Consider the following 965,000-nt stretch of genomic DNA (forward strand, 5'->3'; position numbering starts at 1 on the left):
TGACTGGAAGCAAAAGCCTTGTCAATGTAATTACCGGAAGCTCCGCTGTCCAACAGCCCAAACACTTCCAGATTCTTATCAGGCAACTTGATTCGGATCTTCAAGGTCTGTAATACCGCAGGTTGCATGGGAAGAAGTATAGAACAAAATGTGGAAAGGTCTGAAGATGGAATAGGACCTGTCGCTGCCCTTCCATTACACGACAGGTCTTTTAGTTTCCCGCCTTCTTCTTCTGTGGCCGTAAAGGACACGTACCCAGATAATGCCCGGCAGCTCCACAATAAAGACATAGGCGTAATGTTCTTCTCCGTTTCTTTTCTTCCTCAGACAATGGACCTCTCATGGCTCCCAACTGCATTGGCTCTGATCCTGATTCAGTAGGACCGAACGATCCGGCGGGTAAACTGGTCATTCTGGGATTGTTTCTTTTGAGCCGGCGTCTTTCTGCTTTCCGCTCGGCTAGCCTCTGGTCAATGCGGAGCACCTGATCAATCATATGTTGGAGACTCTCTGGTTCAGGGATATGGAGTAACTCGTCCTTGTACTCCTCTCTCAAGCCTCGATGAAACAGGGTCTTCTGCGTGATCTCAGGCCACTGAGAATCGGTTGCTAATAGTCGGAAGCGGCTGATATAGGTTATGATGTCGGCGCTTCCCTGTTTGAAATCCATCAGTTGATTCTGTGCAGCAGAGGCCAGATTAGGCGTTTGGAACACCTCCAGGAATGCCTTTTCAAAGGCTGTGAAGTCATTGAAAATAGGACTGTTTGAAACCACAAAAGGAGTTACCCAGGCTAAGGCATTCCCAGTTAGGTTCCCCAAGATGTACCCGATCTTGGCCTTATCATTGTTGAAATGAGTCGATCTGAAAAGAAAATGAATTCGGCAGTGGTTACAAAACTCCGCCACCCGTCTAGGGTCTCCATCAAACTTGATTGGTGTTGTATGAGCCAAAGAACCCTCCGCCTGTGAAGTACTCATTGCTCCTTGGGTTATCATTTGACGTAACGTCTGATTCTCCTGACGCATGGCGGCCATCTCAGCCCTGTGTGCTTGTAACTCGTTCCGCAGGTCCTCCATCTCCATGTCTGAAGGCAGGCGTCTCAATCTGTCAAATTGGGAAGCACGAGAGGGCTGCGTACCTGGTTTCTTGGTCTTTGATCTTGCCGAGGTCGCCAGTCTGTATCCAGTCGAAAGACGAGCTTGTGGCACGAGAGACCAGCCTCTCCGCCACCCAAAAACTGACACTGGGTGGAGGATGGGCCGATTCCCAATGTCACGGAAGGTACTCTCCTGATTAACGTGACGAAGGGACTGTGCAAGCACAGGCAGGAGAGGCTACGGTCTTGTTGCAGATCACGGGCAAGGATGGAGTCCGATGGAATAAAGTCCAAAGTACGTGAACTGAAGCGGAGGTCAAAGATTCCGGCGTGGCAGATATATTCTTGGTCCACAGGAACGGATGAAGAGGGTAAGGCCGGACAGGAAAGGAAGGAACCAAGGCTGAGCAGGAGATCTAACTGAAGGAGCCCGAAAGGTTACTCTAGGGCAGCAATCGCTGGGGACCTTGGTCAATGTATGCTGGCAGACCCAGGGAGGTCCAGGTAAAAGTATGCCGGCAGGTCCTGAGTTTATTCTGGTAAGTTGCTGGCAGAGCCAGGGGAACCCAAGTATGGTAAGCTGGCAGGCCCAGGGTGAACCCCGGTAAGGAATGCTGGCAGGCCCAGGGAAAACCCAGGTAGGGTAAGCTGGCAGGCCCAGGGAGAACCCAGGTAAGGTAAGCTGGCTGGCCCAGGGAGAACCCCGGTAAGGAATGCTGGCAGGCCCAGGGAGAACCCAGGTAAGGTAAGCTGGCAGGCCCAGGGAGAACCCAGGTAAGGTAAGCTGGCAGGCCCAGGGAGGAACTCAGTTAAGGAATACTGCAGGCCCAGGGAGGAATTCACCCAGGGTATGCTGCAGGCCCAGGGAGGAACTCAGGTAAAATATGCTGCAGGCCCAGGGAGGAACTCAGGTAAGATATGCTGCAGGCCCAGGGAGGAATTCGGGTAAGAAATGCTGCAGGCCCAGGAAGGAATTCAGGAGGTAGCAGGCAGCCCAGAGCGGGCTCAGGTGAGTGGCAGGCAGCCCAGGTTGGAAAGCTCGCAGAACGAAGCAAACCGCGTTGAGACGCGGCTTGCCTCGATCTGCGGCTCCTTTTATGGGTCGCCGGCGCCCGTGAGGCTTGGAACGCAAGCCGCTTCACCTCCGGGCGCCGGCGTACCCAAAGCGAGTCCTGGAAGGCAAGCCCTTCCTAGGGCTCGAGCCCAGTCCACGGCGCATGCGCGGAACCGAGACCGAGGTCTTCCGTGCATGCCCCGTAGCCCTCCGGCCCCAACACCCAACGCTCTCCCTCTGGCGAGCCCCCAGGCGCGGAAGCGCGGGTAGACTCGCCAGGAGGTGAAGGGAAGAGCTGGCGCGGCAGACCCCGGTCTCCAATGTGGCGTGACAGTTCATAGATTATCCGCACAGAGGTATTCTGAATTCTCTGCAGTCTTAGAACATCTTCTCTACTGGAACCCCCCAGTAACGCGTTGCAGTAATCCAGTCGTGGCAGAATGACTGCCCTTACTAACTTGGCTCGGTTTTCTTTGGAGATTAGTGGAGCATCTTGTCTCAGGACACGCAGATGATATTGAGCATTTTTTTCAATAGCATCTACTTGTGCTCCTGCGTCCAGTGAGGCCTCCAGACATGCACCCAGGGTTTTTACCTTGTCAACTACTGTGATAGGGCTGTCCTCAACCAGGAAACTAGAAAAAGCAGGTGTTAATGCCTCTCTAGATCTTTTGGATCCGTAAATCATGAGTTCCGTTTTCCCGGCGTTAAGGCAAAGCCAGTTAGTAGTCATCCAATTCTTTATTACTGTATAGATTTCATTAAGTTTGTATTGGTCTGCGTGGTGATCTCCCGACAATTACATGGACAACTGGAAGTCGTCTGCATAATTAGTAAAGAAAAAGACCAACTTTTCCAGTTCTCTACAGAGGGGGACGATATAGATGTTAAAAAGTAAGGGCGACAGACATGCTCCCTGGGGGACGCCACATATGATGGTTTCTATCTCAGAGAATGCGTCTCCCCAGTGCATCCTGGATCTTCTGCCCTCCAGAAAGGATCTGACCCAGTTTATAGTCTTGGTAGCTTGACCACCCGTATCTAGCAGCCTCTTTAATAATATCCTATGATTCAAGTGATCAAAGGCTGCACTAAGATCCAACACTATTAGCAGGCCCGGTCTGCTCATTCCCACTAAGGTTAGCATGTGGGTTTGGAGGTCTACCAGGGCGCTCTCTGTGCCGTGAAAGCGGCGGAAACCAGATTGCCTTTCGTGTAGCCGGCCTGAATTTTCGATATGAAGTTGAAGATGGATTGTAGCTACCTTATCGACCAATTGCAGGAAAAATAATGTATTCGTGATCGGCCGAAAATTGGTAGCATCTTTGGGGTCTAAGCCTGCCTTTTTCAGAAGAGGTGTGACTGCCACTGTTTTAATGGCCTGAGGGACCGTACAGAGTCTAAAAGTGGCATTCACAAATCTGCATAGGAATGGGGCAAAAATGGTCAAATGGTCCAAAATAATCTTAGAAGGTATGAGATCTCCCGGACAACTAGTCGGGTTCATGGCGCTCATAATATCCTCTATCTCAGCAACTAGGATCTCCGGGAATCTAAATCCTATGTTGGTGGGTTTCGATTCCTCCTTTATAAGTGATAGATGATCAGTCAGATGTTTTATTTCTTCATGATTTAAGTTGAGAGAGTTTGTACCTAGGTTTGGCTCTGTAATTCTCTTATAATTTTTATCTTGGGCACATAGCAGTTCATTTGTGAAGGCTTTCTGAGTCCTAACGCAGTCCTCTTCAGTGGGTATGATGGTTTGATTAAGGACTTCTGGTTTCTCCCAAGACCTGAAAAGGCGAAAGAGTTTGTTAGTATCATTATCTGCCAATTCAATTTGGAACTTCATTGCAACTCCCTCCCTTTCCTACCCCTCCCCACTCTCTGGCCACCCTCGTTGGGCCCCCTCTCCTCACCCTCTTGTGAGGCAAAAAACCTGAGTGTCATCTTCGATTCTGCTCTCTCCTTCTCTCCTCATATCGCTGACCTAGCCAAGAAGGCCCACTTTTAGCTTCACCTCCCCAGAGGCATTCTCCCTTTCCTCACCTTTCCCCAGAAACTCAATGTCTCTAGAGCTCTGGTTCTCTCCAGGCTGGACTACTGCAACAGCCTCTTCCCCAATCTGCCCATCTCCTCCCTCAGCCCTCTTCAACTAATCCAGAATAGGACTGCAAGACATATCCTTGGCCTCAAGCCAAGAGACTGCATCTCTCCAGCCCTAAAACCTCTCTGCTGCCGCCTCCCGGTGGCTGCAAGGATCAAATTCAAGACCCTCTGCATCATCCTCAAGGCATTCTGGGGCCTGGGACCAGAGCACATCCAACTTTCTCTCCCTAAATTCTCTGCAGGTCAGATGTTTCTCCAAGCAGAGTGGGGGGGAGGGGGTAGATCTCTCTCTTCGGCAGGAGCCTCCATCTGAAATGGCCCCTCCCAGGCTTCAGCCGGATCTCATTAAGTTCCAGAAAATTCTCAAGACCTTCCTTTTTTCCTCCTTCCCTCTCCCTCTTCCTTGCTAATTCCCCACTGCTGCTGCGACTGGCTGCCTGGTCTCTTCTGAGTCATATAGGGGCCAGGACCTCCCTCGATCAGTCTGCCTCAGCACCCCCCGCACCCCAACCAGAAATTTCCTTCTAACACCCTTCCCTGACTTGACTACAGAGTCTGGTCCACCCACCCCTCCCTTTGCACTAGCTTACCCTTACCCTGTCCCCTCAGCACACTTGCCCCCCTAGCACTTACCCAGCCCCTGTTGCCCCATCCCTCATTTCATTCCACCCTCCCTTCCCTTCGCCTTGGCCCTGACCCACCCCACCCCACCGCACTTACTTTTGCTGCACTTGAACGATCCGAATCTTACATGGCCTAGTAGGACTGTTTATTGCTGTTTTTATTCCTCTGTTCCCCTTCCCACTTAGTCTTGTGGTGCCTGGAAACACATTCTGTTGTATAGGCGCCATACAAATGTTCAATAAATTAAATATTTTATTGTGGCGCGTAACATATTACTGATGTCTGACATTTCCTCCCAAACTAGGGTCAAAGAACCTGTTACTTTTAGCGACAGGGTAATCCTACCTGCAATGAAGCAAACCTTGGGCAACAGCCTTGCTGAAAGACAGAAGCGAAGTCAAGCCGTGCAAAGGAGCCGCTTGAGACGTCCAGTAATGTGACTCTACCCATTGGTACCTACCCAACTCTCTATGGCCTACTCCAGTCAAACTGTGCTCATCCCCATCTGGACGTAAACATTTTCTAAGAAAGAGAATTGTAAATGATACTATATAAATTCCACTTTCACTTCTGCACAGTGGAAAAGCTACATGTGGGTTTCACGAGCCTTGCCGTACCAGTCATCTGTATGGTTTTGTTTATAAACTTTTTTTATGAGCAAGAAATTTAAATAAAATAAGTCCTTGTTAAACAGACACTAGTATTATGGATTTCTTAATGAGACATCAAGTTTTGCTGCTCATTTTAAGTAAAACATAGTGTAGGGTTTTGTCTTCAAATTTATTTATTTTTAAGCTGGGCATGATCTGTTTCCAGCCATGGTCTTATGTCAATCTGATTAGGTCTTGATCTCGCTTATTACTAAATCTTGTTTGTCATTAGCAGCATGAAAGCATTTCTTTTCCTAGTTCCCGAATCTTATTTGTAAACTAAACTCCCAGTTTTAGTTGGTCAATGTTCTCATTCCTCCCCCACGTGTATGGTGCTCCATCACATCCTCCCTAGCTTTTGTTTGCAGGAGTGCAGTTTTACCATATCCTGATGTACTGTTTCGCTCATTCTGAAAAGGCTTGGTCAACACGATCTGCTTTGCATGAACTCTTTATAAGGGCTCCTGCTTCAACTCTTGAGAAACGCCTTACATGCCCTATAGCTATGGGGGGAGTTCCCTACCTAGCAAAACTAAAGCTAAGGGTGCAGGTAAAGTCCAAAGTAAAAAGTCTTTTGTCTGAATTCTAAACAACTAACTGGCCATACCACTTTAGAAAACACCCAACCAAAAAGATAAAAGGGGAGGCTTGCACAATAGTCTCAGTATGGGCTTCTGCCTGGCCCGACTTGCAATGGACTTCTTCTCTGTCTTAACATTCCTTTAGAACACCATGGTATAGTCTTTCCAGTCTTCACACAGGCTGTCTTGGTATGAATTATAATTCTCTTCAATATGGGTTTCACTCTTCCCCATTTCAAAGACAAAACAGTTTATTTATTTTCTCCCGTTTTATTTTAAATGTCCAAATCCATTCAGGATTATTCAACAAGACACTTTGCTGTCTCCCACCTTCGTGGCACTGGGACTCCCACCAATGTCAAGTGGTTCTCTGGTACAGGATTTATTTCACTATTATAGTATTTTAACTTTGGATGTCGGCTTGTTCAGGTATTGAGGGTTCCCGTGGCCTTATGCCCTTGGCTAGCCTTGTTGCTGAACATTCACTTTCCTTTCACTCTGTTCCCCAGAAGCCTTGTCGTCTATTCCAGTCTTGATATACAATGTTTGTATTTCTTTCACGTTGTTTCAGCTGGGCCATGAGCCTATTAGCTTCTCCTAAGTTCCTGTGTTTTGGGCGCCTATTTCAACCATTACATACAGTGTTCATAACTCTTTCACGCTACTGTTCCTACCCGTGTTTGTTTCGGTACTTCCTGAAACCAACCGTTATATGCCTCCCTGGCATTCACAAATCGATGTTCCAGCTGGTATCTCCCTCTGCGTGACAGATGCTTGCCGGGTGGAGCTCGGGGACCCCGGCTCCTCTCCCATCTCTGTACTCGGTGTTGGTTGTTGGGAACCCAGCCCACCGCTGGTCACACCACCAGAGAAGATGGTTGTCTTCCTATCTCACTTCGTTCACGCCACTGCTGGCTCAGTGGCTTGATGAGACTCCTCCCCTCCAGCATGTCATTGCTACAGAGGCACGCCTCTGCCTAGCAGCTGCTCTCCTCGCTCCATAGGAGTTTCCCTTCCATTCACAATCCGTTCTTTCCTTATACACGTCATTGGAACAAATCGATTTGTATATGTGATCATTGCGCCAAAGAATGCTCCTTGTTAATTATGTTTGTAACAGGTAATGCCTAAGTCTTCCCAACATCCATATATGCAGAAAGGGTGATTTGGACTGGGCGTTCCTGATTGGAATAGGGGTCTTTGTCCCGAAGAGGGGAGCCCCTCCCAGTGAGGTCCCACTTGCCCAGGCCCCTAGGGGGGGGGTCTTGTATAGCGGGAACACCTCCCTAGCCTCAAAGGGAGTGGCTTTCCTCTGGGGAGAAAGGCAAAATTATAAAGATTTGTCACACTGGGCAGTAGCCATTACTACGATTCTGTCTGCCAAACCCTGAAATGATCAGGAGCCATTATAAAAAATTACGTTTATGTGGGGGTTCTTAAGCATGGAGATAGGATGCAATGACATTAGTGACACTTCTAGCTTCTGAGGCCTTCAAATAAACACAGACAGGTAGTGAGTTGGATGAACTCCCAATCTTATGCAAGGCAATGGGTTGGCCAAGCAGCTACTCGATGTGGCGCACAGAATGTGAATGGGATGGGATCCCACAGGCTTGTGGCCCCCTCTTAGACTAGGCATTGATCCACCAGGGACAACTATAGCCCTAACATGCATCTGGGGGATATACTTCACAGACCAATTGAACCCCATTTAAACCCTCGAGCGATAGACCGCCAGAAAATTAACCTCCAGCCCAGACAGCAAGCAGGAAGAAATGAAGAAACCACAAACTGCACAGTCAAGAAAGGGATCTCCGACCACTCACTCCCCAAGCCAGGGTGGAGGCAGAGTACTGCAGAATGAACTGTCACTCTAGGAGTACAATACAAGATGGTGGTGATGCCAAGTTGCACATTTATATGTGCAGAACCACCCACTGAAACCAATAGAACTGTTAACCAGTGTAGGGACAGCAGGGGTGGGGGGAATCAGGAGGAATAACCAATCTAATCAATGAAGTCAAAACCTTGGTGCCCTAGTCAATCCCACGGGCATGTATTATATATTCCTGGCAATCTCTATAAAAGAGGGTGAGAGAGCCCAGTACAAGGGGAGTCGGGAGCAGAAGGACGTGTTCACCATCGGTCACTTTGGAGACAGGGAGACCGCCACATTGTACAAGGTGTCGACTCTGCTAGAACAGTTGATTGCTACCCAGGTCCTGAGACAAGGGTAAGAAGCCTACCAGAGGTCTCTGAGAGACTTGCAGAGTGGAGTTCTGAGAAACTAGCAGTGTGCAAGAGACTGTCAAAATGTAGTGCTGAGAGACCAGATGTCTACGAAAGACCACCCCCGTGAATGTGAAGAATCAAGCGGGTCTAGGAGAGGCCTCGAAAGGGGACCTGAGAAACCAGAGGTCCAGGAGAGACCTACATAGAGAACCACATAACAGCAGATATATACAAGTGATCTTGGCAAGTGAATGCTAAAGCCCCAAAACTGAGAAAGACCTGGTCCAGTGAATTTTGAGAAACTCAAGGCCTCAGAGATCTGAACGGGTAAATACTGAAAATGCACAGAGGCCTAAGAAGAACCGAAGTGAAGTCTGAGAAAGAGACACTTAGGAAAGGCCCACAGTAATTTCAAGAAAGGAAGCTCGAATTAGGTTCCAGACTGTGAGTAACCCTGGAAGGAACCTTTCCAGTAACCATTCCTTTTTTTCCTTGTATTGTAGCTTAGATTTGGGCATTCTAGAACAGGTTGTGAACTTTATATCGGGCCAAGGTTTGGAGCATTTCTGTGTAGGACTAGTCTGGAGGTTAAGATTGGGCATTGACACTTTCTCTTGGCCACACCTTTGGAAATAGTTTTGCAAACTACAGCTCCCCCTGAGCAGAGATGTCATTTCACCAAAATGCCATGGGTAGCGGAAGTGACATCACACAACACTTCACCTCAGATGCATCACAGGAAGTGATGTAATTTGACTCCACCCCCAAGTGACGTCACAGGAATGGAGGGCACACAACCTTCAGATGCGTCCAATACCCGTGTTTCCAGGCGCTCTCATTTCAGCCAGATATAAGAACCGAGGCACAGAGCGAGGCGTGATTTGTCCACGATCACACATTTGGGGAATGTAATTTTACAGATTGACGTAAGGCCTATATGTAAAACATGCACAATGCAGTACTTGTAACAGGGTGACCGAAATTATAATGCAGACTACAACTAGTGTATGAAACATCTATAGATCAATGGGCACTGAAGTACTCGTTATCTTTGGCATTGATGTGTTAAACAAGCCAAAAAAGCACTGATCTGGGGAGGCGTGAATTGTCTTGTTTACCCAGGAGCAAAATGCTGCACGAACAAGGTCTGAAAATGAAACCCTTGACACCTTAATGTCCTAGGCTTTGATACATGACACTTCTTCCATAATTATTAACGGGGTGAGGTGGGGGGAGTGGAGGTTGCACTTCCCATAAGAGTGGGGCTCAATGTATCTACCATTTTCAGAGCTCTATATGCGAGGTGCATTAGTCAATGAGCCCCCAGGACTGACTTGTGAAAGAAGCTTCCACAAAGCCCTTTCCAAGAATGAGTTTGAGTCGGGAGGGGCGGTGCACTCCATGGCTCTCTCACTTCTGAGACTCTGTGTCCATTGCTTATTTTCTTAAACAGTGTTCCACCAGAGCAGGTTCCTGGTTGAGTTTACGGCCCCTCTCAACCATTCGCATCACACTTGAATGGGTTCAAGGTGAGCAGAGCCCAGTCAGTGGTGTAGTACAAAATGTGGGGGGCCTCCTGTGAGGAATGCTGAGTCCCCCTGCTCCCCTCAGCTCTGTAAAGCTCAGGGCATGCCACACCCCAGGCCAGCCTGGACCACCACATGTGCGCAGTGCCCATGATGATTATGCCGCTGCAGGGGCAAGTAAAAGAAGTAAATATGTTTTTTAATCAAAGCTTAAATGTTTCACCTAGCGTAGAAAGAAGGGGGTGGTGCCGGGTCCCTAAATGTGAGTTGTTTTATTGGAGGGTGTAAATGTTTGAACCACAAAAGTGATGGGTGGAAGATTTTGAATTAATCGGACCACTGGCACTGCTATGGGCAACCTTCCACACCACCATTTCTTTAGCCCGTCTGCGCCATTGCAAAAAGGGGTCCAGCCATATGCAAATCAGTTAGGTACATCAACTCTCAATGCATTCTCTACCCAGGCATGCACCCACCCAGAACATTCAAACACATACACTATCACATTTCTTCTCATTCACCCACCACTCACTGACCCATTGCACATACATCCATCAGACACACACTTCACACATGCAAAATACACATCACATTTAAATAAAAATGAAAAAAAACTTCTTACCTGTTTTTCCAGCTTCGGTCCATCACTCCAGGCCACCCTCTGCTCCTCCGTGCTGCTCATAAACAGGAACCAGGAAGCTGGGTGAGCTTTCTGGTTCCTGTATATGAGTCGTGAGGAAGCTGGAGGAGAAGGGGGGTTGGAACTGAACGTGGCATGTGACACGTGCCACATGTCACGGTCAGCTCCAACCACTACTGTGCACTTTCTTGCGCTGCAAGCCCCGGCCCAGCCTTCTCCTTGATGGCTGTGCTGGGGACCCCCAGATCTGGGGTGGCAGGGCCCCCCTCTACTCCAGTGCCCAGGAGCTTGCATTTTGTAAATACAGTGGTAGCAAGGGAGACCACAGGGGTTGCAACTGCGATCTCTAATCGCCCCCAAAGGCCGTCTCTGCCCCCGAGGGGCTAGGACTCTTAAGATTTTATAAAGAATTTCATGATTTGGACACTCATTTTTGGAGGTGTTGAACACTTGGAGAAAACCCCACTTTGTGTTGTCCCATCCCTGACACAGTTTACTTTAGGGAAATCCTTATTTTGTAGCGTTTGGTCCAACTCCTTCCCCGTCAGAACACTAAATAAAAGATATCTTTTAGAGCCAGTTCTATCTGGTGTCAGTGCTCAACCTCTTCTTAGCGCATAATTCGGAGGAACTACATAGTTTGGCGGAGCACCCCCCTCCTTTCACCTCCACAATTTGTTTGCAAACTAAATGCACAAAGAAAGAATATAGTGCTCATTTAAAAATCCATACACGTTTATTTCCCTCCGTTTAATGTGAATCTTGGAGTTAATTTAAGCATTTCCAGCAACACAGTTCTGTATAATTGCAGTATTTTAACAAATGTTTGTGACGCCATCTACCAATCAGGATAAACTCCGAGACATCACATCCAAAACTAAGTTTAATACTTATTCGTGTGATGTCTGTATGAATGAAATGAGTTGCTGCCTCGGACATCCATGAACGTAGGAGAGGAGATTCAAAGTTGATAATAGCCACATTTCAATGTCAATACTCAATGTCAATAGGCAGGCTCTTACATCCGGTGGAAGTCCTGCTGTAAAGAGCCTACCAGACCACAATTTCCAAACTCCTACTGATCCACAACTGGAAGGCTATAACTCACAGACAAAAATCAAAGCTCATACATTCCATCTCCAGTAGATGTCAATCAATGCATATTTGTAATCAAAATAACAGGATTCAAAAGTTGACAGTGTTCACCTATAATGAAGTGCAATTCATCTGCCATTTTGCACACAATAAAAAAAGACTCTAAAGTAAATTTGTTTTAATAGTGGTATTCTCCCTTCCTGTCCTTCATTCATGAGTCAATGGAAGTTGGCCTGCATGGGTGAGAAAGCACTGCAGTGATCTGAGCCCCAATGTTTGCAAAAGCATAGGGCCAACCCCTCTATGTCTACCTTTTCTAAGAGCTCCTTCAGGCTTTTTCACGGTTACAAACCATGCCATTCGAGAAGTAGTGGAAGTCAGCATCGTGGTTTGGAAGTCTCTGTGAAAGGTCATAAAAGTGCCTTCATTCTGCAAGTGTGCCTAAAAAACAGCGTTCCAACACCAAGGTCTGAAGGTAGGCGGGTGCACTGTTGCGGCCTGCCAATTGTTGACTTGTTGCTGAGCCTGTGGCCGGTCGCTCGTGCAGAGAATTTCTGTGTGAAGTGATAGTTTCCACGTAAAGTTGCCTTTAAATGATAGCTGCCCAGGAGATGTGGCGTTAGGTTTGTCACCTAAGACGTGTTCTACCTGCGGCTGACTACTTTGGAGGGCTCTTTTGCTATGTCATTGGCAAGGAATACATTTTTTCAGTGTGCTAGCAAGACTGATCATTTGAAGCTTGTGGACCCCACACTGTCTTGTACATGGGGAAGTCCTTATTCGTGAGTGCCAGCAGAATCTCTGAGCTTTCCATAGTAGGCTGGGATGCTGTAGTGTGGGGGGCCAGGGGGTGAATAGTGTGTGGGAGTGGCAGGGCCAGTCAGGCCCCCCTCACCCATTCAGTTTAAGATGCATCACTTGCTCGACCAACAGTGGAGGACGCTTCCTATTTTTGCCCCTGTGTACATAACCAGCCCCCGTGCTGATGACGATGCAGATGGGGCTGTTGGAGAGACACTTGGCATCCATCTTGGACACCACCGACTCCATCTTTGGATTAGGCCTCACTGCGATACTACAAAAAGGCTTCTCTCCCCTCTGCGGCGCCGCACACAGCGCGCTCCAAGGCCCCCACCTTTTTCTCCCTGTGTCTGAGAGCCACGCAGCTCCATTCTCACGCCTGAGCCGGAGGTAATTGCACCAATATAAATGTAACACCTCACCCTTCCTCTGAGATCACCGTCCTGTGCGTGAACCGGCTCAAACCAGGCCTTGTAGCCCATTCATCTCCACAAACATGCCTATGCCTCCTTCAACCCTGATACTGGAAAATGACTACCAATGCAGCCCCATGGCCCCGGTAGGCATTCTCTTGATGTGCCAGACATGTAACTCCAGTGCAAAGCCCATCCCAGTGTGCCATGACTAATAAAAGTCAACCTCTGTCACAGTATATTGCACCTTAGAACTAACAAATGTCAGCATGCCCCCTAGTCCCTTTTGATGCGCCTAAACCCATCCCATGATCAATGATCCCACCTGGATCGAGCCTCGAGTTGCAATCAACCCCCTAACACCCTAGTGAATAATGATGCTGTTGTAAACTTAGAATTTATAGAGGATAATGATTTGCTCAAAGGAGCCTCAGTAACTGTTATTTAGTGCATGCTTGAAACAATATGTTCTGTTAGATCAGCTAGGGTCCGCCTGGCTTCATCGTGACCTGACCCTCACCCCACCCGGACACAGGCAGCTGAACCTTGTGGTATGAACCCTCCCGACAACTGAACAACCAATCCAGCGGGGGCAACATCACATATTGTATATGTATCTAACTGCTTTATCCAATCCCGTGTCTATGTAGTCCCCTATGCAATGATGTCATGTATGACGCGATATTCTTACTTAAGCTGCCACCTTTGTAATGTTTGCCAGAGCGCTCTCGGGCAGCAGAGTTCTCTGGATGCCAAATTTTATATAAACGACTAACTCTTGCAGCCTGTCCTCCTGGTCTCATTCCCCGCTGGGGTGTGTTATATTCTTTTGTATTTTGGGCGTGTAAGTCAGGGAGTGAGCCTACAATAGTTTATTGACAATCATCTGGGACACCATGCTCTGCAACTCCCCCACTCTCTTCCTTCCTCTCTTGCTTGATCTTGGGGGTGTGTTTTGCTTTTGCTTGGCTATGTGGGGAGAACCTTAGACTTTCATTTCCCCTGACCCTGGCAAAACAAGTTATTGGACTCGGACAGGCAAGAAATCACACTTAGACCATTAGTTATGGTAAAAATGTAAATGCTCGTTATAGGCCCTTCATTCACTCTGTACATATGAACACATCATACATAAAATAAACATATAGTCAGTTATACAGAAACATAGAAAAAGAGCATCATAGTTATCAATGTTGCAGAAGACACCTTCATCTTGGCCACTATGACACTCCTTAGTCCCAGAGCAGGTAGGCAAAGAGATCATCTGTAATAACGGGGTCTGGAGCGAAGCGTCCTCCCTCTCAGTGAGACTGCATCACCCGGGGGTCCAGATTCTAACTGCTGACCACAGAGGAAAAACCTCTTCTCTTTATGGGGGCATGTCCCCTCCCTTCTCAGTTATGACTGCCCTCGGCCGAAGAGCAGATCACAAGTAGAAGGGGCAAAGAGTGGGTGGGGGGAAATCAGCCGGAAGTGGAAAAACACAGCTTCCCTCTCCTGGCATTCATTCCCAGAACCCATTATCACTGCACCTCCAGAGCGCTCCAACTCCCTCTCAGGCTCGTCTTTCAGCGGACAGTACAATAACTATTTTCCACAGTAAGTTCACACAGCAGCAATATTTATGTGACCTTGCCTTTCCTTCACTGCAAAGATGCACGTTTCTTCTTACTGATCCGCCAAGTAAATGCAGGCTTTCATTACGGTGATGGGAGATGAGTGTCCAAGATGGCTTCGCACCGGCGCCATGTTATTTTAGCTCGCATAAGCATTACAGGGTGAGTTAGGAGGGGACCTCAGGGCTGGTGTCAGTCAGCGTGCATGTTCGAAGTGCTGAGACGGCCTGGCTGAAAATGTGCCCGGCAGCCAGTGTCTCCTGAGGTTGAGGCAGCCCAAGGAGGGATGGCCTAAAGTTCAGCTAGGTATATCCTGGGCATTGGTGGATCAGGCAGTTGGCCACAGACACAGCATCTATGTTGGGAGCATATGAGGGTTGTTGCACATTGGTGTCACCACTGTATTTAACTGGTGCGATAGACTAAATTTCCCCCACTGTATTTTCTCCCTGGCATCCTAGATTAATTGCTTCCCACTATATTTAACTGACACCCTAGATGAATTGTTGCCTGCAGTATTCAAAGGAGATGTATGCCCTATTACGTTTTGTTCTCAGACACATCAGCTGCACGAATTAAGTTGCTGTTTAGACCCCTGCACTAACTCATCTTCCAGTCTCAAACTTAAGATACGCAGACACTCTAAGCCATTTGCATGGCTATTTAAAATCTCTCACTACAGACAACAGAACTCTTCACCTCTATAGGTATCCTGCACACCACTGCCCTGCCCGAGGCTCTCATCTGGGCACAAAGTCCGCCTTTTACCCAAAACACCTGGAAACAAACCTGCACACAGCAACTAGGTACTTCTGAACTTCACACACAACAGCAAATCTAGCTAGCATTCTTCATCTCTTCCCACTAACCAGACCCCACTCTTTTTCTGATCAGACACATGCAGATGGCAGTGTGCATGGTAAAAGAATCCCAGTAACACAATATGGGGTCAAAGGCTTGTATGCTGAGGCCACCTTGACAGTAAAACTAGAGAAATCAGATCTTCTGGCGAATGTTCTTTGTAAAATTGCATAGAGGACCCAAGAGACAATACATGTATAAACCACACAAGCTGCCACAGACCTGAGCGCAAAAACATAACTGATCAGACATATAATGCAGTTTAAAAACATTTCTTGGAAGAATGTGGCAGTGAAATATGTCTGTTTACATGCTGAGAGGTAAGACAGATCAGCTGCTCCAGTAGGAAAGCCATAGGAGGATGGTGAGGGACAATCGAAGACTAGAAACGATGAGTGGGTTTATATAGATGACATCACAGAATACGGCCATTTGGAGTGTAGCAGGTTTTTCGGGCAGTTCGTATTGAAGAAAATACTTGCCTTACCTGCTGGGTCTTATAACATTTAAAAGTGGACACCCTGCAAATGAGGCTTGCTTAGGAAATACGTGGAGCACACATAAAACAAAGGATAACTCCTATCATTCCTTAGTAGTTAGGGTCATCAGAAAGTGATACATTGATAGGAAAGATATCAGGGTAGAGTGGTTCAATATGGGCCAAAACCAACCTGTTGCACCTCTCTGCCCAATACAGGCGAGTGCAACCGCATCACCACTTGCAGATTATTTAATTCCCAACATAAAGAGAATGGTAATGGTAATTGGTTATTTATAGCGCGCTTAATACCCAGAGGTTTTTAAGCGCGGACCCGTGGATCAAACCTGTGATGCTCTGCGTCACCTTGCTTCCAAAATGAGCCCGTTGCCCCTAAGCTATCCTGCCGAGACTATGACGTCCTACATAGCGATCTGCTAATTTCATATCAGCATGCCAAAGGTCAGTACTTCAACCTTTACTGAGATCATTTTGAGCAGGACTATTGTACATAATTAGGAAAAGTCATTTGAGCCACAGGGCCTATGTTGGGATACAGAGTAAACTGGTCCTTGTGTCAGGGTAATTGGGATGGACATTCACAGTTGGCAAATGAAAAAGCATTATGACCATAAATTAAATAAATATGTACTTGGAGCAGTATAATAGTCCTGTTCAATGGTGCCAGGTCCTGACTTACCAGAGTCGCCCATGAACCAGGGGATAAACTTACCCATGAGGACGGGTGTGTGGGTCTTAGTAACCAAAATCCATACAACATATTAGTGGGCTGGGCCTACCAAGGGCGAAGCAGAGAAGAAAAAGTGTCTTCTGAAAACAAAGCACCAACAACAATCTGGAGTACATCAATTGCACAGCTGACAAACGATTGATTTAAACTATTTCTTAGGCACATTTCTGCCGAACTAACCTGCCCAAGGCCCTGATCATTATAATGGTGAGCCCATAACGCAGAGCCCACGGCATTCAAAGTGTCTCAAGAAACGACCAGGCTTATCAGATGTGCCATGGTTGTCAGGCCTTATCCAGATAACCATTTTTATTAGGCTGATACTACAATTGGGACAGTGGCCTGAAACGCAGACTGATGCCATGCCCTCTGATGCTTACTTGTAGGTATCCTGGGGTATTGCCATAAAGCCAGGTATGTACCAGACATCCTAATGAAGTCAAAACACACAATGGCCAATCTAGCATCTCCACAAGGTGAACCCCTGATCATAGTCACGAAGGCCGGGTGACATCTGTGTTGGGGCAGTGGCTCCCAATTAGCAGAATACATACTGCTTTATGGGCTCTCTTCCGTTGATTACCTTGAATGCCATTGGCTTTGAGGGACCTGCAAAAAACCATAGAGTGCTTGCGCATTTTCAAGGCCTCCACACTACCTCACTGGCCATCAAAAGAGTCACTATTAAGGATACCATATCAGTGTTTATCAAAGAAATGTATTAGAAGGCGAGGAAGGCAGAATTTGGGTCACCAGCAGAAAAAGGTGGGTGTCTACACTCATGGCTAAACCTATCCCGTCCTATCTCGCGTTGTTATTGTGAAACCAGAAGGTAGGTTTCTCCTCGTCCAGCTTCTTGGTCATACTCATGGAAAGATGCACCCCATAGTTTCAGTTACACTTATTGGAGGGAACTTTAAAGTGACAGACCCACACCTGGATGGGAACCAGGCAGATCCACCAGGCCCTACATGGGTAGCGATGGCGATCAGTTGGAGCACAGAGGGGGTTCATATGTGTGGCATTCTATACATCATGGGCAATAGGGGCTTTTCTTTAATGCAGGACTTCTACTCTCAGCTCGCAAATGGCGAACTGTGAAATGCTACCAATGATTGTCTGCGATCATACCCCAAGTTTAGTTAACTTGAGGGAACAATGCATGGTGAGTTTGGTTGGCGAACTGAAAACAATTTGGGAGAAGGAAATTACCCTGGTTAAATCAAAGATCTGGAGAGGTCGCATAACCCCTTTTATACTGACCAAGCTTAAAAGGGCAAATGACAGGCTGAAAGCTGTCTGAGGCACGTGCAGAGTATTCTTTTGCTAATGTTAAACAATCCTTTTTGGAAGATGGCGAGAAACCCTCAAGTATGCTGGTGGATACCTTTCAAGGCAAACAAAACGGTATGCAGTGATAAAATCTCTGCAAAAATGTTGCCTGAACAAAAACAAAAAAAAAAGAAACTAAAAAAATTCCGTGGTTTGTCCCATTAAATGTGCCCATTACACCATTTAAGGGGAGTGGGGTTGCAGGGGTGTCCCCCGCTCCCCTTAAATGGTATAATGGGTCCAGAGGTTGCGGGGGTATCCCCTGCATCCTTTACATGGATTGCAGCTGCAAAACCACGGCTTGTATTTCATTTATTCTTGAGGTGTCCCTGCCTTTCAATATATAATATTCTTTCTCTGTTAAGTTCCCATCCATGTTCCATGTGTAACTGGGCATGTTCCCCTCTCCGCAGGATAGTGAGACCCACGTTCCATTGATCCCTCTTTTCGGATTATTCAAGATCCTTCTTCTTACATTAACACTGTTCAAGTTCATCAGACTTATTTTTACGATTCCCACTTGTACTGAGACGAATCTCTGTGCTTTTACAAGGAGTCCAGATCGCCTTACCGGTTCTCCCGTTCTCCCAATTACCTTTGCTGTGCCACGAGAATGTCTCTGGGGCCTGTACTGTCGTGGGGCCTTCTCCTTCCCTCTGTTTCTATCAGCTCTCTTCCGCAGGCACCTTTTCCTGCAACTCTTTTGCTCTCTCGTGGCTCTCGGTATCTCGAGGGGTGACCAGAGCGTCTGCCAATTCCTGACCGATATGGTGTCTCCGCTGTTAGACGGGCAGCCTGCCCACCATGAAGTCCTTGTGGTCATGCCACCGCCACATTTTGCGCTTTCTGTACATGCTGATCTTCCAGCGTTTGTTTCCTGTGTTCTGAGCACTTCTGAACATTGCAGGCTCTGCGGCCCTCCCCAGCTCTGCCTCCTTCAGCTGTTACGCTTCCAGGGGGCCTCCCCTGTCTGCATATGCATTCCTCTCTCTCAGCTTCGTTCGGCCTGCACTCGCGCTTCAACTTCCTTCTTTCTCTTCAGCCAAGTATCGGGACCTGACATTATTTTGGATATTAGATAGTCCTATGTATGCCATCATGTGAAATGGGTTAGGGAGTTCCTCAAAGGCATGGGACTCATTGTCCCTTAAGGGGGGAGTGTCTCCCGGTGATGTCCCACTTGCCTCTACCCCAGGGAGGATATTGCAGAGCAGGATCACTTTCCTAGCCTCTCAGGTGGAGAGAGGAGGGGGGCTCCCCCTTGGGGAGAAGTGACAAATTCCCTCGATTCGTCACAGTGCCCATTACGAAAAAGGAGATGGTCATTGGAACATACATAAATGGTATAACTATAAGGAACACATAATATATATATATATATATATATGAAACCACATAATGGTATACAAACATACATATAAGGAACACGTAAGTGAGGATAGAAGGAATCTACACTGGATAGCCGTTGAGGAAAGAATTGCATTTAAGGCTATGACGCTGACACACAGATGCATCCACAGGACTGCCCAGTCTTACCTGAAAAACAAATTGGTCCTGAACGTACCAAGACGGACACTCAGGTTGGACTCAAAATGTCAAATCGACATTGCCAGATTCAAAAAGGCCAACGGACTTGGGAAAGCCTTCCATATTAAAGCATTCATGATGTGGAATAACCTGCCCATCTATTTAAGAAACTGATACCCCTAATGACTTTTTGAGCGCCTTGTCCTGTGATTTTATATGTTTACTCTCTACGTGTACATGTCAGCGCCCTAATGCTTGTGAGCGGCTGGCGCTATATAAATAAATGCATATGGCCTCAAGAACACACCAACTCCCAGATGAGGTTCAATGGTTTTCATTTGAACTGTCTATTGGCCGTCCTGCTCCTCCCCAACACCTAGGTCCACATACCGTCCACTGCCCAGCCTACCCTAGACTGGGTGATCTGCTCCCAACTGTTTCTTCCGCTGGGTGCTTGTAGATCCCTTGCTGCCAAATTGCCCCTCCTCGACCCCCGTTGGTAGCTCCCCACGCCCTTGCATTTCTGTTTGCCTCACTGTGTCCTTCCTCCTATGATTTGTAAAGCGATCAGTTGCGTCCATAAGCTAGGTCCATGCTCAATAAATACCCTAATAACCTAGGGATGTGTAATTTCACCCCAACCCATGCTTTCCGCACTCAACCTTGGACTGGTACTAGTGATCAGTAATGCCTGCTATCTAAAAGCTATCTATATAGCTATCTCTCCTGCTCTGTCATACTCGGCACACTACCTCTCAGCAACCAGCCACACGCCAGCCTGACATGGGTGTCTAGCATGGACTTGGCCACCCCTTCCTATTGGCTAAAATGCACACGCGCATTATACACCCAGACTCCAGTCCCCAAGGGCGTTCAACCTACAGCGATTTGAGACCATACCAATGGTGAAAGGCGCTATACGAATGACATATGATACAGTTGATGGCCTAAAGGCAAAAGCCTCATCTATCTAGACTTCCTCAGTGAACAACCTATGTAACACCTATCCGGGACCTCATTTGGTAGTGCCTTCCAATCACTCTTGCCTGATATTCGATAACCACCTTCTCCTTTCCCCACTGTTCTAACCTCTCCCTGCTTTGCTACTCTCCTCCCTTCCTTACTTTCCTCCCTCTATTCTTCCACCCTCCCTCTTATCTGTCCCTCCAATGGCATCTGTCTCTCACCTACCTATATTCTCTTTATAATCTCCAATGTTCCTCTCACTATGGTCTACCTCCACCCTCTCACACCTTACTACTCTCTCCCCTCCTAACTTCTCCACGTCCTACTACACCCAACTCTACAACCACCTCCACATTACTGCCATTCCACCCCACACTCTTCATTTATCCTACCTCAGTCACCTTTCACTCAAACATCTTACACACACTCATCACAGTACAACTTTCTCTCATCAGCCAATGCCTCACCTTCACTATAAAAGTCCTCCATGCTCCTTTCTACCGTACTTTCTCCTTTTGATCTCTTGCTCCACCTCCTCCTCAGACACCTCACCCAGACAACCCACACCTTCTTACACTCTTCTGTCCCATCACCTTTCCCCCATACGGTTGGGATGTCTCATGAAACGGAACAGGCCAAAGTGTGTTGCAAAGCAGCAAAATAGTATTATTTTCTATTCAGAGATGCCCTGCGAGGTTTGTTTGTTTGTTTATTTATTTAGTATGGCGCGCAAAACCCAGGGGTAACACGGCGCAACAGAGAGCTGGAGGATAAGGTTACATAGGAAGTTAGTTACATGATAAGGCACACATTAGTATATAGGATTACAATACGTATAATCTGGTGGAATGACATATTTACATATATACATGTAGTTAATTACATTTCAGTGGGTCAGCTCAGGGATGTAGGTAAAACAGTCAGGTTGGTTATAGTTTGTTAGTGTGAAGAGTTCACTGATCAGTCATTGGATCATTAGAGCGTAACCAGGTGAGAGTGTTTCGCCTAAAGCTATAGTAGGATTGGTCTGTTCTGATGTTGGGTGGGAGGGCGTTCCAGTGTTGGGCTGCCATGACAGGGAAACTGCTGCTGCCCGTTTTTTTTAGTCTGAATTTCGGTACTTTCAGGCAGTGAGAGTTGATCATTCTGGTGGGGAGGGTGGAGTATTTTTTTATTATTTTGGCTGTGAGATAGGGGGGAGCAGCATTATTCGGGCATTTGAATGTAAGTGAAGCTGTTTTGAGTGAGATGCGGTCACAGATTTTGAGCCATTTTTGTTCTCTCCTTTTGTTGGAGATGTGTTCCTTGGAAGGTAAGTTAAGGGCTGTCCTGAGTGCATTCTTTTGTAGTGTTTGAAGTTTGTCGGTTATGTATCTGTTGGCTCCTAGATACATGGCATTACAATAATCAAGTTTGGAGAGTATTAGGGCATTGGCGATGATGATGCAGCTAGCTTGAAAGAGGAATGCTCTACTTGCCCTGATTAGCTTGCACGTGTAGGCGGTGGAGGATGCTAGCGAGTTTACTTGTTTATTTAGCAACAAGGCTGAGTCTAGATGAAAGCCTAAGGTTTTCACTGTCTTGGCAACTGTCATGGTGTTGCCATCGATGTTGAAAGCCTTGTAGCTGGGGCTGAGTTTTTTTTAGATTGGCATTGGAGCCGAGGAGGAGGATTTCGGTTTTCACATCATTCAGGCAAAGGCTGTGTGTGGCCATCCATGCCTGAATGATGAGATATATTTTGTTTACCAAGGCTGTATCTGAGTCAAAGTTGCCCGAAAGGGGTATGAGGATCTGGGTGTCATCTGCATAATTAGTGTATGTGACACCGAGTCTGTCCAACTTGTCAAATAAGGGCTTGGTAAAGATGTTGTAGAGGGTTGGGGAGACGCAGGAGCCCTGGGGTACGCCGCAGGTTATTTTGATGGGGTCTGCTGAGGCTAGTGAGGAGAAGACTCTCATAGTTCGATTGTCCAAGAATGATTGGATCCAGGCTATGGCCTCTTGCGAGAAGTGGGCAGCAGAGGCCAGGTGTTCGCACAGGACTGTGTGGTCCACCAGGTCCAGTGCTGCAGACAGGTCAAGGAGGAGTAGCATGGCAGTGTTGCCTTTGTCGTTAATCTCATTAATCTGGGTTTTAAGGTCGATTAGGGCTGTCTCAGTACTGTGCTGTGGTCTGAAACCGGATTGTCGTGCGCCTAGTAGTTTGTGAGTTTCTAGATATTGCTGGATTTGTAGGTATGCTACTCTGTCTGTTATCTTTAACAGGAACGGTACCGTGGTGATGGGCCTGTAGTTAGTGGGGATAGCGGGGTCTAGGGTTTGCTTCTTGAGGAGAGGCAGAACCCAGGATTCTTTGAGATTGCTTGGTATGGAGTTGGAGGAGAAGGATGCGTTGATCAGTTTGGTTATAAAGGGAGCTGGGTCCCTGGCAGTATCCTTGATTATTTGTGGTGAACAGTTGTCGCCTTTGCAGTTGGGGGGTTTGAGTGAGGCTATGATCTTTTCTGTTTCTAGGATGGATATTTTAGTGAATATGAAGAGATTAGGGCCTGAAGAGTTGGTTGCTTTGGCGTTTTGCTAGGGGATGATACGTTAGGGAGCCTTTTTTCAGTGTGATTTTATTTTTGAGGTTTTTGATTTTGTTGGTTAGGGCGCTTTGGATGCTGGTGCACCATTCTTTATCTTTAGTTATGTTATCTGATGGTGGTATGGGGGATTCTAGTTCCCTTACTATAGCAAATAGTTCTCTAGTGTTGGAGTTGGATTGTTCAATTCTTTCATTGTATAGGTTTTTTTTGTGATAAGGATTTCTTTTTTGTAATTGTTAGCAAAGAGTTTGAGTTGTAGTTTATTCTCTTCTGTGGGGGTTTTGTGCCATTGGGTTTCAAGTTTCCTTTTGCGCATTCTTAGTTCTTTCAAGTGGGAGGTGAACCAGGTGTTCAGGTGAGCTTGTTTGCTTTTTTGCATTTTTTGGGGGGCGATGAGGTCTAGTCCTTTTTTCATAGCCATGTTGTAGCTTTCTACTAGGCATTCTGGATTTAGATTGTCGGGGAGTGCATTGAGGGTTGGCAGTAGAAGTGGTAGAAGATTGTCAGGAGTTATATATTTTTTTTTGCTCTAGTGGGCAGTGGTGATGCCATGATTTTTTCTTTGCTGACTTCTTTATTCAGAGACAATGTGAAGTCATTGAGGTAGTGGTCTGTCCAGTGTTGAGGAGTGGTTTTGGCGATGGTGGTATCGCAGTTCAAGGCGGCGATCCAGTCCAAGGTCCTACCTTTATTATGGGAAGGGGTAAGCACTTTTTGGGTTAAGCCGTGTTCAGCTAGCATATTGGCTGTGGCTTGTGCTGGTTTGTCATCTGGGTCGTTCAGAGCAAGATTCAGGTCGCCTAGTAATAGTATTTGGGAGGTGTTCTTTGTATTGTTGGCTATGAGGCTAGATAGGTCTGCTTCGAATGAGCCAGTGGGGCCAGGTGGCCTATATATTAGGTAGATGGTTAAAGTGCGGATGTTGGAGATGGGTAATTTGGCTGATTTGAGAGGCGATTGAGTGAATGGTCTTAGCTCGAGGTTGGATTTTGCTATGATGGCCAGACCGCCTCCTCTGTTATTGGGTCTGGCCATTCTGATTATTTGATAGTTTTCAGGGATGGCGATTGATAGAGCTGGGCCTGCTGCTTCATGCAGCCAGGATTCTGTGATTGCTAGTAGGTCGAGGTTGTTAGTGGATAAGATGTCTGCTATTTCCGTGGCGTGGGCCACTAAGGATCTAGCGTTGATCAAGGCTCCAGAAAGAGTGGTTGTATTGGATGGATCCTGGATGGTTATAGGGATGAGTTTGGGTTGAGTAAGTTTATTACAGGGCGTGATTAGATTAGGACATACTTTAGGGTGCTGTGAGGTAGATCTCAGAAGGGGATTGGGAGTTTTGTTGTGACCGGTAGGCTCATAGAGACAAGGTAATCTGGTGCGAAGCCTGATGTTTCTTTCTGAAATTGTGCACGGTGCATTTTCTGCTGAGCGCATGGTTGCAGCAGTGGTAGTCGTGGTAATGTGTAATAGAGGCATGAGGAGGTACAGTAGGGTGGCCGTTTGGCTCTTGCTAATGTGCATTGTGTGGTTATCCTCAATTACATTTGGTGCATATAGTGATGATATAACACATTGACTAGCATCAGGTAGGACACAGAAGCTAGTATGAGGTAGGGCTGGTTTGGTAGCAGCGGCAGTGGTAAAGTTTAGCGGCTATCAGCAGGTTAGACACAGCGACTAGTATGCGGGCTAGGCTAGTAGTGGTAATAGTAGTGTGGTACATTGATTAGAATCAGGCAGTGCATAGCAATGCCATGGGCATGGGGCGCTATATATAAGGTGTAGCGTGAGTGAGGCAGAAGAGCCATATAGTTGTGCTGTGGTACAGCGCAGGATTGCAGGGCAATACGGTTATAGTGAGGTGTGGATTCAAGTGGGGGTTGGGCGCATGGGCTAAGGCAACTATTCAGCAATAGGTAAGTAGCAGTCTAGTGCGGGATTCATTCGGCAGTTGGGCACAAGGGCTAGAAGCAACTATCCAACAGCAGGTAAGTAGCAGTCAAATGCGAGATTCATTAGGCAGTTGGGCACATGGGCTAGAAGCAACTATCCAACAGCAGGTAAGTAGCAGTCAAATGCGAGATTCATTCAGCAGTTGGGCACATGGGCTAGAAGCAACTATCCGGCAGCAGGTAAGTAGCAGGAGAGAACATGGCAAAAAATTTAAAAAAATATTCGGCAATAAGTAAGTAGCAGTCTTATGCCGGTAATGTTCGGTAGTTGGGCACATAGGTTGGAAGCAGATTGTCTATCAACAAGTAGATAATGGTGATTTAGCTAATGGTTGTGCACAGGTAACTTATAGTGTTCACTGGTGTGCTAGTAGTGTAACATAATACCAGACCATAATAAGGCAAATTTGATCAACACAAGTAAGTGAGAGCAGTGCAGTTGACAGTATAGCACAGTAGAAACAGTGCAGGTAGCGAGTGCCTAGATTGTGTGTAAATGTGTGATTGTCTGCCTGCAATGGGTGCATGGGGCACTGGGAAAGGGTGCATAGAAGGTGCGCTGGATCAGAGTGCATTCAGGTGGGCAGACTTGGTTGGTCGAGTAATAGCACTCATGATGTCTGTGAACAGTAGGCGATCGGGCAGTGGGCCCTCGGGGTGAGAAGAGTAAATAGTAGAACAAAGATGAAGTTCGCCAGTCGCGGCGTAATTTTCAGATTTCTGCTTCCCTTGCTGACAATGACGAGGTGACCACCTCCGTGCACCCACCCAACTGCCAGCCCCTTTCTCCCCACTGAGCTTTACGGGTTAGCCTGAAAGGGAGGGGTCAAGTGACAGAGAGGGCATGGGTCTGAGGTCATTGTACAGACTGATGCAACACCCTGCTCTGTGCTTACTGCGCAATAATGGACAGGGTTGTGGCATGGCACGCTCCCAAGAAGGCACACAAACAATCGACACGCCATGCTCAGCCCATATTGGGCAAGCATGGGAGAGATGCACATTTCCGGCAAGGCGAGATACCCTGCGCACGTTGCAGGACTCACGGGAGGGACAAACGTCCTACTCTGCGTCCTCTTTAAGAGGAAATTGACCATTCAGGCTCTCAGGCAGAGCAAAACACACAGTCGACAAACAGACCTTCCACCGCCCCGGACAAGCGTGGGCAGGGGCACCAGAGACACTGTTTCCAGAGCAACCTTGTCAACAACCCGGATTGGCACATCAGGATTTCCAAGATGGAAGAGCATTTTAAAAGGCACATGTCAGCATCACTGGGGAAACCCCCCAAATGAAAGATCTGAGGAGAGCACTGAGCAAGCTTCAAAGCAGTTAACATTGCCAGTGTGACAGGAGGCACGGATACATTGCTTTGAACCCCTAGTAACATGGAAGGAAGCACCTCGTGAGCTGTACATGGGCACTTAACCTTGGCAGGTGGGATCACACTACAATCCACTTGGGGGATATACTACACAAGCGTTACCACACAAACCCTTTTGTGTGACCGTGGCTGGACATAGGACTCCTAGTCAAGAGGATCAATCAGACACAGACAACAATGAGGGGCCAGGGGGAATCCACCAATTGTTACCAATCCCATACTGCCCACCATTGGAGTCTGTTCTCTCTGAAGTATTTTCCAAAAAGGCAGAGAGGAAGGGAATACCTCTGCAACAGGACATTATTGCGGAACCTAACAAGGTCTGGCAGAAACCACATAACGTGGCTTAGATTAACAAAAAATAGAATCCCAGTACAAAGAAGACCCAACAGAGACACTTGGCTCATCATTAAATCCACCAGCTGATTCAGAAGTAGTTTCTGCAGCACTGGCCCAGGGAAAGGCACACGCAGGGTTCAATGTAGCTTTATTTAGGTTACAGGTACGTGGCTAACATGCCCCCAGATGATCTCTGCTCCTGCTCCCTCCTCTTCTCCAACTAACTTACAATTCATCCAACACTCCAAACTCCTTTCCCCATTCTAATAAGAACATTGTCTCTTGGAGTGGAGAAGCAGATCCACTGTATACAGGCAAGCAGGCATAGAAACACTGCAGAATTCAATATAAACATAAAGAGTGCAACATAACAAGGTTCAGTTGGAGAGTCTGGTGCACGGTTTCTTTTCAAGATGTGTGGCACTCCCAATGAAAGATAAGGACTGATGGAGAATGATTCTTGACCTGTCAAGTTTCAATGAATTCCTCCCAAGGGAGAGGTTCAATATGGGGCCACCCCGTAGATAGGGACTGGATCTCCAGGATCTCCAGGGTGCCTACATTCATATATACTAAGATTTAGACAGGTGGCTGATGCAGGGCCTAACTGTTGCAAGTTAGGAATTCCATCTTGATAGTTAAGCAACAGGTTTATGCATTGGGCCTGAAACTAAATCAAGAGAAGTCCATTCTGACCCCAACACAAAGATTGCAGTTCATTGGAATTGTCTGAGACTGCTCGCAAGGAAGGGCATTCCAACTGTCCAACAGGTTGGATAGCCTGAGAAACCTCTCCAAGAAGTCCCTGAACAGTACAGCATTGCCAGCCATACAATTTGAACAGCTTCCTAGTGATCTCTCAAGCAAGGTTGCACATGGCGACAATTGCAATTACATCCGAGGTCGACTTGCTGTAAGGAAGCTCAGCCTGCACAAACCACAGTTCCACCGAGTCTGCACGCATATCTCCGGTGGATGATGGACAGAGGGAAATCTCATGGCAGGATTTCAGTTTACAGCAATGGATGCAGCCCTTGCAAGATGGCGGCAGTGGTAACACCATATAAATTATTCAGAAATGAAAAATATTTTTCTTGGATAGAGGCCCTTTCCACCATAGTTGAGCAGCTGACGGGTCCTGATTTGCATGGACAACACCGCCGCCATGATGCTTTGCCGTCTGGCTATGGACGTTTGGCCCTGGTGTCTAAATCATGCAATCTCACCAGTGGTCTCCCACTTACCAGGGGAGGAGACTATCAGAGCGGATGGGCTGAGCCGTATGAAAGATGCACCATGCGAATGGGAAATCAGCTGCAGGGCACGGTAACGATTTTTCCAAGCTTGGGGCACAACAATGGCGGACCGTTTTGCAACCAACAAGAAATCTACAGGCATGCGTCATGGAAATGGGAAATGCCCTTTTCCTAGGCACCTCCGCCCACAACATAAAAAAACTCCAAATCATGCAAAACAACGCGCTCCGGGCAGCGCTAACCATTCCCAAAAGAGAACACATCTCTCAAGCAAGGAAAGATGCCCACTGGCTACCTGTAAAGGAACGGATACTCTTTAAAGCCATGGCCATCACACATAGATGCCTCACACTGGATGCTCCACCCTATCTCGCAGAAAGAATCACCCCCAAAGCCTCCACCAGACCCATTAGAGCCCACCGCACCAACATGATCCATGTTCCCACATTCCAAAGATCCAGGGCTGGAGGATTCAGTTTCCAACACCTTGCACCCAAAAACTGGAATTCCTTACCAACCTCACTAAGGAATGAAAAAAGAACGCCACCTTCAGAAAAAACCTAAAAACCTTTCTATTCTGCTAAAATCTATCCACATGCACATTTAGGCCTGCACTGTAACCACAGCAAAGCATAACCCTTTAATTTCATTGTTCTGTTGAAATCAACTGTTTACTCTGTTACTCTGTACCACATGCAGAGTTATGCTTGCACTGTAACCACAGCAAAGCATAACCCTCTAATCTCAACTTCCTGCTGCAACCAACTGTTTACTCTGTTACTATGTACCTATCTTATGTTTAAGCTTAAGCCTGCTGTAACAGCGCCACGTTGCCTCAGGGCAGTTCTGTGCGCTTTATAAATGCAAATAAATAAAAATAAAAAAATGGAAAGGCCTGGATTTGCTGGGTGATGCTAGCCCTCAATGCATTCCCTCGATTTCCGCTAATAACCAAAGTGCTACACAAATTGAAGTGCACAAGGGGTGTCACATGAGTCTGGGGGCTCCTTTCTGGCCAAAACACATTTGTTTTTTCAGATCTTCAAAATCTGAAATGTCAACCCACATGGACAATGCCTTTCTGGCTGTACATATTCTCTCAACAAGTCTTACACCCTAGCCCTCAATCTATGTCCTTGGCAGCTTGGTCCCTGAGGACAGAGTGTATTTTCACATTGGTTTTTTAGATAGATATGTGACAGTCGTCAAAGCAGCCCGAAAGGGTAGCACTAGGGCACAGTGCACAAGCAAGCTGACACTTTTCTGCCAATGGGGTTTGAAAAGGACTTGGTTGGCTAAAAGATCCAAGGACGGGGGAAGGGGTGCACGTGTGTACCACTAGTGTAAAAGAAAAGAAGGCAGTCAAGAAAAACGTTAATCTGCCTATAAAGGGGAAAGACACAGTCACGTTTTTTAAAGCTGAATTCTTCTCCGGACAGTTCGCTGGATTTAAGTATTCCAACATGGCACTCGAATTGTACAGAGGACGGTGTGGCCATTGAAGACACCGTGGACCTGGATATAAAGGATTTAAGAGATGTGAACACAGTTGATGCAGGGGGGGGGGGGGCTAAGCTAGGTCTCTGAAGCTGTAAATAGGAGTGGCCTTGTCCACGTTGACTCCCAAAACAAAGATGTTTATTCCAACAGACAACACTTATCCTTCAGAGGAGATGGTTTTTCCGGGTTTGCACTTCTTGGAGGAAATGAGAAAAAAGGTACATGTCGGGATTTCTTCATGATAGCAAGCTACTTCGGGGTCCAGCAAAGCAACTGCTGAAGTTAAGTGACATATGCAGGCAGGACATGGTGGGAACTGGTCTGGTGTGTGAGGAGTTGTTCCACACATACCTAGAACGTGCCTTTAAAGCAAGTGGATATTTCCCATGAATATGCAATAACCTTATTTGGAGATATTCCGCGCTCGAGTCTGATAACCTCTACTGATCTCTATCAAGTGGAAATCGTAGAGCATTTACGAGTTGATATGGTAAGAAGGGGTTTCTCCTCCCAACTGGTAAGAAGCCTCATACCGGCTGAAGCGTCACCGCAGGAAACACTGGGCTATATGTGAACAAGTACTAGATTTGAATTAGCTAAACCCTCTCGGATAACTATAGAGATTAGCCATCCGATGCCATTCCTGCAGGACCCACTGGGGATACATGTCAAATCTGGGTGCAGTGAGGTCAAGGCTGGGCAGAGTAATCCTGCGCTCATGTGATTGGTGCAATATGAATGGTCACACATTCTGAATTCACTAACTACCAACACAGCTTCCCATCAATAATCGAGTTGAAAGCCTACCTTAACAAGCATTGGCAAAACCAACAGTTTGGGCTTTTGACAAAACGGTTGCATTTGCCCAATGCTTGTTTTTAACAGCACTTCAGTGAAAGGGACACAGAGTGCTTATAAATCAAGTGGCCGAGGGCAGACATGTAAAAACGCGTACTTATGTAATTAACGCTGGCTATGCTTTTGAAAAACACTGGCAGGCATTCGAGTGCAGAGTTTGATGAAGGTGAGCTCAAATAGTTCCCACAAGGAGGTGTTCGCTAGATTTGATTGCGCACACGCCATTCAGGTCTGCTTGGTTGAACGAGTGTATGCGGGTTTGCTATGACTGGGTAAGTACAGATAAAGAAAGGTAACTCGCATAACAATTCCAAAAATCGCCTTGCTGAACACAGCAAGAAAACGACCCCACAATTAGAATATAGCTACTGTTTTTCTTAAGTCGAAAGAGTTTGCCTGCGGGCGGGCAGGCGGGCATGCATTACACAACTCGGCTCTGAAATTAACAGAATCACACAAAGCTCGTGGTCCAGAGCGCGGTTAGAGCTATAACAATCGCCCGAACAAAGCGTGACTACATTACCCTTTGCATATCGTTTTAGTTCAGCACACACTTGATGATTGCAAGCACTAACAACAGCACTGTTCTGTACTTTAATAAGTTTGTTCAAATAAAATATATTTGAAATGTTTTAAGAATGTTCAAAGCGCTCAATGCACGCTCGTTTTTCCCTAGAGAAAAAGGAACCCAGGAATATAAACACTGAGGATAACAGAGGAGCTACGGTGGTAAGACTGAGCTGACAAGTACACAATCTCCTTACTTTTTGTCAAGTGCATTTGGTGACCACAAACCCTGACGACCCAATTGATCATAAAATATATGATGTGTTGGGTGATTTAATATGTGCTCTGTAAAGCGCTTTGGATTAAGGCGCTATATAATTGATATGATATGGCGCGTTATAAATACCATATCATTTATATAGCGGCTTAATTCAAAGCGCTTTACCGAGCACATATTTACATACAATATCACCAAACCGAAATTGGTACTCATTTATCGACCTCAGAAGGATGAAAGGCTGAGTTGGCCTTGCCGGGATTTGAACCTGCGACTTGTGCGATCATGCTCAGATCGCAGCAGCGAGCGCTCAACCCGCTTAGTTATCTTACCGGCATGTACAGATGGCGATGGATCATCCCTCAGTTCACATGTCTTTTTGTTTTGCTCCACCCACTATGAGCGCCTTGAAACAGATTCACAGGATGTGTCTAGTGCACATCTAAACAACATAACGGGGACCATAAACTAGTTGTCCAAAATGATTAAATCACACACATTAGAGTAACATTGATACTAGACCCCCAGTTCTGTAGATTTCAATGCAATCCCATCCTCTGAGCACAATCCAAGATGGGTGGGGTTTCCTATAAACACTTCCTGCTGACAAAGGGTTGCCACTACTTAGGGTAACCCCCCACCTCGTTTTTGGCAGGAGAAGGTCTCAGGTGCAATCCAGTAGATGTGGCAGAACGTCAGCATATCTGTTCTAGATGCTATCTGAGATGATCGCCAACACTACCCGTGAACGTGGGGGCTCCCTGATGCCTGCGGTACCACATCAGTATGTGGGGTTACCGTAAGAGAAGCAAAGAAGAATCCCCCAGCAATAGTGCTAGTACACAAAGCATCAGATGCGCTGGATGGCTGTGCATGCCTGGGCAGCGGGGAAGAGGGGGGGGGGGGCGCTCAGGCAAGCTTATTGGAAGAGCATATTGGGGGCGGGGCGGGTGGAGGTGGGAAGCTCTCGCAGGCTATCCAGCAAAGTATCAGTCCAATGTGATTCACAGTTTATTGTGCTTTTTCAAAGATGTGTTGGATTAAAAGTACTGCTATGAAATGTAGCTTCATTGTTCTAGACCAAAGAAACAGGTAAAACAAGGCAAAATGCACCACTTTTTTAAACGAAACCACTGGATTCAGTCGCTCCTCCGACCCCCGTCTCAAGCTCCATCCTTGCCACTGCAGGGCTGCACCTCCTGCGTGCTCCATTGTTTTTCATAACGACGCTTTTTCTGAATTGCCTTACCATGCCTTTGCCACATGTTTAACTTTTTTCTAAAATAAGTCTTAGGTACAGCATTTGGAAAACTGTGAAAGGAAACGATGCCTGCAGCGCTGGGGGATCTCCGTTCTTACGAGCTGGGCTTCACAGGCCAACCTTCTTTTTGATTGGTTAATGTTCCGCTTTCAAATAAGGGTTTATGCGTGTCACATCGTAACACACCAGCATGTTAGACATCACTGCGGAGGGGGAACCCCGCAGCTAAAAAGCGGGGGCCAGTAACCTGTGGGGCAAGGAGGACAGGAAAGGAGAGGGGCAGAACACTTGCTGACAGGTCAGCAGCCCGTGGCACAGGGAAAGCGCAACACCTCTCCCCTCTCTCAGACACATGGTGCCAGGCAGGGTGAGGGGCACCACAGGGTCCTACAGTACAATGGAAGGTGCCAAGCAACGGAGTCAGGGAAGCAGGAAACACCCAGGTAGGAAATAATGAGCATTAATGCCGCTGGCGCCAGCCGGCCGGAAGTGGGACAAGCCCCCACACAAGCAGACACAGCCTAAGGCTAGCCCACACGCAATGTAAGGAGCTGCCCAGGCAGCAGAGAAGTACAATCCATTTGGTATTCCGCGTACGCAGAATACTTTCTTTCCAGGAACCCTGCTACACAAGAAAAAGGGAGAAGAGAAGAGATACAGGGCAACGAACAGGGCCCACGTCGTCGTGGGAAAAGGAAGGCGACAAGGGCCAGGGTGCCCAAAAGTGTACATTATGTATTATTATGATGATGATTGTGTATTATTACATGACGTGCAATAAAAACCACAGCCTTTTACTGGCAACACTTACACAATGCTTTTGTGGTCTCTGGGGTGGGGGGGGAGGGATGAAAGACAGTCACCAACCTCGTGGGTCCACAGGCTAAGGCTTTAGGATCTAACTAGTTTGGATTGCACCGCGGAGAGAGGCTTGATTTTCGATCTAGACATTTCAAATGCATCAATGTGCGCGCAGTAGGACTTCCCCATGGTTTATGTCACATCGCAGTAGAATTAGCTGCTGATGAAGTGATTTTTGGTGGCTTGCGTGAAAGAGGTGGAGTCATCTCAGGGTGTATGATGCTGGTATTTCTTGAAATATGGTATGGCCGGCCCCTGTAGATCCCCACTTGCGCGGCGCAATGAATCCATCTGTCAGGCTTTATGCTCATTTGACCTGAGAGAGAGACCCTTAGACAGCAACCAGCATGTACAGCAAGTACTGCATTTTAAGACTGCCACCCACCTCACCCCGATGCAACCCGTTCTATGTCGCTTGGGAAACGGAGGCTTGCTCCGGCCCCACAACGCTGGGTTAAATAGACGGAAACTTGGATGTTGTAGCTGCGATTGTACGAAGCGGTTGACATTTTAAAAGAGCAGTTTGTGTTTTTTTTTCATGGTAGCACACACAGCCACCTGTTATGGAGACAGTTGTCCTAGTACTTACAGTCCTCGTAGCAGTACTCCCACCGGCACAGCAGCCACTCTCAGACAAAGAACACTCTGCCCGCCATCCCACTCAGCACCGTAAGGCCTGAGGACCTGCGCATTCCCCGCATCCCCTGCGACATGCAAACCAATCGCAACTCAAATCCAAGTCTTAAGGGCCCACGCAAAAAATAACCAAAACCACGCACGCACTTACAATAAAGTGCAACTTCGACCTAAAGAGTTAAGTTAAATAACTCCTGAAATAATAAAAACATGAACGTGATTATTTATACAATAAAAAGAAAAATCACAATGATCAAAATACGTGGGCCGAGCTATGCTCCTTTTCTGCCTTTCCCCAAAATTTGTAGAAGTTCTCCATTTAAGTCAGCAGGGACAATGGATCTGCAGAGTTCAGAAATTAGCCCCAAACCGCTATGAACCCAGGGATGCACTTAACAATAAATGCCTCCATTGGCTTAGGGTAGTGAGATGATGTATATTTGTGCCCCTTGAGAAGATTGCATCCTGCACCAGAATATTTTCACAAGAGGGAATGCTCATGACTCCGTTAGGATTGACTTTGGGGATCAAGTTCTGGCTGAGAATGTATTGAGTTTCAATCAGAGATACCAACTTCCTGTGAATTGTACAATTGAACTTAGTGCTTAGCCTCCAGAAAGAGTGCCCCCATGGCCCACGCTTACGGGAGCCAACGCTGCCCCATTTGGGAAGGGCCTACCAGGTGATTCTCTTTGGCCCATACTCCAAAGGTGTAAGGTATAGCGCATATGTTAGTGGGCTAATTCCGATTCAGATAGAGCTGTCACTGTGTCAAGAATGAACCTAATATGTATCACAACTGGGTTCTTCGGTCCTTTTGCGCAAATCTTTTAATTGAAATGTTTATGCAGAATAGGTTTGTTTTATTTTGTTGTACAAACGTTTCTGGCTCGACGTCGAAATAAAGTTTTATAACTGACAATTAAAGGTAAAAAAAGCATACAGAATAACATAAAAGTGAATACTATCAATCATAATTACTTTAACAATTTAAAACATGATTATACACATGAGATGCATAGTATCTTTCCCATTCAAAGATGGCCACTAGTTTTGGATTGTTTCCAGAGAGCTTCCATAGAGACAGTCATCCAAGATAGCTGCCTCCATGGAAGAGCTCACAAAAACTCACAAGTTCCAAGATTGGCTGGAATGGGTGGGATTAGCCATAGGAATTACATTGGCTAGGGGCAGGAAATGGGACAGATTACAACCAGGGGTGGACTGGGAACAAAAAGAGGCACTGGAAACAATTTTCAAAGTGGCCCCATATTAAACATTTTCAGCAAGCCCAACCCTTCTCCTACGAGAAAAAGTGAAAAGTAAATAGGTTACAACGCAAAAAAGGCCCAGTGTGCAGAGGCCTACAGGGAAATCTTCAGAGTTCCCTATAGGCCAGTCCAGTCCAGCCCTGATTACAACTGTGTATCCCTCCTCAAATGTCATCTCCATTGGAAAAACATTACAGACCCTCATTCAAAGCCCATATTTCAAGCTCTTATGTTAATGACAATAGATTCGGCCTAAATGTAGTGCTTTCAGTGCCACCTAATAGCCCGAACTAAAAATGGCCTTGAGTAATACGCGAGGCTTCTCGCACTTAGCAAATAAATATGATCTGCGGTCAGAATGTGAGTTTATCTCCCTACAGGAGACATGGTTAACCGATATACCAATTTTAGAGGGATTTACTGTTTGCTATCAACCCACATGATGGGGAATAAAAGGTAGACAGTTGGGCGGCCTTCTATGTGCATGTCATGATCCCAGCACAGGAATACAGATCCCATTCAGAACCACTATCAGTGGGTCAACAGTGGCTTCAAGCTTGGCGCAATAGGCATTTACCTCACTCTTAGCATTGTACCCATAGGCTCATTACACTTACATTATCTTCCCTATATTCAACATGGCCGCCGCTAATCCCAAAGATAAGTCACAGTGCATTCTACACCTGTAGCAGAGGGAGCTACTTAAGCCACGCCTCCGCCGAAGCACTCGCTTCGCGTCTTCTCCGCTGGCAGCGTGTAACGCTTCCAGCGGTCTCCTGACAGAACCTGTCAACAGAAGAAAACGAGTCAAAGATATTAGTTACATAGCAAAATCAACAGAATAGCAGAAAAACTGTAAAGACTTACCGAACCAAAGTTTTCCAAGAATTTTCCTCAGTCCGCAGTAACATTCGAAGTCTCAGCGTCTTCTGTCAGAAGCTCTGTCGCAGCCGCAGCATTTTTTCTCTCAGCAGCCTTCGCCCGCGGTCGCAGCGTATTCTTCCGAAAGTCTTCCTCAGCAGTCCCTGCATCATTCCGAAGGTATTTTCGTCCACAGTTTCTCCAAAGACCTGCAAAACAAAGGTATTTAATGAATGAATGAACTTGTAAAAAGAAAAGAAAGAAGTTTCATATGTGCTTACCTGAAGTCTCAGCAAGGCTTTTCTTCACTGCTTCTTTTACAGCGCTTGTTTCTGAAGGCATCTATTACTCTTTTTTTCGACGAACTGACGTAAAATAATGTTTCCTTAAAAACGAGTATAGCTGGAGCCTATTCACAGCCTCAGCCCTTGTTAGAGAACCACGAAATTGCAAAGGATAAAAGGAAATTCTAGCAAGAGAGATCTCTCCAACGTAGGGACCATTTCTAATTTGATGTACTATAAATCATTATTATTTCACCAAGAGACTTGCCCAGGATACCTTAAAAGAAGTTTTGGACACTATTCAGATAAAAAGCTTTTGACACCATTGCCCCCTCAGAATAAGTCACCTACCCAACGTGCCCCTGTAGAATACAGGATGGAGAGGTCCACAAAACAAAAGAACAGGTGAGAAGGGAGGGTTATTTGTTAAGGTACACTGTATCACAGTTATCTGTTTGTGAATGGGAATTACAATAGTGGTTTTGTTATAATTGTTGTTTCCACAGAACTAGTGCCCAGACCACAGGTCCTCAGCTGAAAAGGCATTACGCTCCTGCGGAGACTTAAGGTAAGCGTTACAGTGCACTGCGTATGGACTGTTCTTTGAAAATGGAGAAACTCCCTTTAGAAACATGCAATGTTTTGGGAGTTAGATTAAGGAATACGTTACTTGTAACTCCGGTTCTCCAGCATTGGTATCGTTCATAGATTCACATGCTGTGAATACTTCTCGTCGTCTGGCTGGAAACAAACTGAAACTTTGTCTTTTTTGTGCTCTAGCACAGTCCTTTTTGGGTCATACTGCCCACAACCAATAGGAACATCTTCCTTAACCTCCCCTGTCAGCCATCTTCATATTTGGCAAGCCCACACGAGTGGCAGTATGAGCCAAAAGTTGAGCTATGGGGGGGTAGGCTGGAGGTTCGCATGTGAAGCTCCAGTGAGCTCCGACTTGTGACAAGAGCGTAACCTCCTGCCAAGGGAGTCCGCTAGTGTATTCTGAATCCCCGGTAGATTGAGGGGAATGTGGAACTTTTTTTTTTTATATATTAAATTTCACATCAACCAAACAACAAAATAACAAAACACACAACAAACCTGACAGTGCATATCATATGAAGCAAGCATTATATGCATTATGGTGAAATATCCATCATCTCCCCCTCCCCCTAACTCGAGCCTACCCCTCTAAGACATCTACCGATGGTCCGTCTAGGGGTGCCTCCCCCTCTGTGTTCCCGGAGGTATCATGTTCACTTAGGCCGACATGTGTGGACCCAAATAGTGTGGCCACCAAGTGTCTCCAGCCATTAGAGTTTCCGCTTCCTCTCCCCACCCTCTTTTGGCCGATTCGTTCCATACCACCGTTTCCGCTTCTGACCATTTTTGGAGATCGTACCACCAAACCTCTACATGTGGTCTATTGTTTGCTTTCCAGCCCATGGCAATTCTACGCTTGGCCAGTATATAGGCCAAGTCCTTAAGTTTACTCACGTGTTTCTTTTTGCGTGGTCTAGGAAACCCCCCTACCATACATGCCCACACAGATTTCACATCTAGTGCTATCCCTTTCTCGGTTAAGCGGTGGGCTACTTCTTCCCAGAATCTACCAATTTCTGGGCATGCCCAGAACATGTGTATCATCCCTGCATTCACTTCCCCACATTTAGGAAATGTCTGTATTCCTGCGTTCTTGAATCGAGCAATCCTCTTGGGGGTCATATACACCCTGTGGATGACATATAGCTGGATCTGTTGCAGCCTTGCATTTCTTGACACTTTCTTGTGGTACCTCTCGACCCTCGCCCACATCCCTTCATTCATGGGTTCCCCCGCTTCCTCCTCCCAATCTCACCTCAGCTGGGTCACTTTCTTTCCCACCCGGACATTAGTAGTTCATAGATTCGGGAGACCTCATGCCCCCCCCCCCTGAGATATCATAAATTGTTTCTATAGCCGTATCGGGTTGACCTTCCAGCACTATTTCTGACCATGTCTCTCTCACCCGCTGCACCAACCTGGTGTATGTAATATACTGCCCTGAGTGTAGGCCCGTTTCTTCTACCAATACATTAAATTCCACCATCTTCCCATCTTGCCATACTTCTCCCAGCTTTGCAATGCCCACCAATTCCCAATGTTTACGAATTAATTTCCTCAGTTGCTCGTCCACTCCAGCTAGTGCCACTAGTGGCATCTGCGGTGAGCACGGGCCGGGTTTCTCCATGACCCTGCAAGCCTTGCGCCACATCTTCCAACCCAGTTCTAACATCCTCGTGCCTTTCTCTAGCTCTGGTTTTGGTAGCCATATCCATTCCTTCAAAAAGAATGTACCACATTCAGACCTCCGCAGTGTAGACTCCGATGTTGAGTCTTCCGTTAACCACTTAGCCACATATTGTAGTTGACTGGCCAGAAAATAAACCTCATAGTCGGGCAATTTTATGCCCTCTTTATCAACATGTTCTGCAATTTCCACAGGGCTATTCTGTTCCTGGTATTATGCCATATGAACCCTCTACATATGCTTTGAAGTTTAACAAAGAATCGCTTGGGTATCATATGTGGTATGTTCCCAAATAAATGCAACAACCTTGGAAACACCACCATCTTCAACAGTGCCACTCTCCCTACTGTGGCCAAAGAGAGCTTAGCCCAGAATCTTATGCTATTCTCGATGTTTGCCACTGCCTTTTCTGTGTTGTGTTTGTATTCATCATCTACCGTGTGATAAATGTCTATCCCCAGGTATCTGAAAGTTGTGGTCTCCCAGTGTACTTGCAATACTGGTAGATTTTCCAGCGGAATCTCGCTATATCTCCCCAAGGAAAACACACATGATTTCCTAGGGTTAACTGTTATGCCAGAGAGCAACGCAAATCACTCCATTACTTCTAAGATACATTGCAAGTTTTCCTCTGGATACTTCAGGTATAACAGCATATCATCGGCATACATTGATATCAAATGTGGCCCTCCTTTCGTATAGATACCCATGTCCTCATATTGTTGCCTCAGATATATCGCCAAGGGTTCCAGTGCCAGGATGAACAGCATCGGGGACCAAGGGCATCCCTGTCTAGTGCTACTGCTGAGTTGCCATCTCTCTGAAATGATAGCTCCCGTCTTGACTTTCACCCACTTCAGGTACCCAGGCCCTATTCCATATTCTTTTAGGGATGCCATCAGCCAGGGCCATTTAACAGAATCAAAAGGCCTTCACCTCGTCTAATGAGATGATTGCAACCTCTTATGAGGCCCTTTCTGTTTGCTCTATGGTGGAGCCTTCTAAGATTGTCGGATATAATTCTGTGCGGGACATATCCGGTCTGGTCAGGATGTACGAGTTTGTGGATGACTTGCCTCAGTCTATTTCCTAGCACAGCCGTGAGTATCTTGCTGTCCTGATTCAGCATGGATAGCGGTCTATACAACCCGCAATCCATGCTCGGCTTGTTAGGTTTGAGGAGCTGAATAATAATTGCCTCTCTCAGGGATTCGGGTAGCGTCCCTATTTCTAGCGCCTCATTCAGCCTTGCCAGCAACAGGGGAGCACTTCAGTTGTATACGTTTTGTAGAACTCAATGGGGAGTCCATCCGCTCCCGGGGTCTTGCTCGTAGGTAATTGTTTTATCACTGCTTCTAATTCTTCCACCGTAATTGGGGCCTCTAGGTTCTCCCTCTCTTCCGTTCCCACTTTAGGCAAGCCAATATCCTCCAATGTTTCAGCGATTCCACTCCCATCGCCCCCTTCAACGTCCTCGTGTTGATAGAACTAAAGAGAACCGGTCGATCACGCCCTCTTGGGTGTCGTATATTTGTTCATCCTCCCCCTCTATTGCTCTGATCGTTGGTCTGGGTGTCTCATTTTTGTACAACCATGCTAGCAACCTCCCCGGTTTATCCCCACGGCATGCTGCCTCTCTATGTATTTCTTGTAGTTCAGGTTGCATACTCTCTCCCAGTGCTCTCCACACTCTTGTTGCAATTGATTTATGGTTTCGGCTTCCTCCGGGGAGCTCTCCCCTGCATGCATAATTACTGCTAATCTAGCCTCTACCTTTTGCAACTCTTGCGTTATGCTCCCTTGCAGGCCTTTGGATTTAGATATGGCTGCCCCCCTCACCACCATCTTAAATGCCTCCAATAAAGTGCCAGACGATTTTACGCTTCCAGTGTTATTTTCGAAATATTCTACGATTTCTTTTCTCAAGTCCCCTCTGAACACTGTGTCTTTCAGCGCTTCAGCTCTAAGCGTCCACGTTGGGATCCGAGCTCTAGGAGGCAAGTAGTGCCATGTTAAGATCAGTGGCGAGTGGTCTGAGAGGACCCTCGCTTGTATTCTGCCCGCACTAGCTCCCCCGTCAGCTCTGGGGTGACAAACATATAATCTAGCCGTGTATACAAGTTTTGTGGGGCAGAGTAATGAGAATACTGTCTTTCATATGGGTGGTGCAGTCTCCATACATCCTCGAGAGGAGTCTTCCAACATGGTCCTCAAGGTTTTGGCTGCAGGAGTAGGTCCATCTAGCTTCCTGTCTGATCTGTCCATTCTAGGTTCCAGCATGCAATTAAAGTCTCCCCCCAGTATGAATGCCCCCCAGAGGTACGGACTGACTCTACTATATAAAGTCCTAAAGTAGGCCACAGTATTTTGGTTCAGGGCATACGTGTTAATAATACACAGCTCTCTGTTTTCTATCAATCCCTGTATCGCCACCATCCTCCCATCAGGCTCCACGGTGGACCGTAATAACTGAAAGGGTACATGTGGTGCTATCAAAGTAATTACCCATCCGGTGTATGCTGAATACATTGCCCCTATGGTGGTCCCCTTCCATTTCTTGCTTATCACATCCTGTTTTTCTACCGTGAGGTGAGTTTCTTGTAATAGGGTGATGTCTATTTTCTGCCTCCTTAGATACATCATGATCTTGCTCCTCTTCAAATAACTGTTGAGCTCCCTGACATTCCAGGTTACTATCTTGAGGTCTCCGATTTCTCATCCATATCCAGTCCCGCCTCTATCCTCCCTTGTCTTCCGCTTCATGCTCAGTAGTGCGTGGGTGTAAGCTTGTTCCCTAACAGGTTCCCCCAATTCCCTGTCTCCCTTCCCTCCCACCAACCCCAACCGTTGCACTCCTCCCACTATCCCTCTAACTCCCCAAACTTGTTGCCCAGCTCCATTCCTGGATCTCAGGCTACCCCGCATCTAGCCCTTTTCTCGGTATAACTGATACTTTGTACTCTGCAGGGGGATACCTCCCTAATAGTATCCCAACTAAACTACCCCGGAGGGTTGGTAGAGTGTCTCCTGGCATTGTGCCTCCTGCTACGCGCTGACTGCATGTATAATACTGAGCCGTATAAGCCAACCCATTGATCTCATATGCAATCTGCTATAACCTAGTCCCAGTGTCACTATATGTGCCGTACCTATCTCCCAAGAGGGGCTTCTTATGCATCAATGTGACACGTGCAGGTCTCCAGTCATTTCTCGGTCGCACTCTCCTTCTGATCGTCTTCTCCCGTCAGGCAGTTCCTGGATTCCAGCCACACGGTCACATCTTCTGGTGATTCGAAGAACAAAGCCTTATTCTTCAGGAGCACCTTTATTCTCGCCGGATATAGCAACATGTATCTTTATCCTGCCTCCCGCATTCTCCTTTTCACTGCCACATAATTCAGGCATTGCTTCTGCACCAGAAGTGTGTAGTCCGGGTATGCAGTGATAGTTGCTGATGCTCTGCTGATCGTTCCTCCCTTACGGAAGTGCTCCAGGATCTTCTCTCTGTCCTTATAGTGTATTATCTTGGTGATGATGGTCCGTGGTGGAGCTCCCGGCGGAGTCCTCCGTGACAGTGTCCTGTGCACCCTCTCCAATGCAAACCCTTGGCTTAGTGTTCCATCGAGATTTCCTGCAACAGCATGTTTTCCACGTAGTCCGTCGGGTCAGATCCCTCCTCACCCTCTGGAAGCCCCACTATGCGCACATTGTTTCTGCGAGCCCGCCCTTCCGCTTCATCGGCTCTGTTTTCTAAATTGCGCATGTGTTGTTGCAACACGTGAACGTCTCTTGCAGTATCTGTGCATGTGCTTGTGTTTTCTTTCACTTCCTTCTCGAGGGTCCCTGTGCGCTCTGCCAGAGATCGTACGTCCTGCCGCAATAAGTTCACATCTATGCTCACAGCATCTATTTTAGACTCCAGCGCGGTCTTCAAGTCCGATATGGCCCTGTTCATCTTACTTTCCCATGATGTCTTCAGTTCAGCTATGGCGTCCAGTATCTGTTGGTTGTTGGGCACCATCTTCTCGGTGTCTTGGGCACCTTGTCCTGTTTGTGACTGTTGCTGGGGCCTTAAATGACATTCAACCCTCTTCGAGGGTCACGTATCCTCATCCTCTCTGGATGGAACAGGGACAGATGCGGGAGGCCGCTGAGGCGGAAACAGGGTTGGTGCCGGAAGCCTTTGTTGCAATGTAGCCACCAAAATAGACAGGGTGGCTAAAATGTCCAGTGACATGTCCCTCTGGGGAGGCAGTGGTGGAGTTGGCTGTACTGGAGGCAATTCATCCCCAGCAGGAGATGTATGCAAGGGTGGCAATACTAGTAGCCTTACGAGGCTTGCCTTACCATGTGGAGAACTAGGCTGCTTCTTAGAAGGTGGTGACCTGCGTTGCGGAGAAGAGGGAGGTGACATGACAGCCTCCACATCCCCTTCTTCCACCTCTTCTGATGAAGAGAGACTTGGCTCCCCTAGTATGGTCCCCTCTGGAAGAACCACCAGTCCGAGGTTTGGATAGGATTGTCGCAGTAGCGCAGCCAGCACCGACACTGTGTCGGTAGGGGTGGCAGAAATTGTCATCACCATCGATGATGCAGAACTCAATCATGCAAGAACACACAGTTTTTGCCGTCGTCGACAGTAGCCTGCTTTCTCGTCGTCGGTGGGACACCCATGGACGGTTTCGATGGCTTTGGTGTGGACTACCTGGAGGAAGACTTGGGTGTCGACAAGGACTTACTTGGTGCCGACTTAGACGACGACGTTGACGGGTAGGACTGATCATCAAAGAGTGGCCACTAGACTTCAAAGTGGATTTGTTTGACTGGGTCACCTCCGTTCAGTGGGGGAAAAGGCCATGGCTGCTCTTTCCCTTAGACGCCACCTGGGCACTGACCTTGGGCGATGACCGGTCCTTGTGCGACGATCTCAGCGCGTCATCGGAAGCTTCCATGTGTTTCTTCTTGCTGCTGGAGTAGGCTTCATGCAACCTAGACCTGGGGTGGCTTGCTGGGCCATCCTTCCGTGCCGTAAAGAGGCATGGGTTCGGACAGAAGTGGAGTCAGAAGCCCCGCTGGCGTCCTCGAGCCATGCAACAAGACGTCAGTGACAATCGCACAACATTTTGTTGGAGAAAGACTGGCAGATGTCGCAGTCCTGTATTAAGTACTTCGGGTGAAGACAGTGTTGGGAAGGAGCCTAGTGCTTTCCTTCATTCCCAAACTTCCCAAGCGCTTTATAATTAGGCAAGGCTTCTGTTAAATGTTTCCTAAGCACTAAACGAGTCCAGGTGGGAGGATGGTCACTAAATAAAGATGGGTATAATAAAAAATATATGGTGCAAATAACAATTAGTTGAAAAAACGTGTAAATGTTATTCTGTGTAGTTTTAAAATCAAATCTCAAAGCAGGCTCTCTGCCAGAAAGCCTACAGCCTGTGCTAAAAGTAGGCTACATGCAGGCTAGCAGAGTACAGAAGGTAACTCAGCAGCTGTTCCCTGTCCATCACAAGCCAATGGAGACTAAAAAAGATTCAATGCACGACAGAGTACTATGGGAAAACAGGGTTTTTTGTAGAAATTACTGGACCAGATAAAATATAATTTTATTGAGTTTAGTGTTGAGAGTATGGCGGGAAGATGTGTTTATGTATGAATGATTATAACATTGAAAATAATGCTAAACAAGAAGTACAATGTATTCCCGCAGAGGCAGCAGTATGTTAAGCAGGTTGGTCTAAATGTAAACCTGGCCATGCAACACTGGAGACTACAGCATCCCTTGTATGGCAGGAACAACAGTTTTGGATGAGCTCTGTCGGTGTCCAGTGACCAAGTTGAAGAGTATATAAAGGTGCCTGCTTGCCATTAGTCTGCAGGAGCCAGCCGAGGAAGACAGAATGCTGGATGGAAGGGCAGAGTCCTCTGCCATTCCCCCCAATCCTCATCTTTGTACAGATTAAAGTTTTGTTATCCTTACAAGATAGACTAATGGCCTTAATTCCATAAATGGGTGCATTTGCTCTGGTGTGAGCGTGATCAGGGGGTACCCCTATATATATATATATATATATATAAGGGGTACAAGTATGGCCTACCTTTCAGTGGTGAACCCTTGACGTGACCTCAGTTTCACCCCTGTACTTTACGAAGCCCATGCCTAGTCACCAGGAACAGTGATCGGTCCCCTTAATCAAAAATCCCATGTATATTGAGCGACTTTAGTAGGAGCCATTTTAAAAGAAATCCTCTCTGTTCACTGAAGCAGGGCGTGGCTCCCGAATGACAGGCCAACTTCGGAATGGAGGAAACTCAAGTGAACAACGCCCACGTGAGTATACTCTTTCAAGTGATAACAAAATGGGAACATGTATGTATGATATTATGGTGATGTGAATGGTATTATGGTGATGTGGCGGATGTACAAGGTCAATGAAATAGAACTTGGTGATGTATTATGGCATAGGACATTTGGTGGTGTAGTATGAAATAGGACTTTTGGTGATAAGGAATAGATAGGATAGATTGGATTGGATTTCAAGTGATGTGTAAAGGAGTAGATTGGATAAGTGGGGGGTTATGTATTGAAATTGTCATGTATTTCTGTTTTTCTACTTTTTATAATGGAAAGGGAACCTCAGCATATAAAAGACTGAGATGAAAGGGATCCCCCAGCTTATAAGGACTGGGAGGTAAGGGATCCTTAGCCATAACCGGTTGAGAAGGTATTACCACGCATTATTCTTTTATGTCGATAAAAAGCAATAGGTGGTATTAAAAACAATATAAGGAAAAACAGTAGTGGCTCGGTTTAAAGAATGGGCCTGGATGGTAGTCAATTATTTTGTGTATATTTTCTCTTGCTTTACTTTTGTGGTAGAAAAGGAAGGAAGGTGGATGAGTCGTGGTGTGTATGTGTGAAATGAAAGTGGAGAAAGTGTAAAAGAGGGTGGAGAAAAAGTGGGTTGATCTGTATTTTTGTGTAAAAAAAGCTGAAGAATAGCAGTAGGGTTTAAGTGAAGCATTAATGACGTGCGCAACATTATGGAGGACTGTATTGTGACAGAATAAACAATTGATAATAGAAACAAAGGAAAGGGGACATCCTGCTCCTGGCCAGAGCAGGGCTCCCGTAACAGAAACATGCTAGAAAAAGTTCATCTTTGTAGCAGCAAAATATGAAGGGAACAAGTCCCAAAAAAAGAAGAGAGTCTAGATCTCTGTTACGCTCACCTAGTTCCACGGGGGCGCCACCCAGCAATCAGTGTCCAGGTATCCCTCCCTGCGATGCCCAGTAGTGACCAGCGGAAGAATCCTGTCAGAAATACAGGTAAACAATGTTTAGGACCGGGTAACTGGGATTAACAGCCTCCCAACACCCGGTATGTCTGCGGTCCCTCTGGGCTTCCTCTCACCTTGTTCTTGATGTTGGCGGGTTCTCCGTCCTGCTGTCTCGGCAGGGGCGCGTGGTGCTTTGCGGGCAATGGCGGTCGAGTTACTTCACTGATGCCGGCCCAACGTCAGTCTCTCAGGTAGGTCTTATTGCTATGATGTTTTGCTGTCCTAGCATGCCTTTCTGGAATTAACAATGTCTTTTTTCTCTTCCTTAGGTACGTGGAAGTCCAATTCGTGGCGAAGATTGGATTCAGGGTTCGCTGGTAAGTATTAGCGTTTTGAGAGCGCCTAGACGCGGCCAGGTGACGCTTAACGCAGCGCTAAGGTGCCTTGCCTTTGCTAACCTGTTATCTTTTGTCTTCACAGGTCGTGGTGCTCCGCCGGAGTGTAGTATTCCAGAGATGTTGCGGAATGAAGTGCGAGTGGGAAGGTAAGCCTTTTGGCGGAGTTCGTTAACTGTGTAAAATGTCTAAAGCCTTGTCTTCCCCTTTCTGCAGGTCCGTCGATCCGAAGGAGCGCTGGTTCCAGGATGCCGGTCGGAAGAGCTGAGAACCGCTAATGATGGAATTCAGGTAAGCTGCAACCTTTTCTAACGATGTCTTTCTTTTTCTGCAGATGCTGTTTATCCGAGGTTCGTGGCTGAAGCTGAACGCGGTGAGCGTCAGATTGCAGTATTGCAAACTAACGCGAAGCGTGTCAGTCCAGTCGGGCGTGATTTAAATAGCTTCAAGAAAGAAGTCCAGGTAAAAGAGTTCCAAGGTGCCACACCCAAACCATCCTTCTGCAAGCCAGGTTCCTAGAAGCCTGGTTCTGTGGATGCTTCCACATTGAATGACAGTAACAAAAAGTAGTTCCCAAGCACAAACTCATTATTTAGTATGAGCCTGGCGCCAAAGGCGCTAGGACTGGCCCCAAGAAGGCCTTGGTTGGGATTTAGAGGAGACTGGGGTCAAGGCTCCCATGACAGCACTCACCCCCCCCCCCAAGGCCCCTCTCAAGGCGTTCCTTCTGTCCAGTCCAGGTTTAGTCGGGAAGTTTCGATGGTACCTTTTGATTAGACGTGGTGCGTGAACATTTTCGCTGGGTTCCCAGGATCTATCTTGGGGTCCAAAACTCTTCCAACCTATTAGATAGTATAGCTTGCCCCTAGAGTACTTAGAATCCAGTATACCTTTAATCTCAAATTCTGGTTCCCCGTCGACAAGAATGGATTTAGGTGCCGTTCCAATACGTGTGTCAGGTTGCATCGGTTTTAGCAGGGACACATGGAATACTGGGTGGATACGTAGATTGGGTGGCAAATCTAATTTGACAGCTGCTGGATTGATAATTGCCTTGATAGTATAGGGACCCACATACTTAGGTTGAAAGGTCCGGGTTCCTTTGATGGGCATAAATCTGGTGGCTAACCAGACCTTGTCTCCTACTTGATAAGTGGGGGCCGTAGTCCTGTGTTGGTCAGCAAATTGTTTTTGTTTGTCTTTGGCGTGCGTTAGATGTTCTTTGGCCTTTTTAAAAGCTTGAGTGATATTGGTGTGATGGGTTACTACCGCGGGCATTTCTAATCTGGTTGGGAGGTCCAATTCCGAGGTACGCGGGTATCTGCCATAAAGAGTATAAAAGGGCGTTTGTCCCGTGCTGGAATGTAAGGAGTTGTTATAAGCGTACTCGGCTATCCATAGCAAGTCTTTCCAGTATCTTAACTTGTGATGTAACATACACCGCAGATACTGCTGTAGGGTCTGGTTGGTCATTTCGGTCTGGCCGTCTGTTTGAGGGTGATGGCTAATGGATAGTCAAACGTCAATTTGTGCCATGGCACAGCACTTCCTCCAAATGTTAGAAACAAACTGACTACCTCGATCGGAGATCAGGACTGACGGAAAGCCATGTAATTTAACAATATTGTCCAGAAATACCATGGCTAACGTGGATGCATCTGGAAGACCCTTGAGTGGAATAAAGTGGGCCATTTTTGAGAATAGGTCGACAACTACAAGAATGGTGTTAAACCCTTGACTGGTAGGTACCTCAGTGATGAAATCAAGGGAACGAGTGTGCCATGGTGCTGGAGGAGTGTCCAAAGGTTTCAGAAGGCCAGATGGTTTGTGTTTTTTTCGATTTATTCTGTGCGCAGACTCCACAAGAGTGAATGTATTGGATGATATATCTTCGCCAGGTAGGCCACCAGAAGTTCTGTTTAACCTTGGCTAAGGTTTTGGTAATTCCGTGGTGTCCCTCGATTAGGGAGTCATGGTAACTTGAAATAACCTGTTGTTGTAAGCTCTTGGTGGGTATGTATAAGCGATTATTGAAGAATGGTAATTGGTCGTGGATGGAATACTGTTCTCCTTGCGCTTGCCACACAAGGTAGGCATCCAGATTCATGCTCTGTTGAATTTCTTTTTTCAGTTCTGTGTGGGTAAGGCAGTAGTAAGGCCTAAGAGCTTGTCTACTGGTATGATGGGGACTGGATCTGGAGCCGTATAAACCAAGTCATTAGTGTCAGTACGAGAAAATGCGTCAGCCTTTCCATTCTTGATGCCGGGTCAAAACGTTATGACAAAATCATATTCGGCGAAGAAGAGAGCCCATCGCAGCTGGAGTGAAGATTGGGCTTTGGCTGTCTTAAGAAATTGCAGGTTTCAATGGTCTGTGATTACTGTAATGGTGTGTCTGGCTCCCATAGGGTACTGTCGCCAGGCTTTAAAGGCGGACTTGATTGCCAAGAGTTCTTTGTCTGTTATTGCATAATTTCTTTCTGGGGGTGAGAACTTTTTTGACCAGAAGGCCAGGGGATGTAGCTGGTGAGTTTCGGAATCCTTTTGAGAGAGGACAGCTCCCATTGCTATACTGGAAGTGTCAGTTTCCACGATGTACGGGAGGTCTGGACGTGGATGTCGCAGGATTGGAGCTGAGGTGAACCTTTTTTTTTTGTTCCTGAAAAGCCTTTTCTGCGTCTTCAGTCCAGGCACATTTTTTGTTATTTTTTCGCAGTAATGCGGTGATTGGGTGTACGATTTGGGAGAAGTCTGGTATAAACCGGCGATAAAAGTTTGCAAAGCCCAACATGCTTTGTACTCCTTTTACAGACGTTGGTGATGGCCATTTCAGAACGGCGTCAAATTTAAGCAAGTCCATCGTGATGCCTCCGGGAGTAAGAATGAAGCCTAGAAACTCTACTTCGGTTACGTGAAAATGGCACTTTTCCATCTTGGCAAATAAACAATGTTCACAGAGTTTGGCGTGGACTGAGCGGACATGTTTGACATGGTCTTGTTTGGAAGTTGAGTACACTAGGATGTCATCAATGTAGACTAAGGCGCAGACATCAATTAGCTCTCTCAGGACGTCATTCATTAAGTATTGGAATGCTGCCGGCGCGTTGCATAACCCAAAGGGCATGACTTGATATTCGAACAAACCATATTTAGTACAGAAAGCAGTTTTCCATTTGTCACCGCTTCTGACCCGAACCAGGTGATATGCTCCCCGCAGGTCCAATTTGGTGTAAATTTGAGCATCTTTGACCTGGTCCAGCATTTCCAGAATGAGTGGCAAAGGGTAACGGTTCTTTACAGTGATCTGGTTCAATGCGTGGTAGTCAATACAGGTCCTTAAGTCCCCGTCTTTTTTCGGTACGAAGAACAAAGGACTGGCTGCAGGGGACTTCGACGGACAGATGAATCCGTTTGCAAGGTATTGGTCTAAATAGGACTTGAGGTGAAGGTTTTCGGGTTCAGTTAGAGCATAGATTTTCCCTGAGGGGACTTGAGCACCAGGGTCAAGGTCGATTTGACAGTCATAGGGCCTGTGGGGTGGCAGGGTATTTGCCTGGTCCTTCTGTAAATCATCCTGGAAATCGTGGTATTCCTCAGGCAGATTATTGATTGCACCCAAGACAGACGTCGTTGTTCGGGGAGTTGTTGAACTACTGCAAGCTGTCGGTGTCCAGTCATTTGGTCGAATGAAAACTGGTCGAATTACATTTGGTCGACGGAATTTTGTCGAAAACCAAATGGTCGAATTTTTTTTTTAAATTATATAAAGGGGGTTGGGGGGGACCCCCCCCCCCCCAAAAAAAGGGGTGAAAATAAAAAAAAAAACATTTGTCCAGTCAACCAATTTTCTTCGACCAAATGACTGGTAACCCAAGCTGTCTTCTGTTCTTGGTAATAACAGGTTAGAGAACAGTCACTGGGGAAGGTTAATTTCCTGTCTCGCCAGTTAATCAAAGGATTATGAGCAACTAAGCATGGCATCTCTAGTATAAGCCGAAATTGAGGCGCTTTGATGATGTCAAACGAAATGAGTTCTCTATGCCCTTCCTGACACAGCAATGTTATTTCAGCTGTGCATTGGGTAACGGGTCCAGAAGCAATTTCAGTTCCATCAACTGTAGTCACCTTATCAGTAGTCGGCTTGGAACATAAGGGAAGACCCGTCTCTGCAACCAGATCCTGATCAATATAATTTCCGACTGCCCCACTGTCGATGTAAGCATCAATGGCATGCATTCTTGAGGACCGTTGGTTGTTGATTAGGATCACTGGTATTGCAAAGTGTGAGGTCGGTGGCTCCTTTCTCTCACTCGAACAAACTGACCTCTACGTTTGTCGAGCTGGGTAGTTTTCCGACTTAGGTTCTTTTTCCTCATCTTTCTCAGTGGCCCCGACGACCTTCCTAGGGAGTTTTACTGGGCAGTCTTTCAGAAAGTTTCCTGATTTTCCACAGTACAGGCATAGTTGTTGCTGCCTTCTTTTGTCTCGCTCTTGTTTGGTTAACGGGGGTCGCACTCCCCCAAGTTGCATGGGCTCCACAGGGTTTTCTTGTGCACGAGTTACATTGTCTCTTGACCGTACATACACTGCCCGTGGATCCATTTTGGAGCGATCTGCTTTTCGGTCTTGCAGTCGATGATCTAATTGCACGACTAAGTTTATGAACTTCGAACAGTCCAGAGGGGGTCCACTACTTGAGCTAGAACGTCTTTTAACTCTCCCCTTAACCCCCGATGAAACAACGTGGTTCTCTTGTTTTCAGGCCACCTAGCTTCAGCGACCAGTCTGTTGAAAGCTGCAATGTACGTTACCAAATCCTGATTTCCCTGTCGGAGGGAAAGGAGTTCATTGTCCACTGCTTGTTCTCGAGTGTGACGGGAAAACAGCTTCTCCATCTCCCTCTGAAATCCCCCAAAGTCATGTAATATAGGATCATCATGGGTCACTAATGGTACTGACCAATCTGCTGCGCTACCGCTCAAATACGATAGAACAAAGGCCACCCGAGCTTGGTCATTTGGAAATGCTCCTGGCCTGCAAAGAGAGTGAAGGCGGCATTGAGTCATGAAAGAGGCATATTTCTGTGGATCGCCTGTAAATCGTTCCGGTGGGGCTAAAGGAACTGCTCCTGGTAGAGTAATTTGCACCGGAGTTGAAGAAGCGGAAAACAGTGTAGGGTTCTGCATCGTTAGATTGCCTCCCGGCAGAGGTGTCTGGCCTGCCTGTGATTGCAAGTATTGTCTGCTAAGGTCTTCTGTGCGCTCCTTAGTCCCAATTAAATCTCTTCGGAGAGCATTACTCTCCTGACAGGCAGATTGAACCTCGGCGCGTAATTCACCTATCAGATGGGCCAATTGGTCTAGTTCTGAGGTTTCCATAGCACCCAGGTGGATTTTAGTTTGGAGGCTTTGCGTTCTGTCACCTGAGTCCAAGGGGGCGCCACACAGCAATCGTTGTCCAGGTATCCCTCCTTGCGATGCCCAGTAGTGACCAGTGGAAGAATCCTCCCAGAAATACAGGTAAACAATGTTTAGGACCGGGTAACTGGGATTAACAGCCTCCCAACACCCGGTATGTCTGCGGTCCCTCTGGGCTTCCTCTCACCTTGTTCTTGATGTTGGCAGGTTCTCCGTCCTGCTGTCTCGGCAGGGGCGCATGGTGCTTTGCGGGCAATGGCGGTCGAGTTACTTCACTGATGCCGGCCCGACGTGAGTCTTTCAGGTAGGTCTTATTGCTATGATGTTTTGCTGTCCTAGCATGCCTTTCTGGAATTAACAATGTCTTTTTTCTCTTCCTTGGATACGTGCAAGTCTAATTCGTGGCAAAGATTGGATTTGGGGTTCGCTGGTAAGTATTAGCGTTTTTGGAGCGCCTAGACACGGCCAGTTGGCGCTTAACGCAGCGCTAAGGTGCCTTGCCTTTGCTAACCTGTTATCTTTTGTCTTCACAGGTCACGGTGCTCCGCCGGAGTGTAGTATTCCAGAGATGTTGTGGAATGAAGTGCGAGAGGGAAGGTAAGCCTTTTGGCGGAGTTCGTTAACTGTGTAAAATGTCTAAAGCCACGTCTTTCCCTTTCTGCAGGTCCGTCGATCCGAAGGAGTGCTGGTTCTAGGATGCCGGTCGGAAGAGCTGAGAACCGCTAATGATGGAATTCAGGTAAGCTGCAACCTTTTCTAACAATGTCTTCTTTTTTTTTCTGCAGATGCTGTTTATCCGAGGTTCCTGGCTGAAGCTGAACGCGGTGAGCGTCACGTTGCAGTATTGCAAACTAACGCGAAGCATGTCAGTCCAGTCGGGCGTGGTTTAAATAGCTTCAAGAGAGAAGTCCAGGTAAAAGAGTTCCAAGGTGCCACACCCAAACCATCCATCTGCAAGCCAGGTTCCAAGAAGCCTGATTCTGTGGATGCTTCCACATTGAATGACAGTAACAAAAAGTAGTTCCCAAGCACAAACTCATTATTAAGTATGAGCCTGGCGCCAAAGGCGCCAGGACTGGCCCCAAGAAGGCCTCGGTTGGGATTTGGAGGAGACTGCGGTCAAGGCTCCCCCTGGACAAAAACAGTCTATAAGCCTCCAGTGGTAGAGAGAGTGTCAACAGGATTATCAAGATTAGCAACTGGGGGGGGTGGACTCGAGAGCTTCTGCACCTCCATACAACCCATCAACAAGTGCTGAAATGCCCATAGCCTTGGTGTACCTAGAGGGTCCACAAGTACACAGACAACAAGTTAAGAGCATTGCAGGAAAGGTTGTTCAGGTTACAAGAACACAGGGGATTTGAAGTCAGGAGATTTTTTGTTTAGGTTTAACCCTGGGGCAACAAGAAATCTTTATGTTGAAAAAGAATTGATGGTCAGAGGCTATGGACGGTCCTGGGACAAGAAGTAGAACAAACAAGGGATAATGGAGAGGAGGATCAATGTGGTAGAAATAATGAAGATGCAGGGCAAGAAGATCATCAAGGAGAGGAGGTAGTGAGAAACCCGTCCCTGCCATAAAAGGCAGTGAGGAGGGACAGACCAAGAAATAGACCAGATTTAAATCATGGTAGTTCAAGATCAGAAGAATACTAAAGGGGTAGAAAACAAAATAGTAATGCAGATGCCTCTAATACACAAAGAAGTAGGGATAACGCAGTATGTGCCATGGCCTCAAATGGACAAAAAATAATTTGATTAAAGCTCTCCCCCAGCTTATAGCCGGAGCTAGTAAATGGATCTATGAATTTGAAAAACAAACAGCAGGGGTGTAGCCTTAGCAGTAGGAGACTAAGAGTTTACTGGTCACAATAGCTGGAGACCAGGCTAGGGACATATGGGCAAGGGCTGGGGTAGGTCTTGCAGATAATGAAAATGATGGAGTAGCCTTTAATGAGGTAAGGGCAAGGGTATGGGATGCCCTCCGAAGCATGTACCCAGATACCCCTGACTTACATTCTTTAATTCAGTGCGCAATGGGTGAGGATGAGCACCCAGTTAGGTTTATTCTTAAGTTACAGGAAATGTGGAGAGTTGAGACATTACCATTTTTCCATTGTATTGTAAAGAGAGGACTACCTAAAGAGACCCAGAAGGCACTAGATACAATTGTGTGAATTGAAGCCAAAGGGTGGGCAAAGATACAAAGTATAATAGTCCACCATTGTAAGCGAATCAAGGAGCGGGACAGGGAGATAGTGCAGAAACAACAAACTGACGAAGGCAAAACTAGTGGAAAAGAAACTAGATAAGGTTGTCGTTCAAGCACCAGTGAAGGCACGTGCTCAGGGGGAAAGGACAGGTGATACTGAACAAATTGGGAATGCTACAATTGCGGCACTATGGGGCGAAGGAGGACAGGGACAATGGGGACGGTACCCCAACCCACAGTGGCAATATGAAGGAGCCCCAAGGGGAAAAGTATGATTTCGAGGAGCAAGAGCAGGAGGCTTTGGGAGGATTGGGCCTCAGGGTGGAGGATTGGGAACATCACAGTGCTGGTATTGCAGGAAATGGGGGCATTTCGCAGGCCTGGGATGAGATTTAATTATGGGCCATCACCTCCAGGGCAGGGATTCCAAAGGCCTCAAGGAAGAAGACATCAATGTGGGCGTGGGAGTCAAAATCAGTTCCCCTATGGGGCTGACAGGTAAGAGCAACAACTACAGCAGGTTGAGGAAAGACAGTTTAACAGGATGGCAGGGGGAATAGGCACCCCATTCCAAGGAGTTGCAATGGCGGGGGGCGGGCCTTTTTCATTCATCGGGACAAATACATATTCTGATTAGGACAGCCCACAGAAAGCACTCGCATGTCCAATCCTATTGATAACCGCACACCCTAAAGAGGAGCCCTTGGAAATAGGAAATAGGCTATTTACATTTATGGTAGATTAAGGTGCAACCAAATCATGCATCATGGATGGGAACTTTCCATTATCGGGTAAACCTCTTTACATGCAGGGATTCTCCGGGGCTATTTCTACAGTTCCAAACACTGAGGAGCTGGATATAAAAATGGGAGGGGAGGTAGTATGAGCCCCCTTGTTATATTCAGAGTTTTCCCCTGTGAACTTGTTGGGTAGGGTTCTGCTCAGTACAATATAATTGTATTATTCACATATCAAGTGGTACTGTGTTCCACTCTAGGGATGTACGCAACTCAAGCAATGGTAATAATCAATGCAATAGCAAGAGAGTCAGTAGTCCATAGTGTTAGGCAGAATCCTGTGCAGTGCCCTTAGGGACCACTACACACAATTAAGACTACAGGTGGCAATACTAGTTTTACCTTTGGTACAAGCCTGTACTTCTATGTTAAAGTGGTAGCAGTAGCGGAGCAGCCAGGCCTGTCTCAAGAGTATATGAGCAGTAGCAGAGATTATAGTATAAATATATCTATGAAACAAAAACACAATCACAAAATATCTCACTTTTTGTCAGCCACCCCTACAAGTTTTCTTAGATGAATGAAACAGGACGTATGAATGACGTATTATTTATATAAGGGGTTGGGCTGTGATACTATATTCTTCACTTATCCCGCACACATCAGGGTCTCCTAGGGTTTTTTAGTTCAACATCCAGTCCCAATTACAGAGGCACAATGCTTGGTACACCTTGCACTATAAGGGATAAAGGGCACATTCCAGGCACACACTGTGCAGTTGAGGAGCATTGATCTATACCCAGCGTTATGTAATGGCAACACAAAATACTGCCAGTGTATACAAGGACCATATTTCTCCTTGGGAGGTTACTCAAATGACAATGACAAATGGCAGGGCACCACAGTGATGTGCCTGATCGAGTACAGCGTAAAAGCAATAATCCAAATAGAGACATATTGGCCTTCAGAATCTCCTAATGGCATTCCAACAAAATATCCATTTGAACCAGCTGAGAGTGAATACCAAAAAAAAACCAGATTGTTACCTGTTGTCCTGCAAGAATAGGGTTGAGACGTTTTACATGGACAATTGATCAAGTGGCATTAACAATTGTCCCATACTATACATACTTGGGTATGTGCTTTGAGGGCACTAGCAATGTTAACACACAGCTGGAGTGGCTTGAGAGAAAACTGGACACAGCAATAGCTCAAGCCAAATTAATCATGGCTAAATTTGGGAAGTTCTCTGTCAAGCCAGCTTGGATCTATTGGACCCAGAAGACAACTCCAGTCCTATTATATGGTCTAGAAACCCTACCTAGTACTACAAACTTCGAATTTGACAAATGGGAAGCCAAATTCTGGAAAAGAATCTTGAATCTACCAGGTTGTGTACCAATTGCCTGGATTAGGTATGAGCTGGGCCTAGTCTCTCTTCAAGCCACTTACAACTGGAGACTTTGCGCTTCTTAGGAAATGCTTTATCTCAACCTCGGCAGAATCTACCTTACAATCTTTCACCATTTATATGTTATCAACCAAAGACAGAGTCATTGGCCCTCATTACAAGTCAGGCGTTAAGGATTTAACGGCGCCGTTAACCCTTAACGCCTGATTCACACTTTAACGTCTGCTTTTTGCAGGCATTAAAGTCCAAGGCGCTAAGCGACCTTGGTGCTAATTACGGCACCGTAATTTACGGTGCTGTAATTAGCGCCTTCCCCATCCCCATTATGCCCTATGGGGCAAAAACGGGAATGGGGAAGGGCAAATGGTGAATGGGGAATTACCGCCCCACTCACCTTGGAATGGGGCGGTAATTCCGCCATCCACCATGGCGGAATCCGGCATGGACCATGGTGCTAATAGCACCATGGTCCACCGCCTGACTTGTAATGAGGGCCATTATGTCTTGGTTGAGGAAAGTCAACTGCATCTTGTGTCAGGCTGATATCACACTTGAACACTTAGTTACCTATCCATTAAAAGCCAAAATGAAGCTGTACCAGGCGGATTGGACCACTACGCTTGACAAATGTTTACAGTATAAGGGAGGTGATTATGACAGATTTCCACCCAAAAAACTAAAAATTCTGCCCCCTTATCTATTAAGATCTCCGGCTCCAATGTATAGGCACGCAATCATGCGTTTACGTTTTAATCTATGGTTGACCCGAGAGGTCTTAACGAAACGACATCTAATGTCTGTAGATGATAATATCTGTCGGTTATGTACTGTAAAAGATGTCTCTGAGACCTTGCAACATCTCATAACCCAGTGCCCCAGCCTGATTTCTCAGAGACAGACACACTTTTGGCAAATATTGTCGACTTTTTTCAAACCTTAGTGAAAAAACATGTTGGACAATTATTCTCAGCTGTTACAAGCCAATGATACAGTATGCTACGATAAATTTCCTAATGAGTCTGACCTTAACACCAGAACCTGATAATGGTATTACTCACAAGAGGGGCAAATATTGAGTGGAGGGCCAACTACAGCCAACCATGTATTACTGTCTGTAAATGCGTGTGAACAAAATTGAAGGAAATCATTATTATTAACAAGTTATGAATTGGGAATACATATTGTGGAAATGAACTGTGAATGTATATATATGTATGTATAGTTGCGTAATTAATGAACTGAAAATATGTAGATACTAATTCAATTTAATTTGCTTTTTCCTTTTAGAAATTGTTTTAAACAATGGTATGATTGATTGTTATGTTATTAATGTTTTTAGAATGAATTTATTTTCTGTCTTTTCATGTATAAACTTATTATTGTAAGGTTGATTAAATTCAACAAAAAAAAAAATAGAGACTATGTGTGCACAATAATAGTCCCAACACATCACAAGGCGGACACGGATTGCAACAATGAAGAAGCCAGTGCAAATACATAGAGCCACCAAAAACTTGTTTTAGCAATGAAGGAACAGTTCCTGGTGGCACAAACACAAAGTGCAACCACACTCTTGTGATCCCTGAAATGAAGAAAGGTACAGCAGCAGTGATGGATTACTACTGGGTTTGTGACCAACAAGCCTACCTGCACCTCCTGCCATCTTGGAGGGGCAAGTGTTCACTGGCCACCCTGCACTCAGTGCTACTAGTAATCCTGGAAGAACACCTGAAGGGATAATAAATGCCTGTCTAGCACCTAAAGAAGCAGTAAGAAGCTTGCAGATCACACAAGAATGTGTTATGCTGCCAGAAAAAGGACAATTTCAATTGCGGGGAAGAAAGAAGAGCTTAAAACTGTCTAAAAAGACTGTTCTGCACTGACGAGTTCAGCTTTTTAGCTCAGCAGAGACTTTCCTTTTCATCTTTTTTGGTTCCTGGGGTACAAGCAGCTGCTGCACCTTTCTACACCCCGAGAATGCGGAGAATGGGTCACTATACCACATCCTCCAGGCAGTGCACAATCTAGGTGTTCAAATGAAGATAGAAGATGGAGTTCAGAACACAGATTGGCAATCGCTTGCCTTTGATTGGGTCTCATCATGGCTGGAGGCAGCAGTAAAAATACTGGTTCCTGTGATTGTGTTCTTCTTGGTTCTCTTCTGCACGTGCCAATGGCGTCTCCGATGATGTGTTCCTATAGTCCCTAATAGTGCAAAGATGATGGTATCAATTGGGGGGATCTAAAACACTTTGCCATCCAATAAACAGCGAAACTCCAAAACTAATATTTAGATATGTCGGGAGGGGATGAGTTTGTTACTGTAAAAGTAACGAAAGGGGGGAATGTTGGGAAGGAGCCTAGTGCTTTTCTTCCTTCCCAAGCACTTTAGAATTAGGCAAGACTTCTGTTAACTGTTTTCTAAGCACTACAAGAGTCGAGGGGGGAGGAGGGTCACAGTATGCTTTACAGAAAATATAGACAACACTGAATGTTGACCCTTCCTGAGAACTGATGTGTATGCGTGAGACACTTTTTGATTCTATGTTTTGCATTCGACTTTGCATTCAGTTTTTGGAATTTTCTTTCCTTCCACACCATTAGGTATCCTACTTGGTACACTTTGACTAATAATATTTAAATATTTATATATGGACATCTAGGACAACAGACATTATTCAGTGTTCAACAACAATTGGCAATCATTCTACCTAGTTAGGCTTCCACTCCTCATCGGAGTGAGTTTCACATATACTTTCACGAACATTGTAACTGCTTGTTGCCACGAGCAATTACCATGGAGCGTCTGCTTGCTGACACATGTTGTGTCCTGCAGTACCTCGTTGGTATACATTGTTTCAGGGAAATGCGTTATTGTCTTTGAGATCTTGAAGCGGTGCACCATGCGAAGCAATCCACATTGTTATGGTGGTTGCCATTGGAGACAGCCCCGCCCATCCGTGTTTACACAGATGGGTGGGGCCCGAGGCGTATGCGCAGCGGCCTTCCCGCTGCAGCGCGTCGCCTCAACCCGTCTCCATGGCAACATATAAATGCTCATGGAGTCAGACGCACTCGCGTTTTCGCGTATGCGTCTGACTCTGGAGCTTCAGCACTAAGGAGAGAGGTAAGCGCCCAAGCTCATCGGACACTCGTAATCATTGCAAGAAACCATTGTTTACTTACACACTCCTATCTTTTTAGCAGGAGCTGCGATCACACGTTTTTTGAAGACATGACATAAGAGGTACATTTCTTACTTTTCAACCCGATTTAGGGTGTATACCACGTGAATCTATATAACATTAATGACATTAAGTTTCCTCTTTTCTCTATATCAACACTTGGGACATATTCATGGAGATGAATACGAAGTACTAAACCATAAACTTGTGCAGCCCTGACAGGGGCCAACTGAGAACAACAGTTTTAATAAGGTGGATTCATCTTATTTTCTTCTTTGCATATTTTTTGGTCCTGATGCCATAGGACCTTCTCTCACTGGTAGCTCCAGGTGTAACGCTCACCTGGTTCCCACGGAGGCGCGGCGTCGAAGGCGCAGAACTCTGAAGACGGACAGGAAGGGCCTCTCTATTCTGGCTTCCCTGGCTCGTTGGATACCCTCCTGTGCGTGAAAAGGGAGTATTACCAACTGTGGAACAATGCTCAAGCCTCCCACTCCCTTCCAACCCTCCACGATACCTCCTCCACGATTCCCCGTGAAGCCTCACCTTAGGGTTTGGAAGGATGAGCTCTCCATCCTGCTTCTGATGCAGGGGCGCGTTGAAACCCAGTTACTTCACTGGATTGAGGATTGATGGGAGTTCAGGTAAGCTTGACTGTTCAGATAAGGCGCTGTAAAAGTTCTGTTCAAAAGTTCAAGCTTAATAATAATGTTCGTTGTCTAATTGCAGCAAGCGCTAATGCTTATGTCTTTTTCCCCTTAGGGGCCGGGGTTCGGAGTGCCGGAGATATGGCGCCGACCCGAAGTGAAACAGTTCTGGATGAGCGCTCAGGTAATGTCTTTGCATTCGCTCATTCAATGTCTTTGTCTTTTTTCCCCATAGGGGCCGGGGTCCGGAGATGCTAGGAAGCGGCAGGACCCGAAATGCAGTGGGAATAATCCAACAGGTAAGACTTAAAAGGAAACTGAGCTTTTCTCATTCCTTTTCTCCCTCTCACCTTTGTTCTTGTCTTTTTTCCTCTAGGCGCCGGGGCGTAGCTGAATCCGGAAGATCGCTGCTGAAGATGGAAGCGCCTTGCAAAGGTGAGTAAAATGCAGCGCTGCAGCGATCGAAACGAAATGCCTTTAAAATGATGTCTTCCTTTTCAGGGCCGTTGGAGAAATAACTCCGGGATGCAGATTTAGCAGGTAAGGGCTTTTCTTCTCCTATTCTCTTCCTTTCTCCCCTTGCAGGTGTTCCAGGGTGCTGGCAGGCGTGGCTGAAGTCAGGATGCAGGAGCTGACACGGTGAGCGTCCAGCTGCTAGGTGCAGAACAACGCGAAGCATGTGTGGCTGTTCGGGTGGGGTTTAAATAGCCTTGGAAGAAGTTCCTGGTATGTATCCTTCCACCAATCAGGTATGTATCCTTCCCCGACCACACCCGGGTGGTGAAGTAGTCCTATAGGTTAAGTAGTCCCATTCAGGCCTCAAGAGGGCCTGGATGAAGCAGCAAGGTCTGCATCAGGTAAGTGTGCACCCAAGCACTTAAACACATATCCTCTTCTATGAGCCTGGCGCCTAAGGCACCAGGACTGGGGTCCGCTATGAGCCTGGCGCCTAAGGCGCCAGGACTGAGTCCAAAGGGCCCCGACTTGGGCCCGCTAAGACTTCCCTGGGGAAAATGATGTCTGCCTCTGGGGTTGCTGGGCCCGGCCTGGCTCCTTAGAGGTAGGCATTATGACACCAGGCTAAAACTATCATATAAATTCTAAACACATTCCACTTAGAGTGTGAATATAAACAAATTAACCAAACCACGTGGTGCCCACCTACTTCCTGCATTCTGTGTAGTTTTAAAATCAAATCTTAAAGCAGGCTCACTGCCAGAAGGAATGCAGCCTGTGCTAAAAGTAGACTACAGGCAGTCTGGCAGAGTACAAGAGGGAATTTAGCAGCTGTTCCCTGTCCATCACAAGCCAATGGAGACTAAAAAAGATTCAATGCAAAGGGAAAACAGTATTTTTTTGTAGAAATGACTGGACCAGATAACATATACTTTTATTGAGTGAGTGTGTAGAGTATGGCAGGAAGATGTGGTAATGTATGAATGCTTATAACATAGAAAATGATGCAAAACAAGAGCTACAATGTATTTCTGCAGAGGCAGCAGTATGTTAAGCAGGTTGGTCTAAATGTAAACCTGGCCATGCAACACTGGAGACTACAGCATCCCTTGTATGGCAAGAAGAACAGTTTTGGATGAGCTCTGCCGGGATCCAGTGACCAAGTTGAAGAGTATATAAAGGCGCCTGCTTAACATTAGTCTGCAGGAGCCAGCCAAGGAAGACAGAATGCTGACCAGAAGGGCAGAGTCCTCTGCCATTCCCCCCAATCCTCATCTTTGTACAGATTAAAGTTTTGTTATCCTTGCGAGATAGACTCATGGCCTTCATTCCCTAGAGGGGTGCATTTACTCAGCTGTGAGCGTGATCAGGGGGTACCCCAATATATTTAAGGGGTACAAGTATGGCCTGCCTTTCAACAGTAGAGACAGTCACCATGATGGTCTTCAATGAAGATATTTTTCAGCCCACAGCACAAGCCTTGAACAGGCTCTTCCTTGTGGGCTCAGCCATGAGGTCGGCCCAAACTACGCAGATGTCAAAGATGAATGGCAGCGGGAACAGTGTACAGTCTCCACAGCCTCGCAGTCAGCGTCGGTGGTCGAGGAGTAGTCAAAAAGTCAAACTTTTTGTCTAAATAGTAATAAAAAGCAATTTTTAATGACGATTGCTTGGAGAGAAAATGTGAGGACTCCCAACACGAACGTGCAGTAAAAAATCTGAAGATCGCCAACAGGGAGGCATTAATGGAAATGTTCCTATTGCCTGGGCAGTGTGACCCAAAAATGACTGTACCAGAGCACAAAAGTGACTGAAGGTTTCAGTTTAGGTTTAAACTGTTCTAGGTTACTGAGGATTGCCCGCTTGACGGGGAGTCTTCCCAGCATGTGAATCTATGAAACATCCAATGCTGGAGAACTTCTATGAATCCTAACAATCATCCTTTTATTTCCTGTATTGTATTCAATGTTTACTACAATCCCTGCTTAGGGACCTTACAGTTTTTCTAAATACCCGGTCAGCTGCCTTTGAGAGGTATATGGTTGAGGAGGGTAAGAGTCTTATTGTGATGGGTGATCTAAATAGTGGGTGCCTTGATGATATCTACTATACTTGTCAAACGGGCCAAGAAGTCAAAAGAATATGTGAAAGAAGCAATACTATTAACAAATTAATACATGTTTGGGATACGATAGTCCTCAATGGAAACATTCTGGGTGATGTTCGTCCATCATATACATGGAAGAGTATGTTCTCTAAATTAATTTTTGATTATATTTTGTGTGGGCAGTGATCACAAACCCCTGCTATTGATTCTAAATTTTAAGCTTATTACATGTTCCTCTCTTGAATGTTGAAGAGAGAGCTCATGCAGTGATTTTGAGACAACGTATGACAATGCGATTTAATAATCGGATCGAGAAATGTTTACTGATGGAAACATTTGTGGGCATATGCCCATGAGGCTTTGTCCCTTTAATACAAAATATCCTGCATGGTCTCTCCTCAAGTCGACATTTCGATCAGGTTACATTGAGTGACCACCACACACAAATTTGATGTCCAAACTCAGTTGAGAAAAAAGCTTCTTAGGAAGCACCTGAAAGTGACAAGACTATTGGGCTTTGACTAAACAATTGAAACAGGACTACTCTAACTGGTCAAAAGCACTTAGATCTTGCTGAATCTATGCTTGATAGTCTGCATCCAAATAATAGGTCCCATTTCTGGTCCCTGATCAAATCTTCAGGGAAGCAAATCTTCATGCAAATGCAACCCTCTGCTGCTAGTGTATGGGTAGATTACTTTTTCAACTTGAACTCCAAATCCATGTATAACTTAGTAGGGCTGCCTCAAGAGAAGTAAAGTGAATCAAGATATCCTGAATAGAGATCTGGAGGATGTCAAAATGGCCATTGGGCAATCTAAAAACATTTTTTTAAATCCCCCCAAAACATAAATAAATAAAAATAAATATTTTGTTTTAAAAAGAATAATAGATGGAATGTCTAACCTCACCAGGAAATCAGCACCCACTCTATGATGCTCTCCTGGAGCTCTTTTTTAACATCCTGACCCTCCAGGTGTTCCCACTATCCTAAAAGGATGCAATGATTATACTAATTTACAAATCTGGGTGATGGGGCAAATCCCCCCCAATTATCGCCCGATATCTCTCCTTGAATGCCCTTATAAAATCTTTTCGTCCTGTCTTTTAAGGGCTCTTGAACAATGGGCAACAAATGCATCTTCACAAGATATATACCAATCAGGATTTAAGAAGGAGATTAGCGTCTCATTGAATTGATTATTAACCTCCTCTCTAGTCAGGTGCGTCTGACTAAAAGACAATTATTTGTGGCCTTCTTCGATATCGCCAAGGCATTTCATTGTGCAAGAAGATCCACTCTTTGGCCCAAGTTAAGAGAGCAGGGCTGTCCAGAGGCTCTGGTGAGAATGCTGGAGGTATTGCACTACGATAGACGACTGAAGATTAGATTGGATCATGAGGAGTGAGCGAGGCTTGCGCCAGCGGTGTGTATTGGCCCCCTTTCTCTTTAACACCTATATCTTTGATTTAGGGGTTGTTTGAAAAAAAATTGGGGTCAAATACTCCCAAAGTTGGCCCAGCCCCAATACCATATTTGATGTATGCAGATGACACAGCGGTCTTGGACTACACACCTTTGAGTTTTCAGAGGTCATTGAAAGCATTAAACAACTATCTTACGAATTTGGACAGAGCTAAATATGGGTAATTAAGGATTAAAAGCTTGAGGTCTTGCAATCTTTTAAATACCTGGGTGTTTTTATGTGCACAAATAGAGCTGCATATGCCTTAACTTCATTGGGTAAAACCGCTGTACGTACTTCTTTTGCCCGAATGCAATTGGATAAAATGTTTGGACGATTTTCTTTGAGACCTGATCTTCAATAACATCGTTCCTAAAATTATTAATGGGGCTGAACCCATGAAGGCTGGAGGGAACTGGGCTTGGTGTGAAGGTAATGTATGTCAAAAAGTACTGGTTCTTCCTCAGGGTACCCGACTAGTGGCTATTAGGCACATTTATAGGGCTCACATCCATGCAAGCCATGATACACTGGTGAAGCTTAAAGCTCTATAAAGGGCTAATTGTACCCCCGGATGGTACTTTATACATGGAATTAACAGCCGTGATGATCTCTTGTAAATGCTGCTCTTTGACAAGATGGACAAATGTATGTTGGGTATTTTGTCACGTATTGGTGCAACAGAAGGCCTTATTCATTCCCTACAGAAAATTAAGAAGCACCTGTATGAGTTGGATTGGATTGAGAATCGGAATAAGTTCTACACATTTAGTTGCAATTATTGTTTTAAAACTTGATTTATTTCATACCAGAGAAGTATTGGGGACAAGACAAGGGATCCAGACTGTGGATAGAATCTGCATTTTTGCAATAAAGTTTTGGAATCCCTACATCATCTTTTCATTGATTGTGTATATTTGCAGGGCCCACGTTGGGAGATCTTGGGTACATTCCTGATATCCTCACAAGACCTAACATGGGAATGACTTTGGCATCTTACTATGTGAACCAACAGTGGCTCTAGCAATAGCTGCAATGTACTCTTTGACACAAATATTAGCTCTGCTTCCAGGTGGACAACCCAGGGATTTTACCTGCTTCAGGAGCAAGATGATAGAATCATCAATGCAGGAGCTCAGTTTTATCATCTTTTAGGCAGAGGTTGTGGGTGGCCATCCAGTCTTGTATAGTGCTGTACACTTCGTTGACTGTGGCGGTGGTCATCTGTAAGGTTAGTGTAGATGATCCCCAGGGAGTCAAGGTCGTTGATGTATGTGCGGGACACCTAGTGGAGCCAAGATGGGGTCAGCAGTTGCATCACCAATGAATAATCTTGTAGGGCGTTCACTGAGGAATGATTTGATCCATGTTTTGGCCTCGGGTGAGAAATGGAAGTGAAGACTGAGGTGTTGAAAGAGGGTGTCATGGTCTACAAAGTTGTACGCTACAGAAAGATCTACTAGGAGGACGATGGTTAGGCTACCTGAGTCACAGATATCCATTTGGATTTTCAAGTTAAGAAGGGCTGTTTTAGTACTAGGTTTTGGGCAGAAGCCAGATTGTCTCATTTCCTGCAGGTGGTTCTGTTCTAGGAACTGCTAAACTAATGTGTAGGCTAGGTGGTCCAGTATTTTGAGAAGGAAAGGGGACTGTGGTAATGGGACAGTAGTGTGTGGCAATGGTGGGATCTAGGGAAGGTTTTTAAAGAAGTGGTGTGAGCCAAGCTGTTTTTATGCTAGGAGGGACTTCGTTGGACACGAAATATGCGTTGGCAAAGTCAGTGAAAATGGGTGCCAAGGTAGGTGCGCAAAGCTTCACTATATGTGCGGGACAGGTGTCACCCTTGCAATTGGAGGGCTATAGCTATAGGATGGCTGCCAGGAACTTCTCTTGTGTGACTTGGGTGAGCACGAAGGGTAGGAAAGAGGGTGTAAGGGCCACCGGAGGGGTGGAGGTGGGGGTTGCTTTGGTATATCCAGTGTAGGGGCTTTGGCTGCAAGAAGAACGTGTTACTTCTTACCTGGTAACGTTCTTTCGATTGGATGTTCCTCCAACGTATTCCTCATCTTAGATGTATTCCATCCAGCTTTGCTGCTCTTCGGAAAGGTTTTCGGCAGAGGGCGCCGTGCGTCGATATCGTCGAGGGCCTCCGTCGAGGGTGATGTCATCGTTGGCCTCAGTTCTGTTTTTCCCCTCTTTTGTATCTGTGATCTTGTACTGTGTAGATTGTGCCGGCAGACAGCTATCAGCCTTGCGAGATTTGAGATGGCAATAACCCAGAAAAAATCTACAGAGGGGTAGGTTGGGAGGGCGATGAGGAATACGTTGGAGGAACATCCAATTGAAAGAACGTTACCAGGTAAGAAGTAACTTGTTCTTCGAGTGGATTGTGTCCTCCAACGTATTCCTCATCTTAGATAGGCTCCCAAAGCAGTATTTTGCATAGTTCCTCTGGAGGAGGGGGTCAGAATATATATATATATTTTTTTAAATGCCCTTAGATGGCAGAGTAAAGCACTGCTTTTCCAAAAGTTAGCTCCCTAGACTGGGAAGCATCCAGGTTATAGAATTTTGAGAAGGTGTGAAGCGAAGACCAAGTTGCTGCTTCGCAAATGGACCTTATAGGGACACCTCTTTGAAGGGCTGTGGAAGAGGCGATGCCTCTGGTGGATTGAGCTCTTAACCCTTCAGGTGGGTCTTTTTGTGCTAGTCTGTATCCAGCGCGAAATTGTTTTGTTACTGATTGACCCAGCTTTCTTCCAGTGAAGCCTATAAACAACTGGTTGTCCACTCTAAGTTTAGAAAGTCTAGAGATGTAAAAGCTTAAAGCTCTTTTTGGGTCCAGTCTGTGTAGTTTTTCTTCCTCCTTAGAAGGATAAGGTGGAGGATAGAATGAGGGTAAAACAATTTTCTGATTTAAATGAAAATCAGATATTACCTTCGGTAAAAATGATGGTTTAACCCTCAACACAACCCTGTCCTTATGGAACAGAGTATTGGGTGGCCCAGAAGATAGTGCCTGCAATTCGCTCAACCTTCTTGCTGATATTAGAGCAACTACAAATGCTGTTTTCCATGTTAATAATCTTAATGGACACGTGTGCATAGGCTCAAAAGGGGCACACATTAAGAATTTTAATACCAAATTTAGATCCCAAATCGGTACTTGAAATGGGTGAGGAGGAAACACATTAGTGAGACCTTTTATGAATTGTGTTATCAAAGGAATTTTAAAGTAGGAGCATTCTTACGATGAGCGCTTGTAGATGGAAAGCGCCGCAAGGTAACCTTTTATTGTTCCGATATTCAGACCTCTATGTGTTAGGATCAGAAGGAAAGATAGTACTTCCGGAATAGAACATAGAAAAGGATTGACATTCTTTTCCCTGCACCAGTTGCAAAACCTTTTCCAACGGCAACGGTACAGAGACTTTGTTGCTGGCCTTCTTGCCGAAATCAACACCTCCATAACATCATCTGGAAGGTTCCAATCCCTGTATCTCAGCCTTTCAGATACCAAGCATGAAGGTTGCGTTTTCTGACCTCTGGGTGGATAACCTGACCTTCCATTTGAGAGAGAAGGTTCTCTTTCTGAGGAAGACGTACTGGAGGACAGATGGACATATCTAGAAGGTCCGGATACCACGTTCTCCTGGCCCAATCCGAAGCAATTAGGATCATGCGGTTCCAGAAGCGTCTCAGCCTCCTGATGACTAGAGGAATGACGGGAATCGGAGGGAACGCGTACAATAGTGGGAAATTCCAATCCACCACGAACGCATCCCCCAGGGCTCCTCTCGGGGGAAATTCCCTTGAGCAATACCTTTCGCATTTTCAGTTGGTACTGGTTGCGAATAGGTCTATCTGAGGGGTTCCCCAAAGGGCGAAGATCTCTTGAGTGACTTCCTGAGCCAATTCCCATTCGTGGGACACTGTGTTCTGCCTGCTCAGAGCATCTGCCGTCATATTCTCTTCCCCGGCTAGATGAATTGCCGTTAAAGAGATTCCCTTTTGAATCGCCCAATACCAGAGCTGCATTGCCTCTCTGCACAGGGGTAGTGACCCCACACCTCTTGTTTAGGTAGTGCATGGCCACTGTGTTGTCCGTCATTATCAGGACATTCTTTCCCCTGACAGATGGCAGGAAGGCCTTCAGCGCTAGTCTGATTGCCCTCTGCTCCAAAAGGTTGATATGTAGTTTGGACTCCGATGGAGACCAGCGACCGTTTATTGTGAAATCGTTGGCATGTGCTCCCCACCCCAGGAGTGAGGCGTCCGTCACTACTGTGATCTCCGGCCATGGTTGCCAAAAGGGTTCTCCCTTTAAGATGTTCTCTGTACAGGTCCACCATAGAAGGTCTTGTCTGACCTTGTTCGGAATCTGAAGAAGATCCGTCATTTGACCCGAGAACTGGGACAACTGAGTCTTTAGGGCCCATTGAAGGTATCTCATCCTCAAGCGTGCCTCTGGCACCAGAAAAATGCAGGATGCCATGAGGCCGAGCAACCGTAGAAAGTCGCAAGCCTGGAGATTTTGGGCATTTTGGAATTTTGAAACCATATGAAGAATGTCTTGAGCCCTCGTCTTGGGAGGCAAGCTCTTTCCCAAGGATGTGTCTAATACAGCTCCTATGTATTGAAGCTGTTGGGAAGGTGTCATTTGAGACTTCTTTAAGTTGAGGGAGAAGCCCAGTTTGTGGAGGAAGTGGCAGGTGACTTTCAGATGATCCAAGGCTTGCTCGGCAGAGCGCGCTCTGATCAGCCAGTGGTCCAGGTAGGGGTAGACATGAATCCCCCCTCTCCTGAGGTGCGCTGCCACCACTACCATTAACTTGGTGAAGACCCTCGTGGCGGAGGTCAACCCGAATGGCAGGACTCGAAACGGATAGTCGCCAACAACGAACCTCAGGTATTTTCTGTGCTTGAGATGAATTGGCACATGAAAATAAGTATCCTGGAGGTCCAATGACACCAACCAGTCCTGGAGTTGAAGGGCCTGAAGGATCTGAGAAAGAGTAACCATCTTGAACTTGTCCTTCCTGAGGAACTTGTTCAAGCTTCTTAAGTCCAAGATGGGCCTCAGTCCTCCGTCCTTTTTGGGGATCAAAAAATACGGGGAGTACCAACCCTTGTTCTTCTCCGCTGCAGGTACTGGTTCTGTGGCACCTTTCTCCAGCAGGGTTAGAACTTCCTGCTGTAGGAGCGGATTTGAAAACTTCAACGGGTGTCTCCCTGGTGGATTGCTATGAGGTTGCTTTAGAAAAGGAAGGCAATAGCCTTGGGCTATTATTTCTAGAGCCCAAACATCTGAAGTAATGGCTCGCCATTCTTACAGATGCTGCGACAGCCTGCTTCCTACAGGTGTTTTGTGGTGCAAGTCCTCAAAGTGGTTTTGTGGTGGCTGTTGCAGCTGCTGATGGCAAAGAGGCTGCAGCTGGAGCTTGCTTAGCACGTTTTCCTCGTCCACCACGAGTGGCTTTTCTTTGGCCCCTTTGAATGGCCATTCCTCTCGTCTTCCCGTATGAGGTATAATAACGATAGGATCGTCCCCTCCATGATTATCCTTGCGCACGAAATGGCTGAGGTTGCCTAATAGCAGCTCCTAAAGATTTGGCCGCTGCTTTTGAGGTCTGCAAACTCTCAAGGCTCTCTTCAGCCTTGTTGCCAAAAAGGTGAGACCCGTCAAAAGGCGTGTTCAGGAGGCGGTTCTGTACGTTCGGTGCAAAACCAGACTTCCGTAACCACGCAAACCTGCGCATTACTGTGCTAGTGCCCATGGAACGGCTTACACTATCCGCAGTGTCCAATCCAGATTGAAGGGATTCCTGCATGGCCTCCTTTCCATCTCTAACGATGGCTAGGAAACCTTCCCTTTCTTCCCCTTCTGGTATGTGCTCCGCCGCCATTGCGATGCACTCCCACAGAGTGTACGGACGTTTTGCGAAGGCACATGTGGAGTTGGCAGATTTTAATGCCATGCTCCCGGCTGAAAATACCTTCCGTGCCCAACCATCCACATGCTTATCATCCCTGTCTGGAGGGATAGACGGGTACGCAAGTTTGTTGGAAGCCGTGGCTGCCTTTATGACCAAACTCTCAGGAGTTGGATGTTTTGACAGATAGCCGGGGTCGCTACTGGCTGGGCGGTATTTTGATGCTAGGGATTTATTCACCGGAGGAATAGAATCCTGAGTTTCCCAATTCTTGGCCACCCTGTTTTGTAAGGCTACATGAAAAGGTAAAACTGTGTCTTCAGTGGGACCATGGTCCAATATGTCTGTCAAATCGTCCTGGACGAATTGGGCTGTTGGTTTAGCCCATCCCAAGTAGTCTACGACCTTTGTCATTAATTGACGATAAGATGGATTGGCATGCTCTCCTGGATCTGGTCTACCAAAATCATTCTCAGGAGAGGTATCAATGCCACTTGCATTATGTAACGACTCCACCAAATCCTTCATCCTGCTTTCTTCCGATATTAAGCATTCTGGGACATTTTGGGTGCCATATTCCAACCCAAAAGGTACATCTTCCTCTTCGGATCTCTCCTGATCCTCAAAAATTGAGGACAAGGATTTGAAAAACTCCTTCCTAGGGAGAGGCTTGAAAACCTTCTCTGGGAGAGGAGGAGGAGGAGGTGTAATACTAGATTTTGAAGAAGATACATGTCTTGCAGTTTTCTCCTTCTCCTTTTCTAGCTGCCCTGGCTTGGTTGGAGCCTTTGGCGCCAAAGGTTTCGGCGTCGACGTCGATAAAGGCGTCGACGGCGTCAATTACATCGTGGTCGTCGACAGGGTCTTCTTCGAGGGCGTCGAGGTGGCTTTCGACAGTTTCCCCTTCGAGGTGTGGAAGGTCTCGGACGGCGTCGGTGACCTGGAGCGGTCGACTCGACTCGACTCAAGCATTTTTCGCTCGGCGTCCTGGAAGGTTCTCTATCCTTCCTTTTACGATCACCCGGGCTCGAGGGCGCGCGAGTGTCAGAGCGATGACGCTCCCGGCCGGCTTCCGAAGAAGGCGCGGACCGAGGCTTCGCTTTCTCAAACACCTCCATCATTTTGACCCTAAATGCTTCCCACTCTTCGGAAGACAAATGTTTTGTGGGGCATTTCATTTTCGGAGACTCGTCTGACGACGAGGTGGAGGGAGATCTATGGTGTCGTTTTTGACTTTTTCGACGAAGACGACGAGCGATGAGAATTGCTTCAAGATCTGGATCTATGCCTTTCGCGTCGAGGAGATATTTCCCCATTGGGTCTCGACTCAACGCTAGAGGCTTTCCGATCCTTCCGACCTACCTGTAGCTTTCTTCTCCTTTCTCGCAAGGCCTTTCCCGTCATCGCCTGACACTTCGAACAGGCCTCCATGTCGTGGCCTTCCCCAAGACACCACAAAAACTCGCGGTGCGGGTCCGTGATCGACATTTTTGAGCCGCACAACTTGCATTTCTTAAAACCCGATCTCGGGGTTGTGGTCGGCGTCGATGACGAGGACATAATTTCTTCTCGTAATATTATATTTCCTGACAGAACTCGAGGCGCGCCGAATGTCCGAAGCAACGTACTGCAGAAAAACAGAACTGAGGCCAACGGGCGCAGCGCGTGCTACTTATACACCCGATGACGTCACCCTCGACGGAGGCCCTCGAGGGACTATCGACTCGACGACATCGACGCACGGCGCCCTCTGCCGAAAAAATTTCCGAAGAGCAGCAAAGCTGGTTGGAATACATCTAAGATGAGGAATACGTTGGAGGACACAATCCACTCGAATGGCTTTTTCTGTTCTGATTGTCACAAAAAGTTTTAATTTTGTGTAGTAATGCACCAGGCTTTGTTCGTGCGGATCGGAGAGCTTGTGGAAAGGGGGGTTTTGAGCACTCTGAGGATGGAGAATAGTTCTTTAGTATTGTAACCCTCATTGGAGATTCTAGCATTATAGGTATTCACTTTGAGAGGGACTACCGCTTTCTTGTAAATGTTAGAAGCGTGGCAAGAGATTTGAAATTGCCTGGGGAGGGGTTCATTTTGCACAGGTGTTCGAGGGCTCTTTTGTTCCTTCGTAGGGTAACAAGATACCCTGTAAACCAGAAGTTTGGTTTGTAAGGTTTGGGTTTTCTGACTTCGATCGGAGCATGCAGGTCCATGGTGTTGAGGAGACAAGCATTGTAACGTTTGGTCAGGTCATGGGGATTCTTATTGCAGGGCAGATAGCATGTGTTGAGCGTTGCTAGGAGTGTGGGCATGAGTGCCTCATGCATCAGTTTATGGGTGTTCAGGACCAGTACTGGGCTCAGTGTTGGTGAGTGAGCTATGGGTGGTTTTGGCGAGGGAGACACTAAACTGTATGAGAGAGTGCTCTGAACCACGGTCCTGTACTAATGGAGGAGATATCCATGGTGGCATTTTTTGTTCCAGTGTTTTGTATTCACCAATAGCTAGCTGGTCTAGATGCTTCCCCGCTTCTCCCAATGCAGGAAGGACCCAGCCAGTCTTGAATGAACCCTGGACTTCCATCCTTTTTTTTTTTTTTCTTTTTAGAGCACTTGTTTCAACCGTTCTCTCATTATCTGAGAATCTGACCTTCAACGGGTTCAAAGTTTTGGCTTAGCCTCTATAGTTATAATAGACCCTTCTTCTGATGAAGAACATTGGTCCACTTCAGTGTATTGGTCACCCCCCTGGACACCCGACTGTGGTTCTCTCCATTTAACACAGGATTATCCTCTTCTACCTCTTCAGAATACATCGAGAGGTTTAAGAGGTCTTCTGGGATTTCTGGCACGGCATCATTGTAGTCTCTGAGTTTTGCTATTTAGGGTGCTGGGGCCTTTGTTGGCTTTTCTGTTATAGGGTTTGAAGGGGGTTGCTTCAAGGGTCTTTCGTAGACGGCTGGCTCAGCGGGCTTCTTTATTTTGCGCACAATAGTACTGTTTCTTAAATTTGTATGCATCTTAATTGATGAAGTTTGCACCCCAATCCTTCTCTGCCTTGATTTGGCCGGTGCTTGTGTGTCCGGCGCTTTTGTGCTTAGTTTCAGTTTTTCCTTAGAGCCAGTCGTTTGGTCTGGGGAGAATCAGTGGCTTTCGTACAGTCTTTATCGCCCCCTCCAAGTTTACTAAAGATGTGAAAAGTCTTGGGGGATTAAGGGGGTACAGGTCCGATAAGAGCGTTTGTGTCTCATTGACCTCCAATTGAAGTTCCTTGTCCATTTCTAATTGTGTTGGTGCCACTTCCTCTAAGATCGTATCCGTTTCTGTCAGTTCGTTATGCGTCATTTGGTCAATGCTTTTAGGCAGTCTCTCCCTACCAAGATCATTGCCTACATTTCTAGTGACCTCATTGTCCTTGCTCGTTAAGTGTTTAGTGTTTGCACCCTGTAGAAGAACTTCCACTGTGTTATCTGTGTACTTAGATCCTTCTTTGCTCTGGTCGACCAAGGACATGGACTTTTTGTGATGTGTATTGTTGGTAAATCTTTCAGATCTTCTTCTCTCCTTGTCCAGGATAATAGGATCTATTATGCTTTTGAAGATGTCACTTATCTGTTCGTTATTCTTATCCAGATTCATTTGTAGTGCAGTGATGAACCCCTCAACGTAAATCATTTTAGAGTGTAGCCTAGCAATCACTGTTTGATCTTTGATTTGATCATTCTGATTTTCAATCAGTTTCATAAATGGGGCCATTGTTAAAGAGAAGGCAGTTATCAGCTTTGGGTCAATGGAGTTAGATGTAATGGGTTCCTCCTTTCTTTGTTCTACCTGAGAGGCTATAAGGTCCATTAGGAGATCTTCATCTGATGGGGAAACACGGGATTCAATAGTCAATGTCCTTTGTTGCTTGGTAGGGAGGTTGTGAGAATTGTGAGCCGCGATTCGGTTTTTGTATATTTTGTTCCGGTTTTGACCTGGAATTTGTACTGTCCTAATATCTCTAGCACTTAGTTTATCAGCCCAAGATTGCAAGTCCTCATGGATCCTGGAATCTATCCTTTCCGAGGGAACTATCCATCCTTGTGAACCCCTACAATCATCTATCCCATGCTCGTTACCTCTGTCAGCGTACTGTGTTGTTTCTTGCAGCAAGTTGTTTGTCGTTTGACCCTTAACCACATGTTCTTCTAGGTTTCTTACTTCAATCTGCCTTGAGGCACTCTGGGGTAATAGCTCAGGGCCATTTCCCCCTGCCTGTACTTTGCTTTCGTCTTTCGTTAAGAAAGAACCGTTGTTATCCCTGCAGTGAGACTGGTGTTATGCCCCTGGGCTTCCATAAATTAGATGCATTACTTTGAAGTTATATATTTGCTAACTTTTAGTGTTTGAATCAAACGTGTATAGGACACAATAATTAAGTGTTTCCATTGTGCACCATACTTTGTAGTTTGCATTTAATGGCTCTTTAAAGCCTGCCTCTTGGTTTTGAGCAGGTGCGCCCACAGTAGTGATATTAGATGGGGAGGGAGTACTGTAGAAATCATCACGAAGTTCCATCCCATCTTGCCCAACTTGCACGATTCCCAAAGCGTTCTGTGGGTACAGTAAACAGTCCTTTGTGGGGACAATCATTGGTTCCACAGAATATTCCGTATTGGATAACCTTTGATCAGCCACTAAGGTCTACTTCTGCAGAGTATTAATATAGGATGCCGTTATACTTGTGATCTTAATGGCTGGTGTTAGCGGGCATCCAATTAGAGACAACTCAGGGGTCTTTGTGATAGGGTCCTTTCCCAATACAGTCTCGATCTGTTTGTGGTAAGCATCATAATCACAAGGTTGTGTATGTGCTTGTTTTTCTGTTACTGGCTCTGTTGACTTTGTCTGCATGGTTGGAAGAGAAAGTAAGTCCGGCGTCACACCGCATATCAAAGGGACTCGAGTGCCCAGCAGTCTCTGTCATGCTTACACCAAACTCCCGGCTCTTCATTTTCGATCCGTTAGAAATTTAAGTTTAATGATTAATGTAGAAGGGTACGAGGGAGGTCGTGGGCTATGGACCCACAAAAGCAAAGTCTCTTGTGAGTGAGGCACGTCAGATTAAGCTTGTTAAAATCCTGCCCACAAACTCACAGGTATGCAGAACAAAGGTCACGGTCAAGGCCCCAGCTCACCTTGTTCTCCGCTTTCTGTTTCAGTGGCGGTGTACAATCCTTTTATGCCTCGTCAGTAGAAGAAGGAGTCCGACCACGATGGCCCACAGCCCACGACCCCTGTGGAACACCGCTGAACACTTCTCCGTCTCTTATCCGCTCTGCATCGGCCAAATAGTAGAAATTTTGATGCTCTCAATGCACACTGGCTAAACTGCTTAAGGTGAACGCAGCAGTCTTCCAGTATTTCTTTCAGTGTTTCTCTCTCGCCACTGAACACTTCTCCGTCACTTATCCGCTTATTTGCGCAAGTCACCCCGAGTGGGATGGGTATACCCAGACATGGGTTCAGTACCTGCTGGGCCTAGAGACCCAAGCTAGTCCTCACTAATGAGACCCAACAAGGCCAAAACATATTTGGTGATGCTTGTGGTCTCGTGCAGAAGTGATGTGACCAAGCAGTTTGGGCTGGACTGCCCTGTTTGGGTTGAGACCAAGCCTGATTTGCATATGGTCTTTTCCCTTTTGTAATGGCTTGGCAGGCAAAGAACAATGGTCTGGAGGGTTGCACAGAGTAATGCCAGAGGTTAGGATCAATTCCAAACCTTCCAGCCATCACCTCTCTTGTTTTGCGTGATGTCGTGGACGTCAATAGCATGCGCTCCTAATGAGCGTATGTTAATTAGTGGGCAATTCAGTACGCCCGACTGCTTTGCTAGAGGCCGGGGGGAAGGGAAGAGTAGGGGACTTTTGCGAATCACTGGTAGGCAGAATGGGGGGCAGCTAGTGCAGGCGCAGAGTCTTGCATATCTGGAAGCCCCTAGTGAGGTAAACTCTGAGGTTGGAAACACCAGGAATAGTGTTTCGGCCGGAGCCTAAGTAGTCAGTGCGATCCCACAAAGGCCTGTGTGAATCCTTTGTTGTATGGTGGGTCCGCAGGGTGGGCAGATGGCTGGTGACATGGGTGTCTGGTGAGCATAAACATGGGAGTAGCGCTAGGTTGCTTGGTGGGGGTAGTGGTGGCTAATAAACCAGACCAATGGAGTGCGGGCGTGGCTCCTTAAGCCGGTAGCTACGGAGGATAGAGTTATTTACCTAGGTAACTGTCCTAGTCGATCTGTTCACATATTGTGAAGTTATTCAGCATGTGCTTCCTTTCAGCCAGTAGTAGGGAAATCCTGTTCACAATATTGCACAAAAACTGATTTTAACGTTTCCCAATTACACAGACTGGGACTTGTAGATTCAGCAGACAGCTGTTGCAAGAGAGGTAGTTGAGAACCTGCTTATGCCATTGTCTAGCAGCATCTATGCATGAAAGAATGTTGGCATGCACTTGAAATAAAAAAAAAGATCCAATTTGTGCTAAAGCCAAAGGTCAGATTGTCACATGATTTTCAGGCAGTGGATGCCTTTTTAGGAGTATCCAGTTTAGCAACTTGTTTATTCTCTGCTACTCTGATGTCTTAGCCAAATGCTGATGGGGTGAATATTTCCAAATGGGAAACTATCCTGCCTCAAAGAAAGAAATGCCTTTTAGAAGAGATGCTTACCCACATCTGCACCAAAACAGCATGCATATCATCAATGCATGCACTAGATCAGTGGGTGTAAATCACATAATAGGACTTTGTAGAAATGTTACACCTTTCATATTAGCAACCTGAATAACCAAACTCCCCCCCCCCAATCACCCGCCCACCCCGGCCCCCCCACCGCCTTCCCTTACACACATTGTAGAACTTTAATTAAACAACATTATTAACTCCCTAACCCCACCCACCCCCCTCCTCGCCGTCCCCCCTTCCAATAACCAGATTCCGGCCTCCAGGCCATCCAGTGATCACAGCATACTGATCCGCAGCATCCATGGTTTCCCTGAGAATTCAACTTGTCCTTGCCGGCTCACTAGCACAAACCTCCCCCCTTCTCACTTATCACCCCCTCCTCTCCTCCTTATCTGTAGATCCTCACGGCGGTCGTAAATCATTGTCCTTTGACAGGTCGTTTAACAGTTGGGCCCATTGGACCGTAATACCTTCACCTTCCAGTTCAGAGCCCACCTTTTGCAGAACCGTCATTTCCGTCAAACCCCACCTCCGCACATCCTTCCGCCATAGGGTAACCGACGGACCCTGAGGGCACTTCCACGCTATCGCCATTCGGCGCTTAGCCAGTATAAGTAGGAACCGGCTGATCCTGTTCCGCACTTTATGCCTCTTCCCCCCCTGGGAGCTTACCCAACAGACACGTTTCCGGACAACATTCCAATCTAGTTCCCAACAAACCATTCACTCCTTTTAGAACTTCATCCCAATACGTCACTATTACCCTGCAGTCCCATGCCATATGCCAGAACCCTGCCTGTGGCACCCCGCACCTTGGGCATTCATCGGATAGATCCCTGCTCATTGCCTCGAGTACCACCGGGGTCACATACGTCCTATGCAAAATATTGAATTGATCCTGTTGAAACCGGGCATTCCTCGATGTCTGTCAGACCAGCCCCCAAACCTTAACCCATTCTGCACTCGGTATTGGGCGACCCATGTCCGCCTCCCATCTCCCCTTGACCCTAAGTTCCCCCTCTGCCCCTCCCTACCGAAGGGCCTTATAGATCCGCGATATGCAGGCCCTCCCCCCTGCATGGTCCAGTAGCACTCGGAGAACCGAACACGCCTCCGGCTCCTCCGGAATTTGTAACCACAACTCCGCCAGCCTACGGACCACTGCCCCATACGCAAGAAAAAAAACCTGCGATAGGTGAAATTTCCAGCACCACTCCTCACAGGTAATTAACTTCCCACCTTCAAAAAGATCCCCCACGTTTGCACAGCCTTTCTCCCCGAGTCTCTGTATCCCTAGCCTCCCAATCGCCTGACGGAGCTTCTGATCAGCGCCCCATGGGAGACTGCCCTCGTACTGCCCCCCTACCCCTCTACCACTAATGTACTTCCTCCATGTCTCCCTCACCACCTCAAACACTACCGTTCTCCCTCTATCCCCCAGTGGATACCAAAGAAGCTCCACCTGCCTGCTGTCTGGCAGCAAACTCCCTATCAATCCCCTAAGGGCCTCCTCCCCGGTCGATCCCACAACACCACCGCCTGCAACTGTGCCGCCACAAAGTATTTCTCATAGTCAGGGAGACCTAGTCCCCCGTCCTCCCTTGACCTTCGTAGTGTCTCCAAGGACATCTTCCTTCTCCCTGTATCCCATAGTAACTCCCCAATCTTAACATCTAGCATTTTAAAGAATACTCTCTTTGCTACATATGGTATGTTAGTAAAGAAATACAGCAATCGTGGCAGGATCACCATTTTACAGAGGGCCACCCTACCCATCACAGAAAGCGGTAGTACCTTCCAGAACTGGACGGAATCTCCTATTCTTGACAATGCCCTCCCCGTATTGTATACAAATGCGTCCTCTGGTTCGTGAAATACCCGTATCCCCAGATATCGAAATGACTCAGTCTCCCATCGTATCCCCAGCTCCGTTAGCTCCCCAGTGGGCGACCCCATAGCCCCTCTAACGGAAACAGCACCGCCTTCTCCAGGTTAATCCGGAAACCCCACATACACCGAAAGTTCTGCAGTATCTGCAACAACTCCGGAAGATATACCTTAGGCTCCACTAAATACAACAACAGGTCATCCGCGTAAAGAGACACTATGTGTTTGAGACACCCCACATCAATCCCAGCTTCCATCATCTCTTGCCTCAGGACCGCCGCCAACGGTTCCAGGGCAAACAAAATTGGGGAAACTGCACATCCTTGCCGCGTCCCCCTTCCTATCTCCCATGTTGTCCTAACCATCGCCAGCGGTTTTTCATATAGAAGGGCCAACCAGCCACAGATATTTTCACCAAACCCAAATACACTCAGCACCCGAAACAACCACTTCCACTCTAGGGAATCAAACTATTTCATGGCGTCGAACGAAGCCAACGCCATGTTATGACTCTGCGATTTCACTAAATCCATAACAAGGTGCAGACACGAGATGTTGCCCGATGTATTCCTTCCTCCAGTAAACCCACATTGGTCCAGGTGGACCAAACTCGGCGCTACTCCCGCCAACCTAGCGGCCAGGATCTTCCCTAAAATGTTCCCGTCCACATTCAGTAAGGAAATGGGGCTGTACGCCGCGCAATACCTTGGGTCTTTCCCCTCCTTTAGGAGTACCATAATAACAGCCTCTCTCATTGATTCCAGGAGACAGCCTCTCTGGAAAACCTCCTCATACACTTTCTGAAGCTGCGGTACCAGGAGGTCAGCAAACATGGCGTAAAACTCCACACCTGGGAGCCCATCACTACTCGGAGCTGTGCCTCTCTTCATTGCGCGGATTGCCCACTGAATGTCCCCCTCCTCTATCGGGGCCTCCAGTTCTTCCTGCCTATCCTCCCCCAATTTCGGTAACTGCAGTAGCTCCATGAGATCCTCAACATCCTCATCTACATACCCTCCCTCATTCGTATACAACTCCTTGTAGAATGCTACAAAAGTGTCATTGATTCCCTTCTGGGTCCCAACTACCTCCCTCGTAAAGACCTTAGCTGGGTTATGGCCCGACTCGGATGTTCCCTACCAATCAACCAAGCCAACAACCGCCTGCCTTATCCCCTTCCCCATGCAATCTAACATCCCATCTAGTGTTATCAAAGTGCGACAACTCCATCAGGGTTTCCTGATCGAGTTCCAACTTCCGCGCCAGGGTCTCCCCCACCTCCACACCTCTCGCCGCCTCTCTATCCAGCTCCGCCACCTGTTCCTCTGTTCGTTGCAACGAGGCTAGGAGTCTCTTACGCATCCCTAGTGTCATGGATAGGCACTTCCCTCTCACCGTCGCCTTGAAGGCCTCCCACAACACTCCCCTAGACTCCACCGAGCCCTCATTTAACTCAAAGTATGATCTTACCCCTTCTCTTAGTTCCCCCACAAATGCCCCATCCTGTAACACTTCCCTCTGCAAACGCCACATCCGCCACAGGGGCCTCTCTATGTACCCAAATAGTGACACCACTAAGGGGGAATGGTCCGACAGAGTGCGCCCTAAGTATCTTGTCTCCCCAAAATGCTGACAATGCTCTCTCCCCGTTATAATGTAATCCAACCGTGAATATGAGCTCTGCACCCCTGAATAATAGGAATAAGCCCTTTCCTCACCATGCTTCTCCCTCCATACCTCCACCAAGTCAAGCTCCTGCATTATACCATGAAGAGACCCCGCCATATACTTAGGCCCCCCTCTGCTCCCCAACCCATCCAACCGCTCATCCAGATGACAAATAAAATCTCCTCCCCATATTATCATGTCCCCCCGATATGCCCCCATCATACGGAGCACTGAGGGGAAATACTCCTTATCATCTGTGTTCGGTGCATATGAATTGACCAAACAATTTGTCTTTTCCTCCCATGAACACCGGACAAGCACCATTCTGCCAACCTCATCCTTTGATACCGCCTCTACCCTCAGTGGTGTCCCCCGTGCCATCCAAATAAGTACCCCTCTAGCCTGGGATGAATATGTCGTACCAATCACTTGCCTCCCCCACCCCCCCACCAAGTTTTCCCCAGCATCTCTGTGCCTGCATGCGTCTCCTGTATCAGGGCCACTTGTATCCCCTGTCTTTTCAAAAACTCTTCCACTCTCTGCCTCTTCTGGTAGTTCCCCAATCCCTGGACATTCCATGTCCCAATTGTCAAGCCTCCTAGCATACCCATCTAAACTATTGGTGACTTTACTCACGTTATCCCCTCCACTCTCCCAGAACCCGTAACATCCGACCTCAGGTTTACCCTTACCTTCCCCTCACACTATGTTTCTGCTGTGTCACATCTTACCTCCCTTCCTTGTTCCCAACTTCCCTTCTTGCACCTATCCCCAACTTGGCACTTTAGTCAAATAAAACCCTGCACCCACCCTCCACCATCCCTCAATCCCCATAACTTTCAAAAGTAGGCCCACCCCCCTGAGCTCCACTCCACCACTCCCTCCTTCTCCATGACTGTAGACCCATTGACCTACTCGACCCCTCCATCCGCTCCTCCCATGGGGCCAGCAGCCTATAACGTGGTTTGGAGTGGGGACTCCATCACCTCCCCCATACCACCCCTCCAATATCATACCCCTCCAGGTCATCACCTGCTCACTCCCAAATAGCCCACCCATGTAATGCAGTCCCCCTCCCATTCAGAACCCCACTTTACCCATATTCTTCCGAGTCTGATCCCGCCGCCCCCTTCGGCCCCCCCCAGACTGGAGATCCATCTTATGCGGCCTCGTATCCAACCAGCCCAAGACTTCTCTTGGGGATGTGAAAAACCAAGACTTCCCCTCCGCCAACACCTTGAGCTTTGCCGGAAAGAACATCATATATTTTAAATTGAGTTCCCGCACACGGCTTCTCACAGCATCGTAGGATCTCCTCTGACGCTGCACCTCCAGCGTGAAGTCCGGAAAAATTCTCAACTTTGCATTACCAATCGCATAGTGGCCCTCTGCGGGCATCCTGTAGAATAGCATGCCGATCCTGAAAGTTCATAATTTTGGCCACCATCACCCTCGGTGGGCACCCGGTGAGGGGGGCGGGTAGGAAGGGGTCTCCCCGGGACCCTATGGACCCTCTCCACAGTAAAAAGGTTGGACAAGCCTTTCATCCCTAGTACTTTTAGGATCAAATTTTCCACAAAATGTTCCGCACTGGGACCCTCTTCTCGTTCCAGAATCCCGACCAAGCAAATGTTGCACCGCCTAGAGCAGCCCTCCGCATCTTCCGCTCTGGCTTCCAGTACTCGAGTTGCCCCCACAAGGCCTGCCACCTGATTTTTGAGCTTTTGGACGTCATCCTCCACCGTACTCATCCTCTGCTCTACTTCAGTTACCCTCTCACACACCTTGCGAAGGTCAGCTCTCACCAAGGAGACATCCACCCCCACCTCTTTGATGCTTTCTTGAAGGGTGCTCCTGGAAACCTGTATCTCTTCCATTAGCGAGTCTAAAGTCACTATGCTTCCCTCCCCCCATGAGGACGCCTCCCCAGCCTGCCGATCTAGTCCGGCCTGTCCATGTGGCCTATCCTTCGCAGCTGCATATTTGTCTATTCGTTGCTGGCTTTTCCCCATATTGGACTCAATTCCCGCAGCTCTGTGCCCTGCCAGCGCTCCAAATGCCAATACTGCTTACCACACACCCCATCCCCCAGAGGTGTCTCTGCCAGGCCTCCCCCGTATTCAAAATTCCACTCTCCACCACACAACTCCAACTCACCGGGACCACTGCTCCGGGGGGGGCCTCCAGCTCCAGTCGCATTCTATTTTGTTGTTTTGAATAGGGTGTGAGATTTAAGATAGCCATTGGTACTTTTGGGGTTTTTAAATGTTTTTCATTTTATGTTCAGCACCAGGGGAAACAATTTGCTGGTCATGTAATTGCTCCAATATAGGGTAATATTTTTAAACAAAAAAACAAAAAGAATTTGGCCTTCAACACTTGATAAAAAGAATAACTTCCAACCACCAAAATCTTTTTTTTGCGATACTTATTATACAATCTGGAAGCTAATAATTTGGGGCACTACGGGTCACGGATCTGTAGTGACTGCTAAACCTCTAATCCACAACAACCTTCCCTATGGATCGAGGCATGTTTTACATCAAGATTTTAAAAGAAGTGCTGAGGTGCATGCACAGACACACAGCCTGTACAGGCGCTTCCACCCAAATCATCAGTCCTTTTATCAGTCTGTGAGCGTTAAACTCTTATTAGAGGAAGTATATGGGGAAAGGGGGTTATGACCAAGGAGTACAGTATTCACATGGTAAGTAACTTATAGCCATGCCCACGTTCTTTCCCCTTCCCGCCATACCACTGGGAGTAATGGAAGGGTGGCAACTGCCAACGTAAACACACACACTTGAACTTGCAAGATCTTCAAGCCAAGCCAGAGCTCAAACAAAGATATTACATAGAACCACTTGCCAAACTGGGCATCTGCCTTGGTCTACTCGTGCTTATGTGTGCACAAGTTCCAAGTCACCACATTAATGTTCTTTAGGATAACAACACCCTGGAAGGCCATCACATAGCTTTAGCAGAAACTAAATGAGCATACACCTTCCTTTAGGAGAAGGAAAATACCCAAGACTATCCATTGTTCAAAAGAAGCCTTGAAACCTTGAGGGGACCTCCATATGACAAAAGACGATTCAATGAGCTGATCCCTCTCACATGGCAAAGAGAACATTTGAGAGCCCTCTCGCTCTGCATAAGAGTTTGCACAGGGAAAGAAAGCTTGTAACAATCTCCTGGCTAAGCCAAAAGCAAATCTCTCCTTCATTTCCCAGCCTGTTACCATTTACACCTTCTCATTTCTCTCTCCCCCCTCACATCTCCCCTACTCACCTCTCCCTACCCGCTCCTTTCCCCTCACCTCTCCCTCCTTACATCTTCACCCTAATGCCCTTCTGTTTCCCTCCTCCTTTCTCTTCCTCACCCCCCTCCTTACCTCACTTACCCTCACAGGTTAATAGCTCTACTTACTGTTTTATTGGTTTGATTCAGGTTTTGTAAATTGCTTCCACTGTTATACATTTCTAAGTATCTTGTTATAATGTAAAGCACTTTGGATTAAAGCGCTATATAAACACTACAAATACAAACTACCTGGGGTTAAAAAAAAATTAAAAACATAAAACTTGCCAAAAGGACTATGCCACCCAACAAAACAGAGCCACAGGATTTTTTGATTTTTGTTTTAGAATAGGGTCATGAAAATGAATCCTGGAGATCCAGTGGTGGGCAGGAAGTTGTCAGGGGCAAGAAGATGAATGGTCTTTTCGGATGAGACCATTTTATATGGTTTGTACAAGACATTTATTTACCCATCTCAATTGTAAACACTTGTCTGAAGCAGACTTGTGGCTTTTCCCACCAAAAACATTATTGAATACATTCGGTGTCCTTTTCCTAACAGCGCAACTCCAGCAGCTTGTGTATTCCTTCCTTCTCCCCAATCACCCCCTTGCTCAAGGGACTACTTTGAGCTTGGGCCTGGATTAACCAGAAAATTAAGAGTTGCCTCTAGATGAGTTTTGGCAAAGGGCTCGAGTAGTCTTTAGATCGTATGGATGTCTTGATAGGTTTCTCAAGTTGAGGACCAAACAACTTTGCCCCGATGAATGCTAAATACAGTGTCAGACTTGTCTGTAGCCTGTCCGACTTCCAGCAACACATCCATATCCTGATGCCTTGCTGCTAGGACAGAGACTGATGCCGCAGCAGTGGCCTATAGTTTACATCTGAGAGAAATCTAGCTTGCAACTCACTTGCCATCAATATGCCTGAGCAGCGGCCTCAATTCAGAGATGCCTCAAAGAAAGTGGAGTCTCATCGGGCACAGCAAGAGAACATCTCTTCAGGGCACTTTCAACAAATCTGCCGAAATTGCACCATCCACAAATGTGCAGCCTTGGTTGGCTAGACTACTCTGAGTAAACCCACATTAACCACCTGTTAAAGAAAAAGTCCTCAAATCCCTGTAGGACACATTTCATTTATAAGAATTTGCGAAACCTAGGCTTATCCATCACCTTCTATGCTTTAGGTACGATATTCATCACAGAGAATCAACATCATGAGCATGATGGTGGCTGATGAAATCCTTAGTAGCAGAAGATAATGGCTCAAGAAACCTCATTAGGTCTCTAAAATGATGTAGCACCTTGGTGTACTATACTAGATTACCCATTGTTTCAGGCCAAAAGTGTCAGAATCCAGGCCAGCTTTGTCACTGTGGGGCCACAATAGATAGCAGGAGTGGGAAAGGTAAGCAGAGCGGCCAAAACCAGACAAAGACGACCCAGCAAATGTAGAGAAAATGCCAAAGGACTTACTGAATGCAAGGGGCAATCGCACCAGATATCCAACTGTCCAATAGGTACTTGACACTGGCTGCCATGGACCAGGAGGAAGTGGGCCGAATACTGCACACCAATACACAGCAGAGCAATTGCTGTTAAGTCTAGTTGCTCAGGTAGCCTGGACTCTCACATATTCTTGAAGAATTGGCAGTCTTAAATCTTAATGTCAAATCACTGATGGCGAAGAATGAAGTATTTTCCAAAAATAAACCCCTAATCAATATACATAATGGAATTAATAGGGGTAACATAACTGAGTTAAATCCAGTTTGAATAACCGACAATCGGTACCCGAGAGGGCCAAATCAAAGTGGTGCCACTTCAGTGCCGAATCTACTGGCCAACGGACAAGGCTTAAGATGAACTAACCGCACAATAAACGGAATAACATCAGCTACTAAAACATCTACGCAGGCCAACTCTTTGAAGAAGTCAGCCCTTATGGCATGTGGTCTGGAAAATGATGTTGCAATTAGACAAACTATTGAACACTATGCCTGATCCCACCAACCCCCATCAGCCCCAATAATTATAACCAGATGACTCCAAGGGCTCAGGGTCACTAGAATAGACCCACGACGACTGGGAGCATGAGTACCAACAAACAAAGAGGAGAGCATGTATATGTACAATGCCCAAGACCACATCCGGCCAGTTCGAAGATGGGGATTCACTGCATAAAACCCACCAGGGGCTGCACTTGAGGACCCCGTCCACTGCACTAGAGTCCAGACGCCTCTGGCGAAGGTGGACTTTATCCATCTGGTTCTGCAGGACAAATCTTTGGCCAATGGTCTTCTGTCCATTGAATCTCACTCATACGCCACCATTGGCTCTTAAAATAAGTTTAAGACCTTGAGCAACAAGTATTTATTTCATTTATTTATTGGTAATCTGTAATGCACCTATACAACAAACCAAGTTTGAACCAATACACCACGCCTCTGGGTTGGATGATATTGATTGATGTCAGCTTCCATCAAGAGTTCCAAAACATTGATTCAACAGAGGGCGCCCAGTTTCTTTTGTGGAATATTACAGGCATAGAAAAGCATCTGGCAGACCCAGACTGGTGAGAATTTATCGAAGGGTTTGATCTCATTTCTTTTTAAGAGACATGGGCAATAGATATTTGAAATATTGAAGGGTATGCTTCCTACGTGATTCCAGGCTCCAAGGGAAAAAGGGGACGACCAATGGGAGGGCTGTTGACATGGGTGAGCTCTCAACTCAAATGGGTAGTAACTCAGCAGGAAACCAAAATTTCAGACTTTCAACTCCTATTTAATATCTATAAAAGGACCCCCTGGGAGAGCATAGTCATAATGAATGACCTGCTACAAATGCACGCATCCTCTATCTCCTGAGGCAACCTTATAATGGTGATGGGAGATTTCAATCTACAATTTGAACCACTAAGGATCCTGGATATTTGGAATGACCAGGTCGCTGCTTGGGGATACCACAATTGTTGAGTGCCTACCCCAAAAAGACCCACCGTTTGTCCATAGAGGTGGCACGAATCCTGCACAACAGCAATCTTAGGGCATGCAATGGACGATGTAAGAACGATCAATCTGCAAGGAGCACTTTCCGTTGCCATAGTGCACCGGTAAAATTGACTATATAATGGTTAATGCAAATTCATGGAATCGGGTGAGGTCATTAGACGTGATAGACTACCAAGAGAGTGACCACAAAACTCTAGCTTGTGCGCCATCATTGAAGGACAGCACGCATGAGGGGAGAATGCCGCAGAGAGCAGTGGACATTGAAATCCATTTTCAATCACAGCAGATGGTGAGGTGGTCAAGGATTGTACAATCTAACCAGAACTCTACCAGGCCATCGATAAGCATGTAGCACTGATATGCAGCCCTCGGATTCCATTATAGAAGATTTTTCGGCCTTAAAGCAAAGTTTGTTTCCCCAGCTTATTAAAACCAATCGAGCCATCAAACATAAGCAGAAATCTAGGCAGAACTGGTTTGACGAGGACTACAAAAAATAGCCCTAATATCCTGCCTTAGAGAGAACTCAGTGCTAGAAACAACCCGCTTGCAAGTCCTTGGAGCAGCCTACAAATAGACTATTACGGATAAGAAATCTACCTCAAGAAAATCTGGTAATCTTTAAATAAGACTGTATGAATAATGACTCTGGAAGCTTGTGGCCGCTGATGTCTTCAACCTTTCACACAAACTCTAGTGCAGTATTGCTCCTGACATCTGGAGCAGCCATTTGTGCAGCTTCTATAGGGTTGAAGAGATCAATAGTGTTATGTACCAGGAGTCTGAGCGTAAATCTTTCAGACATGGGCTTTAGAGTATGCATAGAGGAGGTGACAAAGGCAATTGGAGCTATGACAGTAGGAAAGCCCCATGACCATAACTGCATAAGTATTGACTTCTATAAAGAAGTGCTAACTGTCTGGTGACCAGTATCATCTAGAGTGTTGAATACCACAATGGAATTGGGCACAGTACCAGCAACGTGGCAGGACGCTGTTATAGTACCCAAATACAAAAAAGGGGGTGGGAGGTGCCAGGCAATTATTGACCAATCTCCCTACTAGATGGAGCGAGGAACATTTATGAAAAAGTTATTCATGAAAACCTGGTGAAATAGTCCTCCTCAGAAGGCATTCCGAGTCGAATACAAACTGGTTTCCAAGACGGTATGGGCAAAGTGCAGCAATGCTTCCGGTTAGACCTCCTTGTGAAAAAATACACAATACTTAGTAATACCAAGATGTATGCCATCTTTGTGAATCCCTGCATCGCCTTCCAATCAGTCTCACGAAAAAAACTTTGGTCAGTGCTAGATGCCGGCAATATTCCACCAGCCCTCCTTGCATAATTCTAGCTTTATATTCAGCACAACTGCTGTGCACTGGGGTGTGGCAGGCGAATGTACTGAATCATTTGAGGTGCTGCGAGGCAGGAGACAGGGGTGCATACTGGCCCCACTCTTTTGTTTCTACATTAATGTAATAAAATGAGTTGGTGGACAATAGCTTGAATTGCCCCAAGGATGGGCAGTATGCGCTATGAACGCTGATTTTCAGGCACAGATCGTCCAGGAGATCTATCATCAATATAGAAGTTAACGGGGAAAAGCTGGAGCAGGTCTCTGCTTAGGACTACCTTGGTCTCCGGTTTGTCGAGAATGGCCTTTGGACAGAGCATGTGTTGAAAGCAAATCTGAAATTACAAAAGTACTGAGGGGGCATAAGAAAGTTCTCGTCACATGGTGGGGTTGCATTATCCCCAGTTCTGCTCCTATACAGGCTGCATGAAGCGCAAGCAGCACTTTACAGGGCAGACATTTGAGTGCAACGACAATTCAACCTCCGTTGGAGTTTCAAAAAACAACTTCCTAAAATCTATGCTCATCCAGCCAAAGTGTACATCTAATAAAACTAAAGTTAAACAACCGGGCTACTAATCCATTGCGCTGACATCTTATTATGTCAATTGTTCAAAAACTATGGTTAGTTCAACTAATAAAAAGGTGCACGTAGGCAGCATGGAATCAAGATAATGGCTTTAAGCCCAAACAAACCATTAGGTAAGAAAAGTGAACAGAATTATCATCCGACTAGGGACTACTGAGGTTAAAACTTGGTGGAGGGCCATGGTTTTTGCCCTATGGGGTACATTTTATGCAGACACAGATCATGAATGTAAGTGGCCAATGTGCATCTTGAAAATGTGCACAATTATGGGAGTCTAGATTTCATGTCATGTATATTTTGATATGGTTACATGAAATTGCACCTAATGTGGAAGAATTGATCGTGGAATGTTAAGAAACCCAATCATCATTGGATAACCATGAGGTAAGATCAAGTAAAAAAAAAAAATATATATATATATATATATATATGGAAGTCCATGATGAGGAGAGGTTAATTATTTGTTTATATTCCGTTAGAGCCTTATGATGAATTAAGAGATTAAGGAATCCGTTGGATTTACTGTACTGGAGAAGCTATAACAGTAATCAGACCGCTGTAAGGATTGACTATAATCAACTATAGTGAGAACTATGTACAATCACAGTTCACGTGAAGGTGCACCGAGTAGTTCGGGCTAGTTAAATAAGGTTATTTATTTTATTTTTTTTACTTTTGATTTAATTGTATTACAATTTTTACAAAAAAGAAAAATGCTTGTAAACTCATGTTTACGGCCTAATATGAATCAGTTCCTTTCTTTATCTTTAGTCCTGAGACTCATCGTGAAAGAACGAGCGAAGCTTCAGCCGGTTCAGGGTCCTTCTGTTACAAATTCAGCGCCTTGAGAAACAGAGTAACTCCTATGACACATCGCTTGTTATTCCCGTTAGTCAATAGTGCCCAAAGATTTTCCATATCTAGGGTGGAATGATTCTTCAATGGGTCCATAAGAAAGCGGTGTCTTTCAGTCACAAGCCCTGGACATTCAAGTATCAAGTGTTTTGTAGTTTCTATATAGTTCTGCGATTTACAGAAATGACATGTGTTGGTTTGCACTTGATTACAGATTGCCAGGATTTCGTAAGTTTTCAATTGGTTTAGTTTAAACTGTAGGAACATTCGACTAAGCCCCTTGTCTGGGAGTTGTGGAGGTATCCTCGCACCGCGTTAAGCTTCATCTGGGCGCTTGGCAAACTTGCCGTCAGAGAATAGTTGTTGGCCACTTCTTGCGTGTGAATCCAGTCAGCTTTGAACAATTTTATCGATACTCTGTTAGGGTTTTGAATCAGTGTTTCCACCGACACGTCCAGTTCTTTCCAGGATCGATAAATTGAGTTGTTCCCATCTTGAAAGCATCCAGTTGTCACCACCTATGACCTCCTTTCGTATGAGGTCCAGGACACTAGCTTCTGGCGCATTGATAACTTTGCGGTATATTATGAGAGTAGCTCTCATTTTTGTTGCCAAGAGACATGATGTACAGAGTTCTCTTCTTATCAATGCTATTGGTGTGGATGACGCCAGGCCTAGTACCCTGCGCCAGAAGTAACTTTCGTATTTCTCCCAGATGGAATTCGGAGGCAAAGGCATTGCATCCATGCCATATATCAGGGCAGGGACCACCTTAGCCTTGAAGAATCTCAGAATGGGGGTGGTCGAGAATCGACCAGGTTTCCTATCCACAGCCTTTGCTTGCGCTGTAAGGTTCTTCAGTTTCGACTAGAGTGTTTCTTGCATGGTCTTTTCATCCCTGTCGTTACTGATCGTGATTCCAAGGTATTTGAACGCTAGGACTGTTTCCAATGTTTTTCCTTCACAGTGCCAGGAAAGCTTAAATTTCCTCTTTGGGGGACGTCCCAAGATGAGAACTTTGGTTTTATCATTGTTTAGCCGTAAATTCTTATCTGTCATATATGATACCAAGTTATCCAATTGGCGTTGCAAGCCAATGGGAGTCAGGTCCATCAAAATGATATCATCGGCGTACAATAAACGGTCAATCTTGGATCCTCCCAATGATGGTGGAAAATGTCTAACCGTTTTACTTGACTCCCCGTAGTCTGCAATGTAAGAGTTATATAAAGAGGGAGCCAAGGAGCAACCCTGCTTTACACCTAGTGATGTTTCAATTTCATCAGACAGACGCCCGTCTGCACTGAGGCGTACTCGTATGGAGGTCCCTTGATGTAAAGCCTTTATGGGTTCCAAAATTGAATCCGGACAACCGTTTGCTTCCAATTTCACCCATCACCCAGAGGCACTGTCTATTGACCTGGTCAAAGGCTTGGACTAGGTCAATAAAGGCCACATAGATGGGAAGGCCTCCTTGTAGGACTTTGGCCTTCAGGGAGCTCAGGAGGAGGATGTTGGTAGTAGTTCCTGAGTTTCTGATGAAACCGTTCTGGAAGGGGTCCGCAAGGTGAGTAGAACGAGTCCAGTTCTGGAAAGCGTCCAAGGCAAGGGACGCAAATACCTTCCCCATCACGTCTAAGAGGGCGATCGGCCTGTACTGATTCGGATCGTCAGTTGCACCCCTCTTAAATACTGGAACAATAATTACTTTTTTCCAAGATGGCGGAATTTCTTTAGTGAGGTTACAGTTTGAAAAAAGCTTGCTCACGATACTGGCCCACAGGCTCCGGGTGTCTTTTTAAGTTCCAGGTTGCTAATGCCATCAGGCCCAGGTGCCCTTGAGTTGTTCAGTTTCTTGAGTTTGACGAGGATTGACTCTTTATCGTCTTGGATATTCCACAGGATTTTGTCTTTATGCCTTACACTGGTGGATGATTGGATGTTGTTCCCAGACGGTATTGGTGCAAATAATTCAGAAAAGTGGTCAATCCAGCGGGCCTCCCCCACATTGTTCTGAAAGTTATCATTGGTGTTGTTTAATGTCCCTTTCAACAGGTTACAAAATTCTTTTGGCTTATTTCCGCAGATAGCAGACAGCATTTGTTCTGAATCGTTCTGATATAATCTGTGACGGTAATGCAAAAGCCAGCTCTTATAATTTCGCACTGCCTTTATCCAATTTACCCGATTTTCGGAGGATGGTGACTTTAGATAGTTTCTTCAGCCTTCTGTGCAACTGTCTTTTCTCTACCAGATCTTTATTGTATGAATACGAGTGAATTTTCTGCGGTTTAGTTGTTTTTGCTGTAGACATCAGGAACCTGGTTAATAAGGGGATGTAGTCCAGATTTTCCCCGTTCCTTTTTAGATCAATCATGTCTTTGTTTTGAAGTCGGATGTATTGTGCATCAATTTCCAGCAGGCCTTTTTCAGATATCTTAACTCGTTTGCCTCTCTCGGATGTCTCGAGGGGCAAGGAGCACATGGGCAGTTGCATCCTTGACGCCAAGCCTTCTAAAATAAGAAGGTTATGATCGCTGAAGGCTGTAGGTGTGATCTCAAAAAAGTGGATCTCAGGCCGGATGTCCCTTGAAACGAATATATGGTCAATCGTCCCTTGTTGATCTCCTCTTTGCCACGTCGGAATTGGGAGATTTGTTTTAGAACAATGCCAATGGAGGTTGTGCATGTCCCTGGCTGCCATTAGCTCGTCGAGGAGCTTCCCTCTTTTCCTCACTCCGGACTTTTGGTCGGGCAACTTCGGATAATGACCGATCCCTTCGCATATAGCGTTGAAGTCGCCGTTTATGATTGTACTGTAGTCCGAGATTTTTCCTTGGGCTTCTTCCAGAAGGTTTTGGAGGGCACTATCACTATCCGACAGCTCCTGCTGTGAGTTGCATTGCGTCTCCAGTTTCTTCCAGAAGAAGTCGTTCAAGGCTACCACTGTGAGGGGCTTAGTCAGTCCGTTCTTCAGGCCCATTTTCTTGTTAAGTGGGACCTTGGATCTTAAGGTCTGTCTTTTTCTCATCTTGTTATGGTTATATCGGTGAGTTTTAGTAGGCATCAAGACGGACAGTTTATGTTGGCCCTGGGATTCGGATCCTCGTTTTTCCTTTTTTTTTTCTTTTTTTTTAGCAAAGTTGCCATTTGTGGCCTGGCGTATTCAAACTTTCCTGAACCCGTATTCGAGGGCTCTGGTTCAGTAGAGGGCTCTGTTCCATCTTTATGCTTTCGAGAAACAGAGCCATATTAGTCTGAGCAAAGCTGAGCATTTGTCAGTTTCGGTGGATCTTCAGTGTTTCCGTTAGAAATGTAAAATTTTTGGGAGCCTCCCTCTGTTGGGCTCTCCAAGTCTTCTAACTCGGGCGTGTTGTACACTTCAGCAGTGCATGATGTTACCATTGGGCCCTGCGTTGTGATAGTCGTTTGATTTTGGACATTTTTGTCAAGAATTGTGGTTTGATGTTTTTCACCTTGGGTGTTAAAAGCCACTAGGGGGCTCAAAACAGTAAGAGTTTCGTCTGATGAATTTAGTTTACTCTGCTTCTCATTGCTGAGTACTTCGGGCAAGGCTGAACTCTCTGGGCTAGTTGAGTCGCGACAAGTCTGGTGCCCCTCCACCAGGAGAGGCGTGAACACAGACTGACCCACATAGAGTGCCGGCTGCGGTGTCTCAGATTGGAGCCGTTTTCCCTGCGTCTCCAGCAGCGATCCAAAGTCGGAGACAGAAACAACGCCTAAAAGAGGCTTGCCGCGGCTCAGCAGATTTGTCGACAGCCTCACGTTTTTCGCTGGCAAATCCAAAGATAATTTGGGCGGGTCAGAAGAAATGGTTCGTTTCGGGACCCGCTTGGGTACCGAAGACTTTTTGCCCCGCCCCTTCGTGTTTGGTTTTCCCGTTTGGACTTCCTTCAGCGGCCGGAGGACCCGGCGAGTGGATTCCGCCTCAGAGCAGACAGGCAGGCAGGTAAGGCGAGGGGATAAGGGTGGCGGGGTAGGGGACGGGGGAAGGACAAGGCGGAAAGGAATGGGCAGGGGGAGGAAGCAGGGAAGGCAAGAGTTGAGATTCTTCATCCGCAGCGACAGGAAGGGAAGAAGGGAAAAACGCCATACCTACACCCGCTCCAATGCTGCTTAATGGGGGGATTGGCTCCAGCTTATCCCTTGTTGTTGCTTTTGGAGGTGAAAAGTCCATCTCAGCAGCACAGACAGCAGGCAGCGGGACAGATGTCGTGGCCCAGCTACAGCACACCCCGCCACGGTCTGCCAAAGTCTGCAGTCACTCAGCAGCTCCCTACGCGGATGCTCCGCGGCTGGAGTGGGTTTTTGAAGTCTCAGGTGAGCTGGGAAAATGGAAGGCACTGTAGAAAGACTTCCTGGTCTGCCAAAGTCTGCAGTCACTCAGCAGCTCGCTCCGCGGCTGGAGTGGGTTTTTGAAGTCTCAGGTGGGCTGGGAAAATGGAAGGCACTGTAGAAAGACTTCCTGGTCTGCCAAAGTCTGCAGTCACTCAGCAGCTCACTCCGCGGCTGGAGTAGGTTTTTGAAGTCCCAGATGAGCTGGGAAAATGGAAGGCACTGTAGAAAGACCTCCTGGTCTGCCAAAGTCTGCAGTCACTCAGCAGCTTATTAATATGACACACAGAGTGCTGGACACTACAAGTGCACCGTTGCCCTTTTATACAGAAGTTAACGGTCACAGCTGTTCCATGCATGGGCATGCTGAACTGCTTTTGTATTGTTTTTGTGATAGAACTGATGGAACAATTGTTTACTGACATTAGAAATATGTATTTTTCCTTTCCCTTTATAATTTTTCCTTTCTCCCCTTCCATGTAACATCGCTGGCCTGCTTTCTGGTCTGTATTTGAATATTTTGATAATAATGATAATCTGTAACTGAATTGAGATGTTAAAGCCCTGATGAAGACCAGTGTTTATTAGATCGAAACACATGTTGGCAATGGCTGATTAAATAACAATGATTGTATATTAAAGATGTACTACAAACCAAATTAGGAATTATAAAAAAACAAATGTTTTTATCATTCTTTGCGAAAGAAGGTAATAGGTGCATGGTGCATAGAGTAGATACCTTATGTTCCATACATCTAATATCTTGCATCTACGATGTGACCTTCGGCCAATCGAAGACATATCCCTTAAGCCATTATTGTTATGGATACGGTTATGGATTTCTCCAGTTTTCTCAGACTATAGAGCAATGCTGACAGAATTCATATCCTCTGAAGGCAGCAATTCCACCCCGTGGCCAAAACATATTACATTCTGGCTACTGTGAGAAACCCGAGGGCATCCCCACACCTACTCCCCTTGGATCCTTTTCTCATATGGCCAGGGAAAGGCCATCACTCTTGGATCCAGACCCTCAGGGTGGAGATGCGAGGGAGGATTGTTTTGGTGGAGAGTCCTTGGAGATCCAGGAGAGGGTGTCTGCAGCCGAGGCTTGCTATCCCCTTTCCCTTGTGAGAATAAACCTTACCCTCCCTCTACCCCTACCTTTATAGGTCGTCAATAACTTCCTTTTATTTTCCCTCAGTCACACCACTCTAGTTACGGGACTACTGAGAGGCAACTAGGAGTTGTAAACACGGATATGCCTTTACACCACTCTGGGTCTGAGAAGAGGAAAATGCCTGAAAACTATTGGGAGGGTCAGGCATGTCCAGAGAACACCAGTAATTGGAGTCAGGCAATTGCACACAAGGGCTTGCACCTGCAACTTGTCAAGGAGTGTCAAGTGCATAAGAGATGGAGTTGACCACCAGGAAAGCTGAACCAGCAGAAAAGGCATCGGGCCAGGAGAAGCAGGCCTGAGGGTCTGGGTCCTGCCTGGAGGCCAGGACGACGGCGTAGGCCATGAAAGGCTTGAGGCTGAAGGAGTCCCCTCTGCTTGGGGCTCACAGCCAAAGCTGTGGGGCATGCAGGCCACCAGTAGCGTCCGGGAGAGAGAGGTGGAGCCGCCAGCAACCCACAGCGGGGTTTGTAGCAGGTGACCACTGCTCGCAGAGAAGTGTGCTCAGAGCAGAGAAGAGACCGAACACCCAGAAGAGCCGCCGAGGACCAGGGAGTGAAACAGAGGGATCACTCATACCAGGGAGCTCCTGGGGCTACTGCAAGGCATATGGTGATGTTGGTTGAAAGGAAATGTATGTGCAAGTGATTGTGAAACTGGAGTTATTTTTTTATGCTATTACCAAAATGCTGAACTTTAAAGTGAAGTAACTTAAACAAGAATTATGTATTATTGAATATCGCACTAAAAGAAATGCATTACAGGTATCATTGAATACCAAACTGAAGGAAAGCTTTGAGAAGCCCATGAATGAAACGAAAACAGGTGTGAAACACACGTAATGTACATTTAAAGGCAACAAATTAAACATAATGAATAAAGTGAAAAGCAAGTGATGTAAACTTATGAAGTTTACGAAAGCAAGGTGGTGGAAGAGTGTGAGCACCACAGAGTGAGGTGTATGGAAGAAAACACTGTGGCAAAGCCCTAAAAACTGATCAGGAGAATGAAGATCAGCCCTGCATACTGCACAGGGAGTCTTTGATTTTATTAAAGACACAGAGGCAAGCATTATGAATTATGCTTCAACTTCTTTAATTCTACTCTTCAGCAGTTTCAACAAATAAACTAAAAATGATCTCAACTTTCCACATTTTTGTTTTTTAAACTACATTTTCTTCTTTTCACAGTGTTTTTTGTAGTCCATAACACTTCCTGTCCTTGTCGTTTAGCCACCTGTCATTTGCTCCACCTTTTCTTTGGATGCTCTGAACGGATCCATAACACTAACTGTAAACCAACAGCACACAAAACCACATTGTCCCTGATAAATCCTCAGGCAGCAACGACTTGCATTCTGAATTAGTCCAATTTGTTTGTGCCAGCCCTCTGGAGGTTTCCATCACCCCGCCTGTCGGTCAGCCATTTTCTGATAGTCTCCTGTCAAACCAGCAAAACATACCATTAGACTGGAGAATGCACTCACTGCCTTAAACTTCATAAAGGAGTAAGCCGATTAAACAGATTCAAATCACAGTGCATGCGCTGGGTGGAAAAGTAATACTCGCCTCTGTGTCTTTAATAGAATCAAGACTCCCTGCGCAGTATGCAGGGGTAATATTAATTATATGTCAAGACCGGAGGCAAGCATTATGCTTGATCAAAGCTCCCAATTACTGCCTCTGCCACTGATGGCACTGGCTTAAAGCACAACGTCTTAAATGTGCTATCGCTAGCCCAATCTGCAGTTCGTAGGGCTACTCCTGCCGTAAATGCTGTCTGAATGGGCCCCAAATCTAGTTGGTCAATCCCTTCCTGTTGCATGATCTGGCGATGGTGGCCGTGCCACTGCTCAGTAGGGTTTTCTTCGCGTAATGAACAGTTGTGAGACTCCTGCTGAGTGTAATTCTGCAGTCCTTAGTTCATACTCTCGAATGCAAGATGCTACGCACAGCTTTGGCTGTCCGATCAAATAGGGATATGAGACCGAAGAGGAGTTGGCTTTGTCCTTCTGGTGATCATGAAGGTTACTCCATCTGGTCCGTACGTCTTCCCATCTATGTCCAATGCTCTGATGTCCGCAACTCACCTGCATGATACTAAGCACAGCAGAATGGCCAGCTTCCCTGATAATTGAGTCAGGGACAAAGATCCGTTTGATGGCCAGTCCGCTCGCAATAGTAGCACTAATTTTGGCCCTGGAGAAACCCGAAACCACACCCTTTTCATGAGCCATACTACCGATGGATGGTCCCCCAGCGAGGCAGTCTACCTGCGTATGACCTGCTGATACTGCTGACTTACACACTCCTAAGGTCCTGAAGGCCTTGCCTTGCTCCAGAAGAGTGGCCAGAAAATTGAGCACTGCTACTACAGGGGCAGAAATGGGAGGAATCTCTCTCCTTTTGCACCAGGCTGCCCATTTACCCGATGCCGCATCGTAGCTTCTCCAAGTGGAGGAAGCCCACAAGTCTGCGATGAGTTCTGCAGCTTGGGCCAAAATTCCTGGCAAAGTCCTTCTTTTCCCGATGCCATCAGAGGCAGAGTTCCCCTCACTCAGAGTGTGAAACGACCCAGTTGGTGCTGGAAGCCACACTTGTGACTTCCACATGGGCACTATGACTATTATTGTCGCTCCCTTTCTAGTACTCTGCTCATCATCACGAAAGGGGAAAACACATAGTGCAGTTTCCAGCTTCAGTGTTGTAGGAACACATCTGTTCCCTGTGCTATCTGATCCAGCTGAAATACTGATTCGTCTGCGCGTTCAGCCTGGAGGCGAATAAATCTGTGCCCATCGGCCCCCGTAGCTGCTCGATTGACTGAATACCTCCTTGCTGTGCATCCAATCACTGGAATCAGTCAAACGTCACGAGTTCCAGCCCGCTACACATTGAGTGTTCCCAGAAGATACTTGCCATCACCGAGATACCCGTCTGCAGGCAATAATTTGTGAAGGCTTTTAATGCGAATGACCCAGCTAACAGTTCTAGACAATTTATATGAAGCTATAAGTCTTCTGAGCTCCACTTTCCTCCTGTCTCTAGAGCGGTGAAACACGCTACCCAGCATGCTCTGCTGGCGCCTGACTCCACCACTAGATATGGGCAGTCTTCGAAGATGGCACGCCCGTTCCACACACCCATATTCTATAGCCACTACTGTAACTCTGTTTGATTCTTGGTTTAGTGGAATGACCTGATGATATCTTTGGCCCTGCTAAAGATGCCTGATCTTCAGCCACTTCAGAGCCCTGTAATGTAGGGGCCCCGGAAATATGGTTTGGATGGAAGACACTAACAGTCCCACTACTCTCCATAGTGCTCGCAGTGTAATAACCTGCTTGGTGAGACAAACATTGATCCCTCTCGATCTCTGAGATCTTCCTCGCTGGTAGCTCTAATGTTTTTTGTGTGTCCACCACGAAACCTAGAAAGTCTAGGCATCGTGTCAGTGTCATTTCTCCCGATTGATCAAAAACCCCAGCAACAACACACATGTCATATGGTATATAAGGGTCTCCCTGTCGTCTGCTAGCAGCAGAATATCGTCTAAGTATTTAATTATGCAAATCCCTTTCTCCCCGATAGCTGCCGCTACCGGTCTCATATGTTTGGTGAATAACCATAGCACTAATCCGAGATCAAAGGGCATTGTCTTGAATTGCCAGAATCGTTCTGCCCAGATGAAGGCTAGGAACGGTAGATGTTCTGCTTCTATGGGTATCGTGAAGTAAGCATCTTTCCAGTCTAACCTCGACAACAGTCTCTTTCTCTTAGGATGTCTCTCAGCTAATGGATACCTGCCATCTTGAAATGCCTATATATCACCCAACCGTTCAACTCACTAAAATTTATGAAAAGCCTTACTTTTTCTTTCGTGTGGACCAGGAACATAATGCTAAAAAATGTGGGGTACTGCGCGCGTAGCTGGATCGCCTCCTTCCTCGTGAGATGGGTCAGCTCATTGCGAAGGAGCGCTCGCTCTGCTTGCAACATGATCATGGGGTGAGGGGGTCTCATCCTGCTTCAGGTATTGCACAAATTAGTTGGAGCAGTCATGTGGTCTGAAGTACCCAACCATCGATAGAAAGCGTGTGCCAGTTCTGCCAGAACTGTAATGTCCTCACCCCTATTGGCGAATAAACAGTGGGTCTCACCTGCGTTAGAGCTCTGTGCCCTTCCGGCTCTCCTGCGTCCCGTAGGGAACCTCCCTCTGGTCAGGAAGAAGGAATCTTGCTGTCTTGCCTCCCAGTAGTGGGCTCTGTTGCCCTGAGGTCTACGAGATGACTGAAATCGATTGGATGCTCGACCTCTATAGTGGCTAGTTCCGGCAAAAACTCTAATGTGGGCAATGTTCCCTCTAATTATTTTTCTCTATGTGCGGAACTGGTTTGCTGTTGTGCGCTCATTATTTTCCATGTGTGCAACTGACTAATGAGGTAAGCCACTTTGTGAGCATGCGTATTTAGTGACCTCCCGTTGCAGAAGAGAGTTTGGAAAGGAATTTCCTCTTCCCAGCCACAGCAATTCTTGACAAATCTTACAACACTTTTTCAAAATACATAGGGCCTCATTACGACCCTGCCGGTCCGGAAAGAACAGTAGCAGTAAAACCGCCACCACCGTTCTTTCCGAACCAGCTCATTCAGAGTCCTGGAGGCGGGTGGTGTTACTCTCGCCTGGTCTGACCTGGCGGGTTTAACACCACCCGCCTGCAGGTGGACATGGAAACACCGGCTCTGTCATAGACGGAACCAGTGTTTCCATGGTCCCCATCCCCAGTCCTATAGGACTCCATGGGAATGGGGACTTACAGAATTGCGCCTCCAGAATTCCCGGGTCACCGGGGTCGTAATGCCCCGGTTATTCCAGGAATCACGGAGGCGGAATGGTAATACGGGTCCGGCGGTAACCTACTGGTTTTTCCGGCTCCGTTACCACCGGACTCGTAATGAGGCACATAGGCTAAAATAGAACATATGATGTGTGATTAAACGGAAAACTCATCAACCAGTCCAAGACTTCAACATCTGGCACAGTACCTTGCAAACGTTTTATGCCACTGGAAAATCACTCATGTGTACTACAAAACACAAATATCTCTCGTCATGAACTGATGTGGCTGTCAAGAAATTCAGCCAGAATAAAACATTTGCCGGTGGATTAATGGCAATTAAAAGCAATGTGTGAAACATGCTGATAGGAGTTCAAGTGCCACTTTAATGAAGTATTTCAAAGGCCAGGAAAACATGCTTCTAATAATTTGTCTAAGGATAATAATTGTATCAGAATAACTGATAATCAAATATTCCTGTGCCTATGCTTACTGTCCACATTACGTTGTTATTTGGGTAGTGATAACACCAGCCTTACAGCTAAGAGACATATACACCATCCATTTTTACTCCCTAAAAAATGAAAATGTGCCCAACAAAAACAAGAAACAAAACATTTTGTCGCTTCAACCCACAAAGCTCCACTGATATTTTTCCGAATTAGTGACCAGTAGAGCAGTGGCATAGGCAGGAACTCTTAAAATATTAATACCTGATCTCAACAGGAATTGTAAGGGGAAGAACATCTTTTAATAAGCAGAAAGTATCCCTATTGGCAAAGCTAATTACTTTTTACTCCCACACAGAACACATGGTTATATTGAAAAGCCCTCAGCAACTGAGCATAGAAAGAAAAAGAAGGTGCTGTTGTCTAGACGGGTACTAGAATTTCCTATCCGTTAGCAAACAAGCAACACATTTCCTTCAGTGTGCTGCCGAAACATCTGACTTGGTTTTTGAAATTTGCTGCGTTGTTCATCACCTGGAAGAAGTGATGACCTGAGCTCTTCCACCCATAATCTTCCCGGCCCCTCTGCTAGCCTCCAATACTAGTTGATATAGCAATGTAAAAAGTGAGGGATTGTAGCAGTAAACACTCAATGGGATATTTGCAGACCCACAATACTTTGCAAGCAAGGCATATTTAATACGTCAGCATATTACGCGCATTTTAAGAATGTCATGACTCTGCATGTACGCAATTCTTTTGCAGTGCATCCAAGATTGTTTGTAACATACCTCACCCTTATAACATTGTGTAAGATTACACAGTGCTCAGTGAAACAATTTTAGCATAACAGCAAGCTACCATATAATGTGTGAAGGTCTATGCCCAAAGGAACTCTGAACACTTGGAAAGAAGGCAGATTGTGTGACAAACATTCTGTCTAAATATCCAGTGCCCTGATACTATGGACAAGTAATCACAAGGATAGTCCATACCCATTATCCCTTGTAGGCAAGGTAAATTATATTGTAATGTTGTTCTCCACTTATAGGGTAATGTTAGTAATGCTAAAGTAGGAGATACTGAGCATCACATTTGTCTTCTCAAAATCCTCACAGGGCAAATTAATATTTGAGTTTTATAATGTATTAACTTGCAAGGGGGTTGCTTCAAAGCACTTGTGTGACATAGGTACAAAGAAGAGGAAGTATGGGATAAGGTTACACATCCAAGTGGATGTAGGTACACGTCTGCTAACCTTTCACAGAGCCAAGAGGAAGAGTCAAGGTTGCCTGGTACTATCTTAATGTGTTCTGGGACAGAAGTTAGTCATAAGGTAAAAGTGTGGTAGAATCAAGCTTAGGAGTCCTGGGTGGGGAGGGAACATTATATGGTTAATGTGTGCAGACATATCCTGGTTAGATTCTTCTGTTCATGGAGCCAGTTTTCATATTAGTGTTTAACCTTTTATTGGTGTATTTTGCTGTTAGGGATTTTAGGCATTTACGGTCACCCTTGCATAGTATATAATGCAAATTATCAAGACTAGTTGCTTATTTAAGAAAAAGCAAATTTCAATTAATTGCCATGGCTTGTGCCTTATTAAATATTTTTGAATAGGTGAGAATTGCCTGTGTGCACTGCTAAAAATCATGAGCGGCACCCAGAAGGAAGCTGGGCAAGCGCACATGCGCGCAGCTTAGAGGGAACACTGGTCATGACCACTGTGAGGGGGCACACATTGTGCCACAAGCAGGCTCCCACCAGATCCCTGAGGGCCTTAACACCACTGCAAAAGGGCTCCTGGAGCCAGTCCTGGCGCCTTTGGCACCAGGCTCATATGTAGGAAGGAAGGGCTGTTCAAACTAGGTCCCATTTATGTACATGGGCCTTTAAATCCAACATGGAAGCACCCACGCAGTCTAGTTCTAAGAACCAAGCCATGTGGTCCAGTGTTTTGGGTGTGGCAGGCCTGGAACTACTTTCCCTGGTACTACTTTACCTGGGCTATATAAACCACACCCTGACTGCAGAACATGCTTTGTGTTATTCTGCAACCAGCAGCGTGACACTCACCGTGTCCAGCACCTGGTCTTCAGAATCTTCCTGTAATCCTGCAAGAACAAGATTATTCTGTCTTACCTGAGAAAACACCATCCAGCACACAGCATCTCAACAGGGCTGCAATCTGTGGAAACCGAGAGAAGAAACATCACTTACCTGTGAGTACTAGCTTAAGGACTTCCGGCGAACCGCTACCAGAGCTGCTGTTCGAACATTGCAACCTGCAATAAAGAGAAAGGGAAAAACTATTAGAATGCGCGCTTCCAAAACATTGAATTCCATCAGTCTTACCTGAATTCCATCGTGCTACGCCACGCTTCCATCCGGAGCACCACAGCAACATCTGCAAAGGAAAAGGGACATGTTCAAGTTCCCTTTCAATATTAAACAACCGCACAGCGATTTACTACCTTAACGGATTCCGGGGGCCTGTTTTTCATCAAGCTCTTATCCACTCGCAGCACCACAGCGGCCTGGGAGGAAAAGAAGACGACACAGGTTAGCTGCGCGCTTTCTCTTACCTAGAAACGTGCATCTCCATCCGGCACGCCAGTATCAAGACCTTCGCACCCGAAAAGGAGATAAAGACATTAACAAATCCCCACCATAAACAGAACAAAGACTTACAATGAACAAGCCTACCTGCCTACCAGCAGATCCGGGGTCACAGCAGGCCTGGGTCCAAGGAAGGCGTACTGCACCAGTGAAGCAACTCGGACAGCTCGCCAACAAACGTCAAGCACCCCTGCACAAGAAACGCAGGACAGATAGCTCAGCCGACAAATAACTTAGGTGAGAAAATAACCCAGTGGGAAGGGAATCGGTCAGAGGGAGGTGGGAGATTCACCCATTAGAGACAGTTATCACAAATCCTCCCTTCTGTAATTGCAGATTCATTATTCAGCACTGGGCAACTACGCATCCAGGGTTCCAGATCTCAGAGCCTTCCAGACGCCCACGGGGATATCAGGTGAGTGTAACAGCGTGTACCAACATCCTTTCAGCCAGATCGCCGCAATGTTAAATGCTGGCTTAGTCCTGTATCTCCGACCGGCATAGCGGGCGCTCGTGCAATTAACGGCGCGGCCGGATCATACTAGGAAGGCATATGGCATAAGCGACACAAGTGCCTTCCTGCGGCTGACTCAGCCTCTGCACCGGAGGGGGCCGCCACGCTCTTCTGGAGCTGCTGAGAGCCCAGACGAGCGGGAGCCCAGTTGTGCTTGTACTGAAGCACGGATCCCGCTCAGCTTGCCGCGGGGTGCTGCAGCTCACCACTACTCACGCAAATGTCGTGCTCCCTAATCTTTCGATCCTAGTCAATTAGTTTACACCAAGATCAGATAACAGTGTACCGAGGCGCCTACAGTGGCAAATATTAGTTCAAATTAATGAGGGAAAACATCTTGTTTAGTATACACGCTTTACTGCAAGAATGTGTACTTATATTGCTGTAGAGCAGGAAAAGAAGAAGAGGTGGAGCAAAGGACAGGAAGTGGCTAGAGGACAAGGACAGGAAGTGGCATGGACTACAAAAAGGAGTGTGAAAAGAGGGAAATGTAGTTTTAAAATAAAGAGAAAGTTGAGAACATTTTCAGATTTGTTGAAACTGCCAAGAGTAGAATTAAAGAATTTGCAGCATAATGCTCACCTCTGTTATCAACATAGAATTCAGAGTGAATGCAAACTAAAGCACAGATATGGTGAAAGAGAAACATGTGTGGGCAAGAAACCTAGGGTTATCGGTTATGTGACCTGTAATGGGTGGACCGTGTGGTCCGACAACTGGTCCTAGACCGAGGATACCCTGTCTGGTATAGTCAAGGAAAGTCCAGATAAAGTGTCTTCACTTCCAACTAAGATTGCTGAAGTGACTGGGAAAGACAGTCTGTATCACTGAACCTAAAGGATTATAAAAGGTGACCTAGAACTGGTTGTGATAACTAAGACTTGAACTGATTGGAGGCCCTTTTGGAACTGTGATGTCTACTTGGGGAAAGGAACCTCGAGAATGTTTGGAACTGCTTTGTACTTGGGAAAGAGGAGCCGGAAAGTAAGCATAGAGCTGGAAGAAGCTCACAACTTATTTGGAAGACTATTGTGTTTATTGCCGACATCCCTACACATTGTATAGCTTAGTTGTGAGGGTCCTGCTGACCCTCTTGCACCTTCCATCATCCCTGACTGCCTATCAGCCATCCATCCTGGTGCACTTCCAATGATCTTTGCTTCAATGCCAGCAAAACAGGGATCCGTCCCATTGGAACTCTTTCTCATGACTTCTTCCCTTCACTCTGGCCTTCATCCATGGGCTCGCGCCCCCTGAACCTTCTCCTGAAGCCAGACACCTTTGAGTCATCTTCGACTCTTCTCTCTCCTTCCTACCTCCTTCCCTCACACTCAGGACATTGCCAAGAAGTCCCTTTTTCAGCTCTTCCTTCTCAAAGGAATTCTACCTTTTCTCACCTTCTCCCAGAAGCTCAATGTTACCTGACCCCTGGTTCTCTCTAGGCATGCCTATTGCAATAGCCTCCTCCTGAATCTACCTTCTTCCACTCTGCGACCCCTCCAGCTAATCCATAATAGAGCAGCAAGACTTACCCTTGACCTCAAGACTAGGGACTGCAAATCTCCGGCCCTAAAAAGTCTTCACTGGCTCCCGGTTGCTTCACTGATTAAATTCAAATCCCTCTGCTTATACTATTAACTAGTCCCCAAACAACACTGCTGTCTGCTTCATCTGTGGGGCCCCAAATGAGAGTCTCCCACATCATGCTGCTATGCCCTGGGTATGATGCACTAAGATCTAGATATTTACTACCCATGTTTAGACTAAACAATATACGAAGGGTAGCGGATGCACTGCATTTCTGCACAACAAATGGTGAGCCACCTGTGGTCCTTTCTGTGGCAAAGTACTTGCATAAGGCATGGTTAAGGAGAGTTACAGCCTTTAACGTAATTGATAAAGCAATTTCCTGTGATATTTGTTTTTTTTAAAAAATCTGTTTAATCCCTTAAGTGCCAAGGACGAGGTATCTCGTCCTTGGAATTCCCTCCAGGGTGCCAAGGACAAGACAGCTCGTCCTTTTTGGCACTCTGTTTTGAGCGATCCCTGCAAAGCAGGGATCGCTTAAAACAGTAATCCATCCCCCGGGCTATGTGAGGGGGAGGTCCCCCCTCACTGCCAGGGGGCTGGATTTGCGCAAGTCAGACCTCTGGGATTCCAACGGGTGTCCTCCTTTCGGAAATGCATGGGGTTCCGTTTTCCTTGGTGGCTTGGACACCCGAGGCCCATATTTGTATGGTGTGCCCGTCTGGAAAAATCGTGAAATTCAGCTGTCTGAAAAGACTTGGGGTTGGGGGTGTTTTCAGCTTTCCCCTTGGCGCCCAGGTTGGTGCAGTGCACCCACACTGGTGAGGTATCGTTTTCATCGGGACACCAGTGGAAACGTGGGAAGGTTTGACATTTGTTGCGTTTGTGTGGTTTTCATAATGTTTCGACCCATTTACTGGTGCCCTTTGTCACACAACCCTTTCATTTCCCAAATGTGCCCTACACTTAGTCGCTGCTTTAGGCACCATACACTTTTGTAACCTGCACAAGTCACCTACTCTTGAAAAGGTCTACCTGTGTGTTCCCTTTCCAAAAATGTATGCTTTCCGTTCCTCACCACATTGGTTTTCCTGATTTACACATGCTAAGTACGTCTGTTCAGGCCATAAGCATAAAACTCCTGTGTACCATGGTTCAGTGTTTGGCTTGTGGTAGTGCGTGGTTTGTGAAACACTAAAAAAAATGTGTGCTTTCCTAACTGCAAGTCGGGGGAGTGTAGCGGAGCATTGTTTTTCTCAAAATTCATAGAAGCCATTGCCCTACCAAGCCAACCATGTCCATCACATACCTTTTTTCGGTCATTTTCCTGCTTTTTCACCCCAAACAATGGCATTTTCCCCTACCTAGTTGTTGCCCGACCTGCGCAAATCACCCCTTCCTAAAATTGGAATTTTGTCTACTTTTCAGAAATGTATGCCTTTCTGTCCTCCAATTCGACCGTCCTACCCTTTTCTTCCATTCCGTGCATGCATGGCCAATTGGCAAAAATAGCCAAAATCTCTTACCTGTCACAAAACGGTTGATAACCACATCAAACCATTTGTTCCTAGCTCTTACAAGGAAAAAACCGCAGGCTTCTTTGTACATTATTTTATCGGCATTTTTTGAAAAAAACACAATATTTTCCCCCCTTTTGGTTATTTTCTCCCACCACCCTACAGCAACCTAGGATTCCTGGGTGGCGTTACGACAGCCTACATGTGGGAAAAAAAGGGGCCACATTTGGCCGAGATATTTCATGTAACAAAAAAGATACAAGGCATTGAATGGCGACATACCGAAATCACCAAAAAAGGCCTGGACACGGGGTGGCAGGGAGGGGGGAACCCATGGCACTTAAAGGGTTAATGTATTTATTTGAAATCTATCTTGAATATTTATTAAATCATTCTGAAATGTGTATAATGTGTGATTTTACGGTTTCCTATTCGTATGACCAAATAAAGCTTATATTATGAGAATCTGGCCTAACCATGCAGAGGATCCTGGAGCTAGGCCACACACCTTTACCAGACCTGAGCATTCAGCAGTCAGAAGAGCCCAGCAGTAACACCCGATGTTTGCCACCCATGCATGCTGCGGGTGCTGTTGAATGCCTGCACGACAACAAGCTGGGATATCAGCCAAGCAGTGCCCTCAAGATAAAACCAAAATGTAGAATCCAACAACGGGTGACAACGGCAGGCTAGGGAACTCCAGAAAAGAAGGCACGCCCCAATGAATCCAACCCACTCCAAGGACACCTGCCAAGACAGGAACCTTGCATGTGCCAATCTAAGAATTAGACCCTCTGGGAACGCAATTAGCACTTTGACCAACGTGGGAGCTCTGGGTTGAGAGGCTGGAGCTATACTAGGCCACTATAAGAGAGAAAGACGACTCCAAGAAGTGTAATGGTATTCTATGCTGAACTAGAAGTATACAAAATCTTCAAGACACTGACGCCAACAGACAACTCCTATGCTGCAGTGAAAACAATCCTTGCAAACTACTACAATCCACAAGCCAATCCAGATTTGTAAAGGTTCCAGCAGCTCCATTGGCGCCAAATTGCACACTAAACACATTGACGCATTTCACATAAGACTCCCACAACTTCCCTTCATCTGCACTTTAGTCAATGAAATGGATGAAGTCTGCGCCCAACAACTTAAGACGGCAGATAGTGAGAGAATCTCGCCTACCCTTACAGAGGATGTTGGAGCTAGGCCGCCCCCTTGAACTCACCAAAAGCAGGAGAAAAAAATGGAAGCAGCATTCCAACACGTGGCCATGATACAAGTTCAAGCGGTCTTGCAAAACTAGCCACGTAAAAGTGGAGGGAAGACAGGACAACCACAAAAGAGCCAGACTGCACAAGTGCCACAAGCCACTAACAGAATGTGGGACTGCTTAGGAGGCAAGCCCCACCCCACTTATGAAAACGCCCAGCAAGAAGGGCACAATGCACTTAAGTGCGGCAGGCTTAATCACTTTGCTAGTGTGTGCAGCAAGGGCCAGGGGTGTTGCTAGGCCTGGAAAACATCTGGGGCTACACTAATGTAGGCACTGACGAGATTCGGGGCTAGCTAGTCTTTTGGTTGTAGCTCCTGAGCTTCTATCTGGGGCTAAAACCAAAAGACCCGGGGCTATAGCCCCCGCAGCGCCCCTCCGTCCTCCGAACGTCTCTATCAAGGGCTCCTACATACCACCCTGCAGATCCTGCTGGGCAACGAGAAAAGGAGTCCACCTGTTTTACGCCACACACGAATCAGACCATGAAGATCATGCAGTGTTCCTTATTTCCACGCTAGGCTGGCGCGCACAATGATGCTGCAAACAGCACTGCAAAGCGGTAGTAGAAGGTAATGAGATGCCTGCTCTGATCACACAGGGGCACCTGTGAATGTGATGATCAACATGCAACTAAAAAAAAACCTCAAAACACGACCACCAATCAGACTCACCAGGGTGAATATATCTGCTTACAGCTACAAAGCACCCATTTCGCTGGACATCAGGGCCAAAGCAACGTTCCAGCACGAGGACACACTCATGCAGAGCAAAATCTACATCACTCCCACCAACACAGCTGTACTACTCAGCTGCAACAGAGTGGAGGACCTGGTGCTAGTTCTGTTCTCCCCCAGCGTGCTTGAGAACGAGATAGGAAGTCTGCTTGAAGAATTCTATATCTTTCACAGAATCGGCAATCTGCAGTCTCATGAGATGAGGCTGTATATCGACAGGACAGTCAAAAGCGTTGTGCTCACGTACAGGCAGGTACCCTTTTATATGTGTCTGCAAGTACAACAGCTATGCAAGATGGAACTGGAGGCATCGTTGAAGGGCAGTGGGCCCCATGCCAGGGGTGTCAGCCATCGGCATAGCCCAAAAAACCAAAATAACCAGACCAAGTGCGCAGCTTCATAGACATATACCTCTCTAACCGCACAGTCAAATGGGAGAGACATCCCACGTCTACATGGGAAGACGTCCTCAGACATTCAGGGAACAAAGTACTTCTCAAAGCTTGTTCCGATGGTGGGATATCAAGTTCCATTACAGAAGACTCAAGAAACATCACAACATTCTATTCACACATTGCTCTCCATCGCAACAAAAGGTTAAGCTGCTGTGTCTCCTCCGCAACTAAAGTTTTTCAGAATACCATTAGGGGGAGGGGCAGTCAGGGGTCATACAGAAATCTCTGGCGTCATCAATGTGAGTGATGATATTCTGAACTTTGTGATGACACGGTCTGAACACCATCATTGCCCGAGGACTCTCCTGCAGGATCTGACGGACAATGGGCTGACTCTTAACAAGAGCAAATGCGAATTTCACAAGGATGGAATCAGGTTCTTTGGCTTAGTCTTCCAGAAGGTAGGTGTCTCGCAAGTACCTGCTAAGTGAAGGATAGCAAGACGACCACTTCCCCAAAAACTCAGTCAAAATTGTCCAGCTTCTTGGGGATGATAAACAATTAAGGGAGGTTAGTCCCCAATTTAGCCACGCTCACCAAACCTCTCAGGCAGTTAACGAAATCCTCAGAACCGTGGGAATGGGGTTACCCAAAAGCAAGAGCATTTGGGGATACCAAAAATGCACTGGCTGAAGACATGAAATGTTATACTGTGACCCACGACTCAGCACCTAACTGATCAAACATGCCCGCATTGTAAGCATTAGGTGCTGTACTGATCTGTCCATCATCGGGTAAAAACCTCCCAGTGGCCTTTGCAAGCTGAGTGCTCATCCTCCAGAAAGGAGGTACTCACAAATCGAGAAAATAAGCTATTGCTGTCATATGGGGTGACAGACTTCCATTTATACCTGTTCGGGAGACCCTTCAAGGTACACCGACCACAAACCATTCATCTCCATTTTTAATGTACCCTCACTATGCTCCATCTGAAGGAATATGATATTAAGTAGGAGTATTGCCCAGGGACCGGACAATGAGAAACATCCCCCATCCCCTTATCCCAGCAGGAAATCGAGGAGCGTGTGCACATTGTCGAGCACCTTGTCACCATCAAGCATGCCCTTGCCGCTGTACGATTGATTTCTAAAAGTGCAGCTTCACTGCATGGAAGTGGCTCAGCAGTGCCTGAAAGGCCTGTTCTTCCAGAAAGATGAACTCTCAGAAGATGGCCTGTTTCAGAGAGGCTCCCGAATGGTCATCCCAGCATCGCAGACGTATAGAGTGGTGCTCCTAGCTAGCCTGAGTGACTCTTCCTACTTCGGCTGGGGGGCTCTCGTGAGTGAAGGAGCTGAAAGCAATATGCCTGGCACAGATGACTTTTGTTCCCCCAGTCGCGGGAAAGAGGGGTTTGATCATGACAGGCAATACTTCTGCCATGTTATATATGAACAAGTAGGGGGCACCAGTTTGGTACGACCTTGCCTGTGGCATCTGGAAAGATGGAAATGGGCCTCTTGGCACAATATCTTTCTAAAGGCCTCTCACCTTCCAGGGGACAGCAACGTCATGGTTGACAAGCGTAACAGGTTACACCATCAGTTACACAAACTGGAGCTGTCCGCTGAGATACTGCAGCACATTTTCCATTGCAGACGACTTCCCAGAATATGCTAGATTGCCACTCTGGAAAATACCCAATGCGAGAATGTAGCTTTTTAAATGGGAAATGAGGACGTGTTGCTAGGTGATGCCAATGGTCTTGATTGGGATAACATGGTGGCTTCCAATTTCTCTAGTCTCGCATGATTCAGTTGTTACTATGGAAGTTCAGGGTAGTGTTCAACTTTACCATTATGAGGATTGCCCAACAGTGGCCAATGAGATTCCAGTTTTCAGACCTTCTGAAATTGACGAGCCAACCCCAGATATTTCTTCCAAGATAGTGAAACTCTCAGCAGGGAGCACACAGACTTCACCCCCTCCCCACAATGGCTAAACTTAGCAGCCTGGTTCCAGACAAGCCAATGCTAGGACAATCCAGAAAACAATTTGCAAGCAACCAGAATAACTCGGAGTGGATTAGATAGTGCCACTGATGCATCAGAAAGCAGATTAACCTGCTCAAGTCTTCTTTGGGCCATGTTCTATACTTTGTAGCAGACTGGGCAGGCATTAGATCGGACTCCTGTAGGACTTGTCTGGCTTAAATTCACACACTAGCAATTCGGAGAGGTTACACCTAAATCATTTGGCAACTGTATAATAAGTGAGCATGTTTAGGTCTTTTGCCTATCCCTATTGTTTTGTCAGCTAGGAGGTTTAGTGAGCTGCCAGCACTATCGGATAGGGAACCAGTTATACAGCGTTTCACAAGAACAAGGCTGTGTTGCGAATGCACCCCTCCTTTTTGCCCAACATACTATTGGATTTCACATTATTCAAGAAAGTGGTTCATGTAGATTCTTTCCGAATTATTCCTCCATGGCAGAGGATGCTTCATTCTCAGGATGCTCGCTCATGTTCTAGTTGCCTAGAACAGACCAGAATAAACCTCAAACAGGTTGGTTGTTACTTATAGCACAGGATAGTATCATGTTTTCATGGAATTGTCAGAAAAAAAAGCTACGCCTCCCCAGGGGCACTACGTTAGGACAAAAGCAGCTTGTGCTGCTTTTCAGAGAAACATTCCGATACATGTCATTTGCAGAAAAGCCCCTTGGGTCCTCAGTTTCCTCTTTCTGCAGGCACTACTCGCTGGACAGCCCAGCACCAGGTAAGATGCTAGGATGGGCAAAACACTATACAGAATCTCGTTGGGTAAATACATTATCCAATCAACTGATAATGCAAGTATGGAGGAAATGGGACGTAAGATAGGAGTATATAAATGTTCTTCGTAGTGACCATTTTATTTCTAGAAGTATTGAATAATATACATGCACAGTATGTGCCTAAGGGGCTTGCACTTCAAAGAACATATCTGACAGTGATAAATCTCATACAGCCACTTGACAAGCCCACGTTAGTCGCCAACCCCCTTCCGGTAACTGTCTTCCTCCCTTTTACTGTGCAGTGCTGTGTTGCTTGCCAACTAAGTTTGAGCTAAATCCCATAATTTTACGGTGCATCCTAAATACACATTAAAACCCAAGCCTGAATTTTGGGCTCTAGTTATACTTTGACTCTCAAGACATTGCACCTTAACCAGATTGAAAAAGGGAACAGAAGCATACCACCTTCGAATCTGCTATCAGCTGAAGCCAAGGATATCAACCAAGCCCATGGTACTCTCCAGGATCTGTGTAATAGAGTTCCACGCAAAGGTTAAGTGGAACTTGTAAATCTGAACACACTTGCAATTTCATACTTCAGCTAAACGTCAGTTTACTTTTATGCATAAATTGGTTTGTTAGGACCTTGGTTTCAACAGTAGTATACTACGCATAGTCGACTGCATTTTTTCCTTTACACTCATTGTATCCATTGTTTACAATTTCCTGCTTCTGCAGTTTTCCTTTCTACTCAGACTGGCAGATCACGCGTTCCAGTTCGAATCCTAGCATGGCAGACTCCACCCTACATTCTTCTAAGGTCGATGTATTATGTTCCATTACATTTGGTAATAACTTTAACTGCTATATAAAAAAACACTGATCAACATGTAAATCAATAGGTTCACAGAGCAAAACACATTTAAAATAATATTAAGATGTATCCTTTGCATGATAACATTTAAATATTAATGTTCAGTACAAGACTGAATATTCCCAGCACCACTTGCAGGGCAAAACCTTTCAGAATCCTGTCACATTACTGTACAGAGGGTTCTTAGACATTTCTAGTAGCTTCTGTGAGGTCCCCAGTGTCAGCTAGCCTCATAGCTACACACACATTACTATTGGGTCCTATCTGGATTTGGCTTTTCCATGCTGCACACTGCACGTATTAATTTCCCAGAAGGTGGTGGAAAGCGAAGATTATGGAAACGGGACATTTGTAGCTTTTTAAACACAGGATAATAAAATTTATTTTCATAAACAATAGAGTAACAAATGTATTAATTGGTGTACAAAATATTGATATTGGCTGCCTCGCAATCAGCGGTGACATACTATATATACACATACTTGTGTTGGTAATTTCCTGGAAATCCTGTGAAGAACCGATACCAGACCTACGTAGCGCATTAAGTTGTGCAAACTGCTTGGAGACATAGGAATTAGATTTAAATAGAGAAACCCAAGAGGATTGCATGTAATATATGAACATTTCCTTAAAGCAATCCATGCTGAACGCATATTCAAAGAAAGCTTTTTAAATGCTGTATAAACCTCCCCCTTTCTTTGAAAGGGTCCAAGATTATTTAGAAGAGTCTAAAATACTGATGAACACCCACATTTCACTTTCACTAGCTCTCCGATAAAAGGAGAAAACATGAATAGTTCACAGTTGGGATACACATGGGTCTCCCTGCCTGTGAGGCCATTTAAGGAGGTGCAACAAGTATGCACACAGGAATGTGGAGGAGGGACACTTTAAGGGCCTTTCCTGCCACACTCCCAACCGTTCAAAGCAAAAACAATGTCTAGAACCAGATAAACACAAGGCAACGTCCTCATTGCTGTTAATACAAGTAGCAAGATGGGGCCAAACGGTCTCATGTTTTTAAATACCAAGGGGTTACCCATGTGCACAGAGCTTGGTCTACTACAATCTGCAAAGGAAAACCCCAAACTCACCTACTCCTCCAATGCTACCGCCGCCATCACCATCACATGATATTGTATTGAAACTGGGACCATGCAAAATAAATATTTGGATAGAATAGCCAAAAGAGACCCTTGCAGGAGCCAACCCACACTGGTAGTTAAATAGACCCCCACACCACAAGTCCTCATATTACCGCTGTTTGGCCAGAAACGTAGTTGGGAAGCATCAGTCTTGCAATGGATGACGATTTTCATGCACAAACGTGCGATGTAGTCCTTTGCCAAGGCATGACCGGAAGTGCTGCAGGGCAAGACATCCAACAGCTTCCAGGAATTGGGTCAATGGGAGGGAAATCCAAGCGCACACACACGAAATGCCCCCAAACAAATCCGACTTCCTAATGGAAGTCTACAAGATAACTCTTCTTTGAGAAGACAATATAGGCCCTCCCTTTAACCTCCAAAACAGAGATACATACACAGGCATTGTACAGGGGGATGCCTGGAGTTCCACTGGGGCATGAAGTCGAAGCACAGAAGCAAAGTCTAACTAGCATTAGGTTTCCTACTCAACCAGACACTTCGATACAAAATAATGTAAGGCCCATGTCTATTCCCCACAACGATCAAGATCCCAAAGCCTGGAGGAAGGATGTAACTGAATTCTGTGGTACAGTTCTTGTGGCAACAGTAGGTCATTGCTATGCAGCGGACAGGCAGGCTTGACGGATGCTCTGTGCCCACGTGTTGAGAAGTGCAGTGACGGAGTGCTTGTCGGGAAGTTGCAGCAGTTTTGATGTCATGTACCGGTACACCGATTGCAGGAATGGATTGGCTTCTGAAAAGAAATATTGCGAAATTAGAAAAGTAACAGGACACCAACATTTGAGAGAGGTTCCAAACATCACCTACCTAAATGAAAATGCTCACCCTAAAGAATACAAAGCCTGCCACCTACACAGATCCTTCACCAGGAAAGAAAAGTCTCTCCCACTCCATCTCCCCACTAAATGGAAAATGTCCTTACTTTCCCCAACATGTCTTTACGCAGGGGATAAAATATAGAACTCTTTGGAGACCACTTTACTCGCATAAGAGCTCTGAATAATTTGCTTAACATACTTATTCATAGACTGGTGCTGCGTCCCGTGGAGTAACAAGGACGACTTCTGTGTAGAAGCTTTGGGGGAAACTAACAGCAGATAGCTAGAACTATGCAAAATTGCCATACGCTCCCATGTCATCAATTTGACCTGCTCAGTTTGTGTTCACATGGGTTTGGTACTGTAAGCCCTTTCTACTTCAGTAGGTTGAGGACAATCAGATATCGGACTTTTTCGTTGGTAGCCCTGGAGCTGCAGTCTCCCATTAAACTGCCCGATGTAGTGATAGATTGAGCCAACATGATTAAAAGGTTAGAAACCTACATTTGAAAATATAAACTGAAAAATCCAGCTATGTACAGTAATAATCACTGTGCCGAAATCCCCTGCCTAACTGTGGGCTACTCAAGAGGGAGAGGCTAAGTGCTTATGCGGGTATCTCAACAAGCTAGCCTGGTGGTGGTATGGAGCGTATTATCCCCTGCCCCTAATGTGTCCCCCCCTTGTTACCCACCCTTGGCCTCAGTCACATGGTAGGGCAAAGGCAGAAGAGCAATCCCCATGCGCCCCATACCTGCTGAGTGAGTCTAAACCTCCCACTAGCCAGACTCAAAGTACTTAAGCAGAAAAATAAAGCATTGGTTCAGTGACAGACTTCCTTGTGAGCATGCAGCTTTGCTAAAACAAGCAAAAAACAGTGTGCCAACCTTTGTACTAATTTCTTATATATTAATAGAATAATTGTTAAAACAATTTGATCTGACTCGCTGCAACTATCCCACCACAAGGCTGTTGATCACCGAGCAGCCCAATGTATTCAAATCTACACAACCTGTGTGGTGGGTTGCGCTGATTCATAAATCCTAAATAAGACCACAAATGATTCAAATATATTTAAATTGATTTTAATGTGATATAAACTCGAGCAAAAAATATTGAAAAGATTTTCTCTCGAAAAGTAACTATTTCTTTCTGAAAAATCCAACCGTTAACATCCCAAAAACTGTATTAACATTCCATGACACTTAATATTGGATTTACTAGCCAAGCATGATACATTAGCTGACACAACCAATTGGAGCAGGTGCATGTGTTTCCCGCCGTTGTCAAGGCTAATCATGAATAATGTGTACAAATGTGTATAGCATTCAATTCACTAAGCAGTACTCAAAATGACTCATCACCCCATAATTCAGTTCAAATTTCACAATAAATTATTCAACATTCACATTCAGTTGTGATGCAGTTGATTTAAAATAAGGTAGTAGTTTCTTACCTGTAACTCCATTTCTCCAGCGTTGGTATCTTTCATGGAATCACATGCATTGAATATTGCCAGTCATCAGGCTGGGAAACCTTGGTAACTGTAGTATAGTAGTTTTCCTATGGAAAAAACTTCGACACCTTGAGTGTCCCATCAACGTCGTTATGGGTGCTTGAGGTCGCACCAATGAGACGTCGAGAGTATAGCTCTTTCTCGCGGCTTCCCCTCAGTTTTTAACCTCTCCAAAAAGAGGAAGTCCAAAGAGACTGTTTGACTGAAGGGGAAGGCTGGAGGGCGCATGTGAATCCATGAAAGATACCAACTCTGGAGAAATGGAGTTACAGGTAAGAAACTACCCCCTTTTCCAGCATTGGCTCTCATGGATTCACATGCTGTGAATAGACTTAGTAGCAGTATGAGCCTGGAGGTGCATAACAGGCAAACAGGACATAGACGTAAGGCAATCTGATCAAAAAGAGAAGGACATCACTACAAATCAATACAAGAAAACAGGCGAGGAGCCAAAAACCCCAGAAGCTGCCAAGCTTTCCTTACTGGAACAGGTGTTGGAGCACTGCCCGTCCCACCTGTACATCATAAGCATGCTGTTTATTCAGACAGTAGTGCCTGGTGAACGTGTGGGACACCGCCCACATCTCTGCCTGGCAAATGTCGGATTGGTATGCGCGCCCAAGGAGCTGCCAAAGCCGCCATGGACGTCGAGTGAGCCCTCAGAGCAGACTGTAAAGGCTTGTTGGCTTTAGCGTGGCAGAAAGAAATAGTCGACGCCACCCAGCGTGAGATGCCTTGCTTGGATAACAGCCTCACTTTATTGGAGGGACCGCAAGCCACAAAAGGTTGCTTGGATGCTCTGAACGACTTAGTGCGATCTAGCTAGTACTTCAAAGCTCTCTTGACGTCCAGAGAATGCAAGGCTCTTTCCACTGGAGTCAAAGTATTAGGGAAAAAGTTGGTAAGGCAATAGTGTTTTTGTGAAAGTCCGATGGAATCTACAGAATGAAGTGCGGATTTGTAGCGAGAACCTTGTCCTTCAAGAAGCGCATATATCAATGACCAAAACCTGCAGTTCTGATACACGTCTGGAGGACATAATAGCCACGAGAAAAATTACCTTCCAAGTGAGAAATGTTATCACAGCCGTTGACATGGGCTCAAACGGCAGTTTCATAAGCGCAGAGAGCACAAGGTTGAGGCTCCAAACGGGAGGGAACTTTATCTTTGGGGGGGGGGGGAGTCCTGAAACAACCTTTGAGGAAATGCTTAATCTGTCGCTGAAAAGAGGCATAGACTTCCTTTTTCGCCGTAATCTGGAAATCGCTGCTAGGTGAACTTGGTAGACGAGATTGCAAGACCATTCTTTGCTAACAGCAAAAGGTAAGGAAGGAGTTGTTGAGGTGACACTAGTAATGGCTGCAGATTAGGTTGTTGAGAACACCAGACACACAACCTTTTCCACTTACGGGTATATGAAGCGTTGGTAGACGAAGCCCTTGCCGCAGCCAAAATGCAGCGACAATCATGAGATATATTTAGTTTGCCAAACTTGGATTGGTCAGCAGCCATGCAGCTAGGTTGAGGTGAGCCTGGGTTGGGATGCCACACCATCCCCTTGTTCTGAGAGAGAAGATCCACCTGGGAACCCAGGTGAAGAGGGCCGTCCATCGCTATATGAAGGTCGGAGAACCAGGTCTGACTGGGCCAGAACGGGACCACCAGAATGATTTTGCAGGGAACCCTGCAAATCATCTGAACTGTTTTCCTTATTGGGGGAAATTGAGTAAACGCGTAGGAAATCATCCCCTTCCACAGAAGAGAGAATGCGTCCCCTCGGGAGTCCGGATGAGGAACTCTGCTGGGAAAATGGCAGCACTGCTTGTTCTCGGGGCTGGCAAACAGGTCCAAAGGCCTGTGCCCCATCTCTGGAAAGTCTTCGACACCTCAGAGTAGTTCAGGCGCCATTCGTGCATCCGAGAAGAGCCTCTGCTGAGGAAACTGCCTGTATTTTTTTAATCCATGGCAGGTAGAAAACCAGGATCCGGATCCTGCTAGGTATGGCACAGTGCCAGATGGTTTGGGCTTCCTGGGAAAGGAGTCGCGAGTGTGTTCCCCCCAACCCCCTGCTTGCGCAGATAAAAAATGGTTGTGGTGTTGCTGGTGAGAATCCTTACCACCGGGCCCTGGATGAGGGGAAGAAATGACTTGAGCACTCAGTGTACCGCTCTCAGCTCCAGGACGTTGATATGAAGCGAGACCTCTGTGCGAGACTACTGGCCTTTTACTTGGAAATGGCAAGATGAGCACCCCATCTGATCTGTGAGGCGTCGGTCAGTATAGTGAATCGAAAATCTGGTTCTACCAGGGGCATGCTCTGCTCAATGTTGATAGATGAGTCTACCACTGTAGGTCGTCTGCCAGCGATTGGGAGATGATCACCTTGTCCAATCGGGAGCCCTGGATCTGGGACCACCTGGAAGTGAGAAATTCCTGCGCTGGCTACATACAGAGACGGCAATTGGGAAGGAGTGGGATGCAGGACGACATGGTGTTGAGGAGAGACACAAATGAATGGACAATGACTGATGTTTCTGGTGAATAGGAGCCCGCCAGAGACAAGAGCTTCTCAATCCTATTTTTCGATGGCTTGACTTGATTGAGAGCCGTCTGGAATTGCGCTGCTAGAAAGACCAACTCCTTTGAGGGCGACAAAGCATTTGCTGAAGTTGACGGCGAAGAGCAGGCATTGCAGAAGGAGCATTGTGGTGTTGAGCGACTCCACGTCCGCTGGTAAGTTGCACGCCTAACCAACCAGTTGTCCAGGTACGGATAAACATGGTGTCCTTTTCTGCGAAGGAAAGCTGCCACAGGAGCCAGACACTTGGTGAAAGTCCTGAGATCCACCTTTAGGCCGAAAGGGAGAACCCGAAACTGGCAATGGCTGTTGCACAAAATGAACCTGACAAATGTTCGATGCCCTAGATGCATAGGTATGTGAAAGTAAGCGTCCTCAAGATCTAGAGACGTCATAAACTCTCAGGTTGAACCGCCCTTATAACGTCCTGCAACATTAGCATCCTGAACATTTGCCCTTTTATGTTCTTGTTGAGCCCCTGCAGATCTAGAATGGGGCGCCATTTTTTTTTCCATTCGGTTTCTTGACCATGAAAATCCTTGAATAGGTACCTTTTCCTTTCTCCAACGGGGGAACCCTCTCAATTGCCCCTTTTTGCAGCATGATACGAACCTCCTAACGCAAGACGTGAAGGTGAGCCTGAGATGTTTTTATCGGAAGAGGGGGGAGTTGTGGACGCCTTAACTCCAACGAGTTGCCGTATTGGACAGCTTACAGCACCCATCTGTCCGTTGTTATTGAACACCACTCATCGAGGTGGAACGACAACCTCCCTCCCAGCCGACTGCTCATGTGGCAGTCAATTTTGAGGCTTGATTGGATAGACTCTTTGAGAAGAGGAGGATCCACATTTCCTCTGGCCTTGGTACTCCTTGCTCCGTTGGGCGGCCTGGAAGCAACGCCTGTACCCTTGGGAGTGGTAGGTGGCACTACCGTATCCCTTGTCTCGAGAACCCGAAAACCTTGCGTTTCCTAAGACGCCATGAAAGGGGCGAAAAGATCTCCTGCCCTGCAGGGTTGTAAGGGACTGCGCTGTATCTGAGCCTGCCTTCATGTTTTTCAAAGCGGATGTTCTCCCTCACAAGGCATGTGCACCACCTAGTGTTGATCTGGTGGAAATCAGTGCAGCGAAGCCAGGCTTGACGCCGGAGAACCACCCCATTATTAATTTGCTTGAAACTAGCCTCTGCCGGGTCGACCGCAATGTTTACACTATGGGTTCGATGCCTCCTCCCACCTCTTGCACCAGAAGCATAGCTTCCTTCCTCTGCTGCTCGGGCAGGTGGTCTAACAGTGGTGCCAGGCTGTGCCACATCTCACAGTCGTACCATGCCATGATGGCCAACGAGTAGGCAGCATTTACCGTAGTGGCTCTGACAGTGAGGACCTTCTTACCGAAAGCGTCCATTTTATGGTTCTCATTCTAGGGAGGAGTGGCGCACTTGTTCTGGGTGCGAGCCCTTCTACTAGCCGCTGCAGAAACCACCGATTCTGATGTTAGCTGTGACGTCAGGAACCTCAGAGTGGAGTCAGGAGCCTTGAACTTCTTTTCCAAGCAACCCTGGACTGCTCTGTAAACGGGTGCCTCATCGTAAGGAGCCCCTTCTGCCATACATGATCCAATATAGGGATTGAGAAAGCCGCCTTTCTCCTCTTCCCCATGTGGTCAAACAGGATACCGTCCTTTTCCTCCTCCGGGATGAGACCAAATTCATGAAAGGCTCTATCCATCATGGCATGGAAGGCCCCAGTGTTAGGCCGGACTACCCGGGGCATCCAGGTCCGGGTCTGTATCCCAGGTGTCTGCCCTTCTTGGAGAAGAACAGACGGTAGAGAAGGTGTCCTGCGGAGCAATGTCATGCTGCGAATAATCAAGTTAGTCTTCCTGCTGATACCTTCGGGGAGGACTAAAAACCCTAGGGGAAGTTGGAAGAGGTCTGGGTGGCGATGACCTCCTGTGGCGAGGCTCTTGGCTGCGGACAGCATCAGAAGCATCCTTCTGAGGCACGGCAGACGGGCTAACCGGAACCGACGGAGCCTGAGGTACCAGGAGCCTGGCATCCAATTGCCCTAGGAGATATTGCAAAGTAGTGAACACTTGCGTCGAGAGCAACAAGTGTAGGTGGACTAGATGAAACTGAGGCGGTACAGACCCCAGACCCGCCGATTTAGACGGAAGGGAAAGGCTGGAGGCCCAAAACAGATGGATCCAGGAAAGGTTGATCTGAGCCCCCCTTCTTCGGGACCCGATTCCAAAACTGCACGCTCGTCGTAGACTGGAGCCACAAAGTCAGAACAGACATCATGTTGGAGTATGTACTTAGGCAGCATGATTGGAAATCCTTCTAGAAGATTGTGCTCCGTAGCCACCTCGGAATGCTTCGTGACATGCATGGGAAACGAGACTCCTGCCACCATCTCAGGACGAGCAGATATAGCTGAAGAAGCCTGTGTCACTGGGGCCTTAATCCTAGTCATCGACGACGGAGCAGTCATCGACATCCTGGTTGTCGGCTGCACAGCGGATGGCAGGGCCGTCGCTGCCGGTAGAGACACGATAAACCCGTCATCGGCGTATCGGTCAACAAGGAATGAGTTGTAGACTAGGTCTGCAACCACAATACCACTGTAGCTGGAGAAGGTGGGCGCTTGGATGACGACCGGGATCTGTGCTTTGTCGACTCATGGCACGAAGAAGACCTATGAGAAGCTGAGGAGTGCTGCTTGTCCTTGGCCGAAGACCTCTTAGTTGACGAGTAGGAAGAATGAGGCCTTGATTTCTCCTCCGATGACGAAGCCTTGCGGGCTGGGTCCGTGGATTTATGCTGGTGTGAGCCCCTCTCCTTTGATCTTTCTGGAGCGTGATGCCGATGCAGCCTTTGATGGGGGAAATTTGCGACCCCTCAACATTCGACAAAGGCGCTGTAGCAGAAGACGTCTTGGCTTTTTCAAAAGCAGACAAAGGCCTGGGCTCACCAGTGCGCTGCTTCTTAGGCAGCGGTTCCTCTGACCTAGCCATCTGGTGCGATGGCAACCTCTTAGCCAAGGGAGTTGAGGACCTGCCCCCGCGGGAAGAGCTGATCTCCAAAGCTGGATAGGCACCCTCGTTCAGCCAGCAAATCAAGCGCCGGTTTCTGTCCTTGAGGGTTTTTTGGGAGAACCCCGATAGATCTCGCAGTTGTCGGAAGAGTGATTGGGATAAGCAGTACAGGCACTCCGAATGCCCGTCCCCATTGTACACATTGTTGACGCCGCAGGCCTCGCGGCCTGAATGAAGACTTTCTCAGACCCGAAGATGACCTAACGGGACCTGGAAAACCACCTTTCTTGGGTGAAGGACTGGTAAACAGCGAACGCTGACGTGAAGAAACCGAAGTTTGCTCACACGAAACACACATTTTATGGAGAGAACTCGAGGTAAACCCAACAGTTTGGAAGACTGTTAAAATCTGAGGGGAAGTGACAAGTGCAGCGCTATACTCTCTAAGTCCCATTGGTGCGGCCTAAAGCACCCATAACGTCGTCGATAGGACACTCAAGGTGTCGACGTTTTTTCCATAGGAAAAGCACTATACTAAAGTAAACAAGGTTTCCCAGCCCGACAACTGGGAATAGTCACAGCATGTGAATCCATGAAAGATGCAATGCTGGAGAAAGGGCTATTTCTTAAGACCTACAAATAATGTCCAATCAGTCTATGCTTCAATTCTTATTTATAAGTTAGAACCAAAGAACATTTTTTCAAAAAATAAATCTACAGTTCATACCGAGCTGTTAAGCAATCAAATAGAAAAGGGGCTAATACACTGCCCCTCAAATTTCTGAGTGGCAATTGATAATTTCTTCTTGGTTTTCCTAGCGTCCTAGCTCTCAATAGAATCCTCAAGCAGGTATTGATGCACAAATGTATTTTGAATGGTGTTACACAAGGAACAACGTTAAAAATAAATGTGCATTTGAAACTTGAAATGCCAGGAGCTGAGACTGTATCACAGCAGATATTGTTGAAAGTGTTCTCAAGTTGATATATGTGTTGTGCTAATAGAAGCCTTTTGTAATAGAGCATCTGCATCAGACCTGTACCGTCCACTAGGCTATGACATGACAAACGTTCAAACATATAAGTTTGAAATCAATTCACCATGCAACCTCTGAAACTCAGCATATAGCCAGTCCCAATAATCATGTCCCATAAAGATTACTTCAAAAAGGTTTACTCAATTATTAAAACAGGGTTTGTGGGTGCGGAGGGATCCAGCAACTGTTGAGCCATTTGCCCCTTCGAATTTTTTACCCTCCCTATCCTACCATACAATACAATTATCTGGCATGTACGTCCCATCACAATGTTAGTTGTTTGTTTAATAAAATGTACATGAAATCCAAAAATGTAATATTTGAGCAATAACACCCATCTATGAGGGTTTTATTGCTGGCAACTGGCGGATACTCATGCAGATGTGGAGTGGGTAGAGATGAGGCAGTGGAGGAGGGTGGATCTATCTGGCCACGCAGAAGACATGATTGTATCAGAAAATACAATCTGTATTCTGTGCAAACTGACTGCAACACACCTCCAGGGTGACAATTCTGTATTCAGCATTTTCAAACTAGCATTTTCGTTATTACGTTAAACAAAATGTACAATGCTATATACAATTAGATGAGCCCCAATTGTGGGGTCAGAAAGTCAGCTAGAGATGGGTTGGGGGTTAAAACAGTACTACTAAACAGTCTGATTTACAAATCTGAGACACTGCAGTAATCAGCTAAGGATGAAGAGGATTGTCCATATATGTGTAGGGTTCAGGAAGATTCATTCACATATAGGCTGCAGAGCTTCACTAAATATACCAGAATCTCCCAGGTAAAGAGCAGTCAAGGCTATACTCTCAATGGAGGGGGAAAAAAAGGGGTAAAGGCTAGCATATACCAAAACAATACGGGAATGGCCACCGTTTCGGTTTTAAAATATACTCCTTGTATAGTGTTGGGAAAGATTTCTCTTTTAGGCAACTTTCCCTTCATATTCTAGCCCCGAACGTTTTGTTTTTACACCTTGCACTGAGAAGTGACGTCTTCAGCGTATCACTCTAGACTTACACCAAAGGGAATTTTTGTTACTTTGTGCCTGAAGGCAAGCTGGTGGCAGCAGTTACATGTTTACCATTTGTGGTATATTTGTAGTTCGAACATTTGCATTTACAACGGTTGGCTACCAACAGTGGCTAGTGTACTAAGATGGCTGTGCCATAAGATTCTTTGCATGTTCTTTGGTCATTTTGTTCTTTGGCCTCGAGGTCAGGAATTCCTTTTATGGTCATGCACTTGCCCAGAGGAAAGCTGCTGCTTTCGCAGGCTACTACATGTCATGTGTGTATGAATCCAGGAAGTGGGTTGGGATGTCTGGTCCCAATCCACATACTGGTGCCAGTATGTCTGCTGTGCAAGCATGAGTCAGCCCCACACTGGTCCCTGATTGGACCACTGCTGTGGTGCAGATCCCTGCTATTGCAAGGTTGCATTTGATCACTCACCTAATTTAAAATAAGAAGATTCCTGCAGCAATTCCAGCGGATAAGAAGAGGATGAGCCTACTAGCTGTGCAGACGACGGACGACCCAGAGGACAAGCCCTGAAGAGGCCTGGCGCCCATTCTTGCTGCTGTTCCGGTGAAGCCCTGCTGAACTATCTGATCTCAGAAGATCCTTGCTGGACCCTTTGGACTGGTGGGACCAACCAGTCTTGACAACTTCTCATGATCCTGCCGTCTGGGGCCTTTGGAATTGTCACTTGGACCACCCTGTGGACTGACTAGCTCTGTTTTGGGCTACCGTGCTAGAAGCGTCGCCGCTCTGTGTTTTTGCCCAGAACTTTGGTGGTCTCCCGCTATTTCTACAAGCCACCTTTCTTCCAGGTTTCAGCATCTACAGGCCCTATTCTGGAAGGCTTCTTTTGTTTTTGTGACTGGTGAGATGCTTGCTGTCACCCGTGTATACGTTGGCTGTTGCTGGAACAAGCCTTCCCCTGTCTTTCTAACATGTGCTGAAGAGTCCTGCATCAGTGCCAGCTGCATTATGTTGCTGGAAAGGGTTGCACTCAGCGCCTGGGTATCTTCTGCTGGATCCAACGGCAGGAAAACCTATCTCCAGCGACCCCATTTGACATGCAAAGTCCTTTGGGAAAATCTGAGTAAGGGCGGTCAATAGTCGTAATACTTCCTGGTGCCGCTATCTCCTCCATTATAAAGTTTGTGAAGAACTTTAATTTATATTCCATCCAATTGCTTTTCAAACATCTGTTGAAAAATCTGCTCTAGAAGCTAGGAAACCAACTGTAAATCCCTTTGAAAGACTGGAACAATCGTCACACCCACGGGAACATTTCCTAACTTATCCCATCTTCTAAGGGTACTTTGTGAACTTTTGGGCATAAGGTCCCGTTCAACTTAAGATTGGACTCAAAGTTAGGGCTTCTACTCCTGTGGACTGGTTATACAATTGCTTAATTACTTGCCTTCCCTTTCAGGTATTGTACATTTTATGCATTGTTATAACCAGCTGGGACTGTATGGGAAACATTACTCACCGTAATCGTACTTCTGATGCTTGTATCTGCTTAGATTCACATGCTATGCATCTAGTGGAAGCTGCTGAGTATTACATTTTTGTTTTTGAAACTCGAAAAGGGACGTCAACAGGATGTTTCAGCAACACTCTCCCTAGTGTGATGTCTATTGTACCCATGGTTCTTCACACATTGGGGTCACTCAGATTATTTTGTTTCTGACAGTGTAGCTTGAGTACAGATGTAATAAAGCAGATAAGAGTAGATAAAGCCAGAAAACATATGCACCTTCTACTCGACAGGGGAGGAAGGGTGGGCGCATTTTAATCCAAGAAGATACAAGCATCAGAAATATGATTACGGTGAGTAATTTATCCCTTCTGAGGCTTGTGGATCTGCTTAGATAACATGCTATGCCTAGATTAGCGAGCAGTATCTGGAGAAAGCGGTGGCTTGTGAAGGTACAGCAGAACATATATGTTTTAGCACCGCTTGTCCCATCTGTGTATCTGCTTCAGAATGTGTGTCAATGCAGTAGTGCCGAGTAAAGGTATGAATAGAGCTCCATGTAACTGTTTTGCAAATGGTGTCCAGCGGGAAGCTTGCAATAAAGGCCAAAGTAGCTCCTGTACCCCTGGTAGAGTGAGCTCTTGGTGTGAGAGGTAGAGTTTTGTTTGATAGTGAAGTGCATACAGATTTGCTACTCTCTATCCATCTGGAGATGGCATTTGAGACGTGATCGCCTTCCCTGCCAGGAGACATGGAGACAAACAGTTTGTCTGTTTTTCGTAGCGGTCTTGTCTTGTTTACATAGTAAAGTACCGTCCTCCTTACATCTAGTGTATGGAGTCTTCTCAGCTGATCTTGAAGGGCTTTGAAAGAAAGCTGGAGGTTCAATGGACTTGTTGACATGGAACTTCGATATGAACTTGGGTGAAAACCTAGGGTGCGTTCTTAGGACCAACTTGTCTTTGTGGATAACAAAGAAAGGGTCTTGCACTGACAAAGCTTGTCGTTCACGGATTCTTCTTATGGAGGTGATAGCCACCGGAAAATCAGTTTTATATGCAAGGTGTTTAAGGCTGGATTCATGCATAGGCTCAAAGGGGTGGGGGGTCCCATGAGCTTTGCAAGTACCACATTTAGGTCCCACCCAGGAGGCGGGTTTGAAAGGGCAGGGTATAGTCTTTTTAGACCTTCCATGAATGCCTTAATGACAGGGATTTTCCACCAGGACACCTTGCTTTGGGATAAAGCCGATAGGTGTACCTTGATAGAGTTAAATACTAGTCCAGAGTCTAGTAAGTGGAGCATGTAATGAAGAATGTGTGATGGGGTACATTCAATTGGGTTTACATTTTTTGACTGGCACCATTTACACATGTTTTCCATTTGTTAACATAACAGTGTCTGGTGTTTGCTTTTCGTGCTCTTTGAGGATTTCCATAAACCTTTGAGGTAGTTTTAGATGGCCAAATTCTAGGACTCCGGTGCCAAGCTCATTGATTTAGGGTGTGAGTGGAACGTAGTTCCCCCCCCGTGCCGTGTAAGCATGTTGTAAGGGCACAGGAGTTTGATTGGATGAACACCGCCTGTTTTGCGAAGATATGGAAACCACGGTTGTCTCGCCCACATAGGAGCAACTAGGATCAGTGTTACTTGTTCCTGGTGCATTTTGTTCACTTACCTGCTCAGTAGCGGTGTTGGAGGGAAAGCGTAGGCAAATATCCCTGACCAGTTCAGGGCATTCCCTGTGGACCCGTGTTGGGGAAGCCTGGATGCAAAGTCTGGGCATGCGTGTTTTGGCTTGTGGCGAACAAGTCCAAAGGGGGATAACCCCATCGGGAGAAGATATCGTCCAAGATATTTGTGTCGAGTTGCCACTCGTGCTCTTCAGGTAGAGGGTCTCTGCTTAATGAGTCAGCCAACAAATTGAGTTCCCGTGGAACATGTTGCGATGTTAGAAACATGCCCCGCTTGAGTGCCCACTTCCATATTTCTTGTGCTAGCCTGGCCAGATTTGGAGAGTGTGCCTCCCCTGCTTGTTTATGTAAAACATGGCAGTGGTGCTGTCCGTGGGGACTTGTACTGTCTGTCCTGACAGGTGCTCTTGGAAAGCTTGTATGGCTTGAAGTACTGCTAGCAGTTCCAAAAGGTTTGTGTGATTTTGGTCTGTGTTCTGTGTCGACTAGCCATGCGCGGTGTGGTGAAGGTAATGGGCTCCTCAACCCGTGAGTGATGCGTCTGTTGTAACAACTGCCTGCACTGCCGGGTTGTGAAAAGGTTTTCGCTTTGGCAGGTTTTTCTTTGTCCACCAGCGTAGCGCTTGAACTAAGGTTAGCGAAACAACCAATAGATCGTCCCACTGACTGCTTGCCTGAGACCACTGTTTCGCTAACCATTGGGCGCATGCACAACTGTGCATGCAGGACCAGGTAAATGCATGTTATGCTATTTTATTTATAAGGAACCAAAGCCCGAAGCCATCATCCTGAGCAAACTCATTGCTTTGCGCACAGTTACTTGGCGACTGGCTAGATACAGTGGTATTTGCAGCAGTATGCTTTGCACTCTTTCGTTTGACAGCAAGTCAAGACCCTCTTCTGTCTTTATGACCGCTCCTAAGAACTGTTTTGTTTTTCTTGGAACAAGACTTGATTTTTTTCTCGTTGATTGACAATCCCAATTGAAACAGAAGATTGATTGTTCTCTGGGTGTTTTGTTTGCAAATTTGGGGGGGGATTCCCCTGTTATCAGCCAGTCGTCCAGTTAAGGGTACACCAGGATTGGTTCTCTGCGTAGGTGCGCTGCCACTACCGCTAGTATCTTGGTGTATACCCCTAGCGCGGATGCTATGCCGAAGGGTAGCACCTTGAATTGGTAGTGCTGGTTCACTATCTTGAAGCGCAAGAATCTTCTGTGCGCTGGGAACATTGAAATATGAAATTATGCATCTTTCATATCCAAGGTTGCCATGTAGTCCCCCTGTTTTAGCAGTGGGATCATTTCTTGTAGCGTTGTCATGCAGCATGTATGTGGCCTGACATAGGTGTTCCCAGGGAGCAGGTCTAGTACAGGGCGCATTGTTAGGTCTTTGTTACAAGGAAGTACATTGAATAAGTACCCTTGTTTACCTGGTTTGCCGGGACTATTCCTATGGTTTGCTTCAGTGGTAGTGCTTGTAGAGTCCTGTGAAGTCTGCCTTTATCTTGGCGGGTGGTTGGCTGGTGTTTGGAGTAGATCTATGCAATACCCCCTGCCCCCGCCACGGGGGAAAGTACCCACTTGTCCGACATGATCCCTTCCCATGCGTGGGTAAAGTGTGAAATACAACCACCTACTGGAGTGGCATTGGAGGGAACCTGTAGCAGGTGGTCATTGTTTGGGAGGGGTTCAGCCCACTCTTCCAGACCTTTTTTGGCCTCTTTGAAACCCTGTTGTGAGGACTGCCCTTGTGAAGGGCCCCAAGACAAACCTTGCCCACTCTGGTTGGAGTTTGAGGGCCATTGGGAGTTTTGTCCTCTAAACCGGCTCTCAGGTTTGACAGTAAACAAAGATTCACCCACTGACTTCACCTTCTCCTCCGTCTCCTCACCTGTGGATTCGTCGCAGGATGAATCTTCCGAGGGGGATTTGTCTTCTTTCACACCAAGAGTCGTTAGGCTTTTCTTTGTTGGGTTTAGGGTGAGCTCCTCTGGAAGCCACACTGCCTAATGACAAGAAGTCGGCAGTAGGGGCTCCCAGGGAGACCACCCCACTTCAGGGAAAAAGCACAGGCTGAAAAAACCCTGATGTTGGTCTTCTGATCCAAGATGGTGTAATTCGGAATGAGGAAACTCCAAGTCCCAGAATGCACTGGGAGTAGCAGGGTGATGCACAGGAAGGTACAGCAAGGAAAATATGGAAGGACCGGGAGGGACGGAAACTCAAGAACAAAGGACTGGAAGTGGGAAGAAATGCAGGTAACAGGACAAGCGGCAACAAAACGGCTGGAGAAACAGAGAGAAGCGTCACAGAAGGAGAAGGGGGGTAACAGGCCCTGAAGGTGACGCTTAGGAGGGGCAGCGAAGGAAAAACACAGCGGCGGAAGGCACAGGCAAAAACACTCGAGCAGCGCTTAGACCCAACGGGAATAGCAGGGTTGCAACGCGCCGAGTGAAAGAATCGACGCATATTTAAACACGTCATCGCAAAGTCGGCCGCAACACTGGACCGTTACGCCGACATCGCGATGATCGCGAGTAGCTCATCTCCTCCTCCAATGCTCCCAGTCTCCATAGAGTTCGGATCGTGACAGTATGAGCCCTTTTCAACGGCACACCCCCTGGTTTCCCTGGGTGCATTCTATGAAAAAGGCGCAGGAGTCGAGGAGCCTTCAGATTCCTAGCCGGTTCCCAGGATCTTTCGGACCATGGATATCCTTTCCATAGGATAAGGTATTGGACAGTCCCCTGCTTGTACCTGGAGTTCAGAATGCGGGATACCTCGTATTCTTGTGGTAACGAAGTTCTAGGGACCTTCTTCTTATAACCCCTATTATAGGGATCTGGAACATATTCCTTGAGTAAAGATGAATGGAATACCGGATGGATCCTCTGTAAAGATTGTGGTAGTGATAATTTGAAGGCCACTGGATTGATGCATTCTGTAATGGGGAAAGGATCAAGGTATCTTGGAGAAAACTTTCCTGGATGAACCCATCTGGGTAGGAATTTGGTTGAAAGCCAGACCTTGGTACCGATCTGCCATGTGGGGTTGGGTCTTCTTCTTGGGTCGACCCATCGTTTGTAACCTTGTCTACTACGTCTCAGTATTTCTTGAGCTTTTTTATGCGTTTCTTTCAACACGCCCATTAACTGATCAAGTGAAGGGACCTTTGTGGATAGTATTTCAGGAAAGGGTAAATGTCTGGGGTTATACCCATAGGTGCAGTGGAATGGGCTCATGCCTATTGCAGAATGAAAGGTGTTATTGTAGGAAAATTCAGCAACTGGTAGGAGTTGATACCAGTTGTCTTGCACCTGGTTACAAAAGCATCTAAGATACTGTTCCAGAGTTGCATTGAGGCGTTCAGTTTGACCATTGCTTTCTGGGTGGTATCCGGATGATAAGGCTTGTTGTACTTGTAATTGTTTACAAAGAAGGGTCCAGAATTTCGAGGTGAATTGGTTCCTCTATCCGATACAATGGCACATGGTATATCATGTAGTCGGACCACTTCACGTAGAAACTTTTCAGCCGTCATTGAAGCGGACGGTGTGCCTGACAAGGCGATAAAGTGAGCCAGCTTACTGAAAGAATCCACCACAACCATTATGGCTGTATGTCCTCCAGAATTGGGTAAGTCAACAATGAAGTCCATTGAAACATGTTGCCAGGGTCCAGCTGGGGGTTCTTCCTGTTGTAACAGACCCAATGGTTTCGCCGTGCTATATTTGCTCTGGGCACAGATAGGACAGGAAGAGAAGTATCTCTTGGTATCCTTGACGACTGTAGGCCACCAGAAATTTCTTCTAATGAGTTGCAAGGTGGCCGCTTGACCCTTGTGTCCTGCCGTTGGTGTGTCATGACACCAAGATAGGGCCATGGACTGGAGCTCTTGCGTAGGTAAATGCAGTGGGTTCTCCCTAAACCAGAATTTCCCTATTCTGTTTAGTGATTCCCCCGGGGGTAAAGATGTCTTCCTTTGTGAGTCGTATACCTGTTGTAGAAACAAGTTCACTGTGCCAATAAATCTTTTTCCTGACAACAGAAGTTCTTGACCTGTGTATTTTCCTGATTCTTCTCCGTTACTTCTGGATAAAGCATCTGCGAGCTGATTGTTCCTCCCAGGTACATAGGTAAGTGTGAAGTCAAATTGGGAAGAAAAATAGGCCCATCTGGCATGGCGTGAATTTCGGCATTCCAGCTGTTGTAGCACGCTTAAGTTCCTGTGATCTGTGCGTACAAGAAAGGGGTGTTGGGCCCCTTGTAGTAAATGCCTCCATTCCTCACAGGCTCTTTTAATTGCAAGGAGTTCCTTTTCGAGTACTGAATAGTTTCGTTCACTAGGGTTTAGTGTCCTTGAATAGTAGGCGATGGGGTGTTCCGTTTGATCTTCCTTTTTCTGCAGAAGAGCGGCACCTATTGCGACGTAGGAGGCGTCGGTTTCTAGAATGAAGGGTAACATCTGGTCTGGTTGTCTAAGTACCGGTGCCGTGGTAAAGGCTTCTTTAAGTTGTCTAAAAGCCTTATCTGCTTCTGGGCACCACGTAAACTTCACAGCCTTCTTTAACAGTGCAGTCAGGGGTAGGACCATTTCTAAGAATCCATTGATGAACTTTCTATAGAAGTTTGCTAGGCCTAAAAAATGCTGTATATCTTTAACTGATTTAGGTACAGGACATTGGGTAACTGCTGCAGTCTTCTGTGGGTCCATCTCAATCAGATTTGCACTTAAGAGAAAGAAATCCTAAATATGGAACCGTCTTGCCTTCGAATATGCATTTTTCGGGTTTGGCCAGAAGGTGGTGATGACGGAGTCTTTGTTACACCTCTCTGACGTGTTGGCGATCGGCTTCCAGAGTGCTTGAATAAACCAGAATGTCATCCAGGTACACTATGACTGATGTGAATAGAAGGTCTGCAAAGATCTTGTCCATAAAGCGTTGGAATTGAGCAGGAGCGTTGACTAAACCAAAGGGCATAACTCGGTATTCGTAATGTCCCAAAGGCGTCCTGAATGCGGTCTTCCATTCGTCACCTTGTTTTATTCTGAGTAGGTGATAAGCACCCCTCAGATCCAACTTGGTGAACCAGGTAGCCTTCTGTGCTGCCTCCATTATATCTTTAATGAGCGGCATGGGATATCTGTCTCTAATTGTAGAACTGTTGAGGCCTCTATAATCTATACAAGGCCGGAGTTCGGTAGATCCTTTCTTTGGAATGAAGAACAGGGATGCACCTGCTGAAGAAGTGGAGGCTTGAATCGATCCGTTTTGAAGGTTGGTCTTTAAGTAGTCCCTCAAGGCTTCTTTTTCAGGGAGAGATAAGGGAAACATACGGCCAAATGGAACCACCGCCCCTGGTTGTAGTTCTATTTTGCAGTCTTCTGGTCTGTGTGGAGGCAAAGGCCTGGGATGCACATCCAAAAAAACATCAGAGTAGTCTCTGTATTGTGAAGGAATAAGGTTTACATTGCATATGGGCGTTGGTCCTTCCTGAGTTACTGATCTTTCTGTGGAAGAAAGACAAGCACCCGAACAATAGTCAGATCGGAATTCTACGGTATTGGCCTTCCAGTCTATACAAGGATTATGCTTTCTAAGCCAAGGCATGCCCAGTATTACTGGAATATGTGCCGCCCTAATTAGATCAAAACTCAGTTCTTGATGGAACTGCATCTGGACTGATAACTCCTGGGTTTCTTCAAGAATTGGTCCTGAAGTCAGGGGAGTGCCATCCACACACTCAACCGGAATAGGCTGCGTCTTGGCTCTTCTTGGTGCGGATTGGGCATGGGCCCATTGGTCGTCCATGAAGTTACCAGCAGCCCCACTGTCTAACATTGCAAGACATTCGACACCACTGTGGTTTGTCCACTTAAGCTGTACCTTGAATACCATTAAATGGTGTGAGGTGTCCAAGGTGGCTGATGGGGTAGGTAGACAGGGATTAACGGTTTGAACCCCTTCCTTGTCCCTGTTCAGGGTTGGGGTTTGTCGTTTCCCGTCCTTCTTGGAGGGACTTCCGGGCAATCTCGAAGCAGGTGTCTCTCTGAACCACAATATAAACAAAGACCTAAGTCCTTTCTTCGCTTTGTTTCTGCGGCAGTCAGTGGCCCTCTAGTCGATCCAATCTGCATAGGTTCTTCAGAACTTGACATCAAAGGTGTTTTGTCCGAAGGGATAGACAGGTGAGGAGCTAGTGGAGGGTTGGACTTGGGTCTCTTCTTCTCTATTCGCCTTTCGTTGATACGGTATTCAATCTGTAGGGCTAGTGTAATCAGGTCTTGGAAGGTGGAGGGTCTGGCTATCCGAGCCAGTTCGTCCTTTATTTCATCATGTAACCCTCTTCTAAATAGTGTTTGTTTGGCAGAATCCAGCCATCCGGTTTCTTGCGCTAATCTTTGAAAAGTGGAAATATAAGTTTGCACATCCGATGTCCCTTGTCTGGTATCCAATAGATGCTCATATGAAGAGTATTGTACTTCAGGCCTCTCAAAACGGCCACGGAACAGTTGTACGAACTGACCGTAGTCATTTAGGACAGGATCTGCGCTTGTCACAAGTGGGGTGGCCCATGCTAGGGAATTTCCCACCATGTTGGATATTAGAAAGCCGACCTTAACCTGGTCCTGCTCAAAAGCTTTAGGTCGGAATCTAAAATATACCAAACAAGCATCCAAATATTCTTTAATCCGTTTCGGGTTCCCATCAAACTTGCCACAAGATAGCGGTAACGAGGGGAGATCACCTCGGGTATCTTCCCTCTGGAGCAACTGTTGCCTTAAGGCAGTATTGTCAGCTCTAAGAGTCGCATGGTCTGTCTTTAGGGTCTGTACTTCCACATTAATCCCTTGTATAGCATTTACCAACTCCTGATATTTTTCAAGACTGGCCATTCTTGGGCGTTGCAAACTCTCAGGTTTGACAGTAAACAAAGATTCACCCACTGACTTCACCTCCTCCTCCTCACCTGTGGATTCGTCGCAGCCTCAGCCCACTCTCCCCAGGGCAGGAGCCCTGCAAGATCCTGAAGCAGCTGTGCCGAGCTGCTTCAACCGCCGTCGAAGCCGTCCTACTGCAGGGTCAGCTAGACTTCGCAGCATCCGGTGCCCGGTGTGCACACGTCGCCCTTTGCAGAGCCGGAACGACCCGACCCACCCACAAAGCACTGGGGCATGCCACTGAGCCTCAACACCCCCTCCACAAGTTTTGGGTGAGGCCCCATCCACCATTTGCCACGAGGAGCAGCTGATCTGCTCCACGCGATTGTAAGATGGCAGCCGCCCGCAACCTGCTCATTTTGTTTACTATGGTTGCTTAGCAACCTCCCTCCGTCGAACTCATAGGCCAGGAGGTGAGCCGGAGGCGGAAGCCGGCCCACCACGCCTAAGGCCCACGCAGCTCAAGGCCCTTCCTGTCTGCACCCTCAGCCCACTCTCCCCAGGGCAGGAACCCTGCAAGATCCTGAAGCAGCTGTGCCGAGCCGCTTCAACCGCCGTCGAAGCCGTCCTACTGCAGGGTCAGCTAGACTTCGCAGCATCCGGTGCCCGGTGTGCACACGTCGCCCTTTGCAGAGCCGGAACGACCCGACCCACCCACAAACCCACAAAGCACTGGGGCATGCCACTGAGCCTCAACACCCCCTCCACAACCTTTGGGTGAGGCCCCACCCACCATTTGCCACGAGGAGCAGCTGATCTGCTCCACGCGATCGTAAGATGGCCGCCGCCCGCAACCTCCTCATTTTGTTTACCATGGTCGCTTAGCATCCTCCCTCCGTCGATCTCATAGGCCAGGAGGCCGGCCCACCATGCCTAAGGCCCACGCAGCACAAGGCCCTTCCTGTCTGCACCCTGTCTGAACGTAGCGGCACGGCGCGGGACACTGCTTCGCTCCTCATAGTGTGACCTTGGAGGAACCTTTGCTGCTTTCAGGACAATGCACACGTGCCGCCCATCGCCAAGCAGGCTTTGACTGCCTAGAGCTACGTGAACACTCTGGTAAGATTTGTGCCCTTATTCCTGCACTCTTACGAAGCTCCACTTGTGTCTCTGTTTACTGTATATTACACCCATATGGCACATCCTCCTATCACATGTTGAGCACCCAGCTCGTGCAGCGTGCTCAACACCGTTGTTTCCTACGCATCTGTTCTTAGCAAACACTTACTGATGCCGCCCTTGGACCATGATGGCCGGATGTCTTATAACATTGGACAATCCACATATCACTAATCCACGCATTTAAGGTCTATGTTGTACCTCTTGGTCGCTTTACAGACCTCTTTGCCTATTGCGTTGTGCCTCTTGGTCGCCTATCAGACCACATTTACCATTGTGTTGTGCCTTTTGGTCGCCTATCAGACCACATTTACCATTGTGTTGTGCCTTTTGGTCGCCTATCAGACCACATTTACTACTGAGCTGTGCCTTTGGTCGCCTTTCAGACCACATCTACTATTGAGCTGTGCCTTTGGTCGCCTATCAGACCACACTTACCATTGTGTTGTGCCTTTTGGTCGCCTATCGGACCACATCTACTATTGAGCTGTGCCTTTGGTCGCCTATCAGACCACACTTACCATTGTGTTGTGCCTCTTGGTCGCCTATCAGACCACATTTACCATTGTGTTGTGCCCCTTTGGTCTATAAGACCACATTTACCATTGTGTTGTGCCTTTTGGTCGCCTATCAGACCACATTTACCATTGTGTTGTGCCTCTTGGTCGCCTATCAGACCACATTTACCATTGTGTTGTGCCTCCTGGTCGCCTACTAGACCACATTTACAGTTGTTGTGCCTTGGTCACTTGGTCGCCTACAGACCACGTTGTTTGTTATGATGCCCTGCATAGCTACTCCTCGATCAAATTCAATCAATTTATGTTGTGCCTCTGTTCGCTAATAGACCACCCCCTGTGTACCAGTATCACCTTAAACATCATGTATTGGTACCTATAAACGCTCATCCACCTACTGTATACTTACAGTAGTTATTGGTCTAGTCAGCCCAACCTACACTCTAAACAATACACTTCCACTAGATTAGGTATGGCAACCACCACCTCCTCCCTGAGACCTAGCACCATGACACCTGCCAATCCATACTTGGATGATCCAGCACTCTGGATACGCCACTTTGCCTCCAAACCAATACCTAACCAACCCTGTACTATCACCATCAGAAATTCTAGACTGAACTCTAGAACTAGACCACCCACCCAGGCTCGTTCCACCCTAGCACACTGAAGAGAAATACTAGTCTGAACATCCGAACCAGTCCTCCTACCTCCCTGTACTCTCACCACCCTAGTATCTTAAGCAGGAACTCCAGACTAAGGGCCCGCACCATGAATCACTCGCATTTTGCCCATAATCACGCTGCTCCCCCCTTTGACGTCAATAATCTAGCCCATAATCCACCGTCAACATTTGAAAAAAACCTCAAAAAAGATAAACTCATCAAAGCAGCACTAAAGAATGCCAGGTCTCTTCCTGCCCATGCTCTCGACATTGCTGACTTTATAACCTATGAAAACCTTGATGTCCTCGCAGTCACTGAAACCTGGCTTAATGCCGCATCTGGCCCATCTCTGGCCCTCGCAATACCTAATGATTATGCATTATAAGATCTGACAGAAACACCACTCAAACAAAGGGAGGTGGACTTGCCTTCATATACAGAAATACCTTCGACATCAAAATCATCCAAGATGCGCGAATCCCGTCTGCCGAATCCTTGTCAATTAAGCTACCCCTCTCACCTAACCACACGGCCACCGTACACGTCATTTATCGACCACCAGGACCCATCTCCTTTTTCACAGAGGACATTGCATCACTTATATCCATAAACACCAAACCTAACTCGCAAACCATCCTACTTGGGGACTTTAACCTCGGTTTCAACGATCCTAAAGACACTAACGCCCTGGACTTAGCCAACTCATTATCTGATTTGGGTCACACGCACATCATCCACGAATCCACCCATATCAAAGGTAGAACACTAGGCTGGCTCTCACAAATCAATTGCTCTATTGACCTCCTATCTAATGACCCATGCATCTGGTCAGACCATCACAAATTAACCTTTGCTATCAAAGCTAACACTACTCATTTGGCGCCTATCATCGCCCCTGCCATCCGCACGAGAAACAAGAAAGACATTACTACCGACAAACTTCTACCTATACTACTCCCCATATTGAATAATATTGATTCAGATGCAGACCCTACAGCTCTAGTGGACACTTACAACCAGGCTATACTTAAAGCTCTGGATTCCATTGCCCCGCTAAAACTGCGGAAACCGAAACCACAACGTCACCTTAACACATGGTTCACGCCACCGTTAAGAGAATTACGTAAAGCCAAAAGAACCGCTGAGGCACTTTGGAAAAAACACCCCACAGCTCCTAACAAATCTGAACTAACCCTAGTATCCTCTAGCTACAAAGAAGCCATACTCCTTGCCAAAAAAGACTCCTATAACAAAAGGATTACACAAGCGGAATCCAATACTAAAGAACTTTTCAAAATACTCAAAGAATTAGAATCCCCTATTGCCCCGACTGACAAATGTATTACTGAAGCACTATGGTGTAGCAACATCCAGAAAGCCTTATTAGATAAAATAGCTCGTCTACAATCCAAAATTAACGCAAAAAAATCTGTGCTATCTGCGGACCCTAACCACAAACAACTTCCTAACATACCTCCAACCTTCCAGACGACTTGTAAACCTTTCAGCTTCTCACCCCTTTCAATGTGGGAAGTAGAAAACATCATCAGGAAACTAAAACCTTCAAACTGCCAAGGTGATGCCTGCCCTGCCCAGATTGTTAAAGCAGCTGCACACGATCTGGCGCCTTTCATCACCAATTTCATCAATGCCTCTTTCAAATCTGGAATAGTTCCTGACAATCTTAAAGACGCTTGGGTCATTCCACTCCTCAAAAAACCTACGCTTGACCCAGCCAACCCGTCTAATTACAGACTAATAACGACTGTACCGTTCCTATTAAAAATACTGGACAGAGCAGCCTACCTACAAATACAGGCTTATCTAGAAGCTAATAATCTCCTAGGGCTCAGGCAATCAGGCTTCCGACCGAGACACGGTACGGAAACTGCACTAATTGACCTTACCACCCAGATCCAAACCTTGAAAGACCATGGCAAACTTGCACTCCTTTTGTTGCTTGACCTGTCAGCAGCGTTTGATTTGGTTAACCATCAAACACTCTGTCAACACCTGAAATCTGCAGCCCACTTTTCAGATGAAGCCACGGCATGGATCAGCGCCTTCCTGGTGAACAGAACCATGAGGGTCTTCTCTCCCAGATTCCGCCGAGCCAGCCCCAGTACCTTGTGGTGTCCCGCAAGGCTCATGCGTGTCCCTGACACTTTATAATATATTCACGAAACCCCTCTTCGATATCTTAGACTATCTGGGTGTTACGTATACCAACTATGCGGACGACACCCAGATACTCTTTCCTATCACGGGTGACTACGAAATAGACAGCACGACCCTCAATGAAATCTACTCCGTTATACAAGCATGGATGGCACACCATGGCGTGTGTCTCAATGACGATAAAACCAAGCTGATCATCTTGGGCACTCATGCCAAACTTAAAAATCTCAATCCTTCATTCAAAGCCTTTACCATAGATGGCAATCTCATCTCAGTCTCTAATAACACAAACTCTTGGTATTTACATCGATGCTACCTTATCCCTCTCTAAACAAACTAACGCAGTAGCGTCATCAGCTGCTTACACTTGCAAGCTTATCACTGCATGCAGACCATTCATCTCCGCACCCAACTGTATCACTCTCGCGAGAGCACTAGTCCTCTCCAAAATAGACTACTGCAACGCCCTCTACTTGGGCACTAGCCACAAAAATATTAACAAATTACAAGTAGTCCAAAACAATGCAATCAGAGCTGCCCTTAACATCCCCAAAAAAGCACACATATCTGAGACCAGACGTAACCTACGCTGGCTCCCTGTCAAGCATAGAATATCCCTGAAAACGCTTGCCCTCACACACAAAGTTAGGGCTAACCTTGCTCCAGCATACCTCACTAACCATTTCACACCACACTCCGCCTTGAGACCTCTTAGAGCAGCCCAAACAAACACCTTGACCATACCGAGATTTAAACTCCACAACTCAGGTGGAGCTAGCATCCCGGTACAAGCATCCAAACTATGGAACACCATCCCCCCACATCTACGTGCAGAACCTTCATTTAACCGGTTCAAACATAGCATGAAGTGTTGGCTCCATAACACGGACTCCTGACAGCCTAACCTTAGCCTAATGGACATTGGCCAATCACTTGGAATTAATATTTCTGCGTATGCACTTGCTTATTATGCCAGTTCCTACCTGTAACTATTATGGAACTTGGCTGACTGTATTGTTTTGATTGCACATTTATGTAACTGTAACCTTCCTGTAACTGTAACGTAACTCTGTTTAACTGCTCCTCTGTAACCAGCTCTACCTTACGCGCCCTTATGCCCCAGGGCCTGGCTGCGCTCTATAAATAAACAAAATACAAAAACAAATGAATCTTCCGAGGGGATTTGTCTTCTTTCACGCCAAGAGTCATTAGGCTTTTCTTTGTTGGGTTTAGGGTGAGCTCCTCTGGAAGCCACACTGCCTAATGACAAGAAGTCGGCAGTAGGGGCTCCCAGGGAGACCACCCCACTTCAGGGAAAAAGCACAGGCTGAAAAAACCCTGATGTTGGTCTTCTGATCCAAGATGGTGTAATTCGGAATGAGGAAACTCCAAGTCCCAGAATGCACTGGGAGTAGCAGGGTGATGCACAGGAAGGTACAGCAAGGAAAATATGGAAGGACCGGGAGGGACGGAAACTCAAGAACAAAGAACTGGAAGTGGGAAGAAATGCAGGTAACAGGACAAGCGGCAACAAAACGGCTGGAGAAACAGAGAGAAGAGTCACAGAAGGAGAAGGGGAGTAACAGGCCCTGAAGGTGACGCTTAGGAGGGGCAGCGAAGGAAAAACACAGCGGAGGAAGGCACAGGCGAAAACACTCGAGCAGCGCTTAGACCCAACCGGAATAGCAGGGTTGCAACGCGCCGAGTGAAAGAATCGACGCATATTTAAACACGTCATCGCGCACATCGCGAAGTCGGCCGCAACACTGGACCGTTACGCCGACATCGCGATGATCGCGAGTAGCTCATCTCCTCCTCCAATGCTCCCACAGTCTCCATGGAGTTCGGATCGTGACACCGGCGAGGGTTTGATCCCTATCTCTGCCCAAAGGGCTCGTTAGTGAGATGGCCTAGCGATTTGAGGGCATCATATTCTTCCTTTGCACTTTTAATCGCATCCTCAGCTGCTTTGCCAAATAAAGCGTTGGGCTCAATAGGCATGTTTAAGAGTGTAGCCTGGGTCTCCAGTTTGAAACCTGACTGGCGGAGCCAGGCATGGCGCTTGATCAGTGTGTCTTCTGCCACAATCCTTCCCACATTGTCTGCCGCGTCCAAGTTAGTTTTAAGGATGCAGCTGGCTACCTGTTTTCCCTCAGCAAAGGTGAGTGAGAGCTGAGTCTTTAGGGGCTCTGGGACAGTCTACCTGCTGAGCGATTTCGTCCTATATGTGGCAATTATAACTGGCTAATAGTGTTGTGTTATTAGCTATCCTTGTGTTTGAGAGAGCGACCTTCCTGCCCAGGGTGAAAATGTTTTTACTCTCCTTGTCCAGAGGGGCTTCAGCAGAGGCCAGAGGGTTTCCCGCTCTCTCTCTTGTGGTGGGGACTACCAGAGTTGGGTTTTAGCTGCCCCCTAATGTATAGGGGATCTGAGGGGGGGGGGGGGGTCTAAACATCTTTTCGATGCGCGGGTTGATTGCCTATGTTGAATTAGGTGTAGCATAGAAGGTTCAATATGTCTCTGTACTGATTGTAATAGGGGGATAAATTGACTTGCCTTGCTGATGTTTTCATCCCCAAGAAAATCCTCCACGAAGTCCGTCGACTTGAGCTTCTTGAGTTTCTATTTTGATGTGTTCTGCAGCCTTTAGGAGCAGGTCATTATATTGCAGTTGGTTGTCTACCAGTGGGTCGGTGTGGTCTGGGGACTGGATGATGTATACGTCGTCGTCATAATATTGGTCCAAGTCTCCAGTGTTCCCTTGGTCCTCTGGGTCTGTGTATGAGCCAGGGTCTTGTGAGTCTTGGGTGGTGTAATAAGTGTTCTGAGCCAGGTCCTGATGTGGCGAGGTGATAACCTACGTGGTGTCTAGGCAAGCTTTTTTTGGCAGCGGGCTGAGTGACTGCTGCCCCGCTCTATGGGGTTCCCTGAAGGTTTTGGAGGATCTCGGGGTGATCGTCAAAGAAGTTTATAAAACAGGACATTCTTCTCATGACTGTGTCAAATTGTTCTGTGGTCCATTGGGACTGCACTTTGGGTCGGATAATTTTTTCTTTTTACTGTATTTGTATTTACATAAGAATTATAGCATGATCTTTTCCTTTTGCTCTGAGATCATACAGCGACCCCCAGTAATCACCAGACAAACTCACTAAAATGCAGTGTGCACAACGCAATACTGCCAGAGAATTGAGACATACAGTAACCATGGCTACATACTCGTTCTATATCCCCACACCAAGATGGCGGGCGCTACAATAAGATACACGCATGTGCGTGGTCGCCATAGTGATGAGGATATACTCTTGGTGGCGGCTGCTGCAGACTTCTTGTGAAACGAGTAGAACCCGAGTAAGGTAAATGAAATTGAGGCAATATTTTGTTGCAGCATTACTCCATACCATTAGAAATTCACTCAGCCGACTTACAGACACACAGTCCCCATACGATGTGATGAGCGTTTAGATAATGATAATCCCCAGAGCATAAACATACGAGTAACAGCGTAAAGCATACCCGGGATTACGGCTTGATTCGGACTTCCGCAAAAGCATATGCATAAGGCATACTGACACCGTAGCCAGAATTACAGCGTTCTGCAATTGCTGATATTGATTCTTTATTTACAGAACCTTGAAACACTCCCTGTGGGCGATCAATAAGACCTCCTCCTACATAAAAGTTAACTTGGGGAGATCACGCTCGCTTGTGCTGCGAGTATCTCCCTTTTAACCCATTAAGCATATTTAATTGAAACGTATGATTTACATCGTAAGGGATGTAATCCGAAGAGTTATACAATTTGACAACTAACAGTTTTACATCAATCTAATAAGACTACTCTAGATGTATTAGATAACATGATGCTAAATCTATATAATGAAGCCCATATCTGTCTTACTCACAGAATGGACCCTACCTTTTGGAACAGATAACTTGAAGGCCCTGAAGATGAACTTTTTTAAGTTTGAAACGCGTTGGCACTAACTACAAAACATCATCCCAAGTATTCTCTGGACCTTGAAAAAAATTCAAAAATTAAAGGACTACCTTGTAGAATATACGAACTAGGCACAAGTCTACTCAGAACCCCATGGAGACAATGGGAACCAACAGATTGTGAATTGCTAGAGACAACCTGATGGTCTTCCTAGTGTTAGCCCTTTCATTGAATATCATATATGTATAACAAAGTTATACTTGAACTTTATGTTTACACTGAATTATTGTTATTACTGCTTTGAACACTTGATTCCCTGCACCTTTTAATGCCAAGATTGTTTTCCTAAGTGAATAAGGACATGTAACTAATGTCTAATATTACTGACTTGATTAAATTGATGTACTATCTAACTCTTGAAACATATGCTTGTGACTATTGAGACATATTATAACATAGGCAATATTATACATGCTTAAGTTTGATGAATATATTTTGACAGAAATTGCTATCATTTAAATATTCTAAATTGTGCCTGATGTAATAACAATTGATTATTAGAACTGGTCAAAGTCTGACTGAGAAATAATATATGTGGGCATCGACCCTATAGGTGTACAGGAAAGTTTCACCCTTTTGCAATAAAGTACTATCTTTCAAATTTTGTTAGTTTGGAGTCTTATACTTTCAAGCCCAGAAAAACAGCTTCATTAGAACCCGAGGAAACATTACTGAATCCAAGAACGTTAGTATCATCACTCATTATATACATAGATGAACAAGTAGTGCCCCTCTAAACCCCCCCTCTGTCCTACTACACAAGACTTATCTGCTTGGTATTAGGTAACCCACCTTTCGAAGGGATTGTGTCCTCCGACGTATTCCTTATCTTTGATAATACGGTTCCAGCTTGCTGGCCTCGGAAATTTTTTCTGTAGAGGGCGATGCGCGTCGACGTCAGCCGAGTCGATGTCCCTCGACGGCCACCGTATCGGCGCCGATGTCATCATGCCCATAAAAAGCCACGCGCTGCGTCCGTTGCTCAGATCCGTTTTTCCGCGCTTCGTGGGGCCTCGGAACGTCGTTGCTCAGCTCAGTCAGGATAACTAAACTATATCTACTCGAATATACCTTATCGTTCTCGATGGCTTCTTCATCAGAGCCGACAACGCCGCAATCCGGCTTCAAGAAATGTCGAGACTGCGGTAAAAAAATTTCGATAACGGATCCACACAGGATCTGCTTGTGGTGCTTGGGATCCGAGCACCATTGTTCAGAGTGTGAGGACTGCATGTCCATGACGGCGAAAGCCTTGAAGGAGCGCAAGGGGAAGCTCGAGAGAGGTAAGTCAGTCAAAACCTCCTCGAAAGTTTCATCAGCTGAGTCGAGGCATTCGTCTCCTCTCCGTCGAAAACATTCCCATTCTAGATCTCGAAGTAGCTCCCACCATTCGTCGAGATCAAGACACTCAAAAAAGAGACGTTTAAGGTCCCCTTCCTCGTCGTCTTCTGTGTCCCCAGAAAGGGTCTCCTGTCCCACTAAACACAGTTCTCCAGCTGAGTGGGAGGAATTCAGAAAGAAAATGTTAAGCGTCTTCGAGAACGCGGCCTCGACCCCCTCGAAGACAGCTGAGGGTGATACCCCGGGTGAAAAACCCAAAAAATCAAAACGCTGCGAGTTGCAGCACCCGGCGAAACATTCCACCCGAGAGTGCCATGAGCCATCGGGTAAGAAGGCACCATCTTCGACGCCGTCGAAGATTCCTCCGACGCACGGATCAGCGCCATCGACGCCGTTGTCGAAGGGTTCCTCGACGCATCAGTCGATCGTCTCGACGCCATCGTCGACGCCGATGAGAGGACCAACGCCACTCCACAGCCAACGGTGATTCCAAGGGCCTCCAGCACGACCCGAGACCGTCAATGCCCTCCAGTAGGATCCCGATCCTCTCGAGTTCCTCGAGACCCCTTTCAGTTTTTTCGACGCCGTTCTCGGTGCCTTCGAAGCCGGTTACATCGGCATTGACGACATCGACGTTTTCTCGCCCAATAACGAGTTTGGCTCCTTCTGCCTTAGAGATGGGTTTTACACCATTTCAGAGGTCAGAGTACCCTGGACTATCTTCAATTTATGAAGAGGGGGAAGATTCTGACCAGGAAACATTCGGGTTACAGAGGACCACACTGCCTATTTCAGAGGATTTTACCTCTGAAGAAAGAAGGCTGAAGGACCTACAGGAGTCACTACATGAGGCAAGTGGGCTGGACACTTCCCCAGAAGTGGAATTTGTTAGGCCAGACCCTGGGGAACATGCCGAAACACCCTATAAAACCCTGATGGCAAGAATTATTGAATTTATGGGTTGGTCTGCGCCTTCACCTGTTTTCAACAGGATGACCCAACAGATATATTAGACAAAGGACCACAGGAGGACCCAGTGGTCCCCTTCCATGCAGCCTTACAAAGGAAAATTGCATCTAATTGGGAAACTCCTGAAGTTATCCCTGCGGTCAATAAAAGATTGTCAGCCAAGTATAGGGTAGCGGCTGCTGACCCTGAATACTTGTCAAAACACCCGACCCCAGAGAGCCTGGTGGTTCAAGCGGCAACTTCATCTAGCAGTAGGACCGCTTACCCTACTGTCCCACAGGATAGAGATGACAAGAAGGTACAACTCTATGGCGAAGAAAGTCTTCTCTGCCTGTAGTATGGCGTTGAAGTCCATCAACGCCACCTGTACGCTCGCCAGGTTCAGTCACACACGATGGGAGTGTGCTTCATCAGCGGCTGACTGCATACCCGAAGAAGAGGAAAAGGAAGCCTTCCTTAACATTATTAAAGATGGCAAAGATGCCATGTGCGAATCACTTCAAACTGGCAACGATTCCGCTGACAGTATCAGCAGGGCCATGGCAGCAAGTACAACAATCCGCAGGCATGCGTGGTTGCGAAAGTCGGGCTTTGCTCCAGATGTACAGGCCAGACTTTTGAATATGCCCTTTGACGGCTCTTCATTATTCGGGAAAAAGGCTGATGACAGTCTGGAAAAGTTAGACTTCTAAAGCAGCAGCAAAATCTTTAGGAGCTGCTATCCGCCAAACTCCTTTTCGCCCCTCAGGAACCTCTGGGAGAGGAAAGTCCTTTCGCTATTATTCCGCATTCGGGAAAGGCAGAGGACAGCCGGCTCAAAGAGGCCAAAGGAGATCCACCCGAGTTGGACGGGTCAAAAGTACTAAGACCGCAGCAGCAGCAGGTGCCTCTTTACCCTCGGCATCTGCATCAGCCACCCACAAACCACTCTGAGGCCTTCCCACACAAGGTTAACTCACCATCTGACGGAATGGCAGGCTATAACGTCAGATGCTTGGGCATTAGAGACAGTTGCCCAAGGTTACTGCCTACCCTTTCTACACATTCCTCAGAGTCATCCACCGGGGAACAGCTCTCTAAAAGTTCCAGATCCGCTCCTCTTGCTGGAAATTATAGACCTGCTAGAGAAAGGTGCCATAGAGCCGGTACCTGTAGCAGACACGAACAAGGGCTGGTACTCCCCCTACTTTCTCATACCAAAGAATGACGGAAGACTGAGACCCATCCTGGACTTACGAAAATTGACCAAGTTCCTCAGGAAGGACAAGTTCAAGATGGTAACTCTCTCTCAGATCCTTCAGGCCCTCCAGCTCCAGGACTGGCTGGTATCTCTGGACCTTCAGGATGCTTATTTCCATGTGCCAATCCATCTCAAACACAGGAAATACCTGAGGTTCGCAATTGGCGACTCTCATTATCAATTTCGAGTTCTGCCATTTGGGCTGACCTCCGCCCGAGGGTCTTCACCAAGCTGATGTCGGTAGTGGCGGCGAGTCTAAGGAGGGAAGGGATCCACGTCTATCCCTACCTGGACGATTGGCTGCTCAGGGCTGTATCTTTGGAACAGGCCCAGGCCCAGCTAGATGATGTCTGCCACTTCCTTCACAGACTGCGCTTCTCCCTCAATTTAAAGAAGTCACAGATGACACCATCACAGAGACTCCAGTTCATTGGAGCGGTCCTGGACACTTCCCTGGGAAAAGCCTCACCACCAGAGGTGAGGGCTCAAGATATTCTACAGATGTTCACCAAGTTTCAAAATGCCCAACGTCTCCCAGCCTTCGACTTTTTGAGGTTGCTAGGCCTCATGGCATCCTGCATCTTCCTTGTGCCAGAGGCTCGCCTGAGAATGAGATCTCTTCAGTGGGCACTGAGAAGTCAGTGGTCGCAATTCTCAGGGAGAATGACAGATCTCCTCCGGATTCCGGACAAGGTAGCCCGTGACCTTCAATGGTGGGTCTATCCAGAGAACATCTTGAAAGGAGAACTGTTTTGGCAACCATGACCGGAGATAACAGTAGTCACAGGCACCTCACTTATGGGGTGGGGAGCCCATGCCAACGACTTGACCATCAGCGGTCGTTGGTCTCCATCAGAGTCCAGACTACACATCAACCTATTAGAGCTGAGAGCGATCAGACTAGCGCTGAAAGCTTTCCTGCCATCAGTACAGGGGAGAAATGTCCTGATAATGACGGACAACACAGTGGCCATGCACTACCTCAACAAAAGAGGAGGCTTAGGATCACTACCACTGTGCAGAGAGGCGATGCAGCTCTGGTTTTGGGCAATCCAAGAAGGAATCTCGCTATCGGCAGTCCACCTAGCCGGAGAGAAGAACTTGACAGCGGACGCTCTGAGCAGGCAGAGCACAGTCTCCCACGAGTGGGAGCTAGCTCAGGAAGTCCTTCAAGAGATCTTCGCCCTTTGGGGAACCCCTCAGGTGGATCTGTTCGCCACAAGCACTAACAGGAAGTGCGATCTGTTCTGTTCAAGGGAATTTCCCCCGAGAGGAGCTCTAGGAGATGCGTTCATAGTGGACTGGGAGTTTCCACTCCTTTACGCGTTCCCACCAGTCCCTGTTATTCCTCAAATGATCAGGAGGTTGAGAAGATTCCGGAAAACCATGATCTTAATTGCCCCGGATTGGGCCAGGAGAACGTGGTACCCAGACCTTCTAGATATGTCCATCCGTCCTCCAATCCGTCTTCCACTCAAAGAATCTTCTCTCGCAGAAGGGAGGTCAGGTTCTCCATCCAGACACCAGAACCCTCAACCTTCACGCTTGGCTTCTGAAAGGGTGAGGTACCAGGATTGGGATCTCCCTGATGACGTCATGGAGGTGTTGCTTTCGGCCAGAAGACCGGCAACAAAGTCTTTATACCGCTGCCGTTGGAACAAATTTTGCAGCTGGTGTAGGGAAGGGACTATCGACCCTTTTTCATGTGGTACACCAACAGTGTTATCGTTCCTACTCTACTTGGCAAACTCAGGCCTTCAAGTTGGCACTGTAAAAGGCTATCTCGCAGCGCTTTCTATCTTCAAGCGCACTGTAGAGGAACCATCGTATTTCAAACTTCCTCTAGTGGTACAATTTCTCAAGGGACTAACTAATGTTTACCCTCCAAAACCATTCCAGGTTCCCTTATGGGACTTAAATTTAGTCTTAAACTTCCTAATGGGCACTCCATTCGAACCACTTCACTCTTGTGCGCTGAGATTTCTCACGCTTAAAACTGTCCTATTGGTAGTACTAACATCTGCTAGGAGGTAGAACGAGCTACAAGCTCTCTCCTGTAAACCCCCACATACAATCTTCCACAAGGACAAAGTTGTCCTACAGGTGAAGCCTAATTTCCTCCCAAAGGTGGTTTCTGAATTTCATATTACTCAGAAATTTACCTTACCTTCGTTCTACCCTCCTCCCCATCCGGGGAAAGAGGAGGAAAGGCTACATAGGCAGGACCCAAGGCAAGCTCTCAGCTTTTACATCAGCAGAATGGCTAGGATCAGGCAAGCAGACCAACTGTTTGTAGGATACTCGGATCACAAGTTGGGACTACCCATAACAAAACAAACCATCTCTAGGTGGATTATTTTGGCCACCCTGGAATGTTACAGACTGGCAGGGAAAGAGCCACCCCAAAATCTCAGGCCTCATTCAACCAGGGGTATCACAGCCTCTTCGGTTCTCCAAAGAGGGGTACCGGTCCGGGACATATGTGCGGCTGCCACATGGTCGTCCGCACATACATTCACAAAATTTTACAATCTGGAATCCTCCACTGCTCAAGAGACCAGATTTGGCAAGGCCGTATTACATTCGGTCCATTCCTAAAGGGATACATAACATTCTCACTCCCACCTCCAATTACATGCCACTGCTATGGGAGTCTATCAAAGATAAGGAATACGTCGGAGGACACAATCCCTTCGAAGAACAAGTTACTTCTTACCTTGTAACGTTCTTTCAACAGGATGTTCCTCCGACGTATTCCTTATCGCCCCTCCCAACCATCCCTGCAGTGATACTTCCCTTGTGGTTGCAGCTTACGCTCCTTCAAGGTCAATAACCAATTCAGGCATGACTTTTCTTATGCTACAAAACGGAACTGAGCAACGGACGCAGCGGGTGGCTATTCATGGGCATGATGACGTCGGCGCCGATACGGTGGCCATCGAGGGACATCGACTCGGCGGACGTCGACGCGCAGCGCCCTCTACAGAAAAAATTTCTGAGGCCAGCAAGCTGGAAACGTATCATCAAAGATAAGGAATACGTCGGAGGAACATCCCATCGAAATAACGTTACCAGGTAAGAAGTAACTTGTTCTTTGGTATAGGTCTGTACTACACAAGTTGGTATGTGACTGAACAGCCAGGCCTATCTCAAGAGGGGAACTTGTGAGCTGTAGAATTGAAATCGGTAAATACAAGTAGCCAAGTAACACTTACATTACACTTAAAGTTTCAATTATAAACAGTTATTTAACGTCAGTTTTAAATTAGCATACTTTAAAAAAGGTAAGTGGTTCTAATAATAAGAATACACTTTGAAATTACTCTTCAGAATCAAACAAGCCATTGAATAATCTTTGGATATGCTTCATACACTTCTACACCTGGAGGGGACTTAAAACACAAGGATAGTATTTGCATTTATATATTACAGTAGCACAAATTTGCAGATTCAGAATTGCAGAAAGGAAAGGTTAAGGGAAGTAAAAGGTTAGAACAGATTCTCGGAATTTGTGAGGACTACTGAATCCTCCAATGAAGTCTAGATAAGCCTTTCCCAGCAGTAACAGTGTTTAACAAGCCACAACCTATGGGGGTAGAAGCAATATCTAGGTCAATGGATTAAGAAGAACACCTTTAGGGAGCCAGGACAGCCGAAGTCATTTGGACACAGTCTATTGATCTGATGCACTTCTTGGATAAAAGTCTTGTACAAAGTTAGAGGGTTCAGAAAAATCATTTGTAGGGCCACAAGCTGTGAAAAGGGAGTTGAAATCAACTCGGAAAGTAAGAAGGTGCTAGCCACAAGTGAGACAGAACGACTTGGCAAGAAGGTAAGTACCCCCAACTCCAAACAGTACCTCTGGTTAGAAGAAAAGGTGGTCCAGCTGGATTCCGTCTTGCTACAGCCGAGCAAACCCTGGTTCCTGAGCCTTAGTCGTGGGGACAAAAGAGGACCTCTGGAGGGCTCCTGCGGCAGTACTTGGGAAGGTAATCGGCAGCCATGGACTCTTTTTTCATTTCAGCGGCACTTAGCGGTTTCAGAGCTTACTAAACAGCACTGATGCGGATTGTTGGACACCGGTTGGACTATCTGTGCTCCCTGGTCCTACACTCTGGTGAGGGGGCTCTGGATTGGGATGTCCTGGTCCTTAGGAGGCTCCTGGAGCTTTTAGCTGGGTTCGTTAAGCGGCAGATGTTGCACTCGATTATGGTTCCTCGACCCGGGCATTGGGCTTCTGCAGCAACTGAGAGTTACAACAAGTCGGGAAGGGCGCCAAGTGGAGTTTGTCTCAGGGTTAGTTGGTCCCACTAACCCAAGGGGTTAAGTCGTTCCTGAGGAGCTTCTCTGTCGAGGTGAAAAGGGAGGTCAGCACAGCAGCAGAGCTTCACTGGGCAACTGAAGGTCCAGGAGGTTGCAGTAAGCTTAGTTCACGGTTTCTTCTACAAATATTTTTCTAGTGGTCGACTCTGCCTGTAGTCCTTGCCTTTTAAGCGATTCATGCACAACCTCGGCTGTCAATCACACAGCAGGGTGGCTGTGCTTTCAAGGCAACCAGCAAGCCAATAAGTACTAGTTTAGTTCAGGCACTCCCAGAGATAAAGGACAGGGGAATTCGGGACCCGTCCCTCACATCCTGTCCTTCCAGACACACTGCAGCCCGCCAAAGGCAAGATAAGGAACAAGTTACTTACCTGTAACTGTTGTTCTCCAGCATGGGTCTGGCATGGATTCACATGCTCATGAATATTCCCCGTCGTCAGGCTGGGAATCCTCGGTAAAGAAAAAACCAGTATCAGTTTCGTTTCTGATCTGTCTTTCGTAGTAATAACCAATCACTGGTCTCTGCGTCATACTGACCACAGCCAATGACTGCCCTCTACCTAAGCACCGCCTCTGGCAGCCATCTTCAGATTTGGAAGCACGTGAAGTGGCAGTATGACCAAGTGAAGAGCCGCAGAGGGGTAGGCGGGAGGGTTCGCATGTGAATCCATGCCAGACCCATGCTGGAGAACAACAGTTACAGGTAAGTAACTTGTTCCTTCTCCAGCATGGGGTCTGGCATGGATTCACATGCTCATGAATAAAGAATATATAGCAGTACACACATGCACAACCACGGGAGGTGGCAAAGGCTCAACATTAAGCATCACATCAACTCAACATTAAGCATCTTACCTCCTCACCAGGCTCACCTCAGGCGAACAGGTTGCGCAGCACTGCTTGGCCGACCCTGGACTCCTCCCTGGAATCCCGGTCGACGCAGTAGAATTTCGTGAAGGTGTGCGTCGACCGCCACGTAGCAGCCCTGCATATGTCCAGCAGGGGCACACCAGATAGGAACGCCGTGGTAGCTGCGATCGCTCTGGTGGAATGGGCTCTCGGACGGCCCGGCAGCGGTCGGTTTGCCAACCGGTGACAGTACATGATACAGCCGGAGAGCCATCTGGAGATGGAAGCCTTCGAGAGAGCCTTCCCCTGATTGACAGGTCCAAAGTTCACAAAGAGTTGTGACGTCTTCCGAAAACCTTTCGTGCGGTCCACGTAGAACTTCAGCGCTCTAGCTACATCCAGCGAGTGCAAAGTCCTCTCAGCCGGCGACGAAGGCGACGGGAAGAACACAGGTAACACCAAGGGTTCGTTGAGATGAAAGTCCGACGGTACCTTGGGCATGAAGGAGGGGTGCGTCCTGAGCACTACCCTCGTGTCGTGGAAAGTCAAGTACGGGGCCTTGCAGGAAAGGGCCTGGATCTCTCCCACTCGTCGTGCGGAGGTGATGGCCACGAGAAAAGCTGTTTTCCACGATAGAAACTTCAACGGGGCCGAGTGCAGAGGCTCGAACGGAGGTCCCATGAGTTTGGTCAGCACCACGTTGAGCTCCCACGCCGGGGCCGGAGCCTTCACCGGCGGGAACGATCTGAACAGTCCCTTCATGAACTCTTTCACCAGACGATGAGACCACAAGGACGTCCGGCCCGTGGTTCTGGTGTATCGGGAGATCGCAGCAAGATGAATCTTGATGGACGCGTGTGCCAGACCAGCTTTGGCCAGCGTCAGCAGGTACGGCAGCACTTGGGGAGCCGTAATCCGTAGAGGGTTAATCTTCTGTGCGTGGCACCAGACAGAGAACCTCTTCCATTTGTGTCCGTAGCATTTAAGAGTCGAGGACGCCCTGGCCTTTGCAAGAACCTCTCTGCAATCGGCCGGTATGTCGTATCCTCCAAACTCTAGCGCTGCAGGAGCCAGGCCTGCAAGTTCAGCGACTTCGGGTCGTGGTGGAGGATGGCGCCTCCTTCCCTGGAGAGTAGATCCGCGTCCGCCGGCAGCTTGATTGGCGGGGACGCCGACAAGTCCAGAAGGTCCGGGAACCATATCTGCCTCGGCCACGCAGGTGCGACGAGGATCATCCTGCACCGTGACCTCTTGAGCTGGTTGACGAGCCGGATTAGCAGAGGCAAGGGAGGGAACGCGTAGAGGAACAGGCCCTCCCAGGGGAACGAGAAAGCATCGCCCATGCTCCTCGTCTGGGGAAACCTGCTGGCGAACCTCCGGCACTTGGTGTTCGTCGCCGTCGCGAACAGGTCGATCTGGGGTGTGCCCCACCGTCGGAAGAGGCGATCCACCAGATCCTGCCGTAGTTCCCACTCGTGGCACGAGCGCAGCTCCCTGCTGAGTGAGTCGGCTTCTAGGGAGGCATCCGTGGTCACAGTCACCTGGTGGGCTGGGGTCTGGAAGTCCATGCCCGCCGTCAGATGCGCGCGGGTGCCCCACCACCGTATCGCTCGTCGGAAACTCTCGTCGAGCTTGATCCTTTCCTCGAAGCTGCCCGTCGTCTGGATCCAGCGCGCATCCAGGAACTCTTGCAACGGGCGCATCCGGAGCCTGCACATGGGAATGAGGTAGATGCAGGAAGACATCATCCCGAGGAGGGACTTGATGGACCTCACCTTGGCCGCGTCGGCCACCAACATCCGTTGCACCTTGCCCAAGATGGTCCTGGTCCTCTCCTCCGACGGGGAGGCCAGAAGGGACACTGTGTCGAGCCTCGCTCCCAGAAACAGTGCGACTTGCGCGGGCACCAGGTGGGATTTGGCGTAGTTCACGGAGAATCCCAGGTCCGTGAGGAGTTGGACGGTCCTTGCCGTGTGGACCACGGCGAGCTCCCTCGTCTTGGCGCGGATGAGCCAGTCGTCCAGGTAGGGGTAGACGTGAATCCCCTCGCGGCGCAGCTGCGCCGCCACCGGTGCGAGGCACTTGGTGAAAACCCTGGGTGCCGACCGCAGTCCGAAGGGAAGGGCTTTGAACTGGTAATGACGCCCTTGGACCACGAATCTGAGGAATTTTCGGTGCCCCTTTAGGATGGGAATGTGGAAGTAGGCATCCTCCAAATCCAACGACGATAGGAAGTCTCCTTCCTCCAGCTGACCCAGGACGTGCTGGAGGGTGACCATCCGGAACTTCTGCGCCTTGATGAACTTGTTCAGGCGTCGCAGGTCCAGGATGGGGCGCCATCCTCCCGTCTTCTTCTTCACGAGGAAGTAACGCGAGTAGACTCCGGAGCCCCGAAGCCTCTTTGGGACGAGTTCGATGGCGCCCTTTCTGAGCATCGCCTTTACCTCCAGGAGAAGTTGAGGGACGTGAAGTTCTTTCCTGGCCACGGGGGGGACGCGCGGGCACCTTCTTTGAAACTCGAGCGCGTGGCCCCGGGCCAGGGCGTCCAGCACCCAACGGTCGGTGGAGATGGACTCCCACACGCTGACGAAGCCCGCCAGCCGGCCTCCCACCGGGGTGCTTCGGTGGGGGCCCGACCCCACGGCCGGTTCAATCCTGCTTGGACGCGGCCTTGCCGCCTTGGCCTCCTTGGCGACGACGGCGGGGTCCGCCAGACTTGCCTCGTCCTCTGTAGGCCTCTTGCGACGACGAGCGGGCCGCTTGACGGTAGGAAGCGAAACCGCCGCCGGAACCTTTGGAGGCGCCCTTGCCTCCGCCGCTCCGAAAGGGCGTCCGCCGTTGCTGCAGTACTCCAAGGGCCCGGGCCGTCTCAGTATCCGCCTTGATGGCCTGAAGGGAATCGTCCACTGTCTTCCCAAACAGGTTGTTCCCGTCGAAGGGCATGTCCAGGACCCTGGTCTGGACGTCCTGCCGAAAGTCCGTAGCCTTGAGCCATCCGCGACGTCGAAGGCAAACGCCGTTGCCCATCTGGCGGAACCCAGTGTCGGCGATGTCCGTCGCCACGGTGATGGCGTGGTCCGAGGCCACCTCACCTTCCTGCAGGATCTCAAGGGCCTCCGCCCTCTTGTCATCCGGCAGAAAATCCAGCAGGGGAGCTATCTTGTACCAGAGTTCCCTGTCGTAGCGGGCCACGATAGCCAAGGCGTTGGCCGCTTTAATCGTCGTCGCCGCCGACGAGATGACTCTGCGTCCCATGGCATCCAATTTCTTTCCCTCGCCGTCCGGCGGGGAAGTCGACGTGGAGGCCGCACCCCCCCCCGCTTTCTTCCTGGCTGCCGCGGAGACGACGGAGTCCGGGGTAGGCTGCGCCCGGAGGCATAGGGGGGCCGAGTCCGGGACCCGGTACTTTTTCTCGTACCGGTCTCTTTTCGCTGGCGTCGTGGAAGGGTTCTTGAGGAGGGAAAGGCCCTCATCCCAAATGTCGTCCAACAGAGGCACTGCGAGGACCGTCTTCCTCTTGGTCTCGCGCCGTTGGTAAAGGAAGCCTTCCTTTTTCTTCTCCTCAGGGCAGAGTTGGAAAAGCTCGGATGCCCTGGCGATCATTGAGTGGAACGATCCAATCTCGTCGGGCGGGGAAGCCCTGGTGGGAGGCGACGACGGAAAATCCTCGTCGTATGCCTCGTCGTCCGTACCCGTCGCTGGCGTGTCAGTCCCCGTATCATCCCCTCGGGTGGACGGGGAGGAGGGCTGGACGGGGCGCGACGGTTGAAAAGGAGGCGGTGGATGGATCCTTCTTTTCTTGGTAGGGGGAACACCAGAAGGTCCCGGTTCTGGATCCCCCGACGGGAGAGGTTCCTCCGTCGGTAACGGTAGTCTCGTCCTTATCTCGGAGCATAAGGACTGTATAGCCAACAAAATGGCCGCTGAGTTGTCTTGCGGCGCTGGCAGAGGGGAATCCGACGGGCGAGCAGGGGCCCCGTCGGTATCCTCGACGATGTCGTCGTCACCTGCGTCGGGGCCCATTCCGACGGGCTGGTCTTGTTCCACGCCTAGGCCGTGGCTTAAGACCTCGATCAGTTCCTCTTCTGAGGTTGAGGCCGAATCTACGACGACGCCCTGCCCCCCCTTCTTCCCCACGGAGGGTTTCACGGGGGTCCTATCGATGGGCACGAAAGAAGACTCCCTCCGAGGAGGCAGGGAGATTCTGGGCCCCGAGGCCGCCACCACTGGTGCAGCCTCCACAGGCTGGGCCAGGGCCGCCGCGACCGTTTCGATAGAGGGCTTGGTCGAATGGATCAAGGCCTTCACCACCTTAGGTGCGCTCACCGCCTTATCCTTGAGGGAGGGGGCACTGCCACGCTCCTCCTCTGCCTTAGAGCTCGACCGGGGTCTCTCCAGGAGCTTCGCCGGGTGCTCGGCCTTCCTCTTACCCGACCCAGAGCGTTGGCTCGTGGTTGATGGTGCCGGGGAGGGTGCGCCCTGCCTGGCGCCCGTAGAGCCCGACCGTTCGGCGCTCCCGGTGCCAGCGGACTCGCGGTGCTTGGCCTTATGTTGGGCCCCCGTCGCCGGGGCGCCCTCAAAGGTCTTAGAAGACCGCTCAGATTTCTTCTTCTTCTCGCCAGACGGGCTCTTACCCTCCAGCCAGCTGGCGAGACGTTGATGGCGGTCCTTCATGGTCCGTTCCGACATGTTGCCGCAAAACGCACAGTCCTTCTCCACGTGCGTCTTGTCCCCATGAAGGCAGTAAAGGCAGAAAGAGTGTTCGTCCTCCTTGAAGACGTTCTGCAGCTGGCATCCAGGGCAGGCCCTGAACAGCTTTCCGGGCGTCGAGCTTCCCTTCTCCTGGGCCATCTCCGAGACCGGGCCTGAGAAGCTTCTGGAGTCCTCCGAAGTGTAGCTCGACGAAATCTTCACCCTTGAGGGGCACAGATGAATCCGACACGGGTCCCCGTTGATCGGATGTAGGATCGGTGGAGCTTGAGGCTCTTTTGACCGAAAGAATCGAAGTTTTTGTGAAAAAGCGCGAAAAAATAGCACTAACGCTCGAGAGCAATAGCACGAGGATCCCAACACATGAACGTGCGGTAAAAATCTGAAGATGGCTGCCAGAGGCGGTGCTTAGGTAGAGGGCAGTCATTGGCTGTGGTCAGTATGACGCAGAGACCAGTGATTGGTTATTACTACGAAAGACAGATCAGAAACGAAACTGATACTGGTTTTTTCTTTACCGAGGATTCCCAGCCTGACGACGGGGAATATTCATGAGCATGTGAATCCATGCCAGACCCCATGCTGGAGAAAGGGCTCAAACCTGTCTAAACGCACAGTAATACCCAAGAAGAAAGACATCACAAACAGAAAATGGCGAAAAAGAAGACCGGGCCATTTTGACAAAATGGTCACTCATGGGTGCTGTACTGCGGTAGAAAAGCACAATGGTAGGGAAAAGTAAACCACTGCCACCAGCCATTTAAAGTAGTGAGGGCAACATAAAAATGTTACATGGGAAGGTAGGACAAGGGGCTACTAAGTAACTCCCCACCACTCCACATAACATGGTGTGTGCTGGGTCTACAAAGAGAAAAGGTAAAGTCAATTATAGTGACACTATACTGAAGGTGCTGTGTGTCACCATACAAAAAGCAGATGCATAGGTGTCTGTCGGACCCCAAAAACAGTGCAAACAAAATCCAAATCAGATAAAAACACATGGAGAAAAAGTTCGCACTCACTCAGGGGTTAAAATTCTCCCCAACACACAATTCGAAAAGTTGGCAGCCAACCACTTCAGAGTGGCTGTGACTTAGAAAGCTTCCTGGTAAACACAGTATGTTGATTCAGGCATGTATCCCAGATGCTCCCATCTGGTTATGGCTGCCCTGAACCTTCAAGACTGAGCCCCATGAAGACATTCCCACATACAACACACTTGTATCCATGCTGAACAGGTTAACAGACTCATTAGGGCGTCTCACTGGACATATAAAACTAGGTTGCCATTTTATAGGTGACCTTTGGAACAATCCTTTGCTCCCTGAACACAAAATAGCTGCAGAAGAAAGACACAGCCACAAGCTAGCGCGTTAACCCAAAGAACAAAGCACTGCAATTTGCTTAGGGGGAAATAGACTACAAGTTAGCTATGGCACCCTGACATGCGAGTCTTTGAGACTCCGAGATGCACATACCTTAACCTACATCACCAATGAGGCATAAATGGCGACTCACTATGAAAGAGGCAATAAACCTTGAGGGAAAAATACAAATGGGACAGTTTTCATCCCAAAACCGACCGCAGCCCAAATATGTAATCTCAGGTTGTAGCTACCGTCCAGATGGTGTTTTAGTACTACACCATAATCCATGAATTTTAGATGCATAGTTTTCTTGTGATCTCTTTAACCCATTGCTGATCACTGCCTGCATCGTGTCCTAGAGGCCCTCTGAGGTAGTTGCCAGAGAGGTCGTCCTTTCTTCATTCTAGTAGGTGTGTTCAGCTGTTCAGTACCGATCCATCAGAGCACAGAGCTGCCAACTAGCCGAACCTAAAAACGGACGCCGAACGAGACCTCTAAACTAGAGACACCTGTACTTCCTTTATCGTAGCCAAGGCATGAGAAAATTATTGGGCCCAGAGATTATTTCAGCAACTGTTACTGTGGCCCTCGAGTGAATCAGAGTAAAGGGAGTGAGTAATCACACCTGTTCCTACACCCCCATATGGTTTAAAGAGCATGAAATCCTTACCCTTCCTCTCCCTTGCCTAACCATAAACGGTTGTTTTGGTCAAGGATCCTCCTCTGGGATTCCCCTAAGGTGGTTAGATTGGGAGAGGGCCTGCTACAAACTTTTCTTAAATGTTTTCTAACTTAAAGAATCCTCCGCGCCATCTGAAGAGATTAGCATTGCGACCTGTGATTCCTGGGCACCCTCTTTACGAGCTATGAAATGACTTTTTAAGGTATAGTGCCTTACATTATAAGGCATTGTATGGTGTTTTCTAACTTATTCTCAACATATTAGTTCTCTTAGTGATGGCTACTTACTGATTTCTTTTTCTTCACTTGCTTTGCAATCTTACAGCATTCTGAAACTGATCCAACTATATCCTAACAGTAAAGTGTTCATGCTCTTCGCAGAGAACACCAAAGTGAATGTGTATATAACAGTAGTAAATGTTTTAGTTTGTTACTTACCTGTGGTTTTTTAATGCTAAGAGTTTGTCGAAGGCCCAAATAAATAACACTACGCCTAACTTGTATTATTAAGTATACTCTGTATGTGCTTAACTGAACCCCTTCATCACTAACACATACGTCTAAACCATCCTGCTCATTCACACTACCAAGACAGAGTTTGGCTAGACATTAGTGACTATACCCGTTCACCAGAATATGGTGGCCTCTCAATCTTTCCATAGGTCCGATTCCAAAAATCCATCGTAACAGTGCATAGCCTTGACAAATTACTTAAAGTGGACTGCTCAGCAGCAAGAGTTCCTGTCACAGTCTAACAGTCAATAATTACACTATGCTAGTGCGTCAACCAGTTTGGAGGAACAAATTACTTGCGTCTCTGTAATTTTCTGATGGGAGTTCCTTGCACGGAATCCACACCTTTGATATCCATCTCCCAGCACAGCTACTCTTTGGAACCGTTCCTGCTGCCAGCAAGGCTCTGCGTCAGCTCCACCTGATGCCTCTACATGCATTGGCCATGACGTTGGTGCCAGTATATATAGAGGCGAAGCACTCCGTGACCTTAGTACCACCCCCCGCCCCCTCCAAGCACTCTTACGCTGAGGGACCGGTGTACAAGCTATCTGCCAAGAGGGGCAAGGTGGGGAGGGTGAAGAGGAATCTGTGGGAAGCACATCCATCAGTAAGAACATTACCAAGAAGTATGTTTTGTGTTCTTCTAATGGATTCCTTCCTCCCACATATTCATCATCTTTGACTCCCAAAGCAGTACACACACAGACCTGAAGGATTGAGGACAGCAAGGACACCACTTAAACCAGGAAAATCTGAATAACAGGTCGGCCAAAACGTTGGTCCTGACCAGACAGAATCAAAGCAGTAGTGTTTAGCAAACAGCCTGACAAATGTCTAGACTAGGGACTCCACGTTGCAAAGCAGAAGAGGCAGCCATCCCTCTTGTGGAATGTGCCTGAAGGCTTTCAGGTACATCCTTACTAGTCCTATCATAGCCTTCCAAGAGACAGAGGATGATCCACCATGACAGGGTCTGTTGGGTGACAGTCATGTCAGCACAAGCACCAGCTTAACCAACGAGGGCACACACTGGGTCCAGCAAATGGTGAGGCGGGGGAAAAAAGCCAGGCAGCTGGATATTTTGAGAGAGATGGAAATTAGAGACTACTTTCAGGAGGAAGGATAGTGTCACTCAACGTCGCCTCCTTCGAACAAAGAACGGAGGTATAACTGACAACACCTGGAGCTGACAAAACATAGAAGTACACTTGCACACCACTTTTTAAATCATAGTTCCGTGGGAGATAAATAATGTTATATAGACTGTTTTATCAAAATTTGAGGTGCAGGGGAGAAATACTCAGCCTTGGTATCTAAGCTGGAATATAATGGAGAACAAAGAAATCCAAATTATGGAAAGCTACGTCCCTGCACACTATATATAAGGCAATGAGCCTAAAGGATGTTTAAATTAATTAGTATAATAAGTGTGGTTTGGGTAGCATTTTTTACATTAGGTTTTTCGAAATCCTGCAAGTTAAGGTATTTTTCAAACAAGTACATTTAAAGAATTCATTCAATGACTTTTTGGTTAGAGAGAAAGATCTTCTCCTTTATTATTTTCAAGTAGGCCCAACGCGTTTCGAGATTCATATTCTCTTCATCAGGGGCATAGATTCCAAAACAGTTTTTCACATAGATCTACAGAAACAGAGATTAGTCAAACATTAGCTGATGTTTTACAAAATAATTGGGAAATCAAATAACAAAGTTAAGTCATTTTTTAGAAAGAAAAACAAAACAACTTGTTTAGATGACCATCCTATAGTCGGTGTCACTTAGGACCTAATCATGCTCATGTATGGAGTTTATTTAGAAAGTACATTTCACTTATAAGTGAATTACTACTCATCCAGTTGGTAAAAAGGTAAAAAATAGGAAAAGTCTAGAAGCTTGAGGAACATTCAGACCTTAAATCCAGGTAGTATACAGTGATATGTAGTGTCCAAACATAGTCATGCCATGATTTGATAAGTAAAAAATATAAATAAAAATTGGTAGATAGTTCTAATCTTGAGACTAATCCCTGACCGCATCCGTGCCGTGGACTGCTCAAACAATACTGCTTCCAAAGTAAGTGTTGCTCCCTCCTCTGGGCTTTAACTGTAATCCTAGTTAGTACTATATTTTAATCCAGGCTCTCATTCACCTCCAGGAGAACGGAGCCTTTAACCTCTCTACTCAACTGGATACCTCCAGACCACAACACACTATGCTGTGGAGCTCTTTTACACACCCCCCTGGGAACTTCCTCTTCTATAAGTTGTTTAGAAGAAGGGTGAGTGAGTTTTTTGATTAGTCTCAAGATTAGAACTATCTACCTGGATTTAAGGTCCGAATGTTCATAAAACTTCTAGACTTTTTCTATTTTTTACCTTTTTACCAACTGTGGATTGTGGATGAGTAGTAATTCACTTATAAGTAAAATGTACTTTCTATATAAACTCCACACATGAGCATGATTAAGTCCTAAGTGACACTGACTATAGGATGGCCATCTAAACAAGTTGTTTTGTTTTTCTTTCTAAAAAAGTGACAACTTTGTTATTTGATTTCCCAATTATTTTGTAAAACATCAGCTAATGTTTGACTGATCTCTGTTTCTGTAGATCTATGTGAAAAACGTTTTTGGAATCTATGCCCCTGATGAAGAGAATATGAATCTCAAAACTCGTTGGGCCTACTTGAAAATAATAAAGGAGAAGATCTTTCTCTCTCTAACCAAAAAGTGTCATTGAATGAATTCTTTAAATGTACTCGTTTGAAAAATACCTTAACTTGCAGGATTTCGAAAAACCTAATGTAAAATTGCTACACAAACCACACTAATTATACTAATTAATTGAAACATCCTTTAGGCTCATTTCCTTATATATAGTGTGCAGGGGACGTAGCTTTCCATAATTTGGATTTCTTTGTTCTCAACACCTGGAGCTGACTCACCAGTCTAGCGGCAGTGATGGCACCAAGGAAAATCACCTTAATGGTGAGTAATGTTAAAAAACAAGAGAGAAGGGGTTAAAACTGAGCTCCCATGAGAAACATTAACACTGCATTTAGTCCCACGCCAAAACCACTGGCATGGAGAAAACATATTGTATAGCCCCTGTAGGTATTGCATGACGGTTAGGATCATGGAGACACCTGCTCCGGGGTCCTTTTGAAAACTGAAATGGCAGCATGTCGAACGCATCCTTCCGCAAGGACAAGTTAAAAAGCCTCTGATTCAAGGTGGGGCAATGGCCCCCATCCTTCTTGGCCAGCAGAAAATAGATTGAATAGCAGCCCAAGTCTCATTCAGAGTAGGGCGTCAGGTCTCTGGAACCCTTTTTCTGAAGTAGATGAACCTCTTCCAGTAGGAGGGGGTCAGCACGCAAGAACTGGCTGCTCGGCAGATGGTCTGGAGGACGAGCTAAGGGGATACACCGTATGCCTGGTAAATGACCTGTATGGTCCAGGCGTCGGCAGTGGTAATCCTACACACTCACTCACAGGGAAGGGTTGGTGGAAGCCTTCTGCAAAGAGGCTTTGCATCTGGGCATAGGGGAGGGCACTGATGAGGTTGTGATGCCTCCTCTTACTGTTAGAAAATTTACATTTTGCACTTTTCCCTCCATAGATTCCCATGGAACCCTATTTTTCGCTTATTTTTTAGCACTGTCATGACTTTCAGGTCACTAAAGCCTTCTGCTTTCCTTCCCTTTGCCGGTTTTGCTAACTCTTATGGGGAAAACTGACTAGTCCCTAAAACTATCAGTACTGAGAGGCTGTCTCTATTTTGGAATTCTAGTATTTTTACAATTGCACACATGACCTTTCAGTGTAGTGCAATTAGGATACTTTGTATCCATACAACTTTTTACTGTGAGGAGTCAGGAATGAAACACAGACATGGTTTCGGATAAAGACTTTTATTGATAAATACAAAGGGTTTGGAAAATGCCTCCATGTCCCTGTGCTAGAGGCGGTTCGCTACCTAAAATCCAAACCAAGTAGCTGTCATTGCCAGAATGTCCAAAACAAAACCATTCTGCACAAAGTACTGTTCTGATCCTCACATTCTAAGGAAATAAATCTTAAGGTGAAAAGGATAATGTCTTTGGCCTTCAGTGTTTCAAAAAGGTTCAAATGGGAAAAGGAATAAATTACTCCAACAAAAAGACTCAAGGATATTGCTCCTTAATCCAGAGGGTGTTTCCCTTCCCCCGGATTCTTCTTCATGCTTTCTTGAAAAGAACAGTTCTCGTCTTTCCTCTTGATCAATACCAAAGTCATGTATAATTATCTTTGGCCTTTGGGTTGTCCCGATACCCGGTATGCGCTCCAGGGGTTTTCTGTTCCCCTACATTCACAGGATCTACGTGATCCGACCGCGGCTGAATTTTCCCGCGGCCAGAAAGTTTGCATCAGAAATGTGCAAATCACCAAAAGTTTGCACATTTCCCATGCAAACACACGTACACAACCCCTACATACCCATATCCCCACCCACAACCCCAACACACCCACGACACACACTCCCACCCCCAACATAAACATACCCTACTTACCTTTTTCTTCACGTTGGGTCCCTACAGGGCCAGTTCCCTTTCACTTCCGTGATCGTAAACCGGCGCCTCAGGGACCTTTTCTTTTTTATTTATTTTTTATTTTTATTTTAACGGGGGCTGCAGGGGTTTCCCCCGCAACACCCCGCTCACTATACTCTGAAGTATAGTGAGCGGGGTGTTGCGTGGGACATCCCCGCAGTCTTTTATTGTTGTTAATACTTACCTACAATGCTACCACCAAAGGTTCAAACTTTTGGTGTTCGAACCTTTGGTGCTAGCATTTTTAGGACTTTTTATACATGCGACCGTTTGGATACAGTCAAATTGTACAATACCCATTTACACATGCGATTGCCTGGTATTCGCTCCGGCCAGGATGTATTCACACTCTTGTAGTTGCCCGTCTCTGCAGCTCCACTTTTGATAATTCACCACATTAGCCCATTTGGCAAATTCCTTTTGTCCATAGTATATTGCTTTGTTAGTGTTTTGCTCACACTTACAATCTTGGTAATTCACCACCCTAGCGCTATTGGCTAATTCACATTGTCCAGTAAATACAAACTTGTTACTGTTTCTTATTCTCTGTACAGAGGGGAAAACTTTAAAGATTCCCTACTGTGGCAAATGTTTTTACTTTGTCGCTTTCGGTATTCACAAACTCATTTCTTTATCCATTTTGTGGTGTTCACGTTTTAAACATGCTGCATGCTCACCAATACTCCCCGGTGTTCCCTTCGTCCCAGAAAGGAATCACCGGCTTTTTGTGGTGTTTCCTGGACTGCCCGCAGCCCGCCGTTAAAGATGCCGGATGGTCTCTTCCTCACGCTGTTCGGCTTTTTGTTTCCCTGCTTACTGTGGTTCTCGCAGGGCTTCTCTTTTCACGGGTCTCTGGTAAGTGTCTTGCTGCTTCATTCTAACGGCGAAGGCCCAGGAGCCCTGCACTTGCTTCTGGTGTTCCCGGGTGGAATCTTTGCGCAGCCTTTGTCTGGTTAACACTTAACCTGCTTGTCCTCTCAGCTCCCCGGTAGCACGAAGAGCAGCAGCCCACTCCCTTTCTGGGAACAGTCGTTCCTTTTAACTAACTTGTACAGAAACATTGGAGGAATGGTTATAACATGTCATTAAGGCAAGTCAGTGTTTGAAAGTTAATCTGCATATTGGATTGAAAGAAATTCAGCACTCTCCTTTGAGGGAGCAAGGAAAGAACAATAATAAGCCATTAGGGTGTTATATATGGGAGATTCATCGTGCAAGGGGAAAGGGATACCATGTCTCATCCGTGGATATCACCACTCCCTCTCCAGAGGTTATCTCCTCCCATGAGATCCTCCCCCATATAGCAAGCCCCGAGGGTCCGGATCAGGTAGCGGCTGCAGTCCCAGTTGGTCACCCCTGGGATGACTATCGGATTCACCACATTACACAATGGCTTTGTGGTTACATTGACAATGTGCCTAAGACAAGCTGGTGGCAGCTGTGTGATTTCTTACTGTTTTTGTTATATTTTTTCTGGTGCACTTTTGCATTTACCTCTCATCTGCATCACTAATGAAACCAGGACTGTCCTGCTCTGCCTCGGATTCCGGCCCGCCGGCTGGGTATTCTGTCGATACTTCAGCTTGCATCGCGTAGGCTGGCCAGTGTTTTGATCACCAATCTTTAAGCATTTTTGGCTTGAAGCGCTTGCACGCTCGACATTTGGCCTCCTGGAAGACTATGGTTACACATGTGTGTATCCTTCTAGGGGAAACTTCAGGTTACATGTGGGGTACTATGTAAAAAGAGTTTTCTCCTTGCTTAACGCTGGTGAACAGTGAGACGATAAGGGGGAAATTATTAGGTAGATTTTCCATTTTTATGCCAAATCTCCTTTACCTGTGAGAGCCCCAGGAGTATTTTGCTGGACTTGTAGATTTGTTTTGTCTATGTTCCTAGGTGAGTGGGAACCTTTTTCCCCCCCACTCACCCATTATGGCTATGGGAGTCAGATTTGTGTCTTTCCATACTTATTTTTGGAGTCATGCTTTCCTCCAACTTTATAGGCATCTGTAATTGACTTTTGCAGCACACAGCACTTTCTGTGCAGTGTTGCTGGGGAGCCCCTTGGGCTTCTACTTTTATTTTATTTTCCTTGTAAGAACACATTCGCAAGGGTAGCAGGATACTTTATATCCTTTCGACATTTTATATTGGAATATCAACCGACACCATCTTATATGGAGTGATGAAGGGGTACACTGTATCCCCTTTATCATTGCTGCTGTAATATTTCTGTTACAGTGAAAAGCATACCCGACTAGTTGGTGGCAGTGGACATACTCCTGTCTGGTGTAATTTTTACTTGCAGTTTGTGCCCACCGCAGGGTCACCATTGAGCCAAAATGGTGACCGTTTCCTTTTTTCATAATTTCTTGGTTGCTTGTCCTTTCTTGGTCCTTCTGCCGTGTCATGTGTGGCGGGTGTCCTGGTTTGACTTTCGTGTTCGGCGGGAATCCTTTGAGGAGTCCGTCAAAGAGCCAGTGTGTCTGAGAACAGGAAGCAGGAGAGGATCCCGAAACTCTGCTGGCCTTGGTCTTCGAGCATGCCTGCCTGGAACCAGTTACAACTGGGAGGCTGGCTGTCTTTTTAGGACAGACACCCCAAAGTTTGAATGTGGCATGAATGAGATTGGCTGGATTCCTAGATAAGAGGCTGGGTTCCTGGTGCATAGAGGGAGTCGACCACAGGAACTAAATCCGAAGAGGAAGAAGAGAAGAGGTCTGCAGCTACTTCCAGTGACCGGAGATGCCTGCTGAGTGACTGCTGCTGTGCTGACCCATTCTTCCATGCGACAGAGGCGCTCCGAAGAGGACTACTACTTCCTTTGGGCTGGTGGACATTATCAGCCTCGAGACGACCTGCAACCTTCCTGGGCTGCAAACCACCAAAACCTTGGGACCTGCGACCATTGTGCAGAGACTCATCCTCAGAAGATCGAATCATCCCAAAAACTTGGTGGACTCCTTCTGGACCTCTAGAGGCAAGATTCCACTCCTTGAACTCCCCTCTCCAGAGCGCTAGACGAAAGTGAGACGAATTGACCGGACAAGAACCGTTCATCTAGTATCCTGAGAAGGACACCATAAACAGAGCTTCAAGAAGCTAGAAAGAATCCTTTGCTGGGAGCCTTTTGACTCGACTACTGCTGCAAAATCCCTTCCAGTGTCCCTTCTTTCGTCAGAAGACCAATAATTCGGTGAGCAGGTCCTGCAGCTGCTGCATCTTTAGGATATCCACTTGCATTATCAACTTCACTGCTGAGGTACTGCGAGACCGGAAGTAATACTTATCCAGAGTCGTTCTGCCGCTCCTGTGTTGCTTGGGAGCTAATCTGCGTGTGTTCAGCCATACATGTGCCCCCAGGGCCAAAGCTGGGGCCCATTCAGGGTGCTTTCTACGAAATCTGTGAACCTTTTTTTACCTACAAAACTTAGTACATACTTGTTACAGAAGAATCCTTTGGAACGCTGGGTTCTCTACAGCTTGTGCCTTATCCTGTTCTGCTTATAACAGGCCACTGACGCACAGTGTCCCCTTCCGACTCAGAGGTTTCGCTAACCAAATACAATTACTATATATTTTTGTCTTTGCTCGACTGCGCAGTGTGAAGCTGGAAATGCCTTATGAAGGAACAGGGATCCCGAGTCCTTGTCCTACCACCTCTATGCATGTGTTTTCTCTACGATTTCTGCCACTGAGGTCCAGCCTGGACCGCTGGCAGTGCAGCTCTTGAGGTCTTCCTTTTGGTGAACACCCATGGGATACCCTTATGGCACCCATGGGTGGGGGCACACCCTTGTACCGCTTGTGTGTTTCTGGGCACTCGCATGCTGCCCACAAAGCAGGGTATGGGCTGGTGGCAGCTACATGCTGACTTGGCAGTGGCTCTGAGTGTCATCCATTTTTTGGGACACCCAGGTCCTGCCATAGTGGATTCCCGAAGCAAGGCAAGGTGGCTACTGTGGCCTCTTGGTTTCTATTGCCTTTTACCTTGTTTCCCAAAGTCCTGGGAAGCCCCAACTCTGTCCCTTCCTCCTGACAGGATGTTGGGTGGAAATACCATATATGACTCTGGGGCTGCCTCCTGTCCGACTGACTGGAGCCTTCCCAGGGGGTTGTGTGTTGTGGGTAAACCCTAGGGGTGGGACCTGAATGAATGGAGTCTGAAGTGAACGCACATTCTGTGTTCTGGGTGTCTGGTGTATGACAGAATGACAAGCAGCCCTGACTGAAACTGACATGAATGCAGTGTAGTGTGCTGAAAGGCTGGGTACTTACCCCATCCACATTCTTTGCTATGGGTGTCTGGGTGGAGTGAATGGCCTGAATGCCTGAGAGCCCGAGTGGCTGCCTGCCTGCATGCATGAATGAATGCCCTTCTGTGCGATTGGTTGACTGAGCCTGGCAAAACCTGAACGAATGGGAACCAATGTGTGTAACAGGGGACCTCTCACTCACAAATGTGTTCAGAAGCTGAAGTTGAAGCTGAAGCAAGAAGAAGCTGTTCCTTCCAGCCCAGCTGGAGAAGTCTGCTGCTGCATTTTCTTTGTGTAATCCAAAAGCTGCTGTGTTCGACCTGCAAAGGAGACCTCTCCCCGAGCTACTAGGGACCATCATGCAACCTGCTACTCTTCATCTGAAGTGCTCTGGAAGTCAGTCCTGTGTGCCTGCCGCCCGGAGAAAGGGTCTTTGTGAGTGCCTGGACATCGAGTCAGAGAAGTCCATTGGTGTCACCCAGGGTCCGGAGGAGCATTTTGTGACCGCCAGAAGCCGTTGCAGTCTACCGCCTAGAAGAGGGGGGTACCCTGGAATAGTGCTGCTTGACACTCAGAGCTGTGAAAGTTCCAAACGGCCAAAGAACACATCAGGGGACATCCTTGCCATCACCACTGACCACTTCTCCCGCTGGAGAAGGTCCAGGGTCGCAGAGTGCAGAGGAAGGTCCGCTGGTGGTTTTCCCGCCACCAGAAGCTTACGAAGACGTTCCAAGGGTCCAGACTTGGTGAGGGTCCGAGGTCTACCCCAGTGGTAAAGTCCAGGTCACCAAAAGCCGTCCAGAGGTCTGTGCTACAGCACTGAAGGTCAAAACACTGCAATATATATATATATTTTTTTAGTTTGTCACAAACTTTTAAAAAGCAAACAAAATAAAAACTAAAGCAAATACAGCATATTTAGCAAGACTATTACCCTACTTTTCCATATATTTCTCATTTTATCCCGACAACATATACCATTTGTTGTTCTAGGCTTTTCCCCCCTATTATATTCCTCTCGGTTTTGCATTCTCTCCACCCATTTTTTTTTCCAAATGTGTTGCTATTTTCTCCAAGAATGCTGTCAATGCAAAAGTTAGTTTGTTCCTTTCTCCTTGATGCATGGTACTCCACCATTCATCAGCTGTATATGTGGAGCATTCATTTAATTGCTTCCCCAGGGTTCGTGTTCTCTCATCTTGTAGGTTAGGGCAAAAAAGTGCCAAGTGTTTCATTGTTTCCTTTCCAGAATTACAAAGACAACAACTAGGATCCTCTTGGGGCCTTTCTCCTCTTTGATACAACGTCTCCTTAGTTTCCCATTCGTTGAATCTAAAATACATGAAGATTCTTCTTTTTTTACACGGGAATTGTATCATATTTCGGGAGCTCATTTAGTTTCTTTGCACTTTTTTTTTAACTGCATCAGGGTTTTGTACCAAGGTTTGTGTATTGGTGTTTAACTAGTTTAGAATGATTTCGCAGGATTCTTTCCATGTTTTGAATATACCATCCCTCTCCTGATCTTTCTTTTGTTTTAGAATGTCGAATTGCGGGATGTTATCCTCTTCCACGATTTTTCTATACAGGCTTAAGGCGTTCCATGTGGTAATTATTCTCATTGATAAGCTTAGTTCATACCTCATGCAACTCGACGGGAATCCTTTTGGTAGTTTGAGGATCCTTCGCCAAATGACGTGTTCGCATCTTGTCCAGAATTCGCAATTGATTCCAAACAAGGTTTCCGCACCATATGTCAGTGTCAGTATGATTTTGTATCTGTAGAAGCGCACCACATGCACCATTGAGAACTTCTCATATTTTGCGTTGATTTTTGGTGCTTGAGCCGCAAGTTCATTGCATTTGGACACCAGCCTTTTCACCATTGGTTCGTCGCATATGCTCGCACTTATGGTTATTCCCAAATATTTGGTTTCTGAGACGACTAAGTGTTTTGTTGCCCATTTTCCATTGAAATTTACGGGCTGCTTTTTGATGGCCCGAGCCTTGTAGGTTTTTTTAATACAAGGATCTTTATTTTCCTGATATTAATCTCCATCTTGTTGGCTTCCATATAGATCTTTAAAGCAGTTAGTTTTCTCTGGAGTCCGATTGGCGTACAGTCCAATATCACGTCATCGGCATACAATATCATGTTTATATGCTCTTCATTGATTTTTTGGGGGAAAGAATTTACAGTGCATTTGTTGGTATGGGTGCAGTCGTGTGTCCTCTTTGATCTAATCTTATTTGCACCGACGTCTCACAGTATAGTGCCTTTATTGAAGCCATTAAGCTTTTCGGACATCCTTTTTGTTTCATCTTCTTCCACATGTCTCTGTCCACTCCGTCAAACGAGTGGGCAAGATCAATGAAAGCAATGTATATTGTTTGTCTTATGGCCTCCATTTTCATCAGGTTTAGGATGAATAAGTTTATACTACAGCCAACGCCTCGACGAAACCTGTTTGTCTCAGATCAGCTACTTTAGCATTATGGATCCATGTTGTTAGTTGTTTCAGCTGTTGGCTAGCAAACAATTTCCCGACTACATCTAATAGTGCAATAGGTCGGTAGTTACTTGGCTCCAACCTTGAGCCCTTTTTGAATATTGGCACTATTATTGCGGTTTTCCATGTTTTTAGCACCCGTCCTAGACGAACTACCATTTTAAACAATTTATGACAGAAGTCTGCCCATTCTTCTAGGTTTGCCTTTAGCATATAGTTTGTTAAAGCATCGGGTCCAGGCGCCCGAGACGTGGTCAAGTTCTTGATGTTGCTCAGAATGTCATCTCGCTCAATTTCTAATTCCCATGTTCCATACACTTGCTCTTGTGATGGATTGTCGTCCTGAAATAGTGCAGTATAGTGTAGTGTGTGGTCCATTGCTGTTCTGTAACCACGTTACTTAAACTTGCCTCCTGTGGCTTATCTATCTCGTTTATCGCTGCCCAAAAAGTCTCTGGAATTTCTTTGGGCAAGGCATTGCATCATGTTTTCAGCATCCTTTTGTTCCATTGATGCTTTATGCCATTTTAGCCAGTTTTTGTATTGCCTTTTTTTTTCTTTCTCTGTCTTTTTCCTCTCGTGTTTTATTATTTGCTTCTATTATTCTTAGTTGTTTTCTCAGGGCTCGTTTCTTGGTCACCACTGCTGTATCATATTCATGTTTCCTCGTGGTATTTTTTTGTTTTTTTCCCTTTTGGGTTTTATATACTTGGAAAAAGCGTTTCATATTCAATCTTTTTACTCTCTTTCTCATTACTCCATTTATATAGTGTATTTGTGAGATCTTTTATTTTTGCACTATTTATACGTAGTCGATTTTGGCCTGGTTCCACTTCAATTTCTTGAACCCATTTTTTTTGTTCTTTTGCAGCTTCCATATGATATGAAATTGTTATTAAATTATGGTCACTTAGGTCTGTTTTGATGACCTTCATGCTTTTTACCTTTTGTGTCATGCTTGTAGAAGTTATAAAATAGTCTACGATAGATGTTTGGGACTCTTTTCCATGTTGATTGCGGCGGGATGTCCCCTGGAACGTTTCCATTGAGAATGACCATACTTCTGGCGTCTAGCTCTTCCCATATCATTTGCCTCAAGGTATGCAGACGTGTTACTTTACTTCCTCCCTCATTATTTATTAATAGATCCATGTTGAAGTCTCCACAGATTATAATATCAGCGTTATCTTCAAATTCTGTGATCTGATCCAATAAATCACATACTTGGTCCACAAATGTACATTCTGCCATCACCTTATGATGCCAGTATAGGTTAATAATGTATGTCTTTTTTGATCGGTTCATATCCCAGTCTAGATCAACTATTGCAGTTATCTGTATATAGGCAGATATATTTTCGAAATGTTGTATTTTCAATCCGCTTTCTCTTTTTACTAAAAAGTCATCATACCCGACATAGGGCGACCTTTAGCTTGGTGTATCGCCTGGTTAAAAGCAACAAAGCCATCTGCTAGAGGAGGGTCTAGCAGCCATGTTTCCTGGCAGCAGATGTCGTTGATGGTTTTGAGAATGTTATTTGTATTCGTTAGTAGATGGGCAAAACCTTGTGTATTCCAGGAGCCCACAATTCTTAGATTTCTATTTTCGTTGTCCTTATGTTATCACTTTTTGTGTGCAGGGCTCCGGCGACCCAGTTCCAGTTTTCTCCAATGTCGCCCCTTAGCTTTAATTCCGCTTTCTGTTTAGGATCTTTTTTGCGATTTCTAGTTTCAATGGTAACTCTAAAGGGTTTTTTTGTTTTCATCAAGTCATTGAGAATGTCTTCCTCTCTGCTAGGCTCTTCTTCTACTTCCGAGTAAACCCTTTGTTTGTCTTGTGTTGAACTTTGGCTTTTAGTATCTCCTTGAGTGTTTAGGTATTGTTCCTTTCCTTTATTTTTTTCAGTGGGCTGTTTTTTCTCTGTCTCGTTTGTAGTCTTAATCTCGTTTAGAGCAAACCCTAGATGATATAATTCTTCTGCATTTCTCAGAATCAGATCATAAACAATCTTTGAGTGTATGTGTATAACTACACGATCAAGGGCCGAATCTCCTATGAATTCCACTTTTTTTTATGTCATTAGACGAGAGTAGCTTCATGTTTGGTAGATGCGTTAGAAGCTGCATGGGATTGAAACGATTTAGGATCAGGCCATCTTCTTTGGGTTCTATACGCTCTAGCAGAAGTTTGAAGTCAGGTCCTTTTAGGGTCGTCTTCCGATTTACAGTTTTGTTTGCAGGATTTTGTCTGTTGTCGACCCTCCATGATTCATTTGATATTCTGTCGGTTTCCTTTCACTTGGTCGGCCAAATATCCTCTACATTCCTAGCATTTATTCTTTTTTCGCTTTCAAAAGACATTAGTGGTTTTTGGATCTCATTCGGATTATTTAATTCCTTTTCCACTAAGTTTGTCTTTACGAGCGTCCTCTCTCTGCGCTCTTTCATCGTCAGTAGTTCTTGAAAGTCAACTACTTTGTCTTTTTTCATTCGGATTGGTTTTCGTTAGTTTTTCTGGTGTCTGTTTGGCCACTGTTCTCTTCCATGCGACCACTTTTTCATATACAGATTCATTTTCAGAATAGATTCTCTCATTTGTTGCTGATTGAATGGAGTGGTTGAGCGATTCCTCATTGTCTTCCAGTACTTTTCCACTCTCCCCTTCTTCGTCGCTCGTCTCATATATTGAGACGGTCAAAAGGTCTTCTATGTTTGCTCTTCCAATCTGATCTCGCTATTTGGTTGAGTGTCTTTAGGATCAGCCACTATTTTTTCTGGCATTTGTTTTTTGTCTTCAAGGGCTTCTTTACTTCAGTTTGAAGTATTATGTTATCTGCCGTCTGTATTGTTACGTTCAGGGCCTTTAGATTTCTCAAGAACTTGCATGAATTTTTCGTATTAGGGTTCTTTCCTTTTGTCATATTTTTTGTTTTTTTCTTTGACTTTAGTTCTTCCTTTTTTCCATTATTTGTGTTCTTGGTTTTTTCTAGTGATTTTGTGTCTTTTTCAAAGATGGAGAAACTCTCCTTTGGCGGTACAGCCCCCACATCTTCCTTTTGAGTTGCCTTTGATGATTTTTTCGGTGAGGAAGAACCGGCCTTTGCGTTTGTTTCTTCCACCTGCAATCTCTCCTCTATGGTAATTTGGTTTAGCTCCTGAGCTGCCAGCTTATCCTGCTCATTTAAGTTTTCAAATGAGAGGCCATCTGCATTTTGGGATGTGGAGGGAGATGCATTCAGAGTCAAAGCACTGGTCATGGGGAGCATACTCGAATCTGCTGTTATTTCTGACACAGGTAAGTCCACTATAGAGTTTTGTTTCTGTCCATTGAATATTGTTTTATTTATCCCTTCTGTATTATCGTGGATAGGTCCTTTATTCATATGTAATGTACTCTTTTTTTTGCCTCATTTTGTATTTCCACACTTTCGGTTCCTGCAATATGATATTTTGTTAGAATAGATAAGGCTTCTTTTGCCAGTAGCTTTTTGACCTCTCCTGAGTTTTTTAAAGCCTCCTTTAATGTGTTTGCTGTCCATTCGTCTTTGTACTTATCTTTTTGAGCTTGTATTTTCAATTCATGCAGTTTCATCTCAAGATTGACAATTTTTGTGTAAGCAAGGGCAATCAATGTATTCTGGTCCCTATAGTTTTCATTAAATTGTTCGTAGATTTTGGCCAGTGGTGTAATTGCAAAAGCCATAGAAGACAATAAGTTTGGTCTTAATTCGTTGATTACATTCTCCGTTACTTCGTTAATGAGTTTCCTTTGTTTCAATTCTTTGCTTCTTTGGCGAGATTTAAAATTAGTCTGGTATCTCATATTTTTATATAGTCCTTGATGTAATCCTTCGGTTGTGCCTTCCTCCGTGGAAGAGTCATCAGTTGAGGATGTAATTGACTCTTCCCTTTTGTTGACTCTTATTTTTCGTGGCCAAATTGTCTTCTTCCTTATTCATGCCTTTCAAGATTTTTACATTTCTTTTTTGTGAGCAACAAAGATCTTCCATCGGGCTAGAGTCAACTCTCCTTTTACTTCTCGTCTCGTCCCACCTAGGGGTGGGATGTTGACTTTTTTTAGTCATTTTTCGTCGCATGGGGCTTCTGTTATAATTGTTTGTCTCATTTGTCCCATTATCAAGATCCAATATGGTAGTTATACTCTGTTTTTCATTAGTAGATTTGTAGCTCTGTTAATTTTTTTTGCCTAGGTTAACTTTTTCTGTTATGGCCATGATATCCTTAATTATTTGATCAGCGACTATTAGGGAGTTTCGCCTGTCATTAGGCCTCACAAGCTCACTTTCCGCATTTTCTTCACAATTGTCAGATCCTTGGGGTATTTTGCCATCCCCTATGACATCTGCTATAGAATCCCCAGCGTCAGCATAAACACAATTTTTCATTTGCGTGTACACTTCGCTAGTTCTGGATTGTGGTTTTACTCCTATATTGAGGTTGGTTTGGTTGCAATCAGATTTTAGCCAAATAAAAGGTTCCGTTTCACTCGCACCTTTATTCAGCGTACCAACTGCTGGCTGCTCGAATACGCGTGGAGAGGCAGATTTCAACGCGTTCGCGTCAGCCGGCAAGAGAGGTAGAGAAGTTAAAAGGCATTTAGAAGGGCTTTTCACAGGTTCATTAAGATGTGCTGTACTTAGCGGATCGTTTATCGATTCAGCGCCGCGTTCTTCTTCAATCTCCGCCACAATGTCAGCCTCGGCTTCGATCTCAGTCTCAGCCTCGCGCACAGGTATTAGTTTAGATATAATGATTGTATTTTCAGGCTCGGACACCTCCACACTCACATTCAGTTGATCCACAAATACTTGGCATTCAGAATCTGTGATATCAAAACGGGGCTCATGCGTATCCTTATTCAGTGATAGAACATTGTCTTTATCTTTACTTACTTGGAATTGAAGTTGAGTTTGCAGAAGCGGTTGTTTCCGTTGCCGCTCCGGGAACCTGGCAGGAGCAGACTGTGATGAGTGGTGCAATTCAAACTCTTTCTCCCCCCACAAGCACACTCTCCTCACCTGAGCTGTCCGAGTTGACAGTTTCTTGTAGACGTCGTCGTGTAAGGTAGTCTCTTTCATTCTTGTGATGAATGTGCTCGTCACGGAGGGAAGCCACAGTCTGTGCTGGATAAACAGCTGTCCCGTGACTCCCTTCCGGAACCAAGCCGGAATCAGGGAAAAACCCAAAAGGGAAAAAACCCTGTGGAGCAGTGTTGACTCTTCAATCCCAGAATAGTCGCTGAAGAGAGCAATGGAGCGAGGCTGATTGTTGAGTAGAAGAAGTCCAATCGGCGAGTCAGGAGAGACGGAGGCTCCTTGTGGCAGTTAGAATAAATGGCAATGGTTCCAGAAAGAGGAAAAATAGTTGAGTAGCTAGCCAGCTCGGAGGAGCCAATCGAAAGAGACGGGAAGAATTCCCGGAAATCAGAAAAGAGAGGGAAGTTGAAAATAGGCACACCGGAGTACCGCCAGAGTAGCGGAAGGAAATGGAGGCGTTCCGAGGAAAGAAACAGGAAAACACAGGAACAAACAGGAAACCCTCTGGGAGATCCGACAGAGGATCGGAGCAAGGAAACCCGGAAACAGGAAGTGACCAAAGTGGGTTGCAACGCAGCGACTACCGGGAGGCGGGGAGTTTAAATACTTCCAGCGGCGCTGCGTCACGCACCTGGGACTGGTGACAAGAACACAGAGAAAGGACTAAAACACACTACCTCTGTGTCTCCAGCTCCAACGCGGATACAACCGCCAATTACGGCAATGGCCGTGACGGCGGATGACACAGACTCGCATCGTGCCGATTTTGCTCACGCACACAGCTGCTGGTTTGTTTCCATATTTTGATATTTCTCTTCTCAGTAGGGGGATGAAGTTTTAACTCCGTTCACCCGCATCACACAAAGAACACTCCCTTGTTACTCCGCGTTGCTCCGCGATTGAGAGGGGTTTTTCAACACTAGCTCTTCCTCACTCCAGCAGGGCTAGTGAACAGACTCAGATTCCAGCAGGGGTTCGAACATAAAGAACACTCCCTCGTCACACTGCAATATTCCGAAACCTGATGCCAAAAGTGACCGATGCACCCGTCGCCGCCAGTAGTCATCGGAGGGTGCCAGGTGGCGTACTCATCTGCCAAGCCTTTAAGGAGCCCACAGCAAGTTTCACCTTCCCAGGACTTCTACAATCGGAGAAATCGTTGACCAACTGAGAGCACTGCGAAGAAAAAAATTGCTGCATTTCAGGAAAACTTTGGTTCAATTATTCTTCTTGGACTCAGCATCCCAGTGGCTCCATCTTCCAAAGGGGGTCCATCCTCGAAGGGAAGCGTAGAGTAAAACTGCGAAACTCTGCCACTTCACCTGCCAAGACACCAAAGGTACTGTGACAAGGAAGAGCATCTTCTAACCCCAGGAGTCGTCCAAGGGTCCCAGATTAGTCTTGGATCCTGCTCTCCTGTGGCCCCTTAGGTATTTTGTGGTAGTAGAACCTTTAAGAAGAAAGTAAAGGGTTATTGAACATTTTTGGACTGGGCTGTAAAAAACCAGATCAGGAGATTCATCAGTTGAAAAATCAGAGACTCCCTCGTATTATATTTGCTCAGAAAAAGAAGGGGTTAAGCAATGAATATAGAAACTGGACGAGATCTCAGATTCAGGCGTAGTTTTTGTGATGGCAAATCTATGTTAAAGGCAGTAGGTGCTAGCAACTCTAGGAATTTCTGGGCAATTATTAACAGTCAGCAAACTTTGCATGGGCCCATGCAGAGTAATACGGTAGCTGAGGGGGATTGGGTGAACTATTTTGGCCAGGGGTTCAGGGAAACGGAACCGGCAGCTGATGCATTATCGAATGATGTCCAGTAGGTACTTCTGGTGGTCCTCTAACTCTATGGCAGCTGGGCCTAGTGGCCTTTTCAATAGGTTATTAATACACGATGTTCCCACATGGACGCAAGTTTTGTATCAGCGATTTGAAGCAAGATTAAGAGCAAGAAAATGCCCAGACTCCTTGAAGCAGGACATAATTATCCCCATCTACAAGAAGGGCGATAGGACGGATCCAGTTGGTTATCGCCCTATCCCTGCTCTAGACGCAGAGAAACAGATCAAAAGGGGTATTTCATCAAGACACAAATAGGCTTCTGTAGGTGGCCTCTCAACAGCATTAAATGGGCTTATATTAAATACTGTAAAAGATAAAACCTGGAAAAGAAACACACAGGCTCCATGGAGCTTGGATTGAACTTTCAAAAGCCTTTGATACAGTCAACAGAGGGAGACTTTGGTCTAAATAGAAAAACTGAGGTATAACAGATGGTTTACTTGCGATTATCTATTTACACACAAATGTGTGTACAAGTAAAGCTTGATAGGCAAGGCCATCTTTCATCTAAAATACTGAATTTGGGCATCTGCCTCTTTACCCTTTATCTGGCGGATAGTTTATTTCCCCTTTCTCTTGCTAGTCCGAGAATAGGTGACTGTCATTAACTGGATGGCTTACGCTGACGATGTGGTGGTGTGAGATCATACACCAATAGGTATCCAGCGAATGATGATATGCTTCTCAATTCAGCGAAATTCAAGGTTTTGCTTTTTGTTAATTCGATGAGAAAACCCTCTAGGTTTAGATGGAAGTTGGACGATGAGATAACTATTACCAAGGGAATGCTGTATCTGGGCTTTAGATTTAGGGGTGGTCTGTAAAAGCCTTAGAGAGAGACATTGAAAAAAAAGCCTCAATTGTATTGCCAAATGAAAAAGATTCTATGTACTCATTGCAGATTTTCGCTCATTCCCTTGATAAAGTTCTACAAAGGGAAGGTGGTTCCAGTACTTCTTTATGGCATGGAAATGGAGCATGCAAGATAAATTGGTCTGTCAGAGGGTCTTAACTAGCAGCAACTACTGAGTCTCCCCATGTCATTAACTGTAGCTTGTTTACGTTACTAGTTGGGACTACAATCATTACAAGCTTATTATCATTAGAGGGTCTCCTTGTATAGAGTGATATTGAGCCAGTGAGGAACTCCTTATATATGGACATTGGAGTTCATCTTAAGCATGTTAACTGAGATTCTGTCTGACTTAAAAAATAATGTCACAAATATACTGGAAGATTGAATTAATTAATAATCCAATGAAAGTGAGGAAGGCTATGAGGGAGACAGAGATTTAGTGAACTCAAATGTTTTGAATCATTTCCAGTTCTGGACATAACCAGGGGTTATGTTCTGCCATATCTGCAGTTTTCCCCACATGCAAAATGGTGATCCCAATTTTTGAGATTTCGTTTGAATCTGGTGGAAACAAAAGATTCAAAAATGTTGTAGAAAGATTACAATGTTGGAGGAGAACTGTGGCCTATGTGGGGGACTGTGGGTTCAAATTCTGAGACGCTTGTTGTAATGTATTGTATTGTTTGCATGGTTTATTCATTTATAGGACGCTCCCAACCCTGAGGTATCTGGGCGCAGTACATTCAAAGGTTACAAACATAGTGGAGAGAATCCAATTTGCAGTTACATTTTGGCAAATTATCAATTTACAGCAGTAGTACTATCTCTAGGAACAGAAAAGTCATCGCTATCCAGAGTAAAGTTAATAAACATGGTTACAAAGAATATGGAAGGTAATTTGCAGGTTATTTACAACAGTATTTATATCTACAGGTACAGAGGAGTCATCGTTATGCCCAGGTCATACACAGTAGTCGAAGGACCGCAGCCAGGCTCTTACTTCATTCTTGAAGTAATGGCGTCAGGCATTAAGTTCCATAATTGGGCCGCCATGACCGTGAAACTGGTTCCTCCAGTCTTTTTTAGTTTAAGTTTAGGGATCCTGAGGCTGTTAGTACGTTTGACTGTGTTGCTACGAAACCTTTAAGAATAAAATATGTAGGTTTTTGGTAAATAAAGATTGGATAGATACTGAAGAGCTATGGTGGTGCTTATCTGCAGTGAAGGAAAAGTCTCTGATTTTGGGTATCTTGAGGATTTTGAATATATTAGGATTGATTCAGTTGTGAATATTTTTGAAGTGATTTGAAAAAAAAGTTCTAGAAATGTACCCAACAGATATGTTCAATTAACTTTTTGTGCTTTTGTTTTATATGTAATTATTTATGTAGAATGCTATTTAACTTTGTATATTGTGATAAGTCAAATTTTGGCTAAGACGCAAATAAATAAAAATAAATAAACAAGATTAGTTACACCTGACATTTCCATTACAGGTTGCCAAGGGGTGGGGTGATCCTCACACATAATTACTTATCTAGTCTAAAGAAAGCATTCCGACACTGTTCATAACTAACCTGCCTTTCTTCCTCAATCTATGTTGTTACACCTCACTTAAGAATTCACTTTCCTATTTAAAACGGTCTGCAGCTAGTGCATTTATTACTGAATTAAAGTATTGTGTGGTACCACAGTGTATATAATTGCCATTCTTTGAATATAATTCTCCAGAGTACAAACTGTTATTATATACATGTATATAGTTTGGTAGCAACTTTATTTTGTATAACAAAGCTGTGTTAACACCGAACAGTATGTGGACATTCCTTTGTGAGGTCGTGGGGATTCACTGTACTTAAGAACCTGCCTGCATCACCTCCTGAGAGCTTAAGTCTTGGTTGCTCGTCCATTCTACCACCCCTTGCTAGGGTTGTTCTGTGCTTTTGTCCCAATCATATAGAGGACAGAAGTATAGATACCACCTACGGTTTTTACACAGTATTCCAGATAATATGGTAGAACTGTCAGTGTAAACAAACAATTTAACTGCGAGCAACTACCACTGAAGCAATGGCCTGTGAAAAGTATTTTTAAGTAATCCCAAGTGTGTTGGTTAAGTGTTCTAAGTATTTTGAGACATTCCTAGTGCAATTTTAATAAAAGCTTTACTTTAATATGTATTGGTTTAAGTGTTTCTTTGGACTACTGCACTAACTGGGTTCAGTGTACTTACCTAAAGCTCCCATCTTCCCATTATGATCAGCCTGATTACTCTGTCACTCTACCAAGGTTCCATGAGTACTACAGACTGATGCTAAGAGTTGGAACGCAGGGATCCTTTTATGAACTCTTTCTTACCTCAGATGGACTTAAGGAAATCTCCCCTAACAACCACTAGATGTCAGCCTATGCAAAACATATGATTCTAAGTAGATCCACAAACAGGATTATAAAATACATCAAACATAATATACTGACGTGTGTGCATGTGCAAGATGAATTGTACTCTCATCAGCCCATCCTCTCCACCTTGGCCAGCAAGTAAAGCACGACTTTTCCTCTCGTTACCCACTGGGAGAATTTTGGTCCAACTTGCTGGACAATCTGTTCTTCCATGCAGACCTCTTCACACAACAAAAGAGGGCTATGGAAAACCGACCTAAGAGGGTTTAGACTTAACAGATAATCCTAACTGTGTATAAAACTCATAGACCAAGTGTTAAATTTCAACTGGAATTGGAAGGCATAAAATAAAGTTGATGAAATGTTCATCTGCCTAAAGGCCTCAAATTAAAGGTTAATGAAAAGGTTCCTTATAAATACATACATCATGAACTGTTCTTTTCTACGGTACGACGTCCATTCATCGCCGTTTTTTTCTCAGAAAAACCCATCGAAAAATATGGGGTGTGCGGGGGGGGGGTGTGTGTGTGTGTGGGTAGTGGGATATAAGGTTTTGGAGTATTTCGTGACTAGATTCTAAATTAGTGCGAAGGGGGGGTGGGGTGGTAAACCCCCCCCACAACACAAAATATATATTCAATGAGTTTTTGCAGCAAAAAAATCTGCTGCAACAAATGCTGCGAAATAAAAACGGGCAATGTAATGACATGAAACCCTTTTCTACACAGGATATGGTGGCCTGGAAAATGGAGTTTCAGGACCATCCAAAGTGTTTTCATACGGACAGCTGTGATTTGGATCGGGGTTGAAAGCCATAAATCTAAATGTTCGAGGGAGAAAAGACCAAAGATTATTTCTCCCCTGAACATGTCCAACTTTGCCCCCGCCGCCCCTACTTACCTTGCGGCCGCTGACTCGCAGTGTCCCTTTCGCTTCTGTCATTGGGAACCGGCGCTGCAGGTGCCTTTCATTTTTCTTTTTTTGGGTGGCTTTTTCGGGCTGGTTGCGGGGGATACCCCTGCAACCGCCACTCACAATATAGCACAAGCCCCGCCCCTGCAGTCCTTCGCACCGCATGGGTTATTTGGTCGAGATTTTCGGCCGTTTAGAATTTTTCAAATGGCAAAATTCGGCCAAATCACCCGTTCGGTCTAATGAACTCAGTAATTTTGGATGATTGCCTGTAATGTAACCTATGTTTATTCCAGCTCGCCTCTCTTTGCAGCATGGATAGCTCATATGCCAAGGAATTGCCGAGGACATGGGAAAGACAACTTCACAAATTTAAATCCTCAGCAGGGCAGTCTAGGCCCATCTTTCTGCCAAGGTTGAAAAATAGTGCACTATTACATTGGGAAGTAACATTAATCGAACAAATTTTGAGGAATATGCCATGAAGAACTATAGAAAGCCTGATATTATCAAACAAGTCTTTCCAAAGAATGTTAATCAGCAGCCAAGAGTGGGGTGTTCCAAATATGAAACCAAGTCATGTGATTAATACTGCCATACGGGTGGCAGAGGAAATGTTAGCGCTCAACCAAAAACGCACTGGGGCTGCTTTCGATCAATGAAAATCATAGTCAACAGCTTGGTATGTGGCCAAGTGCAGCCTGACGTGTGGCCAACCTTCCTGTGTTATTAACTAAGAGGATAATTTAAGGCTTCCTTATTTTTGCATATTTTTATACATTCCCATTTCCTATAGGCTACGTGCCTTCCATTTATATAACAAATAATGCTTTTTGCTGCCTCTAGAAATGCTTTCACTCCAACGATCAATAAAGTAACAATATCAGCGATGAGCAGACGTGACAGAATTTTGATGCATGGCAAAGGCTCAAGGTACCATTAAACTAGTTACTGCCATCGGAAGTCAGATTTTGAGAGACCAGGAACACGAGATACAAGATATAGCCCCCAAAATAAGTCTAAATCAATTCTAAATAACCTCAGATTCCTCAAGCACAAGTTTGTGAAGTGTCTATGCAACTCCCAGTTTCAGACAGCCTCTGAACTTGAACTGGCACAATTACACCCTTTAGTGCCGATTAAATGATATTGAGGATATGTGTGGGTGAGGAGGCTGATGCTGACCCCAGTCCATGTATGCCTAGAGCACTGCCCAAAGAATTGTTCCACGAGATGGAGGACATTCCCGAGGGTACATTTCTATTCTATTTAAAGGCAGGACGGGCCAGGGTAATCCAGGGGTCAATGACCAAAACCAGCAAATTAAGACCTTTTCAGTGTGTGTCATAGAAAGGGGACAAACATCTGTGGCTCTTAAACACGAATGTTGGAGGCTCTGATACGGGAGAAAAAACCAGAACAAAAAATGGCTTAGTTAGGCAAACGTTCAAAATAAAGACTAAAGAATGCAGAACGAAAATGTTTACGAAGGCCATATGCGGCATCAAGAAGGTTCAGGCAAGGAGAGTATGAGATCCTAGGAAATGGGCAATTATCCTACTGACATGTAATCCCAAGTGATAGCCTCACACCCCATTTGTAGCTCAACCATGTGCCACTTTGGAGCCCTGTTCATGCGGTCATACCTCCATAACCGGAGAGGCAGATGGCACAAAAATACCATTCCCAAATCAGCGGCACAGGGGATGTCCAGAGGTTGCATCAATTCCCATTACAATTCCTAGAGGAACAGCTGGCAAACACCTTTGCCATGATGGCAGGAGTGCATATACACTAACTGGCTATTGTCTTAAAAGGTAAGACAACTGAAATCCTATCAATAAGCATAGAGCCCAAAATGACTCACTAGTTTCACTCTTCACCCACATCCCAGTAGTCACCTTGGATTTTATTTGATTACCAACTTCATTTTTGGGACTCATTTCAAAAATATCACTTGACCTTAGTTGGCACTTTGAAAAGGCTCCTCGTACAAACATCTCCTTTACTCAACCATTTCAGGACACCAGATCATCTCTAATCGTCTTTACACTCAACTACTGCAATACATTCCTTGGATCGTATGCTTACGACCACCACTCCCCACAATAAGTAAAAAACACGATTCGTAGTAAACCTCACATTCTGAGCATGTCACTCGCACACTGCAACAACGCAACTGTTTCCCATCACCAGGAAAAAACATTTTACCTGGCTGATGGACACTACTAAGAAACTACCGCCCAAACACAACTGCAACAGTTATAAAAAGAAACAACCTGACTTGGATGCCCACTATTTCACAGAGTGCCACCTGCCTATTGAACCCAGTTCACCACCAACCTCTAACGTGCTTTCTATTTTCCTTCCATTTGAAATATGACTGAAAATAATTTGTCCAAATTGGTCTTTAACACTCAAGCCCCTTCATGCATGTACGGCTTGAGCATTAAGGAGCCATACAACCCTCTGAAATGTGTGGGTCTGGCTAGTTGATATTTTATCTGCAATAACCCACATCCTCACGCTGCTAAATCTGTAGGATTCCCTACCACAGCTGCCCCTAACTTAATCAGCCATATTAGCAGTATACGACAGGCAGCATTTACATGCTACATTGGGCTGTTTAAAGCCAAATATATTAAAAAAACATTTAAAGCCCATTAACACAAAAATGAACATATTTCTCCGGCCCAATTTCTCAAAATCATTGAATGTTAACGAATGAAAATGTTCTCATGAAAATTCTTTTAGCTGTAAGGAAAACTGACGTAAATGTTGACTCAGCAGCACATACTGTGACTTAAAGCAATGTATGGATGATGGAGCTAACTAACCTCCAGCCCTCCTACTATCCCCACAGTTGGTAGCACTGAAAGCGCCAGGCTGGTTACCATATTGTAGGGGATTATCTATCCACAGGGGGCTCTGATCAGGGTAGTCGGCAGGGACGCTCAGCTGCAGTGGTGGTACGCTCGGAAGGTTCTTGTCATCTGGAACAAAAAGACATAATTAGAACACAACCATCTATGCATAAACAAGTTAGGGTGCTGCCACAGCAAAGGAGGTACATTGGAATAGGGAAATTACAATGTCATTGGAAGATGTAGGCTGACAGACCCTCACCAAGTTTGCATATAAGGTGAACTGTTCCATTGTTGCTGCAATGGGAAGGGTCCAGGTTCACAAGGAATTTAGGATTTAACCGTGCTACTTCTCCCTGTAACACATTTGGTATTGTTTGCCTGTCATCCTCTTCAAACTTCCGTTTACAGGGGGCGACCATCTGGGTCCTGCAGAGAGGATATTCACATCAGTTCCAAAAATGATTAAAATGGCCAGACTGACATTAAAGGACACATTCTCATCCTCACAACAAATTTACACCACGTGGGGCTGGAAACAGAAAACTAAAGGGTAAAAAAAATAAACTGGGCATTGTAGCAAAATAATGCTGCACATTAGCTCAACATTACATGGGTAAATGCAAGGTGTAGGCTTATTTGGATCAAAAATATAACATGAATTCAAAGAAACTGTACAAGAACAGGAGAAAGATGACATCTAATGCAGGAAGTACTAATTGATAAAAACTGATGTGTGTTGTAATACACAATGCATGCACTATAGGATGTGATTTACAGCTTTTTAATCTTTTTATTTCATTTACCATATTTTATCTATGTAACCATATGTTCTTTTTTAGACATTAAGACTAGTGTAGAGTATAATTCACTGGTTTTAGATATTTGTATTTAGGACATCTGTAAACGGCTTACATTTTTTAATTGTTTTATAACTGTGTTAAAAGGTTTGATTAACCATAACCCTAAATACATTAAAAATAAATATTAAAAAACTGGCTAGCAAAGAACCTGCTCTTATTACCTTAATCATACGAGGTCACTGGATGGCACACAGAAAAAAACAGTAAAATACGTACGTCGTGATGGGGGGGCCATGAATGGCTGTCACCGCAGGCACAAAGGTGCGGAATAGGGAATGGTTAAACACCGGTGAACGGATGTTTGCCAGGACTGCATCTAGCAGAGGCTGGCACAGGTACTGCTGCTTGGTGGTGGGCACTGTCGGTGGAGGGGGGGTAGGCTGAAACAGAGGCAATGTGTTAGCAATACAGTGAACATTTTCAAGTTTGCTGCATACTGCATAAAATACTTTAATGGACATTCAAATCTTAAATGCTTTGAACGAGGCTGCTTCAGACTACGGGAAGAACATTTTATTTTGGTAGAATGGGAGGAAACAGATAATGGAGAAGTGATCTCTCAGAGTGTTTATAAATCCGCTATAAAACTTAGCCCTATTTTAATGTGACATACAGCAACAAAGTAACAACTAAAAAGGGTCCACAAAATTAATGTAAGTGGCTCAGATAGCATTGTAGTGGCCACTTGCATGCTGTTTACAAACTAGGCTGAGATAGTAATGCACCCAATCATTTGATGAAACTGAAGACCAATCACAAAGCACATGGTCTCTAAACCAACCAAAAATTGGGAAATTCTAGGATCCAAAAGTGAAATGACCTACACTTTACACTAAACCAGTAAACCCAGTTCCAAATAATGCAAACGGTGAAACTGAGCATTAAAATGACAAGGACATGCACTAAAATCCTAACCCATATAATCTGCTGTATTAATCTGAGTCCCCTTTTGCTTAAGCAGTCCTTCCCCACAGATTAAGGAGGTTTAGTGCCTCAAAAGGAATATGTTACTTACCTGTAACTACTGTTCTCCAACATTGTAGCTTTCATAGATTCCCCTTCTGTGAATATTCCCGTCATTAGGCTGGAAATTCATGGTAACCTAGAGCAGTTTAAACTTAAACCTTCAGTCAGTTATGTGCTCTAGTATCATCCTTTCTCCAGAAGAACAAGTTACTGACCCCTGGTAACGTTCTTTCGATTGGATGTTCCTCCCATGTATTCCTCATCTGATAATATATCTTTCCAGCATCGCTGCTTTAGAAATGTTTTTTTCGACAGAGGGCGCTGTATGCAGTGTCGTCCAGTCGATGTCCCTTGAGGGCCTCCGTCGACATCAGCATAAATAGCGCATGCAGTGCCCGTTGGCTTCAGTTCTGCCCGCCCCCCCCCCCTCCGAAGAAGAAGAAGAATTACCAGGCGTACCCAAGATTGTAGGCTCTCGGAAAGCATAGTGTGTGGAGGGGTAGGCTGGGAGGGGCGATGTGGAATATGTGGGAGGGACATCCAATCAAAAGAACGTTACCAGGGCTAAGTAACTTGTTCTATGAATGGATTGTGCCCTCCCACGTATTCCTCATCTTATGATAGACTCCCAAAGCAGTAATAATTTGGAGGTGGGAGTACCAATTAATTAGATTTAATAATAGACCAATGGAGGACAGCTTTTGCAAAAAGTCCTCCCTGACTGGAGGAAGAATCCAGACAGTAGTGTTTTACCAATGTATGGATAGACAACCAAGTGGTCACTGAACAGATATCATTTATCGAGACACCCCTTTGAAGAGCCGCAGAGGTTGCCATGCCCCTTGTGGAATGAGCCCTTAGGCCTTCCGGCGGGTCCTTGCCTGCTAGTCTGTAGTATTCGCCAATAGCCAGGATAATCCATCTGGATATTGTTTGTTTGGTGACCGCAAGGCCCAATTTGGGACCAGTATATTCAATAAAAAGTTGATCAACCTGGCAAAATTTTGCCATGTTGGATACGTAAAAATGTAGAGCCCTTTCTGGGTCTAGTCTATGTAGCCTCTCCTCCTTTCCTGTATGAGGAGGTGGTTAGAATGTTGGCAAGGTAATTTTCTGTGACAAGTGGAAGTCGGAGACTACCTTAAGCAAAAAATAAGGTTTTACCCTGAGAGTGACTTTCGTTATAGAAAATAGTATGAGGTTCCTTGCAAGAAAGAGCCTGCAACTCGCTTACCTTGCGGGCTGATATTGCGATGAGCAAAACAGTTTTTAATGTCAAGAGCCTTGAAGGGCAAGAATGTAAAGGCTCAAATGGGATACATGTCAAAAACCTTGATACAAGATTGAGGTCCCAAACAGGTACATTGAAAGGAACTGGTGGGTATACATTAGTAAGGCCATTCAAACATTGGACGATCAAAGGGATCTTAAAATATGAATCCTACTCCAAGGAGCGCTTGAAAATGGAAAGCGCTGCCAGGTAGCCCTTAATGGTTCCAATCTGGAGACCCAGATTGGCTAAATATAACAGAAAAGAGAGAGCACCATAGGTGTGTCACACATAAATGGATCCACATTCTTATCCTTGCACCAGTTTTTGAACTTATTCCAACAGCAACGGTACAAAGATTTAGTTGCTGGCCTTCTGGCCGAAACCAAAATCTTCATTATGTCATCCGGGAGGTCCCAATCCTTGTATCTAAGCCTTTCAGAAACCATGCATGAAGGCTGAGTGTCTTGACCTCTGGATGGAGAACCTGACCTTCCTCTTGCAAGAGAAGTTCCTCTTTGTGTCAGATGTATTGCAGGGCAGATGGACAAGTCCAGAAGGTAAGGGTACCACGTCCTCCTAGCCCAATCTTGAACGATTAGGATCATCGATTTCCCAAACTTTCTCAACCTCCTGATCCAATGAGGATGACGGGGACTGGAGGAAACGAATACAGGAGTGGGAAATCCCAGTCCACCACAAACAAGTCTCCTAGAGCTCCTCTTGGGGGAAATTCATATTGTTCTCACTTCCGGTTGACACCGGTCACAAACAGATCCACTTGATAGGTTCCCCAAAGGGTGAAGCTCTCTTGAAGGACTTCCTGAGCTAGGTCCCACTTGTGGGAGACTGCACTGCTTGCTCAGAGCATCTGCCGCCGTGTTCTGCTCTCCAGCTGGGCGAACTGCCGACAGAAATTCCTTCTTGTATTGGCCAGAACCAGAGCTGCATTGCCTCTCTGAACAGTGGTAGTGACCCTACACCACCTCACTTGAGGTAGTACATGGCCACTGCGTTGTCTGTTAGGCAAGACTGTATGAAGTAACCCTGTGAGAGACTACACCAGCCTTGTCCTCTTGGTAATAGGTAACCCAACCTTTGGTATAGGCCTGTACTACACAAGTTGGTAGAGTGACTGAGCAGCCAGACTTATCTCAAGAGGGGTCAATGTGAGCTTTAGAGGTGCAACATTGATTCACAGTGACAGGTATTCAAATAACACTTATACTCAAGGTTTCTTATTAAAATAATTATTTATTAATTTAACAGTCCGTTTTAAAATAAGCCTTCTTTAGTGTGGACATTGATATATCAACTTAATGCAATACTGAGGTTGTGAAAGAAGGACTAGGTTAGGGAAGGAAACCAAGGTTAACAAGTTTCTCCACTTTTCCATCCCCCAATGAAGTATATGTTAACCCTTTCCCAGCTATACAAGTAAAGTATATATGACTTTTTGGAGGGACAGATCAACACAAAGCCAGGGGTTAGGAAGAGTCTTCAGGGAGCCAGGACAGCTAATGTCAATTGAGCAAAGTCTAGGGGACCTGAGGCACTTCTTGAAGATAGCACAAAAGTCTTGCACAATGTTAAAGGGAGTTTCGTTGTAAAAATATTCACTGTTGGGCCCAAGCTGGCAGGCTTGTGAAGAGCAAAGATGCAAGCAACTATACAAAGGGCAGCAAATGCAAGTCTCCAGTCAGAGCAAGCAAGCTACACACAAGAGGTAAGTGCCCCTAGTTACACAGTACCTTGAGTCTGAAGAAAAGGTTCCAGCTGGCTTCTGTTCTCGTTGTAGGTCTGCAGGTCCTGTTTCTGGGCCTCAGTCGTGGGGACAAGAGGGAGGACGTCTGGTGTCTCCTGCACTACTGTTTGAAGGTCGGCGGCAGCAATGGGCACACTCCAGATCAGCATCACTTTGCGGTTTCAGCTATTCGCAAATAGCGCCACTGCGGTTCTTGTACACCTTATGGGCTATCCTTGCTTCTGGGGTCCAGTATTCCTTTGAGGTGGCTCAGGCTTGGATAGTCCTGCTTCGAGGGAGTCCTTAGGATCTTTCTAGAGCTTGGGTCTGGCTTAAATATCTATGCACTCGATTCTGGTGTTCCTGTCCCTTCGCACTCCAGCAGCAGCCAAAAAGAACAGCCATCAGGGAGAGGGGTTCCAGTCAAGTTAGTCTTGGGGTCAGTTGGCCCCAAAGGGGATACTGAGTAACCCCCCAGCACTCCACATAAGATGGTGACAAAGTCAATTTCACTTTACTACTCTTGGAAACAGTGCTTTATTCATGAAAAGGTATTTAAACTTTAGAGAAATCCAAAGGACTTCTCAGTGACACTGCACTGAGGGTGCTGTGTGCCACAATACAAAAAGGCGATGCCTCTGGAGTTGGTCAGGCTCCAAAACCAAAATAAACACAGAGCCCAAATCGGAGAAAAATACATGAGTGAGAAAAAGGTCTCACTCACTCCAGGATAAAAGATTAAAAGTCTTAACGTCCAGCAAAAGAGCTGGGGGTCTCTAAGGTAGAAGGGAATTAACACAGAAATTAGTATTCTCCCCAACATCCTTCATTATCAGGACATTCTTTCCTCGCACAGAGGGCAGGAAGGCCTTCTGCGCTAGTCTGATACCCTCAGCTCCAAAAGGTTGATGTGTAGATTGGATTCCGATGGAGACCAACGACAGTCAGATCGCTGGTGTGAGCTCCCCACCCTGTGAGTGAGGAGTCTGTCACTGCAGTTATCTCCGGCCATGGTTGTCAAAAAGATTTTCCCTTGAGGATACTGTCTTTGCAAGTCCACCACAGAAGGTCCTGAGCAACTCTGCTCAGAACTTGCAGTTGGTCCGACATCTTGCCTGAGAATTAGGTATTATTGTGTCCTGAGAGCCCATTGAAGGGATTTCATTCTCAAGCGGGCCTGTGGCCCAAGGAAAATGCAGGATGCCATGAGACCAAGCAACCTCAGAAAATTGAAGCTCGGAAGATGCTGAGCATTCTGAAACTTTGTTACCATCTGCAGAATGTGTTGAGCTTTCACCTCGGGTGGCGAGGCTTTCACAGAGGAAGTATCCAGGACTGCTCCAATAAATTGGACTTCTATTTGACTTCTTGTAATTGAGGGAGAAGCCCAATCTGTGGACAGAGTGGCAGGTTATGCTGAGAAGTTCCCGGGCTTGCTCGGGTGAACGAGCCCTGATCAGCCAATCATCCAGGTAAAGGTAGACGTGAATCCCCACCCCTCTCCTGAGACTCGCTGCCACCACCGCCATCCACTTGGTGAAAACCCTCAGGTGGAGGTCACCCCGAATGGCAGATCTCAGAATTAAGAATTAGAACCGCCAATCGCGAACCTCAGGTACTTTATGTGCTTGAGATGAATTGGCACATGAAAGAAAGCATCCTGAAGGTCGAATGATACCAATGAGTCTTGGCGTTGGAGAGCCTGAAGGATCTGAGAAAGGGTAACCAGGGGAACCATCTTGAACTTGTCCTTCCTGAGGAACTTGTTCAATTTGCTCAAATCCAAGATGGGTCTCAATCCTCCATCCTTTTTGGGGATTAGAAAATACGGCGAGTACCAACCCGTGTTCCTCTCAACTACATGTACATGTTCTAATGCACCTTTCTCTAGCAGGGTTAAAAATGTGCTGCACAAGGAGCGGTTCCAGAATTTTGACAGAGCTGTACCCCGGTGGATGGTCCAGAGGCCTTTTTTGAAAAGGAAGTCAGTAACCTTGGACTACCGTTTCCAGTGCCCAGGCATCTGAAGTAATGCCCCGCCATTCGTTTAGCTACTGAGAAATTCTGCCTCCCACCGGGGTCTTGTGGGTTAAGGCCTCAGAGTGGCTTAGAGCCAGCTGCAGCAGTGGCTGAGAGTAAGGATGCCGCTGCTGGGGACAATTTAGCACCCCTTCCTCGTCCACCACGAGGGGATCTTCTCTGGCCCCTCTGCCCAGCTTGTCCTCTTCCTCTTCCAATTGAGGAGTATAAACAAAAGGACTTACACACCCCCCCCCCCCAGGAAGATGAGCCTGAATAGGGTTGTTGAGGTTGTCCAATGGCAGCGCTAAGGGATTTAGATGCCACCTTTGAGGTCTGCAGCTTCTCCAACATTTGATCCGCCTTGCTGCAAAAACAGCCTTGAGCCATCAAAGGGCATGTTGAACAGTCTTGCCTGCACGTCTGGTGCAAACCCAGACTTCCTCAACCACACAAATCTGCTTAATACTGTGCTAGCAGCCATGGATCTGCTGATGCCATCTACAGTATCCAAACCTGACTGGAGACATTTACTCATTGATTCTTTACCATCTTTAAATGATCCCCAAGAAGCAGGCTCTTTCTTCACCTTCCGGGATGTGTTCAGCCCCCATAGCAACAGTCCCACAGGGTAAACGTGAATCTAGACAGTGTGCAAGTAACATTAGTAGATTTTAGGGCCATACTGCATGCAGTAAAAACTTTGTGTGCCCAGGCATCTACCTTCTTGTCATCCCTGTCAGGGGGTATGGAAGGATAAGCTGATTGTCTGGTTGACGTAGCTACCTAAACTACCATGTTTTCTGGAGTAGGATGCTTGGTGAGGTATTCCGGGTCACTGCTGGAAGGCCTGTACTTCCTTGCGAAGTTCTTAACTGCAACCGCAGCTTCCGTGATCTCCCAATTAGCAAATACTTTTTTCTGCAGGGCCATGTAGAATGGTAAAATCTGGTCTTTCTGAGGACCTTGGTCCAAGCTGTCAGTCATGTTATCTTGTTTGTATGATGGAGTAGGCCTGCTCCATCCCATAAACTTAAATGACCTTTCCCCATCAGTTTTCTGTAGGATGAGTCTGCATGTTCAGGGGGGTCAGGCCTGCCAAACTCTAGTTCTGACAAGGTATCCAAGCCACTAGCTGACTGGAGATTATCCTACAAATCTCTCAGTCTTGATTTATCGGAAATCGGTTCTTGTGGCACATACTGCAGACCAAAAGGTGGTGAACCCTCATCAGAGGGTTGGTGGTCCTCATAAATTGCAGACATAGACCTAAAGAAGTCTTTTTTAGGTACAGGTTTATAAACCTTATCTTGAACCAATGGCTTTGACAATGTTGAAGTAGTTGAAGACAACTTTGAAAATGGCGCTGGTTTACTGGGCGTCGACTTAGACTTCGGTGTTGACAGCTCTGACTCTGAGTCGGCAAAGTCATTGAGGCCTTCGACGCTTTGTGCTTTTTAGTTAGAACCTAAGTAGGACTCGGCTCTCCATTCGTCAACACTAGACGACTTCTCGTCGGATCGAGAACCTTCAACGCAAAGCCGGCTTGGAGCTTGGCTTCGAAGTTGTAGCCTTCGACTTCCCTTTGTTGTCCCTCAGAGCGACCGGGGCATGGCTCTTTTGCGTTTCTTTTGAGGGGGTAGAGGCTGCATTCTCGAAAATGTGCAACATCTCTGTACAAAATGCATCCCACTTTGCCGGGTAATCGGACTTCGTAGGGCATCCGATTGCCTCCGTGGAGGAATCACTTGAGGTTGAAGGAGACCTATGGTGTCTCTTTGCCTTCTTATAGGAAGAGAACGAGGATTGCAATGATCGACTCGTCGATCAGCACCTTTTTGCGCCGGGAAGAGTCTCGACTCACCAGTCTTTCTCCCGCTTCGAAGAGGACTTCGACGCTAACCTCCCCACCGCCGGTTTACCTCTACGCTCCCTGAGAGCTTTCTCTGTCATGGCCCAACAGGACCCACAGTCATCAGTACGGTGCCCGAAGCCCAGATACCATAAATCAGATGCAGTGAGAATCCGTAAACGACATTTTCGATCCGCAGTCGTGGCATTTTTAAAACCCAACTTGCTGTCCAAGGAGTAGATGAAGACCTGTTCTCACGAAAATCTCACTGAAGAGCACCATAATTACTCGAAGCGTAAGCTCGGAAAACGGAACTGAAGCCAACGGGCAATGCACGTGCTATTTTTGCTGATGATGTCGATGGAGGCCCTTGAGGGAGATCGACTCAATGACACTGCATACAGCACCCTTGATCGAAAATGTTTTCCGAAGCAGTAAAGCTAGAGAGATATATTATCATAAAATGAGGAATACGCGGGAGGACACAATCCATTCGAATTGGATCGTTCATAGATTCACATGCTGTGAATAGATTATAAAGCAGTATGCAACCCTGAGAAAAGGGCAGAGGCAAGCTCAAAGTAGCAAACTTATCACAAGAGACCACTAAACTTCACACAAACAGGTTATGAAGAACAGACTGGCCAACTTTGGACTCTGCCGCAGAATCCCTGTCCACACAGTGGAACTTGATGAACGTATCCACCGATCTATGTGGCTGCCCTGCAGATGTCTAGGAGCAGAGTACCAGAGAGGAAAGCAGTAGTGGCTGCCACAGCTCTGGTGAAGTACGCTCTGAGCCTGCCAGGAAGATGACTGCGGGTTCTGTGATATTACTTTTTAAAGACCAAACACAATAAATACATGTTTTGGCCTATTTTGTGTTGGCTTTAAAATGCAGCAATATGACATGCTCACTGCTACCAAGGTGATACCTCCCCCTGCTCACACCCTCTCCCACCGGTTATGTAAAACGGCAGGGCACACACACACACACACACACACACACACCTGTCAGCCCCTGCACGCACTCATGTGCAGCAGGGGCTGACAGTTCGATTTAGAATGACTGCTCTGTGCAGTCACAGAGCGGTCATTCTAAATCGATCTTTTTAGTTTTTGGTCAAGTGGAAAATATGTTTTCACTTAGTACTGGTCTGCCAGCTTGCTGATGGCAGAAGGAGATGCATGCAGAAATCCACCTGGATATGGAAGGCTTGGAGAGTCTTTCCGTAACACATCCAACGAGTGCAATGATAGCTCGGTCGGTGAAGTAGGTGAGCCAAAAAACACTGGCAACACCACTGGCTCATCGAGGTGGAACATGGGCGGCACTTTCGTCATAAATGTCGGGTTAGTGCGCAAAAGGACTTTTAATTTATGGAAAGGCAAGTAAGGCGCTTTGGCTGAAAACACCTGGCTGAAAACACCTGGATCTCGACTCTCTTCGCAGAGGTAATGGCCACCAAAAAAGCAGTCTTCCAGGAAAGATGCTTGATGGATGCCCTGTGCATAGGCTCAGGATAGGACAACGTTAAGTTCCCATGTAGGAGCTGGGTGCAGAGTGCAGAATAGGTGGAAACGACCTGAAAAGGCATCCGAAAAAATTCTTTGACCCACCTCTGCGACCATAGTGAAGGCCTGCCTGGCAAGAGATTATACCTGGAAATGGTGGCCAGCTGCACCTTGATGGAGGAGTGGGCCAAGCCTGCTTGCGCTAGGAACAAACAAATATGGGAGAATGTCCTGCACCCGGATATGCTGGGGTTCAACACCAGACGGATAATCGTTTCTACTTGCTCTTGTGACATTTTAAGCTGGATGGCATCTGGGCATGGGCCAGAACATCTTGGTAGTCTTGGGGTAGCTCCTGCGACCCAAACTCTAGGAACACATGAGCCAGGCCGTCGGATTGAGTGAGACTGGATTGTAATAGAGCACAGCTCCCTGGTTCCTGGACAGAGGTTTGTGATGTGGATATAGTCCGATCGGAGGAGCTAACTGCCTTGGCCATGCAAGGGCTACTAATATCAGGTTGCACTGATACTATCTCAAGACACTGATGACTCTTGACACCAGAGGGATGGGCAGGTCTGCATATACAAACTTCCCTTTCCATGGGAATGCAAACGTGTCCCCCGAGCTCTTAAATCTGCTGGCAAAGGCTTTGACCCTTTTGTTGTCGGTCGCAAAAAGATCCACTTCTTGCACGCCCCAACGCTGGAACACCCAGTGAAGCTGTACCGTGTCCAGTTCCCACTTGTGACAAGAGCGGGGTTCACTGCTGAAAGAGTCTGCTACAGTGTTTATCCACGGAAGGTGGAGAGGAAGCCGAAACATCAGGTGGCGCAATACCCAGTACCATTGGGCCTGTGCCTCTGCTGACAGTTGCAGGGATCTCAGTTGCTTGTGAGCATCGTGTTGTTGTCCATCCAAGATGTGCACCTTTCCCCCCACATAATAGTGGCAGAAATGGTACAGAAAACAGTATGACTCCAGGTTTTTTATGTGTAGCAACTTCGCCTACTCCGGCCACAGACCTCTGGCAAGGACTTGCATGTGCGCTCCCCAGCCTTATCGGGAGAGGTCTGACGTGACAGTGGCCTGGTAATAGAGTAGATGAAAATTAGCATCTTGTACTAGAGGAGCCTGTATGGACCAACAATGCAGGTTGTCTCGGAAATGCTGCGTGAGGAGGATGTGATCCTCCCAGGATCCGGAGACTTGTACCCACTGTGTCCAGAAACTCCTGTAACAGGCACACGTGTTGCCTGCAATAATTGATAAGAGGAATGCAAGATGACATGACCAACAGTGATGTGCAACTGAGGACTGACACTGCAGTGGAAGAGTTGCACTTGTGCACCTTGTGACGGAGGGTGGACACCCGCTCCTGGAAAGGCACAGCTTTGCAGGATAATGTGTGGACCTTTGCTCCCAAATACAATGCCTGCTGAGCTGGAACCAGGCAAGACTTTATGAAATGTATGAAGAAGCCGAGGGACTGTAGGCATTGGATGGTGGACGATGTGCGCCGCATGTCACCACGGCATAAGATGGTGCTTATACAAACCAATCATCGAGGTATGGACATATGTATATGCCCGCTTGACGTAGATGGGGCACCACTGAATGGCAGAGCTTTGAATCGGTAATGTATCCCGCCTACTAGAAACCGCAGGAAGTGACGGTGTGAGTGGCGAATAAGGATGTGCAAATATGCATCCTCCAGGTCCAGCGACGCTAGGAAATCCCCTTGTAACCGAGAGAGTACTTCTTGTAGTGTTACCATCTGAAAGGTTTGTGCCCTGAGGAACTTGAGAACTCCTAAATCTAAGATGGGTCTCAAATCCCCCAACTTTTTCCTTACCAGAAAGGATCTTCTAAAGATTCCCTGCTCCCTTCTGTGCTTCCGGGACATTTACCACCGCCCCTCAGGGTTGCACCTCTTGTAGTAGCAGGTTGTAAAATTGTTCCTCCTTGCTGACTGGTACAATCTCCGGCCGAGTTAGGATACATTCCAGGGAATGTCCTTCTTGGAGCAGTGAGAGCACCCATTTGTCGGTCTTAATCTATGCCCATTGTTCGAAGAATCAAAATAGCCTTCAGCACCCCAGTGGGAGGAAGTGGGAGGGACGGACACTGGGTGTGTCATGGCTGCTTTGCAGACTGGCACCTGGACTGAAAGGAGCCTCGCTGGTGTTGGGCACCTCTATAGGACAGATCTTCCTCTGTACTGGTCCGTTGTGGAGTACACCAGAGTTTCATACAAGGAGGATTGGTACGTGGGGCAGTAATCCTCAAAGTCCTTGTAAAACAGGAATTTCCCATCCTAAAGGACTGGCTCCGCTGCTGTTATGTGCCCAGAGAACGAGCAGTTTCTCTGTCCTTAATGGATTGTAGGGTTTCATCCACCCTCTTTCCCAACAGGTCGATACCGTCGAACGGCATGTCTACCATCTTGGCTTGTACCTCTGGCCTGAAATTGGTCACTTTGAGTCAGCCCTGCCTTCCGAGTACAGCCCCATTACCCAGCTATCCAGTGTCTGCAAGATCGACCGTGAGGGCATGGTCCAATGCCGCCTCTCCTTCATGAAAGATCTCCAGTGCTTCCAGTCTCTTATCCTCTGGGAGGAACTCCAGAAGAGGATGCAGCTTATACCATAACTCACGGTCATACCTGGTTAGAACAGCCTGGCATTTGCTGCCTTTTCTTGCCAAATGCATCTAGATGTCTCTGTTCTTTGTCAGGTGGAATTGAGCAAGACGAAGACAGGTTGGCTGACCTCTTAAAGGCAGCAGCAGAAACAACAGTCAGGCGTGGGCTGCGTGCAGAGGCAGACAGGGGCAGAGTCAGGGACCCTGTACTTACAATCAAATCTGTCTTTCTTTTGCCGGTGCCCGTGGAGGGATGGGCCATGGTGACTAAACCATCTGCTCAGATATCCTCCAAAAAGGGGAATAGCCCATATGAATTTCCTCTGGGATTCCCTCAGCTGGTACAGGAGAGTTTCTTCTGTTCTTCTGGTGCGAGGCTGAACACTTTTGCAGACCTACCTATAAAGGTGTGAAATGACCCAATTTCATCTGGGTGCGAATCTCTGGTAGGAACCTCATCTGGTTTGCCATCAGCGAGGATGAAGTGTCAGTTGTGTGCACCAAGGGCATATCATCCTGAGGATCGTGATCCGTGTCGGTCAGTTAGATGACCTGGGTGCAGCAGTTGCTGTTCCTCAGGGACTCCGGGGGGTAACAGGGGTACCACTGGGCTCAACGAGTGGGTGTCTTAGTTGTGATGGAGGCAGCGGAGTGGGCAACCTCTGCTGCAGCGTGGATACCAAGGTGTTCAAGGTATTCGGGATGTCCAGAGATCTCTGCCTGAAGGAGCCGAAGAACTGGTACAGGAGTGTGGGCCCTTGAAGGAGCAGGTCTCCCTTGAGGCATTGGAGTAATCGGTGGCAGAGTGTGTGCTCTCGAGGGGGCAGTTGTCCCCCAAGGCTTTGTAGCCACAGGCTGTCATTGTTGATCAGACAAGCACTTTGCCTTAGATGGCAGAGATGCAATCCTTGTAGGCATAGCCTGAGGAGGAGAGGTGTGAGGGGAGGAATGAGGTGACATCACCCCCTCTATGTTGTCATCAGACGATCAAAATTGGGCACTCCCTTCAGGGGGCCCTAGCCTAGTCGCCACTGGTGCAGACCCAGACGGTAGCACTGTCGTGGTCGAAGTGGTAGTCGACAGTTTAGAGGTTGATTACTCTTTTGTGGTAGATGAAGATGTGGTCTTCGTTTGGAATGGTAGTCGTCGACAGTTTGTGGTCGGGGTGGTTGACGAAGTGGTAGTTGACGGTTTGGAGGAAGATGCCGATTTTGTTGTCGACGAAGTGGACATAACCATCGATACGGTCGCAGACAAGGTGGACCTTGCTGCCCAACCAGTCAGTATTAGAAAGGTTGGCGGAGGTTGTGTCAACAAAGACGAGACAAGATCACTGACCTTAGGGGTTGATGTCTGGCAGGCTCTTTGGAAGTCGTCAGTAGAGACTGACTTGATCTCACTCTGTGTGCTCTTTTACTGCCTCTAGAGGATTCACCATGTGACCTTGACCTCTTGATATGATAGGACAAGACAAACTATCTTACTAGGCCTTGTGTCAATCAGATCGTGCAAGTGCGACAACACAAACTGCACGGGGAAAGGAGAGGGTGAAGGGGAAGGGGGAAGTGCAATCAGGGCAGCATTGCTCCGAGTAGGTGCAGCCAGGGAAGCACGGCTCGTGGTATGTGCAGAGGTGGTGCGCTGGGTAGAACTACCATGCCTGAGTGAAGCAGGACTACGTAGGAAGCAGAATCAGAGGGTTCCCCCCGTCCCCCTGGTGTCCTTCAGCCACGCAACAAACCGCAGATGACGCCGATCCCTCAGGGTCTTCTTGGAGAAGGATTGGCACATCTCGCAATCCTGGATGACATGGTGCGGGTGTAGACAGTAAAGGCAGTTGTTGTGGTGATAATCAACGAAGACGTTTTTGGGCCGCTTTTTCACTTGGTGTCAGCCATGTATAGCCCCAAAACCTTAGGCGTTGAAGGCCAGATGACTATGGTGAATGATCCCGCTATCGATGATGTTGATGTGTCGAAGAAAAGTTAAGGATGTTTAGAAAACTATCATCAAATATCGAAGAAATATATCCAGAGAGATTTTTCGAGGACTTCCAAAACCAAACATGCAATAACAAATCTGAAGATGGCTGACAGGAGTGGAGTGAAAAGAGCCTTGCCCATTGGCTGGGGCAGTATGTCCAAAAAAGGATGATGGTAGAGCAGAAAAGTGACTGAAAGTTTCAGTTTAAACTGCTCCGTGTTATCGAGGATTCCAAGCCTGATGGGGAATATTCACAGCATGCAAATCTATTAAAGATCCAATGCTGGAGAAGAGCCAATGATCCAGATAAGTACTTGAGTAGGAAGCATGTCATCTTAAATGTCCCCCAAGAACAAGCTTTGACAAAGCCAAGAGTAGGAAGTTTGTAGGCAATGTAGATTTAGGGTACTCTCCCAATCATCACACTAGATTTTGTTTTAATTTTTTTAAACAATTTGTATTATTTTAGAACACACCAAACATTACAATAATTAGGACTTCCATGTTCAAGTTTAACAGCAGAACATTACAAATTGCGTTCTTTAGTCCCGCTCCCTCCCACCCCCTTAAATTGAGCCAATGTGTCCATGTCATCAGTCTGTGCTTCTTCAGGCAGGTCTATCGTCATCTTATTATCCGTATTATCATCACTGTGATCGGCTGGGGGTGGGGGGGAAGACCACCATAGTCGCCACCAACTGCCTCCATTCAATTAGGGGACCTTCCTCCTCCTCCTCCTCCTCCTCCTCCTCCTCCTCTTCCCCCCTCCCCTCCCCTACAGACCGCGTAAAACCAAGCAGCCGTTTCTGCCTCTGCCCATTTCATGAGGTCAGCCCACCACAACTCTATCCTTGGCCTCTGGGCTGCCTTCCAGCACATTGCAATCCTCCGTTTGGCCAGGATGTATGCCAGGTCTTTCATTTTGCTAATGTGCCTTAAATTACGTGGCCTAGGGGAAACCCCCCCCAGCATGCATGCCCAGGCTGACTCCACCTCCAGCGTAATATCTTTTCCTGCTAGGCGTGTCTTCAGTTCTGACCAAAATCTCCCCACCTCCGGGCAGGCCCAGAACATATGTAACATCCCGGCTTCCTCCTCCCCACACCTGGGGCATCTCCGAGTCGCCTGGCCACCAAACCTGGCGATCTTAAAGGGGGTGAGATATGCTCAATGTGTGACATATTTGGATCTGCTGGAGCCTTGCGTTCCGGGACACTTTTTTATGAGATCTTTGGGCCCTATCCCAGAGCCCATCCGACATGGGCTCTCCCACCTCTTCTTCACAGAGTTGTCTCAATTGGAGCAATTCCCTCCCCACATTAGATCCCAACAGCTCATATATACGGGATATCTCATGCCCACCCTCTGAAATGTCATATTGTCTCCATGGTGGCATCCGGTTGTTCAGAAAGCAACACCGCCGGCCACTTTTCCCGCACTCGTTTAGCAATTCTGGAGTAGATTATTTACTGCTCCTTATGCACCCCGGTGTCTATCAGTTTCTGGAATTCCAGTGCCTCCCCTTCTTGCCATTTGTCTCCCAGGGTGGCCAGGTCCATCGGTTCCCAGTACCTACGGACCCCTTGTATCAATTGGGGATCCTCTCCCCATAGCGCCGCCAGCGGCACCTGCATAGAAAACAGAGCCGGGTATCCCACCATCTGCCACGCCCTATGCCACATCTCCCAGCCAAGCACCAACAGACTCGCCATTTTTAGAACCTTTGGCTTGGACAGCCCAGCCACACCATTTCTCTGAGGAAGAAGGGAGCCGGTTCTATGCATAACAGCCTGGTTTCGTCCGTCTCCTCCTCAGATAGCCATCTCGCCACATACTGCAGCTGTCCGGCCAAATAATATAACTCAAAATTCATCAGGTTTATTCCTGCTCTGTCGCACGAAATCTGTAATTTCCAAAGGGCCACCCTGTTCCTGGAGTTGAGCCAAATAAAGCCCCTGCACAAACTGTGGAGACTAGCAAAAAAGCGCATATGGATCACATGCAGGATATTTACAAAGAAATGTAACAATCTGGGCAAGACTACCATCTTAAGTAGAGCAGCTCTCCCCATCATGGCCAGGGGTAGTCTGGACCAAAATCCCATGCTATTTTTAATGCCTTCTACTGCCTTTTCCGTGTTGGGTTTATGTTCTTGTCCTGCCAATGGTATATGTCAATTTCGAGATATCGGAACGACTTCGTGCGCCAGGGTATTGGTAATGTCGACAAGCCCCTGGGTAGGACAAATCTGTATCTCCCCAGGGGGAACATGCTAGATTTCTTGGGGTTAACCGCTAGGCCGGAGAGGGCGGCATATTGCTCCATCACCTCCAGAATGTATTGTATGTTCTCTTCTGGGAAGCGCAAATACAATAGTATATCGTCGGCATATAATGAAACAAGATGCGGACCACCCGCAGTGCGGATCCCCATCTCCTCGTATTGTTGTCTCAGACAGACGGCCAATGGTTCCAACGCTAGTATATATAGAACATGGGCGACCAAGGTGAACCCTGTCTAGTGCCCCAGCTAAATTGCCATTTATCTGATATAGTAGCGCCTGTTTTAACCCTAGCAATTGGAGAGCTGTATAACATTTTCACCCACCTGAGGTACCCCGGCCCCATTCCATAGCCTCCCAGAGTCGCCACCAGACAGGGCCATCTTACTGAATTGAAGTCCTTGACCGCTTCCAATGAAACAATCGCTAGTTCACCTGGGTCCTCCTTTGTTTGATCAATAATATGATGCAATCTCCTGTGGTTATCAGTTATGTTCCTACCAGGGACGTAGCCTGTTTGATCAGGATGTATCAGTTTACCAATGACTCACTTAAGCCTGTTTGCCAGCACGGCCGTAAGGATTTTGCTGTCCTGGTTAAGCATGATAGGGGTCTGTATGACCCACAGTCCGTGCTAGGCTTACCCAGCCTGTAAAAGCGGAATGATGACCGCCTCTCGTAGTGACTCTGGCAATCTGCCGTGCTCGTATGCCTCATTAAACATAGCCAGCAACGGGGGAAGCAGCTCCTGCTTGTAGGTTTTGTAGAATTCGCTAGGGAGCCCATCTGACCCAGGAGCCTTATAGGTGGGCAGGTGCTGAATCACTAGCTCAAGTTCTTCTATTGTAATTGGGGCATCCAGGTCTGCCCGTTCTAAATCATCTAAGGTGGGCAGGCCTACATCCTCCAGCGTTTCCAGGATTTCATGGTCCCTCGATCCGCCAGGGTCCTCATAGAGGCGTTTATAGTATCCCAGGAAATCTTCATTCACTCCCTCCTGGGGATCCGGCCTCCCTCCCCTTTAATTTCCCTGATCACCGGCCGTGGTGCCCGTTAGGCAGAAACCTGTGCAGTTCCCTCTGGGACCACTGCAAAAGATTTAAGACTACAGGTGTTTGGCAGTAAACCCACTTGGTAGCAGTCTGCACCACACAGATTCACTTGGTAGCTGTGGCTGAGCAGTCAGACTTCCCTCAAGAAGAGTCGGGCAGTGTACAGAGTATTCACAATAGGTCAACAGAACACAGTAGAACAAGTAAACACTGACCAGAGCTTGGTGTAAAAGATATAATTATTTATTTAAAACCACATCTAGTAAAACACACAGGCACTAATGTTAAGCAGTTCAAAAACAAGGTCACTAAAAGATATACACTCTTAAAAGAATATTAGACAATTCTTAAGTAAAGCCCCACTTATTTTCAGACAGGGTGAGCGCTTAACGCAGATGGCACTCTAATAATTCGTTTTCAAAAGGGAGAGAAAAGCACAGTATAATTTGAAACAGTTCCCAACACTTTCACAAGGATACAACAAGAGAGGAAGGCAAAGTAAAACCGTGAAGTTAGAGTTCAGAAGGCTGGATCCACTTTAAGTGGATCAGAACGAAATGTGTCCAAGGTCACACGGTTGAAGTGCACAAAAGTCTTGAAAATGTTCAGAAAGAGTTGGACCAAAGAAAGGGACCAGTAAGATGGTCGAGGCGGCCAGCCCAGTCCAGAAGGTTAAGGGATTATTATTACCTTATAGCAATCTTTAGAAAGGGAGGCCTGGTGGACACGGTACCTTAAAGTGGTGAGAATACTCCAGCGGGGGCAGTTGTTGCTGGCAGCGGATGCAAGTCAGTGCTTCGTCCGGGGGAAGAGAGGATCTCGTCGGGGAGGAAGACAGGAGTCCGTTGCACTGCCAGGGAAGAAACAAGCTGCGGAGTTCTCAGGTAAAAGGAGCGGTCCTGTTATTCGCGGTCCAGTGGTAAGTGGCTATCCGGTTGCCGCACAGGCGATTCAACCACAAGACTTCCTGGGATGCGAGGAAAAGAAGGTAAACTGGTTGTAAACTGGTTGTGGCCACCAGTCAGGGGAAGAAGCCTCTCTAGCCGGGAGATCTTCTCTGTCGTCGGGAAGTGGCGAGTCCGTTCCGCAGGGCTCCACCGGTGTCGTCGTCGTGGTAGGTCGGCTCAGCTTCTCCCTCGTCGGATTCTCAGGTCCTGTGGCGATTTCTGAAGTTCCAGTCCCCAAAGCCCTGCTTTTATGCAGCACACCCCCATTCACTCAGCCTAGCTGTCAATCAAACACGCTAAGTGGTGAGCCGGCCGGCTCACCACTTGGGCCAATCACACAAGAGTGCGACTTGAGTTACCAAAGTAACTCAGTCCAGGGTGCCTAAACCCCCTCCCACACCCCCTGTGGTACCCAGACAGAGTGGCACCACTTTGGAGGGCTTCTGTGGAGAGGCCCGCCAAAAAGTGGAACAACGGGCTCGACTTGGGTTGGAGTCACAGAAGAGAACATAAACGCCATTTTAGAATCGAGTCCTGGCAAAAAATACCAACCGGCGAATTAATAAATAAACCGGCGGTATGTTCGAGGCTATGAGAATTAAATAATTAAAGTTGGTAGCCTCGAACAATGGGAAAATGCCATGGGGATATATTTGCGGTCGAATATAAAAAGTAGTATCCACTGCCACCAGCCAAAACTCGATCAGGGGGGACGGAGACGTGCCCCCTCGACTAACAGACCCGGGGCAATCGAATTGGCCCGACCAGTACGTCCACAATATGATGGTTTGTACCTGTTTCTGTTAATAATTTGGGACTAGTAAAGCCAATGGTGACTTTACATGCCCTGGGAGACAGTAGTCAGTCCCAGGGTATGGAGTCCATGGTGGGGTGTCACTATGGCACCACTGTGTCAGTGCACGGAGGGTGCTGTGTAACACATAGTAAAAACACATGAGACCCTATGGAGTAAAGGACCCCATAGCCCATAAAACACATTAAAGGTCAAAGGAACACCATAAATCATGTCCAAGAGTGGGAGAAAAAGAGGCTCACTCTTTGTAGGAGAAAAAAAACAAACTCCAGAAATCCAGCAAAGCTGCTCACTAGGTTAGGAAATTCAGCCTAAAGAGAGAATTCTCCCCAACAGTGCCTCGCTCTTATATAGCCAGGCCAGCAACCTGCCCGGCTTGTCTCCCCCGATATGCTGTGTCTACATATTTCTTATAGCTTATTTTACATAACCTGTCCCAGAGTTCACCACTAGCTTGTTGTAGCTGTCTCATCCTGACCCCCCTCTTTGCTAGAGGTGCCTCCCCTACGCATAATGTCCTCCAACGCCTCCTCCATTCCCCGCAGCTCCCGCTCTATACCCCCTGGAGCCCTCTAGATTTCGATATAGCAACCCCCCGCAATACCACTTTAAATGCCTCCCAAACGGTTCCCACAGATCAAACACTGCCAGTATTGATCTCGAAGTACTCTGTGATCGCCTCCCTTAAATCCTTCCGGAATCCCGGGTCCTGCAGAGCCTCGGCTCTGAGCTTCCAAGTAGGAATACGCGCCCTAGGAGGTTGGCGTCGCCACTCCAGGACCAGGGGGGAGGGGTACGAGAGCACCCTGGCCTTATATTCCACGCTTCTCATCTCTTCCACCATCTCTGTAGCGGCGAACACAAAGTCCAGCTTTGTGTGCAGGTCGTGTGGTGCTGCATAGTGCAAGTATTGCCTAACTGCTGGGTGCAGCTGCCTCCAGACATCAACTAGGTCGAAGTCTCTCAGGTGGGCCTGTAACACCTTTGCAGCCGGGGTGGGTTTGTCTAGCTTACTGTCTGATCTGTCAATTTCAGGATTAAAAACACAATTAAAGTCTCCGCCCCACAGGATCCCCGCCACCTAATTTGGCCATACAAGGTCGAAAGTAAGCCGCTGTATCTTGGTTGGGGGCATATAACTTTACAATACACACTCCCCGGTTTTCCAACATCCCCCTCATAACGATCATTCTGCCTTCCGGGTCTCCCGTAGCCTGAAGCAGCTGAAAAGATACGTGCGTGCCACCCAAGTGATAACTCCTCTGGCGTAGGCCGAATATGTGGCTCCCGCCATGCTCCCCCCTCCACTTCCTTTTGACCACCTCCAATTTCTCCCTGGTGAGGTGGGTCTCCTGCAATAATGCTATATCAATCTTCATCCTTTTCAGGTACATCATCACCATATTACGCTTCAAATAGCTGTTGAGGCCCCTGACGTTCCAGGTAACCACTCTAAGGCACCCCGAGGCCATGCATACAATATACCGCCCTCCATCTCCGCCCCTCCTCCCGCCTACTAAGATTCACATTTTGGCTGGTTACCCCTTCCCTCCCAAAAAAACACTCCTTCCTCCCACTTCCCAACTTCAAACCCCCACACTCCAACCCATCCCTCCCCCCACCCTTCCCAACCGCAACAGGTTCTCAGGCGATCCCGCGTTTGGTTCTGCCTTGGTATGCCGAGGACAGAAGCCCGGCAGGGTGTCACTGGAGTACCAGTAACCTAACTAAGCTACTCTAAGTGGCGGTAGGAGGACTGGCTCTGCGAGGCCCCCTTATTGTGTTAGTTGTCTCAGTGCTCACGAATCATACCCAATTATAACCTGATCCTGCCCGCTCATGAGCTACATCTTGCACAATAATCAAGTCCCATAGTCTTAGGCTGCGACCCCCTCGGTGCAGCAGACACAGCTTACTTAACTCTTCCATCACCTTCTCCTGTCTGGATGCCCGATTCCTGAGGGCAGCTTTGCATGTCGAGCCACCACATAGGTTCTGTTTTTGTGGAACACCTTCAGCTTCGCCGGGTAGAGCAACATATACTTGTGGCCTGCTTCGTGCAATCTTCTCTTCACAGTCCCAAAGTTCATGCGGCTGCGTTGTACCAACAGGGTATAATCTGGGTATGCGGTTATATTTGCCGTTCCTCTTTGTATTGTACCGCCCTTCCGAAAATGTTGAAGGATCCTTTCCCGGTCTCGATAGTTCAAGATCTTGGCAATCACTGGTCTAGGGGGAGGGAGAGGGGAGTACCCGGGGGCGGCGGCATCGTCAGGGCCATGTGCGCTCTTTCCACTGGAACGAACCCCTGGGATAACACTCCGCCAGTTATCTCCTGCAGTAGCATTGATTCAATGAACTCAGTAGGGTTGGGTCCCTCAGCTTCCTCCGGCAAGCCAACAATGCAGATGTTGTTCCTTCTGGCGCGACCCTCCACCTCTTCCGCCCTACTTTCTAGGGTGCCCACGCGTTGTACTAGGGCGTGAAGGTCTGCTTTGTGAGTTGTACAGTCTGCTGTGTTCGGGCCCACCTCTTTTTCCAAATTCTCTGTGCGTTCCGCCAGCGACCTGACATCTTGCCGGAGAAGGTTCACTTCCTCTTGCACTGCACCAACTTTAAGCTCCAGTGCTGCTTTCAGTTCAGTCATAGCCAGTCCCATTTTGGTCTCCCAAGCCACTTTCAGGTCTGCGATCGCAGCAAGGATCTCTTGATTAGTGCCCATGGTGACTGCGCTTCCAGCCGGGGTTTTGTCTTTACTCTTGGCTCCTTCTGGGCCGGTGATGTTCTGGCGTATTCGTCTAACGTGGGTTGCTTGCCTTTCGTTCTCAGAGGTTTGCTGGACATGGCCTCGTGCCACAGAACTGTAGGCGAGCCTTCCCGCTAGCCAGCCTCAGCAGGGTTAGATAGCTATTATCGCCTGGGCCCAGACAAGCCACACAAAGGGAGTCTTAGAGCAACTTATGAGCTGCAGGAGTGGGTTGTGTCCTCCCACGTAGGAATGTAAGACTGCACTCCAATCCGGCACCCGCCCACACTGGGAGCCATCTAGACCAGGCACCGTGTGTCCAGGCAGGCTGCGGGCCCGAACAGGTTCTCCAGCTCTCCGTATGTAGCCTGCATGTGTCTCACTCTTTATGCCCGCACTCTCCGCGTCGTGCACGCTAGGTAGTTGTAGACGTTTGTGATATTTGTCTCAGAGTATCAATCTGTGCCCATAGTACCCACAGCACCCCTCTTCGTTCAGGATCTGCTCCCAGTTTGTGCCAATCCACTGGCCATAATACTCTCAGTTCCACCGTGGGGTAGAGCAGTGTTAGGAGCCCTTTGTTAAGGACCCGGCTGACTAGTCTAGGTGAGGGAAGCACTAGCGGAGCACAGTTTTATGAGCTCACCTCTCTGATCTCCTGAGAAACAAGTTTCAGTTGTTCAAATGGCCTCCAGCTTCGTTTCCCGCTTTACCGATCATATGGCGGGTCCGCTGTGCCACTGTTCAACGCTCCTCAGCAGGCTACTGTCTCCGCAGCCCCGGACGTGTAACTAACAATCAGAATGCTCCTCGCTCCCCATGCCGCTATGGGATGCCAAAGCCGCTCCTACGTTCGGGCCGCAGGGTCCAGCTGCCTGTTACCCCCCCCACCCCTACACGGTCTCAACACCAGTCATCAGGCCATCCGTGTATTCCGGTACGCGGCGCACCTGAATGCTGCCCTCTGTATCCGCCGGGCTCCACTCCGAATAAACGTGCCCCCAGAGCAGCAATGCTCGTTGGCAGGCGCTTCACAATACGGCACTGCAGGCCTTGGTTCCCAGAGGTCCGCCGTCGGGCTGGGGCCTATTGCTCGCCCCATTTAGCCCCCGGATGCCTGGAGCGCTACTTTGTTCGGGCCGTGAGGTCCGGCCGCTCTCGTCACACCGCCGATGCGGTCCTAGCGCCGGCCATCCCTCTTGATTGCGCGGCCTCCGGCTTCTAATGGCACTGCAATTACGGCCGTCCAGAGCACAATATGCTCATCCGTGTCGCGCCGGGGGTATGTCTTCTTGTTGCCCAGCCTACGCTGCAGCCGTTCATACCTCGGGCGCCGCTTCCACTTTTACTTGTTGTTCCTTTGTGTTGGAACATACGCCATTTTCCTTTGTTCGGGTCTTCGTCTCGGGAACTTCACATGCTCCTTACTGATGTTCCTTTAGTCGTGTGGGCTCCAAACTTTCAGCATCTGTGCACAACGTATTCATAAGCTTGCGCCTATATTTCCTATAGGGCTATTGCATCTGCACCTTTTATCCGGATGACTTCAGGATCGACAGGAGCTCCTCCAAGAGCACGTATGCTCACATGGCCTTCTAGCCACGCCCCCCCACCACACTAGATTTTACTCAGAGAGGGAGGGAGTAGAGGGTATCCTTAGCCAGAACTCCACTTGGCCAAATCACAACCAGCCAAGGGAGAGCTAGGAAGTGGACTTTACGCCCTTACATTGCCTATTGTGGGAGGGGGCGGGGGCAAGAAAACCGGCACGCAGGCTTGCATGTAAACTCTGATCTTCTGATTGATTAACCCTAGAATTGGTTGGCCACTTCTGCCACTGGTCCAGTTTCAGGTGGCCCAGTGGCCTTGACTGCAGTGGCTGAAATTCTTAGGGTGTGCAACATTCAAACAGGTAAGGGCTGTCTAATGAACAGCCTCAACCCTCACTACTGTCCAGCAGAAGACATTCCCAGGATAGAATGTGGATTGGGACACAACAGTCCCATACACCATATCTGGCCAGGTCGCACATAACCGCACTTTGCCCAGGAATCGAAGCTGAATCCAACAAATGTACATGCCTTATATGACATCTCGTGTCCTGAGAAGGCAGGAAGAAGGCCACATAACACAATGGCAAAAGGACTGGGTGAAAACCACATGGTAGGCCCATTCTGGAAACATGGTATTTAAATTGGCATTATTGTGTAAATAAAACTAAACATGCAAGCAAGTGCACCGGAAAAACCGTAGGGTCTACTCTGCTGCCACCAACCCCTTTTGGAGACATCAACAAGGTAAGAAAAAGGTTACCAATGATAAATAAAAAGATACACAGTACCCACCCCTGCAGCACTTCACTTGAAGGTGATATGTGCTATGCTAAAAGAATACAGGAATCTGACACAGGGGATAGAGTTCACCTGCATTGGTCAGTGCCTCCAAATTAGGTGCGTTGAGCAAGGGATGTGAAGCAAAAAGACTTGACTTGCCTACAAAGATCAGGTAGAGTTAAAGTCATAGCAAATAGCTGGGGGTCCCATTGATGTCAACGGATAGACAGTTGCAAAAGGAGAAACCTTTGTGCCCAGGTAAATGGGACAATGACCACAAGGTCACTTTGTCACAAATTCCAGTGCTGTTGTGAATACATAAACCCTCACATTAGGCTATTCTGGAAATCATTTGCACAAATACATCTAAAACCCCCTTCTAGTGTTGCAGTTACATCCCTGCATGAAAAAAGGGCAGCACCCTGAACAGATCATGCAAATGCTTGGAAGTCTGCTAGTTACTCAGAGAATGCAGGCCAAGTCTGCTGTGGGGAGGATATGTGTAAGCAGGCAGTCCACAAGGCAGACAATGGCTCTAATTACAAGTCTGCTGGACCCGCTGCTGCTACAGGCGAGTTACCGGCAGACTCTCCTTACCGTTTCCACCGCTCAATATTCCGGTGTTACTGTGATATTACGGGCGGCGCAGGGACGGTAACTTCTCCATTCCCGTGGAAACCCTAGCACCAGGCAGCGTTAGTAATGGTGCCAGTGCTCCAGAAAAAACCCGCCGTTAGGGGCCAGAACTACCGACACGTCAGGCCTGACGGTAGTTCACAGCCCCTACCGGCAGACTTGTAGTTGGCCAGTCTGAAAAAAGGTGCCGGTAAACTTATAAGGAGGGCCAAGAACTCTGAAGGAGCCACACTTTAATATACATCTTAATAAATTCAGTAAACACAAGGGTCCCTTAATGTCCAGACGCATATCTGCAACTGTCGACTAAGCAGTGCACTACTGTTCTCAGCAGCTGTTTGAAGGGATGCTGTGTTTAAATGAACATGCCAAGCACACAAGAGAATGTGCATACAGAAAGTGCCACCTTGTGCCTTCATCTGGTGAGGACACTGCAGTTGCACCTTGATGAAAGGCTGCAGGGAGAATGTGTCTGTAGAGGATCATAGGGCATATCTTTTTTGCTTAAATAATGAGTTAATGAGACGTGTCAAGGAGTTCTGCCCCTGGCTGGTAAACTATACTGCCATTTGTGGCTGATCAGCGATGACCAATGATCCAATTAGAGAGGCTGACACTTAAAATCCATTTCGCCGATACTGAACAATGGCGTTCCATGAAAAGCTGGCACTCACCACAGCCATGTCATTCTTTAGCTTCTCCAGAGCGACCTCACATTTTTGCAATGTTTTCAACGGACAACTGGCAGAAAAAAAGACAGTTGGAGATCATGACACTATCAGGAAACGAGAGAAAAATAATACAAGACATATCTTTGGAATTACAAGTCAGGCAAGTGTTGCCAAAGCCACAGTTTTAGTTCAGTAAATTCTTACATTCTATCTAATTATGTTGGATGTTTGATCAGACAATGATGAGGAAAATCTTTTAACTTGGTGCCCCCCTCATGCTTTTGCGGGATTTGTAGGTGCCAGGCCTATTTTTGGGTAATGTACGTATTTGACCAAAGCCTCAATATTATTTTTTATATGTGCTGCCTGGTCGACCACAGGGGTACTGCAAAAGTACCCCATAATATGCCCGAGTGAGTTTCCTCACCCAGACAGAGCCAAAATGTTACAAGCTGGCAGAAGCATTTGCGTTTTTAGAGGTTGTAGCCATTTTACCGCAATGGACGCCATTTGCTCACTGATAAGAAGCTAAAAACCTGTGATCTGGCCTTTGTCTCTGTGGTCCTTCTCGTACAGGTTTCATGGTCATCTTTGGCAGTATTCCCCTTCATCATACTAGGAATACCTGGTACATCCATAAATATTATAGCATTTAATACTAGTGGCATAGCAAAGGGAAACAAAGCATTACTAGTGTAGCTCATCCAGCTTGCTCGGACAATGATCCCGAAAAATGAAAGCATGGTGCCTTAATCCAAACTTGCAGCTATAATTAGATTCCTGAATGTGCCGATTGGATTTTAAATGCTTATATAGATTGCTTGACCAGGGAAGGGGGTGAATAGCAGCTAAACGTATTGAAGATTTCGAGAAATGGGGTTAGAGGCCAGTGACCTTTTTCAGCAGTGGATAGATTCAAATGTTTAGTAGCCTGAGCAAGGCAACAGGGTGAGGCCTCTTAAATAAACTACATCATAGCGTCCCCCTTGTATGCATACTCCTCCAGGTAATTCACTTTACATTTTTCTTGTAAAGAGATGTTGGTATGCAAAGCAACCATTTTTCACATGCTTCTAGTACAACTAGTGGTAACTCTTCCTAATTGTCTGTCGATTTGTCGTAGCGCATCCAGACAGAGGAGACAATCGTGAGATTCAATGTTTCAAAAGGGGTTGACCTTTAACCAATGCCCAAAAAGGTAATTTGAGAGCCGAACGTAAGAATGGAAGCACTTTTGATTTACCCAATTGATAGGCAGATTTACACACAACCCACTGGAAAAAAACTGTGTAAACTTCTAACCTAAAGTTACAACTCCCTTTCTCAACAAAGGTAAGATCAGACTCTTTAATGAGCTAGCTGTGGCAGAGCAGTCAGATGTAAATCAATGGAGACAGGAAGGCTGGTAATAAAGTACAATTCATGGACAGTTAACCAGAGAAAAACCACAATGGTATACTGAAAATTGTACACGTTATTAAAAGTACACAGAATCTCTAAGATAAAAGGAGTACCACAGGTTAAGCATAACATAGTAAGTATATAGCGCATGTTAAAAACAGTAAAAGTCAGTCAAGATCCAAATCACTCCTGACCCTAAAATGCAAGTCCAATATCTGACGACAGAGGGTGGGGAAGAAAAGGAGAACTCTAAATAATAAAAACTCCAACTAATACAGTAATAACCAGGACCCATGTGCCAACCCTACACACAGTCACAGGGATTCCTAAACTTCTAAGACCTGGTATTAATACAACACATGCTCACCTAACAGTAAGTGTAGGATCTAAAGAGGGAGGGGGAGGGGGACGGGGCATTTTTCCTACACACAAGTGTAATGTAAGAGTCGAATTATAGCAGGTACCTTTCATTGGATATGTAGTTTAGTCTTTGGCCTTAAACACCAGGGACACAAGAGGGGGGCAGAAATATTGTCCAGAGACTGGCAAGTACCTTCAAAACACGTTAGGAGAGTCCCAGGTAAGTTTAGAAGTTACCCATAGGAATAAACAGGTGATGTTTTTTATATGCAAAGCCTTTGTTGGCTGTGAGCACATTAATTAATATATGAGTAGGCACAGTGCGGTTGTGGGAAAAAAGAAGAGAAGTTCTAGTTCCATCCCACAGGTGTGAAGAGCACAGTATGCCATCCCCAAGGATACCACAGGAAACGCTCCATCCAGTACCAGGATCAAGACCTAGAGCAATGAAGAGATTAGAAGTGCAGCAGGATTCAGGCCAATGTGCCCATGGCAAAACACGGTGGAAAAGGGCTTGCAGAAAACTTCAACCACGGCGTACCCTAGTGGTATGGTCCCAACGCGCTGTAGGTTGAACGCCCTTGGGGACCGCAGTCCAGGTAAGTGTAAATGGTCAGAGAAATAAATAGTGCTTGTGTGCACTAGGTATGTGTGCAGCTAGGTTAGCTTTATCATGGGAGATAACTGCATTCTAATGGTCATTGCGATGTGCAAGGCGGCAACAGATTATGTGTGCAACTAGAACGAATTGATCGTGGCGGATAGCTGCATACTAGTATTCGAGGTGCTGTGCAGGGCTAATCTTTATAATTCTATCTAAATGTGACACACAATGGCTAACTATCTGGCAAAACAGTTGAACACAGTGCCTAGTTGAACACAGTGCCTAGCTATAGGGCGCAGCACTATTCAATACAGACTAGCTATGGCGTGGAACAGCTAAATGTAGGGCGCAGCACAGTTCTATCTCAGAGTGCAGCAGGGGAATATAACTAGCCTAAACCAACAGTTCAGATGTGAAGTGTGGCTATCTTGCGCAATTAGGCTCACTGCAAAATATGGCTACCTTACACAACTATGCTACATGCAGAACATGGCTACCTTACGCAATTAGGCTATATTATAATAGGTAATAAGAGTGGTGGGGTTTTACTTGAGTACTGGAATATCTCTAATAACCCAATAATCGAGGGCCCCGAGATAAGTACTCAAGGTTGTCCCTGAAAAGTTTGATCAAGAACACTGAAACAACCTGGCAAGTACAGATCCTTTGGGATCTGGTCACCTAGGGAATTGAACCCTGGAACAACCACGACCTAGACATCTAAAAAGAACAACACATTGTCTTCCCAGGAGTGAGACCCACCAACTAGAAGTGAAAGCAATGGTGAAGATGGCTCCTAGAAGACGGAGGAACCAGCCCAAGCAGATGTCAATGGCTTGGTGAGGAAAGGGGAAGCCAACCAAGGGTCCCACAAAGACAAAAGTGGAGGTTACGCAGGATGACCCAAACGAGCAATAGAGGCAGGGTATTGGGAGTCACAATACCCTTCTGAGCCCGGCAGATTCGTAAACCAAGGTGGTAAAACTGGAAAGTGGCAGTAAAACAGCACAGACGGTTTCAGCATGGAAGTCCCATGCAAACAAACAGTGAGGGCTAAAGTCAAGAAGAGGACAGCCCGGAAAGGTCATCCAGCAGCCATAAATCCACACTGGAGCAGCAAAGGTAATGAAACACAAGCCCAACCAGTATTGCCAGAATTTATCTCAAAATTGCAGCAGCAGCTTTTCAGTGCCAAATTAAACTCTAGCAAACATCTGACGGAACAGAAGCAGGGTCAGGATCTTAACTAGATAAGACTCGCACAAGCATGGGATGGCCCAAAACAGCGGTCCAATCACACACTCCATGGCACCAAACAAAGGTGTTGGCATCCAGCTAATTAGGTTGGCCCCAAAAACTGCTAAACATTCAGGTCCACTCACGCAAGATTTGTAGCAGCTTGTCTTGGGGTAGGGACTTGTCTTAAACAGTTCAAACCATATTCAAGGCAGGGCTCAGAGTGGGCCCATGTGGGCACAACAGCCATTGTAGGCCTGCATAATGATTTCCCAAGACAAGGAGAAAGCCCAAAAACAAAATGGCAGCAATCACAACCTAAAACAATACATTTGTACCCCAATGCCTACTAACAAGGTACACTGGGCTTTTCATGCAGCAAATCTGCTTGGACCTCTGGTGAAGGCAAGACTAAATTACAGCTGCTACCAGCCTACTTTCTAAAACTAATGTACAGTGATAGAAGTTCTAAATGAGTTTCTCAAGAAAGCCATTTGAGATACAAAAGGAAATATACAAAAAAAAAGTTGCAGTGGCAGGTGGACTTCAGCAGAATTTCCCATGACAACAAAGAGTTCAGAGATCCTGAAAACCAAAGGGGGTAAAAGCAAAACGTTTAGGGGTCCCTTAAAAGGGACAGCAGATAGTCCAATACCAACCTTTTCCTTAATGTGGCCTCATGATGGACACAAATACTGACTATGCTTCCAAGGAGACCCTAAGGTCCCTCAGGGTCAGGGTGCCCCAATGCAATGTTTCCATGTGGGAATCTCCTCACATGGTGGGCTCAACTGGTTGGCGGGAACCTTTCCTTGATTAGGTTGGTGTTCGGCCTACTGTACTCTGCACGATAAGGAACACCGGAGTAAATGCAGTAAGTCAGAGTCCAATGGCCAGACATTGTTCTTATAAAAGCGTGAGTGAGAAACATATATTGCCATGTACGGCCAAAGCTGCTACCTACCTCAGGACATAGGCTACATTTGCCAAAATCTGATCTGACAAGTCCGAGTAGTGAAAAGCAATTCTTAGGAAGGCAATGTGGTGGTTAAGATGCAATATACCACACACTCTTGCCTCTTTGTGACTGATCTGCGTAGGGATGAGCAACAAGACCTCTCAGGAAAATGGTTCTTTGAGGCTTTTAACCGATCCAGGGGTCTATGGGATTCTAGAACAATGTGCTGTTTACGCTGTCTTTGTGAAATCCAGTATCTGCAGACACTGCAGAGCGTCGCCATCACACGGATCTTGTTAAGTTGAAGCAGCAAAGCTTCCTCACAATTGTCTTCCGATTGGCATTCGTCTTGTGCTTTGAGGTATGTTCCAGGGCGAGACAAAATAATAGTGCAAACTCTGGTTAAACAGGAGTATTGGAACAGAGTCAAAACTGGGCTTCCAATTTGGTGGGTGCATCCACTCAAATATGTGAAGCCCACCCAATCCCTGCTTTTAACAATGGATCCAATTATTACCATTAGGGGCCGCGCAGGACTAGGACCATTATCCCACTCAGCCTGCCCATCTCTCTCAATATGTCATAGGAGACTCTAAATACTTGTTGTGCCAGTACATGTTCTAAGGTACATACTGGTATAATACCTGTCAAACATGGCACCCTAAGTTCCAGATTGAACTTTGACCCCAACAAGTACTCTCACAAATTAAGAATGCTCCTAGAGAAATTCTACTCTCTGAAATATTGTACTGCAACCTGCATCAACACCTTACATACCATTAACAAGATGCAAAGTCGAAATTCTCAATACCCGCTTGTAGACATCCCATTATTCAAAGTAAAACTGTTACCAAGTATTCTGCACTAAAAGCCTTGATTGCTCGACCACTGTTACCACTAGGTGAGCCAAGGACATATTGAGAATATCGCATTTGCCTAGGTTTGGGAAGGTAGCCCATTACATAAACATGAGGCTGGGCTATCCCTCACAGAGTGCAATCTTCTGACGCTTGTGTTCCATCTCCAATTTTGCCTTCATGATCTAAACAAACACGCACTAAGTTCCCACAGCCCACCTAGGATAGGCTCTGCTTCAGAGTCATGAACTTCAATGAGGCAGTTCTGCATACGCCCTTGCGCACTCAGACTCCAACATCACGGACGCCCATCCAGCACACTAATGTTAACTGTCCATCCACCAAGAGGCCTATAATACCCAATAACCATGTGCAGGTAACCTATACTGCTAGTTTACCCACTTGTGACGTCACTTCCCTTTTTACATGCCCTTTGGCCACCGTGCCGCATACTGTGTCCACTATTCCCACATACTGTTACTGCACGCCCCAATGCCACTTCGATGCCTACTCTGTCCACTATGCCCACAGGTAATGATGTTACTGCATGTCCCAATGCCACTACTATGCCTACTCTATCCACATGTAATGATGTTACTGCATGCACCAACGCCACTACTATGCCTACTCAGACCATGGCAACATGTAACAATCCGGTTGCCACTGCTTGTCACTCCGATACCACACCCCCTCCCCCCCACACACACACCACCCTTAGCTGTGCCCTCAAACGCACGCTCCATCCCAACTCACGCCTCAGACCTACACAACCTGATTATTGCTCACAACCTCTACCCCATTGCCATTACAGAAACTTGGCTCCATGAAGCATCTGGCCCAGCTCTAGCGCTTGCACTCCCCATTGGCTACACCATCTTCTGACAAGACCGCCTTCACTCCAAAGGGGGCGGGGTGGATGTATACGAATTGTTCGAACTACAATTGTTCGAATCACAATTGACCATTGCACAATTGACCGAATTGTGAAGGTCAATTGTTACATATCTGCGGGGGGAAACGATCAATTGGGTCATTCGACTTGGGTCAATTTGGGTAATACCGGCGGGGTAAGCCTCATAGCCAAAGATCCGATCACCATCAGAAAGATTGAAGAAACAGTCACTAGTAACTGCGACTTCCTAATCCTCAAGCTCAACCCCTCACACAACTGCACTATATCACTACACATTGTTTACGCCCCCCACCACCCCCCCCGGTCCATTTGCGGAGCTCCATTTGACCCTCACATACCTCTGACAACCTAAATACCTCCTCAAAGGTTATCCTAGCAGGCAACCTCAACCTAGGACTCCACGACTCCAATGACGCCCCAGCTAAATCCCTCGCTAAGGCTCTGGAAACATTAGGCTTCAAACACTCAGTCTCCGATTCCACACACATCCAAGGACATACCCTAGATTGGTTAGCACACCACAACTGCCCACCTGTTGTCACTTCTAACTCTCCCCTCTCATGCACAGACCACCACCTTATCCAGTTCACCCGCTCTCTTCCCAAATACCAGAAATCACACTCCTCCACAAAAAGCTCACACCTCCTCACTAAAGAGAGACTCGCTCCTACCTTCGAGTCCCAGCCTTGACGGCCCTGTTCTCCAAAGACCCAAATATACTCACCCACTCCTTTAACAGTATCCTTACTAAAGCAATCTAAGGCATCGCCCCGCTAACTGTCCGCAAAGCCAAACCTATCAAACACTCCAACACATGGTTTTCGCCAGACCTCCTTGAACTGCATTCCAAAAAGTGTGCAGCCCTATCTAAATGGCAACCTACCAATTGGACTCAGCTAAACCTGAGTTCAAGAAACTTTCCAATTAATACAAAAAAGCAATAATTCAGGACAAGGCCAACTCTTTCAACACAAGAAGCGCTAATACCAAGTCTGATTCCAAAGAAATCTTTGCCATCTTCAGGGAACTGGAAACAACTGCTCCCTTCCCCCACCCCACAGGCCATATCCAAAGAGGAAGCCTGGTGCACCGACATTCAATCAGCCATGCTCCACAAGCTAGACACACTTCTCAATCAGGGACATCAACGAAACTCAAGTCACCTCGATCATGAAGAACATCAAACCATCCATGTGCAAAGGGGATATATGCCCTGCCACCCTCATCAAAGAGTGCACAGACATGCTTGAACCCTTCCTCACGGCATTCATCAATGCCTCCTTTGCCTCAGGCTCTGTCACATCTAGCCTAAAGGAAGCGTGGGTACGCCCCCTCCTAAAATAAACCTCAGTCAACCCGACCAACTCTAATAACTACAGACCCATAACCACTGTGCCATTCCTACTAAAATTATTCCTGGACAAGGCAGCCTATCTACAAGTTCAGCACTTCCTGGAATCTAGCAACATCCTTGGCTCCCGACAATCCGGCTTCCGTCCTGGTCACAGAACCAAAACTGCCCTCCTAGACCTCAAACACCAAATTAACGACATCAGAGAGACAGTCAAACCCACCCTACTCCTAGACCTCTCGGCCACCTTAGACTTGGTGGATCACAAGCTACTCTGTAAACCCCTCTCCTCCTCAGCCTACTTTTCCCCCCAATGCATTCACCTGGATCTCCTCCTTCCTCCAAGGCAGTGCCATGCAAGTCTTCTCTGACCAAGAACCTGCGAAACCAGCCACCATCCAATGCTGAGTCCCTCAGGGCTCCTGCTTGTCCCCCACGCTATACAACATTACCATACCTCTCTTCAACACACTTAACTCGCTCTGCATCATGTACACCAACTACGCCGATGATACTCAAGTTCTCCTTCCTCTGTCTGGTGACTATGAGGCTGATGCCACTCCACTTACACCACCACCCACACCTGGAAGGCTGCAAACTGTCTTTGCCTAAATGGGGAAAAGTGAACTACTGCTGCTAGGTCCCACCGACTTGCGGATAAAACTTGACAAACGATACTCATCCTTCAATATTGACAACACTCCCATCCCAGTCTCCCAGGCAGTCAAAACACTCAAGTCTACCTAGATGCTAACCTTACTATGACCAGACAAGTTAGCGTCATCACCTCCTCTGCAGCCTACTACACAAAACGGCTAAACTCTGCCAGGCCATTACGCTCCACCGCAAACCGTCTATTGCTAGAGCCTTAATCAGCTCTAAACTGGACTATTGCAATGTCCTCTTTACTGGCACCATGGCTAAAAAACTTGACAAACTTCAAACCATCCAAAAACAACACCTTGCGCGGCACCATAGACATCCCTAAAAGGGAACAGATCTCCGCAGCCAGACAAGCCCACTGGCTGCCCGTCTGCAAACGTGTCCCCTTCAAAACACTTGCCCTTACGCACAAATGCATCCATCGTACAGTCCGCCCTACCTTTCTCAGAGAGTCGCCATACCCCCCACCTCCAGGCCCACAAGAACACCCTACACAAACGTGCTGCCGGTACCCATAGTTAAGCGAGCCAGAGGAGGGGGTGTAAGCTTCCCTTTCATCGCTGCCAGGCAATGGAACGCCCTCACACTCGCCCTCAGATCTGAACCCTCACACCTCGCATTTCGCCTAAACCTCTGACGTAACCTACTAACGTCTCCAGGCCGAGCCAATTGTGTATGTAGACTATAAACTGCTGTATGTAATGTGTTATGTAACAATATGCTAAACACTATGTAATCCTGTGCAGCATTATCACCCTCCATGTAACACATTCTGCATAATTAAATACATCTATGTGCAATTGTAACTAAGCCAATTCCATGTAACAGCGCCACAATGCCTCTGGGATGTTTTGTGTGCTATATAAATGCAAATAAATAGCTATGGCTGAGGGGATGTGGGATGTTGAGAAAGAATTCCTACTTTTGGGGATTCTAGGGCCACATCTCCAGAAGTCCCACTGCCATTGCAATTATTTTCACCTTAAAGAACAGTCTTTGGTATTGGATCAACACCAAGTCACCCATCCCCACTGGTGCCTCCGATAGCCCAATTATGCCCTAGGTTGACTAAATCACACCACATTGGTTTTAGAGAGTAAGTAGGTGGCTGCTGTATGTTGGTTTTGGCTTCACCAGGGATGCAAGACATTTTACCTCATGTTGGTAGACATTGGGGCACCAATGCATATTCTTACATCGTGTTCTCTGGAATTTTGTATTTGATGGCTCTCTGATCAGGGAAACCAAAGGGAAGGCTCACAATAGCCAGTCTGACCATGCAGGTTCTTTGTGCGATTTAGGCCACTGTAGGTCTGTGGTCTCTACCTCTCACTCCTTGTGGGTGAGGTCTAGGCTGAGTGGCAGTCCTACTGACCAACCAATATGGTTGGTCCTCTGAACATTTGCTCCTGCCCACCCCCCCCCTTGTTTTTGCAGTGGTACCGAAGGTCCTGCCGGGTCCTGCTTAGCTCTCTTGCGTTTTTGTTCTGCAACTTGAAAGAAGCAGGTCTACCGATCTCCTGAAAGAAATTTCCCACGATTCCCAAAGTTTGTGCTGTTTTTAAACCTTGATCTGGCACTACTGGCTGGGTATGGAGATTTTGGCCTGTCCCAATACGGGTTATTTGCTTCTGGAGGTCCAGTCTGGGTTCACTGTATACTCTTGCTGCCTCCCTTCATCAGCTGGATTGAGCGTTTGAAATTTTTTCGGAGCCGTTTACCACCAAACTATTGACGATTACTTACGCTTGGTCGGGGGTTGCAGTCATCGTCTTCAAGGGTGCTGGGACACCAATACCTCACCTGATCTGCTGTTTCGATGATAGACTGCCTCCAGTCATTATCCCATTCCTGGGATTGTTTTCTATGGAGCTGCCACCTTTCTTTGGCCATCTTCACAGGATCTTTCGCCTCACCAGAGTCTTCCTAGCTGGGTTCTTCACTTCAGGCTTGAAGGTAGATGTAGGAAGGCAGTGTGTTCCTTTACTTGGTTGTGGAGGTCCTCTTAGGCTCAAGGTTCAATCCCCTGGGCAGAGGATCTAGTAAACTGCATCTAAGAACGAAGCATGCACTTTCCAGAGTTGTTTGAATGTGCAGGAGCCTTTTTTGCCAAAACGTCCAATGCGAGTACCTACCTTGGGGTCATGCCATCAGTGATTATTTAAGGTACCCCCAGATCCCAGTGGTCCGGGGGTCGAGGTTTCCCTGGAGGGGAGTCTCAATCACATTTCCCGATGGACTTACATTGGGGTTCCTCCCGCTCAGCTGAATCTTCCTGTAAGGCTTCTGGATTGACATTTGGATCTCTTCATTGAGGTCTGCTTTGGTCCACCTTGGGGTGTTTGCCGCAGAATGTAACCTGTGGGTTACCAGACCTACCTGCCTTTTCCCCACTAAAGCCGATGACTCATTGACTCTGCCCCATTGATTCCTATGGAACTTTCTACCGGTCATGGAATTCACCTTTATTGATTCTAGGGCTACTTACCTGCTTCTGGACATTTTACCTGTACCCACAATGGTTTCGGTGAGATCTGGACCTAGAACTAGAATTTGAGAACGTGCACCTGTTTTTTATATGTATTTTTAAAGTCATGCTCTGCACGTCTCTTATTGTGAATCTACTGTTGCACTGGAGCTAGTTTTGTTGATGGGAGATATTAAAAAGTAAATGTTTCTAAAAGGTAATTAAAGTAGGCCTCGGTCTATGGTTTTGAAATGTTTCCTACCCTCGATCATTAGGTTTAATTACCATGCGTGCATTTGTATTACTTTTAGTACTATGCTCTAAAGGGTCAAAAGTAATATAGTGTCAGTACTGAACATAGAAGTCTATTTTTGCCACGTTTTCGCTCACTGAGCCCTTCACCCCAAGTAACTAAGGGTAATCCAGACATGGACCCCTTGCTCACTCTGCCTTAAGAGAGGCACAGCTTCACCTCACTGAGGCCAAACAAGGCCAGAAAGCTGGTATACGGTTGCTGGTGGTACTCTTGTTCAGAGGAAAATTGCCTAGCATTCTGGTGCTGGGCTGACATTTTGAATGGGACCAGACTGATGCGCAAATGGAACTTTTCTTTTTTTCTCTCCAATATTTGTAAGGGTCACGTCCAAATCAGTACAAATCAACATATACACACATTGAATCAAGAGTTCCATGGACTGAAACATCATGCTGTTACATAACATAATACTTAACACAACGAATGGCCCCCTAACTGCATGGAGTAACACATGCACAGTATATAGCAAGGAAGACAACCATCAAGTGATCTCTCCATTGGCGTAATTCAGGTCTGGAACCACTCCTACGTTTTTACGTTATACTTCCTTTGCTGGATTTTTGCCCGGTTGCGCCTGTGTCCCCGAGTCTTTCTGCGTGGCGCACTGTGGGTGCACCTAGGCTGTCATGGCCTGTCTCTCTGCCGTGCTGGCTGGCTTTGTTGCCCCTTCTCATGGGCCCCCCCAATTCCCTTGGGGTCGAAGACTGCTGTGGGTCCTGGCTCGGGTGGCGGTGGTGGGCTAGGATGGGTACCAGCAACTGGTTTCCTTCAAGAGCCTTGTGGGCACCTCCCTCGAACGTCCCGCTTCCTCCATGCGATATAGCCCGAGGGGGCTCTCTTCCAGGCTGGGTGTTGATGTGGCTGGTCTTCTGGCCCTGCCGCATCCGGAAATTGGCCTTTTATTGCCGTGTTGCTGGTATCTCCAAAGCTGGCGGGCTGCTCATTACGAATTGACGGCCAGGCTTTCCTCCTTATGGGTCCCACTGCTGCTAGCCTCTCATTGCCTACCTGCAGTTCCAAGGGAGGGGAGGGACTTGGGCTTTGAGCCTTCTGGTGCAGCCCGCTCCTCCTCCTGCCTGAAGGCTCTGGACAGTGTTGGGGTGGTTGAAATGTCCGGTCTTGCGCCCCGCTCCTCATGGGCCGTGTCCGCTGCTGCTGGAGTGCCCCGATTCGTCACTCCTCCTGGGGTTGAAGCAGCCACATGTGGTTATTTCGGGTTAGGGTTACCCAAGCTCGCTCGGGGAGGTCGCTCCAGGGGGGAGCTTTTGCTGCCTCCCTCAACCACCATCAGCGCAGCCAGAGCAGGTTAGCTCGCCCCTTGTGGAACGCGGTGCATGCAGCCATAAACTGTCACTCACTTTGGCGCTTCTGGCAGTTTGTTCTGCGCGCCGTACTGGGCCTTAGATTTCTACTACGGATCGCTCCACATTCAGATGACGAGGGTTGGCACGCCCCTTGGGTGTATCTGCCACCTCTTCTGCGTTCGGGATCGGGGGTCTTTGACCCACTTGTTGGTCCTTATTGTGGGACAGCCGGGAGGAACGCAGTCCTTACGGTGGTGGGATCACAGCGGCCATCTTGGAATCAGCGGATTACTTGTTTTTGACAGACATTCTTAGTTTTGTTTGAGGCAGAGAAATCCCTCTTAATGATGGGGACAGGTTGTCCATTTCCGTATTTTTGGTTAAATAAACGTTATGCCATCTTTGTGCCCCAATGTCTAATTCTGTACCCTTATACTAAGGCTTGGCTAACTTCGCATCTTCCAGGCGCATCATTAATGTCCATCGCAATAGCACTATCATGGCCCAGGGCTCTCAGCCCAACCTTCTCCTTGACAGGTGTGTTCTGCCTCCTTTCAACCACCCCCCCCCTCTCCTGCCTCCCCTCCATTTCACCCCACTCTGCTGTCAAAAACTCTTCCGATAGCCCTCTCCACCTTGAAGAGCTTGACATCCCTGCTCTCAAGGCCAGTTCCATCACTGCTTTCGGCACTTTTCTCCCTGAGGGCTACAAGATCCTGTGCAATCCCAGACCCTCCTGACCTGGTGGCAGAGTAGCTCTGATCTTCCCAGAGTGGGTTTCTACCTCCATCATCCCGACTCAATCCTACTCATCCTTTGAAAGCCTCGCCTACCGTCTCACCTGCTCTCGCCACCATATACAGGCCCCCCTGACCCACACCCCTCTCCCTCTCAGAATGGGCAGACCTCTCCTTTCTCCTTGCCTCCTTGCCTCCTCCCCCAAACCTCTCTTCCTTGGGGACTTTAGCATCTACCTTGACTCAAGATTTGGTTACTGTACTCTTTTGCGACATCTGCAACTCTTCTTTCCCTCACTATCCTCCGCTCTGGCCCAACCCACTCTGCCGGGCACAACTTGTATGCTCTCATCTCAGACATCCCTCTAACTACGCCTCTCTCCTAGTCTGACCACTCCCTCCTCTCACCTTGAATTCCATGGTCCTGAGGCCTCTGCCGGCACTGACAGTCTCCTTCTCTGTCATTCGACTGATGAAGTGCGCATCAGTTGCTGCATTGGTCTCTACCTTCATACCTCAGCTCTCCTCCATCGTCCCTCCCCTACCTCTGACTCATTCTGACTCTGCTTTGGCTAACCTCCACCTCTCTATCACAAACACCTTGGGCATCCTTGCCCCGTCATGAGGATCCATATGAAACCTGCCTTCAAATGCAACTCTTGGTATGACTGACTTGGTGCTTTGAAACGCAAGTGCAAAGCTGCTGAACGGAAGTGGCAGGCCTCTAGTTCATCCTGTGACAAACTGGCCTGACACCTACTCCAAAGGCAATATCGTCTCGCCATCTGCTCCAAGAAGAACGCCCATGACCAAGCCTTCATCACCGGGGCCACCAATAACACTGCTGAACATTTTAAAAACTGCAAAGAACTTGGCAATCCTACTAGAATCTCATCCACTCCTCCTCCCTCACAGGCTTCTCCTCCAAAACTCAGGACATCATGTCCTCACTGTCTTCTACTCCCCTCTACACCCCTCCCTCTTCTCTTGCCTCCCCTCTGCCCCACCCCCAATTCTCTCATCTTTCTCTCCCATTGCAACAGATGAGGTTCTCTAGAGTAGTACGCTCTATGAAAGTCTCCTCAAGACAGGTGCTCCCCTGTTCTTCCAGAACCATCAATGACAACATTGTCTGTCTCGCCCCACCATTGGAGGAACTTTATAACCATTCCTTTGCCACTGGCTCCTTCCCACAACCCCTCAAGCACTACCTTGTGAACCCTCTCCTAAGAAAGCTGTATGCAGGCACTTCTTTCCTGGCTAACTACCGCCCTATCTCTATCACCATTTTTCTGGCAAACTCATGGAAAAGCTGGTCATCCCCCCCCAACCGACCCTCCACACTGAAACGGCTGGCTGCCTTTATGACCACCAGTCCGGTTTCAGAGCATCCAGAGGCATGCAAACTGCTCTCCGGAAGACCTGTTAAAACCTGCTCTCCAACCTGGACACTAACTCTCCTTCTGGATCGCCCTTCTGCCTTTGACACAGTGAAACCACTCCATTCTCATCAATCGCCTCCATGACACCCTAGGCATCATGGACCGGGCACCATTGTGGTTGACCTCCTTCCTTTCAAACAGACCCTCCCACGTGCAAATGGGTCCTTTCCTCTCAACCTCACTCTCTACCTGTGCCGTCCCTGAGGGCTCTATCCTATCCCCATGGCTCTTCAACATCTACCTAGCCCCCCTGGCACACTTGATCGCCACTGTCTCATTTCCAGGGTTCTGCTGATGACACAGCTCTCTAAAACATCCATCCTCTACCTCCTCTCCTTCCTCTCTCATTCCTGACTGCAATCAGGAGTGGTGCTTTGCCAATGATCTCTGCCTTAATGCCTTAAAGACAGATCCTTTCACCTGCTCCTGGTTTCTCGCCCACTCTTTAGCCACCCTCCTTTCACCTTCCTAGACTCCTATTTCTCTCACATCATGGACCTTGCCAAGAAGTCCAACTTTCAGCTCCACCTCCTCAGAGGCATTCTCCTTTTCCTCACCTTCTGTCAGAAGCTCAATGTCTTCAGAGCTCTGGTTCATTCTAGGCTGGACTACTGCAACAGCCTCTTCCACAATCTGCCCCTTTCCTCCCTTCGCCCCTTCAACTAATCCTGAATGGGGCTGCAAGACTTATCCTTGGCCTCAAGCCAAGGGACCGCATCTCTCCAGCCCTAAAGTCTCTCCACCGGCTTGCGGTGACCGCAAGGATCAAGTTCAAGACTCTCTGCATCATCCACAAGGCTATCTGGGGCCTGGGACCCCTCTACATCCAGCTCTTTAAATACCTACCTCCTAGAGTTCTTCAGTCCTCTAGCTCTAATTCTCTGCAAGTCAGACGTTTCTGTAAGCAGAGAATGGGCAGTGGATCCCTTTCCTCAGACTATTCCTCCCTCTGGAACGGCCTCCCTGCCCCCCTCAGACTTGACCCAAATCTTTAGTTCCGGAAACCTTCAAGAGTTTCCTCTTCTCCTCTTCCCTCCTGTGCGAATGCCCCTCTGTCACTGCTACTGGAGTCTGGTCCCTTCCGAGTCATACAGAGGGCAGATCGCCCCAACCAGTGTCCCCCAGCATCCTTTCCAGCACTTTCCCTCAGGCAGGCACCCTTACCTGGACTAGTTGCCATAACCTGGTCTACCCCGTCCATTGCACTTATCGGCCCCTCCCCTTCTTTCCCCTGGCACTTGCCCCCTTTGCCCTCCCCAACCCCAGCACTTGATCACCCCCCTCGGGCTCCACTCTCTCCTGCACTTCTGCCCCCCGTCCCTCATCACCTTTTGTCCTGCACATTAGAATTGTTGCAAGGCCAATATAACCTTAATTGTTATTTTTCTTTTCCTTATGCCCCCACCCCACTTTCTTTGTCTTATAGCGCCTAGAAAAACTTGTGTATAGGCACCATACAAATGTCCAATAAAATAAAAATAAACAAACATGGCTCACTAAATCTTTGTGCAGGGGATTGGGAGAGTATGCCTAATCTACTTAATTTGCCTTCATTTTGCTCCTCACTGGAACATTTACATACCTGTTCACTTTTAAAGAGTTCTAGCTCCATGTATCAACAATTATCCGGGACTTTTGACTCAGAGGCATTAGGCGCACCTACCCAAGTCGAGTTTTAGATGCCTCATTTTAGAAGGCAGGGCATTTGTTTGAATTGCTTTACTTGGCACAACCTAAGGGCTTGATCCAACGTTTGCAATGACTTAAAAATCTTGCTGCTCGCATGGCAACGGGCACGCCCTATGGAGCCCATATATCACCGGTTCTTTGTGCCTTGCACTGGCTCCCGGTGACTCAAGTCAATTTTAAAAGCACTTTGCATCCTTCACCGCAACCTTCATAATCAGGGCGCAGAATATCTGCAGGCCAACTTTACGCGCTATTTGCCCACCGGAGGCTGCGCTCTGCCTCTGCTGACCTGTTAACTGTCCCTATCTACAAGTGGGCCCGGATCACAGGTCGGGCTTTCTCTATAGCAGCTGCAGAGCTGTGGAATAAACTCCCACTGGCTATTAAAAGAATATCCAACTACCTGGCCTTTAGAAGGGCTGTTAAAACTTCTATTTTAGGCTGATTCTTGTTTGGTTCCCTGGCTGGGGACTCCTCCCTCTAGCGTCAAGATACCCTAGGGTGAACGTGCGCTTTAGAAATGGCCATAACTAACACTAACACACACAACTTACCTGTGGTAACTCTTTCGATCGGGTGTTCCTCCCACATATTCCTCATCTGCTGATATAGCCATATCCAGCTTTAGCTGCTTCGGAAAGTTTTTCCAGCAGGGAGCACCACGCGTCCATGTCCGTCGGCTGGGATGTCTTTCGAGGGCCTCAGTCTCGATGTCAACGTCATCACTGGTATATAGCGTGCAGAGAGGCTATATACCAGTGACGCTATATATGGCTTCAGTTCTGTTTTTGTACATATTTCAAATATTCTTTAAGATGTACCTTACGCAAGATAGTTACTCACCCTGAAAGAATGTAAGCTGCAATAACAAGGACATTCTACTGCAGGTTAGGCTGCAAGGGGAGATGAGAAATACGGGGGATGACCATACAAACGAAATAACGTTACCAAGTGTAAGTAACTTGTTCTTCGCATGGTTTTTGTCCTCCCACGTATTCCTCATCTTTTGGTAGACTCCAAAAGCAGTGCTAAAGGTAGTATACATTCTTGAGTTCAATAAAAATCAGATACCATTTTTGGTAAAAATGTGGGGTTTATCTTAAGAAAATGGTGTAAGAAGGCTTGCAAGACAAGGCTTGAATTTCACTCACCATACAGGCTGATGTGAGAGCAACCAAAAGGATGGTCTTCAGTGTTAGCAATCTTAAAGAACAGGAATGAACAGGTTTGAAAGGATTAGACACGAGAAATTTCATAAATAAGTTGATTCCCAAACTGGGACTTGAAAGGGGATCAGAGTTAATACATTTGTCAATCCTCTTCAGAGCAGAGCTTAAAAATAGATAGCGCTGCTAGATACCCTTTAATTGTGCCAACCTGGAGTCCCAGATTTGCCTGGTGTGATAAAGATAAAAACTATAGGTGTGCATTTAAAAAGGGTCCACATTCCTATCCCTGCACCAGCTGCAGAATTTGTTCCAACGGCAGCGGTATAAGTGTTTTGTTGCTGGCCTTCTGGCTGAAAGCAAAACCTCCCTTATGTCGTCGGGAGGTATCCAATCCTATCTCAACCTCTCAGAAACCATACGTGAAGGTAGAGTGTCTTGACCTCCGGATAGAGAACCTGACCCTCCTCTCGTGAGAGAAGGTCCTCTCTTTGTGGAAGACGTATTGGAGGGCAGATGGACATGTTCAGAAGGTCCGGGTACCACGTCCTCTTGGCCAAATCCAGAGCAATTGAGATCATGGATTTCCCCAACTTTCTCAGCCTTTTGATCACTTGAGGAATGATGGGGACTGGCGAAAACTCATACAGGAGTAGAAACTCCCAGTCCACCACGAACGCACTTCCTAGCACTCTTCTTGGGAGAAATTCCCTGGAGCAGTACAATTCGCACATCCGGTTGACACTGGTCGGAAACAGATCTACTTGAGGGGTTCCACAAAGGGTGAAGATCTCTTGAAGGAGTTCCTGAGCTAGTTCCCCCTTGTGGGAGACTGCTCTGCCTGCTCAGAGCGTCTGCTGCCGTGTTCTCCTCTCCGGCATGGTGAACTGCTAGCAGGGAGATTCCTTCTTGAATTGCCCAGAACCAGAGCTGCATTGCCTCTCTGCATAGTGGTACTGACCCTACACCACCTCTCTTGTTGAGTTAGTGCATGGCCACTGTGTTGTCCATTATAGGGGCATTCTTTGCCCGCAGGAAAGCCTTCAGTGCTAGCCTGATTGCCCTCAGCTCCAAAAGGTTGATGTGTAGTTTTGACTCTGATGGAGACCAACAACTGCTGATTGTCAGATTGTTGGCATGTGCTCCCCACCCTGTGAGTGAGGCGTCCGTAAATACTTTCATCTCCGGCCATGGTTGCCAAAGGGGTTTTCCCCTCAGAATGTTTTCCTCGCAGGCCCACCACAGAGGATCTGTGTGACTCTGCTCCGAACCTGAAGGTGCGACATCCTGTCCGAGAAACGCGACCATTGAGTCCAGAGAGCCCATTATAGAAATCTACTTCTTAGGTGAGCCTCGGGTACCAGAAAAATGCAGGCTGCCATGAGGCTGAGCAACCTCAAACAAATCCAAGGCCGGAAGACGCTGGGCACGCTGGAATTTGGTGACCATCTGCAGAATGTCTTGAGCCGTGACCTTGGGTGGCGAGGCTCCCTGCCCTCCTCCCCCTCCAACCAGGATGCATCCAGGACTGCCTCGATGTATTGAAGCCTTTGAGGTGGTATCATGTGGGGCTTCTTGAAGTTGAGGGAGAAGCCCACTCTGTGGAGAGAGTGACAGGTGGAGCAGAGGGTTTAAAGTGAGTATTTCGAATGACATTTATTCGAATGCAAATATGTTGAAAATTTTTTGTGGAATGTTTATTTTTTTTGTTTTTTATTTTATTATGTTTATTTTTTTTCAACCAAATGTTTGACATATTTGCATTTCGAAAAAATGCATTCGACATACTGACTGGATACCGGAGCAGAGATGTTCCGGGACCTGTTTGGGAGAATGCGCCCTGAACAGCCCATCGCTCCGAGAGATTCACATCTACCCCTAGGAGACGTGAATCCCCCCGCCCCCCCAATCCTGGGACTCGCTGCCACAACAGCCATCAACCTGGTGAAATCCCTTGGGCGGAGGTCAGCCTAAAAGGCAGAACTCAAAACTGATAATGAGAACCGCCAACAGCAAACCTCAGGTACCTTCTGTGTTTGTGATGGATTGGCACATGAAAGTAAGCATCCCTAAGGTCCAATGAAACCATCCAATCCTGAAGTTGGAGGGCCTATATGATCTGAGAAAGGGTAACCACCTTGAACTTGCACTTCCTGAAGAACTTCTCAAGTCTAATGTCCAAGATGGGTCTCAATACTCTGTCCTTCTTGGGGATTAGGAAGCAAGAGGAATACCAACCCTTGTTCCTCTCGCGCTACCGGTACTGGTTCTATAGCACCTTTCTCTAGCAGGGTCAAGGTTTCCTGCACAAGGAGCAGATCTGGAATCCTGAAAGAGTTGAAAGCTATTGTTTGCAATGGATAAACAGAAAAGCAGGTATCCCTAAACCTAGAGAAACAAGGAGTAAATTTGAACAACAGAAGATGATTGTAGTTCTTATTTGTCAATGAAACTTTTAAGGTTCTTTTTTGCATACAGAAAGTAAATTGTACAATTACTTCAGAAAACAGAGTCTAAACCCAATGGACAACCAAACATTAGCAAAAAAAAAAAAGTCAGGAACTACTTCTAATATCACGTGTGATCAACAACTCAATCACACTCAATACTACAATTACACAAAGCAAACATGATTCTTAATGTAAGATTTCACAATCCATTTCTTTTGGTCCAGAAGTAAGGGTACTCAAGAAAGGTTTCTAGGACCCTGTATAGTTAGCCAGTCCCATGCATCTGAAGCAATACCTGTTAGGACAGTTTTTCGACGTCCAACTAAGGGTTTAGTAAAACCATTCAACTGAGACAGCACAAGACTCCACTCTTAGTATAAGGCTGCACCACCAGAGATCATGGTACCGTAGACAGAGCAGCCAGGCTTACCTTTGGAGGGGGAGAGGGCTGTACAATCAGTACAAAGAAAGTGTATTCTACATGCAAATAAAGGGTTTATTTCAAATACAAGCAGACCAAGAGATTCTTGGTTAAGTAAGTACTATCATAATGCATATAAACACATTCTAAAACGCATCACTATGCTTTAAACACACAGATCAAAACAGACCTTATTTAGAACACCCAACAGTATTTCAAGTGGGGTAAGACCATAGATTGCTTTCTGATTATTTTCAGTAATACAAGGGTAGTAGACCATGTCAGTTATGCAGTGACACTCAAGGAAATCACAGTCAACCAACTTGCAAATACACTTTTCTGAATAGTTTATGTAAACGGTATTTATATAGCGCACCGTCACCAACGGAGTTGGTCCCCAGGCGCTCTGGCGGATCTGTAAACAAGAAGGAGGGCGGGTTGGGTTGAGGGGGTGGGGAAGTACGAGTGTGTGAGAAGTGGTGTGCTGTGGCCGCTTCAGTTCGGTATACACTGTGCGCTGAGCGTTGCTGTGAGTATCGGACCGGGTGAGATCTCGTGTGCTCTTGGTGCTGTTTATGTGTTTGTTGTTGCTGCAGTGTGGTAAAGTAAGCACAGTTTGCTGGGCGAGAGATGGTTGTGTGAATGTTCGGGTGGGTTAGGTATGCAGAGATTGGAAAGTTGGGTTAGTGGGGTCTGTATCCTGGTTCTAGTACATCTTGTTTCATTTAAATTGTATTCCTATGTGTGGGGTTATTGCTGATTTCCTTTATTGGCCGTCTGTTGTGTGTGATGGCGCAGCACACTCCCAGCTGTATCCTAATGAACTTTGTATAATGTGATTGGGTATGCCAATTTCTTTCCCTCTGAAGTAGGAGCTGAGGATTGGGTGCTCTCAGTTCCCTTGCTATCTATTGTGACATAGGTCTGTTGGAGCTTGGGTGTGGTTCAGGGCCAGGATGCTATTGATTAATCATCCTAGTCCTTCCGTCTTGGTCTGCCTATGTATTCAGTCTTTAGTGTCCTCCGATCATGGCTATCTCTTAGTTAGTCGTTCCTTAGATTCTGTTTGCGAAACACAGATTCAAGGAACAGTATATACTGCCACTACTTTTGTGATAACACACTTATACTAGGTTAGTAAGACTTTTATTGGGGTAATATCGAGTAGTGAGTCGAGAGTGAGCAGTCTTTGCAGGCTGGCTCCAGTCTCTTTTCTGTTGCCCTGAATTGTGGAGGCAGAGCTTTCTTGGAGTCTACCCTGAGGTTAGGGTGAATTCTCAGAAATGTGCTAATTCCCTCCACCCTAGAGTCCCCTAGCAACTTTGCTGGATTTTGAGGACTGTGACCTTTTTCCCCACTCTCTCACGTATTTTAATGTGAATTTTACCTCCGTTTCTCTTTTGGTTATGGAGTCTGACAAAGTCCATTTGCATCATCTTTTACTTTGTGTCACACAGCACCTTCAGTGCAGTGGCCCAGGGAAGTCCATCAGAATTCCCCAAGGTTTAACTACCTTCTCTGTGATAAACTACTGTTTCCCAGAACAGTAAAGTGAAATTGACTTTACTTAGCATTGTAACTTTCTAGACCCAGCACACCCTCTCTTACACTAGAGCGCTGGAGGGGTTACTTAGTATCCCCTGTGTCTGGATCCTCATGTAACATTTTTATGTTACCCTTTGCTCACTGAATGGCTGTTGGCAGTGGTTTTGTTTGAACTACCATGGTATGTATTTACCGCGGACTGCGTTCACGGCTCCGGTAAAGCAACCGCGGGAGCCATCTATTTCAGAATGGCGCAGAGCCATCTTTGACAAAATGACTTCCGGTCTTCTTTTCTCGCCAGTTCTTTGTGGAAAGGTCCTTCTAGAGATTGTCTCTGCGCGCCAAAACAGGTTTGGTCTCTTTGTTCATTTCGCCTTTGGTGGGATTCAGGAGTGAAGCCCGACTTTGGCTCCAGAGTGTCTGGAGTAGGCAGGAAGTGAGGTAGGTGCCCGAAACTCTGTGTGCTTAGTCTCCTAGGAGACCCAAATGCACTCTGTGGTGATTGGCTGGTTGACTGTCCCGCAAGGACACCCACCCTGTGGGGTGAGTGACACCTAGGCTGGAATGAATGGGAGAGAACTGAATAAAAGGCGAGTCTTTTGGCTCGTAAGGCAGAGGCGACCACTGGACGAAGGAACCAAAGAAGAACTTGAAGAGGACGCCTGCTGCAACTCCTGGACTTCTCCTTTTGAGTTGGTGGGACCAATCAACGCCAAAGTAAATAGTTGAATTTCCACAGAGTTGCTGCTGGAAACTGCATACCCAGGGAGAGGAACACCAGATTGTGTGTGTTGCTTTTAAAGCTGGTCTAGAGCTTTTGGAAGATCCTCCGGACTTCCAAGAAGCAGGACTGACCAAGCCCGAGCCCCCTCAACAGAGGGCAGGACCCCCAGAAGCAAGGACAGTCCACCTCAACAGCCAGCAACCGTGTTGTTGCTATCTGCGGTAGATGCGAGGAGCTGAAACACCAAACAGCCACTGAAAGTGAAGTTTGCCGGTTGCTAGTTTTGATCGTCCCAGTGCATTGCAGGAGTCCCCCGACGTCCTGCCTCTTGTTCCCATGACTGAGGCCCAGCAACAGTGAGATCTGCAGTGCTGCACAGGAACAGAAGTCATCAGCTGCATCTTTTTCTTCATTGCTAAGGTACTGTAAAACAAGTCTAAAAACTTACCTCTTGCTGTAATAGTGCTTGTAACTTCCACAACGCACAAGTCTAATCAGCTTCTGGCCCTACATTCGATTCTTCTTTTCATCAAAGACTCCTAAGAACTTGTGCAAAGACTTTTCCATTTACTTACCAGAAGTGCTTCATCCTACAAAAGACTCCTGCCTACTGACTTTGGCTTAGCCTATAGAATTGTACGACTCTTCTAAGAGGATCTAAAAGTATTTGTCCTGCTTAAGAATAATTGTGATCTCTTGTGTTCTAGTAACCTTTGCCTTTTACCAACTTTTAAGAGTGTTCTGAATGCCAACAGTAAGATATTAATGTCCCCAGCACCCTAGTTATTGAAGTCACAAGTGGGTGTAGGTTGTGTCTGAGGGCCATCCCAAAAGGGTCTTTTCTGATTCAGAAACTCAGTGTACAGTATTGAAGTGTATTTGTGTGTTACTATTATATTGCTCCCTTCTGAAGAAGGCTTTATTACTGACTGATACATTAATAATTGTTTATGCAAGAAACCTTGAGTGTAAGAGTTTATCTGAATACCTGTAACAGTGAATCTTTGTGTAACTCCACTACTGATCACATTTCCCCTGTTGAGATAAGCCTGGCTGCTCAACACGCTACCAAAACTGTGTAGTACAAGCTTATACCAAAGGTTGGGTTGCCTATACCTGTAGTCATAGTTGTTTGTAGTGTTGCCAGAGGGTACTGCATTCAAACTTTACCTAACACCTGAACGCTGCATAACATCTCATAAACACCACGGAGCGGGCCGTGGATTGAGTCGAGAGTGAGCAGTCTTTGCAGTCTGTTAAGTCTGAAGGACGGCGGGGTGGACACTGCCTCTAAGGTAAAACCCCCCATCGAGCCAAGTAACTGCTGAACCTAGCATTGTGGAACATTGCTGCATTGTGAACCCTAAGCGGTGCTCATGCAGCAAGGTGTATGGCTCACTACTGCTTGCTTCTTTCAAGTATGTTTCGAAGCAAAGTGGAGCAAGGAAGTGCCTAGTGAGCGGCGTGTTTGGTGAGCAAAGACCTAGGAGCAAGTAGCTAAACTTTGTTGTTTGGAGTGTTTGTAAAGTTCTGCGTTTCCTAATACTAGTCGAACTGTCCATCTACAGTTTGTGCTGCCGCCTTTTACCAGTCTCTTATCGATCACGTATGTAAACAGAAGTTTCTGCGGACCTGTGGAACTTAAACGGCTGTACTACAACACGTCTATCCTCGGCATCATGCCAGGCATGATTCAACGCAAGACCATGTATAATTTGAGAAACAATAAACCCTAAGTAGACGCACAGGGATACAAACCTGCTGGGAACTCAGACGTGCGGATGGGCACTAGACAGGACATACTTCTGCCACAACATGAGTCTGCGACTCCTAAAACTGTAGATCCTGGGTGCAGTCATATTACCTCTTATTTTAAAGTGAATAACAAGTCGAAAAAGACTAATCAACTAGTAGAAAATGTGCCTAGCGAAATTGAGAATTCTTTAGAGGTTAACAGTGCACATCTAGTTGGTAACAAATTTTACTCGTGAGGAAACTGATAACTCACTGCTTGAACTATGTTATTCAATGCATCATGCTAACTCATTCCCTGTAATATAACACCACAATGTTAGTAACAAAAATGTAACTTAACTCATGCACGCAGACAAATGAATAACCACGAATACAAGGCTGTCTGCATCACCCAAGATGTTTATGTCCAATTCAACTGGAAATGAGAGTCAATTGCATGCCGTACCTGACATACAAGCTCATGTTTGCAACACACGTTCAACGGCCAAATCAATAACTGGGTGCGATCTATTAAGCAATGATCCCAAATGGGGGGTGCTTAATTTTGCCATAACAATGTTTAAACTTTGTGGCTGCATTCAAGAAGATGTTAAGAAGCATGGCTTAATTCTTGAGCAACTGTTGCTATATAAAAACCAAGCTCAATGTATGAACAACAAAAATATATTCAAGAATCTAACTGGTGATAACAACATGATGAATCAATCACATGAAGTTGTAGATGCAGAGAGTGATTCTAGTTCGAAATAAGCAGTGGACTCGCCTCTTAGATATCCCACCCACAAACAAAATCGTAGGAACAAAAAGTCTAAGAATAAAGTTGGTAAATGTTGTGTTTTGAATTCTAATGTTGAGTCTGCTGAGCAGGGATGGCATTTCACCAAAATGCCAGGGGTAGCGGTAGTGACATCATACGACCTTTGACCCCCCTGATGACATAACAGGAAGTGTTGTCATTTGACCCCACCCCAAAGTGATATCGAAGGAAGTGATTGAACACAACCTTTCACCCGTTGACAAAATAGGAAGTGGCATCACATAGCATTGTACACTACAAAAATATGGTTACGATATCACTAATGTGATGTACATTTCATACAAGAATGAATCACCATATGTATCGTTAAGATCAGTGTGTATAGGTCAATATTACCAAATTACTGTGAATGCAAGCAGACGTCCATGACCTAATGATGTGTTATTATATAACACTTACGCTTCAGCGCTTTATATAGAAAAAATGTACACCCAATATCACCCAACCTGTGTTGGTACTCATTTATCGACCACAGAAGGATGAAAGGCTGAGTTGAGGCATTTAAGAACAGACTAAATCAGCGACTCACCCCCTGAAGTGTGCCTGAAATACACCTTTAATGCTAGCAATTATTGTATAGAATTCCAGAAAGAGACATTATTTGGTATTCCTATTCTTTCTTATTTATGAACAAGAAAGCCAGCCACTCCAGAGGTAAAGAGCCACATGTGCTGGCCACAGCCCAGGAGCTTTCATGAAATTATTTTTTTTAAATGTAAAAAAGAACTTTTTTTTTTTTTTAAAAGAGGTCGCAAATTGCAACCTCCGACAACCCCTAAATGACGTCCCTGCTGCTGACGCTGTAATAGGTGAGCCCCCGAATTAGGCAAAATGACAACAAAAAAGCTAAGAAAAAGGTGCTAAGGAGGAAAAAAACAACAACAAAGTGCGGGTAAACTTTCAGATGGTTATTACAAGACAATGAGACTAATGTCTCCTTTTCGAATGATAGCAAAGCACAGGTTAACGTGCCAATAGTTAATCCACTAAGTGCAAATACTATACAACCTCTGATAACATGTGCACCTGGTGCTGTGGTGATAGGGGGGGATTGCCTTAGGTCTAACTTCCAGTCTGCCAGTAGTAATCAGACCCGCAAGTATTGGGGCTACTTTAGACACGCATATCTGACCAAAACAGAGTGGAGGTTGGGATAAAGAAGAATATTAATACACCCAATTTGCTAAAATTCTTCGACAAGGTACCATCTGTACGAATTATGAATGCATGTGTTTTTGATTTTATTGCACCAGAACGGGTGTGGGGGGAGAAGGGTGAGAGCTGGTGGTATGGCTAGTGTGCACTGCGCGTTATCCTTGAGAGCAGCTTTAATTAGAAATCAATCTGATTCATTAGAATTTTTAGGCTATGAATTGAATAAACTGTGTACCTCCTTCTAGTACTGCATGTTGTGACCATTGTAGAAGATTGTCAATAGTGATACCATCCGTTAACAAAACAAGTAACATGCCTAACTATGACTGATGATTAAAAAAAGGATTGCAATGGTTAAAAAAATTATTCCTGGGATTGAACATGCCCAGAAGTGATATTTGGATATCACTTCATGGGACACCCGTGGCCATACACATTTTATACAAAGGTCAATTTCTCTTGATGTTAATTAAGTCCTCGATATTCATGCTTCAGGAGACATGGCTGATGGACCAGTTTTTAAATTGATAGATTTGTTATATATCAGTCTCTAGCTAACCGACTTTGTAAAGGGCTGTTGAATTGATTTTCAGTGATGTTATTAATAGCCAACGCATGCTTATCATAAATGTGTATGATTCCCCCTTGTAAATCAAAGACTGATGATATCTTTGAATCAATTGACTGAATCATTTCAAATTGGTATGAAAATGTTGATTCTGATTATATTACTTGGTGGAGATTTCAATAAAAAGTGTGGAGAACACTCATTAAAAGAATCCTATGCCACAATTGGTTCAGATAGTGTACTGCTGCAGAAATATGTGAATGTGAAGGGTAAACAGTGGCTTTGCTTCTAAGATTTATGGAATATTGTCATATTAACTGGATGTACAACTGGTGACATTCCAGGTCAAACGACCTGGAAAATGGAAACAAAGTGGCTGACCTAGACTGTGTGGTAATCCACTATTCATGAATGCCATTAGGAGATTATGTATTGGCAAGAATGTTTCTAGTGACCATGGCACATTGTGCTTGCGCTTGGGTTCAATTTTGAAAGAGAAACAATATGCTTCTCGTGGTCTGGAACCCAAACAGGCAGTTAATCGGGTGCTATGGTCTGAAGATTATTCTCAAGATATGTAAAAAGTTAACTTTTACAGTCCATGATGGTATGGGTCTACATACTGGAAATGCGATTGAAGCATGGTTGTTGAGGTTGATGGAGGGAAATCTAAAACAAAGGACGAACAACATAGTGCTGCCTATAAAAAGACACCATCGCCCATTTGGTGCAGAAATTCAAAGGCAAAAGCGCTGGCTGCAAATGGGTATTCGTAAATTGAAGAAATAAGGCATGTCAAAGTTTGGAAACCTCTACTGAAATACGCAGATTGAAAAACTAATATAAAAATTGGTTCAAACAAAAGAAACGTTTAGATATGACGGCTAATTGGCAAAAGATGATAAACGGCCTCAATAAACAAAAAAAGTATGCCGTATTCTAAACTTGGCAAGACCTATCAAAAGAACTATTATTAACCCGATCTGTGACAATGTTTGGCACTCTTATATCGAGAATAAAATGAAGAAAGGTCATACTAAGGAATTGCCTATACAAATTAATAATGTGAAGTGGCCAATGAATTTTAAAATCGCAGATATGATTGCCCATTTAACAAAATTAAACAACTACCGTGTAACCAGGCCAAATGGCCTCAACGGACATTTGGAAATATGGGCCATTGTATTATGTGACCTATTTAAAAAAGTTTGTTGGGAACGATGCATCCCTGACTCGTGGAAAAAGGCCATCTATATTCCGGTGATTAAAAATGGAGATCGGCTTCTTCCAGAAAATTATCGTTTTATGTCTCTTCTTGATACTACAGGAAAGTTATTTGCAGGATTTGTGCTAGAGCATCTCCAGGCGTGGGTCTCTGAAAATAATATCTTACACCTGTACCAGATGGTATTTCGTAAGGGCTCCAGTACCATTCACAATATCCGATTGCTTGATGCTGTGATGGAGAGGGCAAACATTATGCGAAGCCCATCTGTGTACATTACTTTCATTGATTTTCGCGCTGCGCTTGATCAAGTAAAATGTGTGCTGTTATGGAGAAAACTTCGGGCTCTTAGATGCCCTGAATGGCTCCTTGAAATCTTAATGGCATTACACAATGGGACCTCTGTGCTGATACAGCTTACCGATAGTGGGCTCTTACCTGGAGAGATCTGCAGAGATCAAGGGGTAAAGCAGAGGTGCATACTTGCAGCCCTGATGTATAACCTTTATATAGCCGATCTCCCCTCTAGGTTGATGACACAAGCCGATTGCCATCCAAAAATCAGACAATATGTTGCCGCAGCTATGCTCTATGTGGATGATCTTGTATTATACAATCATATACTATTGGATATGAAAGCTATAACAGATGCATGTGGCCTCTCGAGTTCCAACTAATCAAGGACAGGGTACAATTCGAAGGTGCTGGGTCTAGTTAACCCTGCTGTGCATTCCCATAACAGCAGGGCTTATTTGTAGATGCCGATTTACTAACATTCTGAGACATTTTAGTATTTAATTCAGTGTTCTTGTGACGTGTTGAGGTCTCTTGCCTAGATACTTGGTCAATGCTTAAAACAAACCCCAGTTGAAATGGGGAATCCTTCACCTTCCATATGAGGTTCTGGACAACCCTAGACTGCATCCAAATTTTTACTGCATTTAAATTGTCCTTATTGACAAATTCAACTAGTGTCAGATCTGATGACACAATATCTTCCGATTGCTGCACATCTGAAAAAATTGCCATCACCGCTCTGCGATTTAAATCATATTGTGTGCATGGTGCTGGCCTACAGGCTAAAACTAAGGAGAGTGGGGCAGGGTCTGGTTTATGTTTGACTAATGGTGTTTTTTGTTGTTGTTCCTATTCGAGAATTTTCAGGATTACCCGATATTCAAATTGGGGCTGTTATCGGCCTTAAATTTTCCCAAGGCACTCTCGATTAGACGCATGACCACTCCAGATAGATCACTTGCTAAGAGCGAGTCCTCTACTATCAGGTTTCTAATGTCATCCTGAGAGGGTTTTTTATGACTCAATTGAGCAGAATCCGTTTCGGGCATGTGCAACACTTCTCTTATTGCTGGGTCTCTTTTTGAATGGGCATCATCAGCCACAGTCTTCTCACTAATCATATTCTCTTTTAGTGCACTACTAATCCCAGACGGTTGTGAGGCTGAAGTACCTACTGATTTTAAGGTCTCTAAAGGGGTTTGTGCTCTACCTGACATGTATGCATCAACTGCCTGCCTTATTGCCTCTTTACTCAGGGAATTTACAAGCATTTTTTTTTTTAACTTTTGCTTGCAGCTTTTCCATTTGGCACACATTCAGTGTTTACACGAACCCTAATTACGGTTGGTGTCTCCTCTGACTGTGAGACTATGTTAATTAGTTCATCTAGTGGAGGATAGCTCAGCGCATGTTTGGCCTGAAAATGCAAAGACCCCATTCTCTTTTTCTCTAGCCTTTGCTTCTCATATTTATCTTTGATTGCCTTGGGAGCCATTACATTAATATTGGAGGTGCTTTTGTTTTTAGGCAAAGTAATCGATTTTATAAAACGTTTTGTTGCCGCGCTTCCCGGGTGCTTTGTACTTGCTATGTTTTGATAGTTTACCAATGTTGCTCTCCACTGCTTTTTTGTATCAATTTCTCAGTATTTGACCTGCCCTTTAGTTGTTGGGAAGTATCTTTATCCAACAACTTTTCCTTATTGCAGCGATGTGCAGAAGCAGATGAAAACAAGGGATAACATTTTTTTTGTGAATCCACACATATATCTACTCGGGATTCCCTATTCAGCTTCTCAGGATCTGTTGAGCAGTTTGAAAAGGGATCATAAATTATAGAATCAATACATGGCAAAACCTTCCACCTCTCGTTTTGTTCTATTTGACTTGACCCAATTACATCATTCATTTTGTGTCTTATGTTTTGGTCAGTTTGACAGGAAACAGTGCACATACTAATGTTAGATTGCTTAATGGATCCATGTACCAGTTGTACTTTCGACCTCAATGTGTCACAAACCGCCAACACCTGCCTTAATACGGATTCCTGGGCCGTCATTCTTTTCTCCACTGTTTATACCAAACTCCCCAATGTTTGTATGGCCAAATTCATTGCATGCATAGCAACATCTATCGAGGTATCTATGCGTTGTGAACCAGCCAAAGACTTTGTGCCATGTATGTCAATGTGTGTTCTATTCCTATCTTGACCTGTCATGGGGGACACAGTTTGGATTGTAGAATGTGATTCTTCAGTAAACATAGGGGATTGAGACAGATTCTCAGATAACATTTGCTTAGAAAACACAGAATCATTCAGATCAAGATCAATCACAACATCCTTCGATGTTAAGTCTATATTAGTACACTCCATGGTCTGTGTGGAAATAAATATGAAATCACGCAATGCAGTGTCCGTGATTGAATCATTACATGTTGTTACTTTCACAGCCTGCCCCAAGTTCGCACTCTCTTTAGAGTGTACCAAGTCACTCAACGATTCTTGGGGAAGAGGCTGCGCCAGCGCACCTACTAGGTTGTCAGATGAAGGCGAAGTCCGCTCCTTGACTAACCTGGTTCTGGCTCTATGAGCCGAGAGGGACCCACTGCAGAACATCCGTATGTCCATGCTGTGAGGACCCCCTTCGGCTCCTTTGCTCCTTACCGGTGTGCAGCCCGCTGATTAGGGAGATTGCCGCTCCCCCTCTAACGGATCAGCTAAAAATGCGGGCATGCCTGCTTCAATGAAATGCTGCGCATAGTTCCAAGCTTAACCCACTACCAGGGGCGCGTGGCTTAGGAACAAAAAAAACTTCTCAGCGACACCAACGCCGAAGCTATCACACGAGACGAAGAAACCAGGAAGTGCAGCCCCGCCTCCACGCCGACAAGACGAAGAGGCACTTCCTGGCACTTCGCTCGGTGCACGCGCGCCGTCCAATATGTAGTGAACTCCCCAAGTGGGCGTGGTTTAGCTGTTGAAGGAGAAAAGGAATGTTGTAAATATCTGCTAATGCTTAGCAAAGTACAAACTAGCTTGTTAGCCTGCTCGGTGAATTACCGAAAGTTCGCACGTAGATAGTCCTTCAATAGAATGCTTCAACAAGCAGGGTCCGTGCAGGAGCTCCAAACGCAGAGTAGCAGCGAGACGAGGCGAAGAGGCACTTCCTGGCACTTCGCTCGGTGCGTGCCCTATCCTAACAGGAAAAGTAAAGTGAAACCAACAGCATACTTTTGGGGAAGAGGCACAACCAATTCACAGGTGAGTACATTAACCTTATATATGGTTTTCAGAATAGTGCAACAAACATTCAAGGTAAGCAATAACTTTTGTAACTGTTCACTCTCAGAGTTAGTTACCAACCAACTTCTTTTACAAGTAAGTCACTTTTGAACACTTGTTATTCTTTTAAAGGCAGAACCCTTTTCTTATCCAGTCCTTCCCTTATTCTATAGCATGCGTTCACTCGAGTCAGTAAAGGGACCATAGTGGTCTTGGTGCCAGCTGTAGGCAGGGTGAGATAGGGTTCAGTTGCAGGAAAAGTCAGAGTTCCAGAGGAAGACTGTTCAAACAAGTAAGTATTTCACTTTAAAGTTGGTTGAAGATCTAGGGACTTCAGAGAAGACACCCTAGGAGGCCTGGGTGACCTGGATGAGTGGCCTCCCAATCACAGAAAACACCCCAAAGCTATACAGAATTCACAAAGGCTTAAGGTAGGTAAAATATCACAGCCAACACAGTACCTCTTCAGAGAAGAGTTGCAGCAGGAAGACTTCAGGACCAGCAACAAAAAACCTGGCCGATGAATCTTTTTGTCAAGAAGTGGAAGGCAGGACTTTGGAAGGACTTTTGCAGCAGGGATCACAGGTGAAGGCTCCAGGCAAGAGTTTCCTTGTGGCTGGATGCGGCTCAGTGAATTTGGCGAATTTTCAGGAGCACAGAAGACGACAGAATATCGCCAGTCAGATTCTCGTCATTTCCAAGTTCCAGCACTCTGGTGAGGGGACTTTTCGGACCTTAATCGTGACTCTGGTGATCCAGCAGGATGCCCACCAAGTTTCAGAGAGATTTGCAAGCCCATGCACCGCCAGATGGCTCGAGGTCCCAGGGTATTGCATCCCCACAAGGTTGTAGCAAAAAATGTGATGGCTCAAAATACAGGTCTTCTTGAGTATAGCGTGTCTCACCAGGCTCTGGGTCATCATTTTTGGAGTCCCCGGGTCGATTCGAAGGAAGGGCTACAGCAGGCTCCGGTTACACAGCAGGCTCTCCAGAAATCGTCTCAGCTGGAAAGGAACAAGGAAGGAACAAGAAAGGACAAGGAATGCTGAAAGGGTAAAAAAAAATAAAATAAAAAAAAAAACACTTTAGTTAAATGAGTACCCATGGGTGCCTTTACCGGGCTGTGCAAACAGCCTGCAGTAAAGGGGTGCACCAAATTAATAAAAAGGTTCACTGCCACCAGCCATTAAAAGATAAGTTAGTCCTTGTAACATAAATGTTACATTTAAAATGAGAAAGGGATACTCATCTCCCCAGCACTCCACATAAGGTGAGGGTGCTGGTTTCACCTCATAAAATGAAAAAAGGGATGCAAAGATCCTTTTTACCCCTGGGAACTGCAGTTCTCACAAAGTTATCCAGAGAAAGTTAAAATGAGAGCCCCAGCAACAATAGGCACTTACTGCCTAAAGGTTGTGAAAGAGGATAACTTTTAAAAGACACTTTGGAGAGTATTCAAAATTACACCCATAAAAATAGTAAAAGACAGTGTGGAAAAGGATTCCCACTCACTTTGCGGTATAGGGAAAAATAGTCTACCAGTACAGCAAAAGGTTCTGCGGTTGACACGGGTCAAGAGGATTTATCATTGATATGAACATATTACCTAACAATACCCTGCCCTTCTTGCAGATGCTGTGAGAGCCTGCCTCCCACTGGGGATTTGTGAAATAAGGCCTCAGAGGTTTTCAGGAAGCTGATGCAGCGGCTGAGGGTAAACTAGCCAGTGCCTTGGCGGTCTTCGCACCTCTTCAACCGTCCACCATGTGGGAATCTTCTTTGATCTCTTTGACTCGCCAGTCCCCTCCTTTTTCTAGCTGAGGAGTAATAAGGAAAGGAACTGTCCCTCCAAACTATTCCACTGGGGTGAGTTTGCTGATGTCTGATTGCAGCACCAGGGGATTTGGCTTCCGCCTTGGAAGTCTGCTGCTTCTCCAGGCTCTCATCAGCCTTGCTGCCAAATAAATGTGTGCCGTCAAAGGGCATGTTAAGAAGTCTTGATTGCACATCCGGAGCAAACCCAGAATTTAACCAGCCAAATCTGTGCACTACAGTGCTAGCAGCCAAAGCTCTACTGATACTGTCCGCAGTCTCGAGACATGTCTGAAGGGATTCTCACATGGCATCCTTCTAATCCTTAATATTTCTTAAAAAGTCTCTTGCCCTTCGGGATATGTTCAGCTGCCATCAATACGTATTCCCATAGGGTAAATATGAACCAGTGCACACGTGGCATTTGCAGACTTTAGGGCCATACATCCAGCAGAGAAGACCTTTTTTTCATGGCATCATAGCGTTTGTCATCTGTTGGGGGAAAGTGTTGGGTAGGTAGTCTATTTAGATGTGGTGGCCTGTACCACCAGACCTTCTGGAGTAAAATGTTTGCTTAGGTAAAAAGGGATCATGGCTTGAAGCTCTGTATTTGCTTGTCAATAGTTTATTTACTGCTGGAATTAATTCTGGCGTCTCCAAATTAGCATTGCTCTGCCTTAATACATTAATACATTAATTGCCTATACGACCCATCAGCATGGTCTGAGGGATCTGGTCTTCCAAATCCCATTTCGGGGGAAGTATCTATCCCACTTGCTGTTTATAGAATCTCTTATAGATCTTTCATATTTGACTCCTTTGATAACAGAGCCTCAGGAACACCATGTGTCCCATATTGTAACCCAAAGGGTCGTGAATCATCAGATGAGGGTTCATGTTCCTCAAATGGAAGAAAGTGACTTCAAACATTTTTCTTTTGTTAGAGGGAGAAAAGAATCATTCGTTTTTTCCACTTCTTTTGAAGATTGTGTCACATTCGTCGATGACGGCGCGTTCAACGCAATCAAGGGCTTTGACAACTGAGGTGTCGAAGATTCTTCGACAAGGATGCCGGCTCTTTCAGCGTCAATGACGTTGAAGATTTTCCCTTCAAAGTAGATTCCTCGACAACCACCGAAGGTTCTAAGAGTTTTCTCATGGACACCCGGGTCTGAGGGTGCACAAGTTGTCCTTTGCTCTTTTGGCTTTCTCGACATGGGCATGACTCTTACTCTTCTTCTTCAAGGTGGGAGAGGCCGCGTTCTCCAAGACCTGAAGCATTTTCAGTTCGAATCCCTCCCATTCAGCCGGTGAGGCCGATTTGGACGGGCAAGCAACAAGGTCGGGGGAGGAACTCTATGATGAAAACAGCGACCCTGGATGCCTTTTCTTTATATGTCGTGTAGACAGCAAGTGGTGAGACCCACTCCTAGATCGACATCGCCTTTTAGTTTTCTCCCGACAAGGAGAGTTGCCTCTCGACTCATCGCAAGATCGCTTTTTCCACACAGTCGTCGAAAGGGATGTATGTGACCTACCTGGAGCTAACTTCCCTCTACACTTTTGTCAGAGCTTTCACGGTCATCGAAAGGCAGGATTCACACTCTGATGTCTTGTGATCGGAAGATCTGAGATACCACAGACACCCCCGATGGGGGTCCATAAGGAACATTTTTGCCCTGCAGTCGTGGCATTCCTCAAACCATGAGTTGGGCATCGAAGATGCCATATTTTCTTTTAAATAACCGTAGATTCACGAAGGAACCAAAGCACAGCAATCTTCCGAAGCGATTGCGGTCATGGAAAAATGGAACTGAAGCCAACGGTCGCTGCGCGTGCTATATACCAGTCATGTCAACATTGAGTAGACAGGCAACAAAGCACAGCGCCCCCTGCTGGAAGAAAATTACAAAGCAGCTAAAGCTGGATATGAATATATCAAAAGATGAGTAATACATGGGAGGACACAATCCATTCGAAGTTTGATTACTTAATTCCAATGTGCAAAAAACACTATAAAGATCTGTGACAAATGTATTGTTTTCAGGTCCTATTTAAGATGAATACATTTGGCAGATACATGACAAGTATCATACACCTTTAATAAACAGCAGTAACTGTTTTCGATTTTTGACATTACTTAATTTCAGTGGCATACATGTCAACTTCATCAGTGAGAGTAAATATGCCATTTAAAATAAAATTAAATCAAGTTTTGTACATGAAAGGAGCACACCAAAAATTAGCAAGCACAAGTAACAGCATGTGAAACACAGTAAAATGCACATATGGGATTATTGACAAGTCAAAAATGCTAACCGTTTGGAGGGATCAGTTAGAATATCCAAGAGGCTCTTCATCTTACTGAGGTCCTTTTTTCTATCTATAATTGAAGAACATCACAAGTAGTTACAGAGGGGACACTACAATGGCAAGGATGGGCACATGCATGTAATGACATAGGTAGGGTCAGAGCATAAGACCACAAAACAACCAAATTAGCCTTGTTCAATGGTTATGCCTAGGACAACTTCAAGAATCTCTTGCATTGTATCGATGACAAGGTGAAATGAAAGATCTCAATAAACAATAACTGTACAATGAATGTTGTGAAGAGAGAACCTGGTGCAATGAGCTAGTCCAGTGTACCGGTTCCGTCAGATTGAGGTTACTCACCAACCATGAGGTGGCAGCAAGTCAAACATACCTTCATTTTTGTCAATCTTGTTGATCATGCGGCGGAGGGGTTCAATGTACTTGGAAAGCTGCTTCAGTTTCTCCAGGTATTGCTGTTCTTCAGACTGGCTGGAGCTAGCTGGGCTCATCACAGAATTTGGGTTACCTGGAGAAATCATGAAATTGAGAGGAGGTTAGTGACTCAAAACCGGACCAAGGCCTAAGGTTAGACATGTCAATCCTACAAAACCATTTATATGCACAAAACAGCCACTTCTAGTTTAGAGTGCTCGTCAGGTACAAAGTCCTAAACTGCAACTTTTTTTAGACCTATTTCCTGACTTTTCCCTACTGAGCCTTGATGTGAAGCCTCATTAGGGTCAGGGATGTTGTTGATTATTTCCCCCAGACACTGAGCTTCTAAGGTTCCGAGTATACAAATTACCCTATTTAGTCACGTTCGAATAGTGGCCGTCAGTGCTGCATGGGATGATGGCTGATTAATCAATAGTAGTATGGGCACAGGCTGGAGACCAGGTTGGTTCTACCCAACTGTAAGGACAGTGTTTCTAAAGTCCCACCAAGACTTCATAAAAACCATATCTGAGGAAGTACAAAAGCTCCACTCTTAGTATAAGGCTGTACTGCCTGAGAATGTTTGGTAGCATGGACATAGCAGTCAGTCTCCTCTTAGGAGTGAGAGGGGTGTAGGTCAGTACAAAGAAATATTAGCATAGGCATGGTTCAAAGAAACACTAATACACTAAGATTTGTAGTAATAATGGTTTATTTTAAATACAGTAGGCCAAGATAAATCTTGGGGAAGTAAGTACAATTCACATAAGTTATAAACACATTTATTAAACCAACTCAATACTTATGGTTTCCAAACCAAAGTATAACCTTATTAAGAATGGCAATAAGCAGTTCAAGGCCAGTCAAACCTAAAGTTATACATTCAGAAAGGCAATTTGCTATCTGTGGTTAGTTACTTTTAGGTTACAATAAGTTATTCAAGGGCAGTAGACCCTATTGGTCATAATGTATACAGTGTTATTCAGTAATAGAATCACGTAGTTGTACCAACACTTGTTACAAGGATATCTTGCAACATGTGTAACTTTCTTCTAGTATGAATGGATACGTGCGGAGGTGATGGCCACAAGAAAAGCTGTTTTCCACAACAAAAACTTCAGTGGCGCCAAATGCATAGGCTCGAATGGGGGACCCATGAGCCTAGTAAGCACCATATTAAGCTCCGACGCTGGAGCCTTCAGCGGCAGGAACGAGGAAAATGGTGCTTTCACAAACTCCCTGACCAAGTGATGCGACCATAAGTATGATCGTCCAGGAGATCTGGTGTAGCGGGAAATAGCCGCCAGATGAACTTTGACGGAAGCATGGGCGAGTCCTGCCTTGGCCAACAACAAATACGGAAGCACCTGCGGAGCAGTGACTCGTAGAGGGTCGATCTTCTGGGTACGGCACCAAACGGCAAACCTCTTCCACTTGTGCCCGTAGCATTTGAGAGTAGATTAAGCTCTGGCCTCGGTGAGCACCTCCTTACAGTAGCCCCTAAACTCTAGTGCTGCAGGAGCCAGGCCTTCAGATTCAGCGATCCTGGATCATGGTGCAGAATCGCGCCTCCTTCCCTGGCGGAAAGATCTGCGACCGCCGGAATCTTGACTGGAGGGGACGCCGACATGTCCAGAAGGTCCGGGTACCATATCGGTCTCGGCCACGCTGGTACGACGAGGATCATCCGGGACCATCTGAGTTGATTGACTAATCGAAAAAGCAACAGCAACAGATGGAACGCATACAAAAACAGGCCATCCCAGGGGAAAGAGAAGGAACAAGTTACTTACCTGTAACTGTTCTCCAGCATGGGTCTGGCATGGATTCACATGCTCATGAATAATAGAATACATAGCAGTACACACATGCACAACCACGGGAGGTGGCAAGGCTCAACATTAAGCATTTAAACAACTCAATATTAAGCATCTCTTACCTCCTCACCAGGCTCACCTTCAAGCAATCAGGTTGAGCAGCACTGCTTGTCCGACTCTGGACTCCTCCCTGGAATCCCGTTCGACGCATAGAATTTTGTGAAGGTGTGCGTCGACCTCCACGTAGCAGCCCTGCAAATGTCCAGCAGGGGCAGACCAGACAGGAACGCTGTAGTTGCAGCGATCGCTCTGGTCGAATGGGCTCTCGGACGGCCAGGCAACGGTCGGTTGGCCAACCAGTGACAATGGGTGATGCAGCCGTATCTGGAAATGGAAGCCTTGGAGAGGGCCTTTCCTTGGTTCACAGGGCCAAAGTTCATTAACAGCTGTGATGTTTTCCTAAAACTCTTTGTGCGGTCCACGTAGAACTTCAGCGCTCTAGCCACATCCAGCGAGTGCAAAGTCCTCTCAGCTGGCGACGAAGGCGGCGGGAAGAAATCGGGTAACACCAAGGGCTCATTGAGATGGAAGTCCAATGGCACCTTGGGCATGAAGGAGGGGTGCGTCCTCAGTACGACCCTTGTTGCGTGGAAAGTCAAGTACGGAGGCTTACAGGAGAGGGCCTGGATCTCTCCCACTGGTCATGCGGAGGTGATGGCCACCAGAAACGCAGTTTTCCACAACAGGAATTTCAGAGGTGCCGAATGCAGAGGCTGGAACGGAGGACCTTTGAGCCTAGTCAGCACCACATTGAGCTCCCACGCCGGGGCCGGAGCCTTCACCGGCGGGAACGAGCGGAAAAGTCCTTTCATGAACTCCTTCACCAGGCGATGCGACCACAGTGACGATCGTCCCCAAGTTCTGGTGTAGCAGGAGATAGCCGCCAGATGGATCTTGATAGAAGCGTGTGCCAGCCCCGCCTTGGCCAGCGACAGCAAGTACGGCAGCACTTGAGGAGCCATAATCCGCAGAGGGTTTATCTTCTGTGCACGGCACCAGACAGTGAACCTCTTCCATTTATGTCCTTAGCACTTAAGAGTCGAAGAAGCCCTGGCCTTGGCAAGTACCTCCTTGCAATCTGCTGGGATCTCATATCCTCCAAACCCTAGCGCTGCAGGAGCCAGGCATGCAGGTTCAGCGACCCCAGTTCGTGGTGCAGAATAGCGCCTCCTTCCCTGGCGAGAATATCTGCGTCGGCCGGAAGCTTAACTGGAGGGCACGCTGACATGTCCAGAAGGTCCGGCTACCATATCAACTTCGGCTACGCCAGTGTGACGAGCATCATCCTGCACCGGGACCATCTGAGTTGACTGATGAGTCGCAGAAGCAATGGCAACGGTGGGAACGCATAGAGAAACAGGCTGTCCCAGGGGAATGAGAACGCATCCCCCATGCTCCCCTACTGGGGAAACTTGCTGGCGAACTTCTGGCACTTGGGGTTCGTCGCCATCGCAAACAGATCGATCTGGGGATTGCCCCATTGTCGAAACAGCAGGTCCACCTGATCCTGCCAAAGTTCCCACTCATGGCAAGAGCGCAGCTCCCTGCTGAGTGAATCGGCAACATTATTCTTCACTCCTGCTAGATGAAACAGTACCAGGAGCATCCTCTGGGCGACGGCCCAGTGCCATAGGTCCTGCGCTTCCTTGGAGAGAGCTGGGGATCTGGTGCCCCCCTGCTTCCGAATGTACAACATCGTGGTGGTGTTGTTGGTGAAGACCCGCACCACCTTGCCTTTGAGGGACAGAAGGAATAACTTGAGGGCCCAAAACGCGCCTCGGAGCTCCAGAAAGTTAATGTGCTACGGTCTCTCCTCTAGGAGCCACAGGCCTCTTGCGTGGAGATATCCGGTATGTGCGCCCCATCCCTTCAGGGAGGCGTCCGTCATCACCGTCTCCTGATGCGCTGGGGTTTGAAAGTCCGTGCCCGCCGCAAGATGCGTGCGGACACCACCACAGAATCACTTGACAGAATGTCTTGTTGAGGGCGATCTTGTCCTCGAAGCTTCCCGCCACTTGCATCCAACGGGCGTCGAGGAACTCCTGCAGCGGCCGCATCCGCAGCCTGCACAGCCCAACGAGGTAAATGCATGATGTCATCATGCCGAGCAGTGACTTGATGGACCTCACCCTGACAACTTTCATGGTCAACAGCCGTTGTACCTTGCACAGGATGGCTTTTATCCTGTCCTCCGACGGTGAAGCTAAACGTGCCACCGTGTTGAGTCTGGCTCCCAGGAACTGAGCCTCCTGTGATGGCTCCAAGCAGGACTTCGCATAGTTTATCGAGAAACCCAGTTCCGTGAGCAGGCGGAAGGTCCTCGCTGCGTGTTCGACGGCGAGTTCCCTGGACTTCGCTCGGATGAGCCAATCGTCCAGATATGGGTAGACGTGGATCCCCTGCAGGCGAAGGAAGGGTCTTGAATTGGTAGTGCCGTCCCTGGACCACGAAGCGCAGAAACTTCCGATGTTCTTGTGAATGGGGATGTGGAAATAGGCATCCTCCAAGTCCAGCGACGACAGGAAGTCACCTTTCTCCAGCTGTCCCAGCACTTGCTGAAGGGTGACCATCCGGAACTTCTGGAATTTTATTTATTTGTTGAGGCAGCGAAGATCTAGAATGGGTCACCAACCGCCGGTATTCTTTTGGCTGAGGAAGTACCGCGAGTATACTCCGGAGCCTCTTTGGGATGAGTTCTATTGCGCCCTTTTTCAGTATTGCTCGTACCTCTAGAAGCAGCTGTGGAATGTGGTTTTCTTTCCTGGCCACAGGTGGGGAATAGGGACACTTCCTTTTGAACTCCAGAGTGTGTCCGTGGGCCAGGGCATCCAGCATCCAACGGTCGGTGAAGATGGACTGCCACACGCCGTAGTTCGCCAGTCGGCCTCCCACCAGGGTGCTCGGGTGGGGGCCCCCGACGTCACGGCCAGTTCAGTCCTGCTTCGTCGAGGCTTTACCACTTTGGGCCCCTTGACGACTATGTCCTCCGGCCTTGCTGCGGCCTCTGTTGGCCTCCTGGGACGAAGAACGGCCGCTTGATGGTATGAAGAGATGCCACCGAATCCTTTGGAGGCACCCTGTGACTTGCGTCCGGAGGACCGAAAGGACGGCCGTTATTGATGGAGCGTGCCCAAGGCACAGGCCGTCTCAGTGTCTGCCTTTATGGCCTGCAGTGACTTATCCACTGCCTTGCTGAACAAGTTGTCGTTGAAGGGCATGTCCAGTACCCTCGCCTGTACGTCTTGATGTAAGTCGGTGGCCCTGAGCCAACCACGCCGGTGAAGGCAAAAGCTGTTGCCCATCTGGCGGAAGCCAGTGTCTGCGATGTCCATGGCCACCGTGATGGCGTGGTCCAAAGCCACCTCGACCTCTTGCAAGATTTCAAGGGCCTCCGCCTTCTTGTCATCTGGGAGGAAGTCCAGGAGGGAGGCGTTTTTAAACCACAGCTCTCTATAGTAGCGGGCCACGATAGCAAGAGCGTTGGCGCCTTAATGGTTGTTGCCGCCGACGAGATGACCCCGACTGGGAAGTGGAAGTCGATGCCGTCGCACCTGCAGATTTCTTCTTGGCCGCCGCTCAGGCCACTGAGTCCAGGGACAGCTGCACTCTGAGGCACATAGGTGCAGAGTCTGCAACCCAGTATTTTTTCTCGTACCGGTCTCTTCACCGGGGCCGAGGATGGGTTCTTCAGGAGGGACAGCCCTTCGTCCCAGATGTCATCCAACAGCGGGAACGAGAGCACAGTCTTCCTCTTGGCCTCTCGTTGCTGATAAAGGAATCCCTCCTTCTGCTCTTCGGGGTGCAGATGAAAAAGCTCTGAGGCCGTAGCGATCATGGCGTGGAACGAGCCAATTGTGTTGGGAGAAGCCCGGGGTGGCGGTGATGGGAGATCTGTTCCGTCGTCGCCGCCGTCTCAGTCTTATCCCTCGGCGGAGGGGATGGAGGTGAAGGATGCTGGTGGGGGTGGATGGACTCGCCTCCACTTGGGTGGAGGGCTTCGGAACGATCCAGGCGCTGCTGCATCGCCGGCCGGGGGCAAGGGCATCCTTGTCCTTATTTGTGAGCACAGGGTGTGCAGGGCTAGTAAGATGTCCTCCGACCTGTAGCGGTTGCGACGGGAGCATCGGCAGCGGCCTGGTGTCCTCAGTTTCCTCGCCGACCCGCACTTAGTCAGCTCCCTCGTTGATTTCTGTGTCCACATGGCTGGGGTCCTTCCCGTAGGACCCGACCTTGACCAACTTCTTGTCAAGAACTGACTTGAGGCCTGAAAGCTCGTCCTCGGAGGAGATATCTGAGTGCGGTAGGACTAGTATGCCCCCCCACTTCTCGGCTAGGGGTTTCACAGGGGTCTTTTCGATGGGCAGGAAAGACAATTCTCTCCGGTTGGCAGGGAAACTCTTGGCTTGGGGGTCGTCTACACTGGGGCCACATCTGCGTTCTTCGCCAGGGACCCTACCACTCCCTCAATCGAAGCCTTAGCCTGGTGAGTCTGGGCCTTCACCGTGGGGGGAGGGTCAACGCCTCACTCCCCCTTGGGCTTTCTACATCGGAGTCAACCGGGCCTTCTACAGAAGCTTACCCGGGTTGTACGACTTCCTTTTCGTCAAGCCGGAGCGTTGGCTCGTGGATGATGGCGTCGGCGATGCTGCGCCCGGCCTGGCAGCCGCAGCACCCATACCAATGGCACTCCTGGTGGCCACAGACTTGCAGTGCTTTGCCTTATGTTGGGCCCCTGTCGCCGGAGCGCCCTTAAAGGTCTTAGAAGACCGCTCAGACTTTCTCTTGGGAGAAGTACGTTGCCGGGGCTCACCTGCCGCCGGGCTCTTAGTCTCCCGCCAGTCCGCGAGTCGCTTGTGACGGTCCTTCATGGTACAGAAAGACATGTCCTTGCAGAATGCACAGGCCTCCTCCACGTGAGATTTTTCTGAGTGCAGGCAGTAAAGGCACCGGGAGTGCCCATCCTCCTTGAAGACGTTCTGTAGTCCACATCCTGGGCAGATCCTAAACAGAGGCGTTGAGTCTTTGTCTTCGACGATGTCCACGTGGGGTAGACCTCAAAGATCTTCTGGAATCCTCCAAGAAGTGAAATTCGACGAGAAATCACCCTTGAGGCGCATTGAGATTTCCGAAACAGGACCCCGTTAATCAGAAGATGAATCGGTGGAGCTTGAGGCTGTCAGGCTGAGAGGTTCTGCATCCGCGGAAGCTGCTGAACCCCCGACAATCCCCCTGAGATGTATTTCCCAGAACTAGATTTCAATTCAGCTCTGTAAACTACACCCCAAAGGGAAAGGGGGAAATGGGATAACAAAACAACACCAGGCAGACTGCGTCAAGGCTAACCAGAGCTGAACCTGCAGAGGATAAAAGAATAGCAGATACACTTCCTTAATTCACTTACTTAACCTTATGAATGGGAAGACATTAATCCTTAACTAATAATTAAGAATCATACCTGGTTCTTCTCTTGAAATTTCTTAGAGAAGCTGATAAAGAAGCTGAAAATCTCTCTTACTTGAGACACTTGAAATTCACAGCAACTTCTTACTTTAGGCAAAACTGGAAGTCTTAGTTCATTGTCTTTTTTCCAAAATGCTCTGAATGTTCAGTTAGATTGTCTTTAAAATATTCTTTATTGTTCTTTCAAACTTTTCAAACTATTTATAATTGTATTGAGTTTTTGAATCCTTGAAGAAAAAACACGTGCTAAATGCACACGCAGGTTATTTCCATTCAGATTAACGATGAACTAAACATAGAAATCTTCCTGGTTGAAGAACACGCGCAAACGAATGAAGACGCGCGATCAAAATAATCCACACGCGCAAAAAATCCACACGCGCAAAAAATCCACACGCGCAATAATCCACACGCGCAATAATGTTCTCCTGCGAAACACGCGAAATAAAAACACCCGCGCTCTTGAGTTCAAACGCGGCGAATTGATTCTCACGCGCAAATCACTCGCGCTGGAAATACACGCGCACGCGACAAACAGATTCTCGCTCTCTGAACACCCGCGCTAGAAATCACACGCGCTCTTTAGTTCTCACGCGGCGTATAGTTTCTCGCGCTAAGGATCACCCGCGCTATGAAATCGCACGCGCTCTTTAGTTCTCATGCGGCGTATAGCTTCTCGCGCTAAGGATCACCCGCGCTATAAAATCGCACGCGCTCTTTAGTTCTCACGCGGCGTATAGCTTCTCGCGCTAAGGATCACCCGCGCTATAAAATACACGCGCATTTAAAATTGCACGAGACCAACATCTACTCGCGCTCGGAACACCCACGCTAGAAAGCACACGCGCACTTGAATTCGCACGCGACAGTCAAATTCTCGCGCTATGGAACAACGCACTGGAAACACACGCGCACTCCGGGAGTTCAATAGTTTTAGTAGAAACACAACTTTTCACGAATTTTCAAGGAGAATGTTATTATGATGAACAGAGTTACAGTAAAAATAAAGTCACTTATCTCCTGAGCGAATTCATAAGGATTTCCTGCTTTTCCTGTCTTCAAAAAAGAATTCCTGCCAGCTGATGACTTCTCCTGTAACCCCCAAGAAAGTAGCCGCTCAACTGCTGATGTCTGAAGGATAAAATCCACCAGGCCTAAGACTAAAGCAGGAGCAGCCACTAAACACGTCCTCTCAGATGGGGTTTTGATGATGAAAGGCACAGAGTGACAGTTTAGAATGTTCATTGTTGTTCAGCATTGTCTTCTAACCAATCAGAGCTGTCACTGTGAGGCTCCATCTTGCCTTGGGTCAGAACCAGGATTCTGAATCAGCAAGTTAAGGCCAAACCAACTATAATGGAAAACTTCCCACCCACACAAAGCTAATCTGAAAAGGATAAATAAAGAGAAATAATGAAAAGGAAACTTGAATAAGGGAAGGAAACCTGACAGAGGCTCAATTTGACCGAAAAAATAAGAGTAAACTCTTTGAAAAAAATACAAAGCTCGAGAGCTAAGCATGAGGACTCCCAACACTTGAACGTGCGGTAGAAATCTGAAGATGGCTCCCAGAGGAGGGGCTTAGGTAGAGGGCAGTCATTGGCTGGGGGCAGTATGACCCAGAGACCAGTGATTGGTTATTAGGAGAAAGACAGTCCAGAAACGAAACTGAAACTGATTCTTTCTTTACCGTGGATTCCCAGCCTGACAGGGCATATTCATGAGCATGTTAATCCATGCCAGACCCCATGCTGGAGAATGTGTCCCCCATGCTCCCCGGCTGGGGAAACCTACCGGTGAACTTCTGGCATTTGGTGTTCGTCACCGTCGCAAACAGATCGATCTGGGGATTGCCCCATCTGTGATACAGGTGATTCACTTGATACTGTCAAAGTTCCCACTCGTGGCAAGAGCGTAGCCCCCTGCTGAGAGAGTCGGTGAGGGTGTTCTTCACTCCTGCTAGATGAAACGGGATGAGGAACATCCCCTGGACTACGCTCAGTGCCAAAGGTCCTGCGTCTCTTTGGAGAGCGCCAGGGATCTGGTTCCACCCTGCTTCCGGATGTCGAACATCGTGGTGGTGTTGTCCGTGAAGACCCGTAACACCTTGCCCTTGGTTCCATGTGATTTCATCGCCTGCTGTATCATTGCAGGGTTTTTTACTGCATATTTTTTCCCGAAAATAAATAAATAAATAATAATAAATTCCAATTTTTTTGTTGTCGTCAGTGGGCGCTCCCCATCCTTCCAGGGAGGCGTCCGTCGTGACCGTCTCCTGATAGGGTGGGGCCTGGAAATCCATGCCCACAGACAGATGTGCACGCACTCCCCACCACCGTATTACTCGAAGGAAACTCGTCGAGTGTGATCTTGTCCTCAAAGCTCCCCACCACTTGTATCCAACGGGCGTCGAGGAACTCCTGCAGCATACACATCCGTATCCTGCACAGCCAAATGAGGTATATGCACAGCGACATCATGCCGAGTAGGGACCTAATGGACCTCACCCATGCTACCTTCAGGGCCAACAGCCGTTGTACCTTGCCCAGGATGGCCTTGATCCTCTCCTCCGACGGCGACGGCACGCACAACACTGTGTTGAGTCCGGCTCCCAGAAACAGTGCATCCTGCGATGGAGACAAGCAGGACTTTGCAAAGTTTATCGAGAACCCCAGGTCTGTCAGGAGTTGGACTGTCTTCATTGTGTGGTCGACGGCAATATCCTTGCAGTTCGCCCGGATGAGCCAGTCGTCCAGATACAAGTGGATCCTTCGTAGACGCAGCTGCGCCGCCACCAGGGCCAGGCACTTGGTTAACACTGTGGCACCGACTTAAACCCGAAGGGAAGGGTCTTGAACTGGTAATGTTGTCCTTGAACCACGAAATGTAGGTACTTGCGGTGCCCCTTGTGTATGGGGATGTGAACATAGACATCTTCCAAGTCCAGCGACGATAGAACATCCACCCCCTTCCAGCTGTACGAGCATGTGCTGAAGAGTCACCATCTGAAACTTTTGGGACTTGCTGTATTTGTTCAGATGCGGAGGTCCAGAATGGTCCTCCAACCGCCGGTCTTCTTTCTGATGAGGAAATAACGAGAGTACACTCCGGAGCCCCATAGCCTCTTTGGGACGAGCTTGATCGCACCCTTTTTTAACATGGCCCGTACCTCCAGCAGCAGCTGAGGCACAGGGTTTTCCTGACGGGCCAATGGTGGTATCCGTGGACACTTTCGTTGGAACTCTAGGGTGAGTCAGTGGGCGCGATCATCCAGCACCCAACGGTCAGTGGAGATGGTCTTCCACACGCTGACAAAGTTCGCCAGCCGGTCTCCCATCGGGTAGCACGTGTAGGGGCCCGACTCCATGGCCGGTTCAATCTTATTTCGATGTCGAGGAGCTGCCTTGGGGGCCTTGGTAATGACGTCCACCTCCAGACTTGGCACGGCCCCGGTAGGTCTCCTGGGCCGAAGAACGGGAGGGCCGAAGGTAGGACTAGGCACCTCCGAATCCTTTAGAGGAACTTTGGGATTTCCCTCCAGAAGTCCGAAAGGACGGTCGTCGAAGCGTGCCCAAGGCACGAGCCGTCTCAGTGTCCGCTTTGATGGCCTGTAGAGACTCGTCCACAGTCTTTCCAAACAAATTGTCCCCGTCGAAGGGCATGTCCAACACCCTCGACTGAACAGTGGCCCTCAGCCAGCCTCACTGACAAAGGCAAACTATGTTGCCCATTTGGCGGAATCATGTGTCAGCAATGTCCGTGGCAAACCGTAATGGCATGGTCCGAAGACACCTCGCTTTCCTGTAGAATCTCCGATGCCTCAGTCCTTTTGTGGTCAGGAGTGAAGTCCAGGAGGCGGGCCATCTTGAACCAATGTTCCCTGTCATAACGCGCCACAAGGGCGTTAGCGGCCTTGATGGTCGTTGCCGCTGACGTGATAACTCTTTGCCCCATGGCATCCAACTTCCTCCCCTCACTGTCTGGGGGCGGGGGAGGAGGCCGCCGACGAGGATGAGCCCGTAGACGACTTGGGCGCCGCCAAAATCACAGTCTGGAGACGGCTGGGACCGTAAGCACTTGGGCGCAGCGTCCGGCACTCTGTATTTTTTCTCATAGCAATCCCTCTTCGCCGGAGCCGACAAAGGGTTCTTCGTGAGGGACAACCCCTCGTCCCGAATGTCATCCAATAACGGGATCGACAGCACGGTCTTCCTCTTCGCCTCCTGGCGCTAGTAGAGGAAACCCTCTTTCTTCTTCTCCTCCGGGACGAGCTGTAACAGCTCTGAGCCCCTGGAGATCATGGCGTGGAACGAGCCAATCTCATCGGGCGGTGACGATCTGGCCGGAGGAGACGGAGATCCGCCCCCCCCCAGGCCGCTGTCATCCGTGCCAGTCGTCTTTGTCCTGACTGAGTACGCGGCCTTCACTTTAGGGAGAGGGTCGGGGCCCCACTCCCCCTTGGCCTTCTCCGTTGGGTCTTCTCCAAAAGCTTACCCGGATGGACCGACTTCCTCTTCTTTGAAGAACTTGAGCGTTGGCTTGTGGTCGAAGGTGCTGGAGACGCTGAACTCGCCCTGGCCGCCGAGGAGCCCGTCATAACGGCGCTCCCGGAGGCAGTGGACTTGCAGCGCTTAACCTCATGTTGAGCGCCCGCGGGAGGGGAGCCCTCAAAAGGTCTTAGAAGACCGCCCAGCTTTCTTTTTCTGGGCAGGGGAGGCATGCTGCCGGGACTCACCCAGAGCAGGTGCCTTGGCCTGCAGCCACTTGTTGAGGTGCTTGCATCCATAGGCTCACGTTAGCGGCACCAACTCCTGACAAGCCACGCAGTCGTCCCCCACATGCGTCTGGTCCGAATGCAGGCAGTAGAGGCACAAGGAATGTCCATTGTCCAAAAAGACGCTCCGTAGGTTGCAGCTGGGGCAAACCTTGAAGAGAGGCGCCTCCTCCTCCTCCTCCTTCTCCTCCTCTGCAATGACACGCAGTGTAGGCCTCGAAGAAGCTTCTGGAATCCTCCAAGAAGAAACTCGACGAAAATCCGCCCTTGAGGGGCACTGAAGAATCTGAAAACGGGTTCCCGTTAATCGGAAGGTTGATCGGTGGAGCTTGAGGTCCGATTGACCAAAAAAAAAAGAGCAAAACTTATAAAAATCTTAAAACACAGTAAAAGCTTGAGAGCTATAGCACGAGGACTCCCAACACTTGAACGTGTGGTAAAAATTTGAAGATGGCTGCCAGAGGAGGGGCTTAGGTAGGGGGCAGTATGACCCAGAGGCCAGTGATTAGTTGTTAGGAGAAAGACAGTTCAGAAGTGAAACTGGAACGGATTCTTTCTTTTCCGACGATTCCCAGCCTGACGACGGGGAATATTCATGAGCATGCGAATCCATGCCAGACCCCATGCTGGAGAAGAGGTCATTAATCTCTGTTGCGTGTGCTTGGAGAGACCTGGCATTGATGAGTGCACATTGTAGGGGGCATTGTTCTTTGGCGAACGCGGACTTTGGGGCCTGCAGCGTAGCTGAGGAGATAATTGGGAGCCTGAGTGGACTGTGGAGGTGCTGTGCTGAGGGGTGGAAGGATAGGTTTACAATTCAAAGGAATGTGTTTGGACGAGTGACTGGAACGCTGACCGAGACATGCATTTCTGGTGGAGGTAGATCTAGGGCGTTTGTTGAAATGATGGGGGTTGAGTGTGGGCCCGAAGACTGTCAGGTCTGTGTGCTAGGGAGTAGGTTGTGCAAGTAGAGGAGGCGGTGACAGTGAATATGGGGTTAAGGCTTTGTTGTGGGTGGTAAAACGGTGGTAGGAACCTAAGGTGGATGTCTACCGACTTCGGTAGACCTGAGGGGGTCATCGGGCGTGTGGGGTGGAGGGGCAACTAGAGCTGTCCTGTCAGCGAGAATTGAGTGGCACTTGAGCTTTGAGTACTCAACAACATATTATACATGTACATATTCCTCAACACAGTTGGCGCCCTAGTAGATAAGACTTGTAATTCATGTAGCTGTATAACAAACAAAAAAAAAAAAGAAATCGGCAGTACAATGTGGTAGCGTTGGATTCTTTGGAGTTAACCAGATCACTGTGTAAAACTTAACACATACATAGTTAGGGAGAGGGGGAGCAAATCAGTGCAGGGAACAAATACATATAAATTAGCACAGATGGCGCTCTGATAGGCATACACATTTGTAATACAGGCAAATTGAGATTTTTATATGTAATGGATTCTGGTAGATTATTTTAACTGTTACTGGTGTGTTGTCAGAGTGCACAAGTGTGACATCCTAGTAAACAGAACAGACAGCATACAATATACTAAGGGAAGCGTAGGAGCGGGAGTAGTTGATGGGCAGGGCGGCTGGTGCGGTTGCTCCTCAGGGCTGGTTAAGCGAGAGCAACAGCGTCAAGTCGTATAGGGACAGATTTGTTTGCTCGACCGCTAGGATGTGGGCGGGGAGAGCGTGGCTGGGCTGGAACAGGCTAACGGAGGTAGGTAGGTAGATACTATATACTGTAAGCAGAATAGCAGGCAAAAGTCTCTGGTTGGATGCTTTATAATTATTTGAGGTGGGCGAGAGCAAGATAGGGGTGGACCGTATACAACATATGCAAGTATTTTACCACAGTAGTAGAGCTACAGCAGTCTAAGATGTTCTGATATGGCACATAACGTTGTCGGGGTCTCACCAGGATGTTATGAGGAGGAGGTAGCCCTTCAGCCCTCCCGGTTCAGACAGGCTTGGGACAGGTGGCCTTATGCTTTGGGCCTTTTGCTGCAGGGTCGGCTTCTGCTTGCAGCTATTCGGCCTTTAAAGCAACGTGGGATAGGTTGCTTAGCAACCAAATAAACAAAACTCTGAACGGGCAGCGGCCATCTTAGGGTCAGCAGGAATGGATTTTGGGTGGTAGCTCGCAGTGTCGCACACTGCCTAGTGCTACAAGCTCACTGGAAATCAGGGGCCAAGGCTGGTGCAGGCTGGTCGCTGAACACAGTTGAGTTTAAGCTGCAGGATATGTGGATGAAGACGCCAGTGTGGGCCAGATGTACGAGGTTGTGTCGGATGCCACGTGGCACTCTAGGTGAGCATGTTGGTTATATGAGGGTCGTCGTACAAGACAACCTTTCAATAAAGTATTATAAGAATAACTACAGCATTCTTGATTACGTGTGTGTTGCGACACTTATCACACAACAGGTTCCATAGAAATCTATGGAGGGAAAGGTGCAAACAGAAAATCTTTCCTAACACACATCCCACTGCTGATCAGGCCATAAGCACTCTAAACAGAATGAATGAGGTTCCAAAGCCGCGTAATGATGCCTGCAAGAAAAACAAGAAGCAAAGCCTTTTTGTTCTGGCATAGATGGTAGGACAAAAACTGCAGTGCCCAAGAAGAGGGGAGAAAGAAAAAAGGACAGAGAAAAAAGGGTGGGGAAACTGCTGGTGCCAAATGCATTCCAAACCCAAACACGGCAAAGAAAAGTATTAGAGGCGGGGCTTGGGCAGGCTGAGCTTGTGGCCACGCATGCGCTGGGCCAGTATAAATATAAAAAGGACAACATTTGATTTGTGCTAATACAAAAGAATGCTCCAGTCCCTTAGGATGGAATATCCCAGAAGTATAGAGGAAAGGGGATGGGAAGTAGGAGTATTCGTATTACCTGTAATCGGAGCATAGGGAGACCTAGTCCTAGAAAAAGGACATCAGAGCTGAACAATGGCAATTTAGGTCCAATCAAAAAGTTAACTTGGGATGTCTTTGACATGCTATAAGGTGTGACCTACATGTGAAGACTGGTCATTGATGTCATGAGGAAGCTGGCCTGACTTTAATTACGTGCAAGTGACCAGGATTTCAGCAAAAACAGTGTGAAATCAGCCCATTGTACAATTTTAATTTGGGTTAATTGCAAGATATCCCTTCAGTACATGGGGTGGGTACAGTTGATTAGGCGCTGAATGTGCACCTTCTGATATCTCGCTGTCTTTTGTAAGGGTGAATCCATTTACCTTGCATTCATGGACCTGAGCACAGCCTTTGATAAAGTGAATAAGGATAAGCTCTGGGCCATGCTCTAATACATGAGTTATCCAATTTAAATGTTGGGTGCATTCTAAGTAATCCATACTGGAAATAGGGCCTGCATGCGATGGGGGACAGAGGGGCAGTGCACTAGTTATTTTGAGGTCAATCTAGTAGTCCGCCAGGCCTGTGTTTTACCACCAGTCCTGTTAACTTAATATATTAATGGACTACACAATGCCCTGGACAACTCTCAGGCCGACTTCCCAAAAGTGGGCGGCAGTGGTATGCAGCGATTTAAACTAATAGAAAATAACGTACATTTATGTCTAAACATTTAAATGAAAAAAAAGAAATAATTTTTTTTAAACACACACAAATAACCAGCGGCAGTGCCTTTTCCAATCTTGGCCTATGTGGATGACACCGTCCTGATTGCTATGAGGATTATCGCATAACAAAAGCTGAAATCTGCCTATGCTAGGTTTATGAAGGACCTGGATCTGAGGATTAACAACTCAAAGACGGCCGTGATGGCACGTGCAAGGTGGAGCAAGTCAGTGAAGATGAACTCGATGATTTGAGTCAAGTGGCACAGCGAGTAGAGCGCTTGCTTTGACACCCGTGCAGAGCTTGCTAACGCAGGTTCGAATCCCGGCAGGGCCAAACTCAGCCTTTCATCCTTCTGAGGTCAATAAATGAGCACCACATACCGTGGGTAATAAGCAGCGTTCAGTTACCTGAGGGTTCGTAGCGCTATGTAAATGCAAAATTATTATTATTATTTGTAATGGGGTAGTCATCTCCAGGGTTAAGGAATTCGACTACCTGAGCATGCGCTTTCCGCTGTTGGTACTTGCCAAGATCACATTCGCAAACAAAAGCTTAAGATGAGCCAGCATTTAGGGGGGGCTTTTCCGGTTTATGGTCATGTGCCAGGGTCAACCTTTGGATTTGATTTTGAAAAGTTTAATTGGCCCAGACTAAGGCTGCATATTTGTATTGGTCACCTCTTTGGGGCTATACGAAAATGGTGGATTACTGGGACTTCCAGGGTCATCTCCTAATTTTGCTGTCCACCAGAGGCATTGCCCCGGGTCTTTTGATAGAAGCTCAGGTGCTACAACCAAAATGCTACCTAGCCCAGAGTCCCGCCCGTGCCGACATCAGCTTAGCCCCTGATCTTTTCTAGGCCTAGCAACACCCCTGCCTGATGTCTACACTGAACTTGGATTGTTTTTTTGTTTTTTTTAGAGGATCAGTGGACGCTTGTCCCGATTTTTTTATTGGCCGAGTTTGTGGTCAAATGTCCCTGCAGGCCTAACTCATTTTATTATTCAATCTTTATTGGTGAGAGAAGACTGGCATAAAATCCCTGGGCTCTCTTTTATAAGCAAGTCTTTTACACAATCTCACGCATCTGCACTTTTTACCCCTAGCATGCGGCTGGCAGCCGAACAACGAAAATGTTACAAACATCTGCTTACTTTGTCTGTTAGTGAGATTCATAACGAGGTGCATGTGAGGTCTAATAGATAGCACGCAGCCATTAGCAGGGTCAATTCCATCCAGTTTTATCTTACTTTGAGTCATTAAAAAACTGACCGTTGGCCAATCACTAATGCACAATTAAATTGTCTTTTATTATGAAAGAACACTAAGTTGGAAAGGCTTTCCTGATGCATCGACTTGTCCTATGTGCAGAGACGCCGGTCGGGACCATGCCGGGGGTCCCTGGAACTGCTGCTAGACTTGGGGACGGTAGACCCACATGGGAAACAAATGTCCAAGGCCGGGGACATCACCCCTAACCGTCCTGGAGTCCTGACTGGGCTGCGTTACAGCGTTTCCCCACCAGGTAGGCCCGGCAGTACACCAATCCCTCCCCGCAGGGAAAAGCTGTAACGCAGCCTAGCCAGAACTCCAGGACGGTTGGAGGTGATGTCCCAGACCTTGGGCATCCGTCTTCCATGTGGGTGTACCGTCGCCCAGCACAGTTCCAGGGAGCCCTGGTAGGGACCCGACCTTTCCCGGAGGGAGACGCTGTAACGCAGACCAGCCAGAGCTCCAGGACAGTCGGGGGGTAATGTCCCTGGCCTTGGGCAGCTGTCTCCCATTAGGGGCGACCATCCCCAAGTGTGGCGGCTGTCCCAGGGAGCCCCAGCAGGGTCCCCATGCCTTCCCCAAGGAAAATTCTGTAACGCAGCCCAGCCAGAGCTCCAGATGGGAGACGAGTGTCCAACGCCTGGGACATCACCCCCGACCATCCTTGAGCTCTGACTGTGTTGCGTTACACCTTCTACCTCTGGAAAAGGACAGGGAGCCTACCGAGGCTCCCTGAAACCGCCGCTGGACTTGTGGCTAGTCAACCCACAAGACGGACAGCCACCCAGGGCCATCACTCTCGACCATCCTGGTGCTATGGCTAGGCAACATTACAGAATTTCCCTCGGGGGAACAGATGGGGACCCTGCCGGGCCTCCCTGGGACAGCCGTTGGACTTGTGGCCGGTCGACACTTTCTTTTCCACCCAGGTAGGTGCACCCACACGTGAGGTACTGTTTTCATCCGGACACCTGTGGGAATATGGGAAGGTAGGACATGTGTTGTTGCCGGCATGTTTCAGTAGTTTCCAGGTGAGAAATGTCTGAACATTTGTGTTTTTTCCCCTAAATTCCAGACTGTGCCGGGGCTTGTGGGTAATAAATTCTAGGGCGATTTGTGCAAGTCAGACCTCTGTGGATTCTCAGGGGCGTCTTCTTGTCGGAAATGCATTGGGTTCCCCGTTTTCCTTAGTGGCTGTGACACCCCAGGCCCAAATCTATAGGTTGTCTCCGCAACCCTTTGGGGGATACCAGTGATTTAGCTTTTTGCCTTTGCGCAAAGGTCGGTGCACCCACACATGTGCTGTACCATTTTCGTCAGGACACCTGTTGGAACGGGGGAAGGTAGGATATGTGTTGCTGGCGGCGAGTGTCCCTGGTTTCCAGGTGGGAAATGTCTGAACATTGCGTTTTTTTCCCTACATTTCTGACTTTGCTGGGGCTTGTGGGTAATAAATTTGAGGGCGATTTGGGCAAGTCAGACCTCTGGATTCCCACAGGTGTCTTTTAAAAAATGCATGGGGTTCCCAGTTTTCCTTGGTGGCTGTGACACCCCAGGCCCAAATCTGTAGGTTGTGCACAAGAGCAAATTCCTGCAAAATCTGCTCTCCCGACACCCTTTGGGATACCAGTGGTTTAGCCTTTTCCCTTTGTGCCCACGTAGGCGCACCCACAAACGTGAGGTACTATCTGTGTGAAGGTAGGACATTTGTTGTTTTCTATTGGTTTTCATACATTTGCTACTGCACTTAGTTCGACAAACATTTCCCAAATGTAACCTACATTTAATCGCTGCTTTAGGCACTGTATGCTTTTGTAACCTGCACAAGTCACCTACCCTTCAAACGGTCTGCCTGTGCTCTTTCAAATAATGTATTCCTGCCATTCCTCACCTCACCACATTTGTTTTCCTTATTTACACATGCCAAGTATGTCTGTTTAGGCTGTCGGCATACAAATCCTGTGTAGCATGGCTCCGTTTTTGGATTGTGGTATTGCTTGTTTTGTGAAACATTATGAAAAATGTGTAATTTCCTAACTGGAAGAGTCTGGGGAATGTAGCGGTGCATTGCTTTTCTCAATATTCACAGAAGCCATTACCTTACAGGTCCAACCGTGTCCAGAACATACCTTTTTTTCTGTAATTTTTCCAATTTTTCCCCAAACTAATGGGAATTTTACCTACATAGTTGTTGCCTGACCTGCGCAACGGACCCCCTTCCTAAATTTGGAATTTTGTCTACTTTTCAGAAATGCATGCCTTTCTGTCTTCCCATTCAGCTTTCCTACCCTCCTCTTCCATTCCGTCCACGCATGTCCTATTGGGAAAAAAAGGGTAATATTGCCTACCTCTCACAAAACTTATGGTGACTGTAATGATATGGTTGGAATGTATATGCTTGGCATGCGATCCTGCGTCTGTCCCGCGAGCCCCTGTTATGATTAGAATGTGGGGGTCGCGAGGTAGACTGTAATGGTTGGAGGTGGAAGTGGCGTTGGACTCCGGGCGGGCCTGTTAAATAAAGGCTTATGAACTTACCTCAAGGCTCGATCCCCCTTCTTCAATTGGCGACGAGGATGGGATTGAGGTAAGACAGGCCCATCGCAGAGTACTGCACAGGGGCGACGCCTCCAACGACAGCTGACTGTCGAGAGGAGTATTGTGCAGGGCCGGCACCCCGGTCATATCCGCCTGCCGCGTACAGCAAGAACAGCTGACATTCCCTGCTGTGGCACAGCTCATCAGGCTAACAAGGTGAGGACACTGGGGAGGAGACCTCGCCTGGGGTTGCGGCCACAAGTACACGGATTTCCTTTTCCCAAATCTGCGTGTCACTGGGCCAAAGGGGAGGCGTAGCCGACAGCCTGCCAGCAAAGTGCCCTATGATTGGCTGAAGATAACGAGAAGAAAACAGATGCAGCAGAGGCCATGTAAACCTGCACATTCATAAGAAGTGCAATTAGAAGGGAATACAGGGAATGATCCTTTGTCCTTAAGCAAAAATAAGCAGCATAAAAGGAGGAGTTGCACCAGATTCAAATCTCAAGTTTTGACTTTTGGGTAATTAAACTGAGACTTGACAAGACAGAAAATTTAAAGTAGTATTACAAAGTTGTCAAGCATGGCAGCAGCAAGCATGCCCCCTGCCCCCACCTTTCCCACCAGAACCCGGTACACCAGCCATTAGGTGGGACGGATGGAAAAACATTGTTTGATACTTACCTAGTTGCCATTGGGGGAGAAAGGTTTGCGTCTGCTAGAAAAGAAGCGATATTACTGCATAATCTGGGAGCAGAGGGCCGAAGGTTCTACGATGGATTGCCAGGTCCCCCATGACGCGGCCAAGGAGATACTGATCAATATACTACAGCTGAAAGAAAATTGTCAATTCACTTTGAGCCCAATGGCGGTAGATGCCAGTGTATTGGGTCTGGGTGCAACATTGATGCAATATGATAGTAATAACTCAGAGTAATAGCTTTTTCTTCTCAAACTTTAAGGGGAGCAGTCAGTCATTGAGCGTGAAACTGTGGCAATGTTTTGGGCAGTTAGTCATTTTAAATATTTCTTGTGTGGGAGGTTTATTGTGAGGTCAGACCATAAACCAATGGTACAGGTTTTCGAGTGGTAGGTGGGCATTGGGATCCCCTAGGATCAGCAGATGGGGATTAGGCCTTCATATATACAATTTTGATGCAAGTTACTTGCAGGGAAAAAAGAACGTAGTGGCAGATTGTCTCTCTAGGTTACCTATGGAGAGGAGGGAAGGAGTAGGAACAGAGGAGGTGGAAGACTGTGTGGTGGCTGAGGTAGAGTGTGCAGTGGGACAGGAGAGATGGATTGAAGAAGAACTTTTGGGTGAGGACTTGAATGAAGCAGTGGACGGTGGATGGCTGGCCAGATCAAGTGCTTGACAAAAGGTTTCAAGCGTGGTGGGAAGTCAATGAGGATCGAAGTCTAATTGAAGGGAAGCTGAGGAGGGGACAGTACTATGTACCTCCAGAGACACTTAAGAGTTGTTTTGGTGGAATTGGCGCATCAAGGGCATCCAGGTGAGGGGGGCAATGAAGAGAAAATTAAGACAAAGTTACTGGTGGTCTGGAATGGACAAGATGGCAGAGAGGTGTGTAAAGGATTGTGCGTCATGTCAATCGAGTGACAAAAGTAGAGTGGTACGGGATACAACCAGGGTTCCCAACACGGTGCCAGGCCAACCCTGGGTAAAATTGGCAGTGGATATTATGGGCCCTATTGCGGGTTTAGGTGATGGGTTCAAGTATTTATTTGTATTGGTGGATTACCACTCCAAGTAGGTGGAATTGGAAGCAGTTAGAGAAGTGACAGCCAAAGATTTGATTTTGTTTTTGGAGCAAATTTTTCTCAAGGAAGGAGTTCCAACTGAGTTGGTGTCTGATAATGGAGTACAGTTTGTGTCGGAGGTGATGGGGACATTTTTGGTTGGTTACAGGATTGCATATACCAGGACGGCATTAAACCATCCTAGAGCCAACAGGTTAGTCGAGAGAGCCAATAGATATTTGAAAGGGGGAATCCAAATGGCAATGCGCATGGGTCAACCGTGGAGGGAGGAGCTTAACCATGTGACCTGGAGCTACGTGACCACACCACACTAGATTACAGGTGTTTCTCCTTTTGTTTCTCTCAAGGGAAGAGAACCTGGGACAAAGCTTTGCCCAGGGTGGTTAGGTCTGGCCTGGTCTATTGTGGTAGACAGAAAGGAGATTATGAGGTTAGTCATGCAAGGACAGGAAAGGAATAAAGAGCAATTTGACAGAAGAGAAGGTGTGAAGGTTCGTGAGTGGAAGGTAGGGGAATTGGTGTGTATTAAAAATCCCAGATCCATAAACAAGTGTGTTGAGATTAGATTTCTTGGCCCCAAGAAGATTGCCGTTGTGAGGAATGGTGTAGTTATTCTTGAGGGTGGTGAGGTATGGTCGAAGAGTAGATTAGCCAGGGCCACTGATGTACATGTGGTGAATTGGGAGAATAAACAAGTTGGAAGTGGAGGTGTGAGAGAAGGTGGTGTGCAAAGAGATGTGGGTGTGGCATCTGGTACGAGTGATACAGTTGTTACTCAGAGAAAGAGAATTATGAAGGAGCCTGGATGGTTGGGAGATTATGTACATTAGTTGCAGTACACTGATATCATACTTTTTCAATAATTTTGTTTTGAGATTGGTAGTATACTATTTAGGTGTTTCTTTTGTTGTTTCTTTTAGGGGGTGAGATATGTAATGATATGGTTTGAATGTATATGCTTGGCATGCGGTCCTGCCTCTGTACCACGAGCCCCTGTTATGATTAGACTGTGGGGGACGCGAGACAGACGCAGACCGTTATGGTTGGAGGTGGAAGTGGCGTTGGGCTCCAGCGGGCCTGTTAAAGGCTTATGAACTTACATCAAGCCTCGATCCCCTTTCTTCAGTGACCGTTTTTGAAAGCCTGGAAAATGATGAATTCAGAACAGCAAACCATTTGTTCCTAGCTCTTACAAGGAAAAAACACAGGCTTCTTTGTACATCATTTATTGGCATTGTTTGAGAGCACAAAATATGCTCTCTTTTTGGTTACTTTCCCTCACCCCCATACAGAAAACTAGGATTCCTTAGTGGCGTTATGACCGCCTACATGTGGGAAGAAAAGGGGCCACACTTGGCCGACATATCACATTTAACAAAAATGTTAAAAGGGATTGAACGGCAACATACCGAAATCACCAAAAAAAGGGCTTGGCACTGGGAGGGAAATCCATTGGCAGTTAAGGGGTTAAGAGTGCATTTCATGTTTGGATTTTGTGGTTTGCTGATGTGTATAATTGTGCTAGTTTGATGCATTTGTTATCCGAACAAACATATATTGTAACAAAGGCATCATAGTAAGACAGACACGTGATCACAGTTCAAGGGAGTTTATTAAACTGTAAAATGGGTAAGATTAACGCCTAATCTAAACCTAAATGTAAGATGGGCGCAAGTGACGACTGTAAAATAATACAGTCCTACCAGGGTCTAGTCAAATAAAAAGGGCCTATGCTAAAAAAAAAAATTAAAAAAAAGATTGCCAATCCTTACCACTATGTTATAAAATATTGTGAGATAACTTTCACAAGAAAAGAGTGTTTACAAAATTATAAATCGGGATGTTATGGCCGGGGTCTCTTGCCCCATGTTTTCTAGCATGGGACAAGGCGGGACTCTTGAGCACAGCACACTCCTGGGCTTCTCTGCCACGAGCGTACAGTTCCTGTTCTCTATATCAGGGCCTTCTGTGCCCAAGTGTCTCCTCATGCAAATTCTCTAGCTTCAGAGTGCCTGATGTGTCAAAGTAACCAAACAAAAGTTCCTTCTGTTAATCTTCACAGTGGGTGATTACCCTTCACCCTTGGATACTCCTCAGCTGGGATTCTATCCTTCTCTCAGTCGTCAGCCTCCCTCAGTCGGGTTCACACCAACCATTCACTGTGGACATCCCTCAGTTAAGTTCACGTAGTTCACTTACCTTCTTCACTGAGTGAGCTTCTCTTCCCTATGCTTTTCTTTTGCCGTCCCCCAGTCGGGTTCACTACTGTCTTCCAATCACAATCACCTCAGTTGTAATATTCAAAAGTCTGTGTTTTTATGTTAAACAAAGCTTTATTCGGAATGATCCTTTATCACATAACACAATCACTATATATATATATATATATATATATATATATATATATATATATTATATAACAAACCACAAACAGTAAATCCACATGAAGATAAAACCAAGTGCTTAAAAGGGAGAAAAAAAATGAAAATTAACATCTGTGGGATTGGTTTCAACCTTTAGAGGAGAGCAGGGATCGCAACCTCAAAACTGCAATATAGAGGACTAAATGACTATGGGAGGAGAGCACAGCTGGCAGCCTCAATGTAGCCCAACAGTAGTTTAAGGCAATGCCTTACAACCTGCTTCTTAAAAGCCATGCGCAGTGAACATACCTTGCAGTGGCAAAAAAAAAACATTCCACTCTAATGTATTAATGAGGAATTGCATTGATTCCCTAGTGGTTCTTAGCACCATGACTAGTAGGATTGGTACTACGTACCTGCGCCTAAGCCCCAATAGGAATGGACAAAGCAATGTAAAATGAGTCAAAGTTTCTTTAGTTTTTTTGCAAAGCAGGAAAACGCCAGTATTGTGAGGCGACCAACCTCGCATATACCAGGCAGTGTACAATATAATCCATCTGAAGCGAACATATAAGGAGCACCCATAGGTTTGGGGGGGGGGGAATGTCTTTTTAACCAATCACACAATGTTCATGTTTGGTCCCCCTCATCCGGGCTCGGACCTTCCAAAGCATTTGCCAATTTTAAACAGACTTCCGAAGGGGGATCATGTCTCGTCGGGTCACTGCTTGCCTATGGCAAGTGCAGGCTTTACAACAGAAACAGTTTGCACGGCAGCCCCCTCAGCCGGGCGCAAAAGCCTGTTTCGCAATCATCAAATCTTCAGCAATGTGTCAAGGACTTTTGATTGTACAAGGGGCTTGGCTTCACCCTTTTATGACCACCTTGACACCTCACGCCACCCTTCCCCTATGCCCTCCTGGTGCTTGTTTTCAATAATTTCGTATTTTCCCATTCTCGTTATTCAGGAGAGGGGTACCAGCTACAGACCCTCCGATGAGCGCCCACGTGGCACTGAACCACCAGCTCTGGTAACAAGTTTGTTCACAACAAAGACCTCTGTTAATTTATCTTCTTAATGTTGCCACTGCAACCTTGAGCCTAACAGTCCGGTCCCCTATTGGGTTCTTCCGACTCACCGGCTGTGCTGAACTTGTTGGCCTTTCTTTTTCGCTGGAGTCAACAACGTTACCACAATGGAAACCATGTCTCCCTACCCTGGCTATCAGTGCGGGAGAGTTCCATGTACCGCTGACATCCGTCACGCCATTCGCCAGCTGCGATTTCCAGTTTTGTATTTCCTTTGTCGGAGGCTTTGCAAACCAGGGTTGAAAAGGCCAAGGTCAACTCCCACCTTGACGTTCTTTCAGGTCGTGCTGCCTTTGTCCTCCGTGTGAACTGCCGTCCTGAAATTGCTGCTTCCTTGTGCATTCGGCCTTGCTCAGAGTGTGCTCTCCTGCTCCGGCTTTTATCCCGATTGGGAAGGGAAAGGGCAGTCAGGTGTGCGTAGTTGTCTGCAATTGCCTGACTCTGCCTGACCCTTGTGTTGGGACATGTCAGGTAAACAGCTCTAGTCCTATTCCGTTGCCGCTCACAGTGTGGGAAAGTGTTTGCGTTGGAAAAGAGGGGTGGGGTGAGTAAAGTTTCAAAATATCCTACTTGGCAGGGTGGGGAAAAGATATAAGGAAGGGGATACAGCGTCTCACCCTTCGGTGTCCCACTTTCACTCCCTGAAGACACCTCATCCATGTTATCCCCCCACACTGGTCCACCCCCAGGAACCGGATCCAACAGCGATGGCCGTGTCCTGGCCTCCTGGATGACAGATACCCGGGGACTAGTGAGTGAGACACCTTCAGGTTTCTCACAATATGATAAATACATGGATCAAATTGATAGGATGTATAATGTCTGCATTTTGCATTAAGTATTATATGTAGTATTTACTTGTAAGTATTTTGCATCAACAATCAAATAACTTTCTGAAATTGGCCTGGCGTTGCACTATATTTAATGGTTGACCTATTTACCTTGAATTATATTGAAATATTTTGGAATTTGGACTAGATTATCTATATTATAAAAATGACCTGTGGCGTAATGCTGCCAAGATGCAACTCTACCCTTGTTCACATTACCTTTGCTCTGATGCTACTCTCTGCAAATCTGTAACATTACCTGGTGTGTTAAGAGGCCCTGGGGAGGGAACGCTGAAATTCTGTGGGGTGCGCGCTGCAGCCGGGCTCTGCGATGGCTGTGGTGAGGGGCTTGGCATGAAACTTCCCGGGGATGGAGCTGGCCCAGAGCTAAATAAAATCAAAGGAAACATGAAATGATTAACAGTCTTCAATAATTATAGGTAAGAAACGCAATATAGAATAACCCATGATCCACAGTTTCCAAATAAATACAACATGGGAAAATTCCTGTCGCTTTAACTTCCTCACAAAGAAAACTAATCCAATCTTGTGAAAGGGGTAAAATGGTGACGAGGCGCATCCACTAAATAGGATGGTATTGTCACTTAGTGGTCTAATGCAACTTCTACATGAGCCTGTGTAACATACATAGTTCATAGGATAGTAAGTCAAGAGATAAACACTTAACCATGTTAAACCAAGTACAATGTAAAAGAGTAATGCCTGTTGTAAGCACTAACAAATTTAGTTTACCAAGAAACAGTATAAACATTCCACTATAACGGTTGACAGCATTCTTTTTTAACATTACCCGCTGTATTTTTCTCCCATGGGTATCAGTGTCCAATCCACCTCAACTACTGTCATCGGCATAGCCATTTGTAAAAACTATCCTTCAGTATTTCCTCACAAGAATGGGGACGACCAATTACGATGTGCCTTATGCACTTGCTGTTCAGTGCCAGTCTGGTCAAATCCCAGCTACTCTAGGACAAGGTAGCCGACATCAGGGAGATCACCCAACCCACATCAGCTAGCAGATGAGGTGATTAACTTGGATATTCCAAAGTCTTAATTCATTGAATGTGGAATCACCCCCGAGTCACAACATATACATAGTCACATGGAGACATCAGAAACATCAAAGAAGAAGAAGAACAAGTTACTTTCTTACCTGGTAACGTTCTTTCGATGGGATGGTCCGACGACGTATTCCATATCTATGACATGTAATCACCACAGCTGTGCTGCTTCGGAAACTTTTTTCTGCGTCCTGCGTCGATGCGCCGTCGTCGAGGACCTCCTCCGACGTCCGACGTCATCCGATGTGATAAGTAGGACGCCCGTAGCCTCAGTTGTAGTTTTTTCCCCCAGAACGTGTGACATAAGTCAACTGCCAGTCAGACACAAAGCCTTGCGGAACGTAAGCTGCAATCGCAAAAGAAATTCTGCAGCGGGAAAGGCAGGGCGGGAGCGATATGGAATACGTCGTCGGACCATCCCATCGAAAGAACGTTACCAGGTAAGAAAGTAACTTGTTCTTCGAGGGCATTGGGTCCTCCGACGTATTCCATATCTATGACAGACTCCCAAAGCAGTACCAGAGCAAGGAGGAGGGAATTTAGAAACAAAATTTAGAATAGCCAATCAAATAGCAGAGCAAAGGACCGCCTTGCCAAAGGCCAGATCCTGCCCTCGGATGGAATCGGGGGAATAGTGACGTACAAATGTATGTACTGAAGCCCAGGTGGCTGCATCACAGATGTTGCGAATAGGAACACCCCTCTGCAGTGCAGCAGATGCAGCCACACCCCTGGTAGAATGGGCCCGCAAGCCAGCCGGTGGGTCCTTACCCGCCAAACGGTAACACTCCGAGATGGCTAAAATAATCTAGCGAGACAAAGTCTGTTTCGTCACAGCTTGCCCCAAACGCTTCCCAGCGTAACCAATAAAGAGTTGATCGTCCACTCTGACCCGGGACATGCGTGAAACATAAAAGCTTAAAGCTAACCTAGGATCAAGCCTATGGAGCCTCTCCTCTTCCTTACCAGGATGCGGAGGAGGATAGAATGCCGGAAGAACAACCTTCTGGGCCAAATGAAATACCGACACTACCTTCGGAAGAAAAGAAGGACGAACACGAAGGACAACCGTGTCCTTGTGAAATACAGTGAAGGGAGGCTTAACTGAAAGTGCCTGTAACTCACTCACTCTGCGAGCGGAAGTAACCGCAACTAAAAACACAGTTTTCAGAGTTAACAGCCTCAAAGGGCAAGAATGTAAAGGCTCAAACGGAGCACCCATAAAAAACCTAAGAACAAGGTTTAAATCCCAACCAGGCACCAGGAAAGGTGACGGAGGGAACACATTAGTGAGCCCTTTCAGAAACTGTGAAATTAAAGGGATTTTAAAGTAAGAACACTCTTCAGACGAGCGCTTAAAGATGGACAGCGCCGCCAGGTAACCTTTAATGGTACCCACTTGCAAGCCCCTGTGGGCCAAAGAAAGTAAAAAGGACAGAACCATGGGGATGTCACATGCAAAAGGATCCACATTCTGAACTCTGCACCAGTCGCAGAACTTACGCCAACGGCAACGGTACAGAGACTTTGTTGCTGGCCTTCGGGCCGAAAGCAACACCTCCACCACGTCTTCAGGGAGGTCCCAATCCTTATACCTCAACCTCTCAGAAGCCAAGCGTGAAGGTTGAGGGATCCGACCTCTGGATGGAGAACCTGACCCCCCCTCCCGTGAGAGCAGATCGTCTCGGTAGGGAAGACGACGTGGAGGGCAGATGGACAAGTCGAGAAGGTCCGGGTACCACGTCCTCCGAGCCCACGCCGGAGCAATGAGGATCATCCGGGAACCGAACTTCCGTAACCTCCGCAGCACTTGCGGGATGACGGGGACTGGAGGAAACGCGTACAGCAGCGGGAATGACCACTCCACCACGAACGCGTCTCCTAAGGCTCCTTTTGGAGGAAATTCCCGCGAGCAAAAACTTTCGCACTTCCGGTTGACACTGGAGGCGAAAAGATCCACTTGAGGGGTCCCCCAAAGGGCGAAGATCTCCAGGAGAATCGCCTGAGCCAACTCCCACTCGTGAGAGATCGCGCTCTGCCTGCTCAGAGCGTCCGCCGTCACGTTTTCGGCTCCGGCCAGATGAACTGCCGAGATCGAAACATACTGCTGGATGGCCCAGAACTCGAGCTGCATCGCCTCCCTGCACAGAGGAAGTGACCCTGCCCCCCCCTTTTTGTTGAGGTAGTGCATGGCCACTGTGTTGTCCGTCAGGATCAGGACATTCTTCCCTCGCACAGACGGCAGAAAAGCCTTCAGGGCTAGCCTGACGGCCCTCAGCTCCAACAGATTGATATGGAGTCTGGACTCCGACGGAGACCAACGACCGCTGACTGTCAGCCCGTTGGCATGAGCTCCCCATCCCGTGAGGGATGCATCCGTCACGATCGTCACCTCTGGCCAGGGAAGCCAAAATGGAGCCCCCTTCATCAAGTTGCCTTCGACGGCCCATCATAGAAGGTCCCGGGCTACCGAGGACGGCACCTGAATCGAGTCCGACATCCTGCCGGAGGACTGCGACCATTGCGTCTTGAGTGCCCACTGCAAAGATCTCATCCGCAGGCGAGCCTCTGGCACCAGAAGAATGCAGGATGCCATGAGGCCGAGCAACCTCAAGAACTCGAACGCTGGGAGCGTCTGGGCATGCTGAAACTTGTGCACCATCTGCTGAATGTGAAGAGCCCTCACCTGGGGAGGAAAACACTGCCCCAGGGAAGTGTCGAGCACTGCTCCGATGTACTGGAGCCGCTGTGTTGGCGTCAAATGGGACTTCTTTAAATTGAGGGAGAAGCCCAGCCTGTGAAGGGAGCGACAGGTGACCGATAGATGATCCAGGACTTGCTCGGGAGAGCTCCCCCTGATCAACCAATCGTCCAGGTAGGGGTAGACGTGAATCCCCCTTGCCTGAGATGCGCTGCCACCACCACCATGAGCTTGGTGAAGTCAATCCGAACGGCAGGACCCGAAACTGAAAGTGCGAGTCGCCAACCGCGAACCTCAGGTACTTCTTGTGCTTGGGATGGATCGGCACATGGAAGTAAGCATCCTTGAGGTTGAGTGACACCAACCAGTCCTGAAGCTGAAGGGCCTGGAGGACTTGAGAGAGAGTAACCATCTTGAACTTGTCCTTCCTGAGGAGTTTGTTCAAACCGCGCAAGTCCATGATGGGTCTCAATCCCCCGTCTCTCTTGGAAATCAAAAAATAAGGGGAATACCATCCCTTGTTCCTCTCCGCTACAGGCACCAGATCTATGGCGCCTTTCTCCAGCAGGGCTTGAATTTCCTGCGCAAGGAGCGGATCCGGACACCGCAAAGAGAGGTTCCCCGGTGGATTGTCGTGAGGCCTGTGCCGAAAGGGAAGACAGTAGCCGTGGGTTATGATCTCCAGAACCCACACATCTGAAGTAATGGCTTGCCACTCTACAAGATGCTGCGCCAGCCTTCCCCCAACCGGCGAACCATGGGACATGGCCTCATGACTGAGTGGGAGCGGCTGCGGCGTTACCGGAGGGCAAAGAGGCAACTGCCCGAGCGGTCTTGGCACCACGGGTACCCTGTCGTCCACCTCTGGTACCCCTGTGTTGGCCTCTTTGACTGCCAGCTCCTCTCGCTTTACTGAAGGAAGAGTAATAGCGAAAGGAACCACCCCTCCACTGCTGTCCCCTAGGACGAAAAGGCAGAGGTTGGCGAACTGCAGCGCCCAACGACTTCGCTGCAGCTTTCGAGGTCTGCAACCTCTCAAGGCTCTCGACAGCCTTGCTGCCAAAAAGGTGCTCACCGTCAAAGGGCATGTTGAGGAGCCGGGACTGCACATCCGGAGCAAACCCCGACTTCCGCAACCACGCAAACCTGCGTATCATGGTGCTCGCCGCCATGGACCTACTGACGCATTCAGCTAAGTCCAAACCCGACTGAACGGACTCACACATGGCATCCTTACCATCCTGGACCATAGCAAGGAAACCATCCCGTTCCTCCCCTTCGGGAATATGTTCAGCCGCTAACGCAACACAGTTCCACAGAGAGTGCGTGAAACGCGACAAGGCACAAATGGAGTTGGCCGCCTGAAGCGCCATACCACCAGAAGAAAACACTTTCTTCGCCCAGCCATCAAAACATTTGTCGTCCCTATCAGGAAGGATGGTAGGGTACGACGCCTGCTTCGCCGGGGCCGTGGCCGCCTGCACCACCAAACTCTCCGGAGTGGGGTGCCTGGTCAAGTAGCAGGGGTTGCCACTGGCTGGACGGTATTTTCGCGACAAGGATCTGCCCACCGCCGGGAGACTCTCCGGAGCAGTCCAAGCCGCCGCCACCCTTCTCTGTAAAGCCATATGGAACAGCAGAACCGGGTCAGTTGGGGGACCAACATCAAGGATGTCCGTCAGATCATCCTGCACAAACTCCCCTGGGGGAGCAGACCATCCCAAGTACTCAGAAACCCTAGCCATAAGGCACCGGTACGAGGAATCAGCATGAGAGCCAGGCTCAGGCCTACAAAACTCCACCTCCGGAGAGGTGTCCAGTCCACTGGCATAATGCAGTGACTGTCTCAACTCGTCAAACTGACTATGGCCCGAGACAATTTCATCCGGAACCTGACTAGGAACCAGGCCATCAGAATCCTCATCCGCCTCTGAAATATAGTCCAGGTGGCGAAAAGAAGGCACCCTAGAGTGCTTGCTCTTAACCAGAGCCTTCCTAGGGGGTCCACCCGTGCCACGGGGTGCCTCCGACACGAAAGGCGTCGATGGCGTCGAGCGAATCGGGAGAACCGGCATCGGCGCCGAGAGGATCGGCGTCGACGTCAGATGCAGCGCCTCCAGAATCGGCGGCGTCGACACAGCCCTCGAGGCCGGAGCCCCGAGCGTGTCCCTCGACGACCTGAGCGTCGACGGCATCGACGACTTCCTTGGAGCCAGAGCCTCGAGAAAGCCTGTCGACGCCCTCGACGCCTCAGACGTCAATGCCTTCTTCGAAGACCTCACAGGTGCACACGGTCTCGAACGCGTCGAGGACCGGGACCTGGAACAGGTACGTCGAGAACGAGTCCCCTTGTCCGAACGGGACCTCTCCCGTGACTCGTGCCGACCACTCTTGCGAGCGGCGTCTCTCGACCTCACACGACCGACCCCACTCGGGGGCGCGGACGGCTGAGTACCCTGCGACTCAAGAATCGCCAGCATCTTCTTCCCGAAGGAAGCCCATTCCTCCGGCGTCGCACGGCTGGAGGGGTAAGCGACGTGCCGGGCAGAGTCCTCCGAAGAGGACCTGGAAGACGACCGGTGTCGGCGCTTCCGAGAATGCCTCGAAGAGGCTGAGGAGTGGCGAGACCGACTCCTAGAAGGAGACCCACGAGACTTCCGACGATGACGCGGAGAGTCACCCCTCGAATCATCCGTCGAAAGCCCCGCAGACTTCGACTTCCGGGGCTTGGACACCCGACCTACCGACAACTTCTTCTTACGTTCGCGTAAGGCTTTGGACGTGAGCGACTGGCAGTCGATACTGTCATCCGTGTCGTGGGCCTCCCCGAGGCACCAGAGGCAGGCGTCGTGCGAGTCCGTCACCGACATCTTGGACCCACACTCCCCGCACTTCTTGAAACCCGGACGCGGGGTCGAAGACGAAGTAGAAGACATCTTCTGAAGGATTTTCACAAAACGAACAGGTTCGAAGAACCGAGAAGAACAGAACTCCAGAGGCGTTTAAACCGAGAAACACGAAGCAACACGTTCGCGGAAAAAACGGAACTGAGGCTACGGGCGTCGTGCGTCCAACTTATCACATCGGACGAGGTCCTCGATGACGGCGCATCGACGCAGGACGCAGACGCCGAAAAAAGTTTCCGAAGCAGCACAGCTGTGGTGATTAAATGTCATAGATATGGAATACGTCGGAGGACCCAATCCCCTCGAATAGATATTCCAGAGAAACACCCCCTGGTAGATAATGCAGTAATGTTCACAGTTGAAACAACTTTGCATTCACAATTCAGTTTAAAAAAAAATCTTTAATAGTGATTTCACTACTGTACTGTAATTTCAAGAATGTGTATTTCTAATAATTCACAGTAAACTGCTTCTTCACGAGGCAGCGTGACATAGGAGACAGAACCTAACTTTTAAATATTGGTTATTGTCAGGTGTGGAGCCGGCCATTCCAATTGAGTGTTTTACATGGAATGTAAAAGTTGGATACTAATTTCTAATAAAAAAAAGAATGTTCTTTTAGTCACATTTTCAGTGCTGAGTGCACTTCCAAGTTGCTCTTAAGTGGGAGCACCAGGATATCTAGCCAACTATTAAAAACTTCTTTGAATAATAGGTCCATCCACAGGAGTACATGAGAAAGGAAGGGTTGACTCACCTGACATTAGAGTTTGGCTGTGAAATAGGCTGTCCAGGTTGCGGGGATGGCTGGGGCTGAGGAGGGGGTGGCATGGACTGTGGGGTGTGCACTTGCTGAATTGGGGAAGGCGAAGACATTGAGCTAACATTGTTTTGGCTGAGCTGAAAAGAGAAGACAAAACGCTGAAGGTAAGAAAATTGGGACTGTTGTATACAAGGCTATACAAGATGAAATTTAAAAGGTTTCCTTTGATCACTAAATATTATTATTAAAACTGAAAATGGAATAATCCATTGAATAACTCTGCCAATGAGACCAACACTGATTAGCCATTGTGCTGCTACCATGGGGGTACAGGGCATCTACAGCTAAACTAGAAATAAAACCGGTTATTTTAGTCAACCCAAGAATGCAAGAACAATACAAAAGGAACAAGGCATCCCTTTATTTAACTCACCCTAATAACTTCTAAAATAACATTCAGGGTGCACTACTTCATCTCTTTATGACATAAACTAGGCATTCTAGCACCCATGAAATCAACCCCAAAAGTGTACTAGATCGTCCCAGATGTTAGGTGTTGCTTTTCGATCTGTAGGCAATTTGTACGATTTAAAATATTTCCCAATATTGGGGAATAATTGTTCCTTCCCTTTTGTACAATGCTTAAAACAAACATATACCGACCATAATCGCCATTATGATTGGCTATTTATAACGCGCTTAATACTCAGAGGTATCCAAGCGCAGACCCGGGGTTCGAACCTGTGTTGCTCCATGTCATCTTGCTCCCAAGGTGAGCGCATTTTCCCTGAGCTATCCTCCCGAGCTATCCACCCAAACATTCACTTCACTTATTGCCAGCACAACACCACCAAAACTTGAAAAATTTGAACATTGAATATCTTGTGACATTTATATACACATGAGCTTGGCTTCACACAGTCGGGAAAGGAGGTGGACTTGAACAGTGGGTAAAATGCAACCGGCCATCGAATACATTAGAGTAAGCTGGGCAGGTGGTTTTTGCCATATGTTGCCCTGTGAGTCCAAGGCTACTTGCGTTATTGGAAAGCACATCTGGTATAGAGGTTCGCTGGCAGAAGGTAAGTAATAGGTTCCAGTAAGGCTTCCTTAAACCAATTCTGTAGGTCAACATATGCTTGGGATTCCAGTTCTTCTAGAAGATAACATTAGCAGACGGTCTACATTTATTGTCAATGACCACACATTCAATGGAAGCTCCCACATTCTGAGTTTGAGGTCTTCTTCCGGGACAAAAGATGTGGATTCACTATTGAATCCACAAATCTATTCATACTCTTCTTTTGTGGTCATGGGTCTGACAAGCCGTTAGAGGAAAAATATGTTAAATGGGTAAACCAAAAGGAAAAAACCCAGAAATGTACAGGGACACTGCCTAAGAGCATTAGTTTAGGACATTGTTCCAGACCCAAATAGGAGTTAATATTAATAAGAGTTCCCACCACACAGATCATACACTTGCTTTGTAAATTGCTAGGCACAGGATAGAAATAGATTAAATGCGCTGGAGTAAAACTTAGTTTGTGAGTGTCCAGAATCACAGAGTAAGCAGCAAACTCTGGTGAATGAGGAACTAGTAAACAGCACACTACAAACCTTACCTCCTCAAGAGATGCAAACAATGAACTATTTTATAGATTGACTATTATGCTCCAAATGTTTTCTAGATGTGTTTATTGCTTTGCGTTGCATGTAATCCAGAATAGGCGTCCCCAGCACCATGAACCCAGGGGAGAACCAAAACAAAACAAACCCACCAAGGGGGAGAGAGGGTTCATGCAAACAGAACCATAGAATAATTCAGTGGAATATACTTCCCACGGTGAGGGAGCTAAACGAGGGGATAGATCAGGTCAAGGAACATGGAGAAGTATTCAAACAATCTTTAATAAACACATATTCAATTATCGTACAAGTAAAAACAGCATAAAAACACATGATTAATGCTGGACGTATCCAGTTGAAGTGCATATTATTTTACTACACATCCTAGGATGTAAGTATAAGCGCATTGTGCATAACTTAATTAAAAAAATACATAACATCCATAGACAGCAAAAACATCCTCAATTGGTACTCGATCTATGTTCACACAAGACACGCAGGTCAACAACAATCAATATTTCCTGCGGAGTGGAAAAGGTTATACCTTAATCAAGCCCAACATTTCTTTGTAGAAAACAGGCAACAACAAAATCTGTGCTTGTCTCCAATCTGACCAAAGTAGTCAACAACCGGTACCTAGTACAGCTCCCAAACGTATCGTGGGCTGTACTGGTATCTGAACAAAGGTAGTTTCGACAATAAAGTAACAGTGTCTAAGCTGTCAGTCTCTCACCATAGCAGGAGAGAGAAAGCTTGACAATCGTCTTCCTCAGGACAGGGCAGATTAGATAATTCTAAAATCTAAACATACAAATTCTCTACATTTAAATATTCAAGAGCCATCTACGGCCATGTAATACTAAAGGTATCATTGAAATTATTTGATGTGTCCAATCTTCTTCCAATGGTTCTTCCTTAATTCGCCCAGATGTTCAACATAGTCCATCTGCGAAGGTAAGAATTCCTATTAAATGTATTCGAAAAGTAACCATCAAAGTAAAGAAAGAAATTTTATTTCTCTTGGTGGTACACCCCTAGAGTAGTGTCCGGGTGCACAGTAATTCTGGTTAGATGGGAAGAGAGAATATCTCATCGGCTGGTAGTCTTGTGCAGACCAGATCCGCGTCGGCATACAAGACGTAATCCACGGCGGTCATGGGGCTGTCGCCGTAATAGAGCCGGGTTCCTCAAGCTATCGCCGGCTCCGTGTGTAGAATGGAAGCCGTATCGAGGTGCAGCTCAAATCATTGCTTTGCGTTGCGGCAGAGGGATCAACAGAAGCCAAGATATATGGTACACAATTACAACAAAAGAAATATAGGTGCTAGGTTCCGAATGGATGGGTGCACAAGAATGAAAGCTGCTTATGATCATGATCATCAGTCCTTTCTTCTCTCCCCTAGGTCACTGTCTTCTTGGCGGTAAATAATCTCACAGTCTCTGGGGTTGCAAGTGCCCCTGCACTTGTTGCTAGGTAGCTCTAGCTTTGAGCAGACTTTCTTGCCTTTCTGTGTACTGTTCACGATGTTGTGCTGTTCTTCATGGACTGATGTAAAACTTGTCACCACTACCCCTAATGCTGTGGGCTATCTTGAAGGGGAGTGTGGGGCGGGCATGGCGGTGGCGGTTTGGTATGAAGCGCTAGGAAAAGTAAGCAGGCCTGTACATTCTCATGGAAGGGAAGGCTGATGCCCGTTAAGAATTTCTTGGTTTGGGTTGGTATTATTGATTTGGAAACTCACGTGATGTAGAACGTGTACTGTGACATATATGTGTACTTTGCACTCGGTGGCTAGGTTCCAGTTATCAGCCAGTCATTTATGTATGCGACAAAGTACAGTGACATCAAACATAGACCAGATAGAAAATATGGTTCCCAAAAGCTTTGACTTTTTGCCCTTGTGAAAATGCAAATTATTAGGTCAAGATGTGTGCATGAAACTAAATTGTGGTCCAAATTGTCATGTACTAGATGTATTCAATTTCTAGGATTAACTAAAAAGTCAGTACTCCTCATGAAGAGCCGCAAAAGGGTCCAAAGCAAATGTTCCCTCATTTCTTTAAAAGCCCGAGTTCTGGTCCCTCCTGCAGACTTAACAAAACAAACAGATGTAGGGGTATGTTAGGACAGTTTTTCTAAAGTCCTCCCCAGAATTCATAAAAACCATACCTGAGGCAGTACATAAGCTCCACTCTTAGTACAAGGCTGTACCACCTGAGAATGTGGAGCAATGGACAGAGCAGCCAGTCTTATTTTAGGAGGGAGCGAGGGCTGTAGCTTGGTACAAAGAAATTGTAGCATACATATGGTCCAAAGAAACACTGAAACACTACTTGTTGTGAATATAAAGTGTTTATTTAAATACAAGTAGGCCCAGATAAATCTTGGTGAAATAAGTACTAGAACATATATAAACACATTCATTAAAAAACTCAATACCTATGTTATGCAAACCAAGGTATAATCTTATTTATAGGAGCAAGAAGCACGTCAAGGTCAAACCTAAGGTTATACATTCAGGAGAGTAATATACTATACTTTGGGAATAAGACCAGGTTAGATATACATTTAGAATACAATCAGTATTTCAAGGGTAGTTGACCTGGTCAGTCATGCAGTGACACTCAGTTATGAAATCACATAATAAACCAACCTTGTTACAAGTATGCTCTTTGTAACATTACTAAGGAAATCAGGGAAAGCAAACCTCTATCACACTTTAGGAAAGACAATTTATTTCAAGGTAAGTAATTGACCTATCTAATAGCTAGTTATACCCAGTATACTTTTGTTATATTAAACTCCACATTTTAAGTTCACAACATTAAGTAATGAACAAAATCCACTGTTACATTTAAAAGTAGATCCCTCCACCCCCAGACACCCTCAGCAACAGCTACAAATAGATATAACAGGTATACCTTTAAGACGTGTATAATAGCAATTCAGGGAAGCACAACCCACCCAGGGTTACAAGTTTAGAAGAGCAACAGCTAATCAATGTAAGACCTATATACTTTTAAGAGAGGCTACACGCAACTCTTAAGACAAGTATTAGCTCAAAGACTGTTTTAGATCTGTATAAACTAGACCAGGGTAAGTAGAACCCTACGACACACTTTAAGAACGATCATGTTATTCAAGGCAGGTAAGCCCTATTGGTGAGCTTTTACACTCGTCATACAGTTACCACACTAACTTCATTAGCAAGTATGTTTACACTTGTTATATTTTCAAGGCAGAATCCTTTTCTTATCCAGTCCTTCCCTAGTCTATTGCACGAGTTCTCTCAGAGGCAGAAGAGGGACCCTAGTGGTCTAGGTGCCAGCTGTAGGCAGGTTGAGATAGGGTTCAGTTGCAGGAAAGTCAGAGTTCCAGAGGATATCTTCTTTAACAAGTATTCCTTTTCAGAGTTGGTTAAGTGTCCAAGGACTTCTGATAAAGGCTCCCTATATGCGTTTGAGCATTAGGCCTTGGCAAGTGTATGGGCGAACTCCCAACCACACAAATCAAACCACTCAGCCTCACAAGATGCACACCAGACTTAAGGTAAGTATTACCCAAACCCACACAGTACCTTAGGGGAAAGGAAGAGCTTCGGAGCGGATGTCTTCTATCAGAATGGTGGCCCTTCTGTGCATTACCGGGATGATTTAACAGCCTGCGAGTGATAAGACTAATAAGCCACTAAGGTAAAACCACTGCCACCAGCCATTCAGGTAAATTTCCAATTTTAACAGAAATGCTACTGGTAAGTAAGCAAGGGGATACACTATCGCCCCACGCACATCACATAAGGTGGGGTGTGCTGGCTCACTATATAAAAAGTAAAGGGGATGAAAATCCCTCTTTACGCCTGGGAACAGTGGTTCACCAAAGTAAATTAAAGAGCCCAAGCCTAAGCCCAAAAGTTATAGGAGAATATAACTCCAATCATACGCTATTGAGACACATAAAACTGTTACCCATAGAAGGAGTAAAAGACTAGGTGAGAGGGGGGGGGGGGGACTTTTTAGGGTAGTTTTCCTAAAGTCCAACTGGTAGTAAGACCTTTAGTAAACTATCGCAGTGGTTTGTAGATCCCCCAACTCTTAGCATCAGTCTGTACTAAATCAGGACCTTGGTAGAATGGCAGAGCAGTCAGGCTTATCTCAAGAGGAAGATGTGAGCTGTAGGTAAGTACACAATCTAGTTAGACAGGCACAGCAAAGACGCACTTACACTTATAAGTTACATAAAAGTATATATTTATTATATTTACACCAGCACCACATTAAGTACTTCATACTTTTATACTAGAATACTTGATAATACACTTTAAAGGGCACTTTTGTGTTCGTTACATTTGTAGCAACACTAGAAAGGGAAAAGACAATGTTATCATATTATTGGTTATTAAGCACTCGTGGTTTTCAACGGTTTATACAGTAACGCATTTACTCTGCAAACACATATAGTAAAGGGAGGAAAATAGTTAATTATTGTAACATGAGCTTAGTTCAAGGTTCTAGAGACGGTTTATTTGTATAGTAAGTATTTTAAGTCCTAAAACGCAACCCTAGCTAAAAGGCAGTTCAGAGAGGGCTTGAAGTCTTGACAAGCAGCGAATTATGAAAAGTTCCTGCGGATTTCTTCCAGTGTCTAGTATTATTGAAGCAGAAAATTAACAACTAACAAGGGAGTCCTTAAAATGGACCCGAGAAGGGGACACAAGCAGAGGCTTGGGTCAGAGGTAAGAGTGGATTGCCCTGGACACCTCTAAATGCACTCCAATGCTCTAGGGCGACTTCTTGGAATCGGGTAAGCAATACCTTTTTCCCCCACAGTGCCTTAGGTTAGAAGATAATGTTTGTGCTGGATGGTCTGCAATGTTGCAGCTCTGGACCAGACATCTGGATTCCTTGGTCTGATGACTGAAGTCAGGACAATGGACGGGATCTCTTAGCAGCATGCTCAAGGGAGGACCTGTAGCATGGGTTCACTCTGCAGTTTTAGTGCCTTTTCTGCAGCACCATCAAAGGACAAGGATCGCCCAGTCAATCTTCTTCGCTTTCCGCAGTCCCTCACTCGGATGAGGGGGTCTGGGTGAGTTGGATTGGATCTCTGGAGTGTCCTTACAGTTTCAGCAAAGATTTGGACGGATTTGGCCTTGCCACGACAATGTACTCGAAATGGGCAGCAGGTCTCCTGGTATTGGGGTTCTGCAGCTTTGGAAACTCCTAGGATCTCAGGAGATGGGTTGTTCCCACCAGCCAAAGGGATAGGAGTCCTCTTCGGAGCTCCTCTGTCGCACAGAAAACGAGGTCAGGACAGCAGTGGTTGCTTCACAGTGTTGCAAAGTGTCTGCAGGCTTCTCTGGTCGTCTTGTTCGGTTACTTCAGCTTCCAGAGGTCTACTTGTTTTTCACTCCAGAAGGCTCACCTTTTATACAGTTCCAGCACACAATCTTGAGCCGAACATAGTCCGGTCGACTACCAAGTTCTTCCGACTCACCAGCTGTGCTGAACTCGTTGGCGGTTATTTTGCCGCTGGAGTCAAGGACGGTACCATGATAGCAACCACGTCTCCCTGCCCTTGCAAATCAGTGTGGGAGGGTGCCATGTACTTCTGACATCAGCCACACCATGGACCAGCTGCGATTCCCAGTCTTAAGTTTCTTTCATCTGAGGCTTTGCATGTCTGGGTGGATAAGGGCAAGAGCAACTCCCTCCTTGATGTCCTTTCAGGTCTCATCACCTTTCTCCCCTTTTGAACTGCCTGCAGGCCCCTAGACATGGATCACATGGGTAGACCCCGTGTGAAAGGGCAAAGGAAGGAATCTGATGACGGTAAGCACCCTTAAAGGGCACCACCTACTAGTACCAGACGGGAACCAGGCAGGAGTACCGTTTCAGCTAGAGGCAGAAAGGAAAGGATATGTTCTTCCAGTAAAGTAAACTCTTCAACAGATAAGTACTAGATCTAGCCCTTGTAGTGGGATATGTTAAGTTCCCTTGAAACCAGTTCTGGTGGTCTGTGTGCTGCAAGGCTAACTCGGGATACCTATAGGATGTGTACTGTATTTGATCTAGATCCCTCCAAATGTTATAGAGTTTCAAACCAGTCTCCTGGCTTGATGCCAGGTGTCTTCATATATGTAAACAGGAGTTTCGCTGGCAATCCTCCAGGTCCTACCACTGTAAAGTTGGTGATGAGATCTCCAACACTTCCTTCCCGTAACTACCTGGTTACTGCGCTGCAGCAGTTTACAGGTATTGGGACATCAAAATGTGGGTTAGCCATTATAATATCTGTTAGCTAGAGTATTTACTTGAAGAGACACCCTGCTCTTCACTAGAGAGTGTGTATTCTTTGTAACATTAGGCCTGTAGCAACCCCTGCCCTTCTAGGCTCTCCTATTCCAATCAGTGTCTTGCCTGGGCCTGGTACCATCTCTTTCTACGGATATAGTTCTGCTATGAAAGGTCTCCCTTTCTTCTTCAGCGGGGGGGCATGCTGGAGCCCTTATCCTTCCCTTTCTGCCTCTAGCTGAGAAGGTAGCTCCTCTTCAGTAGCCAAGTAGGGAGAACATTCTTAGGGTGTAGCTCCTGTCGCAGTGGCCAAACGTGAAGTGTTTTCTATTAGCCCTACCTCCAGAGCCTTCCCTAGACTCCCAGGTAAGTGTTCAAGAACACCCCCCCCCCCACCAGCAGGGGCTGTGGTAGGAGTAGGGGGTAGGGAAAAACATGTACCTGCATCAGTAGATCAGTTACATAAGAGCCATTGTCCTCCTTTTTAAGGAGCTGTGTGGATGAGGACTCGTCAACACTAAATAATTCCACAGTAACAGCTTCCTGTCCTACCACTCTGTGCTGTTGTGTAGCCCCCTTATACACCAGATTAATTGGACTGAAGGTACATCACCTTAAAAAATGTCATTTTAATTTGAACAAAATACAATTTCTATATAAACATAAAACAATTAACAAAACAATCTCATTTTCACAGTCTTGATTCATCCTAATTAAATGAATATGAAGGAAACATTACCATAAACAAAAGAGAAATCATGACTTCAACAACTGATCTCTCAACTTTGTTTTAAAACAGACCTATTCTACTAATCTGCAATCATGTGTCAACATTTTAACTATGTTTCTAGAACCAATTTGTTATCCATAACACAACATTGAATCAATATAAATAGCGTGTTCCATTGGTTCTGTCTTCAGGACACTCCTTATTTCCACCATGTTGTTGTATTTGACGTGTTGTATATTCAAAGCATGTTATACTTCAAGACAATCTAAAACCAAACATACATATAGATATGTCATCACCATGTACCAACAGTTTATATCATGTAAAAATATTTTGGGAAAATACTCAAACAACTAACCTGAAATTCCTTTTCAGAGTGTGAGGATCTGTTAATTCTGATTTTTTCGGTATTCAAAATCTAATACCAAGCTTGGTTTTCCACAGCTAAGAGAAACAAGCCATATATATTTCTTTTTCATTTCCGAGTTTGATTATTGGTCACTTCTATTAAACTAATTTTAAAAGTAACGTTGAATTTCTACTTTTCATATTATCTTTTAGCCCACTTTATTTAGATGGTGCTTGCAAATGCCAAAGTTGCCTAAGTTGGTGCTTAAACAACTCAATTAAGTGTTGCCCATGTTTAATTATGGTCTGGTTGTCAGCCAAGTATCATGCATCTTATGTTTCAAATTACCTTAAAGTGCCGGTTCACAATACGCAGTATTTTCTTGTTTTTCTTATTGTACGCAACCAGCGTCGCGGGATAAGTCTCCTGTCTACTACCTCACCTATCATTGAGGAAAAAGCGAAAAGCGTAGGGTAAAGAATCATGTCTATATATTGATTGAGATGTTCGATTCTCTATGCACTATCTATACTCACAGCGAACGTTCCTGACTGTACGCCGTTTGTATCCCTTTTAGAGTGATGATTCCAACCCACTTTCATAGGTAATGGTGCTCTTCCTGCCCCTTCCTGTGTTGCTGCTGCATCGGTCCTCCATGACACAATGATCGTATGTATCAGGTTAAGCAATTCATACTTTCTAGATCAAAAACAATGTTCAAACTACTTTTGTTTCATTTCTTACCCGGGCATCTCAGTCCTTTCGGCTTCTCAAACCTCTTTGTAGTTTCACGGTCAAAAGAGGATTGGATTGCCTACTTATCAGTGACATTTCTTAATATACGTCGCTGTGTGCAATTACGTGTGTACAATGTCAATGTACGGGTGCCATTATGATATGGCCTGAGATAGTGTTTTCCATATTACAGCGTCATTTTGATATGGTCCGAGATAGAGTTTTTCCATGTTGTAATATTACAATTGATTTTCTCGTGTGGCACTAGAAATTTAATACATTTCTCTATTTGATCAGCCATGGACTAGTCCAGCAGCAGATGTATTTATAAAATGGCATGATCTATTAGCGCTTGCACAAAATGAATTAGTGTTCTCAATGGACCGGCCTCCTTATCTCTTCAATTTGTTTTTTATTCATTTTTGCTCCATCTTATATGACCTGTAATGTGATTAAGGTCTCTATGGACACATTTAGACTATCTTTTACAGTGTTAAGATCATCTATCAATTTTTGTTCAAGTTTCCTTAATTTCAGATCTCCGTCTCCTCCTCTTGGATGTGGTCCTACTGTTTGAATGATGACCCGCCGGATTTCCTCATGGCCATGTTTTGCGGCTTTAAAGTGGGCTACCAGTGGTTTGTCGGCCACAGTGTTCTTTACAAAAGACCTATGCTCATAAATTTGCTGTCTTATGGGCCTTTTAGTTTTACCAATGTACCATAAATTGCAAGGGCACTTAATGCTGTATACGGCCCATTTCGTATTACCATTGGTGAAGGCCTTTAATTCCCATCTTCGGCCCTTTAGGTCTATCTCTTTGGTATTGGTGGTCGGACAGCACACCAAACAATTCGTGCATTTGAAATGTCCCGTTACAGGTTGCAAGTTCCTTAAGGTCAATTGTGTCAAATTTGTTTTTAAGTCTGCCACCTTATAGGTGTGGACTAACTTGTCCCGTAAGTTGGGCATCCGTTTAAATGCGAAACAGGGTTTGGTAATTGAGAAATCCTCTGTATTATTCATACCCCAATTCTTTAATATACTCCTGCGGAGTTCATTGCTTATGGGTAAGAACGTGGAGATGCAAGTTATTTAATCTTTTTTAACTTGTTATTGCTTGATTAGACAATCCTTTCTATTTGTGTTTCAGACTTATTTCAAAGATCTCTGAATCACATGTGCAGGGTATCCTCGTTCTTTGAGTCTTGTCGAAAAAACGTTTGCTGTTCTCATCAAAATACTCTTTAAGGCGGCAATTCCATCTTATCCGCAAGAATTGTCGATGCGGCAAATTTTCCCGCAAGCTCGCTGGATGGAAACTATTGTACAGTAACAGAGTTTTTGTCTGTGTTTTATTTTTTTTAAGGGTGGTCCCCAATTTATTGTTGTCCATTCTATAGATTTCCAAATCCAGGAAAGCAATCTTGTTTTCATCTGAGGTCGAAGTGAAATTGATGCATGCCTCTTGTTTATTCAACCATTCTAAGAAAACATTAAGTTCATGATGTCCACCAGACCACAACATAAAAACGCCGTTGATATATCGGTACCACGCCTTAATCTGTTTGAAAGGGTGGTTCTCTGCATAAACTGATCGATTTTCAAGGTCATCCATAAAAAGATTTCCCATATCAGGGGCAAATGTCAAGCCCATACTGGTGCCCTGTTAGTAAAAAGTCGCCTCCACTATGAAAAAATGGTTGGTTAACGCTATTCTTATGCACTCAGTAATAAATGCTGCTGGAACTGTCTTTTATTCTAAGTACATATGCATGATGTCAATACATTTAATTTGAGGGATACTGGTGTAGAGGGCCTCTAGGTCTAAAGTCACTAGAAGGTCTCCTGCATTCTTTGAACAAATGGTCTTAAGAAAACGTCAGCATATGTCGATACGGGTTCCAAAATTGAGCCAATGGCTGCCACAATCGCCCCCCATTAAAACTAAGAAATAACAAACCTAGAGCACACTTAAGTGCCTTGTTTACCCCTCATCTAAAAACACTAAGAAAAATATAAGTGCAAATCTGCATGGCACTATTTCCATCAGAAATGAATAAAGCCTCCCTCATTAACATCTCCACAAAAATCAAAACAGAAATAAAGCGAGCCAAAAAATAAATTTTCGACAACAGAATAATGCAAGCCAAATCAGGAACTAAGGAGCTTTTCACATCCTGAAGGAACTAGAGAACCCTATTCCAGTCCAGATAACAAAAATATAACATGGTGCTCTAACATCCAGAAGGCCCCAAGTGACAAAATTGCCACACTCCAGATCAAAATTGACAAGAAAAAACTAAACATACCCGCGACAACCATCCAAACTAACAACTCACCTACCAATGCCAAACCAGAACATAACTAACTTCACTAAAGTCTCCATACTGGAAGTCGAAAAAATAATCTGATCTCTGAAACCATCAAATTGTCAAGGCGATAACTGCCCGGCTCAAATAATAAAAGACGCTGCCAGAGACACATCCCCATTCACTACTAAACTTATCAACTCTTCATTCTCTTCAAGCACTATACCAAGTAACCTTAAGGGATCTTGGGTCCTGCCGCTCCTTAAGAAGCAAACACTAGACCCAGCGATACCAACAAATTACAGTCCCATCACTACGGTGCCCTTTCTACTAAAGATTCTAGATAGAGTGGCCTATTTACAGATCCAAATAATTCTTGGATATGCACCATCTCCTAGGCACTAGGCAATCTGGATTCAGATCACTACATGGTACTGAAATCGCACTCATCGATCTCAAAGCCCAGGTCGACGAGTTGACAGACCAAGGAAAAACTGCCTTACGCCTCTTGCATCTCTCAGCACCATTCAACCTGGTGGATCACAAAGTGCTGTGCAACCATCTAAAATCAGCAGCTCACTTCTCGCCACAAGCCATAGCTTGCATTAAATCATTCTTAAGTGAGAGAACAATGAGGGTCTTCTCCACCTCAGCAGCTGCCGACCCTGTGCCCATCACATGCGGTGTGCCCCAGGGATCTTGCGTCTCCCCCACCATGTATAACATTTTTGCTAAGCCCCTGTTTGATGATGTAGACCATCTGGGCGTCACCTACACTAACTATGCAGATGACACCAAGATTCTCATCCCACTTTGAGGATTAGAAACAGGATTTGGCCTTAGTGAACAAGATATACCTAATCATCCAGGCATGGATGGCCCGTCATGGACTATGCCTGAATGATGACAAAACGGACCTCATCATGCTGGGGTCTACACACAACATCAAGAAACTCAGTCAAGACTACACAACCATCGTCATGGACGGCCACATAATCATAGTTGCCAAGGTGGTAGAAACACTAGGTTTTTACCTCAACGCCAGTTTAACTTTAGCAAAACAAGTGAACGATATGGCCTCATCCACAGCCTACACTGGTACATTAATCCGGTCAGCTAAACCCTACCTCTCTACAACTAGTTGCTCCACACTGGCACAAGCACTTCTGCTGTCCAAACTGGATTACTGCAACACTATCTAGGTGTGAATAAATACATCACGCAGAAAATCCTACAACTAGTTGCTCCACACTGGCACAAGCACTTCTGCTGTCCAAACTGGATTACTGCAACACTATCTAGGTGTGAATAAATACATCACGCAGAAAATCCAAATACTGCAAAACAACACCCTTAGAGCGGCACTAGGAATCTCCAAAAGAGACCATAACTCAATCAGCAGAGAATCTAATTGGCTATCCACGACAAACAAAAATAAACTTAAAACGGCATTCCTAACATAAAAATGTCTCAATTTTGCAACCAGCTACATCTCAGAGGTTCGAAAGAAGAATCACATCTAGACCCATGAGAACTGCCTATACGAACGGCCTCGCAGTTCCCCCTTTCAAAATGACTACATTTGGAGGGAACAGCTTCCCGGTCAAAGCTGCTAAATTGTGAAACTCCCTCCCGCCGACCTTAAGACTTGACCAAACATACCCACATTTCAGATCAAACTGCATCACATGGCTCAAGTAAAATGAGCCATAGGTGAGCCTACCAACCAACTGACCAATAGCCAAACCGACCTTTCCACTGTATCTGCTATCTAAATGTATTACCTGCTACATTGTCATTGATCTGCACGTTTTTGTGATTGTGTAACCTTGTAACCCTAACGTATTCTTATCTTCGCGCCCTGATACACTCGGGTCCGGCGCGCGTTACAAATAAAGAAACAAACAATATGGCGACCGGGTGGGCAGACCGAGTTCTTGTGTATTTTAGGCAAACAATATAAAGCAGGTGTAATAGGATTGCATTGAATTAAATATGCTTTTTCATCTACAGCAATCCAGCCTTGTTCTTCAGCACGATTAATCAGCCTGAATATCTCGTCAAGTATTCCGACTGTTGGATTACTCGGGAGAGATTTGTAGAATGTCAAATTACTCAGTTGTTTCTTAATCTCTGCATTATATTGCTCCATGCCCCATAATACTTCTTGCTCCATGTCCCATAATACTACTCCACCAGCTTTGTCTGCTGGTTTTATTACAAATAAATTATTATCTTCCAGATCTTTCAGTGCACTTCTCTCTTCTTTAGAGAGATTGTTCCTACAGATGTTTTAGTGTTGACCAGCCTCTTCATCTCATACAATATTTTATTTTCAAAGCTAACGATCTCGGGTGAGACCATAGATATTAGTGGAGTGAAGGAAGATTGTAATTTTAAACCTCACTGTTTTCTGGAACCATTATCTTCTGACTCACGGAAAAAATATTTCAATCTTATGAGCTGGAAAAAATTCCACATTTCAGTTTGTTTTAAAAAGGTCTGCCTTACTGACTGGTACGAATGTAAGCCCTTTGCTTAGTACCATAGTCTCAACCGGTGTTAGATTATGTTTTCTAAGGTTAAATATGGGCATCACCATGTTTGGGGAGGCGGTTGCCACTGGCGTGTCCTCATCCCATGTTTACCGGGTTCCCCCACTGCACCCCCCCCACCACCCTCCCCGGGATCCCCCTACCACCCCCCAGCTCCTCCCCAAGCCCCCCCTGATCCCCCCCCCCCCCCCCCAACTGTCCCAGGCCTGAAAAGATTGGCCTATTTCTACATTTCCTCCGCCGTTACACCGCTGGCCATTACTTGACCATGAGTCGCTGCTATTTGATGAGTTCGAAAATGTCACAAATTTCTTGTGAGGTCTTCTGTTGTTTACTCCCACGTTGTTTAATATTATTCTGTGTGAAGAAAACAGGGGCCAGGTAGGGGCATGTTAACTCCTCTTTATAACTTTGGACAGCCTTCTTCAATTTCCACAGTTTTTTTTTAAATCAATGGTGAAGGTTTTAAATGTACCCATATCTTTCTCTATTTTGTCTAATAAGGATTTTATATCTTTAATTATTGAATCATCTAGGCAAGCCAACTCTTCCTTTAGTTTTTTGGCTTCCTCCTCTGCATTTGATATTACCAGGATCACCCAGTCTCGGGAGCACTTATTGCCCACACCACTAAAATCGGCCATAAATTTTGGGTTATCCAAGAACACCCTTGGTATATTTTTTTACTTGTAATCCCTCCAGTATAACCCTTGATTTGAGGTATTCTACAATTAGCTGGCCATGGGATTCCGTTCGAATTAGTTTTTTCTTTTTTTGAGTTAACAAATCCAAGCCATTTGAATTAGATGGTGCGACAGTAGGCGCCATCAGGATTGGTTGTCCCAATATCTACGGCAGGTCAAGAAATCTTTTATATTGGTCATCTGAGAATGAAACTATATTCACACACTCCATGTTTCAGATGAATTGATGCTCTACCAACGAGAGGGTTGTCCACATCAGCTACATAAGAGCCATATTGTTGTCTTTATTTTAAAGCCCTACCTCCAGAGCCTTCCCCTTCCATATACCCCCAGGGAAGTGTTTAAGATCCCCATCCATACAGTGAGCGGCTACTCTCATTCATCAGCACAGGAAGGGCTTACTAATATCACATTATATTTTATTGATAGTCCACTGCTCACACCTTCCAGTAACCAGTCATAGGAGTATTAAAATATAGAACATCAATACAAATACATTTAAATAAATGCCCCACACTCAAGTTCATGTTCAAATGCATGTTCAAAAACACTCAGTAATGAATGCTCAATGAATGCTTCAAACGCTCTCATGTATAAAGTAAATCTTTTAATTATGCGAAATAAAGAAACATTGCAACTATAATGGTCACTATGCACAACACTATGCACAACAAACTTCTAATGCAAAAAGTAATTGCTGCTTATTCATTAATCAGCTTCATTGTCTCCATCTAACTCAAGAGTGATCAACCTTCTCAAAGATATCAGTCGCCTCAAAAACGAAAGCAGCAAAAATATTCCCCATTCAGCTCAATCAAAATCAAATGTTTGGATCAAAGGTTAATAGACAGTCTTTTGGGGACTCAAATGCCTCAAACGGCCAAAAAAGCTGGTTTAGAGACTTTAAAATCCAGCTAGGAAAAAAAAGGACTGAGTTCAGCCCCTCCCCTCTGCATAGAGGTTAACAGGCCCCAGTGTTTCTCTTCCAGCCTTCCGTCTGCCTCCCATCTTCTTGCCAGCTCCTGTTGGGTCTGCGCACAACCAAAATCTCCCCTGGCTTCCAAACGCAGCACTTTACATTCTCTAGGCTCCCACTTTTCACGCCTACTATTAGCATATCTATCTGTTAGCAGCTTGAAGTTGATTAAACAGAAAGCTATCCAGGTCCCTGGCGCAATATCAGTGCTCAACATGTTTCCTGCAAAGTACAAAGTTGGTTTGTCTCAAGAACAAGGCTAACGCACCTCTCACCCACTTCCATTAGATGCTCGACAGAAAAAAAAGATACACAGGAAGTTTTGCAGTTCTGTCATTTTATAGTTCTTTCATATTGCTATCTCAGTTTTGTTTACTATTTACCGTTACACTTGGTGCTCATCCCAGAAAGCCTGAAGAGCAGTCGGAGGGTTTGTTTATGATAAGCGTGCAGGTGTTCCAATAACAAGGTCACTTGGTGCCTGTCCCAGACTCTCAAAAGAAAACACTATTTTCTGTTCAATGTACAATTATGAACACTTTCACTTAGCCTCGCCCAAATTGAATGCAATTCAGAGGCAGTGCTCGCGTTTGCCACATATGAATCTGCATTTACATTGATGGTTTGGGCCTACTGCTCAAATATACGGCATTAAAAATGGTTAACCATCAGAAAACATGTCAGCAGCCATTTCTGGAGATCAGCGTTGGAGCCATGAATCCCCCCCCGTAGAAGAACAGTGGACTGAAAATCCAAAGACGCCCTTGAAGAGGCCTCGCATCCCTTCCTGCATCTGGCCCGGTGACCCCCTGTTGGACTACCTGATCTCTGAAGACCCTGAGCGGTGCGTCAGCCCTTGGAGTAGTGTGGCCAGCTAGCCTTCTCCATCCAGCTGTCCTGAGCATTGGGAAGAGACTCTAGACCAGCTCTTCTATGGGCTATCTCGCCAGAAGCGTCTGTTCTGTGGTTGCACTCACAACTTCAGTGGTCACAGGCTTGCGGTACAAGTCTCCTTGCTTGCAAATTTCAGCGTCCCAGCATCAAGGTATCCTGTTTTAGAGAAATGTCCTAAACCGTAACTTGAAGGATGCTTGTCGCCTCTGTGGCAGACAGTAGCTGGAACTGCCCTTACCCCTTCCTGTGATGTTTGTCCTGCATCAGTGAATCTCTTTCATCTCCAGTGTTTGCATCCTGCATCTAGACCAGACCGGAGGAATCCTTGCACCGCTCACCAAAACCAAGGTGGGAAATCCAAACTCCGGCAACCGCCCAGTCGACCCATTAAGTCCTCTTGGAAAATCCAAATCAGGGGGTTAAGTAAACCTAAAGCATTTGTTCCCTCCTACCCCTCAACCTCCATAAGATAACATCGGGAACCAGTCTGTTTGTATCATAGTCATCCATTTCGCTGACTTTTGGTTGTCGAACTCTGGTAGTATTTTCTGAAAGTCAAGAACACATTACTTAAGTAACTTTGTTGAATATCTTTTTTGAACAATAACTACAGAGAGTACATTCTGGGAATGGAAGCATTGAGGCTCCTATGACTTTTGCCACAAAGCCCCATTCTTTTTAGGGACTGGGCTGCTGAAGTTAGGGAAATTTACTTGTGACTTGGTGACATCTTTACTGCATTACTTACCCAAGTCATTTGAATGCATTTTAAGAACATATGACTGTATATGCATGCATTACTCACCGCAATAGCATTTCTGATGATTGTATCTGCTTAGAAGCACATGCTGTGCATATAGTCCGACATCGAGTAGTAATAGCAGAGTGCATCTTTCTTTCGAGGATCGAAAGGGGACATTGACATGGGCGCGACTAACACTATCCCTAACGTGACGTGTAGTGTACCCAAAATCCCTCACACGTCGAGGTCCCTCCAATTGTGTTTTTTCTGCCGTGAGGGAGCCTTATAGTCAGCATGAGTGAGTACAGAAGTACTAATAAGCCACACTCCGATACCAGAGGGTTTGTAGCGCTATATAAATGCTAAATTATTATTATTATTAGAAGAGAGAAGGTGTAAGATGCCCATGTTCCTTCTACTCCATGAGGGGAGGAAGGGTGGGTGCATGTGAATCTAAGCAGATACAATAATCAGAAATTATATTACTGTGAGTAATGCATGTCTTCATTGAACTCTTTGAACTTGATACTTACCAATCCCGCCTGGGACTTCAGAGTCAATGCTTACCGGAACTCTCCCAACGCCTTCAAACCAGTGAAGTAACTGGTATCTACGCGCCCCTGCAAGACACGCAGGATGGAGAGCTCATCTTTTACAAACATAAGGTGAGGTTACTAAGGGGATATCAGAGGTGATTAGTGGGGGAGAGCGAGAACAGTTGGGAGACCATCCCTAAAACCCACAGGTGGCTAATCCCTGTCTCCACTTGCAGGAAAATACTTCTTCGGGTCCAACAGACAAGAATAGGCGGGCCAGTCCAGACAGTCATCTCTGCACTACGCATCACATTGACGGAGACCGCAGCTGTCCGGGTCCTATTGACACCCCTGTGGGGTCCAGGTGAGCATAACAGCTCCATATGGCCCTGTGGCTACCCAGGCAGCCAAATATTGTAGGCGCTGAAGCAGACGGATCAGTCCTTTAGGCTGCGCAAGATATAGCGTATTACAATAATCCACCTGGTCTGAGTACCATGGCAGCAACAACCAGAGGATGTAGAGAAGTCGGCAGGAACCAAAGAACCCTCTTCAGTGTCTTAAGAAGAAAGTGACCCACTTTACATACAGCGGAGACTAGGTCACTCAGACAGAGATGCCTAGAGTGTCACACCGAGATTCTTCACCTTCCTCACTGGAACGGGGAGAGAACCAAAGAGGGAGGGCCAGAAAGAAGACACCCACAGTGAAGGATCAGGAGGCGCGCCTACCACCATCACTTCCGTCATGTCCCCATTCAAATTCAACCAGTTTTGGCCCATCCACTCACCTACGGTAGCCAGGCACTGATGGAGGCTCAATGACAACTCAGCAGAATCCAGATCAAGGCGGATCAAAAACTGGGTGTTGTCGGCATAAGAGTAGCACCCAATGCCGAGGGAGCGGATGAGTCAAATTAAGGGCCAGATGTATATGTTGAAGAGAATGGGAGACAAGGCAGAACCCTGTGGGACACCAGAGATGGTGGTGGGATGTGAGAAGGAACAGTAGCAAAGAGATGTCTTCACACCCCTTATCCCACCTGAGAATCAGACCTAGGGTGTGTATCTAGGCAGTAGTGTTGTGTAAAGTTGTGAACCAAACTCCAGGTTGCTGCCTTACAAATGGACTCAAGAGGAACATTTGCAATTAATTCTATGGTAGCCCCTGTCACCCGAGTAGGGTGTGCTCTAGGGGTGAAAGGCAGATCTCTCTTGGCAAGAGGGTAGCATAGTGTGATGCAGTTTACGATCCGCTTTGAAACAGCCGATTTAGAGACAGGGTCCCCTTCTCTACAAGCTTCCACTGAAACTAAAAATGGGCTTGTCTTTTTCTTAGTGGTTTTGTCTTTTCTAGATAATAGATCACCGCTCTCCTCACATCTAGTGTGTGGACGCTTCTTTCTGCAACGTTAGTGGGGTTCTGGAAAAAGGTGGGTAGTTCTATGGACTGGTTCACATGGAACTTTGAAATAAATGTATGTGCAAATCGTGGGTGAGTGCGCAGGACCACCTTATCCTTGTGAATCGTGAAGAATGGGTCTTGTGGGATGTTTCAACCCACTGGTCCAGGCCCTGCAACATTACTGTGCATTGCTGGCAGCAGAAGCATCAGAAATGGCCACTGGAAAACATGCTGCTGGCTAAAAAAAATCACCCAAAATTGTGCAGTGAAAATCTGAAAAATAGGCCACCACCCACTTTGCCTATCTCAGTGAACACAGGAGACCACTGCCAAAACCCACCATTGGGCTACCCACAAAGTAGCCTGAAACCACTTGAAAACGCAATGCTGATTGCCGAAAGAAACACAGAGCTGTTTGGAAATCTGTTTTTTTGGTTGTCAGGTTTGAAAAAAATCATGGCTCACAAACCACCTAAAAAGATCCAACCTCCTTGTTCGGTGTTCCACATTATTCTGCTGCAAGAAGCCGCACAATTACAATGTCAGCAAGAATCATATGTTATCAGAACAAAATCCACTTTTAAAGATACTTGATGGAAACAAATCTGTCAAAAATGGGTGCAGTTCCGTTACTCGCCTCCAACAGACGCTGGCGATCTCCAAATCTGACAGGAGAAACTTGTGTTTTCAAGTTAAATGCGTCAAAGAAGGGATTTCATCAAATGCATATAGAGTGCCCATTGATTTCATGTTGAAAAAGACTGGAAATAAAGATATGTTTGCTTATTTTAAATTTATAAATGTAATGTTTTCACAAGGAACTGTGTCACAATTGACCAGACGGCAACCTAATTCAGCTAAAACTTCCAAGAGGCTTTCTTCCCCTGAGAACCTCACACCTTTTTCATTCCCACCAAAAGGAGAGGATTTCGCATTGACATGTTAATCAGAAGGGGAGATTTTCTCTGCTGCCCGGAGAAAGAAACAATGGGTTCCTTGAACTGAATAGAAAATGCTAATTCGGGTGTGACTGACAACAGCTCTGGCAGGAAGGCAAGCCATGTGACCCTCTGACTCAGCCCAGCTTTGGAGGCGGGTCAGACTGGAAATGTGGATAGAAGTGAAGTAAATGTATGTTTTAGAAAAATGCTTATAGCAAATTGTACTGAACTGACAAAAATATGAAACTTATAGGTTGTTAAAATGAAAAATTTGCTCACAGTTTAAAACTAATCTGGAATCTATGTGATTTTCTGAGACTGAACCCTGGAAATTATTCATATTCCAGCCATTGTGTTTATGTTAGGAACATGAAAGATTACAGGAATATGCCCAGATGGGATGTGTATGCATGTATAAAAATTGGTGCAGAACTAACATTGAGAAACCCACCAAAAGTGTGAGAAAGTTGTCTTTTATGAACTAAAGCTCGCAGGAAGATGAGAGTTGGACAGCAATGTAACTTAAACAATCTGTCATGTAATTATGTATTATTAACAAGTTGTGCATCTTGGAAATATGTTTTTTTGGGGGAAATAGATTTCCTAAGTAAAAGCAAAGGGGAGGGATTTCCTTTGGACCATAAACACAGCGTCACTCTGACACATAACATACTGCTCCTTTCTCAAATCAGGAGAGGGGAAATTCTCTGACCTATCAGATCCTTAGAGGGTTGGGCATAGATAATCAGCCTCCACCCACTTTGGAAATGGATAAATAGGGACTGTTGAGGACCCAGAACGAGACACACTTTCCACTCATCAACTGATTCCTTGGCGAAGCACCCTGCAGGAAAAACCAGACTTCAGATCCAGACTCTAGAACGAGACTCTAGAACCCTGAAACAGAGGCCTAATCCATAAAGACGAACCCTTTTCAGCAGGCCTTTAAAAACCTTGCAAACCTGATTTTAACCCCTAGACTTCCAAAGGGCACCACAAAATCCAACAGCCTGGCTGAGATGTGTTATTGTTCTAGCTAAGAACCTCGTGCTAGAACCAAGATCCAGACACAGAGCAGAGCTGTACCCAGACCCAACCCGTCAGATCCAGTCCAAGAGGCTGCGCAGACCAGAGGGCCTTGCTGAGAGCAGAACCCAGTGCCCTAGACCTGTCCGGTGGCGAGTGAAGTCCAAACCCATGACCAGATCTTTGACTGGCCCATTCCATTCCAAAGCCATAGGAATGAGTATTTAGTATAAAACTGTCCATAGTCGTCTCTTAGTTTAAAGTAATCCTATTCAATCCATTTCAACCTATCCAGAACTGCATCATAGAATCTTGTGTCCATCCTGAATTCTTCTCATTATATGGTCTGTGATAATTGTAGCGATAATCATCGGTGTGCTGATATTTTCTGAAGAAAGTAAAGTGTCTTTGCACACAACAATCAGAGTGGAAGGCGCCCTGTTCTGGTGGTTGTCCCGTTGGGTATCTTGCACTTTCATAGCCACTAAGTATAAGTCCATATTGGTTCAGAATCTTTAAGCGCAATCTTTCATTTTGAATCTTGACTCTGTTTCTGAAATCTCTACCTTCACAAAAACCTAACTTTTTAACCGTACGTCCTAGAAACGGAATGTAAATGTCATCTTGAAGCTAACATCCTCAGCTTTCGAACAAACCCAAAATGACATTCCTTATAGTTTTTCTGTAATTGTGTTTCCTGCACGCAGAAAAGGTGCCGCGAATTTGCAATTTGCCTCAATTTCATTCCATGTAAAAATAGCTATTTCTAGATTTCAACTTCTGAATTTCGTTTTCCATCTGCTAACCATTCTACAATCATTGCTAGTGTTGACCTTAAACTATCCCAAGCCCCTCTCACTAGTTCTGAATCCCATTTAGCGAATACAAGTCATTTTTAGTATTTTTCCCATTCAATTCAAACCACATTTAAAAGCGATTGGCCTGTTTTAAAAATCATACCTGTTCTCTCTAAGCTTGCTGGGGGAATTGGGATTGAACTGCATTATTGATTGTTATTCCTGATACCTGTGTGCCCTCATTCCATATCTTCATATCGTATATGTTGGGGGGAGTGAGTAGTAACAGGGGAAAGAGTGATCATATTGTCTTTTGATTGAAGTCATATCAAGTTTTATTTCTGTGTTGCATTCCTTCCTATCATTGCCTGTCCTTGAACCACACATAGTATTCTCTGCTACATTATTCTTCCTATTTCTACTCCTAATTGATTAAAGAGATTGTTGATATTGTAATATTACCCATTGCTGATCATTGCTCATATTCATAAAAGTGTATATTCATATTCAATTCTTCAAATAAATCTTTTAAATTGCAAAACAAACCTATTTCTTGGTTCAGTGAGACCGGGGGAAATCAAAGAGGGGTGTTATATAAGGGTACATCATCCATAATTAAACAAACTTTGACATAAAAATATAGAAATAAGGGTTTTCATTGGGCATCCCATACTAGGCATTGACTTAGTTGGAGTGCCGGATTGAAATCACACAGTCTTGAAATGAAAGGGCTTGCAGTTCACTAACTCTCCTTATTGATGAGATTGCCACCAAGAAGGCAGTCTTGTAGGTGAGTGTTTTAAGGCTGTCCTTGTGCATTGGTTCAAAGGGAGGCCCCATTAGTCTGGTAAGTACAACGTTCAGGTCCCACCCGGGAGATGGGTTGGAAATAGGAGGATGAAGTCTTTTTACCCCCTCCATAAATACTTTAATGGAATTTTCCACCACAAAATCTTTTTCTGGGACGTGGTGTATGCTGAAAGCGCAGCTAAGTGGACTTTCAGGGAATTGAAAACCAGGCCTGAATCTAGGAGGCGAATCATGTACAGGACAATATGTGTTGTGTGCATTCAATAGGATTGATGTTTTTGCCATTACACCAAATGACAAAGCGTTTGCATTTTCTAGATTAACAATGTCTGGTGTTAGGTTTTCGTGCTTTCCTAAGTATGTCCATACAACTTTGAGGAGTTGGAGGTGCCCGAACTCTAGGACCTCAGAAGACAGGCAGTTAAGTGGCGAGTTTGAGGGCAATGATTTAGTGTCTTCCCCTTGTCTTGTGACAGCATGTTGTAAGGGCATAGCAGCTTCCTGGAAGGGGAGGCTGACATTGCCATTAGTTCGGAGAACCAAGGTTGGCAGGGCCACCAGAATTATCCTGACTGGTTCTTGGTGCATCTTGTGCACTATCCTGTTGAGCAGGGGAGTCGGTGGGGGTGGGGGAGGGTAGACATTTTCCTGATCATGTTATCCAGAGACGTTCCCCTTTGTAAGGTTCTGAGGGTAACCGGAGGCATAAATTGGGCATTCTTCAGAGAGTTGCGAAGTCGATCTCTGGGAAGCCCCAGACTGCGAAGACGTTGAGAACTATTTCCGAGTGTAATCACCACTCATACTCTACGGGTAGTGGGAAGTTTCTGCTGAGTATGTCTGCCTTGTAGATTGAGTTCCCGTGGAACATTTGAGAGCCCTTTTCCATATGTTATGTGACAGTTTGGATAGCCCTGGAGAGTGAGTGCCCCCTTGTTTGTTCAAGCAACACATGAGTGTAGTATTGTCCGTGAGGACTAGAACTGTCTTCCCTTTGAGGTGCGTTTGGAATGCCTTCAGGGAATTCAACACTGCTAGCAGTTCCAATAGGTTTATGTGGGTGGTTGCTACCACTGGCGACCACACGCTATGCGCGGTCTGATGAAGGAGGTGGGCCCCCCACCCCATCGGAGATGAGTCTGTGGTGACAGTGGCTTCTACTGCGGGGGTGGTGAAGGTTTTCCCCTGTAGGTTTTCCCTCGACCACCACTGCAGAGACTGAACGAGGGCTGACGAGACAACCACTAGATCGTCCCATTGTCCGCTGGCCTGACACCATTGGTTCGAGAGACACTCTTGCATGGAGAGCATGCACAGACGTGCATGTGGAACCAAGTAAATGCAGGAGGCCATCATCCCCAACAGTCGCATGGCCTTGCGTATGGTCACCACGCGACTGGCTATATAGTGAGGGATCTGGAACAGCATGTTTTGAACCCTCTCGGAGGGAAAGACAAGGCCGTCTTTGGTCTGACTTAGAGCCCCCAGAAACTGCTCGACTTGGCTGGGATCTAGGCTGGACTTTTTCTCGTTGATCGAGAAACCTAGACTGAAGAGGAGATCGACCGTCTTTTGGGTATTTGATAAGCATGTTCCGTACGAATCCCATGTTATTAGCCAATCATCGAGGTAAGGGTAAAATGGGATGGACTGCCTAAGCAGGTGAGCAGCTACTACTGCCAGTACCTTCGTGAACACCCCTGAAGCTGAGGCAATGCCGAAGGGAAGAACCTTTAACTGAGTGCGTGTCCTCTATCATGAACCCTAGACACTGTGCGCTGGCAACATTGGATATGAACAATGCATACTTTCATATTTCAATGTTGCCATGTAGTACCCCTGCCTCAGCCGAAGGATTATTTCCTGCTATGTTGTCATTCGGAATTTTTGCAGTTTCACATATTTGTTCGCTGGCCGCAAGTCTAACACAGGGCGCATGGTGAGATACTTTTTGGGTACAAGGAAGTATACTGAATAAATGCCCTTGTTTACCTGGTGAATGGGGACCACCTCTACAGTGCCCTTTTCTAGCAGGATCTGCACCTCTTTCAGCAGGATTTGCTGGTGTACTGGTCATAGGCGTCTGCTCTTTGCTGGGTGGTATAGAGGTGGCCGGTGGCATTTGATGCAATGACCGTGACGGTCTTGAGCACCCACTGGTCTGGTGTGATCCCCTCCCATGCGTGAATGAATGACAACCGTCCCACGACCGCGGAGGCATGGGAGGGAACCCGGACTGGAGTAATTTTGATGCGATGGCCAGTGAGCCTCTTGGGATGGAGTTTCTGCCTCTACCCTTGTCCCTGCGCTGTCCTCTTTGCTGATATCGGCTGTTGCCGGATAAACCTTGTGCAGAGGACCATGGGGTGCCTCCAGCACCATATTGCCCGTGGGGAGATTGGGAGAAGGATTGACCTCGAAAGCAACGAGTTTGAACCTCCCCGCTGTTGGAAAGATGTGGCTGTAATTTGACGGAGCGATTTCAGCTTCTCATGTTCTTTTTTAACTGTCTCCAAGGTCGTCATCTACAGCCTTACCAAATAAGTTTGACTCTTCGATGGGCTTATTTAGCAGGGAGGCTTGAGTCTCTGGCTTGAAGCCTGAATTTTTCACCAGGCATGTCTTTTGAGGAGAGTTGCCTGTGCCAGAGTGTATCCCGTAGTTTTAGCAGCGTCCAGTGTGTTCTTGAGAATATCATGGGTCGCCTGTCTACGACCGAAAGCCGGTGTTATTGAGTAGGTTCAGGGACCTCTTGGAGCAGGCCACATTGCACTTAGCTGTAACTAGCAAAAAGGGTCGTATTATTCGCAATTCTGGTTGAATAGGCTGCAGATGTGGTAATATGTTTGCCAAGGGCATAGAGTTTTTTGCAGTCCTTATCCGGGGGAGCCTCTGCAGTAGACAGTGGCACCCCTGCCCTTTTTCTGATGGTTGAGAGTCCGGTGTGGCATGACCTCGAATGTACATAGGGTGAGATGGAGAGGAGTGAAACTGTTTCTTAACCCGACGGTTGACAGCCCTTGTGAGGGACCTGCCCTTTTCTTCCATTCCGTCCATGCATGTCCAATTGGCAAAAATGGCCAAAATCGCCTACCTCTCACAAAACGGTTGATAACCACATCAAAATATTTTTTTTCCATTTCCACTCAACCTGTTCTTGAAAGCCAGGAAATTGGGGAACTCAGCACAGCAAACCATTTCTTCCTAGCTCTTACAAGGAAAAAACCACAGGCTTCTTTGTACATCATTTTATTGCCATTTTTTTTAAAAAACCCAACATTTTCGCCCTTTTTGCTTATTTTCTCTCACCCCCCTACAGCAACCTGGGATTCCTGGGTGGCGTTACGACCGCCTACATGTGGGAAAAAAAGGAGCCAAATTTGGCCGAGATATCTCATTTAACAAAAACGTTACAATCCATTGAATGGCCACATACTGAAATCAACAAAAAAGGCCCTGGCACTGGGGAGAAATACCCATGGCACTTAAAGGGTTAAACGACGACTCTATATAAAAGCCAACAAGGCAGATAGATATCTGGCGAGACAGCTACGAGAAAAACAAAAATCAACGACCACCATGAGCACTTGAGACTCACAAGTAGAAGCTCATACACAAACCCAGGATATAGGGAAAGCCTTTTGAGAATGCCATCAAAAACTATATGCGACAGATCACCCGAACAAAAGTGACCAAGACACGTACCTCCAATCACTCCCCATCCCCAAAATCCCAGAGGAAGGCAGGAAAGCGTTGGAGAACCCGATCACCGAAGAGGAAGTAAAAAAGGCAATAGCTGGACTTCCAAACACCAAGGCACCCGGCCTGGACGGCTTCACCGCCCCATTCTATAAAAAATATGCAGACCTAATCATCCCCGTCTTGACGAGACTCAAACTCCTTCAAAGAAAATGGAAATGTGACTCCGTCAATGAATGAAGCAAAAGTGTTGGTATTCCACAAAGCAAGGAATGACCCATCCCTCCCCAGCTCCTACCGCCCCATAGCATTGATTAACTTGGACGCCAGATATACACCAAAATTCTGGCAACCAATCGGGTTTTATTCCAGGGAGACAAACACATGATAATTTGAGAAGAATACTACATCTAGTGGAAAAAATAGGGAATCACACACCCCGGCAGCCCTGCTCTCACTCGATGCCGAAAAGACTTTTGACCGGGTCGAGTGGTCAATACTATTCAAAACACTAAAGTGTATAGGATTTGGGGATCAATTTATAAATATGGTTAAAGCTAATTACAACTCTCCAACAATCAGGATAGCCATAAATGGCGAGGTCACCGACAAAGTAGAGATAACAAGGGGCACCAAACAGGGATGCCCGCTTTTCCCCCCTTCTCTACGCCATATTCCTAGAACCACTCCTTATCAGAATCCAGGAGTCTGCCTGCATAACAGGGATAGAAATGGCAGGCACACAACACAAAGTAATAGCGTATGCGGACGACATGGAGCTGGCCATTGCGAACCCGGGGAGGACATTAACCATAGCAATTAGAGAACTGGAGACATTCGGGGCAATCTCGGGCCTCAAAATAAACAAGAAAAAAATCAGAGATATTACTCCTGGCAGGAGAAAGAACGGAAATAGAAAGAGTAGCAGCAACACTAGACCTAAAAATAGCAGAAAAAGGAATTAAATATCTGGGCATAACCCTAACATACAAGATAGATGCACTATACATTGAAAATTACCCCCCGATCCTCGAACGGGTAAAGCTGGACTTGGAGCGCTGGAGTGCCCTAATGGTCTCACGGTGGGGCAGAATCCAAGCAGTAAAAATGAACATCCTCCCTAGAATGCTTTACTTATTTCAGGCTCTCCCAATCAAGGTCCCCAAATAATTCTTTAAAGCTCTATCCAAAGCAATCTCGACCTATATTTGGAGCAGAAAACCCCCAAGGATCGCCAGAGCGACCCTCACGGCTCTGACCAGGGCGGGGGGAATGTCCTTACCACACATCCGCAAGTACTATCAGGCAGCACAACTATGGGTTTTGAGGGAATGGCTGGGAGACAACCAACAAACCGTATGAGTGACAAGATCGAGCGGTAGCCAGATTCCCCCTTGGAGGAAACCCTATGGAAAACAAAACACAGGCACCCTAACCTCCGTATCAGTGAAGTCATGAAAACCACCTTGGAGGCCTGGGACCTTTACACCCATCTGCTGGAACCCACAATTTCCGCCGGGAATGGAACGGAGAGCCTACGAAAAATGGGAGGCCGCGGGATGCACAAAAATAGGGGAAATGTATCAAGACGAAGAAATAAGATCATTCAAAGAGTGCAAAACTCTACTAAACCTAACAGCAGACAGGTTCAAATACGAACAACTCAGGCATTGGCTGGCGACTCCAGACGTCAAAGCGGCGGCCACAAGAGACCTCACGCCATTTGAAAAGTACCTAATAACTAACCCAGGGTCAAGAAAGCTGGTCTCCTCTCTATATAGCTTCATCAACTACCAAGACGAAGAAGTCAAATGAGCCTACATGGTCAAGTGGACGAAGACATTGGGGGAGGATATTCACAAACAGCAGTGGACGGACCTGTAGAATAGCATTCCAAAAATGACCCGATCAGTCCAAAAAAAAGAAATGTGGCCAAAAATTGTAACCCAATGGCATTATACGCCAGAGAGGCTACACTCCACGTACCCACACACTCCTAACACATGCTGGAGAGGCTGCACAGAGGTGGGCACGTGGAAGCACACCTGGTGGGACTGCTGGGGGATCAAAGGCTTCTGGTCAGAAGTAAAGACGGACATGACAAAGATCTTTACAGATGTGGAACAGCTAGGAGAAAGTTTGACTATGCGGTATGAAAGATCTGGCGGCCAAGAAATTCAAGAAAACACAATGGAGAAGCTTCATGGGCCTACTCATAACTGCATGGGCGACAATAGCCCAAAACTGGAAGAAACAAGAACCCCCACAGCTGTATGCATGGCTACAGAAGATATGGTCACAATTGACCATGGAAAAGCTTACACACACTATACAGGGATCAAAAGAATCCTTTACAAAGGAATGGGGAGAGGTGCTGGACTACCTACAATCAGACTACATGGAACAATGGTGCCCACACAACATTAGAATCAGGCATTTTCAGATAATAGACATTCCCAGGAACAACAGAGAATCAGAAGATCTTCCGGGGCGGGAGGGGGCGGGAAGGGGGATGGTTATCAGTTGTACGTTTGTATTTGAAAATAATAAAAATATATTATATAAAAGAAAAAGTGTAGATATGGAGCAGAGAGCCAGAAGATGGAGATTTAGAAGGAGATACTGGTGTTAGGTGAGAGGCATGTGGAGATTTTTGTAGAGTGGGATTTGTCAGAGTTGGAAGAGGAGGGAGATTTTTGTGGAGAAATGGAAAGAACATGTGGAAAGAGGGAAAAACATGATTTTGAAGACGGAGAAACAGTTCAAGCAGAAAAAGAGGGATATGATCTGGGAAAGGAAGGATTTATGAGAGGAAGGAGGGAGCAACCTTCTTGGTGAGGGAGGAGATCTATTGATAAAGAGGGAGAAGATAGATACCACCTAGGAGAGTTACAAGGAAAATATTGTTGGATAGGGGGAAGATTCCATATGGGATAAGAGTTTCGATCTAGGAGGAGGAGAGGGTTGTTGTGAGGAGGAGGGGCAAGACAGGAGATTGGAAGAGATGAGTGAAAAAGTGATACCATCAAGAGATGAAGAGACTGTATGGTTACTGAGGATAATACAGCCAGAAACCTCTTAGGCAGAGAAGAGTAAAGGTCACTCCTTAGTAGCTAGAAACAGTAGGCAGGTTGGAGAGGGCCATGTTGGTCCAGGGGGAGAAACGACGAGAGGGGGTCACTACACCAAAGCAAAGGAAGGACAAGTCAGGAGAAGTCAGGGTGGGGGACGTACCAAAAAAAAAAAAAACACTGTGTGGAGAAGTGGGAGGGTGCGTGTAGGACACTTCTCCAAACACGGTTAAGGCAGACCAGCACAAAAGGTCCACCCTGCAGCCCAATATTGCTAACCCACATGGAAAGATGTATGCAACATCTGCAGGAGGCAGAGAACCCAGGCAGAAAGGCAAAGTACAAGACTTCCTGTGTCTCCTAAAGAACCCCAGAGGAGGATGGATGCCATTCTTGAGGAGGCAAGAGATTTGGGACACCTATATTGTAAGGAAACTACAAAGACTGAAAACCTTTGTTTTTCATCGGATATGACTTAGAATTTTGGAACATTGAGCATCTCCCAAGGGTATGCAGTTGTTTTAACGAAGTAAAGTACTTTGAAGCACTTTACTTCATTGTAATTACTTTGAATTACGCTGTGGGGAAGTAACTGTGTAGATGTGGTTCAGGTGTGTAAGTGGTGTGGGGAGGGGTAGCATTGGTAGTTAAGGGGGGGATTGTGGGTAACCTCCCCATAAAATAATTTGGGAAATAAAATGGAAGTAATTACAACTAAGTAAATGACCACAAAGTCCTTTATTTCATTACAATAACATAACTCTCTCAAGGACAGCTAGGGACAAATGGGGAAACCCCTGTTTTCTGTTAACACCTTTTGTAGAGACTCACTGCCCCTTCCCTCATATTACACCCAGACATTTGGAGCCATCATCCTGCCACCTTATCTATTGTGCTTAGTCATCATCCTGACACTTCGTTCAATTGTGTTTACTGCCATCCTGACAGATTATGATTAATCTTTGGGCGCTGGTGCAATAAACCCCTTTAAACCATATTACATTGTGTCTGGGTCCGAGTTCTGGAAAAAGAATGACAGGCAGTTATTGTGGTGGCCTCCCACAATAACTAGATTCCTTCTCTCCCCTGGTACCTCCACTTGAGTCCAGGATGGACTTGGCCTCTGGTAAAAGCAGAGGAAGATGTCTGAACCTTGTCTTATCTAGCCTGGGTGGGATGTGGCATAGTTTTCTGAAGAATTCTATTCAGCATCGGTGTCTTACCAACCTCTTGCCAGTGGCGATTTCCCCATTTGTGGGCCAACCATGTTGTCCTTCCCCCAACATGGGTACTGCAGGAGGACGCCTGTATAGAAGTGTCATTGTTTGAAGGACATGGAAGTCCTGCAGGGACCCGCTTTGCTGCTGCCCTTTAGTGTAAAAAAATTGAAAGTGTCCTGGTCTGAGTTTCTTTCCATAGAGTTGTCATGAAGGCACCTGGGTCTGAACGGGCTACTGCTATATTGTGGATGCGTATCCCCTCCCCACTAACACTTGGCCTACTTCTTATGCCAAGGGACTTACTGATAATGGCTCTGCGATATTCAGCAGCTTTATTTTCTTCCTTCGGTCTTTCAAATGCCTGGTCTATTTCAAGTTCTGTAAGCAAGTTCTCCTCATCAAAAAGACATAATTATGATATTTCACTGCTGGTATGGCCTAAAACCAGCAACCCCCGGCCAGAAGTACCTGCAAACCACCAAGCTTGTAGCTGTCCGACTGCCCCCGTTTTAGCTACATCCAAGCTACTTTTTATCACCCAAAACGTTCTAGACTTTGTGGCAGTCCTTGAGACCTGGCTAAAAGACTACTTATGAGCTGCAACCTCAGCCTCTCTGCGTGAAGGCTATATGCTCTACATAGCAAATAGAACACAAGGCTGCAGAAGAGGTGCAGCCTTAAAACTAAAGAAAAAGATCTAATCCTTTTCTATTCTTACTGTCCCTGGTTGTTAAGCATTATAAGGTCCATCTCAATAAACTAGACCATATCTTTTTTTTTAAACACTTTATTTTTGGATCAGAGGCATACAAGTATATCAAAACAGATCAGAAACAGTAAATTAACATTCTTAATCAACCTCCCTCTCTTTCTGATGTTAACCAACAATAGACAAAGCGTCTTAACCTCTGAAAGTTCTTCATTTTCCATTTTGTAATTCCCCAACCTCTTTCCCCGTCTGTCTTCCCCTTCCCTCCCCCCACCCTGCTTTAACACTTCAAAAAAACCATAATACATTACAGAGATCAACATATGAAAGGGTTCCGTTTAGGGTTAGTCCTGAATTAATTCCTCTGTGCTGTTATCCCTCATATGACATGTATACCCCTGAGAAGCTGGGGTTTAAAGAAGAGGGCCTCTCTATCGCTCACACACTCGTGGAACGGGGACCAGGTCGCCAGAAATTTTTGATATTTTCCAGCCGTAAGTGCACAGATTTTCTCCATGGCCATCGCTCCCCAGATCTTGACCCACCACCATGCCACTATGGGGCCCTCCTCATTTTTCCAGTTTTGCGCTAAGGTCATCCTTGCAGCCGTTAGCAGATGAGTAATGAGAGTGGCGGTCGCCCCGGACATTGCATATTTGCCCTCAATCGGGACACCTAATAGGATAGTTTTCGGTGACATCGGAAGGTCCACACCTGTAATATCTTTAATGCGGCCCAGGATCTCCTTCCAATAGACCGTTGCCTTGGGGCATGACCACCACATGTGGATTAAGTCCCCTCTCTCTCCATAGTTTCACCAGCAGAACGGCGAGTAGGTCTTGGTGATCTTATGTAAACGGTATGGGGGCATATACCACCTAAAGCACATTTTATAGGCGGATTCTTTAATCGTGGTGCATCTGGAGGCACCATGCGCTCGGGACCATATTTTGCACCACTCTTCTTCCGTTATGGATTCTTGCAAGTCTCTTTCCCAGTTCACTTGATATAGGAGGCGATCTGACGTTTGGGAGTTTGAAAGAAGTTTATAGAGTTTGGAGATCCCTTTTTTGGGCTGGCCCTCCTGTAAGGTTAGTACCAAGCCGGACGGTGATCGTGTGCCCGCTCTTTTCACCATGGGTTGAGTTATCCAATGTCTGATTTGCAGGTACCTGTATCGCTCCCTTTCTCCTAAACCAAACTTCTGCTGGCAGTCCGTGAAGTGCAGTGGGGAGCCATCTCTGTACATCTCTGCCAAAGTCAGGGCCCCCGATTCATTCCATCCCTCCCAGTCTTTGCCTCGAAGGCCCGGAGTGAAGTCCGGGTTATGTATTATAGGTGAATATGGGCCCAGACCCGGTGGGATACGTTTCTGTTTCCTGGCTATATCCCAGCTCTGCAAGGACCCCCTTTGTGGATTCCAGGAGGGCCCCGCCACCTTCTCTGTGTTTAGCTTTCAGACCTAGGAGTGAGATCAGAGGGGTCGTCGTGAACGATTGTTCTATTCTATACCATCCTTTATGATGTTCGACCTTGGCCCATCGCAACATAGGGGCTAGGTGTGCTGCCAATATGTATCACCACGTCTGGTATTCCGAGGCCTCCCAAGAGCGGGGGTCGCATTAGGATACCCTTCTGTATCCTTGGCCTCTTGCCTTGCCATATGAATTTAACGATAACTTTCTGCAGTTCTTTGATCTTAATTGGTGGGATGGACACCGGGATTGAGCTTACCGCATAAAGTAGGCGTGGGAGTATGGACATTTTAACTGCCGTGATGCGGGCAAACCATGATAATTCCTAGGATTCCCATTTGAGCATGTCTTCTTGTAATTGCTTCCATAAGGGAGTGATGTTCGCCTGGAAGAGTTTACTTGGTTCTGTGGTTAGTCGTATTCCCAGGTAGTCAAGGGAGTCTTTCGCCCATGTCAATGGGTATGATTGCTCTAGCCTTGCTATCGTTTCCCTCTTCGCCGTGATGTTCATTGCTTTTGATTTAGGGAAATTTACAGAGAATCCCGAGACTTGCCTGAATTCCTCTGATTTAGCCATTGCCGAGGGCATCGTGTTACCTGGATCACCCATGTAGAGAATAATGTCATCCGCATATAATGCGAGTTTATGGGTTTCGGATCCTAGGGTCACGTCCTTGATGTTGGTTTCTAGTCTGAACCGCGTGGCAAACGGTTCCATTGCCATTGCGAATATCAACGGGGACAGGGGACACCCCTGTCTCGTGCCTCTTCTGACTTCCATCGGTTCTGTTTTCTGGCCATTGATCATGAGAGTTGTCGATGGGGTTTGATAGTTAGCTAGTACCATCTTGGAGAACACCGGGCCACAACCAAAGCGCTCCAGGATTAGAGACAGATAGTTCCAGTCCATACTGTCAAATGCACAGGAGGCATCCAACGCAGCTATTGCGAACTCTTGTTGCGTCCTTCGCCCAGCGTCTATAACGTCTATTGACCTTCTGATATTATCCTGTGTGTGACGGTCTGTGATGAATCCTGCTTGATCGTCATGTACTATATCTGGGAGTACTTTCATCAGTCGGGTAGCCAATATCTTCGCGTAAATCTTTGCATCAGTGTTCAATAGCGATATAGGGCGGTAGCTTGCGCAGTTGCGCGGATCACTCCCGGGCTTCAAGGGCAGAATATTTTTGGACTTTTCCATGTCTGACGTCACTCTCCCTTTTTCTCTGATAGTGTTATAAAGCTTTGTCAGTGGGCCGAGTAGTTGGATACGAAAGGTTTTATAGTAACAGTTACTGAGACCATCGGGGCCCGGTGTTTTGTTGGCTGGCAAGGCCGAGATGGCGTATCTGACCTATTGAGGTGAGATCGGACTTCCAAGGCTGATTCTGTCTTGTTCTGTTATTTGGGGAAGGGGTAGAGAGTTTATATAGGCAGTCTGCTGTGTGGGGTCCAGTTTTTCGGTGCTCAGGAATGTCTCATGGAAATGTGTCATTTTTATTTTGTGTGGCTCTGCTGTGTGCGGTTTCCCATGCTCATCATCCAATTGTACTATGTAGTTGCAGGCTTTACGCTTCCTCAGTTTCGCCGCTAGAAATCGATTTGCCTTGCCCCCATCAATGTAGTAGGACTGTTTCGTGCTGAGTAGTGACAGGGCCATCTGGTCCGCAGTATGATGCTCGAGCTGTGTTCTGATCTTCCAGAGTGCTCGCAGGGATTTCCTTGAGCGGCAAGTTTTATGTTGTTTTTCCACATTTTTCACCTCTGTTTCTAACCGATGAGTCACTACTGCTCTTTCTCGGTAGTATGCAGCTGCTTGTGAGATAAGTTCACCCCTGATCACTGCCTTCCCTGCATCCCAGATTGTCCCCCAGCTTGTTTCCCCATTGTCATTTTCTTTAAAATAGTTTTTTATAGAGTCTCAATATGTGCTCTGGGTGCTATGTCTCTCAGTAGGACTTCATTCAGTCTCCAGGGTGGTTTACTTTTGTAATCTCCCTCCCTCCAAGCCACACACACTATCACTGGCGCATGGTCCGAGTGATATTCCACCCCAATTTCCACCCCAGTTATTTGTGGAATTAACGAAGTAGAGACAAGGATCATATCTATTCTTGAATAGCCCAGATGAACCGCTGAGTAGTGGGTATATTCCCTGCTGTCCCCTTGAAAGAATCACCAGGTCTCAATGATTCCCATTTCCCTAAAAAACCTACCAGTGCCTGTCTATTTCTTTGATCTGGGTTTGTGGGTGGGAGTGTTTTGTCCAGGGCTGGGTCCATGACACAGTTGAAGTCTCCTCCAACTATTAATTGGCCCTCACACCAGCTGCCCAGTTTTCGCAGTAAGTTTGTTATAAACACATCTTGGCGTTCATTGGGACATATAAGGCCAGGATTGCTTACGTTCTACCTTTAATCAACCCTTTCAAACCTAGATAATGCCCCTCTTTATCTCTACAAAGTTGGGTTTTTTGAAAGGCCAGAGCCCTCCCCATTAGTATGGCCACCCCCCTCTTTTTCTCCCCACTGGAGGCAAAGTATTGTTGAGGAAATGCTCGATGTGCCATACGCTTTTCATCTTTCGAGAGGAGGTGCGTCTCTTGCAGTATCCCTATCTGTCTGCATTTTTACCAGCCTATCGAGGATAACCCGACGTTTAACTGGAGAGTTCAAACCATGAACATTCAGGGAGACTATATTTGATTCAGCCATGTATATTTAGGAGGAGAATATTTGCCCTTAGCATTGTATAAGGTTGCACTGACATCCCCTTTCTTTTGCCTATTAGGACCTTTCTGGAGCCTCTTGCTACTTCTCTGTGTTAATCTCTGATAACTTTCCACACACCCTCCTTGTTCCCACTGCCTCCCCTCTTTCCTCCCCCCTCCACCCTCCCCCCCCTTGTGTCCTCAACATTCCGAATTCCATAGAATCCTCCCCACTAACTATTTGGGGTGTCAGGTCGGACAACAATTCACAAGGGGCGCGAAACTCAAAGTTGTGAGGTCTCGCGTTGGATTCCATAGGTTGGCATTGACTGCCTCCGCACCGACTGCTTATAGATGCTTGTATATATTGCAGCGTATAGATCAACAGATCTCAGTCGGAATGTGTACTCAGCTATCGTATGGCACTACTAGCGTATCTGATGGTTCTGGCACATTTGTGGGCCATCTGATTTTGATTCATTTCTCGGTCTGCCTCTGCGTGCAGTGGACCATTCCCACGGGTTGGGCCCGGAATCTTGTAGCTGTCGTGTCCCGTCTCCATCCGGAGAGTTCGGGGCTTCCTCCAAATTTAATAACGCCTGACCCTCCTCACATGTAGTTATTCGCCTCTGTATGCCCTCCCAATTGAACATTAAGCCAAAAGGATACGCCCATCGATAGGGGATTTGTTTTCCCTGTAAGGTTTTTGTCACCGGGCGCATGAGTCTGCGCTTGTGAAGTGTAGAAAGGGCAAGATCCTGGAACAGTTTAATCTCATGGCCATTAATTGTCAGGCCAGTGCTAGACCTGGCAGAATTCAGAATGCATTCTTTCGTTATGAATGAAGTGAGAGCCACCAGCACACCCCGTGGGCGGGCGCCAGGGTCACTCCTTCTGGGTCCAACTCGGTGTATTCTATCGAATCCAATTGATTCTGATGCTGGATCTCGTAATATGTTACTGAAGGCCAGTTGGAGTGTCTCGCGGAGTTCGCCATCAGGGATCGTTTCGGGTAGCCCTTTAACCCGTATGTTGGAACGTCTTGACCTATTTTCAAGGTCTTCCACCTGTAGTTCCAGGTTGTTCGTAGCAGTGGCTATTTGGTCCAACAGAAGGCTGGACTGCTTGGACTCTTCGGATAAGGCGGAGAGGCCGTTTTCAACTGTGTCAACTCGGTCACCAAGTTTGTTTACCTCTTTTCGGATTTCCTGCAGAGAGGCTTTTATGTCTTCCCTCAGTGGACCTATTTGGGTCTGAAATGCTGTTGTCATTCTGGCCTCGATGCCTTCGAAGCAAGTCAGCAGTACCTCTTTATCTGTGTCCGTAGCTCTCTGGGGCGTTTCCAGGGGTGGCGTAGATGATTCCGGTCGTGTTTGTCGGGGAGTGTGCTCCTGTTGGTTCGTCTGTCCCCAGTATTTGTCCAGCTGATGTTCTAGTCTCTTAGGTGAACCTTTCGTTCTAGACGGGCCGCTTTTGGTCCTAGTGCCCGGCATCTGAATCGGAGAGCTGTCCCAGGTGAGTCACCTTTATCGTTTGGTTGTGCCGAGTTAGAGGGGAACCAGATGACATACTTTTGGGGGTGTCAGACCAATGAAAGTTGTTCCCGTTTAATCCCCCTGAGGTGAAGGAGTTCACTGGGGTAAATGGGGCTGGCTAGGTGTTTCTGCGCTGTGCATCGTGGCGCTTGTTGGGTTAAGTGCGCTTTTCTCACCCCCCCCGACTTAATGAACTCAGTGTCCACGCTAGCTGATTCTCCTCTAATTGGGGGCTGATCTACACCAACAGATTACTCTTGATTGCAACTTAGACAACGGGGGCCTTTGTGGAGGGGCTGGGGGGGGGAGCGACTCACCTTGGCTGTCGCTTTAGACACAGCATGTAGGTCTCCGATGTCAGCCAGCCTCAATTCCTACGGACGCGTGTTAGGAAACAGGTCGCCCCACCGCTACGTTGTTCTTTACCACGGCACTCCGGGATCCTGCAGGGGCCTCGCCGTAGCGCACTTCTCCAGGAGGGACACCGGACTCCGCGTCGCAGGATCCAAATATGTCCGAACTGCATGGGGAGGGCAGTGTATGAATGTAGTCCCCGGAATGCTGTTGCGGCTTGGTAGATTTAGTCTCAGCCGAGACCGCTTTATTTGTTGTAACGGGTTTCACTGGAGTCTCGCTCGGCGTAGGGTATCCCTTACAGCTTTGCCCGACCGGCACCACTATCTCCGCTGTGGAGGGGCAGGCCGCTCCGTGCGTTTGTCCGGCTGCAGCCAGATTTCGCCAGAGTTCCGCCAGGGGGGGGTGGGGGGGGGGGGGCGAAGAGGGGAGGGCCGCCACTCTCGCCACAACTCTTAACAGGTCGGCCTCACTGCAGTTCGTAATATGTTTTCCCCCAATTGCGCCTGCTGTCACACGTTACTTGTCAAAGCGTGTAGAGGCCCGCAGTCCGGCACTTCAATCTCCGCTGTAATGGGGCGGGAAGCTTCGTGCAGCTGTCTGGCAGCGCGTGGAGCCCGCCCGAGCTCCGCCGAGGAGGGGTGGAAGCAACCGTTCTTCGCAGTTATGGACCAACTCAACTTCACTGCGGGTCGCCGTCTCCACTGCAGCGTGATAGCGCAGCAGCAGACGGAGCCCGACGAAGACTCTCCAGGTGAGGGGGGGGGGGCGGGAGAGTCGGCAGCTCTCCACGACCGAGGGCAATCCAGCTCGCCTCTCACGTTCTCCCTCGCAGTCCAGCGCCTCTCTCTGCTGCGGGGGGCCGGCGGCTCCGTGTGGTGGCGCGGCAGTCGGCGGAGCCCGCCCGAAACTTACCAGGTGGGGGGGTTGGGGGGGAGGGGCAGCTGCTCAACTTTTCATGGCAAATTAGCCCCGTAGCAGGTCGCTATATTTCCCCCAAATTGCACAAGCTGTTACATGCGTTCTCCGACACCGCTACTGATGATTGCTGCAGTTAATAAACGCTTTTGGAAGCTTTAGTCTTGTCCGCCGGTGTGGAGCGCAGGGGACGAGCGTCTACTTCAGCAAGCGGCCATCTTGGAATCCCCAACTAGACCATATCTTTAAAGTATTACCCACCACAATGTGATAACTAAAATGCCTTATAGAAAGTGTCATCCAATTTAAACACGATAAAACACAAAGATGTTTATATTATTCTGGAGAGACTTTATCCTAGAATTTACCCATCTATTAGATAAAAAAGCACAGCTATTAAAAAAAACCTTTAAAGATTGAAACTGCCAGTTGATCTACTGTTCCTACCCATTTTTAAGTGACAGACTCTTGACTCAGTAATCGCAAGAAATATTACACCCATCTATCAACAGACTCCCTTGCTTTAGATCTTGTCAGTGTTTTATTTCTTACCGCCTTATGCCAGACCATATCTCTCACCCTCTGATAAAATGCTCATCATTTAGAAGGGTGTAATGCCTCATGTGTTGGAGGCCGATATTGCTGATGGCTCATCAACCACAGTAAAAAAGAATGTCATCTTTGTATGAACTGGTTGATAAAGTTACTCTAAGGTTTTTGGAAAATTCTGGGTCTCACCTATGTTAGAGTGCTAAGGGCAGCCAAATTAAGTTATGGAATTAGCATTCTAAAAGCTAAGCATGATTTTTTCACTAATCAGATCAATAATTCAGAAAATTCTATTTAAGAACTTTTAAAAATACTTAGGTTAAAAACAATGTATAACACGTCAATATTTTCAACCCACAAAAATGGTATCACTTTCAATTATTCTTCATTAAAAAGATTTACTGAAGACATGCGAGAGAAAAACACCTTATTTGACCATAATTCCACTTTTCTGATTATATGGCAACGGATACCCCCCATCTCGTCCAGTCACTGTTCATCACATTTTCACCACTGTAGGGACATCAATATTTAGAGCCTTCTCGGTTCAAGATACTATAAACGTAATCTCCTCCCTTTGCCCCACTTCTTGACCTGGAGATCCTAGTCACTCTGATCATAAAAAAAAGGTGTAGGTTACCCAAACCCCATTATTAGGAATTTCATAAATACTAAATCCATTTCAGGAAAGTTCTATACCCGCTGTGTTGGATTACTCCTCTTTTGAAGAAAACTATACTGGAACCTGCTGTCTCCACAAACTATAGAGCGATAATGGAAGTCCCCTTTTTTGGGATGGAAATTTGTGATGAAATTGCCACAATACAGCTACGATCACACATCAGGGAACATATGATGTTAGGGCATCCCCAATCTGGTTTTCACAGAGCCACACAGGCACTGAAACTGATCTTGTGAATATTAAGGATTCCCCTTCGCCAAATCAGGGATCGCGGAAACAGCTCCTTGTTAATGCTGCCTGACCAGTCTGCAACTTTTGATATTCTTCATCATTCCATCCTCCTACAACGTATAAATGAAACTAAATCCTCAAAATCTAGTATTGACTGGTTTTGCGAATTTCTGACAAACCGAGTTAAGTCCAGTGAATTTAACCCCACTATTGTTCGTTTATTTAAAATCTGTTCATGATCTTTTGACTGATTTGGGTGCTTTGTTTCAAAACTAGCCATATAACTCCCAAACCATTTTCAGACGAAATGCTGATTATTCCTCAAACATTTCTCATACACAATTTGTGTTCACGCAGGTTGAAAATGTATAGCTGAAAACTGTTTGGGACTTGACCAACATGCAGCTAAATCTGATTTGGGTTGTTTGACCAAAGTGCAGTTATTCGCGGCGGAACTGACCGGAACAAAAAACCCAAACGTCCCTTACACCACCCCCAAACCTCCCCTCCCCTACTTAACAGCCTGCTTGCCTTCGCTTCCCCCTGCACCGCTGCAGCGTCAGTTCCATCCCTCTAACGCGGGTCGAATCAGACACTGCAGGGTCCCTTTCTTTTTTCAACGTTCTTTTTTTTTTCTTCCGTCCCCCACCTCCAATGTTGAGAAAGCAGGGGACACCCCGCAATCCCCGAAGGCCAAAAACGAAACATGGGGGCGGGGGGGGACACCCCTACTCTACATGTTCGGTATTTTTATGATCGATCGAATGGTAATAGTCGAATTCGGTCAAATGTACCAGTCGATCGATTATACACAATTTGGCTAATACCGCTGAATCAGCCAGAAGGCACAGGTCAGCATCTAGAATTCTCGCATACTATGGTGAATCTGCAGGACTCCGCCGATTAAGTGCAACAAAGAAACACTTGTCTGGGTCAGCACACCCAAAGAGCAGCAAGCCAAAAGAAATTCTGGTAGTGTCTATCCCCAGCCCACCTGCAAAGAATGCAACATTTGCATGCCAACATCCCGCTATCGGGGGGGGGGGCAATATCACCACTCAGACGAAAATAAAAACCTTGGTGATGCTTTTAGACTCCTCTCCTTCTATAATCCCTCACACTAAGTAATCAGTTCATGTAATTACTACCATATGTTGAGACAAATCAAACCGCTTCCACCTGTAGAACATTGTGCCCACATCACTTGCTATTCCATAGTTGAATCAAAACTTGAAAATAATAATGTGTTATGCGCTGGCACTACTGAATATGCGTTATAATAATTGCAGATCCTGATGCCCACAACACTGATCTTGCACAAACTGCATTGGCTAACTATTGGGTCTAGAATATTTGAAAATCTCTAAAGCATTTGGAAAATCTTGCACGGTCCTCTCTGCTAGGCTCTGCAATTTCCCTTCCTGAAACTATTTGTTCCACCAAGGAACTATATGCCATCAGAAGGAAAGTGAAAATCTTTGCCATCTATGGGCCTGCTCTCCCTGACTATTTGCCGCTTTTGTTTTTTTATCTTTAAGTCGAGTGCTGAAAAACATTTGGGTGGTGGCACCTTCCCCCTCCCCAAGTTGTAGCCTCCAATGTCATGCAAGAACATCACATGTCATACTAGCCTGTTGTGACGTTAAATCAGATTTGGGATGACCTCTGACAAGACTTGCGTGTTTAGGGGCGTGGGTTATCCATCCTTTCAGTATGAGCATTGGCATAACGCAATAGTGAGTACCTATTAAGATATAGGCATTGTATGAGAGTGCTCATTTTTATTAGGTATCTCTATTAAGAAATAATTCAGTTTTCTTGCATATTTAGTTTGATTCCATTTGCCAATATTAGGAAAGATTTTGTTTTCGCTGCTCCCCCCCCATGACATCAATGGAAGCCCCCCCCAACGTTGTGCTATTGTTTACATCTTGTCCTGACTTTTGAAGCCTTTTTGCTTTACTTACCTCTTGCTTAGTTCATCGGTTTAGGGATCACTGGTCAGACCCTAAGGCTACCAGTGTAGGGGGATCCGGTCTACCTTTACAAAATTCCCTGTTGCTAAACTGCACACCTTATACTGAAGTACAGCAGGGGTACATTTCCTTTTTATCAACTATTTACTTGCATGATCTGTCCAAGACCTGCTGCCATGGTTAACATTTATTTTGCATGCACTCCTAGCATTTTACACCATAATACCATTTTGAGTACTAAATACTCATAATGTTCGGACCACACAGTATTCTTCCTGCCCTCTCAGGCCAGGAAATACCATATTATAACTTTTGTCAAGTAAGTACTATAACCCAGTAAAACAGCAGAACACCACTTGAAATATTCTTTGAAGGATAAAATCACAGTTGTAGTCACACTAGAATAGCTTTTTCAGAAACAAATCCCATAGTAAAACCATCGGAAACATCTATACAAACTTTTCCGAACTCTTAAAGCCTTTAGTAACTTTGTTCCAGCCTTAAAGTGTCCAACCCTATCTTATGAGAGTCTCACAATGTTAATAGGGGACACTGAACTACCAGTGACCTGGGGTTGGGCAGAAAAGGCGGGCAAACAGAGTACAAGGTTCAGAGTGGCAGAGTCCAATAGGACCACTTCCTGGTTTTGCAGTTAAGTAAACGTTATATGTGTCACAAGTCAAGGAAATAAAGATGTTTCCTTGAAGGGTTGCCCCAAGGACCAATGCCCTAAGGCAGGATTAGAGTGCAATGGGTTGTCCACTTCAAGGCAACTCTATGGAGACATGGAGGGGTGCAAGATGCAGGCTATCTGCAACCCCAAGGATCACAGGATTAAAAAGGCAGACTCCAGGCAGGTTTTACCAGGAGCAGAACAGTGCCTTCAAGTGAATAAAATGATTGCTGCAGGATGGTCCCTGCCATGAGGCGACAGCAGACCCGGTCACTGGTTTCTCAGTCTTGGTGAGAGAAGAAAGACTTTGGTGGATCTGGCGACAGCTCTCATGCAGATGGATGCCCAACAGAGGATCCTCACGGTTCTGGCTTGTTGGCGCTATTTTCCAGGTTGGATGAAGGGCAGTTGACGCAATGGTAGACTTCTTTTCTCTGTTCTCGTCTCTAGTGAGGGGCACTTTGGGGAGCTGGCTTGAGTCACTGCAGGTGTAGGAGGATGCCCACAAAGGTCCAGGCGAAACTGGACTCCATGCGACAATGCACAGCGATGCAGCACATGTCCTCAGAGTTGCAGGCTGTGGAGGTTGCAGCTCATCCAGGCATGGCGTAAATTGTAGTTCGTCTTGGGAATGGTTAGACCCACCAGTCCAAGGGAGGAAGTAGTCATGGAAGAGTTGAGGTCGGAACAGCAGCAGTCACTCAGCGGCTCCGACAGTCGCTGGAGGCAGCCTTTGGACTTCTTCAGAATCTTCGGTTCCAGTGGTAGACCACTGTTCAGCTCCAGGACCTCGAAATGAATCCAGGAACACTGTCCGAGTCCCCCAATCATGACCCATGCAGCATTCAAACCTGGGGGGTGGTTGTCTAATTGGGACAGCCAACCTCCCAGTCTGAATTGGTTCAGTCAGCCACACTGCAGGACAAAGGACAGGGGAATTACAGTCAACTCCCCCACTTCCTGTCCTGCCAGTCACTCAGACCGTTCGCAAGCTTTCCTTAAGAAGCCTAGCAAAGCCAGGGACCAGAGGATCTCTCCCCACTGCCCCACAGAAATGCAGAAGACATCAGAATGGACAAGATGATTTTTCCTGGGCTTAAAAATGTACAGCCACCATGTTGGGTAAATGGTGTCCTTTGAGTCCCATAGCGCAGCTGCAAAGACAGCCTGCGACATAAGTCCTCAAAAAGTCATGCTAAAAAGGTACACTGCCACCAGCTTGCACAGAGAGCTTGTCACAGTAACCAAACCAACCAAAAGGTTACTGGACAATCGAGAAAAGGGATACATTGGATCCCTTCAGCACTCCACATAAGGTTGGGTGTGCTGATCTTGCAAAAGAAAATACAGGTAGGATAAAAAGTATCCCCCCTGCCTTGGTAATAGTGAGTTAACCAACAGAAAATAAAACACTAAAGCGGAAGCTCCAGGTGCTCCCAGCAACACCGCACAGAAAGCGATGTGTGTTGCTTTAGTAAAATGTAGATGCCAGAAAAGTTGGAGGAAAGCAGGAGTTCAAAAAGAAAAACAAATAAGGGGTTAAAAGGGTTTCCAAAAGCAAAGTGACCGAATGAATGAGTGTGGAAAAAGGTTTCCACTCTCTCAGGAGAACGTGTCAAAAAAACAGCAACTCAGCAAAAAGGGCTGGGGAGCTTGCAGATGAAGAGAATTTCACACAAAAAAGGGACATCTACTCTAAGACCAGGATCAGTCGTCAAAGTTCAACACTTACTCAGTAGTTGAGGATGGATTAGGTTAACTTATCAGGCACAGCAACCTTCGCCCCACTGGGACATTGAGGCAGATTTTTAGAATATTTAATCATGATGTGCAGGCACACGTGACCAGCATGGCAACTACATTTCAGCAATTAGGAAACGCCATTCACTCTTGCGAGCTCAGCAAACACCGGAGCAGTTTATGGAGCTAAGGTAAAATGCACATTGCATATCGAACAGCAGACCTTGAAGGCAGGGTCATTATTTCACTTCTGTTTTGCAGTCCTTTATCACTGAACTTCTCAGCATTTCATTAGAGTCACGCTCCCCTTGGGGGGTGAGCGACTACTATTAGGCATACAACAGGGTCTGCACTGAGAGACTCAGACACAACATCATCTAGCCAGGTGAGAGTATTGGACACTACATTAGTCCTTATGCACAGACATGTTTATCTGGTCTAACCCGGTATGTTCCCTTTTCTTTCCTTTTTTCCTTCTCTTTGTCTCCTCATGCGCTTCCCATGATTTACGGTAATTCATTATTATAATTGACACATTTTTTCTACCGATCCATTGATGAACTGCTCACCATGATGTTTAAAAATTCTATGTAACTTTGTGGTTTTCACACGTATATGTTTTGTTTTTTCACATGGTTTGTTCACCACATTACAAATGTGTTACTGCCACTTTACTCCCGTTTTATTAATATGTGGTAGGTTTTCATCCTGCTCCTGGTTGTCCTTTGGTCGATTTTGCAACACTCACAGCTATTGCACTGATGAAGGGCATCATATCCGAAATGCATTGACATTTTTAGCCCTTGGCACAGGCTGCTGCTTAATGGCCACACTGGTTTTATGCAAATACAGAGTTGGTCTCTGCCTCAACTATTGTTTGGTGTTTTTCTTTCTCACAAGCAAAAGTAATCCTGTGATTGTCAAAAGTAAACTTTAACCAAATGTTACCCTAGCGAATCCGCTGGCTGTTTCAGCCAAGGCCCACAGCTTTGCCACTATTTGTAATGCCCCATGCTGAGGCATGTTCCATAGGGTATGCACCTCAAGTTTATACTGACTGACGATCAGAATGGCAATCTAATCTGAATTGAACGTACTCAGCAGTGCCCACTCACTCATTACTTTTAACTCCTGTAGGGCCCAGGGGAATCATTCTAGAAATAATACGGGATGTCAGTATTAAGTGTGCCAGGATAGGGTAACTCAATATGAAACAAGGGTTTTCCTAGGTGAATGGTGGTCTTTCCTAAAATACCCCACTACACAGTCAGAGATGTAGCACCCCACTTGCTTTGGCTTCACAGTCTCAGGGTTAAAACGCACTGCTCACCTCTTGGATTCCCCTGCCAGCAAGTACTTCTCCCCTTTTGCTTTAGGGTATGTGTCAGCTCAGATGCATTCACCCTCTAAAACTAATGCAACTCTCCCAGGCAACTGATGCTACCATTTCCCACATTTTTACCATCACACATTTCTTTCCCATTGCTTAGGGTTTTTGTCGGGCTGTTGTAACAGATGGTCTCAAGAACACAATTCGCACCTTGAAACACTTGTGTATAGGCGCGTTATAAATGCAATATCATAATCAAAGACAGTACAAAGGTCTGAGAATGAGCTTGCCAGGGGCTGTCACCCTCTCCCTTGGGCGGTGCCCTCCATACCATAGTGCCACACAACCGCAGGATGGTCACTAGAGATGTGTAACCTCTACTGTCTTAACCACTGACTTGTTGTTCGTGATGGCCTAAGGGCAAACACCCTTTCCATCAGTCTCCGCTCTGGGAGAAATTTAGGTGAATTCTAAACTAGGCCCCAAAGTACAATTGGTACAAAAAAGAAGTTTTTCAAACAATGAGGTCTCACCATGTTCTTACCTGGCATGTTCTTGTTCTCACCCTGATGTTTTATCTCCCTTCCTCTCCTGCTCTTCCACTGCCCCTCTAATGTTGTTCTTATTCCTACTCTCCTCCTCTCCACTACAACCCCTCTCCACCACTAATAGGCCCCCCTCCACTACTATCACCAGTCCCCCTTCCCTCAGCCACTATTACGTCCTCTCTCCACCACTACTAATAATACTCCCCCTCGCGAGCACTACTACCACCACTAATCCTTCTCTCCACCCCTACTAGCCCCCCTCTCTCCCTCACTAGTACTAGTCACCCTCTCTCCTCCACTAAGTTCCCCTCTCTCCACCACTACTAGCCCCCCTCTCTCCTCCACTACTAGTCCCCCCTCTCCGCCACCACTACTAGTCCCCCCTCTCCGCCACCACTACTAGTCCCCCTCTCCACCACCACTACTAGTCCCCCTCTCCACCGCCACTACTAGTCCACCCTCTCCACCGCCACTACTAGTCCCCCTCTCCACCGGCACTACTAGTCCCCCTCTCCACCGCCACTACTAGCCCCCCACTCCTCCGCCACTACTAGCCCCCCACTCCTCCGCCACTACTAGCCCCCCACTCCTCCGCCACTACTAGCCCCCCACTCCTCTGCCACTACTAGCCCCCCTCTCCTCCGCCACTACTAGACCCCCTCTCCTCCGCCACTACTAGACCCCCCTCTCGCCACTACTAGCCCCCCCTCTCTCCGCCACTACTAGTCCCCCCTCTCTTCGCCACTAGTCCCCCCTCTCTCCGTCACTAGTCCCCCCTCTCTCCACCGCCACTACTAGCCCCCTCTCCACCACCACTACTAGCCCCCTCTCCACCACCACTACTACTAGCCCCCTCTCCACCGCCACTACTAGTCCCCCCTCTCCACCGCCACTACTAGCCCCCCCTCTCCACCACCACTACTAGCCCCCCTCTCTCCGCCACTACCAGTCCCCCTCTCTCCGCCACTACCAGTCCCCCTCTCTCCGCCACTACCAGTCCCCCTCTCTCCGCCACTACCAGTCCCCCTCTCTCCGCCACCATTTCTCCCCATTTTCACCACTTCTACTCTCCCACTACTCTTCACTCTACCTTCTCCTTTAGTCCACCCCCCCCCCCCCCTCCCAACAACCACTACCTCAGCTTGCACGGTCTGAAAATGTTGCATAACTAGGTAAAAAATCCTGCCAACTCCCACAGGTTCGTCTTGAACCCTGTATCAGAAACTCAGTAAAACCTCATTAACCCCCAATCAGCAGTTGCACAGAAGCCTCAAACACCTCCCAATCCTTCCTTTGGGGTATTTATGGAGCACAGAACTAGCTACAGGAAGCAAAGTAGCATTTTACAATCATAGGGGGAAAGTCAAAGGATGAGAAGTCTTCCGATGGCAGAGGTATAGAGGGTGAAGAGCAGAGGTCCAAGTATTGATCCTTGGGCTTTGGGGGGAATGTCAACAAGGAGAGGGGTTGGGTCAGAGGTTTGCGAGTTCCATGAGTTTTTAAAGGATCGACCTGCCAGGTAAGGAGGCAATTCTGGGAAGGGCAGATTTGCGTCACCCAAGGTCCTGTAGAGTGAGGAGAGAGGATTGGTCAACAGTGTTAAAAGCACAAGAAAGGCCCAAAAGGATGTGTATAGAAGAGAGTTTGGAGTGGTGAGCATTCGAAAGTTTGAGAAAAACATGGGTTCAGATTCAGTGGAATTTTTTCTATTGAAGCCAAATTGAAGTGGATCTCCAAGTATATTATCCTTAAGGCACTTTGTGATCCGGTCGAAGACCACCCGCTCAAAGACTTTTGAATAATGGGGAAGGAGAGAAACTGGCCGATAGTTTGCATGGACATTTGGGTCAGCAGAATGTTTCTTCAATATGGATAAACCAGTTGCCGTTTTGAAGGAGGCAGGTAAGAGGTCGGCGGAGAGAGACCGCGAGGTGAAAGAGCTCAGAGTGATAAGGGCAAGTGAATGAGACTAAGTCTATGAGTATCTGGGAGGCAGAAGGGCCAACAGGAGCATAATATTTATTTATTTTTTAAGATTATATGGCGCGCCAAGGTGGGTTGGCACTGCGAAAGATGGGTGCTAATTCAGTAGAAGAGGTAGGGGGGGCGAAGGGTCAATGGAAAGGTCGGAGGAGAGGGAAGTAGAGAGAGACAAAGACATGATCAACAGATTTCCCACCAGAGTGGGTAGGCTGGTTCAAGGCAGGTGGCTGCAGAGGGCTGGTGTTTAAGCACACCCAAAAAAGAAGCAGCTTCAGATCAATCTCACAAACGATTGGGCGCACTGTCACTTAGATAAATGGGTATAAGCGGGGCACTTGGAGGAATTTGAAGTCACTGTCTCAAAAACTATTCCAGCCAAACAAAATCTCCTTGTCGATACGTGGCCCCAAAGTTCTGATCCATAAGTAGCTGCACCACAAGCTGTGGATTTGTAAACCTCCAACACTGATTGGATCGCACTACGCCCAAATTAATAAATAAGTAAAGTAGTCCCCCCCTCCCCCCCGCCCGTTGTCTCAACATGCACTTGCTTTGTATAAGTGGCTCCTGGCATAGGCCTTTATTTGAAATGTGTATTCAAAGGTAGTTAAATGATTCAAACATATCTTCTCACTGTTAAAGACAAAGCTGGTCTTTAATTTCCTTGCACTGGGGTGATGGCATATAATTGCCACAGTTGCATTGGTATTTAAAGTCCAATTTAGAGCTTTACTAAATCACCCCAGAGTCGCAGGTGGTTTCCAAATGTCTATGGGGGTTGTGGATATGATCGCCACATCAGCATAAAAACCTATTGTTTTCCCTTTAATTATGGGGGTGACACTAAATTGTTTTATCAGGGCGGCCAACTTATTTATATACATTTTTTAAAATTGTGCCAATGAGCAACCCTGTCACACACTGTTACTGCCAGGAAATAAAATGTGTGCTTTCACTAGTTGGGCCATTCTGGTCTCTAGTCTAATTTTCTGAACATAGGGACTGTATTACCTGCAACAATGGCCTTGCCTCATTCATCATCTGCCATAGTTTAAATCTATTGACCGTATCAAATGCCGTTCTGAAACACACAAAATAATATGCAAAGACTTATTTTTTAACATTAACTAAGTTGAATATTAAGGTCCAAGCAAAAAGACCTGGTAAACAGTGCATTTGCCTTTACCAAGCCACCCTGATGCTCTGCAATAACGGTTAGTTCAGATGCCCAATCTTTAAGAAGGGCCAACAAAACCTTCCGGTAGATTTTGGCAGAAGAATCAAATAGCGAAATTGCTAGCTAGTTTGCAGCATTAAAATTATCCCGCTTATTGAATATAGGTATAATTTAGGCAGATTTCCAGGACAGAGAATCTTTCTTTCTTTGATATGATATATGATCTGATCTGGCATTTGTAACGTGCCTATACACAAGTATTTCAAGGCGTGACGAGGCAGGGAGGGGGGGAACAAGGGGAAGACAGACAACGATCCTACTAGGCCAGGTGTCATTTAGATCGCGCAAGTGCAGGGGGAAGGGAAAAGTGCAAGGGGAAGGGGAGGGGGGGAGTGCAGTACAGGGTAAGTAGAATAAAAATAAATAAATAGAGCCAGCTGGTGGCAAGTGCAAGGTAAGTGCAGACAAGTGCTGGGAAGGGGGGGCTGTAGGGATACAGAGATAGTCCCGCAGTGCCGGGGTTGCCAAGGAGGCAGTGCAAGTGGAGAGTGGCTGGGCCAGGGACCGAGGTCGGTGAGAGTGGCCCAGTTGCAGATTCAGTGCAGTTTCAGTGAAGGATTTAGCAGGGGAGAGGGAGAGAGAAAGCCGAAGCAAAGAGGAAGGTTTTGAGGTGCTTCCGGAACCGGAGATGGTTCTCCTCAAGTTTCAGGGAGGCAGGAAGGCTGTTCCAGAGGGAGGCCCCTGCTGTGGAGAGAGATCTACCCCCAGCTCGTTGCTTCAAGAAGCAGCTGACCCTGAGGGAGTTGGAGACGGATGAGCGAAGGGCTCGGGAAGGAAGATATTTAGGAAGAGAGAGTTTAAGGTATTTAGGCCCCAGGCCCCAGAAAGCCTTGTGGACAATGCAGAGGGTTTTGAACTTAATCCTCGCAGCCACTGGAAGCCAGTGTAGAGATTTCAGTCCTGGAGAGATACGGTCCCTGGGCTTGAGGCCAAAGACAAGTCTCGCAGTCCTGTTCTGGATGATTTACAGGATTACAAAAGCAGTTATGAACGGTATATCCCATTATGTCTGGCAAGCAAGTACCAAATATACAGTGAATGATTTCAAACTTCAGGGTCCCAAATGGAACACATCGAACATAGATTACAGGTAAACAGTTAAGGAGTTTCAAAAGTTCAGTAAAGCCCATAGGAACCAAGCACCAGAGTGCGCAATCACTGTCTAGCTTGACCCACTCCTGGCATCCAAAGGCACCTATACACCCAATGGACCTGCAGCTAGCACCACAAGTACTTTTCCCCCAGGTCCCTAAACACCTGTATCCATAGCTGGTTGCCCACTCAAAGTTCTCCTGGCTCTGGGTGCAAAGGTGGTCCTCTGCTCCCTTCTTGACCCTCTTCCACACAGTTGAGTGCCTTGGGCTCTCTGCTATCAGCTCTCCCAGGCCTGCTGGATCGCTAATCTTGGGGACGGATCTCTTCAATGAAGCAAACTCGGAATAGCTGCTGGTTACCCCTCCTGTTGCACTTGTTGATCCTAACTCATTTTTGTGCCATTAGATGCGGCAGGGAAAGTGTGTAAAACTGGTGCTTACCAGGACTCTGAAAATGTTTCCCTTGCCCCCTTTCAGCATATAGGTTTCCCGGAGTGTTTGAATATTTATTAAAAACATACTAGAGATATATCATTTTAGTAAGAATAAATCACTGCTGCCCACTCTAGCACTGCCTAAAATAACAAAACTACATCAAAGGGTTGCTACTTGTTTCTATTAGGTTTTGCAAGTGTGCTGTGTCATCCATTGTCCCAGTACTGTACTATCCATTATGTACTTAACGGGGTGTCATTCATTGTATGGTCTTCCAAATTATTTAACACCTCCCCAATCCCTCCTCCCCCTTTCACTTATAATGTATGTAGCACTTGCCAGTTAAGATTTGCCCAACATACTGGATTTTGGAGGTAGTAAGAAACAAGTGTTCAGATAGCTTTTTTGTATAAATCTATTGTTTGTAATTGTCGTGCAATACTTTAATAAGCAGCATACATACTTTTCAGTAGATTATGTGTGCTTTATTTTATTTTGTGCATATTTGAGAAGAATTGTTCTTGGTACCAAGCCTAACTGCTCAGCCAGACTACCAATTGTGGTAGTTTGGAATCTTCTGTTACATGAAGGATAGGGTGTTCCTACACCGATCAACAGATAGCTGTGAAAACACCTCCCTAGCAATACCCAAAAATGCAGATCCCGAATGATCTGCTACTAATTGGTGCTCAAAGTGGAAACTCGCAGCTAGGAAAACAAAATGAGGCATTAGTTTGGAAGTAGCTTTTGAATCCAAGCTCTGCAGCATAGCACTATTAGTTGGAGACCATTCTGCTCTCCATCACCTCTAGATGGTCCTCATTTCCTTAGAAGTGAATCCTGCCAGATGTTCTGTCAAGTCAGAGGATCCCTTACAGGGATCTATGGGATCTTTCATGCTTAATCCTTAAAGTGCTGTTGAGCCAGATAACCACATGTTCTTCCTGTGCTGTCCATCGTCTAATAGTTCGGCAAAGGGTTGGTTCCAAGAGGCTGTATCGTAACCACAGGCCTTGTTTTTGCAAGACGCCGACAGTTGACTGAAAATCTAGTTTAGAAATACTCAGCAGCATGGGGATTAGAGGCTGTTCAATCTCGGATAATCTCATTGAATACCAAGGTTGGTTGGTGATTACCTTGGTAGTAGCACGGTCTGGGATGGAGACTGTGGTTCTCGTTACAAAGGTCTTGTCTATGTGGAGGCGGATCACCCTCAACCCTAGCAGCTGCAGAGAAAATACTCCTCACACAACAAACAGCACATAACGGACCTAAATGAGTTCTAGGCCCGAGGTAGGTCCAGCCCTGCTCCGAGGCCTTTTTGTCAGTTCATTCTCAGGCGTGAAGTGGCGATGGCGGAAGAATCATGCTCTCCTTTTTATTCACCCTTGCTACAGCATGACTGTACAGTTCTGGCAATGGACAATATGAGGGCAATAAGAGAAGCAATACAAGTAAACATAATGCTTGTCCTGCTAAGAGGATTTTGCAATTGCATTTCAGACACTCATTAAACATTTTCAGGATGGTTATGGGTACAAGAGAAAATGGTAGAAAGGAGGACAACGAACAAATCCAACAAAATACTTTTTGCTCGGCACAAAACTGGAATCCAGGGAAGAAAACCTTGAAGTTAAATGTGAGGAATGATTCCTTTAGCTGAAACAATTGTGGACTTAGTCAATATTCAGGATTTGACCAACCAAGCAAAAAAAGATCTTCAAGTCAATCGTCATTGTAGTGCATGATGGAACCTCTCTGGATGGTCTATCAAACTTGGTGGTCTTCTGGTTCAAAACAAGAGTTAATTACTTACTTTCTCATAATTGGGTCTTTCCCTTTTATTCCCAGATTATATAAAGAGTGAGACAGCCAGTGAGGACCTTGTTTTTCTTTTTTACATTCTAGGTTGAAATTTAAAAACAGAAACATTTTAATTAAAGTAGCCTCAAACTGGCTTTATTGGAAAGAGACATGGTTATAACTATTCTGAAGACAGGCGTACAAACACAGATTAACTATTAAAATGCACCTGAACAAGTCTGTACCTGTGGAGTCTGTGATCCTCCTGAGGGGGTAGAGCTTGGAGGAATGGCTGACAGAGCAGCACTAAGCGGGAGCCTTGGCCTGATTTGCACGGCACCTCGGGGCACAGTTGCTGCAATCGACTTGGAGATCAGAGGTACATCAGACAAAAGTAATTGCAAAATGAGAAATGCTGAGGAGGCAGAATGAAGAGTGGCACATGCAACCAGGTGGGGGCAAGCAGCCAGAAGCAAAAGAACCCGATCATCATCTTCAAAGGAGCACACGCCTTGATAAGAGCAAGCGACAAGGGAGTAGAACACCATGAGGAGGTGCATAAATGGAGTGAGTTCCATGAAGGAGGAGGAGTATGGCATAAATGATGATCGATTAACCATTAAGAGTGCATGCATTAGTGAATGTAGGAGAAACAAAAGCAAAGCACACCATGCTATCCATTAGATGGAAAGCTGGCATTCTGGAGCCTAAATGTTTGGGCCCATGAAATGACAGGAGCACATCCTAGTTGATGAGGGAGCAACAACAAGAGAATTGCAGCAAGGAAGGGGGAAATGGAAGTAAAAAGAATGACCATATAATGCCAGCACATGAAGTGGCTTTTTGAGGAAGCAAGTGAACATTCCATACCCAAATACTTGAAAATCATTCACATTTAAAAAAAATGTGAATGCCTCCATGCTTAAAATGTTGGAATTAATTACTTCCATGACAAAAAAAATAGTAAAAATGGAAGTCCAAAATATAGGTAAGAGTCAAGGGAAATAACAGTGTCAAATAAATCAAGCCACAATTGATGGAAGCAATATTTTCTACTCTTTGCGATCCTTTTAGAGCCTTTCAGGTCCTAGTTCTTAATTTAGTATGGTATGGTGTAAAACACATTTCAGGCCTTCAAAACAGATCTAGGTCTTTTACTCCCAAATGCATGCTGGCCCATGATTTCCAACTGCAAGTGACTGGATTAAATATACACAACCTCTTAACTTGCCATGAAATGATGGTCCTGTGCCTTCTCTTGCCTCACCACACCTCCACACAAGCATCTCCCGCTCAGTGTTCAGCTGCGGTTCAAAGGAGGGCTAGCGGCATGGCATTCGTGTTCAAATGCCACACCTGTCTCACTGCCACCTGCTCCATATTCTGCTGCCTTCCTCCGCTTAATACCTTTAAGGCTTTTGGCACAGCAGGGGACTGGGTAGGGTCCCAGCAAGAAGCCTCTTCCACTGTGGACTAGAGGAGGTCCCCAGGGGCGTTAATCACAATTTCGGTATGGGGTCAACCCGGTAAGCTACAGGAGCACACCCTGTGTTCCGACAACTTGTTTGAGGTTTTCCTGGCCTATCCCAGAAGTGTTTGCAGCTATTGTCCCTGGAGCCCCGACAATCTTCAGAGAAGGTATAGGTTTTCGATATTCTGCCACACCGATTTCACCCTTTCAAGGCATTTACACATCCATGGGAGGCCTGCTACAAACATTTGTTTCATCAAGGTCTAAGGAGCAGGGCATTTAGAGTGCCATCTTACTTGTGCCCCTGGCAGCCTCCTCCTGCAACCCATTTTGATGTGCTGACCTATGGTAACCCATATGGCTCCTAGGACAGCGTTGCTTTTCAAGCTCCCCATTTTGGTACCAGTGGGATTCTAGGATGGTGGCAGTTGTAATTTTGTTTGTTTCATCAGTGTTGCAGTCATAATTACTGCATTAGTAGCTCAATGTACCAGTATGATCGCCATTGGGGTAATACATGTTTAAGCCCTACTCCTGGCCACTTTGTTTTGAGCCATACCTAAAGGGGCAGCGGTACCAATGAGGGCTTCCTCTGAGCTGAGCCTTTCAACCTCTATAGTGGTTCAAACTGGCTGAAACTAGTTTTCTGCCCCAGGCATGGTGGTTTTTCAGACCAGACTTATTGGCTGACCCCGAAACCTTTGTGTGCCAGCACATGAATGAATGCACCTATGTAATTTGCTGTAGGATTGCCATAAAGATGGGGCTGCCGATTTTTATAGGACCTTGGGTGGATGTTAAGAAAGATTCCGTTTGCTGCTTTCCCTCAATCTATGGAACCCCCCACCAAGTTAAACATGTCATTTGGAAATAAGTAAAGGCTTTTTACTTTACTTACGCTGCTTAGCACATCTGTTTTGGGGTGGCACCAATCAGTCCCTAAGGCTATCAGTGCAGAGGGACACTGCCCTCCAGTTCGAACTTGCCCGTTTGTTTTACACAGCACACATTATCAAACAATGAGGTGTCATAGGGCTACTTTATGGTTACTTGCATGATGTGTTCAGCATGGGCTTGAGGCAGCTGATATTTTTCTGCTGTGTTTTTTCACATCCTCACAAGCGCTTTTGCATTTTACTGCATACTACCTTTTAGAGTACTATATACTATAAAATGGCCTTGCCACGAGATTTCGGCCAGTACTTTTGCCATCTTGTCTTTTGGCCTTCTTCCTGCCCATTCAGGGCTGGATTTGCTGTATAAGGTAAGCCCTTTCCCAGCGAAAGTCTTTGATTTTCAGGACAAAGCAGCGGTGTATGTTTGTAGCCATCTATGGGTGGCTTGGAGTGTCTGATCCGAGTCCAAATCCTCACCAACATGTGAGTTGGTGGGCAGATGTGGTGGTTGGAGACCGCCCATGATTGGCAAGCACCCGCCAGTTTGAATGGTACAGATCCTTACAATTGGCAGGCTTGGTGGCGACTCAAGTTCGAATTTAAGATTAAGAAAAGAAAAAAAAGGGGACTCCTGTGGCCATTCTTCAGATCATCGTTGGACCGCTGGAGAACTGTAACTCCAAGGATCTCCATCGTTGAGCATAAAGCATGGACTTGAACTGTCCCAGAAAAACCCTGCTCCTTTGGTAATCTTCAGAAGGCCTTCATCAATGATTCGACCCAATGACCAAGAGGAGTATCCATTCTCGATCCCTGCTTGAGAATCCTGCCCTTGGAAACATTCTGAAGTTTCCCTGAACCATCCTGTGGGCTGACAAGCTGCCTACTCGGCTACTTTGCTGCATTGCACTGTCCAGAGTTCAAACGTGGGACTCTGCAGACCTTCGACTTGTGGAACAAGTGGCCTACAGCTCTCGAGCACAAAGATGAACCTTGCAGGACCTACTTCTTTGTTTCCACCACGATGGTCGAATTCTGCTGTTTCATTGGGGTGGCCATTGCTGTGTTCCACCTGAATCGTGTCCTGGGAGCCTCTGAGGTAATCTGCATTATGGTGGTCCTTTCTTCATTGTGCAAGGGTCTTCCAGCTGTCCATTGCTAGGAACGGTCGACTGGCTGGACCTAGATATGATGTGGAAAGTGACCTCTGCACCATTGACCCCAAGACCCCTTCAAACCGAACCAAGATAGGAGGAAAGTGGGCCCAGCAAACTCATGAGCCTCTGAAGTGGTCCCTGAGCAAATTGGGATACAGGGGGTGAGTTAACATGCCTGTTCCTGTCCCCTCAAATCCCATTGGGTATTAGGGGCATACGGTTCTTCCTCTACCTCACCTTCGCATGATTGGTGGAGATCTGGTCAAGGAACCCTCCTTGGGCTTCCCCTAAAATGGTGGGTTTGGGAGAAGACCTATGGACTTTCCTTCCTTTGCTCTGATCTTTTAACAAACTGCCTGTTGGCTATGCCAACCATTCTTCGGCTTACTTTAACAAGTGCTAAACTCCTGAAAAGGGTTCAATTGGTACTTGTGAATTGAAGGACACTAAACTCCATCTCTTCTAGCAAGGGAAAGACTTCTTAAGTGTAGGGCCTTACATTTATAAGGCTGTGCATTGCATTTTAACTTCTTTATATTTGTACATATTAATTCTCAAAGTGGTCACCAGTACGGGGGGTCCTCAGAGTGGAAGTGGGACACTGACGGGTGAGACGCGGTATCCCTCTTCTTATAACACCTTTTCCCCCATCCTACCCCGTAGGATATACAAACACCCCCGCCCCACCTTTACCAACTCTCAGTTTTGCACATCACGAAAGACGGACAAACACCAGAGCCCAACACAAGGGTCAGGCAAAGTCAGGCAATTGACCAGAATCATCCACCCACAAAACCCCCCTCCCCCCGGCAGCCCTTTCCCTTACCCACAGGGATAAAAGGTGGAGTACGAGAGCACCATATGAGCAAGGAAGACCGCACAACGAGACATATATCCAGGCACAGCAGTTCAAGAGGAGGAGAAGGACTGCACAAACCGAGGGTGACAAAGAGGGAAGTGACCTTGCCCTTTCCGACCAAGGCCTGTGAAACCTCTGTGGAAGGAACCCTAAGACCGTAAACAATAGCCCAAGTGTGTTGCAGCAGATGCCAACAATACACGGAGCGTGCCTATGCTGATAAGCAGGACAGAGGGAGGCGCCTGCTACCATGGTACCGGCCTTCACTCCTGATATGAAGAAAGCCCAGTGGTTCATTACAATCGGTGAGTCCAGGGGAGAACCAATAAAGAAACCTGTGATGAACAAAATTAGCAAACAGCTGATTGCAAAACGTACAAAGAACTGTTATTGTGAAAGGGGAAAGCCAGCTGCAGATGAGCAAGGCACCATGGGGGTGCTCACTCGAGAAACTCTGGGTGATTACCCGATTGTTGAAACTACTAGTACCAGCAGGCCTTGGGAACGGCAAGAAGAGGGTCAAAGTGGTTATACGGGGGTCTAGTAAAATCCTCTGTACAGGGCAAAGTCTTTGACCAGCAGATGATCGTGAGTAAGGGAAGTGAATCCCATATCACAAGAAAGTAGAAGGAACTGTGAGATTGGCACGAGTGAACCCGAAGGAGGGATGCCAATGAAAAGCGGCAAAGTCTAAAGTCCCAAAGAACAGTGTGTTGATAAGAGTGAACCCGGAAGAGGGTTGTCCACCTTGAACTGTTTAGAAAGACATTAAGATTTGTGAATACCACAGAGGGGGAACTCACAAGCAGAATGGAACATTTGTTATTTTGAATACATCAGGCCCCCGAAGGCAAGAGACTTTACAGAACAAGAGACTTGGCCATCGAAGATCCTGATGCTGAAAAACGGAACCGTTGTCTCGTGCTGGGAAAGCTCAAGCGTGTGCTGTGCTCCAGAGTCCCGCCTTGTCTTGTGCTAAAAACGTAGGGATGGGAGACCACGACTACTGCATCCCGGCTTATTTACAAACACTATTTCTTATGAGCCCTATCCCACAGTCTTTTGTATTTAGTGTAAAGATTGGCTATAGGATTTTCTTAGTATATTTTTATTTATTGGTCACTTGTTAGGTGCTTATAAATTAGCAAAACTGTTTCAAAGCGCCCACAGGGCAACAGGGGCGGGGGGGGGGCAGACAGGGGAAGGGGGACAATGAATTATAACAAAGATAAATAATTCAACTGACAGTACAACAAATCAAAATAATAGGGAGGGGAGACAAACTTACTATGCCTTGTGAGAGTTCAGAACGTGTAAGTGCAGAGGGGAGGGGCTAAGGGATAGGTACTGTGGTGCTAATGGAGAAGTGCTGTGAAGAGAAAAGCCCAGGTACAAACGCCAGTGAGGAGGGTGAGCCTAAGCAAGTGCATTAAATAGACAGCAGCTGGGATGAGAGATGTGGGGGGGTCAGTGCCCCGAGAATACATAAGGGCCCTGAACATCAGTCATGAAATTGTATGATTAGCAGGGAAGAGGTAAAGAGAAATGTCTTGAGGCTTTTACGGAACCGAAGGAGGTCCTGCTCAAGACGAAGGGGGAGAGGGAGGCTATTCCACAGAAGGGAGCCCGCGATCGACCACCAGCACTCTGTATAGCAAAGCGCTTAACATGCAAGGAGTTGGTGCCTGAGGAATGCAGGTGTCTAGAAGGGGAGTATTTGGTCAGGAAGTGTTGAAGATGGAGTGGTCTCCAGCCCCAGATGGGCTTGTGGATGATAGAGGGATTTTAATTTAATCCATGCTGAGACCGGGAGCCAGTGGAGGCTTTGTAGGGCAGGAGAGATGCGGTCCCTGGGCTTGAGGCCAAGGATAAGTCTTGCTGCCGTATTCCTGGTTAGCTGGAGGGGGGGGGGGTCGCAGAGTGGAAGAAGGAAGAGGTTGTTGCAATAGTCTAGCCTGGAGAGAACCAGAGCATGGGTAACATTGAGTCTCTGGGAGAAGGTGAGGAAGGGTAGAATTCCTTTGAGAAGGAAGAGCTGAAAGTGGGACTTCTTGGCAATGTCCTGAATATGAGGGATGAAGGAGAGGGAGGAGTCGAAGATGGCAGAGATTACTGGCTTCAGAGGAGCGGGCAGGGTGAGAGCGCGTGGAGGAGGGCGAGAGTGCAGGGAAGAAATAGGGTACAGGGGACCCAATAGGGAGAATCTCTGTTTTGCTGGCATTGAGGCAGAGGTCATTAGCAGTGTGCAGTGCACTAGGCCTGGATGGCAGAGAGGCAGTCAGGGATGAAGGAGTGTGCAAGGGCGTTAGTAGGAAGTTTAAAGACGAGTTGTGTTGTCAGCGTAGCACTGGAAGTTGGGGGAGAAGGAGGAAATGAGGCGTGCCAGCAGAGAAAGGTAAATGTTAAAGAGCCAGGGCGAAGGAATGGAGCCCTGGGGAACGCTACAGGAGGAAGAGGTGGTAGGGGAGAAGAAAGGGCCCAGTATGATTTTGTAAGAACGGTCAGTTAGGAAGGAGGTAAGCCAGACCAGTGCCCGCTCCAAGATACCAAGAGTATCATGGAGCCTTTTTGTGAGGATGGAATGGTTCAGTGTGTCAGATGCAGAAGAGAGATCGAGGAGAATGAGGACAGCAGGGGAATTGGAGTCGAGGTATGCGAGCAGCTCTTAACAGGTGTTCAGAAGAGCAGTTTCCGTGCCTCTGGATCCTCGTAATCCAGACTGGTGGTTGTGGATACCGCCAACAAGTTCGGTATGAGAGTTGAGTTGGTGGGAGGGCCATCTTCTCGAGCAGTTTCCCCAGGAAGGTGGTGATCGAAATGGGGCGGTAGCTGACAGGAAGGGTCTGCAGAGGGTTTTTTATGGAGGGGGTGCACAAGAGAGTGCTTGAGCGAGGATGGAAAAGAACCAGTAGCAAAGGAGTGGTTGCAGAGCTCAGCAAGAGCAGGGGCGAGAGGGGAGATTTTGTCCTTGATGGTTCTGGAGGAGCATGGGGCAACCTGTTCGGAAGAGACCTTTATGGAGTTGGCAGCTCTGGTGACTTATTCACGGGAGACAGGAGTGAAGGAGGATAAAGATGAAGGAGGAGGTCGAGTGGCTGGGGGAACTAGAGGAGGGAGGGATTGGTTGGAGGAGTGCATGACAAGGCTGTTAAGTATGTCCTGGGTTTTGGAGGTAAAGTGAGAGGCGAGTGCATTGCAGAGGGCCTCGGAAGGAGTAGGGGCAGAAGATCCTGCGGACGGGGAAGTGAGAGGCAAGTACATTGCAGAGGGCCTGGGAAGGAGTAGGGGCAGAAGATACTGCGGATGGGTTGGCAAGTTCCCTGCAGATTTTGAAGAGTTCAGCCGTGTTGTTGGACGCACTGGACGCTCGTGTCTGAATGTGGGCTCTTTTTTTGCCATGGGTGTAGTCTCTGGATCAGGCGGCAGGCCAGTTTGTCAGAGGGTGAGCCTGAAGTGTACCACTTCATTCAGCAGCCCTGCACTTACATTTTTGGTCGGCAAGTACAGAGTCGTACCAGGTGTTACGCTTGGAGGCAGGTTTCTGGCAGATCCTCATGACTGGGGCAAGGAGGTAGAGGGTGTTGGTTATGGAGAGGTGGAAGTTGCTAAGGGTAGAGTCAGTGGTAACGTCAGAGTTGGGAGGGCAAGGGGGAATAAAGGTGGAGGTGAAGGCAGCAGCTGACACTAGTTTCATCGGACTGATGTTCGTGAACGAGGTTGGCAGGGCTATTGGAGGAGTGGTCACCAGGCCATAGGGACCCAGGTGTGAGGCGAGAAGAGTGGTCGGACCAGGAGAGAGGAGTGACCTGGGGAGTAGTGAGGGAGATTGGAATGGATAATGGTTTCCAGTGTGTGTCCAGCAGAGTGACTTGGACCAGAGAGAAGGATGGAGAGGCATAGGGAGGAGCATATCTCGATGAAGAGGGAAGTTGCTGTGCATGAGAAATCCAAGTGAATGTTGAAATCACCCAGGAGCAGTAGGTGGTAGAAAGTAGGGAGGAACAGAAGTCCGTCCACTCAGAAAGAAACAGAGAGGAAGTATCGGGAGGCCAGTAAATGGTAGCAATGGTCAGAGTGGTTGTGGGAAAGATGACCAGTTTGCATACGAAGCTCTCAAAGGATAAATAGAGCTGAGGGGGTAGGATGGAAGAGGGGATCCAGTCAGGGAAGATTAAGGCAACCCCACCGCCTGCACGGTGAGGTCGCGTCTTTGAGGTGATCTTAAAGCCGTCAGGAAGAAGTGAGTGGAATGAACTAAGTCTCAGTGAGTGCAAGTATGTCCAGGTCAGTGTCTTCAAGGAGAAGGGAGATGTGAGCAGAGTATTTGCTGGCTGAACGTGCGTTGAGCGTGGCCAGATGGAAACGATCACTGGCTTTGCAAATTTTTTGTGGTGGAGTACAGGGGCATGGAATATCAGTCAGAGGTGGCGGAGAAGGGAGGGTAGCAGGGGGAAAGGCAGGAGAAGGAAGGACGGTAATGAGGGACGGTATGATTCAGTCCAAGAGAAGGAGGTTGGCCTGAGGGCCTTGAACCAGGATTGTGCCCATGTGATAGATATTAATGCAGCAGCGAAAAGAGAAGATGCCCGCCAGGAGGACTTCCCAAGTGGTGCCGCCGTTAACAGTAGTGGAGGAGTTGGGGTAGAGAGTAGAGATGAAGCGAGAGGTCCATAGCATGGGACAGAAAAAATGATGCTGGTGAAGATTTCTCTGGAGGAAGCACCGACATGTGTCTGCAATTGGGAGGCCAGTGTTTGCAGCAAGGATGTCCCTTACGTTTTCACGTCCAGATTTTGACAGAGAGGGAGGGTAGGTGATTGTGTAGCTGTTGGAGTAGATTGAGGAGATGGAGAGTGCCATTACAGAGTAGGAAGGAGCGAGAGTAAGAGGTAGGAGAGGGTGGGAGGGTGCTGCTTCTGCACTGAACTGCTAGTTTTGAACAGGCACACAGGCGGCCAAAGGGATGTTGAATGATGGTCACAGAATAGTATAAGATGTGCGTGCACCACAGTCTACTTCCAAAATGACATTCAAAACTATGCTGGATGAAATATTACACAGTTTTACACTAACTAATTTAAGCTAAATTCGATTTAGAGAGCAGCAATACAATCAGGATGCACAAACAGCAAAAAGATGATTTTCTTTTAAGGTCAACAAGTATAGCAGCCGAACAGAACAAAGGGTGTAAGAGGTGGAGGTGAGAGTCCAGGAAGGAAGTTGGTATTTTGTGCAAAAGGAGAGAATGTGCCTTCTAAATAAAGTTAATAGAGAATTGTCAAGAGAGGCGCAAAGTCTAGAGGGATGATGCAGACCGCATACAATTGTCAACACTTATGAGATAGCTGAGGGGACGATAACATAGCCCAAGAGCACCAGGATGAGGTCCCCCGCGTCCAGGTGCATAATGAGGGTTTGGCAAATGTAGTTGGGCCCACAACGCCCAGACAGGAGCTTCAGAAGAGGGTATTTGGGAAGTGGGCCAGCCAAGCCTGCCGGCTTTGTGATAGGCCCAGATGAGATGGCCTTAAACACACCTAGGCCACCAGCTCGAGCACACAAGGTACTCCGGTGCTCTTGGTGTGGGCAGCCATGTTGGAGTGGCAACACAAAGAAACAGCACTGGGAATCAATTGCCCCCCAGCAAAATGCCTTCACTCAAAAACAATTAATGTAATTGTAGGTTAAAACGCTTCTTCATGGCACCAACAAATTACTTTTTCTCAGTTTTTCAATCGATCGTGCTGTCCACTGAAATTAGCCCAGGGGGCTTACCTTTTGTAGATTATGCTTATAAGTGCAGGATGTGCCCTGGAGCACCTGTGGTGGGTGGAGATTTGTAAATCCTCCATCCAGTAAATACTGACTGGAGGGTTGGAGCTCTCTCCAGACCCTCCTTAATCAGGGCCAAAGGACCTCTAACAGGTTGACCATAAAGTAACTCAATGGGACTAAAGCCCACTCCAGCTTGAGAAACGCAAAAAGGAGGTCACACTTCTAAGTGGTTCATCCAAAGCTTAAATCGTGCTCTTCATTGTCCTTTTAAACCTCTCTACCAGCCCATATGTTTGGGTTATACTGTCCCCAGTGTCTCTAATGGGAGGGTTGTCCTGACCATTAACAAGTACACTGTCTTTATAATACTCTTTAGTATTATCAGGAATGGAATTATATACCTAAATGTTCTGCTCCCACAATCCCAGAGACACTAAAGAAACTCTAGCTTGAACACCACTGGGTTCTTTCAGTGTGAAAGTTAGTACCCGTCATTGGTATATACACATCATGTGTGAATGCTAAGCTGACGGATGGGATCCCTGAAGATTGACCCTTACATCTGGGATCTCTTCACATGGTCACCAGACTCTCAAACCGCACATGTCCCAAATGCCTTCTTGAATGGGGGGGGCAGCGGGGAGGGTTCTAGTAACCTCTCTGGATTGGGCTCCGAGGCTTCACTAGCCCTATAAGGTTGTTTAGGGGGATATTTACTCTTGTTTTTGTTTGTGGCTCTTTTTTGGTGGGGGATTTATGCGTCTTCCCATCCTCTTTCTTGTGAGCAGCCCCAGAATCCTTTGAGTAGCCCTGTTGGCAACCCACAAGTCAACAGCTACTGCTAGCTTCTTGGGGTCCAGTTCCTTAGAGTCAGCAAGGTGCTGTCTCAGCTCTGGGGAACAGGCATTACAAATACTTATAATTATGAAGAGACATCTCAAACCTTCATATGTGGTCAACTTCTAGCCCTTCATCCACCCATCTAAGTTTTTCAGGCTTTCGCACACCCAAGTGTCCCACAAATTACCATGTCTCTTGTGGTTCCTAAACCTTTTTGGGTATTGGGAAGGGGTTTTCACAAACCTAGCTATGAGAGCAGTTTTCAACAACTGATAATCCCGTCTATCAGCTTCATTCAACTCAATCACAGCACCACAACCATTCTGGGGTAGCCTAGAAATTACCCATGGAACAAAATAACTTTCACATATACCTTGCACTTTACATGTAAACCGAAATGTACTCAGCTAATCAAGATCAGTTTTAACATCAAACACAATCACCAAATATTTGGGGAGAGGAGGCTTCCTGGAGGTATCAAGCAGAGGACTCTGAAACAGAAGTGGAATCAAGGGACAACTTTTTCATGTCAAGATCATGCTGCATCTCTTTTTCCCCCGAGTTGCAGTTCCTTCATTTCTTTTTGTCTAATTTCAGACTGTACCCTCCATCCTTCTGTACTGAAGCTGCATTTTCATTTTCTCCAACTCTATGGATTAGTTCTGACATGTTAGACATAGGTATGGGTGAGGTTAGGAGGTGGACCAACAATCATCAACATCCACATCATCATCGACCTCACTTTCTGGAAGATGAGGGCTAAGAGTTAAACTTTGTCCATCATTATTATCCAGAACAATTCTGAGAGTAGGGGTTACAGGCCTACTCTGTCAGGTTCCCTATTAGCCTCAGAGTCAGAAATCGCCCTAGGCATCTCAGGGCAGGTGTAAAAAAGCACTAGACATGGTCAATCTTAAAAGGAAATGTTCTTATGTAAATCTATTAAATCAAATTCCAGTCTTCCTTAACTACCATACTTCAGGAGACTGTAGTGATCCCTGTTCCAAGATGGTGACTGCCATTTTTAGAGCTCAGTGGTTCTCCAACTGCACCGGGGTCGTTTGGAACCTCGAGGTTCTACACTGCCTTTCATTCAGATACCCAGTTTAAATGGTCACAGTTCATCAAGCTCCTGAGAAAACAATACATTTTGAAAAGCCAAGCAAGGATGATAAGAAAGGTCTAGAGAAGAGGTACAGTGTTTAGCTGCAACTGGAGACCGAGTTCAAGTGAAGACAGACTGCAGCTACCAAGCAAAGCTAAGTGCTGTTAATGTTAACGTTGAACTGTTCATTTTTACAAGAGACTACATGTATCATTCCAGTGTTTAACTTCTTCTGTTGTTAACAAGGTTTTCCTGAAGCTTTACTCACACCGTGAGGCTCTCAGAGGTTGAATGTGAAATTGTGTGCGTTCAAAAGTTAACTGCTGATCGACACCATTTTGTAAACAATAAAATAGAACACATTGCATGCATACTAATCCCAAACAGTAGCGCTAGTACTGATCTCCTTTTTTCGGTGACAGCAGGCCTTTTTTGGAAGCGATGTACTTGAACGACCTAGGAGTAAAAGACCCGGCATTTGGAGTCATCGCGCGAGCGCACTTTGCCGGATTTGAACAGGGTTTGAAGTAAAACGGGGTGATTCACTCTCTCTCTAATCATCAGGTGACAAAGTGAATGAAGGAGGCGGCTGCAATGTTGTAGTGAGGCTTGACGTTCCGTTAGATCCATTAGTAGGGCCTTTCCTCTAAGCTTCCTGATTGCCGGGCTGGTCACCAGCACTCCTGCGGCTGTTGCAGCGTCTGCAGTGTTCTGCTGCTCTTTCCACCTGGGCGAGCAGGCATCCAAGCGGGGGCTGCCGCTTTTTGCCGCATGGGGTAAAGCCGACGTCCAGACCTTCAGGTGGCGACTAAAGGGGGTAAGCCTGTCTTCAGGTTTCTGCGTTATACTTAACCAGGGATACACGTGTTGTGCGTCCATCACGACTTGTGACTTCTGCTTTCCCCCCCCCCCTTTTTTACACTGTCTTGACAAGGTCTAAACAAGGCGCCGTGATTTCAAAAGGAGGCAGAAATGTATCCAGCCCCCACAAATAACCGTATTTCTGAAGTACTCGCCTCTAGGTTACGCAGGAGGCAGAGACTTCATGCCAAGTTATCGGATGGGTCTGCTGACCCTACTAAAGTCCGTGAGCATAACTGTGCATACCACAGCATCTATTGTTGATTCTCTCTCAGTGCTGCCCTTTGATCTGCGTAGCGCTCCGGACAGGACCATGGTTTCTGTGTCCAGAGCTTTGTCTCCTGTTAAACATGCAGAGAGTGGTTGTGCCTCCCCGACGCTCCCTGCTACTGGAATTCTTTCTTCGGACAAAGTCAGCTCCACTTTTAATTTGGACTTTATCTCAACGGTTTATTCGCCTCCTGAACAAAATCCCTCTCGAGTTATGGAAATCTTTTTGGGACAAAATGATTTCTGAACTTATCAACTGCACTAACTTTAATGACTTCACGGCCTGGTTGGAACATTTACAACAACCTGTCAAGAGCCATCATTTGTCTAAAGCTGAGAAATCCTCCCTTTCTGACCCCCATACTTTTGCAGTAGCACATGTCGTCACTAAGAAAGTGGACTGCTTCTGTCAAATTGATCTGTCTCCTGAGAATTTGGAGAATCAGTGACAAGATACACCGGATCGGTCTACTTGCTTGAAGTGTTCAGGAACATCGCCTGTGTCTGTTACACTGTTCCTCCTGCTCTCGTGAGGAAAGCTAAGTCGTGTTTGGCTGGCTCGTCTGGGTCTGTGGATAGTGTTCCCAAATCAGCTAATCTACGCAGTATACGCTTAAGAAAATCCCATATGTCTACCCCCAAGGATGGCCCAACAAGAGACCTGGTCATTGATCACAGGAACTTTATTATCACTAATGTTGATGCATCCTGTGAGAGGGAACCAAGGGAAGCCTTATGTAATAAAGTTCTGGTACAGGTTCGCCTAAGAACTGGCCCAGGTATAATCAGAAGTTCTGCGTAAAAACTTCATGTCAGAACAAAAATGGATAACTGGTGCACCCTCAAGAACAGGGATTGCGTTGTGGTGGGGTGTGGAACCAGTAACCTTGCAGGGTTCTTAGGTATGTGTACATCTTTGCCAATGGGACCTTCAAATTTAAGACTCCTAGTGTGACCCCAGATTCCTGTATGCGTTCTTTTTATCAGAGCTTCCGCTGGTGTTTTCTTGTTGCTTGTATAGGTTGTTTATTTATTGTGTTATGTTGTCTATGCACTGAGGCCTGCAGGCGTGTAGGGCTTTACAGTCAATAATTAAAAAAAAATAATAATTTGAGAAAACTCACTCAGTTTATGCGTTTGTGAAATGGACAACTGAGGGTCTGCTTTCCTTTTTCACAGCGTTTTGAGAGCGCGGTTTGTGAGGCAACTTGAAGCTGAGCTGACTGGTTAGTGAGAGCAGATAAGCTTTCCCGAGGGACAGAACTATTTTTTTAATGAAACAACAATTCTGAGGCAACTCAATCTGTATTGTTAACACAGAGTTAAAACTTGGGGCAGATAATATAATTTATGGGAAGCACGATTCCCAATATGATTAAATACGTTTTGTTGGTTAAAAGCTCAAGTTCCTGAGTAATAAGACGAAAGTAAGCTATGAGGAAAGAGACAATTCAAAGTTTCTTTCTGAGGGATCAAATATAGACTGTTTGGAAGTTATTCAGCAAGAGTCAATCTCAGACGAGCCAAGAGCCTAAGTGATTTACAGAACTCATTTAATGTGTGGGAACCTTTGACAAGTCTGAATTTGGTGAAGAGAAACTCAGGGAAGGAGTTTTTCTTTTTTTTTACAACAGCCTTTTAGCAGAAAAGCATAGGCTTTCTGCTATGAGAGAAAATATAAGTTACGTTATACTTGGAAAGTTAGGAAGTAATCGATGTGGTAATGTACAATATATATGCTTTGTCCACAGGTCAGATTGGGTCGCCAATCCAGAGCCAGACTTCAGTGGGCGGCAAGCAAAACCTGAGTTTGTTATTTTATCCACTTCCGCTTTCACCTCGGGGTAGCTTTCTCTGCAATTTTAAAACTAAAATATTGCAGGGGGAACAAACCTAGGGGGTCTGTCGGGTTATTGTCAGCGCCTGCAGGAATAAAGAACTGTCGCACAGCTACATGGCAATCCAACAAACTTTGGATTAGCTCAGCTTTCCTTCCTTTAGTACAAAGACATTTTTCCTTACACAATTACTTCAGTTTTTCAACAGTAAGAGGAATAAGAGCTTCTGCCTCTGTTTTCCATAGTGGACATTGTTTAGTACTTTACAGTATACTAACTACCCTTGAGGTTGGATTCTTTGAATACAAAGCAACCAGGAGTCAATGTAATCCAACCTACACAAATATCAGCTGTAACACCAGTGTTGGGAGAGTTTGCCTAAAGTCCACTGTGAGTCAATACTTTATAAAACTATCACAATGATTTTTAGATCCCAACCCTTAGTATCAGTCTGTACTACTCATTGAGCCTTGGTAGAGTGGCAGAGCAGTCAGGCTTATCATAAGAGGAAGAAGTGAGCTGTAGGTAAGTACACTGAATCCAGTTAGTAATGCAATTCAAAGAAACACTTACACATATATCTATATTAAAATATAAATGTATTATATTTACACAAGATATGCTTTTAAATACTCAGTACATTGAACAAAACGCATAGAAATACTTCAAGAAACTTTTCAAAGGCCACTGCTTAGTTTGTAGTTGCTTGCAGGTTGCAATTGTTACAGTTTGACACCAACAGTTCTACCGTATTATCGGTACTACCACATACACTTGTGTACGACAGAAGAAATACAGTCATTGCCTTTAGTTAGAAAAGCCACATAAGATAGTCTTTTAGGAAGGAAAATAGTTGGTTAGTCAATTACTAGCAGAGTCGAAGGTTCTAGGGGCAGATTCTTCACACAGCAAGTCGTTTAAAGTGCAATTCGCAGCCTTAGCTAAAAAGGCAGTTTGGAAAGGCTCAATGTCTTGTGAAGCAGCAAAACACCAAAAGGTTCCTGTGGATACGTTCTAGCCTCTAGTTTTAAATATGCAGGATGATTAACACAACAGACACCCTGTTAAAGGACTTGCTAAAGGGACACAAGCAGCAAATTGGGTCGGAAGGGGGGGAGGGGTACCTTGGACACCTCTACGTGCACTCCAATGCCCTGGAGCGACTTCTCGGATTAAGGTGAACAATATCTTTTCTCGCCAGAGTATCATACGTTACAATAAATGTTTGTGGCTGGATTCTCCTCGAGGTGGCAGTGCTGGACCCCGACCTCTGGATTCCTTGGTTTGGTGACGAAAGGCAGGACAATGGACGGGATCTCTCAGCAGCAGTCTCCAGGAATTACCTCTGCCACGGATTTCTTCACCTTCTCCGGTCAGTCTACAGTTTTGGCACCTTTTCTCCAGCACCAACAAAGGACACGATTCGCCCGGTCAATCTTCTTTGGTTCCTGGAGTCCTGCACTCTGGTGAGGGGAGTTGGAAGAGTCTGATTGCGTCAATGGGGGCTCACCTGGAGCTCAGCAGAGACGCTGCACTGCAATTGGGTCGGAGGTCTCCTGGTATTTGGGTTCTGCAGCTCTGAAAAGTCACAGGACCCCGGGAGATGGCTCTGATTGTAGTTTGTCTCAGGACTGGTCCCATCAGTCAAAGGGAAGGAGTCCTTTTTGCGTTTCCTCCATTGCACACAAAACAGTCAGGACACCAGTGGTCGCATCACGGTGTTGCAAGTGTCTGCAGGCGTCTCTGGTTGTCTTCTTCGGTTACTTCCATTTCCAGTGGTTGACTTGCCTTTCACCTCAAGAACCTCACCTTTAATTCAGTTACAGCACACACTGCTCTGCAATCTCTCAGCAGTTTAGAGAAAGGGGCGGGTGACTGTTCAATCGGGACAGCCAGACCCCCAGTAGGAGCTGGTTCCATTCAGCACTCCGGCAGACAAAAAGCAGGGGAATAAAAAGCTCCTCCCCATCTTTCGGACTGCCCAGACACACTAGAGCCTAGACTGAGTCACCCAAAGCCAAACACACACAGACTTCCCCCTCCCAGAACGTTAGAAGGGCTAACAAAGAACAACCACGCTAGAAATGGCAAAACAAGAAAGGAGCCACGTTACAACTTAGGTATCCCTATTGTGCATAACTGAGACTGTGAACACATTCTGCAGTAAAAAAAATAACAGTTGGTAGAACACTGCCACCAGCCGTACTAGAAGGTTGTCTATGTGACTAAAAAGTCACACGAGCAAAGAGAAAGGGGATAATATACCCTTGGCACTCCACATACGGTGGTGTGTGTCAATCTCTCAGAGTATAAAGTTTTAGAGGAGATACAAAGTATTTCTCTATCCTTAAGAACAGTAAAAAATCTCAAAGGAGAACCCAAAGGGTTCAGAGCAACACCGCCCATAAGGAGCTGTGGGCTGCAAAAGTTAAACACAGATGCCTTAAAAGAGATATGGAGGAAAGTAGACTCCATAGTAAAGGTAAAACACAGAACAGAGTTCCAAAAGACAGAGCCCATAAGAATGAATGAGTAGAAAAAAGGCTCTATTCATTCAGGATTTAATGAAAAAGATCCAGATGTCCAGCAAAACATGCTGGGGTCTCGCTAGGAGAGGGGATGAAGCATACACATGATAAATCTCCCAAACACCCCCAAAAATAGGTAAAACACAAATAGCTGCAATGATATAAACAGACAGCATTGTTCTTTAGGATCAGACCTTTACGGGAATGAGGATAATGATAAATGAGCGAAGTGATAACGCTGTGGGAAATGATTTGACTATAAATCTAGATAAAACCTGTGTTATGTCGATAACCGGGAGAAAGGTACACAAGGTCACAATGAGCACAGCGATAGGAACCTTAGATTATACAGAGAATTACCTGTATTGAGGCCTCGTAATTAGCAAAAATGCTGACTAGAACAGAATTATAGAAATGAAAAGTTTGGAAGCACGTCAGTTTACATAACAGGTGTGCAGGTTTGCCAGATAATACGCAGGTTATTCCATGGAGGGGATACTGATACTATATAAACAGTCTTTTTGGCCAACAATACTTTATTGAATAGAAGCCATAGCCAAAAAGGATTACACATGGATGAACAAACTAGAGGGCTTCTTTTGGTGACAAAATTTAGGATTTTCATCGTCCACCACTACGGAATACCTGCGTTTAGAGTTTGGGGCTTATTTCACTGAGAGGTACTGTGCTGCTAAAACGAGGCAATTGTATACTAAATCCAGAGTTTCTCCGAGGTGTACATTACTGACAAAGAGGAGTGCACAATGTAGTACTGAGAAAGTTGTAAGAGGAAAACACTTTGAACAACTTAACTTTGAAATTTACAAGAAGATGAATTGGACACCCGATTTCACCTTGGGTAAAAGATATGTAGTGTTGAAAGGAGCCTTCAGAAGAAGGGGGGATTGGTGTAATAACTATCTTCACCTTTCTAAATTAAAGAACCTTTTGCACGTATGTACCGTTGTACATCAATATAAAACAACTCGGTTATATTTGCTCCATTGTAGGGACCCTGTAGTTCACAAGCTGATTCTGCAGTTAAGAACTAATGAGCTACCGGTAAGAGCAACGCAAGGGGTACAGCTGCAAATGTGTGTTCAGGACAAATTTTGTCGAGCATGTAAACAGGTCAGCAAGCCACAAACAGCGAGACAATGTTTTCACAGAATGTGCCAAAATGAGTCATTTTTATATGTGCATATTGGGAAAGCTTGTACATCATTATTACTCAAATAGATCTGATTCTGGGAACCTTTTAAATACTGATTCTAGTTCCACACATATTGCAATATACTGTCTATCGAAGTTCATAGAAAAGAGTTTAAAACTTTGCTAATTGGAAGTGGATGAAGTTGAAATATAAATATTGTTATGTAAGAAGGCAGACAAAATAAGAAGAGCAATTAACATTGTTCTATGTGGTTAGATCATTTTGATAGATTGTCTTCAATGAGATAATATGAAGGCATTCTTGAGAAAATCGTTTGGTCTTTATTGTGAACTAATTGCTATTTTCTGTTGGGTTTGCGGCTGAACTAAGTGTTTGTCTTAAGTGTTCTTAAAATTGAAATGATTCTTAAGGTTTTATATGATTATGTATACATTGTGAAACGTTTTTAAACTAACTAAACAATAAATGATATTTCAATGCTAAATGTATGCTAATTTTATTTTTGCATTTTTTTGCATGACCTTTGACATGGTCAACCATGCCAAAGTGCTCAACCGTCTTGTGAAAACCTTGGTATCACCGGTCAGGCCCTGGCTTAGCTGACCTTCCTCTCCGATTGACCCTCCTAGGTCCAACTTGGGTCCTTCCTCGCCTCTATCTCCATCTCTGCCTGTAGTGTTCCCCAGGGGTCTAACCTCTCTCCCTGGCAGTTCAACCAATACCTGGCACTTCTTGCCCACTGCATTGTCGCCCTCTGCCCCAACTTTCAGTGCTATGCGGATGACCCTGAACTCATTTTCAGGTTCCCTTCTGCCACTTCTTCTCCTTTTCTCATCTCTGTCCACCATCCAGGAGTGGTGTGCCACCAATGACCTCTGCCTTAATGCCAGTAAGAAAGAATCTCCTAATCGGCACACCTGCTCCCTCCTTTCTTGTCACTCTCTGGCCCGCCTCTCTTTCTCTTGGCCCTCTTCCTGCTCCCACCTGTGAAGCTAAAAACCTCAGGGTTATCTTCGACTCCACACTTGCCTTCTCTCTGCACATCTCAGACGTCTCTAAAAAGTCACACTACCAGCTGCACCTCCTCAGAGGCATTCTTCCTTTCCTCTCCTTCCCCCAGAAGCTCACTGTCTCCACCAGAGCTCTGGGTCTCTCTAGGTTGGCCTACTGCAACAGCCTCTTTCTAAATCTGCCTGCCTCTACTCTCCGCCCTCTGCAACTCATCCAAAACAGAACTGTGAGACTTGTCCTTGGCCTCAAGCCCAGGGATTGTATCTCTCCAGGACTGAAATCTCTGCACTAGCTCCCAGTGGCGGCGAGGATTAAGTTCAAAACCCTCTGCATTGACCACAAGGCCTTCTGGGGCCTGGGACCTCAATACCTTCAACTCTCTCTTCCTGAAGATCTTCCTTCTCGAGCTCTTCGCTCATCTGCCTCCAACTCCCTCAGGGCCAGTCGCTTCTCCAAGCAGCCAGTTGGTGGTAGATCTCTTTCTTCTGCTGGGGCCTCCCTTTTGAACAGCCTCCCAGTCTCTCTGAAACTTGAGGAGAACCATCTCTGGTTCCGGAAGCACCTCAAGACCTTCCTCTTTGCTTCTGCTTTTCTCCTCCTCTCCTAAGCCCCTGGCTGAATCTGAAACTGCACTGGTTACCTGGCTACCCTCTGGTCTCGGGCCCAGGTCACATCCCCACCAGTTGCACACCTGCAATGCCCCCCTGGCAACCCTTGCACTCAAGGACTATTTCTGTATCCCTACAGCCCCTACTAGTACTTGACCCCTGATGTCTGCACTTACCCTTGGACCCACCGCCAGCTGGCAACACGGCTTTTTATGGTCTTTATTTCACTGTTATCTTATGTTCTGCACTGCCCTCTCCCCTTGTACTTTTCCTCTTCCCCCCTCCCCTGCACTTGCGTGATCTCAATGTCACTTGGCCTAGTAGGATCGTTGTCTGTCCTCCTGTTTCCCCTCCCTTGCCTCGTCACGCCTTGAAACACTTGCGTATAGGCGGGTTATAAATGCCATTATCATATAATTCTCAAACACTCAAATTTAATGTCACATATGTATGTATGAAAGGCATCCGTTAGCCTAAGGAGCCAAAACTATCTCTTGGTAGCTGTTGGTTTCAAGCAAGTCATGCTCTCTTAAGGTAGAAGCAGGAGCTAAAATAGTCAAACTCAAAAAACAAACATAAATCCTACACAACAAATATAGGAAAGACCTATTTTAGATTACAAAACCAACCAGAAGTCAAATGCCATGCATATTCTAGCATGCAACTTGTCAATGGCCTGCATAACATTGCCTTCTTGCAGCATTTTCTGGCACTTACCTGTCCCGCAGCAGTTGCCATCTCTGCTGCCCGAGCTTGGGCCTGGGCCTGTGCTTGGGCCTGGGCCTGAGCCGCATGAACTGCTGCTGCTGCAGCCTGCTGCTGTTGATGTTGCTGCTGCTGGTGTTGTTGTTCCCGTTGGTGTGCCTGCTGCTGCTGGACCGCCTGCTGCTGCACCGCTTGTTGCTGGGCTGCCTGCTGCTGAGCTGCCTGCTGCTGCTGGGCTGCTTGCTGCTGTTGGACAGCCTGCTGCTGCTGGGCTGCCTGCTGCTGGGCAGCTTGCTGCCGAACTCTATCCTAGGTTGTCAAGAAGATGTTTTTGTGAGTGGACTGTGGTTGTGTATTTACAGGACAGACGTTTGTTTTCTTTTCAGCTTGCTCTGTAACTTCAATGGCTTAAAATAATGAAGTGATGCAGAAACAGTCAAAACCTTTGAGCAGTCATCATTCAATACCGGTTTATAGACATTAGCAATCGGGAGAAAGAATGCTCTAGGCACAGGTGCGCACAGTTCATTATTAAATATGATTAACAATTTATATGTTTTAGAATGTAACCTGCACCATAAATTCAGCCAAGAAACAAGTGCACCATATTATTGCCAGAATACAAAAAGGGAAACGTACCAAAATGTCGCCTTCATTTGTGCGTCCCCACAGTCACTGCAACTTTTGGGACGCACAAAATGAGGTGACATTTACTGTGCCCAAGCAGAGTGCGGGATGCGGGGGACAAGAAAGAAAAAGGAAAAGCACCCTGCAGAATCAGCTCTAACCCACGTTAGTGGGAGGAACTGACGCTGCAGGGATAGCAGGGTGTAGGCGGCACACACCAGTGTGCCGCCGTAAAGGTAAGTGGGGTTGGGGGGGAGGAGGGGGTCGGGAATGGGAAATGCGGGGTGGGTGATGCGGGCACAGTGATCTATCTGATCACTGCATCGCAACTGGGGTAGACATTTTCATCTGCACAGTTATGGGCGGCGCAGTGATCAAATAGATTCCAAAAAAATAGCATCAGAAAATAAAACCTGCATGTGTTTTGCCCACTGGGCTTTCTCAAGGCTAAATAAAACAGTTTCTCAAAAACGACTAATTGCATCTCGTATACATGTAAATCTATAACAAATTGATCAATTGTGCAAATAAAATTCAGTGTGGAAAGTGATCTGAAATTTGAAATTTAGAAAACAGGTAAACTAAGATGGACGAGATGGGGAATGAGGCAAAAGGGAGAAGATTTTAGCATCCATCACACATTTTATAACCAATATTCTACTCTATTCAATTCAAGTTTATGTGGCTAAAACACAAGGTCTATGGGGCAGTACATATTTATTATCAAATACATTAATCAAAGAACTTTCTTCGCCAAGAATACCATAAAAGTCACAGAAAAACCTACATGAATAAAAAGGTTAAAATCCAATCAGTCAAACTTCATTACAATAAAAAAAGAAATACAAATAGTGAAAGTACAACGAGTCCCATAAAAAGAATGGAGAGTAAATCAAGTCTCTTTTTAGTGTCCAGTGGGGAGATTATAGTCAGAGCCCCACTGAATCTATAAGATAGCAGGTGGTGACATTTTTTAACCAAATTATCACAGAGATAACAGCCATATCCTGTTCAAACGAGTCACTTTTCCTGTTGCTAGGTCCATCCGTTTGTCTTAAATGCCAGGCTCTATGGCTGTATTGGATAACACAGTTTACAATGTATGGATTTATGGTCCGTTTACATAGTTCCACTACCTCAATGGTTGAACTAACACCAGCTTCCCAAAGTAGAGGGCGTAGAACTCTTACCCTCAGTGGTTTTGAGGCCGCACACAACAACATGAAGTGGGTCTCTGTCTCGTCTCCCACATCACATAAAGGGCAAAACTTTGAGCCACCCCCCAGCCCAGCGTTTTGTTAGGGTGGCAATCGGCAGGATCCCAAACCGCAGTCTTACAAAAAGCGATCTTGCGTGTGAGGGTAGACAGATAATCGAGATAGCTTTCTAGACCAAATTCAAGTCCAGAGCAAAGATACCGTGAGCTACATTGGAGTCTGCTTGCATGCTCAATCATCTTTCTTTGACAGAACAATGGCTGCCTTCTTGATTCTTCTGTAGGCTGCCTTATCTAGGTTTTGTAGCTCTTCCCACAGTCTGGCCTCTTTAAGTTCATACGAGCTCTTTTTCCACATAGGCCACAGCAGGAATGGTTTTACCACCCTCAGGGCCAAGATGATGTTTCAAGGCATCTAAATACTTCTCAAGATCTTTGGAACTTCAGAGCCTCACACAGTACAATGTTGAAGAGAGCAAAGCCAAGTCGGCGATTCGACATACATCGAGTTCCAAAAGTATAAGGGCATTAGGCGTCAATCTAGGGAGCTGTAACAGTTGTTTCATAGGTTTATTTTCCAGACTGGCAAGACTACGTGTGCTTGAATTACCCCATAGCTGTGAGCCATACAGGTTAGCAAGGATAGCCTGTTTGCCATACAACTCTATTGCCGGGTGAACTGCCCCTCTCCCATGTCCATTAAAAAAAAAAAGATAATGTTGCTCCACCGTATTTCCCCAGCGTGGAGAGTGCCTCGTCTAGCTGAGAGGTCCATTTCCCATTTTCATTGAAGCGGATGCCCAAAATATACAATTTGAGCTGTTCTAAAAGGTGGCGTTCCACCTCAATGTTTAATCTACAATGCTTGGTGAATTTTGGTTTGAGCACCAGAACTTTGGTTTTGCCAACAAGGTTTTCCTCTACAGTGGATGAGCGCACTGGTCGCTACCTTCTCCCTGCTCCCTCTCCCTCTCAGCAGAGACAGTCGCTCCGAAGAGCAAAGGATGCAATCCCAGTATCGGATCCCATGAAGGGATTGTGCTGTTGAGATGTGCCCTTCACCACCATCCTGCACAGGTGGGGAGCTGGATGCCAACAGATGCCGTCCTCCGCCCACACTGCATCAATTGTCGGCTTAATTGCATAAGGCTCGTTTCAACATTCGAAAACGGCCGCCCTCTTCCTCAGCTCTCTCGTGCCTCTGAGGGATGCCATAGAGCCAGATATACAATGCTCCAGATTGACCTGCTCTTCCTTGGGCCCAATCAGAAGCCGGCAGGCAATGAAGCTGGCCCCCGGCTCGAAGGCCCACTTCAAAGGGCCCTATCGAAGCCTGTCGGAGCGTGTCAGAACACATCGCTTTATAAACTTTTTTCCGGACTTTCAACACTAATGGATCCATAAGAACATCCACTTGCCTTGGTAAATTGCCATGGGGCACAACGCTCCATCGGTCTTTCCTAGAATCAAACCCTGTTTTTACTGCTGCATGCCACCCCCGCATCCCCATTGATAACTTCCTGTTCACCAATAACATCACCATCATGTTAAGCATGCCTTAGATTGCCTTTTACAAAAAGTTCAATTTAGGTGTTTCTCATCTGTGCAGCAATTTTCGTTTTTTCTTAGAGTGCCCTTCATGTGGGTGAGAGACCTTCCATCTATGCTCACTGCTTATTATTCACTTACATGCAGAGTACTTACTGTGTGTCAGCCTGATTGTTATTGCCCATCACTGCATGAGGTGTAACTTTGCCAGTTCTGTGTAATCGCACCCATTTGTCTCATATGCTGCCTGATGTAGCCCCCTGTGACAGGAGGTGAGGCTTTTCCAGTCTGTGTACACTCACCATTCTAGGTCTAACCATATGTTTATTCTTGCACTTCACCAATTTACCATGCACTTTCTGCAACTAGAGCCTAGATTGCTTTGTGCGTTGAAATAAATGGAAAAATTAAATAAAGCTTCGATCAAGGTCAGCACATTTTTCCTAAACATTCCCAGGCAGGTTTTCAGCACATGTGGCGTGGTGGATAACAGGACTGCGTTGTCTGCATAGAAGAGAGGGGGAAATCTATCCTGACCCATCTTTGGGAAGTCCACAATGTCCTCTAGCAGCGCTGCTGTAAGTTCTTCCATATAGATGCAAAACAGTAAAGGTGCAAGGATGCAGCCCTGCCTCATACCCTTATGGACAGGAAAGGGAGTAATGTTCTCGCCAGCCATACCATATCTTAGTACCACCTTGAAGCTACTATACAGCTCCAGAATCACAGCAATCCGATGTGCTGGGGCTTTTTTTTTTTTTTTTTAAAAGACCTGCCACAATTTTTCTCTCGAGACTGCGTCAAAAGCAGTCCTCCGGTCTACAAAAACTGCATATAGAGTTATACGCCTGAACACTGTACTTCTCGATCAATAAAAATAATGGAAAACTTTGGTCCACTGCTTTTATAGTGAAGGTCGGCAATTACATTATGTTTATTCGTTTATAATGCGCCTTAACCCGCAGACATCAGGGCACAACATATATGACACAGACAACACAACCAGTTTACAATTTAAGACGTTTCCTAAAGAAGATCATATTTTCTTCCATGCCCATCTCAGCGAGAGGATTGTTCCAGGTCAGCCCTGCTTGTACCTTGTAAAAGCATCCATTACCTCCAACTAGTTTACATCTAGGCTGTTTCAGTAACATTGAGTCCTTAGATCGGGTAACTTGGATACATTTTTTGGGTATCAGACGCTCTTTCAGATATTCTGGTGCTTGTCCATATAAACATCTGTGCACGCTAGTACTCGTCTTAAAGCATATTCTGGCCTCAACTGGAAGTCAATGCAACTCCCTCCTATGTGCAGAAACAGGATCCTATCTTGCTGTGCCTTTAATGATCCGCACTGTATAATTTAGGGGAGTCTGAAAGTTTTTGATGCAACCTTTACTTGCTTGAGCCAATAGTGCACTACAATAGTCGAGTCTAGGCATTAGAACATCTCCAACTAGTGTAGTGCAGTGCAGTTCGCCAGAGACATATATGGCTTCACTAATCTAAGCAGTCTCAGATGATATTGAGATTTATGGATTACACTGCCTACATAGGCTTCAGCACCGAGAGATGGTTCAAGAAGCACCTTCGTTCCCAGGTGGAGAGGGCAGGAGCCCCCACCACACCATTGCAGGAGCCACCTTCAGGAGCATCCTGCGTCAAGCCGCGAGATCGCTGCATTCTGCAGCCCTTCCATGCTACCCGCCTTCCAGACACCTGTGCTGTTTGGACTGTGAAGCAATAATTGTTTTGAAAGCCCCAGCCTTCCGACTGAAGTCAGCCAGCTTCCATCAGCTGCTTACAGCTTCGTTTCAGCTGCAATGTTGATACGTTCGTCATTTCCATTATCCTGCCGGTTTTCAAAATGTCGGGCGCGAGGCAGCACCAAATCGAGGCTGTGGATGTCCTGTTGCTTAGCAACTAGGACCTACTTCAGCCAGTGAGAACCGCCGGCAGGCAGAAGCACCGGCCAACGACAAATACCTAGATAAAGGCCCTGTTTGCCACTGTATGACATATTGACGCTAACATTACTGTACCTTAGCATTCCAATCTTATAGATACGCGTGGCTATCCTCCGCTCTCGTCTGCTAACCAATAGACCCTACCCGTGTGCCAGATTCCGTACTACGACACGCAAAAGAGACATGATTAAGGTGACCCTGCATGTCCTGCACACTGATGAATCTGTGTTAAAGTTACGCTTCACTGATTAACCTCAGTATGACCTGGCGCCGGCTTCCTGAACCCCTCCAACCTGCTCTACTAATGTGAAAGTGTGTTAAACCTATCGTTCACAAGTCTACCCTCAAACGTACTCCCTAGGTCGCTCTGGTCGAATGGGTGCTCAACTAGCCTACCTTCCGCCACAGATCTTCAAATGTGTGCTATCCTGTTTGCCCATTTACATCCTCCGGGTTGAGAGGTTAACTATGTCTATCCCCGGGCCCATCCGCCCATCCGTTTATGATTTACCTCTGAACTAATTCCTATTTCCTCAGTTAATACAATTGTAATGCACAAATTGGAATTAACGGATTTCTATTTCTATAGCTAACACAATTGTAATGCATTATAATCTGCATGCATCTAATTCAATGTACCAATGCATCTTGAATGTCTGACTGACTCTCTGCACCTTACCAATGTTTTACAAATACTGTGATGACTTGCATTCTTATCTGGTAGGCCCCTGCCTTTAGGAGGACCTTGACACCAGAATCTGGTCTTATACCTGCTTTAATTGAACCAACACTCTGTAGCCAACTAGCGGACACGCTGCTATTGATCCATATACCGTTTTCAGCTGAAATTGTGATACTGCTCCCATAACCTACATGCACCATAGTACTTGTGAGAGTGCCCGGCCTTACAACTACCTCTGTCAGAAATACCTGTTTCTAAATACACCAGACTAGGTAATTGTGCATGTAATCTATGTTTTGTATATTGTATGCCATTACTTGGGTGTTAGTAACTATGTATGTTCCTACCAAATAAATCACTGCCACACTGTCGATCAGCCTCCATATCCTGATTACCATTACAAGTGCCATCACCAGTCAACCCAATCCTTCTAATACCAGCTCGTTCACCCACAAGGCCACAAGCCTTTTAACATGCCTACACATCCCAACATGGAAAGCAGTATCAAGCCCACTTCTTTTCTCCCACCACTTCTTCTCCCTACCCAGATTAAACCCACCTCATTCCTACCCACACTCAAGCCCATGGTCAAGGCCATACCCATCAGTGAGCCTTTACAACCTGCAGCAGCTAATACCTCCAACATCCACTACCTACCATGTGGCACACACCAAGTCTGCACCCAGAGTAGACACAATACCACGCCTAAATCTCATTCTGCCCCCATTTCACATATCCCTAATCACCCATGCCCTACCAGGCTGAGAAACGCTAGACTGGGCGCTAGATTAGGTAAATCATAAAATACTTCCTGGCCACCTGTCCACAAAAACCAGCCACAATGCCCTCAAAAATCTCCACCTAAACACCACAAAGCTTTTAAGAGTACGAGACCAATACCTGCCACTTCTCACCTCCCCACCCTTAATATACTCCCACAGCTATCCATGGGGCACTGATCAATGCCAGATCCCTGGTGGTCCACGCAGCAAACATCGCTGACTTAAACAGAGAAAAATAAACTGGACTTCCAGCAATTAGAGACCTAGCTACATGCTGCAGCAGGCCCCACCCTCCTTATTGCCACGCCTCACAACTATACAGTCCTTAGGGCTGATAGAGACTCCACCAGGGAAGGCGGTATTACCTTCGTCGCCAAAGCTACATTGATGTCAGAATTGCATCATACACCCCAACTAAGGAACAAGTTACTTACCTGTAACTGTTGTTCTCCAGCATGGGTCTGGCATGGATTCACATGCTCATGAATTCCCCTTTCAGGCTGGGAATCCTCGGTAAAGAAAAATCAGTATCAGTTTCGTTTCTGATCTGTCTTTCGTAGTGGTAACCAATCACTGATCTCTGCGTCATACTGACCACAGCCAATGACTGCCATCTCCCTAAGCCCCGCCTCTGGCAGCCATCTTCAGATTTGGTAGCACGTGAAGTGGCAGTATGACCAAGTGAAGAGCCGCAGAGGGGTAGGCGGGAGGGTTCGCATGTGAATCCATGCCAGACCCATGCTGGAGAACAACAGTTACAGGTAAGTAACTTGTTCCTTCTCCAGCATGGGGTCTGGCATGGATTCACATGCTCATGAATATAAGAATACATAGCAGTAAACACATGCACAACCACGGGAGGTGGCAAAAGGCTCAACATTAAGCAATACAACAACTCAACATTAAGCATCTCCTACCTCCTCACCAGGCTCACCTTAAGCGAACAGGTTGCGCAGCACTGCTTGGCCGACCCTGGACTCCTCCCTGGAATCCCGATCGACGCAGTAGAATCTCGTGAAGGTGTGCGTCGACCTCCACATAGCAGCCTGGCAGATGTCCAGCAGGGGCACACCAGATAGGAACGCTGTAGTAGCAGCGATCGCTCTGGTTGAATGGGCTCTCGGACGGCCTGGTAGCGGTCGGTTAGCCAACTGGTGGCAGTGCATGATGCAGCCGGAGAGCCATCTGGAAATAGAAGACTTCGAGAGAGCCTTCCCTTGATTCACAGGTCCAAAGTTCACAAACAGCTGTGATGTCCTCCGAAAACTCTTCGTGCGGTCCACGTAGAACTTCAGCGCTCTAGCCACATCCAGCGAGTGCAAAGTCCTCTCGGCCGGCGACAAAGGAGACGGGAAGAAAACAGGTAACACCAAGGGCTCGTTAAGATGGAAGTCCGACGGCACCTTGGGCATAAAGGAGGGGTGCGTCCTAAGCACCACCCTCGAGGCATGGAAAGTCAAGTACGGTGCTTTGCAGGATAGGGCCTGGATCTCTCCCACTCGTCGTGCGGAGGTAATGGCCACCAGGAATGCAGTCTTCCACGACACAAACTTCATCGGTGCGGAGTGCATCGGCTCGAATGGGGGCCCCATGAGCCTGGTCAGCACCACGTTAAGTTCCCACGCCGGGGCCTTCACCGGCGGGAACGACCGGAACAGTCCTTTCATAAACTCTTTTACCAGTCGGTGGGACCACAGGGACGTCCGTCCTATGGTTCTGGTATATCTGGAGATCGCCGCCAGATGAATCTTAATGGAGGCATGGGCTAGCCCAGCCTTTGCCAGCGATAGCAGGTACGGCAGCACTTGAGGGGCCGTAATCCGTAGGGGGTTGATCTTCTGTGCTCGGCACCAGATAGAGAACCTCTTCCACTTGTGACCGTAGCATTTGAGAGTCGTGGACGCCCTGGCCTTTGCAAGAACCTCTCTGCAGTCGGCCGGTATATCGTACCCTCCAAACTCTAGCGCTGCAGGAGCCACGACTGCAGGTTCAGTGACGCCGGGTCGTGGTGGAAGTTGGCGCCTCCTTCTCTGGAGAGAAGATCCGTGTCCGCCGACAGCTTGATGGACGTTGACAAGTCCAGAAGGTCCGGGAACCAGATCTGCCTCGGCCACGCCGGTGCGACGAGGATCATCCTGCACCGGGACCTCTTGAGCTGGTTGATGAGTCGAAGCGGCAACGGAGGGAACGCATACAGGTATAGGCCGTCCCAGGGGAACGAGAACGCATCGCCCATGCTTCTCGGCTGGGGAAACCTGCTGGCGAACCTCTGGCACTTCGAGTTCGTCGCTGTTGCGAACAGGTCGATTTGGGGTTTTCCCCATCGTCGGAAGAGTTGATCCACCTGATCCTGGCGCAGCTCCCGCTTGTGACACGCGCGCAGCTCTCTGCTGAGCGAGTCAGCGATGGTGTTTCTTTCTCCTGCCAGGTGGAAGGGAACCAGGAACATCCCCTGGGCGACCGCCCAGTGCCACAGATCCTGTGCCTCCTTGGACAGGGCTGGGGATCTGGTGCCTCCCTGCTTCCGTATGTAAAACATTGTCGTGGTGTTGTCCGTGAAGATCCGCACCACCTTGCCCTTGAGCGACTGGAGGAACGATTTGAGAGTCCAGAACACGGCTCGGAGTTCCAGGATGTTGATGTGCAGGAGCTTCTCCTCCGGGAGCCAGAGGCCTCTTGCGTGGAGATCTCCGGTGTGGGCGCCCCAACCTTCCAGGGAAGCGCCCGTCGTCACCGTCTCCTGGTACGCCGGCGTCTGAAAGTCCTTGCCCGCCGTGAGGTGCGCTCGAACGCCCCACCACTGAATCGCCCGCCGGAACACCTCTTTGAGGGGGACGCTGTCTTCGAAGGTGCCCGTCTCCTGCATCCAACGGGCGTCGAGAAATTCTTGAAGAGGGCGTATCCGTAGTCTGCAGAGGCGCACCAGGTAGATGCAAGAGGACATCATCCCCAGGAGGGACTTGATGGACCTCACCCTGGCCACGTCCGTGGCTAGCAGGCGCTGCACTTTGCCCAGAATGGTCTTCGTCCGCTCTTCCGACGGTGCCGCCAGGCGCCTCACTGTATCGAGCTTCGCTCCCAGAAACAGGGCCACCTGCGACGGCACCAGGTGGGACTTTGGGTAATTTATGGCGAATCCCAGGTCTGTGAGTAGCTGGACGGTCCTCGCAGTGTGTTCGACGGCGAGTTCCCTCGTCCTTGAGCGGATGAGCCAGTCGTCCAGGTAGGGGTAGACGTGAATCCCCTGCAGGCACAGCCGCGCCGCCACAGGTGCTAGGCACTTGGTAAAACCCTGGGGGCTGACTTCAATCCGAACGGCAGTGCTCTGAATTGGTAGTGGCGTCCCTGGATGACGAACCTGAGGAACTTTCGGTGACTTCGGAGGATGGGAACGTGGAAGTATGCATCCTCCAGGTCCAGCGACGATAGACAGTCGCCTTCCTCCAGCTGTCCCAGCACGTGCTGGAGGGTGACCATCCTGAACTTTTGTGACCTGATGTATTTGTTCAAACGACGAAGGTCCAGGATGGGGCGCCAGCCGCCCGTCTTCTTCCTGACGAGGAAGTACCTTGAGTACACCCCGGAGCCCCGGAGCCTCTTCGGGACGAGCTTGATGGCGCCTTTCCCGAGTATCGCCTGTACTTCCAACACCAGTTGCGGGGCATGATTTTCCTTCCTGGCCACAGGTGGAACCTGAGGGCACTTCTTCAGGAATTCGATAGAGTGTCCTCTTGCCAGGGTATCCAGCACCCAACGGTCGGTGGAGATGGACTTCCACACGCCGACGAACTCCGTCAGCCGGCCTCCCACCGGGGTGCTTCGGTGGGGGCCCAAGGCCACGGCCGGTTCAGTCCTGCTTGGAGGTGGTGGCCTTGCCGCCCTGGCCACCTTGCCGACGGCGGCGAGGTGCTCCCTGCTTGCCGCGACCCCTGTAGGCCTCCTGAGACGAGGAGCGTGCCGCCTGGCGGTAGGACGGCGAGCCACCGCTGGATCCCTTGGAGGCCCCCTGTCTGCCTCCGGAGCTCCGAAAGGGCCGTCGTTGCTGAAGGGCTCCTAGGGCGCGGGCCGTCTCCGTGTCCGTCTTTATGGCTTGGAGGGATTCGTCCGCCACCTTCCCGAACAAGTTGCTGCCGTCGAACGGCATGTCCAACACCCTGGTCTGGACCTCCTGACGCAAGTCGGTCGCCCGGAGCCAACCCGGTCGTCGTAGGCAAACTCCGTTGCCCAGCTGGCGGAACCCGGTATCGGCAATATCGGTTGCCACCGTTATGGCGTGGTCCGACGCCACCTCGCCTTCTTGAAGTATTTCCAGGGCCTCGGACCTCTTGTCGTCCGGTAGGAAGTCCAATATGGGGGCCAGCTTAAACCAGAGCTCCCTGTCGTAACGGGCCACGATCGCCAGGGCGTTGGCCGCTTTGATCGTCGTCGCCGCCGACGAAATGACCCGTCGCCCCATGGTGTCCAACTTCTTTCCCTCGCCGTCCGGAGGGGAATTCGACGTTGAGGCTCCTGACCCCGCCGCTTTCTTCTTCGCCGCCGCCGAGACGACCGAGTCTGGCGTTGGCTGGGCCCTGAGGCACAGGGGGGCTGTCTCGGGGACCCGGTACTTCTTCTCGTACCGGTCCCGTTTGGCTGGTGCCGTGGAGGGGTTCTTGAGTACCGACAGGCCCTCCTCCCAGATGTCATCGATTGGAGGCACCAGGATGACAGTCTTCCTCTTGGCCTCCCGGCGCTGATAGAGGAAACCTTCCTTTTTCTGCTCCTCCGAGCAGAGCTGGAACAATTCGGACGCCCTGGCGATCATGGCGTGGAATAAGCCAATCTCGTCGGGTGGAGAGGCCCGTGCGACGGGAGACCCGTTCCGTCGCCCTCAGAACCCGTCGTCGACCCCACCGCACCATCATCTCCCGACTCGTGGGAGGATGAAGAGGGAACTGCAGGCCTTACGGGGGCGAGCGGAGGAGAGGGTTGGGTCCTCCGTCGTTTGTTCTGAGGACTTCCCGACGGGCCAGGTTGCGGGTCCTCCGGCCTGGGCCGTGGTAATCTCGTCCTTATCTCAGAGCAGAAGGACTGGATCGCAAGCAAAATGGCCGCCGAGCCATCCTGAGGCCTAGGTTCCGGCTGCGCCGGAAGGGAAGGCTGCCTTCCTCGCCATCGTCGTCTTCCTCGGTTATCTGCCGAGGATCTTCCTTGCGGGATCGAACCTTCTCGAACTGGATTTTGAGATTCCTCACGACCTCGGTCAGTTCCCCCTCCCAGGTTGACTCCGAGCTCGAGGAGGCTACCGTTCCCCCCCCTCTTTTTCCATCACGGGGGCCATGACGATGGGCTGAAAAGAGGATTCCTTCCTTGGCGGCAGGGAAACTCTAGTCCTGGAGGCAGTCTCCGCTGGCGGGGTCTCTGCCGGCTTGGCCAGAGTCGCCGCGATCGCCTCGATAGAGCCCTTTACCTGCTGGGTAGGGGCCTTCACCACCTTGGGTGCGTCCTGGGCCTTCTCCTTAGGGGGAGGGGCGATGCCTCGCTCCCCCTCTCCCGAGATCGGACGGGGCTTCTCCCAAAGCTTACCCGGGGTTCGGACTTCCTCTTCCCCGAACCGAAGCGCTGGCTCGTGGTTGACGGTGCCAGGGAAAGTGCGCCCTGCCTGGCCACCGAAGAGCCCGACCTTTCGGCGCTCCCGGAGCCAGCGGACTCGTAGCGCTTGGCCTGGTATTGGGCCCCCGTCGCCGGGGCGCCCGCACAGGACTTAGAAGCCTGCTCGGACCCTTTCTTCTTCTCACCCGTTGAGCCCTTCCCCAACCAGCTGTCGAGACGGGATTGACAGTCCCTCATGGTCCGCTCCGACAAGTTCTTGCAGAACTGGCAGTCCTTCTCTACGTGAGTCTTGTCCCCATGAAGACAGACGCATCGCGAATGTTCGTCCTCCTTAAACACATTCTGCAGCCCGCAACCAGGGCAGCTGCGAAACAGCTTGGGTCCGGGTGACGAACTCGCGTCCTGGGCCATCTCGAAGTAGGCCGCAAACCTTCTGGAATCCTCCAAGAGGTTGATTTGACGAAATCTTCACCCTTGAGGGGCGTAGGAAAATCCTGCAGCGGGTACCCGTTAACGGAAGTAGAAACGGTGGAGCTTGAGGCTCGATTAACCGAAAAAAGTGAAAATTCACCTGAAAAAGCGCGAAACACGCAGCAAAAGCTTGAGAGCTAAGCACGAGGACTCCCAACACTTGAACGTGCGGTAAAAATCTGAAGATGGCTGCCAGAGGCGGGGCTTAGGGAGATGGCAGTCATTGGCTGTGGTCAGTATGGCGCAGAGATCAGTGATTGGTTACTACTACGAAAGACAGATCAGAAACGAAACTGATACTGATTTTTCTTTACAGAGGATTCCCAGCCTGACGACGGGGAATTCATGAGCATGTGAATCCATGCCAGACCCCATGCTGGAGAATTAATGTGAACTTATGACTGCCAAACTTCCACTCTCCAATGCACGCATTATAACAATGCATCTGATTTACAGACCCCTGGACCTGTAGGCGCCTTTGAAGAAGAAATAATCACCCTCCTCTCCACTTACACCAAGCCATTGTCACAAATCCTCATATAGGCGGCTTTAATGACCCCAACGAACTAACCTGCATTTGCTTTGGCCAACTCCTTGGCTGACTTATGCCTTACTCAGAGAGCCCTCTGAGCTACAGATGAAAAAGGAAGAATCCTAGACTGGATTGCTTATCTTAACTGGGTAACTAACATAATTGACACTGAACTTGAACACTGGACTGACCACTTTCTACTCACATTTAATCTCCAAGATTGTATACCTCCCAGTAGAGAGAACTCTATTGCTCCACCCATTCTGACTAGGAACAAAAAGAATATTATACTGGAGAATCTTAAACCTTTTCTCCAACTGCTACTTAGACCCTCACTTGCCTCCTCTTATCCAGAAGAACTAGTGGACCTCGATAATGAAACTATTACCACAGCCCTAGACAGCATTGCACCTTTACAAATGTGCAAAACTAAACCCAAAGGGCACCTGAACACTTGGTTCACGCCTAAACTTAAAGCCATCCTCCAAATAATCAGCTAACTACAAAGAAAAAATTATGTTAGCGAAACGATGAAAGGATTCATAAAGCGAGTTCAAGTACGAGAGAACTCTTTAGCATTCTAAGAGAACTTGAATCTCCTACTCTGCCAACAGATAACTGCCCCAAGGGCAAAAAATGGTGCACTAAAATCCAAGACGCCTTATCCAATAAAATCACCTTGCGCCAAAAGAAAATCGCTATCAAAAAACGTAATCTACCACCGCAAAACACCCTGAAACATAGCCCAGCCCTACGCTACCTAAACCACATCAGCGCTTCAAATTCACTGCAGTGTTTACCCGAGAAGTGCAAAAACATTATAGCCTCACTCAAACCCTCAAATTGTCAAGGAGATACCTGCCCAGCCTCTGTCATAAAGGAAGCGGCAAACAAACTTGCCCCCTTTATTACCAAACAAATTAACGCCTCCTTCCTCACCTGCACTGTCCCTACTAACCTAAACAACTCATGGGTACTCCCCCCTCCTAAAAAAAACATCCTTGGACCCAAATATGCCCACCAACTTTAGGCCTATTACTAAGTCCCTTTCTTATTAAAGATCATTGACAAGGCTGCCTACAGTCATAATGGAGACCAATAAGCTTCTTGGACTCCGTCAATCTGGATTCAGACCCCAACATGGCACAGAAACAGCATTGATTGATCTGAAGATCCAGAGTGACGATCTGAAAGACAAAGGAAAATCAGCCCTCTTGCTCCTGCTGGATTTGCCAGCCGCTTTTGATCTGGTCGATCACAAGGTGCTATGTAATCATCTCTCCACAGCGGCCCATTTCTCAGCAGGAGCAACAGCTTGGATTGAATCCTTCCTTAACATATCCATGAGAGTCTTTTCAGCATCAGCAGATCCTATCACCATATACTGTGGAGTTCCTCAAGGAGCCTGTGTATCGCCTACTATGTATAATGCGTTCACCAAACCACTGTATGATTACCTGGACCATCTGGGTGTCACCTACACTAATTATGCAGACAACACCCATATCCTCATACCTCCGACAGGTGATTACGACAAAGACTTAGCTATCATTAACAAAATCTACCTCATCATTCAGGTCTGGATAGCCACACACGGCCTATGCCTCAATGATGAGAAGACTGAGCTACTCCTAGCCACACCCGCCAACTTGAAAAAAGGAGTAATCAATACCAATCCTTCAACATTGATGTGAATGACATTAAGGTGGCTAAAGAGGTAAAAACACTAGGTTTTTACCTAGACTCCTCCATGAGTCTGCGCGAACAGGTCAGTGCTACAGCTTCAGCGACAGGCTACACCTGTAAGCTCATCCATGCTTTAAAACCCTTCCTTTCCACTAAAAGCTGCATCACCTTGGCCAGAGCTCTAGTATTGTCAAAAATGGACTGGCACACATTATACCTAGGTGCTAGCAAATACATTACCAATAAACTCCAGATCCTGCAGAATAATGCACGCAGAACTGCCCTGGGTATCTCCAGAAGGCAACACATTTCTGGGATCAGAAGAGACAACAACTGGCTCTCAGTCAATGAGAGCAGCTTAAAACAGTTTCCCAAACTTACAAATACCTAAAGCCCCTCCTTACCTTGCCAAATAATTTTCCCAAAACAACACCTCCCTATACATCAGATCTACAAAGTCAGGCTGCCTAAAAGTGCATAGGTACAAACTAAAAAAAGCAGGTGGCAGAAACATGTAATGGCTGCTCAACTCTGGAACTCACTACCCAACACCTTAAGAGCTGACCAGTCTTTCTACAAATTCAGGAAAGAAACTAAACTCTGGCTCATACTCAAAGACTCTTCATAATAGGTACTCCCACATAGGTCCCACTCATTGCATACCTACACTCAGTATCGATATTATAATCTACAAAATGTAGATTGCTCCGTAACTCGAAAATTGTAGATTATTGTATTTTCCCTTCTGTATACAAGATATCTTTGCAATTTGTATATTACCGTACTGCCTTTGTGTAACCAAGAAAATGCATATCCTTGTAAACTGCACCCAGATGCCCTTGGGTTTGGAGCGCGCTATAAATAAACAAACATCACCCCAAGGTCTTCACCTAGGACACTGTTTTAATATAGTGCCCATCTATGGTAAATCAAATTTGGTATGTGCCTGTGTGGAGCCAAAGATAAGGAACTCTGTTTTAGCGGTGTTGTTCTCATCAGACCATATTTGGAGATGGGACAAGATGACCTTAGCAAAAATCTTCCCTGCTGAGTCCAGGAGCACAATAGGTCTATAGTTTTCAGGCGAGTCCCTGCCCACCTTCTTATAAATTGTCACGATGACAGCTTGCTGCCAGGTGTGAGTTACAATGTTCAGTTTGATAGCTGCATTAAAAGGTTTGCACAGTACGGGGCCATCGACAGCAATCTCATCTTTGTACAAATCTGAAGGCACGCAATCAGGGCCAGCGGCCTTGCCACACTTGAGTTGATAAAGCTTTTGAGACTTCTGCAAGACTGAAGTAGAATGCATTATTCAGTGAATGCCATGCAGAATTAATAGTGATCAAAGCACTTCTGTTGGTACAATCACCCCCAGGATTACAATAGAGATTAGAAAAATGGATTTCCCAAGCTCCTGTCGAGCTACAGCATTGCAGAGGTCTCTCCCAGTTAACATCGTCCCCCGAGATCAGCTTTCAAAAAAGCTCCTCAGTCACCGTCTTCATGCACCTTACTGAGCAACTTCCATCTCAAGGAGGCATAAGCCGCCTTTTCAGTGCGACTGCCTTTCTGAAATGTCTCAGATCGTAAAAGCGCCCGATCCACACAGGTTCCCATAGATAAGGTAGCCATTATCTGGCGTTTAGCTTGACAGCATTCTTTGTCATACCAACTAGCTTTATGTAATGTGTTTTTCTTGACCTCCTGGGCCTTGCTAGTTACATATGGTAGGAGGTTATCAATGAGGTGACCATACTCCATTAAGACTTCTCTCAGTGGTTTCTTATATGCAAACGTCTGACGTTACTCCGAATGACGTATATTGGGGATTTCATATCTTGTTCCAAGATGCTAGCCCACTTTACTGATTCACAGGCATGCCCATTTACCACCAAGGAAACCACCCTTTCTTTCATTGAGGAGCACTGTATAAGGTGTGGATCTGGTCTAAAGCATACACTTAACTTATGATCACTGTCTGCTTTATTTAGGACCCCAAAGTTGTTTACATTTTAGTGTCGGCAAAGAACTGGAGAAGTGTAATCTATTGTGAAGCTACCAGTAGGGCCCACAAAAGTCAATTTGGCTGGTTGATTTCTTGAAACAGCCATTGCAGGCCGAGATTGTACAAAGTACAAATCAGATCAGTGGCTTGGTTATGTGCGTCTAGGGGTGGAACACCCCAGACACTATCATGATCATCTCATTCTGGGAGGGGCTTCAATTGAAGATTAAAATCACCTCCCACCAGAGTGAAAGTCTTTTGTTGATCAGCCCGCCCATCAAGCATTATCAGGTGAGTTTCTCTACAGTGTCAAACACAACTTTAGATGTTGGCCGGTTTTATATATTGAAAAAGGAGGATCACTTATATTAGGTTAACAGCTCAAGCAAAAAGTCCAATAATGTTTTATAATTAATATTTAGAAGGACGATGTTTTATAGTGTTTAAGGTATTTGTCAGATTTTTCTCAGAATTGGTACAATATTAAAAATGTTTTGAAAAGTGTTAGGGAGAAATCTCAGAAATGTGCTAATTCCCTTCTACCTTATAGACCACCAGCTCTTATGCTGGACTTTAGGACTTACTATCGCTCATGTAATTTTAATGTGGGACTTATTCTCTGCGTTTCTTTTGACTTTAGAGTCTGACAAACTCCAAGAGCATCGTCTTTACATTGCATCACACAGCACCTTCAGTGCAGTGGCACAGGGAAGTCTTAGATTTCCCAGAGGTTTAAATACTTTCTCTTGGTGAAACTACGGTTTCCAAGAGCTGTGAAGTGAAATTGACTTTACTTACATTTTGTAGCTTTCTAGACCCAGCACACACTATCTTACAATAGGGTGCTGAAGAGGTTAATTAGTATCCCCTTTGTCTAGTTTCTCATGTAACATTTTTATGTTACCCTTTCTACAATTACTGGCTGGTGACAGTGGTTTACTTTTTAGTACCATTGTGTGTTTACCGTGGGCTGTGTTCGCAGCTGCAGTAAAGCACCATGGGTGCCCATTTCGTCAAGTCTTCTTTTTTTGCCCGGGGCGTGCTGGAGGAGGAGGGGGCTACATGTGAAAGGGACCTTGAAGGCCGGATGGACCCAGATCAGGACAGAGCCGTAGGGGTGCAACCGAAACCCGGGGAGATTACAGAAGCCCGCCGCCTCAAGCCAAGATAGAGATGCCAACTAACCAATTGCACTAACAAATTTCCCCCTCTGCATAGATCTCTCAAACACCAAACCAAACACTACCACAAACCTACAGCACAACAAACCGCACAAACTTCACTACATGGCAACAACAAAACAAAAATACACAGGCTCGCATCAACAGTACACGACGACTACCGGCAGCAAACACCCCAGGCAGAGTCAACGGACCCACCGGGCTGAGGCCGACAACAGCACATCACTGCTCTCTTGCACTTTACCAGCTCCCTCCCAGTAATGCCCACCTCCCTTCCTCTTTCAAAGCCGCCAGAGCGCCAGGGGACCACTCCGGTGGTGATAGTGCGCAGTACAAATGTTCTTTAACATTAACGTTTCATGTTGGAAAGGTCCTTCTTGAGATTTACTCTGTGCGCCAAACCAGGTTTGGTCTCTTTGTTCATTTGGTCATTGGCAGGATTCACGAGTGAAGACCGCCTCTGGCTCCACTATGTCTAGCAGGGGCAGGAAATGAGGGAGGTGGCCGAAACTCCCTGTGCTTAATCCCCTTGGTTACAGGAATGCAGCCAAAAGGTGATTGGCCGGCTAGAATGAATGGGAGAAACCTGCATAAAAGGCAAGGCTTCTTGGCTTGGAAGGCAGAGTCGACCACTGGACGAATGAATCCGAAGAAGAACTTGGAAGAGACGCCTGCTGCAACTCCTGGACTGTTGGTTTGCCCGGTGAAGCCCTGCTGCTGTGCTAAAGCTCTGAATTCGCCTCGACTAGAGAAGCCCTGCAAGGACGACTTCTCCCTTTGAGTTGGTGGGACAAATCAACTCCAAAGTAAGCCCGTCTGGACATCCTCTCAAAGCTGGTTACATTTCCACTGCTGCTAGAACCAAAGAGCCAGGTAGAGGAACACCAGATTGTGTGCATTGCTTTTAAGTTGGACCCAAGCGCTAGGAAGATCCTCCGGACTTCCCTGAAGCAGGACTGACTAAGCCTAAGCCACCTCAACAGAGTGCTGGACCCCAGAAGCAAGGAAATCTGAAGTGGTATCCGAGAACCGCGGTGTTGCTATTTGCTGTCAGATACGTTCAATGGACAATGTGGACATAGATTTATCACTGGTACATTTAAAGCAAGTAAGGCTACACAACGAGAGGTAGGTTCTTTCAGACTTTATATTACCTCTAGTTAGAAGAAATGGTTCCAGCTGGCTTCTGTTCCTGTACAGCTCTGCAGATCCTGTTGTTCCTGAGCCTCAGTTGTGGGGACAAGAGGGAGGACGTCTGGCGACTCCTGCTCTGCAATGGGCAAACTTCAATTCAGCTGTCACATTTGACATTGGAAGGTTTCAAAAGTACTTACCTGTTTGTGAATTATTTGTTAACCATTGTTTTATTCATATCTTCTATCTTTTAAACCAAACTCAGTATTGCTTTAAATGTACCAGTGATAAATCAATGTCCACATTGTCCTAACTATTTAAGTGACCTGAGGGTGTAGGAAGTGTCTTTGTGCCATCCCCAATGGGTATCATCTGATTTAGAGAAACCGTGTGTTTTGAAGTGTAGTGTATAAGTGATATATATATATATATATATATGACAATGCATTACTTACCGTAAAAGCATTTCTGATGGTTGTATCTGCTTAGATTCACATGCTGTGCATAGGTCCGACATCCAGTGGTCACTGCGGAGTATTGCACTTTGTTTTTCGTAGTCGAAAAGGGGACGTCGACAAGGCGTGTCTGTAACACTATCCCTATAGTGACGTGCGTTGTACCCACAATCCCTCACGCGTCGAGGTCCCTCTGTTTGTATTTTTTCTGCCCTGAAGGAGCCTTCTATACGTGAGTGAGTACAGAAAAGAGAGAGATGTAGAAAGATGTCTATGTTCCTTCCATCCGAGCGGGGAGGAAGGGTGGGCACATGTGAATCCAAGCAGATACAACCATCAGAAATGCTTTTTTTCTGGCTTCCCTGAGGATGTCCATACATCTCTGCGGGAGTTGTAAGTGTCCAAATTCTATGATCTCAGGAGCCAGGCTGCTAAGTTCATGGTCTGAGGGCATGGATGCAGTGTCCTGCCCTTGTCCTGTGACAGCATGTTGTGCTGGCAGGGAAGTTTCACTGGGGGAGATAGGGACATCTCCATCAAGTGAGCGAACCATGGCTGTCGGGCCCACATAGGGGCCACTAGTATCATGGTGACTTATTCCTAGTGCATCTTGTGCACAACTTTGTTGAGAAGGGGAGTCGGGGGGGGGGGGGGGAAGCGTAAACAAATTTCCCCGACCATTGAATCGACAGACCGTTCCCCTTGGACTGGTTCTGGGGGTACCTGGAGGCGTAACTTTGGCATTGTGAGTTCTCCAGAGTTGCGAACAGGTCTATTTCGGGGAATCCCCATTGCGTGAAGACGTCTAAGACGATGTCCTCGTGCAATCGCCATTCGTACTCTTCGGGCAGGGGGAAGTCTCTGCTGAGTTCGTCTGCTAGCAGATTGAGTTCCCCTGGTACTTGTTGTGACAGTAGGAACATGTTGTGTCTGAGAGCCCACTTCCATATATTCTGGAACAGCTTAGACAGTCCTGGAGAGTGGGTGCCCCCCTGCTTGTTGATGTAGTACATGGCTGTGGTGCTGTCTCTAAGGACCATCACCGTCTTCCCTTGTAGGTGTTCTTAGAAGGCTTTTAGTGCTTTGAACGCCGCCAGTAGCTCCAGTAGGTTTATGTGCTTGGATGCTACGCTCGGAGTCCACACTCCGTGAGCAGTCTGATGGGATAGGTGAGCCCCCCATCCTGTGAGGGATGCGTCCGTGGTTAGAGTGGCCTCCGCCGCGGGTGTGGCAAAAGGTTTCCCTATTATCAGGTTTTCCTTTGTCCACCACCGTAGCGAGAGAACCAAGGCCTGTGAGACAACCACTATATCGTCCCATTGTCTGCTGGCCTGACACCACTGGCTGTTGAGCCACTCTTGCATTGGGCGCATGCGCAGGCGCGTGTGAGGTACCAAATAAATACACAACGCCATCACTCCTAGCAAGCGCATCGCTTTGCGCACCGTCACCTCTCGACCTGCCACATATTGGGGGATCTGAAACAGCATGTTTTGGACCCTCTCGTTGGAGGGCAAGACGAGGCCGTCCTTTGTTCGAATTAGAGCCCCTAGGAATTGTTTGACTTGGGTGGGGTCTAAGCTGGACTTCTTCTCGTTGATGGAGAAGCCCAGCTGGAACAAAAGGTCTACAGTCTTTTGGGTGTTTGAGAAGCATGTCTCGTAAGAGTCCCCTGTTATGAGCCAGTCGTCGAGGTAAGGGTATACTGGGATGGATAACCTGCGCAGGTGGGCTGCTACCACTGCCAGTACCTTCGTGAATACCCTTGGAGCAGATGCTATGCCGAAGGGTAGCACTCTGAACTGGTAGTGTTTGCCCTCTATCATGAACCGGAGGTATTTTCTGTGCGCTGGCAACATTAAAATATGAAAGTATGCATCTTTCATGTCCAGTGTCGCCATGTAATCTCCCTGTGATAGCAGTGGGATCACCTCCTGTAAGGTCACCACACAAAACTTTTGGGGTTTGACAAACTTGTTTGCTGGGCGCAGATCTAATACAGGGCGCATGGTTAGATCCTTTTTGGGTACAAGGAAGTACACTGAATAAATACCTTCCGTTACCTGAGATAGAGGCACGACCTCTGTGGCTCCTTTTTCCAGCAGTTGGACCACTTCTTGGAGAAGGATGGCGAGGTGTTCTGGTGTCATGCGGCGTCCCCTCGGGGGTCTGTATGTTGGGGAACTGTTGAACTCTATACAGTAGCCGTGGGCTACGGTGGAAAGTACCCAGCGGTCTGATGTTATTCCCACCCATGCTGGAAGAAAGGATGTTAACTGCCCCCGACCGGCGTTGCATGGGAGGGGAGGCAAATCTTTGCGTCACTTGGTGGTGTTGGTGGCTTGAGAGCCTCTGGGGGTGGACCCCCGGCCTCTCCCTTTGCCACAGCGTTGACCCCTCTGATTGCACTGGCCACTATTTCCTTGGTAGTTGCTGGCAGAATACTGTTGGTTTTGTTGCTGGCGTTGGCCACGAAAAAAGTGCTTATTACCAAATCCCCGCCTGTTAGGGGGTTTGGAAATTTGGTCTAAGGTCTTTATTGTGTCAAATTCTTTCTTCGCGTTCTCCAGCGCGTCATCAACTGCTTTCCCAAAGAGGTTGGACTCCTCTATGGGCTTATTAATAAGGGACGCTTGTGTTTCTGCCTTAAACCCGGAATTGCGAAGCCAGACGTGACGCTTCAGCAAAATTCCTTGTACCAAAGTGCGGCCAGCCGTCTCTGCTGCATCGAGGGTATTCTTGACGATGCTTTGGTTGACCAGAGAGCCCTCGTTAACTGTAGCCAGCAAACAAGTTCTTATGGGTTCGGGAGCTTCTTCAATGTCCTGTTTAAGCTTTTCCTGCATCAGCGTAGCTTGCCAATAGTGTGTTATTATTTGCAATTCTGGTAGAGAATGCAGTAGAGGTGGTGATTCTCTTGGCTAGGGCATAAAGTTTCTTCCCCTCTTTATCTAGGGGTGCCTCACTGGTAGATCGTGGGACTCCGGCCCTTTTCCTGGTGTTGGTCACGACCAGCGAGTCCAGGATTGAGTGAACCTTAATATATAATGGGTCTGATTGAGAGGGAGAGAACAGTTTCTCAATCCTCGGATTGGCCCCTCTCACCAGTGCAGGAGTGGACAGAGAAGGGGTAATACGTCTCTTAACTGAGGCGAGGATGGGGATAGTTTGGATAGTGGGGGGGTTTTCTTTGATAATCCTCTCCACAAAATCGGTGTCTGGGGTGACCTCCCCAGTTTCAATTCCAAAATGTGCTGCTGCCTTCTTCAGCAGTGCATTGAAGGTGGGTTGATCATCAACAGGCGAAGGGTTCCTGACTGGTGTAGTTTCAGTAGACCTGATGACTATACTGCTACTGCCTGTGTCTGTAGACCTAGCTGGTGACTGCCAGGGATTTGGGTCGCCCTCGCCTGTGTCCTCCTGGAATCCCCCCTCACCTAGGTTAGTGTCCTCGTGAAAACCTTCCTCTTCTTGTTGGTTTTCAACATAGGTGAACTCATCTTCCTCCTGGAAGAGGGTGTCGTCCTCAGTGAGATCATAAGAGTATATGTCCTCCTGTATGGGGTTATAAAACTTCGGGTATTTAGCCCTTGGACTCTCCAGGGGTGCCTCCATTGGTCTCTTGGGTGCCCTGTCATCTGGGATGGACATGAACCCGTCTAGTTTATCCATACAGGTCTGGAACCTTTCAAAGGTCCACTGAGGTCGGCCAGGACGGTCTGGGAATGAAAAAGGAGTTTCTTCCTCCTGTAGTTGTCTGGTTCTGTCCCATAACATCGAAGAAAGTGAGCCTTTGCCTTCTGAGTAGCCTTCTCGCTGGCTAGGGCATTCCGTCGGCGTCGGGAACTGGCCTGATCTGTTTTCCGGCGCTTTCGGCGTATCTTTGGCCTTGTGCGCGGTTTTCGGCGTCTCACTCGCCGTACGTCTCTGGCCGTCCTTAGATGCTATGCGCGCGAGGCTTTCGGCGATCATTCTCTCTTCCGAGAGATCGGTCGCCGTCGCGCTATGTAACGTCGCGTCCTTGCTCGTCGAGTCCTTGCTGGCAACGTGAGCGCTCTTACGATGCGTGTCGCCAGAGGTTTTGGTGTTTGCGCCCTTATTTTTAGAATGCCCAGTCGCCTGTCGCGGTGGCGGGGAGGGCTGACGACTCTTACGGTTGGCGGAAGACGCCGGTGGGCCCGGAGCCCCCGTTGGCGCTATGGCTGCCTTCGTCTTTGACGAATGCGTGCCGGGGGGTATGTGCTTTGGTGTTTTTCCGTGTGCGTCCTTGTCGCCGGGGTATTCATCCCCATAAGCTGCGGCCGGACGACGAGGAGCGTGAACGCTCCTTTGAGAGGTCTACAACCACTGGATGTCGGACCGAATCGAAAGAACGTTACAGTTGGTAAGCAACTTGTTCTTCGAATGGATTGGGTCCTCCCACGTATTCCTCATCTTTAGATAGATTCCCAAAGCAGTTTTGTCTCGGAGGTGGGAGTACAGTATCCTTTTTTAATCATGTACAGAATGTAGTACAGATTTTGCAAACAGACCTACTTGAGAAGAAGTCGAGTCCAATGCATAATGTTTTATAAAGATATGCATAGATGAACATGTGGCTGCTGCACAAATATCTTGCACAGCATCACCCCTTTTTAATGCTGTAGAAGTTGCCATGCCCCTGGTCGAATGAGCTCTTAGTCCATCAGGTGGTTCTTTTCCTGCCAATCTATAGCATTCTGTTATGGCTAAGGTTATCCATCTGGATAAAGTTTGTTTTGTTACCGGAAGGCCCAGTTTACGTCCAGTGTATCCCACGAAAAGTTGATCACACTGGCGAACCTTTGCAAATCTAGAGAAGTAAAAACTAAGAGCTCTCCTGCAATCTAGTCTATGAAGTCTTTCCTCTTCCTTGCTTGTATGAGTGGGAGGATAAAACGTAGGCAAAGTTTTGTGACAGATGAAAATCCGAAACAATTTTTGGCAGAAAAGAAGGGTTTAACCCTAAGAACTGTGAGGAGGTCCGCTCGAAAGCGCCTGCAACTCACTTACCCTGCGGGCTGATGTCAATGCTACAAGAAGTATTGTTTTTAACGTAAGGAGCCTTAGTGCGCAAGAATGTAAAGGCTCAAATGGAATACATGTGAGAAATTTTAAAACTAGATTTAGATCCCACACCAGAACCTGGAAAGGTACTGGGGGAAAGACATTATTTAAACCTTTTAGGAATTGAATTATCAAGGGTATTTTAAAGTAAGATTCTTCTTCAGAAGAGCGCTTAAAGATGGATAGCGCTGCTAAATATCCCTTTATTGTCCCAACCTGGAGCCCTAGATTGGCCAAATGTAACCGAAAAGATAACATTGTGGGGATATTACACTGAAAAGGGTCCACATTCTTTTCATTGCACCAGCTACTGAACTTGTTCCAACGACACCGATACAGAGACTTAGTTGCTGGCCTTCTGGCCGAAAGCAAAATCTCCATCACGTCATCCGGAAGGTCCCAATCCTTGTTTCTCAGCCTTTCAGAAGCCGTGCGTGAAGGTTGAGTGTGTTGACCTCCGGATGTAGAACATGACCTTTTCCCGAACTTTTTCAACCTCCTGATTACTTGAGGGATCACAGGGATTGGAGGAAACGCGTACAGTAGTTGGAAGGAACAAGTTACTTACCTGTAACTGTTGTTCTCCAGCATGGGTCTGGCATGGATTCACATGCTCATGAATATTCCCTGTCAGGCTGGGAATCCTCGGTAAAGAAAAAATCAGTATCAGTTTCGTTTCTGATCTGTCTTTCGTAGTAGTAACCAATCACTGGTCTCTGGGTCATACTGCCCCCAGCCAATGACTGCCCTCTACCTAAGCCCCGCCTCCGGCAGCCATCCTCAGATTTGGTAGCACATAAAGTGGCAGTATGACCAAGTGAAGAGCCGCAGAGGGGTAGGCGGGAGGGTTTGCATGTGAATCCATGCCAGACCCATGCTGGAGAACAGTTACAGGTAAGTAACTTGTTCCTTCTCCAGCATGGGGTCTGGCATGGATTCACATGCTCATGAATAAAGAATACATAGCAGTACACACATGCACAACCACGGGAGGTGGCAAAGGCTCAACATTAAGCATTACATCAAACTCAACATTAAGCAATTCTTACCTCCTCACCAGGCTCACCTTAGGCGAACAGACTGCGCAGCACTGCTTGGCCAACCCTGGACTCCTCCCTGGAATCCCGATCGACGCAGTAGAATTTCGTGAAGGTGTGCGTCGACCTCCACGTAGCAGCCCTGCAGATGTCCAGCAAGGGCACACCAGATAGGAACGCCATGGTAGCTGAGATCGCTCTGGTGGAATGGGCTCTCGGACGGCCAGGCAGCGGTCGGTTTGCCAACCGATGACAGTACATGATACAGCCGGAGAGCCATCTGGAAATGGAGGCCTTTGAGAGAGCCTTCCCCTGATTGACAGGTCCAAAGTTCACAAAAAGTTGTACGTCTTCCGAAAACACTTCGTGCGGTCCACGTAAAACTTCAGCGCTCTAGCCACATCCAGCGAGTGCAAAGTCCTTTCGGCCGGCGACGAAGGCGTCGGGAAGAAAACAGGCAACACCAAGGGTTCGTTGAGGTGGAATTCCGACGGCACCTTGGGCATGAAGGAGGGGTGCGTCCTGAGCACTACCCTCGTGTCGTGAAAAGTCAAGTACGGGGGCTTGCAGGAAAGGGCCTGGATCTCTCCCACTCTTCGTGCGGAGGTGATGGCCACAATAAACGCTGTTTTCCACGACAAGAACTTCAACGGAGCCGAGTGCAGAGGCTCGAACGGAGGTCCCATGAGCTTGGTCAGCACCACGTTGAGCTCCCACGCCGGGGCCGGAGCCTTCACCGGCGGGAACGATCTGAACAGTCCCTTCATGAACTCTTTTCCAAGACGATGAGACCACAAAGACGTCCGCCCCCGTGGTTCTGGTGTATCGGGAGATCGCAGCAAGGTGAATCTTGATGGACGCGTGCGCCAGTCCAGCCTTGGCCAGCGTCAGAAGGTACGGCAGTACCTGGGGAGCCGTAATCCGTAGAGGGTTAATCTTCTGTGCGTGGCACCAGACAGAGAACCTCTTCCATGTGTGTGCATAGCATTTAAGAGTTGAGGACGCCCTGGCCTTTGCAAGAACCTCTCTGCAGTCGGCCGGTATGTCGTATCCTCCAAACTCTAACGCTGCAGGAGCCAGGCTTGTAAGTTCAGCGACTTCGGGTCGTGATGGAGGATGGCGCCTCCTTCCCTGGATAGAAGATCCGCGTCCACTGGCAGCTTGATTGACGGGGACGCTGACAAGTCCAGAAGGTCAAGGAACCATATCTGCCTCGGCCACACAGGTGCGACGAGGATCATCCTGCACCGTGACCTCTTGAGCTGGTTGATGAGCCGGATCAGCAATGGCAATGGAGGGAACGCGTATAGAAACAGGCCCTCCCAGGGGAACGAGAAAGCATCGCCTATGCTCCTCGGCTGGGGAAACCTGCTGGCGAACCTCCGGCACTTGGAGTTCGTCGCCGTCGCGAACAGATCGATCTGGGGTGTGCCCCACCGTCGGAAGAGGCGGTCCACTAGATCCTGTCGTAGTTCCCACTCGTGGCACGAGCGCAGCTCTCTGGCGAGCGAGTCGGCGATGGTGTTTTTATCCCTGCCAGATGAAACGGCACCAGAAACATCCCTTGGGCGACGGCCCAACGCCACAGATCCTGCGCCTCCTTGGACAGGGCTGGGGACCTGGTTCCGCCCTGCTTCCTGATGTAGATCATGGTGGTGGTGTTGTCGGTGAAGATCCTCACCACCTTGCCCTTGAGGGACGGAAGAAAGGACCTGAGGGCCCAAAACACTGCACGGAGCTCCAGGACATTGATATGGAGGGACTAATCCGTCGGAAGCCAAAGGCCTCTCGCCTGCAGATTTTCGGTGTGCGCTCCCCACCCTTCCAGGGAGGCATCCGTGGTCACTGTCTCCTGGTTGCCGGGGGTCTGGAAGTCCATGCCCGCCGTCAGATGCGCGCGGGTTCCCCACCACCGGATCGCTCGTCGGAAACTCTCGTCGAGTGTGATCCTCTCCTCGAAGCTGCCCGTCGTCTGGATCCAGCGCGCGTCCAGGAACTCCTGCAACGGGCGCATCCGGAGCCTGCACAGGCGGATGAGATAAATGCAAGAAGACATAATTCCGAGGAGGGACTTGATGGACCTCACCCTGGCCGCGTCTGCAACCAGCATCCGCTGCACCTTGCCCAAGATGGCCCTCGTCCTTTCCTCCGACGGAGTGGCCAGAAGCGACACTGTGTCGAGCTTCGCTCCCAGAAACAGTGCGTCTTGCGCGGGCACCAGGTGGGACTTGGCGTAGTTTATGGAGAATCCCAGGTCCATGAGTAGTTGGACGGTCCTTGCCCTGTGCTCCACGGCGAGCTCCTTCGTCTTTGCTCAGATGAGCCAGTCGTCCAGGTAGGGGTAGACGTGGATCCCCTCTCGGCGCAGCTGCGCCGCCACCTGTGCGAGGCACTTGAACACCCTGGGTGCCGATCTTAACCCGAAGGGAAGGGCTCTGAACTGGTAGTGACGCCCTTGGACCACGAACCTGAGAAACTTTCGGTGTCCCTTTAGGATGGGAATATGGAAGTAGGCATCCTCCAAATCCAACGACGACAGGAAATCGCCCTCCTCCAGTTGACCCAGGACGTGTTGGAGGGTGACCATCCGGAACTTCTGTGCCTTGATGAATTGGGTGCTTCGGTGGGGGCCCGACCCCACGGCCGGTTCAGTCCTGCTTCGACGAGGCTTTGCCGCCTTGTCCTCCTTGGCGACGACGGCGGGGTCCGCCTGACTTGCCTCGTCCCCTGTAATCTTCCTGTGACGACGAACGGGCCGCTTGACGGTAGGTGGAAAATCCGCCGCCGGAACCTTTGGAGGCACCCTGTTTGCCTCCGCCGCTCCGAAAGGGCGGCCGCTGTTGCTGGAGAACCCCAAGAGCCCGGGCCGTCTCAGTGTCCGCCTTGATGGCTTGAAGGGAATCGTCCACTGTTTTCCCAACGGCATGTCCAAGACTCTGGTCTGCACGTCCTGACGGAAGTCAGTAGCCTTGAGCCATCCACGCCGCCTAAGGCACACGCCGTTGCCCAACTGGCGAAATCCAGTGTCAGCGATGTCCGTCGCAATCGTAATGGTATGGTCCGACACCACCTCTCCTTCCTGCAAGATCTCTAGGGCTTCCGCCCTCTTGTCGTCTGGTAGGAAGTCTAGCAGGGGGGCCAGTTTGTACCACAGCTCCCTGTCGTAGCGGGCTACGATAGCCAAGGTGTTGGCCGCCTTAATCGTCGTTGCTGCCGACGAGATGACTCTGCGTCCCATCGTGTCTAATTTCTTTCCCTCGCCGTCCGGCGGGGAGGTCGACGTAGAGGCCGCACCCCCCCCCGCTTTCTTCCTGGCCCCCGCAGAGGGGACCGCGTCCGGGACCCGGTACTACTTCTCGTACCGATCCCTTCTAGCCGGCGTTGTGGATGGATTCTTGAGGAGGGCGAGGCCCTCATCCCAAATATCTTCCAGTAGAGGTACAGCGAGGACCGTCTTCCTCTTGGCCTCGCGCCGTTGATAAAGGAAACCTTCCTTCTTCTCTTCCGGGCAGAGCTGGAAAAGCTCGGATGCCCTGGCGATCATGGAGTGAAACGATCCAATCTCGTCGGGCGGGGAAGCCCGGGTGGGAGGTGACGACTGGAGATCCTCATCTTAAACCTCGTCGTCTGTACCCGTCGCGGCCGTGTCAGTCCCCGTATCATCCCCACGTGTCATGGACGGGGAGGAGGGCTGAACAGGGCGCGATGACTGAAAAGGAGGTGGAGGATGAATCCTCCTTCTCTTTGGGGGAGGGCTCCCAGAAGGGCCTGGCTCCGGGTCCCCCGTCGGGAGCGGTTCCTCCGTTGGTGGTAACGGCAGTCTCGTCCTTATCTCCGAGCATAAGGACTGTATAGCCAACAAAATGGCCACCGAGTTGTCTTGCGGCACTGGTTGAGGGGAGTCCGACGGGCGGTCAGGAGCCCCGTCGGCACCCTCGACGTTCTCGTCTCCTACGTCGGGGTCCCTCCCGACAGGCTGGTCTTCTTCCACGCCAACGCCGTGGCTTATGACTTCGATCAGCTCCTCCTCAGAGGTTGAGGCCGAATCCACGACGACCTCCTGCCCCCCCTTTTTTCTTCTCCGTCGGAGGTTTCACGGGGGTCCTGTCGATGGGCATGAAAGAGGACTCCCTCCGCGGTGGCAGGGAGACTCTGGGCCCCGAGGTCGCTACCACTGGTGTAGCCTCCACAGGCTGAGCCAGGGCCGCCGCAACTTCCTCGATAAAGGCCTTGGCCGGATGGATTAAGGCTTTCACCACCTTAGGTGCACTCACCGCCTTCTCCTTGGGGGGAGGGTCACCGCCTCGCTCCCCCTCCGATGGGGCCTTCGAGCTCGACCGGGGTCTCTCCAGGAGCTTCGCCGGGTGCTCGGCCTTCCTCTTACCCGAGCCAGAGCGTTGGCTCGTGGTTGATGGCGCCGGGGAGGATGCGCCCTGCCTGGCGCCCGTAGAGCCCGACCGTTCGGCGCTCCCGGTGCCAGCGTACTCGCGGTGCTTGGCCTTCTGTTGGACCCCCGTCGCCGGGGCGCCCTCAAAGGTCTTAGAAGACCGCTCGTTCTTCTTCTTCTTCTTCTCGCCTGACGTGCTCTTCCCTTCCAGCCAGTTGGCGAGATGTTGATGGCGGTCCTTCATGGTCCGCTCCGACATATTGCCGCAAAACGCACAGTCCTTCTCCACGTGCGTCTTGTCCTCATGTAGGCAGTAAAGACAAAGGGAGTGTTCGTCCTCCTTAAAGACATTCTGAAGCTGGCATCCAGGGCAGACCCTGAACAGCTTTCCGGGCGTCGAGCTTCCTTTCTCCTGGGCCATGTCCAAGATTGGCCTGAGAAACTTCTGGAGTTCTCCAAAAGCGTGGCTCGACGAAATCTTCACCCTTGAGGGGCGTAGACGAATCAGACACGGGTCCCCGTTGATCGGATGAAGAAACGGTGGAGCTTGAGGCTCTTGACTGAAAAAAGAATTTTGAGAAAAAACGTGAAAAATAGCACTAACGCTCGAGAGCAATAGCACGAGGATCCCAACACTTGAACGTGCGGTAAAAATCTGAAGATGGCTGCCAGAGGCGGGGCTTAGGTAGAGGGCAGTCATTGGCTGTGGTCAGTATGACGCAGAGATCAGTGATTGGTTACTACTACGAAAGACAGATCAGAAACGAAACTGATACTGATTTTTTCTTTACCAATGATTCCCAGCCTGACGACGGGGAATATTCATGAGCATGTGAATCCATGCCAGACCCCATGCTGGAGAACTCCCATTCCACCACAAACGCGTCCCCTAGAGATCCTCTCGGGGGAAATTCCCTTGAGCAGTACAGTTCGCACTTCCGGTTGACCCCGGTCGCTAACAGATCTACTTGAGGGGTTCCCCAAAGGGCGAAGATCTCTTGAATGACTTCCTGAGCCATCTCCCACTCGCGAGAGACTTTGCTCTGCCTGCTCAGAGCGTCCGCTGTTGTGTTTCGCTCTCAGGCTAGATGAATTGCCGATAGAGAGATCCCTTCTCGTATTGCCCAGAACCAGAGTTGCATCGCCTCTCTGCACAACGGTAGTGACCCTACTCCTGCTCTCTTGTTGAGGTAGTACATGGCCACTGTATTGTCCGTCATTATCAGAACATTCTTTCCCCGTACAGAGGGCAGAAAGGCCTTCAGCGCTAGTCTGATTGCCCTCAACTCCAGAAGATTGATTTGTAGTTTGGACTCCGATGGAGACCAACATCCGCTGATTGTCAGGTCGTTGATGTGGGCTCCCCACCCCGTGAATGAGGCATCCGTCACTACTGTTATCTCCGGCCATGGTTGCCAAAAAGATTCTCCTTTGAGGATATGATGTCTGCAAGCCCACCATTGTAGATCCTGTGCTACTTGGGCTGGGACCTGCGGTAGATCTGACATTTCCCATGAGAACTGGGACCATTGAGTTCTGAGAGCCCATTGAAGAGATCTCATTCTCAATCTGGCTTCTGGCACCAGGAAAATGCAAGATGCCATCAGACCGAGCAACCTGAGAAAATCGAAAGCCGGAAGATTCTGGGCATTCTGAAACTTTGTCACCATCTGCAGAATGTGGTGAGCTCTCTCTTCGGGAGGCGAGGCTTTGCCCGAACAGGTATCCAGGACTGCTCCTATAAATTGGAGCTTCTGTGATGGCATCATGTTTGATTTTTTTTAATTCAGAGAAAAACCTAGTTTGTGAAGGAAGTGACAAGTCTTGGACAGGTGATCCAGGGCTTGTTCTGGAGAACGTGCTCTGATCATCCAATCGTCCAGATAGGGGTAGACATGAATCCACCCTCTTCTGAGACTCGCTGTCACCACCGCCATCAACTTGGTGAAAACTCTTGGGGCGGAGGTCAACCCGAATGGTCGAACTCGAAACTGATAGTGAGAATTGCCAATCGCGAACCTCCGGTACTTTCTGTGCTGGAGATGGATTGGCACATGAAAGTAAGCATCCTGAAGGTCCAATGATACCAACCAGTCCTGTAGTTGGAAAGCCTGAAAGATCTGAGAAAGTGTGACCATATTGAATTTGTCCTTCCTTAGGAACTTGTTCAAGTTTCTCAAGTCCAAGATGGGTCTCAGTCCTCCATCTTTCTTTGGAATAAGGAACTATGGGGAATACCAACCCTTGTTTCTCTCCACTACAGGTACATGTTCTATTGCACCTTTCTGTAGCAGGGTTAAAACCTCCTGCAACAGGAGCGGAGCCGGATGCTTGGCAGAGTTGTATTCCGGAAGATAATTCTGAGGTTTCTTTAGAAAAGGAAGGCAATAACCTTGGGATACTGTTTCCAGTGCCCAAGCATCTGAAGTAATGCCCCGCCATTCTTTCAGATGCTGTTAGATCCTGCCTCCCACCGGGGTCTTGTGGGTCAAAACCTCAGAGTGGTTTTGCGGCAGCTGCAGCAGCGGCTGATGGTACAGATGCCGTTGCTGGGGTTGATCTAGCACCTTTTCCTCTTCCTCGAGGAAATTTTCTTTGACCTCTGTGATTGACCTGCCCTCTTCCTTTTCCAATTGAGGAATAATAGCAAAAAGGACGACCCTTCCAGGAAGATGAGCCTGTGTAGGGGCATTGCTGAGCTTGTCTTATAGCGGCCCTTAGAGATTTTGCTGCCGCTTTGGAGGTCTGTAGCTTCTCCAAACTTTCATCTGCCTTGCTACCGAACAACCTCGAGACATCAAAGGGCATATTAAGAGGTCTGGATTGCACATCAGGAGCAAATCTGCGTAGAACTGTGCTAGTCGCCATGGACTTCTGATACTGTCAGCTGTGTCCAGTCCTGATTGAAGGCATTCTCCCGAAGCCTCCTTTCCATTCCTTATAATAGCTAGAAAGCCATCACGTTCTTCGCCTTCTGGGATGTGTTCAGCTGCCGCTGACATACAGTCCCACAGGGTATAAGAGAACCTTGCTAAAGTACAGGTTACATTAGTAGACTTCAAAGCCATACTACCCGATGTAAAGATTTTCCTGGACCATGCATCCACTTTTTATCGTCCCTATCTGGAGGGATTGTAGGGTATGCAGCATTTTTTGTGGAAGTAGCTGCCTGTACTACTAAGCTTTCCGGAGATAGATGTTTACTGAGGTATTCCGGATCAGATGTACAAGGTCTACAAGGTCTATACTTTGCCACAAATTTTCTATTCACAGCCCCTATGGCTTCAGGAAGTTCCCATGCAGAACTAACCCTTCTTTGTAATGCAATGTGAAAGGGTAAAATGGGGTCTTGTTGGGGTGTTCCAGATAATACATCTGTCATGTCATCATCATGATTGACTGGTGAACTCCTACCCCAGCCCATAAACTCTGTAACTCTGCCCATGAGTCTTCTATAACTCGTATCCACTTGTTCTGATGGGTCTGGTTTGTCAAATTCACTCTGGAGAAGTATCCATTCCTCTTGCTGTTTGCAAACATTCTTGCAAATCTTTAATTCTTGATTGAGGATCAATTAATTCCTCTGGGACAGATCTTGTACCATATCTAACACCAGCAGAGGTTACTTCCTCTTGTTCTGATGAATCTCCCTCATATATGGATGATATGGTCCTGAAAAACTCATGTCGACTCTCAGGTTGAAAAACCTTTTCAGGCATTACAGGTCTTTCCTTCATTAGAGGTTTGGGCGTCGACGAAAGCGTCAATGGGGCCGAAGTCTTAATCACTTCCTTTGATATCGAAGGAACTTTTGCCGATCTCGACGTAATCGTCCAGGGAGCCGTGGAAACCGTCGAAGGAACCTTCATGGTCTTCGAGCGCGAGCTCGACGTAGCTTCCTTCGAGTGAGTTGTCGACTCGAGGAGCTTCGAAGTCTTCGATGACGTCGATGTCGACGGCGTATTATCATTCAACGCCATTTTGTTCCCCTCTGCCTTCGATTTATGCACTGAAGGATCTTTTTTATGAGGTGATCGAGAAGAATCTCTCAATGACGTTCAACGTCTTTTTATGAGCCTTTCTTGTTTGGGACCTTCCTCCGTCACCTTTTTCGTGAGCAGGAGCATGGTCTTCTTTAGCTATTTTTGAGGGGGTCTGGGCCGCGTTCTCAAAATCTTTTAATGGATACTCGAAAGGCTTCCCATTTTCTAGGAGAGTCATGTTTGGGTGGGCATGTTATAACCTCTTCCGAAGATGGCGTAGAGGATGAAGGAGATCGATGCCATCTTTTCTTCTCCTTCTTAGAAGACGAAGATTTCCTCGATCTACTTCTCGAATGTCTTTTACGATGAGATTTCGAAGACTCGTCTGAGTCTTTCTTTTTTAAAGTAGGCTTCGATAAACCCTCCCCCCTTGCCAGTTTACCTCTACGCTCTTTTAGGGCTTTGTGGGTCATCGACTGGCACGAACCACAGTCTTCCGTTCGGTGGTCGGGGCCGAGGCACCATAGACAGTTCTTATGTGGATCCGTCAAAGACATTTTCTTTCCACATGTTAGGCATTTTTTTTAAAGCCTGTCTTCGGCGTGGAAGGGTTTGAAGACGACTACATCGCTTTTTGTCACGAAATACTGAAGCGCCGTTTTACTCGATCCGAAGCGAAGCTAATGGAAAAACGTAACTGAGGCCAACGGGCGCGCTCGAGGCTCTTATACGAGGGATGACGTTGATACTCGATGGAGGCCACCGAGGGACATAGACGCCGCGACCTCAAGTGGAGCGCCCTCTGCGGGAGAAAGAGAACACATTTTCCGAGGCGAAACCTAAAGGTAAGGATATATCTTTTTTTTTATTTTTTTTTAATTTTTTTTTAACTCCAACTCAGGTAAGGATATATCTAAAGATGAGGAATACGTGGGAGGACACAATCCATTCGAAAGATAAGACTACAAGCATCTCCATGCGCCTTCTCTCAGAGGGGAGGAAGGGTGAGCGCATGTGAATCTATGCAGCTACAAGCATCAGAAATACGATTACAGTGAGTAATGTATCCGTTCTGAGGCTTGCGGAATCTGCTTAGATCACATGCTGTGCATAGATTAGCGAGCAGTGTTAGAAGAAGGAGGTGGGATGCGAGAAGGGTCATGAGCGAACAAATGTCTTAGAACCGCTTGTCCCACTTGAGTATCTGTCTTGGAAGAGTGTCAATGCAGTAGTGCTGAGTAAAACTGAATAGAGCTCCATGTAGCTGCTTTGCAAATGGTGTCAAGGGGTACATTTGCAATGAAAGCCAGAGTGGCCCCAGTGCCTCTTGTACAGTGGGCTCTTGGCGTGAAAGGCAGAGTTTTTTCAGAAAGGGAGTAACACAGCTGGATACATTTGACTATCCATTTCGAGATGGCACCTTTAGAAACGCAATCTCCCTCTCTGCCTGTAGCTACGGAGACAAACAGTTGGTCTGTTTTTCTTAGCGGTCTGGACTTGTTTACATAATAGAGGACCACTCTTCGCACATCTAGAGTGTGTAGTTTCAGCTCAGCAGAGCTTTTGGTTTCTTGGAAGAAGGCCGGTAGCTCAATTGACTGGTTAACGTGGAATTTAAAAATGAACTTAGGTGAGAACCTAGGATGAGTTCATAGAACCAGTTTATCCTTATGAACAGTAAAGAAAGGATCCTGCACTGACAGAGCCTGCATTTCACTGACCCTTCTTATGGATGTAATGGCTACCAAGAAGGCAGTTTTGTAGGTCAGGTGTTTGAGACTGGCCTTATGCATGGGTCCAAAGGGGGGGACCCCATGAGTTTAGCAAGCACCACATTAAGGTCCCATGTTGGTGGTGGGTTCGAAATTGGAGGGTGAAGTCTCTTTACCCCTTCCATAAATGCTTTAACCACTGGTACTTTCCACCACGACACCTTGGAAGGCGTGCAATCAACCGGGTTGATATGTTTATTCTGGCACCAAATAATGAATCTCTTCCATTTATCAAAGTAACAGTGTCTTGTGTTTGGTTTCTTTGATTCTCTTAGGATATCCATACATCTCTGTGGTAGATTGAGATGGCCAAACTGACTTCAGGAGCCATGCTGCCAAGTTCATTGAGCTGGGTTGAGGATGCACTGTTTGACCTTGGTGCTGGGATAGTAGGTTGTGCCAGCATAGGAGTCTGATGGGTTCGCACACTGCTAGTCTGCGCAGGTGTGGGTACCACGGTTGTCTGGCCCACATGAGAGCAACTAGGATGAGCGCCATTGATTCTCTGTGCATCTTGTTGACCACCTTCCTCATGAGAGGCATTGGTGGCAAAGCGTAGGCAAACATCCCTGACCAGTTCATCCACAGGGCGTTCCCCCCCTTGGAGTCTGGCTGGGGGAACCTGGACACGAATCCTGGGCATTGTCTGTTTTCGCTTGTGGCGAATAGGTGTATAATGGGGAAACCCCACTGTGAGAAGAGGTCTTCTACAATTTCTCTGTGCAGACACCATTCGTGTTATTCTGGGAGGGGATCTCTACTCAAAGCGTCTGCTAGTGAACTGAGATCCCCTGGAACATGTTGAGATAACAGGTAAATGTTCCGTCTGAGTGCCCATGTCCACATTTTCTGGGCAAGCCTGGACAGATTTGGCAAACGAGTCCCTCGTTGCTTGTTTATGTAAAACATAGCTGTCGTGCTGTCTGTTAAGATCTGCACTGAAAGGTTCAACAGGTGGGGTTTGAGCGTTCGAAGTGCTCTGAAGACTGCCAGAAGCTCTAGCAGAATGATGTGATTCTTGGCCACTGTGCGAGACCAGAGACCCTGAGCTGTGTGGTGAAGGAGGTGTGGTCCCCACCCCGATAGGGACGTGTCTGTAGTGACTACCGCCTGTATCTCCGGATTGAAAAAGGGTTTCCCCTTTGACAGGTTCTCTCTCGTCCACCAGTGAAGACTTTGTGCAAGTGTTGGTGAAACGACCACTATATTGTCCCACTGACCACTTGCCTGAGACAACTGTTTCGCCAACCATTCCTGCATGGGTCGCATGTGCAGGCGCACGTGGGGAACCAGGTAAATACATGACGCCATCATGCCTAGCAAACGCATCACTTTGCGCACCCTTATCTGACGACCGGACTGATAGAGGAATTTGCAGTAGTAGATTCTGAATTCTTTCCTCTGATGGAAAGGCTAATCCCTCTTGAGTGTTTAGGACAGCTTGGAGGTGTGCTTGGCACCAGGCTTGATTTTTTCTTGTTGATAGAGAAACCCAATTCGAAGAGGAGGTTGATAGTACTTTGGATGTTGGATCTGCAAAGTACTGGGGTTTCCCCTGTGATGAGGCAGTGTCCAGGTAAGGGTACACTGGGATTGCCTCCCTGCGTAGGTATGCCGCTGCCACCGCCAGTACCTTGGTGAATACCCTTGGAGCCGAGGCTATACCGAAGGCAGCACCCTGAACTGGTAGTGCTGACTGTCCACCTTGAAGCGCAAGAATCTTCTGTGCGCTGGGAACATGGCAAACTAGCCTCCCTTTACAAAAAAAAGAGATTATCCTTGCCAAACAAGAATCATATGACCTGCGCCTCACCCAAGCCCACTCCAACACCAAAGAATTGTTCACTATCTTTAAAGAAATAGAAACGCCTATCCAAGCCCCAGATACTTGCCTTAAAGACGAAAGCTGGTGCACTAGTATTCAGAACGCCCTATCTAGCAAAATATTAACCCTCCAAGACAAGAGTAATAAAAAAGAAACCCTCTTCCTCGCTCCGAATTATAAAAAAACATCCACGCCTGCGCCCCTGCCCACCCCGCCCACTACCTCTCCCACCACCCCTCCCACCCCACTTACTCCCCATTTCCACTTCAAGAAAGTAACCATCCTTGAAGTTGAAAAAAATCATTCTTACCCTCAAACCATCCAACTGCCACGGCGCCCCTTGCCCAGCAAAAATCATTAAAGATGCTGCAATCGACCTCTCCCCATTTATCACCAAACTCATAAATGCATCCTTCTCCTCTGGCACCATTCCCAACAACCTGAAACCGTCCTGGGTCCTCCCACTCCTTCAAAAACAAACACTTGACCCTTCCATACCTACAAAATGATCGCCCCATCACCACAGTTCCTGCTTAAAATTTTAGACAAGGTGGCGTATCTCCAAATGACAATGCATTACTTACCGTAAAAGCATTTCTGATGGTTGTATCTGCTTAGATTCACATGCTGTGCATAGTCCGACGTCCAGTGGTCACTGCAGAGTATTGCATTTTGTTTTTCGTAGTCGACGGAAACTGCACTCATCGACCTCAAAGCACAAATAGACGCTTTGAGGGACAATGGTAACAGCACTATTACTGCCACTTGATCTTTCGGCGGCCTTCGATTTGGTCGACCACAAGATTCTCTGCAACCACTTGGACTCTGCTGTCCACTTCTCACAAGAAGCGATTGGATGGATTCAATCTTTCCTCGACAACAGAACAATTTGGGTTTTTTCACCCTTTGCAGCCGTTGACCCCATACCCATTACCTGCGGTGTTCCTCAAGGATCTTGCGTTTCTCCCACTCTGTACAACATCTTTACGAAGCCCCTTTTTGATGATCTCGATGGCCTGGGTATCACCTACACCAATTATGCGGATGATACACAGATTCTCATCCCGTTGACGGGAGATTACAACAAGTATTTGGCCTTTGTGAACAGAGTGTACCTCATCATCCAGGCATGGATGGCCTCTCATGGGCTATGCCTGAATGATGCCAAAACGGAACTCCTCATTCTCGGAACCTCTGCCAACCTCCAGAAACTAGGCCATCTCTACTCAAATTTTAAGATAGACAATGACATAGTAGCCAAGGAAGTTAAAATCCTTGGTTTCCATCTTGACTCTACATAAATTTCAAAAAGCAAGTCAACTCCATGGCTTCAGCTACACCTGTAAGCTAATCAGAGCAGCTAAGCCCTTCCTCTCACCCCATAACTGCATTACTTCAGCTAGAGCCCTTGTCTTATCCAAATTGGATTATTGTGATGCTCTATATGTGGGTAGCAATAAATAAATTACCAACAAGATCCAGATTCTCCAAAAGAATGCACTGAAAGCAGCCACAAGCATCCCGAAGAAAGCTCACATATCTGACTTCAGAAGATCTAACAACTGGCTCTCTACAAAAGACAACATTCTGATTCTTCTCAAATCAGTATCCATAATACGCAAATGCCTACACCATGTAGGCCCACAATACCTCATTGATAAGATTCTCCAGACAATCGTCAAATCGCCCTGCGAGAACAGCAAATTCCAACCTCTTACTTGTGCCTAGATTCAATCGCACAAAGACTGGTGGAAGCAGCTTCCCAGTCAAAGCTGCCCAATACTGGAACTCGCTCCCACCGACACTAAGAGATGACCTACCATATCTACGCTTTAGATCTAACCTTATCCACGGGAATCAAGGAAAACGATATTAAAACACCCAACTACATCTAGTCAACACTACTTTCCTTATCTGTATATACTGTATCTATTTGCTCTTTTGATATAACCTGTCTATTTATGTATATTATGTATGCTACCCTACAGAAATGTAACCAAAGCTAAACAGCCTTTACTGCCTTAATGTGTATGTATACAAATGTATGTGACTTTACAGCAATGTAACCGAAGCTGAACATCCCTCTTTTGCCTTCTGCGCCCTTATACCCCCGGTTCCGGCGCGCATTACAAATATTAAAACCATTTCCATTTGCTTTGGGCCATCCAAAATCATTTCAATAGTTCACCAAGACATCCTCTAAATTGTATGCTCTGAATGAAAAGATTGTAAAAATTAATATTTAGTGCTTCATAAATTCATTTTGCTCTCAAATTCTACTGTGAAAAGAATAAATGCGCTTACCAATCCACGTGAATTCAATAATTCTTTGTCAAGACAGGAGGTGAGCATTATGCATCAACTTCTTTAATCTAACCCTTCAGCAGTTTCAACATTTTACATCTGAAAGTGAACATTTTTTTTTTTTAATGAAAAAAAGACAGTCCCCAATAGTCCTTTCCCATTTCTGTAGTACTTCCAACTTCCTGTCGCTGCAACCTTCTAGCCACTTCTTGTCTATTGCCTTCCTCTTCTTTATGTGCTCTTCAGCAAGAGAAGTACTATCTAAACATTAGAGCATGTATCTGAATGAGTGAATTTGACTAGGTGCTTATGATACCGCAACAGTTTTTTCATTGTGTACCTAACAGCACGTGATGTGTGCATACTGGGCTGTGGGTATGAGTGTAGCATTTTGCTTTACCATCTCGTGCATTGAGCGCAAAGGGCCCTTTGGACCACACAGCCTGCTTTTGACATAGCACTGGAGAGGATAGCCGTGCGCCGAGGCTGCTGTGCAGGAACAGTGTTTATTTCAGGCCACGCCCGGGGTCACACTCTACATAGGCGAAGGGAGCGCTTCCTGGGAAATGCTAACTACTCAATTTCCTCAGAGAGAAGGAGGGGCCTACTATTTAAGATCGATGCTAAATTGAGTGATCTCGACGCTTACTAAGCAGGAGAAAGCAGCACAAGGGCTCCTGTTCGGCAAGGAAATGGGGAAGTTTGTCGGCACGTACACCTACTTAGAGAAAGCTCAGCCTCCATCAAGAAGATCTTCCCGGGCAGTTTTTGCTGGGACTGGTAGTTACAGGGGTCGAGCGACTGGTCACTTTGAGTCATCCTGAAGACCCCAGAGCCTAGTACTGGGAATTGAGGCAGCACGATTCCTTCTTCCCGACAAGAGGATGGTCCTTCAGAGGCCGCAACTCAAGGAGCAGCCTCAGGTGAGAATGCCTCCTGATGCATCCTCCTGTTGGGTGGTGGGGGCACAACAATACAATTTTGGTGAAATTGGTGCAAGCTCTCAAGCGATGCATGGGTCTTGCAGACAGCACAAGGTTGTCAGAATTTATACAAATCTCGATCCAAGTAGCATTACCGTGCCCCATTCACGTGTCGCAAGCAGAGCAACCACTGCTGCAGAGCGAACTAGTACAGCTCGAGGGAAAGTGGGCCATAGAACTATGCAGGGACCCTTTTCCCCAAATCGGTGACTAACATGTTTCCAGTGCATAGGAAGGAAAAGGTCAGCCCGGTGATAAACCTGAACGAATCTAATGCATGGGTGACCTACAGTCACTTCAAAATGGAGGGCATCCACTTTCTGGAGAAATATTCTTAGGAAGGATGACTGGCTAGCCAAGATCGACTTGAAGGAAGCATACCTGGCAGCCCCTGTAGCGAAGGCATATCAACCCATCCTGGCCTTCAGATGGGAAGGACAATTCTGGCAATTCAAAATGCTGCCCTTCGGCCTCTCGTCAACCCCATGGGCTTCCACAAACTGATTAGGCAAGTGGCAGCGGCCATCAGAGAAAGAGGCATCCGTAGAATATAACTTGACGACATTCTGCTTATGACAGACAACAGAGAACTTAGAATATCAGACCGAGTGGCTAAAAGATTCTGGCGTTGCTAGGATACTTATCATTCAGGAGAAGTCGGACATGTCTCCAAGCAAGAGACCGAACTTCCTATGGTTCCTGGTAGATACAAGGAAGGGGACACTAGAACTTTCAGCAAGGAAGATGAGAGATAACAAGAAGGAGATTAGAGCATGTCTCAGGAAGGAGTTTATTTACCTCCACGCACTAGCAAGGATTGCTAACACCATCAAGTCAAGCCATATTTCTGGGGCCTCTCCATTACAGAGCCCTCCAGAGACTGAAGATCAGGCACCTCCAACAGAGTCTGAGATACCATCAGATTCAGTTAGACCAGGAGTCTACCACCGTATTACAATGGTGGCTACAGAACATGAAAGCATGGAACGGGTACACCATTTTCAAAGACGGGCCAGATCGGCTCATGGAATCAGATGCCAGCAGAGCAGCCTGGTGGACCAGGTACAATCCACTAGAAACAAGAGGCAAATGGGCACTGGAAGAACTGTTTCTTCATATACATTTTCTAAAACTGTTAGCCGAGTCCTTCGAACTGCTGCATTCTCTTTAAGATGCACAATATATCAGCAGTCCCACTTAAGAGGGACGAGGTCCAGACTCCTCGCCGAACTAGGGAAAGATTTCTGGCTCTACTGCCTCCAGTCTGGGATTTGGATAACAGCGAAATACATGCCGGCTAGAGGACTGGAATTCCTGTTACCCGACAGACTCCAGCGAACGGAAACTCAACAGGGGAGTCTTCCAACGCTTGGATCAGCTATGGGGTACGGTGCGCATAGATCTTTTTGTGTCCAGGCTCAATGCATAAACCTGCAGTTTATTCAGCTGGAGGCTATATGTGAACGCACTAGGGACTGGGGTGTTCCTGCATTGTTGGCAAAGTAGCATGTACTAGGTGTTCCCTCCATTCATGAAACAGAGCAGAGTTCTAGCCAAAGTTCAGAAAGAAAGCAACGGTCATGATTGTGGCACCCGTGTGGCAGTCTCAAGTCTGCTTTCCAGCTCCGTTGGAACTTTCCTCAGATTTTCCTCAGATTTCCCACAGATTCCTCTGCAGAACAAGACTTTCAGGACAGTAGGGGTGTATAGATATGCAATATCGGCAGGGCACGTGTTGGGAAGAGGGGAAGATCGTCCCAGACGGCCAAAGTTTTGGATGAGGCAGAAGTCTGGAAGTGTACAGTAGGGTTCGGCGAGGGCAAGAGAGGGCACTGATAGGGGCTACAGTGCGGGAAGGGTAGTGCATGCTTTGGGTTTAGAAAACACAAGTAATCAAACGCCATCTTAGCTAATAGGTCTTTATTTCAAATGTGGCTAACTCTGCGCTGCCACCAGGACCACATCCCTGGGCCACAAACATGGGAATAAGTGTGTGCATGCAGTAATAGGTTGTATCTTGGGCACCAGTGAGAAAGGCCAGAGCTGCAGAGATTCATAGACCTTTCATTGTCTCATGTTGCCAGCATTAGTATCCCAGGAGGAATTCGTCCGGCAAGGCCACGAGACCTTAACCTGCCTCAGCCCCAAGAGATACCGCTGCGATGCCTCCATCCTAAAACCCCAGCATTCCAAGGTACCAGTCGGTCCCAGACCACTGACCATAAAATTGTTAGACCCCCAATCGATCAGAAAGCAGGAACAGGATACTGCCTTCACCGTAGGTCATGAGATTTGTGCTGCAAGGTGCCGGGAGGGGCAAAACAAACTAAAACAAGGGCAGAGAGCTTTGGAAGGGCGCGGATGTGTCTGAAAGTACCCTCTTAACCCTTATCTGCAGTACAGGTGCACATTAGGTGTGAGATAAAGAATGTATTGTTTTCTGCATATAACGAGCAGTTCAGTTAGCTGTAGCCTCATGCCTGATGATGTGCAAGAAGAAGCCCATCTGGGAGAAGATGGATGGGTGGGCTGGGACCAATGGCCTGGCATCCCTTATGGAGCAGGTAGCCTATGTATAGGGTCACACCAACCAGCCATACGGATTTGTACCTTATGCAACTTACGTCACTAATGATGCTGTGTGCCTTTTTAATGTGGTGCTTGTACTAATTTTGCTAGAAGGTTCCGTGGCAGCAGAGTGTTTTGCCGGGACATCTCCATTTTTGTGGAAATAAACCTGTTTCTTCTTGCAAGAGGTATGCTGGGCTTTTTCCCTAGTGGGTTGCATTTTTTCTGGTGTGAGCTTAGAGGGGCTTCTCTACACACGTCACAATTGACGGTGCACCAGTAGCCGATCACCCCGCAGAGGTCTGGCTCATGAAAGGGGCGAAGTTTAATGCTCCCAGCCTCCCGAAATACACCCAACTATGGGATGTGGAGGTGGATGTCAAACTGGCCGGAGAATAAGTACCTTTCAGTAACGCAGTTATCAGGGAAGCTAGCGATGCTCCTGTGCCTAGTATCATGCAGGAGAGTCTCAGACGTCAAGGCGCTGGAGATAGATAGGAAGATTTAAGGTCCAGAGGGTGTCACTTTCACGTAAGAGGACCAAGTCCAACTCCACTTGCCAGGACATCCTCAACTGTGCATGGTGTCATGTATTCCCGAGTACGTAGCCAGAACAGCTGCGGTTAGGGCGGCTGGAGTTACACAGCTGCTTATAGCCAACAGGAAACCTTTCAAGGCAGTGTACTTGGACACAATAGCCATGTGGGTGCATGAGGTCATCCAGCAGTGATCTGTCAAAGTTGGGGCACACTCTGTCAGGGGCGCTGCAGTGTCCAAGGTTTCTATGACAGGCGCAGCACTTGCAGACATCCTGCAGGAAACAGACTGGTCGAGCGATAGCTCGTTTATAACTTTCTATTTTAAGCTGTCTCGTCAGTAGCGACAGCAGTGTTGCAGAGCTTTGAACAAGCATAATGCTTGCATCCAGTCTTGACACAGAATCAAGATTACCGAAGTTTACAGCAGATGGAGTCTTAATTCTATTAAAGAAACCGAGGCAAGCATTAATTGCCACCCAGCGGATGCACTGTAAAATATTGTATGTATGAAACTATTTTTTCTGTGACAAGCAGTGCAGTGCTTTAGCCCTCCTTAACAGTATTCTTTCTGATTTGACAGGAGATGACCAGAAGAATGTCCGAGTTAGGTCTGCCGACGGGGAGGACCGTACATTTACACACTGCATGAGAGTAGGCTAGTTTGTTCTTTGGACAGAGGAGTGCCTCAGGTTGACAGTGGATTTCAAGTTCATCTTCGCAGTTGCGTCGTACATGGATCGGTTCCGAGCATCCAAAGATGGGGATTGGCCATTGACAGAAAAGGGCTAGAAGGTTGCAGAGATGGGAAGTTTTAAGAACTACAGAAATGGGAAAGGACTACAGGGGATTGTAGTTTTTTCATTAAAAAAATAGAAATTAAAATAGAAATGTTTTTCACTTTTAGATGTTAAGTGTTAAAACTGCTGAAGTGTTAGATTAAAGCAGCTGCAGCATAATGCTCGCCTCCATGTCTTTTGTGCTGTAAGCTTAGGTAATCATTGCATTGTATACCTAATTGCAATATAAATAATTCTAAAACACAAAGTGCTCGTCAGAGCAGGCTGGCCGCAGTCCCCATTCGCCGCAGCACACAGCAATGGAGACGTCGGAGACTCGACATGACAGGGAGAACAACCTCCATGTCACTTTGCAGTTATGCCACAAGCTGCATGGCCATGTTGGCAAACAAGCAATCACAGGTCGCTCTGCCAAAAAAGGGAAATAAAAGACTTCCTGAGATACAGCTCTGGGCATTTCAGCTGCCTTAGGCTTTGTGGTCTCACCGCACTCAGTTTTGTTTCCTCATTGTGCTGGTTTTCTTGGCTGTACGACCACCGACTGTTCTGGGCTACCCTCTGCTTTCTTCATGCCTGCCTGAGATTTGGTTGGACTCCTGCAACTCTGCTTGGATTTCTATTGAGTTTGCTTGGAACATTTTCTTTTTTTTGGCCTTTTGGATTGTCTGGTCACAGGATTTTTTGTTTCCTCCTTTGGATTTGGACCCAGTTTTTTTCTCCTCGCTGGATACCTTGTGGAACTGTGTATCTGGATTACCCTTTTGGATTGTCCCACAGATATTGGAACAAGAACTTTCGATATTGACTTAGAATTGATTACTGACTTCACGGATGAATGGATTGAGACACTTGGTTGGCATACTCTGGTTTCATGAAGACCTTCCGTCATCTTTAGGTTTCCTGCTTACAACTGTATCACTGCAGGTATTGTATATTCATCTGCAACAGGTAACGAGACAGGATTTTAACTTGTGATTGAAGTTGACCGCTGTTCTTTTTTCCCTCCATTTACAGCCGGGGAAAAAGAAAAGCATGTTCCTTGCATACTTTCACCTTATCCCGCCTGACGTTTGTGTTGTTTATTCACTATTTGGCGCATTTGGGAGGAAAGCACACACCCCGGAGGGTATGTTCGGTCGGAAAGTTTGACAAGCACAAACTGTATGCAGTCCCCTTCAAAAGACATTTTATATTGTTTATTATATAGAACACAATCATATTGAAGTCCAAATAAACACATCACATGGAACAAATTTGTGAGAACAGACTATAATGAACATATATTTATGCATGGCATCCTGATACAGAACACAAATCCAAAAATATTCATTTCATACTTTAAGTAACTGACAAATTATTTGCGCCTCCATTTGTCTCATTTTATTTACCTCCTCCAATGTTTGACAATTTGTTTCCCCTCACACGAATGAACAAGTTACTCTCTTACCTGGTAACGTTCTTTTCGATGGGATGGTCCGATGACGTATTCCATATCTATGACAGTAATCACCACAGCTGTGCTGCTTCTGAAAATTTTCAGCTTCTGCATCCTGCATCAATGACGTCGATACGCTGTCCTCGAGTGCCTCCGTCAAACTGACGTCACCAGATGTTGTAAGTAGGACGCAGACGCCCGTAGCCTCAGTTGTAGTTTTTTCCCCAGAACGTGTGGCACCAAACCACTGCCAGTATGACCACAGAAAGCCTTGCAGAAACGTAAGCTGCAATCGCATAAGAAATTCTGTAGCGGAGCAGGTAGGGAGGGAGCGATATGTAATAAGTCGTCGGACCATCCCATCGAAAGAACGTTACCAGGTAAGAGAGTAACTTGTTCTTTGAGGGGATTGGGTCCTCCCGACATATTCCATATCTATGACAGACTCCCAAAGCAGTACCAACGTATGGAGGAGGAAAAAAGAATTTAGAATATAGAAATTTAGAATGCCCAATCAAATTGCAGAGTAAAGGACAGCCTTGCCAAAGGCCAGATCCTGCCCATGGATAGAATCTAGGGAGTAGTGTCGTACAAAAGTATGGACCGAAGCCCAAGTGGCTGCTTCACAGATGTCATGAAGGAACAAGTTACTTACCTGTAACTGTTGTTCTCCAGCATGGGTCTGGCATGGATTCACATGCTCATGAATATTCCCCGTCGTCAGGCTGTGAATCCTCGGTAAAGAAAAAACCAGTATCAGTTTCGTTTCTGATCCGTCTTTCGTAGTAATAACCAATCACTGATCTCTGCGTCATACTGACCACAGCCAATGACTGCCCTCTACCTAAGCCCCGCCTCTGGCAGCCATCTTCAGATTTGGAAGCACGTGAAGTGGCAGTATGACCAAGTGAAGAGCCGCAGAGGGGTAGGCGGGAGGGTTCGCATGTGAATCCATGCCAGACCCATGCTGGAGAACAACAGTTACAGGTAAGTAACTTGTTCCTTCTCCAGCATGGGGTCTGGCATGGATTCACATGCTCATGAATAAAGAATACATAGCAGTACACACATGCACAACCACGGGAGGTGGCAAAGGCTCAACATTAAGCATCACATCAAACTCAACATTAAGCATCTTACCTCCTCACCAGGCTCACCTCAGGCGAACAGGTTGCGCAGCACTGCTTGGCCGACCCTGGACTCCTCCCTGGAATCCCGGTCGACGCAGTAGAATTTCGTGAAGGTGTGCGTCGACCTCCACGTAGCAGCCCTGCATATGTCCAGCAGGGGCACACCAGATAGGAACGCCGTGGTAGCTGCGATCGCTCTGGTGGAATGGGCTCTCGGACGGCCAGGCAGTGGTCGGTTTGCCAACCGGTGACAGTACGTGATACAGCCGGAGAGCCATCTGGAAATGGAAGCCTTCGAGAGAGCCTTCCTCTGATTGACAGGTCCAAAGTTCACAAAGAGTTGTGACGTCTTCCGAAAACACTTCGTGCGGTCCACGTAGAACTTCAGCGCTCTAGCCACATCCAGCGAGTGCAGAGTCCTCTCAGCCGGCGACTAAGGCGACGGGAAGAACACAGGCAACACGAAGGGTTCGTTGAGATGGAAGTCAGACGGTACCTTGGGCATGAAGGAGGGGTGCGTCCTGAGCACTACCCTCGTGTCGTGAAAAGTCAAGTACGGGGCCTTGCAGGAAAGGGCCTGGATCTCTCCCACTCGTCGTGCGGAGGTGATGGCCACAAGAAACGCTGTTTTCCACGACAGAAATTTCAACGGAGCTGAGTGCAGAGGCTCGAACGGAGGTCCCATGAGCTTGGTCAGCACCACGTTGAGCTCCCACGCCGGGGCCGGAGCCTTCACCGGCGGGAACGATCTGAACAGTCCCTTCATGAACTCTTTCACCAGACGATGAGACCACAAGGACGTCCGCCCCGTGGTTCTGGTGTATCGGGAGATCGCAGCAAGATGAATCTTGATGGACGCGTGTGCCAGTCCAGCTTTGGCCAGCGTCAGCAGGTACGGCAGTACTTGGGGGGCCGTAATCCGTAGAGGGTTAATCTTCTGTGCGTGGCACCAGACAGAGAACCTCTTGCATTTGTGTCCGTAGCATTTAAGAGTCGAGGACGTCCTGGCCTTTGCAAGAACCTCTCTGCAGTCGGCTGGTATGTCGTATCCTCCAAACTCTAGCGCTGCAGGAGCCAGGCCTGCAAGTTCAGCGATTTCGGGAGCAGTGGCAAGGGAGGGAACGCGTAGAGGAACAGGCCCTCCCAGGGGAACGAGAAAGCATCGCCCATGCTCCTCGCCTGGGGAAACCTGCTGGCGAACCTCCGGCACTTGGAGTTCGTCGCCGTCGCGAACAGGTCGATCTGGGGTGTGCCCCACCGTCGGAAGAGGCGATCCACTAGATCCTGCCGTAGCTCCCACTCGTGGCACGAGCGCAGCTCCCTGCTGAGTGAGTCGGCGATGGTGTTTTTTATCCCTGCCAGATGAAACGGCACCAGAAATATCCTTTGGGCGACGGCCCAATGCCACAGGTCCTGCGCCTCCTTGGACAGTGCTGGGGACCTGGTTCCGCCCTGTTTCCTGATGTAAAACATGGTGGTGGTGTTGTCGGTGAAGATCCTCACCACCTTGCCCTTGAGGGACGGAAGGAAGGACCTGAGGGCCCAAAACACTGCACGGAGCTCCAGGACGTTGATATGTAGGGATTTCTCCGTCGGGAGCCAAAGGCCTCTTGCGTGCAGATTTTCGGTGTGCGCTCCCCACCCTTCCAGGGAGGCATCCGTGGTCACTGTCTCCTGGTGGGCTGGAGTCTGGAAGTCCATGCCCGCCGTCAGATGCGCGCGGGTGCCCCACCACCGGATCGCTCGTCGGAAACTCTCGTCGAGTGTGATCCTTTCCTCGAAGCTGCCCGTCGTTTGGATCCAGCGCGCGTCCAGGAACTCCTGCAACGGGCGCATCCGGAGCCTGCACATGGGAATGAGGTAGATGCAGGAAGACAACATTCCGAGGAGGGACTTGATGGACCTCACCTTGGCCGCGTCGGCCACCAACATCCGCTGCACCTTGCCCAGGATGGTCCTGGTCCTCTCCTCCGACGGGGAGGCCAGAAGGGACACTGTGTTGAGCCTCGCTCCCAGAAACAGAGCGTCTTGCGCGGGTACCAGGTTTGATTTGGCGTAGTTCACGGAGAATCCCAGGTCCGTGAGAAGTTGGACGGTCCTTGCCGTGTGAACCACGGCGAGCTCCTTCGTCTTGGCTCGGATGAGCCAGTCGTCCAGGTAGGGGTAGACGTGGACCCCTCGCGGCGCAGCTGCGCCGCCACCGGTGCGAGGCACTTGGTGAATACCCTGGGTGCCGACCGTAGTCCGAAGGGGAGGGCTTTGAACTGGTAATGACGCCCTTGGACCACAAACCTGAGGAATTTTCGGTGCCCCTTTAGGATGGGAATATGGAAGTAGGCATCCTCCAAATCCAACGACGACAGGAAGTCTCCTTCCTCCAGCTGCCCCAGGACGTGCTGGAGGGTGACCATCCGGAACTTCTGCGCCTTGATGAACTTGTTCAGACGTCGCAGGTCCAGTATGGGGCGCCATCCCCCCGTCTTCTTCTTCACGAGGAAGTATCTCGAGTAAACTCCGGAGCCCCGAAGCCTCTTTGGGACGAGTTCGATGGCGCCCTTCCTGAGCATTGCTTTTACCTCCAGGAGAAGTTGAGGGATGTGAAGTTCTTTCCTGGCCACGGGGGGGACGCGCGGACACCGTCTCTGGAACTCGAGCGCGTGGCCCCGGGCCAAGGCATCCAGCACCCAACGGTCGGTGGAGATGGACTCCCACACGCTGACGAAGCTCGCCAGCCGGCCTCCCACCGGGGTGCTTCGGTGGGGGCCCGACCCCACGGCCGGTTCAATCCTGCTTCGACGAGGCTTTGCCGCCTTGACCTCCTTGGCGACGACGGCGGGGTCCGCCAGACTTGCCTCGTCCTCTGTAGGCCTCCTGAGACGACGAGCGGGCCGCTTGACGGTAGGTGGAGAAACCGCCGCCGGAACCTTTGGAGGCGCCCTTGCCTCCGCTGCTCCGAAAGGGCGTCCGTCGTTGTTGCAAAACTCCCAGGGCCCGGGCCGTCTCAGTGTCCGCTTTAATGGCCTGAAGGGAATCGTCCACTGTTTTCCCAAACAGGTTGTTCCCATCGAAGGGCATGTCCAGGACTCTGGTCTGAACGTCTTGACGGAAGTCCGTAGCCTTGAGCCATCCACGCCGCCTAAGGCAAACGCCGTTGCCCAACTGGCGGAACCCAGTGTCGGCGATGTCCGTCGCAACGGTAATGGCGTGGTCAGAAGCCACCTCACCTTCCTGCAGGATCTCCAGGGCCTCTGTCCTCTTGTCGTCCGGCAAGAAGTCCAGCAGGGGAGCCAGTTTGTACCAAAGCTCCCTGTCGTAGCGGGCCATGATAGCCAAGGCGTTGGCCGCTTTAATCGTCGTCGTTGCCGACGAGATGACTCTGCGTCCCATAGCGTCCAATTTCTTTCCCTCACCGTCCGGTGGGGAAGTCGATGTGGAGGCCGCACCCCCCCCCCGCTTTCTTCCTGGCCGCCGCGGAGACGACGGAGTCCGGGGTAGGATGCGCCCGGAGGCACAGGGGGGCCGTGTCCGGGACCCGGTACTTCTTCTCGTACCGGTCTCTTCTAGCTGGCGTCGTGGAAGGGTTCTTGAGGAGGGTGAGGCCCTCATCCCAAATGTCGTCCAATAGAGGCACTGAGAGGACAGTCTTCCTCTTGGCCTCGCGCCGCTGATAAAAGGAAACCTTCCTTCTTCTTCTCCTCAGGGCAGAGTTGGAAAAGCTCGGATGCCCTGGTGATCATGGAGTGGAACGATCCAATCTCGTCGGGCGGAGAAGCCCTGGTGGGAGGCGACGACGGTACATCCTCGTCGTATACCTCGTCGTCCGTACCCGTCGCTGCCGTGTCAGTCCCCGTATCATCCCCTCGGGTGGACGGGGAGGAGGGCTGGACGGGGCGCGACGGCTGAAAAGGAGGTGGAGGGTGGATCCTTCTTTTCTTAGTAGGGGGAACACCAGAAGGTCCCGGTTCTGGGTCCCCAGACGGGAGAGGTTCCTCTGTCGGCAACGGTAGTCTCGTCCTTATCTCTGAGCATAAGGACTGTATAGCCAACAAAATGGCCGCCGAGTTGTCTCGCGGCGCTGGCAGAGGGGAATCCGACGGGCGAACAGGGGCCCCGTCGGTACCCTCGGCGATGTCGTCGTCACCTGCGTCGGGATCCATCCCGACGGGTCGGTCTTCTTCCACGCAGAGGCCGTGGCTTAAGACCTCGACCAGTTCCTCCTCCGAGGTTGAGGCCGAATCTACGACGACGCCCTGCCCCCCCTTTCTCTTCCCCTCGGGGGATTTCACGGGGGTCCCATCGATGGGCACAAAAGAGGACTCCCTCCGTGGTGGTAGGGAGACTCTGAGCCCCGAGGTCGCCACCACTGGTGTAGCCTGCACAGGCTGAGCCAGGGCCGCCGCGACAGTTTCGATAGAGGGCTTGGCCAGATGGATTAAGGCCTTCACCACCTTAGGTGCGCTCACCGCCTTATCCTTGAGGGGGGGGGGGGCACCGCCTCGCTCCCCCTCCGCCTTCGAGCTCGACCGGGGCCTCTCCAGGAGCTTCGCCGGGTGCTCGGCCTTCCTCTTACCCGACCCAGAGCGTTGGCTCGTGGTTGATGGTGCCGGGGAGGGTGCGCCCTGCCTGGCGCCCGTAGAGCCCGACCGTTCGGCGCTCCCGGTGCCAGCGGACTCGCGGTGCTTGGCCTTATGTTGGACCTCCGTCGCCGGGGCGTCCTCAAAGGTCTTAGAAGACCGCTCGGATTTCTTCTTCTTCTTCTCGCCGGACAGGCTTTTCCCTTCTAGCCAGTTGGCGAGACGTTGATGGCGGTCCTTCATGGTCCGCTCCGACATGTTGCCGCAAAACGCACAGTCCTTCTCCACGTGCGTCTTGTCCTCATGTAGGCAGTAGAGACAAAGAGAGTGTTCGTCCTCCTTGAAGACGTTCTGAAGCTGGCATCCAGGGCAGACCCTGAACAGCTTTCCGGGCGTCGAGCTTCCCTTCTCCTGGGCCATGACCGGGCCTGAGAAACTTCTGGAGTCCTCCAAAAGCGTGGCTCGACGAATCTTCACCCTTGAGGGGCGCAGACGAATCCGACACGGGTCCCCGTTGATCGGATGAAGAAACGGTGGAGCTTGAGGCTCTTGACTGAAAAAAGAATTTTGAGAAAAAACGTGAAAAATAGCACTAACGCTCGAGAGCAATAGCACGAGGATCCCAACACTTGAACGTGCGGTAAAAATCTGAAGATGGCTGCCAGAGGCGGGGCTTAGGTAGAGGGCAGTCATTGGCTGTGGTCAGTATGACGCAGAGATCAGTGATTGGTTACTACTACGAAAGACAGATCAGAAACGAAACTGATACTGATTTTTTCTTTACCAAGGATTCCCAGCCTGACGGGGAATATTCATGAGCATGTGAATCCATGCCAGACCCCATGCTGGAGAATGGGAACACCCCTCTGCAGGGCAGTAGAGGCAGTCATACCCCTAGTAGAATGGGCCCATAAGCCTACCGGAGGGTCCTTAGCCGCCAAGCGGTAACATTCAGAAATTGCCAAGATAATCCATCTAGACAAATTCTGCTTAGTAACAGCTTGTCCCAAAAGCCTTCCAGCGTAACCTATAAAGAGCTGATCATCCACTCTGACCCGTGAGATGCGTGAAATGTAGAAACTTAAAGCTCTCCTAGGATCTAACATATGGAGCCTCTCCTCGTCCTTACCAGGATGCAGAGGAGGATAAAATGCCGGAAGAACGACCTTCTGGCTTAAATGAAATTCCGACACCACTTTCGGAAGAAAGGAGGGACGAACTCCAAGGACAACCCTGTCCTTATGAAACACAGTGAAGGGTGGCTTAACTGAAAGTGCCTGTAACTCGCTCACTCTGCGAGCCGAAGTGACCGCAACCAAAAATACAGTTTTAAGGGTGAACAGTCTCAAAGGACAAGAACGTAAAGACTCAAATGGAGCACCCATTAGAAACTTGAGAACAAGGTTCAAATCCCAACCGGGCACCTGGAAAGCTGACAGCGGAAACACATTAGCGAGTCCTTTGAGAAACTGAGAAATTAAAGGAATTTTGAAATAGCAACACTCCTCAGACGAGCGCTTAAATATAGACAGCGCCGCCAGGTAACCTTTAACAGTACCCACTTGCAGGCCTCTGTGGGCCAACGAAAGTAAAAAAGACAGAACCACAGGAATGTCACATGAAAAAGGATCCACATTCTTAACCCTGCACCAGTCGCAGAACTTTCTCCAACGGCAACGGTACAGGGACTTTGTTGCCGGCCGTCTGGCCGAAAGCAACATCTCCATCACGTCTTCAGGGAGGTCCCAATCCTTGTAACTCAACCTTTCAGAAGCCAAGCGTGAAGGTTGAGGGATCCGACCTCTGGATGGAGAACCTGACCCCTCTCCCGTGAGAGCATATCGTCTCGGTAGGGAAGACGATGTGGAGGGCAGATGGACAAGTCGAGAAGGTCCGGGTACCACGTCCTCTGGGCCCATGCCAGAGCAATGAGGATCATCCGGGAACCGAACCTCTGTAACCTCTGCAGCACATGAGGGATGACGGGGACTCGAGGAAACACGTACAGCAGTGGGAAGGACCACTCCACCACGAACGCGTCTCCTAAGGCTCCTCTTGGAGGAAATTCCTGCGAGCAGAACCTTTCGCACTTCCGGTTGACATTGGAGGCGAAGAGATCCACTTGAGGAGTCCCCCAAAGGGTGAATATCTCCAGGAGAATCTCCTGAGCCAACTCCCACTCGTGAGAGATCGCGCTCTGCCTGCTCAGAGCGTCCGCCGTCTCGTTTTAGTCTCCGGCCAGATGAACTGCTGAGATCGAAATTTCCTGCTGGATGGCCCAGAACCAGAGCTGCATCGCCTCGCTGCACAGAGGAAGTGACCCTGCCCCTCCCCTTTTTGTTGAGGTAGTGCATGGCCACTGTGTTGTCCGTCACAATTGGGACATTCTTTCCTCGCACAGTTGGCAGAAAAGCCTTCAGGGAAATCCTGACGGCCCTCAGCTCCAACAGATTAATATGGAGACTGGACTCCGACGGAGACCAACGACCGCTGACTGTCAACTCGTTGGCATGAGCTCCCCATCCCGTTAGGGATGCGTCCGTCACGATCGTCACCTCCGGCCAGCGTAGCCAAAGCGGAGCCACCCTCATCAGAGTGCCTTCGTCGGCCCACCACAGAAGGTCCTGAGCGACCGAGGGCGGCACCTGAACGGGGTCTGACATCCTGCCTGAGGACTGTGACCACTGCATCTTGAGAGCCCATTGCAGAGATCACATCCGCAACCTGGCCACTGGCACCAGAAGAATGCAGGACGCCATGAGGCCGACCAACCTCAAGAACTCCATCTGCTGAATGTGAGGAGCCCTCATCTGGGGAGGAAAACACTGCCCCAGGGATGTGTTGAGCACTACTTCGATGTACTGGAGCCGCTGAGTTGGCGTCAAGTGAGACTTCTTTAAGTTGAGGAATAATCCCAGCTTGTGAAGGGAGTGGAAGGTGACGGAAAGATGATCCAGGACTTGCTCGGGAGAGCGCGCCCTGATCAACCAATCGTCCAGGTAGGGGTAGACGTGAATCCCCCTTTCCTGAGATACGCTGCCACCACCACCATGAACCTGGTGAAAACCCTCAGGGCGGAGGTCAATCCGAACGGCAGGGCCCGAAAATGAAAGTGCGAGTCCCCAACCGCAAACCTCACGTACTTCTTGTGCTTGGGATGGATCGGCACATGAAAGTAAGCATCGTTGAGGTCGAGAGACACCAACCAGTCCTGAAGTTGAAGGGCCTGGAGGACTTGAGAAAGAGTAACCATCTTGAACGTGTCCTTCCTGAGGAGCTTGTTCAAACCGCGCAAGTCCATAATGGGTCTCAATCCCCAGTCTTTCTTTGAAATCAAAAAATAAGGGGAGTACCATCCCTTGTTCCTCTCCACCACAGGTACCAGTTCTATGGCGCCTTTCTCCAGCAGGGCTTGTACTTCCTGCGCAAGGAGTGGATCCAGACTCTTCAAAGAGAGATTGCCTGGTGGATTGTTGTGAGGCCTCTGCTGGAAAGGAAGACAGTAGCCGTGGGCTATGATCTCCAGAACCCACACATCTGAAGTAATGGCACGCCATTCTACAAGATGCTGCGCCAGCCTTCCCCCAACCGACGAACCATGGGACATGGCCTCATGACTGAGCTGAAGCGGCTGCGGCATTGCCTAAGGGTAAAGAGGCAACTGCCCGAGCGGCCTTGGCACCTCGAGTAACCTGTTTTCCACCTCTGGCACTCCTACGGTGGCCCTTTTGACTTGCAGCTCCTCTCGATCTACTAAAGGATGAGTAATACTGAAAGGAACCTCCCCTCCAATGCTGTCCCCTAGTACGAAAAGGCAGAGGTTGGCGAACTGCAGCGCTCAACGACTTTGCTGCAGCTTTGGAGGTCTGTAACCTCTCAAGGCTCTCGTCAGCCTTGCTGCCAAAAAGATGTTCACCATCAAAGGGCATGTTGAGGAGCCGGGTTTGCACATCAGGAGCAAACCCCAACTTCCGCAACCATGCAAACCTGCGTATTACGGTGCCCGCCGCCATGGACCGGCTGACACAATCTGCCATGTCCAGACCCGACTGAACGGATACACATGGCATCTTTGCCATCCTGCACAATAGCAAGAAAATCATCCCGTTCCTCCCCTTCGGGAATATGCTCCGCCGCTAACGAAATACAGTTCCACAGAGTGTGCGTGAAACGTGACAAGGCACACACAGAGTTGGCTGCCTGTAAAGCCATACCCCCTGAAGAAAACACTTTCTTCGCCCAGCCATCAAAACACTCGTCGTCCCTATCAGGAGGGATGGTAGGGTATGACGCCTGCTTTGCTGGGGGCATAGCTGCCTGCACCACCAAACTCTCCGGAGTGGGGTGCGCGGTCAAGTAGCAGGGGTCGCTACTGGCTGGGCGGTATTTTCGCGGCAAAGACTTGCTCACTGCCGGGAGACTCTCCGGGGCAGTCCAAGCCGCTGCCACCCTTCTTTGCAAGGCCATATGGAATGGCAGTACCGGGTCAGTTGGTGGACCTTGTTCGAGGATATCCATCAGGTCATCATGCAGAAAATCCCCTGGTGGCGCAGACCACCCCAAGTATTCTGTTACCCTCGACATAAGGCATGGGTGCCAGGCTCTGGCCTACAGAACTCCACCTCCGGAGAGGTGTCCAGACCACTTCCGTCATGCAATGACTGCCGCAGGTCTTCAATCTGGCTATGCCCAGACAATCTCGTCAGGTACCTCCTCAGGAACCAAACCTTCCTCGGACTCTTCATCCACCTCAGAAATATAATCCAGAGGCTGGAATGAGGGCACAGAAAAAGGGACAAAGACATTTTTAGCCTTGGCCAGAGCCTTTCTAGGGGGTTCCACCGTGCCACGGGTTCTTTCAGTTCTTCGAACCTGTATGTTTGTGCATTAACATGATGTCTTTGGCTCTTCCACCCTGCGGTCGGGTTTTAAAAAGTGTCAGGTTTGTGGGTCCAAGATGTCGTTGGCAGACACGCACGACGCTTGCCTCTGGTGCCTCGGGGAGGACCACGATACGGATGACTGTGTCGACTGCCAGTCGCTTACATCAAAGGCCTTGCAGGAGTGTAAGAAGAAGCTGTCGTTGGGTAAGGAGGCCAAGCCCCGGAAGTCGCGATCCACTGGACTTTCAACAGACGATTCGAGGGGCGTCTCTCCGCATCGTCGTCGTGAGTCCGGGGGAGGGTCTCGGTCCAGGAGTCGGTCTCACCATTCCTTGGCCTCTTCGAGGCACTCACGGAAGCGCCGTCACAGGTCGCCTCCCCCGTCCTCATCCGAGGTCTCCGCCCGTCGGCGGGTTGCTTGGCCCAACAAGCATTCCACTCGTGAAGAATGGGATTCATTCCGCCAGGAGATGATGGCAATTTTTCAGTCGCAGGGGTCTGTTCCGTCCGCGCTGTCAAAAGACGCCAGCCGTGAGCGTGCTAGAGACGTCGCGACCACCGGGCGCCTTCGAGGTCCCGGTCGGACAAGGCTGGCCGCTCTAGGCATGCCCGTTCCAGGTCCCAGTCCTCGACGCCCTCAAGACCGTCGGAGCCTGTGAAGTCTTCGAGGAAGACATAGATGCCTTTGGCGCCGAGGTCGTCGAGAGACTCTCGAGGCTCTGCCGCCGAGGAAGCCGTTGACGCCATTGACGCCCCATGGTCGGGGCTCCGCCCTTGAGGACTGTATCGACGCCACACTCAACGTCGACGCCGATTCCGTCAACGCCTTTCAAGGCTGCTTTGTCAGAGGTACCCCGTGGCACGGTGGAACCCCCTAGAAAGGCTCTGGCAAGGCTAAAAATGTCTTTGTCCCTTTTTCTGTGCCCTCATTCCAGCCTCTGGATTATATTTCTGAGGTGGATGAAGAGTCCGAGGAAGGTTTGGTTCCTGAGGAGGTACCTGACGAGATTGTCTGGGCATAGCCAGATTGAAGACCTGCGGCAGTCATTGCACGACGGAAGTGGTCTGGACACCTCTCCGGAGGTGGAGTTCTGTAGGCCAGAGCCTGGCACCCATGCCTTATGTCGAGGGTAACGGAATACTTGGGGTGGTCTGCTCCACCAGGGGATTTTCTGCATGATGACCTGATGGATATCCTCGAACAAGGTCCACCAACTGACCCGGTACTGCCATTCCATATGGCCTTGCAAAGAAGGGTGGCAGCGGCTTGGACTGCCCCGGAGAGTCTCCCGGCAGTGAGCAAGTCTTTGCCGCGAAAATACCGCCCAGCCAGTAGCGACCCCTGCTACTTGACCGCGCACCCCACTCCGGAGAGTTTGGTGGTGCAGGCGGCTACGCCCCCAGCAAAGCAGGCGTCATACCCTACCATCCCTCCTGATAGGGACGACGAGTGTTTTGATGGCTGGGCGAAGAAAGTGTTTTCTTCAGGGGGTATGGCTTTACAGGCAGCCAACTCCGTGTGTGCCTTGTCACGTTTCACGCACACTCTGTGGAACTGTATTTCGTTAGCGGCGGAGCATATTCCCGAAGGGGAGGAACGGGATGATTTTCTTGCTATTGTGCAGGATGGCAAAGATGCCATGTGTGAGTCCGTTCACTCGGGTCTGGACATGGCAGATTGTGTCAGCCGGTCCATGGCGGCGGGCACCGTAATACGCAGATTTGCGTGGTTGCGGAAGTTGGGGTTTGCTCCTGATGTGCAAACCCGGCTCCTCAACATGCCCTTTGATGGTGAACATCTTTTTGGCAGCAAGGCTGACGAGAGCCTTGAGAGGTTACAGACCTCCAAAGCTGCAGCAAAGTCATTGAGCGCTGCAGTTCGCCAACCTCTGCCTTTTCGTCCTAGGGGACAGCATTGGAGGGGAGGTTCCTTTCAGTATTACTCATCCTTTAGTAGATCGAGAGGAGCTGCAAGTCAAAAAGGCCACCGTAGGAGTGCCAGAGGTGGAAAACAGGTTACTCGAGGTTCCAAGGCCGCTCGGGCAGTTGCCTCTTCACCCTTAGGCAATGCCGCAGCCGCTTCAGCTCAGTCATGAGGCCATGTCCCATGGTTCGTCGGTTGGCCAGAGCCTTTCTAGGGGGTTCCACCGTGCCACGGGGTACCTCTGACAAAGCAGCCTTGAAAGGCGTTGACGGAATCGGCGTCGACGTTGAGTGTGGCGTCGATACAGTCCTCAAAGGCGGAGCCCCGACCATGGGGCGCCAATGGCGTCAACGGCTTCCTCGGAGGCAGAGCCTCGAGAGAGTCTCTCGACGACCTCGGCGCCAAAGGCATCTATGTCTTCCTCGAAGACTTCACAGGCTCCGACGGTCTTGAGGGCGTCGAGGACTAGGACCTGGAACGGGCATGCCTAGAGCGGCCAGCCTTGTCCGACCGGGACCTCGAAGGCGCCCGGTGGTCGCGACGTCTCTAGCACGCTCACGGCTGGCGTCTTTTGACGGCGCGGACGGAACAGACCCCTGCGACTGAAAAATTGCCATCATCTCCTGGCGGAACGAATCCCATTCTTCAGGAGTGGAATGCTTGTTGGGCCAAGCAACCCGCCGACGGGCGGAGACCTCGGATGAGGACGAGGGAGGCGACCTGTGACGGCGCTTCCGTGAGTGCCTCGAAGAGGCCAAGGAATGGCGAGACCGACTCCTGGACCGAGACCCTCCCCCGGACTCACGACGACGATGCGGAGAGTCGCCCCTCGAATCGTCTGTCGAAAGTCCAGTGGATCGCGACTTCCGGGGCTTGGCCTCCTTACCCAACGACAGCTTCTTCTTACACTCCTGCAAGGCCTTTGATGTAAGCGACTGGCAGTCGACACAGTCATCCGTATCGTGGTCCTCCCCGAGGCACCAGAGGCAAGCGTCGTGCGTGTCTGCCAACGACATCTTGGACCCAAAAACCTGACACTTTTTAAAACCCGACCGCAGGGTGGAAGAGCCAAAGACATCATGTTAATGCACAAACAAACAGGTTCGAAGAACTGAAAGAACAGGATTCAGTGGAACCGAGGCGCGCCGAGATTTCCGAAGCAAACACGTTCACGGAACTGAGGCTACGGGCGGCGTGCGTCCTACTTATAACATCCGGTGATGTCGGGTCGACGGAGGCCCTCGAGGACAGCCCATCGACGTCATCGACGCAGGACGCAGACACCGAATATTTTCCGAAGCAGCACAGCTGTGGTGATTACTGTCAGATATGGAATATGTCAGAGGACCCAAACCCCTCGAATGGATGTTTTCCTAGTGATCAATTTCATGTTCCTTTTCCCAATGGGATGCAAGAGGCAACTTAGGGTGTTGGACCAATCATGCAGAGATGTTCTCGAATACTGATTCTAAATTCTCTGATGGTGCTGCCAAGGTATAGTCTTCATCACAAATAATAACATCAATGTCATATTTCTTCAACGGTTAATATGTGCATATATTTTGACTGCCTTTGTGCATAGAGTACAATATTGAGGTCCCAACCCGGTGGTGGATTAGAAATGGGAGGATACAGAGTTGCCAAGTATACTTTGATGGAATTCAAGACTAAACCCGAGTCGAGTAGGTAAAGCATATAGTGAAGTATGTGCGATGGAGAACAGTCAATTGGATTTATGTTGTGTGACCTGCACCAAATGACGAATCTTTTCCACTTGTTAAAATAACAATGTATTGTGTTAGGCTTTGAGGAAAATTTAAACGTTCAAACTCAACATCTTCAGGAGCCAAGCTGCCAAGTTCAGAACCTGAGGGCATGGATGGAAAGTCGTCCCTTTGAAGCTCGACTGGTTTGCACATTGCTAGTTTGAGTAGGCGTAGAAACCATGGTTGCAGAGCCCACAATAGAGCCATCAGAATTAGCGTTACTTGCTTTTGGTGCATCTTGTGGTGTTGATGGAAATTTCCCTGACCAACTCATCCAGAGTGAGTTCCCTTTGGCTCCTGGTTAGGGAAACCTGGATCCGAAGTCTGAACATTGTGTGTTTTGCTTTGTTGCAAATAGGTCTAGAGGTGGACACCCCCATTGGGTGAAGATATTGTTTAAAATAGCTTTGTGGATTTGCCACATGTTGTGACACTAGGTAAATGTTTCTTTTTAGAGACCACTTCCAAATCTTTTGGGCTAACTTGGACAGACTTGGAGTGTCCTTGGAGAACTGTTTGTTTGCCCTTTTAAGTGTTTTTGAAAAACATGCAGGGCTAGGACTGCCAGCAATTCCAGTAGGTATATTTGTTTTTTTGCTGCATATGTCCACACACCGTGTGCAGTATGATGAAGGTAATGAGCTACCCATCCCAAGGAGTCCGTTGTGAGTGTAACATGCACTGGTGGGTTGCAAAAGGTTTCCCTTTTAACATGTTGCCTGTTGTCCACCAGCATAGAGCTTGTACTAAGGTTAGCAAAACAACCACTAGATCGTCCACCTGACCGTTTGCCTGAGACCACTGTTTCACTAGCCACTCGGATGCATGCACAGCCGCACATTTGGAACAAGATGAATTCCTGTAGTCACCATTCCAAGCAGGCGCATTGCCTTGCGCACGGTTATCCAACGACCGGCTATGTAGTGAGGTACTTGAAATAGCATGTTTTGTATTCTCTCGTTTGAGGGAGCAACCAACTCTTCTTGAGGAGTTGTTTTACTTGACTGAACAAGACTATTTTTTCTTGTTGATGGAGAACCCCAATTTGTATCGATTATGAGCCAGTCGTCGAGATAAGGGTACACTGGGATTGATTCTCTGCACAGGTGCGTTGCTTCTACTGCTAGCAACTTCGTGAACACCCTTGGCGCTGATGAAATGCCAAAGATGAGGACTTTGAATTGGTAGTGTTAGTTTGAAACCTTGAAGCGCAGGTATTTTCTGTGCGCTGGCAACATTGAAATATGGAAGGATGCATCTTTCATATCCAATGCTGCCATGAAATCCCCTTGTTTTAGCAGCAGGATCACCTCCTGCAGCGTTGTCATGCGAAAGGCTTGACATACTTGTTTGCCGGACGCAGGTATAGTACAGGGCACATAGTCAAGTTTTTCTTTGGCCCAAGGAAGTACATCGAATAGATACCCTTGTTTAAACTGGTGTGCAGGGATTAGTTTGATTGCGCCTTTTTGAAGCAGGGACTGGATTTATTCTAGAAGAATCTTCTTGTCTCAACATCTTACAATGTTTTGGAGGATAGTGCTGGGGTGTTTCTAAAAATGTTATGGGGTTTCTCCCTGCCACTGTGGAGAGCACCCACTGATTGGATGTGATTTCCCCATCCCACGCGTGGGTGAACTGGCAAATGTGACCTCAAACTAGAGTTGCATGGGAAGGAACCTGTATCTGGACGTCATTGTTTAGAGGCAGGGGAGCCTGTAGTGGGGGAGACTACCTCTACTTCTTGTTCTTTTATATCCTCTTTGAAAAGTGGGTTGGAAACTGGTGGGCTGTGTTAGGGGGAGTTTTCCTAAAGTCCATTTGAGGTAATACTTCATAGAACTGTCCCTTTGGTATAGATGTCCACAACTCTTAGTAGAAGTCTGCACTACTCGATCAACCTTGGTAGAGTGGCAGAGCAGTCAGGATTATCATACGAGGAAGATGTGGGCTGTAGGCAAGTACACTGAACCCAATTAGTACAGTAGTTCATAGAAGCATGTACACATATAATGTTATATTAAAATATATCATTTATTATATTTACACAAGGAAGTCCGAAAATTACTTAAGTTGACCTAACCATGTGAGAAACCCGAGGGAGTTCTCACTTTTCCCCCCAAAAATCCTCTCCTCAGGTGGCCTGGCAAAGGCTGGCGCTTTCGGATCCTGACCCTGGGGGAGGATACAAGAGCGAGGATCACCTGGGCGGAGGAGACTTGGGGGGCAAGGGGGCGAGTACCCCTTTGGAGAAACATGGTATTCTTCCTCTTAATTTTGTATACCAACCCACTCTCCCTCAGCCTTAATGGGGTATGTTGAAGCATACCCCATCTTCCCCTCTCCCCATTATGCCTCTGAAACCCCTTTCTCAGCTTTTGTGGGAAACTTAAGAATCCCATTCCATCCCCCCCTCCCCAATTTCGACTAATAGTGGGAAGAAGAGGCAACCGAGGGTAGTGAGGATTACCTGCTAGAAACACCGTAAGAAACAGAGGGAAAACTGTCACCTGTTAGGCAGAATTGCATGAGGTACCTTCTGGGACCACCACATACAATTAGGACTACATGTGTAAGCAAGACCAACCTTTGGTATAAGTCTGTACCACACAGTTTTTGGTAGCGAGCTGAGCAGCCAGGCTCATCTCAAGAGTGAATGTGAGCAGTACACGTAGTTACACAGAGGACTTTCAATCACAGTGGATCAAGTAGACACTTATACTCAAGGTTTCTTAGTAAAACACTTCTTAATTTATTACACAATCATTTAGAAAACATTTCACTAGTAGAAGATAACTTAATATTATATACCAATACACTTCAATACAAAGCTAAGATTTTGAGATACAGTTTGAGCTCCCCTGAAATAGGAGCAAAATGGCAGTTCAGTTACTTAAAACGTGAGCAAAAGAGACAAAAAGTAAGTAGAATAGATCACATATACTTATTAGACAGTGCAAATAGTTTCAGTTCGCCAGAGGAGTTCAATTCAAGTCAATAGGCCAGGCCAAAGTCAATGGGCTAGTGTTCTGGATAGGAAAGAGCAGTTCTGGTATCAAACGGTAATGTCTTTGCAAACGTTCTCAGAAGTAGTTTAGGTGAAAAATAATCATTTATTGGGTCACAAGCTGATTAGGCTTGTAAGTTGGGAAAGTTTCACAAACTGCGTTCTGTCAATCGGGCTGGCACAGTACCTTAGTATGAAGAAACAAATGCTGCAGATGCAGTTGGTTCCTGGCAGTTCCTGCAGATCTCGCTGTTCCTGGGCCTCAGTCTTGGGGACAAGAGGGAGGACGTCGGGGTACTCCTGCACTGCATGGGATCGTTGAAGAAAGCAAACAAGATGGGGTCACTTCGGTCCCAGTAGCTGTAGATTCAAGAACACAAACTGGTGTCCCTCTCCCTGGTTAATCCTAACCAGCCTTGAGAATGTTATCCAGGTGTCTTATGAGTTGATTGGTGCCACCAACTCAAAGGAAGAAGCCGTCTTTGAAGGAGCTTCTCTGTCGAATGGAGTTTGGCAATTCTGACCTGCAGCAGGGCTTCACCGGGCAAACCAACGGTCCAGGAGTTGCAGCAGCTGCCCTCTTCCAGCTCATCTTCGGTTCTTTCGTTTCAGTGGTCGACTATGCTTTCCAGTCCAAGAGATTCGCCTTTTAAACAGTTCTCTCCCTTTCATTCCAGCCTAGCTGTCACTCATCCAGCAGAGTGGCAGTCCTTGCTGGACAGTCAGCCAGTCAATCACGTCAGAGTACATATGGGTCTCCTGAGAGACTAAACACAGGGAGTTTCGGGCACCTCCTTCACCTCCTGCCTACCACAGAAACTCAGACGCCAGAGGCGGTCTTCAGTCCTGGAGCCCGCCAAAGGCACACGAAAAAAATGGACCAAACCTGGTTTGACGCACAGAGACAAACTAGAAGGACTTTTACAAAAAGAAATGGCGAAAAAAGAAGACCGGGACGTGTTTAAATAAAGGGGCTTAAGGCGCCATCTTGAAAAACATGGCTCTCGTGATTTTTAGCTACTGGTGTTCGTGCGCGGTAAAAATCATTGTAGTTTGTTGTAAAACCACTGCCACCAGCCTATTCAATAGGAAATGGTAGCATTTGACTGCTGCATGAGTATTTAGACACTAGGTAACCCCCTCCAGCACTCCATTGTAAAATGGCGTTTGATGGGTCTAGGAATTTGGAAAGAGTAGTAAAGTAAATTTCACTTTACATTCTCTGGAAAACAGTAGTATATCCCAGAGAAGGTATTTAATCCTTTGGAAGTCTAAAAGACATCCCTGTGTTACTGCACTGAAGGTGCTGTCTAACACACATGGAAAGATGATGCCTATGGAGTTGTCTAAAACCCCATATTCAAAGAACACAAGTGTAAAACACACATCAAAACACATGAGTGGGAAAAAAGGCTCACACACTTTCCAGGTAAAAAAAATCAATCAAGCCCTCAAAAATCCAGCAAAGTTGCTGGGGGTCTCTAAGGTGAAGGGAATTAGCACATTTATGAGAATTCTCCCTAACACCACCCACTAACATCAAGTTGTCCCAATAATAGAGTCAAGCATGGTCAGGCATTTCACACTGACTATTCACACCAAACTCCACTTGACTCTGTTCAGGGCTAAAGTACAGGCAGATCTTGCTAAGTGGAAGATGAGCGGTCAGATAGACCCCAGCCCCGGCCACACACCTGCAGCCCATTGACATACCAGCCAAGTATGAAAGGAGGCTGCTGAGAGAGCACAAAGAGAAGCTGCTGAGAGAGCAGGAGGAAGGCAGTAGCTGAGCCCAGCAGGGGATCCCTTCTCAGTCCCAAGTCAGTTTGCAAGCTAGCAGATTGGACCACAAGAGCCAGAGAGCAGGAAGAAGCAGCAGATGGGGCCTGGAGAATCTGTAGGAGAGCAGAGTGCCAAGACACTGTCCCAGTGTAAGGGGCTGCAGCGTGGCTAGGGAGCGGCATGGCTAAGGAGCCGTGTCTCCAGAGAGCCAGAGAAAGGCACACTGCAACCTGCTGGCCATGTGCAGCAGAACGCTCGTTCCCTTGGGACATGTGCCCGTACCCAGGGTGGCAGAGAGGCAGGTAGTGAGACCCTGACCTCAACCCAAGCATCCAGAAGACCAGTTGTCTGCGTCACGCTGACCGGTGAGTTTCAGAGAAAGAGAAACTTGGTAGTGTGCTGGTGGTTGGAGCGAGGGAAGGATTGCTGCAAGAGGCACAAAAGTAAAAAAGAAAGTAAAGTCCATTATTGACCCTAGAAAGAGGGGCATTTTGGGACTTGTAGTGCAGAGACCAATATGGAAAAGCCAAAGAGATCTGGGACCCACACAAGAAAAAGCCAAAGGGGTCTTGGACCTATGTCACAGAAGATCATCTTGAAACTCCAGCATTGTCTCAGCTAACAGGGAGAAAGGAGTGTTTCAAGGGAGGACAGACAAGAGGGTAAGAGCAACCCGAACCAAGACAGTGAGAGTGACCCAAATAGACAGATGGAAACAATGCACAATAGAGGCACCAAGCTAAGAAAGGAACGAAATGTGCAAGCGGCACAGAAAAATACATATAGAAGTGAAGGACAGATCAGCGTAGCTGCGCAGAGGAAAAAGTCAAAAGCCTTGCATTCTCGAAAGTCTCTGACCTGCACCAAGACAAAGGGACAGATGTAAGGAAGACCACCAAGGAGTAAGTGGGCAAAAAAGGAGCTACACTGGGGAAAGAAGTGGGTGCGAAATCCCCCAATCTGTCTATGAAATACTGTCTGGAATTTGGTAAAGAAAGTCAATTTATTGTTAGGGAGAATTCTCTGTTTGGGCTGAATTTCCCTACCTAGTGAGTCCCCCAGCAGCTTTGCTGGATTTCTGGGGTTTCTTTTTTTTTCTCCTGCCAAGAGTGAGACTCTTTTACCCTCACTCTTGGACCTGTTGAAGTGTGTTTTCTTGGTTAAACCTTGTGTTGAATGGGCTATGGGGTCTTTTACTCCATAGGGCCTCATGTATTTTTGTGATGCGGGTTACACAGCACCCTCTGTGCCGTGACCCAGGGGTGTCCTAGGGACTCCCCAACATAGACTCCATACCCTGGGACTGACTACTGTCTCCTAGGGCATGTAAAGTCACCAAAGACTTTGCTAGTCTTGAATCCTGAACAGAACCAGTACAAACCATCATATTGTGGACGTACTGGCTGGGGCAATTCGATTGCCCCAGGGTCTGTTAGTCGAGGGGGCACGTCTCCGTCCCCCCTGATCGAGTTTTGGCTGGTGGCAGTGGAAACTACTTTTTATATTCGACCGCAAATATTTCCCTATGGGATTTCCCATTGTTTTAGGCTAACACATTTAATTATTTATTTACGGTAGCCTTAAACATACCGCCGGTTTATATATTTATTATTATAACTCCGGTTGGGACTTTTTGCCAAAACTTGATTCTAAAATGGCGTTGGCGTTCGCCTCTGTAACTCTGACCCAAAGTGGAGCCCTTTGTTCCACTTTTGGCGGGCTTCTCCACAGAAGCCCTCCAAAGTGGTGCCACTCTGTCTGGGGTACTTAGGAGGGGTGGAGGGGGATTTAGGCACCCTGGACTGAGTTACCTTGGTAACTCAAGTCGCACTCCGTCCTGATTGGCCCAAGTGGTGAGCCGGCCGGCTCACCACTTAGCATGTTTGAGTGACAGCTAGGCTGGGTGAATGGGGGTTTGCTGCATAAAAGCAGGGCTTTGGGGACTGGAACTTCAGAAGTCGCCACAGGACCAAGAATCCGACGAGGGAAGAGCTGAGCCGACCTGCTTCGACGACACCACCCGGTGGAGCCCTGCTGAACCGTCTCACCACTTTTCCCGACGACCGAGGAGAACTCTTAACGGAGTGGCTCCTTCCCTTGACTGGTGGGGACAACCAGTTTCCACCTTCTTTCCGCTTCTCGAGGTATCTCGTGGCCGCCTTGCCCATGCCAAGCACCCCGGCAACCGGAATACCACACTTTTACCCCTAACCGCGAAAGTCGGTACAACCCTTTAACCGGAGGACTCCGCGGCTGGTTTCTTCCCGGGCAGTGCAACGACCTTCTTCTGCTCTTCAGCGAGAACTTCTTCTCCCCTGACCGACGTCGAGCCTTGCTGCCACTGCCTGGAACAACTGCCACCACCGGAGGATCCTTTCCGCTTAAGGTACCGTGTTCCGCTTGGCTTCCCTTGCCACCGACTGTACGGGGTAGTTTTAGCCCCCGGCTTTCGAACCTGGGAGTGCCTGGGACACCCTGGCTAAACTTTCTAAGCCACTCTAAACTCTTTCTAACTCTTTGCAAGACTTTGAATCCCTACTAACAGTGTGATCTTGGGCACATTTTCGCTCCGGCTACTCTAAGAGTGGGCCCTGCCTAGTGACTTTTGCTCACCTGTGACTTTGTACTTCTTTGAGCCTATTGCAAGTGTTCTGGACCTTAGAGTGGTGTGTTTAACCTATTTCTGTTTCTTTTATCCCTTTCTTGAACCTACTAGAGTGTCATCTAACGTTAAGCACTCACCTCTGTTCGAATTATGTGGTGTTAACCTAGAGTTGTCTAGATAGGAGTAAGGGTTGAAACTGCTTTCATAATAACTGTTTGAAGAGTTTTTACTATATTTTTGCTAGAGTGATTTCAACTTATGTGTGTTTAATAAATAAATAACTATATACTTTTGAAACCAAGCTCTGGTCAGTGTTTGCTTGTGCTATTGTATTTGAGTACCTATGGTGTATACTTTACATACTGCCTAACTCTTCTTGAGGGAAGTCTGACTGCTCAGCCACAGCTACCAAGTAGATCTGGGTGGTGCAGACTGCTACCAAGTGGGTTTACTGCTATACCTGTAGTCTTAAATCTTTTGCAGTGTTCCCCAAGGGAACTGCACAGGTTTCTGCCTAACATTTATGAAACCCGTTTGGAGGTGAATTTGGTGGAACTATTGAAGAGTGAACTTTGTGGAAATCAGTGAAAGTCACACTGATCAAATTGAACCAAAAAGGCTTTGACTCGGAGAGAGAGAGAGAAAACCCAGCAAAGCGCAAGGAAAGATATCATGAACTGGCTAGTGTGAAGCTTTTGAGCCCTGCTTAACTTTACTTTGAACTTTGCTAAACATTAATTTGTACTCTACAGAACTTCGGTTGAACTTTTGCAGAACTGTGAACAGCCAGAGGGTCTTGATCTCGGGGAAGGGAGCCTCCAGAAGGCTCCACAACCATCATGACTTTACTTGTATGCACCCTTTTTGTTTGAACATTATCCTGAGCACATTGTTGTATCTGAGGGCAAACTTAGGTTAGATCAAGACCTTTCTTTCATTTTGACTGAATGTGGACTAGTTTTCTTTTCATGGTCGAGTTTACTCCCATGTAGCATAGGGCAAGTTAGGAATTATTCCAACCCTTTTCTTGAAATAAAAGGTTGGAAACTATATCTGTGTGTCTGTGTCTACCTCTCATCACCATCTCACAACCACAATACTTGGTAATACCCTAGGTACCTTGCTCCTTCATGATCAATCTCCCCCTGCACTCCCTCTGGGCCTACCACGCATTTAGGGGGCTGTAACCTCTAGAGCCACCTACTTCCTTGCACTTACCCTGAGCCGTGCTGCCCTGGCTGCACATACTCAAAGCTATGCTGCCCCGATTGCACTTCTCTCCCCTCTCCCTTCACCTTCCCCCTGCACTTTGCGCTGTCACACTTGCACAATCTGAATGACACAAGGCCTAGGTAAGATAGTTTGTCTTGTCCTCCCTCAGTCTTCCCTCCCTTGTCCTGTCACACCTAGATACACTTGTGTACAAGCGTGTTATAAATGATATCTCATATACTGATGAATACTTTTCAAAGGCCATTGCTTCAATGCTAGTTGCTTGCAGTTCCAATTGTTACAGAGTTTGACACTAATGACAGTTCTACCGTATTATTGGTACTACCACGCACTCGCGCAAAGACAGATATATGGTAATTGTATTTAATTAGCAAAACCACGTCTTTTAGGAAGGAAAAAGGTTCGTTAGTCATACAGTAGCAGAGCTTAACGAGCTGGAGGCACTTTCTTGGCAAACTAATGCTTTTAAAGTCCAATCCCTAACTATATGCAAAAGTCAGTTCGGAGAGGGCTCAAAGTATTACGAAGCAGAACAGCAAAAGTACCTTAGGATACTTTTAGTCGCTAGGAAAAGATAACTGAAGAGTTAACAACGATGGAGACCCTGTAAAAGGACTCACTAAAAGGGAAACAAGCCGGCAGCTTGCGTCTGAGGTTAAAGTGGACACTCTGGGCACCTCTTCATGCACTCGCTCTGGGCGGCTTTGTGGTTCAAGGAAATCAATACATTTCACCCCACAGTACCAAAGGTTAGAAGAAATGCTCATATCTGGATTCTCCTCTGTTCAGCAGTGACGGGCCCGGTCTCCTGATTCCTCGGTCTGCTGACGAAAGGAAGGACTCTGAATGGGATGTCTCGGCAGCAGTCTCGAGAGAGGACCCTTGGCACAGATTTCTTCCGTCTCCTGTTTCAGTCCGCAGTTTTGGCACCCTTTTCTCAGCTACATAAAAAGGATGGTACTAGCCCGGTCGATGATCTTCGCTTCTGAAGTCCTCAACTCTGCTGAGGGGACTTCGAGGAGTCGCATTGTGTCTCTGGAGCTTCACCTGGAACTCAAAGGCTTGGATGGAGATGGCCTTGCAAAGATGATGCACTTCAAATGAGTCTCAGGTCCAATATTCCCTGTAAGGTGCGAACCTGTGCGGCCGCGCACCTTTGATTTGGGAGCCACACATATTGCATATTTTACCACGCACATGCTCATTTTGCTGCAAATCATTAAAAAAAATGTTTATTTTTTTTATTTTTTATAAAACAAATTTCTTTTTTGGGGACCCGTTGGCTGGGCTGGTAATGTGCTGAACTAGGAGGATGGCCCTTGCCGAACTAGGAGGATGGCCCTGTCAGCACAGCAGCACTCAGCACTCGGCATGAGTCTGCTTCGGTATCTAGGGCTTCAGGAAGGGGCCTGCTGGGTGGTGGAGGAGGTGGAATTTGCCAGGGCCTGGGAGGTGGAGTTTGCCTGGGCCCCGCATGGGCTGGGCTGCTTCACCATGCTTGGAGGAGGTGGGGTTTGCAGCTTGAGGAGGTGGAGTTTGCCTGGGCTCACTGGAACATTCCAGAATTCGCGAAGGCACGTGAAACCACCTCACTGACATTGTCAGAGACAGTTGAGCAGCACTCCATTTGGGACGGGCACCATTAAAAATCCTGTTGCCAGTGCTGTGCCAAGGATTTTAAAAGGTGAGTGAGCACTGAGCAGCCCCCCCCCCCCACACAGGACCGCTATATTGTTTTTCTTCTTCCCTTCCGTTCTTTCTTTCCCCCTGTCTGCCTCCGTTCTGTCCTGCAGGCCGCTTCCCCCTTTGGGTACTTACTGTCTGTGACGTGACCCTGTTCTTTCTTTCCCTCTGTCCGGTCCGCATCCGTTCTGTCCGGCAGGCCGCTTCCCCCTTCGGGTACTTACTGTGACGCACGTGACCCCGTTCTTTCTTTCCCTCTGTCCGGTCCGCATCCGTTCTGTCCCACGGCCACGGGCTGCTTATTTCCCCTTTTTCTGCGAGAGTAAGGAAGTCACGCGGGGCGAGAGCATAAAGGGACGTGCACCAGAATTAAGAGAAAGATAGGCCCATGCTTCCCAAAGAAGGCGTAGGCGTGTCCCCAAAGAAGGCACAGGAGTTTCCCCAAAGAAGGCATGAGAGTGTCACCAAAGAAGGTGCAGGCATGTCACCAAAGAAGGCGCAGGCATGTCACCAAAGAATGCATAGTGCATAAAGCAATATTAACTGTGGCAGCTGGCATCTTACTCCATGTCATCCAGGAGTCATCCAGTCCTGTATTTTCTTGAAGTCAAAGCGAGTAAAAACATGCATGGCTGGCATTCTCTTTCACGGCAGGGAGAAACTTGCGAGCTCTGAACTTTCACAAAAAAACGTTGTACACCGTGACCTGACCAATGTGATCACTGCTGGAGAACATGTCATATTTTATGTTCCTGCCTACTTACATTTGGCACTGCAGTATTTGTCTAATTTGCCTAGCAAAGAAAGGTGTGATTGTGTGCGCGCGCCGATTCTTGCATGTATGTGCAGGTGAGGGCATAGGAGTAACGTGGTCTCTGGGTGCAGGTCAGGATACCCGAGGTCCGACTCCCAGTCCCGAGCGCCCAGACTGAATGAACAATTGCTCAACGCATAAACGTAGACGTAGTTTTAATATGGCACATGTTCCCCTCTTGCCCTGTCCATTTCAGGGCAAGTTTTAAGATTGGTATATAAAACACAGCGGGTGGAGAGGGACGGAATGGACGAAAAGTCTCCAGTCTGCACAGCTGGATTCGTGTTTACATTATAGTGGCACTTCAGCATCAGATAGTTTTCATGTTGTTGAAAAAAGAAAGATATGATTCTCGGACACAGGAATGGAGGTAGTTTTTCTTTTTCGTTAGTGCTTGCCTTGCCAGGCGAGTGCCATGCAAAATGGTGTAGGCTGGATGTTGCACTATTATGCCATTATACGAGTGGTGCAACAAGATAAACGTGTCTATGTCAAGTTGTGGGAAAGGCATAGGACTTACACCAATTCACAGCCATGTTAGTCTTAGTCCCGGACTGTCCCTGGGCCCAACAGGGCCATCACAGAGGACATTAAGAACAGAGCAAGAATAATGCCTTCATTCCCCTAAAATCCGGCAATAATAGACTCCCATAATCTGGTAATGGGTAGACTACTTCTTCTGGCCGTATCTTTTTCAATGAAATGTAAATCGATCTATAGTCCATGGGAGGCGCTCTCCTCCATTGTACAAGGATATGTTTTCCTACACCTAACATTTTAAGTTTGCATGAATGTTGAGACACTGTGTAATAGGTCGAATGTACACGGAAACAAAATAGGGAGGGGAATACACGATTATACTGCTCTAAATCTTAATCCTGTGATGATTGGTAAAAAAATAAAATTGACAAAGTAATCGCTACTGCGTGATTGGAGGAGATTCTTCGCAGCCGTCACCCTTAGTGAACCACTGTTGTGTGTTTCTATACAGAGGAATAATGGCTGCCCACACCTTTATGCTTTGCTGATTTTTATCTCAACATGACTTGTTGTGTCTATCCGATTGTGTATATCCTCTTCATTGCATATAGCGATCTACAAGGAGGCATGGGTGTACCTAAGTCAAAATGTTGGGGGGAGGAGGTCTAACCCTTTAAATGTGGGAGAGGTGCCAACTTCATAGATTGTGGGGTCAGAGCAAACTAATTTGTGTGGGGTCCTCCATCTTCTTCACACATTATAATGAGACTATTCTAGTGCAGCTTCAATGTTACTAGCAGTTAACTCTCTCCTTCACATCTGAAACCACACAGTAAAGGAGTGCTGTCTCCTGCCCCTTAGTACCCTTCTAATCACTCCCACCCAGTCCCTGCCCTGACACTAACCCCATCAATTGCCTAAAAACGCATGCATATGAATGGGGTTGCTAACAATGAAACCCTTTACATTAGTAATTGCAGAGCCTTTGTTAACTGTGCAGCTGCGGCGAGCACGGTTTTTCGTCTGTGCCCTGCCTGCCAAAGGATCTGTAGTGTACGTCAGAAAGGTAATGTCAACAGACTCCGACTCACCATAACCCAACATTTCAGGGGGTGAGGGAGGGGGAGGGCTGAATCTCAACCTGGCCACTTGACATGGGTGTGGTGGTGGACTGATGGTGGTCTGGGACGACAACCAACATTAGACATTTTCAAGCGCAACAGGCAGTGGTACTGCAGTTCCAGCCAGCCTTGTCCACACAGTGCCTCCCTAGACCAGGTTGTTATGGGCAGTCAGTCAAGTCCAACTGAGAGGTGTAAGGTGCTCATTTAGTCATCAAGTGTTCTGTAGCTCATATTAGATAAGCATTTTGCTACTTGTACTTGTGTGGCTGCCTGTGGGTAAACAATTCAAGATGCAAGCAAATAGCCAGGCATAAAAGCATCTGCCCTTGGCCTGGGGTGTGATGAATACAAGTTCTCCACTTGCACAAAGACAGCAGAAGCACAGTACTTTGTTTCAGTGCAAATAAATGCTGTTTCTTTTTTAACCAGATAATGGATAAACTCTTCAACTTCAGAAGATCCAAGTCTTCTTCATCAAAGGAAGGGGAAGGGAGCGCTGCAGCAACTGCTGCACCAGCACCACCTAAGAAGAAATGTTGCGCTGCTTTCAAAGAAGATTGGTTAAAGGAAATAGTCGAAACAGAGTCCCAGAAATCACAAGATAAGGTACATGTGCGACTTGGAGAGATTTTTCAGTACAATGCTGATGTGGGCCTGATTTGCATAGTATGTGCGGAAGCTAAAGTTACTGGAGAATTTTCTACAGGAAAGAAATGGGCAGATGGTTGGAAATTGGACTACATGAAACGCCATTTAGTTGGAAAAGTTCATGGCTCTGCTGTACAGGCTCTCAGGCGCAAGAATTCAGCAGAGGAACTGGGGTTTGGATTGCGTAGTATGCTGGCACAAACGTCAACTGAGAGAGGTAATAGATTGGCCATGGTTGAGCGACAACGGTCCAAGCCTGAAGAGGTGAAAGTTCTACTGCACAATGTTTTGCTAGCTGTAAAATTAAACACTTCCATGCTATCTGTGCAAGAAATCCACAATCACATAGCGCAGTACACCAAAATACCAGATAGCTGGAGACGTACAAATTATGTGTTCGAATTCCTGGAGTCCATCAGCAGCGTAATAAAATCAGAAATCTTGGCAGAGGTTCGCAATGCTCCATTTCACACTCTGATTGTTGATGAAAGCACTGACATTTCAGTCAGCAAAATGCTAGTTATTTACTTTAAAAGCAGATCTCTTGCACCAACAACACCACATTCAATGTACAAAACTGTGTTCGGTGGGATTGCCAAGTTAACATCTTGCAATGCAGAAGCTGTCACTTCAGCAATTACTGAATTTTACTCTGCCAATGGTCTGAGTCTGCAGAACATGGTGATGTTCACATCAGATGGTGCATCCGTTATGCTTGGCAAAAACAACGGTGTTGCTACAAGGCTTAAACAATCTGTTCCACATTTAATTGAGCAACACTCTAGCTCACCGTGAAGAATAGGGCATCGGGGATGCTTGGAAGAGGTGCCAATGATTAGGGAAGTAGAAACCTTGCTAAGGACTGTTTATTCTGTGTTTTGCAGATCTCCATTGAGAAAATCTAAATTTGAAGAAATGGCATCCGTCATTGAATGTGATGCTTTGTCATTTCGACCCCTCAATGAAGTGAGGTGGTTATCAAGGCATTTTGCAGTGAATGCATTAATGCGCAATTATGAGGTGTTGCTAAAATACTTTGATCAGGAAATGAAGGAGGAAAATGATCCTATAGCGAAATACTGTTTCAAGAAACTGTCTGACCCCACTTATCACATTTCTTTGGCAGTGTTAAATGATATTCTTCGCGATCTAGCGGACTTGTCCAAGTTACTCCAAAAAAGCAGTCTTACCCCAATTGAAGCCATGCAGTTTGCACGCGGCAAGATCAATCAGATCAGGGGACAGTACCTTGGTCAGGAAGTGTTCTGGAGCAGCACAGTTAGAGATCTGATCTGAACATACTCTGACAATGAAAAGGACTTCAGTCCTGTTCCTGTATCTATTCTGAGTTTTATTGGCTTAGTGTGTGAGCATATGGAGAAAAGGTTTCCTGAAAACGAACTGAACTGAAGGACTGGGCCAGTTTTGATTTTGATTCACTAGCCACTCAACAATGCAGCTTTGACTTTGGAATAGAAAATGTTAAGCATCTTGTTGAAAAATACAAAGACATTTTAGATTGTAAGGAGGTGGACTGTTTAGAATCAGACCCTACCATGCTTGCGGTGGATTTCATCGTTACGCAGTATAATGCCTTAAAGTACGTGGTAGCAGAGAGGAACAAGTGTGGTTCTTTAAAATGTTTTCAAGACATGGTGAATTTCACACTTCAACATGCCATGGAGTACAATGTAGTGGCACAGCTCATGGACATCTGCGCCACATTTCAAGCCTCAAGCACAGAGTGTGAGCGAGGGTTCAGTCTTATGAACAGCATTAAGACCAAATCAAGGAATCGACTGGAAGAAAGTCACCTTGACATGCTCATGCGAACAAAGGTGTACCTATTACACAATGAAGTAAATCTTGATGATGTGTATCAGCACTGGAAGAGCGGCAAAGACAGAAGAGAGAAGCATGTGAATCTGGGGGAGTCTGACAGGAGCTCAAAAGACTCAAGTTTCAGTAGTGCTGCTACGGCGGGCAGTGCACTGCCATTGGCGAGTGGTAACACCACTGAAGCGTAGATACAGACACCGTCAACTTCTCATCAATGCCATTGCCAATGCTGACACTTTGTGTGGCCTGACTTCTCACTTTGTGGCTTTTAGAGCTTATTGATGCTTTGCTCACCAGAGAGAACTTTGACATTTAAAAACAAAAGCATATTAGAAAGAAGCTTTCAATGGAAACTTGTTTATGCTGTTGAAATGTTCCAACTTTAACGAACAGCAATTGGTATGTATGCCATTCACATATCCCTTCATTTAAATGAAAATGTTTAGATTTGTATTTTTTCTTGTATTAACATGTCATCAGCTTACAATATATGGCAAAACTGGTGGTGCTCTCTGTCCTGTTGTGATGACATTTGTTTTCTGTGTTATTCATATAATAGTTTAATTTATTTTCTTTATTGATTGTAAAACAATTTATTTTGTTATGTGCTACCTGGCTGCTAGTGCACTGTACCGGTCCCAGAGTCCCCCATGAATCCGATCCCCCAGTTCCTTCATCTTTATATGTATTGTTCATGTTGAATAAAATAGTAAACATAATATAAACCCTACCTTGTTAGAGTGTTGCCTCTTGCTGGACCTCTGATTCGGTTGCAGACAGTTCTCTTTGATGCTGTACTAGTAGTCGTATAGGCACCCTTTTATTTGAAGACTCAGACTGTCGGGTTAACTAGTTCCAGGACAATCATCTGAGATTACATGATTACATGATTCAGTGCTTTTTATTTAACTGTCAGAGTCCAATGTCCATTCATACCCCCCCCTTCTATTAAGTCTTCTTTGTCATTAATCATGTTCATGTACTGTTTATTTCATTAAACCAATAGAAAGCATTTCTTTATATTCCATACATTTAGTGAATTTGTGAGGCAGAATCTGTGTTCCACTACAAGAAGCCCTCTGTTCTTGTACCAACCCATCATAAAACTAAAGATCTTGCTAATGTTTAGAGAAGTAAAGGAACACAATTTCAGATGAGCTAAAGTCTTGGGAGGAGAATAGAGCACCCAAATGTCCCTTGAAGTAGAGCTTTTTGTGCTGTAAATTCGCATTCCTCGCTTGTACACTGTGGAATCTGATCACTAAGCCTTGCTCACTGGTGAGGCGCTGCGCCGCTGCGCCGCTGCTGACCACCACCGGTCTGGCAGCGCATCACTCAGTTGCGCACATGACTGAAAAACAGCCCGCACACAACTATTCTTTGGCGCGCACACAGCCCAAACAAATTAGAGGGAACATTGCTCAGGTCTCCTAATATTCGCGGTTTGCATCTCTGGAGAGGCAGGTCATCTCAGGGCTGGTTGGTCCCACCAGCCAAAGGCAAGGAGTGGTCCTCTTCCGAGCTCGCCTGTTGAGTAGAAATCGGGTCCAGGACAGCAGTGGTCGCTTCACCGTGATGCAAAGGGTATGCAGGCTTATCCTTGTCTTATTTGGTTACTTCAGTTTCCAGTGGTCAACTTGCCTTCCACCTAACAAACCACCTTTTATTCAGTTTCCCCACACACTCCTCTGCAATATCTCAGGACAGCCAGCTCCCACCCTCTGTGGACACCGATTCCATTCAGGCGCTCTGGCAGACAAAGGGTAGGGGAGTGAATCATTCCTCCCCCACTTCCTGCCTGCCCAGACACTGGAGCCTAGGAGGGGACACCCAAAGGGTCCTGGCAAAGGCAAAACACCCACAGACCTCTGTTAACATCACATGTAAAGGATACCCAAGTAGTCAGCAGGTCTGATTATCAAGTTGCTTTAATCAGGTTACAAGCTCTTCAGATTTCATCAAGGAGAAAGGAAGTATACATAGAGACAGGGGAGTCCACTGGCTCCCACCACCCAGACTACATGATTACCAACTGCCTGGATGGAACATTCACTCAAACCCAAGCATTCCACACACAAACACAGAGCCTTCCATTCATGACCTCACGCACCATGCATTCAGGGGAAAAGATACAAACAGGGAGGGAAACCAGTCATAACACACCTCCCCTCGTTTCCCACAACCAGACACATTCCCACAGATGACTCATCACTGCACACCAATACAACACGCACTTACCCCATTCCGTACACTAAGAGTGGCTATCCAAAACAGGCGTATTTAACACACTGGCAACAGGACCACACCACCAATACTACCAACGAAACCATCAAGGCAACACTGAACACATTCCGCCCACCGCTGCCACCTGAGTTTCTCAAACCTGCCACATTGGCCATCAAACCGCACAGCCAGACAACCATAACTGACACAAAACACTTTCTATCCACAACTGTCACTCATTGATCTTGGGGCTGACACCCCAAAGCACATTCATGCGGGCTGGCACGTGGCTCCCTTGCACCAAACAAGGACCTAGCTAACCTTTCCATATGGCGATTCCAATCAGATGTGACATGGAACCACTGGGTTGCGTAACACCCACAATCACCACACACCACAAAACACACCAGGGCAACAACAGTCGCACGGCAGGATACCAGTCAAGAAACCCTCACCAACCCCAGTTTGTTGGCCATACAAACTGGGCCATTAGATATCCAAGTCCTGAGAAAAGATCCAATATCTCAACACAAAAATATAACCTCCGGCGGCCAGATGGAAGGAAAATAAAAGTTGTTGCCACATTCAGATGAAGACACCAAGTGTTTATTTGCCCTTCTCAATGTGAGCAGAATGGAAGAACAACGGATGAGCTAATTACATAAAATGGCAGGGCTACACTCACCAAATCACCATGGGACCCTACCCCAAAAGTAGCCACCACCTGCGAGACAGGCACTAGCCATCTGAGTTCCGAAATGTCTTTATCCAGATGAACTAACACTGCACCGGGATACTTAATCCCACACCTGGCAGACAATCCTGTTCAGCAAACCTCTGCAACCTCTCTCTGTAGCTAGGCTACGAGCTCTGCACATGCGACGGACCACAATGCTAGAAAAAAAGAACAATCAGAGGGACCTCAGGATGTGAAGTATCATGGGTACAGTACACGGCATATAAGGATAGTATTACAAGCATGCCATGTCAATGTCCCTTTCTGAACCTCAACAACAAGAATGCAATACTCTGCACCTAACTCTAGATGTCGGCCTATGCACAGCATGTAATTCTAAGCAGATCCAAAAAGCCTAGAACGTACCATACCTTCAACCTTTGTTATTTCCTGTGCGCTGGAAATATGAAAAGTACACATCTTTCATGTCCAATGTTGACAAGAAATCCCACCCAACCCCCTTTTTTTATTAAAAAATGGGGTTACTTCCTGTGGTGTTGTCATCCTGAATTTCTGCTGTTTAACATACGTGTTTGCAGGATGCAGGTCTAACACAGGGCGCATAGTTAAATCTTTTTTATAACCAGGAAGTATATTGAATAAATACCTTTGTTTATCTCTAGAAGTGGAACCAGCTCTATTGCTTCTTTCTGTACAAGTGTTTAAATATGTAGTTGTTGTATCAATCTTCTTGCAACATTCTTTTTGATCTTGGCATATGGTGGCAATGTTTTTCTAGGATTTCGATGGAATATCCATTGGCCACTGTTGACAACACCCTCTGGTCTGATGTCATGCGCTCCCACGCATGGGCGAAAAGGGAGTAGTGTCTTACCTGTAACTCCATTTCTCCAGCGTTGGTATCGATTCACATGCTGTGAATATTTCCCGTCAGGCTGGGAAACCACAGTAACTTTAACTTAGCGTTTTCCTATGGAAAACTACGACACTTCAGTGTCCTATCAGCGCCCTTTTTGGGTGCCGTAGGCTACACCAATAGGACGTCTGATATAAATAGCCCCGCCCCCGCGGCTTCCCTTCAGATTTTAACCTCCAAAACAGAGGAACCCCTAACAAAGGTTTGCCTGCAGGGTTGGCCGGCGGGCGCATGTGAATCCATGAAAGATACCAACGCTGGAGACATGGAGTAACAGGTAAGAAACAAACTACTTCCTTCTCCATCATTGGATCTTTTACGGAATCACATGCTGTGAATAGATTATATAGCAGTATGACAACTTGGCGGTGCATGACAGGCAAACCACACCCCATGCCGTAAGACATGACAATGAAACCCACAAATGACATGTACCCACAGGCATGATAACAAACCACAGTAAGGCAAAAAAACAACAGAACATGCCCTGAAGCTGCAGGGCCTACCTTACTGAAACAGGCGTTGGAGGACTGCCCATCCCACCTGCACATCTTCCACATGTTGTTGGCCCAGACAGTAGTGCCTGGTGAAGGTATGCAGCACCGCCTAGGTGGTCACCTGGCAAATGTCCAAGAGTAGTATACCAGACCATAGCGCCTCCGTGGACCGTGTAGAATGAGCCTTAGGAGTGCCCCTCAAAGGCTTGCCAGCTTTCGCATGGCAAAATGAAATTGTCAAGGAGACCAAACGGGAAAGTCGCTGCTTGGAAATAGACAGCCCCTTGTTGGAGGAACCAAATGCCACATACATCTGCTTCGACCTCCGGAAATCCAGAGTACGGTTCAAATAAATCTTCAATGCCCTCTTAACGTCCAGAAAATGCAGGGCCTTTTCTGCCGGCGTGGTCGCATTAGCAAAGAACGTGGGTAAGGCAACGGAAGCAAGTTTGTGAAATTCCGACGGCACTTTCGGGATAAAGTGCGGATTAGTAGCTAGAAGAACCATGTCACTCATAAATCTCAGATACGGCGGGTCAATGACCAGAGCCTGCAACTCTGACACCCTTCTGACAGACGTGACCGCAACCAGAAATGCGACTTTCCACGAGAGGAACCTCAAGGAAGCCGTCGACATGGGTTCAAACTGTGGTTTCATCCGAGCAGAAAGAACCACATTAAGGCTCCACACCGGTGCAAACCTTTTCGCCGGAGGAAATGTCCGAAACCGTCCTTTAAAAAAAATGCTTAACCAACCGATCTATAAAGAGGGGAGTAGCATGTTGCCGTCTCGTAAATCTAGAAATCGCCGCCAAATGCACCTGGATGAAAACGCTAGGCCCCCTTGCGCAAGCTGTAACAAGTACGGGAGAATCTGAGCTGGCGAGACGTCCAATGGCTGCACTCCAGGATGCCCCTCACACCATGCACAGAACCGTGCCCATTTACGACCATACGATACATTGGTAGAAGGGGCTCTTGCCGCCTCCAGGATGCGCCTACAATCCTGTGAGATACCTAGATGACTGAACTCAGCGTTGTCAGGAGCCAAGCAGCCAGGCTGAAAGATGCCGGATCGTGATGCCACACTCCGCCTTCGTCCTGCGACAGGAGATCCCGGTCTGCTCCTAGACGAAACGGCTCTTCCACAGCCAGATGAAGGAGATCCCAGAACCATGTCTGCCTGGGCCAGAATGGGGCTGCCAATATCACTCTGCACTGGTACTTGCGCACCCACTGGATCGTTCTCCGAATCAGTGGAAATGGGAGAAACGCATATGCAAAGGGGCCCGTCCACGGGAACGAGAACACGTCCCCCATAGACTCCAGATGAGCCTCTCTGCTGGCAAACCCCAGACACTGCTTATTTTCCTGCGTGGCGAAGAAGTCCAGCGGGGGAGACAGCCATTTTCGGAAGATATTTGCAACCTGCACCTCCTTCAGGTGCCACTCGTGCCGATGACTGGTGCCCATGCTGAGCGCGTCGCCCTGAACATTCTGAACCCCCGGCAGATGGAAAGCCACAATATGGATCCCCCAAGTCAGGGACCAATGCTACACCTCCTGAGCCTCCTTCGACAGGATCCGGGAATGCGTGCCACCCTGCTTCCTCAAATAGAACATCGTGGTGGTATTGTCCGTCAACACCCGCACCACCGTTCCTTGAATGCGAGGTAGAAATGACTTCAGAGCCCAGTGCACTGCTCTCAACTCTAGCACATTGATATGCAGCACTGTCTCATCCCAAGACCATAGGCCCTGTACCTGTGACTTGTCGAGGTGCGCGCCTGACCCCACCTAGGAGGCGTCTGCCATGATTGTGAACTGAAACTCTGGTTCCGGCAGGGGCATGCCCTGTACGAGTTTGTCTGTGCAAGACCGAAGAGCTTCTACCAGCCCCCGGCCACGACCACCTTGTCCGACCATAGCCCTAGACTCTGAGACCACCTGTCTGCGAGGCATTCCTGCACTGATCTCATGAACAGGCGGAAATTTGGAACGAGTGGAATGCATGACGCCATGGCTCCCAACAGCGACATGTAACTTCGGACCAATACCACCGTACCATGGCCACACTCGCCTGCCTTAGAGCACAACCTCACCACTCTGTCGCTGTAAGGTTTGACCAGATTGTTCTGGGTACGAAACTGAGCCCCCAAAAACACCAACTCCCTGGACGGCGTCAGATAGGATTTTTCAAAGTTGACGGCGAATCCCAGCCGTTGCAACAGGTCCATGGTCGCCATGAGAGACTCCAACGTCCGTTCCGGTGACAGACCCCTCACCAACCAATCATCCAGATAGGTGTACACATGATGGCCTTCCCTGCGGAGGAAGGCAGCCACCGGAGGCAGGCACTGGCGGACATCAAAAGATATAGAAGAACAAATCAACAGAATCCACACTCAATTTCCAAACATGTAAGATTTCGGGCCCCCTTAGGTCCCAATACTACAACACAGGCAAGAAGGGCAATCAAACGGAAAATAAATCACCACATGATTTACTCAACGGTAACTTTTGTTATTTGACACCAACTGTATTCGTAGCTATTTATTTTCATAACAGCGTATTGATTTTGGCACATGTTTGTTTTCTGGTTTTGAACCGAGTCCCATCGCGCTCCATTGTAGCTTGCAAGCAACGTGGTAGTATTAGCTATGCATGTAGAATAGGCTGTGGATGTAGCTACTCTTTTCTCAAGGGCGTAACGTTTTTTACACCCCTTGACTGGAGAAGCTTCAGCATTAGACCAGGGAACCCCTGCTCTTTTCCTCGTAGCGGTAACAAGTGGGTCTGTAGGTGCAGGTTTAGAAACAGTTTCCACTCTAGGGTTTACCACCCTTTTATGGGATGGTGTAGTCAAGGAAGGTTGTATACTCTTTTTATAGAGATTGTAGCAATGGCATTGATTTTGTGAACTATTTTTGTCTCCTTTAGAATGCGCTCTACAAAGCCTGTGTCTTCCACAGGCACTTGTGCTTGAATTGTGAAATGATATGCAGCTTTTCTGAGCAGATTAAATAAAATTTGATCAATAGGATACTTGGTTCCAGGATCCTCAGACATAGGGAAGCTGCAATATAGAAGCGTCAGGGTCATAGTAGGCGGCATCACTAGAATCATCATACCTGTACCCTGGCCATCAGTGTCCTGATCATCCTGAAAGGTGTCAGGCTTTGCGTCATCAGTTAACATTAATAATGTTGTGAGATGGCAATGTATGTATTGTGTTTATTCTAGGGGACTTAGCTGGTAGTTCCCCTTTTGCTGTATATAAAGAATGTTGTCTCACTTGGTAAAGTTCCATAAAAGTGACAAAGGAGGAAACTTTATCCATTGTCTCATCAAAAACTGTCCATGACCCATGTTCCAGTACTTGGTGTTACTAGAAGTGGAAAAAATTAGTAAGTTGCTTCTTTGAAGAGAAATTCTAAATTACTCGCTGTAGTGACAAAAATACTCGTAGTCCATAATCCCCTTTCCTCCATAATGCACGAGCGTCCCTCACTAGGGACAAAAACTGAACCATTTTCACCAGAAAAATGTCTATACCCCTTCAAATGTATGCGTGTGGGGGCGTGGCACTGGGAAAACTCGCTCCCTTGGCTCTGCCCTCGGGCGCCACACTTCAGTCCCCTTTAACACGTCATTCAGATTAACCTTCTAAACTACGCATGTTATTAATGGGGGAAGAATGGAGGATGTATAGAGGGAAGGGGACAATTCACTAGGAGTATGTTAGTCACTACGGTGAGTAACTTATAATTACTCCTACGTCCTGCCCCCTTTCCTCCATACTGCACGAGCGATTACCACTGAAAGATGCCCAAGGGAGGTGCGATGCTTTGGATCCTAAGAAAACTGGTTCTTCAGGACCGCTTCCCGAATGCTATGCCGGGTCTTGCGCTGCTATCCAGCCAATAATGCTTGCAGAAGGCCGACTGGGTGGTCCACATAGCTGCTCTGCTAATGGTTTGCCATGGCACATGCCTCTATAAGGCGACCGCCGTCGCTTTGTCCCAAACTGCATGAGCATGCAGGTTTTGTGGAACTTCCTTCTGCTGAGACATAAAGGCCTCCCGAATGGCCACAACCATCCACCTGGATATCGAGGCCTTAGAGCCGTCGAAGTTGACAAATAACACCTCTGTCTTGCGAAACCCCTTGGTCCTGCCTAGATAGAATTTCAGGGCTCTTCCATCGTCCAGACAGCAACACACACTCTGCTTCGTCCTTTGGGTTAGGAAAAAAGGTTGGCAACGCGACTTCTTCATTCAAGTGAAATGAGGAGACCACCTTCGTAAGAAATGCCAGATGGGTGCGAAGCAATGCCTTGTCTTGATGGAACATGGTATATGGTTCAGTGGCCATCAGGGCCTTAATTTCGCTCACTCTGCTAGCAGAGGCAAAACCCACCAGCAGGGCTGTTTTGATTGTGACTAGCTTTATGTCTACCTATGCCATGGCTCAAAGGGCCTATGCGCCAGTGCTGCGAGCACCATTTTGAGGTCCCACACTGGGTGCAGTCTTTTGGTAGGAGGATAAAGCCTAGTTGGATATCTTTTGACTACCAGGTTGGAGGAAGAGAGTGACTCGTGGTCAGAATTTCTGTAAGCAACTATGCAGACCAGGTAGGTCCCCCATGTCTCCACCTGTATCCCTGAACACGCCAGACGCGCTGAGAAAGATAGCACCTGATATAGCGTGCACGCCAGAGGCAACATCTGGTCCATTTCTTTTGTATTGTCTTTGGGTGGACTTGCCCCTAGCTTTCTGAATTATTTCTGGGTTTCCTTGTGACAGACAGATGTTTCATTGTTACTTGCTCAGGAAACAGACCGCTAGGGCTAGCTACTCAGGAGCGGAGTGAACAACCACCCCTCCGCCCCCCTTGCTGTGAGGGGAGCCTTCGATCATGAATCGCTAGGTTCACTGGACCCTGCACTGCCAGCCGTATGAGGTCTAAGAAACAGGGCCGCGCCGGCCACCTAGGGGCAATTAGAATCAGGATCATGTTGGAGGACACCGACTTTGCTAAGAACCTTGTGAATGAGCGGCGTTGGAGGAAATGCATATGCCCGCATCCTGCTCCAACAGAGCGGTGGGGCATCCCTGAGAGAGCCTTGCCCCTGACCCTTCCAGAACAGGTACTGCTGACGTCTCTAGTGTCCACCCAGTCTGCTGAGCCTGTCCACCTCCAGGTTGGACTCCCCCGGCAGATGAATCGCTGACAACCATATGTGGCGTGCTATGGCCCACTCCGATATCTCTATGGTGAGCCTGCACCGGGGGGTGGGGGAGGTCTGGTTCCCCCCTGCTTGCTGATGTAAATCCTGCAAGTAGAGCTGTTGGTTTGTAGGCAACCGCCTGACAGCTTATTAAAGGAAGGAAAGCCCAGAGGGCCAGCTGGATGGCCTTCAATTCGAGGAAGTTGATGTGACTTTGACATGTAGGGTGGCTTCCCATCCCTCCATAGAGGAATCTGTAGTGATAGTAGTGGTTGCCTGATGGGAGTGTCCTCCCCCCCCAACACCCCCCCAACAGGTTGGTAACCTGTCTCCATCATAACAGGTCTGGTATGAGGTGCGCTAGGATGGTGACTGCTGCGGCCGGGGAGCCAGTCATTTGGTCAAAAACGAACAAGGCTATGATACCCTCTTTCTTGGTGACAGGGGGGCCTGACTCTTGAGGGTGTAACAATGGGAAAGAGGAAATGAGCCAGAGCTACCTCTCCTTTCAAGCACTAAGCAGAGGTTAACATCTATCTAGAGTCTAGTGGGAAAACATTAGATCACACTAGTGGGACACAATATGTAAGAAAACATAAAACAATTTTATTCTGATTAAGAAATACTAACTTAAAAGCAGAACAGACATGAAAAATTACAGTGTCTGGTGTACAAAGAGTTGTACATGGAGGCACGACATGAAAACAGTAAATGACATTTAGTGCCCTATGACAAATTCACGTGGTTTGTGATAGAAACAGTTCAAAACCCCTTCCGGGGCGGTGATCGTGATCTACTTCTAAGAAAACTAGAACAAAAATTGATACACCGTTTGGCCTTAGTCAAGAAAGGTCTCAATGTGGCGATAGAGTGGAGTCTCTTTTTTCATTAACCGTCTCCCTCTGCTACGAGCATATTTTATGAAATGTCCATTTCCTGTCCTTTGCCTACACGTCATTTGTGCTTGACTCAACATTCAGTTTGGCCTTTTCCCAACCTACACTACTATATCCACCAGGCATCCTGTGTATAAGTCAACTGTTCACACGTCTAAAATAACTATAATGTGTTGCTTTTCTGTCTGCTATTACTTGCTAAACAGCATGTCCCTCTTTTTCAATTTGAAAAACATTCTGTATGTTAGCAAGTTTTTTTCTAAAAAAACAAGTATACCCTGTACCACTTAACTACAGAACACATTCCTAAATATGCCGCTGCAATAGTGTGATAACATGATAATTCTGTGTGTAACTACATCTTTGACATTTGTACAATGAACTCTGTTCAGATTCCGATTGCATTTTTCCTCATCATGAGTCCTTTTCGAGCAGTACTTCTCCATTCCTTGGCCCCTATTGCAAGCCCTGACGTACCTTTTTCAGCCGCGCTACGTCATCCAGTGCATCCACCCAGGACACGCTCTGATTCGCCAGCGGGACCAACGCCCATTTCTTGACATGCGTGCCGCTGTGCAATAATCAGCACTAGTATTATTAAGTTTTTCTTATTATAAGTCCACTCACTGTGATAAATATGTCTGCACTCCCCCACCCCCTTTTGGGCCCTTGTTCACAAGCATTTTCTCTCGGTATTCTTAGCCGTGCCACGTCATCCTCAGCACTTCACTCGCGACGTGCTCAGATTGGTCAAAACGACAACACCCACTCGCCAATGCGCTCGTCTCCCCTGGCAACATGTTATAAAGATATACAACTTAGGCTTCACACTACGCATGCGCTATCACGAGACACTGATCCAGGTCTCTGCAGCTCGAATCAGGTAAACAGACTGCACGCTGCTCCGACTTCTTCACTGCCTCCCCCCCCCCCAGGTCACTGCTATTATTTCTTTAGTCACAGTGTTTAGAATAAGTAATTAGAGGCATTTTTCATTGTAAACTTGCCCTATTTTTCGATTTCATTTGCATAATTGACTTTGTTACCGTCAATATGTAAATACACTTCTGCACTGCTCTAATACTATGTCATGACCTTGCAGGTTTGCAGAGCTTTTCTCCACTCCGTTTCTCTCCTGAACCCGACGCCAACTATTGTCCCCTCCAACAGGCCGGACACTATACCGCTGCCATATTGGCCTGTGGTTAACCCTGAGTTTCTCAATTTTTTGCCGAAAACCAGGTACATTGTTCATTCATTTATTTAGCCGAGTTACCTAACAGTGACATTTGTGATTTAATTCACACCCCTAGCTGACTATTGCAGGTTTTGATGTATCACTCTTGAACACACAACGCTCGCCATAACGGCCCCCGCCCATAGCCCGAGAGCGCATAAAAACTAATCAGCGGTATGCAACATGCTTTTTACATCTAGAGTTCAGCCAATCATCATGGCAGCACACCCAATTATTTTATTCTGTTTCTATTGTTTTTAGAGGATGTTCTAAACAGCACTTCACTGACCATTAATACTTATCTTCGTGCCTCCAAGAACACAACCAGTCTTGATGATAGTTCTTTTTTTTTCTTATCAATTATGTTACTGAACAACTATTTTAGGGAACTATAACCATCCCGAACTTGAAACAATGCAGTGTCGACAAGTGTTGCTATGAGTCATGCATTTAGTCCTGACCCATGTAATATCCTAAAAATGCATTTTGCCCTGTGAAACATCCTGAATTGGTCTTCATGTTCATACAAAAACGTCATTTACTGTTTTCAGGTCATGCCTTCATGTACAACTCTTTGTACACCAGTCATTTGATTCCATGAGGCCATGAGGTGCAGCCGTGCCTCCCTCATTCTGAGCCTGGTGTAGGGAATCGCCATGATACATGATGTAAAAATCCCCAGCAGGTGTTGGTTCCACCAGACCGACATTCCATCTGCTTAGGCAATGACCCGTAGCTGATTTGATGAATCCGAGTGATCCGACCGCGGCTGATTTGGCCGCGGTCGGAACGTTCGTATGAGAAAGGTGCAAACTACCATACGTTTGCACCTTTCTCATGCTAACACACGTACTACGGGGGCTGCAGGAGGTGTCCCCCGCAACACCCCGCTCACTATACCACACAGTATAGTGAGCGGGGTGTTGCGGGGGACACCCCCGCAGTCTTTTTTAACAATTATACTTACCTGCAATGCTACCACCAAAAGATACAAACCTTTTGGTGTTTGAACCTTTGCTATCCCCAGTGAGCTCGAATCACCTGCCCCCGGACCCTGACCATTCCATCAAAGACCAGCCATGGTGCACAAACATGCAAAAAGCACTAGCAGCAGAAGGACTCACCTACACAGTAAAATTGAAATAAAAAAATCCAAACTTAACCTTGACACTGACCACCAGTCTACACCTGTGACCCTAGAATCATCTATGCCCAACAAATTCACATTTAGGAATGCGACCACAACAGAAACTATTAACATAATTAAAGGCCTAAAACCATCTAGATGCAAAGGCGATACTTGCCCTGCCACATTGATAAAAGAATGCGTACATGAACTAGCTCCCTTAATCACTGCCGTAATCAGCAGCTCATTCCGCTCCAGCTCCATAACCAACGGCCTAAAAGAAGCTTGGGTACTACCTTTGCTGAAAAAACCCACCCTTGACCATAACATCCAACCAATTTTTGACCCATCACCACAGTACCATTCTTACTAAAAATCCTTGACCGGCCAGTTTACCTGCAGATCCAACAATTCCTGGAAATTAAACTATTAGCACTAAGACAGTCAGGGTTTAGACTTGGCCATGGTACAGAGACAACATTATTGGATCTTAAAATACAGATGGACCAATTCAAAGACGGAGGAGACCTCTGTATTCTTCTACTAGTAGACCTCATGGCTGCCTTTGACCTGGTCAACCATAACATAACACCTCAAAACTGAAGTCCACTTTTCACCAGAAGCTATCAAATGGATCAAGTCCTTTCTCTCCAACCGCACAATGAGGGTGTTCTCAACCACAGCAGCTGCTTCCCCAACCCCAGTGACATGCAGCGTTCCACAAGGCTCATGTGTATCACCAACATTGTACAATGCCTTCACAAAACTCCTTTGACAAACTAGATAATTTTGGCATCACAAACTAATTACGCGGATGATACGCAAATACTCTAAACATTAACAAAATATACCTTGCCATCCAGGCCTGGATGGCCCAAAACGATTTGTGCCTCAACGATGACAAAACTGAGGTCATTCTAATAGGAAATAAAACTAAACTAGATAACTTGCCAAAACAATACCACTCCTTTGATATTGATGGAAACAAAATCCAAGTTGCCAAAGAAATAAAAACACTGGGGGTCTACATAGACTCATCTATCTCCCTCACCAGACAGGTCAATTCCATTGTCTCTTCCACAGCCTACACATATAAACTTATCAGATCCAGCAGACCCTTCCTCTCAACTGACAATAGTATCACACTAGCAAGAGAAATAACGCTATTAGAGCAGCTTTGAATATACCGAAGAATGCGCACATCTCATCTACCAGACGACTCATACATTGACTCCCTGTCCACGATAGAATCAAATTCAAAATCCTCACCCTTGCCCACAAATGCCTGGCCAACAAGGCACCAGCCTATCTCAACAACCAAATCACCAGAACCCAATCCAACACACCTACTCGCTCAACCTACGCCACCATATCAATATCCACCCTCCCTCCATTTCTGCATCATTTACACATACCCCTCTTGTATCCTACATTTTAAATAGATTCCATCTGTACATACCCTCTTGTAATTAATGACATGTATGTAGATTTCATACCTTCTCTGTAACCAAGCCTTGCATGTTCTTATAACTGCTGCGCCCTGTTACCCCTGGGTATGATGCGCATTATAAATAATAAACAAACTATCCCAAGAATCCAGAGAGTAAAAGCAGGTGGGTCCAACTTCCCGGTAGTCACAGCCAACCTTTGGAACTCCCTACCACCACACCTAAGAAACGACCCATCCTTGTTGTCATTCCGAAAAAGTCTTAAAACTAGACTATTCAACCTAGACACACACCAGTAATAAAATAACCAGCCTTAGTATGCTCTCGTCATGAACATACACCAGAACTTAATTGTTTGTACAAGTGTCTGCTCTATCATGTGAATTTAATTGCATCTATGTACCATGTAACTTGTATGCTGTACCAATAACACACTGCAACTATGTATCAGCACTTAGGTAACATGCATCATGAAACACACTGTCTTCTTGAGCATGTGTACCTTGATGCCTCAGGGCTAAGTGCGCCTTACAAATGTCAAATAAATAAAGACACAGTCTCCCTCACACCCTGTGCCCTCCACCTTAGCCTTCCCATTCCAAATTTTTGCCTGAGCAGCCCTTGCTAACACCCCCTCCTTGGTTGACCCCACCAACCCAATCACACTCCACAGGCAGCCAAGCATACTTTCAAACACAGAATCTCCGACACCCATCCCATCCCACCTTTGCACGCCTCTCCTTATTTACACCCCCTTCATCCTTACCCACATGACTTTCATCCTCCCTCTATCCCAATCCAGTAAAGTCACTCTTCAACAAAAATCATAACAATACTCCCCCAAACTACCTCAGCATTACTTGGGAATTTGTCAACACAATGTCACCCCACACCTCACTCTGCCCCTCTTGTTCCAAATCCAATCCGCAATTACCTCCTTCAATGACCCTTCTTGCCACCTTGAACCCCAACACCCACCCACCTCTAGGGAGCGCCCCTCAAACCCCATCACACACTCACAGCCCCCCCCCACCCCTGAGGAATGCACCCCTCTCCACAACCGTCTCAACCCACCACCCCTCCAGCCCCGTCACACCAGTATTCCAAACGCCAGATCTGTCGCCAAAAATAAGCACAGAATATTCGACTTCATCACATCTAAAACGCAGACTTCCCCTTCATCACAGAAACCTGGATCTCTGACTTCCGAACCATCGTACACAAGGCTCCCCCCCACCCGAATACACACTCATCGCAAACCTCACCTATCTCTCACTCCGAGGCACAGGTATGCAGTGCACACTGCAAATCGCTCCTAGTTAAATTCATCATCAACCCCTCGCTCATCCACAGCTTCTGCTCATCTACAGGCCATCCGGCTACGATCCTACATGACTCCATAGCGGCCATCCTGGTCTCTCACTTCTCCTTCATCCTATTAGGTGACCTCACCCTATTAAGAGACCTCAACATCTTTTTTTGTAATTGTTTTATGGTTAAAACTAACCTTTAACCATTGTATACACACATTAACACAACAATTCCTTACATCAATTAATTCATTATCATATTAAAAACCAAGTCAACATAAAAAAAGAGTAAAAAGAAAACAAAAAAGGAATAAGAAAAACAGATGAACACAATTTAAAAACCCCTTCATATATTACATTCAATTAAAAACCCAATCTCCCAGTTTCAATGAACGAAGAATAGCTACTACTGCCAGCATATCAGAAGTTACATTGCCTCTCAAACATCAATCAATTCCAGAAGCAGTCAGACCTCAACATATGGTTAGTTGCACCAGACAACCCCATGACACAACCACTCTTGGACAACCTGGAAGCCCTCAACTTGACACAGCAACCCACACAGCAGGACATACCCTTGATGTGATCTTCAGCTCTACCGGCCTCATCTCCACGATTCCCCCAAGAGCACTCATATGGACAGACCAAGCAGCTTATGCATCCGATACATAGAGGACCACCTGTCCTTTCGGAAAGGCCCACAAGACATGGCGTTTTTCCTCTTCACCAGGACTAACCCAATCCTCACTGAGCCAGTTATTCAACCCAGGATGACCATACAATCATCAAAGGACAATAGGAATTTTGCCTAACCAACCGGATTAAGAACACCCAATCCTAATGGAAAACAGGAGAGAATCCAGGCCGCAGATAAAAAACCAAGAAGCCAGGAACAGCAGATAGACATTGCTCCCCAAACTTATGGGAGATCAAAAAGCAAGGTTAGCCAATCTATTGCACTTAGATTCATTCTTAGGGTAGCCAAAGTATTGCATTAGATTAATTTGAGGCTAGTCAATGTACTGCAACTAGATGAACTTTTGAGGGTAGCCAATGTACAGCATTTAGTTTCATTATTTTAGGGTAGCCAGTATTATATTGCACTTAAATGAATTGGAGGTAACCAATGCATTGCACTTCGATGGAATTTGTAAGGTAACCCATATATTACATCTAGACCTTTCTCTGAAGGTTATCAGGTAATAAAATCGCAGCAAAAATGGCACCGGTAAAAAAAAGAATTGCGGCATGGTTAGACCCCGTAAAGGTGTACCCCATTATACCATTTAATGGGAGCAGGGGTGTCCCCTGCATCTTTACATGATTGTGGCGCAAAACAACAGCATTTTTGCCGCGATATTTTGTATTTACAGCCACTTTTGCAGCGGTTTTTAAGTCATGGGACCTTCTGAAGGTAGTCTAAGGGTGTGGAAGTAGGAGACTGACCTGAAGGTGGCATACTTTTGGCTATAACCTTTTATTGGCTCTGAAAATAAAGAGACGACCCTAGCGTTCCCCATCTTCCAAGCGGCGTTTCCTTACCTCAACCACTAAGAAATTTGTCAGGATGTCCAGGAAAATAAAAAAAGTCAACCGTCGTTTGTCAGAAACATATTTCCTTCCCTTACACTCACAACTAAAACTAAAGCACTGTTGAGTCTTTTTGGTGCAGAAGACTGGCTCCCTTCTGGAGAGCAGACTACGGTGCCAGTGGTCTGGAGGCACCATTTCCTGAGGGAACTACTCCCTTTCCCCCCCACCCCCACCCCCACCCCCGGTAGCAATCCCCTTCAAAAGGCACAACACAATGTCCCAGATTGAAAGTCTCAGTTCACTTATAAAACAATGTTCCAATTCCAAAATATCAACATTCTTACTACCCAGTGTTGATCTTCACCATGGGTCCTTAATGCCCACTGCTGTTCTTCAACCTGGGGGTCCTAGAGATTGCTTCCCTTCCCAGGTGCCTTGTTTCTATTACCAGGAGGAATGTCGCCCTTCTCCTGGTCTTGTTAAGCTAGTGCACAACATTAGGGGAAATGCTTCCCTTCGACTGGCCTTTCTTCAGGCTTCTCAATGTCAGCGGAATGCCTCCATTCCTCTGGTCTTTCTCAGGCTTCTCTGATGATTATCTAGCGCACCCGGTTCAATTTCATGCCAGGTACTGCTTTTGTCCATATAGCTAATTGGGGGTCCCAGACCCTTACTTTGGGTGCAATTATTCGATCAAAGTCTCTTTCCCAGGCTCTCCTCTCAGCCGGGTTCTCTATGGTACTACCACCCTTCTTTATAGGGCCCCAGGCCATTCATCTGTCCCCACAAGCAAGCCCCTACCTCCAGAGAGCTTTTGTTCAGGCTCCGGCCAGTACCAGGACTATCTTTCGTACCACGTTCTCTGCGTGGTTCGCTTCGTTAGGAACAAGAGCTCAGGAAACAGTGGCAAGAGTTGAGCCTTTTATTTACGCAGCAGGGACCTTGACAGCAATCACCCAGCTTACCATCCAGCAAAACCGGCTACTCTGGAACCTGGTATCTCTGACACTCCAGGCCTCCCCCAGAGGTTCCCAGAGCGCTGGGCACCATGCTGTCCTATGCACACTGCTATGAACCAAGTACAATGTTATGCACGACCACATGAAGTTATACATATGTGGATCTTCCTTGATGTACACTAGAGAAGCACACTCCTAACATGCTCCAGCTACAGCGTCTCTCTAGCTGCTGCTCCCTGCTGGCTTGCCTTTTCCAACATGGACCGAGTGGTGCCTTCTCTTCCGTAGATATCGGCAGCCTACTTCCAGTCGGGATAGGGGTCCTTTCTCTTTCCACCCTTTTTAGAGGCTACCCCTTCTCGCCTTGTGTCTCAGTATCCTGGGCTTCCCTTCACCACACCGCTGACATGTTTGCAGCTCCTCAAAGGGAGGGCTGAATGCCATTCTCAGTCCTCCTTCCCTTTTTATGTTCCACTTGCTTACATGTTGTCCATATTGCCTAGAATGCTGGCTTTGGTTCAGCGGAGCGTTCATTACTCTGCACCACTTCTTCGTCTTGGTACTAATGTTATCATTCTGAACTGTGTTACTTAGATTCTTCTTTGTCCCAGTCTTCACATACGACACACAGGGAGTCCTACTCTTTCTCGTCTCTGTGCTTCTTAAGCAGGCTGATTTATTTACCCTACAAAAGTGCATGGAAGTGTGGGGAACCATGGTACCCTGCATAGTGTAGGAGGATAAGGGAGGTTGGGTTATAGTCTGGCCATACCACATTCTCCCCAGATAGTTGTCCCATAGGGAGGGATCCCTCCCCATGAAATCCACCAGCTGAGTACTACCCCCAGGGGGACTATCGGGTAGTGGCCTCACCTCCTTGGTCTCATGGGAGGGTGCTGCCCCATCGGGGAGAAGTGACGACATCCAAGGATTCGTCACAGTAGCTAATGTATTGCATCTAGTCGAACTTTTGAGGGTAACCAAAATATTGCAAACAGATGAATTTTTGAGGGAAGCCATTTCCTTTTAGCTGAATTTTTGATGGCAACCAATTTAGCACAGTTAGATTAATTCTTGCGGTTTACCAATGTCTTCAAATCTAGGTACATTCCAGAGTGTAGCCAAGATATCGAATCTTGGTGAATATTAGACTGCAGACACTATCACATTAGGCACATTTATATAACGAATGTGTAGAACTTAACCGTGACCTGAATTTGTCACCTGTTAAACTCAGCTACATAACCAAGAAACCTAACCAAGAAACCAGCCAGGACATGCGGGTACGTATCAAAATCCACATTTATCGAAACTAACTGAAGGCACTGCCATCCACCTGCACGCTTCTACTATCAAACAATACTCAAATACAGCTATCACAACACCTTCACCATAAGAATGCAGCTACCCCCACAATAAATGTAGTCTAGCTGCACGCAATGCCTCGCCTGCTCTCAAGTGCGCCCCATACTACCTCTCAGCGCCCATCCACTTTCCCAACTCAACATGGGTGGCTAGTAGTGACTTGGCCACCCCACCTACCTTCGTATTGGCTAAAATGAAAACACGCATTCTAAACCGCTCTACAACGTTTTCATAACTGGACGTCTGTCCCCTGAAAGCATTCAATCTACAGTGTGTTGAGACCATACCAATGATGAAAGGCGCTATACAAATGACAATTAAGTTACATTAAACAAACTAGTTTGTGTACATTTAATTTAGGGTAGCTCTGGCTACAAAGCACACACAGTAAGATCAACAATAGAACACGAAGGCAACAAAATAAGTAAAGACAAAGTCAAGATAAGTAATAAACCAATTTAAGAAGTAGTAGGAAAGGGAATAGTTTCTTACTTGTAACTCCATTTCTCCAGCATTGATATCTTTCATGGATTCACATGCTTAGAATATTCCCCGTCGACAGACTGGGAACCCTCGGTTGCTTATAAAGCCGTTTCCCATAGGAAAACGTTGGACACTTTCGTGTCCTATCTACGTCGTTTTGGGCCGCGCACGCACTCCCCACTAGGACGTAGCGGTATAAATGCCCCGCCCCCGCGGCTCCCTTCAGATTTCGACCCCTCCAAAGTAGAATGGGGTGAAACCAAGAACTACAAGATGATTCCATTTAGGGGAGGCCGGCGGGCGGTCTAAAACCGTCCAACTGCAAAGGAGACTTATGTCCAGCACAACTCATCAAAGATGCCGCACGAGATCTAGCACCATTTATCACCAAGTTAATTAATGCCTCCTTTACCACAGGCATTATCCCCAGTAACTTAAAAGAGTCCTGGGTGCTCCCACTCTTAAAAAAGGCTACTCTAGACCCCACCATACCCACTAACTATAGACCTATTACTACGGTACCATTCCTTCTGAAGATACTGGATAAGGTGGCATATATACAAATCCAGAGTTTCCTGGAACAAAACCAACTACTAGGCTCCCGACAATCTGGCTTCCGCCCTCTTCACGGCACAGAAACTGCATTGATTGACCTGAAAGCCCAAATAGACAAAGTAAGAGACTCTGGAAAACCAGCACTCCTCCTGCTACTAGACCTATCGGACGCTTTTGATTTAGTGGACCATAAAGTCCTATGTAACCACCTAGACTCAGCAGCACACTTCTCCACTGAGGCTATAGCATGGATACAATCCTTCCTCAGTGACCGCACCATGAGGGTTTTCTCACCTATAGCAGCTGCAGACCCCATCCCTATTACCTGCGGCGTGCCACAGGGATCATGCGTTTCACCAACGCTATATAACATATTCACTAAGCCTCTGTTTGATGATTTGGACCTTCTGGGTATCACGTATACCAACTACGCTGATGATACCCAGATCCTCCTCCCACTCACAGGGGTTTACGAAAAAGATCTAGCAATGGTGAACAAAATATACAGCATCGTTCAGGCATGGATGGCAACCCATGGCCTATGCCTGAACGATGATAAAACTGAGCTTCTTATCCTAGGCACCGCACCCCTCATCAAAAAACTAAGCACAAACTACTCTTCCTTTATCATAGATGGGAACTGCATACAAGTTACCAAAGAAGTTAAAACATTAGGGATCTACCTTGATTCTACCCTATCATTTTCCAAACAGGTAAACTCCCTAGCTTCCTCGACAGCCTACACATGTAAGCTCATTAGAGCAGGAAAACAATTCCTTTCCCAGCACAGCTGTCTAACTTTAGCCAGAGCCCTTATCATCTCCAAACTAGATTATTGTAACGCACTGTACATAGGAGCCAATAAATCTATCATAAACAAAATCCAGATACAGCAAAACAAGGCCCTCCGAGCGGCATTGAACATCCCCAGGAGAGAACACATTACAGTAATAAGAAGGAAACACAAATGGCTCTCCACCCACGAGAAAATCAGACTCAAAACGGCATCTCTCACATACAAATCTTTACACAACAAAGCCCCCCAATACCTTAAGGACAGATTCACCAGAACACACCCCACAAGACAAACCAGACTTGCTTACACCAACCGCCTACAAGTACCACGCTTTAAACTGACCACCATAGGCGGAGCTAGTTTCCCAGTCAAAGCTGCTCAATTGTGGAACGAATTACCCATTACTGCGAGGCTAGAACATTCATTTTCCAAATTCAGGCAAATTGTAATTAACTGGCTAACGACAGCAACTGCTAATTGAACCCATGATAATGCTCACGCCTGTTTGCTACACAGTATCTGCATCATACGATTGTAAACCTGTATTGTAAACTTGCACCTGTAACTGGTAATTTCTGTAACTGGTAATGTCTGTAACTTGTAACTGTAACCTGCAACCTATGCTCTAAGCTGTACATATTCTTACTGTTTGCGCCCTTATACTCCAGGGTCCGGTGCGCACAATAAATTCTAAACAAACAAATGTGAATCCATGAACGATATCAATGCTGGAGAAATGGAGTTACAGGTAAGAAACTATTCCCTTCTCTAGCATTGGATCTTTCATGGATTCACATGCTTAGAATAGAATGCACAGCAGTGATCCTGAAAAAAGGAGGTGTGAATGCAATCCAGCACCCACCCAATCCTGCATATAGCGAATCACATTCACATAAGATTCGATTTTAAAGCGTGCCACAGTAATTGCACAGAGCAATATCCATATAAAGCTAAAATAGTATACATAAACACACACATTTATATCGATACATCTCTATGTCCAAATCAGCATAGACCCTTCTTGAAAAAGGGCTTATCTTACTGAAACAGATGTCGCAAGACTGCTCTTCCCATTTGTATTTCGTCCGCATGCTGTCGTTCGAGGCAGTAGTGGTGGGTGAATGTGTGAGGCACCAACCATGCTGCCGCCTGGCAAATGTCTGTCAGTGGTACCCCTGCCCACAACGCCGAAGTCGCCCTGGTTGAGTGAGCTCTCGGACGTCCTTGTAGCGGTTTTCCCGCTTTTGAATGACAGAAGGCAATCGTCGGCGAGACCCATCGGGCTAGTCCCTGCTTTGAAATTGCCTCCCCTTTTGCCGAAGGGCCATATGCAACGAAGAGTTGCTGTGTAGATCGAAGTTGTTGAGTTCGATGAAGGTAACATTTTAGAGCTCTCTTGACGTTCAAGGTATGTAGGACCTTTTCCGCAGCCGATGAATGGGTCGCGAAGAAGGTGGGCAGGACAATGGATGAGTGCTTATGATAAGTTGTAGGAACTTTCGGGATGAAACGAGGAGTTGATAATCACTTTGTCCTTGAAAAATCGGGGGTACGAGGGTCCTTGACCAACGCTTGCAACTCCGAGATCCGTCTAGCTGATGTTATAGCTATTAGAAAAGCCACTTTCCATGACAAAAACTTCATCGACGATGTGGCCATCGGCTCAAAGGGCGGTTTCATTAACCATGCTAGCACAATATTCAGGCTCCACGGAAAACGTTTAACCGGAGGGAATGTCCGGAACAAACCTCTCATGAAATGTTTCACTAACCTGTCGCTAAACAAGGGAGATGACTTCCTTCTTCTTGTGAACCTAGAGATGGCCGCCAGGTGAACCTTTAGTGATGAAAAGGACAATCCGCTTTTTGCTAGGTGTAGTAGATACGGAAGAAGCTGTTCCGGAGTAACCTTCAGAGGTTGCACTCCCGTCTGTCCTTGACACCACGCACAGAATCTTCTCCACTTACACCTGTAGGACTTGTTGGTGGAAGGGGCCCGCGCAGCTTGTAAGAACTTCTGACAGTCCGAGGGAATGTTCAAGGCACCGAATTCTGAAGCAGTGAGATTGAGACTGCCTGGATTGTGATGCCACACTGTTCTTTCGTCCCGAGACAGGAGGTTGGGAACCTTCGGGAACGTTATCGGATGATCCGCCGACAGGTGAAGCAGGTTGGAAAACCACGGCTGCCTCGGCCAACACAGTGCCACCAGGATGACTCGCCACCTGTACCTGCGTATCCACTGCAGAGTTCTCCGTATCAGGGCGAACGGAAGGACGGCGTATAGGAACTTCACCATCCACAGGAAGGAGAACGCCTCTCCCATCGAATCTTCCTGTGGCCACCTGCTGGCATACATTTCGCACTTCTTGTTCCTCTTCGTGGTGAAGAGATCCAGCGGAGGCCGCCCCCATTTCTCGAAGACCTTTGACAATTGACCGGTGTCTATTTCCCACTCGTGAATCTGGTCCATATTTCTGCTGAGCGAATCCGCCTGCTCGTTCCTTACCCATGGAAGGTGATGAGCTACGATGGATATATCGTGTTTCAGAGCCCAGTGCCACACCTTCTGAGCCTCGATGGAAAGGGTTCTGGATCGTGTGCTGCCTTTCTTCCTCAAGTAAAACATCGCTTTGGTGTTGTCCGTCAGAACTCTCACTGTGGACCCTCTGATGTGCGGCAGGAACGCCCTCAGGGCCCAGCGCACTGCTCTCAGTTCCAGAACATTGATGTGCAGGAGAGATTCCCTCTGAGACCAACGGCCTTGTGTTTACAGAGTGCCCATGTGTGCCCCCCAGCCAGTTAGGGACGCGCCCGTCACTACTGTGAACCGAAACTCCGGCTCCTGTAGGGGTACTCCTTTGGATAGATTCTGGACGCTTTTCCACCACCGAAGAGCTAAGAGGGGCTCGTCGTCGTCGACGGTCAGCTTGTCTGACCAGAGGCCTTGCGCCTGCGTCCATCGGTCCACCAGAAACTGTTGCACTGGCCTCATGAGGCGGCAGTTGCCCACCAGAGGAATGCAGGCCGCCATAGCGCCCAGGATCGATGTATATTTTCTCACTGACAGTCTGGTATTGATTTTCAATTGACCTGCCAATCGATTGAGTTTGGTGATCCTGTCGAGGGATGGTCTCACTAACCCTGACTGGGTCTCGAACTGTGCGCCCAGGAACACCAAGCTTCTTGATGGTGTTAACAAGGATTTCTCAAAGTTTATCGCAAACCCCAGCCGTTGCAAGAGGCTCATGGTGGCCTGCAGACTCCTGTGCTTTGACAAATGGGAGGACCCCCTCACCAACTAGTCGTCGAGATACGGGTATACATGATGGCCTTGCTTTCTCAGCCAGGCTGCCACCGGGGCCAAGCATATCGTGAACGTTCTGGGAGAAGATTTCAGTCCAAAGGGAAGTACTGTGAACTGGTAGTGAGTCCGCCCTACCACAAACCTTAGGAATTTCTTGTGTCGCCGACGCATCCATCGGTATGTGGAAGTACGCGTCCTGCAGGTCCAGAGACGCCAGAAAATCTCCTTCTTGAACTGACCGGATCACTTCTTGGAGCGTAAGCATCTTGAACTTTATGCTTTTCAATTATTTGTTTAGCTTGCGTGGGTCTAGGATGGGACGGCACTTTCAGTTTGGCTTTTTCACCACAAAGTATCGGGAATAAACCCCTTGACCCCTCTGTGACGACGGAACCAATTCTATAGCACCTTTTTGTAGCATAAGTGCTACTTCCTGCTGCAACACGCTCAGATGGGATTGAGCTACAAACGCCGGTTCAATGTGCGGAGGGTTGCTTTTGAATTGCAGGGAATGTCCGTATTTTACAGTGTCCAACACCCATTGATCCGTTGTTATAGGCTGCCATTCGTTGATGTAACATGATACTCTGCCCCCCAGAACGTTCCGATGCCCGTCATTGCTGGTCCTTGGTCTGCTTATCCCTCGTCGACGAGTAACCTGCTCTCTTCTTTGGGGCCTGGTAGTCCCAGCGACGTTTAGCCGCTTGCGAAGCTGGGGCCTGGTAGTCCCAGCGACGTTTAGCCGCTTGCGAAGCTAGTCTGTATCCCTAGGAGGGGTATGCTGGCCTACTGAAGGATCTGTCCCTCGATGCGGAGAATGGAACAAGTTACTTACCTGTAACTGTTGTTCTCCAGCATGGGCCTGGCATGGATTCACATGCTCATGAATATTCCCCGTCGTCAGGCCGGGAATCCTCGGTAAAGAAAAAAATCAGTATCAGTTTCGTTTCTGATCTGTCTTTCTTAGTAGTAACCAATCACTGGTCTCTGGGTCATACTGACCACAGCCAATGACTGCCCTCTACCTAAGCCCCGCCTCCGGCAGCCATCCTCAGATTTGGTAGCACGTAAAGTGGCAGTATGACCAAGTGAAGAGCCGCAGAGGGGTAGGCGGGAGGGTTCACATGTGAATCCATGCCTGACCCATGCTGGAGAACAACAGTTACAGGTAAGTAACTTGTTCCTTCTCCAGCATGGGGTCTGGCATGGATTCACATGCTCATGAATAAGAGAATACATAGCAGTACACACATGCACAACCACGGGAGGTGGCAACAGGCTCAACATTAAGCAATACAACAACTCAACATTAAGCAACTCTTACCTCCTCACCAGGCTCACCTTAGGCGAACAGGCCGACCCTGGACTCCTCCCTGGAGTCCCGGTCGACGCAGTAGAAACTTGTGAAGGTGTGCATCGACCTCCACGTCGCAGCCCTGCAGATGTCCAGCAGGGGCACACCAGACAGGAACGCCGTGGTAGCAGCGATCGCTCTGGTCGAATGGGCTCTCGGACGGCCGGGCAGCTGTCGGTTTGCCAACCGGTGACAGTGCATGATGCAGCCGGAGAGCCATCTGGATATGGAAGTCTTCGAGAGAGCCTTCCCTTGATTCACAGTCCCAAAGTTCACAAACAGCTGTGACGTCTTCCGAAAACTCTTCGTGCGGTCCACGTAGAACTTCAGCGCTCTAGCTACATCCAGCGAGTGCAAAGTCCTCTCGGCCGGCGACGAAGGCGACGGGAAAAAAACTGGCAACACCAAGGGCTCGTTGAGGTGGAAGTCTGACGGCACCTTGGGCATAAAGGATGGGTGTGTCCTCAGCACCACCCTCGTGTCATGAAAAGTCAAGTATGGAGGCTTGCAAGATAGGGCCTGGATCTCTCCCACTCGTCGTGCGGAGGTGATGGCCACAAGGGAAACTGTCTTCCATGACAGGAACTTCAAAGCCGCTGAATGCATAGGCTCGAATGGGGCCCCCATGAGCTTGGTCAGCACCACATTAAGCTCCCACGCGGGGGCAGGAGCCTTCACCGGCGGGAATGATCGGAATAGTCCCTTCATGAATTCTTTCACCAGGCGATGAGACCACAAGGACGCCCGTCCCGTCGTCCTGGTATATCGGGAGATTGCAGCCAGATGTATTTTGATGGAGGCGTGAGCCAGTCCAGCATTGGCCAGCGACAGTAGGTACGGCAGTACTTGAGGGGCCGTAATCCGCAGAGGGTTAATCTTCTGTGCACGGCACCAGACAGAGAACCTCTTCCATTTATGTCCGTAGCACTTGAGAGTTGAAGACGCCCTGGCCTTTGCAAGAACCTCTCTGCAGTCGGCCGGGATGTCGTACCCTCCAAACTCTAGTGCTGCAGGAGCCAGGCCTGCAAGTTCAGCGACTCCGGGTTGTGGTGAAGAATGGCGCCTCCTTCTCTGGAGAGAAGGTCTGTGTCCGTTGGCAGCTTGACTGGTGGGGACGTTGACAAGTCCAGAAGGTCCGGGAACCAGATCTGTCTCGGCCACGCCAGTGCGACGAGGATCATCCTGCACCGGGACCTCTTGAGCTGGTTGATGAGCCGGAGCAGCAATGGCAGCGGAGGGAACGCATAAAGAAATAGGCCGTCCCAGGGGAACGAGAAAGCATCACCCATGCTCCTCGGCTGGGGGAACCTGCTGGCGAACCTCCGGCACTTGGAATTCGTCACCGTCGCGAAGAGATCGATTTGAGGTTTGCCCCATCGTCAGAAGAGTCGATTCACTTGATCCTGGCGTAGTTCCCACTCGTGGCACGAGCGCAGCTCCCTGCTGAGTGAGTCGGCGATCGTGTTTTTTATTCCTGCTAGATGAAGAGGCACCAGAAACATCCATTGGGCGACGGCCCAATGCCACAGATCTTGGGCTTCCTTGGATAGGGCCGGGGACCTGGTTCCGCCCTGCTTCCGGATGTAGAACATCGTGGTGGTGTTGTCTGTGAAGATCCTCACCACCTTGCCCTTGAGGGACGGAAGAAAAGACCTGAGGGCCCAGAACATCACGCGGAGCTCCAAGATGTTGATGTGGAGAGACTTCTCCTCCGGGAGCCAAAGGCCTCTCGCGTGAAGATCTCCGGAGTGTGCTCCCCAACCTTCCAGGGTGGCGTCCGTCGTCACCGTCACCTGGTGAGCTGGGGTCTGAAAGTCCGTGCCCGCCGACAGATGGGAGCGGGTACCCCACCACCGGATCGCCTGACGGAACGTCTCGTTGAGAGGGATCCTGTCCTCGAAGCTGCCCGTCGACTGGATCCAGCGGGTGTCGAGGAACTCCTGTAAGGGTCTCATCCAAAGCCTGCAAAGGCGCACCAGATAAATGCAGGAGGACATCATCCCGAGGAGGGACTTGATAGATCTTACCCTGGCCATGTCCGTGGCCAGCAGACGCTGCACCTTGCCCAGAATGGTCCTGGTCCTTTCCTCCGACGGCGAGGCCAGCCGCGCCACTGTCGAGCTTGTCTCCCAGAAACAGGGCGACTTGCGACGGAACCAGGTGGGATTTTGGAAAGTTGATGGAAAATCCCAGGTCCGTGAGCAGCTGGACGGTCTTCGCAGTGTGCTCCACGGCAAGCTCCCTTGTCCTTGCCCGGATGAGCCAGTCATCCAGGTAGGGGTAGACGTGGATCCCCTGTAGGCGCAGCCGCGCCGCCACCGGTGCGAGGCACTTGGTGAACACCCTGGGTGCCGACTTCAATCCGAACGGGAGGGCCTTGAACTGGTAGTGCTGCCCTTGGACCACGAACCTGAGGAACTTTCGGTGTCTTTTTAGAATGGGGATGTGGAAGTAGGCATCCTCCAAGTCCAACGACGACAGGAAATCCCCCTCCTCCAGCTGTCCCAGCACATGCTGGAGGGTGACCATACGGAACTTCTGTGCCTTGATGTACTTGTTCAGTCGTCATAGGTCCAGGATGGGGCCCCACCCTCCTGTCTTCTTTTTTACAAGGAAGTACCTTGAGTAAACTCCGGAGCCCCGAAGCCTCTTTGGGACGAGCTCGATGGCATCCTTCTTGAGCATCGCCCTTACTTGCAACAGTAGTTGAGGGACGTGATTTTCCTTCCTGGCCACGGGTGGAACGCGAGGGCACTTCTTCTGAAACTCAAGGGCGTGCCCTTGGGCCAGGGCGTCCAGCACCCAACGGTCGGTGGAGATGGACTCCCACACGCTGACGAATCTCGCCAGCCGGCCTCCCACCGGGGTGCTTCGGCGAGGGCCCGACCCCACGGTCGGTTCAATCTTGTTTGGAGGCCGCCTTGCCTCCTTGTCGACGACAGGCACCACCTGACTTGCCGCGTCCATCTGTAGGCTTCCTGGGACGAAGATCTTGCCGCTTGGCGGTAAGTGGAGGAGCCACTGCCGGATCCCTTGGAGGCACCTTGTCTGCCTCCGGAGCTCCGAAAGACGGCCGTCGTCGTTGGAGCACTCCCAGTGCCCGGGCAGTCTCTGTGTCTGTGTTGATGGCCCGAAGGGACTCATCAACCGCCTTCCCAAACAGGTTGTTCCCATCGAAGGGCATGTCCAAAACCTTGGTTTGTACGTCCTGGCAGAAATCCGTGGCCTTGAGCCATCCTCGTCGTCTCAAGCAAACGCCGTTGCCCAACTGACGGAAACCGGTGTCGGCAATGTCCGTTGCCACCGTGATGGCGTGGTCCGAAGCAATCTCCCCCTCCTGTAGGATTTCAAGGGCCTCAGCCCTTTTGGCGTCCGGAAGGAAGTCTAACAGAGGGGTGATTTTGAACCACAACTCCCTGTCGTAACGGGCTACGATAGCCAGGGCGTTGGCCGCCTTAATAGTCGTCGATGCGGATGAGATGATCCGTCGTCCCATCGTGTCCAACTTCCTGCCCTCGCCGTCCGGCGGGGAAGTTGATGTCGAGACAGATGCCCCCCCAGCTTTCTTCTTTGCCGCCGCCGAGACGACCGAATCCGGGGTAGGTTGTGCCCGAAGGCACAAGGGGGCAGCGTCGGGGACCCGGTAGTTCTTCTCGTACCGGTCCCTCTTTGCCGGCGCCGTTGCAGGGTTCTTGAGGAGGGCGAGCCCCTCATCCCAGATGTCATCAAGAAGCGGTACGGCAAGGACCGTCTTCCTTTTAGCCTCGCGCCGTTGGTAAAGGAACCCTTCTTTTCTTCTGGGCAGAGCTGAAAAAGCTCGGATGCCCTGGAAATCATGGCATGAAAGAATCCAATCTCGTCGGGCGGGGACGCCCCAGCAGAGGGGGCGACGGCGGACCCGTCCCGTCGACACCTCCGTCATCATCGGTACCTGTCGTAGCCGTGTCCGTGCCTGTATCATCCCTGTGGGTAGTAGACCGGGGGGGAAGGCAGAGCGGGCCGCAGAGGTGGGAGAGGTGGCGTAGGATGCGTCGTCCTCCTCTTATGCGGTGGACTCTCCGAATGTCCTGGCTCCGGTTCCCCCGTTGGGTCTGGCTCAAGTACCTCCGTCGGCGGAAGGGGCAACCTTGTCCTTATCTACGAGCATAAGGACTGAATCGCTGACAAAATGGCCGCCGAGGTGTCCTGCGGCGCCGGAAACGACGGGCGCGAGGGCTCTTGAGCCTTGTCGGCGACACCGTCGCTCTCGTCGTGGCCCTCGTCGGGATCCCTCCCGATGGGCTGGGCCTCTTCCACGACTTCGATGAGCTCTTCTTCAGAGCTCGTGTCTGTATCCATGATGGCCACCAGCCCCTCCCCCACCTTTTCCAACGAGGACTTCGTGGGGTCTTCTCAATGGGCCTGAAAGACTCCCCCCTCTGCGGTGGCAGGGAGACTCTGGGTCCTGAGGGCGCCTCCACTGGGGTAGCCTCCACAGGCTGAGCCAGGGCCGCGGCGACATCCTCAATCGAGGTCTTAGCAGGATGAATTAAGGCCATCGTCACCTTCTGGATGCCTGGGGCCTTCACCTTGGGGGGAGGGTCCGAGCCTCGCTCCCCTTCTGCTGGAATCTTCGAGATCGACCGGGGCCTCTCCAGAAGCTTTGTCGGGTTCTCGGACTTCCTCTTACCCGAGCCAGAGCGTTGGCTCGTGGTTGATGGCGCCGGGGAGGATGCGCCCTGCCTAGCAGCCCAGGAGCCATGACCGTTCGGCGCTCCCGGTGCCCGCGGACTCGCGGTGCTTAGCCTTTTGTTGGGTCCCCGTCGCTGGGGCGCCCTCACGGACTTAGAAGACCGCTCGGACTTTTTTTTCTTCTTCTCGCCAGACGGGCTCTTCCCTTCCAGCCAGTTGGCGAGACGGAGGTGGCGATCCTTCATGGTCCGCTCTGACATGTTCCCACAAAACACACAGTCCTTCTTGTGCGTCTTGTCCTCATGGGGACAGTAGAGGCATAACGAATGCTCGTCCTCCTTGAAAACATTCTCAAGCTGGCATCCAGGGCAGGTCCTGAACAGCTTCCCGGGCATCGAGCTTCCTTTCTCCTGGGCCATGTCCAGGGTAGGCCTCGGAACTTCTGGAATCCCCCAAAAGCGTAACTCGACGAAATCTTCACCCTTGAGCGGCGTAGAAAACTCCGAAACGGATCCCCGTTGATCGGATGTAGAAACGGTGGAGCTTGAGGCTCTATTTAACCGAAAAATGAGAAAAATCTCCTGAAAAAGCGTGAAAACGCAGCAAAAGCTCGAGAGCTACAGCACGAGGACTCCCAACACTTGAACGTGCTGTAAAAATCTGAGGATGGCTGCCGGAGGCGGGGTTTAGGGAGAGGGCAGTCATTGGGAGAGGGCAGTCATTGTTTGGGGGCAGTATGACCCAGAGACCAGCGATTGGTTACTACTAAGTAAGACAGATCAGAAACTAAACTGATACTGATTTTTTTCTATACCGAGGATTCCCGGCCTGACGACGGGGAATATTCATGAGCATGTGAATCCATGCCAGACCCCATGCTGGAGAACTGAAATTTCCCGATGCTCCCCTGAAGGGACGAAAAGACCGAAAACTCCAACCACTCTGGAGGGCCCCCAAGGAACGCGCCGTGTCCGAGTCCTCTTTCATACCCTTCAGGGCTTCGTCCACCTTCTCGCCGAAGAGGAGGTCTCCTTCAAAAGGCATATCCAGTACCTTGTACTGCACCTCCGGTCGGAAGTTGGTGCATTTTAGCCATGCCTGCCGTCGGAGAACCACACCGTTATTCACCTGCTTAAACCCCGACTCCGCGAGGTCCACTGCGATGTTAATGGCATGATTGGAAGGCTCTTCACCTTCCCTGACCAGCAACATAGCCGCTTTGCAATGTTCATCCGGAAGGTGTTCCAGTATAGGAGCCAGCCGGTGCCACATCTCCCTGTCGTATCTGGCAACTATGGCTAGAGAATTGGCCGCTTTCACTGTGGTAGCACCTACCGACAGCAGTTTTTTGCCGAAAGCATCCTGTCGTCTGGCATCACTTTCCGGGGGAGTCGTGCACTTGTGCTGGGCCCTCGCCTTCCTCGCCGCTACCACGGAGTCAGGAGTTGGTTGGGAGGAAAGGCACTTGGGAGTAGAGTCTGGGGCCTTACATTTTTTCTCTAGACGACCCTTTATCGCTGGTTCCGAGAAAGGGTGGCGCATGGTCTGTAGACTTTCCTTCCACACATGATCCAGGATGGGCACTGAAAACACTGACCTTCTCCATGTGGTCGAAAAGAAAAGTCCTTTTCTTCTTCTTGGGCCAGCCCGAATTCCGTACAAGCCCTGGCCATCATGGTGTGAAATGACCCAATATCGTCTGGGGGAGACGGCTGAGCCGGGCTCCTCAGGGTTTCCAATTCTGCTTCGGACTCCCAGGTTGGATCCCTGGAGGGGGAAAGGGAGACAACCGACGAGGCTCCGCTGTCCGAGTCCAAATCCATCAGTTTCCCTTCCTCGCGGCGTGGGGCCCGAGAGGTTTGCATCCGGCGGCACTGCCGCGGGGGTTGAAGGCGGTGGTCGACGAGACGGGCCCGGGTTGTCGATGACCGACTGTCCGGAGTTGCTCGATGTAGTCCGTCATCAAGTGTCTTCAGCAATGTTTGCAGCGTGGACAAGACTTCCAATGAGAAAAGTGACTGCGGATTGAGCAGACAGGTAGAACCCGGAACGCTCCCTGACAGAGGCTTGGTAACTTGTAACCCCAGGTCTGCAGGGCCAGCTATTCTCACATCCTCATCTCGCGAGGACACCGACAAGGCCTCTTGCTGTAGAAGTGTCTCTGGCAAAATTGGGTCGTATACCTTTGGACGCCAGGCCACTTGCGGGATGTGTCGACGAAGCGATAGTCGGCTCCGTCATCGACGTCAGCATTCCAGAACGGTTGAGGTCAACTGCGTCAGCGGCAGAGAAGTAGTCTATGACTGCCCTACCGTCGACGACTGTGGTGGCCGTGCAGGCTTATGCAGCGTTCCCACCTTTTTCGAACTCGACCTGCGTTTCTCTGCATCTAGACTCAAGGCCGATCTAGGACGATCGCCCGAGGAGGATTTAGATTTTTTTTTTTTGTTTTTCCTCGCTGAAGATGAGGATGAAGAGGCCTTCTTCGAAGAAGTCCTTGGAATGGCCTTCCGATTATTCGCTCTCTGCCGGTGTCGATTTCTTCACCGGTGGTTCCGACGACATTGAGCGGCGCGGGGCCCCTGAAGATTTTGACACTGAGGCCACGCCGCGCGTGGAGCCCACCTCCGAAGGCGGGTATGCCCCCGCTCCGTCGTTCAACCATGCCACAAGTCTGCGACTCCGATCTTTAAGAGTCTTCTGGGAGAAGCCCTTACATATGTTGCACTTGTCTGCCGAATGATGAGGGTGTAGACAGTATATGCAGTCCATATGTCCGTCCCCCTCGTACACCTTCAATCCGCACGTAGCGCACGGGTGGAAAAGCGCTTTTCCCCGACATCAGGAGAAAAACTGCAACAGCACAACCTAACCAAATAGTAGACTACACGAGGGGCTCCCACTACTTTGGAGACAGTTGAAATCTGAAGGGAGCCGCGGGGGCGGGGCCTTTATACCGCTGCGTCCTAGTGGGGGCGTGCGTGCGCGTCCCAAAACGACGTAGATAGGACACGAAAGTGTCGAACATTTTCCTATGGGAAACGGCTTTATAAGCTACCGAGGGTTCCCACTCTGTCAACAGGGAATATTCAAAGCATGTGAATCCATGAAAGATCCAATGCTGGAGAAAAATAAAAGGCATTAAAACAACACAAACTTATATTTATAAGGCTCTACACTTAAATGTCCTACTCTTGTTAGAAGAGATGGGGCTGTGGCAAGCCAGAAAAGGACTCGGACCTGAAGACAGGATTCCTACAGCAGCTATTTTACTTAACGAGAAAACTAATTTCTATCCCTACTGCTAAAACAGGAGTTGCCTTCCTTTCGAACTATACCAAGGTTCGCATCAGTAGTCTAAATAAAAAGTGTCCTTGGTTCAAACCTAGCTTCTAAACTGGCCCTACCACTTACGAAAATACAAAAGAAAGTTCGGCAGAATATCCTGCCTTCGGGTTAGTCTACTCGGACTGCTCTCAGAGTTCCCTAGGAGTCCCTCCTGGATTCAGATTCAAGATTTATCATCTATGGTCTTGTCAAAGTGCAACAAAAAGAAGAGTCTTTACACTTTGGATCTTTTCAGGAACATGAGATCTTCCGTTGCATGTCCAAGGTGTCTTAGGTGGAGGGATACCTCCTTGATACCTCTATACCACTTCGGTTGATTTCTTCTCACGAGGTTCGCGTTGGGTTCCTTTCTTGTTCCCTTCGTCCCACTTGATTCTTGGTAGTGCGCATCAGCCGTTTGGCTATTTTCAATGCTTAGGGTTTTGGGATACCCTCGATCCTCACTGTTACTTATTTACTTCTAACGCTTTGGGCAATTATACCACTGTTATATATTTAATTAAAAGGGAGTGTGGGAGCCCCTCTACCGAGGACCAACATGGGTCAAATACCCTGTTCTATGGAATTACTTCACTCAAGCAGATCTACAACGTTTTAGCTCACTGCATCCTTCAACAAGAAAAAAATAGCAATTTGCATTTGGTTGAAATAAGAGTAGAACAAGTTACTTACCCCCTAATAACGTTCTTTCGACTGGATGTTCCTCCCACATATTCCTCATCTTTGACATGTAATGTCCAGTTTCAACTGCTCCTGAATTATTTTTTTCGGCAGTGGCCTCTGTGCGTCAGTGGCTTCGAGTCGATGTCACTCGAAGGGTATATATAGCCTGTTGGCCTCAGTTCTATTTTTCCCCCTCCTCTTGCAGCAGAGATGTCCATAAAAGCGGGCATGGCAGTACTTCGCATTGGTGGAAAGGAAGCTGTAATAGCACAGGAAATTCCACTGAGGGGTAGGTTGGGAGGGCGACGAGGGATACGTGGGAGGAACATCCAGTCGAACGAACGTTACCAGGGGTAAGTAACTTGTTCTTTGAATGGATTGTGTCCTCCCACGTATTCCTCATCTTTGACAGACTCCCAAAGCAGTATTATGTTTGGAGGAGGGTGTAGAATTACAATTTAAACATTTTCAAGGGCAGAGCAAAGTACTGCTTTGCCAAACGTACCATCCTGAGCATGGGAAGCATCCAGACAATGTTTTGTAAATGTGTGGATGGAAGACCACGTTGCAACTTCACAGATATTTCTAATTGGAACTAACACCCCTTTGAAAGGTTGTAGATGTAGCCATGCCCCTGGTGGAATGAGCTTGCAAACCTTCAAGAGGGTCTTTACCGGTCTGTGGCATTCTGATATTGTGAGAATTACCAATCTAGACAAGGTCTATTTAGAAACAGCCCGACCTAGCAGCTTGTGTGCTGTGTATTCGATTAATAGTTGATCATCAACTCTCAATTTAGACATTCTGAAAAGCTAAGCGCTCTCCTAGAGTCCAACCTGTGGAGTCGTTCCTCTTCCTTACCAGGATGAGGTGGAGGATAGAAGGAAGGCACAACAATTTTCTGACTCAAATGAAAGTCCAAAATGGCTTTTGACAAAAAGGGAGGGTTTGACCCTTAACAGCCCTGCCCTTGTGGAAGACGGTAAAGGGTAGCTTGGATGAAAGTGCCTGCAACTCGCTCACTCTACATGCTGATATCAGAGCTACCAATAGGATTGTCTTGGAGGTTAAAAACCTTAACGGACATGTGTGCAGAGGTTCAATTGGAGCACACATCAGGAATTTCAAATCCAGATTAAGGTCCAAAACCGGAACCTGCAAAGGAGATGGAGGGAACACATTAGTGAGCCCCTTTAGAAATTGAGTCACCAGTGGTATTTTGAAACAGGAGCATTCCTCTGAAGAGCACAAAGATAGATAGCGCTGCCAAGTAGCCTTTGATGGTACTTATCTGAAGGCCCAAATTAGCCAACGATGGAAGAAAAGATAGAACATTCAGAGTTTTACACAGAAAAGGAGCATCATTCGTTTCCTTGCACCAGTTGCAAAACGTATTGCAACGGCACAAAGATTTTATTGCTGGTCTTCTGCCCAAAAGCAAAACCTCCATCACGTCATCCGGAAGGTCCCAATCCTTGCAGCTCAGCCTTTCAGAAACCACGCGTGAAGGTTGAGAGTTTTGACCTCTGGCTAGGGAACCTAACCCTCCACTTGCGAGAGATGGTCCTCTTTGAGGAAGACGCATCAAAAGGATAAATGGACCTGTCCAGAAGGTCCGGGTACCATGTCCTCCGGGCCCAATCCGGGGCAATTAGGATCATGTGTTTCCCGAACCTTCTCAACCCCCTGATCACATGAGGAATGACGGGGACCAGAGGAAAACGTGTACCCGAGTGGAAAATCCCAATCCACCACTGTAACGCTCACCAGACTCCCACGAGGCGCTGGCCTGGTTTGGATTGCTGTGGCCTCTTCTAGGGTGATGCGCAGGACTCGGAAGATGGCATGGACCGGACCCCCAAATCTGGCTTGTCTGGCTCGTAGAAATATCCTTCTGTGTGTGAAAAGTAGGCCTCTAGGTGGCCTGGATGTTGCAGCACGGTCTGCATCAGGTAAGTTCACACCAAGCACTTCTTAACACAAAGTCATCCTTTATGAGCCTGGCGCCTATGGCGCCTGGACTGTTGTCCAACATGAGCCTGGCGCCAAAGGCGCCAGGACTGAGTCCAAAGGGCCCCTACCTGGGGCCGCTGGGACTTCCCTCGGGAACATGTCTGCCTCTGGGGTTGCTGGGCCCGGTCTGGCTCCTTGGGGGTAGACATCATGACAGTACCCCATCCCAAGGCCCCTCCCAAGGTTGTTCTCTTCGGAGGTTTCGGTTTGTTTGGGAATTTCCGGTGGAATTTCTGTATTAACCGAGGTGCATGTACCTGGTCGCTTGGTTCCCAAGACCTTTCCTGAGGCCCATATCCTTTCCAATCAATTAAATAGAAGAGTTTTGACTTTGACACCTTGGAATCTAATATGTCTTTAACTTCGAATTCCAGCTCCCCATCTACTTGAATTGGTTCTGGTGGTTTAATTAGTCTGGTTCCAGGTTGTACTGGTTTCAACAGCGATACGTGAAAAACGGGATGGATTCGCATGTTAGCTGGTAGATCAAGTTTGTAGGCCACCGGATTGATTATAGCTTTGATTGGGTAGGGCCCTACATATCTTGGATTGAAAGTTCGCGGTCCTTTGAGTGGTAAATGTCTAGTCGCTAGCCACACTTGGTCCCCTATTTGGTAAGGAGGTGCTTCACTACGATGTAAATCAGCATTTTCTTTGTACTTTTTCTTGGCTTGCTGTAAATGAGTCGCTGCTTCTTTGAAGGCTTGAGTTATCGTGGAATGCAAATGATCTACAGCGGGCATTTCAAGACTTTGAGGGGAGTCAAGGTCAGAGGTTCGGGGGTGATGGCCATATAAGGTATAAAAAGGGGTTTGTCCCGTTCCAGAATGTACAGAATTTTTATATGCATATTCTGCAATCCAAAGAATGTCGTTCCAATTACATTCAGATTGGTGCAACATACACCGAAGATACTGTTCAAGGGTCTGGTTTGTTCTCTCGGTTTGACATCGGTCTGGGGGTGGTGACTAGTGGATAGTCGTACATCGATTTGTGCCAGTTGACAACACTTTCTCCAAAAATGGGAAATAAATTGGCTTCCTCGATCAGAGACCAGTATGGATAGAAAACCATGTAAACGAACGACATTCTCAAGAAATTCCTTGGCCAGGATGGAGGCTGAAGGTAACCCCTTTAATGGGATAAAATGGGCCATTTTGGAGAAGAGGTCCACAATCACCAGGATAGTTTTGTATCCATAGCAAGGAGGCAGGTCTGTAATAAAGTCCAGCGACAAGGTGTGACAAGGTGCCGGTGGGATGTCCAAGGGTTGTAAAAGGCCGGCTGGTCTTTTCTTTTGACCTTTATTTTGGGCACAAACTCCGCAGGACATCACAAAGGATTTTATATCCTTTCGCCAGGAGGGCCACCAGAATTGCCTTTTGATCTTTTCTTCAATTTTAGCAATACCAGGATGGCATTCCATTAATGTATCATGATAATGGGCAATAACAAGTTCTTGCAATTCCTTATGACGCAGGAATAATCGCCCCTGGAAGTAGGGTAGATCATTATTGACGGAAAAGTGTGAACCCTTTTCACTCCATTCTTGCAAGGCTGTAGTGTAGGGTCTAAAAGTTGTTTAACTCTAGTTTGAACGTCCTCAATAGTTTGTAAAGAGGTCAACCCCAAAAATTCTCTGTTCAGGTATAATCGGTACTGGTTCTAAGCTTGAATTTGTTTCTCCCATCCCAATCCGGGATAAAGCGTCCGCTTTGCCATTCTTGCAGCCAGGGCGGTATGTGATTACAAAATCAAACTCCGCAAAGAATAAAGCCCATCGGAGTTGACGTGATGATTGAGCTTTGGCCGTTTTTAAATATTGCAAATTTCTGAGATCTGTAATCACTGTGATGGTGTGTCTTGCGCCGAGAAGGTAATGACGCCAAGCCTTGAAGGCGGACTTAATAGCTAATAACTCCTTGTCGGTGATTGCATAATTAACTTCAGGAACCGAGAATTTTCTGGACCAAAAGGCTACAGGGTGCAATTGGTTAGTTACAGGATCCCTTTGAGACAGGGCAGCTCCCATGGCTAAGCTGGATGCGTCGGTTTCAACAATGTAAGGGAGATCTGGGCGCGGATGTTTCAGTACAGGTGCGGAAGTGAATTTAGTTTTTAGTTCTTGAAAGGCCTGTTCTGCCTCATTAGTCCATTCGAAGCGTTTATTTTTCCGTAAGAGTGCAGTGATGGGTTGAACCACCCGAGAAAATTCTGGGATAAATCTTCGATAAAAATTGGCAAAACCAAGCATGCTCTGAACACCCTTCACAGAGCTAGGAGATGGCCATTTGAGGATGGCGTCCACTTTTCGTGAGTCCATTCAGACTCCCTTTGGTGTCAGGATGAATCCAAGAAACTCTACTTCTGTGGCATGAAAAACACATTTTTCGAGTTTTGCAAACAGTTTGTGCTGGCGCAATTTCTCAAGAACTGCCTTGACATGTTTTCTGTGATCGTATTCCAAAGAGGAGTAGACCAGAATGTCGTCGATATATACGATGACACAAACATCGATAAGTTCCCGAAGAACATCATTCATAAAGTATTGAAAGGCAGCAGGTGCGTTGCACAATCCGAAAGGCATCAACCTGGTATTCGAAGAGTCCATATTTGGTGCGGAAAGCAGTCTTCCATTTGTCGCCTTCTTTTACACGCACCAGGTGATAAGCTCCCCGAAGATCTAACTTGGTGTATATACAAGCATCTTTTACCTGGTCGAGAAGTTAAGGGATCAGGGGCAGAGGGTAACGATTCTTAATCGTTATTTGATTTAGGGCGCGGTAATCAATACAAGTTCTAAGGTCGCCTTCTTTTTTTGGCACGAAGAACAGAGCTGAGGAAACAGGAGACTTTGACGGGCGAATAAACCATTGGCAAGGTACTGATCTAAATACTGTCGCAAATGAAGATTCTCAGGTTCGGTAAGGGCATAGATCCTACTACAAGGCAGTTGAGCATTGGGTACCAGATCGATTTGACAATCGTACGACCGGTGGGGAGGTAACCTTTCATTCAGCCACGGGCGTAGCATTGCTTGCTCTAATATTTTCAACATTTGCACCCTGACGGCTTCCCATTCAGCCGGTGTTTAATTTTTAGAAGGGCATGCAACCCTTTCAGGGGAATCGTCTGATTAAGTCGACAAAAGGCGACTGTCGTTGCCTCCTCTTCGACTTTTTCGAAGACCATGAAGAGTGGTGGGAACCACTCCTCAACCAAGAAGACTTGGCCACCTTCCTCCGAGGAGAGTCTTTCCTCGACTCGTCGATCGAGGGCCTAGCAGTTCGGGTAGGTGACTTTGGGGATTTTCCCTACCTTGAGATTCCCCTTCCAATCCCTCAAAGCTTTTCCTTTCATGGACCGACACTTGGAACACTCCGTGATATCATGGCTCTCCCCGAGGCACCATAGGCAGATGCGAAGCAGGTCAGTATATGACATTTTTGAGCCACAATCTCTGCATTTCTTAAAGCCAGATTTCGGTGTCGACTGAGTCAAAGACTATATATTTTCGATGATTTTTTTAACATATGTCACAGAAGAGGCGTGCCGGATTTGACTCAACGCAAACTGCTAACAGAAAAACGGAACTGAGGCCAACAGGTGCTGCGCAAGCTATATATACACCCAATTACATCGCTCTCGACAGAGGCCTTCGAAGGACATCGACTTGACGCCATCAACGCATATCGCCCTCTGCTGAAATTTGTTTTACGAAGCAGCTGAAACTGGACATTACATGTCAAAGATGAGGAATACGTGGGAGGATACAATCCATTCGCATTATGAATTGGTTGAAGGAACGTTATATGGCTGAAGTTTGGCCATTAACAGGACAATGTTTAGTCACATTTAGAGGGTTGCCTTGTAGAATAATGATCACGCTCTGATCATTGAATAATCATTAATGTGCACAGTTAAAATATGTTATAATTCCCAGTGGGAACTGCCTCACTCCCCATAGAGGTCTATGGAGCAAAAGCAGCAAAAAGGCAATCTTTACTTTCTAACACTAGTGCTTGATGACAAGAGGTGATGGGTCTAGGATTCCAGGATGCTGGTAATGGGTGGATTGCTGTCCTTTTTTGAGTTAGGGTGCTTATGTTTCTTAAAATATCAGTGTAATTATAATGTTCTCTGTAACTAGTCACAGATGGTACAGACACCAACTCTGAGCCTTTGAGACAGTTCAAGGGTTTTTATTTGTATCTCTGTGGGCCCTGGTGTCATCCCTCTCCATTGTCTACCATGGGATTTTCTCCTTAACCCAGGTGTCCGTAAACATGGTTAGTGCTACCGAATAGTAACCCCTACTATCTAATGGCTGACTGAGACTACAGATGGTTTCCCTGGGTGCAGACTATATACATTCCCCCTCAGGGACGTCCAAGCTTTCCCTAATCTAACTAGAAAGGAGTGTTGTAATGGGAAGTTGGATGTGCCTTGCACCTTCTCTGTGGCATTCAGACTACTTCAGTAATGCACACTCAACCTTTCTCTACACTCACTACTTTCATTGCTAGGCCAATACCTCACCTGCTCCAACAATCACCTCCATAAGCTGCCACTCATTCCTTCCTCCTGCTTGTCTCTAGGGTCCTCCTCCACCTCCACTCCTAAACAACCCACACTTCACGTTTCCTGACCCCTGTTTAAAAGTCCCTCCCTCTGTGCTGAGAGGACAGCTTCCCTGGCAATCCGGACAAGTCTTCTCCACTTTCTCTGCGTGGACTTGCCACCTAACGGCCATAGCGATGTAGGAAATTCAATATCCAAGTTAAATGTTTTCCGGACCGATCCCCAGCACATTCTCTGTGAGTTTGGTAAACCAACCTTAGTGGTTTAGGGGAGGGCGGCTTTCGGTTGGGGGAGTGCAGGGGGCGGGGTTGGTTCCTGCAGTGTAGTGGTGTGAGGTTGCAGCCTGTGTCTGTCTCCCTCTTGCCAGGCTGCTGCTGCGATCAGGTTGCAACAGTGCTGTGGTCATCTCATTGTCTTGTTCTGTTGGTACGTTAAGCAAGCTGGTGTTCTGGGTTTCTACTCCCGGCACTCATCCTTTGGCTTGGCGTTATCTGCAACCAATAGAAAACACTGACGAGCATTTGTACTTTGAGGTAAGGCTGTAAACAAGCATATGCATACAAGCATGCTGGCACCATGGCGGGAGACAGGAATTAAGGCCCTCTGATGCCACTGTCCTCCTCAGGGATGGGACTGGCTGTGTATGGTTTTCTGGTAAGCCTCCCACTCCCGACTGAGAAGGGTTCACATACCCTCTTGACAAGGACAGCAATGCCGTCCTTGTCACACTGGCCCCTGACCTATGAGAAGGCTGTGCTCATAATTGTTGTGAGTTATTTAGCTCTTACTTGTAAGCTGGTTAGCTCGACACCAAGAACTACCCAGACCAACTGGTGCCCTACACACATACCTATGTGATATTAACTTTGTATGTTGGGGAACGTGCACAAAGGAAAAAAGTGCACATGCATGTTCCATTATGCTTTAAAATGTCACTTAAATAATAGAAACAAATGTAAAGTTTGCATTTCATGAGCAGGTTAGCTTAGCGGCAAGCTTATGTACTAGCTGCCGACTGCTGGGTGAACTCCGGTACCAAGGAGTTGCTTTTAACTCCTGCTCCCCAAACCTGAACTTTGACCCCCTGCAGGGGTTAAGTGGCAGTGACAAGGGGATCCTTGTCATATAACAGAAAATGTTTTCATTTACTGGCTATGGGAAGCACCCAGCCACCTTGGTCCCACTAATAGAAATTCCAGAACAAGGCAGGAGTTTTTGTCACAGCCTACAGGAATTGGGTTGGTTGGGGGAAGAGGATGATTGCGTTTCCAAGGCCAGTGAGTCTTATTATAAGTCTGGTTGGACTACAATAAACCAGTTGAACATTACAAGATCACGTGAGGCCACTTTCTGGATTTCTAACCATATTCTAAAAAATAATTTTAAATGTTTTGTCAGCTGTATATTTTGTAGCTAAAGTATGAGCACACCTATTATAAAAAAAGAACATTATTACAGTTATAGTGCATCAGCCTTTCCTTATTGTTTGATAATAGAACAGCATTTATTGTACCTTTAAACCAGTCTACTCCCAAGTGTTTGTCTCGAATGCTCATGACATTTATCACTTGGAGTCAAGAACCGATTACGTAAATGCCTTGTAAGCCAAGTTGAGGAATATATCTGGGCCCCAGAAAAATAGAACAAGAAACATCACCCTAAAATGGTATATCTACGGCTTCAGCATAAGTCTCAGGAGATTCTTCCTGACTGGTACGGAAAGAAGTGAAAAACCAAGGTGTAGACATACCTCCCTGTATCATAGGAAAATAATAAGCATTAATGATGCTGCCGTTACATTGTAGAAAATTAAATCAACACTTTTCCACCCCCATACCTTTCAAACACATCCTGCGATTCTACGAGTGTGGTAAATGACTTTTAGAGGCACCACATGAATCCATGTATACACATTCAGCCTCAATTTGACGAGCCAATGCAATAACAGAACCACAGGGCCACATATAATCAAACAGGCTTACAAAAGGAGTACCTGCAAGACTTGCTGTATCTTCATCTGTTGCTGCTGGGGAGTAAGTGTCACAGGCAAGACCTGCCCAGGAATCTGGCCCGGCATGCCTGGCCCCTGGGGGATCATGGCTTGCCCTGGGACCTGAGATGCAAGCTGCGGCTGTTGAGGTTGCCCCACTTGCTGCTGCAATTGTTGTAAGTGCATTACTTGCTGTGACTGCTGCTGCATTGGTTGTTGTGCTTGCTGTGCTCGTATAGCCTGGACCGCCTCAAGCTGCTGGTGCATTTGAGCAATCCTTTGCAGTTGCTGATGTTGTATCTGAAAAGAAAAGAATAAAGGAGGCATTAACTGAAACAATTCACTGGTGGGGATTAGGTGTCCTAGTGTAAGGAAGGCATGGTATCAACAGTAAGACAACAATTCAAGGGTGTTTTCGAATCCTAAATCTACAGATGGGCGGAAACTACAATCATCAAAAAATAATAATGCAGTCCTAGTGGAGCCTCGTCAAAATCAAAGGGCCTACACTAAAAAATAAAACATTATTGCCAATCCTCACCTCTAAATACAAATAGTGTGGGGTAGTGTTCATGAAAATGAAGTGTTTAAAAACATGATATGTCAAGATGATCAGGCCGTTGGCCTCCTTTACCAACGTTTTCCGCACGAGGCAAGGTGATTCACTAGAGCATAGCACACTCTCTGGCATCTTCGGCACGAGGATTTAGTTTATGTACCAGCATTAGGGCCTTCTGTGCTCAAGTCTCACTGATCAAAGTCTCTTGATTCAGAGGGCCTGATGCATCAAAACAAAAAGTTCCTTTCCCCTTACAAGTTCTGAATTCAGTTGATTCACCCTGGATCCCCCACAGCCGGGCTCTGATCCCTTTTTATAAAACAATCCTTACTTTGGATCCCACTCTTCCAGAATCAGATCCCTTTTTACAGTTCAGAGAATATTCTCTCTCGGGTGACTCATGGTTCAACTCAGATCCCCTCAGCCGGGCTCAGATCCTTGCTATTACACAATTAGTCTCCCTCTGCTGGGCTTGGAGCAATTTCACTTCGTATTAACTATCGAGGACTTTTGAATGTGCAAAAGGTTAACTTGACCCATTGCAAGACTACTTAGATTTCACAATTCCCTTTTACATTTGCCACCTCTCAGTTGAATACCTAATAAAGACCTTTGAATGAGCACCCACGTGGCGCCGGACCACTCGGTATACGGTATCCATCTTGGCTTCAAAGGTTCAGTCACTCTTTTGCTGTTCAATTATATTCACGTTGCTTGTCACATACGCTTACAGTATTCTTTGCAGATTTCTCCATACAATGTTGCCGCTTGCAACCTTGGTTCCAACACAGACCGGACTGCTATCGGTTTCCCCGACTCAACGGCTGTGCTGACTTTACTGGCGCTGCTTTTTTGTAGGAGCCAAGGACAGTGCGCTCCTCCCGCTTTGGCTATTGACGCAGGAGAGTTCTGGTACCTACGACACATAATGCAGGTTTCTTCAGCTTCAATTCCAGGTCTTATCTTTCTTAATCTCGAAGGCTTGTGTAAGTAACGGTTCTTGTCTGAAAAGGTCAAGGGCACTTCCCTTCTTGCAAACCTCTTTGGTCTTGCCGTCTTTCTCTTCGTATTAAACTGCCATCTTGGAACTGCTGCTTCCTCGTGTGCTTTGCCTTGTTCAGAGTGTGCTTTCATGCTGCGCCTTTTATCCGTGTGGGGAAGTGTAATGGAAGTCAGGAGTGTTCAATGATCAGTAATTTCCTGACTCTGCCTGACCATTGTGTTGGGACATGCCAGGTATACGGCTCGGATGTTAGTCCATTTTCTCACAGTGAGCTGTCCGCGAGAAGAACAAGTTATTCTCTTACCTGGTAACGTTCTTTCGATGGGATGGTCCGACGACGTATTCCATATCTATAACAGTAATCACCACAGTTGTGCTGCTTCGGAAACTCTTTCGGCGTCTGCGTCGATGATGTCGATACACTGCCCTCGAGGTCCTCCTCCGACGGCCGACGTCACTGGATGTTATAAGTAGGACGCACGACGCCCGTAGCCTCAGTTGTAGTTTTTTTCCCCAGAACGTGTGGCACCAGTCTGACCACACAAAACCTTGTGGAAACGTAAGCTGCAATCGCATAAGAAATTCTGTAGCGGGGAAGGCAGGGAGGGAGCGATATGGAATATGTTGGACCAAACCATCGAAAGAACGTTACCAGGTAAGAGAGTAACTTGTTCTTCGTGGGGATTGGGTCCTCCGACGTATTACATATCTATGACAGACTCCCAAAGCAGTACCAATGCAAGGAGGAGGGAAAAGAATTTAGAAAAAGAAATTTAGAATGCCCAATCAAATTGCGGAGCAAAGGACCGCCTTTGCAAAGGCCAGATCCTGCCCACGGATGGAATTGAGGGAGTAGTGACGTACAAAAGTATGGACCGAAGCCCAGGTGGCTGCGTCACAGATGTTACGAATAGGAACACCCCTCTGTAGGACAGTAGAGGCAGCCATACCCCTGGTAGAATGGGACCGCAAAACGACCGGTGGGTCCTTACCCGCCAAGCGGTAACATTCGGAAATTGCCAAGATGATCCATCGAGACAAAGTCTGCTTAGTAACAGCGTGTCCCAAATGCCTTCCAGCGTAACCAATAACGAGTTGATCGTCCACTCTGACCCGGGACATGCGTGAAATGTAGAAGCTTAAAGCTCTCCTAGGATCCAGCCTATGGAGCCTCTCATCTACCTTACCAGGATGTGGAGGAGGATAAAATGCCGGACGAATAACCTTCTGGCTTAAATGAAATTCCGACACCACCTTCGGAAGAAAGGGAGGACGAACTCTAAGGACAACCCTGTCTTTATGAAACACAGTGAAGGGTGGCTTAACTGAAAGTGCCTGTAACTCACTCACTCTGCGAGTGGAAGTGACCGCAACTAAAAACACAGTTTTAAGTGTTAACAGTCTCAAAGGACAAGAATGCAAAGGCTCAAAAGGAGCCCCCATTAGAAACTTGAGAACAAAGTTCAGATCCCAACCGGGCACCTGGAAAGGTGACGGAGGGAACACATTAGTGAGGGCAGATGGACAAGTCGAGAAGGTCCGGGTACCACGTCCTCCGGGCCCACGCCGGAGCAATGAGGATCATCCGGGAACCGGACATTCGTAACCTCTGCAGCACTTGCAGGATGACGGGGACTGGAGGAAACGCGTACAGCAGTGGGAAAGACCACTCCACCACGAACGAGTCTCCTAAGGCTCCTTTTGGAGGAAATTCCTGCGAGCAGAACCTCTCGTACTTCCGGTTGACACTGGAGGAGAAGAGATCCACTTGAGGGGTCCCCCAAAGGGCGAAGATCTCCAGGAGAATCTCCTGAGCCAACTCCCACTCGTGAGAGATCGCGCTCTGCCTGCTCAGAGCGTCCGCCGTCTTGTTTTCGTCCCGGCCAGATGAACTGCAGAGACCGAAACTTCCTGCTGGATTGCCCAGAACCAGAGCTGCATCGCCTCCCTGCACAGAGGAAGTGACCCTGCCCCCGCCCTTTTTGTTGAGATAGTTCATGGCCACTGTGTTGTCCGTCAGGATCAGGACATTCTTTCCTCGCACAGTCGGCAGAAAAGCCTTCAGGGCAAGCCTGACGGCCCTCAGCTCCAACAGATTGATATGGAGTCTGGACTCAGACGGAGACCAACGACCGCTGACAGTCAACTCGTTGGCATGAGCTCCCCATCCCGTGAGGGATGTCTCCGTCACAATCATCACCTCCGGCCAGGGTAGCCAAAAAGGAGCCCCCTTCATCAGATTGCCTTCGACGGCCCACCACAGAAGGTCCTAGGCGACCGAGGACGGCACCTGAACAGGGTCCGACATCCTGCCGGAGGACTGAGACCAGTGGAGCTTGAGTGCCCATTGCAAAGATCTCATCCGCAACCTGGCCTCTGGCACCAGAAGAATGCAGGATGCCATGAGGCCGAGCAATCTCAAGAACTCGAACGCTGGGAGACTCTGGGCAAGCTGAAACTTGTGCACCATCTGCTGAATGTGATGAGCCCTCACCTGGGGAGGAAAACACTGCCCCAGGGACTTGTCGAGCACGGCTCCGATGTACTGGAGCCTCCGAGTTGGTGTCAAATGGGACTTCAAGTTGAGGGAGAAGCCCAGCTTGTGGAGGGAGTGGCAGGTGACCGACAGATGATCCAGGACTTGCTCGGTAGAGCGTGCCCTGATCAACCAATCGTCCAGGTAGGGGTAGTTGTGAATCCCCCTTTCCTGAGATGCGCTGCCACCACTACCATGAGCTTGGTGAAGACCCTCGGGGCGGAGGTCAATCCGAACGGCAGGACCCGTAACTGAAAGTAGTCGCCAACCGCGAACCTCAGGTACTTCTTATGCTTTGGATGGATCGGCACATGAAAATAAGCGTCCTTGAGGTCGAGAGACACCAACCAGTCCTGAAGTTGAAGGGCCTGGAAGACTTGAGAGAGAGTAACCATCTTGAACTTGTCCTTCCTGAGGAGTTTGTTATAACCGCGCAAGTCCATGATGGGTCTCCATCCCCTGTCTTTCTTGGAAATCAAAAAATTAGGGGAATACCATCCCTTGTTCCTCTCCGCTACAGGCACCAGTTCTATGGCGCCTTTCCCCAGCAAGGATTGAATTTCCTGCGCAAGGAGCGGATCTGGACTCTTCAAAGAGAGATTCCCCGGTGGATTGTCGCGAGGCCTCTGCCGGAAAGGAGGACAGTAGCCATGGGCTATGATCTCCAGAACCCACACATCTGAAGTAATGGCACGCCACTCTACAAGATGCTGCGCCAACCTTCCCCCAACCGGCAAACCATGGGACATGGACTCATGACTGAGCTGAAGCAGCTGCAGCGTTGCCTGAGGGCAAAGAGGCAACTGCCCGAGCGGGCTTGGCACCTCGAGTACCTTGTTTTCCACCTCTGGCACGCCTACTGTGGCCCCTTTGACTGGCAGCTCCTCTCGCTTTACCAAAGGATGAGTAATGACGAAAGGAACCTCCCCTCCATTGCTGTCCCCTAGGACGAAAAAAGGCGGATGTTGTTAACAGCAGCGCCCAACGACTTCGCTGCAGCTTTGGAGGTCTGCAACCTCTCAAGGCTCTCATCAACCTTGCTGCCAAAAAGATGTTCACCGTCAAAGGGCATGTTGAGGAGCCGGGCCTGCACATCAGGAGCAAACCCCGACTTCCGCAACCACGCAAACCTGCGTATTACGGTGCTCGCCGCCATGGACCGGCTGACGCAATCTGCCATGTCAAAACCCAACTGAACGGCCTCGCACATGGCATCCTTGCCATCCTGAACCATGGCAAGGAAACCATCCCGTTCGTCCCCTTCGGGAATATGTTCAGCCACTAAGAAACACAGTTCCACAGAGTGTGTGTGAAACGTGACAAGGCGCATACGGAGTTGGCCGCCTGAAGCGCCATACCCCCTGAAGAAAACCCTTTCTTCACCCAACCATCTAAACGCTTGTCGTCCCTATCAGGAGGAATGGTAGGATACGACGCCTGCTTTGCAGGGGCCGTAGCTGCCTGCACCACCAAACTCTCCAGAGTGGGGTGCTTGGTCAAGTAGCCGGGGTCGCTACTGGCTGGGCGGTATTTTTGCGGCAAAGACTTGCCCACTGCCGGGAGACTCTCCGGAGCAGTCCAAGCCGCCGCCACCCTCCCCTGTAGAGCCATATGGAACAGCAGTACTGGGTACGTTGGTGGACCTTGGTCGAGGATATCCGTAAGGTCATCCTGAAGAAAATCCCCTGGGGGAGCAGAACACCCCAAGAACTCGGTGACCCTAGACATAAGGCGCCAGTACGAGGAGTCGGCATGAGTGGCAGGCTCAGGCCTACAAAACTCCACCTCCGGAGAGGTGTCCAGACCACTGGCGTCGTACAGGGACTGACGCAGGTCCTCAATTTGACTATGACCCGAGATAATCTCATCTGGCACCGTAAAAGGAACCATGCCATCACCAGAGCTCTCATCCACCTCTGAAATGTACTCAAGATGGCGGTAAGAGCGCACAGAATGGGGAACAAAGCCATGCTTGACCTTGGCCAGAGCCTTTCTAGGGGGTTCCACCGTGCACCGGGGACCCCTGTTGAAACAGCCTCGAAAGGCGTCGAGTGAATCGGCGTTGATGCCGAACGTGGCGCCGACAGCATCGACACAGGCCTCGAGGGTGGAGCCACAAGCGTGTCCCTCGACAGCCTGGGCGGCGACTTCTTCGGAGGCGGAGCTTCGAAAGAGTCCGTCGTCGACCTCTGCGCCATAGGCATCGACGTCTTCCTCGAAGACACCACAGGTGCACACGGTCTCGAGCGTGTCAAGGACCGGGACATGGAACGGGCATGACGAGAACGATTCCCCTTGTCCGAGCGGGACCTTTCCCGCAAATTGTGTGGACCATCCAAGCGCGATGGCGTACGAGCGGTGTCTCTCGACCGATCACGACCGACCCCACTCGGAGGCGCGGACGGACCAGTGCCCTGCGATTCGAGAATCGCTAGCATTTTCTTACCGAAGGAAGCCCATTCCTCCGGTGTCGCATGCTTGGTGGGATAAGCGACCGGCGGAATCCTCGGATGAGGACGGGGAAGGCGACCGATGACGGCACTTTCGGGAGTGCCTCGAAGAGGCAGAGGAGTGGCGGGACCTACTCCGGGCCCCGAGACCCACTGGACTTCCGACGACGATGCGGAGAGTCTCCTTCTGAATCGTCCGTCGAAAGTCCCGCAAACCTAGACTTCCGTGGCTTGGACACCTTTCCTACCGACAGTTTCTTCTCGCGCTCCCGCAAGGCTTTGGACGTAAGCGACTGGCAGTCGACACAATCATCCGTGTCATGGGCCTCCCCGAGGCACCAGAGGCAGGCGTTGTGCGAGTCCGTCACCGACATCTTGGACCCACAGTCCCCGCACTTCTTAAAGCCAGGACGCGGGGTGGAAGACGAGGTGGACATCACGAAGGATAACTTCACAAACGAACAGGTTCGAAGAACCGATAAAGAACAGAAACTCCAAAGAGTAAATGCGCGCCGAGATCTCCGAAGCAAACACGCTCGCAGAAAAAATGGAAATGAGGCTACGGGCGTCGTGCGTCCTACTTCTAACATCCAGTGACGTCAGCAGTCAGAGGAGGTCCGAGGGTGGCGTATCGATGTCATCGACACAGGATGCAGACGCCAAAAGATTTTCCGAAGCAGCACAGCTGTGGTGATTACTGTCATAGATATAGAATACGTCGGAGGACCCAATCCCCTCGAAAGTGTTTGTTTCAGGAAAGGGAGTGTGGGGGTGTCTGTTCCTAAATTTCTTTCCTGGTAGGATGTGGAAAAGTGTTACAGGGAAGGGGATACTGCATCTCAGCCTCCGGCGTCCCACTGCTCGAAGACCCCATGCCCCTTCTATCCTCCCGCACAGGTCCGTCCCCAGGAAATGGATCCAAAAGTCCAGATGACAGATCCCTGGGGACTAGCGGATGAGACACCTTCAGATTTTCAACACTAGTAGCTTACTCTAAATATATTATTCAAATTACCAAATGAGGAGTGGAGAGTCAACTAGGGCCTTTGGACACCAAGACTGACCCAAGTGGGGCTGGCGTGTCCCAAAAACAGGTGGATTCTAAAACCTAACACACTTCTACAATAGGGACCATTGCCTGTCATGTAAGCAAAGAAAAGAGCCCCACCATTGCGGTTCTACCATAAAGATCTTCAAATCTAGTCAGCCCTTTGAAAATGGGCTTTGTGCACTAATCAGTTGTATGCAACATTGGAAAAACCTACCTTACATATCATTACATTACATTACATTTTTGGAATACATTATCTCGCATCATGGCATTGCCATAGACCCGAACACCACAAGCCTTCAGAGTGGTCTGTACTCATCCCGGTGAAGAAGGTCCTGAGATTTGTCAGATTCACTTCTACTGCCCTTCATTGATCTCCCCCAGTTTCGTTTGACCAAGAAGGGCATCAGAGTAGACCGGAAACAGTGGGCCCTCAACCTCCTAAAACAAACTTCTGTAGCAGTACAGTTCTGCAACAATCAAAGCCCAAAGCACCCTTCCTTTCTGGTTGAAAGCGATGTTCTAGGGGTGTCATCACAAAAGTGCCCTTTTTATCTTATTCTAGCATGACATGTTACTGTGCCAAAACTGACCTCCATAATCCACAAACAAAAGAGGATGTGTGTAAAGACTGGAGGAGGGTCTCTACTTCTGCTCTCTATACGGCAGACGAGAGGCACAGAGAACCCCAGCCAAGATTCTCTATTACGGTAGCAATGGACGAGCAATCAAGGCCTAGCTTCTCAAGCGGTGATACAGGATGCTTCTTAAGTACAGTGTAGTCCCGAAGCACCCACAAAGGAATGTCCACACACTGATGGAGTGAAAACACAGTCTTTATATAATTAAGGTTCAAGGTTATATACACAATCACAATAACTCACTTTGTGCTCAGTTAAACTACAATGTCAAATATATACAGTTCTAGGTGGTACCACAATTATTATCAGATTTCATTAAAGTGCATCAACTGTACTCTGGTCAAATGTCACACAAATCAATTAATAAAGGTAACCAACAATAGCCATAGGAGGAAAAGCAGTTGGTTAGAACAATTGGCAGAATAGTAATTTAGCTACTAAGTCACAACTCTGTATGAGGACCCGCCCACCCCCCACCTGGGCAACCGGTAAAATAAAGATGTACTACAATCCCATTCCATATTTTGTTCAATTAGTCTTATTTCCTTCTAAAAATGTTTCTACCACCCAATGTACCTGGAATAGCAGAGTTCCTCGGAGAGGCATCAATGGATCCTTCTTGAGTGACTCCCTTTAAGGCAGGAGCCACGGATCGTTAATGCCTCGAAGAAGGTGAACTTGGCGTCGATGATCCTCGATGGAAAGTTCGATGGCGTTGAGACAGCAGCTTCGGTCCTGGTGGTGCTCGTCGACGATGTGTCGAAGACGTCCTGCAAGGATGAGGTGTGCGGGGCACCTCGATGTCGATAGTTCGGGACCGCAAAGAGTCTATAAAGAACTTTGGCCCAGCAAGGGCGTCGAGTGATCCTGCGTCTCTGCGGTCTTCGGGTGGCGGGAAACCCCCTGGCTGATTCTCCTCGGCGCTTCGGCGGCCTCATCTTTCTCCGGCGGGACAAAGCGGTCGACGGTGCTGGCGAGAGATTCCTTTGATTCAAATGTCTGAATCAATGGAGCATTGTGGCTCCGGTCGTCAACAGCACTGCGTCATGAGGTCCCCGCTTCTGTGCAACACGGCTTCAACGGTCCTCCAGTGGTCATATCAAACCTGCGAACCCTGGTCGACGACGGTGGACGGAATAACAAGTGCTACTCTTCGTTCTCCTCGACGGTCCCCGTGTCCGGTCGGCAGCCTGTCGAGGGTCTGACTTCCAGGGAGCTTCGGCGAAGGCTAGCGTTGCTCAATGGTCCCTCGTAGCTCAGGAAGAAGGCGCCTAACCAGGTCCTCTCTCAGAACAGTCCTCGAACTAGACAGCTTTCGGATCGGGTCAAAGCAAATGCAGCAGCAGAGCTTCTAGCTGGTCTTCAAGGATAATCTTCAAGTATCCACTTCAGCTTCTGAACGAATTCTAGCAGTGAGAGGCCCCCAGATATAGTGTTCTGTCTTGCATTCATTCTGCTGGGTCACACTCAGGCAACCAATCACTCAGAAGGGCATTCAGGCAGCAAATCAGGCATACAGTGCATTCAGGCCATTCTCCTCCCTCTCAGACACTCACAACAAGGAATGTGTATTGGGACAAGTACCCAGCCATTCAGCACTACACACTGCATTCATAACAGTTTCGGGCAGGGCTGTCTCAGTCATTGCGTTTCATACCAGAAACCAGACTTCCACAACAAGAAGTGCATATTGGTCACGCACTCCATTCACCCAGGTCCCACCCACAGGGTGTACCCACAACATACAGTCACTGGGAAGGCTCCAGCCAGTCTGTCCTGGACTTCCTTACAATACCTTATATGGAACTTCCACCCAACAGCCAGTCAGGGGGAAGGGACAGAGTCAGGGCTTCCCAGGTCTTTGGGAGAACATGGAAACAGGCAATAGAAATCAAGAGGCCACAGGGGCCATCTTGTTTCCCATCAGGAATCAACTGATTCCAATAGTAGGGCCTGGGTATCCCCAAAATGGAGGATACTCAGAGCACCTGTTACTTTCAGCATGGAGCTGCCACCCACCCATACCCTGCTCTTTGGGCCACACAGAGGTGCCCAAAAACACACTAGGAGCTCAAGGTTGTACCCCCCCCACCCATGGGTGCCTTAAGGGTATTTGTCATGATTCCTGCCCCTCATGTCCCCAGCCCTCCAAGATAACAGGCTGGAGCCATGCCACGATCACCTACATGGCCCTCAAGGGCCTCTCCATCCCTCCAAAGACCCACTTGGAGTCAGACTTGGCGCTTGTGGCACCAGACTCACTCACTCCCAAAGGAGAACATTGGGGATTGGACTTCTAGTGATTGATGAGGACAAGATGGATGCTCCCACAAATTTCGGTTCCCAGAACTGCATGTGCAGTCTAGCCTTTTGGGTGTGGTTCAGCCCAGAGACACCTGGGATACCCAGAGACTATTTAAGCCAGGCCCAGGCTGAGAAACATGCTTTGCGTTTTCTGCACCTGCAGCGTGACACTCGTGTTCGGATCGGTCTCCAGTAGGCCCGCATCTTTCTTCTGCGCTCAGCTCCTGCAAGAACAAGAACACCGTTAGGAACAGCCTTACCTTGCGGAGCTTCTGCCCATCATCCATTGCTCCTTCTGTTCTGCGGGCATCTTCGGCGGTGTTATTCCCATCCCGGAACTTCTCATCCATCTGCAAGAGGGAAAGGACACACCAAGTTAACATGGAAACATCTAGAGGCACCGCATACCGCGCTTACTAACCGCATTTTTTCTTCATAACGAGCATCCACGCTGAAACCGTCGCGGCAGCTAAAAGACACAGAAAAGGAACTCCGTTCTATACAAATACGAAAGGGTCGCATCGCGCTCTCACTCACCTTCAGCGTACCCATCTCAGCAGCACGCCGCCATCGCCGGACTTCATCTAAGGAAGGAAAGGAACGAAGGTTAGAGAACTGTTCAAAAGACTCATTATACTTACCGATCAGACTCTTGCCAGTGAAGTAACTAGGCAGCAATGAACCTGCATCAATCAACGCGCCCCTGTGCTGAAAGCAGGACGGAGAGCACACTATCCAAGAAAACAAGGTGAGCTGTGGACCAAAGGGAAGGGTTGGACCCCGGGGAAGAAGGGGTTCAAGCACGCAGAGACAATAGGGAGTTAAACTCTAGCAATCCTGTGTTTCAGTCCCAGTCTCCAGTCGAGTAGACTCCAGGGAAGGGTTTGAGGTTGTAGGAGGTCAGAACAGGCTGAGTGACGTCCTCATGGATACCAGGTGAGCGTTACAGTATCCCAAGGGTCTATACACCAAACCAAAAATAGGAAGAGCTGCACTGCCAGGAGTCACACATTGACTCCTGAGCAAAAAACAATACAGAACACAAATGAAAAGGACTACAGGACAAGGACTGGGAGGCCCTGTCCCTCCGAAGCATTTCCAGCATCACAATATGTCTTTACCAGTAGTCATTATACGTGAAATTAGGCTTCTAGGCAGGTAGTGTTGGATGTGGTACCCTGGTCTACGCTCCACCTCCCTGTGTGCGCTCTCTGTCCTAACCCAGGCATTCCTATTCCGCACAAAAACGTTCCATGGGATCCTTCTTCTACGCATTTCAAATAAGATTTCTTCCGACCTTCCACCCACCCAGAAGAAACAAAGATTTAGGTCTTGGTCCATGATTTGTAAAATCTGGCAAAGCTGGTAAAAATGTCCTACCAAGAATTTGAGAACAGACTGGACCAGTTTGAGGAGACCCGGTTTCCCTCTTTCTCTCATCCCTCTGTGTGTCTTTCATTCTAGTAGTTTCTGCGTCTTAGTCCATTTTACAAACAAAAAGTATGTAGTCAGGCAAAGCTATTATCACACAGAAGACATATGTATAGTACCAGGAATATGCCTAAATATTTTGTATTCTTCCAATAGGATTTGAGTCAGATGTTTGATCCTGCTTGGCCCAAGATATTAAGGTCTCTTAATGACTATTGTAGTTTAAGACTAAAACTATTTGGAGCTTGCACGGTAATCTCTAGCAAAAAGAAACCTTTCCAAGAGACATCTTCTGACAAGCAGGTCCTGGATCGTGTACGGTTAAGCTCTGACCCATAATGGCATATCTGCACGATTGAAAGTTCCACCAAATTCCTACTATGAAAGGCCTTAAGTATTTCTGATTTTCCCTTTAGTGCCTTACCAACTTTTTCCTGGGGTGTCCACGTCTGAGGCCTAAGAGATGCAAATATTGAGTGTGCCACCCGAGAGGCAGTCAGGGTCAGAGTGCCCCAAGACACCCTATTTCACTTAGTGATCCTCTTCAAACAACTGGCTGTATGGGCTCCAATAGTTGATGGCAGCTTTCATTTGACTTTAGTGGGGTATAGTTTGTGATACGCTGCTGTGAGGGGTTAAACCCACAGGGAACCCCTGTGTAGAAAGCAATGCAGAGAGCTCAAACGCCAAACATTGTTCCTACGAAAGATTGAGTGGGACGCACATGTTGCCATACGTGGTCATAGCTGTAAACTGCCTCAAATTGATGGGTGCAGTTTCCGAAACCAAATATCAGTTTGTGAATGATGTCTGAATTTAAGCTGGAATCTACAACAGAGAGTAGGCCAGGAAGCAGCCCACAAAAGTTGACTGTGGTAGTCCCAATTGATTGGCGCCGAAAGAATTTCAACAAATTCAAACATGTCAACGGTTGATTAAGTACTCACTCAGCCCAAATACAGCAATACAAGAAGCAGGTCTGCATTCTTACCGTGTTGTACCTCTAGACAAGTTCCATAGGACAAATTAGATGCCTGACCAAAGATCAAGATAGTCTACCAGCCCTGCACTAATCCAAGGACTAATCTTATGGCAAAGATAGGCATGCTATTAGTAGAAAACAGGCATCTAGTTACAATAAGGAACAAAGCATCAAGCAACCCCTTTACTTGACCAAGCGGGCAAAACAGACAAGCAACCAATACTTCCCCACTCATAGAAATGGATTGCAGCCCAGGCCCTGTGTGGACTCTTCACACAGAGGCAAAAGCACCGAACATCAAGAGCAGCAGACCGAGCCCAAGGCTGTAGTTGCTACCCGAAACAAAAATCCAAGTTAAAACCAAGAACAAACCTAAAAGTAATGTCGAGACTCAAAGTCCATAACCTATCGGATCAGCATTCACTGAACACCCTCTGCATCTCCTGTTAACACAAAAAAGCAGCAAATATCCTGGCTACAGACGTACTTTTCTTCAGCACATCGGAATCACCAGCTGCTCCAAAGCAGTCATTCTTGCTTTAAGAATCTCCTTTTCACCACTCGCTCTGTTACTGGATAACCAAGGTACAAAAACCACAGCCAACCTCTCACCACAACTGCTTAACATTCCTAGAGTGAGCTCAAGCACCAACATTGAGTCAAACTATTATCAATGGGGTAGTAACACAAATCAAATGCACGCCCAGTCATATCCTCCACTATTCCCCATGAGAGAAAGAGAAAAAGAGAAAGAGAGGCCCAATTCAGGCAACAAAGGCCTTTGGTAACCACAGGAGTAAAACCTGTCAAACTTGATACACAAAGGTCACAGATTAACTGACTTTTTGGTCAAGACATTTGAATATTGCAGAAGGCTTTAGGAGCGCTAATTACTGTAACCTGTGCCAACATCTTTACACCTTTTACAAAAAATAAAGCCTATTGAGTTGATGTGAACAAGAGTATGAAAATGAGTCAACTGGCTTTTTCCTCATGTCGTTTTGGAGAGCTTTGTCTTTCATGCTCAGTGATATAATGGAGGCTGCACTCTAAATTGGTATCAACTAGGAACAGTGCAGTGTTTCAACAAAGATGAAAGCCTGCTATGGCATCTGTTACACTTATCAAATACTATGACAAGCCTAGCAGCCATTCATTAGATTGTCAGTTTGTACCCTATTGCTATTAGGGCAGAATGCCATTTTTAGAGTTCTGGCTCCATAACATTTTTGGTCCCCTAAATACTTTGTTGAATTTGTGGTGTAAAATATTTTGGCTGTAGTAAGAGGGACTTCTAATGAAGACCCCTGCTAATGTAGCTCTTTTTCTGATTTGCTGCCCTTAGTAGCACAAATTGTAAAGCATCCCATTTTCGTTCCATGGTGATTCTATTATTCTGAAGGTGTATTTTGGAGTGGGCTGGTGGCAGCTGTGGTTTAGTTGTGGCAACTCCATGGATGTAATTAAAGAGTCAGACGCATTCAGTGACTGAACAACATTGCACACACATCTCAGAGGCATGGTCGGGCCATCCATTCATATTAAATAAATCTCCGAAATGCTTCTTTATATTTATGTCAAAATTACTCTTACCATTTCAACCAAATTTCCTACAGAAAAATTCAGTTCACAGCATTAATTTCATAAAAATAAAATATTGATAAATAGGTACAGTGTAATTTTAATAAGAAAACGATAATTTAGATATACAATTAACTATTTATATTGACAAGTAGCTCTTTGGAAGTAAACCATCTACTTGACAGTTTCAACTCTAGCGCAGTTTGAGTCTTTGTTGAATTTTTCAGGAGGGGAGACACGTATCCTACGAATCAATACCAAAAATGTTTTGGGGAGAAACTCAAATAAAATTGGAAAATCATTTTAATGAAGTTTAGAACTCAAATGAAGAGACACAAGTGTAATACTGACTTCAATTATATATCATTTCAAGGGATCCTGTCCTAAATTAAATTAGGAGTTAGGAGTCAGGGCAAGTCCTAAACCAATTTAGGAATACATTTGGAATTATATTGTTTCAGATTACTTAACACAGAGCTTACCCTCAGCGTCTTAAAATAGAAATTCTAAAGTTTCGTGGATAGCAATATTTCTGCTTTGAGGGGATGAATGGGATAGTATGAAAATGCATTACTTACCGTAAAAGCATTTCTGATGGTTGTATCTGCTTAGATTCACATGCTGTGCATAGTCCGACATCCAGTGGTCACTGCAGAGTATTGCATTTTGTTTTTCGTAGTCGAAAAGGGGACGTCGACAAGGCGTGTCTGTAACACTATCCCTATAGTGACGTGCAGCGTACCCACAATCCCTCACGCGTCGAGGTCCCTCTGTTTGTATTTTTTCTGCCATGAGGGAGCCTTCTATACGTGAGTGAGTACAGAAAAGAGAGAGAGATGTAGAAAGATGTCTATGTTCCTTCCATCCGAGCGGGGAGGATGGGTGGGCGCATGTGAATCTAAGCAGATACAACTGTCAGAAATGCTTTTACGGTAAGTAATGCATTGTCTTCTGATGTTTGTTAATCTGCTTAGAATCACATGCTGTGCATAGACTAGCGAGCAGTACCCGGAGTTGGAGGTGGGTTGTGAGAAGGAACAATAGAGAAAAGATGTCTTAATACTGCTTGTCCCACCTGGGAATCAGATCTAGAGTGAGCATCTAGACAGTAAAGGTGTGTACAGAACTCCAGGTTGCCGCTTTGCAAATGGACTCAAGGGGAACATTTGCAATGAATGCTATGGATGCCCCAGTGCCTCGAGTAGAGTGTGCTCTTGCCTTGAAGGGTAGTTCTCTCTTAGCAAGAGTGTAACAGAGAGTGATGCATTGAACAATCCATCTAGATATAGTGGACTTTGAGACTGCTTCTCCTTCTCTTCCTGCTGCCACCGAGACAAAGAACTGATTAGTCTTTCTCAGTGGTCTAGTTCTTTCCATATAAAACATGACCGCTCTGCGCACATCGAGTGTATGCAGGCTTTTTTCTCCCAAATTTGAAGGGTTTTGAAAGAAAGTTGGTAGTTCTATTGACTGGTTGACATGGAATTTTGATATGAATTTCGGTGCAAACCTTGGGTGTGTGCGTAGAACCACCTTATCTTTGTGAACTGTTACAAAGGGGTCTAGAACAGAAAGAGCCTGTAGTTCACTTACTCTCCTAATGCAGGTGATAGCTATTAGGAAAGCAGTCTTAAGAGTGAGGTCCTTAAGAGTTGCCTTGTGCATGGGTTCAAAGGGTGAGCCCATGAGCCTGGTAAGTACCACATTAAGGTCCCAGCCGGGAGCTGGGTTTGCTATCGGAGGGTGTATTCTCTTTACCCCCTCCATGAAGGCTTTGATAACTGGGACTTTCCACCATGACACCTTAAGTTGAGAGGTGGTGTATGGAGAAAGTGCCTCTAGATGGACTTTAATAGAATTGAACACTAGACCCGAGTCCAGTAAATGGGTCAGATAAAGGACAATTTGTGTGGGAGAGCAGTGAACTGGGTGGGTGCTCTTACCTCTACACCAGATGACAAATCTCTTCCACTTGCTAGAATAGCAGTGGCGAGTGTTGTGTTTTCTTGCTTCTCTGAGAATGTCCATGCATCTCTGTGGGAGCTGTAAATGGCCACAATCTATGACCTCAGGAGCCAGGCTGCTAAGTTCATGTTCTGTGGGCATGGGTGTAGTGTCTTGCTGTTGTCCTGTGACAGCATGTTGTACGGGCGGGGCAGTTTCACCGTTGGGGACAGGGACATCTCCATCAGGTGCGCAAACCATGGTTGGCGGGCCCACATAGGGGCTATCAGTATCATGGTGACTGGTTCCTGGTGCATCTTGTGCACTATCTTGTTCAGCAGAGGAGTCGTCGGGGGGGGGGGGGGGGACCTAAACAAATTTCCCTGACCATGTTATCCAGAGACCGTTCCCCTTGGAGCGGTTCTGTGGGTATCTGGAGGCGTAATCTAGGCATTGTGAGTTCTCCAGAGTTGCGAACAGGTCTATTTCTGGGAAGCCCCATTGTGTGAAGAGGTCGAAGACTATGTCTTCGTGTAACCGCCATTCGTACTCTGAGGGCAGAGGGAAGTCTCTGCTGAGTTCGTCTGCTAGCAGATTGAGCTCCCCTGGTACATGTTGTGGCAATAGGAACATGTTGTGTCTGAGACCACTTCCAAATCTTCTGGGACAGCTTGGACAGTCCTGGAGAGTGAGTGCCCCCTTGCTTGTTGAGGTAGTACATGGCTGTGGTGCTGTCCGTGAGGACCATCACTGTTTTCCCTTGTAGGTGTGTCTGGAAGGCTTTCAGTGCTTTGAACACTGCTAGTAATTCCAACAGGTTTATGTGTTTGGACGCTAAACTTGGAGACCAAACTCTGTGAGCAGTCTGATGGGATAGGTGAGCTCCCCCATCCTGTGAGGGATGCGTCTGTGGTTAGAGTGGCTTCCACTGCGGGGGTTGGCGAATGGTTTCCCTATTACCAGGTTTTCCTTCGACCACCACCGTACCGAGAGAACCAAGGCCTGCGAGACCACCACTAGATCGTCCCATTGTCCGCTGGCCTGACACCACTGGCTGTTGAGCCACTCTTGCATTGGGCGCATGCACAGGCACGCGTGAGGTACCAAATAAATACATGACTCCATCATTCCTAGCAAGCGCATTGCTTTGCGTACCGTCACCCCTCGACCGGCCACATATCGAGGGATCTGAAACAGCATATTTTGGACCCCCTCATTGGAGGGGAAGACGAGGCCATCCTTTGTTCGAATTAGAGCCCCTAGGAATTGTTTGATTTGGCTGGGGTCTAAGCCGGACTTCTGCTCATTGATGGAGAAGCCCAGTTAGAACAAAAGGTCTACTGTCTTTTGGGTGTTTCAGAAGCATGTCTCGTAAAACTCCCCTGTTATGAGCCAATCGTCGAGGTAAGGGTATACCGGTATGGACAACCTGCACAGGTGGGCCGCTGTCACTGCCAGTACCTTCGTGAATACCCTTGGTGCAGACGCTATGCCGAAGGGCAGCACTCTGAACTGTGTTTGCCCTCGATCATGAACCTGAGGTATTTTCTGTGCGCTGGCAACATCAAAATATGAAAGTATGCAGCTTTCATGTCCAGTGTTGTCATGTAGTATTACCTCCTGTAATGTTACCATCCGAAATTTTTGTGGTTTTACAAATTTGTTCGCTGGGTATCTAGTACAGGGCGCATGGTTAGGTCCTTGGGTACAAGGAAGTACACTGAATAAATACCTTCAATTACCTGAGATAGGGGCACGACCTCTATTGCTCCTTTCTGTAGAAGCTGTTCTACTTCTTGCAGGAGGATGACGAGGTGTTCTGGTGACAGGCGTCGTCCCCTTGGAGGTCTGTAGGTGGGGGACCGATTGAACTGTATACAGTACCCGTGGGCTACGGTTGACAATACCCACCGGTCTGATGTTATTCCCTCCCATGCTGATAGGAACGATGTTATCCGGCCCGCAACCGGAGACGCATGGGAGGGGACCCGAACCTTTGGGTCATTTGGTGTTATTTGACGGGGTGCCTCTGGGGGTGGAGCCCCGGCCTCTGCCCTTGCCACGGCATTGTCCTCTTTGGTTATACTGGTTACTGGTTCCCTGATTAGAGGGCCAGTTGCCCGCAGTGTACTGCTGTTGCTGCTGCTGTTGGCGTTGGCCACTAAAAAAGCGCTTGTTGCCAAATCCCCGCCTGTTTGGAGGCTTTGAGATTTGGTCCAAGGTCTTTATGGTGTCGAATTCTTTCTTCGCATTTTCCAGTGCGTCGTCCACTGCCATTCCAAAGAGATTTGACTGTTCTATTGGCTTATTAATGAGTGACGCCTGCGTTTCTGCCTTGAAACCGGAATTGCAAAGCCAGACGTGAAGCTTCAGCAGAATTCCCTGCACCAAAGAACGGCCAGCAGTTTCTGCCGCATCAAGAGTGTTCTTAATGATGCTCTGGTTGACCAGAGTTCCTTCTGTAACTGTAGCCAATAAGCGAGTTTCATAGAGGTTCAGGGGATTCTTCGATGTCCTGCTTAAGCTTTCCCAATTGAGCATCAGCGTAGCTTGCCAGCAATGTGTTATTATTGGCAATCCTAGTTGAAAACGCTGCCGAGGCGGTAATTATTTTGCCCAAGGCATAAAGCTTTTTCCCTTCTTTATCTGGGGGTGCATCGCTGGGTGACAATGGAACCCCAGCCCTCTTCCTTTTGTTAGTCACCACTAAGGAGTCCAGGACTGAGTGACCCCTGATATATAAGGGGTCTGACTGAGAGGGTGAGAACAATTTCTCGATTCTTGGATTACCCCTCTTACCAGCGCAGCAGTGGACAGCGATGGGGTGATTTGTCTCTTAACTGAGGCGAGGATAGGAATAGTTTGACTAGTGGGAGGTTTTTCTTTAGTCCTTTCAACGAAATCAGTATCTGGGGTGACCTCCCCAGTTTCAACTTCAAAATGTGCTGCTGCCTTCCTCAGTAGCGCATTGAAGGTGGGCTGATCGTCTACTGGAGATGGGTTCCTGACCGGTGTGGTCTGAGGAGAAGAAATGTCTATAATGTCGGTGTCTGTAGACCCTGATGGCGACTGCCAGGGCTGTGAGCCGCCTTCACCTGGGTCCTCCTCGTAGCCCTCCTCACATATGTTAGTGTCATCATGAAAACCTTCTTCCTCTTGCTGGTCTTCATTATTCACAAACTCATCTTCTTCCTGGAAGTGAGAGTCCTCTTCAGTGAGGACGTAAGAGTTCATGTCTTTCTGTAGGGGGTTAAAGAGCTTCGGGTATTTAGCCCTTGGCCCCTCCTGGAGTACCTCCCTTGGCCTCTTGAGTGTCCTATTTTCTGGGATGGCCATGAACCTGTCTAGCTTGTCCATACATGACTGGAACCTCTCTACAGTCCAGTAAGGTAGGCCAGAGCGGTCTGGGAGTGAAAAGGGAGTTTCCTCTCCCTGTAGTTGCTTAGTTCTGTCCCATAGCGTCGAAGATAGGGTCCCTTCGCCTTCTGAGAAACCTTCTCGCGGGCTAGGGCCTTCTATCGACGGTGGGAGCTGTCCCAGCCTACCTTCCGGCGTCCTCAGCGTTTCTTTGGCTTTGTGAGCGTTTTTCGGCTTGTCACCCGCTATAGGTTTCTGGCTGTCTTTAGAAGCTATATGCGCGAGGCTTTCGGCGATCAGCTTCTCCGTCGAGGGATCGCTCGCGGTCGCGCTAGCCAGTGCCGAGTCTTTACTGGCAACGTACGCACTCTTGTGAGGCGCGTCACCTGAGGATTTGGGGTTAGCGCCCTTATTTACAGAAAGCCCAGTCGCGGAAGCGGTGGCAGGGAGGGCTTGTGACCCTTATGGTCGGGGGAAGACGCCGGTGGACCCGACGCCTCCGTTGACGGTATGGCTGCCTTCGTCTTCGACGAATGCGTGCCGTGGGGTATGTGCCTATGTGTTTTTCTGTGTTCGTCCTTGTCGCCGGGGTGTTCATCCCCATAAGCGGGGCGTGAGCCGGGCTTGTCGGGGCCGGGGACGGATGACAAGGAGCGGGAACGCTCCTTCGAGAGGTCTACAACCTCCGTTGCAGAGGCCGTGTAATCACTGTCCTCATCACATTTGGCGGCAGCGGGCGAGGAGTCAGGCCTAGACATTGCATAGGCTGCCCACCTTTTGACCCTGCGGTCCTTTAAAGTTTTGGGTTTAAGTAACTTACAGGCCGCACAGCCGTCCTCTTAGTGATCGAGGGGCAAGCAACGGTTACACTGTTTATGCTTGTCTTTCCAGGTAAACTTGATCTTGCAATGCGGGCAAAACCTAAAGGGCGTCCTCTCCATAGCTGAGGGCATCAAATGTGATTACGACCTCGAAAGAGAGGGAGGGGAAAGAGAAATGTATTCTCAGAGTGAAACAAAGAAATGACCACACAACCCCACTCTCCCTACTGTGTTAGGCCGGCGAGGCCAGGCCACATGTTCGGCAGCGCCGAAGGATCTCCTCCGCTCGTCCTTCAGTCGAAGATCTTGCTCGGCGGAGAGCAGCTTGGCAGCTACGTCGAGGGAGGGATCTATGTGATAGTTAATAATAAACGACCAAGGGTCGAGGAAATGATTTCGCAATGTCTCTTGAGGAGCTCCGCATAAAGGCGACCAATAACTGGGCGGAAAAAAACAATCTGAGGGACCTCGACGCGTGAGGGATTGTGGGTACACTGCACGTCACTATAGGGATAGTGTTACAGACACGCCTTGTCGAAGTCCCCTTTTCGACTACGAAAAACAAAATGCAATACTCCACAGTGACCACTGGATGTCGGACTATGCACTGCATGTGATTCTAAGCAGATTAACAAACATCAGAAATATAGCTTTGGTTGTGTAGCACATATAGGTACTCAATTAAGATTGCCATTGCTGTTGGTTATTCAAATGGATTTCATTTTCAAATTGTTAATAAAAACATTTTTTTTGCATTTATTTGTATGAATCAAAAAGAAATTTGATTTTTAAAAACATATTTGATGTTTAGATACTATAGGGAGCTCAATCTGTGCATTGAAGCATTTACACAAAACTTGCTGGAAATTCCTTGCATTGCGCTGGTGTATCCATCGATTAGTTATCAGATAAGAAGCATGAATCCTTGAAGTCGCAATTTCGTGACTGCAGAATTCTTGCGTCTAAAAACATGTGCATTCATTCAAATTTGACACGTATCTGCCACACTGGCAATTATTTGGATAGGTGGTTCCTAAATACTCTGTCTGCCATTTTGGAAAAGAGGATTCATAAGTACTTCTGTGGATTCTACAGTTTCTCCAATAATAAAACATTCACATAAGTAGAACATGCATTGTTAGTTAAAAATAAAATTAATATTTCCATGTTAATTATTGATGAATATAAATCTAATCTCAATGATGTGTCAAATTGGAATGAACACATGCTTTTTAAAACAGTTCTAGAAAACCATCATGACTTTAAATACTTAAATAGATTGTAGTGAGCTCCACTTTTAACATCCAATCTTTTATTTATGAGCAGATTGACAGCCAAGCCATTTAATAACTAATCGCAATCTTGAGTACCTACATGAACGAACAACCAAAAAATATTTAAAACCACAATAAATTGGCACAGCAGAATGCAACAAGATGGTTAGTCGCAATGCGTTGGAATATATTAAGATGTCGAGATCAAACTCTACGTTAAGTCATCTGCAGTGATACAATTCCAAATGTATTCCTGAACTGGCAACAAGCATATTTTGTTTAAGGACTTGTCCAGGCTCCGAACATATAGCACAACGTAAGCCACAATCCCTAGAATGGAGATACAACTGAGGTCAGTATCACGTTTAGAATTTAAATTAAGAAACATTTTCATTAAAATAATTTTCAAGTATAGTTCTGAATTTCACAAATAAATTGTTTGCATTATGATTTGAAGACAAGCAAGGCACCTCCTGAAAAACAGTCAACAAAAAAATACAAACGCGTAGAGTTGAAACAACCACCAAGTAAATGGTTTACTGCCGAAGAGGTACTTTATTATTAGCATTGTAAGACATTGAATGTTTGTACACCATACTTTCATTATTATTTTAATCAATATTGTTTCTATGAAATTAACTATGTTGTACTGATTTTTAGGAAATTTGGAGGAAAAAATGGCAACCAGACGTTGCCAGAAAGTCTGGAATATCGAAAGTAAGACTTTCTTTGGAACAAAATTTAGCCATTATACCAACACCTAATTAACTTTCCATCCAGGGGAACCAGAGGGGAGTAAACCTAAATCAAAAGTAGTCATCTTTTTAGTTGTTAGACCCATGTGTGTTCGTTTTTCTAGGAAAATAGTAGGCTAGTGTAGGATTTGGGCTTTGTTGGGACTATGTTTGGAGACATCCTGACAGCAATATGTTTTCCTTGAACTTTTGGGTTTCACGATAGGGAACAGATAAGAGTTTGTTTTTATTATATTGTTATTTTCTTTGAAGCTGGCCAGAATGTCAGACTAACTGTAAGAAAAGACAATAAAGATCCCTGAACATTATGTCCAACTCATACTTCTGGGTTGCCAGAATAGCCACATTAAACAGATAACAGAGGCCTCCTAAAGCGACAGAAAACAGAGCAAGCCTGCTGAAAGGCATACGTTCAGGCTAATCTACAATCGGAGAGACAATTGCAGAAACAAATTCAGAAACAGATTATATCCATCTAATCAAGGCACAAACGTGCACAGTGAAACAAAGACTCAACTTGAACGGGATATGGATGAGCAACAAACAATACACATATATCGGATGAACGGCAACAGAACAGTAAAGAGCTTAGTCGCCCTAGTCCCACAAAGTAGACTTAAAAGGTTCTTGAAGTTCAATAACACAAAAAGTTCAGAGTGCATCCTTGCCATGCCCCATCTTGCCTAATAACCCCACTGACGCCCTGCTTATTTACCTGCTGGTTTTGCTGCTGCTGTTGTTGCTGCTGCTGCTGCTGCTGTTGCTGCTGCTGTTGCTGCTGCTGCTGCTGTTGTAACTGCATTTTCAAGAGCTGCTGGTGTTGAGCTACTTGAAGCTGTTGCTGTTGCTGCTGCTGCTGCTGCTGCTGCGCTACCTGTTGCTGGACCTGAAACTGCTGCATTGACTGCTGTGCCGCCTGGAACTGCTGCTGCTGTTGGTGCTGTTGTAGAGCTGCCTGCTGCTGTTGCTGCTGAAACTGTTGCTGCTGCTGCTGGGCCATCTGTTGCAGTTGAAGTTGCGCTAAAATTCAATTATGTTATATTAGGACTCATTAGAAATGCCAGACTGTCAGTGTTCTGAACACAAACAGAACGAAAATGTACACACTTTAAAAACATCAAGAGCCAGAATTTAGCGAATGCAGATTTCTACAACATTGATAAATGACAGGAGTTTGAGGGGTGCAGTGGGTGGGGGGCGCTAGGAACCTACATCCTCTGCACTATGTGTGCTCAATGCACACTTGAAATCTATGTAGATTACTTTTTGACCCTATAATCCTGGTGTTCTTTTTTTCACTCAACCTTTTTGTCGCATCAGTCTTCCTTTGTGTCCGACACCGTCTCCCTACTTTCACAGTTTTACTCCCTTTTCTATGGCCACAAACTGACTTTCACCACACTAATGCCTTGCTATTTGACCAGCACCTGCCTCTTTACCCCGCTCACCTCACATGAAGACATCTTATTTTTCTCTCATTCCCACCCTCTCAACTCTCACTTGTAATTGTAATGGACCATAAGTTGACACTATTCAGATATGAAGTAGAAAAGACATTCCGCCTTCATGCGAGCACAGCAAAAACATCTTTTGCTCCCATCAGTTAATATTTTATCTTCTGGCCATTTTCCAGCAAGAACAATGTTCCACTTATCCAGCTTGCCAAATGTTTGCATGCATTTTCCTTGCTTTGGTTAGCCTTCATTTTGTGAGCCGAGATCAAGCCCTTGTGAGAACAAGTGACACCAGATGGAGACTAAGTGCAGTTGGTTTATCCATTATAGCAGCAAATAGGAAAGGTAAAACGCTGCATTTTATTTCCCAACAACACGTTTCTACTAATCATGCCACATCAACAGTAGCCGTATCATAAGTGGTAATGCTATTAATAGTGGTAACAGTAACCCTACCAACAGTTTTACCACTACCACCAGTAGCTGTTCTGGCGTGCTGGAGTAAGGAGTCGGACAAACGGGTGACATGTTTACAACAATCTTTATTTAAATAATAATGAAAAAGGCCCATCTTCCTCTATCTCATAGAGCTTTCTCTACCCAACTAAAGAACTTGAGTGCTCATCATCAGGGTGGTTGTTAAACTCAGAATGTCCGTTCTCTCTCCAAACTAACCTATTCTAGCCCTACCACCAACAAAAGACATTAACATAAACCGCTTCAGGAGAAGGACTCCCTTCTCGTGGTGCAAGGGAATAAACCCTAGGGGTGTATTCATATTAGTTTCTGATAATAGTTAAAGTTCTGCACTTGTAGAGAATACCAGGAGACTCCTTTCTCCTGGTCCAACAGTTCAACAACTTATCTCCTGGTCGACTTGGTCAGCATCCAAGCTGCTGTTTGGTAACATTTTGCTTTAGTTTCTGATTCAACAATTTGGGTGAAAGAACAAGGAGAATGGCGCCCTTCTCCTGGTTCAATTGCTTCAGCCGTTGGCTAACCTTTGATAGTTTCCTGCAACAGTTTTGATCAACCTTTGCACTTCTTTCCATGTTTCTCTTAGGGCTTGCTTAAAAGTCAAACACTCCTTTTGTTTTCAAAACAGTTATTTCTCACCTTTCTTTCCCATCCTCTTGTCGGTGAAAACAAGGTAAATTCTTCCCGCAGTGTCCTTGGTTTCTTCTAACACTGTGACAAAGGATATTGTTCTTGTGGTACTCTCTAGCCTGAATATCTCTTCATGATAGAGAGCGACAGTACTCCTGATATGTTCTGCTCTTTCAGTCTCCTTGACAACAACGAAGATCACTAGTGATGTAATCTTCACATTTGATGCGTCTATCCCCTCTCTGGAGACTAGGGAGATTTCGCCCCATGTCTTCTTTATATTCGGTACTTTTGATACAGTGACTGAGACATGGGAGATTACTCCCAATGCTTTCTTTAGCTTCAGCACCCTTCCCCAATCCCCTACCGTGACTCCGTAACCTCTTTTCTGTTGGAGCCACGTCGCCTGTTCTTTCTGGGGTGTTGGGTCGATGCATTCGCACAGAATGTTCTCTAAGCTTTTCTTTCCGCTCCCTGCTGCCATGCTGTGTCTCTGTGGGGTCCGCGGCCAGACGATGTCGGTGCAGTTATTGGACTGCTCGGTCCACCTGCTCAAGGTCATGCCACCAGTCGGTTTCCCGCTTCCAGTAGGGCCTGCTCTGCATCGGTCTGCAAAAGACTGCTGCAATCTGCTGTCGGCGTCCTCACAACTCTAGGTTGGCTTTCCAGACGGCTTCTTTTTCCCAGGTTTGCACTTCCCAGATCTGCCAGGCTTCACGCCTGCTACGCCCGCTTCCATTATTGGGTCCTTTCTCCATTTTTATTTCATTCAGCTAATTCCTCCCCAGCGAAGTGTCACAGTCCTTTGTGTCCATTGTGTATTCCTAGTGCCTCCTTGGGGGTAATCCTCTTACCAGTACTTTCTGTACTTGGCAAAGGAGTAGTTTGTAGAACTCCATCAATCACCTTCACAGTTTTATTTTATTTATCACATTTGTTACTCGCCCAGACCCACAGGTATCATGGCGAGGTTACAGACAGCTTATAAGATTTCTTATACAGTGTTACATATCAAGTAATACAGTGATAGCAGTTCAATTTATAGCTCTTGTTACAGGCATGTTAAGCCGCTGGGACATAGGGAAAATAGGACAATCATTTAAAGTTGTAGATCGATAAGTCGAGGACACTCTGAAGCCCTGCTTGATTCGGAATCGCAGGGGTAAGTATTTGTTGAACAACCAAGTTTTCAGTGCTTTTTTGAAACATGATAAGGTGCCCTCATTTTTAACACGAAGTGGTAATGCATTCCAATGAGTTGGGGCTAGGACTCTAAAGCTACTTCCTCCTGCTATATTATATTTATATTGCTTTATTTCCAAAAGAGCCAAGTTATTGGATCTGAGGGTCCTGCAAGAGGTTTTTTTCTTGATGGTGTTGAGGTAGCTAGGGGCTTTGTTTGTGATAAATTTATAAACGACAGTGTTTTGAAAATAATTCTAGCTTCAATAGGCAGCCACCGGTTTTCTCGCCTAATATTGGAAATGTGCTTGGATATCTTTATACCAAGGGCCACACTAATGGCTTTATTCTGCAGTAGTTGTACCTTACTGATATTTGTTTTGGAGGTTCCTAGAAGAAGGGCGTTGCAGTAGTCAGGTTTAGTTAGAATCAGCGGTCTAGCCAGAGTGATGCAGTTTGTAGGAGTGAGGAATTGACGACTGAGTGCGATGAGTTTAGCTGGGTATGCTATGGAGGTGGAGAGGGCCGATATATGTTCATGCATGGTGAGGTTGGCGTCTATATATACCCCAAGAGTTTTGACTTGTTTGAGTACTGGGATCAGGGTACCGTCTATGTTAATGTGCAAGTAGTCTGGATGGGGAACAAGTTACTTACCTGTAACTGCTGTTCTCCAGCATGGGTCTGGCATGGATTCACATGCTCATGAATATTCCCAGTCGTCAGGCTGGGAATCCTCGGTAAAGAAAAAGAAAATTAGTTTTGTTTCTGAACTGTCTTTCTACTAGTAACCAATCACTGGTCTCTGGGTCATACTGCCCCCAGCCAATGACTGCCCACTACCCAAGCCTCACTTCTAGCAGCCAACTTCAGATTTGGTAGCACGTAAAGCAGCAGTAGGACCAAGAGAAGAGCCGCACAGGGGTAGGCGGGAGGGTTCGCATGTCAGACCCATGCTGGAGGACAACAGTTACAGGTAAGTAACTTGTTCCTTCTCCAGCATGGGGTCTGGCATGGATTCACATGCTCATGAATACAAGAATACATAGCACTACACACATGCACAACCACGGGAAGTGGCAAGGCTCAACATCAAGCATCTCTTACCTCCTCACCAGGCTCACCTTCAAGCAAACACGTTGCGCAGCACTGCCTGGCCGACTCTGGACTCCTCCCTGGAATCCCGGTCGACGCAGAAAAATCTCGTGAAGGTGTGCGTCGACCTCCACGTAGCAGCCCTGCAGATGTCCAGCAGGGGCATGCCAGACAGGAATGCCGTAGTAGCAGCGATCGCTCTGGTTGAGTGGGCTCTCGGACGGCCGGGAAGGGGTCAGTTTGCCAACCAGTGACAGTGCATGATGCAGCCGGAGAGCCATCTGGAAATGGAAGCCTTCAAGAGGGCCTTCCCTTGGTTCACAGGTCCAAAGGTCACAAACAGCTGTGATGTCTTCCGAAAACTCTTCGTGCTGTCCACGTAGAACTTCAGCGCTCTAGAAACATCCAGCGAGTGCACAGTCCTCTCAGCCGGCGACAGGAAGAAAACCGGTAACACCAAGGGCTCGTTGAGATGGAAGTCCGACGGCACCTTGGGCATGAAGGAGGGGTGCATCCTCAGCACTAGCCTCGTCTCGTGGAATGTCGGGTATGGCGGTTTACAGGAGAGGGCCTGGATCTCTCACACACATCGTGCGGAGGTGAGGACCACAAGAAACGCTGTCTTCCACGACAGGAATTTCAAAGGTGCTGAATGTAGCGGCTCAAACAGCGGCCCCATGAGCCTGGTCAGCACCACGTTGAGCTCCCATGCCGGGGCCAGAGCCTTCACCGGCGGGAACGATCGGAACAGTCCTTTCATGAACTCCTTCACCAGGCGATGAGACCATAGAGATGACCACCCCAGAGTTCTGGTGTAGCGGGAGATAGCCGCCAGATGGATCTTGGAGGCATGTGCCAGCCCCGCCTTGGGCAGCGATAGCAAGTATGACAGCACTTGAGGGGCCATAATCCGCAGGGGGGTTAATCTTCTGTGCACGGCACCAGACAGAGAAACTCTTCCATTTGGGTCCATAGCACTTGAGAGTCGAGGACGCCTTGGCCTTTACAAGCACCTCCTTGCAGTTCCCCGGGATATGGTACCCTCCGAACTCTAGTGCTGCAGGAGCCAGGCCTGCAGGTTCAGCAATCCTGGGTCGTGATGGAGGATGGTGTCTCCTTCCCTGGCGAGAAGATCCCTGTCCGTCGGTAGTTTGACCGGGGGGACGCCGACATGTCCAGAAGGTCCGGGAACTTGATCTGCCTCGGCCACGCCGGTGCAACGAGGATCATCCTGCACTGGGACCGTCTGAGTTGACTGAAGAGTCGCAGCAGCAACAGCAACGGTGGGAACACATACAGGAATAGGCCGTCCCAGAAGAAGGAACAAGTTACTTACCTGTAACTGTTGTTCTCCAGCATGGGTCTGGCATGGATTCACATGCTCATGATTATTCCCCGTCGTCAGGCTGGGAATCCTCGTTAAAGAAAAAATCAGTTTCAGTTTCGTTTCTGAACTGTCTTTCTTAGTAGTAACCAATCACTGGTCTCTGGGTCATACTGTCCCCAGCCAACGACTGCCCTCTCCCTAAGCCCCTCCCCTGGCAGCCATCCTCAGATTGGGTAGCATGTAAAGTGGCAGTATGACCAAGTGAAGAGCCGCAGTGGGGCAGGAGGGAGGGTTCGCATGTGAATCCATGCCAGACCCATGCTGGAGAACAACAGTTACAGGTAAGTAACTTGTTCCTTCTCCAGCATGGGGTCTGGCATGGATTCACATGCTCATGAATATAAGAATACATAGCAGTACACACATGCACAACCGCGGGAGGTGGCAAAAGGCTCAATATTAAGCATTACATCAAGTCAACATTAAGCAACTCTTACCTTCTCACCAGGCCCACCTTCAGGCAAACAGGTTGCGCAGCACTGCTTGGCCGACTCTGGACTCCTCCCTGGAATCCCGGTTGACGCAGTAGAATCTCGTGGAGGTGTGTGTCGACCTCCACGTAGCAGCCCTGCAGATGTCCAGCAGGGGCACACCAGACAAGAACGCCGTAGTAGCAGCGATCGCTCTGGTCGAATGGGCTCTCGGACGGCTGGGCAACGGCCGGTTGGCCAACCGATGACAGTGCATGATGCAGCCGGAGAGCCATCTGGAAATGGAAGCCTTCGAGAGAGCCTTCCCCTGGTTCACAGGTCTAAAGTTCACAAACAGCTGTGATGTCTTCCGAAAACGCTTCGGTCCACGTAGACGAAGGCGACGGAAAGAAAACTGGCAACACCAAGGGCTCGTTAAGATGGAAGTCCGACGGCAGCTTGGGCATGAAAGAGGGGTGCGTCCTCAGCACCACCCTCGTATCGTGAAGAAGTCAAGTATGGAGGCTTGCAGGATAGGGCCTGAATCTCTCCCACGCGTCGTGCGGCGGTGATGGCCACAAGGAACGCTGTCTTCCACGACAGGAACTTCAACGGAGCCGAATGCAAAGGCTCGAATGGTGGCCCCATGAGCCTGGTCAGCACCACGTTGAGCTCCCACGCCGGGGCTGGAGCCTTCACCGGCAGGAACGATCGAACAGTCCCTTCATAAATTCCTTCATCAGTCGATGAGACCACAAGGACGGCCGTCCTGCAGTTCTGGTGTATCGGGAGATCGCTGCCAGATGTATCTTGATGGAAGCGTGAGCTAGTCCAGCTTTGGCCAGCGACAGTAGGTGTGGTAGCACTTGAGGTGCCGTAATCCGTAGAGGGTTGATCTTCTGTGCACGGCACCAGACAGAGAACCTCTTCCACTTATGTCCGTAGCACTTGAGAGTCGAGGACGCCCTGACCTTTGCAAGAACCTCTCTGCAGTCAGCCGGGATATCGTACCCTCCAAACTCTGCAAGTTCAGCGACTCCGGGTCGTGATGAAGAATGGCGCCTCCCTCTATGGAGAGAAGATCTGCGTCCATCGACAGCTTGACTGGTGGGGACACTGAGAGGTCCAGAAGCTCTGGGAACCAGATCTGTCTCGCCCAAACCGGTGCGACGAGGATCATCCTGCACTGGGACCTCTTGAGATGGCTGATGAGTCGAAGCAGCAGCGGCAACGGAGGAAACGCATACAGGAACAGGCCGTCCCAGGGGAACGAGAAATCATCGCCCATGCTCCTTGGCTGGGGGAACCTGCTGGCGCACACTGGCACTTGGAGTTCGTCGCCGTCGTTGGAAGAGCCGATCCACTTGATCCTGGCATAGTTCCCACTCATGGCACGAGCGCAGCTCCCTGCTGAGCGAGTCGGCGATGGTGTTTTTTATTCCTGCCAGATGGAAGGGAACCAGAAACATCCCCTGGGTGACGGCCCAGTGGCACAGATCCTGGGCCTCCTTGGATAGGGCTGGGGATCTGGTGCCTCCCTGCTTCCGGATGTAGAACATCGTGGTGGTGTTGTCAGTGAAGATCCTCACAACCTTGCCCTTGAGCGCCCAGAACACGGCGCAGAGCTCCAAGATGTTGATGTGGAGAGACCTCTCCTCCGGGAGCCAAAGGCCTCTTGCATGGAGATCTCTGGTGTGTGCACCCCATCCCTCCAGGGAGGCGTCCGTCGTCACCGTCTCCTGGTGTGCTGGGGTCTGGAAGTCCGTGCCCGCCGTGAGGTGTGCACGGGTGCCCCACCACTGGATCGCCCGACGGAAAACCTCGTTGAGCGGGATCTTGTCTTTGAAGCTGCCCGCCGCTTGCAACCAGCGGGCATTGAGGAACTCCTGTAGAGGACGCATCCGTAGCCTGCACAAGCGCACTAGATAGATGCATGAGGACATCATACCGAGGAGGGACTTGATGGATCTCACCCTGGCCATGTCCGTGGCTAGCAGGCGCTGCACCATGCCTAAGAGGGCCTTCGCCCTTTCCTCCGACGGAGATGCCAATTGTTCCACTGTATCGATCTTCGTTCCCAGAAACAGTGCCACCTGCAACGGAATCAAATGGGATTTCAGGTAGATGGAGAAACCCAGCTCCGTGAATAAGCAGACTGTCTCCGCCGTGTACTCGACGACGAGTTCTCTTGTCCTTGCACGGATGAGCCAGTCATCCAGGTAGGGGTAGACGTGTATCCCCTGCAGGCGCAGCCACGCTGCCACTGGTGCTAGGCACTTGGTGAACACCCTGGGTGCCGACTTCAATCCGAATGGCAGAGCTTTGAATTGGTAGTGGCGTCCTTGGACCACGAATCTGAGTAACTTTTGGTGTCCTTTTAGGATGGGGATGTGTAAGTAAGCATCCTCCAAGTCCAACAACGATAGGAAGTTGCCCTCCCCCAGCACGTGCTGGAGAGTGACCATCCTGAACTTCTGTGCCATGATGTATTTGTTCAACCGACATCGTCCAGGATGGGGCGCCAACCGCCTGTCTTCTTTCTGACGAGGAAGTATCTTGAGTATACTACAGAGCCTCTTGGGGACGAGCTCGATGGCACCTTTCATGAGCATCGCCTTTACCTCAAACAGCAGTTGAGGGACATGATTTTCCTTCCTGGCCACGGAAGGAATGTGGGGACACTTTTGGAATTCAAGAGTGTGCCCGTGGGCCAGGGCATCCAGCACCCAACGGTAGGTGGAGATGGACTCCCACACGCTGACGAACTTTGCCAGCCGGCCTCCCACCGGGGTGCTTCGGTGGGGGCCCGACGCTACGGCCGGTTCAATTTTGCTTGGAGGCGGTCTTGCCGCCTTGACCTCCTTGGCGACAACGCCGAGATCCTCCTTGCTTGCTGTAAGCCTCCTGGGACGAGGAGCGGGCCACCTGGCGGTACGTAGAGGAGCCACCGCCTGATCCCTTGGAGGCACCCTGTCTGCCTCCGGCGCTCCGAAAGGGCCGTAGTTGCTGAAGGATTCCCAGGGCTCGGGCCGTCTGTGTCAGCCTTGATGGCCTGCAGCAACTCATCCACCATTTTCCCCAAACAGGTTGTTGCCGTCGAACGGCATGTCCAAAACCCTGGGCTGCACATCCTGACGGAAGTCTGTCGCCTTGAGCCAGCCAAGTCGTCGAAGGCAAACACCATTGCCTAACTGGCGAAAACCGATGTCGGCAATGTCCGTTGCCACCGTTATGGCGTGGTCTGACGCCACCTCACCTTCCTGCAGAATCTCCAGGGCCTCCGCCCTCTTGTCCTCTGGTTGGAAGTCCAGTAGGGGAGCTTTCTTATACCACAGCTCCCTGTTGTAACGGGCCACAATCGCTAAGGCGTTGGCCGCCTTAATTGTCATCGCCGCAAAGATGACCCCGTCGCCCCATGGCGTCCAATTTCTTACCCTCGCCGTCAGGTGGTGAAGTAGAGGTTGAGGCTGTCGCCCCCGCCACCATCTTCTTGGCCGCCGCTGAGACGACCGAATCCGGCGTAGGTTGAGCCCTGAGGCACAAAGGGGCGGCGCTGGGGACCCGGTACTTCTTCTCGTACCTGTCCCTCTTGGCAAGCGTTGTGGACGGGTTCTTCAGGATCACAAGTCCCTCGTCCCAGATATCGTCGAGTAACGGTACTGCGAAGACCGTCTTTCTCTTGGCCTCTCGCCGTTGATAGAGGAAACCCTCCTTCTGTTCCTCAGGGCAGAGCTGGAAGAGCTTGGATGCCCTGGCGATCATGGCGTGAAAGGAGCCAATTTCGTTGGGCGGGGAAGCCCGAGGGAGTGGTGATGGAAGGTCCATCCCATCGTCACCACTGTCGTCATCCGTCCCCGTCGTCGTATCCGTCGCCGTGTCATCCCTAGGGTCCGGTGAGGGGGATGAGGGCTCCACGGGTCATGGGGGCATGAAGGGCGGGGAGGGATTAACTCTCCTCTGCTTGTTCGGAGGGCTTCCCGACAGGCCCGGTTTGGGATCGTCCGCCGGGGTTCGTGGTAATCTTGTCCTTATCTCCGTGCATAAGTTTTGGATTGCCATCAAAATGGCCGCCGAGTTGTCCTCAGGCTCGGGCAATGGCTGCGACGGGAGGGAAGACTGCTCCTCCACTGGGGCCTCGTCGGCGCCACCGTTGCTTTCTTCGACCACCTCTTCGGGATCCCTCCCGTGGGATCGCACCTTCTCGAACCTCTCGTTGAAGTTCTTCACAGTTTACACCAGCTCCTCCTCAGAGGCTAAATCAGTGTCTGTAATGGCCACCACCCCCCCCCCACCCTCTTTTTCCACCGGGGTCTTCACGGGGGTCTTGTCGATGGGCTGCCTCCACGGTGGCAGGGAAACTCTGGGCCCCGAGGTCGCCTCTACTGGTGTAGCCTCCACAGGCTTCGCCAGGGTCGCCGCGACTCCCTCGATAGAGGCCTTAGCCGGGTGAATCAAGGCCTTCACCCTGGGGGAAGGGAGGGGAGAAGAGTCACCGCCTCGCTCCCCCTCGGCTGAATCCTTCGAGATCGACCGGGGCCTCTCCAGAAGCTTACCCGGGTTCTCAGATTTCCTCTTCCCTGAACCAGAGCGCTTGCTCGTGGTTGATGGTGCCGGGGAAGGCGCACCCTGCCTGGCAGCCGAAGAGCCCGACCGTTCGGCACTCCCGGTGCGCGCGGACTCGCAGTGCTTAGCCTTCTGTTGGGCCCCCCCCGTCGCCGGGGCGCCCTCACAGAACTTAGAAGAACGCTCTGACCTTTTCTTCTTCTCACCTGCTGGGCCCTTCTCCAGCCAGCTAGCGAGGCGGGTACGACGATCCCTCATGGTACATTCTGATAGGTTCTTGCAGAACGCACAGTCCTTCTCCACGTGCGTCTTGTCCTCATGAAGGCAGTAGAGACATCTCGAATGCTTGTCATCCTTGAAAACATTCTGTAACCCACATCCAGGGCAGTTCCTGAACAGCTTGGATCCGGGCGTCGAGCTTCCCTTGTCCTGGGCAATGTCCATGGTAGGCCTCAGATCTTCTGGAATCCTCCAAGAAGCGTGACTTGACGAAAACCTCACCCTTGAGGGGCGTAGAAAATTCCGAAACGGGTCCCCGTTGATCGGAAGTAGAACGGTGGAGATTGAGGCTCGATTTAACCGAAAAATGAGAAAATCTCTTTGAAAAAAGCGTGAAAACGCAGTAAAAGCTCGAGAGCTATAGCACAAGGACTCCCAACACTTGAACGTGCGGTAAAAATCTGAGGATGGCTGCCAGGGGAGGGGCTTAGGGAGAGGGCATTCATTGGCTGGGGGCAGTATGACCCAGAGACCAGCGATTGGTTACTAAGAAAGACAGTTCAGAAACGAAACAGACTGATTTTTTCTTTACCGAGTATTCCCAGCCTGACGGGGAATATTCATGAGCATGTGAACCCATGCCAGACCCCATGCTGGAGAATGAGAAGGCATTGCCATGCTCCCCGGCTGGGGAAACCTGCTGGCGAACCTCCGGGCACTTGCCGTTAGTCGCCGTCGCGAATAGGTCGATCTGGGGATTGCCCCATCGTCGGAATAGGAGATCCACTTGATCCTGCCGCAGGTCCCACTCGTGGCACAAGCGCAGCTCTCTGCTGAGTGAGTCGGCAATGGTGTGCTTTACTCCTGCCAGATGGAAGGGTACCAGGAACATCCCTTGGGCAACGGCGCAGTGCCACAGATCCTGTGCTTCCTTGGATAGGGCTGGGGATCTGGTGCCCCCTGCTTCCGGATGTAGAACATCGTGGTGTTGTCGGTGAAGATCCTTACCACTTTGCCCTTGAGGGACGGAAGGAACGACCTGAGGGCCCAGAACAAGGCTCGGAGCTCCAGGACATTGATGTGTAGTGACCTCTCCTCCGGGAGCCAAAGCCTCTTGCGTGGAGATCTCCGATGTGTGCTTCCCCATCCCTCCAGGGAGGCGTCCGTCATCACGGTTTACTGATATGCCGGGGTCTGGAAGTCCATGCCTGCCGCTAGATGCGCACGGGTGCCCCACCACCAGATTGCTTGGCAGAAAGTCTTGTTGAGTGAGATCCTGTCTTCGAAGCTACCCGCCGCTTGCATCCAACGGGCGTCGAAGAACTCCTGCAGTGGTTGCATCCGCAGCCTGCATAGGCGCACGAGGTAGATGCACGAGGACATCATGCAGAGTAGGGACTTGATGGATCATACCCTGGCCACGTCCATGGTCAACAGCCGTTGTACCTTGCCCAGGATGGCCCTCGTCCTTTCCTCCGACAGAAGCCAATCACGCCACTGTGCCGAGTCTGGCTCCCAGGAACAGGGCGTCTTGCGACGGTACCAAGTGGGATTTCGCGAAGTTGATCGAGAATCCCAGATCCGTGAGCAGTTGGACGGTCTTCGCTGTGTGTTCGACAGCGAGTTCCCTTGATTTTGCTTGGATGAGCCAGTCGTCCAGGTGGGGGTAGACGTGGATCCCCTGCAGGCACAGCCGCGCCGCCACTGGCGCTAGGCACTTGGTGAACACCCTGGGCACCGACTTCAATCCGAAGGGAAGGGCCTTGAACTGAGTGTCGCGCTTGGACCACAAATAGTAGGAATTTTCAATGTCCTGTTAGAATGGGGATGTGGAATTAGGCATCCTCCAAGTCCAGCGACGATAGGAAGTCACCCTCCTCCAGCTATCCCAGCACGTGCTGGAGAGTGACCATCCACAACGTCTGTGCCTTGATGTACTTGTTTAGACAACAAAGATCTGGGATGGGGCGCCAACCGCCTTTCTTCTTTCTGACGAGGCAGTATCTTGAGTATACTCCCGAGCCCTGGAGCCTCTTGGGGACGAGCTCGATGGCACCTTTCATGAGCATCGCCTTTACCTCCAACAGCAGTTGAGGGACATGATTTTTCTTCCTGGCCACGGGAGGAATGCGGGGACACCTTTTTTGAAACTCCAGAGTGTGCCCGCGGTCCAGGGCATCTAGCACCCAACTGTCAGTGGAGATTGATTCCCACACGCCGACGAATTTTGCCAGCCGGCCTCCCACCGGGGTGCTCGGGTGGGGGCCCGACGCCACGGCCAGTTCAGTACTGTTTTGTCGCAGCCTTGCCTGCTTGGCGATGATGGGATCCTCCAGTCTTGCCGCGTCCTCTGTAGGCTTTCTGTGACGAGGAGCAGGCCGCTTGGCGGTACGACGAGGAACCGCCGCTGAATCCTTTGGAGGCACCTTGCTTGCCTCCGGAGTTCTGAAAAGACGGCCGTCGTCGTTGTAGAACACCCAATGCCCGAGACGTCTCGGTGTCCGCCTTGATGGCCTGCAGTGACTTGTCCGCTGTCTTTTTTTTATAACATTTTATTGATTTTTTTCAAAGTAATATATTCATTACAACAATGCAATAATTATGAATTAATTCACAATGAAGTGTCTCTCGGAATGTTTTTGGGTTGGGGGTGGGGTTGTTGCTGGTCTCCTGGCCATTGTCGGTGGTGCACCTTGGTCATGGATAGGTGTCAGTCTTGCCTTTGGCGTGCTTTGGAGAGTTCAGGTGATCAGTAAAGTGGGCTACATTGGAGCCATCTGGTGAGTGGGGGTCTCTTAGTGAGAGCTGGGAATTTGGCCGCGTAGTCCATAAATGGGTCCCATATATTCAGGGTTCTATTTAGGGAGCCTGTTCGTATTGCTGTGATTTTCTCAGCTACTGCTGTGTCCCAGCATTTGGCCCACCATAAGGCTATCGAGGGGCCACTTTCGTCTTTCCATAGTCGGGTTATTGCGATTTTTGCAGCTAGTAGTAGGTGATTGCATAGGCGGGGTATTTGTCCTGAGATCGGGAATGCTCCATCTCCCGTTTCGCCTAGAAGGACAATTCCTGTGTCCAGGGTATGGAGAGCCCAGTGATTTCTTTGATATGTTTTAGGACTTCCTTCCAGTATGCCTCTGCCTTTGGGCAGGACCACAGCAAGTGGAATAGTGATCCGGGGACTGGGCAACCGTGCCAGCAGGTATCGGGGATATCTGGGTTGGCTTTGTGAATTTGAGTTGGGGTGATATAGTATCTATAGCAAAGTTTATAACCCCCTTCCCTGTTCGTGATGCATTGTGAGCTTTTGTGCAATCTGGCCCATATTTTCCCCCATTCTTCCACCGCTATTTCTCACCCAAGATCCTTTTCCCACTCTGTCATGTATCTTTCTTTTTTTGGGGGTCTGACCGTTCTAGGAGCCGGTAGATAGTTGAAGTCCTGCCCCTGCTGGTTGGTGTTGTTAGCGAGAGTTCCAGCGCTGTTGGTTCTCTACAGCATTTTTCTCGGGTTGCCTTGTGGGACATCCAGTGCCCGATTTGGGTATAGCGGAATCTTTCCCGCTCCCCCACTCCAAATTTTATTTTGCACCTCTCGAACGTGATGGGTGAGCCCTCTTCTACGAAGTCGCTAGTTCTCGCCAGGCCCCCTACTGCCCAGGCTTGGAAGTCCTGCGGGGGGTTTCCCGGTGAGGATTCAGGATTATTCCAGACGGCGGTCAGGGGTCCCAAAGCGCCTCGTATGCCCCATTTCCGAGCTGCGGCTTTCCAGCAATGGGTCGTTACCGTCGAGGCTGATAGGGGGGCCGCTGTTTGCCTATGGCTTTATGTTTGGTAGGTGTGGGAGATCAGGTAATGGGACCGGACACCAGGACTCTTCGATTCGCCTCCATTTCGGGGGGGGGGGGGGTCTGTTTCTTGCACCCAGGAGAATGCGTGTGATAATTGAGCGGCTAGGGTGTATCTGGCCAAGTCAGGCACTCCCAGCCCCCCCTGTGGTTTCCCCTTCAGCATAATTCGTTTGTTAATTCGCGGTCCCCCCCCCCATACAAATTCTAGTATTTACTTTTTTAGAGCTTTTATGGCAGGGCCCGGGATCTGTATTGGTAGTTCTGCACAGTGGTATAGCCATCTAGGGATCAGGTTCATTTTGACGGCAGTAATTCGCCCGAACCAGGAGATTTCCTGCTGCTTCCACCTTTTAAGGTCGTTTTGCAGGTCGCTGATTAATTGCGGGATGTTGTTCAAGTACAGTCGTGTTGGGTCTTTAGTGATCTGGACCCCAAGGTATTCGATTGCACCCTTGGCCCATGGGATTGGTGAAAGTGGGGTAAGGGAATCTCTTTCTTGAGTGGAGAGGTTGATGGCTAATGCTGAGGACTTGGATAGGTTAACCTTGAATCCTGATAGGGCACCAAACTCCCCGATTTCTTTCCATAGTGCACCCAGGGATATTGCTACGTTTGTGGCAGTGATTAACACGTCATCAGCGTATAGCGCGATTTTGTATTCTTGGTCACCCACCGATATCCCCTTCATACTCTCATTTTGTCTGATTCTAGCGGCGAAGGGTTCCATGGACAGAACAAAAACTAGGGGTGATAGTGGGCAACCCTGTCTGGTGCCCCTAGATATATGTTTATGTGTCCTGACCTGGTGCCATTAATTCGAAGTTGTGTGGTGGGGATATGGTAGTTGGCCATAACTCATGTGGTGAAGTTGGGGCCAAAGTGTTTAAGAACCGATGGGATATAGCCCCAGTCCACCCAGTCGAAGGCTTTGTGGGCGTCTTATGAGATCACGGCCATCCCCATCTTCATTTTGTGGGCACTCTCAATTAAATGTATTGTTCGCCTGATGTTATCGTGGGTCCCTCTTCCCGGGATAAACCCAGTCTGATCTTGGTCAATTAAGAATGGGAGGACCGGCCCCAGTCTTCTGGCGAATACTTTGGCGAAGATCTTGCTGTCGTTGTTCAGGAGTGATATCGGGCGGTAAGAGTCCGGTAGCTCCGGATTCTTCCCGGGTTTATGTAGCAGGACTGTGATCAATTCGGCCACTGATTTCGTGACTGATCTTGGAGAGAGAAGGAGTTAAATAAGGCGGCCAGCAGGGGAGCCAAGACTCTTGCGAATTTTCGGTAAAAGTTTGCAGTAAGTCCATCTGGGCAAGGGGCTGTAGATTTGAGGGCCTTGACGGATTCGATCATTTCTTCAGCATTGATAGGGCTCCCAGGGATTCTAGCTGGGCTGAACTTTGGGGGGACAACGCCTCAGGTATTCTGGTAGCTTATCTAGGACCGTGAGCTCTCCGGACATTGTAGATTTATGTCTCATTGATTTTCTCTGTCTCGGAGTAGAGCAGCTTTCCATCTTCCCCACGTAGCTTGAGAATATTGTTTTGGCTGCGGATCGCCCTTAGCTTCTGCGCTAATATCCTATTTGCTTTGTTCACTTTGTTGTAATAGAACTGTTTTGTACATGCTAGTGATTTGGCCGTCCGGTCGGCGCAATGCATTTCCAGGGCTATTTTCGCCTTCCTCAAGGCTCTTTCGGTTTTCCTGGTGTAGCTGAGCTTCTAGTTGGACCACCTCTTTCTCCAACCTGGTTGTAGCCATGTTTGAAATTCTTCTCTGTTCCGCTCCTGCCCCGATCAACGCCTCTGACTACCGCCTTCATTTCGTACCAGATAATGTTGGTGGGGGGAGGACTCAGTGGTGTTCTCCTTAAAGTAGTTGATTATTGAGTCCTCCACTTCAGCTCTGATGCTGTCTAGTAGGAGGGAGTCATTTAGTTTCCAATACCTGTGGATAGGGTTTCTTTGACCTGATATGGCTAGGTTCACGGAGATTGGAGCGTGATCGGAGATCATGCAGGTATGGATTTCTGAGCTGTTAACACAAGGGAACATTGTTCCGCAGATTAGAATGAAGTCTATTCTTGAGTAGCCCTTGTGAACATTGGAGTAGTGCGTGAAGTCTCGTGAGTCGTCATTATTTAGTCTCCAGACATCTACGGTCTCTGTTTCTCTGAATAGTTTGGCTAGGGATAGGGCCTGTGTAAAGTCTGCGCTTGTCGGGGGAAGCGTTTTGTCCAGCTGCGGGTTTGGCATGGAATTGAAATCCCCACCGATGATTAGGTGGCCTTCGCGGAAGGCTAAGATGGTCGGGAGGATGTCCGTGATGAAGGTGCCTTGGGATGTTTTGGGTCTGTAAATTGTAACGATCGTGATGGGAAGCTCTTCGAAGAAGCCTTTGAGTAGGAGATAGCGGCCCTCTGGATCTCTCCATTGTGTTCTTGGACAGCGGGACTTTGTCGCTAAGTAGTATTGCTACTCCCCTTTTCTTCTTCCCCGATGAGGCTAAATAAGCTTTTTTGAATCTTGAATTTTATGCGGTGTTCGTCTTCTTTTAGTAGATGGGTTTCTTGAAGTAGCACGATGTCTCCGGTTAGTTGGCCCAGTCGGATTTCCACTGATCTGCGTTTTCTTGGTGAGTTCATCCCTTGGATGTTCTAGGAGAGGATTCTTATTTTGTTTGCATCAGCCATCACCTGCTCTGTTGTGTTGAGAGTGCCTCATGTTTCGTTCCCCCAACCAGTTCTGTGAAACTAGAAGCGGCTTTTGCGGTTGTATTGAGGTGGTATTTCGCTTGTTATTGCACGTTGCGGTGAAGTGCAAAAGGACAGAACTGGAGATGAGTACGGACCATAGCTTTGGGTTCCTCCTTTTAAGTCCCATCCCCCTACCCTCCCAACTTTGAACTGGTAGGAGAAACGACATCCTACTGCCACTGGGGAACTAGTGGCACCAATACGCTCTGTGTTGGCCAACTGGGCCGCCGAAATGAACTTTGGCAAAGCTCTGCCGCTGCCCGCACTTTTGTTCAAATGTTGGTGAGAATTGAGGGCTAAAGGGCCTCAGGGCCATTGCCGGGCACTCATCCCATGTCGCAGTCTTTCTTCGGAGGGCCCCTGAGTCTGCGCCGTCTGTTGGTTTTTGACCACGCTCCCCAGGGAGAGTTGTCCCGTTGAGGGTGGTTTGTTTCTTCGGATTCAGAGTCCTCCTCTGCTCTTCTTTGGGCCACGAGTTTCTCTGCTTCTTTCATCGACTGTATTTGTCTCTGTGATCCCTCCCATCTAGATTTTACTGAAGTGGGGAATCCCCAGTGGTATGGAATGTTCTCTTCTTGCAGCCAGACTGTTAATGGCCGCATGGTTTTCCGTTTCTGGAGAGTTGAGTTCGCTAGGTCTTGGTAAAGTGAGATCGTAGATCCCCGGAAGGTAATCTGTCGCATCTGCCTTGCTTCCCGCATTATATCCTCTTTTATTTGGAAAAAGTGTATCCTAGCCAACACATCTGGGGGGAACTTGGATGTTTTCCTTGGGATCGTTCTGTGTACCCGGTCTAATTCCGAAGGGGAGTTGTCCGGTAGGGTGATTATGAATCTGAAGAGATGCGATATGTAGGATTTCAGGTCTGCCTCTGGGATAGAGGCTGGGATTCCTCGGAGCCTGATATTCCTCTGTGATCGGTTTTCTAAATCCTCCTGTTTTGCTTCCAGGGTGTTGCATCTGGACTCAAGGGCGGCTATTCTGTCCTTATCGTGTTCAATTTCGAATTTTTGGTCACAGACCTCCGATTCTATTTCGGTGGTTCGGTGCTCTACCTCCCCCACCCTTTTGTCTAAAGAGTTGATTTTCTTGGTGACTTCTTCGGTGCTTTTTTAAATTTCCCTGGTCAGGGCTTATAGTAGGTCTTGAAGATAGGCTTTAGTTGCTGCTTGTGGTGGATTGGGCTCTGGTGCTGCTGGTGTGGGGATGCTATTCTTGCTGGGGTCCTCCGGCGGATCAGCTTTCTTAGCCTTTCAGTTGCTGAGGTAGCCATGAGGGTGGCAATGTCAGTTTGTTTTGCTGCCTTCCCGCTTTTAGACCTTTTGTGGGTGGTGAATCTGAGTGGTTTAGCTTCTATATGGGTGTTTCAACAATGTCTTCGTGTGTGCAGTTGTTAATCCGGTGTCTGTCCTCTGTACCTCTCCGCAGCTGCTGCCAGCTAAGGCGAGTTGTGATATGCTCCTTGGTGGTAATTGGGCGGTGGTGGTGAGATTGGGCCTTGGCGGGGAGTGGGGGGGTTGTGATGATTTGGGTTTAGGACCGGCGCGACCTGCTGTTGAGTGTTCTAGGTGATTGGGCTGCTGTGTCTGCGAGTGCCAGATCGGAGGACCGACCCAAATTAGGCATTGTTGCCTTCCTCCTCCCAGACTCCTCACCTCATATCCCAGGTGCTGGTGCGCTGATACAATGCGGTCGTTGGCGTGTGCCAGTTACAAGTGCTGTGTGGGTCTGCCGATCTGGGATGTTCCCACTCCTCCGGGAAGTCGCTTTGGGGAGCAGCTTTCTCTCTCTGGGTGCTGCGGGCTGCGTTTGGGTCCCCGATGTGCGTGCGGGAGCCGGATGGGTGGCAGGGCTCCAGGTAGAGGATCCCGCGTGCCAAGAGCAGCCTGGGGCGGGAGGTCGGATCAGCAGCCCCCGCAGGCCCGTAGATCTCAAATCCCTGGTGCACGAGGGAGACGGTGAGTGGGGTGCAGTCAGCAGAAGGGGGGGGGTACGGTCCGGGGGCCTCTCCTGGCAGCCGGAATAGATGTCAGAGCGCTGGACGGGAGCGACGGGCGTCCGCGGCAGGAGTGGCGGGAGGTTTAATCCCTATTGACGGCTCCGGTTGTTTATGTCAGAATCACCTTGCAGCTGTGCAGTGGGATTTAGGTCCGGGCGGGAGATGGCGAGAAGGAATCAGTTGGCGGGGGATGGTAGCAAGCCCCGGAAGGCCGGCAGTCTGTCGCTGGAGGTGGCTGTGATGCACCACATCTGGGGTGAACTGGGTTGGCGTGTGTTGGGGCCTATCCCTGGCGGTCCAGCGCCCAAAGCGGAGGAGTCAGAGATCCTGACCGGGAGCCCTGGGGGTGCCGGTGAGTGGGTTGCAGCTGCAACCCGCAGGGAGAGGGGGGGGAATGAGTATGGACCGGGGGCCTCCTCTGTCAGCTGAGTCGGAGCACCTGGCCTCGACAGGGGCAGAGGGTAGGATGATGGGCGTCCGCGGCCGGGGGGTGTGTGGGTTGAGTCCTCTTGAGGGCTCGAGCTGATATTGGCAGAGTAGCTTTGCCCCTATGCAGGGAAGTTTGGAGCCAGGTGAGAGATGGCGAACAGGAACCAGTTGTTGGGGGATGGTAGCGAGCTGGGGATCCTCCTGTGCCTGCTGCGGAGCGCCGCTTCAGCAGGTGCCGGGATATGTGCTCCGCAGAACTGGTCGGGAGGCAGTCTATGAGCTCAGATGCAGATCATGACCGGAAGGCGGGCAGCGGGCCAGCTGAAGTTGCCTTAGTAAACTCGGCGGCTGTTCGGCGGCAATATTATGCCCGCTCCTCCCCCTCCTGGAGGCCTCCGGGCCATGGTGATGCGGCCGCCATTTTTACCGCCGAGTGGGTCCCGGGGCATTAGGTCGTATTAGGTTGGATCTGGGACCCACTCGAGCAACGGCTGCAGAAGGGATTCCCCTAACTGCGATTTCAATTCCGGGATCCGACAGGCTCTGGAAGCGGCATTTGTGGTGAATGGCGTATTGGGCCAGGCGGGAGCTCTTAGGCAGACATGCCGGTCGAAGCAGCTCCAGGCCACGCCCCCCCTTGTCCGCTGTCTTGCCGAACAGGTTGTTCCAGTCGAAGGGCATGTGCAGAACCCTGGTCTGCACATCCTGGCGTAAATCTGTGGCCTTGAGCCAACCGCGCCTGCTAAGGCAAACGCTGTTACCTATCTGGCGAAAGCCTGTGTCGGCGATGTCCGTGGCCACCGTAATGGCGTGATCCGAAGCAAACTCTCCTTCCTGTAGGATTTCCAGGGCCTCAGCCCTCTGGTCGTCTGGGAGGAAGTCCAGGAGCTGAGCGATCTTGAACCACAGCTCCCTGTTGTAGCGTACCACGATCGGGAGGGCGTTGGCCGCTTTAAGAGTGATCGCCGCCGACGAGATGACCCATCGTCCCATGGCGTCCAGCTTCTTCCCCTCGCTGTCCAGGGGGAAGGGGAGTGGAAGTTGAGACCGTCGAACCCACCGATTTCTTGTTGGCCGCCGCGGAGACCACTGAATGTGGGGAGTGCTGTGCTCTGAGGCATATAGGGGCAGAGTCTGGGACCCGGTACTTCTTCTCGTAGCGATCTCTTAGCAGAAGACGTGGAAGGGTTCTTCAGGAGCGCCAGCCCCTCGTCCCAGATGTCGTCCAGTAACGGGATTGAGAGGACAGTCTTACTGCTGGCCTCCCGTCGTTGGTAGAGGAAGCCTTCCTTCTGTTCTTCAGGGAAGAGCTGGAAGAGCTCAGATGCCCTGGCGATCATGGCGTGGAAGGAGCCAATTTTGTTGGCGGCGGAGGGGGCGGGGGAGGCCCAAGGAGGTGGTGATGTGAGGTCCATTCCGTAGTCCCCACCGTCGTCGTCCATCCCCGTCGTTGCTGTCTCTGTTCCCGTCTCATCCCTCGGAGGAGGGGATGGGGGTGAAGGCTGGAAGGGGGGAGGAGGATTGACTCGTCTCCGCTTGCTAGGTGGGCTCCCCGACAGTCCAGGTCCGCTGGGTCGTCGGTGGGGGTAATGGCATTCTTGTCCTTATCTCCCTACACAGGGCCTGTATGGCCATCAAGATAGCTCCTGAATTATCCCCTGGTACGGGCACCGGCTGTAACGGGACCGACGGCTAGGGCGTGGGGCCCCCCGCGGCCCTATCTTCCTCGTCGGCTCCCCCGTCGCTTTCTTAGTCGGCCTTGTTGGGATCCTTCCCGTGGGCCCTGCATTCCTCCGAAGCTTACCCGGGTTCCCCGACTTCCTCTTCAACGAGTCAGAGCGTTGGCTCGTGGTTTATGGCATCGGTGATACTGCACCCTGCCTGGCAGCCGAGGAGCCTGACCAATCGGCGCTCCCGGACTCGCAGTGCTTTGCCTTTTGTTGTGCCCCCGTGACCGGAGCGCCCTCAAAGGTCTTAGAAGACCACTTGGATTTTTTCTTCTTCTCACCTGCTGCTGGGCTCTTGCCCTCCAGCCAGTTGGTGAGTCGAGTACAAGGATCCTTCACTGTCCGTTCGGACATGTTCTTACAAAACGCACAGTCCTTCTCCACGTGCGATTTGTCGTTGTGAAGGCAGTAGAGGCACCGAGAGTGCTCATCCTCCTTAAAGACGTTCTGTAGTCCGCATCCAGGGCAACTCCTGAAAAGCTTGGCTCCAACAGGCGTCATGCGTCCCTTGTCCTGGGCCATGTCCACGCGGGGTAGGCCTCAAAGATCTTCTGGAATCCTCAGAGAAGTGGAAAACTCGATGAAAAGATGCCCTTGAGGGGTGTAGAAAATTCCAAAAACGGATCCCTGTTGATCGGAAGTAGAATCAGTGGAGCTTGAGGCTCAATTGACCGAAAATATAAGAGTAAGCTCTTTGAAAAACTCAAAACGCAGTAAAAAATTCGAGAGTTACAGCACAAGGACTCCCAACACTTGAACATGTGGAAAAATCTGAAGATGGCTGCCAGAGGAGTGGCTTAGGTAGAGGGCAGTCATCGGCTGGAGGCAGTATGACCCAGAGACCAGTGATTGGTTACTAGTAGAAAGACAGTTCAGAAACAAAACAAACTGATTTTTTTCTTTAGCGAGGATTCCCAGCCTGACGACAGGGAATATTCACGAGCATGTGAATCCATGCCAGACCCCATGCTGGAGAAAGGGTGCTTATTCTTTTTTGTGAGCCCACTATGAGAACCTCAGTTTTCTCATCATTGAGAAAGGCGGTTTAATGCCATCCATTTTTGAATGATGGTCTGGGTATCTTGGGTGTAATCCCCAGTGATTGGGATGAGGATCTAGGTGTCAGCTGCAAAATTTGTGTAGATGACACCCATATCGTCTAGAGCAGAGAACAGGAGTGTAGTATTGGCGTTGTAAAGGGTAGGGGAAAGGCATGATCCCTGGGGAACTCCTATGGGGACCGCTATAGGATCAGCTGCGTCATTTCCAATGGCAACTCTGGATGTTCGATCAGCTAAGGATTTGATCCAGAGTGTGACGTTATTTGAGAAATTAAAGTCTTTTTTTAGAGTTTTACAGAGTGTCATGGTCTACAAGGCCGAATGCTGCTGATAAGTCCAGCAGCAGTAATGTAGCAATTTTTCCTGTATCTCTCATAGTATCCATTTGGCTTTTCAAATCCAAGAGAGCCGTCTCAGTACTGTGGTTGGGCCTGAACCTGGATTGTCTAGCCCCTAGTAGGTTATTTTGTTCAAGGTGGATTTGTATTTGGTTGAATGCTAATTTGTCGATGATTTTGAGTAGGAAGGGGACGGTAGTTATGGGCCGGTAATTGGTGGAGGCTAGTGGATCTAACGTGGGCTTTTTTTAGTAGTGGCGTGACCCATGCTTCTTTGATGCTAACTGGGACCAGATTAGAATTGAAAGGAGAATTCACGAAATTGGTGATAATGGGGGGAGAGGGTAGGGGCACATAGTTTGACTAGATGTGCTGGGAAGTTGTCTCCTTTGCAGTTTGATAGCAGATTTCTTTTAGAGATAATTTTGTTTTGTAAGAGTTTGATTTTAGTGGCGAGGGCATCTTGAATAGTGGTACACCATTCTTTACTCGGTTGAACCGGATTAATGATTGGGTTAGGGTTTTCCAACTCCTTGAGGAAGGAGAATAACTTTTGTATCAGAGGAGGCATTGCTGATCCTGGTATTGAGCGCATCTGCTTTGTGTGCAATGATGGCTGCTTTGTACGTTTTATTTGCAGTGTTGAATGCGTCAGCGGCTTCTGGGGTCTGGGTTTTGTTAAGACGGTGTTCAAGCGACCGTTTACTTCATCTAAGTAAAACTAATTCATTGTTGAACCAGAAGGACAATTTTTTTGTCCTTGCATCCAATTTTAGTGGCACAAGGTGCAAGGATATCTATTGTATTAGTGAGGCATTTGTGGTAAATATCAGCCAGGTCACAAGGATTCTCATTATTAATCCTTTTGTCATTAAGGGCGTTCGTTAGCATTGGGTTAAGGTTTTCTGCTGAGAGTTTGCAGATATTTCTAGTTACATAAGATTCAGACATAGGTAGGTCGGGTTCTTTACAAGTGATGGAGAAATGTACACTATGGTGGTGTGACCAAAGTAATGTGTTAATGAAATCTATGGATACTGAGGTATTGAGCGGTAGTATCCAATTTAGCGTTCTCCCTTTCGCATGGGTTGGTGCGTTCACGATTTGTGTGAATGCCATGTTTTTCAGTGCACTGTGTAGTGCTTCTGCTTTATAGTCTTGGGTATTGTTGAATCCGAGGTTCAGGTCGCCAAGGACTATTCATTTTTTAGGTTTAATGAGTGGCGTTAGTAATAACTATGTCTAATTCAGGCTGAGAATTAATTTTGGGCGCTCTATAAATAGTAACTCTATTGGTAGTAGTTTTGTGGTTAGTAGCTAGTTTGGCTAATAGAATTGCATACCCGTCTGGGTTCTCGATGGAGCAAGCTCTTATTTTAAGTTGGGTTTTAGCAATAATGGCTACTCCCCCCACCTACTGACTTCGTTCTGTCAGCCCTAAGGATAGTATAATGGAGAGGAATAGCAATGGTGAGTATTGGTCCAGAAGCTTGGTGGAGCCAAGTTTCAGTCACTATGAGTAAAGGTAGTTGTTGCTCAATAATAGGGTTGTGTATTTCAGTGGCATGTGCAGCTATACAACGTGCATTAATGAGCGCTGCTTTGAGGTAGATAGGGGTTGGCGATTGCATTAAGGGTGTTAAGCATGTGTTGGTAACCTCAGCTGAGGTGGTTTGTTTGGTTATGGTGGTCATTTTGGATGGCTTAGCTTGGTAGGCCGGTGTGTATACACTGCCTATGGTGGTAGGTGTGGTGGGGACAGGTATACTAGGGCGGTTTATAAATCGGGATCCAAGTCTTTGGGTTCCGTTACTACCCTGTAGCGGGATCAGTTTGGATTGCTTGGCTTCTACAGTGGCAATCTTAGGTGTCTGGGGTTGAGAGGTATTTGGGATACTTTTGGATATCTAGTCAGTGGGAAGTTTGTACTTTGTGTGCCAGGGGTCAATGGATTTTGGTGAGTTAAGAGGGGAAGGGAGGGAGGAAGGAAGGAAGGAAGGAAGGAAGGAAGGAAGGAAGGAAGGAAGGAAGGAAGGAAGGAAGGAAGGAAGGAAGGAAGGAAGGAAGGAAGGAAGGAAGGAAGGAAGGAAGGAAGGAAGGAAGGAAGGAAGGAAGGAAGGAAGGAAGGAAGGAAGGAAGGAAGGAAGGAAGGAAGGGCTATAGGGTGGTGTCTGGGGCATGCTAGTCTGGATAGACCATTTCTGAAACCAAAGAAGTGGGTGCCTGTGCATGGCGTGCTATCTTGGACAAGGCTGAAAGGGAACGTCACGAGTAGCCAACCTAGCATAGTTATGTTCCGAATAGCTGTAGCTAAGTGTGCAGAGTTAGCCCAGTGGTCTGGAGTGTGTTATACTAGGGGTGGTGCAAAGCTAATTTAGGTATAAGTAATTCTGGTGAGCTGCACATGTAAGAGGCAGGCTGCACTTTTCAGTTATCAGGCTAGTTCAGGTTGGCAGCAGAGGGCAACTAATGCTGACCGTTGACCAAAAGGCATTGGGCCGGGCTAGTAAAGTCTTGTGGTAGTGGGCGGCAAACTGTCAACAGCTGTTCAATAGACCAGTTTAACAGTTGATCATAATGATAGCACAGTAGGCAGTAGACTAATACAAGCTTAACGCAATGGCAAGCTAAATGGCTACAATGTATCATCAGGCTAGTTTAACCGCTTGAACATGAGGCAATAGGCAGTGGGCTAGTTCAAGTCAAGGCGGAATAATGCTAACATTAATTAGTCACACTAATTTGAAATGCAGCTGGTGCGAACACTTAACAATCAGTAAATAGCAGTTAATAATCCAGCTAGTTTGAAACATTTGTACCTAAGGTGCTGGGCAGTAGGCAATAAGCTAGTGCAGACTAAGGCAATAGGCAGCTAGAGCGCACAATTTATCATCAGGTTAGTTGAACAGTTCAACATAAGGCAGTGGGCCACAGGCCATGGGCTAGTACAAATTTATGACATTGGGCAGCTAGTACTAGTAGTTAATGAACAGGCTGGTTTAAGCATTTGAACGTGAGGCAATAGGCAAGAGTAAGCGTGTGGCAGTAAACATCAGGATGTCAACAAACTATCATCAAGTCTAAGGTCGTGAACAGATGTCGAATCAAATATATTTTTGTTTAGTTGAGATTTGTGTCCTGCCTTCTAGATCAGATTGTGGTTTTGAGCCGGTACGTCGCCAAGTTTCGATCCGTCATATGTTCATACAGTACTCCTGGAAGATGACTGAACAGACTATGCCCATTTTAGTCTTCCGGATCTTGGTTGTATCAAAGTTTACACAGAAGAAAGGAAGTAGTATTGCAATAGCATACAGTAGTGCTTTCAGATTGTTTATCAGCAGACTTTACATGTTTCATGGAGTCAAAGGCAAGAGGGTTAGGGATCTCCATCACGGAACTGGAGTCCTTGTCTCTCCCTGTGATTTCCCACTTTCCGCTACCCCTAGGGGGAATACTCACCTCCCTAACCTCACAGAGAAGGGCTCCCTCCTGGCGAGAAGTAACGTGATCCCATGAATCAATCACACTTTACTATTCCTTCTACTACAGTAGAAGAAACTTTCATAACTAGAGTACTACTACCAGTATTACTACCCATTACTGGTAATGCTACTTATGATGCCATTAATATTACTATTGCTGCTACTACTGCTTGTAGTAGCAGTGATATTCTTAATAGTAGGTTTCACACCTAGTAGGTTAATCAATAGCGCAGTACAACTGTCAGCAGCATCATTAACAAGACTACCAGCAGATGTAATAGTATTACCACTAGTAGTATTAAAAGTGGTACAGTTAATACCACTACTAATACCAGTATTGGTAATAGAAGTCAATCTACTAACAGCATCTGAGGCAGCAATAAGTAATTGGTGCTAGTTCTAGTAAGACAGCATTAGTCAAACTGTTAGCAGTACTACTTGTGCTATGGGAAGTTGTGCTATTAATAGTGGTACTACTACTAGCAGTGTTAATACTGTCAATGTTGGGTAGAAGACCTACTGCTACGAGTAGCCAAAGTGGTGGTGGTGCTGCTAATGCTACTATTACTACTACTACTACTAGGTATGCAGTCTTTCCATCGAAATAATTCCCATTGAATCATTATCCATCGAAATTCATTAATTGAAATGCTTTTCCATCGAAAATCATTCAATGAATGAATTTCGATGGATTTCCAACTCAAACATACCTTTAAAATAGATGCAGGTTTGAGTTGGAAATTCAATGGGTTGAGGAAAGGGTTCATTTTTCAAAATGAGTTTGGGGGGACCCCTGGGGATTGAGGGCGGGTTGGGGGACCCCCTCAACCCCCAATAAATAATAAATACCACATGTTACAGGGAGCTGTCCAGTGTTAAAATTATAGATTTCAGCCCTGGACAGCTCCCTGTAACGTTATAACGTTATGCAGGTTTCATCGAATTTCCGTGTAAAAAACGTAAAGTGTTTATATATCAAAACCTTATTTGATTAAAGGGTTGATGCATAAACACTTTGCACTTAATGTATGCCAATTCGATGGAACACTTAGTTGGATAAGTACTGATGCATTTTATGTTCGATGAAAAAAATGTGATGCAAAGGCATGTAACCCTTTTACTACTGCTGGTAGCAGTGGTAAAATTGTTGGCATTAGTAATATTACTACTACTACCAATGTTTCAACTACTATTGGTGGGGACCTTTAGCAGTTAAGTAAAATAGCTGGTGTAAAGTGAAAGAAAAAAACAACCTTTTACTTGACTCATTTGTTGCTACAATGGATCTGGAGACTGCACTGCCTCTCCCGCCGATGTCATTACCTCATTAAGGGCTAGCCGGCAGCTTACAAATTAGAGAAAAACCTTAGCAAGAAAAATGCATACAAAAAGTTTGAAAATAAGGTAGTGTGACGAATCCAGGGAATTCGTCCCTTCTTCCCAAGGTGGAGCCACCACCCCATGTGAACTAGGGAGGTGAGCCCGCTAAGCTTACCATCCCCAAGGGGACAGGGCAAGCTGAATCCAGCTGGGTTGACCCCACCCACTTAGAGGACAGGAAACCCAGAGAAAGGGATACAAGTTATCCTCCCTTGTCTTAGGAGGCCAATAGTTTTGTTAGCTTTATGGGAATTAAGCTGTATGATCATTTGCAACTTCCTGTGTGAGTAGCTGGTATTGTTATTGACCTTCATTCACCTTCCTCACCTAGGACAGGAGAACGGTAGATAATCCCTCTCCCTAACAGCATGGGAGATAAACAGCCAATCCAAACTAGACATGAAGAAGAGAAAGACCAGCAGAGCTGGAGAAGCCTGGCACCTCCACCCTGGAGGTGTGGCAGGTCAAAGAAGGGTACGTTAAGCAGGGCATCCGGGCCACAGGAGCCCATGGAACACTCACTATGCCTGCCAAGCCAGGAGCCGGGAAGCAGAGGACAGAGGAGCAAACGCTGACCAAGAATGTGACCCAAAGGTGGGATGAGGAAAACAAAGTCCCCCCCTCCAACTCCCCACCAAGGCAGGATGGGGAAGAACAAGGCCCCTGGGGTGGGGAAGAACAAGGCCCCCGAGGCAGGGTGAGAGAAGCGAGATCCTACAGTGGGGTGGGAGGATCGAGTGCCCAAGAAGGGCACAGACAGATATCCAACTGAACAGAGCACTTTGCTTGCTTTGTGAAAGACCACCTGACAAGCAACCTTTTGTGTTTTTCTTTTGTAGTATAGGGCAAACATTTCTTGGCTTAGGTTTGTATGTATAATAAAGAATTGTTCAGCCAAAATGTCACCATGTCGGTCTCCTGATTCTGGTCTGGCATGGTGGGCGGGATGGCTAGGTAACACGTGGGGTTGTTTGACCACCACAGATGATCCTCGAAACCATTCTCAAAATGTGGCATTTATGTTTTATTTGAACTTGCGCAAGGTACACAAGACCGCGAGCAGAGCAGAAATCCCAGTAGGCAGGTGTGATCTTTCCCACCTCGCCACACTTAACCTCCCCTCCCCTGTGGTGCTCTATGCTGCACCCATTCCTTAGAAGTGCCTGTTGATAAAGAAGCAGCACACCAAGGTCTTTCTGTCATCAGGCCTATTGTTCTTTTTTGGGTTTTAAATAAAGGTGTGCATATGCCCAGCCATGACAGTCCCCATTACCATCCACCAGGCTTTGCCCCTCAGTCCTTTTCCATCCACCAGGGTTGGAACTTGAGTGATGCCCAAGTTGTTTAAGAGGAGAAGGGGGGGCGGCATATGGAGAAATATTTTCATATTCCTAGGTCCACACCACCCTTTCCTCCAAGGTTGCTGTCTTGGCAATGGTTTCCCAAGGAACATGGCACGGGCACCACTTCACCACTTATGAAGCCCTGTAGGTGGTAGGCAAGCCATGGATAGCATAGCTATCCACAGTACAGTAGACAATGCATCACAAAGTGGTAGACTTGGATGCCTGGGAGATTTACGATATGATAGATTATTTATGACGCACTTAATACCCAGAGGTTTCTTAGCGCGGAGCCGGGGATCGAACCTGTTTTGCTCAGTATCCTCTTGCTTCCAAGGCAAGCATGTTGCCCCTGAGCTATCCTCACTTTGTTAATGCTCCCAAATGCAACAAAAAGTGTTTGATATCCTTAAGTGTTTAACACTGTCCAAATAAATATTGTGGTCCTCTTTACATGTTGGCATTGAAAGACCCTTTCACCCTCAAATGCTTGGGAAGAAAACAGATTTCCTAGGACAACGTAAGGGCGAGTGTGAAGGACGACCTTGTCGCTATGGAATAGATTTAAAGATTCCCTGGCTGATAGAGCCTGGATCTCAAAGATCGGTTTTGCATAAGTGATTGCAACAAGGAAGGCAGTCTTACAAGAGACCAGATGAATATCAGCGTTAGCCATAGGCTCGAAAGATGCATGGCAGATAGCTGTTAATATGACATTTAGATCCCATTTAGGATGGGGAGGCCTTGTCTGTGGGGGGAGGAATGACAAGCCACTGAAGAGGCGTTCAACCAATGGAACAGTTAAAGAAAATCTGATGGTCCAAGTTCAGATAAGCTTGCAAGGTTGAGAGATGCCCTGCAGGATTCCATCTGTGAGATAGAGGAAGCTAGGCTTCAAATAAAGGAGCTGGCATGATCTACAGAAGCAGAGGGAGGATTCTTGTGTTTCTCTAGGCATCAGTGAAAGAATCTAATTTACTTGCTCTTGTGTTGCAACAGGTGGAGTCCCTCTTTGCTGTCTGAGTGTGTTCTTGAGACCATCTGAGACAACAAAGAACATTAAAGGTTTTTTAATTGACATTTTGGAGAAGGTATTACCTAAAAACTGTCTTGGTCTTGTTGTCTCTCTCCTCCTGTGGACTTTCCCATCACGACATCCGTAAACCCCAGCTGACTGGCTGGTTGGGATGGCCTGAATTTAAACATCTTATATAGCAATCTCCCACTGGGATTTCCTAGGTGGATCGTATTCAGGGATCCCCCAAGTCAAACAATGCTCTTCACAGTTGTAATAGGTGCCACCCAATAGACCAGGCTCCACTTCCCACTCACACCCTTCTATTCCTTAGCATGATTTTCTCCCCGTATCCTTCCCTTCCTCCTACTCTCATTGGCGTTTTTCCCTGCACCATCTCTCCCTTCCTCTTCAGCCCAGTACAGGTTTAGTCAATTTCACAGTTTCTGTTCGCAATAGGTGGGGTGTCCAGATTGATGTGCAAGGCGTCTGTTTCTCTCTATGTTCATGATCCTATTAAAAAGGAGAAAAGAACACTGCACAACAGGTGTGGGACAGGATTGGCACCGACAAGTACCCTGGTAGGGCTCTTGCCTAAGGTTGATGGGGTAACGTACCCCTCTTGATAGGGTCATGTCTCTGACCAAGTCGTAATGCATGATGCGCAAGTTATCCTGGGACAGTTCAAGATGTCTTTGCAAGATTTACTCAGGCACCATATGCTGCTATGTTCTGAGTGAGGGTCGGGTGCACATCCTGGCCCTCCATCTTAGAAAGAAGGTCTAGGCGGCTTGGAAGACCAACCACAGGATACGTGAATATGTTAATCAACGGGGGCGGAAGAACAATATCTTTCTAGCCAACAAGGTGCTATAAAGAGAAGGTAGAGATGGTTTGTCCTCTGTTATTTCAAGAGTGTCAGATGAATTAGAGGGAGACTGGGTAAGGCAAATATGTGCATCAGCTCCCATGAAATCTCCAGACATCCCACCAATGAATCTTTGGCCCTTGGGCCTCTTGTCATGCATACTGCCAACATTTCCTTCTACTAAGGGAAACCTCAATAGGAAAACAATGGTTTGGTCACCATCAATGCTGAAGAGTTGAGGAAGAGTGAACATGTTCTGAATACCGATCACCCACACCTCTATTGGAAAGAGCCTGGTACAAGACTTATTCCAGCAGAAGCCAATAAAGATCAGGTCTTGAAGAAGACTTCCCCAGATTCACAGAAAGAATACAGCAAAGAGAAGATCTGTACAGCCTAAAGATGTTACTTGGTCCCTTGTGGAGTTTGTGCTCTTACCACTCAGACATCAATGTATTTGTATTATTTTTATTTATATAGCGCTTTAATCCAAGGCGCTTTGCAAGAGGAACAAGCATAATACAACAAGCAATACATGACAAATTAATCTGAACCAGAAAACAGTACAAGGAATAATTTACAGTATTGATGTGGAGAGGTGCTGATGGATAGGGACAAAGTGAGAGAGGGGGTGGGAGGAGTAGGTAGAGGAAGAGTCAGTAGTGAGAGAGGAAGCAAAGGATGCTAGGGGGGTGAGTGGAAGAGATAAGATTTTAGAGAAGAGCGGAATGAGGAGTAGGAGGTGATAGAGCGGACGGGGAGGGGTAGGCGGTTCCAATGGAAGGGAGCGAGAAGCTGGAAGGAGCGGAAGCAGGAAGGGGCACAGGGTGGAGGAGGAGAGAGAAGGAAGAGATCCGCAGAGAGGAGAGAACGAGAAGGAGTATAAAAAGTGAGGAGTGAGGATAGGTAGGGAGGGGCAAGGCCATAGAGGGATTTGAAGACTAGACAGAGGAAATTAAATTTGAGCTGTGAATGAAATAAGCCATCCTAGTGAGTTGAGAGACGAGGAGATGGAGTTGTGAGGCGAGAGAAGGCAGAGGGAGCGGATGGCAGAGTGGTAGACTGATTTGAGAGGGGAGGGGGGAGAGGTGAGAGGAAGGGAGCTGCTCCAAAGAAAAGAGTGGAGCAGTAGAAGAATCTGGAGAAGATAAGGGAGGTGACTAAGTTTAGTAGCGTGAAAGGTTAGGAAGGGGCAAATTTTGAGAATGTTGTAGAGGTGGAAGCGGCAAGATTTGGCAGTGAGAGAGAGGTGGTGAGAGAGAGGTGGGGGTCAATGAGGAGACCTAGGTTGCATGCGTGGGGAGAGAAGGGGAGTTGGGAAGGGGGGGGGGGGATAAAAGGAGAGGAGGAAGGAGGAAGAGTGTTGGCAGGGAAGAATAGGATTTCGGTTTTGTCTGCATTAAGAGTAAGGAAGTGAGAGGACATCCAAGATGTAATAGCAGAGAGGCAAGAGGCAAGCTTATGGTGGATATCAGGAGAGAAGGAGGAGAACGAGAGGAGGAGCAGGGTATCAGCGTAGAAATGGTGCGAGACACCAAAGGAGGAGATAATGGGAGCTAAGAAGGAAGTGTAGAGAGAAGAGAAAGGGGCCAAGGACAGAACCTTGGGGAACACCGTGGTTGAGAGGAAAGGTAGGGGAGGTGCAGCCACCCCAGGAGACTGAAAAGGAGAGGTTACAAAGATAGGAGGAGAACCATTTGAGTACAGAGTCTTTAAGGCCAAAAGAAGAAAGAGAACTAAGGAGTAGAGGGTGGTCAACAGTTTCAAAGGCAGCAGAGAGGTCAAGGAGGCTAAGGATAGAGGAATGCTTAGAGTAGCGGGCAGAAAGGAGAGTTGAGGACAGAGGTGAGAGCAATTTCCGTGGAGTGTAGAGGACGGAAACCGGATTGAGTGGAGGGGAGGAGAGAATGGTTGTAGATGAAGAGTTGTGAATAGACTATGCGCTCAATAAGTTTAGAGAGGAAGGGTAGAAGAGAGATGGGGCGATAGTTGGATGCAAGATGGGGATTAGCAGAGGTTTTTGTGAATGGGTATGATGGTAGCATGCTTGAAAGGAGTGGGAAAGGAGGATGTGGATAGACAGGTGTTGAAAAAGGAGGTGAGGTAGGGTAAGAGGAGGGGGTAGATTTTAGGAATAAGGGAGTTGGTAATGGGGTCAGAGGGCGAAGCAGTGGGATGAGTTTTAGAAAGGAGGAGAGCAACTTCAGACAGAGATCGGGGTGAATGAGGACATGGAAAAGGGAGGGGGAGGAGGAGGGGAATAGGACGGGGAAGAGAGGATAGTTTGGTGAAGATTGAGGACTTTGTTAGAGAAGAAGGTGGCAAGATTAGAGGCAGAGAGAGGAGAGGTGATGGAATGGTCAAGGGTAGGTGGAGAGAGAAGTCGAGTTAAGGTTTGAATGATACGGCGAGGATGGGCAGACAGAGGAGAGAAGGTCGGAGAAGTAAGTGCGTTTAGCAGAATTGAGACAAGAATCGGAGAGGGTGTGATAGTAGAAGTATGCAACTCTATTGGAGGGGGTAGGGTGCTTAATCCAGGATCGTTCAAGGCACCTAAGAAGGCAGCGCATAGATTAGAGATGAGATGAAAGCCAGGGTTGAGCAGGTTGGCGAGAAGGGCAGAAGGAGGAGATAGGGTAGAGAAGATCAAGAGTGGAGGTGAGGGAGGAAGTTAAGGTGGAAGAGGCTTCAGTGGCTGAGAGAGAAGAGGAGTGGGAAAGTGGGGGAGGGTAGAGGAGCAGGAAGAAAGGGAGAGAGAAGGGTTGAAGTTACGTAGGTCACGTCGGAAGAAGGGGGTGGTGGAAGGTGGGGAGGTGGGCTGGTGAGTGAGGGAAAAGGGGAGTAAGGAGTGGTCAGAAAGATATGTAGGTAGAGAAGATATTGGAGAGGCGGTAAAGGAGGAGGCAACGATGAGGTCAATGGTAGAACCAAATTGGTGGGTAGGAGGAGAAGGGAGAGGAGTCAGACGGTAGGAATCAAGGATAGATAGGAAAGGAGGAAGAGGTAGAGGAGAGAGAGATTGAAGTCGCCATGTACGATAAGTGGGGTGGGGCTGGGGGCAATGAGGCTGAGAAGATGGTCAATGTCCTCGTAGAAGGAGCCAGCTGGACCACAGGGTGATAAATGATGAGGAATGATATAGCATGGGGAGAATTAAAGGTTTTATAGATGAATTCAAAGGAAGGAAGAGTGGGTAGATGAGTAGGAGAGGGAGAGGAGGTAAAGGGAGGACGAAAAAGAAGGCCTAAGCCGCCTCCACGGCCTGAGGGACATGTGCGAAAGAAGAGGAAGATGAAGTGAGGGATGCTGGAACAGAAGTGTTGTGGAGAGTGATCCAAGTTTCCGTGATGCAGAAAAATTGGAGGTTGAGACGTAAGAATAGGTTGAGAACAGCAGTGGTTTTGTTGCAGATTGATCTGGTGTTCCAGAGAGCAACTTGAAAGGTGTTAGGAGTATGGGAGATTTGTGGCTTGATGAGGTTTTTTTGAGGGGGCAGTGGACAGGGGGGGAAGAGGAGGGGAAAGGGGTGGGGCGAGATTGAGAGTAGGAGCAGTGCATAACAAGGAGAAAAATTAGTGAGAAGGTGGTCTGCTAGTAGGAGGGCTCCCAAAGGAGGGAGAGGAATGGTGGGAGGAGTCGAGGCAGACTCGGAGGTCGGGCGGGACAGGGGCAGCAGACCGGGGTATCAAGGGAAAGAAAGTCCAGAGGGCTGTTGCGTGAAGCTGTTGTCAGGGAATACTCAGGGGTAGAAGGTCCAAAGGGCTGTTAAAAGAAGCCGGAGAGGATGCTGAAGGTTGGGTGGATCAGGTTCCGCTTTCAGGAGCTCATAAGATGGAGCCGGTGATACTGGAAGACAGCAGAGGAGAAAGCTGTGGGTTTGGTAGGAGCTGATATATTGTACTGATATATGTGGCCCCCGAAGGCAGCGAAACCAAGCGAACACCGCCATAATTTCTGCAAAGGCACGTGGTGCAGAGTTCAGCCCAAATGGCAGAGCTATGTACTGGAAAAGAGTTTCAACAATTGAATAAAATAGAAACTTCCTGTGGGCCGGCCAGAAGAGGGCATGTAGCTAGGTCCTTCAGGTCCACTGCACAGATCTAATCTCCTGCAGATTGGATCTGTGTCGGAGTGATCATCTTTAACATTTGTGGCCAAGTAGAGGTTTAAACCAGAAAGATAGTGTAGGTTTGCAGGCCCACCTGGCTGGCTTTTGGAACAATAAAATGAAGCGAGTAATAAGCATGGCCTCCCTCCTGAGGAGGGATTGTTGCGATTGCCTGGATTTAAAGAAGCTTCTCAATATTCTCCTGGCGGGAAGGAGAACCAACCTGCACCAGGGGAGGATGGGAAGGATGCATTGAAGGGAGGGGGAATCCCCAGGTTCACCACCAATAAAAACCAATGATCTGATGTGATGGTTGCTAAGCTATGCAATGGGACTGATTCCACCCCCTGGTTTGCTGTTGTACCCGACGAGCATCACTTGGTGGGATTGTCTGCAGACCAAGAGCTGTAACGGGCCCTGAGGTGGGATGAGAGAATCTCTCTCGTCTCCTGGTTTCTTGCTGCGAAGGCTAGGAGACCCGACAGCCTGTCTTGTTTTTTGATCCTGAAAACCTCAAAGCGTTGGGGTGGATCTGAAGCGAAACACTGCCTGAAACTCCCCTTCTTGCTGGTTTAGATGATGCTGGTTTTGTTAGAATCGAAAGGGGTTTGGCTGTCAAGGTACTCTTTATTTTTGTGGAGCTCCTCCCTCAGTGAAGCTGTGCAAGAGGTCTAACCTGTTGAATGGGATGTCCAACGCCTTGTCCTGGACCTCCTTTGTAAATATGGTTTGGCGCAGCTTAACTACATAGATCTATTGCAACTACTCCAATCTTCATCTCACAGATGTACCCACATGGTAAGTGGACACATCTAGTAGGTCCTGCGTGACAACCCTGGCGTCTCCCAGACCACCTTTGAACTGTTGCAGTTTGCCAGTAGGAACACATTTCTCAAATTTGCTAAGATCAAGCCACATTTTATAATTTGCTGCAAGTAGGGCTTTGGCATTGGACTATCAAAGCTGAAGAGTAGAGTTGGCAAAGAGCTCTCTGATCACTGCTTCAGCCTTTTTGTTCTCTACACTTAATGGCTATGAGGATAAACGGGAGGATGGCCTGGAAATTAGAGTTGCCGCAGCCACAACTGATGAAGCTGGTTGAGGACATGTACTCAAGGAAACCTGCTCATTTGACAGACTGCAGTAACTGACACCAATTCTTTTGTTCCCTAGGGATGACTGAAAGGGGTTTAACCCAGGGATTTCTCGCTTAATGCAACTAGCAACATTAACATACGAGTTACTTGTAATTATTTTTCTAATAGTTGTGACAGGGTCAGTAATCTATACCTCACACCCGACAAACTTCTACAAAAGGTATAGAAACCCCTCTAGAGGGGATGATATTCATAAACATTTGTCAAGAAAAAACATACTGGATTAGGAAATTAGAAAACTTCACCCCCAGAGGCATGAACATGCAGTGTGAATTTGTGTTCACTTTGATAATCTAAAAAAAAAAATGGTTTAGTTCCCACCCAAATATGGTACTGTTGATTAAACAAAACATTTACATACATTGCCGATTGTGGAGAAGATAAAATTGCATATCTTGATTATATCAAAATTGTTCTCAAGTGTTAATGATTTTGTATAGAATCTGTAAAAGGTCCAATCACCTTTATATGGAAAGTGAGTATCATTCATTATTCTATCACAGTTATTAGTTTGTCAATGCTGGATATTACTACATGTTATTGCCCAGAATATTTCATAATTGTATTGATAATAGGAATACATTGAATTATAAACATCAGTAAATTATAAACAAGTAATAAAGATAATTAATGTTTTAAGATGGCGTGTATACTGCAACAAATAAGGATATAGAGGTGGTTTGAATCCAGGCTATAATTCTTATGTTAATTAAAGCAAACAAGGAGGTAGCTCGATCGCTCTTGGAGTAAAAATAATGTTTAGGTTGTAAATAGGTCCAATATTTCTATTCTACTGAGACAAGTGATTGAATTACGGCTTCAAATTCAGCTCTTAGAAATAGCAACAGAGAATTGCAAATTAGGGATCATAAAGCTATTGAATGATCCAAGACGGCACTAATATTTAAAGAAAAATGGCTAAAGAGTGAGTTTGAATTTAGTGCACTTTGCATGTTAGACCATAGACGAGCCAGTAGCTAGATCGCGTTCATGTAAAATTATTCAAAAAAATGTTTAGGTTGCTAACAACATTATCTAGTATTGAATTGCAATACACAATTTAACTATTGTTCCAAATGTAGCTGTTAAGAAGCAACAACAGAAAACTGCAAACAAGCAATCACATTGAATGTTCCAAGAGCTCATCGCCACTGCAACAAAGATGGCTAAAGGACGAGTTTGAATTTAGTGCACTTTCCATGCCAATTAGACCATAGACTAGTTGGCAGTTCGACTACTCTTAGCTCAACTGCACTTAAGAGTAAAAGTATTTAAACACTGTTTTAGTTGGGAACAGGTTTTGCCAGAACTGTACTTTATGAGCCGAAATATTAGGAGGCTGGAGAAGCATTTAAGGCAATGTTAAGATGTTAAGTCTGGCATGCTAGAATGAAAACAGAATTTTTGAATATTTTTAGGTGATCATAATTAGGATTATTACAACTTGGTTGCAAAATATGAATTAAAAAAACAAGTGAATAGACAAACATTTATTTAAAAGTTCTCTGGACATTGGGTGACATTTTCTCACATTTATTTGATATTTGTTGACTGCCTAGTACAAACATATTGAGGTGTTTGCAATGCATGTGAGAAACTTGAAATACTGACGCAGGTCAGTAGTTTAACAATCATGTAATTGGATTTATAAAAATGTATAGCTAAAATAGTCAACCAATGTTTTACTGGTTTTCAGGAAAAGTAATGCTGTTCATTCTCCTGAAGAATATACAATGATTCGGCAAGAGTTGGGACAATATATTTTTGAAAATCCACTTTTCGGTGACACACGCCCGGTGGCCCCAGAGGCAACATAAAACTTAAAACATACAAACAGAAATAGTCCATAATAGACCACACATGGGGGATAACTAATCTACTACTTTATTGAAAAGGTGTGTCTTGGTGAACAGGGTGTACATCATCATCCATGCATGGATGGCTACGCATGGTCTATGCCTGAATGATAGAACTAAAATCGTCATTTTGGGCACCCGCACCAATTTAAAAAAAACTGGGACCCGACTATTCGTCATTCATAATCAATGGTAACTTCATTAAGTTAGCACAGGAGGTAAAAACATTAGGTTTTCATCTCGACTCTACGCTCTCATTCTCCAAACAGGTCAACATGCTTGCGTCCTCTACTGCTTATACGTGAAAACTTATAAGAACAGGCAAGCCATTTCTCTCCATTAACAGTTGTACCCTCCGGGCCAGAGCACTCAACCTGTCCCGCCTGGATTATTGCAACGCCCTGTACATAGGGTCCAACAAAACCACTATTAGAAGAATTCAAACGCTACAAAATAATGCCCTTGGAGCGGCACTAGGCATCTCCAAAAGAAACCACATTTCTGAAATTAGACAACAGAATAATTGGCTCCAAACTAATGACAAGATCCTACTAAAAACTGTCGCTCATAAATCGCTCAATAGTGCCGCACCCATCTACCTATCCGAGAGATTTAATAAACAGACATCCACAAGACCTACTAGATCAGTAAACTGGGACTGCCTGACCATCTCCAAATTCAAACTAACCACGATTGGAAGCAATAGCTTCCCCGTTAAAGTGGCTAAATTATGGAACTCCCTGCCCCCCACACTCAGAACAGACCAACCCTACCTCAACTTCAGAACCAATATCCTGTGGCTGAAAGCTAATAACTATTATATCACTTGATGTCAACTGGACGGTAATTAACAACGCCTATCCCTAGCTGCTACCCCCATTTACTGCCCTCAGCATATAACCGTTGTAAACATTGCAAATCCTGCTATTGAAAGAACTGTACTTCACTGCCAAGACTTAATATACGTTACCCTATGGGGATAACTATATCATTGTACATAATGCCTGTAATTTCTGTAAATATCAATGTACCTTGTTATGTAATCTATGTTCCACACCTGACTCCCTGTAACTAAGCTTTGCATTATCCTGTAACAGCTGCTCCTCAATACCCCTGCGTCCTGTGCACATTATAAATAATAAACAAACAAGTTGTCAAGCAAATAATGGCCCTTAATGCCAACCCAAGCTCGTTCCAGGCATGTGGGGTCCAGGAATCAAAACGGACACCTCCAAATTTCCGCAATTTGTACTGTAGCAAGTCTAGCAGTTGGGCATCATTCGATCATAGTACTCTCCTAGATGGAGCTATCTTAATCAGAGAGGTATTGAGGCGCTGAACCATCAAGACATGTGTGTTAAAGTCAATGGTTTATGAATGATTCTGTTAACTGGAAGCCAAGTAGGTCAAACACAGTCCTACTATAGAGATTGAACAGCATAGGGGAGAGGCACGAGCCGTGTGGAAGACTGCAGGTAAGCTGCACGGTGGAGGCTTGCAAATCCTCTACTGCCACCCTGGCCACGAAGGGGCCTAGACAGGTCTCGATCCAGGATGCTGCACTTTCCGCACATTTACCAATATCGGTCAGTCTTTTGATAAGCAGGGAGTAATCCACAAGATCAAATACAGCAGACAGGTCCAGAAGCTTTAAAGGTGCTGTTCAACCACCATGAATAATGCCTGTGATGTCGGATTTTAGACCAAGGAGCACCGTTTCAGTCCTATGTTTTGACCAAAATTACGACTGTCTTACACGCAGGAGATGTGTCTCCAGGAACTCCTGCAACTGTATATAGGCAATCATGTCTAAGATTTTAAGGAGGAAGGGGCCGTTGGTGATTGGCCAATAATTACTACCAACTACCGGGTACATATTGTCCTTTTTAGGAGAGGGGTAATCGAGGCCTCCTTCAGCACAGTTGGAACACATGATTCGTCAAAGAAGGCATTAACAATCCTGGCAACAGGAGATTAGGTTCACTGAATCCTTGCTACTCGCTGAGCGTATATCTCCCAAGCAAGAAGTGGGTTTCCTGCAGGTTATGATGGTATGGATGACACTCTGACTTGAGAAGGAAACACAAGCTGGATACCCCGAAAGTGGTTGATCAACAGTTCATGGTTTCAGCTAGACAACTGGACAGACTGTTCAGGGACAGTTGATATGGTCTCAGAGTGTTGGTCATTTCATCCTGTATTGCTTGGCACCAAGAGTCACTTATCGATCGTGGGCCTTTTATTTGTTTCTTTCGAATTCTCGAAGGGTGGCAAAAAGCTCCCTCGAGCTTAATTTCGTCTCTAAAATTCTGGCATTGTACCTGGCCTGTTTAGCCAACAAGATATCACAATTACAGACAACCACAGCATTTTGATACTGAATGTAGGTGTTCGGGCACAGATTTTTTCACCATTGCCGTTCACTGGCTCGCTTCAATTTTCTGTATTAAATTATCTCATTATTGAACCATGGATTTTTCTTTACGCCGCTTTGAGTTGTATTTACATGAGTGGGGGGGGAAGGGTGTCGGCTACACTAATAGCCTGTTGGAAATGTGCAAACAACTCATTAACATCAGCATAAGGCGGCAATCTGGAGAAATGCAGAGTAACAAAGGTCACCAGAGCCTCAGGGGCAACCTTCTTGAGAATTCAGACCTTTTTGATTCCCCTGGAGGGCACCGTCGAGTATGGTGGACTTGCTGGTAATAATAAGTCCAAGAGGATTATATAGTGGTCAGCCCAGGGTCAAGGAGAAACCACTAAAGGAGAAATATTGGTGTTATAGGTCAAAACTCAATCAAGTATGTTGCCATCTTTGTGGGAGGCAGTCTATACATGCTGGCAAAAACCTACAACCTCTAAAGCATTTATGAAGGATGCAGCCTCAACGTACTGATCCTTCTCCTGCCATAGTTTGAAATCCCCCAACAACAACAAGTAGGAGGAGGGTTTCAGTATTTCACTACAGATGGCAAGTAGTAGTTCTTCAAAACGTGGCATTTTGTGAGGCGGTCTCCAAAATCAAGCAACTGATGGAAGCGTGAGAATCCAGACGGTTTCACTAGAAGGGACTCAATTGTCAGGCGATAACACATTGGAAATATGCATGTTAAGAGTATTTTCATAGAATAAAGTCAACCCCATCCCCTCCCGATCAATCCTATATAGATTATACCCTTCAGGGGTAGCAAGGGCGTATGCATGAGAAGCTGCCTTCTAGAGCCAGGTTTCGGCGACTGCAAAAGGGCCAATTTCTTAATCTACCATAAGGTCAGAAGGCTCCACTGCATGTTGCACGAAGGAACTAGCAGAGACCTTCAGGCTTGATACATTTGTAGGAGGCTTAAGACTGGAAACAGGTAGGGTCTTGTAAATTGTACTAGGAAAAATAGGTAATGGGGCGGCATGCGGTTAAGATTATCCACATCAGTCACCACAGACGTGTTATAGACCAAAGTAATGTCAGCTTTGTGTCCTATATTAGGCACAGTGGCTGGGGAAAGCGAGCCGGAATTGACAGTGCAGTCACCATAGGCTCCACGGACTACGTTACCGGGACATATAGTTGGAGATTCAGAGTTAATAGTTGACCGAGTAACTGGACACGTCAGAAATAACTGAACTTTGTCCTGTAATGGAGACAACAGCAATAATAGGGCTAGTTTGAGTCAACGGGACGGCAACATTCGGATCGGCTGACAGGTCTACCAGAGTTGGATACAACACTGTCACAGGCTGGAGCCATCCGACATGTCGCAAAATCCTGAGTCCTCTTGAGTGCTTGAACCGACGAGGATCTCCACCCGTTTAGAGTAAGGCCCAGCCAACACTGCGGGTTTATCGGCCTGCGTCATTCGGCAAAGCAGGCAAAGATTGTCTTGCAGCCCAGAAATGAACCTGGAGGCAGGGGAGGTTGGGGGGGGGGGGGGGGGTAAAATCAACCTTAACACAGATAACCTTGATAACAAAGGTCAGCAATTCAGTATGTACGAAATACCTTGTGTGTAGTCCAGAAGCACAAAGGAAAAAAAGGCGGACCGTCAATGCGCCAAACGCACCCCAGACGCGAACCAGTGCAAACTGGCTACAACACCCTGGCACAAACGCACCAGACCATAAAATAAATAGCTGAGAGCGCTGCTGGGAGATGTAGTTCAGCAAGTCAAAAACATATTCCTTTGTATTTCTACAAATCATGAAAGTGCTAAAACTATTAAAATGAATTAATAGTTTCAGGCACCATAAATTCAGTAGGCTACCTAATACAATGAGTCAGAACAGCACAGAGATATTTAAATGTTCGCAAAGAACACAGCTGTGCAATCATTCAAACATGAACAAAACTATGCATGAAGAAATTAGAAAAAGAAAGACAGAGCTTGGCAAAAAAAATGTTATCTGTAAATGACATTTTTATATTTTGCGAAGATCATGAGGCATGCCGCTGTTTTCCTGAACGTTATAGTTACCCTGCTGTCCCAGATTCAAATCGGTGATCTCCATTCTAGGATTGGATACAGTTACCCCATACATTTGCCCCCTTCTCTCACTATTGTACCTGTTATATTGTAAAGCGCTCTGGCTTAAAGCGCTGTATAAACTCAATAAACAAACATATGATAATTGCTCAACACGCCCTGGACCCAGTGAAACAATCATTATAGAGATATGGTCCTGCATTGCATTGAGCTTGTTTGAATTCTCAACAACATCCTTTATATTATCATGCAGTCGAAGGATTGACTAGTTCCAAATGCAAAGCTGAAAGAGGCCGGGCCTAAAGAATCTACTTTGGGCAGAATGTCCGACTGTCTCAAGTGAATATTCTTGGGCGTAAAAAATGTTTGTCTGAAAAGTTGGGCCCAATAGGGAGCTCCTTAACCCCCTCTCAACACAAAAGGTAAAGAGGGCCCGGATCCCAGTCCTATGCCCGCTGATTTATTAAAGTTAGTAACTTCCATTGCATTACACAGTCCGACAAAGAATTCATCCAGGATTACAGAACTGTCCAGAGGAAATGAGCCAGCCACAGGATCCACCCCCAGTTGCGCTAGAATGGTATCCTGCAAATCAGCCGGTTCAGTTCCAACTGTAAATTGATGATCTTGTGGAGAGGTCAGAGCATGATTTATACTATTAGTGTTAAGGACCTGCGCATATGTAACCAAACGTATCAAGGCAGCCGTGCCCCTTCCCATCTTCCCCCTCCACCAAAACCGCCTACTAAGCAGAATTGTCATCAGCAGACCGAGTAACCTCCACAGCGGGATCAGTTGGCAAAGATTCCAAAGTCTCCTTATTTTCTGGAACCAATGCCGACTGTATGTTGTTCTTATTACACACCCCCACCTTATGTGGACGTACTCTAGTGGGATTCAAAAGCACTACCTTGCTACGAAGTTCAGCAAGCATGCCTGCCAGGCAAAGTCAGAAAAACAACAAATTCCATAGTGTAGTTCAACTATCTGTTGAGTATGAGGAGATCAAAGGCCAACAACCTGCAGTCTCTATCCTTACTAACAGAAACATTGAATAATGCAGTTCCAACAGATATTTCCTTACCCGGAAGCACGTAAAGATTTGAGGATAAGAGGACATCAAAGGCCAATGGCCCGCAGTCTCTAACGTTGTGATCCACAAAGTTGTAAGATCCAAATCGTCACACAGCCTCCCCCTTGCAGCAAGCAAAAAGTGAATGCCGGTTCAACTCCCGCACATGCCTTCACACACCCGCACACTTTGCTGGGGGGGTCGAGGTGGGCGGGTGGGAGAGTGTTTTCAAAGCTGGCTCCTTAAAGCTGTAGAGGCTTAAATAGCTGCAGAGCAGAAGCATCAGCCAGCAGCAGCACGATCCAACAAGAAATGAAAACGCTTCCCAATCAGCCCAGTAACTGGTGACTGGATTCCCTCACATGCAATGATGGTGTGACGAATACAGGGACATTCGTCACTTCTCTCCAAGGGGGAAGACACCCCCTTTGGGTCTAAGGATGTGAGCCTGCGAAGCCTAACACCCCCTAGAGGACAGGTCACGCCGGAATGGCTAGCGTGGTTTCTGATACTTTTATTTGAAACACAGTACAAGAAACACAGAATCAATGGAACAGCCAATCTTGTTTCAGCTTCAATTTTACAGACAGCAGAGTATCAACATGGAGGAGAAAGGAACTGGAAGGGGAAGTCCCAATGAGCGAGCCAGGAGAGGGGAGGGGACATCCTCCTGGAGGGCGGAGCTAAGCAGCAAACTGGCACAGAACACGTCTGGTGCAGAGCTGCAAAGGAGCCTTTGGAACACTGCTAATTCAACCTGCAGAGTCTAGGACACACCATCCCGCTGGTAAGGCGGCCATACACGAAAAACAGAAAAGACATTCTTATACGAACTTTGTACTATTCAGCCAGGTGCATGGTCTGGAAGCTTATAGATGGAGAATTGGGTGGTGACAGGAGCCAACCACCATTAAAGCCATTGAGGAAGAAGCACTGTAGAATACCTGTTCTGGTCCACTTTATGTTTGTTCTTTTGTATTAGTGGTAAGGTCAGCACTACATTTAGATGAGGCGTTTTAGGACAGAGACCCGGGCTAGGTTTGTGAGACTTACGGGTGAGCACCTGTTATGCTTTTTTAAATTTTTGTTAGCTAGGGCCAAGCCACCAGTTAGCGGTAGGGAAATAGTAGACTTTCTTTTGATTTAAATAAAAGCCACGGTTGAACAGTGCTCTCTTGTCTGCTTCGTGAGTCTAACTTACCACAATGGGGAGCTCAGACAACTGGACAACAAGAACAGAAGAGATTGTGAGAAGTCTGGTAAGTGAACACAACTGGCAACGGAAATAAATGCATTTCTGTATAAATATTTTCTGTTTTTAGAAAGCAGGTGTTTATGTGTTTATGTCTGTTCCTTCATAGCCATTCTCAATCATTCTTAACTTAAAAATTACATTGCTGATCAGTCAAGCTTAAACTTATCACAATGAACGAAACAGTACTTCAGTTTCACTCGTTATATATTTTTACTGAAAAAAACATTAGTTAAGTTGCATAAGTTTAATGCACCCAAACTCTTGAAATTCAGCAGATGTAGGAAGTCATGACCAGCTTAACTCGGCACGCTCACATTGATGTTCCCCATGCCACCATTTTGTATGCCATTGTGAATCCCTTCTCTCTATTTATGTGCTCACAGGCTTTGCAACAGGAACGTGCCAAGTTAAGCTGGTCAGGACTTCCCACATCCGCTGAATTTCAAAGGCTTTGTTGCATTAAATCTGCGCAACTTAACTAGTATTTTTCCAGTGAATTTAAAGGATTTTGTTATACAGTCGTTTTTAAACATGTATTGAGAGTCTGGGGCCTGCACCCATATAAGAGACCAATTCCAAAATACACAAGCCGGTCTGGGACCCTGAAGAGTATTCACGCGTACTTTGAAAAGCTTCACACGTACTTGGCAGGAGGGTAAACCAAGTCATGGTGTTGATGCATTGCGAGTCTGGGACCTGCACTCATATGTAAGTGACACACGGCAGGAGAGTAAACCAAGACCTGGTGTTACAGCCTTGCGAGTCTGGGACTCGCACCCACACGAGGAACAAATAAGAGGGCCTGGGATCCTACAAGAAACCAAGACTGTCCAAAAGGAAGTATATGTTTGTCAAGCAAATAGATTAGTGTTTTGTGAAACAGCTTTGAGAGTCTGGGAGCCGCACCCATATGAAGATCTGAGGATAAGGGGGTCTGAAAACCTAAGAATAGAGAAGACTCAATTACTGAAAAGGAAAGGAAGCTCCAAATCACAGAACATTTGTTTTCCTTTGAACACTTGAGACTGAGAACTTTGAAGTGAAAAGACCTGTCACTACTAGTTTACTTTGCAGTCCTTACACATTAGTCATTCATGTTGGGGTCAGAACTAGTGTTTTGGGACACGACAGTAATGAACAATTTTCATTTGGACTGACAGTTTTCCTTAGTTTCTTTGAGGCAGGGCACCTCTCTCCTCGTTTTAAGGATGGAAAAGGCCTTTCTCCAACCCCTTTAGTTTTATGAATAAAAGTTGATAACCAAAACAACCTCACACTTGTGTACGCGCCTTACTCCTGCACCCTCACATAATATATATTTGAGGCTTGTGAATCTGCTTGGCTTCACATGCTTGCATAGGCCCGTATTTAGTGGTTGGTGCAGTGTGTTAAATCTAGTCTTTTGAATTCGAAAAGTGGGCACTGCAGTCATACTATCCCTACACTACATGTACTGCTACCCATGATCCCTCACACAGAAGTCCTCGGATTGCTTTTTTCCATCATCAGGTTGGACGCTAAAGGACGAGATCTTAAACATTATTATCGTAGCTTCCTCGGGATTGAATTAGAACAGACGTGTTGCCTTTGACACTGAACACAGCTCATTGCCGTGGTCAATGAACACAGGGTGTTGACTATCGAAGGAGATGGAACTTCGACGGCAGCGAACATCATCTTCACTCCAAAGATCTATACTTAGTATGGAGAGTGGGGGAAAATAGTTACCACGTACCAGGCTATCTTAGAATGTTGTTGTGATCTGCCCTTAAAAGATGTACGCTCCTGGTCTATATACATACACACAGACATACACAGATATTGACGCACACAATGAAGTGTCATGCTGGATAATTAATGTCTCTCGCTTCGTTAGTCACATTTGAACTATGTGGGACTGAAGGAATTTGAGGTGGGAGAAGGATGCTTGTATGGAGGGAAGAAAATAAAATGTGCACTTACTTTATAGTGGGGACTTGAACATCCAACAATACTCTGGACTCTTCCTCTGAGGTACTTCTCTTTGTACCATCAAACTTATCAAATTGGGTAAGAACCACCTCAAGTTCGATTAAAAATAAACACTCAAAACCTCCCTTTATAGGCAATCATTGGGCCTAGATCTCCAATCCACTGCTGGCCTACAATACTTACGGATTTTTTTAATTGACCTGATACTCAAGTTGCACTTAGGTTGTTTTGGTGTTCTGTCCTTTGAGCAGTTTAGAATTCTATATCTGGGTTTCTGCAATTACAGTGCCCTGTGTGGGTCTTCTTTTCCGGTCAGCTCTTCTCCTTTACCCTTCCCATGCACTTAACTGAGCTGAACGGCTCCAAAGCCTATGAAAGAACTGTTAACCCCACCTACTCTTTACATTGATTTGGAGACTGTGGTTGTTGAGCATGCAAAGCACACATTCTGATGTCCCTCCCCTTCTTCCCAAAGACCTTCCAGATTCCTCTGGTTGAGGATGTGTGCACAACATAAGACAAAGCACTGTGCTCATGGCTGATATTTTATTTATTGGAGTTTAATAAAGCAAGTATTAAAGTAGTTAAAGTAATTCAAAAAGATGCGATGGTGAATCTCACATTCTGATGCAATACTACTTAATTTAGGACTTATGGAGCGAAAGGTGTTCAGTCTTTTGTACTTTACAATCACTAGTACATCATGCTAGTTCAGACCAATGGCTGGATGCCATGCATGACTGGCGTGATTGCTAATGCAGTGCAGGAAATGACTATTCACCTTTTTTGAATCCCATGCAACCTATGTGAGTTGTATGAATGCACAAGCTAATCTGGGGGTAGAGATGAATGAAGTGATTAAAGGCATGAATGTGAAACCTGGAAGAAAGCATGCGTCCTGTTCTTCCCTTTCCTTAAAACTTGTCAGTACTCCAATCCTACTTTTTGCTTAACATTCTTGAGCTTGAAGTACTGATTTCTGGATGGGTAACGTATAACTCGAATTCCAAGAATATAAAGTAGGACAGCAACACTATGTACTACTCGCCATGGCATGAACGAACTTGAGGGCTCCTCTTTTGTATAGATCTTGCTGGCAGGCTCTGTATGGCTTAGGTTGCTTAAAAGTGCTGAGGGACATGTCGCACCCTCATCTTTGCTTCTCCCCTCTTTTCTCCTGCTCAGCACCTGTTCTTCTGCTCTCTGAATGAAAACTTTCCTAGAGACTGAGAGGGGTTCACAATACACAATGCTCCCATCTATCCCACGTTGTCTATGTCCAACTTTCTCCAGTCAAATGTATCCATATACGTTTGCTACAGAAACCAGGGTAGATCTAGCCTGCAGAGGTATGGGGCGAAGTGGGGTGGTACAGCTTTTAAGACTCTAGTCTGTTCAAAGTAGCTTTTACTCCTGTGTACCCAGAGACCCTGAACACAGCATTAAGCTGTGGTTGTTGAGAATCTATGTGATCACTGCGACGGTCGAAAATGCCGATTTTTTTTAACCCTTTACACCACATATATATGCAGGGGGAGACCCCCCGCATCTTCCCGATATTAATATTATACACTTAATCCCCCCCCACATAGGTGTAAGGGAGGGGTTAAAAAGAAACAAGTCAGCATTTTAGGCCGTCGCAGTTCCCAGGTTGACATTTCTGTACGATTTTGTTGTTGAGCATGCAAAGCACCAATTCTGATTCGATGCATCTCTCTGCATCTTCCCACAGCCCTTCTGCATTATTCTGGTTGATGTATGTGCAAAATGGGACATATACATTGAGACTAGCAGAGGGCACACTGCCGAGAGATTATTTTAGTGTTAGATATGTTGTCTTTACCTCTAAAACTGATTGTGGCGTTAATGCCGGACCCCAGATCTGGAGCACTTAGGCTACAGCTCCTCATCTTCCCTGGGGGTGATGCTCAAGAAGTCTGGGCCCCTGACCTCGAAGAGGTTGCTATTAGGATCTTGTTTGTGTCCTTCACTTGCTTCTTCTCATCCGTCCATTTCAACTTCAGCATCTGACGCTTCACACCAAAGACATTCAATTGCTTAGTCAGCCTGCCCCAAACTGATGAAGGTCCTGCACACCTGGAGATTGCTTAAGGCCACCCATATTGTTCTAGAGGTGAATTCCATCAGGATCTCATGCTTCCAGAACACGTCTGAGATCTTTTGGTCTCAACTCCGTGCTCCTCTCTACGCAACTGGCGTAGGGACTGGCTGATGAGCCCCACCCACAAGGGCAGCTGTTAGGTAAGATGTTCATAGAATGATAAATCTTCCTGACCTGTCAACCCCAGAACTTTTTTGCTCTACTGGTGGGATATTTTTCCATATACCTCTGAGTGGGAACCTTTTTCCACACTTACAGAATCTTTAACTCTTTTTATGGGTGTCATTTTTAGACTCTCCATAGTGTCTTTTTAAAAAGTGATCCTATTTAACAACTGTTTGGCAATAAGTGCCTGTTGCTAGCTTGCCCTAGGCTCCCCCTTTAACTTTCTCTGCCTAAACGTGAGAGAAGTACAGTTCCCAAGAGTATAAAGGATCTTTGGATCCCCTTTACATTTTATTTGGTGAAAGCAGCACACCCCCACCTTATGTGGAGTGCTGGGGAGATGCAATGTATCCCCTTTCACACTAAAACTAAGCATTACAGGCACAAGTTCACCTTCAATAGCTGGTGGCAGTGATAACTTTTATTAATTTGGTGCACCTTTACCCTGGGCGGTGTTCACAGCAGCAGTACAGGCACCTAAGGGTGCTCATTTTACCAAAATGGCCCCCCATCTTGTTTTGCCATTTTAGTGTTTGTCCTTTCTTGTTCCTTCCCCCGACATCAAGGGCGGGAAATTCCTTTGTGTGATTTTTATCTTCAGCAGGAGTCCCCGGGACTGGAGGCAGGAAGCGAGGGAGGAGTCCAAAACTCCACAGCCCTTTGTCTTCTTCCTTGCCTGAATGCGTACAAATCCCAATGGGGGTGTGTGAGGGGGCTGTCATGATTGGACAACCAAACCACCCCTTGTTGTAAAATGCAGCAAGAGAATACAGAAGTTGTGCTGTAATTCCTGTTAAAATACTGCAAACCTGGAAGCTGAAGTCAAGTTGACCACTGGAACTGAAACCGAAGCGGATGAAGGAAAAGCGGCTGAGACTATTTCAGGCTACCGAGACCCTTCTTTGTAACCCGAGCCTGCTGTAGCTGTTCCTTTCAATGGACCTGGGGGCTCCGAAAACAACTCCGACTCAGAGCCTTGTGAGACCCGCTGGACTCAAGACGACCTGCATTTTAAGCAATCCCACGTCGTGCTGTGACCTTGCTGTGCTGCAATACCCCAATACCCCAATACCCTGAGACCTCGAGCTATTGTGTGGTGCACGGTCTTCCGAATCTCGCTGAAACTTCGTGGGCATCCTGGTGTATCTCCAGAGACACAAATCGAGTCCGAGAAGTCCCCTCACCAGAGTGCTGGACCTTTGTAACAAGAAGTCAACCGCGATATTCTGTCTTCTTCTGTGCTCCTGTAATAGACACCAAATCCACAGACCGCATTCAGCCGTGAGAAAAACCTTGCCTCAAGCTTTATCCGTTGATCCCTTCTGCAAAGTCCCTTCCAAGGTCCTGTTTTCAGTCACCACAACAAGGAATCCACTGACTGGGTATTTGGCTGCAGATCCCGACGCCCTCCTGTTGCAAAATCTTCAATTCTGAGGTACTGTGTTGACTTGGGTATGTACTTAACTTAAAACATTTGTGATTTGAAGTGTTTCTGAAACACTTGTGTACAAGCGCGATAGAAATAAAATATATCATAAAATAGATAATTCCTGTAAAGTGTGGGGCGTTTTCTGTAATTGGGAGGCCTCTCGTCCAGTTCACCCAGTGCCACTGCTAGAATCCTGCTAGTGTCTTCTGTGAAGCCCCTGGACCCTCCTCTAACTAAAGTAAAATACTCACCTGTTTTCCCAGTCTTCCTAAGGAACACTGAGTTTTACTACTTGAGAACCTATCCTGACACTATCTGTTGGACACCAGATCCTAGTGACCCCCCTTCTGCCACTGAGAACACTCATGCTCCAAGAATAAGGGAAAGCCTTTTTAGGGATTGGGCCTTTTGCCTAGAAAAGAGAATAAGGGGTTCAAAGTGACTTGCTTGTAAAGGAGTTGGTTGGTAACTGTAACTCTAAGAGTGAACAGTTAGAAAAGTTTTTACCCATCTCGGATGTGTGATGCACTATTCTCAAAAGTATGGTTAACATCTTTTCTTTCCTTAGAAACCGTTTTGCCATTCTAATAGATGTAGATGTGAGGGTATATTACTCACCTGTGATTTGGTTCTGCCTCTTCCCAAAAGTAATGTATTGGTGTCACAAGATTATTCCTGTTAGGATAATTATGCAAGTGTCCCCCAACTGGGACTTGCTTCCCCCGACTTGCTGGTAGCCTGTCCAGAATAAGTCTGCCTTAGGTCCTACCAACCTAGAATAACCGAGTCATTCACTAAAGTGTAACACTGGGTTTTGCTTTCCCTGTGCAGTTTAGATAGACACAAAGTCTTATATCTGCCCAAATTTGCCAATAGCTCCTTGGGTTTTACTTACCTTGAGTTAGCTGTGTGCCATCACAAAATAAGTTTCAAGAGTTACTGCTTATCTCAATCTGTGGTTCACTGATCTCAAACACCTGTGATTGGATATTACATCCTTAGGTTTTACTCACCTAGTATAACTTATCATAAAAGTAGTTGTAGGTTTTTTCTGTACCTAGAATAAGTGTTCCACTATTCACAAAACCTATATTGTCCAGTTGAGTGATTATGTGATTTGTTACAAAGCGTCACTGTACAACTGGTAGGGTCTACTAACCTTGAATTGCTTAATGTAATTTTAAAGTAACCATTGGTTTTCACTCCCCAAGAATAGGTGTGACCTATATTGAATGTGTATGAAAAGGTTTTGACTTCCCTAGAACTAATGTTAGGTGTTCCAAATACGATTTATGCTTTGGTCTGTGCACCTTCAAGCATAGTGTTGTGTTTTTATAATTGTGATTACATATAATGTGTGATAGTACTCATTTACCCCGAGATTTATCTGGGCCTACTTATATATAAATCATTTATATTTACATACGTAGTGTTTGTGTTTCTTTGGACCATGTGTATTGCAATTTCATTTTAACTGATTCTACAGCCCCCTCTCCATCCTAAAATAAGTCTGGCTTCTCTGTCTAAGCTACCCTAAACTCAGGTGGTACAACCTTATACTAAGAGTGGAGTCTTGTACTGCCTCAGTTGAATGGTTTTACTAAGACCTTAGTTGGACTTCAGAAAAACTGTCCTTATAGCGGCTTTGTGTTCTGAGGTGCAACTTAGTGCTGGCTCGTCCGTCCCTCCCGAAGGGCGGTCGCCTTTCTGGCTGTCAGACTTTGGCCCTGTCTTCGGGGTGGGCTCCCTTAGCCCATCTGCTCTTAACTGTACGAGTGTGGAGGTATTGTGTGAAGACTAGCTGCATGCCTCTCCAATTAACTGGCCAGCTCAGGTTCCCCCCTTTCTCTTGGTTGAATTATGAGTGGTTTCTGCACCCGTACTAGGGGAGCAAAGCAAGCAGACACTTCCAGTTCCATGGGACTGCCACTGCTCGATTCCCTTGCATGGGCATGATCATTTACACTTGCACTGTGACAACCCCCTGCCCAGAGCATGGGGCATGGTCTGGGTAGCCAGAGGATCCTCCACATGCCACCCTGAGGGCAAACATCACGTAGCTTGAGTCAGCACCCTGCCACCTTGCCACTCTCGGATCCACCAACGCAGTCAGATGAGGTACTTCATCACACTGGGCAACACAAACCAGACAATTAAAAGAAATGTGGGAAAACCATGCAATAAGAGATATGCGCAGAAATTGGTTTGGATATGGTATGGCATTTATAATATGCCTGTAAACAAATGTTTCTAGGCACGACAAGACAAGGAGGAGAAAACAAAGATGCCAAAACAACGATCTTACTAGGCCTTGTGTCATTCAGATCGCGCAAGTGCGGGGAAGAGGAGAGGGGAGAAGTGCAGTTAACCAACAAGTGCGTCCAGCGGGTGGCGGGTGGCTCATAAATGCGAGAGAAGGGACTGTAGGTTTGCAGATCCAGACCATTAAGTGCCGGGGAGCCCGGAGTCAGTGTGAGGGCAACTGGACATGCAGGATAACGTTTGATAAATTACAATTTACATCTGACGCAGAGATTGTAATTTAATTAAGGGACCACTCTTTATAAACAGATAAAGGCGTTGGAAATGTACTGTAGAAAGCTTATCCCTTGCTCACAGCTGCAGGTGGGGGTCAGATGAGTTTGAGTGCATGGAGATGTTTGCTGTGACAAACTCAAGGGACTGGGGGGTGCTGTAACTCCAGTGCAGATGTAACCAGATGGATCCAACTCGCTGCCTTGAAAACGAGCCCTGTGACCCAGGATGTAATAAAATTGAAAATTAAGGTGTTAAATGTCCAAGCAAAGCGCGAGATTGACTCAATAAGGCGGCTCTCGACCAACTATTTAGGAGGTTCGGGCGGGGAAAAAAAAAAAAAAAACTATTTAGGAGGTTGGTAAAGAGAACTAGAGAGAAGAGAGTTAGTGGGTTTGAACACCAGTATTTAGAGTAAAACTAAGGTGACACCTTTCTGCAATGAACAATAGTGTAATTCTGAAAGAAAAAAACTGGACATTTTGGGAAAATAGCAGGGAAGAGGATGTGGGACTGGCTGAGAGGTCCCAACACAAATTTCACTTTCCGACATTCTGAGAGTATGAAAAACACATGCTGGTTCGAGATATTGTAACATACTACAACAGGGCATTGTGGGAGATGGTGTTTTTATCTTAAGCATGCCAAAAAGATTATTGATGCAAGCTTCTTAAGAGAAATTAACCCGGCGTCCCAGTCCTGAAGTACCTACATATTCCCGCCCTCTGCTGATGGCCACAGACCGATATTAAAAACAGATGCCTACTTATCCCAATATTAACTCTGCCTTGCGCCATTGACATGTGACCTTGGGGAGGAAGATTCTCAACAGTCACTTCTGCAGCCCTCCCGATAGTCCAACCCACCAGACGCACTGGAGGATGAGTATAAGGTAGGCCTAAGAGGAGCGATTGGATGGGTTGGCTGTAGGATAGCGGACTCGTTCATAGAAGGCACGAGGAGATGACCAACCACTGAAGAGGAATAATTGGCTATTGCCTTCCTACTTTGTCAACCAAACAGGTTCTTTCCTGAAGGAAACTGAAGGAACATTCAATGGCAATTGGTACCCCTTTTGTTGGCATAATGTGGTAGCGTTTTGAAATGCCAGCCCCTTTTTCTTAATAAAATACCACTGTCTGACATCAGCCAGATCTAACAATAATGAAGTTGTTTCTTAAAATCTGGCTGATAAGTCATACAGAGTCCTGCACACTAATCTATATCTATTTTTCACTGACCTTAGTTCTGACCCTTGCCCACAGAGCCATAGGTAAATGGTGATAGCTCAAAATCCAGAAAAGTAGCTTTTCTTAATTACTTGTTTGCCAGTTTCTATGAAATTTGTGAAAAACGGGTTGATGTGTGTTCTGAATTTTTTCTACAGCCAGAATCATGTGACTTGCAGTTTTGATTTCACATTATGAGCATGTACCAACCACTCCGACCTAGCAGTGAGCTGATGGCTAAATACATATTTCCTTAAAAATGGCCTACTTGATCATGGCGCTAGTTGCCAACTATCCACTGATGGATTATCTAGAAATACAGTAGCATTTGTCATAGAATAGGCACCCAGGAGAACCTCACCAATGATTGGACAGATGGTAAGATTAATGGCCGATTTCTCATTTTACAAGAGAACTCGCGCATAATTTTGCATTTTTTTGGCGACAGGCTAGAGCTCACATCCTTTGGACGAATGGTGGGGTGAGACAGTCAAATTCTTCAAAAGAATATTCAGATGCTCCTCCAGTCTAGTGCTCCCACAGAACTGACATCCAAAAATTCGGCAATAAAGAAAACCCATAAGAATAAACTGTAGGGTTTAAATAAATATCTTAGGGTAGAACAGAGAAGACAACAAGGAGAAACTTCTGTGTGAAGTGTAAGAAACAAGATGTTCGACTAAGAAAACAGAGGGTGAACAAAACAAACAAAAAAAAAAACACATACTCGTAGGTGCAGCCACCCCAGCCATTCCATGCGGTGCCATTACAGACGTGCCAGGCTGCTGCTGTTGCTGCTGTTGTTGTTGTTGTCCAGGGAGGTTCATTTGCTGTGCCATCTGGCCTAGGCCGGTCATGCCCCCCATTGGTGCTCCTGGTGGCCGTACCGTCATTCCCATCCCAGGTGCCCCTGCTGGGGCAACTCCAGTTAAATTTTGGAGAGCATTCATGGGATCTATAAAAAATATTAGGACAGTAGTTAACCGAGATGACTAGATGTAGCCACAAATTCCTGATGCACGTGATTTAGAATAAAAAAGTTTTACAATTCCAAGTGAGAGATCTCGGTGGCAACGTTTCATTACCATGAATACTACCAAACCATTGAATACACATTTTTGCAATAGTAAGAAAATAATGAGTCTTCTCTAACAGCATAGATGAGAAGGGCAAGATTTATACATGTCCTGTTAAAAGCCCATCTGTGGATTCTTCTAGAATTAACAAAACTGCTCCAACATCTGGGGGGCACGAGTATGCAAAGTAGGAATCCAGGAATGGGTCCTCAAGTCTTGGACAGTGATCAGATTTCAAACAAAACCGACAGACTTTGTCGCCTTAAAAAAAATACTAGGTTATTTGAACCATGTTCGTTCTCAGTAGAGGTTTGTCAATACTTTAGTCAATAAAAAAAAATAATCACTAACATAGCATTTAAAAGATTATGACGTTTTGTGCAAAGAGACCTGGTCTCATATATTCAAGGCCACATGCAAAGCCATGCCAGGAACTAGGGATGATTAATAATCTTAGTAGAATCCTGCAAGCCAGAGTGGCGAGCAAGAGAAATATGCATCTTTTGGTGCATGCCCATATCAAGCGCTACTTACTATCTGCATGTTACCATTAATTCTAAAGCATAAAACTGTTAGATGCATTTTATTGGACTGCTTACATTATTTTGCCGAAATGCCTTACAAGCTGTTTTGTTTTTTAATCTAAACATATTCTACATATATTATATGTATTAACAACTGAACAATCACTTGCATTGGATTAAGCAAGTCAGACACAGGACTACCTCCTTGGTTGGAAACTGCGACTTACTCTCCATCAAAATCGCCACCTCACACACAAACAACCTCCACATCATATATTGCCCACCAGGACCAATCCTATCTTTTGAGGAGGACCTCTATCTACTAGGCTCCTAAATCAAGCCTACAACCAAAACTACACTACACTACTAGGAAACCTTGGCCTCAATTACCCCAGACATCAATCTTGCCTCGGTAGCCCACTTGCTCACTGCACTGGGCCTCCCTCACTGCATCAATGCCCCCACCCTCGACTGCATAGCAGACCTTAATTGCCACATCGCTATTGGCACCAACACCCCTTGTCCTTGGTCTGAGCACCAGATTGTGTCCTTCACCATCGCACCCACTACACCACCAACCCCCCACATGGCCGCCTGCCTCCCACACTCTCCCACAAACTCTAAAAAGATGCCATTGCATCCCTGCTACAGTATCTGAATCCCCCAAGCCTCCACCCAAATGACCCCGACACTAGCAGACCTTTATTCCAGGACACTCAACACCGCAGTTAACACTGTGGCTCCCCCTCACCCCATGCAAAACCAAACAAGCAAGGTACGCCACTGCCTGGTTTACACCCGAGCTCCGAGCCAAAAAACACACAGCCGAAGCCAACTAGAGGAATAGCCCCACAGACGTGCACAAAATCCTCTTTACCAGCGCCTCCAAAAGCTACAGACAAGCAATTACTGCAGCTAAAGCAAGCTCATTTAACAATAGAATTGCCAATGCCAACTCCAGTACAAGGGAGTTACTCATTCTAAGAGAACTGGATATGCCAGCTGCCCCGCCCCCAGCGAGCACCAAAGACGCAGCTTAGTTCACTAAGATACAGAATGCCCTGTTGAACAAAATAGATCTGCTAGACAAACATCCTCCACAAACAATACCTTCTCAAATGTCCTAACTCGCCCACCTCTGCACATACCCCTGACTGTGCTAGACAAAACCCCTGAACAGACCCCATTATTCAACTTCAGACCGGTTACTGAAAATGAAACTGCCACCATAACAGTCTCAAACCCACCAGGTACAAAGGAGAAACCTGCCCAGCATCCATTGTCAAGGAATGCTCAGAATCCCTCGTCCCATACATCACCAAATTCATTAACTGCTCCTTTGCCACCGGCCTAGTACCCCGCCAACCTTAAAGAAGCTTAGGTCCTCCCACTAATCAAGAAAACTTCCCTCGACCCAACCATCACAAACAACTAGCCACCCATCACCACAGTCCCCTTTCTACTGGAAATTCTAGACGGAGCAGCCTACATGCAGATCCAGCATTTTCTTGAGGCCCACCACATCCTAGTAACCCAACAACCAGGCTTCCGGCCAGGCCACGGCACTGAGTCTGCCCTGCTCGACCTGAAGAACCAGCTGGACGTGCTCAGAGACAAAGGTATGCCTACTTTAGACCTCTCAGTAGCGTTCGACCTTGTCGACCACCGCATTCTCTGCCACCACAGCAGCCCATTTCTCACCTGATGCGACGGCCTGGGTCGCATCCTTCCTGAAGGACAGTACATGAGAGTGTTCGCCGACAATGTCATCCCCACCCAAGCCCATTCCTTGTGAAGTCCCACAAGTACCGTGCTCCCCCACCCGCTACAATATATTTCCAAGCCCCTTTTTGACTTACTTGACTCCATTGGCATATTCTACACCAATTATGCTGATGACACCCAAATTCTCCTCCCATTGACCGGCAACTACTTAAATGACATGCACGCCCTAAAAGGGACGCCGACAGGGTGTGCCAGTAATACTATCCCTAGTGTGAAGTCCACTGTACCCATGGTCCTTCACACGTCGAGGTCCCTCAGATTGTTTTGTTTCTGACATGAGGTAGCATGAAGTGTATCATGAGTACAGGTGTATCAAAGCAGATAAATATCAGAAAAGCTCAAAAAAACATCTATGCACCCTCTCAAAGGGGAGGAAGGGTGGGCGCATGTGAATCTAAGCAGATACAAGCATCAGAAATACAATTATGGTGAGTAATGTATCCCTTCTGAGGCTTGTGGAATCTGCATAGAACATATTCTATGCACAGATTAGCGAGCAGTGTTATGAGACGGTGGTGGGTTGTGAGATGGAGCGGTAGCAAATAGATGTTTCAGAACCTTTTGTCCCACCTGTGTATCTGCTTTGGAATGGGTGTCAATGCAGTAGTGCTGAGTGAAGGTATGTACTGAGCTCCAAGTAGCCGCTTTGCAAATTCTGTTTATGGGGACATTTGCAATCAAGGCCAAGGTAGCTCCTGTGCTTCTAGTGGCATGAGCTCTTGGTGTAAAAGGCTGTGTTTTGTTTGATAAGGAGTAGCACAGTGTATGCATCCGACTATCCATCTGGAGATTGCATTCTTAGAAATGCGATCTTCTCTGACTGGTGCTACAGAGACAAACAGTTGGTCTGTTTTCCTTAGCGGTCTGGTCTTGTTCACATAGTAAAGGACCGTCCTCCTTACCCCTAATGTGTGGAGTTTTACCTCAGCTGAGCTAGTTGCATTCTGAAAGAAGGCCGGTAGCTCAAAGGATTGGTTTACGTGGAATTTGGAAATGAATTTAGTGGAATACCTCAGATGGGTATGTAAAACCAATGTGTCCTTATGAATGATAAAGAAAGGATCCTGCACTGACGATGCTTGTAATTCACTAACTCTTCTTATGGAAGTGATGGCCACTAAGAAGGCAGTCTTGTATGTCAGGTGTTTAAGACTTGGCATGTGCATAGGCTCAAATGGGGGTCTCCCATGAGCTTATTAAGTACCACATTGAGATCACAGCCTGCAGTGGTTTAGAAATTGGAGGGTGGAGTCTTTTTACCCCTTCCATGCAAGCTTAAATGACTGGAATTTTCCACCACGATATCTTACTCAGAGAGGTGGTGTACGCTGATAAAGCCGCCAGGTGGACCTTTATGGAGTTGAATACCAACCCGGAGTCTAACAAGTGGAGCATATAGTTTAGAATGTGGGATGGAGTACATTCTATGGGGTTTATTTGTTTAGAATGGCATCAGATTACAAATGTTCTCCACTTATCGAAAGAACAATGTCTAGTGTTAGGGTTTCGAGCCTCCTTGAGGATATCCATGCACAGTTGTGGCAGATTAAGGCTTCCGAACTAGAACCTCAGGAGCCAAGCTGCCAGGTTCAATGATTGTGGGTGTACTGTTATTCCCTGTGTTGGGCCAAGAGGTCCGTCTGACATGATGGGATCGCACATCGCCAGTTTGCGCAGATGTGGATACCATGGCCGTCTTGCCCCCATGGGAGCAACTAGGATTAGCGTCATTTGTTCCCTGTGAATCTTGTTCACTACTTTGCTCATCTCTGCGAGAGAATTGATTTCCACTGGAATGTGCTGCGACGATCGGAATATCTTCCGTTTGAGTGCCCATTTCCAGATTTGCTGTGCAAGTTTAAACATTTTTGGAGAACGTGTGCCCCATTGTTTATGTAAAACATTGCTGTAGTGCTGTCTGTCAGTACCTGCACAGATTGGTTTATTAAGTGGCATTCAAACGCTTGAAGCGCCTTGAATACTGCCAGAAGTTCTAGCAGATTGATGTGGTTCCGAGCTGTCGCGCAAGACCACAGACCTTGAGCTGTGTGGTGAAGGTAGTGGGCTCCCCACCCAGCAAGAGAGGCGTCCGTTGTGATAATCGCCTGTATCTCTGGATCGTAGAAGGGTTTCCCCTTCAGTAGATTTTTCTCTTGTCCACCAGCGAAGATCTTGTACCAGTGTTGGAGAAACGATCACTAGATCGTCCCACTGACCGCTTGCCCGACACCATTGTTTCGCCAACCACTCCAGCATGGGTCGCATGTGGAGGTGCGCATGTGGAACCAGGTAAATGCAAGATGCCATCATGCCTAGCGAGCGCATTGCTTTGCGCACCCTTATATGGCGGCCGGCCTGATAATGTATTTGCAACAACATATTTTGGACTCTTTCCTCTGACGGAAAGACCAACACCTCTTGTGCATTTAGGACAGCTCCTAGGAACCGTTTGGTTGTGCTTGCCACCAGACTTTATTTTTTCTCATTTATTGAGAAGCCCAATTCAAAGACGGTCGATAGTCTTTTGAATGTTGTTTGCAAATTAGGAGGGGTGGGGGGGAACTCCCCTGTAATGAGCCAGTCGTCCAGGTAAGGGTACACTGGGATTACCACCCCGCGCAGGTGTGCTGCCAGTACCTTGGTGAATACCCTTGGAACGGACGGTATGCCGAAGGGTAGAACCTTGAATTGGTAGTGTTGGCTTGCTAGCTTGAAATGCAAGAACTGTGCACTGGGAACATTGAAATATGAAAATAGGCATCTTTCATATCCAAGATTGCCATGTAGTCCCCTCGCTTTAGTAGTGGGATTACTTCCTGTAGCGTTGTCATGCAAAATTTCTGTTCCTTGACATGGGTGTTTGCAGGGTGCAGATCTAATACAGAGCGCGTTGTTAGATCTTTTTTGGTCACAAGGAAGTACGTTGAATAGATACCCTTGTTTACCTGGTTCGCCGGCACGATTTCGACATCTCCCTTTCATTAGCAGCGCTTTCACCTCTCCAGTAGTATGCGCTGTTCTTCCTTTGTGGTAGTGGTTCTTTGTCTTGGAGGATCGTAGGAGGGTCTTTGTAGCAGCTCTATACAATAATCTCCCGCCACGGTTAAAAGAACCCACTTGTCTGAGGCGATACCCTCCCATGAGTGGGTGAAGTGTGTTATGAGTTGTCCTACTGGAGTGGCATGGGAGGGGACCTGAAGCAGGTGGTCCTTGTTTTGGGGGTGTGGATCCGCCTCTGGAACAGGAGGAAAAGCCCCCGTCGCGAGATCTTCTCTGGCCTCTCTGAAAACCTTGTGAGGATTAGCCTTGTGTTGAACACCAGGACAAACTCTGACCGTGGTTATATCCAGACCCCCTTTGTGCTCGACTAAAGTGACGAAAATTATAGCCTCCCCTCTGCCCAGAGGGTTTGGTGGTAAACTGGCCCAGTGACTTTAGGGTGTCGTACTATTCTTTAGCACTTGAGTGCATCCTCCACCACTGCCTTGCCGAACAGAAGCTTTGGCTCCATCGACATGTTGAGAAGAGTCGCTTGTGTCTCTAGCTTAAAGCCAGACTGGCATAGCCATGCGTGGCGCTTGTTAAGTGTGCCCTCAGCAATAATTCTCCCAGCATGATCAGCTGCATCTAAATTCTTTTTAAGAATGCAGTTAGAAATAGCTTTCCCATCTGCCACGGCTAGAGAGAGTTGGGATTTAAGGGGCTCTGGGGCTGTGGCCATTATTTCGGCTACTTCGTCCTACTTGTGGCAGTTGTAGCTGGCCAGCAAGGTGGTGTTGGCAATCCTTGCCTGGAATGCTGCCGAGGTGGCGACTTTCCTACAAAAAGTGTAGATCTTTCTGCCTTCCTTGTCAGGGTGGGGGGGGCCTCTGACCAAAGCGAGAGGTGTTCCAGCTGTTTTCCTCATGGGTGTAACGGCCAATGAGTCCGGTTTAAATTGACCCCTGATGCAGAGTGGGCATGAGTGGGCTGACCGGAAGGTTTTTTCAATGTTGGGTTTTACTGCCTGCATTAAATTAGGGGTTACCAAAGAGGGTTGGATTTGCCTCTGTACAGACTGTAGTAAGGGTATGAATTGGGTCGCCGATTTCATGTCTCCCAAGATATTTTCGACAAAATATTTGTCTACTTGGGTTTCCTGTGTCTCTATTTGGAAGTGTTCAACTACCTTTAGAAACATGTCATTGAACTGGATTTGGTTATCAACCGGTGAGTCTGCCACCTGTGGGTCTGCATGGTCTGGCGATGGTATGACAAACGTCTCTCTCGCCGTCATAATACTGGTCCACCTCCCCTATGACCCCCTGATTCTCGGAATCCGTATATGCTCCAGTCGCCTGGATGCTTTGGCTGGGGTCATATTATGCTAGCTGGCCTGGGTCCTGCTGAGGGGTGGCTGTTAGTAGGATGTCTGCAAGGGCACTTTTGGCAGGGGGTTGTGAAAGTGCGGCCCTACTAGCTGGTGGTGTGCTCTGGAGATTTTCTAGAACCTGAGGGTGGCCGTCTAGGAAGTTGGCCAGAGAGGACATGCGCCTCATGACCCTGTCTAGTTCTTCTGCAGACCACTGCGAAGAACTTGGGACAGTGGAAGGTGTGGGAGGTAGTTCAGGTGTAGGGTGACTTGTGCCTCATAGCCTCCGATATTGTCCCGTCCCCTTGAGTCATAGTCTCCTTCTCCCTAGAGGATTTGTGGGCCTTCGAATTGTGGCGTTTCGAAGTCCGGCCCTTAGGAAGTGTGTCTGGGACATGTTTTTTAATGAGATGAGAATTTCGAGGTCTGAGGGAATTTCGCCGCTTTCGATGTGTCTGTAGACTATCGCTTATCGGTGTGTGAACAGGCCGTCGCTGCGTCTTTCGATGTTCCGTTTTCGGCTGTAGTTTTGGACACGGCATCCGAATCGGACCTTTCTCCTGACTTCGGGTGCCTGTCGTGAGGCAAGCGCGATTTCCCAGAGGACAGGGAACTGGCGGCCCTTCCCCTTGACATTGTGTGTGGCCTTATAGTCTGTGTTGGTGTAGATTTATGGCCTTGGGTGGTGTGTTTAGTGTGGGTAGGATTGTCTGTGCTGGAGCTGCCGGGTGTCGTCCCCGTAACAGAGCTGCCGGCCTGTCTGGTGGGGTCTGGTGCTTGCATGTGGGAATCCGATAAATCACATTCACCGTCACTGAAGACACCCATGCTTCAGTCACTGGAGGCACCCTCTACGTCCACAGCAGCCTCGGCCTGCATGGCGTGGTGGGCCCGGCGCTTCGTTTTACGGTCCTTCAAAGTCTTGGGATTAAAGAGCGTGTAAGATTTGCAGTGGCCCTCGTTATGGTCCCTTGGAAGACAAAATGTTGCACACCCAGTGCGAGTCCTTCCAGAGAAATTTACGATTACAAGTAGGACAACATTTAAAGGGTGTATTTTCCATTTGTTATGGGGAGAACAGCTTGGCGAATAAAGTGGGAAGAAGGGTTGTCTTAGTTTAACTAAGATATGTGCCACCCCCTACTCTCCCTACTGTGAGAGCGGAGGCCCAGAGCGGCATTCCGAGGCCATGGAAGTTCATCGAGGCAAGTTCTGCAGTCGACGAAGATAGCCCTCGAAGCTGTCGCCAAAGGTATTGTAAGGGAATGGCTAAGAAAGGACAGAAAGAGTAACTCGTTCTAATTTTTGATAATAAAGTGGAGTTAGCCAAAAGGAACTCTGTTTTCAGTGTTCCACAATGATGGTGGGAAAAAAAAACAATCTGAGGGACTTCGACGTGTGAAGGACCATGGGTACAGTAGACATCACACTAGGGATAGTAATACTGGCACGCCCTGTCGACATCCCTTTGCGTTCTGAAAAAAACTGTAGTACTCCGCAGCTTCCACTAGATGTCGGCCTATGGATAGCATGTGATCTAAGCAGATTCTACAAGCCTTAGAAATATGTATGATACATTACTCAGCGTAATCGTATTTCTGATGCTTGCATCTGCTTAGATTCACATGCTATGAATAGTCTGACATCTAGTGGTAGTCTCAGTATTACATCATTTGTTTTCAAAACTTGAAAAAGGGACATCGACAGGGCGTGTCAGTAAAGGAATACTATCCCTAGTGTGACGTCCACTGTACACATGGACCTTCACGCGTAGGAGGTCCCTCAGATTTTTTGTTTCTGACATGAGGTAGCACGAGTACAGATGTAATAAAGCAGATCAGAAGCGATAGACAAAAAACCATCTATGCACCTTTTAATCCGAGAGTAGGAAGGGTGGGCCCATATGAATCTAAGCAGATACAAGCATCAGAAATTATAAGTTACTCACCGTAGTGACTAACGTTCTCTTAGTCTAGTCCCCTTTCCTCCATACTGTACAGGTGTCCCTTCCAAGGGACGGGAGATGGAACCTTTTTCACCGGAAAAACCTTCTTCCCCTTTAAATATAGAAGGGCACGGCCCAGGGAGCATGCGCTGCCCTGACTCCACCCTCCGGCACCACCCCTCAGTCCCCATTGACGCGTTGACAATAGATTAGCATTGCCTAATGACACCAGTATTATATGGGGGAGGTTGGTGGGACCTATGGAGGAAAGGGGACTATGGACTAAGAGTATGTTGGTCACTACGGTGAGTAACTTATAATTACTCTTATGTCCCGCTCCCTTTCCTCCATACTGTATGGGTGATTACAACTGATTGTAGCCCCAGGGTGGAGAGGAGACCCTCCTTAAGCAAACAGGTTGCTGAGAACCGCCTGTCCGAAAGCCGCATCAGATCTAGAGCCGGAATCCAAACAGAAATGCTTGCAGAAAGCTGAGTGAGAGGCCCAAGTGGCCGCCCTGCCTATGACTTGCCAAGGGACATGGCGCTGGGCCTGTCGGAATTTGTATAGGAGGCACCTCCGAGAGGCTTGACCGGCCACCATGGAGCTATCAGAATGATATTGAGTCGGTGAGACTCTTTGATCTTGCAAATTACTCTGCATCAGAGGGGTGGGCGGAAAGGAGTAGGCCTTCATGCTGGTCCACTGTAGGTGAAATGTGTCGCCCAGCGAGCCGGGCCCTGCTCTTGCCAGGACGTGAACTGGGGACACTTCTTGTTGTGCCAGGTGGCAAAAGAGATCCACATGAGGGAGACCCCACCTGTCAAAGATCTCCTGAATGACTAGGTCGTTTAGCTGCCACTCGTAATTGTCCACTCCCCAGTCTGCGGAGCCTGTCCGCTGCCAGGTTGGATTCCCCCGGGAGGTGGACTGCCGTGAGGTAAATTAAATGTTTTCCAGGGCCCATTCCCACATGCTGATCGCCAGTCTGCATAGAGGAGGGGATATGGTGCCTCCCTGCTGGTTGACCTAGTACATGCTGGTCGAGTTGTCTGTCTGGAGGACAGCCTTGCCCCTGAGGAGTGGGAGGAACGCCCTGAGCGCTAGCCAGATGGCGTTCAGCTCCAACCAGTTGATGTGGTATCCCTGCTCCTGCTGGGTCCAGGTGCCGTGAACAGAGAGATCGTCCAGGGTGGCTCCCCAGCCCTCGAGTGAGGAGTCTGGTGATGGTGACCTGCGGAGGAGGCAGCCGGAAAGGGCTTGCCCCTCTGTAAATTGCAATCCCTGGACCACCAAGTTAGGTCCGGGTGGAGGGATGGAGGAACGTTGATCATCTCGGATTGTGAGCCCCACTCCCGATTCCATGAGGCCGCGAAGGGCAGCTCAATCCTCCTCATCCTTAGACTTGAGTGCGGCACGGCTAACAGAACCGCCGCTAGTAGACCCAGGAGATGTTGGAACCACCATGCCAAGGTCACTCCCCTGTTGAGGAAGTGGGCGTTGGCCCTCTTGATGGCCGAGATCTTGTCTTCCGAGGGGAAAACCCTCTCGGAGCATGTGTCACAAATGAGGCCCAGGAAAGTCAAGAGTCTGTGTGGGGAGCAGCTGTGACTTCTTGAGGTTGAGCGAGAAGCCCAGGTAGTGCAGTGTGTGCATAAGGGCCTGGGACGAGCGGTGAACCTCCTCCGGAGATGTAGCCCTGACGAGCCAGTTGTCGAGATATGGGTAGATGTGGGGGCCCTGCGCTCTGCGGAGGGCTGCTACAGCGTTCATGAGCCTGGTGAAGACCCTGGGGGCCGAGTTGATGCCAAACGGAAGGACCTTGTATTGGAAGTGGTAGCCCATAATTCTGAACCGGAGGAAAGAACGATGGGGCTGCCAAATTGGGACGTGTACGTACGCGTCCTTCAGGTCCAGGGAGCACATCCAAGCTCCAGTGTCTCCGCTATAAAAGCTGGCATAACCATCTTGAATTTTTGCAGGCGTAAGGAGAGGTTGAGGGTGGAAAGGACCAGCACAACTCTCAGGCCTGCCTGGTTCTTCTTCTGAATGGCGAAAATCCTGGAGTAGAAGCCAAAGCCTTGCTGGGAGGCTGGAACTTCCTCCACTGCCTGGCTCTCTATGAGAGACCGGATCTCTGCCAAAAGAGTTGCTGACCCAACCTGGGGAGGGGAGGGAGGAGGAGGGGCTGGGATGGGTAGGCGGTACCCCGTGGATACTACGGAGAGGATCCAGGAGTCCGCGAAATTCTGATGCCAGAAATGTGCATGGAGAGCAAGCCTGCCCCCCACCGGAGACACGTGGGCCCGAAGGGGCCCGTCATGCCATTTTTCCCTTGGAGGCTGAGGAGGGGGACTGAAAGAAGCCCTTGCTCCTCCCGACCCCCTTTTTGTTTGCACCGGTTCTGAGATGGCGATCGGTCAGGCTGCCTGGATCTGCTTTCCTTGAAGCTGCGGAACCCTCCATACGTACAACCCTTCTCTGAGCGCTGCCGAGATTGGGTGTAAGATTTGGGAGTGGCCTTCATAAAATGGACAAGGATTTAGCCGTTTGTGAGCTGTTCTTGTCCAGCTCTTCATCTGTGGAGGAGTGGAAGAGGTCCTCCCCCCCCGGACTCCCACACCACTCGAAGGGCAGATCTAGGATGCGCTCCTGGATGTCCGGGATGAATTTTGTCGCCTGGAGCCAGGCTGTGCACCTCATGTCCGTGGCAATACAGAAGGCACGGCCTGAGGTATCGATATGAGCCACTGTGGATTTCATGAGGTCATGTGCCACGAGCTTGGCCTCTGCTAGCCCCGCCTTAAAGTGTGATTGGAATTGGGAGGGTAGTTCCGGGAGGAAGTCCGCAATTTGCCACCAGAACCGTTGGTTGGCGGCAGCCAGCATGGCATCTGCATTGGCCTGACACAGGTGCAAGGAGGCGGAGTAGATCTTCTTGCCGTAGGCCACCAAGATCTTCTCCTCCTTGCCTAACAGTGCCGCAGAGGAGGCGGCTGAGGACGACTGAGTCTTGGAGTATAGTGGTGCTGCAGCGGTCACTGAGGAGTGTGACTGAGGAAGGGTCGAGAGCAAGAGTGTGTTCCCCTCCATCTGCCTGTACTTGGCATCCAGGCGTCGGTTGACCGGCTGGACTAAGTGGGGCTTGAGCCAACCCATCTTGGCCAGGGAGGGTGCATCGGTTTGCAGTGGAATCCCCGTGTTGGCAGAGGGGCATCTTGTGAGGACTTCAGCTAGAACCCCCTCTGCCGGCTGTTCGACCTCGGGCTGAGGGAGGCTCAGGTACTCCGCCAGGCCAGCAAGACGTTCATGGAAGGCCCTGGCTGAGAATGGCATGTCCGGATCTTCCTCCTCGTCCGTGTCCTGTGGATCCATAGGATCTTGTGGAGGAGGAGGGGTAGATGTAGCCGGAGGCTGGGGCACAGAGGCCGCAGCCAGGGCTGAGGAGGCGGCAGAGGTTGAAGAGTTGGCTGTGGAGCCGGAGGAGGCGGCTGCACCGGGGTCAACGAGCCCAATGGAGGCGTCTGTGGTGCCGCTAGCATGGCGGGGAGGACTTCCCTGACTGCGTCCTTGATGATAGCCCCATCTGTGGAGACCTCACTGGCCGAAGAGGTGATAGGGGGTACCGACAGGGTAGCAGGGGACTGCTGGAGCCGCTGCGTACCCAGTCCGTACAGATGCATGGGAAAGTTGCCCTGCGCATATTAAGGGTAGACTGTAGGTCACGTACCTGGTTGCGACCAGTCCAACCTTGACACGCGTTCTTCACCGAATTCGTGGAATGGCGTTGGACGGGTGTTCCCGTTTGGTGCTGTGACCATTTTGTCGAGCTGCCTGCAAATCGCCCCTACCATGATTCCCAGCCCACTGGGTCCGGCCTCGTCCAAGACTCTCACGTGTGGATCACTGGACCTATCCTGCTCCTCGGGTCTCGGCCCGCTAGGTGTAACATCCGCAACCCAGGGGTCGATAGAGCTGTGTTTAGGCGCCCCCTCGGACGTATTGCCAGTGTTAGGGCGTAGCCCCTCGGCCATTGAAAGGGTGAAGCCCTCGGGTGTAAGCCCGGTACAAGAACCCTCCAGTCCCTAGACACTGCAACTGGGAAGATCCGAGGAGCCCTCGACCCAAGGGCCGGTAGCTGAATGAGCCTTGGTGCACGTGCCGGTAGAAAGACCTGGCCAGTCCCTCCCGCGCGGGAGAGTCCCTGGGAAGGAGTCTTCCTTACGGGTGCGCTGGAAAATATCACCCCTACCTTGGACGATACTTCACGAAGCTTCTAAGATACTCTGGAGGCCCCTTCTGGAATAGCTCCTTCCACCTGGTTAGTCTGTTCTTCTACGCCTTTAAGGACAGCAAGTCACACGCCGAACAGGATTGCCAACTGTGGCCTGGGCCAAGGCAACAATGGCATAGGGTGTGGGGGTCTGAAGTTGGGAAGAGCCCGTTACAAGATGGACACCTGTTGACACCTGTAGAAGCCGACATGCGCTGGGGAGGAGCGCGACGGCTGAGGACCGAGTACCTGAATTGATATAAAAGACAAAAAAAAGAGACAAAGCGAAGAAGTATCCACGTGTGGAATTACATGGCCGAAGCCAAACCCAGGAGCGCTGGTGAATTCGGCCCGTTCCCGTCGGCGCGGAAAAGGGGACTGAGGTGTGGTGCCAGAGGGTGGAGTCAGGGCAGCGCATGCTCCCTGGGCGGCGACCCCACGCGCCTCTATATTTAAAGGGGAAGAAGGTTTTTCTGGTGAAAAAGGTTCCGTCTCCCGTCCCTTGGAAGGGACGCCCGTACAGTATGGAGGAATGGGGACGGGACGTAAAAGTAATGCGATTACGGTGAGTAATGTATGTTAGGAAAGATTTCTTAATTGTGGGTAATTTTCCTTCCATGTGGCAACCCCTAAACTTTTTGCTGTTGTTTTCACCAGGATCTAGACTTTGCCAGAGAAGTGCAGCCTTCTGCCGCACTCCTCTGGGCTTTCGCTCCATTCTTACGGGGAAACTGACATGCCCTTAAAACAGTCAGTACCGGGAAACGTTGTTTTCCGTAGTTTCTTTATCATGTTGCAGCTTTTGTGCAACATGACACAAGAGGGCACTGTAAGCTAAGTTACTGCTCTCTTGGGTCTCTAGTCTTCTACAGGCCCTAGATACTCCGTTTGGATTGTAAATGATCGGTGCAAGTGAATCACGGACGGGAATGGTGGCAGCGATCGTTTCTTGTGTTTGAGCTCCTTTTGGCATTTAAGCGCGTTTCTCGCGCTTAGCCCAAAATGGTGGCCTGGCTCCCAAAATGGCCAGACTACGAGGCTCCTTTGTCCTGTCCGCTGACCGTCTTGCCCCCTTTACCTCCCCCAGGTCGAGCCGACCCGGGGCCTTCCTTATTTGGGCATGTACTTTCCCGCGAAACACAGATGCTTTCGCGGGCTTCTACAGGCCTTGTGTGTGCCTCCAGGATGTGGGCTGGGATGTCTGGTCCCAATACACATCCTGGGTGCCAGAGAGTCTAGTGTGGTGTGAATGCCTGGGACCACCGTGGTCCGTGATAGGTCCACGTATGGTGTGAGTGTTTGATGAGCGGATCTCCCATTGGGTCCCCTCCGTTTTGGCGCGAAGGGAACCGTGGATAAGAGGGGGCTGGAAACGCCACTACCATGTCGATCTCCTGAGTTCTCACGAACAAAGGAATACAGGAGCCAAGTATCCTGCAACCACGAGGCTGAACCGAGGAATCTCTGGTGACCCGCTGAAGGACTGCTCCTCTGCACTGCTGTCGCTTTGTGAAACCCTTTCTACCTCTGATCGAACCAGAAGGCCTGTACTGGTACTTCGACCCTTGGAATAGCGGGGACAGCTATTCTCGGCATCTTCACCATCTCCTGCACGTAAGCCTTCGGAAGTGTCTCTGGGCCATCCAGCAGACTGACCAGCCTACCCAGGAGTCTTGCTCTGTAACCGCCGCCAGGTTGCGTTGTATTTCGAGTCCTTGTCACTCTCACAATTCGTACACTTGGCATTCCCAGGTCTGAAGTGAGTAGTGTACATTTGGCTGAGATACACAGAGCCGCTCCGTTGCCCTGCTGTGGTAACAAACTTTGCGGGTTCACTTTGTTTGGGACATCTTTAACTCCACTCTGCTGCTGCAGAATCTACACGACGACGAGACGTCCCCTGCTCCCCTGAACCTGCCAGCACTGAAACTGACGCGGAGAAGCCTGGGTCTGCTTGCATCGGGGACCGGTGAGTAGCATAGCTAGGAACTGGTCGCCCTCCTGCAGGAGCCCATAGCTTTTCCCCGCTGTGTCAAACAGCACGCCTTTCCGTACTCACGCTCTGCTTCTGCCCACAGTGGAGGCTGCACTTGCTTCGCGGAACTCCGCTCTTCTTCATTTGCGCACCAAACTGAACTGCCTGATTCCCTCGAAGAGACTCCCCTTTTTGCCCGTTGACACCAGCGTGTGCAGGTACTTTTGGCCACAAGGCTCCACTCTTCGTAGGGCTTGGACTTCCTTTTAGTTAGGTGCCTCTGAAGACGGACTGGGTCTAATCATTATTTCGCACTGCCTGTTTTCCTCCCCTTCTAGGTGGACTACACATTTCGTGCATCTAACGCTTTAGACTCGTTTGTATTTGTATATATATTCTATTGATTTGGTATGTGTTGGTTTACTAGAGTTTTATTGTGATTTCTCGCTACGGTCATTGTTGCAAAGGCCTTGGAATAAATGTGTATATATTTTTAATATAACACCTGTTTGGAGTAATTTGTAAGTGTCCTTGCTTTGTGTGCTCATTGTGGGCTTTCAGTCACCCTCACCCCTCTTGAGACCTAGTCTTGACCGCCGCGATCGCTACCCTGATTGGTCTGGCTTGTCCAGAGGTTACCCTGTTCCAAGTAATTAGGTTGGCCTTCTGAACTTCTGCGCCACCAGGACAGAGTTCAGAAATCCGTCTTAACAATGTATCCCTTCTGAGGCTTGTGGATCTGCTTAAGTCACATCCTATGCATAGACTAGCAAGCAATATCTGGAGAAGGAAGTGGGTTATGAGAATGTACGGCAACAAATTATGTTTTAGCACTGCTTGCTCCACCTGTGAATCTGCTTCAGAAAGTTGTCAATGCAGTAATGCAGACTAAGGGTATATATGGAACTCCATGTAGCTGCTTTGCAAATGACGTCTAGTGGGACTTTCTTTACTCCTTCCATGAAAGCTTGAACAGGAACTTTCCACCAGGACACCTTGTTTTGTGAAGTGGCATAAGCAGACAGAACCGCTAGGTGAACCTTTATGGAGTTAAATACTAGGCCAGTCTCTATAAGTACAGCATGTAGTGAAGAATGTGTAATGGAGTACATTCAATAGGGTTTACATCCTTTGATCTGCACCATATTACACATCTTTTCCATTTGTTGAAGTATCAGTGCCTACTGTTAGGTTTGCGTGCCTCCTTGAGGGTTCCCACACACCTTTGAGGTCAGTTTAAATGTCCAAACTCTATATTCAAGATCCAAGCAGCCAAGTTCAGACTCAGGATGTGGATGGGATTTTCTCACCTCCCCCGACCCCCTGGTGCTGGGATAGCATGTTGTAATGGCACAGGAGTTTGATTGGTTCACAAATCGCCAGTTGGAGCAGATGTGGAAACCAAGGTTGTCTAGCCCACATAGGAGCAACCAGGGTAAGTGTTGCTTGTTCCTGGTGCATTTTGTGCACTATCCTGCTCAAGACCGGTGTCGGTGGAAACGTGCAAGCAATTTCCCTGACCAGCTCATCCACAGGCTGTTCCCCCTTGGATCTGGGTTGGGGGAACCTGGATGCAAAGTCTGGCCATTGTGTGTTTAGATTTGTGGCGAACAAGTCTAACGGGGGAGAACACCAGAGGGTGAAGACATTGTCTAGAATTCCGATGTTGTGTTGCCACTCGTGCTCCTCGAGGTGAGGATCTCTGCTTAGAGAGTGAGAATGGAGTTCCCATGGAACGTGTTGAGACGCGAGGAACATGTTCCGCTTGAGTGCCCTCTTCCAATTTTTATGGGCTAGTCGGGACAGATTTGGATAGCGTGTGCCCACGTGCCTGTTGATGTAGAACATAACAGTGGTGCTTTCTGTGAGGACTTGCACTGTTTGCCTGTTAGATGCAGCTGGAAAGCTTGCAGGGCTTTCAGTACCGCTAGTAGTGCTAAAAGGACGATGTGGTTTTGGGCTGTGGTCCGTGTCCACAGGCCATGCGCTTTGTGGTGAAGGCAATGGACTCACCATCCGGAGAGTGAGGCGTCTGTTGTAATTATCGCCTGTACTGGAGGATTGTGAAATGGTTTCCCTTTCAACAGATTTTCCTTTGACCACCGGCGAAGTGCCTGTACTAGGGTTAGCGAAACAACCACTAGATTGTCCCATTGACCGCTTGCCTGAGACCATTGTTTAGCTAACCACTCATGCATTGGGTGCATGCGCAACCGTGTGTGGAACTAGATAAATGCATTAACCCATCTCGAGCAGGAGCATTGCCTTGGGTACGGTTATTTGGCGACAGGCAAGATAATGAGGCATTTGCAGCAGTATGTTTTGAACTCTTTAGTTTGAGGGGACGACTAGCACCTCCTTTGTTTTTATGATAGCTCCTAGGAACTGCTTGGTTTGGCTTGGATTGATGCTTGATTTTTTCTCGTCAATTGAAAACCCCAATTGGAACAGAAGGTTGAGTGTTCTTTTGGTATTTTGCTTGCAAATTTGAGGGCATTCCCCAGTTAGTGAACGGAGGATAGCACGGGGCCAACGCGCTGGTCTTGGAAGCTTTGAATCCCGGATTTAAAGTTTTGAATCCTGAATCTGCACTTAGAAACCGAACTCGGGTACGGTATTAGGCGTGTTATAAAAACATTTAAATCAAATAAAAAATAAATAATCAGCCAGTCGTCCAGATAAGGGTACACAGGGATTGATTCTCTGCATAAGTGTGGCGCTACTACCGCTAATACCTTGGTGAATACCCTTGGAAGGGAGGGTATGCCTAACGGGAGCACCTTGAATTGGTAGTGTAGGTTTCCTATTTTGAAGCACAGGAATTATCTGGGCGCTGGGAACATTCAAATATGAAAGCATGCATCTTTCATATCCAATGTTGCCATGTAGTCCCCTTGTTTTAGAAGTGCGATTACTTCTTGTAGCATTGTCATGCGAAACATTTGTGGCTTGACATATGGGTTTGCAGGGCGCAAGTCTAGGAAAGGGCGCATTGTAAGGTCTTTCTTTGGCACAAGGAAGTACACTGAACCTTGTTTACCTGGTTTGCCAGGACGATCTCTATAGCGTCCTTTTCCAGCAGTGCTTTGACCTCTTCTAGCAGAATCGCGGTTCCTCTTGCGTTGTTTGTTTTGTCAGGTGGTTGAGTGGTCTCTAATTGAGTTTTATGCAATATACTCCCGCTACTGTGGAAAGTACCCACTTGTCTGACGTGATACCCTCCCATGCGTGGGTAAAATGACAAATGCGTCCTACTGGAGGGGCATGGTAGGGGACCTGGAGCGGGTGTTCATTGCTTTGGGGGTTGAACCGTCTGGTGGAGCAGGCTCTGCCTCTACTCCTAGACCTTCTGCGCCCCCTTTGAAAAATGTTGCTGGGAGGACTGCCCCTGCGAGGAACCCCAAGATGAAGTGTTGTCCACCCTGACTATAGAGGACCGCTGGGAGTTTTATCCTTGAAAGCAGCGTGTATTAACGCGCCCTTTTGCATAAAAAAGTTAGGAAGCCGTCCCAGGGACTTGAGAATGTTATACTCTTCTTAGCACTTTTCAGTGTGTCCTAGACTGCTTACCCAAATAAGCAGTTTGGTTTGATTGGCATATTAAGCATGGTGGCTTGAGTTTCCAGCTTAAAGCCGGATTGTCTTAGGCAGGCGCTTAATGAGAGTACCCTCAGCTACTACACAGCCTGCATTACCTGCTGCGTCCAGATTATTCTTCAGGATGCAGTTTGCCACCTGCTTACCTTCAGCCACTGCTTTTAAAAGCTGTGTTTTAAGGGGCTCTAGGACAGTCGATTTGTTGGGAGATATCGTCCCATTTGTGGCAATTTTAACTTGCCACGAGCGTGGTGTTATTAGCTATCCTTACTTGGTACGCAGCCACAGAAGCAACTTTCCTGCCCAGTGTGTTTATTATTTTGCACTCCTTGGAGGGATTCAGCAGAGGCTAAGGGCGTGCCTGCTCTCTTTCTTGTGGTAGTTACGATGAGAGTCAGGCTTTCATTGACCCCTGATGTAATGTGTCGGAGGGGGCTGGTCATAACATATTTTCAATACAGGGGTTAACTGCCCTTGGATTGTGCTTGGAAACCTGTGGAAACAGGGGTAGAGATACTGTCCGATGTACAGGGTTTATGGTGCATTGCCCCTGAAAGGGTGTCACTAGGGACAGAGGGTTCGTCAGCCTTTGAAAAAGGGAGGGGCGTCGAAGATTATGTTTTTCAACGTTTTGGACTTGAGGAGAGTGTCTGGGACGTGTTTCCCTCATTTTGGAGCTATGGGAAAGGGCTGTCTAAGCGTCTTTCGACACACGTTCGCTGGTACCCGATAATGTGTTTTGTTTGTGGTGTCGGAAACAGACTTTGGCATCTGTTTAGCCCGCCCGTCATGTGGCGATCTCGATGGACCAGAAGACAGGGATTTTTCTGACCTTCCCTTTGACACTGCATGTGGATTATTGGTCGACAAAGTGGACGACTGTCAGCCATGAGGGGTGTGCTTTGTGTGGCGTGCAGTGTGGGTGCTTCAGCAGCCTGGTGTCATCTCTGTAGCAGAACGGGGCCCGCACGCAAGAAACCGCAAGGTCCCAATCACCTACGGCGTCACTTAGGACGTAGACATCGCTGGAGGCTCCATCCACGTCCACAGCAGCCTCTGCCCGCATGGCATGATGGGCCCATTGCTTAGTCTTCTGGTCCTTTAGTATCTTGGGCTGAAAAAGTATGCAGCATTTGCAATGCTTTTCGGAATGGTCCGTGGGGAGTCAGATTACACACCCTGAGAATCCTTCCAGGGAAACTTCCTGCAACAGTAAGGGCTACATTTAAATGGTGAGTTTTTCCATAGTATGGAAAGATGGCACCTCGGCGATGGAAAAAGAATAGGGAAATCATCATTCTTTAAAGGAAAGACCTTCTGACCTCCACCCACTCTCCCCACTGTGAAGGATCGAGGCCCGTTGAGGCCCAAGTAGGCCGCAGTCAAGGTTCGTCAAGACGGTCAAAGTAGTCGTTGACGAAGAATCTTTCCTTGCAAGCAGTCGCCTTAGATCTTATGGTGGTACGGCTGCCGGAAGTATATGAAGAAATCTAACTTTTAAAACTTGGATAATCAATGGCATTAGCCAGAAAGAAGGAACCCTGCAACTTGCATCCGACTATGATGGCAGAAAAAAACAATCTGGGGGACCTCGATACGTGAAGGACCATGGGTACAGTGGGCGTCACACTAGGGACAGTATTACTGACACACCCTACCTATTGAAGTCCATTTTTGGGTTTCAAAAACAAATCTTGTAATACTCTGCGACTACCACTAGGTGTCGACCTATGCAGAGCATGTGATCTAAGCAGATCCAAAAGCTCCAGAAATAATAAACACACACATATATATATATATATATATATATATATATATACATACACACACATACATATACATACATATATATGTATATATATATATTTTGAGAGACCCTGTACAGGGGTACAGGGAAGGTGGAGGGCACTCCAGGAAGCCATTTGCGTTCAGTGATATGAACAAAAACACCGAGGCAGGAAACCTTAAATTGTCAGCCAAAAATATGCTTTAATGGTTAAAATGTCCAAGACAGGAAAAATTGCACGAAAACGACGCGTTTCGCGGTAACAAACCGCTTGCTCACGTTGTTTTACACACACACACACATATATATATGATACATTACTCACCGTAATTGTATTTCTGATTGCATATATATATATATATATATATATATATATATACACACACATATATATACACATATATACATATATATACACATATATACACACACATACACACACGTACATACGACAATGCTTTACTTACCGTAAAAGTATTTCTGATGGTTGTATCTGCTTAGATTCACATGCTGTGCATAGTCCGACATCCAGTGGTCACTGCGGAGTATTGCATTTTGTTTTTCGTAGTCGAAAAGGGGACGTCGACAAGGCGTGTCTGTAACACTATCCCTATAGTGACGTGCAGTGTACCCACAATCCCTCACGCGTCAAGGTCCCTCTGTATTGTTTTTGCCCTGAGGAAGCCATAGACGTGAGTGAGTACAGAAAAGAGATAAAAGGATGTCTATGTTCCTTCCATCCGAAAGGGGAGGAAGGGTGGGCGCATGTGAATCTAAGCAGATACAACCATCAGAAATGATTTTACGGTAAGTAATGCATTGTCTTCTGATGTTTGTTAATCTGCTTAGAATCACATGCTGTGCATAGACTAGCGAGCAGTACCCGGAGTTGGAGGTGGGTTGTGAGAAGGAACAGTAGAGAAAAGGTGTCTTAATACTGCTTGTCCCACCTGTGAATCAGACCTAGACTGGGCATCTAGACAGTAGTGTTTTGTAAAGGTATGTACAGAACTCCAGGTTGCCGCTTTGCAAATGGACTCAAGAGGGACATTTGCAATGAATGCTATGGAAGCCCCAGTGCCTCGAGTAGAGTGTGCTCTTGGCTTGAAGGGTAGTTCTCTCTTAGCAAAAGAGTAACAGAGGGTGATGCATTGTACGATCCATCTAGATATAGTGGATTTTGAAACTGCATCTCCTCTTCCTGCTGCCACCGAGACAAAGAACTGATTCAGTGGTCTAGTTCTTTCCATATAAAACATAACAGCCCTGCACACATCCAGTGTATGCAGGCTTTTTTCTCCCAAGTTTGAAGTGTTCTGAAAGAACGTCGGTAGTTCTATAGATTGGTTCACATGGAACTTAGAAATGAATTTAGGTGCAAACCTAGGGTGTGTGCGTAGAACCACCTTATCTTTGTGAACTGTTACAAAGGGGTCTAGAATAGATAGCGCTTGTAGTTCACTTACTCTCCTGATGGAGGTGATGGCTATTAGAAAAGCAGTTTTAAGGGTGAGGTCCTTAAGCGTTGCTTTGTGCATGGGTTCAAAGGGAGAGCCCATGAGCCTGGTTAATGCCACATTTAGGTACCATCTGGGAGCTGGGTTAGCTATGGGAGGGTGTATTCTTTTAACTTCTTCCATGAAGGCTTTAATAACTGGGACTTTCCACCACGACACTAAGTTGAGAAGTGGTGTATGCGGAAAGCGCAGCTAAATGAACCTTAATAGAATTAAACACTAATCCTAAGTCTAGTAGGTGAGTCAGGAAGAGAACAATTTGTGTGGGAGAGCAGTAAACCGGGTTGATGCCCTTATTTCTACACCATATGACAAATCTCTTCCACTTGCTAGAATAACAGTGACGAGTGTTAGGCTTTCTAGCTTCTCTGAGAATGTCCATGCATCTCTGCAGGAGTTGTAAATGACCAAATTCTATGATCTCAGGAGCCATGCTCCTAAGTTCATGGTCTGTGGGCATGGGTGTCGTGACTTGCCCTTGTCCTGTGACAGCATGTCGTACGGGCAGGGTAGTTTCACCGGTGGAGACAGACATCTCCATCAGGTGAGCGAACCATGGTTGCCGGGCCCACATAGGGGCCCCTAGTATCATGGTGACTGGTTCCTGGTGCATCTTGTGCACTATCTTGTTGAGAAGGGGAGTCGAGGGAAAAGCGTAAACAAATTTCCCTGACCATGGTATCGATAGACCGTTCCCCATGGACTGGTTCTGGGGGTACCTGGAGGTGTAATCTTGGCATTGGGAGTTCTCCAGAGTTGCGAAACAGATCTATTTCTGGGAAACCCCATTGTGTGAAGACGAAGAAGATGTCTTCTTGTAACCGCCATTCGTACTCTGCAGGCAGAGGGAAGTCTCTGCTGAGTTCGTCTGCTAGCAGATTGAGTTCCCCTGGTACATGTTGTGACAACAGGAACATACTGCATTTGAGAGCCCACTTCCAGATATTCTGGGACTGCTTGGACAGTCCTGGAGAGTGAGTGCCCCCTTGCTTGTTCAGATAGTACATGGCTGTGGTGCTGTCTGTGAGGACCATCACTGTCTTCCCTTTCAGGTGAGCCTGAAAAGCTTTCAGTGCTTTGAAGACCGCTAACAGTTCCAGCAGGTTTATGTGTTTGGACGCTATGCTCGGAGTCCAAACTCCGTGTGCAGTCTGATGTGATAGGTGAGCCCCCATCCTGTGAGGGATGCGTCTGTGGTTAGAGTGGCCTCCACTGTGGGGGTGGCAAACGGTTTCCCTATTACCAGGTTTTCCTTCGACCACCACCGTAGCGAGAGAACCAAGGCCTGCGAGACCACCACTAGATCGTCCCATTGTCCGCTGGCCTGACGCCACGGCTGTTGAGCCACTCTTGCATAGGGTGCATGCGCAGTCGCGCATGAGTTACCAAATATATACATCACGCCATCATTCCCAGCAAACGCACTGCTTTGCGCACCGTCACCTCTCGACCGGCCACATATTGAGGGATCTGAAACAGCATATTTTGAACCCTCTCGTTGGAGGGGAAGATGAGGCCCGTCCTTTGTTCGAATTAGAGCCCCTAGGAATTGTTTGATCTGGCTGGGCTCTAGGCTGGACTTCTTCTCGTTGATGGAGAAGCCCAGCTGGAACATAAGGTCTACAGTCTTTTGGGTATTTGAGAAGCATGTCTTGTAAGAATCCCCTGTTATGAGCCAGTCGTCGAGGTAAGGGTATACTGGGATGGACAACCTGCGCAGATGGGCCGCTGCCACTGCCAGTACTTTCGTGAATACCCTCGGCGCTGACGCTATGCCGAAGGGTAGCATTCTGCTGGTAGTGTTTGCCCTCTATCATGAACCTCAGGTATTTTCTGTGCGCTGGCAACATTAAAATATGAAAGTATACATCTGTCATGTCCAGTGTTGTCATGTAATCCCCTTGAGATAACAGGGGGATTACTTCCTGTAATGTCACCATACGAAATTTTTGAGGTTTTACAAAATTTGTTCGCTGGGCGCAGATCTAGTACAGGGCGCATGGTTAAGTCCTTTTTGGGTACAAGGAAGTACACTGAATAAATACCTTCCGTTAACTGTGATAGAGGCACGACCTCTGTTGCTCCTTTTTCTAGTAGCTGGTGCACTTCTTGAAGAAGGATGGCGAGGTGTTCTGGTGGCAGGCATCGTCGCCTTGGGGGTCTGTACTTCGGGGAGCGGTTGAATTCTATACAGTAGCCGCGGGCTATGGTTGAGAGTACCCAGCGGTCTGATGTTATTCCCTCCCATGCTGGAAGATGTTAACCGGCCCCCGGCCGGCGATGCATGGGAGGGGACCCGAATCTGCGGGTCATTTGGTGTTGGTGGCTTGGGAACTTCTAGGGGTGGGACCCCGACCTCTTCCCTTGCCACGACGCCGTCCTCTCTGGGTGTATTGTCCACTGGTTCCTTGAATCGAGGACCAGTTGCCTGCAGAGTATTGCTGCTGATGTTGATTTTGTTGCTGGCGTTGGCCTCGAAAAAAGCATCAGTTTCCATAACCTCGCTTGTTGGGAGGCCTTGAAATTTGATCTAGGGTCTTAATGGTATCAAAATCCTTTTTTGCAGTCTCTAGTGCATCATCCACCACCTTCCCAAAGAGGTTGGCATCCTCTATTGGTTTGTTAATGAGAGATGCTTGTGTTTTAGGTTTAAACCCTGAATTACGTGCCCAGACAGGACGTTTGAGGAGGATTCCTTGGACTAGGGAACGGCCAGCCGTTTCTGCAGCATCTAGAGTATTCTTAATAATGCTCTGGTTGACTAAGGTTCCCTCAGTAACCGTGGGCAGAAGCCGAGTTCTTAGGGGTTCAGGTACCTCCTTGATGTCCTTGCGTAGTTTGCTCCATTGGGCATCTGCATAACTTGCCTGTAAGGAGTTTTTGTTGGCAATCCTGGTGGAAAAGGCTGCTGAGGCTGTAATCCTTTTACCTAGGGCATACAGCTTTTTACCTTCTTTATCTGGGGGTGCCTCGCTGGTTGATAGTAGGACCCCTGCCCTCTTTCTTTAATATGTTACTACTAAGGAGTCCAGTACAGAGTGGCCCCTGATGTATAACGGGTCCGATGGAGAGGGACTACATTTTTTTTAAAGGGGGGGGGGGGGGGGGAGAAGGTTTTCGGCCTGTAAACGCTTTGACCTATCCCATAACGTCCAGGATAAACTCCCATCGCCTTCTGAGAAACCTTCTAGTAGGCTAGGAGTCCCTTTAGACAGAGGGGGCAGTTCCTGCCTTCCTTCCGCCCCTTTCGGCGTTTCCCTGGCCTTGCGAGCGGTATTCAGCGTCTTTCGCCATCCGTCTCTGGCTATCGGTGGAAACAATACGCGCCAGGCTCTCGACGACTAAATGGTCTGTCAAGGGTTCCTCTGGCGTCAACGTTACAGGTGTCGCGTTCTCTAAGCCGACGGGCGCTCGCTGACAGGGCACGTCGTCTGGCAGTTTGGTGAGGAAGAGCCGTGGGTCTTGTGCTTATGTGAGTGCTTGTGTGCGTCAGTGTTGCCGGGGTGTTCATCCCCATAAGCAGGGCGTGAGCCGAGCTTGTCGGGGCCGGGGACAGACGAGGAGCGTGACTGCTCCCTAGAGGGGGATACAACCTCCGAAGCGGAGGTCGGGTTATCACTTTCCTCGTCACTTTTGGCGGCGGCGGGTGAGGAATCGGACCTAGACATGGCGTAGGCTGCCCACTCTTGACCCTGCGGTCCTTTAAAGCCTTAGGCTTAAGAAGCTTACAGGCCGCACAACCGTCTTCTTTGTGGTCGAGGGGCAAGCAACAGTTGCACCGTTTGTGCTCGTCTTTCCAGGTGAATTTGCCCTTGCAGCGTGGGCAAACCTAAATGGTGTCCTCTCCATAGCCGAGGAAACGATCAGACGTGATAACAACCCCGAAGGAAAAGGTGGGGCAAGAGAAAGGCATTCTTAAAGAGAAGCAAGAAATGTCCACAACCCCACTCTCCCTACTGTTTGAGGCCGGCAAGGCCAGGCCACGTGTTCGGCGACGCCGAAGGATCTCCTCCGTCGAAGATCTTGTCGGCGGAGAACAGCTTTGTCGAAGGAGGAACCTAACGTAAGGTAAAGTTAAATAAAGACCAACGGTCGAGTGAATATTTAGATAATGACCAAATGGTCGAGTGAATATTTGCAATGTCTCTCGAGGAGCTCCGCGTAAAGGCGACCAATATCTGGGCGGAAAAAAACAATCTGAGGGACCTCGACGCGTGAGGGATTGTGGGTACACTGCACGTCACTATAGGGATAGTGTTACAGACACTCCTTGTCGGCGTCCCCATTTCGACTACGAAAAACAAAATGCAATACTCTGCAGTGACCACTGGATGTCGGACTATGCACAGCATGTGATTCTAAGCAGATTAACAAACACACATGCATACGTACATATACATACATACATACAAAAAATACATTACTCACCGTAATCTTATTTCTGATGCTTGTATCTGCTTAGATTCACATGCTGTGCATAGGCCGACATCTAGTGGAAGCTGCATAGTATTAGTTTGTTTTTGAAAACTCAAAAATGGGCGTCGACACATGGTGTGCCAGTAATACTATCCCTAGTGTGACGTCCACTGTACCCATGATCCCTCACGCGTGTAGAACCCTCAGATTGTATTTTTTCTGACATGGAGTAGCGTGAGTACAGGTTATCCAAGCAGATAGATAAGACTAAAAGCATCCATGCACCTTCTGTCAGAGGGGAGGAAGGGCGGGCGCATGTGAATCTAAGCAGATATAAGCATCAGAAATACGATTACGGTGAGTAACGTATCCCTTCTGAGGCTTGTGGAATCTGCTTAGATCACATGCTGTGCATAGATTAGCGAGCAGTGTTAGAAGAAGGAGGTGCGATGTGAGAATGGTCATGAGCAAACAGGTGTCTTAGAACTGCTTGTCCCACTTGAGTATCTGTCTTGGAATGAGTGTCAATGCAGTAGTGCTGAGTAAAAGTGTGAATAGAGCTCCATGTAGCTGCTTTGCAAATGTTGTCAAGGGGTACATTTGCAAAGAAAGCCAGAGTGGCCCCAATGCCACTTGTAGAGTGGGCTCTTGGCGTAAAAAAAGTCTTTTCAGAAAGGGAGTAACATAGCTGGATACAATTGACTATCCACTTGGAGATGGCACCCTTAGAGACGCGATCTCCCTCTTTGCCTGTAGCTACTGAGACAAACAGTTGGTCTGTTTTTCTTAGCGGCCTGGTCTGGTCTACAAAGTACAGGACCACTCTTCGCACATCTAGAGTGTGTAGTTTCACCTCAGCAGAGCGTTTGGGTTCTTGGAAGAAGGCCGGAAGCTCAATGGACTGGTTAACGTGAAATTTAGAAATGAACTTGGGTGAGAACCTAGGGTGTGTTCGTAGAACCAGTTTATCCTTATGAACAGTAAAGAAAGTATCCTGCACGGAAAGAGCCTACATTTCACAGACCCTTCTTATGGATGTAATGGCTACTAAGAAGGCAGCTTTATAGTCGGGTGTTTGAGACTGGCTTTATGCATGGGTTCAAAGGGTGGACCCATGAACTTAGCAAGCACCACATTAAGGACCCATCCAGGTGGTGGGTTTGAAATTGGAGGGTGGAGTCTCTTTACCCCTTCCATGAAGGCTTTAACCACTGGTACTTTCCACCACAAAACTTTGTTATGGGAGGTGGTGTAGGCTGACAGCGCCGTCAGGTGTACCTTGAGTGAATTAAATACTAACCCTGCATCCAGCAGGTAGAGCACATGCTCCTACATAGGTGACAATATTGGAAGGAGTGCAATCAACCGGGTTGATTTGCTTATTCTGGCACCAGATAACGAATCTCTTCCATTTATCAAAATAACAGTGCCTCGTGTTTGGTTTCCTAGATTCCTTTAGGATGTCCATGCACCTCTAAGGTAAGTTGAGATTCCAAACTCTAGGACTTCAGGTGCCATGTTGCCAAGTTCATTGAGCCGGGTTGAGGATGCACTGTTTGACCTTGGTGCTGGGATAGTAGGTTGTGCCAGCACGGAAGTCTGATGGGTTCACACGCTGCTGGTCTGCGCAGGTGTGGGAACCACGGTTGTCTCAGCCAGATGGGAGCAACTAGGATGAGCGTCATCGATTCCCTGTGCATCTTGTTGACCACTTTCCTCATGAGAGGAGTTGGTGGAAAAGTGTAGGCAAACATTCCTGACCAGTTCATCCACAGGGCGTTCCCCTTGGAGTTTGGCTGGGGGAACCTGGATGCAAATCCTGGGAATTGTCTGTTTTGGCTTGTGGCTTATAGGTCTATAGTGGGGAAACCACACTGTGAGAAGAGATCTTCTACAATTTCTCTGTGCAGACACCATTCGTGTTCTTCTGGGAGGGGATCCCTGCTCAAAGCGTCTGCTAGTGAATTGAGATCCCCTGGAACATGTTGAGATGACAGGTAAATGTTCCGTCTGAGTGCCCATGTCCACATTTTCTTGGCAAGCCTGGACAGATTTGGCGAACGAGTCCCTCCCTCTTTGTTTATGTAAAACATTGCTGTCGTACTGTCTGTTAGGATCTGTATTGACAGGTTCAACAGGTGGGGTTCGAACGCTCGAAGCGCTCTGAACACTGCCAGGAGTTCTAGCAGATTGATAAGATTCTTGGCCACTGTGTGAGACCAGAGACCGTGAGCTGTGTGGTGGAGGAGGTGTGCTCCCCACCCTGACAGGGACGTGTCTGTAGTGACTACAGCTTGTACCTGAAGACTTTGTACAAGTGTTGGTGAAACAACCACTAGATCGTCCCACTGACCACTTGCCTGAGACCACTTACCATTCTTCCATTGGTCGCATGCACAGGCGCGCGTTTGGGACCAGGTAAATACATGACGCCATCATGCCTAGCAAACGCATCGCTTTGCGCACCCTTATCTGGCGACCGGGCTGATATGGAGGAATTTGCAGTAGTAGATTCCGAATTCTTTCCTCTGATGGAAAGGCCAACCCCTCTTGAGTGTTTAGTACAGCTCCTAGGAACTGTTTGGAGGGGCTTGGCACCAGGCTTGATTTATTCTCGTTGAGAGAAACCCCATTCAAAGAGGTCGATCGTTCTTTGGATGTTGGATCTGCAAATTACTGGGTTCTCCCCCGTGATGAGCCAGTCATTGTCATGATGCCCGCTCCCGGGGAGCCGGTTCAAGCCCTGCACCCCGAAAGCGGGCATCCAGTCCCCAAGGAAGGACCCAGCAACCCCATATAGGGGCCCTTTGGACAGTGTCCTGGCGCCTATGGCGCCAGGCTCATAAAAGACATCAGTCCTGGCGCCATAGGCGCCAGGCTCATTATGGATGTGCTTGGGTGCACTTACCTGATGCAGACCATGCTGCAGGATCCCGGCCTCCTTGAGGCCTGAAAGGAGCTACTTAACCTGTGGGACTAATTTACCATCCGGGCGTGGTCGGGGAAGGATACATACCTGATTGGAGGAAGGATACATACCTGGAACTTCTTCCAAGGCTATTTAAACCCCACCCGAACAGCCACACGTGCTTCGCGTTGTTCTGCATCTAGCAGCTGGGCGCTCACCGTGTCTGCTCCTGCATCCTGACTTCTGCCATGCCTGCCAGTATCCTGGATCACCTGCAAAGGAAGAGAAGAAGAGAACAGAAGAAGGAAAAGTCCTTACCTGCTGAATCTGCATCCATGAGACATCTCGCCGACAATCCTGAAAAGGAAGACTTTTATTTAAAAGCTTATCGCGTCGATCGCTGAAGCGCCGCATTCCACTTACCTTTACTGGGCGCCTCCAGGTTCAGCAGCGATCATCCGGATTTGCAGTCACGCCCCAGCGCCTAGGGAGAAAAAGACCAGAACAAAAAGGTGAGAGAGAAGGGAATAAGGAAAGCTAAATCTCCATGTTAAGACTTACCTGTTGATTCATTCCCTCTTCATTTCGGGTCCGCGCCGCATCCTGGCATTTCCGGACCCCGGCCCCTAAGGGGAAAAAGAGACATCAGCGTTAATGAGCGAATGAAAAGACATTACCAAAAAAACGCTCATTAAAGACTTACCCGATTTCTACAAGGATTTCACCTCTCATCTCGGGTCGGTGCCTGTTCCCCGGCATTCCGTACCACGGCCCCTATGGGGAAAAAGACACTAGCATTAGTACATTTTATTTTAAACTTTGGTTTATTATCATTTTCTTAAACAAACTTTGGGGCACCAAACGTATTCACATGTAATCAAGTGACAGGCCCGAGGGCCTCCGCCCTCCCGCCCTCCCACCCCCCCCACCCCCCCCCACCCCAATGCAATCCCACCCCCCCTAACAAAAAATCCCCCACATCGGGGCTTTGAAAAACAAGCTTTCTTAGTCTGGAGCTTGGAAGCGAGCATGAGCGTTGACTTCTAGTTTGGCCGTTTTCCGTCTGCCGGTTCCTGGGCCCTTGTAACGCTCACCTGATTCCCACGGAGGCGCAGGTCGTGGCAGGAAGGTGTGTGACTCGAAAGGTGATGTGCAGGACTCGATGGGCTTCTGGGGTCGAACCTCTTCGCACTGTGTGACGAACTCGTAGGGTGAGGTTTCTGCAGGTGAAAGAATATAGGGGTTAATGGTCTGGGTTGTTTAATGTCTCTCTTCCTCTCTCCCCCAAGCTTCTCCGTAGAGCCCCCAGGTCAACGTGCTCACCTTAGATAGGTGAATGCTGGACTCTCCATCTGCGTCTGATGCAGGGCGCTGTTGCCAGTTCCTTCACTGGTGAAACATAGGCCTCTTGGACTCAGAGGACCTTTACCGTCGTTAATCGCAAGAGCGGTGAGTTTCCAGACACCTTTTTAGTCTTTATAGTCGTTAGAGTCTTTAGGTGCAAGGCACGTTAAATTGAACAGGACTTCGTATGATGCTTTTCTCCCCTTTTGCTTGCAGGACTCGAGGAAAATGAAATAAAGCGCCTGGAAATGCGTGAGTATATGCAAGCGCTCTAGCTGTTTTTTCCCTTGCAGCGTAGTTCGTGCTGAAGAGGCACCGGAGTATTTGCAGGCGTTCTTATTGTGAAGAGCGCGATGGGCGTAAGTAAATACCTGTCTAATGTCTCTTCTTTTGTCTTTCAGAAGCTTGTTTGCAGCGCCGGAGTCCGCGGAAGGCCCGTAAGTAAATACAATGCTTTTATCTCCGCAGGCGGCGATGCAGCGTGAAGAATTCCAGAGTTCACGGAGTGCCGGTAAGTAATGACAATGCTTTTGTCTTCACAGGCGAAAGTACAGCGTGCCGAAATGACCGCAGCCGATGGATCAGGTGAGTAAGCACTGCGGATTAAGATTGCCTTGCTAACCTGCTGTTTCTTGTCTCTGCAGATGCTGCGGTCGATTGGATACAGGAATGGCGAGTATGATTCTTGCAGATTGAGGATCGAAAGAAGAAAGGCTGGAACAGACTCGGTGAGCGTTCTGCTGCAGATGCAGAATAACGCGAAGCACGTTTCATCTATCGGGTGTGGTTTAAATAGCCTTGGAGTGCTGAGGCGTCTTCCTCCACGGCCCCGCCTAGGTAAGAAAAGAGTTCCAGTTCCAGAAGCTTTCCCCATGCTGAATCCAGGGAATGGAGCTGCCCCACCCAGGTAAGAAAGTAGTTCCTGTTTACAGAGGACTTCTAAGTGGCTGGTAAGTAAGCAGCATGGTCTGCTGCAGGTAAGTCCACCCAAACATCTGCACACATATTATGAGCCCGGCGCTTCCAGTGCCGGGACCGATGATTCCGATGAGCCTGGTGCCACCGGCGCCAGGACAAGGTCCAAAAGGTCCCCGTGGGGATCGGCTGGTGCATAGGATTAGGGTTAGGGGCCTGCTTCCAAGGACGTTGGGCTGGTCCTGGCTCCTTGGAAGCAGTGATCATGACAGTACCCCCCCTCAAGGCCCCTCCTAAGCGTGTCTTCTCTGGGGGTTTTGGCTTGTCGGGGTGATTCAGATGGAATCTCTTGACCAGACGAGGTGCGTGGACATATTCTGAGGGTTCCCAAGACCTTTCCTGGGGACCGTATCCTTTCCAATCAACCAGATAGTATAATTTAGATTTGGAGATTTTGGAGTCTAGGATGTTCTTTACTTCGAATTCGAGTTCTCCGTCTACCAAAACGGGTTCTGGGAGTTCAGTCAATCGAGTTTCTGGTTGTACTGGTTTTAATAAGGAGACATGGAATACTGGATGTATTTTCATATGCGTAGGTAATTCCAATTTGACCGCCACCGGATTAACTATGGTAGAGATGGTGTAGGGTCCAAGGTATCTCGGGTTGAAGGTGCGGGATCCTTTTAAAGGCAGGTGCTTAGTGGATAACCAGACCTGGTCTCCTACTGCGTAGTGAGGGGCCTCTTTACGGTGTCGATCTGCTCCCTTTTTGACTTGAGCTTTAGCTCTTTGCAGATGGGCAGTGGCTTCCTTAAAAGCACGGGTAATCTCAGAGTGTAAATGATCCACAGCTGGTGTTTCCAATTCTTGGGGAGGATCCAAATTAGAGGTTCTAGGATGATGTCCGTATAATAGGAAGAAGGGAGTCTTCCCGGTTCCAGAATGAGTCGAATTGTTGTAAGCGTATTCAGCGATCCACAGAATATCCTTCCAAGGGTTTTCAGTTTGTTGGAGCATGCAACGCAGATATTGCTCTAGAGTCTGATTTGTCCTCTCGGTTTGTCCGTCAGTTTGGGGATGGTGACTGGTTGAAAGTCTTACATCAATTTGGGCTAGACGACAGCAACTTCGCCAAAAGTGGGAGATCAACTGACTTCCCCTATCAGAGATTAAAACCGAGGGAAAACCGTGTAACCGAATGATGTTTTCTAAGAATTCTCGGGCCAATACCGAAGCCGAAGGTAGGCCCTTCAGGGGAATGAAATGAGCCATCTTGGAGAATAGATCTACGACTACTAAAATGGTACTATACCCTGAGCATGGAGGTAAGTCCGTGATGAAATCCATGGACAGGGTATGCCATGGACAGGGAGGAATATCCAGAGGGTGTAAAAGGCCGGCTGGTTTCTCCTTCTGACTTTTATTCTGGGCACACACACCGCAGGAGATTACAAAGTCTCTAATATCCTTCTTCCATGATGGCCACCAGAAATGTCTCTTGATCTTTTCCATGGTTTTGGTAATGCCAGGGTGACCCTCCATCAGAGAGTCGTGATAACCGGAGATTACTTGTTTTTGTATTTTCTCACAGGGCAAGTACAATCGTCCTTGGAAATATGGTAGGTCTTGATCCACTGAGAATTCTTTTCCCTTTAATTGCCAGTCCTGCAAATCGGCCGGAGTTAGGAGTGACTTGACTGCAGTCTTGATGTCTTCAAAGGATTGAGTGCTGACTAACCCCAAAATCCTTTGTTCTGGGATTATGGGTATTGGTTCTGGATTGGTCAAATATTCATCTACTTCCATCCGAGAGAGGGCATCTGCTTTTCCGTTTTTACTGCCGGGTCGATAAGTAATTATAAAGTCAAACTCAGCCAGAAACCGAGCCCAGCGAAGCTGTCTGGAAGACTGAGCTTTGGCCGTCTTCAGATATTGTAGATTGCGATGATCAGTCATTACGGTGACTGTGTGTCTGGCTCCCAAAAGATAATGTCGCCAGGCTTTAAAGGCCGATCTGATAGCTAAAAGTTCCTTGTCTGTAATGGAATAGTTGATCTCGGGAGCCGAGAATTTGCGGGACCAAAAGGCTACAGGATGTAATTGGTGTGTGACCTGATCTCTCTGTGATAAAACTGCCCCCATAGCAAGACTAGAAGCATCCGTTTCCACGATGTAGGGGAGTTCAGGGCGAGGATGTTTCAGAACAGGTGGAGAAATTAATTTAGCCTTTAAGTCCTGAAAAGCTTGTTCTGCTTCAGTAGACCATTCAAAACGTTTGTTCTTTTTTAACAGAGCGGTGATGGGCTGGACTATCCGGGAAAATTCAGGAGTGAATCTGTGGTAAAAGTTAGCGAAGCCCAACATGCTTTGAACTCCTTTTACCGAGGTTGGTGATGGCCACTTGATGATTGCATCAACCTTCTTCGAATCCATATGAACCCCATTAGGTGACAATATGAATCCCAGGAACTCAACTTCAGTTACGTTGAAAACGCATTTTTCAAGCTTGGCAAAAAGGTTATGTTGACGCAGTCTCTCGAGAACCTTTTTAACGTGTCTCTGATGTTCCTCTTCAGATGATGAATAGACAAGGATGTCATCAATGTAGACAACAACACACACATCTATGAGTTCTCTAAGGACATCGTTCATAAAATACTGGAAAGCGGCAGGAGCGTTACAAAGTCCAAAGGGCATCACTTGATATTCAAATAGCCCATACTTGGTGCGGAAGGCCGTCTTCCATTCATCGCCTTCTTTTATTCGTACCAAGTGGTAGGCTCCTCTGAGATCCAACTTTGTATATATACATGCTTCTTTGACTTGGTCCAGGAGTTCAGGGATCAAAGGTAACGGGTATCTGTTTTTAACGGTGATTTGATTCAGGGCGGGGTAATCTATACAAGTCCTAAGGTCTCCTTCCTTTTTCGGAACGAAGAACAAAGCCGAGGAAGCTGGAGACTTAGAAGGACGGATAAACCCGTTAGCTAGGTATTGGTCCAGATATTGTCTGAGGTGAAGATTCTCTGGCTCGGTGAGGGCATAAATCCTACTGCAAGGAGGAGTTGTTCCGGGTATCAAGTCTATTTGACAGTCGTAAGACCTATGAGGAGGCAGGGTGTTAGCTTGATCCTTCCGAAAGACATCTTGGAATTCCTGGTAGTCGGGAGGTAATGTAGGAACCTCAGAAGAAATTGCCGCCACTGAAACGTCAGGCCGAGGATAACAAGTGGTAAAACATTCTGGAAACTGAACCGTCTTTGCTCGCCAGTCGATCTGAGGATTGTGTTTCTCTAACCAAGGGATTCCCAGAATGATCTGGAACTGAGGGGCCTTGATCACATCGAACACAATTTTCTCCCGGTGTCCATCTTGGCTCACTAGCGTCACTTCTTGGGTGGCGTGCGTTACTGGTCCGGAGGCTATCTCCGTGCCATCCACTGTAGTAATGACATCCTTTACTGCCTTAGGGACAAGGGGTAGATTCATCCTTGATGCCATTTCACGGTCCACATAATTGCCGATTGCTCCGCGGTCGATGTAAGCTTCAATTGCATGCAAACGATCCGGACGTGCTGGACTAATGAGGACCATGGGCACCACGAAATGCGAGGTCACGGGACAGATCTTAACGCTCGGCAAGAGAACCTCTACACTTGCCGGGCTAGGTCGTTTCCCTGCTTTGAACTTGTGGCACTGGTGTCTGCGGCTCCTACAGCCTTCTTAGCTGGTTTCACTGGACAGTCTCGAAGAAAGTGCCCCGAGTTCCCGCAATAGAGGCATAATTGCAGCTGTCTTCTTCTTTCCCGCTCCTTTTGGCTTAAAGGACCTTTCATCCCCCCTATTTGCATGGGTTCCACAGTGTCAGCTCCCTTAGTAGAAGTTTGTGGTTTAGAAAACACTCGGGTATCAAATTTAGGACGATCAGCCTTCCTGTTCTGTAATCTGTGGTCCAATTGGACGACTAAGTCAATATAGTCTGAACATTCTTGTGGAGGGTTCACAACTTGAGCTAACACATCCTTGAGCTCTCCACGCAGGCCTCTGTAGAAAAGCGTTATTCTCTTATCCTCGGGCCATTGAGTTTCCACTATGAGTCTGTTGAATGAGGCTATATAGGTCAAGAGGTCTTGATTACCCTGTCGTAATGAAAGAAGTTCATTGTCCAAGGCCTGCCCTTGTGCATGTCTTGCAAACAGCTTCTCCATACTGGACTGGAAGGCCTGGAAATCATGCAGAACCAGATCATCTTGGGTGACTAAAGGGATCGACCAATCTGCGGCGCTGCCACTGAGATAAGAAAGCACGAAAGCCACTTTGGTCTGATCTGTTGGGAATGCAGCTGGTCGACATATGAAATGTAAGCGGCACTGGTTGATGAACACTGCATTTTTCTTTGGGTCACCAGAAAAACGTTCGGGCGGAGCCAAGGGCACATTACCAGGTAGATTGATTTGCACTGGATTTACAGATGGTGCAGAAGGATAGCTTCCTCCTGGAGCGGGCAGAGGTGTCTGTCCGGCCTGCGTTTGTAGCAATTGCCTAGCGAGGTCCTCTGTTCGCTCCTTGTAAAGTATTAGTTCTCTTCTTAGAGAGCTTGTTTCCTGAGGAGCTGCATGTACTTCTGCTCTTAATTCTCCGAGCAACTGGGCTAAGTGATCAGTGTCTGAGGTTTCCATTGCGCCTGGGTAGGAGTTTTGCGGTGGGCTTCGCGTTCTGTAACGCTCACCTGATTCCCACGGAGGCGCAGGTCGTGGCAGGAAGGTGTCTGTGACTCGAAAGGTGATGTGCAGGACTCGATGGGCTTCTGGGGTCGAACCTCTTCGCACTGTGTGACGAACTCGTAGGGTGAGGTTTCTGCAGGTGAAAGAATATAGGGGTTAATGGTCTGGGTTGTTTAATGTCTCTCTTCCTCTCTCTCCCAAGCTTCTCCATAGAGCCCCCAGGTCAACGTGCTCACCTTAGATAGGTGAATGCTGGACTCTCCATCTGCGTCTGATGCAGGGCGCTGTTGCCAGTTCCTTCACTGGTGAAACATAGGCCTCTTGGACTCAGAGGACCTTTACCGTCGTTAATCGCACGAGCGGTGAGTTTCCAGACACCTTTTTAGTCTTTATAGTCGTTAGAGTCTTTAGGTGCAAGGCACGTTAAATTGAACAGGACTTCGTATGATGCTTTTCTCCCCTTTTGCTTGCAGGACTCTTGAGGAAGATGAAATAAAGCGCCTGGAAATGCGTGAGTAAATGCAAGCGCTCTAGCTGTTTTTTCCCTTGCAGCGTAGTTCGTGCTGAAGAGGCACCGGAGTATTTGCAGGCGTTCTATTGTGAAGAGCGCGATGGGCGTAAGTAAATACCTGTCTAATGTCTCTTCTTTTGTCTTTCAGAAGCTTGTTTGCAGCGCCGGAGTCCGCGGAAGGCCCGTAAGTAAATACAATGCTTTTATCTCCGCAGGCGGCGATGCAGCGTGAAGAATTCCAGAGTTCACGGAGTGCCGGTAAGTAATGACAATGCATTTGTCTTCACAGGCGAAAGTACAGCGTGCCGAAATGACCGCAGCCGATGGATCAGGTGAGTAAGCACTGCGAATTAAGACTGCCTTGCTAACCTGCTGTTTCTTGTCTCTGCAGATGCTGCTGTCGATTGGATACAGGAATGGTGAGTATGATTCTTGCAGATTGAGGATCGAAAGAAGAAAGGCTGGAACAGACTCGGTGAGCTTTCTGCTGCAGATGCAGAATAACGCGAAGCACGTTTCATCTATCGGGTGTGGTTTAAATAGCCTTGGAGTGACGAGGCGTCTTCCTCCACGGCCCCGCCTAGGTAAGAAAAGAGTTCCAGTTCCAGAAGCTTTTCCCATGCTGAATCCAGGGAATGGAGCTGCCCCACCCAGGTAAGAAAGTAGTTCCTGTTTACAGAGGACTTCCAAGTGGCTGGTAAGTAAGCAGCATGGTCTGCTGCAGGTAAGTCCACCCAAACATCTGCACACATATTATGAGCCCGGCGCTTCCAGTGCCGGGACCGATGATTCTGATGAGCCTGGTGCCACCGGCGCCAGGACAAGGTCCAAAAGGTGCCCGTGGGGACCGGCTGGTGCCTAGGATTAGGGTTAGGGGCCTGCTTCCAAGGACGTTGGGCTGGTCCTGGCTCCTTGGAAGCAGTGATCATGACAGCCCTGGGCACCCACACCATTCCCAATTCCACGTTGCGGATCAATGGACATCCCATCCCCAAATCTGTTGCACCCCGTACCAGTTCGCTTGAAAGGAGGCCGAGTCATTGTTCACCATTGCCGTCAGTTTGTCCATCAAGAACATGTTTTTGACCTTCTGTAGCCATTCCACCTTGGAAGGAGTTTCTGGGCTCTTCCACTTTTGGGCGAGGGCAACCCTTCCCACTCGTAGCATTGTTTCCCACATTCTAGGGTACCTCAATGTGTCCTCTGGGGGGAGGCCCAGCAGCATAGTCAGAGGGTTCTGGGGGAGCACTTCCTCCGAGATTTCAGCGATCCAGCCCCTTACCTCCTCCCAATATGCCTGTACCTTCGGGCAGTGCCACCGCATGTGTGCCCTCGAACCAACCTGGTCGCAACCCCTTGGGCATGCTGGGGCTACACCTGGGAACATTTTTGACAACTTTGTAGGGTCTCTGTGCCATCCCTGGAGGATTTTAAAATTATGTTCCATATCCGCGGTAAATAAATTCCCGTGGAAGGCTATTTTAAATATCCTGGACCAGGCGTCCTCCGAGATCTCTTCCCCTGCCAACTCGTTCCAAAAAGAGCGGAACCGCCTCCTCTCCCCCAAATTGACAGTGTTCAAAATTTTATACATCCCTGAAACCGCCCCCTTCCTGGTAGACGCTGTATCAAGAAACTTCTCAAAGGGGGTCAGTTGTCTCTTCAAGTCTTGGCCCCAGGCCTGGTCGCATAGGATGCCCTTCAAGCCGAGATATTCAAAGATGGATAGTGACCCCTGACCAAGAGCATCCCTCAGTTCCTCGTATGTTAGGAATTCTCCCTCCCTGAACATCTGCCCTGCCCATTCCATCCCTGAATCGGACCAGGACTGTGCACAGCGGAACCCCCTACTGCCCAGCTTGAGGGGTTGGCTCCATAGAGAGGACATCGGGGACGGCCATGACGTTAAGTGTGCTGTCTGGGGGCCCTCCCGCCAGATTGCCCAGAGAACGCCTAATGTCGGGTGGGACTTTAGTCTGTTCGGGATAAATTTTCGCGGGGCCCATAGAAGGTCACAAACCTTTAGTGGATGGGTATCCATGTCCTCCAGATAGGACCAGTATGTGCCCAGCCCCTCTTTCATATGCTCCAGGAGGACACGTAACTGGGCGGCGCGATAGTAAAGTTGGAAATCTGGTAACCCAAACCCTCCCTCCTCCCTAGGTAAACTCAGGACAGTTTTTGCGGTTCTCGGTGTCCTACCCTGCCATATAAACTCACGGACCGCGTTTTGGAGGACCCTGAAGGTCTGGTCAGGGACGACCGCGGGAAGAGAGGTAAAGAGATACAACAACCGTGGAAGAATGTTCATCTTGACTGCCGTCATGCGGCCGTACCAGGACAGGATCATGGAGCCCCATCTCCTCAGGTCTGCCGTGATCCCCACCATCACTGGGTCGTAATTAATAGGGGCAAGATTGGAAAGGTCCCTGGGAAGGAGAACACCTAGGTATCGGATAGCGATTTTCCCCACTGTTATCCCCTCCAGCTTGTCCAGGGAGTCCAGACCCGGGTCTAGTGTTCTCATGGGGAGAAGGAACGATTTGGATGCGTTAATTTTGAGCCCCGAGAAGCACCCAAATGTGGCCATCGGAGACTAGAGGGGGGTGAGCGAGAGCCCGGGTCCACCAGGTAGGCCAGGATATCATCTGCGAACAGGGATAGCCTAAATTCCACCTCACCTCTCTTGATCCCCTTGATATCTCTATGAGCTCTGACTGCGATGGCCAGGGGGCTCCATTGCCAGAACGTAAATTAGGGGGGAAAGCGGGCATCCCTGCCTGGTTCCCCGCGAGAGGGAGCACAGATCCGATAGCCTGCCATTCACCTGAACCCTAGCCTTCGGGGCCCTGTATAATGCAGCCACCCAGTCCCGGATCTGTGGCCCAAAGCCCATTCTCTGGAGGGCGAGTGCCATGAATCTCCATTCGACCCTGTCGAACGCCTTTTCAGAGTCCAAGGATAGGACGCTTGCGTCAAGATCCGCCCTTTGTGCATGGTGGATCAAATCTATAGATTTTCGAATGTTGTCTGAGCCCCGACGACCTCCTATGAAACCCATTTGGTCTCCGTGGACTAGTTTCGGCAGTACCCCCTCTATCCGCCTCCCAATCACCTTAGCCAGGATCTTCACGTCAGTATTCAACAAAGCTATCGGGCGGTAGGAGGCACACTCAGAGGGGTCCCTACCGTCCTTGGGGAGCACTACTATGATCGTCTCCATCATGGAGTCCGGGAGAGACCCTCCCTCCAGCACTGCGTTGAACACGTTTACCAGATACGGAGCCAGGGTAGAACGGAACCTTTTGTAGAAGGATACTGAGTAGCCATCCTCACCCGGTGAGGTACGTCCCTTCATGCCGCTAATCACTCGCTCCACCTCATCCTCGGTCACCGGGCCCTCCAACCCCTCCGCCATTTCCCTGGAAAGGGCTGGGATCTGTATAGAATCTAGAAACCCCTCGATTTCCTCCTCATCCCCGTTATATTCAGACGAGTATAATTTTTCATAGTATCTGCGGAATGCCTCTCCTATGTGGGATGCATCATGGCCTAATTTCCCCTCCTCATTTTTAACTGCTTTCACCATTTTACTTCTCTGGACCTCTCGCAGCTTCCAGGCTAAGATCCTGTCCGCCCTGTCCCCCTTCTCATAGTACCTCTGTCTGACCAGCTGGAGACTTCTCTCGGTTTTTTGGAGGAGGAGTTCCTTCAACTGCAGCCTGTAATCGGCCAGGGCGGCCATCCTGTCACCATCTAAGGGCTCTGCAGGAGAGCCCCCTTGTTGAAATTGGGCAATCTTCTCCCTCAGGCACTTTTCCTGGACGGCCCTTACCCTCTTTTCCCGGGCTCCTATTTTGATCAGGACTCCTCGCAAAGTGGCCTTGAAGGCGTCCCAAAGGGTGTGTAGTCCAACCTCCCCATTGTCATTAAACTCAAAAAATTCAGTGATGGCCTCTAGTATCTCCTGCGCTAGTACCTCATCTTTTAGTAGAAAGTCATTACACTTCCATCTCCCCCCGCGGTCACTCAACCCTTCCCTCGCTATAGTAATCCTGACTAGGTCATGGTCAGACCAGGGCACTGGCTCAACCCTATAGCCAGATATAGATGAGAACAAGGATTCGTCCACCAAGATGTAATCTATTCTGGAAAATGATGTGTGGATTGCTGAATAGTACGTAAAGGAGGGGGTCTCGGATCTGGGGGTTGGGACCGTGTCTACCAAGCCTAATTCCGAATTGACCCTCTGGAAGGTTCGGGCCATGATTTCATCCGCTGCCCTGGGAGTCTGGGGGCCTGTTCTTTTCCTGTCCCGGATTGGGTCCAGGACCATATTAAAATCCCCACCCACCACCACCGTGCCGTGAACAAAAAGCTTTAGTTTATCCCTCGTCTCCTCCCAGAACTGAGCTTGGCCTTCGTTTGGACCGTAGATGACCGCCAGGGTGAGTGGGGCCCCCTGCAGGGCTCCCCGGACTAGCAGGTACCGGCCCCTCGGGTCTTTCAATATGGTTTCTTTTTCGAAGTGGACTCCTCTAGCTAGTAGAATAGCCACTCCTCGTTTCTTTCCCTTGTGGGAAGCGCTGAAGACCTCCCCAATCCCACCACCCTGCAATTTGGGTTCCTTCCCCAGAGGCCAATGGGTCTCTTGCAAGAAGAGGATGTCGAGCTTGGCTCTTCGGAACTCCCTACTAACCAGGGATCTTTTCGTGGGAGAATTTAAGCCCCGAACATTGAGGGAGCCCACACCCAGGGCAGGCAGACTCTCAGCCATAATCTAAGTAATCTTCCCTCACGGTCAACGACTCAGTAATGCTCATTCCCGGATGCTCCTTGAATTGTGCTCTGAACTCCCCTCTTCCCCCCACCCTTCCCCCCCGGGCGGGCATGAAACGAAACCCCAACTGCCCCCCAACCCCAACTCCAAACTGAACCCCCTCAACTTTCGTTTACCACCCCCTCCCCTCCTCCCCCCTCCCCGGCGTCCAGCCAAATAGTTCCGCCAACACTGGCTTTTGGCCGAACCACCAGCCTGCCCCCTGTGGCCAGGCTAATCGCCCATGAAGCTGATCCTCTTGAGCCCCCCCAACCCTCCCACGGCTGCATCCCTTTTTATGAAACCCATGTACTTGCTGTTCGTGGGGATGCAGTTAAAGAGTAAACCTCCGACTCCTCCGAATGCCTTTTTAGATCATAACAGTTCAAGACCGTTCTCAGTCCTCGGAATCGTTCCGACCGCCTTCCTTTGCTGGAGATGGGGTGTTCATTTTCCTGAATTTCCGCGTCCCGGTTCTCTTTCTCCTGTCCCTCGACGGGCCGGGGTCGCCGGGTCCGCCTCCCCCTGGGCCCGAAGGGCCCCTCCGGGGGTTCGTGTCCACCACGTATTCCTGGATCGCACCGCGGATGTCTTCTTCCGTAATCAGGGTCGATCTTTGGCCCATGTATTCGAATGTCAGGGAGAAGGGATAGCCACATCTGTAGCGTATCCCTTTATCCTTTAGCAGCTTTGTGAGGGGGCGGCACATTCTCCGCTTAGCCAATGTGTATGCGGATAGGTCCTGGTATATGGAAATCTGGGCATTATTATAGGTGATTTCCCGGCCTTCCTGGCCTCCTCCAGCACTTTAGTCTTTTCTGAGTAGTAGTGGAACGGGGCCAAGATCGAACCCCCACCCTGTGCACTCTGTCGAACGTAGGCTCTGTAGTCATCTCCTCCGCAAACAGGAGAGTAATGATGTCCCGCACCGCTCTGGTGACGTCCCTCTCCGTTTCCCCCTCCATTTCGGGCACCCCGAAAATCCTGAGGTTGTTCCTCCTCTCCCTATTTTCGAAGTCGTCCATCTGGCAGGCTCTCTCCTCGTCCCTCTTTTCCAGGGCTTCTAGCCTCATGTTGAGTTGAATCTCTTGGGGTGCCGAGGTTATCTGCTGCATCTCGACCTGGAGCAATCTGTCTTCAATATTTTCCACCCTTTGGTCCATTTTTTCAAACTTCTGTGCAATGTCCGAGCGCATGTCTCTGATTTCTTGTAAGATTGAGGCGAAGCCCCTTTCCATGGCTGAGGAGGAGGGGGCTGTGTCTTCCGACTGGGCCATGGTTCTTTTCCGACTTGTACCTTTGTCGCCTTTTTTGCCCTCCTGGAAGCGATATTCCTGCAGGGACTCCCGCCAGCTCATCAGGTGCCTTCCCATAGTCCGCTGTCTAGGCCTCAGTGTCCCTGGCGGGGGGGTGAGACCGTTCTCCTGGGGACGTCCGCGGGGGGGCCCCCCTCGAGACCGAGGGACCATCCACTGGGGCAGACCCGTCCCGGGCCGTCCCCAGCCAGGGTTGTAGAACGTTGCACGTTGTAGGGGGGGGGGGGGGAGGGCGGGCACACGCCCCACCGTCACCTGGCGGGGGCCTCACACCCCCGTCCAAACTCCCCGTGGGGGATCGGGGCCTTTGCTGGGTACCCCTTGGAGGGACGTCGGGAGCCCTGTTGCCCGTAGGGCTAGTGTCGTGGATTTCTTTGAATCAGCAGGGAGGGGGGGGGAGGGCGATCCAGAACCAGCACCCGACCAGTGGTGGCCTAGCTGTTTGTCCGTGTCCTTTTATTTTATTTCTTTCTTCTTTTTTTTCCCTCCTCCCCCCCCCTCCCCTCCTTCCTTTTGTTTACCCCCTCCTGGGGGTGGGGGTGGAGGTTCACCCCACGGCGGGCACACGCCCCACCTTCGACAGGCGGGGGCCTCACACCCAAGTGACCCCCCTGTCCGTTGGTGTTAATGTGTTGAGGGGTGTGGGGGGGCGGCTCGTACCTCCGGCGTGCTCCGGGGGTCCGCACGCCCGCGGGGAGCGGTCCCCGGGCCTCCTCTGGATCTGCTGCTTTTCTTCTGTCGTTGGGCTGTGGCAGCCCGCGTCCGAAGATCCAGGGGGGAGGGGAGGCCCCCCACCCCGACCCGCGCCGTCAGCCTCGGCATATCCTCGTGGGCTGGGGGGAAGGCACCGATCCTCAGAGCCCATCCCGGGCCCCCGGACCGCTGGCGGGTCCCGCCGTCTTCTGTTCGGGGGAGAGTCCCCTGGACGTATCTTGCCAGGCCGGGGAGAAGCGCGTGGAGAGGCGGGAGCGCGTCTCCCGGACCACGGCGGTGTCCTCAGCCCGCCGCAGACCCGGTCCCCACCCCAGGTCAGGGAAAAGGGTAGTCGGTGGGGGGGGGGGGGCTTTCGGATGGGCCGGGCTATGGGCCTGCCAGGCCGCGGGAGGGGTTCCGCCTCTCCTCCGGTTCCGCGGCCTTCCGGGCCGCGCTCCTCACCCAGTGCGGGGAGACCCGGGTCCCGATCTTCCGTCTCCCGGGGGCCTCGGGAGCCGCTCCTTCGCCCAGGAGGAGCTCGGGGGGGGCGCACGGCGAAATCGTTGGGGTGGGCCCGCCGGGGGGGCTTGGGGGGGCTCAATCCCTTGCCAAAGCCCAGTCACAGCAGCAGCTACGCACTCAGGCAGCCATTGCCTGTGCGCCCCCTGGTGGCCTCCCAGCATTAGTACATTAATGCATGGACACAAGGGGAACCTCTTATCAAAAAACATACCTGGAAGCCAAGCAAGTTTGGTTCTCACCAATCCGAAAATCCAGTGAAGTAACTGGATACCAACGCGCCCCTGCATCAGAAGCAAGATGGAGAGCTCGTCCTTCCAGATCCTAAGGTGAGACGCTACGAGGAATCACAGAAGGGTTTCGAGGAGGGTGAGAGGGGAAAGTGGGAGGCTGATTGCATTACCCCGCAGACAGTTAATCCCCTATTTTCGTCTACAGAAGGATACTTCTGCGAGCCAGACAAGCCAGATTTGGGGGCCCGGTCCAGTCCGTCTTCCGAACCCTGTACATCACCTTAAAAGAGGTCACAGCAGCGCGAACCAGGCCAGCGCCTCCGTGGGAGTCAGGTGAGCATTACAGTCATCCAAGTAAGGGTACACTGGGATTGCCTCCCTGCGTAGGTGTGCTGCCGCCACCGCCAGTACCTTGGTGAATACCCTTGAAGCTGAGGCTATACTAAAGGGCAGCACCTTGAACTGGTAGTGCTGACTGTCCACCTTGAAGCGCAAGAATCTTCTGTGCGCTAGGAACATGGAAATATGAAAATAGGCATCTTTCATGTCCAATGTTGCCATGCAATCCCCCTTTTTAGGAGGGGGATTACTTCTTGGAGATTAGTCATGCGAAATTTTTGGGGCTTGACATACTTGTTTGCAGGGCATAAGTCTAATACTGGGCGCATTGTTAAATCTTTTTTTGGCACAAGGAAGTAAGTTGAATAGATACCGTTGTTTACCTGGTTGCCTGGGACGAGTTCTATCGCGTCCTTTGCGAGAAGATTGACAATTTCCTCGAGGAGGATCTCCTGGTGGTCCAGTGAATCTATCTTTTGACGTGGAGGGTGGTTGCGGGGGTCGCTCTAGCAGTTCGATGCAGTATCCTGCGGACACTGTGGACAGCACCCATCTGTCCGATGTGATCCCTTCCCATGCTTGGGTGAAGTTGGAAAAGCGCCCCCCACCTACTGAGGATGCATGGGAAGGGACCCTGAGCGGAACATCACTCCTTTGCAGGAGGCGTACCGCCGCCTCTGCGGGGGCTGCCTATAACCTCTACCATGACCCCTCTTGTTACCTCTGCCGTAACTTTGGGTAGTCGGCTGGTTGCAACCCCATGATGTACCCTGTCCCTGTGAATAATTGGAGTCCCTCTGGGAATTTTGCCCGCGTGAGCAGCGAAAATTACTATTCCCTCGTTGATTAGTGGGCTTATTAGTCAACTGTCCTAGGGACTTTAGAGTATCATACTCGTCTTTGGCAGTTTTCAGTGAATCCTCTAACTCGTTGCCAAACAAGACATTCAGTTCCACCGGCATGTCAATAAGGGTTGCCTGGGTCTCGGGTTTAAACCCCGACTGTCTTAGCCAAGCGTGCCTTTTAATGACAGTGCTCTCTGCTATGAGCCGGCCTGCATTATCTGCGGCGTCAAAGGTTGTCTTCAGAATGCAACCGGACACGGCTCCACCCTCCGACGCGATCTGGGCCAACTGACCCTTTAGTGGTTCCGGTGCGGAGTCAATGAGAGCAGCTACCTGCTGCCACTGGTGGCAATTATAGCTTGCCAGCAGAATGGTGGTGTTGGCGATCCTTGCCTAGTAAGCAGTAGTGGAGGCTACTTTTCTTCCTAAACCGTAGATTATTTTGCTCTCCTTGTCTGGGGGAGCCTCCAATGATGACAGAGGTGTCCCCACTCTCTTTCTGGTGTTAGTGATTACCAAGTAGTCGGGCTTGAGTTGACCCCTTATGTGAAGAGGCTCTGACTGGGCGGCCCTGAACATTATCTCAATTCTGGGGTTCACAGCCTTCTACGTTGGATTGATTTGAGAAGAGGAATGGCTTGAGCAATGGGTCTTTTGTCCCCCACTAGCTCCTCTGCAAAGTCCCTCTCTTCCTGCGCCCCCTGCGTATCTATGTGGAAGTGCTCTGCAGCTTTAGCCAAGACCTGATTTATAAGGGGCTGGTTATCTATATGAGAGTCAGAAACCTGTGGTTCCTTGTTAACCGGGGAGTCCATATTATAGACCTCCGCCTCGTCTTCCTCCTCCTCCTCCCCCTCCTCCTCATCATCCTGGCCCTCGTCATCTCCATAATACTCGAGCCGATTTTGGTCGTCCAGCACCAAACGTCTGGGTCATCCCCATACTGTTGGTAAGGCTGAATATGTTAAGGGTCTGAAGACAGTCCCTGAGCTTGAGTATTAAGCCGAGATCTCTTATTAGGAGGTCCTTGGATCCTGAAGGAGTAGCATTGTCAGGGGTATAGCTAAGAAAAAGCTGTGGATTTTGTTCATAAAAATTAGCTAAGGAAGACACTCTCCTCATCACCCTGTCTATGTCCTCAGTGCTCCATTCTTTGGAACTGGGGACGACCGCCTCCTGTTGAGGTTCATCCTCTAGTGGGAGGGGTGACCCTGGGTGTAGTGACAGGGATCTTAGATCTAACTTTATCTGAAGACCTGCGTTTGTCCTTGTGTGGTGCAGAAGTTGAATGTGTAGACTTTTTCTGCAGTTCGTCCCCTTTCCCGTGAGTGGAAGAGTGTTTCCCTGATGGTTTGGCCTTATCGGAATCTGACGCCTGGCATCAAGATTCGGGGGTTCTCTCTCTCTCTCTCTCTCTCTCTCTCTCTCTTGAGTGCGCACATCGGGACTCAGAGCAGATGTTGAACGGGCTTGCCGGAGCAGACTTTGGGTGTGCGGCTTGGGGATGGAGGTCAGATTAGTCTTCTGACGAATGTACCTCCGTTACTTTAGGGAGCGAGGCACTCTTGGCAACTGTGGACGGTTGCCATGTGTCGTGCGGCGATCTCGACCTGTAACACCCAGAGGACACCGATTCGGTGGACCGCTCTCTTTGTTCCTCTTTCTTCGCGTGTCGAGTCTCGGTTGGCTTTAATGTTCTTAGGTGTAGAAGAAGATTGGGATGCGCTCGTGTCGCCGGGTGTGTTCCCCATAACTGCCCTGCCGGACAATGCTCCGAGGTCAGGGACTAGCACTTAGGTGTCTTTAGACACCCTGTGCCCTCGCCGTCTGAATGGGCGGCGTCGCTGCCATCACTGAAGGCACCCACCGCTTCCATGGCCTCGAGCTGCCTGGCGTGGTGGGCCCAACGTTTAGTGGAGCGGTCCTCGAGTGTTTTAGCTTTAAAAAGCCTACACGCTCTGCAGTTAACTTCGGGGTGGTCCCTCGGCAAGCAGAGATTACAGGTGGCGTGTTTGTCAACCCAAGGGTACTTGGGGCAAAAGTACTCTCCATATGTCACCTTATGGCAGCGGGCTAGTGTGTGTAGGAAAATAAAGAGTGTAGAGTATGTTTCCACCCCCCACTCTCCCTACTTGAAGGGCCGAGGCCAGAGGCCTTCCAAGGCCTGGGCCGAGGCCAGAGGCCTTCCAAGACCCAAAGTCCGTTGTGCAGCTCACGACGGTTGCTTGTTCTTCGGACCGGCGTTGATCTTCGATGTCTCGACGTGGGAGTGAAAGAACGGGGAAGGAACAAGTTACTTACCTGTAACTGTTCTCCAGCAGGAGTCTGGCATGGATTCACATGCTCATGAATTCCCCGTCGTCAGGCTGGGAATCCTCAGTAAAGAAAAAATCAGTATCAGTTTTGTTTCTGATCTGTCTTTCTTCGTAGTAACCAATCACTGATCTCTGGGTCATACTGTCCCCTGCCAATGACTGCCCTCTCCCTAAGCCCTGCCTCTGGCAGCCATCCTCAGATTTGGTAGCACGCAAAGTGGCAGTATGACCAAGTGAAGAGCCGCAGAGGGGTAGGCGGGAGGGTTCGCATGTGAATCCATGCCAGACCCATGCTGGAGAACAACAGTTACAGGTAAGTAACTTGTTCCTTCTCCAGCATGGGGTCCGGCATGGATTCACATGCTCATGAATAAAAGAATACATAGCAGTATACACATGCACAACCACGGGAGGTGGCAAAGGCTCAACATTAAGCATTACATCCAAAACTCAACATTAAGCAATTCTTACCTCCTCACCAGGCTCACCTTAAGCGAACAGGTTGCGCAGCACTGCTTGGCCGACCATGGACTCCTCCCTGGAGTCCCGATCGACGCAGTAGAATCTTGTGAAGGTGTGCGTCGACCTCCACGTAGCAGCCCTGCAGATGTCCAGCAGGGGCACACCAGACAGGAACGCCGTGGTAGCAGCGATCGCTCTGGTTGAATGGGCTCTCGGACGGCGGGGCAGCGGTCGGTTTGCCAACCGGTGACAGTGCATGATGCAGCCGGAGAGCCATCTGGAAATGGAAGTCTTCGAGAGAGCCTTCCCTTGATTCACAGACCCAAAGTTCACAAACAGTTGTGACGTCTTCCGAAAACTCTTCGTGCGGTCCACGTAGAACTTCAGCACTCTAGCTACATTCAGCGGGTGCAAAGTCCTCTCGGCCGGCGTCGAAGGCGACGGGAAGAAAACTGGTAACACCAAGGGCTCGTTGAGGTGGAAGTCCGACGGCACCTTGGGCATGAAGGAGGGATGCGTCCTCAGCACCACCCTCGTGTCATGAAAAGTCAAGTATGGCGGCTTGCAAGATAGGGCCTGGATCTCTCCCACTCGTCGTGCAGAGGTGATGGCCACGAGGAACGCGGTCTTCCATGACAGGAACTTCAAAGGAGCCGAATGCATAGGCTCGAATGGGGCCCCCCATGAGCCTGGTCAACGCCACATTAAGCTCCCACGCCGGGGCAAGAGCCATCAACGGCGGGAACGATCGGAATAGTCCCTTCATAAATTCCTTCACCAGGCGATGAGACCACAAGGACGCCCGTCCCGTAGTCCTGGTATATCGGGAGATGGCAGCCAGATGTATTTTGATGGAGGCGTGAGCTAGTCCAGCTTTGGCCAGTGACAGTAGGTACGGCAGTACTTGAGGGGCCGTAATCCGCAGAGGGTTAATCTTCTGTGCACGGCACCAGACAGAGAACCTCTTCCACTTATGACCGTAACACGAGAGTTGAGGACGCCCTGGCTTTTGCAAGAACCTCTCTGCAGTCAGCCGGGATATCGTACCCTCCAAACTCTAGTGCTGCAGGAGCCAGGCCTGCAAGTTCAGCGACTGTGGGTCGTGATGGAGAATGGCGCCTCCTTCTCTGGAGAGAAGATCCGCGTCCGCCGGAAGCTTGACTGGTGGGGACGTTGACAAGTCCAGAAGGTCCGGGAACCAGATCTGCCTCGGCCACGCCGGTGCGACGAGGATCATTCTGCACCTGGACTTCTTGAGCTGGTTGATGAGGCGGAGCAGCAACGGCAACGGAGGGAACGCGTATAGAAACAGGCTGTCCCAGGGGAACGAGAAAGCATCGCCCATGCTCCTCGGCTGCGGGAACCTGCGGGCGAACCTCTGGCACTTGGAGTTTGTCACCGTCGCGAAAAGGTCGATCCAGGGTTTGCCCCATCGTCGGACGAGCCGATCCACCTGGTCCTGACGTAGTTCCCACTCGTGGCACGAGCGCAGCTCCCTGCTGAGTGAGTCGGTGATGGTGTTTTTTATTCCTGCCAAGTGGAAGGGAACCAGAAACATCCCCTGGGCGACGGCCCAGTGCCACAGATCCTGGGCCTCCTTGGATAGGGCTGGAGATCTGGTGCCCCCCTGCTTCCGTATGTAGAACATCGTGGTGGTGTTGTCGGTGAAGATCCTCACCACTTCGTCCTTGAGGGACAGAAGGAACGACTTGAGCGCCCAGAACACTGCTCAGAGCTCCAGAATGTTGATGTGGAGAGACCTCTCCTCCGGGAGCCAAAGGCCTCTTGCGTGGAGACCTCTGGTGTGGGCCCCCCAACCCTCCAGAGAGGAGTCCGTCGTCACCGTCTCCTGAAACGCCGGGGTTTGTAAGTCCGTGCCTGTAGTGAGGTGAGCACGGGTACCCCACCATAGGATTTCCCAACGGAACTCCTCGTCGAGAGGGATCCTATCTTCGAAGCAGCCCGTCGCCTGAAACCAGCGGACGTCGAGGAACTCCTGTAGCGGACACATCCGAAGTCTGCAAAGGGGTACAAGATAGATGCATGAGGACATCATCCCGAGGAGGGACTTGATGGACCTCACCCTGGCCACGTCCGTGGCTAGCAGGCGCCGCACCTTGCCCAGAATGGTCTTCGTCCTCTCCTCTGACGGGGAGGCCAATTGCCCCACTGAATCGAGCTTTGCTCCCAGAAACAGTGCTACTTGCGACGGAACCAGGTGGGATTTGGGGTAGTTGATGGCAAACCCCAGTTCCGTGAGCAGCCGGACAGTCCTCGCTGTGTGTTCGACGGCGAGTTCCATTGTCCTTGCCCGGATTAGCCAGTCGTCCAGGTAGGGGTAGACGTGGATCCCCTGCAGGCGCAGCCGCACCGCCACTGGTTCCAGGCACTTGGTGAATACCCTGGGTGCCGACTTTAATCCGAACAGTAGGGCTCTGAATTGGTAGTGGCGTCCCTGAACCATGAACCTGAGAAACTTCCTGTGCCCTTTTAGAATGGGGATGTGGAAGTAAGCATCCTCCAGGTCCGACGACGATAGGAAGTCGCCCTCCTCCAGCTGTCCCAGCACGTGCTGGAGGGTGACCATCCTGAATTTCTGCGCTTTGATGTATTTGTTTAACCGACGCAGATCCAGGATGGGGCGCCAACTGCCTGTCTTCTTTCTGACGAGGAAGTACCTTGAGTACACTCCGGAGCCCCGGAGCCTCCTGGGGACGAGCTCGATGGCCCCTTTCTTGAGCATCGCCCTTACCTCCAACAGCAGTTGAGGGACGTGATTCTGCTTCCTGGCCACGGGAGGAATGCAAGGGCACTTCTTTTGGAATTCCAGCGAGTGCCCGTTGGCCAGGGTGTCCAGCACCCAACGGTCGGTGGAGATGGACTCCCACACGCTGATTAACTTCATCAGCCGGCCTCCCACCGGTGCTTCAGTGGGGGCCCCGACGACACGGCCGGGTCAGTCTTGCTTGGAGGAGGCCTTGCCTCCCTGGCGACGACGGCGGGATCCACTTGCTTGCCGCGACCTCTGTAGTCCTCCTGGGACGAGGAGCGGGCCGCTTGGCGGTATGTGGAAGAGCCACCGCTGGATCCCTTGGAGGCACCCTGTCTGCCTCTGGAGCTCCGAAAGGTACCCCTAGGGCCCGGGCCGTCTCCGAGTCGGTTTCGATGGCCTGGAGCGACTCGTCCACCACCTTACCAAAAAGGTTGTTGCCGTCGAACGGCATATCCAACACTCTGGTCTGGACGTCCTGGCGAAAGTCCGTCGCCTTGAGCTATCCTCGTCGTCGGAGGCAAATTCCGTTGCCCAGTTGGCGAAATCCGGTATCGGTAATGTCCGTTGCCACCGTTTTGGCGTGATCCGCCGCCACCTCGCCTTCCTGCAGAATTTGTAGGGCCTCCGCCCTCTTGTCAGGTAGGAAGTCTAGCAGGGGAGCTATCTTGAACCAGAGCTCCCTGTCGTAGCGGGCCACGATTGCTAAGGCATTGGCCGCCTTAATCGTCGTCGCCGCCGACGAGATGACTCGTCTTCCCATGGAGTCCAACTTCTTGCCCTCGCTGTCTGGCGGGGAAGTGGAAGTTGAAGCCGCCGCACCCGCTGCTTACTTCTTGGCCACTGCCGAGACGACAGAGTCCGGCGTGGGCTGGGCCCAGAGGCATAAGGGGGCGGCATCGGGGACTCTACTTCTTCTCGTACCTGTCCCTCTTGGCGGGTGCCGTGGAAGGGTTCTTGAGGATAGCAGCCCCTCGTCCCAGATGTCGTCGAGCAAAGGCACTGCTAGGACCGTCTTCCTCTTGGCCTCTCGTCGTTGGTAAAGAAACCCTTCCTTTTTTTGTTCTTCAGGGCAGAGCTGGAAGAGATCGGATGCCCTGGTTATCATGGCGTAAAAAGAGCCAATTTCGTCGGATGGAGAAGCCCGAGAGGGGGGGGGGGGGGGGGGAGGGATGGCGGGATGTCCGTTGTGTCATCGCCGCCGTCGTCGTCCGTCCCCGTCGCTGTATCCGTCGCCGTATCCTCTCTAGGGTCCGGCGAGGGGGATGAGGGGTCCACAGGCCTTGCGGGCATGAAGGGCGGAGAGGGATGGACTCTCCTCCGCTTGTTCGGAGGGTTTCACGACAGGCCTGGTTCTGGATCCTTCGTCGGGGTCCGTGGTAATCTCGTCCATCTCAGTACATAAGGATTGGATCACCAACAAAATGGCCGCCGAGCTATCCTGGGGCTCGGGTAATGGCTGCGACGGATGGGATGGCCGCTCCACTGGGCCCTCTTCGTCGCCATCATCGCCATCTTCGATCACATCAGCGGTGACCGTCCCCTGGGATCGAACCTTCTCGAACCTCTAGTTGAAGCCTATGAACCTCTCGTTGAGGCCCTTCTCGGTTTCCACCAGATCCTCCTCAGAGGCTGATTCCGAGTCTGTAATGGCCACCGGCCCTCCCCCCCCTCTTTTTTCGCCGGGGACTTCACGGGGGTCTTAACGATGGGCTGGAAAGAGAATTCCCTCCGCGGTGGCAGGGATACTCTGGGCCCAGAGGCCGTTTCCACTGGTGTAGTCTCAGCCGGCTTCGCCAGGGTCGTAGCGACCACTTCGATAGAGGCCTTTGCCATCTGGATCAAATCCCTCATCACCTTAGGTGCGTCCTGGGCCTTCGCCTTGGGGGGAGGGTCAGCGCCTCGCTCCCCCTTCGAGATTGACCTGGGCCGCTCCAGCAGCTTACCCGGGTTCTCGGACTTCCTCTTCCCCGAACCAGAGCGCTGGCTCGTGGTTGAACGTGCCGGGGAAGTCGCGCCCTGCCTGGCTGCCGAAGAGCCCGACCCCTCGGCGCTCCCGGTGCCCGTGGACTCGTGGTGCTTGGCCTTCTGTTGGGCACCCGTCGCCGGGGCGCCCTCACAGGACTTAGAAACTCGCTCAGACTTTTTTTGTAATCCACATCCAGGGCAGCACCTGAACAGCTTGGATCCGGGCATCGAGCTTCCCTTGTCCTGGGCCATGTCCATTGAGGTAGGCCGCAGATCTTCCGGAATCCTCCAAGAAGCGTAAACTCGACAAAAACTTCACCCTTGAGAGGCGTAGAAGAATTCCGAAACGGATCCCCATTATCGGAAGTAGAAACGGTGGAGCTTGAGGCTCGATTAAACCGAAAAAATGAGAAAATCTCCTGAAAGCGCGAAAACGCAGCAAAAACTCGAGAGCTAAAGCACGAGGACCCCCAACACTTGAGCATGCGGTAAAAATCTGAGGATGGCTGCCAGAGGCGGGGCTTAGGGAGAGAGCAGTCATTGGCTGGGGGCAGTATGACCCAGAGATCAGTGATTGGTTACTACTAAAAAGACAGATCAGAAACGAAACTGATACTGATTTTTTCTTTACCGAGGATTCCCAGCCTGACGACGGGGAATATTCATGAGCATGTGAATCCATGCCAGACCCCAAGCTGGAGAAAAATCACTTACACCCAAATAAAATCACTTTGAAACAAAATCAACCCCTATGTGCCAGCCAATCCGGTTTTAGACCTTATGGCACCGAAACGGCTTTAATAGACCGTAAAATCCAAATGGATGCTATAAGAGATTCTGGAAACATGTTTATCCTTCTATTACTGGACTTATCGGCTGCGTTTGATGTGGTCGACCATGTTCAGTTATGTAACACGCTAGCTAACAACTTTAAATTCTCCCAGGAAGCCACCAAATGGGTCAAATCTTTCTTCTCGGAACAGACCTCAAAAGTGGCCATAGGCAAGGAAACAGCAGACCCCATCCTGGTCGCCATAGGCGTACCAAAAGGGAGCTGCCCATCAACCACCCTATCCAATACCTATACAAAACTGCTTTTCGCAGTGTTCCATGCCATGGGTGTCATCTACACGAATTTTGCGGACGACAAGCAGATACTTATCCCCATTACCGGCAACCACGAACAAGACAATAGCTGTAAATAAAATCTATGCAATAATCCAGAACTAGATGGCCAACAATAGTCTTTGTTTTAATGATGAAATATTGTGGGCTCTCCAGCCAAAATAAAAGCTCTACCCCTTGATTATGCTTCCATCATCATCCATGGTACGTCAATCCACATCCTTAATCAGGTCAAAACGCTGGGCGTCTATCTAGACCCCAACCTAAAAATGAACAAACATTAATGCATCAGCTACGTCATATACTTCCAAACTGATCGCGCTTAGCTGCCAATTTCTGACCCCACAAAACTGCACCACGCTTGCTTGTGCACTTAACCAATCCCAGTTGGATTACTGTAATGTATTGTTGCTAGGATCCACCAACACCAATCTGGCCAAACTCCAACTTTTGCAAAACAAGGCACTGCAAGCTGCATTAGGCATAAAAAAATCCAACCATATTTCCAAGACCAGGAGAGAAGTGCACTGGCTCCCCATCAAATCTAGAATCATCTTTAAAACACTCAGCATCACCCATAAATGTATTAGCAAGACAGCTCCATCCTACCTCAACAAAACTATCAGACTCAACGTAACTGAGAAATCTGAGATCTAATAACAGGGCCCAACTCTTCATCCCACGCTTCAAATTCCCAAAATCGGGAGGGACTAGTTTCACAGTAACAGCACCTAAAATCTGGAACTCCCCCCACACCACAAGGAATGAGCCTTCCCACCAGAAATTCAAAAAAGCATTAAAACCCTGGCTTTTCAACAAATACTAACCCAGGAAATATAACTTTAACCATGTGCCTGTAGTGTGTAATTCTGGACTGGATGCTACACTGTAACAAGCGACCTACCAAGCAGTGATGGTATACCCAAATCTGTATCCCTACTCACCCGATATACCGATGTGAAACGTAACCTTAACCTGCAATCATTTTCAGCTGTAACCAGAACCAATTATACTATAACCTACACCGTGATACCTTTGGGTCGGGCATATAAAAAATTTAATAAATAAATAAGGACACGTTGGAGGGAAGATGCACGCATAGGCTAGAATGAGCCAGTGCCAGCTGGTACCCGATACCATATCGGATTGGCTAAAGCCACAGAGAAGATATGCAGTTTCTTTACTGTTTTCTTCAGAAAGGGAAGAGTTTTGCCTCTTGGGGTTAACTGTGTCACGCAGGCTGGGGCCCACGAGAACTGTCAACAGGTTGAGACTTGGAAAGCCAGAGAATTCGGGAAAATGCCATCACGCATTTGCAGATGGCTTAAAACTAACAGCGCCAGAGGAATCGGACAGAATGCTTCACTAGAGGAGTGTCCAAAGTTTTATCTTCTGTGTACTGCGGACACAATAGAAATATATCTGTGCACTCTGAAAAGCAAAATGCAATGGTTGTGAACAGATATACTTGACTGGTTCCCCAAATGGCGCTGATCTCTTGAAGGACTTCCTGAGCTACTTCCCGCTAGTGGGAGACTGCTCTGCCTGCTCAGAGCGTCCGCAACAGCGTTCGCCTCTCCGGCTAGGTAAAATGCGGATAGGGATATTCCTTCTTGAATTGCCCAGAACCGGAGTTGCATTGCCTCTGCACAGTGGTAGTGACCCTACTCCTGCTCTCTTGTTGAGGTAGTCCTTATCAGGACATTCTTTCCCCGTAAATAGGTCAGAAAGTCCTTCAGCGCTAGTCTGATTGCCCTCAGTGCCAAAAGGTTGATGTGTAGTCTGGACTCTGATGGAGAAACAACCGCTGATGGTCAGATCATTGGCTCCCCACCCAATGAGTGCGGCGTCTGTAACTACTGTTCTCTCCGCCATGGTTGCCAAAATGTTTCTCCCTTCAGGATATTGTCCTCACAGGCCCACCACAGGTGATCCTGTGAGACCCTGTTTGGAACCCGAAGCAGGCCCGTCATCTTGCCAGAGAATTGAGACCACTGTGTGCCGAGAGCCCATTAGAGGGATCTCCTTCTCAGGGAAGGCTCCGATACCAGGAAAGTGCAGGATGCCATGAGGCAGAGCAACCTAAAAAAGTCAAAGGCCGGAAGACGCTAGGCACTCTGGAATTTGGTGACCATCTGCAGAATGTGTTGAGCCCTCACCTCGGGTGGCAAGCCTTCCTCCCCCCATCCACTCTCCCCTCCCCCGCAAGCCTTCATACACCCCCTCCCCCCAAGGACTCACTGCCACCACCGCCTTTAACTTGGTGAAAACCCTTGGGGCGGAGGTCAACCCGAACGGCAAAACTCAAAATGGATAACGAGAACCGCCAACAGTGAACCTCAGGTACTTTGTGCTTGTGATGGATAGACACATGAAAGTAAGAATCCTGAAGGTCCAATGACAACATCCAATCCTGGAGCTAGAGGGCCTGAAGGATATGAGAAAGTGACCATCTGGAACTCGTCCTTCCTGAGGAACCTGTTCAAGCTTTTCAAGTCCAAGATCGGTCTCAATCCTCCGTCCTTCTTGGGGATTAGGAAATAAGGAGGGTATCAACCTTTGTTCCTATCCATCACGGGGTACTGCTTCTATAGCAAAACAAAACTGATGGCTGGAAGTTTTTCAATTCATCATAACCACTGGCACAGATCTGGGCAACCCTCCAGACCATCGTTTTTCAGCCTGCCAAGCCATTACAGAAGGGGAAAAACCATATCCAAATTATGCTTGGTCCTACCGCAAAAGCGGCAGTCCAGCCCGAACTGCAAGGTCACATCACATCTGTACTTTTGTAATGGCTTGGCAGGCGAAGAACGGTGGTCTGGAGGGTTGGCCAGAGTGATGCCAGAGGTTAAACTTAATTCAAAACCTTCCAGCCATCACCTCTTTTGTTTTACTGGTTCTATTGCACCTTTCTCTAGCAGGCTCAAAATGTACTGCAAAAATAACGGATCCGGAACTTTGAACGAGTGGCTCCCCGGTGGATGATCCTGAGCCTTAAAAAGGGGAGGCATTAACCCTGGGCTATCGTTTCTAACACCCACGCATCTGAAGCGATACCCTGTCACTCTTGCAGATTCTGTGAGTGTTTGCCTCCCATTGGGGTTTGTGGGATAAGGCTGAGGGTAAATTAGCCATTGCTTGGGCAGACTTGGCACCTCTCCCCATCCACCACAATGGAATTCTTTTTGGCCCCTTTGACCGGCCAGTTTTCTTGCTCTACCAAAGGAGGAGTATTAACAAAAGGACATACCCCTCCAAGCAGGTCCAATGGGTATGACGGTTGTGGCCGTCTGATAGTGGCACCACGCGATTTGGCTTCCGCCTTAGAGGTCTGCAGTTCCCCAGGCTCTCGTCAGCCTTGCTGCCAAACAGCTGCGTGCTGTCAAAGGGCCTGTTGAGGAATCTGGACTGCACGTCTGGTGCAAATCCCAACTTCAACCACGCAAATCTGCATATCACTGCTCGCAACCATGGCTCTGCTGATGCGGTCTGCAGAGTTCAATCCTGACTGAAGACACTCACACATCGCCTCCTTTCCGTCTGTCACAATGTTCAGGAAGCCATCCGTCTCTTCCCCTTCAGAAATGTGCTCAGCAGCCATTATAGGCAGTCCCACAGGGCGAACGGAAATTTCGCTAGCGCGCATGCATCATTAGCTGATTTTAGTACCATGCATCAGGCAGAAAACACTTTTTGCCATTGCATCAAAACACTTATCCCTGTCTGGCAGTATGGCTGGATATGCAGCTCGCTTTGATGTAGCTACTTGAACTACTAGGCTCTCTGGTGTTGGGTGTTCAGACAAGTAGTCTGCATCACTATTTGATGGCATGTACGGTCTGGTGAGGTTTTTATTGACCACCGGACTTGTTTCCGGTGCCTCCCAATTTGCCTTAAGCCTTTTCTGAAGGGCAATATTAAATGGTAGTACGGGGTCCTTCGGAAGTCCCTTATCAAGAATATCAGTTAGGTCGTCCTGTTCAAATTCGAGGAGTCTGCACCATCCCAAAAATTCTATTATCACCCGGGACTTAAGGGGTCTGTATGAAGCATCTCCATGCTCTGCCGGGTCTGGCTTGACAAATTCCAGTTCTGGTGATGTATTTATGCCACTTGATGACTGAAGGATCTGATAAAAGGTATTTTATTATGGACTCCTCCGAAATGAGGGCCTCAGGAACATCGGGCGTTCCAAATCCTAAACCAAATGGAGAAGTATCCCGATTGAATAGTTCATGCTCCTCATAAATGCAGGATAAAGACTTCCAAGGGAGAGGCTCGTTTTCTCAATTGTTCTTAGGGTCAAATGGTTATTAACTAACCTTTGACTAAAATAAAAATGTGCAATATTTCACATTTTTTATTTTATTTGAACTTTACTCAGTTACAAGTAAGTTTTGTCAAAACCTTCCACATCAAAGAAAACTAGTTGAGAGGGGAGAGGACTAAATACCTCCCCTGGGAGCTGGACCGGCCTCTTTGTGTCAGTATTTCACATTATCTAAAACAATACATACATAATAAAAAGTAAATCTACAATAAACAAATAAGTACAATTAAAATCCTAGAAATCTTAAAACCAAAGAATTCATCAATTAATAAAAGTCATACTATTAAGACACTAAGAACTCATTCAAGTTTCAAGGCTCTTAAAAAACAAGCATCCGCTAAAACTAGAGGTTGTGCGCCCAGTTAAACAGAGCAGTCCGGGGCCAACAGCGAGGGAAAGCTCTTAAAATACACCTCCCGTTTGCCCTAGAGTGCAAGGCAGCCCATCAACAGATGCGCCAACATTTCAACCGTGGATACTAAACTGCAAAAGCAAGACGACAAGGTCAGTGGGGATGACTAGTTATAGCGAGACAGGAACTCCGTACTAGGAATAAGATTCCATCTAAATCAAACAAAAAGTCACTACTGAGGGATGAAGGTAAGCAGTTAAGAACGGTGCAATTATCTTGGCAGGTTTAAAATCAATTCTCAGATGATGCAAGGAGTCGTAGGAGTGAAAAGACTTGAGCGTTACTGCCCAGTAACAGGATTTTTTTTATTTTTTTTAACTCCGTCTGTATTTTCAATTCAGTCCCTCAAAGACAAATCCAAGCCAAACAGAATTTCAAAGCAGACGTTTGAGAAAGCACATACAAATGTATCCCCTCCCGCCCCATTTATCTTCAAGACTGTATACAGACAGGAGTCTGTTATAGAGCTCATGATCTTATAATAAAGTGCTAGATGCTTCCTCTGTGCCCTGCTCCTTAAAGACCCAAGTCATATCGCAAATAATCCTGTGGAACAGGTTTTGGCACCTGTAAAATTCTCATCCATATTTTCCCCCATCACAGTCGCAAGTAAATCAAAAACCCAACATGTTAACATTTCTACTCCATATAAAAGGTTCAGGACGATCTTCTCCTCGTAAAACTTAATACACGGAGAACAGAAAACTTTCCATACTTCGAGTCAACCCGAAATAACTGATTACCCATGGCAACACCACGAGAAGATAAGCACTCGTATATTAACGTGTGCTCTCTAGTAAAGATGGGGAAGCACAGATACATAAAATGTTGCACGATTCTGAGCGCCTCCGATCCCACACACCACTTGAACCGCTTGCTAACCTTTATCTTTTCATTTTCACAAGCCACAGCCTTTGTTTTGATGCAATTAATTTTAAGGCTGTGAGCGGTAGTAAAAGGTGTAAATGCGTTAATCAAATGCTGGAGGCCTGTCAGTGTTATATCAAATATCAAGAAGTCGTCCTCGTAAGCAAGCCAAGTGACTTCCAAAGTATGAACTTTCGGAGTAGCCAATGCAACCCTCATAAGATAATCTCCAATGTCACAGAGTTAGAGGTTGAACAGGCAGGGTGCAAGAACGCAACCCTGCCTAACCCCTCTAATAGTTCCAATGCTCCTAGACATAGCAACTGAATCCTGCTATTAGAGTCTGTGTGCAGGACTTATTAATCAGAGGAGCCCACCTGGGATTCCTAATACTTGCAACTAACCAAAGCAACTTGCTGTCTACCGCATCAAAGGCGGTAGACAAATCTATTGTTGCCAAAAAGACTGAATCGTATCTTTGGTTCCAGACGTGGCTCAGAAAGCCATTCAGTACATTGTTACAATTTTTGCGGAATCCAGTCTGCCACTTTGGAATCCCGCCAAATGACTTTTGCCAGGACTCCAAATGTTGTAATAGAATGACTGAAAACACTTTGCTATCCGCGTCTAGAATGGCGATTGGGCAGTAATTTGTTGGATATGCGCGGGTGCCTTTTTTGTAAAATCAGGACTATATGTGCAGTTGACCATGCTGCCGGTAATGTCAGGGTTTCTACAAAAAGAATGGTTAAAATAGTAGCCCAAGTGGCAGGATCCGCTTTAAAAACCATATTAGTTGGGCGGAATCCTTCACTGGGAGCTGTAGCCTGGGGCTGCGCGCCGGGCTAGGAGGCCCGCGCTCCCCCTGCAGGCATTGACATACCGTGGAGCTGCCGCAGGAGCGCCCACTGAAGGGCCGGTACGCCTCTTTTGGATCTTTGGCCTCCTCTCTACCCGTGGGGCCAGCCCTCATAGGAAATCACTAAGCGCAGAGGCCCTCGCCGGCAACACGAGTGGGCGGGCTTCCCCCCCCCCCCCCCCCAGCAGTCCTTTCACCTCTCCCCTGCCGGGCCCTCCTCTGACCCAACAGAGGAACAAGAGTCGTGCTGCGAGAACTGTGGAGCCCCCACGAGGTGTGAGGGTGCCCCTAAGCTTCACATAACATCAGGGGCGAAGAGGTCCTGCCCCTGGGCAGGCATTTGCAGTCTTCAACGGCCGGAGTTGAGGCGTTTTGATTTAATTCAGGGGTGAGAGGCGACAGACCCCTATCAGCTGTGAATTGGAGATTTGACCCGAGCATCCTCCCACACAAACAGTGAGTACAAAGCCAGAGCCACATGCGGGCAGGACCCCTTGCTTCCCACCCCCTGGAGGTGTCGTGTGGCCCGACGGTGCTCCCCTCTAGGCCCGGGGCACATAGGAGTGGTCTTAGCGAAGTGCTGATGGTCTGAGGGGGTGTTACACTTCAGACTTCCCTGCGGGCATCCTTGCAAAATACAACTTCTTTACAGGCTCCTCTATGGTCCAAGTACAAGCTACCATGGCATCTGTACAAACGTCGACGCACTCCAGGTCACCTGACACGTCTTGTACGTGGAAGACGTACAGCAAGCCACGCCCCTCTTACGACTATAAAACCACCGTCTTCCAAGGGGCTCGTTGCTGCTAATTAACGTTACCAGCTACACACGGTTTTTGTACCGTTTCCTCTTCGTGTTTCCTTACACGAATCCTCATCTGAACTCCTGGTTTTGACCCTTTGCCTGACTTTTGGATTGCCTCGTCTCATCCTTTATTCCTGTCGTGCTCATCTGGTTGTTGGACTCGGAACGCTACTGGATACGGCTCTCTTCTTTGGCAGTTCTTCCCAGCGGCCGCTCTGCTCTTCAATTGCCGTCCTTTATCCGGATCATCTCAACACCTACTCAGCTATACTCGTGTACTTAGGTAGATACCTATTGCCTTCCTTGGATATTGTCTCCTGTTGGATTCTGGGACATTGAGTGACTTTTCTTGTGATTGCTCTTAAGTGCACATGAACGCCCTCCTGAACTGCACCAACCCGGCACTAGTGCGTCCCTCGTGCCGTTCGGGGTTACTTACCTGTACTAACCTCCTGTTTGTTATTTTCTCCCGTCGTTGTCTTCAGAATCCTGGATTCCTCTTACTCTACTATCTTATTTCAGGTCAGTGGTTATCAATCCTATAGCTATAGTGGGAACCAATACTGAATTAGTTCAATTCCACTTATTTGTGTTATTCTTTATTTAGATCATTCCCGTGGAAATTCAACTCCACTCCAATATCTATATAGGTAGTTGTCCCATCATTTCATCTGTTCTAATTACTTGCATAATATCAACACTGTCTAATATCTTGGTATTCTTTTGCAGCATTGGTATTGGCGGTGTGTGTTCTCCCCGCTCTTTTATTCAATTGACGTCTGTCTGTTCTAACTAAAACAGCAGAGAGGTACATTGTGGAAAAGAGCCCCTCTTTGAGGAAGCCTGAGTCTGGTACTCAGGGGAGCTGGGATGGAAGGCTGAGTTTGGAATCTTATGCCACCAACATCTCCAAGGTCATTATCTCTGTATCCTTGGCCTACTCGGAGTGGTGAGTAACAGGGGGCCTATGAGCTGGAAGGAGTCCCTGCAGAGATTCCGACACGTGCCCCCCCAGGCTCCCTAACCCCCCCCCACTAAGATGGCGGCCCCGACGCACCAGGAATTGTCAGATACTAGCACAGTCACCAAAGGCATGGCTACCCTCCTGGAGGAAATCAGGGGCTTTAGAGCGGATATAGTGGTTCGACTGGACACTTGGGACAAAGAAGTGGATAACGTAGATGACAGGGTCCAAGCGCTAGAAAACAACAGCCTCGAATGACATTTTTGAGACTCAATTCGACATGCGCTTGGCCGAGCTCGACAGGAGGGATGAGAAATGCTCCCTAAAACTTGACGACTTAGAGAATAGGGAACGTCGCTGTAACCTGCGTTTTTTAGGTTTCCCAGAGCGGGATGGTGAAACGCAAACGGACATCATTAAGGCTGTCAACGCGGTGGTGAACTCACTCTTCTAAGGAGATAACACGAATGAACCAACAGACAGAGCCCATAGAGCAGGTGCGGCCAACAGAGGCCCCAGATCCATTCTCATGCGATTCCGCTATTTTGCGGAAAAAAACAAAATTCTTGACCTAGCAGAGGGGTCCGGTGGATTGGGAGGGGGCCCAGATCTCGGTGTATCAGGATCTGTCCGCATTTACCCTGGCAAGACGTCGGCTCTGCTCTCCGCTGACAAAAATGCTTCAGACCAAGGGGGTCCGGTATAGATGGGGATACCCTTTTTCTCTTAACTTTGAGTTAGAAGGCTACAAGTACGCCCTGGTCACGGAGGACGATATTCACAGGGTGTCGGGGGAACTCCTGGATGATCCAAACATGGAGTTGGGCGAGAAAGTGCGCGAGAGAGCCCCGGCTGGCCCCAGGGAGTCAGGAGTTCCAAAGGAAAGGCGTAAAGTCCGAGGCCACAGTAAGTATAGAAGAGTGGCGCCGGCATCCCCTGATCAGCCTAACACTTGAAGAGTCCCAGAGAGCTCTGCGATCAAGTTCGGACTTGACTCTGTGAGCGGGGGAACGCTGTATTAGCTCTCAATCGGGGGGCGACAGGGGGGGTGGAGGGGGCTCAGGTTGTTTTTGAAGAGTTTAAGAGCCCGGAGGGGGGAGACAATGGTGGCCTGGCTTAGCGACAAGACAAAGCTGCTAGTCTACCAGGTGTTCTGGGGGTAGGGGGCAGGGTGACAGGGGGGGGGGGTTTGTTCTTCGGGGATTACGTTGGGACATGTCAAGTTTTCAGGTCTATTTTGCAACTTTAGAATTGTTTCTGGATAACAGCAGGGTGCAGAAGTTCTGCGGGAACACCGACAGCTGGTGCTCCACGGAGGGAGCCATGAGCTTTTACCATCGTTGTGATGGATGATTCACTCCAATTTTTGTCAGTGGGGTCGTTAAATGTACGTGGGCTTAACTCTCCTACTAAAAGCTTGTTGTTGGTGAGAGAATTTACAAGACTCCGACTTCATTTCTTATTTGTACAAGAAACCCACTGGGTTCGGGACAGGGAACCGAAGCTAAGGGCTAAAAACATTGACCAGGTGTATGTACCGTCCTTCCGGGCTAAAAAACGCGGCGTTGCCCTACTGGTTTCTCCCAGGGCTCATTTTGTGTTCAAAGCTCAAAAGGTTGGACATGGAAGGGCGATATATCATGGTTAAGGGGGAGGTGAGGGGCCGGTTGTTTACCCTGGTTTGCATATACGCCCCGAACGAGGCGCAGGACAGCTTCTGGGAGGGGATGAAAGGAAAAAAATCATATCGTTTTCCGAGGGCACCCTACTGATGGGTGGGGATTTCAACATGGTTCTCTGCCCCGAGCGGGATAGGAGGTCGGCCAATCCTTGTTTTAACTTGCGACTCCACAAAAAATTGGCTGAAGCTTTTCAGGAAGTTAATGGGGAATTGGGCTTGAGCGGTACGCACTCCAAGCAAGGCCGTGATCCCGAGTTCACCTTTTACTCTAACCCACACGCTACATTCTCCCGTATTGATTATATTTTAGTTGATTCTACACTTCTGGGAGAGGTCACAGATTCGGGGGTGGAGGCTGTTCCTTTGGACAGACCATGATTTGGTTAGAATTAAATTGGGGGTTCCCCCTGCCCCTGCATCCGGGTCCCTGTGGAGGTGCAACAACCTCCTTCTGCAAGATAAGTCAGTATGCCAATCCCTCTTAGCAGCCATAGAAGATTATTTCTCCATTAATGATAATGCGGAGGTTGACGTCATGGGAGTTTGGGAGGCATTCAAGGCAACCACTAGGGGCATCCTTATCGAGATAGGCTCGAGAAAAAAGAGGGAGAGGGGCCATGTAGAGAAATCCTTGAGGGGAAAAAAATAGATGCTATCCAACCAGGGGGGAAATTGAAAACGCAGATGTTCCCCGGAAAATGGGAGGAGCTTCAAAGGCTGCGCTCAGAGCTGGCAGACCTCTAGGTGGGACAAACTGAAAGGAAGCTGTCTTTCTTGAAACAGAAATATATGGAAAAGGGGGAAAAGGCTGATAAAATACTGGCTTGGAAGCTTCGCGAGCTCAGGAATAGTAGGAGGGTGAATTCCATTTGCACCCCGGAAGGGGAACCGACCGTGAGAGACAGTAAGATAGCTGAGCAGTTCAGGCAATACTACGAACATCTGTATTGCTCGGAATACAAAGGGGATGGTACCGAGATTGACAGCTTTCTGGACTCCCTCCCAATTCCAGGCCTCTCTCCCGATAAGGCAGACATGCTGGAACTCCCCATAACCCCGGAAGAGATTATAGACACCATATCCTCTTTGAAGAGCGGAACAGCCCCGGATGATGATGGGTATACTGTTAAGTTTTATAAGACTTATCGGTCAACGCTAGCCCCGTTTATGGCCAAGATGTTCAACTCCGCATTGGAACAGGGTTCCCTCCCGCCCACAATGATGTCCGCTCCGATTGTAGTACTCCCCAAAGAGGGGAAGGACCCCTCCCAGTGCCAATCATACCGCCCTATTTCTCTCCTTAACGTCAATGTTAAGATCTTGGCCAAACTCTTGGCAAACAGGCTGGCGAGCCTCCTCCCTTCCCTGGTACATGGAGATCAGGTGGGCTTCATCCTGGGATGCCAGGGATCAGACAATATACGGAAGACCCTGGATCTCATGCACGAGGCTTCAAGGCAGGGGACGGAGGGCTACCTCCTTTCGCTAGACAAACAAAAGGCCTTCTACTGTGTCGAATGGCCTTATATGGGTAGGCTTCTTCGGAAAATGGGTCTGGGGGACAATTTCTGTGGGTGGATCTCAGCATTATATAATGGCCCCATAGCGAGAGTTTTGGTCAATGGCGGCACATCAGAACCTCTGGCCCTCTCTAGGGGCACCCGTCAGGGCTGTCCCCTGTCACCCCTTCTGTATGCTTTGGCAATGGAGCCCCTGGCCATAGCGATCAGAACTGACCAAGAGATTGCAGGGATAGGATGTGATGATTGCGACTTCAAACTCTCCCTGTTTGCAGGCGATATCCTGGGCTAACTGACCTCAAACTCTCCCTGTTTGCAGGCGATATCCTGGGCTAACTGACCAACCTTCAGGTCTCTCTGCCCAGATTGTTTGGTCTTATAAAGTACTATGGTACCTTTTCGGGGCTCAAGATAAACACATCCAAGTCTAGCATTATGCCCATGGGCCTCAGGGACCACGACATCGGGGGTAACTCCGAAATAATGGGAGTGAGAATAGAACGGTATCCACCAGGCATCTGGGCGCCAGCATTCCCAGGGATCTTTCACAACTCTATCAGTGCAACTTTACGGGGATCTTGGCTAAGATCAGCAGTGACCTTAGGCGATGGGCGCCTCTTACACTCTCTTGGTTTGGGCGTATGGTTACGGTTAAAATGAACATCTTGCCCCGCCTACTATACCTCTTTGCAGCCCTCCCCGTGGTGATCCCTGAGGCCTTCTTCGAAGTACTGCAATCCAGAGTCCTTCAGTTTATTTGGGATGGGAAGAGAGCTAGAGTCAAATTCTCTACCCTGACCCTTCCGAAGTCTCACGGTGGATTCGGCTTCCCAGATTTCAGACTATACTATAAAGCAGCCCAGCTTAGCGTGATGTTGGAACACATGAGAGATGACATGGGGACGTGTTGGACGTACATTGAGGACGTCCACACCTACCCGAAAAAAGTCAGGGACCTATTATGGACCCCCCCCCCCCTAAAGCCATCCCCTCCCACCTCAGAACACACCCTACCTTAGCGGTCCTCTGGGCAGCCTGGAAACCGAATAAAGATAACAAACTGCTGTCGTCCTGGCTGTCCCCTTTAACATCGCTGTGGGCCACCCCCCCCCCATCAACCTGGGCACCGAAGGCTTCCGAGATACCCAATCATGGTCAGACATGGGCTTGGAGAGAGTTGCCCAACTCTCTCGCGAAGAGGGCTTCATAGAGTATGACCAACTGACTGAGGCACTGAACTAGCCAAAAGCGCTCCCGGAAGGGCTCCCTATCTAGGTTTTATAGCACATTGATAACGGCCAAACTGGAGGGTAGACAACTTTTCAAACGAATATGGGAAGAAAGGCTGGATATGACGCTGGACGATCACACATGGAGGGCTATCTTCAAGGCCATATTCACCGGTTCACTGTATACCGCTGCCATGGAACATAGCTTTAAGATACTCCACTCATGGCATCGGCCTCCAAAATGTTTAAGGAGGTATCCCCTTATTGCCCTCCAAAATGTTTAAGGAGGTATCCCCTTAGTGCCCTAGGATATGTCAACAAAGGGGCACTTGGTTTCATATGTGGTGGGGATGTCCGGTTATTCAGATGTACTGGTCGGAACTGCTCAGCTGGATTAAGGATATAGAGGGGTACTGCCCGTCTCTACTCCCACTGGAAATCCTCCTGGGCACTCATATGCCGGAGATGGAACAGAATGCATTCCCGAAGGTCATCGGGGCCATGTTAAGGGCGGCCCAAAAGTGGAAAAGCACGGTAGCTCCATCCAAGGAGGAATGGCTTTGTAAATTGAGGTCGATCTTCACCTATGAAAAACTCACAGCGATAATAAATGATACCGTGTCCGAATTCGTACAGGAATGGACCGCAGTTGTTCTTAATGATGACTGCATCTCCATGCGTCTGTAAAGTATGACCCAATACATGTCCATCTTGTACATCTTGTACATCTTACTATTAGCCCTGTGGATCAGGGTTGGCCCCCAGACTAATTGGACCCCACTATGACAAATTGTATCACTAATAATACAACAATGTTTGAATGTTCTCTCTGCAAGCTTCCATAACCTGCAAAACCTCAAGACCTGGTATGTTGAAAAGTTGGTGGGTGGGGAGGGAGGGTGTGGGAGCAGGGATGGGAGTAAAAGGTAAAATTACTGACATCTATGTTCATTTATTGTATTGCGGTCAGGGATTGCTCACGCACCCTACCTTATCTGTATGATGTCAATAAAAAAACAAAGTTAAAAAAAAATAAACATATTAGAGAGATTTGGCCAAGGCTCCCTAGACAAACTAATATTTTGAATAGTTGCGAAGACTGGATCACTGTCAAAGGAGAGGCCAGTCCTCTTGCACAATGATCAGTGTAGGTGTTAAACTACTCAGACTCACTAGAACTTGCAAAACCTTTGTCAAAATGTGCAATCCATTCCTGTTCTGAAATCAAGGCGATTCTGTGATGAGCTTGAGAGCCCTACATGTCATTATTAAGTTCCAAAACGCTCAAGTATCTTTATTTCTCAAGGTCTGAAGCATAGATTCTGCATCTAATTGTAAAAGTGAGGCGTGATTACCCCTTAACCAGGATCTATATGTGTTTTGTATTTTCTCAGTGATTTTTTTCTTTTCAACACTAAGAAACTTCAGGCTTTTCGTAGACCCAATATCTGCATGCATATTTATTTTTGGACTATACTGTAATCTTAGTTATGCGAGTGATACCTATTCTACTTTTTACTGTAATTGCAGGGCCTAGAATTACTATCGGAAAGGGCTTTCAAAAAAACGCTCAAATCTATCAAATTAACAGTCCAAGGAAGTGTCAGCCAAACATATTGATGCGGACACGTTTACTCTGTCGACCAAACTTCGATTCCAACTAATACGGTTACCAGCCGGATTTACTCCCAGAGGCAGAGCAATTATTTTGGGGGATGTCACAAAATAGAGTGAAAAGAGAAAATAGTAGACAAGTGACAGTGATCACTAAAGTTATTTTCAGAAATAGACAAGTAAAGACAACACTCAAACAATGGGATACTCCCATAAATATAGTAAATGGGAGAGAACGCCTTCCCATTACTCCATGCATACTTACTAGGTTCATCTCCTTTCACACAGCCATTCAACATTGTTAGACCGAGCCCCTTTAGGTTTTGTACCCAGATATTGCTGTATTGTTTCTTTCCCTGGGCAGTCAGATGGACATTTGTAACTGACTGGATTGCATTATGTCCCCCAATAGGATTAGTTGCCCATCCTTATTCTGGTCCAGCCAATCATGAACATGGAGTCATTAAAGGGGTCTAAGGCACCCAAACCAATGTGCCAATAAATGTTGAATACCAGTATGTCCACAATAACATCTAGTCTTAACCGAATTTGAGTGGCCAGTGAATTCACAATAGATACAATGCTCTAAATTTTGACCATTGTCAACAGTCACCCAAAAGGCCTCTCCAACACACCCTATTTTGTCAGCTAAGAAGTAATTATGTAACCGTCAAGGACTGGACACTAACAGCCATATCTCTTGCAAAGCAATCACAGAATGATTGTTCAGCATTCTACAAACTTCCGGATTAGATATTATGTCCCCTGGTGTTCCATGAAATCAAAAGACATCTGAAAGCCTTTTGAATCAATATTAGGGATAAAAAGGGGCATTTGCATTTCTAGTAGCTGTAGACACCCCTTACCATTGCTGAAGCGGAAGCCATTATCAATAGAATTAAACCGTCAAACTGCCAAGGCGATTCCTGCCCTACCTCCATCAAGGAGTCAGCGCATGACCTTGCACCCTTCATAACAGCATTCATCAACTCCTCCTTTAAATCAAGTACTGTTCCTGACAATCTTAAGGATGCCTTGGTGATCCCACTGCTAAAAAAAAACCTTCCTTAGACCCGAGTATACCAACCAACTATAGGCCAATTACACCGGTCCCGTTCTTGCTCAAAATTCTTGATTGCACAGCCTACCTGCAGATTCAAGACTGCTTGGAACTCAATAACCTCCTTGTCATGATCTCTGCTTCCAAAAGGTCAAGGTTTTCCCAACTCCCTTGGAAGCAGATCCATAACCCAGGTTCCGAGGGCCAACCAGTCCCAATTGGGACCTTTTGGACCCAGTCCTGGCGCCAGTGGCACCAGGCTCATAAATGTGCCCAGTCCCAGCGCTGGAAGCGCCGGGCTCATAATGCTTGGGTGGACTTACCTGCAGCAGACCATGCTGCTTACTTGCCTGCCAGCTGAGCCTCTGATCCTCTTCTGTTTGGAACTACTTTTCCTGTTGGGTGGGGCAGGAGCCACTCCCTAGATTCAGAACACTGGAACTCTTCTGGAAAGCAGGAACTCTTTTCTTACCTAGGCGTGGCTGTGGAAGGAGAGACCTAAGCACTACAGGAGGCTATTTAAACCACACCCGGTGGATGAATCTTGCTTTGCGTTATTCTGCATCCTCTGCAGCAGAACGCTCATCGTGTCTTCTGCATCGGATCCTGGGCCTAAGGAAAAAGGCTTACCATCCTGAATCCAGTCTTCAGCAACACCTATAAAGACAAGAAAGAACAGGTTAGCATTCCGGCATCTGAAAGACAAAGGCTTACCTACTCTTCGTGCGCTCCGGAGGTCTTCACACTGCATTCCGGCATCTGAAAGACAAAAGCTTACCGACTCTTCGCACGCTCCGGAGGCCTTCGGCGCTGCATCCTGCATCTGAAAGACAAAACAAGGTGCGTTTAAAGACATTGGGGAACTTTAATACTCACGTGCCATTACTCCTTTCCACATCAACCCCAGTGGGTATTCCGGCACCCTGCAGCCGCTCCGAACTCGTACCTGCAAAATAAAAGACGGAGCGCATCGTGAAGCAGGCAACAAGCGCTTACTTACATGCTTCCAGGCGCTTCTATTCATCATACGGACTCCATCTTCAACTCACTTCAGCCCGCCATCACCGGAACCTGCAAAACAAGAGACATCATTGCTAAAGACTTTAAAGACAATAGAATTACTCGAAACTTACCGTTCGTGCAGTAAACGACGGACAGCAGTCCTCTGAAGTCAAGAGGCCTGCGCTACCGATCCAGTGAAGAAACTGGTTACAGCACCCTGCCCCGAGGCAGATGGAGAGCTCGACATTCACTTACCTAAGGTGAGAGCGTTAACCTTTGGGGGTCTACAGGAGAGCAAAAAGGGAAGAGATAGGGACACCCCAATAACCCCAGTTCATTAATCCCATATTTTCTGTCTGCAGACATCTTACTCTTGAAGTCAGGCATACAGTGCACAGAGGCCCAGCCCAAAGAGCCAACCGGGTGCTACACATCACCTTTGAAGATACGGTAGTCGCCCAGTCAAGACCGGCGCCTCTGCGAGAATCAGGTGAGCGTTACACTCCTAGGACTAAGACAATCCGGCTTCCAACCCAGGCATGGCACGGAAACTGCCTTGTTAGACTTGAAAACTCAAATCAAAGTCCTGAAAGATAATGGAAAATTAGCCTTACTACTACTCGACCTGCCGGCGACTTTTCACCTGGTCAGTCACAAAATCCTTGTCAGCACCTCCGCTCCGCCACCCACTTCTCTAATTCAGCCACTGCATGGATCAACTCCTTTCTCAGCAACAGACACATGAAGGTTTTCTCCCCTTCAGCGGCTGCAGATCCAGACCCAATCCAATGTGGGGTCCCACAAGGCTCTTGTGTGTCTCCCACACTTTACAATGTGTTCACCAAACCACTTTTCGGTGTACTTGATTATCTGGGTGTATCTTACACTAACTATGCTGATGACACCCAGATACTCATCCCCATCACAGGCGATCACATTGTAGATACCAAGGCTCTGAATGAAGTATACTCGGTAATCCAGGCTTGGATGGCCCAACACGAACTTTGCCTTAATGACGATAAAACGGAGCTCCTCATCCTGGGCTCTGCTCAACGGCTTATCAAACTAGATCACTTGTATCAGTCCTTCACCATTGATGGCAATGTCATTAAAGTGTCCAAGGATACAAAAACCTTGGGCATCTATCTTGACTCCACCTTGTCGCAGACAAGACAAACTAATGCCGTTAGATCAACATCGGCATATACCTGCAAACTCACTGATGCCTCCAGACCTTTCCTGACCGCCACCAACAGCATTATCCTAGCCAGAACACTTGTTATGGCTAAGATCGACTACTGCAGTGCTCTCTACTTGGGGACTTGCCAATCCAACCTGAACAAACTACAAATGACCCAAAATAACGCCATAAGAGCAGCGCTATATATTCCAAGAAACCAACATATATCCGATATTAGGACTAACCTGCACTGACTCCCCGTCAAACATAGAATTGCGCTGAAATCACTTGCCCTTACCCATAAATGCCTGACCAACAAGGACCCCCTCTACCTTTCTAACCGCCTCTCCCTGCATACGTCCTCCCGACCCCAAAGAACTGCCCAGTTACATTGCCTATCCTTGCCTAGATTCAAACTTCAAACTGCCGGGGGCGCAAGCTTCCCTGTTCTTGCCTCAAAGCTATGAAACTCCCTTCCATACGAGATTAGGACTGAGCCTTCTTTCAAATCAAAAACTAAATCTTGGCTTTTTGCCCAAAGCCGAGGGAGCCCCCCGGGGGTATTTGCCGGAGCCATTTGCCTACTCACAATTTTGTCTCTCCTAACTGGGTTCATACGTCAATTTCGTATTGTGGGCTCGTTCGTATCTTATTGTTAATGTAAGTCTGATTGTTGACTTGTACATGCTCTAGAATACCACTTTTGTACCCTACTGTAAACTTAAGCCCGTCTATTGTCTTGTACATTCTTTGGAATATTTGTAAATAGAACAAATAAGTAATATGTATGTTGTGTAATATGTCTAAGTTTTTGCGCCCGGATGCCCCTGGGCCTGGCGCGCGCTACAAATAAATAAAATACAAATACAAATTGGAACCGGGACAAGCCTCTTTGGGAGTCTCCTGCTGACCTGGTGCTTTGAGGATACTGGTTTTGTCTTAGATGTTAATTTTTCCTACGAAGGGAAGCCACCATGTCCTTAAGAGACTTTTCATCACCAATAAAAGGTTCTTGGTCTGATCTCAACTTAGTATAGAGCAAGAGATCAAATCCCATTGACCTTATTAAATGCAATTCCCTAAAGATCTTAGACTGGAGGTAGAAAATAACCATCTGTTCTATACCGATTCACAAACGAATAGCTGCTGGTGTAATAGCATTCATGAGAGGAACAGAATGCAATAACCTCAGAATATTGGATCGATTCAGGAAGGTGTGTTTTCTGGAAGGACACTTTCAACTAAGACTAGCAGTCCCCGAGAATGGCCCTCACGCTTTACGCTCTGAGGATTTAACTCACTCCCCTGCCTCTTCTCACTCATAGGTTTACTTGATCGAAATAGGCCAGTGAGTACTCTTGCAGTCGCAGCACCCCACACCCCACAACCCTCTCGGGCTGCTGGGAGCCCGAGTTTGTGCATGCAAAGATCCATCAGGAGCATGGGACATTATCTGTTGCGATTTCAGTGCGCTAGGGGCTGCTACTAATGGAGCTGGAAGAGGTTTGAAGATCAGTGGAGGCTCAATCTGTGTCGCTCCTTGGTTAAGTGAGAATGTATTCCATGCCGAAGTAACATCCCAAGCTTGGCGACTCTTGGCCGCCCCCTGGGAAACGGGGTACACAGCCCCTAGAAGCTCAACCAATTTCTTGAGCGTTGAAAAAGTAGTGACATGTACCACCTCTGCCGAATTAAAGTGCAGATCCTTTGATCTCAATTTGGATTTAACTTCAGGTTATTTTAACAATTTACAGAAGAACTTTATTGATGCTTTTCTGTTCTTATTTTGCATCACTATATTTTTTGACTTCCGTAAATGTTTACCAGATTTTCTAAAAGGATGAGGCAAAGCATCCTTCCCTACATCATTGGTCGCAACTACAACCTTTCCTGGGTTTGTTGATCCCCCCAGGTTGGAATAGTTATTCCCACCCTCCTCCTCCTCATTACCATGCTCCCCTAGCGTCAAATCAACCGTCACAGGAGCTAATAATGTCGGAGGTAGAGGATGACCAAGAGTTACTGCAGGCTCAGGACCAGAATTGGTTGCCCCCTTCAATAAACCAGATATGGGAGACATGCCCACTGTAGTCCATTGGCTGTTGTCCTAGTGAATGTTTACCCTCCTTGAGAGGCTTGTGGAGGGTTCTTGTAGGTCGATGACTGAGGTTTCCTGTCTGACTTCATAATTGAAAAAGTTTCTACGTTCTCCGACCCCTCCACTTGACCATGTCTCCGGAGGAAATCCTTCACTGTGGAGTGTAGTTTCACATTTTCAAATTTAAATAGGAGTGACTCAAGTAAGACGGAATGGATCTTAGTTTCCGATTTTAGCACCTCATAATGAGGCCAACAAAGATAACACTTGATTTATTTCCCCCAAGGCTTCAGGTACCGAGATGTTGCCCAGGCGATTGGAATGCTTAAATGCTGCAGATATATACCTAGGTGGGGGGTAAATGTTGAAGAAAAGAAAACATGAAGAATCCGGTTTGAACTGGGCTTCCATGTGAATGTCCAGAAGCAGCGTTACAGTATTTAAAGAGAAATTCACTGTCTCGATCGCCTAATGCCAATTTCCGACCTACAGTGCCATCCACCAAAAAACCCAAGTTTGGCTCTTTTTGGTCAAGGCCCTTACAGACTGGGGGAGAAGAATCCATCAATGTTCCCTCTCTTGCCTGACCCATCCTCCACAATGCTAAATGTCATCTCTGCAGAGAGGAGCCTGCAGTTCATTCAACACAATCCCCATCAACACTCTCCGATGGTGAATTGGCGACTGTGGTAAAGGAAGCTTTACTGCTTGCAGCATTTCTTGGTCGGAAATTGGAGATTGATTAATAACCAAGTCCAAAAGTACGGTTGACCCGCTCCTTAAATACTTTATCTTACTTGTTTAGGAATCTGACCACCTGATCATACGAGGCAGTTTTTCTTTGGATTTCCAGTAGCAGGAAATGATCGCTCAGTTCTTTCAGAGTATGGTTTGGTGGAGTTCACTCAGCGGGAATATGTATGAAAGCAGACATGGTGCTATTTTTTTATTTGTTGGTAGCGTCCAGACCCAGAGGTATCACAGCAGTGAGAAGGCAGTACATAGGGCATTACAAAATGGTTGGAAACAGTAAGGTTACATTTTATCAAGACAATTGGTCATGTTCAATGTGGACAGAAGGCTGTAAGAGTTACACATTTGTTGAACAGTGAGGATTTTACTTTCTTTCGGAAGTGTGTGTAAGCAGGTTCGTCTTGGATATGCTAAGGGAGGGCATTCCAGAGTGTGGGAGCGATGGTGGTTGAGCAGGAGCCCCCAGCTCTTTTTCTGGAAAATCTAGGTATGCGCAAAGCAGATGTGGTGGAGGAACGGAGACTGCGCCTGTTGTGTTTCTTGGTGATGATTAGTGACGTACGAGGGGCAGTGTTGTGTAAGCAGCGGTGGGTGATTATTTTATTTGACATTTTATGGTTTACAAAGTTGAAAACCTTTCGTCAATAGATAAAAATGAAAACTTTGTTCCAATTTTCTTCCCTTACACATATAATAGAAACACATTCTCAATTTTCTTTTTAGAGAGAACTGAGAAAACGAATTAAAAAAGGATAGCAAAGTTTGTGGTACACAGAACCACTGGTCATGTCGGAATACATATATCTAAGCATCTCAGACCATTTCCAGAGACTATTTATCGTCTCCGTTAACCAAGTCTAGTCTTGCTTGATTTCAAGGTGATCTGCGTTTTCTCACCTTCTATCAGGACTAACCATCAATCTTCAATAGATCTGTTGCAATATTGTTTCAAAATGTTACCCATTTCTGATTCGCTTTCCACTTTTAGCTTCGGACAGCTCAGGAGCAGATGTTGAATTGATTCAATTATGTTGATGTCTGAAAACAGTCTGTATGTAGCTGTAGCATTAGGGCCTTTTCTCACTTAACCTCAGATTTGATGATAAAAGATTCAAGCGTAGACGCAGATATTGCATTCTAAGAAAATGGTTAGGGAAGATCTTTATGTATCCTGGAAGATCATTTAACTTTTGTGGCCGGGACCAGAATTCATCATAGTATTTGTAGTTATAGATTGATTCCTGCGTGTCAATCCAATCGTTAATATATAGCTTTTTTAAATCTTATCCGGGTCACGCATCATGGAATCCTCTGTTTCGTTTATGCTTTTTTAAGTCAACAAGCATATTTCCTTCCATTCCATCAGCTGCTTCTCTCTCGGATCTAACATTGCCTGTTTTAAGACTGCAAGCCACCCTTTGGATTTTCCTCTACACATTTACGGTACAGGGAGATTGATTTCCAAACAGTAATAGCTTTGAGCGATGTTAAGGCTATTTCTTTTCGTACGATGGCTATAGGTATGCTTTTAGGCAGCCCAAGTACAGTTTTCCAGATGATGTCCTCCAGTTTTGGCCATATAGTTTCAGATAGCATAAATGATGTCTCTGCGCCATATGTCAAAATTGGCTGCACTTTTGACCGATAGAATTGCACCAGTGGAGTTAAAGAATATCAACAGTACTTCTTTAGTAGGATCCGACATTGATTTGCCAGATTTTTTAGCCTTTTTCCGTAATTCGGTCATCCTCTGTGCTTCACACCTACTGGTGTTAATGTTTACGCCCAAGTACGTAAATTCTTTTACTGTGAGGATACGTTGTCCCTTCAGGGACATGGGATAGCTTTCCTTTTTTGTTAAGTTGTCTCCTGCTTTAAAGATCATGACCCCTGATTTCCCCGGATTTATTGTTAGTCTTTTACTTTCTAGATAGAATTCCAGGGAATCTAGCGGACGTTGAAGTCCTATAGGAGTCTGATCTAATATGACTATATCGTCAGCGAAAAGGAGTCTTTCAATCAGGTTATTTGCGATCTTTAGTGGAAAGGCACACGTCTCTGAAAAAGCCTTGTCGATTTCTGATATGAATAGATTGAATAATTCAGTCGCCAATGGACATCCTTGTTTCAGTCCCAATTTTATGGGGACTGGATTAGTGAGGTTTCCACTTTTATCCAACCTGATCACAATGGACGTATCTTGATGCAAGTATATGATGTTATCGAGGATTGTTTTAGGGCATTGCAATTGCTCTAATTTGGTCCACAGTGTATTTCTGTTTACGGAGTTAAAAGCTTTTGATAGGTCTATAAAAGCTAGATATACTTTATAGCCTTTGGTATGTAAGGCTTTTGCTTTCAACAAATTTAGTAGAAACACGTTTAAAGTTGGACCAATCCCCTTAACAAATCCTGCCTGCCAGGGGTCAAAGTGTTTTGTAAGTGTCTGTCATTTGACCAAAGCTTTTAATATTATTGAGCCAAAGATTTTGCCTGCAACATCTAAAAGAGCAATCGGCCGATAGTTGCGGGTCCGATCTGAAGCCCTTCTTAAAAATCGGGACAACTACCGCCGTTTTCCAGGAAAGAGGTACTTTCGATACTTTCAAGATTCCTGCATACAGTTGGTAAAGGAATGCTGCCCATCTCTCAGGGTGTTTTTTCAGATCTGCGTTTGACAGGCCGTCCGGTCGTGGAGCTCTTGAATTTTTCAGGCTTTTTATGATGTCTTCTATTGTTGATTTTTCGAAGTCCAGCTCAATTTCTTGCTTTAAATTAACTATGTTTGTTTTTGGTCTCTCAGTCTTTGGCACGTTTTTTTCTTCGTCTGCCTTTTGCAGTTTTAAATAATGATCTTGCCACTCACTCGCCGAAATTGGATTGGCTAGCGAGGTCTCTTTCTGAGCGTCAATTTGATTAATTATATCCCAGATTGCTGCAGTGTTTTTGGTCTGGACCTTTTCTAGCATAGCTTGGGCGTCTTGGTTCATCGTTTTCTTATGGCGAAGCAGCCAATTATGATATTTTTGCTTTAGTTTGTGTATCGCCGTCTATGCCTCTCCACTTGCATCACGTTTCCATCGGCTGATGCTTTTCTTTAGTTCTTTTATTTTGTCACAATCATAGTGTCATATGTATGTCGATGACAGTTTTTTTTCTTAGCATTTATTCCTTGGGGTTTGCTAATGAAGTCTTGGAACATGAGTACATAGTTCATTCTTTCTTGGTCTTCCATGACCAATGTACTATTGATTTTTGCCTGTAGGTTTCGTGTTAAACCAGCCAATTTATTGACTTGCACCCTCAGTCTCTGTCTACCTGGGTTAGCACTGATCTGATATTTGTATATCTTTAGAATCTCTAGATCTGGTGCATGGCAAGTCAATTTGACTTTATTATGATCGCTTTTATCAGAGTGGCACATTTGCAATGACTTTAGTATCACTGACATATTGGAAGAGACACAGAAGTAATCCAATATATGGGTGGTACTTAGTCCTTTCCAAGTTGGTTTGTAAAACCTGATAGTATGGAGAAGCCTGGTTTGTTATCATTACAGAATCATTACCCATTATTATGGAATCATTACCCATTGTTAGAGAATCATTACCCATTTAGGGATTCAGTTATCCATCATACATTCTTATTAGTACTGATTAGTAGTGACATGAAGAAGTAACAGACTATCCACATTATTCTGCCACTTTGTATGCATTTGCAAAGAGCTATAGAATGAGGCCTGTTATATTTGAAGTGCCATGTAGAGACACGTTATATTTGTAGATATATGTTATGTATTATGTATGCATGTAGAAAGACACGCATTGAGTGTGCACTTAGAATATGCATTGAGGCATTATAGATAGCACTTGGGTTTGTGAGTGAATGTGCTAAGCACTAAAAAGCATTTAGCTGGCTCTGAAGCTGTTCGTTCCGCGGAGTGCGAAGAGGTTATGAGTTTGTGTACAGGAATGCATAAACAGTTTGGTTGATAAATGGTCGCCTTTGCCTTAATAGAGACAATGAGAAGGAGGCTTTAGCAGGACCTGGTCTGGTGCTTCGCAGGCAGAGAGAAGGTGGGGGTAGGCAGCGCCATGGAGAGAGGGAGAGACCGGGTCGGTCTGGGACAAGAAATAGACCCGGTCACCCAACAAAAAGTGGCTCACCCCTCGCCTCAAAAAAGTGTCCCACCCCCAAAGTGACATCCCAGGAAGCGATAAAACACGACCTTTCCCCACCCCTTGACAAAACAGGAAGTGGCATCAAATAGCATTGTTCCCAAGTACACTAAATTACTGTGAATCCAAGCAGACGTCCAAGGCCAAATGATATGTTATTATAATGCACTTCCGCTTAAGCTCTTTTTACTATAACAAATATGCATAAAATATTACCCAACCTGTGTTGGTACTCATTTATCGACCTAACAAAGATGAAAGGCTTTTTGAAAAAAAAAAATGAAAAATTGAAAAAAAAAAACTTTTTCCATTTTCTTTTCTTCCAAAAGTGGCCCAGGCATGGCCAGAAACCGGCCCCCACTCCCCTGGGACGATTTCGGCCCGGCCGAGGGACCAATCCGACCCTGGGGAGAGATTTTGCAGGCAGAGACATGCAAGGAGGATAGAGGGATTTGAATGGAGAAATTTTAGGAGATGGTGTTTGGTAAGGCAGACAGAAGGAGATATGGTATAGATATGTAGAAAATGTCATGATGACCATAACACGCAGTGATTGAAAAGTACATGCATCATAGACATTTAGGCACTGCTCATATTTAGAAATGCTGACAGAAAGAGCGGCATTTTAGCTTAGAGAGAACAAGTGTAACCATGGATTTGTATACGTCATTGAACAGTATAATGAGAGGTGAGGCTTTGGGAGTTTCTAGTGGTTGGAGATGGAGTTTTGGATGGAGCTGCTCTCAGAGATTGAGAGATCGAGAGACGTTTGGATGACTCGATCGAGGGAGCACTGGGGAAGCATTCTGAGCAGAGCTGTCGAGATCTGGCAGGGATCTGGCAGAGCGGCCTGGCCCTGACTGACTGGCTGGTTGCACAGTTAGCAGAGAGGAGAGAGCGCAAAAACAGAAGAAAAAGGAGAGTTTTGCTGAATAAGACACATGCATGGGGAATTAGAACAGACTCACACAGAGCTATAGATGGGGTAATTAGACAGGGTTTGTCTTAGAGAGTGTGAAGTATGGTGTGGAATGGAGAGGAATGGTGTGGAATGGAGTTCCTATTAGATTGCTTGCATTAGAAGCCTGTAAGGCTTACACAGTCACTGCATTGCTGGTAGATTTGCACCAAAAGCATAAAAAGGTGCAAATTCGAGATTTGCATTATAGAGTGTTTGCATCATGCATTGCTATGCATGAATAAAAGTGTTTCTATTGTTGAATCGATTCATGTGTTTTCTTTGTGTCTTATGTTAGTGTGTCGATAGGGGTAATCTAGGAGTAACAGTGCACAAAGGCCCTGAGATACAAGAGCGGGGGGGTAGTGATCCACACCCACCTAGGAGATTGTCTAAGACTGACAACAGGTCACCCACGCGGGGCTAGGCCAAAAGGTAGATTTGTGTTACTTTCTCACAGGTTTAGCCAGCACATCTCCTTCCAGTAGTCCATTAAGGATTATACAATCCCTAGTTTCCAACATTGTTCTCTATGCAACTCCTTTTCTCTTTACAGTAGCACTTTGAGGTTCCTCTAGTATTGGTGTGTTACGTTTATCTATGCATTGCAAGTTTAGGTCGCCCATTAAGATAAGTGCGTCGTTCCATTTTGTTCTTTCTTCGTCGATTATTGATTCCACTCTATCGAGTTGTTGTTTCTTTGGTCTGCCGGGTTCCAGTAGAGATTAATTATAATCAGTGTTTGTGCTTCATGTTAACTCAATTTACAGATTTTAATTACAGCCAATTGAATGAAAGGGGTGGGATTATGCATAGATATCAATTCCCAACCCAACTCATTTTTTACTGCTATAAATAGGCCGCTTCTATCTCTTCCTACCTGATTTTTAATTGCAAGGTTTAGAAGCACCCAGTAACCTACTACAATCAGTGGCGGTTCTAGCATCCACACTTCTTGCAAGCAGATTATGTCTGCATCTCCCAATTGGAAATCTGCCTCGATAAACAAATGAGGAACTTCTGTTGTTCCAGCTTAGAAAAGTTAATTCTGTTTTGTCCCTTGTACGCTATTGTTTATGTAACTTTTCGGCCAGAATGCCTGCCAGCCATTTCCAGTTGGCTTCATCTCCTTCTCCTGCGGGTTTATTACCACTTTGCTCACCTACCTTAGCATCTTTACTTTTAGTCACACCTAGTTTCTCGAATGTTTCATTTTCTCGAGGATTCTTCTGTTGACTTACTTTTTTCTGCTCCTTTTCCTCTTTGACTTCTGATAGATTAAACCCCAAAGGAGATAGTTGTTTGGCTTCTTCCAGCAGACGTTTTTCTGCTAGTCTTGAGAGTAGGTGTAGTGTTACCTTATCTGTTGGTTGGTTATCCGGGAATTCTATTATATCAAACTCTTGGGAAGTAACTGATGTTAATGAGGGAATGTGATGTAGAAGTCTTATCACGTTGGTCCTGTTAAGTATAAGACCATCATCGTTATCACATATCCTTTCCAATGATAATTTCAGGCTGTCATTAGTAATTTCGTTTTCTTTTGATTTGGTTTGAGTATATGTTTCTCTGGCAATATTAGATTCAGCTTTATCTTTGGTTCTTCTAACGATTTTTCATCCGAGTCGGTTCCTTTTAGGTTTCCAATCATTTCTTTTAGAGGTTGGTAATCATCCAAATTTATTAACGGGGTTACCTTCTTTTTGTGCGCTTCGGTTGCATTATTTGCACTTCTGTCGGGCTTGCTGAAATGTGGTATGCTCTTTCCATTTTCTTTCTTATTTTCGTTTAACCGCTGGTTCGAAGGTGGAGAACCTCCAATTCTACCCTCGGTAACTTGAATTTTTGATTTTTAGTTGCATTTTGTTCTGGCGAAACGGTAGTAGGTTTGACGTCTTGTTACTGCTCGCTATTGGTCTTTCCTCTCTTGGTGGCATATCGTCTTATTTTTCCGAGGTGTCCGCATCTGAATCTTGGACCCATGAGTTGTTTTTTAACACTATCATCAAGGGCCGAGCTTTCAGCCTACGTGATAGTGTAAGTTGAGAGGCCCATCAATTTCCTCAGGGGCTACAGTGGAGTAGTGTGTCTTCTGGCTCGTTTGTCCCTTGTTATTTTCTTTCTCAGTAGCATCTAATTTTCCAGTTTTAATAAGGTCTGTTGACCCGTTCTCACCATGGGGACTGAAATGTTTTTAATAAAGCTGCAGCTGCTATTGGAGTTGTTTCGTTTACAGATGGGAGGTTCTTAGTCTTCTATGCTAACTTCGTTTTAGTCTTTTCTGCTTTTGTTACTGAGCTGACTATCTCCTCATAGTCCTACTTCTTTAATTGTCGTCGTTTTATCCAGTTGTGGTTTTGCGAAGATTTCACATATTTTTCTTGTGGAAGCTTGTTACGCTCACCTGGACCCCACAGGGGTGTCGATCGGACCCGGACAGCTGCGGTCTCCGTCAACGTGATGCGTAGTGCAGAGACGACTGTCTGGACTGGCCCGCCTAGTCTTGTCTGCTGGACCCGAAGAAGTATTTTCCTGCAAGTGGAGACAGGGATTAGCCACCTGTGGGTTTTATTGATGGCCTCCCAACTGTTCTCGCTCTCCCCCACTAATCACCTCCGATATCCCCTTAGTAATCTCACCTTATGTTTGTAAAAGATGAGCTCTCCATCCTGCGTGTCTTGCAGGGGCGCGTAGATACCAGTTACTTCACTGGTTTGAAGGCGTTGGGAGAGTTCCGGTAAGCATTGACTCTGAAGTCCCAGGCGGGATTGGTAAGTATCAAGTTCAAAGAGTTCAATGTGCCCGATGTTCACTCTTGTCCCCTTCCTTCCTTAAGTTGCAACCGAGTTCGTGAGAAGAAGGTCTCGTAGCTCCTGCTGGCATTCAGGTAAGAGTCTGTTACCCAACGCTGTCCGGTAACTATTGCATGCGTTAACGCGTTTTTCTCCCTCTTTACAGATGCAGCATATGAAGATATGGAGAATAATACCGCTGGTGGTAAATCAGGTAAGTCTATGGTGGTAAGAGGTATTTGTTGATTCCCTTGGCTCACCTTGTTATTCTTGTGCCCCTAGGTGCCGAAGAACGTCGAAGAAATGATGGAGACAGTGCCGGATCGAAAGATGCTGTGAGAACTGGCGAGTATGGCGCCGTGCTGGAGCTGGCGAAGCGACACGTGCAGGACTGATGTACTTTTGGATCCGGAATCAGGTGAAGAATTTGAAATAAGTTTGTTTTCTAACCTTGTCCTCTTCTTCCTCTTTGTTCTAGGAGCTCCGGATTCGAGACGGGCGTGGCAGAAGACTGGATGCTGGCTGCAGGCACGGTGAGAGTCACGCTGCTGGATGCAGAATAACACGAAGCATGTGCTGCTGTTCGGCGTGGTTTAAATAGCCTCCAAAGTAGTCCCAGGAAAGAAGTTCCCCAGGACCACACCCGAGTAAAAAATAGTCCCTGTAGTAAAATAGTCCCATCCAGGCCTCACGTTGACTTGGATTTATTTGCAGCATGGTCTGCATGAGGTAAGTAATGTCTATGAGCCTGGTGCCTACGGCGCCAGGACTGAACCCAGACAGCCCCTAGCTGGGGCTGCTGGGGTTTTTGTAAATGTCTGGATGCCTGCTCCCGGGGCTGATGGGCTTGATTCGGATACCCGGGGATAGGCATCATGACAAAGCTGTCTTAGCCACGTTACTGTTTGTTTGTTTCATTGTTTCTCTGCCGGCGTTAGTGTAATGTCTTCACCTGTCTTTAGGCGGCCAGACTCGTGGTTCCTTCTCTACAACATTTTTTGACTTTCCTCCTCTTGTGTGTAATGTTCCTTTTGAATTATCTTCTTGCCGAGATTTTCCCCTGGTTGTGATTGGTTATCCATTTTTTGACTTTCCTCCTCTTGTGTCTGTTCCATTTGGATTGTCTTTTTGCAGATTTTTTCACCCGGATGTGATTGATTATACATTCTGGGTAGTAAATCAGTCGTTGGTATCACTACTTCCACGTGGTTCCATAGGTGGAATTAAAGTTTGTCGCTCTGTACTAATTTGTGGCAGGTTCCTTTGACTAGTTAATTGACTCCTATCTCCGTAGTGTGGATTTTTGGTTATAGCAAAAGAATCCCATGCAGTCTCATTATTGCACGCAGTAGGAGCCACTCCCAAGGATACTCAGGATTTTCTTCGTCGTTCTTTTTCTTTTATTAGTGGATCAAGCATTTGTTGTAAAATCAATGCCACACCTGCTGCACTGTTTTGAAGATTTTTTTTCTAGTTTTTTTTTCAACGGCTGTTATGAAACCTTCTACACGTAGATCATCTTACTATGGACCATGGCTAATCCTGTTGTGTGGTCCCTTAGAGTTTCATTCATGGTCCCATGAGGTATCATGAAGGGAGCCCGAATCGCAGTTCATGTCACTATAGCAGAGACATTTTTGTCAATGTTTTCTGCGTTTTTGTTCTCATTCGTGGGTAGAGGATTAGATGGCCTTAGGTCAGTTGCTTCTAGTTCGGTGTTTCTACTGTCTGTGAATCTTTATTCTCCCGACCAGGCGCAAAATTCTCTTTCTCACTAATTTGAGTCGTTATAGTGCATGTTGTAACTTGTACTTGCTTTGCCATTTCGGCCTTCTCCACAGATGTTTCCATGTTTTGCGAGGGCCACCCAATCATATTTTCTACATTTAGTGATGTTTCAAGTAGCATTTGGTCCGGAATTTCTGGGTTGAATGTTTCCCTTCTGGGCAACTATTTCTTGTTGTATTTCATATTATTTAACGGCCGATTTGCATTGAAGTAGAATCAATGGTTCATGGCATTATCACTGAATGTCAAATTGGGAGGGTTCCAATTTCGTTTTTCACCGACACATTCCATTTTAGCCCCGATAACTTGGCTTGTGGGAAACACGAGACCTGTCCGTATGCAGTCGGATGCTCCTTACACTGTTTCCTTTGTACTTATTGTCTCATTTGTGGACCATCTGGGATGTTTCTGCATGTAATTGCCCCAAGCATTAAAAAGCGCCGGGGTTACCCGTTGGTTTGTTGGCGGTATCACTAATTGTGTCTTTATTGATCGCAATGCCCATCACGTTTTTCCTTTCAAAGATGGTGTTGACTCTTGTTGCACCGGCAAGGTTTTTGGCAATTCTGGCGTTTGTGTCGGATCGATCAATTTGTCTGTCGCAATGCTCATCACTTCCGCTAGAGGGATTTGCGCAGAGGCATCCAATTCCACGTAACTACTCAATGGAGAAGGTTGATCCATTTCTGCTCTTAGTTTTATTCTTGTCCGTTCTTGTTTGAGTACATGTTCTCGACATGCACATTGCTTTGTTGTGGCTTTTGGTTCCATATCTGCGTTTACTTCCTATTCTAGTTGCTGATTGGCGTTCCCCATATCAACTGTTTTTTGCCCATGTTGAAAGGGCAGACCAAGGGGGTTAGTTTGGCTTGTGAAGGCTTCAAGTTGCTATGTGATAATATTGGTTCACTCACTTCCTGAGCTACTGTTTCCTGCCTAAATGTCTCTGTAGGTTCTTCACAAAGGTCAACAAGTGTCATTTGGTTGCTCTTAGGGTCAACTTCCTTCAAGGTATGGTGGGACAATGTTTCCCTCCCTGGCAATGTCCCTGGCTTACCTTCATTCAGGATCATAACGTCTGGGGTCCTCCTTCCTCCAGCCACCAGACATTCTGTCCGCACTCCGCTCTGCTAAACAGATTTTGAAGGTTGGCGGGCGTTGTTGGAGGCATGGTCTGGAGTTGAGACGGTCCAGAGGGCTCAGTGGATTTGTAGTCCTTCTTTGCTCTGATTTTGTAGTCCTTTGAAAATTCAAGTAAAACGCTGCTCTGTCCACGCAGTCTCCGGCACTCAGCTCCCGGGGTCCTGCGGCCTCTCTCCCCTGTCAATCCGAGGCTCTGCTTCGGCTATGGACGCAAAGCTTTTCCAATCACTTTTGTATGCGGCAAGTAGAAGTTAGTTTTCAATAGAAACCATCTCACTTTCAAATAGTGTCATTGTCTCGATTCGTTTTACTGCGGCGTTCCTCACACATGTGCAGCCAAAATTACCCTGGTCTTGCAGAACGCTGTAATGCACAAAGCATCTGCGTTATTTCACTGGCGATGATGTATCCCAGCGCGTGAAACTCCCAACTGTGTTTGTTTCTGAATCAGTGCTTGTGAACCATCCTCCGCAGTGGTGGGTGATAGTAAGGAGTTTAAATTCGATATGAGCTTTGATGGGGGGCCAATGAGCCTCCAGTCTGATTTGTGAGATGTGATCGGAGTGTTTCAAGCCCCAGACTGCTCTAAGAGCATTATTTTGGAGCAGTTGTAGTTTGTTGATGTTTTTGGTTGAGGTCCCTGCTAGGATGACATTGCAGTAGTCCAGTTTGCCACCTATGATGGCTCTAGCTAGGGTGAGACAATTGTTAGGGGGTAAGGAATCTCCTGGAGATTCCTAAGTTTGGTAGGGTAAACTGCAGAGGAAGTTTTTGCATGTTGAGTTCTGCATCCAGGTAAACGCCTAGTGTTTTGGCATGGGCGGAGACAGGGGTGGTGTTACAGTCTATGCAGAAGGAAGAGAAGGCAGGACTGAGTCGTTTTGAGGAGCCCACAATAAGGAGCTCAGTTTATTCATCATTCAGGCAGAGATGATGATATTGATATTTTATTTCTATCGCGCTCGTACAAAAGTGTTTCAGAGCGCGACAAGGCAAGGGAAGGGAACAGGGAGAACAAAACAGCGATCTTACTAGGCCCAGTGACATTGAGAATGCGCAAGTGCATGGGAGAGGGGGAGGGGAAAAGTGCATGGAAGGGGGGAGAAGTGGAAAGTGCGAAGCAGAGGAGAAACAGATAAATAACAATAAATAAACAATAAAGGCAACAAACAGTGGTAGTGCCGCCAGCAATTTGCAAGTGCTAGGTTTAAGGCAGCAGACAGGGTAGGTCTGATAAGTGCAGGAAGAAAAAGGGGGGGCTGTATGGGTACATATACAGACCCCAGTGCAAGGGGTGGCCCGGAGGCAGGGCGGGAGGGTGGCGGGTGAGCAGGTACCTGGACCCGGAACAGAGGGTGGCCAGGTGCCCAGTGCCAAGAGAGAACACATCAGCAGGGGAGAGGGGGAGCGAAGGCAGAAGAAAAGAGGAAGGTCTTGAGGTGCTTCTGGAACCAGAGATGGTTCTCCTCAAGTTTTAGAGTGGCAGGGAGGCTGTTCCAGAGGGAGGCCCCAGCCGAAGACCGATCTACCCGCAGCTTGTTTCTTTGAAAAAACAACTGACCCTGAGGGAGTTGGAGGTAGAGGAGCGATGAGCTCGAGAGGGGAGGTATTTGCAGAGGGATATCTGAAGGTATTTTGGACCCAGGCCCCAGAAAGCCTTGTGGACAATGCAGAGGGTTTTGAATTTAATCCTTGCATCCACTGAGAGCCAATGGAGAGATTTCAGAGCTGGAGAGATATGATCCCAGGGCTTGAGGCCAAGAACAAGTCTTGCAGTCCTGTTCCGGATTAGTTGCAGAGGGCGGAGAGTAGAGGCAGGTAGATTTAGAAAGCGGATGTTACAATAGTCCAACCTGGAGAGAACCAAAGCTTGGGATATGATGAGCTTCTGGGGGAAGGAGAGGAAAGGCAGAGTACCTCTGAGGAGGTGCAGTAGTAAATGAGACCTTTTAGAGACCTCAGATGTTGGCGGAGAAGGAAAGGGTGGAGTCAAAGATGACCCCCGAGGTTCTCATCCGCGCAGGTGGGGGTAGGAGGAGGGCAAAGGGAGGCCGGCCAGAGAGTGAGGGGAAAGGATGGTGAAGGTGTGCCGATGAGGAGGATCTCAGTCTTGCTGGCATTCAGACAAAGATCATTGGCCGTACACCAATCTTGAATGGCAGTTAGGCAATCAGAGATGAGAGATGAGAGAGGAGGTGGCAGAGGGCAGCCTGAAAATGAGTTGAGTGTTGTCAGCGTAGCACTGGAAATTTAAGCAGAAAGTGGAAATGCAGTGGGCGAGAGTTGCCAGGTATTGGTTGAAAAGCCAGGACGAGAGGTTAGACCCCTGGGGAACACCACAGGTAGAGGATAAATGAAAGGAAGGACCCAAGTTGGACCTGGGAGGGTCGATCTGAGAGGAAATAGGTCAGCCAGGCCAGAGCCTGATCAGTGATATCCAGGTTTTCACTGAGACAGTTGAGCAGGATGGTAGGGCTGACCGTGTCGAAGGCAGAAAAGAGATCGAGGAGGATGAGGACAGAGGGAATGTTAGAGTCAAGATTGGAGAGCAGATCTTCACGGATGTTCAGGGGAGCAGTTTCTGTGCTTATGGGTGGCCATCCATGCCTGTATGATGCTGAAGACGCGGTTAATGTTGGTAGAGTCTAGTTCGTGGTTTCCGGTGATTTTGAGGACTTGCGTATCATTGGCAAAATTGGTGAAGGGTATGTTGAAGCCGTCTAAGTGGTCGAAAAGGGGTTTAGTATACATGTTATAGAGGGTGGGGGAGAGGCAGGAGCCTTGTGGGACACCGTAAGAAACTGGTATGGGGTCAGCCTATTTCGGGCCCTGCAAAGACCATAGTGGATCGGCCAGATAGGAAGGATTGGATCCATACTGGTCTCGGGAAGATAGCTCAGGGGCAACGTACTCGCACTGGAAGCAAGATGACACGGAGCACCACAGGTTCGATCTCCAGGTCCACGCTTAGAACCCTCTGGGTAATAAGCGCATTATAAATAACCTGTCCTATCATAAGGTGGCTTCTGGGGCAAGGTGGAAAGTTGTGGTGAGGTGTTTGCAGAGGATATCATGATCTACCAAGTCGAAGGCTGCAGAGAGATCAAGTAGGAGGAGGATTGCAAACTTGCCATTATCCCCAACGTGATCTTAAGGTCAAGGAGGGCAGATTCCCTACTGTCTTTGGACCTAAAGCCTGATTGGCGGTTACCTAGTAGATTGTGGTTTTCAAGGTGTAAGTGAAGTTGCGTGTAGGCAGTGCGGTCCAGGATTTTGAGGAGATAGGGGACTGCGTTGATAGGGCGTTAGTGGGGATGGTGGGATCCAAGTAGGGTTTCTTCAGGAGAGGCGTAACGCAGGCTTCTTTGATGGCAGTGGGAATTTAATTTGATTTAAATTATGCGTTAATGAAGCTGGCTATGGTAGGAGCCAAGGGTTCTGCACACATTTTGATAATGTGAGCTGGGCAGATGTCGCCAACACAATTTAACGCTTTCAGGTGTTGGATAGTTTTGAGGACTTCTGGAGGGGGAGGGGGGGTAGAGACGGCAGAGAATTGGACCGGAGGAGGATGGTTTGCAGTCGTGGAGGTGGTGTTCAGGGTGGTAGTTTTCTTTTTAATTTCTTTTTTATTTTTATTTTTTTAAAATCGCTTTGTTTTTTAGTTTCTGTGTTTATATGTCCCAGGAACATTTGGCGAGTGTGCACCATGCTTTGTTTTTCGGAAAATTGTCGGATGGGTGGCCGGGGTTTCGCGCTCTAAGAATTTTGAAAAGCTCCTTGGTGTTCGAGCTTGTAGCAGAGATTCTGGCGTTAAAGATGTTGGCTTTGGTGGCAATCATAGGTGTTTTATAGGTGTCAGCTGAAGACTGGAAGGATGTTTTAGTGGAGGTTGTGCACTTCCTCCAGAGATGTTCTACAGCGCGTTACTTTTCCCGGAGAGAGGCTAGGTCATCAGTGTACCAGTTTTGGGGGTTCCTTTTATTTCCCCCCGGGAGGTGGGTAGAATTGTCTGGGGCTGATTTGAGGGAGGTTAGAATGGTGGGAGTCGGATGCTCGACTGTGAACTTACAGGTGTTTCTGGCAGCGATGCAGCGGGGGGTTTGCTGATAGTAGGAGCGGGTTTACTGGTGGTGGTAAAAGTGAAGAGGATCAAGGAATGATCTGATCAGGGAAGGGGGATAATGGAGGATACTTGGAGGGGAGTGTTGCAAGAGAGTATCCAATCAAGTGTTCTTTTTTCATGGGGAGGAGACAGACAAGTTGGCTGAAGTTGATCTCTTCAAGGGTGGCTGCGAGGGCGGAGGCCGTGTGGTCAGTGAGGTCTTTGTAGCCTACATTGTAATCTCCTAGGAGAATGAATTTAGTATTGGGCTTGAGGAGTGGCGTGATGAGGAGAGGGATGTCGGTTTCTGGATTGCCAGTGTGGGAAGTTGGTGGTAGAGAAGTAAATTGATGGTGGTCTGTGGTGAGGATTCAAGTTTGGCCAGTAGGAGGTGTTTGGCGGTGGGCAGGGAGGGCTAGTGGGGAGGGTTGGGAAGTGCTAGGGAGAGGGGTGTAAGGTGGGGCTTTTGGGCTTCCTGGGCAAGTTGTGTTTCGATTTTCTGGAGGGGGGGGGGGAATTGAGGATTCTGGAGCAGAGTCTGTATAGGTGTGCTGGGCCTAAGCAGGGTGTTAGGAGTTCCTGTGGGGTGGTGAAGCTGGCATAGAGTTTGGTCTCTGATTAGGAGCATTGGCTATGGAGTCTGGGGTGAGGCTCGACTAGTCTGGTTATTCCAAGGCTGGGCATATGGGAATTTGTGGAGGTGTCCGAGTTGGTGCTGATGTTGTTGGCTATTTTGCGTGGCCAATTAGATGGCATGTCAATAATGGATGGCCTGGTGGGCTGTGAGTCTTGCATTCCTTTCCCTTAAACTTATGGTGGTGGGTTGCATCTTGTCCATGAATGGAGACTTTCATTTCCGAGTGCTAATTTGCTGGCAGGGGGGGGACATCAGGAGGGGGACAATACCACTGCAACCGAACGAGAATAGGCGAGGAGGGCTATGGACCCGAACCTGCAGTTCCAGAACCGCACTCCATCGCTCCTGGAGTCGACCAATATCCTGTCCTATCCGCTTATTCTGTTGTGCAGGTGCACGAATAATTACTTTAAAAAGGCATTGACTTCGATTCAGCAGAAATGGCAGTCTTTGTCCAAGCTCCCTCATTGCCATCCACTTACAGCACAAAAAGCTGTGCATCTGCACAGCAGGTTATCACCTCCCGACACCCGAACATGCCAGAACACAAAGTGGCTTGTAGGTTTTCTAAACCTCCTTCGAAGTAATCAAAGGTTTAGTCGGCAACACGTCGATGGCTTAGACGCCGATGGCATCAATGGCTTCGACAATCTTGGTGTCGATGGAGCCCTCGAGGTGCTAGACCCCATAGTCTTCGATGGCCTGTTGTCAAGTCGAGACCATGACAGAACGAGGGATTTAAAGCGGGTCAGCTTTTGATGGCGCGACATGAGCATGGCATCTCGTTTTCTCTTTCGAGGGGGATAGGGCCTCTTTCTCGAAAATGTTTATAATTTTTTACTTGAATAATTTTTTGCGTGAACACCTCCCATTCAGCAGGAGTAGCCGGCTTACTTGGGAAGGCTATTTTTCCCCTCAGGTGAGGAAATCAGAGGAAGTGGAAGGATACCTATGTTGCCTTTTCTTCATCTTTCTTGATGAAGACGAGGAATGGTGCAAACTGCTCCTAGAATGTGAGTGTTTTTTGGACCTTTTCCTCAGAGCTCTCCACTCGTCAGACGTGCGCCTTTTCGACGGTGTCAAGGGCTATTTTGTAGGGGTCTACCAGCAGCCATCTTCCCCTTACGCTCCTTCAATGCCTTACCCATCATGGACTGGCAAGACCCACAATCTGCCCCGATGGGGGGGGGGGGATCTGTGACAGACCTCTTGGTTCCACAGTCATGGCACTTTTTAAACCCGGTTTTAGGGGTAGAAGCCGATGGCTAGGCCATTTCGAAATGTCACAGTTTCAGAAGAAACCAAAGCGTGCCGTGATTCTCGAAACATTAGCCATCGTGGAAAACCAGAACTGAAGCTAATTGGTGCTTCATGTGCTATATATACACCAGTAATGATGTCGACCTCAAGACAGAGGCCTTCGAGGGACATCGAGTCGACCACATCGACGCACAGCTCCCTCTGCAAAAGAAAATTTGTTAAAGCTGGAAGGGAAGAAATCTAAAGATGAGGAATATGTGGGAGGACACAATCCCATATATATGTCCATTTGAGCCAAGTCCCATATTTCACAACGCCACCTAGTAGTTCACCTCCAGTTCTGAGCCACAACAGCAAGGCATTGTGGGTATGCAAATTAGCCCAAATGCAAACCTTTTCTCTAGGAAATTGGTTTTGTCTAAGACAGCAGTGCTACTTTATACAAAGACAGTTTCCGAGAGAAAAGGTTTGCATTTGGGCTAACCCACCCAGTTTTATTTTGACTTTACTTTTGTGGCCAGAAGAACTTCTGCAGAAGCAACCCTTTCAATGATGTGCTGGTCTACAATCCCATAGGACTACTGTGGTGCTTTTCAAGCACCCCACTGGTCCCAGGGTGATTCCATCACTCTAGAAGCGTGTTGTAGGTGGGACTGGTGGCATGGGTGCATTCCTTTTTGCTGCATCAGTAACCCAATTTACCACTGCATAAAGTACTTCATGAAGCCCTGCTTGCAGCCACTTTATTTTGGGAAATCCCTTTGTCTGTGTGGATGTCGAGGCAGGCCTAAAATGGCTATCTGCTGGTGTGATCTCTCTACCTCTAGAACCTGGTTTTCTGCCCCAGACATGCCCAATACACATCCAGTGTGGGTTGGTCTGAGTGCTTGGCAGTTTTTATGGGCAGCCTGATTGACTGTCCACCAAAACCTTAGTGGGTCTGCCTTGTGTTTTTCGATGAATGATTTGGGTCAGCCTTAGAGAATGTGCATATCTAGGGGTAATCTTGGAGGGGCGTGGCCAGCCGGGATGTGAGGAAGTGCTTCCACAGAGCTCCCTAATCGATCTGAAATAGATATGCTGTCCGTGCACGATTGTGCCGAAAAACCCTATGCTGTGTGAGGTAGCGGTGAAGGACGAACTGACGAGTCTCTAGACCGGGAGATGAGTATCCAGGACTGCCGTGAGGCAGAGAGCAGTGAAGGCAGTGGGTCAGAGTGAAAACAAGATGGTGGCCGTGACCGGGAGAGCCCGGCGATAGGTGGGGAGCCCCACTGTTAGGGAGAATTCTCTTTTAAGGCTAATTTCCCAAACCTAGTGAGTCCCCCAGCAGCTTTGCTGGATTTTTGGGATTTATTTGATTTCTCCTGCTAAGATTGAGACTCTTTCTCCCACTCTTAGGCATGATTTGAGAATGTCCTTTGACTGCAAATGTGTTTTATGGGCTATGGGGTCTTTTACTCCATAGGGCTTCATGTGTTTTTGGTATGTGTGTTACACAGCACCCTCAGTGTAGTAACAGGGGTGTCCTAGTGACCCTCAAACATACACCATACCCTGGGACTGACTACTGTCTCCCAGGGCATGTAAAGTCACCATTGGCTTTACTAGTCTCAAATTGTGAACAGAACCAGTACAAACCATCATATTGTGGAAGTACTAGTAGGGGTAATTCGATTGCCCCTGGGTCTGTTTTCCAAGGGGGCACTGCCCAGTCCCCCCTTGTCGAGTTTCTGGCTGGTGGCAGTGGATACCACGCAAAATTTTCCACCGGAATACTAATGGGATTTTCCCATTGATTTTAAACGCACCACAACGACTTCCAGCTTTCTTCCTCGTCAAGATCATCTCTTCCTCTGGTCAAAGCCACGACTTGCAGGAACAACTGCCACCGCTGGAGCTTTCTCACCATTTCAGGTACTGTGTTCCGCCTGGTCTCCCTTGCGGGCCAGATAGGCTGCAGAGACGAGGTGGGACATCACTGGGCAGACCGAAAACTGCAGCGCACTACAGATGCTGACCCGGAGTAGACAGGAAGAAACCAGGCGGCACCCTGAAACGGGTCATGGTGGCCCGGTCCCGGGGGGTAACGGAAGCAGTGCTGAGGTGAAGAGTGTCGCAAGTGTTGGTGGCAGACCTGGCCGGGTCGGCTGGGGGCAGGTTGGAGAGTGCTACGGAAGAGCTTATAGCGCAGGGTGCACATGGGGCAGAGCCTTGGTGATAGCTGAGATCAATCAGGACACATTGGCAGCGGATGGCAGATGGGACTGACTCAGGAGCAACGCTGCTTCCCGAGTTTGGGAACTTTCACATGCTCCTGAGAGCCTTCAGTACTCTTACTGGAGGGGACACTGGTACTGCCCCCTAGTTATTACTCAGAACAAAGCAGAGGAGAGCCTGCACATGAGCCACCCTCCAAGCTAGGTTGGGATACTGAGGGGCAGTGAGAAATGTGGTGGACTGGATTCACAGCAGCAATAACTTGGGAATTTGAGGGGGGTGCCCAGGAGCCGTGAGGTAAATTGGATGCCTGGACCGTCACTTCCGAGATTGGTTCAGGCCAGGGGCAGTGCTACTGGAGGACGGCAGAACGGGATTCAAACTGGGCGCAGGGCCGATAGTTAAGAGGTCACAAATACAGGTGCAGGAGGAGCAGGATCGCGTTCAGGAAGTTGAATACAGACGCCCCGAGGACACATGCCAGATGGGAGAAACCCCCCCAGCGAAGTAAAGGCAGACAAAGATTGAGGCTTTTGCAAAAAAGGCAGAGCAAAGGTTTCACCCGCTTAACTCGGGAAGCGCAACCCGAGGCAGAGGGCCATGTGTCGGCAACAGGGGGTACTGGGGCTAGGATACTCTAGGCGATCGCAGTCTTGAGAGCAACAATGGAGTCATGCATATGGGAGATCAAATATCGCGTTGGTCTCCTACGACAAGATGTGTGTAATTTGAAAGGTAGGGTAGGAAAGACTGAAGTGAAGCTGGGAGAGATGTCCGTTACTACAAAGGAACTGAAGGTCCAGGATCTCACAACGAAGGTAAGGATGTTACAAGATCAGACAGAAGATGTGGAAGGAAGGGCGACGAGGAGTAATATACAAATTCTGGGGCTGCCTGAGGGGGAAGAAGGCAAGGACCCTACTACATGTTGAAAATCTGCTACTCCACGAGATCTGCCTGGGGACATTGTCACACGGTTTCACAGTGGAAAGAGCCCATAGATCACTGGCAAAGAGACTGCCCCACCCGGGGGCACCACCCCGGCAGATCATCGCCAAGATTTTAAACTTTAAAGATAAAGAAAAGATCCTGGCCTTCTCTAGAGAGGAAGGCGAGATAGGACTACGGTCAGCTTTGCTGGCAATTTATCCGAATTATAACTTGCAGGTCCTAAGAAGGAGAGGCCAGTTTGTCCCTACGAAAGAAAGGCTGAGACAGCAGGGCATTAAATACATGCTATTGTATTTGGCGAAGTTGTAAATTATACATAAGGGAAAGGCTTTGTTTGTTGATGGTCCACAGGAGGTGAGAGCTTGAATGGATGCTAACCGGAATGCGCCTATTAAGGACCAGAAGAGTACCTGAGAGGAAGCGGCAGCGCTTGAAATGCAAAGGATGCACGGACACAAGAGTGTTGTCATGGAGTGGGAGCTACGTTGGGTAGCACATTTTTGTTGGGTTCATATTTCTTTTTTTTCTCCAAGACCTTGGGGACCGGCACATAACTAGAAGGGGTCGGTTATAAGTTCCCTTTTTTTCTCTTGGGCAAATACAGAGGCGGTATCCAGCCGTCAGGTCCTACTCGATGGGGTGGGATACATGGCGGTTAAACCTCTGCAAGCAAGTTGTGTTGGGTTGTTCAAGTTTTGTACAGTTTGTTTTCGTTACAGCACAGCTTGGTACTGTATGAGATAAGTTGACAGTTTCACAGAGAACAGGGGAGGGAGAGGATTGGGAGAGCAGGTGGGAGGCGGTAAATTGGAAGGAAAAGGTTGGTAGATGCCTGCAATATGGAGAAGAGGGCGAAGGTGGGGGAATGGTCATATGCCTGAATTACTGAGTGTATCCTATGGGAATGTCAGAGGACTGACAGCCATGTTAAGCGGATGTCAGGGTGGCTTCGTATTTATGCCTTAAAGGGATTGGGGTGGCAATGCTACAAGACACCTCACCATAGGGAAGCAATGCAGGGTGCTGAAAAAGTGGGGTGGGATTTGGATTGGCCTTCTCCACGTATGCAAGAGGGGTTCTTATTTGGTTGGTCCCAGCTGTGCCCTTCCAGATGGTGAAGGTCTGTGCAGATGACGAGGGGAGGATGGTGTTGGTGCAAGGGTTTATAGATAAAAGGTGGTGTGTCTTATTAACATCTGTGCCCCCAAACCACGACAAGTCTACCTTCTTTCACTCCTTATTCGCCAGGCTAGCCCCAATTCGGGGGATGACATGGATTTGGGGCGGAGACTTCAATTGTATTTTAAACCCGGCATTGGACAGATCAGATGACAGGCATACCACACCAGCCCCAACAGAAAAAGTCCTAAGGACACTGCTGGAAGATTTGGAGTTACAGGAAGTTTGGTGGTGATTGATGGAAAGTAGGAAAGAATTTTGATACTATACGAGTGTGCATGAGGTTTACACACAGATTGATTATTTGTTCACTGGGTCAGACCAACTTGGGGAGTTTGTGGGCATCTTATAAGAGGGTAGGACACACCAAGATCACTCCCCCCTTGATTATAGAATGGGTGTGAGCAGCCACCCTGTCACAGTAATGGCGGAGTATCTGAGGGATGGGCCCTTCTGGGGCGGCATGGCAGAACAAACAGAAGAGCACTTCTGTACTAATGAAGGGAGTGTCAGTTGTCGGGGGGACCTTATGGAAGAAGTTAGCAGAATCGGAGGAGACTATTAAACAGGTGAAAGGGACATATTAAGGGAGAATAATATAGAAGGGCAACTTATCATACTTAGACAGGAAAGTCTGCAAAACTGGGAACAACTTGGCAGGTATAGCTGGGGGATATTGGAGGGGGGAAGAATGTTGGGACGTGCAGAAGGGAGATGGGTAACTTTGTTGTCTTATGGTCAACTACTCCATGAACAAAAAGTGCCTTGCAGGAGCAGAGGAAAACTTCTAGAAATATGTGGGGGAGACAGATAGGGTTCAAAAATGGAAAAGGATCTCAATGTCATCATGTACAGGTGGCACAAGAAACTAAAAAGGAGGATATAAAACTTTGCAGTGAGGCGGTACAGAGGGTGAAACATAGTGGGATAAGAACAGAGCCGTTGGCACTTCCAGAGGGAGCGAAGTAGGATTACAAATTTTCATTTTACATGATATGGAGAAGACTTGGTCATACAAATAGGAGGAAATCTAGTCAAGAGCGGAGTTCTGATACACAAGGTTTTAGATGGTTTGGGGTGGAGGGGTTTTTAGCAATGTTCCCTCTTTTAGCGACTTTTCCTCCATAGTCTATGGACCCCCAACCTTTTGCTCTTGTTTTTATACCATGTCCTGACATTTTGCAGTGAAGTGAAGCCTTCAGATTCACTTCACTGACATTTTTCCCCCTTGTTACAGGGAAACTGAGTAGTCTTTCAGACTGTCAGCATTGGGAAACTAGGTTTCCCTTTTTCTTTTTACACGTTATCTATTTTGGGTAACGTTCATGTTGCACATAGCACCTTAGAGTGCAGTGTAATGGGGATACTTTTGTATCACCCTAGACTACACGCATAGGATGTGTTGGTTACTGTTAAATGGGCCTAAAAACAAGCTGGTAGCAGCAGTTAAAAGTAACTATTTTGACTGTAGTTTTTACAAGCCTTCCCACGTTTGACTACTAACTGTGGCTAGTGTCCCAACATGGCCGTGCCAAAAGGTTTTTCACTTTTTCTTTGGCCATTTTGTCTTTTAGCCTTCTTCCTGCCTTCTCAGGTCAGGACAATCCTTTTATGGTCCTGCATTTGTCCAGGAAAGCAGTGCTTTTCGTGGGCTAGTGCAGGCCATGTGTGTTGAAAGCCAGGAAGTGGGGTGGACGGCTGGTCCCAATACACAAACTGGTTTCTGTATGTCTGGAGTGTATGCATGAGTTTCACCAACATTGGTCCCGATTGGACCACTGCTGGGGTGTGTGTGTGAGGGGCAGATCTTGCATTGGTTGTGCAGAGTTTCTGTGCTCACCTGACTTTTTATATAAGAGGTGTCCTGCAGCCATTCCCCAGAGATTTGAAGAGGAGCGAAGTATCCTGCATAGCCGTGAAGACTTAGGAAGACCCATGGACCGATCCCGAGAAGGCCTGGCGACCAACTTTTGCTGCAGTCCCATAGGAGCCCTGCCTGGCTACTGATCTTAGAGGACCCTGGTTGGTGCTCCGACCCAGTAGAGTGGGGTGAACAGCCATTCTCAACATCTTCTCTCGTTGCCCTGCCATTTGGAGTTTTCTGAAGCATTCCTGGGCCATCGAGGAGACTGACCAACTCCAATTTAGGCTACCACGGTAGAAGTGTTGCTGTTCTGCATTTTAACTCCAAACTTCAGGAGTCTTAAGCTTGTCCTGCAAGTAACCTTCCAGCAAAATGTTGACATCCTAGCCTCTAAGGGTTCCAAGATGGTATCAGTTAATATTATTCCCACCAATAATATCGCGATACATATATATATATATATATATATATATATGGTTGCAGGGTAAGGCCACATGCGATTAGTGGGGATAATTTATGGGGTTATTGGGACCATGGGTTGCAGGGGTGTCCCCCGCTCCATAAAAAATAATGGAGGTTACAGGGGCATCTCCCGCAGTTCCATGGCTTAATATTGCCGCAAAAATATGGCGATATTATTGGGGGATATTAACAGATGGAACCCTGTTAGGCAGAAACCTGTGCAGTTCCCTTAGGGAACACTGCAAAAGATTTAAGACTACAGGTGTTGGCAGTAAACCCACTTGTTAGCGGTCTGTACCACCCAGATTTACCTGGTAGCTGTGGCTGAGCAGTCAGACTTCTCTCAAGAAGAGTTAGGCAGTATGCAAAGTATACACAATAGGCACTCCGGCACAATAATACAAGCAAACACTGACCAGAGCTTTGGTATCAAAGTATATAATTATTTATTTAAAAACCCACTGTTTGAAACACTCCAGCACTCTTATTGTAAAATATTCTAAACACAGTTACTATTGTAATATATAGACCCCTTTTTCCTTATCAGATAAGTCACAGTAAAACACCACTTATTTTCATACAGAGGTGAGCGCTTAACTAGATGGCACTCCAATAAGTTTGTGAGAAAGGGAGGGAAGAAGACAGAATATGGAAAGGTACACCACTCTAAGATTCAGGACCACTGTTAGCAAGGCAGAAGAGCAAAGTCACTAGTGAGCCAAAGTCCAAAGGCTGGGCCCACTCTTAGAGAGAGCAGAGCACAAATGCGCCCAAGATCACACAGTTACACTAGGCTTTGAAAGTCTTGCAGAGGGTTCAAAAAGAGTTTAGAGGGCTTAGGAAAGTTTAGCCAGGGTGTCCCAGGCTAACCCAGGTTCGAATGCCGTGGGCGAAATCTACCCCATACAGTCGGTGGCAAGGGAAGCCTGGCGGGACACGGTACCTTCAGTGGGAAGGATCCTCCAGCGGTGGCAGTTGTTCCTGGCAGTGGGTGCAAGTGGCGTCGTCGTCCAGGGGAAGAGAAGATCTCGACTTCAAGGAAAGATGAAGGTCGTTGCACTACCAGGGAAGAAACCAGCCGCAGAGTTTTCCGGTTAAAAGGTGGTACCTTTGTTCGCAGTCGTGGTAAAACGTGGTATCCCGGTTGCCGGGGTGCTTGGCACAGGCAAGGCGGCCACGAGGTACGTCGAGAAGGGTTATCCCCACCAGTCAAAGGAAGAAGACTCTCCGGCGGGAGATCTCCTCTGTCGTTGGGAAAAGAGGTGAGACGGTCCAGCAGGGCTCCACCGGTGGTGGTGTTGTGGCAGGTCGCCTCAGCTTCTCCCTCGTCGGATTGTTAGGTCCTGTGGCGACTTCTGAAGTTCCAGTCCCCAAAGCCCTGCTTTTATGCAGAAAACCCCCATTCACTCAGCCTAGCTGTCACTCAAACATGCTAAGTGGTGAGCCGGCCGGCTCACCACTTGGGCCAATCAGGACGGAGTGCGACTTGAGTTGCCTAGGCAACTCAGTCCAGGGTGCCTAAATTCCCCTCCACCCCTCCTAAGTACCCCAGACAGAGTGGCACCACTTTGGAGGGCTTCTGTGGAGAAGCCTGCCAAAAAGTGGAACAAAGGGCTCAACTTGGGTTGGAGTCACAGAAGAGAACACAAACGCCATTTTAGAATCAAGTTTTGGCAAAAAATACCAACCGGAGAATTAATATTGATTAAATAAACCGGCGGTATGTTCGAGGCTACCGTAAATAATTAAATAAAGGTAGTAGCCTAAAACAATGGGAAATCCCATAGGAAAATATTTGCGGTTGAATATAAAAAGTAGTATCCACTGCCACCAGCCAAAACTCGATCGGGGGGACGGAGACGTGCCCCCTCGACTACAGATCCCGGGGCAATTGAATTGCCCCAGCCAGTACGTCCACAATATGATGGTTTGTACTGGTTCTGTTCAGAATTTAAGACTAGTAAAATCAATGGTGACTTTACATGCCCTGGGAGACAGTCAGTCCCAGGGTCTGGAGTCTATACTGGGGGGTCACTATGACACCCCTGTGTCACTGCACTGAGGGTGCGGTGTAACACACATCACAAAAACACATGAAGCCCTATGGAGTAAAAGACCCCATAGCCCATTAAACACATCTAGATTCAAAGAAACACACTCAAATCATGCCCAAGAGTGAGGGTAAAAGAGTCTCACTCTTGGCAGGAGAAAAAAATAAACCACAAAAATCCAGTAAAGCTGCTGGGGGACTCACTAGGTTAGGAAATTCAGCCTAAACAGAGAATTCTCCCTAACAAACCCCAAAATAGGTTTTCTTCATCAGGGACATCTGTGACGCCTGCTGTCGCCATGCATCAGTGACCATCGCTGGTCAAGTGCCTAGATGAAGCCTGCATCAGTGTTTGCTGCATTCATGTGCCAGCTCCAGGAACCGACCAGAACTTTTCTTGCACCCGTAGCTGCTGGGCATCTGTGACGAAACCAACGGCGGGCAAGCCGACCTCTGGCGTCCTTCCAACGACATGCCAAGCCCAATTAAAGATCGGAGTATGGGGGCGAGTTACAATGGTACTTACCTGCACTCCCCACCCCCATCTCCATCCTGTAAAAGTTTGAAGAACTTAATTGTTTTGTAACTTTTGTATTTGGCAATGCATTACCTAAAGCCCTCCAAAAAGATAAAACACGTTTTGACTCACCATTGAACTTCATCTGTCTTCTGGAACCTTCTTCACAGTCACAGGACCATCCTCCTGCCTTGTTCTCACTCCCTAAAACTCTTTGGAAACTTTTGGGCACAAGGACCCATACAACTCATGGTTGGACTTTCAAGTTTGTGTTCTTATTCCTGGGCTCTGTGGTGTATTGACTAATTACCTTCCCTTTCAGGAATGGGGAGTCTGGGGGGGGACAGTGGCGAGCATTAAGGAGTCGTGCAAAAGAATCTGCAGGATGGGTTGGCCACCAGGGAACTGCTGCCAGTTCAACGGTCGAGTTTGAGGAGGAGCAGAGAGAACAAAGTAGGGAGGGGAGATAGTGGGGAGAACCAAGAGGGAGAGACAAAGGCAGTTGGGGCAGGGGCAGTTCTGCGATCTTGGAGATATGCTTGATAGACAAAGTACTAGGAATTGGGGTCAACATGATGTATTGAATTTTACATCGGGGAAAGGTCGGGAAGAAAGCCTATAGCGAACAAGGGTTTATCTACAGCTCAAGAGTATGTTTGTATTGTGAACCAAGCCCAACAAAAGAGGTCAGGATGGAAGAAACAAAGATTACAGGGTTTTCTTGCTAGTAGGGTTTCTGGCCTCCCTCACAGGATCCTTGCACTCAATTTCAACAGGTTTTCTTTTAGTCATGAGATGTTGCAGGTTCGGCAGTTCCATGTTCCCATTTGGGAGCCTCACACCACCTGCCCTATCACACTCTTCAGCTGTTTCAACCTTGGTCCGCCCGTCAAGCTTTCTCAAGCCCTCCAGCACTTCATCTGCCCATCAGGCTATACGGAAAGGGTCCATTCTTCCCTGTAAGTGGTTGGAATGCTCGCCCAGCATTTGTGTGAACAGCTTGCTCTGTGAATCATACCAGCTCAACTCCACTCATATCTCCCTTTTTATAGGTATACTCTCGGACCTTTCTCTCATGAGATCCCATATGTGACTTGAATGTATGGAGTTTGGCTGGGCATCCAGAATAGGACCGCCCGCCTCTTTGCATCAGTTAACTAAGCAGACCAAAGGCTTTTTTAAAATTATTTATTCTGCATGTAATTTTGACAAACTGCTCCCTCAACCAGAGAGGGTATTCATTCAATAATAACTAGTGCAAAAGCATTTTCTGTTTTCCCCTCCCATCTCCCTCCCCCGGCAGCGAATGGTTAACCAAGTATCATGACAGGGCTGCAACATCAGCGGGACCATGTACATTCTATCCGACAGGGACTTCCCTAGTCACTTAATGCAGGCAGGGAAACATCACAAGGGGCCATTGTCTACTGCTTGTCTGGTTGGATGTACATCATGTAAGATTCCGTAAGTTTTCCATTTCGCAAATTTCCCTCGCTTTGAGGGCCCATATTTCTTCAGTGGATAATCTGTTTTTTTTTTCCACCTTACGGTGAGGCACGCTCTGGCCGCCAGAAGCAAAAAGTGTACCATATGTGGTAGCCTGGTCCACTCCCCTTCCACCTCCTCCACACCAAATAGCACCAACAATGGGTCCATGACCCTCTCAATCCCATCAATACCCCTGACCCAACTGAGCACCTCCTTCCAAAACCTACCTACCTCCGGACAAGCCCACCACATGTGCCAATAGGTAGCCCTCTGGCCACAGCCTCTCCAGCATGATGGCTCCACCCCAGGGAACATCTCGGACAGACATGTGGATCGTACTGCCATCTGTATAGGAGTTTTATCCCATGCAGTTTGTATCACCATGCCACAGAGGTCTTGTGTGCATTCTTGCATAAGGTCCTCCACTGTGCTTCCTCCAGTTCCCTCCCCAGGTTCTTTTCCCACTTTGTTCGGTACTGTCCCATGTCCATAGGTGGTTAGTCCTTTGGACTTCCGCTTCTCACTCAGCATCAATTCTAAGCCTGTCAGGTCTCTCTGTATTCCCTCTTTACATTTTTCTGCCATCAATACCCCTTTCAATTGCAGGAAGTGGAATACTGAAAGCCTTCCAAACCCCAATCCCTCTTGAAGCTCCTCAATGGTAATAGATGCATTTCCTTTAACCAGCTGCCCCACCTTTTTGAGCCCAGCTCCAAACCATGCCTGGAATCACAATGGCTCCTGAATCTCTCCCATGAACGGATGTGCACAAAAAACAATCTTAGGGACCTAAAGGCATGGACGACCATGGGTACAGTACACGGTACTAGTGATAGTATTCTAAACACGCCCTGTCAACGTCCGTTTGAGTTTCGAGAACAAATCTTGTAATACTCTGCGACTTCCACTAGATGTCGGACTACGCAGAGCATCTGATCTAAGCAGATCCACAAGCTCCAGAAATTCTATTTCCGAACCTTGCGCAGTACTTTACTCAACGGTGCCCACAGCCAGCCATTCTCCCACAGGGCAGAGCATTTGATATTACATCTCTACCCGGTGTTTATCCTGGTCTAGCCCTAAATCGGGAATCAATGCACGAATTTGGGCCAGCCTGTAGTAGTAATACATTAAGGCCACACCTCTGGCACTGAAACAGCACACATGGATTTAAAAACACAAATTGAGGAGCTTAAGGACAAAGGGAAAACCGCCTTGCTACTCCTCCTTGACCCGTCAGCCGCCTTTGACTTGGTGGACCACGAAGCTTTGTGCAAACACCTTGCCTCAGCGGGGCACTTATCTAAGGATGCAATAGCATGGGTCCAATCCTTCTTAAGCAACAGGACTATGAGAGTCTTCTCCCCCTCAGCGTCAGCAGATCCTATCCCGTTAACCTGCGGCGTACCACAAGGCTCTTGCATGTCGCCAACTATGTAGAATATATTCACAAAGCAGTTAGACAAATTGAACAATTTGGGTGTCACAATTACGCAGATGACACCCAGATCCTCATACCCCTTTCAGGCAATTATCTTAAGGACACGGTTCCTGTGAATAAAATGTACCTCCTCAAAACCAAGTTCCCGATTCTTGGTTCCACCGCCAACTTGAAAAAAAACTTAACACTAACTATTCTGCCTTCAACATCGATGTAAACACTTAAGGTCATAAAGGAAGTAAAAACCTTAGGCTTCTACCTTGACTCCACATTAACCTCCGTCTCCTTGTTTGTGATGGTGCAGAATTCCTCTCTGCGTTTTTCGAATGTGAGGGAGAAGGGGAATCCAGAGCGGTACCTTATGTCGTGCTTTCGCAACCACTGGGTGAGCGTTCGGCAGTCTCTACGCCTGGCCAATCTAAAGGCAGACAGATCTTGGTATATAGCCACGTTCATCCCCTCACAAGTCAGATCTGGCCGTTGACTCGCTTTCTCCAAGTTCCGCACTCTGTCTCTGTAGTTATGGCATTTGGTTAGTATTGAGCGTGGACGTCCAAGGGGCCCTCGGCTCTATGCACTCTGTCAAAGCAGATCTCCGTCTCACCTTCGCTCACACCTCCGAACAGCGTTGCCAGTATGGATTTGACTTGCTTCCAGCAGTGGGGACCCTTCTCCTTCCGTGTCCTTTATCCCAAGGATCTGAATGTTGCACAAGCACTAGCGGTTCTCTAGGTCATCTACCTTTAGGGATGTCTATTATTCTCTTTCCTCTAGTTCCTTCAGGTGTGCCTCCATCCGCATTTCTAGAAGGTTCAGTGACAGCTGTGAGTTTTCCAGCCCCTCCACTCTTTCCTCTAGCGGTCCATTCAGCCTCCCAGGGCTTGGAGCGAAGACTGGATGTCCCCTCTGACAGACCTCACCTCTCCTATCAGTACAGAGAAATCTGCCTTTGTGACCGTGTCTTGTGTTAGATGCCATCCCTTCTCTTGTGGGTCCTGCTGGGCCCAGTCCTGTCCTCTTATAGACTTCCAATTTTCTGGCAGCAGTGTCCGACAGCATGGGTCACTACAGCTTCCCACTCTCCAGGCCTCTCTCCCCTCCCTCCGCTCCCTAGGCTCCATTTATGCCCACTCTCTGTTGGGGCAGTCAGTAACCGGTGTGTGAGGAGCTTCTCTGCTGTACTCCTCAGCTCCGCCTACGTGAGAGATGTGCCCCGTCTCACTTTGTGGCACTTCCTACCTTCATGTCTCTCCGTCTCAGTATGGGGGAGCCCTAGGGCCAGCTCCTCTTCCCCTCTGCTTGGTTTGTAGGCTCAATTCTAGCCTTGTCGGGGGCACTGACCTTGTCTAGACTCCAGCCACGCCCGCTCGTCTCACCATGCTCCCAACTTAATGCCCCCCCCTCCCCCAACCTCTTTTGCAGTGTTTGCTAGGTGGGGTGGTATGTGGATTTCACCTCTGCCTACCTCTGTCAGCGTGGTGCAGGCTGCACTTCCTCCTTCCATGTGACCGAATATGGCTCTGGCTCACTTATCCCTCACAGTCCTGATCTCCTCAGTGAGCTTCATCCCTCCTTCCAATGCCGGAGCATTGCCTGCTGTGTCCAGAGACGCGCTCCTTATCCCCTGTGCCGCTCTTCCCACGTCCCGCAATGTTGTAGATGCTTCCAGTGGGGTGCTTATTCACTACCTCTTCTTGGGGGTGGGGGGGCCTGTTTGAGGCCTCTACCTCTATGCTTGATCCGCATATCGCTTTTGGTTTCTATCCAAGGGGATAGCCACTCCGCTCGGCCGCTTAAGGTTTCCAGCAACATTCCTACCTGTGCCCTTGGAGGAGTTCTTTCATATCCGCTGCCCCGCATCTGTTGCAACAGGCTCACTGCTCGACTCGCTCACATTACAGGGGGCATCAGTATGGAGCCAGGGTGTCAGGCAGCCATCTTGCCTGCGCCCCCTAGCGGTCTTCCCAAAAGGCTTCCTGTCGCCTGAGGATCTTGACTCTGGAGTGCTCACTCAGCCCTGCCGACAGTATACTTCCTACAAGGCTATCCTGCTTCCATCTGTCTCCATTTGTGCAGCCTGTGCCGTTCTCCTAGATGCCCGCTTGCCTCGTAGTAGGTGGGTGCTTCTCAGCTGCCTTGCTGGACTGCGTGGCTTGCTGCTGCACTGCCTCATCTCTGCTACTTTGTGAAGTGTCTTAGATTGCTACCACCAGTTGCTTCCAGTTGTAGGACCTTTCCTACTGCTTTGGCTGACCCTTTTGTCTCCACCTGAGCAACCTCTCACCTGTATGCAGGGTCTTTCCAGTGCTCAGTCATTCCGTCATTCCAGTCACCATTGCAGTGCCCTCCTCTTCATGGGTTGTCTGCATGAAATCCTTAGCACCAGGTTCTCTTGGCTCTGGCTTATCCTGGGACTCATACAGCCCAGAGACCTCAAATGCCACATAGCCAAACCAAATTCGGAGTCGGTCCCATAGTCTTTGGGTCTGTGTCTGCCTCAACTTCCTATTGGATTGCTTACTGATTGTTTACTGAACTTGCTTCCATTCTGCACTACATACGCAAGCCCAGTTCTCTTTCTACCTCCATTGCTCAGGAAACCCAGCCTGCCCCTCTTCAAAAGACTCTTTTCACTGCAGAGCGGGCCGCTGGGTCGGTTGCAGAGTCTTTGGGTCTTCGGGCTCCGCAGGACTCCTGCGGGACCTCTGTGGCTTCCTGCGCTCATCTACGCCGCCCCGCGTCCTCAATGGATTTCTTTAAATTGCAATCAAAAGGTGAGCGGTGCCACAAACCTTTTTATTTATTTAATTATTTTTTAATTTTTATTTTTATCTTCTGATACTATCAAACGAAGACACTGATATTCACATGCGTATGCTTCTCATCTAAACATACTACTTTTTGGATTGACTACGCCTACGCACACCCTTCTTTACACACTGTTAGAAACATTAAATTGCTACAGAGAACATTTGTAACTTCTGGCCACATGGACCCCTGTTCCCTCCTGACGGTATCCTCTATGGTGCACTGAACCCGCTTGCCGTGATAAACACCCGGTCCGCCGCCCTTCAACCTAGGCGGAGCCCAGAGACCAACGATCCGGCAACAGCACACTGCTGACAGCCACGGCATACTCTCCCGCATGGGGTAGCCGTCAACCCTTAATATACGCTCAGAGCTCACTGCGGTCTGCCGGACGTGCCAAAGGCTGCGAGCCATCATCCCCGCTTTCTGTCTCCACGCAACTCGGACAGATCCACCGACGACGCTGACTTCACGCACGCCTAAACGGCTCGCTCCACTTATCCACTTCCATTGAAAGGGACCTTTGGGTAACGTATGCGAGACCGCAGAGAACTTTCCCTCAGATCTTGCACCCACCCGTAACTACTTACCTGGACATTGTGGAACCTGTGTATCTGCCATAGAATTCGCAGCAGTTGCCAACGTGACCTGAAAGCGATCAGGGAACTGCGTGCGAGAGACTGCGAGGAGACCGCCTCTTGATCATGCACGCATTCCCCCTCAATTTCTATTAAGACTACCAACTCGCCAAATTGATTCTCCATACCCAAACTACTGGAGTAACCGACGACAACTTTCCAGTGTGTGAGAGACTGCGGGGCATTCGCCCTTTGATCTCACCCGCCCTTTTATCAACCCCCCAGTTACTGCAGATCTCGCAAATCACCTATTCATCACTTGTACACACCAGCCAAAGCTGAATGTGACCCCTACACAGTGTGCAAGAACCTGCGGGGCAAGGGCATTTTTGGATCCTTGACACCTGAATAACCAGCCCTTATTCACAGCCTGCAAACCTGCTAAATGCTCTTTCTCACCTAAACTAATGGAATTAACAAAGTCTAATTTCTAGTGTCAGAGAACCTGCCCTTTGATCTTGCACACTCCTGATCCACCCATCAAGCAACTCCCGATTTTGTCACAGTCACTAATTGCTTGACAGCACGCAAGAACTAAAGCTTAAGGCGATATTTGCATAGCGTGCGAGAAACTGCGGGGCAGGGGCCGTTTGATCTCGCCACGTGAACAACTAACCCGCTCTACTCCAACTAGAGTCCACATATAGAGACACCTCAACACAGCCAGATCCTAGTACCTCTTACCATACTGACAAATACCATGACCACTAAGACAACCAAGACCATTCCTGGTCCTAAGACTAGGCTATGCTGCAAACTAGGTTCAGCCTCTCCTGCGCCCATCCTGAACGAATTAGAACAGCTGACCCTGGAACAAACTATATCTAAGAAACAAACGAGCACCCTCGACTCATCCAACCCTAGAGGGAACAACTGACCAGGAGCATCATCAATTAAGCGCCTCAGTCCAAAGTCAGAAGATGAAGGATCTCAAAGGAGAACCACTCAAACATACAGAACCTGAAACAGCTCACCGGGATGAAGAATTATTACGCACTCAAGATACAAACATGGATATCCTCAACGATATTAGAAATGCTTGTACCAACTTCTCCCCATTTAAACCACCCCTGCACGAAAATCTTGCTCCAGAGACAAATACAGAAGCGTTAGAGCAACACATTGTACCATCAGACGATATTACGTAGACGAATCCCATTTTTACAGTTGAAGAGAATCTGGACATTACTGAAGTGGAATCTCTTGTTCCATCAACAAGAGATCAATTAGTGGAACGTTCCAATACACTTCCACTTATATCTACTCCTCTATGCACATTATCACAAAACACAGAACGAACAACAGCTTAAAAAGAGCAAGCAAGATTAAATGGCTCAATTCTCACGTTAACGCAGCACAAAGCAAAAACCTAGACACTGACCAACCATCCAAAGTGACCGCCAAAGCAGCCAGACTCTCACTTGACATCACAGAAATTGAGTCAATGAACAGCGTGGAGAAACGGAAAGCAATATTCGGCAACGCCTCATCCAGATGTCCAGAAGCTACCTCCACCCCAACGATAACTCACAATTTATACCCCATTATTACAACAAAGGAAAAGAAAGTACAAGAACCAACGTCAAGGCTACCAAAGCCACAACCTGTCCAAAAGGCAAATTACCACAACCAAAGACCAAAACACTAATTCCATCCATAATCTGACAAAAGAAGCCCTCAAAACCATTTCTCGTATGATTTCCAAGAATCCTACTATACGCCAGCAGCTGAACATGAAACTCAGAAACCAAGTACATCAAATCAAAGTAGGAAAAACAACAATCTTGACCCCCACATGGAGAACCTAAATTACGATCAAATAAACCAACCAAGAATTCCAACAACTATGATCGATCTACAAAATATGCTAATAGCAGTTGTATCCCAATCCATGATTCCTTTTCTTTTCTTAAGATGCAGGAAGACTCCAAAGATGCTATTCATGACCAAGCTACATCGTTAGCCTTAATTCACACAAAACAGGTATACATTGAGAACTTCCTAACCACACTTGAAAAAAGATTGGACTGTGAAGCAGACCAATCACTGAGATGGCAACGGAGACTCTGAAATCGCTAGAGGTGATAGAGAAGAGAAAAATGGACTCACGACTAATGTTATGGCCTGGATACAAGCGGTGCAGCAGCCACAAATATTGACAGAGTCCATTACTAGAACGACACCTGACACTAAACATACCTACTATGTCTGCACTGCCTAGAACTACAAATGCCAGTTGGAGGCATTGACAATTTCTCAATTGTGGAACCTACGATAGCACCTCTAAACTCAATTAAAGAAGTGCAACCAAGTGCGGAAATTTTCCTAATTTTTACAGCAGGAGCGAAAGCTACAAATACACAAACAGAAAGGCACCAAAAACAATAAAAACAAAAAACTGCAAATGCCAAACAGAACGGCTCAAGGGCTTTCCTACGCACAGTAAACCAACCAGTGAAACATTCAACCTCTCAACCTACACCCCCTTTATGGAGAGTAAAGAATCCCGACGTCCCATCAATGGAAAGGAAAACTTCAAGACAGCCGTTCTCTCCGCCAAACGGCAATGACGAGGACATTTCAATTATTACAGATGATTTATTAAATCTTACTACGCATACAGACCAGCATGAAGAGGTTGACAACGAACAAATCTCCTTTAAAGAATATAGTCTTATTATCGTGGATGAGTATGCATCAATCACACACCAAAGCTTTGATCTGACAAGCAATGACATATTGGATGAATCAATGGTAGATGACATTTCTTCATCCACTGAACACTCGACTGACAAAGATTCTCCATTTGTCTCACCATTGCCCAGACGAACCAGAGAACCCCATAAAACCAGCTCGAGGAGTTCCAATGAAACTATATAACGTCCCTGATTACGATCAGACAGCCCGACAAGCACAAAGAGAAGCAAAAAAGGAAGATTTGCGTAATACTAACCAGATCACCTGCCCATAGTTCATCAATCCAATTCCTGATCGAACCCAATATATACTGCTGATAGAAAACCAAACCATCAAAAATGAACGTTTGATACTGAATCGAACCAATATGCTACTACTGCTAAAGACATTACCTGATCTCAAAACGATCTTGTCTCGAGATATCAAATTTATAACATTCCAGGCCCATACCCAACTTGACAGAGTGTCACTGGAGCTATGGGATCGAGATACAATGGAAAAAATACTTGCACAAACGGAAGTCCTATCAGTTGGCTTTAGCTGCAATCAAACCTCAACTGAGATAACATCTGATACATCACGAAAGTGGAATAAATACAAAAACATTCCACCTACTAAGAATTTGGAGAGTGAACGTCCAATACATACAAGATATGATCCTTATTATAGGCTTCCTGACCAACAATAATCCAAAGAAAGGATACCAGAAGATACTTCTTATAAAAGCAATGAGAATTACCTGTTCCAACGTGATTACGCTGAAGATTTTGACACTACTCAAGACATATCATCTGTATCATAACCACTAATAATAAAATACTTCCATTGGTCATTATGCAGCTGGAATACAAGGGGAAACACCCATTTATTCAATCATCCAGCACCAGAATTTGAACTAATAACTATAGTTTGCCTACAAGAAACTTGGCTAACGAATGTACCAAGCTGAGACGGTTTGATCACTCTCCTGAATCCTGCAATTAAAGGCACTTTTGATAGACCAGCATCTGGCCTGTTGACACAAATCCAAATTCTACCACAATGGACAATTGTAGCTACTAATAACATTAATCCATGGATACAAAACACTACCGACTCATATCTATCATGAGCTTGTATTGGAATCCAGCAACTTTAAACAACAGAAAATTTCTAGAGAATGTTTTTTTAACCATTGATGAAACACTTGTAGAACACCAGTACGTAGAATTTATTATCTGTGGCGATTTAAATATACACCTATATAATAAACTTGGCCACCAGATGGAGTATATTGACCTGTCAATGCGTGCAAAAAAATGGCATAAGGAAACCTCTATTCGAAATCTCAAACAATTTGACCAACCTGTCATGATGCCTACCTCCAAGGAGCCAGGTCCGACCCAGCAACCCCAGAGGCAGGCATTTCCCCCAGGGGAGTGCCAGCGGTCCCAAGCTGGGGCCCTTTGGACGCAGTCCTGGCGCCTTAGGCGCCAGGCTCATGTTGGACCTCTGTCCTGGCCCCTTAGGCGCCAGGCTCATAAAACTAGACATGTGTTCAAGTGTTTTAATGTGCACTTACCTGATGCAGACCATGCTGCCACATCCAGGCCCTCTTGAGGCCTGAATGGAACTACTTTACCTGTGGGACTACTTTCCACCCGGGTGTGGTCGGGGAAGGATACATACCTGATCGGAGGAAGGATACACACTTGGAACTTCTTCCAAAGCTATTTAAACCACACCTGATCAGCAACTCACGCTTCGCGTTGTTCTGCTCCTCGCAGCTGGACGCTCACCGTGTCAGCTCCTGCATCTGGACTTCAGCCACGCCTGTCAGCATCCTGGGTCACCTGCAAAGGGAGACAAGAGACCTTACCAACTAAATCTGCACCACGGAGACATCACACCGACGATCCTGAAAAGGAAGACATCATTTTTAAAAGCATTTCGTTACGATCGCTGCAGCGCTGCATTTCACTCACCTTTCCTGGGTGCCTCCATCTTCAGCAGCGATCATCCGGATACACAGCCACTTCCCCAGAGCCTAGAGAAAAAGACAAGAACAAAAGGTGAGAAGGAAGGGAATAAGACTTACCTGTTGGGTCATTCCCATTTCATTTCGGGTCTTGCCGCTTCCAGGCATTTTCCGGCCCCCGGCCCCTATGGGGAAAAAAGACAAAGACATTGAATGAGCGTATGCAAAGACAGTTCCAGAGCGCTCATCCAGAACTTACCTGCCATTTACTGGAACTGGAACTGCATTTTTCACTTCGGGTCGGCGCCATATCTCCGGCATTCCGAACCCCGGCCCCTAAGGGGAAAAAAGACATAAGCATTAGCGCTTGCTGCAATAAGACAATGAACATTATTATTAAGCTTGGACTTTTGAACTTGCAACAGAACTTTTACAGAGCCTTACCTGAATAGTCAAGCTTACCTGAACTCCCATCAATCCTCAATCCAGTGAAGTAACTGGGTTTCAACGTGCCCCTGCATCAGAAGCAGGATGGAGAGCTCATCCATCCTGACCCTAAGGTGAGACTTCACGGGGAATCGTGGAAGGGTAGCGTGGAGGGTTGAAAGAGAGTGGGAGGCTTGAGCATAACCCAGTCAATAGGTAATACTCCCTTTTCACGCACAGGGGAATATTCCTGCGAGCCGGAGAAGCCAGAGCAGAGGGCCCTTCCTGTCCATCTTCAGAGTCCTGTGCTTCACCATTGAAGAAGCATCAGCACTCGAAGCCAGACCTGCGCCTCCGTGGGAATCAGGTGAGCGTTACACAACCAAAAGACGGTATGGACACAACCTTACTTACATGGGATAGTGGCAAGGTGACAGCGATAATGGACTACGTATATTTGTCAATAGACTTACTGGAATCAATCACAGAGACTCAAATTAATATATCAACACGAAGCAACCATCACCAATTAATAGTCAACGGCTCTGTGCTCGCACAACCAAACAAAAGAATGATTTCCATATACAGACTGAAGTCACTGGCAACAATCATCGACTACGACTAACCCAAGAGCAAATAAGAGATCTCACAGACCGAATACAACTAACAACAATGCCAAATTTTGACAAACTTAATTACACTGCCTTCTTGATCCCCTTTTTAAAGCCAAGGAAGAATCAAATTAAACTACATAATCATCATTACAATACTGTAGTTGCCCAGAAAAAGGGAAAAAAAAAAAGATGCGCAAGGACATTCGCAATCTAACACCTGCAAACAGAATTTCAACCTCCACACAAGAAAAAAATATATACAAACTGGAGGAAATCATATCAGGCAACATTGCTACAAAATGATGCAGAAACCATGATGAAGGGCTATAAGAACCACAATCCAAGACAATTGTGGAACTTGCTGAACAACAACGACAGTAACCAACAACTTTTGATAGCAAATGTGACTAAGCAAAACTGGATAGATCATTTTTTAAACATATACAATGACTCCACTATTACCACGCCTCCAGCCTCACAGACCGTGAATAAATTATGGAATATTCGCTACGACAAGGAAGACCTGACCCAGATCTTTGATAAACTGAACACCTCACGTGCCCCGGGTCCTGGCAGTCTGTCAAATGCAATCCTAAAACAAAACGCGGACCTGTGCTTTATTTTCATGATACAACTCATAGAAACCATCAACAAACAGAATATAATTCCACCTTCACGGAGAACAGCGATAAGCGTCCCCATATACAAACAAGGGGCTCGAGATAACCCACAGAACTTTAGACCGATCGCATTACTAGACCCATTAGGCAAGATCTTCGCTGCATTGCTTCTTAAAAAACGTAAGGAATGGGCCACGAACACAAAAAGATTTGCCGCGAGACAGACAGGATTTACTCCTAATGTTGGTACTAATAAATCTCCTTATAATGAACTTGGTTAAGTACGAAGCGATATAAAAAAAACAAAACAAAAAAAACCCAAAAAAAAAAAAAACACAGATCTACGCTGCTTTCTTGGACTTGCATATGGCATTCGACTCCATACCAAGAACACGACTATGGGAAGGAAAAATGATCACCATGGAACTGCCCAACGGAGATTGGAGCTAATAAAATTACTATAATCCAACACAACAATTGCTGTGAAACTCTCAAAGAATGGCACAACCACCCCCGTTTCTGTTGTCCCCCTGGGATGTTGCAATCTTTTGAGCATTCCTGTGATTTTGTAATGCACTGACATTTTCTCTCAATATTTCTTCCTAAGTAGAGGAGTGCCTGAATCTGCATTTCTGTTCTTGAGGGTTAAAGGGGTAGAACCGTTATTGCATTTATTCAACACATGTGATTTTCAATGCCTTATTGCATATTAAAATCACCACTATTCCCTTCTAGTGACCCTTACAAAGTGAATAGAATGTTACTTAACTGCTCTTTTTCAGTGGTGTAGGAGTTAGTTGGGTATTGTTACATCCTTTTGAAAGACAATGGGCCTCATCATGAGTATGTCGATCGGGAATTCATGTGCCGGTAATTCAGTTTACTGGCACGTTTCCGGACCAGCATACTCCAAGTTTGCCAGTGTGAAGCCATCAGCAAAAGATAGCCAGTATTACCAGTGCCGTTAATACTTGCAATTCCCGCCATGAAGTCCTAGGGGACTGCATGGAATGGGGAATTTCCATCCTTCCCGGCACATTCTGGGAGATCAAGTGGCGGTAACTGTGTTACCATTTGGTGGTATCGCACCGGATTTACAGTATATTGTGTTGTGTATTCTATTGTGTGCAGCTAAATTACCTTATAACCACCTCCCTCTTCTCCTAGGAATGAAATCAGACTGCTCCATGATGTTACCACTGAGTGTTTGTCATGGTGCGTGCTTCAAAACCCCTGGAACTGATGGGCCCACCCCAGTCACTGGCACCCATAAGGGCTTATCGAGCCCAAAAGGAGTGTCCTAGAACCTCTGGACTCAGTCCTGGTGCCTTTGGCGCCAGACTCATAATATGTGTTGAACTGCTTGGGACTACTTACTCAGCCTAGTGAGGCTGAGCCTTTCTGCATAACCAGGGTGTGGCTGAGGGGCTACTTTACCTTGAACTACTTGCAAGGCTATTTAAGCCACACCCAGCAAGCAGAACACACTTCGCGTTTTTGTACACTCCTACAGCGTAACGCTCACTGTGTCTGCTCAGTCCTCGAACTTCTACAGCCATGCCTGTTCTGAGATTCCAATCGGTCGCGCCTTCAGCTGATCCCCGAACCGCCGCCCTTGCAGAGAAGAAGGAATCCGCACCAGCATCCAATACTCACCCGGGGTCGGCATTCTTCCAGAATACGTTGGGGCGGTTCTCCTCATCGCCGTCCTGGAGCCGCGCTGCGGCTGCAAAGAAAGAAAAGAAACAGCAGGTTAGTCGCGCACGAAAAAGAACAGTTATTCAGACATCCAGCGCCACTCACTCGCGCTAATACTCACCTGAAGGAAATCTGCTCAGCATCTTAAGAAGAGTCATTCTTCATCCGAAATCCGCACAAGACCGTGCCTGAAAAAAAAGACAAAACACATTTAAAACGTGGGCAACAAGGACTTTAAGCACCTATACCAAGCATCCACTGGCATAGAGACTTACCTGCTTAATCCAGCTATTCCAGACTCGGCCACAGCCACACTGGATCAGTGAAATAACTAGGTCCGGGCAAAGACTGTGCTTACTGCGCCCCTGCTGGAGATTGCAGGACAGAGAGCCTACCCCACAAAACTCCAAGACAAACGCCTCCTGGGGTGATATCAAGGGAGAAGACGCGAGCAAGCATCATCATTCAAGCAGTGCCACGCCAGTGCAGACATCATTCGTGCAGCTACGTGCTACGCCCCCCGTGGAGACCAGGTGAGCGCGACAGTGTTTTGGACTAAATATGTGGACACTACATTTTTAGTTTATTGAACCCCTCACCACAGGGCTTCAGAATACAACTTCCCAACAGTGTTCATAGAAGAAATTGAGAGGAGGTTAGAGGAGGTCCTGCTCAACGGAGGAGTACTGGGGTGGAGGGAGGCCTAAGAGAGAAGATCTGAACTCTGCTAATTAGGGAGACTGAGTCCGCTTTGAATTTGGTTTTTATTAGCAGAGGTTACAGCAGAGTTCTGCAGCCTGTGGCTGTCTGTGTGTTATGGACTAGGACCCCATCACATTGACTATCTTGGCTAAGGCTGATGGGCGTTGTACTCCAATACTTCATGAGAGCTAAGGTTGCAGACATCTGAATTAAAAGAGTGGCGGGAGGTATTACAGATGGCTCAAGGTTTAGACGGATCGAAGATTTTTATTAAAGTATTTCTCAGGGCTCTAGGGCCATTCCTCCCTCTTGTCTGGAAAGCAGCAGTCCCCATGTTAGTATATACAGACAATTAATACCTATGGTGTAAGATCTAGTGTAGGTGGTTGGGGTTACCTAAAGACAAGTGCCCTAGAGACTCCCAGGTGGTCTTCCTAGACTCATCCTACACTATCCGTTGATAAGTGACTACCAGAGAAGCGGAAAAGTGCCTTCAAACACCCTGCCTACTCAGTCTTCTCATGCCTAGCCATTTCTCGTACTCTCTATGCTCTACTCTAGCCCCTCACTTCTCTCCTACACCCAACTTCTCCCACCTTCCTTCCACCCACTGTCCCTCCTCCTTTTGATGGATTGATTTATTATACACCTATATGAAAGGAGTAATTTATAACGCGCCCCAGAATGCCTTATGGACAATTCAGAGGGTCTTGAACTTGATCCCTACAGCCATTGGGAGCCAGTGGAGAGATTTCAGGGCTGGAGGGATGATCCCTGGGCTTGAGGCCAAGCACAAGTCTTGCAGTCCTCTTTTGCTTTGTTGCACAGGGCAGAGAGTAGAGGAAGGCAGATTGAGAAAGAGGCTGTTGCAGTAGACCAGCCGAGAGAGAACCAGGGTGCTGCAAACAGTGAGCTCCTAGGGGAAAGCGAGAAAAGGAAGAATACATCTGAGAAGGTGCAGCTGGTAATGGGACTTCTTAGAGAGGTCCCTGAGGTGAGGAGAGAAGGAGAGAATGAAATTAAGATGACACCAAGGTTTTTTGAAACACAGGTGTTTCAAGGCGCAACAAAGCAAGGGAGGGGGAACAGAGGGAGACCAAGACAAGGTTCTTACTAGGCCTTTTTTCACTGAGATTGTGCGCAAACAAGAAGTGCAGGGGAGAGGGTACAGGGAAGAGTGCACCCACGGCAGCAGAGCTAGAGTTTAGTTCTGGGAGGATGCGACTACATGGAGAAATCCCAGCCCAGAAGTACAAGGGTAGCCAGGAAGCAGTGCAAGTAGAGCCAGGCGGCAAGTGCAGAGGCACTGGTCAGGGGTGAGGGGTGGGCGCGAGTAGGGGGTGAGGGGTGGGGCGAGCCTTTGTCCCTTCGATGTCTAACTCCTACTATCGCCTTCTACATGCTACAATTTCATGCCCCCTACTCACACACCCACCATCACTCTTAAATTTACTTCAGAATCACTCTCTCCTAATCACACTTGCAACCCTTTCACGCACAATAGCAACGCAGTACCACTTGCGTTCACTAATCAATACCTCACCTGCTTCAAAGATCGCCTCCACTCTTCAGTCCACCATCCTTCCTTCTGGTCTTAGGCGGACGCCTCCTTCCTTTTATCCCTCCCTTTTCTCTGGATGGCATTCTAGCCCTGGCCAATCTGGCCCAGTCTTCCCTGCCTCAAAAGGAGCGACATTACACAAATCTTTAATGAGTGGGATGTGCCACAGCCCTTTTCACCATGCCGGGCCGTCGTGCTGCAATAATGGCAGCACACGCTGCATGTTGTCCAAGTTCATGGGTAACAGTTCTGATTTGTTATCCCTGGTTGTCTAGGGCGGGTGCCCCAGTCTTGCTGCTGTGTGCGCTGAGGCTAGCATGCAGTCCTCAGAGTCTGCAAGGGTCAGATTGGAGATCCAGCTCCTCATTCAGCTGCTCCCTCCCTCACAGCAATGTTTGTAGGCTACTCACAGAGCTTATGGCAATTATACGGGAGATCATGTTCTCTTTTCCCTGGTTCGTGCTCTCCCGCCGGGATTTGATGTGTGGGTCACTGATTAATCATTCTGCAGGTGGCCTTTCCCCATGACCGGGGTTTCTTTGGTATCTGAAACGTTAAAACTTGGCCAGCACTTTGGTTCAGAGGCACGGTGATGTAAACTGGTACTGCACATATATAGATTTGCACAAGGGGAGTTGATCAGAAACATTTATGTACAGGGAGGAACCATGCTCTTTGGATCACAAAAGAACATGCAATAGATAGGATAACAGATGTGGCAGGAAGCAGTGAGCTTTTTTACATTGGGGTGAGTTTCGAGTGACATTCTGACCAGGTTGTGGAGCAGAGTAAATAGAACAGTCAGCAGGGACAATAAATGGGAGTAGTAAATCTATAGATTAAGGACAACCAACTGTGATGAATATGAGGTCATCACTCCTTTCCCGGAGGTAGGCTCTCATCAGCCGCTACCGGATGCTGACCCCCGGGGTGACTATGCGAGGGAGGATCACATGAGAGGAGGCGACCCTCAAGGGGAGGGACAGGCATCAGATGAGACACGGTATCTGTTATAGTGTTAGCTTGCTGGGCTTTCTAAATATGTGCCTTCTAGTCGCTGCTGGAATGGAATAATGTCAGCAGATAACATCACTCCATTGTTATGTTCTCTTAGTTGCTTGTTGTTTACTTTTACTGGGGATTCAATGTTGTGGCAGTTTATGGGCAGCAAGACTGCTTGGTGCCGAGTCTATAATGCTGGGGGTCTTTTACTGTATTATACTTGTAATACAGCTATTGAAGTCCCATCACGCATCCAGGAGTCATTGACTCAACATTGGCGATGAGGATTTTGACTGAGACCCCCAGCGGAGAAGGAGGAAGATGACGTGCGCCGCCTGCGAGCAGCGTGGAAGGAAGGAACTGCGCTGCCGTCTGCAAACTGCTGGGCGCTGCGAGGGATAGCTGCTCCCTTTGACTCCCAAACGTTGTAGCGGCCAAGGCTGTGTCCTTAACAGCCCAACAAGTAAGTGCCCAAGCCCCTTCCAAGCGCTCCATCGTGCGTCTTGAGCGCAGCCGCCCACCCATCCCTTCCGTTCCCAAACGTACCTCGTCACATAACTGCAGCGGGCCGTCTAAAAGCTGTGCGAGAGAGTTTCCATGTCTAACCCATCACGCAGTTTACTCCGCCCACCATGCTATCAAACTTAATTACCGTAGCGCACGGTGTAGAAGAGCTGTTAAGGATGAAGAATGCAGCAACTGTAAAGCGACATGTTTAAAGCTGCATTGTGAGCAAAGTGAAGACAAAGGGAGGGGAAGGACCGAGGAAGGGCTGAAGATAAGGAAGAGGACAGAGTGCAGAAGGGCAAATAGAGGATAGCGCGCAGAGGGAAAGGGGCTAAGAAGAAAGTCTGAAGGACAAAAGTAAAAGGAGGAGGAGAGAAGGAGGAGCGTCCAGAGGGGCATAAAGTCTTTGTGGTATCAAAGGCAGGAAGGGGGCGGGTGTCAAGCCCTATATCAAAAATAAAGGGGAGCAACACCCGTCCTCTGGAAGAGGAACTCCGCAAATCACATTGGGATGGCGATGTCCAGTGTAAGTGGGCCACCCATGTTCATGGCTAACCCAGGTCTAGTTAGAATTAAGTGGGCACAGTGGAAAAAGGGATGTATACACTGCCTCAAAGCTGCCGGCAGAAATTCATTCTCAAATGAAAGATAGGTAGCCCTCTTGATGCACCACCTCAGGTACAAGGGGGCAGAGGATTTTTGAGACTTTCCCGCAGGTCCCTAGAGATGGTGTCAGCGATGCCGTGAACGAGCTTGAAAGGGCTTTTGCCAAATTAGACTTGCATTTCAATCCCAAAACGAGTACTATATTGGAACGTTTTAATTTTCGCACGACGGTGCAAGAGCCTGGAGAATCGGTAGAGGAGTAAGTCACAGCTATTCGACAATTGGCATCTTCATGTAAATTCCAAGATTCTTATGATGAACACTTGCTGGACCAATTTATGACACATTGTAGTTCAGATCGAATACGTGAAGAATTATGGCTTAACGATGAGCCTACCTTGGATGAGGTCCTGAACATTGAGTGGAGCATTCCTTAGCGTGTATCGCCAAATTGTCAAGAAAAGAGTCTTGCGAAGTAAAGCCAGAAGTTCTGAATGTGAATGAGTCCAAAAACAAGAAGAAAACAAAAAGGAAAAATGCTTTGTGGAGTAACTGAAGTAAAAACTAGCAAAAGCAAACAGAAGTGAGAAAGAGGCGAAAGTGAAGAACCCTTGTGCCATTGATGCGCAAGCAACACTAATTTTTGCTGCTTCAGTGGTATGTCCCGAGAGGAAATCCTGGTGTGCAAAGAGCAGGAGGAAGGGACACTTTGCCAACTGTTGCAAGAACTACCAATTCAAACAGAGGAGGGTATGTTAATGAGGAGGGGGGACGAAAGTCATTGGATGAAGATGGCGATTAGCCTATGGAAAATATTACTGTTAATACCATTAATGTGGTGTTTGAGGAAGATGATGAATGTGAAAAACCCTATGCGAGTGTTAATGGAAAGGAGGTCTGGATGATGGCAGACTCTGGTTCGAAGATTACCCTGATGTTTAGGGAGGTGTACGAGAGGGACGCGAGAGGTGACGTCCAGAAATTGTTCAAGCCCGATATCAGACCTGGGGGGTATAATCAAGATGCCATTTGAATTTAAAGGTTGCGAGTGTGACGGGATGGTCTATGTAACTAAAAAAGGCCTCGCACTATTGGGTGGAGGGAGCAGGGAAAATTGAGGATAAGGTTGGACCCCAATGAGATTGAGATAGGGTCAAAAAGGAGCTAGATAAATTGTTACAATTTGGAATTATTGAAAGAGCAGAAGGAGTGGATTGGACTTCTCCACTAGTTGTGGTTAATAAAAACTATGGATAGCTACGTTTGTGTGTGGATTTACGCCAACTTAACAAATGTGTGTTGATTGATTGGCACCCGCTCCCGAACATGGGAGAGATGCTTTCGAGAATAGGGCAAAGAAAGGTGTTTTCCAAGTTAGATATGGCATCCGCGTATCACCAAGTAGAGTTGGAGGAGGGGGTGTTTTAAGTTGAAGGCGTTCATTTCCCATAAAGGGGTATTCCAATTCAGGCGTATGCTGTTTGGGCTTGTATCGGCGTCAGCAGTTTTCCAAAAGGTCATGGATAAGTTAGTTGGTGGAATAAGTGGAGTGTCCGGTTTTAGGATGATACGCTTGGTGTGCGGGAAATCTGAAGAAGAGCATGGTGTCATTCTTGATAAGGTTTTGGAAATATTTGAGAAGTGTGGCATTGTACTGACAGGAAAATTTGGTGTTACCAAGGTGGAATACTTAGGTCATGAGATTTCTGAAAATGGAGTGAGACCCCAAGGATAGCTTAGTGGATGCCATTAAGGAGATCAAGTGTCCCGAGGAGAAGGTGCAGTTAAGATAATTCATAGGAATGACAGAATTTTATCAAAAATGTGTGTCCAACTTTGCCAGCAAAGTGGTTGAATTAAGAAAATTGGTGAAGAAAGGATGTGAGTTTGTATTGTCGCCTAAGTGCGATGTGGAATTTGAGAGACTGAAGAACGAAATTGGTCTATCGCGGCCCCTGGGGTATTCCGATACCAGGCGTTTGAGCAAGATTACGGTTGATGCATCGGCAAGAGGTATTGGTGCAGTTTTGTCGCAGATGGAAGATGGGGGAGCAGAGATTACTGCTCATGCTTCTCGTGGACTGAGGGGTGCGGAATCTAGTTATTCAGTGTTGGAATAGGAGGCACTGCCGTGCTACTGGGCCATGGAAAAGTTCAGGAATTTCGTTTGGGGGACGGATTTTGTTATTTTTATGGATCATAAGCCCTTGAAGGAGATATTGGAGAATATAGGCCTAGACAAAGTATCGAGAAGGGTTGCTGGATGGATTACACGCATGCAGTGCCATCGCTTTGTTGTTGAAGTTATTCCTGGAAAGGAAAACATTTTAGCTGATCATCTGTCAAGATTGAATGTTAGGAGTGGTGCAGAACTGGAAGATGAGAGCCTGTAAATGGTATTTTTAAACACATAGCGTATTGTATCAAAGGAAGAGCGGTTGGAGGAAGCTAGCAAAGATGATACATTGGTGCGAGTTATATCGTATGTAGAGTCTGGAACATGGCCAAGAAAAGTGGATATTCAGCAGGAGGTGGTCACCTTTTGGGAGGTGATGAATGAGTTAATTGTGACAGGAGGAGTGCTATTTAGATGGGAGCGGGCCGTTGTTCCCAAAGGGATACGCAATAGGGTTATCGACTTAGCCCATGGAGGACCTATTGGGGTTACAAAAATTAAGGGTGTCTTGCGGAACGACTACTGGTGGCCTGGCTTTAACAAAGATACAGAGAGGAGGTTGTTGAATTGTCAAGTATGCATCAAGACGGGGAAGGGAGATAAAGGGAGAAAGCAGCCTCTAGTGGAAGTAGAAGTACCAATAGGGATATGGAGAGATCTAGCCATGAATATTCTGGGCCTGGTGGACCTTGGATATGGGAGAGGAAAGTTTGTTGTAGTCATTATGAATTTATTTTCTCGATTGTGTGAATTCAGCATTGTGAGGGAGATATGGGGGGGAAGCTATGTTGAAGGAGATCTAGGAAGTGTTTGCAAGGGAAGGTGTGCCTGAAAGCATTTTGACCGACAATGGTCCTCAATTTATAGGGGGTTGTTTTAGCAAGTACTTAAAGAGGTGTGGGGTGAGGCATAAAAAAAACAGCCTTGTATCACCCTGAAACTAATGGATGTGTCGAAAGGATGAATAGATGCACCATGGACAGCATACAAATGGCTACCGAAACTGGCTGTGACAAAAGTATGGCGATTCGGGAAAGATTATTTGCCATGCGGATGTCGCCTCATGTGACCACAGGAATAAGCCCGTTTGAAATGATGAGGGGCCAAAACCAAACACTGCAGTTAGTCCACCATGGTTGGGCAGAAGCAGGAAGACTGACTGTTTGGTGGATGGTGTGAGGAGAGTGCTGAAGGAGGAGGAATGGGTCGCCCAAGAGAATGTGGGGAGAGGTAAGAAAGAACTAAGGGTTGAATGTGGTGACCTGGTGAGTATCAAGAAAGGGGCAGTGAAGAGGAAGTGACTGTCGTTATACTCCGATCCTGTGAGGGTTGTCGCTGTGTTGCTTGGTGCAGTGCGAGTGGTTGGTGGTCAAGTTTGGAACATTGATAGGATAGCAGTTGTGAAGAGAGGCTGAACGATGTTTTACCAAATAAACAGAGGGAGATGCGTTATAGTGTTAGCTTGCGGAGCTTTGTAAGTATGTGCTCTCTAGTCGCTGCTGGAATGTAATGTTGTCAGCAGATAACACCACTCCATTGTTATGTACTCTTAGTTACTTGTTTACTTTTACTGGGGATTTGATGTGGCAGTTGATGGGCAGCAAGACCGCTTGGTGCTGCGTCTGTAAAGCTGGGGATCTTTTACTGCATTATACTTGTAAGAAAGCTATTGAAGTCCCATCACGCATCCAGGAGTCATTGACTCAACAGTATCCCTTTCCTTTTTAGGGATAGCCCATCCATTCCTCATGACTTAATAGCATACCGTGGTAATCCCCTTAAACTACCCACAAAACATGCTGCCAGTATCATTCAATATTCTGTAGCAAATAGAATCACAAAGACTGAGACGAGAAAGATGACTGCACAAATGTAGATTACTAGGCTGAACCAGAAGGAGCAGTCTACGGTTTGGAGGAAGCAGATTGGCTCTGAGCATCTCCCTTCATTGATGCGGGAGTTCAAAGATGAACAGCTGAGAGCAGCAGAGATCCGACCAGCTAGCTGCTGCCCGGGGAAGCCAAGCTGTCAGGTGGACATGCGAGCGAGGAGACGCAAGAGAATCCAGGAGGCGGCGAGCGAGGCAGAGAAGCGACACGGAGTGGAAGAGGTAGCTTCTGGACCGGAGACTCATTCCTGCAGACAAAAGAAATGCTGAATCGGGACATGAGGCACCGGCAAGAGAAACCGGAGCAACACAGACAACCACCAGCTGCAGATATGCGCTGCCCGATCTGCAAAGGGTACACAGAGAAGGACCCAAGCTGGCTCGGAGAAGCCAACTGAGCAGTCCTAAAGCTGGTGAGCCCACAGTGGAAGGTCAGGCCCACGGGAGAGAGCTGGAAAAGGCATTCCTGGTCCCTAACTGGAACGTGAGAACAATTCCCTATGGCTTACATCATGAACTGAGCTTCATGATACTTTTGTTGGATTTATACCTTTTTGTTGAACTTGAACATTTGTGCACTTTTCAAGCCAAAGACAATACCCTTAACAGAGTCAAATTAGTTTTAGAATGAGAGGGCTAGGATAGGATTTCAGACAAAGGACATTTTTTGCTTTGGACATCTTGACACAGGACAAACCCTTGGTTGAGGTAGGGAAAATACCTCCTGGATTAGGGACAGCAAGGCATTTTCCAACCCCTTCATTATTTAATAAACGTGTATACCAATCACCATGAGTCCTCTATGTCCGCGCCCTCACACAACATTAGACATATTTAAGTGCAACAGATGTGACCATGATGAATAAAGATGGGGGCCCTCCCAACTGCCACCGTCCTCTCTGATGCAGGACTGTCTCTGGATTCCTCCCTAGTAAACCTAACACTCCCAGGGCTGGGAGCGGTGCCCATCACCTCTTGACAAGATCAGTGTACTGACCTTGTCACAGAGGTCAGACATCGAAATGCAAGATCAATGGAAAGGACTGAGGTGGTGAGGAAAAAGTGCAGAGTGGCCTAGTAACTGAATATTTAAAAGGAAGGCCAAAGATCAGTGTGGCAGTGCATTGATACAAAAGGCGATCAACAGAGGACGGCTTAGTAATCAAACCTACATTAACTGACTTCACGAGGCAGATGGCACCAGTTCTGAATCCCTGCCCCAGAGATGAGAGAGGTGCCAAATCATCAGGACAAGACTGCAAGGCCACTGGCGGCCTTGCAGGCACTGGAAGCACCATGGCACCCTATCATCACTACAGTTATTCAGGAAGAGGTTCAACACAGAATTTAAGGTGAGAAAATTGCTACGGGTTAGGTACTGAATATTGCTAGACAGCATGTCAAATAGAAAATTAAAACAAATAGAAAGTGTAGAAGACACAAGTAAAGTTGCCCTGAGCACTAAAACCTTACCTCCAACCGAGGCTTGTGACTTCTTGTTGTCTGTAAAGTAAAAACAAGCCACAAATTAGAGAACTTCAGTGCAATTTATGATCAACGGAAATCACAGTAAAAGGCACGTTTTACTGTTATAAATAAAACAAATTCATGAATGAGAGAGCACCTACTCTTTGGCATTTCCAACTGCTGTATGAACTTGGCATCCAGTGATTTTACAAGGCAGCAACAGGGAAGGAGGGCATAAGTGAAAGAAAAGGATCAAATGATGTGCACTGGATTCTGCCTGCTAGGGATGTAACGGTATTACGGTATACCGTTAAAGATACCGTGAACCACTTAATCGAACAATAATAACCGTCACATTGTTTATACCGGTATACCGTTCATACCGTTAAGTGTGCTTTTCAATCTAATTTGGAAAGGCTGCAGTAAGCAAGTGCTGCACAGTCTTGGTCTTGCACTGTTGGATGTGCCGTCTGCCAAATAGTTTCAGTTGGAGCAGTTTTTAATGCCATTCCATAAACCACACGTGCCTGACACAAAATCAATATGTTAGCAATAGGAAGGATAAATACAGTGCCAAGAAGGAAGAGGGTTTACTTTGGGTTGGCGGCTTTGGGGTTTACATATTTATAATGGATGTTTTCTAAACATTTGACAATGGGGGATTTCCCTGGTTCTATCATTGAATTTACTTATAATTAGTCTCTGTGGGTATTCCCTGCTGCCATACCAAAGGGTAACATGTCCGTGATTACTGAACACCTTTTCGCCCACAAGTAAACTAAAGGCTGTAACATAAAGAGCGTGCATGTGCATGTGTGTATGCGCACAAGCGTATACTACCATTAGCCTTCATTGATGTGTGGCATGCAGGTTATCAAGATGGCAACATGTTCATCTTCACCAGTAGCCAGTGGGGGAGCTAAAAGCCTAAATGACCACTTAAAAAAAGCTATTCAGTTTGCTTTGCCAGTAGCAGCAGTGCTCCCCCCTGCTCCCCTCCTCTCCACACGTGTGTTTGGTGGAAGCAAGGGGTGGCATTTCAGTGGAAATTATGTTGAAAACCCCAATTCTGGGTCTGGTTGCCTGGTTTTGTTTGTGATGATAAATCTGACAATTTATGATCTTTTAGAAAATATTTGTTAAGATTAGTTAGCTCCACCTGCTTTACCGCGATAACCATGATATACCGTCATTTGGCAAGAAGGTTATTGTACCGTCATAAAACTAATACCGTGACACCCCTACTGCAGGCGTAGGCCACCTGGCTTTAAATTACAGAATGCCTTGGAAATGATAGAACCAAATCTACACTGTAAGCAGCTTTCTGAACAGGGAGTTACAACGATGATTCCATATGTTCTGAACATGCGCCTATGGCACTAAGGACCAGGGAGAAAAAAATGCAACCCTAGGTTCTCTGCCAGTTTAGCCCTGCTAAGGAAGACGTATTGCCAGGTCAAAAGGAGGAGAAAGAATGCTGAGAAGGCAAAAAATACATTGAACTATTAAGACGCAATCTTTAATGCCAGATACACGTTTGTCCCAAATAAGCCAATAATAAACAGAGATAACTTCTCAGTAATCCCGAACTTCTTTCATCCCAATAGTATGGTTCTAAACACGGAACCATCATCAAAATGTCAAGCTGAAGTATTCAACTTGTTCTTCATGAACAAAATAAAAAACAATCCAAGATAAGATTGCACAAAAGAACAAGTTACTTACCCCTGGTAACTTTCTTTTGACTGGTTGTTCCTCCCACTCCCACGAGTTTGTGGCCTGTATGGCCAATGAAAAGCTGATCATCAATACGGAATTTTAACAGTCTAGATATATAAATGCTTAAAGCTCTACAAGGGTCCAACCTATGTAATCTCTCCTTCGCCTTGTTAGGATGAGGGGGCTAGAAACAAGGCAAACCAATGTTTTGTCCTATGTGTAAATAGTAAATGATTTTAGGTACACATTATGGTTTTACACTTCGAACAACCCTATCCTTTTGGAAGACAGTAAAATAGTAATGGGTGGCTTGGACGAAAGTGCCTGCAACTCGCTCCCTTAACGGCCTGATGTCAGAGCTACCAATAACATGGTTTTAAAAGGGACATCAATGTAAAGGTTCAAAAGGTGCACACATTAGACATTTTAGAACCAAATTAAGATTCCAAATTGGAATCTGGAACAGAGATGAGGGGTCGGGGGGACACATTGGTGAATGTTGTCATCAGTGAACTTTTGAAGTATGAACATTCCTCTGACGAGCGCTTAAATAGGGACAGCACTGCCAAATAGCCTTTTGTAGCATCAAGCTGGACACCCAGATTGGCTAAAGATAGCAGAAAGGATAAAACATCTGGTGTTTCACATAGAAAGGATCTGCATTCTTTTCTCTGCACCAGTTGCAGAATGTATTCCAATGGCAACGGTACAAAGACTGTCATGATGCCTACCCCCGGGCATCCAGACCAAGTCCATCAACCCCGGAAGCAGGCATCATGTTACCTGGAGCAAACCCAGCAACCCCTGTTAGGGGCTATCTGGGTACAGTCCTGGCGCCATAGGCGCCAGGCTCATATGTTAAAACTTACCTGATGCAGAACATGCTGCAAGGGATCCAAGCCCATGTGAGGCTTGAAGGGACTACTTTATCTTAGGGACTATTTTGTTACTCGGGTGTGGCTGTGGAGGAATACTTACCTGGGACTACTTTGAAGGCTATTTAAACCACGCCCGAAGAGCAGCACATGCTTTGCGTTATTATGCATCCAGCAGCGTAACGCTCACCGTGTCTGCAGTCAGCATCCAGCATCCTGCCACGCCCGCCTCGAGTCCAGAGCACCTAGAAAGAAGGGAAAGAAGAAGAAAGGTTAGAACAAGAACTTTACTGGATTTCTTACCCGATTTCGGACTCAGCGCATCTTCGAACCAGAAACAGACTTCATTATAAACGCGTCGCATCGCCAGCAGCAGCGCCGTGCCATACTCACCGTTCCTCGCAGCATCTCTACGATCCGGTGCTGTCTCCATCACCTGGTTGCCGCATTCCAGCTCCTAAGGTGGACAAGAAAACAACAAGGTGAGCCAAGGGAACAAACAAGGACAATCCCTTGCCACCACATGCTTACCTGATTTTACCGTAGGAGGTATTATCCACCAGCACGCCAAATCTTTCTACGCTGCACCTGCAAGAAAAGAGAAAGCAGCGAGTTAAACCTTGGCATCATTTACCGGACAGTGTTACAAAACACAGACTCTTACCTGAACGCTTTCAGCTGCCACAAGACGATCATCTTTTGGGTCTCAGCTGCAAAAGAAACAAGGAATTGGACAATAGTGATTAATCAGACATTTTGAACTCATTAGAACTATATACTTACAGCCTTTCGCCCGGAGGTCTGGAGCCAAGATTTGTCCAGAACACTTCCAATATCCTCAAGCCAGTGAAGTAACTGGCCATCAACGCGCCCCTGCATTCTTCGCAGGATGGAGAGCTCATCATACAAAACTATAAGGTGAGCTTTGTGAAAGGGAATGTCAGAAGTGATAAGTGGGGACGCAGTGAGGTGTTAATACTCAAATCCACGGGTGGCTAATTCCCTTTCCCAGTCTTTAGGAAACTACTTCTACGGGTCAAGTAGACGAAGCTAGGTGGGCCAGTCCAGTCAGTCATCTCTGCACTACGCATCACGTTGGTGGAGACCGTGGCTGTCCAGTTCCGCTTGACACAGATGAGCATAACACTTTGTTGCTGGCCTTCTGGCCGAAAGCAAAATCTCTACGTCATCCTGGCGGTCTCAATCCTTGTATCTCAGCCTTTCAGATGTCAAGCGTGAAGGCTGAGTGTTTTATGGATGGAGAACCCGACCCTACTCTCGTGAGAGGAAGGTCCTTTCTTTGTGGAAGACCTATTGGAGGACAGATGGACATGCCCAGAAGGTCCGGGTACCACGTCCTCCTGGCCCAATCCGGAGCAATTAGGATCATGGATTTCCTGAACTTTCTCAACCTCCTGATCACGTGAAGAATGACGGGGACTGGAGAAAGTGGAAACTCCCAGTCCACTAAGAACGCATCCCCTAGAGCTCCTCTTGGGGGAAATTCCCTGGAGCAATACAGTTTGCACTTCCAGTTGACACTGGTCGTGAACAAATCCACTTGAGGGGTTCTCCAAGGGGCGAAGATCTCTTGAAGGAATTCCTGAGCTAGTAGCCACTTGTGGGAGACTGTGCTCTGCCTGCTCAGAGTGTCCGCTGCCCTGTTCTCTCTGGCTATGTGAAGGCCAGGTGGGATCCAAGATAAGTCGGTCTTTCACTCCTTACACCTGCTATGTCTTAGGCTTCCATTTGTCCCTAAAGAAGATCATGCAACTGTAGTAGGGATACTAGTCAATTCCCAACTAGACTACGGAAACAGTACACTTGCAGGTATTCCAAGAAAACACATGAATAGGCTACAAAAAGCCCAAAATGCAGCAGTAAGATTTTTTAAAGTTTCGAAATCCACTCCAATTGCAGATGTGCGTCGCTCTTTACACTTGCTTCCGGTTAAGGAATTTTTAAGATTCTGTCTTATTTTCAAAAGCTTGACTAATTCGGCCCCTAAATATCTTGCTGAAAAATGGTCATGGTATCAACCAAAAGAGTGGCTGCGTTCCGCCTACAAACTTATTTTGATAATCTCCCCATAGCCCCCTCACCCTGCCCCAATCACTGCATTACCAAAGGAGATAGATGTTCCTGGCCCCAGAATTTGGAATAGTCTACCTTGGGAGCTCTGGAACATGAATAAATGTCATACAATTCTGCAAATCTTTGAAGATATACCCAAGTACAGGTTCGAGTCCCTTGCAGGATCATTAAAGTCAGACTCTTAACATCTGCTACTATAACATCTGCACCCAGATGCAGTTAAGTCTGTTTGGATCAGCGCATTACAAATAAATCAAACCAAACCTGAAAGTGCTGCGGAAGAACATAGAAGTGGAGTTCATAAGACGAAAAGAGAATGGAGGTAACATGATGGTATGTCATGTTGGTTGCTTATATAGCATATTTACCACCCATGTGCTAACTCAAAGCGTTGAGGGTGGACTGAAGAGGAGACATGTCTGGTAAAGACTACATGCACACAAGAGGGGAAGTCAGGTTTGCGGTATAAATAAATAGCAAACAATATCCTCCAAGGACTCCAGGATTGTAGCACAGTGACCCAGACAGGTGAACAAACAATACCTGGTTAACTACCAGACACCAGACCCCACTTCCCACCCATTGAGGGGGTACAAAGGGGGGGCAAAAAGGCCTGTGAAAGGGAGGGCCAGTGAAAGGGAGGGGGAGGAAGGGCCCGTGAAAGGGAGGGGGAGGAAGGACCAGTCCAGGGGAGGGGTGTGGGGTGGGAAGGGCCAGTGAAAAACAAAAATTACTTACCCCTGGTAATGTTCTTTCAACTGGATAGTCCTCCCACGTATTCCTCATCTTTGATATACTCGGATATCCTGCTTGCAGCTCAGACACTTTTCAGCAGAGGGTGCTGTGCGTCATCATCAACCGTGTCCCTCAAGAGCCTCTGTCCTCAGAGTAGGACATCCACGTTGGTATAAAAAGGCACACACCACATCCGTTGCCTCAATTCGTGTTTTTCCTCTCACCAGCACAGCGGTCTCGAAGATGAGAATACTTCAGCGATAACTGAGCAGAAGGTGTAACCCACAAACTCCTTCTTGACAGAGGGGAAGGGAATGAGGAATACGTGGGAGGTACATCCAGTCGAAAGAAAATTACCATGGAGTAAGTAATGTGTTCTTCGAATGGATTGTGTCCTTCCACGTATTCCCTCATCTTTGAAATTCTCCCATAGCAGTGTGTTGAAGGAGGTGGGAAAGAATAGTTTTTATTCTGGTTTAATTTTGGTTTATTCTGTGAGTAACAGCCTTTCCAAATCTGGATTCCCACAGTAATATTTTGCAAATGTATGCACAGAAGACTAGGTGGTAGCATTGCAGAGTTCTTGTAGCGGTAGCACTCTCTGGAGGGCTGAAGAAGTGGCTACACCTCTGGTCATGTGGGCCCTTAGACCTTCGGGAACCTCTTTTCAGGCCAGGTTGTAACACTCGGATACACAAAGTATAATCCACTGAGACAGCGCTTGTTTAGTAACTGCTTGTCCCATTCTGTGCCAGCATTGCCAACAAATAGTTGGTTGCCTACTCGTGTGTGTGTGTGTAGGTGTGTGTAGGTGTGTGTAGGTGTGTGTAGGTGTGTGTGTGTGTAGAGAGAGGGTCCCGATCTCTGAAGAATGCAACCCCCCCCCTCTTGCAAGAGAAGGTCCTCTCTTTGTGGAAGATGACTTCAAGGGCAGGTGAACATTTCCAGAAGTTCTGGTTACCACGTCCTCCTGGCCCAGTCCAGAGCAATATCGTGGATTTCCTACTGAGAACATGAGGAATGGCGGGACTGGTGGAAATTTACAGACCACTACGAACGCGTCCCCTAGAGCTCCTCTCGTGGGAAATTGCCCTGGAGCAAAACTGTTCGCACTTCCGGTTGACACTGAGGAAGCCCACAAGTGGATCTGCTTGTGACCAAAGGGTGAAGATCTCTTGAATGTCTTCCTGAGCTAACTCCCACTCATGGGAGACTGCTCTGCCTGCTCAGAGCATCCTCTGCCACGTTTTCCTCTTTGGCCAGATTAACTGCAGACAGATTCCTTCTTGCAGTGCCCAAAACCAGTGCTGCATTGCCTCTCCGCACAGAGGCAGTGACCCCACACCTCTCTTGTTGAGGTAATGCATGGCCACTGTGTTGTCCGCCATTATCAGGACAATTGCCCTCAGCTCCAAAAGGTCGATATGCGTTTGCACTCTGGCAGAGACCAGTGTCTGCTGATAGTTAGACCGTTGGTGTGACCTCCCCAACCTGATAAGGAGGTGTCTAACCACCATAATCTCCCACCATGGTTGCCAAAAGAGTTCTTCCTTCAACACATTCTCCTTCAGGGACCACCAGAGGAGACCCTGCGCGACCCTGTTCGGGCTCCGTACCAGATCACTCATCCTGTCAGAGAACTGTCACCACTGAGTCCTGAGGGCCCCCTGAAGAGACCTCATTCTCAGACGGGCCTCTGGCACAAGAACAATTCAGGGTGCCATGAGACCGAGCTACCTCAGAAAATCGGAGGCCAAAATATTTGAGGCACTTTTAAATTTGTTTACCATCTGCGCTATGTCCATAGCCCTCACCTCAGGTGGCAAAGCTTTCCCTGAGTAAGACTGTAGGACTGCTCCAATGAATTGAAGCTGCTGGGAAGGTGTCATGTGGAACTTCTTGCGGTTGAGGGAGAAGCCTAGCTTGTGGAGAGAACAACAGGTGCTGTTCATAAGTTCCAGAGACTGAGGTGAACAGGCTCTGATCAGCCAATCGTCCAGGTAGGGGTAGATGTGAATTTTCCACCCCCCACCTGCGTAGATTCACTGAGACCACCGCCATCAGCTTGGTGAAAACCCTTGGGGTGGAGGTCAGCCCGAATGGCAGTACCCAAAACTGATAGCGAGAACTGCCAACAGTGAATCTCGGGTATTTTCTGTGCTTGAGATGAAAATCGGCACTTGAAAATAAGTACCCTGAAGATCCAATCATACCATCCAATCCTGGCGCATCTCTAGTCCAAGATGGGTCACAACCCTCCGTCCTTTTTCGGGATCAGAAAATAAGGAGTACCAGTCTTGATTTCTTTCCGCTACAAGTGAGAGGGGAGGGGAGGGGGCCCAGAGAAAGGAGGAGGTGAGAGGAGGGGCTCGGCGAGAGGAGGGGGGCCAGAGAGAGGAGGGGGGCCAGAGAGAGGAGGAGGGCCAGAGAGAGGAGGAGGGCCAGAGAGAGGAGGAGGGCCAGAGAGAGGAGGAGGGCCAGAGAGAAAGAGGGGGCCAGAGAGAAAGAGGGGGCCAGAGAGAGGAGGAGGGCCAGAGAGAAAGAGGGGGCCAGAGAGAAAGAGGGGGCCAGAGAAAGAGGGGGCCAGAGAAAGAGGGGGCCAGAGAAAGAGGGGGCCAGAGAAAGAGGGGGCCAGAGAAAGAGGGGGCCAGAGAAAGAGGGGGCCAGAGAAAGAGGGGGCCAGAGAAAGAGGGGGCCAGAGAAAGAGGGGGCCAGAGAAAGAGGGGGCCAGAGAAAGAGGGGGCCAGAGAAAGAGGGGGCCGGAAAAAGAGGGGGCCGGAAAAAGAGGGGGCCGGAAAAAGAGGGGGCCGGAAAAAGAGGGGGCCGGAAAAAGAGGGGGCCGGAAAAAGAGGGGGCCGGAAAAAGAGGGGGCCGGAAAAAGAGGGGGCCGGAAAAAGAGGGGGCCGGAAAAAGAGGGGGCCGGAAAAAGAGGGGGCCGGAAAAAGAGGGGGCCGGAAAAAGAGGGGGCCAGAGAAAGAGGGGGCCAGAGAAAGAGGGGGCCAGAGAAAGAGGGGGCCAGAGAAAGAGGGGGCAAAGAGGGGGCCAGAGAAAGAGGGGAAAAAGAGGGGGCAAAGAGGGGGCCAGAGAAAGAGGGGAAAAAGAGGGGCCCAGACAAAGAGGGGAAAAAGAGGGGCCCAGAGAAAGGAGGAGGGGAGAGGAGGGGCTCAGAGAAAGGAGGCGGCGAGAGGAGGGGGACAAGAGAAAGAGGGGAAAAAGAGGGGGCCAGAGAAAGAGGGGAAAAAGAGGGGGCCAGAGAAAGAGGGGGAAAAAGAGGGGGCCGGAAAAAGAGGGGGCCAGAGAAAGAGGGGAAAAAGAGGGGGCCAGAGAAAGAGGGGAAAAAGAGGGGGCCAGAGAAAGAGGGGAAAAAGAGGGGGCCAGAAAAAGAGGGGGCCAGAGAAAGAGGGGGCCAGAGAAAGAGGGGGAAAAAGAGGGGGCCAGAGAAAGAGGGGGAAAAAGAGGGGGCCAGAGAGAGGGGGAAAAAGAGGGGGCCAGAGAAAGAGGGGGAAAAATAGGGGGCCAGAGAAAGAGGGGGAAAAAGAGGGGGCCAGAGAAAGAGGGGGAAAAAGAGGGGGCCAGAGAAAGAGGGGGAAAAAGAGGGGGCCAGAGAAAGAGGGGGAAAAAGAGGGGGCCAGAGAAAGAGGGGGAAAAGAGAGGGCCAGAGAAAGAGGGAAAAGAGGGGGCCAGAGAAAGAGGGGGCGAAGGGGGGGCAGAAAAAGAGGACGGGAGAAGGGGGGGCAGAAAAAGAGGAGGGGAGAAGAGGGGGGCCAGAGAAAAAGGAGGTGAGAAGAAGGGGGCCAGAGAAAAAGGAGTGGAGAAGAGGGGGGCCAGAAAGAGGAGAGGAAGGGAGGGGGGCCAGAGAAAGAGGAGAGGAAGGAAGGGGGGCCAGAGAAAGAGGAGAGGAAGGAAGGGGGGGCTAGAGGAAGGGAGGGGGACCAGAGAAAGAGGAAGGGAGGGGGGCCAGAGAAAGAGGAAGGGAGGGGGGCCAGAGGGGCAGAGAAACAGGTTGCAATTGTCACAAAGAAACCATCAGCTTTGTTTCATATGCTGTAGATACTTACACTTAGAAAACCCCTGGAGGTAGATAGACAGATAAAACAATTGCCTTTAGGCCCTCATCCAAGTTAGCGTTCGATAGTACATGTCTGACCACTAGTGGGAACACCTAGGATTTAGGGATGCCTGGGGTAGGGAGAGTAAGCACATTGGATATAAGGGAGGAACGCCCATTAGACAAATTACCTCCCCCTCCTTTTTCCCCCCACTCAGGTATGTTACATTTCATAATTTGCCTATCGTTACATTAAACAATCTGCATTTTCTCACATTAAGTCAATACACCTTAATCATTTTTGAAAATTCAAAATTAAAAACCCTTAAAAATCTTCCTGGATACTCCGCAAGTTCTTGAGGACATCTGTGGCATTAAGCAATATGGTATAGGCATTGCGTACCACTGAATGCAGCTTACAGGAAAGCGCTTAGCTTTGTCCACATGGGGAGAAGTCTGAGGATGTAAACATTAAAAAACAGTTAAGTTCCTACAAAATCCCCCCAACAGGAAGCCTGATCTTTGAGGAAGCTTGTGGCATGCCGCATCTGGCCATTATTTAGTGGCATTTGCCAGAAGCAGGACAGCCTCACTAATGAGAACAGACACCCCTATTATTGACTGCCCAGGAGGGTCTGCAATCATGTTTTAGTGCACTGTGCCCTACCACAAGAGAAATATCCATTTGCCCATCAGTCTGTCGCACACACAGTATAGCCCCAAAATGACAGGCCATTCTCCTCTAAACAAGAGTACCTACATCAAGCTCAGACATGCATTTCTGACTAGTGGCTGTGTGCAGAGTCACTGTAAGCACACAGAGGAGTGGGGTTCCAGGTTTGGATCAAGTTCAGTGTAAACAGAGGTGCTTCAACATTTGGCATGTAAAAAAGGCACTCAAAAGGCTGCATTTCTAGAATCAATGTTGCCGAACCAAAACACATCAGAAGTACTTACGAATATCGCGGAAGTGAATGATGAGGCGGGCCACGAGGGACAGGTACTCCTCCTAAAAATGCAGACAAATGAAAGTTAGGCAAAAAATACATAAGAGAGCTCATTAGCTACCCTCTTAGAAAAAGGTCCTTTAGCGTTGTTCTCTTACAGAATCACATGCTTGGAATATTGTCATGGTCAAAAGGGGATCTCTGGACGTAGGTGGAAATGTTCAACATTTTGGACCTGGACATTGTCTGGGAAATGGGCATTTTTTTTTACATGATGTACATACACACATCGAAGCAGTAATGGGATATTAATGTTGTGGAAAGCGTAAAGGGACACATTTAAATCCATTATTGGCAAGTATAAAAATGTAGACCCTTAGCCTTAGAATACATTACCAAGAAAGAACCATCACAGAGTCCCTAAGCACAGCTTGTTTAATGCACCTCAGGAAGCTTACAAAATGAATGAAGCATAGGACATGGCATAAAGCAGATTAGAGCTCTCATTTGAGGAAGCAGCATCACAATTCAGCTCCCTGACAGAGGGTGCACAACATGCATTCTTGGGCTTAAGCTCACTTGCAACAGCACACAGTTTCCCTACTGCAGGTAGCTGTGCTATACCATTGAGTAACACCCGAGCCTGGTTCAGGGACTCTACGAAGAACAAAAAACGTTGACACATTTAGTGCCTCACCATGTATCGCAATGGCAAGGTTATGCATTTCCCATAGCGTTGTATAAATGGATTGAATTAATCATTGATTCAAATATAAAGACGTCTTTATTTTGACACAATGTTTTCCATACATGGAGGCTTTATCAGGCAGAGGAGTAAAGCAGTTTGTTAAATAATCTCATGTCATAGTTGTCGAAACGTTTTGGCTATTCTACTTAGTGATCTACTGTACATTAACCAAAAAGTTGAGCCAGTCTTTTTTGGCGGACTGGGAGAAAGGGTGCGGGGAGTGTTCGTTCTATGTCGTGCAGTCCCCTGCATGGCAATGCAACTGAAAATTATTTCAAGACAAGAACATAGTGTTCCAATGAGGTTTAAAACCGGATTTCTCTAGATCTAGCTTGGCTAATGGAATGCTGTTCTCCCTGCACTTGACAATGGCAACACTATTCTTGCATGTTCTCCCACTGCAAATGCCCAATCCTATTCAGCCCAAGGCAATTCACTCCATAGCACATAACTGAAATCTCATCTGCAGTTCAACAATACCTGCTGCTTACTCAATACAATGATACGGATCCAAACGGTGCTTCAAATGGGCCAGGTCTGCCACGTCTTCAATAGCTCATTTGATTCTGTGGTTTTAATACACGGACAACCGTAAATCATTGAATCCATCTTCTAGCCTGGTCAAATTCATTTAGACAAAAAGTGCATGAACACACGTAGAACCCATTTGAATGGTTCACTGTAAAAAAAACCTATGCTTGAGCCACATCACTAACGAATTGTTAAATATCCACGGTGTAAACCGTAAATTCACATGTTCTGACTTTTTGTTAAAACACTATCATTGTGTTACTTAAGAGCGAGAGACTGTTTCAAGTGCAATACTCAAATGTGTATGGGAAACTTCTAAAGGTAGCCACATTTCACACTCATGGAAGGCATGCTCTTGGTTTAACTTTATATCAGGTCATACACTAATCATACCATAGTTCTATAAACGCACTCTACTGCCATACACACCCACGGTTTAACTACGAGGGGATCGCTGCAAATAACACCACACAACATAATTCAAATTGATGCACTTAGAGTTTCTTTGTGCACTCTCTACTCCTTACAATACCAAAGCTTGGCTATCCGCCCAACACCAGCTTACTGCCCTACTTGCACTTTGACCTACTCTGCATCCATTATTAACTATCCTGTAAATCACTGCCTTATCTATATTCGCTTGAATGTATATTTTGTAAATTTTGTAAATCTTCTTGTAATACTCCTGTAATACTCTGTCACATGCCTTCATCTTGTTGTAACTAAGTTAAGCGCCCGGTTGCCCCTGGGCCTGGTGCGCTATAGAAATAAATAAAATACTAAAATACTAAAAATACTAAATACTAAGAACTGGACAGAAACTACTAAATCAGTGTAGCCCAAGTCATAATGGCTTTGTGCAGCAGAATCACATTTAAAACCCCATATAGAAGTCTTAAAATGGTGGGGGCTGGGGGTTACAGAAACAGGATCTACTAGCAGAATTCAATTGCAGAAAAACTAAAATGCTAATTGCACTCCAACATGTATCACTCGTCCATCCATAAGATAAGAATCATGCTGGGTAGTTTCTGAAATCTCGGATGCCAAATTCAGCAATGCCTTCCAGATCATGTTCGTTTTCAAAGTAAAAGCAACAAGACATGCAAAAAAATACATTTCTATCCCTCGTTTTTCCTTTGCTTGTCTTTGTGACAAGATTATTATTATTAAGATATTTATTGAGTGCGGACCTTAATTTAGGATCAACTGAGCGGTTTACAAATCATAGGGGAAGGACACAGTGCGGGAAACAAGATTAGCTACATTACTTTGACAGATCACACTGCACAAAGTTATGGAATTGCATCTGAACCTCCAATTGCCTTTTCGCAAAAGTGATCTACGCCTGGTTTATGTTGTTTAAAATTGCATACTACTGGATTCCAAGATGGCCGCCGCACCCTAAAGACATGCGTGCGGAGTGCTCCGACAAACCCTTAAGCTGAATGAGTATCAGTCATTCAGTACACGCACTAGGCTCGCAGGAATGGTGAGGAGCTCCGGAAGAGGATTCCTGCTGGGCAGCACAAATGAAGCCAAGAATACGCTCTGGGTGGGGCGTGGCCCACGGGACCCAGAAGCTAGCAAGGAACAGATTTACTGGCCCGGACTCTCCTTCCTGGTGTGGGTCACTACATAGGCAAATTACGCCCCAAAATGGGGGCGTGTGGCGGCGGTTCTGCGCAAGCTGATTGGAGGTTGAGCTCCAGGAGGGGCACGGCCTGCATACCTGGAGGTCAGTAGTCAAAAGGGGCATTAACTGTGGAACAGCGCCCCCCTGCCCCCGGTAAAAGACAACAGAACTGCATTTTGAGCCCTAGATCGTGGAGGAGAGGATTAGCCCCAAGGACGTAGGGTGTTGGTATTTGCGTTGGCTGGCGCGTGCGCGCGCGTGTGTGTGTGTGTGTGAGAGAGCGCACGCCGGCCAAATGCCCTAGTGGGGAACAGCTATAATCCGTGGGGATTCTCCATCGGATGAAACCAATAGGCTGGTAATAAACAGGCTGGTAGCTCGCCACAGAACTTGGGAAACTTGGATAGAACGTTACTAAATTCCACAAGCAGCCAAGTGTGATTCAGTATTGCGGTGCATGTGGTAAACTGGGAAGGTAGACCACTGAAACCCTGCTGTGGAGAATCAAGCTGCATCCGGCCAGAAGCTGATATCTGCGGCACACTACAAGACTATACTGCATCTCCCAGGGGAGAATAACCTCAGCAAACTGAACATTGGTCAAAGCACTGCTCCTATAATATCACATGTCGAGGGGGGGTAAAAGAAGCCTACCCTAATGGGACCCACTACTGATCCTCAGACTAAATCGAACCCGCTACAAAATCTGTGGGCACTGGTCCAGGTGACACCTATAGAAGGAATCGCAACGATACATACCCCCATAGAGGAGCCTGTAGTCTTGACACCGGGATGGCAGCTTCTAAAAAAAGACATTGCAATGAGCTTTCAGGAGTTTCAGGACAAATTCTCAACCTCGTTTCAACAACAGCTCACCAGTTTTACTGCTGAAATAGACAGTCCCTCTCCAACTTTGGCAAGGACATTGTGTCCCTTGGGGAACACGTGGATAATAATGAGAAGGCTATACCGGAACTAACAGGGAAAGAAAACAAGTTGACATTGCTTTGGAAGCTCTAGCCTGGCTAACACATAACCTCGTGGTACAGATTTAAGATCTTGAAAATAGATCAAGACGTTCTAATGTACACCTAAGAAATTTACCGGAATCCATCAAAGATGCAGATCTATCTTAATGGTACTGTCATGGTGCAAGGCCCTCAGGCTAATCTCTTTGATGGCGGTTCCCTCGCCTCATCAACTTCCTCTCATCAAAAGCTGTCCCCTACTCTCCTGGCTACCTTGCCCTCCTCCACTTCCTCCTCTGCCCAATCTCCCTTCACACCTCTGCAGGGCGTACCTCTGATCTGTACCCCTCCCCGGAAGGTCTTCAAGGCTGGCAACCTTCTCCGTCGCGCCACTCTCAATTCTCGCTCGGCTGTTAAACACTTCTCTGACATGTGTCACCTCCTAGAAGAACTCGACCTTTATGTCCTCAGTCTCACCGAGACGTGGTTCACGGCCAGCTCAGTCACAAGTTTTAACACTCTCCTCCCCACTGGCTAAAAGATCCACTCATACCCAAGATCCAACAGGCCTGGAGGGGATGTAGCCCAGATCTTCCTGAGTGGATTCCTGCTTCTCATTCCCGCCCAAGCTTACTCCTCTTTTGAATGCCTAGTTTGCAGGTGCTCTCTCTCCTAGCCACTCTCTTACTGTTGCTATTCTCAACTGGCCCCCTGGTAAAATCATCTCTTTTCTCTAAGTGGGCTGACCTTTCCTCCTCCCTCTTGGCCTCAACCACTCAACTTCTCCTCCTTGGTGACCTCAACATCCATCTTGATTCTACCTGTTCCTCATCTGCACTCTTCCCCGACATCTGCGATTCACTCTCCCTCTCTATCCTTCCCTCCGGCCTGACCCACTCTGATGGGCACACACTTGATGTCTTGATCTCATCTGGCCTCCCCCACTCTACCCCCTTACTGCTCCTGTCTCCTGGAGTGATCACTGCCTCCTCTCCTCTCAGCTCTCCTTCTCCTCCCCCCAAGCCAAGTCCACTCCTAGATTGCCACCCACCTTCTCGGATATCTGGCCCATGAAGAGTGCATCAGTCGAGGCCTTCACTGCAGCCTTCCCGCCATCCCCTCCTCCACGCCAGGCTGACTCACACCCTGACAGCCCTCTCTCTTCTCTACTCCTATTTCTGCTATATACTTGATACTCTTGCCCCCGTCATGAGGATCCATTTGATGTCCAAATCCAAGTGCAATTCTTGGTATGACTCTGACCTAGCTGCATTTAAACGGAAGTGTAGAGCTGCGGAGAGGAAATGGAGGACTTCTTGCTCATCCTCTGACAAACTGGCCTGCCGTCTGCTCCAAAGGCAATATCGACTCGCAGTCCACACCAAGAAGAGAGCCCACATACAAGCCTGCATCTCTTAGTCATCTACCAATTTGGCCGAACGCTTCAAAATCTGCAAGGAGCTGGCCAACCCTGCTGCAGTCTCCACCCCTCCTCTCCCCTCCCAGGCTCTTTTGCAATGCCCTTGCCTCTCACTTTAGCTCTAAAACCCAAGACATCCTGTCCACCCTCTCCTCCACTCCCACTCCGTCTCCGTCTCCCTCTCCCTCCTGACTCTCCCTCAGCTACCCCGCCTCCACCCTTCTCCTTTCCTCTTCTCCCCTGAGGAGGTAGCTAGACAAGTCCAATCTATGAAAACCTCATCAAAACAGGTCCATCCCTGTTCCTCTAAAACCATTAAGGACCACACTGACACCCTTGTTGATTTCTGCAACCTCTCCTTTGCCTCTGGCTCTTTCCCCTCCCCTCTCAAGCACTCCTTTGTGCATCCTTTCCTCAAGAAATCCACTGCTGAGCCATCATGTTCGGCAAACTACCACCCAATCTCCACAACTCCCTTTTTGGGTAAGCTCCTGGAAAAGCTGGCCATCTCAGTTTAATCTCATTCCGACTCTGTTGGCTGCCTCCATGACCACCAATTTGGCTTCAGAGCTGCCAGAAGCACAGAAACTGCTCTCCGGAACATACATGAAGACCTGCACTCCAACCTTGATTCTAACATTCCCTCTGTCCTCATCCTACTTGTGCGCTCCTCTGCTTTCGACACGGTCAACCATACCACGCTGCTCAATTGTCTCGGTGACAACCTGGGTATCACTGACCAGGCTCTGGCCTGGCTGACCTCTTTTCTCTCTGACCAACCCTCACAGGTACAACTTGCATCCTTCCTATCTTCCATCTCCACATGTGGTGTCCCCCGGGGGTCTAACCTCTCGCCCCGGCTTTTCTACCAATACCTGGCAACTCTCGCCTACTGCATCTCCATTTTCTGCTATACTTTCCAGTGCTATGCCGAGGACACCAAACTCATTTTCAGGCTATCTTCAGCCTCCTCCTCTCCTTCCCTCATCTCCGATAGTCCAATCGCCATTCAAAATTGGTGTGCCGCCAACAATCTATGTCTAAATACCAACAAGACCAAGATCTTCCTTATTGGTACACCATCTCCATCCTTTCCTCTCTCTCAGGCCGGCCTCCCTTGGCCCTCCTCCTACCCCCACCAGTGCGGCTAAGAACCTCTGGTTTATCTTTAACTCTACACTTTCCGTCTCCGCGCACATCTCCGACGTCTCCAAAAAGTCAAATTTGTTATTGCACCTCCTTAGAGGTACTCTACCTTTCCTCTCCTTCCCTCAAAAGCTCACTGTCTCCCAAGCTATGGTTCTCTTCGGCCTGGATTTCTTTCTACATCTACCTGCCTCCACTCTCCACCCATTACAACTAATCCAGAACAGGACTGCAAAACTTGTCCTTGGCCTCAAGCCCTGGGATCGTATCTCTCAAGCCCCGAAATCCCTACATTGGCTCCCAGTGGATGCAAGGATTACATTTAAAACCCTCTGCATTGTTCACAAGGCTTTCTAGGGCCTGGGTCCAAAATTCGTTCAACTATCCCTCCATACATACCTCCCCCTCTTGAGCCCTTTGCTCCTCTACTTCTAAATCCCTCAGGTCAGTCATTTTGCTAAGAAACAGGCAGGGGGTAGATCTCAGTCTTCGGCTGGTGGGTCCCTTTGGAACAGCCTCCCGGCCACCTTGAAACTTGAGGAAAACCATCTCCGGTTCCGGAAGCAGCTCAAGACCTTTCTCTTTGCCTCTGCCTGTGCCCCCCCTTCTCCCCTGTTGATCTGTTTCTTCTCTTGGCATCCTGTACCTGGCCACCCTCTCTTAAGACCCAGGTACATGCCCACCCTGTCACCCTCCTGCACTGCCTCCAGGCCACCTTCTGCACTAGGGTTCTGTATCTGTACCCCTCCTACTTTTCTTCTGCACTTATCAGATATAAACTGACTTTCACCTGCCACTTGCTGGCTGCACTACCATTGTTTATTGCCCTCATTTTATTTCATATTTATTCTGTTCTCTCCTCTGCTCCGCATGTTTCCACTCCCCACCCTTTCCATGCACTCCCCCCCCCCCCCCGCCCCCCATTTTTCCCCCTTTTCCATGCACTTGCGCTTTCTTAAATGTCACTGGGCCTAGTAAGATCGCTGTTTCGTTTTTTTGTTCCTCCCCTGTTCCCCTCTCTTTTTGCCTGGTCGCTCTCTGAAACACTTGTGTACGAGCGCGATATATATAAAATATTTCATTTCATCTGAAAGACACTGTAGCTCACATCTTTACAGACTTGCAGGTGAAACTGCCTCGGTTTCGTTAGACCGCCTTCACAGAACAGGCCCGAAAAGAACAGATCCTGGGGCCCACCCACTGGATGTGCTGGCATGCTCCTCATACCCGCAAAAAGAGGAGATATTAAGGAAAGCAAGGGAATCATCCACAATTACCTACAATGGGACTGAGATCCATCTCTTGCAGATTACCCTGCAAAAACGGCATGAGATGCAGCTGGTAGTTACAACACTTCAAACAAGAGGAAGTACGTATCGGTGGATGTTGCCCTTTGGACTGACCTTTCCCTTAGAGGGCAGACAATATAGGATACCATCACATGAAGCATGCATGGCCTTACTTCAAATTGAGGATCAAGAAACTGAAGGTTCAGCAGAGATAGAGGATAGGCGAGTAGTCCAACAACGAAAACCATGGGAGTGGTCAACAGTAACCAGTCGGGGAGGAAGGAAAGGGCGAAGCTACAAGAACATTGGAAAACCAGACTCAGAGGCCCCACCACCAAACCACCACAAGAATAAGGGGCTATTAAGCAGGCTTGTTTTCACATAGATGGATCATGGACGACACAAGGATCACTAAGAGATGGTGACTGGAGCACACCATCTTGGAATGTATCTGTTCAGGCAACAGATGGGGGGTACTAGGTTTCCCCTCACGTTGCCCTGGGGTTAAAGATGACTCACAGCTGGGGCTTTGTAACCCGGGAGCGGTTAGTTACTGTGGCTCACACCAGGGGACTTTAAGGGACTCAGTTGGGCATGTTTGGGGTCGTGGATCCACTGCATGGTATATGAATGGGATTTTGCAGAATGTTTGGTTCGGCTGTGATGCTGGCTTATCTTTGAAAACTGTTTAATGCTTAATATTCAGGGCCTAAATACCCAGCAAAACACAGGAAGTTGGAAGCGCTCTTGGGGCGTTACCAACCGGACTTGGTGGCGATCCAGGAGACACATTTGTCAGGCAGACCGAATTAAGCTCCGCCTGCGGCGATACCCTGTGGTTATACAATCAAATGCAGAGGGCAAGGAGACTGGGGTGCTGATAGAGATGAGAACAGCTCCATATGTTAAGGTGCTTCCTACAAAAGGCACACAAAGAGGTTTGCTATGTATTTATAGTGAAGGCCTTTGGCCCCAAGAAGGTTACAGTGGCTTCGATTTACGCTCCCAATACTGGCCAGGAAGGGTTTTTAAAAATCAACCATTACACTATGGGAAGCTTTCGGGCAGGGGGAAATAATTCCCATGGGCGGATTTAAACTTGGCTTGGGTACCGACCCGAGATCGATGCGCAGCCACTATTTTCTGCAAGCGGTGCCTTCAAACCTTAAAGCAAAAATGTCTAAGTTCAACCTTGCTAAAAGGGGCAGGACAGAGGGTATACTTTTTATTCACATGTTCATCGTACCTTTTTCCGAATTTACTATATATGGGTCTCTAAGACACTTTTGGGATTGGTTACCCAAGTTTCATGTCTAGCGATTTCACGCTCTGATCATGCGCCTCTTATCGAGTTGCCACAGCCATCTGCAAATCTGAGGGTATGGGCTTAGCGTTTTCCATCCAAAATCTTCGGGGATATTTTAGTTAAAAAAAAAATTGAAGGCAAGATTACGGAGTTCTTCGAGTTTAATTTGCTGCAAGATACCTCAGCAAATATGTAACGTGGGATGCTTTCAAAGCGACCCCTGGCGGAATCTGAATAGCAGAAGTGGCATATAAACGCAAACAAAGAATAGCTTTAGAGACAGAACTCGAGTCGGAGCTAAAACAAATAATCGGTAAAATGGAAACAAACACTGTTCCCTCTATCCAAAGAGCATATAGAGCGGTAGCTGGTAAATTAAATCTACTGCCTATACCCCAGGCAAAAATATGTTAAAGCTAATAGGGCAGACCGTTTGTTATCCAAATAACTAGGTCAGAGAAGAGCATCCGACTATTCAGTCCATTCAAACCCATTCTGGGGAATTAGTCACAGAAACACCACAAATTATCTAATTTGTGTATTCCAATTTATTATCGGTTAGACTGTCCAGACCAAAAAAATAGTTCTATTTCCAAAAACCAGGGAAAGATCCGGGCAGATGCGGATCCCATCACTCTATAGCTCTCGGAAATATAGACGCAAAAATGTACTCCAAAATATTGGCAAATAGGATCGATACTTTGCTACCTACAATCATACATTCAGATCATTCTGGTTTCATAAAACACCGGCAAGCCCATGAGAACATACACTCGTCATATTTTGGAAAAAGCTGGGGAAAATGGCACATCTGCATTTTGTACTTTGCCTTGACGCGAAAAGGCTTTTGATGAAGTGGGTGTTTCTTTTTCTAACGCTAAAGATGGGCTTTGGACAGAAATTCATAGAGAAAATAAAGGTAAATTTGATCAGTGGACAACAGTCCCCTCCCACACCCTCCCCATTATATTTCAAAAAGGGACTAAACAGGGATGCCTGATGTCACTGTTGCTTTATGCCATCTGCTAGCGCCGTTCTGGACAAAGGTTTGCCAAACTAAAGGCATACACAGGATAATGTTCAGTGGGATATTGCATACATTTATGGCTTATGCAGACGATATGTTGCTATTTATATCAGACCTGGTAAGAACTTTGAGCTCAGTTGAACGTGAGCTAAAGAATTATGGTTCGGTGGCAGGCCTAAACATTTATCACACTAAACCCGAAATTTCTAATCGTTCTCTCTCCGTGGAGGAAGTACAAGCACTTTGCACGCAAACACAATTTGGCTGGGCACAGGCTAGTATTAAACTCTTAGGCGTTAGAGTAACCCCAAAAATAACAGGGATGTATGAAGCTAATTACCCTCCACTGTTAAAAGTAATAGCAAACCAATTGAGTAAATGGGGACCTTTAACGATTTCTTGGCTAGGTCGCATTAATACGATAAAAATTGTTAAGTCTCCCTAAATTGTTTTTTTTTTTTTCAAGCTCTCCCAATCCGTATTTCAGCCCGCTACTTTAAAAAGCTACAGAGATTGATATCAACATTTGTTTGGAATAACAAATCTCCAAGGGTAGCATACGATGTGTTAACTACACCTACAAACAAGTGAGGACCGGGTCTTACAAATATGAAAAACTTTTATCAAGCTATACAACTTCGAATAGTGAAGGACTGGTGGAGTAAGGAGTCGGAGAACAGGTGGGTGCAAATGGACAGGGTGATAAATGGGCTGCAACGCTGAGATAAATAATGGCTCCCCAAATGGGACTGCCCGCATTATATCCATAAGAGAAGTATTACAAGCTTGGTCGAAGAAGTATGGGACATAGTGGTTAAATAAATGTCAATTTACAACATTCCTCTCGCCCTTCAAGGTCGCTGTTTCTTTTAATCCTCAATTCACTCCGGGCCTAGAACCACAAGCTTTTAGTAAGTGGAAACAGGCTGGCTGGATGAAATTGCATGACATTTCAGGGCATAGAACCCCCCCTCCCCCCAAGCCCTTTACTCCATGCAAAATATAATTAGTACTAAATGAATTAGTCCGTTTTCACTACTTCCAGGTCCGGCAAAGGATATTTGCTGCCCCCGAATTAAAAGGCGGCAACCGGAGGGATTACAGCTTTGGAAATATTCACTAGCTAAAACCCGGGGAATAAGGCTTTAATCTCAAACTTATATAAAATTTCAGAGGTTCCTCACGCAACTCCCCCATGCTTTAGGTACCGACGGCAGCCGACTTTGGTAGAACAATTTTTGCAAGTAGAATGGGAGCAGCTATTGAATGATAATCCCAAATGTACTCGCTCAATCCAAGCTACTAGTTCAATGTCATTACATGGCGCCTCGCAAAAACAAGGGGGGTTCTGGGAGTTTCTCTACTACCGGCCTATATCCAGGATTAGAGCCGAAACATGCGTCTGGGGTTGCTGTTGGTACTCTTGTTCAGAAGAGAATTGCCAGGCATTTCGGTGCTGGACTGCCCTTGGGCAGGACAAAGACGGATATGTAGTGGACATTTCTCTTCTGTGAAAGGATGGTGAGCTAAAGACGCTGATTGAGACTCTAACCCGGGATATAGGCCGGTAGCAGAGAAACTCCCAGAACCCCCCCCCCCCTCCTTGTTTTTGCATTACACGCTGGCTCGCCTGCACAAAATGAGACCAACTATTTCATCGCAATGCTGGAGGTAATGTGGCTTACTTTGGGAATGGGGACATATTTGGTAGAGCTGACCTAATTTGAGGGGATACTGGGCAGAAGTTGACGACAAGATGGTGCAAATATTTGTTGTACTGAAACCTAGTTCCCTTGTTTTTGATTTTTGAGTCAAAAATGAAACCATGCTCGAAACAAAAATGTAAAACTTATGTTATATTTCAACTGGCTTCTTTATTAGGCATCGCAGAGAAATAGAAATCTAAATACTCTACACACTTCATTGGATGTGTGTCCAGAGTATGGAACTTTGTCGCACTTGAATGAATTATGTACAATATTCAAGGAGTCAAAATTTTCACAAGACTGGTCGCGAGTACTTAAGTTTTTACACAGTGGTTAGATCATTCGATATTCCTCAGCACCTTCGAATCCTGGGCATTTAATGACTTCTTTTCGTTCCAAATTTCATTTTCTCAATATGAACCATGCAGAGACAATGGGGGTGGGTGGAGTTCTAGGGCTTAGCAGGTGTGTGGGGTGATTACTGTTTGTTATATACGAAATGCCAATAAAATGTATTTCAAAATAAATTGCATACTACTGCACTTTATGTAACGGACTGACAATTTTTCTGTTTTAAAAGGTCAAATTAATTTAGCAATTAAAAAGCCTAAACTGGACTAATCTAACTGTAGGTCATTTTGAAGCATATGGTTGTTTTCCAATACCTTAGAAAAGGATCCACTAACTACTAGAACATCTGGCTACGAGCAGACTTCTTGATTTCAGAAGTGGCTTTTCTCTGAAGAGGGAGACAGAAACCACCATGGCGAGTGGTAGTAAACAAAGCTGGTGAGGGGCAGCTGCAATTGCGGTGGAGGACATCTGTATACTTGATGCAATTTATCATGACATCTAGATTAATTGCCAGGGTGTATCAAAGTTCTAAAACAGACATTACATATTCATAATATTAATTTTGGTTTCACCCCCGATTACTGAAAGTATTTGTCTGAATGGTAAAGCTTTATTTGATCTTGGCTTTGAGGTTTTTGTACTTCAGCAAACTGTTAATTTGTTACAGATAAAAAATAGAATGATTGATCTGCAAAAAAGACTGAGGGGTGCGTCATTATTGAAGAGGGGAAAATAGCATGGGAAAAGCAGAATCCCGGGTATTTGGTCACAAGCTCTACCATCTCAGCTCTCCTTGTCATTTTGAAACCAATCCTTCCGGTTTATAAGAACTTTTAACTACTCATGTTTTTTGCCTCCAGGAAACCTGGCTTACTTCTGCATTCCTTCTTGATGGTTATATGTTTTTTCACTGTCTTGCCTCACCCTGCCTGTCTGGCCGCCCAAGAGGGGGAATTTTGCTAAGTGGCTAGGCGTGAATTATCTCCTACCCTTTTTAGGGGGGGTCCAAGAAGGACAATAACTGTTTTTGTCAGTTGTACTTCGAATTCTACTGACGAAGTTGCAACAAAGTATGACGCCGTCCCCACTTGCAGGCAAGGAGACGAATAATCTTATGAAAACAGTACACAGCACTCTGCAAGCATTGTTAAAAAGGAAGGAGGGGGGATTATTTTGACAGGGGATTTTAACGTGGACTGTATGCTTGAGCCCCCCGCCCCTTATTACAAGGACTCAAGCGAGTCTCTGAAACGTGCTAGGGAATGGAGGGAGCTTTTGGTCATTTTTGATTCGACTCCCCTTATGACCAGACCTGCGGATCTTCAGTTCACATGGACAAATGGGGTTTGCAGTAGCAGAATTGACTTGTTTATAAATACAGGTATTAGGAACCTTCTATCTAAATGTGAATATGAGCGATCATGAAGTTGACCTGTAAAGTAGAAAAGGTGAAAACCACTACATACTTAAGGGAGAATCCACAGGTTAATCTACAGGGTAATAGATTAATCTGGACAACAGCCAACATGGGTGGTTTTAATAGGGCAGTGAATAGGAGGGATACTGGTCAATAGCTACAATTCTAGAGATGTGCCAAGGTGATATGGTTAGACTGATGGAGGTCTTCTGGCCCCGGGAAGGAGAAGTTTGGTTAAGTGTAACAAACCTTTTAAATCTGATGTCCCCTAGGATGCTGCTATTGCCTCCAATAAAAGAATTTGGAGCAGACCTTTGCCATATAAAACATGGGCCCTCTTTTCCGGTTGGGCAAGGATAAATACAACAGAAAACGATACAAGGCATGCCTTAAAGCCCATAAAGCCAGCCATGCATCTATTAAATGGCAACTAATTCATATTTGGATTAGAACAAATGATTCAAATTATTTTGGCATATGTTGTGACAGCTCTGTATTGGTCCAGAGGCGCGCAAAGTTGCCACTGTCACAGAAGCAGCATGGGGTACTTACATTAATAAATATTACTGGTCCGTGAATGAGGTTAGGACGGCAGGACCAGTTTGCTCAATGGTTAATAACTTTGTTTACTCCCATGTTGCAGGCTCAGACCTAGAAGGGATGATGAGACAAAGTAAATCATCCCGGGCCACGGGCCCAAGTGGCCTCTGCAAAGATATCTGAATCTTTTTTGGTATGGGTATTTAAGCACGGACCAATATCTGACCCGGCATGCTATAGATTACTGGCATTGATAGATTGCAGTTCGAAATTGTTTGCTGGACTACTTTTGCAGCTTTTGTCGAATTGGGCCAAGCAGGCCCATCTTCTAAAATCCCACCAATCAGGTTTTCGTAAGGGTTTTAACACCTCCCATTCCATATGAATACTACAGACTTTAATTTCGGATGCATACGACTATTCAGAGGATCCCCCCTGCATCTGTTTTGTGGATTACAGCGTGGCTTTCGATGGGGTTATTCGCTTGCGGTCTATGGGAGAAATTGACTGCATGGAGCATAGATGATTCCCTCTGCTATATTTCTTAAAACTATTATATGCGGATACTCGTGTAAGGGTGACAAAATCCCAGAAGGGGACATTATCAGAACATTATGACACAAATGTGTTACTAAAGCAGGGTTGTGCATTAGCGCCCTTGCTCGATAACCTTTATGTATAGGACTTAGCCCAAGACCTAAATTCAGTCTCAAATGTCCCTCCTGAATATGGTAAAACCAAAACAGTGTGCTTAATGTACGCCGATACTGTGATCATGGATAGGACAGAAATTATCTTTGAATGCATTTTCTCTATATTCAGAACAAATGGTTTCAAAATTAACATCTCCAAGACCATAACGATGACCTGTGGGAGGAAATAAGGGTAGGGGGATCCCTTTATTTGGTCCTTAGATAATATACAGTTAGAGTCTGTTGTCACATATAAATATCTTTGTGTTCAAATACAGGCTTCCGAGTCCCTCACACATATAGAACAACAGATAGCAGCAAAAGCGTGGAGAAAGTGGTTGACCATCAGGAGGGTTATTTCCCAAAATGGGGGTAGATGAATTGAAGCACAAGTAGTGGCATATACGAGGTCTATAGTCCCCACCATCCTGTATGCATTGGAAGTTTGCCCCCTCAAGGAGTACTTTAGCTGCCGAAGATGGAGGCGAAAATTCTTCACTTGTTAAAAATGCTGAGCACAGTCCCTGTTGAGGCTCTAAGATTAGAACTCATTCTTCAGTCTTTAACATCCATGTGGAATACCTCAGCCTGTACATTCTGGGTTGAAAACTGGAGTTCTATTGACTCCCTGGCATCCAACGCTCAAGCCCATAATGATCGGTTAAATAAAAAAGAGTATTTAGTTTAAAGATCTGGAACATATGGTGACTAGACATTGTCCCGAAATTAGCTTGCCTTGTACTGGGATTTTAGATATTTCACTATGTTTATGCAAGATAAATGGCAAAACACGCAATTTTGATCCTTGCGTTTTCTTGAACAGCTTGGCTGAAAACCTGCAAATATGCAGTACACACTCGTCAGGGTCAATTTGAGGATCTCTGTACGAAATATTTAAACATGCTGTGCCTTCCGGCGCAAATTCGTTTTATTCTTTGCCTTTGTTTTGATCTTCTCTGTATACTAGTAAATAGCGGGGCCTGGAGGGGAATCAAAAGAGGAGCGCATATGTCAAATATGTTCAACAAAAGTGGAAACAGCTCGGCACATGCCGAGATATTGCCCTTCCCTCCCGGACCTCTATATAAGGGGATATATACGAAATTTGGCAATTATAGCTCTGACTAGTTTTGGAGTTTTCAGCAGTATCTTAGGTCATCACAGCCGCAGCACATGTTGGCTGAAAGCAAATTCCTTTTACACATTTTTTATATAATTGAATAGTTAATTTGATTATTTTTTTTTTTACTCCATCATAAATTGGTATCTTTTAACCAAGTGATTTTAAAATGTTAATTACATTTTCTGATGCATTGTTGTGCGATTCGTAACAAATTGTAGTTTATATGTATTTTATCATGATGTGTGTGAAAGGATGCCAAGTGCCTCCTAAATGCAAATAGATATTAATTTCTTGTCAAGAGAAAACATAACTACTTCCATTATAACATATTCTGGTGATTTGAAGAAATGGAATCTAATATCAGGGTGGGGAGAAGGCAGTAAAATGTGCGAGCGGCTTATAACGTCGCGCCCCTGGACGAATCCTCACCAAACTTTGCAAAAAAATATACGGCCCACTCTGATTTTTTTCGCAAACTTTGGTGAGGATTGGTCCAGGGGGGAAAGTTATAGGGGGGGGTCCCAAAACGTCTTTTTCCCCCATAGACTGAATGGGGGGAAAAACTTTGCGCACGGCGACAGGTCAAACCGCTGGACAGATTTTCACCAAATTTGCGGCAGGGGCTTGGTCTACAAAGCGTATATATATATATATATATATATATATATATCATTAATTGGTTGGTGAATCAGGTTGCTACATTATGAACTCCAATATTTGCCACCTCGAAAATAATTTGTTCCATCTTGATTTATAAAAATTGCCATTTAAGCCAATTGGTTACATTGCTCCAAGTTATTAACATTCATTACAAACCATCAATTTTCACTAAAGATAAGGATTCCACATTTATGGAGCTGGCAATGCATCACATGTATATAGGGATTGTTATTATGCGACTTTGGACCTGCTCACCTTGCTGTGCTGTATGCGTTAGATGTGTTGGAAGATACTTCAATAAACACAATTATATTTTAAAATTACACAAAAAGATTGTGCTTGCCCTAGAACTTATCTGCTCGCATTACCAAGAGAAGTCTTCTTACTTGTTTACTGGGCTACTAAGCCATCAATTCAAACAAAGCCAAAGAGTGCTATGAAAAGGATTAATATTATTTGGCACTAAATTAATCCAGCACAAAAAAGTGAAGCAACTGAAAGTACTTGAAGATATTTTTAGATGCATGCACTTTTGAATAAAAGTGATCTCACCAACAGGTGCTGTAGAGAATCCGATGGGATTCCCCCCAGAAACCTGGTCTGGAACACTTCTCGTGTGGCCAGAGGGAACCATGCGCCCTCCGATTTCTGACCCTGGGGGGTGCTGTACTGTCGGAAATCGGGAAGACTGGGAGGAACCCCTTTTTTTTAGTTTCCCCATACCCCCACACTTCTAATGACCTTTTGCCAACCTAAGGAGGAAGAAAAACCTAATTTCCTTTAAAAGGACTACATGTCCCAGAATCCGCCAGGGACTGTAACGAAGAAGCAGGCTGAAGAGGCATGTAGAGCTAAAGGATCGGTCAGTCAGGCCTAGCAGCTTGTGGCAGGGTCAGGTAATTAATTCGAAGGGCCTGACCCTGAAGCAATTTAGTCCCACCTGGAGGGCCTAAAAGGCTGCTGCAGGAGCAGTAGAGAGAAACTGGAACAGGAGCTGTAAGGTTGGCAGCAGCAGAAGAGGAAGCAGAGCACGAAGCTGGCAGTTCTCTAGGAAGTGTGACCACGGAAGGGACACCGGGGCAAAGGAAGAGCAGATTTCACCTACAGGCTTCGAGTTGGCCCTGTGCTCACAAACACTACGTTGCTGTGGCTGCATTGGAAGAGACAGGAGAAACTAGAAGTCTTTTCAGCTGTGCCTAATTACTGAAGTCATGCATCCATTCGAGGCCAGCCGAGGTAAGGTGGGGAAAAGAAGACTCCATTATCAACTTTGTAGTTGTATCAGATACACCCATGCAGCAGAAGAGTGTGGGTCCCAAGCGTGCCTGAAGTAGCAGTAGTAGGAGCAAGAAAGCCTGGCAGTAGAAGCCACCCGCAAACACTGTCTTTGGAGCCGGTGAGTGAAGCTCCGTACTCCCAAAGCAGAAGAATTACCTTGATGGTAACTGTAGCCAGCAGAATTCACACTATCATAGAAGTTGGAACAAGTGAAGTTTTTCGCAGTTGTGGGAAGTCTTCTATAACAAAGGGAATTTTTATCACATGTTTTCAGCACAAGCTAAAGTGCTTGCATAAGAAGAAAATCAGTCTTTTCCCAATGTGGCCTTTGAAACCATTACCGGGATGTTGCGTGCCTCCTTTAGAGCAGGAGAGAATCATCGGTAATTGGTCAAGAAGCAGTAATTGAGTTTCCCAAAGTGTTATACGAGTATTTCACATCACAGAAAGGTTACGTATGAGAAACAGCGTTTCCCGATCCTTGTTATAGCAGAATGCTGCCGGAAAAGGGAACACAAGTCAGAAGTTGAAGTTTACCATCAAAAATATCACGTACACCTAATTTCGTTCCTGAAGTGAAAACAGACATTTGTAACATTCAGAACAAACACAAATACATGTAGAAGTTGTTGAAGTCACGAACACAAAAAGCATTACCCAAGCCGGTAGACCGTTAGCTTATAAAACAAAACCAGCCCAATTAGAATCTGAACACGGATATTCTGACGTTGTTGAAGCCGATACCAACCCAGAGTCCTCCGATACAAGGGTGGCAAGGTTATCCAACGCTGGACAAGAAGCATTACAGCTTGTGAGGGAAGTACTGGATAGCAGAAGGTGTGCATAAAGCCAGGAAAGGGAGCTGGCTGCTTCGTTGAAAAATCTGTGAAGCAGAGACTGTTGAAGTTGACACGAAGCAGTGACAGGTTTTTGTGTTGGCTCCAAGACTGAAAGAAAAGGCAAAGAGGTTGCCCTTAAAAATTAGGAAGAAGAGTGCCTTACAGAGGTCAAAGAGTCTTGTTTAAAGTTCCCTAACATTTTTAAAATACCCCGCAGAAGCAGTAAAGCTGCGGTGGCATAACATTTTGTCAGAACATTTTTTTATTGAAGTTGAAGCAGTAGGAAACTGAGGCAGAAGTCTGTGTTCATGGTATCAGTCGCAGAAGTAAGTTGCCAAAGAAAGAGCAACCCCCTTAGTCCTGACAAATGGTAGTCACGACGCTGCAGAGGTTGCAAAAGAGTTGTTTGTTAAAGCCCATTCTATCCTGGACGCAGGTCATCAAGGACTGCCACCGGTGCGATTTTCTTGGTGAAACTTAGAAGGTGAACTTTTCAACCACAAAGGAACCGTTACCAGCAGATTTTTGTTCGAGTGAACTTGTTTCTTTGCAACTTTTCAAGAACTGATTTAAGACCATTTTCCCTGGAGGCGATGGTCTTTGAACATTCCTGGTCAAGAAGATCTACCTAGGCTAGATAGAAGTTATCAAGACACTGGTTGTTTGTTAATCTTGTATGTTGCTTATGCTTTGTTTTAATCGATCCGTTTAGTGTGAGTTCCAACTTGCCCAAACCCCTAGGCAGAGTTTTACGTAGCAGGCTCACATCCTTAGTCTCACAGGAGGTAGCTCTACCTCTGGGGAGAAGGGATGAATTTCCTAGATTTGTCACAATATACTATAAAAATGGCTGTACCACGAGATGGTTGCCTGTCCTTTCGCCATTTGGTGCCTTTACCTTCTTCCTGCCCTCCAGGGTCTGCAATTCCCATATATGACAAGCCCTTTCCAGGGCAAAGTGGCGGTTTGTGGCAACCTGCTAATATCTCCAACTCATCGATTCGTGGCATAGGATAGCTGGCAAACAGAGAAATGGTGTTCAGTTTTCCGAAATCGGTACAGAATCTCTAAGTCTTGTCCAGTTTCGCCACCAAACGATGGGGGGAAGACTAAGGGTTCCGTGACGGCTCAGTGATATCTGAGAATTTCTTGGAGCTCAGTCTCTAAAATTCTCCTTCTGGCTTCCGGGATGCGATAGGGTTTTAAATTTACCATTTGCCCGGCTGGTGTAAGAATATAATGCCAGAACATTCTCACTCTACCCGGTTGTTCAGAGAAGACCTCTGGGAACGGTCTTAACAGTTTGGGGAGGTCTTGATGGAAGATTACTGGGTATTAGCTAATTTTCTAGGTCTCGGTCGGTAAAGAGTGTGGCCATGGTCACGACAGTTTCCTCTCCTGGGCCAACCTTCCACTCCTTTAACCGATTGAAATTATAGATCTGGGTCTTATGTCATCAATCTGGTTAGACAACATAATTCAAGGGACCGTTCTTCACCACAATTTTATAGGGACCATACCATTTAGACATCTTATTCTACAAAGTGGGAAGGAGAACTAAGACTGATTCAAATACGGAGAAGGATCTGGCTACAACTCCTTGGTCATAAAGAGCCTTACTGCCTTACTGGTGTTTAACTATTTCCCTGACGGCCATCATATGAGTTAAGTTTGAGCTTAATGGGAACAGGGTAGGGTGGCCTCTTTCTTCCCACGTCTCCTTAAGCATGTCAAACACATTGATGTTCTCTCCCATTTAGCAACTCACACAGGGAGCATCCTAGAGATGCAGGAGGTGTTTTTCTTCCTAAAACAAGGGCCCAGGGAATCATGATGCCTCAGTTTCAACCGTTGGTCTCTACCAACTTATGCAATATCCCTTTCATGGTTTGATCGAACCTTTCCACAAGGCCATCGGTCTGGGGGTGGTAGACTAAGATACAAAGGTCTTGATATCTAAGATTTACTTGACGTCCTGCATCGTTTTGGCCATAAAGGTGGGGCCCTGGTCTGTAAGAAATTCCTTTGAGAACCAGACTAGAAATAAACAGAATTCGTTTTTTTTAAATCTGTAGACTTGTATTATTCCTAAGGGGAAGTTCTTTGGGGGTACTGAGTAGCATAGTCAACAATGACAAGAATGAACTTTGTTCCCAATTTTGGATGTTTCTAACTGACCCACTATATCCATGGCACCTCAATGATTGGTAGGGATTATAATTAGTCTGGGGTACCGGAGCAGTGGTGGTTTTCTGGCAGATTTCCCAGGCTGCAACTTAGTTTTTTACATCTGCAAATTCGCTTGGCAAAGAAAACCGGGGTATCAATTGGCTTTGGGTTGTCCTCATCTCCTGGTGGGCAGTGGGCCGATGTGAATGTTCCAGCTGGGTTTGTGGAAGAACCTCTCTCACAATATCCCCTCAGTACAGTAAACCTTTGTGGAAAAAGAAAGGTCCAGCATGACTGTCCCGGAGCTTACGTTACCCCTCTCAAAGGCCTCAGTGAGGGATGGATCATTCCTCTGGGCAAAGGGAAGGTCGAGTAACTGGGGCAATATCCTCAACCTCTCCAATCGGTGTATCATCTCTAGGGAGGTCAGCCTCTGCATCTCCTAATGACCCTATGTCGGTACTCGCTAGTGTGGTCACCTCCTGTGGAGCTAGGGTGATTGCCGGTTCAAGGATCCCCTTCGCTATGGCTTCCCCAGCCTTGATCATGTAAGGATTTTGTTCATGGTTGTGAAGTACCATCTTAATCTCCCCCCGATAATCGGTATCTATTCCTTCTGTCTGTGGGTGTTCCACTCGCCTCCCTCCACCCTGGACAACCCAGATACCTTCTTCATCTCAGAGTATGTGCCAGCGGGGTGTATTCCCTGAAAGGATGTGGCCATTCACCTCTCCTCTGCCTTGTCGGCCCATAAGCGTCTGCTTCTCAGATACTGCCCGGCACAGCAGACTACTCAGTCCTTGTATCCAGAACAGAGGATTTTCTCCTCAGTCTTCTCCTGGCCTTGCTGGTTTGTGGGTCCCCGACCCAACACGGCTACAGCGTGGTCACACCACCAGGTAAGACTGTTCTTCCATTGCCATCTCTCGTGTTCAGCTGTGTCGCATCCCTCGGCGTCTCTGCTTCCACGCTACTACAAGATCCATGGTGTAGCGAAGCTCCACCCCTCTAGGATGTTGGCGTGCTAGAGACTCACCTCTGTAAAGGATTCTCTCTCATCCATTCCAACGTCTTCATCTCTACGCTCCTGTACATTAAATACGGTTGGCTTCTACCACTATGATTGCATGGAATCCACCCTGTGGGGCTACCACTAAACAGAGAAACCATTTTAAAATAAATCACTAAAGAAATACTCCTATTTATAAAAGCACAAACTAACTTGAAAAACCCAAATCACACACAAACTGTACTGCAAACACCAAAGTAGAACTCTGGTTTACAGCATGTGCCACACAGATTGTGAAGAAAATATATAGCAATCAAACCCTAGCACACCTGGGAATTCCTCTAAAATCCATGCCCTTCCCAACCCCAGCTAAATCTTCTCTGGGCCTCCTTCCAACAGTATCCATGTCCATATTCTGTGAAAAGTCCACTTTTGCAAGGGTTTCATCTAACCAGTCTAATATCTTCTGACTCTGTCCCTTGTTTAACCCTTTGAAGAAAAATAAATAACATGTTTAGAAATGCATCATACAAGTTTAGGAATATTCTGTAATCGAGCCGTCGGGCTGTAACAGATGCAAGAGTAGGAGAGTTAGTCTAGTTTTGGCTATTAGGTGGCGCTGTAAACGCTGCCTATAAACAAACTATTTTCATGTGAAAGGAGAAAGATGGAACGCGAGGAGAGACGCAGTCTGTGGGTGTTTTGCTTTTTGCTTACCCATTGCCATGCTAGCCCCTAAGGCCAAACCCAACCCCTACCTGGGAACTCAGGAGCTAGCTCAATTCTTTCTGCAAAGTCTTCTGAAAGGTAATGGCTTAAATGCATCTATGATCTTGCTCCTGGTGAAATATTAAAATATCCTTAAACATGTGTTCCTTTAGCTATGTGATTCTTACGGTGTATCTGTGTCCTTGCACTGAATTAATGTGAAGCAAGCATTGGCAAAGCCAACAATTACAGCTCCTGTATACAAAACTTTACCAGGCACTGCCATATTATACCCAGGTACTACATAGTTGCCAACATGGCATTTCCATTCTGTAGGAGTTTATCAAGTCCTGTTTATTTTTCTTTGCCTTCTGTGACTTTTAGTCAGTTTTCTAAATGGGAATTTAGAACTACATTCCCCAGAAGGCAAAGAAAAAAGCAGTGCTGAATAAGCACCTACATACTGGAATGGGTCAGGTTGGCAACTAAGGGTAGTGACACAATTTGCCAGCTGTTGCCATCTCATCGTCTGGTAGTCCCCTTAATGCAGTGCCTGGAAAATGCAGATTCTAGGCCTACACAAAATCATAATCGGTTGGCTTTGCCTTCTGGACACAGGGGAACCTGCAGCCCTGCCCTTATAACTGAAAGGGCAAAAACTACAAACATTGGAATGCAAAGGAAAAACTGAATGACCTACTCATGCAGGTCCAGATGAAACGGAATAACTACAGTTAAACACATTGTGCTTTGTGGTATCCATAAGATTCCAAAAGAACAAGTCATCTTTTTTAAGTGATCCGGTTTAATATTTAGGCTAAGAAAACCAGATACTTCACAAATTACTATAATTGTTATCTTACTTAAAATTAAATAATGAAACAGGTACCAGGATTATCCCATTTTACTAATTGTTCAGCAATGCCTTTGGGTATCAAGAAATGAAACTCGGGCTTGTGCCCCTCCCCGGCCCCTTCCACATAAAATGATTAAAACAATCCGCTATCGGCAGGCTTACTGGCGCCTAGCTTGCAGCACAACCACATTTGATTCAAAAACACATTCTTACCCTGGTCTTTGCTTTCTGGAACACATGACCCTCCATATCTTTGCTCGACTTGTTGTGTGCCACACCAGCTTTTCTCATGGCATCGTCACTGCAACACACAAAATAAAGAACAAAAAGATTGACTGAAAGAATTTGCCTTAACCTTAATAGGCATAATAGTAAGATTGACCGACTCATTTTCCAAAAGAACATGCGTTTGCATTCTTAGGTTTTGCAAATGCCACAGAAGTGGTCAACAAGCAATAGAAGCAGAGAGAAATGGAGTTACATCATGAGAGTTATTGGGGGAATTGTAGGGTCTTAAGGGAAGTATTGCTCGGTTACTCAAAATGGGATTACTGCTACCGGAACAGAGATGGGGCAACCTCCTAGTTGCAGTTATGTCGAGTAGGAACACCTAGTTTTCCGGCAGAGCAAGTTTTTCTAATGGGGTAGCATACTGTAATTTTCCTGAAGACAAATCTTGAGGCACTAGGTGATCTAGGGATCTGTCCCAAGTTCGGAGAAGGAAATCAGAACCTCGCTCTTCGGAAACCGTCAAATCACTTCACATTATTGCTCCAGGGTGTCAGCCTGCAATCTTTGGCTCCCCAGATGTTTTGGACTAAAACTCCCAACAGCCCGAGACAGAATAGTCATACAATGAGAGATCATGGGAGTCTTAGTCCAAAACATATGGCAGGCTACAAGTTGCAGACCACTGTTTCAGCAGGACACATCTCATAGTGCTGGACTTGCAAGTGTGGGCATGCTATGATAACATCAAGCGACAGCATGCATAAACCTCACCTAGGGTGGCCTATATGGTGTCTTCCATCTAGTCACATCGGTTTCACCACATTTTGCAGTGGGACATGCAACTGCATTTTACTGTTGCACGTCTGGGGTTGGTATAGGGTTCTGCCGTGAAAAATAGGAGTGGTGGGAGAAGAGGAAGTTGGAAAGGGGAGGAGGGTGGCAGATCTATCCACTTCTATCCAGCTGACAAATGGAATCTACAACTCTACCTCCTGGCTTGTCAGGTTTATGCAGGACCCCCCCCCCAAAGCATGCCCATCCTGGCTACCAATTTACCATGATATGGACCTATTATTTGCAGTAAAACCCTCCATCAAGTCTTATACCAATAGACTATTTCTTCAACAATTTTCTTCAACCATCTCTTAAACAGCCTCTGCTTTTATCAGTCGGCCTATGGGTACGCTTTACAAGATCCAAGCATGGTTTAGCAGTAGTTAGCGTTGGCTCTAGCATATCTAGCCAGGGTTTTCCAGGTAGGCGATAGGTTGGAGGATCACTACATAAACATTTCCAGGCATCTGGTAAATAGCACAATGCTGTCAAAATCTTGTAACGGGATAGCTTGGGGGTCAGCTTACTTGTTTCAGTGATCTCTGAGAAATTTTACATAACAGTTTACCCCATGCAGTTTTGTCTCCAACAAGCTCATGTTTTGTTGTGCTAGCATCCTACACACAGTTCGATGTAGGCGTTGCTTTTCTTCCAGACCGAGGACACTTGCCTGCACTTTGGGCGGGCACTGCAGTTTGCTCTCCTGAATCATGCTGAACATAATTTTACCTGCAAAGCCCATATGCAAGTTGTCTAGAAACCACACATTAACTGCGCCACCAAAATGTTATTGTCTCCAGAAATAAGTTTCCTTTCTCCTTATGGTTTCATTCAATTGAAGTTTATTGGTTGCTGTTGCCCATTGGTTGTTTACACGTGTTTCAGCCTCTCAAGGGACTTTTTCAAAACAAAAAAGTGTCTGGGCAGATTAAATCATATTTATGTTCCAATGAAAAAGCGTACACACGTCAGTCTTAGATGATATATAAAAAGAGTAAAGATTATGGGTCAATTAATATGAAAAATGGAGAGGAAAAATAAAAAAGGTTTGAAGACACCATTCGTTAATACATCATGTATCATAGCATGACAATATGCAGGACAAAAATACATAAAACACAAAACAGAAATGTAGACAAAAAGAAAAAGAAAATGGAAAGAAAAAAAATAAATATGTATGAAAGTACACATTTGTTAGCTTCATTAATACCCATATGCAAGTTACCAGACGCAGTGATTGTAAGCTATAAACTGCAACAGAGTTTTTATTGAACACATGCCTCTACCGTTCCATCCGATACCTGTGAAAGGGGACCTACATGGTCTCAAAGGATTACACAATCTTTTCTTTTTGCAATATAAAAAAGGTACCACTACCTACAACATGCAGAAATCTAACTCAGACTGGATTACAAATACCAGTCTTCACCGGACTGAGGCAGGCTGCTTTCAGAAAGCTCATTTCATTTTTATTTAGTGCATACATTTTCCCCCATCCCACCATCTTAACTAAGTCACAAGAGGAAACCCTGTGCATTTATTATCAGGTGTTGGTGGGATGATAGTAGGAGGTGCGAGACACCCGGGCCCAAATGGAGGATTTGGACTAGAACAATTGAGCACAGAAGAGAACCAGTGTGAAAGAATCCTTGCTGAAAACTTCCATCAATGGACAATTCATTTCAGACCATTTTTCTGAGCACTGCCCGACAGTTTACAAAAATGATGGAAAATTAATGCACAATTAACTTTCTTTAAACAGGTCATGGAAAGTCAGACACCTTACAAAACAAGGCTCCTGCATCCCAACTTCTACTACTATGCAAAGGTTACCCATATGTACTACAGTGGTCTGTCCATGGCAGATGAGGACAGCTGTGTTTGTACAATGAGATTCCCATCAAGCCTCTGTCCAAAGACAATAGTTTCCAGTATTTGCCTTAAAAGGGACAATGGGTCAGCAGTTCAATACATCCATCTTTACCTTCCTATTCTGAAAACCTATGTAACGTCCGTTTCACCTCCCATCTTTTGAACCTTGTAAGCTCTCCAAGACCCTCTGAACAAACACCAAATTTTCCTTCCTTCCTTCCTTCCTTCCTTCCTTCCTTCCTTCCTTCCTTCCTTCCTTCCTTCCTTCCTTCCTTCCTTCCTTCCTTCCTTCCTTCCTTCCTTCCTTCCTTCCTTCCTTCCTTCCTTCCTTCCTTCCTTCCTTCCTTCCTTCCTTCCTTCCTTCCTTCCTTCCTTCCTTCCTTCCTTCCTTCCTTCCTTCCTTCCTTCCTTCCTTCCTTCCTTCCTTCCTTCCTTCCTTCCTTCCTTCCTTCCTTCCTTCCTTCCTTCCTTCCTTCCTTCCTTCCTTCCTTCCTTCCTTCCTTCCTTCCTTCCTTCCTTCCTTCCTTCCTTCCTTCCTTCCTTCCTTCCTTCCTTCCTTCCTTCCTTCCTTCCTTCCTTCCTTCCTTCCTTCCTTCCTTCCTTCCTTCCTTCCTTCCTTCCTTCCTTCCTTCCTTCCTTCCTTCCTTCCTTCCTTCCTTCCTTTCCGGCACAACCTGAATACACCAGGCCTATTTTGAGAAGCAGATGGTTTCCTCAGAAATTCTTGGCCATGGGTACAACGAAGAACACTTAGCCTGTACTGGATGGTTGCGCTGATGTCTACAGCGGGTCTTCAGTCTTACCAACTAATTTCCAACCACAGTAGGGAATATTCTCTCCTCCCATTATAAAAAGGTAGCAAAGGACAATCAGCCGTTTCTGCAACTGATTTGTGTTTGTGGTCATTCCTTGATAGGCAATTACCGATTAGTTGAATTCCTTTTGAAGGATCTATTACTGTAAATTATGTAATTGGTTAGACAAGTGCTTGATGATTTCTTTATGAATAAATAAGCCCCCCCCCCCCCTCGAGCTAGTAAACACTTACTTGTTGGTCTTCTAATGAAGCCCCAAGTCCTCAGCTCTGTCCCAAGAGCTGCAGAGACCTCTGTAGCACAGGAAAGCTGGCCCAGCAGCACCCTTGGGCCAGAGCCTGGTGCTACCCAGAGGGGCAACAAAATTAGGATTCACAAAGCCCTCTTCCTAGTTCAACCAAACACACCCACCAACAAATGGACTAGGGACCTAATTTTTACAGATCAAAATGGGCTTTCTGCCCCTTCCGCCTCCCTCATCTGTTCCCATGGTCTAACCCAGAGCCAGATCTGACAATCATACAGAGAACTAGAAACAGAGTTGTGATCAAACAAAGTTGGGTTTTCACTTTTTATTGTAGCCAGGATGAGAAACAACAGATGTCCACAAACTTGTGGAACTCTCCCGTCCCTTGCACACCCGGTTTGTGTTATGCAACTACAGAGAATTGTATTTTTTTCCTATTGTGAAAAATATATTAAAGTACCTTCCAGTTTTTTTTACTGTACTTATATAATGAATCACATCTGAATAATATTACATCATATATTCAATTAAAATTCCATTCTGCGCCTTATGGTTCACACTAATTTGTATTGTACATAAACAAACCAATCAATTTCGTGATTATGGGGTTATACTCACTTAAAGGTTCACCAACGTGTAGACAACCGTAACAAGTTAAACTATATTTGCATCATATTTTCTCCATTTGATTATGCAGATATATTCTTGGTAACTCTAGTACTGTATTGTCCTAGGAATTTGCTCAAATGCCAGGATGGCATTTGGATAACAGTTTGTTGAAGCATCTGGAAGCATCTGTTAACCGCCTCTTAACAAAACTCCATGTAGTTTTGCATTATCAAAGTGCCAATATTAGTTTGATTGTGCTTCATGGAGTAGCCATTACTAACAGATCATTGAAGCATTCCGCACACAACACATGTATGTATTAATTCTAGTATAGTGGCAATTTCTGAATCTTGTACGCTTCTGCCAAAAATCACAATTGATCAAATCCTTTCTGTAGAAGATCACTTAAAAAAGAGCAGAACTTACATTTCAGAAAGTGGAAGTAGGTAGAATTAACACCAACAAAGACATTCCAGCCTCTACTATTTTCACTACGCTGGAGAAATTAAGAAAACTAGAAAAACAACAATATAGAGAATTGTCTAAACGGTGGGAGTTTACTGCCATTGAAAAATATATTGATGCTAAAATGAAACCAAGAGGCTTACATTTCTTGGCTTTCCACAGTTGTGAATAATAAAAATAATGACTTATTGCAAGGATGGGAAGCAGGTTTGACTGACTTATGTAACATGTTGATGTTACTTATTAAAAATGCAAAAATTAACCATGAGCATGTTTTCTTATTTAAATGAAGAATTTAAATCAGAAGTAGACCAAGGTACAGTAAATACTTCTCTGTAAATTAAAAAGATACATTGCAGAATAAGAAGAGAAAAGAAAATCAGAAAGTTTCAGAGATCAAAATGAAGTTAATTTCAGAATGTACACCTTTGCCAAAAAAAACAACAAAAAAATAAAACCTCTTTATACCAGTCGTCCAGGATTTAAAAAAATTAATTAAAAACCAAAGAAAAAAGCCCAAATACCGATCCTGAAACTCCAGATTGTTATGAGTAGAATTTGGCTGAAGAGGGCCAGGATCCTGAACAATAAAAGCCTAGGAAATTGTCTTTTAGAAGAAATGAGAATGGTTTACAGAGAAACTAATCTAAAAAGTATCCCTTAAAAGAAAGAAGCAAGGAATTTGAAAAGGGGAGGAGAGGTAAGAACAGAGGTAGAGGCAACGTGGCTCGTGGGAGACAAGGCACATTGATCTGTTCAAAGAAAACGTCAGTAATGTGGAGTCAACCACTGTGGTTAATCTCACTCAGACCACCAATAATGGCAGTGCTTGATCGGATATTGGGCTTTCATTTATTTAAAGTCAGAATTTAGATCTGGTTGAGTGTCAGTAAAACCAAACTTCGGTGTCTGTTAGGGGTTATTGTGATGTTGTAAATTAGACACCTCTTCCATCACCTCTTCCCTAAATTAAGTCATCCTTCCGTGCTTACTCTTACAGGGATTCATTTTTACCTCATAAACAACACATACACTTAGGACATTTGTCCTCAGCCTTGGCCAGCCTATTTATCTAGACCTTTAAAAAGAAACGGACAGAGGCTACCAGAAGGCGTGGGATAGATGCCTTCCTAAACCCAATGCTCCTCGCCCACCTGAGTGCATTAGGGACCTGAGCCCCCCCCTCCCACAAACTCCCCTAGAGCGAGTACCGTTCATCCCTTCCCGCCCCCCCCCCACTCCCTCCACCAGGGTGTGAAGCAGCGTTATCAAAACTCTGGGGGAGATATGAGCCAGCGTTGCTGGGAACCGTCCTCCAAGACAAGCGTGACCTGAAGCAGACCGAAGGTGGGGCACGCCTGAGGAAAAGCGACGGCAGCCTGACAGCCGGCACAGTGACTTGCTTCCACTGCAGCAGAGGTGACTGCGTGGTCCCAGCGGTCCCAGTCGACTGCCAGGCAGAGACTCTGGAAGGGGGGGGGGGAGAAGGAGGGGAGCGAGGGGGGAGACAGGACCATCTTGGACCCCTCAGGATGTGCTCTGTCTTGGCCCTCTGCTCTCTGGGATTGGCAGCGGACACAGTGCAAGCCGTACCACCTCGAGTGGGGAAGGCCTTGCTGCACAGATCAGGAGACCATCATGCAGAGACTGGCCCAGAAATTTAAAGTGAGAAACCAAAATGGGCCGCCAAACAGTATGTACATCTCTCACCAGGAATAAAGGGCAAATGAGGAGGGGCCCTCATTCCAGCAGTCTCTCCTGCAGTGGGGCATGAGGAGGAGTGCCAGTGATACACAGCAGACAACCTCGGTCACTTGGGTACAGTGAAAAACCTGTGGAGAGCGAGCCAGCCAGCCAGGGACCCCCCTCCCCCCTTCCACCAAGAGGTGAGCCCACAAGGTACCTCAATGAGGGAAGGCCAGCTAGCTCAAGACAGAGTTAAGCATCAATGATGACTGGCCACTACGACACTGCTTAGACCCTGAGCAGGTAGGCGAAGAGATCACTCGTGCCAACGGTGGTCTGAGGCGGAGCGTCCTCCCTCTCAGCGAGACTGCATCCCCTGGGGGTCCAAGTTCTAACTAACTTTGCCACAGAATGCCCTCTTCTTCATAGGGGACGTGTCACCGCCCTTCTCAGTTGCGTCTGCCCTCAGCCGAAGAGCAGATAACAAGTAGACGGTGCAGAGTGTGGAAAAACCCAGCGCCCCTCAGCACGACTCCCTTCCCGTATTCGTTCTTCAGTGGACAATACCATAACGATTCCCCACAGCAGATCTACTCAGCAACAATATTTATGTAGTTATGTGATCTTGCTCTGCTTTCGCTACTGAAATGCTTGTTTATTCTGCAAGGCCCGCAAAGACGCAAGCTTTTATTACTGTGATGGAGGAGTGTCCAAAATAGCTGCGCACCAACGCCATGTTCTAGCTAGCATTTCACACCAGCATTACACTCCACCCCCGGGACACAAATTGCTGTGATGGGTGTCCTCTGCACGCCCCCAGACGGGCGTGCAGAGGACACCCATCACAGCAATTCCAAACATCCAAATCAATGCAGAACGCAGTGCTTCAGGAATCCATGCAAATAGGTTTCCCCACCAATCCCCATCCCGATCTTGTGTTACTCGAGCAACTAGACCCTTTATGGCTTGAATATGTTTTTGAATAGATCGGGAGTGATCTCCCATGTTGAAACCCATCCCCTCCATCGTTTCACGACCCAAATTATGCTTCAAAAACAAATAATCTATAGCTGCTCTATTTTGTAAGATAGCCTTCGTAAAATGTCTATTATCCAGCAACAATTCAGTTAAAGCTTGCAAGGTTTCATTAAGCCCTTTTACCACCAAACAGGCTAATTTAATAATGATTTTATATCTCCCAGCCGCCAAGTCCCAAATCCAGATAATGGAAACGGTGAACGCTAATACCTCCGCTTCAGAGAGTAAATGCACTTCAGAATTGCAGTCTGGCATTAAGGCAATATATGAAGCAACACGTATAGACCGCCCAACTGTAGGTTTTAAAGGATACATCATTAAACCAAGGAGTGTCAAAGCGCATGGCCCACCTGGAATATTAGCAGGAATGTATGAGTAAGTGAAGTTTCCACAGGAAAACAAAGAAGCATGGGGGAAGTTTTACATGGTTCAGGTGGCTAGCAGTGGAAACGGTAACATTGAATACCATATTGAAACATCAACACAAACACTTATAGATCTTGTACATAATCGTTGCTCAAAAGCATTTTATTTTCCATTCACATTAATCTTTACCTGCTGACATTTCCCAATGTTGGACGGATCACAAGTCATTTGATAACAGACATCAGCAGGAGCAATGTCATGTGTCATGATACGGGTCATGTTTCTCCATTTGTGGATAGTGTCAGCAGAGAATTTACAGTAGTCATACACCTAAATTCCGAATATCCGATTGCTCCACCAAGGAATCATTATACAAGACTCCAAACAAATCCTTTAAAACAGGGGCAGGCATTTGAATGGCCACGAGGCATGTCAAAATCAAATCTGCTGAGCTATACACTCAGTCAAGCAGAAATGCGAAATGTTCAAAACTCGCTGGGCCAAATAGACCCACACGTGTTCAGGCTGTTTGACCAGGGCTGACTAACCATGATGTGAAAAGGATGTCGAAACCCCAGAAGGGGATAAAAGCAAAGCATTTATGTTGTTGTCCCCGCCATTTCCATAATGCGCCACAATAAACTGCAATAGACGTATCCTCTGGCATAACGCTGGTAGGAGGAACCTCAGTCTTCATCCATATCCGCCAATCCACTTGGAGAATAGAGACGTCTGCTACACCCTCCCCCCCCTCCGGCATGTTCCCAGACCCTCGCAAATGAACTCCACCGCTGTGCCGCACACAGGCACTCTGGATCTAAAACATCAGAATTCAAAATAAATGATATCAGTGGAGTACATCACTCACTCAAATATCATTTGTCAGCCGAGATATGGGTCCATTTCCTTTTCGATGGTTCCATAACCGGAACTATTTGATCTTCCCCAGTTGCTATTACATCCGCCGGAACGGGCGGACCAGTAGATTTCTCGACCCATACTTCACACCTGGAATCATTACATCTGATGAGCCAAAACCCTTGTCCCCACAAACAGTTAAGATCGTGAGTGGCTCCCCTTTCCTCACCATGGACAGTTTTACAGGTACCAATATTAATTGGGCTACTCTATCTCCTTTACGTATCGGTAGCATATGCTCCCCACTGTCAATGAGAATCCCCTTAATCACACCTTGGTAGTCTGCATCCACAATCCCACCCAACACTTGAATGGCTTCCAAAGCCAAAACCGATCTTGGGGCAATTAATCCCATATGTGCAGATGGAATCTGTACTCCAATCCCTGTATCAGTCACAGCAATACCCCTGGGTTCAAGACAAGTTTCTTCCCTTGCATGGAAATACACCCCAGCAGACTCTGGATTGGCACAATAAGGGGCCAGTGCACCAGGGGATATTTCCCAATACAAAAGAGTTTCCACAGCTCGATTTGGTTTGATTTGCAAAGCTGGCGTTAACATGCGCATTAATGGAGTTTCACCGTTCGCAATAGGACGGTTATTCAAAATTTGAACAGCTTCTAAGAGACGTTCTCGCCAACCCTTCAAAGTACCATCACCGGTTTTGCGCAATTGGTCCTTCAATAGCCCATTAATTCTCTCAATTAGCCCAGAAGCCTCCGGGTGGTAAGCGACATGAAAAATCAATTCAATACCTTTTTCTTGACAGTAATCTAGGACCACTTTCCCTTTAAAATGAGATCCGTTATCACTTTGAATTTGCAAAGGGACGCCGTAGTATATGGCCACCTGGTCCAATAATTGAATTATATTCAATTGGGTAGCTCTTTTACATGGCAGATCCATGAGGTAACCAGAATACGTGCCCACAATCGTGCATGCATATTGACATCCTTTACTAGTGGGCATAGGACCGATCTAATCGATCTGCCAAATCTGTCCAGGTAATTTACGTAGCGTCAATGTACCAAGAATAATGTGAGGAACTGATTGATGTTTCTGATGCTGACATGTTGGACATTGCAAGATGATAATAGATGTCACAATTTCTAATGGAATACTAATTCCTCTGTCTTGTGCCCACCAGATAGTAGCCTTCTCTCCGAGATGTCCACTTTCCTGATGGGTCTATTTTGCAAATCCCTACAAATCATCCTCCTCAGCCCTTGTGTCCATGACTGCAGACTTTTGCATGTTCGTCTGCAACAGAATTGAACCAGCGTTCCAATGAATCAGTTGCACAATGTGCATCTACGTGATATGCAGTTACAGTAGCATGCATCAGCATCTCGGCAATGTCTTGCCATAATTCCATTCCCCACACCTCTTTCGCATGAATTTTCCATCCATTCTTTTTCCAAGTCGGCAACCATACCACCAACCCATTTGCCACTGACCATGAATCAGTATAAATATGACAACTTCCAGGCGTTTCCTGCTTCAAAGCCTGATATACGGCATATCATTTCACAAACCGACTACTCTTCCCTTTCCCTGAGGAGGTCAGCACCTTTTTCAGTTTGGGATTGTATGCCCCTGCTTTCCAGTGTCGTTCAACCCCCACATATTTGGCTGCACCATCTGTAAACCATGCATGCTCGACTTGTTCATCCGATAATTCGGATAATACGGAATCCCCCATGTAACTGGAGACTCACCAACAAGCTACTCTCCCTCTGGTTCAAGGTCTACGAGTGGAACTCCCGCTACCTGCTCATGCAATTTTGCCACGCCATCTTTACCAGCGTGGCACCAACTTGAATGTACCATTTTCACTTGATACTAATCAAGTGGAATCTGCGGACCTCTTCCTACTCTCTGTTCCCCCCCTCCGCCATGTGCCTGTTCTCGCTTTCGCTCCTTTCAGCCTCTTGCCCCCCCTAAATTGGAACTCCCTACCTCTATCTATCCGCTCCATCCCCACCTTTTCCGCCTTCCGTGCTTCCTTGCTTCCTTGAAATCTCTCCTTCTCCATTGCCCAACCTAAAACCTCTCGCTCTCTCCCCATGTCTCCCCTACTTACCTCTCCCTACCTACTTCCTCTTCTCCTACACTCACCTGTCGCCTATTTTACAGGCAAATTGCTCTATACACTGTATTGTTGGTTTGACTCAAGTTTTATAAATGGCTTCTACGGTTCTAATCTTCTATGTATCTTTTTGTTATAATGTGAAGCACTTTGGAGTAAAGCGCTATATAAACACAAATACAATAGAAATACTAGCCTCTTGCGCATGACCGATCAGTGTGTCTTAGGGGAGCTCAATACCCATTGCATGATTGTTATTTTAGGTCGAATCACTAAATCATGGCCCACTGTCATTTATTCTGCATCTACGAGTGCCCAGTAACTTTTTAAAAGGAGCATATCTATCGCCCGCATCAGGTAACTTTCTACTCCAGAATCCTTAAGGCCCCCGTTTTCTATCCCGTTTCTGCCATAGGCTCCAGTTGGCATAGGCATCTTGTACAGATACATTCAGTCCCACCTCACCATCCCTCAATGGCCATAAATCAAGCACCTTCTGAATTGTCTCCTTTGCCAATTGGAACGCAGTTTCCTGTTCATCAAAATAAAAATTTTTACGCATCACTTTGTAAAGAGCTGCTAAAATCTGCCCCAAATGTGGTATTTGCTGTCTCCAGAACCCAAACAATCCAATTAACTGTCACACTTGTTTCTTAGTTCTAGGGGTTACAAACTCCAGGATTTTTGTTTCGCCTTAGGCACCATTTCACGGTGCCAGCTATGCCATTGTTTACCCAGAAAAACCCCAGTCTCCGCTGGACCCTGGGTCTTAGCATCATTAATTTCCCATCCTTCCTTGCGCAATCCTTCCCTCATGAGATCCAAGTGCACTTGCACACTGTGCTCATTGTTACCTTCAATCAATAGGTCAACAATGTAATGCACAAAATGTACATCCGGTTTGCATAGAATCTTGTCTAATTGTTGGACTATGCATGTTGCCCATTGGCAAACGCTGAAACGTATACTGCCTCCCACTCCACGAAAAATGCAAATTGCTCTTAGCATTCATTCGCAATCGGTACAGTGAAGAAGGCGTTAGCCAGATCCAACACTGCGTACCCTCAAATTATTGTACATTTTCAATCAAGGATACTGCATCCGGAACTGCCGGTACCAATGGAGGAGTATTTTTATTCAATTCACAATAATCAACTGTCATTCTTTATGTACCATCCGGTTTTTTAATAGGCCAGATAGGATTGTTCCATGCCGTGCTCACAGAACGCAACACACCAGCTTCCACATACCCTTTGAGGGTTTTCTGAAATTTCTTTCTGTCCACGGGAATGTGATATTGTTTCATAGACACTCTTTTTGTGGCTATCGGAACCTACACCGGGGGCATTTTCAATTGGCCAACCACTAAGGGTGTACTGGTAAACTCACTCACACCAAAGTGGTAAATTTTACCCCCTAATCCAAGGGTCAACCCCTCCAAAATGTCAAATCCAATCATATAATCAGTAAGTGGACAATTAACACCTGATGGGTCTCTTTTCAACGGACCAATTTTCCATGTCAATTTCCGTTTGAACTGCCGAGGTTTCCTTACCTCCCAATCCTGTAAAAATAAAAAGGTCTTCGCTTACATCTGGAAGGATTCCCATTTATCAATGAGGCCTCCGCCCGGTATCAATTAAGGATCAATCCTCCTGTGCATTTCCTGAATGACAAAATATTTTCACATGAGGCAGTCTGTCCACCTTAACATGGGCTTCGCTACCAGAGCTTGACCCTCATCCTATTCGTATTTAGAGTGTGTGTATTTAGATTCCCTTTCCACCATTAAACTCGCCATTCGTAAGTCTGCATAGGTCGGCTGGGAAGGCACAGATTTGTCGGAAGACTCACCGTCTCCCCCCCTCTGGAGACGGACCAAAAGGATCCTCCTCTTTTTTTGACTTACGTACTTCCTGTCGCTTCACTTGCTTTTACCGCGCTCCTTCCCATCTAGGCCTCGTTTTTTATACAACAAATACATTTCTCGTGTTTCAATCCCATCAATATCTTCTCGGGGCACACCAAATAGGGCCAGAAACATATCCTTTCTCGACACGCGAGGGTCACGGCTGTCAAACCTCTTCCCGGGAGTGCTTTACGCCGCTCCCTCTCCCTCAGTCATTCATCCGGCTTTTCCCATTCTCCTAGATCTGCCAATTGTCTAATGGTATATACCACTTTTGTCAGTTATTTTGCCCGTCATTCCTACCAATAACACTTCGGCTGGGCTCACTTCTCCTATAGCTGCATCCCAGGTCTCACTTAATCCTGCTCCACACGCCCAAGTTTGTGCAAGTTTATCATATGTGCTCTTAGTCCAGCCTGGGATCTTTACCTCAGGACAGCCTTCGCCAGCGGAGCTACCTTTTTTCCTAAACAGGGAACTCATATCGAATGAATGTTACACCTCCCTTACATTAATAATAAGAAACTCAACACCTAGACACACGTATAAATCGTTTTTTCCCTTTTTACCACCCTAAACGAAGAAAGACAAAAAGGAAAGAAAAACAAAAAAAAACACTTTTAAAAAAATGTTTTCCTTTCTCCCCATTCCGAGTGCAAAACTTTACCTTCAAAAAATGTTATTTAGCAGGATCCTTTGGCATCAATATCAGCACAAAGACCCTACTCCCAGCGCCAAAATGTTTTGCTTGGCCACGTGAGGAGAACACCGACACTTACGTTTCCCCGGCCACAGGCAAACCAAGTTAATGGACTCCGACAGGCAAGAAATCACAGACTAATTATCATAGTAAAATTAAAATGGCTCGTTATAGGCCCTTTATTCACACAATATATGTATGTATGGACTTAGCATACATAAAACAAACATACACTTACTCATAAACTTAGATGTATAGACATTTAGATATAAATTGCTTCACCGTTAGTAAAGAAGCAGAAGACATCTTCATCTTGGCCACTACGACACTGCTTAGTCACTGAGCAGGTAGGCGAAGAGATCACTTACGCCAACAGGTTATGATGCAGATCGTCCTCCCTCTCAGTGAGACTGCATCACCCGGGGGTCCAAGTTCTAACTAACTTTGGCACAGAATGCCCTCTTCTTTATGGGGGTATGGCCCCACCCTTCTCAGTTACGTCTGCCCTCGGCCAAAGAGTAGATCACAAGTTGAAGGGGCAGAGAGTGGAAATACCGAGCGCCCCTCTCCTCGCATTCATTCCCAGAACCCCTTATTATGCACCTGCAGTACGCTCCGACTCCCTTCCCGCATTCATCCTTCAGTGGACAACACCATAACTATTCTCCACAGCAAGTCTACTCGGCAACAATATTCATGTAGTTAGGTGCTTGCTCTGCTTTCGCTACTGAAATGCTTGTTAATCTGCGAGGCCCGCAAAGACGCAGGCTTTTATTACTGTGATGGGAAAGGAGTGTCCAAAATGGCTCCGCATCAACGCCATGCTGTTCTAGCTCGGATTTCGCACAAGCAATACACTCCACTAAGCTAGAGTTAAAAAATAAATAAATCGCTAAAGAACACAAACTAGCTATCATCAAAGCCAAAACCACCTCGTTCAACACCAGAATAGCCAATGCCAAATCTGACACCAATGAGATCTTTTCCATCTTTTCGGAACTGGAATCACCCCCCCCCCACAAGCCATTACTAAAGATGAAGCCTGGTGCAACAGCATCTAATCTGCCATGCTCCACAAACTCAAACACTACATAGCAAAATCCAAGCCCACCAACAGTCACTATCGCCAACAGTCGAGAATCCCTAAAAGCAACACCCCCCCCCCCAACCTCAACCCTGGTGAAACACCCCTCTTCTCCTTTAAGGAAGTCAATAAACAGGAAGTCATCTCCCTCCTGCACACCATCAAACAATCCAAAAGTAAAAGGGGACATCTGCCCCGCACCCATCAAAGAGTACGGCTCTACCCTTGCCCCCTTCCTTACTGCATTCAACAATGCCTCCTCTGCCAATGGCCATGTCCCAACATGCCTGAAGGAGGCCTCGGTGCAACCACTCTTAAAGAAACCCACGCTAGACCCAACCGACCCAGGTTACTACAGACCCATCACTACTGTTCCCCTTTCTCTTTAAGTTTCTAGACAAAGCAGCTTACCTGCAAGTCCAACAGTTCCTTGAAGCTAACAACCTTCTTGGCCTCCGCCAGTCAGTCTTCTGGCCAGGCCACAGAATCAACTTTGCTTGACCTTAAGAACCAAATGGTCGACATCGGAGATTCTAGAAAACCAGCCCTACCCCCTCCTCCTAGACCAGCCAGCGGCTTTTGATCTCATCTACCACAAAACCCTCTGCCACCACTTCTCATCCTCCACAAATTTCTCCCCTAACGCCACAGCCTGGATCGCCTCATTCCTCCAAGTTAGACCCATGAGAGTCTTCACAGATTAAGCCTGTGCATGCCCAAACATCATACAGTGTGGTGTACCTCAGGGCTCATGCACATCACCCACCCTTTACAACATTGACTAGGGTACTCTTCAACATCCTTGACTCACTAGGCATCACATACACAAACTACGCTGACGGCACTCGGGTCCTCCTACCACTATCTGGTGACTACGAGTCTGACACCAATCCCTAAACACCATCTACTCCACCATCCAAAACTGGGTGGCAGAGAACTGGCTGTGCTTAAACGGAGACAAAACAGAGCTACTCCTAATTGGATCCTCAGAAACCCTTAGAAAACTCGACGACCAATATAGTGCTTTCACTATCGACAACTCCTAAATCCCAGTATCCCAAGCAGTCAAAACCCTGAGTGTCTACCTCAACTCCAACCTCCCCATGACCAGGCAGGTGAATGCCATAACCTCTGCTGCTGCCTACCACTCCAGACTTCTCAACGTAGCTAGACCAAACCTCACTGGGCAGAATGCCTAACCGTAGCTAGAGCCATAATTGGCTCCCGACTTGATACTGCAATGCCCTCCTGGCTGGTGCCTCCACAAAAAATATAGAAAAGCCCAAATTGCCAAAACAATGCACTCCCGGCAGCCATCAGCATTCCCAGAAGAGGCCACATAACAGCTGCCAGGAAACAAGCCCACTGCCTCCCTATTAAAGAACAGGTCATCTTCAAAACACTGGCCCTCACACATAAATGCATCCACAACACAGGCCCCCCGTACCTTACACAAAGAATCACAAAACCACAGACAGCCAAACCTACCAGAACCCCATACACCAACCGAAACACAGTGCCTAAGGTTTTGAGAGCACGGGCCGGGGGCTCCAGCTTCCCTTTCATTGCTGCTACCCAATGGTACTCCTTGCCACCCCCACCTCGGAGACATAGCATCCTACCTAGCCTTCCGCAAGGCAATTAAAACTATGCTGTTCATCTGAACCTGCCACTCCAACCCTTCAGAGCACCATCCACTGTACTCCAATACGATGTGTAGGTTTTGGTCGTTTTGACCGAATCTAATGGTTCGCATGAACCATTAGATCTAAAAATGCTACCACCAAAGGTTCGAACCTTTGGTGGTAGCACTGTGTGTAAAAAAAAAAAACAAGGGGGTGCGGGGGTGCCCCCTGCATCGCCCCACTCACTATACTATGAAGTATAGTGAGCGGGCGATGCGGTGACACCCTGCAGCCTTCCGTTAAAGAAAAGGACCCTGCGGCACCGGTTCAAGATCACGGAAGTGAAAGGGAACTGGCGCTGCAGGAACCCAGGGTGAAGAAGGTAAGTGGGGTTTATTTATGTTGGGTGTGTGGGTGGGGGTGTCTGAGGGTGTGGGTGTTATGGGTGTGTTGGGTGTGTGCGTTTGAGTAGGTAAGTGGGTTTGCATGAGAAAGGTGCGAACCTTTGGTAGTTCGCACTTTTCTCATACAAACGTTCCGGCCGTGGCAATTTCAGCCGTGGTCGGATCACTTAGAATCATGATTGTAACTGTATATTCGAACTAAATCTCCTTTAACTACTTTACGCTGGACCCATTTATCTCAACTTTGCCACACTGATTATGCACCTGTAACTAAGACACCTTCATGTAACAGCGCCTGGATGCCCCCGGGCTGTCAGTGTGCTTTAGAAATGAAAAAAAATAAAAACCAAGTAAACCTTGGGAAGCCCTTATTCAGGTGTCATGGGGATAGCTGGCGCTCTCAGATCCCAACCGTAGGAGTGGATGAGCGAGGGAGGATCACCTGGGTAGGGGAGCCTGGAATGAGGAAGATGTCCCCAAGGCTGTTATGTGCTGCATCAACTCGACCTCCCTTCCATCCGATAAACATCCTTCGCGAATTCACCATCCCCTCCACCTCTGGTGAATCCATTACACACCCTGTTGCATTCAGAAACCTTCTCAGAATCCTCGTTTTCCTGTTCCCTATCCGAATACTCCCAATCACTCTTCTTCCCGTCCCTCTGATTATTCCCACACTCCATAAAATACTAGTTCCCACAAGCCTTGTTTTTTTCACGATCCCAGCTATTCTCGTTTGCCCTGCAAACCCTACCAATCCTGTCCCTCCGATTATCACTTTATGAACTCCCAGTCGAAAGTAAACAGTTACAGTTCTCCCCCAACCCTCCTACTTATTTCAAAAACCCTCCAAAACCCACCCTTCTTTAATCACCTACCGCCCCTAGAACAAAGGCTATGACTCCCTGTACCACCTCTTACACATTCCGTCATGTAGGACACCGACACTCCAACCCCTCCCCAAAACGAACACTGTCTTACCCCACGAAAGACAGCAGACTAATAAAACTGTTTTCCTGACATGTCCTGCAGCAAAGATCAGGCAGAGTCAGGCGATTGATCCAAATCACACATCAGATGGTCCTTTCCTTTCCCTAAAGGGATAATATGTGGAGCAAGAGTGCACAGGACAAGCAAGGCAGACTGTACGACGAGACAGCTATCCAGACCCGGAAGTTCAAGAGGAGGAGAAAGGAGAGCAAAACATTGAGAGGCTGACGAGGAGAGATATGACTCTGCACTTTGACACAATCCGGCGAAACCTCTGCAGAAGGAATCGAAGACCGAGGACAATAACCCAGTGGTTTGTAACAGATGTCAGCGCTGGGAGACTCCTGCCTGCTACCCTGGTACCAGCCTTGACTCCAGCTACAAGGAAATCCAAGCCGTTCATCACGGCCGGTGAGTCGAAGGAAGAACCAATAAAAACCAGGCTGTGGTGAATGAAAGTCACAAAGTGGCAGAGTTAGAAAAGTGTAAAGAACTGTAAAATTGTAAAGGGGGAGATCAGCTGCAGAAGGGGCCCGGCACCATGTGGGTGCTGCTCCGAGAAACTTTGGTTAATCCCCATCACAGTAAAACTTCAGATACCAGAAGGCCGTAGGAGAGCCGCCAAGCTAGGTCACAGCGGTCATACAGGAGGTCAAGCAAAATCCCTGTACTGTCGAAAGCCTTTGACCTACGCACTTGTCATGGGCACTTGCCCAGGATCACAGGAGCTGCACCATCAGGTTGTGGGAGCAAGGGGTAGCATGGTTCACACACGTCCCTTTGGGACGTTTATACACAGGGGGCCCAGGTTGGAGTCAGTCCTGGCGCCTTTGGCGCCAGGCTCATGGAGAAACATAAGCAAGACTCTTTATTATGAGCAGGAGTGCTTTTCAGGAACTTTCCACGTGTGCAGTCAGTCCGGGTGTGGCTTTCCATCTTGAGCACATCAAACAAAAAAGAGACTAGATCGGGCTATTTTATAGACCGCTTGGTTCAGCCCTCTTTTTGCCTAGGGACAATCAAAAACTAAGGAACCACAGAGTCTTTCTTTCTCTTCAGTCCATTGTTTACCTGACTAGGGTGATGTACCAAATAGGTCCCGAGTTTATTTGAATCATGTTTTCTTTATTTTGTCAAAGAGGACACACATATATTGTGAAAGTTAATATATACAAAAAATATTACAAACCCTAATGCATACCACTCTACAAGACACAATTTTACAAAATGTGCATGTTGCATATTCTAAAATTCATCCTAAAATGATTCAAAGGGTAAAACCATGCATAATATATTCATAAAACCACATCCCTCCTATACAAAACTAAACCTAATAGTGCAGTGTTATCACCAATCAATTCGCAGTGCAATAATCATGTGCACATTTGCTAATAATGTCCAATTCAATGTTGGTTAGGCAGCGTCAGACACTTCCTCTCATTTTACCAGAATAATCTGTTCTTTACAGTCTCCCTTGATCTGCCTGTAGGGGACATAAATCTCAGTCTAATGACATTATCGACACTGTACACTGTTTTCCAGTGCGTATAACCCAACATGTTTCGTCTATCTCACCAAAACACATTTTTTCTATTGTCTGTAGACTTCCTCAGGGGAACCAACAACAAAACTGTGCAAACAAAAAAACAGCCTCTATCGCTCCTCTTAATAACTGTAGCCTGTTCACAGACTAGGCAATTAGTCTTGTTCTTCATGCTGTGTGAAGTATGGCGACTTGGAGTCCGAGTGTCAGACCATGTCAAAAAAGGTATACATTATTTCCCTTTAAGCACAGGAATCAGTTTGGTATAAAGTCTTCTTAATAGACAACACCAACTCTGTGTACCACAGGTGTTCAAGTAACTCCTGTGGGCATTTCGATTTCCACTGTGACTGAACTCCCAACATGTCTTTTCACGAGCCGTTGGTACACTCTGTATTCAGAGCTACGAGCATCTTCCCCGTAATTAGTACTCAAAATCTGCAAACCGGAGTGTTGCTTCTTTATTCTTACCGCATCTCCAATCGATGCGAAAAGGCTCTGTCCAGCTTGCTGTGTCTCGAGCATCCATCTTGAGCTGCACGTGCAACTTCAAGGAGTGGCAAGCAGAACAGAACTAGCGGGCGTGGCTTCAAGAGCTCAGCTATAAAAGCCAACCCAACCCAGCCCCAAGGCGCACGCTTCGCGTTAATCTGCATTTGCATGCAGCGTAACGCTCACTGCCGCCTGGGATAAAGCAGCACTTACCTTTGAGAATCCAGTCTCCTGCCCATACGCTTACCTCCTGGAGTCAGCATTCACCTGCATTCTTCACTGCTGAGCCTGGCGTCCATTCTTCATCCTACAGAACGCAGGACTTCAGCTCTGGGCACCGCAGCACAGCACCTTCTTCATCCACTAAAGTGGACCCTGTAAAAGGACAAAAGGCAAGGTTAGACATTACGAACTTTCAGTTTGAGGTCGCGCTTGCAAAATTCTTCGCGCTTATCCTAAAAAGCTCACTTACCTCCTGCCAGACCGCTGCGGGATCCTCCGCTCCTCATCTGGAGCCACCTCGTGCTCTGTAGCTCTGCTGGGCCGCAATCGCACCTATTTGGGAGAAGGATAGACATTATTACAGAGCTAACAGGCTGTGAGAAACACAATACAAATACAAGACAAAGAGAAAACTGAAAGACACTTACTAGCAAGGCGTGGAATAGTCACAGCTGGACCGGACACCACGTATGAAGGATCAGTGAAGGAACTCAGTCTTCATCTTAAAAGCACCCCTGCCAGAAGTAGTAGGACGGAGAGCTCCCCATTAATAATCTACAGGTGAGCCTTAATGGGCCGATGCATGCTCACGGAAACCACGCTATGGGAAGAAGGGTTTGAGAGGAAATTCACTCACAGGCCAGCAAACTTACGTCCTCTCATATCTACGCAGGTGCAGTGTACCAATTCATCGCAGCAGCCCACAGCCTATTTGCACCGGGAGAAAGCAGACAGGGAGGGTGGGGGGGTGTTATTGGGGGGAGTACTACTTCCTGGGAGGGCTGCAACCGTGCCCCAACGTCCCCGCAGACACCAGGTGAGCGTAACAGAACTAGAACAGAAAGCAAGGGAAGGGACACCCGCCACATGAAAAAGACAGGGGAGTGAATCCCGTAAACATTGAAAGTGAATGTGTAGGTGAGGTTGGCAAGTGTGAACCTGGAAGAGGTATGCTGACAAGAAGGGGCAAAGTCTAAAGTCCCAAGAAACAGTGCGTTGACAAACGTGAACCCGGCCGAGGGATGTCCACGATGAACTGTTTATAAAAGACATTAAGATTGGCCAATGCTGGAAAGGCCACTGTGAAACCATTGGAGGGAGGCTGAAAGCAAAGAAGGGTCTGCGCCTGGAAGAGGGGGACCCAGAGGTGAAGCCAACACCCGAAAAATACATAGAAAAGAACTTTGGGTTTGTTAGGTTTACTATCAGGCCCTCAAAACCAGGAGGGGAAACCACCAAACGCCTTGATATTGATAGGAACTGTTTTATGATCCGAACCCAAAAGAGAGATCCAGGGGGTGAAAAGTTATCACCCAACACCACGAGGAAGAAGGGTCAGCGCCGGAAGAGGGGGACCCATGGGTGAAGAATCTTCACCCCCACGTAAAACCAGGAAACCAACTTTCATTTTGTTGAAGGAACTTTGTTTTGTCGTTGAATACGTCAGGCCCTCGAAGGCAAGAGACTTTCAAGATAAACCAGACTGGCCCATCAACGGTCCTGAAAGCTGCAAGTAGAACGGTCAACTCGTGCTGGGAAAGCTCGAGAGTGTGTTATGCTCCAAAATCCGTTCTTACCCCATGCTCAAAACGTGGGGCAGAGAGATCCAAGGTACCGCATCCTGACATTTGTGAACACTTCTTTCTTTTCTTGAAAACCATCCCACAACCTTTTTGTCACATTGGGTGAAGGGATGGGACCTCCCCATTCGAGGCCCAGGTATTTGCAAGGTAAATACAGCCTCAGGGTATTACAAAATGAAAAGGGTGGCAGTGATTGTGGTAGACCGCTGTAGGTTGGTAGTAGAGAACATTTTGTCAGACCCCGAGGGTAGGTTTTTATTTCTTAGCGGAATGATACAGTGAACAAAGAGCACCATAGGGATGGTTTACTGTCCAAACACAGCTCGCATCCAATTCTGCAAGTCTCTTGCGGAAAAGGTCAAATTATTTGTGGTAGGGGACTTAAAATATTTTGATCCCGGAAAGAGGCGGGGGTTCCTGGCTCACAGGAGGGCGAGTAAATGTTTCAGAAAGATTAACTGTGAACTGGGGAATCGAAGATGCAATGCAAATGCCATTAGAGGGGGACAACCTCTCCACCCCCATTTACGTTCTACTCCACGGTCCAGGAGTCATTAAAGGATAGATCTGATCCTTGTAGACAGGAGCATGAAAGCAAAAGTCAAGGAGGTGGCACTCTCACCTGTCCCGTGGCCGGACCATGACTTGGTGGTCACTAGGATAGGAGACTTCTCAGATGTAGGAAAGAGGTGGATGTGCAAGGACTTCCTTCTCAAAGATAAAGTGGCGGTAGGGCTATTATCCAATATAAAGGATTATTTCAAAATTAATGTTAACAGAGAAGTAAATACTTTCGATATTACGGGAAGGGTTCAAAGCTACAAGTCAAGGCGAAATCAGGATGGGGACCCACAAGAAGCGTGGACGTCAAAAGGAAGAAGAGCAGTTGAGGGCCAAAATAAGAAAAACTGCATCCAGGGGCCCTGGTAAAAACGATATAAACCTGGCCATGTCTAAACAACATCGGACTTATAAAGCCCAACTACTGGATATAATGGTTCACGAGACAGATAGGAAGTTGTTATTCCTGAAACAAAAATATTATGGGAAGGGGGAGAAAGCCAACCGAAATTTGGCATGAAAATTTAGAGGAAAAAAAAAGAAAAGGATCTGCAATCCAGCCCTCGACCTCCTAAGCGGTCTATGACACTCGAAACACGGAGAGAAATTAAGGAGCATTACAAGCTAATTTACATGGCAGAGTATGTGGGAGATGGACACCACATGGACACCACATAGAAGAATTCATAGAGCCCTTGGTTCTACTTAAACTCCCATGGGATACTGCTGAACAGATGGACAGTCCAATGATGGAAGAGAAAGTAATAACTACAACCAATGGCATGAAAGGGGGAGAGGGGTACAACCCCAGGAGATGACAGCTTCTCCGTTGGATCTTTTAAGATGTGCCACACTACTCTGGCTCCAGCTTTGACCATAGTTTTAAATAGTATCCTAAGCAGGGAAGTGAGCCAGGGCAGGGGGATGGGTAGGAGTTGCCAGATACAATGATGGGGGTGTTTAATTCATAAAGAAGGTAAAGACCTACAATAATGCACATTGTATAGGCCTAGATCCCTCTTGAAAACTGACATGAGCATGCTAACCAAGATTCTAGGAAACAGGCTGGAAAATGTACTCCATTAATTCATGGAGACCAAGTGGGGTTTATATGAGATCGGGGGGGGTCTGACAATATAATAAAAACCCTGCACCTGATCAAATTAGCTCAGGGTCAAAATCCGGTTGTATACATGATGTCCCTGGATTCGGAAAAAGCATTTGATAGGGTTGAGTGGAGGTATTTGGGGAGGGTCCTGGAAAAATGTGGTCTAGGGCAGAATTTCTGTAGATGGGTGTCCGCTTTATATAGAGCTCCCTTGGCCATGGTCCAGGTTAACGAAATTCTGACGGACCCGACAAGGCAGGGGTGCCTGCTATCGCCTAGCTCCTTGTATTAGCCATTGACCCATTGGCAGTGGCCATGAGAGAACCAAGACATCGAAGGAATCAGGTGTGGAGAGGTTGCGTTTATGTTATCCTGTTTGCCGTTGATATCTTGGGGTACTTGGGAGACAGGAGGGACTCGCTGCAGGGGTGATTTGACACTCCAAGGATAAAACACAGCCAAATCTAAAGTCCTCCCAATAAGACGGACAAGAGTGACTGGATAATGAGAACGTGCTACTGGGAATGATGGTGGAAAGAGAAGACATTGTCTTTCTAGGGATTAGGGTTCCTAACAACCTGTCAAACCTTTGCGCTTTTAACCACGACCTGATGGCCTCCGAAAAGACCTTAAAAGATGGGGGTCATTAATTCTCTTGTGAACAGAGAGGATGACAGCAGTCAAAATGAACCTTCTACCACGACTCGTTTTCTTGTTTACTTCACTCCCAACATCTCTGCCAGATCGCTTCTTTAAAGACTTACAGCACATAGTTTTCCGATTTGTCTTGTGGGAAGGTGGGGGGTGAGGGGAGGACAATTCAAGAATTGCGAGATAAACGTTAACCCTCCCAAAAGAGCAAGGGGGATGTAGGTACCCAGATTTCACTATTATAAAGCCTCTCAACTGAGAGTCATGTTGGAGCACATGAGCGATGACCTCGGTACACTTTGGACGTATGTGGAGGACTATGTAGCGCACCCTAAAAAGGTAAGAGACGTTCTGTGGGCCTCGACGAGGCTAGTCCCCAATAAAACTCTGATCTCATCCAACCCTAACAGTATTGTAGATAATCTGGAAGAAAGACGAAACAAGCCACTATCTACATGGCCAACTCCAATGAGCTCGCTCTGGGGGTGGACCCATCAACTTGAATGACTTGGCCATTCCGAAAGCCCAAGAATGGTCTGACCAAGGCTTGGAAAAGGTCAGCCAATTATTGCACACGTCCAAGTTTAAGGTTTATGAGAATCTATGCGAGATGCCAGGATGAGATTCCATAAGTGTCTTCGAATACCTACGACTGAAGGGTCATATACCTGACCCTAGATGGCTTAAACATGTAAGGAGACCTCACCTCCTTAGTCCTAGACAAATCAGGCTCCAGAAAGGGGATTGCCTCAAAAATATATATAAAAAACTCATCACAGACGTTGTAAATGGGCAGACAAGTACTGGGAGAAGTTGGTAGGGGAAGAGATTCCGGTCTTACTCCGAGATAAGATTTACAAGGTCACCTCTCCCAGAAATCTCTACACAGCAGCAACAGAACACAATTTTAAGCTTGCACGGATGGCATAGGGATGCCCTGAAGCTGTCCAGAATGTATGGAGGTGGAGGGGGTAACTCCTACATGTCCACAGGGAAGCGGGCAAGTTGCATCTTTAAGGCATATTTGTTGGTCATATCTAAAATCTATTGGGCAGAACCCATTAGCTGGATAACAGAGGTGACCCGACAGGAGTGTGGTTGGAAATGGAGCCTCTACAATTCCTTCTGGGTATCCACCCCAGGCCCCGGATTGGGAAGATTATCGGTTCCCCAAAATGTGGGAAGCCATGTTGATGGCGAGAAGACTGGCGATGGCCCAAAAATGGAAGAGCCACTCAGTCCCAGATAAAAAGAGGCATGGTTGCATAAGGTATGGGATGCATATACACTATGGAAAATCTAACATTTAGTCCATGATGATCTAAGCTCCTTCCAGGAAGAATGGGGGGTCATTTATGATCTAATGGGGTACCAGTCAGAGTTAAGGAGAGAGGCGAGGATACCAATACTTCAGAACAAACCACAAGGGACAATGGGACTGAGGCGACTCCCGAGAAAGTGGTGTCCACACACTGAGGAGGGCACTATTAAAATGGTCACCCTAGGAATGGGACGAACTGGAAAGCCTGGAGTTAGCAAAGGCCAATGGGGAGCTCCCACGGCCAAATGCTTAAGATTCAGAACACCATGGCGTGATCTATTGACAAGACACTCGTCCTTGAAACCTATGTCATTTATTTAGTTGGTTGGGGTGGGGGGCAGGGGGAAGAGGGCTAATGGTATAATGCGTTCAATTCTATTTTTCATTGTTTTTTGATTAAGTGTTGAACAGTGGAATGGAAAACGCTAATAAAAACGTGTTTAAGACAATCCATTGGGAGGACCCTGTTCAACCATGCCCCCAATATCCTTATGATAGCACAAGCAACTCTCGAGCCCCTGGCGTACCCACTCCACCTATCGATGACCTGCTTACCTTCTCATGCTCCGCACCATTTTCACTGCTACACATCTCTCTCCTTGTATTACATAATTTTCCGGTCAATGCATCCTAAGCACACCAACGTCCCCCTGTCCCTAGACAACTCTACTCTGACAAGGTTTATACGCTTTGAGACCACCAGGGTGGTGAGCTGGAACAGTAAAAAGAAAACATAATACATATGTGGACATTTTTAACTTGTCGAAAATTACGTCTACAAAAATATTTTGCCCATTTGAACTCGAGCTCCTCATAACGAAAACATTACTGGAAGTAAAAGGGAAACAGGCTCTAGAATGTTTGGAGAATCTCCATTCTGAAACAGTCGGCTTTCAGGAGTTAAGTTTGAATTCTGACATTGGTCACCAAGTAATCAGCCATCATAGTCATTTTGGACGCAAGCCCCATTGTGTTCCCGTCATTATGGCTGATCATATAATTGCACAATTTGAGTCGTGTAAAAACAGATCTTCAAATATTACATTGGTTTCAAAATACAACAAAAACCGATTTGAAGTTGTTAAATAATCTCAAGGATAACACCAATTGGTTGATGATACAGGTGGTAGTATGGGGTAGTAAAACAATTAAGTAGGCATATAAATATCTGAGGGGCAATGATTTCCCCCCCCCCAAAATCAACTCCTAACCAACTACCCCACCTAAAAATACAAAATCGAGCTCTTAAAGAATTACAGCTGTGGCAATTTGAAGGTTCTTTAAGTATATAAGAGTTTTAATACATTCTACCAGCCCTACATTTTACTTCTTACCAAATATTCAAAAGGATAGGGACAACCCACCCGACAGGGCTATTGTTGGCTTAATAGGCTCTCCAACAGAACCTAGTTTTGCAGTTTCTATTTGCTACCATTGTACAACACTGTGCCCACTGCATATTCTACCACAGCAAGAGGACAATAGGGTGGCCAAACCCTTTGGCCATCCCACCCTGTATATTATAAACAGATTAAGGGGCAGTAGCCATGGCCGTCAGCCATGGCTAGTGTCCACGGCCTTCAGCTGTGCTCACTGTATATTTTGAAACACTAATGGACCCATAGTCATGGATGGCTTTCAGCCATGGCCAGTTGCCACAGGCAAGGTGCACCCCTGGATGTGCGCACTTGCTTTTTGTTAGGCAGAGAGGTGAGGGAAGCCTTTCCCCGAAACTGGCGGTGTAAAGTTTTACTGTAGTTGTTCAGAAAAATGTACTTGAACCAAACGCAGCAAAACTTTAAAGCTGTTACTTTCAAGAAAGACTTCCATCACCTCTCTGCATATTGCGCTTTAAAATATACTATTCGATAGTATGTGTTGGATACGTTCTACTCTTTTGCAGAAGAGAAAACTCATTTTTACTCTTGAAATTGCATTTACTCTCTCATTTGAAAAAGCATGCATAGAATACTCCCACCTCAAAATCTTAACTGGTGTCTCATCGCCCCCACCATGACCAGATGGCTAGTGTGATTTCACCAAAGGTACTGTCCCCAAATCACAGGCCTGATGGGAATTCCCCAAAAGACAAGAATAAGCTTGGGCGCGCCGAACTCATTGGAGCCCGTGGGTAGCCCAGGAAAGTCCACCCACAGACTCAGTTAGGCTCACCCCAGTATCGAACAATCAAGCAGCATTATCCCCAAACTCAGCGTGGTGGAACACACAACTGCTTCCAACTGTGGTTACTCTGTCTGCAAACATGCCTAATGATTTTGCTGACGTACACATTCTGAAAATTTTCAACAAATTGTTTTGTTGAAAACACCAGAAAAATGACCCGAGCGAGGAAATGTTCAAATAAATATGCTGGCAAGTATAAAAGGTTCTCACCTTTTAAACCCAGCAATCTGTAGTAAAATGTTCCCTGGAAAAAAATAGCAATACGAAACAAGTGCTTTCGGTCTTGTGGGTAAGCGCCAGCACTGGGAACATGACAACCTGAGCAAAATCTTGGAAGTCAAACAGTGATCCCTAACACACGCTGGACTTCCTACAATCATTTCCACTACTATAGAGGATTAAAGTGGCGAATAATGACCAAACAACTATTAGACCCACCATCTGTACCTAACAAGGTGGTGTGCCACCCATCTACAAAAATGGATAAAGAAAAAGTCGTCTTGTTTGCTCTTCTGGTTAGCATGGTCTGCGATTCAACCCTCTCATAACTCACTTGTACCACATCTTTATGAAAGGTTTTGTTTGCATTTCTTCAAGCAACATACATACCTACCTACAAACTTAACTTAAAAAAAAGGGAGCTACCATGGTTTACAAAAATCTGGTTTATTCTTCTATGGTGTCTCAATCTAAAAGAGGAGATTACTTAAAATCAAATTGCGAAGACACGGATTTGATCTGTGTAGCAGTAATTGAACAGTCTGTTCCATCCAAAAGCATGCTATATTATGACACTGCTCTAGGTGTAACAAAATGATCAGGCTAGGTTCTTATTATGGCACTATTCCTGATTTTGAAAGCTCGACCGGTTTAAGTGACCCACAGGGGTGCTAGCCACCTTCCTCAGGAACGTCTCTGATCACATTCAACTCAAATAATTTCCTGTTTATCGTTTTTGATTATTCAAAAACCAGGATGTATACTTACTAGCAGAGGTCTGGTCCACACGTGACTGTTACGCTCACCTGGTATCCACAGGGACGCCACCCAGCCGGGTTACTCGCTGGTATGCTTCTCAGCTTGCCCTGATGTGGTCTGCGGGGAAGGTGCTGCCCGAAAATACAGGAGGACTGTGTTCAAAACTGACCGACTGGGGCAAGTATCCTCCCTTCACCCCCGTATGATTTCAGTCCCTCTGGCGCCCTCTCCTCTCCTTGTGGTAGAATTAGGCGTGCTCTCCGTCCTGCCTTCTTTGCAGGGGCGCGCTGTCTTTCATGGGCGAGTGCGGTCCAGTTACTTCATGGATGCCGGCCCGTTTGATATTGTTCATGTAGGTCTTTTTGCTGTTCTTTAGTTTTGTTGCTATCCGGCATGCCGTTCTTTGTTTAAAATGTCTCTTTTTTCTCCCTTAGGTATGCAGAGCTTCAGCGCAGCCAACTGGCTTGGTTGAGCCCCGCTGGTAAATGATGGCGCATTAAGAGCGCTATGATGCGGTAAGTAAGGGCTATGCACAGCGCTGCAGAGTCTTGCCTTTGCTAACCTGCATTTTTCTTCCTTGTAGGTCGCGGTGTTCTTCAGCACGAGTGGAATGTCCGGAGTGGTGCCAGCCGAGAGGCGACCAGCCAGGTAAGCCTTTTGAGCAGTTCGTAATTTGTAAATGTCTCTACTGCTTTCTTTAATGTTGCCTCTATCTTCCGCTTTCAGGTCGTTCTGTCCGGGAGGCGTGCAGATTCAAGGAAGCTGTTCTCAGTAGCTGCGAGTGTGTAAAGATGAAGACTGCAGGTAAGATGCTGCTGCTAATGATGTTCCTTTTGTCTCCTTGCAGGTTCTGCTTCTCCAAGGTTCGAGGGAATAGCTGGACACGGTGAGTGCCAGGTTGCAAGCAGCAAAGTAACGCGAAGCGTTTTGGCTTGCTCGGGTGTGGTTTAAATAGCCCCAACAAATTAGTCCAGGTCAAGTAGTCCCTAGGCTACCACACTCAAAACACTAGACCGCATAGCTTGGTTCTTAGGAACCAAGCTATGTGGATGCCTCCATGTTGGCTGACAATACAATAAAGTAGTTCCCAAGCACAGGGGTGTAGCCTTCATCCACAAAAATGCTCTTGACATAAGAGTAATACCTGATGCCAAATTGGCATCTGCTGAGCTGCTGGCAGTCAAACTAGCACTCACCCCCAATCAAACGGCCACTGTGCACCTCATTTACAGACCTCCGGGTCCGGCATTGTCCTTTGCCAGTGAAATCTCCACTCTCCTTCTGGACAATACCAAAAACAAATCACAAATTATCGTCCTAGGCGACCTTAACTTAGGTCTTGGAGACCTAAAGGATCCTGCGGCAACTGATGTCGAGAACATACTAACCGACCTTGGCCTCACCTTGTACATCCAAGAACCTACCCACACTAAAGGTAGAATACTTGATTGGCTAGCTGGCTCCAACTGCAACATTACGGTTCTCAGCAACACCCCTTGCTTATGGTCTGACCACCACGTCATAACCTTCAACATTGAAGCATCCCCACGTACCTCGACTCCAATAGCCCCAGCTCTCCCGACCAGAAGCAAAAAAGATATAACTAAGGAGAAACTCCTGCCGTTGCTACTTCCAGCTCTTGATGCAGCCATCAACACTTGCCCTGACCCCACGTCCCTTGCTGACACGTACAACCTAACTATGCTAACGGCCATTGACTCCATAGCACCTATCAAACTTAGGAAGGCCAAACCACAAGCGCACCTTAATTCATGGTTCACCCCTCAGTTAAGAACTCTCCGCAAAGCAAAACGCTGTGCTGAAAACCGTTGGAAAAGCCACCCCTCTGACTAGCACAAAGATGGTTTCCTTCTTGCCTCACTCTCCTATAAAGATGCCATCATCACTGCAAAAAAGGAATCCCTCAACAACCGTATTATGCAAGCTGACTCGAACACTAAGGAACTTTTCAAAATCTTAAAAGAGCTTGAAACTCCAGTCGCCCCCCCTGACACCTGCTTGAAAGATAGCAAATGGTGTGCCAACATCCAAGCAGCCTTACTAAATAAAATTTCTTCACTTCAAGCGAAAATTAAAGACAAACAGGACAACATGTTGCGCGATAACCGTGCTCTCTCCCCTGCCAAGGCACCCACTCCAGCCACTTCTAACTCCTCACCATTTACATTCTCACCGCTCACTGTCGCCGAGGTAGAAAACATAATTCTCAGAATTAAACCCTCCAACTGCCAAGGTGATCCATGCCCAGCCCCTATTATCAAGGACGCGGCACATGAATTAGCCCCATTCATCACTGCCTTCATCAACTCGTCATTCAAAACTGGTATTGTCCCAGATAACCTGAAGGATGCTTGGGTGATCCCCTTGCTCAAAAAACCTACCCTTGACCCAAGCATTCCTACCAATTTCCGTCCCATCACTACAGTACCATTTCTGCTTAAGATTCTAGACCGTGCGGCATACCTCCAGATTCAAAACTACCTGGAATCCAATAACATGCTAGGTCTACGACAATCTGGCTTCCGCCCCAGACACGGGACGGAGACTGCGTTAATAGACCTCAAAACCCAAATCGAAGACCTAAAGGATCAGGGCAAGCTAGCAATGCTACTACTTCTCGACCTCTCGGCCGCCTTCGATTTGGTTAATCATCAGATCCTTTGCAAGCACCTCCACACAGCTGCCAACTTCTCATCGTCCGCTGCAGCATGGATCAAATCCTTTCTGAGTAACAGATCCATGAGAGTCTTTGCCCCATCCGCAGCAGCCGACCCTTCCCCAATTCATTGCGGCGTACCCCAGGGCTCCTGTGTGTCACCCACACTCTATAACATCTTCACAAAACCACTCTTTGATGTGCTTGACTATCTGGGTGTCTCCTACACTAATTATGCGGATGACACCCAGATACTCATTCCCATTACTGGTGACTATCTGGCTGACACTAAAGCCCTTAATGATGTCTACCTGGTTATACAAGCCTGGATGGCCCAACACCAGCTATGCCTCAACGATGATAAGACAGAGCTTCTCATTTTGGGCACTGCACAACGCCTGAGCAGACTTGAACCGCTATACCAATCTTTCACTATAGATGGCAATAGCATCCAAGTTTCAAAAGACACTAAAACTTTAGGGTTCTACCTTGACGCTACGCTATCATTAACCCGACAAACGAATGCTGTCAGATCTGCTTCAGCATACACATGTAAACTCATTGCAGCCTGCAGACCTTTCCTGACCACCCCCAACAGTGTCACATTAGCAAGAACCCTCATCATGGCCAAAATTGACTACTGCAGTGCTCTATACCTTGGCACTAGTCAAGAGAACCTACACAAACTCCAAACCACCCAACACAACGCCATTCGTGCCGCCTTAAACATCCCTCGTAACCACCATATTTCAGAAACCAGATCAAAGTTAAAGTGGCTACCTGTCAAGCAAAGAATCTCACTCAAAGCACTCGCCATTACACACAAATGTCTGGCCAACAAGGCCCCCATCTATCTTGGCAGTCGACTAGCGCGACACTCGACCTCCCGTCCGCAAAGAACTGCCCAGTCCCATTGCTTAGCAATCCCTAGATTTAAACTGCAAAAAGCAGGGGGCTCAAGTTTCCCGGTCCTAGCTTCCAAGCTTTGGAACTCTCTCCCTGTTACTATCAGAGCGGAAGAGTCTTTTCACACCTTCAAAGCCAATACCAGATCCTGGCTGTTCGACCTGCCTTAAGTCCCTCACAGCACCTCTTTCTTACTTTCCATGTCCTGCTAATTGCTCACCTGTATTTCATGTCCTGTTCATATTATGTAATGTCTTTTCTCTGTAAAGCCTTGCATCGTGACTCCTGTACCTATGCACTTCTGTAACCTCAAATTGCGCCCTGATGCCCCCGGGCCTGTGGGTTTGCGCGTTATAAATAAAATAAATACAAATACAAATACAAATGTTTTTTAATGTCTATGAGCCTGGCGCCATAGGCGCCAGGACTGGCCCCAGGAGGGCTTTTGAAGAGGATGGCAGGCTCTAGAGGCCCGAGTCCTGACTCCACCTGGCCAATAGGTTTGCCAGAGGGGTTTTTGGGCGAGGGTTACGACAGTGACCCTGGGACAGGCTCGCCATCTGCTTTCCCCCCCACTTCCTCATGTTTTTTGACCTGCAAATGGCTCGTTTCCAGGGTTTCATTTTCCTAGATCCCCAGCTATATTCGCAGCCATCTCTTGCACAGAGGAAAAACAACAACAACAAAAAGGAAGATGGCAGCTTTTTCATTTCTGAAAACCATGATCCTGCAATGCACCATGGGAAATAAATAACTGTTTTAGGGGCAAAGGGGGCACCCCCTTCTCCATCAATTTCTTTTTTTAAACTACTGTGCAGAATAATCCCAGACCACAAAAAGGCCTCAGTCAATGCTTTGTTGTTTCAGACCTGGTCCAATTCCGTCCAGCGGTTTGAACTGTGCGATCCGCCCAAAATGTACCTTTTTTGTCTATGGGAAAATGGGAAGTAGGCCCGCAATGTGTGTGTGTGTTCTATTTTGTTTCCTTCTTTTCCCCCCCCCTCAACTTTTTTCAGGTTTCCTATGGGAGTCAAACTCGCATAGGGCGGCAACTGCCGCCCTATGATGTATAAACTTTGAAGAAATCCGAAATACAATAAAAGTGCAATTTTGTCTTCTTTGCAAAATCTGCAATAAAAACAACAATGTTCACAACTGTCCAACCATCAAGAAACAGTTTTAACCACAATGCAGCTGCTGGGGGTTGCGCTAAAAGTGTAAATTAGACTGTTTTGGTTGAAAAGTTATGCAAAATATTATTCACCACTGAAATTGAAGGCGTTATAAAATCTGTACTAAAAGCATGTGAACGTTCTATTTTGCGGTTATTCCTCAAAGTATATATGTATAAAGAATATTTTGTTGAGAGGGTGCGCACATCCATGGGCCCGACAGTCATTTTGAGATCAGATGGAAGTTCTGCCTCCAGTTTGTGGTTGCACATCTGTAGGAAGTACTACTCAGGCTCCGGTGACTGCAACTCTTCCAGTACAATGTCCCTTTTACAATCTTAAACTCCAATGTGTAAGTGAGCTTGCATGCAGACCTTACCATTTCTTAAAAATGCCATGCCACTAGCTTTAAGTTCCATTTCCTTAGTTTCCATACTCCACCTAAGAGAAATGCACTTGCCACATTTTTACTGGTGCCAAAAAATGTACAAGTGCTTTCTATGAAATGGTGCATGTCGCCATGAGCACATTACATGTTTGGCACAATGCTGCAAACCCAGAGGCCAGCCAGGAACAGTGAAAATGTGCCATTTACTGCAGACAAAACTTGCTTGCATTAAATGCAAAGTTTTAATCATCCCCATAATCGCCAGCAATGTCATGTAGCATGCAAATGGTACTTGGCCGTCATAAAATCTCATCGACTGTGGTAGCGAGCGAGGAGTTTTTTGCAAGCTCTTCATTGGCAAAACCACGCTCCAGTCTTAAGGGGACTGTTGTACAGAGAATCTTGGAGATCAGGCTCTCTAGGGGTCAAACTGGACATGGCATGGAGGAGACTAACTTAGGAAAACTACCTTAGAAGCCCCGTGTTGCAAGAGTTGTGTATTACCTTGCGATTATATAAGTCAGTAGTAACGGAGGCACCTCCTAGTCCAAGTCTCTTTTCCGATAATTGTGACCTTGTTCCCGATTTGGTTGAAGGCGAAGTACATTTGCCCGGTTCCCAAAGACCTATTTCCCTGCCATAGCTGAGAAAGGCGGTCCAAATCCTAGTAAAATGACTGAAGGTCATCAACGGTCCTGGCTAAAGCAGAAGGACCAAGTCCCTTTCATCCCTCCCAATATGCCAGCTAGTACCTTCACGGAAACAACTCTGAAGATCTTTAGATGACCATATGAAACCTATTGAAGTTTACTCCAGTGCCACAGGGCTCCATATAACCAGAATAGGGTTTTGCATGGAACTGTGTAGCTGACACACCTTTACAATGTGAGCATGGAAAGGACACAGCCTGATAGTTGATGTAAGCCATTGGGGTGCCATATGTAAGCATGTGTCACTGTAGCCATTTACCAGTCTAAACAGAATAACCACATTACAAACAGCACCTATGCTTGAGGGACCAGCAAAACCACTCGGGAGTTGTGAGCAGCCATAAAGAAGCGCAGGCTTATGAAACAGCACATCTGCACTATCTGGAGGCCCCACATAATAGAAGCCGGAGGTTAACAAATGCATTGTTACAAGAGATCTGCACTTGAGAGGAGATGCCATTATGAGGCAAAAAGCAGACCGGGAAAAGTGAGAAGCAGTCTACCAGGGAGCTGTCGAGATGGTTATCGGAGGGATTCTGGAATGTCAACTGACCTAGCAGCAGTTTAAGCCAGCTGCTCTTGCTCTCTCTCCCCCCCAAATCTATGGCTGTTCGGTCTCAGGAATGAATACCTTGAATAAAAATTGATTGAGGTTCCTGAGAATCCTATCCCGAAAAAGCCTAAACAAGGTGGTGACATGAAGAAACTTCTAGCATCAGTGAGATGTATGCCCTTTTGCTGAAGGTTTCTCAGGATGTGGGAGAGATGAAATGCTCCATAAATGATCTGACCTCACAAGTTAATCATCTGGTGACCAGAGTAACAAAGGTTGAATCTGGAAACACTGTGCTGGCCTCAGACGTGGCAGGGAGCTACAGAGCCTAAGGACCCGAGATCAGAAATTTCAGACCTAAGAAAAGGAACTTGCTGCTGGAAGCTGGAAGGTGAAAGCAGAAACCTAAACCTACATTTGCTGGGGTTAAAAGGAAAGCTCTGCATTGGATAAGGACTTGGATCCAAGAGTCCACGATGTCCTAACAGAGGGGCCGGGAAAGGATTTTGAATCCTTGTGACCAGGATTATTCCGACAGAGCCGGGAAACATTTGGTGGATAAATCTAGGCAGATTATTCTTGTTTTAACCAAAGTAAATGTTTAAGACAGTATCCCGAAGGTGGCAAGGGAAACTTATTCTGGATGGAAGACCCCCTGGCCATTTACCCGGATTAGCCCAAGGAGATTGCTGAAAAAAGGAAGGCCTTCAAGCATGCTAAAGCTTTGGCACTGGAGAAAAAATGAAGACCATCCTGGTAAAGCCTGCAATTTTAAAGATTGTCATGGACGCAGGTTAAGACCACTGATGACCCTGCAGAGGCTGAATGTTGGCTTAAAGCTGAAAGACCTAGGATTAACCAGGAATAACTTTCTCCTTACAACTTAATGTAAAAGGCATGTAATATACTATACTTGCAAATACTAATTTTAATTAACATTTTGGGTTATTGAGGTGTGGTTACTGTTATTAACGGCAGCATTAGGAGAAAAGAATCAGCACGTGCTGCAGAGTGATCGTGTGAATTTTGGAGGTGCTTTCCTCTAATGAAGTGAGGGACAGAATAGTAATGTAGGAGCACGGGAAAGTCAAGGGCCTGCAGGATTTCCTGAGGCTTTATCAGGTCAATGAGCGGCATTGCCTCAAGTGTGCAAGTGCGATTCTACATTAACAATGAGGGACATGAATGTGAGCGCTCGAGTGTATGTTAGAAAAGCAGGTAATGCCGCTTGTCGGGACGGATGATTTGTGATGACGTTATCAGTCTAACAAGCAAAAAAGCATGGCAAAGGATTTGTAAAACAGCGCGAGATATTCATGAAGGTTGATTCAATGGTTCGATTGTATAAGTGGACTTCACGTATTGCCTCAGGTGCAGGGTAGTCATCTATACTGGGGGACTGTTGGAGGTTAAGATTGGATAGATAAGGCCATCTACAGACTGAACTTGCAAGCACACTTTGCATTTAGCTTAAAGGATAGTTCCGGGACTTTTTTTTTATTGTCCCTACGGGTCGGCCATGTGTTTGTAAGCATAAATCGGTAGATCGTAGGAAACTTTCCTATGGACCTTAGCCGACTTTTCGCCCATTATCGCACTCGAAATCAGCCTCCATTTTGTGATAATCCTATCATTCCGCCGCATCGACCTGGCTCACCTGCCTTTGCGGCACTAAATCAAATCCCCCGCCCCTGAGCCTGACATCAGCAGACGCGTACTGCCCATTTCAAGCACGTCTCGTGTCAACAATCGCTGCGCCTCAGCTATTGACGTGTTGCCATGGAAATGGCAGGACGCCTCTTTCCCCAATAAGTATAAACAGACCGTTTCACAACACACAGCAGCAGATTTTCGATTCCATTCCTCTCTCTGTGTTACTTTGAGTATTCTGTGACTCGTTTCAGTGCTCTGGTCAGCTACCTTCGCCGCTTGTAGCCCGTGTGAACACCTGTACCATCTCTGTAAATTATTTTACTATCTTTACCGCACAATGGCCACAATAATGCCGTATATGTACGAGCCCGAGTACACCGAGGAAGAACTACTGGAAAGTCAAGCACGCGAAAACGATGGGGATTCGGACGGCAGTTGGGAGGACCAGTCAACGGATGAAGAGCCTGGACCATGTCGCATGGACGGCGTCTCCACCTGGTGCACGTGCAATCGGTGCGAGCTAATGCCAACTGAGGAGGAGAACTGCTGCTGCCGTGAAAATTCCGGGTGCTTGGCCTACATTTCGGAAAGCGAGCAAAGTCTGCAGGAAGGCGAGCAAAGTCCGCAATGCATCACCGAGCTGCCAGAGTTCAGGGAAGCCTGCCTCTCACGGACCGTGTTGAGGATGATGATGGTGCTTATGCACGAACTTCGCGGCACTGTTCGTCCGCGTAATCCGAGTAACGAGTAAGTATACTCTGTTTGTGATGTCAGTAATGCCACCACTATTTCATGGTCGTCTCCCACATATAAAATTACATTTACATATCATTCGAACGCATGTAAATTTGTTCCATATAGTGCATTTTCTAGATATAATTTTTTTCTAAGAAAAATGACATGTGTTACCTGAATCGACATTGATAAGAAAGTTTGGTCAGTTTAATACAGTTTGCATCTTTTTTTTTTCACAGGTGGTACAGGCTGGTGGCCTATCGTTGCTTCACTTGGTGGCTTCACGGGAGGCTCGGACACCGCGTTCGGAGAGTAATACCTGCCTGTGCGGTACTTGCCATTAGACAACATTTCCCCAGTGACAGTGGACAATACCGCGGATTTTCCCTCGATGTGCTGCAACCTCAACTTTACAATGTGTAATGTTTATTATTTATGTTTAATTAAAATCTAAAATAAAGCCCAACATATATTTTAACAATGGTTGTTTTGATTTTTTAAATGAATCTAGTGTATATTCTCCTGGGAGGGTGAGGTATTTATAAACTCACCCCCCTGCATTCCATGTAGTAGATCCTGCAGCCATCCTCTTACATTCAGTTAGATGGCCTCTCCTTGGTGAGGCCCTGCGGCAAACGGGTCTTGTCTGCACGACCACCGCCCCGATCCACCCCCCGCCCTATCAAAGGCAGTTCGCACCGGGGTACTTGTGCTGGCAAGTGGAGCTGTCAGGGAGCGATAAAGGCCAAGAGGTGCCAAAGACCATGTACACTTCAAAGTGGTCTATAGAGCATGGGTTGTTGTTCCCATGTCTACCTCCAGACCCCGTGTCTCCTGCCAAGCATCCCCCCCTCACGCTGGACGGCCCCCTGCAATCCACATAAGTGTGTCTCCATTCACGAGTCTTCCTGTGTCTTGTCTGCACGACCACCGCCCCGATCCACCCCCCGCCCTATCAAAGGCAGTTCGCACCGGGGTACTTGTGCTGGCAAGTGGAGCTGTCAGGGAGCGATAAAGGCCAAGAGGTGCCAAAGACCATGTACACTTCAAAGTGGTCTATAGAGCATGGGTTGTTGTTCCCATGTCTACCTCCAGACCCCGTGTCTCCTGCCAAGCATCCCCCCTCACGCTGGACGGCCCCCTGCAATCCACATAAGTGTGTCTCCATTCACGAGTCTTCCTGTGTCTTGTCTGCACGACCACCGCCCCGATCCACCCCCCGCCCTATCAAAGGCAGTTCGCACCGGGGTACTTGTGCTGGCAAGTGGAGCTGTCAGGGAGCGATAAAGGCCAAGAGGTGCCAAAGACCATGTACACTTCAAAGTGGTCTATAGAGCATGGGTTGTTGTTCCCATGTCTACCTCCAGACCCCGTGTCTCCTGCCAAGCATCCCCGCTCACGCTGGACGGCCCCCTGCAGACCGCATAATGCCACGACATATACACGTCATTCATTCACAAACACACCCCTGTTTCGAATTCTTTATAACCCACTTCATATTTCTAATGAGAACTTCTTTGCGCTTTGCTAGTCAACCCGTGAAGGTGCTGGTTATCTGCTCTTCGTCTCTGTGAACTTCCGTGACCACTTTGAGCAAACTCGTCAGTTTGCAACCTGTGAACTGCTCCCTGTTCTACGACAAGAAACTACTCTGATCCCTGCATCTAACTGTTTGTTCGTCAAGGTAAGTCCATGTACCATAATCATTTTGCGTCCAATTTTTTAATTTATATCTATTTGCTAGTAGTCATCAAATTGCATCCATGTTTTCTTTTCGTTCACGACAGTACATGCAAGGAACTAGTCACATGTTCTGAGTTTAGTCAAATTACTTTTTCTATTTTTTGAAAGTTATTGAAATACTTATCCGCATGTGAATAACATGTATAGTTCCAAGAACCAAAACGGACCTTGCATTGAACCTTTTATGTGTCATTTAATGTTTTAACACATTGGTATTCATAGAGAATTGTTGATCTTTACTTTTCAGAACTTTCCATAATGCCTGCCTGTTCCATTGGCGGTTGCCCTTCGAAGACCCATAACAAATCTGAAGGTACTATAATGCATGTTTTCCCTAAGACAATAGATCAGATAAGAGAATGGGTCCGATATTGCGGATATCCAGCCTCTGAGATAGAAAGTAGAGTCCTAGAAGTCTTTGCGGACAAGAGGGGTGATCGATACCGCATCTGCAGCAGGCACTTTAGCCCAGACATGTACTCCACATCATTGCTAATAAGGACGAAAACACCGCGAGCGAGGCGAAAATTGCTCTCAACCGCTATTCCCACTCTATTCGTCCACATCCCTCCACTGGTGAGTCAAGTTTACGTATTTATCTCTCGGCATTGCGGTAGTGTGTAGCATTAGCTAACAATAATTTCCCCATTTATGTATCCACTCAATATGAAGGCTGAAGATTCTCCATCCGTGTCGTTATTGCAGTCATCAGCCACTTCAAGCGCCTATCGGGTAATCTTACTTAGCTATTCTGACACTGACTTGTTTTAGGCATGTAAATCAATAGTTTTAATTGATCGTGTAATTATTTTACCTAATGGTACACCACAGTACTCGTCCTCTAGTCTTTGTTTTCAGTTATAATTATTGTTATCCAAAATAATGCAAGTACTGTCTTTCAGGGAGATGCTGAGGAGTCCAACGCATTGACGACAACCGTAGATGTCACTCAGATGCTCGAGGTACGTTTCCGGACAGTTCCATCGATGGAGATCATCAGATCTTGCATTCTTGTAGCGTGATTGTTACACACAATGTTTCTTTCGTTTTTAGCCATTGGTATGTCCTTCTGTCGTCGCCCTCCTATGTGTCTTCTTTTTTCAATATTGTGTTCATTACTAATGAAAGTCCTATGTTTCAGGGAGTCGATGGAGCATTAGTCCAAGAGGAAGGGGGAGCATGCAGTTACGGGTCGGCGCAACAGCTTGCAGAAGTGTGCACCGCAGTTACAGCGTCCCTTGATGTTCTTATGCATTTCGAGGTATGGATACTGACAGATCAATCATGCGAGATCAAATGACGTGATTACATCCGCTATACTTCCTTCTTTATTAACGCAAGTACTATGTTTCAGGGAGCTGACGGAGCTTCTTCAACAAGAACATCACCCCTAGTAGTTGATGCAGATCTCTGGGTGGTGACACTTCCAACGATGGAGCAAATCGAATCATATTTGGATATCCATTATTTATTTTAGACAACTGATCATTTGTGCAGGTCTATTTAGATGAGCCGTTGACGCCTGCAGAAAGTTTATGTTCTTTTAAACAAAATAGAAAACCATACTAATGCAATTACTGTGTTTCAGGGAGTTGCTGAAGCCTCATCTTCAATAATATCATCAATGGAAGTCTATGCGGAGCCCGAGGTATGGATCTTGACAGTTCAATCTAACTAGATCAACAATGCGTGAACTATTGTCGTTTGAATGTTCTACACAATGCGTTCATTCGTGTTTTGCTATTGAGATGTACGTATGGGTATTGGTCCCCAAGTACATTTTGTGTTTTCAATATTATTATACATACTAATGAAAGTTCTATGTTTCAGCGAGTCGATGGAGCCTCAGTGAGTGATGGATGTGCTTATCATGAAAGTATAGTCGTTGCAGCGCGAGAGGAAGTGGAGACATGCACACACGAGTCGGAGCAACAGCGTCCAGATGTTGAAGTTCGAGGAAAGAAAGTTTCAAAGAAAAGAAAGCAAAAGAAGGTTAGTGTCCTGTTCACTATATTATGTTGTCTTTCACTGTCAATAGTTCAATACTGTAAGTTGTGTTTAAACTGAACATCCCTTTTCTAATCTGTCCTCTAGTTGCGAGTGGGTGTAAGAACTAGATCTACACAGACAGTGAAGCGAACGAGAGATGTTGCTTGTCAAACCTTTTGGCAGGGACTTGAGACTGGAGATGCATCGTGCCAATGGGAAGAATATGAAGTGATTGACAACGGAGCTATACCACCACCAGCCATTGATAGTGAATGTCCTCCTGGTAGTTTGGATGCAGTCGTAGATCAATTCACAGAATCCACACCCGCAAAAAATAAGAGCACGCGAAAGTTGAAGACATTGTTTTTTTCTCCCATCTCCGGACAAGGAACAGATGTTGCAATGGAAGAGAATGAAGTGGACGACAATGAAACACCATCAATATCACTCAGCATAGCGGAAGACGATATCAGAGATTGTACCTTTCATGCGAGTGACATGTCCTCAACGTTACAGGCCGAACCAGCTGGGATGCAGAGTGACAGTATAAGGAAAGAGGCCAAATTCATTGTATTCGATAGCTGTTTGATGGATATTATTATGATGATGAAATGTGGGCATTGGGTTGGTGGGGAAGTATGTGGGGAGCCATTGATTAATGTGACTCGTGCAATTCGAGGCACTAACCTTAAAATACATGCCACCTGTACACAATATCATCCGTTCGCATGGTCTGCACAACCCATGCTGGGGCAACTGCCAGCAGGCAATCTACTTTGTGCAGCGGCCGCACTTTTTAGTGGTTCAAGTTTTAAAAAGTTACAGTATTTCTTTCAGTTTGTGGGAATCCATTTCATTGCGAAAAGTCAGTTCTACAAATACCAAACCGATTATCTATTTCCAGCCATCAGCGAAGCTTGGAGAATGGAAAAAATGTCAATGGAAAGTACATTCGCGGGCAAACGCTTCAGGCTAGCCGGTGATGGACAATGCGACAGTCCAGGATTTTCAGCCAAGTACTGCACCTACCACTTTCAGGACATGGAAAGTAAGAAAATTGTGAGTTCGGTGGTCGTGCAGGTGTCACAAAGTACATCCTCAGTGGCCATGGAGAAAGTTGCCTTTGTAGCATCATTGCAAGAACTACAATCGCGGGGAATGGTGATCGACCTGATAGCCACGGACAGACACGTTTCAATTGCCAAGACAATGAGAGAACAGTACAAAAATATAAATCACCAATTTGACGTTTGGCATCTTGCAAAATCAATCAATAAAAAATTGTCGGCTGCAGGAAAAAAAAAAGATATGCAAGGTATTTCACAGTGGTCCAAGTCAATCAGCAACCATCTTTGGTGGAGCTCAAAAACATGTGAAGGGTCGTTAGAAATTCTACTGGAAAAATGGCGGTCAGTAATGTTGCACTGTAGCAACGTACATCGATGGTCGACAAATGAGCATTTCCACAAATGTGAACATGGCCATTTGTCCACAGAGGAGGCACGGAAGAAGAAGTGGTTGATTCCTTCATCACCCACTCACAAGGCCATTGAAAAGATTGTATTTGATAAAACTATAACAAGAGATTTGAGGGGACTCACGGAATTCTGCCACACAGGAGATTTGGAGGTGTTCCACAATATGTGCCTAAAGTACAGGCCCAAAAGATTACATTTCGGCATGGAGGGCATGATAAATCGGACTCTTCTAGCGGTCTTGGCACATAACCATAATGTTGGCCGTCAACAAAGTAGGACGACCGGAACTTTAGGGACGCTTCGCTACAATAAGGCCTTCACTAAAAGAAGTAAACAATGGGTGATCAAACCAGTGTTTGAGGATATGCAATATGAGTTTATTGAGAGACTTATCGTAGATGTCCTCGATAGGCACATACATGGAGTGGTGAACGAACCTATGCAGGGGACAACTGCATTGCCACCCAACATTGCCTCTGTTCCATGTCCACCTAAAGCAGAGCTCATTGAGAAATACACATCACGGTTTAAATGATTGTAATTCGATTGTCTGTTCTCTCGAGTCTCCTCATGTTGCAGGCCCATTGCAATTAAACCAAACAGTAATATAAATCATTTTTACAAAAATTATAGAATGTTTCCGTATTACAAACACATGGCCGACCCATAGGGACAATAAAAAAAAAGGCACGCAGACAAGATGCCCTTACACTAACTGGAGCTAACTAGAAATGTGTGCTCGCTCAAAGTGAAGGTCAGCTGCTTTGATGTTTTGCTCGGGTGGCGGAACGGCCCACGACCCAATATAAGGTTCTATTGTGATTTGACCTTGACAGGCCGGGACCATCCTGAAAGACTAAGAAAAGATAATGAATAAAATTTCAGAAACGAAACGATGAGCCACGTTCATTAGAAGAAGTAACGTCGGCAAAGAAGGAGTGGTGTTTCGGGTCTGCCCTACACAGAGACACAATGGAAAATGCAAATATAATGTAAGTAACTTTTGATGAGTTTATACCGCAATTTCATTACTATACAGTGGCTTTAAAGACGGGTTCAGTTGTACTTGTTCGTTCTATGTGGCATAGTGTTTTCTACCGCGCACTATCTGGAGGAGAAACATCTGCTTTTACTGAAGCACCTCAAAACCTTCCTCTTTGCTTCTGCTTTCTCTCTCCCTCTCCCCTGCTACAACTGGTCCACTGTCTGCGACCTCGGTCCTGGGCCCTTCCACTCTCCACCTGCACTGCCTCCCTGTCAACCCCTGCACTGGGGGACTGTCTCAGTATCCTACAGCCCCCCCTTCCCAGCACTTGTTCTGCACTTACCTTGCACTTGCCACCAGCTGGCCCTATTTATTTATTATTTTATGCTACTTACCTTGTACTCCACTCCCCCCCCCTCCATGCCTCGCCACGCCTTTAAACACTTGTGTACACCCAGTAGCGCTGTCCTCGCTATGAAATGAATAATTTTAATAAGGATCTGATGGTGAGACTAATTTCATTTTTTATGTTTTTAGGTACATCATTCACTACTGTCTGTGTCACGAGTACCAGACACCGGCGGACGGCTTCTACAGCCGCCAGTTGCTTCTCCGCGTGAACAACGTTACCACCCTGACCATTTTATGGGACGATCGCCAAGTACAAGTATGCCCTTACGCGGTACTAACGGTTAGATGCAACATACCTACCGTTGTGGTGGCCTAGTGCCTCGTTGTTGGAACAGCCATGCGATTATCAGTGCGACAGAAGAGCTTATTTTTATCGTAAACCAACACCCTGTGTACTGCACACGAACATCGCTTCCCTCAAGACGAACTAATTTGGATCGAGAGCAAAGAAAAATGCAAATCGCTGAATATTCTCTAAACATTTGATGTCCAATAAACGTACTTTGCCAAATGTACAATCTTGCCGTTTGCTTTTAAACCACGGTTTCACATTCCGAATTGTGGTGCTGTATTGTGAGATGCTCTAAGACCCTGTGTACAGCAAAGGACCATCGCGTTCCTCAATACGAACTTTTTGGAACATGAGCAAATAAAAATGCAAATCGCTGAATATTCTCTAAACATTTGATGTCAAATAAATGTACTTTACCACATTTACAATCTTGCGGTTTGATTTCAAAGTACAGTTTCATATTCCGAATTGTGGTGCGCTGTATTGTGAGCTGATCTGTGTTGATTTCCGGGGTCTGTGTGGAGTCGCGTAGAAGACGCCTGGGCGCGTTTGCCTACGCAGCTCAGTCACGTCACGGATAGAGGCGGGGAATATGAATGTTTTGATAAAGTCTGTTTCAGGGGCGGGGGATTTGATTTAGTGCCGCAAAGGCAGGTGAGCCAGGTCGATGCGGCGGAATGATAGGATTATCACAAAATGGAGGCTGATTTCGAGTGCGATAATGGGCGAAAAGTCGGGTAAGGTCCATAGGAAAGTTTCCTACGATCTACCGATTTATGCTTACAAACACATGGCCGACCCGTAGGGACAATAAAAAAAAAGTCCCGGAACTATCCTTTAAGCTAGGAGTGGTTGGGAAAGGAGTATGGAATATCTCACATACTACTAGAGATCACTAGTATCCTTTGCCAGAAACATCGCACTGTCTCTGGTAGTGATTTCACGCAAGCCCTCATGCGGTCTCCCGAAGGGACAGTACACTCGATCAATGTGGAACGATAGATAAGCACAGTAAGGAACATCCCACACACAAAGTACATCTTACGTGATCTGCAAAGGCGGGGCACAGGCTCAGTAGGATACAGAACACAAGCTCAGCAAGCAAGAGGGCACTGGAGGGGTAGATGAAAATTCATGGACTCAGTAGGGACAGCACACTTGCTTGGTAGGCAGCAGCATAGAGGCACAGTACAGTACATCGCTCAAGGTTAATAGAGAACAGTGCACAGGCGGCAACACCACAGCGGCTGATTAGGGGGCAGGATTCGGCTCTGCAGACAGAGGTCAAGGTGAGCAGGAATGGTTAGGAGTGAGCTCCATTATATTTTTACTGTGAACAGTTACATCACTCTTGCTAACCAATTTCATCATTCTGGAACTGTTCTTTTTTAAGTTAAGAACACTTCTACATTTTACCACGCGGCAGCTGACATCTCTCCTGACATCACATCTGCCTGTGATTTTGGTTAAACCCGTAAATTGTTATTTCAATTTAAAAGTGCAGACAGTTATGTTCATTATGATACAGGCCATTAACAAAGGTTACTATTTTATTATTAGGTGGCATTTGTCCCTCCATGTCTCTGGACAAGTGTAGGTGTGCAGCTGTGGTAGGAACCATAGTAACTATGTGCTTGGACTTTTGTAGTGCACTCCCGGCTCTGTAGTGGGGCCTGTCCTATGTCATCTCAGTAGACCATACATATAGTCACCTTTAGAGCCAGTAGCAGCCTGTATGGTTAGCTATATTTAAAATCACACGTCCTGCTGCGTAGTTGCTTGTGTTGGAAAATGTAGATACGCTTATCCATGAATGTGACAGCGCTGCCTGCTATGTTATTATTGGTCCGGGTTGCCGGTGGGCAGGACCACTGGTTGTGCTTTGGCATGGATTTTCTCAGGCATGCACCTCCTGCCATATGTAGATACATCTTTGCCCAGGTCAGTGCGGGTTAACAATACTGCGAGGGCAGATGTGGGCCAAGAGTGTGCGGCAACAGCACATGTACAGAGGTTAAGTCCTGGCCCAAGCAAGTCTCAAATATCTGTGACTTTTACATTGTCAAGTGCTTAGAGATAGCCGATTGGTCTCGGGTCTGCTCCTGTACAACCATGCAATACTCAAAGATACATAGGCCTAACAGGGTGTCTTTGATTATTTCATTTAATGTGGAATAACTGGGCCACCCTTTAATTCTGAAATACGTCAGACAAGACTCATTATGTGCTCCATGTGTGAGGCAGGGGTTTTAGGGAGTACAGGCGAGTGGAGGCCTCCTAGAGTTGTGTGGGTGTGAGGATTTGAGAACAGATGAAGCAGTTGAAGGAACTGGTGAATGAGGGGTGAAGGGGGACAATGTTGTTCAGTCAATGGGGGTGGGAAGGCATCTGTAGGGCAATAAAGGATGGGCCTTGGATAAGATAGTTGTCACTGTTAATTGTAGATTTAACTGCATCGATGCTGCAAACCATGTGGAGTGGGCTTTGGCGATTGGACAGTGGGGCGTTTATCGGGCATTGATTAACCTCCCATTCCATGTTGTCATTCACATTGTGGGGCATATGATACATTAACAATCATCCCCTTCTAGCTGTTCTATAGTGGCCAAGGTTGAGGGACTTCACGTAACCTTATAAGGAAAGATTGGAATGACTAGAGAGATAGGTTCCAAAACTATTTTTATAACTGGACTCAATCTCTGTTCGATTCCTTGCCAATTGGTTTCTGGCATGGATAGCTTAACGCATAGCTTTTGGTTGGTCTGAGAACAGGGAGGTCAATGAAGAAGAAATCTATAACATGTGAAAAGGATGCTAAAGTCTTTAGTTTGGATTCATTACCAAATTAATTTAAACACATCCTGTGAAAGAGAGTTCTATCCAAGCAAAGTGCTAGGAGACGGTTTCTTAATATTAGCTATGGCCTGAAAACGAAGTTGGGGTTAAATAGACAATGTGTACAAGTGTTGTTAAGTGAAGGTTGATACACCAAGCAGCATCAGATGAGGTAAATCTGGAATGAGCTGGGGGAAGAATGTGCCTTTGATATATTTGCAATCCCTATAGTTCTTGGCAAATGTATGTATATGATGTGCTAATTATTGCAGAGTGAATGTTTAAATAGAGGAGACTTTTAGGTATTCGCAACAATAAATTGATTAGCGATGAAGAAACTGAAATTATTAGAATTTTGGAGGAGCGGGGCAGAGTTCTCTCTACTTTGAGTACGGAAGGTACCCGTGGGTTGGAATTCACAAAACTAAGTGGTTATTTGTCTTGTTTTTGTGTTTGTTTGTTTATTGTATATGTGTTTTTTTCGCTTCACGGTGGGTATCGAACAATTTAAATATGGCAAATTCTTGTAAAAAGACTTGAAAGTAGGCTCATGGAATGTTACTGGTGCAACTTGTGCAAACAAAAGAAAAATAATTTTGAACAGATTGAATTATTTGGGGCAGATATAGCCCTACTACAGGAAACTCACTTAATTGAAACAGAGGCAGAGAAATCGAAACTAGGGTGGGTGGGGAAGGTTTTCAGCTCTGCATTTACCTCAAGTTCAAGGGGAGTATGTACACTGATAAGGAAACACTTGCCCATATCTGAAATTTCTTGCAAAAGGGACAATGAAGGACGCATGGTTTGTGTCATTATAAAAAAAAGGTACAAAATGTTCCTTACTGTGTCTGCAATGTGTATGCTCCAAATGGGGGAGATGGCACATTTTTTGTTTCTCGCACATTTTGTGCAGAATGTGAATCAACCAAACCTCACAGTGGTGGGAGTGGGGGGCGGGAGATTTTAATATCACACTTGACCCAATGCTGGATAAAAGCAGAAACACAGAGTACTGAGAGTGCAGTGAAACAGAAGGCCATGATGAATTCACGAGAGAGTGCAGGCTACAAGTCATGCAGAGACAACACCAATTAGACCGACGATACACATTTCATTCTGGTCATCATAGAATGTATTCTCAAATTGATCTACTTCTGACGTTGGGATTATGCACACAGAACTATAAAGGGGGAAGATATAAAAACCATTTTGATCTCCGATCATGCATCGCTTGACATGACATTTGTGTTTCCATTGGCTAAGACAAGTATCTGGAAACTGAACGTTACGCTTCAATGATGCAGAAATATTGGATAAGATTGTGGAGAAAAATTGGATGGAGGAGGATGCGGTGCAATATATCTGGAAGGCTTTCAAATGCTACATGAGGGGCATTCGGATTGGTCTCTCGAGTAAAAAGAAAGGGAGACCGAGGTGAAGAACCTGGGTGAAGAAATTGAAAAGAATTTGAAAGCATACTATGATAAATTATTCAATGGACTCTTAATTGAAATGCTCTTTAAATAAAGAAAAACAAACTAGAGGAAATACTTACAGAGAAAGCAGAAAAACCGCCGTTTAAAACAAGTTGCAATTATGAGGGAGGTGAAAAATGTTTGCCTCTTGGCTCATCATCTTCAAATAATGAACAATGAAAAATCAATTAGTGCAACTGAAGGCATGACAGGTGCTTTAACATTATGAGCCAACTGAGATCAATAGAGAATTCAAGGAATACTATACAAAACTAAACTCATCGGATGTACATTTGAGCCCAGACCTTATGGAAGCAGTATATTAAAGGATGTAATTTAAAAGAGACTGAAACCGGAGGACAGATTGAGTTTACAAGAGCATTTCAACATAGATGAGCTTATATGAGTAGCATGCCTTCTGACCTCAGGGACATGCCTGAGCCGACGGTCTACCAGCAGAATTATACAAGATGCCAGATGAAGTATATACCCCGATGCTGGCCATGCTGCATTCCTCGCTAAACAACGGTTTGCTTCCTTCTACCACTTGGCATGCCACCATTTCACTATTCTTGAAACAAGGGAAACCATCAGTGAACCTGAGTAGCTACAGACCAATAAGTTTGATTAACACCGATAATAAGATATTTGCAAAGCCCTTGACATTGAGATTAGAGAACCCGTTACCCGGAATCGATCAAGAACAATCAGGTTTTGTTGAAGGGAGACCTGCATCTGAGAACACGCGTGGACTGTTGCTAACCCTATACGAAAGTAAGACATTACCGACTGAGATGACAGTGTTATCACAGGACGCAGAGAAGGTGTTCGATTGCATCGAATGGGAATACCTCATGGCCGCTTTAGAGGTTTTTGGATTGGGAGAAAGCATGATTCGTTGGAAACAACTTTTGTACTCTAGACCAACGGCAAGTGTAAATACAAATCGTCTTTCATCAACAGGATTTGAACTAGGAAGGTGAACAGGACAAGGATGTCCTCTCTCCCATCTGCTATTCGCCCTTACAATGGACTAGCATAGAAGATTAGGGGAGATCCCTAAATTCAAGGGATAAAATTCAGAGAGGCCACACAAAAACTATGGCTTTATGCAGACGATAGACGTCTGGTAGACACATCTGTCCCAGCAAGAATAAATCAAATTAACATTTTTCATGAGTACTCCGGTTACAAGATAAACTGGTCAAAATCGAAGCAATGTCAGCTTCAAAAGCATGTACCAGTCAATGGTTGTGTAATAATTTCAGATGGTGCCCGCACAAAATGTGATACCTAGGTATTTGGTTAACAAAACGAAGTGGATCCAATGATGGATCTTTATCATGTTAGAGAAAACTTGAAGAACAACTTGCGTAGGTGGAATAAATTGACACTAAGTCTATGGGGGAGAGTGAACACAAAGATTATTTCGGCTCTATGTATTAATTACATCATCAGTACGATTCCTATAGTGGCTAAAGAGAAGGCTATAAAGATAGAAAGCTTGATACAGTCATTCTTGTGGGATGGGAAACTACCTCGTCTAAAGCTATGGAAACTTCAAATATCATCATCTGAAAATGGAGCATTGGCAGTTCCTGACTTGGAAATTACCACCTGGCTTTTGGTGCAAGACATCTGGTTCCATTTATTGAAAATTCTACGGATGTCTGGACGCAGGCTGAAACCTGCATATCTACTCCTCTGGCACCTAGGGCGATACCAACATCAGAAGATGCAACTGGATGCAAATCGTAGGCACCAACGACATTTTTGAGCGAATGTTGGAAAGGCCTAATGAAGCAAACCAAGGAAGAAGCCTCCAGTTCTAGTAATTCGTGGCTGTGGCTAAATCGAGAGATTAAGCTAGGAGGGAAAATGTTTTTTGCCAAATTGGCTTTTGAACGGCATCCAATGGTTGCGCAATCTTATTTGAAGGAAACAAATGTATAACTTTTAACAGATTAACTAATGAAAAGGGTCTTGCACATTTAGGGAATATCGGAAACTGAAGTGTCTCCTAATCAGACTGACATGGCGAGATGACCTCTAACCCCAGGTCCCAGTGCATACACACAGCAGGAAACCTCCTGCCCCCACAGATTAGCAATATCATATCATCCAAGGATGGGACTCAATACTCGTTCACTCATTAAGCACTCCACAGAGGTGGCCGACTACATCACTAGTCAGAATATCGAACTCTGCTATCACAGAGTCATGGCTATATGATGCTGCAGCCTCCGCCCTTGCATTATCGGTCCCAGCGGGTATAGTATTCTCAGAACTGACTGCATGAATGCCAAGGGCGGTGGAGTAGCACCACTCTGACCAAACACCCCAAAATTCACAAAACCGAGACTCTCGATCCCTGAATGTGAAGTTCTTTGGACTAAATTTGAGGTGAATCATAACGCCACAATCAATATATTCTTATTATACAGACGCCCCCCCCCCACACATCATGCCCGATTTCCCGACACATTTCACTGATTTGATATCCCGCACTGATCGGCGGTGGCTGAGGGACAAGTGGATCTCGTCCTCCTTTTGGTTCATACAGACTGTGCTAAAATTACAGTGTGGTATCGTCAAAACCTAACAAAAGAAACCTTTCTAAAATAGCGAATGCAACACCAAGAAAAACGGATTCTTTCCTGATGACCCATTATAGAAAAAAATAAATAAATAAAAATAAATAAATAAAAAAATCGAGAAACGCGTATAGAGAAATGTATGTATTATTTGAAAGCAAAAAGTTAACAAACCTTTGTTTAAAAAGTGATGAAACATATGGAACAAAATAAATAAACAATTATCACAAATAAAACCACAACTGAAAGAAAAAAAAAATAATAACATCATCAAGTGGAAATTGTGATATTTGGATAAACTCGTTTATGCCATCACCCTGAGAAAATACCATATGATACAGTGAGCTGGCGCACTGAGAAAGACGTGTCAGACAGAGCACCAGCAAACACGCGGCCTGGCTGCCGCCCATTGCAGCGCTGCTCCTATTTACCTGTGCGGGCCGGGGTGCCGCATATACCTATACAGGCGCGCTGATACACAGAGTGGCTTGACTGTACCGGGTTGCCCGCTGCTGTCCCAACTTGGACCCTTTGCAATCGATGAGGATACAAGTACTGGTGACCATTTCGAAAAATTGCCGCGTGTTGTGCTTAGGCGTGCCTTGTGAGAGCTGAGGCAAGGTCCACACCAAGTCTCTAGTGTGTCGAGATGTCATCCGGCCCTGCAGCACGTGACTATCGTGGTCTCGGAACATCACCTTCATTGAGTACCACTTTCCAGCGCTGGCAATGGAGTTGGCATGTTGGTGAACCACTATCCCCTGTTGCCTGCCAGCACATACCCTTACCATCGAATGGGACTGTGCAACAATTTACGCCTCACCAGACTCAGCAATTATCTTTTTTATCTCGAATAAACAAGGTGCAGTCCCATCGCACCTGGCCCCCAGTGTGCTCCGAGGGCCAGGTTTCTGGGGGAGACAGGGTGGGCAACTCTGTCGCTGACCTTCTGCAACATCACCTTTCCTATCCTGACCTCCCCTGTCCACCCACCCACCCACCCCCAGCCACCTATTGATCCTGGCAGACAGGTGTACTAATTCACAAACACCCCCGCCAAGTCCATGGAGGCAACAGATCCAACGACTAACAGCGAACCTGCTTCAACTTCTGGGGATGCCCGTGAGGACCATTTATTGGTGGCCATGCAGCGCGGCTTCAGGGCAGTGAATATCAAGTTTGATGACATTGTATCCACCATAGGCTCCCTTAAATCCAAACTGGAGAAAGAAAGCACCCATATAAATGAGGCAGAAACAAGGATTGGCGACACAGAAGACAGGGTGACAAGCATGACCGTGACATTTCGCAATTGAAGCAGGAGGTCAGCCAAATCTTTAACAAGTGCGAGGGCCTGGAGTCGCGCTCGCGACACAACAATATTCGCATAATTGGGATACCCAAAGCAGCCTGCAAGGGTCCCATGGAAACAGTCGAAGATCTACTAAAAACTTTATTCGATCGCACAAAGTTCTCCTGGCAATTCTTGGTTGAGTGCGTGCACCACGTCCTGGCTCCTATCCCTAACCCTGGTGCTCCTCCACGCACTACTTTGGCAGGACTGCTCAATTACCAAGACAGATCTAATTATGGGATTGGCACGGGAGAAAGGCACACTTCGTCACGAGGCATCAGTAATCCATATTTACCCGGACTGCTCTGCTAATATACAAGCCCTGCGGAAATCATAGGACCCTGTGAAGAAACTACTGCGAATCAGACAGGTTCCATATGCATTCATGTTTCCTGCCAAGCAACGGATCCAACATGGGGGCTGCGCACATTTCTTCGAGAATCCAACTGAGGCAATGGCATATACAGAGGCAGCAATTTCTCTTCCCCTCCTGCGGCGAGACTGCAATCGTAACCATAGCCGGCGCAACAATGGATTGGATAACATGGAAAATGACTTCTCCCGACTCATGAATGTGCATATATATATTCAATATTTTTAATGCAGGGACTGGCTGTAGACACTGCGACCAGATGCAGGAAAGCAGCCTGTGTTCACAGCACACCCCTAGAAATTCCCAGTTTATTTTGGGATACATCATCAAATTGAGGGTGATGAGGGTGGAGGGGTGGATGTCCGTTGAGTTGGGGGTCAATGACTTACATTTACACCAAAGGTTATTGAAGTTGATAAGGTTTGTAGCTCTTTTTATATGTTCATTTAAAGAAAAAAGTGTAGACCGTTTCCCTAGTACACACCGAAAATAAAGAAGTCACTATCCTTTTGAGCGAGAAATATTATATTATATACACACACACACACACATTTTATAATGGAATGTGCAATATGATGAACGGGTTTAAAATACAACTAGCACCAGATTAGGCATCACGTTAAGAGACACCCTTAAACTCTCCAACGCACTGGGCGGAGCAAAAAAAAAAAAAAAAAAAAAAAAGGGACTGTGGCATTCACTCAGATTGAATTTGGATCACATTGTATTTAGACAAATTGGGTTTTCAAATATAAGCCCCGCACTAATTAAATGTGAAGTCTTACGAATGCGAACACCATGATGAAAGAATGGGTGAATTGTGCAATTGACCCCAAATACCCGGAGTGGACTGGAATCATTTTGCCAAAAACATTTAATGCACTGCAATGATTTGTCTCCTTTGGGCTCAGTTAAATAGCCCAACACAACGCCTACCAACACGGCACAGATGGAAATGACAAAAGATTCGATGGAGCTTCACAAATCAACATGATATGTGGCATATTACATCCGTTAATTATATGTCAGTATGATGTGTAAAAAGGCAGGGTCTACACAAAATTTCTGTTCTATTACTGAAGCACATTGGTAGGATGTAAATGTCGGAGAAAATGTTCCAAGATGGCGGGAGGGGATTCAACAGCAAATAATGCAGTGTACTCCAATGCAAGTTCCCCTTTTATGTCTACTCTCTCACGTCCAATCATCAGCTGCTCGCTTTCTTTTTCAAACATTACAAAAAACCACTTGCGCAACAAGGGTTTAGGTTGTGATCAAGTGGCGAGTTTTGCATCGAAACGCATCAACGTTTCCACATTATGGGAGAGCCTTATTTTTAGCGGGGTTACACTGACTACTCATCTGAGGCCAGGGGATTGAGGACTCTTGATACACCGTACACTTCCCTTCCAAAAAAAAAAAAAAACAAGCACTGCATTGACCCCCAGGAAAGGTATGTCATTCTATGGGGAAAGCTAGCAGGTATAGATATAACACTAGTCAATACATACGGACCCAACTTAAAAGGCCCCCGAATTCTATGGGCAAGTAGCAGAAATTCTAACCGGGGGTCCCCACTCTCCGACTATGTGGGGAGGGGACTTCAACACAATCCTGAACTGTGCAGTAGTCCACTCGAGAGACAATGCAGGCCGCATGGTATGGCAAATTATGCAACAAACGGAATTGGTGGATGCATGGAGGGACCGCAATCCTAGCTCCCGGGAATATACCCATTATTCATCGGTGCATGATGCACAGTGCAGGATTGATTACCGGTTGGTCCCAGTGGCACTGGTTCAGGACTGCAAGATATATTCTAGAGCTATTTCCAACCACTCACCGGTTGCCCTCCAATATGCCCCCCCCCCACCCGCCTTGGAGAATGCCTCCTTCATGCCTACTAGATTCACTATTTATTGCGACATTGCGGGACAGCGTCACAGACTTCTTCCAGAGGAACAAGGAGTCTGTTCCCCATTATTCTACTTTTTGGGAAACATTCAAGTTATGGCTAAGGGGCGAGGTGATCTCAGTCTCCACCCGAAGTCTAAGGGAGATGAGAAGGAGCAGGGTAGAGACAAAACTGAGACAGCTCGAAAATGAATTAATAAGGAGCTTCTGGGTCTCATTAAGGGTACACAAAAGATTAAGTGCACACCAATATTTTAGGAAATAAAAATTCCACTGTAAATTTAGGGAGATTTCTTCACGGTTTAGGTGCTCCAGACTGGATATTGGATACAAGATCAAACATGTAAGACAAAGTAACAAGAGGTCCCTCAAGAATCTGGGGGGAGGGGGGTGGGGGACAAAGCCTGGGCACACTTTAGGCTAACAATGCCTTCAGAATGTCAATGTTGTAATCAAGAATGTTTGGCAAAGTAAAATCTTTTAATGATGAAAAAATACATGTATTGAAAAGTGTAAAGTATAACATGAGAAGGCAATTCATTGCATAGAAAACCATAAACATACGAATTTGCACATTTTATATAGTGTCATGTGCTATTTGATTCTGTGAGAGAACAGAACTAGATGTGATACATTCATACGGCAAAGTTAACTTTTACAAGGCATAACATCATAATCCAAAACAAATATCTCGAGAAGCATTGAGGACTTAGGTAGTTTCTACTCAGCACGTCTTCTCATGTCAATACAACGCATTTCGGACATTCATGCCCCATCATGTATGAGATATTGGTGGGTTTCTGTAATAAATGCAAATGATCCTGTGTCAAGGATACTGTTCTTTCGGAATAAATTAGCCAACCTTAATGACCAATAGGCTATGGTCAATAACCCGTGTCCCTCACTGAACTTTGTTTTCAGTACAATGTCTGGATAAGTCGCTTATGACTTCTCAACATTGCTGCCATTCTGTCAACCTTACTTCAACGTGGCGCTCTGTTCTCCCAGCAACGCCGAGTCAGACAGCTGAAATGACCCATGCGCGCCGGTTGCCGTGACAACCGAATCCTTCCCCCGCATATGGAAGACCGTACAGGATTGCTTCAGCAAGCACCGTCAGACTTGGACAGCCCTTATCAAGTAAGACCTTATACCCTTCACCTACTTCTCCTCCCCCCCCCACAGATGTATTGCCCACAACAGACTCACGGCACGCATAATACTTATTGCACAAATTGCTGCTCTTGTCCCACAGGACACGCAAGCACGTGAAACCATTCGGTAACAACTGAACCCACTGGATTCTAGGATCCCTCTCACCTTGCTAGCTGAGTAAACATACCTGTACAAGCAGTACCAATATAACTTTGCTGACTCTTAAGGCCATGACCTGGGACTCAGCGCTAATCTGTAGCGACTGGTCCCATGCTTGGCCATACATCCATATTACCACTCCCACAAATGCATATCTATTTTACTTTTAGTGTCCACCAGCTATGGTGAGAAGTCATAAGAGACTTATCCAGACTTTGTACTGAAAACAAACTCTTCAGGGAGGGACACACCGTGAACACACAGGTCAGTGACCACAGCCTATAAGGTTGGCTAATTTAGTCTGAAAAAAAACGTATGCTTGACACAGTATCATTTGCATTTATTACAGAAACCCACCAATATCTCATACCTGACGAAGGGCATTAATGACCGAAACGTGTTGCATTGACACGAGAAGACTACCGAGTACAAACTACGAATCCCAGTCCTCCATTCTTCTCGAAAGAGTTATTTGTTTTCGATTATGTAATGCCTTGTAAAAGTTACCTTTTCCGTATGAATGTATCACATCTAGTTCTGTTCTCTCACAGAACCAAATAGCACATGGCTTTATATAAAATGTGCAAATTCTTATGTTTATGCTTTTATATGTAATGAATTGCCTTCTTGTTATACTTTACACTTTTCTATGTGTATTTTAAGGGTAACTTGCATAAGAAAACTTTCAGAACTAGCGGACAGAAGTCAGACTAAGGACTCAGCCCCTCAAGGCAAGGCGATACGGAGAAGCAGATAGGCCGGGCCGAACGCTATCCGATCTGAGAAAGGGACACAACACACATCACCGGGATCTTGGGCCAGTCTGGTAACATTATCCGCACATGAACGAGTTTCACCAATACTATAATACCCTATACGCCAATTGCGATACGTTCACTGATGCAGGGTGGACTAGTTAATCGGACAACATCCCACTTCCATATGAAACACATCTAATACTTAACCATCCACTCACACTAGATTAAGTTGCCGAGGCTCTAATGGCCCTCCAGTTGGGGGAAGGCAACCGGCACGATAGGATAGTATGGGAATCGAACTATATAAAGAACTCCGACAGATTCTGGCACCAAACTCCTAAAGGTCTGGGAAAAGTCCCTACAGACAGTAAATTATCACCTACACTCTCCGAAGCTGTAATTACTGTACTGCTGAAGCCAAACAATCCAGCTTCGGAAATTGCCTCATACAGGCCATTATCTTTAATCAACACGGACAAAAATGTTGCCAAAATTCTATCCGCCAATCTCCTCCCCTTCATGTCAACATTGGTTCACCCAGACCAATCTGGATTCATCCCGGGACGTTCGACTGAAGTTTAATCTGCGTAGATTCTTCTGCATATAGCCCAAATAGATACAAGGGCCAAGGCGGTGGCTGTCTCGCTTGATGCAGAGGCGGCCTTCGACTGTCTCTTGGCGGTTTATTTTCATGGTGCTCCGACGGATGCAATTGGGGAGCCACTTCATTAAATACACAAGTCTGCTTTATGCTAACCCAACAGCTAGAGTGTGCACTCTCTCCCGCCTTTCAAATGAGTCATGGCACGAGACAGGACTGACCATTGTACCCCTGGCCCATATAATACGACAGACAGTCACAGGGGTCTTCATATTGCAGGCCCACCACAAATTATATCCCTTTATGCTGACGGGACACTGTTATATATCCACCACCCGGAAATAAAAATGGCTCTGCTGCTGAAGAAGATCTGAAAACTCACAACACATCCTGGATACCGAATTAATGTGGATAAATCGAACTGTTCCCATTGACTGATGACACATATCCCGACAGATTTAATGGGATTCAGATGGGTCCAGCATAAACTGGGCATACTGATCTCTCGATCACACCGCTCTCTACTTGCAGATAACTACAAGATCTATTTAGACACTCCGGCCGTCAAGCTGCAACTATGGGCTATATCATTATACGGCAGAATCTCAATACTTAAAGATGGTAGTTCCCAAATTGCTGTTTTTTTACTTTTGCAACATACCGATATGGCTGGGTTATGCTTTCTTTGACAAACTGCGCTTCCTAGTAATTAAACAAACATGGGGAACGGGAACCCCATGAATGAAATGGGAGGGATTGACCAAACCATTTGAACAGGGAGGCCTGATGGCGCCTGACTTTGAGCTCTACTAAAAGGCACATTATGCAGGATACTTGTACACCTCGCATGATACCCCATTACATTTGGACCTTGAAAGATAGTGCTTTGCCCACAAACCTAAAATCAATCATCGTTGCTGATCAACACCTAGACTCATGTTCATTTGACCTGGTCCGCACAACAGTAAATGCTTAGTCGAGACTTTTTAAGACACTAGGGGTGGTGACACCATACGGCGGGTCGGTTCCTTTATGGAGATGCCCGGGAATCTCTGCCACGCCCCCGCCCTGCCTTACGACAAAGATATCCAAAGCTTGTGGGACACTGGAGAGGAGCGGTTGCTGCGGGACCTCTTCCCCCATGGGACATTGGTCACATTCGAAGGTTTCAAGGCCAAACTGGGAAATAAGCAAAATTAGATCACTTCAATATTGTAGAATGCAGATAGCATTCCGGCGCTGATTGCCCTCGTTTCCTCAAGAACCGATCACCTGCACACCAGTCAAAATGTTAGTGACTAGCGAAGACCCTAGAAGGCTCGTGTCCAGACTGTATAAGATATGCCAGGCCAATCAAACAACCAACAACAGAGCCAAGGGGAAATGGGAAAGCGATCTAGGTATAACAATACACAATGAGCGATGGTTGCGCTGGTGCCGCTTGACAAAAGCAATCTCCCTAAATATCCACTTTAGGCTAATACAATTCAAGATACTCAATTGCACTACACACCAGCACATATCTCTCGATTGTGCCAGCGGCAAACAATGAATACGCAAGATGAAGCACAGCAGCCGCAAACCCTCTACATATGTAATGGAGTTCCCCGCGGATTTCCAATTTGGGTTGCTAAATTGCAAACAAAATGCTGTATTGGAAATCCAGTGAAGCCCCCAGTGTCAACGAATGGCTCAGGGAACTGACCTATGCTAACGATATGGAAAAATGCTATAGCTCGTGGACTTCACCTGTCTGTAGACCCAAGGACATATGGGGCCCATTTCGTAACTTCCTACAGAAAATGAATGTTGAATAGTAATACTTGTGATATATAATCACGGTTATGATACTGCTTCTCCGAAACTTGTACTGAGAATTTATGCTGTTGCAAGGCATTGTAACTCTCTCGCTTAAATTTGTGTTTTGTGGATACACATCCGTCACTGTACTAAATAAAGTTTAAAAAAACAAAACAAAAAACCCAGCGCAAGAATGCTTATACTGGGGGATAAGGGGGGGGGGGGACTTCAATCTTGGATACATGAATAATCTAGATGCCTCGCCCAAAATGGTTAAAACAATGCTACTTGACTTAGGCTTCCACCAACATATCACTGAGGGTATTGCACAAAAATATCAAACAAAAATCATTTTTTTTTTTTTTTAAATGGTTGAAATGATCAGATTTAGTCTGTACCAAAATTAGGTACAGCCAAAAATGCCATTCGGTTTCCATTATAGCGAACAAGGGAAGTGTGGGGGTATCAACATTTTTCGGGAACCCCCCCCCCCCCCACAAAAAAGGACCATGCAGCGCCGGTTGCCATCCGCGGAAGTGAAGGGAACTGGTGCTGCAGGGACTCTTTGGCAGCGCGCACTTCGCTGTGTGCCACAAGATAAGTAAGGGGGCAGGGGCCTATAAAGGCCATTTGGCTGTGGGTAGGTTATTTATAACGCGCTTAATACCCAGAGGTTTCTAAGCACATACCAGAGGATTGAACTGTGTGTTGCTCTGTCTCATCTTGTTTCCAAGGCGAGCATGTTGCCCCCAAGCTATCCTCCCGAGACAAATATAGGAGAATCATTAGATTATTGCTCCAGCCTCCTGCTTGGCTTCTCTAAATAGGAACTCACCTGCTTACAGGTCATACAAAACAACGCTGTGTGGGTTTACGTAGAACAGACCACGTTTTCGCAGCTAGGCTAGCATTACATTCCCTCCCTGGCGGCACAGGATTACTTTTCATGTACAATTTATTACGCTTAGATGTTTGCATGGTAGAGCGCCCAGGTACCTGATGAACTGTCTTACATTGCTAACAGCCGTAAGGGCTTTAAGATCTAACAATAGCTGCCTTCAGGACAAACCCAGGACCCTGCCTGTCCTTTGTGGCCCAGAGATATTTTCCTCATGCAGCTCCTCGGATCTAGAATGCTCTTCCTCTGGATCAGAGAGCATGCCCATCGCTCGCAATCTTTAAACGCAGGCTGAAAACTGCTATTCTTTTAGTTCCCCTTGATTCCATATTCTTTCTGCTGCCCTCTTCTGTTTTTTGTTGCGTCTTGTCTCAACGCCCTCATGCCTCAGGGCTTTCGTTTCGTGCTTTATAAATAAATAAAATGAGAGGCACGACTAGGGGTGTACTGAACTTTGACTTAGATTAAGTATACAAGTAAGTATTCAGTCAAAGCTGGTTAAGGATACAGATGAAAAAGAAGGACTAAAAGAAGGTCCAGGAGGAAGTAACACTTGACAAGAATGCTAGGAGAATGTAATGACAAGACACATTAACAAAAAAGAAACGAAACTGAACAAAAGTGTCAGTTTCTCAGAACTGGCAGGGCCAGCAAGACGCAGGAGGAGACCTGGAGAAAACCCACAAAGGAGAACTCCCTGGATGTGGAAGATGACCTTTGTAGGTTACCCCGGCTGACGGAGCAGAGTGATCCGCAAGAGAAGAGTAGACCATTGCACAGCAGCCTGCAATGGACAATAGAAGAGGTAATCAAAAAGGGAAAGCGTACAGAAATCCAGCGATACACAATGGATCTGATAGGGCTACGGAGACAGAGAGCCCTAGAACTGTAGAGAGTGAGCTGAACAAAAGATGCAAATTTAACTAGAAAAACATGATGGGCGGTTTCGCCCTGGAACTTGGTCAAAGTGGTCAAGGTACCATGAACCTGCAAGTGAATTTGTCACTAGACCCCAAAGGCAGTGTCTAGAGTATCAAGAAGGGAACTGGACACTACAACCTCAATGCTTTCGGGTGTGCTATAACCCTGGCACATGGGTCTTCGAGAAACAGAGGGAGACCCATAGAACTGCCAGACAGGAGAACTTGTATACAATAAGTTGTATCCCTTTTCTATACATTATGCTCGAAACCCTCCGAAAGTAATCCTTTTACTTTGTTAAAATCCCCACAGTAGCCGTAGGCCTTTATGTGATCACCCGTTCTGACAAGAAGAAAGTATTGAAACATATGGCATATTTGGTATTCTGCTGAGCCGTTTATTTTCTTCTCGCTTTGGACGACAATTTCTCTCAGTCAGTAAAAGCCCTTTCTGCTAAACTTGCAATGCTCCTATGCCTCGTTTTGTTTAGCAGTTTTTGATGCTTGTGCTTTAGAGGTTTACAATAGGTCTTATACGCCAGTGGGTGACTGTTCTACATTTCTGAAAGAATTACATGTGATTCAAGGACTATTGTTTTAAGATTCTGTCTCCCCACAATAATGCAAAATTGTGGGCTGCACAATATCTGAAGGTACCCGAGAGTCAAACAGCTATCCTCCAATCTCATGACTCCCCCCTCACATTTCTTCTGCCACCTTTTCTAGCTGAATCGAGTTATGTCTCGACCAGGTATGGCCATCTCGACTGCTGGAGCTCACTGTACCATGGGGAACTATGGCCTCCAGAGCTTTTACGTTGATTAGAGGATATCCTCCGATCTCTAGATTGATCTACCCAAATCGACTGTCAAGGACCTATTTCAAACAAATTGGTACGCATCACGTGGGGCCTGCAGCTTTGCCATAAAATACTGGCTTTCCTTACAAAGGTGAGATATAAAACAATTGTAGGAAAAGAAAGAATATACCTTCACAAGGGCATGTTCCCTTTGCCATTCGTACACTGCTTCCCTGCTTGTCTTTCTCCTTTCAACAATCAGCATGGTTTAACAGATCTTCGGATTCAATTTGCAGTTTAGCCATTTTCACGATCCTTGTACGGGTCTAAGTGTTGAATTTTGTATCATGCCCAAACAAAGAGGATTCGGTATATTCCTCAGCTACGTCATCACTGAAACTACATCCCACCTCCAATTGGTGCTCACACTGTAACATTCACGTTTATAATACGCACCAAATGTTAAACTTTATTATCAATATGACAATATATAATAGCCTCTTTGTCTAAACAGTTTTGCCGCTCAACATTGTTAGAAAGGTCTGCATTTTCAAACATTAGTCCTAGTCCTCAAGGTATTATTATACCTCAAATGTACAAGTTTTGATCAATTGCACGGGGTGAATAGCTACTGTTGTGACAAAACACCTTTTACCAAAACGCTCTAAATCTTTGTTCTACAAGCAGCATTAAAAGATGATATTTTCTGGAGCTCGTTCCTTTGATTAGCACCAAATGTTAATTGGGTGAGCGGCAAGTACCACATAGCATTGGTTCACCAATGGTGTTGAGCAATTTTAAGGCCACGCTAATATCTAGCAACTTGAAACTGTGCACCACACAGATGAGCCAGGTTGCAGAGTTTGCACTTGCCACTAACCATTGGGTAGTGATATTTGGCACGAGGAGTGTGCTGTGGCTATGTATAGAATGGAGATCGCTAATGACTTTTTATGGCTGGCTAGTAGCTTACAACTTGAATTTCGTTCCCCTCCCCCCCACCCGCCCCGCAGAAGCCACACTCGAGCATTCAAACTGCCATGGGCACTGAATGTAATCACAAGTGCTTTGTGTCAAAGATGGCTTAAGAAATACTCCCAGTCTCAGACGATTCAATGGTTTTCATTTTATTTTACAGGGCCATAGGGCGGGCTCTCGATCCCCCTTCTTCTCCCCTCCCACTCCTCTGCCTTCACCTAGAAAGCAGCACCCCCCCCCCAACCCAGGTGTCCCTATATTGAAATAAATTGATGTAGAGGCAATGTAATAGTTAAAGACTTGTTTATTCAAGCCTAGTTCAAGCGACAGCAGGCACCACCTCTAAAGGCAGAACCCAACTGAAGATCTTCAGAACTCCATAGAGAACTCCCCAAATAATAACATAAGAATACACATGACTTAAATAGAACACTGAATAGAAAACATGAACAGAACATTGTGATTGGTCTGGATCCACACTCAGAACTATATTACCTTGTTAATTACCTTGTTAATAATTGTTCAATACATGTCTACCTAATTAACACATATATATGTAGACTCAACACCCTACTTTCTAGATTGGTATATGACCTCTACTGACTACGTTCCAACTTATAGTAGAGGTGAAGACCTAAAGGCAGAATGCCTCATTTGTCTAACCTGCCTCAGAGACTTCCTGGACAGTCCATACACTATCCGGTGAGTATCAATCTAAAAAAAAGGGTATCTTCTGTACCTCCAATGCCTTTCGCTCCTTCTAAACCTCACCTCCACCCTTTGATGTTACGACTCTCTCTCGACAACACGTCTACGCCCTCCTGCACCCCACTGCTACTGCACACGCGTTCTACTCAAACACCCTCCTTTCACCCACTTGGGCACTTTACATTCACCCCCGGCAGGCTCTCCCAGTGGTCCAGGGCTGATCCCTCCTCTTTCACATTCTCTGGTGCATTCCAGAGTCCTCCCCATGGATGGAGGGCTCACTGGGGCACACATGAATTCCGACTCATCCAGGTTGCTGCATTACCCTGCTGACATCATCAGTTACTCAACTTCTTCTGGTGGCATGTGCTGCACCAAGCTCTTTGTGGACTCCTCTAGGTACTGCACTAAGCTTGCTGTACCTTTTGCCGCGAAGGTACTTATGCCACGAAGTTGTAGAATCCTCAGGAATGGAGCGGAGTCCCACAGTGGGCACCAGTTATTTTTGCCCCTCTGCAGCTGGATAGGGGTGGGGGAGATCTGGGCTGTGGGTGACCTCTGTATAAGGGTCAGTTTGGAATCCCACAATTATAGAACGCATCAAAGATTACCTCAATAATTTACAGAAAATGTGAGATAGATCAATGATTTTGATTCTTCTGAGATAAGTCGATTATGCAGTCTGAATATGAGGAAATTGATTTCTAAAGGCAGAAAGCTGTATTGTGATGAATACAATTGAGTCAATTGAGTCATAATGCTTAACCCAGCAGTCACCTTGTCCCATGTGGGGACGGCAGCCACTACCTGATCCTGACCCTGGGGGCAGCTATATATGGGAGGATCACATGGGAGGAGACAGCAACTGGGGAGATGTCATTGCTTCATTGGATAAGATGGTGTATCCCCTATTTTCCCATAACCGAATGGCCTGTTGCCATGCATCTGTTCACCTCTATAGGGAAAGTAAAGAAACCTTTCCCCTCCCCTATACCGCCAGCACCCTTTAGGCCAAACTCCAAACATAACCTTAAGAGTAAAAGGGAATAAAACCAAAAAAAAAAAAAAAACAAACACACCTTGCACTTCTAGTTCTCCTTCATGTAGAACTGATCTTCCATGTGGGATCATTGAGAAAAACCTCCAAGAATCATGCATCAGAAATCATCAATAGACTAATTCCCACAACTACCTAAATCCTCAGTTAATATCAGTGGACTTCCACATTCACCCAAGTATTGAGACAAGGAGGATGAAGGAATTGATACAGAGCAGCAAAATTGTCAAACGTGATGAGCGCGCTAGTTGCTGGATGAACGCACCTGCATGAGACCTTTAAAAATGGTAACCGAACTATAAGATGGAGCTCAGGAGAAGATGCAACATCCAAGGCAGGCAGAGGCTGGAGGCAAGAGCTGAGTGTGTGCAAGATGGAGAAACATTGTGACGTAACAAAGTGAAATAAGATTATTTTGAAAGGGCAGAGTGCCAACCCAAACCCAAACAAGAATGTATGCAAATGTGGGGAAAAGCACAAAAGAGCAGTGAGACAAGTAGATATGCCAAGCCAAGAAAGGTATATGCTACTTGAAGGTAAAAAGGAACTGTAATATGAGAAGTCCTGAGAAACATACACCAAAGCAGTTGAAAGTGCAAGAAGAGAAGTCCTGGCAGGGCAGTATAGCAGCCAAACTGCAAACCTATAAAGGAGTGTAAATCAGAAACACTATTTGTAAAACAAAGAAGGAACTTGTGTTAAAGAAGAACCTACAGGGTTGAACAGTTTTTATCCAACAGGATTGTTGTGGGCCAAGAAAGAACTGTTAGACCCAGAGACATTTGTGATACCAGTGAAGAAACCAGGGGAAGGTAATCATCCTCTGGAATGAAGATCTTTTCCATTTTGGATAACATTTACGTTGGAGCTATTCTAATTTTGTTTGAGAACACGTTTTCCAAGTACTAGGTTAAAGAGGGCACTAGGATCGGGTGGCTAGGAAAATTCCATGCTGGGGCCACGCCAATCCGGGTATCGTGCCCGACACGGCACTGAGACAGCCATGGTTGATTTAAAGTCCAACCTGGCGGTCATCCAGCACTCCTTATGTTGATGGATCTTTCAATTTGGTCGACCACAAGCTATTGGCAGCTAGGCTTCAATCCTTGGTTGGCTATACCGACTTAACGACGCAATGGTTGGTCTCCTTATTGGGCCCTTGTAATGCTTGCATTGTTATTCACGATGCCTCTTCCTCTCCCACTCTTCTGACACGGGGTGTTCCTCAGGGTTCCCCACTGTCACCAACACTTCAACATCTATATTCTTCCTCTCCTTTTGCTGCTGGATGACCTGGGTGTCTTGTATACTAATTATGCTGATGAGACCCAGGTCATACTTGAACTGTCTGACTTTTATTCTGTAGACTCTGATGCTATTAATTCTATTTACACTCATTCATTCTTGAATGACCCAGAATTAAATGGCCTTGAACACAGATAAAAATAAAAGGATATTCTCATCGCTGCCTCTAGCCATATGCTTAGAAATCTCTAATGAATATGCAGCATTATTGATCTCCAACGTATCTATTCCCATGGTTCAGAGAGTTAAAACTCTCCATGTTACCATTGATGCAGAACTTACCATGATACTTCATGTGTCTAAGAATAGTGCCTCAAGTGGTTGGATTAATAAGCAGCTCGGCTTTTTGCGTCCTTTTTTGTCTGTTAACAATATGTCCATTCTAGCCTCGGCTTTGAGGCTAGATTTTAACAGTCTCGTAGCAGACACTGCTAAATCCAATCTGGCCACCCTTCAGATTACACAAAATGGTGGGGTCAGAGCACTGCTGGGTCTTCCAATACGGCATAACCATTAATGAAACCAGACAAAAACTGCACTTGTTGTCCATCAAGCACCGGATTTCTTTTAAGATCCTTACACGTACTAGTGTTTGAACACCGAGTCCCCCCTAAATTAGCGCATTCAGCGTTATGTACCGGTACAACCCCTGAGGTCACTGAACAGGCTGGGATTAGCCAGACCAGATTTTGCCTTGCAAAATTTGGGAAATCCTGGTTTAATGTTGTGGCCCCTGTTATGTGGAACTCAATTCCTCTACACCTTAAGCTATCCATCTCACTTGTTGATTTCAAAAAGAAGCTGAAGACCTTTCTCTTTACGGCCCCTCAGCTTCCATTTTCTTTTCTGGATTCCTGCACTCTCTTTCTTGGATTGTCCGTTTGAGGCCTGCGGGGGATTTGGCGCGTTACGATGAATTAAAGTAAATAAGACATTTCCCTTGTCACTTTTTTCATTTTGTTTGTAGTGTGAGGGTCAGGATAGAAGGTTTGGACACAAGGACGCCTTTTGACAAAGACAGATCTTTAGAATTTAGGTAGGGAAACTACTCTTAGAACAGGGTCAGAGGCACGTTTAAGTTAATTAAAAAGGTCTTTAACCAAAAACATGACAACTTGTGTGTCCGGCTTTCATTTTGGACACTTCACAGTATCCATTTTAACTACCTTTCTGGGAACAATCTAGGTCATCCCTGCTCCAAGATCCTCCCAAAGATGGTACAATATAAGGGCTTGCGCCTTGCAGACAGTCTGTCCCCACTCGGTATTATCCTTCCTGTGTCTCTTTCACACTCCCTTATCTCATCCTGCTCTCCTCCCTCTTACTCCACACACCGTCTACTGACACTTCCTTCTCCATCCCTCCAATGTCAGTCTCTCACACACGCTCTATCGCTCGCTCCCACACACGGCACTCCATCCCCAAAAAAAAGAGCCTGTGCTCCAAAGATAAAATGGAATGGCATTCCACCTGCACTCAAGTGGGAAAACGAAAACGCACATTACAATACACAAATAAGAGCCTTGCCTTAATAAAGCAAATCATGCACTCAACATCTGTCAGCTAGTATAAATACGGAATTTGCCGAATATTCCATTTCAACCACAAATGTGTTTTTTATCTGATATGGTTTAAATGGAGAATGATTCCCTAGTGAACCAAATATGCAGGAGTGCTGAAGATAAAACAAATAACATGCCTCTTTTGGTAGGCGAGTCAGCACAGGCCCCCATTTACAGCATAGGGGGAAAGAAATATTACTCTCAGTACTATCAAAAAATAAAGGGATATGGGTCTCTGCGACAAAGGCCTTAGATAAACTGTTAATAGCTTAGTAAGTTGAGCACACGCTACAGGGATACATGTAACCAGCAGATAACAGTCACAATAAGATAGCTCAGCAGGTTACGTGCCTATTGCAGAGATCTGTCTGTAACCAAAGGTCATATGTTCAATACCAGTGAAATAGTCTCAGTGGTATTGGAACCGCCGTTGTGATGTGTGAGTAATATGCCAAGCGGGCGCTAACAGCTTACACTACTGGCCGCTTACATCAGGCCAGCCTGCACTTCACAGGTTTGATTCTCAAAGCAAGGCAGACAAAATCCTTCATAGGTCAGTAAATTACCATGAATTGGGCAATAGTAACAATTGTTCTTTACAGTGCTGTGAACCTACAGGAATGTGGTAGCTTGCACCATATCAAATACCAAATAGTTACTTGTAAGTTGCAGAAACCAATACGAGTGTAATGGTTAAGGCAAGGAGCAAAATGTGCATTCGCCACCAGCTGCTGGCTAGCGATATTGAACTCTTGGTGACTAAGAAATTATAGCATTGAGGTGGCAAGTGACTTTTTGATGGCTGGCAAGTAGCTTGCAACTTGAATTCTTCGCTCCAATTTAAGGGGCCATTTTATTTCACTTGCTGCAAGTTTGTGTGCCTGACAGTAAGGTCAGAGGTTCCAATCCAAACAGCTAATTATAGAGATTAACATGGACACAAAAGGTACGGATTGCTGCTTTATTCAAAATTGGGAACATACAAATAGAGCACCGGCTCCTGCCCATTCCGTGTCCCAGTCCTGAAGCTCCAAGGAGCGTGATCCGTGAAGATTGACGGTATGAATGCGTGCACTCAAGTGTACAGAGCAAGAGGATGACTGTGCACGTTTTAGGTGACTGGGAGAGCCAATGGGATTGTTCTTGCTTTAGATACTATAGGTGTAGCATTGGGTTTTAACTTGATAAAATGTGCAAAGTTCGAGACAACCAGTCTCATTCTTGAAAACGTTGGGTTCCCAAATTAAAGTGTCATCATTGACTCTGTGCCTTGACAATTGATAGAACTTGGTCCAAGTGCTCCAGATCTAGCTTTATTGCCAACGTGTCTTGCTCCAAACACCATGATATTAGGTAGCAGTTTTCCCGATTACATGCACAGGTCCGGAGGAGCACCTCTCCTTGAACTCACACTTTACGGTGAACTGCCCTAAAATCTCAATTGGGATCTCCCCATGTGCATTGGCAATCACAACAATTTAATTTAGGGTACATATATTGAACTTGGTCTTCCACATAAAAGGATTAGAGAATAATCTGATCCCATGGTCACAAACAACTGTGTCTGTGCCAGTGATCCTTATGGTGGGACGCAGTTTAGCACTTCACACCAACTGTGTACATACCTTTATCACTTCCTACATGTAGCACATCACTGTTTAGTGTGCAACACCCGTCTAGGTGCCTCTTCCTTCTGCATGCCCTGCACATGACTTGAAAGCATTCCTCGTCATTAGCCATGTGGTCAGGGCTCCCACCCCTAAAATATCTGCTGGGAACATAACCACAAGTGTCCTCTGGAAACTTCTGTACAGTCTCTTGACCCTTGTTCTATCCGAATACGTCGGTGGGTGCATGCTTCACTTTTAGATTCCTGGTGGCCAGATTGGTGGCCACATTAGTCTCACTTTCAGTCTTCAATATATCTGGTTCCAATTCCGTCATACAGCTCTCTGTGTTCTATTCCTTTGCTATTTCAATTGCCTTCTCAAGAGTTGGATCTTTCTCCATCCACAATGCGTACCGAATTGTATGAATGTCCAACTCAATCGTGAGTAGCCATTTCTCAAATGTTCTTCCTAGCAACGGTTAAATTCACATTTGACGGCCAAACCTCTTAAGGCAGTTAGGGATTCCTGTGGACCCCCCACCCCTTCTACTGCACACGAGTGGCAAAATAGTATCTGGCCAGAGTCTTGCACTCCTTTGTAAAATGCTCGTCAAGCTTCGTTAGACTTACTTCAAAACTATTAAGACAATCTTGCTCTTGAGGTACAAGTTCTTGCAGCCTTTTAAACATGGGATGACCGTCATGTCCGCGACAGGGAAACAGTGGAGCATCATTACCGTTAATGCAAAGTCTGTACCATAAACTCCAAACATATTTAAGAAACCCTTTCACTCGGTCTTTCCATTTAACAGTCGGTTCAGCACGTGATGGTAGAACAATGCAGGCCCATATTCGCCATGAGCCACTAGCCTGTGGTGTCCCCAAAAGTCAATTCACCTGGTAAGAATTCAAAACAATCACTACAAACTTGCATTGCACCCAGCCACCATTGGAGGGAGCCGACAGGTCTACGTTTGCATAATTGCTGATTTGATCTATATCCTCCGACACAAAAGGCTGTCAACCTTTCACCGCTCACAACAGTGCATGTAGATGCTGTAAATCACCGCCGTATGCAGAGATTCCACTGTGGTGATTCGTCATCACAGACAGCCGATTACGCCGACTTTCCAACTGGTCTGAATCACGGCAGGCAGACCCTCTCTGGATGCTGGCCAGTCAAGCTCGGCTACTCACCACCAAGGTTTGCCATTCCTGTACCCTGCGTGTCACTAAACCGCAGTAGGATAGCGCTTGCTGCTACTTGTGTGCATCGGCAACCTGGACTGGTACTTCGCCACAGTTATAGAGATGAACTTGGATGCCAAGTCACAGTCTTTCTTTATTCACAATTGGGTAGATAGGATTACAGCCCGGGCGCCTCAGGCATCTCTCCTCAACCCAGTCATGATGCTATTGGATTAATATGACTTCTGCAAAAACCCACGTGTAGCCTGCAGGAAATTAATTGCAATCCCTACAAAATATCCCAGAGGGTTAAGTTTGCTGCATGCATCTTTCCAGACCAACTTTCATGTACATCTACCCAAGGTTGATAATACACTGATTTCTGTTGATTTGTTTAATGGCTTACTTGCTGCACTTGTTAAGACTTCAAGTCTTATTTGAAGAAGAAAAAAAAAAAGAACACACACGCAAGTTTTATTTCGTCTTCCCAAAATTACGAGACAGGAGAGTGTCTCCAACAGAAAGCATGTCCCTCAACATTAGAGTTGACAGGATTTACATTTTGAGTGTTACAAAAGGAACAATGTCCAATTAACAAGTAAAATGTGATTATTCCAAGTCTGAAAATCAGGACACACACACACACACACACCCCCCCCCCATCCTTAACTACAAGGCCGCTACCGCAGGCCATGTAATATATATCAAAGTCCCCTTCTCCAATTTGGACCTTGGGAAGAAAGTACTCCTGAACATCTAAACGTTATGTATGCAGCAAGTGCAAATACTTGTAATACCCGTAGCAAAAGATAAAGAAATTGGACATCTAACAGACACAAACCTTCCCTTGGTTTATTTTTTCTCCCTCACATAGAACTTGGTATTGTTTTTGGTTTATTTAACGAGTTTCGGCTTCTTTATTAAGAAGCACATGGACCTACTCCCATTATTCCCCCCCAAACTTCCCACCCCCCCCGCCCCCAAGACTGCTGACTCATTGACAACAGCTAATTTCACTATGGCTTGGCCCTGTCTGGGCCCATAGAAGGCAGTAGTGTCCCACTACGGCCAAATCCCCATAAGGTCACATGATACCCCTCAACATCGAATGGCTAACCCCACACAGAGAAGTATTTAAGGGAATGCAAAAAGGGCTTGGCCCTGGGCGCCAGCCATCGCAGTGACGGGGTCAATCAGAACCCACATCGTTGCCCGATTGAAATAATTATTTTACAAAACATGCCAGGATGTTTTATAGTGCGTTTCTAAAGCACCTGCTGCCTGGATGTTGTTCACAGGTACATTCTGCTCTTATCAATTAATCCTGTAAAGCTTTCGGTGTTCAATATAGTACACACACCAGGCCGATTCTCAAACCTTTCTTAGCGCAATTGAGAATATTCACTAGCACAGCTCACAAATTGCAACAAATATAGGTGCACCCCAAATCCACAAAGGGCCTCTTATTGTGGCCATTTTCAAACACCGAATCCACAAAAGTTGCATGAGAAAGATGAAAGACCTTCCCCTGCCGTCTGTTTGGACTATGTGCAGGGCAGGCCCAATGCATGAGATTCATTTCGGAATCTTTCATGCATTTCCTTTGAAGTGGGCGGGCAGCAGCATTAACCACTGGGTACTGAGAGCCAGTAATAAATTAAAATTAAGGGGGCATGGCAGCACATCTTTGCAACCACGGCTGAAACGCACAGGTCACCTTTGAGAATAAAATGAACTGGGCATTTCTGAAATGAGCACAAATGAAAAAAAGTACATCCTCTGTGCTTTGTTCGTTTGCACACATTTTTGAGAATCTACCCAAGTGCGTCTGTTCCCTAAATGACAGCTCCTTTAGAATTCTCACCCTTCTGTGGTGAATATATGGATCACGTACAATCCTGAAAGTTGAAATGCATTTTGATTGATTTGAGAGCCACTGTTTTTCATAAGATCATTTTGGAGAATGTTGTGCATTTGCCAGATCACAGTACCAAATTCCAGCAAAAGAGAGTCAGCCTTTTCTATGTTTGGGGTTGATAAAGCATAATTGTTAGTCACCCGTACTGCACTGCACATAAATACAAAAATGTAAGTAGCCGAACCAAACAGCACAAGCTATAAAAAAAAAAAGTAACATGGCATCAGTATAATGCAGGTCTATAGCTTGGTTCTACCAATAAAGAGTATTATTCGGGAGAGGTGATTAGGTAGTCCACTTCAAGGCGGTGGAAAAAAAGTGCTTAGGCTCATATCCTTGCTTTACCAGATGATGATACAGTATATCCTGGACAAATCATCTTATCTCGCTGCATAGTAACACAGATCTTTAGCGAGAATAGTTTCAGGTGTGCTTATTTGGCACAAGAAATGGGTTGCTTTTTTAAACAATTTCAAAAAGGTACTTCCGCCCATCATAAATAACAGTCAACAAGTCGACTGTTGGGTGTATTTAAAGCTTTAAAATGCAATAGAAAAACACAGATTAAGTCTTTTAAGCTTACATCAATGAATATTCTGGTACTCGTCTATTTGCCTTGACGTTGGAAAACATGGAGCCAGAATGAATCTCCTTTTGCATAACATGCTTCTATAAAGTGTTGTTTTTATAATAAAGTTGGTTTATGAGATTTGTATACTTTTCAAGTCTGTGTACAAAACGGCTATTCTTTTAGTTCATTAATGTCAAACATAATAGCACCTTGATATACACAAGAACTGGGAAGAAATGTATCAAGTGCAGAAATTGCACCCTGCATAATGTGCAGAAATTGCTGATTGGCTCAAATCACTGCTTAACCAACATGTGCTATACTCAGCAACTCATTTAATAGTGCGATTCCCAGCCCATCAAAATTGCCATTCTCTAAAATTTCAGAATTGTTAGCCCTTCAAGTGATTTAGTTCTCATAGTATGCCAATCAAAAATAAAAGTCTCACTCATGGCTTAGCTAGCTATAGTGTTGCTTCATGTACAATAGTGGCCTATTGAAAAGGGCCTATATCATTTATTTATTTTGATTTTTTTACAAAGTTGCCTTCATAAACTTAATTCCACAAAGTAATGTGTGTCTTCACTAATATCAATAATGCTTGAAAAACATATACACTCTGCAGTGCACGCATGCACCTTAATGGTAGCTTCTAATTTATATCCACTATTTAATCTATGTGTACTTTTCTCATTGCTTCTAAATTGTCTCCTTGCTGGACTGCTCTTACATTGTGGGGTTGCCAGGCTATGTGTACCTTATTAATACCACCACTGATCTGTGTCCTGCATCTCCGACTACACCCTCCTCCTCATGACTGCTACTTTCAAAATGTGTTATATACAACACCATCACAGTTGACTGCGAGTGTAGTCCTTGAAATGCCACTTGTTTATGATTTTGATTCCAGCAAGTGTGAAGAGGGGAATGCACTGGAGGGAAGCACTCATGCATATCTCCATTGCTGCTTGGCAGCATACCCAGCTATGGGTTGTGAGTGCAATGAGCGAGGGGGCACGACCATAGCTTTTGGATCACTTAATTACTCTGGTTCTGTGTAGGGAGACAAAAGGTGTCTGTGCCCCGAACACATCTTTAAGATATCCCTGTCCACGCATGGCTGACAACGCACCGGGAGCAGAGATGAAGATTATAACCAGGTAGAGCATACTTTCGACAAGCAGCACATACGGCAGGTTGCATACTGGACAAGAAACATTAAAGGAAGCACAAATATGAGAGGCAGCACGTGGAGGACAGGCGAGGCTTGTGTGACAGGACAGATGAATTACTAAGTAAAATACATGTCCACACATCAATTATAAAGGCAGCGAACGGTGGATTTTAAACTGCTCATTGAATACTACTGAACACCTGGCAGTGAGTGCATGTGACAGCAGCTAGGCCAGGCATTAGGGGCAGACTGTGCATGGCACCCATCAAACAAGAAGCAGTCCAACAGGCTCTGCTTATGAATAGGCAATTGGGAAAAGTAGTATATACACAAGATGACACTGATGACAGGTAGAACTAACATGCGACACTCATAAAGAAGCAACATACAACTCGTGGGTGCCAGGACACCACGAGAGCTGCGGCTGGCGGGAGGTCCCTACGCCCCCCTCCCCGTTTTTGGTCCCCTCCGCTGGAGTTCCACATCCTCCAGCCCAAAGCCCGACACACCCCTTGCACTCACATCTGGCTGACCAGCTTCTGTCTGAAGGCCGCGCTGCGCCAATCTGTCTCTTGCCCGCTCACGTCCATTTTTTTTGTCCGCCCCCGCAGTCTGCCGCCTATGCCACTACTCCTCAGTCACCCACACAGGAACTTACGCAAGGCACGGAACGGCAGGAGCATGCCGGGAGAAGAAGTCCCGGCAGCTTCCAATATGCCGCGTCACGTGGCGCATGATATCATAAACACAGGCAGGTATTACAGTTTTTGCCGGTGCGATTGGCAGCCATCTTTTTCGGCTTCACCTAAAGAAGACTGCGTGGTCTAGAATTTTGGACACGTACGAACTCACCGGCGCACAGTTAACAACTAGAGCGCTAACTCAGCTCCCACGTCACAAAAGCTGCCAACTCTCGGCACGCTGTCTGGCGCTCGATCAGCTGCACTGGGAGCTATTGGAGCCCAACACTTTCACTTTCGTTTGGTTCATTCGTGTTCGGAGTCTTACATTTTTTTTCAAAGGACACCAGAATAAAGAGAAAAAGAATCCCATGGATATAACTTTTTGAAAATGACAAGGACTCACAGGGTGGGTAGGGAACGGCTGAGAACACATTTTGCTGGTGCACCGTCCCGCTTCCTCAGGCAAGGCTAGGTTAGGCTAGCCCAAGGAAACTCCAAAGACCAGTCCCCGAGCCGATCTCCTATCCGTAATGAACCAGAAGAGTCGGGACAAGAAACCAGATAGTTTCCCCAGATCTTAAAACAAAGGTTACTTTAAAAGAATCTAATTATTCTTTTGCTTTTGGCATACAACTGTACTGATTAAATTCCCAGACCCAATCGGAACAATAAACTTAAATTTAGGTCAGGGCAGATCTATTGGGCGATGACTGTAACGGATGAATTGTCTAAAAAACGTGGTTTCTTCAAAAGTGTAACTGAACTCCCCTTGTAATACTGAAAAATATACACATTATAAAAAACAACTGTGTAGTATGAGGCAATCACTCGGGTATTTTCTGCTTCATGTTTCCGCACAGACAATAACCTTTAAAGGTAATAAGAACTATCTATATGGCTAGGACCAGGGGAACAGTAAAATATGGCGCTGCTATTTGGGGCCACGTGAATCAAAAGGCCATTTAATATGAAGAAAATAGTTTCCTGAAAATATTGTTGGCCCTACCATTATTGGCCCAAAATCAGACAGTCCACAACAAGCTGGGCTTGAGTTACATTGCAGATGAGACAGCAAGCCAACCCAGCGCGTTGTGGTTCAAGCTCTGGGCAAACTCCAATGCCTCGTTATCCCAGCATTTAATAAAGAATATCATAAGGCAGAATGGTGCAAATAACATTAAATGGCTTTCCTTTATTAAACAAATGCATCAGAATGTAAATTTGGTGGGGCACTTCGAGGACCCAAGATTATTGAACAGGGTAATGTCCTTAGACATCAAAAGAGAGTGGCTGTCTGGCTTCACGATGTTAGGGAAACCATAGAGATAGTGAAACCCTCTAATAGACACTTCATGCTACTGACCACAAATGATATTAAGTACTATTTATTTGGTGGTCTCACAAGAAATCGCATTGCTGCCACATCACAAGAGCACGCTTTAACTGCCTAACCCTAGGGCAAGTGATAGCAAACAGAACAGGATTGAATATTCATGCAGGATGTCCCGTATGTGGGGCTGGGTTGGCGGATCAGGCACACTTCCTATTGTTTTGCCCCTCTTATGAGAGGCTAAGCAGGTGGATGTTGGTTCCGGTCTTTAGATGGAAACAGTTTTCCAGTATCACCCAGCGCTCATATTCCTGCTGAAGGTGGAAACTGCCCTGACAGCCTGGGTCTTGTCGACCTTTATAAGCAGGCCACTGAAAATCCACCAGAAGTCTATACAGGAAATGGATGTTGTTTATTCATGATTTTTGGAATAGAGATTATTCGTAAAGTGATCAGAGATCTGCAGGTTTAGGTTTTTGCTTGGTTTTAAGGGGGGTGGTTAAGGGGCATGTTTTAATGTTTTTTTATATGTGGTATTTATGATTTCTGTGTTTTAATCGTTGTAATTTCATGGATATTCATGTCTGAATAAAGTTTTATTGACTGAAAAATATATTCGAAATGGGATTTGGAAGAGGAAGGAGAAAGAGACTGGAAAGGAACCATTAATGTAGGATTTGAAGAGGGGCAAAATAATGCAACAAGAAAAGGAAGTCAAATATAAACATTGAATTAGGGGACACCCAGACATGGCCTGCACACCTTCCCCTTATTTCGAGGTACCAGGAGCATACTCGCCAAGGTATGTGACGTATGAAGAGCAAATGAACCTACAAAGAGCTGCTCTGGGACTCTGCCCAGTATACATCAGAAGGTCCATACTGGTTGAAGCACCCATAACCAGACAACCCTGGGCAGCACGGTACCCTATCAGACAGCCATACCAGCTGCTGATACGAAATGAGGAGTACCTACACACGGTCCACGAAGAGACCCCAAAAGCCTTAATGGAAGACCAGTGGAAATGACTCAAGGGCCTGAACAGACTTGTGAATGAACAAAAGCGGCTATCGAAGACAAACACGCCAGTGCGAGTAACTACGAAATTGAATGTAATGGACACAGAGAAGAGACAATGTTAAAACGTGAGGAAACGGTGCTACGAGACAAGATCGAAGCAACCGACTTGTTAAACGTGTGTAAATATGCTTGAAACGCAAGATGCTAAGAAATCGATACTGCTTGCAATGCTTGGTAGAAGATAGAGCGGCAAGCGCCAACCATATATCTACCTCAATAAGGCACATTATACAAGTGCGACTCCATTTTGTAAAAGCAGAAATGTACCCAGGCTGCCAGAGGCCTGACAGGCCAAGTTTCGCAAACCAGCCAAAGGCAAGTGAAGGGGCGGAATCGAAACTCAACAAAGAGCGGCTCATGCCTAGGAAATCCAGGTCAACCAGAGAAGGGGAGGAGAGCGTCAGCTCACAAGACTCCAACTTCAGAGCATACCAGCCTGCCTCATGAAGGTCAAGGAAAGGGGGGCCCATGCAGGTGGCGAGGCTGAAACAGAATTAAATGCACTAAAAGCTGGAAACTGAAGCAGATTCATGGTGAACTAACACGTGACCAGCCAGGCGCAAAGAAGTACCATCGCCTGATATCATCCAGGACCCGAGGATGCCATAACTTTTCCCGATAAGAGACTACAGTTTTGAGGCCATCCTTAGCCAACTAATTGACACATCGCCCTAAAGCACTGATTGATGGGAGGGAGGCAGAGTGAAACTTGGGACACCTAGCACAGGGGTGTCCATTCTGCATGCTGCTAATTAAAAGTGGAAATTTATGTCTAGGGGTGTAACCTGTGTATGGGAGTGAGGGGCCCCCAGGCCCCCTCGCGCCGTACACTTCTCAGTACGAAGCTTGGACCACGTGCCTCCGGTAGTGGGGTTGCCCCTTGCTCTTATGTAAAGTTAACCACGGTTGACCGCTACATAGATGGGACTACTGAGCAGGACACGGGGCATCCATATTTTGTGCCCCTTTCGACTTCATCTTGGGTAAACAGGCCTCACTGCGATAGTACAGCAATGCTCAGCTCCCCTTCCACAGCAGCAGCCAAGGACAGAGACACACACACACAAGGCGTGCAGGCAGCTGGATGGCCCCCACCCTTGCACTCCCCCTGCAAAGGAAAGCTCTGCGCTCCCATTCTCACGCTGAAGCCGGAGAAAGTTGCAACAACCAATATGATACAGTTTTCTTCCTCTGAGATCACTGCTAGCATGAGAACCAGCATGTGAACCAGGATGAGCTAAGCACTTTCTGCTCGTTCGTCCCCATAAACGTGCAAGCCACCCACCCCCATTTAGAGCAATTTATTGCCATTGTGACCCTGCGCTCCCTGTAAGGTATCTCTTTCAAGTGCCAGACCCTCGCATGTGCTGCGAAACCCACCCAACACACCCACTACTAACCTTAAGCATCTTACCACAATATATGTTTTTACTCATACTAATAGGTCTAAGCTTAAGAGATATGTGAAACACACCTTGATTCTTTTTACATGCACAATAAAGGTCAAGGCCTCCAATTATAGCCACGAATGACCCAATTGTACTGACAATAATTACTATGTGTAACTTGTGTAGAAATATGAAAGTAGCATAAAATGTTTAGATAATTTGTTATTTAATGTTTTTCGAATGCAACATATTAGCTTAGGTAGTGACCACAGTGACCGGACCCTGACCTGCGTGGAGCACAAGATATTTGACGTCCATCATCTCGTCAGCCACTCAACCAATCAGGAGGAAGAGATGCCACCCACACCTACAGCACCATACCGCCTGGCCAATCCGGTCCATTTAGTATTTTTTGTTAGAGTTACTTTAATTGATATCTATACCAGTAGTGATGTAAATGTTGAGGTAGGGTTTTTTCGGTTATTTCCTAGCTGGAGAAATAAACCATCCTTTGAACTCTTGCAGCTGGGTCTCGGTGCCTTCTTCCCCGAAAGGGGTTGGGTTGGTTATTTTCTTTTCTCTCACACGTAGTAAGCCGGGGAAAGGCACCTACACCTGCCCAATCACAATGGACCAAGTTATCTGGAGTCCAATAGATACTGTAACCAATTGTTACGCTCACCTGGCTCCCACAGGGGCGTCGGTCGGACCCGGACAGCTGCGGTCTCCACCCACGTAATGCGTAGTGCAGCGATGACTGACTGGATCTGCCCTCCTAATCTTGTCTGCTTAACCCGTAGAAATATTCTCCTGCAAGTGGAGAGATGGATTTAGCCACTTGTGGATTCAAGTGATGGCACCCCCACAGTTCCCCCCAACTAATCATCTCCAAAATGCCCTCACAGCAATCTCACCTTATATTCTTGAAAGATGAGCTCTCCATCCTGCGTGGATTTGCAGGGGCACGTCGATTCCAGTTACTTCACTGGTTTGAATACTCGGGAGAGTTCCGGAGAGTATTGACTCTGAGGTTCCTGGTGAGGACCAGTAAGTATTAAGTTCATGGAGTTCAATATGTCCGATGTGCACTCTTGTTCCCCCTTCCTTTCTTGTCTTGCAGCTGGCTTGTGAAAAGATGCTTTTGTGGCAGCTGGTGGCGCTCAGGTAAGAGTCTGTATTACCCGGCGCTGTCCGGTAAATGTTGCACGAGGAAAACGTGTTGTTTTGTCTCTCTTTACAGATGCAGCACGTGAAAATAAAAAGGATGCCTCCGGTGGTAAATCAGGTAAGTCTATGGTGGTAAGAATTATATTTGTTGGTTCCCTCGGCTCACCTTGTGGTTTTCTTTTGTCTCCTAGGTGGCGAAGTTCGGCGAAGAAATGATGGAGGGAGCGCCGACCCGAAGGATGATGTGAAGACTTGTGAGTATGGCGCGGCGCTGCAGCTGGAGGTGCGGCGCGTGCAGAAATGATGTTCTTTACAGGTCCGGAGACAAGATGGATCTAGAATCAGGTGTGGAATAGAAATAAGTTTGTTTTCTAAACTTGTCCCTTTCTTTCCTCTTTGTTTTAGGAGCTCCGGATTCGAGGAGGGCGTGGCGGAAGACTGGATGCAGGCTGCAGGCACGGTGAGTGTTACGCTGCTGGATGCAGAATAACGCGAAGCGTGTGTTGCTGGTCGGGTGTGGTTTAAATAGCCTCAAAAGTAGTCCCAGGTAAGAAGTCCCTAGAACCACACCCGAGTAAAAAATAGTCCCTGTAGAAAAATAGTCCCTTTCAGGCTTCATGTTGGATTGGAGTCATTTGCAGCATGGTCTGCCTGAGGTAAGTAATGACTATGAGCCTGGCGCCTTAGGCACCAGGACTGATTCCTACTATGAGCCTGGCACCTAAGGCGCCAGGACTGAACCCAGATAGCCCCTAGCCGGGGCTGCTGACATTTCACTAAATGTCTAGATGCCTGCTCCCGGGGCTGATGGGCTTGGTCCGGATGCCTGGGGGTGGGCATCATGAAAGCACTCCCCCCCAAGGCCCCTCCTAAAGTTGTTCTTCCCCTGGGCCCTGGTTTGTCTGGGAAGTTCTGATGGAATCTTTTCACCAACCGAGGTGCATGGACGTGGTCACTAGGTTCCCATGACCTTTCTTGTGGTCCGTAGCCCTTCCAATCGATTAAATAAAAAAGTTTTGATTTAACCATCTTGGAGTCCAGGATATTTTTTACCTCGAATTGAGGTTCTCCATCTATCAAGATGGGGTCGGGTGGTTTGGTTAATCTTGTTCCTGGTTGAACTGGTTTTAAAAGTGAAACATGAAAGACAGGATGAATGCGCATATTAGAGGGTAATTCCAATTTGACGGCTACCGGGTTGATAATGGCCTTAATAGTGTAAGGTCCCAAATATCTAGGGTTAAAAGTCCGAGTTCCCTTCAGAGGTATGTGTTTTGTACCCAGCCAAACTTGATCCCCAATCTGGTATTGTGGAGTTTCACATCTATGTTGATCAGCATTTTTCTTATATTTCTCTTTTGCTTGTTTCATATGTTCTGTTGCCTCTTTAAAGGCTTGTGTAATAGTAGAATGCAAATGACTACTGCAGGCATTTCTAAATGCTGAGGCGAATCTAGTTCTGAGGTTCGAGGGTGATGTCCATATATGGTATAAAAGTCTCAGATTCTGTAGGTTTATCACTCACACTTTCCTTCCCACTAGCCCACTCCTCACCTGATGATTCTGTGTGGGTCTTTACGGATTCGTCTGATGAGCTTTCCGGCTTTTCCCTCCAGGCTGTCTTTGTCTTTGTCTTGACGATCTTATTCTTCTGTTTGACGAAATAGGAGCGAGCTCCCCCGGAGGCCACTTTGCCTATAAGCAATTAGCCCAGCAGCGGGGACTCCGGGGAGCCCACCCCAAACCAGGGAAAAGCCTTGCCGAAAAACCCTGAAAGATTGTGTAGCTGTAGTTGGCAGGAAGTTGTCGGCGTGTATCCGTACTTCAATAACCAGCATGCACTGGTAAGTGTTCTTTGTGAATAGGAAATAACGATCCAGTGCGGAACAGCACAAACGGTACAGTACTCCAAAGAACTTGGACAACAAAGTGTTCCCAGCAGAGAGCGTCCGATGGCAGATGAGACGCTGAAGCAGGTGTGAGTATTAGAAGGCAGCGCAGAGCGCGGATAAACAGCGGAAGCAGAAAACAAACAGGCAAGCGTAATAAACGGGAGGAGGAAACCGCGAACAGCGGTAACGGAAAGACACAGGCAGACGAACAGGGAAGGAAGGCACAGGAAACACAGAGAAACAACTGGAGGCAGAGCTCAAGCGAGGTGTACTCACGTAGGCAGCAAGAAAGTTGCAACGCACAGGTGTTCTCCATTTTCAGGTACTTGTAGGCAGTACAACAGAAAGACTAGACCGCACCTTGCAGTGACTCAGAGTCTAGTCCTTCTTCCATAGCACCCATCTGCTCCATACTTTCCATGGGCGATATATGACAAAAAGGGGCTTTGTCCGGTTCCTGAATGTACAGAGTTATTGTATGCATACTCGGAAATCCATAAAATATCTTTCCAATTACTTTCGGTCTGGTGTAGCATGCAACGTAGGTACTGTTCAAGGGTCTGCTTGGTCCTCTCCGTCTGACCATCGGTCTGGGGGTAGTGACTGGTTGATAACCTCACGTCAATTTGCGCCAGTTGACAACATTTCTTCCAAAAATGTGAAATGAATTGACTACCTCGGTCAGAGACCTATACGGAAGGAAATTCGTGTATACGAACAATGTTTTCGAGGAACTCCTTGGCCAGAATTGAAGCAGAAGGTAATACCTTTAGAGGAATAAAGTGGGCCATCTTGGAGAAAAGATCCACAATAACTAGAATGGTGTTGAGCCCATTACATGGAGGTAGATCTGTAATAAAGTCTACCGATAAGGTGTGCCATGGTGTAGGTGGAATATCCAAAGGTTGTAAGAGGCCAGCTGATTTTTTCTTCTGACTTTTGTTTTGGGAGCAAATGCCACAAGACATTACAAATGACTTTACGTCTTTTCGACAGGTGGGCCACCAGAATTGTCTCTTAATTTTAGCTTCAGTTTTTGCGATACCTGGGTGTCCTTCCATCAGGATGTCATGATAATTGGAGATGACTAGTTCTTGTAGTTCCTTGTGTGGTAGAAATAGTCGCCCTTGATAATAAGGTAGGTTATTGATGACTGAGTAGTCCGGGCCTTTCTTCACCCAGTCCTGCAGGGCTGTTGGATCAAAGAGTTGTTAGATCTTTACTTGAATATCCTCTAGTGTCTGTAGAGTGGTTATGCCAAGAATTCTTTGTTCTGAAATTATAGGCACCGGTTCCGGGTTCGCATATGCTTCTCCCATCCCTATTCGGGCTAAGGCATCTGCCTTGCCATTTTAAAAACCTGGTCAATAAGTGATCACGAAATCGAACTCGGCAAAGAACAATGCCCATCGAAGTTGACGTGACGATTGGGCCTTGGCTGTTTTTAAATACTGCAAGTTCCGGTGATCAGTGATTACCGTAATGGTATGCCTGCCACCGAGAAGATAATGCCGCCACGCCTTGAAAGCGGATTTGATGGCTAATAATTCTTTATCGGTAACCGCATAGTTTAACTCGGGTGCCTAGAACTTTCTGGACCAAAATGCTACTGGGTGAAGTTGACCGGTTTCAGGATCCTTCTGGGACAGGACAGCTCCCATGGCCAAACTGGATGCATCAGTTTCAACTATGTATGGAAGTTCGGGGCATGGATGCTTTAAGACAGGTGCAGACGTGAATTTCGCTTTCAGCTCTTGGAAGGCCTTTTCAGCTTCTTCGGTCCACAAGAAGCGTTTGTTTTTTCGCAAAAGTGCTGTGATAGGGTGTACAACATGTGAGAAATCCAGAATGAATCTACGGTAGAAATGAGCAAATCCGAGCACGCTTTGTACCCCTTTAACTGAACTGGGTGATGGCCACTTGAGGATTGCGTCCACCTTTCGAGAGTCCATTCGGACTCCTTTTGGAGTCAGGATAAATCCAAGCAATTCAACTTCTGAAGCATGAAAAACGCATTTTTCCAATTTTGCATATAACCTGTGCTGGCGTAGTTTCTCAAGGACTGCACGAACGTGCTTCACATGGTCTGATTCTGAAGAGGAGTACACTAGAATATCGTCTATGTATACAACAACATAGACGTCAATGAGTTCACGAAGGACATCGTTCATAAAATACTGGAAGGATGCTGGTGCATTGCACAACCCGAAGGGCATCACCTGGTATTCGAATAACCCGTACTTAGTGCGAAAAGCAGTCTTCCATTCGTCGCCTTTCTTTACAAGTACCAGATGATATGCCCCTCGGAGATCTAATTTAGTGTAGATGCAAGCGTCCTTTACTTGGTCTAGTAATTCGGGGATCAGCGGCAATGGGTATCGGTTCTTAACCGTGATCTGATTTAATGTGCGGTAGTCTATGCATGTTCTGAGGTCACCTTCCTTTTTAGGCACGAAGAACAAAGCAGAAGATGCAGGGGACTTGGATGGGCGAATGAAGCCATTAGCAAGGTATTGGTCCAAGTATTGTCGTAGGTGAAGGTTTTCGGGTTCCGTAAGGGCGTAGATCCTACTACATGGAGGTTGTGCACCGGGTATGAGATCGATTTGACAATTGTATGATGTGTGAGGTGGTAGGGTGTTTGCCTGTTCCTTTTGGAAAACATCCTGGAATTCTTGATATTCCTGAGGTAACAGCATGACTGGAGTAGCGACTGTGGCCAGGCCTTGGTTCAAGGGTTTTTTTGGGTAACAAGTATGTGCACAATCCGGGAAGGTTATTCTCTTCTCTCGCCAATCAATACAAGGATTATGTGTTTCCAACCAAGGTATCCCCAGTATTATTTGGAACTGCAGGGCTTTGATTAAATCAAACACAATAGTCTCTCAATGCCCATCCTGACCCAATAGTGTCATCTCTGAGGTGGAATGAGTTACAGGCCCAGAGGCAATTTCAGTTCCATCGACTGTGGTGATGACATCCGAAGTGGTCTTTTTGCAGAGAGATAGATTCATCCTAGAAGCCAACTCGTGGTCCACATAGTTTCCTATGGCCCCGCTATCAATGTATGCCCTCACTGCGTGCATACGTGATGGCTGCCTTGGATCTATAAGGACCAATGGTATGATGAAGTGCAAGGTCTGAGTATCCTTCTTCAAGCTCGGCAAGCAGACCTCTACGCTTGTCGGGCGTGGTCGTTTCCCGAATCAGGCTCTGTTTGATTTTTATCAGCAACTCCGACTACTTTTTTAGATGTTTTTATAGGGCAATCCCGTAGAAAATGTCCTGAGGTCCCACAGTACAGACACAATTGCATCTGCCGCCTTCTTTCTCTTTCCTTTTGAGTTAAGGGTCCCTTGACCACCCCGATCTGCATCAGTTCTGATACATCTTCCTTTGAGGGTAACATTGGGTTTAACCAATACCCGATTCTCGAATTTAGCTCGATCAGCCTTTCTATTCTGAAGTCGGTGGTCTAACTGGACCACTAAGTCTATATATTCTGCACAATCCTGAGGTGGGTTCACAACTTGGGCCAAAACGTCTTTGAGTTCACCCCGAAGGCCACGATGAAATAATGTAATTCGTTTTACCTCTGGCCATCCGGTTTCCACCACTAACCTATTGAAAGTGGCGATATAGGTTAGTAGATCCTGGTTACCTTGTCGTAATGATAAAAGTTCGTTATCCAGGGCCTGTCCCTGTGAATGTCTGGCAAATAGTCTTTACATGCTCAATTGAAAACCTTGAAAATCCCGAAGAAGAGGGTCATCCTGGTTAACTAATGGAATTGACTAATCCGCTGCGCTGCCACTAAGATATGATAGTACAAAGGCTACTTTGGTTTGGTCGTTCGGAAAAGCTCCAGGTCTGCATAAAAAGTGCAAGCGGCATTGGTTCATAAACACAGCGAAATTTTTTGGGTCCCCAGCAAAGCGTTCAGGTGGAGCTAAAGGAATGCTCCCTGGTAGAACCACTTGCACAGGATTGCTCGATGAAACAGGAGTTGGATTCCCCCCGAGTCCAGATAATGGTGTTTGCCCAGCTTGGTTTTGCAGTAGTTGTCTAGCAAGATCATCAGTGCGCTCCTTTGACACAATCAGTTCTCTCCTGAGGGCATTAGTCTCTTGGCGCGCGGAGTGCACTTCTGCCCTAAGTTCCCCTAGCAATAGGGCTAGTTGGTCGGTTTCTGAGGTTTCCATAACGCCCGGGTGGGGATTTGTAGATAGTCTTTGCGTTCTGTTACGCTCACCTGGCTCCCACAGAGGCGTCGGTTAGACTCGGACAGCTGCGGTCTCCACCCACGTGATGCGTAGTGCAGCGATGACTGACTAGATCTGCCCTCCTAATCTCGTCTGCTTAACCCGTAGAAATATTCTCCTGCAAGTGGAGAGATGTTATTTAGCCACTTGTGGATTCAAGTGATGGCACCCCCACAGTTCCCCCCAACTAATCATTTCCGAAATGCCCTCACAGCAATCTCACCTTCTATTCTTGAAAGATGAGCTCTCCATCCTGCGTGGATTTGCAGAGGCGTGTCGATTCCAGTTACTTCACTGGTTTGAAGGCTCGGGAAAGTTCCGGAGAGTATGGACTCTGAGGTTCCGGGTGAGGACCAGTAAGTATTAAGTTCATAGAGTTCAATATGTCCGATGTGCACTCTTGTTCCCCCCTTCCTTTCTTGTCTTGCAGCTGGCTCGTGAAAAGATGCTCTTGTGGCAGCTGGTGGCGCTCAGGTAAGAACAAACAGAGAAGAGAGTGGGCACCACAGAATGTTCAAAATGTTCAAAATATTCAAGTAAGTTTGAAGTCAAAATCAAATGTTTCAAAAAGAATATACATCCAATTAAAGAGGAGCTGGCTATGACAAGTCAGGAGACACCCGGACTTATAATTGTAACACATGCAAAAGACCAAGTAATAATACCGGGTCACACAACCGCTCTCATATGGGGCCCAACTCGGGCACGTGATTATTTCTGGTTCAAGACGATATGCTCAGGTATTCATAGTGTGCAATACTTCTTAGAAAATAGGAAGATGAGTCTGTTTGATTCATATCAAAATGATTTATCCATAGTAGTTCAAATGTAAAGCTATCACTAATAATCCTTAGTGAGGAAGCAGTTGCCACAATCCAAATGTGGTAGACTAAATAAGCCAATGCATTTCGGAAATTATTTCCTTCATCAGGGCAATTCTAATTGTGTAAGTCAAACAAGCAGATATGTAACATTATAAATTCACATCATGGTAACAATTCAAACAAAGCACACATTGAAGAAAAATGAAAGGAAACATACCAATCAGTAGATATTTCATGATGGGTATTTATGAAAAGCAAAAAAGAAGAAAAATATGCAGTAAGTAGTTTGTAAGGTACGTAAATGAAACCAAGGAATATCAGGCTTGGTTTTACCTCATAGGTGTGGCCAGTGATGAAAAACAGAACGTCCTGAATTCATACCCACTCAGCAGTGGGTTGTAGATAACATTATACACGAATGAATGGAGAAAATCCACTCGTGTTTACAAGGGAACAAATCTGTGGATCATAAAAGATCCAGTTAGTTGCTGTGTCTTAAAATACACTCATACGTAGTCAAGGGGAAAGCGTTGAAGTCAGACTCTCACCTTGCAGTACACGGAGCGAAACAATCCTCCACCGTGCAGCTGCAGGGCAGTGTCTCTGACTGCCGTGTGAAGCCGTTGTCTCGGCAACGGTTCTTTTGTTTAGCACGTGACCGCCTCGTATCTGTGGGATGAAGGTGGTCACAAATAGTGATGTAAAGTCAGCCAGAGCCCACATAAAATAACAAACAAAGTATTTATGGGGCATCACCAATGGGTGCCCGTAATTGTAATGACAGAATCTAACTATAAAATAATGAAACAAAATGATGGAAATGGAAAAAATACTGTCACAGGTCCTGTGGCTGACTGGACAGCAAGATGTAATGAAATTAAACAAAGGTAATGTGAGGTGAAAACAAACATAGTGGGCAATAGGAAACAGTAGAAAAACTGGGAAGAACCCCAGTGGACCTCAAACGGTGGGACTATTCAAACGTTGCTAAACAGTTGAAGTACAGCCTCAGTGCGTAAGGTGTCACTGTGAGGCGGCACCTTGGGTCCCAGACACCGTCCGGGACATGCACTAGGGCTGTTTTTAGAATGCTCTAAACATGATTAAACATGATTAAAGTGGCATGTACCAAACAGTAATAAAGAAATAGAGCAAAAAGGCTTCTATGTTTCACAAGAGTAGACCACGTAAGGTGGATTGATTCGAACATTGCTACAGAGGTCAAGTTCAACTAAAGTTCAGAGGGTGTCAACATGGGGCGACCATGCAACAAGGATGGTATCCGAGTGTTCAGAACATCATTCACAGATTACTCTGAGCATCATACGAAGTAGCAAATGCAATAACAAGTCTGTAATTAAAGCACAGGGCAAAGAGACCCCTATGTATGAAAACATGTTAAAGCATACACCTGTGACACAGGAAAAACAGTGGTATCACAATCAAATATAACTGTGGTAATTGATTTCCTCATTCAAACCACTCGGGACCAAACTACAGAGTTTATCCAAAATGTCTCTCTGCGATTGAGGCGCAGACCTAAATCTTCATGAGGATTATTTCTTGTGAGAACTTCGAGAATCAGAAACTTAATTTGTGAAAGATTGTGATTGTTCAAGGCCCAGTGGCGAGCCACGGCCGAATTAGGGTTGGAATTACGAATGCACGACCGGTATTCGTTCCATCTGATTTTGGCTGCTCTAGTTGACTGGCCGACGTAGTATGAACTTTAGTTGAACTTGACCTCTGTAGCAATGTTCGAATCACTCCACCTTACGTGGTCTACTCTTGTGTAACAGAGAAGCCTTTTTGCTCTATTTCTTTATTACTGTTTGGTACATGCCACTTTGCATTTTGTTTAATCATGTTTAGAGCATTCTAATAACAGCCCTAGTGCATGTCCCGGACGGTGTCTGGGACCCAAGGTGCCGCCTCGCGGCGACACCTTGCGCACTGAGGCTGTACTTCAACTGTTTAGCAACGTTTGAATAGTCCCACCTTTTGAGGTCCACTGGGGTTCTTCCCAATTTTTCTACTGTTTCCTATTGCCCACTATGTTTGTTTTCACCTCACATTACCTTTGCTTAATTTCATTACGTCTTGCTGTCCAGTCAGCCACAGGACCTGTGACAGTATTTTTTTCCATTTCCATCATTTTGTTTCATTATTTTTTACTTAGATTCTGTCATTACAATTACGGGCACCCATTGGTGATGCCCCATAAATACTTTGTTATTTTATGTGGGCTCTGGCCGACTTTTCATCACTATTCGTGACCACCTTCATCCCACAGATACGAGGCGGTCATGTGCTAAACAAAAGAACCATTGCCGAGACAACGGCTTCACACGGCAGTCAGAGACACTGACTTGCAGCTGCACGGTGGAGGATCGTTTCGCTCCGTGTACTGCAAGGTGAGAGTCTGACTTCAACGCTTTCCCCTTGACTACGTATGAGTGTATTTTAAGACACGGCAACTAACTGGATCTTTTATGATCCACAGATTTGTTCCCTTGTAAACACGAGTGGATTTTCTCCATTCCTTCGTGTATAATGTTATCTACAACCCACTGCTGAGTGGGTATGAACGCAGGACATTCTGTTTTTCATCACTGGCCACACCTATGAGGTAAAATCACGCCTGATATTCCTTGCTTTCATTTACTTACCTTACAAACTACTTACTGCATATCTTTCTTCTTTTTTGCTTTTCATATATACCCATCATGAAATATCTACTGATTGGTATGTTTCCTTTCATTTTTCTTCAATGTGTGTTTTGTTTGAATTGTTACCATGATGTGAATTTATAATGTTACATATCTGCTTGTTTGACTCACACAATTAGACTTGCGCTAATGAAGGAAATAATTTCCAAAATGCATTGGCTTATTTAGTCTACCACATTTGGATTGTGGCAACTGCTTCCTCACTAAGGATTATTAGTGATAGCTTTACATTTGAAGTACTATGGATAAATCATTTTGATATGAATCAAACAGACTCATCTTCCTATTTTCTAAGAAGTATGGCACACTATGAATACCCGAGCATATCGTCTTGAACCAGAAATAATCATGTGCCCGAGTTGGGCCCCATATGAGAGCGGTTGTGTGACCCGGTATTATTACTTGGTCTTTTGCATGTGTGGCGCTCAGATAAGAGTCTGTATTACCCGGCGCTGTCCGGTAAATGTTGTCACGAGGAAAACGTGTTGTTTTGTCTCTCTTTACAGATGCTGCACGTGAAAATATGGAGAGTCACAAAAGGATGCCTCCAGTGGTAAATCAGGTAAGTCTATGGTGGTAAGAATTATATTTGTTGGTTCCCTCGGCTCACCTTGTGGTTTTCTTTTGTCTCCTAGGTGCCGAAGTTCGGCGAAGAAATGATGGAGGCAGCGCCGACCCAAAGGATGCTGTGAAAACTGGTGAGTATGGCGTGGCGCTGCAGCTGGAGGTGCGGCGCGTGCAGAAATGATGTTCTTTACAGGTCCGGAGACAAGATGGATCCAGAATCAGGTGTGGAATAGAAATAAGTTCGTTTTCTAACCTTGTCCCTTTCTTTCCTCTTTGTTTTAGGAGCTCCGGATTCGAGGCGGGCGTGGCAGAAGACTGGATGCAGGCTGCAGGCACGGTGAATGTTACGCTGCTGGATGCAGAATAACGCGAAGCGTGTGTTGCTGGTTGGGTGTGGTTTAAATAGCCTCAAAAGTAGTCCCAGGTAAGAAGTCCCTAGAACCACACCCGAGTAAAAAATAGTCCTTGTAGAAAAATAGTCCCTTTCAGGCTTCATGTTGGATTGGAGTCATTTGCAGCATGGTCTGCCTGAGGTAAGTAATGACTATGAGCCTGGCGCCTTAGGCGCCAGTACTGATTCCTACTATGAGCCTGGCGCGTAAGGCGCCAGGACTGAACCCAGATAGCCCCTAGCCGGGGCTGCTGAGGTTTCACTAAATGTCTAGATGCCTGCTCCCGGGGCTGATGGGCTTGGTCCGGAAGCCTGGGGGTAGGCATCATGACACCAATAGTACGTTGTAGATGTAGTGACGTCTATCACGCGTGATGTAGAGGGATGGGCGTAGACGCCCACCCGATAAGAGTTATCCAATCCGCATGCCCTATTATCATATACAGATGTAACACCTATACTTAAGTTACATTTCCTAATCAATTATATTGCATGATGATTTTTTATAGAATTAGACGTCAGTGATGACGATTTTCACCTATAAGAGTTGCTGTTCGACTGAGGTTCGAGGAAGTCGGAGCGAGACAGGTGATCGCAACGCTGCTGATTTCCATTTCTTTCTCTGTTTGATGTACTTGTCATTAAACAGACTTCCCTTTGCCAACTTACTGAGTCCTTATTATTGAGTTGTGTTGGAGTAAGTGAATCCTGCACCCCCCTTCCTCACATGGTGCAGCTATCTTGTCTTACAAGTACTAGAGGGTGAGCGCTGACCTATGAACCCGTCAGTGATTTCCTCTCCTCCAGAACACTTGGTAGCGTGAGGACGGTTTCGGCCATTAAGTATTGATTATATAATAATAAGACACCTTAGACCGACGGCACGAAGTAACTCTAGGCCTTCGGCAAGATCATGAGTCCTTTCGCCATTCCGGCTGAGTAGACTGAGAAGCTCCCCGTGTAAAATGATAGAGTAACATTTCAAAAATCTGCAGTGGGTCGGAAGGAACCCGCCTTTGCAAGCATAACCCTTCTCATTCCCACGGGCAGCCAATCGGACGAAAACCTTAAAGGCAGGAAGAGGAAGGGGCGGTGATCCCGAGGTTCCAGAGAGGAAAAGATGCGATTGGTGAGTGAAACAATAAACTTGTTACTTTGGCAAATGTCTTGTAGGCATTAAAACAAGTAGGGGAAAGGTAACGGAGGGTGGCGGTGAAAAAATAAAGTAGTTAGAAGTAGAGAATAGGGGGTAATGACTCAAGCATAAGAATAAAGAGTGGATACCGGGGGGACACCTGAGATAAAACGTAAGGAGTACCAGGGGGGCACCTGAGATAAAAAGTAAGGAGTACCAGGGAGGCACCTGAGATAAAACGTAAGGAGTACCAGGGGGCACCTGAGATAAAAACGTAAAGATTTGCCTTATTCCTGCGCTTTAAAGAGTGGTCAGAAGAAACGTGAACTCATAGCCCAAAGTGGGGGGACGATTTAGGCTACAGTGACGATTAAAAACAGCATCGCAGGTATACGTGTGTCCAGCTGGTGTTCGTCTAGTCTGTCGAGTGTCCAGCATATGTGTCTTGTTGTATGTCACATGTAAAATAATTGTATTAATGATTGGTTGAAATGCATTTTGGCTTTACGCGATTCCGTAACTAAGAGGGAATCGCCATTGAATTGATGGGTTTTGAGTAAATTGTTAGTATAAATTTTGGCGGGAAAAGATTGGATTGGAGCTTGTGTAGGTGGTGCTCGCTCATACTATTGGAGGGTTAAAGAACTGTGTAAATACTGTTAGTAACGAAATAAAAAATGGAGGAAGTTACCCCGCTTGCGCATTTGTGCATGCAACTGCCCAAGCATGCACCAAAACTAAAGAAATACAGCACGGAGTGGGTTAAGGGTACCGCCAATAAGATGTTTATGCCTTGGCCCCAGAACGGGTCACTCTCTAAGGCTGACTACCTTCCTACATGCCACATATACAGGCAAGAAGCTAGAGAAACGTCTTGCTGTTCTAGAATTGTGGGAAATGTTTGAAGAAATGAAGGTGGAAGAACCACCCACAGACTGGATACTAAATGTATGTACGGAGGGGGGTGAGACGCCTACCGCGCCACCAGCCCCGCCTGAGCCAGTCATTGAAGGAAGTAAGTCAGAGCGTCTGTACCCACTAAGAGAACTTAAGGCAGCCACGGGGTATAGCAACCCCGCATATGAGTCGCCTACGAACAGTAATGACGATAATAAGGGAAAAGAACAGGAAAACAATATCGCCTCCGCGGTCTCAAGGGACAAAGAGAGATGCGAAGATGAAGAGAAAGATTAGGCACAGAGTTGTGCACCTCCAGATAAGGAGAAAGAGGGAAATAACCGTAAAGGAAATGAAGGTAGAGTTGACGAGATAGCATTTGCGAAAGACGAATGGATGGGAGGTCAAATAATACTGAAGTTGGATGGAAAAGGAAGTGATGATTTGAGGCCAAGGGAGAGGTCTGATGAGATGCAAAGGAGAGAGGGAGAGAAAGGGATGGATGAAAGGACAAGGAAGAAAGATAGGCTAAGGCGAGAACAATTTTATCGCAAAGAGCAAGGAATACCGCTCAGTCGCACACAATACGCAGCCTATAAAAAGTACAGGCAGAACATGTTAAGGTTAGAGGAAGAAAGTAGAGTGCACGAAAGGAAAGTAAGAAAGCAGGAAGATGAGAAAAGTAGAAGGGCAAAGGAACGTAGAAATGAACGGATGAGGCTAGAGAAGAAGCAAAGAAGCGAAAGGAAATAGACGAGGAAGTAGAACGTAAGCGCAGACAGAGGGCACGGGATCTTGAATATTTGGAGCGGGAAGTGATTAAACCCAATCTTGCAGTAGAATGGGAAGACATAGAAGAATTCTTTCCTGCAAGCAATGCGGTACCAGGTACAAGCAGGACAAATATTGAAGATGACTTCGACACCAGAAGCATCGGGGAAACGATCGATAAAATCTACGACGAGATGGGGCTAGAGCAGATATCCGATGGGGAAAGGGAAGATGAGCGCTTAGAGAGCACTCAGCTATATGATACTGAGGATGTCACCCGAAGTAGTGGGAGCAGGGGACTGTCCCTAGACAGGCTGGAGATTGGGCAGAACGAAGAAGATGCAAGGAGTTGTGTAAACTGGGATTATTCAGAATCTGACTCCGGTGGGGAAACAGAGGATGTGGCGCATGAAGAAGGGAGACGGTGCGAAAAACGGCTCCCAGTGGACTGAGGGGTACGATGGTCAGATGCTAGCGAGTCCACAAGTAGGACACCGAAGTCTGCCGCGCAGTCCGGCCGACATGAAGGAACACCCCATGGTCAGAGGGGGGCGTCAGCACCAGCCTATACAGACAGACTAATCCAAAGTGCAGATCTGATATTTCTCTAGGAAACCTGTCTGATGTATAATGTGGGAATTTATGGTTTTTCAACTTTTCAACAGCTGGCCCAGCAACTGGGGGGGTAGGCCAGCAGGGGGTCTGCTTGTGGCAGGCATGTAGAAATGATGTTTTTGTGTCTTCCGAACTGTTATCAAATGAGAAACAGGGTATTCAGATTGTGAGAGTGACCATCTCGGGGGTTAAGGTAGATGAGCACTGGTTCGTGGTTAATTTGTACTGGAACTGTTGGGGCTGCAATCTTTGGGAGTTTTTACAGGATTTATCAGATCATTCTTGTACAATATGTCTCCTTATTCCCAGCAGACCAACTCATAATAGCAGGTGATCTAAATTCCAAATGTGTTGATGCCTTGGTTAGAGCATTGGGCCTTAGTAAATCCAGCACAAGGAATGGGAAAATCCGGATAAAATTTATGAGGGAAAGGGATCTCTGGTCATTAAATGGAAATGTGTTGGGTGATCTCTCCTGTGAACCCACGTGGCATAGAGGTGCCTCCTTTTCTACATTAGATTACTTTTTTGTATCTAGAAAGATCTTTGATAGATGCTCAGAATTTGTTGTGACAAGAGGAAATATAGATGATCATGATATATTGATTGCCACAATTTCTTGAGAAAGGGCGTTGGTCCAATTAGTTTACCAGCCAGAGGTTGTAGTAAACTCTGCAGGTAACCGCATAAGAAAATTTGATAGAGGGGGTGTGACTCTCATAAATAACTTGTCTAGACGAGTTAAACAGTTACCTGACAGAGAGCTCTACGCTTGTTGCACCCCGGTCAATTTTCAAGCATTCTTGTGGGAATTCAGTCCTCAATCTGCCCAGAGCAGTAAAAAACCTGTGACCCATAAGCATGTTTTTGATTCACAGTTTCATGAGTGCAAGAGGCTGAAATGGAAACAGATTGTCAGATTAAAAACAATGGGCCTTGATAAAGACCTTTTGGATAAATACATAAGGGATGTGAATAACTCTCACAGGAATTGGGTATGCTCGCACAGACACCTAATTTACCAACAAGATGGCGAAAAGATGTTGAGGGCGGTATTCCGCAGTAATTGTAGGAATTTTTGGTCATTGGTAGGCTCGTGGGATAACCAAGAGTCGATCTTGCAGGAGCAGGTGTGTATCCGGCACTTTACAGAGGTTTATGGTGATTCCGTTACATCAATCCAAAAAACGGATTTGGGAGGTGCATGGGCCTTATCCTTCTCATGTGAGTCTATTGAAAAACAGATGAATAAATCGTCCAGTACTAGAGCGGTTGGCCCCAATTGCCTTAGTAATAGTATTCTAAAAAGGAATCCCTCCCTATGGGCACGACTTTTGAAACATCTATTTGATAACATTCTATTGACTAAAGAATTTCCGGAATCCTGGAGATCTTCAGTGGTGATCTCCATTTTTAAAAGGGGGGACCTTTTGGCTGCCTCAAATTACCGTCTGATATCTCTTTTAGATGCAGACAGCAAAATCTTTGTGGGCTTGATCTTGGCAGAAATGGAGATCTGGGCCAAGTCTAAGGGCATCATCCCTAAACAACAAACAGGGTTTAGAAGAGGGCTGTCAACCTCCCTCAATGGACTGGTATTGAGTTGTCTCTGTGCTCAGTCGGGAGGGAAAGGTGGGTTGCCCCTTTTTGGAGGCTGGATTGACCTATCCCAGGCGTTCGACACCATTAATAGAAATTTGCTTTGGAAAAAATTGAACGCCTGGGGGGTCCCTCCTCACCTCCTGTCCATACTCATCGAACTCCATGAGAACACTTCTATGCGAGTTAGATTATCAAGAGCTGGCGCCCTTTCGGACCCAATAAAGATAAAACGAGGTGTCCACCAGGGATGCCTGATTGCCCCCTTTCTATTCATTCTTTTTATCTCTCACTTGACCCTATGGTTGCATGATAGGGGTCTGGCCTCCCCAAAAACTGGTGATCTGAAAATTCGTTGGCTTGCAAATGCTGATGACGTGGTAGTCTTGGACCACACTCAAGTGGGTCTCCAGCGTCTATTGTCGGCCCTAGCAGACTATGCCAAGTGTAATGACTTAAAGATTAACCCAGAAAAATCTAAGATTCTTGTATTTAAACATCCTAAAAAGTTAATAAAGTCATTCACTTGGGTGTTGGAGAACCGGGTTGTAGAGGTTGTACCCGAGATCACATACTTAGGTGCTAGCATTCAATCTTTCCCGACTATGGGTCAGGTTGTCGCAACATTAGAACTTAAGGCACTTAATCTGTGAGTAAAGATGTAAAAAAGTCTTTATAAATTCTGTAAATTCTCTATCCTGCATATGATTAAGTTTTACATAGGCAGGGTAGTTCCGATTCTTGTGCTTGGTTTGGAATTTAATCCCCTATCTTTCAATATAGAGTGGGATAAATTGGAGGCCAAACTGTTGAAGAAGCCACTGAATTTGCCCAACTGTGATCCTATTAGTTGTCTGAGGTATGAACTGGGCTTGACCTCATTGAGGGGAATTATGGAGTGGAAATGGGCCTAATTGTTGAGATTAATCTTAGACCCACCCAAATCCTCATTATATGAAGATGTTGCATTGGCCAGGCAGAGAGGAGGTAATATCTTCCTTACTAACTTGGAGACAAAATGTCAAGAAATACTGGCTGAGCCGGATTGTTCTGTGGAACTTCTTGTCGAGAATCCTATGAAAGTCAAAGGGCCTCATTACGACCTCGGCGCTAAACGATGGTGCTATTAGCACCATGGTCCATGCCGGGGTCCGCCATGGTGAATGGTGGAATTACCGCCCCATTCCAAGGTTGGCGGGGCGGTAATTCCCCATTCACCATGGCCCCTTCCCCATTCCCATTTTTGGCCCATAGGGCTCAATGGGAATGGGGAAGGCGCTAATTACGGCACCGTAAATTACGGTGCCGTAATTAGCTCCTAGGTCCCTTTGCGGGTTGGTTTTTTTAACGCCTGCTAAAAGCAGGCATTAAAGCGCAACCCGCAAAGGGACCTCGTAATCAGGCGTTAAGGGTTTAACAGCGCCGACACCTTTTACGGCGCCGTTAACCCCTTAACGCCTGGGTTGTAATGAGGCCCAAAGTGCGCATTCAGCAAGCTGACTGCATCAGGACAATTGAGAAAATGAGGTTGGCAAAACTTTTGGCCTCTCATAATCAAACTGCTAAAAGAAGAGCATATATGCCACATTGCTTAAATTGGTCCTCGGATTCAGCCATCAGATCCATTTTTTTGAGATTTAGATTGAATCTTCTTCCCACACAGGAAATTCTATCAATAAGAAATAGTGAGGACTACCCGACTGATTTGTGTAACAAATGTGAGGATAAGGAATGTCAGTCCCTTTACCATTTAATCTCAAAGTGCCAAGGTACGTGGGCTTTGAGAGTATCTAGATTTCGGGGTTTTGTTCATGATATGAGGGGGTTGAACATGGATATATTTTGGGAGCGATTGTGTTCCGGAGTGGAGGTTTTTTTGACATTGGAGGTAGTTGCAGTTCTTAAAGAATTAGGTTTGGGGGGGGGAGATTTGTAAGCCAAACAAGATTCTAGTATTGTTGAATATATGATTGTTGTTCTGAGGATATTTTGGTTTACATTGATGCATTGGGCCTCATTACGACCCAGGCGGTAAGTTACCGCCTGGGTCGTACCTTTACCACCATGGCGTAAACTACGTTTACGCCATGGTGGTTGGCGGACTTACCACCCCATTCCGAGGTCGGCGGGGCGGTAAGTCCCCAATCCCCATTTACCCTTCCCCATTCCCATTTTTGCCCCATAGGGCATAATGGGAGTGGGGAAGGCGTTAATTACGCCACCGTAAATTACGGTGGCGTAATTAACAACATGGTCCCTTAGCGCCACGGATTTTAACACCTGCTAAAAGCAGATGTTAAATCCGCCATGGCGCTAAGGGACCTCGGAATCAGGCGGTAAGGGTCGGCGCTGTTTACGCTGCCGTAAACCCCTTACCGCATGAGTCGTAATGAGGCCCATTGTGTTTTAACCGGTTTTCCCTGTTTTTAATTTTTTTGTAGGTCTGTACTGAGGTTTATTTTTTTTTATATTTCTTTTTGTTTTATTAATTATTCTGCATTGTCTTGGTTTAACTGAGTTTTCTTGTTTGTAAAAAAATATTCCGTGCTGTTCAGTGTTAAAAGCCATTATATAGTTTTTATTAATTATGTATGATAAATGTATGGCTAATTCACTATAAATAAATAAACAATAAGGGCATTGCCAGGTAGACGGCAAGGCAGGGATGCCACCCCGGCGATAGACCGGAGAGCTATGGGGAAAGGGAAGGAGGACTGTGCATTCCAATTCCCATTGCTAGAAAAGGGGGGAGCAAGACCACAATATATTCCATGGCCGCACATGGACCGAGAGAACCTTAAAAATAAGCTTCCAATGCTGACATTGGGAGCCGGAAAGAGAATACACGAGTTAGAGAAAATGATGGGGGGTGTCACCTTAGCTATAGGGGACATAAAGGGCCTCCTAATTGCCATACTTAGTGAAAGAGCAGATGATGTATGGAAACGGGCAGGCTATCCTAGGGTAACCCTAACTAACACCTCCCATGATGGAGCTCCATTTAATAACTGTAGGGCAGCAGTGTGGAAAGCGCTGCAAACGCTATATCCAGACATTTCTGATATGGGGGCTATAATGACTCGGAAAATGAAAGAGTCAGATGATCCGTTGATTTGTATCCAGAATTTTCAAGACACGTGGGTGCTCGAAATGCATGAGTCTTGGACGAAATCTATCCCTGTATTCTACCACATATTATGCCAGAGGTTGCCTGAACCGGTGCAGAAGCAGCTCAAGAAATTGGTAGGAACAGAAGCTAAACCGTGGGCCGAAAAATACAGTTGACAATTGCACACTACTGTAGATTGTTGCAAGAAAAGAATCGGAAAAAGGAGGCAACTTGCAAGGGCGAGGAGGCGAAGCTGGTGCAAAAGAAGCTCTCGAAGTATGCTCTCGAGGGAGCCATGCTCACCATTCCAGCCAAACCAAGCGCACAACAAGCGACCAACCCATCGCAGAATAATCAGGGTAACGTGGGATTTTACCAAAGAGGAAGGGGTTTTGGAGGAAGAGGATGGCAGAGTAATCAAGGAGGGTCTCGAGGTAACCAGGGAGGATTTCAGAATAATCAAAATGGCTTTCAGAACGTGCAGATGGGCGGTCCAGCTATGCCAGATGGACAGATGGCCCGACCACCGCCAGTGTGTTGGCTGTGTGGAATGTCAGGACATGTGGCGCGTATGTGCAAAAGCCAAGGCAAATGGCAAAACAGCCAAGGGATGGGGGCAGTGCACAAAATTACACAGTGCAGCCGCAGGTGTCAGGCGTGCAGCAAGGTGCACAGCAAGTGGTTCAACCACCGAACATGGGGAACTTGCCGCAGGAACAATCCCAGCAGGCACCACCGCAAATGTCACAGGGCACTAGCTCCAGAGGGGGAGTTAAACCTGGGGCTGAGGGAAATCAACAAGTATACAGTGGGCCGAACTTATATATGAAATAGGGGGACTCTGATGTGCTCTATCCTATCAGTGACACCAGACCCTAACAGGGAACCAAGGGTGAATGTCACCATAGGGGGTAAAGAATATTGCTTCTTAGTTGACACGGGAGCAACGCGCTTGTGCATACGAGAGGGCACATTTTCCTTGTCCGGCGAGGCTATAGATACTCAGAGTTTCAATGGAGCTCATAGTAGAGTTCCCTTTACAGACGCACTCCCAGTCTCAGTGGAAGAACGCGAAATGAATGTACCCCTATTATATTCACGTCAGACCCCAGTAAATATTCTGGGCCGAGACCTGATGACTAAATTAAACATGACCATCTCGTTTACCGAGAATGGTATAGTGTGCTCCACTCCTGGAATGCATTATTCAAACGGGTGCGAAATGATCAGAGAATGCTCAGGACGTATGGCCATGAGAGCTGTACCGTTAGAGCCAGAAGTCTTTGCATATGGCGTGCGGGTGCTTATGGCGGGACTGCCAGGCCTCGCAGATAGAACTATGAGGACACCTGATGAGTTTCTGTTCAGGCCAAGAATACCCATGCACGAAGAGGAGGGACAAGTATTTCCCTTAATGATACAATATGCCGCAGTGCGAGGGAAAGTGGTATTGGGCGAAGGATATGATGACGAAGGCAGACAATGGTGTGCGATTATCGCCATCGAGGAAAGGTATCGAGTGACTGACGTCACCGATGACGATCTGTTCGAAGAGCACCCTGACCTAGAGGAGACGAGAGTGGAAGTAAGTCTCACATTTTGGGTCAAAATGATCAGACGGGAGGTGCCACAGAGAATGATGTTGGCGCTGGTATGTCCAGAATACTTTGATGACGACATGGCCCAAGTGCCTGCCGCAGTATGGACTACAGGGCCCTATGACGTAGGTCTCCTGAAGGGGGCAGGTGAAGTGAAAATTAAACTGAAACCAGGAGCAATCTTACCACGGGAGCGACAATATCCCATGTCCAGAGAGGCAGATGAAGGGATCGCGAGATTTTTGAGCATTAAACGATATAGTTGAAGCAGAGTTCCCTCTAGTCCCCAATCCATCCACAATACTGTGTAACATACCCACTGAGGCAAAATATTTCACATTGATCGATTTGAAAAACACATTTTTCTCAATTCCACTCCACCATGACTCTCAGGACCTGACGTCATTCACTTTCAGACAGATGCATCTAAAAAGTATGAGGTTGCCACAGGGGTATTGCGAGACCCCGTCTATTTTCAACAGAGTCCTGCAAATGGACCTAGGCAATATTACGGTGGACAGTGTTGTTTTGCAGTACGTAGATGACATTCTGATCTGCAGCACCACTGAAGAGCAATGCAGGTGCGACTCTGTCCAGCTATTGACTATATTGGCTGAAAAGGGATACAAAGTTGATAAGGAAAAGTTGCAGTACTGTCAACAGAAGGTGTTGTACATAGGGCAACTGATCTCTCATGAGGGGAAAAAGGTAACCCCAGAAAGGGCTTAAGCCATCATGAACACGGCCAAGCCACGCACGATAAAACAAATGCAGAGCTTCTTAGGCCTGTGCAATTATGTCAGAGCATGGGTCTTTGACTACAGCTCGTATACCAAGCCCTTGCTTCAGGCTTTAAAGAAAGCCCAGGCAACAAAAGGAGAAATTGAATGGACTGAGGCAATTGAGAAAGGGTTTGCAGAACTCAAGGGGGCAATTTGTAAGGCCCCAGTTCTCGGGATTCCTAATTATGCAGAGGAATTCTACCTGTTCTCACACTCTGATGGTAATTTTATGACAGCAGTGCTCGCGCAGCGAACCTCGCTGGGGTACAAGCCCCTAGCATATTACAGCGGGAGTCGACCCGGTTATGAAGGGCCACTTTCCATGCGAACAAAATCTAGCTGCTGCCGCATTCGCTATCGAAAAGGCCTCATCCAATGTGATGGGGTGCTCCATGACATTGTATGTTGAGCATTCACTGTTTGCCATACTAGAGAAGCCAAAGGGCACACTGACATCTCAAAGAGCATCCGCCTATGAGGTGATTATCTCTAACCCATCAATCAAAATAGTGCGATGTAAAACTGTAAACCCTGCTACGTTCATAGCTGAGCCAGTCACAGAAGGAGTACCTATACATGACTGTGCAAATTATGAGGAATTCTATGATGAGATCCCCAGGATAAAGGAAAACACCCTGGCAAGTGGAGAGATCGTCTTTATTGATGGTTCTTCGAGAATCGACCAAGAAGACGGACAAAGGTATACAGGCGTGGCCGTGGTAAAACACCTAGCAAATGGAGAGTTTCGAGTACTCATCAGTGCTTGAATACCCTCTCACTATTCTGCGCAAGCTGCAGAACTGCTGGCACTGATACTCGCCATTGAGAATCATGCAGACCAGGAAGTAACTGTATACAGTGACTCAGCCTATGTGACGTCCACAGTACATGCAGGTCTAGAGTGCTGGAAAAGGAGGGGCTACCTCCGAGCAGACGGCACGCCAGTGCAACATGCAGCCTTATTGAACAGGCTGATAAAATCACTGCAGCTCCCAGTGGGCATAGCGGTCGTAAAATGCGCCGCTCATACCAAGGGGATGGATTTCATGTCATGTGGAAATCATGAAGTAGACACGGAAGCCAATCGCATGGCATCCAAGAATGAAACAATCATGGACGTGGAGGTGGCACATACCCATGAGCGGATGATGGTAGCGCGAGCCTCACCAGAAGCCTATAGCAATATGGGGCAGACTCAGCTAATGGAGCTCCATGGGGAGGCACCTCAGGAGGAGAAAAATTTGTGAAAGGGTCAAGGGTGTTCTTTAAACCCCTCTGACGGGTTGTGGAGGCAAGACAGCAGTGGTAAACCAATAATGCCTGTCGCCCTTCTAAATGTAGCATTATAACAACTACACTACCCCATCCATATGACAAAAGAAAATCTTGCTGCAACGCTCGCAGAAGACTGGTTCACACTGAATTTAGCAGAGCATGTTGCATTTTTCATAGTGAACTGCATAATCTGCCAGCAATTCACTGCTGGGCACACATTAAAAGTAGTGAGAGGGATCATCCCTAGACCAAATGGACCATTCCAGCACTTGCATATCGACTATGTCGACGTGATTCAAGTGTGCAATGGGTACATGTATTTCATTGTAGTGGTGTGTCCGTTCTCTAGATCAGGCTTGTCCAACCTTTTTGAATGTGGGGCCGAAGTATTAACCTTTTGTCACCCAGTGGGCCGGCGAGCCAAAAGTCAACAACCTCACCCAAAGCAGTATGTTAAAAATCGATATTGTGTGACCTTTGACACAATAGCATCACAGGCAGTGATAGCCATGCAGTCCCAAAGATAGCTTTTGGTGTCATGGGCAGTGATCAAAGGTTAGTTGCTTGTGATTTCTATTTAATGATCAATGTGTCCACAGTGTAAGATAGCACTGTCACTGATGTAACACATTGTCATGCTGGTTGTACCCAAAATATGCCTCTGTAGCAACTTGTCTATGCTGGCTGTTCCCAATATAGGCCAGCATTGTCCTGTACAAAGCATGATTGTTGCTGCCTGAGCACATGCAGTGTGCCCAATACATATGGCAGCTTATCTCTGTAATACACATTACTTCTGTGGTGATGAAAGAAGCATAATTCAATTCAACAGATAAAATGTGGAAAAGCGATCACCCAAAGGTGAACCTAATTGAAGAAACGCAATGTGAGCACAATCTTAAAATATGCAACCTAGCAGGCCTAGTGCACACTTTAACTTTTCTTTCTTTCACCAATAAATCGGGGGGAAAGCGCAAACGCAGTCCCCCACTACCAGAAATGATGTAGTCGCGTATCCCGCATTTGGGGACATAGCAGAGGTCAGCAAATCCGATGTGCAATCGGTAAGCCTCACCCTGGGAGATCTGCCCTTAAGATCAGATTCTCCCCTGCCAGCTAAGTATGAGTTGCATGCAAGAGGGCAGGGGTTGGGCCAGTTCTGGAAGCCCCACTAAGCGAGGGTGAGAAGGCAGGCCCTGGCCCAGCCCCCCCCCGCCCCGGAAGCTCTGAGCGTCTGCAGAGCTGTCTGTCCCATGTGCAGGGGGAAGCTCCGGCAGGCAGAGCCCAGCAGAAGAGCAGATTGTAGCACAGTTCCTTTCTCCCATCAGGCCCTGCTCGGCCCGAGATTTGTATAAATAGCAGGATGGCTCGAGCAGGCCTGTTGGCCCCACACGGGCCCATGGCCCTCCTGAGTGGAGCTGCTCAGCTCTGGGCCCATTGACACCATCGTAATCATCCTGGACCTCGACGCTCCACCACCCCTGAATCTCCGAGTTCTGCTCAATGACAATGCTGAAGCTTTGACATCTTTGCCGTAACCATATGCCGTGTTGTGTCAGCCGAGCCTGCACAGCGCCAAAGGCAAGCATTCCCTTGTCCGGGCCCAGAGGTCACCGAGTCTTCCAGTGCCATCCCCTTGGCACGGCCTACCCAGCGTTTTCTACCCGCAAATCAGCAACACTGCCAAACAGAACTGCATCATTGGGGCCCATTCATTGGGGCCCATGGCTGCTGCTCTCCGACTTGACCCCAGCCCAGCGTAAAGGCATCTATGCTCCTGGTCTGGTCTGATCCGAAAGACAAGAACTAAGGTATTTTGGGAACATAGTACTATTGTTTTTTTGTGTTGCAACTGTATCAGCTCACACCTCTCCTGAAGGGTATAGGCTGCCCTCAGACTGCGCTACCAAAAGAGTGAAAATAAGTTATACCTGTTGGGCTTGCCTGTTTCATTTTTTATGATTGGGATCACTGCTGCATGGGTATTAAGCACGTTTTAAATAACCTATCATAGCATACATCACAGCAAGGTGTAGGACTGAATTGTCAAGCTCCCACCCCACCCCCCATGTGGATCTGAATAAAATATGTGTAACCTTCATAAGCAACTTACAGAAACATTGGCAGGTGGTCCACTGAGGCCCATTTGCAGGTTGCATTGTGTTATTGGGGCACTACTAGGGTAACATATTGTGCGCTAGCCCTTGGTGTTCCTTTTCCCCGCCGCTTGTGCTTTGAGTCGAAGCAGCATTCTTCCTCCACGTTTTGTTCAAAAAATGAGTTGGTCACATTGTTATTCTTATTCAGATCTCCGTTATGAACTGTGCATCAACCTGCGCCCAATGTTTTCAGCTCTGTCATCCTGCTTCCAATTGTGCCTGAGTTGATACAGAAAATGCGTTTGTTCTGCATGCGTGTGTTTATTTCTATACATTTCCCCCCCCATCTGCCATAGTTAAGTGTAGTTTGCTGCTCAACTGTAGTATGTCCAAAAGTGTAGGGTCTTTCAGTCACCCTTTGTGCTGGCTCAGGCGCCAGAGAACTCTATGGGTTATGCCCGCCGTGCAACTGGTGTTCCAGTGAGGTTTCAGCTTGCTGTGTACACACAGTATTCCCCTTTCTTCTTTTCAGATGGCTATACGCTTTAAAATGTGGTTGTTGTATAATTTACGACCTGCCATGTCGAGGGGTCACACCTGCTTTTCCTCTGCTGTTCCAACACACAATGCTCCTGGCGGCATCAATTCTTTGCAGTTTCTGCCTGCGGCCGCTTATCTCCCAATGTGTTGTGGGCCCGTGTGTTCCTGCTTCCAAATGAAGCCCACGTTGATTTTAGGAAGGCTCTGGAGCGTTTCAGCAGTGGTACGCAGAGGTGTCAGAGGGGTTGGGTAAAGTCAGTCATCTGTGCGGGCCCTCCAGGCTGCCGTGGTTTCCTCACCCCCTCTGGCCTTATGAGATTCCATTTCCCTTTTCTGCAGGCGCCAGTACGCTGGTGCTCCTTTTGCAGCCTCCCTGGTCGCAGCTGGCAGAAGCGCCCAGCGTTTTCATGTGCCAGAGGGGTTGACGAATTTATTTATTTCTGCAATGTTTGTCGGATATCTGACAAACATTGCATAAATAAGCAAATTAACACATCGTGGCTGAGGACTGTAACTACCTCTGTTGACCCCATGGGGTCACCAAAGGAAGTTACAGTTTTACGCACATTTTTTTTAAAAAATTTTTTTTACTCAAAGAGTTGTTCAACATACGGCCTCGCGGGCCACATAAAATGGCTTGGAGGGCCGCATTGTGGCCCGTGGGCCGTATGTTGGACATCCCTGCTCTAGATGGATAGAAGCAGGTCCCTGTACACACCCCGACGCTACCTGTGCTGCCAAGTTCCTAGTGAGGGAGGTATTCCCTAAATGGGGGGTGTGCGAAGTAATGAGATCAGATAACGGGATCACTTTGTAAATTCAGTTTTTGAACAGATTAGCTTGTTGCTTGGTATAAAGCACAAGTTCTCGTCGGCGTATCATCCTGACGGGAATGGGATATGTGAGTGGATCAACTGCTTGCTTAAGAAGAGGATAGTCAAGTTGAAGCTCACATTAAAGAAGGGATGCCTACACTGGCTACCATTGGCATTGTATGCACTTCGGAACCAACCCGGCTCCGACCATCATCTCACGCCGCACAAGATAGTTACAGGCAGAAGGATGAGGACCCCTCTTACCCCCCGAGATAGAGCTAGTTGTGATGCCCAGCCGACTAGAGAGGTTCTGGGAACAGAGATGCAAAAGTACCTTAACTGTATGACATCCAGCGCCTCTGTCATTACAGGCCAGCTGCAGCGACAGCGAAAAGGGGACGGCGCAGCACGAAACACAGCAGGAAGTGCTGAAGCAGACACCGAGCAAGGTGTACATGCACCCCTCGTCTTCCCTGGTGACAGCGTGCTTGTGAAGAACTTTACCAGGAAAAGATGGGACGAGCCTAGATTTAATGGCCCTTTCATCGTAGAGGACTGCACCCCCTACGCCATCAAGCTCCAGGGCAGAAGGGCATGCATCTTCTTAAATTACATTAAACCCTATATAGGAGAGACCCCTCCTGCTGCATCCAACTGCAAAGAAACCACAGACAACGGGGAAGAACCTCAGCACGTGCAGACAAGATCCCTGGCGAGGAAGAAGGACGCATGAGCAGAAAACCAAGACAAAGAACCCGGATGCTAGTTGTGGTATTAAACTGGACAGGTTCCCCAAGCAAAGGGGGAATAAGGACATAACGAACACTCAGTACATCCCAGTTGCAGGGTAAAGAGAAGCACATCCAAAGCCATAACAACATTGATAAAATGATCTTTTGAAAGCACGACATGCCCAAGTGATACAAAGAATCAAGATTCTGATAGACTGCGAATAAGACATTGCCTGAGAGTGTAACACAGTATCCTGAAGCAATCAGTATTGAGACTCTGTTCCAGCAGAAATCTCAAGTGGGATGTGCTAACCTACTTCCAACTTGTGGTGCTATCATACTCATCACTCATAGGGAGAGGAGCCAGTGTCACAGACTTTATTCAAGATCCGGCCAACAAGAAAATAATCTGGCAACTACTGACTGTCATCACGGAAGGCTTCATTGTACTGCCTGAGTACAGTGATAAGGGTACAGATGCTTCCACCACAAGTGATCATTGATGAGCTGACATACATGCTTTTCTTTCGCATCATAGAATGCCCAGGACTCGTCGGGAGAACCACAGATACCTTATCCTTTATCAGAGGTCCAGGAAACAACGAATTCCTAAACCGAGTGTGGTACAAACCGAATTACGTGCTAGCAATCCACGCAGCAGGAAAGTGTAAAAACTGTTTACGTCAAAAAAAAGGCCAATGAACTAGAGACTAGAAAATCAGAACGAATGTTGTTGTCACCAGAAGACAGCCGATATGCATACCATGTCGTCTTTCACCTCATTGAGAACTTTCCAGAACTAGTTGGTAGACCAAACAATGTTGACGTACCCGCATTCCTCAGAGACCCAGTAAAGAACACACAATTAAACAAGCTCCTGAGAGCCATCATAGTGCAACTGAGAAGTAATTAGGTTCATCAACTGCTGAGGAGAGCCTTGTGAAGAGGAGATCCCAATAAACTTTCCGTCGTGGAGCAGATCGAGGACAGAGACACTGTTATTCAACTTGACCGAGTGAAAGGAGCGGACACAAGAACTTCACCATCTTATTTTGATCTTTCTGCATTTTTCGCATTTTTTCCTATTTTTTCATATGTTCACTTTTATTTTTATTTTGTTTTTATTTTTACATTTTATTTTTGTGTGATTTTTTGCAGTTCCATCTCTTCATTCTTTCGCATTGAGCAAGTTCCAGCATGTCCTCAGGACCAAGGCAAATTCGAGGTGTGCATTGGGACCTCACCTATTATAGATATGCATAATGAATGTGATGTACCAAAGTTGCTAGCCTAACCCTTTTACATAGAATAGCACAGAAACTGTACTGAGCACCCAGAGACTGCCGTCGTCACTCACATGAGGGGGGACATTTGGAGAAGTATTCGTCACTTTAATAGTAAAGAACTCTCGAACTACGAGACCAGAGCAAGAGAAGGAATAAATAACTGACTATGAACTTATTCAAAATGGGGGCCCAGAACAGCAACTTGGTTTTACCCCCAACAGAAGGGCGCCCCCACTTCCCTGGAAGAAAATGCTGCAAATTTCTGTTCCGAACGATTATGTGTATATGTTTAGTTATTATTATTGTTTTTCTGTCGTTAACAATCAGAAATGCTTTCTTTATTGGTGCACGAAGTGTCCCAATCTCAGTGCACCCACCAGATAATGAACATCTGGGGCCTACAAAAGCACCCAGAGCCTATATAGTAATTCCAGTCCCAAGAAAACCTGATGATAAAAGTAGTGAACTAAATTTACATGTAATGAGCAATGATTTAGAAACATTTGAGGTAACAAATGAAGAGAAAAGCTGGAGACAGGGTCAGCATGGAATGAATGAAAACGCTGCACTGACCACTGCACGCACCCACACAGAGGATGCACACAGACAAGGGCAAGTGTCAATGGCTACAGGGCCTCCAACGAAGGCAGCAGAGAAGGGGAGACTGCCTACCGAACAATCTGTTCCAGAAAACAGTGGAAGTACCCAAGAGGAGCCAAGTGAAACACTAGAGAGAGAGGGCAGAGCAAAATCCCTCAAAAGGACAGAAGTAGCTTAGAAGGAATTCACAGAGAAAACAAATGCTGATAGACTATTTGTTCCCCTTCATAGTCAGAGCAAAGAAACTGCACAAGGAGTTGGAACATAGAACTGCAGAGACTATAACGACAAACACGCCAGCTCGAGCACTGCAAACAAACACCACATCTATGACTTAGCCTCATGTTGAGGAGATGGTGAGCAAATGGCGGCTAGAGAACCACAATGAAAAACAACAAGAGGAGAGGAAGAGAAACACAAAACCTTCTCCTATCACAGCGATGCAGTCGAGGCAGCCTGCTCCACCGAGACACCCAGAGAGGAAAAGCAGAACAGACGCATTTAGAGACATAGTCATAGAAAACTACAGAAGAACGCTGAGAATCAAGAGAAGCCCACACGAAGATAACAATGAACCTAATGATTACCTGGACAGCACAGCCCATCTCGGAAACATCATATGGTACCAGCAGATGAAAGAAGTAGGACGAAGGCAGTCGGAAGGAGAATGCTTCGTCTGTGCTCTCCTACCATATAGCATGGGAAAATCCAAGATCTTCGTGGCTGTAGAAATTGATGTCCTTGTATGTCACATGTAGCAATGTGTAACACAAGAGGACAATTTATGGGAAAAGACACCTCGTTGATATGGGCCAACGAAAAGGATTACCCGGATGAAGATGGCTACATCCAGGACATTAAAAAAAGAAACCGAGGGCACACCAGAAATTATGTGATCAGGTACGAGAACCCTGCCATCAAAGGATCAGGGATAAGATGGGAAGTTAACCCGAGACTGAACGTTCAAGGGAAGACTGCAGAAGAGGCTCAAATCTGGAAAGAACAGAGGCCAAATGCAGATCTGGGGGTCAGTGGTCGCCCCAGATGGATGGGAGGATGGAGTAGTAATCTGCTGAGCGTGGATGGTCCTTGGAGCCTGCAAGGAAGCAATAGAGAATTCACAGAGGTTATGCAAACCTCTGTGGCCAAAGCTAGTAAAGTTACTAACATGGGTCAAAGATAGAGGGGGACCCCTGCAGATAGTGCCACTGGAAAGCCCGAAACAATGTTTCAGAAACAATGGCACAAGAAAGATGGGAGAGAATCAAAACTGTGGAAGAATCTTTGAAGTCCCAGGAATGACACAGGTACCGCAGTTATTATGGACCATTACTGGGCGTGTGGATCCAAGGCATAAATAAGGCTGCCGAAAAACTGGGAAGGCATATGCAGACTAGCGAACGTCCACGTTCCCGCGCTAGTGATCTCTAAGAATGACCTGAAGTTGGACAGTTTCCCGAAAGCAGATGCTCATCTAAGAAAAAGGAGATCTGTGGAACTGGTATCCAGGATGAAGAGGGAAAATTACTTTTCTCCCAAATCAGAAGAGGCATTCCATGCAATCCCGTACGAACACAGGCTGTTCAGCCTCACCTCGACAGTATTCACAACACTACTCTTGCCCCACATCCAAGTTGGAGTGAATGCTAAATGGTTGCAGATAACCAGATGGGAGTTATTGCAGACCATCAATACCACTATAAAAGGATTCAACGTGATCAAAGAAGAGCTGAGAGCAATTAGACGGATGACCCTCCAAAACAGATATGTGCTTGACATGATCACTGCAATGGATGGAGACGTTTGTGCAAAAATCGGAGAATCATGTTGCACATTCGTACCATCACACGATGAAGAAAACGGAACCCTAACAGATGAAAGTGATGAAGTGGACGATGACAGCTGGTTTGGAGACCTATTCTCGTGGGTCCCACAATAGATGGCAGATATATTCAAGTTTCTGGGAGCTCTACTAGCAATGGTATTGCTAGGATTCTGTGTTATCAAGATAATCATTACACAGTGCCAGAAACCTGCGAAGAAAGCCATAGGGATGAAAATAATGGTTGATGTCGACCTAGAGTGGAAGCCCAGAGATCTGACTGATGAAGAAATAAGAGACTTTGTGAAGGCCAGCAAATTTGCGCCAGAGGGAACAAAGTTCACATACCCTAAGAAACGAAGAAGGTATAAAGGAAAATGGATCTACTGCAGCCCAAATGGACAATGTCAGCTAATGACATGGAATAGAGACGAACATTTGAAAACAGCAGGAAGTTTGAAGGGAGTGATAAAAATATGGACTCCAAAGGCACACACATTCACACCATCATGTACAAACGCTGAAGAAAATGAGCATGACACCGAAGAATCAAAAGAAATGAATGCAAAGGAGGGTGCAGAAGTGGTCGATGAACCGACCAGAGGGGGGGGTGTAGAGGCGGTCCCAGACATGGCCTGCACCCCTTCCCCTCATTTCGAGGTAGCAGGAGCGTACTCGCCAAGGTATGTGACGTATGAAGAGCAAATGAACCTACAAAGAGCTGCACTGGCACTCTGCCCAGTATACATCAGGAGATCCATACCGGTTGAAGCACCAATAACCAGACAACACTGGGCAGCACGGTACCCTATCAGACAGCCATACCAGCCGCTGATACGAAATAAGGAATACCTACACACGGTCCACGAAGAGACCCCAAAAGCCTTAATGGAAGGTCAGTGGAAATGACTCAAGGGCCTGAACAGAATCGTGAATGAACAAAAGCGGCTATCGAAGACAAGCACGCCAGTGCAAGTAACTACAAAATTAAATGTAATGGACACAGAGAAGAGACAATGTTAAAACGTGAGGAAATGGTGCTACGAGACAAGATGGAAGCAACTGACCTGTTAAACGTGTGTAAATAGGCTTGAAACAAAAGATGCTAAGAAATCGATACTGCTTGCAATGCTTAGTAGAAGATAGAGCGGCAAGCGCCAACCATATATCTACCTCAGTAATGCACATTATACAAGTGCGACTCCATTTTGTAAAAGCAGAAATGTACCCAGGTTGCCGGAGGCCTGACAGGCCAAGTTTCGTAAACCAGCCAAAGGCAAGTGAAGGAGCGGAATCGAAACTCAACAAAGAGCGGCTCATGCCTAGGAAATCAAGGTCAACCAGAGAAGGGGAGGAGAGCGTCAGCTCACAAGACTCCAACTTCATAGCATACCAGCCTGCCTCATGAAGGTCAAGATAAGGGGGGCCCATGCAGGTGGCGAGGCTGAAACAGAATTAAATGCACTAAAAGCTGGAAACTGAAGCAGATTCATGGTGAACCAACACGTGCCCAGCCAGGTGCAAAGAAGTACCATCGCCTGATGTCATCCAGGACCCGAGGATGCCATAACTTTTCCCGATAAGAGATTACAGTTTTGAGGCCATCCTTAGCCAACTAATTGACACATCGCCCTAAAGCACTGATTGATGGGAGGGAGGCAGGGTGAAACTTGGAACACCAGGCACAGGGGTATCCATTCTGCATGCTGCTAATTAAAAGTGGAAATTTATGTCTAGGGGTGTAACCTGCCCAATCACAATGGACCAAGTTATCTGGAGTCCTATAGATACTGTAACCAATAGGATGTCGTAGTTGTAGTGACGTCTATCAAGCGTGATGTAGAGGGATGGGCGTAGACGCCCACCCGATAAGAGTTATCCAATCCGCATGCCCTATTATCATATACAGATATAACACCTATACTTAAATTACCTTTCCTAACCAATTATATTGCATGATGATTATAGAATTAGACGTCATTGATGACGATTTTGCCTATAAGAATTGCTGTTCGCCTGAGGTTCGAGGAAGGCTGGGCGAGACAGGTGATCGCAACGCTGGTGATTTCCATTTGTTTCTCTGTTTGATGTACTTGTCATTAAACGGACTTCCCTTTGCCAACTTACTGAGTCCTCATTATTGAGTCGTGTTTGAGTAAGTGAATCCTGCACCCCCCTTCCTCACATGGTGCAGCTATCTTGTCTTACAAGTTCTAGAGGGTGAGCGCTGACCTATGTGCCCGTCAGTGATTTCCTCTCCTCCAGAACACTTGTATGAACTATATGATGGCGTAGAAGAAGGAGACTCACAATGAGGGGTAATTTTGTGGGCTATAAACATTTATTGTGTTGCTCAAGGAAACCTATCCCTCCCTACTTCTTAGGGGCTTACCCTGCCTAAACCTAGGAAACCTTTAATGAGCTGTCAGAATATCTGTCAAAATTAAATGTTCTCCGTCCTCCTTCAGAAACCAACTAATCTAACCCTAACTCTATAAACATAAGTCTTTAAAGTGAAGTTCATGTTTCTTGCACCAGGAGAATGACTCCCTTCTCATGGCTGCTTGTTTCAATCTTATTATTCAATCTTATTGAGACATGACTGATTCAGCTGCAGCGGTCCAGGTTTGAAATTCCCGGGTCTCATTTGCGTACTGCTGGCTTCAGCGGTAAGAACTCTTTAGTCCATTCTGGCTTTCTACTTTCTACTGTGCACTCCACACTGGTGTAATGTCAACACCATCTTGGAAAGTCTCTTTGGCACTCTTCATGCCTACAGTGATCCACCTCATTACAGTACTTGGCTGATTTTGCATATGGTGTTTCCATGGTCTTCTTTTTCACAGTATGTTTTACATTTGTCACAGTTGTGGCTTTACAATAATACATGGTTCCACTATCAATGGTGGGAGAAAAGGGTGACCATAAGGGTAGGGGGTTATGTGACAGGGTCTAAAGGGTGGCTTTTCCCCAAGTGGATGCCCTTATTCCCAGGAGGGGAGTCCCTCCCTATGAGGTCCGCCCACATATAATCACCCGTAGGTGGACTATCCGGTAGCGGCCTCACCTCCCTAGCCTCATAGGAAAGGGCTCCCCCCTGGGGAGTAGTGATGAGACCTGGTGAATCGTCACAACTACCAAGGGTTTTATAACTTTAATGTAAGGTCTGTTACAAACAGTGGGCCTCATTACGAATGTTGTGGTAAGGCAACAACAGCGCCGGTAGTGCTATCGGGGCCATTGTTACCTCGCCGCAATAGTCCGAGTATGCTCGCGGGTGCCGCTCTGGAACGCCTGACCAGACCAGGCGTGCAGAGCGCCACCTGCGAGCAGTACCCCGTTGTTGTCATCCTCCCCATTCCCATTGAGCCCTATGGGGGCTCAAATGGGAATGGGGACGTTCCAGATCCGGGTCCCGCGAAAGGGAATTACCGGGCCCTCCAAGATCGGAATGGCCCGGTAAGTCCCCTTTTGCGGGACCCGGACCCAAGTTTGGGGGTAGCCATACCCTTATTAAGGGCATGGCTACCTCCAAACTCGAAATGAGGCCCAGTGTCTCATCACAGTGCATTGTATACAGAGGTCGAACTGAACCAGTTTTAAGGAGTGTCTCATCACAATGCATTGTATACTGAGGTCCAAGTGGGTGGGAACTAACGGGTACTATGTTCTTCTACTTTTATGGGACAATCCACCATCGTTCCCATACTTTATGCCAACCGGCGCACCATTCCTTGACAGCAGATGAAGGGCGCATTTGTTTGTGTTTTCCCCTACTGGAGATTTGGACCCGAGTCCTTCTAGGAATGTTTTAGTGGCACATCTTGCTAAGCTATCTTTCAGCCACTGGATTATATTTGTTTATTTCCATAGCCTACTAGGTACATAATGGCCATTTAGGGTGGACAACTTTTGGCAAGTGTGAGGGGTCAGACATTTGAGACCGACACATAGGTGGAGTTTTCTCACATGAAGCCATTTTATTATTAAATAATAAAGGGTGAGACAAACGCCTATCATTCCCTAACCTAACAAGGAGTTCCCTACCTAACTAACTAAAGCTAAAGGAACGTGACCTAATGTCCAAAGGTATCTGTCTCTCACACTAATACAACAAAATCATACAGGATTTGACTGTTTAAACTTCACAAAATAACAAATGAATTCAAACATAACAATTATAAACAGTAATCCTTGTGAACAGGGTTGGATCCCCTTCCACTGGATCAATTCAGGATGTTTCCATTCAAAGTTCAGTTTCAGGAAAGTTCTTTTTACTTGCCAAGTTCCACTCCCGGTAGAATACACAGTTTCCCCCAATATGTCTTACACTCACAAAGTGACAATCTCAGCCAAGGCATAAATTAGTTTTCAAAAATTGATTAGCAGAGTTTGCTAATTACATTTTTCTTGATTAGCAAACAAACCCATTTGATTAGCAATTTTGTACTAATGTTTTTCATGCCACCAGAAGATACGTGTACCCAAGATATAAAATGAGCAACAATATAGCAGTTTTGTGTACCACTTAAGTAAGACATTAGTGAAAAGTCAGGCCTTGCAAATTCTTTAAAATTCCATTAGACCTGCAAATTGAGTAACTTAGTTTACCCACTCGACTGAAGAGACATGTACTAGACCCATGGCAACGGATGGCAACACATTTTAATACACTTTCTGTACAATGGTGCATTTCACCACAAACCCACTTTAGTTTGGCACACTGCTGCCACCCAGAGGCCAGCCATGCACAGTGAAACTTTTATTTGACATTTACTGCAAAGTAAAGTTTTAAATAAAAGTTTCCAACATCCCCTGCAAATGGTACTGGCCCTTCTTAAAATCTACTCGATTATTGAAGCGGGAGAAAATATTTTGTGAGCCCTGGATGAGTGTCTGTAAAAAAGGTTAGCTGCATGAATGGACACAAATAAACAGATATGATAAAAAGGCTCTGAAAACAGCTTGGCCAGCTCGCTCTACTGCAGGTGCAAATACATAATGCAATCATAATCATAGAGCAAAATTAACTCTGGAGGCCAACTACAGTGTACAGTTTTGCAGTAGGTCTGTAGATGTACAGACTGGGTAAAACTATTGATCGCTACTTTACGTAAATATCAATTCAGCTTTGTGTATTCATTATGTATAAGACTAAGCTGAGTGGATGGCGTAGGAGGCAGAGAACTGGGCAAACTACGCAGAATATTGTAGTTTGCGGCCATCTCACTTTCAGGATAGAGGTATTAAGCAACATGGTAACAAAGAATTTCAAGATACACTTCACTGTAAAACATGCAGGCAATGCAGTGTTTCACAGTAGCAATACTCTAATTATGCATTATGTAACCTATCACATTTTTAGAAAAGGAATTAAAAGCCTTTTTTTTTAAACAAACTAACACATACTGGTCTTTGGCAGACAGGATACAGTTAGCTTAATAACAGTATTATCCCAATTATTTCTGGTTTACAATTATTTGAAAAAGAAAACAAAATGTGCGAAGCACTCCCACACAGGCCTTGTGGCATATTGGTGAATGGGATGATTACTGCTGCACTCTCTCTCCATTAGCCCTTTCGAACTTGCAGTGAACAGAGAAAATAGGGTGGCGAGAGCTATGAAGGTAAGAGTGGAATGCAGGGTGAGCTGTGCTTTGATTGAACAGGGTAACTTAAATAGCTAGCTTTGCTACACAAGTGCCAATTTAATTAAAAACCTCCAGAATTGCATAGCAAATTGCTCCACAACACTGCCTATTTTATGCCTTTCAGTTCCAAACAAGGTCTCTCACACTTAAGACAATTTTTTACGTTTTCACATCCTTCTGCTTGACAAACCAAAAAGACTTTTTCTTCATACGTCAATTTGAAAAGTCAATGTAAACGTTCTTTTCTCGTAAGATCAATCAGTTGTTATGGTTAATTCAGAAGGTTATACTTTAGTCAGGATGGTTATACAACAGTTCATCAAGACCTCTCCTTCATAAGCAACACCTTAGTCAGGAAGGTTATACAACAGTTCATGAAACACAATAGTGGAATTGCCACTTCTTTTCACCACAAACTTCTACCACATTCACAGTACTTCAATTCAGCTTCTCCCTGGTCCACTCACCTGCCAGGACTAACCACTATTTGTCCCTTTCCTGGTGTACTCCCTTGCCAGGATAAAACTCCTACTACTACTACTTGTGTTCTGTGGTGATGTCTGTTCCAAACATTCCACACTTTAATCCTCAATGGTCAAAGTTGAACCATCAATGGTTTCTTGGGTAAGTCCTTTGACTTGCAACACAATTGGTTCCACAAACCATGCTGTACAAAATGACAATGATTCTCATATTGATCTATTTTGGCATAGGCAATGCAGGTTACAAGTCTATCCCCCTTGCTACAATGAGGGCTTTTCTCCCTCAGTCTCTTTTTCTTTCTACAAAACCTATTGGCTGCTGGCAATGTACTTTAAAACTTTCTCCCACAGGGTATCCTGTTCTGGGACTGCTACATTCAAATTGCCTTGATGTCACTCTTAGCTTTCTTTGGCTTTGGCAATGCAGGTTATAATGTCCCCTTGTTGGAAAATTGTATTCTCTTGGTCTAAGGATGGCCCCTCTTTGGCTTAGGCAATGCAGGTTACGTTCACTTTGCTTTATGCTTTATTTTAAAGGTTCAGTATTCAAAAGGTATATTCTTACACATGAGTCTAAATCGGAGAGCCCTGGGGTTACCTATATCAGGCCAACTCACCGGTATGTACTGCTGTCTCCTGACCTGCTGCTTCTGCTTCTTGGCTCGTCAAGAATTCCCTGGTGTTTGACAGCTCCGTTCAGCCTTCCACTGTTTGCGCAGTCTGTGAATGGAGCTTACACCGCTCCACATGTGCTCCGGTGAAAACCTCATAGCGTGGCGAGATACAGGACACAGAGAGCTTCCCTCTCTGTCCTGAGACAGCTGACCTCAATACCGCTTCCCACTGCATGACCTCTACATCTTCCAGGAACCCCGACCACCGCCATGTTCTCCTGACTGCGTCCCGCTATCAGCAAAGAGAAGGCTCCAACCACTGCCCACCTCTGCTGCTTCTGTTTGGCCCACACTTGAAAGGCCTTTAAATGTTTAAAGGTCCCACTCAGGTGTGGATCATTACAACCACTAGACCGCTCATTATAGTTTTGTAACCCTGGACCCTTCATCATCGTCGCAGTACCAAGTACCATTGAAGTCCATAATGTTCTTAGTTTTAAAAACAGAATCATCAATTTTACAATAACCCATCAGGACTGTAGGCTCAGTAGAGAAATTGTTCAGAGGGTTCTCCAATTCCTTCTGACCCGAGTTCCCTCCCATGTGATCCCCCTGCATAATATCACCCCCAGTGTCAGGATCAGGTGTAAGGTTTAGACAACCTCCGAGCGTCCACAACCCGCTGCCAGCCACCTGTTAACAGCACGGCTGTGGCAGCCCTTCTGGACCCGCAGATATGGGCCTTGCTAGCAGTCCCCCAAGGGGTTCACCACTTACTAATGGCAGCCTCGTTATTTCCGGTCAGTTTTACGTCACAAACAGAAATGGATTTGGGAACACTTATTTCTTTCTGCATCATTTAGACGATCGCGTCTTGTATTCGCATTCGCAATGGAGGTCCGTTGCTCTGTTCCTGGACCGCGGCAAGCTTCGGAGAACTCAGGGCTATACACATCTAAAGGGAGGTAAGAAGGAGGGGAGATATTTAACATCCTTTCTAAATGTATTACCTTTGTTTCCCCTTCTCTGCAGTTATTCTGCATTAAAGAGCTGCCCGCCTGCGCTTCCCTGCACTCCTAAATAAATCCTTTTTTGGCACCAAGGCAGGGATTGCAAGGGGGATTTTGGTTGTTTAAATTCATAACCTTTCTTCCTTCCCGGCTTTGGTACACTCCCTACATGGTTCCCGAAGGCTAGGTCTGTATGAATCTTGACGGAATACAAGACCCTTACACCTTCCTGAACCATGGAGACCTTTATGAAAGAATTAACCAAATCCATGTTTAAATTACAAACAGAAGTAAGCACCTCCCGCCAAGAGAATGCTGTTCTCTTCCAAACCATCACTATATCACAGAATAAGGTAAACTCTATGATAAGCAAGAGTCCCATACCCAGCAGCCCCTGCGGTACTACAGCTCAACCCAGTGGACAAAGGACACCAGATACCTCTTGTAAGGAACTTATGGTAGCAACAGTAAAGACAGACATAAGTGATCACAGTTCAAGGGTGTTTATTGAACTTTATAATGGGTGAGATAAACACCTAATTTAAACCTAAATCTAAGATGGGAGCAAGCTAAGACCATCAAATAATAATAAGGGAGTCCTAGTTGCGTCTTGTCAAATAAAAAGGGACTATACTAAAAAAAAAACGATTGCAATCCTTACTACTAGTTACAAAAAGAGTGTGGGATAATGTTCATGAGAAAAGAAAGAAGTGTTCCCAAAATGATAAGTCAGTATGGTATGGCTGGGTCTCCCTTCCCCACTTTTGAGTCATGGGATAAGGCTGAACTTTCAAGCACAGCACACTTCTTGGTCTCGACAGCACGAGGTTCGCAATTCATTTCAACGATATCAAAAATTCTTCAGAGGCTAAGTCTCTTTCCTGCGAAAGTCTCTTGCCTTAGAAGGTTTGCTGATTAGAAGTAACAAACAAACAAAAATTCTCTCAGTGTTCTTGCACCTTGGGCGATTGCCCTTCACCCCTTGGATCTCCCTCCACTGGGCTATGATCCTCCTTACAAAAACGGGTCTCCCTACGTCGGGTTCACTACGGCCTTTCTTCAACACAGTTCATGTATTGCTCAGTTTTATTAGAAAGTTGGGTGTCAGGCTCGCCGTCTTGCGCGGAGGCAGCACGTACACCTACCTCCCCGTTGGGTCTTGGTGCCTGGCTTATTAGGAAACACAGACCACCGCGACCCGCCGGGGAAGGTTGGTTAGGGTCCGCTGGATTGGATAGGTAAGGGGAATTAGGGTAACCGGGAAGTGGGCAAGGGAGTGGTTTTGGATTGGGTAAGGGGACTGGGGAAAGGTTCACCTTGGTGTTCCCTGCTGGAGCTCCTGACTTTGAGGTACACCTTCTCACACTCGTGCTCCCAAAACCCCAAGCTTAGACACCGTATATGAGCATTAACATAAAACCATATACATGAGCGTTTCCATCACGCCCCTAATCAAGCATTTCCTGGGTTGGTATCTCCCAAGCACAATCTGAACCTTTGTGACCTCCCCCCCACAGCCCTACTACTCGCCCAATAGGTAGAAATCGAGACAGCACTTAGCTCTGAGTGTTACTGCAGAATTGCTTGCGAGGTGACTGCCTGTTCTTGCCGTAATGCCTCAGTGCTGAGCGAGATGTTCGTGCTGTCAGTTCTGCGGAGCTCCGCTACAAGAGAACCAAAACATACGTGAGGCCAGGTCAAGTCCGTGTTGTTTTCACACGGTTTACAAACATCAACATTCTACTCCACAAGACGCCGAGTTACTGCACTCGGCGTTACGGGTGCTCGTAAAAGGTCTGCAACCAAGTCTTGCCACACCACGTGGCGTGCCCAAGCCTTCCCCAGCTGTCCGGCGCGTACGCGCGCCTGATTGCCTAGGAAGTATTCCCCACGAGGGCCTCTACATACACTTGTCTCGTTTTACTCTTGACAAGCGATCCACATTGATTGCTTGCGAAAGCATGCACTGAGAAGGAGAAGCACTTATCTGTCTGGGTGCGCGGGGCCTGCAGTTCTCACAGGCGGGGGGTGGCCCTGCAAGTCGCTGCCTGCAGGAGCCCTCTGCCGAGACGTCTTCTCTGCTCCGTGTCCATCAGCGCAAGCAGGGATCCTTGCGCGCACCGCGCGCATGCGCTGAAAGTCGGGTGTGGTCCGGCAAGTAGTTCTTTGGCTCGCGAACCCGCGAGCATGCTGGGCAATGTAGTCTTTCACCGGTCTAGGTGCCGGATAGCGTTTTCTGCCGCCCCCAGCCCATTTCCTGCAATAAGGACACAACAGAGTCCTGAAATATGGTTGCCTGTGTCCCATTACCTTTGTCCCGAGCCCAGGTTGCTCCCTCCCATGCAACAGATTCACCTTGATTACAGTGGTGGCCCTGACAGTACTCCCCCTCCCAACAGGTCCTGCTTGGGATTATCTTTGTGGAATCTGCGTACTAGTCGGGCAGCATGAACATTAGACGCTGGTTCCCAGGAGCGTTCCTCATGCCCGTAACCCAACCAGTCCACCAAATAATACAATTGTCCCAGGCGAAAACGTGAATCTAAAATTGCTTTTATCTCGAACTCAGGAACCCCGGCAACAGTTATTGGGGGAGGTCTCTTTGGGCGGATGGACGCTGGGGCTGGTTTGAGTAATGCCACATGAAATACCGGGTGCACCTTCATTTGTGCTGGTAAGGTAAGGCGGAGAGCAACTGGATAGAGAGACTCTGTTCCACAGGAAATGGACCCACAAACCTGGGTTGGAACTTGCGGGGCCCTACCAAGTGCAGATTGTGCGTGTTCAACCACACCCTATCCCCAACTCGATATGTCGGGGCTTGTCCCCTGCCAGCATCAGCGTACTTTTTATAGGATGCTTTAGCTGCATTCAAATTAGCCATCATACTCTGCCAGACCTTTTCTAAATGTTCCTTGAGCAAGGCAACAGCCGGTACCTCTGTACTCGTTACCACTGGTACTGGCTGAAAGCGCGGATGGAAGCCATAAGTGCCGTAAAAAGGAGATACTTTGGTAGATGCGTGCACGGTGTTGTTATATGCCAGCTCCGCCAACCAGATGACGTCTGCCCACAAGTTTTCGTTATCATATGTCATACACCGTATGTATTGCTCCAGTGTTTGGTTCACCCGTTCGGTTTGCCCATCCGTCTCGGGATGATAACTGGTAGACAATTTCAACTGCATACCTGCATTGGTGCAAAAAGCTTGCCAGAAGCGTGATGTAAATTGCGCCCCACGATCCGAAACAATATGTAGGGGTATGCCGTGTAGACGGACAATATTTTGGAGGAAAAGGTGAACCAAAGCCTGAGCCGTGGGGACCCCTTTACAAGGTACAAAGTGCGCCAGCTTAGTTAGTGAATCCACAACTACCATCACTGTGGTATAACCATGGCACCTTGGTAGGTCTACTATGAAGTCCAGTGATATTGTGTGCCAAGGCATTGGCGGCGTGGGCAAGGGGCGTAGTAACCCGGCTGGTTTTTGGTGATCCGCCTTGTTTCTCAAAAAACATTCACACATACGTAGGTATTTTTGAACATCCTGCTTCATCCGAGGCCACCAAAAATGACGTGTTAGCAGCTCGTAAGTCTTGGCTACTCCGGGGTGTCCTACAAATGGGGAATCGTGACACCACTCAATGGCTTGTTGACGAGTTGCTGACGTGGGGAGATATAGAGCCGTGCCGAAGAAAGGTAGTCCATCCTTTACAGTCTTCTTCTTGTCAGGATCGTTCCACTGGGCCAAATCGCGAGCTGTCAATGCTTTTCTGATATTGGCAAACATGTCATCAACTACCACACTACCCACGATGCATGTTGGTGGTACTATAGGTTTTGGTTCTTCCATCTCGCAATTGGATTCCAATTCCGGGTAACGAGATAGGATGTCAGCTTTCCTGTTTTCTGCACCTGGACGGTATGTGACAATGAAATCGAAGTCCGCAAAGTACATGGCCCAACCTAACTGACGGGGGCTTAGTGCTTTGGCTGATTTCAGGAATTGCAGGTTTCTGTGGTCGGTCAAAATTGTTATAGTGTGTTGAGCTCCCATCAGGTAGTGACGCCACTCACCGAATGCCGCCTTAATAGCCAATAATTCCCTGTCTGCAATTACATAATTGCGTTCTGCAGGTAACAAGGTACGAGAGTAGTACGCCACTGGATGTAAGTGACCGGTGTTATCCCGTTGGGACAATATGGCCCCGAGAGCATAACTCGAGGCGTCCGTTTCGACAACGTAAGGACGAGTCGGGTCCGCATGTAATAAGACCGGAGCTGTGGTGAAGGCCTTCTTTAAGGCCAGAAAACTGGCTTCAGCGGCGGCATCCCATTGAAACGTTACACCTTTCCTCAATAGACGAGTAATCGGCTGCACCATGTTTGCGAACCCATTGATGAATCGCCGATAGAAGTTGGCAAATCCCAGCACTGTTTGCACGTCTTTGACAGTCGTGGGGGATGGCCATTCCATAATGGTTCGCACTTTGCCTTTGTCCATGGTTACGCCTTCTGGGAGAGAATGAATCCCAAAAATTCCACTGTAGTTTGATGGAACACACACTTCTCGATCTTGGCATACAACTGGTGCTCCCTTAAACGCTGCAAAACAGCTTTTACATGGTCCTGATGCTCATCCAAGGTTTGAGAATAAATGAGAATATCATCTATGTAGACAATGGCGAAGAGATCCAAATAACCCCGCAAAACCTCATCCAAGAAGTGCTGAAAGACGGCGGGTGCGTTGCAGAGGCCGAATGGCATGACCTGATATTCGTAGAGCCCATACTTGGTTCTAAATGCGGTCTTCCACTCGTCCCCCTCGCGCACCCGCACCAGATGGTAGGCCCCTCGTAGGTCGAGCTTAGTGTAGATCTTAGCATTTCGTACCTGATCCAGTAAGGTAGGGATTAAGGGCAGCGGGTATCGGTTTTTTATGGTCATTCGGTTAATCGCTCTATAATCGATACATGTTCTTAATTCTCCGGTCTTTTTGGGGACGAAGAATAACGGTGATGACACTGGTGACATGGAGTGTCGTATAAAACCGTTAGCTAAATTTGTATCGATGTAGTTCCGTAAGTGTTTGTTCTCTGATTCCGTCAAGGCATAAATGCGACTACACGGTAATGCTGCTCCTGGTTCTAGATCGATCCTGCAGTCAAACGTGCGGTGAGGTGGCAAGGTTTCCGCTGCGGCTTTACTAAAAACATCCCGGTAAGCTTGGTAGACGACTGGTAAACTCTCTATACTCCCGATCACGTGCTTCTGACTTGGCATCTGTTGCACTTCCGGGAACACAACTGGGTTTTGGTGGCAATGCGTCGAGCAATGACTGGATGAGAAACGTAACGAGCCTTGAGCCCAGTTCATGTCTGGGTTATGCTTCCTTAACCAGGGTAATCCCAAGATCATTCCGAACTGTGGCGCTGCAATTACATCGAATCTGATGACTTCGTGATGCTCAGGGGTGCATTCCAGATGTACCCACCTAGTTTGTTTTGTTATGAGACCGGAAGTAAGCGGCGAACCGTCTACCGACTTAACTTCCTCCTGACGTTCCTTATCAAGGAGGGGTATTTCTAATTTCTCTACTAGGTTCTGATCAATAAAATTGCCCGTGGCCCCAGAGTCAATCATCAGTAAGACTGGCACCTGTCGAGTGCCCCAGCTAATTTGCCCTGGGATCATTACATGGACTACTTGCACGTGACTGGTATTAGCCAAAAGCTTCGGGGTGTTTTCTGCTTGGCTCGCCTGGACCACCCTCACTGGCGAGCGCTCTCGTTTCCCAGCTTTTCCCCTTTAGGTTTCGCGGGACATTCCCTAACAAAGTGTCCTCCCTTACCGCAATATAGGCAGAGCTTTTCCCTACGCCTCTTGTCCTTTTCTTCCTTGGTTAATGGCCCACGAATTGTTCCTATCTGCATAGGCTCATCGATTGGCTTCTCAGTTTTGGTAGTCTTTAGGTGTTGGTCAAATCGAGCTACGGGTCTGGGTTCCCATTTCCTTCTATCCTGCCTTCTTTCGCTCTGTCGTTGATCCAATCGCAAGGCAAGATCTATCATCGAAGAGCAGGTCTCTGGCTGGGGGTCTACTTGCACAATGAGGTCCTTCATATATTCCCGCAACCCTTGGTAGAATAAAGCCAAGCGCTTCTCCTCTGGCCAGTCCGTTTCTACTGCTAAACGATTAAACGTGGTTACATAGGTAACTAAGTCCTTGGCTCCTTGGCGCAGAGTGAGTAGTTCTTTATCCTTAATCAAGGTTGCTGCTTTGTGGTTAAATATTTTGCCAAACTCCTCCAGAAAGGTATCCCAATTGTATAATATTATATCGTCTTTGGTTACCAAGGGCGTGGCCCAAGAAGCTGCACCCCCACCCAGATATGATATTACAAATGCAGTGCGAGACTGGGCGCTACGAAATATGTTGGGTTTGGTAATAAAGTGTAGCTGACACTGCATGATAAATTGGTTATACCGTTGCGGGTCCCCATGGTACCTTTCTGGGGCTGCCAATGGTATTGGTGGCTCGGTAGATACATGCACCTGGACTGGGGTGGGAGGAACGTGATCCCGGGGTAAAGGAGTAGCTTGGGCAGTGCTCTGCAAGGTCAATGTATGCACTTGCCCTGCTAGATTCACATAATCTTGGCGGGTGGCCTGTAACTCCCCCTTTAAATCTTGCAAGGCTGCTAAAACCTCTTCCATGGTGACATGCTCCCCAGGCGCTTGAAGATATGTGGGCTTGCGCTACTGTCAGGCTCGCCGTCTTGCGCGGAGGCAGCACGTACACCTGCCTCCCCGTTGGGTCTTGGTGCCTGGCTTATTAGGAAACACAGACCACCGCGACCCGCCGGGGAAGGAGGGTTAGGGTCCGCTGGATTGGATAGGTAAGGGGAATTAGGGTAACCGGGAAGTGGGTAAGGGAGTGGTTTTGGATTGGGTAAGGGGACTGGGGAAAGGTTCACCTTGGTGTTCCCTGCTGGAGCTCCTGAGTTTGAGGTACACCTTCTCACACTCGTGCTCCCAAAGCCTCAAGCTTAGACACCGTATATGAGCATTAACATAAAACCATATACATGAGCGTTTCCATCACGCCCCTAATCAAGCATTTCCTGGGTTGGTATCTCCCAAGCACAATCTGAACCTTTGTGACCTCCCCCCCACAGCCCTACTACTCGCCCAATAGGTAGAAATCGAGACAGCACTTAGCTCTGAGTGTTACTGCAGAATTGCTTGCGAGGCGACTGCCTGTTCTTGCCGTAATGCCTCAGCGCTGAGCGAGATGTTCGTGCTGTCAGTTCTGCGGAGCTCCGCTACAAGAGAACCAAAACATACGTGAGGCCAGGTCAAGTCCGTGTTGTTTTCACACGGTTTACAAACATCAACATTCTACTCCACAAGACGCCGAGTTACTGCACTCGGCGTTACGGGTGCTCGTAAAAGGTCTGCAACCAAGTCTTGCCACACCACGTGGCGTGCCCAAGCCTTCCCCAGCTGTCCGGCGCGTACGCGCGCCTGATTGCCTAGGAAGTATTCCCCATGAGGGCCTCTACATACACTGGTCTCGTTTTACTCTTGACAAGCGATCCACATTGATCGCTTGCGAAAGCATGCACTGAGAAGGAGAAGCACTTATCTGTCTGGGTGCGCGGGGCCTGCAGTTCTCACAGGCGGGGGGTGGCCCCGCAAGTCGCTGCCTGCAGGAGCCCTCTGCCGAGATGTCTTCTCTGCTCCGTGTCCATCAGCGCAAGCAGGGACCCTTGCGCGCACCGCGCGCATGCGCTGAAAGTCGGGCGTGGTCCGGCAAGTAGTTCTTTGGCTCGCGAACCCGTGAGCATGCTGGGCAATGTAGTCTTTCACCGGTCTATGTGCCGGAGAGCGTTTTCTGCCGCCCCAGCCCATTTCCTGCAATAAGGACACAACAGAGTCCTGAAATATGGTTGCCTGTGTCCCATTACCTTTATCCCGAGCCCAGGTTGCTCCCTCCCATGCAACAGATTCACCTTGGTTATAGTGGTGCCCCTGACAGTGGGTTTCTTTCTCTTAGCTTTCTTTCGGCATCCCTCTGTCGGGTTCACATTTGCCAATTATCATAGTTCACAATCGTAGTGGAAAGCAGGGTTCCGTTCCTCTAGCTTTCCTCTGGCAACAGGTCACAGACTTTCGATTGTACAACGGATTTGATATGACACTTGTAGGACCACTCTGATGCCTCACGCCACCCTTTGCTAGGGCCTTCTGGTTGTTGTAGTTTCTTGGTGAGTGGGAGTGGGACACTGACGGGTGAGACACGGTATCTATCTTATTTCAACACCTTTTCCCCATCCTACCATGTAGGATATTCCAAAATACTGCCCCCCCCCCTTTTCCAACATGAACACTTTCACACAACACGAAAGACAACCGACTAACACCAGAGCCGTTTACCTGACATGTCCCAATACAAGGATCAGGCAAGGTCAGGCAATTGACCAGAACCACATACACCTGATGGCCCTTTCCCTTCCCCACAGGGATAAAAGGTGGGGACGAGCGCACCGGACGAACAAGGCAGACCGCACAACGTGAGGGCTAACTCAGCACAGAGGTTCAAGAGGAGGCGAAAGACAGTGAATACTGAGAAGGTGACAGGGAGAGATGTGACCTAGCCCTTTCTGATCCAGGTCTGTGAAACCTCCACACTCGGAAACATAAGACCGCAAACAAAGGCCAGTGTGTGTTGCACTAGATGTCTACGATACGCAGGATCCTCCTCCGCTGATATCCAAGCCAGGGTGAGATGTTTTTCTCGGTGGTACCAACCTTGAGTCGACGGAGAAGAATGCCAATCGGTTCGTCACAGCCAGTGAGTCGAGTGGAGAGTTGATAAGAAACCAAACTGTGTTTAAAAAAAAGTAGCAAGAGCTGATTTTAACTTTGAAAGAAACTATTGAGAAAAGAGGGGGAAAACCCTTAACACAGGTGACCAAAACCACGTAGGTGCTCACGCAGCAAACTCTGAGTGATTACCCGATGATAGGAGACTACCGTAACCAGAAGGACCTGGGAAGAGGTCTGTCTGTGTACCGGGGTGGGTCATTCAGTGTACTATGTCTTTTCTGTGCAGTTTTGTGATTGCGTCGTGGTGGTCCTGTGCATCAGGTATGCCTATTTCTTATCCATGAGCCAGTGGAGCTGTCCTCTGTGTCTCTGCATGAAAGCTAGCAGTGTGCTTTTCCTCAGTATCATGGCATCATGTGTGGCCCCAGGGTATTGTGCACAGCAGAGGGTCATTGTGAGGTCTGTGTCACATGGCATTTGCACATTAATTGATTGGTACTGTTTCCTGTTCCTGTATACCTGTTCCGTTGCCTTGGTGGGTGGAGGGTACCAATGCCATATGTGTGCAATCCAATGTCGCTATGCTATTGGTGAAATGGGCAATGTTGTTGAAACGTGACTTTGCCTCATGCACCTGTGCCTGGGTGATGTGCACACCTCCTTAGCGCATCCATGACTTGGTCAAGGACCCTAGCAAATGCGAGCGTTGACATCCCATGCAATGTACTCACGGTGTGCTGGGATTCACCGATGGCACATATATGTATAACCGACGCCAACTTCAACAGGGGTGGTAGCCTACTAGGTACATAATGGCCATTTAGGGTGGACAACTTTTGGCAAGTGTGAGGGGTCAGACATTTGAGACCGACACATAGGTGGAGTTTTCTCACATGAAGCCATTTTATTATTAAATAATAAAGGGTGAGACAAACGCCTATCATTCCCTAACCTAACAAGGAGTTCCCTACCTAACTAACTAAAGCTAAAGGAACGTGACCTAATGTCCAAAGGTATCTGTCTCTCACACTAATACAACAAAATCATACAGGATTTGACTGTTTAAACTTCACAAAATAACAAATGAATTCAAACATAACAATTATAAACAGTAATCCTTGTGAACAGGGTTGGATCCCCTTCCACTGGATCAATTCAGGATGTTTCCATTCAAAGTTCAGTTTCAGGAAAGTTCTTTTTACTTGCCAAGTTCCACTCCCGGTAGAATACACAGTTTCCCCCAATATGTCCTACACTCACAAAGTGACAATCTCAGCCAAGGCATAAATTAGTTTTCAAAAATTGATTAGCAGAGTTTGCTAATTACATTTTTCTTGATTAGCAAACAAACCCATTTGATTAGCAATTTTGTACTAATGTTTTTCATGCCACCAGAAGATACGTGTACCCAAGATATAAAATGAGCAACAATATAGCAGTTTTGTGTACCACTTAAGTAAGACATTAGTGAAAAGTCAGGCCTTGCAAATTCTTTAAAATTCCATTAGACCTGCAAATTGAGTAACTTAGTTTACCCACTCGACTGAAGAGACATGTACTAGACCCATGGCAACGGATGGCAACACATTTTAATACACTTTCTGTACAATGGTGCATTTCACCACAAACCCACTTTAGTTTGGCACACTGCTGCCACCCAGAGGCCAGCCATGCACAGTGAAACTTTTATTTGACATTTACTGCAAAGTAAAGTTTTAAATAAAAGTTTCCAACATCCCCTGCAAATGGTACTGGCCCTTCTTAAAATCTACTCGATTATTGAAGCGGGAGAAAATATTTTGTGAGCCCTGGATGAGTGTCTGTAAAAAAGGTTAGCTGCATGAATGGACACAAATAAACAGATATGATAAAAAGGCTCTGAAAACAGCTTGGCCAGCTCGCTCTACTGCAGGTGCAAATACATAATGCAATCATAATCATAGAGCAAAATTAACTCTGGAGGCCAACTACAGTGTACAGTTTTGCAGTAGGTCTGTAGATGTACAGACTGGGTAAAACTATTGATCGCTACTTTACGTAAATATCAATTCAGCTTTGTGTATTCATTATGTATAAGACTAAGCTGAGTGGATGGCGTAGGAGGCAGAGAACTGGGCAAACTACGCAGAATATTGTAGTTTGCGGCCATCTCACTTTCAGGATAGAGGTATTAAGCAACATGGTAACAAAGAATTTCAAGATACACTTCACTGTAAAACATGCAGGCAATGCAGTGTTTCACAGTAGCAATACTCTAATTATGCATTATGTAACCTATCACATTTTTAGAAAAGGAATTAAAAGCCTTTTTTTTTAAACAAACTAACACATACTGGTCTTTGGCAGACAGGATACAGTTAGCTTAATAACAGTATTATCCCAATTATTTCTGGTTTACAATTATTTGAAAAAGAAAACAAAATGTGCGAAGCACTCCCACACAGGCCTTGTGGCATATTGGTGAATGGGATGATTACTGCTGCACTCTCTCTCCATTAGCCCTTTCGAACTTGCAGTGAACAGAGAAAATAGGGTGGCGAGAGCTATGAAGGTAAGAGTGGAATGCAGGGTGAGCTGTGCTTTGATTGAACAGGGTAACTTAAATAGCTAGCTTTGCTACACAAGTGCCAATTTAATTAAAAACCTCCAGAATTGCATAGCAAATTGCTCCACAACACTGCCTATTTTATGCCTTTCAGTTCCAAACAAGGTCTCTCACACTTAAGACAATTTTTTACGTTTTCACATCCTTCTGCTTGACAAACCAAAAAGACTTTTTCTTCATACGTCAATTTGAAAAGTCAATGTAAACGTTCTTTTCTCGTAAGATCAATCAGTTGTTATGGTTAATTCAGAAGGTTATACTTTAGTCAGGATGGTTATACAACAGTTCATCAAGACCTCTCCTTCATAAGCAACACCTTAGTCAGGAAGGTTATACAACAGTTCATGAAACACAATAGTGGAATTGCCACTTCTTTTCACCACAAACTTCTACCACATTCACAGTACTTCAATTCAGCTTCTCCCTGGTCCACTCACCTGCCAGGACTAACCACTATTTGTCCCTTTCCTGGTGTACTCCCTTGCCAGGATAAAACTCCTACTACTACTACTTGTGTTCTGTGGTGATGTCTGTTCCAAACATTCCACACTTTAATCCTCAATGGTCAAAGTTGAACCATCAATGGTTTCTTGGGTAAGTCCTTTGACTTGCAACACAATTGGTTCCACAAACCATGCTGTACAAAATGACAATGATTCTCATATTGATCTATTTTGGCATAGGCAATGCAGGTTACAAGTCTATCCCCCTTGCTACAATGAGGGCTTTTCTCCCTCAGTCTCTTTTTCTTTCTACAAAACCTATTGGCTGCTGGCAATGTACTTTAAAACTTTCTCCCACAGGGTATCCTGTTCTGGGACTGCTACATTCAAATTGCCTTGATGTCACTCTTAGCTTTCTTTGGCTTTGGCAATGCAGGTTATAATGTCCCCTTGTTGGAAAATTGTATTCTCTTGGTCTAAGGATGGCCCCTCTTTGGCTTAGGCAATGCAGGTTACGTTCACTTTGCTTTATGCTTTATTTTAAAGGTTCAGTATTCAAAAGGTATATTCTTACACATGAGTCTAAATCGGAGAGCCCTGGGGTTACCTATATCAGGCCAACTCACCGGTATGTACTGCTGTCTCCTGACCTGCTGCTTCTGCTTCTTGGCTCGTCAAGAATTCCCTGGTGTTTGACAGCTCCGTTCAGCCTTCCACTGTTTGCGCAGTCTGTGAATGGAGCTTACACCGCTCCACATGTGCTCCGGTGAAAACCTCATAGCGTGGCGAGATACAGGACACAGAGAGCTTCCCTCTCTGTCCTGAGACAGCTGACCTCAATACCGCTTCCCACTGCATGACCTCTACATCTTCCAGGAACCCCGACCACCGCCATGTTCTCCTGACTGCGTCCCGCTATCAGCAAAGAGAAGGCTCCAACCACTGCCCACCTCTGCTGCTTCTGTTTGGCCCGCACTTGAAAGGCCTTTAAATGTTTAAAGGTCCCACTCAGGTGTGGATCATTACAACCACTAGACCGCTCATTATAGTTTTGTAACCCTGGACCCTTCATCATCGTCGCAGTACCAAGTACCATTGAAGTCCATAATGTTCTTAGTTTTAAAAACAGAATCATCAATTTTACAATAACCCATCAGGACTGTAGGCTCAGTAGAGAAATTGTTCAGAGGGTTCTCCAATTCCTTCTGACCCGAGTTCCCTCCCATGTGATCCCCCTGCATAATATCACCCCCAGTGTCAGGATCAGGTGTAAGGTTTAGACAACCTCCGAGCGTCCACAACCCGCTGCCAGCCACCTGTTAACAGCACGGCTGTGGCAGCCCTTCTGGACCCGCAGATATGGGCCTTGCTAGCAGTCCCCCAAGGGGTTCACCACTTACTAATGGCAGCCTCGTTATTTCCGGTCAGTTTTACGTCACAAACAGAAATGGATTTGGGAACACTTATTTCTTTCTGCATCATTTAGACGATCGCGTCTTGTATTCGCATTCGCAATGGAGGTCCGTTGCTCTGTTCCTGGACCGCGGCAAGCTTCGGAGAACTCAGGGCTATACACATCTAAAGGGAGGTAAGAAGGAGGGGAGATATTTAACATCCTTTCTAAATGTATTACCTTTGTTTCCCCTTCTCTGCAGTTATTCTGCATTAAAGAGCTGCCCGCCTGCGCTTCCCTGCACTCCTAAATAAATCCTTTTTTGGCACCAAGGCAGGGATTGCAAGGGGGATTTTGGTTGTTTAAATTCATAACCTTTCTTCCTTCCCGGCTTTGGTACACTCCCTACATGGTTCCCGAAGGCTAGGTCTGTATGAATCTTGACGGAATACAAGACCCTTACACCTTCCTGAACCATGGAGACCTTTATGAAAGAATTAACCAAATCCATGTTTAAATTACAAACAGAAGTAAGCACCTCCCGCCAAGAGAATGCTGTTCTCTTCCAAACCATCACTATATCACAGAATAAGGTAAACTCTATGATAAGCAAGAGTCCCATACCCAGCAGCCCCTGCGGTACTACAGCTCAACCCAGTGGACAAAGGACACCAGATACCTCTTGTAAGGAACTTATGGTAGCAACAGTAAAGACAGACACAAGTGATCACAGTTCAAGGGTGTTTATTGAACTTTATAATGGGTGAGATAAACACCTAATTTAAACCTAAATCTAAGATGGGAGCAAGCTAAGACCATCAAATAATAATAAGGGAGTCCTAGTTGCGTCTTGTCAAATAAAAAGGGACTATACTAAAAAAAAAACGATTGCAATCCTTACTACTAGTTACAAAAAGAGTGTGGGATAATGTTCATGAGAAAAGAAAGAAGTGTTCCCAAAATGATAAGTCAGTATGGTATGGCTGGGTCTCCCTTCCCCACTTTTGAGTCATGGGATAAGGCTGAACTTTCAAGCACAGCACACTTCTTGGTCTCGACAGCACGAGGTTCGCAATTCATTTCAACGATATCAAAAATTCTTCAGAGGCTAAGTCTCTTTCCTGCGAAAGTCTCTTGCCTTAGAAGGTTTGCTGATTAGAAGTAACAAACAAACAAAAATTCTCTCAGTGTTCTTGCACCTTGGGCGATTGCCCTTCACCCCTTGGATCTCCCTCCACTGGGCTATGATCCTCCTTACAAAAACGGGTCTCCCTACGTCGGGTTCACTACGGCCTTTCTTCAACACAGTTCATGTATTGCTCAGTTTTATTAGAAAGTTGGGTGTCAGGCTCGCCGTCTTGCGCGGAGGCAGCACGTACACCTACCTCCCCGTTGGGTCTTGGTGCCTGGCTTATTAGGAAACACAGACCACCGCGACCCGCCGGGGAAGGTTGGTTAGGGTCCGCTGGATTGGATAGGTAAGGGGAATTAGGGTAACCGGGAAGTGGGCAAGGGAGTGGTTTTGGATTGGGTAAGGGGACTGGGGAAAGGTTCACCTTGGTGTTCCCTGCTGGAGCTCCTGAGTTTGAGGTACACCTTCTCACACTCGTGCTCCCAAAACCCCAAGCTTAGACACCGTATATGAGCATTAACATAAAACCATATACATGAGCGTTTCCATCACGCCCCTAATCAAGCATTTCCTGGGTTGGTATCTCCCAAGCACAATCTGAACCTTTGTGACCTCCCCCCCACAGCCCTACTACTCGCCCAATAGGTAGAAATCGAGACAGCACTTAGCTCTGAGTGTTACTGCAGAATTGCTTGCGAGGTGACTGCCTGTTCTTGCCGTAATGCCTCAGTGCTGAGCGAGATGTTCGTGCTGTCAGTTCTGCGGAGCTCCGCTACAAGAGAACCAAAACATACGTGAGGCCAGGTCAAGTCCGTGTTGTTTTCACACGGTTTACAAACATCAACATTCTACTCCACAAGACGCCGAGTTACTGCACTCGGCGTTACGGGTGCTCGTAAAAGGTCTGCAACCAAGTCTTGCCACACCACGTGGCGTGCCCAAGCCTTCCCCAGCTGTCCGGCGCGTACGCGCGCCTGATTGCCTAGGAAGTATTCCCCACGAGGGCCTCTACATACACTTGTCTCGTTTTACTCTTGACAAGCGATCCACATTGATTGCTTGCGAAAGCATGCACTGAGAAGGAGAAGCACTTATCTGTCTGGGTGCGCGGGGCCTGCAGTTCTCACAGGCGGGGGGTGGCCCTGCAAGTCGCTGCCTGCAGGAGCCCTCTGCCGAGACGTCTTCTCTGCTCCGTGTCCATCAGCGCAAGCAGGGATCCTTGCGCGCACCGCGCGCATGCGCTGAAAGTCGGGTGTGGTCCGGCAAGTAGTTCTTTGGCTCGCGAACCCGCGAGCATGCTGGGCAATGTAGTCTTTCACCGGTCTAGGTGCCGGATAGCGTTTTCTGCCGCCCCCAGCCCATTTCCTGCAATAAGGACACAACAGAGTCCTGAAATATGGTTGCCTGTGTCCCATTACCTTTGTCCCGAGCCCAGGTTGCTCCCTCCCATGCAACAGATTCACCTTGATTACAGTGGTGGCCCTGACAGTACTCCCCCTCCCAACAGGTCCTGCTTGGGATTATCTTTGTGGAATCTGCGTACTAGTCGGGCAGCATGAACATTAGACGCTGGTTCCCAGGAGCGTTCCTCATGCCCGTAACCCAACCAGTCCACCAAATAATACAATTGTCCCAGGCGAAAACGTGAATCTAAAATTGCTTTTATCTCGAACTCAGGAACCCCGGCAACAGTTATTGGGGGAGGTCTCTTTGGGCGGATGGACGCTGGGGCTGGTTTGAGTAATGCCACATGAAATACCGGGTGCACCTTCATTTGTGCTGGTAAGGTAAGGCGGAGAGCAACTGGATAGAGAGACTCTGTTCCACAGGAAATGGACCCACAAACCTGGGTTGGAACTTGCGGGGCCCTACCAAGTGCAGATTGTGCGTGTTCAACCACACCCTATCCCCAACTCGATATGTCGGGGCTTGTCCCCTGCCAGCATCAGCGTACTTTTTATAGGATGCTTTAGCTGCATTCAAATTAGCCATCATACTCTGCCAGACCTTTTCTAAATGTTCCTTGAGCAAGGCAACAGCCGGTACCTCTGTACTCGTTACCACTGGTACTGGCTGAAAGCGCGGATGGAAGCCATAAGTGCCGTAAAAAGGAGATACTTTGGTAGATGCGTGCACGGTGTTGTTATATGCCAGCTCCGCCAACCAGATGACGTCTGCCCACAAGTTTTCGTTATCATATGTCATACACCGTATGTATTGCTTCAGTGTTTGGTTCACCCGTTCGGTTTGCCCATCCGTCTCGGGATGATAACTGGTAGACAATTTCAACTGCATACCTGCATTGGTGCAAAAAGCTTGCCAGAAGCGTGATGTAAATTGCGCCCCACGATCCGAAACAATATGTAGGGGTATGCCGTGTAGACGGACAATATTTTGGAGGAAAAGGTGAACCAAAGCCTGAGCCGTGGGGACCCCTTTACAAGGTACAAAGTGCGCCAGCTTAGTTAGTGAATCCACAACTACCATCACTGTGGTATAACCATGGCACCTTGGTAGGTCTACTATGAAGTCCAGTGATATTGTGTGCCAAGGCATTGGCGGCGTGGGCAAGGGGCGTAGTAACCCGGCTGGTTTTTGGTGATCCGCCTTGTTTCTCAAACAACATTCACACATACGTAGGTATTTTTGAACATCCTGCTTCATCCGAGGCCACCAAAAATGACGTGTTAGCAGCTCGTAAGTCTTGGCTACTCCGGGGTGTCCTACAAATGGGGAATCGTGACACCACTCAATGGCTTGTTGACGAGTTGCTGACGTGGGGAGATATAGAGCCGTGCCGAAGAAAGGTAGTCCATCCTTTACAGTCTTCTTCTTGTCAGGATCGTTCCACTGGGCCAAATCGCGAGCTGTCAATGCTTTTCTGATATTGGCAAACATGTCATCAACTACCACACTACCCACGATGCATGTTGGTGGTACTATAGGTTTTGGTTCTTCCATCTCGCAATTGGATTCCAATTCCGGGTAACGAGATAGGATGTCAGCTTTCCTGTTTTCTGCACCTGGACGGTATGTGACAATGAAATCGAAGTCCGCAAAGTACATGGCCCAACCTAACTGACGGGGGCTTAGTGCTTTGGCTGATTTCAGGAATTGCAGGTTTCTGTGGTCGGTCAAAATTGTTATAGTGTGTTGAGCTCCCATCAGGTAGTGACGCCACTCACCGAATGCCGCCTTAATAGCCAATAATTCCCTGTCTGCAATTACATAATTGCGTTCTGCAGGTAACAAGGTACGAGAGTAGTACGCCACTGGATGTAAGTGACCGGTGTTATCCCGTTGGGACAATATGGCCCCGAGAGCATAACTCGAGGCGTCCGTTTCGACAACGTAAGGACGAGTCGGGTCCGCATGTAATAAGACCGGAGCTGTGGTGAAGGCCTTCTTTAAGGCCAGAAAACTGGCTTCAGCGGCGGCATCCCATTGAAACGTTACACCTTTCCTCAATAGACGAGTAATCGGCTGCACCATGTTTGCGAACCCATTGATGAATCGCCGATAGAAGTTGGCAAATCCCAGCACTGTTTGCACGTCTTTGACAGTCGTGGGGGATGGCCATTCCATAATGGTTCGCACTTTGCCTTTGTCCATGGTTACGCCTTCTGGGGAGAGAATGAATCCCAAAAATTCCACTGTAGTTTGATGGAACACACACTTCTCGATCTTGGCATACAACTGGTGCTCCCTTAAACGCTGCAAAACAGCTTTTACATGGTCCTGATGCTCATCCAAGGTTTGAGAATAAATGAGAATATCATCTATGTAGACAATGGCGAAGAGATCCAAATAACCCCGCAAAACCTCATCCAAGAAGTGCTGAAAGACGGCGGGTGCGTTGCAGAGGCCGAATGGCATGACCTGATATTCGTAGAGCCCATACTTGGTTCTAAATGCGGTCTTCCACTCGTCCCCCTCGCGCACCCGCACCAGATGGTAGGCCCCTCGTAGGTCGAGCTTAGTGTAGATCTTAGCATTTCGTACCTGATCCAGTAAGGTAGGGATTAAGGGCAGCGGGTATCGGTTTTTTATGGTCATTCGGTTAATCGCTCTATAATCGATACATGTTCTTAATTCTCCGGTCTTTTTGGGGACGAAGAATAACGGTGATGACACTGGTGACATGGAGTGTCGTATAAAACCGTTAGCTAAATTTGTATCGATGTAGTTCCGTAAGTGTTTGTTCTCTGATTCCGTCAAGGCATAAATGCGACTACACGGTAATGCTGCTCCTGGTTCTAGATCGATCCTGCAGTCAAACGTGCGGTGAGGTGGCAAGGTTTCCGCTGCGGCTTTACTAAAAACATCCCGGTAAGCTTGGTAGACGACTGGTAAACTCTCTATACTCCCGATCACGTGCTTCTGACTTGGCATCTGTTGCACTTCCGGGAACACAACTGGGTTTTGGTGGCAATGCGTCGAGCAATGACTGGATGAGAAACGTAACGAGCCTTGAGCCCAGTTCATGTCTGGGTTATGCTTCCTTAACCAGGGTAATCCCAAGATCATTCCGAACTGTGGCGCTGCAATTACATCGAATCTGATGACTTCGTGATGCTCAGGGGTGCATTCCAGATGTACCCACCTAGTTTGTTTTGTTATGAGACCGGAAGTAAGCGGCGAACCGTCTACCGACTTAACTTCCTCCTGACGTTCCTTATCAAGGAGGGGTATTTCTAATTTCTCTACTAGGTTCTGATCAATAAAATTGCCCGTGGCCCCAGAGTCAATCATCAGTAAGACTGGCACCTGTCGAGTGCCCCAGCTAATTTGCCCTGGGATCATTACATGGACTACTTGCACGTGACTGGTATTAGCCAAAAGCTTCGGGGTGTTTTCTGCTTGGCTCGCCTGGACCACCCTCACTGGCGAGCGCTCTCGTTTCCCAGCTTTTCCCCTTTAGGTTTCGCGGGACATTCCCTAACAAAGTGTCCTCCCTTACCGCAATATAGGCAGAGCTTTTCCCTACGCCTCTTGTCCTTTTCTTCCTTGGTTAATGGCCCACGAATTGTTCCTATCTGCATAGGCTCATCGATTGGCTTCTCAGTTTTGGTAGTCTTTAGGTGTTGGTCAAATCGAGCTACGGGTCTGGGTTCCCATTTCCTTCTATCCTGCCTTCTTTCGCTCTGTCGTTGATCCAATCGCAAGGCAAGATCTATCATCGAAGAGCAGGTCTCTGGCTGGGGGTCTACTTGCACAATGAGGTCCTTCATATATTCCCGCAACCCTTGGTAGAATAAAGCCAAGCGCTTCTCCTCTGGCCAGTCCGTTTCTACTGCTAAACGATTAAACGTGGTTACATAGGTAACTAAGTCCTTGGCTCCTTGGCGCAGAGTGAGTAGTTCTTTATCCTTAATCAAGGTTGCTGCTTTGTGGTTAAATATTTTGCCAAACTCCTCCAGAAAGGTATCCCAATTGTATAATATTATATCGTCTTTGGTTACCAAGGGCGTGGCCCAAGAAGCTGCACCCCCACCCAGATATGATATTACAAATGCAGTGCGAGACTGGGCGCTACGAAATATGTTGGGTTTGGTAATAAAGTGTAGCTGACACTGCATGATAAATTGGTTATACCGTTGCGGGTCCCCATGGTACCTTTCTGGGGCTGCCAATGGTATTGGTGGCTCGGTAGATACATGCACCTGGACTGGGGTGGGAGGAACGTGATCCCGGGGTAAAGGAGTAGCTTGGGCAGTGCTCTGCAAGGTCAATGTATGCACTTGCCCTGCTAGATTCACATAATCTTGGCGGGTGGCCTGTAACTCCCCCTTTAAATCTTGCAAGGCTGCTAAAACCTCTTCCATGGTGACATGCTCCCCAGGCGCTTGAAGATATGTGGGCTTGCGCTACTGTCAGGCTCGCCGTCTTGCGCGGAGGCAGCACGTACACCTGCCTCCCCGTTGGGTCTTGGTGCCTGGCTTATTAGGAAACACAGACCACCGCGACCCGCCGGGGAAGGAGGGTTAGGGTCCGCTGGATTGGATAGGTAAGGGGAATTAGGGTAACCGGGAAGTGGGTAAGGGAGTGGTTTTGGATTGGGTAAGGGGACTGGGGAAAGGTTCACCTTGGTGTTCCCTGCTGGAGCTCCTGAGTTTGAGGTACACCTTCTCACACTCGTGCTCCCAAAGCCTCAAGCTTAGACACCGTATATGAGCATTAACATAAAACCATATACATGAGCGTTTCCATCACGCCCCTAATCAAGCATTTCCTGGGTTGGTATCTCCCAAGCACAATCTGAACCTTTGTGACCTCCCCCCACAGCCCTACTACTCGCCCAATAGGTAGAAATCGAGACAGCACTTAGCTCTGAGTGTTACTGCAGAATTGCTTGCGAGGCGACTGCCTGTTCTTGCCGTAATGCCTCAGCGCTGAGCGAGATGTTCGTGCTGTCAGTTCTGCGGAGCTCCGCTACAAGAGAACCAAAACATACGTGAGGCCAGGTCAAGTCCGTGTTGTTTTCACACGGTTTACAAACATCAACATTCTACTCCACAAGACGCCGAGTTACTGCACTCGGCGTTACGGGTGCTCGTAAAAGGTCTGCAACCAAGTCTTGCCACACCACGTGGCGTGCCCAAGCCTTCCCCAGCTGTCCGGCGCGTACGCGCGCCTGATTGCCTAGGAAGTATTCCCCATGAGGGCCTCTACATACACTGGTCTCGTTTTACTCTTGACAAGCGATCCACATTGATCGCTTGCGAAAGCATGCACTGAGAAGGAGAAGCACTTATCTGTCTGGGTGCGCGGGGCCTGCAGTTCTCACAGGCGGGGGGTGGCCCCGCAAGTCGCTGCCTGCAGGAGCCCTCTGCCGAGATGTCTTCTCTGCTCCGTGTCCATCAGCGCAAGCAGGGACCCTTGCGCGCACCGCGCGCATGCGCTGAAAGTCGGGCGTGGTCCGGCAAGTAGTTCTTTGGCTCGCGAACCCGTGAGCATGCTGGGCAATGTAGTCTTTCACCGGTCTATGTGCCGGAGAGCGTTTTCTGCCGCCCCAGCCCATTTCCTGCAATAAGGACACAACAGAGTCCTGAAATATGGTTGCCTGTGTCCCATTACCTTTATCCCGAGCCCAGGTTGCTCCCTCCCATGCAACAGATTCACCTTGGTTATAGTGGTGCCCCTGACAGTGGGTTTCTTTCTCTTAGCTTTCTTTCGGCATCCCTCTGTCGGGTTCACATTTGCCAATTATCATAGTTCACAATCGTAGTGGAAAGCAGGGTTCCGTTCCTCTAGCTTTCCTCTGGCAACAGGTCACAGACTTTCGATTGTACAACGGATTTGATATGACACTTGTAGGACCACTCTGATGCCTCACGCCACCCTTTGCTAGGGCCTTCTGGTTGTTGTAGTTTCTTGGTGAGTGGGAGTGGGACACTGACGGGTGAGACACGGTATCTATCTTATTTCAACACCTTTTCCCCATCCTACCATGTAGGATATTCCAAAATACTGCCCCCCCCCCTTTTCCAACATGAACACTTTCACACAACACGAAAGACAACCGACTAACACCAGAGCCGTTTACCTGACATGTCCCAATACAAGGATCAGGCAAGGTCAGGCAATTGACCAGAACCACATACACCTGATGGCCCTTTCCCTTCCCCACAGGGATAAAAGGTGGGGACGAGCGCACCGGACGAACAAGGCAGACCGCACAACGTGAGGGCTAACTCAGCACAGAGGTTCAAGAGGAGGCGAAAGACAGTGAATACTGAGAAGGTGACAGGGAGAGATGTGACCTAGCCCTTTCTGATCCAGGTCTGTGAAACCTCCACACTCGGAAACATAAGACCGCAAACAAAGGCCAGTGTGTGTTGCACTAGATGTCTACGATACGCAGGATCCTCCTCCGCTGATATCCAAGCCAGGGTGAGATGTTTTTCTCGGTGGTACCAACCTTGAGTCGACGGAGAAGAATGCCAATCGGTTCGTCACAGCCAGTGAGTCGAGTGGAGAGTTGATAAGAAACCAAACTGTGTTTAAAAAAAAGTAGCAAGAGCTGATTTTAACTTTGAAAGAAACTATTGAGAAAAGAGGGGGAAAACCCTTAACACAGGTGACCAAAACCACGTAGGTGCTCACGCAGCAAACTCTGAGTGATTACCCGATGATAGGAGACTACCGTAACCAGAAGGACCTGGGAAGAGGTCTGTCTGTGTACCGGGGTGGGTCATTCAGTGTACTATGTCTTTTCTGTGCAGTTTTGTGATTGCGTCGTGGTGGTCCTGTGCATCAGGTATGCCTATTTCTTATCCATGAGCCAGTGGAGCTGTCCTCTGTGTCTCTGCATGAAAGCTAGCAGTGTGCTTTTCCTCAGTATCATGGCATCATGTGTGGCCCCAGGGTATTGTGCACAGCAGAGGGTCATTGTGAGGTCTGTGTCACATGGCATTTGCACATTAATTGATTGGTACTGTTTCCTGTTCCTGTATACCTGTTCCGTTGCCTTGGTGGGTGGAGGGTACCAATGCCATATGTGTGCAATCCAATGTCGCTATGCTATTGGTGAAATGGGCAATGTTGTTGAAACGTGACTTTGCCTCATGCACCTGTGCCTGGGTGATGTGCACACCTCCTTAGCGCATCCATGACTTGGTCAAGGACCCTAGCAAATGCGAGCGTTGACATCCCATGCAATGTACTCACGGTGTGCTGGGATTCACCGATGGCACATATATGTATAACCGACGCCAACTTCAACAGGGGTGGTAGCAGTTCTGAATCCAATGGTACTCTGGAGATCGGCATGGATCAGGGTGAGCAGGTCTGTGATGGTTGGGCGGTCCAAACGGTAGAGGGTCATTGATTGGCTAACCGTCGATGTCCATGGGGTTGGGCTGACACGTGGTATGGGTACCCTCCACACCCAGCGTTTCCTGGGCCTTTGTGGTGCTTGTCTCCTTCCCTGCTGGGGGCTTGCATGCTGCTGTAGCTGTATGTGGAGTAGGGGATGTGCAGCCCATAATGAACGTCTGCTTGTGGCTGCAAGTTGGCTCGATGTGCGCTGGGGTAGGGTGTGGCCCTTGTATACTCCTCCTGAAGAAATTTGGTGCACCTGAGCCTTGATTTCAATGACTTGTCTTCATTGACCTCCACCATTTTGTTGGACACATTTTGCTGTGTGTTTGGCTGTAATTCCTCAAATTCTTTGAGGAAATTCTGGCGATTCCCAACTTGTAATTCTGCAGGAATAGGTTGATTTATTTTGGGAGGTAATTCCGTTGATGGGTTTGGCTCGGTGGCTAATTCTGCCAATTTTTAGAGGATTTACCACTGGAGCTAATTCTGCCATAGAAATTTCTGTCAGTGGAATGAACGTCAATTTTCGGTGACTTGGAATTTGGCGTAGTGGTAAATTCGGCAGTAACGGATATACCTCCAATTTTACTGCTTACTGCCAAACTCTAAGGCCCACAGTAAATGACCACATACAGTAGCCCCTTGGGACTCACAAGTGTGGAAATGGTTGTGCATGACTTTCATATTTCCACAGTTTTCTGCTTTGCTTTGTGGCTCCTGCTCCCCTGGAAAGGGAGCAAAATGGCAGACATTTTTCCTTCCAACATCTGTACTGTTTACATTGGGCCTCATTCCGAGTACGGCGCTAACCAATGGCGCTATTAACGCCTTGGTTGACGCCGTACCCGGACCGGCAGCGCCTTGGTGGATGGCGGAATTACCGCCCCATTCCAAGGTTGGCGGGGCGGTAATTCCCCATTCACCAAGGCTCTTCCCCATTCCCAAATGAGCCCCCATAGGGCTCAATGGGAATGGGGAAGATGCAAATAACGGTGACCGTTCATTACGGTCACCGTTTTTGGCTTGGAGGCCCCTTTGCGCCCTCGACTTTAACACCTGCCCAAAGCAGGCGTTAAGGGCGAGGGCGCAAAGGGAACTCGGAGTATGGCGGTAAGGGATCACCGCCACCGGTCTCGTTACCGGTGGCCGCTATCCCTTAACGTCATACTCGGAATGAGGCCCATTGTGTCTTTAGAGGGTTTGTGGCATTCTTCCCACCCTGGGAAAGGACTCAACCAGTTTCAGCTGTCCACTCCCATGCAACCAGCTCACACCATTAACAAAGGGGTCACATTCCTCCCAAAAGCCTGCCAACTCCCCTGTCGTAAAACCTGTCCAGCAGCATCTTTGAGCTGAGACCCTCCTCAACTACCCAGTGACAGGTGGCCTGCTTTTTACCCCCTGTCAGTGCACTTCTTGTGTCCATCATGGGTAGTGGGGGCTCTGGCAAGCACACCCTGTAATTATCCTGAGTCACCAAGCTAACCTGCTTACAAATTAACCTCCAACTGCAACTTGTCCCTGACAACCAAGCCAACAGACGGACTAGTTGCCTGCACCCCATCTCCCCTCACAACCACATGTGTTTCTGGATTAGGGGGGCTGGTTCTGAGTTTCCCCTGTTGAGGAAAGGGATGGTGGCCGGCTACCTGAAACTGTGTGTCCGCTCTGCAGTCAATCTCCCCTGCCAACCACATGTTGTGGCCCTGCAGCCTTATATAAGTCTGTGGAGAGAGGGCTGGCGGTGCCTGGGAATTGTATTTAACACTCCTTTTGGAAGTGCACCAGTAGCTTGGCATTACCATGCCCCCTGTCCTGCAACAGTTTATCATCCAACCCCTTCCCTAGTTGAGGCCTGTGAGTGTGCATCTGTGCGTGCCTGTGAGCAGTTGTGCGCTAGAGTAACCCTGGATGACAGACCTGGATAGTAGGGACTCGGTGGTGCTGACCTACACTCGTAGTGATTTAGTATTTGTAACATCCTTTTGCCTGTCAGAATGGGAAATTCTGCAAGCCAGGCAGTGAGCCTTTCCCTTGATTCCCCTGTGGCCCTCATGGCTACAGTGCACTGCCCAGACATTGACAGATGGATGTCAGTACGGCATAAAAAGATCAAGTTCCAGAACCTATTAGTCTGGCACTGAGAAGGCTCCTTTGATGAGACTCACCTAGCTGCAGAGCGCGAGGTTCTTAAAAGGGAGAAAGAAAACGCAGCAGTTAGGCAGTGGGAGTCATAAATATTGTGGTGCCTGCAGAGTGTGTCTGTGGCAAGGAAGAAGTGGCTGGAACAACAAGTGACCCCAGAGAGGAAGCTAGAACAACCTAATCTAGAGAAAATAAGAAAGGACACCAGTTATGGGTGTGACCCTGCCTGTTCCCAGTGTTGCCCCAGTGACTCCTTCTGCCCCAGAGGATGTCCTAGATGTTCCTCCGCTTGCTCCCACACCCAGCTATTCTGCTCCCTTCCCAGTTCCTGCCCCTTGGGTACACTCCCCTAATGCATCAGCCCCTGTACAATCATCAGTACACATTTAGTGGAGGGATGGGGGAGAAGAGGAATCATTCACCACTCCAAGATACCCCCTCAAAAACACCAACCACATGTTGTGGCCCTGCAGCCTTATATAAGTCTGTGGAGAGAGGGCTGGCGGTGCCTGGGAATTGTATTTAACACTCCTTTTGGAAGTGGACCAGTAGCTTGGCATTACCATGCCCCCTGTCCTGCAACAGTTTATCATCCAATCCCTTCCCTAGTTGAGAGCCTGTGAGTGTGCATCTGTGCGTGCCTGTGAGCAGTTGTGCGCTAGAGTAACCCTGGATGACAGACCTGGATAGTAGGGACTCGGTGGTGCTGACCTACGCTCGTAGTGATTTAGTATTTGTAACATCCTTTTGCCTGTCAGAATGGGAAATTCTGCAAGCCAGGGAGTGAGCCTTTCCCTTGATTCCCCTGTGGCCCTCATGGCTACAGTGCATGGCCCAGACACTGTCAGATGGATGCCAGTATGGCATAAACAGACCAAGTTTCAGAACCTACTGGTCTGGCCCTTAGAAGGCTCCTTTGATGAGACTCACCTAGCTGCAGTGCGCAAGGTTCTTAAAAGGGAGAAAGAAAACGCAGCAGTTAGGCAGTGGGAGTCATAAATATTGTGGTGCCTGCAGATTGTGTCTGTGGCAAGGAAGAAGTGGCTGGAACAACAAGTGACCCCAGAGAGGAAGCTAGAACAACCTAATCTAGAGAAAATAAGAAAGGACACCAGTTATGGGTGTGACCCTGCCTGTTCCCAGTGTTGCCCCCAGTGACTCCTTCTGCCCCAGAGGATGTCCTAGATGTTCCTCCGCTTGCTCCCACACCCAGCTATTCTGCTCCCTTCCCAGTTCCTGCCCCTTGGGTACACTCTCCTAATGCATCAGCCCCTGTACAATCATCAGTACACATTTAGGGGGGGGGGGGGAGAAGAGGAATCATTCACCACTCCAAGATACCCCCTCAAAAACACCAGCACTGGAGCTATCAGAGCACTCGGTACATGCCTCAGAATACCCAAGCCAGTATCCACCACCAGACTGGTGCACATCCCAGTTAAGTCACTGCATGCATCAGGACCAGTGCGCCCATTGTAAGGAGTGGGGCCACTGGAAGTACAACTGTCCTCAGCAGATTCAGCATCAGCAGAACAAGGCCACAGCCCTGTCTGCTTAGAGCAAATCACAGTTCCTCCCACCATGCCGGCCTGATCCCTTTCACCTCCCCACTCAGCCTAGACCCCCAGATCACAATGCCAGTTCTGCATAGTGCATAGCACTACATGTGCCGCCGGATTTGGACCGCGCTCTTCAGCCCAACCCTTGACTGCCCTACCTTCAGTCCAGTCTCATCTGTAAACGGACAAACAGTTGCGGTACTCTTTGCAGAGCAAGTTAGAGCATCGGCCCAGGTTTTTCATTTGGCTGCAGCACTCTCACTGAGAAGCAATGCAAGAATCCTAATATACCGGGAAGACAGCACCACAGATTCCCCCTGTCCTCAATGTACTTACAGGGGAGAAACTATTTCACCACCTAATTCCTGCCCTGATGAAGGCCCCAACTACTGATGCCCTTTTGGCACACCGAAACGTGCTATCCATGTGTTTTGTTCCCTATTCTATTGGAAGTACTTTGGGAACAAGTCTATGATCTTTCCTACACGTTGGCAGATAACCATATAAACTCAGTTGATTGAATTTCTCTCTTATCTACCAGGGTAATTTTTTATACACCCTGGTAGAACCTATTCTGTAGGAACAAATCACTTCCTGCCAGGATATTTTCCTCAATCAAGTTATTGAAAACTATCTAAATTGCCCTTTGATGAATATACCGTTCTTTGTGAATGTATGCATATATGATGAATGCTTTGTTTTATGTCTTTTCTTCTTTTGAATATCCTTATTTAACTTTTGTAAAAAACGATTTGAATAACAAAATGTGTTTTGCATATTACATTTATTTTTTGTACTCTTAAGACTTCTCTTTGGTTCCTTTTTTGTGACCTTTTTTGAAAGCACATTCCTTTTATATTACTTTGGAGATTTAACCAAAATAACTGACAGAAATCAGGACTGTCTACAGCGTGGGTACCTTGTTTGGTTTTGTTTAAAAAGTTCTGTCCCTGAACCACAGCCTGGACCAATGCCTCTCATCTCCCAGCCAGTATTAAAAACAGCCATGGTGCCTCTTCTGCATCGCCTTGCAAACCTGGACCCAGCAGCCAGGCCAGAGTCCCTTCCGGTTTCCTCATGCTTGATGGGATTTTTACCCAGATGATATACCCTTGGCCCCCAACTGCTTGCCCTAACCACCCCCTTCACATCCAGTGGCCCCTACGTGACCGTACAGGTAGGTGACATGCATACCATGATGCTGGTGGACAGGACACAGGAGTCACCTTCAGCACACTGAGGCTGGGGGAAATCCCGGATGCCCCAGTGTCTAGCCGGACTGTCACCAATGTAGGAATAGAGGACATCCCATCTAAGGTGCCTGTATCATTGTGGTGCACTGTGTCCTCTGGCTCACTACAGCACTCCACTTGACCCTGTTGCTGCTGCCATATCCTTTTGTCTGCACTCTGTTGCAAATTATGTGGCCCTGGCCCATTATCCCCGGTTCTCCTGTACAAATTCCTGTAGCAAAACTGACACCATTTCTCCACACACTGCAGGCTACCCTAGGGAAGAAACAGAACACGCAGCTTGGGGAAAAGATAAAGGAAGAAGGGGAGCTAAAAGCTGGCAAAAGTGTGCTCACAGACCGAACTAAGTTGGCCAGATGCTTTACCCCTTGCCGTCATGTACATGAGAACTATGCCCAGCCGCTTTACTGGACTCTCTCTATTAGAGAGCATGATGGCAAGAACAATGCTTCTGGCCACTACAGCTCCTTCCTCTGTGAACAGGTTGCTTTTGGTACTGACTGATAATTCCGTTCTGGCATATTTCAAATACCTTACTTCAGTCATGTGACATATCTACCACCAGGTCAGATTACATTTAGTACAGTAGGGAGAGCTAGAACTATTTTTCCCCAAAATCTGCCCGCAACCCCGCTCAGAAACCCTGCCAGCATGGGAACAGTCTATCAGATTTTGTGGGCAGCCTAGTATTTTGACAGTGAACATTTAGTTTTTTTTTTAGAATATTTTTTTGTATTTTCAACTTTCATAATGTTTTTGTTTTCACATTTTAATAATTAACATTTTTAATATTTTATATTCTATTTTTTTGTCTTTTAATTTTGGAATTGGCTTTAATTAAAATGTGTAATCTTTTATATTTATATTTTTGAATAATTGTCATCATTTTAGCATTTTCCATTTTAATATTTTATATTGTGATTTTTAATAATTTTTAATTTTAATATTTTATATGATACTTTTTTCACTTTCTCTTCTTACATTTTGGATTTTGTTTCAAGCTTTTTCTCTTTTGAAGACAAATATTTAACAATTTTTGCTTTTTGCATTTGTGAGTTGCAATGTTTGTAGTATTATATGTTTTGAGTTCAACCTGCATTTAAGGGTATCAAAGTGACCATCATACATCTACAAAGTACCAATCTCACTTTGTTATACGTTTATTTTATTTTACATTTTCTGCTCCCGCATAACAGTCTTCTTTTTTTTATCTTTCATTTTTGCACTATGCCATTGTCATGTCTTTATGTACCAGCTTTGAACTTTTCATCTGCTTCCCGAAGGACAGAGAGACTCTGATTCATCTGCATACGCTCTGCTCCAACTGGGTGTTCTTGCTGCCTGTGGGTGTTATGACTGGCCTCCGACACGGTTTGTTATGGAACCGCTGGCGGCTTCAATCGAGGTTGAGGCTTTGTGCATCCAACATGGCGCCTGTGCTCGGAGTTAACGGTCTAGTTGTTAGGACGAGAGACGGGAGAGAAACTCCGCCTCCCATCCCGGAAACAGTACAAGAATCCATGACTCCTGGACAACAACGCGTTGCTACTGTTGTCAGAGGCTTTGCTCCGTGAGTTGCCGTTGGTGACCTTACGTTACTATTACTGAATTACTTTTCAATCTACTAACCCATAATATCTTTCCTTATACATTCGAGCAGGGAAGCTCCACCCCTCCTACCATCTATGCTCGCGCTGCCGACTCCCTTCGGCCATCGAGCGCGGCGCTCTTCATCCGCTCTTGTAAGCTACTTTGTTCCATATTGGGTTACCGGACTGATAGGTTGGGCCTCTCCTCTTCTAAACTTTGATCTCCTTTCTTTATCCCTCCGAAGAATGCCAGCTTTCCAGCGTTCAATCTCGCTCCATTTCAGAGACCCCCCTGGGAGTCCATCTCAGAGGCACACACGCATACCAGCAGCGGGAGGGATACTCTCCACATACCTCTTCTTTCTAACCTTATTCCTAATTTCCCTCATTAATACATATCCTTCTGTCTACTCCTTAAAGATTGGAAACCTTCTACCAAAAAACCAGTTCCTACCAATCGCTCCCGGTGGCTCTCAACCAGGTACTGCTACCACCACCAAAAAACTCATAGGAAGTCCACTATCATCACCTTAGTTAATTTTCTGTTCTTTTATTCCCAGTTCACCCTGTATCCGACACTTCGTAGGAGACCACTTACCTACCTGCAAAAAGCATCATCCCGCAAGACCAGTGAGAGATTGATCCAGCTCCACATCCTACGCTCCCTACCTGCGACCGGGTTTTCTTCCCCAAGAGGGTTTCCCGGGAGCCTTCTTTTGGCGCCTGAGCTGGAAGGTGTCGGAAGCGGGTTCCAGCTAGACCTTTCTATTCTACATCTCAGAACGAAGACACGGTAGGCATTGTTTTCTTGACTATGCCGGCGAGTTTGCATGTGGGGTCTCTCCAGAAGAGATAACCAGTTGAAACATTACAGATAGCAACGCCTGTTTATTCTGGAGGATGCACAGGCGAAACTCAGAAGGCATCAACAATGGAAGAACAGCTACAACAGATGATGGCCGCCATGCAGACCCTTTCCGCAGAGGTCCAACAGTTTAAGTTAGAGAATACCGCATTGCGACAACAAGGAGGACATTCAGCTCGGAGCTCAGAAGTCCCTCCAGGGCCTTTACCAGGCGGTCGCTTTGACGGCAATCCCCAAGCCGTGAAAGAATTCCTAGAATCATGCACAGTGCAGTTTGCCTTTAAAGCAGCCCTTTTCCCAACGGACAGAGACAAAGTGGGCCATATGATTGCACAAATGACAGGAGCAGCTTTAGCATGGGCCACTCCCTTAGTCACCAATAATAATCCCATTTTGGACTCCTATCCGGCATTTTGTAACAGTGTCTGCAGCATGTTCAGTAGACAAGAGGTGGTGGTCGCCTCTCAGGAAAGACTCCTTGATTTAAAACAAGGGAACCTAGATATCCTGACCTATATTACTACCTTTAAAAGGATGGCCGCCGACACCTCTTGGACGGACGATGCATTGATAACCCTCTTTAGAAGGGGATTACCGGAAGATCTAAAAGATGAGGTGTCTCGAGTCCCAAGACCTTCCAATTTGGCTGAATACATTGCACTAGTGATGCAGTTAGACAATAGGCTCCAGGAAAGGAACAGAGAAAAACGAAAGGGAAAGAACCCTAGATACCATATGGAATTCCTCTCTTCTCCCCATAAACCAAATACTAGCGAGAAACCCATGCAATTAGGAAACGCAAGGGGTCCTCTCTCTTCAGAAGAACGAGCCCGGAGAAGATCACAAGGATTATGTATGTATTGCGGGTCAATCAGCCATACTGTTAAAGAATGTACGGTGGCACCCCCTAGGAAACCGGGAAACGCCAGAGCTCGACCGTAAAGGGGACAACGGCTTCGGGTTCCTCAGCAGCTATTAGTCCCCTTCCGAATTTCACTATCAGTCCTTCTACCCTTGCAGATGGAAACACCATGATTACTTTAGGTATTTCGTTGGCTTGGGATAATGTTTGTCTTGTCAATGTTCCCGCTTTAATAGACAGTGGAGCCGCGGGCAATTTTATTGACGATGTGTGGGCAAAAAAACATGGAATCCCACGTACTACCAAGACCATAGCCATCCCAGTGGAAAGCGTGGACGGCAGCCCTCTTATATCTGGGCCCATTAAGGATCACACAAGAGCCTTAAAGATGACGGTGGCGTCCCATCATGAGAACATTGAGTTAGACATCATTAAGACCGCCCATTACCCGGTAATGCTAGGGATCCCGTGGTTAAGGGTCCATAACCCCTATATTAATTGGACGGCGGGTACTCTTTTTTTAGGTTCCGAACAGTGTGTTCACGGTCACCTCGCATCTAACCCCACTCCACAGAATCCTGAGCAGGAAATGGGAATTGCCAATACCATGGTTAACGAAATCTCCTCCTTACCTGCAGAATACCAATCATTTCGTTCTATCTTTTCTCAGTCTGAGTTTTCAGAACTTCCCCCTCACCGGAGGGACGATTGTGCAATAGACCTTATCCCAGATCGTCCACTTCCTTTTGGTAGAATGTACATTCTATCAGCCAAAGAAAAGGAAGTCCTAAAAGAATATCTACACACACATATCAAGAACGGTCTGATCTCTGAATCCACTTCCCCCGCAGCTGCCTCACTATTTTTTATACCAAGAAAGGACACCACCGAGCTGCGTCCTTGCATCGACTTTCGGGGTTTAAACAAGATCACCATCCCAGACAGGTACCCCATGCCTCTCATCCCAGATATATTAGAAGCGGTTGAAGGAGCCAAAGTTTACACCAAGCTTGACCTAAGAGGAGCCTACCACTTGATTCGTATTAAGGCTGGAGATGAATGGAAAATGGCTTTTCGCACCCCGTTTGGTCTTTACCAATATCGAGTCATGCCGTTTGGACTTATGAATGCCCCAGCTGTCTTTCAAAGATTTATGGACCACATTTTTGCAGATATCAACTTACATTATGTTATCATTTATCTGGATGACATATTGATTTTTTCCTCCACCTATGGAATAACGTGTTTCACATGTAAAGGAAGTTCTAAATCGGCTGCAACAAAACCATCTATTCTGTACGTTGGAAAAGTGTAAATTTCACAAGACCACCATCTCATACCTAGGCTACGTTCTTTCTCAACAAGGCATTGCTATGGATCCTGTTAAGATATCAGCAATCACGGAATGGCCCTCTCCCCGATCTGTCAAGGACATCCAAAGATTTTTAGGTTTCGCCAACTTTTACAGACGATTCATTCCACATTTCTCCTTGCTGACCAAACCCTTAACACATCTGCTAAAAAAAGAGATTCCATTCGTTTGAGCCCCTGAGACACAGAGATCGTTTGAACAACTCAAGATCCTCTTTACCCAGGCTCCTATTCTAATGGTACCGGATCAACAACGACGATTCATTGTGGAGTCCGACGCATCACAGTATGCCTTAGGGGCCGCCCTACTTCAACCAGACGAACAGAATATAGAAAGACCAGTGGCTTATTTATCCAAGACTCTTTCACCGGCTGAGCTCAACTACACAGTGTTGGAGAAAGAACTCCTAGCCATTAAACAGGCTTTTGAGGAATGGCGCCACCTTCTCCTAGGGGCCCAACATCCTATAGAGGTCAGAACAGACCATCACAACCTCGGAACTTTACAATACACACAAACCTGCAATAGCAGGCAGGCTCGGTGGGCCCATTTCTTTTCTCCGCGTATCGAATAAAATTCACCTTTATTCCAGGAAACACCAATCTGAAGGCAGATGCTTTATCAAGAAAGACTCCTCAAGAAAGGGTCCCTTTTAAACCCGAACCTATGTTCCCAAGGGCAATATTTGTACGTGTAGTTCATTTCTTCCTACAAAAACTGGAGGACAAGTCCAGAGACCTCGAGATCCTAGACTCTAACCTACTAGCAACTCATGGATTGACAAGAAGCCAAGGTTTTCTATTCAAAGGAGAAAAGGTCTACGTTCCTGATACCGATTTCCAAAAAGAAGTGTTATGACTTTGCCATGATTCACAGGCAGCAGGACATCGAGGATTTACTAATACCCTGGAACTCATTCAGAGACATTTTTGGTGGCCTACTGTACGTACTGATGTTCGAGACTATATTGCTTTCTGCACCGTCTGCCTACAGACCAAGTCACCTCGAAATTCCCCCTTAGGGGAATTGATTGCCCCTCCACTACCGGTCAGACCCTGGCAGATAATCTCTACAGATTTCATTGTGGACTTACCCCGTTCCAAAGGGTGTACCACCATCATGGTCACCATCGACAGTTTAACTAAAATGGCTCATTTTATCCCCTTGCCTACTATTCCCTCAGCAGCACTCATGGCACGGATCTTTTTGGAACGCATCTTCTCCCTTCACGGCCTTCCGGAAACTATAATTTCCGATAGAGGACCGCAGTATACGTCAAGGTATTGGAAGCAAATCTGTCAGGTTTTGGGAATCTCGAGAGCATTAAGTTCCGGCTTTCACCCGCAAACCAACGGGCAAATGGAGCGACTAAACCAGACCCTGGAAGGGTACCTCCGCTGTTATATCTCTTCAGCCCAAGACAATTGGAAGGATCTGCTACCCTTAGCGGAATTCGCCTATAACAATGCCACACATTCTTCCATCAGAGCCAGTCCCTTCTTTTGCACTTATGGATTTCATCCTACAGTTTTTCCTCTGATGGCTTCTTCCCTTACCAAATTCCCGGATATAGAGGGATTGATTGATACCATTCAACAAGACCACATCAAAGCAGGTCTGGCCCTACAAGAAGCCTAGACCAGAAGCAAGAAGCAGGTCGATAAACATCGAACTCCTACCCCGCAATTCAACATTGGGGACCATGTCTGGCTGGCCAGCAAATTTCTCCCCAGGCGACTCGTTCCCTCTAAGCTGTCACCCAAATTTTTCGGTCCTTTTCCCATTATCGGCAGATTCGGGCCTGTGGCTTTCAAACTTATGCTCCCTAGGTCTTGGAGTCGCATCCATCCCACCTTTCACGTCGGGGTTCTTCAATACCTGGTGGACTGGAAGGGTTATTCTCCTTCCAACCGTTCCTGGGAACCTGCATCCACGGTTCATGCACCGCGTCTGGTTCGTGCCTTTCATCATTTCCACCCGAGTAAGCCGGGGTTTTCCTCCTTTAGGAGGGGGCATACTGTTACGACTGGCCTCTGACGCGGTTTGTTATGGAACCACTGGCCGCTTCAACCGAGGTTGAGGCTTTGTGCATCCAACATGGCGCCTCTGCTCGGAGTTAACGGTCTAGTTGTTAGGACGAGAGACGGGAGAGAAACTCCGCCTCCCATCCCGGAAACAGTACAAGAATCCATGACTCCTGGACAACAACGCGTTGCTACTGTTGTCAGAGGCTTCGCTCTGTGAGTTGCCGTCGGTGACCTTACGTTACTATTACTGAATTACTTTTCACTCTACTAACCCATAATTTCTTTCTTTACACATTCGAGCAGGGAAGCTCCACCCCTCCTACCATCTACTCTCGCGCTGCCGACTCCCTTCGGCCATCGAGCGCGGCGTTCTTCATCCGCTCTTGTAAGCTACTTTGTTCCATATTGGGTTACAGGACTTATAGGTCGGGCCTCTCCTCTTCTAAACTTTGATCTCCTTTCTTTATCCCTCCGAAGAATACCAGCTTTCCAGCATTCGATCTTGCTCCATTTCAGAGACCCCCTTGGGAGCCCATCTCAGAGGCACACACGCATACCAGCAGCGGTAGGGATACTCTCCATATACCTCTTCTTTCTAACCTTATTCATAATTTCCCTCATTAATACATATCCTTCTGTCTACCCCTTAAAGATTGGAAACCTTCTACCAAAAAAACAGTTCCTACCAATCGCTCCCGGTGGCTCTCAACCAGGTACTGCTACCACCACCAAAAAACTCATAGGAAGTCCACTATCATCACCTTAGTTAATTTTCTATTCTTTTATTCCCAGTTCACCCTGAGTCCGACACTTCGTAGGAGACCACTTACCTACCTGCAAAAAGCATCATCCCGCAAGACCAGTGAGAGATTGATCCAGCTCCACATCCTGCGCTCCCTACCTGCGACCGGGTTTTCTTCCCCAAGAGGGTTTCCTGGGAGCCTCCTTTTGGCGCCTGACTTGGAAGGTGTCAGAAGCGGGTTCCAGGTAGACCTTTCTATTCTACATCTCAGAACGAAGACAAGGTAGGCATTGTTGTCTTGTTTATGCCGGCGCGTTTGCCTGTGGGGTCTCTCCAGAAGAGATAACCAGTTGAAACATTACAGTGGGTCCCTAAAGCCAATCCGGAATGTCTGCCATCAGCTAGTTAATCATGCTTGCTCTGCTCCTATCTCCTGCGTTAACAGACCACCAAGAGAACTCTTTCCTCCAGATCTGCCATTTTTGCGGCACACAAACTAAATCAAACCAATATATTTATTTATTCAGATTTGTAGAGCGCACATCAGCCCGGGGGCATCGTGGCGCTTACAACTGCTGGGTCTGTGCCCATATGCCTCTCCATGCAGGCTCAGAGCCCCCACTCCAAGCCGTACCTGCCAGAATCTCTGAACTATTCCTCCGCCATCCCGGGAAGCCCAGTGCACACTCGGCGAAAAAGGGTTCTAACAGTGCCGTACAAGGACACCATCCCTGTGTGCTTCAAGTGGGAAAGAGAAGAAGGGAAAGAGAAGAAGGGGCAGAAAAGGTGGGCACCACCACCAGATGCCAGTCCACTGTGCTCTAATCACACGAGCGCCCCTGGCTATGCAGCAAACTGGACGTCCTCTCCCTGTGAGACCACTTTCTACCTTACCTTACCTGCTGGGTATGGAAGATACACTTGCCTGAGTGCCAGCCAGCAGACATCTGGTTGGCACCTCAAGAACTCTTCTAGATATGGTGACCAAAGTAAGACATGGCAAGATCTGAAATGCCTGTGGCCTACAACAAGCCCATGAACTAATGAACACCTACACTCCTGTGATGGAAGTACAGATGTATGGCACGCATTAATACCCCAGATGGGTGTCATGAGAGTAGGTTGGGCTAAATATCGATTGCAAGCAATTCTGGAAGTGGTAGCAAATGAAACTGCTTTCTCTCTGTGAACATTGGCTGCCAAGGAGAGGGAGTTGAGAAAAAACGGTTTGCAAAAAACCACAACATGATATTGGCTTCCCATGCCGGAGTGGGTGCACATATTGGATTAGAGCAGTGTGTAGGCGTTGCAAACTCCCCTGATGAAATATTTCACCATGCTTCTCACATCAATTCCCTTGGGGCCACCCCCAAGGATACAGCAAAAGACATTCTGAATGGAATAAAAGACTGGTTCAGATCCATCTGGGGTAAACTGCTTTCACATATCCTGTATGCTGTTGGGGGGGGGGGGTTGCCTGCAATAATTGTCATCTGCAAACCACTCTGGTGCGTCATATCAAGTTGTTGTCAAAACCCCTGAACCCTACCTGATCATGGCTCATATCCCCCTCACATCCTGGAACCCAGACTCAAACCAAGAACTTTACAGACTCGCCCTGATAGAGGTGTGATGCTGGCCAGTGGCCCAAGTGATGTGGTCCTTTTTGGGACCAGAGGGGGGCTGTGGAAATGGCTGTGCATGACTTTCATATTTCCACAGTTAGGTATTTTTCTTGGCTGTGCATGACTTTCATGTTTTCTGCTTTGCTTTGTGGCTCCAGCTCCCCTGAAAAGCGAGCAAAACGACAGTCTTGTTTCCTTCCAACATCTGCGCTGTTCACATTGGGCCTCATTCCGAGTTTGGAGGTAAGTACTGCCCCTTACCGGCACAGCGCAAATAGCGTGTCCGTGCTGGCACCAGCCCGCTAATAAAGGACTATTACGAATTTGCAGGCACGAGCTTTGCGCCATGCCGGTAAGGGACGTAGCGCCATGCCGCAAAAGGGCCCAAAAACGCCCTTACCGGCATGAAGCTAGGCGCACATTACACCTCTGACACAGTCCAATGTGACATTAGTGGTGACCATAAATAGCAGTGACCGTAATTAACAAACACTGCTATTTACGGTCACCGTTAAATAGCGGAACTGGAAATAGCGTCATCGCACAGGAACGTTAAGGAGCATGGCGGCCATCTTTAAAAACACAATCCATTGCCATCTCAGCACACAGGACCCCTGGGACACTGCAAAAAGTACATCCAACCACCCAAGAATGCCTAAAGCACTCAAGAAGGGATCTGCACGCCTCCAAAAGGAGAGATTCAGCCAGGATGAACTGCAGGTGCTCGTCGACACCTTGCATGTGCATTCAGGGACAGTGTTCAGCAGCAACCTGAGGAGGGAGGCGATGTTGCGCAAAAAGGAGATTTGGGCACTAGTTGGGCAGAAGGTCAGTGCAGTGGGCAACACACCCCGCATGGTGAAGGATTGCCGTAAGCGGTGGGAGGATCTGCGCCTGAGGTTGCGCAACATTCTATCTGTAAATCACACCCAGGCCCTTGAAACCGGAGGAGGACCAAGCTCTCGCATTAAGCTCACCCCGTGGGAGGAAACATGTGCGAGCATGATTGGCCCAGAATCAATAGAAGGCATAGGAGAGATGGAGTGTGGCGCCACGACATCTGCTGATGGAGGTGAGTGTCCATAGTAAAAACTGCTAAGCCAAATCTGATGAAAGTCAATGCCAATGTCTGTCCGAAGAGTGACGCCATGGTCGGCCACACACACAATCCCTGCATGTTCTGTGCCACGTGACCAGCCCCCACTACTGGCACCATGGGAGATGTAGTACAACCCCTTCAAAAGTCCTTATAACTTCACTGTGCACCACTTCATTGACTTTATGTACTACATTTTCCAACTTTCCCCACACTGACATCTCATGTATGGAGAATTGTTCAAGTTTATCCTTTTTATATTCTCATTAGTATTCATTTGTTTAGGGCAATGTTTGTTCCAACTTTCCCCATTCTGACATCTCATGCATGGAGATTTTTTAAAGTTCTGTCTTTGTATTTCACTTTGGCGGTATTCAAATATCCTTAACTGCTTACATGCCTGTCGGTATGCCCCGGGGTCCCCAATGGCTCTGGGTAGTCTCACCGGTGTACTGAAGCGTCCCAGACCCGTGGCACATTGCTGCAGTGAAGCTTAAGCTTCAGAACAGGCTTTCCTGCAAAGCAAGACCTCTTTCCAGCTCTGCAGACAGCTTTGCCACCAGCACAACCACTGCTTCCCTGCACAACTGTGTTTCCAACAGCTCTGCCATTGCTGCCGGCTCCTTGCTAGTCCTCTTTCGGTGCCTGCGGAGTCCCTTCTGACCTTGCGCCACACCGGTATATCCCACTTGCGAGCAGTGGATTAGAAGGGCCTGCTTTCCTCAGCACGCTCCTTCCCCGTACTGCTGTCGGCTCTGCTTCTCTCGTCTCCTGCTCTGCTTCCTTGTTCTCCGGTTTTGCTGATTTGAATGTGGATACCATCTTTAAATGCCCCGCTCACTCGGGCCCCCTCAAAATAACTAGTCTGCATGCTTGATTTTGTGTTTTTTCTGATCCGCATTAACTCCTTTCTGCTCTTCCTCGTCTCAGTACCTAAAGTTTTCTGGGAATTGGAGTCCACAGTATTTCTACGTTTGGTCAAAATTTCTATTAAAAAACCATTAGAGACAGAAGATAATATGTGTGTTATGAGTGTATGACTGTATGAGGTATGAATGATGTTTTGCCTAGAGTGATTTCTGTGAAGGAGATTTGGGGGTTTACTATGGGAAGGACTTGTATAGTGACAACAAGCCATCAAGAATTTAGGAATGATGAAGTCTTCTAGTCTTGAAAGGGAACAATACTGCATCCCTCCTGATGGGGTCACCAACTTTCCCCGACAGCTGTCTCCTCCCACGTGATCCTCCCTCTTAATGCCACCCCCGAGGGTCAGGGTCTCAGGAGGATAGCTCAGCGGCAACGTGCTCGGCTTGGAAGCAAGACGACACAGAGCAACGCAAGTCTGATCCCCGGGTCCGTGCTTAGAAACCTCAGGGTATTAAGCGCGTTATAAATAACCTATCATATCATATCAGGATCAGGCAGCGGCTGCCATCCCCAGGCCACATGGGAGGAGATCTTTATCAGGGAATCAGTGATGGCTTCATAGGATTCCTCACATAACATAATAGCATAAGCTATGAAGGGAATCGTTTAAAGGTACTCCAGGTAAGACCCAGTGAAATTAAATGATTTGCTCAGGATCATACACTTTCATTAAGTGGGCAATTTAGGCACTTTATCACATATCTTCCCAGGTTTAGTTGATATAAATATTTAGTAAGGTTTTGGTTTTGGTTTCATGTGCTCAAACAATACCTTGTTTATAGTAATGCCCTGAAAATAACAAACATTACACATACACATATCCTTAGTATTAAGTTGAGGCAGGGAAACACCTCTTAGTAATAGGGCGAGGTAGGGTTTTTCCTTTATTTTTCTCACAAATAAAAGTCTTTAGCAACTATCATGCTTCCTGTGTGTCAATCTCTTCCTTCCACACCCTAATAATTGTCGTAGAAAGATGTTGAGTAAAAAGAGTATGGGCCTCATTACGACCCAGGCGGTAAGTTACCGCCTGGGCCGTGACTTTACCACCATGGCGTAAACTACGTTTACGCCATGGTGGTTGGCGGACCTACCGCCCCATTCCGACCTTGGCGGGGCGGTAAGTCCCCAATCCCCATTTACCCTTCCCCATTCCCATTTTTGCCCCATAGGGCATAATGGGAGTGGGGAAGGCGTTAATTACGCCACCGTAAATTACGGTGGCGTAATTAACTCCATGGTCCCTTTGCGCCATGGATTTTAACACCTGCGAAAAGCAGGTGTTAAAAGCGCCATGGCGCTAAGGGACCTCGTAATCAGGCGGTAAGGGTCGGCGCTGTTAACGCTGCCGTAAACCCCTTACCGCCTGGGTCGTAATGAGGCCCTATGACTTTAGCTTTTTTTCCCCATCTTGCATGGAAGATTACAGCAGCACCATGCAAAGTAATGTGAGCCTAAACAAATCACCCCTGGTTTTTAAAACCACTGTGTTTATTTCCCACAGCATGCAGAATTATGCCCACTTTCCATTTTTCATCGCCCACCGTTCGCATGTCTTAAGGGACACAAGTCCCTACCAACATTCTCCTCCCTTCCATCAATGTCTAATTGCTTCCATTGTAATGCCCTGTTGACACAGAGCAACGTTTTAAGATGTATCAGAGGCCCCTGGGAGAGCTGCTCTGGTGCCCTGAGTTCAACCCTTCACACAAAAGTGTGAGCAAGAGCTGGAAAGGCTTTGGTAAGACCCAAAACAAAGTAGGATCTTTTCCTAGTCCCGGACAGAATGTATATGCATTGCTGGACACAACTTATTCATTTGGGACAGTGCCACAAAAAAAGGGATCGTTGTCCACCCTAGGCCCATTCCTGAGCTGCCACCAAGCCCTGGTGGAGTAAAGTCAGGAGCCAGGACTGTGCTTTTTTATTGGTATGGGGGTGAGAGTGCGGGTGGGTATGGGGTCTGTGGTAGGTGAGTGAGGGAGGAGGGGAGGCCTGCAGAACAACCGTTTTGTACACTTTGACCCTTAATTGTGTAACAGATAAGACTGATCACCATTTGCTATAGTTTGTTGCTTTTCGCTTTCCAGCTGTTAGTTGCTAATATGATGTTAGGGGTTTTCTTTTTATGGGGACTTAGGTTGAGCGGTGGTATAGCTACTCCTAAATAGCCACCAGTGATGAGAGATTGATACGTGTTGTGCAGACCCCAAAGACTGTCGGCCAGAACGTAGCCCAGAAGATAGTGATGAATGTGCAGTCATGTACCTGACTCAGTGTTGCAGTTGTCGAGAGGCAGATTAATAAATCATTCATGACAGCAGCACCTCCCCCACCTCCATATTGTCAAAACGAGAGGAGTACGTCATTAATGGCATCTGTAATGGCCTGTTGTAATAAACATCTGGTTGGCCCATGAGATACCAATACAAATAGTGATGAACTGCTCATACACTCTTAGACCTGGAGAGAAATCAAAACCCTTCTAAAGTTCGGGGGACCTATAAAGCTAAGAACCTCCCTTACACCCAAAGAGGCAGTGATAGGAAAGTTGTGAATAACACAAGTGTAAAAAGAGTTGCCTTTTTCTGTACAATCAGGGTTAATGACTTATTCTTATGCTGTTCCTTTAAAAGATGTTGTAAGGAACAAACTGGGATTTAAAAACCAAATAGCAGAAATAAGAAAACCAAATGATTCTTTTAGGGACTTCAAGTCCCATAATTCCTTAAGTACTGGGACAAAGAAGAGGGTTGAAGAGGCACAATGTTGTAGGAGTGGTCAGTTCATTAATGTAGATGACCCACACCTGATGGAGACAGAGAGGTTTAAAAGTCCCCCTCAGGTGCAGGCCATAGAGTTGGAGTTGGAGCTGTTGGTGAAGAGTAGAGGAAGCCAGAAGCAGAAGCAGCGCCATTCGTGTTGGCAGCCCAGGCAGAAGCTGATGGAGGAAGAGGACGCCGTGACCACTACTTAGCAGATATCAGCTGCCGGTCCTGAGAGGGCCTGTGCCTCCAGAAATTTGAAGTGCAGAGGTCACGCAGTGGAAAGTATGCAGGAAGAAAGCTTTCCCCCTGGTGACCTGCGCAGCAGGAAGCGTGCAGGAGGCTGTCTCAGGTGGCTGGCGTGCACCGGAGGGCCTCAAGGCAGTCTCCTGTGGCTGGCGTGTACTGGAGGGCCTCAGGAGCGAGAGGGGCTTACAGTGAAGGCAAACTTACCAGAGAGGTATGCCGGGTCATGAGGAGCCACAGTGGAAGAAGTCCTGTGAGCAGCGATGGGAGCAGAGGTAAGCGTCTGATCCAGTGAGTTCATGGGTTACCAGTGACCCCGGAGTGCTCTGTCCCTGCTCGTGCCTTGGAAGCAGGCTGCAGGCGAGCAGAAAGCAGTTGCCTAGAAGCAGAACTGAGGTAAATGTGAAAGCATCATGATGTAGACACCGACAACTGAACACAATTTTGTATATAAAGCTTTATTAACAAAAGAAGGAGGTTGGAAAAAGGCCTAACTTGCCCTATGCTAAGGTGGGATTTCCCTACTTGAATAAAACTAATGATAGTCTGTGTCAGGAAGTCCAAAGCAAATATCTGTCTGTGTCCACACCCTATACCTGCTCTCACATCTAATTGTATACAATGTGTAGGGATGTCAGCATCAAATAAGAAGTGTTCAAAATAAAAGTTCAGAGCTTCGTCCAGCTTTTGGATGGGAAAGGGATTTCCCTTCCGCAAAGTCCAAACAGTTCCCTTTACAACAGAGGGCTTCTCTTCCCAAGCTTTCAGGTCTGTCAATGTTCCAAAACAACACAGTTCATAGGGACACTTCACAGCTCTTCGTGCCTGGCTACTTGTCACCAGCGTTTAAAATTCAGTTCTTAGATTCAATTCACTCCGTTTTCCTTGATTCAATTATCAAGTGGATTTTCCATGGGTGGGTGTATTCGATCTACATGCAGTTGTTGGACCACATGGTCCAACCATTACGTGTCATGCAACCGACACACCTGATTTGATTCTGCTTCATAAGTATTTTGCCACCATCTCAGCTTCACAATAAGGCTTGACTTATTCTCCTTTCAAGTGCCCTTGAAGCTTTATTCTTGCTTCTTTTATCACCATTCACTTGTTTAATAGCTGCCAATTGCAATAACCAACACAGGCTTCCCAGTACACTCTCCTACTAAGAACCTCAGTTTACAGTTCTTTTGCACCAGTTATCATAAACTTCCCAGTACACTCTCCTGCTAGGAAACGTATTCACTGTTTCATGCCTTCTGCTCAAAACCTGTGACGCCAGGTTTCTCCTGGATACAGGTTTTCTGCTTTCAATGATTCATGTCTTTCAGTAATGCACAATAATATCCGCTTGACTTTTGGCAATGCTCACTTGACTGTTGACAACGCTTGTCTGCCTCTTGAAAAATGTTCATCTCTAACATTCACTTAAGCTTTCTTATTTGGTTCTGTTTATAAGCATTTTTTCATGTCAGCTCATAACCAATTTACTGGTTTTAGCACAGTTAATTAATCTGTTATTGTACCTTTTCTGTGTTTTCACCACATTCACTTATTTAAGGAAATTCAAGTATTTATAGTTTCTTTCTTTTATACGTTTGTCATATATGGTAATTATCCCACTGAAACCTGTGTCAGTAAACCCCAAGGCTCCCAGCACTCCTGGGCGCGCTCATCAGTATTGCTGTGTATGTCCAATGTACGGTATGAGGCTGCAGCACTTGCCGTGCCTCCAGGAAGCATTCTTTGTCCTGCCGGTCTTTCCGCGGCTTCTTGGACAGCTTATCTCTCGCCCACCGGTCTGTTCAATGCACCACTCTGCCTCTCTAACTCTGCCAGCTCCTTCTCTGCTGTGGTTGATTTGCGATGCTTCTCAGGCTCTAACGCGGTTTCTCCAGCTGCTTTTCCAGTTCAGAGGGAAACTCCATCTTACTCTGCAGAGCTTTCTCACGCCTGCCTGCTTTCCACCTGGCTTCCTGCTGCGCTTGCTCTGCATCCCTCTCCGGCATCTCCGGACCTCCTGGTCGTTCACTCCCACATAACTGCTCACTCATTCAGGTTCTCCTTCTGCTTCCAGCACTGGCCTTTAAATATTCTGCTAGCTTGATTTGACATTCGGCAACTAGACTACACAGAGTGAGTTCTACAGTCTGATGTCAGTCTTTGTTTCAGTACAAAAGTGGTGTTTGTGTGTGTGAGAATTAATAAAGAGAAGATGTATAGCTCTGGTGTTTCTCTTCCTGACTAGTATTTACTGGGAGATACTATAGGTAAGAAATAGGGAAGGGATTGGTAGTAACGTATAAAGGCCAGGGGGGATATTAGGTTCATTAGAAATGGGGGATACTGTATCCCACCCAAGGGTGCCTCATCCCCACTCCCCAAGTCTACTCCATCCACATGATCCTCCCTCACATATCCACCCCCGGGGTCAGAATCTGATAGTGACAGCCTTTCCCAGGCTGGCCCCCTGGGAGGATATTTTGGGGAAAGAAGTGAGGAACCCTTCAGATTCTTCACATACTCTTCCCCTATGCAGATTGGATCTGGTTGTTTCACATGGAAATCGAGAAAGGAAGTCGACATTTCCTTGCTCTCGACCCTTTCGATATTCCATGGTGGAACAGTATGGATGCAGATCCAGAAACCACAGCATAATCTGCAAATTGGACTCCTTCCGCTGGGTAATCCATACCACAGGTGAATGATCCATGACTAGTCTAAACCTCCGACCCAACAGATAATACTTCAGATGGATAATGGCCCATTTTATAGCAAGGGCTTCTAGTTTCATAACAGAGTCATTTTTCTCTCTCAGGAATAGTTTCCTAGTTATGAAGAGTATTGGATGCTCCAGGCCATCGTGATCTTGGGAAAGGACAGCTCCCAGTCTCGCAACAGAGACATCCGTCTGAAGGATGAACTCCTTTGAAAAATCGGCCACTTTTAAGATTGGGCTCTGACAAAGGGTCTCTTTCAAGGTTATATAGCAATTATGGTCTTCTTCTTCTACCTGATCTTCTGAGGTTCTGCATTCTTCAATTTGTCAGTGACTCTAAAGGTTTTACTTGAACAACTGGAGATGAACCTACGGTAATAGCCAATTAGTCAGAAGAAAGCCCTTCGATATTTTTTTGTTCTTGGTGTAGGGGTGTCTAGGACTGCTTTGACATTTTCTTGTTGTGGCTGTACCATGCCATTCTTGACGAAAAATCCTAGGTACTTGACTGCGGATGGCCATGGCGTGGAGGTCGCCTGCAGTTTCACCTTATCAGCAGCGTATACCATCGCTCCCTGGTGCCATCCAGCGGCACCCCTGATGAGGTAAGCCCTTTTCTGGGCCTATGTGCATTTTTCCCTCTTTATTCACCATGTGCATTCTCACTACCATGGCAGCACCGTGCAAAGGCAGCACCTGCCCGCTCATAAAGAACTGAATGCCTCATGCTTCATCATTTAGAAAGCCTGTGTGAGCGCACTCAGCGCAATTGCCTTCATTGCTTCTGTGTCTCTTACTGACAGCCACCCTCATCCGCAGCACCGGAGTGCCTCCGAGGGCTGCTCAGGTTGCCATGGTGCTTGGCGAAAACGAAGCTACCGACTGGCTGCTCCACTACTCTTGTAGCCAATTGCAAGCCGGCAGGCGAGGAAAGCCAGCCACCAACAAAGGCCCACACAAAAGGCCCTGTCCAAGCCTGTCAGAGCATGGAAAAGCACCTCACTGTACAATCTTTTCCGGACCTTTCAAAACTCATGGCTCCATTAGATCTCCAACTCAAACTGGTAAGCTACCATAGGGCAGATCACCACTATGTTATGCTTGCCTGGGAATACCTGATGTAAAAATCGCATTTAGACGCTTTAGATCTGTGCAACCACCTTTGATTTTGTGCTTGGGTACCTTTGAGTGCCACTCTTACATATGAGACAGTCGTCCACATAACTTGTTGTAACCCCTGTAACTTGAGGTGAGGCTTTTCCAGTCAGTTTAACCATACCCATTTCACTCATATGCTGATTGATGTAGCCTTCCGTAACCTGGGGGCGGGGGGCTTTAGCAGTCTGTGTGCATATCCTCACTCCTGCACTTCGCAATGAACTATGCATTTTCTGTAACTAACGCTTAGATGCCCAAGGACTTTGTGTGCTGAATTAAATGCAAAAAATAAAATAAATAAATACATTGAGCCAATTTGCACTTCTTAGGACTAGCTGTTAACCCTGCTTTTCTTAAGACTCGCATGACGGTATAAAGGTGATACATATGGGGCCTCATTCCGAGTACGGCGCTAACCAATGGCGCTATTAACGCCTTGGTTGACGCCGTACCCGGACCGGCAGCGCCTTGGTGGTTGGCGGAATTACCGCCCCATTCCAAGGTTGGCGGGGCGGTAATTCCCCAATCCCCATTTACCCTTCCCCATTCCCATTCTTGCCCCATAGGGCATAATGGGAGTGGGGAAGGCGTCAATTACGCCACCGTAAATTACGGTGGCGTAATTAACATCAAGGTCCCTTAGCGCCATGGTATTTAACGCCTGCTAAAAGCAGGTGTTAAAAGCACCATGGCGCTAAGGGAACTCGGAGTATGGCGGTAAGGGATTACCGCCACCGCTCTCGTTAGCGGTGGCCGCTATCCCTTACCGCCATACTCGGAATGAGGCCCACGGTCTTCCCAAATCTAACTGTGGCTCGCAATGTTGTCTATGTAGGCCCCACAGAAGTCAGAGTAAGGTTGTAAGATCATATCCATCAACAGTTGGAATGTTTCAGGGAACCCATGTAATCCAAATGTTAGGACTTTAAAGTGGAACAAGGGGTGTGGCAAAAGCAGTTTTTCTTTTCCTTTTTCTTTTTATCGGACCATCCAATGGCACCTGCCAATAGCCTTTTGTAAGGTCTATGGTAGAAAGATAGACAGCTGCTATTGTGCATTGGCCATACGGGTGTGGACTAAAGGTCTTACCATAGCCATGCGTTCCTTGAGACAGTGGGTGGTTTGGGAGAGTAGAATTGGGGCTTCCTCTCTTTCTTCTGTGCTCTAGCACCTTCAAGCGTTCATGTGCTAGATGGAATTAAGAACAATTTTCTCAGACCCAAATAACCAGACAAACTCAAAGAATATGGCAAAATACTACTTTATTATCAGCATAGGAAAAAAGTAGGGCAATATTGGGGAATAATAGGCAGTAATTCACGCACTCACCCCCAAGTGTGATTATACAAAGGTTTTATACCTCGATGTGCGTCATTTATGATGTCATCCTACGTGACAAACTAAAAACCTATTGAAGGGAGGAATTGGTTAAGGGAACATATGTACCTAGAGTATATGTAAGTGTTAATAACTTCATTGCCTGCCCCTTATCTGGTGGGTGGGTACACCTTCAACCACATCCTAATACATATAATACTGATTATAGTGTGAACAATGGCAGCAGGTTCGTCTTTGCAACATTGCATAGCATGTTGCTACATAGACCCTCTGATTGGTTGGCATGCTTTCCCAACCTTGGACTTTCGGCTCATTAAGCAGCACATAAGCAAAACAAAGCTCAGGTGCTGGAAGCAACATCAGAGTACTCCCCACTTTCTCAATTAGTCCATCGTCTCTCATCGGTCAGGCCCTAAGCCAAGGCTACTCCTTTGTAGTTGACCTTGAAGCCTGTTCTCTGTTCTGGAAAATTCAAGGGAGTGTAGGCACACTATTATCCTCGTTTAGGCTTAATGAATAGCCCTTGTTTCTAACTTCTTAATCACATATGAAGACACTACAAATGTGTCCATCTCGACCTTCTATTTACTGCTATTTGATTCAAATGAATTGGGTGTCCTTAACTTCTTGGCCTCTACAAATCTGCTTGCTCCATCATACATGGGTTTTCTGCATCTTTAATTGTTCAATACCTGGCTCTTGCAGATGTTTTATCCTTTGCTTAATTGATTCTAAGGATTCTGGTACTTGTATTTTTCGCACTTTATTTTTCTTGCAGATGACTGGAAACAACTCCCTCCATAGCACAAATCTTCCCCAGTAGGGCCATCATGCCTTACAATGGAGAGACACAACCATGACTTTCCCCCACCCCCCATCAAGGGGAAGATTTGTGCTATGGAGGGAGTTGTTTCCAGCCACCTGCAAGAAAAATTAAGTGCGAAAAATACAAGTACCAGAATCCTTAGAGTCAATTAACCTGCCACACCTGAAAAGGAAATGAAGACACGCCTGAAACAGCAAAGAAACACTGCCTCCCTGAAGATTGATGGAGTCATGAAAACGTGCGTTTGGAGGAGACTTGACTGGTAACAGAGCGCCTGCCTTACCAATATTTAAAGAATTATAAAGGATGTTTCATTTTCCCCCATTGTGTCTGCATTTCTTATCATTATGTATCTAAATGCCATAATAATACGGAAGAAAAGACAAATCACAAGACATAATGAAATCACAATTACCATTCCAGAAAAATGTATCAGCTTTCTTGATGGCAGTGAGTCTCTCATATTTGGAACCTTCCCATTTTGTTTAATTCAATATGTAATTGTGTTTTCTGCTGTAACTCAAATTTTATATCAAGAATTGCAACATAATTCCCACAATGATTCTAAAAATAATGTGATTGTTTTTAGGATTGCTAAAAAAATATTAGAATGTCCACATGTCATTTTATCAAAGCTGGGTAAGACTGTAATATGTAGGTGAAAACATCATACAAGAATGTGTGTAATGTTATTATGATGGGTATCATACAATTTGCAATGCATTCCTTGTCGTTGTGCTCCAGCGCCTTAACACATTGTTCCTTTCACCTATCTAAAAGTTGCAGGATAGCTGCAAGTCCATTCATTCCTTACTAGATTTAAGAAACGTTGATCTTTATTTGAAAGGTATTTTCACTATTCCATAAACTGTTTTCCTTGCTCTTTGTTGCTGATCTTGTCTGCATACGCAGAACTTCTTCTCTTGCTTCACCGTCAGTAGCTGTAGGAGGGGTCGAAGTGTGTCCCTTTTACGCTTTAATGTCATGCAGATGCAGCCAGATTCTCTTTCCTTGTAGTTTAACAGATGTGGGGGTAACTACTTCAACCCTATAGGGTCCTTCCCAGCACAGCTTATTCCAAGTGTGGACAAATATGCGCACCAGCACCTGGTCCCCTTGATATAAGATTACCTGTTTCAATAAGTATTCTGGATCAGTTGGTTGGCTTTCTTCTTCAATCCTCTTTGACCCCTCCCTCTGGTTTTTGAGCTGTTGAGACATGAAAGAAATACTTGCAGTCATTGTTGCTAGCTAATCATGCATCTCATCACCTAATATCTTTGTTACACTGTGGGCATCAGTTTCTACACTCGCTGCAGTTTCTGCACTCGCCACCGCAGACTTCCTTGCTCCAGCTTGCCACCACGGAAAGGGATGAGGTGCTCCGTACAGAGCTCCGCCTTCCCTTTTCCATGGTGGCCATCTTTGTAAATGATTTTCTTTCATTCAACGGGACGTACGCAGTGTCCCATTGAATGACGGAAAATCCTCCTTTTTAGCACCCCGGGTTACCGCTTTGGTAACCCGTGGTGCTAATAGCCCTAAGCCCCTGTTCAAAGGGTTGGAACAGATCTTAATGGTCCAGAACCCATGGTATCTGCCCTTGCTTCACTCGTGCCGTTAACCCCCTTTCCAGCCCTTGGAACGGAGGCTTAATACCATATTAGAACAAACGGGCCCTTGTAACTGCAAAATGTCCCAACCTGATCGCCGATTAAAAACCCGGGTATATCATGTTAATTTATTTAAAGAATGGAAGGAAAATACCACTGAGCCTATTGCCACTATTCTATCCTGCTTCATGCCTGAAGACTCTGATAATAAAGTCCAGTTTCCACCCAGACTCAGTAATAACCAAAAGCAAGATCTATACGACCTCATATTCCAATCTCCTGATGTATTTAGGGAGGAACCAGGGAGAGTGAAGGATATCTACCATCATATCCGCACTCCTGAAGGCAAAGAGGTACAGTTAAAACCATATGGATTAAGAGAATCTAGAAAGGCAACCATCATCCAGGAAGTCAATCAAATGCTTGAAGCTAATATCATTGAACCCTCTACTAGCCACTGGTTTTCCCCCATCGTGTTTGTGGCAAAACCCAATGGGAACTAGAGTTTTTGTAATGACTTTAGAAAAGTGAACTCCAACCCTGCTTTTGATGCATATCCGATGCCTCGCATTTGATGACTTAATCGATCGACTAGGTAACACTGTCTATCTCTCTACCATAGACCTTACGATAAGCTATTGGCAGGTTCCGTTATACGGTCCTAACAAGGAAAATCCTGCCTTTGCAACACCCATAGGTCTGTTTTAGTTTAAAGTCCTCCCGTTTTGGCTCCCACTTCATTCCAACGGTTAATAGACACGATATTACAACCGTACTCTGATTTTTGTGGGGCCTACATAGATGATATTGTAATACACAGTAAAACTTGGGAAGATCACGTCTATCATCTCTACACAGTCATGAGAACACTAGAAACAAACCCAAGAGTTATGCAATGGTTCTTAGACCACCAACCATCCTGTTTCACAGTGGAACACCAGAAGGGTCGAGACCAGTGAAACGTTGACTTTCTCTCCAGGTTTCCTTGTGAAACATTGAGGTCCAATCCGCATAGGGGAAGGGTATTTGAGGAACCTCAGGCGTCCTCACTTCTTTTCCCCCAGTATCTTCTACTCAGGTGGCAAGGAAAAGGCTATCACTTTTGGATTCCGACCCTGGGGCTGGATATGCGAGGGAGGGTCACCTGGGTGGAGGAGACTTGGGCAGTGGGGAGAGGGCGTCCTTAGGTGAGACAAAGTATCCCCCATTTCCATTTCACCATGAACCCTCCATCCCTCAAGCTTTTATGGGTTTTTGTCAGCCCTTTCTCTGGGACTCCCCTAACGTATTCTGCAAATTGCACCAGTATGTTACTGGGATGAAGAAAAGGACACCTAGAACAACACATCCTCACTTTGTGAAAACGAACACTTAGCAACTCCAGCCAAGTACTGGGGTGTGGAGGAGGACAACAAGAGCATAGCAGGACTACCGCTCCAATAGTGAGTGGTCTAGTCCTTTTTGGAATGAGAATGGAGACAGGAGCTTTAAAAGCTGGAATCCTGAAGGAAATGGAGTCAGCTGTAGGAGAAAACCCATGAACTGATGGGTGCAGGCAGATCTCTCTGGGGTGGGAGCATGGCAGGAGGAGTGCTCAAGACCCGTGGAAATGTGCAGAGCATATGCAGCGGGAAGCGAAGATACAGAGCGCTGGAGGCCAGTGGTTAGCTGGAAGTAGGAGGCTGGCGGCACCAAGGGGAACGGTTGTGTGGGTCCTGCTTCGCAGGTGAAGCACTGCTGGGTGTGCGCGAGCCACAAAAGACCGCTGGAACAGACGCAAGCGACCACATGGAGAGACCGAAACCAGTGGCGGCGGAGGACCTCGCTAGGAGCAGTAAGTCTGACCGTTGAGTGCAACCAGAAAGGGGGAACACCGGGCTGGCAGGCGGTCATAGAAAAAAAGCTATGGACGTTAATATACATGTTTTTGAATACCAAACTAAATGAAAGCAAGATAAAGCCGATGAAAGGCATTTTGAATACCAAACGAAATGAAAGCAAGTTAGGACACTCTTGCATCTTGAGAGGGGTGAAAGTAAGATTGTGAATCGTATTGAAAGGACGTTTTTGAACTGCATAGAAACAATGAACTGCTTTAACTGAAAACAAGTGCTAGCAAAGCCAAGAGAGCACAAAGAGTTGTATGCATGATATGAGAATTCCAGCATTGGCCCCAACCAAGAAAGTTCAAAGAACTGTATATTATAAGGAAACACGCATTGGCAAGGGAACTTAAGAAAGTGTAACAAGTGCATGGTGGCCACCTAAGCCACCCACAATGCAATGTCAGGAGAGTGTGACACATGTGACTGAGGCACGCCTCACTGCTGAGGAGAAGCAGTGGACTGGTGTTACTGGAAAAGTAGTCAAGGAGGCGTACCAGTTGCATGACCTGTAATGGGTGGACCGTGTGGTGTGACAACTGTGCCTAGACCGTGTGCCCTTGAATGGAAACGCCACTGAATGCACCTATAAAGAAGCTTGTGTTGTGCAAAGACCTTTTTGTGATTTTGAATTCAAGTGTTGTTTTGAAAACTTGAGATTTGAACTCTTGGGGAAAGAAACCCCCTATGTTGTTTTGTTTGAAAGCTGGAAGATTTGAACTCTTGGCGAAGGGAAACCTTGTGCTTGATGAACTACTTTGAACTTGTGGAAGGGGAGCTGATTACAAGCCAAAGAAACTCTGAACTTTACTTTGTACACTATTCAGTTTTGATGATGAAATCCCTACACATTGTATGCAGTTAATTATGAGGTTATGAGGCCAAGGATAGGTTTCTGAAACACAGACATATGTTTTACCTTGGACTTCCTGACACAGACTATCCTTTGTTTTCTTTAGGTAGGGAAATCCCACCTTAGCAAAGGGCAAGTTAGGTCTTATTCCACCCTGTCTTTTTGAGTTAATAGAACTTTGTTGAAAGAACTTGAACCTGTTGTCTGTGTCTGACTCAGGATGCCTTCACACTTCCCGTTATTGACTTCAAATTGTAACTCTTTTCATTCATCTAACAAAAGGTTCATGGTCGCCCTTAATCCCATCGGCGAGGTGAACAAAAGCAGTGGATTGTCCACAAAAAATAAATCCGGGACAGATTCCTAACCCTATCTTGGCTGGTCAAAGCAGTTTGCACAAAGTGCTTCAATTACCTCATCAATATATATGGAAAAAAGGAGGGGGTAAGGACACATCCTTGCCTCACCCCTTTTCTTACCAAAAAACGTTCAGTTGTAGCACCCCCTTCCCCCATGTCCCAATGCACAGGTGCCATATTGAATTAATACAACTGTTGGATTATAACAAGCAAATCTTTTGGAACCCCCCCTTCTTAACAGCACCCGCCACAAAGTTTTTTGGGGGACGCCATCGAAAGCCGTTTTGAGTTCTACAAAGACGGCATCTAGGGCCTCATCAGGAGTTGGGCGGCAGCCTTTGAATGCAGTGATAAAGCTATTACTGCTGCATTTAAGGGCTGGCCCAATCACAACTTGGGTGGAATGTTTAGAGTCTTTCCTCCAGCTTTTTGCTGGAGGTAAACATCTCTACATTCCACCCGAATTTGGCACTGGTAGTGCAAATAGTGTGGACTCCGAGTAGCGGTAATGATATTGCATTGGTGGTACCCTGTTGGTATTACCGCCAGGTTATTGGGATACCGCCAAGGCCCTGATGAGGCTCATAGTCTTAGTGCCACAATATAAGAATCTTTTGTATTATGAGATGCAATTTAAAGCATTAATCAATCATGCTCCGTAATTTTCAGAAACATGCCTGCAAGGGATCAAGGATGTCATTAGTGTCTGCCCAAGCTTGTAAATGCTTCAAAATTTCTTTTGCACATATTTTGCAATATATTCAATAGTGATATGGGCCCATAATTCCATGGTTCTTCCCTTCCACCTTTTTTTTATAGATGGGAACAATTATGGCATTCCTCCAGGACGGGAAAACATTGTTTTGATGGATGAGCACATTAATCAACCACCTTAAAGTAGGGGCCTATTTCATCCTTATACAGATATTTTTGGATAAGGTCAGGGCCAGGTGCCTTCCCCCCATGTTACGACTGGATCGCTTTCTCTGCATCACTCAGGTTTGCCTCAAAACTGGGGTCACCCACATTAGTGATACTATTGGGAAGCCTAATAATCAAACGGACAGAGTATTGGAAATAAGAAATAGATGGATATATACTGAAGACACAGAGTAAATAACTAGTATCATCAAATCTCTTACAAATTTCCGTGGTCCTGGGCCTTGATGCCTTATGTAATGCCTCAATTAAACTAAACCCCAGGCTGTTACATCTATTTTTTTCTCCAATAAGCCTGAGTAGCAAGATACCATCACCATGGCTTAACAGTATTATTATCCCGGCCCATAAGAATAGAATGCACAGCGATCCAAAAAATATCCACATTTTAGCAATGTTGGATCCCACTTTTAAAATATTTGCTTGTGTTCTTTTAAGGAACTTAATGATTGGGCTTGTACAAACAATATCATATCTATGAACCAAACTGAATGTTTTAAAGGCTCCGGTACATCCACAAATATATTGGCACTAGCTGCCACTATTGAATACTCTTGGTGGATTCTGCGACAAACTATCTAAGTGACATTCATAGATATCAGTGCCGCTTTCGACACTGTCCAACGCATTGTCCTATGGTAATAATTACATAACTGTGGTGTTCCCCAGGGCTTGTTGAGAATGTTGATGCTATTGCAAAGACAAACCCAGGTAAGAGCAAGAATCAATGCAGCTAGCAAGATCAGAGATTCCATTACTCCATTTGTAGTTCTGAAACAAGGGTGCATTCTTGCCCATACACTGTCTAAACTATTCCTTTACCATCTTGCCCTCATATTTCACGACCAATTGATTTACCCGCATAAGTTAGGTACCAGTCAGTTACAGTGGCTTAGTTATGCAGACAATCTCGTTTAACTTGGCTGCTTTGTTAAGGGACTACAATGTCAACTGGACAAACTTGCTTCCTTTGCCAAGAATAATGGAAATACAAGGAAAACTAAAATCATGGTATTCAACTCTAAATAATATTGTAATTTTAAGGGCTTAAGATGGTGGCTTGAGGATATTCCTCTTGAACTTGTAAATACCTATGAGTACCCTGGGGTAAACATTGATAGCAAATTGACCTGGTCATACCAGCTGGACAAAGTTGAGATCAGAACTCGTCAACAAGTGGGCGTATACTATGGTTTGCACAGGAACATAGGGGATTCTCACTTAAATCTGTTTTGAAGGTGTATAAAGCAAACACTTGCAGTTGTTGTTCTATTGCTCTGAAATCCTGGGTGCAAAACACCTAGTGTAAACTAAAAAGAATTGAAGGGATGTGCCTCAAAGCTAATTATTAAATGGCTTAGTTGTACTTCGGTCGAATACATTTTATCTGAGTTTGGTTTGCCTAGCATCTGCGTAGAATAAACACTGAGAAGTGTGTTATTGTATTGGAAATTTACAAACAGTCCTGAGAACTCATATTTACAAACACATTTTTTAGCCGATGGAAGAACTGTCAGGGGATTGGCTGGCACTGGTTACAAATCACTTATGGATGAGGGCTGTTGTTGATGTATACATCTTGGTGTGGATCCCTTGCAGAATACATATCAACAATTTAGGGTTGCATTTAGAAGTGCTTGCTATTCACTTGACCTAGAGCAGACAGTGGTCGACCTAGCGACTAAGTCGCACAGCAGTGAATATCAGTTGCGATTTAGTAAATGTGATATCCACCCTCGCTATCTTTTTGACTACCCTAATAATCAGATTGCACTTGAGTATTTTCAGATCAGGTTTAATCTAGTTAACATACTTGAGGCAGAAGGTAGCAGGATGGGCTTGGATAAAAATCACAGATGGTGTAGGCTGTGTGGGTATTTAAGGATGAGTTTAAGAATGGTTATGTGTGGGTTAGTTGGGTGGGGACAGGAGTTGGTGGAGGACGTCCAAGAGACCAGAGGAGGCGAGAGTGACCGGAGTGCAGAAGCTATTGGAGAGAGGGTTTGTGGAGTATTTGTGAGTACATGGAGAGTGTAAAGAGTAGAGGTAGAGCACCAGTAGCAGAATGGTAGCTGTAGTGGAGGTGGTAGTAGTTATGGGAGTAGTAGAGTAGTGGTGTGAGTAGGAGGTGGTAGTTGGTACTAGTGGACGGTAGTGAGTTTTAGGCAGTGGTAGTTGGAGTAGAGAGGTGGTGGTGGAGGTGCGAGATACTAGTGGGAGAAGAGCAGAGATAGCAGCAAATGAGTGGGCGAACAAGAGCAGTGGTAGGAGTAGTGTTAGGAATGGAGAGGTGGTAGAAGTTGTAGTCGTAGTATCTGTAGAAGGCAGGTGGAAGGAGGGAGGAAAGTATAATAGCGATGGGAGCAGCAGAGTGATACTTGCAGATGAGATTGATAGTAAGCGCAGGAGTAAGAAGAGAAGTAAGATCAAAGGGTGGTGGTGGAGAGGCGGTTTGAGAGATTGGAGAGACGGCATTACGGTGGGAGGAGAACATCTGTTGAGGCCTAGTGTAGGAAAGGGTCAGGACAGAACGGGAGAGACAGAAGAGTGAAACCAAGTGAAAGAAGGCACCTCCCTTAACTTCCTAAGGCTACTAAGCAGGATAGGTCAGGAAAAGCCTAGAATACCCCTATGGAGGTAGTTAGCCACCGACTTAGGGAAACTACCATCAGCTTTAGCCAGAGCATCAGTGTCACGCCTCCTCCCTGCCACACCATTGCCAGACAACCTTCCAGATTCACGTCCACCAACCCTAACCATGCACGACTCATCCAGCGTGTTCCCCATAACATTCATCGCACTCAGCAACTGAATTACCAAGGACGGCTACGACCTTTCCTACATTGGAATCTGCCATGGCGCTTCTCTCCGGGACGGCACCCGTCCACGGGCGCCCAGAGACTACGATCCAGCGCACGAAGTGCTTCCGATCAGGTGACCAAACGCCGGCAACAGGCGGCCACCGCCGGCAGACTCCCCGTGCAGCGTCGAGGGTCACGTGACGTGGACCCGCGTTTCCCTCGTGACTGTATCACGTGATTAATTCAACACAGTCAAAAAGGACAGGGGAAACGCGGAACAAACGCTTCACAGCTGCTTTTCGGAGTGCTGCACAGCGTTTTTGGATCTCGCTTAGAATTCGGATTTCTTTGACCACGGAACGTTTCACGGATTGCTTTTGGTCTCTTCCTCAGGCGAACTTTAATCTTCAGGCTTCAAGACCTTTGGCTTTGCACACACTTTTGAACTTTGGATATTGGACCTCGGTTATTGTTTTCTTGGCTTTCGACCCTGGACTGCTAACGGATTGTTTACGGATCATCCACTGGCTATCTGACCTACAGGTGTTTTCCATCAAGAGTGCCCACAAGGACCCTTCTGTTCCCCTAACCCTTTGAGGCATCCTGACCAGCACATTTGGGTAAGCCCTTTAGCTTCTTCCACCATATTGCATTGTGATAATTGTGACTGTCTGCCCTAATCATTTATTGCCTTAGAGTGGTCAGGGGGTCCTTCCGGTGTTCCTGGTTCCAGCTTGACGGCACTCCACACCTGTGGCCTCAAGAATTGCATTGGTAGTGTTATTATTTCTACCAGTGTGGTACCTGGGGACGGAGGTATCTTCATCTACACGACCATCAAGATCACAACAATCAGACAGAAAGGTGTTACTTTTGACAAGTTGCTAACATCCAGGTAAAGGCCCCATGGGCTAGGGAGGTTGGAAAGGCTGGGGAAGTCGAGATAGACAGGGACGGCCCTAGCAAGACAATGCAGAGCAACACAGGTTTGAATCCTGATCCCACGCTTAAAGACTGGTCTCCGGCCATTAGCGCATTAAAAAAGATTAATCAATTAATTAAACCTTAATTTAAGCCTTAAGAGCAATCCGAGAATCCTTGCCCAATTGATTGTAACATCCCAATAAATACCCTTAGACTTAACATTTGAGTCAGCGTGGTTCTAAGTGATGGGCCACCCCTTGTAATGAATCAAAAGAATTCATCCATTCTCCTCAAGGGTGAGCCACCTCCTTTTGGAATAGGGATGGGGTGAAGAAAACCATACAAGCGAAGGGGCCAGAGAAGCCCCAGACAAACAGACAAACAGAGAGCATACCCCAGGACGGTGTGAATGATACCGAACAAGCAAAGGGGGCAGAGTGTCTGTAGACTGCAAGGGGCCAGCCGAAAGCATACCCCAGACAGAGGTGATCGAAACTGGACAAAGGAAGGGGCTAGAGAAGCCTGTAAGCCATGAGAGGCCAGCCTAGAATATAACCCAAGACGTGGTGAACGAGATCGAACCACCAACCAGGCCAGAGCTGCCCAATGCCCACCCAAGGCTAAGAAAAGGAACACACCACCGAAAAGTAAAAAAGTAGAGAATTAGACCAGGGAAGCTCCCCATCTACCAGAGATCGCCAGAAGTAAGAACTCAGGAGGGCCCAGCAATGAACATTCTTGGACTTGTGAGTACCGAAACTCCCAGTATAAATCTGAATATCCCTGGAGAAGGGATACAATCTGACTGCTGGATGATGACATTGTTTTGAACACAACAGGGACTTTGAGAGACATTTTTCTTTTGGAAACATTATTTTGGTTTGAGAGACAAGAGTCTCTCCGAACTCTGGGGTTAAGGTCAGAAACCAGCCACCACTACTCCGCTGGGGTGAAGTAACCTTTACCTAGGCCATAGCCTCGGATCTTTCTTTCTATCTTCTTTCCATAGAGCAGAGTAGTGTTAGTTTAGCTTAGGTTTGGGACAAAGTTTATTGACTTTAGTTTATTAGACATCCTGACAACCACCTTTCTTTTATTTGATAACATAGGGAACTCATCTTAGAAGTAGGGACTAGAATAGATTTTCCTTGATTCTCTCAATAAAGAAATGTTGAACAATGCTGCTGTATCCACTACCTCCTCTGTCTGATGTACCACCTCTTACTATGCCTTTGTTCTCACCTCTCACTACATCCTTCTACTCACTTTTCACAATATGCCTCTTCTCACCTCTCACTACAGCCTTCTTTACTCTACTCCTCTCAGCCATCTTCTTACACCCTGCTCAGAGATATGGTGCCCAGCTCCCAATCCAGGGTTACAGTGCTTAGCTAACTCTGCCAATCCTCTCACTCTCACTATTCTCACCCCTTACCTTCTCTCCTGCACCTTTCTCTACGAACCTTACTCTCACCGAAACCCCACACCCTTTCACTCTACCTACTGCCCTCATGGCCCTGCTCCTATCTCCCACTCTTTCATCATTGCTACCATCACCTCAACAAACACTCTCTGATTCATTGGTTCATTGTCTTAAACTGGTACCAGCCCCCCTTTCAATTACCTCACATACAGTCTTCTCCAATTCTGCCACTAACTCCTCAGCACTCCACTCCTCTGTCTGTCCTCAAGCTGGTTCCCCAGTCTACCTTCACACCTCATGACCTCACCCTTGCAACCCACATTGTACCTTTTACCTGCTCCCCTTTTACACTGTGGCACTCTTGTTTCAACCCCTCACCCCCTCCATTGGCGCCAGTGCTCACCTGACTCTAATGGTCAATCTGTGCTTGTCCTTTCCCCAGGGGCTAGGTTATACAGCTGAAAAACTTTAAAACCCCTCTAGCCCCCCCTCTTTTACAGCATGGTTTTATTGGCAGTCTCTGATCGTTTTGTTGCTATTTCTCTACATTTTGTGGGAATGGAACTTCATTTTGCTCTTGTGATGAGTTATTTGCTTTTCTGAGGTGCTGTTTGCCTGGCTCCCGAGAGTCAGATATTCTGTTAATTGGGGAGACTGAAATCCTCCTTAATGAGATCATGAAATGTCCACTCTTTCTATTGAAGTCAATGTGCTGACAAGTATCAAAAGAAAACTGTTGATAAAGGGCCAGGGTTATACAATCTGGGAATTGTAAAGAACCAGGAGCAAGACACGGACACAGAGAGACTGTGATGGTTGTTATTGACTTTTATTAAAGTAAAAGAAGGGTTGGAGAAACACCTATCTCGCCCTAACACTATGAGGGGTTTCCCTGCCTTAGGATGTCAGTGTCAGAATGCCGGAAAATATAAAGAGTTCTCCAGCCTGGGGCCAAAATCCTATCCTGACCCTTACAAGCTAAACCTAAGAAGAAGTGTAAAGAGAAAAAGTCTTTCAACTGGCCATCTGTAGTCTTCTTTAATGTTCTAATATAACGTTTGAAAAAGATGCATAAATGAACAAATGATCAAATTTCCACAAACTCCCAGAGTTCTCAAAGGGAGGTCATTTTCTTCTCCTATGGAGGTCCTCAGCCACTTACTTGGTTGCAAACAATATAGCTAGCAGATTCTTGGTCTTCCTTCAGTTCACTATGTGTACTCTTTTCCTTCTATGGTTATGCATTCCTTCCCCCTTAGGTTGTACATGTACGATAACTTGTTTTACCAATTTTGTTTACTCACTAGTCTCCACTGGCGTCTCTCTTTGTTACATCTGTCATAGGGACTTCCTTCCCCTGGTCTTTTACACTTAAGGGTTCTTTCTCTTTCCCTTGAGTTACTCCACACACTATTATTTCTCCACAACTCTTTTCCTCAGCAACATACGGTTATTGAAAGCAAGAGGTATGTCTCCCTTCCAAAGGATCCCATACAATCAAGGATTCTTCTTCTTTTCCTTGACCCGTTCAGTAACATATAATGAAGCTCCACAACCTTTCACAGCTCTTAGAACAACGGGAGAAGTTCTTCTCTTCTCTTGTGTTTTCAACGTCTCTTCAGTTCTCTACCACAGTTATTTCCCTTGGCAAAAGACAGCTTTATGATAAGGGGTTATGACCGCTTTCCCCTAGTATCACACATTCAAGAGTACTTCACCACCCCTTGACTTACTCCACAGATCACAGTTCTTTATATTTACAATGATTCCATTCAGGGGGTATGTTTCCCATCCCCTGGATTTCACATTTTTGAAATGCGGGTCACATATCAGCATACACTGCAGGAACAGCAATAGAGCGTGCCTGGCGCCGTTTCTGAGGTGAGATGCATGTATCCTGACTCATAAGCTTGACAGTACTCACAGGCAAGATATGTTATCCCCCTTTTCCTATTGAGAAGCAACCTAACCATCCCCTGGCCTTTATGGGCTATTGTAAAACATCTCCCCTCATTTTGCCACAATTTACCTATGACAGTATTGGGTCGAGGAAGAGGAATTAGTGATCACTAGTAACTAATTTCACCATTCCAGACACACATTCACTTTGTTGTGGTTTGTTCTCCTGCCAGGACTTCACAATATTTGCACACTCAGTTTTTGGCCCTGTTTACTTTCTTGCCAAGACTCTACAATATTTACTTCACATTCTGTTTGGCCTTTACATTCAGACTTGTCTGGTATACTCTCCTTCCAGGACTTTACAACAAGTTACTTTTCCTTTCAGGTGCAGGTCTCCAGACTTGCCTTCACAATGTTCCACACATATATTTGGGCGTGGGTCCCAAACTCGTACAGGGCCTGCTCTACTCTACTGCCAGGAGCTTTCACACTGTCTTTCACAACATGGATGAATTTTAGACTTGCACACTTTACTATGCAACAGCCTTGTACATGCCCTTTTCATCAATTGGGGCAGTGACCCTTCAGCTTCTCGTTTGTTACTTTCACTCTTTATCACAGGACTTTCTGCCCGCTTTAGCAGACTCATTAACTTTCCCCAAGGTGCGCAGCATTCGCCCTGGTGTCCTGCTTTTGCCTCTTGGGCTCACTGGTTTGTTTTGGCTGCTCTGGCGTTCTGCGCATTATCCTGTGGTTGCTGTGGCTTGTGTAAGGAACTCATGGTGGCAACAGTAAAGACAGACACAAGTGATCACAGTTCAAGGGTGTTTATTAAACTGTATATGTAGGTTGGAAAAATGCCTAATCTAAACCTAACTCTAAGATGGGGGCAAGCTACAACCATCAAATAATAATAAGGCAGTCCTAGTGGCATCTATCTTGTTTAATAAAAGGGCATATACTAAAAATAAACTATTGCCAGTCCTTACAACTAAATACAAAAAAAGAGTGTGGGATAGGGTTCACAAGAAAGAAATTAGTGTTCTCAAATGATAAGCCAGGATGTGGTAGCCGGGGGTCTCCCTTGCCCATGTTTTGAGCACGGGGCAAGGCGGGACTCCAAAGTACAGCACACTCTCGAGCTTTCCCAGCACGAGACGCCAGTTCTGTTCTCAGCTATCAGGACCTTCGGTGGATAAGTCTCTTTTCTACAAAAAATCTCTTGCCTCTGAGGACCTGATGTGTTCAAAATAACAAACAAAAAGTTCCTTTCTGCATATATGTTGGATGATGACTTTTCACCGCTGGGTCCCCCTCTCTGGGCTCAGACCCCTCTCAAATATCAGCCTCCCTCCGTCTGGTTCACTACGGCTTTTTCTCAAAACTATTTCATCTGTGGCATTCACAAGTCATAATGTCTTTTTTAAACTGTTCACTGTGGACATCCCTCCGCCGGGTTCACTCTTGTCCACACACTGTTTATTGGGACTTCAGGCTTTGTCCCGTTCTATCGGCATCCTTCCATCAGGTTCACTCTTGCTAATTCTTGCCAATCACACAGTTCTTTCTCTTTTGTCACTATGCATGATTCATCTCCCTTAGATTCCCAATTACGTGCAGGTCAAAGCCTTTCAACTGTACATGGGGTTTTGCTACACCCCTATTTGACCACTTTGACCTTGCGGCTCTCCTAGGGCCTTCTGGTATCGATAGTTTCAACAAATGTGGGATAAACCAGAGTCTCTCAAATTAGCACCCACGTGGTGCCGGACCCCTCTGCAGCTGGTTTTTCTTTAATGTTAACAGCTCTTAACTTCCCTTAAGTTGCCATTTTGCCACTTTTGTTCAACACAGTTCGGTTTCTTATCGTATCTCCCCTTAACTCACCGGCTGTGATGAACTGCTTGGCTTTTCTTGTCTCTGGAGTCAAGGACAGTACAACGGTTTCAAGCATCTCTCCCTGTTCTGATTATTAGTTTAGGCAGGTTCTGTGTACCGTTGACATCTGCTGCAACACATGTTGGCTATTGTTCGCAGTCTTACGATTCCTTCCACGGAGGCTTCACAGGTCTCGGTCGGAAAGGGCAAGGTCGCTTCACTCCTCGTCACCCCTTCGGTTCTCGCCACCTTTCTCCTCCTCTTGAATTGCCGCCCTGGGATAGCTGTCTCGTCATGCGGTCTGCCTTGCTCGTAGTGTGCTCTTGTGCTCCAACGTTTATCCCTGTGGGGAAGGGAAAGGGCCATCAGGTGTGTGTGATTCTGGTTAATTGCCTGACTTTGATGGACCCTTGTGTTGGGACATGTCAGGTAAACAGCTCTAGTGTGAGTCTGTTGTCTTTCGTGGTGTGCAACAGTGTTTGTGTCGGAAAAGGGGGGTAGAGCTTCTGAGTATCCTACATTGTAGGATGTGGAAACAGTGTTATAAGAAAGGGCATACCGCGTCTCACCCGTCAGTATCCCACTTCCACTCCCCAAGGACCCCCCATCCAGGTGATCCTCCTGCACTGGTCCACACCCAGGAACTGGATCCCATAGCGATGGCCGTATCCTGGCCACCTGGATGACATATCCCAGGGGACTAGTCAGGTAGACACCTTCAGGTTTTTCTCACTTGCCGGTGGCTTGGTACATCGTTCCGGCCCTTCTCTGCTTCTCGCCTGGTCTCCTGTGTCTCCCGACAGCTTTGCGCTGTCCTCGACCTCACCACAGCAGACCTCTGGCTTCGTCTGGACAGCGTTTGCGGCAGCCTTCCAGCGTCAGGCAGAACCCTGCTTGCTTTTCAACCTCCAACAGGCTTTGTGTACAGCGAGGTTGTCTCTGCTGCTTCTCTCTCTCTCTTTCTCCACAGTGCGAGGGCTCAGAAATGAAAGCCGGACACAAACTTGTCATGTTTTTGGTTAAAGATGTTTAGTTAAATGAAAAAGAATTGGGGAAAATGCATTCTGACCCTATTCTAAAGGGGAGTTTCCCTAACTAAAAACCAAAAACTAAGGATTTGTCTGTGTCAGGATGTCAGAAACTGAAAAGCCGTCCTTGTGTCCAAAACTTTCTATTCTGACCCTCACAAGACAAACAAAACAGTTAAGTGTGAAAGGAAATGTCTTCATCCGGATATTAACAAAATAGTGGCATAAAAGTAGTCATAAATGAATATTAGAATAGCTCCAACATAAATGTTCTCCAAGGTAAAAATACCTTTCCATTAATTGAATGGCAATGTCTCTTTAATAACATTTCCTTTGCGTCTCTCCTTGATTCACAATACTGCTGTTAGGCAACAGGTTCTGTAAAAGTCTTTATTTGACACAAGTTTTTCCTTTGGTTAACAAACACTGTCCTTCTTAAACATTTTTGTAGCTTTACAAATGCCCTGGTATGCTCTCCTGACAGGACTCTTTATGCACTTCCAACTGCCTGGTGTACTGCTGAATGCTGGTTAATATGATGACAGATGACTGCAGTAAGAATCTTGAGTAGTTTTTTCAAGCTTCAAGGTAAGACTGTGGCTCACCCTTTCCAGGGCTTTTCTCAACTGACCATGCAACTCTCAGCACTCAAGCCATAACAATTCTAACTGGCTGAGAGACTGAGGCCACTACATTCCAAAATGATGACACCTATACACAAGAAAAAACACGTTAACTATGTACAGTGAACATTAAATGAAAATACATTACATGAAAGTACACTTTACAAAACACCTCCTCTCCTTAGGCTTTAATTTTTCTTTGGTTACATTCGCATCTCATGCATACTTCACTACCCTATCTTTGTTACACACTTCACCACCATACTATCTCACTACATTCCCATAGGGCCTCATTACACGGATGGCGGTGAACCATGGCGCTATTAGCGCCATGGTTCATGCCGGTAAAATACCGCCACCGCCTTGGTGGAAAGGGGAATTACCGCCCTATTCCAAGGTTGGCGGGGTGGTAATTCCCCCTTCCACCATTGCCCTTCCCCATTCCCATTTTTGCCCCATAGGGCTCTATGGGAATGGGGAAGGCGCTAATTACGGTACCGCAAATTGCGGTACCGTAATTAGCACCAAAGTCCCTTTGCGGGTTGGTTTTTAACGCCTGCAAAAAGCAGGCGTTAAATTCCCCAACCCGCAAACGGACCTCGTAGTAAGGCGGTAAGGATTTACCGGTACCTGTATTTTACTGGTACCGGTAAATCCTTACCGCCACCCGTGTAATGAGGCCCACTACCTTCACAGTAGAAAATCTTACATTACACTTCTTCCCTCTCCTTGCCAACAATACCTTCACTTTATCACCCCTTTCAAACTTCATGGACCTTCCACACACCTTCCCAGCATATATGTCCTTGGCTGCCTCACCACTGTGAGAAACCTGAGAGTATCCTCACTTTACTCCCCCTGTATCCTCTTTTCAGATGGCCAGGGAAAGGCCATCGCTTTTGAATCCTGACCCTGTGGGTGGAGAAGAGAGGGGGGATCCGCTGGGTGGAGGGTCCTTGGGGATTGGGAAGAAGGAACCTGTCAGAATCCGGACTAGTTGAACTCGTAGCGTAGACGAAGAGTTCTTCCTACCAATGTATCCATCTGGATGGGTTAGACATGCAGAGGGACCAATTAATCGGAAGGTGGGATACAGCACGAAACACAGGAACAAACAAAGAAACAAAAACACTGTCCATGGAGTGTACTTCAACTCGGCAGGGTGGATCAGAAATGACACAAGATATGCTAACCTGTGTTGGGTTGCTTTTCTGTCGTACAGTGGAGAGAGCTCTCCACTACCCCCTCAAACGTAGAAAAACCTACAAGACAGGCTATAGGGTTATTAGACAGGATATATCAGCTTGACTCAGAATCAGGCACTATGGATTGGAGTTTACACGGTTGCCTAATACGGATAGTGGCAAGTAGTCTCTAGTTCCAGGTAGCCACCTGCCCCGGCGAAACGAGGACGCCTAACGACAGTGCGCACTATGTATGGCAGTCGCTAGTCCGTAAGCAGTTGTGTGGGTTCGGATGGTAGATGAACACTTGAAAATGCACCACTGGCGTTACCTGAAGCGATGTTCCACGATGGGCTGAGCAGTCCGAGTAAGCAATCCGGTTTGTGGACGTATGGGAAAACAAGATACCAAACGTTATGACATGTGGGGCGGTCCGAGTAGGCAATCTGGGTTGTGGCCGTGCGGGAGGCAAGAAACAAAATCAGTAGGCAAGGAAATGTCGGTAAGCAGAGCCGTGGGTCGTTACCGTGAATCACAAGTTCAAAGCAGACAAGGGCAGGTTCGATATAACAGGCGAAGGTCTGGCAACAAAGTAGCATGTAGTAATAACAAGAAACAAGGAAGCTGCGATTTCCAAAATCAGAAGCACTGGCGTGCGGCAGCCGAAAGACTAAATACCTTTACTCATGTAACTTTCTCTTGCTCCGCCCCTTGAACGGAGAGCGTTGTACCGAGCGTGCAGAGGACACCATTGTTTCCATGGCAACCTCCAACTGCAACACCCACAGACCACAATGCGTCTCCGAAAACGGGACTTGGGAAACCCGGGAACGGAGCGTGAACAAGACCCACAGTGAGTAAGCTTATCAGGAGGATACACTGCAGGAACAGCAATAGAGCGTGCCTGGCGCCGCTTCTGGGGTGAGATGCATGTATCCTGACTCATAAGCTTGACAGTACTCACAGGCAAGATATGGTATCCCCCTTTTCCTATTGAGAAGCAACCTAACCATCCCCTGGCCTTTATGGGCTATTGTAAAACATCTCCCCTCATTTTGCCACAATTTACCTATGACAGTACTGAGTCGAGGAAGAGGAATTAGTGATCACTAGTAACTAATTTCACCATTCTAGTACTGAGATGAGGAAGATGCCGGGAGAGTACTGTGAAGGTCAGGCATGTCCCTCTAAATACAGTCAGGCAAGTCCAATTGAGAACTCACACCTTGTAATAACTGGAGATGGCATACTGTTTTGCGCTGTATCAAAAACTGTATTTCACCCACTTGGATCTGAAGCAGCAGTCAGGAAGTGTTGAGAATCCAACTTGTTGCCCTATTCCAGGATGGAATTGGGTTTCCAGGGAAACCCTCTGGGGAAGAAAAACCTGACTTCGGTTCTTGCTGGATTGGCGCCTCCAGGCTGTAGAGTCTGATGGAGGTCTTCTATGCCGGGTCTCCTGCAGGGCTCTAGTAGTGTGGGAATGCATGTTCTTTTTCTACTGGATCTGCTTATATAATAGGACAGATTAGGAAAGAGCTTATTTCAACGTATCAGGACTTTGCTACAATGGATTAAGTTTACCATTCGTGAAGAGCTCACAGTAAAATGGTTAGAGTGGAGAGGAGAAGAACGCTTGCAAATACCGCGGTGGATCGAAAAGCTATTGTTATAGCAAGGTTAGCAATCTGCGGGTTGAACACTGAATAAAGGTTTGTGTGAAAGAAGTAGACTCTGAACCTACCAAGATTTAGATTTCGTACACGTAGATGTGGCGCCGCTGCAGTAGCAGTGAGGGAGAAGTTGCACACTTCCGGGTCTGCAACAAGCAGTTCCCGTTGCCGTGCTGACCACCGAGCGTCAACAGGATTCTGCCGGTTGAAAGAAGACAGTTTAAGCTAGAATGTACAAAGGTACGTTTAAGAGGAATAATGAATGTTCGCCCGGAGAAGAAGAGAAAGAGTCGGAGCTGTCGCGAAGAGTCGGATTGTCACTGAGAGTGGTGGAACTTGCTGAGGAATGAGGGAGAGGGCAGATTAGTTCAGGTATAGATCGGGGAAGAGGTTAGTTCAAGAGATTAACAGAATACACAAATTCACAGAGCATAGCTAGGGGGAGAGTAGCAACGCAACGTTGCTGCCTGATAAGGCTTCCTTGAAAACGGGGGCAGAGTCTGCCTTCGGGAAGTGTTGTTGGAAGCTGGAACACAGCACAGTCTCATGACCACCATCTTGTGGGAACCATAGCCTACCAATCCGATCCACTTCCACCGCTGCCACAGGGACCATCTGCATCCATGGGACATTGTTGGGGGTGTGTCCAGACCCCCGGCGATTCCCGTAAGCCCCCCGCACACAAAGGACTCACACACACACGTCCTTCTGGCTCGGGCTTCCCAGTCGCACTACCGCAGCCGGGAACACCCCGTTTATTTATACTGCACGCGGCGGCATGCAACGTCACGTCACCGCGTGCCCGTCCTGTCATTGGGCAGCGCCACACTCTTCCTTTTTCGGGAGGACAAACAACAAAGCATTTAAGAACTACACACTGCAAACACAACAATACAACGTTAAACACCCACTTTCAAGAACACCCCTTTAATCACATCCACCCGGGTCCCCTTACTTAGTTGTCCTCAGCCTCGGGCCGACCAAATAAGTGTCCCAATACGTAGTCGATGAGGTGAGCGGGTTTCCCTCGCCCAGTCCTCTGGGGGTACCTCCCGCTCACCTCCAGCACAGGTGGTCTGTCCATGGCCGTTCCCTGGGCCGGGGATTCAGGCAGGCAGGGTGCATTTCCTCCGTCCTCAGGGACCACCAGTAAGTCCGGATCGGGGGGCGGGTCAGTCCTCGGGTCTCCTAGCTTCTTTAAAAAGATCACATTGCGTGTTACTGCAGACCTTCCGTCGGAGGCAGTTACCATCGAACCCTTGACTGCAATGACGTCCAGCGGCTCCGGCTCAACTGGAAGGGACAGCTTTCCATGGGGGTGTCTATTTCGAATGAGGACCTCATCGCCTGGCTCCAGCCGCTGCGGGCGAAGCCCTCGCTGGATGTTTTCCTGCTCGATCCTCACTCGCCGGTCTGCCTCGACCTGCTGGTTGTTGATCACCCATGGTTCTTTCTCGCCCACTTCTGGTAACAGTCCACTAGGGCACCGCTTGAATAACGCCTCAGCCGGTGCCACCCCGGTGGAGGCATGTGGAGGGACTGTCCCTGGCCTTGGGCGATTCTGAAGGTCTTTTTTAGAGTACTCATTAGCCGCTCGGTTTCTCCATTGGCCCTCGGCCAGAGGGGCGTGATCTTCCGATGGATTCCCCAGCAGCTCTCCATCAGCTTCGAGAACCGCTCGCTCTGGAACGGTGCCCCGATGTCCGAGCACACTGTGTGGGGGTATCCGTGGGCCGCAAACACCTTTTCCACGGCCACCCCGACGTGTTCAGACGCCACCGACTCCACAAACTCCACCTCCGGGTAGCGAGAGTATTTGTCGACCAGCACCAGGAAGTGGGTGCCCATCGTGGTGGAGCCAAAGTCTGCATGAACGACTTCCCATGGTCGCGTCCCTCGAGGCATGGCTTTGATGACTGGCTCCCGCTGCAGAGGAGACGCCGCCTGACACCAGACGCAGGCCGCCACAAAGTCGTCCACTTTCCGTTCCAGTTCCGGGAACCATACTTTCAGCCTGAGGCATGCCTTGGTCTTGGCGGCTCCCTGGTGACCACGGTGGGCAAGAGTAATCACATCCTTCAACTTGGCCTGCGGCACAACAATGCGGTCTCCTCTGAGCAGAAGGCTGGAGGCTGAAAAGGATAGCTCCTCGCGGACCTTCCACAGCTGTTCCAGGCCGGTTCTGGCCTCCTGTGTGCAACCTGCCAGAGCCTCCAGCACTGGATTCCAGGATCCCTGCTGCATGGCGTGCCTCAGGATTCCAAAACACTCATCCTCTGCTGCGGCTTCCTCCAGCTCCTCGAGGGGAATTGCATTAGGCGTGGCCGCCTCCACTACCACACGGACATGTTCATCTGCCTCTTCCACACAGGTGCCATGGTCTCCTTGGACTTCCTCCCCAGGCGCACCCGGGTGTCGCGAAAGATAGTCCGCCGCATTGTTCGCCCCCGGCCGATACACCAGTGTGACTCCGTATTCCAGGAGAGCGAGCATCCACCGATCTATCCTCGCCGGCAGCTTTGATCAACGACCCTGCCAGGATGGGAATCAGCGGCTTGTGGTCCGTCACCACTGTCACCGGGCATCCGAGAACATAGAGCCGGAAGTGTCTGCAGCCCCAGAGCACCGCCAGCGCTTCACGCTCAATCTGCGAATGACGCTGCTCGGTATCCGACAGTGCCTTGCTGGCGTAGGCCACCGGGCGGACACCCCCATCGCGATCAATCTGCGTCAGCGCGGCCCCCAGGCCAAACGGGCTGGCGTCCACAATGATCTCCGATGGTAACGCAGGGTCAAAGAATGACATGGTGTCCTCTGCAGTTAGCGCAACCCTGATGTCGTCAAAGGCCGCCTGCTCAAGCGGGTCCCAGTTCCAGGTGGACTCTTTCCTTGTCAGGGCTCTGAGCGGTTCCGACCTGGAGGCGAGATTCTGGATGAATCGTCCACAGTATGTAACCATACCCAGGAAGCTCTGCACATCGGACACGAATGTCCTGGACCTTCTTTGGATCTGGTGACACCCCGCCCTCTTTAAACACGAAGCGAAAGAATTCGATGGTCGCAGAAATTCTCATTTTTCTTTATGGAGGGTGAGACCCAGTGACTGCAACCTCTCAAACGTTTTCGCCAGCCGCCGCAGGTGGTCCACCTCAGTCTTTGCAAACACCAAGATGTTATCACTGATGTTCAAGACGCCCTCCAGATCTGCCAGGGCGCTCCGGATGATATTTTGGAAAACTTCCGCCGCCGAGGACACACCAAAGCTCAGTATTTTGTAGCGGTAAAGCCCTCGGTGTGTGGTAAAGGTGGTGATGTACCTCGACTCGGGGTGAAGAGCCACCTGGTGATAGCCTGCACGGAGGTCCAGCTTCGAAAAGACACGAGCGCCCTGCACCTCCGCAATGTTGTCGTTGATTGTCGGGGTGAGGTGCCTCTCTCTCTTGATCACTTTATTCGGCAGCCTCATGTCGACACAAATTCTGACGGCATCTGGTTGTTTGGGCTTCCGTGCCACCACAATCGGGGACACCCAGGGAGTCGGACCCTCCACCTTCTCAATTATGTCCAAATCGACCAAGTTGTCCAACTCCTTGTCCACTTGTTCACGAAGGTGGAAGGGTACCCTGCGATGTTTCAGGGCGATGGGCTGCACGGATTCATCAATATGCAGTCTTACTGGATCAACAGCCATCTGTCCAATCCCACTGAACAATGCGGCATACTTTTCCAGCAGGTCATTAATGTCCTCCAGATAGATGGAGTACGCAAAACTTACGATGCCGAGGGCCTCCGCCGCTGCACAGCTTAGCAGGGTGTTGGTGCTCACCGGCGTCACATAGAAGCGTGCCGTGATCTGCGAGCTGTCGTTTTCCACTTTCGCCACAAAAGCACCGTACAGAGGGATGGGGTCCAGACCACCGAAGGCGAATATGCGCGCCTTCGGTGCAACCAGCTTGAGGGGCATGACCATGGCGTCATAGTGTCCCCGGGCCAATTTGTTGACTGACGCCCCTGTGTCCACCAAGACTGCGACTGGAGACCGGTTAACCTCCACCACGCACCTCGGCTGTCTCCTGTTCTTTCCTTTCAGGACCGCCACACTGGAGACGAAGAAAACATTCTCTTCCTCCTCTTCGTCTGCTTCTTCCGCCTGGGCCTCCTCTTCACCCTGGTCCCCCTGGGCAACATTTGGCGGTCTACCCTGATGAAGAAGCCCAGATCGGGGCGGGCATCGCGGCACCATCACAGGAATGGCCGCCTTGCATACCCTCGAGAAGTGATCCGGCAGCCCACACCTTCCACACGTTCTTCCTGTCACCGGGCACTCTGTCGGGTGGGGCAGGTCGTACCCACACTTTTGGCAGGGCTCCCCTGCCCTTCCAGCTCTGTCACGTGGTCCACCGCCAGGCCTTCTGGTACCTCTGCCGCCACGCCACATGGCGCACACCTCCTCAGTCTTGATGGGGCGCGACCCAGCCTCCATTCTGGCTGCCCTTGCTTCAGACACCTCATGGCACCGCCCCAGCTCGAGGATACGTTGGAGCGTGATTCCGGGCTCCCTTAATACCTGGCGTCTGAGCTTGCCTGAGGAACACGCCTGGATGAGCATGGTCCTAATCATGTCGTCCGCATCTCCCCATGCACAGGCGAGTGACAGGCGCCGCAGGCGTCCATAGAAAGTGCCCAAAGTCTCGTCCTCTTTCTGCTTGGTGGACAACATCACGAAACGTTCATAGTCCGCGTTAGCAAGAGGCAGAAAATGAGCTTGAAGCGTGGCTTTTGCCTGATCGTATGACCCATCCCCTGGTGTAAGTGATTCAAAGATTTCCTGGACTGAGGGCCCTGCCTAGTACAGCCTGGTTGCCAGCATGCTGTCGTCATCTGCCACCTGAGCAGCTCGAAAGTACATGTCCAGACGGTCCACCCACCTCTTCCATCTGGGCCCCAAGCTAGAGGGCGGGCTCGAGACATCAAACTCCGGGATGGGCTGCACGGCCGCATGAGCACGTACCTGGGCCATGGCAGGAAGTCCTGGCTGGACAATAGGTGCAACCACCGGCTGCACTGGAGGCAGTGGGCCTGCTTGAGCACATGGAGGCTGCTGAATCGGAGGCTGCTGCACCGCTGCTGCTTGACCACCGTCCAAATCCTCAGTGTTACTCATGAGTCCGAGCGCACAGGCACCCCCTGCATGTGAAATGGGGGCCGCAACTCAGACTCCGACCCCATCCAGGCACAGGAAAGTTCACCAGTGGAGAAAACAGCTGCAACCACACTTCGTGACGATGAAGAGGACCAAAACAGCAGAGCCACCAATCTGATGAGTGAAAAACACAACTGCAACACACCGCCATGATGATGAAGAAAATGAAGAAGAACAGGGCCACCAGACTGATGATGAAGAGGATAAAGAAGGCCCCAGCCTTCAGCTGGTCCAAAAATTGAGTCAAGAAAGAATTGTGGGCTATGCAGGCCCAGCCATTGTAGCCCTCCTTCTTGCTTGCACTCGACGTAGGAGACCCAAATCGGGCATAGGCATGCAGGTATAACTGCCCGCTAGCAGTGTGTCCAAAAATTAGGCCTGGATGCCACTCACCGCCCAAACCGGAGCTCTGTGAAGTTCCACGGCCTTGTATTCAAAATGGCCGCCAGCCGCATGGGTGATGCACGGCCTACGGCACGAAACGAAGTTACAGCAATGCTCTGTTTCAGAGATAAAAAATTGCAGATTCGTCATCGCCGGGCCCAGGCATCATCTCCCCACTCGTCGCCACTGTTGGGGGTGTGTCCAGACCCCCGGCGGTTCCCGTAAGCCCCCAGCACATGAAGGACTCACACACACACGTCCTTCTGGCTCGGGCTTCCCAGTCGCATTACCGCGTCCAGGAAGGCCCCGTTTATTGATACTGCAGGCGGCGGCGTGCAACGTCACGCTGCCGCGTGCGCGTCCCGTCATCGGGCAGCGCCACAGACATGACACACCTGCAACCTGTCAAGTGGTTGCAGGTGTATAAAAGGAGAGGAAAAGAGCAGCAGAGAGAGAAGCAGTGAGCCATGTGTGGGAGAGACCAGCACGGGATCCTGTTCGAAAGGAGGCAGCCGTGGTGGGACCGGCAGGGGAGCCAGGACGCCGGCAGAAGATCCCAAAGACCTGTGGAGCCCAGGGCAAGTTGGGCCTTTAGAATTACACAGGTTTGAGAGCCTCCCTGGTCGGAAATCTGCAGCTGTAACTGCAGGGAAAGGAGGAGAAACAAAGTTGCTGCCAGCGTCTTCAGAAGGGAAAGCAGAAGGGAAGCAGAGCTACCGGCAAGTACAGTGAAGCATATGAAGTGCAAGCAGTGCTTGCGGTTACAAGTAAACCAGCAGGCGGAGCAGAATTGGAGCGAGGCAACTGCCCAAGAACAATGCCGAAGACCGGTGAATGAAAGTGAATGCCACTCAAATCCAGGGTGCTCCTAGGGGCTGCATGGAAGTGAGACGAATGCTAAATTAAGCAAATTAAATTGACAACATGAAATAAACCCAAAGCCACGGGGTGAATCGAACCTAAACAGGTAAGTAAATCTTTACTAATATTGCATACCGAACTGAATGAAAATGTTTGAATACCGAACTGAATGAAAACTATATGGGCAAAGCTACGATCGGATGAAAGATAAAAGTTAAAGTGCCCATTTGAGAGCAACCTACAAAATAAGAGAGCAAGTGTGAAAGTTTGCGAAAGAGCATGATAGAAAGGTGGGGAAGAAATAAAACCAACACGAAGTGAACTTTATGCATGAATACAGTATGGCAAGGCTTAAGAATGGCAAAGGATATGTGACACATTGTGGCAAAGCCAAGAGGCTAACTAGGAGAAGCCAAGAGAGTGTGAACCTTCACATAAAGCTAGGAGGCCGACAAGAAAAAGCTAAGTGAGTGTGAATCTGTACACAGGGGTAAATACAGAAGAACCTAGGGTTCCTGGTTGCGTGACCTGTAATGGGTGGTCTGACAACTGCACATAGACCAGGGAACCTTCAATTGTGAAAACCAAAGACATTGTTGAAATAAACTAAGGAGTAATTTAAGTGAACTGTTAATTCAATCCATAAGGAGTGTCAAGTTGATCTGGAGTTGTGTTGAACATTTAAAGGCTGAAACCAAGTATAAATTGGCAAGTTGGAGTTTTGAGGAAGGGGACCCTGACACTTGATGATCTGCAATAGTGTCTTGAGGACGGAAGCCTTGAGGTCCTTTTCTTTGGAACTGTGTTGCCTTGAATTTGGGGAAGGGAACCAAGAGGATTTGTGGAACGGTGTTGCCCTGAATTTGGGAAAGGGAGCTTCGGGCTCCTGTTACCTTGTACCAACTCTTTCATCCTCCATATCTCAGTACTTTGGTGGTTATGGGAGTTGAAGTCCATGGCTGTCATTGGACATACAGTATTGGAATAGTCTCTCCCAGTGGCTTTACATGAGAGAACAGTTTCACATAAAGGTGCACCAGAAGCAAAAAAAGGTGTTGTTCGAGCTTTTACTGTTCAGGTCATAGGTGGGGGTTTGAACTAAAGAATATTGGGAAGAGGTTTCTTTACTTCCTATACAAGGGGTTACAAACACATGGCAATAGGCCAATAAGATCTTGGGCATTAGAGGGTCTTCCTCATAGGAAAGGGGCAGAATACAGCGTCTCGACCAATAAGGTCAATAGATCTCCTCGGTAGTTGTCTCCTCCCATGTGATCCTCCCTCATATAGTAACCCGCAGGGTCAGGATCAGGTAGCAACTGCCTTCCCCATGCCACATGGAGGAGGTCACCGCCGGGGAATCTGTGATGACGCCATTGCATTCATCACATACCCTTACCCTAAAGACCTTGATTCCCGCTCTAGGGCTACTTCTTGGATGTTGGTCAGCATCATCCCTTATATGAGGAAGGGGCTTATCCTGGGTTTCCCACCTCCAAACAGGAACTTCTGAAGTAAAACCATCTTCCTTCCATGAATAAAATGGGAGTAAGGAAGAGGTGTCTTATTGAAATTCTTTTGTCTTATTCCAAAGTTATGAAATTCGGTGTCAATTATTGTTTCTTCCGGTATGACCCTGGAATAACAGCAGCATTAATCTCAGTGGATTACCCTTGAATTCGGAGGGTAACTGGGGTCCTATTATATATCTCTTCTCCATGAACACAGCTAACCTTTATTGAGGTTCCCCTTCTAAGGTCCCTGGTAGATATTAGACTAGATCTTATTCCTGTCTGTTTACTCCTTGAATCAATTAAGGCTTTAACCGGAACTCTCTTCAGTATAGCAGAGTCATGTGTTTTAAATGGAGTACTGGCACAAAAGAAATTACTAGTAGACTCAACCACTTCTTCAGGAAAGTCATTTTTCTCCCAATTCTTTCTTGCCATATAACCAATCTCCACGGGCTCTTCTTTTTTATTGGAAGGACACTGTCTTGCCAGGTGTTCCTATAACCTGCATGAAAAACATACCATGGAGGTGAGTTTTGGGGTTTGTGCCTCTTTGGGTTTTACCTCTCACTTTTCTCTACTTACCATAGGTTTTCTCTCTCCCTGTTAGTTCTCTTACTATGGGTTTATAGGCACTGTCTTGATTTCTATCTTTAATCAGAAAGGGGGTACGGGAAAATACTCTTGGTTCTCTTTTAGGTTTGTCAACTTTATGAAGACTTTTTAAATGTTGATTGGCTTCTGCATAATTCTGTGCTGTTTCTACATCCAATATTAGACTGGGTCTGTTTAGTTAAAGAACCTCCTTTTGTAAATATGGGGTTAATGAATACAAATTGCTCTATGGTATGTGTTTCTAACACTTCCAGAAGAGAATATTTTCCTAACCATAGAAAGTGTTTTGCACTCTGTTCATCGGGGTGCATTTTAATACCCCTGAGTTTCTGTTTATATAAATTATCAATTTGTCCTGCTCTCTTCAGTAACACCAGTTTTATTTCATCAAAGGATGTTGTCCCAAGAGAATTTAATAGCTGATAGGAGTTCTGTGATTCTCCCTTCAACAAGGTAGCCAGGTAACAGGTTTTCAGTAAGTCTTCCCGATGAAACTGATGGGCCAGTCTTTCAAAGTTGAGGAAACAGAATCCCCAGGTATTCCCCTTCCTTATAGGGTTGTAAAACCCCAAGTGGTAGTATAGGTTTCTAATGAGGCAACACCTCTATATATTCCAGCTTGGAATCTGACCTCAGCCTGGATTTGGTGGGCAGTTAGCTGAGCTAACAGGTCATATATGGTAGCCATCTAAATGTTCTTTTCGGGCCTTTCCGCCTCAACAAAATCAATGTTCTGCTCAAAACGGGATGAAACAGGATCTATCGCTGGTTGGTCGACAAAATAAAATCTCTTCCTCTACCTCGGGAGGTTGATCTACTTCTATTGGCTCTCTTATCTCTAGTGGAAGATTCGATTCTGATGATTCTTCCCACTCTGCAATGAGTCGTGCAGGCCTCCTAAGACTAGTGGGTGATACCTATAGAGAGTATCAGAGAAAGATCTATCTCAGCTCTAACTATCAGACTCAATTTACTATCCAGTCTTATATCATGGTCTGATACTTTGAAAGGGTCTAGTAAGGGGCAACTGTGGGAAAGGAGCTTCTGATGATGGATGGAAAAGGCACATTTTGTTAAAATCTTTTGTTTAATACTAAAAGGTGGTCTCATGAGAATTTATTTCAATTGCAAAACCTTCCTCCTGCAACTGTTGGACTGCATTTAGGGTGCAGGGAATACAGTTTAATTTTTTTTTAGGGTAGGTTCCCAGTTTGTCCCTGCTGGTTCAGCATCCTACTCTGACACCATATATGAGGGGTCAGAAATGAAAGCCGGACACAAAGTTGTCATGTTTTTGGTTAAAGACATTTATTTAAATGAAAGGCTTCTCTGACCCTATTCAAAAGCGGGGTTTCCATACCTAAAAAACTAAAACTTAGGCTCTGTCTGTGTTAGGATATCAGAAACTAAAAAGCCGTCCTGGTGTCTAAAACGTCCTATCCTGACCCTCAAACTACAAACAAAACAAAGTTTGAAAGGAAATGTCTTCAACCTAATATTGCAACAAAAAAAAAACATAAATTAAAATTAGAATAGCACCAACAAAAATGTTCTCCACAGTGAAAAGACCTTGGATCCAGAGGGTGGTTCCCGTCCCCTGGATTCTTAAATGGGATATCAATGTCTCTTTACTAACAGGTGTTTTGTGTCTCTCCTTGATTCACAATACTCCTATTAGGCAACCAGTTCTGTAACAGTCTTTCTTTAGCATAAGTTTCTCCTTTGGTTAACAAACACTGTCCTCTTTTTGTTCTTTTCTTTTTGTACATGATTTACTAGAAACCTTTACAAAATTTAAACCATTACAATACAAAATTTCATAAAATATCTGTTTACAATTCTTATTAGAATAAAAACCTGAACATTTACTAGCAATCTAACTTTGTATTTCTCTTACTAAAAGATCTTAACTAAAATCACATTTATGCATTTATACATTCTTAAAAAAGGCCGTTGATCGAGAACATAATTAACATAATTTTAGAATTTAAATATTGATAGGTATTTGATTCAGTGATCTTACTATTTTGTCAATTTATCACATCAATTACCATGCAATTCCATTTCAGACTCAATTATATTTTTAAATCGCACTAATGCAAAAATCAGAGGCTTGTATTTGACCATCATCATTCTGTTCCAAAGAAATTCCATTGCATCCACGAAATCTATATATACAAATTCCCACAGTATGTTGGTTCTAGACTCCTTGAAGTGTCTACATTTTAAGATCAAATGTTTTAGGGTTTCAAGAGGTTCGTCACACAATGGAAAGCGACACTTTGACACCTTATACAAGTCATTATCCCAATGCATTATCCATTCCCTTGTGGGAAATTGGCTCAGTTTAAAGCGTCGATAATACATATGTGACACTTGACAGGGAAACATTGCCACATAGGTGCCAGTAAGATCTAATTTCTGAATGAATTTCGCATATTCCCTATACGTGGAGTATCTGGAAATTGCTTCCACAGTGCATGTCCAATCATGTTCAAACAATGTTTTCTTAACGTATACAGGTCTAAGGCATAGATCTTCGAGTAGGACACCTAGTTCTTTCAGTAAATGTTGCATTCTCATATGATACGTCATTACTAAGTTATTACATTCAGTTGATATGGTTTCTTGATAGTCCTGGTATAGTGAATTCCTAGGTGGCTCTATCATTTTAGCATAATATGAAATCAAACGCCTTTTACTTCTACATGAGAGTGACACTAATCCAAATTCATGTCGAATAATACAATTAGGTGTTGCCAATGATATTCGTAATGCTACTTTCATTTGTTTCCCCTGCAATATGTCAAGTTGCTTGCTCATATCATACACACACATACACACACATATCAAGAGTATATAAGATCACAGGCTCAACTTTCAGATTCAAGAATTGAAGAATTGGTCGCAGAGAAAATTTGCAGTACTTGGAAAAGATCAGCTTCATTTGACTAAGAAGAGGCCGAGATTTGAGTATAAGTCTATCATACCACAGACTAATAGGGAATGCATTGTAGACGAAATAGCCTAAATATATGGTCTCCACAGAGGGTGTTAAGTAAACGCTATTCAGTTTCCAACTATATTGCTTAAGCTTTTTGCCTGCATTAAAGACCATGATAGTGGTCTTGTTTGCATTGGGTTGCAAATTATGAGCAAATCTTTTCCAAATCACAAAAATAAAGATTGAACAAGGAAGCAGCCATGTTACAGCCCTGTTTCAAACCCAGTTGTGTACATATTGATTTTGTTATCGCTCCAGCGAATGTTAATCTTATCCTGTAAGCAGTGTTGGCATGAAGACGAATCAACCAGCAGATCAAAGGCCCGGGCATCCCAAAAGAGGCAAGCTTTACCCACAATATGTCACGTACTACTGTATCGAAGGCATTAGACATATCTATGCATGCCATGTAGATTGGGCCCGTGCCTTAGTTTTTAGTTTTGGCAAGTATGTGTGATAATATTGTCGTATTAAGCGAGGTACCCATACCTCTTCTGAACCCTGTTTGGCATTTTGAATAGATATCATTGAGTTCAATATATTTTTCCATTTTCTTGCAAAATGAGTATGGCAAAATCCTTTGCAGACATATCCATTAAGGATATTGGTCTATAATTTCCCAGATTACTTGGGTCACCTTTTTTAAATACTGGTATAATAATTGACGTAACCCAAGATTGTGGGATTTTAGAGGTTTGGAAAATCAAAATACCTGCACTAAGCAACGGATCTGCTTTATACACGCAAGACGGAATACCATCCGGTCCTGCTGCCCTGGAAGGGGATCATTTACCAATGGCCCACATTATATCCTCAGTTGACCAATTCATTGAGTTCAGACTCTGATCTATTGCTGGGGTATATGTACTATTGGTAAAACATTCAGGTAGTGTATACTTATTACAAATATATTTTTCCCATACTTCCCCTGGTATAATATTCGCTGATAGACCCCCCCATAGTTGTATACGAGTGTCTAATAATCGACCAAATTCTTCTAGTGTCGTGTTTACATAATGCTCTAATAATTTCTTGATTCTCTTTAATATGGGACGTCACCTTGATCCCTTTCATTTTATTTTTGTACATTTGTAAAACACGTCTTTTTTTATCTCGTAGTTAATTGCGCTCAGATTTTCGTGATTACGTTTTCTGAACTCTCTATTTCTACAACCATTGAGCAATGCCACATCAGGATCAAAACTATGTTTCTTTGCCTGCAGGCAGGGTTTCTGTCTAGCTATTAGCTCCGCTAGTGTCGCCTTAACCATTTTAGATATTACCTCTTTTTTCTTATCTAATTGAAAAGTAGATTGAACAAAATCCTCCTCAATTTCTTCTAATTTGAGGTACACCTGTCTTACTAGTTTTTGAAAGATGACAGGGTTTCATCCCAAGGATATATTTGATCGATCCATTTCAGTGAGGTGCAATAACATATCCTCTTGATTCTCAGTGAATAACATGGATATATCCAATTCAATAGGAGCATGATCGCTATACAGGATCTCATGGACAATCACATGCTTTACTATGTTCATCAATGACTGAGAAGCACAAATAAAATCTATCAATGAACTTGTCGCCCCCACAGGACCATGTAAATTTGTTTGATGAAGGAGTACAAGCAACAAAACTCATACCCCAGTCCTACACAAAGTGTACCCATTTCCTTCCTCTCAACATTGCTTGTCGGGACACTACTTAGGAGTTTCATCCACTTTTGATAAATTCCCAAAACAATATGAATTAAAGTCCCCTCCCATGATTATATCTGGATATTTGTCATGAGCTCCCGCTTTTTCAAAACAAGAATCGATTTCCTCAAACATATTGTTGATACCAATTTTCAGAGAATTCCAATACATACAATCAATCAATAGCAGTTTATCTTTACACATCTTCCATGTCACAGCCACTGCAAGTACGTATTCCGATGCATAAATTAGCACTAGGTCACACTCCATGTTATTTATAGCAATTGTGAAACCTCCCGCCGGTCTACCCTCTTTAGCCATATATACAGTTGCATAGAAAGTATAGTAGCCATTAAGCAACAAGTCTCCCAATTTAATTGTTTCCTGAATTAAGATTATATTAGGAAGTTGGGCGGTATGAAACAAAGATAACCATTTTAATATATTACAAGAACCACAAGAATTCCATGAATATATTACGAATTCATGGTTAGTTTTTGGCTAGTTTTCAGACAAATTTTGTTTTGTAAATAAGGAGTGATTTCAGCACCGGTGCAACCCAGGCAAATTCCTTATTGTTTACTGCCATTGCGATTAGTTGAGTTACACTTGCAATTTCATCAGCACTTGTACCCTTTCTCAAAGCAGAAGACAGCTCTGCGGCATTGATAACAGGCAGTTGGTAATGTAAAAATGTGTTCGCTGCTTTTTTCTCACCAAACGTATACAACCTAAAACCCAATTCCAGCAGCTCAGATCTAAAAGACCATATGAATTTCAGGATGCTAGCACAGGATGTATTACAAATCATTCTATAGTTATTAGTATGTGCTAATGAAATACCGTCTAAATCATCAGAGGTCAACATTCTTAAGGGAGGAATTCGTGCCATCAGTCCCAATAAATATTTCCTATTTGTACTTGTTTCACCCAGCGTCTCGGCATTACCCTCAAGACCCATCATGTTGATTTCAATTCGGGGATTGAGGGATTTACTAGAATCTCCCTTGTCCCGCTCAGTAGGACTTACACTACTTTTAATACCTTGAGGTCCGTAGGTCCCAAACACAACCCCTCGTCGGGTATCACATTACCAACAACACTAGACTCCCCCACCGTGTTCATCATAGGTGTCAGGCTCAGTGTGTGTCTCCCCCTTCTCCTCGCCTGATTCTTCAGAAGTAAGCTCCTTAAGGGTCGCTTCAGTCCTCTTGCAATCCTTTTTCTTCTTCTGGGGTTTTTGAACCTTGAGTTTCTGTCCTTTTCTCTCGTGTAAATAAGGTCTAGCCCCTCCGGAGGCCACCTTGGCAGAAGTGAGACTCTACCTTAGGGGAACCCCAGGGGGCCAACCTTGCTCCCAGGGAAAAAGCCGGAAGGCAGAAAAAACCAGCAACAGGCAATCCGGATAGGATGATCTAACTAAATTTGGTACGGAAGGTCACGTGAAGATGTATTACCAAGGAAGTACAGAAGGGCAGTATCAAGGAAGAAGGACCGAAATAACAGGTAAGGAAAGCGATAGGGACTGATAAAAAAAAGAATACTGTAAGGATACGTTTGGAAAAGAAGCTAGGTGTCTCTCTGAGAGGAAGAAGTCAGAGTGAAAGGTAAGTTCCGAAGCCGCAGGAAACACCCGTGTGACTGAGGAATATGGTAATGGCTCCAAGGTGTCAGGGCGGTATAGTATGAACGGACAGGCGCCTTGAAAGGGAAGGAAAGGAAGAAAGACAGGAAGAAAGGAAAGAGGATGAAATTCACGTCCGAGGCGGACGAAAGCAGTGAGGTCAGACGGCAAGCGCCGCAAAGAAGTGAATGCTGTTCACGCCCGAGACGGACGAAGCAGCGAGTCTGAACGGCAAGCGCCGTACGAAAAGTAAATAAACAAACGTCCGCGGCGGACGAAGGCAGAGAGCCAGAACGGCAATCGCTGCGGGGGAAACGTAAACAAAACGTCCGAGGTGGAGGAAAATAAACAGACAGCCAAGGACAAAGAACCGTTAGGAAAGCAATAATATCAGGGGAAAGGCTAGACTGAGCACAATACCACACGTAGGAAACAACGGACAACAGACGATACTCGGAAAGCAAGAGAAAGGAGGCAAATTACAGGTCTGACAAAGGAAAGCGCAATGAGCAAAGCTACTGGAGTAACGAGCTTAGTAACAGGTAGAAAACACAGATACAACGCATCGCCTGGGTGGGCGGAGCCGGAACTTATAGGGCAGGACGCCATGTCTAATGAGGACTAGAACATTAACCTGCATAAATCAATGCCTCCAAACGTTCCATAGTTTCCATTGGCAATTCCTGACAATAGGGTGCAGTGATGTACACCGTGAGCTTACTTGGTTGTCATCATGACACATTGATTTTTGTAGATTCAATTCATGATTAAATACTTTGTGAGTAACAAGGCCGTCTTCGAGGGCTTTTTTCAAAGACTCCATCAGTGGAATACGTTATTGATGGAGCATTTGCTGTGCCACATCAGTAAACTTCCCACCGATTAGAGCAATAATAGGTTTAATCGTATTACCAATTACTGCAATTACAGGTGTATTGGGCACATACCCTCTGCTTCCTATCTTACTCTCACTGAGCACACTGGCCTTAGCAACACTCTTTCCCAAGGGTAAACCACAGGTTTTGCCCACTCCAGTTACCACAATATACTCTTTTTCTTTACCTAATGTACCCGGGGTTGTGCTCTTTTTTGCAACCGCACATACTTTCGCATATGTACTGTCATTGTTATTTGATACAAGATTGGAATCACGAACAATGAAAGAAGCTCCCGAAGAGGCGAGAGCTTACGGCCGTCTCCCAGAATACTTAGCCTGTTTCCCGGATCAGTGGTCTAGAACCATATACTTACAGTTCAGGCTCAATGTACTGCCTACCAAGGAGCGACTATGCTTTTGGTCCCAGTCAAATGATTCCGATCTAGTGTGTCGACTCTGCAAAACCACAAATGAAAATCTCAAGCATCTGACAATGGCATGCTCTGGGCTAGAACAAGAAAGAAACATCATCTTCGGCCCAGTAACAGAGAGATTTCACTTTGTTTCTTGGGAAGATTGGTGGAGAGCCATGTTTGACGGGTCAAATAGATCTGTGTTATATGCCTTGGTTTCCTTTCTTCACGTCATAAAAGATCGCTTGGACGCAAAGCCTACCCTCTAATTGAGGGGGATGTTTTAGAAGTGCACCCTGCCGACGAAAGATGTGATTCATCTATGGATCTGGATGTAAAATATGTATTCTCTTGCTGTGTGTATCACGTTTCTTGGTCGTTGCTTTTCTTTTTTAAAGGTTTGGAAAAACCATAATAAAAAAAAAAAAAGTTATTTGATACACACAAAGCCTCCTGCTTAGGGTCCAATACACTAAAGTTACATTCAGACCTTAAATCTATCTTACTGACCAAAGAATCTTTTGACGTTAGTTTCCTTTCTTCAAGACAGAAATAGTTGATCATATTCTTCTGTTTCATCCCCACTTCTGCTGGAGGCAGCGATACAGATAGTTTAGTTACTTGTTTACCAGACCCCACCTTTCTTACAGCTTCCTGTGGGGTCGAAAAATCTGACAGTGAATTCCCGTGTTTGACAGGCCCATGCTTGCTTTCGACTTTTTGTGGAATACATGTTACAGGTACCCTTTCTTTGTCCTCCTTCTCAATGCTTTTGGGCCTTAACAAAACTTGACTTTCCTCATTCAGTTGCTCAACGTCGATCACATCGTCCTCATTACTAAGAGGAGTTTTAGATTTTTTAATACTGCCATTATCGTTTAGTTTTTCGCTCTCCATATTTCTATTTTTATTAGCCACCTCCTTAGCTACTTTTTGTCGTTTAATTGCTTTTTTGACTGCCTGCATCCGTAATTTCGTTGTGCGTCTAGATCTAGATAGAAATACATCCTTCTTATCAATAGAAGAATTATTTCCATCTTCGTCCTCTATTTGTCCAATTATTTTTGTTAACGCAGAGGGACTATCCAAGAGCTCACTATCGATTGTTATGGCGCAAGAACTAGACTCCTCTTTCATTTCCATTATAACCTGTCTAACCTCCCCAATTGCTTGTTTCATTGTGTTAATAGTAACAATCGCGAGCACTCCCTGAGCCATTTCCCCAGAGCATTGTGTGCTTTTATCAACGCAAGACAAACCCTCTGTAGTATATTACCTCCCTTAAGTGAAGACAGGAGCTGTAATTGAATTGCACTAGTGGTTTATTTGTGCTGGAGTGCAATAACAAACGGAAGCTGCAACAACAATGACCAACGGGCCTAACTGTGCTGAGGTTCAGGATTCCTCAGGCTGCATGAATACGATGCTTTAAAGTCCCGTGCTCGGAGGAGCCGGGGAGACGCTTCTGCTCGCGTCTTGAGCTCGTCCCGTAATGCGCGCGTATCGCGCGGGGGCGGAGCCGTGTTTGCTGGCGAGGTCTCGCGAGAGCGGGGCTCTCGCGATCGCTCTACACACCTCCCTTTTTCAAAGCAGAACAAGTTCATTGTAATACATAGTCATTGTATCTCACCGGTCTTCTGTGGTCCCTTCTGGGTCTCTCACCGGTTCCAGAGCAAGGTCCCTGCTGCTCAGGTTCTGGGTTTGGATATAGTTCTTCTGGTTCTGTCTCGGTTTCTTCTCTTTCTCCGTCGTTTCCTTCGGGTCCTCGTTCGTCGTTTCCCCCGTAGTCCTTTTCGGCTTCTACACGTGGTGTCTCTGGGGTTCTCGCCTTTTCTTGCCTCCTCTGGTATAATGCTACTCTTTCAAAGTTCCATGCGCGCCCGTCTTCTGTACGGACATGATTGGTCCCTTTGTGAGTTACTTTTATGGGCTGGCTATACCGAGATCCTGTGGTTTGATCTTTTCTTGGTAGCTTTATTTTCACCCAGTCCCCTTTTCCTATGTTGGGCGCTTGCTTCGTCCGCCTTCTTTCGTCGCTCCACGATTTCATGCGTGACTTGTTTTTCTCGATGCGCCATACTTCTTCAGCCATGTCCACTGCTTCATCTTCCCTTACTTTCGACAGCCATGGTGGGATGAGCGTAGATGCAGCACTCCTCCCTCTCAACATTTTGAACGGGGATATTCGTGTAATTCCGTTAGGCGTGAGCCTGTGGGCCGCTATGGCTTCTTTGGTGGTTTTAAGCGGGTCCATGCCGGAAGCCGTGGCCAGTTGGATGGCGCCCTTTATGAATCTATTCACCCTCTCGACGAGTCCATTGGCTTGGGGGTGATATAGGGCCGCTTTCTTTTGTTTAATGTGGTTTTTTAAAAAAAATTCTTCCATGTCTTCAGAAACTAGTTGTACACCATTGTCCGTGACGACCTCTTTGGGGAGGCCTTCCCTTTGAAAAATTTCTGTGAGTACTTCTATGACTGTCTCAGTAGTTATGTTTGGTACAAACTCTGCTTCCACCCACTTGGATAAATAGTCGACAAGTACTATGCCGTATCTGTGTTCAGTCGCCATCGCCTCCAGGGGCCCTATGAAATCGATGCCCACTTTGGACCATACCGCTTCTGGTATCTCTGTGGGTATGAGGGGTGCCTGGCGAACCTTCAGTCTTTTGTCGCTATTCAGGCATTCGTGGCAGCGTTCTATCATAGCACGAATTTCTTGATTCATAGACGGCCACCAGTAGGCTTCTCTCACCCTGCGACGTGTCATTGTGTTCCCCAAATGTCCCGCATGGGCCCTACAGAGGATAGTGCGTCTCATTCCTGTTGGGGGAATGATTTGGTCAGTCTTTAAGATTATCCCCTCTGTTTCCGACAACTCATCTTGCACTTTCCAATATGGTCTCATGCCTTCGGGCAGCGTTTTTTCATCGGGCCACCCTTCCCTGATACATCCACGAATCTTTGCCATGGTGGGGTCTTTCCCGTCTTCTTCTTCCCAATGCCTTTCGCTGAGTTCCAGGTACTCTGGTGCCGTTATGTCTGAGATAGATGCAACTATGCATTCCCCACGTAGGAACGTGGTAGCCTCCTCTTTGCCCTCCGGCAGCCTCGACATGCAGTCGGCTTGTGAGTTTTTCCAGCCTGAGATGTGCTGGATTTCAAATGTGTACTCCTGTAGTTTAGCTGCGATGCGGGCTAGTCTGGGCATGGATGCCTTGGTGCCTCCTGGACTGAGCATGTGGATGAGCGGCTTGTGATCTGTCACCAGCTTAAACTTTGTGCCCCACACGTATGTTCGGAAATGTTCGACTGCCCATGCGCATGCGAGCATTTCTTTTTCAATGGTGGAATAGTTCTGTTCCGCCTCAGACAGTGCCTTCGAGGCAAAGGCCACTACATGTTCGGTGTCACCTCTCTTCTGCGTTAGCACTGCCCCTAGTCCGTACGCACTGGCGTCTGTTGTGATTACTGTTTCCCACTCTGGGTTAAAAGGTTGAAGACATGGGGCTTTCACTATGTGCTGTTTTATGGTTTCCGTCGCCCTCTTCTGGGGCTCTCGCCACGTGAATTCCGACCCTTTCTTGAGCAGATCTCGGAGAGGTGTGGTGATTTCTGAAAACCTGGGTATGAATTTCGCATAGTATTCGGCCAATCCTAAAAATGACCTCACCTCTTCTTTAGTGGTGGGTTCCGGAGCTTTGGTGATGGCCTGCAGGAGGTTCTGTTTGGGACTGATCCCTTTTTCCGATATCTTGTACCCTAAGTATTCGACATCTTTCACCCCGAATGAACATTTATCGTGGCGTAGGCGCACTCCTGCTTCTTGTAACTTGTTGAGAACTAATTTGAGCGTGGCATTGTGCGTCTGTTCATCACTAGCATATACCAGGATGTCATCCTGGAAATATACCACATGTTTAACATTTCGTAGCAGGACATCCATCATGCGTTGGAAGGCAGATGCAGCTGACGACAGCCCGAAAGGCATTTTGGTGAATTGGTATGTACCGAAAGGAGTGATGAATGCCGTAAGGGGTTTTGATTCTTCGTGCAGCTGTATTTGGTGGTATGAATTTCTCATGTCCAGTTTAGAGAATATTTTGGCTTTTTTTATTAGTAAAATGAGTTCATTAATGCTCGGGAGCGGGTAGTTGTCCGTAATGACTTCTAGGTTTAAACTGCGCAGGTCTATGCACACCCTTAATTCTTGCGATTGGGGTTTCTTTATGAGGACGACTGGGCTCAGCCATTCGGATGCTTCAATTTCTTCTATTACCCCTTCCGTTTTCATTTTGTCCAGCAGTTGTTTTAGGGTGTCTCTTGCTGTGGCTGGTACTGGTCTCACCCAGTGTTTGACTGGGACTGCATTTCTTTTGAGCACAATTTTGTGAATAAAATTTTTGATGTGCCCCGGCTCCTCCGAGAAAAGTGTTGGATAATCACTCTTGACAATTAACCCGTTCCTTGCACTGACAGACAGGACCTGATCTTCTGTACTGGGGTCTAGTTTGATTTTTAACTTGTCTTGGTCGTCCCAGCCCAAAACCGCTGGACCTTCGTGACTGAAATAGACTTGAGTGGTGGTTTCTCTCCCTTTGAATTCGACTTTTCCATTGATGTAACCTAACAGTTCGACTGACGCCCCTCCAAACACAGTGGGCTTGTGTCGCGTGGTGAGAACTTGCACTTTCTCCTTTCCCACCATTTCTTTGTATGTGCGCAGGGGTAAAATGGTGAGATCTGACCCGGAGTCTGCCATGACCCTTGTCTCTTTTCCATCGATTTTGATTAGGCAATGGGGCTTCTCTCTCCTGGCCCTTGTGCTGTTCACCATAATGACTGTGGGTCTTCCTTCATCTTCTGAGGAGGATTCTCTTAACCCCGTTCGATCTGTGGTGAGGCTGGTGACTTTCTTGTTTCTCCATCGACACACTACGGAGAAGTGCCCGATGCGTTTGCAGATGGAGCACTCCTTGTCTCTGGCTGGGCACTCCCGGTCAAACGCCAAGTGCTTGGTGCTGGTGCACCTGTGGCACTTGAGTGGTTCTTTCTTGTTACCTCTCACCTCTCTCGTGTCCGCTGTCGACTTTTCTTTTCTTATGTGGAAGCCCACCGCTTGAATTTCCGCGGGACCCTGGGCCCCTACAAATTCCTTTCTTCTTCCCGCCGTTTCTTCCACCGCTCTGGTGATCTCGACGGCTTTCTCTAACTGTAGCTCCTTTTCGAGGATAAATTTATCTTGGACCTTACGACTGTTAGTGTGTACGACCAACATATCGCATATGTGGTTCTCTGCATTGGTGCCGAAGTTACACAAGGCTGCTAATTCCCTCAATTTGGTGACATAGTCATCGACGGGTTCAGACTGTTCTTGTTTCCGAGTGTAAAACCGTATTCTGTGGAGCACTGTGTTCTCCTTACTGGCGAATCTCTTAATGATTCTCCTGACCGCCTCTTTGAACACATCATCATTGTCATCGTTTACAGGAATCGGGGTAAGGCCCTCGAATATTCTTTGCCCTTCCACTCCTAGGGCATTGAGTAACATGGCCCTGCGTCTTGCCGCCGAAAACCCTGCTCCGCCCATAGCCTCCACGTATGTCATAAACAGGGGCTGCCATTGTGGCCATGGAATAGCAGGCCTACCTGGCGTTTGCAGAAAGGGTGGCGGTGGCGTGGCTCCTTGCATGCTTCCGTGCGGGTTCTGGTGGTGATCCTCGTCGCCAATTTATGTAGTATATTACCTCCCTTAAGTGAAGACAGGAGCCGTAATTGAATTGCACTAGTGGTTTATTTGTGCTGGAGTGCAATAACAAACGGAAGCTGCAACAACAATGACCAACGGGCCTAACTGTGCTGAGGTTCAGGATTCCTCAGGCTGCATGAATACGATGCTTTAAAGTCCCGTGCTCGGAGGAGCCGGGGAGACGCTTCTGCTCGCGTCTTGAGCTCGTCCCGTAATGCGCGCGTAGCGCGCGGGGACGGAGCCGTGTTTGCTGGCGAGGTCTCGCGAGAGCGGGGCTCTCGCGATCGCTCTACACCCTCTTCAAATATGGGTCACTACCATCACTGGAGGGCGTTTTCTGATTGAGGGGACATGTCTCCCTTGCCAGCATAAAACCCTCCAGCCTGTTCGCAGTAACCACAATATCAGCAATAGCAGATTTAATCTCCCTTAGCTCATGGTGAGAATAATCATGCCCCTTAGCCAGAAGATCGAGTATCCGTATAATTACTGGAAAGGTAAAAGGAACTTCAGGGGTACTAGGTGAGGATGATTTTATATTCAATTCCTCGCCTTGAGTGGCAACATCACTATTAGTGTCCTTCAATTCATCGTTTTTAGTGGCAACATCACTATTAGTTTCAGCACCAGTCACCATATTGGATAAGTTCGATTTCATAGGCATTTCTCCCTCGAGGGGCGATTCTGTATGCTCACTGTTAAGACAGGGTGCCCAGGGGATATTTGAGGTTTTAGAGTATCCTAGTTCGTCCAAATTATAAGGGCGTGAAATAAGTGGTGCCAGGATACCTATAGAAAGCCTGACACGTTTGTCTAAATCAACCGTTGTATCAGGGCCTATCTTAGAATCGTCATGACCCGACCCGTTTGTACATTGGGTAGCATTCAACAAACTCGTATCATAGAAATGCCCAAAATCGTTGTCCAATGGCGCTACTTCCTCCATAGGGTCAGGGCCACATATACCAGGATTTTGCACCAGCGCTTTACCACTATCACATGGACTCCGGCCGGGGCATGAACCTTTGCTCTAACTATATCACCACCATCACCCTTACCAACTTCTGGGACCTTAGAGTTCAAGGTTAGTGCATTCAACATCTCATTAGATTCATTTGGCACAGAATCGCTAATATATATCAATGAGGCAGTTGGACACATATCCGGATATGCACTTTTACCAGTGCAGACCAATGCATCAACATTGATATTTAGCACATGTTCAACGCACTTCCCACTGCGCAGTCCACTTGCCATTTCTTAGTATTGTGAATGCACAATTATCAAACATTACGTACCAAAAACAGGTCAAAGGTGCACAAGGTAGTCCAAAATTCACAAGGGCATCCAATGCCGACAATGAGAAAATAAATAAAATAAAATAAAAACACTTTCATAGCCTCCCCCCCCCTTCCAACCTAACAGCCTAACAGCCAAACAGCCACAGACCCGCACACTTCGGATGCGCGTGCACCAGTGGATTGATGGGGTTTGGCTGCAGGCAGTGGGCGGATTAAGGAGGCAGGTACCCTTCTCTTGCCAGGACTTGTGTTTTCACAGTTCCTCTGTATCACCAAAACTGCATATAACGTTCTTGACTTAATATATCTGTCTGCTTTAATGTTCGTTTAAACTTTGCCCCACACTTGCATCTCATGCATTCGCATTTTATTGGGGTTCGACGCTATACTTTGCCTTTTCTCTCCTTCAAACAATCTTCTTGTGGTTTCTATATTAGCAATCTCACAACATTCAAATTGTCATTGGCGCGGTCACTGGAATGCCCTCGGGTCCCCACTTGCTTTGAGCGGACTCACCAGAACTCTCGACGTCTCCAGTGCTGTTCATGCTTCTGTGGCATGGCTCGGCTGCTCGCTTCCCACTCTGGATTGTGCAGACATCCTTCCGGCTTCCTTTGCGGCTCTGTCACACACCTGCTCCCCTTAGGGCCTCGATAAGGAGAACACTGCCTCTTTGAGCTGCTAAGCACCCAGGAACTCTTTTGCGGCTTCTGACATATCCATGGCACGTCATGCTCACACACTGCGTCCCTCTTTCTGTCTCAGCAAACACTACTGCTCCACCACACCGGTTCATGTCTCCAGTATTGGCGAGTTTCTGAAGAGGAACCAACGTTTTCTCCTGCACTGCCGCCCATCATAGTGCAGTTGCCATCTTTAAATGTTCAGCGAACAACTGGTTTCATAGAACAACTAGTCAGCGCATTGAGCTTCATGCTCCTGTTACCTTGTACCAACTCCTTCATCCTCCTCGTCTCAGTACTTAGGTGGTTATGAGAGTTGGAGTCCATGAATTTACAGTATCAGGATAGTCTTTTTCCGTGGTTTTACATGAGAGAACAGTTTCACATAAGGTGCACGAAAAGCAAAAAAGGTGCCGTTGGAGCTTTTACTCTTCAGGTCATAGGTGGGAGTTTGACCTAAATAATATTGGGAAGAGGTTTCTTTACTTCCTATACAAGGGGGAACAAACACATGGTAATAGGCCCTTAGGGTCTTTGGAATTAGAGGGTCTTTCTCATGGGAAAGGGGGAATACTGCATCTCGTCCAATGAAGTCACTGTATCTCCCCAGTAGTTGTCTCCTTCCATGTGATCCTCCTTCATATTGCCACCCCCAAGGTCAGGATCAGGAAGTGGCTGCCTTCTCCTGGCCACATGGGAGGATGACATGGGAGGATGTTGTCATGACCCACAGAACGCTCCCCTTCTGGACTTCCTGGTCCTTATCGCGACGGGGCTTGTATTCATTGTTTCTTCCAACATGGCCGTATCACATGACACGCCTCGCACCAGCCTTCACGGCGGACATTGTACGTCCCATAAATGTGCCACGCCCCAGCAGCCCCGCGCATCTCAATACTATTGCGAAGTAGCGACCAGACGTGTGCTCCGTAGCTCGCGGTATTGTATCTTTTGCTTCTTCCACCTTACCCCATCCTAGTCCCTTTCCTTCCTTTCTTGGTTCCTGGACTCGTGTGCTTGTTGCGCACCCTGATACTTTCCCGGACTCCTGGATCCCTGCATTCCGGAACCTTGAACACACGCTGGAGTCGGAAGAGACTTGTGCAGCTTTATTCAAGACTCGATCAGTTTGCAAGAAGGCATCGACCAAGAAATCCAGCAAAGATCGAACTCAGGTGAGAAGGGGGGAACTCCTTGACAGATGTCACCACAGGGGAATGCATGATGACTCGCATGGACAGCAGTTTCTTCCATTCACACAGCTGACGGGTATTTAAACATCCCGCTACTGTGTGGCTCCCGCCAAGAACTAGATTGCAGCATAGGCTTTCTGGTCCTAGTAATCTTCATCACTCCACTCTTCTTTCTCATCTTAGTACTTTGGCTTAATTTGTCAGAAGGAACAGTATAAAATGGTTGAACAGGTTCAATACCACAATAAGCGATAACAAGGGGTATACCTGGAGTGTAAAGGTGGGTACTGCGTTTCTTGCAACCAGTCTCCCACTCATGAGGGTCCTCTCCCCCAATATGATCCGCCCTTGTTCAGTCACCCCCAGGGTTGGGATCAGGTAGCAGCTGCCCTTCCCTGGCTTTATGGGAAGAGAGATCCCCCATGGAGTGAGTGGTGATACCACTAGATTCCTCACAGACTGCAATGGAATTGTATGCATTTCTCATCTGTTCACCCTACAGTATTGCTATTACAGATTTGGCGAACCACCCTCACCTGAGATCGAGTCCAGCATCTGTTTCTGTGACAATAGGTATTCTAAGAGGCAAAAGTGTAGTTTTACCACTTCTACACTTGTCTCAATTTAAAAGAAGTAGGGCCATTTATACTCAGAAAGCAAATAAAGCCCTCAGCCCAGAGTGTATACCTTCTGAAGTTTGTAAACACAAATTAGGCCTGCAAACCTGTCATGAAAAGGTTAATGCATGTTTTTTTGCAGTAGCATGTATGATTCCCGAGATATGGAAACACACAATATTTTAACATTTAAAAAACAAATGTCATTGCTGACATGCTGTGGGCCAATCTCATTGCTGGACGCAATCACTACATTGTTCAGAAAGGTTCTACCGAGCCACCTATCAGATTGGATACAAACTAAAGATGTGATATCTCCCAGCCCAGTGCAGTTTCAGGCTAACAAATATACAGTGGATCAATGTATGAACCTGTACCTGAAACTTGCACAGAGTGTGTACCTTGACTGTGTACCAACATCCCTTGCGTTTATGGATCTGCAAACTGCATTTGACACTGTTGGTAGAACAACGCTGTGGGAGGACCTGGTGTCTATGGGGATGGATAAAGGAGTACTTAGTTGTATAATGAATCTTCACAAAAACAATACAGTGTAACTATGTTCTGGCAAAGAGAGCCTTGCCAAAAACGTTCCTAAGCGAGGGAGGAGGATGCCAGGTATGTGTACTATATTGTGTAAGGAGTAGAACGTGACTTGCTCTATTAAGGACTTTGTGGTGGTATGTTATGCAAAGCATTAAAGTATCATGCGAGCAAGAAGCAGCGACACCATGTCAGCAGGATGAGGCATTTGAGGGAACCTATGGGCACTGCAGCTTTGAAACTTTTTGAAAACATAGGTATTTTTCCACAGTCTATAACAAGGCGAAGGATTTGTTTCCTTATTTTCATGAACCTGTGGCATAATTTACAAGTAAATTCAGATTTTGTGTTGTTTCGGCACCTCTTGCAGGGGTAGGGTAAGTTTATATTCCAGGTAGCTTGGTTACATAGTGAACAAGGGCTTGTATGTGATACAAGAGCACTCTCTTAACTAGCTTAGTGCCATCTTATTGAAATTGGTAAAGTCAGTTTAAACATCCCCAAATCAAAAACTGGTTAGTATTTTACTCCAGTAAGCTTTGTATTTAAACTGGAGTTCCTTATTCCCAGCAGTCAGAGTTGTTAGTTGGTCTGTCTGGTGATCAAATAGTTGTTCTGCAGTGTACCTAAATGGTCAAACGTTTAGTCCCATTGAACCACCCTCATCTCACCGAGCTCTTTAGCTTGTCTCTCTCCACTGGTCTCTTCCAAGCCTCCTGCAACCGTCCTACCCCTTTTGAAGGAACTCTCTGCTGACTCACATGGCACGGCAAGCTTGTCTGGTGTACCTTCCCCAATAGTCAAAGGGTCTTAATCACAAAGTACCTTGAGGATAATGGCCTTGGAGATCCATTTCAATCTGGCTTCCCTTAGTAAACATTTTATCGAGACTGCACTCATGCAGGTCTCCAGGTTTCTCTCTGATGCTCTCCTTTTGGACGGTTCTGCCCCTTTTGGCCCTTCCCACCAGCACTCCCTCCTTGTTATTTTACAAGAACTTGGGTTTGCACCTCTGCTCCAGCCTTGGTTGCCTCTGAACTGGAAGGTCACTCATTTAAAATGTCTGCAAACTATAAACTTCTGACCTCACTCCTCTGACTGTTAGTGTCACGCCACAATTAATCATTGGACATCTGCCCTTCACCCTCTATTCTTCTGTGGAAGGAAGACATATCTTGTCCTTTGGCTTCCCCTTTCACCTTTTTGCTGAGGACAGTCCCATTATTTTCAGATTTTCCTCCTTCAGCCCAGCCATTGCAGAATGGATTACCAAATGTATCTGCAATCCATCACTGATGGCTCGGTGGTGCCTCATGCTGAACTCTTAGAAAAGGGAAGACCGCCTTTTCCCCGGCTGCCAATACCAATACTAGCCCCCCCCTCTCCTTCCCACCTTGCTTCCTTGACCAAGGCTTGCAACCTTGATCTCCTCTTTGATAGCGATCTCCGACTGCAACAATTCATCACTATCACCAACTGTGCTGCTCGTATTACCCTCCTTAACCTTCAGAAAATGTGTCCATTACTTACTCACCACTCTATAAAATCTCTACTCTCTTGCTCAGTACACGTGACTACTGCTGAAGCCTATCCCTTGGCCTTCCCCTCTACTCTTTCTTCCCTCTAGAAACAGTCCTCAACTTTGCCTCCCGCACTCTCTACAACCTACCCAGAACCTCGCCCACTTACACCTACCAACAACATGCTGGTTGGCTCTCCATACACAGCCACTCTCTTTTCAAGTACCCTAGTCTACAAAGCTATGAACGGGCTTGTAGCTGGCTGACTGCTTCAGTCTACTTGACATCTCGTACCCTCCCTCCTTCTTTGCACTCAACCTCACTTTTCCATGCCCTCCCCCTGAGCCTCCTCTCACTCCCACTCTTTCTCCCTATTTGCCCCGCTCTATTGCATCCCACTGCCCATCACAATCAAAGCCAGCTTGACTGTGGATCTCTTCAAAGCTCGGCTTAGACCTCGTCTACTGGCTGCAGAGGAAGCGCCCTGCACTTTTCACCCATCCTCCCAATCTGATCTCGTCACTTCCTCCAGTGCTTTGTAATATTGTTATTTTGTTTGTTTGTAATGTTCTTCTCCTTAGTTTGCAGCTCTAGCCCCGGTAGGTTAATATGCTTGCCTTGTCATTGGTCTATGCCGACTCAGATCACACGCTCATAAACAGGGCCACCACCCGATCAAATTGACATCCCTGTTCTTCAATTAAATACAAATAGTGACGCGCAGTGACAAAACATAGGGGCATCAGGTTGTGTACATCGCATGCTGGGAAGCTGAGGCAACATGGACGGAAAGATGGGAATCATGGATCAGCGAATAGACGTGATAACATGTAGCCGGTGACTGCATTCATCAAGATGCCTGATATATTTATAAAAACATAGACCTCTTGTGCACTATTCCAAACTAACAAAGAGATATTAAAGCTGCAACATGTTGGGTATGTGAGAATGCTATCCAGCCTTATTTATTGAATTTGCGTTCTGGAATGGACTGCAAGCTCAAAGGATCTGGTAAGGAAACCACTTTGAAAGCAGCTTTAGGGGCTGGTTGAGGCTCAGTGAGTAGTTGTACATTGATTGTAATCCGTTTTTGGCCTGTTTTAATGCACTGTAGTGGAGCAGTTTGAGTGTTTTTTTCAATCGTTTTTGTTGATCAATGTGTGCTATTGTGGTGGGTTTCTCTAGGTTTTTCCGTGGCTTCTGACCCTGTTTTTCTGTGCTGGCCTGCATCTAGAATGTGCAGTCCCTGGTGTGTAATCTTTGGTTTTTGTCTGGCCTTTTCCCAGTCCCGCCCTCAACCCTTGCAATTGGTTGGAATAGTCAGGTATGTCTCTGGCTGGCTTCCTGCAGCCATTTTCCACTAGCTTTATGGACTGCAATCTCGAAGTATCTAGTAGGAAAACCACTTTGGAAGCAGCTTTAGGGGCTGGTTGATGCTCAGTGAATAGTTGCACATTGATCGTAATCCGATTTTTGGCCTGTTTTCATGTACTATAGTGGAGCGGTTTCAGTGTTATTTTCAGTTGTTTTTGTGTGGCCTTTGTGGGGAGTAGAGCTATCACTCTATTCCAGAAGCCCTGCCACTCTACCTGCCCTAGGACCATAGCAGATCAGGATATTAACACTAACCTGCTTAACAACTAGATAAAATTGTGAAAACTAGCCTGCGTCGCGTCGAGGCTTGTGATTTTTAGCAAGCACCACAAGTAGATAGAATTGCGAATGTTAGCTAGTACCACACTTAAATAAAATTGTGAACATTAGCCTGCGCCAGACCCAGACAGAATCGTAAATGATAGCAAGTACCACATTTAGATAGAATTGTGAACATTAGCCTGTGTCGCACCGAGATAGTATTGTGAATGTTAGCAAGTGCCCCACTTAGAACTGTGAATGTTAGCAAGTGCCACATGTAGATAGAATTGTGAAAATTAGCCTGCATCGTATTGAGATGGGATTGTGAATGTTAGTAAGTGCCACACTTAGATAGAATTGCAAAGGTTAGCAAGTGCCACACGTAGATAGAATTGTGAACATTAGCCTGCGTTGCATCGATAGGATTGTGATTGTTAGCAAGTGCCACACCTATATAGAATTGTGAAGGTATGCAAGTGCCACACCTAGATAGAATTGCAAAGGTATGCAAGTGCCACACCTAGATAGAATTGCAAAGGTTTGCAAGTGCCACACCTAGATAGAATTGCAAATGTTTGCAAGTGCCACACTTAGATAGAATTGTGAACATTAGCCTGCACCACATCTAGACAGGATTGTGAATGTCGGCCAGCGCCACATCTAGATAGAATAGCGATTATTAGCCATTGCCACATCTATACTGCATTGGGAATATTACCAATGCCACATTAAGATAGAATTGTGAATGCTAACTTGCTTTGCATCTAGACAGGGTTTCGAAGGTGGGCCACTGCCACATTTGCATATAATTGTGAATATTGGCGAGTATCATATATAGACAGGATTGTGAATATTAGACAGTGCCGGATCCAGATAGAAATGCAGAGATAGTAACGCACCACATCTAGAAGGAATGTGGAAATTTAGAACATATCACTTCTAGATAGCGAGGCCAATAACCAACACACTAACAATTTCACCCCTCTGCATACACCTCTCAAACTGTTAACAACCACAACCCTAAAGCACAACAAACCGCACAAACGTCCCTATACCGCAACAACAAAACAAACCACACTTAGCTTCACACAACAGCACACGAAGGCTACCAACCGGAAAGCACCCCAAGCTCAGCGAACGGTGTTAACCGAACTGAAGCTGCCAACAGCACATCACTGCTCTCTTGCACTTATCCCGCTCGTTCCCACTAAATCACCCCTCACCCCCTTTCCTTTTCAGATCCGCCAGAGCGCCAGGGGACCACTCCGGTGGTGATAGTGCGCGGTTCAAATATCCTTTAACATTAACATATCTATTGATGAGATATATGGCATCGACCGCAGGCTCGGCTGCTTTGTACGGCTGCCAAAGGAAAGGTAAACAATAAGGAACAGCTAATCTTTCACAAGCTTTCAAACATATTCAGATCAGGTAAGCACATGTGGAATGGTTATGGTAAAAGAGCAGTAATAATTATTACAATAAGTGGATAAGTTAGTAACATATGGCATGGGAATAAGTACAGTCCTTATTAAAATCTGTGCAGAGATGGAAACATCAGGCAAGATAATAAGTGTAGGACCAACTAGGAGGTTCTTTTCAGTCTGCATCTATTCATGTATTTATTTATTAAAACCACAGGGAAAGCAATGCACTTTTGGCACACAAACGCTTACAAAATGTAACATTGATAGCAGAGCGGAGGATATTGGTCCTTACAATGGGGGTGAGAGAAATGACTGGAAGACCTGATTTTGTAGGGGAAGGTGGAAACAAATCATGGACGAGGACAGAACAGAATGACATAGGAAAGGGATGGTGGAGGAAGTGCTGAATTACGGATGGAAGGGTGTCAGAGAAGTGCTTTAGGGTTGTCCATGAAGAGTAGGGAGAGAGGAAAACAGGGTGATGCAGTAGCAGAGAGCTAGGAAACAGGTTCTTCAGAAATAAGAAGAGCTTTGAGGTTGGTTTTAAGTAGTGGTAGAGTTGAAGTAGCGTGAAGAGCGAGAGTAAGCATTCCAGAGTAGGAGAGCGAGTAGAGGGCAGAAACAAGAGGAAGCACAGGGGGCTCAAGTGGTGGCGAGGAGGTGAGTCGAGGATGATCGTAACGAGCAAGGAGAGTAGAGAGTGAGATGCACAGATAGGTAGGGTTCCCTCTTGACCCCCCATGCCCTCACGGCTGCTACACTCCCAACCCTGGTCCCCCACCCAGGGACCCTCCCCATGGCTGCCAACGCTACCCCTAACCCTCCCCCTCACAGACCCTCCCCAGGCACACACCCCCACCCTGTCCGCCCCCCACACTCCCAAGACCAAGGACAGACCCATGGGCAACTCTTAACAGTAAGGGGGATGAGTGGGGAAGTAAGGCTGTTCCAGGACACCTGAAAGTGTCTGGGGGCAAGGTATGAAGCAAACCAAGTGAGGGCCTTATCTCTGATGTCAAGGAGAGATAATGTAGAGAGAAGGTCAGGATGGTCGACTGTATCAAAGGCAGCAGAGAGGTCTATAAGAATAGGTGAACGGTTTGCATGACGAGTAGAAGAGATGAATTTGCTGACATTGAGCAAGAGCTGTCTCAGTAGAATGCAGAGGTTGGAAGCCAGATTGGAGAGGGTACCGAAGGCTGTGACTCTCAAAGAAATCAGTGAGTCGATTGAATACTACTCACTCTAGAATTTTTGAATAGTGTGGTAGAAGAGAGACAGAGCAAAGGTTGGCAGGATAGTTAGGATCTAAACCAGGTTTCCTAAGGAGAGGGATGACAATAGCTGTCTTATAGGATGAAGGAATAGTGGCATTGTCAAGACAGGAGTTGAAGAGGGAAGCAAGATGTGGAGCAACACTGGGATCTATGTGCTTCACAATGTGCAGGGACAATGAATCAGTGAGGACACATGAAGCGTTATACTTGAGGAGTAGGCCAAGAATCTATCTCATCGTAGAAGAAATAGTAGCAAGAGAGGAGGGTAGGAGTGGTGGAGAAAGGTGAGCAGGAGGAGGGGAAAAGAAGGTAAGTGGCAAGGGTATTGTGAGTGGTAGATGTTTTCGAAGCAAAGTGAGCTAGTTTGCAGAAAGAGTAGAAGAGATGGAGGTGGGTTTAGGGGTGGAGAATTGATTTGAGATACTTTTGGCGGCACCTAGGTTGGGAGGAAAGAAAATGAGAGAGAGATATAAAAGTCATGTTTGGCAGCGTCAAGAGTAGTGGAATAGTGCAGTGAGATAAAGTTGGAGATTAGAGGAGTGTCTTGACCTTTGCCAAGTGTGAAGTTTTTACTGCATTGTTGTTTTCAGGGTGCAGAAGAGAGGTGTAATCCATGGTCGTGGAGAGGAGGATTTAAGAGGTAGTGTAGTAAGATGCTAGTGAGAGCATACAGAGCAGTGTTAAAGTCAATGAAGGCTTCTTCAGTGAATGGAAAGATGTATTCAGCATAGGAGAAGACATAGTGGTGTAGGTCAGAGAAGTAGTCAGATAGTTTGGAGGAGTAATAGTTATAGTAGATGGAGAGAGTGAGGAAGAAGCAGGAATGAATATTGAGACAAAGACAATAGAGCGATCGAAGGTAGAAGGAGCAGCAGAGATATTAGAGGCAGAGAGTTGAGAGTAGATGAAAAGAAGGTCACAGGAGGTTCCATTTGCATGGGTAGGCAGAGAGCGGACAAAAGAGCACGAGTGGTTAATGTGATGAATCACAGGTATTCGTCCATTCTCACTTTGAGGGAGCCTCCCCCTGTGAGGCTAGGGAGGTGAGCCTTCTATGCAAGGCTCTCACTGGTGTCGAGGAAAGTGGGACCTCACCGGGAGAGTCTCCCCCTTTGGGGACACTCCCTAGACGACCTACTATAGCGCATACATAGAACTGTCGCCTATAAAGGATAGTGTGGCATCTTTACATGTGGCTGAAGGCAATGCAAAAAGAAAGGAAGTGTCTTTAACAAGAGTCATATTTAACTGCGACAAGTCAGTGCTGAGGACTAGAAAGAGTGCTGTGCGCAGGTGAATCCCCAACATCATCACGCCTTGTGGAGGTGGAACGACTGCAATGTCGGAAACACCGGAGCGTCGGCTTTTGCGACTGCGAATAGTGTTACGAGGAGGAAGAGAGGATCGAGAAACCTGGTGGTGGCATGACCACACTTGCAGCATGGTGGGCAGGACGCCCAAACCACAATGGTGAGACTACCGAAACTGGAAGCATGAATAGCTTCCCATCACCAGTGCCCGAGCAAGGCAGTAACCAGACGAGGAACCGAGACCAGACGAGTGAAAGGCGAGAGAATCCACACCAGAGTCAGAGCCGAGCCCCGGAGCCATCCCCTGCATAGAGAGGTACTGGGGGTACCGGGACAAGCAGGAGGCTGCCAGGGTATCATTATACTCAAGAGGAAACTCCTTTCAGTACTAAAGATGAGAAATTAAATATAAGACTGTGTGATGAGAATTGTAAAAACATGAGAAAGCAAGTAAGAAATAATCCAGTTGGGAAAGGTGGATATCTTATGAAGAGAGAAACTCGTCCCATTCCGAGGGTGAGATATCATTAAAGAGGACAGTTAACAAGAAAGATTTGACCAACCCGGGTGGGGAGCCAACAGGGACTGGAAACAAATCCCCTAGGGAGGAAGGGAAGATAGACTATACCTATCTTCAGGGTTGAAGGCTGGAAGTAGAACATAGAACCACGTAATGAAAGACAAGAAGGAAAGTTTTCAAGTAAACAAGATAAAAGAGGAAACAACCCAAGAAATAGAATCTTTGACAAGAACAATCTAAAAGGGAACCAGGATATATCCAAATCACGAGAGCCTGACAAAAAAGACTGGTAAGAGTCTACAAGTAATAACAAAAGGGTAAGTGACCTTTTGAAAGAAAGTTATAGGACCACAGAAAGCACAAATACCAAGAGTATTCTTGAGGAACGACAAGAACTGATTACAGATATTACCCAAGAAAGATTACATTAAGAAATATTTGTAACAAAGGTAAGACACACAAAGACTACCGGTAGATAAGAAGAGACCAGGAGAAGAAAAGTCATTCTCTTGGGCCCATTTAATTTAGTTACATATAGTGGTATGGTCAAAGAGTTAGTTTGAACCCAGGACATTTTTACTTGGGCTTACTGACAACTGGCAGCACCTTAAGTTCATTTAGATAGGTTGGGTAGCCCCTCTAGCAATAGGGAAAGTTAAGCCTTATTTTTATAATTTCAATCATTTTTATAATTTCAGTAAAGATACTCTAGAATGTCCTCAGCATGTCCGACACCTTCTTCTGAATCACCACATTAAGTAGAACACAGTTACAGTCAGTAGATAAAGCAGTAGAGAGAGAGGGGAGGTTGAAGTCACCAATGACAATGAGGTGGTGATTGGGAGGGAGAGTGTCAATTTTTTGGGATATGTGGTCGAGGAAATTGACCTCCCGGACCAGGTGGCCTGTAGAGAGAAATAAGATCTATGCCATAGGGGGCAGTGATTGCGGAGATGAGTAGGAGATAGGAAGTTTGGAGGATGAAAACAGCCCTATACCACCACCCCTGCCACTGGGGCACAGAGAGTGAGTGATGGTGTAGGCAGCGTCACAAAGGGAAGCAAGGGTTGCAGAGTCAGAGATCCAGATTTCACTAAGGGTAATGAGGTAAAGAGAAGTAGAATGAGAAAGGGAAAAAGTCGGAGGTAAAGGAGGTCTCAATAAAGAAAGACTGTGCAGTCTAAAGAGCAATAGAAAGAGTAAGATGAAGAAGCATAGCGACGTGGAGTTTGAGAAATAGAGACGCTGGGGGTAGATGCAAGAAGAGGAAGTGTAATGAAGTTAGGTTTGGAGTATGATATGATGTGCCATTTATAACACGCCTGTACACAAGTGTTTCTAGGCGCGACAAGACAAGGAGGGGGAAACAAGGGAGGACAAAAGAAGGATCTTACTAGGCCTTGTCATTCAGATTGCGCAAGTGCGGGGAAGAGGGAAGGGGAGAAGTGCCAGGGGGCAGGGGGTAATGCAGTTAACACAAGTGCAGAGTGAAGGGGCTGTAGGGTTGCAGATACAGACCCTTAAGTGCTGTGGAGCAACTGGACATGCAGGAGCCTGGGCCCAAGTTCAGAGGGTGAGCGGTGCGCAGAGAAGTCAGGTGCATCAGCAGGGGAGAGGAAGAGAGAAAGTGGATGCGAAAAGGAAGGTCTTGAGTTGCTTCCGGAACCGGAGATGGTTCTGCTCAAGTTTGAGAGAGGCGGGGAGGCTGTTCCAGAAGGAGGCCCCAGCCGAGGAGATAGCTCTGCCCCCAACTCTCTGATTGGAGAAGAGTCTGACCCTCAGAGTGTAGGTCGTCGATGAGTGGAGAGCTCGAGAAGGAAGATGTTTTGGAAGAGCAGTTTGGAGGTAGAGCGGTCCCAGGCCCCAGAAAGACTTGTGGACAATGCAGAGGGTCTTGAAGTTGATACTTGCAGCCACGGGGAGCCAGTGAAGACATTTCAGAGCTATAGAGATACAATCCCTGGGCGTGAGGCCAAGGACAAGTCTCGCAGTCCTGATCTGGATAAGTTGTAAAGGTCAAAGAGTAGAGGCTCAATATCACCGCAAATATATGGCGATATTTTTGTATCGTGATATTTTTCCGGGGATATTAACACAGAGAACCAAAAGAGGCTGTTGCAATAGTCCAGCCTAGAGAGGACCAGAGCTTTGGAGATGGTGAGCTTCTGGGGGAAAGGGAGAAAATGAATAATACCTCTGGGGAGGTGCAGCTGATAGTTTGACTTCTTAGAGACGTCAGAGATGTGAGCAGAGGAGAGGGTGGAGTCGAAGATGACACCAAGGTTCTTAGCCTCACAAGAAAGAGCAGGAAGAGGGCCCAGAGTGGGCGGCCAGAGAGCGAGAGAGGAAAGGAGGGAGCAGGTGTCCCAATGAGGATCTCAGTCTTACTGGCATTAAGGCAGAGATCATTGGCGGTACACCATTCCTGAATGGCGGCCAAACAGTCTGGTATGAGAGAAGCAGAGGTGGCTGAGAGGAGCCTGTAAGAGAGTGGAGTGTCATCCGCATAACATTGAAAATTGGAGCAGAAAGTTGAGATGCAGTGGGCAAGTGGTGCCAGGTAGTGGTTGAAGAGCCAGGGAGAGAGGTTCGATCCCTGGGGAATACAACAAGTAGAGAGATAGAAGAGAGGAAAAGCCCCAGTAGTATTTTGTATTTGTATTTTATTTATTTGTAGAGCGCGTCGAGCCCAGGGGCAACTCAGCGCTATTCTTACAATTTTGTGCAATATGTACGCATGACAATATATATGCAGTTTATTACAGGCGATAATATTACAGGTACTTCATAAAGGCACAGGAACAAAGCAAAGAAGGCATAGAGCAGCAATCTATGCAAACCAAAGACTAGAAAATATACATATATACAGTTCTATATTTATTTTTATTTATTTATTTATTTATTTATATAGCGTTAAAGCCCACGGGCATCAGAACGCTTACATATAGACAGGACAACAGAGAATGAAGACGGGACTGGGCGGAAGAGACCTGAATTAATTCAGCATGGTACAGTGTGTTTCCAGGATTTACTTAAAAAGTAAAGTTTTCAGTTTTTTCCTGAAGATGAGATAGTTAGGTTCAAGTTTTAATGAAGTGGGTAGGTCATTCCATTTACCGATGACTATTGTCGGGAAGGCCTATATACATTAGAGACTGTGCCTGAGATGATCAGTCGGTGAGAAAGGTCAACCAGGCCATGGCCTGATCTGTAATACCAACGTTGTCCCTCCCGGAGACAATTGAGCAGGATGGCATGGTTGACCGTGTCAAAAGAAGAGGATAGATGAAGGAGAATGAGGACAGAAGGGGGACTAGGGTCAAGATTTGAGAGCAAGTCTTCACAGGTGTTCAGGAGAGCAATTTCTGTGCTTCTAGCAGCTGTGAAGCCAGACTGGTGCTCATGGAGGCAACCAACAGATTCAGTATGTAGATTAAGCTGGGAGATGGCCAGCTTTTCCAAGAGTTTGCCCAGGAAAGAAGTGATGGAAATCGGGTGATAATTAGCCATTGAGGAAGATCGTCCGAGGGCTTCTCTAGAAGGGGGAGCACAAGAGAGTGCTTGGGGTGGAGGCTGTCGGGGGGGAAAGTTCCATTGGCAAAGGAGTGATTGCAGAAATCAGCCATGCTGGAGCAAGTGTGTCAATGCGGTCCTTGATAGTTCTGGATGAGCAGGGGAGAATAGGCTTTGGAATAGAAAGTAGTGGAGGTCGAGGAGAAGAGAGTTATGATGGTTCTGAGTGGAGGAGAGTGAAGAGAGAAGTGGGAGGGAAAGGAAGAGATAGCACGAGAAGTGCAAGGTAAGGGTGAAGCTGTGAAGAAGCAACAATTGATACTTCTGGACAAGTACCAGAACACAGCAAAGCAAAGGGTCATAGGCAAAGAGGCTGGTCAATAGCTGGTTTTCCTACTTCACTGTTCTGCTCTTAACGGGGACACCCCTGTTTGGACGCCTCTAGTGAGTTCAGGAACATAATGGGCACAAAACAGCAATAGTACAGTGTAACTAGAGACAGTATTTATAATGTCCATGAGGGTGGGGAATCAAGGTGCAGCAAAAATGGGTACATTTTTTTGAAAGATGAAAGTTTTACATCTTTTCTGGAATAGTGAATTGTTCTGCTCGCAGGGTCTCTGGTAGCCCATTTCAAGCAATGTCTCTGCAGCTTTGTGTTTCCAAACAACTGTCCCTTTCCTGAAGGGTGCCACTACAAATGTCGGTGGAGGGCCTGGAATACAGTACTTTTGTTTACCTTCTGTGAGATCGGCAGGGCCAGTGATCCAAAGGGCTCTGCATACAATAAAGAGTGTCTTGAATTTGATGGGTGCTTCCTCTTGTAGCCAGTGCAATGCAATCAGCTCAGGAGAGGTATGGTTACATATACAACAATGGCATGTGTTAAACACTCAGACAAGTTCCAACTGAAGGCCCAATAATTAGCAACAGAGAATTCCATTTGTATTTCTTTGTATCGTGTTTATTGGTTATAAACAAGCCTTTTACACATATTTTTAATTCTTAACAATAGACCTAGTTACACAAATTTAAGGTATAGTATACGTTCATCACCAGGCTTTCTAACGCATGCATTTTAAACATGGACAGAATAACGAAAGCTTCATTTAATTTTTTTGGAGGGGGTGGGTGAGATGGGAAAGGGCAGGTAAGGGGTTGGGGGGTCAGGTATAGAAGAAACTAGGTGTAGGAAGGGGGGTTTTGGGGAGCCCCCCAAGGGGTTGGGGGTCAGTTATAGGAAACAAAATAGGTGCAGGAAGGGGGGTGGGGAGTCCCCTCACCCCCAAAAGAAAAACATTAGATGAAGTTTTTCATTATTCTATCCAAGTTTAAAAGGCAGGCATTAGAGAGCCTGACGATGAAGTGACATAGAACCAAATTAAAAATTGAAATAGGCATGCTTAAAAGGGTGAATGATACAAATATCCATTTAAATACATTTCCTTTCAATACAATACATTGATCTAGCCAAACACATTGATATGCAATTAATATCACTTGAAATGGATCAAATGAATGTCATTAGTAAAAAAAATTAAAAAATTAAGATTACACCACCCACATTGTACGTTCAGGGATTAGTTATCAAGAGTAGTGCTTCCCTCCAAACATGGGATGTGGCAGCACTAATCGCAATCACCTCTGCCCAGCATATGGTGCTCCTAACTTTTCACCCCTATTGAGTTATTGCTAGTAACAAAATTGGAGTAACATTTGACATAACAGGATTTCAATGTTATGCATTGTGTGAGATGACGAGCAGACTCTACAACCACCCTACATAATCGACAGATCCTCTAATTTCGAGGCAATTTTACCCACCGACCAGTGTGTGCAAAAGTAGGCAAAATATTGAGCCGGAGGTAAATAATTAATCTTTGTATTTGTGTTGGTTATAATTTGGTTAGATAAGAACATGGAAGGTTGTATCGAAATCCCTGTTTGCTGTAGTCTGCATGTTGTTTCAATTATGAATTAATATCATATCCTCAATGTATAGGTTAAAATGTGCCAATACTGTTTCCTGTAGTTGTACCAACTCATTTTTACTATCGTGAGCACACTGTTCTACCAAGTAACTAAGTGAAATATTTGATAAAGGACAAAGAATTTAAAAAAAGTAAAGTAAAGAGGACATCGTTGCACGAGCCATAGTGAGCGTACAGAAGGGACACCTAGCTCGCAGCTGAGAACCTCTACAACCACGGAATGGGTGATTCCCAGGATGGATCGCAATATCTTGCCCTCCAATTTATCAATCCAAGTCAACCTATGTGCTGGGAGAGCAGCGAGATCATACAATATTCCTGGGAGTATGCATTTGCGATAAATAGCGATAAGACCCTCAATATTGTTTCTACTCATCTTGTATATAAAACACTTAATAGAAACCATTTCTTTAATGTTTTGAATCAAACGTGGTTGCAGTAGAAATCTTGAGGGGGTGAGAATCCCATATCAGAAATCCCAACTACTTCAAGAGATTTTGCATTGACCAAGAAAAGGAAGGTTTCTTGGATTTGCCTCCAATATTTCTAACTTTTGTTTTTTAGACATTAACTATTTTTCCGAGCATATGCCGATAATGCTTCTAGAGAGGTATTGTTCCAATTTGAGGGGGGAACATTTCGAGTTAACTTGATGGAAGTATCGATATTGCATACATATAGGTTATAAAGTAGAGGGGCAAGGACACAGCCCTTTAACTCCTGCATTGGTGGATATTTCAGATGTAATCTCGCTCCCTTGATTCATTTATCAGTATGTAGGGTAATAGGAAAATACACCAAGGACAGATCAATGCTCCAGTTCAATAAGCACCCAATTCATAGAGCTATTCCACTGGGAGCTCTACATGCAACAGATCTCTACTGTTAATTGCAGAGAGCCAAGGGATGATTTCCCACAAACATGATCGATTTAGGAACGGCCTATCAGCTTTTGGGTAAAATCCTTCCAGTTTAACATGGCTTTACTTTACTCATTTGTATAGCGCACCATAAAACCCGGAGGCGTGAAGGCGCAATAAACAACCAGAGATCTTACGCAGAAAAACATACAGCTAGCAGTGTGAAACTTTATTTTAAAAAGCAATCCTTTTCCTAAATATTGCTATAGGGGCGATATCTCTAAGGCTGGGTGGGATATCATTCCATGCTTTAGGATCTGCCATAAAGAATGCACATTTAATGACTTCAGTAAGATTGCATTTGAAAATGTGTAGCTGGTTTTAATTATTAGACCTCAACGTTATGGCATTGGATTTTTTTGTCAGTGCATCCGTTAAATAACGCGGGACTACTCCCTGAATGCATTTATGGGTAATGGTCAGCAGCCGAAAACTGAATCCTAGCAGGTACGGGTAGCCAATGCAGTCCCTGTCTGGCCTGCGAAACATGGTTTCTCTTTTTAAGACCAACAATAGTTCTAATCATAGTATTTTGAAGTGTCTGAAGTCGAGCAATATCAGTCTTAGCTGCTCCCACTAGAAGACTACTACACTAGTCAATCTTAGACCCAATAATAGCCTTAGCAACTGTCTCACAGTTGGTTTGGTAGATGTAGGGTCTAGGTCGGGCCATGGAATGAAGATTTTCTCACACTCTAAAAAACTGCGCTACACAACTGTTGAAGTGTATAATTTCCAAATTTTAGTCGTCGGCCGCGAGGAGACACACCTTACTCTTTGAAGGAGAAATGTATCCCATAGACCTAAACTTTGTGAACCCGAACCCAGATGAAATCACTCTTAGTTCAAAATTGGCTCCGATTTGACTAAGACACCTGTAGTGTGGAAACAAGTGTTATCCAATAGGGCATATTGTTATTCCTACATTTTTGACGAATGTGGATATATCACGACAAAAATTTGGAAACTATACACTTCAACTGTTGTGTGGCGCAGTTTTTTAGAGTGTGAAAAAAATCTTCATTCCATGTCATAATAAGGAGGTAGGGGTCTGTGCTTCTTTCCCTTTTCTCACACACCTGCGACACAGGGTAGAAGAAAACAGGACTTCCATCAGGGCGCAGGGCCCATAATAGCTGGCACACCAAAAAAAAAAAATCTTTGCAATCTAAGTTGGGCCAGCAATTTAATATAAGCCGTAGAAGAGACCAGGCTAGCTATGTGTGCTTTCATGTTTAGATTCTGATCAAGGGCAACACCTAGGGTCTTCACTTTCTTTTTTGTTTCTATATCACACCCAGCTATTACGAAGTGTTTATTATCTTCTTCCAGTTTCTTTATTTTATTACTTGTGTCTATTATCATCAGCTCTGTTTTTTCTTTATTGAGCGCCAGCCCATTTTCCATCATTCACAATTGGATGATCTCATAAGTCTCATTTAACCTTTCCTCGTCTTCCCTGTGTTGGCCTGACATCGGAATGACAAACTGGGTGTCATCAGAAAAGTTAGTGAACCCTATGTTCTTTTTTTCCAACAAGTTGAAAAAGGTCACTGTAAATATGCTATATAGTGATGGCTCCTAACAGTGGATATTTTGGGATCAAAGGGAAAATATTTGTTGCTAAATGGAGCTACAGAATCATTATGTCTGTCAAAGCCAGCTGTCGGCGGGCCGTAGAGTCGTTAGAGGCTGCTCTTGAAATCAGGCTTAAGTTATTTACCAGACTGGCATTTTCCTTATCCCAGTGGAGATTGTCCACTTGTTTGGATTGCACAGGAGACGGGACAGCACCATTGACACGTATCCATTCATCCAATGGTCCTCTTCATTCCACGTGTCTAGATATCCTGTTACTTAGATCTTTGGTGATCATATTAGTTTGGGATGGGGGGGTGATGGTGCTATGCATTCAATACGATGACATTTGAGTGGTTGAGAAATAACATTGTCAAATTTCACCTGCCTAGGGCACTGGACTGATTTCTTAATGGGCCGTTCCTTCCTATGCCCATTCTGTGCATTAGGAGGGCTATTTATCATTGAGAACTCACATAAGGCCTCGATGGCATCTTGTTCTGTTTCTGCAATGACGGTTAGAGAAATCATTCAGTGGCGGCTCCATGCCTTCAGCGTTCACAGAAGTCATATTTCTCAATTGCAGTACTAAATCACTGGATACAATAGGATGTTGGAGTTATTAGGGTTTTGTTCCCCTGTAAGTCAACTGAATGTTTACCAAGCCCTGGGTTGCTTTCAATTATGACGTAGAGAACTTTGACTATAATGCACTTTGCTGCCTCAATTGTAGATAAAAAAGCATTAATTGAAGAACTTGGGATAACTGCTCTTGGTGGGGAGTAGTTATTAGATGTAACTTGAGACTTCTTCTGCAATAAAGCGTTCTTGATATAAAAATTCTGAGCTAGAAAAGAGGTCTTCCAAATTCGGACTAGCAGACACATTGGAGCCATTAATGTTATTGTAATTAGTCAAATGTAAGCATACATTTAATAGAGAGCCATAGTTCCTATTAGAGAAATGGCCCTTTCTGCCCCTAGTGGCCAAGTCCTGCATAATAATGGGAACTAGCCCACTCACACTGAGAAGGCTAGTTCCCATTTGACAAATGGCCCTTTTTGCCCCTACTGGCCAAGTCCTGCTATTTCCCATTAGAGAAATGGCCCTTTTTGGCCCTAGTGGCCAAGTCCTGCATAATAATGGGAACTAGCCTCCTCACATTGAGAAGGCTAGTTCCCATTAGAGAAACAGCCCTCCGACCTGCAGAGGCAGAAAGGTCCTTTCGTGTAATGGGAACTAGCCCACTCACCCTGAAGCAGCTATTTCCCATTAGAGAAACGGCCCTATGACCCGGAAAGGCAGAAAGGTCCTCTTGCCTAATGGGAACTAGCCCACTCACACTGAAGCAGCCATTTCCCATCAGAGAAACGGCCCTCCGACCTGGAAAGACAGAAAGGTCCTCTCGTCTAATGGGAACAAGCCCACTCACACTGAAACAGCTATTTCCCATTAGAGAAACGGCCCTCTGAACTGCAGAGGCAGAAATTTCCTCTCGTCTAATGGGAACTACCTCACTCACACTGAAGCAGCTATTTCCCATTAGAGAAATGGCCCTCCGACCTGGAGAGGCAGAAAGGTCCTCTCGTCTAATGGGAACTAGCCCACTCACACTGAAGCAGCTACTTCCCATTAGAGAAACGGCCCTCCAACTTTTCTGCCTCTCCAGGTCGGAGGGCTGTTTCTCTAATGGGAAATAGCTGCTTCAGTGTGCATGGGCTATTTCCCATTAGACGAGGGGACCGCTTGATCTCCTATTGATCATTCTCGAATCATGTACTCTTTCTGATAATGTTCAAAACAACACTTCATAGCCAACCCGCACAGTGTTGTAACAAACTCCTCAATGGTCAATGTGAGAGCTTGTCTTCAATATTGTATAAATAAAAGTCTGAGTCAACAAGTAGTTTGTATGGCGTTCAACAAGAACCCAAATATTTTTATTAACAGTATTTTCCTTCTTTCTTTCCTATGCAGTTTTAAGAAAAGGATACGTCTTTTGTGCTGGAGCTTCCAAACTTGGTATCAGGATTGGCATCTCTTCAGGCTCAAGGTAAATTGTCTGTCTCTTTAACCTACATTAACTCCATCCTTTGTGGTCTGAGGTTACTTCCCTCATTCAGTAATATAGTTCAAAAAAATGTCCCTCTTTCTCTACTCTATTCGATGTACTACTCTTTTCTCTTGACTTCCTCAGCTTCATTTGTATAGTCTCTTTTCCTTAGGGTAACCTTCTATGTTTGTTTTACACTTTGCACAAAGATGTTTTATAACACTTCTGATAATTTGTTTGCAGAGGCTAATGTTGATAGTCCCTGTTCAGAACACACAGGCACAGAGTCCATGCAGCTTCTCTTACACGTTGTATTTCGTTTCATATGAAGCTGTAAACACTCCTTTAAACTCCCCTTCTTAATTTAGCTTCTGCTTATAGGGATACCGGATTCGACATCTCACACTCTTCATCTCCTTATAGGTATACTCTCAAAGAAATTCTTCAGGTTGCTGTTTATCTACACAGCGACGTATAGCAGTCTTTATCAGGCATTCGACCCCACAGGGATGTCCATTAAGCAGAGCGACTCCCCTACTTACAGTTCCCTGAAGTCTGTAATACTATCCCTCATTCAGGGGTCTGACACTAGCAACAAGACATCGTCGGGGTTCTCCCATGTGATTTCCTGATCTCACTTGTTTACCGGCGCAACGGCGCCTACTGCTTCCTTCTTCAACGACGCTCGCGATCAGATGTTCCCTTCCGGACACGGCTGTCTTCTTTGATTCAGCGCGGCGTTTCTCTCGCCCAAGTAAGCGACAACGATCGCTGTATTGAAACTGACGAACAACCTCGTCAAACCGCGCAACGGCGCAACTTTGTATCTATATATATATATATATATATATATATATATCAGGCCGAAGCCAACAGCGTCTTCCTTTTCAAGACTCCTCTTCAATACGCCCCGGCAAAACCGTCTTTTTCTCCTTCTTCCCTGCGAGGCACCGTCTCCTAGGTAACAAAACATGAGAGCCAGAGCCATTAGAGGAAAGTCCATACACGGTTCATACAAACAGGACTTCCTGGTTATACCTTCAGTAGGTATTATGGTACACGTGAGTCTACCACGTTTAAAGACACCGTCACACCCCCTCTACTAAACCCTTACGTTCGAGAAGGGTTTCTGCTCTGGACAAATAAACAGCTTGTGACAGCAGCTTTCCAGGTCTATGAACAGTTTTAAAGGAGAAGGGCTGGAGGGAAAGAAACCACCGGAGAACCCTCTGGTTTGAGTCTTTATTACGGGCTAACCAGACCAAAGGAGCATGATCCGTAATTAGCGTAAACTCTCGACCAAGCAGGTAGTACCTAAGTGCATCAATGGCCCACTTGACGGCCAGACACTCCTTTTCTATGGTCGGGTAACTTAACTCATGTGGCAACAATTTCCTACTGATGAACAGTATAGGTCTTTCCCCTTCGCCTTGATTCTGAAGAACAACTGCTCCGAGTCCCGTTCCTGAAGCATCAGTCTGAAGAAGAAATGGAGACTTAAAGTCTGGACATTGCAAGACAGCTCTTTTGGTTAGGGCCTCTTTTAGAAGATTAAAGGCTTTTAGTGCTTCAACTGTTTCCCAAATTTTCTTATGTACAGTGGGCTTCTTCAACAGATCCGTTAGAGGAGTGGCTAAAGTAGAAAAATGCGGGATAAACCTTCTGTAGTACCCCACAAATCCTAGAAAGGCGCGTACTTGTTTTGGGGTTTCGGGGAACTTCAACTGCTTGATAGCCTTCACTTTTTCCTCTTGGGGTTTAATCATTCCCTGACCCACAAAGTATCCCAAATATTTAGTATGGAATGTTGCTACATGGGTCTTATTAGGGTTTATGTGTAATCCAGCCCGTTTCAAAGTCATAAGTATATTCCTCAGATGAACTAGGTGTTCTTGCCAGGAGTGACTATAGATAATGATGTCATCAAGATATGCACCAACATAATTTTCGTGACCTTTTATGAGGTAATTCATCAACCTTTGAAATGTTGCAGGTGCTCCATGTAACCCAAAGGGCAACACCGTAAACTGGTATAGGCCGGTAGGTGTAGCAAAGGCCGTCTTCTCCTTATCGGTCGGTGATAACGGTATCTGCCAATAGCCTTTGGTTAGATCAATGGTGGTTAAGAATTTGGCTTTCCCTAGATTATTCAATAAATCTTCTATGCGTGGCATGGGGTAAGCATCAAATTTAGAAATTTCGTTCAGTTTCCCGAAGTCCATGCAGAACCTTACACTGCCATCTGGCTTTGGTACCAAGACTACCGGTGAACTCCAGTCACTATATGATGGCTCGATGATACCCAAATCTAACATTTCCTGTACTTCCTGGTTGATGGCTTTTATTTTTGACTCAGGTATTCGATAAGGTTTGAGCCTTATTATAGATCCAGGTTTAGTATCTATACGATGGCAAGTCAGTTTGGTTCTTCCTGGAAGTGATGAGAATATCTCCTTAAACTCTTGTAAGAGGGAAGACAGATCAGATTTTTGCAGGATGGACAATTCAGTGTTAATGTTTAAGCTTTCCCCACTGATCCTCTCCTTAATCTGTGGGAAGTTTTCTTCTGGTGGTACTTCATTAGTAATCATAGCAATGTTTTGCACTGGAGGTATCCATTTTTTAAGTAAATTCACATGATATGTTTGACAAGACAGTCTACTACCTGGCTGTTTCACCTTATACGTTAAAGGCCCCAGTACTTCCTGAATTTCAAAAGGTCCTTTCCAGCTGGCCAACATTTTATTGTCTGAGGTGGGCATCAGCGCTAGCAGCTGATCCCCTGTTTTGAACGTACGTAACTGGGCCTTTTGGTTAGAATAGTTTTCTTGTTTCACTTGAGCTTGAAGAAGGTTGTTTCTAGCTATAGCTTGTAGCTTCTCGATTCGATCTTGTAACTGAGATGCGTATTCTGTTAAAGTCAACTACTGATCTGGTTGTTCCTCCCAATTTTCTTTCAGAACATCTAATAAAGTTCTTACTGATCTTCCGAACAGTAACTCGAAAGGTGAGAAACCTGTTGATGACTGGGGTGTGTTTCTTAGAGTCATTAATATCCACGGTAACATTCTGTCCCAGTCTCCGTTTCCGGGCGAAGTTGTCTTCCTTAGCATCTGTTTAATAGTTTGGTTGTAGCGCTCAACTAACCCATCAGTCTGGGGATGGTAGACAGCTGTTTTTAGATGTTCAATTTTTAGTATATCACAGACTTGCTTCAAGATATTAGACATGAAGTCGATCCTCGGTCCGTGACGATTTCTCTTGGAATCCCCACTCGTCCAATAAAGGGAATCAATACATCACATATCTGTTGTGTATTGGTGGCTTTTAAGGGAAAAGCTTCTGGGTATCGAGTGGCATAGTCTACCACAACGAGGATGTATTTATGTCCTCTTCTCGTGGGGTCTATAGGCCCGACAATATCGAGTCCAATCCGACTGAAAGGCTCTAGAACAAGTGGCATAGGTTGCAACGGGGCTTTCTTCATATTAGCTCTATTTTTCTTCTGACAGTCTTCGCAGGATTGACAAAACCTAACCACTTGTTGGTATACGCCTGGCCAGTAGAATCTATCCAAAATTTTTCTAGTAGTCTTTTCCGTTCCGAGATGCCCCTCACCAACTTGTAAGTGAGCTACCTCTAGAACTGTTTGATAATATTTTCTTGGGTCCAGAAGTTGCTTCAGCTCATCTCCACTCCTGGACTTACTCACTCGGTATAACAACCCATTCTCTTTTATGAAACGCGGACCTTGTCCCCTAGGATCTTCTGATGCTCGCTCTCGAGCATACTGAAGTAATGGATCCAGCGCTTGAGCGGACCTAAAACTATCGCAATCCTCTTCCAACCTCCAATCAACTGCTAACGGAAGCATATTCTTATTCATCCATTCCTTTTTTTGAATTCTCTTTAATTTCTTGCTCTTAGGTTGCTCACAGGAGGGGGCATAGATTTCTTCTTCACTGAAAGGGGCCTTTTCCCACCAGCTCTTCTCAATTTTATGTATTATCTTAGGAAATTCAGGTATGTCAGACCCAATTAATAAGGGTTTTGGTAAAGAGGGTAGTACGGCTGCTTTCACTCCCAATTCCTCCCCTCCCAACTTGATCTGTATGTACTTTGATGGATAAGCCTTTACATCCCCATGGACACAGCGAACTGGGATCTCCCCTGAGGAATTAAAACTTTCACCTACCAACTCTGACGTCACAGCAGTCTGAAGGCTTCCCGAGTCGACCAGGGCAGTTGTAGGTTTTCCATCCACCTCAGCCTCGCACGTATATAGGTACTGTGACTGCCTTCCAGGTGCTTGTTCAAAGTATTCATTTTCTTTAATGGAGTCGAAGACCCCCACATCCATTGGTTCCGTTTTCAGTTTCTTTGGGCAAAACCTGGCAAGGTGGCCCCAGTCTCCGCAGTCAAAACATTGAGGTCCTCGAACGGTTGTGGTGGAAGGACGATAATTTATGGGGCCCTCACTGTTGGGTCTGGACCGTAGCACTTCCCCTTCTGGCTTCCTCAGCATGGAGTGGGGCCATCTTGGTTGAGGCCCAGCTTTATTGTTCGTTGTATGTGCTTTATACGCTGTTGTATAGGATATCATCCGTCCCTGTCCTGCTTTCTGATAAGCTGAGGCCACATCTACCGCTTTCTGTAGAGACAGTCGATGATGTTGTTTGACCCATCTCTGCACAGGACCGGGAAGGGCCTCAATGAACTGCTCCAAGATCACTTTTTCTGTTATTTCATTTGTAGTGGTCAGACTAGGTTGTAACCATTTCTCCGCTTGTTCCTTTACCCTATAAAATAACTGTCTGGGGGTTTCCTCTCCTGTCAATTTGACTTCTCTAAACTTGATTCGGTACATTTCCTCATCATGTCCCATTCGTTCCAGCACCACTTTCTTCATATCTCCATATAGGGTATCTCCCGTTGGGTTTGCGGCCTGATAGGCTGACTGCATTTCCCCGGTCATCAATGGTGCAATGTAATGGCACCATCTCTCGGCTGGCCACTGGGCGTTCCTAGCTACCCTTTCGAAGTTTACAAAAAAATGGGCTGGATCTTCCCCAGTCGCGTATTTTTGCAAGACAGATGTAGGTACTTGAGGGTTGTTCCTGGTATTAGTAACTTCTAATAATTGTGCTTGTTGCATTTGTAATGCTTGTTGAAATGCTAGTCTGTCTGCTTGGGCCTGTTGACTCTGCATTTGCAAGGCCTGCTGCAACAGTTGTTGCCCCTCACTTAGGTTCTTGATAAGTTCATCCATTGCGTTCCCTCTATCCCACTTCTGACACCAAATGTGGGAGCTTGTCTTCAATATTGTATAAATAAAAGTCTGAGTCAACAAGTAGTTTGTATGGCGTTCAACGAGAACCCAAATATATTTATTAACAGTATTTTCCTTCTTTCTTTCCTATGCAGTTTTAAGAAAAGGATACGTCTTTTGTGCTGGAGCTTCCAAACTTGGTATCAGGATTGGCATCTCTTCAGGCTCAAGGTAAGTTGTCTGTCTCTTTAACCTACATTAACTCCATCCTTTGTGGTCTGAGGTTACTTCCCTCATTCAGTAATATAGTTAAAAAAAAATGTCCCTTTTTCTCTTCTCTATTCGATGTACTACTCTTTTCTCTTGACTTCCTCAGCTTAATTTTTATAGTCTCTTTTCCTCAGGGTAACCTTCTATGTTTTTTTTACACTTTGCACAAAGATGTTTTATAACACGTCTGATAATTTGTTTGCAGAGGCTAATGTTGATAGTCCCTGTTCAGAACACACAGGCAGAGTCCATGCAGCTTCTCTTACACGTTGTATTTCGTTTCATATGAAGCTGTAAACACTCCTTTAAACTCCCCTTCTTAATTTAGCTCCTGCTTATAGGGATACCGGATTCAACATCTCACACTCTTCATCTCCTTATAGGTATACTCTCAAAGAAATTCTTCAGGTTGCTGTTTATCTACACAGCGACGTATAGCAGTCTTTATCAGGCATTCGACCCCACACGGATGTCCATTAAGCAGAGCGACTCCCCTACTTACAGTTCCCTGAAGTCTGTAATACTATCCCTCATTCAGGGGACTGACACTAGCAACAAGACATCGTCGTGGTTCTCCCATGTGATTTCCTGATCTCACTTGTTTACCGGCGCAACGGCGCCTACTGCTTCCTTCTTCAACGACGCTCGCAATCAGCTGTTCCCTTCCGGACACGGCTGTCTTCTTTGATTCAGCGCAGCGTTTCTCTCGCCCAAGTAAGCGACAACGATCGCTGTATTGAAACTGACGAACATCCTCGTCAAACCGCGCAACGGCACAACTTTGTATCTATGTATATATATATCAGGCCGAAGCCAACAGCGTCTTCCTTTTCAAGACTCCTCTTCAATACGCCCAGACATAACCGTCTTTTTCTCCTTCTTCCCCGCAAGGCACCGTCTCCTAGGTAACAAAACATGAGAGCCAGAGCCATTAGAGGAAAGTCCATACACGGTTCATACAAACAGGACTTCCTGGTTATACCTTCAGTAGGTATTATGGTACACGTGAGTCTACCACGTTTAAAGACACCGTCACAGGTCTCACAATATTTCTGTTGTCTGATGGCAAATTGATAACAAGCCAAAATGTTATTCCCCATCACCTCGTAATGCTAGTCCATATTGGCTATGCATATATCAAACTTGTTGCCCATCTTGATGCATTCAGCTAGTTTTAAGAAATTGTTGTCCAGCCCAACCTCGACAAAGAAACAGTGCCTCTTTCTTTTTACTCAAATAATTAGGACCATATACTGCTAACATATACTTCTGTAATCTTTCTTTCGATTTAATAACCTAGGAATAACCCAGTGCCTGGTATATTTGCCATAATCTTTGAATTCGTTTCTGTTGCTTCCCTCTTTTCGTGCTCTTGGTATTTGTCACCTTGTTCACAGGGACAAATGTCTGTAATCTCCCTTTTAAGGTGCAATGAAAAAAAACCTCTCAGAGTAACAGCCAATTGTGCTACGGCATGCTCCCTTCTTTATGTGTGCAAGTGTTTCTTTTGGTCGCTACAGTGAATGTGGGATGGGCACAGCACGGAGCGCAGTGTCTGCAGTGAAGGCCTTCAGCTTGTTACATAGCTAAGCAACAGACATGTGATAAATGTATCATGTCTAAAATTGTCAGATAACAACTTGCAACACCGGACAATGCGTCCTTGGATCACGTGTTCTGTCGTCTGCATGCACGGCTGTGCTGCTAGGGTGCTTCCTGTGTCCTCATAGGCTCATGCACAGCCCACATAATCCCCAATACATGCCTGGAGAGTCCCACTGAGCCACCATTCGGCGGTGCAACTAACCCTGTACCTGTTCAGCCAGGGCAACCACACTCAATGGCAAGTGCAGGCTCTTTGTCATTGCTGCAACTCATCACCAGTTGAGGAAGTGAACCAGAACACAGCCAGTATGTCTGACTTAATTTCTTTTAAGTTCATCTTTATGCTGCAACAACTCTCTCTGTCCTCACCCTTACACCAACCACCGTACAACTTGCCTTGCATTCTCTTCTAGTGTTCTCTCTTCACATTCCACACCCATAACATTCCCTCTGCTGACATTCCTAACACTGTAAGGAGTCCCCCTTTCTTCTAGAGGACTTTATTCCCATGCCACTTTCCGTATTCTAACATTACTCAACTAGAGTTGTATTGCCAAGTGGGAATGGTTCAGTTAGTCCCCCCTCTAGTGCTCTATATGAGCATGGGGTGACCCTCCTCAGATTGACAACGCATTGGCCCTATTGGGCATGAAGATGTGTTTGCTCTCCTGGCCAGAAAGATCATTTGTCTGTCCTGGGCTTGAAGATGCGTTGGCACTCCTGGGCTTGAATACAAAGATAAGCCCTTCCAGGGGCAAGAAACTGATGATGTGATGCATCGGCAGGGCCAGAAACTGAAGAGAGGCCCACTCAGCTTGGTTTTGAGAGTTAAACCAGGGTCAAGTTGGTTTACCCAGGGTACTGCACTCCTCCCGTCTTTCCAATACCCCTCTCTACTTTTGATGGGCTAGTTATTAGGTTAAGATGTACAACCAGGCACCAGCTAGCATACTACTTAATGGACACAGGCCTTCGTCTACAGCATTTATCTTATTTTCAGGGTCCATCTTCAGCACTTCTTCCTTCCTCCAGCTTCCTTTTCTTCCTCAGTACCTTTCCAAAAATGTTCCTCCATCAGTGGCCCTCATCTTCCTACACGATTTTGTCTGTAGCTTTTAAACTGTTCTCAAAGTAATTTCCTCCTTTCTCTGGTCCCACGTTCCAACTCTCCTTTTCCCCCTTGCTAGTTTTCCCCTCTTCACGGTGCTCTCCCCTTTCCCTTCTTTTGACGCATCTTCACCTTCCTCTCGCATCCACCTCAAGTCTTACTCTCCTTCAACTCCTTTCTTCCTCTTTTACTCCGCTCTTTACTGTAACGCTTGTTCCAAACTCCCATACTAGGCCTTCTACCGAAGCCTCCCTGTATAGTCCTGCCCCTTTTGATACTGGAAAAGGGTGTTAATTAATGTGCCCAACTCCTTGTTTGTACTTGACAAAGTGATTTGCTCTTCTGATTAACTCACCATCTTCAGATCTAGTGATTCGTATCAGTTATTGTCAGCTGCCAATCTGAAGTCAAGCAGCACTGTCATGGTAGCTGCCTGACCCCGCATAGTGCCTCCTGCAGGCAGCTGCACAATAACTCTGCCAACCTGGAACCTCCTCATCTGCCAACTTCATTGCATGCCCAAGCTCAAACAGGTCTCTTCCACAGTCCATCCTGCAGACTGTGTATTCAAATGTACTTTTAGTGGGATCAAAGACAACACCCACAGATCTTTTGGTCTTCTAATGCAGAGTTATTCATTCTTCAAAACTCTACCAGGTCTTGAATTACAGACTGGTACCTGTAAAAGGATAAAGTGGATAGGGTAGACGCCTTGGGCATACCTTATATACCGGCTATTATCTTTCTGAATTTACAGCCCCCCCCGCAGAGTCTTGTCGCTCCATTCCCATATGTCCACCTAGAAACATGGTCACAGTTCTCTCCTTTTTTTATGCTGTCACTCAGTTCATTGTTGTACTCAATATTTAATTATTTTCATTGGCAGTTTCATATTTTCATTCATTTATATTCCATGAAAGTATTTATATTCTTAAAATAGGTCTTATTTTCATTTATTATATTACTCGAGTTATCAGTTCATGGTTCTTACATATTTATCATAGTCAAGATTTATTATAGCCATTTCATTGGACCAAAGTGTGAAATATCTTAGCCGTTGGCATAATTATGGATCTATGTGTTGAAATTGAACTTGAAGTAGTTGAATATTTTCCAAATGTTTTGTACCAAATTTTTTAAAATGTCAGATTTTGGGGTAGGTTGCCCGCCACCACCCACCCTCTCCAACCCCTTACACAATCCAATATGGCCTGACCCCAACCCACCATCTACCATCAGTGGTATAAAAAATGTCAAGAAATTGAGAGGAGGGGGCAGGGGATTTTCAACCAGTTTGGGGGGGAGGGGGAGGAGTCGACAAAGTCCATAAACCTATAATTATACTGTTAAATGGTGTTATGGTCACCAATAGTCTTAATAAATAGTCTTAATAAAAATCGGCCCCTATGCAGGGGCAAATATGTTTTTACTGGGGTATGAGGGTCACTAGACCACCAGGGATGGCTTGAAAGGGGGGGCAGTGATCAGAGCACGATAGTTATGATTTGTTTTTGCTGGGCTGAACATAGGTAATGAATGTTTTTTGTTCTGTTTACAGGTTTCTTTACGCAAGGAGCTGCAGCGTTATGCTAGTCGTTTTTTTATCCTCCCAGGGTTCCCAGAACTGCAGCTGGACTTGGGGACGGTCAACCCACATCGGAGACAGCCACCCAAGGCCAGGGGCATCACTGCCACCTTCCTGGAGCTCTGGCTAGCCTGCATTACAGCTTCTCCCTCTGGGAAGGGTCAGGGACCCTGCCAGGGCTCCCTGGGACAGCCGCTGTGCTTGAGGACGGTAGACCCAAATGGGAAAAGAATGCCCAAGGCCAGGGACAGCACCCCCAACTGTGCTGGAGCTCTGGCTGGGTTTCGTTGCAGCTTCACCCTCTAGGAAGGACGTGGACCCTGCCGAGGCTCCCTGGAACCGTTGCTGGGTTTGTGGACAGTCAAACCACATGACAGCACCCCTGACCATCTTGGAGCTCTAGGCTGACCTGCATTATACAATTTCTCTCTGTGAGGGGGACCCTGTCGGGCCCCCTTCGGCTGCCACTGCACTTGGGGATGGTGGACTCACATGGGAGACAGATGCCGAAGGCCGGGGACATCACCTTCAACCATCCTTGAGTTTTGGCTGGGCTACATTGCAGCTTTGTGGAGGTATTGGCACACTGCCGGGGGAAAGCTGTACCAGAGGCCAGCCAGAGCTCCAAGATTGGAGGTAAAGTGACCAGCCTTGGGCGGCTGTCTCCCATGTAGGTTGACCGTCCCGCAGCCCAGCAGCGGTTCCAGGAAGCCCCAGAAGGGTCCCACTCCATCAGCGAAGGTGACCCTGTCAGGGCTCCCTGGGACAGCCGCTGCACTTGGAGATGGTTACTCCATATGGGAGACAGCTGCCCAAGGCCAAGAACAAACTATCCTGGAGCTCTGGCTGGCCTGTGTTACAGCTTCTCCCTCTGGGAAAGGTTGGGGACCCTTCCAGGGCTCCCCGGGAGTGCCACTGCACTTGGGGATGGTGGACCCACATGGGAGAGTCATCCAAGGCCGGGAACATCACCCCTGACCATCCTGGAGCTCTGGCTAGGCAGCATTACAGACTTTCCCCTCAGAGAACGGATGGAGAGCCTACTGGTGCTCCTTTGGACTAGGGGATGGTTAATACTTTTTCTTTTTCACCAAGGTAGGTACACCCACAAACCTGTGGGAAGGTAGGCCATGTGTGCTGGTGGTATGTTTCAGTAGTTTCCAAGTTGGAAATGTCTGAAAATTATGTTTATTTTCCCTACATTTCAGACTTTGCCGGGCTTTTGGGTAATAAATTCTAGGGCAAATTGTGCAAGTCAGACCTCTGTGGGTTCCTACGGGAGTCTGTTCTCCTGAAACACTTGGGTTACCAGTGGTTTAGCCTTTTCCATTTGCACCCAGGTAGGTGAACCGACACATGAGGTACAGTTTTTGTCAGGACACATGTGGGAATGTGGGATGGTAGCACATTTGTTGTTTTCTCTTGGTTTAACATTTTCATACATTTGCTACTGCACTTTGTTACACAACCCTTTAATTTCCCAAATGTGAACTACATGTAGTTGCCGATTTAGGCACTGCATGCTTTGCTTTTGTAACCTGCTCAAGTCGCCTACCCTTCAAAAGGTCTGCTCTTTCAAAAATGTTATGCTTGCCATGCCTCACATTTATTTTCCTTATTTACACATGCTAAGTATGTCTGTTTAGGCCGTCAGCATAAAATACGTGTGTACTATGGCTCTGTTTTTGGCTTGTGGTATATGCGATTTCCTAACTGGAAAAGTCAGGGGAATGTAGCGGGGCACTGCTTTTCTCAATATTCACAGAAGCCATTACCTTACGGGTCCAACCATGTCCAGCACATACCTTTTTTAACTGTCATTTTTCAAATCTTTCCCCAAACTATGGGCATTTTCCCTACATAGATGTTGCCTGACCTGCGCAAATCACCCTTTCCTAAACTTGGAATTTTGTCTACTTTTCAGAAATGTATGCCTTGGTCTTCCCTTTCAGCTTTCCTACCCTCCTCTTCCATTCCGTCCACGCATGGACTATTGGGGTGGGAACAAAGGGTTAAACTCGCATAGCTCTCACAAAATTGATGGTAACCTTATTTTTTTGGTTTCCACTCAACCTGTTCTTGAAAGCCTGGAAAATGGCAAATTCAGCACAGCAAACCATTTGTTCCTAGCTCTTACAAGTAAACAACCACAGGCTTCTTTGTACATAATGTTATTGCCATTTTCTGAAAAAACCACAAAATGTGCTCCCTTTTCGGTTATTTGCTCTCAACCCCCACACAGCAAACTAGGATTCCTAGGTGGCATTATGATCACCTACATGTGGGAAGAAAGGGGGGCAAATTTGAGCGAGATGTCACATGTAAATAAAAAGTTACAATGGATTGAATGGCAACATACCGAAATCACCAAAAAAGTTCTTGGCGTGCGGGGGTGGAGGGAGGCGGGGCATTGGCAGTTAAGGGGTTAAAAGCAAATAACACATTAGCTTAAAGAAATAGACAATTGGGTAATTGAAGTGTTTCTATTATGACAAGTGCTTACACTGTAAAGCAACAAATAATACATATACATGTGTAAACCAAAGATTAAATTGGTGGAGCCATATGGAGTGAACCTGCTTTACCTGGGGGATTTGAAGAAAAAGAAGCCGAATAGTGAAACATTTATGGAAAAAAAACAGTTCTCATAACTGCACATGAATCTCTGCAAGAATTGGAGAACAGAAAAAGTAAACTTTATTATTGCAAATGTTCACAATCTTTTGTCACAATATTTCCTGTAGGGCTCAACAGATATCAAGACTTCACACCTTCAGCAGGGACATGCTGATACACAGTGCCGTAGGATTGTAACGCAATCATCGATCTATAAATTATTTGCTTTTCATAATGGTGCTGTAGTGTGAACAAGTACAGGTAAACTATAGACAACTAAAGGTCTCAAAACATTTCCAAGTTAAAAATGTCAATCGAAATATGGATTTATAGGACAGTGAGTTAATATAACAAGAAAAGCAACTCACACTGCCTAAAATTAAAAATGCGATTAGAGTGGAAGGAACTCAGAAACACTTGACACTTTTTTCAAGCGCAACAGCAACAATATGCTGAAAATCGGCTAAAACGTCATCACTCATACTCAACATACACGGTGCATTCATACACACACAACTCATCATACCGTGGCATACATCCAAAGTACTAAAGGACACAAAAAACATGCTAAGAACCAATGGGGAAGAGGAATTCATAACTAGTCCCCCATAATGACACACATTATTGCGATGTTTACAAACAATAGAAATAATTCACAAACAATCTATTGTCAGGGTGGATAGGAAGAACAGATGCAAAGATCACATCCCTATAGAATTTATCTCTCGACCGGTTTCGACGTGTAGTGGTGGTTAACTGAACGTCTTCCTCAGGAGGTGGGTGTTACCATTCTGATGAAAACCTAGCTGCTGCAACAACCTATGCAGTGTAGTGTGGCCAGTCACGCCAGACAATTCAGGACTAAAACATAACCTGGAGGGCGCCCCATGCAGTTTAAGAGATCCAGAACTGCATGTATTTGAAAAGTGAAGAAGCATCACAACTTAGCCTGAGCCTTCAACGCCGTCTGCAAATCACTGCAAAACGGTTGCTGTATAATGAAATTGACCATCAAAGAGGGAGAACAGATGGTAATCTCTTTGTTCCAAACTAATTGTAAATTCGAAACGCTACGTATGCGTGTAGGGACCTGCAAGGAGTGGCTGCCATGCAGTTTAAGGAGATCCAGAACTGCATGTATTTGAAAAGTGAAGAAGCAGCACAATTTAGCCTGAGCCTTCAACGCCATCTGCAAATCACTGCAAAACGGTTGCTGTATAATGAAATTGAGCAGCAAAGAGGGAGAACAGATGGTAATCTCTTTGTTCCAAACTAATTGTAAATTTGAAACGCTACGCATGCGTGTAGGGACCTGCAAGGAGTGGCTGCCATGCAGTTTAAGGAGATCCAGAACTGCATGAAGAGGGAGAACAGATGGTAATCTCTTTGTTCCAAACTAATTGTAAATTCGAAACGCTACACATGCATGCATGTCACTGCATGCATGCGTAGCGTTTCAAATTTACAATTAGTTTGGAACAAGGAGATTACCATCTGTTCTCCCTCTTTGCTGCTCAATTTCATTATACAGCAACCGTTTTGCAGTGATTTGCAGACGGCGTTGAAGGCTCAGGCTAAGTTGTGCTGCTTCTTCACTTTTCAAATACATGCAGTTCTGGATCTCCTTAAACTGCATGGGGCGCCCTTCAGGTTATGTTTTAGTCCTGAATTGTCTGGCCACACTACACTGAATAGGTTGTTGCAGCAGCTAAGTTTTCATCAGAATGGTAACACCCACCTCCTGAGGAAGACGTTGTAACGCTCACCTGATTCCCGTAGAGGCGCCGGTCTTGACTGGGCGTATACCGTATCTTCAAGGTGATGTGTAACACATGGCTGGCTCTTTGGGCTGGACCTCTGTGCACTGTATGTCTGACTCGAAGGGTAAGATGTCTTAGGTAAGTGAACGCCGTGCTCTCCATCTGCCTCGGGGCAGGGTGCTGTAACCAGTTTCTTCACTGGATAAGGGGAGCAGGCCTCTTGACTTCAGAGGACTGCTGTCCGTCGTTTACTGCACGAACGGTAAGTTTTGAGTAATTCTAATGTCTTTAAAAGTCTTTAGTAATGATGTCTCTTGTTTTGCAGGGTTCTGGCGATGGCGGAAGACGGGCTGAAGTGAGTTGAAGATGGAGCCCGTGTGATGAATAGAAGCGCCTGGAAGCACGTAAGTAAGCGCTTGTCGCCTGCTTCACGATGCGCTCGAACTGTCTTTTTATTTTGCAGGTACAAGTTCGGAGCGGCTGCAGGGTGCCGGAATACCCACTGGGTTAGATGTGGAAAGGAGTAATGGCACGTGAGTATTAAAGTTCCCCAATGTCTTTAAACGCACCTTGTTTTGTCTTTCAGATGCGGGATGCAGCGCCGAAGGCCTCCGGAGCGTGCGAAGAGTTGTTAAGCTTTTGTCTTTCAGATGCCGGAATGCAGTGCGAAGACCTCCGGAGCGCACGAAGAGTAGGTAAGCCTTTGTCTTTCGGATGCCGGAATGCAGCGCGAGGCGTTGGTGACAGCCGATGGACCAGGTAAGTGAAGCGCTGTCACTGAAGACCGTAATGCTAACCTGTTCTTTCTTGTCTTTATAGGTGTTGCTGAAGACTGGAATCAGGATGGTAAGCCTTTTTCCTTAGGCCCAGGATCAGATGCAGAAGACACGATGAGCGTTCTGCTGCAGAGGATGCAGAATAACGCAAAGCAAGATTCATCCATCGGGTGTGGTTTAAATAGCCTCCTGTAGTGCTTAGGTGTCTCCTTCCACAGCCACGCCTAGGTAAGAAAACAGTTCCTGCTTTCCAGAAGAGTTCCAGTGTTCTGAATCTAGGGAGTGGCTCCTGCCCCACCCAACAGGAAAAGCAGTTCCAAACAGAAGAGGATCAGAGGCTCAACTGGCAGGCAAGTAAGCAGCATGGTCTGCTGCAGGTAAGTCCACCCAAGCATTATGAGCCCGGCGCTTCCAGCGCTGGGACTGGGCATATTTATGAGCCTGGTGCCACTGGCGCCAGGACTGGGTCCAAAAGGTCCCAATTGGGACTGGTTGGCACTCGGAACCTGGGTTATGGATCTGCTTCCAAGGGAGTTGGGAAAACCCTGACCTTTTGGAAGCAGAGATCATGACAGACGTTCAGTTAACCACCACTACACGTCAAAACCGGTCGAGAGATAAATTCTACAGGGATGTGATCTTTGCATCTGTTCTTCCTATCCACCCTGACAATAGATTGTTTGTGAATTATTTCTATTGTTTGTAAACATCACAATAATGTGTGTCATTATGGGGACTAGTTATGAATTCCTCTTCCCCATTGGTTCTTGGCATGTTTTTTGTGTCCTTTAGTACTTTGGATGTATGCCACTGTATGATGAGTTGTGTGTGTATGAATGCACCATGTATGTTGAGTATGAGTGATGAAGTTTTAGCTGATTTTCGGCATATTGTTGCTGCTGTTTGCTATGCTAAAATGATCTGTGTATAATAATTTTATGTGATTTATTCACTAGTTCTCAATTTTTGTATCACTTTAAATACATTTTGATACATTTTTTCTAAACATACTTTGCTCTGGACATATCTTTTCTGTTTTTTGATGTTATCATAATACTCCGGTTCAGAGGCTAGAGTTACCCTGCTCTTTTCAGTGTTTGCACTTTTTTCAAGCGCACCTGGCACTTTTTAAATCCGTTATACTCTTTGCACTTTAGTCAGGCATTTCCAATAGTTACGATTTGCCTTGAAGTAATATGGTTCTGCTTTGACTTAATGACGCATTTTGCACACAGCCCTTTTTTATGGATGTATAATGTATTTATATGTACAAGGCAGTTTTGTCAGTATTTAATATCAGGCATTTACCAAGCGGAGTGGCCGAGCAGGAATGTATAAACGGAATTTGGCCTGTAGATATTCTGGCCCAGTTCCACAAAAGGCATGATGAACTAGACATTAGCCCTTGACCTGAATGGGCTTGGCCATGGGTAGCTAATGAAGATGGTGCACACATGGAGTAATGCGAGAACTAGGTGTGTAAGTGGCTACTCTGGCTGCAGAGTTCGGCAGGACCTGAAGGTGCCATAAGAAGTAGCCAGTTTGTGCCAGTAATAGGGCATTGCAGTGGTCCATGGAGGACATAACAAGTAAGGACACCACAGGGGCGCGTAACTGAGAAAGGAGTAAACAAAGAACCTTACTATGAGGTTTTCAGTTGAAGATGGCCCCTTTGTCATACTGGATTTAGCTTTTCTGTATGCGTAATCTCAGATAACATATTTACCCCTAAAGATGGCCAAAAAGAGGGGCTCCAAAAGGCAGTAGAGGAAGGAGGGCCCACCACCAACACCTCATTTTTTCCCCTGAACCAGCTATTACACATCCATGCACCCACAGCTTCGAGACAGGACCTAAATCTGGTTGTTGTTTCGACAAGAGAGATCTAAACGGATCAGGATCTGTGTTATATGTTAAGAATAACAGTGGAAGCCGTGAGAGCAGAGAAGCTTGGTAAGAGGTTACATGTACATGTTAAACAAAACCTGGAAGATGGAGGAAACATGAGGGACTCCACATCTCAAGGCAGACGGTACAGAGTGAAAAGGGGGGATGGAAATTGACTGTTCGGTTAGAGAGAAACAAAGAAAACCAGGAAAGAACGCACCAGAAAGGCCGGCCCAGACGATCTAGGCGGCATGGTCAACGGTATCAAAGGCGGCAGATAAGTCAAGTAATAAGCACAGACGCTGCCCGAGTCGTGCAGCCAAGCCACATCGTCAAACGTTGGAGACCAGCACCACCTCTGTGCCACATCCTGGACGAAAAATGGATTGAGAAGTGTGGAAGAAAGATTACTCAAGAAAGGGCAGACAAAGGCTTCAAAAAGCTTCATAAGAAGATTCCAATGTGGCCCCCGTGACTACCTTCATCGTGAGGAGCGCGCTCCTCCCCAGCAACCCAAAAAAAGAGCAATAAGGTGCGTTACAAGACCCCAGGGCAGCAAAGGGGACGACCCGTGAAGCAAGCGGCCCCCAAGAAAACTCCAACTGGAGCGTTTGGGGGCAGAGTGAGTGGACCTGAGACCGCCAGTAGCGATGCCTGTGTGGGGACTGGCAGTCGAGCCGGAGGAGATCAGAGAACCCACGCAGGTGGTGCAGAAGACGCAGGGTGCCTATTCAGCCAAGGCAACATAGGCGAGACTGGGGAGTGTGAGCAGACTACCGTGGATCCCCTGGCAATACAGCAGAGCCGGCGCAGCACGGACACCCAGCTAAAAATGAGAGGGAGCGGGTAGTATTCCCCTGAAATCCTGCTCTTGCCTCTGCTCCATACAGCAAGCCCGGCTCCACACAGCGCAGGGCCTCCAACAACCACACAGCGCAGGGCCCCCATGAGCTGTGATGCTCCCCAGCTGGCGCAGGGTAAGTAGGCATAACTAAGGGAATTGGCAGCCATGACGCAGGCGCACGCAAGACACTCCCCTCCCGAACAACGGACATGGAGTTTTATGAAAGCATCTGCTCCAGCGCACCTTAACCTACACTTGGAAGGGGACCCCCCCTACGGCAGGAGACCCGCAGCATACCTGGACCTAGGGAAAGGCCCAAGCCCATACCATTCAGCAACATCAGAGGCAAACTGCAGTAATAGAAGGGTGACAGCACTAAGTCTCATGCAGCATCCCCCCGTTAACGGCCAGGGAAATAACCCGGGGGCGTGGGCGGCGTGTGCTCCCAACCCCTAGCATTTGACTCCGCAGGAGAGCGCTGCTTCGCTCCACCACCCATCCTGCCATGCAAGATTAACCGAGAAGGAACATCCAGGGGTGCAAGAGCATACTTAGAGGCTCAGGAGCAGTGGGAGCACGGTGGCACCCCGGGAAGAAATTCAAGAAGCTCCTGGCCTCCAGGCCAGTGTGACACTGCGACCATGACCACTTTCACCTTTGAGCGTACTAGCCCCACGATCCCCAGGGGGCAACCAACCCAGGCTCTAAAGGGGAGCTAGACACCCGCCGCGCACAGGAGGGAGAAGCATCCTCTTCATACAGAACAATTGGCCAATACCCCGGGGTCAAGAGGAACCTCAGAGGCCTGGGGAGAAGCCCCCTACAGTAAGGTGCAGGCAGGCACTCGCCATCACCAGGCAATGTTGCGCAACAAGGCCAAGGAGGCCAGAAAAGGCCCCTCAAGGTCCAAGATCTCAAGAAAACAGGAAGGGACCCTCCAAAACCTATGGAGAAATGAGGGGGAAGCACCGGAGGAAGAGGATCCAGCAGTGACAGAGAGGCAGCAGTCGGAGAAACCCCTGACGCTGCCACAGGGGCAAGAGGTCACAAGCAAGGTGCTGCAACAGTGCTTTAAGGCATTCAGTGACCAAATGACTGCTACCCTTCAGACACAATTAAGCCTAATACGCACAGAACTTGCACAATCCCTGCAGGAAATCAAAGGCGACAGTTGAATTAATACAAATGAAAACGCCATTCAAGAACTCACTGAAAACACCCGGAAGATAGATGTATTAGTGAAGCAGCAGGCGGTAGCGACACAACCTGGAGCTCCAAGTCAAGGACTTGGAGAACCGCTCGGAAAGGTCCAACATCAGGGTTTAGGGGCTCCCAGAAAGTGTGAGCGATGCCGACCTCAGGGAAACAATGCAGCACGTGTTCAAAGATTCGCTGGACATGGCTGGGGGAGAAATTCTCATAGATAAAAGGTCCGCAGCGAGAAGAACCCGGGGCCAGGCCAACGGAAGTGCAATGGTTTTACAGCGATACGACCTAAACAAATGGATCTTCCAAGCGGCGAGGAAAGCAACCCTGTTAAAAGTGAACAGCGCCGTCATAGAACTTTTCCAGGACCTGGCCAAATCCATACTAACAATCAGGAGGCAAATGGGCCCGGTGACAGAAGCCCTTACCAAAGCACAGATAAGATCCAGGTGGACATTCCCCTTTGGAATGGTCTTCAAGTGGGAAGGGCGCCAAGACCACATCACTACGTTGGATGAGGGACCCAAGAACCTGAATATTGAAGAAGGGGATGCAGGGGGGGGGGGGGAATAATAGGAGGCCAGAACATGAAGGCCACCAAGAGAAGCCATGGGAGTGGAGAAGAGTAGAGAGGTCAAAGGCAAGACACAAACAATTGCGTGGCCCCAGGGGGAAGTTGGGGGATAGCAACCGAAGCCCCAGGCTGAATAGGCTGTCCACTTAACAGCAGCGGTGGGGGATCACGAGACAAGGGTTAAGACCCGGTGGGGTTACACAGGGAATTTCAGCCTAAGGGTCGGCTCCGGGAGACAGGGGTGGGGGGTTGACAGATCTTGGAAACAGGGGAAGAGCATAGGAATGGCTCTCCCCGCACAGTTATTCTCTGGGATGGGAATGTGATCCAGCAACCTAGGACAACGTTACGACCTGGGGAAGTTGAACCGAGTCCAGCCGGACGGGGCGAGAGGGAGGGTGGGGTGCTTAAATCAAGGGGGGTCGTTTCGACATGGTTACTCTCAGGACGTAACGGGGTATGGGTAGGGATCCAAATACTAAAACTCAATGTTAGAGGACTAAACACACCAACTAAAGAGACGGAAACTGGAGAACCTCCTCCAGGATACCAAGCCAGACATTGGGACGCTCAAGGAGACCCATATCCATAAGCAAGACAGACAGAATGAAGTTGAGAGAGGGTAACCCCAGGTTCTGCAGGCCAACGACAAGAGCAAAGCTTGAGGGGTCCTCATAGCGTTTAGACACCCACCTGACGTCGAAATAAAAGGCACAAAAGATGACAAGGAAGGTAGATTCCTCTTCGTCCAGCTACAATGGGGGGTGGCCTCTCACGATCGCCACAGTGTACGCCCCCAACTGAGGGCAGGATGAATACTTGCAGAAGCTAGACCAGTTAACAACGAGCCAGCTAATACTGACAGGATTTTAACTTGGCATGGCGCCCATCCACAGACAGAAGCGCGGACAGGACACCCACATCTAAAAGCCCATCTAGTAAACTACAGGCTAGCATAACAGAAAGGCATTAGCAGATACATGGCATGAACTAAAAGGGGACTCCAAGGGGTATACTTACTACTCACACGTGCACCGAACATTCTCAAGAATTGATTACATATTGGTTTTCGGAGACACTGCTTTGCTAAGTACGGATCATAGAAAGGGAAACCATACCCCTGCCCGACCACACTCCCCTGCAGCTACAAAAATCCAATGGAGGGGGGGGGACCTCTGGAAGTGGTGGTTCCCCTGACATCTGCTGAGAGATGCAGTAATTTGCGACGAGATACACAAGTCCATCCGCAACTTCATTGGGGAAAATAAGACCCCATGGGTGCAGGAACATGTAGTATGGGACGCCTTTAAGGCAACCATGTTGGGGATGCTTATAGCAAAGCAGGCATCTCGAGCCAAACAGGAGAAGGCCCTCCAGGTGGACCTAGAACAGGTGTAATGGAGACAGATAGGGGGGGTAATGATCAGGGGGGAGTATAGGCATATCAAAGGGCAAATCAATATCTTTCTAGCTAAACAAGCAGTCAAATCGCTCCTATTCTTGAGGCAGATGTATTACCTCCAGGCAAACAAGACAGGCCAGCTCTTAGCCAGGTAGGTTAAGCAGAAGGAAGCAGCAGGTACAATACGCCACATTCAGATGGTGGAGGGACAGGAAACCACACGTACAGAAGAGATCCTGCAGGCGTTCACAGAGTTCTATACAAGCCTCTATGCTACAGAGGCACAGGAGAGTGACCTCCAAAAGGCCTTCTTAAAATCTTGCTGGCTAAAAAGATTAGAACAGAGCCAGCGCGATGCTTTAGAAGGGACGATTACCTATGACGCTGTGCGTGTACCGATCTGATCGCTACAACCAAATAAAGCCCCAGGCCCGGACGGGTACCCCACCACATTCTATAAAGCATTACATACCACATTAGTCCCGTTAATGACATCCCTGTTCAACTCCTTCTCCGATACGGGCTGCATCTCCCAGTCCATGGAGGAGGCTAAGGTAATCCTCTTCCCTAAGCCAAACAAGAAACAAACCCTCTGTAGCTCCTACCGTCCTACTGCCCTAATAAACCTTGATGCCCTGATCCACCCGGGTCAAGCAGGCTTTGTCAAGGGGAGGCAAACGTTTGACAACATTAAGCGAATATCCCAATAGATAGATAGAGAAGTCAAACAGGGCAGTCCTGAGGGCAGGGGTTGTTAGCACTAGATGCAGAGAAGGCATTCGACCGAGTCAAACGGTCATTCTTGTTTGGTACCATTGTGGTTATGGGGTTTGGCCTGGGCCTTCTCCACCTGGTCAAAGCCAACTGTGGAGCACCACTTATCAGGCTAGCTATCAATGGCCATGTCTCCTAGGCGATAAGGATCACTAGGGGTACTAAGCAGGGCTGCCCATGTCATCATTCCTGTACGCAAACTTTCTCGAACCCTTCCTAGCTAGAATTGGACAGGAGAGGGGAATAAAATGGATTACATTCGGTGGGGAAGATCATAAGGCAATGGCCTTTGCCGACGATCTCCTAGTCGTGCTGACCGACATGGACACTTCCCTCCGGAGATTAACAGCACTCCTAGGGGAATTTGGCAGAGTGGCAGACCTGACGACCAACAACCAAAAACAACAGTAGATTAATGAAAACATTATTGGCTAATGCTTTCACTTTGGTTCGTCTTGCGCTGGTCCAAGAATGTCACCTCTAGCGGCACAATACGAATGCCCCCGGCCGTCCCTCTTAATCACGGCCCCAGTTCCGAAAAACAACAAAATGGAATCAGTGTCCTATTCCATTATTCCTAGCTTAAGTATTCAGGCGACCAGCCTGTTTTGAACACTGTCCTTTTTTTAAAGTAAACGCTTCAGACCCCCAGGACCTCAGTGGTAGCTCGGCTCGCGGTGGACCGCCAGCTCAATCCCAAGATCCAACTACAAGCTTTTTAACTACAGCAACTTTAATATATGCTATTGGAGCTGGAATTACCGCGGCTGCTGGCACCAGACTTGCCCTCCAATGGGTACTCGTTAAAGGATTTAAAGTGTACTCATTCCAATTACAGTGCCTCGAAAGAGTCCTGTACTGTTATTTTTCGTCACTACCTCCCGGAGTCGGGATTGGGTAATTTGGGCGCCTGCCGCATTCCTTGATGTGGTAGCCGTTTCTCAGGCTCCCTCTCCAGAATCAAACCCTGATTCCCCATTACCTGTGGTCACCATGGTAGGCACAGAAAGTACCATCGAAAGTTGATAGGGCAGACATCTGAATGCATCGTCGCGGTCACATAGATGTGCGATTGGCCTGAGGTTATCTAAAGTCTCCAAAGCGGCCGGGCGAGCCCAGATTGGTCTTGGTCTGATAAATGCACGCATCCCGGGAGGTCCGCGCTCGTCGGCATGTATTAGCTCTAGAATTACCACAGTTATCCAAGTAACAGATGGAGCGATCAATGGAACCATAACTGATTTAATGAGCCATTTGCAGTTTCATTGTACCAGTCATTTGTACTTACACGTACATGGCTTAATCTTTGAGACACACATATGCTACCGCCAGGATCAATGAGGTAGCCGTACCTGCTGGAGGGTGGCAACGGGGGGAGCCGTGCGACTGCCTCAGAAACAACCTTCGCACCCTCTGGGGCTGTCTGCAGGACCCGAGTGCCAAAGAGCATCCCTAGACGTGTGTGGGTCGGGTGGACAGGTTGGTCACGCGGGCACCGGCGGCCGGGCCTGCTCTGCCATGCCACAGGGTGGGTGGGAGGTCGAGGTCAGGCCCAGGCACAACTTGAACCAGTAGGGGGGGTTTGCCAGCACGCTGCCACTGGAATGGCGACAGAGGGGGTCAGCAGCCAACGTGTGTTCCGAACTGCTGGAGAAACGTGCATGGTGGAGGAGGGGCTGCGTCGTAGCTTGCGAGGGGATCCCGTCTGATCTGACCACTAGGAGGTGGCCGGGCTGCTCGGCCTTTGCTCTAGAGCCGCCCACATGAGAGGGCCCTCCCCGAGGGAAGCACACCCTTGACACGGTCCCATGGCGGGTGGAAGCAAATTGCTTGAAACAGCCGAGGCTGGCCAAGCAGTCCAACCCTAGATGGACCAAGTGCACCAAATCGATCCCATGGAGTGCTTGGAAGAGCACCAACAGGCCAGTCTCTGCTGGGGCATTGCGTGGGGCACGCTCCCGGCCGACCCAGGGTTTCACCATGGAGCCCGGGTTCGGCAGCGAGAACCAAGAGAAGGGCAGACAGGTCCCTCTCACCCAGTCTATAGTAATCCGGAGGAAGGTGACTAAGTTTTGTCATCTGTGTACCCAGAGTGACAGAGTGGGACCTCTCGGCAAAAGCGTTGGGCTCCTTATAGACCCAACTGGAGAAAAATGTCAAACTGACGCCCATTGGGACTTCCAGAGCAGCCCAGCCGTCTGGTCCTTGCAGACATTCCTCGGGCCAATGACCAGATGGCCGGGCTCGGAGAGCGGCCATCTGGTAGGTCAATGCATTCCAATGGGCCTGGACGGGAAGGGCCTTTGGCCCCCCCACCTGACAAAGGACAGGGGACCAACAGGTGCCCAAAGGCATGGGCCAGCACCAATCGACATCCTCGAGCTCTGGCCAGGCCACCTTAGAGTTTTTCACCGCCCCTCCACGTAAGAGGTTTTTGATCCACCTTGGAGCTTATCCCTCTGAGGAGGGACAGTCGACCCACATGTGAGACAGGTACCCAAGGCTGGGTGCTTGGGGTGGGGGGACCAGCACCCCCGCAGCCATCTTGGAGCTTTAGCAGTGCCCCTTTAGAGCTTCTCCCTCCAGGGCTCCCCACGACTTTACCCTCCAGAGAGGGACAGGGCTCCCCACGATCACCACCGGGCTTGGGGACAGTTAACCCAGACGTGAGACAGGCGCCCAAGGCCAGGACCCCCCCAACCCTGGAGCTTTAGCAGGGCCCCTTTAGAGGTTTTCCTTGTGGGGAGCGATGGGGATCCCACCAGGGCTCCCTGCGACTACCACTGGGTTCGGGGGCTTTCGCACTGGAGCTCTGGCCGGGCCCCCCTCAGTGCTTCTCCCACCACATTAGAGCCTTTCCCTCCAGGACTAACCCACAAACACTGTGGAACTCAGGGCCGGCCACTGCAAGCGCATTTACCCCCATGTGGAGGAAACCGACCCGCTCAGGGCACCCCTTGACACACGCACCTCATCTTGGGCATGACCACATGTGGCTGATACTTGCCCGAGGATCGGGAGCAACCCACGAATGCCGTTGAACTAAAGCCAGTAATTGCGCCATGGCCGCCCTGGAGGCCACAGGGTGGCACTTCCATGCCAACCGTAGACAAATGCAGGAGTCAACTGCGGCAACCACAACTCGGGCCATCTGGGCCTACTCCCCGAGCCAGATGGCCCGGCGGCCGTGCCTGCCCCCACCGTCCAGGGGCACAAGCTTAAGGTACCACCCCCCGTACTCTGGGGTGGGTGCTTAAGCTGCTGCCTCTCTTCCCCGCCCTGGGTTTAAGGTACCACCTCCGCGCACTCGGGCCGGAAGACAATTCCACGCCGACTATTAAGCTTACGGAACCCGACTGGAGACAAATGCAGGAGTCAGCTGCAACTCGGGCCATCTGGTCCGCCAGCCACAACTTGGGCCATCTGGGCCTATTACCAGGCCAGTTGGCCCAGTGGCCGGCCGGGCCTGCCCCGACCCCACCGTCCAGGGGCACAGTCTTTAGGTACCACCACCATGCCCTGGGGTGGCTTGCACCCTCTCTTCCCCTGCCCTGTCCGGGGGCTTAAGGCACCACCTCGAAGGCCGGGCCCAAGGCCATCTGGTCTGCTAGGCTGACCAGGAAAGGTGAGAAGAGTGCTCCCCGCCCAGCCCACACACCTCTGCGGGTGCGTCCCTAGGGTGGGTTGCATTTTCCTGTGTGCCCCGCGGGCCCCAGGAGGAAGGATGGAGAACCTTGGCGGCGGTGCCGCCTTGCGGCAAAAGCATGGCTCAGAGGATGACTTCCAATAGACCGCAGAAAGGTAGCTGCTCTGCTACTTACAAAACCCTGAACCAGAATCAGGTTGTCTACGAATGATTTAGCACCAGATTCCCCACGAACATGTGGTGCACTACGGGTGAGATAGGTGGCCCCCTTCTGTCCACACTCAAGTCCAGAGGCGAGCGGCTCTACACACCGCCCCTGAAGCTGGCTATCCTAAGCCAACCGATGCTCGACAGTGCTGCAGTATCACGGTCTGGGGGCAGAGGGGAGGATTTCTGACTTTCTGGCGTTCAGTCATAATCCCACAGATGGTAGCTTCACCCCATTGGCTCCTCAGACAAGCATGCACACCAAATGTCTGAACCTGCGGTTCCTCTTGTACT

General features: G+C 47.1%; 2 protein-coding genes and 2 non-coding genes across 6 annotated transcripts in view; 1 reads left to right on the forward strand and 3 right to left on the reverse strand.

Annotated features, from left to right (window-relative positions):
- Positions 1-5,580, forward strand: part of LOC138492597 (coiled-coil domain-containing protein 74A-like) — a 276,626-nt gene extending 271,046 nt beyond the window's left edge. The window contains exon 9 of one of the 2 annotated variants that reach the window (XM_069619879.1): positions 5,190-5,580. In XM_069619879.1, the coding sequence (XP_069475980.1) occupies positions 5,190-5,325 (136 nt within the window). In that variant the 3' untranslated portion in view covers positions 5,326-5,580. The remainder of the gene's footprint in view (positions 1-5,189) is intronic. The other variant, XM_069619880.1, reaches the window with a different exon arrangement.
- Positions 5,581-112,526: 106,946 nt separating this feature from the next.
- MED15 (mediator complex subunit 15) lies at positions 112,527-784,787 on the reverse strand. 2 transcript variants are annotated; one of them, XM_069619881.1, is made up of 17 exons: positions 784,513-784,787; positions 710,278-710,365; positions 686,653-686,704; positions 676,231-676,260; positions 551,124-551,351; positions 496,060-496,364; positions 472,659-472,955; positions 353,382-353,678; positions 278,863-279,005; positions 271,676-271,803; positions 245,801-245,935; positions 245,413-245,476; positions 209,582-209,648; positions 184,323-184,486; positions 183,506-183,672; positions 183,217-183,372; positions 112,527-114,080 (listed from the first exon to the last, which is right to left on the reverse strand). In XM_069619881.1, the coding sequence occupies exons 1-17, from the start codon at positions 784,578-784,580 to the stop codon at positions 113,944-113,946; spliced, it is 2,526 nt and encodes an 841-aa protein (XP_069475982.1). In that variant the 5' UTR covers positions 784,581-784,787; the 3' UTR covers positions 112,527-113,943. The 2 variants fall into 2 exon arrangements, with proteins under 2 accessions (XP_069475982.1, XP_069475983.1); XM_069619882.1 differs by having other exon boundaries at positions 183,274-183,372; positions 784,513-784,701.
- A 28,259-nt stretch (positions 784,788-813,046) lies between these two features.
- On the reverse strand, positions 813,047-813,208 carry LOC138496231 (U1 spliceosomal RNA). The gene has a single exon (XR_011277768.1). It is a non-coding gene; the product is annotated as a U1 spliceosomal RNA (small nuclear RNA).
- Positions 813,209-964,609: 151,401 nt separating this feature from the next.
- The window catches only part of LOC138496952 (28S ribosomal RNA), a 3,712-nt gene continuing 3,321 nt past the window's right edge, over positions 964,610-965,000 (reverse strand). The window contains exon 1 of the ribosomal RNA XR_011278395.1: positions 964,610-965,000. This exon is cut by the window's right edge and continues 3,321 nt beyond it. This is a non-coding gene — a ribosomal RNA (28S ribosomal RNA).

This window comes from Ambystoma mexicanum, chromosome 10 (genome assembly GCF_040938575.1).
Source record: "Ambystoma mexicanum isolate Mex_15411 chromosome 10, UKY_AmexF1_1, whole genome shotgun sequence".
Classification (NCBI taxonomy): domain Eukaryota; kingdom Metazoa; phylum Chordata; class Amphibia; order Caudata; family Ambystomatidae; genus Ambystoma; species Ambystoma mexicanum.

What these genes read in the sequence shown, in the direction of transcription:
- MED15 (XM_069619881.1), bottom strand. Translation starts at nt 784,580, where the DNA reads ATGGACGTGAGCGGGCAAGAGACAGATTGGCGCAGCGCGGCCTTCAGA. An exon ending in CTAACTGATCCCTCCAAACG is followed by an intron (nt 209,649 to 245,412) that starts GTTAGCATTTTT and finishes TTTTTCTGCCAG; the next exon opens with TTGTCCGTTGAAAACATTGC. An exon ending in CATGGCCCCCCCATCACGAC is followed by an intron (nt 183,673 to 184,322) that starts GTACGTATTTTA and finishes TCCTCTCTGCAG; the next exon opens with GACCCAGATGGTCGCCCCCT.